This window comes from Anser anser (assembly GCF_964211835.1).
Source record: "Anser anser genome assembly, chromosome: 5".
NCBI classification, from domain to species: Eukaryota; Metazoa; Chordata; class Aves; order Anseriformes; family Anatidae; genus Anser; species Anser anser.
Genome location: NC_139725.1, coordinates 15,950,149 through 16,988,529, shown reverse-complemented (window position 1 = coordinate 16,988,529; position 1,038,381 = coordinate 15,950,149). Strand labels below are relative to the sequence as shown.

The following is a 1,038,381-nucleotide window of genomic DNA, read 5'->3' as shown; positions in this document are numbered from 1 at the left end:
TTAAATTCAATGAAGCATTTTGTTGAACCAAGATATTTTGAATGAAGTTCTTGAGATCTGACCAACTGGAATTTTCCAATGAAATGTTTGGATAAAAAATCCTGAGCAGGTCTGTTTTTTAAATTATCTTATTCTTGAAGTTGTAGATGATGTGTATAAATGGGAGGGATAAGAAAGAAGTTCTTGTAGAGCTCCATGAGGAAGAAATAGAAAACTGCTGTACAAAGATATCAAGGTCAGCCTTTAAAGGCATCAACAGAAAAACAAGGAATGCAACCTCTTAACATACGTATGTATAGCAAAGATACAGCAAAGGAACCTTTAGTCTAAGACCTCTGTGTATAATTTGCTATTCTGAAAACAAAGAATCAACCATAAATAAAGATGGGCTTTTGTGGGTTTGTGGAATGATTTAATGAAGATAATGAATTTGGCACTCTTTATATTCTTTTAGAAAGGTATGAGGCAGAAAAGCTGTAGATCAGTCCTGCTGGAGTCCTGTTGCCAGGATAGTCAATGAGAACTTATCCAGGGGTTCATAATGATCTTCAGGCCAAATCAGCTCTGGAAACTCTTAAGTGCATTTTCTATTCATTTCATTAACGATTTTTCTCTGTGCATTAGGGATACATCCAGCCATTCACTTCCTTCTCTCACAGGCAGATGATTCGCTTACCAAATGTTCAGAGTACCTATTATGCTCCATAAGTGTCATTCAGTATAGTCATTATATGGTTCCGTTTGATATAAAGAAACACTTTGCTGCAAAATACCCAACAAAATTGGAACTCTTTAGTGACATTTATCTTATGCAGAGAAATGGGAATAATTCACTTACATTTACACTACTCATGAGTTAGATTTTTGCTCTTTATTAAGAGAGATGAATATCACAGTGGAGATTAGCCAATGCCGGCTACATTTTCTGAGCATGATGTTCTGTTGGCCTGCCCTTGGGCTTGTTTTTGGCTTGTACCTTTTATTTGATTATACTTCTGAGAGAAGGCGTATTTTACTCTTTTCTGTTACCAAATGGTCATCTTAAAGAACATATATTATGTGCATGTTAAATTTTATACATGTACATGGAATTAGTTATCTGGATTTGTGTCTGTATTTCTGAGGTGGAGTCCGAATAATATTAAAGAGGAAAAAAATGTATATTTTAGATTTTCATCAGGAGTTGTTGAGAGACATTCTCCTTTCCTATTTATGGTCTTTTCTAAACACTTTTCCTATTTTCCACAAGCATTAAAGACAAAACTCTGACATGGAACAGGAAACTGAGTGCTACTTGGAGTCAACTGTTGCAGCAGGGAGTGGTACTAGCTTTCTAACCCACTGATGAGGATTTTGAAATGCAAAATCTCTGATGTTGGGCAAACTCACTGGCAATCAGGCCTATGTGATGCATCTCTAATCTCTTTGTATACATGATTTCATTGATGTCTAAGGTGCAATAGAGCCATGCACCCACATCAGTCAAAGAGCTTATCAGCATTAGACTTTTTGCTCACTGGGGTGTTACTACTTCCTTTCACAGTCTTGAAGGATCATGAGGTTGAATGGAGGATCATGAAGGATCAATGGGGTGGAACTCTTAAGTCTTATGGGAAGTTAGTACTACTTCCACTGTGGCAGGAATCTTAAGGGTTGTTTCCTTTGCTGGTTGTGGTGCAAGCTTAGCTATTAATTCTCAGAGTTACTCCTTGTGGGCGTAAAAAGAAGAGTAACTATTTGATGAGATGGTTGTGAAAGAATAAGATAAAAATTGAGGAAGTGAAAAGAGATGCAGACAAATCTGTCTGGCAGACATTATGGTTCTAAATATAATTCTATTAATGCACAAAGGTATCATTATGTATACTTGTATATACACAGTGCCACTGAAAGAAAATAATTTTAGTTTTGAGAGTACTCACCAGATAATTCAGAACCTTTTGAAGAAGGTGGCATGGTAACAAATCCTTGCTCGTATGGAAAAGACCCTTTGATCCTCTGGCCTTCATTTTGTGCTGTTATAAACTGGCAGGGCTCCACTGAGACCATTTGTATTCATACAGAGCAGATAGGGCCCTGGTGTTTACAGTCTTAGCTGAAAGACTACAAAGCCAAATCAATTGCTGAGTTAACTTTACTCAATAGAAAACAATGTATATGACCCGTTATCTTTATGTGAAAATATTTAAATGCAGAGCCAGTGCAAATTAAATGTGAAAAACATATCTTTAATTGTTCAATTGCTATTTTTACACAGGCCATTTTGGAGGTTCTCTGGTGGTGTGTGCTTAGAACATTGTTTTTTGCTTTAATAAAAATATCAGATATGCTTTCAAGTCATGTTCAAATCATGAAACTTGATTATATACATTACTAATAATTCTCAACTCCTTTGAAGTTTTTTTCCCCCTCTGTGACTTGGCAAGGGTTAGAAATGGACTTTGCTTTATCTCGAAATTGTTTTAAAATGATCTGACATCCTTTGTGAAAACATAGACTTTGCACTGCTATACAGGAGCATTCTCTCAGTTTGTGGTGGAATGGGAACTTTGCAAATCAAAACAGGACCAAATTCTTAGTTATTCAGCATTGTTATGTATGCTTTGGTTTGGCTGAGCAGCCATTCTATATCAAGGGGGCTGCTTGGCTAGCAGGCTGATTTGTACCCTGTTGTCCTCTACCCTTAGTTTCACCAGGGGTCTGAGTGGCACCTTGGTCCCCCCGGGTACAAATTCTTACAGCCCTGCAAAGACTGTTGGACGTTTTGGCTACACTGACCAAAGACACCGAAGCAGGAGCCTTCTGCTGGGGCTCCAAGCATGCTGAAAGGGCTGGGGCAGAGGTTCTTCGGACCCCTTGGCTCACTGGGCTGTGCCGAGCACAAGGCTCGCCGCCCTCCTCCGCGGGCTGCAGCAGCCGGCAGTCACTCAGGCTGCCCAGTAAAGCGAGGAAACCCTTGACAAGGGCTCTCACCGGCCTCATGAAACGAGTTCCCTGCACCGCAGAGCCGAGCGCCTGCGATAGCGGAGGGCATTCCCACCGCGGTGCGCTTTCTTGTGGCGGTGCGGCAGTTGGCACAGGTGGCCCTGAGGTACCGCATGTGTCCGGGCCGCGCGGGGCTCGCCCTGACGGCAGGCCGCCTTCGCCAGTCCCAGGCACACACGGTTCTCCCAGGTGCTAAGTGTTTGCCTCTCCCCTGGGAAAACAAGGCAGGCATTTTTCTCTGAAATGGTACCGAGTAAGTTCTGCAACACCTGAAAAAATGACAAGTTTGCTAAGTTTGTGCTTGCCGGCTGCTGGACGCCTTGGTTTGGCTGGCAGGGTACTGTACGCCAGTGCTGCAGGTGTATGAGCTGTGAAATGCCACGGAGTTAGGATGGAGATTTCTTTAGTGCTTGTTTATGAGAAGTTTGCAAGAAAAGCAAGTGTTAGAAGGTACTGTCGTTTTTATAGACAGGCTAATTTATTTGCAATTGCAGTGCACCACAGTTAAAATGGAAATCAATTTTAATGCCTTACGAAAATGCAGAAATATTTGTCTCATTTACAGCACTTCCAAAAAGGACATATAATAAAATTCCCCTGATTAACAATCTATAATTTTATGTGCTCTGTGGTGTCTTTTTCAGAACATCTATCCACATAAATGTGTTTCAAAATAATAAGCAAAGATAGATCTGAACAAAATCCCTAAATCTAACTTCACACTGAATTTCAGACCTTAGCAACTCTCTGAATATTCAAAGCCCCCTTTCATCTGAATATCCCCAAACTTTGGGGAAGTAGATACTTTAAAATTCTCTAATCAAACATTTCTCAGGCAAAAACTCCAAACCAAAGCAAATGGAGACTTGTTTATATGAAAATAACCTATAGAATATAACAATTAAGGTTATTGCATTCCTTAAGGAGGTAATGGTATTCTAAAGAATGAAATGGAAAGTGATATTTTTCTAGAGAGTGAACTATACTAAAATATTCTGTTGACTTGATACAATTCCTGAGAACCTTTCAGTGCCCAATTGAAAAATGAGTGTAATCATTTAGTAATTCATGTGGATTTACAACGCAGTTATCTCTTGAGCCATTAAAATGAGATTAAAAATGTGTGGGATTTTTCAGTGTATTTTGTGGCAGTGCTAACACCATAAATTAGGGCTTTAGCCTCATTATATCATATGTTTCAGCAGAGTTTGTTCTTTTGTGGCTGTTGTGGTTGAGTACTTGGGCAGCACTGTTTGTGGAGTGCAGGTGTGTAGTTGCAGCAAGTAAACCTCATGTTTAATAGGCTTTCTTGAATCCATCTGCTTTTCTGTGCATATGTATAAAGCCTTGTAATAGGCAGTATGATATGCATAATTCTTAGAAAGAAGTAAGTGTCATTTATTATGTTGCTTATGCTCCTCAGAATAACTTAGCTAGAGGACAAATTCTGCCGATTACTTGGAAGTGTTGACTCTGCCAGTTAGATTTGCTGAATATTGTACACGTGTTCTTTGAGGGTGAAATGTTGAAATGCATTTTTTTTCTCCTCTTTTCCTTATTTTTGTATTTGGTTTTCCTACATGAGATTTACAGCTGGCTTCCCTACACTTGACAAGACACTGCATTAATCCAATGAGCTACTTTCCTGCTGGATAAAATTTTACAGTAAAAAAGATGGAAGGCTGGTGCCTGGGCCAGGAAACATCAAAGCACCGTTAACATTTCATGCACAAGCTTAGCATTTGCAAAGCTTTCAAAAACAAACAATTGGGAAAATACAAATAATGGTCAGCTGGCTGACTGAATGAAAATTTAATTCCCAATTGCCTCTGTTTAAGTCAGCTGCTTACATGCCGGTTCCTCTGCCCACCAAGGATTCTGCTAAGTAACATATTTCAAAATCCAGACTGTCAAAAATACTGACAGCTAGCACTAGCTGAATAGCATTTCCTACAACAAAACTGTGATCTGTTTAAGGCTCTTTGTTTTGGGTTGTGAAACTCTTCTTGAGTTCCACGGATTTATTTTCCACTTATGAACATTAATAATGTAAACTGTACAAAAAATAACAGCCTGGTGGATATCTTTCTGCTGAGATCGGGAAGAAAGGAGGTAATGGGAACAGAGATTGGCTGAACAGCCAAATATCACCTGGGCTGTGAATGTGACATTTAATGTCTTGCTTTTCATTCTTTTGCAATATTGGCATTAAAATCCCAACTGTCAAAAGAATACACCTTCTTACCTGCCAAAACACAGATTTATGAATGCTCTGGCAAACCAGCAATCCAAATTCAAATGGTTACTGTTCCACGGGTAATAGTATTCATTGTGGGCTATATTTTGTGAGGTGCTTGCAGCTGAGGGTATTTTCCAAATGACAGGATTAGGCCATGATCACAAATGTTCAAATAAATGTTTATCTGTTACTGATTGTAATGCTATAATTCTCAAAATTTCATTTTTGAAATATGTATTCTTTTTGATACTTTTCACTTGCTGCCCCAGAACCAACAGATCAAAGTCATCCTTCAAAGATGATACCGGAAAAAAATAACTTGGAGTGCTCTGAACAGAACTGATGAAATTAAGAATGAAGTAAAATTAAGCAATGTTAAGTGTAGGGAAAACAGTTTCCTGAAATAGTTATCTGCCAAACTCTGCAAGTAGCTCTGAAGTTAGTGGAGCTGATTTGCTAAGGGCAATTAAAAATAGTCTGAAAAAAATATTGGAGCATATTATAGTAGCAAAATACTGCATCAGCTGGAGTTGGATTTTATTAATATTTTCCCCATCAGAATAATATACACGAGAATGAATGGTTAAAGTCTGAAAATTTTTACTTGTTAAGACTGTTATCATCTTGGGATTTCAATTCTTATAATGGAAAAAAGTCTGGTTCAGTGCAATGGTGCAGGTTTGGTCTGACTGTTTCAGTTCCAGAGCATCTCTACAAGCTCCTGATTTGTACACAGGCTGGACGATCCATTTATGAAGCATCACTGCCAGCATTTGCACAAATGAGAAATGATGTATTATTTAAATATTCTTTTTTTCTGAACAGCGTAGTTGCATTAAAATTGCACAGTAAGATAGAGAGGGCTTTTTTTCTGCTCTTAAAAAAAAAGCAGCTTATTTTAGAGGTGAGCTTGAAATGAAATTTTGGATCAGAACCACATTAGGGTTTTGAGAAAACCTGTATCTGCATGTAGCTCTTTGTCTCATGACTTTGTGGTTCAGCATTGCTCTCTTTGCCTAAGTAAATGACATCACTTTTGATCTTACTTTGGAATATGTGAAGTTAAACTTTTTTTCCATAATCCAAATACGCCATCAAGTTAATATTTGCAGGGCATGCTTTTATTTTACTGTTTATTCTCCATGCCTCTATTGGTCTTGACTGTCATACTACACAGCAATCAATATCATATCACACACAGAAGCCAGGTTATGACTTTGCCATATTTTCAACAGGAGGGGGGAACCTTCTTCTTGCCGAGAGCTGAAGAGGCTATTGAAACACCTTTGGTTGGCCACTTGTCAGTTTGAATGTCTGTGTGGGCTTAAGGCCATATTTTGGTGATGTATTTTATTACACATATCAGGGAGATGCTGCTAGTTGAAATAATTGGGAACAAAATTCGGTTCAATGAACTCCAAAACGTTGTGTCTTTTGGTCGCTGTAAGTTCCTCCTGATGCTCCCACCCCATCGCAGCTCTGTCAGCATCAACATACACGACACGGGGACTCTCCCTGCAGTCTCTGGTAATTGGGCTCCTGTAAAGTGCTGTCAATTCGCTGGGACACTTCCGATGAACTGCAGCTTCCCAAGAGGCTCCCCAGAGCCAACTGTATTTTTTATTTATTTTCCATTCCAAAACACACTTCCACATAACCCTGCCTCACCCTGTCCTCCCCAAAGGAAAGGCTAGAGCAGGCTGTCAGTGCCTTGGCCATTTACCACTTGTTGGTTTAACTGAGTGTTCAATTTCGCTTTTCAGTTCACCTTCTCTAACCTTTCTTTTCCAGATGGGATTTTATGTCTAGTGCCAAGCACTGAGAAAACAAAAATCTGTGTTCCTTTAAACCATCACAGTGTTAACATTCAGAAAGGGGTTTGCTGATGTATTCAGTAAGAGAGGAAACAGATTGCTACCTCACAGAAAAGTTTCTTTGTTTTAAATGTTAATTGTTTTAAAGCACCGTGGAGTTTTTTGGGGCCTCTAGGTCTTTTTTTCTTTCTCTTTTTCTTTTTTTCTTTTATTTGATGGTTGATACAATCTCTTACAAGAAGGGGAGAAAAAAAGTACTTTGTTGGCCTAGTTTCAGGTAACCTCTAAAAGTTCAAGTGGACCAATTACACATAAGAGAACAACAACTTTTGCAAAGCTTCATTTCAATCCCAGAGGGGAAAAATGATAGAAAATCAATTAACTTTCCACATGAAAAAATAGCTCATATTGCTAAGCTTTTCTTGCATAGTTCCTTGATTATGTTTGGAAGCAAATTGCCTTGATTATACCTTTGACGGGAAGGAAAGCCTTTTAATTAATTTAATACATGCTATAGCAGTGCTAAATTGTATCATGGAACGATTAAGTGGGCCTCCACCGATATTTTTGCCCTGTTGAAAATGGATATTGCTCACTTAGTGAGTCACGCTCTTGCTGGGTTGACGCAATTATCTGCTCATTGCAGAGCATGTGACATAAAAGCTATTAGGGCTATTTGTATATAAGAGAGGCTAAATGGAGTAAACAAAAAGCCAGTTTCAGTGGAAAGTCTGAAATGTCTCCTCTGGCCAAAATTTTGGAGCAACTTCAGCTAAACTTCACAGCCTGAACCCACACTGGAGACTGAACTAGACCCTTGAGCCCTAACACAGCCCCTACTTTGGGGATATTCAGGCTTCAGGTCTGATCTCTGTTGGTCCTGGACTGAAATGAGAAATGGATGTGATTCTGTTTGTCATGTACTGACAGATGATCCTCAAACTGTTGTTCAGTTATGGACAAGTGATAGTAAATTTGTAGTAGAATCTACGGTGCACGAGCTGCTTAAAACCAACGTTTGCCTCAAGCTCTTAGCCAAAACCAATTACATTTGTTGTGTTGACCGAGAATAAGATTCTTAAATGAGACTATTCATGCAAATGTTAAAAATATAACATATTCTTCTTTATAAATGTGTTCTTGTATCATCAGTAATGTTACACTGTATTGTTGAAATAATAATAAGAAACATCTTGATTAGACTCTTGGTAATGTAGATTTGCTTTCATTGCTAACCAAGTACAAGTGGGTCACTTTGCTTTCTGTGGTGGATCTCGCCTGTTGGCCTGCTTTTTGTATGGAGGGCTGCTTCTTGCCTGGTGAGCTGTGGAAGCAAATATCCAAGAGCTGAATAATAAAGGAAAAAGTCCACCACCACGAGAGAATCTCTTTTATGAGTTCTCTCACAGCTGTCTGAACTCAGATAATATATGATCACACATTTTTCTAATATCCCAAGATCATAAGTAATGAAAAATAAAAAACTGCAAGTGAGGAGCAATACTCTCATTGTATGTGCTCTGTTCTTTCTGATTCCTCAGAGAAGAGCCAACTGGTGAGGGATCTGTTTATAAAAGGAAACTTGTAACTATGGTTTGGGAGAGAGACTCAGGATGGGAGAGGAAGTTTTCTTGCAGCAGTGTGAGGGCAAATATGTGCTAAAAATGAATTTTAGAGGTGACGAATCGCGGCTGCAAATGCTGTACCACAGGACTGGTACGTTCTGAGCTAGTGGGTTCTGCATTATTTAGAGATTTAATTTAATTAGAGATCTTAGATTTAATAGCTAACATTTTGAATTGTGACAGAATTGGGCTGGCAAACATCAGTATGCAAGGAGCGTGGTCAGATGCACTCATTAGACTTGTGTACCAGTAAAGATACTTCGTATTGACTAGCATGGCAAGGCCAGCAACCTGAATGGCTGCGTGACATTCCCTGGCACCGGGTAGAGAGATGCAATTAGCACCATTTACTTCAGTAAAGATTCACTTCCTTGAAGGCAGGTTTCACTTCCACAGGTGGCTGATGGGGAGCCGATGTGGTGCAAGGGCTGTAACTGTGCTCCTGCCCCTGCCCGGGTCCCACTGGCTGCTGGCCACCTCTGGGACCGGCTGTAGCTTCAGTGACCTGGACTGTGTTGCGCAGGCCTGACTGACTGAGTGCAGTCAGTGGATGTATTTGAGAAAGCAAATGTATTTGTTTTTCGCACTGTTGGTACAAACATGTATTTGCTCTTTGTGTTTGTGGCATGAGTGGTCCGATGTAGCTCTCTAACTTCCCATCAATAGCAATTATGCCAAAAAAATATTTTTCCTTTTGCATTATTTAAATTTCTTTCATCACAGTGCCATGCATTTATGTACTTCCTTAGTTCCCCTGAGTTAAAAATAGCAAAAATATAATATGCGTTCACAGTACTGTATTTTGATTGCATTTAGGTTCTATTTTTAATGCTTAGCCTCTTCATCAAGAGAAAGAATATACACTGTCTGCTTGCTGCAAGGCAAAGACAGATAGTTTGGGAACGCTGTTAGTGCTGGGATCAACATCACAGTTAACCAAGACCTAACCCCTCTGAAAGATGGAAGGGCAGGTCAAAGACTGAGAACTTCATAGAAGTGTAAAGGCAGTCAGGCATGTCTAACCATTCCCACCATAACTGCTATGTCATCTCCGTTGGGTTACTCTAGCAAATATGCTGCTTCATGGCTTCAGCAAAATATTAAATACACCATTCTTAGGAAAAAAAAAAAAAAGATTTGATCTATTTCAGTACTTGAAATTTCCTCTCAGACCTGGGCTTGTTAATTCATAATTGAAGTTGTGCCCCCGGAGTCCAACAGACCAGTAAGAGAATCCCAAGTGCTGCCAGCTGACTGACTTTCCCACGAGACCAACGGGTGGTGGACAGTGCTTAAGGGAAAGCTGACACAGGGAGAGAAAAAAGAAATAAAGGGTCACTAACTAAAAAGTGTTTTTCTCTGGACAAGGAAGATTGAAGGGGTGAAAGTGAATACATGAATCGGTTTGGGAAAATGGGTTGAAAATTGGTATGAGGCTTGCTGAGCATCATGTAAGAGTTCCAAATGCTCTAGCCACTGTTTTCCAGTAACCTAAGTCCGAAATAAGTATTTTTTTTTAGGGAAAAATTTCTTAGTTACTATTTTTTTTTTTCTTATTTCTCTAAAATAATGTGAACAGAGTAACTACTGACATTGCAAAAGCCATTCTCAGTACAGAACACGTGGTGGCAATGTTGCACTGCTTCTGAAGGACTGTCGTGCAGCCCTCACCCAGCCAGCATTCATTTACAAAGCAATAAATAGCTGGATCAGTAGAGTGGTGCTTTACCCAGGGAATATTGTACTTGTACATGGTAGTACTGATTGTGTTTTCTATTAAAATAGTGAGTAAGGTATAGGAAAAAAATATTTTTTCTTTTTACTGCATGTGTTATTTTCATGCATCCTAAGCACTGATGCAATTTAAATTTTGCAGCAATAATGTAGCTGGTATAGGAAAAAGATACGACTAATTAGTTTCATTCCATAAAATCACCCATATCTGCCCAAGAGGAACACTTCGGGTAATAAAACCTCCACCCATCACACACACAGAATCGGGAACTGTGTTACTCTGACACGGCGAGGTTTCTCCCTCCCGAAAGAAAGCTTTGCTATTCAAACATGCTAACCACAAACTCTCGCTTCCAAAAAGATCTCTAGCCTAAATATCAGGTTCCCTAAATGGCTACAGGGAAATGGCAGAAGTGTTGCAGAAGGGCTGAGTTTGGGGCCTACCTCAGGGGGAGTTTCTGGGGTCAGCAGCTGTGGAGGGCTCTTGGCACTGCCAAGCCCCTCACTGTTGCTGGGGTTTGGTCATAAAGCAACCATGGGTTCGTTCACCTGTGGCCTTGCTTCTCCTTCCAGTCTGACAGGAGGGCCCTCAGAGGCAGGTTTGAGTAGGAGAGGACTTGTACTATAAACGCAATAGATGTTGGGTCTCTGGGGCTCTCATCTTTTGCAATTGTCCTGCTTTTGGTGTTGCTGTTGCCACCCCATGAGTTCCCTTCCCAAGCCATGGTCTTCCCTGTTTTTTTTTTTTTTTCTTCTACCTCTGTCAAGCTCCGTGCCTTGGTAGACAAACCCTTCCTGTGCTTCTGTCATGGCTCAGCTGATTTCCAGTTCACAAACACAAAATTAATGAGTTTTTTTCCTTCCATTTTTCAGTCTCCTAGGCCCAGACGTGTTATCAATCACTGCTGTCCTTATCTCCAGGAACCTGGACTCGAGTCTAGGTCCCAGTGGCAGGAGCAGCAATTCAGCAGCAGTGCCCCAAAGTCCCTGCTGCAGTGCTCCCTTACTCGCCAAGGGGAGAGGCCCAGGGGAGCAGGAAAGCTGCAAGGTCTTAAAATACCTTCTTACTCTGCAGGAAGGAAAACACTTGGTTTCTTCGGCTAGCAAATAATAAAGCTCTGTGCCGTAATTGCTCCCTTCTCCCCATTCCACCAGCTACAAATATAAATCGAATTAAACAACCCCCAAAGCATGAGAGCAAGCACTCCAAGTAAGCCACACGAAACCAGCTGCTTAGATTCATGTTTCAAATTGGTTGGTATAGGCTGAGTCCTGTGAGCAACACATACCCACACAGGCCAGCAAATACAAACACTGGGAATTAAACAAGTATTTGGGTCATGTCACTGCTAGGGCTGCTATAAATAAAAGCTGGCTAGAAACACTGAAAATGTATCGAAGTAATTGATACATTAATAGCAGTGACTTTGATTAAGCTGTTTTTATTTATATTTATTTATTTTTTCCCAATGCCTAAAGTCCTTTCTCAGTATGCATTTCTAGGATGAAGATCAAGAGCCCTGTAATTTCACATCTTCTCTATTTATTCACAGGAGGTATAGATTAAGTTGTAGTAGAAAATAATATGAATGGAAGTTTGCCTACAGCTGCTAAGCAGGAGTTTGGTATGTAGGTAGGTTCTTCCTTTCACTGAGTATAACAACCAAGACCAAAGCCTTAAAATGCATTCAGGGAGGAAACATAAAAGCCATATAATTCCCTTTTACGTGCGTAACATAACCTACATGTTATGATCATTATTTCTACTGTCAGTAATTTTTAACTAGAAAAGGAAGAAGTGGCCAGGCAATGAATGTTCTTGAGATGTGTTGCTCTTGAGGGATGCAGCTGACAGCGGAGATCTCCAGACCGACACGCTTGCCAATCTCTGAACCTATCAACCACCTTGCCAGCAGCCTCTCTGCATGGCTGGGGAAATGCTTTCCAACTTGCCATCTTCCCTGCCTCTGAAAAAACAGCGAGAGCTCCCATAGCCCTTCAGCCAGTGCTGTTTTGCTCTTATTTCTCCCTGTTGAGGCTCTGCCAAGTCCCCACTTGCACAGCACCACCATAAATACTGCTTTGCGGCTGTACTGCTTCGTGTGGTCCTCTGCAACGCTTGGAGTACAGGCTGTGCTGCTGAGGAGTAACAGCTGGGATGAGTTTCCTCTCCAGTGCTTGGCCCCACTGCGTACAGTCAGAAGGCAAAGAAGTGCACAAGCCTACATGCCTAAGCAATTTGGTGTCCTGCTGCTTTCTGTTTTTATTTTAAGTCTGAGCCTGAATTGATGAGAAATGAACTTAAACACTATTAGTAAGAAAATGATGAATCCCTTTTGTAAAAATGATCATCTGTGTAGTGCAGAGAAATGGCTAAGATAAACATTTGTAATTTAAAAAGAAGGGCGTTAAGAAGATTCATTCCGAAACGCTTACACTTCTTTTGAAAAGTTTGTTGGCTTTTGCTTGTTATGTCCCCTTGCACAAGTGAAATATTAGCTCTCTAGTCCCAAGTGCTAAAAAAGAAACATTTATTGGTCACTCGATTATCGCTCAAGATAAAAAATTATGCTTTTTGTGTCTTGTATTAATGGCATGGTGATCTTCACCACCTTTTGCTAATCTTTTTTAAAGAACGGTACAAATGTCATTTTCGTAGCTGAGGCACTGAGTCCCCAGGATGCCCAGAAAGGCCTCCTCGGTGTGCAGATTTATTTCCCCTGAGCAGCCAGAAGTATTTCAGCAAGGGAAAGATACTGGAGAGAAATGCAGTAGCTATAGATAGTAAAGGCAGATGCTGTAGAGGACTGACTGAGGGCTAGGAAGTTACAGAGATTGTGATGTTTAACGCTCGCTGCTAGTTCACAGCTCATGTACCTTTACTTTCCTGTCCTGATAATATTTTATGTGGTCAAGGTTTGATGAAAACAAACAACAAAATCCATAGTACATCATATATTTTCTCTTCCTTGGGAACAACACACAGAAAATGTATGAAGTTCACATACAGGTACTGAATTAACAACCCTGTTTTCATGAAGTACATAGAAAGGATTTACTGGGTGGGTTTCAGATGTAATATAAGCTCTTGCAGAGGCAGAGGGCCAGATTCCCCATTCACCTGTGCAAGTGTAGACAAAATACAACAATCGTAGTTCAGATAGGAAGGAGGAAACGCAATTGCCCAGCCTGCCTCACTGCTAAAACCAGCTTCTCATCTGAAGTGACACAGGCGTAGAAAATAGCCAGCGGAGAGAATGGCTCTGCTGTCCTGATTACCTTTCTGTTTATTCTTCTCTACTGCCCTGCAATCAGCAGGCAATCTGTTTTGGAGCAAACACCATTTGAGGCTGCATTGTCTTTGGGTCACTTCCATTTCATGCTTTAGTACATAGCAGTGGAAGCTGCTTGCTTTGGGTGTTCTGAGCATCTGCAGCAATAGGAGAGAGCTCCGGCAAGATGCTTAAAAATATATTCCAACATTTTCCATGCTGTTCTGCGACAGATGTTTTGTCCAGTCATATTAATCTATCATCTTGAAAATCAGTTCATATTAAAGAAAATGCCTGACCTCAGTTTCCTCCACACTTTTCCTTACTTCAAATAACTGTTCTAATGCTTTATTGAGGTCAAAGAAGTGGACCAGCAGTAGGCTGCATTAATTTTTCCCCTTTCCATAACTGTATTATCTTTCTGTTCCCCAACATACAATATTTTCCAAATTGAAAATTTATTAGAAATCCTTACTACTCAGCTTGCGATTCGATATATTGGGTTTCTTGCAGCTCTGGGATGAACTGCATCTGGTTCCCTTTATTGAGATCACTCGGGGATTTCTTCTTCCCCAGAAGCCATTATTTCAAAGATCCTCAGTTCCATTAGCCAACATGATTTGCCCACATGCACAACATTGACGTCGCTACTGAAAACCAAGACTGGGATTTAGTTTGTGGGCTGTAGTGCGGTTTTGATCTCCCTGCCATACTCCATGCCCACTGCATGATGATTCCATTTCTTCTTTCATTAATATCTGGGGCACAAAAAAGGATGCATCTGCTAATAAACTTTACTGGTGGCAGTGCTTGGGAAGTGCTTTCAGTATGGAAAAGGGTCAGAACACCACTCAGGGGGCATTGGTTTCCCTTGAGAATAGGAGCAATACGAATTAGATAGCAGTCAGTAATACAGAGTGAAAGGAAGTTCCTGTGGGGATTTGCCACTAACCAGCCTCCTGGGAAACCATCAGACTTCAAGTAAGAAGAGTGGGAAGGGAACACTGACCATGCCAGTGTAACATAAATACACCTCGGCTTCAAGTCCGATCTTCTGTCCTGGGCCTTTAAAATGCAGGTTTCTTTAGCAAGTAACATCTCGGACAATAACAGGGAAATAATGTATTCTTTTCCCATGATACGATAAAATTGTGTATCTGTTCGTTTAGTTTCTTAATGGCTTGGCAGTGTCTTTGCAATAGAGGATTTTTGCTGTTCCAAACATTTGAAAGACAGAGGGAGAGAAAAGGCTATTGTCTAAGTTTTTGTTTTCTTTAAATGTTGTCCCTGAAGGTGCATGTATTTGTTTGAAAATAATTGCAAATGTCACAACTCTGATTTCAGCTTATGTGTTGCCTGACTTTCAGGGATAAGGGCACTTAAGTTGCTAGTAAACTCCAGCCTAGAAATACTCTGGCCTTTTCAGATCCTAAAACATAATTCATAAGCAACATTTCCTTCCTAGCCTGCAGCAACAAGGCTTGACATTTATATATTGCTCCACACATACATCACATAATGCTGCCAGAATCTTTATGATTAACTGATGTAATTGACTTCTGAGATAAAACAAAATGTATGTGGGAGAATCCACAGAATAAAACAAAGTTTCAATTTTATTCCACAGCCGAACTAAGGAAAGGAGGAAATAGATCTCTTTTCCTGAGGACAGCCATTCCTTCAGGAAAACAAGCATATGAAAAGCCACTGCATTAATACTGGTGAGAAGCAAGGGCAAGCCAAATTTATCCCCCACCTAGGCAGTGTATCAGATCAATGTATCAGAGAGAATGCAGGAAAATACAGAACAGACAATTCATCAAGGAAGCCGGAGCAGATAAGTAGTGTTCCCCAAGTTTGCAGTAAGTCTTCTGTCCTCAGAAAGGACTGAATCATACTTGTTTTTTTGTACTGTCCCTTCATTGCTCAAGTATTAAGCTTCATTCCATGCCACAGCTGTTTAAATACACAGCCTCACGGCTGGATGTATCCTTGTGTCGTTAAAAAAAGAAAGACTTGAAAATATACTTTGGATCACAAAACTTGCACCTGGAATTGCAGAGGAGGATGCCTCATATTCTATTCTTTTACTACCCAATGGTTTGAGTGCGTTTTTGTCAGTATTACTGGGAAAAAATACCAATTAAAGCACTGAGCAGTTAATTCAGTGGTTAGTTTAGTCACCCACTCCTAAGAAGAAATTATAATTTGCTTTGAAACCACCTGAGCATCTCTGAATCTGCAGATTTCTGCAGTTCAATTCATTCAAAAACATTTTGTGTGGGAATTCCAGAAAATGGGGAACATCAAAGCAACCTTCAAACAGTGCAATGCACGAGAAACTACACAGGTGGGTGGTCACTTGAACATCATGTCCTTGACATTAGGAATATTTCAAATCTCATTGCAACTATTACAAGAAGAAAAGGCTTTTGTAGGTGTCCTGAAAGCTTTCTATCTTAGCTTGCATCTCTAGCTTTTTACCACCGTGTGTCTGGATAAAAGACCATCAGGATGAATATAATTTTCCATTTGCTTGATGATGAAAGGGTGTCAAATTAATCAGACTGATAGGAAAAAGGCTTTTGTTGATTTATTTATTTTTTACTGGAATGCAGCGTGGGTCTGGGAAATTTATCTTCCCAAGGAGGACAAGCTGTGAGAGCCCAGAGGGATGATCGGTGACGCCAGGGTAATTTGTAACTAGGGAGTGGTGTGTTGGGCCTCCCGTGTGGGAAGCTGAGGAGGGCTATCTAATCTTCCTTACTGCATATATTGAGAGCTCCTCTTTTTGTTTCATATCGCAGCAACCAGCTGCAAGGAATGACAGGCACTGCGTGAACCCCCAGCTAGTTGGTTTTTCATTGCAGAAGTAAACTTCAGCAATGGGAAATAAATAAGAATACTTCAAGACCTAGAGAAACCTGTTGTTCTTGTGTTAATAAAAGAGAATTGAACGGAGGATGGAATAAGACAGAGAAGATTAAATGACTCCTTATCTCATAGCGCAGTGACATTTTCTTATCCTTCTTAGAATTCGTGGCCAGCTCTAGGAGTTGTGTTAGTAAACTTGTATATTAAAATTCAAACTACTTGCTGAACTTTAAAATATTTTCCCTAATGCCCATTAGATTGAAAAGAAATCTTCATTATTTCTCTATTTGTGAATGGCTTCCTTCTGTCAACGTTATTTTGTGAGTCACCAGTAGCTGATGCATTTCTTTACCTTTTAGAGCGGTTAGAAATATAGAGTGATACATATTATGAAGTAAGTAATAATTTATAACAAGGTGTGCAGTATGCAAAATGTCATATAGTTTGCAGAGATTAATGCATGAGCCAAGTGCAAATACATTAACTTAACCAACTATCTGGAAAGCAAGCTTAATGAAAGAGGGAAATGAATGCAACGCAGGAAGAAAAAAGCATTGTGGTGACAGCATATTTTATATAGCATATGCATTTAATATAGGGACCTCTATGAATTAATAGCTCTTCTCTGAGTTCAAGTACACAGATACTCATCTCTGGTAGGGACGGTCATGTAATTAGAGTGGGCCAGTTATGCCTGATCATCAAAACTCAGGCGCTGAAGGTTGAGTTTAGCAAAACTTACTCTGTTCCTGCATGCAACACATCAAGGTATAACCTTTCATAGCATGCTTGTGCAACATTTTAAAGCAAATATCCATGTCTCATTTTGCCAACTCCCATTTCTGCAACACAGATTAGTAGAAAAGGTAAGCCAATTCAGTGTCTTCAAATCCACGCATTTCTAATGAATTGCTGCATTTCGAGATCATTGGGAAAGATCTACTTACACCTTTAGGCACATATGTAAAACCACAACTGCAAAATTTTGAATATGTATCTGTGGTCCATACTGAAGTCTGCTTCAAAAGACTCTAGGTTTCTTGCTTTCTCTTTATACCGAGAATATTTCATGTGATAGCATCAAAATTTACACAGTAAATCTCCTGACCTTCAAGTCAGGTGTTTTCTCTGAAGTCTTCTATGTTGACACTACTCACCTTACTAGTTCCTACGACTGGTACACACTAATTTCAACCTTTACAGACACCAGTAAGCTTAGGCTTAATGAAGACCATCAAAATCTCAAAAAAACATCATCAAATGCAGGCCTGCCTTCTTACTCTTCCTATAGAGTGTCACGCCATTTTCCTCCCTTCCTCAAATGCTACAGCTTGTTAGGCTACAGAAGAAGCCAGTCTATATTTCAGTATCTTTTCAGATAATGTGGACGCAGCACACCCAGGTCTTTATGGGAATGCAGGAGAGATATGAAAGAAAGTGAGCTTGAAGAAACAGGTTTAGGGAGAAGCATCCATTCTGGTTGATGTCCTTCTTCTGACCTAGAGGCTGTGGCAGTCCCTCCAGTGCACCCTGCAGGCTCTGCTGGTATGGTTTCTGAACCTCATTACAAATTGCCATGGGTGATAAAGATGACTAGCTATGTATTTACTCCTGCATTGTGGGCTACAGTGTGAAATTTAAGAGTCCCTCAATATATAGAAAGTCCAACTAGATGATTGAATGGGCCTTTCTAGTACCATGAATCTCTGTCTATAGATATATAACCATTAGGAACCTGTTTTCTGTAGACTGCACCATTAAATTTATGGGACTTGGCGGTCCGCAGAGGTAGCTGCCATTCTGTGAGATAGAACAGATGCTGCCTGCTACACTGAAATGCACAATACCTTGTTCTGAAAGTCTTTGTAGTACATATTAATCTAAAATAAATCAAATATATTGAAAACATACCCTAACTTTAGAGGCAAGGACAAATATAACATAATCTTGTTTGAATGACTTCTCTCCATTTGGAATTTGGACCAGAAATCATAAAACTCTAACCATAGGATGTCCATTAGAAATCAAGATTTCCTCCCATGGTATTTTATCATTGCTTATAATTTTATTTCCATCATTGCTGTTTAAAGTGAAATCTTAAACTTATCCATTCAGATACAGTCCCTCTTGACAGATAATGTTCTCAAGGACCCCTTATGGAAAATAGTTTTACAATGGCTGTGATAATATTGACACTGATAACTTGAATACGTGCGAGTAAATATTAAATCCTACTATTCACTAATATAGAGATTATCCAGGTTTCAGAAAATCTGAGTTTTAACCTTTCATATATGTGATTTAACAAACAAAATAACACTAAGGAATAGAAATGTTTCCTATTTTAATTCCTACCTTTAACTGATGATTAACAGAATTGTGAACAACAGGAACTATTTTCCATATTAGGAGCAGAAGAGTAGCTGTTTATATATAGAGTAGAAGCAGCATATTACGGAATGGAAGTTGCCTGTTTTTAGCAAAATATTATTTATTTATTTTGTACTCACTTTAAATATGTGTGGTCTGCACTTTAACCAGCTTAGGCATAATTCCCCTAAAGAGTTTCTTGGTTAATATGGTAAGAGAAGGAAGACGTTTTAATTCCTTTTATTATTTAATTCCTGTGTCCATATAGCATGCATTTGATTTTGAAACCAAATACGAAAAATCCTTTATCTATCTATCTATCTATCTAACTATCCATCTATCTATCTATTTATTTATTTTGCATGTAGACATGACTGTAGGATGGTGAGCATTACCATAAGAAAAATCCATGTGGAAAAAGCCATGTCTTCTGCTTTGTCTTTGCTTCAGGGACTTAGATGACATTGATAAAGAACAGTAGTAGCTACTGAACTGGCTTTCAGGGGGATGAACAAGACCAAAAGTCAGCTTGGCTAGTGTCAAGCAGTAGGTTTAAAGTTTCTAAGCAGCTCATTTCTGGGCCCAAGATTTGGCGAAGTCTCTTCAGTGAAAGTCGTGTACCAATTTTTTTACTCATGCATGAATTAAGGAGTCTATATATCGTACAATCACAGCTGCCACTAAGCAGTACTTCAAAAGTTTGTGCACATATTAGAGAAAAAGAGAGGTCATATCCCTCTTAAATATGCTCTGAAGGCTACCTTTTGTCTCAGTTTAAAAAAACTCATTAATTGGCTTTTTCTTAACAATGTGTTCTCTCCTGCCTTTTGTACACTAGCTATTGTGATCATATGATCATTATGATTTTATCTAATCATAATTTTCAAGTGTTTTTCACTCCACAAGGGAGAAACTATACTGACAACAGTATTGTTTGCATCTGGCAATCTGGAGAGATCTGCTGGTTCATTTCTTTTCCACACAGTAACCTCACGATATCCATGCTGGCTGATATAATAGTTCTCAAAAGAAAATTGTTAAAAAACAAACAGTTTTTAACTTTAACTAGAGCCTTTTTACCTCATTGTTTCTTTTTGCGTCCTCCTTGGAATAACTCTTTAACTGGTTTTAAACTCTTTTCACTGATTATTTAGGCATATATAAGACCTGGATATTTAGGATATATAAGACCATTCAGGAACTGACTTCTGACTCACACTGGGATTAATACTAGAAAAATATATAAAGAGAATTAAGCCATATATTTTTAATGAATGAAAATCCTTAAGATATATTTTATTAATGTATGTCTATTGATAGTCTGTTCCTCATTCCATTTTGTCAAACAAACTTGGTACTCTGAATCCTTTCACATTTAATCATTCTGCATTATTGTGTTCGCTGTGCTTTTTGTTGAGGTTTGCCTTGAGGACTCCCCCAGAACAAGGTTCTTTCCCCCTAGGGACAGCCTGTCTCGCTCCCAGCCACTGCAGTGGAACCACTTGGTCCTCTTGAGGAGGGTCAAGAGCACTCAGGCAAGGTTGCTAAAAGGTCCCCACACTATTTTGCTTGCATGGTTTCCAGTTTTTCTAGTGGCTTACAAATACGTAAAGGTTTCATAGTCAGTCCCAGTGGATGGGCTGTTCCCTTGCTCTCCCCTTGACACCCAGTGCCAGATGAGCTCCCCAGTGTGCTACGGGGACAGCGGCCCACCCTGGTCAGGGGCTGCTGTCATAGCGTGGCTACGGAGAAGTACAAATGAGCCAAGTGAGTATGAGCATCTGCATTCGTGAAATAAGACAGAGCTTACGAGGTGCAATTTGAAGACCAATTAGGCATTTCTAATCAGTAAGTTTAAAAAAGATCAGCCTCTGTTTTTGGTTATACAGTTACATGCTTTTTGTATCCATTTCCTTCTTGTGCATTGTGAAAATGGATGTCAGTCATAGAGGTGAGGTTAACAATGACCAAGAGTGCTGGTTTCCTTTATCTTCTATTCACTAAATGTACTGTGATTTTTCCTAGATTAAATGACCAATAAATGATACAGCTGTATGAATTGTGTTAATTTTCTGATGTGCAACATTTTGATCTCATTATGCCTATCCACATCCATTATAAACTTGGATCAGCATCCACAATGACATCCTTGCCCAGTAGGCCTGCACAGTATCCCACAGTTTGTAGAAGCATAGAATGATTCGGGTTGGAAGGGACCTTAAAGACCATCTAACTCCAAGCCCCCTGCCATAGGCAGGGATGCCACCCACTAGATCAGGTTGGCCAAGGCCTCATCCAGCCTGGCCTTGTAGCTCGTTTGAATTCTGATGTGTAATTATCTTCCATTTCTTTCTGTTTCTTGAGGAACGATAGTGAAAAATGCTGGAAGAAAACTTTGTTTCATGAACTTTTATTTCAATTATCTCTATTTTGTCTGCTAAGAAAAGGGCAAACCACTTTGGGTAAATATTTTATTACTTGATGAATTCCCTTCATTTTCCTTAGAATTAATATTTGAAAGATAACTGTATAACTCAGTCCCCTTTGTTTCTGTTCAAACATATCCAGAGTGCCAATACTGTGTGTATTCCTTCTGCTTAGCTCGTAAGTTTTGTTTCATGTCATTTATCTTATAGCCAGAAATTGAACCATAATGCATTATTATTTTGAACAGTTCTGGGATTGATTTTGAAGGGATTGAAATATCCTGTAAAGTAGGATCTGCATAAAAAGGAAATTTTATGAATGACATTCACAGTTTTTATTGCTCTTTTTTTTTTCTTTTTTTTTTCTTTTTTTTTCCCATTTCTCTCATACTGTCAGCTGATAGTCCTGCTGACATGGCAAGAGGAAGCAAATCTGCTGATCGAGCAAGCCAAGGCTTGGTTTCCCAAAATGAAGTAAGGGGCTCTCAGGACTGCTTGACTGGGACATTGTGTTCCTGGCTGGTATAGTTCTTGACAGGAGAAGCTGAAGATGTAGACAACCTTGAAGCCTAGGGAATGGCCTCCAAAAATGTGCAATTAGTTGTGACTGTGATTAATAACCAATGTACATAAATACCTGAAGGGAGGGTGCAAAGAGGATGGAGACAGGCTCTTTTCATTGATGTCCAGTGCCAGCACAAGAGGCAATGGGCACATAGCGAAAGATGGGAGGATCCATCTGAACATCAGGAAGGATTTTACTGTGAGGGCAACCAAGCACTGACCCAGGTTCCCTGAGAGGTTGTGGAGTCCTCATTCTTGGAGAGGAGCAACATCAGGAAAACAAAAGAAAAGCAGTTGATAATTATTAATTGGCAGAGCAAAGCTCAAATATGCTGTCAAGGTGAAAGGCTCCCCTTGAACAAACTAATGAAGTATGTCACATCTCTCTGGAAGTTCATTGTTGCTGCAAATGCACCGTTCCTGGTACTCCTTGCTCGTATAAGTGAACTCTGGTGGGCCTCCACCCTGTGCTTGTGTTTGCAGTGTGAATGCAAAGCCTGCCTTGGGAGTTTCACCACAGAGGAAACCTGTCACTTGCAGATGCTGTTAGAAACTTTATGACAGGTATAACACCATTTTGTCCTATACCTGCCGCAGTACTAGCAAAAATGAGAGAAGATGGGGCTTGGTAACTTGGCACCAAAACGGCAGTCTTGTGGAGCTGTAGGTAGGGGCCAATCTCCTGAAGTGAATGCATGGGAAAGGGGAAATTCTGGGTACAGCCTGCCCTCATCTGTTACTTCAGGACAAGAGGACTGCAGTAAGACCAGGCTAGACTTGGCTAGCAAGAGTGATTCTCACACAGCCATGCTTCTTAGCCTTTAAAACCAGTTTGAGCATTACAGCTCAGACAAATATGAGATGCTTGGTCTTTTATTGAGTATCCATTTATCCTGACATCTGGAGAGTGAAGTGAGTTGTTTAGGTCAGGTAGAACTTTGTATGGAGATGTACATACAAGGCTGTTAATACCCTTTCAGAAGCTGCACATCAGTATACCCTGGTGCGTTAATGTTTTTGATTCATTCAAAGGCTCTCAAGGGCACATGTTGAAACATATGAACTCAACAGGCAGTGAAGCAGTGTGTCTGAAAAGATGAGACGCAGTGAACGTTAGACAGTAAATGTGTCTGGTTTCTAGTTTCCTGGATAATCAGAGCCTGGAACAGTGCTGCTGAAATATCTTAAACCATTCTGCAGGCTGAAAGCAGAGCTCGTGAAGCACAGACAGTCATATTTAAAGGGGTTTCTGATATCTGTCATTTTTTTATAGCAAAGACGTGAAGGCATTTTAACACAGTGAACCCCATATGCCACCTTAAAAGGAAGAAAGTGATAATAAAAAATAATTAAATAAAAAAAAACCAACAATAGTTTCCCACACAGGGAGGTGCCTGTAAAATGATAAATTCAGCATTGGTTTATTACTCTTTGTGAGTCTTGCAAAATGAGCTGCTGAACATGGGACTATTTCTATTATTCACCCTTGCAAAAAACAAGGGCATGTGAGCAATGCATTGAGTCTGTGCACAGAACCAGCAGAATTCATTCATCCAATACTTTCATTTCAGAAGGCCATGCGTTTTTATTGCCAAGTTAATGCATTAGCTTTCCATAATGCATATGGAAGAGAATGTGTGGAGGAACACAATAGTATTTTAAAATACAGTTAGCAAATCTGTATTAATAATAGGCTCATATCCCAAGGCAGATTTACTCTGTTTAATTTTGTCTGTTGCAAAGGAGAGGTTAAATCTAGATACATTATTAAGCAGATAAAGCAACTTTTTATACAGTGCTTAGAAGAGCAACATCAGTTCCTGGGAGATTTGTCATACTGCATAGGAAAACTGCATGTTTATCAAGCAGCTCCTGGAGCAGCATTATTAGCTTGAGCTGGGCTTTTTTACTTTTCTTCTTCTTCTTTTTTTTTTTTTTTTTAAATAATAGATCTGCATAGGAAGACAGCATTCAATCATTCCAAAATGAATCAATCAATTTATTTTTTTGCCAAATATTTGCATTTTGCTTTTTTTTTTTTTTTCAAGGGGGTAAAGAAAAGAGGGAGAAGGGAGAAAGCCAGCCAGAGCCTGCTCATGCTGGAGGACAGCCCTGTGGCGCCGTGGTGGCTCTTGGGCTGAGCTCCCACCTGGAGTGAGGGGACTGAGCACTGCCTCCTCTGCCCCACGCTGCACCTATGTCAGGGTCAAGCCAAAGCCTTGGCAGGAGGAGAAGGAAGCAGCTGAATGCCCAGCCTCAAGGCAGCATCACTAACAAAGATGCTACTCCTGATTTGAAACAGTGAAGTTGAATCGAGATAAGGTCTTTCCTGTGCCGTCACATTAAATTAATACATACAGATAGCTAAAACAAACCTGGTGGCAGAAAGCAGGAAGCTGTCGCCAGGCCAAAGTCCTGGGAGATGGAAGCAGAAGCAGTAATGTGGATGGCTTCTAAAAGGTCAGGATCTTCCTCCCCGTATGTGTTGTGACTGCCTGGGTAATAGGCTCTGTAATACCCAGCTTTGCTGTGCAGTCTTCTCAAGTGCAGTAGATAGTTGGAGCAATTTTGGGAAAGAGAGGTGTAATGCTGTTTCAACTTATTTGTTCCCCAGATAACAGCAGTGGTTTGTTGAGCTTGATCTTTCCCATAGCAAAGTTCACTTTTATCCTTTTTGTTTCTGAGCTGAGCTGCTTTATAAGCTCTTAAGAGACCAAATTTGCTGCCTACAAGCAGGACTATTTAGTCTGTGCACACAAAGTATTTCCCACCTTCACACTGGCACTCAGACACAGAGATCTCAAAGAGACAGCTTTAGTCTAGCCTGTCCTCCTCCTCTTATCTCTTTCAAGCTTTTTAATTATTCCTCACCAGACAGACAGAAGCTATTCTATATTTCTGTGTTTCTGTGAAGCTGAAAGACGAATGTTAGCAGTGGCTTCATAAAATTCACATCAGATTGTTGTTATGTTTTATTTGTCAGAGTTGCTTAGCTTGTGACATCCACAGGGCTCAGAATATATTACAGTCTTCCCTGGGAGTGCAAGAGAGGCTTTTGCCGAAATTCAGAGCCTACTGTCTCCCCAGCCTGCACAGCCAACTCGTCTTTCGTGCTGAAAGAGATGAAGACATATCAAAGGGGTGAACTGATGCCCTACAAATTTACAAGGTCTGGGGTCAAAGATAAAACAGTATCAGGAGGCATACAGTTGTACATAAACAAACTAGCGGCCTTGACTTTCAGTGTACACTGAGCTGTGCACTTTTAGCCTGTGAGAAAGAGTAAAAAAATCCAACAGATTTGCAATGAAGCTACCACACTGTTTCATAAAACATATACTGGTGACAACTTCTAAAGTATGCGCTGATATACATAGCAAAAACACCTACCACCAAAAAGAGCAATTTTGAAATATACTCTGCCTTTCAAGAATAGACTTCATTTTTTTTTTTTTTTAACGAAGAATATGTGTGCTTTATGGTAACATTTCAATCTTTATGATACTGAGAGTAAGACCCTGAACTTGAGAGCTGCAGTAAGAAGTATCAGGGATGAATTCCCTATGAAGAATGTGACTTTGTATGCATCTATATTTACATGGTTTGCTAGACCTTTGAAAGGCTTTTTACTGGGACAGCATTCTGCTCTTCTGCATATACATATCGAGTACTGAGTAAGGAAGATTTCCAAAGTGCCTTGTCATTTTAGAAAGACATGTCATTTGGCCTTCCTGCAAGAGGCATAGTCTCTTCTTGTCATACAGTGTTGCAAAGTTATGGCTTTATTATATTTTATTCCACTCTTCCTATAAGCCAGTTTAATCAGACACAAAACACAGAAGGATTTACTTCACTTCTGCCTCATTTTATTACCGTTCTGTTAGCAGGTAGTTTACAATAGTGTCACTGGCCCTTATTTCTGCTCCATGTAGCCTATGTTATTCATGTACTATGTCTTATTCATTAATGTAAAGCCCTTTGAAGTTTAGTGTGGCTAAACTTCTCCGTGAGAATTCTGGTAATCCAAAGAAGAAAAAATTATATGGAGCCTTTAAGTACCCCTCTTCCTCTGAAAAAAATGAGGGAAACGTAGGATGCATGGAAGTCCTACCAAACTCAGGTTGCTATAAAACTGAAAATTTCATTTCTACAGTCCTCAGGGACAAACTGCAAGGAGTAAATCCCATGACAGTATCTATTTAATGGTGTGTATTTCAAAAGCTGTAGGACCGAAGTGAGAGAGAGAGAGAGAGGCACTCAATGTGTGTGAGAGGTGAGCGTGGAGAAATAGGAAGGACTTGGTAGCATTAAATTAAATGACAGAAACATCCAATATTAACTGCTCTGCTGTAGAGCTATTCGGAAGTTGTATTTCAAAGTCCTAAACTTGGAAATGAATGGCTTACAGGGAAAAACAAGACTGGATAGCAGCTTATTGCATGTATGCCAACGCTGCGTAGACAAACTTCATGCAAGATTTGTTTGGTGTGTGTGTGTAGGTTGATGTTTTATAGGGACACGGAGAAGTTTTCATAGAGCCAGGGGCATAAAGTGGATTCTGCAAACTGTTTAGGTGAGCAGCTCTCCATCATGCAGGGAGTCTCCTCAGGGGACCCTTCAGGCTTAGCACACACTGTAAGCACAGTGAGATTTGCTGCCCTCAGACTGAGGAGCCGGGATGGGTAAGGGCTGGACATGGAGAGCAGGGGCAGGCGCTGAGGCAGCAAGTGCAGCCTGGCGAGGGCAGCGCTGGCAGCCCTGCCTGTGACCCACGGCAGTGGCCCAGCCCTCGGAGAAGCAGCAGCCAGCTTGGCTTTCCAGGACGATGGTAAGCTGGAGAAAAATGCCAGCCCCCCACCCCTGCTTTGCTGGCCATGCAGGGGAGCACTGCAGAGAGTTGTCGCCTTTGCTGCATCCCGTGATTTAGTCACACGGTTATTAAGATAGAAGGAAATAATTTACAGGTAGGCAAAAAGAAGCAGCAAAAAATATGGGAGTACAACTTCTTTTCGTCTCTAAATTTTACGAACTAGCTTGGCCAGAAGGACCAGTCGTTTTTAACACTGAAGGAATGACACTGAAAGGCTAAAAGGATTTAGAAATGGAGATGCGGGGAAGGAGAGAAATACATTACACCAGAGATGTTAAACCATTAGCAAGAAGGATTTTTCTGGTTATTCTAGTCAGAGAGTGCCTCTGCCAAATCCAGCACAAGAATTTCTGGTAATTAATCCACAGAGACACTTATGCCTCTAATCAGATTTGAGATACCTGTGTTCTTGGCACAGGTAATGTTTCCTCATTACTTAAGACTGGTATAAATTGGCATTTAGCTGAAGCTAGCACCTGCACTGAACACGTGAACCTTTCCTTGTCAGTAAACCACCTCAGACTTGTTTGATAAGAGAAGTGGAGGGGAAGATATAGGAAAGCCGCAGATCCCACTCGCAAGAGCAGATGGCATTGCAGACAATATTTTACCCTCTTTCCCCAGAAGCTGCATCTCCAAACAATCACCAAGCCCAGTTCTAATCATGCAGTTCTCGGGCCACCTCACTGCCTAATGGGAAGAAATGCTGATCTGAGCTCTGATTATGATGTGAATCTTCACCTCGCCATCAGAGGTGTGCTTGCAGCACCATGGCTGTATTAATGAGAGTGGGAAACTGTTCTCCGGTCATGCAGTGTGCTGCAGGGAAGACACTTCCCTAGGCAAAGGAGCGTCTGCAGCAGACCCAGGAATTTAACCTGTTCCCTTGAGCCAGTCTTGTTAGGAGTAGTTCATCCTTTTTCATCCTGTTGAGGGACAATGCAAAGACAGCAGCTGGGATTCATCACACCTCACTTAGACAACTTAAGCGCCTGAAGTTGGGGATATAGTAGTTATAGGCATCTTTTACAGTCAATGGCAAACTCTGTCTGTCTGACACCACCAGAGATGCCTCACTTCTTTTTGTTGACTAAAAGGAAGCTTATCTTTTGTCAGGTGACTGAAGCTGGAGTGGGTGAAAATGCATCTACTATGGCTGTAAAAGGTGGTACTATTAGTATATCCTTTCTAAATTTCAAGGAACGTTTCAAGTTAGTGGCTCTGCTCTGTACTGCCTATATCCGTAAGTACTGGAAGACCAATACGCTTTTAAACAAAAGTTTCAGAGTTCAGCAGCTGATAGGGATTATCAGAAGGCAAGCAAAATGATGTCCTTAAACACTGGCAACTGGCAGGACCTTGAATGTGGACCACTACTACCTCCAGTGACCTCTTTGTTTTATTTGTGCCAAATAATACCTATACAATGATCCTGATAGCCACTGGAGATTCCTTTAGGGAGCTGTAGTAAGTGAGAGCAGCTATAGTAAAGCATAGCTGCCTTCTGAGCAGTGATTTTGTCCAGTGATCTCAAATAAATACAGAGACTAATTCTTTCTAAGGAAATATTTCAGTCTGATGCTTTAAATAATATCTTCATATGATTTTCTATCAATAATGCATTCTGGCAAAGTGGAATTGTGAAATTAAAAGAACACTGGACTCAGCCAATCATTTCAGTTTATATCAGCCTTTATAATTTGCAAGGCACTAAAAATAGACTGAAAAACAAAACAAAAGAAAACATATCTCCCCATATACTTAACACTTATAGCTGAAAATAGACTATTGTTGCAAGGCATATTTAATACTGTCATTTGTTCACTCTCAGAAGCAGAGGAAGAAGCAGAAGTTTTATTACTCTCAAGAGCTAGGGTGATTAGTGAAATAAAATAAGAAAAAAAAGGATTATGATATCTCTATGATTAAATTCCTCTTAGGTCATATTCATTTGGATGGAATTTTGGATCCTTATCCAGGCCTATCTAATAAACAAGTTTTTTAAAGCAAAAATATCCCCAATATTATCATCACAAATATCGGTACAGTATTCATACCTAAAATGTCTGACATTTTGAGTAGAATGATTTCTTCTTTACACACGTAAAAGAGCGATCCCTAATGGTTACTGGAAGTGGTAGAATCTTTTTTAGATTTCTCATTAAATTTATGTTAACCAATCTGGGAACCAAAACTCACCATGTGACCTTGTCGACTGACTGCACGGTGTGAATTATGTGCTAAAAATCATCAGTGTGCTGAAACAACAACTTGGTCTCAACAAGTCATAAAGGAATGTGTATTGCTGATTGATTGTCAACTCTTGTCTTCACAGGAACACATTCATCAAGCAAGGGGGCCAGATGAGGGGTCCAGATTAGAAAGTGTGTGAAAATGACTGCTCTCATGAATTACAGAAAGTGAACCTCTGGACTTCTGTGATAGGTTTTTAAAACAGGGGTGACACAGTCTTATAAAGTTTCCTGTAGTCACAAAAAAGTGCTTTCCTTTCTTGAATGCAGACAGATTTTGAAGCAGAAGCTGCAGTATTACCAAGTGATTTACATATAAATTAATGCATATTAGACAATATGAATCATTCACTCCTTCAGGGGAGTGATCACCATCCAGTTGGTCTGATCACCTAAGCCAAGTGAATATATAATGTTAATTGTTGTACGCGTTCCCTACATATCCATCATAATCAGCAGTTTCAAGCCATTACGAAGACGCTCCTGTTAATGGGGCATGTGTTTTAATTCTACTGGAAATCGGCCTCAGTAAGAAAGCCCAGTGCTGCACCTCGTTTCCAGTTATTTTGTGAGACTGAGTGATGCTGGAGCCGGTGGTGATGCCTCAGACAGGGCAGACACGGTCTGACACGCAGGAGCGCCAGGGAACTCTGGACTTGTGGACCTTCCTTATGGACACTGGGTCAAGGTAGTGACACTGGGTACACTTCTCACACCATGCAAGGAATTGTCACCACTTCCAGCCTCTTCTTTAGCAACGACTACCTCTAATTTCTACTAAAGAAACTGCTTAATTAGTGCCTCGGCACCAGGAGTTTAATTCCACTGCTGCGTCTCTTTCTCTGAAGTGGACGTGCTTAGGTTAAAGAGTGAAGGTGTTTAGAGAAAACAGAAATTGCCTGGTACTGGGGCTGTGAGCCTGACAATTCCCATATTCCCCCAGCTCCCTCTGGGAGCTCCAAGTTGGTTTCTATCATAGAAGACAGTATTTCAGAATTAAAAAACAAACCAACCAACCAAGCCAGCCCCGATCAATCTTGACTAATTTGCTGCAGCAGACGCAAAGTGAAAAATGCATAGAATTAAGGAAGGAGCTTTTCTTTCTTTTTTTCTCTATCTCTGGAGTCAAGTTAAAATGGAATACAGTCATTAAAAGGTTATCTAGTGTAACAACCTAGCCAGTAAAAGGCAGCAGCAGAAGGCTATATTCCTCTGTGAATTGTTTTATGAAGTATCTCATGGCTGACAATCAGTGAACTAAATCCTTCGACAAGGAGAGATTTACAAGGACTTGTCTGCAGAGACAAAGTGTTTCTACAGACTTCAGGCAGCCCTGGGACCACGGATTAGCAGAACTGCACATAAATACAGCTTACAGCTACAGAATGCCACAACTGGGAGCCTTCAATAGGAAACTATGTGTAAACATGCCTATGGAAACAGGCTTCACATACTGATCATGAAATGTACAGGTTTTGTCTTGGACTTTGAAAAGTGCTTTCCTTCATTAACTCAAACTATGTGATTTATGCCCCTAGAATTCTGCAATCAGACATCTTTTTGTTCATGGCTATTTCAAAGTCTCCCACTCCTGTCTGGATTAAGGCTGTCATTCTCCACCTAGCGCTATCTTCTTAAGGGGCTGCTTGTTTTTTTTTTTTTTTTTCTTTGATGAGTGATGAGCATTAGAAGATGGATCAGATAGAGTTTAAATATCTCAAGCTGTTGAATATTGAACACTTGAGGAATCCTTAATTAAGCAGCAGCACGCAGCAGGCAGTCAGGTTCCGAGCGGCTATCGCCTGCCTGGGGTGGTACCACACTGGAAAAGCCTGCCTGATTACCTTTATTAGCCACCTCAGAGGGGTAGTAATCAACAACTGCAGAAATTTACTGCCTAAAAAGCCCATTGTTATCAATGAAATGAATGTAAATTGTCACAACACTGCACTTAATGGGCATTACTGCCACACACAAAACAGTACTGGCAAATGATTTTGCATCCCATTTGTATTCAGATAATATTAAAGCTGCTACATACTAGTGACTTTAAACAGGATTCAGCTGGGTAAAAAAATGGAGTAAAGGTTGCTGCTACCTGTGTGGTGCTGGGAAATCTGTGGCTAGCATCCTTTGAGAAATGAAACTGGTGAATCTTAAGGCTGGCCTTCAGAGAGTACGGGTACATCCACCCTGTGAAAATGTGTCCTTATTGCTTGATTGTGCTTTGACATTAACTGCCAAAACTGCAGACGCTGTGACTTTGGTGTGGCTACGCATATCATTACAACATGAAATTTGTTCAAGAATCACCATGTCAGGGCAGCGTAGTGTCTGGGATCTGCTGTACTGCTGAAAGCACTGAATTTCATTCATGAGCATAAATTACCAGACCCCAACAATTAATGGTCACTTTAGCCATCTCGTCCTTTGTCACATGTTGGGGTTTTTAACCCCATGTGCTCAACAAGGACAGGTTACTTTCCACATAACTAAATCTTCAGTAGAAGCAAGGAAAGATGCACATAGGTGTATGTCAGCTGCTGATTAAACATTTTTCTGCATCAAAATCTTAAATTGCCTCTTTCTTCTTTCAGCTGGATACAGGATCCATTTTCACGTCTTGCCCTAAGCTGCTGGGCATGCTCTGCCTGTGCACTGTAAACCAGTACGTGTACCTCACGGATGATTGCCGGGCACAGCAATCATTCCATTTACTTATTCCTGTCTTTCCAGAGTACATTAGTATGCTGGCAAATGTACTATTCCAGCCCCCTGAGCAGCTTCAAGGACCCAGCATCTCTTTTAAAATATCTCTGACAGAAAATATATCCTTTCTCCCCTCTCAAAGGAGAACAATTTCCCAAGCCATCCAGTCAGAGCCCAGGGCCAGTGATGGGTTTCCTAACCATTAAAATGCCATGACTTTGAAGCCCACACTCTCTCCACCCTTGTGGGCCAGAAAGTAGGATTTTTATCCTTTTTTGAAAGGGGAGAATTGCAACTTTGCTAGCTGTTGCTTCTAAACTCTGGAATGAGTAGAAACAACAAATGCAATGTCATGACACTGATATGGTTACAAGAGGATTTTGAGAAAGGATGTTGTGACATGCTGAGCTCTGTGCCGTTTGAGTCAAAATTACTGAAACATCCAGCTTTACCAGATGGGCTAGAAAAATTCTCATATAATTACTTAAAACTATCTGAAATGTTCCTGATATAGTCTTTTTCTAACTGAAAATGGATGAAAATGGTGTACATTTGTATAACTACAATTTCAGACCTGTGCCAAACAACTTTTTGTGTCATACTTCACCAACATGGGTTAGCAAAACACTCTAGAATCCTTAAGGATTATATGCATTACATCTGCAAAAGATATTATTGTTTATTAGCATATTTAATACATTATTTACCAAAGAAATCATTGCTACTATTGATACTTGCTATTTCATATACACTATGCATCCTAAGAGTTTAATATCAACTCATTTATGCAAGTGAAAGAGACAAAAGAGAAGACAGTAACTTGGAAACCAGGAGACATTCTTTAAAAATGTCTTCAAATTATACTGCTATTTTTTAACATCTGCCTTTGGCAGCCTTTCCTCCCTCAGCACAATTACTAGTCAAGACATTATTATTATTGCGTATGTGATGAGGATGTAGGATACTCTTTCAAAGGCTTTATTTAAAAGAAATAAAATCTATAAGCACTCTCATTCCCAACAGCACAGTGGAAACATTTTATAGGAACAAAGCAAAAAATTCTAGGGATCAGATTATGAAACAACAGTAGTTCAAGTTCATATACATTCTCATTAAACAGTTTCATCTTTGCTCCCTGTACAATTTATTTCTTTTATTATACAGAAAAAGCTTGAGTCCCTGAAGTGGACCAGCTTCTAGCATTCAAAAGTGATTACAAAGAGAGATTGCCAGTAAAAATAGTGGATAGCTTGTAAATAGTAAAAAAGTGGATAGCTTGAGTGACACCGAGTTACTACAGCAAGTACTGCACCACCAGCTTGCCTGATGCTCAGACAGATTTTTACTTCAGTTCTCAGATTCCTTCAACAGTATTGTTGTCTTAAGGAAAAAATATATTGAGTAACTATAACAATTAACAGAAACACTTTCATTATGAGTTGCACGCAGTGTGCTCAAGGCACAAGGACACCCAATCCTGATTTCTCCTGATACTATGAAAATAACTTTATACTGTAAGATAACATGTAAACTGTCCAAGTATTCTTTATCTTTTGGGCTTGAAATAAGAGCCTTGCACTGACAGAGTGAAATTTTCAAAGCATTTAAAGGTGAACCCTAATGTCATTTCCAAAAATGAACTTTCAATATTTAAGCCTCAGGGGAACAGAAGCATCCTGGAACTTTGCTCTCAGACACACCACCAGGAACTGGGTGTCCCAAGTGACATAAAGTGGCACTGATGGGTCTGAAGTCCAAGGCTGTGGTCCTTAGGCCTGCTCCCTGACTCCTTAGATACCTGGAGTTCACAGGAATGTGAGCTTTTGCCAGGACCATATCCTGGGAGACCTGTCTCCATCCCAGGGGTTACCTGTACCTTTTCCCTTCTCAGGAAAGAGAGAGCTTTGAGGAGGACCAAACATGTGAGCAGTGCATGTGGGGCACCGTGTTGCTTTGGCTGCACTGCCTGAGCCCTTTCTGGCCTGTTCAGACATCCCGACACCAGCGAGGCACTGGAAACTGAGATAAGTTGCACAAGCCACCATCTAAAAGCAAACAAGCCTGTAGTAACCAAGAGGGAATGATTTGGCGTTTGTGGGTTGGTTGATGATGGACTGGGGGTGAGCACTGAAGCACAGGCATTTGAGAGAAGTAGCAAAATCTTTGTACCCTTGAGGGATAATATCACTAAGAGGTAGAAAGCCTTTAATAGAAGAGAATAATGAATATAGTTCTGATTCTATTTTATCACTTACAGCAACTGGTGTTGTTGACATGCAAGAAGTGAGAGTTTCTCTTTTTATGCTATTAAAGAGTCACTAGAAAAATGTGAAACCAGTAGTTCTGAAACAGGTCTTTCACTCAGGATGCAAAGCATTACTGCAGCTTTCTCCAAGAGATAAAGATTTTAGATTCTCTTTAAATTCAGCAATTTAATAGAAAAACTTCCTTTCATGTAACAGTAATTTGTTTACTTACAAGGTACTTAGATTTTAAATATTTTTGTACGATGAAGACACTCTTATCCTCAAAGCATCCAAATCAACTTTTTTTTTTGTCTTTTTTATTTATGAAATGAGTTTTTGATTCAGATAAGACTGTGGAAAAATGCCCTTGGACTCTCTGTCAAGGCCACTCATTGGCTGCAGATCCCACTGAAGTCAGTGGGAGTTTTCTCACAGACTTCAGTCAGGGATTAGATCTGCCCTGCCTGGCTCAATTAATGGTAGCGAAAGTACTGCTATGAAAGCAGAATGTCTTGACACCGCTTCTGATTGCTCACTGTCAGTTTTGTCAGTCAGTCCGGGGGGAAGTCATGCAAGAATTTAGGAGGCTGAATACAAAGGGAGCACCAGCTCACTCAAAATACATCTGAAAGAAAGGTTACAAGAAGAGACCTGATTTCAGGAGGAAATGGAAATAAACACAACATTTTAAAAGAAGTCAGAAGAGAATATCTGTGCCCTCCTTTCTCATACAATTTGCAGGTACTTGGGTGGATTGAGGCAGGAGCGGGGGATGTATTGCTTAAGTAACTGGAGGTGAGGAGGTGGCCAAAGCTGTGTGAGCAGATGAGGCTTTGGAGAGCGCTGTCGATGGGGGACACATTTACAGGAACTCTTGTGGCTCGGTGCTAAACTTCGAGCTGAGTCAACTCCTTCCTGGAAAAGCAGCCACATGCTGAAGGAGCTCCCTCAGCTGGGTTCTGGAGGGCCAGGCAAACACTGCTCCTAGAAACATTTGGACAACTTTAATTACAGACACCTGCATCAGCCTGGCTTAGGTGATGGCCATTCCAGCCTCAAGAGGAGCCACAGGCTACCCTGCAGCTAGAAAGAGATTTTTAAAATCCAGGTCTCATTGGTGAAATAGCATCTAAATTGACAGGGAGAGGCAGAGGGTATTGACATACTTAAGTTAGTTTTGTGATATCCTGTGAATTGAAGATATCACCCAGAAAGCTTTGTAAACCCTCAAAGATTGCCTATTCCTAATTATTTATTATCTTTGCTCTTACAGATTTTTTTCTGTCTTACATTTAGGACATTGCTTCTTTTGCAGCCATCTTGTGATAACATTAATAATCCCCTTCTTTCATTTGTATTATCTCCTTGGAAATATTTATAGGCTATGCTCATGTTCCCCTGAGTCCTTCTTTTTGCAGAGAGAATTAATTTTGTTTCCTCAATCACTCCCTCTCCTATGTGTTAGCCTATAATCCTTCCAAAGTGTCATTTTCTTGCCCTTCTTTGCATTGTCTTTACTTCAACAGTATCATTTTTTAATCACAGACAATAGAACTACATAGTACTTCTTAAATATAATTGAATCCATGCCACCTGCTCTTTTAGCTCCTTGACTGAACAAAATGTAAGGTCAGGATCTTACTTTCAACTTTCTTGTTGTGCAAGAACTCCCATTTGCAGACAAGAGACTGTGTAACACCCTGAAATTATTCAGTAGACATATGTGAAAATACAAGAGAAATATCTGTCTCTTTACAGACCTACAGAAGGCCCACAATTCAAAATGACCAAAAATAATTAATATCCATGAACAATCTTGGGCAGACAGGAAAATAGATGTGGTGCAATCTTCTTATCAACAATAACAGCACTAATTAAAGTAACAATATACAAAATTATGTGCGTTCCTGATACATTTCTGTGGCTGTACTCAGAAGTGAACTGAAGGAGACAGATCACACTGATACAAGGTTTTCATATTTCCAGCTTTATATATACGTATATATATAAGATGCCATCCAAAAAACTCAAGGGGTCTTGTGCAATCCTGTCTCCAAGAGTACCCCTCACCATCTCTTTGTACACTATGCATGGCCACATGGCACCAGCAGCTCCCCCAGCCCATGTTCAGCTCTCTTGGCACAGAAAGAAGCAGCAGTTGGACCCTCCTGTCCCATACCCCATGAGGTGTGGTATGTGTTTGTAAGGAGGGTGAGACTGGCCTTCTTTGGCAGTAGAAGGACCAAATTTCCCTCATTTGATAGGGTGAGGTCTACCTGTGTACAGCAAGATAGGATGATTTTTTGGGGGGGTGATGAATGCAACCATGCTTCATTTGAAGTGTTGAACTGTACTCTTAGGTTATATTAGTCTAAAAATAGTATGGAGGAGAGATTTTCAGCAACACAGCCTTAACATTCCCAACAGATGAACACAAAGGGGCAGAAGGAATGATTTCTAATCCTGTTTCTTTTTTTGTTTTAATTTCAAATGGATAAAAACGGAGCCAGAGACAGGCAACATCAATACTTTTACTGAGTATTTTTCAAGCTGTAAGGGAACAACCCATGAGGAGGATTTCATCTGTTAATTGTCCTTAATACTTGGTGGGTGTCCAGCTATTGTCCTGTAATTTAACTCCTAGGCCAGCACTTTAAGTTTCATTCAGATAGATGTTCTGTATAGGAGCACCATTTCAGTTTAGATTAGAAAAATTATTAAGACTGCAATCTGTTCTTGTGATTCATATATCTATTCATTTGTTCCTGAATAGTACCACATCTACCAGCCTCATTAACCATAATAGACCTTTAAGCTCCCGGTGGGTTATAGGTTTCTAAAGTGTTACAAAGTAATTCATGTCACTATAATTTAAACATGATGTTGTTGTTATTACTGAATTTATTTTATGAAGTTTTCTGCCGTACTGGATATATGCTGAAATACTTGGTTGTATATTGCGCTTGGCTGCAATGGTAACAAAATTCTGGGTAATTACAGATGATGAATGGTGGATACTGAGCTCTTGATTATCTAAAAGAACCTTCTGCCCTAGCACACCTCATCGTGAAAGTGCTCCAGTGTAATACTAATGAAGAATATTACATACCTGGCTCTGAAAATAAGCCCAAATTGTGATCATTATGTGTGAAGATAGTCATATTCACTGTCAGGAACTTTGTCAATGAACCTTTTCGATATGATCAAATGATACCAGCATCCTAAGGCATTATTGAAGCTCATACTGAGATCTTGGAAATTTTTGCCCATATAAAATAAGATTGTTCTAGTCATTAGACAACAGTAGTGACAGGAAAATGCATCTTTTATTCAGTGCAAGGAGACTCCAGTCAAGCCCTAGATCAAGATTAAGATGTTGCTTGTATTCTGCAATGTAACTTGTCCCTGAGGAGTAACCAGCAAAATAATGCCTTTTGCTTTTATAATACTCATAGCATTTCTTCATCTCATATAATCATATTTTGCAATTATTCAGTGCCTTTCACTCAAAGATCTTAAAGGCTTTTTCAGCATAAACTAGTACAACTGAACCACCTGAGTGCTTGTTAAGAATGTTTGTTTTTATGTACACTAAATGATTTCATATGGCAACTTCCCACCATTTCAAACACCTACAGTGGTGACGATCATAGAATGTGATGATCATAGAATGACTGAATATCCCAAGTTGGAAGGGACCCACAAGGATCATCGAGTCCACCTTCTGGTTTCGCACAGGACAACCCCAAAATCAAACCGTATGTCTGAGAATGTTGTCCAAACACTTTTTGAAGTCCAACAGGCTTGCTGCAGTGACCACTTCCCTGGGGAGCCTGTTGCAGTGCCTGACCACCCTCTCAGTGAAGAACCTTTTCCTAATATCCAACTGGAACGCCCCCTTTCACAGCTTCATGCCATTCTCTCAGTTCCTACCACTGGTTACTAGAGAGCAGAGATCAGCTCCTGCCCCTCTGCTCCCTTTCTGAAAGCCTAGTAGGCCTTCCCTTTGCAGAAACAGAGACCTGTAGGCCTAGTCTAGGTCTCCTCTCAGTTTCCTCTTCTCTAGGCTGAACAAATGAAGCTGCTCCTCATACATCATGCTCTCTAGACCCTTCACCATCTTTGTAGCCCTCCTTTGAACACTCTCCGATAGTTTTATATCCTTTTTATACTGTCGTGCCCAAAACTGCACACAGTATTAAAGATGAGGCTGCACCAGCACAGAGCAGAGCAGGACAATCATTTCTCTTGACCAGCTAGCCAATGCTGTGCCCGATGCCCCCCAGGATATAGTCAGCCCTTTTGGCTGCCAGGGCACACTGGTGACTCTTGCCATTGACCAGAACCCCCAGATCCCTTTCTGTGGGGCTGCTCTCCGGCTTCTTATCCCCCAGTCTGTACATATATCCATGGCTGCCCCATTTCAGGTATAGAACTAGTACTTGCTCTTGTCAGAATCTAGTACTGATTATTAGAGAGACAGTCACACTTCCTTAATTTTCAGGATAAAGCTAGCCCCAGATATTTTAGATACTCTATTGTTGTATGTTTGTGACTCCAGTCAGTGTCAGACTTGGATTTGAAGAGCTTTATGTATGCTGAATTGCCATCTACAGGTGATTGTCTCCATTGACTTCATGCCCTAGAACTCTCTATCCTGCTAAGATATCCCTGCCCAGGGAACAGTATATTCTTTCCTACATGAGAGCCAGAAAAGTGCTGAGGAGTGCAATAAATCTAGAGGGAGCAGCTGGCATTTCCAGCGTGATCAGGTGAAAATAGAAGTAAGAAATGCAGTTAAACTGGAAGTCAAAAATTGATCATTTTAACTACTTGGTGACAGATTCACATTAACTGGGATGTAACAATGCATTCTATGTTGGTAAAATCTAGCTAAGCAGCATGAGTAACAAGCTAAAATTATTTTGGAGTAACTAGAACAAGACCTGCCTATGCTCCTGCAGAAAGATGGTCAAAATGGACAGAAAAACATCCTTTGTACTCAACAGGAAAAGGAATGTTATGCCATCAGATGCTGGGATTGGAGATCCTTTTCATTAAAGTACAGTGAAGGACTCACAACACTTATTAAATCATGTTTAGGATTAGGAAAAGGACTTCTTCACAGGAAAACTGTAGAATATAAGAGAACTAACTCAGACTGCTTCTGCCTAGTATTTTTAACCTAGATTGTAGGGTAACCTACAAAGCTTTGGGTTTTCCCACCCTGTGGTATCAGTAATTCTGGTTAATAATCCTGTGAAGATATTATTTGTTGATACAAAGATTTTTTTTTTTTCCCCAGTAAAATTCACAGCTTTTGTTCCTGGGATTAATTTTTCCTTTGTTCTTTGCTAACAATGCTACAAAGCAGACAGTAGAGGAATACATACAATCCGATACTACTGATAGTGGCAAGTGACTTTGCCTAACAAACTTCAAATCTCCCTATTGTTATAATATTTGTTTATGATATCTCAAACTTTGCAGGCCTGTTAGGAATGTCACAGAGTGGCAGATTTTTACTTTTTTTTTTCTTTCTGAACCACAATAAAAAATCAGAGAACATAATTAGTTTTACTAGTGTATTAGCTTTTCCCCATGCTTTTTCTCTGTCTTGCATTTAAATGTGGGAGATGGAGAAAGAAATATTTGCTAAAACCATGTTACTGCAAATATGTGAAAATGTTCAAGAGAACAAGTGGCTTACTGATCATCAAAAAGGAGTTGGCCAGCAATCCATAAAAGGCAAAAGTTTTTTGTTTCTGTGAAAGGTATTCTATTCTCTAGAATTTTCTCCCCTTGGCAGACTGACAACTGTGTGTCAATAATTACTCCAGCTGTTGAAGCTGATTTTGAAAACTTAAATCGAATTCAGGGGAGACCTGTGGTATGACAACCATGAGTTTTCCTATTGTTTTGTGATATAAATAGATCAGACATAACAGAAAGCTACACAAGAAACAGACGTCAGTGGAAGCATCTTGGCTAAGATACAAGTTATAGACCATAAGACTTCTTAACTGGAATCTCCTCACACTTCCTACACATTTACTGTTTCCAATAAAACCTCAGGTATTCTGGAAAATGATCAGACAGAATGTAACACCCTAAATAAAGCTGAGCAGCTCAGAAGATGAAGGAAGAGACATATTTCACCTCAGGGACAAAACTACTGATCTACCTTCAGGCCCACACTGGGAGATTGTAAGAAAAATCTCATTTATGCAGAGATTTTATGCCTTTTTTTTTTCCTACAAGAAAGAAAACCTACAAAGCCATAAATGAATCTTGGCAAACACTGGCCCAATCTTTAATCAATTAAGATATTTTTCAAACCTGGTAAGAATAGATTTTTTTTTTTTTTAGTGAAACTGTGGAGGTTCCTTTTTGTGCAGGTTCACTCTTTGAAAAGTATTGAGGAAGATTGCTGCCTAAAGGGAATGACTAAAAGCACCAGGAGGAAAGAAAAAACAGCATTGTCTTCTTTCTCTTGAAAAATCTTTGTATTGCAAATGTATGTGTTTTTCTTTGTGTGTATTTTCCCATAAAGACCATGGGTGAAAGAAGGGACAGAAATGAAAAAAATAAATAAATCACAGAGTTTCAGAGAGATTCAACAATTCTGACACTCTGTCACCCAAGCCCATCAGAATCAACAGGGAGAGCAGTAGTGCTGGGAAGGCAGTCTTGGTGCAGGGCAAAGTTGCCTGCCCAAGTTGGCATAATTATAATATTTAGAGATTACTGATGAGGGTATTGTTTCTCAGCAGGGCTGCACTTTGGTGTGCCACTACCTACTTAAATTCTATTTGAAGGCAACCCTGTACCCCTATGCCTGTCAAAACCTCACTAGTCTATTCTGACCTGAAGCAATAACTGTGGTCTTGGAATTGAAGATGCCCAAGAGACCAGAAATGCTCCCCTGTTGTCAGGACTGCCAAAGAGTCAACGCCTGTAGCAAACCAGGCTTCGTATTAAGAACTCACGAAGTTGAATATCTTCAATGGATATTGCATTAATGCTGATTCTTTTGTCGAGCAATCCAATTAGAAGCTTTTGAGTTGTTTGGGAGGGGCGAAGAGACAGACAGGGAAAAGGCTTTTTTTTTTTTTTAATGTGTGTGCGTAAACCAGCTTAATTGTCTAGAAGTCATTAAGCTACAACACCAGATGTGAGTTGGGCTGTGAGAAATTTGATGTGGGTTGATTCTTCCACAGGGGAAAAATGAATGCTGCATATGTTTGGGAAATTCTTTTTAGGATGTTTTATTCACAAATAATAGGTATCTAAGGTCATGTTCACCTTGTAAAGAGATTGCGAAAGCAACAACAAGCCTTCACATAATCAATCCATCATCAAGACTTCAGCTGAAAATGCACCTGTGTTCCAGGCTCTGCTGATCAGCAGCTGCTGCCTGTCTCTGTCACCTGCTTTAGCAAAAGTGTGATCACCTTTAGGAAATACTTGGCACTGGTTATTTTTGTATAGATGGATACTCTGGATTTTGGGAGTTGGAACAATGTGTTTCTGCAGACCACCAGTAAAATGGAATTTAGCCCATTATATCATGTTTGCTGCTGCTGGATGTGTGTATTACTATATCATTTCTAGCAGACATTTCTGTTAAAAGCCAAGCCAAGTATCGGAATCAAAACCAGTTCTCTGCTTCACATTAGTACCAAGGAAAAAGAGACTGATGTAGCATAACATATACTACACTATGTTAAAAAAAAAAAAAAGCCAACAACACACATCTGAACAAACAGAATGTCTCTGTATTGGTTTATGAATTTACATACGGTGGCAGTGACTTCCAGTATCAAAGCCTGATTGAATGCATTGGGCACAGCCTAAGGTTCTTAGTCACCATGTCCTCCCTGCACATAACTGGTATCAGCTGCCCTCTCTCTTTCAAACTGCTTTACTGGCAGTATGGTATTTAAGGGGTGCTCAGTCCCAGCACTAGACCGGCGCTGGATCCTGGTACCCTGCCCTGCAGGCTTAGTTCTGTGCAAGCCAAGTCGGGGCAGCAGCTGATGGGCTGACTCCGTGTCCCCCCAGCCTCCGTATCCCATACCACGGTGAATCTGGTACTGGAGTGGTAGGAGCTGCTCAGAAAGCTCCTTTCTACCACTCCATAGTGAAAAAAACTTGTTTGAAACAGACTGAATTCTTCTCAAGTTATAGCTAGAATGTATCTCATGGAAAATCCAGGATTCTCACATTTAATTTCTAGGAAAGATATCACTGGAATGCAAATGATAGCGCATAGCCAAGTGCTGTGGGCTCTGTCTATCAGACTCGAATAAGTGCATCAGAATGATGGAAAACAGCATTTGGTACTAGATATTTCTAAAAAAAAAAAAAGAAGATAAAATTGCATTCCTTCCTTCACTCTATTCCCAACCACTGGAAAAACAAATATACAATTTTAGTGATATTTTCATTTAAGGCTGAAGGGAGTTCTTACCTTCAGATAGGGAAGAATTAGTGGGTACCCCTGTCACTAGGAATAATATCCATTTTGTTTTAAGGGCCTGTTTTCAGGTACAGCTGCATGCTGTCTTGAAGGCACTGAGTCAGTAAAGCCAAAGAGTTCAGCAGTGTTAGGCATCTCCAGGTAAGGCTGTACATAACTGGTGAGCAGACTAGAACCAATTTGATTCAAATATTTTCTCCCTCAAAGGATAAAATTTAAGTGTATAATGGAGTTCCAAAGCCTTAAAGATACTACTTCAATAAAATACCATTTAGACATACATAACAAGTCAGTACTGAATTATCGTCTGACATGAGCTTTGCAGGGTTATAAAAATTAACTGCTTGTTATGGACCCAGCCTGTGCTTATTATCTATGAAGTTTCAGATCAGATTTCTTCTAAAATCTGAAAATCTTTCAGATTTTCTTGCTATTAAATTATGCCTCTTACCAGAGGAACCAACAAATCTTATACTTCCTCAATGACCCTCTTCCATTTCAAAAGCCAAGGTTTTCCACTTTTTTAACATCTATAATTTGTCATAACTGCAGTCCTGTAGGGCTCATATATGGTGGAACTGAATCTCTCTTTTCATTAACAGTTTAGTAGTGTCACTGAATTTACTAGAATTATTATCTAAATTGGAATGCTCTTCCACAAATTTGTTTTCTGACACTGTATAATTAACATAATCTTGTTCATTACTTAATTTCTCCATATACATAGCAGGTAACAGGTACTCACCTCTCAGATAAGCTATATTTTACTATTCTATTTGTGATTATACTCAGAAACTTATATTTTGCTGGATATCATGAAAGTCTTAACCAGTGCATAATTACACCTGACAGTTTCAAAAAGTACAGTTAGTTCTCTTTTGCTATATCACAGAAAACACTTAATTGTGCACTGGCTAGCCTAGGAAAATGAAATTCTCAGAAACACTGTTATGTGCTTTTGAAATTTAACATGAAGGAATAAACTAAACTACATGAATTTCATTTGCAGAAAAAATAATATTGTATTAACAAATGGATGGATATATATGTTTAGTAAAAAGCCCAAGTCCTGATTTATAAAGTAATGAAAGAAGTGTCAATGAAAAATGTACTGTCAGATTAGTGCTAGTCTAATGCTGTTCTTTCTGCAAGGAACATTATGCATTAGTGAGCTGAGAGCAACAAGCTGGAATTATTTTGAGATACTACATATTATTTCTTTAGAATAATACAATCAACTATTCTATCTCAGGCAAATCGGTCCCTTAAGCTATAAATGTATCCCGATTATTTATCTCATAAACAGCCAAATGGCACAGAAAAAAAAGAGTTGTACTTTCCTCCTGAATTTCTCCTGTGTGGTAAACATGCTTGCAGAAACAATTAAGCACCCTGAAAATAACATCTCTCATTTCCTGTGATGCGTAGCTGAATTTGGGAACCAGCATCTGTGAATACAAGAAAATTGCTGCAATACCTGGTTAGTCTCTACATATTTACAAAGAAATTGTCATCTACAGTGACCTTCATTGCATATGAAATACGATCATGTCTATTAGGGAATTTTATCTTCTTTGCTTTCAGTGAACTATATAAATAGATGAAAGATGTTGTACAGCATATTTTATCGGCATATGTCCAGTTACACTGGGCCTAAGACTACTTGCTTGTTCCTGTCTGTTTTCTAGTCAAAATCTATGGGAACAATCACTTTCTTGAAGGAAGGATTAGACGAAGCCCTTCTTGTTACTCCTGCACTGCAGTTCCTCATTTCAAGGGGTTCTCCAGCCACAACAGGCTGTCTCAGAGGCTGCCTTTAGCTCTGCAGCCCGAGGGCGGCCAAGAAGAGACACACTCAGCAAAGACGAGCCTGGCCACTGCCTGGGTGCCGCGGGGGAGGGATGCTGGGGAGCATGGTGTAGGGCACAGCCTTTCAGATGCGGTGAAGAAGGGTTGGAGTGGAAAAGCATGTGCTAAATCCCTGGAACCTCTTCGTATTACATTGCAGAAGACACTCGGAAACGTTCATCTGACTGAAAGCCAACCCTCTGTGGGCCTGGCAAGGTATTGTAAGTATGATCTTGAGACATGTCTAGAGATAGACTAATTAATTAGCTAATTATTACTTGGATAATAATAATGCTTATCTTCACCTCCATGAAACATTCCTGGCTAAAGGACAGCTTGGGATCTAGCAGAACTTGCATTCTCTACCGTTTTTAATAACATTACCTAAATGCAGCTTGGAGGAGGGCTGGGAGCTGTGGTACCGCTGGCTTATGCCTGCAGAGCTTGTGGGATTATGCTGCAGCGTTGTCCCTGCCTGTGACCCCCACCATGTCTCCTCCTGCCTCGTGTTATCCTCTCCCTGGGAAAAACCTCCTCTTTTTGTACGGCTCGTCAGAGCCAGGAGCCCCTGGCCTTGAGCGAGGCCTGCTGGCCCCACTGCAATGTGGGGTGTGTGTTCAGGGCAGAAATGGGGAGTGAGACTGGAAACTGGTCTGCATTTACCATGTTAAAGCTTTTCAGGGCTGAGCCCCAGGCCTTTTTGACTGCAGACTTTCCAAACTTGCTCCTCACTCAGAATCACCAGCTCGACTCGGGCTTCTCTGTTTAAACAGCATGAATGGGCTCATATAGGGCTAGTTTATCTTCCAACAATTTTATTTCTTGGGTCATTAATGCTGTGAATTTGCTGAATTCTTCCATTTACCTCAGAGCATCATCTAGCTCTCTCTCTCACCATGGTAATGTGACAGTTTGCAAAAAAGAAATTAAATGCTAAAATTTCAGCAGGCAGCTGAAAAACAGCATCATAAAACTACCTGTGCTTATGCAGAACCACGGAGAAAAAATACTTCCATGGAGTGCTAAAAATGACCACTATAAGGTTTATTCGCTCCCCTCTCTCACCTTCACACCTTCGCCCAGCCCCTTGCTGACTGCACTGACTCCTGTGGAGTCAATGAGAAGTTTTGAAGCACTACTGTTATTTGAAGAACAGCTGAAAAAGGCCCATTTCTTTATAAGAGAACATGAATGGTATTTACCCTTTACTGGTAAACAATTAGCAGCAGCTTTCTGACAGTATTGAAATTTCTGTTTGAAAGCAGGCAAAATGAACTGCAAGTTCAGCTCTGGACACAAAATGCTGGCATCACCGATGTCAGTGCCTTGGCTCTCTTCTTCTGACCGGGTGACAAGGCAGGGTGAACAGATAAATGGACAGGGATGGGAAAGGGCAAGCTTTTATACAGAAGTCTTATAAAAGTATCCAGATTTTTTTTTTTCCTTTTCCACTGAAGCATTTCTAAGTAGCAACAAAAAGACCAGACGGTGAAGCTGTGCCCTGTCATCCTGATTGCTGTAGGCTGATGCTGTCACCAAGTCATTTGACCGGGTGCCTTTCCCCCTCATCTGCAGTCCAACCACAGCTCTCTTTCCCTGACTTCTAAAGAGGGCTGTAAAGCTTAATTAGTACAAAGCCCTCTGAGCAGAGATTAAAGGAGAGCAGTGGTGGATGTTCCCCCTCCTCCAGCTTCAGGGCTGAGGCTGGCGCAGAGGACTGCCCTTCCTCAGCTGGCGCTACTCCGGAGCCAGGTAAGGGCACAGGCTAGCCCGAGGGAAACCCCTGGGGTGAGAGGGTCCTGGGAGGGATGGGATTTTCAAAAGCATCCTGAGCTGGCCCGGCCCCATCTCAGCTGGGCTCAGTTGTAAATGCTGCCTTGTAAAAACATGAACAGAATTAGGGCAAGGGCTGAAACCACCGTGAGAGTAAGAAAAAACCTTGGATCTAAGAGAAGTCCTGAGGGACACCCTCAGCACAAAGCCCTGCTCCCTTGGTGGGAAGCCACTGGCTGTGTTTTAACAAAAATTTTATACATGAATCAACAGTTTATTTTCATAACGTTAAAACCTGAGCCATGAACACCTTGTTATCTGAAGTGCATCCTGAAATTCCACCCTCAAGTCAACAAAACATCAGGGGTAGGACCAGGTTTCTTTTCCACATCGGTGTATAATAGAAGTCCCTAGGAAATGCGTGTGGAAATTGTTTCTGGTAGTGCCCACAGGTGAACAAGTGATGTAGAAAAAAACCCTTAGAGGTCCAAGGAGAATAAAGGAGAAGATGTGGCATCTGTACACATGTCACAGAGGGGAGGGTGAGAAAAATTCTAGTCTTGTTACTTTGATGTAAGTCAGGAATAATTGCCACAGATCATTACTACTACTTAGGTAAATACCAGTGAGAAATCAGAATCAGGCCCAGGATGGATAAGAAGTGAGAGCAAGCAGATAAACATGAAAGGGTGCATGTTTATAGCTGCTTGTGCTAATGTGTTCTAATTAACAGCAGTAATAGGATTCACACAGCTAAATCCCTGTACATCACACTGAAAATTTACTCCTGATGCCTGCCTGCAAGGAGGTGTGTGGGGGAGGAGGCAGAAAGGGAGAGCAAGTAGAAGAATAACACAAATGACATTTCGCCCTGCTCTTTCGGAGGAATCATCTCATAATTACTGAGCAGGATTGACAACTCCCTTTAATGTTAGATTTTCTGAAGAGGGCTCTCTTTTCTGGGGCTGGGGTAGCAGGGAGGAAGGGAGGGTGAACTGAAGGATTAACGTAGTCTGGTAAACAATGAAACCTGAATCTTGGTGGTTTAAAACTCAGGATAATCCTAGCAAGTTGTTAGCTGTGCAGTGGGATAATTTGAAATGTAAATGTGACATTCTCCTTGGTAAATTAACAAGACATGACTGCAGGCTCTCCTTGTTACTGCAGTCACATTCAAAGAGTCACTCGCTCTCTCTTCTCATCTAATGCTATGACAATAGGCAATCACTAGGAGCCTTCTTCAAATAAATATCAAATCAAGCCTTCACCATATACAGAAGTGACATATGTGCTGAATTATCTTTTATTCATTTTGCCCAGAATCTTGTTGCTATAAACACCGTATTACAGGCTGATGCAGCTAGGATGCTGTCCTCTCTCCTTCATCCCCTTGACACCAATTTCTTGCACACTTCCACAGAATAATGGGGAGAAGGTATCTAATTCATGGTTATGAAACCAAGATTTAAAGTTTATTATGCAATTGCCTAAAATAAAATGGAGAGGATTGATTTTGCTTTGTTCATGAACGTCTTGAGGGATTTCTTTTTAGTTATTATTCTATTATTTTAAAATCTGTTAGAAAAATGCGCTGGCCTGACACATCAACACCATAACAATCATAATTTATCAAGCCAGATGCTATGATGCTGCATGATACAACTCTTGCAAATTAAATCTGTCCAGAAAGCGGGGGCATATCCTTCTGTTCTTCAAATAGAAGTGGATGGCAGTGTTTAAACTATTAATGCAGCTGTCCATTTTCTTGTGGAAGATCAGGGCAAGGGAACACTAGAGAGATGGTTCTTGCACTGTATTTTGTCCTAGCCTTATGGCAGTTTAGTGTGAACTTGAGTCTATAGTCCCTTGAGGATGGTCATCTGGGAATAGCTGGCATGCATATATCACAAGCTGCCTCTACTCTTAATGCCTTGCCTCCCACATGCCTTTTAGGCTCTCTTCAGCCTTCAGCTCACCACGAAACTATCTTTGGAGATGTGTCAGAGTGGGAACACTCAGCCAGTACAACCAACCTCTGAGCAGCAGCAGTACTTAGTAGCAAGGGTTTATTTTTCTCAGAGTGTTTGCAGGGCTCCTCTCACATTATTAAGCATATAGACAGGGGTAGAAGGATCTTCCTTGTGCACTTGATCAATGGCTCCACAACAGTGAGAGCTCAGCTTGTAACCCATAAGCTGTCCAGAGAAAGCTTCTTGTCAAGCTTGCTGCGCTATTTTGGACAGCCATGTGGACACTGCCTCAACCTGCTGATCAGCCCTCCATTAAACTTGTGACATGGTAGTACACTACATGCTCAAGCATGGACATACTCTTCAGAAAGAAATGCTGATCTCTGCGAAGCTCCAATGAGTGTTATTCTGGTCATATGTATCTGCAGTAGAGAGGGAGCTGTTTTCTGCCCGTGGCACTGGTATTACTTTTCATTTGTAATTTCACAAATATGACAGAGATCAAGGTGTCTGAAAAAAAATCTTGGAGAGGAACCATTGCTAGTGCTTTAGCCTTCTCATTAATCTCTCAAAGCCAAATTGCCCTACAATAGAAGCTGGCCAGTTATCAACAGCAATCCTTTCCCAGAGGGTTTCATCTAACTTAAGCTTTGCCTATGTGCTAAAATGGCTTCAGCTGAATACTACTTTCTGTGTGCTAGCACAAACTCTCATGTGTCTAAACGGATATTTTTTTTTCCATGGGTGATTTTATGGACTTCCATCATAGTCATTACTCCATTTGAAATTTTCTTTCTGTATTGTGGGTAAGGAACCTAAGTAGTACAACCTGTTGAATACTTGCCAAAATTTAAAGATTTCTGAGTCTTTTGCTAATCTTTTGGACAAACTTGCCCCCAGTCCCATAAAAGGGACTGGGACGTAGACATCTCTAGGTGGAAGCAAGACAGTGGTGACTGCACTAACAGAAACCATCTGCAACCCCTCCACAGCAACTCCTTACAGCACAATAACATTTTGTGCCAACTTGGGGATGAAGGGTTTAGAAATAAAGTAATCTCACTTCCTGGCTCAGTTAGGCATGGTAGCAAAACTGACTCCAGTTCAAATATTCATCACAAACCCTGTATTGCCAGAAGAGTTACAGACAGAGATTCAGTGCTGTGGATGAGACAGTAAACTAAGGACAGTGCTTCCTGACTTCATTATCTGATCAAATGCCATTTAAAATTCCCTTGATCTTTTCTCAAAGGGAAGACATGAGTCGCTGTGTTTACATTCCTTGCCAAAATAATGTGGGTGCTAGAGAACTGAAGCAGTTCTAGTATTTAAACAGGACCTCACAATCTTTGACTTGGAGTGCCTGCTCTCAGCCCCACAGTGGCTGATCCGGCAAGTCTTTTCAGAACCAGGCCTCCACATGTGCAGGTACCTCAACTGACCATGGAAGCTGCTGGCAGTGAGAGCTCAGCTTCCCAGTGCAGCTGCAGTACGCAGCAGCTGCTCTTTCTAGGCAAGGAGACACAGCGCGGCGTTGTCCCCAGGGAAAGAGCTCGCCTGATGAACCCATCTTTTTGTCACATTCGTGTAATTCTTGGCTGTGGCCTATAACCCTGCTGATTCTCAGAGCACGTAGACCCTCTGCGCCGTGCTTTACCCGCCTTTAATAGCACTGACAATGCCACAGAGGCCGTATGCTGTGAGGCTGAACTAATGCACATTTGCAAAAATAACCCTTTGGGATCTGAGGCAAGAAAGAGCTTACACAAATGCAAAGTAGAATAGCCTGGCGGTGGCCACTATTGTTAATAATTTCACGATTGATTTCAAACATAGCGGTTTTATTTCATGATTGAAATTTGCCCTTGTGTTTGACAGGAAGTGGGCAACATCAGAGAAAGCATTGAAGTAAATGTGTGCACTTACTACTAGAACATGCATGTTGACAAGTTGTTTTAAAATTCAAAAAGAATTTTTAATGTAATATCCTAGCACAGCAGTCAATTGATATATACTGGCTTGTGATCTGCAAGTTAAAGATGCTGATTAACTATGATGCAAGAATGCTTTAAAGTAGAACCCTTTGATTTCCATATTTTCTGGCAGATATAAACTAGTTATTGAATAACATTTGCATGATTTGTCTGTTTTACATCCTTAATCAAATTAAAAGATTTAAAGAAAAATGTATTATTTATAAAGGCTTTATGTAACAGGGTTTCATCTTAGCCTGTTGAGTATTTACATTAATTACAGATATTTTGACAGAAGTTGACATTGTCCAAAACCTATGTAAAAGGAACATATAGTCAAGAGTGGTTAACAACATCTCCTCAATACTGTTGGAATATGAAAACAGTAGCAAAAACAGTCTGCTGAGGTTCTACATTTGACAGATACTTCATACTCAGCAATGTTTTTCCTTGCATGTGCTGCTGTGTTACAGTTGAAAGTTTTGTGCTTCTCCTCCACTGTGCAAAAATAAGAACTCACCCATTGTATAGTTTATTTTCATCTGGGTTATTGGACATTATGATCAAATGCTGATGTTAAAACTGAAACATATCATCAACAGAATTACACATATAATAAATATCACAATCAAATGAAAAGGGGTTCTCTGGTAGATGAGTTTTCAAAGAAATGCAGTAGCACCTCAAACACTGTGTAAATTGTATTGCAAGAGCAAGAACAAATTACCTTTTTCATCATTGGAAAGATTGTGTATATAAAATTAGAAATTAATTAACTTTTGTCCACAAGACCATTGAGTAACTCCATTTACATTCCAAATCATCCATTCTTCATGCTTGGGTGGGTTTTCAAACAGTTTTTAAATTTTATTTTATTTTTTGTAAATGGTTATCCTACCTTCATTCCTATGCTATATATCACGTAGTAGGTACAATGATTTACAAACCCCATAAAATCAAATGTCTGTTTTCACTGACTTGTGCAGAACTTTAATATTGATATGGTTTCATTCAATTTGGTTTGGCTCAATCTTTTTCCTCCTGTCTCCCGCAGTTCCTAAATACTAAATGACAGATTTAGTGACCATTGGACAAACCAATTGATTTGATTTGACATCCATGTTCCAATAAATATGACACTTATTATTTTTCCTTTAGACAGTTGAAAAGAAAGATATTTAATCTTATGACAAAGTGTCACTGCAGTGACTTCAGGATCAAAAGAACACGTGAAGCAGTTAGACTGCATCAAGAGCAAGGACAAATGAGCACATATACCTGGTTAAAATACAGAAGAGGTCACCCACCCCACAGCACAATACACAGGCCAGGCTCTGTAGTGCCCGGCTGTAGTATGACCATTCAGCTTTCTCAATTCTTGTCAGAGAAAGCACTTTGTTACAGAAGTCCCTTCATGGTCAGATGGTCTCCTAAGAGACAAGCTCTCATAATGGAAGTTGTGCTTGCACAACTACCAAATTTGCTGTAGAGTCTAAATCAGACACAACTGCTTTTTCTTTGGATTTTTAATAGGTGTTACACTGGCAAAGCCCAAGAACCTGCCTTTGAAAATGGGAGCTACTACCACAAGAATGATTTGAGCAATCACAAAGCCATGGTTTTGGTATGCTGCTCCAGCTCTGGAGGATGGCCTTGCTCATGCAGTATACCATAATTCTACATTTGAGATGTCAATGGGACTTTCTGTGTTCATTTCAACAGGAACAGGATTAAGCATAGGACTACCAATATTTGAATATGCCAGTATTTATTCCCAGCAAAATCCATGACAAATGCATGATGACATGAGGAAGACAGATCCAACTGGAAAGAAAAACTGTATAAACAACCATTTCTGGGCTTGCTGTACTGCAGAAATGAGAGCAAATTTGAGTCCAAGCATCTTACAAGATCTCCTCCTATCATAACCAATTTCTTCCATCACATATACAGGAAAGACATAAACCTCTTACCGCAACACCCAATTCTTTGCACATATTTGAGGACAGAGGAATCTGGTAGTTGAAGCAAGTATGGGAAAGATTTAGTAAAGAAAACAACAAAAAATCATGACAAGAGAAGGTAACAGCCTCCTCAGACAATTTTGTTTGACTCACAGTGCACATTTCTGTCAGCTGCTATGACCAACCAAGACAATCTGCATCTGGGAAACAGGCTTATCATCAAGCCTCTCTACAAAAACAGAGCTCCCCTCAGCCTTTTGTTAGGGTTTTCAAAAGCTTCAAAGACTGTCTTTACCATAAATCTGTGTGTGAATCAGAAAGGGAGAAAATGTCTAAGAGGCAAGGACATTTAGTGGTCCTGCCTCTTCCCTCTCTCACCCACTCAGACTCCACGTTCTTTTTAAGGGAAAGGTCAGGGAATATTTTACCTCTGACTTTCTCTCAGGTTCTTGACAAAGGTCAGTGAAAACTGTTGTTTTAATGCACCACCATGCTTATAACATATAATGATGCCAGCATCATTAAAAGTGGAATGATTGTTGTGAACAAAACCACTTATATTTGGAACAGTGTTTGCCCTGAGGAGGCTTGTCTGCATTACACGAATAGTAAAATTATTCTGCTATAGTGGTGACAGATTTTTTTTTTTTTCTCCCATGGAGAAATCCCTGCCTGGTTCTTGGTGAGTGACTGATCCACATAAACAAACAAGACTGAATGACTTACATGAAGACAGTTCTGTGAAACTGACTCATCACGGTGCTTACACTTAAACAGAATCATGAAGAACTTGCATTAAGACAATTTTGTGAAGACAAAACCAAACTGAACAACCAACAGATTCAGGTCCAGCAGGATGAACACTGCTGTAGGACTCAGAAGACTGCAGGATACACTTGGCATGGACTGTGCTTGACTATTGACTGTGCTTGACTGGTGACTTTGGTTAAGTTGCTTCCCTTGTCTTGGCCTTATTTCCTAACCTGTAAGAGGGATATTGAAACTTATTTTTGTTATAAAGTGCTCTCAGTTTCCTGGCTGAAAGTTTTCTTTAAAAGCTAGTCACTCTTCTCTTTAAACCTAGGTACTTAGAAAATTCCATTTCAAAACCAGATCAATTAGTCTATTTTAGTTTGTCCTCACTCAATAGTGATCAATGATTGATTCATCAGGAACTAAATTATTTTATAATGCATGTAATTGCATTATAGATAAAAATAATACCCAAGAGAGAACTCTTCTTCCTGACTCAAGCTGATGATTGGCTTATACTTAGAAGCTTGTGGACTGATGGTTCTTATAATTTTATTCTACCTACTGTAACTACACAAGCTTTTTTTTTTTTCCATAGTATTCATATGTGTCCAATCCTTTTTTAGAATCTAGTTGCCTCAATAATTCACTTTACATTTGCTCTGGTTCTAATATAGGTGAAGATTTGTAATATTCAGCACTCGTTCCAAAGCTCATCTTCTTGGTACTTCAAAATTCACAAAGAGCCTTGCCTCAAGGTTGTTAGTCATGGCTTCTTGGAAAATGTTGTGTGTATACATAATAAAATGAGGACATTAAACAGCATCCCAAGTTTAGCAGTATGCCTACTGTATAATGCAATGCCTTGTTTACAAGGTAGTACGAATGAACACACATCTATTAACAAAATTAATGATGAACAATTGCTGTAATTTCTCCTTGCTTGGAAAATACCTCTTGCAAATAAATTGGGTTAATGGTAGCTTGCTGATTGGCTTTATTTTGCAAACAAGACAGTGAACAATGTTAACGAATTCACATCAGTAACATTAAGATTGTGCTACAAGCAGCAGTACAAATTTGTGGGCTGTTACGGGGAGTAGGTGTAATCATATAACTGCCAGAGGAACTTTTTGTACCTTCACCTCTGAGGTGTGTATTTACAGTAGCATAGTAGAAATGGCTTAGTACAACAAAAGCTATTCATCTACTCTGTGGAGGAAACTGTAAAATATCCATTGCATCAGTGACCAGGAGCCAAATGCAGTGATGACAATATTTACTACTTATATAAGAAGACCGGTGTCTTTGTTAGCATAAATATGCTGTATGGAATAAGCATGGAAAAGTGTCCATGAGAAAGGACTGTTGTGTGTTCCCTCAGCCTGCACGTGTACTTACAACCTTTTGTTCTACAATTAGGCCTTCTCAGAAAGAGGTATATTTTGAAGTAAGAAGAATGGCCAGAAATAAATAAATAAATTAATAAAAAGAATGGAAGCAAATGGGCTTTCAGCATTAGAGAACTCCAGAGCTGATCCTTGGCTGGATGTGCTTCTCTGCGTAATATACAGAAAATTTATTTTGACTTTCAGTGGGATAAACACATTGGTTTGAGAAATATTTTGAAACACTTGTAAGAATATTTGCTTTATGAATGTATTGAGTGAGGTATACCCTATTCAAACAGATCCCTGAAACACTAGTACAGCCATTGCTTCCAGGCCGACATCAGGGAAGCTTCAGACATTTCAAGCTTTGTTCTAGAACCTGGTCTAGACTACATCAGGAAATGATGAGACACAAAGCAACACCGAGGGAAGTGTGCAAAACATTGGATAGCTAACTCCTTTCTGTTATGGAGCCTTACAGGGTAGCATTTTACTCTAACCTCCTCTGCCTTCTCTGTTATGAATGTACAAGTACATGCACACACACAAATGGAAAGTTACAGAACTAACATGCTGTGATCAAAAACAGTCTGTGAAGTAGTACCTGGATCTCTTACCAAACAGGACTCTAAGAAAATCTGAACAAAAAGAGGGAACAGTTACCCTTTGCTAAAGAGATAGACGGCAAGGACCAGAGACTGAGATGGAAGGCAGCAGGAAGCTAATAAGCGATCTGGGGTGCCTGAACATCATATGCACTCATACACTGTTTGCATGAGAAAACACATCTTTGGCTGTGTTCATTTCCTTTTTTTTTGTTTTGTTTTGTTTGTTTGTATTCTATTGTTATTTTTCCTCATTTGTGAGTTAATATGTTTGTGAAAAGCAGCAATCCTGCAGAATGAAATTCTCCAGATATGCCCCAAAGTGTGACACGAGTACCTGAATAGTCTGAAATTTTTCCATTTAATGGCCCATGAGCTCACTCTGCTGACTACACTTCAGAAAAAACTAATCTCCATTGTGTCCTGTTTTCCACATGAGTCTGTCAGAAAAAATTGGTAGGTAGTTTCCACTTTTCTTTCTCTTGGGATTATTTTTATGATTTGGTATTTTCTTTCATGAGATATGCTGAAGTCATAAAATGCATTTCATAGTGACCACCACACAGGGTGGCAGGCAATTCATTCTGGGCTACTATTCACTGACAGGTTGCAAATTTACAAATTGCTTACAAATATTTGCTTCTTATTGGTTTTATTTAAACAACTTCACATTGCTTTTCTAAAGAATGTACAAATACAGAGTTTGCAAGGTAGTGCTACTACATCCAAAAAATTGGTCTCCTAAGCAATGAAGTGGCCAAAAATCATTCTTAAGCTCAGAATTGAAAATTAAAGTGCAGCAGCACAGATTTCCAGAGTAGGCCAAGAACCAAAATAATATATACCACATAAAGTGACTAAATGTAATGTCTTAAAGGAAAACAAACTGCTAAACAAGAGAAAACAAAATACTAATTAGACAGGTAAAGTTGGGAGGAAAGTTAAAAAAAAAAAAAAGTGTTCTCATAGTGGGTGATTGCATATTACAGGGATTAATTGGTTAAGCTTTTTCAGCTTTTGAAGAACTGTTAGACCCAGCCCTCCAAATCCATGTCTGACATGAATAGCCTGTAGCCCATGTAACTGCAAATGAATTAATTTTGAAAGGAAAATTACTCACTTGGAATTTAAAATCAGACATTTAGTGATGAAAATGTTGACATGGGCATGTAATTGCTTTCTGACAAATGGCCAAATAAAAAGTCCTGCCTGAAATCTATAATGTTAATGTTGCCATTCTGGTGCGTCTTTTTGGGACCAAATCCTGCATCCTGAAACCGGAGGTGGGAAAGCCTTCCAAAGTCTGATGGCAAGATACTGAACAAACTCTGAAATGGCTGGTCTCTCTGAAAGAGTCAAACTAGGCAGCACCTCAAAAACACTCTACATATGTCTTGTAGCCTACCATGCTTAGTAATGTAACTACCTGAAATCTGCCAAGAGAGCAAATGCCAGCTGAGGCTCTGAGACAGCTGGAAAAACTAAATACCAAGACCCTAGAATCCCTTACTGGAAGTTTGGCTTAGCATCAGGAAGTTGAAGAGCTTGCTTTACATCAGCCATGACAACCTGTAAATACAAAGCCCAAATCCTCTTTAAAAAATCAAACCAGTGTTTTTTTTTCCCCTAAGTGATTTTCTGTGTCAGTGAAATATTATAGAGAAAATGGAAAAGGCTGTTCATTGTTCGTTAATGAAGCACAATTACAGGTATAAAAGGAAACGATTTTCTTAATGTCTGTTATACTCCTGTGATGTGATTGATGGTTGCTGTTACTAAAACAACAGAGAAAAATCACTTAATAAGAAAATAATCTTTTTGTTAGGCTGGAAAGATGTCACAGGGATTGCTTTCCTCTAAAGCGTGCATTCTTGCTATCAGACCCCCAGAGGATTTCAGGGTTTAATTGCCACTCTGTTCTTTCTATATAAAGGAACCCAACCCAGTGAGGAAGCAGAAGCACACTGGAGATCTTCCAGGTAAAAAGGGAAAAAAGAGGATCCTTGCACTGCAAAGATTAAACTCAGAGAAGGTTAATATGCAGTTATCTATGTAATCTGTCCATCCGTCTCTGCTCCTAATTGACTTCATTAAATGAAACCACTTTTAAAATGGGGTCTGATGAATGGGATTGAATACTATGATTGCCTGTGAGAGTAGGAGAATGGACTCCACATCCCTTTCAGTGCCACGTTTCTATGACTACTGCTGTGACTAGGAATCAGACAGAAACAGGCTGGCCTCCCTGGTGTGCCTATCGTCACGGTATCTAGGTACCACTAAATATAATTCTCTTCTGTTAAAAGAAATGGACTTTTTGTCATGTGAAGAGTAAATAATATTAATTTTAATAAAGGTCATTGGGAGAAAAACAGGTAGCTTTGATCATTATCATGAGAATATTTTTTAAATCTATTTGCCACAACATTTATTTCTGTATTTTTTTCTTAATGTAATTGTTTGCTGTTATAAACACTGAGTTAGAAATAAATCTGTTTGAACTTACGAGGTGGAAAATGAATACACAAAGTATTTTCTTAGAAGAAAATGTACTTTTAAAATCCTATTATTAATATCTTCGGAATAATCATTGCTTTATGGCACCAGTGTCTCAACTTGTCATCCTTGTGTATGGTATTATGGTATGTCTTTTGCAGAGGTCTGGAGATGATGTCTATCAATTGATTTCTCTTGGCAGTAAAATATGAGTATGAAAAAACAACTATTATTATCACTATACACGGAAAACACCTCCAAAAGTAGAATTAAGGACTCTTGAAGCCAGTTAATTTTAGCTGGTGGTATTTGCCTAAGCACTCATCATTGTAGGTAGTCCTTGACCATTATCTGGCTGATAGGTGAATGGTACCTTGCAAAGGTCTAGGAGCAAACTACATTGACACACACGGGGTGTGGAGCAGGGACTGCATGACTTTGGATTGTAACTGAAGCTCTCTCTTGCATAGGGATGAACTCTGACAGAAGGTGCTCAATGAGTTGTTGCCATCTGACAGCTCATAAAGGAAACCCCTTACTGACAAATTTACTGGTATTTTTCCATCCTTTAATCTTCCTCCAGTCTAGAAGAGCAGAATCATGCAGCTGAGAATGCAGAAAAAATTACCAGCTCTAAAAACATCACATACTTGTTACCTCCCATTGCTAGTTTACTTTGAACCTCTCATTAAGACTTTTGTCCAAAGGGTGTGCCTCACATCAAGCCCCGGTATGCTGAGAGAAACGACTCAGTTCAGTGACAATAATAGCATTTACCAAGATTTCCACAAAAGAGAAGGTGCTGTCATAACAGATGCCCAGAGCTTGCAGATATATTGATGAAAAAGAGAGCATATGATCAACCGGGGCAACGTTAAAAGTGTTGAGAGGCACTATATCTTCCATTAACGATTTGCAGGTGCACATTCCAATAAACCAAGCCAAAGCAGTATCTTGACAAGGTTTTACTACTTTGAATGGAATATTCAGACAGAAAGATGACAGATGATTTTAGAAAAGTACAATTAAATCAGTATTGAAAATGGAGAAAGTTGATCAAAGAACAAAGAAAGAATTGCATTAAAATTAATCATCCCAAGGTTGTAAAACCAGTTGTAAACCCTCAGCAATGAAAGATTAAATGAGGAGGAAGTTAATGTTTTAAATCAATTTAAATTTTCCAGTAGAGAACTTGATAGTTTCAACAGACTTTGGCCTCTCAGAATATTTACTACAGTTTCAGGCAGGCCTTGTGAAACCATAGGCAGCTGAAAAAGTCATCAAATAAAAATATCTAATGTTAGGTTCATTAAGCAAAAGCTCAGGGTTATTAAAAACACACACAAAACCAACAAAGACAAACAAACCAACTCATAACCCGAAAACCTGACACATATTTAACCAAGAAGAATATTGGTCTTTTCAGAGAAGATCTTTGTTTATAGCTATTGAAGTTACTGGTATGGACCATGCTACTTAATAATAATCAGACGAATGATAGTTCTGATATATTCATTTGCAGATCTCTGGTATTTAAATCATGATGGACCAGAAACAGTATTATGGATGCATTCAATATCAGTATAGAGTTGTTAGATTGCTCTGATATACATTCCACTTACATTTTTGTCACAATTGATTATGTTGAAAAGCTCTGGAAGTAATAACTTTTAACGACACAGCATTCATTTTTCCAAGGAAGCTTGAGCTATAGTTTAGCAACCCTACATTTCTCAGGGAAGATACAGCAGACTTTTGTAAACACACGCTCTGAAGAAGATTTTTTTCTACAGTGTTTGGTGTTGGCCACTGCTGGAGGAAGGATAACAAATTAAATGGCTCATTGATCTGTTCCAGCACAGAAAATCCTAGGTTTCTCTGTATTTATTGTAGCTGGTACTCTTCAATACCCAAAGGCTTAATTTAACACCCTCAACAACTTCATATGAGAACTTGAGAGAATCCTTTGAAATAAGGACATTTCTGTAGGATGGCAACTTCTGCCACAGCCACAGATACTATTTGATTTCTGTGAAGAAAAATTCTGAAATTTGCATTTAGAAAAATTCTTGCTCATGCTTGGATTAATAGTCAAGGCTTCAGAATTAGGTCTAGGGTCAGTTTCAGCACCAATGATCCTAGTGCAAATAAAATGATTTACTGTGGTATGACATTTGTTTGGTAAGATATACAGTGCTTAAAGTCATCTCTTTCAAAAGAGTTATTAGAGACACATCATATACCACTTAAATTCCATTTCCGTTATAGAAAACTTGTGCCTCAGTCTCATGTGTGAGGTAAGTGTCAGTCAATAAAATTTGCTGTTCCTATTGTTTAGTCCCAGGCTGTCTGCATAAAAGCTTCTACTTGATTAGTGTGTGCTTCACAACAGATGCAAAACACTCATTAAAATGGATACTTTATTTGGAAAAAGAAAAGACCGTGGCATAACAAAATTTTAAGCAGGACTTTGAGTATTTTTAAGCAGGACATTAAGTATATGGTGATAATTATTTTCAAAAACTAAGCTAATCTCTAGTACTACATGGTAAAAACAATTAAAGACACTTGGTCACACCCTTTATCCAGCTATTGCCATACTGCCCTGGACGGAGCAGCAGCAGTGGACATGAACAGTGGATCTGGCATTTCATTTATTGCACTTCAATTATTGCATCTATTGACTGAAAAAATCCCTTAAACCTCACAAATAGGGTTAAAGAAAAACACCAGCTACTTAAATATTAAAAGGGTGAGGAAATTTGTTTGCATCTTTGTAGAATACATAATTGTAGTGCATTTTAATATATATGGTCATTAACAGTTAATACAATCTCACTTTTAGTATCAACATACACACTTTAAAATAAATGTTGCTGCATCTGAGTTAGTATGCATACGTAAGAAGGTAGAGTCTAAACTATGAAGAATTTGAACTCCTTCCCTGAGAGAGTCAAAGATGTGTACTGGAAAATCACAACAGGTTATTTGAGAGGTGGTGAATCCTTTTTCTGCTGGTACATATATAGAGTGTAGTTGACCACTGATTTTTCAACTGCTTTGAAATGAATTTTATGGTCTAAGGCATGGCTGCAGCACATCACTTTCTTAGAGATTGCTCCTTTATACTGTCACTAACACAAGTTTTACATTTTGCTGAACGATGATTAGAATATTTGTTCTGAATTAGCTGTTTTCACTGAGACAGATTTACCTCTGGCGTAATTGTGTGAAAGTCAATAGAGGAAAACTATGAAAAAACTTGGTCTGTTGAGCTTATTGATTAAATTTGATACATACAAATCACAAGCCATATTCTATCCCTGAACACATAGATTCAACTTACATTGTGCCTAGTGAAAGCCATAAATGCACATCTGTTACCAGAACATGGCTGAAAAATTTGTAACTCATTATCTTAACACAAACATAATTGTCTCTGGCATGTAAACACAGCAATATCACGAGTTCTAACCTTGGGAAGAGTCACTGACCCCTTGTGCGAGTTCAGCAACTCACCTGGCCTCCTGTGCTTCAGTAAAACCCTGCTAAAATCTGTAAGCATCAAATCTGCAGGAAAAAGAGCAAGTCACTGACACTCAATTTAGCTAATATTTGTAAATAATGTTCACTATTGCTATAAATATATCACGTTATACCTGAAGTGGAGCTGCAGAAAGAACTAAGAAGATGCTAAAAATAGCTGGCATTGCCAGGCAGGTACGCTAAGAAAAAGGCTTGTGGTTAATGTTCAAGTTTGTTTTCTTCTAATGTGATAATATGAATAAGAGCTTTGCAATTTAGAAGGCTTTAACATCTGATCTTTTGTTGCATGCTACTTAGATTACTCAGATAGATTCTAGAGATCATTCCTGACAAAGCAAGCTTCACTGCAAGGAAATCAAGCCTCTTCCATAGGTCTTCTAAAAATATTTTTTTCTCCTCACATGGAAACATGAAATGTCTAAAAAGGTAAGTTACAAAGAAAGGTAGCAGCTAGGCTGTTTGCTATTGAGGTGCAAAGTCAATCAATATGGGGGAGGCATTTTGGGAGTATTCTTCCTAGTACTCCTAGTATATAGAAAGTGTATAGAAAATGTTAAGTGTCCAACACTTACTTAATTGCTTTGGCATGCTTAAAAAAGAGCTAACATACATTAGGGTGTAACTTCTTGTTTCCCCCTTAGCATTTCCTTCTCATCACAAGGAAGATGTCTTTGGTAATGCTTGAAAAATGTTTTGAACCTCTCATACTATTTCTGTAATTGTGCTACACAGATGAGCGTGATGGGTCTGTGCTGCCCCAAGAAAACAAATGAGAGGAGAGCTGTAGGATGTGTTCTGGTAGAGGTAAGGAGAGAACTGCAGCTCTGAGTACTGGGCTGGGAGCCCTGACAGGGTTTAAAGATTGGTTTTGGTGGTCAAATACTGACCAAAACAGTGAACTGGCATATCCAAAGACAAAGTAACTGCACTAACAAAAGCTGATACTTAGGAAGTTGTGCCAGCTCATCAAACTGAGAAATGCAGATGGTGAGATCAAGAGCCTGGTACAGGCTTTTCTTTTGATGCATCCCAGGATACAGTTGGCTTTCTGGGCTGCAAGCTCCTGTTGCTGGCTCACGTTGAGTGTTTCTATGAACCAACACCCCCAAGTCTTCTCCTCAGGGCTGCCCTCAACCCATTCTCTGCCCAGCCTGTATTTGTGCTTGGGATTGCCCCAGCCCATGTGCAGGAACTTGCAGTTGGCCTTGCTAAACTTCGTGAGGTTTCTGTGATTATTGAAGAAACTCAGTAGAAAAAACGCTTTATATAAAGCTAAGGAAATGGCACTATTAATATGACTAATACATGAGCATCCCAAGTGTTAAAGCTGCTTTTCTTGAAACAGTAGAAACGGTAGAGCTTCAAGTCTCAGTGAAAGGCCAAATACCTAAGAATCATCGTTAAAAGCAACAATTTCAGTTAGTTTACTTTTACAATACAAGAAATAACCACACCACAAATAAGTACTTATGAACTCTTTACAAGCATATCCTGACATTTCTCACCAGATTACTCTCTAGTTAGAGCAGACGTGATTTATTTCCTGCCTGAGAACTAACCTGCCCAGCCTCTCCCTCCTTCCAAACAGTATGGGTTGGAAGTTACAATATCAAGGGTAAGGCAGATCATAACAGAGGTCCTTTAATTCACTTGTATATCTGCTATCTGTGTCCCCACAGGAGTGCAAGGAGTAGTGTATGACCTAGGTTATAATATCAAAGGATGCATTAGCTGTTTACTAACATTGACAATAATGCAGTTTATGACCTGGTTCTTTGGACTCTGAGCATCACATTCTCCATCTAAATGCAACTGATGTTTTACTGAGCTAAAGCTATGTCTAGACAAATACAGGAGTCCTATCTAGCCTATGTGCTTACACTTACAAATACTGCAACATTTACCACAATTGCCCATAACTGTGACTAAACTGAATATATTGAAAGGTGCTATGTTTTGCTTCATTAAAATACTACATAAGAGTATTTTTTCTCTTGATAGACCTGTGTAATCCAAATTTGTGTTTTTCTGGTTAATATTATGTTTCTTCCTTCTCCGAACCATATCTCATAACAGAGAAAAGAGATTTAATACAAAAAATAAAGAGGAGCTGTATATTATTTTCAAGAAATAAAACTGCTTGCAGAATTGCTGCTGAATCCTATCTTCAAGAACCTGATAACAAGGATCTGAGTAAGCATTTTTTAAAATTCATTTTAATGAAATGACGAATGTGGAAAGATGCGCACCGAATTCCTTAGTGAACGTTGTGGAAATAAGACAGAAAATATCAACCTCAAACCAAAACAAAAATAACTCTGGAGAGGAAAAGAAATTAATTTCAAGAACAACATAATACCATGCAGACCTGCTCTTACAGCAAACCATCAAGTTAATTTAATTCCGCAAACCCCATTGCTCCAACAAAATGTTGTTTAAATCAATTCATTCTTTCATTATGCTGCTTAAGAGCACCATGAAGTGATGAGAAATTACTGAGATGACTTTCATGTATCAGAATCCCCTCAGTTTCACTTCATTTTCTATCCTGACATGCGATTAATGTGCTGCATTTGCATGCTAAAATAGTATATTTAATTGTAAAAGTGGTGGTGTTAAATTACCTTGCAATGAGTTTATTTTAAATGGTTCATTAAAGTTTTTAAATAGCTTACTGCACGATTGCATCTCTGCACTGCTTTGATGTATTACATCTTCAACCAATAGATGCAATATAGGAAACCTTTACTTGCTATGCTATTTGCCCTTTCAACAACAGAATTTGAGCTAAAAGCGGTTGCAGGCTCACAGGTTCACATTCAGCTAATTACAGCACTCGAGTGGAAGCCCACCCCTCTCCCACACCTATAATGCTCTTATCTGATTTTCCATCCTCTGGTAGCACACAATCAAGTCACTATATAATGCAGTATGCGATTTGATTAATGTCACTCATACATGTACTCTTCGCCTACTTCCTCTCCATGGAAAGATAAAGTACATGTAGATCTTTTCTCTGGAAAAAAAAAAGCTCTGGGAATCTTCAGGTTGGCAAAGGCCAGGCTGAAGAGTATTTTGTTCTTAAAATACCATATACTAAGATTTCTGCAATCCCATGAAATTTAGGTCCTGTAAATATCCTTTTTTTTTTTTGTGAAAGGGAATAATTCAGTTGCATCAATTCACTACCAGTGATACTTTACATTACAACTTCATGCTTCTCTTTAGAAGATGTACATATAGATACAAAATTATATTTACAAGAATCACAGAATCCTTTAGGTTGGAAGGAGCCTTGAAATCGTCTCGTCCAACCCTCCCAACTCAAGCAGGGTCAGCTACAACAGTTTGCTCAGGGTCCTGTCTAGTCAGATTTTGAATGTCACCAAGGATGGAGACTCCACAGACTTTCTAGGCAATTTGTTCCAGTGTTAGACCACACTCACAGTAAAAGTGTTTCCCTGTGTCCAACGGGAACCTCCTGGTTTTTAATTTGTGCCTCTTGTCACCAGTCATTACTAAGAGTCCTGTTCCCTCATCTAATTTCCCCCTATGCTGAATCTTCTGTTCTGCAGGCTGGAGTCTCAGCCCACTCGGAATTTCCTTATATTAAAAATGCTCCAGTTCTTTACTCATTTCTGTGGCCCTGTGTCGAATTCACTCCAGCAAATCCATATCTGTCTTGTGCTGAGGAGTCCAGACCGGGACACAACACTTCAGGTGTGAAAGAAACTTTGAGGAGTAGGGCAGAGCAGAGCAGACTGCTACCAGGAGCTGCAAAGGTGAGCTAAGGCAGCAAAGCCCCCCAAGAACCACCTTTTCCAGACAACTCTGCTCTCTCCAGTAACACTTACCTGTGCCTACCTGATGGATAAAAGATTTCTCTATACTTAAGAGCATTAGGCTTCTATTTTCAGTTTAATCTGTATTTCCTGATTTTAGAGACCACGACCTGAAAGCTACTGTAACAATCCAATTTTTAACTTGCTCTATGCAGATCTCTGTTGTCATTGCTCACACAAATATACTTGGAAACATAATGGGAGCCTCACTTCTGTCTCTTGATCTCAAAGGGAATTAAGCACTGAAATAACTTTGAAAAGCCACACATTAGTCGTAAGCTTGAAGGATAACAGCACTATTTTGATTCCTTGCTGTGTCTTTTTAGCAAGTATTTCACAAATGTGCACAAATAGTTGTCTATATTTAGGTCAGCTACATGCACTGAAATGTTGTTTTTATTCTATGGTGAAGAGGAAGAATATCACCCCTTAGGGAAGAGTATTGTATCATTAAACTAATCTATACTATTATATCTATGATCACTTCTGCATACATGCATTTTAAAATTAAAATAGTACATAGAGATACACGTTTGGAAAATTGGTAGTATCACTGCTAATATCTGCTCATTGGTACTGATTGGTATACTCCTTCCCTGACATTACCTAGCATATGCTGATTAATATGAGGCAGTTACAGAGAAAAGAAAGTTTCCCTGGTCTATACTGAAAGCAAAGACCACTGCTAGTGGATTGGGGTAATCTTGCAAGCCTTGGTGTTACGTTTGAGGTGTTCAAGATGGATTTGAAAATCAAGCAATTACTCCTTCAGGTCCCATACATGTGGACAATTCACATTCAGGCTGCACTCTTCTATGTGGTTTAGACTGTGAGCAGTGAGAAGTGGAGTCATAGAATTGTGCACTATTTAGCAAATGAAAATACAAAAGACATGCAAGAAAATCTTGTTCAAGAGACTAGTAAAGTAAAATAGAAGAGGTCAGAGTTCAAGTTAAGCTTTCACTCCTATTTTTGTATTTCTTAACTTGCAAGAACTTGTTCTGTTTTTAAAGATAACGTCAATACCTTTTCACTTGCTCTGTATTCCACATTACCCAGATGTATATTTTAAGGTGGACAACCAAAACTATCCTTTAGTTTTGTGAATAATGATCTCAGCTTTAATTCATACATATGCTCTACATAGTTATATGCTTGAATGACAAAGCTGCATTACACAATTACTCCTATGAACAGATATTTATCAGCAAAAGGACACAGTTTTCACATAGTGAAAGTATCACTGCCCTTCCTTGGCACAAATGTGTGTACCACAGGCTGGACTGCCTGAAGGTATCTTGTCAAATATTGGTTTGATATTACTTATTGATTTAATATTATAGACAAGCTTTTGAATTTAGCCTCAGTGACAGTGGTAGAGTTTTACTTTGCAGACCCAGAATAAGCTTTTCCAGCAAAAACAAATCTAATATATATGTATATATATATATATAAATAATTTTTTGGGGGGGGAGAAGGAAGGGTTATGGTACTTGAATGGTCTACCTAGCATATAATTGCAGTACACATGTAGACAGTAAAGTTCTTAATGATGTATCTGCACAACAGTTTTCTAGGTTGTACCTGTGATTTTACTGAGAGCAGTTTTTTTTTTTTTTAATCATATTGCAGAAATAACTTTCAGGTGATTTGTTTTCTATTGTTTGTGCAGGGTGCAGGAAGAGTTTTAGTCCAAGCCTTTAAACATGCTCTGGTTGTTCTTAATGCAAGTACTCAATGACTCCCTGAATAGAAAATTAAAACAAACAAACAAACGTCTAGTAAAATAACTTAACAAATAGAAAACAACTTTCATCAACCTCTCCCCTCTTCTTTTGACAACAGATGTGCTTTGTGAATCTGGAAACTACATTTTAGCAGGTGCTCTCATTTGCTTTCTCTTTTACAGAGAAGCAGGCAGAAGTCTCAACTTTGTCACCAGGTCATATTGGTTTAACTGCAGACTGTTCTAGCAGTCAGAAGGCAATGAAGGCCAAAACCATTAATGTTACATCAAGGTCAAAGGCCGAAGATTTTCATTTAATAATACACTTCTCAATTCTTGAGACTTTCCAAGTCATACTGAGGTTATCAGAAACAACATGTGGTATCTTATAGACTATTTGTTTTCAGGTACTGGCTTAGTTGCTCTGTTCTGGGCTGGCTGGCAAATTAAGTCTTAGAAGACGGCATATATAAATCATGGATCTGATTTTTTTCTAGCTGTGCCAGCACTCAAGTATTATTGTCTGATATGTACATTGCACACCAGTTTTGAGAAATAGTAACTGCAGACAGGTAAAGATAAGCAGAGAATATATTTCTCATTTTTTTTCCCTAATGTTTTCCAGTCCTTCTGAAGGTTATAAGCCAAAATACATTTCTTCTAGGTAAAAATAATACCTGGCTGCTTTCACCTCTGCAGCTTAAATTGTTTGATGGGGTTACTATTAGACTGCAAAGCCACAGTTTTCATTCTGTACTCCTGATAGCTACAGCCTTGCTATAGTCGATGCCTGGAGAAAATCTGCTAAGTGAATTGATGCTAGTCTTCCTCCTGGTGAGACACAGATCAGGCCTATGTCACACTTTAAATCCTAGTCATTAGACAATCACATTTTTATTTCCTAGTGAAAATAAGTAGTTCTCTCTCCATTAAACAGGGCTGGACTTTAATCTGTGAAACCCTGCAGACGGGTCCAATCTGGGTAGGAAAATGTCATAGCATTATGCTGATAATGCAACTTAGATACCTGCTGTTCCTAGACTACAACATACTCAAATTACTGGTGGAATACAGCACAAGTTTCCTGGGCAGGACTGAAGCTATTTTTCCCCAGTGGAGAGGCACCAATTATGTTATACTAACAGCACTCATTAGCAGGCTTCAGGCCACTGCAGTTAGTACAACAAATTTCTTACATCTTTCTCTACCATGCCACTGCAGAACAAGTTAGCTTTAAAAGTGGGATTTTACACACACACACAAAGACAAACAACAAACAAAAAAAAAAAAGAAGAGGAAAATAAGTTTATAAAAGTCCCTTTAAATGGGGAAAAATAGAATTGACAGGACAGCAAAGATGTAGGGCTGAATTAGGTCCAGGAGAAAAATAAGAGTAAAATGAAGAGGAATGAGATTTGCCATATACTAGAGGAGAAATATGATTCATTTGAGAAAATATATTTACAAGGAGTTAAGGAACAGAAAATAGACCTTGTAGGTAGCACTTTCTCAATTAGGCTGAGAGCCCAGCAACACATTCCCTCCTCTTGCTGCCTGGCAAAGGAGGAAAGCAAATGCTGCATTTGCAGGAATTTCCTCCTTCTAGAGCACAAACCAGATAATCTATTGAAACAAAATATCCCAAATTTACTGGCAACCTCCTCATCTAGAACTTGCTACTTTCTCCCCTCGTTCTGTAACCATCTCACAGGTTTCTCCTGTAGGCCTTCAGCTCTAGAGGCCTTAAATAATGGGATCATCCTGTTCCCAGAACCCCCGCTCCACTCTGCCCCTCAAAGTTCTTTGAAGACAGTCCTAGTTGCCTTTTTTTTTTTTTTAAACTTCTTACAGATTATTGATGTGAGCTAATAGCAGCACCCTTTAACAAATCAGATCTATCTTACAGCAAGGTAAGATGCAATAACACAGCCAAAGCTCTCCACAAAGATCTTTTTTTTTTTTCTCTTTTGTTTCCCATACATATCCTTCCATTTCCATCTTTTATCTCCCTGCTTCTCATACCTCATGTTTCCAGACTGCCTGTGATTCATGAGGCTGACGTTGCCTGGGACTCCAGCATTTGCCAGTGCAGCCATGGACACAGTGATGTATTCCAACAAAAATCCAGCATCTCCTTGGCTCAGCTTTCCAGTTTAGCTGCTCCTGTTTCCTTCCCCCTTGCTACCCTTGCCTTGTTGGCATGCCAAGTCATAAAAGAGCACTTCCAAGGAGCAGTAAGTAATGTAATTCCAAGGCTTGTTTTTTGGTATTAATATCAAAACCTGACAGATGACTGTCAGCAAGACCATCAATAACTGTTAGCAATGTAGCACAGCTGTTCTTTCTATTAATTCACTGATTTAACAATGGCTACTTGATTCATAAGAGAAATGTCACTGTAACTACACAATACCAAAAATAAATAGACCACAGCACCATTTATATATGTTCGTGGTTCTCTGAAGAACCACCACTCATCAAATGGCTTATTTGGACAGCTTTACAAGGCACCAGCAATTTCTCTCTCAAAGTTCATGTTCAGATTTGTGACAGTATCTATGAATAGCTTAGTCAGGTTTGGTTTGGCTCAGTAAAGTTTCTGCATGCATTGTTTGTAAAATGAGAAGTAAAACCTAGCCTTGTAATTCCACATACTTCAGACTCTGAAAGTGTTCTCATGTCCAAGATCTCCTTGGAAGCAAGCTTTAGCCCTCTACTTAGGGAGGATAGAAAGGGAAAATGGCTTGCCTAGATTTGGAGTGAAAATTAAAACACAGCTGAAATGTCATCACATTTAGATGAGTAGACAGGGGTGGTTCACTGCCCCTCTCAGCTGGCTCCAATTATTGTTTAGGAGGGGCTTTTGATAGAGAAAATAATAGGAAATGAGGTTTTATCTGTTTTGTTACTCTGAAGACATTCAGTATTTCAAAGTTCTTCCATGTAAATACAAAATAAAATTTACAAGGTAAATGTAAATTTGTGTTTCTTTTTCCAAGTACATGGACATGTAATACAATGGAATTAATTTACCCATCTTAAATTGGAGCTGCATTAAAATCAAGTTCTGCTTGCATTACATGTGTATAGCTACTTACAGTAAAATATTTTTGCACTTGTTTTGTATCATCCAAGATTTGAGATGTATCATGTGGAACCTGTGCTCCATCACTGCCACGTGCAGACTTCAACCTCAGTGATGTGCAGACAATTACATATACTTGTAGGAAGATATTCTCTCAGCTCTTGGTTTTAAAAATCCCTGGCATTTTCTACCTCCTTTCTGCCTGGTATCCCCACAGCACAAGAAGCAGACATATAAAATCATGCTTGTACAAAAAGGGCTGAAACATTTCTTTTCATGGAATGAAAGGAGGGAAGGGGAGAGCAAGATGCAGTGAACGAGCCATATGGCTTATGTACGAGGAAGGCTCTGAGAATGACAGCAGTTAACTGCATTTGCAGGACAGTTACTATTTTTTTTGCTGTGAAGAGGCAGCTCTGCAAGTGACAATGGATGTGAACAGAAAGCTCATGGATTTCATGCCCACCCACCCTTGCCCACCAACTGATAGCAGTAGCTTCCTCTCTGGGTCATGTGTAAGGATACAAATCAAATGAAGGGAGGCTTTCCCAGGATGAAAGATTTCTATCATCTAGGATTTAGCTGGTAGGCTGTAAAGTGCTTTCAGATCCTTTAGATCTGTATACATGAAGGTGGATATCAGTAAAGTTGAACTGTGCAAACACCACCAAGAGCACATATAACTCAAAGCTGATGAATTTAGCAGGAACCTTTTATACTAGAGTCTATGAATTAGAGACAGGAGGAAAAGATTTTAGCAAAAAAGTTAAGGCAATAGGGACAAGTGGGGATAAGGAACTTGTATTTTTCACTTGGTACTTTACACCTTGGAAGTTCAAATAGATGCATTTCATCTAGCATAGAATCCCAGTACATACCAAATGGAGAAAAATATGAGGCATTATCCAACACAAGCATAAAGCTTTACAGAAGGCAGTAAGCACACGATGACAATTTTTTCTTGTTCAACTAAAGGTATCTGTATCTGATTAACAACCTAATATATCCTTTGGTAACACAAGAGGATCATTTTTCCCTTGGGTTATCATTTTGGTTCCGATGCCTCCTCTGTAACTACATAGATTATAACTGTAACCACTTGATATTAAGTATGTTTATTTGTAACTAGAAGCAGAAGGATTTTTCAACAATACCATGGGCAGCACCAGCATAATCTCCATTCCCTACCTTCACCCAAGCGTGCCTGTTCTTTGATAGCTCTTTTCATTCAGTTCAGAGATACAATCTGTGAGTGATTTCCAGGAATACGAAAGGCAAGCACTAGTTGTGTAGCAGAAAAAAATTAAATAAAGTCAATCCAGTTCTTGCCATTACTGTCAGGAATATCACATACTGCTAGCATGCTGATGGACACAACTATTAGGCAACTACTGAATCACCAAAATCACCTTCCAGCCAGCTGAGCAGTCAAGATTAACTTTTGGTTCTGACCTATTTAGGCTAGATCAGGAACAGACTCCACTACTCCTGTATCCCTGAACAAACTTTTATAGGGAAATGAAGTCCTTCAGTAGTCCTTTCAGTCCTGACTCTAGACTTCAGGCAGACCAAAAGCTACATTTAGATAAAGTGCCAAAGAGTTGAAGTTTACTGAAATCCGATGGGAACTTTTGCTATGATTTGGTGGTGGCTGTTTTTCTAAGGAGAATTGTTTTTACTGGGGTTAGTCTCACAAGGTTTCATTAGCAGTGGAACAACTCTGAAAGTAATTTTCTGTGATAGACAACATCGCAGCAAATATACATGTGTGAGAGTCAGGCTTCCACCTGCTCATTATGCTACTTTAAGCAAAGCTCTCCTTGTGAATAAGTGTTTTCAGCATTTCCACAAATAAATCCATGGCCTGCTTTCTGCCTTTTCTCATACAGACACTAGGCTGTGGTTAGCTGTCACTTCTGAGATGCTGTATTGTGTTATACAATCCACAAGAAGCCATAACAGCCTGAAAAGTCAACGAAAGGAAGAGGTGAGAAAGGCAAAGGCAAAGAACAACTACTTCAAAAGGCGTGTCTCCTCACACCAGGGGATGATCCATTCCCTTGCTGCACAGCTGGCTCGTGGTTTGATCACTCAGAATTCCTGTTCCAAAGCTGATCTGCATCCTGAGCTGTTACCCGGATCTAGGCAATTCCTACCTGTAATCTGGGTTGTGACACTACCAAAGAGCAAAACCCTGCTGAGAATCAGACAGAACTCAAATCCCCAACTCCTACATCCAGCAGTTTTGGTGCCTGGCACCCTTTGCCTGCTGCCCAGCACTCGGCACCCTGCACTCTCACTGAATCGGGCAGAGCCGAGTCAGCCTCAGCACCAAAAGCAGCCTTTCAACCGAAGCATGGGTTTTTTGCATGCTAATCTAACTCAGCTCCTCCAGATGGATCTGGAACTGCTTGTGAAAAAAGGGGGCTTGGTGTAGTATTACAGATACTGTCAACTGTTAGGCCAGTGCCAAGCGCCAGACTATCTGCTCCTCACAGCTGCAGCATGTTCCCTCTTCCAGGTGGCACCCAGAGGTGCTGCAGCGATGGCAGGAGCACAGCACTGTTTTGCTCACTCCAATCATCAACAACACAACTATGTGATTTACCTGACCCATTCGCACTCTGTATGACTGCAGCTTCCACAGTAATCTGTAAATATGTAACTAGAGAACATTCATGGAAAAACAAGTCATTTTTATTTACCCAGAACTGAGGTACCCCGCCATTTTTCCTTAACTTTCCTATTTTCTATTTCCTTTCCTATTTTATTTTAGGCAATATGTCCAGATTTACAGTAAACTCCTTAAGTCTATGGCAGTCAAAACCTTGCTTTTTCTGCCAATTGTAATGGTTGTAAAAGCTTGCCTGTTAAATCCTAAGAGAGGAGAAACAAGGAAATAAAACCATTACTCAGTTCTCAAACTTTATTAGATGGAAGTAGTTCACAGCTGCCATTGACTTGAATTAGATGACATTCTGAAAGACCTAGAATTAAAAGTGTCATCTCATCACAAACTTTGTAAGTCATGCACCCATAAGAGTAGCAATCGATTTGTTTTCTGATATACAAACTGTTGGATAATTAGTTGAGTTTTGGATAATTAGCATAGCTGAGAGAAAAACATGATTTATTGGTGGTTTGCATATATGTAGATGCCTTGCTCAGTTGAGATATTTCAACTGTATTCGTTTCATATAGAAATAATGCAATGCCCATTGTAGTTTTCCACTTTTGAAACCTCTGCCCTCCTGAGCATTAAAATAAAAAATCCAGCCTAACTTTGCGTAAAAGCACAAGCCCTTTGTACAGTAAATTACTACATGTCCTTTTATATACAATGTGCTCAAAAACAAGGAATTTGCATGTTGAATTTGAATAACAGGCCAAAATAAGATAGTTTCTCTTTGCTGACAGAAAAACATTAGCCTCAAACACATATAACCATTATTCAGTACAGAAATGTATTCTTTAAAGTAAGGGTAATTGCAAAACCGCTCACCAGAAAGGAAAATAGGTTCCAAAAAAATCACATCTGATTGATGTACTTGACAAGTGGGTAATAAAATTAAGTTCTGCTCAGAACAATTTGGAATAATTGATTTGGTTTATGACTGACCAAAGTATGCAAAAACGCAACATTCTTTCATAGTGTCACTATAATTGTTCATACTCTTGAGAGAATATGAAAGAGGAAAAATGGGTATTAGAGTTTTGTTATGAAAATGGCTAATTAGAGAATCTGAATAGGATATTTGAAATACCACATTTACAATGCTCATGGACTGTGCAATGCATATAAAACACAAACACTGCCTGTGACTCCGACCTAATTGTGTACAGTTTTACCCAGGCCTCTGACTTTACTCCCACCATCCATTGTGGCTACAAATTACATCACTGAAATCCTCTGTTTCCTCTCCTGTGCTTCTCCAAGGGTCCTGAGACAGAATGATATGCTTGATGTGACAACTTCTAGGCTCTGTGCCTGAGGGAGATTATAATTAGCAAAAGGTACTTAACTTTGTTTTCTTTAGCTTACAAGTGAACTACGAAGTTGGGTGACTGGTAAAGCCAGACAGGGCTGCCCCTTGTGCTGGTATCCACAGCTTAGAATTTCATGCTCTTTACTGTGCATGAACACTGCCTCCCTGCCATAGCACAAAAGCCATTTCAAACCCTCTCAAGGGGCACAGGATGGAACAGGGAGCAGTCCAGGGAATGCCTGCACATTGCTTTCCATGTACAAAAATACCTAAGTCTGTAGGCATCAAACTGTCCTGAAGAGAAACGTAATTGACCTCTCCACAGCAAGGCTTGGTGACAGCAAGCAGCAGGGTTTGAAGGTATTGTTGGACTCAAGAGAACATTTTGTTTCTTGCAGTAAAAATGCAACATAAAATCAGAAAGTGGGTGAATACCTTAGTTCAGTCAACTAATTTAAAATGTGATTTTGGGGCCAGAAGCAATTCATTAGCTGCAGCCTAAAGCTTTCCCAGTAAATCTCAGGAACAATTGAATGATTTCATATTATAAAAAACTTGTTATAGCAAATTGACATTTTAAGTGCCAGGAGAATTTAAAGAACACTACCTTGCAGCAAAATCTTGTAAGGAGACACAGACACTTCCTATTACTTGTTGTTTTGACCACTTCTGCATGCATTCAGTTGCTTGGCACCATTTGTGTACTCTCACATCCTCAGCGGAAACATTTTCCTAATTAGGAAAAATAAGAGAAATACAGAGAAATGCTTTTAGGATGTGTTAAAAGTGATAAAATGCTTAAGAATGACACAATCCCTTTAAGTCTTAAGAGTAGAATTTATTATGCAAGAAAAAACAGCAGAGTTTTTTTTTTTTTTGAAGTCCACTCCCACCTTTTTGTCAAATGGTAACTTGCACAGAAAAAATGCAATGAACTATTTTGTGTAGAAGATGGAAAGTTGGGTCTGTCAACAGGATTTATAATGTATTCTCTATAACCACTTGCTTAGAAGCATATCTTGTGAAATATCATACTACTCCAGGAGAGTGCCTTGTTTTGTTTCATTTAATTAAAAATCAATAAATAGCTATTTTTGATACATCATCTTTCACCAGGCATGTGCCAGGTGTTCATTAAAGAACAGCTCTATATATTTACTACCCTTGACAGGTTAAAAATTAGTTCCTGTGAAGAAACCTTAAATCAGGACTTATAAACACATTTAACATAAGGCAATTATTCCTTTAGAAAACTCAGTTAACCTGCATACAGAACTGAAGAATGCTGGAGAAGATGAGAAAGATCTTGGTATAGACCCACAAATAACTGCTTACTTTTTACTTAGGCCTAACTGCTAGCAACTTTGCTGGAATTCTCATCTAAGAAAAGATTGGAAAGGATTGAGTTGTGGGTCAAGAAGAAAGAGCTAAGATCTTCAAGCAGGTCACCACAGTCCCTCATTCCAAGCTTTAGTACATTTGAATCCAAAGCATCTCTTCCTTATCAGGCGCAGATACCGTAAGATTCTTTGCAAGAAAAGAAATACCTCAGATAAAATGTTTTGGGTCTTTACTGCTTTGGGCTTAGTCATGTTTTCAAACAGATCCTCGTAAGGATTTATATTATCACACCAGCCTGCATCTCTAATCTCTTAAATCCAAAATGCAGACATTTAAAATCCTGGGTCAGCATCTCTGGAGTGTGTTGCAAAAGGAATTCAGGACCTGTCCCAGCACTTGCTCTTAGCTGTATTGAATGCAGAAGAAAGCAAGGGCAAACAGCAGCTCTGTCCCTGGCTTTTTCTCAACTGTGCTGTCAGCTTCTCAAGGGCAGGCAACTTTAAGGCATTCTCCCTTTATGCTGGATGCTTTTGATGCCCCCATGCTGAGGTTGAGCATCCTGTTCTCCAGTGGCCAAATTTCTCTAGGAGTTGAGAAAGCACCTTGCTTTCCTCAGTGGATTCTCTAGAGGCAGCAGAATGTCTGAAAGTCAGACAGAACTTCCACCTATTTTTTTTTTTTCATTGAAAACTATAAGGATTCCAAATTCTGTCACCCATGCACATAAAAAAGTCCTTCTTAAGCAGAATTAGAAAATAAAGGGACTCCTCTTCAGTATGTACAATATGTTTGGACCTGCTCTGCGGGGAGGGGGGAATGAGGTCAGAGGCATAGACTAAGTTACTGTCTGTTAATAAAAGCATAGTCACGGAGCAGAGTCTTTTCTGCATGTTGTTAATGCTCTGATCCAGAAGTGCAGGAGCTTAATTTTACATGTGTACATAGCTGGTTCAATTGATGGCCACAAAGAAAATCGTATCTCTAAATGTGCTGATGTGCTTTTCTGGCTTGCAGTGTGAATCCCTGATTGAACAGCTGTGGCAGAGCATTTTATCAGATGAAGGAAAAGATTCCTGCAGAATTTAGTTGTATATAGAGCCAAGTGACATTCAGAAGAAAAAGCTTGCCACAAATAATTCACTTTGCCGACACTAGGCACTATGCAGTCTGATTTTAACATCTATTCACACTAAGCAGATTAATGATTTTACTAGCTCTCTCTGTTCTTTCTAAAAGGCACCAAAAAACATTCTACAAGCCATGCTAATCTTTCACCTTAATTAAACCATTAGAACAGTAAATGTTCACTCTGAGCTTTTCTTAAAGAGAATTGTTGAAAGAACTTGCACTGTTTCCTCTGGGATTTACACCATTGTAAAGTGTCTTATTTTGTGTAGTAGTTTCCCATTGCACAATTTCTACTTGTTTGATCTGAGGGAGAAATGCATCCAGGCACCTGGACAACATCTCTTATCTCGTATCAAAAGGACTCATTCTGTTCATACCAAAAAGAAAACCTTTCACTGACTTAAGTTGGAGCAGGACATGCTAAAGAATAACAGAAGACTTTAGCAGCTTGCTCCCAATTACCCAGTTCTTATAGTCTTGATTCGTTATATTAAATGGCACTATGAAACCACTAGACTTTGTCTGGGTGGGTGGAAACAACCTTCAGCAAATGGTTAATGTTTGATTTTGTTCAACTAAAATCGATGGAATTTTGGTGCAAATGTCAATTTGATTAAAGATTGTATACAGTTATGCAGAAATAAATGGATAACAGTGCATTTCTTGTGAAAAATGAGGGTATAAGAAACAGCAGGAACACAGAAAGAAGATTAGAAAAAGAACTGAAGAGAACTGTTTAACAGCTAATTAGAGTCATCAACTGAGCACTATTGGTTTGCATAACTGCAGACATTATGCCACTGAACAGGGGTGTGCATGGAATATCTCATTAGCTTCTGGGAATTCCTGCACTGAAAAGTCGTTGACAAATATTTCAAGAGGGACAACAAAAATTACCAGAGGTGAGGGATCAATTTGACAGGGTAGTTAGACACATGTATGAAAAACTCACATAAACAGCTTGGCTAAACATTAGCTAGAAGAGAGATGTTAGACTTGCATTTAGGAATAAAGAAGCTCAATTAACTAAGTTTGAATCTAATGGTGAAATCAAAGTTTCCTTTTAACCTCATGCATGTTCTCCCAATTTCCAATTTAATTTGCATCATCCTAGATTTTAAGTAGTTTTTACCCTTAGCAATATCAGAAAAGTCTTTTAACTGCAGAGCCACAAATGGGCATTACCCACACTGTCTGAGCTGGACAAATCAAAGTAATGATTTCTTTAATTATTTCATCTTTGAAGTAGACCAATGTTTTGAAAGTAAAACATCTACACTCAAAATTTTCTGCAGATGTAGAATCTAGAAGTCACGGAACATTCTTCAAAAGGTTATCACCAGTGTAAAGGTAATCATAATCATCCGAGTTTCTCTTTCTGATGCCCAGTCAGAACTTTCAGGAATCTACCAGAAATCTGGTATTTGTCTACCACCCCTCCTCTTAAGTACACTTATAGTATGGCTTCACTGGGATCGTTTTAGGGAAAAAACAGAACAGCAAAACAATGTAAAAGCCACCATTCACTTGTACAACATGGGCATTTAGGTTTAACATTATTTGATGGATGCTAGGCAGAGTTCTGGGAATCCCTTTCCAGTCCATTTTTCACTGTAACCTCTCCATCAGTCAGACTGGGAATAATGGACCTCAGTTCAGAGCAGCTTAGAGCCCTGCTGTGTGCATTTTCAATTATTCATCTGGAACTTAGCAGTAAATAGGGGTAAACTGGGTAAGGCTTGTACTGTAATCTCTGGTGCTGCCAGTCTAACATTTTTCATCAACAATAAAATTAACTTGGAAAAAACTCAACAGTAGTGTCACTTTAAATATAAAAAGTTATAACATGCTACTCTTTGGTATTAAATTCTAACAGTGTAGCAGATTACAATAATAAAATCACAAAGAAAAAATACACTTTCCACTTTTCAGGCACAAAAAGCATTGATCAAACATAATACGCACAGCAGAATAGAGAGCAGGGTTCTTTTAAAAATAAAGATTAGCTAAAAACATTTAAAAGGCTTTACACACAAAAAGCCCCTACAGGGTGGGCTCTCTGAATAAAGATTCAAAACATTACCACAAAAGAATATGATTCATTATTATGGTTTTTATCAAGATGACTTCTCACATAGCTCTCCAAATGAATTCAACCTGGGAGCTAATCCTCCCACTGACAAGTCAGTTCATGGTATTTGGACCTCACAATCTCAAGTCCGAATGACAAACTGGATCAAGACAACATGGTTAAATCCAAGCCCTGCTCTGCTCCCTGAACAACTCTGTTGATGTCACTGCCTAGGGTTGAAGGCAAACGCTTCAATATCTTTCCAAATCTTTAAAAAATTATCCTCAGATTTCCTGAAGGATTGGGCCTGAATACAGAATCCAGGCTAAGTATTGAATTCGCAAAGAGTTGAGATTTCTGAATAATTGAATTATTTATGATAATTATATAATTTTGTATTGTATTGTAATTAAACCTACATCTATGAAATACTGAATTATTCTAGTATTTATTCCTAAAGGCTGTCAGTATTAATACCTGAAAACCTCAAAATTAGTTCTTAGGTTAGGAACCACAGGCAATTCATTGAAAATATTTCTTTGGGCTTGTGGCATCATCTGAACATTGAATGAAGCTAGTTCCACCAAGCTTACCTCATCTCAGGGAAAGCAACCCCACTGCAAAATAGTATCAGGGCTACAGAAAGTGCCTGGATTAGCAGTGGAGAGTTTGTAGTCACTAGATCTGTAGGCTGTGCCCCCTACATTAGAAAGCCAAACTTCTTTGGAAGAGTGATCAAGCACGAGTTTTCATGTGCAGAGAGGATTCAAGTGAGCAGCATTGCTCAGGTCACAATCAAATATTCCTTGCAGTGCGAACAAACTGACCCACTTCTCTCTATCCATACCACTGAGATGAAAGTCTTGAAAGAAAGGTCTCACTTTATGGACATTTTTTCCCTTTTGTTTTGCCATACTCTCTCATGATTTTGATACTGTGGATTCTAGATAAATATATAAAATGAAGGTTGTTAGAGCACGTTGAAATATCCTAATGACTGCTCCTACTTCAGCCCTGCATTGACTCAGACATGCCCATGGCTAACTGCAGATACAACCTCCTCTGATAAATCCAACAAGGTGTCTCAATGTTCTGTGTACAATTCCCTCATTCCAAGTGTTCCCTCGATAGTAAAACATCATTTCCTGTACTGAGTTGTAAAACATTTCTATCAAATGCAGACATATGAAGAAAACATCCAACTTATGCCTCATAGTCTAACCTTTGGTAGTAATCCAGCTCTAAGGCATCAGGCATGAAACCTGTGCCCACGAGTCCTGGTTTTTCTTCTAGAATGAAGTTGTAAAATATTAAGGCAAAAGACTCCTTTTGACATAAAATTCTCTCTTTGCAGTTTTCTGATCTGTTATTGCTATTGCATTTTTGTGTCCATTTCTTTCTAAAGAAAATGCAATTTGTGGGCTTTCAGGGACAGAAGATAGTAGCAGGGACACCACTCCCATTCAGAATTTGACTTCTGGCTAGCATTAACAGTGTGTGGAAATATCACCACTGAACCCTAGCTGTAAGCATGAAGCAGGTTTCTGCACACCTTAGGATGGAGAGGTAGCTGAGCTTTTGCAATTGCCATGTCTGCAAATCACAGCACAGCAAGTCTGTTGAGAAGAAATAATTCAAGAAACATTGTGTAGAAATGTGAAGACAAAAGGAGATTTTTCTTGTATCCTATACAATTCTGAGCTCTGCGTGAATCAGTAAAAGGGGAAATGTTTCTCTTGCAATTTTATTGAACTTTCCCCAACCAAGGAATGAGGTAATGTGCAGCCTAATTGCAATAGCTCACAAAAGACAATTACAAACTTATTTTGAAACCATTTTATCTAACCTTAAACAGATAGTGTATATGAAAAACAGGAAATGTGCATGAGAAACACTTTTTTCAGGGCAGCGTGACAAAAACACCTAGACAGACTGAGTGGCATATATTCCAAAAGAACATTAGCCACGTGGTGCTCTATTGACTGAAGTCCTCCATTTCCCACTGTTCAGCACAGGATTTCCCAGCTCACAAAACCATCCTGCCAGTCACCTCTGCTTACCAGTGACTCAGCTCTTCACCAGAGGTGTGCAGAGACCATCCACAGGAGCTAGGCAGGGGCTGGGCTCTGTGCCCATTTGCTATCATTCCTGTGTCTGGAGACTACAAATGAATTGCACATCAGTGATGGTTTTGATAGCAGCCTAGGAACTAAACCTTAGTGACTGCATAGGGAGTTCACATCACTCATTTCAGATGGGCAGACATGCAGATGTCAAAACACCGTTCTCTTATAACTGAATAGGGCTAGGTTTGAAATGGTGAAGGTCACTGATTCTCCAGATAAATTTATGTTGTCTGAGCATGCCAGTGATTCACTCTGTTGCTACTAGTATTTACATCCTTGTATCAAGCAAAGACTAGAGTAATATTGATTTAGGTTACAAATCTCCTCTGCAAGTAAACAAATGCACTGTTTGTGAAAGGCAATTCATGAGAGAAAAAATTCCATTTAAAAGGCTTAGCCACAGTCATGCTGCTTCTCTTTTCAGGGCAGAATTAACATTTCTGACCTGTCAGTGCAGCAGGTTCATTCATTTTGGTGATTTCCAATCAAGCTGTGTTCTTCCTTTGTCATTATCAGCCATCAGCCACAGCAACAAACTGTGTGATCAGAACTTAAGCTATCAATTTGGTTATGATTCATGAGGCTCAGGGGAATCCAGCTTGCTCTTCTGCAATGATATCGATTCTGAAGTGCTGACGGTACAGAAGTTTGGTTATGTCAGTGCATTGCAGCATACATGATTTGGGTGGGAGACACAAGGAGTAGAGAGCACAGTAGCAAGACACCATAGATATATTGAACTAGGATTTATGGCCTTCATGCATCTACCTGCAATTCTGACCAAGGGCACTACTAAGTCCTGGGTGAACTTCTTTTGAGCTTCTTCCACTCCTCACATAGGCTGTGAGAAAAATGAGACAAATTGCCTGCCTGGGAAAGGGTGCAAGGAGAGTATTTTTGCCTCTCTCCAGTTGGTACAAGATTAATTCCAAGCGGAGACACCCTTTTTATCTTAGTGCTTTATTAATTTTTGCCCCCTTAATTTTGAGGCATACCAAACATACTTAAAATATAGGAACAGGATATATCTGTAAGGATACAGATTACTGAAATCTCCTAATTCAAACAAAAGACACTTATTGCCTCAGTAATGTCTCCTTTTGATTATCCCAGCAGAACTATGCAATACACAGAAATTACTATCAAAGACAGCAGTGAAAGAATCACTGAAGTAACCCTAGTCTAGGCCTGAAGAAATGAGCGCTATTCTTTCCCTTGCATAGTCCTTAAGAGTTGTTTGAACTGCATAAGTATACAAGAGTCTCAAGCTAGCGAGACAAGTGATTTAGCCCTACAATAGGAAGTCATACAGCTGCATCAGCATGGCATTGTGCTCAAACCAACAAACATTGCTAGATAGCTAATAGCAGTACTACCTTAAGGTCCCAAGCTAGTTTTGCCACCACATCAAAATGACAACCTGCCTTCTTGAAGAAGAAAGGAGTGTTATATTTAGGTTATTCACTCATTCTTTAAAGCAAGTTAATAGGACCCCCTACACCATCCACCAGCACCAATTCACTAGCTTCACAAAAGGACACAGCCTATAGTTTTCAGGTTCCACTTAGTCCTAGCCTAGTTTTACTGCTGTTGAAGGAGTTTCCAAGCTTCCTGTTTCAGTAAAGCCAGAGTTCAAGGATTTGACAGCTTTCTACTCTTTTGTGCATAGAAAGATTTACATTTAAATAGGCATTTTCTGAAATGCATAAATAACTGTCCTCCAGATCAATCAATTATGGTTGATTAGGAAATTAAATAAATTAGAACACATTTTCAGAACCTATAAGCTTTAAACCCAAGCATGAAAAGTTATGTTTTTTATCAATAAGCCACAATAATCAGATTTCTGAATTTCTAGTACAGCTTCCATCGACTTTCATTTTGATGAAAGAAACACTGTAAAAAATTAAATTACAACAGACAAAATTAGAGCTTGACCACAGATGCTCACAGAGGATGAGGAGGTCACAGCTTCTTTCTGTACAATTAGCGTGATCACCTCTGACACTCACAGATCTTGCAGTAGCCAGCAGAAAGGGCTACAAGCAGCTTGAAGATACTGGTCTAAGTTTTCCTCCTGGGCAGATCCTCTGCCAAGGATCTACTGCCATGGGAGACAACAGCATCATAGCTATGCCTCCCCCTACTTCAGGCTTCATCTTGATGGAGGGTAGGGCAGGCAGCAGCCCAGCAGGTTTTATACCTGCTGTGATCAACTCCACTTAGATAAAGTGAATTTACACCACCTCTAATTATTGCTGCCACCTGGGAGAAGAAAGGACCAGTGAATGTGGTCTGGGAGGTTCAGCTACAGACACAACAAAAGAAAAGAAATCTTGCACAACACTAAGTAATCTTAAAAGGCATGTTCAGTGATAAATCATTAAGAAGGTTTCCCTACGTACTCCTTTGGTACTGTTTTATACAAACTCATTGCCTTACTTTCATGTGACCAAAGTAAGATAGTAATACCTGCAATAAGATTGTTAATATTAGCTGAACTTTCTGATGTTAGTCAGGGCTCCTGCCCCAAGATACCCTGTAGGAATGATCTTGTTCAGTTATGATTGCGGAGAATCAAATCCATTGCAAATCTTTAGAAACAGGCATTTTCTACTGGTAAAGACACTAGAAACCTCCCCTAAGGAAATGAACTTGGAAAGAGCAATATATTAAGAGCTGAAGCCTGAAATTCTGTGAAACCTGTGTAACAGGATTTTTCATATTCCTCTAACAGTTCAGGTTTGGCCTTTTGCCAGAAGGACTGTCTATTACAAAAAAATCAACATAAAGCAAGCATTAAAGGATTAAGATCTGGCTAAAAGCTTGTAGCCTCAACATGTCTTAAGAGATGTAATTTTTCATGTTATCTAGCCTGGGTCTCACATCTTCCATTCTGCCACTATTAAAACAATCTGTTCTGACTTGTTACCAGGGTTATTGCATTCTGTTCAGCAGTAATAAATGCAAAAAAAAAAAACAAAACCAAAACCAAACCAAAACAAACAAAAAGAACTACTGAAAATTTATAAAGTTTTCTAGAGAAATATTCACTCTGCTTTATACACTATGAACATGCATGCATTTGATTTAATTTTGTTTTACCCATGTGATTACCCAGAGACACTAAAGAACTGGAAGAGACTTATAGAGGTGGAGCTGAGGTGGAGCTGAAACCAACATTGAAACCACAAGTATTAATTTGGATTTGGCTGTATCCTGAATATACAACAGTGAAAAACCATAATGCAAGAATTGACCGTGACCTTCAGAAGTAAAGACAAACTGCTACGCTAGCCATACAACAGACACTGATGGCTTTACTAATTCATAGCTTTTGTGGATATGGTAACATTCTTTGTGAGTTCACATCAACGCAGTCCCTCTGGTTAAAAACATACAATATTTTCATGCAGGTACATCTCATTTTAACATGCAGATTTTCAGAAGCTGCCCTGCAAGAGTACAGGTAGACATGTAATTAACAGCAGTCACAAGTAAATTGCAAATGCTTTTGTACAGCACTTTAAATGCCGCTGTGCTTTTTGAACTAAAAATGACTAATATGTCAATGCTTCTCATGCTGTTACCTGCTTGCCATCAGTTATTTTGAATAAGTTACATGAAATAGTTTTTCGTAATCATTGTTTCTGTAGCACCTCAAAACCTATCAAGCAGCTGTTACCTAAACCACAAAATGACACTGAACTGAGATACTCAGAGGGGTACCACATTTTATCTAGTGGACCTTAGATACTGCTAGATTTTTTTTTCTTCCAGTAGTAATTGTAGTATGGAAATAACCATAAAATCACCTCACCATTCAAATAATCTGCTTTCAGAAATTTATTTGCAACATATTTTACTTATTGCCTAATTCTCCAAAGTGTTCAATAACTGCATATTAAGTAGGGAGGCTCAGCTCTTACTATCCACCGACTTCTACGGAAACTGCAAATGCTCATTACGTTGCATGATGAGGTTTTGCAATCAAAAAGTATGGAAAGAAGTTTGATGTTCTTTCTTGCCCTTCACGGTCTTGAAGGACCTCCTGACCTTCTAAGCATGACCTGCCTCCTCTCTGCTGGTTTCCAACCACACAACCATGTTGGCAAACAGAACAGTTGAGAAGAGACTTAAGTAATGGAAGTTTCTGGACACATCTCAACCTGACACTTCCATTATTAATGTTTATATTGTTATGCCAGAAGTCAAATGAGTTAAGAGTTCATTGTGTTAGATACGTTTAGGCATACAAATGCCATGTCTGTCAGCTAAGGGTCTAATGGGAGCCATGGACTGCTAACCTCTGAAAAATATAAGTTTTGTTTTTAACAGAAGATCATGACAACTGCACCTTATTTTGCCCAAATAGCCATGATAATTTTCAAACAGAAGAGTACAATTGAACATAGGAAACGTTCATTTATTGACTGCTCACACAACATTAGGCATTGAATTTCCTCAATTTAGGTGATTTCATAATTGGAAGAACGAACATTTGCTCATTGTATATATATATATATATATTCAAATATTCCAAACTTTAAAATACAGTTAAGTGCAACTTCTACTTATTTCAAGAAGTTTTTTTATTTATTTATATATATATATTTTTTTACAGCAGGTGATACAGCAACAGCAGAATAATATTGCAGAGGAACAATAAAATTTTCAATGTAACAATGTATGATGTGAATCCATGCACTGAAAAAAAAAGATTGATCATTTAGCTATGTGGAAAAAAATGCCAAGAGAAATTAATTGCTAGAATCTGAAAGTCAGGAGACTAATCCAATTAAACATGTAAATGTGGTACCTATGGTGTTCATTTGCAGTGTCCTTCGAGCTAATAATTAAATGATGAATTTTAAAACTAATCATTAAGAAAAGTATCAGCTGTTAGCATAAAATTCAGAGTGCTTTTAAACTTGTGCTGCCACATTAATCCTTGACAAAGTCATCTCAGCTCCCAGCCCTCACCTATTTCCAGCTTAGGGTACTGGAAGATGAAATCCTGTTTTTCAGTCTGGAAATGTGGATGGCTAGAATTACTCTGAATGTGTATTGTCACAAATATATTCAAAATCCTGAACATTGGACAACCTAACCATGTCAAGGGCATTGAATAAAAGACCCTTTACATGACAAAATAGCACTGTCCAGAGGGTTTTGACATCAGCTACCTCACCTGAGAAACTGCCATAACCAGGGAACAGCTGAACAATTCCTGTAGCTATTTCTAATTGCAACAGCCACCTACAGGAGCAATCATAATATGCATGTGGTGACCACTAGTTATGGTCTGCTGTTATTTTATGACCACTTGATCTCATTTGACTTGTCAGCTTATGTAAAAATTAGGTATCTTTCCCTGCAAATTAGCATTAATCTTAAAATCAGGAGTTTTATAAAGAATCTAAACATTTGAAACTTGGAGATAAAAACCCTGAAGATTTGAAAAAACGTAATTCCTCAAAGGAAAAAGAAAAATAACATTTAATATCCTCACATGAATAAAAGACTGCCTATCACATTTTTTTGTTTGTTTTTGTTTTGTGGTGATTTGTCATCAGTACACTTGTAACCTCCAGATAATAATTCTTTGCTTGAAAAATTCTGACACGTTTGTAGTGGTTTGGTAATAAATAACCAAATTTTACTGTTATTTTGGTGCAAGTGTTCTTATGTGTAATTACTGTTGTAATTGTCATAGTATTATTATTAGCAAATTTAAAAAAATTACCTGAACATTCAACACTCATATAGCATATATTCCCTTCCTCTCTCCTCCCCACTTCACTATTTTCTAGTTGTTCCATCTTAAGCACCTATGATTGCCAGTTGATTATTTAAGCAGTAGCTCTGCCTGATAGCCCTGGATGAACCCAACATACCAAACTGGGTTTAACAGCTTTACATCAGCCTTATTTCATGGGAGCCAATGAAGTGAAACTTACGCCTGCCCATCTGAAGTTATTTTCCTCCAACAGCATTTTTATGGCCAAACACATTTATCATGTATACAAATCGGCAAGAAGAAAAGTCAACGAGACTCATGCAAACACCAGATACAAAGATGATCAAGCAGCTTTTCTATGAGAGGTGAAAAGAACAGGAAAAAAACAGAAAAACATCCTTTTATGATTTAGCTATGCCAAAGGGGTAACATTTGAATAAAAATATTGCTTAAAATTGTAACTCATGCATTACAAAGTGTATGAAAGACATAACGCAGAATGAGTTTTATCTTCTGACATCAAGAATTTCTAGATGATCTATTGATCATTTGTGAGTTATAACAGCTCATGTCAATAAGTTGTATTGGAGTTAAATCCCGTTTACTGGATTTTCTTCCATATGCATGGTATCCTACTTCTAACATGAAAATCTGTCTGTCCTTCATTTTTGTTTTTCAAAAATGCAAATATTACTAAACAGGGATATTGTTTATATCCAATATCATGGCTATTTTAGCTGTGTGTAGCTGCATGTAGGAAATGCATCTTGTACAAATTAGTCTGAACTAGAGAGCAGTGATGGCATCTGAGAGTGCAGAGAAGAGTGACATGTGTGAGAGTGAACCCAAAAGTCTACACGTCACATCCAAAAGTCTAAATCCACAAAGCAGCTATTTTCCAGATGAGTACATGTCTTACCTTGGAAACTGATAGTGTGAAACAACCTTGTAAGTCATTGTCATCATCAGCTATTGCTTGTGATTATAGGTAGTCCAGGTGACAGCTATCTAGAATCAAGGCAGTTTACAATGTTCTGATCACAAAAGTCTTTTCCTCCTGCATATTTATTATGCTCAACATTTCCATTTTTTTTTTCATGGAATGTGGAGTGTTTGATCCACATAGTTATGATAAAATGCTAAATGAATACAATCAAACCAGAAGTGTGACTCAGTTTTACCAGGACTCTAAAACTAAAACTACAGCAAAGCCTCTGGCACCTACCATCATCACCCTCAAGACTGGAATATTCCTCATGTTAATACATATTTTTGAATTGTAAAAATATTTAGGGAACCCAGTTCCCTTTTCTGAAGTATGCAATAAACATGCCAACTTGTCTTGCATACACTCTAGAATTCATATTTTCTGTAGTACATTTGTTCTATTGAGGAAACAGGTATTTGGGGATTTTAGTCTTCTCACCCAGACGGGTGAGACATCCACCAAAATGAGACACCATCAAAAACACTTCTAAGGCTGCTCTCCCCCACAGCATGTTCTCCTCTTACTAAAACTCCAGTCTACAAAGTGTGCTCAAAACTCTTCTTCCTAAAAACGTTTTACCAAGGAGCTTGTTCTGTCCTTTTATGCTGAACACCTCTCCACTGATAGCTATCCTTTACTGTGCCTGAGTATTGCTCCTGAGCGCTGCTGGACTGAACTTGTAAATTCCCGTCCCACAATTTGGGAACATTTTTGGTGCTTTTCAAAGGAAAAACATCATTTTCATGGACTGTTAGAATATCAAAAGCATTAATTTTTCTTCTTGGTTTCCTTTGCCTCAGGAAGACAATGTTGCCACAAAAATGGCATAATTTGAAGGACTGTTAGCTTCAAGGTGTCTTCTCTGGATGCCCCACCAACAGGTTACATTGAGCACCAAATGTGTAGTTACAGATTCAGTAGGTGTTTTGCAAGGTTGTTCATTTTCTTGCCTATGACTCCACTAAGAAGTCTTGAAGAAAAATTACTAATTAGAGAGTGCAATACTTCAAACGTACCTGGCAATACTCTCATTCTTCATAGGTACTACAGAATAAAATTTTGAATGCTTATTCAAGCAGAACCCAGTCACAAAATTCATCCATTTCTAGAAGGAATTGAAAATGTATCTGTGACTACACGTATACAGACTCTTCATATCTATGTGGCATGTGGGCTAAAGCCCAGATCACTGCATTCCCCTGCTCAGCACATCTGCAGCACCAGAATCAGGCAGCCCGCAGTTTAGTGCAGCATCTGACTCACTGTGGTAATGCAGCTTCAGCTCAGGCTGCTTACAAGTATCACGAACCCTTACAGATAGTATCCTTGTAGTCATACTACAGCAACGCCAGCTGGGATGGGATAAGAAGGTGGGACTTGCCAGTTAGCAAAGCTTTAAGCTTAGCTATTAAGAACTCATGCAAAGCAGAGTTTTCTAGAGTATTCTCCGAAACTGTTACCATTTGTACATCAATGCTGTATGGAAACAGGAAATCTGGCCTTTCATGAAATATTCTACTACCTCGCAAAACATATTCTAACCACCTCCATAGTTTTCTCATCAAATTAACACCATAATTATGCTTCTGATCTGTTCACATGTCTACTTGCATAACTATTCACCACGGTTAGGAAAACTGCAAGTTAGCTTGGTCAGTTGGAGATCAGTCACAGGTATCATGGTTCTCATGTCCTTTTTGCCAATTTCTCTAAATGACATAGTTGTTGTGATTACAGTCATTCTGAACAGAGCAGTTTAGCTGTTATTAAAAACATCTCTTTAGTCAGATTCATGGCTTTCCTATCCTATTTATAAGTTCTGCAACCAAATCACACATCCCTTTCCTAGGACTTAAGCAGTCCCAAATCCATACCATGTCTGCAGTGCAGCAGTGTCTTTGGTGAGCTGCATTTTGCAATACAGCCATACTGTCAGATGTATTGCCTTACTCACCAACACAAGACTATACCAACTCAAATTTAAGAGAAACCAGTAATATTACTCCCCACTCCAAATTTCTGAAAAGCCAGAGGCAAACATCACGCAGAGTTGACTGGCTTACATGCTGAATGGTTTAAGAATCTCATAGCAGTCTTCCAGTGCTTAACAGGGGTCTACGAGAAAGCTGGAGAGGGACTTTTTACAAGGTCAAGGGGTAATGGCCTTAAACTGAAAGAGGGTAGATTTAGATCAAAGGAAGAAATTCTTCACCAGGACAGCTGTGAGGCACTAGAACAGTTTACCCAGAGAAGTTGTTGGTGCCCCGTCCCTGGAGGTGTTCAAGACCAGGTTGGATGGGGCTTTGGGCAACCTGGTCCAGTGGGTGGCATTCTTGCCCATGGCTGGGGGTTTGGAACTATGTGATTTTTAAGGTCCCTTCCAACCCAAACCATTCTTTGATTCTGCATAATTTCATCAGGTGCCGTATGCATCAAAAGACTCACCACTTGTTTCAGCCCTTCAGTTCCCCTGTTCACCTACTGACTCAACGGTGATCCCTTGTGTTATAAGCGAATGGTGAGTGACTGATGCTGATCTTTCCATGCCCTGTGCAGCTCCCTGATGGACAGGTGTTACCTTTGTGCTTTTTTGTCCACCTGCTGTTTGACACTGCTTGCTTGTTAGCATTTTCTTCCTGACTTATTTCCTTGTTTGAAATTCAACCCCCAGATTCATTCATCCCTTAATTTGAAAATAAAGCTAGTTTCCTTTCCTGAACTTTCCAATATAAACAATTACACCTGTTACTTAGGAAAATTGAATTTTTTGGGGGGAGTGGGCATGAATATTTTCCACAACACATTAGCTGGTGACTTGCATACCTTGAAAAATACTTGTATAAGTTTTAGTGTGATAAGAAAGGAGGTGGACTAGCAGTGCTGAGATTTATACCCAGCTCTTGTTCTGTCACCTGAAACAATTTTTTAGCCTCTATAGCTCATTTTATACCTATAGCTATCTATTTCATTGATTATCACAGGTTTTAATTAATTCAATTTGTAAACAACTAGGTGGTGATTTAGTGAGATGTGTTCAGCAAATTAAAGAACTATTAAGAAAGCTTATCTGAAAGCTCTGGGCTAGGCTTTCAGGCTTGCCTCATTTTCAAGTTGCTGCAAACAAGAAAACAAGTAATTCCTCAGAGAAGTACAAGCTCCCAAACAGTCATTATGAATATATTCCTAGGGGCCTTGTTTGTTTTGGGCAGAATGGTACATCGAGATTTCCTTATGTAGTAAAACTTACCATTGGAAAGAATAGAAATCATGATCTGAGCAAGGCTGGGACATCCAAAACTGTTTTGTAATGTATGAATTTCTACAGTCACTCCCTCCTGCTGCATACAGCAGCAGAATGCAGTCTGCCTTCAGTTTGCCCCATCGCCTTCCAGTGCAGACATCAGGGGCCACCTCAGACCTAACCTAGATACCAAAAGTGTCCCCTGGCCTTTCAGCAGAGAAATCACTTGCTTTGATCCATCACCTTAACAGGTGGAAGAACCAAAAGGCCAGCGTGTTTTCAAAAGTGGGGCCACAACTGGATTTGATTAAGCTTTACCTCAGCACATCCCATAGATAAAAACTGTTCCTGCTTCTTTTACCCTGTTCTTAGACAACAGAGTTTTTCAGGGGCAGAAGAGTACCTTCAAGGTGATGTTCAAGGTGATGGAAAAATACTTACTGGTTACTATTTATTTTTCCACACCAAGACTACATTCAAGTGACCCTGTCTCATTTTCAAAAATGAATGATGGAAATTCAGACGGGGTTTAAAAATATTTTTCTGGAGTATGCAGAAATAAACTCCAACAAGTAAAAATTTATTCAGCATTTCCTGAAATAAATAAATAAATAAACCCACTGAACAGCTGAAAAAACATGCTATACATACTCTGCTTGAAATGACTTCTTCTATAGTCAGGAAGTGACACTTTAGAAAAACTTCTAAAGTCACATTTAAGCACAGAGAAGAGTGGCAAATTATTGCAAGTATAGAAAAAACACCTCCTAGAAGTCATAATGGGACAGGAACCAGGCAGGAAGAATAAGGCAGAGCTCACTAGCAGGTAATGTTTCTATGCAAATTTACCAAGCTGAGCAAATTGTGCCTTAAATAATCGTTGTTCTGGTGTGGAAGCAAGCCCACTAAATTTTTTAGTAGAGCAAATGGCCTTTGGATTTTAATTAAACTGAAAATCACTGAAAAGAACCATTAAAAAAATTACATCTTTGATGTTCCCACTAGATATTTTAAGAATATCCCCACAGTTCAGCTAAACTGTAAATAAAGTCCTGTTAAAGTCTTTGTGACAGAACTGTAGATTAAGTTAGGGTGGCATTAATGAACTGCTAAAAAACTACTCAATGTTAATTTGAAGTTTAAGAATACACATTTGCAGCTCACCACAGCAGCTGGAGAGGCAGGAGATGACACCCCAGGGTCCCACAGCAGCCCAAATCTGGCCCCTTCTCTCCCTCCTCAGGTGGTGCTACCAGGCTTGGCACAAGCCAAACCTTACCCCAGCTTTCATGAGCTTGTCACCTGCTTGTGCCTTGGTCCCTTCTGCATGGTGCCACCATTGCTGCTGCCTGGCTGCTGGCAGCACTGCTTTTCTTCTTCTCATTTTTATTTTTATTTTTATTTTTATTTTTATTTTTATTTTTATTTTTATTTTTATTTTTATTTTTATTTTTATTTTTATTTTTATTTTATTTTTATTTTTATTTTTAAACAGCCTCTGCTTGTCACTTTCTGTTGTCCTGGGTCTGAAGTTCACCTCTTCTCCCGTGTTTCTCCTCAGGGCCTTATCCTGGACCAGAGCAAAACCTAGTCAGGGCCTGCTGGGTCCAGTGCAGTGACCATGATTCCAGTTCATGATTTAACAAATTTGGAGCGCTTACTGGAAGCTTAATGCCGTGTTTGTCTTATTTCTTCTCTTGTACATCCAAATCAATACAGGTACAGAAATTTTGTAGTGTTTCTGTTGCTAAACTAAATATGTTTCCATTTCTGTATTTATATTTCCAGGGTTTGTTGAACTGTTTAATGTTCCAGATGGTCAGGGCCATGTTTACATCTTTGGTTTTCTGGACACACTTGTTTCATCAAAACTGTGTAAAAAATAAAAATAAGTCAGTACAGTCTTTGATGACTGACATTTCTTTATGTGGATTGCAGAGTTAGCTGTCCCTGGGTATCTTCTGTGCCCATGAAGGGGCTCAGTTACAGCTCAGATGATGTCAGTGAGATCACCTGTCAGAAATATTGGGATGCTCAATTAAGGATGGAATGAAATGACCCCAATTTTCCATGCTGTGCATTTCCACGAAGGCATATGTTCTCTCAAGGGTATTCCAAGTGTGGCATCCAGACATGGAGGTGACTAATACTTTTGAAACTCAGAAATTTTGAAATTCATTGCTCCTCTGTTGTTTATTCAAGTCTGCCTTATCTGGCTAAGGAAGTTGGTTGCAGCAGTGAAATGTCTGCTAAGCTGCAATAACACCTCTGCTCTGGTTACAGATTTCAAACACAAGTAAATAAATATTAATTGTAATTTGTTTTGCCTCCCTGTGCTTTGTAAAGTACATGCACACAAAGATTAATTCCGTTAAAACGAACAGGCAGGAATCTGGCTCCCACAAGTGCCAAATCCAAACTCCTTGACTGTGTGTCAAAAGAATATGCTTGGCTTTCAGACATCTCTCAATTAAAGAGCCTGTGCACTGAAGGAAATGTCAGCTGGCAGCTTCTGTTCCCTACCCAGATAAATGCAAAGTGGTGCCTCCCTTAGCCCTGGCAAGGCAGGTACTTTGGTTGGGCACCTCAGTGCACCAGCTCTGGCAGTTTGTGTCCTTAAGGTGGCAGCAACTAACAAAAAAGCCTTTTTTTTTTTTTTTTTTTTTTCCGTGGGGCAGGTAGTAGGAGACACACAAGAGAAGGAGCCTTAAAATTGGAAAGAAGGAGAGAACTAATCCTTCAGAGCTCCTTCTTTAATCTTCCATTTTCTGTTCAGCAGAATCATATTCATAGCCAGATTATTCATTATTAAGAGCTTATTTCAGATCAAACCCTCTATGTCAGTAGATTAGGACACTGAGGAAGATTAGCTTCTCACTGTAGGTGGTGGGAGTAAGTTCTTTATCTTATCATTAGCATGGACTTTCATGGTTTTTGATCATAATTATTAATTCTGCCAGCAGACTTTCACACAAGGATTAAAATGCAGATAGGTGTCATTTAAATAGCATAATCAAGCTGAAAGTGAGGTTTTGTGGCAGGCAAATCCTCAATTTTACGACAGCCAATTTCATTTTTGGGGACTTTTAAGCACTTTTTGTTGTTTAAAAAATGAGTTTGTTTACGTTCATGTGCTTGTAATACAATTTTATTAGCTATTTTTCTCCCTGAAGAAAAATATTGTTAGTATTCAGGTGAACTTTTATTCTGATTAGTATAAATGGCATGTAAAATTCTTAAGGAATGTTTCTGCACATCCTTGCATTGTTGTAAGTGGAAGCCAAGCATATAGATGAAGAATTACTGAATGAATTCAAATTAGGTATCTCCCCCCCTTCTCTCTTTCTCTTTTTTTTTTCTTCTTCTTAATTTTCTGATGTTTTTGGGCTTTATTTCTTCCATGAATGTGGATATGTGACATGGCTCTGAATATAAAAGAATCCAAGACCTTGTCTTACTGCCAAGGTGAACATTCTTAGAACATCAGGAAATTTAAGGTTGCCACATTTCTGAATATTATGTACAAAGAAGGAAAAAAAAAAGAGTAGACAATATTTCATCAACAAAAGCCTTTTGGTTAGATTTGAAGTCAAAATTCCATCACAATAGGGGTCTGTATCATTTGCTAAAATATACGAATGTTTAGTTGCATAATGAAACCAAATGATAATATTGTGTATCATTACAGTGTGTTCATAGAACTCTTATTTTGCAAAATGTAACATGCAGGAGGATGAGGAACAGATACAACACTGCAAAGAATATACAGCAGCAGCTCATACACACAACTGCAGTGAAGGTGGTTAGTTGGCAGCTGTTTCTGTTCTAAATTTAATCACATAGCTGATATGATGAACCACTTACAACACAGGTAGTGATTACACTCTTACCTGGAGATTTATTTTCTATCTTTTTTTTTTTTTTTTTTTTGTAGGCGTATATCTTACGTTTCACCTAACCTTGCATGCTCTCTGGGGACTATTTTGCTTTTTCTCACATTTTCATACAGCATCTACCCTGACAGGTCAGGCTCTTTTGAATAGCCCTGCAATTAACTGTAGAGATGTGTATTTAAACTGCACATAAGAGGAGGCAGAGCTGAATGTTTGGTCCCCTGCCTCTAGTTATGCAAGGGCTTTGAAGGTGGCAGTGTTTTGGATCCTGAGAAACAATGGTATTGAATAAGTGCTGCTACAGAAGGAAAAAAATCAGTGGAGACATTTTAAAATGGGTAAACACTTAAAAATATGTGCAAATAGTCTGTCCAGTGTTATACAGAAATCTGGTAGTATAAAGAGGGCCCAGAGTCCTCCCAGGCACTTATCTCTAGCATTAAAATGAGAACTGTCTAGGTAATTAGGAGGCTCCTATGCATTTTTGCATACTTGCCTATCTTTTCAGTGTGTATACCATTTTTTCAATGGTTATAAGAGCTTCTTTCCAAGTCTGTTTGTATATTTAAACATACAGCAATGCTCACACCGCATCCTCCTTCTTGCTCCACAGTTCCTGAAAGCCGTTGTTTATTTATTTATTTATTTATTTTTCTGACATAAAGAATACTGCCTTGGGCAAACAGCACGTGCAGGGCTCATAGAGCCGTCAGGGAACACCTGACATGTTTTTCTCCTGTCATCTGAGAACATGCTGCCTGGCAGGTGCATGCAGACCAGGCAGAGCTTGTAACAGAAAACAAAACAAAACAAAACAAAACAAAAAACCACCAACACACAACAAAACCATGACCGAAGTTTACGACTAATGGAGAAGTTTATATTTGTTAAGATGTATCCCTAGTGAGTATATATATATATATATATATATATATTTTTTTTTTGTGGCAGCAAATGCACTAAAAATAAAAATAAATTCACTATAGCTAGAATGGTGTAAGGGTTTGGAGCCCACTCATATACTTCTTTTCATGTAATTTCAACTATTAAAGCTTGCATAATGCTTTAATACATTCCTATCTGAGTCATGTTGTAATTCTAAACGGAAAGTGCATTAGGGATTAAAACATGCTGAAAACAAAAAATTAATCTTGATCATTTTTGTCTGTTAGCTTAGAATTAATTGAAAATCAGTGCAATTATTTCTTTGGCTGTTTTCAGCAGCAAAAGAATTTGAGATTTTTCTTCTGTGACAAGGCAGCAGCAAATCAATTCTGATCAGTAGATTTACCTGCTTGCTCAGGAGGGTGTCATAAACCCTCATGATTTAAGAGCACTGGCTGCTGTTGTGCATGTGTGAAAAATCCAGCTGTATCTCCAAGGTCTGTTACGCTGACGAATTTTCTGTTCTGTTCACTCATCCCAAGGTTCAGGTCATATCTCATCCTCTCTGTTAACAATATGATTTTATGGTGCCAAATCTAAGATGAATTAAAACTTGCTTGCACTCATTGGGGCCAAATTCTGCTGCTATTTGTATCTGAATTCAGAATGATTTTTGGAAGTTTTCCATACCTGGCAACAGAAGCATAGTTTCTTCAAAGGGAGCATATACTGACTGGAGACCAAGGGGAACAACTGGGAAGTTAGACCCTTATGATGTGAAACTCAACCCCAGCTCTGCAGCATGTCCTTAAAAAAAAAAAAAAAAACAAATATGCACAGGAGACCTTGGTCCACCCTTGTATCTGTGCTGTTGTCTGAGAAGCATAACACTCTGTGGAGCTGACAGGACTGCTTTTAACCTTGCTCAGTGAAAGTGCAGGAAAAGATTGCTTGACACACTTGGAGAAGGTAAAATTCAATGCCATATGCAGTGATCAGGAGAAGGTGTGGAAATGAGAGCGGGGAAAGACACAAAACTATTAGCCTTGATAGAAATGGGGGGAGTGAAGCAAGGAGGAGGAATAACGGGGGAACACGGGGAGAAGAGGGAACTGAGAAAGTTGAGAAGTTGGAATTTAATAGGAGAGAAAAAAAAACAGAGAAAATATTGAGACTGTGATATTTGACTGAAGACGATCTTGAAAGAGGCTTTCAGCAGAGACAATATAGAAAGCAAGACCAGGCAAAGAGAAGGACGTGGCTGTCATAACGATAATATATAGTCATTTAGAGTACACTTGATTTTGAAAAGTTTATTAATTTATTTTTTTAAAATGCTTCCCTTGGGCTGGAGTGTGTCCTCAAGATATTTTCAGAGCCTTCCATCTGTTTACCAAACAATTTTCACTTGAAACTAAAGTAGAAGCTAATTAGCATTAGTGTTATTATGTGTGTGCTCTGTCTGCCCCCTTTCCGTAAGCAGTGAGTAAGCTATTGCAGGGAAGGAGGCTTGGCTGAGATTATAGACTGTGAACATATGCATACAGATGAGCAAACATATACAGTTACTTAAATATACACACAGGAAAATTGTATATACATGCTAACATACTCTTATATATTCCTCAGTTTATAAGGAAATGGGTACAGTATGAACACATAAAGAGAAAGTGATGAGTTATGTCCCTGGGCTCTTTGATAGTAGGAGTATTGGTTTGGAGAGGGACAAGTGACTGGCTTTAAACAGCTTTTACCAGGCAGTTTAGCTAAGTTTAAGTTCCCCTGTGAATGTACAGTAGCCCGAAGAGATGTTTCAGCTACAAAGAAATTTGCTGGATACAATGAATGAGATTTTCTGGTTTGCCAAATAACTTATTTACTATCCAAGGATTATTTCATGCTGGGGCAACTTGGTTGGTTGGTTAGTCTAGGTTCCTGCATCCTTTTTGACATAAGTCCTATGGAAAACAAGTAGAATGGGAGCCAGACCTCTGTGTAGGGACTCCTGTTGACTTCACTGACATTTCAGAGGACGAATTTTGTGCCAGTAGCCAAGCAAGGTTTGTGTGCACATCCAATATGCTTTTGTCATTTGTTCCTTAATTAACTTCTCTCCATGGTTATATGATTTCTGACTGTCTCTGAGCAGGTTTAGATTATAATGAAGGCTTATCAAAAATAGAAACAAAACAAAACAAACAAACAAAAAAGAACCATTTATTGGAGCACAATGCAAAAAAAAAAAAAAAGCCTTTGAAGAGAAGGAAGCTGCATTGACAGCAGATGGATGAATACGTAGGCAGTATGAAATAGATCTCAATTTTCTTTCACCTGGGGGTATAATCATGTAATCTGGGGAACTAAGGCCAAAAGATCTGTCTATAAGAACCAGTGTTCCAGTAAATTGGAGCCTCAGTGCTACTTGTTGCTGCTGTGACAGAGAAATGGATGAGACTGTCATGAAGAAGAAAGAGACCTTAACCTAAAGAGACATGGCATAAACCAAACAACTCCCCTTAAAATCGTAGGTGAAGGAAAGGAATGAATTTAAAGTCAAATAATGAATAGTTCAGGTGTGGGTGTGTTGTCAATATGAGCACAGTCAGAAATGCCAGGTTCCTAGTTTTTGGTTCTATTTTATCATACATCATACAAAGATGTTGGAGAAGGGATCTTGTAGAGGTCCATAGGGTCCAAAAAATTTCTGCTCTGACTTCTCTGATGCAAGAATTTGTGAATGTGGTATGGTACTTTAAGGACATAGAGTAAATAAAAGTGTATATTTGGGGCATGAACTATTTTTCTTGCAAGATGTGGGTGCTGAATTTTTACACAGGTTCAAAACCTGGATTAATAGTTTCATTGAAGGGAAAACCTGTAACAACAGCTAAATACAGAAAAGGGTAGGTGAAGAAGTTTTAAGTGTAAGTTGTTGAAGTCTGACAAAATGCTCTGGGGAAGTGTTGATATATCTTAGCCCCTGCACTCTTCTGTATGTACATTTGCTGCTGGCTGCTTTTGGAGATCTCCATGTTACTGGCTTGTATGCAACTGTGGATATGGCCATTCTGTTGTAACAGGGTTGAACCTTCCACTCTCCATGTAGAAAGGCAAACACACACATGTTTTTGAGTCATTTTTAACTTGTTCAAGAAATTAATAAGAAATTAAACTCCCTATTTCTCAAAGGCTGCTGTGGAAGTTAGGAGTTGTTTATCAGCCGTTGGACCAAAGGATCTGAAAGTTTTCATTTTCATTAACAATGACTGTCAATATTGCCAACAGTCTTCAAACAGTGTTCTGTAAGGTTTTGTAAGCCATGTAGGAAGTCGGAATACAGCAAACCAAAAAGAAAAACTCACAACCCCAAAACAGAACTTCAGTGAAATAAGAGAGATTTCTATATGCTAGCTGAGATGCAGGAAAAAAAATATCAAATAGTACTTTTGCCCTCATTGCTCTCCTCAAAAACTTTGAAGCTGCCCATGAATGGGTAGGAATCAAAATGCTAGCAATTACATTAATTTCATTACTAAAGGATCAAGGTCACAACAACAGCAATTACCTGCAATTTCCCATTCCTGCAATTATATTATTATGAAAATGAACACTTGCTAACTACAGCAAAGCTTTCAGGGGCACTAAAGTGAATTCTTTTTCATTTCAGCAGGTTTGCTAATTGTGTCAGGACTTCAGTGTAATATGATTACTATTGCTTTGGTCTCATCAGAACAAGAAATAGTAGATTGGTAGTGCCTGATTCTTCTAGGCCTCATCTATACATAAATTTCATACCAGTATTTAGATTAGAAACACTGTATTTTACTGAAATATTTATACTGCTATAAATCCTAGTACAATAAACCTTGTGGGAGTGAACTGTATTAGCATAGGTGTTTTTATTCTGTTATAATTGGGTCCAAAATAAGCAGTTGTACAGTTCTGCGATACCATGTTATAAGACGCAGAAAAATGTCCCATTTCTGATACACCTGTGTTGGTGGAAGAAATTACCATGTCTGGCTGCTAGTCACTGGAATCGACCAGCAAAATATTATTCATGAGCATTCCTTAAACTACTTTAGGCAAAATCAGCCAGTGTATGTCAGTACAAGAATTTGCCAGCAGTGGCCTGCCTGATTTTGCCTGGGATGAGTCGGGGTGCCCACACAGGCTGCTCGGCTGCCTGCCCAGTTTGGGTGAGACCTTCAGCATAGGGGCGCTCACAAGCTGCTGGAAACGGCTGCCTCTTTCTTTGGCAGGGAAGAATTTGTCAGTGCATGTCCACAGACTTACAGCTGTTTGGCATTCTAGTGGAAATAAAGCTTTACCCAGACTGGTTTTATGCTGACGGACGCACAGATTCAGTTGAATCTCCTGCTGCGGACAGCCATGGTCTAGAAACCCATTCAAAACATTTTCCAGCCTCGTCTTACAACAAAATATTTCTGCTGTGATAGTGGTAGAATTAGGCTATTCCAGAATTTTAGTCTTCTAATGGCTAGAAACCTTCTTGCTTCCAGCCCAAATTTAGTCATGGCCTGTTTGTAACTCCTTGGCTGTTTACACCCTTTAGCTGTGGCTCTCTTCTCATATTGACATTTATGTCTGAGTTATCTGTAGAAAGCAGTCATGTCTCCTCTTAGTTTTTGTTTTACCTGAACATAACAAGTCAGACCATAAGCTCTGTTCTCCAGCCATCTCCTCTTACTCCTTCCTGAATTGCTTCAGGTTGAGCTCATCGTTCTTCAACATCAGTATCCAGAACTGCATGTAATAAGCAAGATTTTTCTTAGTGCTTTTACTACACAAATTTTCCGTGTTCATACTAGAAAAGGTTGTCCTAAAGAATTCTTTTTCACTTTTGCCTTTATTAAGGCTGAATCATTTTAGTGTCTCATTGTTACCCAGTTATCTATAGATAACTCATTTCGATCATGTAGCAGAAACTCTTTTTGCTTCTACACGCATGACTTTGTACTCTGTCCTTTTATCTCATGCTTTGGTCCCATCGGTCTTTCAGCTCTTTTGCAATATTTCATATTTTTCCTGTATTGACATTATCCCCCAAACAGTGCTGGCAGTGAATTTCATTAGTACTTTTTTTTTTTTTTTGGTGCCAATATCATTAATGAAAATATTATTTTAAAATTGTGTTGGGATTTATATCTGTCCAGTCTCTCCAGGATCACTTGTTGTCTCTTCATTAGCTAGTTCTTAGGATTCGTGGGGAACCATGTTTTTTAACTTATAGTTCAGCAGCCTACCAATGACGTCCAATGAGTGGATTTCCTATAGAGCACTTTTTAAAGAGAAAATATATTTATCTTTACACAAAGAGGTTGTAGTAGAGAAGACAACAATAAAACAACAATGGGAGAAACTACCTGATTTTATAGATACTGAAAGAGGAGTAATTGGAGCTTCTGCTTTTGGAGCTCTGCATTTTCTGAATGTCAAAGATAGTGAGGAGGTGAGGGCTTCTGAAGGTCATTGACAGAAGCTGAAGCTACTAAACATGAATCTAAAAGCAGCCAACCTGGAGTCAATAGGAAGAGAGTAAAGGTGGATGAGCTGTTTATTTGGGGAGGGGAGAGAGGGAGGAGAAGAAAAAGCAAATAATGTGATCAGAACTGTTGGAAGGTATCTGCTGAGCAGCCCTGTGCCTGACCAGTGCAGCTCAGGCAGGCGAACAAGCCCATGGATGGACCATGCAGTATGTGTCTGGCTCAATTCTGCAGTTAGGGTTTGTCAAAAATGGTCTCCTGTTGTGTTTCTCACTTTCAGGATGCTCTTGTGCTAGAGGAAGCAAAAATGCCTCTGTGTTCCTTCTGAACACTTATGGATCAGAACCCTAATGCTGGATTTTCATTCCCGTATTCACTGGTAATGAGATATTTCATCCTTCATTGTACTACCAATGTGCAAAATATTTCTCTGGAACTTGGAGCTTTTATAAAAATACAGAGTTATGGAATATATTCTGGGTACTTCATTCCCAACTCTTTAATTTAATTTAATTTAATTTAATTTAATTTAATTTAATTTTATTTTATTTTATTTTATTTTATTTATTTTATTTTATTTTATTTTATTTATTTCATTTTATTATTTATTTTTTAATGTATTATTATGAGTGTAATTCTGGTGGGTGGTGGTAATTTTACAGCCCTGAAAACACAGGCAATAATTTAGGTAAATCTACCATTGTTACCAGTGTATCAGCATTGGGCTAGGTGTTTTGATCTTTTATGGTTTAAGCAAAATCCATAGTATTAATTACTGCAAATATAAGGGTGATAGATGTTGTGGGATAGGACCAAGAAACTGAACTGAATTGCATCAGATAGCAAAGATCATTGAATAGTGTGCCCTCTGATTATAGTGTCACTAAACACATAAGTTGGATTTGAGCCCAGATAATTTGTGTGTTACGTTTGATGCTTAATGACATCTAAATGTCAAGTTGCAGCTTTTTGGTACATATTAGCCAAGTGCATACATTATTTTTTTTCCCTAAATATTTTTTCCACTAGTTCTTTCATATCAGTAGATATTTTCTTCTGAGAAGAGAAGACGAAAACCTGGGAAAAGATATTGTGATGTAGCTTTTAATTAACATGGCAACACAGCATTAGAGAACTCCTCAGTGACTGAGTTAGTGAGGTTATAGCCATAAGAAACAGTTTAGAAAAATTTGAAACTGCCCAATATTGCAGTATTTACCAATTATTTTCACATCTGTGATTAGTGTATGGATAGACCATCTATTGGAGATGTGGAATGACGTTCATCATGGCCTAGTAACATCAATAGCCAATAGATAAATCCCTGTCTTTACTGGAGAAAAGTAAAAACTTACCTCTGCATCAAACTTTTTACACGTTTTGTTACATCAAAATAGTGAACCTATAAAAATCCTAGCAGAAGGAAGGAACTGTAGTTTTTTACATTGATATAGCTGCTCGAAGTCTAGTAAAAGTAAAAGGTACCTATGTTTTGTCTCCAATTGGCTTCTATATCAAGATAATTATCTTGATGCTGTAAACACACCTTTACTGCACGAAAGACGAACCCCAAGAGGGGCTGAATGGTTTAAGAGGGTTTTAAAGTGTGGTTGCAAGTCAAAATCTCATCATTCTTCAAAACTACCTTCCAGTGAAACTGTCAGAGGGGAAGCTATGACTCATGGCGGTGCTGTGTTTGATTCTGGAAGAACAGGATGGTTTCAGTCTATGTACAGTGTCTGGAATCAGGCTATTGCCTACTTAGAATTTGCTCGATGGAAAGGTTTCCAAATGCATTTGGCACAGTGATCTGTATTTGTACCAGAACTAACCAGTTAATAATGATGACATTTACCTATGGCAATTTTCATCTGAAATCTTCTCTCACTCTGTAGCCACTAGCTCCTAAACCTCTTTGAGTTAGCTATGCATACTCACTCATATTTTGGTACGGGATAAGTTGAGGAATAGATAGTCAGGTAAAACTATGGTTTCCTTTTCAAAATAAATAGGTATGTAGATATGTAGGTATGAAAAAAGCTACTTTGCAAAATTTAATTTGCTTCAAAATTATAGATATTCTGAATTTTCTATGAGGTAGCTTAGGTGAATTTAATACTGTAGACTTTCCTCTAAAGCTGGTCTGACGGAGAGTGAGTTAAGCATAAGCCAGTTTGGATCTTTCATGATCAAATTAATTAAAAAACTTAACTGACAAGAACTACATTTTCAGAATTACACTGTCTTTATAAATATTAATATTTCACCATTAAGTGGATATGGATGACACGTGGATTTGTGACTGGGAGGAAATCCCTCCATTGTAAGAAAATTCCAATCAGACCAGCTTTTATGTAGTGATTTCTGTTATAAATGCTAACACAGTAAAAATCACATTAAAATCTCTAAAAATCCTGTAATTCCAACCCTCTCCCTCTGCATCTTGCACACACAAATTAAGGGAAATAGTCTTGTACCAAACGTGGAAAAATGCAGTAACCCTGCAAATTAGCCACATGCCAAACTACCTCTGTATTGGCCCTGCACAACCATTTTTGACTTCATGTTTGGCTTTGACAACCACAGTATGTAAACTGTGTCTGAAATCTGTAACACTCTTGAATTCTGGATTTGTTGAAGGAGACAAACACTCAATTCTTTCACTGCAGTAGCCTGAATGCTAAAAACCAGGAAACACATCATGTCTTCAATAAGATGTGCCATGAAATAAAACACAATCTTCGTTGTGGCTTAAAAGATTTTTTTTAGGGGCATTTTTGCTGGTATTGGTTGTATGAAAGTTAAATAGAAACGATGTGTTATACTGAAAGGTGCTAATGGTTTATGCCCAGGCTGCTGATTTACAAGCATTCAGACCTTGGTGGAAGATGCTGCTCAGATTAAAGCATTCTTCTTCTCCTGGCATCTAAAGCTTCAAGGCTTCTTTATATTGTAAAGAAACCGTGCAGAAGGTACATGGTCACCTTTCTTTTAAAATCCATGATGTTTCAAAGGGAAGTGTTGAGAACTGAAGGGGAAAGCTTGGAGATGCAAGGCACGACCAAGTATGTCAGACTAGTCTGAAATTAGAGAGAGGAGAATGGGAGAGGTGCCCAAGATGGGATAAAATTCCTTGACCTGTTAAGTTGGTGCCATGTGGCCCTCCTCCACTCCTTTCTGGTTTCTCTGCTGCACAAGGGAATAGGTTTGTATAAAGACACAAGTCTTATAGTCAGATACCTAGCTGTGTGGCACTGAGTTCTCCTGGACAGCAAATCTAAAGAGGCTAAACAGCTTCCTAACCCCTAACAAGGACATAGTTTAAACTTTGGAGGGACAAAAATACTTGCAGGGTTTTCCAACTTACAGCATGTCATTTATATTAAAACAGTAGTTCAAATAAGGGGGTAGTGGTAGAAAGGGTATAAACAAGTCTTCAGATTTCTTGGAGTATAATTTGTCTTTTACACATTACATAAATGAATCAGTAAAAAAAATCTGGCTCAAATACATACAAACACTGATCAGCTTGCTGTATGGGCTAGAGGTAAAAGAATCACATGCAGCCATTCCGCATGTCCTCTGTAATTTATTGCTAGCTAGGTGACAAATTGCACAGTGGCATCCTCTCTTATACCTTTAAAGGCCATCTGCCCCCAGAGCAGCTGCTGATAAAGTCACATCAGTAAAAATGAAAAAGGGGGGCGGGGTGGGGGTTGGGGAAGACATCAGCACGCCCAAAGACTGGATTTGGATAAATAACCCTTTTAGGTTGGATTTCATTTATTTATTTATTTATTTTTTCTGCAATGTCGAGTTATCATTGTATTCAGTTCGCAACACTAATCAACACTAGATAGACAGGAAATCAAACTGCTTAGTGCTCACGGGGTAAACATGAGGATTTGTATCAAACTGCAGCACTTACTTTCTAGCTAAGCCAGATTGTTCCCCTTGAGCTATTTTCAAAATGCATCAGCAAGAACGAGGTTATGTAAAAAGGCCTTAAACCATATGTTACCAGGTTGTACCCACTTACATCAAATACATTAAGACCGATTGTAGATGTCTGTATACTGTGCACAACACTTGCATGAAATGAATTTTTACCAAATAGGGCTGGATAGCCTGTCACTAACTCCTAATGATAGAAGCTGATATATAATGTATGCTGCCTTTGCGTTTTTGCTAATTAAATTACCAGGAAAAAGAATACCTGTACAAAAAACAAACGCCTTCCTGGTGTGGGAGAACAAGAGTTCAGTGGATTTATCCCAAATATATTCAGTGGTCTGCACAGAGAGAAATGAAAAAACTAATTTCCAAGATTAAATATGAGCCTGAATTACAAAGTCGATGCTCAGCAGGGCAAGCTAGGACAAGGTTGTGAGACAGTGAAGGTCAAACTGTCTGCTATTTATTTCCTCTTGATGGCTAATGTGAGACATTAGCTAAGGAGTGCTGGCTACTGTTTTAGCTGTAATCACTAATGATCAATTGCAAATGGGGTTAAGAGATGGATATGGTCCATTCATATTGCTGGTAAATATTCTATAGTCTACATCTAAGCTGAGTTTATTTTTTAACCCTGATGTAATTCTGTGCACCCTTATTTCCGCCCTGTGCAATGCTTTATGCTATTTTTCTCAAGTTTTACAGGTGATTTGAAAAAATAAATTATTTGGGTTTGATTTTTTTTTTCCTAACCTGTTTATAGGGAACACTAACTTCCACACCTCAGCTGTGTGTTGGATAAAATAATCTCAATTTCTGTGTGTAACACAGGTAGCCAGGACACATCAGCAATCCATTCCTGAGCTAACACTTATTTCTATGGACTTGCCTAGTTGCATGCAGGTGGAGAGAGAGAGCAGCTTTCCCTTGTTTTTTTTTTTTTTTTTTCCTTTCTCTCTCCAAATCTTATTCATTTTAGGGTGCTGTCCTTCAAGTGAGCTGTATTTCTTTCCCAGACATATTTCAAAACTTGCAGGATATTGTACACCTGGAAGCACGTGTGAAACAAAGCAGCTTTGGTTTTATTTGGAGCAAATTCATTCAATTCAATTTGCATTAAGTTTGTGATTGCATTAATGTATTGAAATGGAGTGCGTTTTGCAGCTTATACATTATGCAGTAGTACCTATAAGGTCAAGAAATATCTGCTTAGCCACTCTGTGCAGAACACCTTTTGGCCTTTATTACAGACAGATATGTGGTCTCCTTAATTAATTAAAAAGTAGCATCTTTGTCTAGCCAATAAGCTAATTAGGTAATGGTATAATTAAAGGGTGAACATTGTATTATTCATCATAAAAATAATTGAATCAAATTAAATGGAAGATAAATCATAAACTGGATTAAAGGGAAAAAGCACCAGGTCATTATATTTAGGCTAGATTTTGACACTTTTGTATGTGACCTCCCTCCACAGGCAGCCCCCATAGGCTTCAGAATGGCTGCTGATGAAGACAAAGAAAACAGGCAATATGAGGTTGGGTATACTGCATACAGCTAGATGCAGAGGTACCTGATATCTCTGAAGTCCATTCTTACTGTCAGGACTGAGCTTGAAACCACCCCTAAAAACACTGAAAGAATAGGTTGCTGTTAAGCACAAATCCTTTCCTGTACATCTCAAAAAACCTCCTCTGCTGTTAAAAAGGGGGAATAAAGTACAGTAGAAGATGTATTCATTTTCCAAAAGCAAAGAGAAGCTGCTAAGGGAAATAAAATAATGACTTGCAGGAATTAGTATGTTTAAAATGGTTTCATTTTAGTTTTGGGTTTTGTGGTTTATTCAAATGAAGCCTATTTATATGATTAGTTTTTCTAGCAGGTTTTCCAATGAAACTGTTAAATCATTTTCAGAGATGAAGAGAGGCAGCATTTTCAGTGGAAATGGTAGCTCCTGAGCACCATGCTAGTAAAACACAGGGTACTGCTCAATATCACTAACTGTGTCACAGTTTTGCTGTCGAAAGGGATATGAATATGACACAAAACAGTCCATTCCTGTCTGACATGAACTGACCTTCCAGCTTCTAGACACATCTTTGCAGACAGTCTTAAGGAGATTCAGTGGTGATTAGCAAAACCTTTTTAATTGGCTATTTAGCTGAGACATTCAAGCATCCCTAGAATATAAGGATATTTTCTGAGAGAACTTCTCAAATGTAGAATTAATTCTGAAGCTCAGCTGAGTATAACCTGGAGATTTTGATGATCAGTGCATGAGGCCAACTATTTCTGCTAAAACCTGCATGGGATGGCTTGAGTTCAGGCTAATTTAGGAAGGAAACTGTAGCAGGTGGGAGAAAAGTTCTGTGGCAGCAATGGGAAATTTTAACTAGTGGATTTGTCTTCATTCTTATAGGAAAGAAATGACATTTTTGGTGTCATTTAGCTTATAGATGTTATATATAAGGTTATCTGTTTGTTATTTTAGAACTTGGGAAAAGATGATCATAAAATGGAAGATGGCCAACACTCAGCTAGTTTCTGGTCTGTCACAGAACAAAAAGCTGGAAAGACACTTTCAGGAACAGGGCTAAGGATGATTTTACGTGTGGAGCAAAACCTCTTGGTGAAAAAGAAAGGCCAAAGATATGTAAAATGTGTCAACTTTAGCTACAGCAGGGAAAGTAACATTAATTTTCCAGTAAATTTATTTTTTTCTTTAGAAGAAATGAGTAGTCATCTCTGGGTGACCATGCAGGTAGAATATCTAAGTGCTTGTGAAAATTGCACATTCTATTGTAATTTTAATATTATTAATATATATGATAAATCACATCCTGTCTATGGACACTAATGGCTTGGACATTGCATGTCTTGTATGTATATATATGTACACTTGGTACTTCTTTCTTTCATATGGAGACATAGCAGTTAAACTGCATATAATATGCTACCAAAAATTATGAGTTTGTGTTAACTGAATCTCCTATCTAGCTTAAGCTGAATCTCCTATCTAGCTTAAGCACTTCTTCCAAGCTCAGGATCGGTGCATCCCTAAGAGTAGGAAATCAGGGAAGGGGGGTAGGAAAGCTGCATGGATGAGCAAGGAGCTCATCGATAAGATCAAAAGGAAGAGGAAGGTCTATGAAATGTGGAAAAAGGGCCTGTCCTCTTGGGAGGAGTATAGAAGTGTTGTCAGGGCCTGCAGGGACGTGACGAGGAAGGCTAATGCCCACCTAGAGATGAGGCTTGCAAAAGAGATAAAAGATAATAAGAAGGGTTTTTTAAATATGTAAACAGTAAAAGGAAGACTAGGGATAATGTGGGTCCCTTACTGAACGAGGGGGGTGTCCTGGTAACGGGAGACGCCGAGAAGGTGGAGATACTGAATGCTTTCTTTGCTTCAGTCTTTGCTTCAAGGACTCCCCCCCAGGACTCCTCAACCCTGGTGGGGGGAGAAAGGGGCTGGGAAATGGAGGGTTCCACCCTGGTTTATGAGGGAGTGGTTTGGGAGTGTCTGAGTGGGCTCAATGCACACAAATCCATGGGTCCCGATGGGATGCATCCACGTGTGCTAAGGGAGTTGACAGAGGTGATCGCCGAACCGCTCTCTATCATCTTTGAAAGGTCCTGGAGAACAGGAGAGGTGCCTGAAGATTGGAGGATAGCCAATGTCACTCCGGTCTTGAAGAAGGGCAAGAAGGAGGATCCGGGAAACTACAGGCCAGTCAGTCTCACCTCTGTCCCTGGGAAGGTGTTGGAACAGCTTGTTCTGGACACCATCTCCAAGCAATTGGAAGAGAAGAATGTTATGAGGAGTAAGTCAGCATGGATTCACCAAGGGGAAGTCATGCTCGACCAACCTCGTTGCCTTCTATGATGGCATCACCAGCTGGGTAGATGGGGGGAGAGCAGTGGATGTCATCTACCTTGACTTTAGCAAGGCTTTCGATACTGTCTCCCATGACATCCTGCTAGCAAAGCTGAGAAAGTGTGGGATAGAGGAGTGGACAGTAAGGTGGGTTGAGAACTGGCTGACTGGCCAAGCTCAGAGGGTGGTGACTGACGGCGCAGAGTCCGGCTGGAGACCTGTGACTAGCAGTGTTCCCCAGGGGTCGGTGCTGGGTCCGGTCTTGTTCAACATCTTCATCGACAACCTTGATGAGGGAATAGTGTCTGCCCTCAGCAAGTACGCCAATGACACAAAGCTGGGAAGAGTGGCCGACACGCCAGAAGGCTGTGCTGCCATTCAGCAAGACCTGGACCGGCTGGAGAGATGGGCAGGAAGAAACCAAATGAGGTTTAATAAGAGCAAGTGTAGAGTCCTGCACCTGGGAAGGAACAACCGGACGTATCAGCACAGGCTGGGGGACGACCTGCTGGAGAGGAGCTCTGAGGAGAAGGACCTGGGGGTCCTGGTGGATGACAGGTTGACCATGAGCCAGCAGTGTGCCCTCGTGGCCAAGAGGGCCAATGGGATCCTGGCGTGCATTAAAAGGAGCGTGGCCAGCAGGTCAAGGGATGTGATCTTCCCCCTCTACTCTGCCCTGGTCAGGCTTCAGCTGGAGTACTGTGTCCAGTTCTGGGCTCCCCAGTTCAAAAAAGACAGGGATCTCCTGGAAAAAGTCCAGCGGAGGGCCACAAAGATGATACGGGGCCTAGAGCATCTTTCCTATGAAGAAAGGCTGAGAGACCTGGGTCTGTTCAGTCTGGAGAAAGGAAGACTGAGAGGGGATCTCATCAATGTGTATAAACACCTGAGGTGTGGGAGACAGAGGGATTTGGCCAACCTCTTCTCAGTGGTTTGTGGGGACAGGACAAGGGGTAATGGCCAGAAGATGGAACACAGGAAGTTCCGCACCAACATGAGAAAGAACTTCCCGGTGAGGGTGACGGAGCACTGGAACAGGCTGCCCAGGGAGGTTGTGGAGTCTCCTTCTCTGGAGATATTCAAGGCCCGTCTGGACGCCTACCTGGGCAGCCTGCTCTAAGGAACCTGCTTTGGCAGGGGTGTTGGACCTGATGATATTTCAAGGTCCCTTCCAACCCCTTCAATTCTGTGATTCTGTGATTCTGTGATTCTGGAGTATGTTTTTGTAGGGTGTATTACAATATCCAAATAACTACACAGTGCAGCATAAATACAACATCAATAGGCTCTGACTATTATTTGTGATGATATTTAGGAAGAATGTTATTTCCCTGGGAGTTATTACAGTGAGTGTCATGGATTGAGAGAATGTCTGGCCCAGTTTGATGAAATTCAGAAAAATGTAACTTCTGTTCTTTTCAAGTTTTACTTTTTTTTTTTTTTTTATTTAATTTTACAACTGATCCACTCTATCAGCTTGATCATGCCTATTTCCTTTGCTGTGCTTTTCCTTGCTGCTATTTTTGTCTTCTACATGTAGATTATGGTCTCATCCAGGCAAGACTGAGTGTCTTATTCTGTGTTTGTAAAGTGCCTAGTGCAATGGGGCTCCTTTGAAGGAAAAAAATAATATGAAGTCTAAGAAAATTCAGTAGTTCATAGAGACCTGCCTGACACAAAAAAGCTCAGATGCTCTTCAGGTCTATACTTAGTTTATGCACAGTGGCTCCTGCTATTCCATAGCTCTTTGTTTCCCAGACACATTAGTCCTCCTTAAGATATGCATGATCTCTGGAGCGTATAGAAGCCTCTACCTATTTTTACATTTCCACATGCCTTTATTTTTATATGATATATATTTTACAGTTCCTATTGTACCTTTTGTTTTGAAAATGGGCCCTATGTGCAGGTGAACTGTACACTAATGAGAACCAAACTACTCATAATCTTGCTTCTCTGACTTAAAATAGATTGCATAAATCCTGGCTGAAATCAACATGCACTCAACATTTCTTCTTGTATAGTAGGTGACTTTTCATACAATAATCTTCTTTAATGGACAGATATAATGGTAACTTATCTTACAGAATGACAGGTAAATTTTACTGTAAAAAAATCAATTTCCTTCCTCCAGTATTTCTTTTAATAATTTTGAACATCATATAACTTAGCAAGAAATGGTCTAAGCCACTGTGATTAACATGCAAAGCTGTTTCTTAACAGTATTCACTCATTTTAAAAATGACACTGAGAGCTTAGAGGCCCTTGTTCTTAATTTTTAAACCCACTAATTTCATTGTGTCTGACACAAAGCAGAACATCTTTGCCATAATTACTGTATAAGTTATTTTTTTTCCACAAAGTTGTAATTTTCCTAAAATAAGCTGGACTGCTTCAATTATGTAAATCAAATATCTAGAGAATATAATGTCTGCATTGGAGAAACACAATAGAACTTAACAGGAAGCTAGCAGAGAGAGGGAGAGAGGGAGAGAGGGATGGGAAGGCAAAAGCCCAAATGAGGATGTTTTTTTCAATTAGAACTGCAGCAAATTCTCTGCCCTGCTGGTAAACTGGCTCCTACAGCTCCTCACTCTGCCAGGTTTGCTCTTCCCTTGATGCCAGAGTGCGACCATTAAGATTGGCAGGAAGTCTAGGCTAAAATGAAAGCTAGTGTGCCGAGTTCAAGAGTGGTCGAAAAAAGCCTATGGTTTGCTGCTGGTATTGTTATTAGTGTGTACTTGTATTCAAGCAAATATACAGGCAGTTGTGCCTAAAAGAGCCAAGGAGCTTATGATCCAAAATTTCACGTGACACATTTCAAGCTGTAGGAGGTGAAACAATGACTAGGAGACAGAAAAAGGCCATAGTAATGGTTAAAAACTGTGTAAATACTCAGAACTGACAGCAAGTATGAAATGGCTGAGTCTAGGTGGTTTTGATCCTGAAAGTCCTGAGAACAGCTGACTCTTTCATACATATATCTATGTGACCTCTATAAATCTTATAAACGTGACTCCTATAAATCTATAAATGTGACTTCTGTAAATCCCCACCTTTCATGATACAAGACCTTCTCACTGTAACTGGGATACAACTATTTTTATTTACTTTGCTCCAAATAAAATAATCAGATTGAAAAACAGCTATAAAAATGTGATATAACAACATTGATTCATATTATGAAATCACTGCCCCTCTACTTTTAATCCTAACCTTTGTAATTTTAAAAATTATTTACAAATTTCTTTTAAGCAGGTAACACACCTTCAGCAGAGACCTTCACTGTTCTCTCTTCACTGATTCCCATTTATTTTTCTAAATAATTATAACTAATATAGAAGCCATTCAAGTTCAAGATTCATTCTGAAAATCCTTTCTGAATTTTTTCTTTTTCTTCTGATCATCATTGACCTTTGATGTGGCATAGAACTTGATTAAGTTCTTATAACCATTTACCTTGTCTGATTAGATGCTAGTTGTTAGCTAAAATCAGTGTAGAAAAAGTTTTGCTTTGTGTGTGGGTGTTTTAAACATTTGTAGTATGAAATCTTAGACATTCAAGTGTTGAAAATGTATCATGATTTATTCTAATTATAACCATTTTCTGTGTCATATTGAAGCCTCACTTTTCATCCTTGAAATATTTTGTTTTGTAGTTTTGTGGCAGAAAGCATCTGGTCTGATTTAACACTCTACCCTTTACTTGGTAATTTCCATGTTGAAATTATTCCACATCTTACAAACGACTTTGTCAAAGTCTACAATGAATTCCAAATGGATTCTATTACTTGATTTGCTTGTAGCCATCTTTTTTTTTCTGACATATTCATCTAGGTAATTTATGGTTTTGCCTTTAGTTAACATTTCAACTAACTAAACCGAGGTAGTTTAATTGCTTTCTACTCTGTAGCCTCCCCCACCGCACCCACTGCCTTTCCAAGAGATGGGCAAGATGTATAAATATCCCAGTAGTCTCATATAGATTCTGACTGATTCTTGCACTTATATATATCTCTGTAACTGTTCCCTCGGACTCAGGTTCCTTTAGCATCCTACCCTAAGATTTTGTTGTCGTCTAATACTTTGCTCCTGCAGTACCTCTTTCGTCCCAGTCTCTGACATTATTCAGACAGAAAACCTTCAAAGAAGTTATGTGCCAAAATCTGATGAAAAAAGTCAACACCACCAAAGTGATTTTCTTCTTCTTCTAGCAATCCCACTTATGCTATTACTTTTTCCTCCTTCATATAATCCTAATTAAATCCTTGTTTGTTTTTTTATGTCAATGCTTCTCCAATTACCACTTGTAAAACAATTCTGTCATTTACTAAGGGAAAAGTACTTTCAGTCCAGCCAAAGCAACTGAAGAAAGAGAGCAGTTTGCTTTCTGCAGGGAGCTGCAGCAGGTAGTACCTAACAAGACTGGATTAATGGCTGTTTCATATAAGAAAATACCTAGTGGGAAAAGTTTTGTGGGATGTTATTTGCATTTGTCCTTTTTGTGGGCCAGTTGTGTTTCACTTGACCTTTTTGGGGTGAAAATGTTACATGAATATTGACTCCAAACATTCCTTGCATCCCTTACTTTGGTGGCTGTGTTGAAATACTGTGTTTCTTATCATACCTGCAGAGATGAAACACCTTTACATAATTTTTGGTTCTAGCAAAACATTGGAGAACAAGTATCAGAGTCAGATTGTAATTGCTGACAGGTAATCATCACTCTCCCCTTGTCATTGTAGGTCAGTTCAGGTAGGTGGCAGATATGTTTTATGCAGATTGAAGAGGAAAGCATAGCAGATATTTTGCATAACATAAGTCTGAGAGAAAGAAAAAATAGGCTAACAAATTAAATATAACAGAAAAATACTTATGCTTTATATGCATACTAGTAGCCATGAAGCACTCTCTCAAGTGTTGGAGAGAATAGCATGAATGTATATATTTATTTGTTTATTCATTTTATTTTTATATTGCCCAAAGCTGTTAGGTTAGTTGCATGTTATGGTCACTTGCTAATCTACAACATATTTTGCAGGGTTTGCTTCCAAGATGACATGATTTTATTAGTAGTTTAAAACTGTACAAGAAAGTGTTTCAGGGAAATGCTTTACTAATAACACAAGCATGTAGAGGAATAGTGGCATTCATAATAGCATTCAGCAGCATGTTTTGCTATTGCAAAGCTGAATTATTGTCATTATCCCTTAGCACACAAAACAGTCTTTAATATCTCAGATATCTGAATTCCCAGTATATAGAGGAAATATTAGTTCCCAGTTATCTCAACATATAAGAAGAAAAACAAAACAAAACAAAACAAAAAAACCAACAAACCACCAACTTTAACTTTGGCACAATCCCTATATGAAATAATAGGTGTAATTCTGAAGGAAACAACAGGGTATGTTTTGGCTGTACTATTGCTACAGATAACTAAAAACCACCGTTTTTTTCTTTGCTCTCAAATGAAGCTTTGGATAAGACATTATTGTCTTTGAACTCCTTTAAACTCTGTCAAAAAGTAGACTGAGCTAAACAGACCAAAATTACTTCATTTACCACACACAGTTTCACCTGATTTGCTATGGACATCTGTAGGGGGACCTTCAATTATAGCAGAGATAACAAGGTTCAATGTATTATAACTGAATCTAAGTACCAAAGAACATATAATAAAATTCAAGGAAAACTCACAAGAACTGCCGATTTATTTGTCCTGATAGATCTTGTCTCTGCTGTGTATTGTTGCTAACCAGGCTTCAACTAATTAAAAGTGTGAGAAAATGAGTCTTTAAAGACCAATATTCTTCAATTTAAGAAAGGTAAAAAAGGAGTATATTTTAAAATAATGCCCTGAAAGAACTGGAACTGAATGAGTCAGCACAGAGCAACAGAAAAACTATGACACAGAGCTCTAGATGCTCAGAGCTGTAGATGTTACTGCTCATTTCAAGAAGGCCTGTGAATTACAAATAAGGAAATATTATTTCAGCTCAGAGAGAACTTGGGAAAAGCTAACTCAAGTTTATTGAGCCAGGTATAATGATAAAAGATGGGTGAAGCTGCAGCATCATTTGCAATTTTTCTTGTTGTCACATGGGAAATTATAAAAATCAAGAGTTTATGGGATTAAGTGAGCTCATAGTATCAGTCCATTTTATGAAGAAACAGGCAAAATCTCTCAGTGGTATCTGGTGTAACTGGATGTGATTTTATGCACTGTTAAACAGTGTAGATTTTTTTTATAAAGCTGTGAAAGCAATTTATCCATCATAAGCGACACATAAAACCATCTGTAGACAGTTTTAGCAGTCTGCTTGTAAACCCTGAAGAATAAGGGCTCAAAAGCATTGGCCTAAGGACTGAGTAGTAACACAGTGGAAAACACGCTGGACTTGGATTTTTTTTTTATTATTTTTTTATTTTAATATGGAAGTCTTAAGAGGAACTGTGGCTTAGCTCTGTCTTTTCATACTCCTGCCTTTTCTGCAGGTTAGACTTTTAGACATGACAATTACAAGTGGTTACTACCAATCCTTTCTGTTTCTTCAAATCTGTATGAAAGTATTCCCAAATGTTCCACATGGTAGGAATATTAAGACTGGAAGTTAGAGCAAAGTGCTACTCAATTAATCACAATTGAGTTGTCTTCTTTATTCAATTTGCACTGGCAATTCAGTAAAAGAGCTGTGATCTTTCAAGTTTACAGTTTTAGTTAAAGTCTCTGTGTTCCCTCAAAGCTTATACAGCTCCCATTTTCTCAGGTTTGTACTTTATATAGAGTCACAGTAGGTCTGACATACTGTGGTTCCTACATAAACAATTCCTCTTCAGTAAGGAACAAATGAAAAATAATTGCTGGAGAACATTTTCCATAACATCTGCCTGTTTTTACTTTATTTTCATACACATACACAAAAAGAAAAAAAAAAAAGATATAAAAAGATATTATGGTGTATGGACTTCAGCTCTGGAATAAATACAGGGGGAGAGAATATGGTCATGTAAGAATTTTCATCTACTTCCCCTGCCCCGTCCTCCTCTTTGTTTTTCTTTTATTATTTGTGTATAAAAGCAACTTGTTACTTCCCTAGTATTTTTTTTTTTCCTTTATCTGGATACTTCAGTGAGATCCTCATAAAAAGGAAAACAATCCAGCAAAGATAATTAGTCCATTTTACTGACTTGGAGTTTCTATGACTGCTAAACATTTATGAAAACTTATGTTTACTGTCATAGTCTCAGGAGATGTGCATTTTTTTTTTCCAAGAGTATCCTGTGGGACAACTACTATATAAGCCTACTCAAGTGTCCTTCAGTGCAGTGTAAACAATGTAATGCAAGAGATTTATTATGAAATAGCAGTGCTGAACTGTTGCGATTTCAGTCTCTTTAACAATTCTGAGGCTTTTCAAGGTTATGCACCACACGATGTTTCATCTTGCTTGCAATAAAATGCTGGGCCAGAGACTACCCAAACCACACTACTCTCCTCTGTATATAAAAACACCAGTGCTTTTGAACAGATACTACTCTCAGATGAGGTGTTTTTGAAATGTGAGAATGGAATCAAACAAATACTTTTAGGTAGGAGGTGACAGTCTGCTGAAGTCAGAGAGACTGTCCTTGAGTGGCATTATAAACATGTCCTGGTGGGACATGGAGCTGCTGCTGCAGTCAGTGCAGCTCTTCAATAAGGTGGTCACATCCAAGGCACGTATGTATGTTTTATTAGCAGAACAGGTGGGATACATTTTAACATCTGCCCCTTCTTATTTACTGATATCACTGGGGACATGTTTTTGGAATTTAAAGTACTAGATCCATGCTAATTTGCCCCTTTGTGTTTTATATGCAACTCTGAGGAAGAAATTGCAACAAAAAGGAGAAATGAAACATGTTTTTTCTTCTCCCTTAAATAAGTGACTAAAATACACATACTTCATGAAAGACCTCTCTCCTTCTTATGCTCGCAGATAGAAACATCTTCAGAGTCAAATGTACCTATTTGGAGATGCTCTATAGTAGTCTGCTTACTTCTGTTCCCTGCTGTACTTAACAGTCCATAAAGAACCTGAGAATCTGTGAAAGCTGTGTCTTTCTGAAGCCTCTCACTCCCTGTAGCATGGGTTCCTCTGATGCTCCAGCCCTTGACTCTGTCACCTATGCACAGAAGATAATAAAAAATCAAGATGCCTTTCTAGAAAAGTCACTGCTCACTGATCTCATTAGGAACATACCTTATTCTTTCTCAGCAGATCCTTTGGCTCTGGCACTTGGAGCTGTTTGAAATTCTCTGGCAGCTCAGGAGGGAGGCTGAATAGTGCGATATTTGTTCGCTCCTCATTGCCAGTCTGACAAGTGAACAGCAGTTCACCAGAGTTCAAACATCTGGCAAACAGCTCGCTGCTGCTCTAAGCTGTCACACATTAATAAAGACCAATTGTTCCGTCAAGAACATGTTGAGAAGTTTAAAGGAGGAGAAGAGCCAAGGGGAAACATGCTAATTAAAAGTATCTATATGGAGCTGTAGTGAATAAAAGATGATTAATTTAACTTTCTTAAAGGTAAATCTATGTTAGGGGATAAGACAGGAACTTTGTTTAGCCTAATTGAAGAGGAGCAGAGTCTGCCACCCTTACTCTTGTTGAATGACACCTTATTTGCTGGGTAGTTCCATGGGATCCCACCAAACTCTGAGATGTATCTCTGTGGTTGATGTTCAGGGAAGACTGAAGGGCACATTTTTATACCAATTCCTCTTCTAATTTTAAAATATACTAATCTGCTTCTGAAAGAGGACAGAAACATATCAATCCTCTTTGTTCTTGTCTTCAAAATGTTGTCAATACAATATGCATTCAATATTATACAGAGTATTGGTTTTAAAAAACGCCTTAAAAAGTCGTAAGTGGAGAATATCATGAGAAGTGCGCAATTTATATTTCATGGACAATTCATGCATTTTCTATGTCAAGAGATCTAACATTTGCCAAAACTTCCCAAATATCAGTTTTCTGCTATTTTCAGATACATGGCTTTTACACTGCATTGCAACATTAATTTTTAAAGAAAAATCCATAGCTCTTTTAGAAACAGACACAATATTTTAGCTTTTAATTCCATATCTCCAACCACTTCTCTTCATAACAGTTTATAAAAGAAGAAATATCTCCATTAGAACTATTCTTCTGTCTTTCCTTCAAAGTGGATGAATTCAGAAACATCTTTACTTCATGAATAATCTTATAAAACATGCTGATGTCTTAAGAGCAATACCAGAAACAGTCCACTCAAAAATTCCCTTGAATTTTGCCCTGTGGGAACAAGGAATGGTGTCTGTCGCCCAGGGTGTGCTTGGACAGGAGGAAGACGAGCTTGTTTCTCCTGCTTCTGTAGAAAGGGTGTGAGAAGCAGGGAAGTGGCTGGAGCTGCTGGGCTGTGTTGGATCTTAACGATCACCCTACATGAGCAAAGATGTCTATTGTCATTGGTAGGTGCTCACAGGGATCTGGTAAGGGACAGTGGTACCAGGATCACTTTGCAGTGTGCTGGGTTGGGTGGATGCCTGCTGCTTTTCACAGAGAGCTAGCCCTGGTATTGAGCAACTAGAAACAACTTTTATGCAACCTGTTTGAATAATCAGAGGATTTCATGTGGAAAATGAATGTCTTTTGGAAACCAGAAGTGAGCAAGGTATCTCTAAACATTTGGATCATGATCTGAAACCCTGCAACTGGTAGGAATTAATATTTTTGACAGTTAATGGTCTATCTGCAGGCAGTTTTGTTGGGAATAAGTTGCTCATCTTACAAATAACATAAGCCAGCACTATTGCCAAATAGAAACTAAAGGCAAGAAAGACACACAATAATGAATAAGATTTCTTAAGAAGCATAACGTGGAAACTTACATTATTACTACCTTTGTGTGCTACACTAAGAATACATATATATTCTTAAATGACATTTCCACAGATTTTTTTTTAAAGACAGTTTAACATAAATATATGGAATTAGATCTGAAATATTTTTATTCATTTGATTTTTTTTTCTCTGTCATTAAGCTGAGACATACTATTCTGACTTATGAGTGATTTTTAAAATCCCTGTCCAGATTCCTTTAGGCTCTGTGAGTCAAACCCTCCAGGTGACACCTTCTGAGGGTACAACTACCAGCAGCAGGCTATGCTTGTGAAACAGAAACAACTATTTTTATAGGTGCAATTTAGAATTTAGAAAGAATTTAGGAACTCTTCACATTATTTTACTTACTATTTTAACCTATAAAATGACAATTTATTTACTAGGTTAAAAAATATTACCAGATTAAAAAATAATTTCATTGTTGGGCCTGACATGCTGAAGTCTGTTCTTTTGTAGTGGACTTGGACATACAGTATCAGGATATACTGATGAGATCAAGCAATCTGCAAGATACCACACAACCAGCATGTACTCCTAGTTGTTGGATGTATGAAGCCATACATTCATTCTCCCTTGCAATGTGCTGTGCAAGGACTAGTCTATCCTTAGATGATCACAGTTATTCCTCCCACCTCATGAGTTTCCAGGTCTTGTGCCACATGACAGGTCACAGAATCATGTCTTGCAAGTGTAAGGCCAGTACAAAGGTAAGGAATCTGCCTTTAAAACTGCCTACCAAATAGAGACATCTAAGGTCTAAGAGCTTAGGATACGCTAATATTCTGCTAGCCTTCCCGTGGAAGGTTTTCATCTTAGTGCCTTTATTAAGGATGACGAAGTTTGTCTGGAGAAGACTGAGTGGTAAAAGCACTGCAGGATATGGTCTCAAGTAGTGGTCAATGTTGTTATAGACCATATCGGACTCCCTGTTCCAGAACTGTAACAGCTCAGGGTCACCAGGAGGTCTGTGCTGGCTAGAGATGAGCATGGAAAGCTGTACAGGTAGGGCAGAGCATTGGTACTGCAGAGCTGTACTGCAGCTTCTCCTGTTGAATTTCAATTAGAAGATGCTTTTAATTGGACTAGAGTTTATGCTGTCACTGGCATGCATAATTAGTGGCAATGCATAATGGCAATACATAATAACTGTGCACCTTCATAGTTGAATGGTGTCTTTGCTTCCTGAGAGAAGTCCTCTGACAAGGCAGGAGAATTGTGCTGCTTCAGCCTCTGTTAGGCATGGTCTTGCAGAGCATGACACAATGTGTTCATTCCTTCCAAAATTTGGTGATATGATGGGGTTAGTCAGAGAGGGATCCCAGACACATCCGTGGGCAGCTGCCAGACAGAAGCTCTTGCCCTGACAAGTCTGGGTTCTGTTAGGCTGAAAATACAGCATAGGTGGCATGCAAACAGATGCAATGTTTACAATTGGAAAGAGTACAGGAGCCAAGTGACCATACGAGCAGTGCGAAACCCACCTCTCGTTACTAATACACATGGACTTCAGAGGCCTTAGGAATGACAGACCTGTTTGTGATGAGGCTTAATCTCCTCCAACATTGTCAGCAGCCATACATTTTACAGCAGTCTACCTGCCAAGAAATTCTTGCAGCCAAGACTAAACAGGGGTGACTCTTTGCATTGTGTTTGTCATCCTTGGCCCTGTGGTAATTACTCCATCTGGTGATTGCTGCAGCTGGTCCTCTGCATCTATTCAACAGATCTTTGATGAATTCCTGCTTGAAGATGAAGTGCTTACATGCAGAAAGAAGCATGCAACTCTTGGAGAGGCTCTTAGTCATCCTTCCCATTGCTATTGTTGTCTCTGCGTTCGCATATAAGACAGCTGCATGTGGTCTTAATCATGAGCTTGAAGGTGTTTGAGATGCATGGTGGAGAGGCTGCTGGGGTTAGATGGGGTCACACATATTCCAGTCCCACTGGGAGACAGAAACTGCAAGTTTCTGGCAGGGGAGTCCAAAGCCTGAAGCAGCCATGTTACTTGTGCCTCCCTCCGTAGGCACTGCTATGATGCTCCTGTGGCAAGATGTGTGTTTGGTCAGTTTGTCCCTATGGCAATCTTGGAAGACTCGGTTGCAGAAGAGGGTAGGTAGACCTTGTGTATCTGTCTATCAAATGGAAACAGCACAAACTTCATTACATTGTGAGAAGAAATGGGTAAATATATAAAATAATAATAAAAATTCTACTATGACAATAGATGTCATATTTGTACATAAATACCTGCTACAGAGTAGCCCAGATGTTTATCACAGTGCTCCCATTTCACTTCAGAAGAGCAATATTATTTTATTTTTACCTAAATGTGAAATATCATTTAAAAATGGGGACTGAAATTATTACAAATTGCAATTTACTGTGAAGCACATCAGATAGATTGTAGTTGAGTGATCCATTTCTCCTCATTTAAAGTTGTAAATTTGTAACCTTGAGTTTCATTTCCCACTCAGCAGTTGTAGCATGGGTGACTTAGCTGCAGCAGTCTTTGCTGTATATAAATGCATTAAATATATTATATAATATATATAATATTATATATATATATTTGCAAAAGTAAATTTATAAAATCAATTTTAATAAGGCAAACTGACCAAAAATGGCACAAAAGTAGCGATGTCTTCTAAAACCATACTGCTAAGAGATTGTGGCAGACTTTTCTTCTCTCCAAGATTTTTCAGTAGTAGCCATACTGGTAGCACCAAAATTCTCTGGTAAATTACAATTCATCATGGTTTTATGGGACTATTTCCCTCCGGGTATCCTTGAGTTTTTATAGAGTCTTACTAAGTATCCTGCTTATTTACAGTGCTCATCAATGCAAGTGATGGCAAAATAGCCTTCCAACATGTTTCACAATGTTATTGCTATTAAAATCATGTCTTTGCACTTTATGATGAGCTGATTTTGTTCAGTGCATCTAAAGGAAGGTGTAGGAACAAAATATTAAGTGCATGTTAAAGTTACTCAACAGCAGCAGTCTTCTGAAATCTTGGAAGCCCAATTCTTTCTCTAGCAATAACAATGTTGTTGATGATGATGTAAAGTTCCTCTGTTGTATTTATAAGGTGATTATATACAAGTGGCCCAACACTTCAGTACACTATTTATTTCACAATGCTTAATCCACAGCTTTTGGAGTGTCAGAAAATATATTTAGCAAAGCAGAAAACAGAAGTTTAATATTTAAGGCATAGATTGACTATAATAATAATAATAATAGTCAAATAGTAAAAGAAAGCATGTGAAGAGATGAAATTTATTATCTATTATAAATAAGTGATCCTACAGATTATCTTCTAAAAAATCAGTACTGTGGAGGCAGCCTCATGGTTTTATTATGAAATTACTCATATCCTCATTCTTGAGACTTAATTTTGCTATAAGCTTTAAGGTTCTGTTATCCATCATGAATTATTTTAATGCATGACTTCACATTATAAATTTGGGAGAGGAAAAAGGAGAAAAATATGGCCTGTTCTGTATGTATGTTTGATTCCACCTTGAAATATATAAGTGAAACATGGGAAGCTATTAGTAACCGGTAATAAATTTAAAGGATCACATTAGTTTTAAAGATTTCAGACTTGGCAGAATGTGTACTTTCAGTGTCACAAAGCTAGAAGGAAAATCTGTGACTTGAAATCCCAAAGTATTAATTTTTTTTTCTTCACATAGCAGGGTTTAAGAATGGCATCTGCAGTTTGGGGAAGGGTGACCATTTTGTTCAAGATTTCCAGTATGTAAGCCTGTATTTCTCTAATATATCACTCTATAGAAAGACATAACTTTATAAATTCAAGATAGCATAGAGAAGACCTGTTAGTAATTGAAATCAGGGAGTCAGATCTTCATCTGGTAAATTGATGTAGCTCTGGTGATTTCATTCTATAACATTTGCAGCTTAGTAAAACAATGGGGAATTAAAAGGTGAAATTTTCCACTCTTCTAATTGTTCGTGATTTCCTCTAGCAGCATGGAAACATTTATAAGTAATAACTGTACCAAAATACTTTGCTGTTCAGTCTCAGCTAACAGAAGCTGATAACAGTTTTTTGGATGCTTCTAAATCAAAGATATCAAAAAGCACATCAGGTAAGAAAGAAAGTAGAAAATGAAACAGAGATAAGAAACTCTAAACAATTTCAGATCTACACACATATTATGTCCTGGATCTAGTAAGACTAACCCCACAGATAAAAAGTAAATGGGAAATAAATTTGGAAAGCCAAAACCAAGATGAAACTTGGCATGATTATTTTGTGGGAAGTATGTGTGTGTTTATATTACCCTCCCTTCCATCCTCACTCACCACATAACAATCAGCAACAGGTATCCTATAAGATTTAGCATCTTTTCTATAGAAATCTAGTATAGAGCAACATCTTGATAAGTCAAAAATCCGTTAAGATATGCAGGTAGGGAGTTAAGTATGTAGTCATGCTCCAAGTACTGTGCTCAGTGACATTATTTATGTCACCATCCTGTCTAATACTGCTGCTCAACAGACACAAGTTTACTGATTATCATTTTAATATAAATTAATTGTTTTACACTTTCATTATTGTCTCAGAGATTCCTGGCCTCCACTTCTTCCTGTTCCTTCCCTGTGCTTGTAAAAGTTGTTGGCTTTGTTACATATACCAGAGACACACATTTATATCTGTGTGGCCTGGCCAAGTCCCCGACGGTGACCAGGGAAGCAGGAACTGCTGACAGCAGGACCTGTTCTCCTCTTGCACCCCTTTTCAACCCACTCAGTCTTGCACTTCCACCCATGTAGTTCTCTTATCTTATGGGAATGTCGAATTACAAACTGATTGTGTGTGTCATCCTCTTTTAACTGAGGGTATGAAATCCCTTGGCAGGGAGCTAGGAGAATATCAACTGTTGAGTATTACTTTTTGTAAGCTTTTCCTGGCTCTATTCATATGAAACAGCAGTCAGATTTTGTACCCATCATTTTGGTGAACCCGTGCATAATACTTCCCTTCAATGAAATCATGTGAATCATTCTTCTTGAGAAGATGAGCTGGCACTCAGCTCTTGCAAGCAGTAAATGCCAGAGGGCTTAGTGCTTGCTTCACTACCAGGGGAGGAGCTGCATGTTCTCAGGTGCATCTGCATTGCGACTCCAACTGAATGGGTTGGTGAGTACTGGTATGCTCTACCATGCCTTGAAAAAGGGGATTTTAGGTACCTTATGGTCTGTTAGCGCAATAAAAATAGCACAAGATGAAAACCTCCTCCTCTTACCGCGTAAAAAAATAATACATATATTTTAAACTTAGTGTCCAATGCCACAAATATAAACCATTAGGGGGACCCCCAGTAATACAGAAACAGTTATAAACAGATATGCTGCAGTATTCTTGTATTACTTTTGATGGAAGCATAACCAGAGCAGTATGTCTTACATTTTTAATCAATTTTCCATTTTACAGCATTATTTTGGGAAGCAGAGCTGGAGTTCTATGTAGCCATCACTCCTGTGCTGTTGAATGTCCCCTTGGATTTTCTTTGCTGTAACAAAAGTCATAACTAGTAAATGTGTCATACTTATTTGCTACTGACTGATATGTAGCTGTTAAGCATGTTTTCATATAGATGAAAATCTTGGTACCATATTACACTGTAAGTAGGCAGAGAAATAGCTCCCCATGCCTGAGGAGTGTATGCTGTTTTTAAAAGCTCCAAGCCAAGTGCTCTGCAGTTACAGTGCAGCCCCTCAGCTCACACCCGTGCAGTGTGCTCAGCCCAGCAAACCCTGATACACCAGGGCTGGAAATTAGCAAGGCTGAGGGCTAGATTCCATATGTGCTGGGGAAAGGGAACTCAGACCAAAGAAGCTTTAACCTCACAGAAAGCAAAACTGCCTGAAAAGCTGATGCACAACCTAAGCAGAGTCCAGCCCAGAACTTGGAGGAAGGTCACCCTGTGAAGGACACAGAACAGCCTGCCAGCTGCTTTCTTTCCTCGTAGTTGGTGCAAAACAGATACCTGGTACTTGCTGTGGACCTTGTTACCACTAGGCCTGTAAGCCACCTATCAGCAGAGTTTACAAGGTGTAATGTTGTCAGATCTAGTTATATGGTTAAATTATGATTTGGGTATTCACATTTTGCTATTGGCTTAAATTTCCTCTGTAGTTTCTTCTGGTTATTCTGGGCTAAACTTAATTATCCACTTCATTAGATCAATTCTTCACAGATGGAAATTCACTGAAATGAGTGGCATCCCACTAACTTGATGGACATAGATTATCACTTCCCACCTATTCTTTCTCTTTTCGTGTCATTTAAACTATTAATGAGCTGCTAAAAATTTGTAGTGTCTCTCTAGCTTTGTCAATACGTCAAGTTTTATTGGATGTTCTTAGTTTAATTCATTAGTAGAAAAAGGCATCAAGCTTTGTTATGTGTTTTTAGGACCATTTCAACCTCAGAGATGAAAACAGCAGACAGAATTCCAGTTGCTAAAGGCACGAGATGTTCAATAGCCAAGGAGCTCATGAAGCTCCTTTCTCTGGCCCCAAGGGCCCCACTTTGATCATTTTTTTTCAGGCTGTAACCCTTTATATGACAAGGTTAATTTCAATACTGCTGATGGCACCAGAGACCAAAGATATCCCTTCCAGCCCTATGTTCTGTGTAGCTGTCATCACCTCTCAGGTCTTAGAGGTTTTTGGTTGGATTTGCAATGATCCTGGGCCTTTGGGGATGTTTTCAAACGCTTCAGTACCAGTCAGGCACCTAGCGAGAATTGCAATGGAAAGCCAATAAATGCTCTGGAACACAATGTTTTCCCCCTTAATTACTCCTATCTGTGAAGACTTTGAGGGAATGATTTCATCTGACAGTGGTTGTATTTCACACCTATTTTACATACACTCAGATGACTGTGTTGTGTACTGCCTTCTCTGTGTATACACTAGATTTTAGAGCCTATTTTTGAAAATTCTTTTTTCTCCCAAGAGAAGCATATTTGGATAGCTTTTTATTAAAAACATAAGCTTAATTGGACTATGCTTTTAAAGAAAGTGGGATGAATAAGGTCTTCAAAACACAATGATGGTTATTATTTTTGTTGTAAATCTATTTCTGCACCTCTTTTGAAATTATCTAACCCTGCCAGTGGCAGTGAAAGGAGTGACCTGAAAGTGTGAGATGTCAATGCACTGCCAATGGATTTTTTTTTCATATTGCTGTGCTGGCATGGACTCAGCAGGTACATAAAATACAATGTTCCAACCCATTTCACCCTCCACGTTGGAGTGAGGTATGTTCATTTTCACTCTCTGCACTCACTGCCCGTTCTCAGTGAGAGAGTCTGAGCTCATGTTGCTGTGCAATCTTGAGCTTCTTTTATGAGCTTAGCTGGAACACTGCTGGGTATCTTTCTTCATTGCAGCTGTTTTAATCTTGGCTTGCAAAATCAGAAGCTCTTTCCTGGCTGCGCAGATGATTACCTTACTTTACGTAAAGTCTCAAATACCCTGAAGTATCTCACATAGGTTCTCACAATATCCTTTTTAGTTCTTTTTCATTACCACACTTCATGTGCCTTTTTAGTTCTGCACATTGGCTAATGGTGGATTCATTTTTATGACTGTGTAGTGGCCAGTCTGTCTTTGATTATGTTTCTTCTTGTATTTATCTTTGCTGCTGCTAGAGAAACATGAGAAAAAAGTTGAAAATGTTTGCCCTATTCATATCCTGAGAACAGACTGTGCTGTCAAGAGAGAAATATACAGGGCTAATTTCAACAACAACAACTGCAAATATAAATTATGGACCAAAAGAGCAGTTTGCTTTGCCGCATTGAACCATGATGGTTTGCTGGAACATCTAACAAAGTGGTTTTTGGAAGACTGCAGTATCTTCACCCTCTTCTTTTCAGCCTTTTAAAAAAGAAATCAGAAGAAAACCATAACCCCAGATTGAAACACCCCCAAATGGATCAGAAAAATCTAAATATTGTTATAGACTCCTACACTGATTTTTGATTTAAACAAACTCTGAAATTTAAACTGATTAAAGTTTGACAAGTGAACCCAATTTTGATTGAACCTTTTGATTCACTCTTCCTCATCTATATTTTGAATCTTTTGGTTCTTTTTAGAAGACATTAGGTTTGATGGATACCAGCCTACTCAATGGCCTGTGTCATTACAGAAACTGCATCCCTTGAAGACATGAATAAATTTGTTCTTCTCTAGCTTCCTCTTCCACTCTCACTTTACATATGGGAAAAAGAAGTACAGAAAGATTAAACAACTTTCTCAAGCTCACATTGGAGTTTGGTGGTAGAAATGATCGTCTTCATCCCAGTTCAGTTTTTTGAATAAACTACTGAACTTTGTTTTCATTTGGTGAGATACTTTGAAACAATTTCTAAAAATGTAGGATGAAATTTTAAATGTCAACTGTCCAATTACCTTCAATGGTTTTGTTTTTATTAAGTGTTGTTGGGATGTTCTCATTCCTCAGCAACCCAAAACAGTTTATCATTTTATTGCAGTATGATCAGTAGCACCCTACAAAGCAAACACTACTTGTAATTAGCAGGAAGTGGGGAATCTACTGCTTGTCTAACAAGTGCAGCTATAGGATTTTTCAATTTCTGATGGTTTTGAGTGGCATTTTTAAAGAAGCCATATTTTGGAAAACTTTAATATTGACCTCATATATTGTAGGTGTTTCAAAAACAAGCAATCTCCAAGCTATAAAATTATTGTGCACTTATTTGTTAGTGAATTTGTAAGTGGTTTTAGTAACCTTTTCACTGATTTTCAAAGGTTATAAATATATATTATTGTTAATTATTTTTTACCCAATTAGTGTACTGTTTAGTTTGGTTTAGAGATTCAGAAGTTTTAGGCCTGATACCAACTGAAACTAAAAAAAAACGGATTTTGCTATTTCCACAAATGAACCAGATGCTCATCTCAGTGTCTTTTATGTGACTAGCTAATAAATGGACTCTTCTATTTGTGTGTATTGAGAGAAGAGTCAGGGATAATGGAAAAATTGTTGAAAAAAACATTTTAGATAAGTCATGACAAAAGATGGCAAGGATTGCATTAACATTTAGAGAAAAAGTAGAAAGAGATGAGAGAAATGACCTCAAGAAAGTGAAGGTTACTATAGATTGCTTGTTGCTTAACACTTTACTATGGTGGAGCAGAGTTTGGTGAGACTCCTTTAAATCAAGCAAAGTCAGATTCCTATTGACTTCAGTGACTTTTGGAACATGTCTTTAAATGTTGTGTTTGCTGAACAGCAAGCCAAAAGTTTCCAACTCTGTGCTGGAAACTCCTATGTTCTGATGATGATGTTGATAAATCATTTGTCATAATAAAATGAGGTAAAGTTTCCAAGTCCCATAAAAGCCCTTCAGCCAAAAAGTCCATTGAGTTAGGCTGCTAATGTTGATCCAGCCAACTTCCACAACCAATCCTCTGCTTCTGTACCTCCTGAAAAAAGGAAATGTAACAATCCTTCCACCTTACTTTCTGCCATTGTGGGGCTGCTCATTCCTTTCCTTGTGATGGTTGATATTATATTAACCTTCAAAAATTATCCTGTGTTGTAGTGGGCAGTCCTTGGCCAGCAGCCAAACATCTACCCAGCCTCTCACTCACTTCCTTGTCCTGCAGGATGAGGAGGACAAAGAAGGAATGTGAGAAGACCCATGGATCAAGATACTGGCCATTTGACAAGGAAAACAAATGCTGTGCCCACAAGCTAAGCAAAACCAGATGGTTCTGCCATCCTGCACAACATGTTCTAGGTGATCCTGCTCGGCAGGGGGGTTGGACTAGATGATCTTCAGAGGTCCTTTCCAACCTCGACCATTCTGTGATTCTATGATTCTGTGGTTTGTCCCAGCCTGCCAAGCTTTTGCTTACCCCCAGTCTACTCTCCATGGGGGAGGACACGACATGGGGTTGCCTTGGTGCTGTGCAGCAATAGCCAAAACAAAGGGCTGGGAATGGAGCTTATCTGTATGCTTTTAGGTACAGATACACAACACCCTACAGGCTTCTATGAATAAAGTTATCTACATCCCAGCCAGCCTTAGCGCACATATTTATCATACCCAGAAGTATGATAATCACTTTTCTGAGTACCTTCCATAAAAGCCTTTTCATCTGAATCTCAGTATTATATCGATCACCTAACAATGGATTTAAAGAATTTGAATTCTGAGGATATTCAGTATCACTGGCAAATACCACCTAATATAGTGCAATTAGTTCTAGTGTTCCTAGGCTAAAACCACCTAGAATAACATTATTGCTTAATAAATTGCATATTTTTCTGTTGAACAATATTAAATAATTGCCCCTCAGAGTTGCAACAGAAGGAATGTTCACATTGTGCATAATGCCTTATGAAATACTAATTGATGGCTTTGTGCAGTGTCTCAATGGAATAATTGCTTGTTTAGTGCAACACTTGCACTGAACAAATGCTTACTCTTTACATTTTTCCTTTGGAAAATAGCTTTCCTTACACTGTAATATTTTCAGAAAGATTTCTGATTTGGTGTGATTGGCCCATGATCTACAAGATCATTTATTTGCTGAACAATGAGCTGTATGGACACTATTTCTATTTCTGGGGTTGTCTGCAAGCAGCTTTTTTACCTTCCCCTTTAAGATGCTTCATGCTTGTTTTTTCTGCTGTAAAATTTGCCATGCTGTATCCAAAACTGTCATCAGACTGACTGTACAGACTGTCATCAGACAGACTGACCTTTTACTCCAAGGTTTGGAGGAAGACAGAATAAATCCAGTGGCAATACAGAAAAACCTGTCTTCATATTTTTTTATGGTCATAAAGAATTGTGATAGAATTGTTTCTGGTTGGAAGCAGTCATCCTGAAACTTAAGTAGTGCCTACCTGCTTAGAAAATCTAGGTCGATTTGTGCTCCTGCAGGGACTTGATTGTTGAACAGTTTGTGTCCTGGTGAAATTCCTGTCAGCATGCCCTGTTGAGCAACCAGGTTCATCAGATGTGATCTCTCATTGGTAAATCTCCATGATTCCTATGTAAGCCTGAAGGAATGCAAAACTTCAGATGTGAAGGGGTGGTGTACTGGATACCTGCACCGAGATACTGCTGTGATGTCCTGGTGGGGTGCAGCAGGGGCAAACAGCTGGAGTCAGGATATGGAAAATGCTTTCAGATCCCATAGCACAGATCAATGAGCTAAGTTTAAACATGTTTTCAAGGAACAACATGAAAATAGCCAGGCACAGAAATCTGAGGATGAATCTGGCTATCGGAGACTACCTGGATAGTTTGTAGTAAAAATGGTATGCCTGATGCTTGTCTTAAGCTTACACACAGGCTATCAGGACCACAGAGATATTAACTAGTAGATTGTACAACAACTGTCTTTTTGTATTAAGGAAGCAACGTTTTCAAATTCCCATAAATACATTTTTATTTAATCATATATATATATATATATATTTATTATGGCTATGAAATGAAGGGCTTAGTGGGTTCCCTTTGCCCAAAGATAAAATTCCTTCCTTACTGGGACTATAAAAGGAGCAGTATGGAATTATGTCCTCACTGAGCTGATTATAATGTAGATCATTAAATCACTGAAGATTTGGCATGCTGTTCAACAACTGTTTATTTATCAATAGAAAATGTTTTTGTTGTTGTTGTTGTTGTTTCTTCTAGGGAAAGATTAAACAAGAAAAAACAAACAAACAAAAAAACCCTCTGTAACCCAGATTTAGCAGAAACCTCATTTATGAATGGTAAAGTGGTAGTTCTGCTTTGCATAATGTTTTAACTAGAAATCTGCTTACTATTTTTTTCTTTTTGTTTATTTTCCTTGTCCCCAGCAAACTTCTTTTCTGAATGACTGAATGATCCAGTTTGGATCCACATATTGAAAAAAAAAAAAAAAAAGAAAGAGAAAAGAGAAGAGAAGAGAAGAGAAAAAGACTATCATATATGAAAATTTCCTGTCGGAATTCAGCTATTGTAGATGCACATAGTGACAAAAGACACAAAATACTAAAGAATTCCGCCTTAGTTTAGTTGTCTCACCTATTAAAAAATCACTCTCAATTTTAATTTTAAGTTAAATAGAGGATATATTTTTATTCCAGTGACTTGTATATGATTCCACTTTGTTTCTCTGTAGATAAATATATTTTAAATACTTTGACAAATTCAATATTAAGTGAAAAAGCATCAATGAATAAATGATAACAGTATAGAAAATCAAGATTATTTGGTGCTGAATGCTTTAATTCACAAATCCTACATTTTAGTCATGTGTTCCTTTATCTGTATTACAGTATGAAAATAAACTTCATTATTTCATATACCCTGCATGTAAATAAGGAGTAAAATGTTTTTTGGCTGTCCTTGGGGTATGAAAGGATGTTTTAAGTTTTAGAAAATGATCTAAAAATCATTTTCTGAAAGAAGGCTATTAGAAATACATTTGCTAGTAAAAAAATAGAAAATAATTTAGTGTTTTAGCCATGTTGTCAGAATACCATGGGCAAAAAGGCCAAAAAGTGGATGACAGAGGACATCTGATCTGATATGACTTTTTTTTCTAGCTTACATGACATCATGTTCTTTAGCTAGAATAATAATTTTGAACTTATTATGCTAGCATGCTGAAAACAAGACAAATCTTTCCATGGCATGTCTAGAAGCTTTGAAACAAGATTTGTAGAACCTGTATAGTTTATGACATTTTTATGAAGAAATCTTCCCACCATATAAATTAAAGACACTCATCTTCCAGCCACAGAATTTAGCTTAAGGATATCTTAAAGTCCCCACAAAACATACATATTCTTTTATGCACACTCCTGAAATTTAGGTACATCTAAAAACTGAAAATATTTACAAAAGCTTAAACCTTACTGTCAGATTTTGTATCGCTATTTTTTTGCATGAAGGAAGAATACAATCAGTCTTCCATTCTGATTCTTGGTAGGTTGTTGCTTATACAATGCCATGAAGGTGTTACAGCCTCAGAACAGATCTGAAAAGGGGCTGCCCTATTACAGATCCTTTTGAGCCCTCCAGATCTAACAGAATGACCTGTTCTTCTGCCTCCATGAGGCTACTAATTAAGAAATTACCTATATCCCATCACCAATCCACCCTGACAGATGTGAATCATTTAGGTACCTAAAATAAAATTTAATTCTCTTTGAATATCTTTATTGTGAAGGTTTTTCTTTTTCTTTTTTTTTCCTTATTGAAACTTTCTAATTGTATTATCAACCAACAGCTGCTATTCTGTGCTTGAAGCCATAGTGTTATTTTTAAAATACTATTATTAATCTTTTCTTTATTATTATTTCAAAGCTCTTTCTTTACCCATTGTTTCTTTACCCATAAATTAAGCTTGACAAAGTTTTTGTCTGATGAAAATTTAAGTAAAAGATTCAAATAGGAAAACAAATTGGTGCAGCAAATGTAAGATTTATGCAGACACCATGAAAGTACAGTTTGCAGCTAATTACTTTAGCTCTCTTCCATGCGGGTGTTTAGCCCTAGGAAGCACTAAAGGGTAAAAGAGCCCCCAAAACAGGGTACAGTCAGATATGAGAGCAAAATTTGCAAGTGTTTGAAACCTTTTAAAGACCTCCAGCCCAGATTTGCTCAAATAAATGAGAATGTAAGCTCTTCGAGAATAGTAAGCAAGACATCCACTGCTTGAAAACATATTGGACGGGAGACTGTGTGACAGTGTTTGTCCTTGCCTTTAGGCAAAAAGACAAATCACAGAACTTTCTGAAAAAATCTTCAGTGATTCCCAGCACTTGTGCATTATTTGTACTCTCATCTATCTGGATCCAGTGCTTCAGGGCATGAAAGAATCAGAAACATTTACTACTGTCCCAGCAAATTTGCTGGTGTGGCTCTGTAATGAGTTAGGGCCCAGCTTAGCTGCCATAAGAGTCATTGGGAAGAGTTTTGTTGCCTTGATAGCATGTTAATCAAGCTCTGAGTGCTCAGGGAAGTGGAACAGAACAGACCTGAATGGACTATTCTTTCTTATAATGTGACAATTCAGTTCCAAGAGGAAAAAAAATCGTATAGGAAAGATCAGGGACAGATTACATTTTAGAATAAGAGATAACATGCGAAAGATGGCCAAAACAACAATAATCCCAAGCACTTTCCAGCCTGGAAAAAAGGCCATGACATGTGGCATTCTCTTGAGGTATACACATTCTTAATGGCTTGGAAAATGTCATTAGAAATTGCTATTTCCTGCCTTACAAACTCCATCATCTAAAGAGGATTATGAGATTACAATTTTAAGACAACTAGAAGAATGGGTTAAGTCTCTGCCAGTTCCTGTTCTCATTACTAGCATTGTCTCAAGGCGAGATTAAAGTTGTGCCATTTGCTGTTTCCATTAACCCCTTAATCTTTGAATGTCAGATTTATGTCTCAGGGATGGGCTGTGACACTGACTTCACATTTCTTTGTCCTTTCTCTCATCAATTTGATTGTTTTGCCACTGTCTGCCTTCTCCCATGTACCTTACCAGGCATTTTAGGAATGTGGTGTCTCAACCAATATTTGGTGTTTGTATGTTTTTTAAAGAACACTTTCTATGCAGCCCTTGAGTGGCAGACGTAAGAGTGACTATACAATGTCCACACGTGCAGTCATCCTTGTGCATGGGACTTTCATGTGAGTGCCTGGGCAGCAGGTCATCATCCTGCTGTCATCCAACACCCTACTGAGTGGTTGGATGGTTTCTTCTGTCATCCTGGCAACAGGAAATTCTGTGTGCTTCAGAGGCTAACTTCTGCCTACACCAAACCTGTCACAGATAATGAAAGGTCAGGAAAATTAAAACTTACTTTCCTTTCCTGCAAATGATAAAGGTGAATTCCCTCCATTGAACAGGGCTGCAAAGGGGATTCGAAAGGCTCCTCATCTCCCTCATGATTCCATCTTCAGGAAGAAGAAGAGAATATAACATCATTTTATCCAGCACTCATTCCAGAATGTAATTTTATGGCCTTCCTTGGCTGCTGTGCCTGCCTGCTGTGGAGTGGGACAGAAAGTCCTTGCAGAAGCTGAAAGATAAATATATTCAGAAAACTGGGTAGAAGCAGTTTTTCATGCAAAAGAATAATAGAAATGTGGTACAATTTAACAAGTAACTGAGACAAAACCTCTGGAGGGAATTGAAATAACCAGCAAGGTGACATCCTAAGGGAAATAAAGTATTTAAAAGAGTGATGGGAGGAAAAGGTTTTACAAATTCCTTTAAAAAAAATCTTATTATTAAAGGACAGCAATACTTCACTCACAAATCAATCAAAATTTTCTGGAGCCAGACTTGAAGACATTCTGTAGGGAAATGTATGGCATAGTAGAAAAGAGCAAGGCTTTGCTTTATGTATTAGAGATAAGGCTTCAATTTTTTATGTGAAGGATTCTTTCTCTGCCTTTGCTTTTCCTGAACAATCTGAGGTATCTTATCTGAGAACACAGAAATAGTAACAGAACCAGAAATATCAATTTTGTCTCTTAGTAAAGAAAGCAAAATGGAGGAGATGTCAGCCTTTCATATAGGGAAACAAAAGGATGAGAATGATGCTCAGATTGGCTTCAGGTGCACCTATGGCTGCTGAGGGGTTGCAGGTGCACATAGTAACCCTGTGTGTCTTCTGACACTGAACTTTGCAATGCATCAATCCCTATAATGAAATAAAACTGTTATCTGCTCTTATTTACATCATATACCTAAAGAATCCAGGGCAGCTAACTCCGGAAACATCTGGCACGGAGAAATCTAGTTCTATTTTCTTGTCTTTGACGGCATAAAGAATCTTGAGTTAATCCTCATTTCTATTTATTAGTTCTCAAGGATCACAGGAAACTTGGTTAGTTGCATTCTTATCTAAAAGTGAAGGTGCAAGAAGGAAAAAAACGAAAAACAAAATGGTGTGCTTAGAGCACAACAGGTACTCCTGACAGAAGGAAAACCAAGGTAAAAAGTTAACACGTTATTCATGGATATCCATATGCACACAAGAGAATTAAATACATATAAGCACATCTTTATAGACTTTTCAGGAAGAGAAAAGACATAAACGTGAATTGAGGAAAAAGATCACAAGTGTGCTGTTAGCATCCTCAGACATCGTGAATGATAGTTGGTGAGCGAGATCCATATGGGGCACAAGCAAGTTCTTTAAATACCAAGAATATTTTTGTAAGGGTTAGGTGGACACACGAGTGGCAGCAGCAACGACAGCAGATGCTTTATTGTGTTTTTGAGGGTGACTACAGCAATGTCAAAAGACTGAAAATGCTCAGCTATACTGAGTCTATACCAATGTGCAGATCACACTCCCTTGAGGCAATCACTCTTACTAATTTATCTTCAGTGTTGCGTGGATGGTAATTATACTCCTCATGTATATTAATCCCTTGTCCTGTTGGAACAGGAATTTTACCTTGTGCATTTCTGTGACTTTATTTCTGAACAAAATCTTGTGTACCACATGCTTCTTTGTGCTTATATTCTGCAGAAAATGTCTATTTCAGTTGGACAGAAGTTCATTTTCATCTCCAGCTCCAAAGTGCAAGTCTGCTGAGTTGCAGAAGGAAAATATAAAAAGATCAGTACTAGGTCCCAAATCTTCTGAGAAAGGTTGTTTTCTGATACGATACAGGCCTCTAGTGAATAATATCTCAGCTATAATAGCTGTTTTTGAGATGAAGAAGTAAGCAACTGAAAGTTACTTATATCAGCTTGATACCCACACAGTTTTGTTATGGGGTTTCAGTAGTTTTATACTATACAGAAAATGAATTTTAAGAACATGCCATAAATGCCATGTATCTTTAGATGAATAGGACAACAATATTTTCATTAAGTTTTCGGAGAGTTTGCCAACGTTTTTTTTCTTTTTTTTTTTTTTTTTTTCTTTTTCCCTAGTACTTTGTAAGATACTAGGAACTGCTTTACTCACTCCAATCACTGGAAAAATCTGGAGCTTATTTCAGGTGATTTTTCCAGCTTGACACAATGTACTGACCCATGATTCCCAAAGCTGATTCAGCAAAATGCTGTCATCTGCATTGATATAAACTCTGAAAATATACAGCTGCTGTGGCATGAAAGTAATTTTAAGTGATGGGCAGAAATGCCAGAAGGTTGAAAAGGTTTTTGTTGCTCTTGTGAGAGTGAGGGAGGAACCAGAAAGAAGTCACAATATTGCAAGAGTGAACGGGAACTGAAGTCACAGAGGATGCTGAAGGAGCTGAGGCATTAAATGAATACTTTACAAGCAAGAACACTAAAAGATGCGCCCGCTGAAACTGGCTGTTGTATCCACTATCACGGTTGACTTCAGAGCTAGTGAGGCACAGATATTGAATAAGTTAAGAAAAGTCAAAATCAACAAATCATCTGTGCTACGTGCAACCTTGAGGCTTTAAAAAGAGATTGGAATAGTACACAGCTCAGGTATGCTGGTCTTTACTCTGCAGCTACAAATGCCAAATTCACAAATACTAAAGAAAGAAAAACAGCATAGACTGAATGCTATAAAATCTTAATTACATTGTTGTCACTACAGGAAGTCCCCATTGAGTCAGATTTAACATGTATATTCCATTAGTAGAAAGAGAATTTTATTTGTGTATTTAGCTCAGTATGTCCCACTCACATGAAACATGCATGTTCGTATTCATGCACATTATAAGATAAAAGAGTATTTCATTGCTAGATTGCTAGTTTATAGAATGATAAACTGGATTAAGCAATGGGAAAGTGAGACTTTAATTCTCTTGCAGTGTTTTCTCCTCTTCTTCTTCCTCTCCTCCTTTTCTCCTTTTTTTTTTTTTTTTTTTTTTTTTTGGTAGGGAGGCAGAGAGGAGCAGATCAGACAATCATTCTGAGAAATCCTCACGTCATTTCCTTGGAATGGAAGGTATACTTCCTAGGAATGATCCTTGTCATCCAGGCACATTTTTCCGTGTGTAGTCCTCCATTTCCTTAGTGGCTTTTGCTAAGCAGAAAGAAGCAGTACCTCTGCCTGAGTCCATATTATGGAGCTGGCCATGGTGATCCAGCAGATCCATCTCTTGTTCTTTTTTTTCTCATGTTATCTGCCTTCATGCAGCACTAAAATAAACCATCCATCATTCAAATGCCCAAAGTATAGTAAGATGTCAGGTAAGGCGGCTGTATTTTAATATGTCTTGAAAGATCACTTCCCTTGTTGGTTTTAACTGGACTAAGAAGAACACAAATGAGTATATAGCCTGATACACAGGAAGGATCACTATAGGCAGCATATCTTAATCCTAATCCTTATTTGCACCAACAGGATTAGTCTTGTGAATATAAACTGCAAGATAAGATTTGTATTGATTGGTGTTTCAGGTTCAAGCTCATGTGAGGTGAGGGAAGGATGATTTTTCTTTGGTTTCGTACTTGGATTTAAAAACAAGCAGACAATTTTCACATAACTAAGTAGTTTTATAAGTCATCATTTAACTTCTTTTAGATATGATAGCTGTTGTTTACTTAACTTCCATTGTGCAGTTCCTTTTAGAACAGACATTAATTCTAAAGTAAAAGACTGGCTTGGCACCAGAATGAGCTATAAAAGGACGAGAGATATCAAAAATTGAACAAAGCATTTTCTGTGTGAAATAATTACATTTTGTTGCATAAAATTTAAACTACACTATTTAAAAATATTTTAGTGAAATTAAAGTATTTATTTTTCATCAGGAAATACACATATCCAATCCAAACTGAAATTACCACAGGAGATGTGTGTTAGTTTCAAAAAACTGCAATTTTTTTCCCGAAATATGTTAATCAACATATTTTCACAGCTCTAGTAATGTAAAGCTTGTGAAGGCTATTCTGAAATATTTCTGACTGTTTTTCTTAACTTTGCAAATTTGAAGGAGTAACACTCAAAATAAAGGTAGGTTCTAAAATTCCTTTAAGTTTTACACAATTTAGGCAGGTCCCCTAGGCCTGGTACTTTTTTTTTTTTTAATTTATTTTATTTTTTTAACAAAATATGAAGCCATTTTCTTTCTACTCATCAAAGAATAATGAGTAATGTTAAAAAACAAACAATCAAACAAAAACATTTTAATAAAGGACAGAATTTCTCCATTCTTTTTCTTACTTTACCAGAGCTTTTCTGAGCTCTCCAGCTTACTGTCCTGACAACTCAGCATGCACACTTTCTTCTGCAGGATAAACCAAAAAGAACCTGTAAGGTGGTTATGTTGTTTGGTTTGTAATTCAATTGAATAATTATTGGACCCTCATAATTTCTTTTCTGCACCCATTCAACCTGTACAGAAGCAGTTTTAAACACAACAGATTGATCCTGTGTGGACTATATCTGCCCAAACTCATCATATAATGCTGTTGCCTTCAAATGCCCTCTCAGAATGGTAGCTGTGCCCAATGTTTCTGTACAGCGGTATTTAGGGATCAAAATCCATCACAGAATTCTGTGGGCAGAATGCTGTTTCATCCAGAAAGAATTATGCTAGCCTTTAATCTGATTTGCTCTCTGGATTTAAAGAAATTTCACATATAGAGAGTAACTCTATCCATTTATAATATTTCCAAAGCAGTGCAGGCCTTTTTGCTGCTCTCATCTCTCATTTGGCCATAGGCTCAGCTGCTGGATCCTAGAAGTCTGTAAATGCCTGGCCCTTTACTGCCTTCTTCCCAGGAAAGGATTTCATACAACATAGGATTTAGTTTATAAACTATCTTGAAATATGCTGATTGAAAAACAACAGCATTTTCCTCTATCTCTATAAAACATATGACCATGTGAAGAGTGATACAAAGGTTTTATCTATAAAATTCTGGGATGAATAATTTTTAGAGGTGTTACTGGCATGGTGATCATATAATAATCTGCATTACTTGTAAGTAATAATGTTACAGTGAAGGTGTGCGTTTGTCAGCCCAAACTATTGATAAGCCTATTATATGCTGTCTCGCTATTATTGTTTATTGCCAATGTGGCAGTCCCTATAGGTCTCAGTAGAGATGGCAGTGCTGAACAAACACAAATTAAGGGATAGTCTGTGCCCATAAACAGCTTATTATTCGAATTAGTGAGGATCAGAAAGAGAAAAGGAGGATTATCATCTTCAATTTAAAAACAGAGCAGACTGAGACTGTGGGAGATGAAGTGCCTTCTCTAGTCTTTGCACAGTGCAAATGTCAGAGCCACAGTCATGTCCAGCAAGTTCCACTGCAGGTTGGGCACAAAAGCTTCTAAGCAAAATGTGAGAAGCTTTGGTTGGCTTCATATTTATATGCAAATATGTGAAGAAAATCAGTGATTTACCATCATACCAATCAAAATAAAGTGATAGTATCAGTCAAGTTTTAAAATCTGCCCATGAAATCCTCAAATATCTGTTCATAGAATCACAGAATATCCCGAGTTGGAAGGGACCTACAAGAACCATTGAGTTCAACTTCTGTCTCCATACAGGACCACCCCAAAATCAAACCATATGTCTGAGAGTGTTGTCCAAATGCTTCTTGAACTTCATCAGGTTCAGTGCCTCAACCACTTTTCTGGGGAACCTGTTCCAGTACCTGAGTTCTCAGCTTTATAGGCCTGTATCTTAGTTTCTTCAAGATTTAGTCCAACTACACATACTACCATATAAAAATCTATGACACCTGCTTCCAGCCCGGTGCTCTACCAGGTCTAGTCACAGGACCATAACCCTAGCAGGACTTCAGAAATGCATGCTGCCAGTTCTTCTGCTCAGACAAGTAATTGCTACTTCAGGAAGAATGAATGAAGAGGAAAGAATTAAAGTTTATGTGAATGGGAGACAAGACACAAAACCAATGATTTTCAAAAATCATGTAGGTGATTTACAAGATTCCCAGACATCTGGAATATGACATCTAGTTTTTTCAGGTGTGGATTTACAGGTAAAGTTTGTAAGAATGTGGAAGGCAATCAAAAGTCTATGTAAGGGTTTTTGTCGTATTCATTTTTCATATATATATATAGGTGCTTTCTCACATACAGTATATTGCACACAACAGTCACTCAAATTCCTTCCACTAAACCCAAATATGTGAACTTTTTGCACTGCTAAGTGTAAAATACCAGCAGGGTCTGTTCCTAAGCAAAGAGACAGATTTCCAGTCCTGCACTTAAAACATGTTTGTGGGACTGTCCCGGGGGTTCATGAGTGCTGAAGGAACGAATGGTCAAGAGCTTGTGGGGCAGACCTTGTTCGGCCTGCAGTGCCTTCCGTTTGTGAGTAGTACAGAGGACATTTGTGTACTCTAATATATACAATATATACTGATGTAGCTATACATCAGCTGAAAGATCCTGTAAAGGGATTTTTTTTTTTAATAAACCATATTACAACTGCCCTCGACTTCATAAGCTCCAAAAAGCACCAAATTAAGTAAGAGAATCTTGAGCAGGATTTATAGCAGAACATAGAGGTAGCTGAAAATTCAGACAGAAGAGTAAAACCATCCTATACACATGCACAGATACCTGAATACTTTTTGTTTTTTTCTTATTGGTTTTGTCTTCTCTCACCTTAGGCTTTATAAACTTCACAAAAGACAAAGAATGTAATACCTAAGATTCCAATCTCCTTCCAAAAGACTGTATTATCTCAGATTGAAAATTAGCAATATATCACATTGGTAGGATAGATGGATTCACTTATCAAATCCTGACTATAACCTTGAAATGAGAGCTCTAGCTGATGGAGAGCTTGCTCAAAATAGTAATTAGTAATAAAAAAAATCTATCAGTAGAGATTTTTAATTTTAACGCTGCTTTCCTCAGCATTAATTTCAGGATCTGTAATCTCATTTGTTCTTGGGATTTCAATACATTGTATATGCAGAGAACAACTCTATCTGTTTATAAGATGTATAAGGAAAAAGAGGGTATGGCTTTTTTTTACAGAGAATAGGCATCCACAAATAAGATAAGTAGACGCTACATTGCTGTGGCAGAATATGAACTGTTTCAAAGGCTGTCCAGGAGGTAAGTGGAGGGTGTTATCTATGAACTGCTGGTGCAGAATTAGTTCTGGGATCACAAACAGTTGAATTCTCTCCCTGAGAGTTACACAGGGGCATAAATCACTTTGGAAATAAAATGCTGTAGCAACTAAAGATGTTGCCTCTTATCGACGTATGCTGAGAGATACCACATCTATTTTGGTGCTGAAGAACTCTTCCTAATTTGCTACACTGCAAAATTCAAAGAGATGAAGTTAAACCACCCTCTATCAATCAGAGTAATCTAAATAGGTGCTTTTGCAGTGAAATAGAGGAGTGCCCTTGCTACCCTTCTGCTGGCCTGAGATGTGGAAACCAGAGCTAGGAGCAGCAGCGTCTGCAGGAACATCTGCTAGACCTAGCTCTGGAGAGACCTGGGCTGCCTCTCTAGATCCTATGATACAGCTCCCTTCTGAGGACAGTGAGAAAGAATGCAATTGCTTAATTACAATAACAATTTTCATTTGAGGCTAGCATAAAAAAACATAGAGAGATTCCTTAGATCCAGTTTAAGAAGTTGAGATGAGCTTTTTGAGTGTGTGGTGGGAGTTTGTTTTACTTTAAGCATAAAATTAAAAATAATAATCTTTTGGCAGCAGGCCATAGGAAAGAAACAAAATGCTAACTAATCATATTTAATGTTAAAATCAATGGCACAGTGTTATGAAAGCCTGAAGGAATAGAAATGTCTTTTCTTAGCATACACAATAATAGACTTTGGGGTCAAGAAATGATATATTACTATAATATCTGCTGCCTTTTAAAATGACATTTGTAATAAATGGCATATATTCCTCTTATAATTTCTTTATTAGTAACACAAATTTCACCATCTGTGATTATTATCATAGATGGCAGATGAAAAATTCGCCTCTGCCAATGAACATACCAGTTGAGTTACACTAGGGAGGCACATGCCTTGCCATGCATATAAAGAGCTCGGCCAGTGGTTCCTTTGGTGTCATACAATAGCAATTATAAGCCTCTTTGCATGACAGGTGGCCTCTAACCTTGCTGGGCTTCTCTGAGCAGAGCATCAGGTTTCACAGGTGAGGGAATACATCAAAATTAGGGAACCACTTACTTTATGTGTGCATTTGGCATAGTCCTGAGGACTGGCAATGTACCTTATCCCACAATCAATTTCTTTTCCATCGTGATTGAAGGAAATGTATGACTTAGCTGCAAGCTCTGTTGAATTCCCTACCACGATCTCTGCAGATATGTAAATGAACATTAGCTGCAGAATATCAGATTATGGAAATGCTTAAAGAACATTATGGCCTGAGGAAGAGAAAAAATAGTCTTTTCCCAGCAAGACATTTTCTCTTTGAAGGAAACACTTGAGTGACATGGAGTTGAGGCTAAAATATAAATTAAATATGAAAAGCTGAGTGAGAGGTAATTATTAAAATGATTTGGATTAGATGGAGAAATTCAAGGACTGTTTCAACAGAAAGCTTGCATGCCTGCATAAAGAAATATATGAATTCATTGTCAAGCAGTGACTTTCAGTGAATTGCTACAAAAGAAATGGTAGTTTTTTTCAAAAAGAGCATGGACAGACAGGAATTCAAATGAACATTATGAATTTGCTGCTGTATGAGCAAGCTGATATCTAGTGTCAGACGGATCAAGGGTGACTTGTGCATTAGTGCCCTAAGCCTGCAGACGCTCCTGTAAGTTGACCAAACGAAACTATCTGTTGCTACCTGATGTGCCTTTGGGTGTCCAGAGACACCTCTCCAGGGGTGTGCAGGGCTCCTATTAGTCCCATCTCACATCTGCCCAAACCCTGTGGGCATCCCAGATATAGTAGGGCATCTCCTATGCCTTATAGATACCCCTGTCTAGACTGAACACCAAATGACATATTTCAAATGCTGGGAATCTTGTTTAGCTACCAAAGTCTTACTGTTTTATAGTAAAAAACTTCAAATCACTTACTACTGTATAATGATGTGCTGATTATGACGTTGACTGATTCACAAACACAAAAGAGTAGCCTGATTCAAATACTCTACATCACATTCCAAAAATTTATTTTCACTAGGTTTATCCAATAGCTCATTCTGGAAAAGTCTGTCCATTTGTTTCTGTGTAGGTGCAAATTTCAAAAGTTTTCTTTTTTCATCTAGATACGGTGTGTTTTTTTCACAGAACACTTTTTTTTTTTTTTTTTTTTTTCCAAACCTATGTTTTATTACCACACAAAAGTAATCAAAAGAAGAAATAAAAGCTCAAGTAGGGAAGGGTTGAAAGGACATATTCAATAAATTTTATTCAGTGTTTCTCTTTTTAGGCTCAAAATAATGGTGACAAATAGAATGTCAACACTAAAAAAGAAGAAAACAACAACTTGGATCACTGTCCCAATCTCTATATAAATTTTGATAGACTCTGCCAAAGAGAGTAAGTTTATGTTTGCATTTTTATGAACATGATCAGATTGTGAATCTACAAGCCTGTACAAAGACATCTGTGTGTTTTAATAGGGATCATGATTCTACCACACATACATGCCTTTGTGGAAGTAAATATAAGGAGAATTATTTTCCTATTCCCCACTGGAATCCCATCTGGCACTACTAATCGACCAATTACCTTCAACAGCTAATGGATGAAATGATAAAGAAGCTGTGCTGAAGGATTATATTTTTGGTTACTAATCTTGAACAGAGAAAAAAATGTCAGTTTCTGTCTGTGGAAATAAACTGTTCTGCATAAATTTCAGTAAATTGCCTTTCTGACTGAAAGAAAATAGTTGGCAAAAGAAATTTTAGATTCTAGTGGGCTGTCTAACTTGGCTACTTCCTTTGATTGTGATCTTGCTTTAATTACTTTGCAACCTTCTCTTGCCTGTTAATGAACCTGTCCTTAACTGTCCAAGGCTCTCCAACTGAAGGCATATGCTCTCAAAATTGTGATCCACTGAGCCAGTACATTTCAAAATTCAGCTTTTTCTTGTTTTAAATGTTATTATGCATTCAGGAAATGAACACACAGACATTCAGGAAACCTGTCTCTCAAGTTTTTATGACCTGTAATATAAATTTTCTTAATAAAATTCCTTTTTGTTCCCCTGATTGTTCTGAATGAGCTACATCCACCCATAATTTGAATCCTGTGATCTGTCCTGTGTGTCTCCATAAAACCCATTAAGTGTCATAGTTCTGGCTCTATTCTGAAACTGAAAAGGACTTTTACTTTAAATTATTCATATAATTGTATTTGAAATAGAAACATGAAAACAACATACTTACCTTGGAGCAAACATTATGAACAACACATTATAAAATGCTATTTGATCAACTTGAAAACAGTGTAAGAAAATATTTGCTTTTAACTTTGAAATAAACATCCAGTTCACAAAATTTTTCATAATCAGATGTTTCAAAGTTTGTTTTTTTTTTTTCTTTTCTTTTCAGTTTTTTGGGATTTTTTTTTTTTAAATAATAAATATTCAATGAGAATGGATGCTAATGCTTTTGAAAAGAAGGTATTCATCTTTTTGTTCTCTCCTTTCAGTTAATCTGATCTAAGTGTATGAACAGACAAAAACCTGCACTGTTTAATCCCTCAGAGTAGCACTGGTGGTTGAATTACACAAGCCTTTAAATATGAGTTTGTGTCAGGCCTCTTAGATCTTTTGCACCATAAAAACATCTCCCTCAATTCAGAGATGTCAGGTCAGTAGCAGGACAGGAGGTTTGTAGTGCAGTCTGTTTGCTGAATAGAAATGCACTAGTCTTGGTCTAGGTATTTAACCACCTTGGTTAAATGATTACCACCTTTCTACCTTGGTTCTGTTTGATCCTGGGAAAAGAAGCTCTCTGTACTCACAAGTCAAGAATACACTCTGCTCAGAGCTTGGCACCGTGAGCCATGTTATGTTTTATTATATTAGCACATTTTTTGAAAATGTTGTGCTTCTTTCCCATTTTTCCAACTGTGTCAATCAAACAGCTCTCAACTTATAATTTCCCATGCATATTTTTGAGCTTCCTAGATTCATCACATATATTCACTAAATAGTCTTAGCAACTACATATTCCGACACAATGTAAATGCTAATCAGTAGTGAAGGAAAAATGTACTGCTATTGCAGATGAAAAAAGCATCCTTAAAGTTCCATATTTCCAGGATATTAGAGAGGAGACAGTGGAGGCTTAGAAGCACCATGACTGACAGAGTGGGAAGTGATGCTTGCACTTGTTACTTGCTGCCTTTTCACAACCAGAAAGCCCGGGTGGTGCTGGCTCTTCTCTCTCACTGAGCTTGGGCCAATCTTTTCCTTAATAGTTCAACCAATGCACTGGCAGTTTGCTGATTGTCTGGGCCTTCCCATAGGTTATAACCTGAATAAGACTATGCTCAATTATTTGTTTCATTAAATCTCCTGTAGCTGACTGATTCAGCCCCTCTTGCGAAGACAGAAGATGAGTCCCAGGTTTACCACTATGGCACTATATCCAAGTTTCAGTTCTGAATACTTTCAGACTTTTTTTCCCATGGGATTAATTCTGGAAAGGAGATGTAGCAGGGGTTTTGAGAAAGAAGAAGAGACTTTTTGCTTTCCCCTAAGCAATTTCTGACTTCTTTGCCATGGACAGGAAGCTCAATGTAACAGACCTTTCTGCAGAAGCAAAATAATTCCATGTATATATATGTATATATATATATTTTTCTCTAAAACATATTGTAATACTGTAATACTGTTGTCCATGACAGAATTTAATTTAATTTTAGAAATAATGTAGAATGTAAATGTAAAGTACCATGTGGGAAAGAATTTAAGTCTGAGTGGCATAAATGGAGACTGGTGAACAATAGAGTAGACCATTTCTCATAAAGTTTTCTTACATCGTATCTACCAGTTATTCTGAATAGCAGTAAGACTTGCTCAAATTAAAACATTACTGAAGAATATTCTATTCTTGAAGTATTATATACTGATAAAAATTAATTACACATTCATATGTTGCTAGCCACAACTAACTGGGACCCCCTGGTCACTCCCTGACAAAATCTATTCTGACTGAGTATCTCACAACACACCATGAAGCATTTATTAGTTCTTCAGGATTAATGGCATAACACTGAGAAGCTTATTTCTATCCAGGGCAAAGTACTGCTAGCACATGAACAGAGAATAATACTTAGTGTCTGGAACTGTCTATGGATATCATCAGATTTGAATATTATGAGAAAAAAGGCTTGATTCTGGGTCACATTCAATTTCAAACTGATGGTATCCTTAATTTTTAGTTTGGACACATTTAAAATCTTGTGAGTATATGGTGCAAGAAACCAGTGCTGTCAAACCAGAATGGGAATCATAAAACTTAAGCTTCTGTCTGAAATTACAGTTTGCATATAATCCACTTCAAACTGTAACAGCTTTCAACAAGACCCTGACTGTTTTATTTATATGGGAAAGACAGCTATGTGCATATGCCTCCAAACTCCAGCAACTTCCTATACCATTTATGCTTTCACTGAGTGCCAATAGAGTGGGATATTTTTCACAGCATTCAAAAAGCTTTCAATTCAAGCTGATACTAAATCAAAAATTGTTTTTTAATGACCATTGGAGTAGGGAAAAATGCACCAGAAATTTCTTTCTAGCCTCAGCTGTTCAGTGCTTATTGGTTACTCATCTCAAAAGAGAAGGCAGAAGAAAATTGTTTTCTTGATTATCTAACTGAGGATATAAATACATGGCATGAGCAGTGTAGAGCATCTTACATTTCCTTTGTGTTGTTGAATATGTAGATTTTCTGGGGTGTCACAAGCTATAAAATTATCTTATTTGTTCTGCAGAACCTGGCTTGCATAGGGCACAAAAAGCAGACCATGTGTTAAGAGCTTATATGTATTGCAGATCTTAGCCTACAAATAAAAATCTAAGGGCACTGAAAATAGCCTATGGGCATGGAAACCAAGTGAAAAGAAATGTAGTGAAAACCTGTTCTCCGTAAGTATTGCACATGATGTCTTTCCAGCTCACCTGCAATGCCAGGCCAAAAAGCTAAAGGCCATAAGTGCCAAGTATAAATATGTTATTACTTTTTTTGGTATATAACTAATCCCTTTTCCATCAGAATAGAAAGTGTTTCCCAATAATTTTGCTTCAAGGAAAAGAAGAATCCGAATGCACAAACCTGCTATTCCCTTTCCACAGTAGAAGCAGAGACAGGAGGTATTATAATGATTTAAAAAAAAATAAATTTTTTTCGAAAGAAAGACTGAAGGATTTGAAATCGACATGCAACAAGCTCTGGCCAGCAAACCCTTTCGGTGAATACCATGTGTTGCCTGCAGGAGGACAACCAGAGGAAGCAGGAGGTTTCCAGAATCTTAATGGAGTTCTGATTTTCTGCATTTATCATAGATTGAACCAAAACCTTCAGCCTGTACATTTTTCTTTCAACTAGAGATCTGAAATTTTGCTGTTTGGACCTACCTGTTATTCAGGGTTTGATCAATTATACCTTGATTTTATTAGGCTGAGGATTTTAGCTTTGTACTATATCATAAACACCTGAAAAGGGGGAGCTGGAAATTTATGAGAAGCACTAAAAGCCCCTTATCTACAGTGACAAAATTGCCACCACCATAATCTCTATTAAGTGCTACAAAATTATAGTGTAACAGCTCTGAAATTACATGTGACATCTGTATGAATACCAAATCGATTCATTACATTCAGCCCTATTACAAAAAACACTTACTGAATTTGTACTGATTACAACTCTTACAAATTAACAGTTACCCAAGCGAACTTACTTAGTGTACATATATTATTTAAAGATCATAGTTTAGTCAAATGGAGGTAGCAGTGCAAATAATACTACTACTTAGCATGGCATATAATATCTGAGTAAAATACCCCAATATTTAAAACTCTTTTAAAGTGCTTGATTTTAGAAAAGTCTCATCGTTTTCTTTTCTCTTCTTTTCTCTCTTTTTTTTTTTTTTTTTTTTGGTTAAGCATGCCATGCCATTCTTCCACCAAGTCTCTCAAAAATAGGGGAAAATCAAGGAAGAATATGATAAATGTTCACATTATGCAGAATTTGCCTTTTTCAAATCCCATTCCCCATTGTGCATGCCAGAATTTTATAGAGATATAAATCACAAAGAAATAAGAAGCCAGTAATGAGATAGAAGTATATTTGAAATATGGATGCAAATCCTCACCACCTGCTGAGCAAAAATAGTCTACAGAGACTGTCCTGAAAACTGAACTGCCATTAACATCTTGTAAGCACTAAATTTGCAGCTGAAGAATGTTGGAATTATATGTCTGTGAAATGCCAAAGGCCTCTTTGATTTATCTCTAAGCAGAATATTTCAGCTACATCTACATAAATATTTTAACAGGAATTTAATTTTCATTTTAGTCACACAATAAATCTTTTTATTGCACAACATCATCTTGTCCTAAATAAGTTACCTTTTGCATATGAGCATGAAGACAGTTGTGTTCATTCTTCCTTCTGGTTTGATGAATACTATTTGAATATACAATGGATCAGTACACGTATTTACATAAAAATCTTGCCACAGGCTGTTTAATTTTGTCTAGAGCACCTATTCATTTAGACACAAATTATCGAACGACTATCACTTGACTTATATTTAACTTCAGCTCTGGACCTCTCAAGGGTACACCAGAATAGAGCAACAGTAAAAAATAACAAAATGAAACCTCTCTGAAAGTTATGAGTAGGTATACTTCCTGCCCTGCATGCACTGGCAAAGGAAAAATATCAGAGACTTACTGTTTATTTCCTTTTTGGTGCACTTTATAAACAGTATTAGGAACTCTGGCAGCTCCTGTCTTACTGAATCTTACTTACTGTGCATTTTGGATGTCATTGCTTTTACAGTTTGATTGTGTAGTGTTAGATGTGGCAGAAATATTTATCCGGTAACTTATAATGTCTCCAGAGGACAATAAAATGGGCATGGATTACCTTTTCTGCTTGGCAGGATCCTGAAAGTAAGCTCCTAATAGAAGTCAGTTTGTTGTGAGCAGGGCAGGCTGGTGCAGAGCTACCTGCTCTTCTCTGCCTGTTCAGCAACCTGGAACACAAGTTGCAGGAGCGGGAGTGCTGACAGTGTGGATGAATGGGTGCATCTCTATGTGGCCTGTATGCTCTTCTATTTGCAAGCTCTTTACTTGCTTTCTTGCTGTAAAAAATTGTGACGGAGCTACTGTTAAGCCATCTCTTCAGGCATGTGGGTTCATTCTGCACAAATTGTACTGCCTTGCCTGCAAATTGATTATCATATCTGATTTATTTAATCTCAAATTCACAGCATAGAACATTTGTTCTAGCACTCAGAGGGGAACAGGCACAAGTGTAAATAACAACTGGCAGTTGGAATTAGGCTATTAAGAAAGAGATTTTCAAAGGCTTAAACAGAAACTAATATCAAGCAGCTCTAATCAAGTCTTTCATTGTGAGCTAGATACCTGCCACTCATTTCTGCCTCTAAAGATCTTCCCATAAAACTGTCCTGCTGTATAAATGTTCAGAATCAGAGGTAAGCATAAGTATACGTGCTTACAAACCTGTTGGCTTATTTTCTGGAAATCTGACTCCAAATTGTTCTCTACAGAAGTTTCAGGCTGCAAGACAAATTGGTGTAAATAAATTTGGACACGTTATTTTAGCCTTCCCCAAGGCAGCAGACTGCCCTGTAGAGAAGTAAGAGGGCAACCAAAGTCAAGGTTGTCTAACCAGTCTTATTTAGCATAGCTAAGTAAATTATAAAAAATTAAGAAAAGAAGAGTTGGATACTATGCTAAAAACTTGGGCATCTTTAAACCTCAGATGACTGCACTACCCACAGCATACAAATATATAGTGCATAAGCAGATAGATGGCAGTGGAAAGATAGGTAGAAAGACAGCCTGTTGAAAGATAGGCTACGATATAGCACAGGACACAGCAGTGCAATCTTCTTTCCATGCCTGCTTTGAAAGATAATTTGTAGTTGTCTTTGTAATTATTTCATCACTGACTTCTCTGTTATGCCTGTTGAGCCTAGGATGTCTTCTCCTTTCTAATTAACCAATTATAGCATTCTTCTTGTCTTTTCCATTTCCCTGATCATCATATAAGCTGACCAGCAAGGAGTTTAAAGAGAGATCAAAACAGCAGTCTACAGAAAACAACACACCTCTCCTTGGGCTGTATTTTAAAGGAGGGTTGTGGCACAGTCCAGGGACTGAATTTCCTTTAGGCTACCACGACCGTCAGAAAAGCTTCCCTTTTCCTTCCAAAGTGCATAACGGAGAAAGGAGAAACACAGCAAGTACACTGTTGTACTTCATACACTTTAGCAAGAAGTTAATTGACCTGCTTAGGAGCAGTGACATGCTCTGCCAGTCTTTGTGCTTAATTAACAGAGAATTAATAGACTATCTGGTTGAATGGGATCTTTGGAGGTCATCTGGTCTGACCTCCAGTTTGAAGCAGGGCTATTAACCATGAGCAAATCAGAAGAGATTGGCTTTTTTTTTCTCTGGCTTTTTCCAGTTGCATCTCTGGTCTGCTACAGGGCTACACAATTATTCTGTATGAGCGTTGCCTGTCTTCCCCAGTCATCAGGCACGATTCATTTTTAGAGGCAGGCTACCAGCTTACCAAACATTTCTATATTACAGATAGACAATGCTTAGCCTATTTTTCCCCCCCAAGTTTCACTATCTACCCTGAATTTATGGCCCCACCTTAAACCACAGAAACTTTTCACCACTGGACTGACAATACACATTCTGAGGGATTGTGCAAATGTTGCACCTTTTCCGCTTGAATCCACTTACAGTTGTTTAGTGTTGGTATTCCTACCATTGTAGTGTACTAGAAAAGTTCAGTCCTTATGCTCCCTGTTCATTTTCTATGGAACGACAGTAGACTCTATGGGAAAGCCTGTGAGAGTACAGGCTGACTTCAGGCCCAACAAAGGACTCTCATTCTCTCTGCTGCCCGTTGGACACTTGTATGCAACTGCTCATTTTTGCTCTGTAAAATCCACTCCCAGACACATAATATGTAATGACTCTTCTGTATGGCTAAGGTACAGCAAAAATTCTGAGCAGATTCATCATGGAGAAGGCAGAGAATTAAATCCACGTTTCCTCAAGCCCAAGGGAGAAGTACTGTGGAATAAAAATGTTCACTTAGCTGTAAACTTAATTGGGTGACAGCAGATTGTCAATACTCTGGAGCCAAGTAGCTGAAATTCCCACAACAGAGGGCAACACCTCTCAGAAATCAACACACTATTACACAAAATTTCTTCTGTTCCAAAATTCTTCCATTTTGTTCACAGCTTAGTTAAGAGATCTACCTGAAACAGTTGACACAGTTAATTCCCAGATCAGTCTTGTTTATTTGCTGGATGTCAGCTAAGTCTTCTGTATTATCGTAAATAGCCCATTTCTGACAAGCAACAAGTAGGGGGGACTTTTTTCCTGTGAGATTGTGAAGGAATCCAATGAATACATACAGTGAAGATCATTTCAAAAAAAATACAAAAAAAATATTATGCATTCTAACTTATCAAAAGACTATTATTATTATTATTATTATTATTTTATTTTTAGTGGGACCTTGAACCAGTTTCATTTGCAGTGTAGATAATGTACTCAGTTTCAAGCTTGCTTGGTCATCATAGCTAAAGCAGAGCATCAACTTAATCTCACTGCTATCTTTTCATGGTTTGTTTTTGTTGTTATTGTGTAGCTTTGTCTTCAGCTGAAAACTCGAAGGTCACTTTCTTTGTCTGTATACTGTACTTCACCATTTACTACTGCTGTGTTTTAGATGATGTATGATCTCACAGTCAGAGTAAAGTGAGTTAGAGTCTTCATTGCACTATTCCCATGCAGCTTCCTGTCCTTTGATAGATCCCATAAGACTGAATTCATAAATCTGATCCAAAACATCTCATTAACTCATCTATTTTCAAAGCTACGTCATTTTCTCAAATGAAAAAAAAAACAACATAAAAACAATAATTCAATGCTATTTATAACTTTTGAGTAAGTGTTTACATAAATATTTTACTAGATATGGGATTATTTAGGCTGATAACCAATGTGATTTGATTAGCATAATCTTAGGTGGAAAGGGCATATATTCTCCAAGTTTGGCTTACCCAAAGCTTTCTTCTCTTCAGAAATAACTTTTTAATTAGGAAACCCAGATTCAAACCCAAAACATGAACTCTATATGGCAGATTCAGTGAAATTAGTAGACAGCCAATGACACTTTAGACCAACAGAAAGTATATTCCTTTGGACTTGCACAGCTCAAGTAAAACAATACTTCCCTTCTCTCTCACACACACACTTTTTTCATTGTATTATGAAGTTTTGAACTTGAAGTGATACCTTTCCTGGCAAGAATTGCAAAACACTCCACTAAATACATTCCACTAATAAACACCACTAAAATATCAACCAGACTTTTGGAATCCTTTCTGGGACAGATAGGGGTTGCAATTATGTACAAATATAGAGCATGAGAATGAGAAAGCAGCTTGTTTCCCCACAGAGAGTGGACTGGAATGGAACACCAGCATGACCAACTTCACTGGGAAGATGGACCTAGCGTCAATAGAGCTTTCTCCTACCAATAGAAATGGCATAGCAAATAATGGATCTGTTTAAAGAGTAACATAACAGCTAAATGTCAGAAGTACTGGGAAAGTTGGGCAAAAAATATTTTTTGTTACAGAAAGAAATGCTTGGGTAGTGCCACCTTTTTTATTTTTTTTTTTAATTTTTACTTATTTTTATTTTTTATTTATTTTGTGCGCTGGACATTGTAATAGGAAAACCCTTTTGCCTAAAAAACATGATGGAGATTCCAGGGTAGAATTCAAAGCACTCAGTGGCATAATGACTGTCTGCCTCCCACAAAGCACTTTGAATTATGCTTGTTTCCAGAGGGAACAGTTATTGCTTGTTTTCCATTCTGGTTTCCAGATGTGGGAAGAGAAAGACAGAAAAATGACTTACTGCTATTTCTGTTGCAAACCACATGGCTTTTTCCTGTTTAGAGACCTTTTACAATTCAGTTTCCACAATAAGACTGTGGGACCCTTGGAGTAACAAAAGTGTCAAAATGTAATGTTGTTTCCTTCAAGGACTGAATAATGAGGTTTATAGATTTCCTGTGCAACTGTCCAATAGAAACAAACTAATAGTGTGAAAGGCAAGAGGGATAGTGAAAGAAATCCCTGGGATATATTTCATATGCTAGAGCTATTATTGAAATATAGGTGCCCATCTAGCTCAGGATCCCTGCTCACCAGAACAATTGTAAAAATTGTCTCTGACTAATGACAATAAAAAGCCTGAATCTCTGTATTCCCTTGGCAATTTAAAATCTGAGTTTAATATATTGCGGTTTCATTTCTGAACTAATGCAATTGTATAAAAGACATTTTGTTTAAAAGAAGACTTTTCTGTAGAGAACGAAATACTGGAGGTATGGCTCAGAATGTTACCAACCACAGAAATTCTTAGAAGAATAATGTAGGGAAGAATATTGAAACCTACCTGTTTATCACCACAATAATAAATATAATTAATTGTTATTATTATCCATTTGGGCCATATAATCTGTTAAGACATGAAATTGTGCTGTGTGATTTCTCAGGTGACTTACACTTAGACCTTTATTTAGAAAAAATAATCATAAAAAGCCCAGTAGTCTTTAATAGATCCCACTAGTTCAGATACCCCTATGCTTGCTGGTTTGGTGTTTTCTGTGTCAAGAAGTTTTTGGTTTTCTCATGGTCACAATTGCACCTTCTCTAAGCTTGTAACACAGACAGTCTTTTTGCCCCTGCATGTGCAGCACAGCAAACCTTTCAGCACATAGGGTTCTGATCCATCAGGTTGCAGGTAGTAACCATATCTGCTACACATATGTTTATTACATAAAAGAGTCTGTGTGCTTCTTCTGCAGATTTCACAAGAGAAGGGCGTCTACTTCTGGCTTCAGATCCCACACGGACCTAGCAGCTGAAATCACCTCTGAAGAAAATGGTGTATCACTGCATATTTACACTCGGCTACAGTCCAGAAATCCTGATCAGGCTCTGCACTGCAGATATTTAAAAGAAGATCTCACCCCTACCTCAGACATTTTTGAACCTGAGGTTTCAAGGGATATGTAAAAGAAAGGAGAAAATCAAAACAGAGGTGCTTTTCACATGCAAATACACTCATATAAAAACCTATTTCTTGGAAATGTTCTTAACTAGTTGACTTCATCTAGCCATCACTACCTTGAGAAGTTAAACTACTGCAGTGAGTAGCTAAGGATTAATTTCCAAAAGCTTCAGGGTTCAACATGATTTAGAAAAACTCCAAAAAATTGTAGAGACCATAGAAAGACCACTATAAAGATCCCGAGTGTTCTCTTTAACATGCAGTGTGAACTGAACACCTGCTGAAGACAACTTGCAGCACAGCAGCTCCCTCTCTTCCATAAAGCAGTGCACAAAAACTTCTGCAACAAGAAAAATCTGAAAAATGTGGTGAAGCCAGAACACATTTTCTATTATGTGTATTATACGTCATGTAGTTACTAGTATTTCAAAATAGAAATATGTCTGTTACCATAAAACACTTTGAAATAGTTCACAGAAACCACCCAAATCCTCAGTTAATTCATAATCTGGTCTGTATTTCACAGTCAGTGCTGTGTAAGACTATATTATTTCTCCTATCCTTTGCTCCCTTACAATTCTTCACAGAACCTGCTTAAAAAGCAATGTCAAAGTGTCAATGTGCTTTCTAAGGAGGGTATGGCTATCTATATCCTGCAGATAAATCAGGGCTCTCCTTCTCAGGTCACTCTCTGTAAACTGCTGGATTTAGCATCAAGAAAGAAGTTTTAGCAGCAATATAATCATATGAATTATATTAAACTGGACTGGCTGAAGGACCAGCTGAAGCCCTGTATAATGAATGGATGTTGCTGAACTTCACTATTCACATAAGAGAAATGTACAGTGAACTAATTACAATTTCTATTCTGTGTACTGTCATTCATTTCGCAGCTTCCCCAAGTAACATTCCCTCTGTGACTGGGCAGCAGAAGACTGTCCCCAAAGGTCACATGTAGAGCCTTTATATAGAATCTGATGAGCATTGTTTCTGGGCTCTAATTGGAAGCTACATCATTTTGACTTGTCACGGCCTGTGTGTGTATGTTCCTATCAGTTGTTCCGCTCATGTCTGTTAAAACTCTTGCAGCCTTAAAGACCATACAGTGCTGAAGGAGCTTGCTGAATCAGGATCTTTCACATTGGATGGTCATTCACTGGTTGCTAACTAATGAGGAAAAAACACCAAATAAATCCAATGGATGAGAACTTATTCTATCATTTATCCAACAACGCCAAAGCTCTTTAGAAACTAACTTTAATTAGTGCCTCATGGCGAAGACAAATGTGATTATCCTCATTTTACCAAGTGAGAAAATAAGATTAAAGGTCTTCTCCAATGTCATAGTGAATCAATGAAAGGAGCTTCCAGGACCCCACTGTTCATTAAGGCTGTAAACAGTGCCAGGCTTCATCAGAATGCATCAGTAGCTTCATCTGCAAGGAATTGCCCAATACTTTTGCTTTTGAGCCTCAGTAGAACATAACCTTCTACCCAGTAAAAGTATTTGATGAAACTTTATGCAGAAAACTAGGAATCTAGTCACCCTGGACAATAAAACTTGAGTATTACATTATTCAGCCATCTCGCTAATGCACGCTCCTCCTGCAGATGAGAGACTGCAATGTATAGGGCGCTACTAGCGATGCTGTGCACAAGCACCTCATGTTCTAGGACAGACTTTATGAAAGATAAGCACATTGCTGCCTCTCTGCAGTGATATTTCCCCTTGGTCTTTCCACTCTAGCCAAGCACTTAACTTGGATCCCAACTAATCTCATTTGAAAAACTCATATGGTGGTTTTGTTCCCCTTCTTTTCCAGTGTATCTTATAGCCAACAAGTTTTTGGTATTTGATCCCAAATGCACTTGCTTAGGAGAAGGGCTTTTTTCATGTGTAGCTGTTAGGAACACCCACCTGCCAAGGAAGTTACTTCTGAAGAAGTGGTGAGAAAGCAGCTCCTTCCAAAGCTTTTAAAATAACTCTATAATCTAAGTTCATAGAAGATGGTCTGATCTCTGCTGTTAGTAAAGAGGAATGAGGAAAAAGGAATAAAAGAGGAAAAAGAGTAACTCTGCAATACGACAAACTCAGGGAATGTATCAAAGAGACATGCATGCAGATGGTTCACCAGTGATTTGAAAAAGGCTTCAAATGCTTCTACCTCAGGATATGTCATTATCTGGTAGATATCGAACGGAACTGAGGTTTGTATTAAATCAGTCAGCTTCAGTACATGCCTAGTATATAGTAAATCTTTATATAACGTTCAGCAGAGCTATTATGTCACAGTTTCACAGCCTTCTTCCTAGCTGTTCAACATCCTTTTTCTCTGTGTCAGATCCCTAACATCGGTTCCTCCCTGTTTCATCAGAGAATGGTGTTTAGTCCTTTCTGCGGCGGACTACTTTTTCCTAATCTGTGAATTTCTCAGCATGGCTGATGCACCGGACCATTCTCACATGCCAACCTCCCCCCTTCACACCACGGTCCAGCTACCCACTCACTCAAACAAGATTTAATTTGTTCTAGCGGATATTAACTCTAAATCCCAACCGTGCGCTTATCCACCTTGCCTGTTATTTCAGCCCAGCTCTTGCTTGTGCTGTGGCTCTAATTATCTGGCTGGCTGGGGTCAGGGCTGCGCACCTCCCACATCGACGGGAAAAGCCAGCGCGGTGTGCTGAGCTGCCCCACCAGAGGCTTAAAAGCTGAGGGATGGGGGTAAGAGAGGAATGTGTCACACCCGATTCTTTCCCGTGGCTGATTTGAGTCTCAGTTTTTATTTACTGAGCCTCCTTAATGGGCTCCGCTGCAGATAAGATGCGTTGTTTTCTGCTCAGATGCAGCTGGAGCCAGGAGTTGCCAGGCAACTGCTCTCTGCACCAGTGGCATCAGCTCTGGCACCAGCACCAGCACCAGCACCCGCAGTGCTGGACCAGGTCCTGTGGCAGGCCCCAGGCATCCCACTGCTCTCCCATGGTGGCAGTGTGAAGGCAAAGGGGGTGAAGCGGGGCGGCGGGAGGTCGATGCTCTCATTTTCTGCTCACCATGCGGTGGTGGGGCTGTGGCAAGCAGTGGCACCCGAAGTGCTAACAAAGCAGCATTCACATTTTGGCATTTTGACCTGTCTTGTGCTCAGGGAGTTGTCCTGTGTCTATTCTCTTCACAAAAGCTGAGGAACAGTTATGGTTTCTGTAAGGTGACGTATGTTCCTCTGCTTGAAGAGCTATGCTTGCTCTTCAGTTAGACTTCTTTTATTGGGCCTGATGTTGGCCTAACACCGGTGAAACTGTTTCAGTATTTCTTGGAGGACAAGTGAAAGGCCTGATGTTGGAGGCAGAACAGCGTGTATGTAGCAGCATATTTTCAATACAGGAGTTTGGCTTAGGTAAAATCACAGATGTCACCCAAGGCAAAGGGCTGGGATGCTCCTGCAGACCTTCAGGCTTCTGAACTTGGTCCATGCCCAGTTCCCCAGCTGTGCAACAGCTGTGTTTGGGCTCTTCTGCATGCAGAAGGGTAGGAGTGGTGGGAACATGTAGATATATGTATATCTATGCTATGTAGCAAATAAATATTAGATGGTGGCTGAATTTTCTGTTTCAGTGGGAGATTTTTGGAAAACACTGTATAGCCAGCACCTAGAAACAGTGGCAGCAGTGTGCTGGTTTTTGTGATGGGTTCAACAACTAAATTTTCTGAGAGAAAATCTCTGAAGAGATTTTTGTCAGGAGGCAAGACTGAGGTTTGGGGGCAGTTATCACAACTCTCCCATATGGTACTGCTGGGTTCCTTGGTTGCTTGTGGACCAGCTATTCTTAACGGGGTCTCACTTTTCTCCTAAGTCAAGTCTGTTCTGCTTTGTATGAATGATCATTTCTAGGCACTGAACCAGGTGTGCATGTCTTGTGTCCCAGATGATGTCTCAGCAGCTGGGCTAAAGCACCAAGGCCAGCACTCCTTCTTCTCCCTGCACCTCCAGCAGCTGAAGAGATGATCGGGATCTTGTCTTCCACCTCCCTTTGGCAGCAGCACAAGACAGGGACATGTCCCTGTGTTGTGGTTTAACCCGGCTGGCAGCTAAACACCACACAGCCGTTCGCTCACCCTCCCCCCTCCCTCTCTGGGATGGGGGAGAGAAACGGGAAAGTGAAGCCTGTGAGTTGAGATAAAGACAGTTTATTAAGACAGGAAAATAATAATAACAATAATAATAATAATAGTGATAATGGTAATAGTATTAACAATAATAATGTGTAAGAAAACAAGTGATGCACAATGCAATTGCTCACCACCCGCTGACCGATGCCCAGCCTATTCCCGAGCAGCCGGCCCCCCCACCCCGGCCAGCCACCCCTATATATTGTTTAGCATGACGTCAGATGGTATGGAATATCCCTTTGGCCAGTTTGGGTCAGCTGTCCTGGGTCTGTCCCCTCCCAGCTCCTGCTGCACCCCTAGCCTGCTCGCTGGCAGGACAGAGCAAGAAGCCGAAAAGTCCTTGGCCTGGTGTAAACACTGCTCTGCAATAATTAAAACATCAGCATGTTATCAGCGCTCTTCTCATCCTAATCCAAAACATAGCACCCTACCAGCTACTATGAGCTACTTAACTCTGTCCTAACTGGAACCAGGACACCCTGGAGCAAAGGCCCATGTCCTGTCACACACTGGGGCAGCACTGTGTCACCAGATGACTGCGGAAGAGCTGGTGTCCCCAGGCTGCTGCCTGGGGATCACATACATACATTGCCAGGCATGTAGAATGAGGTTTGTATATGGGAGGAGACGACAGCCTGCTGCCCTTGTGCGTGGCGTTTTGCTGGCTGTTAGGGTGTGCTGCTGTGTAATGCAATTGTCTTGTTCACCTGGAGCTCCATGCATAGCTCCCTTTCAGTCATGAATCTGAATAAATACTACCACTTAAATATGACAAAATTTACCAATTACTTCCTGAATTTTCAATATTCATTTTGGTGTTAACATTCACCAAAGAAAAGAAATGATGTTTATAGAACTATATATTTAAAATCTCATTCATCATCTTTTTTTTTTCTCTCTTTTTTTTTTTTCCTCTCAGATCATTGCTCATTAAATTCTTTATAGATTTAGACCACTGGGTATGCTTTGTTCAGCTGTACAATTTATATCATGTAGAGACAGGGCTTTCCTTCAGGTATTCAACAAAGCAATTAAGAACCCGCTGAATACAAACAACAGCCTTATGTGATAGATGTTCGCATTTGTACTTCCTCTCATTCTGTTGCCATTCTGAATCCTGCATGTTCATTTTCCTTTACACTTTTATGACAGGGATTTGTTTTGTAGCATTGACTTCCATGCAAAAATCAGCTAGATGTAGCAGGGAGCAGGGGAAGAGCAGGATATCTGTAGTATCACTGGATGTACTGGTAGGCAGAGCATCAGGGAGACCCAAGGCAACAAGAAGCCACTCTGATCACTACCATTCACCTTTAGGTCCATGAAGATATCCTCAAATATTATATTCTGGTTTCTCCTCTACACAGCTACCTTTTTCATGATGACTTAGGGACTGGAGGCAATTGCTACAAGAGACTAAATGCAGTATGCTGGCTGCTGCAGGAAAAGAGGTACTTAGTCTCAGTTCATTAAGAGAAAAGGCCATTTTCTAACCCTTCTTGCTGTTGTTTGGGACCATGCAAAACCCATAGGAGGGATTATTTGTCCTCTACCTTTGGAGGACAGACTGGTCTATGGCGAGTATCAAGTCTGACAAATAAGTCACACTGTCAATGCATTTGGCAGAAAATAAATCAATTGCCAAATAGGAGGAACTGACCGTCGGCTATGTGGAGGTCATTAGGTTGTCAGCTATTGCCTCTTTTAGATGCAAACACTTATCATGATCCAGTTCTGGTCAGTCTTAGAGCATTAGAGAAGCTTCAAAGCAGCACAAAGGAGTTAATATATATATATAGCTCCTGAAATACCACATCCAGTGACAGCAAATGAAAAGGCTGTCTGTGGTGTGGCTGACCTGGGGCCATGCCAGCTGGCTGAAACAATAGGAAGAAAATAGGTCACTTCCACTTAGTGTTTCCTTTACTTCTTAACCCCCTAACAGATTGTACTGCACTAATGCAAGCCCCAAAGGAAGTTCACATCACAACCATAATCTTAATAATGGATGTAGACCTCTAAAAGGTGAAGAATAAGCATTTAGTAATTGAGATCAGTTTCAAGAAAACAGTGTATGTTGAAAATCTGTCAGGAAAGCCCATTTCCATGACTGTTTTCAGTGCATCTTGGTTTGGGATTGGCTTGGAAACACTGAGAGAACTCTCATTATATTTTTATGTGGCAATTTTTCTTGAGAAAATGGTTTGAAATTGTTACTTTCCTAGCAGAACTAAGGATTTTCAAACTATGTTATTTTGTTTTCATAGAGCTCGTCTATAATCTCAAAAATCTAGGAACTTCCATATTGGTCCCATCCAATGTCTGTTTACTTTAATCATATCTCTAAAAAAAAGACATGTTTTTAAAAAGAAATGAAAAAGAAAGAAGAAAGAAAGAAAGAAAAGAAAGAAAAGAAAAGAAAAGAAAAGAAAAGAAAAGAAAAGAAAAGAAAAGAAAAGAAAAGAAAAGAAAAGAAAAGAAAAGAAAAGAAAAGAAAAGAAAAGAAAAGAAAAGAAAAGAAAAGAAAAGAAAAGAAAAGAAAGAAAGAAAAAGAAAGAAAGAAAGAAAGAAAGAAAGAAAGAAAGAAAGAAAGAAAGAAAGAAAGAAAGAAAAAGAAAGAAAGAGAAAGAAGGAAAGCAGGAAAGAAGGAAAGCAGGAAAGAAAGAAAAAGAAAGAGAAGAAACGAAAGAAAAGAAAGAAAGGAAAATAAAACACCATCTCATAATAACCACTTTGGACAGTTCATCTCTCTTGTTAAGGGGCATGTCTACAGTCAGCATCTGCAGAGTTCATTGCTCTTCTCATAAGAAGCATAACCTCCTTAATCTCCAGGTTTGGTGATACTTAATAGTTTAGAAACACTGGTTTACCTCCAATTATTTAGATTATTATGTTTTTAGAAGTCAGTAGACACCTGGACCTTTTTTTCACATAATTTTAGTCAATGTAGTATTCCACCTCATTTAATACATTGTGCTTTTGTAAGCAAAGAAAAGATTTTGGAAAGAATAACCTAAAGGAATCGCTTGTATAGTATTAGAGCATGCAGATCAAAACAGGAAGGGCAATAAAAAAGATAAAGATTCAAGATGACTGTGCTACAAAATGGCTTTTGGACAAGCTAAGCAATTAAAGTGAAGAGCAGTCTCCCAGAGAGTGAGATAGAAACTTCATTCATCAAGAAATTTAAAGTTATAACAAAGCAAGTATTACGTAAAATAAATAAATAAATAAAAATATCTGTACTAGAAAGGGAAAGCATATAAACCAAAATTTTTCTGCATCACTAGTTTTATTCTTTTATGTTTTGTTTTTTTTTTTTTTTTTTTTAGAGACTAATTTAGAGACTAATCTTTTGACTCTAACATCCTGTCTTTTTCAGATCCCACTGGAAATCTACTCCTATAAGCAATGCTATCCTGTGTAGCAATTTTGGAAACACACATACACATACATAAAAAGTTGCTAAATGCCAGAACAAAGAATATGAAGCACCTGTTTCTCCAAAGCTCTTCAGTATTCCTTATGTCTTTACCAACATCCTTTCCTTCTTTCCTTCTTTTCTTCTCTCTTTCTTTCTTTTTCTTTTTCTCTTTCTTTCTTTCTTTCTTTCTTTCTTTCTTTCTTTCTTTCTGTCTTTCTGTCTTTCTGTCTTTCTGTCTTTCTTTCTTTCTTTCCTTCCTTCCTTCCTTCCTTCCTTCCTTCCTTCCTTCCTTTTCTTTCTTTCCTTTCTTTCCTTTCATTTTTCATTCTTTCATTCTTTCTCTCTCCTTTTCTCTCTCTCTCTTTTTCTTTCTTTCTTTCTTTCTTTCCTTCCTTCTTTCCTTCCTTCCTTCCTTCCTTCTTTCCTTCCTTCCTTCCTTCCTTCCTTCCTTCCTTCTTTCAGAGCAAAGCACTTGCAGTTTAAAATTAGACCTTAAAACTACATTTCTTACGACTCTTGGAAAATATTAGTGACAGAGCCTTGCTGCTACCTGTTCACCCTGAAAAAATATTAGTTCACTTAGTTATCAATGTTCTTTTTGCAAAGGAAAGGTGAAGCCCTGAAAGCAGGATTGTTTTTTGTTATATGGAATTCCTAAATTTGCCTTTATTATCCAACTTATGGAAAAAATAATCACCATTACCTATAATAAAAAGGGAAGCTTTTGTTCTTCTTGTTTTCTGTATTAAAAAAAAAAAAAAAAAGAGAGAGAGAGAGAGAACTAAAAGAGCAAATTTGAATCCAGTTTGACATATTCTCCATGACCTCTGCAGGTCAGGAAACTGATTCAAAAGAATAAATCACTAACAGTGGTTATTGCAGTATCTCCATAGAAGCAGCATAAGTTATGAACCAGAAACAGTGCCTCTGTACCTCTTGCAGGGGACACACTGCGTCTGCAGAATGTGGCAGCAGCTTCAGTCAGACAGAGAACTGCAACGGGTGCCTCCGGATAAAAGGCATTTTAGAGAGGGCAACAGGACTTTGGTAGTCCTTTAACTTCACTTAGGTAGTTCAGCCCCCACAAGACAAGACTAAGGACAGTTGCTGAGTGAGTTCAGTGACTGATATTGGAACATACGGAAGGCTGTCTGCCACAATCTTATTAGTGTGAGAATTTTGCTGTCCTTTGGACAGCTTTGGATGGACTTCCGAAAGCAAAGATGGTACAGCTGTTAAGCCTCACCTTTTACCTTGGCTAGGCAACTTTCTGAAGGAGCAGATGGTCCTGAGTTTCAAACCATGAATCACTGTCACAAAGTCTGTGCTACGCAGGGCTGATAAAGCTCAGTAGGTAACATTTTCATTACTATCTGTGTCACTCTGATCAAGCACTCTTGCTGCTGAGATGGTCTTTATTACTACAGCGCTAAAGCACAAGAAACAAATAGCAGGAGTCAGAAAGTCACACTGATTCAATGCCTTTAAGTGATGGAGGAAGGGTAGGAGCGTAGATCCCTTGTATTCATTCAACTGTATTAACATAACGTGACAGCCCATTTGCTCTGTATTCAAAGGAAGCATATTGATGTTATGTGAAATGCAATTGCTCCTGATGCATTTTATAGATAACTTCTTTATCTTTGATATCATTTTCTCTATTAGAGGACACGCCCAAATAAGAATCATGAAATCTGGATAAAAGGCCAATCTTTCCAGGTTTCCAGGTCTATAAAATGTAGTTGAAGTTCTTGGAAAGAAAAAAAAAAACAACAAAAACCAAAAAAACAAGTGAATGCAAGATGAATGAAAAAGAGTGGGGGAAATGAGAACTTGATGAAATTTGTGATTGCCTTCAGAGACAGAGAGTAAAAAAGTGGTGTTGAAAAGTTCAGGGAAAATACAATTTTTGAGAAAGGGTGTGTGCAGATAGGAAGCAGAATAGAATTACCTGTTTATTAAAAACTTGTGGGTATTGAAGTAGATGGATGTGAACATTAGGAACCTAAGTACTTGAATGATCTGAAAAGTCTTGAAGGATTTAAACATTTCCTATTAATAACAATTGTAACTCTCATAAAGACATTTCAAGTCCAGCAATCCTTTTGTTGGTAGGTACGAACCATGGCTATTATAATGTGACAGAGCAAAGGTCTTTGAAAGCTGAGGAATTCACTCCCCTGCCTCACCATTCCTTCCCTTCCTTTTCTTCCCTGCTATTGTCCTATACTATTTTGGAATAATTAAGACTGATTAAATTACCTCTTTACGGACTTTGACAATCATGTATTTCCTCTGCTGACAAGGAGACATGCTTTGGCTGTATGGTGAGTCCTAGGGGCCCTGCAGCTGGGAACATCTTCCTGGGCTGGGAACATGCTCCTGCTCTCTGTCAGCCTCTCCACCCTGGAGACTGGTCTAAGTACCCTCAGCTGGGCAGGGTTGTGACTTCCCCGTGTCTTTATAATAGGTTATGGCTCTGGAAGTTGGTGTTATCACTGGTTTGCCTCTATATTTTTAGTGAGAGCAAATTTTTTATGTCACAAAAAAGGTTCAGCTCAGGCCAGTGGTTAGTGTTTTGTCTTCTCCTGTCCCAGCGTCTAACTGCTGCCAAGGTCCCTTTTTCTGATGAACTTCCCTGAAGAATTCAGAGGCAAAAATGGCTTGATTCAAGAGACACCCTAAGGTAAGGGATGAAGTCAAACAATCTTCAGACTGTTGCAAGATATAAAAATCCAAACTTGTATTTAATTTCACTAAAGAAATATGACCCGCAAAGGTATGGAAAAGAGATGGATGCTATAGTATGAACCAAATCAGAAAATGTGAAGTTGCAAGCTAGTAAAATTAAGGCAAAGTTTCTGAAAAAGCTGTCTTCAGGCTCTGTGTCCAATCAAGTCTGTTAATGCAGCACTACAGCCGCATGCTTGCATGTTAGGTACTGTTTGACACAGGGCACAGCACAAGAAAATTGCACCTTCAGACAGTACAGAACAGCTGGCTAAAATCAAATTCCCTAGCATAGGACTATTATAGCTACTTCAGAATAGGTTGTGTGGGAAAATGTGTGCCAGTTCAGGTGGAGAACATTAAGCAGCTGCTGGAAAGATGGACTCTGTGATATGATGAAAAATACAATATTATATATGCATGATCCTTTGCCTTCCCTATAAAAGTGTATATATCAAGTTACTCGGTACATTATATATTTAGTTCAAATGTGTTCTATTCATGCGAAAGTACTCAAAGGGCTAGGCACCAGATATTTTGCTTTACAACTAGGCTTTAGAAATAAAATCATAAAATGTCTACTATTATTACATTACAATTGTAAATGGAAAATATTTTTCTCTTCCAGTTTGCTGAGAAGAATAGTAAAACCATGGATCTTTTCATGTCCAGTTAGACTGTTGTTTCAAATTAATAAAGCAGCCTTCATGTAAAAAAAATATTTTATAATGTGTATTTTATTCTTAAAAATAAAATGTATTTTGTTTCAATTAAATATCTTTCCTTTCCAGCCTATATATTTAATAATGGCAGTTTGTGAAATGTATATACATGGGTATCTGCACACACAGGCTTTCACTTCCAACATTTTCTTCCAAGAGGTACAAAAGCTTTGGCCTCACAACACATCTGAAACTGCATTGCAAATGCATGAAACAAGGCACTGAAAATCAAAGCGTTGGATTTTCAAAGTTTCTTTTGATAATCTAAGTGGAAACAATTCATCTAATTGCATCCTCTTGTGTTTTAAATTCTGTTAATTGTTTTCTACCACATCTTCTCTCTAGCGTGACATAGATTACTCTTAACATGAAGCAGTAGCAGAAGATGAAAGAAAGAAAGGACAAACGAACACACTGTCACCTTTGCAAATTACTACATTTGCAAGCAGAGCCACAGTGTATGAAGCAACATGACCAGATTTCTTTTGTACACACTGTCCATTTCCAGCTGCATAATGCACTTTTCAATGGGTTAAAATAACCCCTGTGCAGAAGGCCAGCCCTCAACCAATGTTCCATTTAAATACCTCTTAAGCTGTGCCCACCTCTGCCCTTTCCTACAGCCTGCTGTGTAAGAGTTAGTCTAGCTCAAGAGGGAATAGCAAGCCTCATTATTCACAGAAAGAAACAGAAAGGACAAAACAAAACTGTGGATGCAGAATGGCCTGAAATCTGACTAAGCAATTTGAAAAGTGATTTTATTTTATTTATTTATTTTTTCTAAGTAAAATAAAACCTTATTTTGGAGTGGCATTGAGTTTCTTCTGCTTTTACCATGTGAAAAATCAACAGATTTTTTTCGTGCAGTGACAGTTCAGTCCAAAGATTTTGATATTTCTGTAACATCTTCTTAATAAAACATAAATGAAAACAAGACAAGGACAGATAACTGCATGTAATAGTACCTTTAAATAATTTTGACATGTTTGGATGCTTTTTTTTTCCTGGTGATTCAAGAGATCATTACTTAAATATATGAGGTGAGCTACCCATATAAGGAAAAGGTTAGTGCCATCATAGGCCATGTAAATCTTCTTTTATGAAAAGGAACGCAAATGAAATGATCACCTAAGTCAAGGCTTTATAAAATATTGAGTAGGATTATGTTTGCTTTGGGAGTAATTTTATTTTAATCCCTCATTTGAGATTCTATTCCTGTTTACATTAGACAATCAATCAAGAGATGTCACTGAATGGCAGGAGGAAATAAGGTCAAAAATGCAATATGCTTACCTTAGGAATTATTGAATATCTCTTTTATAGACTTGCAAATAGTGGCATGGATCTTTATCTTCAAGTGGTGTGCCTCATAGATCCAGCTGTGTGGGAAATGGAGAATACGTTTCTCCCAATGGATGCCAAAATTGATCCCACACTGCTTGTTACCAGTATCTGATGTAATTGCTACTACTTTCTTTCACACTAGACTGGAATTTAAATTTCTTAGGACGTCTTTTTTTTTTTTCCTTTTTTCTTTTTTTACTGTTTTTTAAGGGATCTCAACAACTTAAATTTACTGAAAATCCATGCTTTTATTTTGATGTCCTTTTGCAAGTAAAGTCTCCTGAGAGGTCTGTGACTCCTTCTTACTTAGGACCTGAGCCTACTTTAAAGAGCTAGCTTTTAGGGCTGTTTGTTGCATGTCTACCACATTACTGAATGCAAAATGTTTCATGATGGCATTTTATTTGGCAATAAAATATAAAGCATGCTGCTCTGGAGCTGTGAAACAAAAGCAACCATTTTTATCCTTTAGCTTTTCAGTCTGTTTTACAGCAAAGAAGGGTTAACAGAAACCCAAATGGATGTATTATTCAAACAAAAGCAACTTCAGTAGCAATTTCTGAGGTCTGGATTTGTGGTGGTGGTTCTGGTGGTTTCATAATTCCTACAAATATCTGGTCAGCCTATGCAAACATGCAATAGATAAATGTGCTGCCACCCTCATTAATGTGTTTTGGGACCTAAGGCACAGAATATTGTAGTGAGTGTAGTACTAATTGTAGTACCACAATATGAAGTGAGAGGGAAATGTTGGTTTTGACTGGAGGCCAATCTTCACCTCCCAGTGTTAACATGAATGTTCAGATACAAACTTGTATATCTCTTGTATATGAGATCAACATTTGGGCATAGAAATTTTCTACACTAAAAATTATTTAACTGTTGTACCCACAATTTCAATACTTTCTGTAGCAAATTCCCAAGTGAAGCTCCTAAGAAAAAAGGATTTCTACAGAAAAGTTTTCATTAGTTTAGCAAAGCAGGTCTCATAGCCTAAACAAAGCCCAGCAGATAGCCAGCAACTAGGGGCTTTCGGTACTTAGTTCACAATAAAAACTTTGGATATGTGATTTTAGTGTGTTGTATCTCATCTTCGTATTCTGAAAAAAAAAAAAAAAAGTAGTTAATACTTAAAAGGCTGTTTTGAAAATTAATTGAAGTATGTTTAGCAGCGCTTTCAAAACCTTCACATGCCATGTCACTGCCAAGTGCTATTATTGTTATTGTTGCTTGAACAATAGCATCAGCCAGGGATTGGTCCAATCCAGGACTAAAAATATCCAGGGATAAAGACTTCCAGACGCTTCAAAAGAAGCAGCCACCAAAGCTTATTCTGAAAGGAATGAGTGCTGGCATCATACTAGGAGAACTTACCAAAGAATCTGTGCCTTTTCCAGTTAATGGCTTCACATAGGTTACTCATTAGGCTTTCCTTTGAACAAAAACAGAAGAGTTTTTCTTTTTTTTTCTTTTTCCCTGAAAATTCCTTTACAAAAATAAAGCTCATAGATTTTCTTCACAAAAGCACACAGAGTTCTTCTTCAATCTACCTACACTTTTTTTTTTCCCACCTGCTATCATTCCAGGAATTTTCTTCACCTTTCTATCTGACATGGTTTTATAATTATTGTGTATCATATAGCAATTTGTACATCAAGTGTTCCTGTGTTAAAAAATGCTGGATACAACTTTTCATGAGTGACCTAAATTTGACACAGCTATGTAGATGCATTATTATCAATAAAATTCTAAATAACATGACAAGGTATTTTTTTCTTCTGACTGTAATGACAGTGAGGAGGCAAATTACTAATATTTGCTAATAATGAAAAGTTAAGGAAATGGTGCTATTAATGATGCCATGCAAGAAGCACTACGTGGTGATGCTAGATTAATCCTGAAAGACGTGTTTGTTTCACACTTCACTGAAATACACATACTGTTTTTTGTTCCAAGGTTAGCTAGATTTCTGTTGGCTTGCTCTCCTTTCTGCCATGCTCCAACTTAATAATATTCTTCCCCTTTATATGACTGGAAGTTGAATTATGTTTTACAAGTGCAATGGATTTATTTATTATCCTTGCATACGTGCATCTGAAAATAAACTAAAGAGACATTTTAAATCAGCTAGTCTGGTCCTGCAAATTTGCTGGTGCAATGGAGACTTAGCTAAGGACGACCTACATACAGGCATGTCTTGTGTTATTGCACTTAAACACACACAAAGGTGCATACACATGTGGCTACAGAAATCACCAGTGCTATGTCTATTCAAACTTTCTAAGAAATACTTTTCCTCCTAACAAATTACAAGCACTGTGCAATACCTTGACAATGATTTTGCATTGTTCTGTCATGAGCAATAATTCACAATAGGCATTCCTAACATAAGGGAGATTCTGAACAGTCAATTCTGACAAGAATTATAGATAATTCTGAAGAGTGAAAAAGAAAGGCATGCCCTTTTTATTGAGTTGCTAAAATAAAATGTCTAGCTCTTAGAAAAATCCTTCTCATAACTCCTGAACATCCTTGAAATCTCCTTTTGCCTCTACCCTTGAAAGTGCTTCCAAGCAGGTCCATATTGCATTTTAAACTTTGGAACTAGTTTAATCTTTAATCCCATGTACTGCATGTTGAAATAATCACATTTCACCATGTCTAAATAATAAATTAAATTAAATGGAGTCTAAAGGAACTTGCTGTATATTCCTACCTAGATACATGCAGGGAAAACCCTTTCCTGGTTGTGTTTTTAATATTTTTGCCCTTCCTTAAGTGATCCAACTGTTTGTAGACTGTTGAGTACAAATTACCAAGGAGGTTTAACTACCAGTTTAATAGAGAGAGAATATTTTCACAGTATATGCAGTACTGGTCATAATGGTTTCTCCTACAACTAGTGTGTAAATCTCAAAGAGCATAAGAGGAGAGAAAGAAAGAGAGAGGGAGAGAGAATTTGTATTTAGTTTTATGGATATTTCATTACATGATCTCCCTGTGATGGCTTTGTTGCTTTGTATTACGGTCTCTCTTCAGGTATTGATTGGCAGCAAAAGAGAGTCTCACATAAATTTCAAGCACAGAGTCATATTCTCTGCTCTCTATTCAACTCTTTCTGATTCCTTACTTGAAAATATCCTGATAATAAAGAGTGTCTGAACGTTCATGCTGGGACGCTTAAGGAACATAAATTAACTAAACATATATAGTTAGCAAGCAGCAGGCCATATTGGAGCCCCTTTCTGAACCTTCTGGTTCACCAGGACATACCATTTGTCTTAGCTTAATCCCCATTCTGAAGGAAGTTTGCAGGTCCCTGTGGGGACAGTTTAGCTCAGCAAGGTTTCACTGCTAGTTGTTCTTTTATGGCCATGCTGACCTGGCTGCTTGTTAGGTTAGTGCAATGGCAAAATGGTGAAGTCAGAGATACAGAGCTGAGGACAGGAGGGAAAGAGTGGCACATGCCTAATTCACATTAAGAGCAAAAAAGCTGCAAGTGTGGCTGAAGGCACCTCTAGATCACCAAGAGGAATTGTCACATTGTGGGCAATTAAAGAAGAGAGTGAAGTAGCTCAGAAGTTGATGGAAAAAAAAATTATTTCTGTCCCTGTTGTAGAAACCATTGGGGAAATTCCTAATCCAAGGACACTTTTTTAATGGAAATAACAGCATGGTCTTGACAGAGATTGAAGTCTCAGAGGAGGAAATTATGGAGCAACTCAGCAACTAGGACAGCAGTATATTCATCTGAGAGGCCTGAAGTAAGGAAAGTGTGAAGTAGAAGAGTAATGAAAAGGAATTTATCCTTAAAATGTTGACTGTGCTTGAAATAGGAAGGTCACTTCTTTGGTTCCTCCAATCAAAACAGAACCCAGTGAAAATCCTGTGAAGTACACACTGGCAAATTGTAGTTTTACTCTGGGGAATGCCTTGAAAAGCCTAATTAAGGAATAAAGTAAGTAAGTGTAACCTGATATAGTCATGCCAATCTAGCTTCTCTGAGGAAAAGTGTGACTCATTTATTCTTACAGAGTTGTTTGAAACAGTTAACCATGTGGATAGATAAAGGTGGATATAATAGTTCACCGGGGTGCTGGCAAAGATAAACTCTTAAACAGGTTACAAAAGTTTTTTAAATATGCACAGGATCAATCATGATGAATTAAACATCTCTGGAACCAAATAAAAAAATAACCCCCAAATGCTCTTTATTGTGTATCTATACAGATGGTACCCTGTGCTCTACGTTTTTCACATGCTGTGGTGTTCTTTTGTCCCTTGAGAGACACATTAGGTTTCAAAACACTCTGTAGTCATCACTGTGTTACATCCCCATGGTAGCTAGCAAAGTGCTGCAAACACTGGTGGGGTTGGTGCTCCAGTTGCAGCAGTCACAGGCTCTGCCTGGGGTAATACTTGCAGACATATGCGTCCATCCCAGCACACTGGGGTATACCTTGTCTCTGGGGGATACTAGGGAGCTGTAGGACAGCACGGAGGGACGGGTAAAAACAGGTATGCAGCTGCTGCTGCACAGCTGGGTCATCTCTTGACACAAGGGTCTTTCTGAAAATTACCGACCTGCTGTTGGTCAACATACACCCTCTATTAGGTGTTAATGAGATATACCCAGAATTTTTGAGGTGTTCCAGAGTTAGACTTAAAGTGATATTTTATCAAGTTTGTTAGCTAAATGTATATTAAAAGTGATGTGGAACTTTACATTCGTGCAATGACCAAGGCTTTTTTTTTTTTTTTTTACTATTTTTCTTTTTTCTTTGCCTGTTACCAACAGCACGCAGGTACTGACCATCGAGTATATTAGAAGCAGCAGTGTGATGTATATATGGAAGGGTCAAAGGTGAGGTGCACTGGGAATTAGAGATTCCTAAATTCTACAAGGATCTTCTTCGAGGTATGAGGTTGAAAGGTAGATATTGTGTCAGGGGACCACCCATATATGTTGTACTGTCGAAGTGAAAAAGGAATCTGAAATCATCCTGAAGAGCTTACACTTTGAATGTGTACAATTGCTTAGCCAGTCCTCAAGAGGGATCTCACAGACCTTAGTAAACGCGGCCAGAAAACCTGCAACTCCCAGTGAGAAATAATACTCTCAAAAATCCCGAATGCCTGCACACTTTCAACATCAACATTGCTGAGATCCCTTTTCACAAAACACAAAACAGACAAATCTTTTAACATTTACTAAGAAATGCTATGAACAGAGAAGGACCTAAAACAAATAAAGAAATTTGATGTCCTTGAACTGTGAGGAATCAAGTACTCAATCCTTGGCAGATGTGCTTATTCCTTAAGAATACTACATGCTCATAGGTGGCTTAAAACAGAAGCCTCTAAAGAGAGGCTTTACACTAATGTGTCCTTCCAGGCCCAGCAAGAAATACTACTCTACATTAATAAACTCAGTTATTCAGCTTGTGATTGACAGAAGTTAAAGTGAATGGAATTACTCTATTTTCAGGTCTATATGGTCAAATATCATGAGATTCCTTGGCCCTCATTTATCTGCAATATCAAGCAGGGCAGGATTATTATTATTATTATTATTATTATTATTATTATTATTATTATTATTATTTTTTCAGAGGGGCTGGCTGATAGCAAGATCCTTTCTCTGGTCAGCTCTTTCCAACAGTAATCCGATGTTCAGTGCAACAAGCCAGCTGGGCATAACCTTAAAGGATGTCAGCATCAGTGAGCTGGTAGGAAGTTCACAGGTATGAAGGAAGGAAGTGGAATAATGGAGATGGGCACCCATCAGATATTCCCCACATATTGCTTCTTGTTGCCAATTTTTTCTTGCTGGTCACAAGGAAGAGGCTCTCTTGTGAGAAGAGAAATCTGCTGCCAGATACACAAATAGTGCTGCAGCAAGGAAGAAGAATAGCTAATGGTAAACTGTGAAATGAAAAATACAGAAGAAAGAACTGTATGGCCTTGAGATATGCAGTAATGCAAATGGGATCAAATGTAATAGTACAAAAGTACAAGATCATGTACTGAGAAGGAAAGGAATTTCTGCTATCAGCTGGGAGCTGATCGGCCAGAAGTGACAAAGTGGAAGAAAGATGTGAGTGTTATGAATCAGTCACAGAATGACTCTGAGCAACCAACATGATGTGGCTGTAGAAAAAGATTAATTCCATGCTTGAGAATATCAGAAAGGATGTGTCTGGCACAGAAATGTGTACAATGTATTTTGTACAACACTCTGGTAAGGCTGGCTGCCTTTGTTCAGGAAAAGTAAGAGGAAGAAGGGATATAAATTGAAGGATGATGGCCCTGTTACCAGGGGTCTGGTCTCTGTGACTCATTATCAGGAGAGATGAACAGCTTTGTTACTTTAGCATAAATGATTGGGTTTTTTTGTTTGTTTGTTTGTATGTTTTTTTTTTTGTTTTTTTTTTCTGAAAACATACAGAAAGTATGTAATTGCAACCATTTATACTGCATTTTCACTGGATTTATTTTACATGTTTTAACAAAGCCTTGTAATGCAAAATGTTACAAAACATTACATTTAATTAAAATAATAATAATAATAATAAAGCAAACTCCAGATAACCTACCTTTCTCACTACTTTATGATATTGTTCAGACAATGTCTCATTGCCCTGGGACTAAAGAAGGAACAGTTGTTAAGCACCTTTAGGTTTAAGGATGGGTGTTCTTTCCTGGACAACTTCTACACAGAACAAATACCATTTATTTAGCTCCCACCTTTCCCCATTAAGGTTAGGTTTAGCATCAAGAAGATTCAAAGAAATCCAGAAAAGAGTTAATCTCAAAATATGTACCCATAAAGCCATTCATAGCAGAACTCACTAATTTCAGTCTTGCCAGGCTATTTAAACAAATTCCTGTAGTTAACATGATTTCAACAAATCCCGAGGATAAGGCGATTTCATCTGTCTTTGATATTTACCAGTCCTTTTTTTTTTTTTTTTTTCCTGCTTATCTGTCAGTCCATGACCTTGAAATCATTATTACTCAGAGCCTAGCAAACTCTAGCTCATTACTGTCTCTCTTCTCCACAGGCAGCAGATACCTTTTTTTTTTTTTTTTTTTAAGTTTTAAATGTTGAAGTTTATAATTAATGTAATTTAAATCACAAGGTAGCTAATTTTAGTACAGTAAATAGAATAAAAGTTTAAATCATTTTTGTGCCCTGGAGCTGGGAATGTCTAGGTTTCAAAAGAGAGTTGGTTTTCTAATCATCTGGCTCTGGTGGCAGAATAATTTAACTAGTATGGACACACACCAATCGGTGAAAGATGGGTTGTTAAAGAAATAGCTAACTACAGAAGAACAATAGAGATCTGAGTTGTTTAAGACGGGAAAGCAAGATTATGGCTTTGAAAAAATGTCACAATCAAATTATGTTAAAAATTTATTGCAGTCATATTCTTTGGCATGGCTAAATATATGGTCACAATAAGTTGCCTTGCTGGTATTTTAACCCATGCTAAGAGAAAGGTCATTTTGAAAGTGGTTGTAGAGTGTTTTTACCTAATGTCTTACAATTTTTAAGATTGATGGGGACAAGTATGGTCCTGGAATATGGGGATTATCATACAAATTCTAATTTGTTTTCCTTTTGTATCAGTTCATTAAGGCAAAGTACACAGTAACAATGTGGTTCTGTAGAGATGAGCTGAAAAAATATTTCTGCACTAGTACAGAGCAATAAGATCCTGTTTGATAGTGAGAGTCTTCCTGCAGAGCCTCAACATACATCGGCAATTGCATGCAGTACAATCTTGATAGAAGATTGTGTTATTCCCTCAGTGCAGATGGCACCCCAGCAAGCAAAATCAAACAGACCTTATCATACTCCAGAACAGCTTCCATTTTTGACAGTTCAGAAGGGAGAAGACTTGAAGATTTCTTTGAATGCTTGCTGTGGATAAGGGACAGTGTTCAGAGAACTTGACAGTGTGGAACAAAATTCATTTGGAAGTTTTATTTTCACCTTGAATCAATGAACTCTGTATTGCATTTTTTTTTTTTTCAAAGGAAAGGTTTCTGGGTTTGTTTTCCTTTTTAACGGATGGATTTTAACAAAGAAAAAAAAAATGAGAATGCATTCTGGAATTTGTGTTTAGGAAAGTCCTTTGATGGTCATATTCCTCCTATGCTCTCACCTCCGTGTTCTAACCTCCAGATGGGGTGGTTAGGGCTATGGCATTGGAAAAGTTGCTGAATAATGCATTTGTCTGATAATAATCCATTCACCGACTGCTCAGTTGTTCATTTTGAGCTAGTCGTCTCATGGTACATAACCATCATTCCACTTCTTAGCCTTGTCTGTCATATTGCCCAGCATTGACTTGCTCTTTTCTGAGTTTTTAATTTTGATGTATAAAATGTTTATGAATTTGGATGATAAAAATGTTTGCGAGTAATTTAGCATGCATGCCGGAGTGTTTAAAACGGCTTATTGTGTCTGGCTGCACCATCTGCAGAGAAAGTCACTAGACTTTTCTACAGTTCTCATGGGAAACAGTTTTTTTAAGCCTAGTTTGTTTTAACCAGTGCATTTGCCAATGTCACATAAACTGCATTTTGAAAATAAATTTTAAAAATATTCTTAAATATGTTCACTTTTAACTACAGCTAAGGAGTTAAGCATTCGGATTATTGGTGCACTAATTAATACTGAAATTCTGTGCCCTCCTGTAGTAAGTACAATGTTAATGACATCAGCTCTGGCCCAAAGGGAATCTGCCAATTCAGTCAGAATAAGCACAAAAACCTGCCAGCAGCTCTTCCCTTAGATTTCAGTTATGTGAAAGCATCTTGTTAACGTCTTTGATTAACAGATAAGTGACTATCCAAAATGGCATTATGTGGCTTTCCATATTTGTTCTTGTTCTCCATGGGTTACATATCATGTCTGATCAGTTTACAGTTTAAAAATAGTTTTCCTGTCTATGTCCTTATAGTGCAATGTTCTGAGATTCCAACTACAAACATTGAGTTTCCTGGTGCAATGACATATACCAGATTCTGCAGAAAGCCAACATATCTTGCTATTTTTTCTATAATTAGCCATACATCATAGTTTAAAAACATTAATATCTTCACAAAGATGTGATTCAAATTATAATTTTAATAAAAAAGAGAGATGACTTTTTTTCTCTATCTCCAAAACGATAGTATTAATTCTTCTTTTGCATGCCTCCTCTGAGAAAGGGGGACTAAGAGTTCTAATTAGACAAAGTTTCTGTAATGCTACTGTAACATATAATAATAACAAAAAGAAGTAGAGATTTTAATTCTATAGAGGACACATTTACAAATTCTGGTGCGGTTATTTGATCACTTACTCTGCAAGATAGACATTCTCTCTGCAAACAGCTGTACCACCTACTGCGTTCCTATGAGCTGTTTTTATTGCCCCCAGTTCTACTGAAGAAAAAAAAAAAGAAAAAAAAGAGCATTTCAGGCAGTCAGACAGGTTAGAATAAACACCATATGAAAGTGGTTTGGGCTAACTTGAGTGACTGTGCCTGGAGGTCAAAATCAATTTATAGAGAGTGATGAATAACTTGGGTTGGGGGAAAGTCTGTAATATCTCCAGCTGGCACAGCAAGAGTCAGAACAGAAAGTATGCCTACAGCTGAAGTCATACTAGCTGCAATAAAAGGATGCTGGGACAGCCTTTCTCACCTTCACTAGCATATACATTGTATCTATGGAAATGGGTATAAAAATACAAGCAAACAAGACTTGTCTACTGATATTTATGATAATATGTTAACCCTTATCTGAAATGATATATGAAAAATCACCAAATAGACCCACCTTTCCTCTCATTTAATATAACAGGAGAGTTATTTTGGAGATTATACGAAGGTTTCCCATCTTAGCTAAACTGTTTAATATGCTCAATGTTATGAAATGCTGTGCCTTGTTTACACAGCATATTTAGGTCATGTTATGCATTAGGACTAATCTCATAGAACAGCTAATGTCTGATGCACTTCTCTCCTTTCAATCATATAGAAAAAAAGTAAAGGCAAATGAGGGATGAAAATGCATCTAAACAATGAAATGTAGTGTTATTAAAGTAATATTAATCTCTACAAAGTTGGAAGAAAATAAAGATGCTTTTCAAGTTCCGTGGAGAGTGTGTGTATCCCAAGTGTGCTATATAAACTCTTTATTTCATACAGAAGTTATATAAAAAGGTTAGACTTCAAAAAATTGACATGTGTGTAATTTAATGGCGTCTGGTTCAGTTCTGACCATATCTGCTGTATTCATATAACTTTCTTCAAATATAAGAGGAAAAAAGAAAATTTTTTTTGCACAGCTGAACATCTGCTGCAGGCTACAAATTTTGACAAATTGATATGTTTTGGTCTGTAATATTTTATGGAAAAGAAAAAAATCCTCCTGGGTATTAAATATTTCATGCAGTAGCTAAAAAGAAATATGTTGAAAGTAAGTTGTACTTATTTTCAATTCAGAGCTAACATCCAAGGAATTTACAAATTGGTGAAAAGGATCAGCAGAGTTAATTGTTTTTATCTGAAGTTTTCTTTAAGGATGTGAACAACAGGTTTCTTTTAGAGAATTGACATGTAAGGAGGAGCAGCATAAAAGCTAAAGGGGACTGCATCTGGTCTGCTGGGCGTAGAGTGGAGAAAAACATGCAAGGAACTGTGCCTGGTTCCTTGAACTTCTTCAAGGGAACTAGTTGCATTCTTCAATCCTGGGCAATGTAATTTCTTTTTGCCTGACAGCTTTCCAGGCTGTCATAGGTTAAATGGATCTAGCATTGTTAAGGGACTGTAAAGGTCCCTGATTTAAATATTTCAGGAATATTTAAATTATTTAATGTACATATGGCCTTTCCAACACCTGGAATATCTTGAAGGCATCCTAGTCCACCTTTCCTGCTGAGCTACCATCTAAAATAAGCACGGGTTTCCTGGTAGTTGCAGAAGCTAGAAGCAGATCACACCTAGTTTCATGTCTTCAGAAGTAAGAAAAGATCTTCTGTCATGCATGACACAATGATCAAAAATTAAATGAAAATGAAACAAATCACAATAAAATAAAATAAAATAAAATAAAATAAAATAAATAAAATAAAATAAAATAAAATAAAATAAAATAAAATAAAATAAAATAAAATAAAATAAAATAAAATAAAATAAAATAAAATAAAAAGAGAAGTATTAAAACCAAATAGTAGCTGGCTTGGGCTTTCTACAGAGAGAGAAAACTGAGATACCTTTTAAAAGAAGAAAAGACTTCCAGGATATCCCAGGATAACTTCACCTGACAGGTTGCAATTAAAGGGCCATGTTAGATTCATCACTTTTCCAAGACAGACAAAAAATAGAAGGAAGAAAAGTTTTCTGTCATCACTGTTTTTCCAGGACACATTAACTTTTTTAAGCAGAGCAAACCCTGGTAACTATGACTCATGTCATCTAAAGGTTGATTAGTACTGGTTTAATGTTGGAAATGCTGGGAGAAAAGGCAGTGGTCCTTTTGCATTAACACATGCATTCTTTTAAAACAGAAAATAAAATATGTGTAGGTGGATTATACAGGCAAATGTCATCTAGACAGAATAATGGCAAAGGATAATTACTCATTTTGAGTAATGTAGGTTGTTGACTTATAAATCCCACTATATGAGGAAAAAGACTAGCCTTTCCTCCTTACTTTTTACGTATCTGTACTAAACTCTTGCCTAAGTAAGAAGCTATAGAGCCCACTAGATTACAAAGTACCAAATGTTCTTGAGGTCTATTTGTTCTTGGAATGTAAAATGAAAATGGCACCAGTTCTTCTCTCTCTGTATTAAGTGCACTGAGTCCCTGAAGGCACTAATTAGCCAAATGTCACAATAAGAAGTTTTATGTTTTACACTTAAACTTGCCAGTCACTTAAGCTATAGTATAAAAATGCAGAAACAATCCCAGAACTTTATTTCAGGAAAATGGAAACCCCTCTTCAGGAAGATACATGCCTTTTGCAACACTGATGTCCCATGCCAAACATCAAAGAACAACAACAAGTGATTAGGAGATATTCTGAACCTGTATTTGGGCCTGAATTCATTCCCACACCATGTATGCTATGTGTGTGAATGTCATTCAGTTTGTGTTTATATCATTCAACAAACGTATATTTGATGGAAAAGAAAGCAAGGAGCATTGCAGTAAGCAAAATACTAAAGGAATGAAGTTGTGTAGCAACCATTCATATCAATACTATAAACAGTATTGTATCTGTACACTCCAATGTGGAAATGATCTTCATTCCAATCTGGGTTTTCTCTCTCTGTTTTTCGTATCACCTTAGTAAATCATTAGAAGTATGTTTTAACCTCTTTCTCTTCTTCTCCCTCCAAGAAAACATTTACTTTCCTCTAAAACATTTACAGCCTTTAGTGGTACTAACAGTAGTTAGCGGTACTTGAACATAATTAGGTATTTGGAGTCTTCATGTGACTGTGAAGTCCCATGAAGTTTAAGAAGCTCCTATTCCTTAGTCACTTGATGGTCCTTCTCCACAGAAAAATAATTGTTTCAAAAAGTGACTAGCTAGATTCTTGCAAAAGAAATCCATCAAAAGCTATTGAAACAACCAAAGGAAAACCTCTCTGGCTTGGCCAGTCTTTGAGCCTAGCTCTAGGTTGCAATTCAAAGCAATGACATTGCATATAGTTGGGCTTGTAACATGGGTGATGGAAAATGCTTTCCAGATGCAGCTATTTATTTCTATTTAAGTACTTAATGTTTAGAAGCTTGAAAATTCCCATGTGCCTAGAACAACCTTTAGGCGTCTTTCAGGTCTTCAAGAGAAAGTATTGTCTCTGTGATAAAACAAGGACTTAAAGTAGATGAATCTTCTGCTGTTGATGTAGTTCTATCAGATCATGGGATATTTATTTATCAATATTGATAGCAATATTTACTTCACATTATTTTACCTAGCTTCATTAACTAATGTATGCAAATATTAGAAATTAGTAAATGAAAAAAGGCCGCAACATCAAAATTAAAAGCATTACTATTAATGTTATTGTTATTATTATTATTCCTTCTATGATTTTGGAGTATGTTTTAAAATATTACCCCTTCTATACACAGGAATCATTTTCTCCCTTTTGCTCTTTGATACTTGATCTTAAAAACAAGTTTTGTGAAAATGAAGAATTTAGGAGTATTGTTCATATGAAGGACATTGTTCCAGAATCAGGATTCTTCTCTGACTTTTTTTTTTTTTGTCTGCATTATGTAAACAAACAATCGGTCAATCAGTTTAGAATCTAGATTTGAAATCTGGAGGCAAAGTAGTCACTTGCTCTGCAATTGAGTTTTCTTTTAAATCACTTCCTCACAAAGGAGAGTATTCTTCACTATTAATGCTTAGTCAGATGCTGATCTATTTTATTTTTTATTTTTTGTAATAAAAGAATGAGTGGCATCCCAGTTTCTATTTTGACCATGGCTGGAACCCAGTCAGAACGTGACAAGTAACATTAACAGAACATAATAATTTCTCATCTATCGATGACCTTTAAAGAGAATTGCAGTTATTACCTTAGAATATTCTCTCATTTATTACCTGTCTCATCACTGAATTCCAATGCCTTTATGTAGCAGAAATATAGATGCTTGGCTTCAAAATAGAGAAATATGATTTTACTATTATAATGGCTGCAGGCGCTGACGTCTAATTCAATTTTTTTCACATTATATGGGATTTTTGAAGATGATGGTGGTTACTAGACCAGGCAGTTCACTGGAGAGAGGAGAATGAGTTTATATCTTAGGGCTAAATTAGTCATAAAAGGGTATTTTCTCAGATCTGGCAGAAGTTCATTAAACTGATTAGGCGTGCTTCTTGGATAGCAATCTAAGCTATTATTATTGGTAAAGTCCCTCACATTGTAAGCAAAAAGATGGATATTGAGATGTGAGAAATGATTTGAACATTCACCCTTTTACAGAAGTAAAAGTTAACCAAGTCTATCTTTGGTGGAGCAAAACTCAGTGGCAGACCCAGTCTTTTCATTTTCCAGTCCCAAGCACTTCCATATGTCTTTTATTTCACCTTCTTGTTCCCAATGCTCTTGCAGTTGGTGCACAAATTTGTAATCCTTTCTTTCTTTTATATTGTAGTTAAATCCTCAGTGGTTTTAGTCTCCTGTGGGCTTTCCTGTGCTTAAGCATTTTCTATCGTTGAGTGTTTTCCTGGGTGGTCAAACAAATGCTGTCTTACCTTTTTTTGAACTTTGACATAATACCAAGTCCATAAATGGACAAATAGCGTTTGTCCATAAATGGACAAAAATAGCAACACTTTGTAAGAATTAAATGGAAATATACAGTCCTCTGAAGGAAAACTTTGTACAGACAGTTACTTCTGAGAGAATACTTAGATTATCTTGTTCATCATTAAAATTGTATCATTAAGATCACTTGTTTTACTGTATCTTGTGAGAAAAAAACATAGATACAGTATCTCAAAAACATATATAACACTGATAAGTTCAACTTCATAAGCTAGTCAGAGAATTACAAATTGGAAGATTTAGTAATCATCATCACCAACAGTTCATTAAAACTAATGTCTCAGCGGCAGCAAATGTCCAAAAATAGTGGACATCATCCAAATACTGAGAACAAAGTCAGAAGATGCCTTTTTTCTGCATGTAAGACCATGTGCTCACACTTTAAATACTGTCTGCAGTTCTACCTCCTACATTTCAAGAAGTATCTAGTGGAATCAAAGACTACAGAGAAGGTAAAGGAAAATAATCAAGGGAATGAATCAGCTAGCCACCAAGTGCCACTGTTATACAACTAGGGCTTGCTTGTCTAGACTAGATTTATTTAGAACAGATAAAATAGAGTAACAGGTAAAAAGTATCTTCTGATCTTTCCGCTTCTATCCATCCATTTCTAAATACCTGCTTTTCTCACAGTGGCTAATGAACTGAGGGAATTTGCTGGCACAGAATCTTGTGGTGGCAGATAGTATCAGCAGGTTCAAAAATGGATCAGACAGATTTATGCAATAGGTGAACAAAATGGATAGGCAGGATATACCCTCTAGGGACAGACTTATGTGTCCTGCCTCAGTAGAAACTCCAGTGGCTACAGTCAGGTTGGAATCACTGGCCAGACTGAGCTGTCCCAGTAGCATATTTCTTTAGCTCTTACAAGCATTTTTCTCCTGTTGCTCATTTGTTTGTTTGTTATGGGGTTTTCTCTTCTAATTCTCAATTAGCTCATAAAACTTGCTTGTCTCTTACTATGTGTTAGCTCCTAAAGGAAAGGTATTACTAAAAGAAAGACTTATACTATGTATAGCTCCTAAAGGACAGGTACCTCAATTACACAGACACTTCTAGACTTAATTGTAATATCAACACTAATTCCTGTATTCATAAAAACTATTGGTAAAATATATTGTGAATTTTCAAACGTACATAACCTGGCTTACTCACAGATATGGTATAAAGAGTTTAATGATGTATACAAGGAAAATATATAACTCATATTTCATTAAGAAAAAAGGTATTTATGTTGTTGTCATAGTGTTCTGTGAGGTAGATGATGGGGGCAAAATGGACTAGCTTGGTTCACAGTTTTTTCCTGCGGTCTTCATTGCCTTTCAAAGGCATCTCCTCACTGCAAATCTTTCTTTTCAAATAACGAGTAGTGTGTACATTGAAAAAGATTTTCCAGAGGTTGAACTGAGTGATTTAAATTGTAGGTTCCTGGTTAAACTTGATCAGCACTATTTAAAATCACCCAAAAGCTAATCTGCCCAAGACATTATAACCTCACAGTTAATGAGGCTTGTTTTGATTCTGATGAGAATTTTCTTTTCAGGGCCAGCATAATTTCAACAAATCATGTTAAAAACTACTTGAAATAGCACACTCATGGGCCTCTGCCCTGTCTGCTTTAATCAAGCTTTGTGGAAAGACTGAAACGGGTAAAGTATGGTCTAGCATTGTTATTTGGGTTATTACTTTGGCAATAGTCCCAATTTATTTAGCAATTTGGAACACACTAAAACTATCCTGCTGATAGTTCTGTAGACCCTTTAAAGCTTCACACTTATGAACCACAGACAAAAGGATAAACAAATGGAAGGAAAGAAGACCAGAGGTGTCATGCTCAGGGTGAGGTTGCCACAGAGCATAAATGTCATTTTCACCCCTAATCTTGAGTGCTGAAGGGAGGAGTAGGGAGTCATGGGAGTCTCATTGGCTGCAGAAGCCTCATCCTCAAATTGCATGTACCATTTCTGTTAGCAGATAGCAGTAATTATGACTCCTATCCTGTGCTCCAGGGCATAAAGTAGGGAATGTAAGCTCTTCATCTTTTTTTTTTTTTATGACCTTAAGTACCCATACTGGAGATGGCATGATTCACAGGAAACCACACAGAATTGTGCTGACCACCCTACCTCGTGACATACAAAATTTTCTTCAGATATATTCAGATTGTCTCAACAGAATTGGCTTTCCCATCTGTTAATTAATGTCCTAAAGTGTTTTAAATTGAGGTAAGTGCTTATTAAGTAACCCTTCTCTTTCATATGCCAGAGATGAAAGAAATTATTTATATATAGCACATAAAGTAAGTTCATTCTTCTGGACTGTAAAGAGACCATTTCTCTACTCCGCAAATACTGGCATATGGTATGTGGCAAGGCCTGCGGTTTAGGCTGATGTTGTCCACTATAAAACATTATCTTCTGAGTTACAATAACTTGACAACTTGATAACTTAATAACTTGACCAAGCTTAAAAAGGATCTGGGCTGAAACGTTCCATGCTGGGTAGTTTAGCTGGTAATGTTTCAGCACTAATGGATCTGCTATTTTCAAACAGTTTAGGGAAAATACTTAAAACTGTTTTTTTAAGAAACTAAATTGTTTCCCAAAACTTGAAACCAATATTTAAATTTTAGCTAACATGTAACAAAAATGTTTTCATGAGGATGCCTGTTGACTTCCGCATGAAAAATACAGTTAGGCTTGTTCTTTGTAAAGTTGCAGTTTTTTCACTGTGGAGAAGAGTGAAGGATTTTGCAGCTTATTTCTCTGTGCTTTCTTGCCTGTCTCAAGACCACACTTAGTGCTTCTCTGTGCCAACCAAACTGGGATAATTCACAAAGCAAATATATCTCTCACTTGACAGTGAGTCATTGACCAAAGCTCAATCCATCCACCTGTAAATATTTCCAGTTTTCACAGATAATAATAGCAAAAATGATAACACCATTAAAGTTATATCAAGATTGTTAACTCAAATGCTTCAAATACCCTAATGTTTGAGCATTTTACTTCCTAAAAGGAATATTATCTTTTCCTTTCTTCTTGAAAAGAGAACCTAGGTCCAATTCTCTTCCTACATGTCCACAGGGAAATGCATCCTTCCTCAGTGGATGGCATAAAAGATACAAAAAATGTGCTTGATGAATTAAAAGCATTTAGTTGACACAAAGATGTCATCAGTTTCCCTGGACAACGATGGACTGTGAGGTGTGAAAGTGTGAAAGTATGAAAGGTACTTACAGACATGTAGTAAATATTTTACCATGTCAAGGGGTAGTACCTGAACACCTGAACAGTTGTTTATCACAGCTTTTTTTTTTTTTTTTTTAAATGGCATTATGTACTTGCCATAAAGGCATATGTAACATTTAAGAACATCTGAGAAGCCCACTTAAAGTGAACCTAATGTCCTCAGAAGCTGTTACTCTTTTTTTGACTTTTTTTTTTTTTTTTCCACTCTACAGATTCTTCTTGATACTGAAAAAAAAAAAAAAAAAGGGACTGTTGCGAATGTTGCTCTGCAGACTTCCCTTCAGCAGGCACAGACAGCATTACTCTGGCACGTATCAAAGCAGCTGCCTACACTAGTTATGTTTACTACACTAGAGATGTTTATCTGTTTGGTTCTGAAGGCATTGCTAACCTTGAAGGAGAAATTTGCAGTTCCTTTTCTTTTCTGACTGCATATGTATGTATCTGAAAATCACAAGATGACTTACATGGGATTGTTTATCAAGGCAGCAACTTAGAAGCATTGACTCAGTTTACCATAAAAACCACATCTGGTTTTATACAGTTTTGCTATACACAAGGAGCATTTGGGAAAAGACCATATTCACATAGTTATGACGTATACATAAGACATACATATACATGTGATATGTATACATATCATATGCTTTAATATATAACAATTATTTTAGCATGCTTTCCTGTAATTAAACAAATGCATCATTTGGAAATGATTTGAAAGATCAAGATTTGAAAGATTTGAAAATGTCATAGGTAACAGGTATAATCATGGAAATTGCACATTGATTATTTGATTATTATATAGCAAAAATCTATTCACTGTCATCAGTTTTTTCTATTACAAGGTTTGATTGCCTTCCCACATAAAGACTGAAATGAAGTGGAAACAGGACTGGACTCACATTTCTTCAATATTAGTGAATCTATAGGCACCTATTCTCCTTAAAAATAAATAAATAAATAAATATATTTCACCAGTTATTGAATCTAAGTTAAATAAGAATTGATTTTCTAAAACAAATATGTTGTCATTTATTGGACACATAATTAATAGATATTTTTACACAACTATAATTCAGAAAACACTCGATTATGTTTCACACAATGAATAAAGGCCTATAAATAAAGCCTGCAAATCTATATTGAATATTTTTTGTGCTATACTTCCTTCAAAATGTCACTGTATTTGTTCTTTCTATAGAAAATGATTTTATATGTTTCATTTAGAAGATTTGAATTAAGATGCATTATACCTACAGCTCATAGAAGAAATATCCTGAAGGAAATATATTGCACAGCAGGCTGTCCCCAAAATGGTAGCAGAACTTTGTAAAATATTTATGGTGATATGTCTTCCTTTTGATTTTTTCTCATAACTCAAATTTAAAGCCATATCTTAGACCTGGATGCAGCACAGAGGTTAAAGGGTACTTGTTGGGGGTGTTTATGTGTGTACGTCTGTCTTCATGCTGTATCCCTAAGTCCCCATTAAACTTTACAAGATTTATTATTGTGAACTAAAAACAGGATTGTCTTTGTAGTGAGAAAAAACATTTGCAAACAGTATTTTATTTTTCTTTTCAAACTATTAATGCATCATGGCAGGGCTGACTGTTGCTCAAGAAGATCAAGGAGGTGAAGTCATACAAGCTACTTGCCCTCCATATCACCTCCTCACGTTTTGCATTTCTACACTCTTCCCACCATGCGGTCAGTGGAGCTGGAAGATGCGTCCTTAAATCTAAACATGCATCTGATTTTATACTCAGCTACCTAGCATAACAGTCTAATGTACATACTAACAGGATTTCAACTGAATAATTACTGCTTGATATGAATGTGGCTGAAGAAAGCCTTTCACCGAAAATACGTCAGCATGTCTGAGATTGTACTTGGTTCCTAAGAGCACTGCCCACATACAAAAGTGCCTAAATGTCTGTACTGCCCCATGAGAAGTTCTGAGTCCAAATATTAGGTCCTTAAATTGGGATCTCTTGCCTTCTATTGTCAAACAATACAATAAATATTTGTTTCATCTGTATTTGGAACTTGGTACTGTCACCTGCTTTTACTTATTTCTATTTCAAAACTAAAAACAAACAAACAAAAAGGTTCATGAGTGTTTTCACACAAAACAATTGTGTACCAATTTAGAATGCCCAATGTAAATATTTTGAAGCTGCACTGGGGACAGCAGATACAGGGAAAAAATAATTCTTACATTTTCAGAGAAGGAGGAATTGTACATCAATTGGATTTAGTTTATTAAGTGCTCAAACTTTTCTTAGCTTTAATATTGGTTAACAACTTTTAAATGCTTAGTTAGAGTTGCATATTTAAAAGTTCTTCAGGGCTTTTTGATTTTTCCCTACCTGTATTCTAAAGGGAAGCAAGAGGTGGCAAGCCAGAAAAATGTCTACAGTATTATAGTTACTGTGTCCTTAGAAAGAAGGGAAGAAAGAACATCAGACTTTAGTGATCTGAGCAGATTACTCATTAAACTTGACAGAAGCAAAGAGGTCAAAGCATCAAAGAATGGCATTGCCACAGGGAACTGAAAATTGTGCAGAATCAATTTGCTTGTTCGCATCTGGGGTGAGCCCTTCCAAGTCCTGCTGCCTCAGTTCAGTTTCGGGTGACTGCTTTCTGTGTCAGCTCCTGAGATGCAGACCTACACCTTGTAATATGTTTCTTGAATTATTCAGGCTGTTTTCATAAATCAGTAAAGACTGTGTGTCCCACCCATCTCCTAGTATCTCTGCCACTGAGATCTCAGCAGTCAGAGGGAGCGGTGATGTCTGAGTGGAGCCAGAGAGAACAATATCAGGGATCACAGAATCACAGAATCGTCTAGGTTGGAAGAGACCTCCAAGATCACCTAGTCCAACCTCTGACCTAACACTAGCAAGTCCTCCACTAAACCATATCACTAAGCTCAACATCTAAACGTCTCTTAAAGACCTCCAGGGATGGTGACTCAAGCACTTCCCTGGGCAGCCCATTCCAATGCCTAACAACCCTTTCAGTAAAGAAGTTCTTCCTAACATCCAACCTAAACCTCCCCTGGCACAACTTTAGCCCATTCCCCCTTGTCCTGTCACCAAGCACGTGGGAGAATAGACCAACCCCTACCTCGCTACAGCCTCCCTTAAGGTACCTATAGAGAGCGATGAGGTCTCCCCTGAGCCTCCTCTTCTCCAGGCTGAACAATCCCAGCTCCCTCAGCCGCTCCTCGTAAGACTTGTTCTCCAGACCCCTCACCAGCTTCGTTGCCCTTCTCTGGACTCTCTCGAGCACCTCCAAGTCCTTCTTGTAGCGAGGGGCCCAAAACTGAACACAGTACTCGAGGTGCGGCCTCACCAGAGCCGAGTACAGGGGGACAGTCACTTCCCTAGACCTGCTGGCCACACTGCTTCTTATACAAGCCAGGATGCCGTTGGCCTTCTTGGCTACCTGAGCACACTGTTGGCTCATATTCAGCCGACTATCAACCAGTACTCCCAGGTCCTTCTCGGCCAGGCAGCTTTCCAACCACTCATCTCCCAGCCTGTAGCGCTGCTTGGGGTTGTTGCGCCCCAGGTGCAGGACCCGGCACTTGGCCTTGTTGAATTTCATACAGCTGACCTCAGCCCATCTGTCCAGCCTATCCAGATCCTCCTGCAGAGCCTTCCTACCCTCGAGCAGATTGACACACGCACCTAGCTTGGTGTCATCTGCAAACTTACCGAGGGTGCACTCAATCCCCTCATCCAGATCATCGATAAAGATATTGAAGAGGACTGGCCCCAGTACTGAGCCCTGGGGGACTCCGCTAGTGACCGGCCTCCAACTGGATTTGACTCCATTCACCACAACTCTTTGGGCCCGGCTATCCAGACAGTTTTTAACCCAATGAAGCGTATGCCAGTCCAAGCCACGAGCAGCCAGTTTCTTGAGGAGAATGTTGTGGGAAACGGTGTCAAAAGCCTTACTGAAGTCAAGGTAGACCACATCCACAGCCTTTCCCTCATCCACTAAGCGTGTCACTTTGTCATAGAAGGAGATCAGGTTCGTCAAGCAGGACCTGCCCTTCATAAACCCATGCTGACTGGGCCTGATCGCCTGGTTGCCCTGTAAATGCCGCATGATGACACTCAAGATAATCTGCTTCATGAGCTTCCCTGGCACTGACGTCAAACTAACAGGCCTATAGTTCCCCGGGTCTACCCTCCGACCCTTCTTGTAGATGGGCGTCACATTTGCTAGTCGTTATGATGGTTAGAGGCCTTCAAGAATTACTTTATGAGGAAAGATTACACTTAGGCTAATGCATGCATGAGTGAAGACAGATAACATAGTAATATTTGAAAGAAGAAGCATCCAGGAGTATCAGGAATTAACAAGTGTGATATAAAAGCATATGGAAGAGAATAAAAGCAAGCTGGTCAAAAAGACCAAGGAAAATTTAAAATGCTCCTGATTTTGAAATGATCACTTGATGTTCTGCCTACACAGAACTTATTGCAGAATTAGAGTGGGTGAAATGTGTCAAGATTTGGACTATGACAGGAACACAATGATTTGGAGTTTTTGGAGCTAGACTATATAGTCTGAAGAGTCTCTTCATGCACAGTAAGCTGAAAGTCATCACAAACAATCTGTATACTCATACTACGTCCAGAGTACATCCTAAAATCATTAGATATATGCTACTTTAAAGAAAAGGGTTTTCTATTGGAATTTTGGCTGCATCTTTTCATTATAATGTTCCTTGGGCATTATAAAAATAAAATATGTTCATTAGTAACAGTATAAATAATCCAGGAGTGCTGTGATTGACATCATGATTGACTGTGATTGACACTGTGATTGATAAATCCAGAAACATACACATTTCTATAGTGACTTTCTTCAAAGGATCCCAAAGTACTTTGGTGCATAAACATACTACTGACAAAATGCAGAAATTATTCTGGGCCAGGAGTACTGCTAACAGCTTTTAAGAGGGGAAGTAATTAATAACTTATTTAATTGAAACTGCAGGAAACATTAGGGAGAAAGAATATAATTAGCCAACTTGGAATTTAGCCAATGACCTAGCTCTAATATGTCCTAACTGCTATGAAAAGTGCCATGGGATTGACTATAAACTCACTCCGGTTTCATTTCTTATGACAAAATTCACGGTGTTCTCCTGTGACTTTTAGGAAAATGTTGGGAGATACTAAATTCAGGCCACGTCAGGAAATCAGTTGCTATTGTGGTAAGACAGACTCTGAAAAAAAGTTTAATAATGTATAGAAGACTAGAAACATTGGATCAAGTGAAAAGAAACTTACCTGATGCATTCATCCTCTTTGTCTGTAATTCAGTTTAGTATCTGTCAACACCAGTAGTTGTCTCTTTAAAATCCCACTCAAGTCAGAAAGATTTCTCTTTACTTTTTTTGGAGGTTTTAATGCACACCCAGATGTTTAAATGAAAATAGCAACTGTGACAAATTATTTCTTTGTAGTCTTTCTCTGTGTAGAGATTTCTGTCACTGTGTCTTGAAGAACATGTTTGACGCTGTGGTTGTCTCAGAAATAGTGTTGCACATTGTCTCCTGGCATGAAACTCTGCATTGTTTGCTTGCCAGTTGACTTTTTAATGTAACAATCTGAATCTGAATTATTTTGTTTTTCAGAAGTCCAAAATGTGAAATGTTTGGCTGGCTGTGAAAGACACATCTCTCCCAAACTGGTGAGACAGATGTTTTCACAGGTTGCCATGTTTTGCCTTTTCTGCTCCTCTGTCAGCAATGTTGTGATCTCTGATCCCATCCATATGGATGGTGGAGAATCTTGTTCCCATTGCCTGTGGCAGATTGGATGGATACCATCAAAATGAGAATAAAAACAAAAATTACAGATCCTCACACCAAACTGTAAATTAAGAAAGAAGCAATGAACTATTCACAGACAAGTCAAGTCTGGGCAATTTGTGAGAGATGACAACAGGGCTGAGGGATTCTCTGTGCCAATGCATGTCTTCCATGTAAAATACAGAGGCTGACATCTACTGGTTCCTGGGATGTGCCTTCTTGCTTTGTGTAAGGACAAGGACAGACGGATGGATGGACAGACAGAAGTGGACAGTTAGAATGAATCACCTAAGAATTTTCTGGTGATAATGTATGTATAACGTGTCTACATTAATAATAATTGACTAATGTAGGACGGTACAATGTCCAAGTGTTTTTTATTAACAGAGAATTCTGGCTAGAGGAATAAAAAGTATTCTATTATTGAAAGAAGTTAACCTGACGAAGTATTTGATCCAAAAGAGAGGTCTAGAGGGATCTGTAACATTCATCTTAAATTTTAGAGTAATTCTTCACTGAGAGAATGAAGACAACCATTTTTTTATTACTCTTTCATTAGCTGTATCTATCTCATCACAGTGGACAGCAATTCCATTTTCAGTTCTGTGTAATATTATCAACAAACCCTGAAGCACATTTGTATGGATGAATTCTTGTATGCTGATGAATTCTTGTTCTTAAAAAAGGCAGAACTCCCATCAATTTCCATAAATTATGTTACTTATAGAAGCAGAAGTAAATTTGTAAACTCAAAACAATCTGTTTCTCTTTTTCAGTATCTCTTTCCAGATTCCTCATTTTTCATGTGCTTTTTGTGAGTTTGCATACAATGTGTGTGGTTGTGCCAGAGGTATAATTCTTGACTAGCACAGATAGAGTAGCTGAATACAGAGTATTCAGTAGAGAGTAGCTCTACTGAATACTCTGTAGAGTAGCTGAGTACACAGAACTTTATTAGTATTGCTAATATTCTTACCCTTTGTTTAGTTCTGGTTGAGAAATACTTTACTGTTGTTCTAAAGATTAGATTTACTTATATTCTCTTTGACTGACAAAGGAACTTGATAAGGGTACTAACATAAAAATTCAATGCTGCCAAACTTCATGGTGATTTCTCCTGCATAAAAGGGCTATATGTATGCAAACATAGTGCCATTTTCAAGGAGAAAAGACAGTACTTGATGAATCATTGAAGTTCTGTGTAAATTCCAAACCTTGGGTAGAAAATGGGGTAATATGGACCAGATTGCTGGAGAATAAACCCTTTCTCCTGCCCCTGGGTATGGGATATGTATGTGATTTCATCGGCCTTGGCTCTAGAACATCTAAACATCAAATTCAGAAATTAAAGTCTTCTGTATATTCCTAGAAAGAGCATTCATTTCCTTTTATACTGTTCTTCAAAGAGAGTATCTGCTGAAAGACTTACTTCACTAATATATTGCTGCTTGTGTACAGGAAAGGTTACTGCAGAAACTTTCATCTTCCAATAGTCTGTAAGGTCCCAGGTGAATGAGACTTTTACTACTGATGTCAAGGACTGTACAATCAAACTCCAAGAAATTCATCCCCCACAAGGGGGATGTAGGGGCTCTGTGTTTGCATTCGTATTTTTACAGGATTACCTTGATCTTAACAGCACCTAGCTCCCTTATATTCATCAGCATAATCTCTGGTGACCATCCTATCCCAAAATAATGTGGAAAGGGAGGTAATTCCTTATACCAAATCTGTTAATGGATTTCAGTAATAGTGATCACACTCTGAATTAGAATGAAAGTTTTCTATTTAAAAAGACATTTTACAAGAAAATATCTTATAAATATTGATCTAAAACCATCATCAGGATAAGTATTGAAGTCAGTGAAGTCAGTATATCAGAAGTGATACTCTGAAATTGTATAGCATGAATTTGACCTCAGTGCTTGGAAAAATCTTTCTGTTAATTTTACTGCTAAAACAGATTTAGCAATAAACTATTTGTTTGCAACACACACAGTTATTTTTTCAAGGGATTGTAAGAGTTATTCTCTCGGCCCTAAGGGGTCTTTAACATATTAACATAATTGCCAGTGCAAACATGTGTCCAGTTAATTTAAATCACATTAGAATGCATTATTTTTTCTTAAGGTCTCACTGAAATCATGTTGCAAGGTTTTAAAACATGGCAATGTTACACATATTGGTCTTTTTGGTTGGAATTTGGGCAAATTCCCTCCTTGCAAACTTGAAAGCAGCATCTGGCCCCATCATTTGACATGAAATGAGATTACTGCTTCTTTTCATCATTTCATTTGAATTGGGAAAAAAAAATATTCTAATCTAAAATTTTAGGAAGGTGGCCTGTGTTAAATGCTAGACATAGCTATGGTAAATACTAGACATTTTACATGACACTGTATGTAAATACAAAATAATATTTGCATATAAGCACCAGGTACAAAGTACAACATTAAGAAGGAGGAATAAAAAAAATGACAGGTCAGGCTAATATAGCCACGTGGAAGAGACACTGAAAACCAGACCCACTTTTTCTCCAGTCCACAAACTGGCTATCAGTCAAACTGATATCAGTCAAACTGATGAAATAAATGAACAGTTTTAACCATCCACTGTGTACACACACATACTCATGTGGAGACAAAGCTTTTCCCTTTCAGCAGCAAAATTGTTCCCTTTCTTTGTGGACATAATAAAGAGTCAAGATTTTTTTTTTAAAACTGTGGAATTCTAAAGCTTTGTGCCAGCAGGAAAAGTTCAATATGTATCACTGGAGCTTCTGCTAGAGGTCACTTGATGCCAGGCACAGGTAGATGAAAAGGCCCTCTCTCCCCTGATACTTCTTGCCCCTGAGGATGGTGCAGGAGAAGAGGACGTGGTGGTCTCACTGACCTGGACACACTGGTAACCTTCAGGGTATCCTCCAAATGCAGCAAAGTCTGCACAGTACTCAGGGGCCTATAAACACTGGGATTCTGGGATTTTTTTATTTTGTGTGTGTGTGTGTGTGTGTGTGTGTTTTGTGAACTGCAGTCCATGAAAGGGGAAAAAAAAATCCTATTGTTTCAGATTGTTCCTGAAGACTTGCCCTGCAGTTAAAAGTTGGGACTTTTTGTATCAGTTCCAGTCCACATTTTACTTTCTACAATTTAGCGAAAAATACTTCAATTTTTCATTTTCTGACTTCAGAGTCAGGGCAACTCTCACCTCCATCAGAGGGATACAATTGAAAAGATGAATTAATATATACAATTTCAAAAACCTCAGATGAACAATGCTGGACTAAGAAACTAGTGCAAAAAACAAAGGAGCTAATTATGACTTACAATTTGCCTTCAAAAGACCTGATTTGCAAGGCATCCTCTTAAAAAGCCAAATGAAACTCATCCCAGGGTACAACATTGGTGAATAAGATGTGCTATGAAGAGATTATCAGTGTACCTGCAAAAATTTTTTATCAACCTTTGTGACTTTGCTCTAAGGGAGACTCTTAAAGCTACTCCAAGAACATTAGCTTGAACAAAGCTTTTCTGTATTTAGCAATATAACCAGTCAAATGAAAACTTTGTTTCTTTTCTTTTTATTCCTATTCTCTTCAAACTTTTTGGGGCACATCACCTCTGTCCTTTCAGTAAGTCTCTGCCTGGGAAGTGCTGTTTTGAAATATGCAGCCCACAGCTTTGATATAGTAAGTTACAGAAAGGCTCCAGTTTGACTGGTCCTGTCAGGTGTTTAGCTGCACTCAGCTCCCAAACTAACCACTTCAAGTGGAAAATCCTCAGAACTTCCCTGGGAAATGTGTAACACATAAGCTGTGTGCCTTTGATTTTTCCCAAAGCATTGGTATTTGAAACTGAGTTTAAGCGAGATCATTCATGAGACTCTTCCCTTACATACTACTCCCTCACTACTTCCCTCACTACTAATCATGTATATGGAAATAATTACCTTCCTGCCTGAGTCACCTGTTGTTAATATTGTTGTTGCCTTAGCTGTATCATTTGAAAGGCCATCTTCTAAATATTAAACCCACTGAGTGCTCAAGTAGTTGTATATATTTGGTTTTCACCCTGATATAGGTATAATGTCCTATTATTTCAAAAAAAGATAAAAAGAAATCAAATAGATATTTATTTCCTCAACCCCTTCCCTTATCCCTTGGGCATTTGAAGAGTTATTGGATTTTGAAACAGGCCTTTATATCATTTTTTGACAATATAGTGAGAAAGAATAACCTTTTTATCATCTGAAATCAACAAATCCTCAACATTAGTGCAACTCTGGAAAGAGTGCTAAATGCATTGTCATCGGAGGTGTTTTAAATTACATACACAACATTTTCTCTATGCTTTCTCAATTGTATCATTGTAACAAAGAATTGGCTCCTGTAGTATGTTTTTCAAGGAATGATGATCTAATACCGAGAGGTTTGTGGTCACCTTTTAAATTTTACTTTAAATGTCAGACCAGATAGGAGCTTTTCATAAAAAAGAATATGTCATTGGTGTCTTTCTTCATCCACTTTCTTTGTTTCTTCTAAAATATATTTTGAAAAACAGTATGGAAGAACCTGAGCTTGGTATAAACTAGTTTTTATTTCTGTGGATTAATGTTAGTAGATATCAGGTTCTCCAATGCATTCTGGAACGTGGGGTGGCAAAATAGACTTTAGATTTAATCTTTCTTAGCTTGTTAAAGGTCCCTCAGATTATATAGGATATATGGCTTTCCAGGAAGTAATGTTCTCTGCCTATTCTTGGGAATATACAGGATGTCAGTATGCTTACAGAGTCCTAGAAAAAAATAACTTCAACATTAGCATAGAAAATAAAGCAGAGCGGAAACTGCACTAAAAATCCCCCTGATATGAAATAACTTAGTGTTCTCCAGATAATGGAAACAACAAAAACAAACAAATGAGCAAAAATTCCTGAAAAACAGGCCAAAAGAATTAATAATAGCAATGAAGTCAATAGTATTTGCTGTGTGGGTTCTTGCTGGCCTTTTCTCATTTCAGATCAGACATACTATAAAAGTGCGTGGAACTGAAATATGTGGACCTAAAATTACTATACACCTGCACAGACTCATATTTTGGGATATTGTGAGTGGTCACTGTTACCAGAAGCTTAGCGCTGAGTGCCTGAGGATGCTGATGTACCCTGTTCAAGCACAATTTGGCACTTAGAAAATCATGAACCCACCTTCTTCATTAAATTGAAAGAGATATGTTTATTTATTTTTTTAAATCTGCCTTGTGGTAATCCTTATGAGAATTTTGAAATCGAGAGAAGGAGCTGTCCCAAACTTGGGTTTGGAACTGAAAAAAATCAGCATGAGACCAGACTGAGACATACTAGCAGAACCCTGCTTGGGAGACCTGAAGATCAAATGCAAGAACAAAGCTTATTTGCCTTTGTGCTTTTAAGTACTGTGCTTTCATTAGCAGTACATTTTCTAACCTATATCGAATGTATACATGTATTAAAAATCCATACATTTTCTCTTTTCTTCTCATTCAAGAACTGAAATCGATCAAACAAATCTTGCCTGTATGAGACACAAACTAAACATTTGGTATTAAAAAAAAAAAAAAAAGAAAAAAGAAAAAGAGAGAGAGAGAGAGAGAATGCCTTACATGATATTACAGCTTTATGGAATGGGTTAGATCAGGCAGCCACACTGGGAGAATCACAAGAGAGGGATCTTGTCATTTGCTGCTAGGTGAGGTTGGGTTATTGATTCGCTCCATATATTCCTAATAAAACACTCTACTCTTCACAAGCTGAAGTAAATAACACAGTACCATTTGACACCCCACCCCCCCGAGATGAAAAGTCATTACATACTATTGCACGTATTTCACTCTGAAGGAACTGAGAAAATCCTGAACAACCCAGACTTTTTCCAAGCATCATTCTTACTGCTTATTGCACAGATGCAGGTTACCTTTTACTAGCAAAATAAATAAATAAAGCTGCAGACTGTAAAATACTTATAGAAAATACTCCCCAAAGGGGAGAACTGTGTATGCAAGTTGGTTACTTAGATGAGGATCTAAAATTGCCTCTGTTGGAATGGGAGTTGCCTCTGTGTTGGCTTTAGAAGCCAATGCAGTAATAACACAAAAGAGCACCTTTCATTAGGCAGTCTTCAGAGCTTGAGAAACCTAGCAAAATCTCCCACCATCCTTGTGAGGTAAGTATGCAGCAACATTAAATACATATTTAGTATTAATTGGAAGTCCGTGCTTTTGTTATACCTTTTTGTTATACCACAGATTTCTATCATTTGTGATTTTCTCTTCCTCCCACATTGATAACAGAATTCAATATCTTAAAACTGTCTGCAATAAATATTACAATAAAAAGCTATTCTAGAAATTTCTGGAAGACCCTACTGACACGTTTAAATGGCTGCTTTTATTTCTGTCTTTTTTCATACAATACAAATAAATAAAATATGAACAACCAAAGCAACTGAATTGAAATATTTTTTTTTTTAAAGGCAGTGTTCTTACAAGTTTGAAACAAAATATATTGCCATTATCTAGTTAAATTTATTCCCTCCTAAATCTACATAAATAAGTTCTGACAAAACAATCTGATTCCAAATTGCCATATGTATTTATGTTCATATATATCTACATCATCTATATCTAATCATCTCTATCATTTGCATCTATACCTGTATCGTCTATATCCCTATGTCAATACATGTATTTGGCATGCATTTTTCAAGAGGATAATCCTGGTTTTATGAACAACCTTCTCATCCCAGCAGTGCAATGTCACTACCATGGAACCCAGCGGCAAGTCTACACTGACTTTGTTGCATTTAGGCTATGACTTTTCATGAAAATAGGCTAACATATGAAACCTTACCAAGCACATTTGCCATACCCTCTTTTCACTCCTCTCCAACCCATCTTCTAGGCTTTACTGTGCACCCAGAAAAGTAGGGGTTAAGGTCAAAACATACAGGCAACTGAGCAACTGATTACCTTGCTCTGTGGTTTATACCATAGGTTAAAACCTGAAGGCTACAGAAAGTTGTTCATATTTGTCAGATCTCCTTCAAGGCAAATGTTTCTTTAGAAGGGTATTTCCTTTGTCTTTTGATTTCATTTAGCTTAACTGTCTTGTGTGTTTCTTTTTTTTTTTTTTTATATCCCAGTCTTTCACCATGATTTGATTAATAGCCAGCCAGTGTCTTGTGATTAGAGCTCCATTTTTTTGTCAATCTGTCAAATGTAGATATTTAAATATACAGTATGGGAAAAGAGAAAGAGTAATCATGTGTTCCCTGGGAACTGTTTTATGGTTCTTTTTAAGGACAACACTTAAAAAAGAGAGCTTGCCAGGTATCTGTAGAGAGGTAACCACATATTTTAATATTTTATACTTTTTAGATATATTTCTCTTATCAATAGTATTTTTTATTGCTGGTGCTTTTTTTTTTTCCTTTTTTTTTTTTTTTCCAGCTGTCATTCATCTAATTCACAGCAGTGGCCACCCAAATTGCTCTAGTCAATATGAGAGCCAAATTACTTTACCTGCCGACATTCTGCTTTTGTCTTCATTCTAAATATCGTTCAACTCTGAGAATATTGTCTCTGCAGGTGCAGAAGTGAGTAGGAATGCCAACAGAAATTAAATGACATTTTATCACTTTTGAGATGGGATGTCATTTGTTTTTAGGAGATGATTGCATTTTCTACACATATTTCATCAACTGGCATCTCTATTACTTCCTGATCCAGCTTCCCCTGAAGTCAAAGATAATTTTTCAGAGACTTCATACAGAGCTGGATTAAACCCAGTATGATTGATAGAAAGACAATAAATTTAACAATTAGGTTGGCAGTCATATTGCCTCAGTAATTCTTAAATTCTTAAGGAAACAACAGGTATCTGAATAGATGAAAATACCTATCCTTCTATTCTAATAACCTGTTCCTGGCAATGAGCCTGTTTCCTTCCTGACTCTTACAAGTTCTCCCATATGTAACCCCTGGAAAAGGAAAAAAAATTAAAAAAAAATAATTAAAAAAAATTGGATGTTTCTGTTCTCACTTGAATTTTCATAGTCACCATTTTCATGAAAATCAAGAAGATGGCCAGAATCATCAATCTAAGAGTTGTTAAATCTGGTGAAATTCATAGGCAGAGTAGATTTTGTTTAGAGAGAAGCTGTCTTTCATTCACTTGTAAATTTCCTTCTTTCTGGACGTGCCTTTCTGGATTTGCCTGTCTTCAGCCCTCTTCCTCTCCCATGCAGAGTCAGTATTCTCACTTACTCAAGAAGTGTCAAGGTAGTTCCAGGTAATGAATCCACTGAACCTTTGTTTCAGCAGTGACAAGAACCTTTAAATGTTTATTCTGTCTCTGAAGCCCTGCTTAGCTGAAGGGCTAAGTGATGTAGCCATATATTATTAAAACTGTATTGTAAAAAAATCATCTTCAATGCATATTTACTGATGTCTGTTTAAAAATAACTTTTGTGAGCAGGTGTTAATAAAACTCAGGTATATGAATGCTTGCCTAAAGTAATGATGCAAAGAACCCAAAATAATATTTCATGAATTCATGTAACTGCTGAAACAAATATCCATAGAAAAATGGTTTTGGTACTAGCTCAGCTCTTGCCCAAACTTCAGAGAGGGCTTGTGAATGAAAATGTAGAAAGGAATAATCTAAAACATTTTCATTAGTCACACACACTTTTGACAGACTACTTTTGAGTGAAGTAGAAATACATTCAGAAGTAGAAATACAGTATTGATGGGGTTATGTTTTTATTGGTCTTCTCATCAAAATGTAGTGGTGTTGGTAAAAAGTGCTGCAAGAGTTTTTGCCATTTTTTAAGAGATCTTACTCCTCTGATAGTTCCACTTGTTTCAACAGGAATAGGAAGTTGCTTGAGAAGTAAAACGTTATTCAGCATGAATAAAGGTGGCAGACTATGTTTTCTTTTAGGACAGGGAAACCCATCTGTCAGTATGACACAATAAGCAATTTGATTCATTCCAAGTCTTGCAAAACTCTGAATGCCTTTCAAGTTGAGATGTTTTACCACACAAGCCACAAACCCAAAGACAAACTTCAAGATGGCAGAAAAAGTTCTACAGAAATAATCCTAAAATGACAAACTGCTTATTCTGAGGTTAGATGCTCATTTTCTAGGAAACAGTTGACTGGATAATAAGTATGTCCGTTGAAAAAGAAAACAAAAGCTCATGGATGGTCATTGTTAACAAACAAGACTATAGGTTAGCTTATTAGTTGCGAAATATGTCTATTTAAGGTCATCTACTGAATTCACTGTTACCTGAATTCATTATTGAATTAACTTATTGTCCAAAGAACATGGATAATCAAAATTTACATGAAAATCTTGTTTGGTGGAGCTAGATAGATTTTTTTATCCATAGCTATTTTGAAAAATATTTTAACAAATAACTCTAATAAGTACTTACCATGTCTGGTGAGGATGCTTCATTTCAAAAAGCTGTCACTTAAAATTGTACAGGGACCAGAAGTACTAGATTTGGTAATTTTTTTTGTTATTATTTTTTTTTACTTTTTAATAATCTGAACATGAACAACATCAAAAGCTTAGAATTTTCAGTGTTAAAGTATTTTAAAAAAATATTTTTGATCAAGCAGAGCAATTCTAATTCAATTCAAGAGAACTGAGTTAAAACTTATTTATGTAAAACAAAGCAAACAACACAGGTCTATTTCAGAAAGACTGTCATTGAAACAAACCTTTTGCATAAAATCTTATTTCCAAAATTTTAAATTTCATTTAAGTCATCATATTAGTACACAATATTCCTAGGCTCAACAAACTGTGTTCCTGAAGACTAAGGTTCCACTGATTTTCTTTTTAAGTCAGCTGCATGCTTCAGCTTTGATCTTGGGCATACTAATTCATAAGTACAACTAGGTGGTAAAACAAGTTTAATGTCGTCCCTAGAGAAACAAAACAGAGGCAATATGGATACAAAAGGTAATAAAAAACCCTTAGTCAGTCTTACAGACTGACAGAGCAAAGCAGAGGGCAAAATCCTCAGCAGATGTTAAATCAGTGTGGCTAACCTCAATCCAATTAGTTCATGCTGATTTACACCAGCTGAAGCCCAGGAGGTGAATATCTGAGGTACAGACATAAACTATATAAGCTGCTCTAGCCTTTCCAGATAATTCTGTCTTCAAGTCAATAATATGTTACTTAGGCACTGTGATTATATTCATATTTACCTCTTGCCATTTACACCAGTCAGGTTGGCATGGCATCTGATCTTCACTTATGTAACTAATAACATTAGTTTATGGAGGTTTTTTTAAAACAATAATCTGTTTTTCCCAATGTGTGCATATGTATGGTGACCTTCCAGTGCCTTTCCAGATTTAACTAGCATCTGAAATATGTCTTCTTCAAACCCGTGCTACGTATTCCAAAGGTCACTGCTAAGCTGAGGTTTTCAGATGTAAGCATTGTAATTTTTCTGCTTTTGTACTTATTACACTGAATCCTTGTGCAGTATTGTATTGATTTTTATTATTCTTATTTGGTTATTTTCAGACTCTATTCCTTCTTACACCTCGACTGACCATTTAAGTGACTGAGTTAGTCACACCTTCCTTTCAGTTTATTTAATCAAAATAGGCTTCTGCATTTAGTAAATTTAAAAGTGGTTTCCTCTGCTTTGATTTCTAACCTACAGAATGTCCTCTCAAGGGCAACTGAAAAGGCCTGAAAGCCTCATCATTACTCGCACACTTCAAGGCCTTCCTGTTTGCAGTGCTGTCTCTTCCTACTGAAGCTTTGCTGTTGGCTTAACAAATTACTTTGTGTAGCTCTCAATCTATAAATTTAGCTATATAAGAATAGTAAGAGTGATATTCATTATTAGTGTATGAATACATATTATGAGGCTGTCTGGAAATAACAGCAAAACCTTTTGAATGTAAAGAGAAGGTCCTATATCAAATAAAATCAGCTGTTGCAATTATACAAGGTAGAACTCAGTTCACGAGAGCTCTTGAGCTTTGGAGCCCAAGCCAGATACCAGCACGAGTCAGAAACTGTTCTGCCTGGAGGGAGTATATGGGACGGAACAGGGATTTCCTTCCTGAACCATTTTAAATTCTTACAGTTTTGAGGAAAACAGCTTCTTAACTAGCATTCACAGTCGTTCAAAGGCCAGACCTAAACTGCTATGGACTGAGTCCCACAGTCATCAAAAAATAATCAGCCACTGATGGTGTGACACATTCCACAAGAACCTCTAAGAAACTCTGTATCATGTGAAGAGGTCTCAGGAGCCATTTCTCTTTGGCTCAATAGTTTCAAATTAAGCAACTTGTTTTTGCGTGTGGTAGTGGTACTTGCATCTTCTGGATCCAAGCTCTTGGATCTTGGCCTTTGTCTTGAATTCAGACTTTGCTATATTTCTTCTGTTCCTACAGCAAAACGTGAATAGGGTTTTACTTTTTTTTCCACTTGAAGAGACCAAACACCAACACACAGGATGGCAGAAGTAAGCCAGAGTCTAAGCACGTGCAGAGCCTCCAGCTGTACTTTTTCTAGTTCTTATCTTTCACAGTACTGAACTAGTGTTATTTTTTATAACAGTGTTATTTTTTATATTTTTTATTTTATTATTTTTTATTTTTGAACATGTTAGTACTGTATGGGACAACCTCTCCATGAGTAGAAGGGTCCACTGGCATTGCGAGCCGATTGTCTGTTAGAGGAAACTCATTCTCTAGCAAGCCATGGAAGCACTGTTGCTTTTTTCATATACTAAAGGGAGGTCTTCTCCATAGCATGAATGAGCATATATAGATACCCTTGCCCATATTCCTCTGCTTCCTTGGGCCTTTATAATGCACTTCTTCAAGTCCAGCACTCATCTTTTCCTCCTGCACAGCAGCTGCAGAGTCCCCTGTGTCTTTGCTGTCACAGCCCAGCCTGTGCATAAGGGCACTGTTGTAGTTTGTTGTTGAGTGACTCTCAGCTCACTGTAGGGGGCTGGAATACATCTGTGTGATTGTGTGTACATTTGCTGTCCTACTGCTGTACCGTGCCACCTTCACTCTAACAACATCTGCTCTTTAAAGACTTGGTTGTACACTAGATCCAAAAGCTTAGTCTATGACTATCATTTTGTTACACCTGCAAGGCTTAATTTGACAATCTTGTAGCATGGCTGCTTCTGTAACTGCCCTATGGAGCCTAATATCAATGGTAGTAATACAGTTCTTGCTGTTTGAAAAATGCAAGTGGTGGCAGTCACCACAGGGTAATTGAAAACAAAGTACATCAAACCCTGGCAGAGATCAGAAGAATCAGTTTAGGAAGGACAGCAGACTCATACTTTGGGACTGCACAATTCAACACTTTGACTATACAGATCTATTTCAGAGATTTTCAGTCTTATTTTTTTTATCTTTAGCGGATGTATGACTTTTAAAAGGTTTCATGCTGATGGCCACAGAGATGGAAATCCTTTATTCACAAAACAAGAAGTGGCAGTGCCTGCTTTCTTAACACTAATATGCCTCGTGTGCAACTCTTTCCTAAAGAAATTATTGCAGCCTTTACCTTCTTTCATGACTTTGCTGGGAGATTAACAGGCATGCTGTTGTGAGCCAGATGAGTGTTTTCTTTTCATTAGGTGAATACATATTCATTGCGGGCAGGATTTAGCTCATTACATGCCTTCATACAATAGGCTACAGACATGAAATGATGGAATTTTTGATCAAGACAAACTACGTGATATGTTAATCAGTAGCTTACACTTGAAAATGCCACCCTTTGTGTCTTGGTGAATCTACTGTTAAAGTCCCATGACAGAAGTGCTACTCCTGACTCCAAGAATGAAGTAAGCCCTGTCCTAAAGGTAGGGCCAGACTTATAGAACAGTAACAAAACAAAACAAAATAGTGAAAAACAAAAGATGTGTAGGCATGATATATTAAATATTTATTATACCTTTATTGACTTCTTCATTAATGAGTCTTTCAGTGGGAAAAAAGGTGTGTTCACAACAGGAAATATCTACAGAATTTGAAATTCACAGGTTGTGTGACCTTTACCTAGGTGTTCTGACAGCATCTGTAATACATGATGTATGGCATATTCTGTACAGAAACAAACAAAGAAACAAACAAAACAAAACAAATGCATGGGGAACAATGAAGCAATGAGTAAAACTTTAGGTAGCATGTGTAGCTAATCTATATGCCTAGGTATATATAGACAAAGATGCAGGTTTTTTTTAGTTCATTTAAGAAGTTACTATTACCAAAGCTCCTCAGAGAAATTAGTGACCTTTGACTATAATAAATGAGTGTGGGTGCAGGGTGGTACACCTCGTGCACTGACAGCGGTCTTTCCCTTGTCTCTTTTTCCTCTGAACTATCTGCCTGCATAAATACCCAGAGCACAGCTGAACATCTGGATCACCTTTAAATCTTTGAACAATGAGACTGACTAAACAGGAATAGTTACCAAGCTTTGAAAGCAAAAATTGTTCTGCCCAACCTTGTCTAAGGAAGTGCCTGAAGTTTATAGCAGCAGCTGCTCCCTACTGTTTTCTAGGCAGTTATGCTGATGCCATTTCTATTTGATTTCCAAGCTGCCAGTAAGCATGTGGTGCACAGATTAGTATGGTGGCCCAGAGATCCTTAGCTCTTGGGTTAGATGCCCATTTTCCAGGAGGTTCCCTGGAAGTTTCTACCTGAAGATTACAACACAATTATTTTGCTTTCTCCATATGGATACTGCAGGGTGGCATTTTAAGCTTAGAAAAATAATGAAATGAAATGAAATGAAATGAAATGAAATGAAATGAAATGAAATGAAATGAAATGAAACAGAGTTAGTCCCTTGTGAAGCTATATGAAATGGTTTGTTCTGATTTGTTGTATAATACTCTTCATCCCCCCCAAAAAAAAATGGACGAAAGTTTTTCCACTATTAAAAAAAAATAATCATGTGAAACCTTGTAAAAATATAAACTTTAAATATATGTGCAAATCATAACAGTAACTTTGGACCCACTGTGCACAGAAATAATTAGCTACAATTGTCAGAAGCACTGTTGACCCTGACATGGAATGTTGGTCATATCTAAATAGTGATCCCTCTAATTATATCTCCATACATACGGATTTTGGTTCTCCTGTGATTACAAATTGCATCCCTACCTGACCATTATTATGTGCTGATTCCACCTCCTCTGGATGGGATGACAAAAGTGTAATTGGAAAATAAAGGCAGCAGTACCGTGAATAACCCCAGTAGAAAGAAGCTGGGTTAGATGTAAGTAGCTACTTAATGAACGTGCTACAGCATGCTCTAAATCACATGTGCACACATGCGCACACACACACACACACGAATCTAATGTAGTGTTTTCTTCTTTTTCCCAAGTCATTATGGGCTACGAGTCTCCTGGTATGCTCCTGGTATGCTCCAGGAGAGAGAGGAGATACTTTCCAGAAGCAGGACATACCCCTTAAGGCTATAGACAGCGGAGCATAATTTAAGGAGCCCCAAGGCTTTTCTAAATTACACTGGAGACTGAAGAACAACAAAAGAGATTTATAGCCACCTTGGTTTTTCCTCCTTTTCTCAGCCATGCCAAGCTTATATTGGCTTCACTTTAAGAATCTAAATTAGTTCCTTTAACACTTTTTTCATGCAATTCATGATAGACATAAAAGGTGATGTTTTCATTAGGTCATTTTGGCATTGTAAATCTCCTTAGGAAAGATAAAACTCTATTATGTATCTTCTATGATATTACTACCCCAGTTCTGGAAAATGCAGCTGATTGTAACTGAATTCACTGTGATGGATGTGCGACAAGGGCAACCACATGGTCTCTATTTTGAATAACTAGCTTTTTTAATCTTTGAAATTATTAAGGATTCTTAGAGGTCTATAAAGAAACAGGACTGTAGTAACAAGAAAATTATAATATTGATCAGAAATGAGGTTTAAACAAATGAAATTGTGTGACATGGTGCTAAATGGGGCGTATCACAAGGAACCCTACAACAATTTAATGCAAGTTTACCATTATTGCATAAAATTTGATGCCATTAAACGAGGTCGCTCTACCTAGCCTGTGACACCCACAAGTAACTCCATGAGTACATCTATAGAGTTACTGTAAAGATACAAAAATGACAGGTATCACATGTGTAAATAAGGAAGTGATAATGTTAAGCAAGTAAGAACCCTAAAAATCTGTTAAATATACCCCTTTAATACAGTTTTTTGTTCGCTCTTCTCGCTTTGTTCTTGTGTTCTGCGCCTTTACTGATGTGAATAGCTTTCTTGGTCATTATATTTGCAGTCCATAAGTCAATGTTTGGTTTAGATGAGACCATGGAGCATGTCCCACTGGAGAAGGACCCACTTCTGCTCCCACTGAAACTGGCTGACTTCAGCAAGAATGCAACTGAGTGACACTACATCCATAGGAGAGAGGGTCCTTAACATACTAGCATGAGATGCCAGCTGCACCATCCAATGGGACAAAACACTACTGGTAAAAGTCTGTGAAATATCTTAGTTCTGATGACTGCAGCCTCCTTCATCTTCTTGCTACCTGTTTTAGTAGCTATACTTCTTGCCTAAAGGCAGGAGAAATATTTCCTTGTTTGTTTTAGGAGAAGACAGTCTGCAAGTAAATGGTACTTTGAATCCAAAACAAATTCTCTAAAAAATTTTTCAATGGTGAAGAATTAGCTTGGCAGACTTGGGTTTATTTCCTTTATAAATTCCTTCCTAACCTAAATGATCATTTAGTGATCATTATTGAGGTTATTATCTCAGTTTTGTCATCACACATTAAAATAACTTTGCCTAAAAGACCAAGGTAACCTGAAATGTGAAATCTTTCACATCCTTAGGCATTAAACAGGAAAAATAAAGCCACAGACTCGCAAAAGGTCTTAATAAGAAATACAACAGCATTGTAGACTTTACAGAAAAAAAAATCCATAATGCATAGTAAGGAACTGGAGTAGTATTTACCCACCCGCTTTCGTAGTGTGAAAGGGTTGTATAATTTCCCAAATGCTACAGATTCCTTTCCTATAAATTGCTTGCTGAATGAGAGCTGTATTTTTCAAGTACTCTGGCAAAGAGAAATGTCACAGAGAAATCATTGTGACTGAATCAGAATGCCCTAGCACAGAGAAGATCCCTTTGGGATAACCACAATACTCAGGGTTGCCACAAGAGCCCTGAAGGACATCTCTGTGAGAGACACAATTCATGTGCAATACAGTCATTGTCCTCCTATAACTGATGCTTCTCTGAAAACTGTATAACATACCCTACCTAAATTATATAAAAATTATATAAATTATGTAAATCCATCCAAATAATTACTATTTCCACTAGCACCCGTGTACTTGTAATTGATCTGAATGGTCTCTGAACCTGGTCATTGCCTCATCCATTTCAAGGGTATGTGGCCTTATGAAATAACACCATGTCAAATTCAGGAACAAAATATCCTGTAAAAAACAGCTAGTTTGTTCACTTGCTGTCAATTCATATTATTAGAAATTATTCATACATTTTCAGTGCACTGAAAACACTTCCAGGTAAAGACCTATTTTTAACTCACACCATTTTATGAAAGTCTAAATGTGCTGACTTCATGAACTTTACCTATTGCTTACATTTGTATTTTAGGCTCATAATTTACTCTCTTCTCAAATCTGATCTTATTTTTCTAGCTGGAGACAACAAAAACAAGGAAAGAAGCAAGTCTTGAACACGTGTAATTGAATGAAGTCATTGAGCTCAGAGGAAACACTAGCAAAGTCCTAGAAAATGACGGAAGTCCGTAATTTTTCAAATTTTATATCTCTCTAATTGTTTTGTTTAGTGTTTTCATGGTGTTCATTGCTTCATGGTTAAATTAGGTTCAAATATGCTTAAAAAAAAAAAAAAAAAGAGTATGGAAGACTGTATGAAGAATGCCTCCAGAGTCCGAGTAGTGCAAATAGAGGAGAACTCAGGCATTGAAACACCCAAGAGCAGTAGCATCGTTTGTGCTGAATAGTGGCAGCAGGACATTATATGTCTTGTATTTTGGGACACTGAATAGAAAGAAGTCAGTGACCCTGGTAGCCACACTGTGCTTTTTTCTTTGCCTTTGTTCCAGATTTGCCTTTTTATTCAAGTCTATTTATGGAGAGGTTCTGCAAGAAAGCTATGCTCTCGTGCAAGAATATGGTATTTCATGCTGTGGTTTCTTTTTGGACCAAGTTCTTCCCCTCTATGGAAGAGCTTCAATAGTTCTTGCATGCCATAGACAGCAGGGAAATGAACAGTGAATTGTGCACTCTCCTGATTTGGCAAGGAAAAGGATGTTTTATTTACGTTATTTGGAAGCAAGATATTCTCAGAGCCCAGGAGATTAAATATCCCTTTTCCTTTTTTCTCGCTCACTTTCAGACAGACAAAGAAACTACACAAAATTATTTTCAATTAAGTCTTCCTAGTCATACCTTACAGACAGATCTGTGTCTATTAAGAACTGGGATAATGCATAAAGCCTTGAAAATAGACCACAAAGAAGAAGAAGAAGGAATTTTTAAAGAAATAAATTTAAAAGAACTGCCATTCTGCATGAGGGATACTATTCCAGCAATCCCAAACTAAGATGTACAGGGTGGTACTGCCTTGGAGAGGTGGATCCACTCTGCAAACAGGTCTCCATGAAGGCTGTATATCAGTGAAGCAATCTGAAGTTGCCAGATCCACAGGAATTTTCTGATTGAATCTTAGTGTGGAATAACAGGGATACCCTTGAATGTACAGAATGAAATTTAAAAGCAAAGTAACTAAAATTAACACAGGAAATAAAAGATTAAAGATGATGTTTGTCTGCCTGGTCTTCTGACAGTAGAAGAAAATAAAATACATAAACTTTTGCTTTCTTCCTCAGCCCACAGAAAGCCTCACAGCCAAAACATTGCATCTAATCCTAGTTTCTGTTTTGGTAAGTATGTTTCACTAAACAATTATATTACTGATTAATAATTAGTAAGTTGATTTTAGAGGCTGTTTTAGGTTAATTACTTTGTTAAAAATAATGACAAAATTTAATCTAGTTGGAAGTCAATAATTATTTTTGGTATTTAAAATATACACAGCACAAGTAATAGTGCTGAAAAAAAGCCTATCTTCATTTTAGTTTAATTAAGCTGCTGAGAAGTAGCTAGTTGCTATAATCCCTGATTTTTATCTCTTTAAAAAAAATATTCTTTATTTATTAAATTACAGTTCTCCAGTTTTGAATTTGCTGATAGTAATCTGGTAATTCCTTTCATTGCCTTATTAGTTTTTTTTGTTGTTTTGTTTTAACTGAAACATTAATGTCTTAAAGCACTCTCACGTAATTTGAATTCTCCAACCTGAAATCCCAGCTCTGTGCAAGGTAACAGCAAAGGTCTAATTTATTTTAGTAGGATAAAAATTTCATTCTAGTGTAGAAAATAACAAGCTTCATAGCTGAATGCATGAGGAAAGTATTCGTATTTGTGACAAACTGTCTAACCTTTATAGTTTTAAGTGCAACCCTTTGAATACACAGCATTCTTAAAGGAAACTAGCACTTAAGTTTTCTTTCTGGGTTGAGTATTAGCAGACAGCATCAATGATTCAAATAAAACCTCCTGCGCCAGCCATCAAAGGAGTTATGACAGTGGTAGTTGGGTTATTAATTGAAAGGAGAAGGTACCTATCTGCTTTCATCTGGGCTTGGTGGCTTTCCGTTATCAAAGCATTAGGTTTGTGCCAAAGGAGGGCTTTGGGCTCCCAGAGCCTAAACAAAGAGGAGACACTGGAGAGGAACTGACAGGGAAGTTACAGACATAAAAGCTTTGAAGAAATCAAGTTGCTTCATTATGTCAATGCAGAAGATACCTGGGCTGGGGGGAATACCCTCAACACAGGCCATTTATTGTGTTTACGCATTAGTCTGAATGTGTTGTGCCTTTGAGGAATGAATAAACCACACTGAATTTTGAAGAAGCTACTTAGGCATCATGTTAATCCACTTCTGCCATGTGTTCCTGTTTGGAAATATTTGCAGGATTCAACCTATCTGGACCTGCTGAAATAACAATAGCTGGGACCAATGCAGCTGAAGTATCAGCTGTGGTTTGAGAGAAGATTAATGACAGATTTCAGTCTGGGGAGAGTTACAGCCTTGAGATCTGATGACTGAGAGGGGAATACAGAAAGGAGTGGATGTGACCTTAGGTCAGCCACAGCTGTGCAGGGAATCCAGAGTCTCACAGAGGGTTCCCTAAAGATCCAAAAGCTTTTAAACAAACAGACAAACAAACTGTTTTAGTAGACTATACAGTAGCTTAAATAATGTTTTAAATACAGAAAAACAAAGACAGAGTAGCAATAGAAAGGGATAGTAAACCAATTTATCCATGTCTACTGTGTCCTGCAGGCAGACCATTGTCTCAGCCAGCTCCATGATTATCTGAAGTGTGGCAAACTTTGCACCATCCCTCTGGACACCTTGCAGTGTCTCAGGCCCATCAGCATTGTCAGGTCCTGTTCTCCTGACCAATACCCTGGCTGCTCTTGGAGCTGCAGGATCCTGGATGTCCTTCTTGAAGCACTTCTCCCTCATACCACTAACTTTCTCTGAAGCTATGCAATTCTTTGTGTCTGTGCAATTCCTCCCAAAGAACATTTTCCCTCATCCTCCAGAGGGTCACATATGATCCTGAACTCTCTTTTTAAGGTGCATAGTGCCTACGCTGAAAAAAAATAAATAAATAAAAAGCAAAGGGTAGTGTGTCACACGGCTGCTCTGCTAAAACCCTCAGAAAGGAAAAATGATCTTCCTACTCCTGTTGCCATGACAATAACCATTTTTACAGAAAGGCACATTATGGTTAAGAAACATACTATCTAGCTGTTTGAACAAAGCATCAGTATCATAACAATTACCTTACTCAATCAGACTAACAGGCTGCCATGTCCAATATCCCTTTTCTGACAGTGACTAGTACCAGATGCTTCAAGAGAAAGATGATAATACACTAGTTTTAAACAATTATGGAATAATCTGTTCTTAGAGGACATTTCTAACATTTCTAGCTGCTTTTAGGTAGAGATTAGTTCATGGCATAAGTCATAGGAGTTTATATATTTTTTCTGATTACATAGCCTTCCTATGCAATGTAACTACAAGTTTTTACTACAGTCTTAAATTCGAAGTTGTTCTAAGGCTGTGAGCTAGAGTCAATATTTTTACATTGTTTATAAATGTATTTTTAATCAGTTCCTCATAGATCAGCTTCCTTTTTAACAAGTGCTCTATTCTACATAGAGCAAACAAAAACTTCCTCCACTTTAATAACTTTCTACTTGTCATGTCTCTACCACATAATAATAGAATATCCTGTTGGAATGGACCTACAAGGATCACTAAGTCCAACTCCTGGCTCCACACAGGACCAGCCAAAAATCAAACCATTTGTCTGAGAACACTGTCCAAATGTTTCTTGAACTGCAGCAGGCTCAGTGCTGTGACCACTTCCCTGGGGAGCCTGTCCCAGTGCCCAACCCCTGTCTCGGTGAAGAACCTTGCCCTCACTCCCAGCCTGACCCTCCCCTGTCCCAGCTCCACGCCATTCCCTCGGGTCCTGTCGCTGTCCCCAGAGAGCAGAGCTCAGCGCCTGCCCCTTCGCTCCCCTCGTGAGGGAGCTGCAGGCCGCCATGAGGCCTCCCCTCAGCCTGCTCTGCTCTGGGCTGAACAAACCAAGGGACCTCAGCTGCTCCTCATATGCCTTGTCCTCTGGACCCTTCACCACATTTGTTGCCCTCCTTTGGACACATTCCACGAGTTTTATGTCCTTCTTATATATCCTCCTTTTATGTCCTTTTGGGTACCACAAGCATCCAAAAACCTTCTTGTTTTTCTCACAAAACTAAACAGAATGTACTTGTTTACATTCACCTTGTCCATATGTTGGTCCAGGTCTCTATAAACTCTGACCAGATCTTCTGAGTGCAGCTCTGTCTCTTTACAATGAGGTCTGAACATAGTCTGAACATAATTTAAGATGCACTGATTATCAGGGTAACAACATCAGACCAACTTCAGTGTTTATTTCTACCTTATCTCTATAAAACAGCAAGAAAATGGAGGTATGGGAGATGAAAGTGTGCAAGGAGTGAAGAGATAAAAAGTTCAAAGGAAAAAGGAAATAAGAATGTGGATAGTTACACCGGAGAATTATGTTTTTAAAATTACAGCAGAAAAAAAATCCTTGGTTGGTTCGTCACAAGAGAGAATAGTTGAAGTGTGGCATGGACGATTGAATAGACCTGGACAGTAAGCCTGAGAAGTCATATAGGGATTTTGTGTCTTTTTGGATCCTGGTAAACTAATGGTGTCTTTTATGAACAGCTGACCTACTTCTTTAAAGGACTCATTGCATTTGTTTCTTTTCTGAGTGTCAGAGTAGTTCTTCAATGCAGTAGCAAGAGCAGACTTGGGCGCACTTGAAACAAAATACCGAAATTCTTCTTGTCAGGGAGTTGCTGTCCCAAGTTTTAACATGATAATAAGATAAGATACAATAACCATGATTTTTTCCCTCTTCTAATAGAAATTGCTGTCACAGTATTAATTATCCTCTTGTACATGAAACAACTGTGTTTGAAATTAAAAAAAAAAAAGAGAGATTAAAAGGCTTTGAATCAAGAATATTACCCACAAGTCGGCTGTAATTCCATTTCACACAGAGAATAGCAAAAATTGAAGTAAAGCCTGAACTCAAATTTCAGTGAATGTAAGATATTGCAAACTAAGAGGTGAAAAGATACTGTGGGACTAATATCGTGACTTCAGTGAAATTTTAAGTATTTGCACAGCTGAGTTAGGGAGCATCCTAGGCAAATATGAATACATTAAATTGTAAATCTAGTAAAATAAAATACATATGAGTAAGTTAAATACATAAACATTCACCAAAACAAAATATTTTTTTCAAATTTTAAATAAGTCCATCTTTTTTAAAATCAATATAAAATATTTAATATGCAAATTTCTGGGCAGCAGTGCATTCTGGAACAGACAGCTAAAAATGAATACATCAGAAAACTTGTCATAATATGATTTTCAGCTGGAATTGTTAGTATTTGCTCTAAAAATTAGGCTTAAATAGGTAAGATGAGAAAGTAAACATGACTGATGGAAGCAAAAGAATATGATGACTGCTATGCCCATTGGAAAGAGTACAAAATTTTGTAAATAAAATATCAAACTGCTGCTCAATGACCAAAATGAATAGGTAGAAATTACCCGGGGGAGGGGGGGGAGGGGGGAGAGGGGGGGGAGAAAAAAAAAGTTATATGTGTAAAGGAGGAGGGGAGCAATTTGTGAACAGAAGAAAAAGTGCTATCTGTTGAGTGAATAAAATAACTGTCATAATAAGTAATTTACATGAATGTTTTCATTTAAAAAATAACAAAGTATAGAAGTGTTTAGGTCTCCTCCTGAATCCTGAATTCTATGTATTTTGATACTGTTAGAAGCACTAGTCTACTTCAAGACTTTGCATGGACAAAACTTCTCTGTTGGGAGGGGTATTTCAGTAGCTTCTACAGAAAAAAAAAAAAAAAAAGGCAAGGAAGAAAAACAGATAATCATCCTCATTTTATGAACTTACATATCCAAAACAAGAAAATAATTTAACAGAATTATGCAAGAATATTCATGCCTGACCCTCTCTCTTGAGTCCTAATTCCAGATTTTATGTGGGAAGTACATGTCCTTTCTGCTCAGGTAAGGGAAGGGAAATGGAAGAAAAAGGGCATTTAAACCCCTTCTTCTGTTTATTTCATAAAGATAATTATAAGATGGTGCAAATCAAACTATATTTGGCTGATACGTTTAGTGCTAGTACTGGAGAATAAAGTTCAGGAAAATGGGTAGGGTTCTATTTTCATCAAGAATGATATGTTACTAATATGTTTGCCAAAAAGCTGATATGTTACTAATATGTTTGCCAAAAAGCCAAATTTATCTCTTCAGTTTGCTAAAGAATAATCCGCAGAAAATATCTGAGACAGTTAGGAATTTAAAAGGAATCAAATTAAATGGGAGTGGAGAGTGAGAGGAGCAGATAATCAACACAGAGGCTGGTTTGAAGGGTAAAAATGGACCTGCAAGTGATCTTACAGAAATCCAATTCATATTAGAGAGCCAATCTCCAATCTCATTGCACAGTGCTTGTAGAGGGTGACATATAAACAGAGCCATGGTGCAGTCTGCATGTAAAATGCCCCATAATTGAGTCTTTATTCATTTCTTGGTAGGATTTCTTGTAATTGCAGTGGGGTCCTTGGTTGTCTGGTGGTGGCCTGCTGCAGAGAGATCAAGCATCCCATTGAATTAAAGCAAATGTGTTCCAGTGAGGGAGCTAGAGATGAGAAACTGAACAGAAAATTGATGGAATTTTGTATTAATCAGGGGCATGACTTGTCTGTGGAGGTCACTGCGCATATTTCAGACCTACCAGCTAACAACATACACACTGGGGTGAATACAATAAATAGATGTGGGCAGCACAGTAATTGCAGGCTTAGGAGAGTGTATGCTGCCAGAAAGGTCTTTTCAGGGCATAGAATCAAACAGAGGTTGAGTTTAGGATTTACACAGGGTAGTTTCATGTGACCTTGGTGTTTTCTGTGGCAGCAAGATCATGGCTGTGAACCCAGATAGGTAGTAAGAGCCAAAAAGAGTTCCAGAATAAAAATCCTTCTTGAAAATAACATCAGAAGAGGTTAAATTTTTGTTTTGTTTTGTTCTTGACAAATACAGTGAAACTTCAAATTAAAAATCCTCCTTCGTTTTTCACTTAGCCCATTAGGAGTAGGATCACTGCACTCTGTAATGATACGCTCAATTTCATCTGTGAGCAATGATTATTGCTCCTGCTTGCATGGGAGACCTCTGAGACTACCCCAGGTCATTCTCAAGAAATGCTGTGGTCAATTAAGCACTGTGAGGGTCATTCTTCCTTCAGAATGAGCACCGAATCAAAATCCTAGCCTGCAACAGGCAGTGAAACTGTTTTCAGCTGAGACATTGAAGCCAGCATGCAAAAGATACAAAATTGCTTTAATGAAGAATGAAAGTGTTACTCTGAGCATATTAACTAAATCTTTTTTTTTCTCATTAGATTTATTAGATTTGCCCCTAAATTCTGCCTATTTAGTAATTAAAGTATTTGTTGATATCATTCTGCTGTGTGCTGTCATTTTGCAAGGGACTTTAAAGAGAGAGGATATTTTTTTTAATTTTTATTTTTTTTAGTTTTCATTGTTATTTCACTATTAGCAAGAAGCTACTTCCCCTAAATTTGGCTCACATAGCTCTAATGCACTTAAGTCAATGGATTTAAGTGGATATCAAACTCAGAACAAACTTTGAATCACCCTCATTAACGTCATGGTATCAAAACTTACCACTCTAATTCAGTAATTTTGATTCATTAAATTTGAATTTTCTTTTCATTCATTAATTTGATGCCACTTATCATGTTATGGAATATATTAACATTATAAATGTTTATACTAAATATATTTAATGTAACCTAGAATGATCTCAGCAACCGAGCAGCCTAACTTTGAAGCCTAGTTTATTTCTCCTCCTTTCTCTCAGAGATTCTGTTTGCTCTGATGCCAATAATTCAGAATTAGAAAAGCTTCTGCACTGCTCTGCTGTATGAATTTCCCACTCACAACCACAGGCAGATAGCAGAGATGCTAAAGGTATTTCAGTAGTCATTAACTAACAATCCTAGCTTTACATTATTTGGAATAGTATTTAAAACAGAGATGCGTCATAAACCAAATCTATCCTCCTCTCTGTGATTTCCATTTTCATTTCATTTGATCATAATAACCAACTCATATCACTCACCTGAATCCTGTATCTTAGATATGAAATTTACAAAATTTCTGCAAGTATTTTACAGCAAACAGAGCAATTAGTCCCCTAAGCCAAAATAAAATCTCTCTCATGAAAGAAAAATTGAACTAGTCAATTAACGTGTGTGCATAGTACGACAATTTGGAATGGAAAATGATTATTGCAAAGCATTTTTGGAGAACAGCACAAAATCAAAAAAATATTACTGTATTAAAGCCTTTCTGATCTCAAACCTGTGATTACATGGGGAAATTATTTTAGAACGGTCTAGTGTTTATAGTGTACTTGTATCTCACTATGGACTGTAAACATGACATGCATAATTAGAGGAAGAGAGAGAAATAAATTGACTATGTAGTGAACCATGTCACAGCTCAGTGTTAAAAGCTGTTCTGCATCTGCAGTAAAACCTGGTTACTGCAGCTCTGATACTGTATTCAGTTTCTGTACTTTTTATTCTACAGAGGTAGGCAAACTGAAGGAGTTAAGGGAGAGTTATGAAAGCCAACATGGTGCAGAAGTCAATGGTCTGTAGCCATACACACAGAAAACACTACGGGCAATGTTAAAATCCAAACTGTTAACATTTATGTGGAAACAATTAGCAAAGTGAAAAATAAGTGAATAGAGATAACAGATTGAAATTAAGAAAATAAAAACGTAGTCTTTGCTAAAAAACTTCTGACAGCAATTATATGAACCTGTAGAACAGTGTCCCTTAAAAAAATACTGGAGAACCTGTATCTGATGTGGACCAAAACAATAGGAAGCATATGACAAGAAAGGGCTGTACTGGAAGAGTGACAGATTAGATGACCTACTGTCAGCTATTTCCCCTTCCAATTTCCATGAGCTGGAGCCCCCACAGATGTATCCCTAAAAACACAGGAGGAAATGGAAAGTAGTTGAGCTCAAATATTTGATTTTTTTTTTCTGCTCTTCTGTTTCTGTGTCTTTAAGTAAACATACTGCAGGATAATTAAAAATCACTTCACTGAAAGCACAGTGACTACTAATACAATCAGACTGAATAGGTCTGACGAAGTTATATTAGACTAATACAGCAGTAGGAGTTGTGAAGAGCTGATATTGACAAGTCCTTCAGGCAGGCTTGTCTTTGGAGCTGTAGCCAGCTGTATTGTCTTTGGTAGATGTGCTCCAATAGGCTGACATGCATTTACTTTACTGACCCTAATTTGCTCATGGCTCTTGCGCTTCAATTCACTAGAGCCAAATTCAGGACCCCTACCTACCTCACAGGGGTCTTCTTGGTGAACAAGGGATCCCCTCTGAAACCTGCTCCTCTGCCTGCTGTCTGTGTTGTGCACAGCCCAGGGTCTGCTGGTACAGCCTATACTGCTGCACATGTGGTGCTTCCCCTGCTAGGGGGATCCCTGAGGGCCAATACGTTTGTTTCAGGCATAGATTTTTGGGAAAGGCTGGGTGTAGCACTAGATGAAAGCTCCTGTATTATTGCTAATGTCTGAGCAGGCAGTAGTAGCTTGTCAGTCTGTTTTGCCTGGAATTGCTCTTTCATGTTAATGTCAAAGGGCACAAAACATTTGCATGAAAATAACTCCCTTTCAGTGCTCCGTCTTGAAGTCTGCTCCACAAGACCCCATGCAACCTGGAGGACCCTTATCCAATGCCCAGAGAATTCATTACCTTCTGGATTGTGTTATTTATAAAGTGGAAAATTATACTGAGGTGGCAAAATTCAACATTAAGGTTATTATAATAAAGTTGTGGAATCTCAACAGATGTTTCTTCTACACTTTTGTGGCCAATTGTGGAAGTTATTGCTAAACATGGGTCAATGTGCCTTCAAAATACGAGTTCACACGTTTACTGCCCACTCCTGAGAACTATAACTATAAACAGTAAAGGATATTATTACTTTATAGCATAGGGTCTGTGAACATTCACAGCCATCTCATGGACTGCGAATATGTAGGCTATACCGAATTCATGAAAGTTCTTGTTATTTCAAAAAAAAAAAAAAAAAGCATCTTTGCTTTTAACCCGTTCAGTCTCAGATACTGCAAAAGTCTTGGCAACAGGAGACAAAGGCTTATGCCATGGGTGTTGCTCCAAACTCTCTGCTGCTCTTGGCCATTTTCCTTACAAAATGACAGAACTGGGTAAAGCTCTTCAAGCAAGCACTCATTTCCTGCAAGGCAGCTGTGGAGCCTGCATTCAGATAATTAACTACAAATAGAAAATTTTGTATAATTTCCTGGACTTCATTGCCTTAAATTTCCTCTAATTATTGTAACATCCTCTGTGCTTCATAACTTCTTTGATGTCCCCATGAAATTGTTCTAACAGCAGTCTTCTCTGATGTCACCATTAAATTGTTCTAACAGGAGTGGGTTGAGAAGTCCAGACAGTTGGATAAGTATGTACCTGAAGATCCCAAGAGGAAGAAATAGTTTGGAAAGCTTTTCCCAAAGGCTTTATTCATAGTCAGTTTAATTCCTTTTAACTCCTTATGTCTTTATACTTCACTGTTTATTTATTTATTTATTTCGCAATATCCTGAATTAATCCCTCCTTTCTGCTATGTTTTGCTCAAGTATTGCTTCCCTCATCTCTAGTGCTATTGCAGACTCTGAGTTTATAGATAGTTTGTTAGATTGCCAATCTAATTCTCTGTGTGCTAGGAACACTGCAATTTCATATGGCCCCTCTTGGCAGGGTCAGCAACACTACTACAATGTCTGGTCAAAGGGAATGAAAAGTGCAAAATGCCCAGAAAAACTTAAAGAGGGTAGCGTTAGTAATCTTATTATGCTCATTCCTTCAGGAGAATGACAAAATCTCTCGCCATAGACCTTTTTTAGCCTACAGCAAGGATAGGAGCACCAGGGAAACCCAAAGCTCACAAGCACTTTAAATACTACCATCAAAAGAATAACTGCAAAATAGGATCAGAATTCTCCACCTTAATTCCAAAAAATGTCAGGATATGTTTGGTCCCCAGATAGGATAATTACATTAATTCAGGAAATAACTTTGATATTATTTGGGACAACATACATTACTAAACTTCACTCCGTTTGGAAAACAATTTGACATGTCTAATAGGCATCATTCTTCTGTTACGTGAACAGGTAGCAAATGAAAAGTTTGAGGTTCTTTCTCCTAACAAGAAGATAAGAATGAAGAAAGGTCTTGTGCTTGGGAGCTTCATACAAATCAGGAAAAGATCTGTTTTTATCTCCTCCAAGAATCCAAGCTGAAATTCAGTGTGTTCAATCAAATCAAATATAATTAAGAAATGTCCTAATAGATAAATTTTCCCAGCAAACCAGCCAGAAAGTATATCTTCCCAAATTCTTTTTTGCATCTCCGCTCAGATCAATTTTTCACTCTCATCTTCTCCTCCCACTATCTGAATGACACATGCCACAGTTAGCAGAGCCCCTGTTGCCATCCTGGCTGTGGCCGGGAGAAAATGTGGCAACTTAACTTGTTTCTTTCCATCATTGTCTGAAGTGTCCATCACTTCCCAACTCTTTTCCTTCAGTATATATCTAATTAGGTGCTAGTAATCATCCCTTAGAGGAGTTTTCAATGAAATCCTAGTCCTCACACCCCTTGGACAATTAGGCCATGCTCAATTTTTATTTATTTTTTAACAGTCTTTGTCTGGTGGTTGTCTTAAACCATAGTTTAAATCTCACTCCATGTCTGCCCTATTGGAGAGATATTTGCACAGAGGGGCTTTCATTCACCCAGCACACAGTAGGAGTACCAATCACAGAATCATAGAGTATTCTGAGTTGGAAGGGACCCACAAGGACCACTGAGTCCAACTCCTGGCTCCACACAGAACCATCCAAAAAATCAGACCATATGTCCGAGAGCATTGTCCAAATGCTTCTCCATCTCTGGCAGGGTCAGTGGCATAACCACTTCCCTGAGGAGCCTGTTCCAGTTTCCAACCATCCTCTCAGAGAAGAACCTTTTCCTAACACTCAGCCTGAACCAACTCTGCCACAGCTTCAGTCCTAAATTCTAGTGAAATTACAGATATGAAATCTTCTGAAGTCTTCTGTGGCATTCTGATGTAAAATAATGCTAGTATATTTCCTATTATTTCTTTCCAGCTATGATGCAAACTCTTTGCCCAGCTCTAGCTGTGAGCTAAAAAAAAAAAAAAAAATTTTATAAACATCCATTTCCTGAATCTTTCCTTACCTAATGAGTCTGATGAAGCTGTTCTCTAAGTCCTAGCACACTGCTGAGCGTGGAAGTAATCTTCTCCCAAGCACATTAGCAAAATCTTTTGAAGGTACGTAAGCAGTTTGACATACAAACCTGTATCCCTGCAGGTGATATAGGGCATAGTTTAAAACCTGACTGGAAACCAGAGTCTACTGCTTTGTAGTTTGTCTTAAAGTTCAATGAAAGCCTAACATTTGAAGTTAATACCTTTATGGATAGATTGGCTTTCTACAAAAAGAATATCAGTGTTTCAAAAGAAGATGGTACCTGATGCAGTCCAACACACCCATTTAAGAAGGACACTCATGCAGCAAGCTACACCAAAATAAAAGTAACCTAACAAATAACCAGAGTGCATGTTTGCAGGGTATTCAAATTGATGATGTTTGACTTATGCCGTACAGATAGAAATCACAGGATTGTACTTGCAGAGAGCAGCTCTTTTCCTTCCTTTTTTTTAATTAGATGGGCTTTTTTTTTCTTGAAATTGCAAATTAATAGCTGACATTTCTCTTCCCTTAAATTTCTTAAGCTGATTAATTCTGAGAAGTAATTCCAGTAAAGGTATCAAGCCAGGCTACATTAAGTGATAAGGATTACACTACTTCATCTGCAACATCTTGATAAACAATTTTTCAGTGACGGATGAGAAGAATTTAATTTCTACCAATGCTGGTCTGAATTCTTTCAGACTTTTATTAACTGCTGAAAAAGGTCTTCAGTACAGACATGCAAGACTCCAGTGACTGAAGCAATCAAAATAACTTCTGCCTGACTTCCTGCTCCAAATTTGTGAGCAGCAATTTGTTCATTGATGGTATTACATTCACAAAATAGTAGATTGTTGGGACACTTTTGAAGATTCTTGATACTCCTTTTTCATGAATGTGGCCTCCAATCCTGTTCTCAAAAGTGCTCGATATCTTGTATATTTTGCATCTTTATTACACCATGATTCGTGCTGAACACTAGCTAACTGGGAAAAATGGCACAAAACAAGTTTCATACAGAAAGAAGTATGATTTTTCCCAACAGATAGACAAACCTGAGTGAGGCCATCTCATGCAGCATAAAACACTTTAACTTGATTTTATAAAAATATTACACTCTAGTTATGATCAATTATGCAGCTGGAAAAAGGATGGCCAAAAACATACTAGCTAATCTGCCCCATAAATTTCAGTATAATAATGACTATAAAGTAGAATATAATATGTGTTTCATTTCTCTGTAACACATACAGTCTTATTACTTCCACTGATTTATCTTCAAGTATTTCTGTGCCGTATGGAGTCCACTATATATATAGTAATTTGTCCATCTGTAGGAAATATTTCATTATGGTGGGCTACACAATATACGCACGTTTAGCTTCTGCAGTGCAGTAGTTTAAAATATGTTTTTCTCCATGACTAATACATACACAAGGCATTTCAGCCTAACCTCACTAATCTTCTTATGCATTGTCATTCCTAACAGGCATATCTTCGAATCCTTTGGAAGGACAATATCAAACATTTGTCTATTATGCTATCCATTTTATTTGAAATCAAGTAGTTTGGAGATGTTTCTCTTCTCAGGAATAAAAACTGTTTTGCATTGTGCTATCGAGAACAGCATAGTAAATGAGAAATGTAGACAAAAGATATGAGGAGACTATTATCTGAGCAAACAGAAAGTCACAAGTTAAAGAGCACAAGAGTGTACACAGGTTTCAGCTAAGGACTCAAACCACAACATTGTGCTTCTACTAATGGGTTTCTACAACACATGCACACACATACACGCAAAAAAAAAAGTGGCTATGGGACTCATCTGAGTATCCAGTTGCATGTAGTTCTTCATTGCTTTCTCTTATTCCCTGTCCAATATATATTGTAACTTTTAATATTTATGTTAGAAAATTTGCTCAAATACATTAGTTGTTATGGAGTGAGTTCCCATACTCTGTACTAGAATATAGATGGCTGTACTTCCACTTGCAAAGTTTCTTGTAGTAATCATTGACTCATACTCTCAGCTCTAATTCTTAGCACAGAATAGCATAGAATAACCTGAGGTGGAAGGGACCCACATGGATCTTCGAGTACAACAGCCCTGTTTTCCATTTGTTTCAAGTCAGAGTCACAGTCTAATACCTTTTTCCTTTCACACCTGCCCCGCATCCTCAGTTCTCTGGAAAGTCTTTTCTAGAGGAGTTACGACTACTTAGATGTATCAAAATGCATTAATGAATTATGTTTGTGATGATTATTATGAAAATATGTAGGCTGAAAATGACATACTTAACATTGACCTCAGGAGACTGTCAGGATTTGACAAGGCTAGATCACACCTACAAACTATCTATGAAACTAAAACCATTTCTATAGCTAATTTTCATAATTATTTTTATTAATGTCAGTAGTACTTCTTTTAAGTAGCTTCTGTATCTTCTTATGAGCATAAAAGAGAGTTTTGCATTCAAACTAGGGCTTAAATAAATCTAGATTTCGAGTGCATTCCTGTGTGAAATCTCAACTATGACACAGTGCAAAGAGTCAATGACATTAAAGAGCCAGCCACTCTTCTCCTTTGCACTTTGCAAATATTGCTGAACCAGCAATTTTGTACAATGGATTTTATCTAAATTAACATTGTTTCACACTCAATTTGTTGTGCTTAGTTTACCCTGCCTTTCATGCCAATTAGCTTCCAGAAATGCTTGGTGTGCAAAATGAGGAAGATCTAAATGAATTAAATAGGAACTTAATTGTACTATGTGATAATAGCTACTTTGGAGTTTACACAGCAGTCTCCATTAATATATGTGTGTTCTAATAAGTTGCATTTTTAATGTATTCACCTCAAAACCACTGGGAAGTCAAAGTAGGCAGCTGTTTCAAAAACCTGAATTCTATTTTGTTGTTATATTAAAGAGGACAAAAATATATATTTACTTGATAATCCATGAAAGATGCTTAACCTCACTTCAAGAAAAACAAATTACATGACGTCAACTGGGAACAAAATCTCTTGTGATAGTCAATTGTCTTGTTCATCTCCAGTAAATACCAATTGGTTAGCAGAACGCCCATTCCCTTTAGGAACATTAAGGGCAAAATTGAGTAACATTAACTTACCATGACTGTAGTAACCTCAGAGGTAAACAAATACTTTGTACAAATGCTGATCTAAATATTAGAAACCATTTCCACTGGTCAGAACACCAGCCTAGCAATCAGAAATAATGGGTGATTATACCTGACTCCTCCACAAACTTGATCTGGTTATTTTCTGAAATTTGGAAGTTCCCCACAATTAGTATAGAAATCTTACAGAAGGTAGGTAATATTCTGTAAAATTTCTCTAAGATCTGTGGACAGAAATTTTCCGTACAAGTCCTGAAAAAGAGGAAAGCCATCTGCAGAAATATGGAAGAAACCTATGTGAATCATGGATCTTTGCAAATGGCTTATGAATGTTATGAATTTATCTGACCTACCATAGTGGTGTTTATCCAGATCTGAGCTCTCTGTCTGCATTTAAATATGAGTAACATTCACTCCCATAAGCACTATTCTTAACATCTGCACCTACAACTCCAGACTGTGTTACACCCAATATGAACATCACCTGTGAAAGAGCACAACCCAGCTGCAAATTGCCCTGCTTGGAGTGAGCTCCCTTCCCGCTTGTCTTAATCCTTAACTGTAGAGGACAGCCCAGGGGCAGTATGAATTCCTGCCCACGAGGAAGCTAAGTCTGCTGTCAGGTCAAAAAGGGACTAACCATCTGGTCCTGAGGATTCAGAGTTTCCAAGATCAGTTATCAGTCATCTGTTGCAGCAGTTATTTGCTAGCATTTTGCATGTCTTTTAATAAGTTCAAGTAGATCTCATATGTTCTGGTGTTAATGTATTTTATGAGGTTTACACCAGGGTAACATATGACGCTCCTTTGTTTGATTGTCAAAGCTGACATACTATCTCACGGTTCTTAGGTGATGAAAATGTAAGCGTACTATAATGGTGATGAATGTGGCATAAACATTAAAGAGAGAAACATAAAATGACAGAATCAGACAGGCAGATGTTTTCTTCCTAGTCCATACTGTAATCATTCCTGAATGCCAGTAAGCAATAGAAAAACCTGACAGAAATTGTTGAAGTGACAATATAACAGAAGTGATTTTTTTTTTTTTAATCTGAATATAGTACTCTAAACTTAGCTGAATTTGGAAATGTAACATCTGTGAATGTAACCTGCAAAAAGGTTTCATGTGTATGTTGATATGCAATTATGCTCTACGTGTGTAATATAGTTCATGTAGCTATGACTGTATATTCCTCCCCTGTAGAGCATTCTAAGAAGCAGACCCCCCTGCTGTTGGTAGAAATGAGACAGCATTTACTCAGGACCTGCAAATCTTCCAGCTCCTGTCCTGGATGGCCAGTTTTCAGAACTGAAAAGTCACATAGCTACCAGCCACCACTAAATTTAAAACAACTGTGAAAGTGGTCTTTAAAATGTGACACATGAGAAATCATGTTAACCACTTCTAGCATGGTTTTACTCTTAATTTTATACCACACAAATTTGAAGTGTTGAACAGGACAGGATTTAGCCCAGATGATGCAGCAGAACAGCTTTCCAGGATGATTTTTGACAGATGTGATAAACAGTCTCAAAATTAAATGAAATGCTAAATAAAATGTAGAGGATACCTCCTGAGTTAACATTCTTAGAAAATAAGCCTACTTTTCACTTCATACAGAAGGAAACAACCTAGTGAAGCACTTCACAACACAAAATGAAACTGAGAAGGGCTGTTTCCTAATGAAATCCAGAGAAGCCAAATTAGAAACTTCTGTACGATTTCACAGGACTCAGAGGGGTGCCCAGCATGATGCATCCACTCACAGATCTACACTCTTGTGAGGAATAGTTGATGGAGTGTTTGCCTGGAGGCATGACCCATATCAGTGCTGATTTTACAGACTTGGGGGACCAAGGAGTAATTAGACAAGCAGGGGTATCTTTAGAAGGTAGCATGTTTTCCTTTTCTTATAAATTTCAGCTACAACTGAGTTGTTTATAAAGGAGAAAGGAGTCAATGCTTTCTGCATTATTAAAATTTGGAGTTATATTTGGAATCTTAGCACATACAATCTTTCTCAAGACAAATGATGATAGACAAGCACTAGCCTCAACCAATCTATAAGGTAAACAAGGTAGCTAGTTACATTCACTTTCCAGCAGATGCAGAGGTTTATCCGTGCTTCTTTAAGGACTTGGTGAAAATGAAAGTGTATCTCATTTGCAGCCATCATAATCAGCTTACCTTTAATCTTTTGTTTCTTTTGTTTTCTTTATTAATAATTAAGATTTATTCATTTTGAACTGTCTAAAACCAGAGCTACCAAAGATCATCTATGAAAATTAATCTTTGTTCACTGCAACCTAATTTCTGAAAACTGGAGGCAAAGCAAAGGAGCAAGAAGTTTTGCAAGTGCTTTCAAAAAGTCAAATAAACAAATTTTTTTCCAGATTCTGGGGCTGTTGTCACTGAGCTGAGGTGTGAGCAACAGCATTTTTCTCCCAGCAAGCTGCAGTATTTAAGTTCAAGTATATTTTTGAAGTAAGTCTTTATTGATTCAGATTCTGTTTTAAATCCATCTCCACAAAATTTGTTGGCAAGTTGCCATCCTTTATTAAAATGCCTCCTCCCAGAATACTAAACACAAAGCAAGGATTAAAAGAGCCAATCAGCAGAGTCATTCATCATGCTGATGAATGTCAGAATTTGGCAATACTGGTGGAATTAGGGCTTAAGCTTCAAACTGAACCAAACCAGGTATTAGTGACACAGTTGATACGTTACAAACCTTAATTAATCTTATTAATTTCTTGCTTGCTGTAGTTGGGATGATAATTAATGTAGTTATGATTAATAACGGGATGGCTAATTGCTATTTTTCCTCACTTCTCTGTAAATGCCTGTTCTTTTTTTATTATTATTATTATTATTATTATTATTTAAATACAGTATTTTGTGTAACTTCTATTGCATGTTTCTGAAGCACTGATTTATTCTTCCCCCCAAGTATCTTATTAGAAATGTATGACAAAGTGGTAATTACTGTCAGATCTGGGCAAAGCATGTCACAAGTTACAAAGTATTATTTAAATCTGTTATTGTACTTGTCAACTTAGTTTGTGCCCAGTGGGAAATATCAAGAGTCAAAATTAATGTCAATACAAGGGACAAAATTAATGAAAGTGATAAATACAGTAAAAGGGTCCTAAACCAGACCATGGGTAGTAACCTATACAGCTAAGACTCAGTTACTTAATTCTAGGTCTGGAATTAATTTTTGTTGTCTTAAGTCAACAAGTCTGAGCATCACAAATTTATTAAAACAGTAAATTAACCGGAAAGACAGATCCTACATATCTTGTGTTAATTTTTCCAGTAAATCAACAGAAGCTTTAGAGGCTTAGAATCACCTGAAAGGAGCTTGAGTCATCAGCCTTATACTCTCTCATGGAGCTGGTGTGTGTATTTCTGTCCCTTAGAAATGATATTGGTTTAGTAAAGCTCATTGGAGCACTCTGAATGTTTATCCTTCAGTACATCTTCATGTAGATATTGAATACTGGTAAGAAGCTTTGTGTCTTATTCCATTAAGAACTAATGGAACTTTTAAAACATCCAAATAAAACAAGGTGAGCATTTCTGGTTAGAGGTAAAACTATTTCTTTTGACCTGTTTCAGACCGCTGTGTTGTCTGAATTACTGATTTATGAAAATATCTGAAATCAGCTGACATTATGGATCCTCCCATACTATGATGTATTACGCTATTCATGTTCTTTAAAATAATATGTACAGATGAAAGGTGATCTGTGGATGGGCCAATAGTTCTTTTGCTCCAGTAGATTTCTAAAATGTTCCTCAATCTCTTAAAATAGAATTATGTATTTTTTGACAATTTAAAGACTCTTTTCGAGACAATTTTCTTCCTGCAAGTATTGTATACAGTTCATTGTCTAAATACTCATTTAACATTATTACAATATCCAATACTTCCCTGACAAAAGCTTAAGCTAATTGTTAAGAAACTTATTTTTTCTTAACAAACTAATTTCTTTTGCTGGGAAATGGTTCCAGTCAGTTTGGCAGCCAGGTTGTAAAGGACAATGACCTCACCAGATCTCACGGTCTGTGGCCTGTTGTGTTTGGAAGCAAAATTTTGGGGTGCTTTATGTGTGTGTGTGTGTGTGCATGTGTGTGTAAATTAGGTGCTCTAGTAGTAACTCATCAAGGTGAATTACTAATTAATGTGATTCAGATTAAAATCAAAGTTTTAGCATTTGTGCTGTTGTACTTGACATTTGATGATGAATTATCACTTTTCACATACAAGACATAGGTAACTCTACATGTAGTGTCTTGTTCCAACACAAGAAATCATTTTCCATCTGTCTGCATTTCATATATGGTTTCCAACAGTTGTGTTTTTTTCAAATCTCTGCTTAGCTGTTGACTAGTGGAATGCTACGGAATAAGTAATGTGTTCTACCTCAGACTGGGCTACATTTCAGTTATAGAAAATTGACCTGTTAAACACCCACAGAAAAAAAAGAAAAAAAGAAAAAAAAGAAAAAAATATCATTAAAAGCTCACTATTCTCTGCTCTAGGTAGCTGCAGTAACCATGGTACTGTTGTATACATAACACTAAGGGTACAGTATAATCCCTGCGGAATAGCAAATGTTGAATTTTAATGATTCCAGCTTTATTTAGGTTGTAAAGTGCTTTGGGATAGGTATCCTTCAAGATGAAAGGTAGTGCAGAAATGTAAGCTATTGCTATTATGCTTTGAATTAATCACTTTCTTTCCCCTCCAGAGCGATGCAGAAAAACATCTTAACATCTATTTTACTTGAAGGCTGGAAAAAAAAAAAGAAAAAAAAAAAAAAGAACACTTCCCCTCATAAAATAGAATAAAAAAAGGCAAAATAAAAAGCTCCTTCAAATACAAGAGAAAAAAAAATCAGTTTCGTGTTGATGTATATAGCTTTCATCCTACATTTCTTGAAATCGATATTCATTTGGAAGGAAGAGAATGAGCTACGGAAACAGGATTGAGTCTTTGGTTATTAAATATCTGCTAGGAACAGATTCTGACCGCGTAATGTCCGCGAGCCCCTAAAGTAGAGTAACTGAGAAGAAAAAGCCTACCACCCACTTAACACTGCTACTGTGAATGAGCTGCTATCATAATGCATAGTAATTAGGGTAATCAAGATGCAGACCCTTACTTAATTAAACTTCACTGCAGTGTGTGAGGAGCAATAAATTTATAACGAATAAAAGTAGAAAGGATTTAAAACTAGGCTGGATAACATATTCATGGAAGTGATAATAAAATTTATGTATATGGACACAGAGATAATTAACACCTGTAAATTACTTAAAGGGGACCCTGTTTCAAATGTGCACTGGCACATACATAAGGGTTGCATGTATGTATGAGTGATTAATAGGATGTAAAGCAGTCTTTCATGTGATTTCTGTCACAGAAAAGAAAATCAAAATCACAGAAACTAGAGGATTAACATCAAGGCAGGGACATCATGTTACCATGATATTTGGTGAAAAAGCACAGAATAACCAAGAAAGACTCTTGTATTGTACAAATACCCAAGAAAATGATTGCTGCCATCTCACTGAATTTATGATCTGAAAGTGTGTAGGTGCAGGTAAGGAGTACAAGAAGCAATGAAGAAAATATTGAGGAAAGGTTTATTGTTTTGAGGACTTTGCCAGCAAAGCTGTTATTAGAGAGAGCAGCCATATAATTATGTAGTTGGTATAATTTATTACAGTTCTCCTAGAGCAAATAAACAGTACCCGCACAAGGACTTTTTCAAATGTATCATTTCCTTTGCTATTCGATTTTAGCTACAGAGCGAAATAAGTGATGAATCAGATTTTTTTCATGCTCAAAATTGACAAAACTTTATGAAGAAAATTTAAAAAATAAAATTATCATTCTGAACATGACACAATGATTTCAGACACCTGTTATGCTGTCCTTGTCACTAGTATATGCTTCACACTGGCAGTGGTCAGAAAGTGATGGCAGCTGAAGCTAGAAAACAAAAGAATGGTCTTTTTACCTCACAAGTAATTGTAGATGCACATCTCTGGCCATGAATTCCCTAAATGAACCTTTCCTTAGCTTCCATGTTCTTCTCAGAGACAACTATTGGCAATAGAAATAACATTTAATCTAGTTTAGAAAAAAAAATGGTGGGAAAAAAAGTGTGTTTTGAAGGGCCAGGATGCAGGTGAACTGGAGGCTTCTTCTGTGCAGGAAATCCTCTGGACATGGGACATCCTCTGATGAGATATCCGTGTTGCATGTTCAGCACTAGAATGGTACTGGCAAAATGGGGATATAGCCAGTGATTTTCAACACGATATATCTGGTAGACAAGAACGCCTCCTGCTGAAAGCTGTCTAGGTACTGCAGGCACAGCACAGATTATAGCCATATGTGCTGTATTCTTCTTTTTCCTTACTGCGAAGTGTCCCATATACTCTGCGTTCTGCACAGGGGAGATAGTCTAATGCATGTTTGCAACCTTGATCATAGCAGAGAAGATTAAATTTTACTTTTTCTGTTCTCCTATTTGCCCGTTTGGGGAAAAGATTCTTTTTGCAATTACCCAACCTGACTAGAAAAGACATTCACTATAGCCATCATATCCAGAAGCTCATGGTGGGTGCACTTCTTTGACTGATTCAAGACCAGAATCTTACAGAATCTGTATTTACAGACATCACAGTAGCCCTGAGTCTAATCTATACCACATACTCTATCACAGCACCCAGCAATTATTCTGAGTCTTGAATTTGTGGAGCACAGGAAAATATGCCACAACTCTCTAGACCTGTTCTGTTCTTTGAGGGTTGCAATATATGTATGTTACATATAAATATGTGACACATGTATATGTTGTTAACATATAAGCAGCTTTAGAGACTTTCAGTTACCTAAGGATTTGTTCTCTCAGGAATTCAGGTGGCTCCATGGTGTCCTGACAGACAGAAGCCTCTAGCCTTTGTTTTTCAGTGTATTTGAGATACAGTTCTAAAAATGTAGGTCAATGAATCAGTAATGACTTGCACACATTTAATGAAAAAAAAATCATAAAGGAAAATACAGCAATGGAATTTAATTTGCTACAGCAACATCAACGAACAACATCTGAACTGTAGTCCCGTCCTATGCCATAAGTATATATTTGTACTTCTTGCCTAGTGATACCAGAATCAGTTTCTGCCTGGATTTCTAAATGGACTTCAGTCATGCCCATACTGGACTCAGTACTCCTTTAATGGTTGCTTTGAGTAGGCAGCTGCGTACTTTGTATATGGTGCAAAAATGCACCAAAGTTAACAGTTCAGCATACAATCCTAGCTTACTGAAATTTTTTTAATGCTTTGCCAATTATGCTGGTAAAGTGCTTGTTAACGTCTTCTTCATCCCTTCTTGAGAGTTCAAACATGTTAATGAATATGTTATTTACTATAATAAAGCCAGATTCTGCTATTCAATTAATAGGGCAACTCAACCAAGAATCCCTTAAAGCTGTTTATCCCTGTTCTCCATGCAACTGAACTCCAGCTACTGTGGCTTTGGCCATTTGAATTCCACACTGTCCCATGGAAAATGCATGAATACTGTTCAATTACAGATGGTTATCATATTAAAGTTAATTTGATTTTTGCCCCTCTTCAGCCAATAATTTAAAGCAGCAATTGGTAATTAGATCTCTATGTTGATTTCATTCTTTGTCTTCTTTTCCTTTAAATAATCACTTTCAATTTCTTCCTGATGATGGAAGATATGTCAGCATGTCTTGAGCAACAATCTATACTACCTTATCACAAAGATTAATAATTTCCCCATTGCTAAAGGAGTTTAAAATTGGGTTTTCCTAGATCTGGGGAGGCATAAAGCACCCATGAATGCTTTCTCTAAAACTGCACTTACACATGAAGGCTGGATCGATTTTCAAAAACCTATGAAAGATTTTCAAACTCAAATCTATTTTTCTATGCTATTTTGCATCTCGGGAAAAGAGGCATAAGAAAGACACTTGAGTCCCTGAGGTTTTCTTCATATGGAAAAGTAGAGAAGAAGGGATCTCACTATTCTCACTCTATTAGCAGCCACAGTTTGATCACAAAACATACCCTTGTCAGATGGGACATCTAAATTCAGGTATGAATGACTAAGCAATTTTATTCTCAGAAGTGCCCAGTATTGTCCCTGGAGTGACTATTCATGATTTTAGCCTTCTGGGTAAAATACTTAGGTGGTATAAACTGACGTTATGTCATTGAAACTAATGGAGCCATATGAGCTGAGTATCTGAATGTCTGTCACAGTTTGCTGAACCCGGTTCTTTGTACTAAAAAATGCCTCTTTATTTTCAGACTTTACTTCCCAAATAAAGATGTCATGTCTAGCAGGAAATCTGAATTCTGGTGCCAGAGACTCTGAGAGTGTTTCTCAGGTATCTCCTGTCTTGCTGGGCTTGGCTGATGCTTTGTTAAACAGTGCGTGAAACTGGTTGGACATGTGAGCACAGTGAACACAGGGGAGAATTTTCATTTGTCAGATGGTCACAGCTTGCTTGCTTTCTAACATAATAAACTCCACACTTCCTAGACCAGCTTCCTCAGAGAACTCCACACCCAAAAGCCTTTGTACATCCGAAATTGAAGGGAGGAAAAATAAGCTATTTATTTACTCTTAGAAATGATGGGCCCAGTAGAGTTGCTCCCAAAGGTTTGGATCTCCACCTACTAGCTGAAAAATAAAGCAGCTTTCAGTGAATGGGTGTGTAGTCCACGTCTCTCCAAGACTGTCATGTTACTATTGTGTCAAGGAAAGTCTTCATTAAGGATTCCGCAGGTCTTTGAGACTGAATGTAAAAGATGTCAGCAGGATGGCTGAGTGACCCCAAGCAGAGCAGGTTTTTTTTTATTTTTTTTGTTTGTTTGTTTGTTTTTTTCAATGGCTGAATGTGCCTGAACAGTAGTTTAGGTGGAGCAGGAAGAAAAGCATTACCAGATTTTGTTATTTTATAATGAGACACATAAATGTTAGCTTCACCGAAAGATCTAAATCCAACAATTACTTGAGACTATCACATCTTTTTTCTTTGTCTTTTGATTTTTGTTTCCTTGTCTTTGCAGACAGAAATCCAGAAAAAAACATAATCCAAATGAACTTGAAGTCTCAAAAAACATAATCTAAAGAGAATCATAAAGACATTATCATTCAAAATTTCTTTTTAAAACCTAACCTCCATTCCATTTATTCAATAATAAATAAATAAATAAATAAATGATTAAGAAGGCTTAACCTGTGACATTTGAATTCTTGTTTTTGACGCTTTTTTTCATCCCAGATTAAAGGGTATTCTTTCAGCACTATATAATGATGGGGCTTTTATGCTGCTCTCAGAGTTTCTAGGGCAAAGTTTTTTAAAAGGCTCCATGGCCAAAATGCATTTGCACTATTCTGATCTTCCAGTGTACTTTGATTTCTTGTGATGCTTTGTAGTTATCAGAATTCATCAGCTAAAACTCAGAGCAAGGTGAGAGGGCAGTGGATCAGCTTTTAGAAAAACAGAGTGCAAAGATGAATTTTATGTCCACTTCTACAGACACAGTCCAGTTCTGCTTGTGTCATACACACCCTAGAAACTGAGCAATGAATCCTATAGAGCATGAAAATGCAAGTGAAATCTATTTGTTGTGGTTTCCAATGTGAAAACTGAATCTGTTCAACAGGAGAAAATAGTAGCAATCTGAATTATTATTATTTTTTTTTTGATAGATCCCTAGGAAGTGCATCAGATTTAGTTTTACAGTTCACCAAGAGAACTTTGGCTTTGACAGCTCAGCTTGGTCTAAGCAGTGCTCTTGATACAGTCATTTATAGGTAGCAAGTCTCTGCTGATTTCCTGAGCAGATGTCAGCCACACAGCCCATCAATCACAGCTGGGAAGACAACTTGCTCAAACAGAAAAAGAAAAGAGAAAATGAAAACACATGTGGGCATTTCTAATTTTCCAGTCAGTGGGTCTCTCATATGAAATCTTAAATCCCGACTCCTTTGAAGCACCTTTCCCCTGTCCCCAGACACCACCACTTGTAGAGCAGTTGCTAAGTACTGGCCATAATGCCAGTACACTGCACATTTTCAGGTACAAAAGACAGACAGACGGGAAGGCACTGTTCTCTTTTTCCCTTGTTAAAAGTCATGAAACCTAACAGACTGGCTTCATAATCCGCTCACTGTAACTATCCCTTATCTCATTTTTAAAAAGATGCGGGTGTGTTCTGCTGCGTGAACTCTTATCTCACGCTGTGACCCCTGTCGCAGGATAATTGCTTGTTGCTATGTGAGCATTAAAAACCAGATTGTGTGGATGGGGCTTAGATCTTCCTGCAAGGGAAGAGCTGGCCTCTGTTACTGTGGATTAAGGTGCATATCAGTTTTTAGCAACACAGAGGCAATGAAATACAAAGCTGTTGTCAATTTTTCCAGGAGAACATAATGATATTACTCATCAGCTAATAATGACAGTATTTAAGCTTCCTTTTTGTACATAGAAGAGAAGCATTTACACAAACTAGCAATTATTTCTTATGTTAAAGAACTACACTAACTATAGAGGATGAATTTGAGGTGGAAAGCCCTAAAGAACTAGAAGGCTGCATCTTGAACAGAATTAGTGAGCCAGTCTTTTCTTGCTTTATGAAACAATTAATAGTTCAATAATTTGTTTGTTTCTTGACAGTATTTCAGAAGAATGAATTATAGCGGAGTAGCCAGATGTTACTTTTATCTGTCAGCAAGAACTTCCTAGAGAAGCTGTGCATCTTCTGACAGTCACCTGAGACAAAAGTATTTTAAATACATTTTCAGAAGACTCTTCATACATGAAGAGAATATCTGTGGTTTATTATTAATTGTTTGTATTTCGCATTCTTTGTTCATTATCCTGTCCTTTCAGAAGCTCTATTTATCTGAGCACAGACTGGAAGTGGTATCTCATGAGTTGATGGACAGTCTCCTAATTCATACTGCAAAAGATGAACTGCAAGAGCCTGGCAAACTGAAAATTATTTATCCAGTGACTTTTACTGCTTTTAAAATCCTCCTGGTCCTTTAAGAAAGCAACCGAAGCCATTCTTCTCTGCAGCACAGAAATGGGTAATTTGGTAGCTTTCAACATGCAAAACAACTAAACTGATACAGAGAAATGGAGAGGCAGGAGGGATGCTAAATAAGAGCAGAGATACCAATACACTTAGAAGACCAACAGCCCAACCAGAATTAAATGAATTCAAGAATAAACTGAAGAAGTTGGAAGAAACAGAGTAATAAGGATGTTATATTTACTAATAACTGTGATTGTTCTTATAAGAAACATAATAAACATTTTTTCTACCAACTGTTCTTGAATAAAGTAATTTACTTCAAATCTCTCTTGTTCAGTCGGACGAACACCAAAGTGCCTCTAACTGGAATTCTTTAAGAGGGCAAATACGTACTTTCTATGAAGTTTGGTTATATCAGAATGTTCTCAAACAGTTCTCTAGTAACATGCTCATGAGCAACACATTTATAAAACTTGCTCATAAGCAAAACATTTATAAACACTCTGGAATAAAACTACAGTTACATTACGTAAGTGATCCCTACAATGACATCTGGAAAAAAAAAAAAAAAAGCCAAACCCACAACTGACAACAATGCCACTTCTGCAGGCACTTAATGACTTATCTGCTAAGTATCCAGAAGACCAGAGGTTATTTCTTTTAGGAGCTGATATAGATTTCTATCTTCTAGGCTGAGAATAATTCAATATTGTTGAAAGTATCAAAAAAGAGAAATTCAGTTAGAAATACAATTCTATATACTGCCTTTCAGCACGACTCTCAGTTACAGGTTTGATTCAAAGCTAGTGAGGTCAGTGATAGCTGTCCATTGACCTCACACTCCATGGGAGCAGACATGGGACCACGCAAATACTTTATTTCTTTTCCACATTTCCTTTTTTTCAGTTTGCCATTTTGGGCACTGTTTATGGTAACAAGGACAGGTTTTGCTTTCAAGCCTTATTTTTGTCCTTTCTTTGAGATTAGCACCCCATGAAGTACAGTCCTGACCACTGAAAGGGGCTGTATTTATCTCTTGCTGAGGTCAGGGTTGATTTTCCCATTTCTGTTTCTTACCCACCAACAGAAAGACAGAAAATACTCTTCCCTGTAACTCTGTAAGTGGCACATGCAATAAGCTGTAAAGCAGGGACCATACCTGTGAAATGATTGCTGGATTGTCAGGGAAATTATGCTATTTAAGCATCTTTGACAGATGGATACCTACAAGCCCTGAATTGTCACAACTGGAGGGCACTCAGCCATCTCCTCACAGCACTTCATAGGCACAGATCATTTGTAAATAAAACAAGTTTGCTCAAAAATACCCTTTTTCTTTTTTTTTTTTTTTTTGCAAAATATATGAAGAGATTTATTATTTTTTAAATGCATTCTGCAAAGGCATGTCCATTTACAAATCATTTCCAATCAACTTAAGTGTGAATGTTTGATATGCAAAATGTGAGCAGTGCACTTGGCTCATGATTCACATAACACATTGGTGCAATCTTTCTGAGTCAGTTCCATATGCAAATGGTCATATTAATACTGATTTCAAAATGAAGCTTCTGAAAATCCTTCAATATCTTCTTTCCTACTGCTGGTTGCACTCAATCTAGTAATCTCAGAGACTGTTCGATTTATGAAAAGCAACAGTAAAGGGAAACTACTAGGGAAAAAAAGAGCAAAAATTATGACAGTCTTCACAGAAAAGTATTTGCAACTTTATCTAGCATTGGTTTTCAGCAAAGAATTGAAGCTTACCAAGGTCAACCTGAATTTCTCATGAAGTTATTCAACTTTTGCTGCTTCCCTTTGTTTCACTAACAAAATGTTTAATTTCTGGTGAGTATGGAGAATTCAGGGCTAAACCCAAGGCTCTTTTTTTCCTTCAGACCCACAGCTGACATTAAGCAGTAAAGGAAGAAAAGCTGTGATTGACACATGGGGATCTCAGCTTGACCATGGTGGTTAGCAACATAGTTGTAAGAAATCCATCTCAGAGGTTACCACGGCCACTGCAGGGATAACTTCGCTGTTTATGGAGGCCAGCAGACCCTTTACATGCTCCCTACCAAACGATTCTAATAAGGCAGCATCTACCTCTCTTTTCCTCAACATGTAATTTGCAGCAGCTTAATTGCTGTGATTTGCAGCAGTTTAGTATAGTAGCCTGGCAGTTGAGCAAGCTATCCAGTAGTGTGGGCACGAATAGTTGATGGTTGGACCTACAACCAAGAAGCCATTTTTTCTCATCACATCCCTCTGATTCACAAAGCTGACAGGAAACAAAGCAACTGTAATTTTAAATAGATAGCAATGCTGTGTTCCCAATGATTCTGTGTTCCTTTAAAGAAAAAAAAAATAAATTGTCCTTCCGGGTCTAAGTTTTTGCACATTTTTTGTCACTTCAGGCATTTTTCTGCACTGAGTCAAACCACTTAAATGCAACTGTAAAGAGTGGGCCCAGTCCACAGAAAAGTATAATAAAATTATTTTAACTATTCAGAAGGAGTAACCAACTGAGAGAACATAGGAGTGAGAATAAAATATGATTTCTTGTGTATTGTCGTAGTCACTGCTTGTAGGAGACAGTTATGACAGTGTACAGGCACATTCCATTTACGAGGGTTTAATTACAGCCAGATCAGCTAATTTAGCTTACAAGTTACTGCCAACCAGCTGATGGAATATTAATTAAGAAATGCTTTCAATGAAGTTAGGTTCATATGCACAGAAAGTATTGCTTCCTGGCTTTTTAATTCTAATGGCTTCCAATTTGAATATTCAAGTGCTTAGCATCATCTAAAAAGTGAAGATTCATACATGAATACATTGAACAGCACTATTTACCGTACCTAATTTTTCTGTTTATATAAATAAACAGTAGGAATAAAAGATATACTGAAGATATTTCACAACTGTCTCAGATCAACTGTAAATCATACAATGTAATACAGTATTTTTATGTGCAGCACATGGACCATGCATAGGCAAGTTGCAATGAAATGAACAGTAAAGTGTTGTTTCTCTTCTTGCTTTCTACAGATAGCTAAATTATATGCTATGCATTCCTAATTCTACCTTTTTATATAATTTTATTTGACCACTGATAGAAGAAAGGGTGTTTTTTAGAGCTGGCTGTGTAGAAGTGGTATGTACAAGAAAAATAATTGCAGGTGAGGTGTTTGCTGCCAAAATGTTTTTGGTTTCCCGGAAGAAGGAAAAAATTATTAAATCTTATTGTTTAAGAGACAACATAGGTGACAATATTTGTCCTTAACACTGTTCAAACTAAGGGAAATATTAACCTTAAAAGTTTACAAGCTAAAAGGTAGATACTGAGAAGAAAGGACACAATAGGGATCCTGTGAATCGCAGTCACTAGCATATTGTTTTAAATTAACTCACTTCATGATGGTTTCATGAGAGATGTATTTAGCAAGCAGCCTGGATAAGAAAGACTACTTTTAGAGCTGGCATGAATATTGCACTGTGCAGAATCACAGACTCATTGACAAACGGGCATTTGGTGCAGCAAGGCACATGGAAAAGCGGTGTGTCCCCTGGAAACTCAGCTCTTAAGACTGCACTTGGTCTGTGCATGGCATCTACTGCATAGCTGGAGGTTGTAACGAAGCTCTCAGTCATGTGTTCATTCCTCTTCATCTGCAGTCGGCAAATAGCTAGGCCTCTGCTGTGGTGCCTGTATCTCATAATTTGGCCTCTTCTTTGGGCCCATCCTCACTCTAAGTTGTCACCATGAAACTTTGTCTAATACTTAGATACTCGTTGTTCAAAACTGCTGGAAGATCCAGCCTTTATCTGTACTTCACCTTCTGATTACATCTTTGCATTTCGGCTGACAAATGCAGCCATACCCTACACGTCTTCATTCATAGTGCTGATGCTGTAAGAATTATCTTCCTGTTCAATCCCTTTGACAATGCCTTGCCTCTTTTTGTATTTTTCCTTCTAGTTTTCCTGTCTCCATTGCCTTCAACATGGCTACTTGTCAATATCTTCCCCATTCAGCACCAGGACGATGTTACCTCTTGCTAGCATCAGTTAGGTTTCTAAATAAGGGCTCCTCTTGAGTCCTGCTCAAGGTTAGGACTGCGGGGAACAATGATCATACAGAGAGGAATTACCAGAAACAGGTCTACCGAAAGTGTGTGCCATCTGCCTTTCACAATCCCATCTTTTTCTGACTGATCTCTCCTCTCGTGTGCATCTCAAACCCCAAATACCTGTGCCTGTCCTGTGTCTGGGTTGGACCTTTCACCTCACTGCAATGCTCATCTGGCAGTTTAATTCCAAACGGAGGAGTACCTGTTTTAACAGAGTGGCTGATCAATAGTTTAATCAGCTATTTTGTTTCTAGTTCTCTCTGTGCGGCTGCTCTGTTTCTCTACTGTTGAATACTGCAGTTCCAGAGTCAGACTGGCGTCAGGCTGAGATGTGGGGGGTATAAGAAAAGAAAGAATACATGCCTGGCTGTTGGATGTCTTTGAAACTGCCAGATGAAAGCAAACAGCATATGTAAATCCACATACCTGTACTGACTCCTTGCCTTGCCACAGGAGCAGTTTATTCTTATGTAAAGATCACAACATTGTTTTAATGAGTAGGAAGCTTTCAGAAAAGGAAGCAAGAAGAGTGACAATGTTAAGGGAAATTAAAACTGCATCTTTTCAGTCCCTCTGAATTAAAAAACGATTATTTATTTTTTCACTGAGGTGCTGTGATGTACAGAATAGAATCTTGGAGGTGTTTTTTTTGATTTCTTTATTTTTTGATTACTGTGAGCTACTAAAATATCTCTACATCAATCTTATTTCTGCAGATGCATTTGTTGATATTTACCAGGTAATTTATGCTAATACAGACAGCATTCCCAACTGGTCACTTCCAGTACTAGCACTTACAGGCATTTTGTCAAGCACTTAAAAACACAAGCTGTACAACTGGATTACTTAAACTTTTTAATTAGTACTGTTGCCAAGAAACAACTGTGAACAACAGAACGTATTTTTGAATGCTTAATCATAATAAATCTGTCAATAAACAAAAAGCACATTTCTAGCTGAAGTAATATGAGGGAAATGATCATCTTCAATATATCTGTTATGATTTTCACCAGGCTGGCATCTGATATACAATATGGTGTCTCTAATGAAAGAACTGAATGCAATGCAAGATTTCTCTCTGAAATGTTCTGTATGGGAGAAGGATAAAGTTCCAGGTCTTGTCATCTCAAAAAATAATCAGCATTCATTTTGTAGCATTGTTTCCGCTCATAGAAGAAACAAATGCATTTTTGCACTACTCACAGACATTTTTCCTCTACTTCATTTTGGCTGTCTTTTTAGACCTAATGAGACCACTCGCATGTCAGAACTAATCAGTAGTGAATGAACTACAAACATGGATTTAGTAATTGCTTCTTTGCTCGAATTTAATATTTGCCTTCCAGTAATCTAGCAAGGGAGTTAGTGCTGTTCAGCGCAGTTCCAAGGGATTAAGAAGAGTTTCCTAACTAGAATATTTTTACTCTTTTGGATAATTTGCAATTAACTGAAGCATATAGTACAAAGATCACTTCAGTAAATAAGTAAGTAAGTAAGTAAGTAAATAAATAAATAAATAAATAAATAAATTCTCTTGCCCTGGGAGAGGCCATTCACAATTATAGTCTGGCTGAAAAACCTTCCTCGTTCTGCCAGTACCTATCTGTTTTTGTATGCTGGTAGAGACTTGGTAGATTTATATAGATTACAAAGCACAGGAGAAACTAAAAAAAGGCAGCTAACATTTCACCTGACATGTTATTGCTTAAAGCGTTAAAACTAGATTTAACCATTCACTACTCAGGCAAGGCTACATGACTTTTTAACTGTCATTCCATTATTGCAGACCATGGTCTTCATAGAACCAAATATTTAGGATGGTCATAGTCTATTAATCAACACACACAAAAAAAATCATGCTGAAACAGAGGGAATGGTGACATACAATCTGTAAAGTATGAGCTTTGACATTGAATTCTGTAGTTTTAAAAAAGAGTTGAGAAAGAGTTTTTAAGAAGGAGTTAAGAAATACATCATTAACTGTTTTATTTTAATAGCCTGTATCCAAAAAGGGATTTTAGAGTAAAGAGTTATCAAACCACTGGTCCATCAGAAACGTTTTTTTGTTTTTTTTTCTTTTTTTTTCCTAAAACCCATTGTTTACATGTTGCTTTCTGTTACACATATGAATTATATATTTCTACACATTCTAATTTTAATATTTAAATCTAATTCCTCCTAAGGAAGAAAGCAGTAAGGATATTAGAACCAAGAAGAACAAAACCCAGAAACTTGCTATGGTATCAGAAAAGCACCCACCTGCTTTTGCAGTAGAATGTTCAGGAACAAACAAAACAAAACAAAAACAAACAGCAGCAACAACAACAACAAAAACAACAAACAACAAATTTGAGAACAGTGATTTTCTACAATTAAGAAACAAAGAAAAGAAAGATGAACGCTATAATTCCTGCTATTTGCTTGTCTATCGTAATATTAACTGATGGATGGCATTAAAAATGTCTGTTTGGCCATGGATGACATTGGCCAACAGTATGGTGGTTGATTGAACAAAAATGTAGTCAAGATACAAATTGGGCCAGACCATCAGGCAGCTGTAGATACAGTAACATCTGCCATCTGAATGTTGTGCCCAGTATCTTGATTGGATTGAAATCAAATAAATATCTCTAATTAAATTTAATAGAGGTCCTTTCCTTTTGTGTATGAATGTAACCAGTAACAGACCAAATCAGATGGAAAATTTTGTTTGGAATAGCGAAAATGTAAGCGCTATAGTATTACTTAGCAGAAAGGTCTTCACATTAAGTGCATGTTTCTAACATAGGGAAGTGCTGGAAAATTAAAGTAGGCTACTGATAATACTAGTTTAATGATTTTAAATAAACATTGAGTATATTCAAATAGTTGTACTGGATGTTCCTCCATTGGCTGTCCAAGAAAAGAAGAGGAATATGTGCTTAATTTTACACGGTTACTCTTAGCTGATGCATTCCAACTTAAATGCATACCTTTAAGGTTAAACTGACATTTTATTTTTTAATTTATTTATTTCAAATACAGAAACAAAACCATCTTTCTTCAGGTTTGAAATTCCCCTCTACTGCAATTCTGAGAGACACACATCAAAATAGAAATGGCTGAGATGGTCCAAAATATAGAAGGACTGGCTACCCTGGATTCATGCAATCACAGCATGAAGTTCACATGCTTAAAATCTCATAAGACGTTCTTTTGACATTTATGTCCAAACTTTTAGCTTGGAGATTATGTTGATTCCATTGCCATTTTCATGACGTTTGCCCCATATTTTATTGCCATTTATTATTTTACACATTAGAAGATCAGCAAAAGCCATTGAATAATGTGAAATACGGCTTCATGCATGGAAATTAATTATAATGTCCTATTAAAAAGTTTAAATTAAATAGTTTCTGTGTGGTAAATTATGAAAGAAACTTCTCACTGTTCTGATGGCAGGGCTCACAACAGGTCTGAAGCCCACAAAGATGTATGACTGGAGTTTCTGTGCACAGGTGAAAAGATGTTGTTCCAGAAGAACAACAAGGCAGAGGAGATTTCTCTCTGACTGATTATCCTGCCTTATTCATTTATAGCAGTTGTTATTGTCTGTGGCTTGTAAGGAGTTTAGGATAGCTGTGTTTTCTCTGAGTATTTCTATGCTCCATTGTTGATGTGACCAAATGATTTTGAATCATGGTAGTCTTTATCTAACGCGACAGCTACTGTGCCTTTGTGGCTAGAAAATTGTAGCTATATTACCCGATCTTCAACATTCTTTCAGGAGGGTGATAAATTTCACTCTCTTGAAAATGGGCTTTCTTTTCTTTTCTGTTCTGTCCCTGTCACTGAACTATTCAGGACCTCCTCTATATGTAGAAAATGTGGCACAAATCTCTTCTCCTATCTTTTTCCTTTCTCTGCAAGATCTTGGCTTGACTTTTTGTTTGCTTGGCCTGACCTTTTAAAATGCCAATTTAAGCATGAAAATAAGGGTTGCTTGTGGCTGATACTGTGGGAGACAGAAATAAGTCAAGTCCTGATTTAAATATATTAACAATTTCAGAATTTTTCCTGATACTTGAGGTAACTTTTTAACTTTGGAATGATTATTAATGGCTCCTCGTCTATTTAGTGCTTACTGATGACTCCCAGCTGGCATTCCTGCCATTCTGCCAGTAGTATTTTACACTTACTTTGTTGCTTTTCATGTAAGGACCTCAAAGCACTTTAGAAAATAAAATTACGTACATTTCGCAGGTAAGAAAACTGAAGGAGAGAGGGAATGGATGATTGGCTCAAGGCCTCCAAGCAATTCAATAGCAGAGTTAAAGAGACAATTCAAGAATCCTGCTCCTACTGTCTTTAAAAAGTAAAGCACAAGGGTATGCAGAGACTGTGGGGAAGCTCAGAACAAAACGGATATGGTAGACAATGGTAAATTGCACAACAAGACCCACAGGTATCTCCTGAAATCTATTGCTTTGAATGCAACAAATTCATTTTGAATGATATCAAAAATGTCTGATCAATGCCACTAAATACCAAAATCTTATTTGTTTGGGGCTTTTTGGAAGGGCGTGTTTTGTTTTGTTTGGAATTTCATATCTGATGTAATGAAGAAACAGGATTACTTTGATAATTTGCTGACTTGTCTGATCTCTGATGATTTTCTCACAAAATGTAAATCAGATAACACATCTAATCTCGTTTTGAAGTTCCTTGATCTCTAGCTACTGTGCTAATCTCTTTGTTTCTTCCATTTGCTTTATTTGCTCAGACTGCCATCCAATTTCTCAATGTCTGTTATCCGAAAGTCAGTGCAGGAGTGTCGGTGCCTCTCCTACTCCTCCAAGATCCTGACAGCAGCCAGTGGATTCTGCCGAGCACCTGCAGACCTGCAAGTGATGTAGGCAGGGCTGCTGTCCCGCTTCTGCTGAGCAAGGGCAGCAGGGGATAACCACGTGCAAGTAAATGACATCTGCTGTAAAATGACAGCTTTACCCCAGACATCCATTAGCTGCTACCAATACAGTTCAGCTGCACAAGGCTGGCACTTTATATAGCACAGGATTTTCAGGTGATAACATAATAACAGAAACAATTAATCAGCCACATAATAAGTAAAATTGTGTGCTGTGAAGCTCTGCCATTTGAAATACACACGTCTCAGCAACCCCTTCCTGCCAAGGCTCAGGTCCTTGTGTGCACTGATCAGCTCAACATGTCTTTATCATTCCAGCATTAGGACAGATTATCCCCATTAAAATAAGTGTTTGAACATATACACATGCTGTTAGAAATGTTCATAGCTCAATGGATATTAGAAGACATCTTCACTGGCTACCATATCCCTTTTATTCCAGTCTCTGATTCACTGAAAACACATTACTCTAGTGCAATTACCCTTCAATGCTTATTAATCAACCTGGCCAGGAAAATGGACCCTTCCTTGTTCAGTGTTCAAAATCCACGCAATCTGCCCTTATAACACACATTCCCAAAACACTGCCATGTACTTGAACAGCGCTGTGTACCTCAAGCAAGTTAGGACACTTGATGGCCCAAATCCTGCACCTGGAAGTGGTGGCATCCGCTTCCTCTACAGGAGCCTGCTATGGGCTTGCCGCAGGTCAAATATTCCTTGGAGCTAATTCAGCTCCCACTGGTGCCACCCCGTGGATATCAACGCAAACACATCGGTGGCATTCAAAAGGAGAGGTAGTACAGCAATGGTAGAGGTGATACCCTAAAACTCATACCTGCTTCTCCTTTAGAATTTGTATTTATTTATTTATTTTTACAATTACAGTAACAATTTATGTCTTGCAGTAAAGCAAGTCTTCAGACTTCTATGCAGTCTGAAATATGGTTACAATGAGTGGAATGTGATTCATTTCTTATTTTACACCATTTTAAGTTCTGTTGGCTTCACTGAGGTTGCTTATGTGAGCATATATTTCTATCTGCATATATAAAGTGCTAATCACTATCATTTATTTGTGTTTTTAAAACAGTACTGGAGGCATAGAAAGGTTAAACGAGTTGAGAAGAACAGATATCTCAAAAAATGAATTCCCCTTATTTAAAATGCTGCTCTGTTTCTGCCTCTTTCCTTCTATGTGAAATATTCGAGCTAACCATAAGACAGGCATATTCTTTAGTTTGTTCACATTCAAAACACTGGGAGGAAACACAATTTTACTGCTATTCATTTGTGCCCTCCTATCAAAATAACCCTCTCCATGCTTGATTACCAGTATCCGAGGAGTCTTGGCTTGCATACTGCTATCCATCCCCATGCCTGATTGCCAGTATCCAGGACTGCTGGCTTGCACTCTCTGGATCTCCAGAACAGATGCTAAGCCATCTTCCTTTGTGTGTGCTGGGATGTGCTGATGATATCCCATGACACTGCCCTGGGAACACTTTCCATACCCTAAGAACTCCCTTATGTTTTCCCAACAGCCTCACAAAAAATAAAAAGATGCTGTACACCAGCTCCTGCCAGCTGCTTCCTCTTGCCTCAGGAAACAACCTTATAGGCAGACTCTGAAACGGCCTCATCAAACAGAAGGCGGCTCTTCTGGTGTCAGTGTCTCATCCTGAAACAACTTTAAAAGTGTCTCCCATATCAGGCATAGCTCTTTATACAACAGTTTATAGAGGTTCTGCTTTCAAAAAACATAAATAATAGCCAAAAGGCTAAGGGCTCCTGATGCCCAGCAAGCACTAGAGCTTTGCTCTCATCTCACAAACATGTACCATCACACACAGCATTGGAGTTAACACCAGACCTACACTGGAGTGCAGCTGGGTGCCTGGGGCCAGAGGTGACCATTACAACCATTCTGTTTGATCTCTTACTCAGTGACAGCCATAACATTTCCTGCGATTCCTTTTGTATGAATACAAAACCTTGTTTTAAACTTGATAATTTTGTTCCCCTGTTAATGCTTCTGAAGCTAAATATGAGGTGAAAACTGAAAAGAATGTGATTGACATGTGGATGGATGTACCTAATGAAAAGACAATTAAGGTAATTAACAGGTAGTACATATGCAAGGAATCTTGCCTGAGTTCACATCAAAATGTCAGAAACTGATTCTTCTCTTCTACAATTTTTCAAGTACTGTAACTTCATTTTGCTTAGAATAAAAGTACTTCTGATTTATATGAGCAGGAAAAGGCTCATGTCTGCACTGCAAAGTAGCTTGTGCACCTAAAATGCTCAACTTGTTTTGGAAGGATCACACCAGCAATACACTTAAACTGGAATTCAAGGAATTTATTATCTGCTTATTGCAAGTAAGCTTTAGTTTTGCTCCAACGTGGCTTAAATATTAGGCAAGATGCCCCATTTCTCTTGCTGCCAATCCCTACTCCCTTCTGAATGCTATTCTGACTTCTCAGCTGAGTACAACAATCTGTTGCTCTCTCCCCATTTCCCTTAGGTTCTTGTGGGTTTGCAGCCTCATGAGGTTTGGGTCTTACTTTTATTTTTGCAGTTACTTGCACAAAAAGGTGTTTCCTTCAAACCTGAGGAAATGACTGCAAGCATTTCCATAACCCAGAGTCTACATCAACATTTGGAGTCAATGCTCTATGTTTGCCTCATGCTCCCATTCAAGTGAGACTGGAAATCTACCTTTAATTCCCTTCATTAAGGAGAATCGACATCCTGCACCAGGGAAAGGTACAGACACATCCAAGAAGCTGAGCATGGGCAGCTGACACAATGTGCTTTTTGTGACAAGCTGGGGGCTTGGAAGGGCGACAAACCCTCCCCGAGCACCAGGGGATGGTACGCACACACAGCAACGGCAGAGAGGTACATGTCTAAGGATGGCATTAGTTGGAATCGCTTGCAGTGAATAGTTTCTGCCTTAATGTGCCGTCATCAGTCAGCATCCTGAGAAACTGAACAGTTTAATTGGATAGCTGTTAATGAAGGCAGAGTTCTTCATGTTCACCCAGGTTTAATTCTGGATTCCAGCAAATAAGAATGCTGCCATGGAATTAGCGATTTAAAAGTTCTTGTTCATGCAAAGAACAAAGATACTGTTAAAATAGTATACTGAACTTCAAACACAACACCCCAAACGTGACCCTTGTTTCACTATCCTTAGTAGTCTAATTCCATTTGGTTTAAATTAAGAGAAATGTAAAATGTATATAATTAAAGCTAGCCTAGTTAACTTTTTTTTTTTAATCATTTAATTTGGGACAGAACTTGATATTCACAATGCCAGTCTGAAAATGAATTGTCATTATAATTTTTCTAAAGCATTTACTTGCATTAGTTTGAAAAATGAAGTCATTGTAATAGGGGTATATAATCTGATTATTTGAATGTTTAAAAGTTTTTATGGTAAGGAACATTGTTCAGTATGTTCTTTAATTTAAGAAGAACAAATAATTTCAAAATTTTGTTTCTAAGCTAAAGTGTATTAAAGGCCAAGGAGCATTTTGGTCCTTACCCAGCTTAAATATATGTTTAGCTATAAGTACCAGAGCAATGCACTGAAACCACTGGAATGTTGTTCACACATGCTGTCATATTGTTACTTGGGCTAGTAAAACATTCTAGAATCAGTTTTTAATTTCAGGGAAGATTTTTGCTAAACATAAATGTTTCCATACTGATTCATTTAAATTGCCTGGATTTGTTTTTTATGTTCAGTGATTCACATCATATGTTGTTTGCACATTAGTTCAACTACCTACAACATTGAAACAGCTAAATAGTTGTAGTTCTGTTTAAATGTATAGATTTATATCCATTTTATTTTAAAGATAACAGAATCACTATTTCACCCTCTCCTATTTCTCTGCCATAGCATTTTATGGCCAGAGTGAAAGGAAAAACAATCAAGGCTAGGTCTGGCAACAACCATGTTTGTCATTTTGAGGAAAAAAACAGTATTTTGATAGGCTACACAGTGTGTAATTAGAGATTTTTCAAAGCTGCATAGCCAAACAATGCTTTGTTGTCCTCAAACTACTGAAATCATTTGGAATGAGAACAGTGATAGAATAACCAGTATATTTGAAAGTTAAATATGGAAGTCCTTTGATTTTGTTTCTTTCTCCAGCAATATTTCATTCAGGACAGGACTGCTGAAACATCTCTGTATTGCAGCATCCAAGAAGGACTCTGAGGAGACATTCTTTAGCTTGTAAAGAGGAATAGGTTACATATGTTTAATGCATCATTTCTCATTCTTGCTGTGATAGTTGCCAAGGAATGGATTAATGTTGCTCCGTTTCACAGCAGCAATGCAGCTGTAATTCACAAGTATAAAATGCATTCTCTTTGGATAACTGCTTCCTACTGCTTAGAGAGAGAGAGAAAAAAAAAAGTGTTATATTATTAGAACAAAAACTTTGCATGTGGTAATATTTTATGACTGTTTTACCACACAAGGTAAAGGTCAGCCAAAAAAATCCAGTACAAAGATTGGAAAAAAAAATTATATCTGTTTCTTTGGCCAATTTCACACCAGCATCACTGAAAGAAATGTGTTAGCTTAAAAATGGGGCAAAAGACTCTGAGGAATAATTCCCCTAATGCTTCTTCAGCTGCTGCTTTTCTTCTATGTTTACAGTCTGTCCATGCCAATATAAGCAGATTTCAGTCTTCTGTATGTATATTTGGGGTTAATCCATTGCCAGCTATTTATGAATTTATTTTTTAGGGACAAAGATAACTATGATGGAAAACAGTTTCTTGGTAGCCAACTTGTTTTACAGATCTTCCTTGGATGTTTTTCCATTTGCTAAGATGTAGTCTAACTGCTTGACCCTGCATCTCTGCACTTCTGACCTAACTCAAAGGTATAGGATTGGATCCAACTTTGCTTAAGGTATGGGCAAGCTCTCCAGTTCAAAATGTAGACTGCAAAGGTCATTTTTTGCCTAAGGCATAAAAGTAATATTTCACTCTTCCTTTGCATTGCTTAGCTATGCCATTCTTGGAAGAGGAAAATGCTGTGTAAGGTCTATTCCCAATGATATATGATTCATCGTTCTCTTTCCAAGTCATTTAGATACTTGGAGACAGCCACAGGAACGTTAGGATTCTCATGCCAACCCAGATGAATCTGTACGGCCTGTTCATACAATGTTCATCTGGACTCATATCTACCCTCAGTTTTGTGCTATAAAAATACCACTCTGACGATGTGCAACAAAACCTCCACTCCATATTTTCAACAAAAGCTCCGCTCCAATATTTCAGATATTCAAGCGTAAAAAATGTTATCTTAAGATTATCAGGGCACCTTACAGGTATAAGTGCATACCATCTATGTGGTGTATATACACCACTTCTATAGAATAAGTACTATATATATATGTATACGGCAGTCTCCTGTAGAGAAATATCTCTATGCACTATGGCTGTGAAACAGTTTGGGTCATTTGGCTTCAGCACCAGGAATTGCCCCATGGTCACCTTTCCATCAGCAGTATAGATACGGCCTCAGATGATTTAAATACTCCCCATCCCAGGTTATTTCCAGCATCAGAAACAGCCAGTCAGTGATAAAGAAGCTGATCCTTGAAATCAATGTGAAGATTCCCATTACATTTTGCAGACCTTAATAAAGGCCCAGATGACCTGTTTATCTGTGAAATTGCTGCTGTCACCAGATGGATGAATTCCTGTGCATGAAGAAAGATAATAAGGGCGATGAGTTTGATTTAGGATAGATACACAGCATCTCTCTAGCTCAAGGATATTCTGTGGAAATCCTGCCTGAAAATACAGAAATCTAGCCTCTACATTTCCTTGTACTGAATGAAATTAAATTCCTTGTAAGGCTAGGATGTATTTACCAGTTGCTGTTAAAATTTAATAGTGGCCCAGTACAACGTAAAGTAGAACAACAGTGCAAAGGGGGTCTTTCTCTGCAAAGCCAAACTCTCACCAGAGCAGTAGCTGGAAATTCACAGTTAGATCTCTGAAATAGATTTAATCTTGCATTTCCGAGGCAGGAGCAAAGACAGGAGAGCTGAACAGAACACACAGCCCCACGCTACTCAAGTTTCTGTCATTTTTCTCAAGTCACAAGGTGATGGTGAGAAGGAGAGACACTCTACTGGTGCTGTGGAAGCTTAGATCACCCCTGCTGCCCCATACAAGGGTGGTGTGCAGCTGGGCAGCAGCCATGGGAGAGCTCTTCTACAGAAATAGAAAAACTGCTTTTAAAAGATTCTGCAGATGGGAAATCAGCAAAGGTCTTGGTATGGATTTGATAGGAAAAGAGGAAGTTTTTTCTCTGCTCTTGGAACTTTCTCTAGGTCCAGCACCAGCTTGGGGACAAATCTTACAGCCCAGACTGCCCGAATCTTCAATCTGCCTGGACACTGGCTCTTTGCTGACAGGACTCTCTTGGCCTCACTGTTATCCTTCTGAATGCAAGTGAAAGAAGAATCAAGTGTGACATCTCTGAAGAAACAGGTTTCTCCCACAAGACCTTGCACAGGGCACCACTGCACATATAAAGCTACAGAAAACTGCCTGGAAACCCTGGAAGTTTAGCTGCGTGGGAATTGATCTAGAAGAGTTATTTCTTGCTACAGAAGGTAGAAAGCAAGCATGCAGGCGTGTTTAGTATAAACAGTGTCATGACAAGCTAATAAGGACGGAGAAAAAGAAATTTCTATATGGGTAAGCAAATAAATAGAACTGGCATATGGTATAATACTACAGCCTAGTGTAAAAAAAGGCAGTATCCAGACCCCGTAAGGCCTAATTCCTGCTGGCAGACCCTGACTCCATTATCTATTGCAGTATTTCAAATCACTCTCTAAATGAGAAGTTTACGCATACACATCACTGAAAACAAACGATCTTGTATTTAAAATGTAAATTCATCAAGTGTATCACTCATTATTGATATTTACAGTTTGCATATTTGTTGTGCCCCGAAACCCTGTCAAGAACTGATGCCGCTTTGTGCTAGATTGCTGGTCATGGTAGAACTGCTCCTCCCTGTATAGTCCTGGTACAGGATGAAATACTTCTAGCAACAGAACTAGAAAATCAAATATTGTTCTCCTCACAGATATTTCTCTACTTTTACTGAAGAAATACTCATATTAGTGTATTCATTGTTCATGATAGCATGAGATACGATTTTAGGAAGTTCTCTACTATTAAATAATAAAATTTGCTTAATGGGTCTGTCACTAACCTAAGCAGCAGGAACACTGGTGAGTTCTGAATTGGGATGGCCTAAAATAAGTAGGTGCTAATGAAAAATGTTTTAATTGATCCTTACGGGTTTCTCTGATGTTTGACTTAGTGCAGCAACTGTGACTAAAGCTGTATTTTGTTTATATCCTCTCTGAAATGTATTATTATGAATGATTATTATAATTCCTTATTTTATCTGCATTTACAAAACTTGCGCCTATTGTCTAAGCCTCTGGGCATGTTTACAATGGTTTTAAAGACACTTGCTAATATTGAATTGCTAAGAATGGGTAGCAGGCAGACAACACCCATATGAATCAGATGCAGTCTGTAATAGCACTTCACTATTAACCAAATGATGCACATTTAGTCCATAAATAAGTACACTAAAACTCCCCAAATTGAGATGGATATAGCAGTTAGTTTTCCCACACCCTGTTTTTCCATCATAGTCCTAATTATAAATCTTAGGAGCTGTCTTTTCATCACTACTGAAGATTAATATTTGCACATCATAAATGTCCTTTACTTCTATGTGATTGGCACCTCTCACTTTCTTCTCTGGGACAGGAAAACACTGCCTAATGGAAAAGACATTCTCATGTAAGGCCACCTTTAACAGAGGTCTACAGTGTCCTTCCATTCCCTTATGTGACTGATGATTACACGATTAGAAGGTAACTTCCATTCAAAATTCTAAAATAATTACTTTCTGCTGCCTGCCCAAAATGTATTTATTTTTATGGAAGAAATAATTCTGGAAGTTCAGTACTTCTGTATTATGGTAACCTTTATGCTAACCTTTCCCTGATAAGGCATAAAAAAGCAGGTTTAGACTTTTTTTTTGGAGCTGTCATTCACACAGACTGCTAAAATTCACAGATTTCATTAGAGAAAAAGGAAGAACAGAAAAGAAACAGAGCAGGATTTAAGCAGGGACTTATACTAAGAACTAGCAAAGCACTTCTCATAAGAAATACCCATTGAAAAATTGTATCCTAAAGTTACTAGCACGAAGGAAAGGGCCACTTCAGTCTAGCTGAATTGCACCATTCAGAGACCAAAAGATAACCCCATAAAAATTAGGCTGATTTCAGGCTATGGCTTGCTTTATTATAATACCAATTTATTGGCCTTTTGAGACTTCAGTTCCATTTACCTTGTGTTTCAAAGCTTTTCTCTGCAGCTAGAAGCTCTGGAAAAATAAAGAAAAAGACAGAGGCGGGTAACAGCTCTAGGAGCTCGGACTCTAGTAGGAGTATCTACAAACACAACTGTTATGACCAGGATGCAGAGAGATGATCCTGGATGGCAAAACCCAGCTCATTTCTCTAGTAGTGGTATCAGTTATGAAAGTCAGAGAAAAGGAAAACATATTAATGACTTACTTCTGCTCCCAGTAAAAGGCCTACTGCTTGGATTAACTTTCTAGTGCAATGTTCTGTCTACTTTAAAAGTTTCAAGTGACGGCTGTTAGATGTGGAGAACCAATCCATATCAACTGCATTCACTCATGTACTTGCACAATATTTTCCTGTATATTACCCTTAGAACAGCACACTTTCTGCTGTTTTCCTGGAGATACATAGATCATGACAGACACTTTCAAAAAAGATAAGTAAGGTTGTGAGCCTGCCCCATATTTTGTGTTACACTCTAAAGCTTTTCTCAGAATGCTGTTCCTAAACACTGTCTGAAAATCAGGTCTCTGAGAGATCTCATAACAAATAGCCACTTTTGAAAGTGTTGATTACTGATGTTAAAGATACCTTCTTTCTATTTAATATTATACTTTTTATCCTTATAAAGGGAAGGGAACAGGTACTAAATATAATAGTATAATGGAAAGATTCATTGAGAGTATATTCGTGTAAAGAAAATGAATGCAAAGGTCTTTAGACTTTCATTCCATTGGGGGACATTATTAAACTACAGCAATTTTATTAGTATACTTTTTACTTAAACAAGATCTCATAAGTAGTTTAAATAGAAGACTTAATCTGAAAAATACTGCAAAATATCTATTAATCACTCCCTTCAAAAAATAGCTTTATTCCCATCGGAGGTAATCTCTTATAGTAATACTTGACTTCGAATTTTATGATTTTATATTAATACCTGACAACTGAAATTAGTAACAATCAACTCTGTATCTAGATCTTGAATTTCCTGTATACTGAAGAATTAAGCTATTTAGACCATATATTTCTCATAATCAGAGCTAACTGGTAGAGCAACGTTTGCACAGGCTATAATATGAATTTCAAGAGCAGCTATTTGATTACCCTTCAGTGTGTATGTCCAAGAGAAGCACAGATATGCTTTGCTTGGTCAAATGGTGCTTTTTCTTCCACAGGCTGATGTACTAATAAGTAACTTCCAGCAGGTGAAAAAAAAAATGCAAAGCAATAGTTAGCTTCAGTTGTTTAACTTAAACATTAAATATTTCGCTTGCTTTATCACTGTAATTTTCACATTTAAATTTCCAATTCTCTTGTCAAGCATAAAGTTGTGTTCATCCTTCCAACACTGCAAGAAAAAGTTTTACACCCACCTCCTCCTGGTTATTATTTCGAAAGCAATTTAAAACAATCTCACAAAAACATGATTTCTCATATTATACTTAGTGAAATGGAATACTCAGTAAATTAATGTTATCATTGGTGTCTCAGGATAATGTTGAGAAATGTCTTACGCATTTTTCTTGGCTTTATAGCTTGTAAAGCATTATGTGCCATGCAAAGATTATCATTTTCAAGGGGCAAACACATTTTACATGCTTACCCATATCTCCATCCAAACATAAGATTGAAAAGCACCCAATATCTACCACTTTTTTTTTTTTTTTTTAGATCATTCATCAAATCTACTGTGCAGAACAGCTAGTCTAGCACAAGGTTAAAAGAGTATCTTTTGCTGTTACTGACTACTGCAAATTACCAGCCAGATTTAAGGGGTAGGAGAAAAGCAATTGCATGTTCCCATTGACTTTCTCAAACAGGTAGTACATTCTTTAAACCTATTATTTAAGGTGCATTTCTCTGTTTCCAGAGAACTCCAGCCACATTTAGGAAAAGGATGGATAACAGAAGAGTAGTTATGCAAACTTATATGGGATAAGGTTAGCACACACAGGGAAGAAAGAAAGAATAGCAGAGAGCAGTCACAGTGGCTACCTGACATACTGTAAGCACAGAGGTATTTGGTGAGGGATTTGTCGCGTGAGGGGAGACAAGAATGATTTATTTCACTTGGGTAACACCTAGAAACTACACATTTGTTTCCTAGATTGTGAATCCAAATTGCAATCCAGAGATACATGATATGACAGAGGTTAAAAACAGAGTGCAGACCGACCTTTTATTTTCATTCGCAGTCATGATCATCATAAACATTGCTGTAAACAGGCCCCAAAGCACAATCAGCTTAATATTTGTCATTTCAGAATAGTCAGCTTCTTTTCTATTGCAATGAATCACATAAATACAAACAGGTTCTCCTTCCCCGGTTTAGGTCTTTCACATGTCCACTAATAGTTTGTGCACAGTGTTCCCCATTCCCCCATTTTTTAAAAAGACAATTAAAACCAGAAGCATGGCATAGTTCTGGAATGGAAGTAAAATTAAAGGTGAAAAGTCAAGATAAGCAACTATTTTCCAAGAAACTATACATTCTGAAAGAAAGGTGTACTCTCTCTGGACAACTGTTACTGATGTTCAGGTTTAACTAGCAGAAATCCATGAAAAATTAGAAAAGAGAAATGTTGAACTTGTAGCAAATATAAAGTATGATCTAACTGGGGAGAAAATGACACACAGAATACAGTGTTTGTGACAGAAGAGTTAAACTCTAAAAAACAAAGAGAAAAGGAGAAACCAATGTGTCAAAACAGCATGCCAAAATCTGCTCAAGCTTTTAATTTGCATGGAAAACAAAGGTGGTCACTTTGGATCATCAGGGTCCTTTGTGATACTCCAGGTACATTGCTGAAGTGCTGGCATGCTGCAGTGATTCAAATTAAACTACAGGGATCCAGTTTCCTCTTCCATGTGATCGAAATTGCTGCTGTACTAGTAGATCTTTATTTATTTATTTATTTATTTATTTTCCAGAAAAGGTGTGGAGTATCAGCCACAGGAAACACAGTTAAATAGAACGAGCATGAATTATACTTATGGAAGGGAAGGCAGTTTTTGCTGGTACTATTTATCAGAGTTTGTATCACTGCAGGATTCCACTGATGAACCACTGATCCAACCTCCTTTTGCCTGAATAACCTCCCATATCCATTTATGCTCCCCCACAACCATTTAAGCATTTAAGTATACTACTGGGTGCTTTTTAACTGGGCAAATGTTTTATAATTCTGTTTTATGACTTAATCACACCTAATATATAAGCTATGTTACTGTTTGTACCATTGCAGTATTTAAGCTATAAAAGACAAATTCTCTTCAAGGCTTTATTGGAGTATATCTAGAATAAGTCTACAGAAATTTGTGTCATATTTTGGATAGAATGGGCCCAGACAAAGTAGGTTGATTTATATTGCTATTACTGGAAGCAGTATTTGGCTCAGCCTCTCTGGACAGCACTAACTTTAAACATGAGAGCAGTGAGTATGTCACTACCAATGGCTACAGCCTCAGTAGACAAATTAAAATCTGGAAAGTTAAATGACTAGGAAAAAAAGGTACACAGATAAAAATGTTTCATTTCTCTGCTTTATTTCATTCTTACATCTTTCAGCAGGGAAAAATAAGCCTACAAAGATTTAGGATGAATACTATCTTCATGGACACCATTGATCATAAGTAGATCCCAGAGATGCGGTAGCATACAGGAGGCCAAATTCCATGTAATAAGCCATTCCATATGCTGCGCATGTAATACAATCAATAGGCTATTACCTTAGTCTTATCCACAAACTAAAGTAACAAAATTAACAGATCACAATCTCCAGGCCAAGTCTGAAGCAAGCAAAATTTGGACTTTGAGTCACACAGTATGAGTTATGGCCCAGAACACTGTTTCTGTGTAAAGTTTAGACCTGTCTTGAAATCATCAGTACAATGAAACTCAAAGATTTGGGTTTTAGTGAAATATATTCTTGAGGGCTGTGAATACTATACTGCTGAGATGTGGTTTATGACAGATAAATTATCATCATTGAATTTATTGTTTAATGGTAAGAAGCAAGAACAAAATACATATTTGCAAATATATTGTTCTTGTAATTGACATAGTAAGCACGAAGAACAGCAGTAATGGTACCTCACCAATATTTATTACATTTCATGTAACAGTGTTTCTGAGGATGGCTTGTTACCAGAATGAGATTTGGACAGAACTGATCCAAATTCCCTCTTTCTCAGTCTCTTGCCAATTAAATGGCAGACTCCAGTTGGTGCATATTTTTTCAAAAGCTAACACCCAAAGCACCAGCTGCCAAAATACTGCTCATTTTTCCTTTATTTGGGACATACCTGCATGGACAATTTAAGGGAAAAAAAAAAAGTCCAAAACATTTACATTATGGTCTGAGGCAGCTGAAATTATTATTGTGGACACTCTCTCATGCCACATGTCAAATAAATACTATCAGAGACAGGATTCAATTTTGCTTTTCCTGGAAGGTATGTATCATCCTCATACACCATCAAATGGTCCATGCACAAATATCAATACCTCTCACTCCTTTCATTTGTAAAGCACTATTCACTCTGGAAACTGACAGGTATCATCTATTGACAGAAAATGTGCAGTAATCATAACAGGGGAAAGGTCAAAGTAGTCACTTGGTGCTCCCAACCTCACAGAAAACATAAAGAATCACCTACAAGACAGAACTGATCATGTTTGGCTGGCCTTTTAACAAATATGAAGGAAATCAGGGTGATTTTTGGTCAAAGTAGAAATAACTGACCATCTGTGCTTTGTTCAACCAGCATTGCTGTGATTGATTTGTGTCCAAATAATTCAGCTAATACTCAGCTAGTATATAAATGAAATACATATTCTCCCTTACCAGAACGGACTGAATATCATGAGTAACACAGGTGTTACATGTATTTATAAAAATTAATGACTAACCAGTATCTCCAAACTTTATATAGTTTACCTATGAATACATTAACTAATATTTACCTTGTTTGCTATGAAAATTGAAAAAAAATTATGCAAATGCTGTAAAATATTTAGAAAATTTAAGGGAAATTTAATATACAGTTATGAGCATTTGTTCCAGAAACCTAGTTCCAGTAATTATATACATCCAAACTGCAAACAGAAACACATGCTGTGACCTTCTGATACAGGTCCAGTGAACACTGCTTAAATTTCAAATGTTTGACTGATCTCTGTACAAACAAACTGCAGGACAAGAATTATCTCTGTATTTTTATTTTTTTCCCAAGAAATTACAAATAGAAGGAAATCATGCTCTCTTTGTTGAGAAATGCCAGGTAAATAAAAAGAACTAGAGAGCTGGGCGATCACCAACCACATGAAGTTTAACAAAAGCAAGTGCCGGGTCCTGCACCTGGGACGGGGCAACCCTGGCTATACGTACAGACTGGGCGACGAGATGCTGGAGAGCAGCCCTGCAGAGAGGGATCTGGGGGTTGTGGTTGACAGCAAGTTGAATGTGAGCCAGCAGTGTGCCCTGGCAGCCAGGAGGGCCAACCGTATCCTGGGGTGCACCAAGCACGGCATTGCCAGTCGGTCGAGGGAAGTGATTGTCCCGCTCTACTCTGCCCTGGTGCGGCCTCACCTCGAGTACTGTGTGCAGTTCTGGGCACCACAGTACAAAAAGGACATGAAACTGTTGGAGAGTGTCCAGAGGAGGGCGACGAAGACGGTGAAGGGCCTAGAGGGGAAGACAGATGAGGAGCGGCTGAGGTCACTGGGCCTGTTCAGCCTGGAGAAGAGGAGGTTGAGGGGGGACCTCATCGCAGTCTACAACTTCCTCACGAGGGGGAGTGGAGAGGCAGGTGACCTATTCTCCGTAAACACCAGTGATAGGACCCATGGGAACGGTGTTAAGCTGAGGCAGGGGAAGTTTAGGCTGGACATCAGGAAGAGGTTCTTCACCGAGAGGGTGGTCGCACACTGGAACAGGCTCCCCAGTGAAGCAGTCACTGCACCAAGCCTGTCTGAATTTAAGAAGAGATTGGACTGTGCGCTTAGTCACATGGTCTAAACTTTTGGGTAGACCTGTGCGGTGCCAGGAGTTAGACTTGGTGATCCTTATGGGTCCCTTCCAACTCGGGATATTCTATGATTCTGTGAACTGAAAGACAAAAATAAACATATTTGCTAATGATTAATTCCTGAGATAAACATCTTCTACTGACTACTGACAGATCTCTTTTTTGTTCTTTTTTTTTGGGGGGGGGGGGGGGCGTGGGTGGTGTTTAGGAGGAGAGTGATGGGGTGGAGGATGGTGGTGGTGGTTTGAGAGTCCTAGCTATCTAGAGATGACAGGACTCAAAAATCAGATTTTTGTTCATACAGATAAACTTATGGTGATATCCTTTGGTTGTTGTAGCTGAGTAATCCAAAGTATTAAATATAGACTGAGTGTGGATTTCTGTCAGATACATATGGCACATGAAGCTGGATTTGTTTAAGGCAGGTATATGGGAACAAAGTTTATGGACCAAAATACTGGCAAATATGAGAAAGATAACGGGAGTTTTATCTGGTGTATTTAGTAGTGTTTCAGATCATTTGTTTCCATCTGGTCTCAGTCCTAATCATTTGTTCTTTTTTTATTCTAGCAAAAGAAGTAAATATGATAGCTACCACACTGCAGGCTAGTGATGGTTTTCACTGGTAGCATGACTGACTGTCTGGGACACAGCTGCACACTACTGTCTGCCTCCATGGAATACGAGGAGGTTGAAGCATACACACGTGTGGCAACAGATTAAGGAAGAACAATCTTGTGATTTTGTGAGAGCGTAGGGGTCAAATTGCTCAGTTATACCTTAGTCAGTAGTGTAGTAGGAGATGCTAAATAAAACATAGGAAAGATGCTAAATAAAACGTCTTGGTCTTGAACAAATACAATACTCTTGGCTAGGCTGAGTCAACAAATCAATCCGTATTTCCTCATGTGAGGTTGCATTTGAAACGGCTCCATTGTGCTTTTCTCCTTGCTTGGGAAAGTTGCCCCTCAGCTAACTGTTCTAGAGGGCTGGTGATAAGATACTTAGAAGGGGCAAGATCATGACCCTATGTATTTATTTCAACAATCAGCTTCAAAGCACCTTTACCAACACTTCAAATCCAGACAACATTAGAGAATCTGTGCTATTGCATGCTATTGACTTTAACCACTTTTCTTTGAATTTCCCATTTATAGCATTCAGTTAATGGAACCTATCCACTCTTTGAGAGGCTTTTTTTAAACAGAATTAACTGTTGAAAGATATCAAGCATTTTACGTGCAGCTACACATGGAGAGATGCAAAGTATCACTGTCAATACTTCCACCCCTTTAACAAAGGCCAGAAACGTGAGATGAGATGTGGGTGCCCTACAGTTGTCTACTGTTTCACTTAGTCTCTCCTTTTAGCAGCTGTGATGCTGTAACCATGAAGATCTGAGGTCTGTAAACAGGCACAGTGTCTGGTCTAAGGTGGTCTAAGAAAAAATACCACATCTTCCTAAAAATGTCATGCAGCTTACACAATTTAACTATCTTCTAAAACAAATCTGAAGATATATTTCAAGTATCTTCACAAAAAAAGATACTGATGATAATTCAACCTATTCAAATTGAAAAAAGTAGCAGTCTATAAATTGGTCAGTGTGCACATTTTTGACACTCAGAAAATTATTAGTGGGTTAATATCAAATTACTGTTAGTACAATGCATAAGGATTTATATTGTACAGAGGATTCCTAACAGATTGTAGACATCTTCAAAACATGCTTCAGGAGGTAAAAACCTGTTTTTGATTGCGTTTTTTGCCAGTACACAGCAGATGCTCAGTTGGACTAAATCTGTGCAACTACAGAGTGGTGACCTGATTGTAACTCAGCCGAAGTCCAGGATCAGCCTTAATAACTAATAAGAACTGTAAAATGTTGCCAAACTTGCTTTCTCTCCTTGTTTCTTTTATTTGTGCGTTTAATTATTTATTTATTGTTTAAGAAAAGAAGCAACAAAAAGATCAATCTGTATCAGCTAACCCAATTAGAATACATAACAAAAATGTGTACGCTAGTTTCACTACAGAAACCAACAAAGGAAAAAATTATCATAAATTATAATGATTTTAAGCTTGGATTACTTTTTTACCTTTAAGAAGTAGGTGCATGCAAGATGCTGTGCAGAACAAATTATATTTTCACAAAAAAGCTGATGTTATTTTTATTTTCCAAGTACTATCATTTTTTCTTCTTATAAAATCCTCTTATGAGAAAAATACCTTCAGCGTAAACATCACCAGTCTTGACATAATGTATTAAAAAAATAAAAGTGATACTATTTTTCTGCTTCTTACGCTCAAGAAGTAGCCCTGAATAGAAGCACAATGCAGTTCAGCATGTTTTTCCACATTCTGCCTATTATGGCTGAGTACTTCAGAAAATAAACCCTACTTCCCTTGCAGTGAGTGGAAGGTTTCCCATTACTTTTCACACAGAATTTCAAGTTATCGTTAATTGGCAATTTGATAGGAATCCATGCAATTCTTACTTCTACCATGTAAAATAAACAAATTGGGCACTATCTTACTGTCATATTTCTCAATATATGAAAGGATGAAGATGGGTTACCAAGCACTTACAGAAATGTCAGAATTTTCCAAAAGTTTAGTGCATTTAGACATTGTTTCATCTGCATATTCAGATTGGGATGTGTGCTGTTTGCTGCTTCTTCTTTACCTGTTTGAAATGTTTCAGTCATTCAGCCAGATGGACAAAATAACCAACTGCATAGCAAACAACGTGAACAGTTCACAAATGCCCCACAGTCTGACATTTTTTCATGTAAATTACTGGACAAATACTTATGAACAACAAACATATCGTCAGAAACCTGAGTCAGATTATAGATATGTCTTGACCAGTAAATATCCCAAAAGCTCAGTCCCTGGTTTGTTAGTTCTGATATTGCTTCTCCTTTCTACTGTAAAGATGAGTCACTTTTGACTGAGCCACTGACAGCAATGGTTTTAATGTTTAATTTTTCTAGCTGGAAAGAAAACCTTTTTTATCTGTGAACATGCTCAGCCGACCAGATGGACATAATACCTCCACAAATATGTGAAAGTTACCTTTAAAAAGGACCGCAGTGAGCTTTAAAACAAATTCTGAATGTTGCATTATATTATTTCTGAGATAAAATAAAATGCATCTGTCCTGTCTTTAAAAGATATGATGAAAGCGAGGAACATAGGGTTAAGCAATTTTTTTCTTATGTCAGAACAGGGAAGAATGCTCTAACTGCTATCCAAATGGCACAATTATAAGCAATCCATGTTACTTCTAGGTCAGTAAGCTGTTTCCTATTAGTGCTGTTCACATGCTCTTATGCGCTAGACAAGAGGTATCAGATAGGACATCCTACATTAAAAATAAATAAATAATACACTTTTAGTTACTGATAAGCCTAAAATTCTAATCATAGCATTTGCACTGACTCATGACCAAATAGCATATCCACTGTCATGAGGTACATCATGCAAAACAGACTCAGGCATTTTGGAAGTGTGTTTGTTTTCATGTTTTCCTGTTCTACTGACTATAGCTATTATATCTGGAATTACTCCATTTTTTCATCCTGGCTTACCCACATGTATTGCCATGTATTCAAAAGTATTTGAATAATATGACAATGCTACAAATATAGAGTAATAAAAAAAAATACTTTCCAAACTCTTTACATATAGAAGACATCAAGATCTTTAAAAGGTTGAGTCCATTTCAGGCCATCGTTTGATTACAAATTAGATTAGCACAGTCTTTATGACAAATTGATTAATAGCATGAAAATGCTATGATAAAAAAAACACCATTCATGACCATATCGTAGTCATGGCCTTACACCTTTGAAAATGTTTACCAATGACTCTTCAGCAAGTCTAAACCATATTGTTGGTCAAATACAGAAATAGTTCACAGAACAGGCATAAATATTTCTGTAGAGAAAGGCTTCAAGGTACCATCATGGGAACAATTAGAGAACTGGAAACCATGACTTTCAATGAAAGACAGACACCTGAATACATTTAACTTATTCCTCCCCAGAAAAAACAGGTGTGGTCAGTTTACAAATACTAACATGGGTAATATTTGGGAAAATATAGAAGCTGATCAACTGTTTATTAACCAGAATATATTTACAGCTGAAATGTGAGCTGAGACTACAATAAACTAGGCAAGTTGCATATCACCTAGATTGTGGAAAACAGGCTCACAGAACACATGAAACATTGTGGTGGTCATTATATTACGACTGGAAAGCCTATAAGCAAGACTGGCCATTTGTTTCTGTTATGCTGTAACTTGAACAGGATTTAAATCAAGGACATACAGTCCATACCAGGCTACTTGGTGAACGCTCCGGTCCCCCTTGGCTTTTCATCTTGGGAATCCGTGTAACATCAGGACCCCATCTTTCTGTGCGCAGGGCTGGGCAACCAGCCATCAGAAAAGCCTAGCCCTAGGCAGTGTGCCTAGCGCTTCGGCTGCAAGTTTTCCTTGCTCATGCTGGGCTGCTGCTTTTTTTCTGCTCTCAGTTTGTAACTCCCACAAATCTGTCTTGGAGTACACTTGTGTGAAGACTGCTGCTTCTACCCAAGTGCTTTTGATCAGCAACAAAGAGCGCTATGCTGTTTGCATTGTTACTACATGCGAAGTTTTGTGCTTCAGTCCGTTAATGGGGAATCTGTCTCACATTTCTCTCTTTTTTTTATTTTATTTTAGGATAGCAATTTATTTCATTTTGAACTTTTCATGCTGCTTAATGGGCCTCTTCATGTCAGTCTAGAAAACTCACAGAAAAGAATAAATCTTGCTTTGATTTGTCCTTTTGAGAAAATGGGTTTGCTCCTCATAAAGGAAGGGGGCGTCTCAAAGCCCAAGGATCTTAAAGACCCAGGGAGGCCACCGTTGCTTGATATCAGCAGCCTTCCCTCCAGGTAGCAGAGCTCTACATGAAGCCATGCATACAGCGCAGTCTCTCATTACTGCCTGACTCATCCCTTCACAGAGAAAGACAGGATTTTACTGTTTGGGAACAGAGTTAAAGATGTGAATATAAATATCTGTTTATCATTTAAAGTGTGCAGAAGAGAGAAAGATTGCAATTACTGTGGTGTAAATCTGAAGTAACGTTACGGAAATTCAGATCAGGATATGTGCTCAAACTCATAACGAAACTACTAGTCAGAGAAATTATTTCATTGATAATGAGGCCCAAGAAATGGAGAGAAATTGTAATTGTAGCCTTTTTTTTGTTGTTGTTGACAGAACCAACTTGAACTTGTTTCAGCTTTTCGAAATAGAGCATAATAATTGCATTCACAGGAGCTGGCTGAAACCAGGCAGCCAATTCACAGGTGGAAGGAACATCTGACGAAATCCCTTTTAGCAGGGAAGCTGCCAGTGCATGCACCTGGCTTTTTGTTGGAGTCATTTCCATCTGACAAAAGCATTGTTGTGAAATGATGGGGAAAAATAAACAAGGAACAAGACATGCTGGAATTTAAACTGAAAGAGAATCTTGCCTGGGTTCAGGAAAGGCTAAGGGAAGCACTGGAGGGCCTAGCACTTTTCCACCAGCAAAACAGAGGAAAATGAAGATTTGTGGGAACCTTATCTGCATTTCTCATGTTTTTCTTTTTTTTTCTTTTTTTTTTTTTTTTCAGCAGTCCTGGGAAACATATTGTTGGACAAGAGCCCCATTCTTTAGGGATTTTAACATTGCAAACAGAATTCTGGGTCTTGTTGCAAGGAGATAACATACAGTGGTTTGTAAACATTCGCAAATGATGTCAAGCTCTTGCTAATGATATTTAAAAGCTGACAACTTTCAGTGTACAGGCTGAGTTCACAGGTGAGGTATGTCACTGCTGGGTGTGGTGTACCAGGAATTGCTGGCCCTCCCAACTGCCAAAATTAAGAGTCCAGAATGCAACCTAAGTGCTCAGGAACAAAATGTTAAGAGTTTGTGATGAGGACTGAATTGAGTTTGTGATGAGGTCTAGAATAAAGAAAAAAAATATAAACCTTTCGTACTATAAAGCTATATCATATGCTATAATCACTTATTTAACCAGTCTCCATTAATTAATTTTTCTACTTAAAAATTACAATAGAAATAACAAAAATTATAACCCAAAGTGAGTGTGAAAAAGAACTGGGTCCTCCGGACTTGATCCAAATTGAATCTCCTAAAAATCTCACAAAATCTTTAGTGTCTTAGAATGGCCAGCACAGCTAGCTCACTGCCATCCCATAAGGTTTCTGCATAGGGACCATGCCAGGCAGATTCCTGGTTCCTGTCCTGTTGGGTCATTTTTCATGCTCCATGTATTTCTTACTGCTGAAATAGGCTGTTGACAGCCAGAAGCAGCCACTGTGCCTAATTCCTTAGTCCTTTTGCCAGATTCATCACTGGCAAGATGTGAATTCAGCTCTGAGCCTATAAACTAAAGCAAAACACTATAACTTACACCAATTTGCTGACATTACTGTCAGACCTCTCCAAATTCTGCATTGTACATTTTATAGTTCATCCCATTCTGCCTCCTCTTTTTTTGTATTGTAATTCCCTGCATGTGGAATGGAAGGCAGTTAATTGTCACTAATAAAAAGACTTTCCAGACAAGCTATTTTACCATTCTTCTTTCTGGCCCTCTCCTCAAAAGAGAGAGGGAGACCTCCAACTTCTTGGATTTGAAGAGGTAGACAATATTTTGCATTTCTTTTATAGGAAAGGAAGGAAGAGAAGAAGGGGAGGTCTAAGTTACTAACAGCTATTGCGTACAGCAAACATTTGCTCTTTCCTTTTACCTCCTGTTATCAATACTTAGTAATACTTGCCTGCTAACTTGAAAATCCCCTCCTTTTTGGATAAAGTAGACTATATCTAGGTGTCTAAGCTCATTATTTGAGCAGCACTGGGAAGTAGACAGCAAAAATTATCCTAAACTTCATTGAAATGCGGAATAAAGAAGATATTTCTAGGCACACCAGCTATAGGTCCCTGGAGGAGGTAGTGTTAGTTGAAATTCATGCGTTGTCTCTATTTTTTTTAACTAATATATATGCTGATTTAATATCACGGTAAAGAAAGTGCTTGGACAAGTATATAGTAGCTATATTTGGACAGAAAGAGGCATTTGTGGTTTTCTTACACTCAACTTTGACCTGAGTAATTTACACATAAACTTTCTACTCAAATGTTCCTGAAAAGGTTGGCCCCAAATTCAGCTTCCTTTATTTCCTCTATACAACACCAGTTAGATAAATACACGTGATAAGAAAATACATGAAAAAGAATTTTCCTGGTTTCACTAACTAAAATAAAACCCAGGCATATTACAGCACCAAACACTTCCTCATGGAAGTATAATGGATTGGCAGATATGAAGGTGGATGTTTTAAAAACTTGAATTTCTCTTCATGTCCCTTTGACCTATGGTTATGTTCTATGTATACAAAAGCTGAATGATGAAATGGGTGAAATTATTGAATGAATTTGGAACATGACATAAGAAATACATTTCATTAAATTCTGGCTAACATGCCATGTCTGAAGCTTTAGATGGTTATAGAAGCCTGTGTCCTGAACCAAGCAAAGATACCATTCAAGTGCTGGACATGCCCTTTCCCTCGTTAGTGCTTTGCTGTGGAAATCAATAGTTTAATTTCTTTTGTATTAAAGCCAGTATTTTGTATTAAGAGCTGTCAGATTATAATCATGTCCTCTCTCTGAGAGATCTTTAAAAAAGCAAATAGAAAGGAAAATAAAAAATGTTTTCATGCAAAGACAATTTTTGTTTTGTAAGTGGTCATCTTTTCCAGCTGCTTCTTTTTCCCTTAAAATCATAATCCTCTGCCTGCCACATCACAATTAGCAGTGGAGAAGTGTGGGATTCAGATTCACAGGATTATGACTTTCAGAGACTAACAGGCAGCAAGAGTGAATGAAGTATGTGACATAAATCCTGTCTTCATGAAAATATATTTAGCGACAAAAGCAAAGTTTCAAACATATACAAAAGAAGTAAAATACATTTTCTTTATTCTCTAGGACACCAAGTGAAGAGAGGGGGCCAGGTCCCAATCAAACATTAGTCACTTTCTTTAGATATTTTGAAAAGGACAGAATATTTTTCAAGTTTTCATAAAGTTCTATAACTTCTGACAAGACACAATGAACTTCAAGAGTCATTGCAACAAAGAGAACCAATCAGGCACAACCTCACGTGTCAAGAAATATCCTGATGTTTATTACCAGAGCAGATCTGTGAGAGCAGAAGAAATTCTCCAGCCAAACCACACGATTATTCTCTACTTCAGTGATATTTAGTGATAAACATTAGTGCCAAGGTAGAATTTTTGCCAGCTGGATCAGTGAGATGGACCTAAGTCCTGAGTAATGGCAGACCTAACCCATCTGCAGTTTTGATGATTTCTGTTAGGAAACACACTTCAACAACCAAACTGATGTGAAGCTGAAAAAAAATCATGCAGTGTTAAGCGTATTTCAGACAAAATTATAAATTCTAATGATGCTAAAGATTCTGGGCAAAACCTGATGAGTAGAAAAAATATTTTCCTATTAGTTGTAAAAATATTTGTCATAGCAGACCAAGAGTTTGGAACAAGTAAAGAACAAGTAAACATTCTGGCCCTTCTAAAGTACTATTCTTGTTCATGAAAACAGTCTTCAAGATTTTCTGTAAATGCTGGCTTCTTATTTGAATTCCTGTTCCTGTGCTGAAGAGGCTGAAAATTTCTCAGCTTAAAAATTGCAAATTGTGATTCTGGTGCTATCCCTCCACCTCTATGTCAGGGTGAAGGAGAACAGAAGAGGAACTGAACTGTTTGGTGCAGTGAGCTGCAGGGCACACAACACACATGGAAGACGATCTACCGCTCCTTTACCCATCTCCTTTCCTTCCACTATGACTTTATATATCCTGCTCCTAAGCTTGTAACTGAAAAGATGAAACCTCCATGTAATATACAAGTGTTAAGTGTATAGCAGCAGATCATTAGACTGTTTCTGTTCCACGCAACCAGGTAAGTCATTACAAGGCTTAATGGTAATTTCTCCTACACATGATAGAGAGTATTTAACGATAGCAATACATGTAATCAAGTGCAGAATTAATCCGTGTTAGCCTTTTCTCTTTTTTCAATGAGCTACTGCAAGTTAAAGTACAGTGATAAACTTTAGCTAAATTTCCTACCATCTCCGATGTGATCTGCATTCACTTTGGTGATACTGTTCAATTAACATTGCAGACATTGTAGACTCTCCCATATTAGATAGAGACTGATCTGGAGTTTACAGGAAAATTTGCCCTCTATTTCTTTCTTTAGAAAACTTGTAAACATAAAATTAGTACTATTTAATAAAATTACTGTGGTTGCTTTCAAATGATAAAGAAAAATAGCTCAGATAAACTTTCTGAAGATAACTAATCTACAGCTAATCTCACCCTAATCTACAATGAAATTCTGTTTTTAATGACTACTAGCATTTTACTCTGAAAATTTCTAAAATCCAAGAGCTAAAATCCAAGTGGATTCCTCTTGGAAACGTTTTACAGTGACGTTACTCTTACTGTAACTCAAATGACTGGGAACTGCAGGAGCTAAATCAGTACTTCATATGGTGCAGACCGGGTAGCTGATTAAAAATGTATAATTTCTCCGAATAATTTCACAGTTTCTGAACTGAACTCTAGATCAGCAAAATGCTGCTGATCTGTCATTAACAGAATAAAAATAAATTTTGGACTTTTCAAAAACAGCTTATTTCTTTAAACAAATAAACCAGCTTTGTACATATTGGTATATTAAACAAAAATTCTCATGCTTTACTAATGAGCTTATTGGGAGAGCTTAATTCCAATATACCCAGAAATGGACATTAACAATAAAGAAATAGAGAGGGAGATCAGTAATCCTTTATTTAATCGGCATTAGGAATGAGCTTCATCCGATCACCCATTTTATTCCTTCACAACACCAGAGATAAGCTAGTGAGGTTTTGTGTTCTCTGCAACTTAGAGGCGTGACTTCAATTAGCTATCTATTTAAAAGTTTTAGAGTAAAACATACACCCAAACAGCAGAATTACTTGTGTTTACAGGTAGAAGTTGGTTTTCTATCCATAATGAGAAATTGCATTTCAAAATTATTTTAAAGTCATACCTGAATCTCTAAATGACTGCTACACTCCAAATACCCTTTGGTCCACTATCTCAGGCTGATATTTACATACAATGTGGGAATAATTGTCAAGCCCTCCAACCATCTATAGGGTATCAGAAAGAACACTGAATTATGTTCTTAATTTTCAGTGGAAGATATAATATGAATACTTGAGAAAAGATACCTGTTTGTCACAACAATCAAAGCAGTACCCTAAAAGGTCAACCCACATTAACAGGGTCTTTCTAAGGGTCTCAGTGTGACACAGAAACACTAATCCTTTTAAAGCTGGGATAAACTGAGAAAAATAAAGATGCTGCAAGTAATGAACCATGACTAACCATACTACAAAAATAAATTCTGAAAACAAATTCAAAGTCCTACAGTAACTGTCCACCTTTAAAGTAGGCATTCCAAGTGAATGAATGGTTGCAAGTCACTTTTTCCCAGGATGAAATTCAAAAAGCAGCCAAAAGAAAACAAAGAAATTGAGAAAAATATCAACAAAGCAACTGTACAAGTAACCTGCTGGAAATGGTAATCAATTAAGCCAAACCAGGGCTTGCTAATTGCAGTTTGAAGCCTGGTATGATCTCCAGAAATGCTGGATTAGCAATCTTCAAACTATTCCAGTTGCTTGGTTGCTCATTATACCTGTAAGCATATTATATGAGCTGTTGACGAAATGTAGAAAGCCGTGAAAATTCATCTCTACATCTAGCATATCTGAGGCAGACATCAAGACTATGAAGCTAACACTGCAATTATAGTGAACACTTCCCTGATAATTGTATATAATTTTTCACAACTGAAACATGATTAGTAAATCATCAACACCTGGTGCTGTATTACCTATCAACAACAAAGCTAGGCAAAATGACTGGTTTGCCTGAATGCATTCCTGCCTTTTCTATTGCTCTATGTTCTTGCTTGTTGTCAGTGGAAAGCACTATTCCCCTCATTTCTCAGTGGCTCTTATCACTCAGAAATGTCTACTTGGGCCTTACAGGGAAAGCATCTGTTTTTATTTCCGTATCATATGTTCATGGAAGAAGGTAGCCTGAAGGATGAAGAATCAAGAGTTAAAGTCTTAACTTTGTCCCATAAGGGCTGAATTGCTCTATTTTCCTGCAAATTATCTGGAAAAAAATATATTGATGAGTAATGATCCTTGAAAACAAAAGTATTTTGTTAGTACTGGCACACATTGAAAAACAAACTCTTAGAAAATAACAAATTTATTTTATAGGCTCCACTTATAATTTTCACAAGTCTGATAAGGAGGTAATGGTACAGAAAGTTCATATTTAATATTTTTTAGTTTTTTAATTTCACCCTTTCCGTTTAATTGCTAAGGTACAAAAGCAGCAGTCCTGATCTGGTGAACGATAAGGAGGGTTGATAGGTGAGAGAAGGTTTGCTTTGCTTACCCTATTTCATTTCTAACCATTGAGTTAAAGAGATTAGGTGCCACTATAGGATGTTTCTTCCAGTCTAAGTTGAAGCTGCACCAGCAAATAAAAATTGAAGAACTTCCTAGCCTCTCATCATAATTATGAATATGGCCCCCAGATTATACTTGTTATAAAGCTGATTTCTCTGATTCACCTTGTGGCAATTAGTAAAATAAGCAAATGGAGTCTTTGTTTGGATAAATTGCCTGGATGCTGTACTTAGCAACAATTGAAGCTGAATCTTCTTTGATAAACTAAAATAGTACAATGTATACATTAGTGTTTTAGTGAGGATCAGGGCGCAGTTTGAAACAAACCTGTTTGTGCCTGGTCACAGAGCTTTGGCTTGCCTCACAGAGCATATGAACTGTATTTCTTTTGGGTGAAACAAAACTGAAAGATGTGCATACAGTACTCATTTGATGCCCTCCAGTAATTAATCCATGCTCAGTCTCTGGGACCCGAGTAAAACTAGTCCAAAGCAGCTCACCTCCTCGCCCATAAAGCATATTACAGATATCCAATCCTCCTTAATAACACTCCACAGATTTTCTCCTTTTATGCCATAGTACTTGCTAATATAGCCATAGACAATGGTGACATAAATGTCCTCCTGCTCATTGCAAATTTTATTCCTCTGAATTCACTCTAGGAACATTTGGAATATCACTATTGGCATGAAATCTGTTATCAGAAAATGACCTTAATTAGAATATAAGGGATGATAAGATAACTCAGCATTATAAGCCTTTTAGCCAACAGTGCTATCAGAAATATTTTACTGTGCAGCTCACATTCAAGGTTAGCTATATTCATATCACCTTACATATCAAAACATAGAGTATACCTAAACCCTCATGGAGATGCATTAAAACATTTTCACTGAGGACTCAAAATTTGCTATATATTTGTATGTAAAATTTTATGGCTTAGGGTAAAAGCAGTAAAAGGTGCTCATTTTTTCTGATATACATATATATATATTCCAGTTCTAAACTGCAGATGATATCAAATGGTTAGAGATGAGCAGTTTTTTGTCATCTTTTTTCTTTTAAATCCAGTGTTCCCACTTATGTTCCTTTCACACAGGAAACTGATAAAACACCTTTTGTTTGACTGACATTCTCTAAATTTAATAAAAAGCTGCAGCCTGCTTTACCAGTCTAATCAACACAAAACAGAATGGCAGAAATCAAAGTGCTGGTAGTATATTAAATATAGATGTCCTCTAAATTTGCATTTGATAATCAATGCACAGTCAGATAATTTTAATGCATATGGTAAATTATTTGTCTAGAGACTTTTATAATTGCAGATGTCATGTATAGGAAAAGGCTCATGGCATAGTGTTGTTGAACTTGCCATGACAGTCAGTAGGTGGAAGTCCCATCCTGACCAGGAGAGTGCACACGGTCAGAGGCCTTGCGGTCTTGTTTCTCACAGGCCATTCCTCTAGATCCTACCTGCTTTTGACACCTAGCTTTCTTTTCAAGCCTGAGATCATTGGATCAAACAAACAGCTTGCTTAAAGGAAGGTCAGGCGACGATGAAGGAATATAGGGATGCTGTTCGTGTTTGTAGGGAGAAAATTCGTGTGGCCAAAGCCCAGCTAGAGTTGAAGCTGGCCATGTCTGTGGGAGACAATAAAAAAGGTTTTTTTAGATATGTGAACAGAAAAAGGAGAACCAAAGAAAACATAGGTCCGCTACTAGATGGGGAAGGTCTCCTCACAGACAATGATATAGGCAAAGCAGAGACATTTAATGCCTTCTTCGCCTCTGTCTTCAACGCTGATGATGGGCTTCGGGACCCAGGGTACCCTGAGCTGGAGGACCATGACGGTGGGAATGACAAACTCCCAACCGACCCTGAACGTGTGCGGGATTTGCTGCTCCACCTGGATCCATACAAGTCCATGGGTCCGGATGGGATTTATCCCAGGGTGCTTAAAGAGCTGGCAGACATCATCACGGGACCTCTCTCAATTATTTTTCAACGATCTTGGGAATCTGGTGTGGTCCCATTGGACTGAAAGCCGGCAAATGTTGTGCCAATTTTCAAGAAGGGTAAGAAAGAAGACCCTAGCAATTACAGGCCTGTCAGTCTCACGTCAGTGCCTGGTAAAATTATGGAGAGGATAATCCTTGAAGTTGAAGCGCACCTGGGGGACAATGCAGTCATTGGTCCCAGCCAACATGGGTTCATGAGGGGTAGGTCCTGCCTAACAAATTTGATTTCCTTTTATGATAAGATCACCCATCTAGTCGATCAAGCGAAACCAGCTGATGTGATCTTTTTGGACTTCAGCAAAGCTTTTGACACGGTTTCCCATAGGATCCTACTGGACAATATGTCCAGCATACAGCTAAACAAAACCATCATACAATGGGTGAGCAATTGGCTGACGGGCAGGGCTCAAAGGGTTGTGGTAAATGGGGCCACATCTGGCTGGCGGATGGTCACTAGTGGGGTCCCTCAAGGCTCCATTTTAGGGCCAGTCCTCCTCAATGTTTTTATAAATGATTTGGATGTAGGACTAGAAGGTGTTCTGAGCAAATTTGCCGACGACACTAAACTTGGAGGAGTTGTGGACTCGGATGAGGGTGGAAAGGTCTTGCAGACAGATCTGGACAGACTGGAGAGCTGGGCGATCACCAACCACATGAAGTTTAACAAAAGCAAGTGCCGGGTCCTGCACCTGGGACGGGGCAACCCTGGCTATATGGAGAGACTGGGTGACGAGATGCTGGACATCAGCCCTACAGAGAGGGATCTGGGGGTTGTGGTTGACAGCAAGTTGAATGTGAGCCAGCAGTGTGCCCTGGCAGCCAGGAGGGCCAGCCGTATCCTGGGGGTGCATCAAGCACGGCATTGCTAGTCGGTCGAGGGAAGTGATTGTCCCGCTCTACTCTGCGCTGGTGCAGCCTCACCTCGAGTACTGTGTGCAGTTCTGGGCACCACACTACAAAAAGGACATTAAACTGTTAGAGAGTGTCCAGAGGAGGGCGACGAAGACGGTGAAGGGCCTAAAGGGGAAGACAGATGAGGAGCGGCTGAGGTCACTGGGCCTGTTCAGCCTGGAGAAGAGGAGGCTGAGGGGGGACCCCATCGCAGTCTACAACTTCCTCACGAGGGGGAGTGGAGAGGCAGGTGACCTATTCTCCGTAAACACCAGTGATAGGACCCACGGGAACGGTGTTAAGCTGAGGCAGGGGAAGTTTAGGCTGGACATCAGGAAGAGGTTCTTCACCGAGAGGGTGGTCGCACACTGGAACAGGCTCCCCAGTGAAGTAGTCACTGCACCAAGCCTGTCTGAATTTAAGAAGAGATTGGACTGTGCGCTTAGTCACATGGTCTAAACTTTTGGGCGGACCTGTGCGGTGCCAGGAGTTGGACTTGGTGATCCTTATGGGTCCCTTCCAACTCGGGATATTCTATGATTCTAAAGAAAAGACTTGTTTACCAGCTGGATCAAAGCATTTAAAAACAAAATTCAAATCTCAACCAGGCAATAGTCTTCTCAAATTCTTAGGCAAGAGACTTGTATTTGTATATATTTACCCCTTTTTAAGTGCTTGTTAGGAAAAACACAGCTTTACAGGTATAAAACAGCATAACAGCACACAGGAAAAAGCTCCTCAGTCCTCACGTTTTATGTAACCTCAATTGAACTCTTCAAATTAAGAACTGTCCTGACCAAGAGGCTAAGCCTATTCCAAATCCCGGTAAGAGCTGAAGCAGTTAGTGACTGGCGCTAGATTCAGAAGATGCAAAACGAAGCATGGTAATCTCTTCTTCCCTCAGCACCAGGTTTACTGAACACACCAGAAATCTGTTTTGATGAAAGGGTTTTATTTTAATGATCCAGACTGCAGTACAGTGGAATTGATTTAACACAGATGAATATTAAGCAGCAGCCTGACTCCTCAGCTGTTAATCACCATGTTTCCTAAATGATCATTTTTCTGAGTACCTAAAGTGATATCTTGTAATATCAGAAATGGCTAATAAGCCTATGATTGCTGCACTAACTCTCCATCTTTTTTTCTGTTCCCTGGAAATGTGCACCTGTGTGTGCTAAGACCCTGTGGCAGAAACAAGGGATGAAAACAATCCTAGCGAATAAACATTTTTGTTTTTCCCTTGGCCATTAATAAACCATTTTTCATAATGCAACTCTGGTTGCTGAGACTAGCTCTAAGGGTATTTTCAAAACTAGCTCTGGAGCCAGGACTACACTGACTTTAGAAGTGGGGTTTGAGAAACAAGTCATGCCAGCTTAGGCAGTTTTTGACATTAGTTGGCACTCCTGCACAGAGTTTCATAGGCATTCATGTTATGTATTCTGAATGAAACTGAAATGAGCTAGCAGGTCTAAAGTACTTCTATGAGATCTGCAATGTTACTGTGGGAACGTAACATCTACCGTACTTCCGATATTGCTTGTAGCAGCAATGCTATTGGCATTGTAGGCCATTACCTACTTAGAAACCACTGTTACTGGTTTCTTGAGCATGTTAGGTTTCATAATGAACCAATAAAGCCCTTTTTGTATTCGAAACTTGCAACATAATTCTTCAAGGAAAAAAAAAGTGTCCTTTTAGTGATGGCAAATGTGTACCTCTTTTCCTACCTAGATGAATTCCACTGACTGCAGGGTAAACGGCATTTGTAAAACTAGGGAGAAGTTCCCTTGAACAAATGCAGCCAAATGAGCCAAAGAAAACACTCCCAGAAGAGCTAGGAGAAGTGTTTCAGAGACAACTATGAAAATCGATCTGTGTGTGTCCTACACCCACATCATCAGAAGAGTACTTCAGAAAAGTTAACGGGCTGTATATGACACTATTCAAAGAAATTATCCTTGACAAAAATACTATCCTAATATTTCCAGTAGATTTGAGATCAACCCAATATAGTAATACTAAAAAGACTATTTATTAAACAGACCTCTCCAAGTATATCACCAAAAGCAACAGACAGTTAGATCTGTTGGGTACAGAGATGTTTTGGGTAGATATAACCTCTAAATATGAAGAATGACATGCATTTAGTAGAACAGATTTCCTATTCCTGATGAAATTTCTGCATGTGGGACGGTGAACCTTGTGCTACCTATAGTATTACCACTACTTGTGAAGACAAAGTATTTCGTTCACCAGTTGCATGTGTATCATCATTATTTTACTCAGGATCATCAGCCATCATGAGCTGCTATTCTATGAACTCAGTGACATTAAGGACTAGGAATCGGTATTCCAGTATTGATTTCTGTGTTGTGCTATTATTCAGTTCATTTATTAAGGGTAAAACATGTGGCTACTGAACTGGTAGAGGAGCTCTGCAACTGTTCACAGATAATATGAATGCAGATCCCCACACAGAATAACTTTTTCTTAGAAGCAGCAAATACGTCTCTGTCCAGTAGCAGCCTACTTTTACAGCTGTACATTCAACAGAGGCCCATAATGTCTATACCTGAGAATTGCATTCATCAGAGTAGAAACATTATTAGCTTGCCTTGAACCCAAGCATACTAAAATACTGTAACCAGATGTATTTTGTTAGTGCAGGCCCACTGTATAAGTGTTTTGCATAAACATGTGAGCAGTGTGACCTCCAAAGGCAAAAACTTGTACAGCTGCACTCAGATAGCATAAGAAAACATGTAAACAGCAACACAAATAACAATTTGCAAGATCAAGAATAAAGAACAAACTGAACACAGGGGATGGCAAATGAGCACATCAGCATCTTGCTGAACACGCGAGAAGGACAACTGGCAAAACCATAAACAAGATACGATCCACTGGGAACAGATGACATCCTCCTTCTGGTTGGGCAAGCAATATAACACCACACTCAAGCAAAAAGGTGGGGGAAAAAAGTCACTCTTCAGTTTTGGCTGTCCTCATGGAAGAGCTCTGTAGCTTACTCATTTCGACCTCAGAGACTGAGAGGCATGAAGGACTTCAGCTATCAGCCCTTACTACCTAGCATCATCTCTGTGGTAGGATGTAGTTACAGCTAATTTAAGATTCAAATGTTAAGATTTGACTGTACAGGAACTAACCATTAGCACAAAGTGAGTTGTTAATGAATGCCTGCCTGGCTCAGTTCTGTTTTAAAGTTTAAAATTGGCTTAATCTAGCAGTCTTCTAAATTTTCCCATTACAGCAATGTCTAACTCCATTATTGACATGTATACTTTTATTTACATATAGACACATTTATTCACTTTTGGCATCTGTATTTTTGTTCAATATAATTTCACCTGTTGAAATGGAGGAGTCCAACAAAGGTACCAGAGTATTGTTTCTTTGGTACTTCTTAAATGAGGGAGAGGCAGAGGAATTATTTTCTTGCAAAACATGAAAATAATTAGAAGTTAAGAGGCTATAGTTTTCACAGACTGTAAATTCTCTACCTTTGCAATAGCAGGGATAGCATATTTTTTTCTAAATCTAAAATCACTATTATCCAACAGCAGCGCGTACATTTCTCTTAAGTATTGCTGAAAACACACTCTCAGCAGACATATGGTGAGGCTCACCCGGAGCACAAGAGTTTCGGGTAGAGCTATTACTGGTACAGGCTAGCCCAGACCACTCCTTGGGAAATATAAACCTCAGTTACCCCCCCAGTCATATCCAATTCTTGTTTCAATGTAAATATCTTGACAATTAATACTCAATATCACATTCTGTACAGCATCTACTGATTCCATTTGTTTTTGTTGCTGTTTATTTTTTAATGTAACTGCCACATATGAACAGCTCTTTCTTAAAAAAAAGTGCCTTATGATTTCGTTTCTAGAATTGCTGCTAATGATACATAGTAGCAGCAGTTGTTTCTGCTCTCCATTTAGAGGAAATGGATTATTTCAGCAAATGGAAATACTTTGTTTAATCTAAATTATATCTTAGATCCTTGCAATCAGATCTTATACATGATGCTCAGACGATTAGCTACAAAACTGAATTTACTTTCTAAAAGTTATATATTCTTACTGCCAAGCTTGAATGATGCAGCTGGGATCTCAAATTTTGCAGCATAACTGAAGAACTTTTATTTTTTCTCTTTAATACAGTCTCTAAGTATATCTAGACATGATTTTTTTTCCTTTTTTTTTTTAAAAAAGCTTGTAATGCTGGGATAATGTTTGTCTTTTAAAATTGATCTGGGCCTACAATAAAGTTCTGATGGAAGCTTTTTTTGTTTGTTTAGACTTTCAATATTGCTAATTAATAAAAATGTCAGGATTAGGAAACAATACTGAGATTCCCTCCGTAAAGGAAAACAATGAAAGCTGCACTAGGTTTTTGACTGAAATATTGCTGTAGGCAAACTCAGTTGTAGTGTAACTAATGACTCATGAACTGGGGACTTCCTTCTAAATTACACATCCTGGACAGATACAAATGAGGGCTATTTTGTTAAAACTGATACCTGTCAAATGAGTTTGACTTTAAAACTCTTGTGAACTGTTGATTTCAGAATCGTCTCTCTACCTGAAATTCCTGAATTTCAACTATGTATTCAAAGAATGATTTTTCATTTGAACACCACCAACAAATAACATTTTTGCAGAGTTACCAAAGATATGCCTAATGACTGCACTTCTGTAGTGACATTTAAAACTATATCTTTTTTCATGCACTTCTGAAAATAACTGCTCTGGAAAAGATTCCATATCCATCTTATTAGATGCTTGCAGTTCTGAATCCATAACATAATTGCTCTCAGAATGTTCCATATGTTTTTAATTCTATGTATACGTCAAAGGAACAGCTTGAACTCAGAGAACCTATATGTACATACATAGATGGCAATTTAGGATTAAGCTTCAATTCAAGTTGGAGTTGGACCTGTCTTAAAATACAGAGTAACAAATGTGACTTAGTATGCTAATGAAATCTTTAATTATACTATCAGAACAGTATATACTGAAGAGTGTTGAGAGTAAACAAGAATCTCACATTTGCAGGACACTACATCACAGGATGGAAAGGAAACATGGAAACCTTTTATTCAGGATGACATAACTCAACTATGTATAGAATTGTGCAAGAGCTTAAAGTTGCTTACAGTTAATAGGGTGGACAGTTGTCATGGTCATCATCAGCAACAAGAACAAAAACACATCAGCTGTGCTTGTGCCACATAGAAATTCATGTGTGAGAAACTGATTACTTTAGCATCCAGTCTCTGTATGTCCATATTGTATCTGTGAAACATTATTTTACTATTATTAAAGTAAGATATGTTTCTAGTATTTGCATTGTCTTGTGTTCCGTTGCTTGTGTTTGGGAAGGCAGCCTATTGCTTCTTCACATCTGACACCTCCTGCCCATAAGGCTTGGCTGTACTTTGGGTACAGCAGAACTCAAGAGAAGTTAGCATGTGAAGAGATTGAATAGTTAACTATTTTCTGACAAGAAAAACCTATACAAATGAAACAGGAAGTATTTAAATCAATTGGTACACATAACATTTATCTCTGTGTATGTAAAAGAAGTGACCAGAGTAGGAGGTATCCTACCACTGAACATCTGACTGACAGCACAACACAGCAGATGCCAACTGAAGCACTCAGTATATCAGCATGAAAGCAAAGACTGTAAACAGTTGCTTTTGTGCAGTTACATGAATCTGTGTAGATGAACTGGAAATGAAAATAGAACTATCAAAAACTGTTGGGTACCAAATAACAGTATATAGAATCAGACACTTTAGACTGCCTAATAAATCACAGCAATTCCTCCTGCAGGCATGTATAAGTTCTTTAAGTTCTACATTTTATGACTGAGAAGAACAAATTTTGAAGGTATTCAAATTGAAAGAGATTGTACATTGTCTTTTTGGTCTCAGTTGCTCTTTGTTCATGTTGCCATCATCTAAAGATTAAGAACACTGGCAAAAAGAAAGTCTATTCCAAGTACTGACTAAAGTACAAATTAAGCATCAATATAATGAAAATCTGTAACTAACAAATTCAGGATTGTCTTCTGTTATCAATCAGTTTTGACTGTAGAAGCACTTTTGCGTGTAGTTTGTTCAATTTTGGTTTCTTGAGGGAATTTTATTGTGGTCAAAACTAACTTTAACTATAGTTTTGGTCTAAATAACATCATAGATCCCATAGAAACAACAGAAAATGTTTATGAAGGAAAACTTGTTAGTGTTATATAATACTCAAAATAAAACTAATACTGGAAGAATATACATAAAAGAAGTGCATGTGTATATATATGTTTCTCAGTTTAAGCCAGTAATTTGATAAAAAAGCTTTTTTTTAAATGTGAGTGATTCTTCAGAGTTCCCTTTGTGAGGTTCTTTCAGATTTATCACTAGGAAATTGGAGGCTGGAGGGTTGAAAAGAGTGTTCAGAGGTCATTAGTCACCCTCATGGTCCAAGGCAAAAAAAAAACTAAGAGAGATAACAAAAGCATTTCTGGAAGATACCAGCTTAATCTATAGCTAAAAATCTCTAAATAGGAAATACCCCTAACCCTTTTATAGGCAGTAAACTCTGGTGCTCCTCTGCTTTTATAAGTAAAAAGATCTTGCTTAACACAACACTGCTGCAGTTTAAAGATCTCCCTTCTCATCCTAATCTTAGTGAGTCTTCTCTTTCTCTACACTCAACAAATCTATTTATTAGGTCAAAAACAGAAGGTGGCCTGAAAATGAACTTATATTTTGTGCTCAAAAGGGATGTAGTACTTCTGATGAAGCAAGATATTTATTTCACATGACTTGTAGCTATTTTATAAGTGCAGAACTGCGACATGCAGCTGCATACTATGATTGCCATTCATTGATCCTCTTCAAGCATAGTGCTTTTCCATATTGATTAATATTTATTTTTTCAACCATGTCTCCAGTTTATCAAGACTATTTTTTATCCTAATCCTGTCCTGCTGGGTTTTTCCAATTTCGATTGTTTAGCATCATTTGCATGTTTAACACTCCTATTCTTCATTCTGGAAGTTCTTGGAGTTTTATTTTATATTAGGCTCCTCTGCTCTGAGTTTAGCTACTGCATGTGCAAAACTCACAGATCCCAAGCCACAAACTCCATTTCCTTCTCTTTTCCCTATTATAAGAGATACAATGCTCTTCATACGGAAGAGGCAAAAAAAGTCACTCTCAAACACAGGAGCAGCCTTGTAGAAAACCACCATGCACATCCTCCTGGTCTAACAGTGATCCATAGTTGAGTTGATAGTTGAGGATAACGTAACTGTCAGGAAAACTCTCTCATACCAACATTACCTAGGTCATAACTGCTTAGGTTGCTCATGTAAGATCATTATATGAGGCCATACTAAAGTCCTGCTGAAGTCAAGCTTACTGCTACTTTATTGCTTATTCCATTTACCTATAGGAATTGCAAGCTTGTCAGGAAAAAGCTGATTTTGATGCAGTATATTTCAATCAAACATCTGAGGATAATTATTTCTTTGTTTTCCTGAGCACATTTAAAAATGGATTAGTTCTGTTTCATTCTGAAAAATGAAGCTAAGTGAATTAACTTGTAATTCCTCAGATCTTTTGTAAGACAGGTATATTTCTTTTCATCCCAGTCGTTTGAAATGGTTTTCACATGTATTTTTTACTTCAGAAATAAAACTGCTAAAAATCCTAGGAGTAGAGGTCAGAGTAAAAAGGAATGCTAAAGGTTAAATTTCATTAGGTGATTTGAGAGCATCTGACTTAATATTGTCTAACTGGCTACTCATGATGCATGTAAGAAAAGATCAGCTTCCTACTTGACTTCTTAAAAACCATTAGCTTATTTCCTCCTAAATTAGTTTTAAGGTTGGTGAAATATTGTCATAAGAGGGAAATGAGAATTCAAGATCATACTATCAGAAGAGAAATATTTCTGAAGAAAAGAATATTACTATTATAGGTTAATCAGGCTAAAGCTTGCTTACTTCTTTGATCAAGCTAGGACAATATGCTTCAAAACACTTCAGTAATAAACTAGTCTACCTCTAATATAATTTAGCACATCTGAAAACTGCCAGTCTATTCCCTTTCTTAGACAATGAAAAAACTATCCCTGAATTCTAAACACAAACTAATGAAGACCAAACCCTACCTGTAACATTGCTTTGACTATAAACAATGAGAAGTCTTTTTTCTAAATCAGCCTATTTAAACCTGTTAATCTAATTAGGCTCAACTGCATCTAATTTCCACCAATATAGTGCCACTCTAATTATAAAAGCAAATCAGAAACACCAAAACTGTATACAAAATAGTAAGAGCAAAGGACATTTTTCACCTGCTTTGTCCCCCCTCAATACATTATACTGTAACAGTGAAATCTAGAGTTTGTGTATTTAATTTTGGAGAAATATATCCTTTTCAGACCTTCTATTAATTTCTCCATAGCCATGTTATTTGTATTAGTGACTTTTCTTAATGTCAAGGTAGCAGAAGTTGAAAGTCTGTGCAGAGGACACTGGGCATCCATGACAGACCATTTAATATGAATTAAGATTTAGGACAATACTGCTTGCAGCAATCTGATTACCTTTAGTCAGAAAGATGATTAAGGGTGATAAATTAAAACCTTAAAATTTTCTCTTCAGTGACTGCTCCTCCACAGTAGCAATTTGGACTTTAATAGTACCAACCACCTTAAAGACATCCACTAACGACACAGATGTTTTCCTCTGTCTGCAAAAAATCCCATACTGTTCTTGAACTTCTATCATTATGTTGTACAGGAGATGAATGACTGTATAGCTTAGAGTAAAAAAGTGATTATATTAATACCAACAAACAATCTACTGTATGCATGATATGGGTTTTGTTTTTACACTGTATTCGAACTTTTGAATATTTTATTTTACATTCTGCAAATTAACACTATGTTCTCTTAGCACCAAAGTGAATTAACACAAAGCATCTTACAAAAATGCATAAGCAAACATTTTAAAATGGAATTTATTTTCGTAACAGCATTCTCCCCTAAGGAAGTGAGTGATTGCTTCTGTAAGGATGTTTATTAACAGATAAAATAACTTTGATAAGAACCAAATGCTACTGTTGTTTCTAGCTGCATTATCCTAACTAATGAGTACTATTTATTAACAATTTGAAACAACAAAACAAGATGCACATTCCCTTATTTTTCTACTTGGACATGCAAATAAGACAAGATGAAGTTACACATTTGTTTAGTAAGTGGTTACCAACATAAATATTCTCAGTGATATGTTCCACATCTTAATTACCTAATGAGCAATGACATTCTCAGGTCCCAAACTCATACATCAAAGAAGAAATATATGGCACCCCTTCATGGCTTTTTTTTTCCTTTCTGTCCAGTTTTAGACAAAAAGCTAAATGTATTATATTGCAAACGGCTAGGAAACAAAGATCAGCCCTGCCCCTCTGTGTTTGCCACTGTGAGAATGGCAACTGCTAGTGACATTCGTTTTTTTCTAGTTTTTGAAAGTAAGAGGTGATGTACTGTTCAGAAACATATTAAATTCCTGTGTTATTGCTGATGATAGAACATGAAATGAACCTGAAGAAAAAAATATCACTGATCGAGGATAATGATAAAAATGTATTAAGATTTAGAATTTTTTAGAACCTCTACCATCCTTCAAGTTTCAAAGAAGCATCGATCCAACAATCAGTCACAGATTTTTATCTTTCAAAAAAAATTAGTGAATGCCAAGCTTTGATTTTGTTCATCAGAAACAGCTTTCCATAAAAGCGTAGAGGGTTTAACAAATTAAAGAAAGGACCAACAGATAAGTACTTACTGTACAGAAGCGAAGAATGAGAGCAAGTAAGCTCTTGGATCATACTACGTCCATGACATGCTCATGGTGCTCTCCATTGCCTTAAAAAAAATATATAATTTTCTTTGTCATATTAAGATTCAATAAAAGAGAAAATGCTTTAGAGTGTTATATATATTTTCCTATTGAAAGCCATGTTGCATTTTACCTTGGAGCTCTTCAATCTTTCTTTAAAAAGAAGTTCTTCAGTGCTGTGTAGACTTCTTAGTTCCTAGAAGCAAAAGAATTTAAATTCATTTAGACGTTTTTGCATTGTCATGGGATACATAAAAACTTCAGACTTTCTTCTCTAAGAACTTTAAATTGAAAAGATAGTCATAAAGAAGGTAAAGAGATAGTTATAGAGAACTTCTGTGAAGTGATTTACTGATAGATTCAAATTCTATTTGAGAAAGCAAGGTATTCAAGAAAGCAATAGAAAACTATGCTAAGAAAAAAGTCAAAATGCATTCTTCCTTCTCAATTCACAGAGGCATATCTATTAGCAAGTCAAAAAAAATACAACAGTATATAGATACTAATTGTGCTGGGGAGCATGTAGCAGCCCTACTCACCAACAAGGTATTAGCTATTCCATAAAGACACAAAGCAATCTACGTAAATGGGCCATTTGGACATTGCTAGTCATAAAACTGTATACTTCTCCAGAGAAATGTAGATTTCACTCTTTCAGGAACAGCTTCCTTGCTCCCCTGCCACATACCTTTTATAATGTTCACGTTGGGCTGGACACAAGACTTCTAATACCTTTCATGAAGCATTGTGTTGGCCAGCTAGGAAATCCTTCTGTATGTTAGTTTTATGAAAAGGGAAATTGAAAGGTCAATGCCTTCTACAATATTTTGGAAATTATTTTTCCTTTTGTCTTTAAGGTTAATTAATTAATTTTAAACATCCATAATAGTGTAAAGTTGTTGCAGATGAGGAAGCTAATTGACATTCAGAATCAACACTAAGTCAAAAATGAATTAACTAATTCATTTCATTAACTGTTGTTGGTGAACACAAAAAATGTAGCTCATTACTATTGACCAGAGTAAAATTTCATGCAGTTGTTAACTCTGTTAGCTAAAAGTGATAGAAAAAAGAAATAAACATAAATTTCAGGATATTACTTTCTTTTTCACTATCTTCAAAACACAATGGAAAGAAAAACTGTAAGAAGATGACTTAAAGAAACTAGTAGGTGGAGTAAAAAACATTATACACTGCTTCTTTTTTCCTCATATATACTTCTGGCTTCCAAGCAGTCACATGTAAACTTCCGGGATGGTTTAAATCTTTGGTAGAGAAAAGATTGAACTCAGTAGCACAGTAATTACTTGCCTGTGGTAGAAGAAATTAACATTTACAGTCTTGCATAAAAGCCATAGAATTGATAGCAAAGCTTCATGGAGGTAATTAAACTTTAAGAACCTCAACTGCTGAGTAGCTACTTTATCAAATAGCAAACAATAACTGAAAGTGGCTACACTTTTTTTTTAATGACTGGTGATAAACAATATCTCAGTTTGCCCATTGCTAACATGAAAAACTTCAGAATTGAAAATTCATTCTTTTGAAGGTAAGAGTAATTTTGCAAGTGCATACTGGTTACTTCAAAACACCAAACAAGTATGTAATGGTGGCTAGTGTCAGTTTGGGGCAAATTTAACACCAGTCATAAAGCACTCATCACTTATTGTATGGATATATTTACTCAGTGCTTGAAAACAGTTTTATCCCAAACACATTTGGATATGTACATCAGGCCCTGCTAGACTGATCTTCAGTAGTTTTAAGGACAGGAAACCTAGCAAATGGGATCAGACCAAAGCCCCTACAGTCCACAGAGACAGTTAGGTTCCAGTAAGGGCAAACAGAATTATTAAGGTAAATGGAGGAAAGAATTTACAAATTCAGAAAATGTTGAAAGTCATCTTTCTTCTTCTACAGACTTCCAAGTTCCATCAACCAGTTTTATTTATTGCTTGTTGCACCCTCCCCCCAGAGATTATATAACTCTTCAACCTCAAAGAGATTATGATAAACATTTCGACATTGAGTTCACTGAATATGACAGCAGAAGACAAGACCTAGACTGGGAACAATAGTTAACTGACTAGCATAGGACAGAGGAACCTCACATGTCTTATAGAGCCTAAAAACCAAGATTGCAGAAAAAGGTTTACTTCCAAGATGTAACCCAGTTTACTTGGTACATATAGAAGACTACCATCATAAAGGATGTGTTCCTGTTCCTTTCTGAGACTTTTTACATAGATTTCCTGCGTTCCAAAGTGATTTCTGTCAAGAGGAAGTTTTTAAGAAGTTTGAACATAAGGGACGTTTCAAGAGCTAGAGTATATGATGAAAATACTTTCATGCCACAGTACTACAACAAAACCTATTTGTAGTAAGGACAAATTTAGTAAATACAAGGTGAACAAGAACTTTGTTTCAACCAGCAGCCATTAGCACTGAAGTTATGACAAGTATCTAAAAGAAATAGACGTAAAAGAGAGAGGTAAAGTTAAAAATGTCAAATTTACAAGTTTATCTGCCTTTAGCAAAAGTTTTTATAAACGACTTGGGAAAACAAAAGCCATTGGAAAGCCTATATTCCTTCCTTTAAGACATGCAAAAGAAAAAGAAACACATCCCAAGAGTTGTTTTTTTCCTCTTTGTTCAAGAGAGAGAGCAGAAGCAAAGCCTGCTGAAAGTATGACTTGAAGGAAACACTACAGGAATGGAGAGCTATTACAATTACCAAGGCAAGTTATGCAGAAAGAACAAACAGTACAGCAATAGAAAGAGAAGTACTTCAGTTACAAGAAAAAAAAAATCAACAACAGGAGACAGACAGACAAGGCATCAGTAGAAACAGAGTAAATTCTGGAATGGTGGCAGAAACATCAGCGAAGAATTCAATTAATTTAGGGAAGTGTTACATACACAATTTCTAGCATTCTGGTGACTTCACCCCAATGAGCAGCTAAACACCACCACAACTGCTCCCTCTACCCCTTCTTAAAGGAAGAGGGGAAGAAAAGATGATAGAAAAGGGCTCAAGAGTTGAGATACAGACAGGAAGATTGCTCACCAATTACATACATGGGCCCCGCATACTCAACATAGGGAGATTAATATAATTTATTGCCTAACAGATTCAAGCAGTAAGAAACAAAAATCAAACTATAAATACCTCTGACCCAGACACCATCTTCTACATCCTCCCCCTGAGCAAAGCAGGGGAACTGGGGCCGGACTCTAACACTGTCTCTGCTGTTCCTTCATGGTCACTCTCTGCCCCCACTCTACACGGGCTCCTCCACAAGGCTGCAGCTCCAGCAGGGGCTCCCCACGGGCCGCAGCCTCCTCCAGGCCACATCCACCTGCTCCACCTGGGGCTCCTCCACAGGCTGCAGCATGGAGATCTGCTCCATGTGGGACCCATGGGCTGCAGGGGGACAGCCTGCTCCACCGGGTGCCTCTCCACAAGCTGCAGCAGAACTTCTGCTCTGGCACCAGCAGTACCTCCTTCTCCCCTGACCTTGGTTTCTGCAGGGCTAGTTCTCTCTTTACAGTTTCTCACCTCTCTCTCTAAGGTGCTGTTCCACAGCAGTTCCCCCACACCCCCTTTCTCCAATGTGCTCTCTCAGAAGCACACCACATGTCACTCACTTAGCTCTGGCCAGCAGCAGGTCTCTTTTAGAGCTGGCTCTGTTCTAACACAGGGCAACTGCTGGCCTCTGCTCGCAGAAGCCACCCCTGCAGCCCCCCCGCTACCAAACCCTTACCACATAAACCCAATACAACCATACCCAGTGAAATAGCAGCTGTAGACAACACACTGTTTTTCCTCCCACTAAAAAGAAAGAGAAGCACAACCTAACTTATAAAGCAGCTGCAGGAACATGTAATCACAATCAGAGTCTCATTTCATTCATCTGTGGTCATTAACAGTGTTACTTCCATCTCATTAGCTCATCTGCTGCATCCAATTTTGTTGTGCAGAGGATTGCAAAGACCAAAGAGAAGTGTCTCTGGGCTAGAGGCTCCTTTTAACTGTTTGAATAATATATCATGTTCTACTTGGTTTCTTTAGGGTGGTTTATGATGCAGATGCTTGCAAGAGGAAGATGTAGTGCAATATGACTAGAGTAATTACAACAAGACAAAGTGGTTAATACATATTTTCTAGTTTATAAGGGAGTTTAAATTGTCATATGGTCTTCTGTTGAAACAGCTTCGAAGTAGTCTGCTAGCCCACAAGGAAACCTGTGTGTATGGTTCTTCTAAAACCTGCTCTGGTCAAATTCTATTAGGATTTGAGGAAAAGCGGAAGGGAGCGCTCCATGATGGCAGAGTCATAAGGCTTCAACTCAGTTCGAACATGGACCACATTCTGTGAAGATTTTCAGGGCTATTTGACTTATTAAATCCACCTAAATACTTAAATAATTGCTATGTGGATTAGAAACTAATGTTCCGAAACTGATCCTGTCATGTTGCACGTTAACCCATTTCTTCGACTTCATTGAGCAAAATCCGTGTCTAAATGGCTGATGACTTTTACAGTCTATAAAGGTCTATTATGCATACAAAATGCATTAATACTAAAAATTAGTTCCATTGTTTTTCTGAAATTTGAATCTAACTATATTTGCATAAATATATCCATTTATCCACACTTACAGGACTTCACCTCTGAAGTGCGGTAAAATAACTACTAAACAAAATTTATTCTAAATCTTAAAAACAGCCCAAAGACCTCCTCTAAGTTTTTGCAGTGGACTATCTTCAGGATTGTCATTCATAAAATAATGAAGTATTAAATTCTTTTTTTTTGTTGTTTTTCAATTATCTTTTTTTTTTTTTTTTTTCCCTCTGTGTTTCTGTCTTTTGTGTCATGGGGTTTGTCTCTTATTTCTGTCCCAAATTTTGTTACAATTCTGTCAGCTAGTTATAAACTAGAGGCAGTAACATGTACTTGTAAGTGTGCGATGCACATCCATAGGTCTATTTAAAAACTCAGAAATTAAGTTCATAAAACAATAGGACTTAAAAACAAACAAACAAACAAACATCAAGTCACCAAATGTGTAGTCAACAAGAGATGCTTGGCTAAAATTTTCCTCCAAATTGTTTCATTTTGTTTTGAATCTGAATATGAACTTAGATCCATTTATGAGGCTAGCTTTGAATATTCAAGCCTGAAAATTGTAATCCTCTCATTAAAATTGATAGAAACAGATACTGAAAAAGTATGAGTCTACCACACCAACATTAAAATATTTCAGATATTTTAAAAAATAAACTTAATTCAGAAAAGACTAAAGATTGACAATCTGCAGGGATTTGTCTGTGATGCTCTTATGCAAAAGACTAAAGATTGATAATCTGCAGGGATTAGTCTGTGATGCTTTTATGCTTATTCCCAAAACCTTCCTTGGGGTAAAATTAACTGAAAAGTTCAGACTTCACACTGAAAGGATCAGGAAATTCTAAAGTGATGAGGACTGGACTGTCTGATTACTGTAACCTGGAATAACAGTAAATATTTCTATTAGACTGATTAATTCTTTACTGGCCATATGTTTAGGATAATAAAGAATGGGACTATACAATATGCCATCATGAATTACTATAGCATGTTTGGAAGCTTTCCATAGTGACCAGTTAGGAAAAACAAACAAACAAACAAAACAAAACAAAATACACAAGAATAGAAGGTATGAAACCCATGTACAGTTCATAAAGAAAATTTTTCCTGGACCCTGAAAGCTTGCTCATCAAGCATATCTGATATGGGAGGGAGGGATGGAGAAGGAAAATAAAAATAAATTAAAAAAAGGAGGCTGAAAAGCTAGACTTTGGCATATCTTCCTTTATTTTATTGTTATTGTTGTTGTTCTGCCTGTAAATCAGAATTTCTAATCAACTAAATGTGCAGCACTGTATCCAAAGTTCTTAGAATAACAACTAAGAACTTTGCCAGTGAAAGACAAACAGTGTAATAGCTATGAGATATAGCTAAGATTTTGTATTGTTTTAGAGACGAGAATCCATAACTTCAAATCAGGAAGTATTTAATATCAAGCCTGATATGAAATGAGAAATTATGCTATCTAGCTGTTTTTGTGCATTGCTTGAGCACCAACAGTAAGCTTGCACGCAAAGTCTACTGTCCTTACAATGACACTCATCATGTCATCATCTGTGTTTGTGGTTTTCATCACTAAAGTTGAAAACTGAAAAAGTATTCTTGAGAGGAAAGGTTACATGAATTTGGTTGACTGCATAGAGAAGTACAGAATGAAATGGAAAAGAAAAATGTAAATCTAAATATGTCAGGGCATATTTTATTGTCAGTCAGGAGGAAAGAGCCTTGACTTCTGTTTGAGAGCTGCACTGTAAAGAGTGCTGTCTGACCTGCTGTTACAAAACATGTTAGTGTAGAGCTAGGACTAAGTGTTTAAACTCATCTTTCCCACTCCTGGGAAGCATCGTCCTATCATCTTTTTATTAGAGGTGTAATTTTTCATGGGCTCCAGATGATGTCCTACACTTTCAGCTCAATCTAGCAAAAAATATGCTTTGAGAAAATGTGGTCTTAAATCTCCGTTTCCTGTTGGAGTTAGTCTTAGGCAATAATCAGTGTTGGGTACTTCTGGTTTCTGTCTGGGTTTAAGACCTTTCATTGGAATTATCTTTATTTAATAATTCTTGGCATGGAGTAGGCTAGAATCATAAAAGTACTCCTTTCTCAGACTGACAATCAAATTAATTTCAATCCCAATTCTCCACTTTTCTGTTCTCTGCTCTCTTCTCCCTGCACTATCGTTTATTCAACTGTCTTCTGGCACAGACAGCTGGTGTAAAGAAGAATTAATTTTCCAAATTTGGCACTAATGTGAAGAGGTTGGAAGTATAGACAGATCATTTTTGAAGTCATTAGTGAAATTCCAGCTCATTGCCAACCCTAATAAAGGATTATAATTTACAGACATGGAGAATGAACTTGAAAAGACATAAATGACACCGAATACTTCATAACTGAATGGACAAATCATGATAACCAAGTGACAATAGAAAAAAACTTGCATACATTATAAGAAATCAAAACTACGTGACAAATGTCATATAAAATCAATTCTAAAGCTTCCAAAAATCTTGGAAACCAATTATTCTAACCCGTTTTTCAAATGATGGACTCGTGGGTTTATATGTCTGTACTGCTATACCTATTTCAGTAATCTAAATACATATTTTATTTTTTTTTCCCTTACTGAAGAAGCATGAGGATTTTGTTAGCCCTTGGACTCAGAGCAGGGTAAGATATATAATGGGACATATGTTATGGGACAGGAAAACCACCTTTCAGGTTCTGGGGACAGGCAGTCAGCTTCATGGGAAGAATTTCAATAGGACCATTACTTTCACTGAGCTTCCATGCAAACTCACCGAGAAGTCAAAATATACTATGTATAATCATATAAAATCATCCACTAAAGCTTCAGATGAGTACTTTCTTACTTCTTCTGACACTTCACTGCTTGGGAGAAGCTCCTTTAAAAACAATGACAAAAAAAACCCCAACCATATTGCACTGTGGTTTTATTTTGGTGCTCAGAAAAAAAAAAAAAAAAAAAAAAAAAGTGAGAGCTGTGAGCGATGCTTATCGTGCAAGTTAGTATTGTACCTTTGTTATCTTACTCTTTTTTCTATGTTTATTTTTTGTATTCACTTTCTTTTTCTTTCTTATTTTGCTGATCGCCATGAAGAAGGTGGGACCAAGAGCTTGCCTCCTCCCCATGCTGCCCACCTCCACCACACCCCAGCTGCGCTGACCCCACTCCCAACCTGCTGACTTGACTTCTTGGCTGGACCGGGGACCTGACTCACTGCAGCTGTCTTGAATGCTGGGCTGAGGCTGATCCTGAGCACTGCCCCAGTCGGGGTCCTGACCCTGACCTGCTGGTGCAGCCTCCCAGCTACTCCTGGGGGACCCTAGTCTCCAGCTCGCCTGCCCCGGCCAAGCAGCCTGACTGTGCTGCTCCCTGATATAGGGCTTGCTTTCCTTCTGTGTGCTCAGATGGAAGGGCCTGCAACGAAAGTGCAGGGTTAGTACTGTTGCTTTGATTTTTCCACCAGTCACTATCTAAACTGAAAATCATCTGATTCCTTGGCTTAGATAATAAATGCCTCCCCATGTAGTTCCTTCTTTTCCCTGACCCAAAGCATCCCTTTTTACAATCACTTTCCAAGAAGCAACACTCTGTTTTTTATCTTCACCAAAATTGTCTTAGTTAGTACTTCAGGAAACACAGAGAACTTTACCATTAAAAAGAAAAAAAAAAGAAAAAAAAAGAAAAAAAAAGGAGAAAATATCCAAATAAAGTGAACAAAAAGAAATGATTGATAAAGGCATACTTCCAAATGCCATCAGTAACAGGGCTAGTGACAATATGCGCCTGGAATACCTTATCATAAAAGGATGCAAATCAAAACCTATTTCCCTTTATTTTTCTTTGTTGACAGCAGATGTTAGGAACATTAAAAGCAGACAGTGAATGTGTGAAGAGATGTATTAAATGAGTCTCCGGGATGACTGGCACTTCGGAGTTGCAGAGAATTCACTGATGAAGAGATGATGAAGTTTACTGACTTTGAGGCTATCACAGAGTTATCTTTGTGGAGTTCATAAAATGGAAATGCTGACTCAGAATTTGATTAATAGTTTTATCTAGGAGCTAAATTATTCAACAATTAAAAACACACTTTAAGAAGGAGAGATTCTTTTTTTTTAGTCTCTTAAAAAGCTTAGAATACTGATTAGATAGGCTATAAAATTCAAATCAGCATTCGTGTGATTTGTTTGCTTGTTTGTTTTGATAAAATGGTATTTTATCTGAAATCAAACATAAACTAAAAGACTAATGGAGATAGATCCTGGTGGTCTGTTTCACCTATGGGTATTTCTTAGCATAGCTTTGCCAAGACTTGTTTTGTTGTTTTTAAGACCGTTTATGTAATGTTCACATAAATGTGAACCACAAGGACAGAATTACTTCATGTTTAACAGATGTCAGTGTTTCAGCATTAAATCCTGTTTATTTACAGAAGATAATAACATATCTTGTAATCTGTCTCCAACTGATGATCTGCACTAGTGACTTCAGCTGTCTGATGAATATTTAACTTTGTCTTTGCTATCATACCATGTTACCATATCTGCATGAAACTCAAGCTGTTATGTTAACCTTTGTTTTTAAAAAAAAATGTATTTTTCATTCAGGTTCTGGTATTGGTAAAGTTGCAAGACAGATGACACCAGACAGGAGTTTTCATGGGACATGTTTTTTTGCCAAAGAATGGGAACAGCTGCTCTTTTGTGGTGCCAGGGAAGCGTTTGGAGATGTGTCCCTGCGTTGTGCTAAAGGCACGGCATTTGTGTCAGGCTGGTCAGTTATGGGCTGATGTTACTCTCTTATGCCAGAGCTGACCCACTGACTTGGTTAGAGTGCAGAATCAAGTCTGCATGAAAGGCATGGAATCCCACAGAAAGAAGCTATACTCAAATAGCTATATTCATGTTTTTTCTAACACTATAAATAAATTAATTAGTATAAAGCAGAAATTCATGGAGATGCAGGATATTGAAATTCATGGCTACTGACTGACCATAATGCAGATAAATTCATGCCTATTTATAACAATGTGAAGTAAACTACTATTTTATATTTTATTTTATTTTATTTTATTTTATTTATCTTATTTTTTTTTTATTTTTATTTTGGTTTGTTTGTTTGTTTTGAATCCTGGCATCATCCTTTGGCTTACAGTTCTATCAGTGCTGGTGGAGGGCATCTTAGTGCAGGTGAGACACCTCCTAATGCACTATATTAATGAGGATATTTGCAATCTTTTAGCTAAGAATGCTCTATCATTGAGCAGCAAGGAACATCTGCTTCTTCCATAAAAGAAGAAGAAAAGCTGAATGGCGAATTTGAATTTGGTTCCATGCATTTGTTATGACGATGATTACCAAAGTACAACAGGGCTTTCCACAAAATCATAATTAGTACAGTGATGAATCCATGCTTTGGCTATGCAGGAGGAGGGAACTTATGCCCTGTCTGACAGCCAGTAAGACAGCCCATAACCCTTGCCTATCCCTTCTTTGTCTCACTTTATCCCTGTGACTCCCATCCAGTACCAGAAGGAGGCCTCCCATTGGCCATGCTTTACAGTACATTGCATCTCCATTCTGGAGAGGTCCTGAGAGCACGTAGCTAACAACACAGGGTGCAAACAATGTTCAGTCTTGTTGGTGGCAGATTGCCTGTGATTTTCTAAGAAATGTGTCTACTGGACTGAATCGAGGCACAAATCTAGTTCCCAAGAGAGATGGTGATCTGGGAACAGTCGTTTGCCCTCCTCATGATTGAGGGTGCAGCTATGCCCCTGCTATCTGTGCAGGTTACTCCTGCTGATTTCTGAGTCTAACATTTTGCAAAGGTCTTGTTAAGACACAGACACGTATGAGTCTTCAAGCTCTTTCTAAAGTAGTATGTAGTGAGTTGTAATGTAGGAGTGAGCCTATGTTTGTAGAGCCACAGAAGAGGGAGATTAAGAGGTGGTGTTGCATGTCTGCTCTGGAAACACCTCTTTCACACTGGTACAGTGGCATAAAAAGGTCTGCAGGAAGGTGATTTCTCCATCTGACATCCCAGATACTTAGGGTTCTTCCTTCTCTGTAAGCAGGGGAGAAGGACACTTGTCCTTTGAGCAGCTGAATGATGACTAAAAACAGGCATTTAGTCTGGACAAGGTGTCTCACCCAATTTCAGATTACTGCTTTCAGTCAGAAAAATTGTAGCCATAGTGAAAAAGGAAATAAAATCTGGGAGCCTTCTGAGATTTCCTTGTCACAACTCTGCATACTAAACAAAGCACAAGTAAAAGCATATGGTGGGTATTTTAATGCCTTCACATGTCTGCGTATCTAGGAAAGAGAGCAGCTTATTCTCTTACATTCTGAAGAAGTTTAATAATTTCTATTAAAGTTCTCACAGCAAATTGATTTTTTTTTCCTTTTTTTTTTTTTTTTGGTGCAACACATTTTTAGGGGAAAAACAAAGTTCCTTGAAAAGAAAAATTGCAGCTTTTATATTTTTCCCTGAAAGCATCTATTAAATTAAATTGTCAAAATATGCCAATCTCTTGACAGCTAGAAATTATGTGGGTGTTTCAATATAAGGAAAACTATTTTGTTTTTAATTGTGGCAGCATCTGGAGGAGTGTCCGATCTTATAAGTAGCTCATGCCTATCTAATTTAAAGAGCTGCCAGCTGGTTCACACTACACACATGGGTTTCATTTTCTTTACTGCAGGAAACTGAAGAATTCCACTGGAGCAAGTCATGTCTGAACAGTGCTTAGTGTTACTCGCTGGGGTATGGTGACAGCTTCATGTTGTTATAATACGATGCACTTCACTGAGAGCTCTGATTAATAGTACTAGGCTGATTTTTTGAAGGTATTTGACCAGGCAGCTGTTGCCTCATGTATTCAGATCAGTCTTTCAGAAAATCAAGAACAGAATTAGTGTTGTTGCTTCACTGCATGTATCATTCATCCTGAACTCTTTCATTATAAATGTTGAATACTTGTAATTTATGTCATCAATATGTTGCGGTCTTTTGCTTAATGCATAAAAGAGCACATTATTATTCTCTATAGACCCTCTAGCCATGGTAAAGCTAAACTGCAGTCATTTGAAAATCAGCTAAGCTCCTAAGAAAGTACTTACTGGCCAAAGCCTACTAGAGAAAACTTTCAGAATAAATAGGATGATTTACACTTGTAAATCCTAATACAGAAAATCAGTGAAAAAGAAAAGCAGCTTTTAAATATGCACATGAGAAAGTAACAATGCAAACAAAACTTGTTTTATATAGGTATGAAATCCTGAGCTGCTACTTTCTTTAATGCTTTGGTTTTTGGGATAGATACGAGTCATAACTTAATGAACACATCATCCAGGAAAGCGTACCTTGAAGTTTGTTAAGTGGTAATTAGAAAGTTCAAGAAAAAAATATTGTCCATTGGGGAAGGGAGGAAGCAAAGCTTTGCTTTTGACATGTTTGGATTGTTTTTTAGTATTAAAAAGGTCTGGCTTTATATCATTGGAATGTATTTCAGTTCTGTTTTTCCGGAATATTGTTCATTCATAGATCTATCTTCTTTCAGACCTTTTACATTTTGTAATTTAAAGCTGTCTTAAAATGACTTAAAATTATTTTTATAACCTTTTAATTTGTCCTCTTGTGCTTTTTTGTTTGTTTGTTTTCCCTGACTGTAACAAAACCAGATCTCAAGTGGGAAGGCTGTTGTGGACATGAGAGTTTCTAAGAAATGCATTCACAATGATTTAGACTTTCAGGGCTCCGAAGGTTTAAGAATCTGTGTCCTTTCTGAAACTCGAAACCTGAATTCAAACTATCTGAATCTGCAAGCATCTTTGGACAGAGAATAGCCTGCTTAGCTCATCATTTCTATCATTTCTATCTTTCTAGCATAGTTTCCACAAGATATTTTCTCATGTTTTAGTACAGATGAGTTTTAGAAGCCTCCAGAGACAGAACTCAAACCATCTCCAGGGGGGAAATTATCCCACAGGCTGACAGACCTCTTGGTAGGGGGCAAAGTGAAACCGGGCCTCCCTGTGGGAATCCTGCAGTGACAAATTCTTGGCATGACTGTACTGTCAGAGCCTGCTCTCCCTCACTCAGCACCTCCGCTTCTGAATGCACATTACCCAGGGAGTTCAGTAATGATGAGCAATAGGATTGGAAACTCACTTGAATCTAAGGACAAGTTGCAACATGCGTTAAAGATGCTCTAAACCTCTTAGGATCGCATCCCTGTTTCCAGACATCTTCCTAGGGTGTCCCAGTGTGGGCAGGAAATATGTTACAAATCGTACTCATGTTTGGGATGTTTCATTAAAACACAGTTAAATATTTGCAAAGGCAGACAGTAACCTTGCACATAGATGATGATTTTGCAAACCCTGGAAGCAATGGGCAGCTACAAAAAATGACTTGTGGCAGTACCCCACTCAAGCCTTAAATCTAGCCATGCTTCAACAATTCTTATTTAAAGGTGCTGTAAAATCACCAATTTGCATTCTGACCTGTTTTTCCTTACAATATAACATTGAAAAATATATTACAGTACATACTTCTTCTATTAGTAGTAATACATGCTATTTATTTTTGTGGTAACAAAAGCAAAAGATAGTACTGTAAGTACAGTAGATGCGTACAAATTGTTTCCTGCATGGTAATAATGTGTGCATGAGCAGTTTCTCTTGCTGCACTTGAATGATCAGAATATCATACTTTAAGAAACATAATTTATTCTCACTTCTATTTGTTTTTAAAAAACACAAGTAATTATACTTGCTTTAACAACCAGGACTGTGTAATCTCTTTCTTTATATTTCTCTGCTTGCAAATACTGCATGAAGGGATGAGACTCACATATTTCATCTGAAGCCTCATTAAATGTGTTCTGGTTGAAGCTCCAACAATAAATGTGAAAAAGGAGGCTATGCTACTCCCCCCACCCCCACCCCGTCTTCATGCCAAGTATATATCACCATGCTGTTAAAACATTTAGCATGTGATTGAGAAAATCAGAGTGATGCACAAATAGCACTACAGTAGGAAGTAGGAAATCCAACCTCAGTGACACAGAGGACAGCATGCAAAGTAGCTAATTCTGGAGGAACCTTGGCAGAATGAGAAACAGCTAATATTCTTGTGGCTCTCAATGGTGACTCTGTGAGCTTCATGGAGGGCCACACACTAAATCACAACCTGGGATCAATTTTCAGACTGGTTTAGGACTGTAGATGATAGACAATATTTGGGTAATGTATTTCACAGTCTTTGGGCAAAAACCCACTGCTCTGCTTCTTTCTTTTTACGTTGCAGAGGACGTTTGGCATGCCATGCCCCTCACATCGTGCATTCATCTGGTATAGGTGGTTCTTCACCCACAGTGCCCACTGATAAAGGGAAGTGCCAGTGTTGGACTATAACAAAATCATTTTCTTTATTTCAACTTACTCTTCATAGCTTTCAATGTAAGAACAATCTTTCTCTTTGATTAATATCATACTCAGCTGTGAACACTTTTTCTTCATTTCTACCAACAGATTAGATAGTTCATGTCAAATCAAGAGGGGTCAGACTTATTTTTCAGTCTGTTTTCAAACTGAAGGGCTAAGAGGCCTACAGCATGAGTTTGCATTTAGTTTGGTTAGCTTCTAAAAATTATTAATGAGAAATTAGGTTTCTGCAAGAGAATGTTAATTTTGAAAAATATCAAGTTAGTAGAAAGGAAAAAATAAGCTTTCTCTTTTTTTTTCCTTAATGTCAATACAATATAGATGGTTGTATTATAAGTTCATTCTGTCTATCCCAGACTCCTGATTTCTTTTGGAGAGACTGATTTATGATCAAAGTTGAGTTCAGTTTTGATGGTATTATATGCTGCCCTCAACAGTATATTCAGGAGACAGACCACAGAGACATCAAAGGGACTGTGTTGCTGGTGCATTTTATGATAAAACATAACTTTCTCCTGGAAAATAAGCTGATACAATCCATTCACATCACACTGGCAACAGAACAGCCATCAAACAAAAATACTCTTATTGTCCTGAAATGGTGTTTTTCTAACACAAAACAAGTCTCCTATGAACACTCACTTAGGAAACATTTTGCCAGAATTTTTATATTGTCATATGAATTCTTCTTGACTATCCTTCACCTGTTTATAAACTCTTAATCCTCCAGATAAGACACAAAAATAGTATGAAATGATATGGATCCAGTAAAGAAGAAGAATAAATTATAAAAAATAAAATAAAAAAGATACAGAATGAAGGAAGTAACAGAAGCACTAAATTGCCTACAAGCCACGTAAGACCGCATAAGCTCGAGCTGTCTCCTGTTTCGCGTTTGCATAAAATTTTCATTCTGTTTGAGGTGCTCATTTATGGAATTCAAAGTCATTGCAGACAACTCATAATCAGAAGCAAGCATTCAATGAATTTCTAAGATAACTTTCTTCAACTAGAGTAGTTAGCTTGGTGGATAAAAAGTGTGGGAAGAACCAAAGGACTAGCAGTAAATCCATATTCTCTTTTGTATTTCCCTCAAAGGCTGGGATCCAACATTTATTCCAAAACGAAATTAAACAATTTAACAATTACCTTCAAATGCTTGGCATTTAAATGCTTGAACATTTCATAAGACAAATTATCCATGTCTGGGGGAAGAAATTCTGAAAACCAGGTTATACTTCTTCAGGTTCATTAACTCTGAGTCCAAAATTGTAATATAAATCATTTCCAACCCAATTTTCAAGAATAGAATTAAATATTTAAAAAAAATTAATTCTTATGCTGCAAAAAGTCAGGTCCAGAGTTACCACCACTGCTATTATTAGCAAAACCCATCTATCTTCCATAATCTCAAATCACTTTTAATTAATCCATATATTGCAAGATAAATTTCATTACAGCTGACCCTTTCTATCTTATCCCACGTCTAATATAAAGTATTTTTATTAATAATATCTCAGACATCGCCTCTTTGAATTCAGTGTTGCCTTAAATGGAAGGGTGCTTTGCTTCTGTGGTCTAGATCAGCTCATTCTGCTCATTATAAGCAGAATTGTTGTATTAGTAAAATCTTTTTCCAATTGCCATATCACTACTAGTGTCGAAGGGAATGACTGAAAATTGTTTAATGACAGATCTGGTACAATGGATCTTCTTATGGGATGACAAAGACACACAAAGTAGGATGCATGTCACCTAATTTCAGCTATGCCTAATAAATGGAAAGAGGTGCTTCCACAGGCCTTATCCTACTCACTTTAGACAAATCCTTAAAATGGAAATACCTATCTCGACATACCTGTCTTTGTCCATTGACTAAAAAGAAAACTTAGGAGACACATAAACTGTATACTGGCTTTTACACAGCTAGAGTTGGAAGAGATGAACGATACCTGCAGTTTCTGAACAAATGCTAAAAAGGATAAATCTTAGAGTGAGGAACTATCCACCAACTAAATAAAAACCTGGAATGTAAGTCTAGCACTGATTCTGTTGCAAGGATTTTCTGTTGCCATTGTGGCCAATGATTGCCCCATGCAATTCTGAGCAACTCATTTCTCTTTTCTTCTTGTTAAAAAAGTAAGCCATACTAATTGTCAAATTAAACATTCAAGCACCCATGCTGATTTAAATGATTAAAATGTGCCTGCATTAAAAAGAAAAAAAAAAACAAAAAACTTGAGAATAACTTAGAATGTACCTCCACTTGGAAAAAAAAAAGGCATAGATGAGCGATTCAAAATACTGAATTGAAGCTTTCTGAGCCTTGAAAAGAGATTTCACATGAGTGAGCTGAGTATTGTAGATACAGAAGATGTATTTTCTTCTGTCATTATTGACATTGCACTATTGTAGATACAGAAGATGTATTTTCTTCTGTCGTTATTGACATTGCACTAATCACCTACATGTCACCAATCTGTGATGTAAGGAATACTATTCAGACCAATTAAGACTGTACCTACTCTTTTTCCAATTAGATTTTAAAGGGTGTCCAGAGTTGTTTACCATTGCACAGAATATTCATCTCACTGAGGTCTGGTTTATTATCCCGATTTACAGATCACTCTCTAAAATCTTGCAAGAAGGCTAGAATAAGATGACAAAGCTCTAAGCAAATATGAAATAAAATAAGACAATAAAGTAAATAAAAATGAGTAATAAAATGCTGTATATCTCCTCACTAGTATTTTCCATACTGTGTTATGGAATGAAATATTTTTCATTTAATTTACCAATCAATAGAAAAAAATGTCAGACCTCAGTAGAGCAGAGGTAAATTGGTTTTCAAGGAAGAATAAAGCAGAGAACTACTCTAGTTGTAAGTTGTGAGGAATAACTAAATTAATAACTTTCAGTCAGACTTCAGAAGGATAAGACTGCCCTCCTCACAGAAGGATAGTAATAAAAGCCTTCAAAAACTTCATCTGTCTGTACTTCCAGGCATAGATTTACAGTAACATTTAGATTGTTACTTAAGCAGGGAATAAAGAAGGTCCAGATAGTGAATTGTCAGCATTATGTACTGTTCTTTCATCTTCACATTAAAAATTCATTGCATTTACAAGCCATGTGGTTTGAAAGTATGTTTCTTGGCTGATTAATTTTTATTTATGCTAACAGGGATAAGCTCAGTGTCCAGTGACTCACTGAAAATTAACTAACTTAATGATTTCGGTAAGATGGAATCTAGAGACACGTTAATTGCCAAAAGAAAAATGCACTGATCCTAAAGCTGACATTGTAACTGGAACTCGTACTGCTGCTCTATCAGGAGAGCAAAGGGGGTATCCCCTTCTCCTCCCATTGTCCCAGTGGGGCTGGGTGCAACAGGAGCCCAGGGAACCTGGAGGAGCATGCTTGTTTGCATGCTCCCAGGAATAACAATCTGCATCCTCAGCTTCCTCCCAGCCTGTGCAGCAGGCTGCCCTCAGAGACAGGAGCACCCTTCTGTGGAGCCTCTACAAATCTCACAGATTATCCATGGCTTCACAGACTGTTTCCACCTCCCCCTCTCCTGAGCTCTGCACATGGCAAGGCTCTGCTTCTGGTGTTCTTGCCACACTGAAGACTATCTTGATTTAATAGATTAGACACGGATTCTAGAAAGTACATGTGTGTTCAAGTATTTTGCTGAAATAGAGCTTAGATATCATTATTTGTTCCCTGGGGATATGCTGTTGTGATTTCTGGCTGCATTATTTGTTATTTATACTGCACCATCAGCGTGTAATAGTCAGCAAACAAATGTTTCAGTCTTATTTGAACATCTGCTTAACCTCTTCCATTATTCTAAACCTTGATTGTTGCAATGAAACAGAGGAAAACAAAAAATGAGAAGTAGATCACATCTTGGGGCTAGCAATTCTGCAGCACTGAATATAGATTAGAGCTCTTGATGCATCCTGCTAAGTACCACATCAGTATCGATAAAAATAAATGAGAGGTAAGACTGAGGTATGGACTGGCATCACTGAGTCACGCCTCCCAGGCAGCCTTTGAAAAAATGCTTTGTGCTGTCCTCTGAGATGGAAACTGCTTTTCTTCTAGCACTGCAGTCCTCTAACCCCTTTTCAAGTGAGACTGCCCAGCCTGTTTCAAAATGAGCTGGGAACTCATCTTCACCCCAAAATCTCAGGTGTGAGCCCTGGCAAACCTGCAGCAATTTACCACTGAATATTTTTTTAAAGAAAGTTTTTAAATATTATGCTAGCCTTCTTTATCTTTAGTCATATCTTTACCTAGAGGTATACAAATGGCTGAATGGAAGATGGGGAGCAGACCCAGCCAAGTAGTAGTAACTGGTAAAGTGTGAACATCGTTATGTGCATATCCATGGGTGACCATCTCATGGTTATCGGAACTAGAAAACACAAGTTTTTGTTTAATAATTACATTTTTCTGAAATATTTTTACGCATGACTGTTATTTTACCCTGAAAAGCAGTGAAACACCAAGTACTTACCCACACCTACACATGCATATTTTTGGCAAAGCATACAGTGTGGGCAGAATAAAATAACCAAGAAATTAAACCACATCCTTCAATCATTAGCAATCGGGCCAGAGGTACCATGTTGCTTTAATGATCTCTGAAGACCAGAGCTTTTCTTTCCACAAGGAGGAAAAGCTTTGGCAGGCAGAAGCCATCACCTTTTCCTTGCTTTGTGTGATCTGATACAGGGCTACCTTTAGCAGCTGAGAGGTTGTTGGACCTAATACTAAGATGGATTAATACATGTAGGATCTAAGGAAAGGTGTAGATTAATACGAGTGATTTAAATGAAGAACCAATCTGTTCTCTGCTTCAAGGTAGGGAGACCAAACTCAATGTGAAAAGGGGAGGAAGAGGCAAGGTATACTAGAAATGGTGTGTTTTCTCCATGGTTTGGTCTTGGGTATCATTTTTACTTGTGTTCCATTTAAACAAAACCTTACAGCCCCATGTCCATCCTGGACAACGGGAAAGGCTATCACAGAAGTCATACTTTCCTTCAGACTCATACTTTTCTGAAAAGCAAATGACTTGAATACAGATGAGTTCCTGATTTCATTTTCCATGGTGTGTGTATATATATATGTATACAAACATATATATATATGTACGATGTTCAGGCTGCATAGTTTTATTCTTACATGAAGATTCAAAACGTATTTAAATAGTAAAATGTGCATAATTAATTAGAGGAAAATACATAATACTCAAAGACCAAATCTCCCACCCACTTTGAATAGTAATGTTCCTATGCAGGAGTCAATAAAACTTTAATTTTCTGCTGATAACTCAATAAAATGTATACTGTGTGCTTTCTATTGAAAAATTAAAAGACCCTGTAGAAACTCCTGTCCCAAATACAAGTGTGTATTTGACTACAAATGGTACCATGTCATTTATCAAATAATAAATCTCTGCAGAGAACAAACACATTACAGTCAACAATGTCATGCTGTTGTGAAAAAGCATCATACTGGGAAGTATAAACAGGCATACAGACTGCAAGACACATACAGTAATTATGGCTTTCAGTGTGGGTGATGCCTTAGGTGATGTACTGTGTTCATTTTGGGCACCACAATTCAAAAATGAACTGGACCATTTGGACAGCAAAAAGATTGATCAACCCTCTAAAAGTTATGACTTTTGGAGACGGAGAGAACACACTGGAGTTATTAAGCTTACAAAAAAGAAAATTTAGGGGAGACACTGTAACCGTCTTCAAATATGTTCTGCTTTCTGCCAAAGATGAATAATCTACTTTACTGTCCCTGGTGAACAGAGCAGGAAATAGTGGCCTCAATTGCAGAAAGGAAGAGACAGATTAGACGCTGGTGGGGGAGTGAGGGGAGGAACGAATCTTAAGCACACAGAAGTACCATATTAAAGTTTGCAATGGCTAAGAAGCTTTAACCAGTGACAATTTGCAGGGAGCAGATTAGAATAATATTTTTCAGGAGTGACACAAATGTGTGTGAAGTTGTTTTGAAGGCAAGGACCAGCTTAGTATTGCTTCTCCCCTGTTTGTTTTTTTTTTTTTTTCCCTAGGATTCTGAGATTCTGAGACCTCTGAAAAGTGCATGTGGGTCAATTTCAAGTCTGAAATAAGAGGAGACTATGATATTCTTCTCTCTGATTTCAAGCACAGGGTGCTTGGCTTAGGCCAAAAATTAATTTAGCCAAATATTCTGTATCTGGCAATGGAACTTAGAAGTGTGGCAAAAAGAACAGGAAATATACAGAGAAATTTGTATACTTACTCAGTTTCCAGCTAATAATTATTACATCAGTTTCTAGTTAGGCTCGCTGAGCCTAATAGTACGCATGGGTAACTGTGTTTAACAACTCACAGCTGGATTTATCCTCCTTGTATTCATTTAATTTCTTTAGAACAGTCAAACCTGAATGCTAAAACTTGTGCACCAGTCTAGGACTCAAAGAAACAGAAGCTTTCATGCTGAAATCGAGTGGGGAAAAACAGCAACAACAACAACACACAAAACAAACAAACAACTTAAAATGTTTAATCAGACTGTTCTGAGCTTTGAACATTAGCCATAAGTATGAACAGTTTTCCTTCTCCCTTCAGAAAGCTAATGCTCTCTATTTTAATTTATTTTGCTTAACTACTTCACAGATCAATAAAATCAAAATGAGGCAGACCACAAAAATATGCTATGAGAGTCTTCATTTTGGCCCTGCACATGGGTGATCATGGAGTTACTATCCTGTAGTAATACTCATTGGTCTGAATGTCAAAAAGGACATGCAAAAAAAAACCTACAAATCTGTTTATGAGCATGTGTGCAGATGACCAATCTTCAGCATTAATAAATTGATACAGAATTGGTGATGATAGAAATGTGCCATTTCACATCAGACAGCTGTCTAAAATTATATGTGTGCAGGAAGACTTTATTAAAAATGGAGTTAAATCATCTTAAATTTATTCCCCTAGAACCTCAGAAGTCAAACATGAATTGACCATCATTGTAAATCTGAAGATGGACTTGCCCCACAAGAGGTAGATTTTGTTTTCTCAGGAAAATATTTTTGGACAGTACATAATCTAAAAAACTCAAAGTGATTGCATCATTTAAAATTGCAGGCGTTTTCTGAGGTGTTCATAGGCTTGTCCTTTCTTTTATTTGCTTGAGAAGAACAATTGATTAATTCTGAGTGTCATAAATTGAATTGTGGACTTCTGAGGAACAGTCAGTGGAAAGAAGCAGAATTCAGAACTGGTGTAAATATAATCAGCTTTGAGGCGGTTTCATGAAAAAAGTTAACTTTGTAGGCTTGATTCTCATTGTCAGAAAGAAACCAATTTGCTCAACTAATCTTTCGCGTTATTAATTGTCCTAAAACCTTTGACCACATCTTTGCTTTTGGAAGTCAGAGGAAAGTGAAATTCAGAAGCAATTTTCTCATCAAATTTATTCTGCCTTGAAAAACATCTACAAAATATAAAATAAATCATAAGGCTAAACTTAACTGCTAACGATCCTTTCAAAACAAAAGGTCTTTCCTGACTTCTACAACTTCTACCTGAAAATGATGTTATTTGATATGTAGCCCATACACTACCTATTACTTCGTTATAAAATGTGAATGGTTGATGTGATGTTCAAAAATGGATCATTGTTATCTTTTCAAAGTCAGGAAAAATCCTTAACCACATTCTTATACAGCCCAGAGTTAAATTGTTACTGCACTTTATCCTACCCTCCTTATAAGCTGTTCTCATCTTATCTGATTAGTTCTACAGTTACAATCTGCTGTAAACATCTGGCTGAATTTTTTGTTTGTTTTGACTATATGATTATGTATCCTGAATACAAATAAAAAATGTAAGAAGAATGGAATCAAAAGAAACAGGTGCCTTCAACAGCGTGTAGAGCGGGTTCTAAATATGACTTTACTCTTATAATAAATTAATATATGGCTTTATAAGGTCACTTTTCAATTTTATATGCTGTGGACTACAGAGATGCTGAGTCCCAGCACTGAAGCTGGAAGCGTGCTTAAACTACAGGCAGAGCTCCCACAGAGAGACATGGGAGGTCTAGCATGAATGATAGAGGTAATGGCTTTCAGACAAAGAAACTGCATGGAAAGACACGAGGAGGTTATGCTTCTGTCCTACAAAAGGATTCACTAAAATGACTACTTCCAAAGTCCTTCTGAAGATAATTGAGAGTAAATGGGTGCATGCCTGTATATCAGAATAGAAAAAACTGTTTTGCCCTGTTCTAGTTGCTGAACAACATTCCAAGCAAGGGCAAAAGTTCATATTTCCTTCTCTTGTTTCAGTGTTTAGTCACTGTATAATTGCTGCTTATCTTCACCTTCCTTTTATATTACGATGAAGTAGATGAACAGCAAGGGGAATGAATATAACTTTTTTTTTTCTTTTTTTTTTTGTTATGGAAAAATGCTCATTATTGAACTAAGCATAAAAATATTAGTTGATTTAAATAGTCAAATCATAACTCCAGAGGAAGTGTAAAGGCACCTAGGCTAAACTGCAACAGCTAAATATTCTGTTCTAATAATGCCTTTGGCTAAGTAAAAATTGTGAAATCTGCCTGGATATATTAGTGACAGATATATTTTATTATAGGGCTGAATCATATAATAAAGATCAATCATTTGTTCTCTTTTATTGTTTAAGCCAGCAAGGCTTGAATGCTTGTGAAGAGTCTAAAGGAAAGGGAGTCATTTATGTCAGTAATTCAATATCACATTTTGTGAGTAAGGATAAATGCAGCATTTATTTTTGAAAACCAGACGCCAAGGCCAGATTGCTCGAATATGTACCAGTTTTGCTCCTGTTCCATCACTGAATCCAGGATGTACTACTTGCTGTAGAGCCACTGAAGAGCCTGATAATTTTCATTCTATCATGTTACATTAACAGTGTGTCCTTCCCTGTATCTTCGACCTTGATGTATGTACACCAGCGTCCTTAATATTTTTGGTTTGACAACACAATTCCAGGATGTGTAGGATTATGGTGTACATCTCTGAGTTCTTTGATTTAAATAGATTTCTTGTGTTACCTAGTGACATCATATACAGAGTTTCAAAACAATAACAGAATCCTGTTGTGATGTAATAACCTTCCCAAATGGTTGTTTTTGACACACTTCCTGGCAGAGGACAGCAAATTAGACATCAAAATGATGACATCCTCTGGACTTTTTAATTCCACCTACAAGCATTAATTATGCATTTGAAACATTGCAAAGCAGCTTTGATTTCCATCTTGCAGTAATAGTTGAAATTAGAAAAGTGTTAGTGTAAGTATGAGGGAGGGAGAAAGAGAGAAATGCTTTGCCCTGATAGGATAAAATCAGGTAGGAGAAGCAGCAGAGAAAAAGCAAAAATAAACTGGGATCTTAAGGAGATTTTTTTTTTTTCCTTAATTTTCTTTAACAAGATATTAATTATTGAGTTTAGCTAAAATTCCCACTCCTTTGTTGTACAGAGTAGTGGTATTATTACTTTTCTCTTACGGTCTGGAAGATTAGATGAAAGTAATAAGAATTAAAGCCATGTAAAAAATTTACAAGTAGCAATCTCTGAGCTAAATGTCTCCTCAGGGTTTAAATAAGACTGTATTCACAAATACATTCATAAGTTCCTCCTCACTGTGAATTTTAGCTCTTTTTAAATTTGTTAACTCTGAATATTCATGCTCCGTATGTTGGATTAGTAGCTGTGATCATAATTTGGTGTTGTTTTTTAACCTGAATACAATAATACCAAGAAGAAACATAAACAAGGCTTAGGGGTAGGAAAATATGTGCACAAATTAAAAGAGAGCTCCTTCTTAAATAATATCACACTGATGTGATGATACAAGATAGAATATGTGAATGTAATATTGTATTTGATATTATGTCCCTATGCCACACATTCTTGAGTTTACCAAACTGTAACTTGATTTCACAAGAGCTTAAGATATACCCTTCCAGTTGTCAGCAAAGCCTTAGGATTTATGATATCACTGAGCGATAGGAGTTTCCTTTAAACTGTAAACACTGCCACTGTTCCAGATTGATCCCACAGATTTAATAACAACAACAGCATAGACAGTGTTACTATTATTAAGACACCACAATTGTTGTGCATCGATTCTATACATGGGAAGGTGAGTCAGAAAGTTTTTGAGGTTTTATTAAAGTCATTGTGAGCATTGCAAATAGACTCCCAAAGCTGTTTTCCCATGTCTCTTTAGCTAGGCATTAGAAACTTACATTTGTTCATGGACTGCCAGACAAATGTAGACAAATGTAGTGATGGTTTTACATGGCAAGTGTTTGGTAGCTGGGGTGCTGCAGCGATGGGCTCCCTGAGCAGAGCCCAGCAGCTGCCCCATGTCAGGCCAGAGCCAGCTTCAGCCAGCTCCAAAAGGGACCTGCCGCTGGCCCGAGCCAAGCCAATGAGTGATGCTGGTTCGGCATCTGTGAGAGCACATTGGAGAAAGGGAAAAAAAACAGCTGCACAACTGCAGATAGAAGAGGGGAGTGAGAAGCAGCCCTGCAGCCCCCAAGGCCAGTGCAGAAGGAGGGCAGGAGGTGCTCCAGGCCTCGGAACTGAAGATCCCTTGCAGCCTGTGGAGAGGCCCCTGGTGGAGCAGGCTGTCCCCCTGCAGCCCATGGGTCCCACACGGAGCAGATCTCCACGCTGCAGCCCGTGGAGGAGCCCCCGGTGGAGCAGGTGGATGTGGCCTGGAGGAGGCTGCGGCCCATGGAGAGCCCCCGCAGGAGCAGGCCCCGGGCCGGAGCTGCAGCCCGTGGAGAGGAGCCCACGCAGGAGCAGGGGGTCTGGGGGGGAGCTGCCACCTGTGGGGGACCCATGCTGGAGCAGTTTGCTCCTGGGGTATGAATCCTGTGGTACGGAGCCATGTGGGAGCAGTTCTTGAAGAGCTGCTGCCTGTGGGCAGCCCCAACAGGATCAGTTCGGGAAGGACGGCATCCCGTGGGAGGGACCCCACGGGGAGCAGGGGGAGAGAGTGACCCTGAAGGAGCAGTGGAGATGAAGTGTTAGGGACTGAGCACAGCCCCCATTACCCATTCCCCTGCACTGCTCAGGGGGAGAATGGAGAAGAGGGTGTCTGGGTCGGAGGCATTTTGAGTTTGCTTCTCGTTTCTTACTACTAGAGTATGTTATTAAGAGGCAATGAATTATATTAATCTCCCTATGCTGAGTCTGCGGGGCTCATGTAATTGGTGAGCAATCTCCCTGTCCATATCTCAACCCTTGAGCCCTTTTCCATCGTCTTTTCTTCCCCTCTTCTTCTGAGAAGGGGTAGAGGGAGCAGTTGTGGTGGAGTTAGCTACTCATCAGGGTAAAACCACCATAAGTGACCAGACAGCTGGACCAAGGTTTCCAGCTTCATATGAGCTTTTTCAGTGTGAGTCACTGAAAGGAATTTTGAGGGAAATTTGGAGAAATGTATCTAGACAATTCGGTGTATGAATTCAAAGCCTTAGTATCATGGCTGCTTTCTGTTCAGCTGTTGTTTTTCTCCTTGGAAATAATTTAGGAAGCAATTCAGTGTCTTGCATTCAAATATCAATGAAGTCAACATGGTGACCAAATTAATCTGCACAAAAAATATATGAAAGATGTGGGAAAGACTGCCAGGCAGCCTCATTATTGCTGCGATAGGGACATTCAAACCCCAGAGAAATATTTCTTGCATACATTTCTCCAGTTTCTAGTCTTAGTAAAAAGAAGTTGTATGAGAATTTACCTTTAAATATTTAATGTCACTATTGTACCTGAATTAGTGTAATACAGAAATTATATTTTGAAGTAACATACATGTGACAATGAAAAAAAAAACAACTTTTTTTTTTTTAATCTTAAAATTAGTTCTTGATTAAGTCTTATGGTATGTATCAGTCACAACTTATGTGAACCAGCAGGTGCTGAGGTGAATCTCTTCTCTCAGGAGTGCATAGAAATTTATGGGGAAGTGCTAAATGTGGAAATCAGATTAATTTCCTCAGTTTCATAGCATATGTGGTATCTGTCCAATGATTATATTTATACTACCAAATGGACATACTGTATACATACGCTGAGTGGGCTGATAGTGCATTGAAAATAACACAAATGGCTTTCTCATGTCTAGGCCCTCCCTCTGCTCAGTAAAATATTATGTGACCTTAAATCCAAAGTGAAAACAACAGAATGAAATCTGATTAAAACATATGAAGTAACTAAAACATGAACATTATGATAAGCAAACTGATATTCTGCTAGGTTTTCATTTGCTTATTATTTGGAAGATAAAGAAAAAAAAAAGCACCCAAGATAAAGGGTATGTAAAAGAGGAAAAGAAAATGAAAGCATGATTAGAGGAAGCAAAAAACATCCATAGCCAAGGGCCCTTCTCAAGCAAAAGTCCTATGAAAATGGATGGATTTGTTTACCTATTTCCCATAAGCTCTTAAGTAGTCATTTATTTGACTGCAGAGCATTAACTAAGTACAATATGGGTTTTCATTGCTACCAGCTCAGCAAAACATCACATAATACTGACTTTACCATCACTTTACACGCTGACTACATTGAAAGCAACATATTTGGGTCAAAATGCTCATCGTTATAAACCTTTCTCAAAATGATGAATAAACAAGTTCTATAGTGAAAACAATAACGAAAGCAAAAACCCTATCAATAGTAGAACACTTTCATTTTAAAATATGAAATACCTCAGTTATTTCATTGTACTCCCTTGGAGAGAAATGTTTAAATGACAAAATCCTTCGTGGCTTTCAAAATTAACTGACTCTCCTGTTGGCAGTCAAAGCCCACAAGCCAGCTATTCTTTTCCATGAAAATAATCCCTCCATGTCCTGGAAGGAGAATGGCTGTACTGATGGAGACGAGTGTCAAAAGCCACTGGTGACTTCATTCCCCCTGTTAATTGATTGTAGTTAATCTTCTGAGAACTGTCCTACTTTCTCAGTTTCATAATAATTAGCTTCTGTATTACTTACTAGTATACACCAGTGACAGCAAGAACAAATAAAGTTTTTATGAACCTTGCATTAAATTTGAAAATCAGGCTGGGATGACTTTCTAGAAGGTATGGTGCAGACAATAAAAATTTAGTGGTGCCAATATAGCACTAACTAACTGTGTCTTCTGACAGAGAAGGAAATCATAGGACCTTAAAATTCTGCTAATCAAACAAACGTCAAAACTGAACAGAAAATGTAATAGTGGACTACTAGTGCAGAGAAAAAAAAAAAGAGAGAAAAACTACCTTATATTAATGAAACCAAGGGAAAACAGCAGTAAAAATAAAGGTAAGCACAAATAATGAATCATAGCTGATATCTGTGAAAACATCATACACTATTCATACTATTGACAAGCATCCCAAATCATTCCAAAAGCAACTGTGGTAAAGCTCCACTGCATGATGATTTCACATGACACTCACCTGAGGATAAATTAAAAATTATTAATTCATAACTTTTATACATCATACACAGTATTTTCAACTTTTAGAAGTCCATTGGTTTACTGCTTTAACTTTATACTGGAAAGGACGATAGAAGAAACTAACACGGCTGACAAAGCCAAGACTCTGAGGCCTGGTTTTGTTTGTGCTTTCCTGAAGACTGTAGCAAGTAATTTCCCTTTCATAGGTCCCTGAAATGTAACAGGTAGAGAACTTCTCAGAGACCAAATTTTGTTAATGGCAATATGGAAGTGAGAAAATGTCAAAGATGAATGGAGATAATATTAAAAGTTGCCTTTCATTTTTCAGTTAGATTGTATATGAAGATTTGTTTTTCTTATAAAAGGTGCAGCAGGAGATGGTCTGTCAGTGTGCTTTTAAACCACATAAGAAGGTGTTCGTACATGGAAGGAAACGTTTAATTTATGTGACAGATGAATATTTTTTCTTTCATAAATTCTTTGTATGCCACTTATTTCCTTATTATAGTTCATATTTTGCCATCTCTAATAGCTTCACTTCAGGAAAGGTTTTCATTTCTCTCATCTTAATCAAAAGAGACAGTATTTTCTTTAAGTCCTGTATTACAAAAAATTGTTTGTTGCACTTAAAACAGAAATAATATAATAGAAAATATGTTAAATACTATGTTGAGCAGACTGTTACCATATTTTTTCCGGGTAGAATAGCAATACTCAGATCTATTGACTCTCAGTGCATAAACCAAAACCCATGTGAGCTTTTAATCTCTTAGTTCATCTGGAAAGGATCATTATAACAATAGGGGAAAAAATGTATTTCTTGGACAACTTCTTTTGGACTTCACATAATATGCGTAAATTTCTAATAAGGCATTCATAACTCAATCCTGTAATATAGGAACCCAGCTGCACACTTGAATTGCTATTGAATTGTCTGAAGCTAATTTTCATTTGTCTTAAGTATGACAGGAAAAACAGGCTTCAAAGTTTTAGAAGCAGAGTAAGTTGAATCAAAATTCCATTCCCAAGTGTTTCTGATTTGAATGTTAGATCAAACACATATCTGTGCATCATATTCAGTCAGAGCAATATCTGTTTACAGGTCTGGAAACTGAGATCATTTTGTAGTGTTGATTAAAATCTTTATGTGTGACAAAGTCTTTTCCTAAGTGATCTCTGTGATCAATTTAAAGAATCTCCCACTGAAAGCTGTAACACTGAAAGCAGCAAGGTCACACCAAGTCACATGCATCTCCATGGATGCTACTTGGTAAATGTAATTAAAATATGATTTTTCATCCCAGTATGATCATTCCATACAGGTAATAGGTCCTGGGAAGTCAAGACAGAGATTTGCAATAGTAACCCGTTAAATGCCAAGAATGCCATATATAGCATCATTACATTCTCTAACATCACAATATATCAGAATGATAATACAAAAATGTTTCTGCTGGAGTAGCATTTCACTGGATAACTTTTTGCATACTATATTGAATCATGCAAAGACATTGCACTTCTGTGAGTCAACCTTCTTTGTAATTTGGTTTTAACAACCTCTGTCTCCTGTAAACAATCATGTATTCACATATATTTATCAGGAACCTTATACCTGCTTCTACTCAAAGAACAATTAGGAACATGTTTTCACAATGTTCAAAGAGTTCAAAGCATTATGACTGGCAGACCAAGAAATTCTTAGAAATGGCCAAATAGCATGCAAGATCATTTCCAATTCTTCATGTATAACACATCCTGTGGAGTCTAGGCTAGTCTCTTTGGAGTTAAAAATCCTGGTTTAGCTGCACACTTGCACTAATTCCCTTAGTCTGAATTTTGCAAGGCAGGTAGGAGATGTGAGGCAGTCTTCCTTTCAGCTTTTGCTTAGGGTATGCTTGGACTGCTGAAGCATCCATTGCTCCATCTGTGCCAAGGGGATAGGAAAGGGAAAAATAAAAACCAACAAGCAAGGAAGTGGATATGCTAAAGTCCAGATTGTTCAGCCTGTTTTATGTATGTTTCTGCACAGATGTAACTGTGTAGTAAATCTAGGCACTTGAAACCTGTGGCAAAACATACCCTGAATTTCACAGGGTAAGAAACCTGTGAATTGTTTGTATCCTGACAAACTTAAGCTAGTTCTGAAGTGGGAGTAGTGTCCCTTGTTATGAACAAGACACTGCCCCGAGTGGACCATTCACTTCCAACAGGATTGCACCCTCCAACAACTTGCTCTAAAACTTTGTCTCACATTTTCACTGCTGAGTTTTACATACTGTGTTCACAAGGGACAGAGTGGTGAAAAGATCACTCACTCTGCTGAATATGGTTTTAGTGGCAAATTCAGAAATTTTCTTTCACACCATCTTTAACCAGAATGTAATCAGAACCAACTGCAACTCTTGTTTTTCCCTGCCAAGGTAAACAGGCTTCTGAGTTTAGAAAGCTGAACTGGGTGCTGGGGCAGCAGCGTTGCCCTTTGCCAGTTCTAGAGATTTGAAATTATCTTGAGCCGCAACTGGAGTGAGAAGAAACATAAGGCATGCTGAAAACCCATGGACCACAATCACAGAGAAAACCTACCATAAAAGGTTTAGCTTAGGAGAAAATCATAAAATCCCTGGATCTTCTACACAGTGCAGATTGGCACCATCACTGTTTTCCATCATTTCACCACTGAGTCCAGCAGTGTTACTCAGCTTCCAACAGTCTTTTGAGAGAGAGTAATATTATGGCCTTGAGCACTTCTGGCTCTGAAGTGGAATGCAAATTTTGATAACCTTCTGGCAATGGACATAACATGCCCTTTCCCATGTGGGCAGTGAGAGCTTCAGACAGTTTGAGCTGTAGACACTTCCAGATGGCAAATCTTCAGATGCTCCTGATTTCTAAGATAAACTGGATCAGTGTGCTGCTATGACAATTGTGGCTTGCATGACTGTGAAACTGGAGAGTGCATCTAGCTTATCATCCAGCGGTCAATCTGTAACAGATGTGTTTTAGCCCACCAGTTCACCAGCAGAAAGACCAGCAGCACTTGTGAAATGCACATCTTCAGCTGGCTTCTGGCCAGCAAGTCTGAGCTGACCTGCTTGGTATTACTGAGGGAAGGTGAGGTCCTTCAAGTCTGCTCTGCTTGTGCTGTGACTGTGCCCTTTGCCTTGATCACTACCTCACTCTGCTAGTGAGGGATTTATGGATCCTGACAGACAGCAACAGAAACTGATGAAAACAGGTAGAACAGAAGCATATAGAGAAGGGGAATATGGGCAATGCATTTGATTTTCAGTCCGGACAAAGGGAGGAAAGTGACGAGGAGCTGACCTCTCCATAAAGATGTAATTGGTGTCCTTGGCAGCCTGGGTGAAGGGTCTCTGCTTGCTGTCACCTCCACTGCTGGTGAGACAGTCCTACAGCCAAATGCAGACACCTCCTCTAGCATGTCCTCAAGAGGGTCATGCCAATGGGAGTTTATCAGCTGGTCAAACAGGGAAACGCTCATTTCTCCTTGATTGTATCATCACTGTTAATCTTTTATACCCAGTTTTAACTTGGTCTTTTCTTCTACCAGCTAGAGCTATATATATGTTTTAAACACTTTTCTAGAAAAATAGATGAGAATTATTAGAGAATAGAAGAAAACTATTAGAGAACAGATGAGACACTGCACAGACCCTCTTTTCATCATGGTTGGTCACTAAAATACCAGTCACCCTTTTTATTTGTGGGTGGGGAAAGAAGGAAAGGAAAAAAGGAAATAGGGAAAGAAAGCTTTTTTTTTCTTTTTTTTTTCTTTTCTTTTTTTTTATTTTCTTGGCATTAAGACGTTTAAAATGTTAAAAATCGTTCTCTAACCCCATTATTTCTCAATGTTAACATTCAATGTTTTGGGTTTTTTTGTGGGTTTTTTTTGTTTGTTTTTGTTTTTTTTTTTAAAGCCCAAATGGAAACTCTTCAAAGGGAAAGAGAATGTAAAAACAAATACATTGATGGAGGTTCCTCTCTTATCGGTTTTGAATTACAGTGCCATGCTATTAAGCACTGTTGAAATACTGAAGAAAACTGCATACCTCATTTGAAGTCTAAGCAGATGTTTTAATCAAGTATGGTGGAATTTTTAATGCTATCATTCATTAATAGGGTGTCAGTTTTATGTCTCACATCCGAACGACAGCTGGCTCAGTGCAGAGCACTGCTACTCATGTGCCAGGGCTGCGCTCTGGCCTAGCCTTCTGATCTGTGCTGTGTCTGTGCCTGGTGATTTCCAAAAGCGCAGAAGGCAATTCATGAGGAAACAAAGCGGCATGGTTTTAATGAAAGGGGATTAAAGATTCTGGGTCAGGCAATCAGAGCAAAAAGGGGTCCCTCCTGATTTTGATGAAGTTTCTGGGAGCTAAGTGGTACAATAAAGAATGACTTCTGCAATTGCCTCCCTCTCTTATCATTAGATTAATGTTGAAAAAAGTGACACTTTAAAAGGTTTATTGCCATGCTTAGAGCTGTAGTGCTGCTGCTAAGTGGATGCTTTTCTTGCTGAACGAGCAATGCAACATGGAAACTCATGTTGCTTCCTTTCCAAATTGCAGGTTTATATCCATTTATAGTTCTAATTCTAGGCCATTATTGGAAATAGAGGATTGTCTGTCCTCCTCCCCCCTGCCACATTTCATTTTCCATGACTTCAATGACATTAACAGTTCTGAGTCAAGAATCAAGTCTTCTTATACTTCATGTAAAGAAGTCTTTTCAGATTGCATCTGCATTTCATTGTCTCGCTATAAGGATGGATCTTGTTCATACACATTTAAACGGGGAGATATGCTGCATGTTTTCTCTTTATAAACCCTCCCTTCCTGATTATTCATCTAAAAAAGATGAATCCCATTTCAGTTCTCTCTCTCAAGAAGCATGAGGTTTAATAAACTCTTTTCTAATGTTTTTATGCTTCAGAAGTATATCTTTCACACCACATTTCTAGAGATATTTTTATTCAAGCAACTTTTGCACTGAAAGGTTGACGAGAAGAATTTTGGTTCAAAGCAGCTCTGTCTTGTGATCACAATTCTCTTTAATGTTGGCAGCAAAATTTTACTGCTCATGTCTTAAACCTATATGAAATATGGGCAATAAGTGTTAAAAAATGACTATGCTTGGAGCCCAGCTCAACAGTGACTATGAATGAAGCACAGGAATGAAAAAAATCCAAACTATGCAATATCATAATTGCAAAATCTATAATTAGATATAAGACAGATATCCTCCAGGCAGTATAATCTGCTGGCAGAATGCAATCGTTCTTCCAGGGCTGTTAAAACACATTTCAAAACCAGTTTGATTTCTATTCCATATGTAAAATGTACTTCTGTTTCTTAACTGTACCCATAGTTGTAGAAAGTTGGTTTATGCCATCCTTGTCTCCTGTTCAGCAAGGTCTGAGTTTTCTTGGAGAGTGGAAACAGGGAGGAGTGTTGGTAGTGACAGGAGGAGAATCAGTGGAAATCTCCATGTTGAATTCAATAGAGATAAAGAAGTTATATTCAAGAGAAGAAAAAAAAATGTTTTGGTACCTGTAATAGCTCATATCTAAGAGTGTAGCTTCAAGCAAGTAAGCTGTATTTTAAGCTTAGGGAAACAACTTATTTTCATAAAAGGGAGCATAATAACATGCTTAATAGCATTCTGTACTGGAGCAGAAAACAGAAAAAGCCAAACATCTGTCTCCCAGTGATTCATTCAGGTGAATAGGTAGAGTCCTGTATGGTTTAAAAATGCTACTCGCAAGACAGAATGAGAGTACCTCTCTCAGTTCTATAGCTTCATGTACCAAACAGGTTGGTTAAAGAAAAGACAGAAAAAATTACTGTTATCATTTTGAGATGAAGCAGAAATTGGCCAAATTTTTTTTTTTTTTTAGTAACACTTTGTACTTCCTGTGCTGTACAGGAAAAAAAGAAGCCCCTATCTCTTTCAAGTTTTGATTCGTTTTCTTTCCTCTGATTTATTCATCTTACTCCCTCCCATGTTTTCTCATGGGAATATAGGAATATAATTCAAGATCTTACTATTTCAGGGCAGTAAATGCACACATATACTTGAGAATAAGCATGATAACATTTCCAGTGATGAAGATATGCAGTCCTTATATCTACATCTGGCCAGCATCTGTCTCGCATGCTGTAGAAATCTATTCTTTGACTCTTAATGGCATTGACACAGCTTGAAAAATTTGATGGCTTGCAGGGAACGATAAAACCCTACAGAGAGAAAACAGCTCTCACATGGCATTAACATCAAAAATCTCTTACATAGTTCAAATTTATTCACTTAAGTCAATCAGCTATGGACATGTTAAAGAGTTTACTGGTAACTCATAAAAGAAAACAAAACAAAACATGGGGTTAATATATGCAGATTATCACTAAAAGTTTTTGGGTTTAATTTTTTTAAATGATGCTTAGGCATCTTACAGAAATCATTGAAGTCAGTACTTTCCTAAGTAATGCATCTTACCTAAGTAATTCAATCCAAGTGAAATCTTCTCCCCACCCCCCCAGTAACATTTTGGACCTCACTCAAGTTTAGCATAGGAGTAAGCATAGTATGGATGTAGTGAGTTTATGAAAAGTAACCATTTTTGTTCCCTGTACCTCATCTGATTTCAGGTGTTTTGTGAATGCCCTTGAATTTAACTCCTCTGTGGCCATGCAGGATTTCAAAATCCTGCCACAGATTTTAAAGTCCTAATTGCTGCAGAAATGGTGATGTTATTGCACCATTTGCCTCCTGTTACATAGTGTCAGTTCTCACAAATGAAAATGAGATTCATACTGATGTAATTCAGTATGTAGCTTGTCTATGATTTTCATTACAATACTAGAAGTAGATGGTAAAAATGACCAGCAAAATTATGATTTTAAAATGTCTAGTCATAGATAAAAAGGACATTTCAGACAGTGAGATATTTCTTATTAATCCTTAATAAGAGGAGAAAATGTAAAAATGAAATCAGATGTATAAATTCTTTGTAAAGTAATACTGAATATTTATTTTGAAAACTCAAATGGTTCTTTTATGCATACTCATTTTTAGCAGCCATGGGTTAAGGCCAACAGTTCTAAAACTGCAACCCTAAAAACAAGCTGTTGACAATGTCAATTTTGAAAAATGTAAATTTCTAAAAAAAAATCCTCCAAATAAACCAAGCTCACCTTTTCATATCGGGGAGCCTTAAATTAACAAATAACTAACATACATTATTCAAGCAATAAAGCTCAAGTTCTGGTCAAGGGTCTTATGATGTTTGTCTTTTTTTTTTTTTGGTGTAATTTTTCCTACGATGTGTATGTATATCTTCTGCTAATAACTATTAAAAGATTGGGTAATGAAGAAACAATTCTGATACGTTTGTGTATGGATAAAGCAAGCTTTATCCTACTGCTAGCACATCTTGGATAAGGCTTTTTGTGTAAGACTAGTACAAGGAGTAATTACCCGCTTGAGAGAATATCTGAAATCAGGTTTCCAGCACACCGGCTGTATCCCATTATTTCCTCCAGCACTTTGCGGACACGTGTTTTGTGTCAATGTACTCTGCTCAAACAAGTAAGATTGCACTGAAGCTTGGCATCTTCCCTGAAAGGTCAAGATCTTGGCACCGTGAGATGGGCGACCCCAGATCAAGCTGTAAACATCCTCCATCAGCTCTGCAGGGGGAGCAGCCCAACACCTTGCAGATGAAGTCTTCATCAAGACACTGGAGTTGGTCAAGACACTGGAGTTGGTGTCATCAAGACACCTCTTGGTCCTAGCTGCAAATAAACAGCCTGAAAAGTGCCTCTCTCCCCCAGGCTGTTAGCTGCAGATGACAGTAACCACTTCATTTCCAGTTAGTTTACTAGTTCTCAGGGAGAAAACACATTTCTATTTTTTAGCTGGGCAGATAAATTAAAATAGTATTTGTAGAGTTGGGGTTTTAAAGTTATGAGAAGAAAGTCTGAAAAGCATAATAATAATAGATGAAAAAACACCCAAGAAGAAATTCTACACAATAGAGAAAAAGAGAGAAAGTGTGAAGAGGAAAACCTCAGTCAATACTGAAATAATAAATGTAACTAAATCAAATAAAAACTGTAAAAGCACAGTCTCAGTAATGAATAGCAGAGATACTGTGCAATACTGAGGATGAAACAACAGTATTATTTGGAACTGATCTATTCTTCATCCTGGTAAAATGTTAGGGTGTTTTATTAAAATGGGAAGTCTGTTATTTTTCTGATAACAGCCAGATATTAGATTCCTGGCCAAGAGCTTCCAAACTCATCATAAGTGCTGGGTGTCTCATTTCTGGATGTCCAACTTTAGATGCATCCATTGGACTGTTTTAATAAAATTACAGAGTAAACATATTTTGAAAATAAATTCCTTTCAAGAGCCTCCATTTTTGTACACAGAAATTAAAGCGGCTGAAAACACCAAATAACTGTTCTGAAATGTGTCCCAAGCCTTAAGGGGCAGTTCATCGCTTGTCAACCACGTGCAGCTTACAGCTGGGAAACCAAGAAGTCTTTTCTGCTACTGAAATCAAAGCAAACTAAAAAGCCAAGCACCAGTTGTTTATTTATTTGTTCTTACTGTAAATACTTATCCAAGATTTTTTTTTTCTTGCACCTAAATGGATATTCTTTAGCTACGATGACAGTTATGACCCAGATAAAATAAATAAATGTTTCCTCACCACCCGGAGAAGAGTTTTTTTTTGTTGTTGTTTTTTTAATAATGGAAGCTCCTATTCTATAAAATTAGCATTTTAAGTGTACATCCTAGTATATACTTACATGGGTCACTAAAATGTCAAACACTGAAAGTAATAAACTTTGGTATATTAACTTTTACTGTTAAGAATAAGAACACTAATTCATCAAAACAGTCTTTAATGAGAGAGAAAGGTAGTCTCTGCCTGTTTTTTTTTTTGTTGTTGTTTGTTTGTTTGTTTTTTACATTAAATATCTTCCAAGCATTTCATTTCGGAAGAATATGGGTGTTATTTTGCTAACTTGTCCCCAGCTTTCCATCTACCTCAAATTCTACCTGTAGTTTCAGCCGGGAGGAAGACAGCGGCTGCTTTTCACTTGCCCTTTCCAACACCAAAGAAAAAACATTTCTGCATACATTATATGGCAAAGAATATTTTGTGAATTACTCAGAAGTGGCTGCATATCACTGGCAGTGAATAATCTTTATATGGCTGAAATCTGAAAAGCGATTTCTATCTGTAGCCATTTTTATTTTTAGCTCTGCACCTTTCGCTGCGTTTTGAGTACATTGCAGTCTTTTAGAATTACAGTTCTTATAAAACTGCATTTTCATTTTAATGTCCTTTCTTCTTAAGAGAGATGAAAGGAAATGCTAGCAAGAGCCAATTTGTCACACAAAGAGAGCCTATAGTCTTGATTAAACTCATCAGATGAATGTTAAATACAAGGTGGAGTGGATACTTGTCTGAAGGCTTCCACAAAAACCTTAATGCAGCATCTAATCCTGTTTTATAGTATGGTCTGCCTCCCATTTTAGTAAGCAACTGTTCAAAGTACTGCTCATTGATCCTGCCACACCACTGTTTCAGACTGGGTGCAGCTTTGGTTTCTGGGTGACATGAGGCCCAAAGCCACCAGCTGTCCCTGCCATGACTGTATGGTCTACCCAGGTCCTGATGCAGCAGGCCTAGGCCAGACGCAGACCTGGGAGCACCCTGGGAGCACACTCATGGCACCCCAGGCTACCCATGTCCAGCCCACAGTATCCCATAGAAATGGCTGTAAGAAAAGCTGCTGTTACCCAGGACTGCAGCCCCAAACCAGGGATGGGGACAGGCATGGCTTCTGGGCTACTTGTACCTCTGGGTTGTTACAAGAGGAAAGTGAAGGTCACGCCTTCCATTTGAGTCTTTAAAGGTATGGATGAACTGGCATGTGCATATTTTAAGACAGCAGCTGAGAAAAGAGGATAGACTGGTAGAAGAGAAAGCAATTGTAGTACAATGGATAATGAGCAGCTGATATGGCTTTAAATTTCCTCCTTATCTAGAGAATGATCACTAAAACATAATTCTGGAAATCTGAGTTAAAGAAAATCATGCACACACATATATATATATTTAGGATAGAAATTGTATTGTGAAGTACTTTGCATAGGAAACATGGCCATATGCAGAGTTTCAGTTTTAAGATATGACTTTTTCCAGAGATGGACATTTAATGGAAGAAGAAAAATTCTCAGATTCTCCTAACATTAGTCTACAGTTTCAGAGACAAAGAAATATTGAAATACAAAGAAATACTCTGAAATACTTCATAGAGATCTTTGTGCCACCAAGGGAATATATACTGTTCAAAAATGTATATTTTAAATTGTATATGTAATATAGTACTATAGTAATTGACTATACAATGTAATATACTATTTCAATTCTACTTCAATTTTGCTAAACTTGATATTGTATTAGTATTGTAATTCTATTAGTATTGTAATTCTATTGAACATTGCATCTATAATGCTACATTTTGGGATTTATTTTTTTTTTTCTGTGCCAGAGCTATTAATTTACTGTTCTTATGTTAAAAAAAAAAAAATTCAAAGATGCCAAAAGCAAGATTCACCAAAAAAAAAAAAACTTGTCCAGTTCTTGTTATAAAATAATAAAATAAACATGAAATAAGACCAAACCCTTTAAAAAATACTCATAAGAATCTTCATATCCTGAAGTTGCTCAGTTTCTTTAGGGGGTGACTTTCCTTTTAACATCTGCCAGACTTCATTGTCATATTGCAGAAACACATCTTTATGTATAAGCAGGGAAAAAGACTGACAAGGTCTATGCCAGTATGAAAATCTCTTCTTTGATCTTTTTGCCCACAAAGGGTGATGAAAAAACAACACTAATTTGCCTTTTATACTTTCTGGTTGATGAAACATTACCAGTTGTCAGAGGATTTTTAAGTATTCATGAATACCAGTGCTCTACAACATGGATAATACAAGTGCCCTAGATTATTTATAACCTGAGACGTCAGATTGGAGGCTCTGAGCCAGCCAAGTATTTAGTTTACATTCTGGCTCTTTATTCTGTTTTGCTTTTTGCTTATTTGTTTCTCCAGAAGAGATTGCCTTCTGTTCCTGAAACGAATTCATTGCTGAGAAGCATTTGTAAATCAAAGAGCAGTCTTGCTTCCTCGCTGTCTTTCTTGCAGCGTGTCATTCTAGACGGACTATGCTCTGTTCACATGAATTTGAAGTTTCTCTTCAGCCATACCAACTCAAGGGGATGTCATTTTGTTCATTAACTAGTGGGTCTCTGTTTCCATAACCTGCCAATTAGTAAGGGAATGGTGTCACACTTACAAACTTTTATTTTTCCGTTATTAATAGTGGGCAAAACTGTTCATAAGATCCTTAAAACTATTTTTTCTGGGGTTTGATGTAATTTAAAATTTAATCCCTAGGCTCTATAAAGATATTGTGAAAGTCACCAGTTAGATCACAAAATGCAGGACATGCTTAGTTGGGTTACAGCCCTGCCTGTAACTGAGTATCATGGCATGTAGTGCTGCTGTCCTAATCTTTCTCCCCGTGCCCCTTGCAGATGCCTCTCCCCTTTGGCATTTTTCTAGTTCCCTTACATTTCTGTCTTTGTATGACATCTTAAAACTGAAGTTCATAACTCTGATCCTTAGACCTTTCCTTATTTTTTGTGCTGCCTGCAGCTCCATTATTAATCGCCACAGATACTTTCTACTACTATAACAATCACTAGAACAAGTCACTATAACAATCCCAGAATGTTTCTTCTACTTGCTCAGTTTGTATATCTTCCATTCTTAATTTTTGTTTTGCACGGTTGGTAATTAAGACTCTTGATTTCCTTATTTCCGTTGATGCAACCCCAATGGCTTCCTTCCTCTCTTTCTGACAACCTTGTCTGAATGTGGAATTTGCTTAACTACTCTGATTTCATCCACGTGTGCCTTGTGTTTTCTTGGTAGGTCCCTCCAAAGCTTTTTCCATAATTAGAATATTTACAAATTCTCTCCCTCTCTCCACCATGTACTCTCCAGTACTTAATACCTTATGAATTTGCAGGGCAATTTTTTTTACTTTTATTATTATTATTATTTTTGTATTTCAGGCATTTACATTAGGAAATCAAAATATCCAATTTATATCCATAGATCTATTTCAGGAAACACAAGCGACTGACTTGTCTTTGGAGAACCTTATAGCTATACCAGATTTGCTCAACATTTGTTAATGTGTGTGAAAGTTATTGGAATGGGAGGCAGGGGAATAGGATGGAGGAGAAAATTGGTATGCAACACGATAGAAACCTGCATCGTGACCAAATATTTCTCATTTTAAAAACAAACGGGATTTGTTTCAGGTTATTCTATAATACTCATTAAAATCTTTTCATATTTTTGTCAAGTTTTAATATTTCATTTGTATTTACTAACTTGCCATGTTCTATTATGCTTTGCTTCATTTTCAGACTGCTTTGTTTCAAGCCTTTTTATATATTATTTTCATCTTGCAGTGCCTGAAGGCAGTCTGTTCTACAATCACTCCAGAAAACAACTGCTTAATTAGTTGGCTGTATCTCTTCATCCTCTTCTTTCATCTCTTGGCTTTCTCTCTGATAAACCTGATGAATCTCACACAAAGCATTATTTTGATGGTGTGTATGATTTGATTGTGTTCCATGTCATACGCAGAATTGTGAATCACATTGGGATCTTCTACTTGCTATTCAGTCCTTTTTAAATCGAGGAAACATTGCTATACAGGCGAATGCTGAAAAAGCTAAAGGCAGTGGGGGTGAAAGGCAAATGGGAAAGAGCAGTCCAGCTGGGAGGTGATAGTAAGGAGACAGGTAGGGGAGTCATTACTGCAAGTGACCGGCCAACCACGAATAAGACTTAATGCTATTGTACTCCTGCATCTGCAAGAGTGAGAGAGCCCTGAGGAGCTAAGCAGGGGAAGGAGCAAGAGATTCAGCTCTGAGGAAGCCTTCCTGCATGTCAATTTGTTGCGGCATGGTAGGCACTTGGAGTCCACGGCTGTTTCAATTATACACATAGGTGAGCCTTTTAAATTCTTGAACCTTAATTGAGATACCACATAGATGAGCATAAAAAGGATGTGCGAAGCCTCTCTGAGTGTGCTGTGTGTTATGATTTGCAGGGCACTTCTCTCAGTGGCAGTGTGTGAGCTGAGAAACTGCCTGGAGTAGATACCGATATGAACAATGGTCCAATAACATCCAGAGCCATGGGAAAAAGTAGCTGTATAGGAAGGATTACTGTGGTAGCAGCTGGTGGTGTAGCCAGGGGCTACAGTAAAGCTTATGGAGTAGAGCTGCACTGCCTGCATATTGATGGCTTAGCTTGCATATATATCCATGTACCCTGGGGCTGCAGAAATCAGGATCCTTATGGAGATGTGTAGGACAAAGAGATTTACTGACCATATCTGTGCCATCTGAATAAACACACTTCTCTAAAAAAAAAAATCAGATTCATCCCTGGCATGCACAGCATCTAATATGACAGGGGAACTGCATTTCCAGGGAGTTTCTGCTTCATTTTTCTGACTTCTTTACTCCTGGTGAGGAATCACAAGAATGTTCTCAAGCCATTGGATCTGCAGAGCCCCAGACTCACAGAGCTCACCTTTGAACTTGCCTGACTCCACCACTGCTTTGCACACAGGAGAGCCAGTGAGGGGCCTCTGCCCTGCCTTGCACCTTCTCTTTCTCTTCCCCTTCCCCTTCCTTTTCCTGTATGGCAGTAAATAAAGCTGTGGATGTGTTCCCACCTCAGGGAGAGACTTAATTTCCTGCAGAGATCTCAGCTAAGCCCTATTACTCTGAGATTTGCACGGGGAAGCAATATGTAACTGGATGTGTTTTCATTTTTATAAATGAGGAGGTGCTTGCTGCAAATGGGTTTGGAGAGGCACTGTGTTGGCCTGGGTCACCATATAAAGAGGGAAGAAAAGGAGGCTGTTTCAGAAGTTTTTTACCTCTTTCTTTTTAAGTAGGTGTGCTAAGCTTTCCAAGAGGATTAATCAATCCTAACAAAATGTGAACAAAAGCAGGGTATGTACACAGTATCAGAAGGAAATGGAGTCTAGTGTGTTTACCACAACACAATTTACACACTTAATAAAGCCATATATTTCTGTTTGGAGAAACAAGGAGAAAAGCACTTGGAGTAGAGACATGTGTTTGGCTTTATTAGATTGCAAATATTCAGGGCACTAGCTCGCACTTACAGACAGAAGTTTGTACATCCTGCTTTGAGCTACAAAATTGTGCAGCATCATATTTTATTGCCAGAGACAATGGCAAACATTAAAGCGCTTGACAGCTTTCATCCTAGTCATGGTGTCTGATTTAACTTTGAAAAAATATATCTGTCCAGTGGAGATGAAAATTGTTGTTTTATTAAACCTGTAATTTGATGATGCTTACAATTCAACCTCTACTGGTTATAAATAAGATATTAAATGGTCAAGTAACTACATGCAGAAACTACATAATATTGATGCCCTGTAATTTTAATGTCCTGCCATTGTTCCTTCAATAAAAACTTTAAAAAATGTTCTGTTTTCAAAATAGAGCTGCATTAACACAGTTTATTCTGTTTCAATAGCACATTACAATCTGATATCTCAAAATTGTATGGGAAATTTTAGAAGATACTAAACCTAGTTAGGTACCTTGAAAGGTGCTAGGCCAATTTTTGTCTCAGCATAAGTCAGTTCAACTCCAAATAGTAAAACACTGCTGATGAAAAGGGGCAAAAGTATTTCACATTGGTAGAATTGTTCTGTCTCCTAAAAGAATATTTCCACAGGAAAGCATCATATCTCAGTTATCATGGCGGAAAAAAAGAAGACATCCTTTCATGAAAGTGCTAAACACAAACAAATGAACAACAATAACAAACAAAAAAAAATCAACAAAAAGAAGAGAAAAAGAGAGAAAGAGGCAACGTGAGCTCCAAGGATTCTTTGCAGTCCTTAGAGCCAGAAATGCTGTCTGAGTACCTCGCCATTGCTGTGCAGATCTCTGGGTCTGACAAGGAATGAATGATGGCTTTGAATGCTAGCCAGTTTGTGTTTCAGTCTATGTAGTCCAGTTTAGCTTCTTCAGTAATGGCAACTAGGGATAAGAAACTGTGCAGCTTAGCTTCTGTGAAGCTACAACAAGCTGCAACAATACTGAAAAAGGAGAGAGGGATGGAGGTCGTCATTCATAATTATTCATAATGTCATTTATGTGACTGGCTACTTGTGGTGCAATTGCCTAAAGTAACTAGGAAAGAAAACCTAACATTCACTTTTGCTAAAGAAAATGTACAGCATTTAAGAGGCTTTCAGTTACGGTTAATTGTTAATGGTTAACCGGCTACACCCCTTAACTCTGAAAAGAAACACTACTGAAAAGAAAATACAATAAATACCTCATAAAGAGCCTTGAAAGAAGATGTGAATACTGTTTTGGAAGGGAAAAAAGAACAAGCTGTCCCTTACTAGTGCTCCTGATGTGCCAGTGTCAGGGGCTGTACACTGAAGAGTGCATGTATCCTGCTGGAAACTTCTAATTTTCACAGTAGCTGGGACCTCTAAGTAAACATGGGCACCTCTTCTAGTCTTTGTCCCCATGTAGTAATCTACATGAAAAGTTGTGAACTATCTTCAATTCACAAGACTGTTTGCCCTATTATCCCACAAGTGAAGAGGTCACTGCATTTCCTTGTGAAGAGACACCTGAATTTTTTTTTTTTCAAAAAAAAACCAAAACAAGGTATGAAATGTAATAGTGAAGGAGAAAGTTTAGGTAGGTGTTAAGGTAGAGTATTGAGCATTTTTATCTACTTCCAGAATAAATACAGGTGCCGTTCTCTAAGTGCCTGCTTTACTGTTGTTGAATGGCTCGTGAGATAGAGTGCAGATTGCTTTGAATCAAAACTGCATGAAACCAGAACACAGGATGAGGGGCACAAGAAAGCAGGATGCTGAGCTGCTTGGAAGTCTTTCATGTGGCAGTCTGCAGTTGCTGAAGCCACCACAGGTGGGACCCTCTGCAGAGCCATATGTTTCCTGTAGGAGAACACCTTTCACAGCTGGACCCTTCCAGTCTGTTCAGATAATAATTATGTGCTGGGGTAGGGACGTGTGCTGATGACACTGCTGAAAAGGGGTTGGCTGCAGGGGAGAAGACAAAATGGGTCTTTGGCTGTGATAAGTTGACAAACACATTTTCATGTGAACAGCAATGACAAAGTGTTCAGTTTTGTTGTAACCTTTCACTAGAGATGCTGTGTGTAATGCAATGCACTGAATTACACTGGCCAAGACATTGCTTAATGAAGCCAAGAGAATGGCAGTTTTGAAACACGGACTCTGAAACTATATGCAAAGCGAAAGCAGAGATTTCTGCTCGTCTGGAGACCACATCATTTAACTGTAGAGCTCATATAGTTTAATTGCTGTGCAGCTAAGTAATACAACTTACTGAATCTTTAAAGTGCCACAAATGGAGGACCATTTCTAGAATAGGTATGCATACACAATGTGGAACAGAGTACTGCAAAGCTAAGAGGAACCACTGTGACATATGGCTTTATGGGGCCATCCAGAATCACTGGAAACATTTCCATTTATTCCATTAAACGCTGAATTTAAGCAGAGCTCACATACAAGTTGTCTGCCAAGTTACTGTGCCTAGATATTTTTTAACTCTTGATATCTGGCAGTACCAAAGAAATTTAAGAGATTAGGAAATTATGATGATAGCCAGGGAAGCATTTATTTTGCAAAAATATTCTCTAGGAACCACATACATTCAAACCTTCACAAAAAGAAAAAAAAAAAAAAAAAAAAGAATTAAATGGTAGATATATCACCAGAATTGAAAGAAACAGATCTTCAGAACAGAAACTTTAGGTGTGTATTTTCCAATCTGAAATTTTGGAATTATCTATTTATTAATTTCAACAATTATTTGATCAACAGGTACCCTATTTACAAGTCAAATGATTTTTCTAGTTGTGGTATCCACAAACTCACTATGGGGTCTGGAAGTCAGTGTGCTGATAGAAATGTTTTTATAACTGCAGCTATGTCCTATGCAAAGAGAGAATAGATATTACTAGCAGTCAAAAGTGTGTTTAATCTTAAATGGGCACTTACTTGAATTTCTGTAACATACTAAAAGTTCTAGCTAACACTGATTAGTCAGAAAATTTTCCACAACCTACAAATCTGTCCACGTGGATTTTATTTTTAACTCCTGTTGCTGGGACCATGCTCCTGGTTAGATGCTCAGATCAGCTCTTCTAACCTCTGAAATACTTTGAATTCAGGCTTGTTTCTCTGCTTAACATTAGGTAATACGCTTCAAATGAAAAATATTCTATATAAGGAAAAAATAAATCATAGAAAGGAAAAAATAATTCATACAAAGATGGAAAATAACACCTGTAGCTATTCTATGAAGTTAAACAAACACTTCTGTATGTCTAGCAAAAATGATATTTGCTGAATAAGAATAGAGAAGCTTAAAGTTAAAGCTTAAAAGGAAGCTTCATCCTTTTTTTTTTTCCCTTTTTCTTTTTTTCTAGCTAATGAAATTTTAATATAGTGACGAGGGTTTTAGGCAAACTAATAGGGCAGCTTATGAAAGATGAGAGAGCAATAAAGAGTCAATTTACTAAATAGTCTTGTGTTACAGTTGGAAACTTATCTCACTTCGATTTGAAGAAAATTTCTACCTGCTATATATATTTCATGTAGTTAATAAACTTGCAAGATAGCTTCTTTCACAAGGCAGAAAAAAAAAAGTATTGGCTTCCTCAGTGCATATTTGGCTATTCAAGAAGAACTCTAGAAAATCTGACCTTTTTTCATCTTTGTAATTATAACTTTCCTTGTAGAACTCTTATGCCCCAAAAGAACAATCAGACCACCTGTTTGCAAAATGTCTATCATCTCTAGAAAAGACATTACGCTGCTATTCCTACTCCAACTGTCAGGTCAGAGAGGGTTTATTGATCCTGATAGTGTAAGTGAGGTCAATGAACACTGAAATATTTTAGGTGGGGAACATCTTGCCTCAGAAAATTCTTGCTATTTACCATGATTAAAACACATTATTACAAGCAAAATATTTAAGCTATAAGTCAACGAATGTATCTGTTACACATAAACAGTGTTTTCAATTTCTCCTTGCCTTCCTAACTAAAAACCTTCTTTTCCTTTAAAGGTACCCTGAAGCATGCATTTAGATTAGTTTTAATAACAAGATCATTAATCAGGTATCAGGGTTTCAAGACACTTTGTTGATCAGCAATTCTTTAAACAAATTAGGAAGTCTGTAAAGAAGACGCTGAACTGAATATAAAGCGTCCTATGCAATAGCTTGTTGGCTTGGTCAGTTTCATAGACAATATGATGATGTAGCAATATTTTCAACACTTTGAACAACAAAAACACATTAATTTTGATTGCGTTTTTCTGGTCAGTGGATAGCTTGGTATGGGGATAACACACCCAGGCAAATCTCCAAGTGAGTGCACTGAGTACTGTGTACAAAGTAAACATTAGTGTAGTAGCTCTCCTCTAACTAAATTGTGGGTATAGGAGGAAGCAGAAGGAGAGAAGGGAATCAAAGAGGAAATAAGGAAGTAATAAGAAGAAAATAAAGAAGTTCTGAATAATGAGCCTCAGTTATCATTCATTTCATCAGTCTTATGGTAGAAAAATACAAGCAAAATGTAATTGGTTAGTCTTGGTAAAAGATTTCCAAAAATGAGGGTTTGAGGTTTGAAAGTTTCTTCTTGGATCAAAGGTTGTATTGAAGGATTAAGGGTTCTTTTTGCTACTAAATAAACATATTTATTGTATTTTCTAAAGTTAATATTACAAAATTTCAATTCATGCAAGCACCTCTGAAAAAAAGAATTATAGGCAGAATGAAGTAGCAAGCTGTTTCTGTCAGTACCCCAAAAATCTTCATTTTTCACTTGGGGAAGCAGATTAGTTCTGTCACTATGAACAGGCATTAAATCCTGTATCCCTGAACTGACGCTAATCATTTTCTAGGTCTTTAGAATCAGATTATTATTATTATTATTATTATTATTATTATTATTATTATTATTATTATTGTTCTGAAGAAGGAAGAAACAAAACAGAATCCAGACTTGAGATGAATTACACATGGAGAAAAATTATGGGAATATTTTATGCTATTAATGCAACACAAATATTATCTTATTCATTTAGCCATCAGTTTTGCCTTTAATCCCACTCTGCATTTCTCACAGGAAAGTAGGACATCTGTTATGACTCTGCTGGCTGCTTTGATTTCCCGTATTTGGAATCTGATAAGTCATCAGACAGGTTTGTTTTCCCACTTGTTTTGGCTTTCTGATCACAGAATACCATATTGAAATGTGTCATTTACCACAGGTGTTACAGAACCCCCAAATTAAGAGAGATTAAACTCTTGCAGGCAAATCTGGGATTACCCTTCCTCCAGAAAATGATTCTGAGGATTATAGAATTTTATTCCAAAGTCAATCATAAAACCAGCTTTCTGAAGTTATTCAGCACATCTTGAGTGAAGCTTTCCAACAGTAGAGTAGAAATGCTTTAGATGAAAAAGTGTTGATTGCTTATCTTTCTAAAGAAGATGTATGGCTTGGAATTCCTACTTATGCATGTGTTTGTAGATCTCAAGAAAATGAATATCACTTAACACAATTTTTGGCAGGGTAAGAATAGAAAAGATTCAGGATAAAAATTAATGGTCTTACAATAAAACATTGTGTCAGAGACAGGGTTTAAATCCACCTGTCCTGAATCCTGAACACAGGTAAATGTGTCTGGATTAAATGGAATGAAAGATACACTAGCCATCTCATTAATTTTCTAAGCACTGGATTCCGCACTGAAACTGCTCTAATCACAAGATCAAAGCACAAGTGATAAATGCAATATTCAAACAGTATAGATAATATTAAGCATTATTTTCCAAATAGGAATATATTAGTTTCAATCATTCTATGCAATAGGACAGGAGGAAGGCAATGTAGCATTTAAATCCTTAAAAATATAGTCCTGCTGGCTCTAGGTTTCGTAAAATATGAATAGTTTGCTGATAGTTAATGAAGGAAAAAAAAAAGATCCTAACCTTCTAAGATGATTTTTCAAAACGTTGCATAATATTCATTATAGTATATTAATATTGTGGTCTATGGCTTTTTTTTTTCTTTTAACTCTCAATCATCAGGGATAGCCCTTCTCCAATTATCTTTGTCTCATTCGTCCCCAAAAGGCTGACTGAAATAACTACATGGGTTGGACAATAGAAGTCAGAATGCAGAATCTAATCATGCTTCCTAAATAACGTATGCACATCATTACATTACTGCAGTAGGTTTCTCACAATAGAGCTTTGCTACTATGTGAGGGAGAAGACACGTACATTGTCATTAGAAGTAAATGTTAGGGTTCCCAGAAGAACTTCATTACCATTCTTAACCAGATGTGACAATCACCATTTACAGCACTTATCAGCAGAACAATTAACAGCATTTGATAACCAGCTGATCTGGCAGGAAAAAAAAAAAAAATTATATTGATACCTGACTAGGAGCCTTGATGCATGTTTTTTTCTGCATGGGGAAGTGCACTAACAGATACGCTAGGCGGGCTGCCCAATGCAACCTGTAAAAGATGAGAATGACTGTAATATTTGCTCCTAATGACAATCATTAGTCCTGAAGAGACATGAGAATTTCAGTGTTATTGTCAATGTAATTAATGTATCAATTCTTAACGCTTCAATTACAAACAGGCAAAGTCTCACATTGATGAGAGTGAGGATCATACATGAAGAAAAAATGGGGGTGGAAAAGATAAGATTTACAGGCATTATATCCATTAGCAATATAATAATTTATTCATAGAAATCTTCCTGCAACACAAATGAGTGAGCAAGGCCCTCAGGTACTCCTTCTCCTAAGTATCCTTCCTTTCTGAGAGACGTACACAAGGGGTATCATATGCACATTTCTCCTTCATGACAAAGGCCCTTGCGTGCAATAAGAAAACTGCCTTTGGTAGCAATGGTGACGGCATACAAGAAGAGATATGATTATCTCCCTTTAGCAAGTCTTTTCACTTCAAGACAGGACTATGCCATTTTTACTGGCCTGATCTTTCATTAAATGCAACATGTCTTTACGTGAAGATTTACAGAAAACTACTCCAGTTGTCTGAGTACAACTTTGTGTTGTACTCCAAGTTACTCAAAGATCCACTCTAAATTTATATATTTTTTTCTAAATTTACAGTTAACTGCTGATTTATTAATTGATGAAAATTGTAGCAGTTTGCGGTCTGTTATAAAACAAACAAAACACAAAACACAAAACACTGACTAGTATTAATTTTCTACAGTATTTCCATATAGAAAATAGTCTCCATACACTGCCATTCTAGAGTAGGAATAGAATACCATAAAAGGTATTTTAATTCATACTATTAAAATTAATGGATTTGTAACTGCTTGTTAAAGGAGCGTGCTTGTTTTTATATATATATGCGTGTATAATATCATATGTGTGATAATATCATATATTTAATCATGCGTACTCAGAAAGAGCATCATTCTGACTATGGCTTTATAAAACTGAAATAAAGCTAACATGGATGGAAATTAAAGCTGACTGACACCATTTTTATTGTCCAAGAGTTTTGAAATGTTGACAGTAAATAAGATGCAGCAATATGAAAACTTGCCATTTCATGACTTCATGAATAAATTATGAAGTTGGTTTACAACTAAGAACATTTGAAAGTAAGTACATTTTCAGATTATTTCAGTTTCCTTTGAGCTTCTGAATATTTGGGTATAACTTTTGAAATGCCTTAAACTTCTGTCCATAATTACAAGGTTAGAAATTTGCAGAAAATGTAAAAAAAGTCTTTTGAACAATCACTTGCTACTAGGAGCAATGGCTTTGAGGAAAACAACAAATCTAGGCATACAGAAAGTTGTTACCAGATAAAAAACGGAAATAGCATTCCATGTTAATCAGTAATAGGTATGACTAGTAAAAGTTTATTAAAAATACCCAGAACAAAATATACTGGCCAATGTCAGAGGAAGTACAGTTACTCACAAACCTTTATAACAATAACTTTATAATGATGTATAAACCTTGAAGAAACTTGAAAATAAATAAAAAGGGATTGAGATCTCTGCCTTTGCTCCAGGATGTAGAAACTCCTTGAAGACTGCAGGGAGTAGGGGCCCAGTAGCTAAAGATTCTCTGCCTGTCTCCATTTTTACCTTATGCTTGGTTGTGTCACTCTCATGGTAGAAGGCCCAAGGAGCCCAGGGGAAGATAAATGGCTGTGCCATCCACTGACTGGCTACAACATTCATATCTTCCTCTACGAGTATGCCACCGCTGGATATGAAGTCAGGTTAACAGAATGATAAATGGAAAATACTTAAATTCAAGATGAGCAAATTTTCATCTTTTATTTGTTGGGGTCAAATTATTTGTGTCTCTGGTTTTGAACCTGAGGAACACTTCGATTCAGATTTCATGGTCAAAACTTGTGTAAGGGCCTACAGATTTCCTGTTTTTCCTTTTAGCCAGTCTGCCAAATTACTTGTATTAAAATTGTTTCTTATTGTCATTTTTGGATTTATATTTGGAGCTCATGAGATGAGAATTTCTCATTTAGTTATGATGAAGTGTGAGGTGTTTAGCCATGGACATTGATGTTACCATTAGGTCTGGCAAGAGAAGAAGAGCTTATTAAGTGATAAGAGTGTGTTTAGAATTCAAGGCATGATAATAAGCATCAATGTGAAAGACGCATAGTGCAAGTAGGTGACAATATAACATGAATTTAGCAAGTCACTGTGGTTTCTAAAGTTTGCTCAGGCATGACAGGACTCATTTGAACATTTTAGTTAAAATTACAGCACATATTTAATATGAGAAAGCTATATTGCATCTTGTGTGTGTTACACCAAACGCAATATAATTCACATTGGAACTAAATTGTAATATTTTTTTTTGCTGCCTCAGCAAATGTCTGTTTGTATCTACAGCTTTGTCAAAAGGCAATAAAGCAAAAAGCTTATTCATCTCACTAAGGGGATATAGGTTCTATTTACCTAAAATGAAATTCTAAGACATGCTGCTTCTGTTTTTGTATGAACAGTTTATTGCTGTCATTTACAAGGAGTGTATCTTCACCCTCGGTAAAACTGCCTTCCAGATGAAAAAATATGATGTTTACTTAGTGATAAACAATTTTCAGATGAGAGGGGATATTAGTCTTGAGATGAGTCGTGTGAATTTTGAAAATTAAAAGTACTAGCAGCATGTATATATTAGAGATGTATTTAATAAAACAAGTATTCAAAGTCTGTGGGAATACAAACATTTCCTAGAGTGCAACAATCACACTTCTCAGAACTGGCTTTTCAATTTAAAAAGGAGAAAACATTTTATATTGAATACCAGCCACCTTAAATCTCCACATAAACCTCAAGAGGATTCTTATTCACACTTGTTTAAAGGTATTAAGGAAGAGTTCATGGGAACAGACTCATGTGATGAAGTGGGAAATACTAGGATGAGGATACGTTGACTACATGTATGCACTGCATCAGAAAGGTTGGTGACAGAGGACTGGCTATAGTGTTAAGCTGAAAGCGTTAGATGAAACCACAAAGCAGAAAATTTGTAAATGTTCTGGATATATTTAAAGCAAGAAAACCGAGGAATCAACACTGGTAGATAGGGTTAGCAACGAATCCCGTGGCTACGATGTAAACAGGGCAACTGCATTTTTGGCCAGAGAGAGAAGTTAGATGGACTGAGAAAGCTAGTAAGGAAAATTAAAATCTAAGAACAAGCACATAGATTTTAGTTGCTTTTAATTTTTGCTATCCGTGCTTCACGACTCAGAGAAAAGAAATAAAACTTCTCTGTTTTGAAGATTCTGTTCTTGAATCACTTTAATCAACACAGGTCTCAGCAAAGGAAGGCTTGATAGAACCCAGTAGTGCGGGGCCTGTCTCCTTAGTACAATTTGGAAGTAGCAAGAGCCTTAAGTGAAAAACATGCCTCTGAGGGAAACAGCTCCCAGTCAAGTCCAGAGGGTTATGTAAGGAGGGTTGTAAGGAACAGGTCATTCGAGAACTGTGACAACAGCTGTAATGTGCAGCTTGGTCCAGTATCTGAAATCTTTGTTACTGTGTATTGTACCTAACAGCCTCTTGATTTCAGCCTCTTCGATATTCTCGCTGTCGTCTATTTGTCTCAACACATGAGTTTCAAGACATGAATACCATGTGCAACTCAGACATGGGAGAAAGCGCTTCACACCCTGAGATCATGCAAGTCTGATTTCTCCACTGCAGTATCCACCAGGTCTGGTGGAAAGGGTAGCAAAAGTCACCAAAGAAGGACCTCCGTATAATCTGACCCCTTCCCTTATCCATGAATCAGAAATCCATCTGCCACATGACAAAAATCCAGGTGTTTCCTGTTTTCATATGGGTGCATATCTGCTAATATTATGGAGGATGCCTATATCTAGGTCAGGGCGTAGACATTGTGATGTACCATGTAAGCAGTGCCACATTACAGAGCACTGAAAATGTTCTTATCCTATCACTCAGTGAAAATCAAATTCCTGGAAATGGAACTGTGTGCTCCTATTCTCTTGCAATTTCATAAGACAGTGAAAAAGGAGTTAAAGACCATAGTAATTCTTATACAGATTTTATGTAAGTAGAAGTAGTCAGTACATTTCAGCTGATATATTCATTCATTGGTTTAAAATCGCAATCTTCCTCTTGCAAAAGAGGTTGGCCTTCCTCAGCCTAAGATTAACTAATATGTATGTATTTTTCAAAATAGAATAAAAGATTTCTTCAGTTATAAGAGTTGTTTCTTTTTATTTATTTATTTTTTCCTGCCATAGGTGTGCTACACAATGGCTACAGGTGGACAAGCATTAATAGTAGTTAAGATCCCTGGTCACTGTAGTATTAGTGGTGTTATAGGGGTATTCAATTCCTGACAGATTAAATAAAATAAGGTAATAAAGCAATACATGTTACATATCAGATGAGAAACCTCTTGTTATTGGTTTTTCTGGCTAGAGTCTGGGTTACAAGCCAAGAATAATTCCTATAAATGTAGAGAGGTTTTTCAGTCTGCAGGTGTTACCTCCATTATGCTCAGATTCTCTTTTCATTGGGTTTTTGCTTCCAAACTAAAATATTATTAACATTCAATTAACTATATTTAAACAGTTTAGTCACAGATACTCTCTCTTCTGTTTGCCATAATATAACTTGTACCTTTATTTTACATTGTGTCACACCTTTGTATTTTTTGCATGCTTTTGGCAATACTCAAAGGTTTGACTGAATTTACATCTCTGTATTGCTATCAAAGAGGTAAGAAAGAATGTTATATGACTTGCTCAATTTAACCAAAACAGATTCTAAATACATAAATGTCCGTATTTGTTTGTATATAATAAAAAATAAATTATTTGCATTTACATTTCTGTTTGCTTGTTTACGGTACCTTCAAGGACATTTCCAGTGGAGTGCAATCTCCAACGTAGTGGAAAATAAGCTCTGAAATTTCTGATCTTCATCCTTTATTACTCACCCACTGACGAGACATCAAATAAATTGACAAACTGTTATACAAACGGGCAAATCCTTCCACAATTATTCTGTCTCTTCTGAAATTTTTGCCTGTTATTTCTTGATCCCCTGGTTGCATTGGATCATAGGGTTTATAAACATATGTATACTGAAGAAAGCTTCACAAGGAAATTATTTGTTAAAATGTTGTCTTCCCTAGAGTATATCTAATGTAAAATTTGTTTTCCTTACTTTCAGTTCTGATTTTGCTATAGTCTATCACACAGTGTCCTGCCTCCTTCTTTGCAGAGGGGAAGCGGTCTGGACCACCTTATTTTTACACCACTCATTCTGGCATTTCTGGAAACAGAGACTTTTCAACTAAGCTCAAGATTGTCCAGTCATCAACGTTCGAAAAAACTGACTAAAAACTACTAAATATTTATTATAGTTAAATTTGGCCACCGTACTACTAGTGTTGACACACAAAAATGGACCTTCAAGTTGAAGTGATGGATCCTGTGTTGTACCTGCAAGCCTGACTTTTGTGGAAGAAAATAGTCCAATGTTTTAAGTGCAAAACAAATACATGAGATAAATCACTTGGGGACAATGCAAGTAGCATCTGTAATGTCATTTTAATTCCTTTTTATATTAACACAATTGAATAATCATACAAACATAAATTTTATAAATGCACAAAATGAAGTCTTTAAGGAGATAGAAATCATCTGCCACCTGCTACTGTGTAGACCAAACCCAGGTGCTACGATCAGCTGGGTTAGGTGCCAGAAAAGCTAGCAGACATTTTCTTTAAGGAAGAGAGCAAGAATTTCACTGGAGTTTGGATCGAGGGCTGAAAATCCATCTGTGTTTGCCAAGCCTAAAGCCATAGACGAGAGCATGATCGGGGCAGACAGAAGTCATGAATGGTGGATCAAGGCTGGGTGAGCTGATCTGTAATCAGCAAGGCAGGATCAAGAGCCAGGATTGAGATCTAGGAGCAAGACAGCCTCAAAAGAAAGACTGCAGCTTGAGGCAGTTTAGAGGGAAAGTTTTTCCAGCTGATGCTTAAAATATCTGCACTAGGTGGGAAAGGATAGGTCTGTGCAAGCAGCAGCCACTGATGGGCTGTCTGAAAAATGACTCTTCCCCCTTCTGTTTGACGGATGACTCAGGATAAATCCACTGCTTATTATTTGTTGCTAAGTATTTGTAATATGGGTGTCATAAACTGATATGAAGTAGATGGCAAAATCATATTTTTTGCACTGAACAACCTTTCTTCATAACTTCTCATTAAGGAACTAGGCCATTAAAAATGATACAGAAAAATGTCCTCTGCTGATTTTTTTTATTTTTCCCATACAAAACAGGCAGAAGAAAAAATCTTACTCTAACACTCAGCCACATCACTTTTAAAAGCTTACTTGCTTTTAGTTACACATCAGTGCTAATGCTTTATAAGTTTAATGTGTGAAATAGCTTTGTAATAAATCAGTGCCTCCATTTTGTCTTTTACTTCATTTAAACTTTTTCTTCAAGAGCTCTGTTTGTAAATAATGATAGCATATTTGTGCCAAAATTTTTTCAATACTTTCATATCTCCGGAATAAATTATGGAACATTATGCTAGACAGGGAGCGAAGAAAAAATAGGCTTGATATAAATTTATTTCAGTCTTACGGTGTGTGTAGTGCAGGGGGTAAAACATATTTGTAGCTGGTGGTAAATTCCTGATATATGGAGCCTGGTGCAAGCAGCAGTTTGGCTGTAGGAGATGCACATGTTCTGGTGTTTCAGCCTCTTACCTCTATGCATGTGAGAATGAGCTAACATCGGCCCCTCTTCTGCCCAAATCAGACACAAAATTGACTGAGAGAAAAATTGCCTGTCATTAGTGAAAAAATATTTTTAGCTGAATATCAGATAAGAAGAGAGATGTGGTGATGTCTGACCATAAGCTTTAGGAATTTCTGATATTTGTATTGCAGCATACTGCTTGCTATTTGGTCCCCATAGATGCCTGTTATAGCATATGCCTGGTATAGAACTAGAAAGCTTAAAGTATCTCTACATTTTATTTAGACTGACTAGTGAGTAAGAATATGAGTCAATACTTCACTGACACAAGTTACATCTTTTCTGTTTAGCATGCTTTGGAAGATGCCTAAGTGCAACATGTAGGTCTACCACAGACTTTTTCCGTGAGTGTTTGCACGGTGCATAGACTATCTCCTGCTTCTTTAAAGTGAAGGTATTATTTTATTACCTAGGAGAGCAATTGTAAACTGCTGCAAACACAAATTATTGTGAGGTACTGGGATACTAACCTGATGAAAACCAGTGAGTGTTCTGTCAAGGGGTAAGAAGTCTTAAAGCATATTAAAGTATTTGATGCTTTTGGAAGTTACTAGATAAATAGCCAAAACCATGCAAGGTCCTAAATTGATCTGAAGAATAAACACAGTGTGTCAATCAGACAAACACATTGTCATCATGTTGTCTGCTCTACATTTTAAAAGGGTACATCCTAGAAATGAAGAAAGGTTCTAGAGAAGGAGAAAATACAGTATATTTGTAATTCAGCAATTGTAATATTAGTAATTACGTCTCTTGAGAATTATTTTTCTTTCTTTGACTCTTAAAAAGCATTTTCAGTAATTTCCCCTAATGACGATGCCATGCTTTAAGAAGCAATTGAATGTTAATGCTATTATCGTATATATACAAGCAATATGAACACGGTTTTTGACATGTAGTGATGCAGCTGTATGATTTTGTAGCCATATATCCTTTTAATTTACAGCCTACATATCTTGGTTCTCTCACTTGGTCTGCTGTTACTGCAACAATCAGAAGGCCATAAGAAAAAATAAATTTTATTGTGGGTTTTCCAAAGTATGGGTGTTTGTCCCACTTTCCCAGTTGGACAAATTAAACCGTGTATTGTTAACAGTTTATTTTCTGTATTTGGAGTTGGATATCCTATCTGTAGCTCACAAGCAAGGAAATAAAATGCCTGTTGAAACATACATGCTAATGTGACAGGGATTTGAACTGCAGAAGCCAAGATCGAAGAAGCAGTACAAAATATTCTTTCCTGGTTTTTTGTGTGTTTTTTTTTTAACTGTAAAAGATTATAAACTGATGACATTTTTATGTGTATATAATATAGCACCACTTACGAGAAGACAAAGACTGTCATCACTAGATGTCAGATAATTGTAATATGTCTGTAGCTGGAAGCATTAATGACCATTTTTTTAGTTGCTTAGTGGACTTGAAAATAAATATAATCTTCCAGTACAACAATACAATCCACATTAGTAAGAAATGGCAGGTTTGTTTAGCACCTATAGAAATCCCAAGCAATGCCTCAGGAAGTCACATTCAAGCCATTAAGCATACTGCAGTTTTCAGCACAAGTCTGGCATTTGATATTAGCACTTAAGATGAATACTTAATCTCTGCTATCCATTTTGTGAATTCTGGGTATTTGGAAGGGAATTTGGCAAACATTGCTAGCAAGTAAACAAGTAGCTGGCATTGTCATACTACAACTTCTCAGGTAAAACGTGTTTGTCTGCAGTCTTGGCAGCATAAGGCTTCGCATCATTTCTGACACTGTCCTATTGCTGAAGAAGTCAAATACCTTGTGGTATTTCCTTTGATTTCTGTATGAAAACAGAGCTACATACACAGATTCTTCCCTCTGATCGAAAATTTTCCCTCTGATCCAAGATATTCTTAGAGACTGATCCAAAGCCAACTTAATTCAACAAAACCTTTCATCCACTCTGTTTCTTGGATCATGTGCTTAACTAGTGTAGTCTATGATTTTTTCCAGCTTTTTATCAATATTTATTATGATAACTTAGTTGCCCTTAGATTCATTGACTTCCAGCTCATACTTTATTTTATATCTGAATTAGACCCCTTGTGTTTTACAATGTAAAACTGAAGTATAAATTCTACTTCATGTTACCGCTAACAGCTACCAACACTTTTGTGTGTACTAAAATGCATTCCTCGCAGTGCTTGACTCCAGTAAATGACATATATATATAGGGAACAGGCTGTACACAAGTACTGGCTGACAAATAGGTTTCCAGTCTGGAACAGCTAAGGCAGTTTCCCAGAGGCTTATGTTTGCCACAGAGGAATGAGTAAGCAGCTGGGCCATCCAGGCAGTGGCCGTGCCACGACATGCAATGAATCAAGGGTGCTGACACATCGGGTGTGGGCAGCACATTTCCTTTGTGGACAGGGAAAGGGGAATTTGTGTTGTAATGCCAGGAGATTTATGTCACCAAGAGGTGAATTACAGTTTCATTTCTGTTATGAAACAACTGCCAAATGGGTTGGTAAAAAAAATATAGTAACCTAACAAAATTAAGAGTCTCTTTTCTCTGCAAAGTTTTATTAATATTTGGAAAATCAGCCAGCTGGGTGCATTCAGTGCAGGTAGAGAAGGTTATAAAAAAATGGAAAGAAACCTGCAGGCGCAAACAGACCCCACTATTTACTGCTAACTGTGACAGCCATTATTCTACAATCACAGGCATTTAAGATCTGGCATGCTATTCATTTAATATTTAAACTTCCAGACATTGGGTCGGGACAGAAAGAACCTGTAGAGTTGCAAAGGGAAGCCACAGGCACCAAAGTAGACCTCCAGCCAAACAAGACCTTTGCAAAACTACAGCAGTGTGCTGTGTAAATTATTCAAGGGCAGCAAATCACTAGCAAAATAAATAAATAAGTATCCATGCACCAGCATGTAGCATAGCACTATTACGAGTACAGTGAAGGAAAAATGTAGACCAGGACGAGTAAAAGGGAAGAGCAGAAGAGAAGGACTAATAGTTACGTGCAGCTGGAGCTTAAGTGGATGGATTACATAGCTACATTATATCTATTCTATATATATTTAAAATGTTCGGAGTCACAATCAGTGGGGGCTACAGTAGAAAGATCATTATATTATACAGATGAGAGCATCTGCCACCTGCCCCAAGCAGGGCCATTTGTTTGGTTGAAGAAATCTATGACCACAGGGAATTTTTCCCAGCAAATTTACTGAGGCTGCCACTTGTGTTACAGGAGTAAAACTGAGGATCAACTTATCACATGATAAAGACGGCTGCTGAAGGAATACGCCATAATAGCTTTGATATGAATTACCTGAACTACTGGCATAGGCTCTGAAGTGACAACAACTCTGGAAGCGATAATTGAATTGAATTTTGTAAGGATTCTACTGCTCCATTATGCATAATATATCAGCTTTCCCAAAATATTTCAGAAGTGATTCAGAGCTCTGCTTAATTACTTGCACTTCCTTCTAGGCCATCCAAAAATGTAATATTTGATCATTTTTTAATGGTACATGTTAGCGCAATCTACTCTTCAGCAATCCAGATATGGAAATTTATGTGTGTTGGTAAATTACATCAATTTATTTACCGTGGTTTAATTTCATTAACACACACGATAAGAGAGATTGAGCTCAACATCTCTCCTTTTATGTACAAATAACCCCCTGGGTGACATATCACATGAAACCCAATTACCACACATAATAAAATGACACCACAAATAAAAATGTATTTCCTAATTTGGTTATACTCAGAGAGGAACATTTAGTAAACACGCTTTTGGCACGGCATCAATAATCAGCACAACTTCTTTGGTTAGGGAATAATCTAAAGCATATGATCCCTGGTAGCAGCAGAAGAGGGTGAGGAGCCCATGCTGGTTTCTTGGCCCATTTGCTCCTTGCTTCTGGCCCACTGGTTGCAGTGGGTAAAGTGAGGGCTGCTGTGGAGCAGCTCCTCGGGGCACTCCTGTGACAGGTCTGGGCTCTACACCAGCTCTCCATAGGATAAATTTCCAGTGCTCCTCCAAAACTGCAGCCAACTGATTTGTGAACCCATCTGTTTGCGACATGCAGATGCAGGTTTGGCATCTGTAAAATAAATGTGCCTCCATTTATTAGTAGCACTTGTCATTTCTATTGTAAAGCAGGATAGGTTAGTGATTTCTTGTCTACAGACTAGGAACTGATTTAGGAAGAGCTACTCCCTGTTCCAATACATGCATTTAACAGCTGCTTTTTAGAGCCCCTTTAAAGGACCAACATTGGTATAAAATGGACATTTGAACTATGGAAGAACTGAACTTTGTATGGAGATGTACCCCAGCGTGACTGTTACATCTCAAGTAGCAGAGATGGTCAGAAAGCCTGGCTGGTGGGTATTCAGCAGCCCTGGCACAAGGCCTCACAGGGAGTCAGCATGGTTGGAATGCATTTTCTTATGACTTTGAAATAATGCTCCTCTCTTTGCCATTTACTTCAGCTTCACCTGACATGCATTATCAATTTAGCTGTTTTGGTGTGTGAGACAGAACTGAGAAATGCAGTTAAATGAAAATTGTTTCAAAGGCTACTGCAAGCAGTCCAGTCTTTACAATCCCTGAAGCTCACCTTGTGATTCCTTACATAACCACCATGATATTTGTCCCAGCTGAATCAAGCTTAAACAGAAATGTACAACATAAAAGTAAGCGAGACAGAAAGCTTATATTTACTTTCTGTATTTTCAGTGCTCTGTCCTGATACTATAAGCAACATTTCCCTTCCATATTTGCTTCCAGAAACAAATATGTCATTTTACACTAATTAAAAATACAGGGCAAATGTATATATGCATATGTATATATGTGTATATATATATATATTATACAAATATATATATATAGCTTGCATGGCAGTAATCTTGATCCTTCTCTGGAAGTTTTTGAACTGCATCTTGTCATTATTAGAAATACACAATTTCATATCTAAAGGAGTTAATGACAAGAGATCAGATACCATCAATTGTCCCCTAAGGTTTAACTGATATAATAGCCTTTGCTTGTTGTTCCAGTTGCTGTTTCAGAATGTCATGATTTCATAAACTTATATAGGATCCAAATAAATACATTCCCTTCTACATGAAAACAGGACCATTTATCAACCCTGAGGATATTGTCAGGAGAAAATAAGGAAAGTCAAGTGCAGTAATGCTCTTGATATAGTGGCTGATGACACAACAAGATGTAAAACACAGCTAGGAAAAAAAACAGATACAACAAAGGGGTCGTTTTTCTCAAGGCTTAGCCCCCTCAGGGATATGTGAAATAGCCCTTGAGACCTTTGGAAAGAAGAGAGCAAAATTACACACAAACTTAAATGAGATAGAGTTCCTTCATTATTTTCCCTGAAATCTTTTTGGGTATCAAACATTGGCACTGCAGGAAGTGTCAAGTACATATTGTGCAAGTAAAGCAATTATTTATAGAAGAGTTGGAACCAATACTAAAAGATTCTGAGTTTGGACTTGGTTCACAGAGAATTTGAAAGTTTGGGAACTTAACTGCAGCTTTTGGGCAAAATCAAGTGTGTATGTGCATACCACTAACTTGCCTTTGCAATGGGACAGAGACAGAATAAAGAAAATCTTGAGATTGTGGCTAACTCTTAGACCCAGAATAAGGGTACGGTCAGTGGTTTAATATGCTCTCTTTACTTGATAATGCCCTACCATGACTAGGGACTGCAAAGAAAAGTATGAAAGTAAGATGTGTTGAAGATAAGAAGTGTTGATGTAAGGAGTGACACAGGAAAACTGGATACAATTTACCATCTGTAGCATGGCATTTTTAGCAACAGTTTTTATTTTGGCTAGATTTATATTTTTGATTCTATATCCTAGCCAGAAAAAAGGTTTTCAAGTATTCTAAAAGAATTAATGATAAAAACATACTGCAAATATTTTATCCAGCAGCCAAAAGAGGCTTCAGGTGAATGTCCTTTAATAAAGAAAGTCTGAGAAATGTGTTTGTGCTGAAGCAAACTGCTTATTTATTATTAAATTAAATAAATATAGCTCATGATATGCATCGGTATGTGCCTTATAAATATGTATCACCTAGATAAATTTACATTCTTTTCTTTAGTGTTTAAGCAATTCTGTCCTTGTTAATACAATCGCTATATTAATCTGACATGTACATAAGTTTACACAAACTTCCCCCTTAAAAGCAACAATTTACATTATTTTGCAAAGCACATTGGCTTGCAAATGTCAGTATGCAAAATATATAATGTGTCTGCCATGCAAAGAAAAGTAATCTGCTGCTCTATTTTATACACACATTTTTTTCCACTCAAAGATAAAAATAATGGATTTAGGTGAAATGAACAGTGTGTGAAAAAGTGACTCATGTTCAGCAGAACTAGTTTCAAATCAGGTAGTATTTTGCTGGCTGAAAGAGATGATTCTAGCACATAACAAAAAAGAACTGTAGTAGATCAACTGGTTCAACAGTAATTCAGAAAATTTGTGCCGTTTTGCTGTTACAAAAAGAAAACCCATATCTTTCTTGACAGATTTGTCACCGTAATTAAATAGTTCTATCCTACAGAAGTATTTTCACAATCATCTTCTCTACCATTGCATCTTATAAAAATATTTTAATGTTTTCCATCATTATTATTGCTAATGAGTTTTCTATACTCTTCTAAGAGCTTGTTTTGACTTTCCAAAGCCAGGGTTTTTTTACTGCATCACTGAGAAGGCAGTTAACCCCCAATTTCCTGTAAGGCATCAGTAAGCCATACTGTGCAATTGGGAATCAAATAATTTTAGAACTCATGAATTCCGTACACTCCCAAATTCCATAAAAAAATAAACATATTGTTAAGAAATAATAATTGAATCTCTTCAGCAGAATATTTAAAAAGACTATATCTAACAATGTTCTGCTACAGCTAAAGTGATACTTTTGAATCTTCAGTACTTTAAAAGAGAACCTCGTGGCATTCTGCACCTTATTCCAAGCATAGCCCTGCCTAGACACATGATGATTCTCCATTTTCAAGAATCTATATTAATATATGGAGAATGAGAAAGAAGCATGCATTAAAGCAAAACCGATATTGAAACCTCTCGAAGTGTGTTAGAAAAAATATTGGGGTCATGGTGTTTGTTTTTCAACTGCTTTATATCATGGGTAATAAAATAAATAGGGAAAAACTACTTTCCTTACTCTTTTATTTCACAAAATTTGAATTCACTAATACCTCTAGCTGATGACATTTAGGTACTGCCCATCAGAAGTACCTAAATCAGCTTTAAGTTGAGTGAAAGAATAGACTTATCAACTTTCATTGTTATTTATTTTGTTACATCTCTTTAGCATTTTTTTCTCCAAATAAGATTATATAGCAATTCTAAAGGAAGAAGAGGGATGATCAGGGTATCTCAACATTACTGTCAAAGTAGCTAGTGACAATTACTTAATGTATCTCATTATTTATTCTGGTTTAGTAATATATCAGCCACTTATTCTAATAGGTAAATGCACAGTGAAGTGAGTGGATTTGATTTTTCCAATATGTTAAATGATGTTCAACATATATGTATGCATAACACATTAACTATAAGGTTATATTTGCAACAATGTAAAATACTATCACCTTATGCTAGAAAATATAGGGGAAATTGGTAAAGTTTACTTGAAATAAGAAATGTAACATAGGTGTCCAATTTTTAACTAAACATCGGAACAATGTAATTTAAAAAGAATGCTAGTTCTCTAGACAGACAAAATCAATTCCCTAGGAAGACCATACTACTAAATTCCCCAGTCATTACCTTGGACTTGTCAAGAAATAAGCACGTGTGAGGGAAATGACTACAGAATAGAAGCAACTATGCTTAAATAACGTGAAATATATTCTATTCAAATAACAGTTTTCACTTCGTCCATCTAATGGACTCTCTTTTGAACAATCTAATGGACCATCTAATGATCCCTCTTTTCTATCTGTTGATTGGATTCAGGACACCAAATCCATGGGTGTAAATGCCAATGATTTATTTGGGAGCACCATAAAACAGCTAATAGAAAATGGAATCTCTGTCTATGTTTTCTGTGTGATGTCAGAATAATTGAATACTAAATCTCTGAATCCCACAGTAGATGAGTGGAAATCTAAGCTACCATTTCATTCTGAATGACTTTGTAACTGAAGGACAGAGTGGGAGACTGCCAAAACAGAAAATTAATCCCAGTTTTGGAGGAATGTTTATACAAGTTTCCAAATCTATTTCTATTATAATCCTTATAAATGGAATTAAAAGATTGTACTTGTGTGGTCCAGAAGTTTTATTTAATCCTTCTGTGACAAATTTAATTTCAACAAAAAAACAAACAAACAAAAATACCACAACCTACTGTGTTCTGGCAAAACAGAAGTACCTAGTCCCTTATAGAGAGCCCTTTTTAAACTTCTACCGAAAATAGATCAGTAGTAGCTGGGTTCTTCCAGCTCTAAACAGCATTTGGTTTAGCAAAACAGTTCTCTGGGCATTTTCATTAAAGTGAGTTTTATACAACAAGATCAGCAAGTCCTGACATAGATATTTAATTTCTGAATAAGACAAGGATAATTACAGATGTTGGACAAATTCTTAATAGACAAGATGCATAGATGTTTTCCAAAGATTTCTAAAGTGGCCACCCAAAAATAATTACAAACAACTGACAAATAGCCTCAGAGGCTGGGATCCTACTTCATCCATGGGCCCAAACCCTTGTTTTGAAAGCTTCAGTGGTACACAAGGCTTGAAAAAAAGTCTTGAAATAGGATGAATTTTGACCTAGCAAAATTATAGCAGTAATAAAATGGCATTGAAGAATTAGGCAATTTTACTAAGAACTGTGAATATGCTGTACAGATAAATGGGACCTTGATAGCAGGTCTGATAGACAAATCTGACAAATGCTGTGAGGAAATCTAAAATGAGATTGTATCAATACACATGAGTATAAATCATTTAAATAGCTGTACCAAGTAATGCAGCAGGATTACTTATGCTTTCAAGTTACAGATACATAATGGGGCACAAAGCCTAAAAGACTGCTGAAGTGAACAGCTTTATCTTCAAAGATGTGAACAGAATATGTATCTTCTAGTGGTAACTGGTTTATTGTAAAAGGCTAGTGATATGGCTGTAATACAAAAAACCTAAAACTTGAAAACAAATTAAGAAAAAATTAAAAATATATTCATTTCTTTGGTTCAAGAAGCTTGTATTTGGAAGCACCTGTCATCTCATCAGAGCCTTTCTGTTTGAGGAATCCTTAAATTTGACACACTTACTCCTCTACTCAGCTCAACAAATTGGTTTCATAAAGACATGACTCTTGCATGGCTGAAGATTATCTGTCAGAAAGGGATCCGCCTTCATATGCAGCCATCGAGTTAAAGAATCAATGTTTTCTTTCCACTGTGTGGTTAATTATTTGCACCATTAAAAATAATTGAATTTTATTTTAAACTTGTGATTTGAACAGGAATTTAGCCCTTAATAATTGTTACTTATTAAATGAAAAATAGCTTTGCAGTGCTTTGTTTGCCTTGTTTGTATTCTTCCATCAGTATGTCTTTGTTGAATAGGTAATCAAATTGCACTGTTTACTTTTCCAATAGCTGCACTAAATCATTTCCCTGGTTATCTGTAGAGTTTTCAGAAGTTCTGGGTAGCAAGCTGAATGTAGATATTTACAAATATTAAAAATGAATATGAAAACATTCACTGCTAAATAGAGGACAGGCTGACATTTATAAAGCTCACTCCAGGTTAGCTGAGATTTTTTTTTTGTTTGAACCCTGCTAAACTTTCAAGGTTGTTTTGTTGAACAAAACATGCTGAAAATCAGAATTGTATGCTTTCACAGAAGGGTATCTTCACAACATTTTGCAATTGTCTTCATAACAATTTAATTCTTCTATCTTTCCTTAAAATCAATTTCTTCTAAAATTCTTGGCTTCAGCTGCAGTCTGTAACTTTGAACAAGAGCTTCAATATATGTCGGATCCCATTGTCGGAAAAAAAATAATTCTTGGCAAGTATCCTCAAAAAAGAGAAAGTTCTGTATCCCGTATTTTGAACGGATCACTCTACCTTCTTTCCAGCACCAATTACAGTATTAAAGAGTGGATGGACAGCATTTTAGGGAGACATTTTCCTGGGAGTAACCTTTTCTTTTCATGTAGGCAGCTCCTTGCCTGGTCTCCAGGAGTCCAGAAAAGCAGCACACCATCTTGGAGGCTGCCTAGAATTACATAAAAGTGAGTCCTCTTCAAACAGTAATATATTTGGTCACAAATCATATAGTGTAATTAGGACTGGGAGGGAAACATGTTTTATCAGTGTGTTTCTGAAGCTACCTTTAAATTTGCGGTACTATGCAAATGGTTTGCAATGAATTAAACAGCAAAAAAAAATGCAATGAAAGTAGTTATCAGTATATTTTCCTGACAGTTCCTTTAAATGAAAACAATACCTGGTTAGCAGAATTAGAAACATTTCTGGATATCTCTTGAGTTATGGCAAATCCTTTGGATGAAGTAAGAACAGTATACATGGACAATTTCTTTGCTTGTATTTCTATACAATGAATTTTGATATTTATGTTTTTTTAGTTATTTTAAAATGCTTCACATAGTTTTATTTTTAAAGGCTTCCAGCAAAGTTCCATTTCATAAGATAATGCAGATCATATCAGAGATCTTTTGTATCACACAAATGCATTTACTTCAGATGTGCTGTCACAGTGGTTCATATTAACTTCTTCTACAAGTTGGTTAGGAATCATGGATGGTTATTCTGGCTAATGAGAAGCCAACCCAACCACACAACAGTCATTTCAAAAGGTAATGTTAAGTAGCCACCAGTTTTTAAAAACATCCCAACTTTAACATATCCTGAATATTTACTAGAAACCTAGAATGTTAAGTTGATGATTATGATTTATTTTATTTTGGGGGGGGGAGTTAATTTTGTACTGTAATAATATCTTACACTGCACTCAAACATGTGCCGAATTGGAAGCTTCCGATAATAAAAACAATTTATATGAGTGAGCAAAACCTAAGATATGAATTGAAGGTAAGCAGTCCATAATTGTTAAGTGCTGGAAATGTTTTTTTTCTTTTCTTTTCTTTTTGTAAGAATAAAAGGAATTTCTCCAAATTTATCTGAAACGATGGAATATTCTTTAACAGTTTTAACTTCTCCACCCATTTCAAGCATTTTAAATGAAAATTAAAATTATGATTTGTTCCAGCTGAAATAATTATTCTAAATCTACTTTTCTAAAACATGAATACTTTAAAAGATAAAAGTTTTAGCATAACTAGTCATTAGATTTGGAAAAATATTTTTAAGATCTTAGATATTTTAGTATGAAACACCCATTTTCTCACACTTGATTTTTTATTGAAAATCTGGTTTTCATACATACAAGAGACTAGAAATTAATGCAAAATGTTTATAACTGTGATAACCATTTAAGATTACTTTTATCTTTTGCTTTATGATCCAGGGAAATTTAATCAGATGCCTTAAAATGAATATTGGCCGCATGAGTATTGCATTTTACACCACTGGTTAACTGCATATTCATTTCAGAAAGTCATTGGGAGTAACAGCATGCTCTTTACATAGAATCGGTGATGATTGCCAGTACATCAGTTACACTTTCAAAAGAAAAGTGGGATGCTGTTGAAAGAAGCACCTTACTTAATTTATGTGCTGAACTTGTAAAGTCAACATTTTCACGCCATCAGTAGGAACTCCTGGCTATCTGTGCACAGGGCTGTAAATTCTGGTCAGTCCCTGTTGGGAGGTTCGCCCTCATGCCTTGCTCAGATGTGAGTACACTGCTTTCTTCCTTCTTCCAAGTTGTTTTCCACAGATGTATGTATAGTGCTGAGATTAAAGAGGACTGAAAATGCAATTTGGTTGACTTGCAGGGACAGAGGAGAAAGCAAAGACCTTAGTCCTTGGCTGTCACACAAGATCCCACAAGATCCAGCCCCAAGTGTTTCCCCTTCTCTCTGAGTCAGTAACATCCTACAACAGGCTTCACGTCCTTAAACACCTGTGGCTGAAAACTTCAAATTTTTGCAGTGATGGATTTGGATGGATTTGAAGCTGTTCTTGGACTGTTTTTCACAGAATCACATAATCACAGAATTGTAGGGGTTGGAAGGGACCTCGAAAGATCATCGGGTCCAACCCCCCCCTGCCAAAGCAGGTTCCTTACAGCAGGCTGCCCAGGTAGGTGTCCAGATGGGCCTTGAATATCTCCAGAGAAGGAGACTCCACAACCTCCCTGGGCAGCCTGTTCCAGTGCTCCGTCACCCTCACCGGGAAGAAGTTCTTTCTCATGTTGGTGCGGAACTTCCTGTGCTCCATCTTGTGGCCATTACCCCTTGTCCTGTCCCCACAAACCACTGAAAAGAGGTTGGCCAAATCCCTCTGTCTCCCATACCTCAGGTATATATTTATACACATTGATGAGATCCCCTCTCAGTCTTCCTTTCTCAAGGCTGAACAGACCCAGGTCTCTCAGCCTTTCCTCATAGGGAAGATGCTCTAGGCCCCGTATCACCTTTGTGGCCCTCCGCTGGACTCTTTCCAGGAGATCCCTGTCTTTTTTGTACTGGGGAGCCCAGAACTGGACACAGTACTCCAGGTGAGGCCTGACCAGGGCAGAGTAGAGGAGGAGGATCACCTCCCTTGACCTGCTGGCCACGCTCCTTTTAATGCACGCCAGGATCCCATTGGCCTTCTTGGCCACCAGGGCACACTACTGGCTCACGGTCAACCTGTTGTCCACCAGGACACCCAGGTCCTTCTCCTCAGAGCTCCTCTCCAGCAGGTCGTCCCCCAGCCTGTGCTGATACGTCTGGTTGTTCCTTCCCAGGTGCAGGACTCTACACTTGCTCTTATTAAACCTCATTTGGTTTCTTCCTGACTGTCTCTCCAGCTGGTCCAGGTCTCGCTGAATGGCAGCAAAGCCTTCTGGCGTGTTGGTCACTCCTCCCAGCTTTGTGTTATCAGCGTACTTGCTGAGGGCAGACACTATTCCCTCATCAAGGTCGTCGATGAAGATGTTGAACAAGACCGGACCCAGCACCGACCCCTGGGGAACACTGCTAGTCACAGGTCTCCAGCCGGACTCCGTGCCGCTGATCACCACCCTCTGAGCTCGGCCAGTCAGCTAGTTCTCAACCCACCTTACTGTCCACTCCTCTATCCCACACTTTCTCAGCTTTGCTAGCAGGATGTCATGGGAGACAGTATCGAAAGCCTTGCTAAAGTCAAGGTAGATGACATCCACTGCTCTCCCCCCATCTACCCAGCTGATGATGCTATCATAGAAGGCAACGAGGTTGGCTGAGCACGACTTCCCCTTGGTGAATCCATGCTGACTACTCCTCATAACCTTCTTCTCTTCCAATTGCTTGGAGATGGCATCCAGAACAAGCTGTTCCAACACCTTTCCAGGGACAGAGGTGAGACTTTGCTTTGGTTTGAAAGCAGTAGTTAAGAAGCAGACAAAAGAAAGTTGGTGTTTTTTCTTCTTTGATAAGATTTTAAAGAAGCATCAATAATAGTCAAGAAGCTATTAGAAACTGTGTATATAATGTATTGACCAAAATGAAGAATGGATTCTGACCATCAATTAGCTTATTTCTGAATTTTAATTATTGTCTTTCTTATTTTTTTATTTTTTTTTCTGGCACAAAATTGTGTGTTTTTCAGTGTTTCATGTATTCGTATTCTTACGTATACAAAATAAAAGCTTTTATTGTCTCAGTCTTTTCTGTTGACACCGGTGGCTACATAAAAATCAATTACAAGCCAGTTTTAAAGACAATGTGTAATGCCATACAGAGATACAGGGGATAAGGAAAATAAGCAAGACAGTATATATATATGTATATATATATACATATATATATAAAAGCCTCTGGAAGGAAATATATCCTGTAAACATTGCTTAATGTCAAAGCAAACCTAATGCTTTTGTTGTAGGAGAGCAGGTCTTTGGGAGGGAAAGCTCTTCACACAGAAATAGTTCTCATTCTGAAGAACATCATGTGCCAAATAAATTGTGAACAATTAAAGTTCCTTCACTCAGTTTTCACATTCTCTTTGAATTCCTTAGCTTTTGATTTTAGACTTTATAAATCTCAGCTAAGCATAAACTTTTCATTAACCTGCAAATATATTCCTGATGGACAGGAAATCAGAGAAGAAATCTGCTAAAAATATTTATGTTAGAGCTGAATGGGAGAGTAGGTCTGGAAACTAGCCCTAGATCCCCACACTTCTGTACTTATGAAAGAAGACTGGTGAAAACAGCTTTTTGCCATCCCTTCTTTGGACTTGCAGCATGATAGACTCACTAAGAGCTAGCCTGGTTAGGACTGAAATTACAATTTTAATTTCAGTGCGAAACATTGGAAAAGAGTTATGGGCACTAGAGGTGACAGACAAATAATAGAAGGCTCCATGTTAATATTTATTAGTGTCAAGCATGATGTAAAGTTGCAAAATAAATATACACTTGGTCCTTTTTCTTTTCTTTTTTTTTTTCTTTTCCTTTTTTTCTTTTTTTTTCTTTTTTTTTCCCCAGAACAGTTATTATCCAAGCATTCCTATTATAATAGAAATTGCAAAAACCTAATGATTTTCTCAAGAATTTCCACTATTGTTTAAAAGGCTTGAAATCTGATATTAATATTATAGATTTTTCATCAGAAAATCTGTGAAAATAAAAACAAACCAAAAACAATTTGAAGATTGAAATAGGAGGGCAACATATTTAATAACACCCAGTTAAGCCCATCCTTGAATTTTTATAATACTCTCTAGAAAGTAAAGATAACATAAAATTCAGGCTGCTTTGAGAAGGAAGGAAAGAAAAAAAAAAAAAAAAAAAACCAAAAACAAAACAACAAACCACTCTCTACCATGTGAATTAATTACTTCATCATTAAATTAAGATTCACTTCAGATCCGTATCCATTTGAAGATCACAGTCCTTAGCTATAAAACCTTAAATAGACTAAGCTCCCTTTATGCCAAAGACCTCTGCAGTTCTGTTAGGCGTCTGTATTTAATGGGGCTTCAGCAACCTCTTTTTTCACGTGGGTGAGCAGCAGTTGATTCTCACTGCAGTGACCCTGGCTGTAAACTTGTTACCACAAAGAATTATACAGCACGCAGATATGAGAATTTGGAGGGAGAACTTCATTTTCACTGAATTCATTCATCAGAGCTATGAGTACAGCTCTTACTACTGTGATATTTAAATCTTTGATTATTGAACCCCTGATCCTCATACTATGTGTTGCAATTGCATTGCTTTATAAGAACGTGAGGTTGCATTGGGAAATAAAAACCTTTTCTTGAAAACTGAAAATAAACACTTTCAACACAACAAAAGCAGTCACAATTGTGTTGTCTGATGAAACAGAGAAATATTATATTGTGTACCTTTCAGAGAACAAAACAAAACAAACTAGATTATCTCCTGTCTTATGGCATTGACTGGTGCCATTGTATCTGACACCTGCAGAATGTTCTGTTCTGGAGTAGTTGTGATTTATACTGTCATTGCATTTCTTTTGTCCAATTAAGTAGTTAATATAAGGTCAAAGCTGTTTAGAAACTCCTCCACGTCTTAAGAACAAGCAATATATATATGAATTTTCTCATAAACCTACACATTTTATTTCCTTTCAAGCAGGAAGCTTCTTGAGAACAGACTGGTTTTGATTCTCAAGTAAATGAAGGTGAATTTAGCTTTGAACTTCATAGGCTTTTCCTAGAATGCAGCATCTTACTCAGATAACACTGAATGCAGTGCTCAGTATTCAGTGAAATCTTCCTAAGTAGCTGCAAGCACAGCCTTCTGAGGAACAGAGAGAGGAACATCCTGAAATGCACTCAGAAGAGTCCTGTGGCTACACTCTTAACAAGTATACACTTGATTTCTGTGCATGTTATATGGAATACTGAATTGCTTAGTACATTGCATGGAGGAGGCTAAATTGAATGGTTATAGCTTGCAGAGAAATCAGAAACACAAAACCAGGAATCTACAAGAAAGAGGATAAAGAAGAAAATGGAAAACTGTTGGTATGCAGGAGAAAATATAAATGCAGGAAGCAGCATGGTGAAGTGCCAAATGAGTGGAGTGGATGGAAATGAGAGCATGACGGGCTGAGGTTATGTGAGGAAAAATTAGGGCAGAAGCTTTTGCAGAGAGAACACTATGAAAGGACTTAAAAACCCCTGACACTATGAAGTCAATTACTTCCCCAGCTAATAGAGAACTGTTCAAAGACAGCCAAGAGTGCAGAATTCTCAAACGACTTTGACCACTGCCAAAGCAGTAATAATAGAAAGCAAATACTATTTGTTATGCTTATTTTCCACTGTATGTATTTTTTCACTTCTCCTATCTCTTCCCCTCTATCTGAGCACATTCAGGTTAAATATTCTCTTCTATGGCAAAGTTTATGGAAAAAACAAATAATGAACTTCAAAGGCCAGTACTCGCAGGGGAGGGGATTCACTCAATGAAACCTGAAACAGGCAGTGACCTCCTACTTTCACCCTTAGTACTTTCATACCTTGATGCCTCTGTTTTGAATGACTTTTCACACAGCAACTCTTCAGGGTCTTTAAAGAAACCATGAAATGATGGGGTAAGAGAGAAAGACCTGTCATGGGCAAATAACTGCTTCAAACACAGAAGATACAGGAAACAAGAACAGTTAGTCACCTGTTGGGTTGGAAGGAGGTCCCTGGTGCAGTTCTGCATGGTGCTGTCTCACTGCTTAATGCTGCTTAACACATTTATAAAGGATGTGGAATGGGAGGTGAGCAGGAAGGTGACAGAGGTTGCTTCTGATATGAATTTACTCAAGATAGAAAGAATAAGGGCAGACAGTGAAGCACTGCTAAAGGACTATAGAAGACTGGCTGAGTAATGAAAATAGCATATGAAATTTACAGAATCACAGAATCTTCTAGGTTGGAAGAGACCTCCAAGATCACCTAGTCCAACCTCTGACCTAACACTAACAAATCCTCCACTAAACCATATCACTAAGTTCAACATCTAAATGTCTCTTAAAGACCTCCAGGGACGGTGACTCAACCACTTCCCTGGGCAGCCTATTCCAATGCCTAACAACCCTTTCAGTAAAGAAGTTCCTCCTAACATCCAACCTAAACCTCCCCTGGCACAACTTTAGCTCATTCCCCCTCGTCCTGTCACCAGGCACGTGGAAGAATAGACCAACCCCTACCTCGCTACAGCCTCCTTTAAGGTACCTATAGAGAGCGATGAGGTCTCCCCTGAGCCTCCTCTTCTCCAGGCTGAACAATCCCAGCTCCCTCAGCCACTCCTTGTACAACTTGTTCTCCAGACCCCTCACCAGCTTCGTTGCCCTTCTCTGGACTCTCTCGAGCACCTCCATGTCCTTCTTGTAGCGAGGGGCCCAAAACTGAACACAGTACTTGAGGTGCGGCCTCACCAGAGCCGAGTACAGGGGGACAGTCACTTCCCTAGACCTGCTGGCCACACTGCTTCTTATACAAGCCAGGATGCTGTTGGCCTTCTTGACTACCTGAGCACACTGCTGGCTCATATTCAGCCGACTATCAACCAGTACTCCCAGGTCCTTCTCTGCCAGGCAGCTTTCCAGCCACTCATCTCCCAGCCTGTAGCTCTGCTTGGGGTTGTTGCGCCCCAGGTGCAGGACCCGGCACTTGGCCTTGTTGAACTTCATGCAGTTGACTTCAGCCCATCGGTCCAGCCTATCCAGATCCTCCTGCAGAGCCTTCCTACCCTCAAGCAGATCGACACACACACCTAACTTGGTGTCATCTGCAAACTTACCGAGGGTGCACTCAATCCCCTCATCCAGATCATCGATAAAGATATTAAAGAGTACTGGCCTCAGTACTGAGCCCTGGGGGACTCCACTAGTGACCAGCCTCCAACTGGATTTGACTCCATTCACCACAACTCTTTGGGCCCGGCTATCCAGACAGTTTTTAACCCAATGACGCGTACGCCAGTCCAAGCCACGAGCAGCCAGCTTCTTGAGGAGAATGTTGTGGGAAACGGTGTCAAAAGCCTTACTGAAATCAAGGTAGACCACATCCACAGCATTTCCCTCATCCACTAAGCGTGTCACTTTGTCATAGAAGGAGATCAGGTTCGTCAAGCAGGACCTGCCCTTCATAAACCCATGCTGACTGGGCCTGATTGCCTGGTTGCCCTGTAAGTGCCGCATGATGACACTCAAGATAATCTGCTTCATGAGCTTCCCTGGCACTGACGTCAAACTAACAGGCCTATAGTTCCCCGGGTCTACCCTCCGACCCTTCTTGTAGATGGGCGTCACGTTTGCTAGCTGCCAGTTGACTGGGACCTCCCCTGATAGCCAGGACTGCTGATAAATGATGGAAAGCGGCTTGGCCAGCTCCTCTGCTGGTGGAGCACATTTAGTGTAAGGAATTGTAAAGTGATGCGCATGGGAAAAAGGCATTCTAGTTTCACATATAAAATGATGGGTTCTGGGCTGACCATTTGCACCGAGAAACACAGTCCTTATGTTATGATAAATAGCTTCAGGAAAAACCCACTTTCTTCTCATGGTTCTTGATGGACAATGACAGGACCAGCCTTTTATTTTCATTCTTTAGTTTTGCTTAAAAATGATGCTGCCAGAGGTACTCCAAGGGTTATCTCTAGATAATGGGCATTTTAAAGCACTACCTATTTTTCCAGTCTGGAAAGGCTGCAATGTTTGCCTTGTGCCACATTAATCTAATTCAATTTGTTCTATTGATAATTAGCAAAGGACACTTGTGGTGGCTCCTTAGTGTTGTGAAATGCTTTTTTATACTTGTGACACCATTCTGGGTACTCACGGCATTTTATATTAAGCTTCTGAGATGATACAAATGTCAGGATTTATAGTGGAAGCTGACAAGTGCACTTTAAAAAAGCCATAAATGTGAAGCCTATGGCCCAGTGAATAACAAAATGGTCAGTGACTGAGGACAAAGGTTAACAAGGTGGAAGCAATAAATCTGATTTAAGTGAAGGGCTCTTCAAATCTATCTCAATATCACATCTTAATTTACCAGTGTTTTCCACACCACATAGTTTTTTTTTTCCTTTCTTTTCAATAATTGGATAGATACTTGAAAGCACAATCAAGAAAACAGAGAGGTATAATAGAGTATGGAATTGCAGTCTGTTTATTATTGTTCTGCCTTTTCAAGGCATTGTAAGACATTTTTGCTTTAAAGATTGAGCTTCAGACTGAGCTTGAGTGGAAATTACACTGATTTAAAGACAGGTCTTTGGAGAGTTACATTTAAGGACAGTTCTACCAAGTGTCCAATGTCTTCAAAATAAACCTGCTACCTCTTAGATACAGAAGAATTTCAAACTCAGACTTCATTACAGCCTGTACTGGAACATAAGCTTTTCAATATTTCTTGTCTGCAGGCAGTCAGAGAAAAAAAAAGCATTAGAAGTAACCCTATTCCACTCAACAGGTTGGCTTTGGTGTAAATGAATCCAATTCCACCGCTTACTGACAAAAAAAAAAAAAAAAAAAAAAGTATGAGGATTTGAATAATTCAGACTCTAACAGAAAAAAAAAACACAACTTCATTTTGTCTATAGGGGACTGAGAGTTAATTGAATGTGATTTATAGTACTTGAATGAGCTGGTTCACGTCAGTTATAAATTGTGAAAAACAAGCTTTTGTGTTCACAAATGGGTATAAATGCAGATATATGAATATTTTAGTATAAACTTGTGCACCTGTGATGACTTACTTTCATATCATACATTCACTGTTCAAATATTCGTAGTCTGAACAGCTCCATGTTTTTTTTATTCACTTAGAATGAAGTGATATTAAATAATAATGAAACCTAATGTTGAACAGCAAGCATGAAAAACCTTCAACATAAAAAAATGGTAGGAAAAAGAGACAAAAAAATCAGAAGCAAAAAGCAATAGAAAACTTCTGGAGAAAAAAGAATGAAAGCCTAAATACATATTTATCAACATAAATGAAAAAAGAAGCTACATAAATGTCTTCAAGGTCAGCTGTCAATTTTCACAAACCAGCTGCTTAGAAATTACCAAAAAATCCTATCCATGAGTCCACTGGGAATTTTACAGAATTGTAGCATAATCCAGTCAGAAGGGCTCAGATTTCACTACCACCCAACTAGCAGTAAAAATCAGTTACTTGGTCTTTAACCACCTTGCCCAGGTAGTTAGGCTTTAGACAAAGAAAGAAAGAACAAACAAAAAATTCACCAAGAAAAACAACCCCACAACAAAATAAGCTAATCTGCAATGAATTATTGCCAATGCTGGACCTACGATACAGCTAAGCTGTTCTGATTATGTCTAATACCTAAAGAATAATTTTCACTGCATATACACAGCATTACAAGTGCTAAAATACTGTTTTTTAAAGAAAAATGCACTATCAGCACATTTTTTGTTTGTTTCTGTTCAAGAGCAGCATCAGCCCACTTTTATTGTGTTATACGCTTATCTATAGCAAAAGATTGTGAGACCTGCTCTGAGACAAGTAGATTACAGTAGAGTCAACTAAAGTCAACAAGACTAAGAAGGCAGATTTCAGCTGACAAAGCAAAGGATGAAATATCAAGAAACAAGGAGAGCTGTCCCAAGATTCATTCAAAATATTCTCTCCTTTGAAATCAACACAGAACTTGCAATAGATTGACAGGCTGCCTTGAAGTCTGAATCCTGTCATCCTCTAACTATTGTCCAGAACAAAGTCCTCATTGCATGATATTAAAGATGTTTTTTTGGGAGGTGAAGCCTGTTTTCCAGTTAACAGTCAAAGAATGACTTCAGCTAGAGATTAGAAAAACTAGGATTTCCTAGTGTCAGGTTTCTTTTGCATTGTGTGCATGTGCTCTAAATATGTAGTGGGTTTGTTTGTTTGTTTGTTTTTAACATATATATTATTATTATTATTTTCTAGCTATTCTGTCTGTAAATTTTCTCCCCTGCATCACACAACAGTCTCATTGGTATATGAATCTGCAAAAGTGAAAAATTAAAAACTACAAAAAGAAATGCAAATTCTTTAGGGAAAATTTTCACTAAGGTGACATTCTGGCCTTTTGATAAATGGATTCATTTGTTTTCAGAACTGGAGCCAGAATATTGTTACACTGAGTAGACTGCAATCTCTCTTTCTCTCTTACCCTTACCAACCTCTTCCCTAGCCATTTTTACTATAGTTTTTGGTTGCTGTTTGTTGAGGCTAACATCAAAAGAATTTTGAAGGAATAATACCAACAAATAATGTCAGAGCCTCAATGGAAAGATAAAAGAGAGTCTATCAACGGCTGGTCCTGTGAGTGCTCAAGAATTCAAGAAGTGTGACAATTGCTTTGTGGAAAAAGCACAGCAGCCAAGGCTTTTAAAACTGTCATCAAAGCATCAAAACAGAACAAAAGCATTACCAAAGACAATTCCAATCTGTAGGTTTATACTGTTTTTTATTTAAAGACAGATATCTTCGCATGCTAAAAATCATGACCCAAAGTCCCTGTGGTAGACAATGGATAAATAACCGTGTCTACACTTTATGGTATCCGTAATGAATGCAACTATAAGAAACCTACAAATGATCTCTACTTGGTGAAAAATCTAGTTTTAAGTATTTTTATGTATTCTTCTGCTGAAGGTCTGAGTGACTGAGCTTTACATATCTGATTGCTCACGTGAAGTACTTGTTCATTTGCAAAGGAAGCAATGCATCTTTCAGGATGAACCACAGCCTGGCAGAACAGGAGAGGGCACTGTTCCACACGGATGCTGGTCCACCTCTGCCTTCCTCGTAATTAAATGAGCTGCAGAGAAACTTGGCTGCAATTTGTACAACGAACACAGTTACTATCTGCAAACAGCCTGTGATAACAAATGGACGTGAAATTTGCTTGCTGCAGTTTGGACATCTTTGCACAGCGCCTACGTGAATGTACCAAGTTTTCTGAGCAGGGAGCGTGTGTACTGTGCATTTTTATAGACATTATGCATACTTTGTTTAGAATGTTTAGGTTAGTTCAAAGTTCTGGATAAGAAGAATGCTGACTTGTATGAAATTATCTGTAATGTGTATGCATCACTTATAACACTGACTGTTTCCTGCCTAGAAAATTCATACTGCTTCTCATGTGGAACCTCTACAGTATTTATCACAGGAATTCAGAAACAAACAAACAAACAGATAAACAAACAAACAAACAAACAAAACCCTAGTAATAGGGTTATAATTAAAGTAATTAAAAGAAGACCTAATAAGAGGTGGGTAGGAAGATATTAAAAATGACAAATTTAGAATAACAGGCAAATCAGATGTCCATATATCTTTCTTAATTTTGAAAAAATAATTAACAAGGTGGGAAAATTTATTTGCATTTGGAACAGATAAATGTTATTTTTTGATAGATAGGAAGCAAGGTTAAGAGTTTAGATTTGTACTGCAACTTTTTGTTAATTGTCTACATCTTACTGGAACTTAGAAATTCCAGTTTACTTAAAATCAGGGCACAACCACAGAACCTCTAGCCATGACAGTGCCCACACACCACCTTCTCTGGGGTCTTTGGTGTCATTGCTGTCATATGAAAATGTGCTACATCAGCAGCTAAACAGCATGAGAGAAGTAGACCTGCTTAAATCCAAAGATGTGCAAGATGTTCAAGTTATACTAGTATATTAATATGAATGATTCCTTTTCTGTTATGAACATATGATATTTCAGAATGATAGAGAATAACGTAAGATACCGCACTGTGAAATACACACATGAGAAAAAAAATCATATCAAAATATGGGGTAAAAAGCCATATACTCTGTGCACAAATCAAAGAACAGGTGTTTTACAGATAAGCTTTTATCATTGAAAATTTCAAAACTAATATAACTTCTCACATTCTCATCATGTTGTAAGGAAATTGAGGATGGAACTATTGATAAAAAAGTAAAACAGAAAGATGGAAATCTGTCTTTGCATATAGTAAAGCTCCTACTACATCTTTGTTTTCTGAAGAAGAAACAAGAAATAAGCTTGACAGTACTGAAATACCTTACTTGGAAAAACATCTTACTTAGAACAACTATTAAAAGCTCATCTTGTTCCCACTGAAAAATGGTTCCTTAAGGTTTTTAATTATAGCATAGAACACAGAATAAATTTGAGCAACTTTAAAAAATGTTAACATAAAAAATAAATTTCATGTTACCATAAATTGCTATATTCCTTAAATTATATTTTAAACTGTACAAAATTTCTTTTGATTCAGAATGAGTTTTTAAAAACTTTATGCTCTTTTTTTCAACAAGTCTAAGTGCAAGGTGCTGCACCTAGCTTTGGGCAATCCCAGACATGAGCACAGGCTCTTTGAGAGCAGCCCTGCAGAGAAGGACCTGGGGGTTCTGGTGGATGAAAAGCTCAACATGAGCCAGCACTGGTTGCTTGCAGCTCAGAAGGCCAACTGCGTCCTGGGCTGTATCAAGAGTTGTGACCAGCAGCTCAGGGGAGGTGACTGTGTCCCTCTGCTCTGCCCTTTTGAAGCCCCACCTGGAGTGCTGCATCCAGATCTGGGGCCTCCCAGCAAAAGAAGGGTGAGGACCTTTTAGAGTGGGTCCAGAGGAGACTATGAAGAAGATCAAGGGGCTGGAGCACCTCTACTGTGAAGAAAGGCTGAGAGAGCTGGGGCTGTTCAGACTGAAGAAGAGAAAGTTCCAGGGTGACCTCACTGCAGCTTTTCAGTACTTAAAGGGGGCTTATAAAAAAGATTGAGAGTGACTTTTTGCTCAGGCAGGTAACTATAGGACAAGAGGGAATGATTTTAAATTAAAAGAGGGGAGATTTAGATTAGAGGTTAGGAGAAACTTCTTCACTCAGAGGATGGTGAGGCACTGGAACAGGTTGCCTAGAGAAGTTGTGGATGCCCCATCCCTGGAGATGTTCAAGAACAGGTTTGATGAGACCCTGGGCAACCTGATCTAGTGGGTGGCATTCCTGCCCATGGAAGGGGGGTTGGAAATAGATGATCTGTAAGGTCCCTTCCAATCCGAGACATGCTATGATTCTATGAATGTAGTAATACACGGGATGTTTTAGACACAGTAATACATATTTCTGGTTTATAGTGACTGTCTTGAAGAATCTAAATTACAAACTCTATCAAATCTCTTATGAGAAGAGCTGTATGTTGCATTTATTCTTATCAAGTTTACTTTCTGTAATTTTATGGAACATTCCTTCATTTTCATTGCAGCAAATGGTAAATGAAGAAAATACTTAGAAACGTGAAACTGAAAAAAAAAACATTTTGTTTTGAACTCAGTACACTGAAAAGTTCTCCTAAGTCAGTGAAACTATTCAAAGCTCCAATTCAGGAAATCCTTAACAAAGTGCTGTCCCGAATAAGACCAAATATTACACACAGAATGAAGGTCTATAGGTAGCTGAGAATTTAAAATATTAGGAAACAAATCACCAATCCTTTCAAAGTCTAAACAAGGTCCATTTCTTTAGATACAGTGGCACATATCAAAATGGTTGATAGGTGTGACAATTACGACTATGCATGTCTCATTTCACTAGAAATGACATCACTACTTTTGCTGCACAATCTATAGTTTGCTCCTTAATGATAGTCTTGGGAGATATTCTGAAGAGAAAAAAAGATACTGGCTTTGGTAATTTATTGGATATCTTAATGTCTGGGAGCAAATATTTGGATTTATTTGATCCGTTTTGACAGTGGCATATTTTTCTGAGAAATAATGGGGAGAAAAAAAAACATTGGTGTGATGTTTATATTCATTATAACCACTTTTTTTTTTTTTCTATTGGATGTGGAAGATGACATCAGCTACAATCAAAGTGAAGGCTTAATAGGGACAATAAAGTTATAGTGTCCAAGACAAGGCCCTGTGGTGGCTAGTGCCATGTAACCTACCAAACTGAGAGATTGGCAAGGACAATCCTTTCCTGACATCCCATATGGGAATGATTAAACTTGGATTTTTAACAATATTGCACTTTTTTTTTTTTCTTTCCATAGATCAACAGAAGCCCTCAGTGTTAACTATATCCATTATACGGTCCTATAAGGAGTTAGAGGAGAACTACTGCTGGAAACACACTTGCCTTGATGTTCAGCCCAAGCAAGAGCAGGCAGCTGCTGCTGTGTGTGATTTATGTATCATTAGAAATGTGCTGCTTGTTTCAACTGCCTATTTTATCAAGAGATTTGCTGATTAAACTAGAAATCCAAGTTAATATCTGATTCATTACCACTGCAAAAATGAGGTCACGCACAATGATTTTGGAACCAGGGTCAGTTAGCCAGTGAAGGAGCAAGCTGAGCAGATGCAAGAAGGAATGCTCTGTAGTTGTATCACAGCATGTTTTATCAGAGGGCTTGAATGCAGTTGATTTCAGACCATTACAAAATATCATAGAGCTAACTCTGTAATACAGTACAATTGTTTTCACTCCAAAAAAAAATCTACATTTTGAACAATTCATACAATTAAGCTTGGGAACTATAATTAAGTTTTGTAAGAGTATTTGTACCAAAGATTTCCTGATCTTATCTTTTTGATAAATGGAGGTCAACAATTCACCAGTAAAAGTCTGCTCCATTAAGCAGACTAAGACATATGTTGAAAATTGTAAGCATCATCCTGAAAAGTTTCAGAGACTTTTATAATATTTGTAAAAATGTCACCAAAACCCGTGTCACCATTTCTATATTCTGGCACATACAATAATATGCTCTCCATTCTCTGGATATGTTTTTTCTGAAATGACTTTCATCACTGGAATCTATGTGACTGATGATGTAGGAAAGTATGTCCACATATAAGGCATCAGGGCAGTTAAAACCTGAAGGAACATTTAACACCTCCCAAAATGGATAAAGGTTGTTGTAGATGACCTGCAGGGATTTTTCAGTATGTTGATTTCTACTGAACACTTGTCATAATGGTTGGCTGTTGGATCAAGATGAATTTTCTTCTGGGATTTAAAAATCTGTAAGTTTATTCTTGGCTGTTTGTTAATGTTAATGAAACCCTATTTCATATTTCTAGTGATGTTACTCCCTTGGTGTTTCTACAAATAAGTTTTTGGTCCTCTCAGTGGATCCAAGAATAATCTTCACATCCACCACATGATACAGCCACCAGGAGAGAAGAACAAATTCCCCTTTTGCTTCCCAAAAATACAGCATTTGTACTCTGATATAGATATGTGTCTTGTAAGAAAATTATAAATTATGTCAAATTATATTCAGCCATGAATTTATACTATGATAAACTAGATATGAGGATAATAGGTGGAAGGCTTGTGCATGTGTACAATACAGCAGAACCATTTAATTTTCAAAAAATATGAAGATCCTTAAATCATAAGTGGGAAATAAAAGAAAACATATATTGAGATCTCTATCAAACTGGCTTATCTACTATCTAAATATAAGAAATTTTAAGCATAGATATGAAGAACATATCTTAACACTGTCCATGGATATTTGATACTATCATGTGCAGCATTTCTAACACTAAACTGATATATATTTTGTTTTATTTCTTTCTTACAGAAGTTGGCATACCCAGAAGCTTTTTGTTTTGTAAATGCATATACTTTGAAACCATTATATGTATATTTGACTAATACTTCAAACTCCTAGAAAGTCTATCTGACTTTGCATTTTATACGCCGCATAACATTTCACTTTTTTTATTTGCTTTTGGATGCACAAGTTCTTGTAAGTTTAATTTCCATAAATGTCAGATGAAAAATAAAGAGTTAGTAGGATGATGAGGAGGCAGACTTTAAGGAATAGTTACACTTAGCCATAACCAACTCAGATTACTAAGATCCTCGGTAGTTTCATAAATAATGTCAGGATATTCAATAAGACATATTTACTGATGAAAGAACATGGACTAGTATATTTTTACTAATGATTTTTTTTTCTTAGTTTTGGGTTGTAATTCAAACATTCATCATTTGCTCTCCAAAGGCCATCTCACCATATCAAAGGCCATAAGAGATCATTAGCTTCAATAACATGCAATTTCTCTTTTTTTCCCTGTTAAGTCCCTGCAAAGCTCCCTGTTCTGCCTTCTTATTTTTTTTCTGTCTGAAAAAAAATATTCCATCTTTCTGATCATGCAGGAGGCCATATGTCACTTTGTCGCAGAACTGGAGTTTCTTTCCAGTAACAGATTGGGCAAACATGGAAAAAACACCCACTGAACTCAAATCTAATGGTATCTGCAGGAGTTGGACTGGATGATCCTTGTGGGTCCCTTCCAACTCAGATATTCTATGATTCTATGATCTGGTTGAAGGGAGCATAACCATTCAAATGTAACAACCTAGTGGCATTTTTCAATCCCACAAGCCATGTTAGATTTGCAGATTGTCTCTGTGAGCATTGTATGGTAGCAACTGGACAGCTGGTGTGGATTTTCCTTCTTTTTACTCATTATTGTCAAGGGGCCAGAATGGTGTGCTGTTTAGCTTCCAAAAATGTAAGCTGGTACATGGGCTTGTATGTCAAGGTAGGCATTGAAACACAGCTGACCAGCCTGTTATTGCCTCCTCAGAGATCCAGGCTACCAAATCCAGCCTGGGTCACAATGATGACTTCATTTCTGAGCTTTAGGTAGGCCTTTCTCTGAATAATGGTGACAGAAACTCGCCAAGTCTCTTTGTGGGGTAGGTTTCTGACAGCTAGCTTGCTGCCAGTTCACAGATTGGCATCTCTTCTCCACATTGTAATTTCTTTAATAAATCCTGATTCTAAGCCTTAATGAAAACACAGTAAATTCTCCTGGGTGAAATGGAGGTGAATCTGTGGGTTAAAACTCCCAAATTATGAAAATTCATGAGCTTGTTGGGCAGGAAATTCTATGATCTATTAAACAATTTCAGTTTCTCAGTTTCATGTGCAAGCTTTTGTTATTCACTGTCAAATCCATTTCTATTTTTCTCTGGATTACTTGCCTTAGGACGCAATTAATGTAATAATCTTAGGTATCGCCAATAGCAAAAATGCATTTGGTTACAGGACTGCTCATAAAACCTCTCTTAAAATTCCAGACAAAATTTCCCTTTAAACACGCTTTTCCTCTACCATTGCCTCTATATGATGCAGAGATAGGACATAAAAACCTATCCTGCATATGCTGAAGACAGTAAAAGTAAAAATAAAGTCTATGGATAGTCACAGAAACAAACATTAGTAACGTTCATTCCTTATTGCCAGGTAAACAAAGGTTTGCATTTAGCCTGGCCCCTCCTGTTGAACTCTAGGGAGAGAATGTGTATGAACATAGTAATCTTTTCTTTACATTGATTTGAACAAAATATCATTTGTATGGCTTTTAGTTTTAACTTGTAGATATAGATGTTTTCTCCATATATTATTATGAGAGGGTATTACACCCACTGGAAATGAATTACAAACATTTTCTTTTAGGATGTCACATATAGCTCAAAAAGTTTACGTGGAATTTCACCAAATTTCCCTAGCTACTACCTTAAGAATATACCTGGTTGTATATGAAGTTGAAAAAAAGAGATACACAATTAGACCTGAATTCAAAAAAGAAATTATATTCACTGATATCAGAAAATGTTCCTGTAACAAGTTGGTCCTGACACTTTCTAGATGAATGTGTTTTTCCTATTTCTAAATCTGCAAGTTTTCATTTTTCTTGCATGGGTCTTTTTGTACTGTCTGCAATAGCAAGGCATGTGTTGTAGACTTTCTTGTATTTAGTTTCTGCATCCAAAGTCTACTGCCAACACGTAAACGAGGTTCAAGCCTGTGTACCCCTCCGTGTAACTCACTGTCTTTTCTTGGGAAGAGATGGGGAATTGATGTGAGCGCAGTGAATGGTGCCCAGGCAACTATCATGGCTGCTGCTGCTGCCTCCCAGAAGCAGAAAAGGAGGCAGCAGGATCAAGGGAAGGCTTAAAATATCTCCTCTGGCTTATACCACCCTGTTAGCTTGCCTCTCCTGGAAGGCTGGAAAGAGAAGTTGGACTTGGGCCAGTTCTGGGACTGGGGCCACCCAATACGGAATAGCTCAGTTAGCTCAGATTTTTAAATATATTGTTTCAGAAAGTTTTTCTTCCACATTGTTTAAGCTTCTGCTGTTTCAACATGTTGAATTTATTTTTTAAATTGTTTTAGTAGTATTTATTTTTGTTGCTGATGCTGTTACGGTGTATCAATTCCTGATGGTATTACTAATAGGGATCTGTCACATAGTCATTATCTTTTTGGTTTTTTTTTCCTAGATTGATATTTCATTATTTAAAACTTACTTGAATTGTTGTTACTAATTTTTCGTCTTGCTCTGATTTACCGCAAATGCTAGTTACACACATGTTCACAGAGCTGTGCACTATCTACAGTACAAGAATGTCTGTATTGAAGACACAGTTCATCAGACGTGCTTTGCCCTGCTTTGGAAACTTACAGCAAGACCTTGAAAATCCCCTGCTTTTCTTTCATCTTTCAAGGGTCAACAGTTTCAGCTATGGCAAATGAACCGCACTGTTTCAGTATTTATCTGCCTCAGGGTCTTATTCATTTAACATGTAAAATGAAAATAAAGGGAGACTTTTCATGAACTGTATCGATTTCGTCACTGTGAGATTGCTAGTGGGTGTATTTGACACAGCTTCTAAAAAGCCATAAAGTAATTAACACTTCTTCGAAGTGCTTTAAGGGCATATTCTGTCTTTAGCTCTATGAGAAGTTCCCTAGAGTCTTCACAACTCATCTGGTTTCTGCCTCTTAAAAAGAAAAAGGAAAAGTTAGTAAGTATACAGCTGTACATATGTATTTATGGAGGATGGAGTCAATTGATATGACAGCCCATATGCTGTTTTTGGTAAAAGCCATACAGGGTTAGGAATAAAATTTGTAACATAAGTTTTAAGATTTTAATGGTGTTTATTTATTTTTTTTTAAGAGAACTAAGTAAAAACTAGTGAGGATGATGCTGAGAAGGGTAGAATATATTGTGAAAGTTGTCTGGTTCTGATTTAAAAAACTGCATGGATTGATATATATATGTAATGTGAAAAGGACGAAACAACTGGATTTCCCACCCCTCCAAACCAGAGGAGTCTCTATTCAGGAGAAATGTCTTCAGGTAACCTCCACTTTCAAAGCTGAATAGGAGGTGTCAATGATTCAACTATATAAATATATTGCTGAAAAACAGATTCCATTTGTGTGATGCACGTTATTTCTTGATAAAAGAATAATAGAAAATATGAAAATAAAATGATGAAATGATTAAAAAGCCTTTTTTTTTCCATTTATATTCTCTCCATATTTGTCAGTCTTGAATAGCTGTGTGTCAGTTCTCAAGCTGTGAAAATGAAAGGTGTTGGCATGTCTTGTGGTTAGAACTCTTTTTTGGTAGGTTTTTGTATTTACAAACTGAATAAGCAGAAAAAAACAGAAGGTCATAGCATAATGTTTTTGCTCAAATAAGGATCACTGTAAGACAATATATTTGTGAAAACTGACTAGAGAGCTTTGAATTTTTCAGGATGTGGCTAAAATTATCAAATTGTCTGTGCTGCTGCTGTACTGAAACAATGTTTTGGTTTAGCAAGGTAGATTCTCCACTGTGTTATATATAACTGTGCAGAATGTCAAAACTCTGACACTAACGATAACTCTGCAGACTTGTCAAAAACAAAGCTGTTTGTTCTTTGAATTATCTGTCTTATTCCAGAATATGATAATTACCCATCTGATTTCACACTGATACAGGGTATATTGTTTGCACTCTGATCTCTGTACATTGATCCCCTCTACTGCATTGTCATGAAAGGAGGTGCTGACATTTATATAAAACCTGAACTAAGAAATTAATAGATGAATGCTGTAATCAGGGTTTTTTGAAGACTTAAGTGAATTTGGCATCAGTAATCAGTGGAGACCCAGAAAGGCCTGTTAAACAATTGTTAAAGTCTTTATTTTCTGTCTGTATAACAACAGTTGAAGTCTTTATTATTTAGCTATAAAAGACGGGTTGGTTGCTTTAAAACCACATTTCAGTTGCAAAATAGTAGATGTCTTTTAGGAGTCTGCTTGTTTAACAAAAAAGGTGTCATCTTTTATTGAATTAGAAAGTTAAATGTAGTAAAAACTGCATGCTTCAACTGCCAAACCACTTAACCAAGAGATTCAATTGTCTCAAATATCTTAACAAATATCTATTATTAAAAATAAGCTAATAGATATGACTGAGATTTAAATGAGTGAGCAGAAAGTGTCTTCTAACTCCTGCCTTATTTTTAAGACTGATTCCCACGTCTCAAAACATTTGAGGATTGGTTTATTTGAAACCTGCAACATTGCCACTGAAGATGGCAACTTTCATCCTTTAATTTAAACAAATACCAATGTGTGCTGCAAGTGAGAGCTTTTAGAACTCCTGTTTTCTGATATTCAAGCTGATATGTCATTCAAGAAAGATTAGTTTGGAAAAGGACACCCTCAAAAGAACACTACAAAGATAAACAGGTAATTGGAGAGTCTAACTTAGGATACTAAAAATGTTTGGCCTGTGTAGTCTGGAAAGAGGAGAGTGGTGTTTATTGTTCTCTATCAGTTCATCAAGGGAATAAACACCAGGGAAAGGGAAAAGCTATTAAAGTTAAGGACAAATTTGGCAAAAGAATAAATGAGTATAAATAGACTATGAATAAATAAGGTAGATATTGGAAGAAAGTTTCTAACCATTAAGGGAACGATGTTCTGGAAAAAAAAAGCCTTTGAACAAGAGAAAATGAGGAAAAAATATGTAATTAGTTTTACGAAGGAGCTACTTCTGTTTGCAATCAGCAGTTCCACTGTTGCCTGCAGTTTCCAAGGACTGTAATGATGAATCAGAATTTCTTGTCTAGCTCCATGCCCCAATCTTCTCTGTGTGATACAGAAAATGTGCAGTTCATATGCACTGCTAGCCCTACTCACATGCAGGTCTCAGACCTTTGCTTAAACCATTAAGAAAGATATGTAGGTGCAGAGAAACCTGAGAATATCGTGCATTTTTATGTAGCTGTAGGAGTCTTTGCTTCTTAGTCTTTGTATATGAATAGCTACACATTTACAGTAACATGCCTATATCTTACCTATCAATTCTATAGCAGATAAACTAGTATATTCACAACAAGCACTTTTAAAGTTTGCGCTTTTCATCTTACAAAGGGAAATTACCTTAAAAAATTGGGTATGACATACAGTTTAGTCTATAGACTACTGCTAACTTCACAATCAGAACCCTGAGGTTGTCTGTACCACGTCCTTTTTTCTCATAAAAAAAGTTATAGGACAAAACAGTCACTCACCTAAAAGCTTCCAGCTCAGCAAAGAACTGGAAATTACAGTTAACATCCTTCTCACAGGGAAACTCCAGAGGCACACTGTGTTGCAGAGACAGAACTAAACGATGTGTGAATTCAGGTTTGGGAAGAAAACTGCACAGACTGAACCCAGACTAAGCCAAGGGCCTTTGAATCCTAACACTTTCCCCTCTGCCTAAGAACGGAACACTGAAGAAAGGAGGTACTGCTGAATGTAGGAAATGGTAAGACGAATTATTTCTGCAGAGCCAGAAAAGAAGTTTTCAAGACTACAAACCAAGCAAATAGCATAATTAACTTAGTGGGGAAAAAAAAAATAAAAAGAATTAAGGAACATATGAATAAAGAGCTATTAAATTCTTTGCTACAATGCATTTTTTAAATATGAAGCTTTAGAAATCTGTTCTTATTTCTTCTTCTTTAAGTGAAAGTTCTTCAACTGACTCTGGGGACAACCACTTACTTTCCTGTGTCAAGAGCACTGAAAATAAAAATTCTGGCATCCTGCATACAGGTTTCTTCTTTGCCAGTATCCCAATACAAGTTCATGTTAGAACAAAGCTGGTAGATTAAGAGCTGTGACTACCCATGTAACTCTTGACAGAATAACTGATTGTGCCCAGTGTCAGTTATGCACTTTGGGTCATTTGAAATAGATATTCCCTCCAGGCTTGTCATCTCTTTGTGTTACCCTCTTCAACAGAGCACAGCAAGAGCAATTCAATTATGTTCAGAGACTCGAGGAAAATTAAGTATATGCAGTGCCAAAACGCAGTGCAACATGACATAGACGAAGCTAAACCTCCATGTAGCACATGCAGGACTTGCTCTCCAGTGGAGATCTCTATGCACAGAAGCAGTGTGCAGCCTGAGCCTTGCTGCACGCACGTCTTTCTGTTGCTTCTCAGTAACGACTTCCGTTTTAAGAGTATAAAACACTGAACTTTGTTTTCGGTTCACCAGGGAACAGAGCCCTTTGCTTTCAGATGAGCCCTGCTTCTGAGTTTGTCTCACTTTTAAGTGTGATTTGAAGCTTAACGTTCTGTGCCTGGAGGTAGGCTGCAAGTGAAGCTGTTGCTGGCGCATAGCAATACCGGTGTCATATAATGACATCAGTGAGAAACCAAGCGCAGAGCTTGGCAAAGATCACCTGATTCTATCTAGAATAATCCATTTATATCTTCCAAACGAACTCTGTAATAACTAAATTGGGACCACTCTCAAAGTATCTTTTAAGTGGGAAAGGCATTTAATAATGCAAAAATTGTACATTTATACTCCCTAGATCAGCAATAATACATTTTTCCCCCTATTTATTAAATGATCACCAGGAGCCTAAGATCTTCACTTAGCTTTCTTGTACAGGGAAATTAAACCAGCCCATTATTTCTGGTGTAAACCTCTCTCTGTAATCCATAGATACTCTTCCCACTGCCTGCTTCCAGCTTCCTGTGTACCAAGGACCAAAGGCCCAGCTCTGATGCTGCACAGATGCGTAGCCTTCACTCAGTCTGCTGAGGAAGAGCTGTGAGGAAGTTCATAGATGGATAAGAAATTAGACAGAGACAGGGCCGTTAGGATAAAATCATTGGATCAAGCAGTTAAAGGGAAAACTCCATCATGGGAAGGTATAAATATCTATTGGAGAAAAAAACGGGAGCCTGACTGGGGCTGTGTTATTGGGTCATCACATCAAGTTATCAACATCACCTATGTTGACAAGGTGGTGGAAAATTATATCTCAACAACACGGAGAAGCAAATTCACAAGAGCTTCAGGGGCCAGTCTTTCCCCGCTTGACTGGGGCTGCCTGACCAGCAAAGACTTTTCAGGTATTGTAGCAGAGGACATGAGCAATAAATAATTGCTTGGTATCTTTAACTTTGGTATATTCTGCTTGCAGAGTCTCCCTGCACCCAGCTAAAGAAGACCAACCAAACTGATCCACTGGAAAGCTTCCTTGAGACCTGTCACCTCTGTTACATTTGTGAAAAAAGAAAAAAAAAAATCTAACAGCCATAACTCAGCTGTATCTGTACTCCTGAAACACTAAAGAGTATTTGGAACTGGGTGGAAGATGGCAGATGTTTAATACCTCCTACGACTTGCATCAGCGAGCACATTTGGAGAGGAAGTGAAGAAGATTATTACACCCAGTTGGAGTTTCAAGGAGAATTTAGTATAAAGCATAAGTAAGTATCCTCATCAGAATTTGTTCAAGAGGACACAGTAGTTAATAACACTTTTATTCTTTTGAAGAGCACCAATTTTTTCTCCATTTATTTTCACTACTTTACATAAGAGAATTTCTGTTTTGAGATTGAAAATTGATTATAAGATGCTCAGAAGTACTGAGACAAACAAGAATGCCATCACATTATTGGTTCAGCAAACAAAGCCCTTTACCCATTACTATCACCTCATTTTCCTAGTGTCACAAAGGAAAAAAAATAAATTAAAAAAAAATCAAAAAGCAGGCAAAAAGGCTTTGAAATTTTAGCAATGCCTCTCCCCCCACTTTCTTTTTTGTTTGTTTTTTGTTGTTATTGGAGAAAAACATTTTAAACAATACACAAATTCATATTTCCAACTATGTCATTTCCAACTGCTCAAAAGAAAAGTAGTTTAAATGTTTGGCTAGGCTAGCTATTAGAAATGCATTCCAGCTCATGATTAAATTCCATGGTGTTTACTGAAATGTAAATATTTACCAGTACTGTCACTCACATCCTAACATTGCACCTATTGAAATTCCACTCCAGCAGGTGGCTAGTATTGTTTCTTATAGGCTACAGAATATCTAAGGTCTACCTGACAGACAGAAGAAGATGCCATACATAAGTTAATGGAGTTTATTTCAGCAGCATAACAAATAATAACAGAAAGATGGATAAAAAGAAGGAAAGTAGATATTCTATTTGCAACATTTTCATGCAGAAGAAAGATATATATAGAAGAAGGACCCATATGCTACTTTTTTCAAAACCGTATTGCCCATTTCAAAAATAAAAAAAAAATAAAAAATCTTCAGTTTGAGTCACTATAGACCTAATAGCTCACTGTTTTTTTTTCTTATAACAATTATAATTGCCATTTTCTTTTGAGAGAGAAACTTACTGTCTTCTCTTTTTTTTTGTTTGTTTTGTTTTTAAAACATTTTAACTTTTTTAACTGTATCTGCTTTGAACACTTCACTATTATACTATATATGCTAAGTAAACAACAATTCTTCATGAAAAGCACTTTATATGTTCAAAATGCTATGTAAACATTCACTACTGAAATTACAGAGATTAGAGTTGGAAGGAGCACTCTGGACTTTTTCCATAGCTCTATTTAATTAGGTACCATTTGAACCTATTTAGAAAACTTGCCTCCTTCTGACAATCAGTCTCAGCAGCCTCTCAAAATGAACCAACCTAACATAAAATAACTCTGTTTAACACCCAACCTTGCTACATGGATATCATATTTTCTTTCAACAAGCTTGTTCCTTTAAATTGGCAGCTGCCAACGACATTACAGAATAGATTTGCAGAGAGGCAGGAGGTGTTTTTACTATTTTTTTTTCAGCTAGTCAACTTTCAGTTGCTTTTGACTTCAAAACAATGAAAAGCTAGTTTTTTTGTTTGATTGTTTTTTTAACAGATGAAACATTATAATTTGCACTGTGTACATTACATATCAAGGGCTTTTTATATATTTTTGTCATCGTAATGATACATCTTTCACTTGATGTATGTATTCCTTTTTTTAAGCTAAGAAGACATTTTGTGGTGGTAAAAAGTAGTTGAGAATAAAGTGATCTGGCAGAAGAGAGGCCATTTTGTATGTGCAGGTATGGGTACAACACAGTTAATGGTGATTTGGAGGTCTTTCTATATTCACTATGGAAGTTGTTCACAGTGCTGTGGCAGAATCCTTCAGGAGAAGAGCCTATTTCTGCCTCTGTGCATTGTCACACCTTCCTAATGGGAAGCCTCCAGTAGAAGTAGCACTAAGAGAGGACAGTTGTGTAGACCCCTTTCTGCTGAGAAGTTATATATAAAAGTGCTGGTCTTGAATGAAACTTGTTCATAGGGTTATTCCAGCTCTGGATTGCACATAAAACTGTCAGGATAATGTTGATTTCAGGGCTAGTATTTGACTTTCTCTCTATCTGAATTCTAAAAGACTCTTCTGTCAGTTATTAATGGGCACAAGCACAAGATGATAGCTGTTTCTGGGCACTGTCAGCAGTCTCTGGCTACCACACAAAAAGAGTTCCTGTTCTGGAAGTACAAAAATGACATTACCACTTTGATAACTCATTCAGTGCCATCAACAGAAACTTCTACCCAGTGTATTTTAGTAGTATGAGATTTCAATAATAACGATCTTAAGTTGGGATCCTTTCAAAGAAAATTGATGAATTACTCAGAAGGTATGTTACTGAAAAACTACAAAAAGGTCAACAGAAAAATTGACGTACTTCTCTTTCAAAAATGAAATGAAAACTCTTGCATCGAGACACCCTTGTGCCATCAAGTAGCTACTTAAATCAAACAAAAATGAATGAATGTAAACTTCTTCTCAGTCACCCCCTGTGAAGAACACATAGAGTGCACTGAAAATTTTATGGTGCTGTAATTACTCTGATTTGTTTTAGCAGGCTCTGTCACTTACATGAAAACTGCCATGAACTGATGCAGCTGAGGATCACATATTCATTAGAGCTTCTTTTTTTGATTTATCCTTGTTATTTTCTCATCACTCCATAAATGACACCCAACCACTTCTGAGGACTTGCCAATGATAGTCGAGGAAATGATATTTGAGGTAAATCCTTCAAGGACACCCTCTTTTGTCCCAGAAGACCTAATGCATAGTTGCTTTTGACTTCCCTATGAAGAATTGAATTTCTTGTATACAATTTAAAGATAGTCTGTTACAGTGTCAATGTAACACCCAAATAATACACTGGAATCACTCACAATTATATAAATGAAGCATGTACATAGGCACATTTGGTTTCCTCTGAAGTCTGTTCAAACAGTCTTCAGTACAGATACTAGGACAGCACAGGCTCAGCCTGGTGGCTATCTTTAGACTGATTTCACAGTGCTACCTGCTCCTGTTGCAGTGTGTGCAGCCACAAGAACATCAAAATGTTCCCTCTCAAGGAAGCAGAACCCACTGCAATCAGATTGCCTTTCTACTTTTTCATATAATCGTCAAAATGCTGACTTTTTTATGAGCCTGTATAACTCTAGACCATTGTTATAAGATTTAAATGCTAACATGTATCTTGCAGCCTGCATAGGCTAGAACTGCAGTTGCTAGCACTAGCACAAACCAATTTGTTTGACAAATGTTCTAAGGTGAAGTGGTATTATTTTTAGAAATCAGGTCAGTGGATAATTATGGAGCAGAAAAAGCTGGTCTCATCCGTTAGCTTAATTCAGATGTTTTCCTACAGCTGGCTGCAAAATATTTAAAAGACTAATAGGAATTCAACACTTCAATAAATAAATTAAATGGAAAAAAGAAAAAAGAAAAAGATATAAAAAGGAAGGAAGCATGAGCTCTTTTGCTTCAAGGGATTTTACATTTTAGTCTTTTCCATTGTGATAGGTAATTCTCTAATCTTTTGTACCAGCATCCAAATTACATTTCTTATACACCTATATATGTTAATTCTACTAGGAAACCAAGATAATGAACAGCACTTAAGAGGAGCTTTAGAGATCTCAGTAAATGAAAAATAAAAAAAAAAATTAAAAAAAAAAAAGGATTTTCTTTAACTGAGGAAATCCACACTTCTTCACTGAGTACAAAATCTGACAATCTGTTGAGAAAGGATTAGTATATATATATGCCAACACTGAGGTACAATAATGGTTTCTTGGGATTGTTGTTCAGAGGGCTGCAGTACTTCTTGCCCCATTTAGAGCAATTCATGTCTCTATTTCTTGACTGATCAGCTGTGATAAACATACGCAGATAAGGAGCTGACGTGTTTCATTAGGCTTTGAACATATTGTCAGGAGAACTGTCATTATGTCTGATGCAAGAATAGGGTATATTTTATATATGTATATTTAGGCATACACATGCACGAGCATATATAAGTATATATATGTGTGTGTGTGTATATATATGTATGAATATTTACATATACAAGGTATGTTTGTAACTCTTGCACCTGCCCACTGGTGCACTGATTTAAGGGGATACTGCTGCGTGGAATACCCATCACAGTCAGGCTTAGATGATGCATATCAGCTCTTGAAGTGTAAGTCTGGAGTTATCCCCACTGATAGATCTATATGCATCACTTTTCAGCCTAATACAAGGATAGATTTTCTCTCTCTCTCTCTCTCTTTTTTTTTTTTTTAATTCTAAACACTTCATAAAATGTTACCCTCCTTTAATCTTTACTTATCTTTTAAAAATAAAGTCCAGGCCAGGTCTTTGTGAATTTAAAACAATTTCACATTACTCTGGCAGAATAGAAAGATGTGAAAGAGGAGGTAGATGAAACCCACATTGCCTTTACGCTTCCAGAACAAGGTGAAGTGCCTGTGGCCTTAATGAGAGCCTGAGCCTTCAGACTTTCTTCCTTTCTTTTTTACTGTGATGATATGAAAATTAGAAATACCTTATGTGTGCCCTGAAAAGCCTTCTAGGAAGTAGGCTGAGACCACTGGCATATTAACAAGGGTAAATGAACAGCCATATTCCCATCATCTGCTTCAGCTTTCTTCCTTTTGGCTAGCTGCCCAAGGTTACCCACTTCACTAGCCTGATTCCACTTAAAAGGATGTTGAACCAAACGGAAATTTAAGGAGAAGCCTAAAAGTGAAGGCAAACATTAACCATTACCCTTTAGTTCAGGAACAAGTATGTTCTGCAACACAGCAATGTTCTCTTATCACTGTGTAAGTGACTTGTTGCTGATAAAGAAAGCTCTGTCAGAACATGTAATCATGTAGAGATAGGAAACAAAGGCCAGCAGGACTAGAGAAAATCATATTAAAGAGTCAAGGTTTGACATTTACATTTAAGTTCTCCCTTCAGTCTTGGAAGACACTGGAAATAGACTCACAAAGAGAAACCTTGGTAGAAGTATGATATTACTTCATAAGATTTGCATAAATACACTCTTTTCATAAATATTGCATCTGTTGTATTTCCATGGTAACCATTTCAGAAAAAAAGTATAATATTGTTACTGCAGTAGTTTTAAACTTTGCTTGCAACCTTGTGTTTTGGCCCTATGCAGGGAATTCTAACAGCCTGCTTTTTTCGCCTATGTTGTATCTTTAGGGTGAAAAATGTGGTTTTTAAAAAAATGTGGTTCAGCTTTAGGGTGAAAAATGTGTTTTTTAAGGCAATCTCAGAGCTGTCGCCACATTGCATGCTATGATTTGCATCGCATAGCATTCTGAGCTGGGTTATTTTTGATGAAAACAAACAGATATGCACCAGCTGCTAGTGGGTTTTCAGTCTGAGAGACAAGTGCAATGATGGTCAAAATAAATTCCCAGCATCCTGTCCTCTGCTTGAGTGTGCATGTCAGGTCCTCAGCTCCAATTCTCTGCAGATCCTTCCTGTTGTACAAGACTACTTGTTGATGCAGACATTGCCTTAGTTATCTCTAGTGAACACCAAGGTTTAAGACTACAGGTTCAAAGACACTATTACAGAGAAGTAAGCTTGAGGAATATATTTATTACTTCGGTCTTCCTCCTGAGGAAATATTGGCTGATGGCTTCCTTTAGTGTTACATCAAACACTGACCTGAAAGTTATTTGGATATCAAATTGCCTTCTGCAACAGGCAGAATGTTTTTATCCGGGAGATTAAAAGAGTCAAAATCAAATAACTGATTTTCTGGTAGTGAGGAAGAGATGTATTATTTCAGAACTGATTAAACTTACAAAGTCACATCATACATAAGGCAGTATAAGTCCTGCCAGAGATCCTTTGGCCAAACTCTTCTCTGGCCGTTTCCAAACTCTAAACAAAAGTTTGGAAAGATACTGAGTGATACTGCAGTAATCATGGTGGAAATGATCTGTCCAAGATACATCAAAGAAAATGCATGATTGTCAGCAGGAAAATTTGTTGTCTGTCACAGATACCTTTGCAGTAGGTCCATAACCTTTTTTTCTGCTTCTGTTGCATTATATGCAAAGCTGGCATATTCAGCCACCTGATAGGTGGGAATCCCAGCCTAGTTTTAAAGTTTGTTCTGAGATTATTGGGTACAGGGTGATACGGAAGGTATTACTACATAAGAAAATACTTAAAACTAGAAAATTCATTGCCCACTTTAAATTATGATTTCTTGTTCACATTCTCACAGAGATAAGTAGAATAAAACCAAAAATACCCATTACTTCTAAAGACAGTCAGGATCCAATGGGGGAAAAAAAGATAAGAGAGATGGTTACCAGTCCCACTCACCTTCTTTCCTAATTTTCTCTATTGTACAGATTACTTAAAAGCACGCAAAATATATTTGGCATCCCGGTTGAGTGAAAAGGCTATTTGTGTATGACTGGAGAAAGCAGGTGGTTTATTTCATTTGTGAAAACCCCTTTTCACTCCCAGCTGGAAACACTGAAAAGTGGGAAAAAAGTGTCAGTTTCGCTTTTGGTACAAAAAAATCTCATTGCTCTTGGCAGTGACCTCAGCTTCCAAGAAGAGGTGTTAGTTTTGCATCATTTCACAGCACTGGCTGATCAGGAGTGGCATTAACCTAACTTTAGCAGAAGCTCATTTTAGCTCTCTCAGCCAGAAGAGAGTCAAAGTGACATGACACATATGAATGGTACAACAATGGAGAGATTACATTAAAGAAAAAAAAAAAGAAAAAAAAAAAAGCGTGACGTTTATGAAGGTTCGGGTCAGAATATATAATAGATGGAATATTAACGCAGCACTGCAAATTTTGTGCCAGCTCCAGATCTTGTTGAAACTGATGCAGCTTTAGACCCTAACAATGTAATACAGAGATACCATCATGGACACATACGTGATTAATAATCATAGCTTTCTTCAATACAATAATAAGCAACATTATACATTGGCTAGGAATTGTTTTAACAGAACATTTCAGGATTTTCTGTCTAGGCCAAAGAAAAAGGATGCACTTTGGTGTGGCAGATTTGTAAAATTTGAAGAATATTTTTTTCTTCATGAATGTTGCATTGTTGAAAAACAGTTTCATTATACATTTTTTCAAGCACATTGAATTTTACATTGTCTGATCTTTTGAGTTTAATAGTTGCATGTATATTTAAATAACCTGAACAAATACATCAACATCTATGTAGTTCCTAATTTGTAACTAAAGTTCCAAAAAGTATTTGAGACAATTTAAAATACTGTAATTTGAAGTATACACTTATTTTATATTCAAAAATATATTTGAATGTGAAATTCTAAATGAAATATTGGAATACTACACCATGACGAAATCACTTTTTTTCCCCAAAAATTTTATGTCTCAGGTTAAAAAGATATACAACCATCACTCATCATTCTGAATCAGAGCAAAGTAAATGTTGGTATTTCTCAGCAGATTCCCTTGAAGAACAGGGATGCAATAGGCAATGTCACTGCACACAACACAAAGGAGTGTACAGACAGATCTATCTTATATGAACGTTAGTGGCAAAATAACTGTGCATAGACATGCAATATCACTGTAAATATCTATGTGGTATGCATAATGACCCATTTGTTAGCATCTTTATATGTATTATATTGGTATAGCAGGCATTAGGTGGAGGCATAGCACTATGTTACCTACTTATATTGTTCAGTCAAACTACGTAGGTATCAAAGTTCATAGAATCAACAGAACAAGAGAGGTGGTAAGAAGCTTTCAGAGAAGAAAGTAGGTCAGTTGCATAGTGAGGTGACCAGAAATGATTCAAACCTTCACTGGATATCTTATTCTACCAGGTTTTATTCACTACCCAGGTTTTGCAACTTACTACACACACCTTCGTATTTCTAGTAAAGAATAATACAGGCTTTTGTATTTCTAGTAAAGAATAATACAGGCTTACATCTCTATTTTAGTTAGTTTATATTTTTTGTCTTCCTATTTTACTTACTATTTCAGCACAGCCAGTATTTACTTTAATTTCACATTTAAAAATTTAATTTTTACTGAATTCCTTCTTTAATGTATCTTGTTAAAATAGCTGCATTATTACAGTATACAGATTAAACTAGAGATAGAGAGCCTCTTCCTTGATATTTAATGAGATAAAGTTTCTATTCATTACATTAAAGACTGGTGGTAGCACAGATAACGTACTGACTCTCCTAATGCTCTTAACTCACGAATAGCAGATGTTTCAGCTCTTGCTAATTCCTCTTTTAATCCTCTTTCTTCCTTACACAATTTTGGAAAAAACTTTGCATGTAGTCTTGCCATGTCTGTTAATATTGTCTTTACATACGAATTCTTTCTTGTGTAAGAACTCTCTCTTTTATTTCTACAAATAATTACAGATTCATTATTGCCATTACCCTCTCCTCTGCTTTCACTGCTTTCCCTGAAAACAGCCATTTGCTGAATTTCATTAACATTAATAAATACAGGACAAAGCTTAAGAATTTCCGTTAACCTAAGTAGGACTAGCACATTACACTCTGTAGGAGGTCAGAAAGGACAAGTTTCTTTAGCAGAATTTTCCATCAATAAAATGAATGTGATAATTCACTGGAAAAAGTATTCACTGCTGCTGAAAGCCTATTCTGTGTATGTTGCATAGGCAACAATCACTAGGTAAAGGAAGTGTGTAGGTGTAGTACTTTGCTTTTCCAGAGTAAAGCTCTGATTTCAGAAATGCTGAACGTGAACAACTGAATGATTCCTGTTGGATTTCAGCAGGAGCTGTCAGTACCAGCAGTGAAAACATTATACCAGATTTGGTAGGCTCTTAGTAATTAATAAGCACGAACTGGGAATAGGTCTTTGCAAGTAGCACTGGACAAATACCAGTGGATAGTAAATTCCCTGGAAGTATTATTGTAGTTCTGAAATTATTCACAGAATTGACCTGAATTTAGTTCTGGCTGAAAGAAACCTCTCAAAATAAGACGGCTCACAACAGCTAACTCTAATAATTGAGAAGGTACTTAGAGCACTTAGAGAATATTTTTAAAGAATTCCTTCATCTATTTCAAGTTTGAACAATATTTTGAAAGAGAACCACAAGACTACAAAAGGTTTTCAGCGTCTCTTACTCTCACAAAGGAAGTCACATACGAATAAAATCTTCGCTGATGCTAGAAACACACAGCATCACTAGGTCAATATGTTCTATCAGGTAAGAAAGACAATCTCAATGACCTTTTTTGAGTAACAAGTACAAAATAGTGCACTTTCTCCAAAACCATCCTCAAAGAACTGGCTCCATAATATGCTTCAGAGGTAGTATGCATGTTGAAATACCATTATACAGTGGAAAGAACAGCCAACTGTGAGTGATAATTTTGGTAGTCTCATTACCGAACTTCTAGGCCACAAAGGGCATGGGCAGCTGATTTTGAGACATTTAGTGATCTCAGTAAATACCACCTTTGCATTTTGCATATCTGACAAAGTAGAGCTATTTAGTTTGGGCTCATGTCAGACTCTGAGCTAAAACCAAAGAGAGGTCCAGTAGTTACTAAGCCACATAAACACAAACTAGAATGAAGGCTGGCATGAAATTGATGAACATTCACAGCATTTTGTGTTTAACCCTGTGTAAAGTCAGCTGTTGAGCAGCCAGGGGAAAACTCTTGTTTCTGCAAGTTTGGACAGAGGTCTGTGGTTTGTTAGGAGGGATGACAGTGGCTTTGTTAGGGACCAATTTCCATTTATTTACTTTCCTGTCACTGAGTTCAAAAGGGTTTGTCCTGGCATGGAAAGCTGGCAGAGGAAAAGCAAAGTAAATGCACTGTTTGGCAGTTTGACTACTGCTTGCTTCTGCCTGTGAATAAAATTACTGTAAGAGACGTGTGTTAGTGACTATACAGTCTATAATATCCTTGTGAGATGAAATTGAGACAATCAGACATAATTCAATGATGTTTATAAAGGTGTATGTCACGTCAGACTTTTTCTTTTCACAATACTGGCCTTGTTATAAATGTTCTCAAACAAAACCTATTACTGACCTCTAAAAAATGAGGCTAAAAGCTTCCCCAGTTTTTCAGTGGGGCTTGATGACCCTGGAGAATTACTTCTGTCAGCATGTCTCGTGTACCGAGAGAAAAGGACAAGTAATCCTGTGCTTAATTCACATCTCTTTCATTGCTGAAGCTTTTTGTTAGTTACTGATACACTTCTGTGTGCACTGCAAGCAAGGGGTGAACAGTGATGGGCAAAATCTTGAGGCTTTCTCTTAAACGACATGATTTCATGGAGAACAGTCACTTCCCATTTTCCTCATTTAACAGTATGGATGCTTGAACATCAACACTTTTAAACAAGATTCCCTGTAGAGTTACAATCCTTAGTCAAATGTAAATGTTACTCCTACAATAGTAGGGTCTCCTTGACTTGGACGATGACAAGAAACCTAACTGGAGTTATCTGCATCATCACGCAGAGTGTTAATCATAACAGGCACATCAAAGAGTCTTTTCTCTCTCAGTTATGATGTTCTTGAGAATCACCTCTTTAGTGGTATTTGTAAATATATTGTAAAGTTTAATGATCCAGGCTCTGTTGAGAGCTTGCCACTGTGCTGCTTCTCTCAGATAATAAAAGTAGATTAGAGCTAATAGATTTATGATTGCATCTCATGTACAATAAAAAGCATGTTGTATTTAACAGTGCGTATTCTCTCACTCTTCCCTCTGGTATCTTTGTTGTTAAATTGTGACTGCTCCCACCTGAGACAACGTTGAGATTTGTAACTGGAAACAATTTTGGTTTTCCAGTTCAGTAGTTCAAACAACTACTTCAGATTCATAAATTGACATGTGTCTTGGCAATCCAAAAAGAAAGACATTTACTATTAACAGATAGTAATCTCTGCTTCAGCAGTGTCACCTGGCCTCCAGGAGACCTCAGCAAAGGCCGGTAAGCACCAGAGCCACAAGCTCCTATGGGTCTGTGAGAGGGAAGTTCATCTCAAAAGCTGAAGTCACAAGCAGCCTGCCCTGCAGAAGCTGTTCAACGTGGATGAATTGTAGTAGCATAGCCTTTATCAAGATTCTTTCCTGCTTTGGGTTGACTTGGAACACTATTATATATACTCTGACATCTAGTGTAAATTGGGCAAAAAATAAAAGGTGCCGCCTTCACTTCTTCCTTCCAGCATGTTTTAAATGCTGATGACTTGATCTAGAGGTTTAGTTTAGTCTCCAGTGGTACATAGCTTCTACTGAAACCGGACCCCTTCCAATGGTTTCACTAACCTGTTTTTCAGAAGTTATGAAGCTTTCCAAAACTCAAAAAAACATGCATTATTCTTTGCATTTTTACAGAAAATAATTGAATCATGTTTATAGAGTCATTATATGTATGTAGAACAAAAGCACAAAACACTAAGCTGAATGGTAAAAGGTTTGAACTACCACAGAGAAAGAGTAAAAAATCTAAATATGAGCCAAACACGATTCCACTTGCAGGGAAGTGTCCTAAAATAATTGAAGGGGGAAGGAAATGTTTTAAGAAGTGATAAGGAATCAGAACTGTTATTCAGCTGAACATTATTCATTGTTTCCCATGAGTTGTGGAGTACTCTTTAATTTATCATCTTAGCCTGGGTGTATGACACGACTTAAAAATTTAGAGGAAATGTACTTAGAGAGATGTCATTTTATTACTGTTATAAATAGAACATCATTTGGAAGTTTCTGCATTTATAAATATTTCATGGGGTTTGATGGTGTGCTAGAATGAAAACAGAATAAAGCCTTAGGGTCACAGGCAACCCCACAGGCATCTCTTTGCATTAGCAAAGGCTATTCACCCCAGGAAGATACTCCTTTCAGAAACCCAGACTGAGAAAGCTGCTATAAGCTTGGCTTTCTGAAGGGTACTGCTGACAGAGGCGATAGCTGCATTTCAGTCTTCTGATTGCTTCCAATTGCAGTTGCAAACTGCTTGCTAACACACCTCAGCTCATGTCACTCACCTTTTGGGACAAAGTCCACCCTTTCTCTTGACAGACAGCAGTGTATAGGCAGTTTGTATCCTCACTGTCACACCTGCCATAACCTTTAAAAGCCAAGGCCCATAAACTACAGTATTTGCTAAATACTGGCCACACTGCCCCTTCAAAGAATATAGCCTGTATTAAACTCAAGGGCTAGCTTTTAGTGAGAAGTCCTTTAGGGGTGAATCCTTCTGAACAAATGTTTCGAACTGAAAGAACAGCAACAGGTATTCAGTGCTCCACTTTCTAATAGACTTTCCCACAAATTACTCATTTAAGATGGATGCTGTTGTGCTCCTTAAATCCCCTATGTTAGAGAAGTTCATTTCCTCATTTTTTTCTAGATAGCTCATAACATATTTTAAACTTACACAGTACAAGATGTGGGCTTTCTTTTTTCTTTTTCTTCCTCAACCTTTAAGGAAAGTGGTGAACCCTTATTCTCTTTTCATTTCCTACAGCAAGGAAAAAGCCTAGTTTGTAATCACTGAGGAGAAACGAGTAACCTACTGCAGAGATCCTTTCAGGCTTTCTAATTCCTATTATTTTATACCAGCAATGAATAATTCTCAACCTGGCAAGATTTGTGTGTGTGTGGGGAGAGAAATGCAATCTTTCACCTAACTCAGATATGGAATTACTAAAGCACTACTTTATTAGTTGTCAACCATATCACCCTTAATTAGATCCAAAGGTCCAAGATATCACTCCATAAGACAATCAAAGTGTGAGAAAGAAAGAGAGAAGTGGCTGTAAGAGATTTCCTGTGGTACAGAACATTTTATGAGTTATCCAGCTAATGTTGGGAATTTGTTTAATGTCACCACAATATGCATTACCGTCACATTTAATTAAAAAAAAAAAAAAAAGCTCAGTTTTTTTAATACTGGTATCAGGGAGATTTATTTAATCTATCAATAGATTATTATTACAGGTTATACTTTTTCTTTCAAAATATTTAAATTGTTATCACCACAGAAGTAGAATCAGTTATAAAGGTACAAAGCTGCTTTATACCAATATGTGTGTGTGGTGTGTATGTGCACGTGTTTGTGTGTGCATACAAACACCTTTATTTTTACACAAAAAGGTAATAATAATATTTAGTTAGTGTTACAATCTATCCATAAAGACAAGGCCTTATCTGATTTTTCTGATAATTTTTGTTACTCAGAATTTCATTTTCCAATAGGTCTAGTCCAATCCCATAACCAAGAATTTTATTTAAATTTACTAAAATCAAAATGTAATCCTTTGGCTGATTAGCTTAGTTCTCAAGGAGTAACACTTGCAGCGTTCAGCAGTCTTTTCTCTGAACACTGAAGGGGATCCTTATCTGATCATATGTCTCTGCAGTGCCCTTTTCTAACATCTGCAAAGCTCAGTGTCTCACTGGTATGGCTTCCAGAGGAACCCACTGTATTCTAGACTGCTAGAAGTCTAGATTTTCATAAACATTAGTCATCCATGGTATACTGGCAAATTTACCTATATTTAATGGCTAGGAAATTTATTTTACAAATGATTTTAATGGATCTGTAAATGATTGCATAATCTTCCCGCCCATGGTCACTCTTAACACCAGAAGCTAAGCTAAGTCTTGCCGATTACTGTTTTTTGAACAGTGCTAAGAAATAATACTCTTGCATAACTAGCATTTCAGAAGGACTGGGTAAAGCCCGACAGTTTCAGAGTCTGCTCAGCTTTACTTCATGTAGTATCAGATGCTATATTACAGCTACTAGTGGCTTCCACTGAAGACAAGCAGAACCTTCAACTGTATTTACAGACCAGTAAATTTCTTTTCTCCCTTATTCTGCAATGTTTAGATTTTGAACAAGAGCTAGCACCAAATAATATATCAACCAAAACTGATGCACTGCATCCTTCACACTTCCATAGCAAGTTGCACTATGTCACCACATATTATAATAATTTATAGGTAAACATTACATCAAGTGCTAGAAATTATACCCTATAGCTTTATTAATTATTCAAAAAATATATATAGCCAAAAGGGAGCTCCTGTTATGCACTATTTTATTCATAAATTTATCTTGTCAAGCAAAGCTCTTTTAGCAGGAAAAATCTCCTCTCTCACTCTCATTTCTTCAGACTAAATTCAATAAAGACACTATACACTAGATTCTCTATTATTAGGTATTTTAAGAAATGTTATAGGCAAAATAAAATTGGTTAACAAAGGTTAGAAATGGTTAACCATGATTAAAACAAGCTAACAACTCCATGATCCTACCAAGTTTCATTGGCTCACTATGAGGGATATTTAAAAATGAAAATTTCCAAAGGTTGCAAACAAAACAAGCAAACAAACAAAAGGTTTTATCCTAGGACATACCACTAAAAGAGTAAGGAGGTAGGGCTGTTCTCTCTGATCTAGCGCATCAACAGGGTGCAGCAATTTATTTTTTTTTAGTATTCTTATTTTATTGTTTCTAGTTAACAATTTTAATTAAAGTGCAAAGGACAATGTCAGACTGTACTATGATTCTCAAGGCGTTCTTCAGATGTGCTAGATTTTTCCCTGAAAACACACTGAGAGTTTATTTTGCACCTCTTTCTGATGTGCTCAGTCTTACTAAAAGAACAGTTAAAAGTAGACCAAGGTTGAATTAAGCTTGCTGTGAGATGTTCTTGAAAGCTAAGGACAGCTTGAGCTCAGGAAGAAACTCAGCTTGACAGAGTTACTGGAGGAACCCAGAAGAACAGCAGTCAAATTGACTTCAGTCTACTGGGCATGACAATGGCTCAGGATTCAGGACACCTTTCTGTGCATTCAGAGATACAATTCGCTTGCTCTTAGGTGTAAGACAAAGTATGTAATTTATTTAAAATCAGCAATTTCCTGTCATGAGCAGGTGTATCAAATACTAGAATGTATCTGTCCTCAAACCTAATAATCTTTACCTATTTATGCTGTGTGGTTACTCTTGCACAAGTGAGTCCATGAGGATTTATTGACCTATCTGAGTTTTAAGCATGCAAAGGGTTGCAAGCTGTATGTTTGGAATGACCTTTCATGGACATGGCGTGGCTTAATTATTGAAAATTTACAAATTGCAAGTGAATCCATGGTTAATACAAGACATGGCAAAAAAAAAAAGTTATTTTGTTCTCTCTTAAAACTTTTTGACAACTTCTACAAGATAGGATTAAAGGTTATGACTTAAAGAAAACACAGTGTTCACTGGAGTAGTGATCACTATGAACTAGAAAGAGCAGACGAAAAAAGGGGGGGACTCACTGCCAAATTTTGGATCATCTGATGTGCTGATTCTGGTAGCTGTTATGCTTTTAATACTCAAATCCAGGCCACCCAATATTACAGAATGAAATTGCCTGATTGCGACACAGTAATAACTGCTGGAAGCAGAAAAACAGTCTTTTTTAAAGGAGTTATAGATTTGACAGAGTGCTATCCGGACTGCCACCCCTGCCCACATCACTGATTCATGAGTTCATCTCTGGTAAGACAGCAACAGAATTACTTTGCCACAGAGAAGTGCTAACATACTGGGGGAGAAGAGGGTCACCCTGCCACTTGGTGAATATCATACAACATAAAACTCAAACACTATAACCCTGTAAAAACTCATCAAGTATCTCAGAAAACAAGGGCCTTGCTGCTGGGATTCTGTCAGGCAGCAATTTTTACTTTGATTACCTAAAGTCGCTTCATCTGTCTCTCAGCATTACATTGCCTGTAGCCTCTCCCTCTTTCTCTAAAGGTTATTGAATAAAGTGTCAATCTTTCTCCATGAATTGTCATCTCTTACTCTATGCATAACCTTAAAAAATCATCTCTTTGTCCCTTTACTTTACAACCCAAGTTCTAATAAACTTTTCTAGGGAAAAAAAAAAACACCAAACATTCAGACACGTATGTTAATCTGTTTCCAAAATAATGATACTGACCTTTGCATATACCAGTGATAAGTTCCTGTGTTAAGGACAACATTTTTATGCCATGATCATTTCTCACAGGAAGGACAGACAACTATCCAAAACAGCTACGTGGTTTCATGCAGGGAAAGAGCAAATGAAAGGCAGGGCTAGAGCTGCAAGAGATCTTTCAAGAGAGTACGTGTAAATGTGATCCTGTCTTTCAAAATGTAGGTATATACATAATCCTGGAAACTTTGTTTAACAGTATTGACAATGATTAGCATTTCTTTGTACCAGACAAGAGACTATTTTATTTTACATTACTGAATTCATTTCTCTGTTGCTGGAAAATGGTTTCTAATGTTGTTTGTGTGCACTGATTTAGCACCGATCAGTTGACCACTAATATTCTGGTGTTTAATAAAGCTGCTAGGTATTTTTATGCTTTTTTTTTTCTTTTCTTTTTTTTCCATATTTAAATTCCTGCTCTGGCAGTAACCACTTACACAATACAATACTTGCAATGTTCTTACTCCCATTTCACAGATAGAGAAACAGATAAGAAGTGCAAGGGGTATGTCCAAAGCCACAGACTGATTCGGCAGCAATACTGGTGTTAGTGGTTTTAATACATAAACCACTTTAGAAGATTTAAGAGTGAGAAAGCTTAAACATGTGGCATTTAAGAAACAAAGCCATTTTTATCTCCTTAAAGATGTTTGTGCATAAATTGCTTTACGGATTAAAAGGTGCTTAAGTACTAAAGCCCCTTTAAAACCTTAAGCTCTTAAAATGTCTTATGAACATAGAAGTGATAGGTCACCCTGAGAATACAGAAATGGACTTTGCTTTTGATGGAGCTTGGTTTTGTAAAGAGAGAACTTGTGCCAAAAATGGTCAAAGCTGATGCTAATAAAGACAAAAATCTGACCAGTGGCTTTGTGATTCTTGGTCTGGATGTGTTGACTCTAGTTTTGTGAAAGGGCCTACAAAGAGGTCTTTTCAGACTGATGGTCTCCATGGAGATACCAGTTAGACTGGTCGAGGAACCACCAGTGGTGGAACCAAAGTGGAGAGGAAAAAGTCAGATAGAAATTGCTATTGATGGCACCAGTGAAGAACAGTTGTATGAGGATGGCTCTGTTCGGGACAGGGATTTTGCTGAGTGGAATTCCTCCAGAATCAGCGTTTTGGACCTGCACTAGACTGGGATTTGGGGGATGATGTCTGAATTAATTTTAACATTTGCTGTATGGAGCAAATTAATTTTAATTTGCTCCATACAGCAATGCCTTTCACTTAGCCCAGATCATGTTGCTGTTAACACTACTGATTGATACCTGGAGAACAACCCTCAGAGCTTCCTTAGCAGCTGAGAGAGCTTCAGATCTTTGAGGTCAGTTGGCACACACTTCCCATGTAAACTCAAAGCAGCAGCTTGCATACTGTATTTGAAGACAGCTTAGCAAAAGCGTATACAGAGGAAGTTTACTCTTTTCTCTGCTACAGACCCCCCACCCCCCCATCTGTGAAAAATGTATTTGTTCTTGTTTTGAACTTCCCTTGTTAGTCTGTCCATATAACGCTGCACTAGCAAACCCAGCTCTTTGTCTGTACCTGCTTATTAACTCCACTATTCAGAACAGTCTTCTCCATTCAAAAAAAAAATACATAAAACCTGCAGTTCTCTTCTGTGATGTTTACAATGAAACATTTCGAGATAATATTTCAATACCCTAATCCCACTAAAACATAATACAGATCATTACCTTTGCCTGCATCAGTATTTTTAGCCCTCTTTTCAAGGCCTTTTTACAGATTTTATTTATTTTTATTTTTTAACTTTCCATGAAATAAAAATTAGGGAGAGACCCCAGCCTTTGACATATTATTTAGTCCCCTGGGTAGCCACCCCTGTATTTGATTCAAGAAGGACAATACACCTACAGAAATTATTTTTGCACTTTGCTGTTTTCATTAGATCTAAGATAAATATTTAGTTGAGAGTCTATCCATACTGCCATCTGAGATTGCTTAAGACTGCATTAATAAATAACGATTTCTAACTAATGAGAAAGAAATAGTCTAATCTTCTTTAAAGATCTTGACCATAACAGCTAAACAGCTGATTCCATCTGCATTTTTGAATAAATAGAGAACAAGGGTAAGAGGGAAGGGAAGAGAGTACCATTTGAAAACTCTAAGAGATTTCTTATATCTCTTAAACAAAACAAAACAAAACACACTACTTCTCATTAAAACGTTAAAAACATCTAAAACCAAAACCAAGTTCTCAAAGATATGAAATACTTAATAGATATTTTTTGCTAGCAACCTAAACAACGTAATTTTCCTCAGGAAAAAAAAAAAAAAAAAAACAACAAACAAACTTGTATGTATATAATGCACTGACAAATGAGAGAAATATATGCAATTGAATGGCTTCTAGTAAGCTATTTAAATTGCTTTTGCAGCAAGATAACCACCTTTCACATTTTCTGAAGTTGCATATTTTGGATAGCTAAACTGATGATATTTTAGAAGGATTTCAAATTAATTCTTTTTGTCATTAGCTCTTTGCACATAGTCTGTTTCAAGGAAAAAAGAAACCTTTCAAGCTGTTGAAAGATTACCTTCATTTTAAATTGTCTTACAGTGCTTCCAAAGGTGGTGTCAAACTCTGCTGCATGTGAAGAATTAAGTAGGCTATCCCATCTTCAAAATGCCATTGTCTGATAGGAATGTTTTCTGCTACCCATTTGAGCCCATAAACTCTGCAGAAATGTGTTTTTGTGCATGTGTGATGGCAGGAAAACAATTAGCACTTATGATACTGCTAAAAAGAGATTTTTTTTTTTTCAGACGACCCAGAAGAATTGTCATCCCTTTGGCAAAGTGAAGTCACTTCTACTAGTGCTATTAGTCATATAAAATTATTTTGTAGGCTTGTCTGCAGCTAGAAGAGACCTTACATATTTACTGGAATGGGCTTAAGGCAAAGAGCATTCTCATCATCTTAGAAAGGTCCTTAGCTACTTGAATAAACATCAAGAAGTCAGCATGGTCCAGTGGACAGTGTAAGGGACTGAATGACAAAAAAACTGTTTACTGGGTTTGTTGCTGATTCACTTTCAGGGAATTTTAGCATCTGTGCATACAAATACAGTTCTGTGAGTGACAATATGATACGAACTTAGTATGTGCTATCTATTACATTTGCTTGTACATGTGGGATGTATAATGAGAACAGTATTCTGGATATCCCATTTCATACCATTGTTTTGTATATCTTTCAAAATTTCCGCTTTAAAACAAATATTTTACTCATTTTTTTTGCTTGTGTGTCTGATTTTTTTCTAACTGTTAGAAAGAAGTTAAATTAGTTAACCCTAACTTCATGTTTAGGGTACATGTGTGTATATGCAATAAAATTGTCAGAGCTCACCACTAAATTTCCAGATTCCAGTAAGAACATATTAGAGATCCATAGAGCTACATTTTAATAATCTGCAGCTTATTAATTATTGAATCCTAACACTCTTTGCTTTGCCTAAGATGAAGAAATTTTTTCAATCTTTCCATGTTTAGGTGAAGACATTTATATTCATGACAAGGAAATCATGTAATGGTAACTTGCAAAATGTGCAAGGCATAGAAACATGGAGAGACTGAAGCAGAAAAGGATGTAAACTTAGAGATGGAGTGATATATGATGTAGGGACAAAAACACTAGAATAAATGAGAGCAACAGATTTATGAATTCAGCCTCTCTGTGCAGGCTTTTGGACAAGTTTGAAGCATGAATCCTCTAATGCAATAACAGCATGATACTCAGTCATACTAAGATGTTCTTCAGTAATGTCTTGTGTTTTCTGAATGTCACTTAGAATCTCAGCAACAGTACTTGTTCATGATCATGACTGCTTAATGAATACGAGTTGTATTTTGCCATGAAGGCCTTTCTACTTACCAAGAATCTTGGTAGTCTGACAACAGCAGCAAGAATAACAGTGTCAGGCCATTCAAGGTATAGCTTGCACTGCTCACTCCTCCTTGGGACATGGCATTTCATCTGGTCCTTGTGGTGATGCTGAAAGCATAATCTTCTTTCTCTAGACGAAAACAGAGCAAGACAGAGGTCACGTCTCTGCTTGTTACAGGACAAAAGAGCTTTTGGCTGAGGCCCATGAGAAACTAGTTAATTCTGAAAAAAAAAAACAACTGCTGTCAAATCTGACTATAGATGTTTCCCACTTCAGTGCGACCTCTCCCTCTAACAAGGTAAGATACATTCCCTCTAGAACTGGGCTTGTCACTGAAACTCCTGCTGCTTGGGGACCACAAAGAAATCCTCCATCTTAATATTCCCCTGGCCAAAAGAGCTTTTGTCATGGTGCCTGTTGAACCACATTATGTATTACCTACTAAATGCTTACCTACCAGCTAATTTCAGACAAGCTTGGAGTGAGGAACCACTTTTTAGTTAGAAAGAACTGTGAAACTGAAGGAAAAGAAGTATTTGAAAGAAAGACAAAGTTCAGAAATGAAATTAAGGATTCAAATTTCTGTTTCCATTTACTAACAAAGTCAGACTTAAGTTATAGATCAATTTTGGCATCCACATACTGTGTTGCTTATATGGTTAGACTGTGAAAACCACGTTTTTAGGCTCAATATTTATTGGTTTTGTCTCTATTGCACAGTCTCAATTTCTTTCTCCTCATGCGTCTACTTTTTTTTTTTTTTTTTTTTTTTTTTTTTTAATGCTTTAGCCTTCTTACACTCCTCTGTATCCATCTTAGGCTCATTCCAGCAATAATAAATGGCAGTAAGCTGAAGATATACATAGATAAATAGCCCAGAAGGGACATAATTATTGGAATTAGGGAATTAATTCCCAATGAATTTTCCCTCACACCTTATTCCCTCAAATGTTTAACATGAGAACTGACAGTAGGAACAGCAAGTGCCTGTCTCAGTAGAGAATATGTTTCAAAATAAAGCTCCTGTGATAGTGAGAGACAGGAAGAGCGGTTGAATTTTCTGAAAAGTGGCTACTCCAATTAGGGCAGGCAAAACAGTGAGACATTCTCAGCAGTTTCTGAACTGCTGCAATTTTTGCAGTACATGTTCTGAATCAGCAAATAATGACGTTTTCTCGTTTCTGAAGCAGGGGAGGTCAACTAACCCAGTATCTTTACAGTAAAGTATTTTATAGTGCCACAAGCAAAGCATTTAGAGACATTGCTCTCTACTTGCATAGGTTACAAACATTTAGCTAAAAGTACGCCCCCAGAGCAGTGTGTTTTGTAGTATGTAGACAACTTCCAACTAGTTTCTATCAGTTAGTAAAAAAACAAAGAAAAGGATTGTTACTACTTCTTGCTGTTTGAGTAACCTCTCCCCAATTCCAAGGAAATGGATTGCAACACCACTGGAGTCTGAGAAGCCAGGATTTATTTCTGTTGGAGGTACTCAAAAACCATGATCAAAAAGGACTATTTAGATGGCAACAATAAGAACAAAAAGCTTGTTCACTTGCTAAAGAAGCTAATTATGTTGAGTTTATTTAGTAATTAATCATAAAGGTCAGTAGAAACAAACAAAAACCACCAACCACCTTTCAGCAGTGGTTTTCAAACCCACAATAATTTAAGAAAATCATCAGGAAACACCAAAACTGCTGTACCTGCAGCAGTCATTCATTTTACAAATTTCAAAAATAATTAGATCAATTTATGCAGATTTTTTTTATTACGCCGTAGGGATGTTCTGTTAGGCACTATATACCGTGAGACCCTGTAAGACCAGCAAAAAATATTTGATCATTAATTTCAAGCCAGATTCATCACTCCTTGAATGAAGTCAGTAAATGCCACTTACAGTATAAAAGATTAAAATTTCAGGTGATCACTGCACATAATATATCTAAATTTAATCTAACAATTGTTAATTCCAGAAATACTTTTCATATGCTGAACACCTTGCTTAAAATCACAGGTTTCATGCAGCCTATTCGACTGCAGGAAGAGTTCAGAAATACCCTTTTATTCCCTGGTTCATTTGCACATACCTGAATAGTTTAGGATTTTGCCTAAGAAATATGTAGACATTTGTGCACACAACACAGGTGTAGAGTTTTCATTGTATCTGGTTCAAATATTAACTATTAAAATTTCGACTAAATGACTTTGTTTCCAATTTACATTTCTGAAATTTATTTCTCAATGTACTTCCTCACATATTCTCATACATTAAACTTTCGCTGTTCCTTTTTCATCTATGACATCTACATGGCCCTTCTCGGTTCAACACAGAATGTTTTTTTACCCAAATGACTCTTCTTTGTTTGGAATTTCAAATTTTCTTTTGCATCTTTTGTGCTAATCTAAAATTCTACATAGTGACTGGACTATTAATGTCTCTTTAAATCTCTCAGGCTGGAGACAATTTATGTATTACCAAGCACTCCTGGCAGGAGCCTCTGCAGCTGCAGCCCAGTACAAATTCACTGTGACTTTTTGGCATTTTTAGGATGGAATAAAGTCTCATTTGTTTTCCTATGATGTAAAAATGCTTCCACAGTATTAAATGAGAGAGAATTATGCAAAGACACTGAGAATGTGAACTTCACCATGCTTATATTCAGCCTCATTATTGACCCGCTGGAGGAATCTGATCATACCAGCCTCATGTAAAAATATTTTACTGCATATGAAAATATTTATTTGACTCAGTGGAATGTTGTTAAGCTTAATTAATGTGCTGTGAATTTCTGAGATAACAAGTTCTACACAAAAGTGCAAAAATATTTGCTAGAGACTTGTTGCAGGAATACTAGTATTTTTTAAAGATTTTCTGAAATTGTGTGCTGCAGAATTTAAAATACACTGTAATAAGCCATGAGTATTCAAACTATCTTTTTCTTAAAACATTTTCATCACAGACAGTGCTGTAAAGTACTGGAGAGATAGCCATACAGATTCATGGACTTAATCAAGAAGAGATGTAAAGATGAGAAATCTAATAATTCTAATTTATAAGTATCAAAAAATGATTACACCTTGAGCCATTGCCCCAGAGTAGCACTTTCTAGTTAGACTTCTATCTTATTTCCTCTCTGATATGATTCAAATGTAATAATCAAATTCCCCTAAACTCCATGAAGAATCTGTAGAGACGTATTTGGCATAAAAATGACCTACAGGTCCTTCAGCGCTATATAATAATACTGCAAAATGTGAAATGTCAAAAGTAATAGCCATAGTGAAGAATCTAATAGTATCACAGAGGAATTCTCTACATGAAGTGGAAGCATAGAAAACTGTTACATACTTTCCTAACTGTTTAATTTCTCTTTTTTAGTTTTCCAGCTGAAATCTAAGATATTTTTTGACTTTCCACATTTGAGTGCACTGCACAGCAGCATGCAAAGAAGGTGCATGGATTCAGAATGTTGATTTCTTCTTCTGATTTATGTTAAGATTTTCCCCAAAACAGATCATAAGCTCCCTTTTCTACATGAAGTTCTCCTGTTGATAAATTAAGATCCTTCTGGTAGACTTGCTCACACTTAAGAAAAGTCCTGTGCTACACCACTTCAGAGATATTTGGTGATATTACTTCAGAGTACTGAATGGAAATACTGAAGAGTATTTCCTAAGTACTGTGGTACCTTCAAATTAAAGGTTTTCATCCTAAAAGGCTAAGCGGTATAGGAGACTGAACACTTCAGACATTTCTGCTTCCTTTCATTTGCCTTCTGTGCAATTTAAATAACTCTGAGGCTCCCATCTTTAATTTCTTTTTTCTGATGCTGAAAAATTCTGTAACTACTTTCATAAAGGACAAATTTTTAGGAAGCTAATTGCAATAATTATTTCAGAAGCATCCTATAACAGAGCTACTGTTCTAGTTGATTTAGAGCATGGTAGGATTCACTCATGCAAATTAATTTTGCTGCCATTCAGGTAATTAGGAGATAAAGAATAATGAATAAATGTGGGAAGATGTCATCTGACAAGACTCTACAATAAGTAATTGACTTTATAGACATAGGAATAATGATCCTGGGTAGAAAGCATTCTGGAACTCTTTCATATCTGTGTTCTGTTTCTGTGATTAATTTCTAGCAATTGTTTTGAAGTCTGAATTGAATAAACATGCAGAGAAAAAACATTCTATGGCTTACATTGATCATTTTTTTAGTAGTTAAGAAAACAGCTCAGTCAACACTGTGTCATTATCTTATAGTAAACAAGAAATTATAACTTTAATATTGTGTGTGATTTTATCTTCTTTTTGGCCTGATTCTTTCAAAGACATCTAAATCTATAGAACAGAAGAATCAGAAAGTTCAGAGTTCAGGATTCAGAATTTGCCTCCAGTTAATTTTTCTACCTCAGTAGCTTTTGCAAAATAAACTTGAAAATGTCATAAATACAAACTTTTACTGCATCGTTTATAACTCTGGGCTTATCTCTAAATAGTAATTTACAGTTATAGAAGTAAAGGAAGAGGGAAATTTCAACATGCAGAACTGAGAAGGTATCATAGGTCTTTTGAGAGGATGATGCAAACTTAAGGTTTTCATTTGTATTTAATCTTTACCGTCCCAAATGATGATAAATAAATACACATAAGACCAATGCATCATAAAGAATGCTTGCATTATATCAGCTTGAATTAAATCTTACCTATAATTAGTTTTACAAGCATCATGAATTACAACTGAGATTATTCTCCTCTGGTTTTGGACTAGTGTCAGCCGGCAATTTAAATAGGTCAGAGAATCAGCTTTCAAACCGAAAAATGAAAAAAAAAAAAAAAACAGCCTGCCCCAAAATGTTAACTTTGAGACTTCTTTGCAATTTCAAGATTCTGTGAATAGTCTGTGTATTTTGCAGAACTTTTCCAATTTGAACAGAAGATGAGTTAGGGTTCCAAACAGTGACTTGAATATGTGTTTAAAGATAGCCTTTTATGGACAGAGGTCTTTGGTCGTTAGGATTCCAGAGAAGAAACAATGACAATAAAAGAACAATTTAGAGTACCAATAGAACAGTTGACTGTACAAATCTCTTGAAGTCAAGATTGATCAAGCAAAAGATTTGTTGTATACAGTTCATCACATCCTCCATGAGGAAATAAAAGGTGCTTCAATCCCACAATCATCCCTTACACTCACTAAACGAATCAGCCGACTGTTAATTGTGACAAGAACAAGGAATAAATTGAGTATTATATGGAAAATAATGAAGAACATTGCATTACTGTTACTGAACACTGTAGATACAAATGTAGAAAACAGGAAATTATTAGCATTTACTCTATATAACAGACATCTGCTAATATTCTCTTCATTTCACTTAACAGATATGCGTAAATTATAGTGGAGAAAATGTACAAGTGAGAAGAATCAGATATGTTCAACTATCTCCACTCTGGAATGCTGTGTAGAATGTAGAGTTTCTCTCTGAACTGAACTTGTTTGTATTGACAGAACTAAGATTTTCCACATGCATTCTCCATGCACAGACTAAGATTCTGATTTGTCAAAGCATTTAAGTTAATGCTTAACTCTAAAAAGGTGCCATGTGTTATAGGACATGACAGCTATTTATAAGATAGTAAAAAAGAAGATAATGTGATCTTAAGTGTTATAGTGGTGAAATATGAAAAGTGCTAAAAGCCCTTAGTTAGGCTTAGTTATTTCATGTCACTCAGGCTATGTTTGACAGGCTGTGTTAATCTTTATGCCCTCAACATATTTGTATTTCTCAAGTTTATTAAGTACATCAAATAAATGTATGCATTTTTTAGACAACTGGTCCATAATCATAAAATACTTTAAAACACTGATATGAAATATATCTAAACAAAGTTTATGTAAGACATAATTAAAGAAAAAGAAGACAAAAAAGAAGACGAAAGGGAAAGGGAAAGGGAAAGGGAAAGGGAAAGGGAAAGGGAAAGGGAAAGGGAAAGGGAAAGGGAAAGGGAAAGGGAAAGGGAAAGAGAAAGGGAAAGAGAAAGGGAAAGAGAAAGGGAAAGAGAAAGAGAAGAGAAAGAAAAGAGAAAGAAAAGAGAAAGAGAAAGAGAAAGAGAAAGAGAAAGAGAAAGAGAAAGAGAAAGAGAAAGAGAAAGAGAAAGAGAAAGAAAAAGAAAAAGAAAAAGAAAAAGAAAAAGAAAAAGAAAAAGAAAAAGAAAAAGAAAAAGAAAAAGAAAAAGAAAAAGAAAAAGAAAAAGAAAAAGAAAAAGAAAAAACAACCTGCCCTGCTCCCCTCCTGCCTCCCCCTCCAAATAAAACCAAAAAGAAAGAAAGCTAAAGAGACTTCTCTAATTGCAATTGCAGGCGTTTTTGTTTTTTCCTATGCGTGTGGGACACTGTATACAGATTTGAAACCACGTGATTTTTGTAAACATCAGAGAAGTGTTTTTAGTACTTGTTCATATCTGTACTTAAGAGATAACTGTCTGCATGTGTTTTCTGGTAGTCTTTATAGACCCAAAATAGGAAATTGAATTATGCCTTCTTTAAAAGTCACTTGTATAATACATGTGCTCACATACTGGAGAGAAGAGTTTTATAAGGCACATAGAATAGATAACCTCCAAGATTTTAAAATTAATTTGTCATCCATCTGTGGAATATATCCCAGATCAGTGAGACAAAAAAATACTTAATTGGCATTGGTAATCTATATTTTCACCACGTCTTTAGCCATTTGAGATGAATGGCTCAATTGGCTGCTTAAAATTATATTAGTAGAAGTAATGTGACAAGAGACTACTAACAAGGCTTATTAATTGTCCCTAAGATTAAGCTTATTGTTGAATAGATTACAAGAAAAATGACCACCACCTGAGGCAAGCATTACTCTGAACCAATGACTGATCATTTAAGTCAAGGAAGAAGCTATAAAAAAACATCAAGCTTGTCTGCAATAACTTAAGCTAAAGGCTTAACATCATGTATTCAATAGCTTTAGTATTTGTACCTGTGAGAAATTTTTCAGGGATAGAAAGCATCCGTATTTCTGTGTCATTGCATATATGATGAAGAGATGCTGTTATCTAGAGGAAGACTCAAACAAGCAGATGACTTAACGAGACTGAAGTCAGGCTGTAGGGACAAATGAGAACAACAGCTGTGTCTGCTCACAGCCTTCCTTTTCTTGTGAGGAAGTGTGCCATAATGTTCTGTACTAACTGGAGTCCTTGCTCAAGTTTGAGCCTTTTGTGGTTCTTTTTCTTTACTGTAAAGACATGACTGTAGTGGGTTTACATGGCAAGGTTTTGGTAGCAGGGGGCCATAGGGGTGGCTTCTGTGAGAAGAATCTAGAAGCTGCCCCATGTTAGGTAAGGGCCCTGTTGCTGACCAGAGCCAAGCCAATAAGCGATGCTTGTGCCTCTGTGAGAGCATATTTAAGACGGAAAAAAAACACGCTGTGCCATACAGCAGCTGGGAGAGGAGTGAGAAACAGCCTCGCAGGTGCCAAGGTCAATGAAGAAGGAGGGGGAGATGTGCTCCAGGCACCAGAGAAGAAGTCCCTGCAGCGTGTGGTGAGGACCATGGTGAAGCAGGCTGTCCCCCTGCGGTCCATGGAGTACCATGGTGGAGCAGGGTTCCACGCTTCAGCCCGTGGAGGAGACCACAGTGGAGCAGGTGGACCTGCACTGACGGAGACTGCGGCCTGTGGAAGACCCCTGCCAGAGCAGATTCCGGGCCAGAGCTGCAGCCTGTGGAGAGGAGCCCACGCAGGAGCAGGTGACCTGGCAGGAGCTGCTGCCCGTGGGGGACCCAGGTTGGAGCAGTTTGCTCCTGAGGGATGGACCCTGTGGTACGGACCCATATCTGGAGCAGTTCTTGAAGAGCTGCTGCCTGTGGACAGCCCACACCGGATTAGTTCAGCAAGGACTGCGTCCCATGGGAGGGACCCCACAGCACAGGGGACGAGAGTGATTGAGAAGGAGCGGCGGCGAAGAAGCGCTATAGACTGACCATAACTCCCATTCCCCTGCGCCGCTCAGGGGAAGAAAGTGGAAGAGGGTAGATGGGGGGGGAGGTTTTTTTGGTTTCTTTCCTTTGTTTCTCACTTCTCTAGCTTGGTAGTAACAGGCAATAAATCTTACTATCTCCCTATGCTGAATCTGTTTTGCCCATCACGATAATTGTTGAGTGATCTCCCCATCCTTATCTCAACCCTTGAGCCCTTTTCATCGTATTTTCTCCCTGTTCCTCTTTGAGGAGGGGGAGTGAGAGAGTGGTTGTGGTGGAGCTCGGCTGCCCACCCGAGTAAAACGACCACAGTAACAAAAGCATGTACAGCCAATGATACACTATTGCTCATGGCTGACATTATATGCCAGAGCCTTCACACCACTGTGGAAGCCAGTAATATTCCTAAACATGAATTTGACATGACCTGTGGTGAGCATGTTTTTTTGGCAACAGGAAACAGCACCAACACTGTGGTCCCTTGAAGTACTGCTCCTAGCCTACTGACAAGCTATTTTTTTCTGTCTTTCTTTTCTTAAGTTCCAGACGTTGCTAGTAATTCAATGACTAGTTCAGGAAATCAAACATCAGATAATCCCGATGAGGCAAATTGTGAAAGAAACCAAAGATGAAAATATTAAGTAATTAAAATGTAGAATTGATCAGTTGATTTAAATGCTGTCCTGTAAGTAGGATTTTATACCCTTTCAAGGGGAAATTGATACTCCTCTGTGAAATTAATATATCGTTTCTCAGATCAGCTGAGAATATTGCTGGCTGATCTATGACAGCTGCCTTTCACTTCTTCTCTCAGCTCTGACATGGTAGTCTTATTAAGTTAGCGACACTAAGGAGCAGTCTCAGAAAACTGGTCACGTAACCCCCCATAAAATAAAATTATTTCATTAGTTAAGGCCTGACTCTCAACTTTCTGAAATCAGACCAAATTCTTCCATTGACTTCAGTGCCTATTAAAAGTTTTTGAGAAGTGCTAATCCAAATGCAGCTCTTAGTTCAAACTAAACATCTCTATAATACATAAATATCAAATACAATGATTATGCATAGAGAAATGCAAAATTACTCTTTGTAATTTTGTTTTTACTGGGCAAAAGTTAGAAAAAGTGAAAAAGACAAGGTCAAAAAATCTATATCCAACTGTCCGACTATTTTGTCATTAATTTTCATCTGACATGTAGGAAACAACTTCTCTAATTTTGTTTCTGCAACTGAGTTTTTTGTGAAGATAGAGTGCAGCACCAATATTGCTCCAAATATTTGCTCTTTTTTGCAAGAAAGAGGTACTGTATCGGTGAAAATTCTTTGACTCAAGCTCTGTTTAAATCACCAGCAAAGTGCAGATTTATGATGAATGATTTACAACACTTCCTTCTAGGGAGAAATAAAATGGTGTACAACTCATGCTGCCACAACATATCATTCCTGGAACATAGAAAACGAGTTTCTCAAAAGGTATCAAGATGATTTTAACTTCACATATGCTAGGAAATGTACAGAACAAGAAAAGCATTCGGAGACCATGTCACTTTCGAACAAAGAGTAGAAAAGGTCCACTGACATGTGGACCTTCCACTTACTATCCAATCAAACTGATTTTTGTGCAGTTAATGCTCTTATCTTTTTCAATGCAAAGACAAGAAAGAGCTGAGATAGGAAACTGAGACAGGAAGTAGTGAGAGGTGGTAGAGATGAAGGGACAGATGAACCACAAACAATGAAATCTTTAAGTACGGTAAAGATATCCAGAGCAAAATGTGGATTTCAGAATTTCAGGACAATGTTTTTTGTTTTTTGTTTTTTGTTTTGTGGTCCTGTGTGGACCCAGGAGTTTGACTTGATGATGCTTGTGCATCCATTCCAACTCAGGAAGGATATTTGGAATCATATTCTATGATTTTACGATCATGAGATCCAGAGAAAGACAATATGTATGGAATAAATCAGTGCTTTGATAGGATCCAAGTACCACTGGTTAGTTTAAGATGAGTGCACAAAGTATTAGGGGGAAAAAAAAAAAAAAGGAAGGGTAATCTGTAGCTTGGTAGTGAAATGAATAGAAGGTAATGAACTTGTCTGAGGCATTGGGTCACATAGCTGTTGAAAGAGTAATGGCTTTTTGCATTTAAATTTTATTTTATTTCTGTGCTATAAATGTAATCCTTAGCTGAGCTTATAGAGTAGCTTCAATATTTGATCTAAAGATTTTGGCACTAACAGAAAAGAAATGTTCACTTTCACTCGTGTAGACTTATTTTATGGACTTTACAGACATTTAAATTGGTGAGAAAGTAATTTCTTGCAGGACATGATACATTATAAGCTATGTATTCCTTGCTATGGGGCTGAAAGGAGCTCCCAAATAAATTTCTAGGTCATCCTTTTACTTCTACGGGCTTTGAGACAGGCTTAATATAACTAAACCATGACTAAAAGGATGTTTGCCAAATTTGTCTTTTTAAAATCTCTGCGAGGTGTGGGTTACAGTGTTTTGAAACTGTTTTGAGAAGCAGAAATGCTTTCCTCAAATCTAATCTAAATTCCACTTTTTATAAATGAAGTCAACTTCCATTTGTTATACTCTAGTTTGAAAACAGGTGGTTGGTGTTCTCTTTGTAAAAAAGCTTTTAACATTACGTTCAGGAAACAGAAAACAACAGTAGGATTCAAAGCATGGAACAGTTCCCATTGAAGGAGAAAGCAAGTTACTTAAGAGTGACAAACGATTTGGGGAAGATGCCCTGACACTTAGGAATGCTCTTTTTGGAGGTCGAAGGAAGACCCGCTCTCTTCCTCTGCTCTTTGATATTGCAGCACAGTCTCTCTCATGGGCTGGAGGCAGCTGCTCACTGAAACTCAATTTTGCTCTAAAATAAATCAATTTTGTGGACTGACCAAGAATAAATATCTTCATTTACTATTAGAAGCAGTCTGTTTTAATTTGTAATTGAGATATTTTCAGTTGATCCTTTAAGAAATGGGAAAATCAGTTTTGAAAAATGGTAACAAGCAATAGCATATTTGACTCTTTCACTCATAAAAGTGGTAATTACAGATCTGCCTATATCCCTTCAGGTCCAAGTGGTTTCTAAAGGATCTGTTGAAGCCTTAATCTTCTGAACTGTATTTAAAGTTGTATTGAAATTAGTTTTAGCATTCTTAAAATTAGCAATAAGCAAGATCAGTCCACAAGGATGAAGCACTCACTTAGAAGTTAAATCACCTTAAAATGCATGGAACATTTTATCTACAGAAGGAGTTCCAGGAAAAGATGATATTGAAAAAAATAAATAGCTCCTTAGGAAATCCTGAAACAATAACATTTTCCAGGTTTCCTCTAAACAGTTAAAAAGCACAGCATAATATAAGACTTCACCTCTTGATATACATATCTGAATCAGAAAATAAAATTTATAGACCTTGACGGCTACTAAGCTTGTTTGTACATAAAGACAATCCTGACCTGTATGATATACCATTTTACCACATGGCATATTTATCCAATTTTGTTTAAATCGATGACTTACCACAGCTCTTGTAGTAAACATAACCTTACTTCTTTTTCTAAAAAGCTAATTAGGTGACAATCTTAATCCATCTTAAAAGTACCTTCATTATCTCAAGTCAATTACTGGTTGATTTATCAATTACTTTTGTCACTGATGGTTCCAGAAGCATTCTGCATTGCAACGTGGTTCAATTTAATCACATCAGAGTCTATTAGTACAGGCTTTAAGGCACTCAGAGAAATCTCTGGTGGTTAATAATAATAAACTATATTCAGGTTAAAATTTGAAAATATAAATTAGGAATTTCAAATGTCAATACTACAAAGCACAAGAGTATAGTGAAATATATATTCTGATGTTGATATACTTATGTTTCAGTTCTTACTTATTGCATTTTGATATGCTTTTCACTCTTTTAACACTCTGCAATGTTGTATATTGTTGAGCATCAAACAAGATGAAACTACATAATAAGACTGAGTTTTCAAAAAAGTTTGCAGACTCATAAAAATACTGGGGAAAAATAATTTTATGGGATACATTTATTAACATCATACATTCCTTTAAGAAAAATCATGCTTAAATAAATTTCAGACAGCCCGATTACTTACACAACATTATTTTTTCTTCCCTCTCCCAAAACATGAGTTCATCAACATACAAAACTGAATATCTCATGGCTAATTTCATAATAATCTAGTAGGTGCTAAAAACCTGGTATTGATCTATGAGTTTCATCTGCACAGATCATTTCAGTAGGTTTCTCGAAGCAAGCTCGAGTGGAAAACCAACCTATTCAAGTGAATGTCCATGCATGTTACTTAGAGATTCCTGCTATCCAGCTCCAGTTGGGTCTAGTTGTTTTACACTTAGATCTCAACTAAAGAACTTGCAGAAGCAATTCAGAGGCTCATCTCAATAATGGAGTGTTTGAAGCGTTCTCAAGGGTTATCTTCCTATTTCTGAATTACTGATCTTATCCACAGCTTCCAAGTTCACATTTTATTAATTGTTTTCTGTATGAAGAATAAGAAATGTTCTTGGCAATGGTTCATTGTTGAGCGAACATTGCATGGATTTCCTTTTATTTGAGTGGATGAAGATTATGTTGAAATATGCAAACACTAAGATTTCTGGTGTTTTAAATTTTGTAGTTAAGGCCTAGAGATACTAATTCAGCTCTTAGTAACACAGCTTGGAATAGGCCTGGCTGTGGGACAAATTAAGCCCCAGCTCCACTTCAGTCCTACTTGTAAGAAGGCAGATGTCCTCTCATCACTTCTTCCCCAGCCCCGCACTTAAATTTGGTTCTTTTACAAGCTAATCCATTCTTTTGTGAAGAACTCTGTATGGCTTTTAGTAATAACAAGATTGGAGTCAGCTAAGAGGAAAAGAAATGGGAAAAGCAGAGGCAAGAGATCCATCTTGCTTTCCACAGCTTTCTGCTGTTAACATGTTTCCATAAACTGATTAATCATAAATTATTAATGTCAGCCTCGCTGAGATAGAGTGTATCTCCTTTATTGAAATCTGTCTCCCAGGCATTCTGGCAGTGTTTTTGACTGATAAGCCAATAGTACCGCTATTTGCATAATTGTGCTGGCACCTGGCTGCATAGCTAACTTACTGTAGTGTTGACACAATGGCATATGATATATTTGTGCCTGGCATAATCTTGATGGCCCACAAACAGTACTTTTGGATGAGAAGATTATAAATAAATCACAGTTTTAAGTTATAACTCTTTTTTGTTGTTAACACTTAGTTTTCATGATATGCCATCTAGAAGGAAGGAATTTCCTTTTGGTGCATGTGAAACAGGTGCAGAATGTGTTATGCTAGGAAAGTAGCTGTAGAGAAGAGCAAATACAGCAAAACAAACCACTCTGTTTTTATCATACCAGGATATTACTGCCTTTTTTTTTTTTTTTTTAATTATGTTCATAGATACAAGCACTGTAGAAACACAAGTTAAATTCTTGGTAACACTGAATCATTATTATTTGAATTCTGTCTGAAGACCGCTACTTCATTTTGCTTGAGTTTTCATACAAATTGAAGGTGCTCTTACAATAGCCAGAGCTTTACAGAAGATGGATCCTTCCTATTTCTCATGCAGACAGGCTGTCTTCGATAGAAGGATTCTTAAAGATGAAATAGTAGAGCTAGTCATAACTAAGTAATATTTTTGGCCAGAAAGTGAGATTTTAATAAAAATCTTTAAAAATCTATTAGATGGTGGAAATTATGACAAAAATGCTTGCAAAGGTTAAGAATGACTCAAAGCCAGTATATTTTTTGGCATTAACTTCTATTTATTTATTTCTAGTACTTCTTCCTGAGCTGGTCTCTCTATTTTATCCTGCTGTGTATATTCTAATTATCCAAGGGAAGGTACTTCAGTTTAGTCATTTACCTATTCTCTCCTAGGATAGGACACATTTTATGTACGTTCAGCAGATCAAAACCAGATGACTTGCATTGGAAATTTTAACAAGGTCTTTTAAACATGAGGCATGGAAACTATTGTTCTTCTCCACTTCCTACACTAATTTCACGCTGCTAATCACCTCAGCATCTTGTAGCTGTGAAGCTTGTATGCTCCTCTGCTGCTGCAAAATGAAAGTAGTGCTGTAAAACTGTGACTCCTATGCCCAGTCCCTGTCCATTTCATTTAGCTATAACTTGGTCACCCATCAGAAAATTTCAAAGCTATGATCTCCCACAGGAACCAGATGGGGCAATTCAGCAGTGCAAAAAAAACCTAGAAAGGTTTAAATAGAAAGCAGCCTTGCAGCATAAAGAGCCTGAAATGAAAGTCAGGAAACAAAATGAAAACCATTTTACCTGGTGCAAGGAAATTGTCTTCAAACGAATATTATTTGCATCTATTTACTCCCCCAGGTAAAACCAGTGGTAGTGAGAACATGGCAAGAGCTGTATCTGCTAAAAGCCCAAGAAGCTTTGTAGAAGTGGACCACTGCCTGGACCTGTAGACTCCTTCAATGACTTGTTTCACTATTTCACTTCAAGAAAGTCCCTCATTAGCACTGATACACACAATGTCCTGTCTCTGTAAAACTGTCTCCAATTCTTTTGGATAATTTTGAAGACATTAAACTGACTTTGCAAAATATTCTAGTAAGTTAGGGAGAAGTGATACAATGTTTGAAGTTCTACTGCTATTGGCTCCAGACTTTGACTCTAAATGCTCAAAAAAAAGCTCTCAGACATTCTACCATTAATTGGAAACAAGCGTCAGGTGAGTCTGCATTACTGTTTATGCCTGTCCAAGCTATTGTTTTGTAGCGAAAAGACATGACATTTGGGAATCATCTATAAACTTTAAAAAGGGAGCTATTAATGGGTACTAGGCTTTCCAGGGTAGATTAAAAGTAAGTTAAATTAACACAAAACAAAGAATCATACATACATTATTGACTCTTGTAGGTGAATTTAATTTACAAACATACAACACCTCTGAATAAATACATTGGCGCACTATGAATTCCATCAATATCTCATTGCTGTGACCATTGAAGATTACATACAGAGGCAATATTATTCCCCTAGTAACCATTTAAATGCATATTAGTCCTTTCTCTCTTTTGTGTTGGCAAAGAAGAGGCAGGAATGCAGCTACTGAAAGGCTGGAGATGAAAAATGAATTATTTTAAACAAGCAAGTTTTACTAGATACCTCATTGGTTGATTTTTTTCAGGCTTTGCACTTGAAATACGTATGTGTAAGTATATACATACATTCCAATTTGTACATATGAATTGCCTATATATACACATGTAAAATTCAAATATAAAAGTCTTTTTTGTCAACATAAATGCATACTAGTATTTTGACCTTGTCATATAGGACAGATGCTTATAGGACAGAAGAATAAGTACCAGCTGTTCATGGAGATCATATATTTATATCTTAGCGTAATAAAGTTATTCAAATATGCTGCCGCTTTTTTAAACTATTATTCTTTTTAACCTCTTTTAAACATTAGGCCCATGCATACCTTCTCTTCTACAACATACAAAGCCTATTAATTCTGTCCTTCAGTGACAAATCCCTTTGATTCCAACTGCTGCTCTGTTATGACTTTGGTCTTATCTATGCTCATTTTTAGACCAACCCTTAAGCTTTCTCATGGAAATACTTTAATCATGATCTTCCCTGCCTGTGAGATATCAAACCTTCACAGCACAGATTTTATATTCCTCAGTAGGCATTGAGAATTCTCAAAATTTTATTTTCATTTAAACTATGGTTAATTCTACTGCTTTTCAAGGTGCTTGCAGACTCAAATTTCTCATATGCATGAACAGCTATTTGTGTAGAGTGAGACAACTCTTGGTAGAATTTCTTCCTGGCAAAACTTTTCAGCATATAGCTATTATTCTCTTTTGGAGAATTTCTTTTGTAATATATGGGAAGGATGATGAAATGAAGAAAGCAACATCATTTGGACTGAAGACTTTTACAAAACAAATACAAAGTAAACATTTTTCTTATGCCTCCTATCAAAGGTATGAAGTGAGGTTTCTTTGTGTGCGTCAATTTGCAACTGTAAGAGTAGGTAGGTAAGGTTGTTTTCTGTTGAGCACTTCTGAGGTTTTCTCCTGAGACTTAGCAAAATCTTGACTATATTTGATATATGTCAACGCAGATATCTGTCAACCAGGAAGTGCTCTAACATTGACTCACTTTCTGCAAGGCTGAGAAGAACAGACTTCTGCAAAGTAGAAAAGCCAATATCAATTTGAGATACTTATAGTTCACTGATCTAAACAGAAGAGCAAGAAGATAAAAATAAATAAAAAAAAGAATTTGAAACCATTTAACACTTTAAGGACAACTTGGATGAAATTCATGTGCTTAAATCTCAGAGTTGAGTAAGTGAAATTCCTGTCTTTTTTAGTATCTGAGAGGTTATTTGCTAAGGTCATTTTCAATTTTTTGCCGTAACAATCTGGAAGGACATAGACTTCTACTCCTTTGCATGTCCAGAAGCACTTCTACTTTAACAAAGCTGGATATCTTAGTACCTAACTCATGCTTAAATCCAATTCAGACTAACAAGACAGGTCCTGCCCTGTACCAAGCCTGAAGTTCCTATATGAAAGATGTATGGTTTGAGCACAATCAATATATGCTGTCAGCACTAATCAGACAAAAACATAGCTTTACATCGAGGTCATAGCATTTTCTCCTTAACCAACTAGAACACAAGCTCAGAAGATGGGATACATTTGTGCACACCATATCTTGACAACTTCAAAACAGTGTCCTAACAATCACCCTGGAGATGCCCTGGAGCAGTCTCTACCCTTCTGCTTCATGCACATCCTTGAACAGTTGTAATAGTCTGATTCCCACAAGGCCAGAATCAACCTGAATTTTAATATACAGTCAGCTGGTTTAAAACATAGCTTCATGACCATGTGGCATGAGTATATCTACATGATAGAAAAATAAAGCTTCCAAGCACCAAGACTTGCTTTACTGAAAGTTACACGACGTACTGTTACTTTATACCAAGTTGAACAGCATCTTATTATGAGAAACAAATGACATAAGTTCACATGAAGTTAACAGCATTTCATTTTATGTTTAAAGAGATTTTCTTTGTCATTGCTTTCAATTTCCAAATGACAAAACTGAGAAATCACAGCAAGTGAATCTCAAAATCTGCTGAAGAAACATTCCTGATAATCCTTAATTGAGACAAAGCCAATATATTTTATGTGAAGTTGTTCTGGGACAGTTAAAAATGGAGGTTATAGGCTTTTAGGAATGCCCTTCAGAAACAAGGAAATCCTTGTAAAACTTTTATTGTTAGCACAGTGTACAAAATGGTTACAGAGGTGAATGTTTTTCTTTAGGACACCTGGGAGTCTGATGGGAAGTGAAAGGCCATTTACTTGCCCTTCCAGATGCAGAGGTAAGATAGCAGGGTGGTAGGATCCTCAGACAAGAGACCACAAAACTGTGATTCTGGAAATTACATGATATCGACTTTTAGTTTTAGCACTTTCATCAAGTGTTTCAGCTTTACACTAGCTGTGAAAACAAACTCTGAATTCTGTGTAAACAGAATATGAATAATGATCAGACCATTATTGAAACTAAAAATAGGCCTAAAAAGGCCTGTTTGCTCATCAGTCCATACCCAATATTGTAGAAAAAAACTTGGGAAGTAGGTTTTAGAAATTAAAAGATGAAGCTAGCTGCAGACCTTTGAGTCAAGTGTTGATATTAAAATCCTTATTCTCAGCAGAGGGACTACTTAAACAAGAGAGAGATGTTACTTTTAAACAGAAAGTTGACAGAAAGAAACTGAAATTTCAAATGAAAGTAAAAAGGACTGTGAAAACGGAAAGGTTATGAGCCAAGTGTGTATGCTTTGGAAACAGATAATCAAAACTAACACAATTATCATGCTCAGCCACAGTCGTCCTACCTATGAAAATACATGCTTCACTGTGTCTTAGGATACCTTGAAAAATGAAGGTTAACTTAGCAATATTTACATTTAGTGAAAGACATTTAGCTTGATTCCAATAAAATAAGAAAATGGCACTTGTCAATAATACTTATTTAATAATAGAGGCTATTAAAATCGAAGAGAAAAACACATTCTGCATATCTGGTCTGCAGAAATTTATCACAAAATGAGGTTGAGGGCAATGGTTAAAATGCATATAAATAAAGAAGAAAATAATTATTTCAAGGGAATTGTCAAAAATATGCATTTCAAAAAATGTAAGGAATTATACCCACTGCTTCTTAACACTGAGTTCCTTGAGACTTTCTCTTCAGAATCAAGATGCTATCCATACTATATTGTTTTACTGTATCAGAAGAAATATAAGTTTAAAGTATTTGCTGTTCCGCATTGGATTTGGACTATGATGAAAGAAATACTGGAATTACGAAGGAAATTAGTGTACCATATTAAAGGTCACAAGAGCGTGAAGGCTGATATTACTGCATAGGGAGGAGACACCTTGATCTACAATAAAGCTGCTCAGTAGGATAAGCAAAAAATATAAAGTACTTGTATACCATGAAAACTGTATTGGAGATTTTAAACTAATGGAACAGAACTTCAATCAAACATTAAACGTTCCTTTCAATCACACCAAATCCAGTGTTTGAGCAATGGCTTTGTCTTTGCTTGAATCTATGATAGCTATTTAAAAGACTCACAATGAATATTATTAGTCTACTTTTCAGTCTAGCTTTTAAACATTTTTCAGGAAAACAAAAAAAATCCAGCTGTGCTGCACAAAAATGTAATGTCAAAAACGTAGCAGCCTATTCATATCATAACTTGCTTGTTTCTCTCTTTTAATAGGTACACCACACCACATAATCTAAAAAATTGATTACAAAATGACTCTTAATATGCTTGCTGCTTTTTAGAAAAGTGTTTTCAAAGTCATAATAAAAAGAGATTGGTCCCATTTACATATGATAAAATAAGGCAGATAGGGTGCACGCTGGGTCCTGTATCATATAATGCATAAAAATGAGATAGCATAATACAAACATTAAAAATGTTCTTCATGTGCTCCTTTGTGTGCTCTGACCAGGGACAACCAGAGATTTAGACATTAAAATCCCATTATGAGACAAGAATTCAGAATTTTTGCTCTCATTTTCTTTACGCAAATCAATAAAAAAAATGACTAGGCTGGATGGCTGCAAGGAAATTCTTGGAATTACAAATGAACTTCATCAAACATGCTACCACTGGGGGAAAGGCAATGTCAAGGTCAGAATGGGAAGAAAATAAGTGTGTAGTAGCAGATTGTCTGTCACAGCATCACACTCAAGAGGATATATATTTGGCTACCATGTCAGAGAAAAATGATAGGACTTTGCACTGATGAATGTGTTCCTTTAAACCACAGATTACTTATTGTCTGCACCACTTTTATGAATCAAAATTCATGTGATAAAGACCCTAAAAGAATGCAACACAAAAGACAAAAGTTAGGTTCATCACTCTGTGTTTGCTCTTTGTCCTTGTTGGTGTTTCCTGACAATTTCTTATCTGTAAGAAAGCTTTTCTCATTTCTTTGGATTTTGCTTTTCCTTCAAGTTCTAATATATTTTCCAGATGAACTAAAATGGCAGCTGCACTAACATGAGAACAGTACGTTTAAAATAAATGTTTTTTAAACAATTCTTCAGTTCAAAATTAAAATCCACTCTAATGTTACTATTTGTAGCAGGAATTTTTGCAAGACAAAGGTTGACATTTCATTGATATTTTGCTTTAATATTGAGTGCATAGGTTTTCATGGTACTGGTACACTTTCCTAACATGGCACGGATGGATCGAAGCCTACAAATAGATCTCAATAGAATTAAAATTTATTCCCCTGGCATCTCTCTTTAGAAACATTTAACATTTTACACAGGACACCCTGGGTAGTATGAGGAGCCACACTACCTTTCAAGAAGTGGCAACAGACATTTGTGTCTTTTCACTATGAAAGAGGATGCATAACCCAGCCATGCCTATCACAAGCTGCAAGAAATGAATTCATTGCATGTAGCCAGATGCAGTGTGCTGATGGGGTATGATGCAACGCGATGGGGAAAAACGTTAAGGAACTCTTGAAAAAAGCTGATCCCATTATTATAATAAACTACCTACCCTGAAACCTGCTTCCTGAGCATTCTTATATTAACTCAGATAGGAGGACCTTCAGGATCATATCTACGCCAAACTATTCTGACAACCTACAAACCATGCACAGGTTAAATCACCTTTGCTTTTCAGAAAATATTTGGATATAAAGTGATCCTGGTGAAAGTAAAAGTTTTTACTTGCCTTATGTCCAGTTGTTAAAACAAACAAAAAGAGAACACACAACTCCAGAAGGTCCCTCAGTCTCAAAGATGTTTCTTCCAGTTCATAGTATAATGGGATGGTAGCAGCACTAAATATTATCTGGACTTCAAAGATTAAAAAAAAGTCATGCCCAAAGTTTAAGCTAATGAGAGGAAGCAACCAGTCGAGGAAGTTGTGTTGGTACTTCTATTTCCTCTTCTATAAGACAAAATTTGTTGCAGGCTGTACAACAGAAGAGTTCATTTTTTCTGATTACTTGCAAACATTTGCCTTAGTGGGAGATGTATGAAGAAACAGCTCAGATTTCATAATGAAATTTTACATTGGAGAAGCTTTCCTAGTAGCTAGTATGCTACAGGATGGACAGCAATCTCCCGTGATCAGGAGCTTCACTCCAAAGGTCTGTATAGGCACTGTTGGGATATACCTCACAAACCTATTTAACAAAAGTATTGGGACTGCTCTTACTGCCTGATAAGTAAGACACACAGTGTCCAGAAAGCTCTTAATCTCCAGCTATGTTTTCTGCCAGACATTGTTTCACAGACACTTCTTTTCCAACCCATTACCTGCAGGCAAATATTGACAGCCAAGCATGGTACCTGCAGTTTGACTGAAAACAAATCACACTGGCATTTTATCTGTACTCCTTTTCCACTGTTCAGGCTTTAAAGCCAAGCTGGTTTTCATGTGCACCCATTAATTAAGCAAAGACTTCTGCTGGTCTTGTGCAGATCTCCTCTTTCTAGTTTAGCAACTTTTCAGTAGACTACAGGAAGTTATCTATATTTATAAATATTGATATTTAGAGGGGATTTAATTTAGTCTTTGCTTTTAAACTATGACAAGCCTTTTTATGCACACTGATATTCATACACCACATTGCAGGTGTGTTATTGGAAGATAGCACATAGGGAATATATATATCCAAAGAGAAAAATGTTTACTCTCACTTTCAGTGATGAAAATCAGTTTTTCCTTTCTTCCCAGTATCAAACTGTCATTTTAAACTACCTGCTAAATTAGTTTACATACTAATACTCTATATGCAGTAGTATTAAATTCTGTACTGAGAAAAAATAACAAATTTTAAATGTCTTGACATTGAAAATCTGAAGTTTATTTAAAAATTATTGCACTTGATACTATTATAATCTGTTGTAATCTATGTATTGTTGTAAAGATTTCTGTTCTTAATGTTAGATTTTATGTCTTGTCTTCACAAAGTAGAGAAGAGCATCATTTGGGGATATGAAATGTTATTCTCCCTTCAATTCTATAATGGTGCCTTTTGCAATGGAAAGGGTTCATACATATTGTGAAATAGGGGATTTATCAGAAGATATACTGAACAGATTTGTGCAAATGGATTATCAAGAACTTTTCCAAGGTAGTTTCATTCACATATTGAAATTAATGCAGGGGATGATGCTTGAATACTACTTTTTAGGGAATACGAACCAAAGGATGCAGATCGTGAGACTGACCTTGGAAAACGGAGAAGACATGTCAGGATACCGCGATGAAACTTGGTAACCCAACAAGGAGAAAGATGGATTGAACACTTTAGGCAGGGAAGAAATAATGTTAATAAGTTTTATTTTCCCATCCTGTTACTGTAAGTTGCCTGACTAAATCAAAATGGTTTAAAAAAAGAAAAAAGATAAAAGTCTTCTCTCATAGACACCAAGAATTGGGTCTGTACCGGGAATTCATATTCTTTTGGATTTCCTAAACTTAGAAGAATGAGTTTTGCAGAAGCACAACCTCATCACTTAGTTTTTCTCACAACAATATGTAATATTTTTTCCACATTAATAATCATAACAAAGTGGTTGGGAAAACACTAGGACTAATAGAGTTCAATACTTTATATATAGGTCACAGGGAGGGTGAATGGAGACAGACACACTGAGCTGTTCTGCGTATTTGGAGTGACTTCACACTGATCATACTCTTCACTGGGGTACCCTTCTCTTGATCTGCTCCATTAGGAACACTGTATGTGAAGTTGGTGAGACGTTATCTGAGCAACTCTGGCCTAGTGTTCACTCAGGATGGATTCATCTTTGTTCATTTGCAATACCAAACACAGAACTTTTAAAATAAGTTCTGTTACATTATGGTGTTAATAAAGTCTCCTTGTTCCACTGAACACAGAACATCCTCTATATCACATCAAAACTGATATATCCCTATAAACTATTTCTGATGCAGCAAATACCAATTTCTACAAAACCTCAAAAAAAAAAAAAAAATCCAGTTTGATCCACTCATTAAAATTAAGTACACCAGCTTCTATGTAGAAGACTACTTTTTTTTTTTTGAAAAAAAAAAAAAAGCTAAAACTCTGCAAGCTGCAATGCTGCTGGTTAAATGTGACCTTTGTTTTTCTTACTTACTATCAGAGCAGTTGCAGAAACTATAGGCTCTAAAAACATCCTTACATGGTTTTACTTGGTGCAGTAAAATGATTTCAGAAGGATATTTGGAGGAAAAAAACGTCTCTACCTTGAACTCTTTTCCAATATTCCTACTGAGATTTATATGCTATGAAGCAAGGACTCTCATCTACAGAGATATTACTCACCCTTCTTAGTCTACATTAGAAGTAAAGTTCTGATTTTAAGATTTTTATTTCCCTCTCACTTTTCCAAGGAGAGATTTCTTATTTCTAACAGTTTATATGCTAGTCAAGAAATGTAAAATGTCCATCAGTGACTTGTAACTTTTCTGTTTCAGCAGTTCCTGTACATCGCATGTCAAGGACAAAAAAGCTTTCATATATACATTACATCTGAATCTCATCTAAAGCGCCTAAAACATACTGAACACTCCTGGAAGGTGCTGACAACAGTGAATAAACTATATACAAAGCTTGATGCATTTTTGTTTTAGTTAAATCTCTATGATGGTTTTAATTGGTTAGATATATACTTAGGAGAAAAAAAAGTAAGAATTATCAAGTAGGAAACAGATTTTCAGGCATATTAATCATCCTCAGAATGATCTGTTGTCATTTGATCTACAGCAAGCAGGTATTGCTAAAAAATGATTCAAAGATTGGCACAGAAGAAAACTTGGAATATTTTTCTCTTGGTCTTAAGATAAAAATTGTAATGTTATCTGAAGAGCAGCCTGTGACACTTTCCTGCAAGTGAATTATCTCCAAAGCATACTTTAAATTTGGATATGGAAGTACTGAAGGAAATTGGAATTCCATAATGTTCAGGTGGAAATTTGATCTTTAGATATACTTTTATTCTGCTTTTTAAAAATGTAATTGTATTGTAAACCCCAAGAGCATGGTGGTAGAAGTAAAAGGGTATCCAGAAGTTTACTTGCCAAATGATGCTTTTGTGTTAGTTTCCATTTTTATTCCAACTTTTCTTTGCCAAGGTATTCTTTCTAGACACTTTTAAGTCCCTGTTCAGTGCGTAGTCAAAGGAATACATTTAACAGTGGGAGGTACGAGAGAAAGAATGAAAAGATATATTCATAGTAGTCTGATAACTTTGAAAATGTTTTAGCAAGGAAAAGATCTTTCACACATTTTTGATTTGACGCAGTTGCTACAAAAAACTATTTACTATGTGTAAGACCATTCATCTGTAAACTTTCTTGTATGAAGGGAAATGTCAGATCCATATACTTCTCCAGTCTGTAAGTCAAAAATACTGAACTGCTTTTCCCACTTTGAACAGAATGAAGGAAGGGCAGTCTTGGTGATGTACCCCAGGCCAATATTTAAATGTGAAGTACAAGGTAGGAATGCTCAAAGTAGAAAAATATATATGGAACAAGTGAGGTACAAAATACTAATTTAAATAACTTCTGGCTGGATTTTTCAGTACAGCTACTGGGAAACTTATCCAAGTGTAGATGCAGAAGCTGCCTAAGAGCTATTTTTTTTTTCACTCTAAATTTTGTATCACCCATCTCACCTGATCAATACTAAGTCTAATTGTAAGATGCAATCTGATTAGCAAAGTAATAAAAATTAGGAGACTATGATGAATGCTTTACTCCAGAGATTCTCAACTATTAAAACTAAGGGTTTACTTAACCTTTTGAAAAAATCCTTGTGCTACGTACTGCTCCATACATTGGCTTTCATTCACAACAGACTGATGTGGCAACTTAGCTAAACTTTGTCTTTTACCACCGCTTTCTACTTTTTTGCCCCCCCTCCCTTTTTTTTTTTGCATTTTTTCTTGCTTGTATATGCAAAAAATATTACTGAAACCCTTTTGCAGATCCTCTGTCAAAGTCTCATGGACCACAGTTTGAGAAACACTGCTCTAGGTGTACTAACTAGAGAGTATCTGATACTCTTACCCAAGAAGTGCAAAGATAGTTTTGTAACCTTCATTAGAACAACTGCAGGGAAAAAAAAATGACATAAATGGTATGGAATAAGGGGTATGGAATAATATCTGTCCTGGTTTTAGTTAGGACAGAGTTAATTTTCCTCCTGCTAGCTGGTAGGGTGCTATGTTTTGGATTAGGATGAGAAGAGCGCTGATAACATGCTGATGTTTTAATTGTTGCAGAGCAGTGTTTACACCAAGCCAAGGACCTTTCAGCTTCTTGCTCTGTCCTGCCAGTGAGCAGGCTAGGGGTGCAGCAGGAGCTGGGAGGGGACAGACCCAGGACAGCTGCCCCAAACTGGCCAAAGGGGTATTCCGTACCATCTGACGTCATGCTAAACAATATATAGGGGTAGCTAGCCGGGGTGGGGGGCCGGCTTCTCGGGGATAGGCTGGGCATCGGTCAACGGGTGGTGAGCAATTGCATTGTGCATCACTTGTTTCGTACACATTATTATTAGTAATACTATTATTATTATTATTAATAATAATAATAATAATTTTCCTGTTTTAATAAACTGTCTTTATCTCAACTCACAGGCTTCACTTTCCCGTTTCTCTCCCCCATCCCAGAGAGGGAGGGGGGAGGGTGAGCAAACGGCTGTGTGGTGTTTCACTGCTGGCCAGGTTAAACCACAACAGTCCTGTTGGCTAGGACAAGAGGGAAAGACTTCTAAAAACATCACTGAATATGGATGAAAATATTTCAGATGAAAAGTTACTACATAAATAACTGAGAATAAAATAAAGGTTAATAAAAAAGCAATTCTTTCCCAGTAAACTCTCAGTTTTTCACCTCAGGCTTAAAGACACAGATTAGAGTGGGGAAAGGAAACATTATTTGCTCAGATATCTTCCAGTAATAAATGCCAGAGCTATCTTGAGCTATATTCTACTACCAGATGTTGTGAATTAAAGTTATGTGCATCAAAATAAATTACAGTCCATGGTTCTTCTGAATGATGGTCTTTGGATGTCTGAGTGTTAACATATTGATAATCTATAAAATAGGGAACAACTGCAACAGACCTAAACAGATCAATCCCCACTTCAGTCTAGAACTGCTGTCAGAATATTTGTTTAAGATATCATGATATGAACAGAAGAGATAAACCTAGCTGTCAACAGTCCCCATATTATGTAGGAGAATTTGCTTTGAACAACTTTCTGGAGGACAACAGAGAAAAGGACACAGAGCATATTTTAGAAACATCTGTCCCTGCTGTGTAAGTTTGCATAAATGAATAGTTAAAGCATTACCAATGCCTTAAGAAACTGATAGTAACTGAGTATCTTTCCTCATTTCTCCTTTTTAACTTCAGGTCACTTTCCTAAGTTTTCGCAAGTTCTAAATTCCTTTGGAGGATCATAGTGTAATTTTATGATTATTTTAAAATGCTTCTCTAAAGAAGTCTGTTATATTCCAAGCAATTTTAGTCTTACCTAATAAATGGTTAAACCTTGAAAAATCAGCCTAGACAATCTGCAAATGGAAAAATAAAGAGAAGAGACAGTAAGAGGGAAGTAATTCCTCCCTAGCTATTTAGTAAAATCTCAGAATACAAACTATTCTGATATTTGTATATAAAAAGGACTTAGTTTTATATGAACAACAAATGCAGTAAGCACAAATCTAGAAGCTTAGACAAGCAGCATATCCCTGCCTTTAGCCAAATTACATATTCTTGTCACCCCAAGTCAGTTCACGTGTGAGAGACTTATGTTGCTGGTCACATGATGTATGCTGCACACCTTGCTCAAAACAAATCGACAGAGCACTGTGCACAAAACCCAGTCTGTTGGTACCACACATTACTTTTCACATCTATATAGCATAATGTTCCATCTTGCAAGTTACAGAGTAAAGAAAATGAAGCAGTGAAATCATTTTATGTTTTTCACATTTTACTTACTCATCTGTCTAAGTTTGCTGAAAGAACTTGCCTTTTAGGAATTCAATTCACAAAAGTACAATTTTAAATTTATATATATGGAAGAGATGCAACAGGACCATGAATTTGACTGGGGATTTTAAACTGTCCTAGAAAAATAATTCTAATTATTATTGAAATTGTCCTATCTATGGCTACAAGAATGTTCTGTAGCAATTCTGAAGACAAAAAACACAAGTTAGAAAAAAAAAAAAAAGATTCTAAAAATTCTCCCAGTTGGCTAAAGCTAGTAAGGAAGGGAACACTTGATGCAATTAAAAAAATAGACAGTCTCCCCCAAACATCTGTAAGTTTCCATTAATTCTTTTTAACTCACTGAAAAACCTTAACAAAAAAAAAGTTTAAATGAGATCTAAGTGCTCCTAGTGTGAAGGATAGAAAGCTGGGGGAAGAACTTATTCACCTAGAGAGAAAAGGTTACCAGCACTATAAGAAAAACAAAAGCCCAGAGGAAACAAATATCAAAAATGGGAGTTATCCTATGTTGAAAGAGCCTTTACTTTGAATACACTGAGATCATTAAGTTGTCTCAAAAATATTTGAAAAAATGACATGCAGAGATATCTGTTTCAAGGAAAATGCTCTTAGGGAAATAAGATGACCTGATTTCCATCTCAACAAGTTTACCCTTGTCCCCGCTCAATACTTTAAAGCATTTTTGAGCTTGTTAAAGATGCAGTGAACCATCCAGGGTTCTCAATTAGGATACATTTCAAAAAGCTGCTTATAAAAGATAATAGGTCTATCTTGTGTTCTTAAAACATTAAACTTAGATTGAGATGCTCTATCAGTAGATCACCCTTTGAAAAAACGAAACATTACCATTTTAGATCAGAATTATATAGAAGTGATTTATGATTTTGTTGATTCCATCTTCAGGAACATATTTCCCTGAACCTGTCATAATGGAAGCATTGCTGCATGCATTTCATTATAATCCAGATAAATATATGAAATCATCATAGAATTTCCTTTTATTTCCAGTCTCAAATGCCTAAAAAAAGATTAGGACCTGTCTCATTTACGTGAAAAACGTTATTATAAAATAGTATAAACAATTTGAGGTGGCATAGCACACAGAATGGGGTTAATATTTTCTAACTTTTCAAACTATACGTTTTCGGATGTAAACTAAGAGGAGTTAGAGTTGTATACCCACTTAAGACTTATTTTTGTCTACATTGATGAAACCGTGTGTCCTGGTTCCAGTTAGGACAGAGTTAAGTAGCTCATAGTAGCTGGTAGGGTGCTATGTTTTGGATTAGGATGAGAAGAGCGCTGATAACATGCTGATGTTTTAATTGTTGCAGAGCAGTGTTTACACCAGGCCAAGGACTTTTCGGCTTCTTGCTCTGTCCTGCCAGCGAGCAGGCTGGGGGTGCAGCAGGAGCTGGGAGGGGACAGACCCAGGACAGCTGACCCAAACTGGCCAAAGGGGTATTCCATACCATCTGACGTCATGCTAAACAATATATAGGGGTGGCTGGCCGGGGTGGGGGGGCCGGCTGCTCGGGAATAGGCTGGGCATCGGTCAGCGGGTGGTGAGCAATTGCATTGTGCATCACTTGTTTTCTTACACATTATTATTGTTAATACTATTACCATTATCACTATTATTATTATTATTGTTATTATTATTTTCCTGTCTTAATAAACCGTCTTTATCTCAACTCACAGGCTTCACTTTCCCGTTTCTCTCCCCCCATCCCAGAGAGGGAGGGGGGAGGGTGAGCGAACGGCTGTGTGGTGTTTAGCTGCCAGCCGGGTTAAACCACAACAGTCTTTTTGGCGCCCAACGTGGGGCCCGAAGGGTTGAGATATCGACAAATCTGACCAGAGTGTGTTAAACTAAAATTGGTATAAGTATTGGACCTGCTTAATAGTTGCTAGTCACGATGTTGATTGCCTTAATCTCCAGTCTGCTGTACCTGTATTCCAAATTGAGTTTTATGGTGCGTTACTTTCTGTATGTGCTCCCTGTTGCACTGTTTATCCTTTCCGGGCCCTGGTTTAAGATTGTTATGGTACTGTGCGGTGTAACAATGGCTTATGAAATGATGAAATATCTGGTCACGACTTTAACCTGGTATTTGTACTCAGCACTGACGTCGACTCTATACTTTGGAACCCATATCTCGGAAACTATTAGCAATTACACCTATTGCCTGTTTTCGTTAGGGAGCCAATCTGTGAAGGGGACAGGGGAAGACATGTTTCCCTACCTGTTCACTCTCCCTTTCTCCTTCACCACCACCCTCTTATCCCCCGAGTTAGTTACGGTGGTTCTCCGAGATGTTGAATATCCTTGGGATACTCAGACCAGCCTGCTCTTGTTGTTATGTCTCCTGAATGCGCTTCAGATTTTGTGGAGGGTTAAACAACTACTTAGGAATCTCATCCGGAGATCTGTCTTGAGGCGGGATAGTTGCGAGTGGCAGGGAGTGTGGGAGGATATGGGCAGGTTTCTAGAGCAGTGGTCACCTCCAGTGTTTTGGACATTCACCCCTGAACAACTGCAAAATCCTAAAAAGCTGGAAGAATGCTTTTGAATGGGGCCCTGAGCAACGACAAGCCTTTGAACAAATTAAGCAGGAAATAGTTCATGCAGTAGCCCTCGGGCCAGTCCGAACAGGACCAGATGTAAAGAATGTGCTCTACACCGCAGCCGGAGAGAATGGTCCCACCTGGAGCCTCTGGCAGAAAGAACCTGGGGAAACTCGAGGTCGACCCCTGGGGTTTTGGAGTCGGGGATACAGAGGATCTGAAGCCCGCTATACTCCAACTGAAAAGGAGATATTGGCAGCATATGAAGGAGTTCGATCTGCTTCGGAAGTGGTCGGTACTGAAGCGCAGCTCCTCCTGGCACCCCGACTGCCGGTACTAGGCTGGATGTTCAAAGGAAGGGTCCCCTCTACGCATCATGCAACTGATGCTACATGGAGCAAGTGGGTTGCACTGATTACTCAGCGGGCTCGAATAGGAAACCCCAGTCGCCCAGGAATCTTGGAGGTGATTATGGACTGGCCAGAAGGCAAATACTTTGGGATATCACCAGAGGAGGAGGTGGTTCGTGCTGAAGAAGCCCCCCTGTACAACAAGCTACCGGAAAATGAGAAGAAATATGCCTTGTTCACTGACGGGTCCTGTCGTATTGTGGGAAAGCATCGGAGATGGAAAGCTGCTGTATGGAGTCCTACACGACGAGTTGCAGAAGCTGCTGAGGGAGAAGGTGAATCGAGTCAGTTTGCAGAAGTAAAAGCCATTCAGCTGGCTTTAGATATTGCTGAACGAGAAAAGTGGCCAGTTCTCTATCTCTATACTGATTCATGGATGGTAGCAAATGCCCTGTGGGGGTGGTTACAGCAATGGAAGCAGAACAACTGGCAGCGCAGGGGCAAGCCCATCTGGGCTGCGGCATTGTGGCAAGATATTGCTGCCCGGGTAGAGAACCTGGTTGTAAAGGTACGCCATGTAGATGCTCATGTGCCCAAGAATCGGGCTACTGAAGAACACCAAAACAACCAGCAGGTGGATCAGGCTGCTAAGATTGAAGTGGCTCAGGTGGACCTGGACTGGCAACATAAAGGTGAATTATTTATAGCCCGATGGGCCCATGACACCTCAGGCCATCAAGGTAGAGATGCAACCTACAGATGGGCTCGTGATCGAGGGGTGGACCTGACCATGGACACTATAGCACAGGTTATTCATGACTGTGAAACATGTGCTGCAATCAAGCAAGCCAAACGGTCAAAACCTCTTTGGTATGGAGGACGATGGCTGAAATATAAATATGGAGAGGCCTGGCAGATTGATTACATCACACTCCCTCAAACCCGCAACGGCAAGCGCCACGTACTTACAATGGTGGAAGCAACCACCGGATGGCTGGAAACATATCCTGTGCCCCATGCCACCGCCCGGAACACTATCCTGGGCCTTGAAAAGCAAGTCTTATGGCGACATGGCACCCCAGAGAGAATTGAGTCAGACAACGGGACTCATTTCCGAAACAACCTTATAGACACTTGGGCCAAAGAACATGGTATTGAGTGGGTGTATCACATCCCCTATCATGCACCAGCCTCTGGAAAAGTTGAACGATACAATGGACTGTTGAAGACTACACTGAAAGCAATGGGTGCTGGGACATTCAAAAATTGGGATACACATTTGGCAAAGGCCACCTGGTTAGTCAATACCAGGGGATCTGCCAACCGAGCTGGACCTGCCCAATCAAACCTGTTACGCACTGTAGAAGGGGATAAAGTTCCTGTAGTGCACGTAAGAAACATGCTGGGTAAAACAGTCTGGGCTACTCCTGCCTCAGGAAAAGGCAAACCTATTCGTGGAATTGCTTTTGCTCAGGGACCTGGATGCACTTGGTGGGTAATGCAAAAGAATGGGGAGGTCCGGTGTGTACCTCAAGGGGATTTGATACTGGGTGAGAATAGCCCATGAGTTGAATTGTAGTATGTTAATTATTATATAATAATGTATGTCATCACTACCATGATTGCTATATATCATAGATGAAAATGGTGATTAATTAGAATGTATTGGACAGAGTGTAACCTGAGCATGACATAAATGGTATGGAATAAGGGGTGGATATCTGTCCTGGTTCCAGTTAGGACAGAGTTAAGTAGCTCATAGTAGCTGGTAGGGTGCTATGTTTTGGATTAGGATGAGAAGAGCGCTGATAACATGCTGATGTTTTAATTGTTGCAGAGCAGTGTTTACACCAGGCCAAGGACTTTTCGGCTTCTTGCTCTGTCCTGCCAGCGAGCAGGCTGGGGGTGCAGCAGGAGCTGGGAGGGGACAGACCCAGGACAGCTGACCCAAACTGGCCAAAGGGGTATTCCATACCATCTGACGTCATGCTAAACAATATATAGGGGTGGCTGGCCGGGGTGGGGGGGCCGGCTGCTCGGGAATAGGCTGGGCATCGGTCAGCGGGTGGTGAGCAATTGCATTGTGCATCACTTGTTTTCTTACACATTATTATTGTTAATACTATTACCATTATCACTATTATTATTATTATTGTTATTATTATTTTCCTGTCTTAATAAACCGTCTTTATCTCAACTCACAGGCTTCACTTTCCCGTTTCTCTCCCCCCATCCCAGAGAGGGAGGGGGGAGGGTGAGCGAACGGCTGTGTGGTGTTTAGCTGCCAGCCGGGTTAAACCACAACACCGTGACTAATTTTTGGACAGCTAATATTAACATTCATAACAATCCTAAATCATAATCTGGATATCTCTGTGACAAAACAAGTCAAAACAGAGCTTCAGCTGGCCAATAACCATTTTGTATGTAAACCCTGTTCTGTGCTTTGATTCTGTGATGGTCAACACTTAAGATGACATCTGTGTTGGTTACATTTTGTTTTAGTTTTTAAGTCCTAAAAAAACGATGATATGAAAGAAGCCACTAGTAAACACACACAAACAGAAAAATCAGCAAACTTAAGAAATCCAACATAATCTTTTTCTTATCAGTTTTCACACATTCATGATTTCTCCACTCTCAGCAGGCACTAAGCACTTAATAGCAAGTCAAATAGTGTTCTCCTACTGAAGTGGCCAGGTTAAACGTCCAAGTGGGACAAGTATTGAAATAATGGATTTTGTACAGCATTAATGCACTCAATAGAAAAAAGTGAACCTTTTTCTCTCTTCCTAATTTTTAACAGGTTGAAGATTCTTAGCAAATATTCTGCAATTTTATGTTACAGAGCATCACTATTTGGATCACCACAACAAGAGTAAGAGTTGAGTTCTGACCTGTCTTTGACAAACACACAGGCTTCTAGTGATGAAAGTTAAAGGGACTCTCTTATCTGTCTATGCTCAACATGCAAAAAACAACTGAGTAAAACTCTGTCAGTGCAGCAGAAAGCAGAAAACACATCTCAGATGAAGCCTGCCTGCTGACTTGTCTGTAACCTTCTCTTTGTTTGTCCTTCCACGTTCTACAGTGGTTGTGTTTTCCTTTCTCTAGAGTTTATACCCCTAACTTTACACAAAAAGTTTAATTCTGATTGTGTAATCTTACTTCTTCATTAATTTAATTTGGGTCTAGCCTGTGACCACATGTATTTTCTTTTGGTTGAGATATAAAATAAACATCAACAATGCACTTTACACCTCTTGGAAGGTCCATCTGCCTTGGCTAAGCATCGACCTAAATGTCCTTGAAAGTTTCAATTAGACACTTAACCTCTCCAGTTGTTATCCCCTAAACTAATACTGCTTAAAGACTGTCACTTTACATGGCAAAGTTGGAACTGCATTTCAGTAATGGAAGAAATTATAATTTTCCTTCAGGTAGTATTGTTTGATGTGAAATTTGAAGATCATGTATTTATACCAAAGGTCAATCGGCAAATAAACAACTTTAAACAAAATGTATATTTTTATTACTTCAAGTCTGTAGATCACCCAGTAGCAAAGGTCAAAAATGATGTTTTTTAAAATCCTTTTTCTTCACTCAGTGCAATGTATGGGCAGGTCATTATAATGGTGTGAGTACACACACAGAGATAAGAATTGATCAATTCATTGAGAAAATAGGTTAAGTGATTTATTCAGCACATCAAGAGATTCCTTTTTATGGAAAATTTTCTTTTTAAGTTGTTCATACTCCAGAGATCCTGACTTTACAGCAAAGAAAATACATGCACTAAAATTAAACAAATTTTTAAACGCTTTTTGTCATGAAAAATGTATTTCAAAGTTAAGTATTAGACCTGTAGGCTTAATTACAATTCTAAACAGGAGGAAAAAATCTGAAATGTGAATGCACATTAGCATTTTAGTTTGGAGAAGGAATGTGCTTTTGAAGTGAATGTTCCAATCATCTCCATTTACTATGCTTCAGTTCACATTGTGGAGAAGTCTTAGAGTGCATGAACTGAATTTCTTTCAGGAAAAAGTAAACTGAAAAATGCAGTCCCACATCACAGATTGTGTTCCAGCCACTAACAAGCATTCAGTAGACAAACTGTCTGCGGTCTTTTCACAGCAAAAGGGATACCATGTTTTGTAATATTTGAAGAATGTACAGGATGCCATATTTATATAATTTAATGATACCAGTGATACTGATATATTGGATTGTATTGGCTGCAAGAGGACTCCAGATACTACTGCAAGGATTTTCCTCCTATTACAAACCTTCACAGCTCTCTCATACCAATAGATCATTTCTACTTAGAGTGATCTTCTAAATGTTCTTCTTAGTATTTATGGGATTAAAGTGCCCCAAAGCAATATGACCTTCCTGGCTGTGGTCTGGAGCATTATGAATATCTGATAATGTTCCTACATTCACTGAATGTTCAGTTCAGCTGAAAGGGACCGTCAAAGATTAAGTCCAACTGCCTGACCACTTCGGGACAAACCAAAACGTAAAGCATGCTATTGAGGGCATTGTCCAACTGCCTCTTGAACAGACATGGACATCAACCACCTCACTAGGAAGCTGGTTCCAGTGACTGATCACCCTCACGGTAAAGACAGTTTTCTTTGGATCTAGTCTGAACCTCCCCTGGTTCAGCTTTATGTTATTCCCAAGTCTCCTGTCATCAGTAACGAGAGAAAAAAAAAACAGCTTCTGCGCTTCCCCTCCTCAGGAAGGTGTAGAGAGATTGAAGTATACTTTGGCTTTGGATGCATTTTGGAAATAGGTCCTCTCCTGCTTGTTGATCACTGCATCGTTGTCTGAGCTGCACATTTGGGCACTGAAACACTGAACTGGGCATTTTTACAGACAGGTATATATATGAAACTCCTAATGGCCACATATAGTCAGAAGCAAAGTGTTTTGTAAGATGTAGTACCTGTAATTAAAGACTAATTCTTTACTTGCCAAGGAGCAGTGTTAGAATCAAAGGCAAGCAATATGGGATTCAAGAGTGTGTTCTGCTGAAAATAGATATCCTGCAAAACAGAAGTCTGAAAGAGAAATGAGTAGCTTTGTAGACATCTATGACAGATATCCTTATAGGACAAACTGGAAAGGATCCATTCTCCTGTCTGTAAGCAAGATTAATTATGCCTGCGTCATTTCTGCTTAATAGTCTGAACTTTTCTTAAAAGTCTCCCATGATATCTGAAAAATATTTCCTCTTTCAATCTTCCCTTGTAGGTCATATTTTCTAGTTCTATAATTGTTCCAACTTTCTAACAAAATCTCTGGAATCTTTCCTATCAGTCCACAACCTTCTCAAATTCTAGCAGAATCTATACACAGTACTTCAATTTAGGGACATACTAGCATGCATAGTAGAAAAGATACCTTGCCTATGTGATGATTTTCCTGCTTGTTACTTCACTCATTTCCTGAAATTCTAAAGCTCATAAACAAGGTGAATGAGGTGAAAACAAAATAGTATGTTTATCTGGATCAAGTAGTATGAGAATAAGTAGAAGCAGCTCTGGTGGATTTTTTTTGTTTGTTTCACTAGAGCAAAAAGAACACTTTGCTTTGCTTGTGCTTCATTTGAGGAATATGGCTAAATATTTTGTACTCTATTTGACACAACAGTTCTTCATTTTAAATCCTGACAGTCATACTTCCCTGTTTGTCCATTCCTGAAGGCTTACCTTAGGAGCAAAAGGTCTTTTATCACTTCATTTATGAATGCACAGTACTCTTCGTCCAGATGATACCTGTACCTAAGCATATCAAGAAATCTTATTTCATGGGTGCATAAGCATATTTATATTACTTGCAGTAATCTGCTGTTTATTTCCTTACATGCTATTTCCCATATAGTGACTGCATATTTTATATGCTCATATATCATACTTCAAGTACAGCAAGTAGCATAAAAAATTTGCCCAAAGTTACAGTAGTATCTTTGGTATTTCTTTCCTTTTTCATTTTAAGCCTAAGAAACCTTGGTTCATATGTAAAAACAAATGCCACTTCAGCTTAGGACTCAATGAACAAGATAAATTTTGGAAGAGATAATTTACACTGATAAAGGGAAAGAAAGTACAGAGAACATTGGCTGACAATGTATAGACAGCAAAGAAACAATGGCTTTGATATTGAAAATCTATATTTTGTAAGAGAAGAGTATTGTGCTTATGGCATGAAAGCAGATTGGAATGCTAAACAACAGATGAAAACTGCCAAAAATGTATGAGATTTCCATGGCAACAGGAGAGGCTAACACAAAAAGCTGTTCTACAAACACCAAAGTCCAGGTCCTGAGCTGCATCCCGGAGGCATAATAATAATAAAAAAAGATGGATAAAGGACTTAAGCCACAGGAATCTTCAGTTCTCCTGCACAGGCCTGAAGTAAGAGACCCTTCTTGTCTTAAGATCATTCCAGTAGATGGAACTTCCCTGGATGAAACTGGGATAACACTACCATCAGAAATAAGGACCATAGTAATATATGCAAAAGATTATCAACTCTGTCAGCATTAAGCATTGCTTCATTAGGACATTGCTTTAGCTTTTCTGTTTCATTCATAACTGTATTTAAAACCTAACTTCCTGAGGGCTCAAAATTGTAATGGTTTTGGACAAGATGGCAGTGCTGTGAGAATACACTACATAATTTCACATAATTCTTGGAAGTAATAAATAAGGTAAGATTCTGTAGAGATCAATGAGATTTTTGCATAATACTGTGTTCTAACATTGCCTTGGCACAGAGACAGTTTACTGCCAATTCAAGCTGGACAAGCATGGAACAGGAGTCACTGAAATGCCTGTAAACATCATCTTTTGTGGCATGGCTAGCTTACGCTGCTTTGGTGATGTTTTCTACTCCTTATAATAGACAGCAAAGTTAAGAAGCCAACAGTTTGTGCTGAGGAGAAAATTTCTGAATCACATCCAGTAATCTCATTATATTTTCTGCCACAGAAATATGTTACAAGGCAAAAATCTCATGACAAGTAGTGGAGAGGCAGTTTTGCATCTACCAGAAATGATGTTTAGTGACAGCTTTGTATAAAATATTTCAGTTCTATAAGATTTGAAATGAAAGTCTGGGTATGAGATGAAGCATTTAATTTTAACCGTTATTTTAAATTAATTTTAATTAGCTTAAGGTAAAACTTTTAATTAATGTAGTTTAATAAATATTTTCATTTTAAAAAAGCATGCAATGTTTGTCTGAATTATTTCATCAGATTCAATTAAATGAGAATAACGTTGCCCATTTCACCAGCTCTTCCCATAAATTCTTAAATATGTTTACCGTTTGTTGAAAGCATTTTATGCAATTTTATTATTAACCTTCTATTGAAGTAGGTAGAACAGTTGTTCTACATAATAAGTTTATTTTGAAGTCCTTGAGTTGGGTACCAAAAATCCTCTAGGCCAAAAGAAGCCCGTCTTACAGATGTTCACTTTCATCATGTTTCACTGACTTCATACTTGTTCTTTGGTACCAAACCTGCCAAGTTTTCTGATTTGGAAAGTTAGTACTTGAACCACACCAGATCAGTCCATTGGCGCAAAGTATTTTCACCATCCTATAATTACCCATACTCAGTAACACAAATATAAATCTTCCTTATGAATACCAGACAACTAAAGCAATGATTGTGTTTGACTAACTTGTTTGTAATATTAAAATACCAATCTCAGCCAAGGTCAAGAATAATTCCTCAGTTTGAAGTTAAACAGAATGTATCACAGGCTTATAAGGAAATATTCAATCTGAAATTTATTTCATCATGTACAAATGGGAGGCAGTTAACACTTTCTGTAATACAATGTCTAAAAGGCAAAGCACTACTGATAAATACCAGGAAGTTGCAGACCTTCAGGACTCAGCTGACCTGATCTATTTTGTGTGATAATCTCACTGTAAGGGAAAAGTGGGACGAGACGATCTTATAAGCAACTTCTCCATGAATCTGTGGCCAACTGAACAACTCAAGTACTCACAGATTGTTATTAATGTATTGCCAGATGTGGAAATCTGTATTATTTTCATTCCTATTATGCACTCGATATCCTGTTTCTCCTCAGAAATTGGATAATAGGTTTGTGCTTTGGTATTTTTGCACCAAGGGTGTTCCACTACAGTCTCTCACTAAGTTGATCTCAAATTCCGAATCTTTGGTATGAATTAAAACTCCCCATCTCCATGACCTAAATGTCCTTCCTGTAGAGTTGATAGCAATGTACTACAGTAACCCATTGATTTTTGCCAGACAACTTTGCTATCTGTAATAGCTATTATGCTATCAACGAATAATAGAACTGTCAAGGATTATGAATTGTAACCAAAGCCTTACCTTGTCACAGAAAAAGCAAAGCTTGCTTTGTTGTGTATTCATACTGTTTACATTTTCCATGAATTGCATGTATATTATTTTCTACTACACAGTATCATAAAGACTCAGAGTAGGAGACAACACAACAGACAATTCAGAACATTTAAAGAAATTCTTGTTCTGTTTTTTCCCTTCATCAGTTCAGTCACCCTACTCTTCATAATCATTCCTACCTCCTATTTGCACACTTTCTCTTCATGTTTGAAGGTCCTTCATACTATTTCATTATGAACTAAACCATCTTCTTTCAACTATATATCCCTACTTTTAATATATCCTTATTTTTCTAGATTCTTTCTGTAGATACCTATACGGCTGTTATATTATATAACAACAGACAACAAGATCCTTATTCTAAAAACAATGGTTGCCTTTTATTCTATACCACAAGAAGCACAAAGACTTTTTTTTTTTTTTTTAAACCAGTTCCAGTTAGGCTAGAGGACAGAAGCATGAGTCTGTAGTTCCTCCTAATACATAAATAGGCCCCTTTCTTAAGGAAAATTCTGTGATAAAGGATATGTTAAGATATTCTCATTTGGCAATGAATCAGTTCACTCCAAGGAAGAGTGGAAGGTTTTGTGTTAATCTGTAAGGGTTCATATGTCTTAGAGAAATATCCTGTCTATTCTCCATTCAGTTCTGGTCAGCATCAAAAACTTCACCGTAGCAAACAGCTACTTGGACTTTTTAGTTGGTATTTGAAGCATCAGAATGAAAAGACTCAAACTTGTGTAGGACTACTGGATAACAATTTGGTTGATACTTAAGTATCTGTGCTTCCAGACATTTCTCCAGATATATGTCTGGAGAATATATATTTTATATATATATATATATATAGTTGCTAGTAATTGCTAATAATTTTAAAACAGAAAAAAAGACTTGCAACTCATCACAACAAAGTTTTAAGAAGCTAAGGAACATGCTATGCATTTTTAAATGTTAATCACTACAGTAAATGATGACTCTCTAAACTAAATTTGCATTTGTGTTGACAAAGCAGGAAATCTTGAAAATCATTGAATTAAGCCAGATTGTTAATGTACTTTTTAAGCTGCCTGGAGAATATGCTTACAAAGTTATTCTGTGCTGAAATGCATGATAATCCTTAGCCTTCAAGTCATTGTTGCTCCTCACTATCTAATATGGGATCCAATAGTCTTTCAAAACAAATAGGAAAATCCATTCTCTACTTGTATCAACTTTTCTAGTTTTTCAGTCTTGAAAAAAAAAAAACAACATTTTGAAATACTTTATCTAGAGTATTTTACATCTAGATGGATTAAGACTTGCTAATGATAAATGCCATAACAAAATCAATGAGCAAGTCTCTTAATAGCTTGCAAGAAAACAAATGACAGCCTGTACCATGACTTTCTGAACAAAGATTAAGTACTTAATTTTCAGTTGCTTGGATGTGCATGTATGTGGTACTATGGCATAGTTACAGCCATTATAGATGAACTGGATTTCACTCATGGCCTGCAAGGGAAAAAGATTTTCCATACTGCATGGCAGATGCTATTGCAGGGCTGATACAGCAAACTTTACCTGTATCTGCATTCACATTTACAACTCCAGGCCCCATCTCTCTTAGGGACTAAGGTAGTTTGCAGTTACAGATTCAAGGACCCTGACTCTGTCTCTGAATTCAGCTGTTGACTTAAAGATAAGGATTCCACCTCAGTCATTGTACCAGTGTGACCTCCCTAGAAGAAGAAACAGGATCAAATGCCTGACAGCAGATGCACATTTCCTTTTGAATCCTCCTGTTGTGCTCCTACATATTTCAAAGAACTGCAGTGTGTACGCTGCTGATGGAGTCTCATAACTGGATGGACTCCCTGTCTCACTGGTTGCCTTCGTAAAGATAGATTTAAGACTATGCAGGTATAGGTCAGGTTTTATGTTAGGGCTATTCGTATCACTACCTTTACCAAAAAAAAAAAAAAGGTATATTTTCAGATGATTTATCCTGATCCCTGAGACACCCAGGCAACTCGTCTTCAAACAGAAGTTACACACAGAAAGCCAGGAAAAATAGAACTGAAAGAGACATCTGAAGAGTAGCTTCTGTCAAATGTTAGCCAAAAATATATCTCAAGATGCAGCTACAGATTGGTATTTGTTAGTGGAAGTTGCCAGTTTTCTGTCAGTTTTAAAACCTACAGAATATACAAACTTTATATAGTCAAGAACTTTCACCTTTTTATTGAGAATATTTGCAAGTGTCTGACCTTACTAATGCAAAGGTATTCAAGGTTTCTGAGCTAGAATTCTAAGAATAGGTTTAAAGAACAGCATTAGGCACAGGAGAACATGACACATCACTACAGATTAACATTTTTTTATCCCCCCCCCTCCCCCCCAACAGTAAATATATGTCAGACAGCACTAAAAGGTTAGGACAATATAGTCAGTTTGCTTAGGGAAAAAAGAAACTAAGCCTTTTGGTAGTCTGCTCCCTTCAAATAAATATATATATTTGCAATAGATGATACTTATAACTCTTATGATCTTGTTTTCTCTATACTGAACCTGTGAAATATCGACAGGTTTGTCTGCAGATAAGGCAGCTGACCTTCTATGATGCAGAAATGGCTGCTTGAAATCTCCCATTTTTTCTTGCTCTGAATTATAAAAGTCACTAAAATAATAAGTCTGTTCTTCACAGAAGAATAAGTACTCTTTAAACGAAAAAAAAAGAATGGAATTTAGAAAAAAGAATTGGAAGAATTTGAAAGGATGAACATGACGAGATGTGAGGTTTAAAAGAAAAATATCAACGTTTTAGAAATAAAAGATGGTGTTTGAGTAAATAAAAAGAGGGAAATTTGAATGATTATATTGTTTGATAAATATAAAAAATTGGAGAGCATGCTAAAACATTACCTATTTTATCTTGCGTTTATACTGAAACTTATGTTTTAATACAGCCTAGTTTTTGTATTAGAAGATACAGTTAATAAAAGCTCTGTTCTTAATCTTTCATTTTTGCTCAGGATGTTATAGACTTCCAGCAACACATCTCCCTTTAATTGTCTTTCCCAGCCTGAAAAGCCTTACTCTATGCAATTGTTCCTTGTATATAATTTATTCTGTATCTTTGACCATATTTATTGCCCTTTTCTGAAACTTTTCTGCTTATTCATCCTTTTTGAGATGTGGTAACAGATACTGCACATTGTATCAGAAGAGTGGACTAACTAAGTAGTATTTATAGCATCCTAATGAGTGTCTGTATGTCATCTTTCCTGCTATTGTCCTTATGTGATTGGTTACTGGCCACTACTGAACACCAAACTAACATTTTCCTAGCATTGTGTGTTATAGTCCCTAGATTTCATTCTGCATTGAAAAAAAAAAATATATATATTTTTCTGCATTAATCACTTAGTATTAACCTGTTAAATTACATCTACCATTTTAGAGCTCAGCCACACAGTCTTTTAAGCCTCCAAAATTCTTTATGCCTAGATTTTGTCTTCACTATTTTGAATATCTTAGTAATATTTCTTTCTGATATTTCCCTTGCCACTCCTTTTACAGACCGTTTATCAGTATGTCGATATGCACAGATCCCTCAGGAATTTCTACTGGTGACTACCCTACACTGTTTACTTCTGCTACTTCTTAAATTCAACCAATATTTCAAACAAGATAGAACCTTCCTTCTTAAAACATAATTGTTTTGTTTTGTGTTTTAATGAGATTTCAGTGAGAAGTATTGTAAAAGACATTTTTGAAATCCAGGTGAGCATTATGCTACTCATTTTTTTTTCAGTCAAATAAAGTTCGGGGGACCTTATGCTTTGGCTATAGCTTCTACTGGTATCTCCTTACAGCACAGATGAAGCTTTAAAAGCAGCAGCTTCTGTCCCTACCACCAGCTTTTCTCAATAATTGATCCTACCTATTACATAATCATCATAGACACTCTCCTACAAGCAAAGCTGTGTGGTCCTGAAATGAAAAATACAATATAACCAATCCATGCAAAGCTGGAATGTGCACCAGAGACAAAAAAAATGCTTTGACTAAATGAGAGAAGACCTATTGTAGCTGAAGGCTTTTCAGAAGTTGGGAAAAAATGAAGAGGGAAATCTTAAAAGATTAGTTTTATTCTGCCATAGATTTTTTTTTTTTTTGGGGGGGGGGGGGGTGTGGAGGACAAGTATCCAGATAATTTTATTGAAAAAAAAGTATGTCCTTCAGGGAATCTCCTCATCTTCACTAAAACACAGCCAACTGAGAAATAGCACACTATATACCAAAGAATTTCAAATTGCTACTAGTAAGGAAAATTTCCCAACTGAAATTTGAACAGTACACTGAGCAGCAATGCACTTCTCAAATATAAATGCCAAGGGAGCATGAGATGAGTAACTGTCAGGACAGCAATCTTGCTGTTTATGCTAGCCATTTTTTCTGTATTTTTTAATAGTAATTGCTTCCTCGTATTTGTGCAATGTCCTCTAAAGTACATGTACTAGCATCATTTTCCAGAAGTAACTGAGAATCATGAATCTGCACTAGAGAAAAAAAGATCTGTTCACATTTATTGTTGTTGTGAACAATATACAATAACAATATATTATTGTGAGGTAAATTATTACTATTGTGTTGGCTAAAAGAGGAAAGTGAATTGAGTTGATAATCAGGCTAGAAGTTAAATCAACACTGCTCTCAAACTAGCTAATTGTAGCCTTAAAAAGCACCATGCTAGTGCAATTCCCAAATATCATCATGACTGTGTATCCTAATGACAAATAGAAGTCAATGGCAATAGAAAACACAACAGATGTATTTTGCTTTTACTCGTGTTTCTTAAGTATTCTCCCCCTTCTTTGTAAATGCAAAATTTGCTTTTAAGTTCTCAAATGCTAATGCATTTGTTGAACTTGGAGATCTTTTTCTTTTTGAGTGATAGAGCTCCCTACTATTATATCACACAAGTAAGAAAGTTTGCATGAGCAGACCAGGTTTCCTACAGTATGAAAATGTCTGAAATATTCTAGCTCAATGAAATTATACTTATGAAGATCTCAGGAGGTATTAGCAGCTTCTAAGCTGCTCTTTCTGAAGAGAACTGTCTGAGACAAAGTTCTGTTAGCCCTTTATTTTTATATTAAATTATCTTTTCCTATTTCTTCATATATCACAGATGAATTAGAAGAGACAACAGAAAACCCACAAGGTATTCAGCTAAAATCAATGTCTTAGGTGGATATTTACTTAAAGAGTCTTGCTTCCTCAATACAGGACATAGGAGTCCTCTATCCCTTCTATTAGATATTCCTGGCTATTTTAGAATAGATAATTTGAAGAAAAATTCTTGCTTGCATCCACTGTATTTAAAATTAGGCTTCAGATATTAAATGGTACTAGAAAAAGAGAAAATGGATCTAGCTAACTGCAAATGCATATTATTCATATTTTGATATATTGAGTTAAGAGTTTAAGCACTTATGTGAGTGCATAATATTTTTTGAAACACAAGGGTAACTGAATGAACTGCAATGGCCTATAGTATGCAAGGGTGAGGCTGGATGTTGACATGATTACTTCTGGCCCCATGCACAGTGAAACCTTGAACAGTTTAACAATCACTGCCAGACTTAATAGGGTTTCAGGTTAGCAAAAGTGTGGTGAGCATCCTCTCAAACCAACACAAAAACCTACTTTCAGCTTTGCTGTCCTCATACAGAGACATATAGTTCTTTTAACCTGGAGATGCACATGGAGTTTGGGAGGTGGACCTTTGCTGCTGACAGCCCAGGACAAAGCAGTAAACATGTAGTTTTGTAAGAAGTTATTTCCAACCTGAAGAAGAGGTCAAAATAACTATTAAGTGAGCTGCAGCAAAATTACTGCCCTCTTACATACTTGAATGATGCTATAAGCTGAGAGGGACAAGCTGAGGAACAAAACACATGAATATGAAAAGTGCCTACTTGCTTTGGACATTGGTAGAATGAAGCACAAATCCTTCAACATGAGATAAAACTATCTGATGCAATTATAATTTCAGCATTATTGTACTGCAGCAAAACTTTACAACTGAAAGTCAGTGATAACAAGCAGCCTAATGAAGAGTCTGCAAAACATTCTCAGAATTACTGACATTATCACAGAAGTAGTGATAAAATGTGAAAAAATACTGGACAAATATCTGCTGCTTCCAAACTTAGACGATAACTTAAAATGAGCTTGGCCTTGTGCTGATAAATGAATCAATTTCCCCAGAAAACAAGGGAGAGGGTAGCTAGAAAACAGAAGGAAAAGACTGAGACAAGCTCACAGTGTTCCAGCAGAGTTAACTGCCTAAAAATGACTTCCTTGCATCTACTCACATAGAAGGGATGAAAGGATACCTAAGACAGCCCAGTGTTCTGTAATTATATGGGATGATCCATGACCAAGATATTATATAGATTGTTGAATGTGTCTTGTGTAGTTTATTAAGGAAAAAAAAAAAAAAAAAAAGACACTTAGGCACTTAGGAAGCATTTAATGACTTTTGGCAATGCTTATTCAAGCAGACAATCTCTCATTAAACCTTCATGTGCCAAGGGAATGAAAAATAACATTCTTTGGCTATATGACAGCAGAAACTAATTAATATGAGTTCTAATTTAAAGGCATGCTGTCAATTTATACATGAAAATTACTGAAGCTTGTTTTTGTTTTCCATCTACTACTTGCAATAGTCAAATGTTACTGGCATGATTGTAGCCAAAAGATTAGAGCAAAAGGTATTTTGCCTGCTTTAATTTTTCCATTATTCCTGCTGCTTGTATAGGTGTTTCACACAACAGCATAGGATAATATGCTTGAAAATGGGAGCAAAACACATACATGCACAGACAAGGATACTAAGAGATAGGGAATCTGAAATGGAATTTAACGCTACCTAGAAATTAACTAATTTTCCCATCTGACAGTTCAGTCCAAACCTTTATAATATTGGTCATATGCTATACTTCAGTCACAAACGTAACAGGAGGAACACTACAACTGATTGGTAAGTAGGCTCTGAAAAAAAATTGCTAATCAGTAATATGAACAATAAAGAAAAAATGTGGTTTCCATATTTGCATAGCTAGTTTTCATACCACTATGCTACCATCTTAATTGTCGTTCATAGGCTTGTGGACACTTGGAGAACAAAAACCAACCAGTTTTCTTGATTGGTGTTTTTAAAAATTCCTTTTTTGCAAACTCACAGTGCTCGTGTTGTGTGTGAAGTTTGGAAACGATTCATTAGAGAATTATGTAATTGCACATGCAATAAGGAAGAGTTCAATACTCTTGCCACAGAGCAAGCTTTTACTGTTTGATGAAAGATCTTGTCTATCAAAGTAGTTCACATGAAAGATGTGCAATCAGAATGGAAATAACATATACAGAGCTTTCTGACATATGCACCATTTGATTTTTTATAGGTATTCTAAGATAATGAGGAACACATATGCTCAATAATTTTATGCTTTAGTTACACATGGTATGACTTAACCAGTCAATTACTCCTGTTTCCAAGAGTAGGAGCTTCTGAATTCCATGTAGATTTCCAGTTAAATTTAAAATGAAGTTGAAGTATATGTGTTCTTTGTTAACTAAATAAGCAGATGTTTTCCCTTTTTGCATTTAGATTGTTGCATGTCCTTGGTGAGAAGAGGACACTATGTATTACCAGTATGAAAGGAATATCCAAAATTGATAGCATTTTAATACGCAGCTTGAAAGCTGATCTCATTTCTGAGACAGATTTATACCATTACCAACTTCCTAAGAATACATTTTTATTCAAATAAGAACAAACTGGACTTTTAGTTGATCTTTTTTACCCTCAATATAATGATATACCCTACAATTTCCAGAAGTGTGCCAAGCCACAGTCTTTGTATCAGTAACTTGATACAAGAGGAGTCTATTCAGATCTGTAACAAGAATTCCAAGGTGAATATTTCTGGGTAAAATATACCACACCAGAATGGAATCAACTACTATCCCTTAAGAGACCAAATGTCACCTGTACCTCAGGCCAGTGAAAATCCATATAATCATGGATGGCAGATTGGTACAGTAAGAGACAAATCTGAGCTAAAACTGAACAGAACGGAGAATGAGAGCAAGAGGAGAAAATCTTTTCTATCTTCTGTGACATTTTAAAAAACATATTACTTAGATAATGGAAGAAAGTCACATTTTTCAGTTTAGAATGAGTTAGACAATTTTTTTTTGCATCCAAATTAGAGCAGGTGACATTTGAAAGTAGTAAAAGTAAGGTCTAAATAAATGAAAATGTAAGTCACTGAATTACTCAGATTTGGAGTTTAATACAGCTATCCTATAGCTTAAGTAGCCAATAATATTGTATAAAGTTTCAGCAGTACCTATAACACTGCCAAAATTATCTTCTTGCCATAATAAGAACACCAAAAGCATTATATGCAACTCTGTACTATCAAGACTAATGATAAACGTAAGAATCTTGAAGTTAAAAAAAAAGCATGCATTTTCATCTGCTGGGTCCTGCTACGCTAAAATCACATGCAAGATTTCTTTTGATTTCAAAAGGCAGATGATCGTCACCTGGTCAGTTCATCAACTGGTGTGTTTAGTTTAAAGGTTAATATGGCCCTATACAGACCATAAACAACAACAAGAATCCTCACCACTGACATTAGTTTCGCATTTTGCATTGTAAAGATTAACACAAACACTGCTTACTTGGCAGACTAAAATGATACTATCACTGTTAACTCAAGGACTTCTTAATTAGAAGTCATGGGAATGTGCTTTTTTTTTTTTTTTTTTTAAGTGCTTTTATAGAATATTCTAAATTAAGAAGCAGAAAAATGGAAGAGAAAATCTGTATTGTTTTCTCTGAAAATGGGAGAACCAAATGCAATTAGACACATAAGCCTTGGAAAAAAAAAGAAAAAAAAAAAAAAGGAGAAAAAGCTCTTGAGTCAGCTCTTACCACTAGAAGCAACTGCATTAGTTAACACCTTCCAGAAACGGACAAAGCTCTACCTTAATGTGAGGGTGGTATTTTTTTTAACCCCTTGGAAAACTGTTTCATTGCCTTATTACTAAAGACTGGAATTTTTCTTTCACTTTCAAGCTTCTGATAATTCTTGAACACTTTAAAACTGTTTGTTCTTCCACTGATAATGTTATATTTTGTGATGGGATCCCATTTTCATCCTACTCCTGCATGGTGTACACAAGTACCAGGTTTGAAATGGCGTATGGGTAAAACTAACTTGCTAAATTAAATAACACTGTGATATATGGAGTAATAATTCGTGTCAAGAAGATGGCTGATGTTAATAAAGAAAGGGGAGATGTGGGAGTGTGGCCATGGGGGTCGGCAAGCCCCATGGTTGGTGATAACATCGGACTCTTAACGATGAGGCCATCAGGAATGTAAAGAGTTTAGAGGGAACAAAGAAGGGTGATTCAGGAGACGCCATGCCGTCTCGGGTTGCTTGTTCTCCCGCCGTTAAGGCATGGAAGTTGCTGGGGGTTTGCTGGTTGCCGGGCAAAGTTGTTTGACCAATGTAGAGTTAGTGGAAAAGGACCGCTGTGGGGCTAATGGTATAAGAAGGGAGCCTGTCCTCAGTATGGGATGCAACACGATATGATGAAGTTCTGTCATCAATAAAGTAGTAGCAGTTACTGATCCTAAAAGAACCCTGGTGTCCGTGTGGTCGTTACGCCACAAATGGCACCCGAACAGGGATCTGAAAAAAACAAACAGGGACATGAAGAAAAACAGGGACGTGAACAACAGGAAGAGGGACAGGCTAACAGAACAGCGACCAGGACAGGAACAGGGACCTTGGCTGCCTAATGAAGATAGGTTCGGCCAAACTCAGCAAACCGCTCTAAGAAGCTCGTACAGACAGTCGCTGGAAATAGGCGCACCGGAGCTGGAAGGAAGCTCAAGCTGAGAGAAGAGGACCCGCGCACACAACTGCCCCTCGCTGGCCGACGGTAAGCAGTTGCGTGCTATGGGGAATCATACGTCCTTAGAAACAAAGACTGTCCTGGTAACCTTACAGCTTATTCCCTTTATTAACAATCTGACAGTTTATGATCCTGAAACACGGGACCAAATTGAGGTCAAGGTGTGGGACTCTGCTACTAAAAACGACAAGGTTGCGCTGGGATTCCTCGGCACCTGGTGAGCAATCTCTGAGGCCTTAAAGAGCCATGTGCGACCACAAGCAGAAACGTATGGTTTGCCAGATAGTGAGGGAGCTGCGGGCTCGCCCACCGATCCTTCTGCTACACCATCGGCCCCCCCCCCCCCGCCGCCGCTGCTGCCATCGCAGGCCTTCGCTGCTACGCCCCGTGGTGACCTGAACGTTCCTTTTGATCCAGGCCCTACAGGCCCTGAAAAAGGAGCCGGATCTGTTTCCCTTCGATCCGGGACGAATAGGATACATAAGGCCCGAAGGCCGAGTTGCTTAACAACTTAAAAAGCGAGACATATTGTTCCCACGACCAGCCCTGGAACTCTCCGGTGTTTGTAATCAAGAAAAGGAATGGAAAATGGAGACTGTTATATGATCTGAGAAAAATTAATGAAGTCATGGAAGATATGGGAGCACTTCAACCAGGATTACCAACTCCAACTATGTTCCCCCAGTCATGGACATTAATAGTAATAGACTTGAAGGATTGTTTGCTAAACACTTGCCAGAATTCGGAAAACATTGCCATGTTTATGTTTCAATTGATAACCTTTTCTGATTGTACATATGTATAGGCGTACTCGAGTTTCTTATGAATATGTAAAAGTAACGTTCTATACATTTAGAAAGTTCAACGGTTGTGTGTGTGTGTTGGTAGAGCGTAGACTCCCTGCGCACCCAGTGCTGTTTACTTGCCTTTTATAAATATTACTAAATTCAGATTGAGCTGTATCTTCATTTATAACAACACTCATAAGAAAACACAGGTGTAGGTCCCCTGACCTTCCTGAGCCTTACTTTGTTGTAAAGGTTGTTGGTAGAATCAGTCCAAAACCCTATGCAGCTTTAGGGGCAGATCACTTAGGATTCTATGTCCTATAGCCAGTATGGCCAAGCAGCAATCAGGTTTCCCTTGTTCTGCCAGGCATAGTGCTCAAACTATATCAACATGTTTTATATCATTATACTCCCTTATGTGTCCTCACACTATGCCCCTGGGCATGCCAAATACAGCTCTAGTGTTGTGCTTCAAATGTATAGTTGTCAGCGGTTTCAATTTTTTTCATGCATCATGTTCCAGCCACAGAGTAGGCCAGTGTACGGGCCAAAGAGATCAGGAACATAAGCACAAAATGGCTTGGGAATGAGGAAGCTTCACCTATACCTTGGTCAGGCTGACTACATACACAAGTGGAAAAGTAGTAACAACATTAGCTAAAAAAAGTCATCATGTCTTCGATGCCTACAGACATCCTGGTACAGCTCAAATTGGCTTCGGCATGTCAAGCTACACTGCAGGGAAGTTAACATCCCAGCCAGAGCCACTACAACTTACCCTTGGGGGCACTTGTGAGAACCCTAAGTGTTCACAGCTCCCAACTCCTTGCATCCAGGCATCTGTTTTCTAGGAAGAATTTACCAATGCAACCTTGTCTGCCCTACCTGCTCCTATGCCATCTTCTGGGATCAGGGATACAGGGAAGTCCCCTTCTGCCCAGCCCCTGACCACCCCTCCCCTTCCAAGTGGAGTCATCTCTACGCAATGATGTTCTTCATGCTGGGAGATGTGGCAAAGATCAGTAATAAACTTAGACACAAAGAACATAGAAAATTATCTCAATATCTTTGAAACGGATGTATGAAACTCTCATTTGGTGATATCTTAGGCAGCAATCATGTCAGGCTCAATTCTCTAGGACTCCTATTTTCCACTGTACATTGGTACACATATTGGAAATATATATATATATAGTAGCATAAAAATTAAAAATTACAGAAAGATCAAGTATTTTGAAGGTAGACTAACTGGATAACATCAAAAACTTTTAAAAATTCTTCCTTTAGCCCCAAATATTCCTTCTATCCCCTTTCTGCCTATCAGCAATCAATCCCTTTCTCTAACATTAGCTGTTCAACTAGTGGGAAGCTATTTAAGGCAGTGGGCTTCAGACAGCCACAGGTCACTGCTGATCAACAGAGCTTATGGACACTGAGGTAATAAGAGTTTATAATGTAGCGTTAAGCACCCTGAACAAACAAATGTAAAGAAAAAGATAAAGACCCATTATCATCTTTTTTGTCCCTCCTGTTTTCAATGTGGCATCCAAAATTCTTTTAAAATTAGCTGTTTTGTGAATACTAAGCAGAGTACTCTGCACTGAGTTATGAAACAGATGATGCAAGAACTGTTTATCAGCACGAATAGATCTAACAGAAGAAAATATAAATATTACAGTCACTGAGCAATTATGGAGCAATTATGATGTAATAAGCTACAAAGTGTATACACATGTAAATAAAAGAAACAATTTCTTCATATTTATGAATATTTTTAGTCATTATATATGCCAAAATTGAATAATTCACTTCAAGAATCTTTGTTTACTGTTGTAAATTGCTCATACATCTACTTATTTATCACAATTATTCATCATATGAATGAGATTTAAAGATGAATCAGTAATCTAAATGAACAGTTGGAGCAATCTGAGTGCTGCCATGAAAAATAAGGGGGGTTGTAATATTAAGGACAGAGCTTTTCATTACACAAGTATTGTAGATTGATTGCACTCGATTTTACTCTACAAGGATAGAAGGTCAATGTCAATCAAATAATTCATGAAGTCTGAAAGTACAGATCTTTAAATGATCTGTGTTATGTTAAGGACTACCAGCAATAAACTTTTGTCGATAGACAACTGAATGTATGTTGCCTCAGTGTAAATTACAGTTCAACACCAAATCTACAAGTAGGATGGACAAAAAGTGAAAAAAATAGCTGAATAGTATTTTGCTGTCTGCTGAAATTGTGTAATTCTAGATTTTATTTTTTTTTTTATTTTTTATTCTAAGATGTATGTATTGGTCTGTAATCCCTCTTTTCCTGATTCTAATGTTAAGTAGAATTCAGTCTTATCTTGAATGATATTTCCCCTTTTTGCAACATCCCAATACTGGGAGCTGGTATGTTTCTGTCATCTTCCGTTCCCTAGCTGTGTTTTTCCTTGTATTTGTGCTAACCATTGTTTCTTCCTATTCCTAAGCATAAAACGCTGCACTTTTTTAAAAAAGTTACATTCTGATTCATAAAGCCCTTATTCTAATTTTATTAGAGTATTTTTTATTCCAACCCTGTACAGGTCTTATAGATCTCAATAGTTTAATATCATTCACATCTGCACCAAATAGAGGACATCCATCCTCTCTATTCCATCATCTAGACTATCAATGAAATTACTGAATAGCACTCAATCCACAGCCATCTGCAAAATTTAACGAAAACATCCTTCTCTTTTGATAGCCTCTCTACAGCCCTGCATTATGACAATCTTTTCAAGAACTACAATGAAGAACAGTTCTTAAATAATTGTATCACTGAGCCGACATTCTACCTAAGATTTATAGATGACATCTTTATTATCTGGATTGGAAATTTGGACTCCCTTATTGATTTTTACCACAAATTCAATAATCACCACTCTCCATCAAACTGTCACTGTGACTGCAACACTCATACACTAGCACCACCTTCCCACAGCAACATCAGCAGTGGTAACTTGCAAGTGTGATAAATAGAAAACTGAAGGCCACCACACCTGCAGACATAAAAAGTAGCCCTCCAGAAGCCTTTATATGCAGTTGAAGCCTGTGCTTCACACCCACTAGGAGCATACTCATGGTGTTTACTTTAGCAAGACGACACTTCCCCTCATCACTGAACATGCACCTTCTATTGTCACTTCCCATCCTACCCCAGAATATCACGCAGAATATCATTAAATAATTACAGCTTGTAATACAAGAAACGTCTTGCTCTTCAAACAGCCGTACAGCCTCACTAAATTTGTTTTGAAAAGGAATTCCTGTTGCTCTCAAGAACGCTAAATGAATATAGATTTTGCTTGAGTAAAGAACAGAAGATCTACCAACATATCCCTGTCATACCACAATAAATGTTCTCAACAGCAGAACAAGTAGTACTCAGTGAATATTACAACTGGCCTTCCTGGATGCTCCATCCACATTCTTCATAATTCCGTTCTTCATACACCACATTCACAAAATTGTGGAGGTGAAGTTAAACAACTTCCCCAATACAAGAATAATAGCTCGTACAAAATCTGCATAGGACCACATACTTCCAGAGAAACGTTTACTGTGAAATTCACACTCCATAATGTGTTTAGTCTTGAGCCCTGAGGGGATACTGCAAAGCTTTTGAAAAAGCTTAAAGCTGCAACTTAAAATTCATTTGTGTTATTTTCATATCTAGAAAACTAATGATTTGTGTTTGATACATTATAATCTTCCTCTTCTCCTACCTTCTCCATTTTGCATGTCATAAATTTCCTGTTGTCTACTTGCTTAAATTATTTATAACTTCTAAGCTCTCCTCACTCGTTCTGCTCCATATGTACCAGCCACCTTTATTTCAGAAGCCCTGAAATCTGAGGAAGTATGCAGTTTTTCCTCAATTTGTGTTGAGTTTTGAAATCATTCCTTCTGTTTCAGACCTAAAAAGTAGGTATGTTTGCCCCAAAGGCTGTTTAATTATTCTATCAACTGGTCTAAAGAGATACTTACACTAATTTCAAATCTCATCTGCCGGTCCTTCAACCTTCATAGCTTTAAAACAACATTTATCTTCAAGTTGGTATCTAGTGTTAATTTCACGAAAAATGTTTCCCTCTCTGGTTTACTTTTGAGGCGGCTCTCTGAAACTGTTTCAAATCCTCAGTAAATCCAAAGTATTAGAGATGACATTGAGAATCAGCGATTCTCTGCAGATAGCTGGTTTTCACCCCACAGAAGAGAGACATGGCAAGCACCTCTTAGATCCCAAGGACGAATAACTTCCTTAGATTCTGTCATTTGGAGAGAGATTATTATTTCTGGATGTTATAAATGAAGATACAGCTCAATCTGAATTTAGTAATATTTATAAAAGGCAAGTAAACAGCACTGGGTGCACAGGGAGTCTACGCTCTACCAACACACACACACAACCGTTGAACTTTCTAAATGTATAGAACGTTACTTTTACGTATTCATAAGAAACCCGAGTACGCCTATACATATGTACAATCAGAAAAGGTTATCAATTGAAACATAAACATGGCAATGTTTTACGAATTCTGGCAAGTGTTTAGCAAACAATCCTTTAAGTCTATTACTATTAATGTCCATGACTGGGGGAACATAGTTGGAGTTGGTAATCCTGGTTGAAGTGCTCCCATATCTTCCATGACTTCATTAATTTTTCTCAGATCATATAACAGTCTCCATTTTCCATTCCTTTTCTTGATTACAAACACCGGAGAGTTCCAGGGCTGGTCGTGGGAACAATATGTCTCGCTTTTTAAGTTGTTAAGCAACTCGGCCTTCGGGCCTTACGTATTCTATTCGTCCCGGATCGAAGGGAAACAGATCCGGCTCCTTTTTCAGGGCCTGTAGGGCCTGGATCAAAAGGAACGTTCAGGTCACCACGGGGCGTAGCAGCGAAGGCCTGCGATGGCAGTAGCGGCGGGGGCGGGGGGCGCGATGGTGTAGCAGAAGGATCGGTGGGCGAGCCCGCAGCTCCCTCACTATCTGGCAAACCATACGTTTCTGCTTGTGGTCGCACATGGCTCTTTAAGGCCTCAGAGATTGCTCACCAGGTGCCGAGGAATCCCAGCGCAACCTTGTCATTTTTAGTAGCAGAGTCCCACACCTTGACCTCAATTTGGTCCCGTGTTTCAGGATCATAAACTGTCTGATTGTTAATAAAGGGAATAAGCTGTAAGGTTACCAGGACAGTCTTTGTTTCTAAGGACGTATGATTCCCCATAGCACGCAACTGCTTACCTTCGGCCAGCGAGGGGCAGTTGTGTGCGCGGGTCCTCTTCTCTCAGCTTGAGCTTCCTTCCAGCTCCGGTGCGCCTATTTCCAGCGACTGTCTGTACGAGCTTCTTAGAGCGGTTTGCTGAGTTTGGCCGAACCTATCTTCATTAGGCAGCCAAGGTCCCTGTTCCTGTCCTGGTCGCTGTTCTGTTAGCCTGTCCCTCTTCCTGTTGTTCACGTCCCTGTTTTTCTTCATGTCCCTGTTTGTTTTTTTCAGATCCCTGTTCGGGTGCCATTTGTGGCGTAACGACCACACGGACACCAGGGTTCTTTTAGGATCAGTAACTGCTACTACTTTATTGATGACAGAGCTTCATCATATCGTGTTGCATCCCATACTGAGGACAGGCTCCCTTCTTAGACCATTCGCCCCACAGCGGTCCTTTTCCACTAACTCTACATTGGTCAAACAACTTTGCCCGGCAACCAGCAAACCCCCAGCAACTTCCATGCCTTAACGGCGGGAGAACAAGCAACCCGAGACGGCATGGCGTCTCCTGAATCACCCTTCTTTGTTCCCTCTAAACTCTTTACATTCCTGATGGCCTCATCGTTAAGAGTCCGATGTTATCACCAACCATGGGGCTTGCCGACCCCCATGGCCACACTCCCACATCTCCCCTTTCTTTATTAACATCAGCCATCTTCTTGACACGAATTATTACTCCATATATCACATGGAGAATGGACACCCTGACATCATTCCTTGCCTGAGCTAAATTGTTTTATTCTTGAAACAAGGATTTTGTTCTGTTTTACTTCTTCTCAATGTTAGTGAATGGCCAGCGTAAGAAAGGTTGCCTCATATGTTACAAACTATGTTCCACCAATTATACTTTGAAGGCCCCTTCCTAAAGCTTTAAACTAAGCTCTGCATCTTCTAAGGCTCGTGTATTACACTTAATCCTATCCACTTCTCAAATATTCACTAGCTGCAAATACGTAGCTTGTGGATGTCAGCAATATCAAAACAGTCCTCTGGATTTTGAGGGTCAGATTCAATTTGTTTCACACAAATAGACTCTTGCTTTCTTTGCAGCCAGCTTTTATAAATTAGTCTTTTGGATTCCCTGTCCTGGGAATGTGTCTGACAGGATTGCACATTATGCAAATTTGCTGCTGAAGCAACAAAAACGTTACTGCATCTTTGGGCTGAGTTTTTAACCTTTGTTCCCTTACATTATTCTCCAGTACTACATCAGAATCTTAATGCAAAATCTATGCACATAAACTCCTATGTTTTCATAAATTAAGCTGGCAAGATATGCTGCCCTCCCCAGCCAAAAATTTTGAACACTATTTTTGTTTTATCTGAGTAGAATATGGGAAAGAGACCTTAAGAGTAATAGATCCCACATCTTGACTTTCATGTCTGCTACCTTTCCAAACAGTTTCACCTTCTTCCTGTTATTTCAAGGTTTTATGGAAAAGTGAGTAGAGAAATGCTGAGAAAAAACCTGATTAACTCATTTTGAGTCAGGGCTATAGCCTACAGTCACAGAGAAGAGACTAGTGCACTATAGTAAATCACCTCATGGGCATCCAAATCCAACATGGGGGCATCTTTCATCTTTTTTTTTTTCCTTTTTTTATTAAATAAACATGAAATTTAACTGTGTAGTCGATGCCTCCTCTGCTTCCCTCTTCTCAAATTGCATCCATACTTTGATTTCCAAGGATGCTTTTATTTCTAAGGTAATGACTTGCAAAAGAGTAAGCTTGCTGGAAGTGCTATCTTCAAATTAATTCATTATGAAACATGCTACATAGATGAAGTGATTTTTTTATTTATTTTTGTAATCAACATTGAATTAATATATCCCTATGTAGAATAGCACTGTGGCCAGTTTCTGAGAGTAATCTGCACAGACTTTTGTTTCATTTGCACAGTGGAAGTCTATGGTACCTTATTTATAATACATAAGACTTATGCTAAACCTTTAGGTCATTTGCAGTTAGGCTGCTAAAAATAGTAGACCATTTTGCATAATACCAAGATGTTCAAAAGTCAGAAGCTGCAGGTTGGGAAAATCTTATCTTGTTAATATTTTCAACAGCATATTGAAAACGAAAAGTGTCAAATAATGTTTCCAAAATGCAAGCACAGACTCTGTTCCTTAGGCTATAAACTTTATTCATGCACGTTTCCTCTGAATTTTTCCACACAAGCTTTTGGTTTCTTGTTACACATACACATATATTTCAGAAGCCACTTTAAGTGCTGTCCTACAATCTAGGAAAGGCAATCTTCTAGCTTAGGAAACCAGTGAAACATTTAGCCATTTCCTAGTGAGTTAATAAAATAAGGTAATATGCTTCAAACCAAGGTTTTTAAGTTGTAAGATAGAGCTGAGACAATTTTGTTGAAGGATGGCATGTACTGCCTTCCTGATCCGTACCCTCATGTTTATGTTTTTCTTTGCCACTCTAAGGTATCTCTCAGAAATTCACTCTGTGTAGTAAATAGTGCATTGCTGCGTCAGAGAAAAGACTGTTACCCTGAAACTCACATGATATTAAGTTGCTGTAGTGGACATACTCTACTTCCTTGTCCCAAGACATGCATTAAAATCCAGTTTCACCAACTTCCCAGAAATGTATACACAACCATTCTGATGAAATCAAAGAGCCCATTACAAGACAACGGCCTTTCTCCCCTAGGCTCAGAGACTTCTACAAAGGCAGCTCTCCAAAGAGTCAGAAGTACATAAAATAACATATCTACTTGGGGGTGAATTTAAACTCAAGTCAAGCACCCGCTGGGGACAGAATGACTTCAAGGGTATTATGAAACAGTCTTTTTACAGTGGCAGAGGAGATTGAAGAGAGAATTGTAAAGCAAAGACCTCCCGACAGAAAAGGAAGGACAATTCCTTCAAGCTATATAAAGGAAGAAAGAGTCAGCTGCATAACAAAGATTAATAATGTAGTTCAAAGGGTTTTCTAGTATCTTTGCTCCAACTTTACTGTTTTAGAAGAACCACCTCATCTTCAATCTTTTGCATATTTCTGATGTATATTTGCAGTTCTATGAGGAGAGGTAATAGCAGAGGGAAAAGCAATGAAACAGGGTAGCCTGTAGAAACTGTGTAATTGGCAACACACTGTCAGCGCATGTGGCAGTGCTGAGAAGTAACATGCTCCCAAGGGGAGCCTGCAAAGGCACAAGGGGCTCAGTGGCTCTACAGAGCAGTCCAGAAAGCTCATTGGGGAAACATTAAACCACAAGGATGGGCTCCATCTTCTCCGCCTCCCTAATTCAATCCTGCTTCCCTTCACGCTGTAGGGAAGCCTTTGTGACTAGGCACGACACCAAAAGTGCTGCCATCCACTCATAACAAGCTCTGGAAACCCATTATGACCCAATTTCTCCCAAGAAGTACTCTGCAGAGGAATAAAGCATTCCACACTACTATTGTTGCAGACAGCAGTTTGTGATGCAGGTGCCTGCACAGAAGATGGGTAAAGGCAAGCATGCTGTGCAGGCTCTATGAAGGAACAGCTCACTCTTTCTGAAGAAACAAGGCCAGGATGGATGGGGCTTTGAGCAACCTGCTCTAGTGGAAGGTGTCCCTGCCCAAGGCAGGGGGTTAGAACTAGATGATCTTTAGAGTCTCTTCCAATCCAAGCCATTCTATGAAAGAAGCTTACACTAGCTGACAAAGGCAAGGAAGGTGTTTTTTCCTCCCTATGAAACCTAGCATAGATACGAACAAAGGGCATTCTTGTTTTCAAGATCTTTATGTTAAATAGTAGCTATCAGCACTGGGCACTCAGATTGCCAGTCTGAGGAGGAAGCACAGTACTGGTGTCACTTGAAGTGACTACAGAAGTGTCTACACATTCGTTGGGACAAAAAAGAAAGCATGTGCTGGTGGCAAGGTGTTGGAGCACAAAAAGGCCTATGGGATAGTGTTCCTATAAGGCCTATGGGATAGTGCCAGATAAGACTCCAACCACTTTATACTTGGGGCACGTTTGCCTTGTTTTAGAGGCCAGCAAGTTTATTAGCACTAGTACAGGTCCATTTTGTTCCAGATTTTTTTTCTACACTGTAACAATTCTCAGAGCTCTAATTTACTCATGTGCCCAAATAAGGCTACATACAAGTTTGCCTTGGAACTTACGGTTTAAATCAATTACTTACACGTGTAATACAAATATACCTACATACATGTGTACATACACATAACTACACAGTCTGTATTTGCCCTCTACCCATGGTGAGTAAGGAGTTGCTGCCTCCCTACCATGTTTCACTCAAATATTCTTCACTGCAGTGACCAACACCAGAAACAAGTAATTTTCCTGGACAACGCTGAAGAAAATTTTCTAGGTGCTTAGGTGAAAAAGCAGTAAGTTTGCTGAAAAGGCAGCTGCTCATCTTGAGACCACACAATGCCCAGACAGAACTGTGACAGAATCTGAGAAACACAGCTACAGCATCCTATTTTTTTCATGCTTAGGGCACATGCTGCATCTAATATTTACACCAGCTCTTTGCTTGTTTGTTGATAAGAAACTCAGGTTTCTGCCCTAGAGGCAACCTGGAGATATGCAGTGGGTCCCCTGAGAAGGGGATCTTCTCAGGCAGGATCTTCAGAAATTGAAAAGTTAAAGGAGTTGTTTCTTAATGTTTCTTTACTTGTGTTTTGTCTTCATTACTTGACTGTAGGGCAGAGTTACATTTCCCTTTGATAGGTGTGCTTATGCAGTACACATGTAAACAACAATTAAAGGTAAATTGGATAGACTTGAGAGGTTTTAGATTTCATCATACATATCTTGCTCAAGTATTTCTAGAAATGCTGCAAGAGGGGCTAGATGGTATGAGGTTTTATTTTATATAGTAAATGTAGAGCAAAATTTTGTAATATTTATAGAAATGAAATTACAGAATTGAAATGAATTAAATTGCTTATTGGCTGAAATGAAAAGTCTGATTGACATTTAACTGAAAAACTTTCTGGACTGTATTGTTTACTCACTGAAGTAGCTGCATTTCAAACAATGCCCCCTAAACTACCAAATTAAAAGCTTTTTTTTTTTTTTTTTTTTTTCCCCCTAAGTTACAAATGCCACTTGGGGCTCAGTCTTAGATTTCCTGGACATCTTAGGTACTATTCCATTTTTCTAGCTGAGCAGTCAGGTGCAATAAAGAGGCTGACCTGCACATCACCCAGATTGCAGGGCAGAACAATCAGCTGGCACCAACCAGGAGATTTCAGAACATCTGATGTTCTTAACTGCCAGTGAGGGAATGTCAGAAGGAAGGAAGAGCAGAGGCAGTGGGCACATAATTCCCCCCCGACCTCTTCCCCCTCCCTCTTTCAAAATCCATTTAGATTCTCAGGCTTTGCAACATGATTGCTGTATTGCAAATCCTGTAGTTTGTAATAAGGAAATATAAGAACTGTTATTGTAGGTCAACCTCTACAAATAAGATGCGTAACAAATTAGATAGTCCCTACTGTGGATGTTTGGGAAACATACAGCACACAAAACTTACTATTTTAAAAGTTCTCTCCAACAAAAGAATTGTGTTTCTTAAAGAACTGATGCACAGAGAAGTTTGGTTTGAAGATACTAATCACTACGGTTTAATATTGAGCTGAAACAAGGATTCATGTGTAGTGACATATCGGTGAGACCTTTGTTAATACAAGGACAAATAAAAGGCTGCTGTAAATGATAAAATGTTTGTTGAAACTATCCATTTCAGAGTTTAAGACAAAAATAAACTGACTCAATTAACTATGACATGCAGAGGATAAGATCTCATCTGTTCACCTGTTTCAACTTAAAATTTAACTAAGAACATCAGTCCCTCAAATAAATACAGCTTCAGGCAGGCAGATTATGACACTAAAATGCCTAACAATGAAAAGCCTGAGGGGATTAAATGAAATGCACACAGAAGGAGCTAGGTGGTGAAACACCTACACTGAAACATACAGAGTAAATGTCATTTTTTTTTTTTTTAATAGCAAATGTGTTCCTTATCTCAAATCTGAAGATCAGTTTAACTGATGAAGGCAGAAAGATGTACCATTAGATAAACAAGGAACAGATTACTGTGTCTTCTGTAAACTTGACTTATTTCATCTAACAAGTCATTGACAGTCACCAGTGTTCTGGGGAAAAAATCATCCCCGAATATATCTGGCCAGGTCTACCTCATCAACACCGCTGTCTTTCTGGATTATCCTGGGGCTGACTGAAGCCCTGAAGCCAACTCTTCAGAACTCTAGGTGTATGGACACATCAAAAGGAACATCTTCACTATAGACATCTGTTGTACTGATTACTTCACCTTCTCTTACTGGTTATTTGTTGTAGAACATTTGTTTAGATTAATACTTGTCCAAACTTCCTTGCTCTTCACAAATTTTTTGGTAATCATCATGGCTAGCATGTTTATCAGCACTATTTTTAGTGTTTAAGAACACAATTTCATCCCAGCAGCATATTGACAAAATTATATTTCTCTACATCATATGCCTGTTATTTGCATTTAAACTAACTGAAAATACTACTGATGAAATATAGAAAAAAATCTTGCTTCTGATAAGCAACTAAGTACAAATGGGGTTAAGCTTTTGTTACCTTGAAGTTGCCACTAATGAAACAGTGCTTCTTGTTGCAAAAAGCCATGACACTTCAGGGACTCATGAAATAATTCAGATTGGGAGCAATGTCTGGAGAGCGTACAGTCCAACACTAAGCTCAGAGCAGAGCTTTTGTAGAGGTGGCTCCCTCCTATATCACAACACACAGAGAAGAGTTGCTCAAAAAATATTACCTTGAAAAAAGCTTTGAAATGAAAGATTCTACCCCAACAGAAATTACAACTGTAACTGAAAGCCTCTTTGAAGCAGACAAATGTGCAACTGCTTGGAGTTGGCTACTGTTGGTTTATTTTATATTTACTTTGCTTACTTTGCGGGGGGGCATCTATCTTTGATTTTGTAATTTAAACATTGAAACATTCTAATTAACTAGGCTTATATTACACTGCCTGTAAAATATTAACCAATGTAATTTTCTCACCTAATGGTACCAGAATGTTTTCTACTTGCAAGCTATCTGCTACACATCCACTGCCCTTATAAAAAAAAGATATTAAATTATGATTATTGTTGTTAAAGAGCTGCAATATTAGCTGATTTGACATACCTAACATAGGCACAGCAATTATGAATTATTTATAACAGTTCCTTACAGCTCTATCTTCTATCATTCCTTTATAAGAACTATGCAATTCTCATGTTGTACAAATCAGATATCTACCTCTAATCAAAACTCACAAATTTTGAATATGTACTGAAAATTAAAACAAGATATAATTCTCCATTTATTATTTAAATGATTTGTGAATGAAATTGAGGAAAGATTAAGAATCTTGCATTTCACATATGTAGTAGATTTCACCCCTCTTGTTCCAGAGCATATTCTCTTTTGTTCACGTTGCTTTACTAATCTACTCAGGTTTCTACATAGGAAGTGGGAAAGGAGGATTTGTATTTGGTGATTATTGCATGGATTTTTTTTTTTTTTAATAATTTCAAAGTGGATTAATTTCTGCCTTAAGGGGCCAAGATAGATATGCAAGTCTTTTACATTAACAATGTCCCTTTAAATTGTCCCTTTAAGTTAGGGATCTATAAATGCAAAGTCAGCCAAATATATTATGAATGTTCGGATAGATCTCACCTGAAGAGCTAGTAAATGTATTAAAGAACTGTGAATGTTCCCCACCCACCCCACCCCCTTTATGGCCATTAAAGCTATACAGAACTCTTCCATAATCACAATATTACTACCGAAAAAAATCAACTGAAAAAATTACTGTCAAAATATCTTTGCTTTCTATAAAATTAAACTCTAGTCTGATCTGCACACACTAATAGTAAAAGATTAAGCTCTTTGCATGATTATCATATCTGCAGGGGGCTGCTCTCTTTCTCAAGGGAGTCAAAGATGTTTAGAATCCCTTTCCAGTAACAGCTGTGTCAACATTTAGAAGTTTCTGAATATTATCCAGATATTGCCAATTTAGTCATGTCCAAGTTCACAGGTACACCAAAACAATAGTTCCCCATATACTTTTATCTTAAGGAAGATCTCAGACCAGTTAATCGAGGAGAAGCCTGAGAAAGGCATCAGTTTTACCATTTCATTTTAGCTTCATTAACCAAACGCTGGTGTGTATCTCCATAGGATCTGAGTGAAAACTATGCCCTCCTCCTCTGACAGCACTGCTTTTATATCTCATTGTAGCTGAATTAACTCTTACTATAGGGCTAAACAGGTACAGCTTTTGAAATCTCTAGACATCAAAAGAATAGTTCCCTAAGATTGTAATGCCATACAAATATATATCCTTATAGAAGGTTTTAGAGGATGTATGCAGTAGTTTTTAGCATTTTCTTCTGGAGTTTCAGTAGAGAATCATAAAATAGAGACAAAATACACTGAAGAATATCCTGCAAATGGCTCCATAAAAGCAAAACAAATCCACCTACACAAAGATACAACTAAACTCTGGTACAGATATCTATACCTACTATTCATTCTAGTTTTATAACTTCCAGCATTTTTCACTGTAATTCCCTTTCCAAGATAAAGAGCATGGAAGATCTTGTTTAACGAATTAGGAGTTTGCATAATCACCTAGAATAGTGCAACTGATCATCTGTAAGGAAACACTTTCTTCACAAAAAAGGTTTCTCGTGTATTCAAAGCCTGCATTTGTTTTGTACTCTTATTATTCACTAAGTACAAAGGAAACGTATTCAGAGCTCTACAAGTGAGAGCACTTTGTCCAAGAGAAAAACAATCCACTGGGCCATAAAGTAGCTTTTTACTCTTTATTCATCTTTCTAAAGATATATGATGTCCTGTATAGTTGGGCTTTGTTGCCTCTAGCAAGTGCAGCTGCAGAGATACTCTGTGGGTAGGTTTTCATTCGAGGGCAAGGACTGATTCTTCTCTTCCTTTTAGTTCCATAAATTAGGTCCTGAATCCTCCCTACCAGGTAAAAATTTAAGACATGGGATGCTGCAACTGAATCCATGCATGAATAGCTGCTGATTTAAAAAAACAAATTCAACAGTGAACTCCCCAAATAACAGCACATTATATCTGCTGAGCCACAGCATGTTCCGTCCATTCAATCACACCTTGAAACTTGGCAGAGGCTGAGCAGCAATTCCACTGTGAAAGGAGTGGATGCTACCAGCATCCTGCCAAGCCACATTCCTATCAGCCTGATCATATGGCTTACCCTTAATATGGCTTCTATAAATACAACTAATATATTTACGCAAGCAGATAAATATGTATGTATACAAATATATGTACATGCATAGTGAAGTAAATAAAGATTAACAATGCCAGCTGAATGCAAGTATGGCAAATTCATGTTGAAAAAGCCTTCCCAATCTAATTCCTTCTAATATTTAGTAATGAGTATTACACTTTAGCTACTGTAGTTTTAACTGTGGAAAAAAAGTTAATATTCTTTGGAGAACTGGCTTAAGTATAATAAAACTGCATTTCATTGGTTTTGCTGCCTTTTTTTTTCTGTATATATGGAAACAATTGTTTTACTGATGAATATCTAAAAGGTTCTGCTGTAGGTGAAGTTATTTGTACAAATAAATGCGTGATATTCTGCCAGAAGCGTGGTCATCTAGTTGGAGTTCTCATTATCACTGAAGTCTGGCCTAGATTACTACTGGTAAGTAAACAAAGAGGATCATTTTATAAAGCTGTGCTAAAAACAAATTTAACACTCATTTGTGATGAATAAGATAAGTCACACCTCTAATCAGTAAAAGGAAAGAGTTCATTCACTTCCTTATGTATTTTTAACGCAGCTCTATTTATCAGGGATAAAACTGAATCATATCTGCTGGAGTCTTAACATCTTTTTCCATTTTTTTTTTTTGTGTGTGTGCGATTCAGTAATAGAAATTCTGCATTTAGAAAGCAAGTGGAACCAAACAGAAACTTTTTTTTTTTTTTTAATTCTGACTTCTTTTCAAGGTTTCTTCTCAAGCACTTAATAAGAAACTCTTCCATAGCAGCAACAGTTCCAGCTGAAGGTAACTGATGTCAATATGCTATCTACAACTGGAAAAAAACACAAGAAGGTACCAAGATTACTCCTTGACTTTTGAAAAGCCTGATAACTAGAAGTATTCTTCCATCAGTAGTTTCTCAGAATGTTATATAAATATTATTCTACACTTGCAAGTATTACAGGATAGTATGAACATACCAGATAGACTGCAGTTTCCAAAAGTTAGAATTAACTAAGGTTGTAGAAAGGCCATCAAGTTCAGAACTTTAACAACTTGTTCTTGGATTCATCTTACCGATGCGTGCACTTCTGATTTTAACCTCAAATAACTACAGTTAAAGAATTTCTGGATAATTAAGGATTTCCTAAAATGATTTGTACATTCAAATGCATAGTGTGGTTCCTCAGCCTACAATCAGAAATGGAGATACCATTATGTACTCTAAATTAATAGTTCTGAGTTTGCTATGCTCTCTTATCTAGCTAGCTATTAAATAAGGACAATAAAAAAATCAGCAGAAGGGTTGGTGGGGAATTTGCTGTCAACAGTATATGTGAGAATATTAGTTTTTTAAAAGGGAAAGAAGAAGTAGAAAACTGCTGATTTTGCAGGCATTGGGCAATTTTCTGTCAGAAATTCCCCCTTAGTTGAACTACATTTAAGGAAAAACTCTATCAGTTCTGAAATGGATTGCATGATGTGGTACCTGTAGTAAACAGGAACTGGAGTTGACAAATTAAACTGTCCCTACCATTTCTGACATACTTTGGCCATGCTATCTGTGTCATTATGAATAATACCTAAGTACAGAATTACCTTGCCCAAGTCCCTGAAGTAGCAAGACCATCCATTCACTAAGCAACAATATAAATTGGGAACCTCAGTAATAACCTAATGAATTTGTATGTACACAAGGAAATGCAACCCAAAACTGAAAATAAAAGCAGGCTATTCAGTCTCAGGAATACACTCAAGTCTTGGATCCCTGCTTTTGTCTACCAGAGACAGAGACTTGGTATAGTTTTAGGAGTTCAGGAATATCTTTTGATTGCCTCTTGAAGCCAGTTTATTAGAACACTTTGTGTTCTGTGTATGTATAGTCAATGTTGTCAACTTTTATGGAAAAGTTAAGCTGCTTTTTCTTTCCCTCATTCATTATCTTAAGCTTTATTTATTAATTAGGGCAATATAGTAAAGACCTTCCATGAGCAAAACCAAAGGCATTTTGGTGGGATGAAAGAAAAATATTTACCACAAGCAGCTAACTTAACTAGGCAAAATTAAAGGATTTCTTTCTGCTTGTGTTAATTTAAACTGCCAGAACTCCTTCCTGAATTGTGCATCTTTCAGCAGACTGTAAAATAAAGCAAGAAAGGGACTTGGGGACAGTTTAACAGCATGTGATTCTGATCTGCAGCTTGCACTACTAGCCATGCTCTGCAGACTAATTTTCCAGCTCCATCTGCCCTTTTGCTATGCAGACAACTTTCTTCAGCCATCAGAAAATTGAGCAGAAATACACAAAAATAAGTAAATTTTTCTTTCTGTATTTTTTGGTCTTGGTAAGATATTAGAAATAAAACAAATTAATATACCTTTTACTTTTGTACATTTTGTTTTCTATTGTAGATTACAAGTAATAACAAAGCAAGTATTAAGGGAATAGTTGCACAAAACATCATTTGTGTAAGCAGAAAGGTTATTTTTTCATTGTTATATGTGCATATTCTGAAGATAGATATAAGGTAACTATTATTTAAGTTTGTACTGATCCCTGACATAGCTGTTATAAACCCTGATAAACTTAAAACTGAATTCTACTCCACCCACAGAAACTAACATTTAGAGAAACAAAAGACATCTGGAAAATATTTGAATACCTAAGTAAACTGTAATCTGTACAGCATCAAGACTTGCCTCTTAATCTTCTATCTCAAGCTCTGCGTTAGCCAATCAATATAGTATCGACTGTAAAAGGAATAATGGAGAACTTACACTAACACATGGTAGAACCACAATTCAGAGGTATGTCTGCATCAAAGCCTCACTATTAGTCTGAAAGTCAAGAAGAATTCTTTAATTCTTCTTTGATTCAGTAGTAAATGGAAATAGTTGTCTACCGAAGGAAAAGTAAAAAGAGTAATGGCTGCAATGTAGGTAAAGAACATTAGAGACACAAAAAGCAACAAAATACAATTCCTGAAAATGAAGGAAAGCAGAAGAGTATTTTTTCTGTCCATGTTTGGTTATGTACATAATAGACAATATATGAAGAGAGACAACTTCCTTAGTTTAGCTTTCATAGAAATAAAGTAATCAGATAGCAAAATTAATTCTCAGGAAAAGACAAGCTAATAAAGTAACATTTCAGACATATGAATATGAATTGTATTTATATTGGTACAGCTTGCTAAAATTCCTGTTTAGAATCATTAAGAAACTTTCAGAAGTGGTCTCTGAACCATTACTAACTCTTTGCAAAAAATCATGCAAGGTAACTTTCAAGAGAAATAAACAGTAAACAGTCATATAAACTTCAGAAAAGTTATAAACCTATCACTAACCTTGATGCCTGAAGAAAGTACTAAAACATGAGGTATTTCACTCAAACATGGATAAGATCAGAAGTATGTTTTTTCTCTTATATAGAATAGCACTCTGCTATTATGGCTCATGGTGTCCATAAGATGTTGAGCACCCAGTGAAACTTCTCCAAGGTCAGGCAATTAGTAACATCTTCCCTATATGGATTCTCTAGTCTCTGGATGAGTTGAATCTTCAGTCTTTATCTTATAAAAGGCACTTTTCATTTACCTAGCTGCCTACTTCCCTGCAGTGCACAGAGATTTAATTATATTTGAGATTTCTATCCCTCTGGTCAATGTCAAATTTGGTTGAAAAGAGGTTATTAATCAGGAAGAACAGACACAGTGTGATTGCAGAAGCCTAATTTCCTTTGAAATTAAGCTAAGAAGTAACTGAAAAAGATTTCTCAAGGACAAATCCAGTCAAATCAATCTGATATTTGACATTGTCTCATATGACATTTTTCTAAGTGAAGGGAAGAAATATAACTGGGTGAAATAAGGTATGCACAGCTGGCTGGAAATCTAAATTCAAACTGTAGCTAGTAACTGTTAGAGAAGCTAGGAAGACTTTTCAAGTGGGATCCATTACAGTTTTGTTTCTAGTTGAATTCTTTTATATTCTGAATAACGATTTTGCACAACAGAACAGAAAGTTGTGAATGTCATCCACCTGAGAAACAGCTTCAGCACTTCCAATAAAAGTGATAAGAATTCAAAATGGACTTGAAAAAATAATCTATAAAGGAAATATAATAAGGTAAATGTAGAATTCTGTGCCCTCCATTAAAAGACAGCTCCAAAGCAGAAATATGGAATAATTATCTGATCATAGATGGTGTTGAAGAAAAGGCTTACAGATTTCAGTGGATTTCAGCCAATTCAAGTCATGAGTGGTTTGCCTCAGAGGGAAAAAAGAGGTAAACTTAGTTCATGGATGTATTAAGCTCAAGATACTCGAGGGACTTATTTCGCCCACTCAGCATTATTACAGCCTCAATGGATATACTACTCTCAAGTTTTCCTACCATACTAAGGTATAAATATGTAGAAGTGGAAAAGCAACAAAAACCACACAGGATGGTTCCCCCATACATAAAAAGGTGGTTATAGCAGTAATCATCTGTACTACTCTAATTTGATTTTTGTTTTACCACAGTTTTGTAATAGTAGTCTTGAAGAACATAAAGTTCACACATTAGGAAAAAGCATTTTAACTGAAAAGTCATTAATCATGGTTGGGTGAATTTGGGATATTTAAACAATGTATATTAACAATATACAATGTATATTAAGAATATAAGAACAATTCCAAGAAAAAAAAAAAATAACCAAAGCGTAACAGCATCAGTGGCATGGAGATCTAGCTAGATCTTCCTGTTCCCTTCTGTCTAGGCATTTGTGTGACTTTACAAAGAGAAAAACACTGCAAATATTAAAAATTGTAGGTAACATTTTCTGTAACTATGGTGCATCAGACTTCAACAGATGTTCATTCACCAGGAGAAGCTAGAACTTTCATAGTCACTAACTTGTCACTAATAGTCATAGACTTGTCACTTCATAGTCACTAACATAGTCACTAACTTGGACAACTCCTATTAAAATCTAACGTGTTGAACATTTTGATGTGCAAGTCAGTAGTGCATTGTGCATTCTTCAGTCTAATTTGGTTCTGAGATCTGCATTAGGAATTTTCTTTCTGTTGTGGTCAAAGATGCATGCATTAGCTGTTCCATCATCGTTAATTATTCATTTATCCTGAATATAAAATCATGATATATAGCATTAAATAGCATTTCCTTTATATCCCTGTCATCTGAGTATGCGAGGCCTTTCAAATCCTGCATAATTATTACAGCTCTCTTGTCAGTTTGTATTATTGTATAATGCCTATTTTCACTGAAAAGGGGTTCATTATTGCATGAAGAATCAAGAGAGGAGAACGCAGTAGCCAAAACAGTTTCTTTTTCTGATTTCCACTTTAGTACCTCTCTCATGTATGTTATTTCCTCTAGATTTCATATGAAGTAAGCAAAATCCATTGTATTTCTGGACATTTACAGGAAGACAGTAGAAAAACATTAGCTCGTGTAAGGTATCCTTCCATTTTTCTGATTGAATAGGACTTTAGTTTTATAATTAATTTTCACATTGAAATAATATTAAAATTTATCAAGATAATCTTTTATTAATCTATGCAGAGTATTTATCACCATGTTTAACAGTTTCTACCACAGTAAGACACTGCTTTTCTTCTCCAAAGTTTAGTCAATCAGAGGCAATGTTCTTTAACCATAGCTTAACTTTTATATTTGAAAAGGTTTTCTTACTGCTGTCAAAACCAATGTCCCTATCCTAGCACAGCAGCGAGCTCCCATCAAGCACCTCATTTAATAAACAGCTAATTGGGATATGGGTTACATCCCTCTCTAGTAAAACCCAAGCAAGCTTCATTGCATTTCTAAGATAAACCTACTGTGATCACTTAAGGGTCTCTGCCTTGATATCCAAAGTAAAGGACGAATCAGCACTTCCTTATCAACTCAGTCTCCATGATGAGTTTACATGGTAGTAAAGATAAGAGGAAAGTGATTGTTCCTTTAACACTAGTATGTATAGAAGAATTGTATGGATTAGCCTTGTCAACTACAGAAAACAGCAGGAGTTCAAGACCTCAGCAAATCAGCATTGTGAGACTGAGCAGAAAAACACCGAAGGAAAAAAAAAAAATCAAACAGTGTACATAAAAAAGAACTTGGCACTTTGGACTGAAAACTAGGCTCCAACTGACGTACAAGTAAAGGATAAAAGCGAGGTACCACAACTGAATTGTACATTTATTATTCTGTATATCTTTGACTCTCAAGCATGATTGCTAAGGTTCATATTTGTGCTTCAGAATAAAAAGTGACTGCTCCAAGTTTCAAGAAAACTTATTCCTTCTCAGAACACAACTGTTTGATAAAAGTGTTTTTGCTTTACTTTTTAAATCTATAGGAATTTGCTAGTGATGTCTGTGATAGAAGTATGAACTTGATGTACTAGAGCTCTACCTTGATTTTTCTATTTTTAAGAACACTTTAGTATTTCCTTGTTCAGGAAAACTAACCTTTGATCTACGCTGATCCTGGAAAACAAAAGCAAAGCATAGTTACAGCAGTAGTAGATTAAAGTAATGGACATAGAGGAGAGAGCAATTGAGTCTCAAAGCATTATGGGAAAAATAAAACACACTGACAAAGAAGAGATTAAACCATGGTTATGCAGTTATTAGTCAGATAACACATACTGTCTAGTAAGACACTGATCAGAAGAAAAGGTGTCCCTGTGCTCTGATTTTGCAGCACTTGTCAGACAGAATGGAATTGCTTACTGAGGAGTACATTTTAAACAAAATAAGTGAATCAGTACAAAACACCAAAGAGTGAGCCAGAATCCTTAACGAAAATTAGGTTTTATAGAGGCACCCAGCACAGTGGTTTTCCATTATGCATCAATCTTAAATCAAAAGACCCATTTATACAGATAAGATTGCTGTTCTGAGCCCACAAAATCTACTTAGTCAGCAGTGTCCCTCATGAGTCTATCTTGAGCTCTGCTCCTCACTGAGATATATACTACCTTTTATTTAAATGGAGTGAGAGTCTCATGAAAAGTATCTCCTGTGGGGGTTTTTAACCATGCTCAATCCTGGATTTGATGTTTACACATTTTTTTTTCTTTCAGGAGTAATATAATTATAGAGAAAGACATCAAAAATGTCTTTTTGATTAGAGAGCAATTATATTTCCACTTTATGCTTATAGCACATTCTTTGTATTGCTCTATATCACCTCAGGCAGAGCTCCTTTCTGTACAGTTGTAGGACATTGGAAACAAAGATAAAAATGATGTATTACTGCTGCCAGAGATTTGAATTTTCCTCCAAATTTATGTACACCAATGAATAAAAAGAAAAGGTCTGCTTTTACTTAAGCACATTTGCAGCCAATTTGTTACTTATGCATTAGTTGCATAATTTTATTGAGTGGATTGCAGCATTCGTCTCTGTCCTTCCAACCCTACCATAAGTAGTAGCAGTATCAATCAACTTGAAAATAAGAAGGGTTCCAGGTGCATTACCAATCATTTTATTCCTTTTTTCTACTCAAAGTCTGATAATGAAAAAAGAGAGAAACATACTGACTTTAATATTACTTGTTGTGTTTCTAAGTCCTAATCAAGCTCATCACTAATTAAAGAAGGGCAAGGGAAGAAAAATCTGTTTTCCTGATACCAGTCACATTAGAGGTGGTATAGTAAAACAGTCCAGTAAATAGTATGTTACACCAGTATTCTCTTTTAGTTCAAATTATATTGCAAATCTGACTGAAAAGCCATGTTCAGTCAAGGAAGATATTTAGCACAGTTTGCTAGCTAGAATCAGACAAAAGCCCTCCTACTGTTATCTCATTTTGAATGCAGGAGAATGTAGGATACAACCTTAAAGTACTGCTCTATCTTCAAGAAGAGGTTGGTGAAACGTTCTGAGTATGAATTTGTTGTGTATTTAGTGACTGATTCAGCAAAAGTTATTGATGAACAGGTAGATAAGGGGTACTAAAATATTTTATTCTTATTTTTCTTGTGTTATACATCAGCTGCTATTGTAAAACCATTTTGTTCTTTCTGTGAAATGATCCTAACAAGTTTTAGTACTGTTTTTCCATAAGTTAAGAATCTTACAGGTGGATGTAGATAGAAACTGTAAGGATACTGTTGGTATTTTTCACCTAGCCCATTGAGATGTTTGTCACCTTACGTAAGATAATGCATGGAATGTAGAGAAAAAGGCAGGCCAATTAAGTCTTCAGGTTAAAAAGTTTAAATAAGTCTTGCAAAGTATTGTTTTTGAGTAGAGAGAGGCTGCAGAAATGAAAGTTCACAGCAGAGATTGTCTCATCCATATCAGGACAACATTATTAAAAGTCTGATTGCTTACAATTCAAAATGCAGTGAAAGTTGTATCCACTTAGGAGAAAGACTATGCCTCCACAATGCAAATTTTTAAATTACAGAATCTAACTGGAGGATAAAGTAATACATATTAGCAGTGCACTTTGTTTTAAAATTCATCATTATGCACAGATCCTGGAAAGCCTTTTGTTTCCAGGGACAACTGATAATTCAACAATATCAGTTACTAACGCTCTCCACTTTGCAAGTTAGAGACATAAATGCCTCTTGATACTTGGAATGGCAGCCTTCAGAGATACCCATGTAAATTTTAATTGGGCTGTACCATTAATATGTGTATACAGAGATGAGCAAAGGATTGTCTGTACCCTCACCATTTGGGAAGCTTTACACATTTATCACTTATAGAGCACAACAGACCTGCTTTATTAATGAGGTGTTGCACAGCCGCTAATTTTTATTCGGCCTGATAGCCATTCATCTCAAAGAGGAAGCCAAAATCTTGGTAAATAACCTACATGCAGGGAAGGGAGGAAAGATGGGCAGAGAAGACTTATTTCTGTTGAAACAATTTCAGTAAAGCTATAATTACCGCTAAACACTAATGCGGTCATGGTTCAGTTGCTATGCAACCATGAGGAAGTTATAGTTACCTGCTGCAGAAAAAAAAATCAAGAGAAGAATAGCCAACTGACTGACAGGAGATATATCCTTACTTTATCAAACAAAGGACTGACTCTTTCACCTTTTGTTATATTATGCCAAACATTTTTCCTTTATCATTTTTAAGAACTTACATCAATACCTTGGCCTGCAATACTTGAGCAGCTCCACCAGTCCAGCACAGGGTGCTTTGCCCTCCCAGGTGTAAATGGGGGCCTGCAGTAACCAAACAGCAGCACCCAAGCCATTCCTATGACAGCCAGCCTCTATTCTGTAGCTTCAAGTTTTTGTTTTCTGACTCCATAGTCCTAAATCTCACCCTAAACAACATTTAGAAGGAGTTGATCCACTAATTATGTTTCTTTTCTGACTTACTAATTTCATGAGGAAAATAAGCAAAAGTCCTCATCTACTAGTTCACAATAGAAGTTCAGAACAGATAAACCACACTTCTGATAGCACAGACCGATGCATTTCACCAAGGCTTTATAAGCAAAAAATTTACATCCTTTCATGCAGTGCAGCTTCTGTAGTAATTCCTAGATACGCTCTTACAAAAAGCAGCTACTAAACAGGGAGGGAGGGAGGAAGGAAGGAAAACCTCCCTTCTCCTCAAGCTCCGTTTATAATGTCCCTTAATGAGCTCCTTACTACTAGGTGGGCTACTTACCCTGCTTGGCTGATCCCTAGAAGGTCTCAGCTGTGCACATAATGTCCTGCACAGGTTGGGACAAATGCTTGAATTCATTTATAAGTTACTGAAAGTTTTGTAGTTTGTTGTATTATTTCAGCATCTTCCTGCAAACTAAAAAGCAGCAGCTTACTACGGAGTAAGCAGCAAAACCATCTTTGTAATTTTCAAGTTTTTCACACATGCATCTATCAAAAAAGAAGTTAAAAATAAAAGTGCATAATGATTGCCAAGTTTCTAACATTAAATGAGGTAGAAAAAGTAATTTCACAATAGAAAGGACCAGTATTGATGTGAAACTGGATTTTTTTAAAACCCTAACTCTTAATGACTATGTTCAGCAACATCTAGTAGAAATCTTTACTTAGCTGAATAAGGAAAAACAGAGAGAGAAAAAAAAAACCTTCAATCTGTATTTCAGATATCCCTGATTCATGTGAATTTATTGAATGTGTTTTTTCCCTCTGAAATAAAAAATATATAATAAAAAAATAAATATACAAACATTCAAAAATACAAATCAGCAGTGTTTTTGTTTTTGTTTTTTTTTTTTTTTTCCCCAGCAAGAATTGGCTTCAGTAGAAATGCAAGACTGTGTCTGGGCAGAAGACATATTAGAATTTAATTTGGAATTTGGGGAATACTGAATGTTTTAAAAAGAGCTATAAGATTTAAAATAGAATTATTGGACCTCAAGAGCTTCTGGATTACATATTTATCATGACTTCTACCTAGATAAGTCTTTGAAGAATGAAGGTCCTTTAATCTGTTATTGAAAAATGCTGTCAATTACAATCCATTTCATGATAGAAAAATGTCTACTGCACTTAGAAGTAGTCAGATGACATAGTATTTTTTTCATTTTGCTTGGAGTCACTGTGAGACCATTAAGCATTTACTTAAATCTCATGAGCCCCATGTTACTTACCTATGCAGTTAGGGTAATGATTCAAATATCTTGAGGATTTATGACCATTCTGGGAAAAAAAAAAAAAAAAAGTATAAATATTTTCAATAAATAACAGCTAAATAGTTTACCGTGTCCTAATGTGTAAATGATGACAATACTCCTGGATTAAAGGAGTTCATATAATTCCACTTCTATGCCACTTACATAATTCCCTGTGCCACTTCCAACAGCTATATAGTGACTTTTCTATGACCACCAGTCTTATCAGAAATAGCTCATGTGAAAAAAATCATTTTTCTTGTCATCAGACTTGAGAATTTCAGGATAATGGCTAACCCTTGAAAAGATATGATTACAAAATAACAACCCTCCTATTCTAATTTAGAAACTAAATAACACTGAGGGTCAAGATTGAGTTACAGTGGGGTGGTGTACAGCAAGAATTGTTTAATGTGCTTTTTAATATTCTTTTGTTTGGAGAGTGTAGTAGGGGACTTCATATTCTAATAGCTTTTGAAGGCAGTCGAATTCAATCAAAAAAAGAAAATGCACATTAATTACAGTATGCAATAGACCAGAACAGCACTAAAAATGTACAACGCAGCTGAATATGTGTTTAGGATGTGAATTATGTATACTCCAAGAGGTAATATAAAAATGACTCTATATAAACTCTGGTTGCTGATTTTTCTAAGCTAACTAGATTGTTCATTGTTTAAAAATACACCAATTAAGTGGTATTTGACAAATTTGCCTCCTTTTCCTATTTATAGATCACTTTAAAAAAATCAGTTTCCTACAAATTAGGTTAAAGAATGCTTTATACATACTCACTATACATGATATTTCATAATTTGCATGCCATACGCATTAATATTTTCAACATTTCACCTTTTCATAAATGCACAAGCAAATAAATTCTTTTCTTTCAAAATTGTTTCTAAGGAGGGAAGAGGCAGAAAATCTCATGAAAATAAATCACATGCAGTGATGTGATTCGGCCATCTTATGGCTGACGCCATTTGTCCAGGCCTGGCCAGTGCTGGTATGGAGAAAACTTGCAGTTTTTTTAAAACTATTTTTACATTTCCAGACAGACTTAAAAATAAAATAAATAAATAAATAAAAACCCCACCAATAATGCCAACAACAAAACACCAAGGTCAGAAAACCAGAAGTTATATGGGGTTCCTGTCCAAAACTGAGGTACAGTGGAAGTAGCAGCCGTATGTACATTTTTTCTTTCAGTTCGAGAAGAAAAACATTTGCAAGAGTGCAAAAGGACTGTTCCTCTTTTTGACCATATGACATTTGACATATTAAGCCTTTGTCTAGGTACAGATCTGTTTCTCTTGTTTTCTTCATGTTGCTTTACCACTAAGAAGAATTATCCTGCTTCTTATAAACCCCTAGCTATTTTCTTGCAATAGCAGCAGCCTGCAGTATGAACTGTATCCATCTGCACCCTCTGCATTGCGCTTATCACCCTTCCATACAGCTCAGGTGAGCTCTAGGGAAGTTACATCCATTTACGTCAGATGACTATCCAGGACAATATCCAGTATATACATTTTGTTTTACTACTTTTCTTTAAATGTCTCAATCATTAAACAGATCCTTTAAACCAGCATATATTAAAGTGAATAAAATATTTCAGTTTCATAGAGGTATTTTTTTCCCACCTTTCCCAGTCCTTTCAGCACAAACATATTGCACACAGTATGCTGCTGAAGTCAGTGCATTTTTCTTGCAATTTATCTGCCGTATTTTTACAAACCATAAATTGTCGCTTTGTCACTCTGCTGACTGGCAGCCCATCCGCATTGAGCTGCAATATCCAGGTTTTTAAACTGACAGTATATTACTGTCTAGCATCAGCAAGTCCCAATTGATTTGAGTTGTAAATTAAATGCCCTGATGGTTGTAATATGGTGATTTATTACTAGAGTCAGTGGAGGTTTTTCTTTGCAGTGGATGTGAGTGCGTGCACAAAAATACAAGTCTCTAGAGTCACATTCAGAGTGTGAATATTCCATAATTTTCAAGCAAACCACAGCGTGAAACCTGGTCAACAGGGACTTTCAGGCAAATAAAGTTATGGAATCAAAGGACATCAGCTGTGAAAAGCAGACACTGAAAATGCTTTGTGTTCACATTTCTCTCTCTCTGTTTTTTTTTTTTTTTTAAGGAGACAAAAGTTCTCATGAACCTGTTAGTAACAAATCTCCTAAACTTGATTGCAAGAGGAGCTGAAACAGAGAATACAGAGGAAAAACAAGCAAAAGTTCTTTTTTTTTTTTTTTTTTTTCATTTTAAGAGGCTGTTTAGTATTTAATGGTAATAAAAAAAAGATGAAACCCTAATCTCTTGGAATTATCTAAAATCCTCCATTTATTTTCTGCATCGGTATTAGTATTTCATTATTTTTTTTCACATATTGGAAGTGAAATGAGAAATTAATTTTCACTATTAATTTTCACATTTATTTTCTATGATATATTTTTCAAAAATCAAAATCAGTATATGTTGAACTTTGGACTTAGCAAAGGATATATATTTTTTCTTTTTCTCTCTGTTTACTTACAGAAAACATTTCGTTTAGGCTTCACTGTACCTGATATCATACTATAAAGCACAAAAGTAGTTTTTAACAGGGTGACACACATAATGAGCATGCATTTATCACCTTTCTCTGCTAGGCTAAACAGTTCAGTTGAATACTTTTCCAGACTACTTGTGGCTCACACTTTGTTTGCCATCCTAAATTACAATACTATCACTTTGACTGGAAAGGATTGAGAGTGCAATATTCCACAGAGTATTTCCTAGGGCCAACAACCTCCTAAGTTAGCTCCAGTAATTCCCCTATTAAAAACAACAACAACAAAAAGAACACCACAAAAGCTTGTAAGTGTCACTTGGATTGCTGGGAAGAGAAGACAAGTGCCTCTCACAGAAGATAAGGAGGATAGGCAAGGAGTCAGAAATTCCTGCTAATGATCTGATTTTGTGTTAATGAGCCCAGGACTCTCACAAAAATCATTAATTCTGATACCCGATGTTCACTTTGATTTCGCTAGAGATTCAGACTATTTCACACAGTTCTTGTGACTGTATAATTTATAATATTTTACTAAAATCTTGTGCGATGCCCACAGGGTTCTGCAAGCTTTCCTTCCCGTTCCTGCAGTGCTTGAATGTGTACCCGTTGTGAAAGACAATTTGTTGTAACTATTCATATCAAAGAGACAGACAGAGAAGACTCTTCATCTGGTTGAGGGAAAGCTTTAAAATTTTTAGAAGACTATGCAACTTGAATCAATGGTATAAATGCAATACAGATATTCAGTCATTATCTATGAGAATAACCTTGTTGTTCCAAAAAACGATATCTTGTTTTTTAGTTAAATTATGGTCTTCTTTTGCCTGAACCTTTTCAGGTAAATGCACAGCATCAAGCAGCACTGTACAACATCTTTAATAAAGAAAGCTGGAACTGGGGAGATACATGCTTAACTGTATACAAAACTGTGCACTTTAGATGGCATTGATTACCTTTAATGTAAGGAAGTCAAAGGCAGAAAAACATGCGACTGATCATCTGGATCCCATCCAGTCAAAGGAGGGAACAAGCACACCAGAGAGCGTGTATTGCATTTTTTTGTAGGGTGTGACAAGTCATCATGTAAAAACATCCATCTGTCCTACAGATTGTAACTGGAGGGTATGTGATCAACTGAGACCAAAATCCTACTTTTAGATGAGTAAATAATATTAATAATATTAATAAAATAATTCTAGTATTAGATTGTGCTAAAGAATGATATTAGAGAAACTGGACCTTTTTTCACAGGAAAAATTCTTAGCAGGTTTTTTAATACTGAAAGCAGATTAAGATATATTTTTTGTGAACAACAATCTACTTGATTAATTGGGGGAAAGTCTGTAAACTGTCAAATTCTGATTGTTTAAGATAGCTATGTCTGGCCACTTATGTCACCAAGTCACTTAACGAAAAAAAGCCATTTAAACATTAATGTATCATTTCCTCAAGTAAGATAAATATTTCTTAGCTGTTTGTTAAATCCTGCAAAGTTTGTTTCAGTTTCTGTAGACACACGTGTTTACCTAAAAAAATCACCTCTAGTGAGTATTCATACCAGTCATTCAAAAGGAATTAAGCTGTTCCCTACCTTCTGTGTCTGTTTGCTTTGGGACTCCCATGCTGAGCCTGCCAACAGAGGTGGCTCATCACAGCAATCCTGTCACAGGCCGCCTGATGTTCACTCTGTTGCTACTGCCCTTCACCACGAGCCCTGAGACCCAGCTTCTATCTTTAAAGGCACATAAGAACTATACAACAATAACAGCGTTAAATTTAGTTACTTGAAACACACCTGACCTGAGATTCAGCTCTGTGTGCGTGACAATATTTCATTTACCAGGAATTGCAGGGTAAGGCTGGAAATATTCCTGTACGAGTAGATATCCTGCCCAGGAGAAAATGATCATTAGGAGGAACTGAATGTTTTCTTTAGCATTACCACATCACTGAGTGATGGCTCACCAATAAGCAACTGCAAAATGTATCTATTCAATCCTTCATTCTAGGATGCAGATTTCGTCTGGAGACAAGATAATGTCAGAACATTGAGAGGTCTGTATGAGACCAGTCTCCATTTTGCACTTCCATCACCTGCCTGCCACTGTATGTTATAAAAGAAGCCAAAAAAAAGGGCCTTCTAAGGCAGATTTCATGGTGATGGATTTCACTTGCTTGTGAACAACCTGGATCTCAGAATTAGGACAGCATAAGGATTCAGTTGGAATTAAGGCCAAAGCTTGAAACACTGAAATGTTCATCATTTCTAAAGGTCTGAATGATCATAATTTCTGTTTCCATGGAGATTTTAAAACAGCTGTAGATTTTTTTCTTATGCAAGATTTTTTTTTTTCTTCATACTCTTTTTAATCATCTCTAGTATTAAGGTAAACTATGCACATGGATGTTTCAGAAGATCTCTGAACCTGACCTGTAGATAATAAAACCAGTTCTAGCCCTCATCCTCTAGGAACATACAAGTCCCGTGATTTTGTTCTGTTGATATAAATTCCTTGTGCATTAACAAAGGCAGAAACTGCTTCTTAGAAAAGATAGGTGGTGACTTATAAATGTTGGGTTTACAGCCCTGGCTACAACAAAAGCAACTTTTTCAAAATTAAAAAATGCATATTTGACATGATGGAACATTTACAGAAATCTTGACAAGCGTAGGGCTACAGAACAGGATCATCAGAACAGATTAAGCTTATCTCACCAGAGAAACAAGCATGCTTACATACAAAACTAACATTTTGAATAAGGTTGTGAATAGTCATTCCTGTATTATTCTGTGTTTATTACCAATGATTGTACACCACTTGTGGGAAAGAAAAGCATAAGGTTGCTTTAGTTTCTGTTACTATTCATTTTGGACTAATATGTAGTAATGGCTGCTAATGCTCTATAGACTTGTTTTTCCTTAATGTGTGAACAAAAATCCTGTTAATGCCAATGACTGTAACCTGAATGCTTGAGGGTTGAAGAGATCACGTTTTGGTTAGCACTTCATCAACATTTCCACTGTTGATTATGCAATCCTTTCCTTTTATTCTGGGTGGGTTTGCATTCACTAGAAACTCATCTAAAATTAAATTGTTTTCATAAGACACGGTAGTCTTAGTTGTTGCAGTTTTGGCTTCTGCTACAGATGCAAGCCATTTTCCATTCCAGCTTAAAATTAAAGTAGAAAAGTATTGCAAATAGACTGGGTAGATTTCCAAGAAAAGGAAGCGGAGAACCATTTCTGGAATGAAAGACAGAAAATACTGAATAACGAAACCATTTTCCTGGGTATGCATGTAAGGAATTTACAGAGCTTATTCAAGACAAAATAGTGAGTACCCCCAGGTTGGTGTTAAGATTACCAAGTTAATAGGTTAAGTTACCAAGTAAATAGGTTAGAAGTATTTAATATAACTTCAGTTATAGTTGTTTGTTTGTAGATACCATTAGTATGAAAGAAAAAATTACTATGCAAAGATCTAGAAAGATAGCAATGCATAGAGAAGTATTAGGGGTTTATACAGACAGATAATTTACATGAAACCAACATTCACACATAAAGTCTCAGTAAGATGGGCTTATCTAATTTTGATCAAATCAACTAGATTAAAAGAAGACATTTCTGGGAAATGCATAAAAAGGCTCACAAAGTTCCCGATGGTTGTCTGCACAAACCCCATCATTTTCTGCTTTTTCTGGATTTAACACACTAATACAAAAAGCTGAGAAATCAGGCTCTGGCATTGTTTTGCCACCATACCTGGCTCAGCTCACAACGGAAGAAGCACGAACTGATGCTGTCACTGCAAGAGTTTTAAAAATAACAGGCTCACCCCTTGACTAGCTGAAATGTCAGTGTATTGGCAAACTCATGGTCAGTGCTTTGCATTGTCCCAGCTGTTTGCGGGAAAGGTCTTCTAACTCAACCCTGAGACCTGAGAGCATGTGTCAGGGGTAGAGGCTGCTTGGCTTTTTGCAGTTTGGGAAAGTTTTGCAGAGTGCAGTATTTACCATATTTTTTCTATTGTTCCAAGTGCTTATCTGATCCTTCTTGAAGGTGGCTATCACAAATATAATTGCTATAAATCTGAAGAAGGTCATGTGTGTCTGAAAACCTGATCTTTTTTTTTTTTTTTTTTCTTTTAAATATCTCAGGAAATGCAGTGAAATATTGCTTCTCCCTAAGAACATTGCCTTGTTAAAAGCAATGTGTGGTTTAAATAATAACCGCATTTGTGAAGGAACATATTCACTGAGGAGCAGCACAGAACAGAACATTTTAGTACCTTGGATAAACTACCACTCCTCTTTAAGAGGACAGTCGCTGAGGGCGAATACTGGGGCTTCTGTGAAGCCACTGATTTTACTGCCAGGGCTGAAAACCACATGAGCAAATGAGAGCACTGAAAGCCGCTCTATCTGCTAACCAGACTTTGGGAAATTTTGGTTCCTACAAATAAAATACAATGATGATCAATAACAGCTTTTCAGATCAGTTTATCTTAAAAAGGTAAAATTTCCATGCTACTTATATGCTGAATGGTAAAAGCCAAGCACCCGCAATCAGTCCTCCTGTGAGTTCTAGGTACACTCGCTTTACCAACCAGCTTGAGGCACTTTTTTCATCTGTGTGGCTACTAGCAATATCACGGTAATATTTCGCATGTGCAAGTCAATTTTTTGCCCAATCTTTAGGTTTCTGGCTTGGGTCTATTATTATTATTATTATTATTATTATTATTATTATTATTATTATTATTATTCCCAAATGGAGTGCATTTCCTTAAGCCTACTTATAAACTTACTTTTGTCAAAAAAAAAAAAAAAATTAACCCTGTCTCTTGCATTGTCTGGTTACTTATACATGGATTGCTGAGTTGTTCTACAGAGGAAACACATTTAAGAAAACTCTCTTCTTACCAAAGAAAAAAAACATGCATAATTCTCTCTATAACTGCAGAAGAAAAAAAAAACAATACACCTTTATTGTTAATACCACATACTTTCCTGCCAATGTAGAACTGTCATAACAGAGAGTTTTTCCATTGTAATCCTCACTCACACAGGCACATGGTTGTGCAAGAGTTGTTACCAGAGGTTGTCTGAATAGCAGACCGTTTTTCTAAATCTTTGAAATTGTTATTTCTCTGTGATTATTTTTAACTAGAAGAGGGCACCTGGGTCATAAAGAAAAAAAAAGAAAGGCAAGGTTTAAATGAGTTAATTAGTGCCTGAACACTATTATACTCTCTCATACTCCAAAGGAAGAAAGAGTATGCACTCATACAGCTTTGTACTAGACGCCAGCTGGCTACAGGAAATATTTTTCCCTGTCAGTAGTAGCAGGCTTTTCTAAAGAGTAATGTTGTAATTTGTCCACCTCCAACGCAGGAATAAAAAAGTAAGAATATTTAAAGAATTGCACATGGTGGAAAGGTGTGATATTCACTACCTCATCTGATATACATTACATGCAGCAATAAGATCATATATTTGTTTGCTGGCATTTGTCTGAAACAGTGCATCATCTCCTAGAGCTATTCTTACATATTATATCCCATTTTAATCCAAGGTAAATACATCCTTGTTTAATAGGATTTGCTTACAATTCAAGATGTCTTTGTTGGCATTATTATTACAGCTGAATTATGGTTGAACTATAATTTTGATTATTTTTTAATCATTTAAGATGAAGAGATAAATTTTTGCTTAAGAAACATTCCGCTAAATTATTATTGCTTAAACCAGAGATGGTTTGAACCTGGTATGCGGATTAGAAGTCTTTTGCTGTGAGACAATTACTCATTTTCAGGCAGTGAACTGCATAGATAAGAGACCTGAATGGCCTATCCCTTGTGTCATCTTCCTCTGTCAATGAAGTTACTCTGTACAACATATTATTTAATACTATTCTACTACACTGTCAGTTGATTCAAATGATAGTGTACAGCAATTCTATCTGCATACGAACATATAACTTGCCATGACCATATATTTTCTTGACATTCATCCTATAATTTCTTGTTCATAATTTCATCTTGTTACTGCTTTTTACAGCTCTGTGCATTAATCTATTAATATAAATCACCTCCCTCCATATACACCTATTTGTTTTTCATAAGCCATACTAATGATAATACATATTTACTTGGAAGGCAATCAATGACTGTGCTCTATATATTGCACTTTTTATTTTATTTGTTTAAATTCTGCCAAAACAAATCTCAAAACCTGGGGAAGGAAAAGTGATAACTAAGTATAAATTAGCATGGTTAAAACTATAAGATGGACAGTAACAGTTTATGAGATCTGAAGAACAATAATAAAAAGAGAAGGTATGAATAATTTAAAATTAGGTAGGGTATTTGTAGAAATAATGGGATTAATTCAAGAGATTAAGAAATCTCTTGCTTAATCTTCAAGAGTTCAATTGCCATTATTTTGATGAGTAAAGATAAAATAAGTCTTTTATTCAAGAAATAAAGATTAAAAATTTGTGTTAGAACATTAAGTCATGAACAATAATTGCTGAAGTTTTAATATTTTCTCTATCACTCATTCAGGAAGTTGAACTCACCTTTGAGAATGAGTTCAGCCATGGAGGTGTTCTCTTTTCCAAGTAATTAAGAACAAAATACTAGACCAAAATTAGAGTAAAACTGTGAAAAGACAACCAAAAGATAGCTGAGACTGTCTCCAAGGCTATAATAACAATAGTAACAATAGTTTTCATTATTACATTAAAAATCAAATTAATCACAAATTCAATGTAGATGCATTTTAAGTTTTGCAAGGATTGACCAAACATCAGACACAGCAATTTATATAATTTTATTAATAGCCATTGTTGCAACATTGAACATTATCTCAATAGGTGGTTCAAATGAACTTTGAATCACTTTAGTAAGTTCTGAATTTTCTTGAGACCATCTCTATTACTACAATTTAGGACTACAAAGTACAAAAATCTTACAAGTAATATCTTAATTCATGTGGTGTTGTTTGGGAAACATAACAATATGATGTTGCTTATTGGTCATGACTGACTGTTTGGGCATCAGGGAAAGTAAAATTGAATTGCATTGAGACACGACAAAGGGTCACTCCATTTATGCTATAAGCTAAAGAACAAACAAAAGGCAAACAGCTGCATTTATGATTCCTAAAGTCTGACTGAAAAATCTCCGCCTCGTAGTGCACATTTGGGATAAACTTACCCACCACATTTTATTTTCACATGCCTATTAAAATGAAAGTAAGAGTACTCAACTCGCAGATTTACTGCTATTTAATCTCTCAACGATTCCTACATCATATATCTGATGTAGCTTTTTTTTTTATTATTTATTATTATTGTCCTTGATCATTTCCCACTTACACTTGTAAAATAGAATATTAAGGTGTGAAGACAATCAAGTATTAGTCTCACTTCTCTTTGGAATACACTAGCAAAACACAGAGATTACTAATGTATATTTGTGTTTTCTCTTATAACACCATGTAACTCTGAATTCAGGCCCAGACTCTCTCTGACTACAATAGGATCAAATTTGTGTCTGTAATCCTTACCTAAGGGAGCTAGATACTAGTGTGTTCATATAATTAATTTATCATAGGGCCTATCTTACATTAAACAAGTGATTCAGAAATTAGACATTATCATGCCAAAATCATAGCAAAAGCATTACTCATACATTGAGTCATCACATATTTACGGAGACCAAAAAGAAAAGAAAAATCTTCTATATCTGGAGATTGCTAGATAAGCAGAGAATAAAAACATAATTAAGAGCAAACAATAATTTTAAAGCAGTGACTTCCAATAAATTGTACTAAATATCCTTGCTTTAAGAAGATAGAAGAAATTAAAACCTATGAGAATAACATGACTTCCTGTTCCTTTTTTGAATACTGATGTGCAGGTAGGTATTTTGCTATCTTGATTTCATGTTTCCTATACACTAAGTTCATTGTAAGTGTCAAATATTATAATCATCATGGTCTTAATTGACATGTCCTGTGTAAAATGCACAGCACTCAATAAGCACCATGTACAGGCCATCCATCACTCAAACTCAGGGACGATACTAGTGATGGACTGAGTTGTGAAAACTGAAGGCAAGGTAAAATGTTATTGTGATAATGGGAAGGATGTTTACAACAAGAAAAAACACAGGTGAATGAAAGGCAAAACTCTCACATCACAGACATTATTTCCCTTTCTTCTTTACTTAGAGCATCCTTCCAATGTTTCAAAGACTTTGCACAGCTTTAAAAGAGCTTTCAGTATAAAGCAAACATGGAGTTAATAGGACACAGAGTTCCATATATCGATAGCATAAATGTCAAAAAACACAAAACTGTAATTCAATCAAGGTCTTGACATGCTAGTATTTGACAACAGATACGGTCTTCTTATGCTAACCTAAGTCCATTCATATCAGTTCCATGCATTTCTAATACAGAAAATCATGGTTTTCTTTCTCTGTTGGGGACTGGAGTCCTTTTATATGCCTCAAATAATTTATTTTCAGTATGCTTACATCAACATCTGTAGAAACAACAGACTAACTTTATGTAAATATTTGAGTATACAAAGCAGCTCTTAAGATTTATCCGCTATATTTGTAAAAGACTTAGCAAGCATGCAGCAACAGGTTTTGCATTTTTCCTCGGTTTATTGCAGGAATCGCAAATATTGTACTGGCTACTCTTTCTATGGGAGCTCATGTCAAAATACCTTTTAACTTCCCTGGGAGCAGGATGAGCTCCACTGGGTAATACTGTAACTCTTGCCTATGGCATTAGCTTGCTAATGTGTTCAAATAACTGACTCCCCTGAGGGTTTATCTTAAATGATGGAGACAAAGTAAAGAATTATGAATATATATAGCTAATACTTTTTTCCCTGAATATTTGCACTTTGGCCTAGTACAGTAATGGATCAAACTGAGCTTTGACTTCAAATGCTTCAGGAGCTTCATTTTTACATGTAACAATATCCAATGCTTTCCAGGTTTGTTTCTAAATGTAGAAGTGCCAGGAGGCAATGATACTTTAAATCTGACTTAGTAATCTTTGAATTTTCTGAGTTGTAAAAAGCAGGAAGAATCCCCCATACGTAATGGGAAAAAAAATAATTTTTGCATACTGAGAGAAGTAGAAATTAAGAATGGGAACTGAAGAATGTCTGCTTCTTTAACATTACTGAGGGGTCATGAATCCCTTTTAGTTAAGTTCATTTTTCATGAGATAATATTAATTAAAAGAATTCCATTGTTTTATAATTAGGAACTTCAAATATTTATCATGCTGCAGCTAAAAGATACCCTGCAGGAAGCAAGAAAGATAAGTAATCTTAATGGTTTCATCAATGTTTTCTAAAACGTGTTTTTCTTTCCACAACAACAAAGTCATTTGAAAGGTCTCAAACCTTAGTCATATTTTTGATTAGGCAAAAAATTACCAAAAATTAAAATATTTTCAGGACATATCAACCACAAGCAATTTTGTAGGACCACTTTTTTCTGTTCCAAAACAAAAAACAGTATTGTCTTTACTGCATTCAGAGATTGCTTGGCAAAGAAGTCTCCCTGAAGTATTTGGCTATTCTTAGTTAGTTGCATTCATTTCTGATCTAAAACGCAAAAATGTTCTATAGTTATGCAATACTCGGTAGAATTTATTTTCCTATGAGCACAGAGCTCTTCAGTCATATACAAGGCAGTCCCATCAAGGCCCAGAGAAAATTTGTTGTTGGAACAAAGTGGAATTTATTTTACCAATCTTCTTCAAAGCAACAGTCTCAGGCATGACCACAACTATATCAAGATGAGATCAAGAGAAGTTGGTTTACCACATTTACATTTCCTCTCTCTCATAGTGAAAGAATGAAAGTGCCTCAGACTCTTAAGGGGGAGGGAGACGAGACTTAGGTACCAACACGTCTTACTACAGTTCTGAATGTCTTTGCTGTTTGAATGTTAGCGCTATAGTCCTGTTCATCTTCAGTGATGCAATAATTAAAAGTTTTCCAATTATAACATTGCTTGACCAAAATTAACAGCAGCAATACAATGTATCATGGAAGTTACCAATGTGGACAAAGTACTTCTGGTTAGTTTTTTTCATACAATTCATCAATATTCAGTGGTAGAATAGCCTCCAATCCACCCAGAAGCGACAACAAACACCTTAGGGAGATGAGTGGCAAAGACAAATGTGGGGATCTTCCAAGGTGACATCTGAGACTGTTTAGCTGTGGAAACACCAATATTCTCAAATGACAAGACATTCACTATCGAGTATCACACAAGGAAGAGAATATCTGTCAGTTACTGTTCTTCTGATTTATATTTCTCACACGCTCAGTATCTTTCTGTGCTCTAGACTACGTGATCTTGTTGGTCATGGGAATGAATGCAGTGATATGACATTTTATACTGAGCCCTGCCTTGCCATATGTTTCTCTTACTTTCCATCAAAAAGGTTCTTAATATATACAGAAAAGATTCAAAGCCTATGTGAAATCTCATATAAAATACCCTGCTTATTTAACATGTATTCTTTGGGGGAATTTATACCTGAGAGTTTAAATGCTGTCTTATTAGCATCTCAGACAAAACAGAACTAATTTTTGTATGTATGAACACAGTCCCACGGATTTTCCTTTACCTGCACATGTCAAATTATTTTCTTCCGCTTCATCCCACCTATACTTTGTGCAAGTGATCTGCTTTTATACTGTCTCCATCAAGTTTCCCCTTATGCAGAATTTATTAATCAGAAAAAGTGCAAGACAATCAAATTAGGTCTAGCATGCTCCAGCTGTCAAAAATCACCCAGCTGTGATTGATTAATAGAAGAATGCATCTGATTTTGTGGTGCAAGCCTTTCCTCAAAACAAAACAAAACAAAAAAACAGTTGTTTAACATGTTTCTGTCAGCAAACCTTCTCAGCTGGCAATCTTTATGGAACAGCCATCTGTTTTTGAGGATTATAAATACTTTATCAAAATATTTATGACATGTTTCTCCTGAAAGATGATATCTTCTCCTTTTCGATAGATTAATGTCTTAGGGGTAGCTGCAAAAGCTAACTATACAGTCAGAAAATAAACTTTAAGATTTATCTAATTCACCAGCGAATGACATAGCCCATAGCCTCAGTCCAATTTTTACTGTCATAAGAGATATTAAACTAACATCAACACTCTCAGAGATACTGTCATTTTATTAACAGATTTAAAGGTCATGCTAAATCAAAAATAAGTAGAATTTAAAATGGTTAATTTGAGGTTGCATCTTCCCTCTAAGCCCTCCTCCTGATTTAATACTCATTTGTCTATTTCCTGTCTTGACATTTTTCTGTCATTTGAAGAAGAATTAGAATACAGAGATTTAAAGCATTCATCTTATAGATGGGGATGTATTGCAGTCTCTGTTAATACTTTTCCTTTGCTGTCATGCAATTATCCATACGAATAAAACAATTATTACTTATTATTTACCATTTATTTTTCTGCAGTGACCAGAAGCATTAGCTAGATCAGGAAGATTTCACTAGACACAAAGCAAATATTAACTCTTGGCTATGGGGTTTTATAGGCTTGTAGAGAAGACAGGATGTGTAAACAATCAAGTATCAATAAGGCATGAGAAAAGAGGATGAAGGAAAAAGAATGATTTTGCATTGAATAACTGTACGTGCAGTTTGAATCAGTTTTCAGTTCTGAGCAGATCAGGAGAAGTAATATTAAGCTGCTATCCATCCCTTGTCAGGTGGATATTTTTTGTAGGAAAAATCTTGACGGTAAGGTTAGCAATTGCATTATTTTAAAAATGAGTCTTAGGTTAACTTTGAAAAAAGGCTTTACTTGCTTCCAGCTGTTTTGTACCACAGTAACTTTGATTTTGTCCTCCTGTGTAATATATATTTCAAGAGATCCACATATCTAGGAGAAAAGACTTTTTTTTTTTTCCAATTGTGACTAGAAGAAATATAAAAATAATGCTATCAAACACTGGAAATCTACTTTATCTTTCCAAAATATCTTGTGTTTTTAGCTGTGTTATTTCTAACTGAACACCATTTCTTAATTTATTTGATTTTCTTTTTATCTTTTTCCTCTCAAGCTATTCAGTATGGAATGTTGAAGCCTTTCACACTGGTGAAATGCCTTTATTTTTTTATTTTTTATTTTTGTCAAAAAAGAAACTATTTGTAAATAATAAAATGATATCTTAAAATTTCCTGTCCTTCATAATCTTTTCAGATGCAAAAAATAAAGATTTTTGCCATTATTACCTGCTCAGTAAACACTATAGCTGTCTTTTAGATAGATTGCATTATGAACACACGTATAATAATTGAAAGGCCACTCCATAGCCTGCCTCCCTGACATTCAGTCATTTTTGTCCTGTGCTAATGGATATGACCCAATCCTGTGAACAAGATAACACTGTGCCTCCCATTACTCACAAGAATAACGCTTGGTGCATACAGAAACATTTGCAAAACTAAGATCTTGGTGGAAGAAATAAGGCAAAAAGCAGGATTGCTACCCTGGACTTTTGGAGAGCCAACTTCGACCTCTTCCGGGACCTGCTTGGGGGTATCTGATGGGCTAGGTTGCTAGAAGGCAAGGGTGCTTGTGAAAGCTGGGCAACATTTAAACAGCATTTCTTCCAAGCTCAGGATTGGTTGCATCCCTAAGAGTAGGAAATTGGGGAAGGGTGGCAGGAAACCTGCGTGGATGAGCAAGGAGCTCATCGATAAGATCAAAAGGAAGAGGAAGGTCTATGAAATGTGGAAAAAGGGCCTGTCCTCTTGGGAGGAGTATAGAAGTGTTGTCACGGCCTGCAGGGACACGACAAGGAAGGCTAATGCCCACCTAGAGATGAGGCTTGCAAAACAGATAAGAGATAATAATAAGTTTTTTTTTAAGTATGTAAACAGTAAAAGGAAGACTAGGGATAATGTCGGTCCCTTGCTGAACGAGATGGGTGAACGGGTAATGGGAGACACCGAGAAGGTGGAGATACTGAATGCTTTCTTTGCTTCAGTCTTTGCTTCAAGGTCTCCCACCCGGGACTCCTCGACCCTGGCGGGAGGAGAAAGGGTCTGGGAAATGGAGGGCTCCCCCCTGGTTGACGAGAGAGTGGTTCGGGAGCATCGGAGTGGGCTCAATGCACACAAATCCATGGGTTCCGATGGGATGCATCCACGTGTGCTAAGGGAGTTGGCAGAGGTGATAGCCGAACCACTCTCTATCATCTTTGAAAGGTCCTGGAGTAAACAGGAGAGGTGCCTGAAGACTGGAGGATAGTCAATGTCACTCCGGTCTTGAAGAAGGGCAAGAAGGAGGATCCGGGAAACTACAGGCCAGTCAGTCTCACCTCTGTCCCTGGAAAGGTGTTGGAACAGCTTGTTCTGGATGCCATCTCCAAGCAATTGAAAGAGAAGAAGGTTATGAGGAGTAGTCAGCATGGATTCACCAAGGGGAAGTCGTGCTCGACCAACCTCGTTGCCTTCTATGATGGCATCACCAGCTGGGTAGATGGGGGGAGAGCAGTGGATGTCATCTACCTTGACTTTAGCAAGGCTTTCGATACTGTCTCCCATGACATCCTGATAGCAAAGCTGAGAAAGTGTGGGATAGAGGAGTGGACAATAAGGTGAGTTGAGAACTGGCTGACTGGCCGAGCTCAGAGGGTGGTGATCGGCAGCACAGAGTCCGACTGGAGACCTGTGACTAGCGGTGTTCCCCAGGGGTCGGTGCTGGGTCTGGTCTTGTTCAACATCTTCATCGACCACCTTGATGAGGGAATAGTGTCTGCCCTCAGCAAGTACACTGATAACACAAAGCTGGGAGGAGTAGCTGACACGCCAGAAGGCTTTGCTGCGATTCAGCGAGACCTGGACCGGCTGGAGAGATGGGCAGGAAGAAACCAAATGAGGTTTAATAAGAGCAAATGTAGAGTCCTGCACCTAGGAAGGAACAACCGGACGTATCAGTACAGGCTGGGGGACGACCTGCTGGAGAGGAGCTCTGAGGAGAAGGACCTGGGGGTCCTGGTGGATGACAGGTTGACCGTGAGCCAGCAGTGTGCCCTGGTGGCCAAGAGGGCCAATGGGATCCTGGCGTGCATTAAAAGAAGTGTGGCCAGCAGGTCAAGGGAGGTGATCCTCCTCCTCTACTCTGCCCTGGTCAGGCCTCACCTGGAGTACTGTGTCCAGTTCTGGGCTCCCCGGTACAAAAAAGACAGGGATCTCCTGGAAAGAGTCCAGTGGAGGGCCACAAAGATGATACGGGGCCTAGAGCATCTTCCCTATGAGGAAAGGCTGAGAGACCTGGGTCTGTTCAGCCTGGAGAAAAGGCTGATTCTGTAGTCTATGAAAGAAGGGTTTAAAAAGAATATGTGAGAAGTGTAGCAGAGGGCAAACTGGGCTGTTATGTATACAGTGCTGATTGCCCCCCAGCAATGTTGATGCCACCTCTGGATGTCAGTAGTTGCTTTTAACGCAGCTCTGACCTCCAGGTGATGGGCAGAAACCCAAACTATCTAAATTTAACCCTCAGAACTACCACGGCTTAACTCTTACTAATCTTAATCCTACGGTTAAATTGAGGTGCTGGGGAAGGGGAGGAGCAGTTTGCTACAGCTTTTTGTAGAGATCAGCATTACCCTATATTGAAAACAACTGTACAATTGATGGAGCCCTGCTAACAAAGAAAAACATGGATGCTTGAAGAAGAACAAAAGTACCTAATATATTTTTTTATTTAAACTATAATAAAACTATGGGTGAGAATAAACTATGAAAATAGATTTTGGGAATATATTTCATTCCTGAAAGAAAAGTCCATATTAAAGAAATCTAAGTGTGACTTCATGAAGTCAATGAAAAAAATCTATTAGGTACAAAGAGACCATGACTTCCTCTCTCTTTTATTATCAACCCTAACAGATGCTTGTTATACACACTCCTGTGTCACCCCACATCCTGCTGGTCTAACCAACCCTCTGGTTGGTCTCTGAGACCTATCAGTGTTCAGTGCTCCGAACATCCTATACCCAGATGCATTCCTCTAATGGGACAGGGATACAACGGAGCTTTTGGGCCCGTCAAGTTATTTCTCCACAGAGAGGGTGGTCAAACATTGGAACAGGCTGTCCAGGAAAGTGATGGAGTCCCAATCCCTGGAGGTATTTAGGAGACATGGATGTGGCACTTAGGGACATGATTTAGTGATGGGACTTGGGTAGATCAGGTTGATGGTTTGACTCAATGATCTTGAAGGTGTTTTCCAACCTAAATGATTTTATGATTCTATGATTTTATAGCTATGAGATTCCATTTCTGATTGAACAGCTTTTTCTTTCACTCACAGCTAGTCTTCCACAGAGAAGGAGATTTGCCAGTGCTTTTTATATGCACACTGCTTTGAATTTAATGTACCTCCAGGTTGCAAATCTGAAATTTCTGAAACTGAAGCAGTTTCCCTACCATAAATTGCCTTCTAAACTTCTGAGCTTAGATCCAAACAACTCTGGCCCAAAATATCTGTTATTGAAATCTCGTAAAAAGAACGGTTTCTTTTGTGAGGCTGGATAACATGGTTGTACGCACAGCAAGCATCAAGGGAGTGCATCTTACACTGCTGTATTTTTCATACAGTCTTTGCATATGAATTGGATAAGTAGCTCAACACCATTAGCAGGCAAAATTTACAGTTTTGACATAAAGAGGTAAGATGGCCAGAGGCATATTTGTCCCTCTTTTGTTTCAGTACAGCAGTGATGACTAACTGAAAAAGAAGATTAACTTAGGGGAGAAAAATGACATAACTCAGCAAATTCTTGGAAAGTCTACCAGGAGATATGTATTTCAATAAATCTGCCCCATTTCAGTTCCGATTACTGTATGCAATGGAGCATTACTTTATTAATAAGTGAATGACTGCAACTTTGTGAAACAAGTATGTTTGTATCAATACATACTACTAATTTTAAACTACACCCATACTCTGTGCATATGTCTAGTTCAAAACCCAGACAAATCCTAGCAAGAAAGTTGCCCAATAGTAGGCAGTAGGAAATGAAGACCAGGGAGGAATAAAAGAATTCAATTTTCTTCCATATAATTGACAGCAGATAAGTTAGATTTCAATTCTTGGAGTTTCAGCCATCTCTTGGTATTTGTATTACAAATAAGATTAAAAAGAAGAAAGACTTTCGGGAGAGTTTGGAATCAGACAAGGAACCAAATGACAGAACAAATGAGAAACGAAATCATTGTTAGGATTTTAATACTACTGAATTCAACTCCAAGTCTTACCTTGGACTCATCTTTGTGCTGTGATCCTCAGGAAGTATTCTAAATCTAGAATTCTTAACCAGGTATTTCTTATTTTATCTTTGATGGAAATAGTTTTAAATAAGTAAGAATTTAAAACAGAGAGAGAGAGAAGAAAGAAAACCAAATTTACTAACATGCAGTCTTATGAAAAACTGAAGATCATAGCACATGATAAATTTCTTAAGTCTAAAATGGGATTGTAGATGGGAAAAAAAAAAGCAAAATACTGTAATGGGATATGGTAACAGTAACATCACTCACAAAATAAACCAGGTAATTACGCTTTTTCATGCAATACTAAGTAGGTTTCATGTGAATTATTATAGCGAGCTTTGGGCTTTACGTTTCAAAATCTTTATCAATAAAATGGAGTAATTGTTTGGAGGAGATAAACAGCATTAAGATTTGAAAAATATAATCCGTGAAGAAAGAGTAGGTAGAAACAAGAGTAATACGATCAAGAAAAAGGAAGGATGAGCTGACAGGAAATTAATGTCCAGAACCATTAACACAACATAAATTACGTTATGAGGAAGATAAATAATATCATGACTGAAACATGACAGAATAAGAAACAGAGAACTCAGTGAGCCATGAGAATTCCTGAGCCATGAAAATGGAAATTTATGCAACAGCACTAAAAATTTATGTTATACAAGCCCTGCAAGGGACTGTATTTCGTCATTGTGTCTTATTGTACTGGAATTCAGCAAGGCCACACTCGCAGTGCAATTATATCATGGGTGGGAGTGGGGTTCTATGGCATAATCAACTGCTTTCTGTTGTGACATCAGCAGGTAACCCATGTTGGAGCCCTAAACACTTTCTAAATGCTTGAACGTTACCACATGTTGGGTGTTTTGGGAAGATCTACAACGTCAGAATTGTTTGTGACCTTTAATAAGTGACTGTATGACATTCCAAGTGATAAGACGAGGGGAACTGGCCTCATGTTGTGCCAGGGGAGGTTTAGGCTGGATATTAGGAGAAAATTATTTACTGAAGGGGTTGTGTGGCATTGGAATAAGCTGCTCAGGGAAGTGACGAGTCACCATTCCAGGAGATCTTCAAGAAATGTGTAGATTTGGAACTTCGTAGCATGGTTTAGTGATGGACTTATCAGTACTAAGTTAAAGGTTGGACTAGATGATCTTAGAGATCTTTTCCAACCTGAATGATTCTATGATTCTATGATTAAAAAGGTCACAAGGTGAAAAATAGCCTTTTACCAGCACTACTAATGGCAGAAAAAAACAATAAACTCTAGCAGGTTATAAAAACCTAATCTAATCTTCATGGCTGAAATGTATCTCTGAGGATTAGATATATTTCTATGTTTTTATTTTTTTTTAATTTGTTTTCTTAGCATTAAGTTCAACAGAATAAAGAACTGTAAAAAACATTTTATTTTAAAAGACAGGTCTTAGTTGGCTAGGACATTTACCCTAAAATATAGGTTAAAGCTATGCTGATAAAATTAAAATCTTGATAGGATATTAATTTAAATTATAATAAATTGAATCCAGGTTGACCTCAGTTAAGTCCATGCTGTCTACTCATTTAGGGAGATACCTACCCAGGTAAATAGTCGTTAGGAATTGAAAAGACATGAAAAGATATGTTCAAAAGCCAAATCCAGAGTTGTACCCACATGCATGAGACATACCTGAAACAGTTTAGTATAATTTCATCTTCTAAAGTGAACACATTTAGAAATTACCAAACCGTAGGAGCAGGCAATTATTTTGGCTTAAGAACAAAAAGTATTTTAGCAATATGTAAGAACTTTTTAAAATAGTATATGCAGTGATGATACTTTAGTCTAATCTATAATACAATTACAGTATTCCAAGAGATTAAGAAAAATATCTAAAGGACTACATGTAACAGGTCAGGAAAGATCATAATTTTACTCATATCTTTATTCATATAAATACTTATGCATTTATGCATTTTCTCAACAACCAGTGATTATGTGTTGCTGCTGACTCAAGCCTTCAAAGTTTTCCCTGATTATGAAAGTAGTAAATAAAAACACAGAAGACAGAGGAAGGAAAAGTAAATGTAAAATCTCCAAGGACAAGAAATACCAGGTGAATGGTCAACTTTCTTGCTCAGAGCAACTCTTCAGATCATGGGCAGAAACACTGATTATTGATCATCCTGGATTCATCAGCCTCATAGCATGGATATCACTTCTAGTTAGAAATACTGATTTCTGGTTGATTTCCCTGATTTTTTGTAACTTCCATGTGGTGCAGCTTGCCAGCTCAAATGTTGACATGTCCATTCTTTTCATGCATACTGCGGATACACCTACTTCTGCTATTAACCGTTCTTCACTCATACTACTTTAATGCTCCTGGCCTTTAACTCAGAGCTACACAATCATATCAGCATGTAACTCTTAGTATTACTTCTCAACCACAGAAAGCAATAGCAATGTGAAGTAGGATGTACCTTCTACTTGCCAGTATCTTTTTTAAGGAATTACAATAGCTGTGTTTCCTGTTACATACTTCTGTCTTGGTTCCTCATCATGTATGGTAGCACTTATAATTTCCTTATTACATAATCTGACAAAATTGAAGGGGCCAAAATTGTAGCGCCCTATTTCTAGCTCCCTAAATAATAGCATTAGTAGCAGAGAGAGAAGAAGCAGACTTACTGGTTTGTTTTGTTAAGGAGTTCTATTCATGTACATTGCTGAAAAATACCATTCTCTGGCAATGTTAATATTTATGGAATACTTAAGCCAATAGAAATAGAGATATATTTGTCATGTAAATAGAAAAGTGAAAGAATGAAAATGAAAAAAGGAAGGAAAAAAAAAGAGGAGGAGGTGTTTACAATCATATGAAAAAGAAAAAAGCAAAATTATAAATATATTTTGTAGCAACATGAGGATGAGGGACAATGAAAAAGAAAACATTGCTGTTGCAGCTATGTTGATGTCAGCTTTTATCAAGCAATTTAAGTGCTTATCAAGGCTATAAATCACACTCTGAAATAGAAGCAGCTGTAATTGGACCTGACAATGTATATATTAAGAGTGCTCTCTTTCAATGATAATTTTTTTGATCCTCTGAAAAGACATTACCTGAATGTATGAAGTCTGATTTTTCTGTCTTTTTGCCAGTATACTTGTAAATTTGCTGTCTTTGCTGTCTGCACTAGAAAAGCAAAGGAGTATGTTGCTTTAAAGAACAGTTTACACAGAAAGGAGAGAACTGTGAAAGTAGAATCAATCAGACACCACATTTTTTTCTAATTTGCCCCCCTCAATCCACTAAAATGACAACTATGATATGCACTTTCCTTTGTATCATATTGGAGATTTACTATCAATATTCTTAAGAATATTCTTAAATGACAACTTTTCTATAATACTAACAAATTAATTACATTTTGTTATTGTGTTAATAAGGCCTTTGAACACTATTTACTCAATCAGGAAAAGGTTATGTAATTTAATGTGAGGCTATGTGGTTACTAGAGGTAAAATATGACATCCCCACCTTACATCGTCCAAGGTTCCCTTGTTCTATATATCACATTTTCACATATTAAAAAAATCCCATCATGTTTATTCATATATAATCATTGCTCTATGCTGAACTAAAATGGCTTTTCTGAGGCTGACAATAATACATTTGCCTTTTACCCTCTCTCTTTCTCTGTTTTGTAAAAGGATCGTTTTATGGCAATAAAAGCCAATTACTGAGGCCATGGATCTGTGTAATTCTATTAAATATTTTACTTCCTTATCTCTAAAGATCTGGAAAGCCTTTCAAATGGAATGAGCTATTTCATTGCTTCTACGGTATGAAATTAAAGGCTGATTCTAACACAATGCTTATATAAAGATGCGTGCTTCTTAGGATGTCCATGCCTGCTTGTGCTTCATACACAGAAACACGGATATGCACACAAACACACACAAAAGTGACCCAAATGCAAGTTTCAAACATGTAAGTTTTAAAAAGAAGAAAATAGATTTTGAAGAGAATATTTCTGTTACAGCCATTTGATACAAACCATTTTTACCAAACCTTTTAAAAGAACCATTTAAAAATAAGCTCAAAGGTGTTAAATACAAATTAGGGCCAAAGTGCAACCACAGAAGTCAGACTACTGCATGTATTCTGCAAACTTCTCCAATCACAGCAAGAATTGTTCTCATTTCCAATAATATTTCTCAAGAGAGATAAGTTCACTAAAGTCATGTACAGTAGTATTGCTGCCTACAAAGAAATCAGAGAGCTATTTGAGCTTCCAGGACAAAGTATCCTAAAGATAGCGCCTGACACAAAATATTATTGCCTGCAGAGCAGGCAAAGCTGTTGGCAATCTGAGTGCTTAGCTGCTTTTCTTTATATGATGGCTTTGAATGTGCTACTAAAGATGAGATGCCTTCATGTCCACTGTATTTAGTGCAGCATCTTGCTTTCTACAAATAATGTAAGAATGTATCCTAACCTTGGAAGGTGAAAAATAAGCAAAGTTAGTAAGTCAGAATAAGGTAAACTGGAAGTTTACAATTTTTGAAAAAATTAGTCCAAATTCCACCTTGCAACTTCACAGATCTCTAACAAAACTTACTTTTCCCCATGTGCTCTTATATTCCAGTTTGATAACTTTGTGAATTAAGACTAGGCATAAGAAAACCAGAAAGATGAGAAGGAGGACATTACAGCTAGCACTGGTGAAAAGAAGAAAAAGAATTGAGATAATATTGGTCTTTTTTGACTCTGGAGTGTGGTAATTGTTGGAAACTGGATGTAATACATTGGCGTAGTGACAGACTGTAGGAAACAGCCACTCTCCAGGAGATGGACACTACAGGAAAGGTAGATTGTTGTTTTCTGATTAGGTTAGATTTGTTGTGTAGTTGGAAGGCAGAAATACCATCAGCAACTTGCAAAGAGTATAATGGAAAGAAGGAGAATTAGGAGGGCCAGGAGATTTCTGCTTCTTAAGGTTAAATTTCTTGGAATTTCAAATGAATTACTGCTCCAAAAATGGATTAAGCATGGGTAAACAAACATAGGCTATGAAAAGACAAGACTTCACTAATCCAAAAGTCTCCTTCAGGACATGTTCCTGCAGCTGTATGCAGAATTCTGAACTAAACACTTCAACGCTTCCCTGTGTTACCCCAGTGCAGGCTCAAGATCATCAAGTGTATGTAAAATTGCAGCTGCTGACATTTCAAGATCTGCTTCCCAGTATTTCAGAAGAGCCCTAGTGACTCTTACATAACTGTCATCAGAAAGTAGTAGAAGTAGTTGAATGCAATTCATTTTTTCATGGTCAGTTGACTTTCTCAAAAATTAGAACATTATAATACTTAGGACCACCTGATCGTTGAGCTATTTTTCTTTTTATCTTCCTGTTGTCTTCCAGGCTAATGATATTAAGAGAGAGTGAAGACCTATCATGTAGAAAAGAAAGGGTATTTATTTTATCCTTATTTTAAATTCAGAATATTCCCTATATTTTGACTGACAACCTGCAGAAGAGAACAAAACAAAACAAAACAAAATATTTTGCACAATTGAGGTAGAATCTTTGTAATTAATTTATACCCTCTAAGAAGTTTGAAGCTTAGAAATATATTAGATTATATGAAATCCATATTTCTTTCACTGTATTCATCAGAGCACTTTATTAAAGGCTTTTTCTCTTCTTTAATATAAAACTCAATGAACTTTTCACTACTTCTTCATAGACACTGCTTCATTCTTTAGCAGTTTTCAGCAATAAGAGATCTTTTTCCAGTAAGATACTACTCTTGTACAATTCAGAGTACATTTCTTCTTACATCTTTCCCTCCTTTAACTGTGATTCTCATTCCCTAAAATATTACACTGAAGAATTCCGTGGTAGTTATCCACTTAAGTGCTCAAGGGTATTTACCACATTTTCTTCTAAAGGTGTGTCCTTAGAGTTGGTAAATATTAAACTGTTTGCCATCATTCAAGCTTCTTTTCACTTATCTTTTAAAGAGGCTACTTCACTTCTAGTGATCCATTCTTGGTAAATGGGTCATAAGATTGTAGAAACGGTGAAAGAGGCATGATTGCAGTGGTCTTGGAGGGCTTTTCTCTCTGACTTCAACCTCTACTTTTTACCAACAGATAGAAAATTGTGGCACCAATCCAAGTGTTATTATTCCAGATGTTCACTTTCATATACAATGTGAACAGTAGTAATTGATAATGAGACATAGGAAAAGGTAAAGTGAATTTAGTGTTCAACACATAAAAATAACAGTATGAAAATAATGAAGATGATATATACGTTTTCTTGATACATTTTCTTTAGTTAAAGAATGTGAAAGAATGAAATAAAAAAAAAAAAAAAAGGAGCAAGGAGCATCGAAGCACATGTAGAAGCACAGTCCTGCCACAAATTAAAAATCTGTATATTTGCAGATCAGGCTCTTCACTGCCCAGCTAAATCCCAGCCAAATCCTCATCTCATAACTAGCATTAAAAGGAGACAGCTATTTTCTGAGCAGTGATTTGCAGTCTCCGAACTACTAGGAAAACAGTATGGTATGAATACGCTATCCAGAGTTTCCTGAACATTTGCTTTTCTGCGCTTAGAATTCATAGTTTCCTTGGAAGTGTCAGTGAGCAGTGAAGCACAGCAATATACGTCCTACTGGGAAAAAATGCTGTGGGGGAAGGGAAAACAAGAAACCATTTTTATCCTACAGAGATTTCAGATTTTTTTTCTGTTTGCAGTGTGAATTGCAGAAGACAAACACTCAGCATTTTTGCCTCTGAAAGCTACATGTGCTACAGACACTTTGGAAATGACTTGTGCTCCCTAAAGAAGAGATATAAGCTCTACACTTAAAAAAATTTTAAAACTACATTAGAAAATGGAAACTATGGGTCATTGTGTCAAAAAGACTTCTTGAATGACTATACTCTCCACTTACTCTGTCTGGTTATATCGCACTATGTACCTGAGACTTTTCTATGGTGCCTTTTGTCATTGACTGACAGCTTTGACAATATTCACTCACAGTCAGAGTATTTTTGGCTCTTGGTTACTGAGCGTTGATGGGTTCAAGTCAGAAGCTAAGAAAATAATTGGGAGGGTCATTTGTTTCATTGAGAGGGAGAGGAATACAGATACTAGTCAAACACGTACAGGCTGTTATGCGGTAAGTCATTGATCTTTGTGATTTCATCCAGAGGGCCAGGAGAAAATGGTTCCATGCAGTTTCTTTTCCTAATTGTGGCATAGTAGGGAAAATCATCTGAGGATAGATCATAGTTGCTTTGGTGACTTAAGATTAGACTGAAAAATTAATACGTGGGGGACACTGTATGGTATGAATATGATTATGACAAATACTTTTTTTTTTTTTTTCTCTAGTATTGTCTTTTCTGGTAGTTTTTACTCCTTTCTTTTCCAATAGAAAAACAAACACATTTCAAGAGAGGAAATCACAACTGAAGCTGCTATTTCTGAATTCAGATCCTTAGGCTGCCTAGAAAATTCACTGTATGTGAGGCTGGCTTTAAATGCACACCAGTGACGAATTATGCTCACAGCAGAAAACTTGAGAATTTTTAAGGACACCCTTTGGTAAGTGTATTGGATCCTTGCATACACAGCTGTTAAGGTTACTCTTTCATTTTTCACACCCAGCCAATATTTTGGAGAGGAAAATTTTCAGCTTTATCTATGTACCTTGAACGACAGTTTTGCTTAGGAGCTGTTTAGGCTAGCAAAAGTCACCTTACAACTTGAGAAAAGTTGAAAAAATCTTTGTTTCTCAAAAAATAAGTCTGATACATTACCTTGAAGTAGAATTTAGGGAGTATTTCAAATATACTGGTGGTCTGGAATTTTTTTTTTGTCTTTTTTTTTTCAATCTTTTTTGACCATTCTCAGAGAAGGAAGGAAACTTTGCACACTATTGGTAGCTTACTATCTACTCTATCATTTTATTTTTCTAAGGCAACCCTTCAAGGTTTACATATTGTAGCCCTACTGCTGCCTTAGGTTAATCCAAGTCATGTATACTGATGCAAATGGGGGTTTTTACTGGAAATTTTAATGTAGTATTTAGATTTATTTATATTATTAAGAAAAACACATGAGAGTTCATAACAGCTAATGCATATTTATCCCTAATGGAACGAGAATGTATCAACCAGAAACACAAAGAAAAAAAGAAAAAAAAGAAAATGGTAAATATACTATATGCTAGAGATGTAAAGAATAACAATTCTGTGCTGAAGAAACAGGAGACTAAGCCAATGCATTCACTGAAGGTAGAATCTAAAATAATTTCCCAATATAAAATGCAGTTAGATTAAGAAAGTCTCTGCTAGGGAAAAAACAAACAAACAAACAAACAAACAAAAAAAACCAAAACATCAAAGCAGATGGAATCTTTCACAGAGGCTGCCAGATCTGGGCTTCCCAGAATGCTTAAAAAAATGATAGAAAGCAGGGTACACAATTTCATTTCTGCTAAATGGAATGTCAGAAATAAATGGTTATGGTTGTTTGGAAATTTCTTCTAAGTGTGAAATTGATTTAATTTGTTCTACAAACTCCTGTTTTGACCTACTTAGCACAGGAATAAAAAAAGAAAAAGAAAATAAAGTGTTTAACCTAAGCCATAGTATTCAATGTGAGAGGTACCAGCTGTGCTGTTATACCAACTGCTTGCCACAGGAATTTCAGGATAATGGACTTCCTGAAATAGACTAAAATAAAATAAACTAAGGTATAATTACTAGGGCTGCCTATGCACTTGTGTTCCAGAAGACTCAGATATTAAAAGTTGCCTGAGTTGCATAATAATAAATCAAGAATTGTGGCTAAAATCTTTGTTTAATCAACATAAATATGGAAAGAAAACAATTCAGAGGTTCTTCTATCTTATCAATCAACCAGAAATTATTTTTTACAGTAGGACAGTATTCAGTTTTGTACATGTGCAACAACATTTTCATGTGCCCTTGTGGCCAAGAAGGCCAATGGTATCCTGGGGTGCATTTGGAAGAGTGTTGCCTTCAGGCTTAGGGAGGTGATCCTCCCCCTCTACTCAGCCCTGGGGAGGCCACACCTGGAGTATTGTGTCCAATCCTGGGCTCCCCAGTACAAGACGGACATGGAGCTACCTGTGCAAGTCCATAGGAGGCCTACTAGGCGACTGGAGTATCTGTCATATGAGAGGCTGAGAGAGCTGGGCCTGTTTAGCATGGAGAAGACCAAGAAGGGATCTTATCAATGTGTATAATAAATATCTGAAGAGAGGGTGTCAAGCGGATGGGGGCCTACCTTTTTTCAATGGTGCCCTGCGACAGGACAAGACACAGACTGAACCACGGGAAGTTCCATCTGAGTATGAGAAAACACTTCTTTACTGTGACGGTGACAGTGCACTGGAACAGGTTGCCCAGAGAGGTTGTGGAGTCTCCCTCTCTGGAGATATTGAAAACCTGCCTGGATGCCATCCTGCACAATGTGCTCTAGGTGATCGTGCTTGGCAGGAGGTTGGACTAGATGATCTTCCGAGGTCCCTTCCAACCTCAACCACGCTGTGATTCTGTGATCTTTAATCACAATAACTAACAGATGTAATAGAAAAAAAAAAAAAAAAAAGTGAAATTCTACTCTCCTAGACCATCCTAACAGAAAATATGGGAGAATAGGGATTTCAAGGGCACAGCACTATTCCCTAATTAACACTTCAAATTACAGTGCTGAAATCTGAGCTTCCCTTCGTCCTAGGCTGTCAGAATTGCTGGGGGTAAGAAGGCAAAAAAAACTGTCAAGGGAGTCATCTGACCTTGGATATCATTGAAAATGCAAATTCATTCAAAAGTGTTCAGAAGGAGGAAGACATTGTCTCTGAAACTAAGATTGGTGATTATTTATTTATTTATTTAGTTGTTGTTTTCAACACAAAAGGATAAAAGCCAGGCTCTGGGGACGTAATAGAAAGTGTCATCTGTGAAAAGTAACAACCGAAATAAGAGAGAATTCAGCAAAGCCAATAGCAACTTCCAATACCTAGTGTGAAGTATCTAGGATTTTAGTTCATCTACAAACTATAAAAACTATAATCTGAGAGGATAGTAGTTTGTGATTGAAAAAAGGAGGTCACTAAATTAATTTGACTTCCTTCTGAATTTTAGTGTCAAAAAGAGTATTTGTGTGATGCATTTACATCACAAACACTGCTCTGTTTATTTCATACGTTTGCAGTTTGAGAAGATCAACAGTTGATGTTATACTCTACAAAATGCTGAAAAATTTAAAAATCCCATGCTAGTTGGAGGACGGACTAGGTGACCTAATATTTTTGCTTTTTCTCTGAACTGATAATTCTGTATTCAATGATTCCGTAATGTTTTTATTCTACAACAAGCCTTGCTGCAAGGCATAGCCTAGTGGCAATTTCTGGGTGCCAGTGATCTTGGCTTCTATTGTTATTCCATGACTGACTGGCAAGGTCATAAGCTCTTTGAAATTTTGCAAGTTGCTCCAAGGTATCTAAGCCTCAGGTATTTTATCACTTTCAGTAAAAAAAGAAAAAAAAATAAAAAAAAAAGAATATTCAGCTTTGTAAATCACTTTGCGATCTATTTGATTTTGAGAAGAGAAAGAAGAAAACACATTTTAAATGTCCAGCCCTAGCCCTGCTGTGTTGAATTTACAAGCATAAGGTGCCATATGAGCTGCTTTTGAGGGTGTAGGTGAGTGAAATAGATTAAATACTTTTGTTTTATCCTGTAATATTTTTGAGATTTTAAAAATATGCATAGTGTTCTTAAGGACAGACTATTCATATCAAAACGTTAACACAAGAATTAGTTCTGCTTTGCTTTGGGCAGGGAGTAGATGACCTCAAGGAAAGTATTTAATCTGTCTTAATACAGCAACAGATTACATACACTGACAGTAATATTTTTACACTGCTTTTTAGACAATACCTTCCAGTCTTTCTTTAAAATTAATTTAGTTATCCCCGAATGGCACTGTACTGTGGTATGTTGAAATATTTCATGTTTCATTTTAACTGTAAGCTCATAAAAGTTAGACCAACTGGCACAGCACCCTTCGAGCTCCATTTACAAAGGTTCTATAAGTGCTTTGCAAAATACTCAGAATAAACCAGCAAACTACTTAATTTTTCTAACACTGAAAATCTAATCTAGAATTGTATACAAGTCAATAAGGATCATGAAGTTGAGATTTATTTCACAAGAACAAGGCCTTGTTTGTTGTTTGTAAAGAAAGTTGTAATTGCTAGCTTAAATTAAACAAGGATCTTCCAGAAATACTGCTTGATGAAAGCATCATCATTTGTATAGCTCCAGTAATGAACTTCTGATACTGAGCTTCATGAGGCATAGTGAAATTTGGCTTTCTAACATACGTAAATCACTCTCTAATCCATAGATGAAAGTTGCTATACTACGACAAGTGTATAAGATTACATTAGCTGAAAATCAAACTTTTAGTTTATATGGCAGAGGTAAAGGTTAATGTGACCAGACCACACATGTTTGGAAAGTAACAAAGTTACAGCCTAATTTGCTCTTTTCGTTCATTCCTATTTGGAAATCATTTGTATGATTTCTTCATAAAACAAACAAACAAACCAAACAAGTCAAATTTAATCATTACTAGATTCAAAAATGTTATTCTGTTTCTCCATGTAATGGAAGCAGCCATAAAGATGATCTGGCTATAACAGGGAAAATACTGACAGAAAATGCCTGCTAAAACACTGCCGGAAGAAAATACCTGCCAGTTTGAGAACTAGACCAGGAGCTTCCTTGAAATGCACAGCTGGCCTCTCTGAAGTGCAGCTGAGTACCTAAGAACTGGAGACATCTTAAAAGTACCATCAGTAAGGGCAAAACCAAGGAAATGTAACAGCAACTTATCATCTGAGAAGGAGAAAATAGCCTGGGAAGGTTTTTTTTTTTTTTTTTTTTTTTGTTCCCTGAGGGAATAGGAAACATCCTCTGATTGTTTCGGCTGAAACAAAAATTAACAGCATCTGTTGGCTTCTTTAGAGGTGGTGTCCTACATCTTTTTATGTCTCTGTGATATAAAAATGACTCATTTACCATTTATAATGGCACTCCTCTCTCTGAGAACTTCCAGTGCTGCAAGATTTTTTTTTTTCTTACCACATTTCCTAAACAAATTGAAACCTCACTAGTGTTGCCTGGCTGACTCCAAACTTGACACAGATCATCTTTGAAATGAGACCTTGCTTGTTATTTATTTGGTTCCACTGCTGGGCCCACTTCTGGAGAGCTGTCTCTTCTGAGACCACTTTTCCTAATTAGGCCTTTCTGCAGTTGGTTTGACCTCCAATTCTGGGATCAGTGTGATGCACTTGGTACTGGTAATTTAATGAAATATATACATATATACATAATCTGTCATAAGCATAATCTTGATAAGTATAAACTATCATAAGTATATTCATTGTTACAGTATCAATAAGTTTGTTTAACCATAATAAGTATATTCACTGACAGAGTACCGATAAGTTTGTTGAACCTATAATACTAATCTATATTTGCTGCTATATTACTGACTTTTACGACATCTAATTGCCTCCCTACTACCTCTAATTGCTGCTATTAGTCGGTGGTATTCATTCAGTATCTACTACATATATATATTTGCTTCCTGGTAATATGTATAATAGCTTGTTATCTACATACATGTTACTGGTGATTTTTGGTAATCTGTAGTGAATAGAAATTTTTTAAAATAAAGCCTCTGTGTCCTTTTGTGGCACAAAATTGTACAAATCCACTGTTGCCATCTCTACACGTGCACAGGCCTGGTAACCATTTAGACCATGACACCATACTGCCTGATTTTTAACATATCATTATTGATGCTTAAAAGAAAAAAACACGGAAAATCAGATTTTGCTGTACTATTTTTACTTGTGAGGCTGTAGATGTTAAACTCTTACTAGCTTTTATCAATGATTTTTACTCCCTTATAGTCTTATCAATTTTTTTATTTCCTAAACTGATGCAAAAAATAATAAATCTTCTATCCATCTGGCCTCATATTGATGCTGGGTTTGGGTTCCAATAGGAATTTCTTCCAAAATAATATTTGTCTGTGGGAAACTGGGAATTCATCACAGCTAGAATTTATCATGAAGATATATGTTTTAGCTACGATTAATTTTAATCAAGATGGAATTTCTGAGACAGACAGAAGCCATTCCAAGAATAGAGAAAACCCTTCAGATGTGCTGACCAGGTAAGCTGCACCTGCGGGATAAGTGTCATTAACTATGAAGTTGAATAACAAGTAATAACAAAAAGGATTTACTTTCACACTGCGGAATGATTTGACTCTGTCATGATGAAGAGCAAACATAAATTTCAAACTAAAAATTCTTGAATTTATTTTTATTTTTTTCCCAGCAGCCCTGTGTCCTCTGTAGATTATTTACCTAAAATTTCCAAGGGTTCTTCAACAAAGTTTTTGAAATAGATTGTCCCAGAAGCAGCTCACAAGAAGCCTTGGCTAAGCAGTTCAAGAACTTCAGAAAACCCAGCTCCAGAAGCCGGTGACTTGAAGAGATATCCCAGCATGATTTCTGTTAATGAATTTTTACAACACTTACCATGCAGAAGATTCAAGATTATGCTTTCTTTACATTTTAAAACTTCTATCTCCCTGTAATTTCTTTGGAAATGTGTTTTCAGATTCCACATTACTCTTTAGTTTGTGCTTTTTCCAGACACACAACATGGCGTCTGTAGAAATGGAAGAACACAGTGAATGTAAAGTACTGTTTATTTGTAATAGGAATTAAAAATAGAATTAGCAGACTAATCAATTACATTCAAGGATCTTCCAAACAGTGATCGGAATTCATGGTCATTTCATGCCCTAAGTGATAAATAAAATGTAACATATTTCTTACCACTAGTTGCTTCTGGTGGTTGCTTCTTAAAACTTCTCTGAAAACTGACTGTAAAAGTCTTGTTTTGGTCTGCCCTAAAATCTATGCTGCATCTCAGAACTAGATGGCTGATATATAGAGAGGCTTTCAGAGAACGCACTACTCTATAACGCTTTATAGTCTCTACATCAGCTCATCATCCTGAGAAAGATGATTTATGAATCTTATAACTGGTTACTAGCTGGATCTTACTGTCATAATTAGATCTTTCTCAAAATTGTATTAAAAGGGTTTTCTCCAGGCCATGAACTGTCTTGGAATAGAAGCCAATCACATGATATGGAAATCTGAATAAACTTAAAACAAACTAAGTGACATGGAATAAAAAGGATTTATAACTTCAAACATGAAACTAGATAATAGTATTTATAAGCCTATACATTTTAAAGCTCCCAGACTAATTTAAAAGCAGTTCAGTGATACTGCCAGATGAGAAGTGCATAAACAGAAGGTTCCTTTGATTATCAGAGTGTTTGCTTCTGAAAATTAGAACACAGCCATTTATCAGAGGGTGTCTCAAGGCTATAATCTGTTAAAGATATTCAAGAACTGAGGTAATTGAGTATGTTGAATGTCAATCAAGCCAGGGCAAAACATGAAGTAATGTGCTAATGTAAATGTGAAATATGCATATGCTAAGGTGACATGATGAAGTAAGTGATAGTCACATTCCAGATGTGTTACAGCATTTCTAATATTCACAAATGTGTGAATTCAAATGATGTACTTGTAAGGTTTCAAAATGCAGATCAGTATAGCCTAAATGATAAGTTTCAACAGCAAGTGACTATTATTCTGTGATGACAGTTATCAGATAGTATCCCCATTTAGGTACTAGTTAGAAGAAATATGTGGAAAGAGGGCAGGACACTTCCTTCCACTGTGTCTTTTTGAATTACATACCAACATCAAGAGAGATCTTAATGTAGAAGCTTTGTTACATGAAAAACTCAGCTTATAGGGAAGACTTTGAATGAAACTGAAAACAGGTTAAGCACCATGATAATAAAATTATATTGGTATAGAGGCAAAGAGAAAACAAGCAGACAATGCAGTTCTCCACATGGACATACCTCGCCAATACCAGTTTTCTATGGCAAAGCCCTGTCATTTCCGTCAAAGAAAAAAAAAAAGTGAAAAAGTGTTTCTACACTTCTACACAGGCTAATATTTCCTTTTGCCTGTATACGGTTTTCCACGCAGCCATCCTGCTGTAGATCTTGGCACCACCGATGGATTGAGAAATAAATACTACTAGGTCTTTTCCTATGCCTTGGATTATAATTACAAGATCTACATTTTTGACTAGTCGTATTTTTGTCAAGGAAAACTTGTTTTGTTGTATTTGTTAATTGAACAGTTGGATATGAGTCGTTTGGATTGGCTTACTTGTATTGTTTCATTCTGAGTAAAAGATGCTGTAGATGCTGGAAGTTTACACGGACACAGAGGACACTAAACAGGACCGAACTGAGGGTTCTCCACCCCTGTAATAGCTGTAATATGCTGAAATGCTGTAATAGCTGAAATTTGACTTGTCATTCAGTTAGTCTTTTTACAACTTTCTCCTTAGTCACCTGAGTAGCTATTACCCGTATGTTACAGTTGTGCAAACAGTCATTTAGGGAAAGTGCAAATTTTTCTCAGTATTATTATTCAAAGTGCCTGTATTTGAATAAACAGCTTATATTCTGAATTGCCATTAGTTACACCTTCACCAAAGAATCCCACTTACTCATTCATAGAATAGAAGCAATACCATGTACCCTAAGTGACTTAATCAATAACAGAAATTCAAATCAATTTTTTTTTGATAATTATATTAATTACAGTGAATAAAGATAATGATACTGTGTTCTATTTACTGATTAATTCCAAAGACAGTAGGGAGCTATAACTGTCAAACTATTTATTACAAATAGTTCATCTAGCTCTACCAGTAATGATGTCTGTTGGGTGTTTCCTATCTCACAGCAGAATGTTGTTTCAGTTGCAATATAAGTGTCAGCAGCAAATAACAGCTTTACTTAGTTTTCTATGAAATATCTCTAAGAGATTATATTGCTGTTACATACTATAAAATATTGGCATAGAATATGCACTTGTTTATATCATTTGAAGGAAATGGACTCATATTGCTCAACAATCTCCCAGTTAAAATTCTGATTTTGCCTTAATTCCACATGGAGAATATTTGTTTTCTGACTGAAGAGAAGCAAAGACTAATAAAAAAATGAGGCTCTGAAAGATTATTTCTTCAAAAAGCGATAAGGAGAAAATTTCACCACTATTATTGTTCTTATGCTGTCATGAAAGAATAACATGATCAAGCATAACATTCAACATCGTTGACAGTCTTAAAGGCTAACAAGGGATTGGCCTGATGGCATCTGAATAGGAGATTCCCCAAGAACATGTAATTGCTCTGACATAGTAACATAATTCAGTAGTAGAGGACAGTCTTTGAGTATGCATTGATCATATATTTATGAAATATAGGAAATACAGAAAAATAAGTTCAAAGACTACATTTAAAATGCATTGTCATTCAAGAACTACTGGGTTTCAGTGTAAACGTTGGAATCTTCTACTTTTCAGCCAAACTCTAACTCGAGTGATAACTTTCAACTTGCTGAACAAATTGCATTTGAAATTTCTAAAATGAGGGCAATATAAATTTATTCCTAACTAGTTATTTTATTCTACTTTGTACCACAAAAAAAAATAATTTACCCTTTCTGCTATTTTGAGATGTTTGAAGTTACCTGTCTGTGGGAGTAGAACTTTGTCCTCTCTCTATTGAGACTGTCCTCTCTCTATTGAGACTTAAATGACTGCAGAATCAGGACAACAGTTTAAAACCTTTGGGATTGTAGGGGTTAAAAGGTGCTCTTGTAAGTGGAAGTCATTATTATTTACTCATGGTGAGCTGAGGTATATGACAAGAGTCACAGGGAAGCTTCTGCACATATTACTTTTGCAAGATGTCTTAGTTGAAGTTCAGTAGGTTCAGGTAGTTATCATGAAACCATGGATTAACAAAAGAGTTGGAACATACCTGAGAATCTCATTAAACTTCACTGGCAGGAAGTGTCTTACAAAGTCTTTCTCAGAGATCAAAACAGGAAAAACACTTAGAAATACACAGTGTGAGGAAAGACTGATGGCCTCTAAGAAAGGAAAGGCAGGCTTCACCATGTGGTTGGGTTTCTTTGAAGACAAGACTACCGTAGGAGACAAAAAATGGGATTCAATGGACATGTCATGTTCAGATTTCCAGAAAGGATTTGACAAAAGTCCAGTTCATGTGTTGCTCTCTTTTACTGCAAAGTGGCTCAAAAGCACATGGGCTAGCTGCCTGTTAGCGGTGTCTTACTGTTCAAAGTGCAGTGGAGAATGGAGGAGGAACGAGCTGGGCTCTGGGGGCATCTGGGCGCGCTAACTGCTGTGATATGTCATGCATTGATGTTTCACATAGCAACATCAACTGTACTTAACTCTGTCTCTGCTGATTCCTATTGAAATGGCCAACTTTCCTTCTGGAGCACTGATTTTCTACTGAAATTCTTATTTTGATCTGCAGGGCTTTTTGACTTAGGTACGCTGGAAAAATTTTCAGCCATTACCTTTAAGATCTACTATAAATGGCTGAAATATGGCTACTATAATTTTACAGAATCTATGTACAGAAGGTGATGCTTCACAGCAACATTTGCAAGCTCTTGTACTTCAGCAGATAAGAGGCTATTGTTGAACTGGGACCCTATCCAAAATACAACGAAGTCAGTTGACAGACTCCTATTGATTTTTAATAGATCATGAGAGTGACTGTTACCATGTGACCTCCAAGTTACTCTTCTTTTGCAGCAAGAATAAAATAAAGCTTAGCCAGCTTTATAGATTAAAGCTCTTATGTCCTCAAACATCCTACATTTTTGTGTATACTTGTTCATTTAACTCCCAAGTTCTGCAGGTTAACAGACCAGACTTGTTCATGACTTTCCTCCAGAAGGAATGCTTTCACCAATGCTTCAACTTGCTTCTCCTTCCACATAGCTTCAAATAGGAATGAGCAATATCCAACCTTCTGACACAAACAGCCCACAGATGTTAGCAATCCAGAGAGTCTAGTGCCTGTATATTTGCTAGTCTATTGAATATTAACTACTAGAGCTGGATATGATGTGGTCCATTATGGATTAAATCTAGACAGTGTAACATCAGGTTGTGAACATCCCTTCAGGACATTTTTAGAGTCCTGAATATTGGGGTTTGCTTCTGGAGAAGGCTTTCAAGATCCTTTTTATCACACATTCTTAAAAGACTATATTAGGTCCATGAATTCTGTTAGCTTATTTAGATTTTCTTTCCTCCAAGGAGTTACTGTTTATTATATTGACACAAATTCTATCAAATGCTTTCATTTAGTCTGATGAGAAATTGAATTTTTTACTGACATTAATATGTATTGTACAGATTGTATGGATTTGGGCCTTATCTCCAGAAGTAAAATTCTTTCTGTCAAGACAGTTCCTTCTCATCTTCTGTGAATGTACTCTTTAACTGCAGCCATTATTGTGAGATAATCAAAAGTATGACTTCATAAACCTTCCTTAAAGGACAATTGAAAAGAAAAAGTCTGAGTAAAAAAAAATAAAAATAGAAAGCTTTGATTGTTCAGGGCCTAAGAGATCTATCAGATCCTGGAAATCAACAGCAATTTGTATCAGTCAAATGACACCAGTCGTATTTGACAGATGGCATAAAAAGTCCTATGAGCAATATAGATTAAATATATTTTTTCTTTCTTCATTTGCCTTCCTTTTTCACCATCCACAGCTTTTTTATTGAATTACACATTCCTATCTAGTTGCTTCCCAAAAATACCTAAGTCATCACGAAAAATCTGTAGGCCTTTTTAGAATTCATGTACTAAGATAATTAAATAGTTCTAAGGGCTTTTGTGCCTTGTTCTTTAGTGTTATGAAACACTAAAGCAGTTATGTGAGTAAATAATTAACACAATTTACTGACTGCAATTTGCAATATTTTAAAGGATTCAGTACCTTCGGAGTTACTAAATTATCTCCATTGTGGGCCACAAGTACAGGCATAGAAGGAGATCTTGATTTTAAACATAAAAGTAATTTTTAAAGCTGATGCTCCTGCTCACACGGCTAAAGTTAGACACATATGTGATCAGTTTGCTCTCTAAGATCTATTTCCTTTATTACATTTTTGTGCAGTAGCCAATAAAGGGATAGTAAGGCATGACTTTGATTGCAAACACTGGCAATAAAAAAAGATTTTTCATAATATTATCACCATTCTCATATTCTTATGAAAGGTTCATATGTGGAAGGGGAAGGCAGAATGCCTCAATGCCTTTGCACGTTAGTGAACCTCATGCCTGTTGTCATTCTGAGCAATCTCTAACACATCCTGGCTCAAAGCATCAATTGGTGGAGCTAATTTTATTAGGTGATGGTCTGGTCCAGAATTTTTTATTTAAAATCACCCACTGGTGAAATGAATGGCACTGGAATGACCATGTTACTCAAGGCTACCATTTTTCTTAGCTATCATTACTCTTTTTCAGGCAATTACTATAGTAAAAAGCCTACATCTTCATAATGAAAATCTATTAAAACATAAAATATGCAATGCACAACTATGCATTGCTCGTTGGACCTGAAATTCTGAACAAATGATGTTAACATAAATTGTATACACTGATTTTTCAAAGGTGCTTAGAGAATCTAAGCAGTTTTTAAAAAGTGCTTCTAATGTGTGCATTCACAATTATCACTACAATAATATCCCCAAGAAAGTAAGAAAATGCTTGAGCAGGTCACTTGTGTGGTCATAAAGTGAGACTGTACTGAACCATAAGAAAATGCCTCCTTATACAAATAGAAGTCCATTTTCAAAACTGAATTTAGATTTTACATTTCCTAACTATTCTCAGAAATACAATCTCTCAAATCTGAAGTATAGTGAGATTAAAAATACATTTGAAAGTTGATTTTAGAGATTTTAATTGAAAACTACACTGAAAGTATACAGATTTGCTAAATTAATTTCTACAGCAATGAGAAATAATACTAAAATATATTTCACTAAAAATACTGTTAGTGATTTGGCATCTGTATTAGTCAAATATATGTGGATATACTCCTTTTGTTTAACTGCCTGTTGCAGGTTCTTACTGCCTGTTGCAGGTTCTTTTTTTTTTTTTTTTTCTTTTTCCCCCAAATGTTACACAAGTGGGTGTGTGTAAGCTCTGTGGATTTATCATATCTGAGCTATATATAGATGATGTTAATTTGTGACTGAACAAGATTTTGCAAAAATCTGCATACTAAGGTGATTACCCTCCTCCTGATGAACTAAATGAATGTTTTTCCTTATGAATATACATATGCTATTACTGAGTCTCCTCAAAAAGCTATAGTTGGCCATATGAATCCATCTTTCCTACTTCAGTCTCAAGATACTGAACAGTTTTAAAGAAGAAAATGAAAATCTTGATAGATTTTTTTTCTCTTCATTTTTCCTTTCTTCATTTTTCACGACTGAAAATATTTCAAGGAAAATTGCTTCAAAAATGTTACTAATGTTTATTTTCTTGAGTTTACTTTGGTGAGATAATCAAACCTAGGAAACATTAAAATCCACAAGGTGATTGGATACTAGTTACACAATTCTTGGAAATGTTGAAGAGAAGGGAAAAAGATTCAATAGATAATTTGTAAATATCTGCAGTCTGACAGTTTATAAATTGAAACTTCTGGTGAATCAAGATTTTCTGACATACCTTAGGTTTTAGATGACTGCAATGAGAAAGAAAGTCCCATAAATAATAATATTGAAATAACAGAAAATATAGTAATGATTATGATTTCACACTCTATCATCCACTTCAGCTGTAATCATTCAAAGAGTTTGAAACTCTTCTTAAATTCTGCTTTGTTTTGAATTATTTATCTGGTACACACTATGCTTTTGACACTAGTTGCACAAAAACATGAAAAACTAGACCCTGAATATTCTTTTCCTTCTTCTCTACTGATTGTAATGGTGTAACAACATAGCTGTATATGTGAAGAATCAGCCACTTCGTAACATGATACATTACAGTGCTTTTCTTACTTGGCTTGATAGTGCTTTTCCCACCTGACATTGCACACTTCTCTCTTAGCAGCTTGTTCAGCAAGTCTCACACTGCTCCTCTCCTCATTTTGTATCAAGCTGTGCCATATATGAAATGTATGGCACTACATTAAGATGGCAACATATTCTTCACTCTAAGTTTAAGTCCAACATCATAACTGACAGAAGCAGTGGTTCCATTTACAGCTTCACAGCACTCTAGGAAACTTGGAGAGGTTGGTTATCTCCCTTTAGAGGTTCCTATTTAGCAGATAATTATCTGTACCTCACCCGAAAAGAAACACTTCAGAATTGAACAGCAATTGCTCAAGTGGCAAAGTAGCCCTAGTGTATATCTAATAACAAACTGTGAAGATGAAGCACATCTCTGCTGCTATTAAGGGAGTAACAATCAAGAATGGCAGCCACGTGGCAGCAATCACATAACATTATAGTAATGCTAGAGCAGAGAATTAGAAGCCATGAAATGGTGAGGCCCAGATCCTCAAAGATATTCAGATAGGTAACTGTCATTGAGATCTACCTCTGAATAATTCTTAAATCTTTAGGAAAGTCAGTTTATCTTCTCTGTGTGTCAGTTACCTAACAGTAAAATACATAGAGTGAATGAAATGTTTGTAAATCACATTAAGATAACAGATAACACATAAATATTAGATACGAGATTGATGAACCTCCCTTGTTTACCCTAAAGACAGTAAAGACAGTAAATACATACACAATATATATATATATATATAGTGGGCTATATATTTTATATATATATATAGGGGCTCTCCATAATTAACTCCCTAAATTATGATGCGCTGTAGCTAGGCCACCTATGACCTTTTGTATATTTAACATGAGTTTTGAACTGTAAAATTAACCAGCCAATACATTCAGTGTCTTATGTTTGAGCTGCCAAATGCTGCTGTTTTTTTCTGTGGGTTTCTGCGTACTAAGACAAATCTTTCTACCTCAAGACACTTACAAGGCCGTTAACCTAGTCAACATGTACAGCAACATAATGAGACCATCTTGATACAAGGCCACGACTGAACCCTATCATTTGGCTTCTTTTCAAAAAAGCCAAATCTCAGGAAAACAACATACAAAAGTAACACCTGGAGCACAGGACCCTTGTTATTAGAACATGGTCTTATCTATTTTTTTCTCCTTTGGAGATACTTGCTACTTCAAGGGTCTTATGGACAAAATCTTGTCATTACAGAAGTTAACTTTGTGATAGCAGTTCATCTGATACTAAACTAGATGCATACATTTGTTCAGAAGAGTCATTCCCTAAGTTCCATAAATTATGTTGACCATATTTCTGTTGAATGTATTAGGAACTATGATGATTAACTGAGAATGAGGAACCTTAACCAGAGAAAGTTAATGTTAAGCAAGATCAAACCCACTCTAGGAATTAATTCCTTTGCTTTATTCTTTAATTAAATTATAAGGACTGCAGTAAAAATTGTCATCTCAAGTATCTGTAAAAGCTCATGTCTTAGAAAAGTAACACAAGTTGTTTCACTTGTCCTGCATATTTAAATAACACATCTTTAAGTTACTTGGTGGCTTAAATCACACTGCTAAATCAAATTAAGGATGGTCCTTGGAAAAAGAATATCTGAATATCATAACGAGTTTGCTGATTTTTATCTTCATATAGCCCCTTTACAATGAAAAAGAAAAATCTACAAAAAGGGTATAACAGTTCAAAGTATCATTAATATATTCAGTCTTTACTGAATATAAAATGCAATGAGGTAGATGACATTAGATTCTTCTTGAACTACCTGAGTTCCTATAACCAGATAATGCATTTCAGATGTACTGTGAGATTCTATCATTTCTTTTCATCATTTCTTTTAAACATTTTAACAAAGGAATTATTGAAAGATGCTCCTGATGCTTACTGATTTCCAAGTTCTGATCACTCTTTATTTTGTTTGAAAATCCATTCATTTTTTGTCTAATCTGTAGGTGAAAAAAAAAATAATAACCAGCAATGAGACCTTATTGCTCTCTACAACTACCTGAAAGGAAGTTGCGGGAAGTTGGGGGTCAGCCTCTTCTCACAGATAACCAGTGACGGGACTAGAGGCAATGGCCTCAAGCTGTGCCAGGGGACATTCGGGTTGGAAATTAGGAGACATTTCTTCTCAGATAGAGTGGTTAGGCATTGGAACAGGTTGCCCAGGGAAGTGGTGGAGTCACCGTCCCTGGGGGTGTTTAAGGAAAGGTTGGACCTGGTGCTTAGGGACATGGTTTAGTGGGTGACATTGGTAGCAGGATGATGGTTGGACCAGATGATCACGGAGGTCTTTTCCAATCTTGATGATTCTATGAATCTATGTATGATAACAGTTAATGCCTGTGGACTGGTCTACTGACCATGCAGCTCTCCCAAATACTGAAGCTGAGCTACATTGCAGCTGCTTGTCAATGCCACTGGTTTGCTAACTACATATCCCTCATTTCTGCTATTGGCTTTTTCTTCAGTATCCCCTGCAACAGTTAGATAAAATGTGCAGAGGAAAATCAGTTGTACAAACATTAGAAACCAGTCACTACTTGCTAAGATAAATGGTTGGTTATTTCCCAAATGTTACTGCAAAATCATGTAATAGGCTCACCTGGGATAATCTCAAAAGTAAAAGCAAAGCTAGTATGGTCCAAAATATTCATTACATTGGAGCTTTCACAATGTTTATTACAGTAATAGTCTATTTACTGTATTTGCCAATTCTGATGCCATTGTCGCCTGCCACCTGCCTTTTTCTCTATTTCCTTTCCTAATTTAAACTGCCTTTCAAATCATTGCATTTATAAATTCTCATTGATAGATGAAGAAATGAGGGAGAGAAAAAGAGTTGACATTATCCTTCTTACAGAGATCAAAATGAGATTTATTGCTTCAAGTATTCAATCTATTTCCTTAGGCTATGTTATAAATGCACCTGCATTACCTTCTGCATGCCATCAAAGATCACAAGCAATTTGTTCTACAATAAAACTGGAAAAGTACAATCACTGTTAAATAACATCTGCAGAAATCAAGGTGATGCTGGTGATTTTGGAGAAGGCCTTTTTACTATCAATGTGTTTTGGATAATGGAATGTAATTGGGAATGAATGTATTACCAGGTCCTAAATCAGTCAAGAGTTTTTGATGATATCATAAGAAAAGAGAGAAAAACTTGACTAGTACAGGCCCCCATCAGAAGTCATAATGAACAATTGGCAGTAAATCCTTCATATATCTCATTATCGTGTGTCTCCTCATATCAAAGAATAGGAAAAGGAAAACTTACTGAGGAATTTGAATAATAATTTAGTAAATTGGATCAAGTATACCAAACAATTATTTACAAATAACAGAATTTACCAACACTTTGACAAGTAATAAAATAACAGGCCTAGTCTGAAATAGATTAGATATTTTTCTAAAACAAGATCATATTCCAAGATCACAGATTCTGTTAGGCTCATCAATAATGAACTAGATTACTCCCACTCTTTTATATGTTTTTCTAATTTAATAATATAAATCTGATGAAGATTATAATACCAAGCAGATTCAAGAAAAAGAAATATATTGTGTTCATATATTTTCTAGAAAAAAGGAGGAGGATGTTTAATTGCTCAGCTTAGCACAAATCACTGATAAAGAACAGTTAGCCTACAGATGACCAGCTGCCCTTGAAATAGCTGGTAAGAACCAGGACTGGCGCTGGGTCTATTACAGGAGAATACTTGCTCTTGTTTGAAATAGTGGAAATGGAAAAAAACAACAGTCAGAACCCAGGTCTTTTGATCCTTGGAATGTGTTCAGTGCACTTTTGAGATAAACCTTAAGGGCTTTAGCAAATCAGATTCTTGAGGAGAGTCCATGAAAAATCAAAGTGCGTATGTGCACGCATGCGCGCGTGAGCGTCTGTGTCTTCTTCCATTTATACAAAAACCTGAAGGCCTTTTTTAAAACTTATTTTGAAGCAAGATAAAAGGAAAAAAAAAAGCAAAGGTAATAGTTTTTATCTGTAGGGATTATCTCTGTAAAGTCTTATAGAGTTTTGAAAGTCAAGGTTATAAACAATTTTTAGAACTAGAAAATGCGGTTTTACTGAGACATGCTTATTTATACTGCATACTGTCTTAGTGCACAGAGAACTATGCACATTAGGCTTGGGGAATGTGTGTATTTATGTGTAAATTAGTCTTCAGAGGATACAAAGCATTTGTTTTATGAGGTAAACATTGCTAACTACAACCATTTAAAGGAATGAATTTATAAAAGATTTTCAGCAATAATGTAAACAATGCCTAATTCTTTCCAGCCCAAGGGTGTGATTTAGGGGGGCAGGGAAACAAAAAAAAATGTGTTAGTTCTCAATAAGATTTATGTAGAAAAGCTTTAAAAATGCATTTGGAAAACATTAATGAAATAATAGGATACAACTTGACACAGGGTTCCAAATATGGGCTATTATTAATGTTAAAAGACTATTACACTCATTCTCATATGCAGGTTGCCACGTGTTATGTACAATACTAACCCCTGTCAGATAATTCAGTATGTCAGGTAGATGACCAGCTATGTAAGCTCGTAAAAAATAGGGTCTGTGTGGTTTAGCCATAAGCAGTTCCTTACTCTTTCTCATGGTCTGGCAGCAATACTTGAATAGGACTGACAGCTGTGAAATGTCTACAAACACTTTGAACTGAAAGACAGCACAGCTCTTCTTCAGGAATATACAAGCAGCTATTGCTTTTGGCATTCACATACCCAGACATAGCTTTCCATACCCTCTCCTAGAGCTGCAGATTCAGCCGTGACTCAGGCTAGAAAGTGCCACAATTTTTTCCTGACGTCTTTTTGAAACACTGGGATGTTTGTTTATTTTCATCTCCTTTATGCTACCTGAAATTTAACAGCTATGAAAAAAAAAAAAAAACAACCACAAAACATAATGGTCTGATTTTGTTTCAACATAATAACTCTTTGTTTTCTAAAAATACTTCTGTGGATAGAAGCAAGCAATGCATTGTACATTCGCTAGTGTGTAAACCATCCCAGGGGACACTTACCCTCTCATGGTGATGTTTTTATCTAATACCCTTTTAGGTTAAATGTGTACTGCAAAATATTAAATTCGGTATTTTTTCTAAACAATAAAACTGTAAATGTGTAAAGATATGCATAAGCTTTCACATATGTAATTACTGAAACCAGGCTCTCTTTTAAAAGATTTAACAATCATTAGTTAATGAAAAGTATCCCAGCACATGGAGGCATATATTATTTTTTCAGAACCATGGTGTATCATTCATTCTGTATGCTTAATATCAGCATCCAACCACTGTTATGCCTTCAATCCCTTCTTTTATAAATGACTTTTTACAAACACTCCATTCTAGGACCTGAGTTTCAGCATCAAACATTTTTTGGTGGAACACGTCCCACAGTCCATCATCTCCTTCCCTTCTCATCTCCTAAATACTCGATCCTTAGCTTCTCCTGCAAATTGATTCCTCTCATGTCTGTCTGATCCATGGACCATGCCAAATTCTTCTGAGGCTTTAAAGTTGGATTTAAGGGCACAGAATTAAACTGAAGTGCCAGCTGAGAAAAAAAATGAATAAGCAAATTGAAAATTTCAAATCACTGGTGAGATAGTGTCAAATGCTTTAGTCTTTTCAAGCATTATATTTGCATTAAAATCTCTATCGTATAAACAGAATTAAACATACTTTTTCTTTTCTTTCCTTTTTTTTTTTTTTTTTTTTTGTGACACTATCATTTATAAATAAAAGAGCTGACAAACAGAAAAAGATCCAAGCATTTGCTTTCCTATGGCCAGTCTTGGTCTCTGTAAATCTCAGATGAGGCTGAGACATTACTTTCTTCCTTCTATTTTTTGAAGAGAAAAATCTTTTTAACTTGAAAGAAATTGAATGTATGGAAGCAGAAATGGGTTAATCAAAAATGTGTGAGTATATACACTCAACACATAAGCCACCTGGAATAAAAGACAGTGAGATGCAGTATGATTAAAGCAGAAGACAACTGCGTTCTTAAGCTTTCTGACAAATTTCACTCTTGTTGACTTGGTAAGTATAAGTAAGAAAACATTATTTACAGTTTCATTTAATTTAGATAGATATCTCTGAAAAGAGTGAAACCTTCAGAGAGGAGCACTTAAGATAGCTGTCTATCAAGATAACTCAAGGGATAATTTCTCCCATTCAGCAAACCAAATTTGCTGGCAGAATTCTTCATCTGATGTCAAAGATGTTATTATTCGGCAAGGTATTTGACTTTTTTTTTTTTTTTAGTCTACTCATTGGAAATAATAACTAGGCTATTAATGAAGAAAAGTGGTGTCAAATGTCATTAGAAAACAGATGAGGGAATGTTTACCTTTTAAAACAGATATAAAGCAAGATAATTGGTTATTTGGATAAAAATTTGAGATGTTTTATTACGTTGAGCCAGGAAGATTTCCCTGCTTGAAAGGGAGAATATATGAGTTCAAAAAAATAACTGAATGACAAAAAAGTTATTTTCAGTTCAAAAGGTTTGAAACTGACTAGGGCATATTGATTTATATAAGAGTTTTATCATCACTTTATTATAATGTATCCCTACATGTGACTGTTCATTACTTGAACTACTGTTACTGCAGAATCAGACTCTACTATGAACTACCATGGCTATACTTTGATATTACATTCTGATTTACTGCTCCAGTCTCAGTTTTAGCAGGTAACCTTGCCTGGTATTAATTTGTCAGAAAACTAACATGTATGTAATGTGAGAAATGCAACCTTGAAAGTATGAGGAAAAATTTTGACTGATAATATGCAAATGGTCAAGAGTTCAAAACCTTAACAGAGAGATGCCCAAAGCTGTCATACAAGTCCATATACCACAAACTCTAGCAAAATAACAGAAAAATGTTTACTGATTACAGGTCCAATCCAAATTACTCCCATATTATTTTGCAGTCATGAAACTTTCTAATTTTATCTGTGCTTCATATATCTCAGATATCTCCATATTTCTATATAGGCTGCCCTATCTGACCTATAGACAAGACCTCCTTGTGCAACACTGTCATGCCTTCTTTGTGACTTGCTGTTCTGGAATTATTCTTTAATAATACTATTCCTGAAACTTCACTATACTGGAGAATTAGAGAAGCTGTTAGGGAGTATAAAGTGTTGGGGTTGTTTGCTTGTTTTACACCTTAATGAGAGTATGAACATACATAAAATTAAGGATTTTTCTTACCTTCACTCCAGTCCCAACAATTTCCCAAACAGAAAGTCTGTCTTTCCCAAACAACACTAAGAGATAACTCATTTGGTGAAGGCAACAGAATATCTCTGTAGAATAAAATTTGTACTTCTGTCCTTCTAACCCCATCTCCCAGGAGTTCATTTTGTTGAGGTTAGGACAGGGGCAGAGTGGCAGCACAGTATGAGGAAAACTCACACTGCCTTTTGAATAAAATGAAAAGAATAAAATGAAGGCTCCAACTGCAGGGCTCTTGTTCCAGCACTTTTGCAAAAGCAAAATGTTTTTATCAAAGAAAGATTGAGCTTCCCAGTTGACTTGCAGCCCTACAAACCTTCACATACATGGTATGCTTTATTCATGAGCTGTGGACTCAAGTCTCAAAGTTGCTCTCTGCTGAGATAGAAAGACTCAAGGCAGCATTTAAATGGTGACTTAAGCACTAGATCTTTTGAAATGCTTTATTATAAGCGAGCAAAGTTTTAGGAGCCTGCATCATGCACTCAGAGTAACTGCTGAAAAAATATTTCTCCAAAGTTTAACTTACTTAATTCAATGAAGAATCCATTACAAAGAGTCATAAAATAATCATTCCTACTGTTCTTCTAAGCACCCTCTGTTTTTTACACAATCACATTCAGAATATGAACATTAATTTAAAAATCATTCCAGTCTGCCAGGCGGACTATTTAAAGGAGCTGCAATAAAGTGCTCTTCATTTTAAAGTTCACAGAGACCAATATTATTGCAAATATTTCAATTAAGTGCACAAGGATGTTACATGAGACTACCTCCACATCCGTGCCATAACTGTTGTTGGGGTTGTGTGGATATTTTTAAACTAAGAGCAAAACTAGGAAAAGCAAGCTGAAATCACTAATGAAATGACTGCAATGATTATCATACCCAGTAAAAGTGAACCTAAAGTTGTCAGGGTAATACTCAAATTTTAAAACAAAAACAAAAACAAAACAAACAAACAAACAAATGAAAAAAGACCATTGTTTATATGAAAGAACATTTTTTATCAAGGATCACTTTCTGTGTGCAACTCTTCTTAGGTATCTCATCAACATAACAGGAAACTCTAAATCCAAGATACAAATCTCAGTAAGAAAATAACATATAGGATTCCTTAAAAATAGCAGAGACTTCCAATTTAGCAGCAAGTTAACAGTTTAAGTATTTGTCATCAGTGTAGCTGTATCAAGCCTGTTTACTTCTTTCACAGTTAATAAATTCCGAACAGGAAAAGATGGAGGTTTACATACCAGCATTATCAAAATACATTTGGAAAAAATACATTGTTTAGGAATAAGAAAATAAATAGATGACACATCCACATGTACATTAGTTCCATTCCTTCATAGAAACGTGCCATGTGCATACTGTTGTAACATGTATTTCTGATATCTATAAATGTATTAACATGGAATAAAAGGCTGGCAGAATTTTAAAAGATTTTTTAAAATCATATAGAGAAATACTGCCTCATATTCTGTTATTGTAGGGTTTTTTTTGACACTTGTTCCTCCATCAGAAGAGCTTAAAATACAGAATTTCAATTGAAAGTGATACTTAGTACCACAGACCTGCTCAGTATTTTTCAAAATCACGTTCAGCAAGCTCACATACACAAGACTGAAATAAATTAAAAATATTCTTAGCCTGGTCTTCAGCTAGCATGATTTTATACAGGTCCAGAAAAGTCGGTCCATTTGGTTTAGCTTATTTAAAATACACAAAAAATATCTACCATCATTTTTATAGCTGTAGTAATGACAGAGCTTAAATAGCAAGGATGATTTTGACTTCAGGTGCCAGAAAACAAAGATGCATCACTATAAAGCTTGGAACATGAGCTACAGTTACCACAAATGGAAAGGTGTAGTTTTTGGATCACCCCCAATTCCACGTTCATACTAGTATATTTCCCAGAAGTCTACTTCTATTGTAAACACTGAGAGAGAAGAATTTGCCCAGAAATGTGGAAGAATGTGGGAATACCTTCTTCAGAACAATAAAGTTCCTTGTAACATCATATGACCTATTTTCTAAATAATACATATTTTACTGCATTATGTTTACAGCTGGCAAAAAAAAAAATAAAAAAAAAATAAGAGCAGTCTCAAAATTAATCTGAATTTGAAATTGGAGTCAAGAATTGGAGTCACTAATGCTGGAGATGTGTTCCTATTTTCATTATGTGTCTAACCAGAGCTTTCAATCTAAATGTTACAAAACTATGTGGAAGTTTAAGTACAATTATAAATCTCAAATGTGAAATTCCAGCCTCGCTTTAAATGATGGGTTCCTCACCCATCTCATCCTCTTTTACACTATCCTTTTTCACCTTCATATGTTTGCTACTAATTAATACTGTCATATCGCTACCCTCTTCCACAACATTCAGTCAGTGTCAGCAACTAACCTTATGCTCTGTTGCTGCTTATAGATTAATTTACTGAGCCATCTGTCTGTTTTTTTTTTCTAGTCTAAGTATTTCCACATTGTGTGATATTGTAATAAGCCAAAGCCATTTAATCTAAAATATTATTTTAATCTGTGAAAGATGGAATGATTTGTGTGGAAACTGTAGATGGCTTCATGCAAATATCAGTGGTGCCACAATGATAGAAGAGACTAATCCTCTTTTTATTATCCTTATTTATACTTTTATTCTCATTTTCATTATTTTATTACTTCCTATTTTTCAGTCATACCGTCTCTTTCTGCCTCTCTTTCTGCATAGCCTGACATATTATAGGAGAATTCTATTTATACTATATTAAGAAATAATCAAGTTGTCTTAAGAATAAAATAAAAATAAAAATAAATAATAGTAAAAAAATCTAATATAGGAATGGGCAGCTAACAAAATAAACAAGTATTATCAGACTCTGCTGGAGAAAATTGTATAGCCCGGTTACTTAGAGTGCTCTGTAACAAAAGTTATGCAGGTACCTAATCATAAAAGAGGCAGAATTCCAGATTGATGCTGTATATAAGAAGATGGATGCACAGTAAAAATGTGACTGACCAAGTCTTTCTCAGGAATATACGTATCTAGATAAATCCTAATGCACTTCATTAATAGGTCAAATAATAATAATAATAATAATAATAATAATAATAAAGATCTTAGGTTCATGTATTTATATGAAATATTGGTATTGCCTTTGAAACCAGGAAATTTGATCCCCATTTACTTACTCCCCATTTTTCAATTGCAATTCACTTTCCTTCCAGTTGGGCTGTATGACATTTGGTGGGACTATGTTTAAGTAAAACCATAAAAAGTGATTTGGGCTAAAAATAAGTATTCAAAAATAAATCTGAAATGGTTTGCAACAGCTGAAAATATATCCATTGGTGACTTGTTTTTACATAACATTGTATTGACATAGTCACACCAAACTTTTTATGGACTTCTTGGTAAACCTGAGGATATCTTTTAGAAAGAGATTGTACTTTATTTTAGAAAAATACAAATAAAATATTTATTTAAAAAATACAACTAGAAAGAAACGTCTAGATACACATTATTTTTTTCTAGGTGCAAAATGAGCAAAGCAAAAGGTTAGATATACAAAAGGACTGCAATCTCCAAAATGAAGGATTTTAAGAACAGGTTAGATAAACCTCTGTCAGGGTGACATGGATAGAGCTCAGGCTGCCATGGGGCAGAGCAAGTAGATATGGACTAGATAAAATTTGAGATGGCATCAGGACCTATAATTCTATTAAATTATCAAAATGATTCTGATATTAAATAATATTTTGCATTGGCCTTTTTTTCTGTTTATACTCTTCTATGAATCAGAAAGAACACTTTGGAAGTAAAATGAATGACTCAGTGGCATCAATGAGAGGAATACTAATCCAAAGACTCAATATTGCATAATGGCACAAGGTATGAGCACATGTAATGAATAAAAATAAAAATTGAAAATCTTACATTAACAGTTGATTTCAATATTCTCTTTGCATTGCTATAATCCAGATATTACTTACAATAGTAATAAGGCATAAAACAAATCTAAGTTTTTTTGAGTTACGTTAGTTTTGAACTGTTACAGTCATACTCTTGCAACCACAGTGGTGTAAGGATATAAGAGGTGAGATCTTCCAGGAGAAATTTTATTTCTTATTAGACTCATCCATACAATTGGGTCAAAAAAGCTTCCAAGGTCAGTCTTTACCTCAGGTCTGCCAAGAATGAGAAAAATACAGACTTCATAGAGAATAGGCCGCTATTGTTCTTTACTAATTTGGTTACATTTTATAATGAAAGCAAGGAGTGGATAGCAACACTAGAAAAGAGGACCATGTTAACAGGGAGATATGCGATACATCATTAACTCATCTGGAACAGAGAGAAAATAGCTTTCAGAGCTCATGTAACAGAGATGGATCAGAAAAAGAATTGCAATGGAATATAAAAACTGACGTAATTCTATTGAATTCAAAATTTTTAGTATCCAGAATTATAAGCTTTATTTCCCAGGTTCATCTTCTGGGAGTATTTTGCAAAAGTTCCTCTTAAAATCAGGACTGGAGAGGTCAGAGATGGAAGAGCTGTTCTGTGAAAAATGCCGCTCCTGTGGTGATTAGACATTCCTGTCCTTTATTAATTGTCTGTATGGTGTACTCTAGTACTAGGAGTTAATTTCACTCATGTCACTGAAAAGGAATCAAGCTCATGAAACCAGTAATATTCTACTGGAAATACTTTGATAACAGAAATTGCTATTTTAAAATTCCTTCTTCTGCCATCTCATTGTTGTACTGATAGGATAGTAAGATTGTGGAGGTAAACACAGATCTTCTGTAATGTGATAAATGAAATACAAGCTGCATATTTTAGTGTCTTATTTATTTAGAACTGAACCATTAAACAAAAAGTTCAGGAGCACACCTTTATACTACTAGAGTACCTCTTCTCTGTGTCCTCATTTCAAACAAACAATGATAAAAAATCATAAGACAAAATAAAAGATAAGTGACTTTTCTGAAGATGATCCATTCCCGAGCTTCAAACAAAGTTTGAAACGTACCTTCAGTAATTTCTAACCATTTTCACCAAACCTCCTTGAACAGAGTAATTTTCCATTCAGGGAAATCTATTCAAGAGGTTCAATGGCTTTCTTTTTCATGATTTCAAATGAAGTATGATAGTGGGAGCATTACTTTCATGATCATTGAAATTAGCATCAAGATAAATTCTGAACCTCTTTTTCCTCTTGCCTGTATTTTTCCTTCCAGTCTTCTTTGTTGCAAATTTAATGGACGCAAATGAAATTCACCACTGTAGGGTAAAAAAAATAACTTTGGCAGCAAGCCTGTTGAAAGGAGCTGTGCTAAGAATTTTGGCCTTTTTTGTTCACTTCCAGGTGGATTTGTGCTTGTCTTTTGTTAACATTTAAGACTGACTTTCCTTAAAATAGTTTCAGTGACAGAAATCTGGATAACAAAATGTTTGAAATAAAATGGCTTGACCCTCACACATAAATACATTTCATCTTGAATGTGTAATTATGGGACCTTAATGAGAACACAGCCTAATTTAATTGCTTTTTTGTTATTCCTGGTGTCCTTTAGCAGGGTCTCAGTTTGATTTTAATGACATTTATTAGAAGATTCATTACCAAGGCTTTCTGTTTGTCACTCTTCCTACTTAAAAATACCTCCTTCAGAACTTATATTTCTGTGTATCACATCTTGTTTGAAAGAGATACAGTATATGGAGCATGAGCTGTTGCCTAAGTTTTACCTTTTCTATTACCTCACCTTTTAATTTGCTGTCTCTGGAACAAGTAGTTGTCAAACCCTTTTCTGTGTTAAATTCTCTGATGACCCAGCAGGTGGTTCATCTGAATCTATCCAGTTTGTATCCTGTGTCTGAATTTAAAGCAAACAGGCAGTGTGGTGCTTTGCATTTCGATAAGGAAGAGTGGTAGGTGAAGTTGCTTCTAAATCCACATCTAAATCTACTGCATTTACAGGGCCATCAAATGCTTCTGAACCTTTAAAGGCATAATTCTATTGCTTATGTTTACTCTGATTTTTTTCTTTTTTTCTTCTTTTTTTTTTTCTTTCTAAAAAACAAACAAAACAAAACAAACAAACAAAAAGACATGGGAACCTCATCCATTTGGCTTTAAATTTCACTGCTGTAAATTACTAGACACTATAATTAAAATGTATTGCATTTTATATCCCCTATTCACAGAGGGTTTGCTGATGCTGTTCAGTATTTGAATTTCCTATGAACACTTCCTTAGTAAGAAAACTAAGGAGTTTCACTTCCATACACATACACCTCTGAGATTTCTTTTTTTTTTTTAAATCTTATGTTAACCAAAATATATAATTACTTCAGTCTGGAAGTCCAAATCCTTGGCTGTTTTCTAAGGATATTTCAATGCTTTCACTTTCATTGTAGTTGTTTTATAGGTAAAATAAGAATTGTAAAGATTCCCGTGCCCTAAGCATTATCTAATGAAATGCAAACAGAGCATTTCACATTAATCACTAAGAAAATGAGATCTGGATATGTCAAAAGATTTAACAGACATGGCGTACTGTGATCATGGACAATGATGTCTTGTCATTGTTTTCAGAGTTTTGTAGACTACAACTTTTTGTGGTTTTGATCTTGGCAATCTGAATCAAAGACTTTTCCAAGAAATTTGTTCTTCTGATCATTAATCACCTAATTTTCAGCCTACATTTCCTTATGGTCAATTTTATCCATGTGCCCTTCCTTCAACATTGTCCGTCTGTTTAAAGCACCAATTTTTTTGTGTGCCTCACAGTTTACTCACATATTTAAACAGAGCAATCGGATGTATCATTCTTTAAATCATACTCCTTTATGCTACTTTTATAAGCCAGGCTTTCAATTCCCCTGATCATTGTTACAGTTATTTCCTACCTTTAGTTCAGTTTGCAATTTGTATAAATTAACCTTCTGTCCCACCAATATATTTTTTTTCCTTCTCCTCCTTTTTTTTTTTTTTCAAAATTAATAGCCACTGTAAAAATATTAGACCCAGTATCTATGTACTGGACTGAAACATTAACAAATGATTTTAAGAAATTCAGGGTAAATTCACCTTGCATTTTTATCAACATTGTTACCTCCTACAGTTAAATTTGTATAAATAAGCTGTTGAAAAGGTTCAATGGGTTAATAATATTAAGGACTATTTCAATTATCCAGGCAATTTAAACTGAAAATTATTCATGATAAACTAAAAATCTTAAAATAACTGAAGCCATGTTTGGATTTATTTTAGGTGGAAAAAATAAATAGCTAAACTATGATGAGTAAAATTGCCAACTGCATAAAACATGCCCTTAAAATGTCATTCCTTGTCATTTGGATTTATGTAACACTAAATTGGCATTAGCTAGAAAAATAGTAAGACTGTCTAGACTGTAGTATTTCAATTTCTTCTATTTATGTCCTATTTGTGGTTTTAATTGCCATTTTCAATGCCATTTTTAAATGGCAAGAGAAATGACAGAAGCAAAAGAAGATAACCTTTATTTTTTTGAGATACCGCAGTACTTAAATATTGGAGATGTTGAAAATACTGCGAGGCATCCAGCTTTCCTTAAAAATACATTAAAAATAATATTAATAAATATTAAAATATATTAAATATATAAAAAATATGAAAAAAATAGAAATTCTTCTGTACAGATGAGGATTATTTCATTTTACAATTATGCTTATATTTACCATAGCAGTCCCAGAGGTCACAAACAAGTGAAATAAAAAGAATAATAGAATCGAATTCTGAAGCATAAGAATGAAATTCCTTTAAGGACTGCTGATCTTGGTGAAGAACTAGCAAAAATCAAGTTGTAATAATGTGTCAGACAAGGACACTAGCCAAGCAGAATCTCCTTGTTAATTAGGAAATAAGGTGTCTTAATTAGTCATCCTGCAAAACACTGATATGTGGACCCAGATTTAAGGCTTTATTCTTCTACTGGATGATTACCTTATTAATGCATGAGTGGCAAAATTTACTGGGCTTGTGAGAAACTGTAATGGAAACTTGACTGATTGTATGTTGTTATCAATAATAAGCAAATACAATATGCTTCCTACAACTGATATAAAAATACCTGGTTTATGACTAAAGGATATTTGCCCCTCAAATACTTGATCATCAGTTGAATTTTGGCTTCTTTTTTCATCATATTCAAATTAGCTAGCTATATTTTCAAAGCCAAAGCCATCGGTATTCAGATACACGCCAAGCCAACGTTGTTTTACGTGGCAAGGGTTTGATAGCAGGGAGGCTGCAAGGATGGCCTCTACGCAGAGCCCAGCAGCTGCCCCATATCAGGCCAGAGCCAGCTCCAGCCAGCTCCAAAAGGGACCTACTGCTGGCCAGAGCCGAGCCAGGGAGCGATGCTGGGTGGGTCTCTGGGAGAGCACATTGAAGAAAAGGGGTGTGGGGGGAACTGATGTGGGACAGCAGCTGGGAGAGAGGAGTGAGAAAATGTAAAGAGAAGCAGCCCAGCAGACAGCAAAGTCAGTGCAGCAGGAGGGCAGGAGATGCTCCAGGCAGGCAGCAGCAGTTCCCCTGCGGCCTGTGGAGAGGCCCCTGGTGGAGCAGGCTGTCCCCCTGCAGCCCACGGGTCCCACACGGAGCAGATCTCCACGCTGCAGCCCGTGGAGGAGCCCCCGGTGGAGCAGGTGGATGTGGCCTGGAGGAGGCTGCGGCCCATGGAGAGCCCCCGCAGGAGCAGGCCCCGGGCCGGAGCTGCAGCCCGTGGAGAGGAGCCCACGCAGGAGCAGGGGGTCTGGGGGGAGCTGCTGCCCATGGAGGACCCGTGCTGGAGCAGTTTGCTCCTGATGGATGGACCACATGGTATGGAGCCATGTGGGAGAAGTTCTTGAAGAGCTGCAGCCTGTGGGCAGCCCCCGCAGGCTCAGTTCGGGAAGGACGGCATCCCGTGGGAGGGACCCCACGGGGAGCAGGGGGAGAGAGTGACCCTGAAGGAGCAGTGGAGATGAAGCTTTAGGGACTGACCGAAGACCCCATTCCTCCTGTGCCTCTCAGTGGGAGGAGGTAGAAGAGGGTAGCTGGGGAAGAAGGTGGTTTTATTTTGCTTTTAGTTCTAGTCTGCTAGTGATAGGCAATAAATCTCCTATTGTTGTGTCTGTTTTGCCCAGGACAATAACTGGCAAGTGATCTCCCGATCCTTATCTCAAACCTTGAGCACTTTCCATTGTATTTTCTCCCCCTTTTCCTTTGAGGAGGGGGAGTGAGAGCAGTTGTGCTGGAGTTCAGCTGCCCAGCTGGGTAAAACCACCACAAACAGGAAAAAGAAACAGATCACATAAATAACGGCCTCTTCCTCTTATTAAGAAAAAGGTATGATCTTTTCATGTGCAGAGAATAAAATGGTCTTCAGAAATTATTAGATGAATAAGTTTTACAGATGAGGCAAAGTGCTTAGTGGCTTCCACTGAGAATAAAGCTGGGTTTTGTGGTTATTAGTTTTAGGGCTGTTCAGCTTAAAACGCCTGCCTGAAGCCTGAAAGACATTTTTTTTTTAATTTTTCCTGAAGATGCATAGTCTACTCTACGATGGAGACGGAATTCTTAATACTTATGTTTTCCTATCTTTAACTGAACTTTACTAATGAAAATATATTCTGTTCTAACAAGAAATCAAATCCATGCTTTGGTCTTCTTCTAACTCAGTGTGTTAGCAGGAATATCACTTTACCTCCTGGTACCTCACTTTCCTATGAGCAGAGAAAGACAATGATTACGTGAAATAGGTGTTTAGAGGCCTAATTAAGTACTGTTTGTATCAGTCTGAGATCCTCAGAGAAAAGCAGTTAGACAGTGCGTATGAAAAGTATTAGTATACTAATTAATTCATTATTGAAAAATGGCATGATTATCTGACGTATTCCAAATTTAATTACACCCATTACTATTTTTAAGGCTCCCTTTCAACTTGCATGGGATTTCACACCTGAGAAAGAAAAATGTCCTCCTAATTGAATCATCAGTTCTATAAATAATCCAACAGTATCACTGTGTGCACAATACATCTGTAGGTTTCATTTCTTCTGTATGTACTTTCATCCAGTAAAGTGACAGCTGAGGAAAGAAGGTTAATAATAGGACACCATGGTGGTAGGAGAGAGGCTTTTTTTTTTTTTTCTTTTATTAGTGTAACTCTTTGCTAAACCTTCAAGTTTCAGAAAGAGCTTGTTAAATGAATCCTGCATTTCATTTACAAAAGTGAACCAAAAAATGCAAACTAATTTCACATCTCAGTGTTTTCTGCTGGAGACTAGAAGCCTGTTCCTTTCTTTCCTACAACTGACTTTCCACTTTTATTGCATCATATTTTCACTCAAGTTCTCTCAATATTAAGACCTTGGGCAGATGTTTTATGATATTAAATAGTTTCTTTAGGGAAAAGTGTATCTCCCTCTCCTGTAGCTAAAGTAGTATTGCCTGTAATGTCCTCAGTACTGTAAGATTTTTTGCCAAGTTCTTATGAAAAGTATTGTAACTACTATAAGACTTGTAGAGCATTTGACATGACTGCCTCTCGGTTGTGGTAGATATCTTTGGGCAACAGCACAAAGTGAACATTCAGTTGAGTTGCGTAGGTAACAAAGTTCCACTTCCCCTTAACTCCAGCCAGGATTATGGGTGCAGGTCAACAAAACATTCTTAAAATGATGAAAAAGACTTTTTTTCCACCATCACAGGTAATTATGTAAAGAAAGGCAATGCTTCTCCTATACAGATGTTTAAGAAAATGAACTAAATAATAGAACACTGTTGGGGAGCTGTAGGAAGAATACGCAGAACTTAAGAGTAAAAAGCTGCTTGTCAGTACTTATGAAGAAAGAATAGTGGACAAATGCTTTGCCATCTCTATTTCTGGTATCAGATAACAAAATAGTGACATTTCACTGTTTCTGAAAGTCAGGTCTGTGAGTTAAATATGATGAGCAATATTTGGCAGCTGTACAACCTCTCCCAGTGGTGAATATATAACTTGTTTTTTAACTGTATCAACAAAACTCACACTGTTTATATAACATTTGACATTCAGTGAGGATATTTTATGTGGCTTTAGTCTAAAGCATTGTTAAAGATGACAGCAGTACTCTTGCAAAACTGCTAGAATTTTACGTTTGCCACTTAATAACATAAAATGTAACATCTATTCTCTAAACCATGTTCCTGTATAGTATTATAATCATTAAAAGTATACATACAGAAGTATTGTAGCAATATGAAGTTAAAAACAAATTGAATTAATGGGAACAGATGGAGTAACTGCCTTCAAATATGCTGACAGTTAAAGTACTTTTAGAAACATTAACACTGCTACATTTTCTTTTATAAATATCACCTATGGGAATAAAAAGATGGCAGGCTGATCAGCAGAATGGGTGGGAATTAATGCATTCTCCTTCTACTAAATTTCTGCTCCTACTCCTAATCAGCATAACAGCTATCAGGGTGCTGCTACCTATAGTCCATCTTTGAACAAATTTTGCACACTCCTAAATATCATTGCTACTATGTACCACAGAGTTGTTATTTGGTCAAGAAAACATGGTGTGTGAGACTTTCTAGAAGAGAAATTCACCTTCTTCCTATAGGAAACAGTAATAAAAATAACAGGTGTTTGATATATATCTGCTCCTCCTGGGAAAAGTACCTTGATTTGACTTAATTTTGTTGACATTTTCCTCATCAAATTATAATCAAAAATAAATGATAGGAAAGTGAGACTTCACATGAAAGTTTTGTAATAGCAAAAACAGCATAAGGATAGAGCCATCATTTGAGAAAATGCTTAAAACAACACTTCTGTGAGAGTTTTCTTAATGTATACAGTTAGGTCTGAAATTCCAAATTCTGCAGATATTTTACTAATTCCAGTTTTATTTGGGGGTCTGGAGAAGAAGCCCATACAAGCCTATATTCATTAGTTTCAGCCAGATACAGTTTGAGCAGGGACAGCCTTTTCTTTACAGCAAAGAACAGAAGAAGAAATGCAGACTCATGTCTATGATTTTTGGGTACCACTGAGGCAATGAGTACCATTATTGACTGTTACTCTCATTGTGGGAATTTGGTCAGGCCCAGTGTAAAATTTATGAGAAGCAGAAAATCCAAAATGCTAGAAAAAACATGACTAATTCAATATGTTCAAATTTTCATCAAATTACAGATCAGGCTAATGAGAAATTGTTGCCCTTGAAGGGCATGAATAACTTTTCTGCTAAGACACATTCCTTCTTTACTAACTTGGTGTCTTTGGTAACAAAATTATTTCCTACTAAGTTTTTGCTTACACAGCTGTCTGAGAAATGTGGCAAAAATACAACCCAAAGAATGAAGCAGCAACACAACAATTTTACCCACTCTAGGCACATAAATACTTTACTCAGCCATACTTTTGCAGGTGATCAGCCTATTTTAATACCTGGTGCTGTTTATTTTGACTTTTTGCAGCAATTTTTATTAAAAAAAAAATAAAAAAAATCTAACGACCTAACGACTAAACTTTATGTATAAGAAAAGCAATTACGTTGTATAAGACTCTATGCACTGAAAGAATTTTCTGGGTTTTGTCCTGCTTTCTCTCATGTTAATGAGCACCTGAGCTGCATTTGGGCATGGGCCATGAGTTTGTTTCAGCACATATACTCATTAGCTCCATTCTTCAGTCAATATGGCTGAGAGAAGTTCTTTATGTCATGTTCACTATTTTTAAATAAAGTTCGCACACACACCCTTTCCTTAAAATACTGACACATGCATTCATCTTACAGCACGTGAAATTTTGCACAAGGTAATCTCTTTGTAAGTTAAAACTGGCATATTCACTTCATTGTACAATCCTTTGACTCAGTCACATTCTTTCTTACCTACAACTGTATAATTTCATGCCTTAAGCAGAATTGCTATACTATAGTTGATTAATCTGAAATATAATAGGAAAATCAATTCACATAAGTTCAAAATTTTTCTACAGTGTTTAACATGACTTTTCGCAAATGTGAGTAATGCAAAAGAATACGTAACTTTGCCTTTGGATTCTACTTTCAATACAGAATGAGTTTGTCTTATCTACAGACCTATCTGTGTTTTGATAAATACAATTAATGCAAAAAGAGTAAAACATAGCAAGCTGACATATTTGGAAAAAAAGTATAGAAAGCTAAGCTGTTAATAACTGCAATCTGGCTGGCGGATATTTCATGCTTCATTAGTGAGAACTATCTTAATTTGAACTAATGATGCTATGCTATTGAACTCAGTAGTACAAAACCATTAAATTAAAATGATGTAGTTTAAAATTGTAAAAATTATAAAATCTCACAAAATATTATTACTGAAAGCTTCATTTCAGCAGAACCCCAAAAATCCCCTTACAGTCATAAAATTAATATTCAAGTACTTGCCCTTCAAGCAAGAATTAATCTCTCCCCATAGGCATTTATGTTGTAAGACATGAATTTAGATAGAATAACCTGAATGAGTTTTTTCATAAAATAAAATAAAATAAAATAAAGGAATCTTAAAAATATCTGGTTATAATGTACTGTGGATTGTATGTACACTTTGTTCTTTATTGTATAAATCTATGGAATTACATTCCCATACCTAAGAGTGGATCTGGTCCACAGAACAAGCAGAGAACAAGCAGAGAACAAACCTAAGCTGCAAATGAATTCCAATGTTGCAATGAACATTTTGAAGAATAAAGCTCATCATGTTTCCTATAAAGCTGCCTAGGACAAAAGAACTTAGAAGTAATTGTAGAACTAACTACAGCTATGAAAAATAAACTGAAAAGATAAACAGTTACTGATCTTAAGTCTTTTCAGTGAAAGATAGAAATTGAATCTACAGTAACAGTTAATCACCTCTGAAAACATATGAAATGATACTACTGGACACTAAGACTTAAACTAGAAAAATTATAATCAAAGATTAATTGGCTTGAAACTTGAGAAAATGTACTAGTATAGAAAATGAGTATGGAACAATTAACCTTAAAGATATAGCTAAATAAATTATACCTGCTTCAATCATAAATTTAATTAAATCTAAAGTGATGGGACATGAGCCTACAAGAGGGGAATTGCACTGGAACTACTGCAAAACAATTCTGTGAAATGAAGAGAAAATCTTAGTGATATGGGTAACATAAACAATGGTCAGTTTAAAATTTTCAACAGAATAACACAAAGTGATAGGGACTTACATTAAGACTATATATTGTGACTGTTGTTTAATGTGAAATCAACAGACAAATGTAGAAAGGGAGTGTTGAAAGAAAGCAACCTGTAACCTCAGGCCATCGTTTCCATTCAGAGCTGTTGAAATTGATTTGGACCCAGGGCAGATGGATAGAGACTGCAGAGGATAAGACTTGTGAATCCAAGATAAAAAGAAATGAACTAAAACGGGATAGTTGAATATGAAATGATGGATACACAACTGAATTGTACTAGTTAAACTAAAGATGATAGGAAATTAACTGAAAGATTGAGCTGTAGTCAATCACAATGCCTCAGTGTGAAAGCAGCTATGCAATGAACTCTTAAAGAAAAAGATGCAGTGAAATGATGAGGATCTTTACAGAAGGGTACACTTAAGGCAGTTTAACAGCCACCTCACGAATGTTACTGAACATTACATACAATTTTGCACTGAATGTATAGCCTGGAGAATCAAATAAAGAGAACCAATAAGATCTCTAAAACAAATGAAATGTTCCTTTAAATGTAAAGAAAAAACAAATGAATCAAATATAATCTGAAGTAGCATTCAGTCAGCATTCTTTCTCATTAAAAATAGTGGTTAATCGAAGCTGTAGCAATAGATAAAAACTAACCAAAATTCCAATCCCGTGTAACTCTTTAAAGCCAAACTGGGCTTTACTGAAGACTGAACGCAAGAAGAAGCTGAGTTTAACACCACCCATCTCCAGATATGCTGGATCTCAGTTGCATTACTGCAAATTTACGAGAAACTCCTGAGCAGTAGAATTTGGATAAACATTGGAATTTCTTCAAAGTTTACAGATACCTTACGTCTTGGGAGCTGACTTGAGTGTCAAATAGTGCTTATGTATATAATCTGCAAGCTATCAAGATATCTCCAAAAACAATGCACAAAGCTACATGAATTACGAATGCTGGGAAGCTTTTCTATTAATAGCTTAATAGTGCTTGCTACAAGTGTAGGGAGGATAGAAAATCTTTGCTTGCATTCATCTTGTGGACTGACGTGTAAGGAAAGAAACACCATCAAAGTCTTCCTTTGAAAACTGAGCTAACATGAGACTATATAAAGACTTGAAAGCTGGGCATTTGAGATGAAATTTCAGCTCCATTACAATCATTGGTAGAGTTTGCAGTAGCTTCAGTAGCACTGGATATTTAATGTTTTAAATGCTTCTTAATTTTGTGGTATTGACCAGCAAATAGCAAAGGTACTTGTTTTCAGGGTTCTGTACTTCATATCAAAAAAGAGGTATATAGCTTTGTCTTTGCAACACTCCCCAGGTCCTAAAATCCTTGTCTCGTAAATATCTGCTTGATTTCCAGAGGACTGTAACTAAGAATGAAAGAAATTTATATGGATGTTTTTATGATTCATTTATTAGCTGTTTAACAACACAAGATATTTTCTTGCTATACATTTCAAAATCTCTCTAGATATACTTACATATGAATAGCTTTTTTGGTCACTGTGAGTTAATATGCAAACCCTATACAGTAATCACAACTGCATGCCTAAATGTGTGTTTAATGGATTATCTATTTCATTTTTTTTTTCTGGAATAGTATGGCTGATACATTTATTATGAAATGGAATAATATAGTACAAAACTTTTTATGTAAATGATGTTGCTTATATTTCCTGCATAATAAATAGCGAAGATGCTGGCTGTCATCATGAGACAAATACTTGACTTTCCATCACAGTGTAAGATACAATACTCATTCATTTTTCTGATATCAGAAAATAAAGGAAAGTGCTTCAATATAACACATTTTCTGTGTTGCAGTACCAGTAGCTTTTACATGCTTATTGTTCAGGGATTTTAAGAAGAAACGCAGTGAAAACCATGTTTGATTTGTAGAGATTTCATATATGTGCACACAACATCTACCAAGAAATTGGATGAAATCATGAAAAGAGTTTACAAAGGAGAGCAAAAACAAGCTTTCTCAAAAGCTATTATTTATATACTGCAGAATCTTATGCTATAAACCAGGGCTCAAACTATCACTAGCTATATTGATAATATGCATGAATATGTCATCTCTGATGTAAAGGTATCCCCCAGCAACACAATTATTTCAGTAGGCAAATGGGACAGTATTTACAGTGCTCAGGAGTCAAGAAAACCAACCAACCAAAAAACAAACCAAACCAACCAACCAAACAAAAAACAACAACAAACCCACAATCCAAAACCAGATCAAGAAAACTTTTGCCACAGCTAAAATGTTTGCAACACTTTAGAGAGATTGTAGCTGGCTTCACGAGAATTTTGTTAAACCAACTACAGTCACTTCTGAAAAGGGCACAAACTCTTTATCAACATCCTAATTTAGAAAACTGATTACAGTCAAGACTTTAAAGAATGCAGAGTGTTCAGTCTCAAGTACCTAGTGATGGCGCCCTTGTGCCTTAGGCCTTACACTGATATCTGTAGTCACATTTAGGCTCTTAGCAAGTAAAATCAACTTTCAAAGAGACAAGCCAGCACTGTTGATTCTCATCTACATTAGACAGACGTACATATACTCAAGAGATCAAGAAATTAAATTCTCTTCATTTCAGTTTAAGTGACTGACTAAAAAAAAAAAGTGACTAGATTTGAGCTGTTCAATGTATTAAGGTAATTCACTTGCCCAGGGTCACAGAGCAAATTTGTGTGAGAATTTAATACAGAAGCCAGGCCTTCCAGTTCTTAGCCCTCCAGTCTTAACCACAATCAATACTAAACTGTTTCCCAGGAAGCCTGAAGTTTAATGAACTTTTCCACTCATGGATATAAAATAATTTATTTTTTTTCTTTTGGGTTTCCAGATGAGGCAGAGAACCAGAGATGTAGCATGAATTTAAGAGGTCTGTAATTCACCAAATTATCTCATTTCTTTCTAGATATTTTAAACACTTAAGCTCCTGTTACTGAGCAATATATGCACATTAATACATATACAAGTTTCAAAGGCAGAACACTATGAAAAATAATAGGAAATACTCCATTATCTTAATGGTTAAGTACTGTGTTTATATATTCAACTCTTATCTATCATCTAATGTATTTTCTATAGTCATACATTAGGTAACTAACCTACCACTTTGCATCATATATTTCATTAGTATAACCAAGTTCTAACTTACTTTTTGAGTTTTCCAATCACAAAATTAGAAGTCGGAAAGAAATACAAGAAATAAAAAAAAAAAAAAAAGTGGGAAATGGAAATACCTTTGATTTATTACCACCACAACCTTTGTTTGCTTTTACCATAAAATATAAAGATGGAAGTCATACCATAAAGTCCAGTAGTAAGGGTAGGAACCGTCTGCTTATAAAACCTCTTCTCTTTCTCCATTCTTCATGGCTCAGACAAGAGCTAGAGGTAAACTTAGGTTCCAACCTGAACAAAGAAAGGAAACAAGCCTTAATGAAGTCATACGTGTCTATTTATCCCCCCTTCTTTATGTTTTACCCACTGGTAATTCAGGGCTAAGGAAAAAAAAATGACCTCACAAATTCAGCTCTTTCTTAGAACCACTAACAAATCAGCAAGAGACCAGGAGGAGAAGCACTTTTTATTGTTTCTTGGTACATAAAACAAAAACTAGGCTTTAGATTGAAGGAATATATGTTAGTCAGACCTCTTGACTTCCAGCAATTTATCAAATTTCACAGTGCAATTCCTCTGTATACTACTTTTCTCAGTTTCTTTAGATATAATAACACTAGGGAAACTTCATTTACTGTTTCTTGTGTGGTACTGGCTGAAAGTTATTCAGAGCAGTGATTGTGCAAAGCTGCCCTCAGGGTTTATTAAGTGTTTCCTTTGCACCAGCTGGACAACTTTCCATCTAAAAAAAAAAAAAAAAAAAGGCTCTTTTCATACATTTTACTGTATACTTGAGAGATAGCATAATACTACTGTGCTTCAAGGTGACTAAATCATTTGCAGAAAGTGATAATGATTTCAGGCAAAGCAATAAATTGAACTGCAGTTTCTTCAGTATCCCTCACGATTGTTCTAACCACGCAATTACTTGTTAAGGAGGGATACACCTCCAGAATAAGACAAAAAGGTGATTTTTTTTTCCCTCAGCCTTAGAAAGTTTCTGATCTGTTTTCTTGAAAAGTTTTGGCTTTCATGATTTTTTTTCTTTTTTTTTTTCCTTTTTTTTTTTTTTAAACAAATACTCATCCAAAAAGAAGAAAACAACAGCATCAACACAGAAAGCTAAAAGACTAGAAAAAAAAAAAGTCAGAGTACTTCAATATGAGGCTTTTTCATTGTTACATTTCATGTTGGAACAATTTTATTAAATGATGTGTTCCCAATAATTAATATTCAATATTAAAGCAATTATGTTTATTTCATTCAGTTATTCTGACTGGGCACCTATATATCTGGTCAGAACTGTCTTATTTATCAGGTTCAGTACACAATTTAAGATCTATTCTTGGCAGAGTGTACTTTTCTTTAGTTATTCAGTGTTCAGTCATTAATTCAAGAAGAGATTTCTGTACATTCATCCATCTGTAGTCACAAACCTAATTTCATTTTGATTTCTAAGTTAACACCATATTAAAATAATGCCCTGACCAGAGCATTAATTCCCTTCAAAAATGCATATTTTTTCACATGTACTTTGGATGCTATCAACAAGCATAGGGATTCATCTGAAGTATTAAGTGATGTGCAAATGCTGTCTGCAAAACACACACCAGCAACATTAGCTCAGAAAATGGTGCTCCACATGAGCGTTAGGTACATAGATGTTAATTTTGAAAATATAAATATAACCAGTATAAAACCATTATAAAAAGTTGCAACATAGTCTGCAGACTTTGTAGCTCCCATCTTGGTATTGTACAATAGCAATTAAGAGAAAGACGATAGAGAGGAAATGGAAAGTCAATCAGTCATGCTCAGTGATTAGTAGCCTGAAATGCATCTGGTTTATCTCTATCACATCATATAATGAATAGAGCTAAACAGGATTTTTCTGACAAAACTGTGCTTTTGTCATAAAACACTCATCTGCCAAACTGAAGCATTCTGCAGAAAGAGATTGTTTTTGATGAATTCTGATGAAATGCAGAAAGGCTGCAAATAGCATCCTGCCTGTTTTTCTGCCTGCTCACCTGTGGGGCTGCCTGAGTCTAAGGATATTCTAGAAAAGCAAAAAAAAACAAAAGCAAAAAGCAAGCAAACAAACAAACAAAGCAACCCTTCAGGCACTTATCTTTGGAGACACTCAAATGTTTGCTATATGTCAAGACATGGATTAAAAAAAAAAAAAATCCTCCTGAATATAACACTATGCTACCAAAGTGGAACGTAATAAATGAACAAGAACCAGCTATATCACACATGATTACTACAGTGCTCTATGCAACCAGAACTACAAAGAGAAGAGTATAAAAATAATATTCCTCTGAATTTAGAGCTGTTAGGTGATATGCTAGAAGGAGCATCTTTGTACGTTGTGAAAAGTCCTCTGAGACCTTTATAAATGATAACAAAATTGAGTTTCCTTTTATGTGACCAGACAGTATCAAGTACACATTTCAGAATCTTTCACACATAAAATATTCCACCTCCTCTCACCAGTGGCATTTGTCCAAGTATTCCTGCAGGTTTCTAGGCACACAAAGTTATCTGTATACAGGTGGTCAGGACCTGAATGTTTCAACCAAGGAACATCTGCTCTATACAGTATAAGCCAAACCAAAATTGTAATGAAGTAAAAAATATAGTGGTTTTTGTTGTTGTTGTTGTTTTTATTTTATTTTATTTTTCTGAATTGGTACTATTCGTCATAGGAAATTATAAGTAAAAAGCCTTCATATTATCATTTTAATTATTTATTTCAACTCTGCTTAATGTGTGAGAGCTGACAAGACTGGAGCAAATAGTGACAGCAGATAATTGCTACATAGATATTTCCTTCTAGTAAAATACATGTCTCTAGGCAGTACTCAGAGTATAACGGTCTTCCGATCTATCATATATTTGCTGGGAAATACACTTTACACCTGTCATGCCTCCTGAGTGTAAGTAGGAGGCTGCCTACTGAGGACACCACAGGAGCGTTGTGCATCCAGCTAGCGATGGATGAATGCCCCAGCCATCAGATGGGGGCTTGCATGGCAAATCCCCACGCTCAGGCCTTGCACTCTTCTATCTGCAGTGAGCAGTTTAAAAGGCAACATTGAAACAGGCCCAGCTGCTATATTGAAAAGCTGTGGAAAAGCTCAGTTCTCATTTGATCATTCAGGATCTAAAAATACAGCTCAAAAGACAGAATTTCTTTGTCGGTGTTGCTTCCGCTGACACAGCTTAGAGATGGTCAAAGTTAAAATCACATGAGCAAAAATAGAAATAATCAGAGCCTGTCCCAACTAGCCAGTTCAAGCAAAAAATAGAACTAAATACTCAAAAGATGAAAAAGGCAATCTAGCTTATGCAAACCACTTCCTTTTCAGTGCCAGACTTCCTGCTGCTCTACATTTTATTTACGAATCTAGCTAAAACGTACCAAATGCCAAATTCGCCATTTGCCAAAACATTTTATATAAGCTTCAGTTACCAGAATTTTCCTTTCTAATTTAATTCTGCTTTTCCTACCTATTTCCTGATTTGTTACTATAAAAATACCCTTATTCAAGTCTGTACCCTGACACGTGTATACAGTTATCACCTCATCAGCCTTCACGGCCAGCCTGGCTACAATTTCACCTTTAATTATATTTCTTCATACTTCTGTCAACTTTTATAGTTTGCTTATGAAATAGCTTAACTTTGCCATAGTAATTCTGAATGTGAATGAATGGCCTTAAGGCCACATGAGAGAGAAATGTACAACTCTATGTATGTTTTTTTTTTTTTTTTTTAAAGAAGTATACAAGAGAACCATTATCTTCCTTTCATAAGTCACCTGCAAGTTTAAAGCTAGTTTACACTGATCCTTTTGTCTGCCTTTTTACTACTATTACTGCTTCTCACATTTCTCTTCCTCAGAGAATCTCTCTGTGGGTGATTATTGCTGTTTACGATCCCCAAGGTTTTTCTTTTACCTTTCCTAGAAGAGAGAAGAGGGAGGTAAAGAGGGAGGTAAAAGGGCAAAGAAGCATTCTCTCACTTTCACAGAAAGGGTGAAGACTCACTGCAGAGACCACACCTTCTACTTTGCTGGGGTAAATCTGGGCAGAAGTCACCCAGGAGGGAGGATGAAGTCACCCAGGAGGGAGGATGACTGCTGTCTGTGACAGAATCCTATGGAAGGGCTACAGATTCTCCACAAAGCGACTACATATCATTATCTTGTGTTGTGACAGGCAGTTCGCATTTGCTTGTCTTAATGCTTTATTTCTGAAGTACAAAATGTGATTTCACTCAGCAGGAACCATTCTCTATACTGTTAATTATTTTAGTATTATCCACTCTAGGTAGTCCAAAGAATTCCTAAATATGCACGATAGAAAGTGAGATTAAATGTGCTTTCATAATGAAAAAAAGAGATATTATGTACTTGTGATTAATTCTGTCATAGTTTACTTAACAGTCTCAAAATGGAAAACAATATGCCAGCCACTGCAAGGAGAACTTATCGAGTGATTTTCACTAATAACTGGTGGAATTTCAATGCATCTGTCTGCTAACTGACTTTGCCATACCCTTTGGCCATCCATCGAGGAAGCAGCAGAGTAGATGAAGGGCTGCCTATGATTCGAGTAAGAAAGAAACACAAGCATTCCAGAAAGAGCCAACATTAAATCTCTCAAAGCCCTGTGGCACTTAGGAGTCCATCCTACAGGTAGACATTTAATATTTAACAATCAATTTAACCATTCTTCTAAAAGGCTTTTCTTTATGGGTCCCAAGAGCTACTTGCATAAGGGCTGCCAGATCTGCAGATGAAGTGTTTATAGACTTTGAAATGGGACAGCAACAGGTATGATTTACAATTCTTGTGACTTAGCTACCCCCAGAGTTTTCTCAGATACTTTTCCTCATTTGAATTCACTGAGAGACATTTTTATGGATGACATTTCTGGAAAGATGAGGTAGCTTGTTTTAATTAATACCAAGCTCTTTATTATAATTTAAGTTTTAATTAAATTCTTTTTTTTTTTTTTTTTCATGTCATGATACTACAAAGATATGTATTATGTGATTAAATAAGCATAGGTCTAGATCACAGAAGTCAATTCCTCTCACATACACTGAAGGTATCAGTGGCTGTTCAGCTACAAAAAATACGAATGATCTCTTCTTGTTCTAAAGGCTTTGTATTTGCCCAGAAATCAAAAAGATGGGTATTATAATAGTAACTTTCTAACTGTAAAATTGAACTGGGAGACGAAGTGGGATCCATCTTTCCACTTTATTCTTCCCTAACGAAAGCACCTCTAACTCAATCACAAAATTAAAGATCTTTTATTTTAAATATTTAATCAAGTCTCCCACAGGTCAGTGGGCCCTTCAAAATGCACTTATTCCTTCAATTTTAATTCTCTGCAACTATTGGAAGAAAAGCAAAGACATTAAGGTCATTTATAAGGAATTAAGTAACCTATGTAAAATAGGCTGGCCATCATTTTTCCAGGAGTTACACAGAAGATGGACTAATAATTAGCTGCTGAGGTTCCAGATGATTGACCTCAGCTACTTTTCCCTTCAAAGGCACAGACAAGCACACCTCTCTCTATGCCTAACTATAAAATTACCTACCTATAAAAGTAGGTAGGCTTACTATAGTACCTCCTTTCCTCACCAGGGATTTGTGAGACTTTACATATTAAAACCTGTGGGCCTGGAAACTATAATACTCAACATTTTAGCACTATTTGTATCATCAGATGAGGATGAAGATGAACATCATGTGCAGTTGCAGTGCAAGGTTTTTATATGTTCATCTTTTTTATGTTTAATTTATAAAATGAAAACTAGGGAAGGAGAATTTCACTGCGCTTCTATAATCATCATATTTTATTGCTTTTATCAATTTCACGTTCTTAAGAACACGAAGTTTCTGTTACTGAAAACATGAAACTTTTAAATTTGTATATAGAAAGATATTTAAACTTGATTTTACTGGCTCATTAACAAACTAGAATAAGTATGATCAGTACAACAGTAATTGCATACATAATATCTTTATGTTAAAGAATTGTGTTGTACTAATAAATCTTATTGCAATATTCAGGTTTCTAACATTTCAAGTATTTATATATGTACTCAGAATTAACAAAATTCATGCTATTACCATCAAGTTAATGTTTGGCTTCTTTATCAGAAGAAATCCATACTTCCAATTAAAGAAGCAAGCAAGCTTTCTCCTCTAGTAAGCATTCTGTTTTTTTCTTGCTTTGCTATATCCTAAACAGTCTGTATGGTCTATTATGGTAATCTGCAAACTTCTTTAGGCAAGTAACTTGCCTAAACTTCTAGGCAAGTAAACCTAAACTTGCCTAAACTTCTAGGTAAGTAACTTGCCTAAACTTCTAGGCAAGTAACTCTAGGTTTCACTGGTGAAGCAACCCTGGAAAACTATGCCCTCTTCTTTAAGAATTTCTGAATCATCTGATAATTTGGCATCAGAGGCTTATATTTCAATATACTTCATTCAATATCAATAATCATTATACATATAACATTTTTAAGTCATATGCAATTTGTTTTATTTTGCATGTGCAACCCTCATTACACTTCCTATATAAAAACGTTATGCAACTACAAGATAAAAAGTAGCATTCCTTCCACAAAATCTTTGCAATTTCAGTACAAGAGAAGAAACAATAAGAGATGTCAAGACAAGACTGTTCAACAGAAGAAATGAATCTCAGTGCACTAATGGCCTTACTCTTTTAGATCTTGTAGACATGTTGGCCAAGAAAGGTTTAAAGTTGGATAATTTTCATCATCTGTTAGAAACTGCGAAATGTGATTGACAAGGGAAGCAGTTTTAAATCCTTGGATGACTAGAGGAAACAATTGATATTATAGTAGTGAGTGATGGATAACAAACAGGTTACAGCTGAGAGTCTTGAAGTTTATCTCTAATGTGACAAAATAGAACAATGACCATAAAGGGCAATCTTTGTCAAACTGCAACCAGGGTATGGCTGTGTGATAAGAAAGTTGTACAAATAGAAATTATATAAAACTCAGCAAGGATTTATATATATTGTATATTTGGTATTTCCACAAAAGCCACAGTCAAGACTCAGACTTCTCTTCTCTCCTCAGACTCATTTCACTCATCCACTGAACTGCTTCTGCACTTCAGAGCACCTTCAAAATATTAACGATGTATCACCCAATTTTTCTCTGCTCAATAAAATCATATATTTGATATGGACTAAGGAAGAGATGTTCAACAAAATAAGGATGTCATGATATGAACACCCCTGTGAGGTTTGTATGAGTTACATTTGGCTTACGTATTTCCTATTCATTCTACCATGATTATATTTAGCTAAATAGATATTTTGTACAAATACAGTTCTATCGCAAGGAAATGACTGTCTGCCCCAGCCAGCTTTGAGACAAATCTATTTTTCATATTAATGACACCACATAACGAAATTTTTGAACTTGCTGCCATAGCAACTATCACAATTGTAACTGTTTACCTCACTCTATTTGTGTCAGTCATATCAAAATATATTTTGCATTTTTCTTTCACTCATGTATCTCAGTGCAGTGCATGATGGCAGTCTGATTTCCAAAAAGCTGTAATCCTATTTATTAAACCTTCCATGATTTTGTCCTTTTTTGAAAGACAGTTCCCCTACCAACATTACTTCAAGAATACTATATTGCATATAAATATTAAAGCTAAAATTAATCAAAATCAGATTTTTCTGAAAATAGCATTAAGTGTGCTGGATTATTTAATTTCCTAATGCAAGACACCATGAGCTCATGCATAGATTTTAAAAAGTTATCAGTGACTTTTTGGTAACACAGATATGCTGTCCAGCTTTTGACTACACAATGCACACCATTAGTTATATAACACCTGTGCTATCTCAAAATGAGTGCCTCCGACTTAAGTAGCTAAACAAACTACTTCAAGAAATTTATATTTTTAGGTTGGTTTAGAGTACTCATTAAAAAAATAAAATGTTGTGCGAATGCCTTACCCTTATAGAATCAGTAAAAAGAATGACCATTACATATTCTTTTCTTTTTTTCTTTTTTTCATGTTTTAACTCAAAGCTGAATTTAAATAACAAATAAGATGTTGTTTATAGAAAAAAACAATATGTCATTCAGATAATACAGATTTCTTTTTCAGTGTGACTGACATCAAAGTTAAGTCATTCCCACAGTATGTACTCGACCTTTGGAGACTGTTAAATCTGACCACCATATTTCTTAAAGTTTACCAGGAACACATCATTCGGATCCTGAAGATGAAATTCCTGTTACAATCTCCATTATGCACCTTCACTAGGAATACAGGAGAGTTTTCCTTAGAACCTTTCTTTCTGTTTTGTGAAAGTTCAAACTGGTGGTAGGGAAAGTATTTCACATTTAACAAAGGCACTATTTTGTGAAACTTTGTTTTGACAGAAAATTTCAAGCCAGTTTGATTTCAAATATAGAAAACATGCTTTCCCTTGAATGACACAGCAACAATACAGTAAGAGCTTATGTGCACTTTGGTTGTCTTCAGCTTTCCTAAATTGTTTTCAACATGTACAATGCCTTGCCTTTTTACAGTTGTACTCCTAAGTCCATTTGAGTTAATGGCACAATTGTATCACATGTCACCAAAGTGTTTTAAAAGTGCATATATTTAGGGTCAAAAAATGACCACAAGTTAAAAATACAATAGTAAAAGAAAACTGAGCTAAATCTGTTAGAATTACTGAGGATTTTGTACCATCATTAGTAATTTTGCAACATACTGTCAAGCAAGCACACATATTACAAAGTTTTCTTGAAACTTCCTAGATGAGGTTATTCATCTGTGTGAGTATAAAAGTAGTCTAGAGGACAAGATTTTCAGAGGTATTTTGCAACTATTTCAGTCCAAACACTTCAATATTGTAGGTCAAGTTCTTGAAACAGAGGTAGAATTCAAATAAAGATAGTAACCTTCTTGTTATTTCCCAGCTTCTACTCAACACTGTTTAAATCACAACTGGCGGTAACAAATTCCCTAAATGGAATATCATTCTAGATAGGGAAACATCATTGGAACTGTAATCATTTCTTACTGTGGCTACTGTGTGAAACAGCTGAGACTTCTTGAACATAATTTTAGTTTAACCTTGATTTCCTCTTTGCCCAAAGTGCTTAAAAGAATTACTTGATATTCAGTAACTTGTTCTAGCCACCTCTGCAAAGCAGAATTTTTAGAGGTACCTCTTCAAACCATCTCAAAGATAGAGTTCTCTTTAAAAAAAAAAAAAATCAGTAAGGCTTTAAATTGTAAATTCTCCACTGCTAACAAACAAACATGAAAGTTAGTTCTTAGTAGTGGAGAGCTGTAAGACTGCTGGTTTTGACACTCTGTGCTCTTGAAATTAAGACCCATATGAGAGGGTGAGATATTAGCAGGTGACAACACTGCTGTTGGCAGTGAGTATCAGGAGTATCAGTGAGTATCAGGAGTACCTGATCCAACCTGATGATTATAAAACAGTTGTGGATCCTCACATTGTTTTCCTTTTCTGTTTTTTTAGATTTATGACTCAACACTTTTGCAGACAACTCATTACCCACACATCACGTTCTGTCACAGCAGATATCCCATTTCTGTTTCCCATTGAATATATTCATAATAATATTCCCACTTCTGTGGAATACAAATGTTTCATTACTGAAATGCAATAATTAAATCATTTTAGTTGTGAACCAACATCTATTGCTACAAACTTTCTCAGATGCTGGTGTATCCTATTTCAGCCTGTTGGACTGGAGCTAATAAGAGCTAGTTCTTATACAACTATCTTATGTCCCTTCATAACAGCCACATACTTGGTGGTAATTCTCAGAAGTTCAGGTATATATTACCAAGCAAAGAAACAGATGCATCAATACAAAGGTCACCTCATCAGGGTAGGGAAGCAGGGAAGTTTTCTCATAAGTGTAGCAAAAAATCGTTATTGTAGGTTAGAATTGCAGATTTGTTCCAGTCAACTCTGCTTCCTCGGGGAAATGTGAGCCTTTTGTGTCCACTCAAAGGAAGATCATCCTGAGGATAAAAAGCCCACCACGGCTGGTACACTGGATTAACTCTTTTCTTAGTGTAACAGCTGCTGTCCCAGCCTATCTTTGAATATGAAACCTCCAAAGTTAAAGCTAGAAACCTGGCTCTTCAGATAAAAGTAATAAATTCTCAGCCTTGTAGATTAAGCAAAAAAGGGAAGATATGATAAATTTCCCCTAGTAGATACATATATTTGCAGGTTCTGAAATTGTAAGGTAGATTAAAGCAATTGCCCAACCCACTGAAAAGGAGTATTACACTTGATATCTACATGCAGTAATATACTAAACATTTTAAATACTCTTCAGTTCATATTTAACAATTACAAAAAGGCTTCTATTTGTTAGCCTATATTGAACAGTGACAGCAATGCGCCTTCAGGTTGTTGTAACAAGTCAGTGATCAAATGGTTTTATAAGTAGATTAAAACAAGGAAAAAAAAAAAAGGAAAAAGCAGTCCCTCTCAACAATATATTTTTTTTTTTTTTTTTTTTTAAAGACTGGACTTCCTACTTGCAGAGCAAACCAGGACAGTGATTTGTACATACTTAGATTGCTCTTAGAATATACACTCGTCTAACACAACTATAATTATAAGAATTTTGAGAACAAGCTGAAAGATTTGCATATATTTATAGATTCTCCAGTGGTTACTTTGTGATATGTTTTTCACGCAACATAATTGCACATGTCATCCAGTTTAAGTTTTGATTTTTTTAAACAGAAGCTTTTTAATTTTATCTTTAGCTGTTCTAAATAGTTTCAGAAAGCTGGAAAAAGTATACAAGGAATGTGGAAAAAAAAAAGGAGAAATAAATTTTAATATTTTTTCCAGATTAAATCTACAAACCAGTTTTATATAATCAGTGCCATGTAAGGCAAGTTTGAGTGAAACATGTTTATTCATTAAGTTTAGTAAAGTCTTTTAAAGCATGCTAACTCTTCTACAGAAATGGCTTTTCTATGATGGTCAATGAAATGATAACTGAATGCTACAGCACCCATTTGCTTTGTTTAACTACCACTACTGATCTTGTTTATAGCATTATAAAAGGTTTATTATTATTATTTATTTATTTATTTAGAGTAAATGTAATTGTTTTGTGGCAGAGTGAAAGCACGTCAAATTTACAGAGCTAAAAAGCAACTCAAAAGGCAGGTGACAATCTACGAACAAAAACAGTAGGTGAATCACTTCAGAAGATCTAACTGATCCAGTGTCACTTCCAGACTTTTCTGAAAGTTACTTAGATCACAAGTCACATTCTTGTTCTCCAATCACCAAAAAAAAAAAAAAAAAAAAGAAAAAAGAAATATCAGTGATTCAATATGACTGGAAGTGATTGAGAATTTTTACAAAGAAAAATAACAAAAATTTGAATGATGTGTCAAAAGATCATCACTCAAGCAGACTCCTGATAAATCAAAAACATATAAGAAGATTGTGTATCTTTTCTTTTTAAAGAAAGATAAGTCTCTAGAAATGACAGGTTTTCAAATTACTGTTCAAGTAATACAGTGTCTACATTTGTTAATTAGTGTTACATAGAAGAAGCAGATCTGTAGAACGAAACAGTTTATGCTAAAGATTCAGCATCTACATTCTGAGTATTTGTAGAGTTTTTCCTGAATTCTCATTATTATGTACTGCATCTTTTAACTAAGTTCCACCTGAATACTCCAGGAAAGCTCTGCTGAGAACCAAAGCACAAGTAGGGACTGTAGTCAAAAGTGCATTCCTGATCCAACCTATAGCAAAACCACAGAAAGTATAATTCACGATACTATGTCATTATCACCAATTGCCATCTTTTCTATAGCAAAAAGAAGACAAAGATAAGTGTAGAAAACTGTAATAATGTTAAAGCATTGGAATATTCTAAAATCATACATACCAAGGCATGTAACCTGTTTTTTATTTTATTTGGGTTTTGATCAGAAATAATGTTTTCTTAACTGAGAATAATATCTGTCCTAGACTTAAGAGATGAGAATGCATCCATCTTTGAAGTCTCTTTGAACACATCAGTAAAACACTGAGCCATGCAGCAATAAACAAAAGCAAACTTTGGAAGAAATCACCTGAGTCTACGTGGGCAGTTTTTGAGTGTCCAGAAATTTATTAATAGGAATATTTTTACCAAGGGAGAGTTGGAATCAGCAAATACAAAGAAACTGCCATCTAATTTGAATGGCTTTTAACTGTACTTCTAATTTGAATGGCTTTGCAAATGAGAAGTGACACTACAAGAAACAAATGGACTGCATGTGGCCTCCTAAATCTGCAAATATTCAGGGGTGGTTCTAAACAGTATGCTCTATTTGATCATACCACATATCAATCATTTGATCAATGAACAATAGAGTGGTTGACAAGTAAAAATACTTTGTAGTGCATATGAATCTTTCTGCTTTGAGCTGAATGATTAATGGAGATAAAACCTCAATGTTGCTCCTTAGTTATGTAGTAAACCAATAACTACATTGAATATGTTTTCTCAAGTCTATCATTTATCTCAGTGATACATCTACTACCTTTTTATTTTTTTATTTATTTATTTTTTCACACAAGTACAAAGCTTTTCTACACTAAAGAACGCCTACTTAATCAGAGCAGCCATTAAACATTTGCTCTATTCATGTTTCCACTAGCATGTAAAATACTACCTAAGGTCAGCTGTTCTAAAATTACTGTTTCAATGGAAACAATAGTGAAGAACTAATTTTCACGATCCAGTTTAGAAAGTATTCACGTAAGATCAAGAAAGCATCCAACTATTATCCAAAGACATTGAGCCTAGCACTTAACGTTCAACACACTTGCTGTTTGAAAGAACTTTTTATTCATTCTTACAACATCACTTAAGGGTTCAGTAAGTATTTTGTTTTTCCTCAAAACATTTTTATTTAGAATTTTTTATATTAAAATTAGAAGTTATTTTAGAAAAGTTCAAAAGATTTTGGGGCCCCAGCACAAGAAAGATGTGGGTGGACCTGTTAAAGTGAGTCCAGAGGAGTGCTACAAAGATGATCAGAGGGCTGGAGCACCTCTCCTATGAAGAAAGGCTGAGAAAGCTGGGGATGTTCAGCCTGGAGAGGAGAAGGCTCCAGGGAGACCTCACTGGTGCCTTTCAATACTTAAAGGGGTCCTATAAAAAGAACAGAGAGGGACTCTTTACTTGGGTAGATAATGATAGGATGAGGGGAAATGGTCTTAAACTAAAAGAGGAGAGATTTAGATTAGATGTTAAGAGGAAATTCTTCACTGCAAGGGTAGTGAGGCTCTGGAACAGGTTGCCAAGAGAAGTTGTGGATGCCCCATCTCTGGAGGCCAGGCTGAATGGGTCCTAAGCCAACTTGGTCTAGTGGGTGGCATCGCTGCTTATGGCAGGGGTTTGGAGTTAGATGGTCCTTTCCAACCCAAGCCATTCTGTGAATCTATGATCTATGATTCTACGAAAAATAGAGCATCCAATCTGATCTTTTTCTTTATTACTTTCTAGTTTGCTGTATATTTCAGAGAGCTCAAACAGATCTCAAACAAATAAAACTTTTATTTTGCAGAATTGCCAAAGAACTGAAAGTTATTCACAGAAATCTCAGAATCACGAGTTCACACTTGCACATTTTTACACACCCAATAATGTTGACATTATTACTTCTGCAAGGATAAGGATGGAAAAAATAGAATTTCATGTATACAGAACTTTGGAATATGTAGTAAATAAGCTTACAAGAGTAAATGATGGCCATCAGCAGTTCATATGCCCTTAGGAGTTGATGCAATCTCTGCAAAGCTTATCTAAATCGACAGATCTTTTGTGATGTTTCTTGGAAACGAAGGCATATCTGCTCTGTTCTCCTACCCTACAACACTGCATGCTCTGCATTTGTAGACACGTTTGATAAAATGTTTCCTGGACAACAGATGTCTTTCATATTTTCGGACTGCCTTATGCTTTTATTAGGCACTTTGAATCTATTGTTGTGAATCATTTTAAGCATATCTGTACTGTATTGATACTTAGAAGGAAGGTCTTTTTTAAGAACTTAGTCCTCAGCACAGCTAAACTTCTGTTGAGATCTCTATGTGCACAGCTGCATAAGAAATCAGTATGCCCAGGAATTTGGAGCAAACCTCTGTAAAGCATTATTAATGTAAGCAATCATTTGAATACAAATACCAAAAAATGCACCAAATGATAAATGTATTAATTTAGAAATGCTCATTGTTTCTGCATAAGATGAATTGTTCCTCTCTTCATGACTCTAATAAATTAGATTTACTAATATTTTTAGTTTAGGAAATGTTCTTTCCTTTTTTCACAGTAGGTCTTCTCAGTGCATATGACTTAGCTATAGCAGTGCACAAATTTGTTCTTTCTAGGCTTGCTTATTATAACTCTCCTGGAACTGCTGATCCTGGAAAACTTCCATTGATACTGTGGAACAAAAGCACTAAGATACAAGCATACAACAAAATATATATATATTTTTACATGAACAAATTGAAATCTGATTGTGATGAAGTGGTATAATATTCCATTTTGCTGGTTTACTCCAGTGCCAGTGAGAACCAAACGAGGTCTAAAAATACATATAAAAAGGCTGCATCATAGGTGGCAATTCTCTCCACAGCTTTGACAACATTGCAAGAACATCTTGATAAAGTTGTGGTGGGTAAACTGTGGAAGTGATCAAAATAATGGCAAAAGCCAGAGTCAGAAGTTTGGGAGCATGTTCCAGATTTCTCTTAACGAAAAGAAAGCAAAAGTTCTGAACAAACTTAAGAGTGATATGCTCTGAAAAAGTTGAACTGTTAGAGGGCGGGCATGAATGCAAGTGGTTGCAACATAAAAGGGAGGTTGAAATGGCTCTCACACATGGTCTTAAAAGATTTCAGGTTGTTGTTTATGTACTACTTATTTCTATCCAGATAACCACGTGGTTGTGCCAGGATGTTAAAGATTTTCTCAGCTGTACACATTTGTCTGAGCATGGTGATTCAAGTAACAATTTTTAAATGCTGTTTTAATACAATTACAAGATACAATTATTCAGCCTGAGCCTGAAAAGGAACACAAGAAATTACAATTACCAAATGAGTTGGCAGTATTAGCAACAGGTAGGGTTTTTTGGTGGCAATTAGTGATACCCCCTCTCCCTCCCTCCCTTTCCTTCCTTCTTCTAGTGTTCTAATGATCTATATGGTAGCAAAAGTTCCTGATATAATTGGCCAGCTTCTGGAAGGGATCTAACAGCATCGTCACCACACAAGATCAGTTCTGTGACACATTTGTAATACTATTTTTCAAAACACAGACAAAAGTCAATCTGCTCTGTAGCAACCTATAAAGGGATTGAAAAGTAGTAAAATTTCATCACTGATTTAGCAGTAACCCCTCTCCTCCTCCCAGTTAGTGAAAAGGATAGTCTAGTTAGGGTGACTGTTTTTGTTCATGGTGTTAAAATAGAACTTCATATTGGAAGGTCTTTAATAATCCTGTAGACTAAGTAACCTTTTCTGTCTTCCTATGCCTCCAGTACAACCACAGTTTCATGTTGTAGCAGGAAAAGAGAGCACACTGAAGAAGTGTGAGCAGCAGCAAAACAAATGAATCTCTCAAAGGGAATATGTGAAAGTACAAATGGACAGGTCTGAAATCTGAGAAATTTTTTTATTTATCTTGCACTTATGGAGATCTGAGCATAGCTCCTTTGAAGTAAGATTTACTCTTGGGCAATAAATTGAGCTTTATGTTAAATTTGTTTTGATACTTACAGCATTTTCACTATCATAATATTAGAGTACAAACTGTGTTGGTTTACTACATTATGTGCTGTTTATTAACAATACTCTTGGTACACGTTGCAGCATAGACTCATTTTTAAACAGTCTCGCTCTGTTCATAAGTTTATAAATATCTTTTTTCCCCTTGTATAATGTTTAGTTTTAGACTATAAACTCATGTAGAATATGTTCCTTCTCATAAAACCTAGCAAAAAACATTGCTACTACATATTCAGCATATCCCTCCTCTCCAAATCCAAACTCTTTCCAGCTCTTTGTGTCATTACAAAGGACACTAAGTCTTTTTGATATGTCTGGTAATCACACAGTAGTGGCAGGAACGGTCAAGAAGTGCAATGAAAATAACAATTCCTTTGCCCCTGATTTACTTTTATATCCATTTCACAATGGGTAAGGTGAGCTAGGTTTTAAGTGGCAGTGCCTAGTTTCATTTTTTTATAAAATACAGTTTGATTTAATTCTAGAATAGAATATTCACAAGCACATTGATAGCAAACTATGCTATTCCATCAGCACCACAGTATTTGCTTCCTTCTAAAAAGAACAAAAATCCCTGAATAAGGCACTAGCCTTTGATTCCCCAGGCAAGCTATAAAATGACCCTCTCTCTGTGTGTCTCAAAAAATTTGAAAACGCAATAAGTATTAACAAGCAGCCTGAACAGAACTCCAATATTGACTAATTCTCTCAAACACAGACTGAAACTTTACAACAGTTAAAGTCCAAAGAAGAATGAATAGAGAAATCATGGCTAGGCAACAGCAAATTACATTTGCAGATATTTTGTTCTGTAGACACAATGTAGACACAATACACTGCTAAAGCTATTAGTTCCAAGAAACCCTGACATTTCTTCCTAGCATACTTCCCAATTTTTAAATTAACATATTTGGCCTCTACAAAATTCCCCTGCAGTTCAATGCATTAATACTCTTTCCTCGATGTGATATACTGCACTTAACAGCACACAGTTGTTTTATCTCTGTGACCAATTTAGGCATCAATGTTTACGTATTAACCTATCTATAAACCAGTAGGATTATAATAAGGGTTGAATAAAGTGAATCATTAAGGGTTGAATTCAAAGTTTAAGCCCCTACTGAACCAATGAAAATACATTTATCATTTAACAAATTCATCAGACTATTTGAGATATACACAGATTTTGACAACAGCTAGAAGTAGCGAATACAGTCCTTTCTACAAGTGCTCAAAAATACATCTTACACATCCTCCTGCACCTGCTGCAACAAGGAGCAGCAGAAACAAGCACTGAAGAACCAGCTATGCCAGTCTGACACAAAGGCGTTCCCCCAGATCTCTTCCATTCACAGTACCATCCCTGGTACTGGTAGAATACTACAGTCTGGAAAGAAACAGGGATCAAGCTGTAGTCCAGTCATTAAAATTTCTATATTATAAAACACTTATAAACCATATTTAACCTAAGCACAACACTTGCTTAATGCAAATTTCCATAAACCAGACATTTATTTTTATGTCTTCATATTAAAACAGAAACACAGAAAGCTGAATAAAATTTCAGATTCAAATAGGAGATTTACTAGAATGTTTTCCTCTGAGACATAAGCCTAAAATGCATTAACTGCTTTTTTCCTCCTCATATATTTTAGTTGACGTGCTGGAAATTTATATCTTTGTTGAAAAAGGAAAGCTAAGAGAGACCTGGAGAAAAAAAATAAAATAAATAAATAAATAAAAACAACAGAAAGAACAGAACAGCTACTGAATGGATCCAAAAGCATTTTTTAAAAGTCCTGAGAAAGCAAGCAAACCCAGGAAACGTATCAGATAGAAGAGTGCATTGTAATAGCCTAGAAAGGATCCAATATTGCTTCATTTGCTGTTATGTGTTGGTGTTTTTTCTCATTGTACTGAGCTTTAAGATTGTACCTCGTGTTAAGCCCACTCTGTTGGTATTCTTGGCAGAAGCTAACATAAAGCAGGTGGCAAAAGCATCTTCAGAATTGCAGTGACATTTGCTAAGCACTCTCAGATCCATCCCAGAGCATTTTTCTGTCCTGAACAGAACACTTTTTTGCCTGAATCAGTAACAGGAAAGGACTGAGTAGTAGTTCCCTGCTCCCTTTGTCATTGTGAAATGTTATTTAGGCATTATCTACAACTATAAGACAAAGATGACTGACTTAATATTGATTTTTACATATAATCTCACCAAAAGCTTTTGCACATTGTCTTATTTGAATTCTTCAGCACTTGAGAAAACTGGAAAGAATAAACCTAATGACACAAAGGCCTCAGGAAGTGTATGGAGCAAGTCAAACACCTGTTTGACAGGTCAGCATCAGGCAAGAACTAAATAAAATGCTCACCAAAGCATCACAGAATGTCCCAAATCAAAAAAAAAAAAAAAAAAAAAAATAAATCTATAATAAGCATTTGGTAACACGGGATGTTGTTAAAAAGAAAGAAAAAAAAAAATAAAAAGATTACTGTCAAACAGCCATTGACTGTATTTTTGAGATGTTTAGAAATTCCCCTGCTCAGAAGAGCTTCCTGTCATCAGATCACAGATACGACACACTAATTTTTGTCCTCCACAATTCAGAAAAGGAGATGAAATAGACCAACACTACCACCACTGAATTCCAGCCTGCAGGAGTGCAGTTACTATTTCTTGAGTGTTACTTCCAATTCCCACCTCTGGCAAAGAAAAAGAACTGGGAAGAGAGCAGTGAAGATCAGCTGGAGAGTTATGCAGCAAGTTGTCCCTCCGGAATCAAGGACACACACATTAATCATCAGAGCAAATTACTGCAGTGCTCTATGCAGTGATGGACCAAAACAATGCTGAAAAGATTAGAGAAAAGTCTCTGAGTTTTAGAAATAGTAATGTATTCCAATATATATATACAAACACACACTAGGAATACTAAATATGCTATATTAAATATTCCTAACTTAAATACCCTGTTTCACACGGGGTATTCAGAAATCACTTTCAAGCTGAGATTTGGCAATCCTTATATCAGCCTGGTTTTTGTGATAAATTAGCGGGTGTTTGTTCATTGTCTTTAAAAGGAATTCAGAGGATCTGCTGAGAAGATAAGGTTTTGCAATTTACGACCTTGTTAAGGGGGAAGACTAAGCAAGTAGATAGTGGGGAGGGGGTGTTGGATAAACATCCTTGGTAAAACAAAGACTCTGTGAAATACTGTTTCCCGCTTCACTACCCTCCCCCTTGAACACGAGCACAACGCATGATCATTGAAAGAAAAACAACGACCCCCAACAACGAACTGCGCAGCTTCAGAAGGTCCAACAAGTCCTGACAAACCGAAACTTGGATGCTATAAAACGGCGACACTGAAAAGGGAAAGTTGCGTGCTGTGGTGGAGCGGAGACTCCCCAGCCGCCCAGCGCTGTTTTGCTTGTGCCTGCTTACTTAATTAATAAAATATTTCTGATAGACCAAGAAATTTGTATGGTCTCACTTATAACAGTTTTGTGTGTGTGTGCGCGTTTTTGTTGTTGTTTGTTTGTTTGTGTTTTATTTTGCTTGTTTTTTTCTTTTTTTTTTTTCTTTTAATACTAACTAGTACACAATCAATACAGAGGTTTATGGTGAGAGGTTTCTTCATTTTTAAATGTACATAACTCTTATGTGTGGATTGTGTTTTTAAAATGACCAATATATATATCCATTTGGATTTTGGACAGAACGACCATATCCTTGATAATCTTTTAAAAACTAGTAATAAGAAAAACTTACAAACAACATATTGAAGTGAAAGAGCCCACCAACAATAAATACAACTTATTTAAATTTAAACCTGTCTCAAAACATTTTTAAAAAGTGGATTAAAAAAAAAAAAAAAGCTGTTCAGGAAGGCCCAAAACCTCACACTTCTATCTTTCATTTTCCGTTATGTATTTCAAAATATTGTGGCGATGTCTGAGAACAGAGGAAAAAGACCACATGCATTCCTTGCATTGCCAAGTCTTCTTTTTAATCTTTATGAAAAATAAGTGTCTCTCAAAAACACCTGATAGCTATCTGCTTGGGGGTGTTAGAACAGGTCCCTCCATTCATTAAGAAAATTAACCAGGAGAGCTCTGGTCCTTTAGCCAGACATGTTTCTCATGGTCTTCCAGGCACCAAAGGCCTAGTTTCAGGAAGCATGATTGTACAATATGCTCTGAGCCTTTTGTTGCTTTCTCCAATATTGTGTCAGACACCTAAAAATAATCACAACAAAATATTTTTGCAAGACATTTTGCTCCTCTCCTTCTTTAGAGAATTCCCCCTATAGTCTCTTCTGTTTCTTGCCTCCTTCCCACTCAACTTCTGTCTCAGAGCAAAAGCACCCCCTTTTTGAGTGGCCTGAACCCAGTGAGGGCAGCAGCACCAGGAGGTCTCGGACAATCGGCTGTTATTGGGACTGCCCCCAGAGGTGCTCCAACAGACACCCCTTGCTGATGCTGCTCTTGTCAAATCTTTCCCTGTCTTTATGCAGTCACTGCAGGCAGGCAAATACTCTGCAATGTACTGACAATTCTTGTTCTCTTTGTTTTCTCTCCAGGTTTCCAGTCTCATCAAAAGCCATTCATTTTTAGAATCAAATTGATGGAAGGGAGTACAAGACCTACTGTCATCCTAGTCAAAAATGAATTGATATTGGCATCTTTTAGATTATTCAAAAGGTTTAATTTATACAAATACAAGTATATACAAAGACTTCACAAACACCTCTTCAAACATTTAATCACATGCTTTTAACAATCTAGAGCAAGCAAACAAGTCACAGTCAGAGCCTCAGATATGTCAATAAGCAGCAACAAAATTATTCCAGTTTATCTTATCTGAAAGTTTTGTCTCAGCTGTATTTTTCCAGATTTTCAGCAATTTTTTCTCCTCACAATCAGCAGAGGGCAATGTTCACTCAGTGTGCAAGCAAGAGAGTTCATACTTGTGAATGAGGCTGTGCCTAAGTTTTCTCTCTCCCCTGTTAGGCACTGATTTTCATTATGTTATCATAATTACATTTAACACTAAACAACTATACAGTAGGTTTTTACAAAAAGTTCTGAATAGTATTTTTTTTAGTACTATATACCTCTGTATCACTTCTATCATACCCATTTTACAGACAAGACACATTCCTATAAGACAAAGTGTCCGAAATCACAGTTACTGTTGAGCAAAATTACACAATATAAGGACTTGACAGTTCCTTTATTAAAAAAAAATAAAAGAATAATAATAATAATAAAAAGACATTTCCTGATAGGATTTTAAGAGATGCCCAACACACTGCTATACAAAAATGGATCACATAAGCATAAGCAGTGAAAAAAAAATAAAAAAAAAATCACATTGTAAGCAAGAAAAAGAAAGCAGCTTTCTTCCACAGTCTGTTTGCTCGGTAAACCATTTTCAGTCCCTCACAATATTTATTTTCAATGTATATTAGCAACAAAATGAGCTGCCTGTTTTTACCGTGGTAAAACACAGCTGTTCTTGTGGATTGTCCCACAGGGCTCTTTCTGCCTTTGCCGAATGTTTGCACTGTATTAGGTGCCCTTAGTTATTCTAAAAGCACCATCATCTGCTTTTCTCCAGAAGCCCCAAGCCTAATTCACACTTACGTGCTGTACCCAGCTACGCAGCTTCAGTGAATGATCACTTTCAAACAGACTATATTGTTCAGCTGAAGTTTTTTTACATTTTGTGAAATGCAGCCCAATACTGAGGGCCTAACCTGTTAGAAATTACATCTAACTGCAGCTTCCTCTGCTGAGATGCAAAGCAAAACAGACTTAAAAACAAACAAACAAACAAAAAAAACTTTCCCTACCAGAACTAGATAAAGTCCATTTCCAGAAAGCCAGTTATTCAGCCATCTGTCTGTCTTTAAAAGGTGCTTAGTAAACAGCCAGTTGTCCCTCAGAGATACTCTGACCAATGAGTACGTCAATGGAATGGAAGGCGATGTTCTCAGGAAGTACTTTAACAGGTAACTGAGGGCTCTGAGCAAAAATAAATAGATTTAGGTGAAAAACAACCAGCAGAATGCTACGATATTCTACGAGATATGAGATTTATTTATTAATTTTTTTAACTCATCCTAAATTATACCTTCAAGGCACCTTTAAATAATTTACTACTAACAAATTAAGTTTTGGAAAATATCCCTGTGGTATTTTTTGTGGAATATATAATAAGAACAGAAAGTCCTTTCCTTTGAAAGGCATTCTGGCAGGGGAACAGGCAACTGAAGCAAATAGCTGGAGCACACAGAATATCAGCTGGTACAGTTTGGGTGAATGGGCCTCTAGCAGGTTTCACAAGAATGTCATTTTATGACAGCTATCATTTGTGATTGAAGCTGGGGATATTTGTTTATGTGAGCACACATTATTGTTGGAAATTAATATTAATCACTTCAGCAATCACTCAGAATTTGCTGAGTTTCTGAAGTTGGTGGTAAGGGCAATGGTTTCTTTAATCCTAGGTGTCCCAGCTACAGACTCCATATCATAAACCCAAAACTTTCAAGGCCACTTTTTCCTCTGTTATGCCATTTCAGTGAGAATTCACAATATTCAACGATCTGGATTCCTAAGCTACTTGTTTTAAATTAAGGGCTGAAATGCTCCCATAAGCACCTCAGTGGAAGTGATGATACAAGTTAATTTCACAACCAGCTTTTAGACAGGCTTCTTCTCTGAAGTACTACTAACTTTTGGACTAAGTTTTCTTAGACCAAGCTGCTATGTGTAACACACAGACTTTGGTTTCTGAAAGGCATGTCAGTATCCATTAAATCTATTTAGGTATATGGTTTAATTGATATATTTAACTATTGTTTGAATGTTTATGTACTTTAAAGTGCCTCTTAAGAAAAGGTATTATGAGGTTTAACATTAATCATTCCAGCAACCGCATAGCACGTATGCATAACTTCAGTGGAGGACTTTTTTTTTTTTTTTTTTTTTTTTTTGCTGTCTAGTCACCAGCTTAGCTCAAGGCTTAAATTCTTCACAAATTACTATCCCTGATGGAAAAGCTGCAATTTAGCAGGTTATTTTTCTGATAATGAAGGAATCATAGTAGATTCAAGATTGCTCTTTCACAATGTGTTGGGCCTACAGAAATAAAATTTCATCCTTGGCACCTAAGCCACCAAAGAGTTTTCAAAAGCGCTAAAGTTGAAACTAAACCAAATCAAAAAGTTTTAAATGATTTGCCTTTTAACCTTGGCAGCTTCCAGTCTCTGAACACACTTGTCTGTTTCTTTCACAACTAGAATGAGCATTAGCTGCTGTCCTCCAGAACGCACACAGTCAATATGAACTGGGATACCAAAATATGCCCTAATTGAACTGAAAGTGTTACTTATGTCGCTTAATATCCCTCTCAGTTTAGATGCGTTAGGTAAATTAGAAGTTTTAAAATACAAATCCCTGTCTTTTGAATCGTGTAAATTTGTTTGAATTTGTATTTATTTTAATTTGTATCAGGTAATAAATTGGAGAAAAAATGTATCCGCACACCATCACACACTGCAAAAATGGTCAAGAACACTGTCAACACCTATTGAAATAAAGACAATTGTTAGGAGAAGGGAAGAAAAACAAAGCAACAAAAACTGACCACTACGTGGTCAGGGATTTGGTTCTCTTTTCCCAAAATTCTGTCAGGCTAGCTTGTATCAGTTTCATGAGGTATTTTGTAAGATTTAATCTGTTCTCTGTCAGTCAGATGTACTTCCATTAACAGATAATAAGCTGTTTGGGTATATACTTTTGTGCCATACCTTGTGTTACCATTCTACCATTTATTTTTTTCATTATTGCTGTTTTCCCTTGTATACTATAACTAGACCAGCACTCCTCCATACATGTATTCCAGTAACCCATTCACCCACACATTGTGAAGTGTACAGATGAACATCTTTTACAGACATTCCCATATCTCATGGACAACCAACACTTCAGAAACTTAAGAGTAACTATAAACAAATTCAGTATTTTCACACAAGGCTTAAGAGCATCCTTTCCCCCTGTTTCTTATAAGCCCCAGGTATGAAATAATTATGATCTCCAAAGCAGCTAATTGTGCTGTCCACAAACAAAGGATTATACTTTCCAGTGGAGAATAAGCAGCAGGAGAAGATGAACAACTTCCTTTCCATGCAATTATCACTAATAACGAATAGCTAGGCAGAAGGACTAGATGACTCAGAGTTATAAGTTACAGTTATGTTACTAAGGACTGTAGTGACCAAAGTCATTAATACCTGAAAACTCAAGAAGAATGTGAAATTATTTTTTCTTCTATTTCCTAGTAGACAAATGTCCATAATTAAGAAATGTTAAGGAATCAACCAACATCTCCATAAAAATATGGAGACTTGGCCCTTTTCAGCATCCTTGAAACCTTGACGTGACCCACACATGCTAAGTATAGGCTCTTTAGGTTAGAACAGGTCCAAATTCATCTTGCTCTACTTAAGCCATTCTTATTTTTAGGGAAGAAAGTAAAAATGTCAAGTCACAAATGTCAGTGCCTAAAGAAGAACTGTTCTTTGAAATAACCACTAGATGTTTATGATTAGAAGTTGCCAGATTCCCATGTAAAAGTAAATGTTGTTTTATTTACAGAAGTTTTTCATTTGTTTTTTTCCCCCCCAAAAGTCCTCTGGGCAATTTACAAAAAAATTCAAAGGCATGAAAGGCATGAAATGATCCCTCACAGACATATGCATTCTAAGTACAATGTTCAAACATTTAAAGATCTATGCAAAAGAGCAGCAGGTTTCCAACAATTCTGTGAAAGTGGTAACAACCCATGTAATTTAGTCCATTTCAGATGTATTCTGAAAACATCTGAAGAAACCAAAACACTTATCCACATGAGTTTTAAATACACATAAGGAATGACAACAGAAAAAAAAAATCATGAAAAATAGAACTCAAATTTGATTAAATTTTACAGAAATAAAATCCACTGTGAGCTAGTTGAAAAACACCTTCTGAATGCCCTTTGCAATTAGCCTTTTTTTTTTTTTCCTTGAATAAAGTGGACTAATTGTATGGTTCATATATGATCACAGAATACCTGTCTTCTCACTTAAAATGAGAATGGAAGGCATTGGAAGGCCGTAGTACCTCTTCTCCAAGATTAGACTCAAGTTCCTGCAAATCACGTATCTTGTGATTAAAGGAAAAAATGGAGAGTCAAAATTGTCTGATGCATACTATGAAGAGTAACAGATAAGGAAGACTCACTAACAGCTAGAGCTCAGCAAGGAGATCCAGTTTCTGATTCTGCCTGGTCTTTGACTTGACTCAAGACATAACTTTGTTTATTGAAGTTTGCCTAAGAACATCACGGAGATGGCATGTCCTGCAGTGGAGATGTTATGATACAATCTGTGCATTCATTAAGCATTAATATATATGTTATAATGCGTTCATTAATTCACTATGATTCGGCATTTAGAAGTGTTAAGAGAAAAGAAGGGCATTGGAATATACCACTTACGTAACTAAACTGAATAGGCCTAACATTAAATAGTGTTAATGTTAATAGAACAGCAGCAGAGAAGGTATTTTATCAAGTAATCCAAAATAACTTGGTCAGTAATACAGGTCAATTGCCATATAGATTCATATAAACACTTTTTGAGTTAGTCTATTTACTGTATTATATAAATTTGGAGAATTGTTTAACATCACAAAGCTGTTCAACAACCTATAACTTCCCTGAAGGTTAGTAACGTGTTATCCTTGTTATTTATTTATTTATTTATTTTATGTAGCAAACAAGGATTCTTTTAAGGTTAAGACTTTTCTGAATAAATTTTGGGCTTCTTGTGGATGGATCTCAAAGCCCCAGAGATGGCAGGGGACCACCAAGGCAGAAACACAGATGATCTGGGTCAAACTATACTGAATTAACAATTAATACAGCTTCCCTGGTCAGTGTAATTTTGTTTCTCTAATTGCAAGGATTTTATAAGAATCTCTAAGGGAATAAAGCTCCCAAATCCCATTAGAAATCAATACCAGCAGAAATACTATTAGCAAGGAGGCTTAAAAAAAAAACAAAACACACACACACACAACTCAGTTAAGCTTCATGGACTACATTCTCATATAAATTAGTCTCATCACAATGCACTGCTGAAGTAAGAGCTATCAGTGACAGTTGCACCTTCTTATGTTGCAGAAGAATGTGGCCTGCAAGATTAACATTCAGCATCCACCCAAACTTGTCTTAATCACTCCTTAATTTAGACTGCTTTAAACTTGGTTGTTATCCCCTTCACTGCATCTGCACCGGATATAAGTGAGGAGTGGGGAGCACAGAACGCCTGGCAAATCCATGCACATTCAGCAAGTCGATGAATATGTAATACAGTTTGTAATAATACCTAAGTAATTCTTCCATTATGAACTCAATCCAATTCTACTATTTGATTTCTGAAATGGATTTTGAACACAGGCCTGTTTGACTAATCGGATAGTCATTTTGCTATTCTTTTTTTATTTAAATGTCGAGTGACATAGTTGTGTTTGGGAAGGCAGTAATTTCATTACACCAACAGAAGGAACTGCCATTCCAGCAAAGTGACAGGAGCCAAATTAGCCAGAGGAGTGTATTCCTTCCTAGGCTGAAGAGATCCACATGAGAAATTCAAGTGAAATGTCACCTCTCAAACAATGACGACAGGATTACAAAAATCTAATTAGCTGTTTCATTAGCCGAATCCTATCTGTGGTGACGGCAAACAATGGCCATTCGGAAGCTGTCCATCCATTTTTAATGCAGGCGCTGTCATGGAGATACTGGGACTAATATATTCTCTGCGTTGCCTCTGATCACAGAGTGACTTCAAGGAGGCATTTTGTCTGGTTTGTAAAAAATGAAGACTTAAAGGCACAACAAATCTCTAGAATCACATATTGCCTACATCCTGCTGAAACAGTCTTTGTTTTTCTCTTCCCCACATCGTTTGATTGCACTTTTTCAGTCTGTTTGGACAGAAGCACCCTAAAAGCTTCAGAGCTAAATAAACATACAGAGAAATCTAATACACAAGTCTAATTAAGATTAATTGAACTGTTGGAGGTAAATGAAGATAGCATCCGCAAGAGACTACTTGTTTTTTGAAAAGAATACAAGGCAGCCCCTTCCTTCCCATTAAAAACAGTTTCATTAGTTTCATTTCCATTAAGCCATAATCAAAATAATACTGCTGGAAGCAAGCACTGAAACCGCCGTCCGAAACAGCAGGGATATTTCACATGAATGGGAGAGGCCTATCCTCACTTTGGAGTGTGGTTACCTTGGTTATTCAAGGCTCCTGAATACACCAGAACTTGCCTCCTCTAACGCAGTTTGTGGTTGTAACACCTCTTCACATTGACAATACAGGCTCAAGTATTTCAGGCCAACATTTGTTGCTCTATCAGTCAATGTTATTTTCTGTTCAAAGCAGAGTGGTACCAATACCAGCAGTTAAAGATAGTTCTGGGATTCCTTACAGACTGAACCAAGACCCATCTTTAATATCTTTAGTTGTGAAAGTCTGCTTATGAAAAATGTAACTAAAATTAATTTTTAATTAAATTCTTTGAGGCAGACTCAAGAACACAGGTCTCAATAACCAAAATAACCTTTTCCATGTGTCCACAAACTAAAATCCATGCTCTGCACAACAAATTAATTACACAGAAAAAGTAACCCCGTTCTACTGCAGGCAGTGTCTGCTGCACTGAAAAAAAGTGTCTACCTGCCATGTTGAACATCCTTTGTAAAACATCATCACAGGCTGCAAGTGTAATAAGAAAATCTCATAGTATTCTAAGCAGATCCCAAAGTATCCTAACTTTCTGGGTGATCTTAGTAACATAACGCTCTTAGGACACCGACGAATCTGCACTGGAGAACTGAGCTACTATATAATTCAATTATATGCACCTGTCAGTTTGTTTGTTTTCTCATTCATCTCTGATTTAAATTTTTTTCAGTTATTTCCTTGGCTTTGGATAGCCAGTACAAAAGCATATTTTATCTTGGTGTGCAACTCTTGAATATTTCCATCCCAGCAATCCATTTTACCCACTCGGCAGATAGTCTAAAGCATGGTATGGGAGGAAGGCAGGGAGAGGTTAAAAAAATACAGTGGAAAAAGAGAATATTGATCTACAAGAGGAAGAAAAGAAAAATCACTCCTTCAAATTCAGTCAAACCAAGCTGGAAAGTCCCAAAGCATTTACAGAGAAGCAGAACAACTAATTCAATTTCAGGTACTCAGAAGCACATACAAATTGTCCAGCTAATAATACGGTTCCCTTTCTGCCACATAGTACTTCCCCAGCCCTGCACCAAACTAAGGTTTCCTAGAAATTCAGCCAGAGGAGGCATAGTTGTGATTTCAGCTTTCTCATCTGTTGTCTTGTTAACAGAATAGTCAAGATCTAATGAGGTCAGAAAGTACTCCTCCCTTTGTTAAAAAGTTAAAAAAAAAAATCCCAGGGGAATCTCATAGAGTGCAAAAAGTTTTCAGAGAAGTAGAACCATCAGTCAGGGTATTTGAAATGACAATTGCACTGGAATTAGTAGTCCCTACAAATGTTTCAATTCATAATCAAATTAGCAGCTCGAGGTTTAGGGAGTAAATTCAAATAGATACACTCACTCTATGCAGACTTCATAATTTTTCATTCCTTCCTTTTATTTAGGGGATAATAATTAAATGTTATTTGAAATTGAATGCAATAAAGTACAGCTTAGAAGTATTTCAGGATTCTTAAAAATAATTAGATCCTCTGATATTATTTGAAACCACACTGCCATAACACTTTATTAAAGCTTAAAAAAGGAAAAAAAGAAAGGAGGGGAGGAAGATGAATTTGTCAGTTTTATTGGAATCCAGAATGAAACTCTTTAAAGAGATACATACTATTTTTATTGCCTTAGCTATCTGGGGAAATCTCTTTCTGTGTTTCTTTCCTACTTTTCACTAAACTAAGGATTTCCACAGAAGTGTTTTGCAATGGCATTTATTTGGTGACAAAAATGTAACATGGAAATTAAATCTTGGGGAACAGGAGGAAATTGACAGTGTCCTCAAGTAACATGGAACGGAAATGTAAGATCAGCTGATAGGACTTGGAACACCACAGTGCATCTGAACAATCAAAGCAATCCTGAAAGCATCCTGAGAGCAGCTGCTGCCACCGCTCTCGGGGAGCAGGAGGTCCCTGACACCGAGGAGGGAAGGAGAGCCTGGTGGCAGCCAGCTGCTACTCTGAAACCTGCAGTTGGCCATGGACACAAAACCAACGTATCCGTAGGCTGCCTGAGAGTATTTCATGAAATACGAGGAAGAAAGTAGAAAAGAACACAGAAAACCTTGTATTTATATAGAAATACATCATTTAAAAACATCCTTCAGTAGAACATTTCACTAAGTTGATTAGGCCTGATAGAAACAGTAGCCCATAGCCGCTTTTGAAATCCTAATTTCTTCTTCAGAGAGATTTGTATGAAGAGATCTTTTTCTTCTGGTTTGTATGAGAACAGCATGCTCTTTGATGACTTTACTGAAGCTCCCATTTCTGTTTCTTTTTCTTTAAGGAAAAAAAGAAAGAAAAAGACCACACTCCTTTATTCAATGATAACAAGGGTCACACTGGGGAAGAGACACTGCCATTCAGATCTTTGCAATGAAAGTAACAGGCCTTGAAAGTGATCTTTTTAATTCATGCTGCTAAATTGAGGATTAGCCTTCATTCTTTTTCTATTTCCAATTCTTTTTCTTTTAGCTGTCATAGTATTTTCAGAAGAACATAAAGACAAAGTTACAGAGTTGGTCTTTTCAACAAAAAGAACTCTTTACTAAGTTCCTCGACCATTAGGTAAGGAGTGAGTGCCAGTATCTATTTGTCCATCACAAGAGAACAAGCCAGACAGAAGGACAGAAAGGTGCGCAACGCAGATGTTTTTAATGGGACAGTTTTGTCGAAGTGTAACTTTTTAAATTCTTTTTAAAATTCCTCTTATTTTCACCCATATTTTTTATTTCATGTGAAATACAAGATTACATTTCCACTAGAAGTGTGAAAAAATCTTGTATTTTTCAATCAGGTCTACTCAAGAGTACTTAATTGCTTAAGACATTCAGAACTTATGACATCACATTATTGTGTGCAATAGATTTTACAGCCCGTTAGAAATAATCTAGATACTATTACGTATTTTTATGGCTACTACTCCTATCTGTAGAAGAAGTATTAGCCCTTCTTATATTTAACCCATAAATACATACATTATTTCTAAAATCTGACATTGGTCAAGAATGAAGCTTCCCCTAGGATTTCTGGTCAGTGACGTATTAGACCTTGTAGTTTAAGAGAAAACTTAAAGGAAAAAAAGACACAGTCCAAGCTGTTCTGTGGTGGTAGGAAGTATAATACTTCATGCATTTAGACAATTCAGGAAGTACAATGTCCTCAGTTTATTTCTGCTAAGTGTTACCTGGCCATCACAATTATGGTTTTGCTCATGTACAACCAGGTGAACAGAAATAATCAACATGGTAAGACAAGGCAAAATCCTCAACAGAAAAAGCTTTCCTCACAGGAATTTTGAAGTCCCTATTTTCACTCCCCAAAACTTAATTCATTTAAAACATGATGCTTAAAAGCAACATGAAACTAATCTACAAAATACATAGCTCTTTCTGTCCAGAAAGGACTAAACCAAGCAGTACTGATGTACATTACTCACACTGCTTCATCAGTAGAGAGCAGCCTGTGGACCTCGTTTCCTGCTAGGCAATATCCTGCTTTAACTTTGCCAGACATACCTGTTTGTTATTCCAAATGCATTCTAATACAAACCCCACTAAGTTTTCCTTTTCTCTTATTATTATTTTTTTCTCTAATTGACTCAGAAAATGCATCGTTTAGAGTTTTTACCTTACATTTTTTACCTCTGCTCCTAGTATTTCCAATAGTGGTTCAACTAATTAAGCTTGGTTATTAGGAGTTTTCTTTTTCTCTCAAAATTGATAGAAAACAAATAAAATGAGGAGCTCATACAAGCGTAAGGAGACAATGAAGCCAAACCTAAGCCAAGAGAGTCACCTGGTAACTGCAGTTGGAGAACTCACTACAGGAACGTACAGGTAGACCTTCCAAAAATCAATTCAAAGTCAGCAGAGGCAACAAATGCTGAGCCTGAATCACGTAGTACTATTCATTCAACCCATCTTCATATGATAAAGTATCATACAGAGACACAGTCCCCCAGCCCGTACATGTCTTACTGTATATTATTTGGGTTCTGAAGTATCCCACACTCCAATGAGTCTGAGCTGAAGAACTGTCTGCAACTCTCATCAAATAAAGCCTCAGCACAGTTGGTATTGGACAAAGGGTAATTAAACAGCTCTAAAATAAACGCAAGTAAACAAGGGAATGCAAACATCATTCTTCAGAATCTCCCATGGAAGCAATGTATCAGCCAAAGAACTTGCGACAAAGATACCATGCATGCAGGCAGGCACCCACCAGGGGGAGGACCTGTCCTCCACAGGCTTTGTAGAAATGCATCTGTTCCTTTCATTGCTTCTTTGAGGCAGGTTAGTTTCTCGTCTAGGGGATGCAACCAGGGTACATGGCTGGGCTTTTGATTCATCAAGGACAGGATTTAGGTGAAGATTTGACCAGTTTGTTTTTCAAAAGGTAGTACATGTTTTTTTGTGGTTGATTTTTGTTCAATAAACTACTTGTGTCTGACGCTAGCAAAATGGTTAAAACATTTTTAATACTTAAAGCATTTTTCAAAGTAAAGCAGGGTACTATGGTCAAAGAGATTCCTGTTAAAATTCATCAGCAACTTGAAGCTAGTGCTACTTTGAAAAGTTGTTCTTAAGATCTGACTTAAAAATAAAGCACAAGAGCAATTTGCTCGAAGGACAAAGCCTAAGTTTTTCCTATGAGCCCTATGATGTCTGTCAATGAAGACAGATTTTGACATTATTTAGGGAGAGTTCTTTGTTAAATATGCGTTTTGTAATCTGCAATGGAAGAATAAATGCAGACAGATCAGTAAATATATTTTTAGGCAGTATTTAAATCACATATTTATTATGTTCCTGAGAGATTGAAATGGCTGGCTTGGAGCTGTTCCAGTCTGTTATGCAAATCTATTTTTAATGTATTTTATTATGAAATAGCAGAACCATAGGAGTAAGAGATGGAAGAGATCTATTAGGTCATCCTGCCTCTCTGCTCAGTCTGGATTGCTTCAGTAAGTGTTACTGGTCATGGTCAGAGCAAATCAAAGGATATTCAAGTCATTCCTTTTCTAAACATCTAAGCAGCTTCTGACCACGATCCCTCTGCTCAAGGTCAGAAAATACTAAGTATTCCGAAAATATAATTTAAAAAATTAGCCATTCTTATTCAAATAAAAAGGAATCTTGAAGATTCAAGGCACAGAAGCAAATAAAACACATCTCATACACCGCTCTTCTAACCCCATACCACTATATCGTCTAGCTTGTAACCTTTAATTACATAGGATTATACAGAGATTTTTCAGGAAATAACTTGTGCAAAAAACAAAATTCCTAGCAAAAATAGCTAATAAAATCTGGAAGTAACCCATTCTGCATTCTCAGCCAACTAGGAATAGGGAGTTATAGCATGGATTAGGACCACTGACTTCCTCATTTATTTTTACTTTGTATTTGATTATTCAGAGCTTTGAAACTTAGTCAATTCTGATGATTCCTAATGATATTTATAATGGCAGTGATTAAGAGCTCACACATTTGAAGAGTGTTACATAATGATAGATTTCTATTTTCATTCTATTCAATCTAGTGGTTTGGTTTTCACGGCATAGGATTATATAGTTTCTAGTTCTTCCCACAATATAGTACTTTGCAACAAAATAAGAAAAAATCAGTATGCTAACCAACATTTATCTATAAAAATAAGAATGCAGATACACAATTTATTTGGATGTACTTGGCAGTTTAAGTTGGACGATATAAATAATGCAAACTTGTTTAGATTACCAACAAATTCAGAAAGGATTATGTTAAAAATAAGTTCAATTATTTACATGTTTAAACCTTATATGATCAATCATTGTTTTTCCCTTAAACCTCATTCAGGAGATGAACTCGGACAAGAAAATGCCCACTGCTGAGGTATCTTTTGCTATAAAACAGGTAACTGAAATTTGAGTGCTTCACTGGCACTGCGTTTGGTGCTCTGAACTTGTAACTCTGAATTCATGGTACTTAGAAATTCAGAATGAGAACAATTGTAGTGGATACTTTATAGACAATTAAATTGAAGGCTTTTTCCCCACTGAATCGTTCAATTCACACAACCTATTTCTACAGGCTTTTTTTCTTCCCAGGGGTGAATAGCTTTTTCTTCCTTCCTTCAGATCTGCTTTCTGAAGGGAAGTTCAGTTTTTTAATAAATATTACTCTGTATGGTATGAAATATTTTGAAGTTGCATTTTTTTTTGCTCTGACTGTTTAATTTTACTCAATGCATCTAAATTTAGGTGAATCTATTTAGAATTCTTGATGACTTACCAAATCATTTGGAATAAAAAACTTGAAGTCAGATAAGACATCCTACATTTTACAATTATGGAACTATTATGAATATTTTGCAATTGCCATTTAGGTAAAACAACACTGAAGGTCAATTGGCTTCATCAGAAGGTTTCATATAAGAAAGCATTGCCGGCATGCAAAAAAAAAATAATTAAAAAAAAAATATATGAAAAAGACTTCAGCTTTCTTTTGACTGCTATAGCTATCCTTCCATGGCTATTTTTTTTTTTTTTTTTTAAATTAAGAACAGAGGAAAAATGCTGTCACTTTTAAGCAGAAATACTACAAAATAACATTCAAATTAAGAAAAAGTTAATTTATGCACAATAGAGCAGCTCCTATTAAGACAGAGCATAAATTATCTACAGACTTCTAAGTAGACCATAAAACTCCATAGGCAGACAAGTACTATCAGCAGATTTCCATATGGTTAAGTGTATATTTTTAATTATTTCTATTCTTTATATCCTGTTGTACAATCAAAAGCATACAAAAGTGCATATAAAAATTTAGATCCTCTACTCAAAGTTTAGACTGCGTAAGAAGTAATATAAAATATTTGTAAAAGGATTTCTGACCCCAAATTATAGACACTGACAAAAAATTGTAGGAATATCCAAGAATGCGCTCAAGCACATCACTGTACAGAGAAAAATGGAAAAAAAAAAGGCTCGTCAGGAGTGCCCTTGGCCTACAGAATACACAGTGTAGGGATAGTTTCTTGGCTGCCTGGAAGCCTAAGTAGTTTGTAGAAGGCTCGGTAGGCTTCAGAGTCTATGGGCTAAGCTAAGTGGACTTAAGTGGACTAACTTGCCTGCTTGAATACATCAGCTGTGTGTATTTAATTCAGTCCGAACTGTAAACTTTGCCTAAGATGATGAATAACTCCTAAGGCCTTTATCCCTCGCTGAATGCCTTGTTATCACAATTAAACTTTCAGGTGTATCTGAGCTAACTGGTATAGTACTCTATATTGAAGTCATTAACATGACTTCATTTTTCCATCCCACAAGGCTTGGATGTGGTCTGCTGTCCAGTGTGAACTGGTTTGTTGTGAGGTGGATGCGTGTTGCTGGATTATGTTTAAACCTAGGGCCAGAAATCACAAGCCAGACTTTTAACATTTTTTCTACTTTCAACCTTTTCTCCCAGCTTCCCACTTTTCTGTAGTGCCTATTAATAATGCTGCAGAGAATATCACCAAGAGTCTAGGATTTTGTTTCCTAAAGTGGATAAAATAGATTGCTTTTTCTCTTTTTATTAGAAAGGTTAACTACCATTTGTAGTACATTCCAGACTGGCTATTTCCACATTTTTTTTTTTCCTCCCCAGAATTCTCTCATCTTTGTAGGGCTTATTTAATCTATCTCTGTGGTCTCAGAAAACTAATGTGTGTGCACAAATACAATGACATATACAAAAACTATACAATACACACAGCCTTGCTTCCTTGGTGTTGCTTGATGCGAGAACTGGTAAAGGTATGAAGAACAGAAGAATATATATTGCTGAAGAGAAAGTAAAGGGACTCCAACAAAAGCCTGTGAGATGACCATTCTTTCCAAAACAAAGAATAACCATGAAGAGCACCTGCCTGTTTCCCAATTTCTCCCTTTCTATTCTATTTTTTAGACAAGACTATTTCAATCACCATCTTTTATGAACAGGAAAGAGTAAGCTTAGAGTTGACTGGAAATCAGCAAAGAATTTAAAGTGTAAAAAATGCAGAAGGATAGCAGGGAACGGCATCTATTTGTCTCTCAAACACTATACACAATTGAGTTTTAATTGATTTGAGGCTTAGTTCCTTAGTCAAATAAACTGGCATTTAGCCTGCTGCACCCTTGCCAGCACTTACTGCATATTACTGGTGCTCATTGCTCTTTAGTGGAAGTATGTAATATAAAGGTGTGCTGAGTAAGGTTTTTAGGGTTTACCATCAGCAGTGTCACTTTTTTTTATTATTAAAGTATGAGTGGAAGGCAAGGAATATTGTAACAACTTAGTAGGCTCAAGCTCAGCACTTTGTCTTAATGGAAAGTTCTCCAGTTCTATTAAAGCACCACAGAAACCAGAGAAATATTAGCAGCAGCATCACTCTTTAAAACCAGACTGACACCCTTCAATTAGCCCTAAATGATCTATGGATCAGGGAAATTCCCTATGTAAAATCCTGTATATTGTATCTCTGATTCTTGGAGGCTATATCTGTACTAGTTAATTAAATCCAGAACTGTCGCAAGATCAACTGTCACAGAACAGACAGCGCCTCTGCCAGCCACCCCAGCCTCCAGGTTTAGGTGGCTATGTGCCCTCTGCTGACTGCCACAGTCCCCTTTCCCTAGCCAGGAAAGGGTTCAGTAGTGCGCTCGGCAGAGTATGCTGGAGTCACATCTTGAATGGTTGTAGCAACCTGCTGGAGTATGATCACACATCAGTGCTCAGGTAAGTTCCTTAAGACTGCTTTATCCACATGCATTCTCTACTTCCACATTCAAAATATTTTATAATAGAAACATATCAAAAAAGTTGATCTAATGGGAATTTTTTTGTTGCTTTTTTAAAATAACCACTTTAAATACTCATATATTTTTCTTTTACCTCTTATTTCTTGATGAGTAATATAATGGAACATTTGAACAAGTAACTTCAGACCCTATCCTACTCACTGAAATCAACGCCAGAACTCTTCCTCTTCTTGAAGCCCATATTTCTCACATCAGCATTTAAACAATCCCCTTCCACTGGGAAATAATATGACAGCTAATGAAGTGTAACATGACATTCTCTATTTGCTTATCATCCATTAAGCTATCTTTCACTCACCCACCAAATATACACAAAGGCCCTGCACAAAGATCTACATCATTAAAATATATTTAAAAGGCCACAATAATTACTTTAACAAAAATAGTAGGAGAGCATGCTAAAATAGTGCATAATATAGAAGAATTGAAAGCACCATGTGTGGGCACAAGGGCTTTATTGATCAAATTACGTATTCCTTTAAAGTCAACTATGAACTGTATTGTGTGATTGATTATTGTATTATTCAAGCAGTAATTAAAATAGGAACTTAATTTGAAAAAGAAAGTCTTTTACTTGGGGAAAGGATGCCCTGATGTACACATTGTTAAAAGGGACATGCTTAAAGCAAAAAGGAATACCAGTTATCTATTAAATACTGGTTTGAAGTAGTTATCTAACCAACCTTTTAGTGAGCTCTTATCTTTCCAAGCCAAGGCAAAAATCCTTAATAAAAAAAAAATAATAATCCTTAATTGCCAGTGTATATTCAGCATTTCCCCATTATCTAGTCCTTCCAAAATTAAAATTACTCCTTCTTATGAATAAGGACCTTTTTTAAGCTTTACTTATGGTACCAGAGATGAATGCACTGAATGCTCTTCAACACTGTTGGGCAGAAGCAAGTAGTGCTCCGGTTTTTCCCCCTTTCAGCTTCAATCCATTAGTCCTACATTTAATATTTACGTTAAAATGTGCGTATATTTCCACAATTCACATCATTCTTTCCTATATTTTGCATATCTCACTTTATAACCTGGAAGATTTTACTCAGTTTGTACTGACAGATTTTAGTAGGTCTGATTCATACAAAAAATAAAATAAAAAAAATCTGATCTTTTTTATAGCTAAAATAACTCAGTGTTTCACAATGTGCAAGAGAAATAGATAAGACAGTCAATTTCCAAGAACACTTACACTAACTTTAGAAAGCCACTGGCATTTTCTGACCAGACAACAGTCGACTAGGAACTTTTAGAGCATCCTGAGAACTTTGCTTCTCACCACCACCAGCCCCCACAATTTCTGATACCCTGCTGGGCTGACAACTACAGTGTAAAGATGATTAAGTGCACTGGAGACCAGATACACAAACAGTTATTGGTCAAGGAATACCTCTGTCCAGAACCAGAGGTCTTACTTGAACAAGGTAAGCAAATTCAGTTCTAATAGCACTCAAGTATGCTTTAATGGATCCTCTTTTCCTATATGAGGGAGATCTGATAATATATAGCTACCCTAAAAGTGTATAAATTAGTTATTTATAGGTAAAGATTCCTTATATACACTAAGTTAAGTTGGTATAAGACTCATGAATGTGGCCTATATGTAATTCTATATATCACATTGATAATACACACTGGTGCTTAATTGCTATCACGGAGCTGTAGCTTTCAACCTTACACACTCAGATTTAAGATTTACCAGCATCATTGTAGCACCTTGATCAAAGGAGCATCAACATAAAAAAACATAAAAAAAAATCACCCGTTTCATTCTGTTTGAAGGTTACAGAAAGTAGTCTTACTTGAAGCTGTGTTCAATATCAGGTCTTTGACACATTTTCCTATCTCCTTCAGTCTTCCTTTGCTGAAGTTCTTCTGGGTAATGATCTGCAGGGACTTAACATGCCAGCAGCTTCCTACGGACAGAATTCAGTCCACTGATGTTACTGAACTGCTCTGTGTGCACATTAGTCATGAACCGATTTTGTAAGAAGGTCAAGTCTTAGTGCAGGTAATGTGACATTTAGTTATTCAAGGGTTACAACAACAGATCCTGTCCACTTAGCACAATAGCTTGTAACTTTTCATAAGCGATATCAAAAACTTGGCTTTATTTATATAATTATATCAACCTGGTGAAATATGCTGATGTCTTCTGCATTCCTCTAAAACCACTGCATGGTATATTATTCTTGCTTTTGCAAGTTTTCACATCTAAGTTTCATGTTACTTTGGTGTACCACATAAAAGCAGTGTTGGTTGTCACTGATATGTAAATTATACCCCTTGAGTACTTTTCACATTTTGTGAAATTGTAATAGAGTTCAAAGAGTTCTGCTTCAAGTGCTGGTATCTCTAACCCTTTGGGGTTTTATTTATTTCCTATTTACTCATTCTTTCACAATCAATAGAATAAAATGAACTTAGCAGGGGAGCTGTGTTGTGTATTATTTCCAGGTTATTTCCAGGTTTACCAGTCACTTACTTAGGGTCATCTTCTATATTTTTTTCTTGTATGATTAGGAAGAAATTATATGGTTATTAGCAAGAGACTTCAATAGCATTCAAATGAATAGCAGTTCTGTATACTGCAATTTTCATAAAACTTCACCCACCCACCATTATTACATGTGGGTAATAATTTGTGATTACATTTAAAGAATCTAAAAATAGCTAATAACTCTTCTACTGCATGGAATTTCAAAGAAAACCTACCACACAAGGCAACAAATCCTGTATTATAATGACATGCTTATTTCCAGAGACATAGCTGATTCCAGGATGGAATGTTGCAGGATTGTTTATACTTTAAAATTTTATTTACTTCACATGAGAACTCAACAGTTCTTACAGCTTAAGGAATACTCTTAATTGTTTCAGTTTGATACAATCGCTAACAGTATTTCAGACTTTTTGGGAGAGTTACTGTTGCCATTATTACTTACATGAAAAAAAATAAATCTATTAATATTTATTTGTAATATGTAATTTTAACACAAATTGGGTATTATGCAATAGTTACATGAAAAATGTTATCAGAACACTGGCACCTGACCCCACCAGTGATTTTGTGCCCTGAACTGACAAATATGGATGCTTTATACCATCTATGGCAAGTGGCTAATCTAAAACCAGCTGAAAAAGTTCAAAACATTTGAGAGGAACTGATAAATGAGAAACAATAGGGAAGTGTAGACGTGAAGATGGTAGACAAAAAAGCTCTCAATTTCTCTTCTTGTTTAGGCATTTGGATTTTTTTCCTTTACTCAGAATTCAGATTGCAAGGACTTCTTCAAAGGCTATTTTCTCTTAAAGAGAAAAAGTAGAGACATGAATCATGGTGCATCATAATATTTTGAGTCTTCACAAGACAAACAGGAGATTTTAATTTGATTTTCCTCAGCAGAGCACTGCAAAGGACCACACTGTTTCCCCAAGTTTGTAAGCTGCAGAACAGTTTAAATAATGGAAGCATAGACCCCTTCCATTGAAGTTGGAACGAGGCTAGAACGTGGTAAAAGAGAACTCAAATCACAGGAATAGAGAAAGCAGGCAAAATGTGTTATGGTTCTATTTTTAAGGCACTGAGCTAGGAAGGAATATTTTCCATGTTGCACTGTTTACCTATGCATTTTATTCAGCTTTACAAAGGTCAGACTATAAAGGCAAATATGAAAAAAAGAATAATTGTCTAGGGACCTGGGTACTTCTAACTGCGTCGCTGAATGAAAGACTGGAAATTCCATGCACCTTTACAGAGCTTCTAAAATAAAGCTCTTAGAGACCACAAGGAAATATACATTCAGTGAGAAGTCAGTATCTTCAGCTTAGTCAACTGCTGAAATACGAGCTCTTTGAATCGTGTTTCTCTCTTTCACAAAGAAAGTCCCCGCATTGCACTGTCACTGATCTTGAACATTTAATTCTCTAACTTGGCAAGCTTCTGCTGTTGCTTGGGCTTATCAGAGAGTGAATCATTGTTATTCTTATGCCATTGCTTCAAAGAAATTACTCAAAACCTTAAGAATTAGAAGTAGCTTGGACTAGAATTATGTAAGAGGTGGGATGGGGATTTCAAAATGACTAAGGAAGGGCATTTGGCTGTAGTCACTCAAGCATGTAAGTGCTGGTGAGACATGCAAGAACCACACATCTGCAGAGAAGTTCTTTCCAATTTATTGCCATGCTGACTCAACAATATCCTCACCCCAAAGTATAGATAGATAACTAGCTAATAAAGCTCAAGCCAGGGCTCAAATCAGCCACAGGTAGGAAAGACTGAACTACTGATTATTATAAAAGGATATAAGAGAATAAATATAGGAATACATATTCAAATAAAAAGAAGTCCCAAACACCTAGAGGAGCAGGCAAATGAAAGTATTCCTAATGTTGCTTTCTGTAGCTATTGTACAGCACGCTTCGCACGCTTTCTGTTATGTTCTTTGCAGTGAGCACAATAATCTGCACCTGGATTTATCACACTGAGAAGCCCCTTAAACTTTACCTGCAGTGTTAGTCTGCTCAAAGAGCATTTTTAGAATTATGAACTTTGAAAGGGGTACCACTGCCTTCAGCAGTGACAATTAACTTTTATATACATTGTAAATGAAGATTACTCAGTATTATTTGGGAGAGAAATTGCTTTTGGGTGCTAGTAGTACAAAAGCAAAGTACACCATTTCAACTAGATTTTTCCTTTTTTTTTTTTTTTTTTTTAAAGAAACACACTTGCATATTTATAGGCAACCAAGTTCCTACAAGAAAGCTTGTATGAAAGTAAGAATTCAGGAGGGACTTCGAAACATAACACATAAAATTTTAATAGATAGAATACATACATAGTAGCTTTAGCTCATTTGGGTATTTAAAAAAATAGGAACATAAGACTATTCAAATGTGCATATTTTTGTTTTATCTTACACAGATTCCTTAACTGTCCTTGTTCTAATATTTAAATACCTTTGAATAGTACATTAAACAATGTCTAGCATCTACAGGTCATTCTGTTTTTCCTTTGAGGGAGAATACTATATGGCATTTCAGTTTTATTTTGGATTTATTAATAAATACATAATTATCTCCCTATCTCCATCTTGCCTAAGATGTCATACCTGTTTTCTTAAACCAGATAATTCTGCCCAGGCTTCCAGAAAAATCCCCTGCAACTTAAATGTATGGAGGGCTAAACAAGAGTGCAGTTAATAATCCCTGCGTTCACATCAATGGCAATGGGACATCACATTGGACTTCCCCTCACTTCATGTGGTACAGTTGTTAATGGTGAAGGACATAAGGTATTGGCATCTTAATATATGCATTTCTCCTATTTATAAAGAAAATTCAAAGTTAAATCAAGGATGTCACTAAGGAAATATAGTCACATACGTTAATTTGAACACCAGTAAATGGAAACTCATCAGAAGGGATAAATGGCTGAGTTTTACTACAAAGGGATATATAATGTATACATATATAAAGTGACTTTTTCCCTAAAGCCAAAAATTTTAAGACTAAACCATTAAAAATAATTTTGAATGTATTAACAATAAATCATTAAGCAATTCCAGAATTTAAAAGTTCACTTACTTTAAGTTATCATTGATTTAAGTTCAACAGCACACATGAATAGCTAAAAGTTAGGGTAAGCATTTTATCAAGGGAGAAAAAGTTTAAAAATAAGATATGATTTAACTTTCAGACATTGGCACATGACAGTTTCTCAGGCAGAGAAAGACTTGTGAGTCATAAGGTCAATGATTTTATGAATCAGGATCCTATCAGCAGAGACTCGTGTGGTGTGACTCAGCACCATGGATAACCAGCTTGAAACAGCATTAAATCAGGGATCAGAGTAAGCAAATTTTAGAGACATCCTCTTTGTCAAGTAAATTGGTACAAAGCAACTCCAAGCAAAAAAAAAGATTTTGCATGATGTGTTACAATGATTGTGCTATGTCATTTACCACATGATGTATGCAATTGTTCATGTTCATTAGAGCTTTACAAGTAAAATACAATAAGGGAAATGGAGCCCAACATATTCAGTTTTCTTCTCTGAAAGCAGGTGAGAAAATTGAGATGCTAACATTCTAGAAAAACATAGTAATGGTAACACTACGTCTTATTTCTGTGCTCTGTATACCACACATCCAATTCAAAAAAGGAAAACTCATTAGGTTTTCCCCTTCAGTGCTTATGAGAAGCTGAGGATAAACTGGACAAAGGAGCAAATACAACTAAAAATCTAGCAAAAGTATTTTGAAAGGAAGGCATGCAATTTGCCACTAAAAAAAAAAAAAGACTGATCATAGAATGTTATGCAAACGCCCATTTGGGTTTGTGGTCCATCAATATAAATCCCCTTTCAAGATAGGAAGCAAAAAGACAAATCAAGTATACAGTAGTGAGAGGAAAGGAAGAAAAATCATAGAGTGCAGTGTTATAAGGGAAGAGATGAGAAATTGGAGGCTGTACATTCTTATCTTTATGTATATATATAAAAGCTTGCATAGGAAGTGTTGGTACTCAAGTGTGAATTCAGTAAATTTATACCTCAGAGAAGCCACAATAAATTGCTTCAGGTAACACAATGAACTAGGGCAATAAAAAATTTGGTATCCGTATAAATTTCAGTCAAGATATACAGAAACATCTTTGACACGTTTTCATGATATGCTCAGTGTGCCAGTGAAGGCCACTTTGTCTTCACTGTATTTTCTGCCACTCAAAAAAAGCAAAAAGTAGAATGGAATATCTTCACACAGGTGATTACAGTAATCCAGGTTAAATAAGATGTGTTGCTATAAGAAATCAGCAGTTTGATTACAGTGGAAGCTGAAGAAAAGGTGGAGAAAGTTTTTTTTTTTTTTTTGCACAGCTTTGTCACCTCTACAGTACTCCAGAAAAATAATAATAAAAAAAAATGTAATTGCAAAGATCATTCTGTGTGTAATTGCCTAATGCAATGAGGTTCCTTAGCTGTCAGTGTGGCACATTTAATAGCAATAGAAACATACTGGTTATTTTTAAGAAAAAAATAAAAATTGATGTTCCTCTGAAGTCATATCAGGTAGGCACACTTCCTACCGTGAATGTCAGCTATGCCTCTAGTGAAGTGCTTTTGCAAGATCACAGCCTACATTCACTGTATGGACTCTCCCAAAGTATAACTGACAGGCTAGGAAGAGATGCTTCATCTCCAAGAGCCTGGAATAACTTGGTCATCCCAGGCAGGTGTTGAGTATTTTGATGCCTGAAAAAGACACAAGATAAATAAGAACATTATGGATACTTGTGCATATATACACACATGTACGTGAAAGCATGCATCTTTTATCTGATAATAGGAGATAAAATATTTAAATTATCTTGAACAGTCGGGTGAGAGATGGACTTAATCCATAAAGTCACTGGAACTATAGGTGCAGTTATTGTGCCCCCCATGGAAACCTGCAAGACCATTGCCACAAGTGGATTGAAAGGCTAAATGACAAATAAAGAAGTACCAAAAAGTTTACTCTGTCGATGCTGCTGTAAACAAAATTCTAGTAAGAAAGAATAAAGAAATCTCATTGGTAACCTAAAGAAAAGCAAAAAAAGCCTTAGGCCCAAGGTATTTTTTGTTAAGAGTTAAGTGTTTCATGGTATAAAAGAAAATTTCTCTCTAGATTCTCAGCCTAAATTTGCTTACTGTGAAGCATAAGCTACTACATTTAACATTTGAAAGTTAAGGATGGAACACAAAGTAAAACTCCAGCTCTGTTCTCCAAATGACATATCAGACTGCAGGCATATGGTCAGGCAAATAACACATTACTACCATCTTTTCTGGGCTGAAGGGTGTTATCTTAGGCCATTTCTGAACTGATGAAGAAAATGGTTTACAACATTCAGGAAGATAAAGATCAAAATGAAGAAAAAAAATCAAACCAAAATATAGTCTCAGAAAGGATCAGTGCATCAGATAAGAGTACATCCTGTTGCAACTGTTTCCAAAGATGAATGAATTGTAAATCTGTTTACATGTTCTTACTGACTAGTAATAGTATCTAGAAATGTACTAGGGATCCCGCAGATGGTTACATCTATGTTTAAGATTTCAATATAGTACTAGATGGAGATCCCTTTCCCACACGTATTGGGAAATCAGCAGGAAAGGAATAGTTTAATTGCCAAACCCAGGGACAACCTATTTCTACAAAGGAATAGCTTTCGGTGCCTCTCTCCAAGCAGAGTACTATCATAAATACATTGGCTGTTAAGTGTTGCCATTATACACTATTGCATATGACAATCGAGCACTATTGATTTACCATCAATTCCTTTATTTTCAGCTCAGCTGAGCAACAAAAATTGCTGACAGATTGTGAAGTTGCCAGAGTGTTTGTTGATGGCAGAGTTCCTTAATCCACTTTACTGTGCGGCCTAAAACTGTATTAGGTAAATTGACATTGACTCACAAGCTTGTAGTTTGCCGTAAGTCTGAAATCTCCTCTTGAAACATGCTTCACTTGGTCTCTGTTAATCATCTCTACTGCTGGCAACCAAGTTTTCGTTAATATGGAAGACACTAATAACATGAATAAGGCAGCTGCAGGAAGCCACTATCTGTGGGCTTCGTTTTTTCCTCATTTGTACCTTCCCTTTCTGTAGCTAGCTGAAAGCCTCTCCGTAAAATCGAGGCTGAGGGATGAAAGATCAAGTTGACTGCAAGAAAGGAGCCACGGCACAGGAAGCTGGAGTAGAACAAAAGGGGAGGGAAGGGAAGGAAAGGGCAGGGAAGGACAGCAGAGGTTATTGCTGCTCTAGTATCGACACAGGGAAAGACTTATTGGGCCTAGCTAGTGCACCTGGATCAGATGGTAATCAGAAACCAAACAAAACATTCACTTGTCACCAATCAGATGCTTTTTAATGAGAATTATCTGATACAGTTCATAATCAGTATGACTGCAGTTATTCTCACGTACAAATGATTAACCTGAACTTATTTTAGATCTGCAGCCATTTTAGAGTCACTATATTGCATTTAGCTCTCATAATGAAGTCATGCAGGGTTAACTCCACCATATTTCATCATACAAACAGAAGTCATGATTCATGTTTGTGGGGTCATGCCACCTCCCTGGGAAACCTTTATTACTTATTCTACAAACTATACTTCACCTCCTAAATGAGTTATAAAAGAACACAAATTTGGCAAATTAATTTTGCCTGTGAAACATAATGACAGTTATGGAGTGTGGGCACTTACCCACATTTATAAATATGAAGTATTTATAGATAGTGTGTTTAAATACAAGCAAGCTAAGTCTCATGTACTTGAAACATGGAATCACAGTTTTACCTGTTTCAATCATCTGCCTTTTTTTTTTTTTTAAGCATTTTATCCAACTTCAATTTTATAGGCAACTTAAGAAACTACAGAATAAAGAAATCTTCTACTGTACCTTCAGTCTCAGTGTTAGACCAGTCCATGAACCTACTAACTGATGTAATAAAATAAGCTCTGTAGTAACTAGAGTTTAGCAACCCCAAATCAATTCATAAAGCACGCTAAGACACCATTAATAAATTTGATTTTAGTCCTCCCTATGTTTACTCATGTAATTCACTTCATACCCTGTAAGTAATCCCATTGACCTCAAGGTGAAATCCTGGCCCTATTTAAGACACTGGCAAAACTCCCATTGCTTACAGCACAGTCAGAATTTTACCTGCTACACAAGAACTACATATACGAACAAACCTCCTCTGAGTATCTTAAACCTCAGAACACTCCATAGCATAAGCAAGTATCATAACTTTTGTTTTCACATGGACTTGATTCAAGTCACTTGCGAAATTCTTATCAATGGTCTCAGAATAGGGTTTCTGACCTGTCAAAGGTTTCTCAGGCTATGTATAAAACCTTTATTCACCAATGGCAGGAAAACAGCTGAAATTTGCTCTACTCCCTGATAGCTGTGTATATGATAACAGACACATAAAGGCCAGTTACTGCTCCTAGAGTGAGATTCATCTGATCTCCTCATACAGCTCAAGGGGAAATATTTAAAACAGCATTAGCTGTTCAGACTCAGTGGAGAGAAATGGCCATTCCTCAATGAAAGTTATTAATCCTGAGGTAGGCATCCAAAGCATGGCCAGTTTGTACATCAGCTGTTCTCTACATCCCTGCTTCCCACAGGGGTCACATTCACTGCAAGACAGCACAACAGGCACTGCGCCACAACTTGTCCACTCAGGCCAGTAACTGAAGAAACTTGGATCCGTGATCTGGGATACATGCACAGGTTTCCCACTTCAGCATTCTCCAGTGCTTCTCTACAGAGTCACAGATGAACTCTGTCTTGTAATTACACATGGCCAGCCATGACTAAGGAAATTTCACTTAATTTATTGTTAATTAACAGAAATATCTAAGGATTGATTTAGACACCAAAAAGGGGGAAGAAGATGACAAACAAGTTAAAAAACACTTTAGAAACTCTTCTTCCCCTTTCTAGGGTCAGTCTCTCTTGGTTTCAAGAGCATATAAAACTCAGACACTCCCAGCTCCAATGATGAGACAAAGGTGGAACAACAGATTGGGCTCAGTGCACAATGGTTTCTTTTATTCCTTCATGTCTCTTACCCTTTTCCTACACGGCCCCTTGCTTCTCTTCTCCCACATGGACTACAGTCCCTTCAGTGCTGTACTTGTTCCAGTATGGCTTACCTGCAGGCCACATTCCCTTTGGGAGCATCCCTACTCCCTGTTTGCAGGGATATCCCTTCCCTGGCATAGGGCACCTCTAATCTGCAGTCCCCTCAGAGGTACCTGCCTCGGGTATGGAGCACCCTCTTTCAAAAGGGTCTTTTCTAGCTGTATACCCAACAATGTCCCCTTCCTTGTCTCCTCTACTTCCTCCATTTTTTCCGAAACTTTTTCAGGTCTCCTTACATCTTTCCTTCTGTACATCCTCAGATCTGTTCCTTTGTCTCCTGACCCCAGCAGCTACCGCCCTTTCTGAGACACATTTGAGCTGCTCCATGTGCTCCTCTGATTTGGGGAAACTTTGGCTGGAACAAGCTGTGACTGACCAGAGGCTGTTCACACCAATTATAATGCCCCCACTCCCCCTCCAGGGTCTGGGGACACCACTGCTGAAACCCTGCTATTTATACCCAAAACATTCCACCCTTCACCTCTGTGAAACAAATTATTTTGGAATTGCTTGAACCCCAATCCATTGTAATTGTTACTTTTACCGCCACGGCAACCTTAACACGTATGCCTTATAAACTCATCCTGCCAGACAACGGGAATAGACATTGGCACCATGTGCACATGCATACAAAACTCCACACCTTGCCCTGATAAGCACATTTACTCTATATCCTATCACATTTAGTCCTCACAAACTCCACCACACACACTCGTATAACAGGCTGTTAACATTGTAAGGAGTTTTACCCCTTGCTCCTACACAACCAAGAAGGTTACAACAGCGGAAACTTCCACTACAATCTCCACTCCTCTTGTCTTAAAAGCGTCAATTATTGGGTTTGACACCATAATAATCTTGTATTATGGAGCCCAAGCTGCTGTTCCTGGCTTGCAGGGACATCACAGCAGTGCCGGTATTTGGCTGACAAAAGGCGCACGTTTTGACCCTCCACAGGGATGCCTCCTGCTGACTAAACCAGCAGGTTCGGGTCCCAGCTCCACGCACCCACAGCACAGAGTCTACACGAGGTTCACACCCCAGGCTACCCAGAGCAAGGCCGCCTTAAGCCACCGGCTGCACCCCTCCCTCCAGGCACCAGCGGGCGGATGACACGAGCCACCGGCATCCCGGCCCCGTACCTCCGCCACCGGCCGCTGCCCCTCCGCAGGTCCCCGGCCCGGCGCGGCGCAGCCTGGCCCTTAGCGCCATGTTTTGAGGACGGCGGCGAGGCGATGCGCGCCGCACCGGTCGGCCGCCGGTTCAGGCGCCAGGGGCTCGGCCTCGCCCGCCTCAGGTGACCAGCGAGAGACGGGCACGGCCGGGAGCGGCGGCCGGGAGCCCGGGTCACAGGAGCGGAGCCCGGGATGCCGCTGAAGGACGCCCCGCCGGGCTCCCCCGGTAGCTGGGGACACGAAGAGAGCTGCCCATGGCCAACAGCGCGCCTCAGTACGCTGTGCGGCTTGTACCATCCCGCCAAAGTGGCAAAGAGGCAAGTGTATCATCTTTTTTTTTTTTTTTTTTTTTTTTTTTTTAACATAGAGGTAAAAACAGCGAGTACTTTATCTGTGTTTCTAGCAGTCAGTCATTCCCAGACTGTTTTGAAGTGTAGTTGCTAGCAGTGACACGCTATAAAAATTATTACAGTCGCTTTGCAATCAGAAGCAAAGGGTTTGCGGAACAGTGACTTACCCAGAAACACGTATTCACACCTCGTGCTGATAATCTGGGAGAAAAGATATCATCTAAATATTTGATCTGAAGTTATTTCCTTCCCGTTTTAATCCCCCCAACTGGCTGCCGCTCAAGTTTATCTCACCACAGGGAAGAAAAGAGAGAAATAGAGAAGCCTCCTTCTGCCTCTTTAGGAAGCTGAAAGACAAATCTTTGGAACGCTGCATAGGGCTGGAGAAGAAAAGGGAAACAATTAAACCGGGATGGGTTTTGAAGAAGGAGCCCAGCGAAGACGCAGGCTCTTTAGAAACTGCTCATAGGTTCATCGTTCATGTTTATAGCTGAAAGGAGTTTTCCTGTCAATGCAGAGAGCTGAGGCTAACGCCCGTAAGTGTTCAGTTAAAATGAATGGAGGTGAATGGCCATAGGTTTTGGGTAGGCGTACCTCTGTGTTTCCCTTTTGAAGCACAGAGGAGATTGTATTTCATGGAATAGGAAGGCGATGCACGTAGTGATCAGTCTTCTACATAACTCACAGGGGCGGCTTGGTGGCAACCTCTTTAAGAAGGTTACTATTTTACCTCCTTCTCCTCTATTACTATGAAATATCAGTAACACCATAAGCTGACAGCTTTTGTTCTGAGAAACAAACTAATATTTTTCACTAGCATTTCCCCTGATGCAGTTTACGAGTTACACGTGTACAATTTTATTCCAGAACAGTGTTTCATCAAATGAGAAGTCACATAGTTGTGCAAAGCAAACTTTCTATTTTAAAATTCCTTTTCCCTTTTGTTATTGACATTTAAAATGTAACTCTCAGAAACCCTCATGGAAGCATGCAGAAAAGAGAAATGCCTCTTATAATGGTTTCTGCTGTGCCAACCACTTAAAATTAAGAACTAAGAATAATGGACTGACAAGAATCTCTGCCTTAGCTCTTAGGCATGCTGTCCCTTATCTCTTGTAACGGTGAAGAACAAAGAAGAGAAATAGCATAGAGATTGAAAAGGGATTATTTACTTACTGCCAACATAGTAGGGACATCATTTTATTTTTTTCTTATTTAGTTTTCTTTCTCAGCAAGTCACGGGTCTAAGGCAGCTGACCAACAGGTTAGGTTTGAGTTGCTGTAATTTAATAGATGGAACTTTCTTGTGCAAGTATGTATTTATTTCATGAGCAACTGTCTCCTGGAGCTAAAATTGGAAATGAACTAAGTGGAAAAATTTGACAAATGAGTTGAGATTACTTATCTCTGACACAGCAAGGAAGAACACTTGCCCTGTCTCTTATATCTGCATGTGATGGAAGGGAAGAAGGGTCCAAAAATGGACTGACATTATCTTTCTGAAAGGTGGACCATACTTGCAGTGTATAAATAATGCCTGGAAGTTTTCTGATAAATTGCATTAATAAATTTTCTGTCTAATTAAGCCATATTCTTGGCATTTTATCTTTCACCCAAGTGTCATAGACAATGAAGTTTATTCATGGTTCTTGAGAAAGTCCACAGCTTTGTATTACTACAGACAGGTTATCCAGGCAGGTAGGAGCATTCAGTTTAGATCTCATAGAACTGAAAGATAAGACAGTTTTCCTAACTAAAGCTATTTAACATTCATGCTATAAAGGGTCCTTTAATGTATGATTTTATTGTTCTGTTCAGAAAATGACGCAGTGTAGCATTTTAGTGAACAGAATTACTTCTACTTGTTTACATTCATCTACCAAATGTCCTCATTTCATTTTGTACTCACTCACTCTTAAACGTGTTATTTTGGATCAGAAAAGTGATTGTGTCAGAATGGTATCCGATGTAGTCTTCTATGTCTTTGAAATTCTTCCCGATTGACTGACTTAACTTCTGTACTCGAAGTATGCCAAAGCCAGTGTAAACCAGTACATCCAGGGTCAAATTCTCCTGCTTCAGAAATCTACTTTGAGTTTTGGCTATTGTATAGAGTTTACAGAGCAAGCATTCAAAATGGCCATGCAAGATAAACTAATTGTTGAACAAAAAAATCATAGTTTTCAATGCTATTTTAGAGCCAGTTAAAACTTGCTTTTTCAGTTGCATAGGTGAAACACAAAGTATATCTTTTGTGTATGTTAGAAAACAAATTTTGTAGTTGATCTTACATGACTATCTGTTAATGTGCACACAGCAAGACACTTTAAGAAATCTCAGTATTTGCAGCACATATATTTTGGTCAGATACGCAAAGGATTAAAAACTATATATTCCAATTCTTCTTTATGCAAATTTGAATTTGTGCCAGCATAGATAACTTGCAAATGTACAATTAATATGAACGCACATTTTCAGGTAAAAACTTTAAAAATAAAATTTTCCTCAATTTTCTCAAGTAACAGAATGTGTTTCCAACTATTTCAGGATAAATATCCGTTCTAAATTACTATATAATTTAACAAAATTCTAGAGTCTCACTTAGAAGATATCTTCTTTATACTATAATACTATATAAAATTATGATTAGGATCTGGTCCATCTTTTTTTTTTTTTTTAATTTTAAAAGGGATTCTCAGGAAAAATAAAAAGTTGGTCTTTGAGGACTGTACTCCAAGTCCACAAGTTAACAATATACTATTCATTTACGGACTTACGGAATTGACTGAAGAACAGAGACAGATTAGCTTTTAGACAGAATAATATATAGGGAAAAACAGAAGGGAGATGATCAACTCCTTTGTTATATATGCACATATATATATTTAACTCTTTTGAAAACTCTGCCATGTATGCAGTTACCAAGAGAGTAGCTAGAAAGTACCATTTGGAATTGCCCTGCTACCTTTCTCATATTGTTTGAATTGTTTTTTCTTGAGATATTTTTCTGATATCAGGTGTGCCCCTAAAACTACATGAATCACTTTGTTCCTACTCTTTCAATTCACTTAAAGCAGAGGGCAAAGCACAGCACAGTTAATAACTTTGAAACGAACTAGAGATTTTGAGACATCACAGTCTCAGCTCACTGACTGCTGAATGAAAGAGAGAAAGAGAGGGCCCTCTCATTGCTGTCAGTTTTGTTTTGTTTTGTTTTGGAAACAAACATATCATATTAGAGCTCTGGCTGGAGACGCCTAATGTACCTTGAAATAAGTTTTATTATGATGAAGTAGTGAATTGAAGTTAGAATGCTTCTGCAGGCCAGGGAAGTTTATAGAGGTTAGTACATCATGAAGGATGAAGTTTAAAATAAAGGTATAAATCTCAGGGGATTATAAATATTGCTTCCGCTGAAACTGCAAGGATTTTATAATAATAAAAAAGCACAAACAATTAAAATAAGTTCTATCTCTGTGCTTCTAACAGCTAGCAAAGATTCCTTCAGTTTCTATGGCAATACTTCCTGTTAAGGATATATCTAATCAGCTTTTGGCTCACTAGCACTGATTCCAAACTTGATTTTGAATTATAAACTAATTTCCCACGGCTTATTATTTAAACAGATTGCCCTTCTTTCTAAGAATGGGGACGCTGACCTTCCTATAACTCAATGGAAGAAAAAAAAAAGTTGTGATGCATGTTAGCATTCCAAAAATTGAATAATCCTCCCTGAGGGCAATACACCCAAATCCCTAGTCTCTGAGGTGCAGAAAAATATTAAGAGGAACCATTAGAGAACTCACTGTTAAATTGCGTTGCTTCCACCATAAATAGTTTAATGGTTGCTTTCTCTTCAATAATCTTGGGGAGGTTCGGGAGAACGATCTCGGGATCACACCACAGAGCTATGTGCACGGGTATACATCGGCAGAGACCTAAATGGCAACCGTTATGTTTGACCAGCCTGTATTTTAACAGATCTTCTGCTTTTGAATTTTACAAAACCTAATGCAATTCCAAGCACATTTGTCAAAACAGACAATTCTGTATTTTTCTTATAAAACAAAAACTGTAAGCCTCTGAAAATGCCAGCCAGATGTATTTTTTAACAGCTAAGTACTTACAAATCAACATCACTTCTAAGCAACCCTACAGTAGAAATTAAGTGTACAACAAAGAGAACCAAATATTAGGAAAAAAACCAAGAAGTCGATAAAGCATTGAGGGGCATTAAATGATTAAAGCTTATGTTTCTTCATATACAGTGAAACTGTGCCACAGAGAGTAAGTGCACTTTTTGGTTTTTAAGTCCTAAGAGGACTTAAATCTCACACAACCCCTGTATTTGTTGTCTAATTTAAGACAGCATGCCTGCCTTGTACCAGCTTCCTAGCATGTTCCTCTGAGTAACCTACTCTTACTTTCTTGTTTTTCTTCTTCTCTCCTTCCTTCCTTTCCGTCATCCCTTTTTTCCTTTTTTTTTTTTTTTTTTTTCCAATTTAAAACTTGAATTTATTCAGGTTATTTCTACTCAGTCTACTGATGTGGATATTCTGGAATTTCATCTTCCCCTCCAAATTTTCCCTGTTTCTACTTTCCATGATTAAATTTGTGTGTGCAATCGGCAAAGTCTAGTCCTGTGGATAAATTCAGAATATGACTTCCTCTCAGTTTCAGTCATATTTTGAGGAATTATGTTGGCCACATGAGGAAACATGAGTTTACCTCCTGAGAAAGCAACAATGGACACAAATCCAAATAACATCAATGAAATTGAAGACTAAAATATTTTTGTGCTTACTAATATGGATGACTTCAATGCACTGGTTTCATCCTGCTTTGCTTTCTTTGATTATCTTAGAGACCAGAGTTCATTTGTCATTACTTTCTATGCACAATAGATGACCTGATTTAAATGCCCAGCACCTGCACTTGTGGCTCCAGAAGCATTGTGGTTACCAGCATCTTAATCTTCCACCAAGCTGAATAGACCCCAACAAGCTGGTAAGCTGCGCACCTGCCACCCACAAGAAGGACAGCTATCAGTGCTGTAATGCTCATGCACACGCACAGCTCAGCTAGAGGGCCCCCAGTGCCCTGATATCAAGGTTACCTGAACCATCAGCATCCCAGTTTTTACCCCACTTATATCATGGACGGTATAGTGTAAAACACTGTCCATAGGAGAACTGGATACTGGGGTGTATTTAAGAACCAACAGTATTTTTTCTGCTTGCTGATCTCATGCACTCACTCTCTTTCCCCGCTCGCTAGGTCTGGGCTTCCCAGCAGGGAGATCACTGCTGGCCCGGGATGGTCAGGCAGAAAGTCATGTCAGCTCCTGCTGCACCGCTGCTCACAGTCACCTGTCGCGGGCACAACAAGCCATCATCCCTGTGTGGCCCTTGGCATTTGTCTCCATGCAGGTCTCTGATTTTCAGGATCTTCCCCGACTTCCAGGATCGTTCCTCCAGCCAGGATCTTTACCTTCTTTGCAGGTTACCTTCTACAGAAACCACTTAATTTATGGAACTCTTGTTTTCCACCACCTGCTCTTGTTTAAAGAATGCCAAGCCCCCATTTTCACAAGCTGATTAATCTGTATGAGAAAGCGCAACGTGTGAGCAGCCTCCTAATTGACAGCTCTGGCTCATGTCTTTGTTAACTGGAGGATTCAGGACATGCCACTTTTCTTTAGATCTGGTGTTCTCAGAATTTACAAGCAGCCCATACCAGTTGCAGCCAGCGAGCATCAGGCTCTGCTTGAGAGTTCAACAGTTTAATTTTGGACGTTCACCCCACACACACAGCTGTTAGTGTTTACAGTTTAAGTTATTTTTTCCCCTGTGACAAGTATAAGCTAGGAAGTTGTTACAGGAAAAACTCAAATGATTCAGAAGCCATGATCAAGTAAGCATCTTATTTTAGAGGATCTCTATCCAGTCTTTACACTAAATGCCAAGCTGCGTAGCGCAGTATGGCTTCAAGCTACAGTACGGTAATTGATCTTGAATGAAGACCTTGCTTCTCTGAAGCTTTTAAAACCAGAAATCTCACTGAAAGATAAATACACATATCATTTCTAGCACTTTCTGTTCTATAATTTAGTTTTTTTATTTTTATTTTTATTTTTTATCAGTTAAAGTGAAGGAATGCCAAAAGGAGTCCTGGTGGACATACTTTAGATACTGCTTTTTCACATTGCTTTCAGGCAATTTTCTGTTTTTTTCTGTTAAAAATACTGTTTCTTGTGGAAGTACTCAGCCCTACTTTTTTCAGTGAAAGCATCAAGCAAAGACTGTCTTGTATTATACTTTTGCTTTAAGATTGTATTTTTTCATCCTCATTTCATTCTAAAAAGATGTTTTACCATTGCTACAGATGGGTCAAAGCCTTGTCTGAACAATGTTAGACAATATAATCATATGCCAACCAAAACCTTTTTCTGCAACATAAAAATCACAAATTTTGTGGAAAAACAAAAGGTTGTAAAACTGAAATTCTTCTAAGTATGTTATTGGAAGATACATCTTAGCTCAAGAGATACTGGGGAGGTGATCTGCCTTTTGAGTTTTGTGTTTTCAGTTCCGGCCGTAGCAATGGAGTCCAAAATATTAAGTCAAATGCACTGTTTGAGTCCTCTTCTATTGACAGCTCTGTCTGCAGCTCAGTCACAGCACCAAAGGGGACTAAAGGTTTTTTCTGATTTTGCCTCAACTAGTTGGACTGAACAAATTGCTAGATTCTGTTCATTGACTAATGGTTTGGTATACATCATAGCAGTTAATGGAGTCTTTCCCTAGTGACTGAACAGAAGAATATGAAAGAAAAGATCCTGCTCTGGTTGGGTGAAGTACCAATTAAGTCAACGGGAAAATAGCCATTTGCAGCAGTTTTACCCCAAGCACAGTATTTCAAGGAGGCTGCTGGTTTGCCGGAGCTTTAGTTCTGCTGCCTTGTATTGAACCTTTTAATGGCTGTGGCTTAGCTGTCTTTCTTCACAGAGAAAATGGATTTCTCTGAGTTATATTTCTAAAGGTAACTGAAGCTTTTTGTTTTGCAGGTGAGAGGTGAATAAGCCTGAAAAGGGGAGACAAACTATGTTTCAGAGAAACATAGGCAGGGTGATAGTCATAAAGAAACATTGCCAAAATGATATGAACACGACCTAGTGGCTAGGCATGCTATTCAGCACTTCAGGATCTTCTACTAATTTAGTGTTATGCTTGAAGTGAAATATTTCTTAAACTGGTTAGGTGTCGATCTCTAAAATAACTGCTTCTGCCTTGTCTGGCCATCACAGAATGGCATCCCTTGAATTTTCTGTATGAAGTGCCCATGCTTTCTGCAGAGAGAGTTAGAGTATCAGATGTCCAAATGCTGCTGTAACAAAGCGTAATTGCCCATGGTACAGGGAGAGCACAAGTGCCGTCATTCCTTTGCAGTCAATGCTTGCAGTGTTCATAGGCAAAGAGAGGGTGTGATGATTGGGGCAGGCCTTTTGCTTTCTACTCTAATGGGACAGACTGACCTGGTTGGGAAACAGTAGGAGCCAAGACCTTTCATCCAGAACTGAAAACAAACACTTCTTACAATCATGAGTTTGTCTAAGATGAATATATCCCCCTCAGGAAGGGAAGGCAAAGTGCTGACTCCCCTCTTAGAAGAGGACGTAGCCAGGAATAAAGCCGCTTGCAAGTACTTAAGGAACTGCAGAATTTCTCAATGGCATGTATGCATCCTGTCCAAAGAACTGAAGGATATCTGTAAGAAAGTCATAAATCCTACAGATTTGTGTCACACAAATACCACTGAATATAAGGGACTGATTTTTACACTAATCTTATATAAATACATCTGGACTGATTTTACTGGATTCATTTCCAATTTACTTCAGCGTGATGAGAGATAAGAATAAGGCATAAAAAAAATTACTTGCTCTCAGTAAATAAGCTACAAAGCAGGTGGCCCTGACTGCTGAAGCATGAATGGATTAACATCAAAATATTTTTCTTTCTTCGTTTCCAACTGAAATTGCTTTCAGCTCACAAAATTTCTAATGTATCTGCTGGTGATCACTTCCTCAGTCTCCCATTCCCTCTTTGCGCTCTCATCTGCTCAGCTCTGATGATCATGCACCATGCAGAGGTATGAGCTGTATTTTTAGATACAGAGACATTATAATTGATTTTTCCCCTTCAATTGCTGCAAGGAGTAACCAGATACTTTGTCATTTTTAAGTTTAGAAACTCACTATTTCTTTACCTTCACCCCATTTCATCATACCTCAATGAGGATTGTGTTGAAGGGATATATGAATCCCTGCTGAGCCAACAGGCTACCTTTTAATTGGCTTTTATGAATCATTTTCAAGGTGTTTGAAATTGTACAAAAAAGTCTAATATAATTTAATGGGGATGTTGATTCCTTTTTCATCTTATTTTTTTGAAAAATTATTTTACAAATGTACGTACCTGCATCATAAATAGTTTTGCTTTCTCAGTCTGGTTAAATCCTCAAATTAATGTTTCCAGTTAATAAACGTGGAGAAATTATTGTCTATCAAAAGATATTACCGTAGACAGTGTAAACCTCAATTTTTTGTTAAAAGCAATATGAAAATGAGATCTAACTGCTATCATGTCCTACCTAAATCCATTTTCTAGTGCATAGAATTAATAGTCAGCTCACAAACATACTGGCAGTGCAACTGCATTTAGCAGTAGTTTTCATGCCAGAAGACAGAACTTCCTTGGAATTATACGCTGCATATCCTGTATTCCATATTATCCAAGAGATACTCAGTCTAGTTTCTTGCTTCATGAGGATAAAACCACTAACAGGAGCTCTGTGAATAGCATGGCAAAGAGCAGTGTTCCATGAATGCATTACAAAGCAACGAGGCTATTCCATTCCCACCTTTTTTTTCTTTTTTTTTTAATCATCTAAATATTTTTCTCGGCACTTCACGCTCCATAACACAATGTCTGTGCTTCTGCTCCTTTAATAAAACAATGCAAAAACATTATGCTGCCTTTTTTTTTTTTTTTTTTTTTTAAAAAAAAATTGAGCAGTCATTCACTGGAAAAAGAATTTCTGGATGTTTTTTCAGTGAAGTCATATTCTTTTTTTTTTTTAATGATTTTAAACATTTTTGATCAGTCATGTGAAAAGTCCAAATTCCTGTGATGATGTAATGTGAAACAAGTCTGAAAGTAATGAGACTGCAACTCTTATGCCTAAATTCAACACAGAATTCAGAAAGAAATGTAGTCATGCAGCATGAAAGCTACAGCTTACAAACTCTGATTTCTCCTGGTGTGTCTCCAGTTACACCTATTACTTGTATTCCACAAGAACATTACATGTAAAACAACTGAGACTTGAGAACCTTGAATGTTTCTATTTAATCTGCTGTTTTAAACATAAGCAATGGAATGAAGCTGTTTGAATGAAATTGCCTGTATCTAATACAGTACATCTTTACAATAGAAGTGTCATTTCTGTTCATTTAATATGCTCAGTTTGTCACCACACCACACTTATGTATCCATTACACCAGAAGGGTTTCTACTTGTTTTCTCAGTCTTTCTTAGGCACAGTTTAACTCCTTCTGTTTGGAAAAAATAAATATTCATAAAAGTTTCAAGCATCGTAATAGGAAAATATGTAGAAATTTAGAGTTCACTGACATGAGCTTTGGTCTGCACATTTAAGCATTTTAATTAAGAAATTACATGCACTTAATATATCCGTACAATGGACAGTTACTGTTTCTTTCCTGTGATAGCCAATTTGCTTTCTAATCCATTGTTGCTATTAGTAGTTATCACCTTTAGTATCACTTTCTACCAGATAAAAGAAAAACAAACACAAAAACACTTGGAAAGCAATTGAGAAAGTAGTAGAAGGGATAGAGCAAAAGGGAATCCAGGAATAAAGCTGAATTTAGCTTTAGTGGGGGAAAAAAGGACCTGCTGAGTTTACTGGAACAATGGCATCTCAGGTTGAGCAAAATAATGTATTTCATATTTCCCAAAATATTTTGTACAAGCCAAAACTTGTTAGTAAGTTTTCATTGGGAACTTTTTTCCTCAGAACATCGTTTGTCAGTATTAAAAGAAATATGTCAATTTAATTGTGTTTATTTCTCTTCAGTTAGTACCACTTACCACATTTACCTTGAAATTGTTTTCTTCACCTGAAACTGTTTGTTAAACTACTCACTTCAAAACAAACAAAGTTACTTAAGTAAGGAGAGACAGAGGCAGTGCTAGAATCTGTAAATGTTGTCTAGGAAACAGCTATAAAGGAATATATTTCAGCCCTTTTGGAGTTGCATAGCAGGACCAAGTTGATACGGTCCAAAATGGTACCGGATAATAGGAGAAAAAAAGAAAAACAAGGCAGAGGACATTAGCTACAATCATTGACTTTTCTATGGATAAAATAAATCTTTTCCATTTTTTGTTGTTACCGTTTGTAATTCACAAAATGCTGGCTCAGAGGCTTACTGACTCAGATGAGTGCTCATGTAAGTGAAATCAGCTGATAGAGAGGACCAAGGTCAGCCTAAATTGAAGTGAAGCACTCTGAAGGAATGCTATTCCAACTTTTTGGGTACAGATTGTAACGTTTTGGATAGAGAAACATGTTTGGCTTCTGAGTTGCGTTCCTCAAAAAGTTTCATATTTACCAAAGAGCCGTGTTTCCAGGAAAGTATAAGTCATAAGCCAAAGGAAAACCTGTGGTAGATTTTACTCAGCAAGTGATGGCAAATTAATGAGGAGTCTACTTAAAAAACAAAAACAAACAAAATAAAAACCACCAAAAAACAGAGAGAAGATTTGAATTAAAAATATATTGTTATTGTAATTAACTTGACTACGTCTCTAGATTTTGAAGCTTAACAGCTATACACCAGACAGGCAGCTAGGTGTTTAATTATGAATAAACTGAAGGCACATTTTCTCTATTCTATTTCTGTGACATAAGAACAAATGGCAGCATTAGAACTATCAAAATAATCATCAGGTATGAAGTTAACTCCCAGCCCAAAGGTTAATCAAATTGACTGACATAGCACACCAGAAATTTTAAGGAGAGACATACACATACATTATTGGTAAAGCAAAATTCAACTAATCTCCAACCCTTTTCTTGTCTGTAGTACCTGAGCACAACAGAAACATAAATGTAGGAGAAGCTAGTTGAAGAGAGCACATGCAAGATTATGTTCATGCTAGGGGGACAGTCAGTGATCAGAGACAAAAATTAACAAATTTAAGGATTCAGCTTGAATAAACAAAATTTTGCACTTGTGAAATAGGACAAATAATCCCCAAATTCTCCTTCTCAGCTAGCCTTTGATTTACTGAAGGAAAATTTTATTGTTTGAGGAAAGATGTTATTAATAAGAACTATTTATTCTGGTAACGTAGCCCCAGATATTTTGTCAGGGACACAAACATATGCTTTTTATTTTTATTTTTTTGTGTGAAGCCTTTCTGATATATCTGGGATTTAAACTAATAGTGCCAAGATGTTCTTCCTTTTTGTCTTAATCATCCAGCAAGCAACACATTTCACAATTCAAACTAAATATGCCTAAAACAAGGCAGGACATAAAATTGAAAATAAAGTTAAGCACGCATTCAGATGCTTTACTGAACTGCAGCCAGAGCTTTAAACTGATTTTAATGCAGGATTAAACACTTCAGTTTTTTTTTTATTTATTATTTTTTTTAATCTTAGCCATTAATGTCTGTAAATTATGTAATTTTAAAAAATCATATGTTCCTGCCTTTTATGCTTAAAAGAATTTTATACAATTACATTCACCTTGCTTTCTCCTGCTGGCTTTCTGATGGTAATGATGCACGTTGGATCAGTACGAAAGGTAAAAGATCCAGAAGCTATCAAAATGTCCTTTGTAAGATATAAATAAGTAATATGAAGGGATGTATTGGTTGCCTATATACTATTTTTCTTACCTTTCCTCATTTGCGGCTGGGCACTGGAACTGGATCCCCAGGGAAGGGGTCACAGCACCAAGCCTGCTGGAGTTCACGAAGCGTTTGGACATGTGGTCTGATTTTTGGGTGGTCTTGCATGGAGCCAGGAGTCGGACTTGATCATCTTTGTGGGTGCTTTCCAACTTGGGATATTCTATGTTTTTTTCCCTTATGCTTGGGTACAACAGAGTGAAATAACTGTGGAAACTAAATCTTTTAAAAGACAGTATTGAATTCTGAGAAAACACAACTAAGCAGAGGAGCTATCTTCACATCAAGTCTGTTATTGCCAGCCTGACCCGATTTAACACAATCAGAACCTTCCAAATTCTTAAAAAAATGCTATAGCACTTCTGATTGAGTGTTCCTTCGTGAATGGCGCTGAGGAACATTGAAAACGAAGTTAATCTTCAGTAGGATTATCACAGTCACATATTATACTTGAGGAAATTGAAATATTTCTGTCTTAATCTTGCTGTTTCATGTTCAAAGTGGGGAAGAAAAGTGAAAAAGGAGCTGAAACTTTTTTTTTAATAGCAATCTTACAGAATTGTTTACATTAATACTCACTTAATTTAATGCAATACACCTGCAAGGTCCAATTACTTCTATACATTGCCTGAAAAAATATATATTTAAAGCCTTCTCTTCCAGAACAGCGTTTGACTGTTGCTGGCCAAGATCAGTTTTCCTTCTCTATGAGCAACTGACGCATGGGCAGCTTAATAATTTTGTTGTAAAACAGTAGCCATCTTCCCAGGGCCTATTGCTTCATTGCTCCCAAACTTAAAATCACATCTATTAAGTTTGTTAGCTACTTACAGGAGGAACACCAGCTTCAAGCATTTCCTATGTTTCTGCATGTAGCACGAAAGCCATCACACACAATGAAATGAAATGAAACACAAATGAACAAAATGACAAGAATAAGTATAAAACCAACTTTACCACACATTTCCATCTTTTTTCTTTCTATCCTTTAAAAAGCAAGTAAATCTCATTGTTACTGATTGAGTTGAACTCAATCTTCCCTGGCCAGTTTGTTAAGGAGACTGCAACATTCGTTGGTCGAAGACTTTCGGGGCTGTATGCCAATCATACCACTGAATGACATAACCATCACACCATGAGAAAAAAAAATATTTGGACATTTTCCAAAATGTGCAATTATCCGTGGATGGTAATGAATAAAAAATCCCAAGACTGAGCAGCTTGACAGCAGAAATGGAAAAGAGAATTGATTGTGCATGCTGATACCCTTAATTATGAACGGACTTCAATTTTTAACTAATCACTAAGTGTTAACAGTCTGTTGGCCTATTCTTGAATATACAACAAGTTGCAGAAAATTTGGAGAACTCTAACTAGCACATCTTAGCATCTGTGGTGTTTTTTTCCCTTTTAGCTCTGTAAACAGTTTGCACCAATATGTTCCTTTACCACAGCATAAAACTGAAGATCGCCTTGTTAAAAATATGAGTTTCTACATAGAAATTGTGATTCTTCTCATTTTCTGACTATCACCCAGCTAAGAGCATCCCTAGTGATTAGTCCTCATAAAAACAGACCTAAGTCTCTCTGTGGAACACATCCTAATCCCTTGGGGACCTCTTCAGCTTTGTGAGAAAATCAGCCACCTTCTTTCAGCAGGAAAAGTGCGTCTAAACGAGTTGTTCCCTTTGTGCCTTTTTTTTTTTTTTTCCCCCAATCAGAATTTATTCGTTCAGACTGAGGACAACAGGCTTGTATATTCTCTCTAAAACTGTCATTTCTTTCTGTTGTTCCTGATAAAAAAAGGTCCTCAAAACTTCTGACAGACATCAGGGGCTTATATGACACAACAATGCTTAGCTTGAAGCATGTAGCTATTTCCCACTCATCCTGATTTAATAAGCAGTCACTCACTGCCCACAGAGTTTTTCTTCTGGGATTGATTTATATCAAATTATATTTTGAATTAATGAATAAAATCTGTAATTGTTTTACTGAGTTTGCTCTTTTCCAATAACAAACAATCAAGTTATTCCTCCCTGTAATAACTGACCTCTGTCCATACTCCTGTGTATGCTCACTGTGTTAGGGCTCCAATCCACAGTGGTGCTCTACAGGCAAACTAAACAAAAGGCTCCATTTGCTGAATAATTTGTTCACACATTGACCTGTTCCAACCCAACCCCTCCTACCGTTTCCTCTACAGACAGCTTCAGTGCACTTCCTCTGCTCTGTTCAATCACAGTTTGATATATGGCTCAGTGTACTACTTCATTTGATACAGATTTCCTCAAGGCAATGGCAGGAAATGACTCATGGCTACTCCAGAATCACTGCTGTATTCTGTAGCAACAGATGAAGAACTGTAGTGAATAAGAGCAGACTATTATTTACTATCCAGGTGTGCTGATTCTTTAATCTGCAACGAAGATACAGTAAACCAGCATAGCCTCCCCCTGCTGAAACAGTCTGTGCCCTTCTCCAAGGTAATGGATGAACATCGGCCAAACTGGGAATGACAGGAAACAGAACAGGCATATGTTTTAAAAAAGCAAAAGCAAATCCATTCCCTAATCCTGAATAATTATGTCAACTGCTATCACTACTATGGGATAAAGAGTATTTTTAAAGCTCTGCAATAAGGGTATATTGGTGACGACACTCGTCTGGCAACAAGCCGATTTCTCTAAACATTGTTAGCTACGTTTTGCAGATCTGATATGAATCAAAGAAAAGCCATATAAGTATCAAGCTCCTAGATACCTTTCAGAATAATTCATATTAATTTAGCCGTTACTACATGGAAAGAGTTGCTAACAGTGTTAAGACAGATAATTAAATTCCTACTGCCTGCATGTCAGGTGAACTGCATTAAAAAACTGTGGTAGAAACATGAACCTGCACAATATATGTTTTCATACCATTTCACAATCATTAAAAATAATTAAACAGCCCCTCTTTTTTTTTAACTATTAATAATAACAATATTTTCATTTACTTTACATTCAAAACTAAGTACTGAAAATTTCTCACACATTTGAGAACGAGAGAATCACTCGAGGGCAGTTGTACAGATTAATCACTCAACATTTTCATATCTAGATGAGGAAATGCTATAAAATGTATTATCGAACAATACAACACACCCTCTAAGGGTAGAATGAATGAGTTTATCAATCTTTGTTTCTTTCCTTTCCCCATGAAATTTTAGGAAGGAAATTTTGTGGAAAACCTTGTGTCCCCTTAATTCTCTGAATTTTGTACAGCCTTTGAGACCACAATTCCTATCATAACTACTGCTCAAAAGCTTTTCAAAAAACACCTTGAGTCATCTATTGTGTAAATGCAGCTGGTAAAAGAGCTTAATGTTACAATTTTTTCCTCACATTAGTGGAATAAAATATTAAATTTGTCATTTTAAAAAGCAAGTTTATTTCCATGTCATTTTACATTTATTTGATGAAAATAACTCTGCAAAAGTCTCTCATGCTGTTCTTCTGTTCACCAGAGAAGCGAAATGTAGAAGTCAACATGTATTAAGTAGCATTATATGCTAACATTAAATGACTGCAAACTACTGATATGCTTTCACTTATCCCTCTGGGACATCTGTCAATATTAATATGGTAAGTGGCTAAGCAATTATCCCTAGTAAGTATCAGATCCAAACCCATCACCCTTCAAGCAATTAAATGGAAGCTTAGGGATAGAAGATTAACATACCATTATTTTTAATTGCATTATTTATGCCCATTTTTCTTTTATGAAAATTAGTAGGTGTTTAAAAAACAAACAGCAAGACCAGACTCAAATTCTTTAGGACACTCATAAACACTACATCAAGTCAACTCTTTTTACGTAGCAGCCAGAGAAGAGTACCATTGGCTGCTGTTTTCCAACCTGTCACAGATTTGCTGAATTAACTTAGGTGAACCAACCAAACTCAACATCTCATGCAACTGGAAAATAAACACAAGAATCAGTATCACAGAATAAGATAAACATTGGCAATGGATTTCACACATTTCTTCAGAAAAAAATGAGGTGTCACTTACATCTATACCAGACCCTGTAAATTTACCTACTTTTGTATCTACCATTACACCTAAGAGAAAAAGCTCTAAGATTCTGTGCTAGTAATATCAAAACAAACAGGGAGGATAACATGGAAGTAAGCTCTGAATTTTCCTGCCATCTTCTATGTGCTCACTGCAGACTCACAAAAAGCAAGAAAAATGCCTAAATTTTAATAGCTAGTAACAACTTGGTTAAAAAAAATAGTATATGATGATGACAAACACATTAGAATCTGATTAGAATCAAATCTAGGTGTCTGGGAAGACACCTTTTAGTGCTGCCTTCTGAACAAGGGTATTTTCTGTTTCTTACAAGCACTTTATCATGAGCTGGCATTTAAATTAATCATAATCATTCTTCCTGCGGATCACTGTTGCTGATAATCAGTCTTCCACAGTCATCCTTAACGCAGATTAGGTCCTCTGTCCCTCAGTGTAAAAAGTACATCAGATCAGTGGGATGTCATGGGATCGTCACAAACTTCCCATTTCAAGATGAAGCATGCTGTGGGAAGTAACTCATAACTTGAGCCAAGTTATATCAAATATTAAAAGACAAGGCTATAAGCAGAGGTGCTTTATTATAGTCTAGTCATGTAACATCAACAAGAAGCTCTTCTGAAGAATCTTCAGATGCAATGGTCATTTGACCAATCCTGTACAAGTCTATGAGTCTACAAGTCTGCTTGTGGTTTTTTTTTTTTTTTTTCATATAAATTGTAAAGTAAACTGGTTATGAATGAATTTTATAGATAATCAGTGGGTCCATTTTGGACTGGTATCATTAAATGATATCTACCTGTTTTAAGAAATTCTATATGTAAGTAAAGTAGGCGGTAATAACTGCTGCATGCACCAAATGCCTATGTGTGCATATATGAACTGGTGTAGCCTCTGTCCAAGATTTCCTCTAACTTTTGTATCTAAAACGGTGGAGTTTTTCCATGAAATGCCTTCTGCAATTGCCAGTTAGCACTGTGGAAATACCAGGCATGTAGATGCTAATATAACCAGTCGGAATGTACAGCAAGATATGGTTGGAGAGAGCTGGGAGTACAACCTCTCTGCAACTTTAAATATTCACGCGCTGCTGCTACAACTGTTACCTGTAATCCTCTAAGCTTTCTCATTGAGTATGCAAGATTTTCTATGGCTATAGTTCCAGTAAGCTTTGTTACCATTTTGTTCATTATAGTGAGAAGCAGCAAAAATATCTGAAGTTTATGACAAGTTTGGACAATATAAACTGCTGGATAATATCTTAAAATAGTCTGTTTGATGAATATGGTTGTGTCTAGCAGTGTGTGACTAACATGAAGCTGTGAGAGTAGAAGAAAAATAAGATATCAGGGACAAAGAAGTGTGTGTGTGGGGGCTTTCAATCATGCCTGGAAATATGACATCCCTTCTCAAACATGCGATTTCTCATTAAATGTCTTTTGACATTCCCCAAGCATTAAGACACCTGTTAAGAAAATGGCATTTGTCCTGAGGACAAAAGAGAATGTCAGTTTTGAACAGCAAAGGCTGTAAGTCTACTTAGTGCCAGTACACTAAGTTTCAGAAACAAAACAAAACAAACAAACAAAAAAACACCACCACTGTCAGTAAATAAGTTTTTTCCAAAGTGTGTGTGTGTGGGGGAGAGAGAATCTTATCCAAAAATATACTGATGCACTGATGGAGATCAGAGTTTTCCCTTTAAATAAGTTTGTTCATGTCAAATTGTTAATATTCATATAGTTCTAGTGATCTTGTTCATGCAAAGCTGTAGCAAATTTGAAGACATGGAAATTACCATGATCTGAAATGAAGGAAGAGACTGCTGATGTCATGTCATGACTAGAGAAAACTTGCAAAACTCTCTGATCCATTAAGTATCCTAACATCAAATGTAGCAATGAATTCAGTATGTATCTACCAGCTATCCAGGAAGAACACCACAGAGGGAAATCATTACTTATGAGAGTTTGCAATAGAAGTGCAATTGTGTGCAATTGCACAAATTAACATGCAGTGGTCTGTTTCAGGAGTTATAAGCCACATGTAAAAGGTAAATTAATTTGACCACTCCATATTGGCAAGCTAGACTAGGCACACACTGCTCTTTATATGAGCCTGAAGATCAGTCAATGCTTTCCTAATAAAAATGGGTTTTATATTTAAAAGCACAGAATTTTTGCCCAACCATTATTCTATTTTTAATACATAATAAATAATGTTGTCAATCCAAAATGGAGTACATTGTTTCTGATGAACATTCAAGGTTTAAAAGTCTAACCTCAGTTAAGAACCTTTAAACTCCCATTTGGAGTACCCTCATGCTTCTTTCAAAGGGATAATTTATAAAGAGAAAGGAGAGCTATTACTTCAAATGGAAACTTTACCAAAATCAAAGCAGTACAAAAGCTAAAATAAATATAACTTTTGCTTAAAGCCCAAGCTGTCTCTGTTTATAGTAAACATAAGCCCAAGGCCAAGGCCAAATATGCTGCTGTCAAACCTTCTACCACTTAAATTACTTTCCTGATATCCCCAGATCTGAAGGGGTAATCATCACACAAAAAAAAAATAAATAAGAAGCTAAGTGTATGGGCATCACTGTTCTTCAAACAACACTGATTGCTATTGTCATATGGAAAAACATCTCCTAAATAATGAAATTGTCCATTTTAGAAAAAAAAAAAATGTCTGGATGGATGGCTCTTCTAAGATTACAGTAAACTCTAAACTATATTTGTCTCCTCCTTTTTTTTTTTTTTTTTTTAGTGATGCAAATGTAATTTCTTCCCTACCCAGGTAGTTTATTATTCAGTCACGTGTTATATTTGTGTATTTGCAATTAAGCAAAATATTAATTCCCATCAGAAAGGTTTCTGTTCCTAGCATGCACACACAATGGAATCTACTTATACAGCAAAACTGCAGTGAAGTAATTGAAAAGCTTCGATTTCTTTAGTCTGTAGATTACAATTACAGCGAAGGAGATGGGGAAAGAAAATTAGATTTTACCCTGAGCATCTTCAGAATGGGGTAGTACTACAGGTTCTGGAGGAGCGCAGTTTCTTACACTTCGTGCTGGATCTGTGGACCTCTACATTTTGATCATTCAGAGCTGATACTACTATAACTCAGCCTGAGGATTCAGCTGTGTGTGATCCAAAGCCTGCCTTTTTTAAAACACAGCTTTCTGACCTTGGCTTAGGTTTACTGACAAAATGGTCATTGAGCCGTGAGAAGGAACAAAAGCTAACTCTATGCAAGATAGAAAAGAACAGAAGCACAGATGGCAATAGTTAGTGACTCAAAGGCTTGAGAGACGAGCATCGATATGAAAAGATAGAAAAGCCTAGGAAAAAGCATGTTCAGTTGGATGCAGAAATCCAGCAGAATTTTGAGCAACAGAGGAGACCTTCTCCCTCCTGGCTGGTAACTGCCTGCCCCGTGAGGATGCAAGTGTCTAATCTAATGGTATGCTACTAATGACTACTCACTTATAAGTATTCATTAATAAAAAATTTCTGTGTGCTCCTTAACTGTGCACTATGCTAGCAGAATTTCCTTGTGCGCAGTAGAAAGTAACCGAAGAGCCCCAGCAAGAAGAAGGTTATGCCATGGTTTAGACTTACCTCTGCATTATAAGATTTTCAAAAAAACCCTTATCAGTTTAGCTGCCTATATCAATTACAGGTTAATTAACCTTGGAAACCTGACATTCCTTTGTTATGTCAAAAAAAAATAATTATCCTAAATTATCCTTAGGGTTGCACGTGCTTGTTCAACTTAAGTAGCACAGCTATTATACAGGTGAAGGAACCGCTCACAGAAGAACAGGATTAACCCAAACAGGATTAACCCTGTTTTTTTTTTTTTTTTTTAGCATTTCTAAGAATTAGGTCTTAAGAGACTTGGAAAAAGGTCAGAAGCTGAACTAAGAATTTCAAACAGGAAATCTTTCACCTGATCGTCCGCAGTCATAAGCAAGTCTTCCATAAACTATTACAGTCTTATTAAAAATGACTTGGACTTTGCCTTTACTGTTTCTAATTGAAATCAGATCTATTTAAGAATGCTATGCCTGTAACAATCAGAAACCTTCTAATTTCCATCCTAGATTTATTCACAGAGAGTTTTTTCTTACACCAACATTGTTCTTTAAACTCAGTAGTTCTTTTCTTCTCTATGTTTATTCTCTTGATGAGTTGATAAAGGGAATCAGTTCCTCCTCATCTTTCATTTTCCCAGACTAGACAAGCCAATCTGTCAGATGTCTTCTGTGAAATAAGCTTTACCTTCTTGGTCATCTTAGCCACCCCTTCCAGTACCGGTTCTACTTGTAACCTTCCTTGAACATTTAGAAGCAAAATTTTGCAGAGGTGTATAACAGCATGAAGCTTTATCCATGAGTAAATTAGTTTTGCTTTCTGAGGGTCACCCTTTCTCTCTTATACTCCCAGAAAAGACTTTGCATTATCAGTTCCAGGAATCTGTTAAGGCAGCTGGAGATTCATTTGGGGTATGCAGCAGTTCATATATTACACCTCAGTATTGTTAAACCTATTATTTGGGAAGTTAATATGGACATGCATGCTAGCAAATGCATAGCCAAGCATCAAACCTAAGGTAGTTACCCTCTCAAAGAATTAATAGCTTAGTTCAGCCCTATTAACATGACCAACCGTGGAGACCAACAGTTAGGACACCATCTTCAGAATTAGGAGTATCGAATATCTTTAAGCAGACCAAAAAATACACAAACAGCTCTACCAAAGGCCAGTATGAAGACCTTAACATGTTCTTTAGGTGAAAGGCAACATAGCTTAATTCAGTTTCCCTACGACATTTTTCCCCTGCTGAAACCCTTTCATAAATTCCATTGTAATGATTATTTTCTCGGGTCAATAGCAACTACTAATTTTTTGAAGTAATGATCCTCCAGTTATGCCTCTATGTGTTTCTGTCTAACATAGCAAATTTGTTGTTTAGTTTTGGCATCCCATCTCAAGAACTAAAAAAAATAAGAAAGAGATATGGTATGATATCCACAGGTTGAATGACTGAACTACCAAGCATATGCATTTTAGAAGACAGAAAACTGAAGATGAGATATACTACGAAGTATAAAGGGCATGGAAAGAATAGATAAGAATGAAATGAAAATAGCCTTTTACATTGCAAGAATTAGAAGGTGTCAGATGAGGAGAAAATTCAAAAACACAAAAAAGGAGGTGATTTGTCACACACTTGAAGGTTGAACTTTAGTACTCTATACCAAAGTGTGCTGAGGTTGCTAAATATTTACACGGGTTCAGGGAGACACTGGATAATGTAACGGAATAAATAAAGATGGTTACAGAATACACACATTACACATCCAGCTATTATGCTTGCACAGTTCTTGCATTTTCCATAGGCATGCCTTTACATTTGTCATATGCCTTTGAGAGCTTCAGGGATCGAATCCTGTTTGATCTGTGGCAGTGTGTTTTTATGCTGTATTCTAATTCCTAGTCTATAAGAAGCTTTTGCAGATAAATTTTGAACATTGACCATAAAAATTAGAACATTTATTGTGTTTAGTGTGATAGCATGAATTAAAAACTAGGGAATCATGAAAATGGAACTATGCCTGCCAATGAGTTGAGCAATGATTAGAACATCCAAACATATGTCAGTCTTGCATAGAACAAGAAAACGAAGTACAATTTTTATTTTATTTTATTTATTTTATTTTATTTTATTTTAAATATGTACAGGAGAATTAGGCCATCCTTGCATCTGTCTGATTTTTGGTCAACAATGACACTGGAGGCTCTTTAGAACAGTTTAGAACAGTTCATAAACAACTATCATAGTAGCAAGTGATTGGTACACATGAAAACTTGAGCTGTATGTCTGCAAGCTGTACACTAGCAATCAGGAGAAGCCACTAGCAGAGACTACATGTGTTTATAACATTGAGAGTCTTTTAAAGCAGGTGAATAGTCAGAATCAGATGAAGGCCCATGTCAAATAACAGTCTTTTTAGTACTCACATCTATTATCTGATTTTCTTACTGCATGGGTATAGCAGCTTATGTGGATATATGAGAAATACCATGAATGTTAATTTTTAAATGTTAGAGATTATATGGGATGATAGAGTGATAATCATTGGGTGTCTTCACTGTTGTCAATATCTGCCTGGCACTTCCCAGCAAAATTAGGGAAAGAAGTCAGGTATCACAACAAGCTGCCACATAACAACAAGAAGCTACCAGTGAGCTTTCAAGTTCTAGAAAGGAATGGTATCAGTCAGGCAGATAAACAATACTTAGTTATCTGGAAGTCAGCCACTATCATTTCCACAAAAAAAGTTTATTCCTAACCTACTTGAAGGAGGAAATTATAGTTCTACAAGTTCTAAAGGAAAACAATATACCAGATCTTCAAATAGTTAATATATTAATGTTAAAACAAATTCAGTGGTATAACGAGAATTAGTAATAGGTGCACTGTTTTCTAACTTTGTTTCACAAAATCTGGAAAAAAAAACCAACACTTTCAGCTTCAGGCATCTTATAACTCTGCTAGTTATGTGTAGGTGTTGGCAGCTCTGTGTGTTGGTTTTTGCTGGAACAAAATATTTATGATTCATAAATGTATGAATCATAACATTTATATAGCACTACTGGAGCAGATGCCACAAAAAGCCTAATTAAATATAAGAGCATACAATTAAAAGACAAAGCCAAATGAATAAACCTTAAAGAATGATTTAAATCCTGCAACTAAAAGCCCAGAAATAAAGATGTACTGTAATGTGTATGCAGATGCAGTATATCACACAGGCTAGTCACAGGCAAAATATAGTCTAGAAACAGGCAGACAAAAGTATTACACAAACAATTATTAATATGTAACATCTATTTCAAAGTACTCTACAGCACTTTACAAGTTTTCTCTGAATAGGTAGGAAGCATTGCAACTTCTATTGAAATGCGTGTCATAATACATGTTTTTAATTTACCAGCTCCTTCAGTGGTAATTATTTATGATGATACTCTATAGCACACTAGTGAATGTAAACTACAATATTTTTGAAAAATGAGACATCAAGCCACCATCTGCTGTTCAATGCCTACTGTAAAGTGGGGATATACAGCCAATTATCATCACAATTGCAACACGTGCAATTTAGTATAAGGTAGAATATCTAGGTCTTCTAATATATTTGTTAAAAAAAAAAAAAAGATCTGAGGAGCTGATGTGAAATGACTCAGCCTAACAGCTTCAAATAAGTAGATTCTTAAACCCCCTAAAAAACGTGAATCAATGGAATCACTAAAAAATTTTAGTCTCTAACAGTAACAATTTGTTATTTGACCCAAATGACAATGGGATTTTCCAGCTTTCAGTGTGGACCTGCATATTTGTATTAGATGGCCACTAGGGGGTTGCGAACTCATTGAGAACGAATAGAGCAATGCCATCCCTTCAAGCCTTTTCAGCAACAGCTTAGATAACTTTCACAAGCTTCGTGCAAACTTCCTCATTTCCACTTATTTGCCATTTCTGTGCAAGTAAACTTACTTTTTCCAATGTTGGCTAGGAGATAATTAATAAAAAGGAGATAATTAATAAAAAGCCATTTGAAAAGCTTTTGATAGGAAATTTCCACCTTTATGACTGCTTCTGCTGCTGTTGATCAAGTGGCCTATTTTTTGAGGTTTCCAGGTCACTAACGAAGATCACAAAGTCTATAAGAGCAAAGAGGGATCATCCAAATGTGGGGCTCTATATTTAGTCTATAAACAGCTTGTGAACTTATTTAATTTGTGAATTGCAATCAGTGCAATTTTTACATATGAGGTACCAGGAAGAAACAAAAGTTTGAACGGAAGTAAGCGTTAAGTGTGCCTTTCGGCCCCTCCCATTCCTAAACAGATGACTGTTACAGTATTTTTTGACTCTCGCAAAGAGTTGTGGTGTCTTGAATCACAGCAGGGTTGTCTCACTGAAATACAATGGAGGGAGATGAAAGCAAAGATTTATATTTGCTTTCTGAGGATACAATATGTGTCAATTTAAAAACGAAATTTCTTTTCAGGACATTTTGGTCTAGTTTTATGTCACTATAAATATTATCTGTGTTCCAAGTGACGTTTATTACTCTTTAGAGAACTAAAAACATGGAGGAATGCTTTTGTTTCTTGACTATGAGTTGTGCGTGCTATGCATCATTTTCTTGATAGTTTTTTTGAAACTGATTTGGATGTACTGAAAGATCACAGCAACACAAAAGATTCCATTTTGGTGCAGTAAAAAGGGAGATGAGAAGAGGTCATGAGGCTAGACAGCAGTGGGAATGTGGATACTTTTGCCCGTAACTTCAGTCTTGTGCAAGACGGTAAGAAATGTTCCGATCCATGTGGGGCTGCTCTGTATCTCTGTATTCCTCTAAGGGAAGCTCACAGCTGTACAGAGCATTAACCCCATCCTCCATGAAGCTTTAGCAGGAGAGAACACCTGTGAAGTTAACCCAGGAGCAGTTTGCATAAAAGAACAACTAAATCTTTGTTTTCATTTTCACATATTTACTGCCATAACTTCAGAATTCAGGCACACTTTAAGGATTTATTTCTGCCCTCTTCTCACCTTCTGTTCTAATAGGACCACTGTTAGAATAATATAATATCAGTATGAATCCAAATGGTACAATCACACCTAAATAATGAGAGATCTCATATGTACAACACAGTATGTGAAAAATTCTCTTACTCTTGATAATACAACCACATTGCCTCATTGCAATACAGTAAGACAAAGCAGGAAAAGTTGAAAAATCTGCCTGGTGCACTTCTCTCCCCTTCATAAATCATACCTGGATTGATACAGAACATTAATGATTTTGTGGTTTGTCTGATGATAAAAATTGCTCTTACCCTTTCACCATTATCAGAGACATGCATGATGGCACAGAATTAGTTCTACAATATTTACCTTTATTTATGAGTTTAAAAATATATTTTAAAGACATGGCTAATGTTGGCTAAACATTTAAACACCAAATTGTATACATGAAGTGGTGTATCGATAAATATTCTATGTTTAAAGATAAAATAAGCTAACACTTAACTAGTGCTCAAACTAAAGCTCAAAACTACATAAAGTGACAGCTAGACTGATTTACAGCATAAAAGTTAGTGATAAGAACTGTATCTGCCAACAAGGTTTTACTCAGAACAGATCCGTTGAGACAAATTGTGCTATGCAGAAGAATGCCAACTACAAAGTTTCTGTTGTGCTACTTGGATTACCAGTTTGATTGTTGAGGCTGCACAGGGCCTAGGCTTCCACAATACGGCATACTACCATAAATTAATACAGAATGTTGGGCAATACATGTGCAAATATATTTTCAAAGCCATTTGTTGCCATTCCCTGGCTTCACTTAAAGAGGTGGATGTGCACTGCAAGGGAGGCACAGTGGGAGTCCTAAGTAAATAAAATCAACCAAACTTGTCAGCTCTGACCATAGTCAACCAGGTATTTCTCCACCATTCTTCCAAAATTAATCAATATGGATAATACCAACAGACGTAGAAATTCAGTCTTACCATGACTACTACAGCTGTCAGCAGGAGGAACCTGCTGTCCAAGGAGAAAAGGGAGACAGAATAAAGAAACAATGAGCAGCAGCAATCCTGGGTTAGGACAAGGCAGGCTTGAAGCCAGGGTTTCAGCACAGCAAGGCAATCCAGACTGTAGCAAGGAGCTTTAGCCAGTAAGGCACAGAATTTTATCGCATTCCTCCAACTGAGAAGGATCTGAGAGCAGCTACCTTACTATAAGCCCTGTAATGAGGTGCATTATTAGAGTGCCTCGTGCAAACAACTGCAACATGGTTAGTTCCAGAAGTCATTTATTTAGCAGTTTGGTTATGTCAACTGAACTAAAGAAAGTACATAAGTCAAAACAAATCTGGTGACATCTCATATCTGCATGGCAACTACATGTTTTGGCTTGAGTGCTTGCAAGAAAAGAAAGAAAGAAAGAAACAAAAAACCATCAGGGATAGTTTCACAAAAGATAAGAAGGAACGAGTGAATCATCTAGTGAATCATCTCATCATCCAGAGTGAGAGACACCATGGTTCCTCTCCCTCATCCATCTCAGGATATTTGCATGCCCATGCCTTACCTCTGTAGGAAATTCGTAACATAAAAGTATATTGGATATATGAGATCACTATGGAGAAAGGAAATAAGAGAGACCAGTGATTTACTGGGGAAAAGTAAATAAAAAAAATCTAATCTACCGTCATTGACTCACTTGCTATAAAATAAAATCAAATTGGATCCAGCAGTTCCTCATGAGAAAAATATGCTTTTCAAGAGTTCTGAAGGACTATGGACATCTGTAGTCCTGTAGAGATGGACTCAGAGGCTCAAGAAAGTCAAATGATTTCTACGCAGAAGATCAAGAAAATTAAATGATTTCCTCTAAGTCAGCAGGAAAGCGTGCAGAGGACCAGCTCTCTCATCTGCGCAGTCTAACCACATCATTGTTTTAATATAGTACATAAGGCAAAAGGAACATTGCATATAAAATTTCCACTCAAAAGAGCCATCTAAGCATCTTTACTTACATGAAAATGCAGTGATTCCCAAAAGATTGAGGTCAGTCAAGACATTCTCCCATCACTTGGGAAATTGTACTTCCAATAACCAAAAATGAGCTTTTCTATCGAATATTTAATACACAACATGAACTGTATGCTCAGCTTTTAATGGGAAAAAAAAAAAAAGTAATTCTTCTGCCATATTCTATATTCACTCCTGATCATTTTCTTCTTTTGCTGCTTCCCCCTTCCTTTCTAGCTTACAGCAGGGTGGGAACCAGGGAATCCAACTGTGTTACTGGCTATATGTTAATATTTAATCATTTTACATTAGATATAATGATCACTGACCTGTAAAGGTATTTTAAGTGTGATTAACCTTGTATACTCTAGTAGAAGATATAGGGGCTGATTTTTGTACTGACTAGTATGGAAGAAGAAGAAAAAAAAAAAAGTGGGCATAAGTAACTACCATCCTGATTCTGTATCAAACACTACTTGCAAACATATAACTATATTCTGTCCTACACAGTACATTATGTCAAACAGTGTAAAACTGCATCTATCTCAAGCACACTTATTAAAAACCAAACAAGATTTAAGCCAAAACTTCTGTCAAAACCAGACATAAAATGTAAAAACATGCTCTGCATTACACGGAGTAAATGAAACAGGCCAAATACTTGACATAGTCTTCATTTCTAAGTGCTGTGAACAAAAACATACTTTGTTGTAAAGAAGAGCTATAAAGCCCTACCATGGTATTTCAGCAATGCAAGGGGAGCAGAACCATACTGAGACATCAGAGACCTTACAGGCTCTGTCCTGCCCTGAGCTCTCAGCTGTTCTGGTACTGCCAAGCCAGACGTCATGTTACTCCATACCAAACGCCATGCCAAGCTAGCACAACCCAGGTTTTAGGTAAAGGTCAGGAATATCTGGAGGTATTATAACAAGACTTTAATTGAACTAAATGCATAAATCATTATTTATTTATTTAAACTTCATTTGAAGTACAGAGTCAAGGACTGCCTGTGTCTCTTTTGTTATATAACACAAACAGGAAAAGATAAAGAACTAGGCATTTTTCTCTGGAGAAATTATATGGGAATAGTAGAAGAACCTTCACCTACACTAGACACATTAGGAGATGTTACAGTAGCCTTTTATCTATATATAAGGAGTAATAGGAATTCTAATTTCCTTTGGAATTTGAATTATTGCTTTTCTGTGTTTCTATTGCAGAGGACCCTAAAACCAAGAGAAAACATGATGGCACAAGATAACATTGGGAGTTTTCCAGTTTTAGTAACTCCTTTTAGCATGCAGAACTTCCAGAAGAGTTTGGTATTTGCCATGAGAAATAAGGGCAACTTAGTTACAGGAATAAAATGAAAAATAGTAGTTCAGTGAGCAATATTTCTCTCTCCTAAGTTATTCATTGCTCATGAGTATCCTTACCTGAACCATCCCTGTTCTAAGCAGGTGGAGTTCAGAGAAGCAAATACATTATCATATAATCATAAACTGCTTCAATTACCATAGCTTTTGATAAGCAAATGGGTAGCTAATTAGATGTACTCTGTTCCCACCTATTGCAACAGAAAGAGCTTTCTAGATGCAGAACTTTCTAGAGGTGCCTCTGACGCTGAAGGATATGGTTGACCCCGTGGCACCTCATTGCTGCCACCAGACTTACACCTTTTCCTCATTTGACATTCTTCCTTTTAGGTTGAACAACGAGTGGGCAACAATTCCATGCAACATTCGTTACACCCTGTTTGAGCAGAGCCATTATGCTTGTCCTTTAATAGTGTGGTGAGTTGTCACCCCAGGAACGCAGTCATGTAACAGTTTTCAGGTAAGCAACTCTTAATATATATTACTTTCTGATGCTGATCTATTCATTTATGAATGTATAGCTCTTAGTTCAACTAAAATACAGAAGATACATGATACATGTCAAAAATGTGAAAGCAGAATTTCAATGAGAAAAATCTTAAGATGTAACTCGATTTGATTTTTTTTTCCTCCACAAATTTGCAATCTGAATGAATGCTTCATTTCCCATAAGCAATGCAAAAACATTGTTGAAGTGGTGACAGAACTGGTAGACAGATTAAATCATGCATACTCTATAGCAGGTAAAGATCAGATAAAGATTTTCAAATAGAAATGTTTTACCTCTTAAAATGGCCAATCCTTTGTGAAAAGCTACTTAGAAGTCAAATACATAATTATATATTAAACACTTCCAAGGCAGAAAGTGTTTGTTATTTCACAAAGTTTCACATTTGTTTTTCCATTCCTTCCCTAATCCTTTTTGATTTAATCGATTTAGTTTGACTAAACTTAATTTGTTCTCTGCTGCATTTTATTTTCGGTTCCCACCCATACTGTTCTAATTTCATTAATTCTTTAACTTTTCAAAATTAGTTTATCACATGGAAAAATGTGAAAAGAATGAAAAAGATAATGGTTTCAATGAAGTAAAAAAACATACAAAACCTCCTGCTTTTAAACAGTTCAAATAAAAAAAATAATAAAAAATAAAAACAAAAACTAAAAAACTTAATTGTTACTAATTAGTTTTTTTTTTTTTGGTAAGGACACTTCAAAATTCAGAAACAGAACTCAGCTAGCTTTACTGGAAACTCTTCATCTTCTGTGCATGTAGGAAGAACAGAGGAGTTGAAAAAGATAAGGAAGTTTGGCTGAACTCAACCAGGATTGACAATTAAAAAACCTCTAGTTTGTTGTCACTCATGATAGATTATTCCAGAAACTCCATTTTTGTGTAAGTTGGAGAGGGGAGTAAGGGTGGTAGAAAAATTTAAATGCATATGGCAAACAGCCTTCAAAATAAATCCATATAAAACCAAACATTTTAGTTTTCTTTTTATGAGATTTTTACCCTCCTTTAGATTTCTAATTTCCTCATAATTGCTTAGTATTTTTAGTTAGTCTTTAGTTAGTTAGTCTTTAGTTAGTCTTTAGTTAGTCTTTTTCAATCACACGATATTTCCTTTTTTTTTTTTTTGCCAAAGTATATCCAAGTAAAATGGAGAAAAGCAAGTAGATAAACAATATTTTTAAAATGTATTTACAAGAATTAACTTGAAAATAATTTTTGTACCCCTTTTATGTAGACAGCCAACCACTTAAAATTTACTAACAAAAAATGGTAATTATGAGCAGATTTAAATATCACCTGAAAAAATGGATAAATATTCATTTGTATAAGTTTCTAACATGGGTCTATGGCAAGGAAGAGAAACAATGAATTGAAAAAAAGAAGCTGTAGAGCTCTACGCAGTATCTCCTTTTCTCTTACAGAAGTTACACGTTTTTTTTCATGGCTGTACAAAGCTTGGTAGCAGGCAGTGGGTTGACAGGGAGGCTTGGTGAAGACTTAATCTGGGAGAACCTATTTTTCTCTTTGAGGGAATTGACAGTCCCAGGAGAACAGTCAAGGGAGGACAAAGAATACAGATGCACTGAAGTATGCTAAGGTCAAAGGCTTAGCCCTCTTACATATGATTTTCATTGAAAGGAGAATGCTCGTCTGTAACAAAGGCTGTAACTTCAATTAACTGGGAATGAAAGTGCTTGTTAGATCAACAACATATTTCAAGGAATAAATTTGATAAAAGCTAGGCAAGGCGATACAGATATTTATTCTCTAAACCAAAATTGACATTAAACATCAGGTAAAGTTTCTGCCTGTTTAAACTAAGCCTTATTCACAGACTTTAGTGGTTCTTTCAAAAGAAAAATAGTTAGATGAGCAGCAGAGCATCTATTCACCTACTGCATGACAAGATTCCTGTTCTAAATTTGCAAGTAACATGCTTCATCCACTTTAGGTGTCCAATTTTGAAAAAGTCTGGAAAGTGTTTCACAAGCTTTTTCCTACAGATTTTGTTGTTGCCTATATCTTTCAAAGGACAGGTCATACTTGAATTTCTACTATAGTATTCACAAGAATATTGAAAGAACAGACAAATAAATAGAAATTCAATTGACGGTGGCTGGAAAGTTTTCAAGTTGTTCAAAAGTTGTTCTTTTGCATATGTCTCTAGAATTGGAATAAGCAGTAATTAAAATGTCCCATTAGATAGTAACTAGGAATGAGAATTAGAATGAGTGAGGGACTCGGACAGCAAGATTAAAAGACTACATTAAATAGATGCTTATCTAATGAGTATGGTGTCTGTCTCCCACGAGTGTGATGAGTTTCTTCAGAAAACTGAATGATAATTATATGATCAGAGATTATATTATAATGCACACCTACGGAGTAGCCAGATTAAAATATGGTAGTTCTGGTCTTTAACTTGAACACCTGTCTTTTTCAGCATCAATAATTTCTGTGTTTAAGCATAATTATTGCATTAGCTCATGTGCTGAAGAACAAGAAAGGACTGACGTGTTCTCTATACAAGATGTGTTAAAAGTCAACGCTGCAGAAGAGTGGGAGGTATTGTCCTGTTCCAAAAACAATAATTACAAAAGATTTTATTTTATTTTTATTTATTTTTTTAACCTGGAACTCTTATTGCCTCCACAAAAGAGTTTGGTTGCAAAACTCCTCCCTCCTACCCTACTCACTTCTTGGTATTGCTACATAGTCAAATTCCACATAAAAACAGCTGCCATGCTTTTTAATCTCCCAAAAACTCTTCTGTTGAACCTTAATGAAGGTGCTGCCTCCTTCAGTAGAGGGGTATGTGCTGGTATTGACCAATATACATTCCCTGGGATGTTCTAGTTGTAGCCCACTCTTCACAATATACAGATTAGGTGAGTTCTAGAATTTGAGATGGTAAAGAAAGATGAACAGAGAAACATTTATACTGTAGATGTCCCCATTTTGAGTCAGTGTAAAGGGGCTTATCTATCTATCTATTTATTTATTTATTTTTAAGGAAACAGAATCAAAATACATTTAGGGAGCAATTCCTATAACATTTTAGAAGTCTACTTTCAAATGAGATGAACCACACCGTGAATGTGGTTATTCCTTTCTTCTCTAACAGAAAGTACAGATGGAGACAGTAAAAATACAAAGTTAGAAAGAATGAACCTCACTTGGAAAAAACATGATATCATATGTAGTATAGCTAGTTATTCCATGCATGGGACATCATACTATGCATTCAAAGAAAATCATACCTTGATCATGTAGATACAACATTTGCAGTTTTTTTCTTGTTTTTCCTTCCCTTCCCTTCCCTTCCCCCTTCCCCCTTCCCTTTTCCCTTCCCTTCCCTTTCCCTTTCCCTTTTTGAATCTTAGTCTTCTTTTCTTTGATATGTGTACTTTTTAGCCCAATGCCAGTGCTCTGCCTGTCACAATGGTGTTCAGCCTATGGCTAGGCTTTAAGTATAAGCAATATTATTTCTGTTTATTTTTATTTTCATATTTTTCTTCCAAGAAATATCATTTAAAAAAAAAAGAACATTAACTTGGGTGCCTGCATATAACTCATCTTCCTTAATAAAAAGATAATTATTCTAAAGTAAGTTTTGGAAGTGAACTACGGTTGTATATTATGAGTTTTGAGGAAACTGCAGTTTGTCATAATGCTCTATTGTGTAGTGCCTTATGTGAACATTTTTGAATTTTGAGTTAAAATTGACAAAGATTACTATAGACAGATAAAGCCCAATGAGTACTGAGATAAGAAAACTATATAAAGTCTTCAAATGGAAAACTCAGTAGAATATATTAAGGCTAAGGTTCTGAAAAAAGAAGGGAAGAGTGTTTTTCTATTACAAATAAAGGAACAAAAAATGCATTAAGTACATTGCATATCTGATATCTTAAAGGCAATGTCATTCCCTGAACAGCTTTTTTGAAGAAAAGAACAATCAAGTTAATCTTGCAAAATGAGAAAATGTCTTGGATAAGTTTCTGCTTTCACTACAGGCCTACTACAGTGCACTGCAATCTCCATCTTTGTAGTCCTGTATGGAACAAGAGCATTTGACATGTCCATGTTCTGTGGACCCCAAAATCCCTTTGACTTGTATGGCATGCTAATTGCTGCAAGATCAGTTGAAGAAAAAAAAATGAGTTGACTATAGCGTAGCAGTGTAATAATAAGACATTCTAACTGAGATGTGGGACATATTTTTCATACTACAATTCAAAGTGACCAATTTCCTTAGCAACACTGCAGCTTTTAAAAAACACTACTCTTTGAGAATGTGCTTCTCACAGTCTTTTAGAGGCAAGTGTTCCTGAAGAGTCTCATATGTCAGTATGTGGGGTCAGGCAGTGCTGCAGAGAGATAACTCTGTGGTGCCACAGTGAGAAACAGCTGTGTGGAACCATAAATATTGGGGGATATGCTCCTGCAACATCTAACATCACTAGACTTGTATTTCTAAGTGTTTGATTTCCTTTGTAGTGGTTCCACTACCCACCCCTTTTAAGGACAAACTAGATGGAATGCACAGCTTATATCATCCATGCCCTTTTGATTTAAAGCACATTCTTCCAGTACTTGAACCTAACAAGTCTAACCCATGCAACTCTCCTTATCTATGAGGAGTCTCAGTGACTTCAGTATTAATTCACAAAACATGGCCAATGCACGAGTGATATAATGCTAGCATTAGCCTGCAGAATTTATTTGCCACTGTTGCATTTTTCTGACCCTTATCTGAGACTAATTTCCATTCTTGCATTTTTTACTTTTTTAGTTTTTTATTTTTTTTTTGGGGGGGGGGGGGGGGAAGTGGTGGGGGTAATAAAACACAAGGGTTTTCCCATATAGCTTCAGAATCCCCTCCCTTCTCTCTACCAAAATATGCCAGCTGAATTAACTTTATCATCATTTTCTCACCTTGCTGCATAGCAGATACACTTTCACAGCTTCCGAAAGCCTGTAAAGATAAAGGAAAATTTATATGTTCTCTGTTTATCACTATTATTCTTGGCAATTAGCTAATATTGATAGTATTGTTAATGTGAACTTCAAAACAAAACTATAAAACAACAACAAAAAAACTTTAACCACATTTTCAGTCTGGACAACTTGATTGATATTAGATTAAGAAAAGGCAGATATGTTAAAATAAGTTATGCTGGATAGCTTTTACCTTTCCAAAATTGCTACAGAGTCCACCTAACTTGAATTTCAACTGCTTGAACCCTAAGGTCACCCAGAACATAGAAAGGAAAGGAAAGAAACTCAGAACCTGGATGCCATATAGTTGCAGGATAAGATAATGCCCATGAGTGGAAGAACTGATTGGAACCTCATTTGTGTCTACACTAGCCAATACCAGTTTCATTTACTCTTAAAATGGGCCTTGATTGTCAGTGAATATTAACAGTTACATGCGATATATTTACAACTTTTTAAAATAGAACTTTCTGGTTAAATGCCAAATAAATCTTGATATATTTGTAGTATGTGGACTTTAATCACCCTAAACATCATCTCAATAAATATTTTATTCTGTACAACCTGGCACCTTAAAGTAATTAGGATTCTTCATCCATTGCTTATCTGTGTTTCTGGATATTCACTAAGACTTAATAATTGTCCTTCCCCACTATCACATTATTAGGAAACATTATTATAAATATCATCAAATAGATTATCAAATAGATAAGTAGCAATAGGACAATAGGGAATAAGTAGCAATAGGACAATAGGGAATGGCCTCAAGTTGCAACAGGGGAGGTTCAGGTTGGAAAGTTCAGGTGGAGTCACTATCAGGAGGTTCAGGTGGAGTCACCATCCCTGGGAATGTTTAAGGAAAGCTTGGATGGGATACTTAGGGTCATGGTTTAGTGGGTAATAGTGGTGGTAGGAGGACAGTTCGACCAGATGATCTTGGAGGTCTTTTCCAGCCTTAATGATTCTATGATTCTATGACCTCTGCAAGTTTTTACCCCACACAGATTGTATTGTTTTGTTGATTTTTGTTGTTGTTGTTAGAAACTTTGGTTTAAATGTCCAACAGCAGCTTCTCTATATTGCTGTTCTATGGAAGATGAGCCAAATAAAATAGCATTCAGTAATGAAAACTGTAACTAGGTCTTTTGTATTGTCTTCATAGATCACTGTGGTTCACTGAATCTTGCAATGGAACAGAGGAGACTCAAAATCTGTCACTAATTCAACCAACCTGTCTTCAGGAAAGATGAAGACCTCTGCATTTCAGTCATGTAAACGTTTGAGAACTTCCTAGAAGACTGTTGGCTGAATACTGCTTTTGACAAAAAGCAGTGCACATTGAAACCAAAAATATGTATGCCATTACAGAAGTATTCACAACTTAAGGGAAAGTTTTCCCCACAGAACACATTCTTGACCCTCTAGAAACTACATTATTGCTGTAGGTGCATGTTCCATTTTAACTTTACCTTTTCAAGAACAGTGACTGCTGATACTATGAAGCTTTGGCTTAGTCCACTTTTAAGTGGAAAAATTCTATTCTGAAGTTTCCCTTCATCCTTTTTTTTCCTTTCTTCTATCAAGGATCTGGCTGACCTCTCCATCTTAAAGAGTGATACCTTTCAGAAGGCCTCTGCTCTCTGGCTGAAAATAACTATACAAAGAGAAGTGTCATTGCATGCTTGCTGATGCACAGTGAAGCATGCAAGGATGGATGAACTAAAAGTAATGCTATTATATCTACTTATGAACTACACAATAGCAGATGTAATTATTGAAAATTGTACTTTTGTGTAATATAGCACACCACTAAATCTTATAGAAAGATAGGACTTTTTAGGTCAAGTCTTAAAGCATCAATTCTCTGGAAGCCTTGTTGGTCAGAGCTCAGAGGGAGCTCATGTATTCCCAAAATATTCCACCAAATATCCTAGCAAACACTGAACTATAACCTCAGTTACAGAATTTTGTTTGTTTAGTGGTCAGTGAACCCTGAAAATGTTTGAAATTCAGGCTAGTGTGTACTGGGTACAATCTACAATTTAAAGGCTGCAAGTCACATAACAGTCACATAAATATACAAAGACACACATGATCCATAAATAGTAAGGACATTTCTATGAGTTAGCTAGTTTTGTCCCCTCCCTTATGTCTCCTGGATATGGAAATTGCACTTTTTAATATGTAAAGCTTGTTTCCTTTGCAAATGAGCATATAGTCTCCAGGAATCTCCCTTCCTATAATATGATACACTCAGCTCACAAAGATCTAGAGTGATCACTTGAGTGAATTAACTTCTGGTTATTATAGTGAAAAAAAATGAGAGTCGATAGATGGAAGGGACAATCATAAAAGTGGATTAATTTTATGGACAGAGCTGACTAGCTGACTTTAGGAAGGATTAAACTTTAAAGTTTTACATGCAGCATTTGACCAGTCCTTAATTTGACAGCACAATCCAACCTATCTGCAATAATTCTGCCTTACCCGCAATGTCAGCGGTGTGCACCTAAACTGAATGCAGCTCTATAACTTCCTAGAACTGAAACATATGTTCTGACAAATAAATGATGAGAACACCCGTTATTAAGATTATACATTGGGGGAAATATATATACATATACACATACAAATTTCCATTAAGTGTTATGGAAACCAAAAATCTTCACGAGTCAGACATCCAAACAACCAAGCATGTACGAAGTTGTTCAGTCTTTGTCTAGACTGTTATATTTTTTCATTTGTTAGTCATGTCAGGACAATAAGAATAGCCAGTGGAAGAACCACTAAGTTACCACCAGAGAGTGAGTTTGGGTTGTTCCCAAGTGTACAGCTCAGATACAAAGAGGATTTGGGCTAAGAATTCTCTGTAAGGAGACAATTTAACATTGAGTCTTACAGACAAAGTATGTTTATCTAACCATAGTATTCAGAAAATTTACTATATCCAGGACTTAGACTGGATTTATTCATGCTACCACTCCTTTTACAAATACCTCTCCATATGTAAGCAAGCATCTTCTCCATTTATAGAGTTATATTTTTAAATAAATTAGTCAAGAAATGTTCAAGAGTGTTTAATATACAGACCAAAATCACATTTTTAATAAATGCAGATAGAAGTTTGTTTCAATGATAGTCAAAAGAGCTTTTAAGTTACTCATACATGTATGAAAATCTCCTCTAAAATGTACAATTAAAATCTGGCGTTTTGTATCAGTATCAGACTAAAAAATATTCAGGGCTCACTCACTGCCTGGCATAAAGAGTGATTGTTAGTAAAAATGGGTAAAATGGTAAAAGCATTTGTTAGTTTACACACACAAGGGGTGCCTCCTGTAACTTACAACTGCTGGGGGCTGGTATTCTCTAACCCAGAGAATAAGAATTCAATGTCATTAAAAAAAACAAAATCTCTTTTGCAATGTATTTCATTCATCACAGAAACTTAAAAGAAATATCAAACTGTACATGTCTGGCTGCAGTTCTAAAGGTCTTTCATATTGCTTTGTTCTTCAGGACTTACTGCAAGAGCTTGTTTCCCTTCAGCTGAGACTCTCAGGTAATTTTAAGGAATGAGGCCCTATCCCACTTTAGGTCCAAGAAGGGGAGCAATAGAAGATAATCCTAGAAATATGTAGGGTATCTAGTTACTGTTCTTTTGTCTCATTATAAATTTTTTCTCACTAGATAAATGGCTGTTGTAGTCCTCTAAATGCTGGTGTAGTCATACGTTAACAAAATTACAAAGCTATGCAGGCATTAGCTAATGCAAGGCCAAACTGCTGCTGAAGATATTACCCATGACTGAAACTTTTTTGGTGTTGGCATTACTTAACATTCCAGTCCTCCTTTTTAAATTCAGTTATTCTTCATTTATGGTACTGCGACAATTTGAACCCTATGTACAAGGAAATAAAACTTTTCTTTTCAGAGGCTGACTACTTTGATTGTGATCTAATTTGAGAGATATGAGGTCAGTACAATTCCAGCAAACAACTGATATCTGAATTAGGCCCTAAAGGAAAAAGATTAAATCAACTTTTAAACTTAGCTGCCTAAAATAGGTTCCTAAACAGATTAACATAAATTCATATTTTTATATTTATAGAGCTGAACTTTTTGTTCTGTTATCAGGCTTGAAGAAACTGGTCAGACCAACAGAAAGGATAAATGGTGCTGACTAAAGACAAAAAGTGACAGCAGGCAAGGAAATATTTGCTATAGCTACCCAAACTTAAAGTAAATTTCATCATGTTATAGAGAAAGATGGAAGTGGAAAGATAAAGATCTAAATGGCATTCAGGAAAGCCATTTCATCGTTTTGCTCTTTGCAATGCTTTCAGACCATTTAAGACTGAATCCACTATCAATGTAAATTCCTTTTGACTACAATGCTGCAATACCAAAAAGTCAGTTTTTAAATTATTTGCTCCATAAATCACTGCAGGACTAGTATTTATTATACTAAATGAACTGAACATGTCCAATATTTTTATCCATTTTGAATAAGGCAGATGTTGACAGGATTGAGGGCACAAAACCATTTAAGTGAATTACTTTTCAAGGATACTCAGTTTATTTCATCAGTTCGTTGGACATTAACCTTGGTTTCTAAGTTTAAGCTCCTTTATACCCTTTCACAGATATGTTAGAATTAGATAATTTCTGCTTTGGATCTGAAGGTTAACAGATTAATGACAGTGGATGTATTCATGATTGTAAGCTACAACCTTACCAGACCTCAGACGCATCAGAAATAGGAAACAGAATGTGAAGGTCCACAGCTTGCCATGCCCTAGGACTCTGTCCGGTAGTCCTTTGCTTTCTGGCCTGGACTGAAGTGCAATTGTACTAGGGAACTACCTTCATGTTAGTAAACTAGGTTATTTGCTTTAACACAAAGGAAAACACGGTTCACTATATCTTCTAACTTGAGCTATGCATTCCTTTTATCCTTTAGGATTTTATGCTTCCTATACCACCACTGATAATATGCATAAAGCCAACCTGGTATTATCCTAGATAGGTGGAATTTTCTCTAGCTTGTTTTTCAACCATATCTGCAACCCACAGGTGCAGATACACGAAGTCATCTAGGCTAGTAAATAGTTCTGACCTTACATCAGCCTATTCTGAACCTTGATTTTATAGCAAAGCTGCTGTACCAAAAAGAACGAAGAGAAGATTGGTTCTCGGATTGGGTAATTTGTTTTATTCTTTTTAAAATGTTCTTACCTGTTTACTTCTTTTTACCTTGGCAATAACAACATTGACATGATGCACTACTATGTGAAAATGATATTTTTCACACTAAATCATACTTGCACTCCTCTGGGTCTCCCATTTTAGCTAGTACTTTATCAGGTCTTACAGCTATTGGATTTCTTTGTTTTCTTTCTGCGTAAGTGAATTTTATTACTTTGGAAGGGTGCTATGTTGACAGCCCAAGAGAATTGAGTCCTCTGTTCATCCACAGAGCAATTTATTTTAAACTTCAGTTAGAGGTTGAAAACAGTGTTAACACTTGCCCACTATTTTTATGAACATTAGGACTACCTAGCATAAGAACACTACTGGTTTTGCACGGCTTGCAAAGAAGTCACCCATAATAGCATTTTCAATCATTAGAAGTTATACTGCATTTTAAACAGAATCCCCCTTCCTTACCATTCATCTTCCACAAAGGGATGGAGATCAAAAATGGATGGCACCACTTTGAACGTTTGCACCCACAACTGTCTGGGTTCATGCACCTATTATACCCTTTTCTCTTGTTTCAGCATTTCCCTTAGACTTCTTGCCATTATGAGAAGTTGTTTAACCCAGTTTTCCTTCTGCAAGTTTACCAGGAGCTTGGCTCAGCCCACAGGACCACTTCAGCCCCAGCCTCCCAAGAAAAAAGGGTACAGTACAAAAAGCCATTTCACTGAAGTGCCACTGGAAAGTAGTCAGCATAATCTGAAGCTGCTTCAGCTAATATCCATAATAGCTAGTTAACTTATTTTGCTGGTTCATATCTATTTTCATAAAGCCAATTTCCTCTTTATAGCACAATACTCACTTATTTCAGTGAATTTTGTTCAGAGCAAACTGACCTGAGGAGAGTTACAAGCTTGGTCACAAACGGTCTGTGTTGACTCTAATACCTTAAGTTATACACAAATAGCTTAAGCTTTCCTGAAATGACAGTCTTTCTGAAAAGTAAAACATCTAGACCCCTGTAAAACTGTTCTAAAAGGGTTACTTAATTTTAAGCATCTATAAGGAAAATTGTTTATGTCATATTTCACCACTGATTTTTAAATCTGTCTTGTGTTTTCACGGGTTTGGTTAGACAGTCCCCCATTTTGCCCCTCTTCTCCTGCTCACCACATAGACATTACTTTTATAATGCTGCTGTTCCATGGCCAAAATGTTACCAAGTCTTAAATTCATAGCTTCATTTTGGAGAAAACATTTCATGCATCAGAGCTTCCGTACTTTTATTCAAAGATGGACTAAATCACAGTACTTTCACAGTCGGCACAGCACCATGACTTTTGCTCCAATTCTTAACCACTGAATATTATCAGGCACCAGAAATCTAGACACCTCAGTACAACAGACCAAGGTTAGAATTTGAGAGAAAAATGTGAATGTAGTGTAAAAATCTGCACAAATTCATAATCAGTTTATATTTCCAAATAGAAATATCCTCACAGCTTAACCACAACTTTGTAAAACAACGTTGCACAGAAAATTGCATGTCAGGATGATAAATTTGTCAATTTGTAAAGCTGCTTATTGTCATGGGTATGACACCAACAATAAAATAAGAAAAACTTCATCCTGGATAAAAAAGATGTATCACACCTAATCTTCATTTACTTTTGCATGTGACTAGCTGCATTTATTCCTACTGGCCTCTTGACCAAAAAGGAAGAAAAAGAAATACAAGCATAATTTCCTGCACAAAGTTGCCTGTCTTTACAATAGGCATACCAATGTTACTTTCAGAGCAAAGACGGTATTTATCAGTATACAACTAATATTCTAAACATTAGCCCTAGCCATCTGCAATGTCAAATGGTGACCATAACAACCCATCATCAGGAAATCTCAATCTTTGGCTAAGTAAATGAAATGTGATTGGGGTAACTGCTTTTACTGATACTGGAAAAAAGTTGCTGAGTGGTGAATGGAATGATTTCTTAAAAAGTACTGTGAAATTCCCTGCAGCTGGATCTGCAAACTAGACTGACAACAGGTCTCGAGGAAAAGAATGGTTTGATCCTGATGCATTGCTGCATTTTCTAGTTCCACGTTCCCCATTTCAGACATGGGTTTACAAACTGCAGGTTTAGAACAAATTTGCAAGTGACATTTTTCTTTTAGTCTTTCCATTTGGGAAAACTCCAGTTAGAACCCTAAGGTAATCTCACATTTACATTCAATTTCCACTGTATGTTGAAGCATTTATCAAAAGCAATCTATTACAGGTCAATTATAGTGTAAATTTTCCATGTGAAATACAGCATAATAAATCAATTTTGCATGGACTGAGAGGATGTGCCTTCAGGAGCTTAGTGGATTCTGCACCAATGACTCTGGTGCATACATTATGATTTTGCTTGCTAAAAAAAAGTATGAAAGGAAAGATTAATGGTCATAATATAAATGGAAATGCATAACTGATAAAATTACATAATGACTTCAATGCATGGAAAGACCGACTTTTAGGGTGCCAGAAGCCAGTTCGTTCCACTTTATTTACTGGCTCAGAAAGAGATACCAAAGAACTGTAACTCAGGGAGAAAACCTTTCTTCTTTACTTATATGAAAACTAGCATCACCAATATCAACTGTCCGAACATTTGCAACTTCTTTCTTTTGGTTGAACTCCCCCAAACCTTACACCAATTCTTTCAAAACATTACTAATCCTCTTTCAGATTCAAATCTTAAATTTCAGACACACTGTTCCTTTTTGATCCATCACTATTCAAAATACAGTATTTGTACTTTTTTCTCCTCCTATTTGCACAATGCTTGGTGTTCAAATAGAAATTATTCCAAAGCCATTAAACTCTGCTTAAACAACCAGCTCCGACAAACCCAACGGTTACATTTTCATTAGGAATCAGTTGAGAGGTATGATGCATACAGTGGACATGTCTTAAGCTTTGCAAAAAGTCAGAACAGATACCCCTTGTGGAAAGCAGTGCAAGATATTGTGCCTTCAAACTGTAGATAATCCTCATCATCACTCTTTTGCATTACCATTTGAGCTTCATCCTGCCAGCTTTTGTGCATATGGTTAACTTGAGGTGCTTTAATAATTATTTCCACTAAATTACACAGAATGTTAAACCATTACAGTTAGCAGTAAAATAGAACTCTAAGAGCAAAAATAATACCTAGAAAACTGCCTGGTGAGGGAAAAAATAAAAAAAATATATAAAAAAATAGACCTCCAGCTGTATAATACTGAAAGCTACAAAATCACTCTGAACTTGTGGAAATGAAGAAAGGAGCAAGGAGCATAAGAACTGCCAATTTTGTAATAATCTTGCAGATTTTCTCAGGAAACTGCTACTTGGAAAGAACTTGGACTTCTGTGTGTAAATGAACTTACACTGCTTATATGTTTTCCTGTTCTGCTACTGCTGGTGATGTTTCTTCAAGCCATCAAAATCAGTCAAAAGGGGATTTTTATTTATACCCAGAAAGATGTGATATGTGCTTGGAATAACTGTTGACTTATTTCCTATTACAATTGTTTAGGTGAGAAAGGAGAAAGTATCAAACTAAACTCACATCTGAACATATCTTACCATTAAGCAAGCTTGCATATTTACTTATGAAAACAGGAAAAGAATTACAGTAGTTACTCAGATCATAAGTCTGATGTGTGCTAGGCTCCAAGCCTAGGGACTTTTCACTTAGATTTTGACTGCAGCAAGGAATCATTCTGTGATGGCATGAGAACCCCTTGGCATCATCTAGTTTTCCAAGGATTTTAAGGTCAGATTATCCAAATATTTTATGATTATTGTTTTAAGCAATAATAAAATACTTAGCTACATTTTTCATCCTTGGAATTTCATACATCTGCCACAAAGGCCCACTGATTTCTTCCAGAAGTGGGTTGAATTCCTTGTTGTGTTGAAGAGCTCGAGAGCAAATGCAGTCATGAGAAGAAGGGTCTGTCCACCTCCATGCTACAGCAGAATTCATGTCATAGGACTGACCTGAGACCAAAAGTGCACCCACATGTAAGACAGGGCTCAATGGCTCCTTTTGCATCATTGCCATGGCAGTTTGCAGTCACCATTCTGCCTGAAAGATATACAAACTGAATAAACCTATATAAATGGGATAAATCCAACTCCTGACTTGTTTTCAAGTCACTGTTCAAAAGAAAAATGAAATTATAGACAAATGAGTATAGTTTGTTTCTGTATTTCCTTTCAAAGCTGAAAATGCTTTCCCCTGTGTTAACCCCAGTAGAATCAAATCTCTCTATATCATTATATTTAGCATTAGGTTAACTAAAGTTGTAGTTTTGAAGAAATTAAAGGGAAAAAAAAAAGCATAGCAAAATATAATGTTATTTAAAAAAGTTTAGGGAATGTTTTATCTGCTGAACTCTACTTCGTCAAAGATTATCTTGTGAATTCTTTTTTTTCCACAATTTCCTAACATTCCAGTGGCAAATCTAGAGACTACTGACATGGAGAAGTAATTGAAAAATATTTAATTCATCTTTAGCTATCAGTTATTTTTCAGATAGAAAGATGGAAGCAAATCAAGAACAAACTGAAGAGTTAAGACCAAGCAGAATATTTTAGCATAAAATAAGTAGGATTCACAGATCTCTGTTTGAAAAGCACTAATTATAAATCCTAATCAGGGCTTCCTTTTACATTTTGTGAAGGTAATGAGTATATTTCTCTTCTTGCTACTAATTACACATCATGATTATCCTCTTTCCTTCTGTTTGTGTCTGACAGTGAAGTACGCCTAGCTTTTTTTTCCTTAGATTTTATTTTGTATTATTTTACTGACTGCGATGTTAAAAATGAATTGTTTAAAATATTTTTAAACTTAATCTTTCTTAAAGTAGGATTCAGACACTGCTCAATAATTAAGTAAAAATGTTTTCTTGTAAGCATCTGATGTCAACTTTGGCTCTAGCACAGATGGCACTGCAATGCCATTCACAGTTCTAACAACAATTCATCCCTCACTTCACCCGAGCAGCCACAGAAGCCCTATTCTCATATGAGCCTAATTTCAGGATACTGAGGAAAATTTTCAGAATGTAATAATAATAACAATAATAATAATAATAATAATAATCAGCACTGAGCTTGTACTAGTGGTTAAAATATCACAGTAACAATACAGTTTGGAACACGCATTATTTACTGAGTGAAATAATCTGCTTTAGCATCATAACTCACACTCAGAAACTTAAATCAAGTAATGAAGACTTGTAGCAAATTCTCACTTTTTATTTTTATTTTTCTCATGGCACAACAAGCTTTTCAAAAGAACAGGAGATATTTCCAGAAGTACTACTAAATCCACTTAAAATACTACAGAAGATGCATTGAGCCCCTTATTTTAGTTTGGCAAAGAATACTCTGGATGAGTTGCAAAGATGTGTACAGACATATCAATAGTTTATGCCATAAGGAGCTTAGTAGAGAAACTGTTGATGTTGGATCATTTATTTCATCTTCCCATTAATGCAGGCCTATTTTCAATGCCTTGTCCAGTGTTATTTAGTGAATCATTTGATGCAATACACATCAATTACTCTAGTAATACTTACATTTCCTAGCTTTCAATATTAAGACTTACTTCCTTTCATTGCTTATAATTCTTCCATACCATTACCCTTACTTTAACATCAATAGAACTCAAGTAGTTGTATGCAGATAAATAAAAATTTGTAGATTCTTGTTCAAAAGCGCTCTACATCCTGGCAGATCAAGGGTTCCTCCTTCAGCCTCTCATGATCCATGATTTTTCTCTTGGCTGCTTTGACAGTTTGATTTCAGGTGACTCACAATCTATATGGATACAAAAATATCACTTCTTCCAAATAGCAGAACAAGTACACAGCAATGAAATTCTCTGCCGCAGGCATCAACTTAAATGTCTGTTGCTCTAAGAGCCTACCTTTTCTTCAGAGATGTCCTTACCCCAGGTGAACTCTAGGCCCTCCAGGAACTTTTTTTAGAGATCTCCACTCCCATCTGAACAGAAGTGACGGTGGGACAGGTCATCCTTCTGGCTTTCTGCCACATCACTAACATCTCTTCCTTCCTCCCTTGAACAGAGAGGGACTGGTAGTTGTCAAGGATAATGCCTCAACATGGCACCCTCATCTCCTGGCCAGGAGTGCTCTTCAGCCATGGGAATCCACGATATGGCTTGCTCCTGAACTCCAAAGCAAACTTGCCCTTTCACTGTCCTAAAATCTCTTCCTGCATGCCATCCTGATCTGTCTGGAGGGCATTTTCTTGAAAGAAAAGAAAATGCCCTCCAAGGTCTTTCCCAGAGCTTCATTTTCTTTTCTAGTACAGTCCCAGAGTTCAGAGGCTGTGCAAAACCCTTCCAGGGTTTGTCAGGGCGAGCAATTCTGATTCTGAGAATCCTTCCTGAACTCCCACTATTGAAAGGAGGCTTTGAAGGGACAAATAGCCCCACTACAGTTATCACGTTCATCAGAGCTTCTTCATTTGGACAAGTTTAAAACATTTTTGTATGTTATAATTTTATTCCTCCTGATATGTAATCATCTGCAACTGCTCTTTCCTGAATTTCTTCTCTGCTAATGTCTCTCAAAATGTTCAAAATGGAAAAGAACATTCCAGATGCTGTTTGACTAAGTACCTATTTCATGATGATTGCATTTTAAGCAGCATCCAAGAGGCATCACCATTTCAGGATGTGTTTTACAAACCTTTATATTGCCATCTGAATGTGGCAAAGGAGGTAGTTTTCAGAGGCAATTATATCCGCCACTAAATATCAACTGTGCAAAGACAGAAATTGAGTAGTTTGAATTACTTGCTGAAATGAAGCATGGAAATATTTGAAATGGCTTTGAGAAGTGTTTGACTACTCCAGCCTATAGAAACCTTTTTCTGCATTTTTTGGTACCAAGTGTTGAAATTTGAATTGAAGTCACCCCATGAGCTATATACAACTTAATCTGAAACGTGCAAGGGAGCTAAAATGTAAGCCTTCAAAAGAAAATGGCTTTACAGAGTTTTAGCATCAAGAACTGAGCTAAGATAGAAGCAAAATCATCTGAACGTCTGTGTATCCATATGAACATAAGTAAAGCTCATAAGTTTTACATAAGTAAAACTGCTTATTTGGTTGAATATGCTTTAAAAATATATAGCTCTAATTTTGATTACAGTTGATTATGCTGATAAGAAAAATCTCATTGTGATTAAATAAGCATATAGAGTTTCTGCTTTTGGCAGACTTAAGCACATAGTTTGAATAAGTTGATAAAGAACTTATTTCCCTTAACAATCTTTAGAAATTACAACTGTTTGCACGTGACAATAATATAAAAGACATGACAGACTTGCTCCCACACATACCATGTATGCCCAAAATACCCATTTAAATTTTCCAAATAAACTGTCTATTTGAGTAGAATGTATTACCTCTGCATCCAGATCCTGCTTTATCTGTACCCTTATATAGCCACTACTATAACCACGTAGATATTTACTCCCTAAGAAGAATTCAGGCAATACTTGGCATATGCCACATTTGGATTCATATTTTGACAGAACTCACATTGAGCAATAGAATCATGGAATCATTCAGGTAGGAAAAGGCCTCTGAGGTCACCTAGTCCAACCTTTAACCTAGTACTGCACAGTACTGGCTGTGATGTGACAGGTGTCCAAGACTGTCTCTTCTGGTGAGAGTTTGATTCAAATAACTTAATTATAAATTATCAGCTTTGACACAACTGCATTTTTGGAAAAAAAAAAAACACAACAAAAACAACAACAAAACCACTTCACTGAAACAGAATCTTTATGTAGTCTACTTTAAATAAAAAGTTGCCTATACAGCCTTGTACTGAAAAACATTTGGAAGAGCTGATGAAAATCATTACTGTAAGTCCTCTATGGTGTCACTACTAATACAAGCAGAATGCATTAAAGATTTTAAAATGCATTTCCATGTACCTTCTAGTCCTCACTGATGGGCTATAATAGGCTTATGCAGTAGAAGAGAGATTTCTGAAATATCTATTCTTAATCATTTCCCAAGTTAAGACATGTTATGGAAAGAAGTCTTATAAATGATGAGGGAAGAGGCCTGTTAATCATTGCTGGAGTATTTACATCCCTATTGCTTTCCTTGAAAATATTACTGAGTCCTGAAAATGTTTAAGTAAACCACACATTTAAAGGTTGATACCTGAAATGGTCTCCATGATTACTATTTGCAAAAACACTGATGCACGATGCAAGTTATTAAGTCTGGAAGTGTTTGTATTGGAAATATTGTAGAAAAGTATTGCTACAAACTTTTTGACACTATTTTCTGATTTGCTGTCAGTGAGAAAGATATGTTTTTATGATGGATGGATTTTTAATCTAATCCAGAAGAGCTGTAATTCAACAATATTGAAATTCTGCAGTTAAGTCATGGGATAGCCACTTCTCCATGACATTAGTGTCCAATCACATCAGAATGACAATGAAATTAACACTTCTATAGTGTGAAGACTAAATTTTCCCTTTAATTGCCAATTTGCTGTTAAGGGCAATTTTTACCTTCAGCTACTCTTCAAAACTGTTTTTCAGTATGACTGTTCTTAGAGTTATTTTTATAGATTAAAGTAATAATTAAACAGTTTACTGGTAAAAAAAATATATCAGTACTTCTCTGGTTGCAAACTGATGCGTTTGTTAGACAATTTACTCATGGTTAATTAGTTGACTAAGGGAAATTTGTCTGTCTATTCTTGCATTACACTGCAGACAGTATACTTGCTCGAGTACTGTGTGCAGTTCTGGGCACCACAGTACAAGAAGGACATTAAACTGTTGGAGAGTGTCCAGAGGAGGGCGACGAAGATGGTGAAGGGCCTAGAGGGGAAGACATATGAAGAGCAGCTGAGGTCACTGGGCCTGTTCAGCCTGGAGAAGAGAAGGCTGGGGGGGGACCTCATCACAGTCTACAACTTCCTCGCGAGGGTGAGTGGAGAGGCAGGTGACCTATTCTCCATTATCACCAGTGGTAGGACCCGCGGGAACGGTGTTAAGCTGAGGCAGGGGAAGTTTAGGCTGGACATCAGGAAGAAGTTCTTCACCGAGAGGGTGGTTGCACACTGGAACAGGCTCTCCAGTGAAGTAGCCACTGCACCAAGCCTGTCTGAATTTAAGAAGAGATTGGACTGTGCGCTTAGTCACATGGTCTAAACTTTTGGGTAGACCTGTGCGGTGCCAGGAGTTGGACTTGGTGATCCTTATGGGTCCCTTCCAACTAGGGATATTCTATCATTCTATGATTCTACACAAGCTAATAAAATATCTGGGGAAAAAAAAAAAGAGAAACAGAAAAAGAAAGAAAAAAAACAGTGGTACTCTTGGCAATTATAGGTTGTAATAATTAAACTAGGACTTATGCATGTAGTCTTTCATACATCTAAATATTAATTCATGTGTTCCAAATATGTATGATGTTATAATGGCACCACAGCAGTCAAATAGAAGCAAGAGCTACGTTAAATGCTTACAACAAGTGTCAGCAGGTAATTCAAGCAGTGCTGAAAGATCTAGACAACAAGAAAAACTGAGTATTTAATTAACCCTCACTGCAGTTTCAAGTCACTTTTGTGCTCTTTGAAATACGTCATTTTTCAGGAGTAAAGACTATAGGATAAAGATTGGTTTTCCCATTGCTAAAACAGAGTGAATGACAGACCAACGTGATTTTTATCTAGTGATCAAATAGTTGTTTCAGTACTTTTCTACTGTGATGACACTTTGTTGTTCATTAGGCATCTCATATTACCTGAGTAACTTATCACCCCATTCATCAGATTTACTTCTCGTTTTCAGTACCGTTATGTTAAGTAAGGCAACTCACAGTAAACCTGAAACATTTTAAATAAAATTGCTACTGTTCTTCTAACCTCATTTTGGTATGTAATCTTCCTAAGCACTTTTCCTCACCACTATTCCAAGCAGAGTTAAAAGCAGTCTATTTCTTGCCTTCTCTTTCTGCTCCAGAAAATAAACTACTTTTTCTCTGCTTGGTGAATTAACATAGATACCAGTAAAGCTACAAAATCAAAATATATTACTTTCGAAACAAGCCTTCAGAAATAATGCTATGGTTTTAAAACCTAAGAAAAAGAGACTGAAGGGACTTCTTCTCACCAGTTTGAAAAACATCTTGTTCTCTGAAGAATAATTCTGGGGAATTTCAGAAGTAGATTTCTTGCACAAATGCCACTTCAGTGGTATTACGTCAGGTAGAAATTATCTGTATTTATTATATAAAATGTTTCCTCAACATGCAGTCCATCAACGCTCACATTATTAGAGACCAAAAGTTTGCACTCAATCTCTTCTTTGGTTTTCCAGCCAAAAGTAGAGCAGAAGCTTCTTATAAACCTTCTAGATTACTGCATACATTACTACTCAGAGCATGACATAAATTGCCCCCAGAAGCACTGTGGCTAGCACACGTAGCACCTACTTCCATAACCATCTCCTTGTTTTGATGATTTTGAGGAGAGAAGTGAAACAAAGGGGGTAAGCTATAAAGTGCACATTTATTTTTCTTTCCTTTCTTGCTTTTTTTCTTTTTTCTTAAACTTATTAGTGGGCATGACAGCTTGTTACCTCCTTATATTACTTTTATTTGGACCACACAAAATAAGAATTTGTCTCTAAAATCTCTTTTTCAATGAATGTTCAAGTAGTTAGCAGATTTCTGTTAAAGAAACTGTTCAAGAAACTAGTGGGTGACAAGCCTCTTCCTAGGGAGGCCTTTTGTTCTTCAGACTTCCTTGTTAACTGTATCCTGATTTGAAATCTGCAACCCCAAACCCAAGCAGATCATTTCAAAGTAGCAACTGCTATTTCACTTTGTGACACTAAAATATCAAATATGACTTGAGTAGTTTGGGCTTGCATGCCAAAAAAAAGAATAAAGCACTACAAAAAGATTTCTTGTCTGTCTAAGCAAGTTACATTATCCATGCTGATGTACAGATTGTACAGACTGTACAGATTGTACGGGATTCTTACATATCCTCCCATTTTCTTCTGTGTATTATATTACAGCAGGAAACAGGAAGGTGTTTATCCAGTGTGCTTTTTCAGCACACGTCATGTGTCAGTTACTCTAGCTGCACCATATGCTGGGAACACACGCAGTGCCAGTTTTAGACAGTACATAGACCTGTCTCTTGTCTGGGGCAAGTTATAAGCTTATCACGGTCATATGAGTTAGAGTAGAATAAATATATAGTGTAAAACTATCTCAGGTGGAATTATCAGACAAAACAGACGGTTTTAAAGGCTCTGTCAATGACATTGAGATAGTTTAGATCAAGCTTGGAGCTCAGGTGGGTTCTGGTGCATCACACAGTAAGAACATCTTTTTTAACCATGTAGCCATACGTAACAGAAAGATTAATACGTTGATATTTCTGAGTGTAATATGTCCCTCCTCCTGCCACGATATTACCCCCAGAAAAAAGCCAGTTCTAGGAATTCATCATTAAAGGGCAATAAAAATCAAGCAGGAGTTTATGGTGAAGCTGGAAGCCAAAAGCAACAGCTAAAGCTGTAGAAACCATCCAAGAGATAAGAGATACCTATCCTAAAAAGCTGAAAGACTGATGTTTTCTTGGAAACCTGCAACTTTCAGCTGTAGAGTATAAGCTCTACAAAGCAAATGATTCAGACCTTTGCAGTAGAATGGATTTCTGCAGGTAAAACAGTGGAGGACGCAGAGACACATTTTAGTGGGGCATACCAATTGTCCAAACTTGGGAGAACACCTGATGGCAGTTGTTCTGTTGGACTCTGGGACCAAGAAAAAACAATCTAGCTGAGGGCAAAAAAAAATAAAAAACACTGGTCTATCTAGATCATTAAAAAGAATCAGTACCCAAAGGCAGATAGATGATAAATTAATGGCCTTTACTCAGAGTGTTTGGAAAGAAAGAAATTCCTTCAGCCACACTTGTATGAAACAATGATTTATTCTGGACCACAAAGCTAAATTAGTCTGGAGGAGTGACTTCAATCTTCTGATCTGAAAGCACTGTAATCAGACAGGAAGGCTTTCTAAAAACAAAAACAAACAACAACAACACAATATCTGGGACTTCATGTAAAACAATAAAAATTTCTTATGGGCTTAAGAAGGAAGCACAGCTTTACACTGAGAGTAGAGATATGGCCTGGATCATGGCTGTAAAGAATTTGCGGGACCTGCAAAATCAACAGATCTGGAAAAATACTTTCTCAGTTAGAAAGTACTTTTGGCACAGATGTGGGGAGGTATTACTGCACATCAGAAAGCTCTTGAACAGTACATAAAAGCACCCAGAAAGTGTACTTTAAGCAAGGAACACTCCATATATTGCCAAGACCTCTTCATGGTGGCAGGACTCCAAGTTAAAAGGCACAGACAGACAAAAGGCACAACTTTTGTCACTGCACATCTCTTCTGGGAGGTATGTGATCTATTCACCTAATGCTCTGCACTCAGAGCAGTTTGGCATAGCGTAGGGTCAGATACTGTCTGTCTCTGCCCTCATGTTAGCTCAAGTATCTTAAAGGTTTCCTGAGGTAACTAAAACAGAGTCCTCAGCAAGGAGCAAGTCATAAGCTGGCACCTCTTTATGCTAAGTTTTTCCCGTTTTATTTTTCTATTTTACAAGAAACAGTCCTCAAGTTTAAAAAAAATAAATGTAGGATTTTACAATTCTGTGTAAAGTAATCAGACTAGTAATTTTCCATAACAAGGTCTTTTCTATTTGTTTTAAGATACAGTTTCTTCTTCACTAGCATTTGAAGCATTCAGTGGTCCCACAGAAAATACTTGTATGTATACTGGAAAGGTTGCGTACATGTAAAATATAATCCCTGTAGACTTTGGAGAAGGTTTTCATATATTAATCAGATCAGACCTCGCATATAGTCAGAACTGTTGTAAACACTGATGTTTCCTAAGAAGTCCATGCAGCAACAACAAAAAGACAAAGTGAATGAGACACATTGTCAGCCCAACAACATATCAAGAAATTTTTACAAATACTACTTCCAATGTCAGTAAAACTCATTAGCAATTTAGCTAGCACAAAACCATTTTATATGTAAACATGCAAGATTAAGAAAATAATCTAAATGACCTTTGTCAAATTCATCACTGAATTTTGGAGAACTGGTAATCAAACATTAAATAATACCTAAATATAGCGCTGAGGAGAAGTACATACACTTTAGATGCAATGGGTAGCTCAGTGAGGAAGTGACAGCTGCTATCTTAAAAAAAAAAAGCATAAACCTTTCGCTATTGAAGTATATTACACAGGCCTTTCTAACCTGCTCAAATCACTGTTTTGTTTTATTACATTTGATCCTGAGGTAAACTGTTGAGAAATAATCAGTGTCATTGACCCCTACTTGGCTGACTATTCTTCAGTGGTCTCTGAGGTTAATACCAGTTTTATTACCTTTTTACTGGGTAACATTATTGAATGTCATGGGGTACAGTACTAAAAGCCACTGATGAAAAGAAACAACGTCTGCAATAGTCTGTGTGGAAGCAAAACTCCAGAAGAATCACAGAAACTTGTTTATGTATATTTTTTTCAGGAATCATATCACCCTGTGCAGGGAATTTTGTTAGAGTCAAGCAGAATGAGCTACCAGTATCTGCTCAGGGGTTATTAACAAAAGCATACCATACTGCACTGACAGAGCAAACGCAAGTGGAAGAATGCATGTTGAGTTGCAAAAATAAAGCTTTCACATTGACCCTATCATGTATCTTGATGTAATAGCCAAGATTTACTGGAAACAAAAACAAGCAGTGAAAATGAATATTGTAAGGATAGGTTCAAATAGAGGAAGAGACGATTTAAGTGATAACATCAGAAAGAGGTTGCTACATCAATATTTTCCCAATTTTGCACTATGAAATGTATTTTTTTCAATCTAACATTGCTGCACAGGAATATTAAAAAGGTGGTAAAGTAGATAAGCACCTGCAGATTTTTGACCATAAAAAAAACATAGGGTATTTGTTCAATATCCTGTCCTAATCTCAGTAAATGAGGGATAGTCAAAAGAGAAAAAAGATCACCAGATAATCATTTATGTTCTTCTTACATAAGGATACAAAGTGGAACTCCCATCTGGCTTGAACAAGTATCCAAACAGTTCAAAAATTTACTTTTGCAGTTCTTTACTCTCTGAAGTGCAGGGACACACAATAGACAGGCAGTTCTATTTAAGCTGAGAGAAGCTCATCATGCATGGCTAAATTACATTTCTTGTCTTAACAACAGCAGAATTAGCCTGTGCAGCTAACGTGGCTAGCACAGTAGGATCACCATTTTATGAGTGGAAAAAGTGTACTTGAAAGTGTATTAGCAGTGCTTAAGAGCAGTACCTGAACACCTGCTCCTTACATTGATTTTTTCTTTATGTTTATGGCTTTTCACCAACTGGGAAAAAAGTAGCAGCTTTTATTTTGATGCTTGATTGTAGATATAGAAGCCTGAATTTAAGACTGAAAGCACGTGCTGCTTTTTTCCCTCCTAACCCTTGCACATATCACAATTCCTTTGAATTCACTATCTCTTGTTTAATAAAGTAACTTCATAAAATGATACTTCATGTTATACATAAGCATCAGTACATATATATGCATGCATATGAATTAATTGCACTATCAATAATCTTGCAGCTTTGTAAACTGCTTAGCACAGAACAGAAAAGCAGTTTAATTGATAGAGATGACATAATAGCACTCTGCTTGAAGCAGTCCTTGCTTCTAGTAAAGTCTATGTTTATCTCTTAAAATGTTTCTCTCTATTGACAGAATTATAAAACATATATTGCCTTCTGACATTTGTTTACTGTTACATACATACTTAAATATTGAAAATTTGAGGTGTCCTAAGCAGACACTCCTTTCCCATAAAGCATCAAATATAGCCAGAACAGGGGAAATAAGAGTGCTTTGAGCAAAAGACTTTAAATACTAAGAATTCAAAAGTCAAACTTTGAATACCTCAACCCATAATAACAACACACAGAAAAACATACAAGCTGCATTAAATCAAAAACATAAATGGAAGAACTCTCTAGATCTTTACAATAACACAAAAAGTTCAACAACAAAAAACTCCACACTACCTTTTGGATTTTTCCTGCAAAGAAATAAAATGAAGATTTCTTATGAAGTTACTCCAGCTTTTATAGCTCTCCCCACACTCCCCACCTGCCGCACACACCTGAGGTGTTCTGTGACCACTCATTGCCTCAATGGATTGAGCAGCCCCACCTGGCTCCCTGCCTCCCTGCCTGCGGGCTTGGGCCCCTATTTTTAGCTCCCGCTGGGGGAGCACCTAGGGGTTGTAGCTATGGGGGCTGCTAGAGGGCCCTACCCTTCAGGGAGGGTAAGGCTGTACTGGGTACTGCAGGCCTTCCTTCACTGGTGACTGCTCTTGCTGCTTGTGGATGAGTTGTTGTTTTTTTTTGTTGTTTTTCTTTTTTTTTTTTGGCCAAGGTAGCCCTAAATCTAGACAAGTTTAATCTAACTAAAGCTTAAGGAATTGATGAGGGAAGGGAGAGGTGTTCTACAACTTTTAATAATGGAGGAAAATGCAATGGCAGTTTCTACTTGTAAAGCTCAATCATACCTGGATTTGCTGGCAAGCTTATGTGGCTGATTTTGAAGGGGTATTTTTCACTGCTTGACTTTAATCTTCTGATTTTGAAGCTTAGTCTTCTTGTGCTCCCTCTGAGGGGGAAATGAGCAGGTTCCTGCAGAGAGATGTAACACGTACATGCATGATTTTCAAAAAAATATTCTTTCTCCAGATGATTTTGGTCACACCACTCTGCTGTTGCAACTTAAAACCATTGCTGATGTGATGGGGAGGGCTGTGCTCCTGTGGAGCTGTGTCATAGTCAGTAGCCCCTATTTAAGCTAACTGCTTGAAGATCTGTTTAGAAATGTAATATGTCAGTAGAAGCTATTCTCCTTTCTCTTGTGTTTATTTGAATGAGATAAAGTTTGGACTGATGTATCCTTCTTTGTGAAGTACTGTGAACAGGGTGAAGCTTGAAGGAACACCAGGAAAGGTTGTGTGGCTACCAATTAAAGTGTGGGCAGTATTTTGGTGTCCTTAACAAAAGTGGGGTGTTCATGGTTCAGCAGAGATCCAAATGTGTGCTGTGGAAAGGATTAAAGAGATATAACAGTGTATTACATGCCTTGAATAGGAGATTCTGAACATAGTATGGGACAACTAAAGACTAGAGAGGGCCAAGTCAATGGATGTATGTGCTGTACCATAGAGGAATCCGGGTGGCTCTGTCTCATTTTGGGTGCCCAGGTGTCAAAGCAGGCAAAACAGCTATGAAAAAGCAAACAAATATATTCATGTATTTGGGAGTAGATGATAGGGGTTATTTAGCTTTACTTTACGAGGGAATGCTATTTCCTAGTATCTATGGCTACCATGCACATCACTGAATTTTATTTAATATGCAAGCATAAATACCAATTGAATTTGGCTTGCAGTAGATAAGCATGTCAAAAGATTCAAAGATGGTACAAAGAAATACACTTCAATCAATTTACCCTGAATTTAATATTTCTGAGCTGGATTAAATGTTGTATGTCAATAGTTTGCTTTTTCCTACTTTGACTTAGTTTTTAACTCAGTTCAAGCCTTTTGCTTTCTGATGGCTTTCTGATGGCTTTGTATGGTATAACTACAGGTGAGAGAATTCTGGAGAGGAGGATGTAAATTCAGATTCTTCCAGGCTGCCACTTAACTCTGTGTCTTTCAGGAGTTCTCACAGCTCTAAATCCATTTACATTCTTGTCCCTTCCTGGCTGTCACTTTTCTGACAATTCAACCATTTTATGAGTTTCTTTCAGAGACAAGAAAGTCTTTTGTCTACAATGCATTTTACAGCTGAAGCTCCTCATATAATGTATAAAATGTCAAGAACATTAGTTGCACTGAGGTGCTGGACCTTAGAAATGTTTCAGCTGAGATCTTGACAAGTTGAAAGTTTATTAAAGCAAGTTTGTATATGACAAAAAGTTAACTTAAGTTGTGCTCTGCCTCATACCTTTGTTCTTCCAATGATTCCTCTCAAATGCCTGGTGAATGCCATCTTCTTGTTTGCTGCCTCTCTCAAAAGCTGGAGAGCTGTTAACCTGGATTAGTAGCTGAAATTCTGGACTAAAACAGCTGAGAAGAATTCTAATGAATGATTTTAGCAGTCTGCACATGCTGCCTGAGGTACTTTTGTTTTATTGCTTTGGAGGTGAATATACCTCAAGGCAGCCATTCTTATGAGCTGAGATTATCCCTTTGCCCTGTGGCTGGCAAAGGGGAATAGGGGGAAGCACCCGGAACTGGAGATGTGCGTGCAGTCTTGATGCAGGTTGCTAGCCAGGGTGATTAGAGGGTAAAGCTTTGACTCTGGATTCAAGTGAGACAGTAAACTGACAAGAACATAGGCTGGAGGCATATTCATTTTAAGAGGAAATGTGTGGGGATTTGTAAAGGCTTTTAGTGGCTTGGAGAAGCAGGGGGATGCATAAATAAAGAACATTATTTTAAACATTCTTCCTAACATGCCCTCTGTGAAAAATAAGCATTCTAACTGAAAAGATTAGCTTGTTTCTAACACCCATGTTACACTGGCAGTAATCCCCTAAAGAAAAGTTTTTTATTTTTAGGGGGAGATGTAGGTGAAAAATGTGGCTGGAGGTGTGTATCTTCTGCCATTAATACCTTTAAAAATGCTTCCAAACAAAGATAAAGTAGCATGTGTTTGAAGTAGGGTTAAAATAAGGAAAAAATTCCTTATTTAATGAAATCAAATAGATGTTTACTCAAAATTTTGGGACAAATGTACTTGAGAAGGAAAAAAATAGGCTGCCAGGAAGTGTATTATTCCTTGCTCATGAGTCTACAATTTAAGAAGTTTAAGTCACTTATTCAAAACAGGAACAGCACATTAATAATTAAATTACACAAGTACACAGATTAATTTTTGCAAGATAATGTAGTGGTGCTGCTTGCATGAAATATTCCATCAGATAATATGCAAAGTATTTTATAAATATTTGGGGAGACATTCATAAAATAAAGGTTTATTGAATGAATTATTTGTAAACAGATAAAGCAGCTGTTGCTTCTGAGGTAGCTGCATTATTCAAGGACTCAGCCAAACTTTTCACAAGAGCAGTATTTGCAGAGGTATCTTTGGCCCAAACTTATGCTTCCTACCCTTACACTCTCCTGATTCTCTTAGCTAAGAATGCCTGTGTAGTTCTTCTATGTACTAGTTTGTAGAGCACTCTGATACCATGTGAGATGAAAAACTGTACATAGCTAAAACATTTGTTACTGTAAGCTCAAACCATTTAGCTTCAGTGCTATAATGTCTCATGGGCTGTGCTTGTTAAGTTAATGTACTCTTAATTAGGGTTGTCAAGTGTTATATTAAAACTTTGAATTGAAACTCTGCGTTCTCCCCATCTACTTGCAACTATGGCCATGCACCTCTGTTAATCAGATTCCCTAAACAATGTAGTCTCTAAAGTAATCAAGTATTTTCTTGGCACATAGCTGAACAATAGCTTGCTTGGCAGAGGAATGAGCTGAAAATGAGCTCCTTTTCAGCTTCACAGAGAGGTTTTGATGTGAAAATACACTCAATTTCATGTGTAGCAGAAACATATGTTTAGGATCTGTGCATACAAGGAAGGGGACAAATGAAACTGCACATGCTGCACTGATGCCACAGGGCATTGGAGAAGTGACACACCCCAGGAGCTTGGTTCTTTTCCTGGCCCTTCTACTGTAACGTTCAAAGAGGTCCCCTGAAATCAAAGGTGAAAGGAGATCTCAATATGTGCGAGCTGTGTAGCCAGGCTACAAGGTAATACAGGCCTTGCTAATTTATATAATGCTAAATCAATTTCAGTCAGTGCTAGAACAGGTGTTTTGCAGTTGCAATTCAGATATTGCTCACTTTCACGTCAGACTAAATCCAAAACAGCAAATGAGCATCATATCCATTTTGTGCACACTGTGTCAGGTTGGTGCAAGTGACTGGCATATTATTCTGTCCTGAATTTAAACTGAAGCAAGGGTTTGAGAGTTGGACTCAGGATAGCAAGGCACACTAACTGCTAGGCTGTCAAACCAGTCACTCATTACTTAGTCTGCTTTTTATTTTTTGCCAAACAACCAGAACTTCAGGGCAGGTGGAAAGTGTCTCTTGCCTTTATCTCCTGGTGTCTTCCTTCCATATAGCCCTGCATCTGTAAGAAGTAGTAATTGGGACACTAAGATGGATGAGAATGGGAACAGAAAGGACTGACTGGCTGTGGGAGTTGGATGGCAGAGAAAGGGCTGTAGGACCTGCATGTGTTGCTGCATACCTTCCCAGGATGCCCAATGCAGAAAATAGGACAACGAGCAAGTCCTAGTGTCCAGCCCAGGTGGGATGTGATGACAGACCAGTAATCCATGTAAGCTTCTGGGTGGTGCCAAAATCTCACCCAAGTCCAGCACGTATTGCAGCTGGAAGAACCCAGTGACCAGGAGTGGATGTCTGGGGCCTGCTGTCACCCAAGCCACTGCATGAGACCCTGGTCAACCTACCTGGAGGTATGCCCCCAGCTGGATGCCAGGCATCAACTGAAGGGCACTTGTAGTTCTTGCAAGTGAATGAAACCAGTCTAGTTCTAAAATTAAATCTCCTTCCCTCTTTGTTTTGCTTTGCTACAAGCTTGCTGTGGTGTTGCAACTTTATTTCTTACATAACTATAGAGTAGGCTTGTTTTCAGGTAATGAAGCATGGAAGTGAGGAAGCTGATTGTGAATTCCAGTATGTGGAGAGGAAAGAGCTGCTTCCTCACTTGATTATTGTAGTTTTAAAAAACAAACAAAAAAAAGTTTTAAAAAGATTTAAATAAAAAGGGTCTGTCTGACCTACTACCTTCAAGAACATTTGGGGATTTAAAGAGGTAAGGGGGAGGAGGAGGAGAAGGCAGAGGGGACACGTTTCTTCCCTATCTGAATAATGACAGGTTTTTTGACTCTCAGAATTTCCTGATGAACTGGCAATAGGAAGCTAATGGGTTTGTGACTGAGTTAAGCCATCTCACTGCTCCTTTTATGGCTCCAGATGCCTTTCTGAGAGTCTCAACTGAGCATAGAGCTTAACAGAGGCTTCTGGGCTCCATTTTTGCTTCATCTGCCTTAAAAGAGGGTACTGGGTTTCTAAGTTGCTGGCTCTGGCCTTGAGTACTCTTGGACAGCTTATTCATACCACTTGTGAGTGAAAATCTTCCAAATGGCTGGCTGGGCAGTTGCCAAGCCATTTAACCTAAATCTGTGCATTGCAGCTGCCTTCAATTTTAAATGCATCACACTGATTTCAGAAGGTAGTTCATCTGTAACTATTTGGTAAGGATTCTCTGAAACATCTTCTGCTTGTTGGAAATTCAACAAATGAAATATGACCCCCCTGAGATATTAATCCTGCTAAAATGAATCAACACATTAATAAATGGGAGGAACCTGAGAAAATAGTCTCAGAAAAAAGGCACAGTGAAGGATAAAACTTTGGAGGTCTTCCTCTTGAATAATGATTTAAGAGCAGAAGAGAATAACTTATATGGGCTTATTATTTCCATTTCATGTCTTTATCCATTGCCAGAAAAATTTAATTAAATTGGAATAGGACTTCCTCCTGATATGACAACTACATAACAGCTTACAATGTTACTTTTAATGGCTGGGAGATGGATGACATAACAGAGGCAAAGCTTACTCAGCTGTACCTAGCAGTGTCCTAATGATGCCTGCTAATGCTACTCCATATAGAAACCTTTGCCTAGTAGAAAGGGCACATTTTTCCTGTTAAAGAAATAACTGCATACCATGGGCATGTATAGTCTAAGCGGCATTTATAAAATTCAGTTTCAATCACTCAAAATGTGCAATGAAAGGAAGACAGGTGCATTTGGGGGTTTGAGAATGTTTTTGCATATTGCTCTGCTTAATTATGTCCAGATAAATGATTTGAAAATCTCAAATTTGTAATGAGAAATATAAGCGAATGTTCTTGGTGGTATTTGATAAACTGTCTTGCTGTAAATCATGATTTCATAAAGTATTAGAAATAAGATATATCTTAACAATTGGAAGGCAAACTAATTAGAGAAAGGCTTTTCTATCTATAAAACCCTCCCCTTGTTCTAGGAAAAGACTGGCAATGCTTCAAAGATTTTGTGTTCATCCACACTTGCAAGTGAATTATTCTTACTGTGTTAACATGTCTTTCATTTTTATTAATATTGTTTATATTTATCTTACTTGTATTACGCTGTCTGTCATAATACTTGAGTAGGTAGTACATTCTAGCAAATTTCACTGATAGAACCACTGCTGAGAAGACATTTTGAAGCAGTGAAGCAGGATGGTACATGAAGAGTGACTTGAAATTAGTATTTCACATTCATACTAAAATATCACACCTATGGTATGCATACAGACATCTACTAGGGAAAAACAGCAAGCAGACAACTGAAAATCTGTTCCAAACTCAACATGTAAATCAGAACAGCATTACTGCATTTGTGTATTACTTATGTGTCTGACTCTTATTAGACAGATTTCAAGCATGCATTATCCTGCAAGAGTTTGAGTTTTTGGTTGCTACAGTCTTTATTACAAATATGCAGAATATCTAAGGCCAATGCTGAGAGTTGTTTTACTTATTTATAATTATTGGAAATAATTTTACTGCTCTGAGTTCCAAGCTACTATGAAAAATATTCTTAAGCATGCATTTAATTAGCCATGAATAAGGAGGAAAAGGAAGCAACCACCAATGTAAACTTTAAACCAAACCATCACCTTATCAAATGTTTTCAAAGCCATCTAAGAATCTAATTCTTTACAACAAGTGCCAAGGGAAGTTCAAGCTACAGATACCCTGGTGTTTTTGGTTATCCTTACAGTATTTAAATAGGTATTGCACCTTGTAGCTGTATGGGATGAATGCATTAAAGTTTTTGATATGGTGTTTAGAAGTTATAGCAGGCAATTAGATGCAAGGAGTGCCAGCTTTATTTTTATTACTGTCTGCTGCTAAAGAGGAATTCCACCTACCCTGACTGCCTGAATTTCATAAACGTTTTTTTGGCTTGTAGATCTGTGCTTGAGGTCCCAACCCTGCCATAACTTTCTGGGCTTTGGACCCCAATCACTTTAATCTTGGTATTCTTTCATTTATTTTCCTAGTCTGTAAGTGTTATGCAATGTGTTCAGTAGTTATTAAACTCAGATGCTACAGTGCTGTGGACAACACAGCACAAAGGCTGCCAACCTCAGGAGTCAAAAGGCTAAAGAGCTTAGCTTGTGTCAAGCACCCCAGTACTCCTGAGTAAAGGAGCACTTAATAAAAGGAAACTCATTAAAAGCTTTGAGTGGTGAGGTAAACTGATATGCAGATGTAACTTTGAGGAGATTCCTTTTATTTTTAACATAAAATGCTCAGATGTAGTTTTCTTGGTGTCAGACTAGCATCAGTGCATTGTGACAGCATATTAGATAACCTGTTGACTTTTAGCAAGTTATTTGTGGTCAGAATGATTGACTTGAGAATCGCCATCCTGACACACCAACACTGCTCAGTGGCTGTCTGACCTTGCCTATATCATGAATTACTGAAACTAAGCTAAATAGGCCTAATGCTCCTTTGCCAAAAAATGAAATTACAGTGCCTCATTGCATGTAGTCTCAGTCTTCACATGCAAACCTATGTTTGAGTCACTTGTACTCACCTGACATTAAACAATCATGTGAAACCATTTGCAAAAAGCTGTGATGACATGACTTTGAAGGTTGAGAGCTCTTCTTGGAGCTCAAGTGACTCATGTGAATTACTTTGTGCTTCTGAGTGCTGATGTTGAAACTTTTAAATCAAATACTCTAAACTTATAGTGAAAAACACAAGTATGTTTGTACAGCATGCAAGTTTCCTCTGTGCAGAGAACTTCTGTAAGGCCTTCACACTGACTGAAGTATTTCCAGAATGGGTTTTGAAGCAGCACAAAATGCACAGTAAGCTTTGGCTGGGGCCACCTCACTGAAGCGAATCAAACTTGAAGCAGGGAGATTTTTTTCAGCCTCTCCCTTGTGACTCCAGCCTATAAAGAAAGGTCTAGATTCATAAATGAAAGGCCATGCAATTAGCAGCTCCCTGCTGGAAGTACCAGAAGACCATGGCTGTGGCAAGTGGTGATTCTGTCTGTGCATTCCCTTATTGTCTTTGAGAACTGCATTTTCTTCTTCCACTCCATGCAATTAATGCACGGCTGAGTGGTGTCTTGTAAGCCTGCATCAGTTGTGTTGTGTTACATGGGCAGGCTGATGCTGCTGGTGTGATCTGAGGTGATTTATGAAGTGATTTCTCAGCAGAGAAGGTAAATAGTTTTTTTTTAAAAGTAATTGTTTTCTAATAACTGATTTTTCTTTTTAGTTATTTTGTAAAAAGCATTATGAAACCAACCCACAGGGACTTGTCTTTCCAAAACAACACAAAGGAACTCATCTTTTCAACTCATTAGCTAATATTTTCACTACCTTCCTCCTTCAAAAATAAGACAACTCTTCGAATAAACTGTCTAAATAGTGAGAATTCAGTGACTTTTCTTTACCAAGAAAATGCATATAGAAAGCATGGACACTACTCTTATAGAATGTAGATTATACATATTTCTGTAACAACATATAGAACAACATTTTACTGTGTTGTTTTAAAACGATGTATTCAATTTTTTTAGTGATATTGTAATGAAATTATCTACCAAAGATGAGGATTCCTCCATTGACATCTGACAGGGCTTTAAACCAAGCCAAATTTATTGACATCCTAAAGTACAGCCACAGGACCACGGTTGCTCAAAGTGTATAACCACACCAACTCCTAGATGTTGCAGCAGATAAACAGCTTAAGATTTTAAGCATGTGTATGAAAGACATATTCTAACTCCCAATAAATTATTAGATCCTTACCCCAGCAGGCAGAGACAGTATATTTATAAAGACATCTCAAGTAACAAGACAGTGTGGCTTACCTAATGTAAAGATATGATATGGTGTAGCATAGTTCAGGTCTGGGTTTGAGGCAGCATATGCCCCATGTTGCAGACAAGATGCCTGGGTGCTCCTGCCGATGGTAGGCCCTCTTTTCCCCATCACTTTTCCAGTGCAGCTTGTGTTCAGCTATTGCCTCTTTCAGCTCTGCTTACATCAAGGGGACAAATCACCAATTCAATGTGCCAGCAGAAAATAAGGAAATATATGCAAACAACTAAACAGAAATTAGAGCAGGACAGAACTGTTTAATTAGCAATATATGCTACAGCAAGTAAGAATTAATACCAGCTGCATTGTATTAAACATATTGAGAGATGGGTGTTATGTACTGAAACTCTATTGTGTGTAGAAATAATTCAAATTAATCCCCAGCCTTTCTCCTTGAGCTTCAATATTTATTGCTTCTAACTCTACTCTTTCTACAACAGAAGCTACAACAAAAGCAAATATTACTGATTTTACAGAAAGTGTCAGGTACTTTTTAATGATTAAGCATATTTTGATCTCATTCAAAAGTAATGCTAAGAGGAAACAAAATAAAATGAAGATAGAAGTAAGGAAGAATTTAAATAAATCACTAACCCCAAAGCGTCAGATTCTTTTTTGTCCTTTTGCAGGTAGAATAAATTAATAAATGAGCGGTCTTGGCACCAGTCCTGTAGTATTGCTCTGAGGTGCCAGGGGATGTGTGCGCTCTGGGATGTACTATCAGGAGACATGCCAGGACGTTTCACTCTTCCTTGCTCTGCACTGTTCTTTGTAGGGGTCATCCTCTGATTAATCTTTCCCATTGCAGGTTCCAGTTTGTGGAACCATTCTAAATCTTTCCTAATATGCTTTTAATAACTTATTTGCTTACAGCGCCTACTCTGCTGTTCAAGTTCTTCCAAACCCCAAGTAAATAAATTAACAGAAAGGGAGCTTCTTGTTGTCAAGTAAAGGGATATGTCCTTGATAAACTGTATCAGCGGTTTCTTTTTGTTACGCTGTAGACTTATGTAGTGGTTAAGTCCTTGCCATTTGAGCAGGAAACTAATAAGTTAAAGCAGACCAAAGCAGTAGTGATGCAACGCCTAGTTAGGTAATGTTTATCATGTGAACTTGCAGATAACAGTAGTAAAGCCCAGGGTAATTATAACTGCTATTCTAATGAAAAAGTTGGTAGTATAAATACTGCAATGTTTGATATAGAGTAAATAATAAAAGGCCGGAGCAAGTTAGGAAAAAGATGCCAGCATTTTGCACTCCTTGGATTTTTCACTCAATGTTTCACGCATGCACAGGCAGAAATTGATACTCCGAGTATCAAGTTATGAAGTGTATCTTCAGAGGTGAGAAATGCAGTAGCTCAGGTGGTCAAGTTCAATTTTGAAATTTCCAGAAGGGTTTAGTAGGAAGATTTGAAAAGGAGATTGTAAGCATTTTTTGCTATATTAACTCTGCTGTTGGGAGGTTTGTATACATATTAGGAGTGGGGATTTATAAACATACATTGACTATTTCAGTTACAAGCAGTTTGGGGAAGGCTTGACTTAGTATCCTGTTCAATGCTGAGCACATTGTTAGCAGTTCAATAAATAATGAACATATTTTCACAGCCTGTTTCATGTTTCACAATGAGGTGACATTCACAACACTCACTGTGACACTGAAATGTTTTCCCACCTCTTTGTAGCAGAAGGGGCAGAGAGAAACATTACCATTAGAAAGCACGGTGATAGACTGTTAGAGTTAAGTATTGTGAAACTATTCTCAGGAGCCCAAGATGAAGGATTGAAGGACTCTGGATTTGAGCGTTGTGCTTCAGCTTCAATCTGAAAAAAAATATATAAAAGTACACATTTACAGTTAAGTCCTTTTGAAAAAACTGTTCTGTATCGTGAATCTAAGGCAATTTTTTCATTCCTTAGCGTTTGAAAATCAAAAGGTAATCTTTGATTTGCATAGTGGTTTAATGTGTCTCAGGTTACCTTTAATCTGAGGTTTAATTACTCCAGATTGCCTTCTAATGATTTACTGGAGAATCTTTATTTACCAGTGGGCAATAGACTAAAAGCAATGATTCCGAGCATTAATGATTTCAGAGATTAATACCCTATGCAATTTGTCTCCAAGAATTTATTCAGACCAGATGAGCTGAAGAGAGGGTAGAATAGAAACAGATATGACCTCAATGTAATTTCCCTCATTTTTCTGAAAACTAGGTGGACTGTTTGACTTCAAGCAGTTCAGTCCTGCATAGTGGCTCAGAGGTTGCACTCTGTATCATACTGGAGTATCCTAGAAGGAAAAGTAGCTTATAGAAAAAACACAGCATTTCCAGCACAATTTACTCATGTTTTGCTTTAAGAATAAAATGGGTTTACAATGTGTATCTCTCTAAAACTGGAAAAAAACAAAAACAAAACACCATGGAGTGTACTCAGATTTGAAAAACTTTAATAATTATTTTGCTGTGATTGAGACATGATGTTAAAACACTAGCTATTTTCACACATCTAGAAACTGATACATTGAATTTCACCTTTTTTTTTTTTTTTTTTAAAGTTACTGCTTTCACTAGATGGCACTTTCTCTTCATCACAATGTTTAACTTGTTAAAACTCCTTAACTGATGAATGCTCACTATTGTCTCACCACCCTCATATGGACTTGTTCATAGCTTAGCATTTGTGTTTACAGTCCTTTAAGTAATAAACCTGTTGAATAAAGCTTTTTCAAGTGAAGATGCATGGGGTGGGAAAACTTTGCATGCAGCCTACAGGCCCTGTAAAGAATGGAGGACACATTTATAAAAGCATTATATCTGACAGATAAGTGTGGGAAAGGCTTTTTTCCTCCTCTGACCCTGAAGCATGAGAAAAGTGACTGCATTGTCACTAAACGTAGTTGAAGACTCATGGTTTTTCTAATAAGAGTGTAAGCCAAGAGTGCAGCTAACTGTTTTAACACCCACTAAATTTTCTCATATAAATTGAACTGCAGAATGCAGCCTTCATTTCAACGTGCAGTTGAAAAACAGATGTTTAGTGGGGACGTTGCCTGTGGGATGGTCAAAGTCTTCTATTCGCTGCTTGATAAACGCATATTCAGTGTGTTAAGTGCTCCAGAAGAAGGAAGTAGCATGTGAGCCCATACCCTTTACTTCCCTGCCCATTCCACCATTTTTCTATCTTCCCTGTAGTTCCATTGATTGTTGCCCATTGTGAATGTGTGATAAGGTTCAGTGTGGTGAGTATTTAGGTTTTTTGATTTGGGTTTAATGTTTAAGTCAGAAAAATGAAAGACTGTCAAAAATCAAAACAAAAAAAATCGTAATGCATTTGAGTTGGAGAACCCTACAGGTAGGCATAGTGAGTCATGGCTATTCTTATTCTAACTTATCTTCTAGCCATTGGCAGTTATAGGCTATTTGATTTTTTGATGTTTTATTTTTAGTTATGGTACTGTAAACAACTTTCAGAGATCACATGAGTACCAGTATCAGCAGGGATAATTTAGAGTATATAAAAAAATTAAGTCACAAGAGCCACGTAAAAGATTGTCCCCCTTTATATAGGGGTCATTTCTCAGCTTGAGGGAATTTTCCAAAAACCTAAAGAATTTCTTACTATATGCAGTGTACATTTTAAATTAAAATTCCTTGGGATTTCATATATACAGGTATGAAAACCAGGAAATGAAAATGAGGAACCACTTCATCCTGTTACTTATGTGGTAGGGCAGGTAGAAGATTAGGTAAAACATGTTCTAACCCACATTGCAAACAGCAGAGCGTTGGCCAAAGTGATTATATGTGATTGTTTGCATTCTCTTAGACTGTATTCCTCTTTGTGTTTTTAAAGGACAGAAGTTCCTGAGGAAACATGGCTATCTATCAGTGACACCAAAGAGCTGGAATTAGTATCTGTACTTGCAGATATTCTGAACATCTGTATATACTTAAGATATTAAAAGTATTTAAATATACTAGTTTGAGCAGAGGAGGAAGTATAATCAGAATAACAAATACCATAAGAATATTTGTCTTCACATGAAATAAAATACTAATTTATAATAACTTATAATCAATGCTATGCATTTTATATAAAATCAATGTCCTCGTTGCTTTTTGTCACATGGATTTCCTACTAGCTTCCATAGAAACAATACTAACTATTTCAAAGTGTCATGTTGTAGTAAAACTGCCATATGTCGGAATCCTAAGTCATTAAAATTGTTTACCTTCTTGCTTTTTAGTCATTACTGGTTGTATGCATTTACATTTATTTTGTAAAATTAATGTTGTCATCCAAAATTTGTGTGCATGAAGCACTGTCAAGCTTTATATGCTAAGGCTGAGATTTTTCTATATAAGATCTATCTGCCAGGAAAACATCTTTTTTCAATCAATTTTTTAAAACAGCTGACCACACTGGCTTTTCAGCAGGCAGATGAAGTTCAGCTTAGTCACCTTTGTGTCGTGGATGTCTTTTGCTATTTCGTGACAGCTTGCTCAAATGTGTTTATTTTGAAAGGTGGTCAGATGCTACAGATGCATCTTGGTGTTTCGGAGCTGAAACTGGTATAAACAAATTCCATTCTCATTAAGCATATCCATCTCTTCATAGATGGTTGCCATGCAATTACAATTCCATACTAAATCTCCCTGAGGAGTGCTGACAGTGCTGACAATAAGAATGAACACCAGTGCAGCCCCTTGTTCATGTCCCAGATGCTTGGTGAGGAAGAGCAGGAATCCAAAGACTGCAATGCTGGTGATATCACAGATGATTCTGATATCCTGAAAACACCATGTGGCAGGAGTTCCTTTGAATACATTGTTTTAATTGTTTTGTTTTTCAAGCCTAAGGATCTTCATGTCATATCACAGTCTGGGTGAGAGTTCTGTGAAAAAAAAAATGTACAACTATGTAATCAAGACTTTACCATAAGGCATGTTTAGAGAGGGACCAGTGAAGGTTATAGAAGGAGCACTTATTCTGGAAGCTTTTGAATCATTGACATTGTAGCCTTAATCTTTTTAATGTAATGCAAGTGTTTGTGTGCATAGCTTGGTATAAAATGAATGAAAGTTGTATATAAGGCTCTTTAATGGTCCCAGGTTGACATTTACTGATTAACATGTCATGCAATTAACATGCATGACACTTTGGAGAGAAGAACAGCAGATGAGTTTTTCCTTAAGCATTCTAGGTCCTGTTAGAGAATAAGATTCAAAGTTAGCCTGAAGAGACTGCTATTGTGCGTTTGTTTCTAGCAAGAGAAACTTCTCAAAATTTATGCATGAAATTGATTTTACAAAGCATTGAATACAGTCCTTGACAGATTTGTGACACAGAATGAACATTTCAGTGGAGACTGTAATCTCCTTTGGGCTAAAACTAGGTTGAATGCCTCTGAGGATGAGACTGGTGAATGTAACCTGGAAAACAACAAAGGGGCTGTTGATGGATCTATGCTTCATGAATTTGACTAGTTTTGTTTTTTAAACTCATGTATATTTTACACTATAGCATATTACAGCACACAGTTCTACTGTGTAGTTTTGTGTGATATGGAGAAAAAAAAAATCCTTTGGCTGTTTTAAATGAGATGCTGGTAACTTAATGAGGTACCTGCCAGTTCTTGTGTTAAGGGACAGTGAATAATTATTCCCAATGCAACTTCTCCATGTCATACACATCTTTTTGCATCTCTCTTCCAAAGTAAAGAATCCTAATATCCCTGATTTGCCTCAAGTCAATGTCATTCTCTTCCTTTGGCCATCCTTGCTGCTTTTTTCCTGTATATTTTCTAGTTTCTTTTAAAATTGCCTTTAAGAGGTAGAAAACTTGCACAGGACTTGTAATAAGCAGTACTGAAGGGATTTATGTAGTGTCATTTTCTTTTTTGCCCTCAATTTCTTTCCTAGTAAGTATCAACATTCAATTTTCTTTTGACTACAAATGAATATTGAATGATATTTTCAAAGAACTGTCCATGACTTCCTAATCACTTTTCTGAGTATCAGTAGATTTAGAGCTATCACTGTATATATTTATTTCTCCAGAACAGTACTTTCTTCATACACACTCATTTTGCATTGGATTTTATCTGCTATTTTATCACCAAGTAAGTCATTTAGTGTTTTGAGATCTTTCTGCTATTCTTCGTAGTTCACTTTTTTTTTACTGTCTTAAACTTTAAGAGCAGAGATCCCAATGCAGATTTCTGTGGGCATTTTAATACTTGCCACAATTTTTCTACCTTTGTGTTAGCTTTTAATCGGTTATCAATTCATGAGGAAAAAGTCCTCTTTACCCCATGATAGCATGGCCTTTTTACCCTTAAATTTTCAAAGCTAATACCTTGGAAACCAAATGTATTTTATCAACTTCTTTGCAAACATTTTAATAAGTTATTGAACACAGGCTCACTCCATCAGACTGTTAACAAGGCTAAAGTTGCTCATCGAAGCTTCTGGTGTCACCAACAAATCAGAAATGTAAGGCATTCAGCAACTGTTTGGCAAGCTATTGCAAATGCTGGGGCTAGTATTTTATTGGGCAGTCAGCAATAGCATGAAGTTCAACCAAGGCAGTTGCTAGGTGCTGCCCCTGGGATGGAGTAATGCCAATTACAGGCACAGAGTGGGAGCTGAGTGGCTGGTGAGCAGCTCAGCAGGAAGGGACCTGGGGGTGCTGCTTGGCAGCAGGCTCAGCATGAGCCAGCAGCATGCCCTGGCAGCCAGGAGGACAAATGGTGTTTTAGGACATGTAACACAGCATCACCAGCTGGTCAAAAGAGGTGATTCTCCCACTGTATTTAGTGTTGGTGCAGCCTCACCTTGGATATTGTGTGCAGTTCTGGGCTCCACAACATAAAAAGGATGTTAAAGTGCTTGAAGGTGTCCAGAGGAGGGCAACAAAACTGGTAAAAGGGCTGTAGGCATGTGCTGTGAGGAGAGGTTGAGGATGCTTAGGCTGTCCAGCCTGGAGCAGAGGAGGCTGTGAGTGACCTCACTGCTTTCTGCAGCCTCCTGAGAGGGAGGCACCAGCCTCTGCTCCCTGAGAACCAATGGCAGGATGTGAGGAACAGCACACAGGTGCACAAGGGGAGGGTCAGACCAGATGTTGGGAAAAATGTACTTATCTTGAGGGTGGTCAGACACTGGAACAGGCTTCCTGGCAAGGTGGTTGATGTCCCCTGCCTGTTGGTGTTCAAGAGGCAGTTGGACAATGCCTTCATAGCGTTCTTTACCTTTTGGTTAGCACCAAAGAAGTTAGGCAGTTTGGACTAGACAATCTTTAAAGGTCCCTTTCAACTGAACCTTTCAACTGAACTATTCTACTAATAGACAGTCATGATACCTTGGATATAAGAATGTTTTCTGTGACCTATTAATCTTTTTTACTGGTGAAAGGTGACTTTGACAGTCAGATGACCAAGGTTAAAATTAGATCCCTGATTGGACCCTACCAATCTGTCAGACATTCCAGCAGAAAGTTCTCTTTAGAACAGTCATTACACGGAAATAAGGAAAACAAGATAGAATTTGATAAAAATCACTTCTAAATTGTGGCCCAGAATATTTTCTTCTATTTCTGATGGCCATACATCCTCAAACATGAAGATCCTCAAGCAGGCAAGAAGAGTCAGTATATAGGCATGTCTATATCATATTAATTAGAGTTTTTATGTAGGAGTAGTAAATTCCTCTAAGATAGAGAAGAACTAGTATTGAATCAGATGGGCTGAGGGTCCTTGGAAGTGTTCTGTCTAATCTGATATAAAGGAGGGATGTCTTGGTTTCTTTGGGGAAGGGCAGGCTTTGGTTATATATTTAGCACCAAAAGAGGGCTAACAACTGACAATTTGAGCAAAAGTAGGTGACTAACACTGAACTACATATTATGCCTGTACAATGAGATATCAAAGAGGTGGTTGAGCATGCTGTGAAACTGGAAGCAGTATAATCATGATCATGCTAATTAGCCTCACAGAAAGAGTGGGTCTGCCACCTTAGGTACAGTGTCACACTAGTAGAGGCTGGTTGCTTTTGAATCCAGACAAATGTACCAGCTCAGACACATCCCTTCAGGGATCCCAGCAAGTAGTTTCTTAACATGCCCTTGACATCCCCTAAACTCCCTTGGTGTCCCACAGTGCATTAAGATATTTTTCAGGTGAGGTATGTATGTATAATGATCTGTATGAAACAAGTTGTTCAAGACCTGGAACTTTGTTATACTGGTTTAGGCATAGCCATCATGTAACAAATAGTTGGTGGATGCTGCTATGCTCATCTTTTATTTCCCTTCCAATTTGCCAGTAACTGTTCTTTGTCATCTGTTGAATGCTGTATTTGCCTTAGTAGAACAACTTGTAGTAGGCTCTTTCTTTGGAAATTACTTATCTAAAGAGGTCCTTGACCTCAAAAGTGCTAATAAAGCCATCTTAATCATAAGATTGTCTTTAAAATAAATATATAAGAAATATGAATCCTTTTTTAAAGGACAGGCATGTGTTATTTCAATCAAGTAATGAACAAAGTAGGAGAATAAAGTTAAGAACTTTTGAGAAAAGGAATTATGTCTAGACAAACTTTTAAGGAGATACATTGTCTGGTAGTATTTCAATGCTTGAAACTCAGTTTCAGCTGTTCTATTAATCTTGTTCTTCTGTTTTAGAACTCTTTTGTACAATATGTTACATTAGTAAGCATGATATTACCAGTAAAACTAAGGAAAAGAGGTCAAATCCTACTTTTCTTCTCAGTTATACAAATTCAATACCAATTGATTCAACTCAATAGAGATTTTTGACACTCAGATATGAGATGTGAATGCAGTATCAGGAATTCTGGATATGTGTAGTCACTTCTATTGCACTTCAAGTGCAACAGAAAGAATACTCAAGATAGATGAATTAGTCTCCAGATTATAAAGGAGATCACAAATCATAAAGCAAAGTGTGACACTACATCCAGGCAGACAGACACACAGACCAAATACTGCCAGTCCTTCCTGCTTTCCCTGTTCATATCTTAGTAAGAGATCAAAATAACTTGGTGCATAATGGATTCTTGCTGAAGTCTTCCATTTTTAAAGATGTTACTGGAAGATCCCACTGAAGTATAACTGACTAACAGCATGCATCTGTCTTCCCTTGCCAAACCTGAGGAAATTAGTTCATGGGAATCTTGTGATGTTCCAGATTTGCAGAGGCCATTGTTTGAATCCAGATTCCTCACACACCTAATTCATTAGGCAACATGAATAGAATTGAATATAATCTGAGGCAGCATTACAGTCCTCCCACAGCATCAGAGCAGTTGCACATAGGAGACATTTGTGATCTGCTCTTTCAGAATTTCCCCTTGAAAAGTCCAATAAGCACTTGACAATAGCCTATGTGATCACTGTTAGCAGAGGCCAAAAGAAGCCAGGGAGGTCAAGATCCACCTCATGTCCCTTAATTGCCACAGGTGTATGAATCAAGAAGATGGACTTCCTCCACAGCCAAAAGCCATTACAGGGGTCCAAGGGAAATTTGTAAGGATTATAGGCTTACCCATCTAGCATAAAACACAAACTTAGGGCAGGGAAAATAAGAATATAAATTCTTATAGGTAAGAACTTATATCAGGGTGAAAACTAAACCACAATTATCAGTTGCCTAATATGGCTAGGATGATTGCTACTCAGAATGGTCTCTCAAATGATTAACTTCAGAAAACAGGTGTTCAGCACTGCTTCAAGTATTTAACTTTACAGAAACACTAGTATGAACTGTACTTTTTGGAGAATATTATTTCATTGTTCTTTTGTATTTATACTGAAGAAAGCTATAAAATGAACTATACAAACTTATATACACAGAAATACAAGGAAATCAGCCATTCTAAAAGGAAAGCAGGATAATCAAATGTCTGAGTTTAAAAAAAAAAAAGAGGCACTTTAAATGTTTTGTTATGTTTTCCAATCTGTACAGTCAGTCATCTGTTCTTTTTTCCCCTGCCTCATCAGGATGTTGCAAATATGCAGCTGCCTGCTCAATGGAGTTAATGAATTCCAGCACAGGTGCTCTTGATTGTATTGCATAATCGAAACCCTTTTTCTTTTTCCTATTCCTGTCTTTGCATCTTTATTGTGCTTTACATTTCCTTTCTTGCTCTCTCCGTATGGCTCTGAGTTGGATGGTTGAAGGAACTGAGGGTTGGTATTTACATTGCAAAATGAAAAACAGCTCTGATTAAAAGAGTTAATGTAACAGAGCTGAGTTTGAAGGAGTTTAAACATTGAGCAAGCACAGAACCAGTGCAGAAACTGAGTTTTGCAGGTATGCTATTGACATTGTTTGTAACCTGAGATTTCGTAAGGTGTCTGTTTTTGGTAAGACTTCTGTGGGACTTTGAAGCATTTTGAGTTTGTGATATGCTAAATATAGAAGGTAGAATAGAGAAGATTGAATGCTAAAACAGACATCTCTTAATAAAAATGAAACCCTGGCCCAACTGAAGCTGTGACAAAATTCCCATCAACTTCATTAGACTCAGAAAATCAGGACTTTTTTTTCAAGGCAGATAGAAAACTTAGCTTTGTATGGCTCAGAGTTGCCATTAACTGTATTCAGGATGTCTTTTTGTGCGGAAAAAACATTCTGGTTCAGGCTTCTTTATCAGAGAAAGCCTTAGATAGTATCATGTTAGGCTGTGATATTAGAAACCCTCTGAATTTCTAGGACATATGAATGGAATAAAGCAGATCTCAACTGTATAGAAAGTCTATATAGGACAGCTAGGAAGTTTGATTTGCACAGGCAGTTCCTAGATGGCAATTGTCAGCTGACAAACACTTTGGATATGGGAAATGCATTAAAACTGACTAAGCCCCATGCATTTAGTTGGCAGCAGATGGAAAGAAAAACCCAATAAATGAGAGATTATTTTGGTTTACTGACAAGGAATGCTATTTATGTGTCTTATAGAATGAGAACTCTCAGTGGAGAGAGCCATGCAGTAGCTCACCACTATCATCCCATTAGCAAGAAAATGCAGCGTGGAACAGAGATAAAGCTGTTTAGTGCCACCCACTTCAAAAACAAGCAAACAAACAAAAAAAACCAACTTGAAGTATTGGAAAATAAATGAACAGGAAAGCAACAGACAGGAAGACTAAAACTGCTTGTACTTTCCAGAGTCGTGAGCTTAACAGAAGGTAAATTACCTGTCACTGAGACATGAAATTTCAGAAATGGTACATAAGGTATTTTTCTAAAATAAAATAGTGAAAGATATCAAAAAGGCTAGAACTGAGAACTGATTTAAGAATTTGGTAAAACACAACGAAACTGTAGTCTCATCTTAGCATGTAATTCAACAGAACAAAAATGTTTATTAAAAATATTAAAAGATAAGGCTGTTCACAGTAGTTAACATTTAATTCAGAAAGTTATCTTTGAGTCAATACAGCTGAAAATACAACACCACGTACAAAGTCTTATTTTTAGCATTAATATGCAACTTATCTACAACAAGTAGATAGTATGGGAACTAGCCTTGCACAGCAGACAAACAAATAATGCTGCTGTAAAAAAGCCAGTTGTAAGAGCTCCAAAGCCCACGTATGATGTGGCTGTAGCATCAGGCACACTTCAGGGGCTGTTGAAGGCCAAAACAATGCGAGTGGCAGGGCACTGGTAGCCCTGTGTGGTGCTGGGGGCCCCCAGCCCTGTGCTGTGCCCCAGCTCTGTCCTCGCTACTTGTGGGCAGCCAAGAGTTGAGTGGTGTTGCTGGAGCTGTCAGATATTTTTCTAAAACATAACTCAAGACCCTGTGGTCTAGGGATTGCTGATGGTATCTTCCAATAGCAGCAGTTCTAGATGGTGATGCTAACAAAGGAGTTAAATATATGCAGGAGAGATGAGGTGAATAAATTCCATCCTCAGCTAATGGCTGGATGAAAAATGCTTTACCTTCAAGCTTTAACTTTCAGGTCATGCTGTTAAATTACTTGAGTCCTCTATCTAATGTGCAGGAACATAAAGGGTTGATCAACTTCAGGTGGGGGACACAGGAAAAAAATGCTTATGCAATGGGAAAGATAGGTGAGATAGGAGCTGATTTAACTCTCAGAATGCTTCCAGCTTATTATTGGCCTAAGAGGAGTCCAGTACTGCATCAGACAAAATACCTAATGTATTTAATATTCCAGAGGAAAGGCATACTGAGTAAACTGAAAACTGAAGCACTGGCACTGATGCAGCTGGTCTTGCAACTTAGCGTTGTACTGTTCCAGAGATACCACCGCTGAAGTCCTCAACGTATCACTTTCTTTGCTTCCCTGCGTGCCAACAACCATGTATGTTCTAACGAGTGTAGTATGATAGTGCCTAACCTATCTGGGTACCAGCATACTCTTCTAAACAAAATTCAAGAAAGCAAAATCTATAGAAAAGAAAGATACTGCTTAATTAGTTAATATTCATAAAATATACATGTTAGTTTTCCCAAAGTCTGGGAAGAATCCAAACACAGGATTTGTGTATAAACTGTGCATCACCAAATTCAATTTTCTTTTCTTGTTTACTTGGTGCTTTATTTCCCATGAATGGCTTCAAAAGAAAGTAATATTCTTTGTGTTTTTTTTTTTTTTAAGACAATCCCTCTCATGCATGGTCCTTTCCACCCCTTCCTTTTATCCTTTTAATAGAGGCTGTATCACATAGCTTTTTACTGGCTCACTTGTTACTGTTTGCGTGGTGTTGTCCATTATGGTATCACCAGATTTGCCAGCAAAGCCTGTGGTAATGTTATTTCGTGCATAAATGCAATGTCCTCAAAGCTATGCAAAAGATGACAAAGATCACTTCTGCCCTATAACTCATCATCATAAAGACTTATCAAGCAGTTATTTTCTCACAAACACTCCTGATGACCTCATACTGCAACCTTTTAATCAATTCAGACTTCTTTAAGAGCAATGTTAAAATGCTTTACGGAAATGCTTTACAGAACAGGAGGGGTAAAGCAGAACTATTATCTGCAGTCTTATAATAAGAAAACTGAAAAAAAATACTCTGATTACCTTATCAGATGCTGCTGTTACATTTTCTGGATGTGAGTTAGTTTTACTTGAATTAATGAGATCAGCTGATCTTGGAGAGAATTTTAATTTATAGGGATGCAATTTGAGAGTGATAGCTATCCAGTGTGCTCAAATAGTGACTAAGTGCATCTACCTCAAGACTTTGTGTTTATGTCCCTATCAAAAGGGATTTTAAGGTCTCAAATCTAAGATAAATACCCTAGGAGTGAATGAAAGCAGAACTCTGGGTTTGTAGTTTGATCATTAATCTTACACAGTGTTGATTAGTTGGTGTTGTCTGTGAAATCATAGATTTACCTCAGTTTTGTACCTCAGTTTTCATGTGCAGGGCCCGCTCAGCAACTCACGTGCACCTAAATTAATGAGGAACAGGGAAAATTGTGATATCTGGAGACAGTCTTTGAGCAAACTTGTATGCACAGCCTAATTTAACTCTCCATGAAATGCAGTGACAAATTTCTGTTTTGTTTTAAGAATGTGCCTGGAAGTGAAACTGAGCAGTACAGGTGAGCTGCATTCACATTGCCAGTGAAATGTGTATTTTGCTCAAACTCTGAGGTAGGCTTTCAAGGGAAGCATGAAGTGAAAGCGATGTGTTAAGGTGGAATGGAGCATACAATCTCAGTAACCCACCACATATAAAGATATTGCAGTTCTCTCCAGGCTAACAGCTACAAATCCAAGAAATTGAGTTAAAAATATTAAAAATTAAAAATCCTAATTTGGAATGAATGCTAAATTGCAAGTACAGTTAAGGTATCAGAAGAGGTTGAACTAGAACCTAGCAGTGAGAACTGAATATTTGTTGCATTTTCTGATTTACATTCGCACTAGTAGAAGTGATGGGAGATGATCAAACTTAGAAACAGACTTCCAAAATAGTCATGGGCAAAGATTCTCCAGACTCCACTGATACACTTGTCTTTTCTTTTATAAACCATTTCCATGAATTCCTCTCATATTACTTGATTTACTGTAAGCATAACTAATATACTTTTCCTCACTATGAAAGGATTTGTGTAGATATACACAATGAATCAAGTCAGAATATAAATCAGCTCAGAATTTTGGAGGGATCACATGGCAGACTGTTTCAGAGAAGCATTTTTATATTTACTGTGAGATCTAAAGCTGAATTCAAAAGGTGCTTTTACTTTATAGATATTTATAGTAATCAACTATAACACCTGAGGAGAGGAAAAGAGCCTAAAAGCAGCCCACAAAAACAAATGATGAAGAAAGAGTGGCTATTTCACTGTGTCCATAATTGCAGCTGTCTTTTAAACAGCTGTGAGCTCATTTTTATTTGGTGCTTGCTTTTAAGTATGGTAATATTCTTATTAATAAAATGTCCCATTAAAACATTCAACAAAACACCTGTAAAATTAATTTACTGGAAGGATTTTTTACTACTGTATTTAATTTATCCCAGTAAAATTATAGATATGGCTATTGAGATGTCTGAAAGTATGTATTTTTATTAATGAAAATATGGTATTACACATTAAAACCAGCCCCTTATGCCACGAATAATAAGTCAATTTGTTGTTGGTGTGAAGCAAGGGTGGCAGAAGGAAGAAGACAGGAAAATGGGTCTCTGGACTCTTTTCTGTTAATGTAAGCAATCAAATGCTGTGAAAGGTTACCAGATATCATTCCATCAAATATTTCTCTGAGGTTAAAGGGGGTTGACTGGCTGTTGTAGAGAACAGATGTATCTATGGAGTATGACTAAGGTCTATATCATTCACAAAGTAACTCGTCTAAATCGATCTTCTCCAGATTTTGGTGACTGTGGATCATTTTCAAGATATGAGGCTCAATGTGATTATATGAAGATTTATTACATGAATTTACCCTTTTTTGATGAAATCACAATGAAAGGAACTGCTAAGAGGGTGTAAATTATAAAGATGATTAAGCCACTCTAATACAAATCATTGGATGAAGGGTTGATTTAAAATCTGACTTTTTAAATGCCTGCATTTTAAGAGCGTTAAATAATTTACATTAAAAAAAAAAAAAAAGGAAAATCTACTTTTCATTGTAGTGTTTCTTTGTGCAGCATTTCCTTCAGAGCAATATGCCAATAGATTTTCCGGTGGAGGCTCCTCTGTGATGGCATTGCTTTTTGTGTTTTGAAGGTTTTGGAGTGATGGCACTGCACCAGATGGTGGTGCCCAGTGTTACTTGGCGCTTCTCCAACAGGCATCCTCTGCAGGGGGAGCACAGTGGGGGCTGAGTTACCTTCTGACACCAGGGTTATCTGTAGGCCACTTCTTTGTTCTACCTGTCAGGTGCAGAACAGAGCCAGGAATCAGCACTTACTTCTTAGTAACCAGAGCTAGGAAACTTGATGATGTCATAAGCGGCCTTAATTTTCTTTGATCCTCAAAAATTGCAAGTTCTGACTGAAAATATCATGACTGAGATTCTCTTCCTGAGCTGCTTTCTGTTTTTAATGTAGTTTTATTTGCTTTGGGTTTTTACCAGGGATAGAAAAAATGTTGGAGAAAGAGGATTTTTTTTTTTTCCTTTTTGAGGAGGTTTTTAGTGTTAGTGCTTGTTTGCTTATAGACAGCCCATAACGTTTCTCTTCTTGAAATGATTGCATTGTGATCAATACATCAGCCTTCAACAACGTTAATGTGGTACAACAGAGCGAACTTTTGGATGTTGATTCATCCCTTATTTTCCAAGAGGCTGTGTGGGAAGCTTGCTTGAAAAATAAAAGCCACTGAAACTCCCTTGGTGGAGAGAGAGAGGTGGTTGGAAGAAGTGCAGTCCTGGTTTTACTCCCTAATGAGATTTCACTGGCATACACGAGAGAAAACCTTTGGCCTGAAGGGTTGCATTAGCTGTAAGAAAGTCTTTTGTTCCACACTTCAGTAAGATAGGTGAAGCTGCGTCACTTGAAAATAGTCAATTATAATTATTCTGGCTACGTGACCAATATTTATTATTGCCACAAGAACGAGAACAATCGCAAAACTTAATGGCAAAAGGCTGTAGTTGGAGTAAGATGGAAGGAAATCAAGTAATTAGGGACATAGACCAACGGCTGCCAAGATTTTCTGTGGTTTGGACAACCACATCTGTAAAATGAAAAGAAAATAGCGGTGGGGGGCGGGGTAGGAGCGGGGGGACAGAGGGAGAGATGTCTTCCACAACTACAAGAAAAATCCCGCCGGTGTTGGTGGTGAGGCTGCAGCCGGGGCAGGGGCTGAGGCAGTCGTGCGCGGGGCGGTTGGAAGGGCGGGCCGTACGCGCGCCCTCTAACGGTCGCTCGGCGGCCGTTGAGAGGGGCCCGGCCGTTGTGAGGCGACGACCGGTCACTGCCTCGCAGGGTGGGCTCCAGCGAGCTCCGGGGCGGGGAGGCCAGGGTGTCACGGAGTAAGCATAAGGCGGATGAAGTGAAAATAAGAACGCTCTTGTGGGCTGTGGACGTAAGCTCTGGAGTGCGGCAGTGGGAGGCGGAGTAGCAGCACTGGTGTTGTCCAGGGATCTAGAGAGATGCTCCAGTCTCTTCAGGGTATTCTGCATGGTACGGCTGTAATGGATAAAGATTTGGCTCACATATTTCTGCAAGAAAATATTGGTGATTTGCAAACAACATTCAGGTGCAGTCAGATCAACCTAATAGTCACTCCATGTGGGTATGAATTTGGAAACTGAAGAACAACGCTATATATTTAGCCCTTTAGTACTGACAAATTCAGACAACTCTTGGGAGAAATCCTATGGAGAATCCCTTGCATTCAAGAAGAACTGATAGTCATATAAGTGCTTATTGCTATCAAGTCAAATTGTTATCAAAGGGAGTTGCCAAAATCCTGTATTACACAGAATGGTTTCTCAGGTGTTTCTGTGGAAGCTGTTTGCTTTCCCAGATGCTTGCCAACCCGGACTGCTGGGCCTGCGGCAAAACTTTTGCTGTGTGCATGCAGATACATGGCATGTATAAGTGCAATGCTGCAATTAATCTGTACATGGATAATGACTCACTATTGCAATCACAATACGTTTGTCACAGTTACTTTCTGTGAATGTGAGGTTTATCTAGAACTACTCCAGTGTTCAACATTCAAAAATTGTCAGCTCTAACATCAGGATGAAAGAAAAATGGCAGAGGCTATGCTACAATCAATTATCTGCTGGCATAGCATATGTTAGTGGCGTTATGTGAACATCTTACATTGAAATTGCCTTTCCACCACATGACTTTAAGGCATATTCATGGCAGTGAGAGCAGAATCTGGAAGCTTCAAGCTGTTCCTTACCATCCTTGCTTATTGACTGCAATTGGCATCAGTGCAGAAGATGTAGGATTGTTATCATCTTGCTATCAGGAGATGAAATTTCTCAATTCAGGTAAGAAGTCCCCCATCAGAGAAGGACTGCCCCTTCTCGTTATGGATCAATGTATGTAGTAGTCAGAAGAGGTCTGAGAATCCCACTTGCAAATGAAAAAAGAGATCCATACATGAAAAATATAGCAAATGACCAGGAAATTAGGTGTGTAAATGATATTATGTCTCTGATTTAACAGATAAAACTCAGATGCAGGATCTGTACTTAAATACTGAAGTAATACTGTAACACATGACCTTCACAGGTAGGATCTCCACATGAAAGATAGTAGAGTAAAGCAGGATGAGGCTGGGCATCCTTAATCCATTAAAAGCTGGTTAGAGCAACACCATTTTAGAGTAATGAGAGAGATAAAGTATAAAAGTATACTTTTATAAGTATAAAATATTGACTTTTTTTTTTTGATTTTGAGCTTTTTGAGGAAAATAAAAGGGGATTCTGCATTAGCAACTTGTGTTTTACAATGCAATGTAAATTGGCAAAGTGTGAGGCACAAAAAATGTTTCACAATTTGCAGTTGTGATGAGTATCACTGGGCAGAAGGATAAAGCTGCGAGTTTCAAATTGGATAAACTGGTGGTCCTCACCTATAAAAACTTTCTAAGTTGCCATGGAATCAGGGTATTTTACATAGCAACCGTCTACGGCTATATAAATTTGCAGCAATAAGGAAAAAGTCATTTCTCCACTAATTGTTGTGGAGAAAGTTTGGCATTCATTCACTTGGAACAGGAGGGGCTACTTCTGCTTCATTGCAAAGATTAAAGTTGGTGATTAAGGTACCCAAGGTAAAACAATTTTAGGCCCTCTAAGTAGTGATTCCATGGCAACAGCTCTTCTTTCCCTCCCCTCTGCAGTCAATCCAACTACTGCTCTACTCCCTAACTTATGCATGGTGTGAGTGTACTGATCTGTTCCGGCACGATGGATACCTCTTTTATAACAGGCATTAGATAAGTGGGAAAATCTTATAATGGACTGGGTTTGACTATGTCATAAATACTCTAACAAGGATGAATAGACATGAGAGCACCTAAGGCAGAGTCAGTGTGACAGACCATAGTGAAGAGCTATAGGCAGATCTTGCCAGTCAGCAGCAGCTAAGGTCAGGAAATACCCTAGCAGGCTTTGAGGTTTCTCTGAAGGGTGAAGGTTTATGAATAGGCACCGTTCTCTGTCTTGCTTTTACAAATCTCTTCTCTCACCTTTACAACATGGTGTCTAACCAGTAAGACGAATTTTAGTAGTAATCACAGTATTAGCACTACTGGGGGGCTGGGGTATGTTATGTCCATGCACCAGGCCTAAAAAGTAGGCCTACAAACATAGGAAAAGTAGTGTCTTGCAACTGAACTATTTTTGTGTCCATTGAATGCTTTCACCAGAATCTTGGTGATGCAGATGAAAAGACCTACTCAGATTGCATAGCAAATTAATAGCAGAGCTAAAAATAGTTTTTTAGAATAGAATAGAATTTTTGAAATTCCACTATAATTCTTCATGCAATCCATCTGTGAGGTTCCTTTTGCACCTGCTTTATTTCTTAGGTACTTTAGACATCAACATATCTAAATTGTGATGATTTTCATTTTATATGAAGAAACAGAAATTTTTTGATTAAATACTTTGAAAAATTTTCTTGGTTTATGTATTTATATGTTGTCAATGTTGCCATAATTTATATGAGAAGTACATTGTCTAAAGTCTTGCTTTAAACTCAGGTTGGAAAGAATATGTGAGTGCTTAAAAGTGATGTTTTTATTGCACTCTAATATATATTTTGAAGCATAAGCCTAGGATTGCAGTGATTACTGCAAAATTAAATCTGTGTTACTACTGACTGTTAAAAGCACAAAAAACAAAATATGAAATGGAAGTTAATGGTACGCATAATGGCTGCAAAGATGTAAAATTACAAAATATTTGATTTTATATTTTTGGACAGTAAAAAAAGTATTAATACTTGAATTGTTTTAAGTTTTAATATTGTTAGAGAAAGCTACTCTTACGGCTCTAGAACTTTCAGTCAATAGTAGCATCAAAATATTTTATTCATATTGCAACAAGACTATTTTGCAATTTAGGTGTAGTCATACTACTTGACTTTATTCTTTTAAGCCTTTATATTACAGAATTGTTCTGAACCAACCCATTATATGGTCTACCTCCTTAGCTAAGTAAGAAATTCAAGCCTCCTGAATAATAAAAAAAGGCTTTGTCTTCATTAGCAAGCTCTGTGGCTCATAAGGAGTCAGTCTGTAGGCAGCAGAAATTTGTGCTTGAAACTTAACTAAAGAATTCTCATTTTCTTCTGGTTTTTATTGAAAGAGGAGGATTTTTTTTTTGTCTCAAAGTAGTTCTACTCAAAGTAGTTCAATGACCATTAGTAGGTGCAGTGCAGTAGATTAGGTACAATCCTATTTCAGTTCTTTAAAACAAGAATCCTGTTTTTGTGTTCCTGGGCTGCTCTGTGACATGAACCAAAGTGTACTAAATGGGAATGATAGGGATTTCCTTCAAAAGTACACCCCTAATGTAAACCGAAAATGGTAATGTGTCCCACGCAGGTAACATGATGCGTCGTCTGTCCCCGTGGCCTCATTAGTGTAGCTATTTAAAAATACCAAGACAGCTCCAAAAGGCAAATCTGACAGAGGACTCACACAGCTCACCTAAATGTGTATTCTTGTGACATTTGCCTAAGTTTTGCTTTAAGGCAAAATTCTATCCCATATTCTATATAATATCGGTTAACACCAGGTCATATTAATGATATTTATTTCCCCCAAAATGCCTATCTAAGAGTATTTCTGGATAGCTTAATATCCCTTGTGGAACAGACTAGATTAAATTTAAATTCCATCCTGGAATTCTTCTATATTTTATTCGTAAACCTGTCCTATTTTCTGGGCTTTCTCTTCCAAAACAATTTGGATAGCTGTCTGCACAGCTGTCTGTCTTGTAAGGGCTGTTTTCTTAGGTTCTGAGCTCTCTCATTGTTTTTTAAGTGTGTAGACTCCATTACTCAGCAGTTTGGATTTGATTAAGTATTTACTCATACTGTGTGTCTACTGTGAGATTTCAGTAGGTTTTTTGTTACTTGTATGTCAGAAAACCACAGTATAATATGGAAAAATGTGATGTTTATGCAGTAATATTTTTCTGAGCCTCAAAAGAGAACATTTTTTGCAGAGTTTTCTATGTATTTCTTAGACCTTTCTATACATGCAGAAAAAAAATCTAGGTTTGACCAAGTTCAAGTGATTCTGTGATTTATTTTTTTTTTAAATTTAACTTTTTTTAGGAAGAGTAAGCCGAAGACAGATTTTGGTATATAAATGACACTTCCAAAGCCTGTCTGCAGTGCATTCATGGTAATGAATTTGGTAGTGGCTCCCACTTCCTACTTATTAAAGGATTTTTAAAATAAATATTGGGAATATAAATTCCACAGTTTATAATTTTGCAGTGCTAGGAAACATTTCAAATTGCGAGCAAACCAAATTCAACGTCATTTAGTGCAGTATACAAATAGTCACAGAAATTAAGTGAATGGTGGAGTGGCAGGAGGACAGACAGGAAAGGAAAAAAGCAAAGCCAAAAAGCAGTAGATTTACTTATACTTACTACTGCATCATTTGGTTTAGCTCAACAAGAAATGGCTTCTTTTCCTCTGAAATTACTTGGAACATGGTATATGGAACATGGTATATAAGTGTTTAACTATCCTGTAAAGAGTCTGTTTGGGTCAAAGCTTTTATCTGCACTGAAGCTTCAAACTTCATTTCCACTGAAACAGCCCCTTAGTACTCCTTGATAGGATCTCATCCTTCTCCTTATGTAAATCTTGTTTCTTGTCATTCTGCAAGAATAACCACATCATATTTTGTTTACTCCCTATCAACTTCCAGGTAATCCCATTGCATTTCCTGTATTTTACACATATGGCAGTAACTTCAGTACCTCCTTGCTCAACTAAATTACTGACATTCCCTTTGATTTCAAAATCTACAACAAATAATCCAAAGATTCCAGTAAACCACAAATTGTTGTCGTATCACTTTCTCTGCAGTTGCTGCTGTTTGAAACTTCTACTAGGTGACCATCCATGTTTTCTTGACTGTCTTCTGAAATCAAATTGTAATTCCATTCAATTTTAATTAAAAGTACCCAAAAGTGCAAGTGTGATATGGTATTTTGTAATATTTGGCAAAATTGCGATTTGTATTCTATTATTTTTTTTTAAATCAAGCAGGTCTTCAGCTAATATTCGTCTTAAACTGGGATCTACAATATACAAGAACTGGTAATGTTCTTTAGTTGTGAACAAACATTTTAAGTTTATGCTAGTTTTTATTCAAATCCCCCTTCTGCTTTAGTGAAGGTTAGCATTTTTCTCCTTTCTATAGCACAATAAATTTTGCCCCTTGCATGCCTATCAACACATTATTTGAACGCGTCTGTTCAGAAATCTAGAACAGTGGTGAACAACTATATCTGCTTCCAAAATGAAAAGTATAGATGTAAATCTATGTTATCAATGTACATAACAAGATGAACTGCTCTCAGAATAGCAAATAATGGGCTGCTGAAATCCTAAACTGAGATTTGGAAGTGTTTGGAAGAAGTAAACACAAATTTAAACTCAAGTTTTTAAAGCAAATCTGAATCTTAATGAATCTTAATTTTTCTGATATTAAGTGTGTTGCAGGATGATCAAGATCAATCAAAGTAATGTGGCTTGAAGTTATCGCCCATCCGTTTAGCCACTGTCTGCATCAGGGCTGGTACTCTGAAGCTTCTCAGCTGTGAACTGTGATGTTAGCCAAACAACCTGCTTCTATTTCAGATAGGTTACAAAATTATGGCTGCTTTTATAGTCTCTTTTTACAGTAATGAACAAAGAAAACCAGATTTCCAAAAGAGTGTTGATAAATTTCTTGATGCATAACAGTGCAGCCTAATTACTAGGTCTTTGATACTTACAGTGGTGTCATCAAAGGTGATATATTGTGTTTTGACCTTTCCAAGCAGAAGCCTGGGCTTCTGTTTCCTCAGCCTATATTCTGTCCATTAATCTAATGCATAAAAGAAAATACCACTTACTGAAAATATCCTTTTCCTCTTCCTAATCTGGTTGCAGTTGGAGTGAGGGTGGAAAGAAGCAGGTACGCTTGCTCAGTTTTTTGAAGGAAAGGATATCAGTATCTGTCTCCAAGGGGGGTACCTGGGGGAATTAAGCAGAAGTTAATCCTGTTTTCACATGACAAAATCCTGAAGAGGGATAAGGAATTGTCATACAGCATTTGTTAGCTCAAGGTCAACAGCACCTGTATCTTACATCTCCTTGCCCAATCTACCTGCCCATGCCTTGGCAGGAGGCACTCACTGGCAGTGGAGGGAACCTCTATGGCCATCACAGAGGTCTATGCATCCTGACACCTAAAATTTGAATTCTTGTATTTAGCCATGTAGTTTGTTCTATACAGCATATACAAATATTTTATTAATAAGCAATAACAGAATGCTAGATCTCACTTGCAACCTCCTGCCTCAAGGAGCATTCACTGATTCCTTTGCTACTGAGCTAACCTGAGAAAACTTAAAGCTACTCTTAACTAAGGACATAGATTTTATTCTTCTCAATGTCCAGGACCCCAATTCAGTCTGAAATCAATGGACACTGTGGATACAGAGTGTAAAAGAACAATGTGGTAGTTATTCTGATAATTAAATTCTAGTTTGGAAACTATAGTGGGAGAAGAGCTATATTTTACCATTGAAAAGGACCGTGGCTAAAAAGGGTTGCTCTTAATTATATTACAAATTAAAGAGTATATTTTCAGTTTAGAATCCCACATTTCAAGATATACTTTCCCTACTAATAAAAGAGGAAACAAATACCAAAAATCTTGTTAAAGGAGTGATCTCTGGTCAAAGAAGTAACGTGTTTTAACAATACCTAAGTACTAACTATGTGTTTATTTTATTGAAAACTGTAGGAATAACACATTTAGTCACAGTGACACTACTGTGTTATCCAGTGATAACATGGTAAATACCCCATGGCAATTCTTGGTAGTTTCTTCCTAATTTAGTAATACAATTTTATAATTTCCTACTATAGCTCTACGGAGACATAATTTTTGAAAAAGGGAAGGTGTTTTTCTAAGCAACTGACTGAACAATAAGTAAAGAATTGCTTGGCTTCACTCTGAAGCATTCTGGCAACTTCTGGCTGTGTATGTTTTCTGAAATTTACTTTAAACTGTATTTTATTCATGGGTCTCTTTGCCTATAAAAAATAGGCTTTTTTATATTCACAGGGATTTACTTGTCTATTTTTGAAGGGAAAACAAAAGAGGAAAAGTAAAATATGAATTCTGTTTATGGAATTCAAGCACACCCAAGTGTGGTATTAACAGAAGACAGGTTACATTCGCTGGCTTTGCACTTCTAAGCTCTTTGGGAGCAGAAAGCTTAGTGTTACGGAGAGTACCTAAACTCCCCAGTGTTTAAATTGTATGCCTGCTGAGAACTACAGACAGGGTGGCAGCTTCCCCTAACCAGCTGGCTCAGCAGGGATTATACATTTAGGGTCTATCTTCAGCACAGCAAGTCTTATTATAAGTTCTATTGAAATAGCCAGCCTAGGATAAAAGTTCTGTTTATGAAATCCTTTGGTTCAAAAAAAAAAAAAAAAAGTGTTTGGGCCTTCTCCAAACTCTTCATAAAGCTGAGTTTGCACTGTATCCTGTATCCCAGTAAAGCCAAAATAAAATTGTCATTTGAGGAGACCTGGATTAGTCCCTGTATATTAATGACTTTTGGTTTGCTTAAAACTCTAACTGCACTTATTTTCCTGAGCAATTGTAAAGACTGCTGCTTCACCTTGCACTTTCTCTTTTTGAGAAGTTAGCCTAAGAGGCTAGCTTGAAGCACTGTCTGAAATCAAGGGCCAAGGGAGCTCACTTTAAGAAAAAAAAAAGTTTCTCTTACCTTCAAGAAGATGATGCCTTGCTTATCAAAACTGGCTTTGGGCATGTAGTTCAAAGTTGCTGTGTCTGAAGCAAATGGAAAATAGTAAGTGAGAAGAGTTCTTCAGTGTTTTAAGTCACCATGGAGTAAGATATCTTTTTAAAATAATTCGTGGAAGCTCACAAGCTATCTATGATAGATTTCTTTGTTTCTTTTCTTGGTCAGGCAGGCAGAAAGTGCTTTCCATAGCTAATATGGAAATGCCTAAGGCTTGCTCTTAACTTGATACAGTTTCCCTTTCCTTACAGTTTGGTGTGTGCCAGACAGATCAACTCTGCCAGCTCAAGCAGGAATTAAAAAAAAAAAAAAAGAAAAAAAAAAGAAAAGAAAAGGAAAAAAAAAAGGCAGCATTCTTTGAGCTGCTTTTCAGCACTAAGCACTACGCAAAAGTAATGGCCTTGTTTGCAGAGGTCTCCAGTCGTTAAACTTAGATGTCTATGACAGAAATGAGTTCAGAATACATTTAAAAAGTGATGGTAATAACCAGGTGGCTATAAAATCAAAAGGTGCTGAAACAGAACAAAAAGCTGAGTTAAGAGGAATATAGATATGTATCTTGTTGCCTTTCTTGAAGACAGAAGTAGCTACCTTCAGTTGTCTTCTTGACAACTTCTTCACAACATTCATTTTTCAGTACAGTTGTTACCATGATATACTAACAGGAAAACAGGTGGCTTGAACATATGTAAATCACTTCTAACTTAAAAAGGATTGTTACACAAGCCTAAACATCCTTTGTGTTGTTCTATTCATGAATTGTGGGGCTGGAAATAGAAGCACAAACAACAAGTAAAGAAAAGTTGAACGCTCCAATAGCAGTTGTGGCTGATGAGACGTTAAATTTGCTTTATGATGACATTTTGCATCGAGCATCAAGGTCCTCCCTACAGTATCTGCAGCAGTCAGGAAAGTACTGTGCTAGTTTGATGGACTGCATTGAATTAATATAAATAGTCTGTATATCTGATCTGAGAGAAATGCGTGAAGTCACAATTATATTGCAGTCAAGAGGCCCAGCCCCTAAAATCCCATGATTCTTCACTGCATTCTCTACCCATGTTTTTTTCTGTCCTTTCCTTAACAAATGTGTGTCTACTTCTCAGTCAAGCTGTGAGCTTCCAAGTGAAGGAAGGAGGCAAAGAAGGTTTCTTTTCCATCTTTTCTGAAGGGGAAAAGAAGGAAGAGACTTGGTGTAGAATGATAGAGTCTGAGAATTGTGGGCTTTCATTAATTGAAGCAGTCTTGAAGTGTCTCACAGCTTGTCCTTGTATCTTTCTCCCTTCTTTACACAGGAAAAAGAGTATATTACATGCTGGAAAAATCAGAGCAGTTGTATTTCACACTAGATTAGTGTATTATAAATTATGAAGTACTTTAGAAGAAACTATCTTTAAAGCAGCTTTTATTTTTTTAACTTAAAGATATTATAACAAAAGCAATATACTGGCTGCAGATTCAATAAACTCTAAGGAAGGAAGTATTTTCTGTTGAAGAGATTCTTATCTGACAAGTGGTTCAACAAAGCAGAAAATGAATAGAATCTACTGCTAATCACGTAAACAGTTTGTGAAATGCTCATCTTAATTTTATTAAGACTGGAGATGCTCGTCCATATCTTTTTTTCTGTATCACTTTGTCTTCTGAAATCCTCCCAGAAAAAAGGAAAACAGCCTTGCCACCCTAAAAATAAATGGCAGAGCAATCTTCTAGCCACCTGTTTCAAAGCTTTACTTAAATGAGTTTAAATGAGTTTTTGGAAACTCTTGTTAAGATATTAGACTCATATTGATGAATAAAATATTATAATATGTGGATGAAGAGCTGAGAATGTCTGCAGTTTCCCCCAGAATGTCTTTTTTCACTGGACACTGCATAGTTCCCTAAGATGAAACACCTCATGAATCCTTTTGGTTTGAGTAGATCATTTTAAGTCTGCTGTAGACCTTTTGAATGAACCGGAGTCCAAAATAGTCAATATAGAAAATGTGCTATATATGCTTACTTCTTTGAAGATCCACGCTCATATCGCTAATATGCTTGATCTTTTTTAGGTGTTATTAATTCATATACCTCACACTTAAAAAAAAAAAAAAGAAAGAAACTTATTTTCTGTAACTGAAATTACCAAATAACTATATTCCTGTTTTGAGTGAGCACTAAATACAAGTACAGATATTTAGAAGTCACTTGGCAGGACGATAATAAAGTAAGCCAGTTTTTAAATTTTATTTACTTTTAGCACAATTCACCAGAAATACAGTTTTATTTTCAGATTCCATCAATCATTTATTTGTGAATAACTAATGAATTAATTGAATAATTATGTTGGAAAACTTGGCATATTGGAACAGTTGAGACATTTCAGAAGTAAAATTGCTGGTTTTAAAGAGCTTTGTTTTCTAAAGGGTATTGTATATGTAAGTGTGATAAGGATAATAAATCGGTAAATAAATGAAATTTCATATGTCAGAAAATATTTTTGAAGCATATACACAGAAATTTACACTGTATTTCTAATTTTACACTTTGTTTCTAATTATACCTTATGGTCAAGCTAAAATGATGATTCTTCTATTTTTCATCACTAGACCTAGTGCTCCAGTGTTTATTATTCCCATCTGTATAATACAGTCCTTAAACAGTCGTGCTTCTGACTGCTGTGTAGTAAAAAGACAAATTTAAATTTACGTTCTCAAATAGTTTAAATGAAACAACACCAAAAATTGATTTGAACTAGATTATTATTATTTGAATTAATATGTAGAAAAGTCCAGAAACAACAGAACTACAAACAGAACAGTGAAATTTGACACTGCTTCTGGACTTTGTATTTATACATGATAATTTCACCAAATGGTTCATGTACTAAGCCTAATAATTGTTTCTATTGGACTCTATAGTCCATATATACGTTTAGAAAGAACTGACAATAACTGTCAATTGAAAACAAACATTCATTTTTGAATGTAGAAAGACTTATGCTTGCTTGGTGTAAAGTATCCCTATTACTTGTTCATCTTTATGGTGCTTACTCTAGGGCCAAATATATCTTGCTAACACAGATAAAGCTAAGTGTAATCTATACTGTTTAGATGTAATAGATAGTACACCATGTAACTAAAACTTTAAGAGCTGTCTGCCTGTAAGAAGAGAAACAGGGAGAAAAATGTGACAGACCATAATCCAGTAGATAGATTTTTTCTAGTTGCTTGTCTCCTTTCTTTCCTATACTCTCTCCTATTTTTTCCTCAGTATGCCTCTATTTGTCCCAGAATAAATACTTGAAATGCTGGTTAACTACAGGAATAAAGGAAAGTTTAATCTAACTAAATTGCAAATGATTTACAAAAATGCATTTTCCCATCTTCTTCACAGAGGAAGAGAATTGCTGCTTTAACATTTAAGCGCGTGACATTTAGGAGTACATTAAAAACAGCTACAATCCTATATTTCAGCTAGGGAAGTGGGAATAGTTAACATGAGCATACACTGATATAATTTAACTCTCTCAGGGCACTTAAAGATACAGTTATCTTTTTTTAGCTTTGCTTTTAGCAATAGGAAAAAAATAGAAATAATTGATAAAGTGATTAAAATTTTTGTTTTGCAAAGTCTGGGTGGCAAACAACAATTTAGTCATGGAGCCACACATGATGAATGTTCTGTGTTATCCAGTTTACACACTTGTGAAAGGAAGGATTCATTATAAAAATAGCTGGCTGTCCTTTATTGGAGATATATATGAATGTATATAAAGAAAATGAAAGAATTAAGGATGCTGTCTTTATTTTGTCATTTTCTGACTTTAATCATTTTAAATCATTTTCTTTGTAGTCATTGCTCTTTTAATGACTTTATTTTATATAAATGTTATATATCTTACCCAGTTTGGTTAATTTATTAGAAGATAACTCTTTTTCTAATTAAGCCCTATACCAGAAATCTCTGTTCTAGACATGCTATTCCAATTCATTTCTTAATGAGGAGTGTTTGCAATTTGGACTAGAATATTTTTTTTTTTTTTTTAAAAAAAAGCATAGTTTTACTGATCTGCTCAACATCACAGCAGTAAAAAAGATTACAGCACAGGAGTTCATGGTTCCCACTGATGTATTCAAGCGTACTAAAATATAGAACTTCATTCCTTCCCTGCATAAAATGTTCCTGTAATTCAGTTCTTTGCAATGATTTTGTATATACAAAGACAGGTAATTTACCCTTCTTTTACCTGAAACAAAGTTGTTAATGTCAAAAAATTGTCAGCCAAACTATGCATTTCTGGAATGAGATCTTCCTATTTCAAAGAAAGACTCATGCATCGAAGAGTTCATTTCCATTACCTGTGGTGTCTGTCAGTAAAATAACATTTCCTGTTTGCAGCTACAGTTATTAATCCTCATGAATGTGATCCCATGCAAATCGTAGCTTTACATTGTGATTTGAGAGAGAAACATTTTTTGCCTGATAGCCATATGTCTGGTTTAGTGACATAGCATTTCAGTTTAACAGTTCAGCAGCGCATAGATCAGCAAAGTCATTGTCTGAAGTAGAAAAAAAAAAGATTTCACTTAGTATAACAGATTATGAACTACATTCATTTTAATTTCTTTTAATACTATTTTAATTTATCTTTAACATTAATGTTCTGTGGCTTGTTTTGATGAACACTTTGAGGCATCCGAGGATTACTTCCTTGTTACTATATTACAGTGACAAAATATGGATGTGTGTATAGCAAGTGAATATACATATGTAACAAGAGGGGAGAAAGGCAGTGTCTCAGTAAGATGCATATTATCGAAGCTGGTTGCAACAAGCTAGAACTGGTTTGTTTTGACAGTACTTAATTTAGGCTTTCTGAAAGATTATAATTCTGTTTATTTCCAGCTATTCATGAATTTAATCAGTATTGTCCTTTTTACCGACTCCTTTCTAGAATACTTTCTGTCAGAAGAAAATTCTGGAAATTAGAGACTTAGATAATTTGTGAATTGTAGTATATTCAGTGTCATTTGCTACTTTTGCAATGAGTAACTCTCTCTACATAAAATTTGTTGAAACTATTTATTTAGAGGTTATGCTAAAATAATATAATCTAGGCCTATTCTGTGTGTTATTTAACATACGGATATCAAAATTTAATCTTCTGTAGAGTGAGGAAAATTAAAGCAATGAGTTTTTGCTAATTTAGCATAAGTTATAAATGGCTTTAAATTCTTTTGAAGAAAGTTGATCTGTAAATGAAAAAAATGATTTTTCATCTCTTTACAGTTTGAAATGTGTATGTTTAGGATAATGTTAAATCTTCATGGTAACATATGTAAACATAAGTAAATAAAAAAAATATATAAACACAAGACCAGTAGTTGACAACTGAGAAGTATCTGCATATCACTAAGAAAAAAACATTAGCTTGAAAAGTGCATGATCTACCTTATCCAAACAGGTATTAAGTAAATGCAAGGTTACACAAATATTCGCATACCCTGTTTAAAAGTACAGTGTGTGTGAGGAATAGCAACAGGCAATGATTCTGGGACTGAGAACATAGTGAGATGTTATTTTAATGCAAGTTCCCACCTATTCAGGGAATTCTTGTTGCTGCTGTGCTGTCACCGAGTCTTTTATCATATTGCAGAGGAGTGAAGAAATAGAACAACACATTCTTTGAAGAGACAAAATCATAATTATTTTCTATTTTTTGTAAATCATGAAAGTTTTTCTTTAACTATATAAAAGCCAATATGTTTTATAGCAGTTGGTTTTCTGGCATTAGTTCCCTTACTGCTAAACTTTACTGCTTAAGCAACAAATGTGCCGAGTACTCTAAATGGAAGTCTCTAATCTGATAAAATTCAATAATCTTTGCAATCAGAGCTGTTCTTAGTGAAAGGTAGCATCTACTTGGCTTTTGTTTTATAATTCCATTCTTATTAACTACTCAGTTAATTCCCCTTACCAGGAATTAATTGAACATCTACAGGTTTCATTACTAGAACTCTAGAGCTCAGTTGTATCTTGAACAAAGATTGTGGAATTAACGAAAAAAAAAATGCTCCTCCTTTGGAAGGAGATGTTTGATCCTCAGATTAATATGGCATTGCTGAATAAATGCTTAAAAAAAAAAAAAAAAAGAAGAACAGTCAAAGGGCCTTATTACATTTTCTTTATCATTTTTTAACTCTTTAAGATTTCTGTTTTCCAACTTGAAACTTCAGCTTAAAGAAGAAATATATATGTTAACCTATAACTGATGCATTTAGTCACTTCATTTTTATTATTATAATATTTTTCAGCATACTGTTCTTGTGTAATGCTCTTGTGTATCTCAGGATCACAGGCCTTAAGAATCTTTCCCCAACCTTACACAAGTCACAAACTGAAGTTTTATGTTAAGTTGTATGCATGAGATTTTTTTCAAAGGGTGTTTGAAGTTATCAATGAGATGGAGCTAGGCTGTACACAAGTGCATGGTGGAAGGATGAAAGACAGCCTGCAGGAATTTAAAGTCAGTCTGAACCTCACACTTAAGGAGAAACTTCCACTGTGTGGACAGTGAGAATGCTGGAACAGGTTGTCCAGAGAGGTTGTGCAGCCTCCATCCTTGAGGACTTTCAAGGCTGGACTGGATAAAACCCCGAGAAATGTGGTCTTATGTCATAGCTGATCCCGCTTTGAGCTGGAGGTTGAACTAGCTGACTTAACAAGGTCTCTTCTAGCCTGAATTATTCTATAAATTTAGTGAGAGATCTCAAAAATTCTTTAGTGAGAGATCTCAAAAATTCCTTTCAAGTGATTTGAGATTTGGTGCAAAATATTTAATGCAGGCCTTACCACAAAATCTAGCTAAATAGCTATTTGCTGGATGCTTACCCAGTCTCCAAAGCTGTAAAGGAATTTTTGATTTCTTTCCATCTCCACATATTTTTATGTATTTATTGCAGATAGATAGCTTTATAATAATTTAGTTCTACAGACATTGCAAAGCACAAAGTAGTGATGTGCATGCTTATAGGAAGCAATTTTCAGCATTCTTTGTTTTCTATTAATCCTCTCATTGGTAGCTGGTGATTTTTTGCTTACTAAATTGATGAAGCCAGTGAGCTCATCTGAAGGAAGATTAGGAGTCCAAAAGCACTAACAAATCAGTTCTCCCTACATCCCCAACATCCCCATATGGATACTGTTTCCTACCTCTTTCACCCGTCTCCATCTCTTCACTCTTGGGTCTTTTGATCTTTCTTCCAAACAAAGCATCTCAGCCCATCAGAGCATGCTGCTAGCCCACTGCGTTTAGCTGAACATAGCACCACTTTCGCCTCTGACTGACACCACATCCTAAGCATTTGTAAAGTACAGTTTTCAATCTCAAATGTGCTTAGTAATACAACCCTGATTCTTTTTTGTGTGATTTGTACAGGCATGTCACGTTAGGAGGTGTAGCCAATTAACCATTATAGGTCCGGTCAGATTCAGGGTACTAAACTATCACAATCACAGATTCACCAATAACACATTAACTGATATGGGTCTGGTCGGATTCAGAGCACTGAACTACCATGGTCACGGATTCACCAATAACGTATAACTGCCCTTACTCTAGTCGTGTTCAATGAGAACTATCATGGCTAGGAACAATGCAGTTAAGTGCAATTTATTACAGCAACAGGTACACAGGTTCTTTGGATTGCCAGCGGTAGTTACTGTCTGCAAAAGCAAGCTAGCATGCATGAAATACACAGGTGCGCAGCCCGGAAATTAACGCGTTAGAAGGCACAAAGACTCTATAGAGATTTATAAGTTTCTGTGGAGACACACAGTATAACCAAGTGTTCAAATCTCACCCAAAGGTGTCCCAATGGGGCGAGGTGGGGGGGAGGGGGGGGGGGGGAAGAGAGGCTCAGCCTGTCGACTGATGCCAGGAGTCAGGAGGTCCTCAGGATGGTGTATTCCCTCGGGATGGTATCTCCCCGATGATGGTATCTTCCTTAATGATAGTATCTTCCCCCGACATCCCCTCTCTCTTAGGCCAATTTATATTATTTTTTATCTTTCAGGTTGAGCTTGAGTGACTCTAGTCAAGCATATCTTAGTTATGATTGCTGAAAAGTTTTCCCGTCTCCATTTAAAGGAATAGGCTCCGAGAAATTCAGTGCGCGTGCTCAGTGAGGGGTGGTCGCACTTTGGAGGTGGGTAGCTTTTGGGATGGAGGTGCGTTTTGGTATTATAATGATATTATAATGAGCAAAAGTTCACTAGAGTACAGCATTTGTCAAAACATGACAGGTCGTTGGCTCAGGGTAGCAAAAAGTGCGGCTTATCGGTCTCGGTGTGCACAAGAACAATCAAGTCCCCCTCTTGTCACAGAGCCTAGCTGTGGTATCTCCAATCCACTCTATGCTCCGTACTGTTCCTTAGAGTCAGCATACCAGGTTTCCCCAGTGCGATAGCATGTAAGGTTGGAAGCCTAGGGAATGCTCAGGTAATGGAGCTACGCACTACCCTGAAAGCCTCTTCAATGCTGTACATTTTCTTTAAAATGTGAATATTAGTTTTATTTTCCTAGTTATTTAGGCAATTGCACCACAATGAATATGGATTTTTTTAATGGAAAGAAATGTCATTCTTAAAAAATGTGTCTGACTATCTCTGAAGTAAGTTAAAACTGAGTGACTCTTTTGGTGATGAACTAAATTTTAATTTTTGGATAGAAAAATGGATTATAAAGATGACTGAGGGGAAAAAACTAATTAAGGAGCGAATTCCAATTTGGCACAAGAAAAACAACAGATCCAGGGTTCTGTGCCAGTGGGCAAAGCCTTGATGCCGATGACAACATTGCAAGATTCATTAAGCCTGCTTGTTATTGTTTATCTTCTGGTTGATCATCATCATTTGTAACCATCCGATTCCTTGCAAATCCAATACTGGAGAATGGTGACTCCCTACCTACTTACAGCTACAAAGTTGGCTGATGTGTAAAGCTTTGAGTGTCAAAATATGTAAAAATTTCCAGTTCAGTCTTTGTAGGGATTTGTAAGGTTTCTGTATTTCCTATTTGCTTGCCCTCAGGAATCTCTTTATAGTCACCACTATTTTTTACTAGTTACTTGCTGTTGTGTTAAGGGGTGTAGCTGATTAACCGTTACGGGTCCGGTCAGATTCAGGTTATTGAACTATCACAGTCACAGATTCACCAGTAACAGAGTAACCTATATGGGTCTGGTTGGATTCAGGGTACTGAACTATCATGGTCATGGATTCACCAACAACGTAACACGCCCTCACTCTAGTCGTGTTCAGTGAGAACTATCAGGGCTAGGAACAATGCAGTTAAGTGCAATTTATTACAGCAACAGGTACATAGGTTCTTTGGATTGCTGACAATAATTTACTCTGCAAAAGCAAGCTAGCATGCATGAAATATACAGGTGCACAGCCCAGAAATTAACACGTTAAAAGGCACAAAGACTCTATAGAGATTTATAAGTTTCTGCGGAGACACACAGTATAACCAAGTGTTCAAATCTCACCCAAAAGCGTCCCAGTGGTGGGGAGGAAGAGAAGCTCAGCCTGTTGACTGATCCCAGAAGTCAGGATGGTATCTTCCCTAACATCCCCTCTATCTTAAGCCAATTTATATTATTTTCTATCTTTTAGGTGGAAATTGAGTGACTCTAGTCAAGCATATCTTAGTTATGATATGTGAAAAGTTTTCTCACCTTCGTTTAAAGGTATAGGCTCTGAGAAATTCATAGCATGTGCTCATTGAGGGGTGGTCGCAGCTTGGAGGTGGGTAGCTTTTGGGATGGAGGTGTGTTTTGGTGTTATAATGATATTATAATGAGCAAAAGTTCACTAGAGTACAGCATTTTGTCGAAAACATTACAGATCATTGTCTCAGGGTAGCAAATGTGCCATTTACTGGTCTCGGTGTGCACAAGAACAATCAAGTCCCCCTCTTGACACAGAGCCTAGCTGTGGTGTCTCCACTCTGCTCTACACTCCATACTGTTCCTTAGAGTCAGCACACCAGGTTCCCCTAGTACAGTAACATCTAAGGTTGGATACCTGGGGAATGCTCAGGTAATGCAGCTATGCCCTACCCTGGAAACCTCTTCAATGCTGTACATTTTTGTTTAAAATGTGAATATTAGTTTAATTTTCCTAGTTACCTTAGGCAATTACTCCACACTTACAATGAAACTTTAAGTCATAAGGTGGAAGTGTGCTGGGGAACCAGTCAAAGGATATTGCTTTCATCTACCTGATCATCTACCTGATAGTTTGTTTCTCTAGTGAGTTGATGTTGCTTCTTTGCATCTATGTGCATTTTCAAATGTGTCAGGGGGGAGGAACACCAGTATATGTAGGGGTGGGGGGGAGTAAGAGGGGATTGGTGGAGGGGGGAAGAACATCAAAAATACCAGCAAACTCAGGAAGGCTTACTGCTGGTAAAGGAACAGTGAGTTTCTTAACAGCATTTACAGAATGGCAGAGGGTCTCACAAATACATCTCCAGAAAGACAATCATCAGTATTCAGCCCTTGCAGATAGAAGTTGTGCATATTCAAATTCTGAGATATGAAGGTAATCACGTGGTGGGAGGAGCACTAGCATGATTCTAGATCAATGGGAGATTTTCTTGGAGGAAGACGCAAAAGATGCAAAGAGAAATAATTTAGAAATGTGAGATGTTTCACGGGGAAGTAAGATAGGAACTAGATAATGTAGGCTTTTGTATGAATCATAAATTTGTCAAATTGCTCAAAATAATGAGAATTTCATTGTTCTCAATTTTAAGAAAATACGAATTATTTCTTGACTTTTAGCTTGAGTTTTTGGAATACACCAGAATCAAATTTTCCAGCCTTTTAATACTAGTAGTATTAAATACTATTTACAAAATTAAAGTTGTAATACTACAACTTATTTTTTACTGCACTGATGCTGATCTAAATTATTTCCTCAGGAGCTCAAAACTTTAAAAATCAGTTGGAAGAAGAATTTATAAAAATATATTTATCTTCTGAATAATTTATTGTTCTGCATTTGTAGGTAAAAATCTCAGTAACCCCATCTCTCAACTAATTCTAAGAACATTAATTACTTATCTTGCTTAGATACGTTTATTAAAAACAAAGTACCAGCTAGAGCATGACTTTGAAAAATTGCCTTTGACTAAGTATTGTAGCCTGAAGTCATAGTCTTGTATCACAAAGCATGTTAGCCAATTTTCCATTAATTCACACACCAATAATTTTACATTATGAATGCTGACCTTTGGAAGAACATCTTTTGTTTTCTTTACTAATGAATTATACCCATTTTTATTATCAACTGTGATTTAATTTCACAGCCATCCTAATAAGCCCTACTAGTTTTAATATTAAAAAGATAAATATGGCGAGAGGACACTTACAGAATGCTTAGGAACCTCAGAACAAACATGATATGAGGAAGAAAAAAGGAAATGGGGTTTGGGATTTTTTTAAAGGAATATCTTTCACAAAACAATTCTGAAACAAAGCTAGAACAATTAGCTATTTAATGTATGTATGTTAGTGCAGATAGGGCATATTGCATATGTAAGAACATTTTATAAGAAGTGCTGCTTTCATAAAAAAAAAAAAAAAACACAGTAAAAGTCAAAACCTGGCAAAAGTATATGCATATATATACACATATAGAGAAAACCTTAAAATGCAGTATAGAGGGCCTGCAAACGGAGAGAAAAATAGTATTTTAACTGGGGAATAAGGAGGTTAATCTAGAAGCCAAAAGTAGAAATGGTAAAATATTTTGCTCATTACTGATTATAACAAACATACCAAGGTGTATTAATATTATGTATAAACTCAAATTTTCTAAACATAAAGGCTTTATTGCCTGTATGATTCTCTAGGCTACAGAATTTACTCGATGTTGGTCATACTATTGCTGTAACAGTAGCCATAATCAGGTTCAGTAAGAACCACCAAAAATCAGGGAGACAATGAGAGCAACTGTTTGTCATGTCTTCTGTAGGAAAGGACTGGATATCTTAGAGAATAACAAGTTCACACTAGGTTTCTACCTTAATTAGAGAGACTTATGAGGTCCAAGTGGTTCAAATAACCCATTTCCAAATCATGAGAACTTCCAAACAAACTCCTTTTGAAGATTTAATCAACAAATTACCATCCTGTTATGCTGACTGAAGCACAATAACATAAGGCTCAATTTAGCACGGTGTCTGTCAGATGTTCTCTGAAAGAGAATGAAAAAGGAAAGCTTAACATAAAGGAAAAAAAGTGAAATAAAAGAAAATTCCTGTACTTATCAAGTTTTTTTTTTTTTTTCTCAGAACACTACAGAGAACAAACATATTCTTAAATCAAAAGTATTATGCTTTCAGCAGGGTACTGTGTCTACATTCTCCTTGATGTATTATACATTTGTAGCATACTATATCATAGTATATATTTAAATGCACCATTTTATTGTACTAGACAAAGAAAAAAATGGCTGTTATAATAAATATGATGCATTTAGTTCTTCTGCTTTGCCTTAAAAGTCAGGAACAAAGTGACACATAACATTAAGTCACTGATTCTGCCTCCCTTTCTCTCACAAATTCCCTGTATTTACCGATAGTTTTTTTGGCATTTATTATCCCAAGAGTTCAATAGGGCATCTTCTGAGCTGTTTTAATCAGCATGTTACTAGCTATTTACTCATCTTAATATTAATAAGGGGACCTGATATCATTGGCATTCTAGTACTTGCTTAAGCAGTCATTTTTTTCTCTTTGGTTCCCTTCTGGTTCTCTTCACATGTATTGTTTTATACAGCCACAAGTACATTGTGTATATATGTAAATTTACCAGCACTGAACTGTAGTCTACAAAAGGCTGCAGTTACAGTGAAATGAATTCATGATTTGGTTTAAGAAAGATAGAATCTTTATTCAAGCAGCTGAAATTAAGCTTTTCATTTATAATTGAAACATATCAGCAGCAAGACTGCTCCAAATTTCAATGGGCAGCAATAGAATTTTATGAACTATACTCCTTAATAATTAGTAGACTTTATATAGATTTATCTTTCACTGACACACAAGATAAATGTCTTTGTGCTTTCAAGTGTGTTTTGAGTCAAGAATAATTTTTCAGATTAATCAGGAAGACTGAACTTATTTTATAGTGTTGTCTGATAAACACTTCACTGAAAAAAACAGTTATAATCCAATCAAAAAGGTTGATTTTCACTTTTGTTCATGGGCACTTGAGAGAGAAATGCAAACAGACAGATGGAAGTAAATAACAAATGAACAACAATTGGCTAATCTTGGAGGAATTTTTGTGCCAAGTTCTCTGAGTGGAGTTTTCATGGTTCTTTTCTGTCTTCCGAGGGACAATACTAAGAACATTAAAACAGAGAGTTCTGGAGAAATTCTCAAAAGAAGTATGTGCAAAAATCTAAGGCAAATAACCATCTTGTAATGTATTTGCATTCTGCTACCAAGATAACTAACATCACTGAGCCACCTTCTTGTGGCAATTATGTAAAATGTGATGCTTCCAAGTGGAGCTCTCTGGGGTATATCACTTCCCCCATCTCCAGTTGGCTCATGGAAATTTTGAGTGCACTAAAGGTGGATTTAGACTTTTTTTTTTTTTTTTTGGTCCCATGGTCTCCAAGACACATCCTTCTCTCAGGATGCCTCTAGAATAATTCTGTGACAGGAGAAAAGTAGTAATCAGCATTGTCAGGAAATCTTGCAGTTTCTGCTAAGAGATGGGTAACAGCTGTTCCACTGTGTGTCATAATTCCTATTTCTACGAATTCTTCTGGTTTAGAGTCAGATGCATCAAATTTAAAAACATTCTACTGTTCCATCACTGCTGCTTGCAATGTTCCCAGTTGCTATAACTTGCAGCACAGTGACAACCACAAAGTCCTTGGTGACTACAGATTTGTTACAACACTCTGCGTTTATATTTATCCCAAAGGATAACAAAGTGTTTTATATACCAGGCACACAGCAGTCACTTCACCTACCAGTGAATCAGACACCACTGGGGTGGAATACAGCAGATGTTTAACAGCATAAAGCAATATTACACAACAGTTTTAGGAGGGAAAGTGAAAAATGTCTTATCAAAATGACACAACAGAAGGAATTTAGGAAGGCAGAATGTAATTAAGCTAACTGCAGTTTATACAAGATACTGATGGTAACATTATTCTTGCAAAACAACTTCATAAGATCTTTACAGACAAGAGTGATAAGACTTCGGTTTTACATCTCACCTGCAAACATTCAGCAGCACAGTAGCCTTTAATACAATACTACAGATAGATAACTGCCAATATTTAGAAGGTACAATTAAGGCAAGATAGTCAACCACTGAATAACAAGAATAGTATTAAATATCTAAAAAGGTAATAAAACAGCTTGATCATGAGAAGGCACAAAACACTGGTAACTGATATCAACATTACTCTGAAAAAATGTTTAGCTTCAGTGAAATTCTTGTGGATTTTTATCACTGTATGAGGTGCCAGATTCTGACACAGAGCCTATAATACTTAATTTGGTTGAAATATCAAGTAATGAATAAACTTTGATTCCTACACAGTTTTCCATTTTCTTAAGAGCATAGCGTATGTTACACCCTAGCATGACTCTGGTTGGTTCATACATTTTACAAACTGTCCACCTAAATCACACTGCAAACCAACAAAAATGTCATCCCCCCGAGTACCTTTCAAATAAAGGAAGCATCATGCCAATAAATTGCATATTTTTTAAACTCATGTGACTGTTACATAAGCTTTCTTAGCTTTAGTACCACCTGGAGGGCAAGATTGAGAGAAATGAGAGTTTAACTACGTTATGTTTGGTGAGAATAAATCAAGCCTTGAAAATCAATTCAACAGCAGTAATCTATCTGAAATTATCCTCAGCATCAGTCAGTTACTGATTTTGATAGTTTATAGAGGTAACAAATGGTTTGAAATCGATTAGTGATTTGTTCAGCATTGCTGACTAGATAATGCTTACATTGCTTACTGCAAGTTAATTTTTGTGGGCCTTTTTATTCCTCCAGTTAAGCATTTGAGGTTGTGTTGCGTTGTGTTGTTGCTTGGTGTTTTTTTTTTTTTTTTTAATCTCTACATGACAGTTTGTGGAAAGCCTATTATGGGTAAATCTTCACAAGTTTGCAAATTTAATCTCTATCCATATTTCTCATTTTGTGTAAAAAAAAAAAAATATCTTGGCTACAGCACTCCCTGCTAAGTAGTTTCATGCCTTTTTTTTTTTTTTTTTTTGTGGTACTACTTATAAATCCAGAAGAGAAAAGTAAAATTTTAAGTACTTTGAAAAATACTGCTGCTATTGAAATAAACATAAACTCCATAAATTATGCAGGGTCTAATCATATTATAAGATAAAGTAGTCTATACACGTTATGGACAGCAGTAGAAATTCACAGTGAGGAAGGATTTTTTTTATTATTTGCATCCCTGTCATCCTGACTACTGTAAAGGCAAAACAGCAAACTGCTAGAAAGAGACAAAGTCATTTAGGAATAGTCATCATAGTTCAGTGGTTGGCACCCCAGTAGTTGAAGTCTGAGATCCCTATGTAACAACTGGAAAGGGTGAGAGGTCTCATTTCCCTGGAAGGCACACATGCAATTGAACACTTCACAAAAACTTCAGCCTGAAGCCTTGCTTGAACTAATGTGACAGTTCTGTAACTTTCACAGTTCTGCTGTGACATGTTCCTAAGGAGGAAGTTTATGCATTTTAATATCAACACTTGCTGGATCTTCAAATTGTATATATATCTAAAGGTAGTTGAAGGCGGTTATACTTGTTCTGAATCCAGAATGCATCCTGAAATTTGCCCCTTACTGAATTACTTATATTGTATCATATGAGGAATCAGGACTTTCATCACTGTGCTTGATGCTGTTTAAGTTACTTGTTATATTTATTAACGATCATGCTCAGAATACCATTACAATATACTTAAAATAATTGTATTCTTCTAAATAGCAAAAAGAAAAGGAGTTTCAAAATTCCAAAATAAAGGAGTAATATTTAATAGATGCTCTTTTACAGTTACTGATATTAATGGTTTTTTTTTTTTTTAATTATTATTTATTTATTTAACAAGCGAAGATACTGCATGAAGTGCATAAAAGTCCAGTTTGGATGAGCTACAGGTTTTCCATAGCACATTAAAAGTACCGTTCATGGTTTTTGAACTTAATGAGTGTTTCATTGAGGAGGTATTCTGTGTAGTATTATCCTGACACCTTATTGTGATTATTATTGTTAGGTATTATTATGATATCCAACACAAATTTAAATTCATTGTCTGTGTAGAGATTTTTTGAAGGATTTGAAAGGAACTGCTTTCTAGACATATACTGTATTTTCAAAGAAGAACACAAACTAGTTTGTCACAAGCAAAATAACAGGATTTAAAGATTACTGAATATCCATTTGAAACTCCTTAGCTTATTCTAATGGTTTGTCCTAGCTTAGTTACAATATTAGTATATTCAGTATCTTATTTGCCAGCTGATGGACAGTGAAAAACAAATGGCACCTTTTAGCTCGTAAGAAAGTTAACATAAAACAATATTTGCAATTGAACAGGTCTATGGCAAGTTCAGGAATATTTGTAATAATATAATTTCCTGCACCTACTTAGTATTTTTCATTCCATGTCAATGCATTTTAAAATTATTAATTCTCTGAACTGTCACAGAACAGAGAATCAAATCTGACTCCTAACTGACAGGCAAATGCTCCACCTCCTCAATAAACATTCACTTTCAAGCAATGAAGCAGAAGTCTAACTAGCTCGCTGATCAATATCATATTGTAAGGTAATTTATTAAGTTACAGCCTTGTGCAAATTTGGAAGTCCAGTCTATAGTCTGGTATTACACAGCTCCACAACTCTCACTGCAGCTATTATAACTGAAATGTGTAGAAGACGACCATGAGATCTTACAAGAAGTCAGCCAGGAAGCCAATCAAATACCCAGATGCTACACTGGAAACACAGATTTGAGAGCTTTCCATCTGGGATCTTGCATCTGCCAAATTTGTCACATAAGTGGTCACAGCAGTTAGGCTCTGTGCTCCAGATGAGAGAGAAAGGCACTGAAGGGAGCCATTTACCACCCTGCAATCAACAGGAAAATGCTGTGCCAACTGAAAGTGTAATCATATCTACAGCAATGTGCTAATGAGCTCCAAAAATGTTCAGTAGAATAGGAGAAGTCTCTAGAATATAAAGAAATCAAATACACTGTCCACAGATATCAAATTATGTGGTAACATTTATGATTAAAAATCTTCATCAGCCGTTAGCTGTCTGTGAAAACAGTAAAAACAAACCAATAGCTAAACTATGCTGGATTGCCTGGCTTGATTACATACTTGTGGTTCTTTCTTCACAGGTAGCTCAACCATTAAGCCAGTAAAAGCATCATTTGTTCTTCAATCTCTTGTCTGAGAGAGGCTAAATATAAGTTTGTTTGTTTGTTTTCCTCCTAGCTAAATATTAGAAATTTGATTGGTCAGTGGAGAAAAAGACAAACCAGCAAAAAAAAAAATAAAAAAAAGAAAACTCAAGATCACATTTGATCATTCAGGGGTAAAAAGTGTTATTGTTTTGTTCACTATTTTTCTCCTAAGTGATTAACAGTGCTACAAATGAAACAGTCTTCTTTCCTGAGGTGACACTGAGCTGTATAGAACTTTGGCAAAATGGGGGATTGTCTTTCTCTACCTTTTGCCTAGGTTAGATTATAAACTGAGCTAGGGCCCATTTTGCGATGTTTCTGTGCATAACGTGATATGGCAAACTTGACTGTGTTCTATAGAATATATATATAAATAGACCGACAACAATGACCCCTATGGATACTGTAAACAGAAAGAACAGAGTGCAACCTCCAGAAATCAGGAAATGTCTTTTGACTAAAAAGTGATACAGATAATCATCTAGTACATTTCTAAACAACATAATTAGAAAATACAAGTTATATACAAGTTTAATAGGGTGAACCCATTTAATAAAGATTGGCAATAAAAGTATATATTTTTTATATAATAAAATGTATATAATCAAATTATATACTTTTATTGTAAATTCTTCTACAACTTAACAAGAGACCAAAAACAGATTGAAAAGCTTTTTCCTTAAAGATATCCTAATTCTTTTTTTTAACTTTTCTTTACAGAAGATTGTTTGAAGATATGGAGGTTCTCCTGAACTGACCCTAATAAACCATGAGGCACACTGTGATACAGCTAATGCATGCTAATGAAGGAGCCATATGAATTCCATTTGTTATTCTTGATAACGTATAGCCTTGGGAAGACAGCAAATTGGGGAAGCTACAGAGTAACAAATCATCCCACTCCTTCTGGCTGTTTGTTCCAGTAGTTCATTAATTTATATAGCAAAAGTGGAAAATATCAATATATCATCAATATTAATGTAGTACTATTATGGGTGTAAAATATTTATCTGGGACAGCTGGTGATGATGTGCTCTCTGTCACTCTCCTTTATGTCAGTACTCTGAGCATGAGATAATTTTTCCTTAAAAGGCAATGTACTGGCTTTTTCTATTCTAACAATATAGTCCACCTGTGCCCTGTTTACATAGGTACAGTATATCTTTACAAAATGAAACCCTTTCAGAAGTGAAGGGGTTACCCAAGCAAGTTGCACAACTTTCATCATTGTGCAATAGGTTTCTGAAAGTGTGGAGGACAATGAAATCTCTTGTGTTTCCTCAGATCAGGGATTCCTATCTGAATTCCAGGAGTTTGGCAGACTGTATTTTGGCTAGTTTTCCAGACCAGATGGCACTGAAGGGTAATACTAACTGGCTTGCATCCTTTAAAACCAGCCAACCCCTTTCTCTTGACAGTTTGTCCAAAGAGCTACTTGTTTTCCATCAAGGCTATTAAATAAATGAGGCTGAATTGCATTATATGTTGAAGTTTCTGCTAATGAAGCAAAATAAAACACAAAGCAAGCTTCTTATTAACTCATAGTGAAGTACCTGTGGAACTGCTGTACTTCCTACAAGGATTCTCTTTAAAAGAGTATCAAGGAAGACCTAAAGACAAGGTTAAACAAAAATCAGCATGCAAACACCTCCGGATTATGCAATAGCTAATTTATGAACAACATAAAGAGGAGACAGATGTCTCCTCTTAAATTGCTATGTCCATTTCTTTTACATTTCTTTCTGCTGTATTTCATGAGTAAACTAGATAGTCTCTGATAAAATTCAGACTGGTTAAAATTTTTTTGGAAGGTAGCGCAATCCTCCACTTACATGCTTAACAAAACCAAACCAAAAAAAAAAAAAAAGCTAGGAATTTTCCTCCTTTTTTGTCACCCCAGAAGTCACTGCTGCCTCAAATCCCTCCTCCTCTGCTGCTGCTGCCACCTTGCAAAGCCTGGGGAGCTGTACATTGAAAAAAATCACAGAAAGCTGAAACCATTTGTTGTGTTATGCAAAGGAGAAAATCATGCAATACTAACTTGCTGATTGCTAACAAATTTTTCAAGCACCAACAGAATGCAATAGGTCTGTTACCTCAGAGAAATTCTTCGTGAGAGTCATGAGCAGAAGATGAGAACTGTCAGCCAGAAATGTTTTACATTTGACTGCAAAGAGGTGCACAATAATAGATACCATGATTTTGAGAAAACACGTAGGCAATAAAAGATAAAAAAGAAATCTTCAGCCTATAGCATAAGTTAAAATAGTATGTAAATGGAATGTGTCAAGCAGCAAACTAGAATAAAATGCATCTTGCAATATTGTGGCAGAAGAACAGGTTTAAAAGGAATGACATGCTTGGTCTTTCACAATTAATACATTCATGAGAAAACATCCAAAGTGCTTGAGAAGATTCTGCAGATGACAGAAAAACTGAAGTAGAACTGAAACAGTAATGCTCCTTAGAGAGTCTTTATCACCCTACATCTGAATCTCAGGGAGGTCTATTGTTGCGGCAACACTTTAGGCATAGCTGTTGAATAGACACAGAATTCAAATCTTATGTTAAAAGTTAGAGATAGATCTTGAAAACCGATCCAGCATTCCCAATGAGAGAAGACTCAACTTTAGAGTGAGCTATACAATTTCACATGCAAACTGTAAGATCTCCAAAAGCACTTTTTGAAATTGAAGTGTGTGTAAAGCTTCAGTTTGGGATATAACCGTGTCCTGAAAGTCCCAAGACAGAGGAAGATAGAAAACAATAAATCAGACTTACCTGAAAATTTCATGGGCCAGTGATGACTGCATTTTGAGTGCTTACCTCATAGCCTTCACACTTTCAGTGGTGATGCAAATGTCTGGTGAGATGGACACAACTCAGAGACTGCTTAAACCATGCAGTTTTTATGTGTTTGTAATTTAGAGCTGTTATTACTAGTCAATATTCTTGAGATGAGTTATAGAGAAAGAAGCAGGGAACTTACTCTTCAAACGGCTCCAATTATCAGGAAGCAAAGCTTTGTGAAACAACCTGTCTTCAAATGATTTTAAACACAGTATGTTCACTGTTTCAGTTCATTGTTTCTTAAAACCTTTCCCTTTAGCTAACACTAGTTCAATAAAGGATTCAGTCCTACAGCCTAAAAGTGATGCTGGGTATGACGGAACTTGTTCCTGTCCATAACCCTTAATGAAAAGCATCTTTAAAATCCTTCAAGAATCCATTATGCAAATAAGCTCAGAAAGCTACTCTACTACTACCTGTATTAAATTCAGAAGTAGATGAAAGAACAAAAAAAAACCAAACAAACAAAAAAACAACAACAAAAAAATAAAAAAAACAGGTGATGACTTGCATGTTATGATGAACTGAGCCAATTGAACCACCTAGCCATTTGTGCAACCACATAGGCACAGGATAAATGTTGCCTGGCATATAAGTAGGCAAGTTAGGATCCAATGGGCTTCCAATGGACAGGACTTCACATCAAGAGGATTATTTTTGCATTATCCTTAAGCAAACTATGCTCACCTATGCGCTTGCAAGTATGAACACCAGAAGTCAGTCTTGCAAGAAGATATTAAAACTAATAGGAAAACTGAGTAGAAGACTTAGGTTTTGTTTTCTAATCTGGACGTTAATGGTTTTTCCCCTATTCATGCATCTGGAGCTGTTTTGATACTGAGTGATGCATGGACAGTTTAAAGGGCATGCTAGTGTGGTAGTGCAAAGTGTGTAGTGCACTGAGCTCAGCCTACAGTCTCCACCTTAAGTCATTAGAGCTTAATCAAAGACCCTGATCAACTCATCGCAATGAACAATATTCCACAGTCTAACACTTCTGCAAATCTTAATAACCTCTTCCCCTTAAAATAGAAGCAAACTCATTGCAGAAAGTCTATAAAGCAATAAAAATATTCCGGAGTAATAAGCTAAGAACTCTTATCTATAAAGAGATATTCCTGCTCAAATTCTTCCAAAACCAGTGAGAGCTGTCTCTTATGAGTCAAGGTTAACTGGAAAGCCAGTATAGGGTCAATGTTATCCTGGTTATTGCAGTTGAAGAGGAAAGATAATATTAATTCTATTTGTTCACCAGATTTTTTTTCCTCTCTCTTTGTATCATTTGAAATACTCAAAGCTACTTGTTCTGGCATTAATTGCTAGCATAATCACTACTGTACTGCTTAACCTCATCTTTGCCTTGAGGTCAGTGACAAGCTTTTTTGAGGATGTGGACAAAAGTCAGGTCTACAAAATGATGAGCCTTAAGAGCAAAAGATATACAAGAAATGGATTCTGAAAAACAGAAAAATAAAAGTGCATAGTCATGCACATATGGTTGGAAGGCTGGATATACATCTTCAAAATACCGACAATTGAATGATTCACTAAGTCTTAATAATATCTTGTTTTTTGGTCCATATGATAAAGAATATTAACTTTCATGAAAATCCCATTGCCATTTTGTACTTCATTTTAATATTTTCTTTGAAAGTCATTATCTCTGATAAAGGTTTTAAAAGTGTTCTGAGAAATATATCTACCATACAAGCCAGCCCAGAAATTGAATTTATTCTCAGTGCTTTTTGTCTTCCTTCTAATTTCAGGATATCAGTTTTCATTGTACCTAAAAATGTATACTTAAAAGTAGTGTATGGTAGACAAACTTCTGTGGAGGCCAGTTACTGGAAAATTTAAAAAAATCTGAATTTCTCATTAACAAGTAATACATGATTTAAAAATCTGGTCTTAAAATGCTGCATTTAGTTCTGTAGTGTCACAAGTGGATAGATGAAATGATCACCATCAACCATTGATCATTCATTTGCAACTACTACTAACTATGCTTTCTGAGGTCTATCATAGTCTCAAACACTGTACATATGAACAGAGTGCTTTTTACACAAAATTTGGCTAATAGCAAATCAGAAACTGCTCTGAACTGCCACTAAATACACTTTATTAGAAGTAGTTGTGTTAACTGCTCAGGTAGTAGACAATGGTGAAGGACACCTGGTAACTAAAATTATATTAATTCAGTTGAATAACTCCTGGAAAAAAAAAAAAGTTATTTTCTGCATGTAGAGAGATGGGAAAGGGGAACTGTCTACCACAGGCTGCATGGGAATTGAAGGGGAGAAGGGGATAATGCAGATTCTTTTTACAATAAGTATTTTTTACAATAATAAATTCTACATTATCAAGTAACAATAATGTGGCCTAGGAAATTTCCATCACTGGAAATTTTAAAGATGTTAATTATAGAATGACATGGACTGGAAGGGACCTTAAAGATCATCTAGTTTCAAGCCCCCTGCCGTAGGCAGGGATGCCACCCACTAGATCAGGTTGGCCAAGGCCCCATCCAGCTTGGCCTTGAACACCTCCAGGGATGGGGCATCCACAACTTCTCTTGGCAACCTGGTGCAGTGCCTCATACACTACAGTGAAGAATTGTCTCCTAAAGAGTCCTCCCCCATCCTTTTTATAGGACCCCATTAAGTATTGAAAGACTGCAATGAGGTCTCCCCAGAGCCTTCTCTTCTCCAGGCTGAACAAGCCCAGCTCTCTCAGCTTTTCTTCATAGGAGAGGTGCTCCAGCCCTCTGATCATCTTTGTAGCCCTCCCCTGGACTCTTTCTAACAGGTCCACACCCTTCTTGTGCTGGGGCCCCAAACCTGGATGCAGCTCTCTAGGCGGGGCCTCACAAGGGCAGAGTAGAGGGGTGACAATCACCTCCCTCAACCTGCTGGTCACACCTCTTTTGATGCAGCCCAGGATGCAGTTGGCCTTCTGGGCCGTCAGTTCAGGACCTTTGTCCTGAACATTAAAAGAAATGTTTGTCTGGGGAACTGAGGGCTATATGATCTGCTGAGCTTCTTCCCAACACTTCAAAACAAAATAAAGATTATAGCAATGGAAGGTCTCCCTAATCCTCTCTCTTCTGTGGTTCATCACTGCTTCAGATAAACCCTCTTGTGATCAGACCTTTTCCTTTCGTTCATTAATATTAGATGAAAAAACAAACAAACAAAAAAACAGACGTCAAAGACAGCATGTGTATCCAACTAAAAGAGGAGGCATTCAGAAAACAAATTGCTATTTAAAGCTCCACATTACTACTTATAAACAAGTACAACTCTTTTTGTGAAAGGTATGTGCACATTGAATCAGGAAGTGCCCTTTTCTAATCAAGACTATATTTCCACAGAAAGATTTTCAGCAATAAAAAGGATGATATATGTTCTCCAATCAAAGATGGTTGATAGAAGCAATTTGTAAGAAGAAGAAAAACAAACAAACACACACACACAAAAAAGTAAACTTTTAACTAACAATATTTCAATTTCATATTGTATGGATAGGTAGCAAGCAGAGTGGCTATGTATATATATAAATTTTAGGTACTCCATACAGACATTTATTTGTTACTACTGTTAGGAAAAAAAAAAAAAAAAAAGGTCCTTTATCCTTTAACGCAGAAGACCGGGATTCATGCTGAAGAGCTTCAAACTTCTAAGATACGGCTTAGATAGTAACAGCGGCTAGTACTTCCTTTGAATCAGAACTTAAACATTCGATAAAATTTCATAATTTTCTATTTCACTGTAAATACTTTGCAGATTTACTGAATATTTTTGTTGTTTATTCTGCCTCACAGTAAAAATGCAAACATATTTTTTAAGTGTAAGTTAAGTTTTACAGAACAGGAAGCTCATTTTCTAGGGAACTTATCTGAAAAGAAAGAAGGAACTCTTATACTCAGAAAAAAACACTACTCAGTGTGGCGTGTATTCGTTGGATATAAAGCATAAAATCATGTGGCTATACTACCCTTCAGTGCTACAAGATTTACTTAAGAGTTAGTCACAGGCACAGCTAGAGAACACCAGATCTGTCGTGGCTTCCATATCCTGAATGTCTTGTGAAGAACAGTGAATATCAGAATGGGATCTATTATACGGTCCCATTTCTTTCCCACTTCCTATTATTACTCTTTATTTTATTGGTGGCCAAGTTATCAACTGTCCTTCTCATAGCTGGACTTTTCAATGCAGACACTGAAGTGTGAGCAAAGTAAACCTTGGAGAAAGGAAGAGTAACATCTACCTCCTGCAACATTCCACTCAGATTTAGGACAAAACAATTCTTGAATACTGGGGATAGCTAAATCATTTTAAAATTAAAATTTCAATCTTCTGTCTTTTTTTCCCCCTTCAGTCTTCTTCTTCCCCTCCAGGCCTCAAAGCCCAACTAAATATTTAAATCCAATGTTCTTCAATATGGAGAGACGTTTGGATTTGGAGTTTGATTCCTACATAACAGTGAGTTCTAACAAGGAATCAGTCTGCAGAATTCAGGAGGATCTGAACCTAGGATCATGAGAATTGCCAAGAAAATGTAATAACAATGAAGTTAAAGATCTAACTATGTGCAAAGCAGCATAAGCCTATGGTGAGAAGAATTGTTTTAATTTTGGATGTGGAGAGGGATGTCACGTTTTCTGTAATTAGCTGTTTGTCCTGGGAGCTCGTATTCTTGATACAAACATGCTGGTAGCACATGCAAGGAATGAACAAAACAAAACTAAACTGTAAATTAAAGCAGCAGTGGTAACACTTGTATTATAAACATTATATTCCCTTTTCAGCTAACATGTAATACTGTCCATAGAATGATCCTTAGGAATTCACACAAGACAGTAATAAACAGTCTCTATCAAGATACAGAATGCTGCTATCCTAGACAGCCTTTCAATTGGTGGACTATTTTAATCAATGCCAAAGACTAGAGCAGCATTAGTTTCTTTTTTTCCAAGAGGGGTGAGGATGGGGAACAGTCATGTGTGTCAAATAGTCTAGTGCACCTAGCAAGATACTAACAAGAGGGGAAAAAGCTCTCACATGAGCTTAGCTGGTCACTACGTATAACTACTCTGGAGAAACTCAGGCTGTGGTCTGTGGCAGTTAATTGCTCAGATTCACACATCTGATACCCATGTTTCCATGACTCCTTTTCCTCAGCACCATCTTTTCTGATCTTGCTGCTGTCATGTATTCCTTTCATGGAATGCTAACATTTTTGTTAGTAGCACTTAAAACATTCTCCATCGACCACACTATTTGTCTTTATTAGTCAACAGCTGTTAGATGCTTTTAAAACATTTTCACAGGGTTTGTGAAAGTGTGATGACTAATTACCTTTAATTTCACATCAATTTACTAATTTCCTGGCCAACAGGACACCCCTTGTCATAGATGTACAAGGATTGGCTTTTAATGGCCTCAATGCAGTCAGCTGTTAGTGGAATCACTTCATACCTAATATGGTTTCAAGATGTCCTTATTTGTATAAGCTTCCCAAGAATGAGTTTAAAATAAAAGAATGAAATGACAAAGTTTTCAAAATGGTTTTAACAAAGAAACCTTTAATATTCTTTCTTTCCTCCCCCAGGCAATCGTCTAAGTATAACACATTTGCAATAGGTAGATCTTGTAAAGCTTTGTCTTTTTTGTACAGTCAAAGTTTGGAAGTTTTTCTGAAATTCTCAAACAGAATTTCTTAGATGTTTTAGCCTTCAACAGCCTCAAAAGACATTGGAGTTGATTTGGCTTTTTGATATGCTAAATCAGTAATATAACTGACAAGAATTCAGTTATACTGCTTTCCCAAAATTAGCACAGAAACTAAGGAGGTTATGGGTGGCTTAGTGCCATTTTGGATATTTAAGACTCCACTGTGTGTTTGGATCTGCTGGATGATCCCATTCAATGAATCTCTCCTTCATACAGAATACTAATAAAAGTAATATTCTATTTCAAATTAACATTTAGTGTCTAGAACACTTAGACTACCTTTTATCATATTATTTTATCTGTATTAACAGGAGAATAACACTTAGAAGTTGCAGTGCCATGATGTTAGATCTTTTATAAACTCCTAAACAATTCACAAAAGAAGGATGACATGCATCTCTAGCCAGGCAACCATTTCCAGTTTTGGACAAATCTTAAACGGCAACAGTTTGAATTTAAACACTGAACCTATTTACAAGGTTCACCTCTTTCTTTCTCTTCCTATGTCCTCTACTTCTGTAAACACAGACAACTCAATATAAAATTTCAAACAGGGTATTCCCTAAATTAATGAGAAGAAAATATTTTCTTGTGTTGAAAATGGAAAATCCATATAGACATAGACCCAGTATCCAAGATTATCCTCCATATTAAAAACATTACTAATTTAGAGAGGAGTAACTCTTCTTGTAAAACATTCATTTTAATTCTGGGATTGTTCTTCCATGACAACAGGAAATTCCACTGGGATTTCTCTTTTGCTAACTATTAAAGGTTTCCCCCTCCCAGCATCAAAGTGTCAAGTCTTTGTAGTAACTCATTGTAAGATTTTACATTAATGTAAAACTCTTAAGGTAATACATATGCCAATATACCACCACTTTTTTCTAAAGCATCTCTGCAAATACATATGTGCATTTTATTAAAATGCATTAGCACAACACGATGTATATTCATTCAAACCCTGACACATCTACATGTTTAAAACGAATGGTTTTGTCTTCTAGTTGCTTTTCTCATCCTTGTGAGAACACTAGTATGAATTTCAGATCTGAATTCTGGCTTCCTAGATGTATTTGGAACTAGGATTCTGATTCAAGCAAATCTTTGCTAAATATTTGTAGTGGTTGGCAAAAGACTTTAAGAAGTGCATATTTTAGAAGTCCCCAGCTAATAATTTACACTAAGGCGTTATACCAAATACTAAACCTATTTATTCCCTTTCTTTTACATTGCTTACAATTGCAGCTGCTTTTAGAAAGTTTTTTTTTTTTTTTAAGATATAAAGAAGAAAATCCTCAAATACCTCAGACTTCTGAGCTGAAAAACAAAGATAATTTCTGCCCTACCTTGTGTTTTTGAAAAGTAATCAGTCCAAGTTAGTAGCAGAGCAACTTCAGTGAGCCCTGGCTTGTAATTCAATAGACTGAATTCTCCTGACCCTTTCCAAACTCCATTTCCAGTTCTACAGTCAGGATTAGTGTAGATTTAGCCCCTGATAGACAGATAAAACTAGCAGTATGTGCAGACATGCTATTTATTAGACTGGATCTCAGGTATCAGTGGTTGCTGAAATGGACTGTCAGTTAAAGTAGATGGGGAAAAGAGGAGTAGTATCTTGCTGTCCCTTAAAACAATAATGCCACTATTCTCTCCAGTCCCTGAATCAGAAGATATCTGCTTTGTTCTGTCTTTGATATGCTTGAAAGAATACTCACAAAATTTTAAACTGAATGTTTTTTAAATGAATTCTAATAAATTTAATATAATATCAACAAATAATAAATATAAGTCTAAGAATGAACTCTATTAAGAAATTAATTCCCAGTGTTGTAAATGTAGGTACTTCTACTTACTGTTACCTACTGTTACTTGGCGTAGAAAACCCTAAAACTTAGTCAAAGCTGAAAATACAGCAGCAAGTGACCACTCTGGGAATGATGATGCAACTGTAATGTTTAGATCATGAAGACTGCTTGGACTTAAAGTTTGCTTACACAGTACTTCAAATTCATTTATATTCTCAGCAATTCCAAGAGCCTTCTAAATCACAGTTCTGTAGAGTACAGATATCTGTACGAAAATATCTTTTGTGAGTCAGCAAAGCTACATTTTAGGACAACATGCCAATAAAGATTTTTACTCTGCCTATTCCCCTCTTTGTGAGAAGAATTTAGAAAAATGAATGTAGTTTGCCTTTGTGGGGCGTGGGATGCCTTTTAGAACATTTTTAGGTATATCAGACAATAATCAGGATCGAGATCCTCTAAGAGCTAATTAGCATTGGAGAAAACTGAAAAAAAAAAAGGAATGAAAACAGAACTCTGAAGAGACTAAATACCTTCTCAGAGCTGAAAGGAGTGACTGGACTTTTCAGAAGAGATTAAAATGTTTGCACATTCTTCATCTACATCATACATGATCACTTCTAAATATCACCTGTGTTTAGAGCTACGTGTTAGATATAGGATCTGCCTTCACTTACTCCAAAACCGAACAGAACAAAAATTTCCAGTCACAGTTAAAATTGCAAGTCTTGAGATACCTTTTCAAGGAAATATAATGAAAACCAAAACATGGTCAGAAAAGTGCAAGTAAATAGTTAATGTCTTACTGAGGTTTTGTTTGTTTATTTTTCCAGTTGTGACAAGAGAAGCAAGGAAAGCATTCTTTACATTCACAAAGTTGTATGCATATATAAAGAGATAACTGAGAGGCTAGGGCTACAGGTTGCCATGCTTCTTCTCCTCTTACATCACATGTATGAAGAGGTCTTTCTATGTCACTTGCAACTTAGATCCTCAACTCTACTTTCCTTACCCATCAGACTAAGGAATGTAATTATAACAAAGACAATACTGTTTGAAGATCTGGGAAAATGAAAACAAAAACCCTCTGGGAGGCTTCATAAAGCCAGTAAAAATAAAAAATAATAAAAAAAATCAAATGTTCCTTAATTTTATTTCTAAACATTAATCCTCCCTCTAGGACAGTTTTCTAAAACTGCCGCTATTACCTCTCTCACATACCTTTTTTCTTACACATATTTGCTTGTTCTTATATTCCTGCTTAGCCTTCTGTTGAAAAATTATGCTGTTTCTGCAACACTTTAGAATCATAAAGATTAGAAAAGACCTCCAAGATCATCCAGTCCAACCATCCTCCTACCACCAATATCACCCACTAAACCATGTCCCTAAACATCACGTCCAACCTTTTTTTAAACACCCCCGGGGATGGTGACTCCACAACCTCCCTGGACAACCCATCCCAACGCCTGACTACTCTTTCTGAGAAGAAACATCCCCTAATTTGCAACCTGAACCTCCCCTGGCACAACTTGAGAACCTCTAGTTCTGTCTGCAAGAAGAGGCCAACCCCCAGCTCCCCACAGCTTGCTTTCAGGTAGTTGTAGAGAGCAATAAGGTCTTCCCTGAGCTTCCTCTTCTTCAGACTAAACAACCCCAGTTCCCTCAGCTGCTCCTCACAGGACTTGTGTTCCAGACCCTTCACCAGCTTCGTAGCCATTCTCTGGACATGCTGCAGGGCCTCGATGTCCTTCTTGTACTGAGGGGCCCAAAACTGAACACAGTACTTAAGGTGAGGCCTCACCAGGGCAGAGTACAGGGGGATGACCACCTCCCTGGTCCTGCTGGCTACACTAATATTGATACAAGCCAAGATGCCGTTGGCCTTGTTGGTCACCTGGACACACTGCTGGCTCATGTTCAGGTGAGCATCAACCTCCAGATCCTTTTCCTCTGTACAGCTTTCCAGCCACTCTGCCCCAAAGCTGTAGTGCTGCATGGGATTGTTGTGGCCAAAGTGCAGGACCTGGCACTTAGCCGTGTTGAACGGGATGAGTCCCATTGGCCTTTGCCCATCCTCTGCCCTCTTCAAGGCTAGTCCATGCCTTGATGTCATAATATAACAAGAAACAGGACAAAATTTTTTCCTTCTTTTTATGCGCTAGTCAGGAAAAAAAAAAATCCTGAAAGTAGTATTAGCAGTTGTCAAGGGAATAAGTGTTCTGGGATTTCTGATAGAAAAAGGAAGCTATAGTCTGTCATCAGTAGGCTTCTTTAATATACCTCTGGAAATCACACAAGCTGAAAGAAACCCTGGTGGTATGAAGGCTTAGATAGTAGAATATACAAAGTACATTTATGCTTACATGTTTATGTGTACATTGCTAAAAAAGTACAAAAATATTTAATGAAGAGGCAAGTGAGAAGACCCTTCTTGTAGTGAAGGGAGTGATGGTTCATTATAACTATTCAGCTCTCCCGGTCTGTCATCATTAAATAGCTTTCTGTGGTCTTCTTCTTCCTTCAGGAGTTTTTCATCCTAATTTATTCAATCATTTCCCATATAGAACATGCTCTATACCTTTTCTCATCCTTGGTGTCCTTCTCTAAATCCTTTCCATCTTTACTGTTTTTTTCTTGAAAGAGAAAAGGAAAAGTTACTGGTATTCCATGGAGTCCATCTATTTCTACAGCAGCACAATTATTATATTATTTTAGTCACTATTTCTTTCCCAATAATTTTTAGGATTCAGTTTATTTTTCTAGCTGCTATTGAACTGGTATTTTCATAGAACTACTTATTATAACTCAAAGGTCTTATTCCTGAATGGTAATGGTTAGGCTGAGAGCCCATTGCTATGTGTGTAAACTTAAAATTGATTGAGTGGAGCGAGGGATACTCTGTACTTAACTACATTCAATTTTCACATTGACATTTTATAACTTAATCACTGGGTATTGTAAGGAAATTCTGAAGTTCTTCATACTCAGATTCTGTCTCTACAAAATAATTTAAGATTATCAGCAAATTCTGTCGCTGTTATTCACAGATTTTTTCACATGTGCATGTGTGCACTGAATTATATAGATCCTATGGAAGGTCACTAGTGACCTTCACTGTGAGAACAGATAATTTAGTCTTATTCTGTAATTCTTGTTTTCCTCTTTGGTAATGAGGACCATATAAAAAGTTCACTAAAATTACAAAAAGCTTATTTTTTTTAAAAAAAACTGATTTCATTTGTCCATACTTTTTTTTTTTTTGTATTTTTTTCCCAATTCTTTTAAGGATCTGCAGAAGATTTATGAGACATAACTTTTAAGATCATGACAAATCTTACTTGTATATTGTTCGTTTATGGGTACCCTGACTCTGTTTCTTTATGTAGATCCTATTAATTACCCTCATAAAATATCTGGCTTATCAGTTACAGTTATTCAGATTTGTGGAATCTTAGAGGAAAAAAAAAGAAAGTGTAATCTTTCACAATATTAGATTATCTATTTCATAGTTCAATTTCTTTACAGCTGTTGCATTTCCTCCTTATTTCCTACATTCTTTAATACAGATGTTTAATTATTCTGCAGTTGCAAGGACTGATTTATTTTCTATCCCCCTTTGATTTTCTCTTAAATAAATTTAAGAATTTCTTATGTAGACCCTTTCTTCAAATTAGGCAAAAATAGTAATCACTCAGAGTTAAGATTTGAATGTGCTGTGAAAGCCTATTAATGAACACAACCAACAAGTAATAGAAATCTTAATAAAGAACCTAGAAGACAATAATTCTTCCATAATGCTTACATTTTTTAAAGCATTGCACAAAGGAATTTATAAACCTGCATAATCAATTGTGTGGCTGTGGAATAGAAATATTTCAATTAGCAAACACTTTCAATACACAAATATTCTTTTTTCTCCATGTTTTTAATGTATAAACCTCCAGAGAAGCAAGGGGAGAAGAATATCTCCAGAAATATGCTCTATTTTCCAGTTTCTAATGCTCAATTTTCCAAATGCAATTAGAAAATAAAGTCAGTATTTTCTGACCTAGTGGCAACAAATAAACATATTTTTCACATTACCTTACAATATGCCTTCTGCCTTTGAATTCAAATCACAGTACCCTCAAAGATAATATGCAGTCAAGTAACAATTCAATTAAACCAGCAAATCACCTATCACCAGTCCTTAGTGATTAAAATGTCCTCTGTTATCATCACTATCATCCATTAGTTAAAGGCAAGATTCATTTCAACAGAGGAAAATCAGCAAAATCAGATGCAACAAATGTGATTAATCAGCTCTTAATTACCAAAGACTGACAGCATTTTTTTTTAAAGGGAATCCAGAATCAACTAGCAAGCAAATGCCTGAAGATGAAAATAATGAAAAGCTAGTTATAGAATTTCTTCAGTTGAATTTTAAAAAATTATATTTGTGATTGTCTGTGAGTTGTCAGTATTAGATATCATTAACCTTTTCTTAACATTATGTGCAAAGCTTTACACGTGCACTTTGCTTGAGATAGAACAAACTGCTTTCATCACTGAATTAAAGTGTAATGGATGCAGAAGCTTAGGCTATCTGGCAGTAATATTTTGAAGATGAATAGTAGTATTACAAATCCAGAAGATTAAAAAAACAACAACAACAACAAAAAAAAAACACAAAATAACAACAACAAAAAGAAATTGTACTACACTGGCATCTTCAGATTTGCTCAACGCAAACATATATAGGACACAACATTTAGAGCAAGGTGCGGATCTGTTACGCATATGGTCAATGACAGTGAGCAAGGTGTAGGAAAAACAGCTTTTTGCTTTCTTTTTCGTCTGCTTTTTCACACCACTCTTTGTACACCTTACAAAAAGAAAAAAAAATTAAAAAAGGACATTATATATGCTCTTTTTATATCTATATGTAATAACCACAAAAAAAAGTCTAAAACTGCAGCTTTAGAGGAGATTAGTGATACCATCCAAGTGTTGTGTCTAGGATTTTTAGAGTCCTCACAGAGGTGAAGGAAAGGTTCTTATATAGTCTGAATTGCCATTCTTTTCTGATTTCCCTTTAGAATTTTCTCTCTCTGTTAACCTCTGTTATTCAATGAAGTCATCTTTATGCATCTATATTGAGTCCTATAGGTGAAAATTTGGTGAAGCCTTGTCTTCTCTTATGGAGTATTTTCTGCATTTGTTGGCCTTGTGCATAACTGCATTAAAATAGAAAAGAGAACTATGATATATACATCCTTGCTAAATATATTTCCAGTCTAAATAAGTACATTGTTTTAATCTTGCATTTGTTTTATACCTTAGTGTTCCAGATTTTGTTGAGAAAAGCCTGTAATTATAAGCACTGGCAAATAGATCAGATTTTCATTTCTGCTTGCATGCTAATTACCTAACTTATTCTGATACCAACTGCGTTATACATCAAATGGTAGTAAACACAGCAACAGGCACTGCAATCCCAGACAATATTGTGGCCAGATATTCAGGTAGTGAAAAGTGTATTGTTAAACAAGAGTTCATTGCAGAAGGCTGCCTCAGATCAGTGATGAAATTTAATTTCTCCCATATACCACTTCACAAAAAAGTCTATTGGAAGAAAATTAATTCAATTTAGTAATTTAGTAAAGCATGGAAGGAGTTTATCTTTAATATTATACAACAAAATTTTCATTGTAAATGTCATTTTCTGAGATCTAGTCTGTACTTTTCAACTTATCAGCCTTCATGGATGAAGTGATAAATCATGCTGTTGATGAGAAGTCATCTTTTTCACCCTTAATTTCTTGAAGCTCAATTCTTCCTGTTTTCTGTGTTTTCAGAAATCCAATTTTCTGTGGAAGTATATGCCTATCACCTCATATATATTTACGATAAGATGATGGGCTTTCACTTTTCAGTGTGATCAATAAGTAAACAAAAATAAATAAATAAATAAATCTCCTATTTTAAGGTTCTAGTGTTGGATTTTCTTCCCCATTCCTCTGTCTCTCCTTTTCCAACTATTGTTTGTAACGTCAGCTAGTTTTTATTTCCTAACTGAAAATGACACAAAAGGAAGGCTCACCAAAAATAAGTCATTCTGGCTTTTGTGGAAAGCAGACTTATTCTTAAAACTTCATTAATCTATGGAACTACTTCTGCTGATGTAAAATATCCTATTTATTATTCTCACTACCTTGTCTCTCAAGAAGGCCAATGTGTCTTATATAGCTCTCTTGTATGTCATTCTTACTACAAAAATCTCACTTTGTGTAGTATTTAATGTTAATTACAATCTATCCCTCTCAATTAGAGTAATTGTTATTCTCTCCCTCCCTCCTGTGGCTGTTTACTATGCCTACAATCTATCTACGTAAATGTTATGGGTTGTAAATGTACGTCCTCTCTCTGGGTGGCTATTATATGTATAATCTTTTACCTTGTTTCCATTACACTAATAATTGGATGACACTTTCGACCAGAACAATCTGGCTTCTTTGAATGAAGTTTTAAAACTTGGCAAAGATAATTGAAAATGAATGTTGGTTGGAAAAGAAAATGTCTGGTTTAGACTCATTCCATTGCAAGGGGCTTCTAAAACTGGAAATAAAATTAGCAACATATTGTTCGGCATTTTATGGCTGCTTCCATAAAAAACCAAGTTTGTTCCCAAGGCATGTATCCCTGGCCTTTTTCATTCCTTTAGTGAAATTATTTCCACTAATGTATTTTATAAGACCAGGATTATCTTTCCTGTTTCAAAACACTGTAAGACCTGACCTACCTTTCCTGTTTCATAATATTATTAACACAGGGGTACATATGTTATTAGGAATATCATTGATGGATTATAGATGTGATGTTATTAAAGACCCAAACATTTTCTTTGACACAGTCACCAATACAAATTCAACTAGCTGACGAGTCATAATTATTATGAAGCTATACAACATGATTTTGATGGTCATTCATGAAGTGCTGGATAAAATCTGTCAAGTAGATGACCACATAATTAAAACTAATAAAATAAATAAATAATAATAAAAAAAAAGAAACAAAATTGATCAAAACACTTAACTATGAGAAAAGATGAAAAATTCTACAACTATAGTTGTATAGTTCTCTCAGAAGGTTTGTCAGGACTCATAGTAATGTGGGTAATTCTAGACAGAACAATATAAGAAAATAGGTTTGCCCTGACGGGACCACAAGACAAAAAGAGCTTTTATTCTAAAGCGAATGCTAATAATTAACATTTGAATAAAACATCATGCACTCTTTCAAATCAGGTCCTTGATTTGAAACTTCTTTTCAGCCAAATCTGACTTCCTGAGTTGCCACAACTTCTGCAGAATACATTAGGAAACACCTTTTCATCACCTGCCTGTTGTCGCTCTCCGAAAGCCTTTGTCTCACTCATGAGCTGCTGTGGTGGTTTTACCATGCTAGGCAGCTGAACACCACAACCGCTCTCTCACTCCCCCTCCTTAGATGAGGAGGGGAAGAAGTAAAGGAAAGAACAACTCATGGGTTGAGATAAGGATGATTTAATTAAAGGGAAGAAAAAAAATAATTATTAAGGAAAGATTATTATTAATTAAACAATTTAACTAAACAATTTAACTAAACAATTAACAATTTAACTAAAGGGGAAAAAAAGGAAAGGAGAAAAGGGAGGGGGAAAGAGAAAGCTAAACAAAACAAGTAAAGGCTGTGTGGAAGTGCAGAGGAAAGAAATTACTCTCTACTTCCCACAAACGAGCGATGCTTGACCACGTCCTTGAAGCAGGGCCTCAACGCACATAGCCGGTGTTCGGGAGGAGGACAGACGTTTTCACAACGAGAGCCCACCCCTCCCCTCTTCCTCCTTTTTCCACCTTTTATTGCTGAGTGTGACATCATATGGTATGGAATATCCCTTTGGTTGGTTTAGGTCAGCTGCCCTCGTGATATTTCTTTTCTCACATCTTTGCCCACCCCTAGGGGGGTTGGAGAGAGTCCTGATGCTGTGCCAGCACTGCTCAGCAGCAGACACAACACTGGTGTGATACCATTGCTGTTTTAGCTACAAGTGCAGAGCACAGCACTATATGGGCTGCTGCAGGGAAAGTTAACATCCCAGCCCGACCCAGTACAACCTTGCACCCTCCTTTGAGTCAGTTTTTCATTCTTTGTGTATGATAATCCTGTGTCTCTGAAACTCTTCCTAGTCAAGGTTCTCAGCTATCCCCCAAAGAAGCAGCACTTTCCCTCACATTTCATCTGACCCAATTGTTCACATTTTTAGAGGAAGTTGACAATACTGTGAACAACAACAATACACCAACCAACCAAGCAATAAATAAATAAATACATATCCTCTGCTTCATACTAGTCAATTAAGCTTCCAAATGCTGAATGTTTCCAAACGTGTCCTGCAGACAAGGGAGATAGGGCCAATATATATATGTATTTAACATTCCATTTTTGCAGCTCCATCTATATTTGTGTGTGTATATCTACACACACCATCTATATATGTGTTCCATCTATATACACGTGTGGTTCTTTAATAAAGACCACGCTTCACACCTATCCTCTCAATGCAATATTCTGATTATAACAAAGTTCACAGCTTTGCAATTATGGGGGCTGATGTCCCAAAGCACGTGACTGACAGTGTAAAGGAAAAGACAGTGGATCACAGAATGTAGTGATTGTTTTAGCATCTGTGGAAAAAGTATAGAGTATATAGAGTTGTCAGTCCTGTGTCGCGTTTTTTTTAAAAGTAAATTAAAAATTAATTTAGTAATATACATTGCAAATTTGAAGCTAAATTAAAAATTTAATCTGTTTTAGCTCTACCTTCTCTATTTAAGTCTGCTTTCACAAGCAAGAGAGGGTAACTCCATAAAAAATACTCATCAACCCAATTTTTCTTTGAAAATAAAATAAAATAAAAAAATAAAATAATAAAATAAAATAATAAAATAAAATAAAATAAAATAAAATAAAATAAAATAAATAAAATGGTATCAAGTGTCATAGTTGACAAAGAGGAAATACAAGAGTTTTGGTGGAAATAATTTAATTTCCCGTTTCTCATTAAGTTACTTAATCTTCCACAGCATACATCTTGAATTAGAAGTATCATTTGAGTCAGCCTACATTCGTTCATTTCATTGTAGCTACTGAGAAAAAGTAGAAAAATCCATCACCACAGTACAGTTTTCAGTTGTTATGTCATATGTAACTCAAAATAATAATAAAGAAAATCTGGTTTAAAATGCATTAACATATGTAGACTAATGTTTTCTCTTCATGACAAGTTCTCTTCTCATTGCTATACCTGCATGCTCAGTATAGGTGAGGGTCTTTTCAAATCTTGTAGAAGGGGTTATTTAGGAACTAGATTAAGCCAGTAGGTGTAAATTACTCTGTGAAACTGCATTTTTTTTTTTAAATAAATATGCCAACATTGTCCTACCCACTACACAGAAATATTTTTGAATTTTGCATTGGATGATGGTTACGTCCTTATCCAAATGTATCACATTTAAACATATTCATAATTCTTTATACAATTAAAGCAAATATTCTAAATCCTTTAATATATTTAGAGTACATCTTTAATTAGGATTAACATCTGAAAAAAATGTTTTTTTTGGTCCACTGTATCATATTATGTTCCGTGTTGTTCCAATTCAGTACTTTATTCTCATTCATCAAAGCTTTTAGCCATGTTTATTTCTAAGATAAAAGCTGCATATATTTCTCCAAAGTTTTGCAAATTGTAAGGCACAAGGATAGACATATTCAAAACACATGTATGCATGTGTGATTTATATGGGATTCAATCAATATATCTGTTGTAGAAGCGTTTGTGAACATTGCTCTGTGAAATAATATTTGTATTATAAGCTCTCATATTGCTATTATAGGCTATAAAGTGACTAAGACTAATATAGATTCAGTGCCAAAAGGAATACAATAAAATAAATGAAGAATATTAATGAAAATTATATTTGATTATAGTTGTGCAAGATAAAAATTTAAGACAATCAAGCGATAATGTAAATTCCACTTGTCTCTATATTGCTTTAACCCCCCTATTTTTTCCCCTTGATCTTGACAATATTTTTTTGAATATTAAGTTGCATTAAGGAGATTCGTGCTTGCAGGAGAGGTACAGGCCAAAAAAAAAAAAAGAGGTAGACTGAAAGGGAAAAAAGACCCCAACACAATTTTTCATTGTCAGTATTGTATGACCCAGAATGAAGGTAGGATCTGAGAAAGCATCAGCATGAAAATGTGATGAATCTATTTTTATCCTTTTGCACGTTGGTAGTCTAAAGAGAGTGCTAAAATTCCATGTGCTCAGTCAAAAGTTTTAAACATAATATTCAGACTTGCTTTTTGTTCCAATATCAAGTAACAATGTTAATAGTTGGGAAAACCAGCAGGAAAGGAAAGGACGAAAGAAGATGGAAGGAAAGTATAAGCTGCAGTGTTACGTTCAGAAATGAAATGGGTTAAGATTCAATAACTAAACTGCTCCTCAATGAGAGATTAAAACAAAGAACTTGGAAATAGTGCTGACAAATTTCCCCCTTTAGCTTAACAAGTTGTTTTTTTTTTTTTTTTTTTTGGTATTCAGCTTTAATAATCTAAGTATATACAATAATTCTTCAGTTGTAAAACTGACCTATATAGCGTCAGTGATAGACATATAAAGCATTTATCTTGTGCTATGATAAGTTTTCTATATGGTAATGGTAATTAAAAGTAATATCTGCCTAAGGAATTTTGGTGTCATATCTGAAAGAAGCACAGTGTAATATCACAGTATTTCTGGGTATATTGGAACTAGGCACATACTGAACACATTGAACACATTCTGTATTGCATGAAACAATATATCTAATACATAATGCCTCATTAACAACAAAAAGTATGAGTGAAGGACTGTAATAGCTTCTGTATGGATGTTTTATTTTTATTTTATATACTTTAAATTATGATTTCTGTCTTTTATTCTATAACCAGAACCAAAGAGGGGAAAATAAAACCACTTTAAAAATTCTTGTCATTCTTCTTTCTGTCTGTTCCTGTTCACCAGAAAAGTTTGTTTTTTCTTCTTTGTTTTACATCATGTTATGAAGAAAAACTTGCTACAAGATGAGCAGGCTGGTAGTTAAGTCCCAGACTCAAAATAACAAGGATTCAACACTGTATTCAGTCCTGAAGCTAGTATGTGCTAGTATGCAATTTCTACCCAAAGTCTGCTAGATCTTTATTTCTATAAAGGAAATTGTATAGTATATTAAAATTCATATGAAAATTGCATCACAGAATCTCAGATACTCCCTATCATGCATTGCATATATCCAGCATGGTTTACAAATACCCATATTTTAAATGTGTGGAAAACTAACTTTATAAAACAGTGCACAAATACTGTTTGGTGTCTATGAATATTATCTGTCCTCTTGCCCTGCGCTTTATTCAAACAAACTAGCCAACGCATTAATAATCTTGCCTCTGACAACAGTACAACACTATTTAATATTCTTTTCATGTGGAAGCTGTTGTCTGATCATTAATCATGTTTAGTTGCACCTGCAATTATTTTTTCGTATCTTTAGTATGCCAATTTTATTGCAGTGACTGCTCTCAGGAGGTTTATAATAATGATTAAAGCAATGTTAATTGTTGTGTTCATTTCAGGATTACTTCAATGTCAATGATCAAAGGTGATATTGAGAAATGTCAAGGTTTACACAAGTGTAGAAAGTTTTGGTTAGAATTTGCAAACCTGTTTAAAACTGTCATTTACAGAAGTCAGACTCTGTTTCTGCCTGGTTCCAGAAACAAACAAACAAACAAACCAAAATGAAACCAAAGCACGCACGCACGCACACACACACACACAAAAAACACAAAACAAACGAAAAAAAACCACTTCCATTAATTGATAAGTAACACTTGTTTATAGTCCCAGGACGTTATGTATTCTGGCTGTTACCTTAATAGCTGATAAAATCTGAGTGATCAGAGTGTAGTCAGTGTCTGATATAGTATAAAAATTGATTGCGTTTGGAATGCAGACATTTAGACGTTGGGAAAAAAAAAAAAAGGAAAGATTAAGGAGTCGAAAGTCTGATATGAGAAAGTATGAGCTTTACACTGAATGTTGACTTTTTTCTAAGCACAGTCTATGTCAAAACCTCAAGGGATTTTTGGTTCTTTGCTGAAGAGGCCACAATTTTTTTCTAACAGTGTAAGTCAGTCCATTTCTTTTGAAAGGAAAGTCATTTATTCAGTCTAGATCATTGCTACAATATGCATCAGAACTCTCAAATGTGGCATGTTTATAAAAGAAGACCAAAATTCATGAACAGTCTTGTTTGAAGCAGGCTGCTCAGAAGCGCTGTTTTATAATATTTTATAATAATATGCAATATAGTTATGTCAGTCTGCTGCTGACCTCTCAGTACCATTTGTCCTATGAAACTCAAGACTAGTGCTTGGGCTTCTGTAGTAGAAATCTGAATTTGATTTCAGTTTATAATAGGCAATCATTCTACTATGGTATAATGAAATCATAGCATCTTGTGCAGTTCCCAAAGCTTCCCAAATTTTGTCATGACCTCATATACGGGTATTTTTGGTAACTGTGACTAGAATAGGTCAATATAGAAGTAAAACAGATTAGTGTTCCAGAATAGGTAGTTAGAGTGGAAATTGCAGGGTATGATCTCCCACTGTACTTGTAAGTCTATGCCTTCATTAGGTAATAAATTCATTAGATCAGTAACATAGACAGCTTTATTGGTAGTCCACCATGTAATAATACTTAATTCTTAATAAAGGCTGCAGATAAAATGAACTATCCAATTCATTTAGTTAGGAAGTCTAATAAGAACATTTCAGTGGATCTGACTTAGTTTCTCTTTGTTTAGGTTCTTGTCTTGATTTTGGCTAGGATAGAGTTAATTTTCCTCCTAGCAGCTGATATGGTGCTGTGTTTGGGATTTAGGATGAGAATAATGCTGATAACATACTGATGTTTCAGTTGTTGCAGAGCAGTGCTTACAGAGGGCCAAGACCTTTCCAGCTTCTCACTCTGACCTGTAAGAAAGGAGTCTGGGGGTGCACACTTTCTGGGAGGGGACAGAACCAGGACAGCTGGCCTACACTGGCAGAAGGGATGTCCCACACCATGTGGCATTGTGCTGAACAATAAAGATGGGGTGGCTGGCTATGTGGGGTGTTGCTTGGGGATAGGATAGGCATTGGGCAGTGGGTGGTGAGCAATTGCATTGTGCATCACTTACTTTGTAGATTCTATCATCATCATCATCATTATCATCATTACTATTATAATTTATCTTCCTTTTCTGTCCTATTAAGCTGTCTTTATCTCAGCCCACGAGATTTTAATTTTTTTTTCTTCCTGATTCTCTCCCCCATCCCACTGGGAGGGGGAGTGAGCGAAAGGCTATGTGGTGCTGAGCTGCCTTCTAGGTTAGACCACAACAGTTCTTCAGGGTAAAGTTTGCCTGTTTAGTTGACAAACTTCACTCAGTTTAGATCTATATGAGAATAGGATTTATTAAATTAATTATACTAAAATGTCTTTCCCTGAAGGGGACTAAAATACAGCTAATTCTTCATGTCCATTTGCTTTTTCTCTCAAGCTAGAAAGTATTCAGCAAGTATGTGTCCAACAAATGACTGTTTTCTGCAGTTTTGGTGGTAATCACCTCTATTTACAAAAATCTTAGAAGTGAAAACATTGGACTTTATCTTGTTCATTGGCTTGACATGTAGAGGTGATCTTCTGCACAGTATAGCAGGAGTAGGAGAAAAATTATTTGCCAAGTAATTCCACAAGGAACATAGTGTCTCAGTAGCTGCAGGTCTTTGTGTTTAGACAATCTGTTATGACCTTCTTCATAAAGTTGAAATCTGCTTATCTTATTCATGTTCTGCTAATATGCAGATGTTTCACTTATCAAAAAAGGGGGAAGCAATAAAACAACATTTTTGAGGCTGCTGACATAGAGTTGCCATCTTCACATACACACAAATATTTCTGTATCATCCTCTTTGTAATATTTATTCCCAGACAAGTTTATAGGCAGCATCATAGTCCCAAGGTTAACAACCTGTAGTATGTGCAATCTGGCAATAAATACTGTTATCTACTGTTCCAACGGACATTGCTGCCAGTGAAGCTGGTAAATCTGTGATTTTAGTCTGAAGTAGCTTGAGTGATACTGGATGGGTTGTTCTTCTCAGTTATCTCTTGTCTAAACTTAAGAATGGATCTAGACAGCTAACACACAATTATTTCCAGCTCTAAAATACTGATGATTTAATACACACAAATACACAGTGTAATTTGAAGCTTTTGCTTTGTCAGAACTTGAATGATTGACAACATTCTGTATCCATTCAAATATATTTCTTCCATATAAACTCACAAAATGAACCCAGAAGTTAATTCCCCCTGAGAAATGGTAAAACTGGATATATATAGTACAGCTGTATTGAAATCCCATCCTGGCGACAATCAATTATTATTGAAAAATTGGGGCAGGAAATTCCTATGGTAGTTTGGGTTTGTTTCAAACACCAACCAGGCTTTTTTTCTAGTCTACAGAAATTCAGTCCTCCAATGTTTAGGCTGTTACATGAAATTGAGAACTCATAATTTGGGAGTGTATTCTTAAACTGAGTAAAAAAATCTCTTAGCATAAGTAGAATAAGTGTTATCTTGAAGCTACAACAGTACAATAACCTAAAGTACTGAATCTACTCTTAACCTAAGCTTCGGAATCTATGCTTTGGATTCTACTGAAACATAGTACGAAAAGAGAAAGAGTACTAAAAGTCTATTTTTTTATTATTATTATTGTTTTTTAAGAATACATTAACTGTTCTAAAATAATGTGATGTGGCACCTTTCTCCAGTTTGTTGATCCAACCCTTCTCTTTTTCTCATGCAAATTTCTTGTCTTCATAACAGAAAATATCATAAACTAAAAATATGTTATCTGAATAGTTGATCGATCTAATCCTGCGAGTTAACAGTGAAGGAAGGTAACTATTCTTAGGAAGAAAGCTAATATTATTCTTTCTTATTTTCTCATTGTTAAAAAGATTTGGGGACAGGGCAGTGAGTGAGGCTACATCCATAGCTCAGATTCACCCTTTGAAGACTAACACCTTTTGAAGAGTAACAAATTTACAGTTGTCTTCACAGGTGCATTTATCAGGGAAATTTATCTCATTTGCAGACTCTGAGGATTCTGATGCAATGACAATCAGCAGTCACTGTCAAACCTAGCTTTTAAGAAGCGACAGATAGATAGAAGCTACAGTTGGCTTCAGGCTCTGCTTCACTGTAAATTCAATGGTGGGGCTTGTGGAAGAATTATGTTTGGTTTTGATGAGCAGCTTTAAATTCCTGTATTTCACATTGAAATAAACCTTTATATTTGAACTTCTCAGGAAACAGAAATTGTAAAATTTTGATCAACTCCCATATATGTACTTGACCTTAAGTATATGTATCCTATTCTTCATGTAGGTGATTCCTTGGTCTGCTTGTTAGATAGTTCAGGGAATGAGTGATTTCCAGTTATGGGACTTTGAAGTGAGAATGCCTGAACCCCTGGTAAACGATTATAAAATGAAGACAGCTTTCATCTGTTCTTTGGACTTCTGTTCAACTGTTTAACTGAAGGGAGGCTTCAAACACTCTCATACTTAATAGTTTCTTAGAAAAATTGTAGAGGACATGAAATTCCTATAGATGTTAATTAATTTGGATGACTTGATTATATTTAGAAGACATAGGAACTTGAAGAAAAAATTCTGAGAACTTCAGGCTGGTAAGAGCCTGCAAATGAAAGCTATAAAATGCTAAATGGGTGTTTTACATGATATATGGTTCTGCACAACATACAGAAAGTGTAAATGTATTTCTTGATGATACAGAACAGCTTCCAAAACAATATGGTTTTCCAAATTAAATATTCTGTAGTTTTTTTTTAATAAAGCTAATTATTTGAAATGCTATTTAATTTATTTAAGAGAGAATATCAGCCCACAAAGTAGCAAAGGAAATGGAAGGTAATTGGAAGAGAAAACATAAACAGAGAAATTTTATTAGGGATCACTGATGTGAGAATTGTGACAAGGCCATGTAGTAAATTATAGTTGTATAACACTGCCAAGAGTTTGAGCTTACTCAGGAAATTGTTGTTTCTAATAATAATGACATACAACATAATATATCTTTAGCTATTCTTCATAAGAACTTCTCGTCTCTGCTTGAATAAGGAATAATTTATACAAAGGGAAAACTATACTTTGGGATTTTTGAGTTCTTATGCATTGAAGTACTTTGATGTGTACTAACTTCACATAAAACACCTTAACAAAAGTCTCCATGCTGCCAAGTATGTTTCCTTCTTTTATTTTTCCTTATCCATGGCAATGAGTGTTAATTGTTCCTAATTTGATTTTTGATGGGTTCTTACCTAATTAGCACTTCAAGAGTTTTTACAAACTTAAGAAAGATGTTGTGAAAAGGAATGATTTATTACCGTTTTTACATACCAGCACAAAAGATTCCCGATGACAAAAAAATACATTTTCATACTCTTGCCTGACCTATCAAGCCTTCTGATTTTCTAATCTCATTTTTGTATTTGAAAGCTTCAGTCAGTCTTAGAATCTGACACATTGCTAATGTAAGATATGTGCTTCTCTTGCTCTGACTACTAATTAATCTTTATAATTATAGCATCTTCCAACAATAATCATGATCATAAACTGGGTAATAGCAGTTAAAAGGAAAGAAGTGCCTTCATATACACTGCAGATTAAAATACCCTCAACTTGATGGAAGATGGTGAAAGGGAAATATAATTTTACAATAATGGACTTGCACTTATGAGGATTTAAGTATAACTTGATCACTACTTTTTTTTTTTTTTCTCCTTGCTCTCTCTCTAGCTTTTCCAGGGAAAACACTAATGCTGTGTTATGACAAATCAGATAGAGAAACTCTTCTAAATGGAGTCCTTGACATGACAGTATTATTTTTCTTGCCAGAGAGAACATAGCTAATTGTTTTGATATATCAGGAGAAAGACAGTTAGTACTAATGGTCATTCATAGATCTATTTAAAATGGCAAATCTCTTTTATACCAACTATTGTGTAAACCTATAATATGTCAGACTTACTTAAGTGATTTTCTTTTTTCCTGATGTGCAAGGCTATTAATGCAGGTGTTCCCTGGCATATATATCGAAATCTCCATCTGTCTATATCATGTTTAGTCATTTTCCTGTTTGTAAGCGCTTATGATATTTTACCAGATCAGAATTTATTCCTTATCATATAAATTTAATTAATGTAGATTTTGGCAGTTTAAGGCATCCTACACATTACAGCTGAGGTCTGTAAAACTGTAGCTTTAACTATAAAAACATAGCCAAAGTGTGACAACTTATTATACAAAGAGTAGGCATTACAAAGGAATTGATAAAATGTTTTATGATGGTGCAATTATTCTTGTTTGAGTAGAGAAATTAGGGATATTTAAAACATATAGCTGATTTAGCTGAGGCTGATATAAATCCTATAGCTGATCAGCTAATATAGCTGATTTAAGTGTATAAATCCATATTGAATGTGAATTTATATACATATAAATATGAATTAAGTAAATATAAATTTGTGTATGTACATTTACATATATGTATATTATTATGAGCTTTCTCCTGTCCTTGACTATAAAATATACTGGTAGAAAATTCCTTTGCAGAGTAGGTTTATTGATTGGTGCTGTAAATACTGCTTAAGGAACCACAATTTAAGATGAAAAATTGTTCCCTTTTCCTTCCCTGCCCACCAAAAGAAAATTTGATTCTCAATTGTCCTGCATTTTGTGTTATTCTCTATATAGGCTTCAGTAAAAGGCTAGCATTCTTCTTTCTAATGCATGTCAAAAGTATCCAAAGTTTTGGGCATGAGTTGTAACATTTAACATTTCTCACCCCAGAATGCACAAATGTTATCATATAGCTGAATCTATTTGAAGATTAACAAGAAATTTTGGAGAGGAGAGAGTTTAAACAGTTTCTTTTTCTACCAGTTTCAAAAGATAATTCAGTACAATTGAGATACATTTCTATGAAGATTAACAAAAAATAGCAATCTAATGATAGTCTAAGTTCAGGCATTTTACTTCCCCTTTACATAGTGCCTAGGAATATGAAAGTGGCCAGTTACAACAGTCCAGTTGATGTCTGATCATCTACTTTGTCACAATAATTTATTATTTGTACTCATACAAACTCCACTCAGTCATTTATTTAAAGAGTCCAAGTATGGTGGGAGAAAAAAAATAACTTTTAATGGAAGAAGTCATTTTTAGAAAATTCCATGTTTGATGTATTTCTAAGGGCAGTTATATAAGTACTGCAAGAATTTATTCTATGTGAAAAAGTGAAAAGAGATTTAACTGCACCAAGAAAATAAAAATATATTCCAGTGATCCTTTAGCAGCTGAGTCTCATTGAGTTTTCTAGTTTACATTGTGCTACTTTGTTTTTCTTCCTTATTTATGGTGTCAATTACAGTTAGGTATATTATATTTCTCATGTTGAGGAGAGATGCCACTGATAAGGGAAAGAGCTTCAAGAATGCCATATTTTTGATACCTGACTCACTGAAAACTACAATGTAATGCTTTTAAGGATCATTCACAGACAAGGAGAATACATCTTAATTCCAATGAAGACAGCCTCTTATTTCATTATTTCATCCTGTTTTGGAATCTGTTTTGGAAAATGATTGCTTTTCAAAAGACATATAAGACAAATGTCAACAATTCTGCTATCACAACAGTTAACATGTGTTCCTAATTAATTCTTAAGCAGATAATCAGCTACAAGTTTATTGTGAAATTAGATGGTCTAAGATTTCCAGGATATCTTGCAGTGAAGAATTCTTCATTATAAATTCTGTGTTGAGAGCAGGTTTGCTCATAGGCATGTATGTTCTAATTGAAGGTGAACTAAGCAACTTTGAAATATGAAAAATTGAGAAAAGCAGATTTCATTTTTCAAAGCTTTTTTTTCCACTTTATTTTTCTTTCATATGACTTTTCTTGCTTACGAAAACAATTTTAGATCTATTTTCTAATAATGCTAAATACATTCTCAATAATATTATTGAAAACTAATTTATTGTATTTTATTCTATGATACTATAATAAAATTTTCATTAATTTCTCTGGATATTCTGCAAATATACCCAAAGATATATTTTCTGCCTTTAACAATTTAGCCGTATAAAACTGGCAAACAAATGATAGAAAGAAACAATTGTATTTTTATCAGTTTACCATGGATAAATATAAACATCTCTGTATGTCCCTTACAAACTAGGAAGACAATGGGACACCCAAGAACTGCACTACATAAGAAGGAAAAATGTGTCCGTGAACACCTTTTTTTCTTTTTTTTCTTTTGTGAAATGTATGTGCATTCATGGATTGCTTCTTTTTGTTACTTTTTGCATAACCGATAGAAGAATAGTGTTTCCCTTCATGTCGGATGAGGAGGTATTAGTGACAAAAAGAAGCAATGAAAAACAAAAACTTACCAAAATTAGTTTATAAACCATAAACAAAGTTCTACATGATAAATCCTGACTACACTGTCCTTAAAGGGAAGCAGCAAAAAGAATAAAGAAAACAGTAAAAATAAGTGACGTTAGCATGTCAAAATATTTGTGCTTTCACTTGAAATAAAATGTTTCAACATTTTGGAGTCCAGATGGTTAAATTTTCATAGTCTAAGTCAGCAGTGCTATGCTGATGGTGAATATTTTTGGAAATTCCCACCATCAACTCTCCACTGCCAAAAGAAATGTCAGATTTCCAAGACAGAAATTATGACTGAGGCTAAAATATATATATATTGTATTTTTATATGTATTGTATAATTGCAGTATTTGTACTGCAATTTCCAACAGGAAGTATTTTTCATACTTACTTTGAGAGTGGGATTTAGTACAGTAGATCACGCTTGAAGTCATCTAATGAATGAAAGTAGAATCCCAAGCATACTGGTGTTGAAAACTCCATTGGTATGTTATAACATAGATGTGAAATAAGATTGCTAGGGCATGTCCTAGTTGGATAGTTTGTTTTGTTTTGTTTTGTTTTGTTTTTTGTCTATCTACTAGTTAGTTCATGAATTTAAATTGAGAAGCACAAGTTTTAATATTGTTAGTAAACAGCAACAGATGTAAGTTTAATACCTCTTTCCCCACAAGTATAGCCATTCCTTTCTAAAAATGTATTCAGTTAATGGCACTGCTTATTTTTTGTAGCAATCATACAGTATAAATTACACATTATATACAATACTTTCACCTTGTTATTGCATTTTTATTGTATACCTGTTACTCTTTTTTTGATCTGAGTTTTTGGGTAGTCCTTTGGGGATCCAGGAGTTGGACTTGACCTTGTGGGTCCCTTCCAACTCAGATATTCTATGATTCTATAATTCTTGTGTTCTAAGACAAAAGTAAGAAGAGAGAATCAGTACATAACTATATTACATATAAGCTATATAACTTCTGTAAACCATTCTGTGTTCTTAGACCCTCCTTATAGTTTTTCCATTTTACAGAAAACATATTATCTTAATTTTTAATTAAATTAATTTTAATTTAATTTAATAAAAATCTCTAATGACCCTAAATTTGATATATCCTTTTGAGATTTGAGATAGCCAGCTCTGTGTAAAGGCTAGCTGACACTGCAATACTGGACTACACACTAATGTGATAGTATTTTTTTCATTAGTCTTTACCTTTTTTGTGCACTGTTTGTTTAGCTTAGTTCAGCTACATTCATAGAAGAGATACCAACTTAATAATCAAAATGGAAAACAGGGTCTTTTTCTTATCTAATTCCTTTAACTTAGGTCTGTAATGTATGCAAATGGGGTATTAGACTATCTCTACCTCTGATATGTGTTACTTAACACTTGTCAGAACTGAACTTTGTAATCCCTATATTGTAGAGAAAAATTACTGCAGGAACTAAACAGAAACAGAAAATTGCACTCTTTTTGTCAATGAGTTCTCAACAAAAACTGAGATCTTCACTTGGAGAACACATATCAATGATGAGAAGAGACCTTTCTTGTCCATTCAAAATACATTTATTTATTTATTTATTGTCAATGTGCAATTCAACTGTCTACAAATGTATCTTGTGAACATTATCCTGCTATCCTGTTTCATCTTTTGAGTTGAAAGCATCTTTGGCATCAGCACTTTGGTATCAAAAACACCCATCAAAATAATGTCATACACTGCAAGTGGAATTTATTATTATTTACACTTAATGACTCACTAATAGGGCATTTGCCTCTTTCCCTTTTCTGTATAGCTAAGATTTTTTGATGTAGGTGTAATCTATGTCTGGAGTATGGGAATTAAGAAATATTTGTGAAAGCAGAAATCACATGTATATTTTCTACATTTTCAAGCACTATTGTGCTGAATTCAGTGATAGCATTGGCAATGTTGGAATTGACTGCTTTGATATGTTACAATAAACTTGAAAACAAATTCTGCTCTGATTAAAGATGTAAAGTGAAAGACTTTGTTTTACAGAGTAATCCTGAACAAGACTTAATTTTTATTCTGGTTAAGCTACAGGTGGAACTATACCTGACTAAGTATATAAAACAGTTACCTAAATGCCATTCCTAGCTTCAAAATCTGGTGTACTGTATACTCTGTAAATTCAGGATATGGCTACTGTGGGTTTATTCTGATATGTATGAGATTTCTTGGTAATGTAGAATACCCTTCAACTCCACAGGTTTCTTGAATTGCTCAACCAGTTATAAGTTTTCTCCTCTGCAAAATAATTTTCAAAATTAGTTGTTGTCCTGGTTCCAGTTAGGACAGAGTTAATTTTTCCTCATAGTAGCTGGTAGGGTGCTATGTTTTGGATTAGCATGAGAAGAGTGCTGATAACATGCTGATGTTTTAATTGTTGCAGAGCAGTGTTTACACCAGGCCAAGGATTTTTCAGCTTCTCGCTCTGTCCTGCCAGCGAGCAGGCTAGGGGTGCAGCAGGAGCTGGGAGGGGACAGACCCAGGACAGGCCAAAGGGGTATTCCATACCATCTGACGTCATGCTAAACAATATATAGGGGTGGCTGGCCGGGGTGGGGGGGCCAGCTGCTCGGGGGTAGGCTGGGCATCGGTCAGTGGGTGGTGAGCAATTGCATTGTGCATCACTTGTTTCTTACACATTATTATTATTAATACTATTATCATTATCACTATTATTATTATTGTTATTATTATATTCCTGTCTTAATAAACTGTCTTTATCTCAGCTCACAGGCTTCACTTTCCCGTTTCTCTCCCCCATCCCAGAGAGGGAAGGGGGAGGGTGAGCGAACGGCTGTGTGGTGTTTAGCTGCCAGCCGGGTTAAACCACAAGAGTTGTTTAGAAACTGATCGTTAAGTGTGAGGATAAGAATATTCAAGCATAACTTTAATTATGCTAGTAGGGACTGTTAGGTAAATCAAATCCACATCCTGTTCAGATTAGTGCACCTCCTACACCTGTCGTAAAATAATCTTTCCACATGGTTTGCAGAAGGTGATCATACTGAAAAGCATATGCACGTGTTCTAAAAGGCATACATTGGAATAGCCACAGGCCTTCCTAGACAAGGGCTGGCCTCTTTAGTCTGTCTGCGTGCACCACAGCAATGTGGTGCTGCCCAGCACCACGCAGTGTGGCAGCTGTACTCTGCTCTTTGGAGTTCAGTTGCCCTGAACTTAACAAGACTATGCTAGTATGGTGGGATGAGTTAAATTTACTTCTGCTTTAGAGCAACTGTATAACTACAAAAGCAGCAATATTTAAATTGTAGCAAGCTCTTATAGTTCTTGTCACCCTTGTATTTCCATACTTGCATCTGAAGGGAGGTACGTTTAAGGTTTGGATCTGATCTTTTAGTTTCACTGAAACTTTACTTATGCAGGCACTCCCTGATTAAGTCAGTGGTCCTGTTGGAAGCAAAGTCATTTCAATCTAGAAAATGAATTTTTCTGACGCAGAATTCTTTCATCTGCAGCGTCTATAAACACCAGTATCAATTAATAGTTTTGAGTTTATATATAAGATCTTTCTTCATGTGGTTTATTAGAGGCAAAGGTCTTTCCTGGCAATTATTTTCCATGTACTTATTTATTTTTATTTTTAGAGGCAAAGGCAGTTATTTTTGATAGCAAAGGAATGAAAATGGATGAAGTGAGTTTACCATAGGAATAAAATATGAATGGAGCTACTGTTGCACATATTCCATTGCTTCTACAGTTCAATTAACTTCAATTAGTTTATTATTTAAACAAAATTACCTGTTTGCAGCTGGTGAATCACATCATTTGAACATTAACCATTATTAATATTCTATCAGTCAGAGAAGCATTAAAATAGATGGCAAACTATTCAAGAAGGTGTAAGTTATAAGACAAGTGATATTTCTGTTGTCAAGGGCATTGCATAAGAAAAGGCAAAGGCTGATATTTTTAAATTTGTGCACTAGAAACGTGGCACCTCTGCCAAAATGGGCTAAATACCTAATACTTAGTGAAATGGCAGGGTTGTAGGCGTCTACAAGTTCGTGAGTACATGGGCCTTAAAAACTGTATTTAAAGAAAAGCAGCCAAGTGATTTCTAGACTGTGAGGTTAATTGTGCAACAGGCAAAATCAGAAGAAAAATAATCATTTGCTCTCATGATTACTGGATTGCATTTAATCTAGCAGATGTTAAATGTGTAATAAAAGAAAATAAAAATAAAATAAAATAAAATAAAATAAAATAAAATAAAATAAAATAAAATAAAATAAAATAAAATAAAATAAAAAGCCTGGAGTTCAGGGCAAGTCTGAGTGCAGTTTGCAATTCACAATAATGGAGGGGCTTGATGTGTTTAATTCCTAGATGAATGTTCTAAAAGCTGAATTGTCCCATATGAGGATAACTATCCTTCTAAGCGGCCTGAGCATCAATATAACAAAACCACAAGCATTCTGTTTTAAACTGGATTCTATTAAAATATGAAAACTTGGATGTGAAACGTAACTGACAGGAATCTTTTCTCTCTTGTTCAAGACTTTTTTTTTTTTTTTTATGTCATCTTAGTTATACTCAGTGACAAAAATTCTTTTATATTGTCTCAAAATAATATTTTAGGGATCCTCTCTGACTGAGTTTTAAAACAGTGTTCATTCCAAAGGATGATTGATCGATCATCAAAAGACTTACTTCTAGGTGTAATGGCAGATACACCTTATCTGCTGTTGGTGTAAGGGAGACTGTCAATGCTGAGACTATAGCAGTTCTAGTGCTGGAAGTTCTGAAGTTCTGGAATTGCCAAGTTCAGCAGCATAGCAAATATAAAAGCAAATCAGAGCAGTGCTTGAGGAGTCTGGGCATATGGTTCAGTCTGTGTCCAGGACCAGTCACCATCTGAGTGGGCAGTTGCTAAGCCGTAAAACCTTGTCAAATCTTGGCGTAGCAGTAGCTTAGAACAAAATGACATGTGAAGAACATGTATCTGATTTTTGAGAACAATAACAACAACAAAAAACAGAAATGAACAAAAACAAAAACAAAAGAAGAAGAAGAATGATGTAATAGTTGTCATGCTTCCAAAACTGAAATTGTCTCCAAATGCAGAATGGGAATATTTCCTTTCTCAGTACTTCTCCATGTAGTAACTACCTTCAATGAAATCCAGTTTACTTAATATCTTTTCTCATATTTGGTAGTTATTCTCTTTTGCATTGTCCGTATAATTATCCTAAATTCACTATATTAAAAATATTTAGGATATCGGTAGAATTCTACTGAGGATCATTGCTTCTTAAGATATGGGCTAAGATCTTTACAATCTTTTTGCAACCTTTGCACTCTGTTTGTAAAGGTGGATAAAATTTAAACTTGTGGAATGTGGCTACACAAGATGTAGTCACTGAATGGTGGGATGCCAGTTTCAGAACAGTCTCTGTGGAGTTTTGACATCTTAAATTTTAACAGCAAAAATGCTTAGCTGTTCATAAGTAATGTAAACTCTTTGTCTTGTCTGGGTGATTTTTGCCAGATATTTCTGAGAGAGGTCTAAATCATAGTATAGAAAACATAGCAAAGATTTTCAGTAGTTCGATTAACAACAATTGTACAATTTAAATGTAAACCAATAAGGAATAATTAGCCTCCAGTCAGCTGCTAACCAGATGAAACAAGATACTTAAATTTACTGCTATGCTTTGCCATTTAAAAAGTATCATTTTAAATGATTTCTATTAGTTCATTTATTAATATGGAATATAAAATGGAATATGAAACTACTGATCGTGATGATACGCCATGTCAATGATGTTAACTCCATAAATTCTTTTTCATATGCTTTATTATAACCTATTGATCTAAGTACTGATAGGTAAAGATAAGTAAGAGTTCATGTTATAACATTCTTTCTTTCCATTTCTGTCTTGGACAAATCACTTAATTATATTCTTTACTATTTGCAGAAGCTAAAATTATTTGGAGATTAAAGACCTAAATGTTGATTATCATCCATTTGAAACATCTCTAATAAAAATCTCAAAATACCTCAAAAAAAAAAAAAATTCACCATCACTACATGTATGGAGTATGGATAATAATGCAGGCATGATGAGAATAGTCATTGCCCATACTCAGAGTAGAATTCCCCCTTTAAAATTTTTCCCGCACCTTTTTGCCAATTTACCTTGTACCGGTCCATATGTTGAATCCTCAATGTATTTTCCTCAGTAAGAAGCTTTACCCTTATTTCCTACTCAGGACACCTGAATTGTATGTTAGCTACATTGTTGATCATGGATAATTTTTTGTTCTATAATTTTAACAAGCTACTACAGCTTTTTTTCACTGCTGAGGCTCAAGAACAACCTTGGTCTCCTTCCTGAGTCATTAAATGCACTGTATTTCTGGACCACTGGCACTGCAGTGCATTTGTGCTGCTTCAGTTCTGACAAAGATTTACGAGTATTTGACCTTTTCACTGAGACAAAACCTTCCACTTCTGAATGTTTCTGCACATATGTTCATTTCCAATTCTATTTCTTATCAGACTAAAAAATTACATGACAGGCACTAATGACATTAGCAATATTGGATTAGTACCAGATGAAAGCTAGATGCAAAATAACTATTCATATAGAGTGTAGAGTGTGCTATGCAAAAAAGAAAGTCAGAAATAAGCACTGTGTTGTACTGTCTGGATAAAATAACAAAAGAACCCTGAGTAAGTGTGACTGGAAGTTGTGCTGTGAAAATTTCTGAGAAATTTGTTCCTTTCTTTATGTGAGGAATGTATAAAATACCATTCCAGATTGGAAGTGCATTTAACATATAAATATTCTCCAAATGGCAACTGTTGGTCTATGAAACATACTAAGTACACTGTTCAATGCAACTTTTTTTCCGCTGCCTTTTTTTATTATTATTATTTTTTTTTTTTTACTTGAATATGCAGTATATGCTTATTCTTGCTCTTCTTCTGGATATTTTTTCAAAGTCAGAATTACAAGGATCAAACAGATCACAAAAGAATATTTTTGTTACCAACTACTCACAAGAACCTCACATTTTCTGGAAGAAGCTGAAGAATTTGGGCCCTCTGGAAGTGTAATAGGTGCATGGAAGGTAAAAACCATGTCCCTGATTAAATTCAACACTGAACACAGACTCTGGGTTGCTTACAGTGTTAAGCAGAGGGGCAAGCTGAATGAGTGCCAAGGCAAAATGCTGGAAAACCAATATTTCTGCTGCAGCCACTGTTGTCATCCACAAAGAGGAGCTGTAGACCCATGACAGTGGCATGCATAAAATGGTGTCTACTGCCCAAAGAAAAATGTGGGATGGCATTGTGGAGATTAAAGTATTTTCTGCAGCTCTTTTTGTAACTGCAGCAATGTTAATATCACATTATCAAAGTACAGATTGCCCCCCCCCTCCAGAGGGCATAAAGGCTTTCAAGGGATTCAGAGCTGACTGCATTGGCAATACGCCCACCCACTCTGGCAACCTGAGTGAGAAAGTGTTGACAGGAACATGTTGGTATAGAAAGATATTATAGCATGGCTGCACTTCAGAAATGAACTGCAAAATAAAGTATTTCATGTAGTTGCTCTGTCTTCTACCACAGCTAAATCAGCTCCAGATACCCTAAGAGTGGGAGTAATTTTCTCTTCATCCATCTACTGAGCTCTGATTTTTTTTTTTATATATATAAGATAAAAATAATATTATCAAAATGGTGGTTCCTTTTGAATAGATTTTTTTTTTTTTATCTTTCTTTTTTCTTCTATTCTTTCTTTTTCCTGACAAAAGAGATTTCTCATATCATATATGACCTAATAAAATGATGTCAGATTCACAGCTGCTTAGCTGTATCCTATGATTTCTATCCTTCTTTCATATTCCATGTGCGTTATGTGTGGTAATCCCCAAGACAGGTTTTTGATGAGTAGGACAGTGGACTTCCATTAGTAAGAACACTCTTTTTCCATTCAAAATTATCCCTTATCCTTGAAATAAAAATTATTCATATTATGTTGATTTTGTCTCTGATAACTTCAGTATTTAAATAGCCAGAGATCACAAGTAGCTTTGGAGAGTGCTGTCACACACCTTTATTTCCTTTCATTTCAGTGTCATTGTTACTCCAAGATTTTTGTTTTGTTAGCACCCAAAACCATTGAATATAAGCAAATATTCCCAAGCACAATCACACAGACACCCAGGTTAATAACAGTAATATGTTCCTCTTTAATGGTACTATTCAGTTGAAGAACTAAATTTGTTTAGACAGTGATATATTCTCAATAGATACTGCAAAATTTGCAAAATACGAGACATAAATACTTTTCAGCAAAAACTGTTAGTACACAACAGCCTATTTGCTTTTCAATATTCCTGTATGTTATTTGTATATTGAATAGTTCTGTTCCAAAAATGTGAGTTAAAATAACATTTAAAATCAACTATAAATGATATAATCCAGAAAAATAGTAGGAATTCTTAGAAACAGCCATCTGCATTCTTGGTGTCTTTTAGTTATTTGGTTCTGGAAAAGCCAAACAAATTGGAGGTTATCTATTTGTTTACACTATATTTATATAGTGAATATACATATATACACGTATATATGAAATTGGCGGTATCTGGAAAAAAAAATAGAAAAAATGTTTCCTAAGATATGTGGCAGATAATTCACACCAGTGGCTTTGCGAATAACATACCCATTTCTGTTACGTTCAGAACAAAAGAATATTTTTTTGACATAACATTCACAATTTGTTTTTCCTCTGTATCTTATCTGTGAGTTACTACCAGATGCTTAATCTTCCCATTTTTTACAACTATGTGAGAGTTTGTTTTGAATGTGTTCCCTTACTGCAGATATCATAATGCTCTGTTATTTTAAAAAGAAAGTCTTAATTAAAGTTATTTATTTGTAATTTTATCTCAGGTGGGTGCTTACTTCTTAAAACAAACAAATAAAAACTTGTTTGTTTCTTAAAGATCTTAAAGATTCTGAATACATAGGAAAATTTGCAGTGTTTATGGGCTGGTCACAGAGGGAGAAGAAAGAGGAGAGGAACAAAAAGCTGAAAGAAGAGATGGGGGAAGAGGAGGAGAGAGGGAAAGAAACAGGAGAGAAGAGGGGAGAGAAATGGAACAGAACACTAAGGTGAAGAGAGGAAAAAGGGGGAAAAAAAGGAAAAAAGGAGGAAAAAAGGATTTAAAAAAAATAAAAAGGGGAAAAAAGGTTTAAAAGGGATAAAAGGAAAAGGTAATCTTTAAATACCAGTCATATCTCTGGTCAAATAGATGGTATGCTAATAGATATTCTTCTAAAAAAGTCACACAACAAAGTTAACACCATATTTTTTCCTGTATCCTTTTCTACTCATTTCCCATACCTATTAAATCCAGGGAAAAGGAATTCGTCATTAAACAAAGAAATGTTTTCTTAATTTCATAAAAAATGATTATTTCATTATATATATGAAGTTGTTATTCACAGACTTTTTACATTATGGGCTGCTTGAAGAGAAAAATTTCGTTGTTGAGATGACACAGTAGGTAGTCTAGAAGCAATTAGGAAGAAAAAAAAAAAGTTAATTAATTCTGTCCTGAGACTCCCAGCACAGATGAGCAGCTGTTGCCTGTTCAGCCATTCTGGCTGACCAAACACAGGGCTAAACTTCTCTGGAGTATTAACTGATTAGAGATTGTAAAGTTTTACTATTCTTCTTTTCTCCCTCACCAAGGGTTAGAAGACCCAAGCATAAGATGAGTAATTAAAAAAAAAAAAAAAAAGTTATTCTTTATGAAGATTATAAAAATCTATTAAGTTCTTACGCCTATTCTTTTAATCAGTTTCAGATATCAGCTGCACAATAGGTTCTGACTTTTATTTGCAGGAAAAAATCTTTGTCTCCTCTCCTCCTCTCTAGCTGTACTGGCACCTAATCATCTCTGACAGTAAAAGCCGCAGAACTCAAAATTTCTCTGCACTTCTGAGCTGAGGAGACCCAATGCTGCCTCAGTCCATTACAGAAACAATGGCAGGCTGCAAAGACTATCTGGGGACTCTACCAAATTTAGGTTCAATTATCTGATCCTGGCAGTTGCCTATTGTCATTAATTAGATTGAAGCCTATGTTGTATTGAGGGTCATAACATAAGTGTGCTATTTAACATACCTCCTTGCCTAACAAAGCTGAAAGCAATGGCAAGTGTAGAGAATAAAGGAAGAGTCTCTGTCTTTAAAACAGGTAAATTCCAAAAACGGTGCTACAGAGAAATGGACATTTGTCAAATATCGACTGACTGTAGCCAAATTGCTTGAAAAGCAAAACACTGTAAATTGATTTAATATTGAGCTAACATTAGGAGAAAGTTTTTATTCTAATATGGCTCATATCCCAATTTCTCTCATTAATTAATGACAGTTAATAATAAGAGGTTGTAAAATGACAGATTTCAGATGAATTCATGGATGGGTAGTAGTTGACAGGAAATTGAGTCCTTTTTGTCTAGGCTTCAAATGTAGCCCACTTACTTAAAACCTGAAGTTGCTAAGCATGGATTTTTGCACAATGGAGAGCCAAGTTGTCAAACTCAGTCAGCTTCCAATTTGAGTTTGTACTAGAGGAAAATAATCCCAGTTGGTATTAGCTGGCATCCCTACATGCAGTGTGAGGAGAAGCTAATGCTATACTGACTGCAGAGACGGAAAAAGTACCTTGAAGAAAGTTCTGCTGACAGAGCCTAAGACAAGGATTGGAGTAGGGAGTGGTGCATGCGCTAATTCTGCTGTTTCTAAAAGAGATCCCTGAGACCTAACTGTGAGTTGTGCTGATGCAATGCAAAGATTATCTAAGTAATAGTTACAATGGTAGCTAATTATTCTGTTTGAACTTCTTGACATGTACCAGTAAACATACCTAAAGACTAACCAAAAGATGCAGTGGGATGAAAGTGCTGTTTGACATTTATTCTGCCCTTCTGATAAGGTAAAGGTAAAAGAAGGGACTATTAGTTTCATGATCTCTAAAAGGATCTGGATATCACAAAAATATGGCAAAGTGGAGTGTCATTTAAATTATCAATATATATTTGATGAAGGACTTAAAAAATTCTGCTTGCAAATCCATTTCCTAGTTTGCACTCAGTGAAAGATGCTTTCTTCTGTGACAAATCTCAGAACAGACAACTGAGCACACACGGAGCTATTTCCTTTTTAATACATGTGTATAACTATATTAGTTTCAGATGGCTAAACAGGTAGTACAGTATTTTGGGCATTCGTTTGTGCATTTATGCATACACTAAATTCTGTGTCTGACATAACATAAAACAGTGGGTACATTTTTAGCTGTCAGACCTCTTGCTTCCTGATGTTTTATTATATCTTTTGAATAGGAACTGCTGATTAAGTAGAAAATGATACTTGCTTTATTCAAGAGGTTCTGAAGGTTTTATAATATATTCTGGCACTGGCAGATGATAAAAGAAAAAGAGTCCAGTGTAACTTACAGATAAATTTGATAAGTCCCACAGTTTGTTCCTGGCAGAGAAGTCAAATCTGCTGCTTCCTGAAAGACTAGATTTTTTTTTTTTCATGTGTTGTGCAAATTCTTTCATTCAATTTTGTATTTAACAAAGATTTTCATTTGTTAAAGAATAGAATCTATAGGCTACTAATCATTATGTAGCCAATTTTGTACATACACTGCATGAATGTAGAATTTATTAACAAAATATTCTCATGAAGAAAAAAGCTACATGAAAAGCTAGATGAACTCTTCTGTATACTGTTTTTTACTAGTTACTCATGCAGCAATGATTTACTGTTGGGACTAATGTGCTCAGTGATGTGTTGTTTTGCCACCAACACATGATTGCAGGAATGCCTAATATATTTTGTCCAATAAGTACATTGAACAAAGTAGTTGTTTTGCAGAAAGCTATTTCTGCAAAACACATCCATATTCCTGTGGTAGTCTCTTTAGCAGAGATTTTTCAGCTTGTCGCAAAGATCCTCATACAGTTCTTAAATTCTTAGTGTAATATGTTTTTAAGCCCTACATGTATATCTCTTCTTTGACAAGAAACAGAACATTTTTTTTTTTCTCAGAGAGCTAGGAGAAAAGCTCTAAACCCGAAAAAATACTTACACATTTAAGACTTCCCAGAGCTTTAATTTCAAGTATAATTAGATACTTCCCACAAAACTTCCAAGCATTTCTTTTCAGAGCTGTTGTAGTCTACTGCAAGTGAAAGCAGAAGACATGCATTCATACCATTGTTCACACTACTTTAAACAATGGAAAATGCCCAATTTTCTGTGCAGCAGGTAATGTACTGAAAGAAAAGTGCAATACTGTGTACAAACAACAGAGTTAGTTCTTGCAGAGTGTCCTTTGCATGTATTTCTACTTCCAGATTCCTGTCTGGAGCTTATTCAGACTTGATGTGTGGCTGTTGAGGAATTCTGTCACTCCCAAATCAAGGACTGTTGCACAGGCACAGTACTTCCTCTTCTGTGGTTATGTTGCCTTGCTGAGACAAAGTCTATGTTTATTGCAAAGACAGTGATTTTCTGGCCTTGAACTCATGTTCTCAGTGCAAAAGCTACCCCTGTGTGTGGACATAGCAGCCTGGGTCAGCACTTGCTGAGGGATCTTTGTGCAGTGCAGGCATGTCCTAGTTATGATCCTGTTCTAACTCCAAGCAAGCAACATTAATGGATAATGAAGATTGCTACAATGTAGATTGTTAAAATGTTAAAGCTTCAAAGCCAAGCTGTCACTCCTACTCAGATTTCAATTTTTACTACATCATCCTGATTTTTTCCTGAATTTACTACACTCGTCCTATTTATAATCCCAACACAGATTTTTTTCTGACAGCCAGTTCTAGCAGATCCACCAATCTCTGTATTTTTTTTACTTTTATTTTTTTTACATAGGGCTGAATGGGTTGAACCATTATAGGATTTTGAAGCAGTAGTAAAATGTATATACCATTTTTTATGCCTCTTAACCATTCTCTGTATTTTGTAAAAAATGCATTCCTCTCCAGAAAGCTACATCAGCAAAGGGGTTCTGTTGCAAGGACAGTCTTCAGTGGTGCACTGGTGATGTGCTAATGGTGTGTGTGGTAAAGGAAAAATTCACTTTATTGAATCTCATTCTGTCTTCTTAATAGACTTCGCTTTGATTTTGTATTTTCTCTTCTAATATATTTATTGTACTCCTAGGTTTCATTTTCCTTTCCTTATTTTTAGGCTCTTCATATTCTGGTTTTCCCACTCAAGTGTTTCAGTCCTTCTTGTCAGTATTTTCTCTTCGGATTCAAAACCTGCTGTAATACCATTTCTGTCTAAGAAATCAAAGTAAACTTCAAACCTTTTCAAATGAAGAGTCACAATTTATACTCATTTAGATTTCTCTTGAATGAAGCATAACATCTTTCATTTTAATTTACAGAGAGGGATAAATTTGTGGGAATGAGAAAGGTATTACAAAAAATGATTTCCTTGGAAGAATGTACCCTTAGAGCAAAGTTGCAGATGAGATGCATCATGTTGATAGTTTTTGATGTAAAAATACTGATTTTAATTTGGTGTGTATGCAATGCTATTTAACTTTAGTAAGGTGAGGATGGTGAAGTGTTAATGTTTAGTGCTTCTAAGAAATTCCTTCCCAAGGGTGAATGATAGGTAATGATCTGAGTGTTGGGGTCATAACCTCTGATTTAAAATTCTGTTGTGCTTTTCATTGCTTTCCTGAAAGGACCATTCTCCCAGAAATTTTTGAGACAACATCAGTGCTAAAATGAATACACAGATATTTTCTTTATAAACCTCAGTTTGTCTTGTTTAAGAGAAAGGAACAAAACGGCAATAAAGCACCTAAAAGCAGGATCATTTATCATAACAACATGAACGTTAGAAAGGGGAAAAAAGATTTATTCCTCAAAACCAGGAGAATCTCTGGAAATAAGAATCAATTCAGTGTTTAATTACAATTAGAATATATTAATTTTATGAATCTGCTGACTGTTTCTGACCAGCAAGTTATTTTAACAAGCAATTTAAGCCTTTCCTGACTTGGTTCTTCACTTAGAAGCAGTTTCTTCTTTAAGAACAATTTTTAAACTGTTTTTGGAAGTCTATTTTGGAATTGCCTATATTCTAATATTTACCTTAAGAATAGATATCTATTCTATGTAGCAATATAGCTGACCCTATACACCCTTGGCACCCAGCTTGCCTTCCCTTGGGATGCAGCCTAGTGCTCCTGCTCCCTTGTGAATTCGGATGCAGGCCTGTGTATGTGCTAGTGTGCTCTCCTATACTGTAAACTTAATAAGGTATTGGGACTTTTGTCATAGATTTCAGTGTCATTAAGTTTTAGTCCTGAAGCCTTAAATGTATGCTTGCCATATGGATTGGATGAATTTCTCTCAGGATGAATTCCACCAAGTGACATTGACTTTCTGTAACAAAGAAACCCCGCTTTCTGAATGCTAAGTGATTCTTAAGCCTTATGAACTGAGGTGGATAGACTATGGCATGAAAACTGTTAATCTTCATTTCTGAGTATCTGATAACCACTGAATCACTTTCCTAATATTGAAGAAAAACAGTATGATTAGACATACATTTGCATAAAGAGAGAAAGAGCATTCATTTTGGAATTTAAAATATTGTATAATTATATTTAGATCAAAGATCTACATTGTCTTATAATGTGTTTCTTACTGTGGTCCCTAGTGGGGACCAGTTCTTGTGAACAGGATGCATTTAATGTGATATTTCCTCTGATGTACTATGCCTGGCTGGAGACCTCATCTTGATCTGTAACTGGACTAATATCTTTAATAGTCAATAGGGAACCACAGAGAATGTTTTTTTTCTATGAATTTTCCTAATCTCATTTTGGACTAACTTGCAATTTTAGTTCATATAACTTCCTGGGCTATGAGTTCTACAAATAATTATCTGTTGTATATAAAACAAACAAACAAACAATTTTGCTTTATAAAGACTTTAGTTCAAATATGTGCCAGGTCCATGGATTCAGCTAATTAACTTTAATTTAGATATGGAATCCAATGTTATAAAGCACAAAAAAGCAGAGTGCTTCACTAATGCAATATATCCTCCTTCAAATATGTCCCGTGTGACTGTTTGAAATCTAAATCTTGTAAAGTCATCAGGAATAGTGGCTGTCTTTTAAAGATTTTGTGAGTCTCTTGCAGTCATGCTGTTCTATTTAATAGCCTTGGGTCCTGGCTCAGTATTGAAGGTGAGAATCACCGTCATTGTACCCTCAGGCATAAGATCTTTGTCATCCAAGGACTCAAAAAGATTAAAAATTATATATACAGAAATAGGAATTGGCAGGACTGCAATCTAAGTTTGTGTAAATCACGAGGATGTTAATTTAGGTCATGTTATTTACAAAGATACTGGTAAATTTTGCAGTTAAATAAGTAAACTTGATGTGAAAAATTATATCACATTTAGTGTGATTTGCTTTAGAAAATGCATTTTTTTTCCCTGCAGGATATGTACAGTATAGAATACTGTTGATAGCAGGCAGTATTGTTTTATGACATGTTTTCTTCAAACAATCTTTTAGTCAAACTTGAACATATCCATTATTAGGTACAGAGAAGCAGCAAACAGAGCTTTTAAAAGCTTTCTCTCTAGATAATGTAGATTTCTTTGAAGCCTTACAAATTCATCTATCTGGCAACATAAATGTTCAGTGTCAAGAATGTCAGTAAGTGGTGAAATATGGGAAACAATGACATATCCTCTGATTTTTTTTTTATTTTTTTTTCATCTGAGGAAACCTAGCACTACAGCTTAGGGTAAATGTGAGCAAATTAAGGTACAGCCATCAAACTCATGTTAATGAAGCTGAATGTTTATCAGTCATAACTGAAATCAGCTTTTTTCTCACTTGTCATCATTTCATTTTGTTGTTTCTTTCTCCATTTCCAACTGGCCACTTTATGGAACAAAATGTTCAGTCATCATTGCCGTTTACTCATCATACTATTGTTAGAGATTCAGAGTTTTGGCTTATTCAAACATCTGTTACTCTTAAAATTTATTCACAAATTCAGGGTGAGATGCTTAGCCACAATGCACTCATCTTGATATACACCTATCTTAGAGATTTCAAAGGTGTTTTAATTGTGAAACTCTTGTCCTCATTCTTATAAATTCAGTATAGATCTCAAGAGGTATATAAAGCTATAAAGAGTAGCAGCATAGCTAACATCTGGAAGGTGGCCAGTTAAAAGTACTCATCAAGAACACTCCTTTACTCAGAGAAGAGCTTGTCACTAAACTGGTGTTGTAGAGATCATGATTCTATGATTCTGTGATAGAGATGGCAGGTGGTAGTGCATGTCTACTATCTTAAATGTGCGCTAACCAGAGAAAATATAGACTGCAGCAAAGGACGGTCATGATTAAGTGTAAAATTTTCAGAAGTATCTAAATACAGCATAAGAATCCTTTTGAAAAAATACAATAACATGTTTCATCATCTTTAAGAAATAAGTAAATTATTCTTACTCCTGTATTTTGCGCAGAGAAATATTTGCTGAACTCACGTTCTGAGTTACCAGAAAATGACCTAAGCCAGCAGAATTGGCACAGTGTTCAGAGTAACCTAATATAATTTGTCTGTCACCAGCTGTATTAGTACAGTTTCACTGACAGACATTTTACAGTCTTATTGCTTTTGATTTGTTCAGAGAGTATCTAGAAAGAAATGTCATCTGCTCACAAATGTAGCAGGTAGATGCAGTCTCCCTTCTGAGAATGAGCTTTAGCTTCTTGAGCACATAAATGAGTTTGAGAGATTTAGACTAATCTCAAAAATAAGGTTCTGTTTCAGCCTTCTCCCATTTCTGATTATACTGGAAATACTGTGAGTTTGACAGTAATCTTTTGAGTGACAGTAAATGAAAATGCAATCATATAAGGTTCATTATATGGATTCTAATGAGATTTCCTCACCAAGTTCTCAGAACTTAACAAATAGCAAAGGATGTTAACTTTTCGGTGAAGCCCTTGGGAAAATTAGGTTTTCCTTGTTATTAATTTGCAACACTCTCTCTGGTGTTACAGTCCAACAAATAATCTTCCTTGCTTCCTTTATTACTTGATTTTGTTTAAAAAAGTGATCCACCAATACATCTGGAACAGTTTATTATGTCTTTAAAGGAAGATCACCTTTGTGACCAACAAATCTTCTCAGTACTCTTCAATGTCATTCCTGGCCAAGATTTCTTATATTTTCCTTTATCCTGAGTGCTAAATAGAAGACTATTAGCCATGCACTTCAAGAAATGAAAAGGAAGGGAAGAGAAGAGCAAATGCTATTTAATATCTATGTTTCCTAACTCTTCTTAAAAGTTGTACAGTTCCACAACTAGGTATGCAAGTTGTTATTCTGCATTTCTTTCATATACAGCCTGGTCATATATAAAAGTATAAGAAATTACTGACATGGTTTACTCTAAGTATGATTTTTATCTATGCACAACTGGTTGATATCTGTGCAACTAACCATATTTTCTCCTCTGTCATGCTGATGACATATAAACAACAAGTTGCCATTTCTACTTATTCTGTGCTTATATGCTTTTTTGTTGTTTGTGCGGGTGGAAACCCTTCAGGTTATGTGTAGCTGATTTACCTAGATCTTCATCTGAAAATGCAAAGTTTCATGGGAAGAATTATTGAAGTATACCTCTCCAGGCATGACCTGTGTATCATGTAGCCTTCATATGGGAAGTGATTGCTGTCCAGAGCTTTTGAGAGAACATAGAGACAAGCAGAATTAAAAACACAAGTTCAAAAACACATAAGCATTGTTGAATGTTGAAATCAAGAGAAAAATAATGCTGGTGAAGCACAGATTCAACAGCTTTACTGTTACCCAGATAAAAATTGTATTAATTTATATAATGATTTGAATGAAATGTCACAGAGCTGATACCCAGGGTATAGGATAGTGACATCTTACAGTCACTATTAGCATCTGATGACACTGTTACACTAAAAAGGCAAGGAAAAAAAATAAAAGTCATATGAACTCATTTATTTACAAAGGAAACACACGTCTACTTTTGATATTGCACAGATACAGGTCTGTAAAAATAAAACAGGACCATGACATATTTGTGCAAAAATATTTTACTCTATTACTCTATTATTCTTATGGAAGAAATGGACACTGGAGAGTTTATCAGAACAAATGGTATCTTTTGAATGTCAAATGGAGACATTTTCTCAAATGTATTAGAATTTTATAAATAGTAACTTTTAAAGAACATGACCAAATACATCATGACCAATAAAACGTCAGATTTCTATAGTATAGAATTGAAAGGCGTAGACATTTAAGAAAGAACACTATGCACTGCAAACATGGTAGTTATTCCAAAAAAAAAAGGATCATACATTCTTTCCTTAGTGAAGAGTGAGCGTTTTTCAGGACGGTAGCACAAACGAGGAAGACATACAGTTCTTAACAATATCCATTAAGCTGTGGTATGTCCATTAGTGGATGATAGGATGACAGTGTTTTGTTTTTTTCTTCTTCTTCTTCTTTTTTTTTTCCCCTTTTTTTTTTCCCCTTTTATTCCCCCCCCCCCCCCCTTTTTTTTTTTTTGAGTATGCCACTGCCTAGGGTGAGTGCCATAAATCAGCATTTACAATTTCTTGCAGCCATATGGTGGCTTCTTTGTTTTCAGAACTCACAACAGTGATAAAATTTCAAATTATTTCCAAACTGATAAAAATGAGCCACAGTTAGGTACCCTAGGGTACTAGGTACCCTTTTGAGTTTCAAGTCTCTTTTCCATCTGATTCGTCCATGAACATTGCTCTGACCTAAACAATGACAAACTCTGCAGAATGCTTTCACATAGAAGAAAATGCAAATTCGTTGATCATCTGTAATAATAAAACAGAAATATTTGATGTGTTGTCTTCTTTACACTAAGCAAATGCAGTGTAGTTTGTCCTACTGACCAGGGACTGAGAAGAAAGGAAACCCTTTTTTCACAAGTAATTAAATTCACACCAGAGAGAAAGCCTCAAATGAAGTCAACTGCTTATATGTAAGTTGGAGTTAAGGTGCACATGACTGACGTGTAAGACTAATTTTCACTGATGATCTATGAAATGCTGAAAAGTATTGAACAAGAGTGTTTTTTTTTTTCATTTCTTATACAAAAAAGAAGCATGCATACATAGAAGAAATAGCTTCTGTAGTTCTTTTAATCCGATCCAAAACCAGAAGCAATGGAAGATGATTTAAAGAAGTCTTTTCTTCTCCTCAAGGATAATTTGTTCACCTGAAATCCTATATTTATTCATTTAAGCTTCAGCATATGAAAGTATAATGAGTACTTAAAAAAAAACAAAAAACAAACAAACAAAAAAAAAACCACTAATGTTATGCATCAGTACTGTTTGAATTGACCATGCTATTTCCAAGTCTAAAAACAATTTCAGATATATCTTCTGACTGATTTAATGCCATAACTGCTAGTAGTCAACTTAAAGTGTCATTGCTCTAACTCTGTTTCTAATTAGATTTTATTCTTCTGTACAAGTGCAAGTATGTGGTGGGCTTTAAAGTAAAAAAGTTGTATATAGAAAACATATATTAGAAAATAGTATACTTGATAAATAACATATAATATATATTAGATAAAAATAATGCAATACACAAGATACATATATAATATCAAATGTAGGATATTGTATGTGCTATTTGGGGTAATGACCTTAATTAGTTTTCTGTACTAAAATTTTTGAGTGTTTAAAAGCCACCGTGATTAGATGGAGCTGACTGAAAAAAAAAAAAAAAAAGGCATTTTAAAAAGTTTATTTTCCAACCTGAGTTAAAATAGACTGCATTACTGTATGCTTCCTGCTTGTCTGTATATTTTGAGTAATGCAGTTACTCAAAATACTTTTTTGTGCTTGTAATATTTTAAGTGTAATAAACTAGTCAGAATTATTATGTTTCTTCAATTCTATCTAATATTTTCATTTCTCATACAGGAATTAGCATACTGACCACATAATAGTGCACTAATCCTAACCTGATCTGCATTTTAGCAAAGAAGGTGAATTGCCCATGGAAGGCAAATAGTAGTAATAAAACGGTCATAGAAGTGACCATAAAACCACATAGAAGTCATTGAACATTCTTCAAGGTATTAATCTCATACAAATTGGATGTAAATAAAACTTTTAAGACAACAGAAAAAAAAAAAGTAATTTTTTAATTCTTGGGGAACACAATTTCTGAAATGCTCTATACCAACAGCTGAGATTAATGTCAACTAGAATTTACAAATTACAGTATTTAATGCTGCTTTTAAACAATCATTTCTATACTCAAATAGTTATCAGTAATAGATCAGTAGGGTTGGGGTATCATCACTAATAGTTGACATCTCATACTACATATTATCTGTACTGTGTTTTATTAGATGCTGTTTTTAATATTAATATAGCCAGTACACTCTTGATTGTCTGAGAGTTTGGCCTTGTAAGAGTTTATGCATTAAAAAAAGAAACATCAAAAGAACAGTATGCCGTGTGACTAAGATTAATAGTGTTTGTAACCTGTTCATGGACTTAGATCACTTAACTTGTTAAGCAGGAGTGGAAAATGTAAATATTAGAATATGAGAATTAATCATACAGACCAGATTAAAAGTCTGTCTGGATATCCTCTCTGTGACATTTTTCAGTAGCAGATGAGCAAAGAATAAAGTAAGAAAAGGTAAAATATATATGTGAGTGATTCTCCCCTTGGAATACTAACTCAGTTTTCTGGAATTAATGGTGTACAAATTTTAGGATATAGAAGTTGCATCCACACTGTTATGTTTAATAGTCAAAACCAGAAATAACTTTTGAACCTATTATCGAACTTTTGTGACAAAGTGCTCTGCAAATAACTATTAAGTGTGAAGCATGAAAAAGTATTTTCTTTGAAGTACTGCCTTTGAAACTGCTATCTGATCATTTCCTAGAACGTACTCATTTTTCACTATGAAATAAATAATACTTATTTTCTTCAAACTCTTTATGTGTTTACAGATTTTTATTTATTTATATCATTTGAATAAATGATAGCCTATTTCAGTTATTTCTAGAGTTGTATAAAGCTATGATCATAATTTTTATTTTTATTTTTTTTTTTCAGAAAGTAATGAGGCATAGGTAGTGTGGGTGTACATCACAAAATTAATGTTTAATTCCATGGTAAAGATAACAATATTACAATTATTTATTTATTTATTTATTTATTTATTTTTATTATTCACGTTGTTATGGCTCAGTCCTGCTAAGCTGTGTAACACAGGTAAGTGTAGCATTTAAGGTACTAATTTGATGGCGCTATTCACATGTGTAAAGGTGAACTTGTACATAAACCTTTGCAGGGCTGGGACAGCGAGAAGAAGCAACATCAGTGGTTATGCAAAGCAGATTCCAAATGACAACAAAGTTCCAAGCTGAATTTGAACATTTACTTTCCTCCTGGATGTCTCCTGAGATTTAGTGCAGATGTGGAACTATCTTTGGCCATAAGCAAACCATAAATATGAGATTTTCCTCCTTCCCACAACACTGTAAAAATTTTAGCTTTCACTTTATTTCAGATATTCACACTTAACGACTATAATTAATGAGATGATGATGGTGTACAACACTCTCAGCTAACAAATAATTTGTGTGTGATTGTAGATGCCAGGAAGGAAAATGTACTATTTTACATTTGAGAACGCAAAGTTTTTTGAGCATTTACTGGCACTTTTTAAAGTCACAAGGTCAGTGACACAAGTTTGGGTAATGTGGGCTAAGGATACCAGGCCATGAAAGCAGCATCTGTTTTCTGGCACTCTCTGCGGCTATTGAACTGACAGCTCAAAACCTGCTTCTGGATCTATTTCTTGTTCGGCTGCTGACCCTCCTGAGTACTTTTTTTCTTATGCTTACTTTGGTCTTAGAAGAATTTATATATTTTTGTTTATTGAAGATTATGCTCCTAGTAAGGTCTTTAATGAAAGTCTTTAATGGAAGTTAATCCCATCTCCCCATTTCTCCCTGTTGAAAAGAAGGGGAACTCAGCTAATCTCAAGTACCACTCATTTTTGTATAAATAAGTATTGCAAGTATTGCATAGTCTTTCTTGTAGTTAATTGGATAGTCAGAACTGTATATTCAATGTATAGCTATAGTCATATACACATTCTCTACATAAATTAATACTGCCTCTCACACAGCATGGCTTACAGCAGAATTGTTGTCAGTCTGAAGTATATAAACCTTAAGAGATAAAATATGCACGTGAAATTGGCTTAAGTGACATTTGTCTTTACTATAAGCAATAAGACATCCCACTGCCCTGTTTAGTATTCTTACCCTGATACATATCTCAGGCTGTAAAATATGAATTATTAAATGTTTTTGGATGAAGTGTGGTTAAATAGCTGGTTAATTAGCTTGCTTTGCAGTTAAGAGGATTATAGTTGGATATTAAGAACTTTCTAACTGCAAGAGTTGTTAAGCTAAAACATTCTACTGACTAGTAGAATATCTTTCACTGGAGGTTGGTAAGAAGAGATTACACAATTATTTCTCCGTACCTTACATCAACGATTTTAATTATATAGGGCTGGGAAATCTTTAGAATGCATAGGGTATTTTGGAAGGTGATACAATTCAGTCTGTTATCAAGAAGTCTGTCACGTAAGCCAATGCTGGTATACTTCTCTACAAATGCAATAAAGGCATAATTACAGGGATATTTTGAAGGAAACTGTGAAAGCTAACATGGTTAGTGGACACTTACTTCAGTCAGTTATAATTTTCAGAGATAATAGTGAGTTTGGTTCAACTTGAGATAGGAGATGAGAGTCCAAGAACTCCCTTGTAGTGAGAATGACATAGTATATATTGGATACTTTCTATGCCAAATTGTTTGAGAAAGTTATATTTTCTAAAACACAAAATCCTGCTTTTCCTAATTAGTAGAAGTTATCAATTCAGTCTTTGTTGAGACAAATACGTCACCTATTCTGCAATCAGAAATATTTTAGTTCACATACTAAGCTATACTTAAAACATAGTAAAAGCCTTACTTAAATTTTAGAGAATGTGACTCAAACAGGTTTTAAATGGTATGCAAACATTAATTATGTGCTAGTGTTACAAACATGGGAAGAGTGGGACACAGTAGGCAAATGTCACATAAGATTTTGGTGATCATTAATTGTATATTTAGTTATATCAATATGTATGCAGTGAAATTAGAAATATTTAGAGTGGACTGTTCACATGGTTTTAGACTTGTTAGACATATGACACAGAGGTTGCTCCTGATTTTCACTGAAGGCAACACATATAAACACATACAGTTTTGTTTAGAATTTTTTATTTTTTCTCTGTGGTGTTTTTTTATCACGATGCTGTTTTCCAGGTGCACGCTTTTCTGTCTACACGGACAACAACAACATGTAATTGTGCACAATACTCTGTAATATTGAAACAGTGTCTCCTTAACCTGTTTAGCACTCCTTCCATCTTAACGTATAATTTAATTTGCATAAGCAAACATAAGAAGAGGCTGAGAAGAAAGTAAAGTCAAGAATAAAGCTTAGAGATAAGAAATACAAAGGAGTGCAACAAATAATAGTTGAGATAATGAGGAGGGTAAAACCATAGTGAATGTTGATTACAGGGAGTTGAGTATTTCTACTAGCTTATGTGTTTATCTTATACCTACCAGTCCAAAAAAAATAAAAAAAATAAAATAATAAATTCATCTTCGAAACCCCTCCAGGCATCTTTTTAACCCACTTAGCTTTCTTGTAGCTTCTGGAAGAACTTGGAAAAACAATTACTAGATATGTCTAATTCAGCTGAAATGAAAACGAAAGAGAACTCCACCCCTTAGGCATGGTGGTGATGCCTGGCTTGGCAGGAAAGGAAAGGATTTTTTGACTGTAGGATCTTACAGAGACATATGTTGCATGGGAGGATGGGGTAGCTTTGCCATCTTTGCAGAATCAGAAATCTTCTCATATAGATTTCCAAGGAAGAGAATTAAAAAGGAACTGTTTTAATTATATTGGATGAGAATGAAGAAGTGAGTCTGGAGAAGAGAAATGGTGGTCTGAATATTTAAATCTCTTAAGCTTAAATGGAAAGGAAAAGGTTTTTGTTTGTTTGTTTTTGTTTGTTTGCTTTTCAAGCCAAACATTAAAATGCAAACAGTAGAAAATATTTTGGCTGCTAGCATTCGAGACTGAAAAAAGTGCCAAACCGTGAAGAACTGGGTAGTTTTTGTAAGGCTTGGAATTGCATTAAGTTCTGGGGAAATAATGAAGGGGTCTGGAGGATGGACATCATCTGTAGTCCTTTCAAGTTTCCTAAGTTGTATGGGTTTTATCTAATCAACTAGCAGAAACATATTACTCATAATACAAAATCAGGATCCTGATAAAGGTTTATATGGTAAGATGAAAAATTTCATCATCTTAGAGGAAAATAAAGCCAAATAGGAATCTTCTTGGGTTCCTTCTAATTTTGTTCATAGAGCTGACACAGTGTACTACATGCTCATTTATATATGTGGATGAATATCAGCTCTAATTGAACAACTTTTTTTTTTTTTTTGACAAAGTATCATAATAAAACAAAACAATGTCCTTCAGAGAGCCTTAGGTCTTCGTGTGATGATATAATAACATCTCGAAGATACTTCTGCTTGCCTTGTCTCTTGGCATATTCTTCTCTTGCATAGTTTTGATATATTATTTATATTAGTGGCTCCAAGTCTTTGTCAATGCGAGAGTGATGGGCTTTCAAAGCAGCCTTTGGAGACTAAAGTGCTTAGGAGTTTTGACAGTTTCAGAATGCCCCAGGGTTCATACACTTCTGCCACAATAAAAAGCCTGCTGTTGAAATCAGTGAGTGGTTCTATAGATATCTGTTCATTAAATGGAAAAGAGAGATAGTATATGTGTGTACTCATTTCATCTTTGCTTGAGCCTAAGTATTTGGGAGTGATTTTGTCATATTTTGCTCCCTTGAGATTTGAAGGACAGAAGCAGAAGTGTTTTTTTTTTTTGGTTTGTTTTTGTTAAAGTGATTTTACATCTGAGATGCTGAGTATTTTTAATATGTTCTTTCAGTGCTCCCCTATGGACAGGCATTGGACGCATTGTGAAGTATTAGTTTTGGAAAAGCTTCAAATAACACTAAACTTCAGAGATAGCAACAGTTGGTAGGGGAAAGAAAGAGACAGAGGCAGAGAAACTATTAAAACCTGTAGATCCATGAAGGACTCTCATGAGGTATGGCCAGTCCTCTGGGAGATGAAGAAAATAGGCTCTGAGATGAGAGAAATGTCCTATAACTATCAGCAGCATGGAACAAACTAAGGATGGGGGAAAATGAAAATTCTATTTAGAATCAGTACTAGGAACCATTGTCAAGAAACCTGTAAAATACAGTACTTAATTAAGAGGGAAAAAAAATAAGAAAAAAAATAAGGACAGAAATAGTAAAATACAGGTAGTATGTAAGACACAGATACAGCTTCTAGATTCAAGCTATGAGTACAGACTAGATGGAAGTTTAACTGCATGTGTATACCTACAGTTATATATATACTGCATGCATACCTGTGTGAGCCTAGGTGCCTGCAAACAAAAAAGAAAAAGAACATTTTTTGAAAAATTCAATGAGTTTTGACTCAGATATTGTTCTAACCTGTAAAACCCTAGATCACTAACCCAATCTTTTACCAGAATTTCCTAAATAGCAAGCAGCAAAGCTTCCAGGTTAAGACTGATGAGTTACATTTCAAATTTTGATCCTGCTTCTGGCAATACTACTTAACACCAGCTCATGTGTCTGAAGATACCTCTTTAGCTCACAGACAAAATCCTTCTCATCTTAAATGCTTAGTATGAAAACTCAAATAGTATTGAAAAGCTATTAAGTGAATGTGATACTCATTATAAAGCCCCCAAAACACTTCAATTTTATAGAATCAAAAAAATGATGGCTATGAAAGTATATAAAATCTTGAAAAGGACCTTCACATTTCCACTTTCTCTCTGGCTTTTCTTCATAAGTGTGTTACCAAACTATTTTCCTTAGCAAGGAATGGAAATGATATCAGTGTCTTGCAAGTGCTGTATGTTACATGACAATTTTGGAAGCTTAACAGAAGTAAAGATACATTAGTTGAGATTATTATCTCAATCTTATCCTAATAATTTAAATGAAACCTAATGTAAAGTAATCTTTGTTCTTCTTGGTTTTCACCAAGTCCAGTCCTTCACAAGGCTATAATCTATTTCATAAACATAGTTAAACAGGTGTCACATATTCTGGCATTCTGTAAATTAAAACTGTCCTTCAGGAGAAGCTAGATGAAAAGGGGACTATTTCAATCAAAAAACAGTTCTCTTTTAGTCAATTTAAAACAATAACTGAAGTATAGTTTTGCAATTAGGTATTATAAATATCCCATTGTTATTACTCAAGGAGTTTGTGTACAACTATTTTTAACTGATTTATCACAAAACTGAACAATTTTAGCAAAACTTCAGTAGATACAGCAGCAGTGTGAGACAATGAGGTGAAGAGTTGGTTCATATCGAATAAATTAAAGAACGTATTTTTATATCAATTGAAGCTGAGTTTCTTTCCTTTCCATTATGAAAGGTGGAGATCATAACATCCTTATCCAATCACTATTTCCAAATAATAAATAACAGCTTCAAAGATTTTTTAATGATTTTTTTTTTTTAAATTTCTGAACAAATTATTAACAAAATATCCTTATTCCTTGGTGATGTGTTTGTTAATCTCTTGATACAATCCAGTCAACCAAACTAAAAAAGAAAAAAAAATATTTAAATTGTACTTTATGACTTCTCAGCCTTACAGTACTAAACAAAGAAATAAGAAATCATTACCCATTAACTAAAATTTTGTTTGAATTAACAAACTACCTGGTTTTGTAGGTAGGATACACACATATATCAGGATTCTTGATTTTTCTATGAGCAATCCTGTGCTTCAGTTTGTCCATTGTAAAATGCAGACATTTATACTACCCACCAAATGCACCTTGAATTTTTGGAATAGATATTGTATATAAATTATATTTTAAAAGGAAAGTTATCCACAAAAGCCTTCATGCCAAAGATGGAAGTGAAACACACATAAAAACAAACAAACAAAAAACCACCATATTTTAGATTAGCTAAAATTCCAAATAATTTTGGAAAGCAAATCACTTCACAAAAGGAAAAATAAAAAGGATTCAGAAAGCAAGCTCAACAGTCAGCAGAAAATCTTCAAAGGCAATAAGTCAACAACACTAGTTGAAAGTTACCATTTTATTTCTCATCATAGGCACACCTCAAATAATTTTCTCATAATAATTTGGAGCAAGAAATTAATAAAACAGTGACAATTCTTGCACAGGTGCAAATAGCAGACCCAGGAATAAATCTCATGGTACCCACTCAACTTTAACCAAAATATTTCAGTTTATACTTCATCTTCCAAATAATTTGCTTCTTTTCTCTTCCTCCACTCTTTTTAGTCTTCATTCTTAGAGCAATTGAATATTCAGTGGAAATGTTTAATTCAATAATAACTATTGGATGAAGCTATGGATATAACTTCAGGTGAGCCCATGTACAAAGTACATGCATGAAATGAAATGAAAAGGGAAACAAGGTGTTTGTTCTCCATCTCTGTTCTGTTCATAACGTACAGAGGTTAGGAAATCAAAATAGACGTTCACACATACTTTGAAAGGCAATAATAACTTTACTGTTTGCACTTTGCTGAAATCTGTATGTCAGATGTGTATTCATGATTAAAGTACTACGATCTGTGATTTCTTCATAGCTGGGATTCACGTAGGTTTTTACTTTTGTTTTTTTTAAAGACAAGTAGAAATTTGTTCTGCCAATTGTAGCAGATCAATTTTATATGCATTTATAAAGATGTTCCTACAGCTGCTTTCATTCTTTCATGATAGTAAAATTATACCTATAAAATAGGTGCTGACTGAATATATATATATATATATTTTCCCAATTTATCCTGCAAACAAAACAGTGTTTTCAAAATGCAAGACCCTAAAGTACATGCCCAAATATCAGTACATTCTTCTCAGGCAACAGGAAGTTCAAAATCTAACTTTTGCAAAATTTCTGTACGTGGAGATTTCATTTCCTTTGCTTTCTTCACTGAGTGCTGAATAATTGGGTGTGGAAACAAAATAATTTTCTTTGTGGTTGGTGACAAATTAATATTCTCTCCAAACAGCCTCTACCCCTTATAGCTAATATACCCCTTATAGATAATGTATATCAGATTCCCTTTGAACCCCCCCCCCAAAAAAAAAAAAAATCCCTCATGTATCATCTCTAGACTAAAGCATATAGCTACCAAATTCCAGCTCATTAGAAAAGGGGAAAAAAATGATGATTACCTTACCAATGCATATAGAAATGTATCTGCTGACTTAACTGACTGCTGGCAATTAATCAAATTAGAGACAGATTGCAGGGGCAGACAAAAAAAGCAGTGGGATTTTATCACTAGCTGACTACTATGTTGCTGGTTGGTCACTACTATTGATGCTTTCTTCCATCTGTTCCATTTGAATTCCTTGCCTACCTCCTGAAGAGGATACTTAGTTGAGCTCATAAGTGGAACTTATGTGACAATGTGACGTGAAAATTTTCTGATCAAAGTTAATATGAGAAGCACATTCTTTGATTATCTTTACCTTTATGCATATTGTGCTTTTCGTCCATGGTATCTACATCTAAAATAACTGCACATAGTAAGCCATATCTATCTTTAAATTTTAAAATGTCCTAATTAAAAAAAAAAAAAAAAGTTTTTTCATATCTGAAATACACAAAGTCTCATTTCATTAGAAGAACGTGCTGCAGTAATCCTAGTTAAGATAGAAATGCAATAATATTCAGATCATAAACCAGGCTGGTCAGGTAACAAACTCCAAAAAGAAAGGGAGAGACTGTGAATGGAAACCTGTATGTCTAAACAATGTCCCTGAGTCTTCTGTCAACATTTTTAGATCTGTGAGTGTTTTCTGCACTTCCAGGAATACTACTGGGCTGGTCATGCCCCATGCCATTTTAAAAGATGCACATATATGTTTTGTCGGTTTATCTTGTTTACTCATTTAGAGGTTTTTGTGGCAAGTATTGATTCTTTCTGGCATTGTTTTATCCAAAATCAGAGATTTCTGTGACCTTTGATTTGGCTTCTGTATGATTTTAGGTGTTGATAGAATTTTCTGAAGCACTGAATTTGATGCTTCTCTGTTCACAAATATGTTTATCCAGCAGGACTTTTTTTTTTTTTTTTTCTAGATACTTTATATTCACAATTTCAGTGTGATTGATGTAGTTTTAAAAGAAAGGGGAAAAAAAAGAAAAAGATACTGCTATGGAATTAATAAGGCATTTTCTGCTTTAGACTGAATGTTGGTGACAGAGGCAACAGGAGTGGGTAAATTACTGTGGAATGATTTAGTTTATGATCGCTTACAGGAAAAGGTATCTGGAAATGACAGATGTGTTTCTGATTGGAATTTGCAAATAAAATGCTGCAAGGAACGAATGCCTGATGAAGGGACAATGTGAATTTTCACCTTCCAAACAATCACAGCTTTGTATATATATATAAATCTTATATTTATATAAAATATGTAAATCTATATATTTAATCAAGCAGGACTTGTGATTTAACAATTAGAACAGAGACCCCACATAGTGAAGGCCCCCAGAGAAGTCCTGTTCAATTATGGTCAGGGAGAAATTTGCCATTAAATTTAGTGAAATAAGAATTTCCCTATAAGAACCAGAATTCCCAAAATACTTTTTTTTTTTTTTTCAAATGTGATTTCTTGTGGCTGTTTAGACCCCAAAGTCACAGCCACATATCCCATCATAGAAATGTTTTCTTGTGAAAAATGAGTTATGAACTCTTCTTTACATTCTCCCAATGCAGAAGCAGAAATAACATTTTTATTTTGCAGCCACAGTCATCAAGAACACTTATATCATTACCAAAGATATACATATATATATATAACTGTATATATATTTAGTGCTTTTTTTTTTTTTTCTTCAGTTGATAACAAACATGAACCTCAAATTAATTCATGTTTTCTTGTGGAAAACAGGGTATTAAACACAAAGTGTGTACAGTTGTCTCTCATCAGGAAATGCAAATATGACAAGGCACATGGGACCTTATCCAGGTCTTTCCTCTGCACTGTTTGCCTCACCTTCCATTGCTCACATTGAAAAATAAATGTCCATAACATGTCCAGAGGTGTTTAAAAGATGCATGCACAAGAAATGGAGGATTATTTTAAAGATCTTTTAATCATATTGAGCTAAGAGTTCCAGGATTAATAAAATTTGAAATCCAAGAAAAATGATTAATAAACTGATCAGCGGTGACCTAAGAATAGAATAATATAGAAAAATAATATATTCAATGTTTTTGCAAGTTATAAACCTCTGCTATAATCACTATTTGTGTGATTTTTTTTAACTTAGGAATATGTAACATTGAAGAACACTATCAAAATGGGTTTATATTTAAAGCAATGGTAAATTTGGGTTAAAATTGCTTACCAGAGTTATAATGAAATGTATTTTTGAAAGATGGATACATTCCTAGCACTAATAAATTCTATTTTCATGCCTCTTATGCCTAAGAACAAAAGAAATAGCTGCTATCCCACAGTGATGGAAATCAGTAACTTTCTGCTCTGTATGAGGTCATTTTCCAAAGTCAGGGTGTTCTTTGCCTTATGATACAGGCAATATTTAGCAGTTATGTGCACATATGTGCACATATATAAGAAGTATGTTTACTTCTAGGTAAGTAAAGCATAGAAATTTGCAGAACAGGAAGAAAATTGATAAAACTGTGATGAAGAAGGAAAGACTCCAGGCTTTCAAGATAAATAGGTAGATAGATGACTGACAGAATGAACAGCAAAAAGCAAGCAAGCTGTACATAGTTTTATTACTTCAGTAAGAACTATGATTAACCTCCAGAACAATGAAAACATGGAAGCCAGGCACTATATCACAATAATGATCTCATTTACAAAAACATGGGATCCACTTATATGGGTTAAATGGAGATGTTACCAGCTGTGTGCCAGCTTACTACACCTACTCACTGTAAAGAACTGCTAAGCAAGAAAGGAAGCTTGAAGATTTTGTGGAGGATAGATTAGTGATTTGGTTAAGGCTGTAGCTGACTGAAAACCTACTAGAATCAGAATGATAATACAGTAATCTCATTTGTCACAAGGAGAAATACCTGTACCTTTAGTGAAATGTGGAAAAGAGGCCTTCAGAAAGGCTGACTTTGTACATGGAAATAGGGTACAAAACAATGAAGCCTTGAAGTTCTGTTGAGTTTTCAGGGTTTCTGTGGTGTAATTACGTACAGGTGGATGGTTTTCTGCCTCTGTGGAAGTCTACAGTGATCTATTTATATCTAAGGGATAGAAAAACAAGTCAAAGAAGAGGATTGGCAGCTTAATCTCAGAAAAATGTGTGAGGGGGAAATGCTACCCAGTATGTGAAATAGTTAGGGGCCTTCTAATGGTTATACTTCTAGTTAAAACTTTTTTGAAGTGTTTGAATTTCTTTATAGGCTTTACTAACTAGGCAACTGGACCAGAAAGGAAGTTCTGAGACTTTCCTTCAATTACAGGTAATTGAGACAAATTGAATCACATATCCTGGGACAGCAGGTTCTGAAAACCATTCTTCTCAGACTCCTATGGAAATTTTAATTGATCTAAGAGCATCAGAAGCAATATTATTATTATTTATTTTTAAGAGGTTCTTTAGAAGTAAACGTTTCCACATAGAACAGGATAAAAAAGAAAATAAGTGTTTTGATGAGTGGTAACCTCAAAGCTGTATACCACCATCAGATCTGGGGGCAGTTGCTTGCGTTTTGATTGCTTCTCCAAGCTACATCATAGTGGTGTGCTAGCTCAGATGATGAATCCATAGATGCAGTTGAAAACAATCATATGTTGTGATAATTAAAATCCACATCTTTCTGAGGTACTTGCATGTTAGTACAAACATCTAATAACAACGTTTGCTTCATCTTTGAAATAAAGGATAAGAAAAGAACAGTTAAAGATGACTATTAACTGAATAGAGGCTGATGCTGCTAATCTGTCTGTGCTGTGAATGCACCTTCACAGAATTTAATCATCTCTTTAAGGAAAACTTGATTATCCTTTTCCTGTCACAGATGAATAACATGATTTGCCAAAATACCTGGAAACAGGAGAGTCAGAATTCTCAAATCTGTTTTTCATGTAGTAAACCAAAGATGTTTTTTTTTTTTCCTCCAAAGCAGAGATGGATCCTAAAGTTCACTACTATGCAACAGTACTAACCACAGATAAATTATACAGTGCCAGCAGTAAACTGATAAGTCAAGTGAAGGGGCAATGAGTCATGCTTTGTGCCAGAGCTCCAGGGATAGATTTTTAGAACCTCAGCTGATCTCTGTTGATGATGTGTGGATAAAATTGTGGATTAATGCCAAATCTAACACACCTACCTTTGCAAAGTTTACACTTGGTGGAATACAAAAATCTGTTTTCACTGACTCTATATAAACTCTTTTTTCATATTAAGTAAATAGCAAAAAATTACTTGCTTTACTAAAAGAGTTATTTAATTTGTGACAACTCCTACTCATTTTTTATTTTGTAGTTAATTTTTATTGGTCAAAAAGTAAGAGTACTTTTTTCCAGCACATTATTAAACATGTTTTTTGTAGATCTTAGAGTCTGTGTGTCTGTTTTAAAAGAAAAAGTGCATACTTATTTACCTAAACCACTTTTGGTCTGAAGACTTAGGCATGTAGGTAATGTTGCTCCTGGGAAGGTGTCTGGGAGAGTGAATAGGACTAACTACACATACAACTACTTTTGCAATGCTAAGGAGTTTACCCTGCAAAGGGGTTTCTCTTGCACCCCTACTTGCTGGATAGCCGGAGACCTTTTGAATACAGTATATGATCTGCTGTAATTTATAGTCATGAGCCAAGTTACTCTGGTGGCTCCCATTCTCTCATTCAAGCACTTCAGGAGACACAGGCTAACAAGGGAAACATTTATGTTTACACAAGTTCCATTCAATTAACAGATCAGTATAAAAGATCCTTCTTTTATTTTTAGGACCATAGGCCAATAATCAAATTTGACAATGGTCCTGTATTTGAAGTCATTTAAAATGTGAGCCTACTTTAAGAGAGACATTTCAAACACTAAACAATGACAACACTGGCTAGTATGAGAAAGGAAAGAACTGATGAGGGAAGAAAGTAGTAATTGTGTCTGTAAGCAGTATTTGAAGTGTTGTTGAATTGTTTTTTTGATTGTTGTTGAATTTGAAGTGTTGAATTGTTGTGGTTTAACCCGGCTGGCAACTAAACACCACACAGCCGTTCGCTCACCCTCCCCCCTCCCTCTCTGGGATGGGGGAGAGAAATGGGAAAGTGAAGCCTGTGAGCTGAGATAAAGACAGTTTATTAAGACAGGAAAATAATAATAACAATAATAATAATAGTGATAATGATAATAGTATTAATAATAATAATGTGTATGAAACAAGTGATGCACAACGCAATTGCTCACCACCCGCTGACCGATGCCCAGCCTATCCCCGAGCAGCCGCCCCCCCCACCCTGGCCAGCCACCCCTATATATTGTTTAACATGACGTCAGATGGTATGGAATACCCCTTTGGCCAGTTTGGGTCAGCTGTCCTGGGTCTGTCCCCTCCCAGCTCCTGCTGCACCCCTAGCCTGCTCGCTGGCAGGACAGAGAAGCTGAAAAGTCCTTGGCCTGGTGTAAACACTGCTCTGCAACAATTAAAACATCAGCATGTTATCAGCGCTCTTCTCATCCTACTCCAAAACATAGCATCCTACCAGCTACTAGGAGGAAAATTAACTCTGTCCTAACTGGAACCAGGACAGTAATATATAACAATGTTCTGCATAATATAAAGAACAATGAGGTAGTAAAATGGTGAGAAGTAAGACTGTAAGAACATTAGTGTGAGAGAAGTTTGAGTCAAGAAAATCTTAGAACAAATTACTGTTGCAGGGTAAGCACATGACCTTCTCACCTGGAAGAGGATTTAACTGCAAGAAGTATTTTGAGAAGGAATTTTCCTTTACCTGAAAAAAATTTAAACCCTTATTATCTGTTGCATCATATGAGTGTCAGAATCTACAATTAAAAATCATGAATACCCTATTACACATTGTCATGCAACATAAATATTTAAAATATTGCAATTAATAAAGATATTCATTGTTACATGGCTATTCACCATCACTACAGTAATGCAGACTTTTATGGATTTTCTTTAAAAAGTTACCAAATTATTAAAGAATCATTTTATTTCAAAATATAAGGAGCAGTGAATCCGCAAAGTCACTACCTTGACTTGCAGGAATATCAATAGGAGAGAATATATTCTACGTTCCAAAGTCTAAAGAAAATTCTATGCATACATTTTTATTTCAGTTATTTGAATTAGAAGAAAAAAATGTGATTAAAAATACTTGATAGTATGTTAAGACTGTTTTATTTTTAATAACAAGTAAAAATATTTTCTTTAAGTTCTTTGAAGGGTGTTTAGTACTCGTTAACTCTATCCTCTAGATATTTTTAGTTAAGCGCCAATGCAAAGCTGATTAAGAGACACTATTAGAGGGCCCTCATAAGTATAGCACCTTGCAAAGAATAATTAACCCTGTGACTATCATTTCTAAACCATATACTTCAGAGTTTAAGAAGCTGTCTTTTACAAAATCTGAGAGTGAACCACTAATATCTAAAGCATCAAACTAATAACAGAAGGAAATCCTTCCTTGGTGTGCAAGAGAATGTTTTGCTAGGTATGAATTGAATAGCATTTATGAGTGTGAAAAGGAGCGATTTAGCCCAGATCCCTAGAGCTCTTTTATTTTCTCATGCCCAGATAGCATGTTCATTTTCTAAGCTAAAATGTCTGGCTTCATGGGCACCCCTTTCTAAATCAGAATCTCTAATCAAATGTACCAGGAACCCTACTTTCTCAGAGAAATTACACTAATGGTAGATTTTCAAGGACTTAATTAGGGATAAATAATACAGTCTTAGTGATATTTTGTTTTATTTTATTTTTTTCTGGGTGCATTGTTTAACAAGGAAACTGCTAAGCTCATCAGTGTGCTGATCAGTAAGCTAGTTTCTTACGTTTGGGGAATCCATTGTTTATCTGTAGGGGTATCTAAGGAGTCACTAGAGTGAACATAGTTAATGGTTCTGGATTAGGAGTGAAAATAACTCTGTAGCTACCTGTATGTTTGTTCATTTTTATTCTCAGTGTTGTGATTTTTGACTGGCACCAGCATGAAGAGAAGTCAAAGACGCACAATTATATTCAATACTGTATTAAACTGAAGATGCTAGAACACAAAGACTCAGATTACTTATATTCTTCCTACCTTGTAATTTGGCTTGCAGTGTCCACCTCATGTACAGAACTGTGCCCAAGTTTCAGTCCTGTACGTTCTTTTTCAAACAGTTAAGCTTTTGAACCTGGCTTGTTGTGTAACTGGATCAGGAGTATGTCCACTCGATTAATTATATGCTCAGTTATACTGTCTTAATGGGAAACATTTAAGGGTTAAGAGGTTAGGAAGCTTTTCATACTCATCTTTCAGTTACTAATTTCTGAGTTTAACTGATATGGGAATGCTCTGCCCAGTAGTGGAATAAAGGAACAGAGCAAGTTTGAAATCAGCTCCACCCTCAGCAAAAGCTTGCATTTGCTTTTAAAAAGACTGGCAGAGCTTGAGACTCCCTGGGCTAAAAGTGAAGCTGCAAGTCATTCTATGATTCATTTGAAACTCCATGAAGAAGGATAGGACTCTTAAGTCCCACTACCTAGCCCCAGGCTCCTTATATGGTGGTGTTTTTTTGAAGGTCCAGAGAAATAAGTCACCTGAAAAATAATTGTTTCGTTTGTGTCCAAAGCCTAGTGAAGTGAATGAGATGTCAGTTACCAGGTCTTATATGTTGTGGGATCAAAACGGGAAGCTTGATGCTTAATTGTGTTTTCTAATATAATAAGGTGGTGGAAGGCAGAGAGATTATGCATGCTGAAAATGGGTTTTTAAAAATCTTCCTGCCTGGTTTATAGAGGACTTGCTCAATATAACGGTCCTAGAACAACAGATGTGTTTCTAATTGCATTCTTAAAATGAAATGCTTTTATTCAGAGTCTGCAGCACAGGAAATATCCTTCAGAAAAAGGCACCAGCTGCAAAACAATAAGAGGAGCTTTAAACATTTATCCAGTGACTGCACCTTTAGACCTTATAAAGTTCATGTGTATTCATGCAAAATGTAAAAAAGGAATTTTAGCTGTTTTTAAGCCCTAAAATAAACTAGATCATTTTAACCATTCATGCAGTAATTGGCACGAAAAAAAAGGCTGTGGACACCTGCAGTACAAGATTTGTGATTTAAGTGGGCACTGCACTGCCAGCTATGAAAATCGAGTACTAACATGTTTCAGTCACCTGAACACTACTGAAGACAGTAGTATACTGACATTATTTATCTGGACAGAGTAATTGATTACAGTGTTGGCAATCCCCACATGCAGGCTGGCATTTCACTACAAATTATGTATTAATTTAAAACTACTTTAAAAATCATTTTTAAAAAAGCTTCCCTATGCACAAAAATGGGGTAGCATTGCATCCAACACAGGTCTTGAGAAATGAGCACAGAACTGATTATATGGCTGATATTTATAATGCTTACTTTTAGTCGTATGTTGGTGGCAGCATGTTGACCTTAGAGTACCTGCTATTAACTACTCTCTTTCACTGACCTGCTTGAGCATATCACTTCACTTCCTAGTGCCTATTTTTATTTTCTCACTCAACTCTCCCACCTGTTTAAATTCTTAGCTGCAAATTTCAAATGAAGTTTCTAAGCATTGTTGCACTAAAAAGAAAGATGCCAGTGGGGTAAATGAATTTTTTTCTAATATAGGCACAGGAAGGAAAAGAATCTTTTGCTGGTACACACACGCGCGCACGATATAAAAATGAGTGTGATATAATGACAACTATTATTCTAAAGACAATATTTAACTGACAGAATAGGATTAAATGGAAGCTACTAAGACCTGAGTGGCAAGAAATGATAGAGCAATAAGAAGAGGAAGTTACATCTGAACTAAGATAATTCCTGGAAGAGAATTTCAATTCAAAAGTTCAAATAATTAAATGCTAAAGGACTTATATATTCTTTGCCCACTCCCTGAGGCTACCAGACACCCTGTTAATTAGTTTTAGGTTAGTTTTAGCAAAGAAAGTACAAAATGGTGTGTTTGGAAAGGAGAGGAGCAGAGAGGAGATTAAATTTTTGAGAAACAAAAAACCTGTGTAGGGAATCTAGAAAAAAAAATGAGGCTTCAGAATAAAAAATAAACAACAACAACAAAAACACTAGATGGCTAAAATACAGGTAAGCACAGGAGATATCATGATTGGGGAAATTATCTTTCTACTGGAGAACAGCTACCTTTAGTATTTTGTCTCCTTTGCAAGGAAAAAAAAATGGGAAATGTGAGAAACATTGAAATGCATCCTGTGATTCAAACCATTTCTTCTTTGTTAAGGTGGGAGTTTGTCTGGGGAGAACAGGAGATTGAAAGTAAATATTTCTGCTTTTTGTTCCCAGTTCAGCTGATTAACTGTGTAACACAGGTAAACGAAAACCTGGACATTAGTTGGATGTAATCTTGCTCAAGATCCTAATGGAAATCTTAGGCAGAGTAGATAATTAAATTTAGGATGATGCCATGACACTCAACTAATTACTTAACCCAATCTACTCTTCTCCCTGTGTAGGCAGTGGCCCATAATTCTTTGAACAAAAGTGGCAAAAAAAATATATATAAAAACTGGCGTCTCTAGAATAAAATAAATAAATCTAGCAAAATTGCTGTTGTGACTGGTTATGTAGCCAAGGGTAAATATTTTGTATAGATTGTCTCCTTTGATCATTGTAACTATTCCTCTCTAGTTAGGGAAAAGAAAAGGTTCTCTGTATCAAATAAGACACAAGTTTTCCTTTCTGATAGGATTTAAGCTTCATTGCTTCATGCTCTTCATTTTCCCTTTTGTTTTTCTGTGTTTTGTGAAATGAAAAAAAAAAATGTGTTTGAAGAGAACTTTGTCCTTTTCCTCTTGCCATTACTATTTGTATTAGATGCTGAGTTAATTATGGTCTCACTTGTGTTTTCTGATTGCCGTAAATGATCATTTAAGTGGTTATTTGTTGTTGCTTGGGAAATTTAAGCATTGTAAGCCCCGTGTAAGTTTATAATTCAGTCTGTTCAAACATAGACTACATAACATTCCATATAATTTCTGATAATACTTCAGTGAAGTTCTGTGGCAGGAAATGTGCTGGTATTATAGGAGCTTTCATTCCCTTTGTTGAAGCAAGTCACTTCTTTTTACGGCGTCATTAACTTTTCTCTCCCCTCAGTCTTGTTGCAGAACTCAGAAGAAAGGAAATTTTATGTTACTGTGGAAAGCCAGAAGGTACTATGGCAAGGAAACCGTATTTTCATTATTTCCAAAGCTGATAATCTGGCAAAGAGTTAGGATCAAATTTAGTTGCATATATGTTTTATAGACTTAAATTGAGTAGTACAAATTACATAATAGCATTATCTAGACCTAAGATATTTCTATATGAATGGCTTATTAACTTTCATATGCACAGATATGTAATCCAATATTTCTTAGATTTTCTTAATACATGTCCATAGAACATTCAGTCCCTGGAAGAGACAGAGTTCTTCTCAACTGTTTGTTCCAAACAGAAGGGTCTTCTAAAAATTTGCTATTTCTTCATATGCACAGAATTCCTGACAAAAGAATCAAGTATGCATGCTCCTCTGCAACTCTTGTGATTAAAAATAATACTAAGTATGCAATTTTGCATTTTTTTCTGATTTTTTTTTTTTTGTTTGCACATGATCTTTGTACTAAATTACAAGAGAGGATAGTGGAAGAATGACTGAGAAAAGGGAGAGAACAAATAAAAAGAATAGCAGAAAGAAAAGTAAACAATAGAAAACCCAGGATCAGATTCTGTATCTGGGAGCAAAACATGGGCAAAATGCTGCAGTCAAAGGGAAGTCAGGCTAATTAGACTCTAATGGCAGTAGGCTGTGCATGCTTGGGATCTAGAAAGGGAAGAAAAAAATCAGTCATACATTCAGTTAGGTGGCAAAAAAGCAAGCTTATTCTTCTCGTTACTGTGAGCTACTGCCATTATCTTCATACTACTTCAAAATTACTATCCTTATATTTGTAGACTATAGAGGAGGAATAGAGAAATTATATCTTTAGCTATAAATCCTCATTCAGGAGGCATGAGGCACAGATTGCTGCATTGCTGTATGGACCAAGGGGCTCCTTAAAAGAGGGAGGCAGCTTGGGCAATATTGCCATGCAGGTGATTGCAAAACAACCCTTACACATATGACTGGCTTAAGGCATTTTAAACTACAGTGCAAAAATGTTTGCTAACTCAAATTCACTTTCCAATCTTGTACACTTAAATACAGAGGTTGTGGGGTTTGATAAAACTTAACATTAGAAATTACCTGGATATTGACTAATACATTCTGCATTATTGCTTTCAGTTATTATGTTAGCTTTAACTCAATGGTGCATAAACCAGTTTAGGATTGGTTCTTGTTTTATTTCCAGCAGCTATACTTATAATAATTCATATTTATAGTTGCAATATTTAATTTCCAGTTGTTTTGAGTGAAGGGAAAATTAGATTTGCTCTTAGATTTCACAGTCCTTTACAGGAGTCTATACATTAATGATTTCCTACAGGAGTAATTCTGAGTATTTTATGGACAAGAAAAAATTTGAATAATGTTTGTTATTTATGAATAGAAATATATTTGGTTACTTTTGTAGTCTTGATCAGGTTTCATTTCAGCAGCCCGTCGATATTAATTTTTGGCAATGTTTGTTTGTGTCTTTTTTTGGTTATTATTATTATTTTTTTCCTGAATATATCCTTCAGTCTTCAGTTGTTTTCTCTTTTTCATTTGTTATTTTCGTTTGATTGTTGCAACTCTTTGCACCTGGCTACGCCATCTTTTTTATTTGCTTCAACCATCTCTTATTTTGTTGATCTTTTAATTCCCTTTTAATTTAAATGTGCTTTATTTGCAGAATAAATAAATGGATTACATTCCACATGCTATATTGTATGTTCTAGGATAGATAGTTTTGCTCTGCTAATTATTTCTACTGTCAGATGAAATGGACATATTCAGTATTAGCATATAAAATAATACGAATCATTTCCTTGAGAAAAGGCAAGGATTAAAAAATGCATAGACAGTCCTATTTTGAATTTGAACTTTTTTGAGTGTGTGTATGTGTGTCTAGTAACATGGTTTATTTTGTTATAACTGAAATGAAAAATAAAATTTAGGATTTGAAGTTCTAGACAGTTCATTGAAGTAAAGAAATAGAAAAGCAGATCCCAGGAACGAGTTTGTTTTGACCAAGTTCTGTGTGGTTTACAGTGGTACGAGCAGGAAGTGAATGTTATGTCTAGCACAGTATATGTCTAGAACAATTCTTAAATATCCTTTGCATTATTTACAGACTTTACTTACTAAGTAAAGGAACTCTTTAGTGCAGAGCTCTTGAAAATCTTCCACAATTCAGTATTTGATATGCTCAATAAAATCCAAAATATCCCTTGAAAGTTTCAGCTAAGTTTTTGTTTTGTTCTATTTTTAATATTTCTTGACATTTTTCAACAGAAAGTAAGGTAATAATTTGTCTAGCTTTGGGGCCATCTATGTACAGAATCCTTGGCAGTAGTACCTAAACACATGCTGGGTTTCTTGTTACTTTAGACAACATTTTGTCTTCATTCATCACCCCATTTGCTCTGCTGCAACATTTTTCTTAGGTACCTTTCTTTTATCTGTCCATAATTATAAAGAATTCAGAGAGATACATGAAGAGCCCTCAAATTACATTAAATGCATGTTAGCATTATGATATTTATGTGTGTTCATGTTGGAGAATATACTTTCATTATTATGTTCTCAGTGCAAAACAAGAGCCTTCTGTTTAAATTCAATTTCAGAACAAATTGCTTTCTGGTTCTAATATGACAGTCAGGAATGCGGTTGAAACAATTGAGAAAGTGAGGCTGCAGGTTATCAGAATATCTTATATCTAATCAAAGATATAGGTAGAATGGGTGTTTTGATTTTATTTTTTACAGTTGGGAAATTTATATAATGTAGTGGATAGTAATAATAGTAGCTTTATTAATCTTGATGCGTGCATAGAAAATAGTGCTGGGAAAATTCCTGACAATGACATAGAGAAAGAGGACCCCGGAAAGGAAGATGGTCCTCTGATGTCTCATTATTAGAAAGCACTGCTTAGCATACAGATTAATTAAACTTCTAAATAGATAGTGGAGGCCCTAACTGAAACTAGAATAGGAAATAGGAGGGCAAGAGGTGCTCCAGGTGCCAGAGCAGATGTTCCTCTATGGCCCATGGAGAGGTCCACTGTTGAGCAGGCTGTCCCCCTGCAGTGCTTGGTGGGAGGATGTAGAATAGGGTGGATGGGAGGAAGGTGTTTTTAGTTTGTTCTTAGTTTCTCACTGCTCAAGTTTGTTAGTAAGAGGCAATAAATTATATTAATCTCCCTACGCTGAGTCTGTTTTGCATATGATGATGTGGACGATCTCCCTGTCCTTATCTCAATCCTTGAGCCTTTTTCATTGTATTTTCTCCTCCTTTTACTTTGAGGAGGGGGAGTGAGAGGGTGGCTGTGGTGGAGCTTGGCTTCCCAGCAGGGTAAAACCACTAGAGCTTGTCTTGCATCTTCTACACCAGTATATTAACCACTAGTCCATTCATTTTAGACTTGTCCACATTCACCACAGAAAGAGCAAGAGGAATGCATAAATTTATCTCTCATATTACTCAGCAGTGCTTTCAAACATAATAATTTGTTGAGGAAATTATAGTATTTTGTAAGAATTCTAGTAGGGTCAAGTATATCAAAAAGCAAACCTGATTTTGTAGGCTTTAGTGACAGTGATAAATTTTATCTTGGGATGTTGGAAAGATTCTTTTGAATGACCTGAGCATTCCTGGGTCCTGGGTTTTCTTCATTTATTATTATACCTGTTCTAGCTGATACTACTGTTGGCTAGCAGTTACCATCAATTCAGTCCTTTCCCACAGGCAGAGCTACCTTCAGCATCCCTGTAATTTTATTGCCTTTCTTAAATTGTGAGTTCAACATCTAAACTACTCTTAACAGTCCACAAAGCCATTCTATGTACCTTTCGCTCAGTTAGCAATGATGCTGGTAGCTGTTACTGCACAACCACTTCATTTATGCAAGCATAACTTGTATGCCATATATTTATATAGGGCATACAAGTACACAGTATAGTACTTAGTAGAACAAAGTAGTGAAATACCAGATGTAAAATAATCATGGATATGCCGTGGCATGGAAATTCAAACTCTTGTGCTGGCTCATCTTTAAGGTCAGTACAGAATAAGAAGCTGGGGGCAGGCAAAAAGGAAGTCCGTAAGAAAGCACTGTCACCGAGAAACCAGCTTGTAGAATTGCATCCGTGTTGCCCTCATTAGAGTTCAGGCTTTTATCAACCAATGTGTCATTGGTGAAAGTTAGTACCTAGATTTGAAGTCAGTGATGCTTGGGGCATGTCTGGGAATACTTTTCTTCCTGACAACAAGTGTAATATTATTAAGTAAATAATAGCAGCAGCCAGTATGAGCTATATATGCAATCTCCTCATGCTATTGGCTTTTTCTTTAAAAGTCACTTTAAAATGTAGAGATCAATATTAAATTACATTTGGGGTGTTTCCTTATTAAAAGCCACAATTTTGGGTATTTTTTTTTTCAGGGATTATTTATATTGAACAAATCAAACCAAATATTCTTTTCAGCCTAGGAATATGATAATTTGGTTTAACCTAGTGTATGTGCCACCAGAAGTAAAACTTTGTATCCCACAGTTATGAGACCAGAACCGTCAAAAGACTTCCATGTCATGCTGGTGTACAGTAATTGTTGTTTTAGAGAAGATTCTGACTGTAAAGTTTATTTACACCAGAAAGAGTAATAGACACATCAAATAGTTTTGCATAGGAATGAAAAAAAGGCATCAGGTTTGCTAAGATACAGGATACTTTATTATGTATTCTTTTGGTCAATGCCCTCATATGTTTATATTTCATTACAATCACCAAAAGTTTTTGTTTTCAGTTTTGGGCAACATCATCTGCCATTTATACTCTAGACCTGTTTTAACACTTATTTCTTTTGCCTCAGAGGGAAGCGATAATAGAAATAAACCATCAGTACCATTCTTGTACATGTTTTCTTGTGAATCTTCTGATCTTGTGATCAGAGGTGCTCTCATCAGCTGAAATACCATCTGAATAGCACATTACATAGGAGCTGCCAGCCAGGGCTCTGTCTGTGCTAGAATTCAAGCAATTATAATTCCTCCTGTAGCTGATGAATTAGTGGTGTGATGAGGGGAGATACTGGGTACAACTACCCTCATTTTGGGCTAGCTTAAAGCAGTAACTTCAAACGGTTTGGTAAACTGTCCATTTTCTTAAAATAAAAAGTTCTTTAGAAGATGTGAGTTAAGAAGCTTTTCAAGGTTTTGCTTACATGTTTATTCAAAAAGCGAAGTTTTATTTAAATTGTGCATTTATATGCTGTAGAAGAAAAAACATTTCCCAGTTGCACTGTGAATCCAAGCAAAATAATCATGATTTGTGTAAGAACCAGAAACTCACACTGATGATAAACAAAAAAGGAGGAGGCTTGTCCTCTGCCATTGTCTCACCCATGTTAATTCTGAAGAGTATTGGGGTGGAGGCAGATGAAAGAATAGAATGGGAATGTAGAACATCAGAATTAGAAGTGCAAAAAGACAAATATACAAAGTCAAATGGCATATCATGAATGATTCAAAACAATAGAAGCAAAATAAATAAATAAAAAGTAACTATTGATCTTATACTTCATGATCATACTTTTTTCTTTAAAAGAGAAAATTAGAAATTGAAAATGTAACAAATTAAACTCATGGTAAGTACTGGTCATATAGTTCCCCTGTCTTTTCTGAAGTGCATTTACATTTTATTTACTTATATTTATTCAGCAAGTGGTTTAGGAGTCAATGTTCTTCTGCTTTCTTTTTAAATGAAGTTACGTTTACTGTGCCAGTATAGGCCTTGCACCAGATCTAATTGAACTTAGGGGAAATAAATCTCTAAGTTTAAATAGGCTCATGACCTTTTCAGACAATATGGCAATCTGTGCAAATGCCAATGTAGTATAACAGAAATGACCCATCATATTTCTCTTAGATTCAATGGATCAGAAAATCTTCCAGTTCATGGCTGGCTGGGTGGGCCATCAAATTTATAGAAAAAATACAAAGTGCTCACTAGTTGCAGGCAAAGGTAGAGAAAACCTTTATTATTATTTTTTTTTCCTGAGGTAGGAATTTGTCTTCCTACCTTGCATTTTGAATTTATTACCTATTCAGGCTCCATTTTATCTCAATCAATTGCATCTAGGACCCGGATAAGTGTACTTTGTTATCGCTATGTTCTAGCAGCCTGGAGGGTTACATTCTTTATTTTTTGTTAAAATTTTTACAAGATAATCTACTAAAATTTATTTGGGATGTCCATGCCATTATTCAGTCTGGATGGGGAAAATGGAGAATTCTTAAGGTTTAACAAACTAATTATACTGCCCTCTATATATTTAAGACTCCAGTAGCATGCCCAAGTCACTAACAAAGCTGATATTTTCAAAAATCAGTTAGCTGCTTTGACGTCCTACATTTTTGAATGCCAGAATTGTAATGCCTTCTATAGAAATGGCATTTCATAAAATGATTAAGAGTTAGATGTTTTACAATTGCCTCCCTATGAGCACCTTGATACTGAAGAGTGTTCATCATTTCTATTCACTTGGCAATCCAAATCTACTTTTCTTGTGCCTCTATATTCTGGTTTCTCTCTCTGTTTCTCTCTCTCTTTCTCTTCCAAGTTCAGTGTAGTTAGATATTAGAAATCCTAGGTAAACTCCTCTCTTCCTTTAACTTCCCTCTAGTATCCAGTGTGTCTGCAAGGGACCTGTACATTGAATCTTCTTTCCATGTGCAATAAGAGATTTGAAGTGCATACACAATATCTATGGTCCTTGGGTGTGCATTTTAAATAACGATTCTTTCACATCTCTTGGGATGGTGATATCATTCTGGAAATGTCTCAGAAGCAACTTCTTCACCATATGCTCCTCTTTCTTCTATATGAAAAATAAAGGAATGAGAAATTACCATTAATTATTTTTAAATGTAAGCTGAATCTTCTTAGCAAGTGAACATTATTTAAATTTGTTCTGATTTAGCTTGTGTGTCAAACTGCATTTTTCTTTGGGGTCCTTTAAAAAAAAAAAAAAAAAAGTACCTATCATTACCAGAAGCATAAATAGATAAGAGGCAGTTGGAAAATTCTGCAAATAGAACTGTATGTATTTCTATGAGCATGCATGTATATGTCTGTTATTGTTTTTCCTGAAGGAAAGTCAATCATCTGTAAATACCTTTGATATTAATTAGTTATTACAGCAATCGGTGAAAATAAATCTGTGAGAAATCTCATTTCTATTGCCTCTTTGTCCTGAGAATTTTGTGAGTAGGATGGAAAGAGACAGTCATAGTTAATTATAAGTAGCTCACAATTACCTCAAATACCATAATATGTCTGTATATACAGAGATTTTTAAAGACACTTTCTTACTTTGGAGATGTTAACCCACTGGAAAATGTGTTACCTAATTAGCAGTGGTATGGTTTTATATTTTTTTTTATTATAGTAGTTGATCTCACAAATAATGTCTCAGCTTGCTCCAGTCATGGGAGATAACCTTTAGTTTGTTGCTGAGCTCTGTGGAACTGAATTATGTAGGTTCTAGCCTACAGACTCTGAACATGTGCCCAATTTAAATAGCTACATCTGTTTTCTGAAAGATATAGATTTATTGTAACACTTGCACATCTCCACTGTGTTTGTTGATGTCTGTAGTTAAAAGATTTTGCGTCTAAGAATATATATAAAAAAAAAAAATCAGACATACAGAGATTCATCTATTGTCTATTCCACAGCAGTTCATGTATATAAAATGAAATGTTTTAGGTATTGATACATTGATGGCACACATCCAGGGGGGTGGGAGGGTGGGGAAATCTGCTGTCATTAAAAGTTTAGGTGAATATGAGCAGGCATCAGTATTCAACAGTTTATATCAAAAATAATTAGACTAATATCTGCCTTGTAGATGTTTAACTAAACTACTGTGTTATGTTAGATATCCAAGACATTACACAAAGGTGTATATTAAATACTTATATTCAAGCATGTCAATGGAAATTTCTTCTACAAAGACATTTATGTCAGATACAAATTTATTTCTCACTTTGAGAGAACTGTAGATAAGTTTTGAATTGGGTAACAGTTACTGTTTCGTTAACTGCCAGTACTGCTAAACAGATTGAAAGCCTGGATTTAGTCTCTTATCTGTGTATGTGTCTCATCCCATATAACCCTCGAGGGCTTTCTGCATATTTGATTTTAAATACCCAGCATTTAGAAAATGTGAAGCAAAATACAAAAGGAATATTAATATTTAAGATAAACAAGCTTCATAACTAAACTCAAGAGAACTTTCACATCAGGCATTTGGAGAAGCAGCCTAACATATGGTAATTATATGAAATGAACTGCATAATATTCACATGATGACAGGTTTCATGAGGTCAGGAAGGGAATTTAAGAGTACAGCAGTAATAAATGAGTTCAGGTTTTCAGTGGCTCAGCTCCTGTTTAGGCATTTGGCCAGTTTTCTATAACTATTAACTATAGGAAAAAGGAGAATGGTGAAAAGACTCTAGACTTTGCAAACATCTCTGATATCAGAAACGGTTCTTTAATACATGCCCTTTTTTTTTTTTTTTCTGAAAAAGAATTCCACTGGACTAGGCATTTATCATTTTCTTAATGGAGGAATGTGTGAGAGGCAGTGGAAAATTGGTGCCATGAAATGTGTATTTATTTCTTTATATTTATTTAGGGTATAATAAATTACATATTAGGTAACGTGGGAAAAGAAAGAAGAACAGAGAGAAGTTTAAGCAAGAAGAAGATGAGTGACAGTTGAGGAAGGGCAAGTGCAAGATTGTGCCAAACAACCAGGCAATGTGCAGAGCAGACAAAATTGTAGAAAACTATCTGCAAAGCTTCAATCCTTTCTGTTGGCCATTGTGGCCATTTTTTGTTTTATTTTTTATTTTTGTTTTGCCTTTCAGATTGAGGAGATAACTGAATTTTTGTGCCTCTTCTTTCTTCTTCTCCTTCTTCTCCTTCTTGTCCTTCTTCTTTCTTCCTCTCCTCATTTCTGTTTTGCATCTCATACAAAATAAAATAAACCCAATAAACCTTCTACCTATGTTTCTTGCAAAAATGCATCTCCCTTGATTTTAAAAATAAATATTGCACTTTCTTACAAATTATGCTAATACTTCTGCGCTTCTGGTATAAGTTACAGGGTATTGCAAAGACTATTAGGTGCCTCAGAGTATTAGGATCATTTTACCCTAAGAGGCAATAGCAGAGTTTTAAAATATTTACCCTATAAATCAGAAACTGTATTTGAATTTCTACATATGCTGAAAATATCCAATATCATATTATTGTGCTTATCACATAATTCTTCTCTATAATGTACAGAGTTGATGGAAACAAACAAAATGTTACTGATACGTTTTTTCTGTATAATCACTTTCTCAGTACTTCTCCTCCTAATACCCCATTTTGTCTGTTTTTCAGACCTGCCTCAGATTTTGTAGCACTTCTAAATTTTTTAAAGAAAACAATTTATTTTCAGTGTCCTGTAACCTTTCTGGAAATGAAGAGCAGAGGAAAAGTAATCTGTTCCACTTCCACTCAAAATTCTGGTACTCTCTCATATTCATGAACTTCTACATTTCCTTTGCACACTGCCCAAATTTCAACTAAAACTCCTGAAATTAAGATATGAAGGTAATTTGGTATTAGCTCTGTAGCTCTGCCAAAAATAGGAGTCAAGTAATGTTACTGCTGAAATGAATTAACTATTAGGAGTTTGGGAAATTCCTGTTTTCTTCCTAACATTCAAGGAAGTCTTAAACTTTAATAAAGATTTTGTTGTTTGTGTTTGAAGTATATATTTTGAGATCAGTTTCTAAGAAATTTAATACAGAGATTCAAACTTTGGTTTGGTTCAAACTTTGGTGGATTTGATTATTTTATGTAACCATTTTGTTTTGACATTTTCCTATGTGTGAAAAATACAAGTGCTCTAAATAGAGAAAGAAAACTTCATAAAATTCCTTAATGAACGTTGTGTGTATTTCATTGAAATGTACTGCTGTACTTACTAAGTGTTCTAGTGAGTGAAATATTGCACTCATGGCCCTCACACTTTCATTTTAGCTACTTGGGTTTACAACACCTGTGCAAACAAGTTACTATATGCAAAAAAACATGATGAAGTTGATTTAAGTGCTTTCTGGATGTCTGACTGCCAGGTTTTTATGGACTCATGATTAATGCACAGTGATTGATTCTGAAGGCCCAGCAAGAAATAAACTGCGGGTCTGTGCCTATAATGGTAACACCATTAAGTTCTTTCCTTCTGTTACTAAAGCTGGACTAATATTAACAAAACTCTATGCAATAATATTTAAGGAAAGATGTTATAAGTGACAAAGTTCTGCCCTTCTAACTAACTAGCATGTTTCATTATGATACAAATGGTTTCATGTACTCTTTAGGCCTTGTGTTAGGCTCTGCCCTACAACAGGACAACTATCATGTTAGGTAGGTCTTGGTGAATGAGAACAGAAATGAAAATGAGAATTTTTTCTGAATATTAATTCAGAGCAGAGGAAAGAAATCATCAAATTGCCACTTTTGGTTTTATCATTGTATTATACTTTTAGTAGTGAAATTGTTAGTTATTTTTTCTCTTTTAAGATTAGAGGCAGTTTAGGACTTAGTGTGTCTGGAAACAAAATTTTATTTCTATCCTGAATGCATTCTGTCCAGAAGCTTCCTGTGACAATCATATCTAGTGATATGATTTTACTGAATGTCAATAACTCAAATTTTTGGATATGATACAATTCAAGAATGATACTCTTATGTGATTAGGATGCAAAATAAAAACGTAGATGGACAAGTAATGTTATTAGTAGTTCTGCAAAGGGATCTTTGCAATTAGAAAATAGGAAAAATCTCTCTTTGAAGATGGGGATTTATATATCATTCATGTGCTCTCAGTGTCTAAATTAAATTCCTATGGATCTTGGCTTTCTGAATAGATACACAGTTAATTCTGACAGGTCAGCCACTATGCTGTAGCATGAGAGGGTGGCAAGTGGGATGAACAGAGCCAAAACTGCTTGTCTGTACAGAGTACCTCTCCTTTCCATGTGTCTTCTTTTTGAGATGATCAACATGCAGGCCCATTGAAGCTTTGTCTCTCTATGTGAGATGCTTTCCTGTGTTCTAGGTCAGCTCCCAGGCAGAGCAAGTCTGTTGAACAAAGCCTGCTGCTTCTAGCTATCAGTAGAAGGAAGCTCAAGTTACATTAGTTACACTTAAAATCAATGCTCTCTTTTGATAACCTGGTAAATATATTTGAAACAGATTAGAAGAAAAATAGTAAAGCCCTCTGGCTGACAGGAAAAACAAGCAGTTTGGCTTTTATGGTCAAGTGGGTAGCCTGCTTTCAACCGCTGCTACCATAAATTATGGCATATCTGATTACTTAACCATAATACCTCAAGAGAAAGATTGCAACTATTGAATGTGTTTCTATAAGCATTGAAGTATTGCCTTTTGTAAACTCAGTAGTTCCATTAAACTGGAGATTGTGAAACTTGAGTTACTTGCTTACCCATTTACTAACAAATGTATCAATTTAATAGTTATGTTGCTTTTCCATAAGTAAAAAGCTTCTCACTTAAATAACTCGTTTACATACTTTTCAAATATTGATTCTGCTAAAGCCATAATCAGTCTGTTATAAAAACTGTTCTGAGCCCCAAATGGTATTCAGGAGTTTTTCAGAGAAGAGGCATATACCATGAGCTGTGTACATGATTGCATTTTTAATGAACTTTTGCTGCACAACATGTAGGCATCATTAGCACACTATTAAAATAAATAAATAGATAAGTATATAATGTAGACCAGCATTCATGATTTACTTGGTGATTTAGTCTGGAGGTTTGGTTTTTTATTTATTTTTTTCCTCCTTTAGAAAATGAGAGTTTGGGTGCATTTTAATCTGATTTTGTTTGTTTGTTTGTTTTTGCTTTTTAAGGAAATGAGTTTTTATGACAGAGTGAAAGAGGAAAATAGCATGATTTTCTCTTCTCCCCCTACAGCACCCTGTCACCTAGAAAAAATATTGAATCTGTTAGTGAGTTTTGAACAAGTCTGTCTAAGAGACAGGAGTAAAAAATTTATACTTTTTCAAGTCTGGGGAAGTTGATAGCTGTTTGGAAGATAGCTATGATGGGTTTTCTTTCGGAACTAGTTTACTTCGAACTCTAGTCAAGTTTAAGGGAGAATAGCCAAAAAAGTAGTACATGCATGCTGGCCATCGCAGAAGTTGATTCACTACTCTAAGTTAGCCCAAGCATATACTTCACACTTGCTTATCAAGATGAACATGTTTGTTAAAGGAAGAGACGAGGAGATGAGAGATGAGGAAAAACCTGTGAAGTTGGTACATGAGGAAATGAAGTTGGCTCAGAGGTATATGAGGAAATGAAGTTGGCTCAGAGGAAAATGCTTGGGAAAATGTAGGGACACAAGCTTAGAGGAAGCCAAGTTCTGTTCATTCTACTAACATAAAATAGTTGTTTCTGCATCCCTTTTTAATAATGAAAAAGTGTGAATAGCCTTTCAAAATATGCATTCAGAAATGCCAGAGATGAGCCAAGTGGCATGGTACTGCTTCAAGAAGGCAGCATCATGGGCAAAATTTATCCAATTTTGAGTCTGAGGTTCTTTCAAAAAAATGTTGTTACTTTATACAATGTTTTAATATCAACTGAACGGATAAAAGTTGAGCATTTTTTTTCCTTATATATAGATATTTTGAAGCAGTTTTTAATAGCGCATCTTAATTGTGTATATCTGTCACTTAATGGAGAAACTCAACTCTTGTCCCATGGATTCAAAAATATTTATTTTTTTTTAAATGCCTATTCCAATAAAGAACTTGCACTAGTGAGAAAAATCCAACATCTTACCAAAAATTCCAGACTTTCGAGGTTTTACCTGTAGGATGAGTGTTTTCCTTCTTTTGTTCTTTCTAAATGTGGTACAGGCTTTACTGCATAAATGCATTCTTGCATCTTTAACAAGGAATCAAGGAAAAGCATCTTTAATATAAATCAAGGAAATCTGCATATGCCGCTCTAAAAGTATATATACCGTGCATGGTAAGGCATCTTATAAACTAGCCTTCATTATTCTGCGTTAATCTTCACTTTCCTGTCTTTTGTATGTAGGACAAGTCAATCTCAGGCAAGTGAACCTAGTAGGATATAAATCACATTGTCTGAAGTCTTCCTTCCCGTTTACACTTATCTAGGTAGAGCTCCAATAGTATTGGAGAAAGAGATTGTGACAAAGTACCACCCAAGCTGGAGGAAGAGAATTGAAGATAGCATGATATAGCATGAAAAAAGTACTTCTACCTTGTCTGTTCTCTGCCATCTATCCTCTAGAAGGTTTTCATTCTCAAATACACCTGTCAAAGCCCTTTTCTGCTTGAGCAAGTAGAAGTATCTTGATCTTTGTAGGAAATGATCCTAAACAGAGCCACACGCTTCATCAGACAGTACAATGCAGGTATATGTGGAAAATAAGACCTTAAGGACCTTTAAATGTAAGGAGGGCATTTGTTGCTTGCCTAGAATTTTCCATCCCCTGGTAGAAGCCACTTATTGACCCTTATCTGAACAAGTCATGTTCCAGAGTATTTTCCCCTCATGCAGTCCCCAGAGAGGAGTAGGGCTCATAGCTGTCTACCCTCTGCATCTAAGCCACCATCCTCTGTTCACTGAGAAACAGGATAAGATTTGGCTTCAGGTTTTTAGCTTACAGCAGAGGAAGGTAAACATTTCTTTAGATAAATGTTACAGGCACCAGAAAGTCTGATTTACTGTGGGAGATGATAATTTAGGCAATGGCTATTTAATAGTGCTGGTGGGAGGAAAAATGATTGTTTTCCTGTCATCGGTGATAAAGGAAAGCATAGGACCAAAAGACTAGGAAAATTGAAGCATAAAACTCCAAAGATCATAATCTAACTCCAAAATCCTTTTCTTTTTTCAACTTATTTTATATTTTTAAGGAACAATGCATCTTTATCAATACATCTATATTGTTGCTCTGTATATCTTTAGATTTATATCTGTAACTTTTTAATTTCAGTTCTAAGTTCTCTGTAAGAAAAATGAAAACCTTTTGGAAGTGGAGAACCATACAGAAACAGCAAATCCTTGAATAGTTTTCTGCTCTTAATAGTCCAGGTGAGCATGGAAATATGCTCACTTGCTCTATTGGCTTAATCTGTGACCTAATCCATCCATACATTTTTAGATGGATGTAGAATCATGGATTTAAAAATTCATTTGAAAAAATGTCTTTACAAACATAATTATTTACAGAACTATCAAAATACTTTTCATTATTAATCAATTTTTAAAATAAATGTTTATTTTTCTAAAAGACAAAAAGAGAAAATAATTATCAAACATAATCACTTTTTTATTGTTGTTGTTTTGTTTTTTTGGGGGGGGTCTTAGGCAACTCTTAGAGCCCTTCTAAGGAACCTGTACAGACTGATATTGACTCCTGATTAAATATTTAATAATTAAATTATTTGAATGACAGATGGTAACTCACTTGGAAAATTCAGGTCTTCAGACTTTTTTGAGTCAGATTTTCAGTGTCTGTTAAATCCTAATGAATCTAAAATATACTGCTTGGGAAAACAGTTTTTATTTGTTTGTTTTTAATTCAGTCATAATTTTAAACATGCTTTGGGAACTCTTTTCTACAAAGAAAAGGGTAATAAAATTCTACTACATATGAATTCAGCAGACAAGGTATTAAATAAATGGTTGCTACCATTTAAAGTATAGTAACGTGCCTACAGAGTTACTGAACCAAAGAACACATTCAATAATTTCAAATACAGATCATTCTGAAAGATTTAACTTTTATTTATTTAGAAACTTTTGAGAAGGGAGTGAGCTGAACTAAGTGATGAATTATTTCTAGCTACTCTTGTCCTCATTTATGCAATATTCCATTCAGCTTGTGTTTCTACAGGCGAGATACGTATCTCGTGGTTATTGAGATTTTTTGTTTGTTTCATTATTCTATACACAAATTGGAAGAAAAATCAGGGAGTCAAAACCTGAATTTCTAGTTTTGGTTTAATCCTTAAAGTGAATAAAATACATATATATATATATATATTTTTTTTTTTTTGACATAGAATTCTAATAAATTTTGATTAGGAAATGCTGAGCAATAGTGTTTCCAGTGCAGAATACGAGTTCCAGAACTCTCCATCAACACTAACTGATACTGATATTCCTCCTGTCAGATGTATTGCTTACCACCTGTAGATAGTAGTCAAAAAATTGAGAAACGATTCCCTAAGCCACTGAACTCAACAACTTCCACACCTACCCCCCAAATGTATGTGTTTCTTAAAAGGACATATATTTCTTTTTATAAAATTATTTATCTTAACTGGAAAATGCAGTTTTAGGTCAGCCAAATAATATTCATTATGTGGTTTTCTCTGAAAATATGAGGAAAGCAGGTTTGAATGTTTCTTATGTTGTTTTATTCATACACTTTAATTTCAAATGGAGGTTTTATTTCAGAATTGAACTAGATTTATTTGTATCCTTTGCATGACTTATTTCAAAAATGAAAACAAAGCTTAAAATCTGCTAAGAAGATCTTTTCTTCATAGTTTCTTAATTTAAGCTACCAAACACCAAAATAACCAGTATTCACTCTGCCTTACCCATCAGTGCTTTGTAGTTTTCAGTATAAAATTTCTCCAAATTCATTGTAATTCCAGAAAATATCTGGAACAGAAGTTACTCAAATGTGTATCAGGAAACAGGGAGATCAAAGGGATAGTCACTGTAGCTTCAGGAAATAAAAGTAATTATCTACAGAATTTTATCACTAATGGAAAGCATTACTTCCAGTATTTCTTTACCAAATTCTTTGTGGTCTGTCTGAATTTAATTTTCTGAATACAAAACAGCCTTTTTTTCTTTTTCCCCTTGTTCACTCTTTTTTTTTTTTTTTTTTTAACCTCCCTGTTGACAGTTAATCAGGTTACTTGCATTAGCTGGGGAAGCATTCCATGCTATTTTACTATATTCAGGCTCCTGCAAATACCTGGACTTGTTGTTGTTGTTTTCCAAAAGAACTCAGCATTAACCTCAGTCTTCTTCTGAAAATTGCAGATAAATTGCAGTAGGGTCCAATGTTGCAGATTTAGGCCAAACTGCACAGAGTTTCTAAATCGAAGTTTTATTATTGAGCATCTCTAGAAGCCTGATGCCACGTTAGAATTTCTCCATTGATACAGCATTTGATTTACATAGTTATTTCCAAGCCAATAATATGATATTATTATTTGTTGGAAAAACTCTACCTTGTAAGTTCTTCAAGGTCTTGCTGATGTCTTTCCTCTTATTTTTCCTTTTATTTCTTCTGATACTTCCAGGAACTTTTCCAGAAATGAACATGCTGTGACTGCAGCACAGCAGTAAGCCTCAGAGAGATTGTCTTTGGCAGTTTTCACTTTGCTGCACACATAACTTGTCCATTTCCCTAAAGAAACAGAAAAGTGAATCTTACCAAAGCAAGATAATTGGACCTGGAAGACCAGTATTTTGATGGAGAGAGATATAGGAATGCAACCAGTGGTGAGCTGAAATGATTGTGGGCAGTGGAAGAAGGTCTGTTTAGATGCAGGAGAAAAGAAAAAAAAAATAAAAAAAAAAAACCTCTCTCATTATCTTGGAAAATGTGTTTACAAGTTCTAATTTGTGGGTTACATTTAATTAAAGTACCCCACCTCTCAATTCTCTTTCTCTCAACCTTTAAACACTACTTCTAGTAACTGAATCTTAAAACTAGGCTATTTCCTTTTGGATTTTTAAAAATTGCAAATAATTTAACCCCAAATGAAATTTATGCAAATGAAGGGTAGACAAATTCCAATGAAATCTTGAGAAATTTAAAGAAAATAAATCTATAAGGTATTTGTTAGATGTAAAGCCTAAAAACAAAAACAAAAAACAAAAACAGAAAAACACACACAAAACAAAACAAAACAAAAAAACAAGATCTGCAGAAAGGAAAGATTACAGAAATTGAAAAAATGACAAGCTATTTAATGGTGCTATATTGTATTAGAATTACACCAGCATTACTAATGTATTTTCATAATGATGATTTAATTGACATTATTTCTAATAGATCCTGATAGAGTATAACTTTTCTCAATTACCATTCTTACTCAAAATTGACTAGGAAATGCCCCAAACTGTGAACAGTTTTGTCTATTTTTTTGTTTTGTTTTGTTGTTGTTGTTTTTGGCTTGTTTATTTGTTTGTCGTGTTTATTGTTTTTCCTTCAAAAGGGGAAGAGAGTCTGTTTTCACCCACTTCTTCTAAACAGGATAGTTACAATTACAATCAGTTTGTCAGTGAGCATTTTGTGACAGTCTAATTATAGACCAAAATAAAGAAAAAAATATTACTCTGTCTTGTCTGATTTATGTATAATGCATATGCATTTATAATGCCTGGAGAATATAAGTACTGTTATCATAGTAGCTGAATGCTCTAGGTATGATTTATGATAATTTATTTACATTCAGTAATTTCTTGGAAAATTTGTTTAGTCTATAAATTTATACGTTTGCAAGCCAAACTATTTATTTATTTATTTATAACTATGAGCAGTGAAAATTCATACGAAAACAGAAAATAATATTGTATCTGTTTCAGAGGCAAGTGTCCTGGTTTCAGCTGCGATAGAGTTAATTTTCCTCCTAGCAGCTGATATGATGCTGTGTTTGGGATTTAGGATGAGAATAATGTTGATAACATGCTGATGTTTTAATTGTTGCAGAGCAGTGCTTACACTAAGCCAAGGACTTCTCAGCTTCTCATGGAGGCTGGGGATGCATAAGGAGCTGGGATGGGACAGCTGGCCCACACTGGCCAAAGGGATATTACATACCATAGGACATCACGCTGAACAATTAATATGGGGTGGCTGGCCAGGATAGGAGGGACCGCTGCTCAGGGACAGGCTGGGCATCAGCCAGTGGGTCGTGAGCAATTGCATTGTACATCACTTGATTTGTACATATTGTTAGTAGTAGTACTATTACTATTATTATTATTATTATTATCTTTATTTTCTGTCCTAATAAACTGTCCTAATACACTGCTTTGACCATGAGCCAGCAGTGTGCCCTGGTGGCCAAGAGGGCCAGTGGGATCCTGGCATGCATTAAAAGGAGCGTGGCCAGCAGGTCAAGGGAGGTGATCCTCCCCCTCTACTCTGCCCTGGTCAGGCCTCACCTGGAGTACTGTGTCCAGTTCTGGGCTCCCCGGTACAAAAAAGACAGGGATCTCCTAGAAAGAGTCCAGCGGAGGGCCACAAAGATGATACGGGGCCTGGAGCATCTTCCCTATGAGGAAAGGCTGAGAGACCTGGGTTTGTTCAGCCTGGAGAAAAGAAGACTGAGAGGGGATGTCATCAATGTGTACAAATACCTGAGGTGTGGGAGACAGAGGGATTTGGCCAACCTCTTCTCAGTGGTGTGTGGGGACAGGACAAGGGGTAATGGCCAGAAGATGGAACACAGGAAGTTCCGGACCAACATGAGAAAGAACTTCTTCACGGTGAGGGTGACGGAGCACTGGAACAGGCTGCCCAGGGAGGTTGTGGAGTCTCCTTCTCTGGAAATATTCAAGGCCCGTCTGGATGCCTACCTGGGCAGCCTGTTCTAAGGAACCTGCTTTGGCAGGGGGGTTGGACCCTATGATCTTTCGAGGTCCCTTCCAACCCCTACAATTCTGTGATTCTGTGTGATTCTGTCTTTATCTCAACCCACAGGCTTTCACTGTTTTTGTTTTTTGTTTTGTTTTATTTTATTTCTCTCCCCTATCCCACGGGGTGGCTGGGGAATGGTGAGCGAAAGGCCGTGTGGTGCTGAGCTGCCAGATGGGTTAAACCACAACAGTCCTTTTGGCACCCAATGTGGGGCTCAAAGGGTTGAGATAACGACAGATCTGACCAGACCATGTTAAAACAAAATTGTTATAAGCATTAGATCTGTTTAATAGTTGCTAATCACAATGTTGATTTTTTTGATCTCAGGTCTGCTATGTCTGTTCTCCAAACTGAGTTACATAGGTGCTAAAAGACTTCTAAACATATCTGAGAAGTCAGTTGGTAATATCTGATACAGGACAGAATCCTGTTCACTCTTCCAGGGAGTCTGGATCTCCAGGTCTGTCACCAATGAAGTTCAGGGCAATTTGGAATCTGCTATTTCTGAGCTCATTTCAGGTCAGCTGTCAGCATGAATGTAGCAATCAGGTTGCATTACTTGTGGAAATCAGTCATCTTTTCTTCAGCACCATTTTTCCTTTCCCACTACCATATCAGAGGCTGGAATCTGGAGGGCAGCAGTTAGTCAAAAGTAAATGTAATGTGACAGAAGTGATTTAAGAGAGTAAACATATCCCAGGTTTATATTTGGACTTCTGAACTTTGCTTGTCCTCTAGTACTGAAGAGATTGAACTTTATGGTTGAAAGTTTACAGAACTCAAGGTGATCTTGAATTCCCAGGTAACTTGGTAGTTCAAGTTTCTCATCATGGTATAGCTTGACCTTCAAGAGATCTCTGTTTGATCCAATTGTGTTCACTGCAGTCTGTCGTGCTGTAGTGCTACGGTAGTATTTGTGTACTGATTTTCTCATCCATGTTTCAATATAACCTCAGGTTTAAGAAGGTGCTAGAAGTTCCAGGTGTGACAACATATGCTTGACTTCATAGAAGGTTTTATAATATTGATTTATTTTATGATGTATTCAAACATTTTAATTTTCTTTTTTGGTAGAATTCTAACTTTGATTTATCATTCTTTGTACTACTGGATTATGCTATTTTGACTTAAATATAAACTATAAAGTAGAATTTAGCTTTATGCGGTGTACTTATGATGCAGTGCTTTAAATAATAACAACAAAAAATCTGAAAGAGATTCAGTCTAGATATCAAATGCATTCTCTGTGTAATTGTCTTGTATTATTTAAACATTTCGATCAAGTTTCACAGTCCTCGTGCAGATGTATAAGCAATGTGTTAGCTCCACGTTTTGCTAATGGTCACTTGCATCTCAGTCCAAAGCTTCTGGAATTACCTACTGTCTGTTGTGACAATTTCTATATTTTTCCACAATCAAATTCCCCAAAAGAGAAAGGAGGTCCCAAATTTGACTTGTGGTAAATCCAATTAATACTAGAAGTGATTCCAGAAGTGAGTTTTATTCATTCAATCATGGTAACGATACCACGGCTATAACCTCTTTGACATCATGAAGGACAGTAACATCCTTTTGGAGTGCTTAATATTCTGATCCAGGACTAGAAAGTTATATTTTTAGCACAGTAGAAGTGATGTGTTTCTTAAAATAGATACCAAAGATGAAAGTTCCACATCCTATTCTTGACTTCATCATTGATTAATTTTTTTCTTTGGTGCTTTTCTTAGTACACACATCTGTAGAATGTATTTCATTTCATTCACAGTACAGATGTTAAATTCCTTTGTTAGTTTAATCTCTTAAATCTGAGGGATAGTAAAGGGTGACTTTTAGTTCTGCAGATTTAACTTCCACTCTTTAATTTTTATCCTAAGTTTAAATTGGCTCAGATGTGCCCCATATCTTTAAAGGGCTTCTGTCCTTCCGATCTGCCAGGGACACTGTCATGACTGAAAACATGGTCAGATCCTGGGATCAATCCTCCTTCCCCTTCTTTCCCAGTACTCCCTTCATGTAATTTCTTGACTACTTTGAATTCATAAAACCACGGAAGAAAATGACATTAAGTAAAAAAGCAGCAAGCTCTGCATATGCTCTTCAATTTACAAAAATGGAGATCTAGCAGTTGCTAAGGAAACAAAAACCACCTCTTTTTTCCGTGCACCTGAGGAATTATCAAATCATTATAGACCAGAAAAGAGATAAATAAGAGATAAATATAAATATTTCAGTAATGTGATATGAATATAGCTTTTTTTTTTTTTTTTCTCCTTTTTTTCTGGAATGCTTTCAGTTCTCACTGCTATCACTTTGAATACTGAAATCCACTTTGCTATGAAAACCAGTCTGTGATATATGTTGGCCAGCTTTTTGATATCTATCCATATAGAGTTACTAGCGCATCTTTTATGTTAAAGCAAAAATGCAGTACATTATGTTTCACTGCAAATTATAGAATGAAAGCTCATGAATGTCCCATGAAGCAATGGGAATTCTATCAAAAATGCAGAAATGTTGTGATATGCAATTAGAATGAAATCTTTAGAACTGCTTCTCACCTCCCCCTTGCCTCCCCTCACACCGCAACCCTAACCCCGTATTCTAACATGTTTCACTCTTACCTATTTCAGAAAATGCTTATTAAGAATCTGATGATACTGAGTATTTCCTCTTACAGTTTTGGATACTGTTAAACCCAGTTAGCAAGGGAAAGTGTAGAGTGCTTACAATGACATAGTTTTCATTTCTTACATAATCCTGTATTGGGGACCTATTTATGAGCTATCAGGATTACATAAATGTACCTCCTGAAGAAACATTTCTGTCAAATGAGTGAGAGACTCAGAAGAGATACCTACCTTATCAATTCTGAACACTAATTAGCCATTAATAATAAAATTACATGTAAGAGACTTCATGTCCAAAGCTTTTCCCTTGTCTTCTTTTTTTTTTTCCTTTAGTCCTTTGCTAATATCTAACTACTTATAAAAAAAGATAATTTCTAAATCATTTAATGACTTTTATACCAAATTCAGGCACCTACCTTTTCCTTTCTGATATTTATACCAAAAAAGAACGAGGTCTTTTAAAACACGCCAAACATCCATCCAACATGCAAAACATGCCAAACAAGTAACCCTGCTTATTCTTACCTTATTATGGGGAGAATAAAATAAAATAAAAAATAAAATAAAATAAAAAATAAATAAATAAAATAACTATATCCATTGAATTAAAAACCTGTGTGTAATTAATTAGCTAACATTAATTAGCATTTAAACTTCTTATAATACTGTCTTGTCTACAGATCTGGAGAAGATCTTGTTAACTGTAGAAATATACCTGAAGAAATATCTCATTTTGTAATTACTATAACATAGTTTCTCTCTTGGCTATTTTAAATTTACTTAGAAAGTACTGAAAATCTAACATAATAGTCCTTCTAACATAACCAACATAGGCCTACATAGTAGATGGACAACAGAGGTAGTTATTATATGAACAACAACAGAAGCCTTCCAATCCAACTTGCCATCTCCAAAAATGACTAGCAATAGATGCTTCAAAGGAAATGCAAAAAAAGTTATCTAGCCATCTGGAGTTAATTTGATTTAAAATGGAATTTTAATATGACAGTAACATTTGAATATATATTTGAGATATGTGATAATTATATTTTAAAATAGCCCACTTCCCTGTGATTTAACATAAGACTCCAATTGCATTCCAATGTTTTTGGTTTTACTGTTGTGAACAGAAGTAGGTTTAAACAAACAAACAAAAATATGATATTGTATTTCATGCAAGATTTCAATATTTTAGTGCTTGATTTAATGCCACTTTAGAACACATATAGAACGTGCCAAAATGTGTCTAAGAAGAGAGATAGGATCCTGCCCCTGAGAGTGGTAGTGGCTGTGGTACAAAGCATAGGCCTGTGCTCTGGAGCCTTCAATCCCTTCCTTCTCTGTTTCCAAACTCCATGTTGCTTGACTGCCATACTGAAAAGAAAGTAGGTTTTGGAGCCTTCCTTCCCCTCCTCCCATCACTTCATTGAACTGGGAAAGATTCTGTTTCAGATAAGCATATTGCACGCACATAAAATTTTATTTCAGGTATTGGTATGATTCTATGTTCACTATCTACATAGTAATGTGACTGATAGTGTTTAAGTATAAGCAGAATGGCTTTTTCTTATTGTTCTTTCAATTACAAAAATAAGATTTTATGAGCAAATACAGACATGGTAAACCAGTAAGATGTGATACTGTTGTAATAAATTCAGATCCAATAAGGATTAGTACATGTAAGTGGTTTCTTCTGCTGCATTGGAGCTGCTACTAACCTCACTGGTATGGAGATTTCTGCTTTCAATTGCTTGAGCCAATTGAAAGACAAACAACTATAACCTTTGGCCCTTAAAATTACAGATGATGTGATCTGAAGAACAAAAATAATTGCTTTCAGAGATAAAATTTTGTCTGTCATCTGTTCTATTCCACAGCTTTATGACAGTCTGTTTACTTTGATTTATAATCAAGATGTTCTTATTAGCTCCATGCTTGCTGTCTCTCATTTATGCTCCAGCTTGGGTTAAAACCACGAGTGAAAAGAAATGATACAATGAAAGGCTAAAGCCTGAAGTAAATTGAATTGCTTAGTTTACATGAATGAATAAATAAATAAATAAATAAAATAACAATAAAAAAGCGCTGATAAAATGATTGATGTTATGAAGGGTAAATACATTATTTTATTTTTATTATTATACTTATTGCAGTCATTCCCAGCTTAGGAACAATTACAGAATAAGTCAAAGGTCACTGAAAAACAATGTTAGATATCAAAAAGGAGAAAATGAAATTACAAGCAGAACCTGAAGTGGCATAAATGCAAAATCATAGTGAAATTCCTTGGTGCTGTAATTTAAAGTGATACAACTGAGAATGCCATGCCATTTGGCTGTATTTGGTTTGTTAGAGCATGCTGCTGGTACTCAATTGCTGTCAGGAGGCTGTGAGACTGAATACAAATGTGTACCACATATGATGACAAAGGAGGAATTAGGTTTCTTACTAGGGCTTAGAGAATAAGCCACTATTAACTTACTCCTCATGTGACAATGGTGAGCCAGCTGTTAGTATTGCTCTTATTCTACATGTTGCAGGGCTAGTAATATTGGGGTGCACAGTAAATTATGTAAGTGAGGTGCTGCAGTGTACAGTGTCAAAGAAATGTCACAGAGTTGGGGCTTTCTGAACTGAATTTATAATATCCTGCAGGATAGTGACAATCAATGAGGATCAAATATTTCCAAACCTTTGGAAAATAGGTTTGTATTTTAAATGTATGAGGTGATGTAGAGGTATAAATCCCACTGTGTTCTCTGTACACTGTCTGATTTTGGAAATAGGAAAATGTACACAGGTTTATTGAAAAGGATAGAAACACAAACACTGTCTGTTGTAATTCTGTAGGTTTGTATTCCCTTGCACGAATTTAAGCTTAAGCAAGATTTACACATCCAAGCATCTTAAGTCAAATAGGTACAAGGCACTTATGATTACACTAACCTAAGTCCTATAAACATAAAACAGATGTAACAAAATACATTTCCTCATAGAGATCACAGTGATTTGTTTTTGACTGGTTTATGGAGAGAGGGGGCACTGATAGTGTTACAGAAATTTTGTAACTCCATATCAAAATCACACACAGACAGTGCTCTGCAGTTTTTATCCCCAATATGGTGGACTTCCATTTCTTGTGGGCAGTATATGTTGCCATTCCTATATTGATAACTTGTACTGATTAAGTTAGGAAACAGGTGATATTCAGTCTGGCTTTGGAATCAGACACAGATTCCTAGACTTCCATTGATTAGAAATTGAGATTGTTTATGTATTTGTTTGTTTGTGTGCTAGTACATACCCACCATTACTGAGATTCATAGGGATTTTTAGATTCTGATCTTAAATCTGGATGCCTATTAGTAAGTATTTGAGGGGAGCTAAATCAGCATCTCTGAATACTACTAGTCTTTTACTTAGGTTCTTAGATATGTATTCAAATATGATGATGTTTTTCCTATGTTTGTATAAAGTAATGTCTCTCTTTTAGCAAGTCCAATCTAAAGTATGCAATTGTAAAAGAATATTCTCATAAAATAGCTAGAAAGTTTAGTTTGTGTCTATCAGCTGGATTAGTTACACGACTTTATGACTTAAATTAAAATATAAGAAAGAAACACTGTATGCCACCAACAATGTCATAGGAAGAAGATGCAAAATCAAAAAAAAAAGCAACTTATGAAATTTATCAAACAAGTATAATGTATGAATACATCTCTTTCTCAATTCTGATAAACTAAAAGATGCAAATTCAGGAAGACAAACTGAGGGGACCTTAAAGTGAAAGGCCAACTCATGAGCCTAAAGACAACAAAAATTGTTCCGTCAGGGAGAAAGATGAACAGAAAGAACCGAAGTTGTAGTGAACTTACTGACACAAGCTAGCTCACCACCATGGCTAAAATACCCTGCCTTATTGAAAGTGTTCATTCCACTGTGGGTAGAAGTATTGTAAGATCAACGAACAAACAAGTTGAGGTGTAAAAAAAAAAAAACAAACAAAAAAACATTTTCCAAGAATTATATTGACCTGAGTATTTGATGATCTTCTAGTGGGCCATGTGTCTCCTCAGAAGCCTTGTTTCTGGAGCAACAGGAAACAACAATGCGGAATGGGTCTAACTTGTGGCGTGTAGCTAAAAATATATCTACTAACCTTTTTGCCAGTTTATAAAAAATAAAAGCATAGCTATATACAGAAACAAAGCAAAGAAATTCTAGAATTTTGGTGATTAAAGCTTTTATTGGGCAGTCAGAAATCAAAAATCTTTTTTTTTTTTCATAATAACTATATCAATCCCCTAATAAACACATTAGTAATTCAGACAGATATGGCTCTTCTTACACATCAACTGTTTCCTAAGGAAAGATTACAACTGTGTACGCAGAGTCATAATTACTCACAGAATCAAAAGTCAAAATAAGATGATTTTAAACTGAAATGACACTGATCAAGAAATTTCAAATGCAAATTAATAGTAGATACTTTAGAAATTGCAGAACTTTGTTCACGTTACGTATAATTTGCAAATTCATAGCAATATTGAGAAAAATGTGAGGTTGTTCAGACCCACTCGATTAAAGTAGAAAAGCCAGGCTATTTCCAATTTTGTTGTTGTTGTTGGGTTTTGTTTGTTTGTTTGGGGAGGGGGGGAATCGGCTTGGGAAATATTATGACATTCTTGAAAGAATGGTAATGGTAGAAGAAGATGGCCTTGGTAGTCAGCTACCTATCAAGACCTCTGTTCATCGAATAAGACTGTCAGCTTGCCCTGCAGTTCATCTGCTTGTCATCTGCATATACTGTGTTTTCTTAAAATCTAGAAAGTGTAGAGGCACAAATTAATGCTTTTTGTTTTAATATATGTGCGGTGTGGGTGGAGGAGGAAGAGTAAATCTTAGATTTATTCATTGTTTCAGGTATAATGTGAAAATGTAACTTTGAATGGAAGCTATAAAATTTGCATTTTCAAATTTATATCTAGTTTGACACCCTCTGGGCCATGACAAGTAACAGATGCTGTCAATACAAATTACAGCACTTACATAATATTGAGTCATATTTGAGTGAATTCAAGTTTTCATCTCAACTGCCTACCTTTTACAAGGGCAAACACTTTTCACATCTATCCTTCTTCTTTCTTATATTCTGTACCCCATTCTTTAGGAAAAACAAACAAACAAACAAACAAAAACACTAAAAACCATTTCTTACAAATACCTACGAATATTCTTGCATTTGAAAAACATTTACCAAGAATATTATAGACGTTGATACTGTGCAGTGAGAGTGGTACATTCCAAAATTGCCTTGAAAGCCAAACAATTTCACTGGAAACTTTTCCCTTCTTTTGCTTTTCCAACCATTTACTTTAATGCTGCACTCCTACTTGCTAGGAGTAAGATGATACGATTTTTCTAGCCTTGGAATGATATACAAGAAGGCAGACACCTTTCCTTTCATTTGAAACAAGATGTGAAAGAAACTAACAACAAAAGGGAAAATACAAAGATGATAAACATCAGGTGATTTACCTTTTTGCACATTACATTTTTATTCAATTGCAGTGCATGAGAAGAGTTGTACCGCTAAACTATCTGCAATAATCAGGGTGATGACTACAGTGGATATTTTTCACTTCCTACTGGGAGTTGTACTGGGCTGAAGTTGACTTAAACATGAGAGGGATAAAAACTGGAGCAACTTTTATGACAGGGCCTGGAGGGCCTATGGATTCACCAGCCATTGCTTATCAAGTAGTTAGTATCAGTTTCACCAAATGGCTTATCCTAACTAATGCAAGGCTATCTCAAGACATTTATTCCAACCTTTTGAGGTCATTGGCCAATTAAGGGAAAACTCAGTTGAGACAGGTGGTTAGAATGTGCCTGAGAAGTATAAGTAGAATTGAATGCCACTATTGTAAAATTCATTAATCTGAATGACCTGCTTAGCTGAATTTTAAACTGCTCTTGTCCCAGCTGCTTATGACATCATTGCTGCTGCAGGGATTTGGTGTTGGTTTATAAAGTATAAAATTGTTTCTTTTATGTTCTAAAATGATTTTTAAAACTTTCTTAAGAGAAAATGCTAATAGCATATCTGAAAAATACGTAGTTATTCTAGGAGCCCCAACATACCATGTGATAAACCTTATCCAATTCAGTCAGGAGCTAACAGCAGAAGCCTTTTTAAACTTTTTGTTTGTTTGTTTGTTTCCAATTATTCACTTTTTCTACTAGTATATGGACATAAGTAATTACACACATGTATGCACGCTACATGCAAGCACTGTCAGCTACACGTTCAGCTGAAATTTTTGGAAGCAGTTGCTAGAACTTATCTACATCCGATAATAATGCAAATGGTGTAGGGGAAACAGTTAGAAATTAGGATATAAAGGCAGATCACAAAAAAAAATAAAAGTAAAGAATACAATTGCTGCTGGAGGACAACTTTGTTCCAATATACCCACTCTTTTGCATAAAGAACAGCTGAAATTTCTCACAAATCACTCCAGAAGCATTAAGCCCAGGTGGTAAAAGAATTATATTCTTAACAAACACCATTAATTATGGAATGATAAAAGTAAAGAAATACTTACTTTTTTTGAGAACTCTTACCTGATGATTCTTTCTGAGTGAATATTATTCAAGCGGTAAAAAAAACAGGAGTTTTTTGTTGATTTTTGTTCATCAGGTTTGGAATTTTTATGTCTGTCAAATATGCTCACAGGACCACTGGAGGGTAGGCAAACTTGCTTCAGTCTACTGAGTTTTCCTGCTTATCTAAGGCTATGTAAGTAGAATCACCAGTCACTCAGAATGTCATTGTTGAAAACAACTTGGACATCTTCTACAGATGCATAGTATGTCATAGGTTTGATAGCCACAAATATTACATTAGAGAACTTCTCCTCACGTTTTTTTTTTTTTTTTTTTCTGACATTAACCTGTGTTGTTTTTTTCTCAATATACCTTTGTTTTGATCACCAGTCTCTCTGCTTCTGTATTACCCTTTCAGATATCAGATTCATATGGGCTTATAATTTACGCAATGAGACCTAAAAGTAGCATGGCCAGTTTCCATGTCAGAATAAGAGGAACAAAATGTCCTCCTAAAATACAATACAATACAATACAAAATAGCACACATCCAGCCATTAAACAGCATGCTACAGGGCTCACGCAGAGTGGTGGGAGAAAAGTGATCTTGAAAGAGCACTCAGTGTTAGTGGTCCTCATTTCATTCACACTGAGGTCAAAACTTAGGAAAAGATGAAAACTGTGATATGTTTCCTTACAGAGAGAGAAACTGTCTCAGAAGATTATGAACAATAGTTTGCCTGTTTAAAAGGCAGCATTTCTTGGCTCTGACTGAGTTTCTGCTGGCAGACACAAACCTTGGAATTTGGGAAAGACAAAAGACAGTCTGGCAAGCTCTCTGAAAGGTGTTCAACCTCTATACTAAGTTGCATGCACAAAGATCTGTACACACACCCCCCTCCCCCCTTAATAAATTATCCGGGTTACCCAACTTATTTTTTTCTAAACATGTTTTGACATGAACTACCACCATTTCACACCTATCTGTCATGCAGAAAATATTACCTCCCAGTTGTCCTTAATTGAGGCATAGAAAATTGAAATTAATTGTAATCAACTAGCTACTAACTGTATTAAACTTCAGTGTGTTTTCAACAGTGTATTTCCTATCTTCACTTTATATATACCTATATATATATGTTAATGACATGAAATAAATTTGGTTGTTAGCACCCTAAACAGTAGGAAGAGTATATATTAGGCTAATAACTACATTTCCTTTGCATCAGTATTTCTTTCATATCAGCATCTGTGTTAACAGCAGATATTTCTCTATTGCTACCTATATTCTTTTCTTCTATTGATAATTTTATCACACCTTCATATTGCTATTCATCTTTTTTCTGTTTCATCCACCTCAGTGGTATCTTCTGTGCTGTTTCATTTTAAAGAAATTCTTCTTATTTAATGTATAAATGGCTCAGTCCTGGAAATCTTCAAAATGTTCACCTCTTCTTGTGAGGATACCTATTACTGTGACCTCCACATGTAACTAACTAATTCTATAGAGTATGCCATAAACACTTTTAACATTTAATGTTAAAGAAACATTTTAATGTTTCTTTTGGAAGCACGTACGCTTATAAGGCCTTTCAGTAGTAAGTTTCCTAAAGCAAGATTTTTATTTTTTATTTGGCATCTTTCACCTGTGATACAACAGTGTGTCAGCTGGTTGATTACATACCTGACAATATCAGACAAGTTAGGTGCAAAATTTGGGTTATGTTCTAGATTTCAGACATAACTCCTGTCCCAAAATTGCTGGCTAGGAGTATTGGCTTATTTATTTCATATTAAAAACTGAGAACTGTTACAGACTCAAGACAAATCTACATGTTGCTGAAATTCAAGACTGGAATAAGGCATAACAAAGAAAGATGATTTAACCTTATTTCTTAAAAAATATTTAATATCATCATCATGGGCAATACTGGTGCACTGATTAGTATTTCAGCTTTTAGGAGCAAAAGAAAATCTGAACAAAATTTGAACTCTTCAGACTAAAAAACAGAAGTCACAGTCCTTATTGGCTTGACAAGCCATGTCATTATCTTTCAAGAAAAAAAAAAAAAAAAAAAATGGGTGAAAACCTGCTGTTCTAGGGATCCTGTCTCTGTAAAACAAAAGAAGCATTTGATAAAACACCAAAACTTTGAGGATCAGGGAAATGTAATCCTGAATTACAGCACCCTTTTTCTAGAGTAAGATCGGTATGTAGAAGATCAAAAGGTACAGTGAAAATGAAAAGGTTTGGTTATTTGAGTAAGTCATCTGTTCAAATTATATACATTCTTACTCTACTTTTGAGATTATTATACTGAAATTGTAGGCAGCACAGGCCAACTGCTCCTTAAGCAACGGACTGCCAGGAATAACGGGGGGTCCCCAAAGGGGCATGGTGATGGTCCCACTGCCCCCAGTGAGGGTGCAAAGCAGACTAGTGTCAGTGGAAAAAAAAAGGTTCAGCTGAGGCCCAGCTGGAGTTGAGGTAGGGCCCAGCACTGGAGCCTGGGCCCAAAGTAGCTCCTGCAGGATGGGGCGGGCCCTGGTCCAGCTTCCTCTCAGCGCTGCCGGGGAGTTGCACTCCAAGGCCACTGCATGAGGGGACTGCACTTGGCTGTGCTGGCCCTGGGCCCCCCAGACAAACCCCCCAGAGGGGGATGCACCTGAGGCCGTGACAGCAGCTTCTCCTTTCATCAGGGCTTGTCCTCACATCTTACACAGCCCTGGGTGTGCAGACACTTGGCTATGAAACACTGGTTGTAGCTGGCGGTGTGCTGGCTCCCAGGCCAGGGCAGGAGCCCCTGTGAGGCTACTTGAGGGGCCTGTAGAGCTGTATGGGTTGGAGTCACAAAGGATCAGTCCCTGGACACTATGGGGCTCACCCAGGCAGGTATTGCCAGGGAGCAGTTATTAGATAAAGGGGTGTGCAGGGTCTCAGATCACCACTGAAGAGCTTCCAAGGCCAAGTGGAAGATCTGGGCTGCCCCTGAGAGGCCTCTCGGCTGGATGAAGGGGTTCAGGTCGCCACAGAGGAAATCAGGTTAGGGGTCAGCACTGTGGGGAAGCCTTGGGGCAGGCCTATATCACTCAGCTCATGGGAAGCTATGAGAACAATCCCCTGCGTTGTCAAGGGCCAGAATCCATGCTGCTTAGCTAAGGGATTGAGACAGCCTGATCTAACCATCAGAAAGCATGAGGAACAGGGAGTCAAATGTGGTGCCCTGGCCAGCCCAGCAATAATCCTTATCTCCAAGTGCAATCCCACAGCACAAAGCCCGGCAAGCAGAGCAGGATGCTGACAGCAACAGGTCTTACTGACAGTACAGTGACCAGCAGGCAAATACAAGGTCACAAACCAGGCCCAGATTAATTCCAGGAAATCCAGGTAATCCAGGAAGAGGGCTGGAGGCTGGCACTGCTACGACTAGTTTGAGCAGGGACTGATGGCCTCAGGCTGAGCTGAAATGGGACTCCTAGGCCCATGGGCAAGGGTCAGGGAAGGCTCCAGGGAGAAGGCTGTTGAAGTCTATCGATTCACCCAGGCCCTGACATTTATATTAAACCATCATACCAATGGGTGCCTCTGTTCACAGAAGATGTGTCAGACATCCATCTCTCAGAGGTCAGGCACTAAGGCAGACAACAGTAATGAAATACTAGGTTATTGGAGTGGAAATGTCTGGCCCAGTGAATGTCCTCATACCTCAATATAGGGATTGAAGTCTGGGGACTAGTATATGATCTAATTCAGAAGACAGAGAGGAAGGTGCATTTATTCAACTAGGAAAATTATAGAAATAGGGAGGATTAGTGAAGCTCATATAACAGTAAAGGAGTTGTGCCAATAAACAAAAGAGTATGCATTTGTAGTAAGGATAAACTCAACTTACCTGAAAAATAGCTAAAATAATTTTCTACAGAGCAGAAAGAAAAGAAGTTTAATTTGTAGACAACTCCTGAGCTACAAGAGAAAGTTCATGTGTCTGACTTGTGCCCATTTAATGCTCAAGAAAAATAGTGACATTGAAGCAGGACCATTACTGCAAAGCTTGTTATTTTGACAATACAAGTGTATATATCATAAAAAATAAGCAATTTTAGAATCTGACATTATAACTGATTCTTTTTTTGGGGGGGGGGGGGTGTTCTTTTTTTTTTCATCTTTCTCCAGTCATGTGATACTGAGCAGACAAAACTTAAAACTGAAAAACTTGAGAAGAATAGTTGCAAAACAGTGTATATTAAAGAGTCTGGAGAGTTTAGGTGCATGCTGCTAGTCCTTGAGTAAGAGAAAAACATAGCAGAGTTTAGAATGAGAGCCCTAGATTCCTAGCCCAGAATATTTCCAGGCATATCAAGAAGATAAAATGTGGAGCAGTTTGTTAAGGTCAAATACTGCTTGTTGGGATCCAGTACAATGACCTGGCAAAAGTCTACACTACACCTTGTAAAACAGGTATATTTTTTCTATTTATGCAAGCCCTCCTGTCAACTATTCAATTCATAGGGTCATGGCAGATATATGTTGTAAATTTGGTGGTCTAACAGTTATGATAGATTTGTTAATATTGATGTTTACCACCTTGAAATAGAAGGTGGAATCTTTTTCTAATGAAGAAAATATTTACAGATAAAACCAAAAAAAATGTCATTTTGCTATTTTTTTGTTAGTTACTCTACTAAAGCTACTTACACATGTATGTTGCAAGCATACCTCCAGGCACCCTTTTTCTTCCCCTTCCTATTTATGCTGGGAACCGCACTATCAGTTAGTAAGTAACAGAGATTTTCCTGAGAAAAACATCTTCTAACTGTCATCTTTGGCCAAACCGAAGGACTGATGTGGCTGCAGCAGGAAGAAATTAAGGCTCCAAACAGAAACTTTTATTCCTACTTCTGAATATGAAATTCTTACTGAGTTAAAGAGTTTTCCTTACAAGTTATTAGTCTTGAACTCTTGCTGCCTCCATTTATTCTCCATTATTGTATTGCACTTATTTATCTTCTGTAAGATAGCCACTGGAGAAAATGTATAGACTTCCAAATATCATACAAATGCCTATTAAAAAGTCTGTGTTTTAGTTTTAGTACATTTTTTTCTTCATTATTAGTTATATGCTCAGTGGTGACAATAAATATAAAAGTGTCTTCTGCCTCCAAAGATTAACCCTATTTGCAAAAAGTATAAAATCCATTTTGCTGAATTAAAAAACAAACAAACAAACAAACAAACAAAAACTACAATACAGATTACATATTTGAACCAAATTTATTTCTATACCCGTGAAGGATGCGGTATTGGATATGTTTTGTGAAACATAGCCAAATATTTTTCAAATTCCAAATACTTGCATAATTATGCTGTTTGCTTTGACTCATAACTTGGTTGTTTCACCAAGTTCAGAACAAATAAATTTGTATTTTTCTGGCATCCATTAATAAAGATGCAGATATGACAGGGCATGGTAAAATAATAGGAAAAATGCAGTTATGCCATTCTCTGTTATTTTTATGGTATAGAATTTTCTAGATAGATTTCTAGATTATGGAGACTAGGTTTATGATTCTGCAATAGCTACGTGAAAGATGAATTGAGTGTGCCACACATGTCCTATTTCTTTAGAAATTTATCATGAAATGGTTTTAGAAACTGAAAATAGATTTCAGCTTGGGTAATGACAGAGAAAATACTTATTTTAAAACATATGAATTGCTTTTAAGTTTTGGTGGAACAGACTAAAAATGAAATTAGATTAATTTTAATACATATGAAATAGCTGTGTGGTTCCAGACCATTTCACAAAACGTGATCACAGCAGAATTTTTACCTCTTCTATGGATGTTAACAGAAATGAGCTGAAAACCTGAGATGACAGTGAAAACTGAAAAGCTCCCCTCAGTCATGGACTCCCTGTAAGGTTTCACAGAATGCTTTTCTCACAGTAAGGCTGTCAGGATGCTTTATGATAAACAGATGTCAGCTCATGAATGAATAAATCCAAGAATGAATAAAAAACTTCAGAGCAGGCTTTTGTCTTCCCTTTTATTCATGACAAGAATTGTATATGAAGTAATTTAGATCCCTGACATTAAAAAAAATGTGTATATATATAAACAAAATAAAAATAATAATGCTAGGTGTCAGATCTCAATGCCTCTTCCACTTAATAATAATTTCCAAAGAACAAAACTGGCAACAGCCAGAGATACTTCATACACTTAAGAAGAGAGCCAAGTCTCCATTTTGCCCTCCTTGATTTGCCCCACTTTCATTATTTCCCAAGTTCCAGACTTTCCCCTGCAGATCTCCTGTTTCTTCCCTGCTTAATTCTTGCATGACAATTGTTGTTGGCATTCTTGTTCCTTCAAAGATATAATTCATAAAAAGTTTTTGTGTAGACATGATTCTCGTCAACTCTATGCTTACAGTATATTATTAGAAAGATCATCATAGTGGACTTATCTTGTTGTGTTCATTTGAATTACATATTATTCCTTATTTTACATTGAATAAATGGACAAAAAAGGAAAATAAAAGGAAAAAGAAACAGGAAGTTAAGCCCCTTAGAGACTGACTCACCAGAGCCAGCAGCAGAGTCGGGGTTAAATACATTTTACAGTTATGGATATTCTAATTTCTTCTCTAGTGCTTTCAGCACTACTCTCCTGTTTACTTCTCAGATTAATTTGCTGTGAGTTTTTGTAACTAACAAATCAAAAAGCATAAGGAATCCTTTAAAAGTCATTTGGAAAGAGAATGGTGGTGCTGTATGAAGCTTCGAAAAAATGACAAAAAAAAATCTAATTGAAACAACAGAAAGCTAAAAAGGATCAGTTGCCATATAAACTCATTACTTTCATGATTTGTATTTCTTAAATTAAACTACTCAAATATATGACCTCGAGAAAAAACATATTGTTCCAGCTCAAATATTGAATGAAAGGTGGAGAATAAATATTTATTTTCATTGGACAAAGAAACATTCAAAACAGTTCATTAAATCAGTGGCTAGTCTATGAAAGCATAGAGCAGGATTAATTTATGTCATTTGTTATCCCAATATAACCAAGAGGAAAATTTTTAATTAAAATCTTATTTGAAGTGCTTGATTTATTACTTCAAATAAATCAGTTTAAAAATTTCTTTCTGTGTAAATGTAAGGTATTCTCAATTTCTTTATTAAATGCAGTTCCTTGTCTTTAGACATTGTAGAGGGTTATAGTCCTGAACTAGACCTTCTTAAAACAGGGTTTACTGAGGTAAAGCACAACTTTTCTTCCTATATAATGATAGATTCCATAGATTTTGTTAAACTTGATATATCCAGGGGTTTCGTTTATTTGTTTATTCTAAAACAAAAAACACAATCTAGCTGTAATCATGTTCTACATAGTTCCAGTTGCCAAATGCTCTTCTAGGACTTCACATTGACTACCATTTTGGTGAAGATTCCTTGACAGTATTAATCACAAGAAGGTGGCTCTTATTAAAGATTCAAAATTAATTTATGAATTTATATCTATTCAGACAGTGTAGCTTCATAGTTCTGCATGTTAGTAATTTTCACATTTATTTAATCAAATGTGTCTACTTCTGAACTCAAGCAAGAACATGGAGAAAAATAAAAAAAAAATAAAAAAAAAATTGCCTGCTTCTAGATTTTGCCTCTGTCAATGGAAGAAATAAATATATGTGTATATATATATATATATTTCTGAATAGAGCAGATAGAAGAGTTCAAAAAGGAATGACATTATGTACAAATGTGCTTTGAAGGATCAAAATGCCATTGAAAGACAGATGCAGAAAAGGACCTGAGGGTTCTGGTGGATGAAAAGCTTGCCATGAGCCAACAGTGTGCGCTTGCAGCCCAGAAGGCCAACTGCATCCTGGGCTGCATCAACGGAGATGTGGCCAGCAGCCTGAGGGAGGTGATAGTCCCCCTCTGCTCTGTCCTTGTGAGGCCGCACTTGGAGTGCTGCATCCAGGTCTGGGGCCATCAGCACAAGAAAGATGTAACATGTTAGAGTGGGTCCAATGGAGAGCTACAAATATGATCAGAGGGCTGGAGCACCTCTCCTATGAAGATATGCTGAGAGAGCTGGGGATGTTCAGCCTGGAGATGAGCTCTGGGGAGTCCACATTGTGAGTGTTCATTGAAACCTAACAGGGACTTACAAAAAAAGGAGTGTGACTTTTTACATGGTCAGATGGGGGAATGGTTTTAAACTGAAAGAAGGGAGATTTAGATTACATGTTAGGAGGAAATTCTTTACTGCTGTGGTGGTGAGGCTGTGGCATGGGTTGTCCAGAGAAGCTGTGGATGCCCCATCCCTGGAGATGTTCAGGGCCAGGTTGGGCCCTGGGCAACCTGATCTAGTGGATGGCGTCCCTGGCCATGGCAGGGGGCTGGGACTAGGTGATCTTTAAGGTTGCTTCTAACCCAAGCCATTCTATGATTCCATGATTTTGAGAACAAATCGAAGGAATAAATAAAAAATAAATGGTTGCAGTGTGCTTCATGTTATCTTTTCATTTTCCAAAACTTACCTGCTCAGCTTAGTTTTTCTTTTCAGACTATAAAATTGAATATGTTTGGTATTTATTTTTGGGAGAGATGGAAACACTGATAATTTTAAACCAAGGCTTGCTATGAATCTGTAGTGATTGGCTACTCAGGCCTCTATTTTGATGGGTATAAAGCTGACATCATCACCCACATTGTACAAGAAATTTCACCATGGAGGGCTACATTTTCAAATATATAGCCTAGAATTCAGTGATAACTCAGCAATAATTTCAATTGGAACAGGGTTAATAATTTGAAAAGTCTACCCTATTTGTCTGTCTGTCTTAGTAATTATATATATCCTTTTATTATTGAAACACAACTATAAACCCAATTGGATGTCAGTTAAAAATCATGGCAAATGAAAGGGATATTTGCTTTGAAATATTAGTCAGTAATTTTGTGGTTTTGTATGGTAGCTCTGCATCTAACACAGCAGCTATTCTGGTATGGGGGCTTCCTCTTGGATCTTCTTTGTAGTTCTAGAGGCACAGTAATAAAATAATACGGTGTTTGAAAACACATACACTTACTTTACACATTTCGAAAATATTTAATATTCAAATTTTTTAAAGTGCTAAAATAAAAGCTAAATGTAGATATCTTGCTTCTTTGTAGGGATTTTCATGCAACTTGACTAAGGCTATGATGTACCTCCTCCAAGTTGAAAGTTCTAGATGTTAATCCGCTTGCATACCCTAAGTAACAGCACTTAATATTAAGTGGGTGTGTTCTGTGGAGATCAGTCTCCTACCACACAATGACTTCTGAGTGTAAGCCTCTGTTTGTGCAAATAAAGGATTAACCTCTATTCACTACTGTGATAAATAGCTCATAAATAGTAGTAGCTTGAAGAGAAAACCCGCTGATTACACATTTTTCTTCTACTCTTTAATGGATGATTGTTCATTCTGTTTCAGGGCAAGACATAATTAGTCTGACCAAACATTTGCAGATTTTGGCTCTATGCTGACAAGCTTTCCCAAGCTTCATTAAAACATAGCCAAAAGCTTATTAAGACACATGAATAACAACAATTAACTTAAATGTGGGTTCAGATCAGGTTCAAACTGGGTTTCAAATGTAATGCTGTCAAAGAAGCTGAACTGGAAGTTACCTATGCCACACATCAGAAGCTTAAACGTTCACAGTGCTACATGAATGAACTGCATTGTTTATCATATTTAATACATTTCAAAGTCATAGAAAAACATTACAGCAATAAAAAATCATAAACTGGTGAGATACAATGCACTCTGTATTGTGCAGTATATTGTTCAGAATGACTCCAAGGGGTTAACAGTAACTCATACAAAGGAATAGCGCAAATGATCCAGAAAAAATAAGTTAGTGGTGCTCATATACTTTATTCTCTCCCAAAATGTTATTTTTTTTCCAGAAGTCAGCCTAAGCCAAGCTCTTTATAGGTCATTAAAACTAAATACTAAATTAATTTGTCTTTTTTTTTTTTTTTTTCCTCACTCTATTTTAAGGCATAGTGTTAATTCTACGCTATGATTCAAAGGGTATGCTACACTCTGACCAGTGCTGCTGTGCACTAGGATGCATTAATACTTGTTCAGGAGCCTCTAAATGGCACCACTTCTGAAAGAATGAAAGAGGTTGACCAGTATCTTTACATATTTGTAGTGGGATCTTACCATGTATTTTATTAAACTGTTAAAAGTTTCTACAAATTAATTTAGAGACCTGTTACCTTGACTTTTGTATAAGAAGATAAAATAGAGCATGAGGAAATATGCTTTAGAGAATTAGCATGCACTGACAAGGGGACATTGAGTGACTTATAGAAATGTAATCAGCTCTAGATTTCAAGACTTTGTTAGTAATCGCATGCCTAGAGCAACTGGTTTTTGTCCTTTCAATTTGATCTAGTCTAGTATTTGTGGTTAGAGACAAAAAGAAACCTCTCGGGTTTTATTATGTTTTCCTCTTCTCCTCTTGACATGAAACTTTATTGTTTATTTAATTGCAAGTTTTCTATCTACTTTGTTAACATCTAGTTTAAATACATTCAACATTAGCCATCAGTAGAAAACCATACCAGGAAAATAACAATTTTCCTTACGTTGTTCAGTGTTCCTGTTTATAGGACACTGAAGGAGTGTCATTGAGGGTGTAAGTACATCCGGGTCTACATATCTGCACATTCTGGAATAGATTTAATATTAGATCCTCATATATATGTGTATATATCTATCTATATATATATAATGGTTGCTACTCCTGATTAGACCAGTTTAATACAGAAATAAAAATCAAGTGAATACAAGGATTTTATTTCTCTTGGATGACTCAAAAATAGCTAGTAAGAAATAGAGGAATGTTTATCAGTGCAAACAAATTCCACAGAGATCTATGTTGAATTCACCTCGCTGGGAAAAGCCAATGTAATACCTCTGAAAGGAATAAAACTTTTTGGCTGTATTATATACTGGGACACCATATCAGGTTCAGTTGTTTCAATGTAGTTATACTCCAGAGTATACCCAAAACTGTGGCAGCCAATTATCCATAGCATATTCAATTTTTTTTTCCTGTCCATGCTGATCTGGCTAACAAACAGCAAACAGGGACACTGGTCCTCACCATTTGGTTGCTCTGTGCACAGTCTAAGACAGTGTCAGGGTGCAGTGAGGCTGGAGACTCCCAGGAGCAGGAGGGCCCGTCCCACCGCCCTTCCTAGGCAGCAGGGCAGCTGGGGGGCAGCTGGTGTGCCACTGGTTCCTCAAGGTGCTCCCAGGGTCCTGGTACTAAGCACCCAAGTGTTTTCTGCTCCTGTTCAGCAGGAGTAAAATGCCAATTATTTTTCATCAGCAGTCTTCTAAAATATTGCACAGTACAGAGAACAAGACTATTCTAGTATAAGTATGCTGACATGGGAGTCCATAATTAGAATTTAGTATAGAGATCCTGAATTAGGTTGTTAATACTTTTGTGTATTAACAATTAATTTCTTCATTAATAAATAGTGTGTGATGTTACTGGTGACAAAAATTATTAAAAGCTCAATATTAAAAATTTTATGTCCAGAATGGATTTATAATCATTTATAGGTTTAAAGGGAATTTTTCATGTAGGTTTGGAAAACTATGGTTTCTAAAAGCAAGAGATTTTTCTTGGGAGAGGGTGGGTGTGTGTTGCGTTGGGAATGGAACCTATCTAAGACAGGTTACTTTATGAATTTTCAGTATTTCTTAGCAGCCTCTTACAGCAGCAGTCTTGATTTTTGTGATTCAGAACAGAGCTGTGTGAATAAACAGTTCTCAAGATTACGTCTATTCACCGGCATTCATGGCTGTTGAAATCTAGATTTCAAAGTATAGAACACCGTTACTTCCAGGCACACAGCTAAATCATATTGTGTTGAATTTGACACAAAATAATATTTTCCTATCCCTTTGTTTGGTTCCATGCTTGTAACACTGTGAGGCATTTGAAAACAAATTCAATCCTTCAGTGTCACAGAGCTCACTGTAGCACTCCTCTAAGTGATAGAGGATTTCACATGGCTTGTGTTAGGTGCATTGCACCCTGTACATTAGCTATTGGAGAAAAATTGTTGCATGTGTAAGGCAGAAGTAAATATAGCAGCTGCCAGCATTAAATGTTTTAAGCATCTTCTTTCCTGCTTATGTTTTACTATGACACAGAATCTTGCCAGAACAGTATACAAGTGGTGTGAATTTATATTCTCACCCTATTTTTCTTTTCGTCTCTCCTAGTAGACATGCATTATGTCCACTCCTCCTTTTTGCCTCATGCCAGTACTCTTAAAATGTTGTTCAGGTTCTCTGATCATAATTATTCTTCAAGAAATATTTCAGGCTTTCTTGATAAGAATGTATTGTTGCAAACAACAGACCTGGGAGACTTGTGTCAGCTGTCTCCACAAAAATCAGTAGATAGTATGCTTCTTTTTCTTTCCCTGTTTTGTTCTTTGTTCTGTTGGAGAGGTCATCCTTCACCTACTCACCCACTCTTCTGGATGTTGTTGTGTTTGCTTTTTTTTTTTTTCTTTTTTTCTTTCTGTATTCTTCCATCCTATTTTTTATTTATTGCATTACTTCCATGATCAAACCACTGAATGTTTCTCTCTAAAATCCAGCCTCAACTTCCCTATAACCATTTATGCTAAATTCAAATATCAGAAAATGAAGCAGTGCAGACATCTGAAATTCACACTGTATTTATTATTTTTATAAAAAATGAAATAAGATCTAACTGAAAATGATGAACTGTGGAAGTTAATAGCCTATGCAAATATGTTGTATTCATATTGCCTTCTTTTTCTCTTCTTTTGTCTCTTTTATTTTGTCTTGGATCTGGCTGGAGACTTTGGGAGATATACAGAACTGTTCTGCGCAGCTTCATGTACTGAAATACAAATCTTAAATTGAAGTTATAGGGGCTACGCTAAATCAGTTAATAAAGGATAGTAACGCATGTCTAATTCCCATCAAGAAACATCAACTTCGAAAACTCTATTGAAATGAAATATGGTTCTGCAATAAATTTAGTGACACTTGTATTTACTTTATTTTCAGATACCTTTCCAGAATCAGATTTGACAAGGCTGATCTTTCCAGCTTAAACCAAGAAGCAGGGCATTCCTATGGTACTGTGCAGCTCATCACTGATGGAAATAAATGGCAAGTTACTGAAAATAACCTTCATCCTCCCTTTATAGCAAGCCCTTGCTTTGAATGTCATCTAGCATTCTTAGCAATAGCATCCTGTATGTGTTTTGATGTAAGATAGCAGAGCTCAATTGTGTTGAATGACCTTTTGAAAATAATGATTTGCTGCCTATTCATGGTGCCTGTTGCTCTTAAAATTACCGGCAATCTTTGCAATGCTATCTCTGAACCTTCAATATTGCATTGATAAGTGTTTAAAGGTGTACTGAAAATCGTTTTTTCTGAGCTGTGGGACACCCAAGCTGATAGAAGATTGTATAGGTAGACCTGAAAATAATAAATATTTGTTTTCTAAAAACAAGAGGGTGGAAAATCACCTTCCTGCTTTCATTTACCTGCCAAGACCAGAATTTACATTTCTATTTTACCTGAATTGGTTATTATAGCACTTAGTTCCTTCATCAAAAGGAACAAAATTTTCTATCTTTTTAAAGAAAATTAAGCTAGAGAGTAATTATATCTATCAACAGGGAAAACTCAATGTTTTGGAAAAAAAGTAGAACAAAGCAAGGATTTTCATGTGTGATTCACAGTGCATACAAGCCTGTATTCAGGAAAAACTTGGTCATTGTAACAGTAAACCTAGGCTCCTGACCTCCTTGTAGAATGGCAGCATTTTCAAAATGTGCAGTTTTCTTGATAATGCAATGATTTTAAAATATAATATAGGATTGTTTCTTTTTGCTGTTATATTCATTCCTATTTGTGATATTTTCGTGCTCTTTCTTATTGTTTATGTAGAAAAAGTTATGTGATCTATTACACAAATAGAAGGGTAAATTGGTGAACTAGGCATGTTTGGGAAAGGAACAATTCCATTCATTCCTATTTGTATAAAAGACTTATTCCTTATTTCCTTACACAGAATTTTTCTTCAGTGGTTGATATGAATGAGGTATGTGTAAATATAAATAAATACACAAGGAAGGAAAGACTATTATGTAATATATATGAAGTTGAATTGGCTCCATTTAGTCAAAACATCATATGTCTTTCTGTTTTTAAATAATAATATTCTACTATTCTACATAATACTGTTTCTATATTTCCCCAAGGAATTATATTCTTTATGCTTTTGAATCTTTTCGTATAGCATTTCCTCATCTTACAGCCACTTATGTTATGTCTCTAAGACTGCACCTAAGACAGCATCTAGTAGATACTTCTTACATGATCATTACAAAGAGCAGCAGTAAATTCACCCCAAATACACATACACAGTCAGACCTTTGGGACTACCCATGTATAGGTTAATAAGTGAAAGTGAAATCCTAAACCCCCTGAAACTAATGATTTCAGCAAAATCAGAGTTTCAATTTTAGTTTGTCCAGGTAAAGAAAGTCATACAGAACGAAAGAAATGTATTCAAAAAGTATTGCAATTTGGATAACTTCTGTGGTATGGTCTCTAATTTCATTGTTTTTTATTGGGTGATGAATATCTCTTTGCTTAAACCCTGTTTAAAACTCTAGACTAAATTTAAATTGCCATAAGAAATCCCTCCTTCTCGCTTTCTCTGAATATATAATATAAATCATGTTTTTTAAACTTTGATCCAGAAGTGTACTCAGGCACACTATATTGACTGGAACAATTCACATATAAATTTAGGCTGTATCATTTTGTCATTACTGTGCAATATTTATATTTCATTAAAAATTAAATGTAATATTTTTACTGTAGAGCATAAGCTCAATTTCTTGTATGAAGGCTACATAGAACATGTTGAGGTAATTACATGTCTAAATGAAATAATCTGCAGAATGATGATGAATACGGAAAAAAATCCAGAAGAATTACCATTCCCCTGGATACACAAGAAAATGGGTGAACTTTTCAATCCTTGGGGTTTGCTTTCAGTGAAGATACACATACCACACAAATATCTTATCCTGTGTATTTGTACTACTACTAACAATAATTAGAAAATATTCAGAAAATCAATCATTCTTCATGCACATCAGCACAAAGTACGGTGAGTTTGACCAACTTAAATGACGTCCTATAGTGGTCACTTGTGAAACATGACTTTTTTCCTGCTAAGTAACTTATGTCAGTGGTTCTCTGAGGCCATTAAAAATGGAAATGTTCTGTTCCTTCTCAAAAGAAAGGCAAAACTTTCAAAAGGAAGGCAAAAAGAAAGAAAGAATGAAAAACAAACAAACAAAAAAAAACGGAAGGCATGTTAGCAGTTTCTCTTGTGTACATGAGGACACATCTGCTGTTATGTAGCTGGATTTAACATCTGCTATGCCAACATGAAACTAGTGAAAAACATTCCAGTGAAATAGTTCTTCATCTTCTGAGTTGTATATTTAGACTATGAATGAGTGAATGGATACTTTGGAAAAGCTCAAGGATTGTACTGTTTGCAATTGATATTGCCATGTGTCCAAACATGTCACCTGCTGTGGAGATGTTGTATGTTGCAATATTTTATCAGAAGCTTTCAAATGTTCATGAGTGAAGATTCCTCCTATTTTACAGGCTGAAAGAAATTGCTTAGCAATGTGTATATGTATAAATTTCACAATTAAAAAAAAAAAAAGGAAAAAAAACATCCCTTTAATTATAAAATATCTGCCTATTATTCCATGCCACAATGACAGTGTCTGGAATTTTCAAACACTATTTTTCAGTCCCTTGAGAAGACATTTCCTCTAAAAAATACAAGTTCTATTTTTACCACATAAAGAGTATGTTCATGTTTTTCTCTGAAAAGCAGCAAAGTTTACATAGCAAGGTGTTGGTTTTTTTTTATGTTTTAAATAATAATAATGTTTCTTAGTTACTTCTAGATGTATAGAAAATAGTCCAAATTTACCTCTCTTTAAGGGCAAAAATCTACATGTACCAACAGTGATATAATGTCTCCACTTGCAATTAATTCTATCTAGTATGGATTATGCCAGAATGCCACTTTGTAGACATGATCTGTATAAAATGGAATGCACGGAATTAACATGGTGTATTATTACCATTCAAGCTATTCAGGATGGTTCTAGATTTTTGCTTGTGACCCTTTATCAAAATATGGAGTGCCTGAAATGGCAGATTTTGTCTCCTTATTTATTGTACCTTTCCTCTTCCTCCCCACTTAGCTGCCAGTTGAGATTATCATGTCTCCTAATATATAACAATACCAATACCTAGAAAAAGGAATGGTAATAAGCAGAGAGTTCCATGGGTGTTTTGTCCTAGCTTTACAGGTAGCATGAGTGTAGTTTTGAATAAAAGTCTTAAGAAGATGAAGTTTGCAATGAAAGAGACAGCTGACATGGTAGAAAGGAGATATATAGGATATATATATTTTTTTCCTTATATTTTGGCCCAAAGGAGGTAGATCATACTAGACAGATTTAAAAAGAAAGAGAAAAAAGAAAAGTGTTAATATTTCTAAAAGTGTTAATATTTCTCAAAGTGTTTAATATATTTTATCCTTATTAATATTTGTTAGAGGCCAAATTTAGACTATTTTTAGACGGTAACTTACATAAATTTGCAGCCATTTTAACAACATTCTCTGCATGTACATCTGTGTTATATATTCAAGAAACACATCCAACTATCTTAATGAACATTTATCCTATCAATGTGTCTGTGCCCTTTATTTCAAAACAATGTTGTAGATGCTGCTTCCAGGAATCAAAACATCCCATTTTTAACAAGTGCTGTGAATGGCTTCATTTTTTACTGTGTTGAAATTTGGCAAGTAAACCCCTGTCCCTAAAATACTACTTCAATTTATAGCAAATTCGTTCTATTATGAAATGTTCAACTCATGTTCTCCATCTTCTCAGCTCAATGGGCCAGCTGAGCTAGATAATGGCTACAGAGTTACTTTTCAAGTGTTCTGTTAGATGTCAGGCTGCCATTTCACATACCATTCTTCCTGCTTGTTCAAAACAAACAAGCAGAGTTTCAAGCAGAATGGAAAAATCTATATATGAATCTATTTCAGAATAAATTATACTCCCTGCTATGAAAACAAACTTTGTAGTTTATTTCTGTAAATTCATATTGCTCCAAAACTAGTCTCGGAAAGCCTAACTAGAACAGGTTCTTGTTATATTTAGGTTTCTCTATTCATTTTCTCTGGTTCTTTGACCCTTTTTATTCTTATTATGCCTGAAAAAAAAATAATCAATCAATCAAACAAACACACACACACACACACACACAAAAAAAAAAGCTCCAAGGTAAAGTTTCAAACAATTCAGAGGATTTGAAATGCTTTATATTAAGAAATATAGTTATAATTGTTTTGAAAATATTTATCCGATACAAATTACTAAAACAATTTATTGAGAATTTAAAACATGATTAGCATAGCATTCAAGAACTATTTCTATATAGAGAAGTTATGTACATGTCAATATTTAATCTACTTTAACCCAAAAGGAGGTAAATATTTTTAATATAAATATTTTATTTATATTTTAATATAAATATTAATATAAATATTTTTTAATATAACGTATATAATCTAAGAAATATTTAATGCATAAATTGAAATGATTTCCAGATACGGAAAATTACACTGTATTCCAAAACTTGTTTTTAACTGGAAATGTTACATGCCAAGAATGAATGAAAGGTATAAATGAGGGTTTTAGTCTTAATTGTGCACATTTATCACATTTAGTATAAGGAAGAAGAAACATTCTCTGGTTAAGAAGTAGGGTTGGGAGTTAAGCAACCCAAGGTAAATGTTTTGCTCTAGATTTCCCATGTCATCTGCAAATCATCTGGACACTCTGGGTCTTCTCTTCCTTATTAATGCGGGTTTTGCACCGGTATATTTCTAGTGGTACTGTCACAGAGAGTTAAGGTCCTAAAGCTTTCATTTCCCGACTCTTAAATAGTGATAGAGATGTTTCTTATATTCTTATCCTTGGTTTATGGGTATTCATTAATTCATACCCATGTACTCTTCTCCACAGAAAAGTTGTAAACCTGGCAGTATAGAATGCTGATCTAGTAATTAGTTGGCAATGTAGTTCCAAAAGGAAGGCAACCTCAAAAGAGGATAGGAAATACAGAGACTTCATTGCTCACTTACACTAGTGTGCTATGTAACCCTTGACAATGGTTTTACTATTCTCTGCTTCTTCTTTCCTGACTCCATCTCTTGTATTTAGTGAAGTGACTTTTCAGTACAGATGTGTCTTAGAGTGATCGTACTTGTATATCTGTTATGGTTTCTAGGTGCTTCCTTAATATAACTGACATTGAAGAGTAACACTTCCTGTTTCACTTTTCCTGAAATCTTCAAGTGTGCATTATAAAAATAAAATCAAAATAGGCCAATAATTACCCGCTCTGTAAAACAATTTCCATTGTTCCTGCTTGAAACTACTTTTTCAATGTTCTTAGTTCTTCAGATGTTCTTCACATTTTTAAAATGTGAAATATTGAATTCCAAGAAATAGTAATGAATTGAGGAAAACTTTAAAAAATATATAAATATTCTAAAGTATATTAATGAGATAAATTCATCCAAAAAATATGAGACAGTTTGATTTTGACTGTTGATTTTGACTTTAATGAAAAATCTTGAAAAAGAAGAGATAAAGTATTCAAACAGATAAAAATTAGAAAAATGAGAAAAAAATAGATAAAGTATTCACTAGCAGATTGTTTTCTTAGCTTTGTCTGGAACTAAAAAGATAATGTCAGTTTGAAGAAATATAAAAACAATTTTATATATATATATATTATTATATATTAATCATAATAACTTGTATTTTAAAGTAACTGAAAACACTTCCTATAGAAATCCTCTTGTTGCAATTCATTGGAGCATTTCTCATTTTGGATTTGATGATGGGAACTTTGAGTACTTACTCGTGATGAAAATGTTACTCTCACTTAACATTTTATGAAGTACTAGAGATAATTTGAAACTCACTGAGTTAAATTCTGAAATCCTTATTCTGACAAAAATCTCTGACAAAATTCAAGCCAATGTGAGTTCTGCCTGGAAAAAGACAGATTCTGTTTGCCTAACCCTATTCAAAGCAAAAGTCTCAAGTCTTTGATGGAACAAATCCTAAAGAACTTGATTCATGCAATGTTATTGACTCCAAGCATCCACAAATATATATATATGTATTTTTTTTTTAATTTTTTTTTTTTTTACTGTAACGGGATTTTAATTCATTTAGATTTTCAAGCTGCTATTTTCAGCACTATGGACAGAAGTTTCCGTTTTCAGAGATAATGCAGGCTTATGATCTCCTGCAGTTCTGAGAAGAGCATCAAGTAGCATGAGAAGCACAAATATTTGATAACACTATCCATAATTTGGACTGAACAAATACACTTTAAAAATGGTACATTAATGAAGTTTCCTTGTAATGCCTTTGAAGAGGGGGTACAGAACATCCAGAAGACAATTTAATGTCTTACAGTTCATTTTGCCACTTTCCAGATGGATTGTGTCCATGAAACTGCTTATTATCAAGTATTAGAATAAGGATGGACATTGTTAGTTTTAAGTCAATTACACAGAGGAAAAATGTGCTTGGTAAAACCTTTCCTTAGACCTTGAGGAGTCACAAATTCCCATTAATATAAAAATAAAAATATAGAAAAAGAAGATGGGGTTCTTTTTCATTTTAATTTACCTGTGGATTCATGATATTTTATCTAGTGATTGCTTTTTGAGTCAATGTCTGTTAAGTATGCTTCTCCAAAGTTTACTGGAAAAACAATTGCCAAGGTTTCTTCTTTCTTAACTGAGAGAGAAGTGTATGAATACAAAATTTCAGTAAATAGCAACATATAAATGTTCATCAACAGAATTAGCCATACTTTTAGGATTCTTGAAATCATAATATTTCATTAAGAGGGTTTGTATTGAAGTTTGAGAGTACCATTGAGACTTTGATTGTGCAATATATTGTGCAAACAAATCATTTAACTATTTGACACAAAAAAATACACTGGGAAGATGGTTGATGTATTTTATTGAATATTTAATTCTGTCTATATTTGGAGAATTGGACTGGACATTTGTCTGCTTAGCTCCTACCAGTATTTTTCTGGAGACCAATAGTTGTCTTCAGCTTTGCACAAAGTATTCCAAGACTTGATTTCATGTCAAATATAAGACAAATTTCATATATTTCCTAGCTGGCTGTTTCTTGAAGTGTTAAGTTGTGCCAAGAAAAAAAAAATCTATGGTGTTCATCTTAATATTAATTTTCCCATTTAAAATAAATGCAGTTTAACATGAGCTTTTATTCACATTACATCATAGATGAGATACTCAGGCCAATATAAACATGTTTTCTTGATGCACTTTATTCATGACAGTATAGATTAATTAATGCCATAATTTACTGTGCTTATTAGTAATTTAATTAGGATTGTATTTACTTTTAAATGACTGAACTGTTAATTTGAAATACGTCTCAAAACATTACAGATTTTTGTTTCAGAAATGCAAAAATAGTTGAGTACATTAATGATATCAACATAAGTATTCATTTAGATACAGTCATTTAAAGGAAAAAAATGAGTAGTGCTTTTTTGTTGTTTTTTGTTTGTTTGTTTTAATACTAGTTTAAAAATATCTATAAAATAAAATATCTGTAAAAATAGAACGACTATGGAAGTGATTATCCCCTTGCATTGGTGGGACTGCACCTTGAGTACTGTGCTCAGTTTTGGGCCCCTAACTACAAGAATGAGTTGCTGGAACATATTTAGAGAAGATAAGCACAAATATATAACTTAAAAACATTATTTTAAGTTTGGTCATTGTACTAACAGCAAAATAAAAGCTCTGAAAGGGTGAAAGCCTGCTTACTTAATCTTAGCTTGCTAAAACTTAGTTGCCTAAGTGTCTAGAGTAGTTGCTAAAATAGGTGGCAATTGGAATAGAGTTTATTGCAATATACATTAAAGAAACAGTTATCTAGACAGCTGATTTATGTGAAATACTGGAAGGTTAGCAAAAGTATTCCAGAACAATTAAAAACCGTGAAGTAAGCACCTCAGAATCATCCGGTAGCAGGAGGTATCTGTCTGACTAGTCTAATTCAAGTTAGGTGCGTAAATGTAGCAAGTGTGAGTAACCTTCAATATCTCTGTTAAAAATGAATTTTGTATATAATATATCCTTTTACACTTTAAAATTATATCAGGAATAACAAGGCAGCACTAAGCTCTACACATGACAACAGTTGAACTTTAAAGTTAAATATTTCCTCCAGCCATCTCTCTGTAGGTTACACCCTGATTTGCTGTCTGAAAGGTGCCAGCAAAAATTGTCAGAACCCTGAGAGTAGGAGGGGAAAATCAAATGGCAGAACAAAAAGAAAAATAGGAATTGAAAGTACTTTTTTTCAAAGACAGTTGACAGACAACTTTGGTCTAGTTTATGCACAAGTGAAGCTTTGAAGAGCTTAAATTTTCTCTGCCTAAGTGGGTGCCAAAGTTCATTATTTGAACAGCCCCGACTGTTCCAAAATTTTACTTTTTTTTTTTTTTGTAACATTGCTTTTTATTTAGAAAGTGCAGCAATGACTTTCCCACAGGCAAGTTTCACCTTTTGGAGTATAAAGCATTATTTTTGATTTCTAAATGAATTAGGGTAAAGTATCTGTTTACTCCTTCGTACTATATATTTTTTTCTTTCTTTCTCTAGTGAAATCTCATTTGAATGATCTTTTAATTCTGAAGTGCCATGGGGAACTACTGGCATGTGATTATGTTTGTCATGTATTTTCCAGATAAAAAAGTGAAGTGTAGTAAATCCTTTAAGTATTTGAAGCACCTCTGATACTTACAATATGTGGAAATATGTATGTTAAATATATCACCATAAATGCCTAGCTAAAGAGAAATGCAGTTAAAGAATTTTACACACAGTAGTTCCCTATATATGCCTATTATTGCTGTGCGTACTAGTGTTCCGTGAGTACTGTAATCAGTGATAACAGACCTATTCTTTATACATTGAAATGGTTGATAGTATGAACTAGCAATAAAAATAATCATCCCTAAAGAATATTACCATATAAGTCTTCTGGAATTAGCTTTGTCATTTCTTCTGAGACTAAATTTTCCAAACATTACAGAAGTAGACATTTTTGTTTAATCACTACAAAGAGTAGGAACTTGCAATAGTTTTAGTAATCATTCGGTTACATGCAAACCTTTACACACTTAAGTGTGCTAAATTCAGAATTTAAAATACTTTGTGCACTTCAAGTAACTGTCATCAGTGACTTGCTCTACTGCTGGGTTGAGAACCCACCTCAAAACGTGTGTTTCATGACTGTACTCAAACTAACTGCTTATTTAGAGGCGATGATAAATGCAAGATTTAGTTTTTGCATGCCAACGTGCAAACAGAGAAGAGCAGAAACCAAAACACGTATCAATCAAACTGAAAGGGAATTTGGGGAAAATTAATTTAATCTATTGCCAATTAAAATAGATTTGGGTATTGAGAAACAAAGTCAACATTAAAACAACATCTTTCCCCCACTCCTCATTCTGTTTTTTTCAAGGCTCAATTTTACCCTGTACCCTTTCCCTGAGCAGTGCAGAAGTTGTATTCAGTCCATAAGAGCTCCTCTCTGCTGCTCCTACCTCCACACTTTTCCCCTTTTTACGGCTGTGGGCTCTCCACCACCCAAAATTCCTTAAGGAAATATTCAGCTGCTCCAGCATGGGGTCCTGTGTGGTCTTCAGTGTGGGTATCTGCTCCAATGAATCTACCAATATCATTTTTTTTTATGTACTCCAAGTCTTATCCTTTCTTTCCACACTGTAAGTCATCTATGAAATTGCTCTGTGTATGTCTTGCTGTCAAATAAGCTCATCATGGCTCATGATCTTATCATAGAATTCTTCAAGAGCTATCCCCTGTTGCTTAAACCAATAAAGCTACTGGCAGGTTTATAAACTTCCTTTTCTAATTAAACTCTTTTTAAATCCATGTAGTTGTTTTTCTTCAGCCTCTTTGGGAACTGGTTATCTTACAGCCTGTACAACTAAAATTATTATTACTACCTTTGCTATTTCCATTTTCTGATTTCTGACATTTTTCCTTTCATTGCTTATTCTCTGACATCCAAAATATTGTCCCATTGCTGTCCATCAGAAATAGTCCATTAATTTTATCTTTTTTTTTTTCTTTTTTTTTCTAACCAGTCTGACTTTATCCCCCTTCCTTTGGTCTCCCCAAACAAAACACACTTCCAACATTCATTTTTGGAATTAGGTTATCTTTAAGTTCTTCTGTAAGTTTTAATGAATGCATCACAAATAACATCACCATGTTCAAATGCATTTTCTTTTACATCTCTGTGAGGGATATGAGGATAGTCTCTGTAATATCCTGTTTGCTAGACTTTCATATTTAGAATGTTTTGTCTACATGACACTATAAATAAGGAATATATTTCCAGAGGAGATGTATAGAGACACATGAGGAAGATAACATCCAAAAGCTAATATGATTATTTAGTAAAGACCTCTACATAATCCTATGCTTATTTACAGTAACTGTTAATCCTCCATTTTGATGTGGACTTACACTTGCTGAATAGCAACATATTTAAGAAGATAAATATAAGTAACTTGTCCAAACTCAGACAGTGTTGGAATTGAAAGTAAAAATCAGGAGCCCTTTTCTCATACAACCTAATTCTATACTGTGTAGACAAGGCTGTAAGTGAAATGTGAGTCCCAGCAGAAAATCTTGTAAATTTCTCATTTTGAACCTGATGTTACCTTACAGGCCAACTTTATTTATTTATTTATTTATTTATTTATTTATTTAATTTATTTATTTATTTATTTATAACAATATAAATTTAACTCACAAAATTTGATTTTTTCCCTAAGTAAGTATCAATGGTTGTTTAAAGAACTTTCCATTCAGAGTGAGTAAATAGCCCCATTTCAAAACTACTCATTAGTAGTTATGATTAAGTAGTGTGAAAAATAATGAGGTATCTGAAATGAGAGTACCAATGCTTAAATTGATTGCATGAATTCTTGGATTAATAAAATCCAATTATTCTCATATGTAATTGGCACAAATTTTATTTGTATCTCCTTCTTAATAAGTTTGCTAATGCTATCAGAAAGTAAACAAAACAAACTAATTGCAAATGAATACAAAGTTCAATTAAACCTCAAAACCCTGCCAAGCCAGCTTTGTGTACAGATTAGTCAAAGTCCTCATTTATCCATTGAATGCATACAGAGCTAATGGGCAGAGCAATACTCACATGTGAGTAGATGATATGGAGAAATTGGATCAGCATGTTACATGCCTGGGAGAGAGCTAGATATGGAAAAATTGGAACAGAATGTTTCATGCCTGGGAGAGAACTAGAGGTTTTTTTGTTTGTTTTGTTTGTTTGTTTGTTTGTTTGTTTGTTCGTTTTTATTTTTATTTTTTATTTAATGGGGCATATTTTTCAGATCATGAAATTATAGAACTTTTACCTCTTATATATATATTGTCTTTAACAATGAATTGTGGTTGCTTCTATAGAATAGGTAAGCTTGGTGCTCAGAACGTAGAGACAACTTACAATATTCTGAGATTTTTAGGGGAATTTTTTAATATGGATTTGAGGAAGACCCATTAATTGATTTCCCTTTTTTTCCACCAAGAAAACAGATTTTATTTTGTTAATAATCACTGGAGATTATTATAGATGATCAAGAAATAACTATTTATAACAAGAACAGTCTGAACTAGAATGAGAAAATATCTCAAAAAATTTATAGATGAAAGATTAATAAAATGTAGTCAGAGGCTTGGTGAGACTTACTGAATGTCTTATTAAAAGAGTAACACTTGTTCAAAGATATGAAGATGGGTAAAAAAAAGTATTTTTTTACATTTTGAGATTCTTGTTTGTTTTGGGAGAAATTCATGACACACTAACTTGCTGAATATCTCTTTGTGAATGAAATGAAGGAGAAGAAGAAAATTGATATCATGGTAAGCTCTTTTCGTACAACATTTTTTCAGGAAAGAGGTAAATAATGTGTTGCATGGGTTTCTTGGTTTTTGTTTGTTTTGTATACAAGTACAGGAATAACTCACAAAATAGGACCTGGTGACAACAGGAAACTTAAATTATTGGATATATGTTAGGAAAGCAAGAATCTGCTATCTCAGAAAGTTCTTGGGATATCTTGGGATCAGCATTTTCATTATTTAGAGGAGAGTTATTTTAGATTTAACTTTGTCAGAAACTGGTTGAATAACAATAGTAATTAATTTTAGTAAAAGTTGATCAAAACCAGTCAAGTTTCTGATTTTAAGGAAAAAAGGTATTGGTAACAGTTAAATGAAGGCAGTGGACTTCAAATAAAGCAGACCTCAATGACTTGAGGAAAATAGTTGTTAAGGACTTAGAAAACTATTCTGAGGGATAAAGGATTGTAAAAGAGCTCACAGGTATATTTAAATTCAACAATATCCCATATCAGGAGAAAGAATCATAGTGAAAGACCAGTAGGCAGTATCAGGAAATATGGAGTTATCCAAAATTAAATTTAAAAGTTACTCACAAAAAAAGAGAAAACATGATTTGAAAAAGTAACTCAGGCTTATAGGAATGAAATTACATCTGAGTAAGAACTTAAAAGAAAACAATAAAATATGTCATAAATACATGCATATATATGTAAAAATATTTTTAAAAGAGTGACAGGTGGTTCTGACCATACATGGTTAGAAAAAATATTTATCTAGTTCAGTGTTCTTCTTCCAGCTGTAAAGGAAGGGTAGAAAAGTGAAGGGTAGAAAAAAAATATATATATTGCCAGTACAAATTTTATTTAAAGAAGGCAACAGAATTGAAGGCAAAGAATTAAGTTATTATTGGTTCTCAACATTTCAATGAAAACGCTTCTTGTATTTCTTACCACATCTGAAACTCGGGTTTTATAAACCAGTGGCAGGAAGAAATGGAAAAGCCACAGCAAGAAGGGCTGTTCCCTTACTCAATTTTATTGTGTATTTTATTTTATAGCAAAAGCTACTGATTTGCTTTTTAATGCAGATTAATGTTTTTATCTTGTTTGAGGGTCTCCAAACTCGCAATACCCCCATGAGTCATATTAGACACTACAATCAATTGAAATGGGAGTTGCCAAGATAAAATGGCTATTAAAACACTCATATTTTTCATTGTTATTCAGTATTTGTGTAGGCGTGATGAACCAAAGCTGTAAGGGTCTTAGTGTTGCCTGTATGGTTTAGAAATATCTAAAGGCAGACCATTCTCTGAATATTTTTACTTTTACACATTTGAGAAGTACATTGCACTCATACAAATAGGTACATATAAGTATTTATAAAACTCAATGCTGAATAAAAAGCAAATTAAAAATGAGGAAAAGAAGATGCGAGATGTTTTTCAAGAGGAAAATGAAAATACTAAGAATACATATGTGGTTTTACCAGCATGAGAGAGGAATGCCTCTTTAGGTTCTTTTGTCTTTTTTATGTGCTGTAGGTCTGTATATAAAAACCTATGGTTAAACATACAAATATCTGCTTTAGAGAATTATCTATCTGTTTGAACAGTTTGAGACTCTATTGTACGTAAAGCGATGAACACAGACATTTTGCTATGATCTTGTTTTCTCTACTGCTTTTTTAAGCTGTAGATAGCATTCCATTATTGTGCTGTTTTTGCTACTGCTGTTGTTCCCCCAGTATTCAACTTAGACAAATCCATACCTTTTCTAGCTTTACTTTCTTATGTAGAAAAATAGTTTCTAAAGATGTCACAAATACACAAGCCTAATGCCTTACTGATCACTCAGAGTCTATGGTAAAAAATACATAATCCTAAATAGAGATAGTCTGATACCATTCTCGAAGATACTACTGCTTCTAAGTTTAATAAGATTGACTTGCTGTCTTTATCATGACCAAGATCACATTCTTATAACAATACAAAATGACACACTGACAATCGCTGCTGAAATGCAGAACTTGGAGGCTCAATATTCAGTTCAGTAAAAACTCTCTCCTTCTGAAAACTACTTTTCTTGTGCTGCAGTCAGACTCTCTTTTCTGTATAGTCAGGTTGAAAACGTTTGCAACACTTTAAAAGAGCCCCCAGTGTCAAAGCAAGCCTGACTAATTTCTTCTTCTCTGAGACTGTACCATCCGTAGCTGTGGCCTTCCCTGAATTCTCAGAACGGTCCATAGAAAGAAATTTGCTAAAACTTCTATAGTATGTGAAGAAGTAATATGACCAGATGTAATTACACTGATTCATGAAACCTTTTCAAAATGAAACATTGTTTATTAATCCACTAGAATCTACTGTACAAAGCGCTGCTGTTCACACAACCAAGCCAAACCTTAACTTTGACTGTGTTTTAGCAAAGCTCTCTGCCTTGTTTGTAAGAGTCTTTGTTTCTCTGTTCTGATCTTCTCTAAAAGGGCTTAGTTGTTAGAAAAAACGGATGCCTGCTCATAGGAGTTTAAAAAAATAAATAAAAAAAAGGCAAAAAAAAAGCTGAATTGATCATATACATGATTACCACTTTAAATATATAGAAAGAAAAAATATGTTACGACTTGTGTTGTTAACATTCAACCATTTTTTCTTTCTGATTTCTTTTTAAAGCTTATTCAAATGAATCAGACAGTAGCATCTGTGTGAAGGTTGATATACCTTCCTGGTCATGGATTCTTGTGGAGACACAAAATGTCTGTGCAGTCACCTATGACCAGAGCAGTAATAATGGCATATTTAAAATAGTGTAGGACTGATACATGGATTATCACAAATTGCCGTGAATTTAGCAAATTATTGGTCTGCCATTTGTATGAGGTGGAAATCAGTCGTAAATATGTCTGATAAGTAAGTTACTCAAAAGGTAAACCATTTCTTTTTGTCTTTTTCTTTTTTTTTTTTTTTCCTCTACTGTCTGTAATTATTAAATGCAAGCACACATAAGAATATATTTTATATTCTCTGTCCAATATGCTTTAAAATCAAGGGTCAGGAATACACTTGCCGAGGCGATCGGCTCCGGGGCAGACGCGTGCTGCAGCGGAGCGGGGGATTGAGGCGGGCAGGGCTTTTTTTCCAGCATCAGGGCCACTCGAGGCAGCCGCCAGGACCCTGCAGCCCCCGCAAGGGAGGCTGACGAGGCGTAGGGGGAGCCAGCAGCGCCCCCTCCCCGGCCGTTCAAGAGCAGCCCCTAGGGCGCGCGAGCGACCAGGAGCGCGGCGACCAGGGCAGGCAAACAGGGCGGGGCGCGGCAGTTTGCGCGGCAGTTCGCGCGGGGAGGGCGGAGAGGGCAGAGTTTCCCCCCGCCCATAAGAACAACATCTTTAACGGCTGTCGACCGCTAGCTAGGCTGCGGTGGTCTTCACCAGGCAGAGCGATCTCTCTAGACAGTCTGTGGCCACCCAGACTGACCGCCTGCTCAACAATGCGGCAGTTCAGGTCTCTGGGTGCAGGGAGTGTCTGAGCCTGTTGCTGCCATCTGAGGGAGGCAGAGGCACCGTGTGTGTGAGGTGCGAGCAGGTGGATGACCTGGTCCGCCTGGTGGCAGAACTCAAAGAGGAGGTGGAGAGGTTGAGGGCTATTAGGGAGTGTGAGCAGGAGATAGACTGGTGGAGTGACTCCCTTCAGGGCCTGAAGGAGAGGTACCGGTGTGAGACACCCCAAATGGGGATGGACCCCCTGCCCTGTCGCTGTCGGGCAGAGGGAGGTGACCTAGGAGTTGAGGAGGGATGGAGACAGGTCCCTGCTCAAACTTTCAGGCAACAACCCCCCTACCGGCCCCACCTTCCCAGGTGCCCTTACATAACAGATTTGAGGCCCTGGAGCTTGAGAGACCGGTGGGTGAGGACGAGGTAGACAGTCTACCCAGGAGGATGCCTAGGGCGAGGAAGCCGACTCCACGCCTCAAGACTGTCTCCACCAAGAAAGACAGAAGGGTGATCGTAGTAGGCGACTCCCTTCTCAGGGGCACAGAGGGCCCTGTTTGTCGGCCTGACCCTACCCATAGGGAAGTCTGCTGCCTCCCTGGGGCCAAGGTCAGGGATGTTGCCAGAAAGCTTCCCAACCTGGTTCGCCCCTCTGACCACTACCCTCTTTTGATAGTCCAGGCTGGCAGTGATGATCTTGAAGAGAGAAGCCAAAAGGCTATCAAACGGGACTTTAGGGGACTGGGACGGTTAGTGGATGGAGTGGGAGTACAGGTGGTGTTTTCATCCATCCCTGCAGTAGCAGGGAGGGGTACAGAGAGGACACGGAAAGCCCACCTGATTAACACGTGGCTCAGAGGCTGGTGCCAACACAGAAATTTTGTTTTTTTTGACCATGGGGTGCTTTACTCGGCACCCGGCCTGATGGCCGCAGGCGGGTCCCTATCTCTAAGGGGAAAACGGATCCTAGCCCAGGAGCTAGCAGGGCTTATTGAGAGGGCTTTAAACTAGGTAAGAAGGGGGACGGGGCTGAAATTAGGCTTGTTAGAGGTGTGCCAGGGGGAACAATGGCAAAGCTGGGGAAGAAGGCAATGGCCCAACTGAAGTGCATCTACACTAGTGTACGCAGCATGGGTAACAAACAAGAGGCGCTGGAAGCCATCATGCAGCAGGCAGGCTATGACTTGGTTGCCATCACGGAAACGTGGTGGGACCATTCTCATGATTGGAGTGCTGCAATGTCTGGCTATAGGCTCTTCAGAAGGGAGAGGCAGCACAGAAGAGGTGGTGGTGTGGCTCTCTATATTGGAGAGTGTTTAGATGTTGAGGAACTTGAGGCTGGGAATGATAAGGTTGAGTCCCTGTGGGTTAGGATCAGAGGGAAGGCCAACAAGGCAAGCATCCTGGTGGGGGTCTGTTATAGACCGCCGAACCAGGATGAGGAGACTGATGAGGAGTTCTACAGGCAGCTGGCAGAAGCCGCGAAATCGTCAGCGCTTGTTCTCGTGGGGGACTTCAACTTCCCAGACATATCCTGGAAGCACAACACAGCCCAGAGAAAGCAGTCTAGGAGGTTTCTGGAGAGCGTGGAAGATAGCTTCCTGACGCAGCTGGTTAGTGAGCCTATCAGGGGAGGTGCCCCGCTAGACCTTCTGTTCACAAACAGAGAAGGACTGGTGGGAGATGTGGTGGTTGGGAGCTGTCTTGGGCAGAGTGACCACAAAATGGTAGAGTTCTCTATTCTTGGCGAGGTCAGGAAGGGGACCAGTAAAACTGCTGTCTTGGACTTCTGGAGGGCTGACTTTGAGCTGTTCAGGACACTGGTTGGCAGAGTCCCTTGGGAGGAGGTTCTGAAGTGCAAAGGAGTCCAGGAAGGCTGGGCACTCCTTAAGAAGGAAATCTTAATGGCTCAGGAGCGGTCTGTCCCCACGTGCCCAAAGACGAGCCGACGCGGAACTAGACCGGCCTGGCTGAGCAGAGAGTTGTGGCTTGAGCTTAGGAGAAAAAGGAGGGTTTATAATCTTTGGAAAAGAGGGCGGGCCACTCAGGAGGGACTATAAGGATGTTGCGAGGCTGTGCAGGGACAAAATTAGAAAGGCCAAAGCTGATCTGGAGCTCAATCTGGCTACTGCCATTAAAGATAACAAAAAATGTTTTTACAAATACAACAACACAAAAAGGAGGACTAAGGAGAATCTCCATCCTTTACTGGATGCGGGGGGAAACTTAGTTACAAAAGATGAGGAAAAGGCTGAGGTGCTCAATGCTTTCTTTGCCTCAGTCTTTAGCGGCAAGACCGGGTGTTCTCTGGATACCGGGTACCCTGAGCTGGTGGAAGGGGATGGGGAGCAGGATGTGGCCCTCACTATCCACGAGGAAATGGTTGGCGACCTGCTACAGCACTTGGATGTACGCAAGTCAATGGGGCCAGATGGGATCCACCCGAGGGTACTGAGAGAACTGGCGGAGGAGCTGGCCAAGCCACGTTCCATCATTTATCGGCAGTCCTGGCTATCAGGGGAGGTCCCAGTCGACTGGTGGCTAGCAAACGTGACGCCCATCTACAAGAAGGGCCAGAGGGTAGACCTGGGGAACTATAGGCCTGTTAGCTTGACCTCAGTGCCAGGGAAGCTCATGAAGCAGATTATCTTGAGTGTCATCACGCGGCACTTGCAGGGCAACCAGGCGATCAGGCCCAGTCAGCATGGATTTACAAAAGGTAGGTCCTGCTTGACGAACCTGATCTCCTTCTATGACCAAGTGATGCGCTTGGTGGATGAGGGGAAGGCTGTGGATGTGATCTACCTTGACGTCAGTAAGGCTTTTGACACCGTTTCCCACAACATTCTCCTCAAGAAACTGGCTGCTCGTGGCTTGGACTGGCGTACGCTTCATTGGGTTAAAAACTGTCTGGATGGCCGGGCCCAGAGAGTTGTGGTGAATGGAGCCAAATCCAGTTGGAGGCCGGTTACTAGTGGAGTCCCCCAGGGCTCAGTGCTGGGGCCGGTCCTCTTTAATATCTTTATCGATGATCTGGATGAGGGGATCGAGTGCATCCTCAGTAAGTTTGCAGATGACACCAAGTTAGGTGCGTGTGTCGATCTGCTCGAGGGAAGGAAGGCTCTGCAGGAGGATCTGGATAGGCTGGAGCGATGGGCTGAGGTCAACTGCATGAAGTTCAACAAGGCCAAGTGCTGGGTCCTGCATCTGGGGCGTAACAACCTCAAGCAGCGCTACAGGCTGGGAGATGAGTGGTTGGAAAGCTGCCTGACAGAGAAGAACCTGGGAGTACTGGTTGATAGGCAGCTGAATATGAGCCAGCAGTGTGCTCAGGTGTCCAAGAAGGCCAACAGCATCCTGGCTTGCATAAGAAGCAGTGTGGCCAGCTGGTCTAGGGAAGTGATTGTCCCCCTGTACTCGGCTCTGGTGAGGCCGCACCTCGAGTACTGTGTTCAGTTTTGGGCCCCTCGCTACAAGAAGGACATGGAGGTGCTTAAGAGAGTCCAGAGAAGGGCAACGAAGCTGGTGAGAGGTCTGGAGAACAAGTTGTACGAGGAGCGGCTGAGGGAGCTGGGATTGTTCAGCCTGGAGAAGAGGAGGCTCAGGGGAGACCTCATCGCTCTCTATAGGTACCTTAAAGGAGGCTGTAGAGAGGTGGGGGTTGGTCTATTCTCCCACGTGCCTGGTGACAGGACGAGGGGGAATGGGCTAAAGTTGCGCCAGGGGAGGTTTAGGTTGGATGTTAGGAAGAACTTCTTTACTGAAAGGGTTGTTAGGCATTGGAATGGACTGCCCAGGGAGGTGGTTGAGTCGCCATCCCTGGAGGTCTTTAAAAGACATTTAGATGTAGCCCTTAGTGATATGGTTTAGTGTAGGACTTGTTAGTGTTAGGACAGAGGTTGGACTAGATGATCTTGGAGGTCTCTTCCAACCTAGACGATTCTGTGATTCTGTGAATAACCCCTCCCCCCAAAAAAGTCAGTTTAATGTGTTGTTTATTTATACATGCAGACATGCACACACATAGCCTTGATAGTCCACAGTGAAGGGCAAGTGTACATCTTCCATTTGGATTTGTGTTAAGATAAAATGTCTGATAATTGTAGATTTTATATTCTTTATTCATCCAAAGAGACCACAAAGTCTAATAAAGTTATAGAAAGAGATCATGAAAATTTGCTGTGATATTTTGATATTAAAGCAAATAACAGAAGAGGGAAAATACCAGTTTCTAATTAGAACAACACAAATATTGATTTCTTTCTGGCTTTGATGCTTAACAGGTTAATTGACATGAAATATTTTCTAGTACATGTTTTTAAAATGCATTTACAAATGTTTCAGTTGTGGAATACTGGTGTCTCTGAATTTCTTCAAGAACCGGTGGTGAGACACAGCTTCTTCCAGAGTATGAATAACCTTTGCAGAAGCCTTTCACTCTTTACTGAATGTAGAACTGGTGTTCCTGGGATAAAATTAGCTTTTGCAAACTGCTGTTATTGAAACAAGATGCACCAGTTATCAATTCTTGTTGTTGTTCTTTTTTCATTTGAGGCAAGCTGAAATGCCTTATTTTAAGTGATCATACTAATGTTGGGTTTCAGAAATGCTCATAGCTAGACACTCTAGTCATTTGAGTAGTAAATGAATTGCATATTGACACATGTAGGTCTTATTCATTACTATGCTGGAGACTCTCCTGATGTGAAGGGCAGACTGGATTCAGTTGCCCACTTGCAAAGGTGTGTGGTAAAATTGGCAACCAGCATTTCTTTCACCCCGCTGGGAAATCTGCCCATTAGATTTTAATTTTTATTATCTCCAACTAAAACTCAAATGCTTTGGAAGCATCAAAATGAAGTTAACTGATACAAAACTCAAAATACAAATTCTGTTTCAGTTGAATCTCTTCAGTTAATCAGGCTGAAACTACTTCAGTCCTCTTGCAATTACCTTTTCAGGCTACTAACCAGTTAATCAAAAATTCTCCAAACAAACAAAAGAGAAACTGTAATAAACTCTAATACAGCTGTAATTCTAATGTCTAAACTACAGTAATATGAGGTGTTGGAAAACCGTTGGGTATAATGTCCAAGTACAGTTAAGGGAGGCCATTATTTACTTAAGTGTTATCTTCTCTTTTGATAATGCAGCATAACATACAAGACTTAGTCAATTCATAAACCAGATCCCAATTCTCTCAACAGAGGTTGTTGACATTCACAGAGACCTCTCAATTAATGCTGGTGGGAGGATAATGAAGCAGTCTTTTCATTCAGGATAGATTGCTAATTAAAATAAATTAATAAATAAATACGTTTGCCTATATTTGGGTTGAGATCTACTTTACTCTTCTGCAGAGCACCTGAAATTTTGCCTTTGAAGAAAGATATACACTTTTTTCCCTGCCTAAGGTTTTCTAATAATCTATAGTTGTCCAGAGGATATAGAGTGAGTAAAAAGAACATTCTGTGTAAATATTATGGGTTTTGGAAACATTTTCCTAGGAACTGTTAGACAAAAATTCTGAACTTTCCTTAGCAGGTGTATGTGCAGTGCTTTGCCACAGGATCACATTTCCTTCTTCTTCCTCAAAGAAACGAAAAAGTCCAAAGACAGTTAAATAAAAATGTAGGCATGTATGACTAAGGCATGTTTAGAGCATCCTTACATATACAAGCCTTCAGATTCACAAGGTGATGTAAAGACCCAACCCTACAAAGCGCTAAATGTCTTTGTCAAAGACTGAGAACGCTCATATAAAAAAATGACATTCCAGCACCATGAAAAACACAATATCAATGTTTACATATGTAGAGTCAGTATACAGGAAGTTTAACTATATCGACACATATTCAGAACCTACTTCATACCTTTATGTTTATCGTGATGCAACACAAAACACCAAAGCATTTCAAACAGAACTCTTAATAGGATTTATGACAGGATTCTTTCACAAAATATAGTTAGCAATAAGTTACTGAAAATACAGTGATGAAAAGAGAACTAAAGCTAGATGATCTATGTAGCACTAAATCTGCAATCCCCACTCCTCTATCTGAAATAGCATTCCTTTATATCACAAAACAGGGAAATGTACAACCACAATGAATATAACAAAACAGATGCATCCTCTCTTGCATCTTATATAAAGGCAAAAATAAATAAATGGGTCAAACACAATACCTCCAATGTTCTCCTTTAGTTCTACTTCCAGCCCTTGAAACACACATTAAAATTAAAATCCTGATGAACCATTAGTGTGCTAACTCTACTATAAACTATTCCTTATTAGCAGCATGGTCTTTTGTTACATTACAATAAGCTTTCAAAATCAATAGCTGTCAGTTGCACCAGTGGAAGTGATATTAAAATTTATCTAGTGCTTTTGTTTTAAATACTGTGAAAGAACTCTGTACAGTTTAAACAAAATTCTTTGCTTGTTTTCTATTCTATTATACTGATGACCTCCACAGACAGAAAAACTACTTCAAGATCCAGTGAAATTCATCATTTTGCCACAGCAAATTATTGTGGTTTACATCACAGCTGAATAATTTATTGGAACTTAAGCCTGTCATTTTACCTTGAGTTACCCCAATATGCTTGGCTTAAATAGATGCAGGCTCGCAGAGTACCTAGTAGCAAGGAAACATTTTTCCTCATTTTCCTCCAGTGGTAACTTCTGTAATAGCAAAGACAAAAAGACACACTATCTAGCATTAGAAAGTAGACACAAGGAGCCCACACTTCTCTAAGCTGAGAGACTTTCCATTCATCTTCTAGAGCTCATGGTCCACAGCTTTTAGAAGAACAGCTGAGATCATCTTGATGACTCTTGCATCTATGCACAGCCTTTTTGGTCAAAAGAACCCTTAGATAAGAATAATTTTAGGACTAACTTGTGCTCAGCCCAAAAGTTAACTGTACAATAGTGTTGACTAACCCATTTCTAGATATTATTAAAAAATCAGAAGCATGAAGTGTCTTGAATCTTGCATTACTTGTGTATGTAAAGTTCTGTTCAATTCAGATTGGAATCTCAAAAATTTTGATAAGATTTCCATATGATCTTCAGCTAAAAGGAATCAGGACCTCTTTCCAGCCTTGATTTAATATCTTTCTATCTATCTATCTATCTACCTACCTATCTATCTATCTATTTAAAATACCATCTAGAAATGTAGCCTAAATTGGTTATAGAAGATCCCTTTCCTTATTGCCAAATTCTACTTGGTATTCTGTTGTCTACTCCTTAGTGAAACCAGTTTCCTTTCTGGTCTATATTTGGAAGCTGAGTCTTATTGCTCATAGAAATTACCTGTATGAAGAATAGACAAATATTAGAAGATTTTGTAAACTTAAGGACAAAGAAATTTCTGTTGTCAGCCTCTTCAGAAGAAAAGTGGGAAACTTCATCTTGATTAAACAAGACCTCATCAAATAATGAACAGAGACTGATAGTTATAGCCACTGTTGGCTTTTTGTGTAGAAAGAAATGAATTAATCTCCTTCTACATTTTATTTCCATAAGACATAAAAAGAGAGAGATAGAGAGAAAACTTTTATATGAAAAAATGAGAAAATGAGAAACTTTTCGTATGCATGGGAAAGTACAGTATGGATGTGAGCCAGCACACTGACTAAACTGCTTCAGTCATTTGCCATAAATTCCTGTTAGTTACAGCAAGATAAAGAACATCTCATTCAATGTAATGAGGAACATTCACAGAACAATCACCTCTGAAGTGTAAACAAACATTTATTACAGCATTTCGGCTTTGTAAGTCTCTTTTATTGTTTTCACAGTCTCAAACAGGTGGAGATTTTTAACACATACATCTTGTGACATTCTTTTAAATAAATGCAATTTAAACAATACTAATTTTAAAATAGTATTATTGAAATATAATTATTTTCCAAAATTATTGGATAATTATTTGAAAATCTCCATAGATTAGATAAAGCTCTGGATAGTTGACAAGAAAAGTTGCAGAATCCATGTCTCATAGTATAGTATACAAACAAAAAAGAGCAGAATTTTTAGCCAAGTTATAGAGTTCCTGTTTTAAGAGAATATGACTCTTCACTCCATTTGACAATGAATGAAATTGTGACTACTCAGTCCCTGAAAATCGGAGATTAAGTGCAAGAGGAATAATTCATCTTTTATGGATGACTCTAATAAATATATTAGTTCAAGCAAGAGCAGAATCTGGCTTTCAATCAGCAGGTTTCATCCAATTATAAATAGTCTAATTCCTGTTATTTGATACTTCCAAATAAAAGGTTAGTCATGCTCCAAAAATAATGTAAATGCAACTAAAATAAAGGTTAATCTGTCTCTCAGGATTACATTGTTTTAAGGTTATACGGGCAATTTCTTTAAAGGAGATGTGTTCAAGCCCACATAACCTGTCAGTGCTAGGAAGAACATCTGGAAATATTGATCTAAACTGGGTAATTTGTTATTACTTCCAGAGAATGAAATACTAAAATTAAGGCAGCATCCTGACAAATTAAGCTCAGGCATATTTTATCTTCTGTACTTTGTTCTAAGGACAGAAAACCAGTTTAAGTGTATTGGACAGCATTGTGTAGTTTTACCAATTATATGGAGAAAACTATCATTGATTGTGTCCCTTGGAAACTAATATTAGTAATGAATAAAAAGTTTCTATCCAGCTCCCAGTTTGCTGCTGGAGAATTGTTTACTGTTGTCATGTACCCAATTTACTACTTCAAAATGGCAACTTAACTAAACTGAAAAGGAATTGAAATTCATCTTTGTTTATTTTTCTTTATCATCCCTCTCTATTCACTACTATATGATCAGAATAGCCTTGTATTCCCAGGCACAGAGTTTGGAGTGGCTTGGGTTTTCTACCCCCTGCATAACTTGCAGTCCACTTAAGGACACTAAGTATTTTTAGTAATATTAAATAAAAGCCTGTTTTCCCTTTCCCTTTCCCTTTCCCTTTCCCTTTCCCTTTCCCTTTCCCTTTCCCTTTCCCTTTCCCTTTCCCCTTTCCTTTCCGTTCCATAGGATTTCAGAGTCCTCATATTTTGCACTTTATACTTCTAGCCTTTCCTGCGACTCGTGCAGGCATTCAACATGAGAAGTATCTTTCTCATTTTTTTTTTAAAGTTTGCTCATTTTCCTCATTTACTAAACCACTGATTTTTTTTTTCTCTTAGATGTTATTTTCATTCTTCTCCCTTCAACAAAAATACATATGCTAACAAATTTATCCTTGCATCTAATGTCATAGTGGTCTGTACTTTGATGACACAGTACAAGTCTGTCACCTCTGTGACTCTGCATTGCTTATGATTCATGTAACAATCAAATAAGAAAATAACAAAGACATTGTGTCATTTGGGAAGTGGACAGAATGGCTAATTATCAGTGAAAGGCATCAAAACTAGGCAGATACCATCTTATTAAACATTCTAGGTAATAAAATACCAACTGGTAGACAGCAAAATTCCATTTTTGGGAAACAGTTATCTAATGGATAACTTCTAAAATACAACCCAATAATCGAATCAATAAAAATCAATACAACTTAATAATAAATATAAAAGAGAATCATGACTATTCCAACACTAACTGGAGAAGGGAAGTGAGCAACATAAGAGAAAATAAACATCTGTACTAAGAATCTATGTATCATTACATTTCTCTGTAACACAAGAAATGTCAACAGAAACCTGGAATTTTAAGTCTTCTGGTGACTTGAGTAGCTCAACTGGGGACGTGCATCATAATGAAAAAGTAAACTGAAGTTCTACCTATGGATATAAGACTCATTTAGATGTTAACTGAGTTCTTGATTATTGAATCCCAGTCCAAGGAATGTGTACTCTGAGTGGGAAACACAGTTCAGTTACTAAGCTAAACTAAGAACTTGTCTCATAGAGAGCATAAAGGTACAGATCATACAATAATCTGTAAGATTATTGTAAGCTGTAAGAGCTAATAGTGGAGAAATAGCAGCAGCTAATGTATTGATACCAAAAATCTGACTACACTTATTCTAAAAACTCTGGTTTCAGAATATAAACTAAACAAGATTTTTGGTCTGCATACATTTCTTATTGTCATTTACTAATTTACTAGTTTATTCTTTATTGAATTATGTCCTAATAACTGGAGCAAATTTTATTTTCTGAGAGAAAGCAGTAGATGGAGAATCAGAACTTGAATATCTGTAGGTTTTATTTTTTTTTTTTTTGGAACCTTAGTATTACAAATAACTGATACAATCAGCAAAACTTTATTCTCTGAAGAACTCTGAAAAAAGTGATCAGAAGGCAACTTGTTCATTTCCATTCATTTATATTTTTAAATTTTTTGCCCAAAGATAAAACTCACTAAAAGAAAAACAAGCAAACAAACAAAAAATAGCCACAAATGGAGAAAAGAAAGCAATTCGGAAGAAAATTTAGTTCAAAGCAGAGGATGTTTTGTGTTGAGGGGTGAGCGAGAGAAATTTCCATGTAAACTGTTAACCATCTGTGAAGTCTTTGTTTGCTGCAATGTTTGGATATTAAAACTAACTTACCATTTATGCATCTTATAATGAACTAAAACAATAATAATAATAGTAATAATTAAAAAAATCTATTACTTAAAAGAAAGCAAAACAATGCAAACAGAAGAGCATGCAATTAACGAGTCTAAACCTTGTATTTCATAAATTAAATTATATATGAGGTTATAATTTATGTCTCATAAACCACTTGCACAAGTGTAAAATACGTCAAGAAAAACAAAGCTATGACAATTACTGTTCACGTAGTTGTTTTATCTCTTTTATTGCTTTCTGGGAGTCAAAAGCCTGCCAAGTGTTGTAATGTTCAAGCAGAAGACCAATGAAACAATCATAGCTCCTAGAGCATTTTAGTCAAAAGTGCCATTGTTTGTCACTTTTCTGACTTTTGAAAGACATTCTAGGCTCTTGAAGTAATTGACATTTAACACTTATGGAGTAATGAGACACATTCCTTTAGTAACCCACAGGCAAGGTTAGGCGTAAGTTAAATAAGGGTATCACGAGTCATATCTTTAACATTATGGCTGGTATATTGCACTAATTCAAGTGTACCACCATATTTAACAGTATCTTACAAACTCATGAACCGGAGTTTGAGTTTAAATTTAAAATCAGATAGGAGAAAATACAGGCTTTCTATATATCATTAGCCTTTTAGATTTCCCAAATCAAAGTATATTTAAAATGTGTTTTCCCCGCACATACATTATTGCTTTTACTTATTTTTTATATTATATTAATTATATTATATTATATTATTTATTTATTTATTTATTTTCCAGGATTGGGGCTATCTACACATTTCATTAAAATTACTTTTGTATTGTAGTATCATTTTTTTTCCTAATATCACCTTTTTTTTTCTTTTTTTTTTTCTTTTTAGTAGTTCCAAGCTTATTATGCAAATTCCAAATTGTCTGGTTCTCAAAAAAAAAAAAAACCAAAAAAAAAAACCAACACCTTAAAATTCCAAGCAACACCAAACAACACATTTGATCATCAATGATTCTACAAGATATATTTAGAAACTGCGGTACAATCTTACCTTTTTCTGTTGTTGCAATGTGATAGAAATTTTACCCTTATACTCCACCTTTTGTAATCATGGATGTTCTTTATCAAACAGGTGTTAAACTTCACCCAGGAGAAATTTTTTCCTTAATAACAGGAAAAGTGACTTCATTATACCTTGTAACTTCATCAGAGGGCTTCCTAAAAGTTAATATTTTTAAAACATTTCGAGAATCTTGATTTATAGTTTATTTGGAGGTAGAGATTCTCGTTGTCTCATTAAAGCCTTTATTACCATTTTCACCCATGCATTCTTGAACGTTCTTTAAATTTTGGGGAAAGTTATGAGATGTTATAAATAACATTCATCTCAGCCTCTGCAACTAAATAGCAATGACCTTACCAAAATGCAGAAAGCATTTTGCAAGTAGTTGCACGGAATCTTACTGTGCAAAGCAGAGCGGAGTCCTCCCTGGCTTCAGTGCTCTAGCACAGCTGACTTAATTTACAACATTTGAGCAAGACTTGCAACATCAGACCATATGTTTGATAACTGGAACATTTGCAGTAGGGCAAAGCCTGGGTGTATATTGATCACTTGGCTGCTGGCTCCTACATCTGCTGTAACAAAGAAAATACATGTCTAATGCTGCACCTCATCTGAAAGGAAAATTACTACTTCTGAAGTGGTAACAGTTGAACAGACTGCCAACTATTTCAAGGGGTACTGCCAAGATCTGATCACCAGAGGTTCTGAAGTAAGGATCAGCTTTAATGGGGTTGAAGTTCTTTGAGTAACTTTGAAGAGAAAAAGGTTGCTGTCATGTCTTTCTTTCAGTATGCAAATTGCTTTTAAATTCTTTTGCAGAAAAAGTAGCTGCATAGTACATTATGGAAAAAATAACAGGGCTTTACCTTTTATAGTACCTTCCTTCCAAAGACTGCAATATATTTTAATACCAAATAATGAAATTTCACAATACCTTTTCTAGATTCAGTTTTATGAGGAACTGAGGGTAGGAAACTGTTGCAAGATTGCATCAGAGACCAAGAAAAGATATTGGAAAATCTAAGTCTGTACTTTCTGGGACGGTTTTTGGTTTGGTTTGGTTTATTTTGTTGTTGTTGGGTGCAGGTTTTTTGTTTGTTAGTTTGTTTTGCTTTATTTATTTTAATTTAAAAAAATCTTTGTAATTTGTTCATTAAATATTTCAATGATTAAGAAAGAGGTTTTCTTAATGTAAGTCTCATCATATTTACTATGAGCCGCAGATTGTTCTGATCTTGTCTAACAGCCCGTTACATTGCACTTATTGCACTTTATTCTTCTCATCCTTAGACGAACCAGCTCCCACTCCTTTGATCACTCAACATCATACTTACTAGACTTCTACTCACACTCAGCCCGCTCCTCTGTCCTCATTCACCCTTCCTAAAGTGCTGGTCCAAAAACATGACTTCAACTGATGTTTTGTGAATATTCATAGAAACAACACCCTGTTTCAAATCTGCAACATGATTTTCTTTTCACAAAAAGCATAATCCTGTGGTCAGCTTGTGGAAAACTAAAAATCCTAAATCTCTTTCTGCAAAAGAGCTGCCTAGCCAGCTGTTCTCATTTACTGCTTCCCCTCTGTGCAAGAGACCTTTCACTTTTCATGACCATTGACTTCTGGTTACTGCCAGTGACAGTACAGAAGGCTAGATACATCTTCTTTCACACTGTACAGCTTATTCCTGACCATTTTTAGCTGGAATATAGTCACAATTAACATTTTGACTGACTTAGAGTAGTTGATTTTCTTTTATCATGGATATTTTTTCTTGCTAAGCATAGAGATGATGGCATTCCTGCTTCTTCATAGTATATAACTTATCAATTCTCTTATTTTTTTGAAGGAAATTTTAATACAGGCAGAGGAAAAGTACGTTTAATGGGCATATGTTACCTGTTTTTGTGGGAACATCAGGCACTTGTTGTGAATGATGGCAAAACACAGATAAAAGTATGCCTTTCTCTAGGTTTTTCTACAAAGTGCAAAATTTATTTTAAATTGTCCAAAGCTGAATCAGATGCCCTGTATTGAGAATTTATGACTAGATTATGTACATGTGGCAGAATATTAAGAAGAAGATAGCAGAAGGAGAATCAGAGAGGAAATGCATAGTATCATTTCACAGTTATCTACGAAGAGATATATCTATGATATATCTAAAGAATGAATATCGACATAGGGATGAATTTCTGATCTGGAGTTTGCCTCCATTGCCCCATAAGAAGTCATTAAAGAAATGTAAGCTTTTCAAAAATCTAGCTATCTTGTTCATGTAGTCAGTGCAGTGAGAAAGAACTTATACCAAATTGCAGAAGGCACCATATTCATGCACAGGAAAAAAATGTGTTTACTTTTCCTGATCCATAACTACCATTTTTTCTTGGTTCTAGTCAGCCTCATATTACTCAGGAAATATTGGATTCATTCTGTCAGTGCAAGTGAAATATTCTGTAATTACTGCATATGTCACAAGGGCTAAGAACAACGGTAGAACATCTGTGATGGAACTGAAAGAGTATTGCAAAAACCTGCTTGGCCAGCAAGTGCTCTTTCTCTCTTTATAGCTGAATAAGCTCATTATGTAAACGCACAGGATGATATTAAGCAAAGAAGTTTAAGACTGAACACTAAGAAAAATTTCCCATGATGATGATTCTGTTAACTTCCTGAGAAATGTGAAATATGTAAAAATGGATTGGATAAAAGATTGGTAAATGTGTCTCAGGAACACCCAGCCAGCACTCTGATACTGAAAGATGATTAGATATCCTCAAGGAACTTCCAATTTTGTGATCACAGAGACTGATGACATAATGTTCCTCAACCATTGTTCAAAGACCTTCTGCTACTGCAAAGTGTATTTTGTTACCTGAACTCTTGGTGTCTGTACTACCACAGTAGTCCGTTGCTGTGGTAAATGCCAAAGAATAACAAGGCAGTTTGAAGGAAGATAAGACAGGCAGTAGTAAGCTCAGTGTAAACTCTCCATGCCTGGCTTGCTAAGCCCAGCCATCTCGGGAGAGAGCTATTGCAGTTCCCTCTGCTCAGCAATGACAGTATAGCAACAGAACAGAAAGTTGGTGGTGTGAGGGGGTAAGCACAGCCTAAGTGATAAGAAAAAAATAAATAAATAAAATGTTATGGTGGAGAATGTCTTCTTCTGTCATGGTTTTGGTCACAAAGCACTTGTTCAGCTCTGAGGAACCCTTTGGAGATAGTGGATGAACTTCTCTCTCCTTATATGTGGAAATTCCAGTTAGCAAGCGTAAGGTATGAGTGTGGTAATTTAGGAAGTTCAGAGACAGATTAATAAAGCAAAAGTTTTGGCTAGGAAACTACAAGGGAGAAGGGGAAGAAACAGGGTTATGGGTTCCTCTTGCATAAGATCCATTTGGTCCAGAGCAAAAAGTGGGTACCACAGCTACTCCAGCTGCCAGCTGCAGCAGGTATTACTGCTCCCCCTCTGACTGTGAAGTTCTCACTTTGGCTGTGTAACCAAGCAACCTAAGTTCATTGTCTTTTTGTTCTAGAATCTCAAAGTTTAGCAAATGTAGATATTTTAGAAAGTGTTTTAGTTTCAGGCTTAGTTACAAAGTCAATAACAGTCATACAACCTGCATTCTGGCTACCATAAACAGATGGGATTAAAAAGCCTCCCACTATATATATCCCAAGGAACAGATGGATGTGAGTAGTCAGATCTCCTTTTCTCTGACACGTTATTTAACTTTATCCTTGGGACAAGCCTTGTCCATGTACCTTTTGTTTTTGAGGATTGGTCAGAGTTCTTTGTATCACCCCCTTCTTCATACCTATTTAAATGTCCTGAGAAATAGATGTCCCATAAAACCTGTTTTCCCTATCCTGCCCTTCTATTTCCTTGATGTGATGTTATATCACTTCATTCCCAAGAGTAGTGTCTGAAAGTCATAAGATGCTATAATTATTTTTTATTTTCTGCGCTATATATTGAATCAGACCTTAGATATCTTATTTAGAATTACACAGTATTCTAAGAGGTTACAGCTATGTAAATGAGAACACACAACTTCTTTAATCTTTTTTAATTCCTTCATCCCAGATCAGTTTAAAATAATAGAAGTGAGCTGTTCTTTTTGCATCCTCTAGATGCCTCATGGTAAGCTAACACCAGGGCTTTTTAAATTTGAAATTCATTGCTGTGTCAAGCAGAAAGATGCTTTTATTTAACACAGGAAAACAATTGGATGCCTGAGGCACCTGCATTCTAGTCTCATCTGTCGTTAATTCACTATGTGTCTTAAGCAATTCACTGAGACCAAACTGTTTACATTCAATCAGCTAAATATATCTGAATAAACAGCCTGATTCTGCAATTTTTAAAGAATCTGTGGGTGTTTAGTGTATCAGAAAATCATACTTCACCATCAAGTGCTTTCATGTGAATTGAGGTGCCTGTTTTCTACATTTGAAAAGTTTAGACTGAAGATTTTGAATTTCCCTTGGCTTCAGCATTTTTATTTTTATTTTTCATAAACATAAAATATCCTAGGCTGAATTATCAGCCTTTTAAAGGGTTTTAATACATTTGGATAAAATTATTGTATAAAAGCAGAATATAATATTATTCAAGGAGAGAGAAAAATATAGAGTATTGGAAATAAGGAAATGGTCACCATGTTCTCTTTCTCCCTGTTCAATGAATCTACTTCCCTCCTAAAAAGTCAGGAAGGAACTTGCATCTTGTATCCCTGAGATTTTCCCTGTGATTTTCTTCAGCAATCAAGCTCAGCAGTGTTACACCTTGCAACGTGATCTGGATCATTTTTTGGCCATTTCAGTCCCCTCACACATTTCTCATTTTTTTTTTTTTCCTTTCCTTTGAACAATGGTATTATTAGCACAAATTACGTATTTTTTATTGAAATTAATAATTTCTAAAACATACCTTTGGATCAGATATGAGACTTTGGACAGGGCTCTGAGACATGGGGTACTACACTCAGATTCCAACTGTAACCTTAAGTCTGCAAGCATTTGAAAATATGTTCTAGGCTGAGCTATGTTTTAAATTATGATAGTAAAAGTCAAGAATATCCTTAAAGCTTGGATTTATTCTGCTGATATTACAAAAATATGAAATATGATCTCCAAACCTGAATTACACTTGTGTTAGTTACAAAAGTTAGTAACTAAGTGCTTATCATACAACCTGTGCTTCAGCTACCACAAACAGATGGGATTAAAAAGCCTCTCTCTGTATATACCCCAAGGAACAGATGGATATGGGAAGTCAGATCCCCTTTTCTTTGACCCGACAGCAATTTCTCATCTCCCACCATGAAATTAAACTGACATGACCTTTTGGGGTTGACCCATTCATCTGCAAGCCACTGTTTGTATGCTCTGTCTTGAGAATGTTTTCTGGTGCAGTAGCTAGTGTTGCAAAGGAAAAAAAGGTGTTTCCATAGACAGGAAATGTTTAAAATTTGTTTACTTATGTAAACATTTTTATATAGTTGTATCCAAATAAATGACAAGTCAATATAGTCTACCAAACATTGCAAATGTAAAAAAGTTGGTATTTTGTTACATTTTTTGTATTTGCTCTAAGTTAAATGTTATAAATGTTTCTTACTTTTTGAACTAATTTATCAAGTCCCCTACTGCATATAATTTATTTACAAGATGAGATTGTACAAGACTGATATAGATTTCAATTATGAAGCTGTAAATCAGATGTAGCTCTGGTGAAATGACTGTGAGAATCAAATCTGTTATACAAAATAATGTATTTCCTTCTTAATTGAACCTTGTCCAACATTCTAATTAGGGATTTCTCTTTTTTTTTTTTTTTTGCACCTATTTCTGCTGTATCTGCTGCTCCAGAGGTCTGAATTCTTTTGCAATGAGAAGGGAGAAGCAAAAAATTAATTTGTCTGCCCATGGATTTTATAGTATATGTCTCAAAACCTCTTTTTAAAAGTGCTCTTTCTCAAACCTGTCCACTTCCCAGTATATTGTTTATTTTATCAGGAAGCCCTTCAGTTCTCTGTTCCTTGGTTGTGGTGGGGTTGTTTTTGTTTTGTCCATCCATCCCATCCCCCTTCCCCAATTTTAAATCACCAAATGCAGGTGTTTCTGTTGATTTTTTTTTCTTTAGTCAATATTTCTATATTTCTTGTTTTCTCTTTTACTAAAACCCATTTAGTTTGAATTTGGTAATCATTCCGGTCCCATAGTGTTTGAAAGATCATTAATCAGTGAGACAGTTCCAAATTCTTAATGAAATAGTATTTTCTACATTTTCATTCATTACTTCCTGCTTCTGAAAGACACGTCTCTTAAAATTCCAGATATCATAAAATTTACCTCATACTTTCAAGCCTTTTCATTCTTTCGAAAATCAATTAAAAAACAGCAATGTTATCAAAGATGAAAGAAAATGACATGTTCAGCTTTTGAATATTTAATTATGTGAATGCTTGTTTGAGATTTTTGTTAATTTCCAAGTAGATACTAAGACAGGAATTCATGTACTTCTTACACAAATTTAATTTTTTTTTTTTGAATTGTGTAGGATGAATTTAAGTCTCCTTCATTATACAATCTGAAGAGTGTGAAAAAGAAATCTCTGAAAATCCATAAACAAAAAGTCATGATCATATAATTAAGGGATATTCAAATAGGTAAGGTCAGATAAAAGAAGCTTAAATCCTAAAGTTATGTACATTTTAAAATGGTAAAGTTTTATGGCTGAGCCTAAGCCATCCCTGTTCAGGATTTCAAAACTTGCATAATGTTAGTGTTAGAGGTGCATCATCAGGATAATCTGTAGTGAGTGTCTTTTCTTTTGAAACAATCTACTTCAAAACTTGTTTTATACAAGTACATTCTGCCCCTGTTAACAATGCAGGGCTTTTGTTGTAAAATTTCTTTTTTCCTTTTTCTGACCTACAAGCTGAATGATTGATTCTGATTTAACATTGACTAAGAACTGATTTTTAGCTTTACCAGTACTCATCTGCCACCTCACAGGTTAACCAGTCAAGTACTAAAGAGATAAAGCTTCCTTAGAGTTGTGGGTGAAATATTAGCATACAACAAAGACTTAGTATATATATATCTACTTCTGCCTCTTGGTGGGAAAAAATAGAGCATTAGCTCCTGTTTTGTTCTGTGCTGGATTTGGCTGGGATACAGTTCATTTTCTTCATAGTAGCTCATCTGGTTCCCAAGAAACTTGGACAAAAATTTGAGATTTTTCTCCGTGGGACTGCTTAAGGCTAGAGTCCACCTAAAGGAAGTCATAAATATCTTTAAAAGTAACACAAGGTACTTCATAGTAATATGCTGATGACATTTAGCCACTAATTCTAAATGTTTAGACAACTCCACAATGATTTGCTGTATTTCTGTAATTCACTGTTGAAACTGAGACAATCTGAGCTTAAAACATTTTGTACAGAAAATGTATGTTGCCTCCTAACTTAGTGAGTTAAAGACCAGAGTGCCAGTTGGGTCACACATACAATCTGGAGAAGGTGAGGGAAACCCAAGCTAGCAAGAAAATTCAAGACATCACTATTGAATTACTTCTTTCCCTTCTATATATAAATACATTCTTATGTATAAAAATATGGTTTCTCAGTATTGCTATCTTTGGTTGGTTAAGCCATCTGGTTCATCTCCTAGTTGATAACAAACCTGAAGGACACATTCTGGCTGCTGATAAAGAGAGAATAAAGTTAGATAAGGACAAGTTTGGTGTCTATATTAAGCAGGAGTCAAGAAAAGTAAAGGTTCTCTAGGAATTTTCAGTTATTTTGTAACAATTATTTCTAACTTAAACATCCTCCAGGCTTCCAGGCTTCCTTGATTTCTTAAATCAGTGAAGCTGAAAGAAGGGGGGGTGGGGGTGGGGGTGGGGGAGGGAAACCCCAGAATAAATAAGGTCTATTAAGAATGTCACTTTTTTGTTTTCTTTTTTGTTTTTGTTTGTTTTGCAAAAAAAAAAAAACAGGAAGATTCACATCTTCATACTAGGTTACTGATATCAGCTAAAAAAGTGTTGTTTCATGTGTTAATAAGGCTGTGGAATGGTCTTGCCTAAGTTTATGAAAGACATGACTTGTATGTGGGAGGCCTAGTAAGTGCCAGACTATTTCCATCCACTTAATAATTTTATTTAACACAAAATTATCAGATTGTGTTTTCATTTTGTAAACTTGGTTTGTTGTTCTTCCGCACTGATTATGTACCTTATAAACTGCAGGAGAAAATGATCTTTGATAGATGATTGCAATCAGGATGATAATATATAATTTTGGTTAATCAGAGTTTGATTAATTTTGACGTTGAACTTAGAATAATCCTGTACTGGAAGAAAGCTGTTTGCTGTCATTCAAGATGAGTTATAATACAGAGTTAGGGGAATGCTTATTTACAGCTTCTCCAAACAGTGAGCTATAGCTTTCCTACACTTTGTCTAGAAAAGGTAAACAAGGCATAACACTGTATAGTGAATTCCACATTAGTGATATAAGTATGTATATTATATGAGATGACTGTAAATTGCCTGAGATCTCTGGAATACCTCCCAATTTTTTTATATGTTCCAGTTCCTAGAAGACTTCTGTGATTATTATTTTCTGCTTTGTTTCCCCATGTTACCTATAGTGCCATTCCTAAAAGAGTCACACAAAATGTTACTCTGTGGGCCAGAGTTATGTCCACTTTACAATCTATTGTTTACTGTATACCCGAGAGTCATTTTAAATTAGTAGTCAGTTGTCTTTATTCAGTATTGTAGACTTGCTTGTATTTCCTTATAATTGTCAAAGGTCATACTGAGAATGTATTTAGCTGGTCTTTTTGGCAGAGTTTTGTATTGGTATGATCTTTCTCCTCTTTCATAAATAGGAGAACCACATGTAGCCTGAGAGGTCATTATAAATGATACCAAGTGATGCACACTGCATATAATTCAAAGGGTGTATTAAAGAGATAGAAGAAAGGAACCAATAGAGTTACAATGGGCCGCTGACCATCATTAAAATCAAACCAGCTAATCCTGGCATTCATATTAATTTGAGAATAACTACTATAATTAATTGTTATTCACAACAAGCAGTGGGGGTATCCAAGTTTGGAGCTGACACAAATTGCGATGGAGTCAAGAAATACAATTTTAATTATAACATGTGTTAAACTCAAATTACAGGTTGCATTTATTTCTCCTGTATTCTCCTGAGCTACTTCTGTGGCCGTGTTTAACTTTATGTAAAAGGTGTGTATTCCAGTGCCAAATAGAATCACATCTACCTGTAACAGAAAAAAAAAACTTATAATGCATTTCATTCAGTTTTATTGATCTAGATTTTCTTTTTTTTTTTTTGCAGTTTTATACTGTAAATTTCAGCTGAACCGCCAGGGTTACAGAGAATAGGAGAAGTGATAAAGATACCTTTCAGTCACTTTCTGTGCATGCCCAATGCCCAGATAAATCCAGGGCACTGAACATCTGTTTTAAACCAGAGAGAGGCATGAAGGCTATTATAAAAGCACAACCTAATGCTCCCTTCTGGCCTCAGTGTTTGGTCTAGCATATAGATATTCTCATCTCTATTGCACATAGCTAGATAAAGCACACTGAAAATCTGTCATGGTAATATCACCATTTGCAATTATGACTTAGTGGAAAATTGCTATATGTTATGCATAAAGGTTAGCATATAGTGACAAATTGAAGCATGCTTTCAATGCCATTGGTTCTTGCAAAGCCAAAGAACACTGAAGGTCACATACAAGTTGAGCAACAGACATGAGATAGGAAATGCATTACAAGATTTATTGCTATTATAATAGCAGTGAGAAGCATTCCAGCCATAATTGTAAGAAACACTTCAGACAGTTGAGATGTTCCTAGTGATAAATGCTAACTTTGCTCATAGCTTTCAGATGCAGCACTTGCATGTAAATACAGAAGTCTGCACCAAAAAAAATGAGAAGCACTGTCTGATTTCTTGGTGTTAGAAAAATTTTAAACCTAGTAGTAGTAGAACTACTAGTACCTAGTAGTGAATTGTTATCACTAACTCTACAGAACTAAGCATGCTTTTGAATGTTTCTGTGTGACCAGCTCTGAGGCCTTCTTACATTCCTGCTGACCTCAGGTGCTTGATGGCTATAACCACTATTGCCCTCAGAAATAAGAAGCTTCAGATTCCAAGGTCTCAATCAATGCATTCACTTCTCAGAGTTATGTGGACTCTCAGAGGTGCTTTTCAACACAAGAGAACATGGAATTATTGACTGATGATTACAAAGAAACAGGAGAACAATGTTCTAATGTAGATGTAAGCACAGGTATGATGTTTTTTGTTCTGATTTCAGAGTTCTATGGGAAATTTTTTTTATAAACTGCAAAAATCTAGGGAAACTCTGGATCAGACTACATTAATTTAGAACACTAAAATCAGGAGCTTAGAGACTGTGTCTAGTTTTCTTAAAAAACAAACTAGCATAGTTTGAATACTTCACAACTCAATATATCTATACATATTCCAAAACACAAAATCCTCAAACTTATCTCCTGTTAAATCAAATCAGTAAAGTTTATGAGAAAGTTAAAAGTGAACTGAAGAATATATCACTAGAGAAACAAATATTGCCTAACAGGATCTGTACACTGATGTTGAGCAACAGCTCTCTAAAACTGGACTTGTACTAGCATGCTTTTGATGATAGAAAAGCAAACAAACAACAATAAAAACAAACTTAACTATACTCTTTAAATCAAGGAATACCAATGTTGCTATAACTTAACAATTTTTAATGAGTTTTTCTCAGTTCTGTACTCCAGATTTAAACCTGGTTCAGGTATCAAATTTAAAAGCATTGTGATTTTTCTGTGTCTCAACTGCAGCTGATTTATGTAAAATACAAACTGCCACAAACTGCTGTGTTGCCAGCATTCTCTGAACATTCTGGTATAGCAGGAACAGAAGGCAGCTTTGGCAAGAAAAAATACTAGTGTTTAGAGAAGTTTGCACATTTGAGTTTCTTTTATTTAAAAGCTATCAGCATATATGTCTCTGACTAGCCAAATAAGCTGACATCAAAGCATTGGATGGGGACTTTGGTGGGGGGAGAACCAGCATATCTAATTAGATTCAGGTTACTAGATTTCAAGGGAAGTGTATCTTCATTTATTCTTTCTTGCATGCTCACCAAAGATCTGAAGTTCTATTTTTACATTATGGATATGAATACTTTAAAGTAAAGAAAATAAGCTTTATATGGCACCAAAAAGGGTCCAGGATCCCCTTGCTAATGAAATAAGCTGCCTTGAATAGCACAGAAATCCACAAAAACATTTACATATGCCTTCTAGACCTATAAACTACCCACAGAGCGTGGAAAGATTTTCTTCTAAGAATGCCCAAATGAATTATAAAAGAATACTTTACTTTTATGTTCACATGGCCCATTAAATCCTTTTTAATGCAGTATTCTTTGGAATCAATAAGTTTTGAATGTACCAGAGAAGTAGAATAAGCTATGGTTTTCATCAAAAGGAGAGATTGTTATTCGTATATGTCTATTATAATCATTGACTTAGTCTTAACCTCAGTCTTAAAAATGTAGACTAGGGTTCTATTATTATTTAGGAAAACAGACCTTTCAGAAAAATCGGTCTGAATACTATGTTAGATATACTTTATCCATGCAGGCATTCCTGTTAGACTCTTTGTTTAATATGTTGCCTGCAAACCTTTCCGCCTTTCTGCTCGAGTTTTGCTTTTAATCACAGATTCTGTCAAAGACTGTATTGTTTTAATTCAGTCTCTATGTAGCACTAGTCTCAGTGAAAGACTACAAATGTAAACTCTGTTTTGGGACTAACCGTTGCAGAAGATCATGCAAAGGAAATCATTTTGATACAGATAGACGTTTTTGAGAAAACCATTGCATTTCTACATCTCTCACACTTGGAAGATAATGTTGATCAGCTACTCTTGTCTTCCAGATCCTACAGCACTGAGAAATTAATGTCATCTAGTTCCCACCCAATATAAAAATCCATATTCATCAGTCTTCAATTTTTATACAAAGTCATTATTTTGCCACAATGAGACGATACCATTCTGCCTGAATTCAGAGCAAAATATGAGCTGAGAACTCTGTAATGACCAAAAACTCATTCCTCATACATAAGCAAGATACCTGTAATCTGCTGGGAGAGCTTCTTCATCCAAGAACTATACTTCTCTCCATCTCCCTTCCTCCATTTAGAGTGAGAAGTGTTATAATAGTGTATAAAATATTAGGACATGAAAATGGCACGAGGGCCTAGAGTCTAAAAAGATTTATTTGAGAAGCACAGAAATAAGTATTATTATTTCTTACGTATGCTGAAGGAAAGAGTTTTATCAACAGCCTTGCTCAGAATGACACTTGAGGCTGTAAGTTAACCTTTGTGCCAGAACTGGGATATGCAGACAGCACTCTCAGGGTCTCCTTTTGACATTTAAACCTCAAGCATAACCTTTGTTTTATCCTATGTATATGTATGCTCAAAGGATTTTATTTACTGGGGAAAAAAAATGTAGCCTCCTGTTAAGGCCTGGGGTAGTCAGTGTGGTTCCACAACATGGCAAGGGAGAGCAAGTTTTTTTTACAGCTGTACAAAAACATACACATATTTTCATTTGTAGCCAGAGACACAGTACAACAAGACTCCTCATGGTATTACACTTCAATTAAAGCAGAGGTGATCTGGAAAGAAACCATGAGCAGAATTTCTGGTTTTGTCACTGTGGTGGGCCAGCAAGAAAGCACCTACCAGCCACTCACACACTTCCTGACCCCCACAAGCCCTCCTGCCCCTCAGAGGGATCAGGGAGAAAATCAGAAGTGCAAAAGCAAGAAAACAATTATGGGTCAAGATAGAGATAGTTTAGTAAGTGAAAGAAAGAGGAAAAAAGCAAGTGATGCAAAGGCAATCACTTACCATCTCCCCCAAGCAGACTGATGCTCAGCCAACCTCTGACAATGGCCGCTGTAGAAAGATCATCCCCCAGTTTTATTGCTGAGCACGATCTTCTATTCATGGAATATCCTTTTGGTCAATTAGTGTCAACTGTCCCAGCAGTGTCACCTGTGAACCTTTTGCCCACCCCTAGCCCACTTGCTGGGAAGGCAGAATGAGAAATAGAGAAGACTACTAATAAGCTCTGACACCGTTCTTGGTTTAAAGTACGTATGTGTATATATATATATATACACACACACATATATATATATACACACATATATATATTAAGTATATATATACTTATATATATACACATATATACTTGTATATATTACATATATATATGTGTGTATATATAAGTGTGTATATATATACTTTTATATATATCCATCAACCTCTACGTCTTCCCAAAGAGGAGTTACATTAACAGAATAAAGTCTGACCTTAAAAATCTCTCATGAGGTTTTACAGGTCTTGAGCTTTGAGTTACTCGGGTACTGTCAGCAGCTGTTCTTGATGTTTACCTAGCCTGAACTGCCCCTGAACTGAATGTTTGCCACTCACAAATAAAAGGTTCTAATGAGTTTATTATTGGATTTAAAGTTTTCCTTTGGGGAATTTGTTTTCATACACATGCATGAGAATATTTTGCAATGTAATAACTCAGGATGCTCAAGGGTGGTCAGTTTCTGTTTTAAAAACTTCTGTAATGTTGCAAGACTTTACTCAAGATCCTTTTTAAGTGCAGGAACTGTTGCAGCTGAGAGACCTTGACTTTTGCCATCTAGTGCTACTTATCCTTTTTAGCTCAGCCACTGGCAAAGAAGGCCTGCTCAGAGCATATTTACAGAGACTGTAATAAGTTCAGAAATCTTTTTTTGAGGATGGAAAATAGGAGCTTGTATGTGGTGTTCTAGATTAGGGGCAGCTAATTTGTGAGTTTAAACAAGTCACTTTTTCACGGTCCATATTCAAAACCTCATTTCCATTAAAATCAGATGAAGCTTAAGATATTGCCAAATGTCTACCTAAGGCATGTAGGTATTTATGTTCCTATGCAAATGTTGGTAATTCATTTCCTAAAGCAGTTAGGCACATTAGAATTTTCTTGGCCTAGAACTCATAAATGTGACTGTTTCATTTTCAAGATGTAGACAGTTGTTGGCTTTAAGTCCCAATTACGGCTACCATCTGTAGTACCTTGGATTTTAACTACAAAACTCAGTATCTTATACTGAGTTTTCAAAAAACCTGAGCCACCAAAAAAATATTTTTTATAGTTTCACCTTGCAGCTCTCCGTAAGTCTCCTTTTTGTCTTACAAAATGATGAGACAGGAGGTAATTGTTAGGGAGCAGCAAAAGTGGCAGCTCTGCAAAGCAAGGTGAGCTGGGAGCCAAGGATGACAGCCGGGCAGTGGGACAGTGCCCCACCTGCTGAGGGATGCAGTTGCAGAGAACTTGACAAGGGAAGGGCATCTTTGTGGACGGTGACCAGTCACAGACAGCATTTCGGTGACCAGCACTCAAGTCTGCAGTAACAAAGGAGATCTGAGATCAGGTACAAGGCTGAGAATAGACAGAGTTGCAACAGGTCAGATAAGAATAAAGGGCAAATGCCTGAATTAAATGCAGGCATTCTCAAACAGAATGGGAGCTGGAGGATGTGGCCAAGTCTCCCAATATATCTTTTAATGCAAGCATCTTTGAAGGTCTCACAGCTGCACCATATTACTGTTAGATTGTAGCACAGGCTATATGGTCTCTAAAGGGGCAGAGGAAGACATTGTAGAGCTTTGGGGGGGCGGCAAGGGGAGAGACAAGCAGAGAGATAAGCAGAACTCTGGCAGCTTTGCAGGTACTGTGAGTTTGAATAAACATGGAACTGATGAAGGCTTCATATCTGTTTAAGCAAAATTCAGGTTTACTATGATGCCAGCTTAGGTTTTGGTAGAAGATAGACAAGTGAAGGTCTGGTAGTTTGCAGGAACATGTAGTAAATCTCTACTTTTTTTGTTCTGTTCAGCTGTTTTGCTATAGTATTTTCCTGGAGCTGCTTGCTTTCAGCTTGGATTCAAGTATGCAAGTCCAAACAAATCAAGACTTTGTGTTAATGATGAGCAGCACCAGGTTACATCACATCACTTAACAATACCATTTCTACTCAAAGGTTTCTTTGAAAAGTAAGCATGAGGGGTGGTGAAAGAAGAATGACAGAAACAAATGAATATTTCTTTACAAAAGTGTTTCTCCAACAAGGCTGTGTGAGAAAAACCTAGTCCTTGATTGCTTAAATATAAAGTTCTATCTCCAAAAGAGAGAAATTCATCAGAGTTGTTGGTTATTTGCTTTTTTAAGAATCAAGGATCTGCTTTCTATCAAGAGATTGTAGTATCAAATAAACTGTGAGTTATATTTGTTTTATTACTCCATTTTTTATACTCTTAATTTCTTCTAATCCATAGCAAAAGAGTAACATTACTGCCTCTACAAAATCTTAGTAAGATGAAAGCTGTTGCCTGGACCACAGGTGGCAGTACATGTTTAAGTATGAATATATCTAAGCAGCTTATGTTAGTAAAATAGAGAAACTTGATCATTACTTGCTCTAGTTCAGTATCAAATATTGTATATCTTAAACTGTATAAAGACAGGCCTGAGTTTGAAAGGCTGCAGTAAATATAGTGAAGTAATATTAGAGTACACGAGAATGAGATGTGTTTATGTCCTAAAGTAACTGTGATTCCAATAAGTAATGCTATAGAATGGAAAAAAGGTCCTCTGTATTGCCTATTGTCCGAGTTCTGATTGCTATTTCTGGGCAGATGAATTAACTTGTCAAAGCTAAACATGGATTGATTTGATAATGGCCCCATTTCTACTCAGGTATATATAAGTTCCAGCATTTTTCTGATCTTTCTTTTTTTTTCCTTTAACTTTTCTAGTTAAAGTAGACAGTGGTTACTAGCAACCTTTAATTATAACTACCAGAGGCGACTCAAAATTTGAAGAGACCAGACTGTTCAAAATAAATGTATACTATCAAAATACTAGAAATCAGTCACATTCAATAGCAAATCGTTAGTTTTGCCACCTGTAATAGTTAAATATTTTCACTTCTGTATCACAACTTACTACAACTGTCTGATGAATTCGGAGATATGAAGTTATTAAAAGGCTTGTAGCGAAGCTACACAGTGGGGGGGGAAAGTAGTAAGAGAGCAGCTGGATCCATATAAGGTGTGCCTCTTGTTAGACTTAGAGACAACTATAAGAACTACTAGGCTTTCTTTTTACTTCTGAAACTCAACCTTTGTTAGCAAAGTAACAAACATATAGGTATCCAAAGATAGTGATCCAAGGGGTTCCTTCTATCCACTTATCTTCGTAAATGAACAGATGCTACTAAACTGTTATTGTAGACTCTTCTGGATATTATTTACTAAAAAAAAAAAAAAAGAGGATTATACATTAAAATAACTATGGTAGAATTTCTCTTCTCTAGAAGGAAATGACCTTGAATTCAAGTTCTGCAAAATACATACGTTGCCTTTTCAGCTGGTTTTTCAATGTAAAGCAAGTAGCTAACTCACGGAACTGTTCTAAAGAAGTCGTATCACTTTTTCATATGTATTGCAATGACTAGATTACTAGACAACTGTATTTATACAGAATTTATGGTAAAGAGATTTTGTACTGTTATCTCAAGTAAGGAAGAATTTTTCTCCTTTTTTATTTTGTTCCCAGACCTTTATTTGAGAAAGTCCTATTTCTCCTCAGCATGTTTTGCAAGGTTAATATAAAATGAGCAAGGTCTTGAAAGATTAACTCTAAGACATATACTATGCAACCTTTCTAAGCATTTTCTCAATTTTTAGGTGTGTGTGTGTGTGTATTCAAGGAAGCTGAATGCAGTGTTATGTTAAATATCACAGAATCATCTAGGTTGGAAGAGACCTCCAAGATCACCTAGTCCTACCAATGCTCTGTACAATGTAACTATTAAACATATCTGGTGGAAATATCTTACTAGACAATGTGTGATACATACTATAATTGCAATTACCTTCCCAGTAATTCCTGACAGCCAGTCACTTACTGATATCCAAGTGCTGGACTTGATATGCAATATCATTATACTTTCAACCTTTTCCTGCGTAGTGCAGTCAGCAAATCACCTCAAGGTTAACTATTTTTTTGTGTTGATGGTGCTTTCCCAGTTTATTTCATTAGTTCTTCTGCCTTTTGTGCAATTGTCATTAATGAAAAATACAGCCACACTACCTCAGAAGAGACTGAGTTTTATTTCACTGAATAAAACATCATTCACTTCAGTCATCACCCTAGAAGATCATAATATATTTTCTCATTTTTTTTAATATCAGTTTACTTCGTATATAGGACAGCATACTCTACTCTTAGTATTTCTGTGGTTCCACTAGTCTTTTGAATTCCAGACAGGAGATCAACTTGCAGGTAATTTCTGTGGGTTTCTTACACAAACCTTACCTGATGCTCCAAGGGGGAAAAATACATTTGTCTTCTAGGAAAGAAATACACATGCATGCAGTCTCTTGAATACGAAGACACTACTATATCTAGAAATGGAGGAAATAACTTTTTTTTAATTAAAAGTTTTTGAAACTACTTTTTTTTTTTTGGTGTTTCAGAAAGAAAATAAGACTTATTAATTTTGTAATAGAGTCAATTGTTTGAGAAACCTTATCCTTGGTTTCTGCAATTCAGAAAAGTTAAGGGCATGGAAAGCTGTTGCTGGAATATGGGTGTCCAGTGCACTGCTGTGCATGAGGGAGCAAATCTGCTGAATAAAATAAAAGCACATAGTAGACTTTTTTCTTCGCTCTTCTATAATTTATTCTCAAATGCTATATACAATTTTGCTATAAATCATTTAAATAAATTAATGATTCACATTGAGAAAAGAGATCATCCCACTAAGGAGAGTCTGTTTAGATTTTTAGTCTTAAATTCTGGTCCCTACTGGTAAACCAGCCTAAAAAACCACAAATGGTGGTATCATTCAGTGACCCAGAGTGTGTAAATTGTGATCCTAAATTCTAGTGTCATCTTAACCACTTCAAAGATTGAAGTTGTTTTTATTATTTAAAAAAAAAAAACCACCTTTTTCAGATAATTCCAGGGTAGCACTGCTCTATACTTTCAGATTAGCAGTCATGTATGTATATATATGTATGTATGTATTTTGGATACTTACTCCTCTGTTGTAAGTGACAAGTATTCTAATCAGAATTGTCAACAGATAGACAGGAAATGATAAAATAAGCATTAACTTATCAAACGGAATATTTGGCTTATCCTTGAGTTGTTTGATGGTGCCTTATGAATATACTAGAAGCAGAGCTTCCTGCTCCCATTTTTTTCTTATTAACCCACACACACACCTCTGCAACTCTAAAAAAAACACTGCATCTTGTTAGAAGGTCTGACATGAAAATTCATAAATGCCTAGTTGTTGTGGTTTAACCCGGCCAGCAGCTAAACACCACACAGCCGTTAGCTCACCCTCCTCCCTCCCTCTCTGGGATGGGGGAGAGAAACAGGAAAGTGAAGCCTGTGAGTTGAGATAAAGACAGTTTATTAAGACAGTAAATTAATAATAATAATATTACTAATAATAATAAGGTGTACAAAACAAGTGATGCATAATGCAATTGCTCACCACCCGTTGACCGATGCCTAGCCTATCCCCGAGCAGCCAGCCCCCCCCACCACGGCTAGGCACCCCCTATGTATTGTTTAGCATGATGTCAGATAGTATGGAATACCCCTTTGGCCAGTTTGGGTCAGCTGTCCTGGGTCTGTCCCCTCCCAGCTCCTGCTGCACCCCCAGCCTGCTCGCTGGCAGGACAGAGTGAGAAGCTGAAAAATCCTTGGCTTGGTGTAACTGCTCTGCAACAATTAAAACATCAGCATGTTATCAGCACTCTACTCATCCTAATCCAAAACATAGCACCCTACCAGCTACCAGGAGGAAAATTAATGCTGTCCTAACTGAAACCAGGACAGATATCCACCCCTTATTCCATAACATTTATGTCATGCTCAGGTTACACTCTTTCCAATACATTCTAATTAATCACCATTTTCATTTATGGTACATAGCAATCATGGCAGTGATGACATACAGTATTATATAATAATTAACATAATACAATTCAACTCATGGGCTATTCTCACCCAGTATTAAATCCCCTTGAGGTACGCACTGGACCTCCCCATTCTTTTGCATTACCCACCAAGGTCCCTGAGCAAAAGCAATCCCACGAATGGGTTTGCCTTTTCCTGAGGCAGGAATAGCCCAGACTTTTTTACCCATCATGTTTCTTACATGCACTACAGGAACTTTATCCCCTTCTACAGTGCGTAACAAGTTTGATTGTTCAGGTCCAGCTCGGTTGGCAGATCCCGTAGTATTGACTAAGCAGGTGGCCTTTGCCAAATGTGTATCCCAATTTTTGAATGTCCCAGCACCCATTGCTTTCAATGTAGTCTTTAACAGTCCATTGTATCATTCAACTTTCCTGGAGGCTTGTGCATGATAGGGGATGTGATACACCCACTCAATACCATGTTCTTTGGCCCAAGTGTCTATAAGGTTGTTTCGGAAATGAGTCCCGTTGTCTGACTCAATTCTCTCTGGGGTGCCATGTCGCCATAGAACTTGCTTTTCAAGGCCCAGGATAGTGTTCCGGGCGGTGGCATGGGGCACAGGTTATGTTTCCAGCCATCCGGTGGTTGCTTCCACCATTGTAAGTACGTGTCGCTTGCCGTTGCGGGTTTGAGGGAGTGTGATATAATCAATCTGCCAGGCCTCTCCATATTTATATTTCAGCCATCGTCCTCCATACCAAAGAGGCTTTGACCGTTTGGCTTGCTTGATTGCAGCACGTTTCACAATCATGAATAACCTGTGCTATAGTGTCCATGGTCAGATCCACCCCTCGATCATGAGCCCATCTGTATGTTGCATCTCTACCTTGATGGCCTGAGGTGTCATGGGCCCATTGGGCTATAAATAATTCACCTTTATGTTGCCAGTCCAGGTCCACCTGAGCCTCTTCAATCTTAGCAGCCTGATCCACCTGCTGGTTGTTTTGATGTTCTTCAGTAGCCCGATTCTTGGGCACATGAGCATCTACGTGGCGTACCTTTACAACCAGGTTCTCTACCCGGGCAGCAATATCTTGCCACAATACAGCAGCCCAGATGGGTTTGCCCCTGCACTGCCAGTTGTTCTGCTTCCATTGCTGTAACCACCCCCAAAGGGCATTTGCTACCATCCATGAATCAGTATAGAGATAGAGAACTGGCCACTTTTCTCATTCAGCAATATCTAAAGCCAGCTGAATGGCTTTCACTTCTGCAAACTGACTCGATTCACCTCCTCCCTCAGCAGCTTCTGCAACTCGTCGTGTAGGACTCCATACAGCAGCTTTCCATCTCCGATGCTTTCCCACAATACGACAGGACCCATCAGTGAACAGGGCATATTTCTGCTCATTTTCTGGTAGCTTTTTGTACAGTGGAGCTTATTCGGCACGGACCACCTCCCCCTCTGATGGTATCCCAAAGTATTTGCCTTCTGGCCAGTCCGTAATCACCTCCAAGATTCCTGGGCGACTGGGGTTTCCTATTCGAGCCCGCTGAGTAATCAGTGCAACCCACTTGCTCCATGTAGCATCAGTTGCATGATGTGTAGAGGGGACCCTTCCTTTGAACATCCAGCCTAGTACCGGCAGTCGGGGTGCCAGGAGGAGCTGTGCTTCAGTACCAACCACTTCCAAAGCATATTGAACTCCTTCATATGCTGCCAATATCTCCTTTTCGGTTGGAGTGTAGCGGGCCTCAGATCCTCTGTATCCCCAGCTCCAAAACCCTAGGGGTCAACCTTGAGTTTCCCCAGGTTCTTTCTGCCAGAGGCTCCAGGTGGAACCATTCTCCCCAGCTGCGGTGTAGAGCACATTCTTTACATCTGGTCCTGTTCGGACTGGCCCGAGGGCTACTGCATGAACTATTTCCTGCTTAATTTGTTCAAAGGCTTGTTGTTGCTCAGGGACCCATTCAAAATCATTCTTCTTACGGGTTACTTGGTAGAGCGGGTTTACAATCAGATTGTAATTTGGAATGTGCATTCTCCAAAACCCCTCGACACCTAGGAAAGTTTGTGTTTCCTTTTTGCTAGTTGGTGGAGACATAGCTGTTATTTTGTTTATTACATCCATTGGGATTTGATGACGTCCATCTTGCCATTTTATTCCTGAAAACTGGATCTCAACATGGACACTAGTGAAAGAAAGTTATAGTTGAAAAGTAACTGCTCATACAAGTCAGTGTTTAATTACTTTTCAGAATTAAGTTTTAAAGCTTATCAATATACTAAGATTGGTTTAGATATACTTCTACAGTTTGAAACTTTTGGAAAAATATGATGAACCTTTTCTCTAATTCATTTACAACTAAAATACTGCATAAATGTAACATATAATAGAATTTTAATAGGAATTAATCCACCTCAAGGTCTAAATATGTAAGTCTTTACTCCTTGACTAAGCCTACAGAGAGCTTGCCTGTTTGGCTAAGTACAGAAATGGATTATAGGAACAATGGCTGCTGGCCTCTGGGATTCAAATTTCAATTTTTTTTTTCATTTATGTCTAGTTGTGTGCTAGGTAAGTTCCTTAGGTGCCTACAAATACCTATGTAGATAGGTATTTGTCATAAACCCCAGACTCTGTATTACCTAAAGTCTTAGCCTGTTGGAGTCAGAAACTAACCATTTCTGCTTAATTGCCCTGAGAGGACTCAGTTCTGTGTATAAAGGCGTTTTGAGTGCTACTGATTATACTCCCGTGGGACTCAGCTGAGAAGAAAACCCCAAATTGCCATCTAATTGATATACATGAAAACACCAAATTGTCATCTAATCGATATGCATGATGACCTGCATTGCATTCCAAGGAAGTAACTGCGGTGATCACAGAGATGGTGCTTTTTGATTGATTTTGGTGTGAATGGCTGAATTCTCAGAATGGCAGACTGCAGCTGGGAGGCACAAACAGTGCTAGTAGCTAGCATAAATAGCAAAATGTTTTGAATCTTTTTGATGAAACACCACTGAAATGTCTAAAATATGAAGCGGGTCAGTTCCATTAATAACAAAATAATAACATTAATCCTTTATTCTAGAAAGAATTTCTGAATGAAGTTCCTTCAATTTAGTTAAGTGCCTGACTGTACTTTTTAAGGGCCAAAATCACTAAAATAAATGACTTTTCTCTCCATTCAGAGTGATACTGTGGATACTGCATAGGAAGTCTTGATGCTTCACTGACTTTTTTTTTCTTAAGTCTTTTGATACACAGTTTTGATCTGTGCATGTCTTGCACTGGTATCCTAATTGTAAGTAAAGTCATTAAATGTCCTACTTCTGAATCACTGGGCTGCAGACAAAAAAAAAAAAAAAAAGAAAAAAAAGTAGGTATTGAACAAGAAGTGGAATTTACTGTACTGTTATTCTGTTATTTTTAAACAATTCTAAAGAGGTTATCTGTGACTGAGCCTGAACATCTGTGCTCGTAGAAACAAAGAAAAACAAACAGATAACCAATGTCAGACAAAATACTTTAAGCCCAAATGAGTCAGAACTCTTCTCCTGCATGTTTTGTAGTATACTGCATTATTCAATGCAGTAGTGAAAGAGATTAACATGATCAACATGAGGGGGAAAAATGGAAGACAAAAATAAAGCATGTCATGTTCTTCTGCCCTTGTTGATTCTTTGGCCAGCTCATGCTTCTGTTGATAAACAAGTATATCTTCTCTGTAGTATATATATATGTATATTTTATTTAGTGTATTTTGTTTCCTGTGCTAGACCATACTACCTATCATTTGCTACACTGTTCAGGTGGAGGTAATAATCTATTACATATATAACAGTGATAAAGTCTTGCAAACTAACGTGCATTACCAGTGAAATTGCCTTCTCTGGAGATACTTTAAAAGTAAGTTTCTGTGGGATAAAGGGAGATGAAGGGTATTTCTCCTTGTTTGGGTATTCCAATAAACTAGGAAAACCTAGTTCTATAACTTAACATGCAAATTTAATGTGGTAACAGCTTGCAGCAAGTGTTATTTTCTAAAATGAGTTAATTCTGTTACTGAAAAATATCTAATAATACATTTTAAAAAAGACATGTTCCAAAGCACCACGTCCAACCTTTCCTTAAACACCCCCAGGGATGGTGACTCTACCACTCCCCTGGGCAACCCATTCCAATGCCTGACTGCTCTTTCTGAGAAATGTCTCCTAATTTCCAACCTAAACCTCCCCCAGTGCAACTTGAGGCCATTCCCTCTAGTCCTATCACTAGTTATCTGTGAGAAGAGGCCAACCCCCAGATACCCCACACCTTCCTTTCAGGTAGTTGTAGAGAGCAATAAGGTCTCCCCTGAACCTTCTCTTCTTCAGACTAAACAACCTCAGTTCTCTCAGCTGCTCCTCACAGGACTTGTGTTCCAGACCCTTCACCAGCTTCATAGCCCTTTTCTGGATGCATTCCAGGGCCTTGATATCTTTTGAGGGGCTCAAAACTGAACCCAGTACTTGAGGTGCGGCCTCACCAGAGCAGAGTACAGGAGGACGATCACCTCCCTGGTCCTGCTGGCTACACTATTCCTGATACAAGCCAGTATGCCATTGGCCTTCTTGGCCACTCGGGCACACTGCCAGCTCATGTTCAGGCAAGCATCAATCAGCATCCCCAGATCCCTTTCCTCTGCACAGTTTTCGGGCCACTCTGTCTCAAGCCTGTAGCGTTAAATGGGGTTGTTGTGGCCAAAGTGCAGGACCCGGCACTTAGCTGTATTGAACCTCATCCCATTGGCCTCTACCCGTTGACCTATCCTGTCCAGGTCCCTCTGCAGGGCCTTCCTACCCTCTGTCAGATTGTCACTTGCCCCATATTATATATTCAATATATCGATATTTCTATGGATATGCTAAGGCTTTCTTTTCCCTGCCCCTGTTACCTATTCTGGATTACTCTTGTTTTAGTTTCCAACTTCAGAGCATGGGAATTTTATGGCATCTGGAGTCCTGTCACTTTGAAAAATTGCCATTTCAGGCACCTATGCTCTCCTTTAATTCTTGTTGTCTGGGCTGGAATTTGATCCTGAATAACCACTTGATCAAAAAGAAATTACCACACTGTATTACTGACAGACTGAGCTGCTGGTGGCAGAGCAGTATTGGGAAGTAGACCTGGTGGCTCTATACTCTAATGGTGGGCTGATAAAGCTGGATAATTTCAAATTACAAAAAGTAAGTCTGATCTCCAGAAATACTTTCCATCAATTTATCAAGTAGTAGCCAGGGTCAGTGGACAGTGTGACAGTAGATATGGGCTAGTCTAATGAAGACACATGGCTGAATGATGGAGAATGAAAAGGCAATCAGTTGGCAGCAACTTAACATCATGTAAGACAGAAATACTGTCTGCTGGCAAATTTGTAACCTGACATTTCTGGAAGCTAAATACAAGTTGGTGATTCCAGTGTGCTTCTTAAACACAATTCTAAAATGAGAAAGAAAAAAGTTTGTTCTTTCCCAAGTGGTCCCTTAACTGCAAGAACAAGATGTAACAGACGTGGTTTCTGAAATTAATATCTAACTTCCAGTGAAGCACAAATTCTGCCCCAATAAACATTGCAGTTGCAGATGATGCTTAACAATGAAAGCTTCAGCACAGTTTGTGCATTTTCACTGCCTTTTAATGCTAATCAGTGTAAATTGCCAGCTCACTAGAAACCTTGGATCATCAAAATCGCAGTACCTGAGGGGATGCCCTTTCTTATTCTACTGAAGTTCTGTTGTACCCAATGTTTCTTCTAAGGTGAAAAACGAAGTCTAGAAACCAGCAGACCAAAATAATGACTGCATCACTCTATTTCTGCTGAAAAATTTTATTTTCTCTGGGCATAAAACCACCTAATGATCCCTAGCTAAGAACAATTTAGCAATGTGTGTTTTATATAAAGGAACACAATATTTAGATCTATTTTTTTGTTGTTTTGTTTTGTTTGTTTGTTTTTGCTTTGCATTACAAACCTAAAATTAAAGAATATTGCCCTGTTTTCAAAATCATGCCATACTCAACAATTATAATGTGACAATTAAGGACCTTTATGGAGCTTTTCATTTCAAAAGTGTTGTGACAATTTTTCAGCTTTATAAACATTTCTGTCCAGACAAAAATAGAGGTCCATTCTTTGAATTGTGCCTCTGAGCGATGTAGGAGGTACAGAATAACTTGGAAAAAGAAACAAAGTTGGCTATATAAGCAATCTGTTGTTAAGCCTCTGCTTTAAATGCTTTAAATTGCATCCACAATTTTTTTGCTCATTTTGTGTAAATTCATCTGATTACCTAGCAGAGATTTCTTTAGTAAGACCAAGATATGCTTCTTTAAGAAAAAAATACATGGGTACTAATTGAAAACTATCAGTGGTTGTCTTTTTGAGAAGCAGTCTTAAAACTTGAAAGAAGAAATTCAGAAGGACCAAGAGTACATGCTTAGAATTATGTGGAGTATATATGTGTATGATAGGGAAGCATTACTGGAAGTTTAACATTTTTAGTAGAAGCTGTATGACAAAACTCTATGCAATTTCTTCATAATGCTTCATACTTTTTGGTCTGTATCACAAGTGGCACTCACCAAGTTTTGCAGGGTTTCCTTTTTCTAGACATTTCCAAATAGCATAGTTATGTCCTTTAATTCGTTGCTAGTTAATCATACAAATTTTATATGGCATCAATCAGAATTCAACAAATAACTAAAGGTAGATCAAAAGTTAGAAAGCAGATGTAAGCACAATGTGAAGTAATACATATTAGTGGTACCTTTATAAAATTCAACTATGTTCCATGTGATAGTAGCAACTTTCCAAGTATCAACTTGCTCAAACTACCAGATAAAGTGAAAATCTATAAAAACCTCTGTAGAACTGCTCCATTTTAAAATGGTACTTTTCTAGGGGATTCTCATAATGCTTCAAACTCTGTAATGATTTTCTTCACAGTCCTCAGCAAATTAGTCAGTTCTTTTGATAAGAAATCAATGGTTCTTGTGTCAACTGTATAAACAGAAAAAATATACTTTGATTACTGGAAAGATTTTTAACTTTTGGGGGGGCTGCTTTAAAAACTTGAGGATTCCTTTAAGCTTATGAATTCATAGCATTTTCTTTCATAATATCTTATGCTAAAATGTCTAGTAAACTGTCATTTAGTACTCTCTGGGCATTTTAATGTGCTTTCAGTAGCACCTTTATGGATATGTAAAATTTTGATTATAAATTATTATAATGTGGAACTCAGTAAATCAATTCATGTAGCTGTGTCAAATGAAATACCTTTAGTTATACCTATCTATGAGTTCTGAATACCTGGAATATTGAAGGAATATGTTGAATATCAAACAGATGTTTCTGTGACCTTTAAATGTTTTCTGCTGTGGTACGTGTGAGTTATTGGCATTATTCAATGTATTTTCATTGAAAATTTCAGCACGCAATTGCAGACAGATTCTAAGAATTGAAATAGTGCAGGTGACAAAAGAAAGGGTGAAAATAAAGTGAAAAGTAAAATGAAATATGCTGAATTTCATGCAAACTGTGAAATTATTTGAACTTCATTTAAATAAGTAAATAGAATGTTTTTTTCAGAACTGCAACATTCCCACGTACCTTCTATGACCCACTGTTTTGATCCTATTTGACCTCTGTGTGCTTCTTAAACATGCATTTTTTTGCTGGTGCTTGAAGTCATGGCCTCTAACTTTTTGCACAACTGCAAAGCAAGTCTTGGTGTGTTATGGAACTGAATAAGATGTTACAGCACAAAGGTATTTTGCTTTTGCTTATTTCAGATTTGATGTACCAAAAGTTTTCTCCTAAGGTATCTTTACCTGGTTTCCATTTTGGTTATTGATTTTTACTGTACTCAACAGCTAACTAAAACAAATAGGTAAAGAGAACAATCTTGTCAGGAAAAAGTGTGAGTTCTAGAAGACGTTAATATATCTTTTTCATTCTGTGTATTTACTTGTACCATTAATGAGGCCTGATATTCCCACCTGGCAATTACTTGACATAAATTAAAATAATTTTAATTACTCCAAGAAAGATGATTGATTAGGGCTACCTGATTTTTTAATTGCATGTTCGTTCATTTAGAACCTAATACAAATGATTTTTTTTTAATTTCTAAACTTTTAACTTATTTTGGAGGAAGACCAGAAAACTAGAAACTATTTGTTTTACAGATATAGCCTACGGTCTTTGTTAGCAAACCTTTAACTTCATGTTAAAGTTTATATTACGTTTGTTAGTAAAAATGTATTTGCTGTGTCACCATAATTAATTTTTGTTTCTTTGGAAGCATTTGAACTGGAGATTTTGGCGTCAGTGGAACAAATTGTGGAAGTTAGGAAAGGACCTTATACTTACCATTCAAGTACTTCCATATGCCACAATACTGCAGATACAGCAGAACTGTTCCTCCCATTTTTGAACTGAAAGGCATGCTAAGAAAACATGTTGGAACTAAATTAAATGCACAGATATATACTTATGTGACTAACTTTAAAATGCACCTAGACACTTCAAAATAGCTATAGACACATGAGCCTTCTTCCTCCATCTCCTTTCGATGGAAAACTTCATAGTGTGTTTGCTTTTTGTCATGCTATGCAAGTGAGTTTTCACCTCCATAGCAATGGTTCTGAGCGTAGAAGGCTAGTAATTCTGCTCTAGTATGCGTTACCATCTGGTGTCCAATTAGAGAATTACAACACGTGTATCTATATACAGCATCTATGTACATACAGACATCTACATATGTACATGTAAGTTATACACATTTTTAATGCATTTCCATCTGGTGTCTGATGCTAAAATTATACCTAGTGAGTGAGAGTTGGAATCCTGTCACTGAAACTCACCATGGCAAGGTCTTGCTTAATTACAAATTAAAATAAATAAATAAATAAATAAATAAATATGTACCAGAAGCTTTTGTTAAACCTAATGTTTTTATTGATGAAATACAAAGAACATTGTCCCAAAGACTCAAAGGATGTTTACATGGTGGAACTATTGAACCAGAACTTAAACCTTTTGGGCTTTGATTTTTGGTTTGTTAAAGTAGTTTTCAATCCTTTTTTTCCTGTACTAGAGTCAGTAACTGTGATTTGACATATAGATAGTAGTTAAGACCATTGGTTACTCTCCAATGTGCATTGTAGTTCTGAAAGAAGTTATATACTTATGGTAAGTTAACCACACAATAAGTAATACTGGTGGTTTATATTTGTTATAAATTACTACTGAAACTCAAGAATTTGTATTCCAAATTTATAGACATCTATCAGTTCATGTGAAGGAGTGTTGGTTTTTTTTTTGTTTTGTTTGTTTTTTTCCTTGACTTCTGAATTATGTATGAGAAGCTTTATTTATCTCATTGTATTTGAGAGTGGAAAACACAAAATACTGTTTTTCTACAGGAAAAGTCAGTCTGGAAATGTGACTGTTTAACAATAGTCAGTTGGGACAATCTTTTTACTAGTCTTTCTAGTTGGGAACAAAACTGAAAGGAGAAACAAATTGGGTTGCCCATTGTTCTGACAGACATCTGCAAGCATAGAAATCTGAGGGGAAAAAATTGTATATCAGTATCAACACTAGCATGGAAGTCCACAGTCTGTGTGGAATAATCATGGAATCACACAATGATTTGGAAAGGACCTTTAAAGATCATCTTGTTCCAACTCCATACAGTGTGAAAGAGACTGAAACCGTCATCAAAACCTGCATTACATATAAATACCATTGGTAATTCATATTGTACTCACATTAACTCCACAATAATTCATCTTGATTAATATTGTTATGAATATCAAAGGCATTAATAATGATTAACTTATTTATTGCAGCATCTTGCTGACTGGGATAATGTTTTGTAAAACTGGCACTAGCATTGTGCATCTGTCTTTGCTATTTATGTAGACCTAGGTGCAGAATAAATTGACTGCTACAGCTCTAAAAATGTAGGCTTCATGAGTCTGTCTTTTTTCTGTGCCTGATTTCAAATTCAGTGGCACTTGCCAACGGGCTTAGGGAATGCCAGATGAGTTTTTCTTCATTTTGTAAGGTTTTGTTACATATCAATGTATTTTTGTTCCTGAATATAGACTAGTTGAAAGTGAGGGGCTTAGCATATATACATTAGATGTATTTTCCAAGAGTCATATTAAAGACATTACACAAGTCAGGAATTTTCTCAATTCACATTGCTCAGCGTTGGATTTTAAAAGATACTTCAATGTCTTTGAAATTATCTAAGCCACTCAATAGGACACTCAGATATAGAGAAAATTAGTCAACTTTGCAAGACCAACATCTGAAACTGGAATGTACATGGTGTCTTGCATAAAAATGGAAAAACTATCTGCTCTAAATAATTGATTACTTTTGAAATACCTGTTAGGGAGAAAAAAATGTACTTTTTCAATCATAGTAATATCTAGAAATCAGCTATCTTTGTATTTTCAGAGGTTGTATAAATATTAAGGACTTCAATTTCTTTAACATGTTTTTAATAGAAATTATTCACAGATACTTTTCTCAAAATAATGAAGTGAACAAAATATTTCCCTTTTTGTTCCTTTAAAAGATATTTTACAAGGATTTTACATAGGAACAAACCTTATTCATGAATGAAAGATTATTTCAAGAAAAGTTAAGTAGATGAATTCTAATGATAGGATTGGAATTCTTTCTTAGGTATCAGCAAAAACATGACATGCATTGTGGCTTATTATTTCTATAATTAAATATGATTAAGAGGCAAGGAAGTAGTACAACTATGGTAAAAGAAATGCCTGCTATTTTATATAGAGGAATAATTAGACGTGCTTTAGACAATTCTGAAAGCTGGACAGCTGGTTGTGGTGGGGTGTTCATTTGCTTTCTCAATACAGTATTCAAAATCTGTCAAATATATTGTTAAATTACAGTTTTGTTTTTTTTTTCCTGCTTTAACTCAGAAGTTTGATAATAGACCCAAGCTCAAAACCACACTAAAACTAATGCATATTCCAGTAAACAATTACTTTTTTTTTTTTTTTTAATGGAATAGTTATACATTTACAAGTGCAATTTTAAGGGTGTCTTCTCCTAGCTTCTGAGGTTTTACATCTGCAGTCTAAATTCTTCAGTTAAAAAAATCCTGAAAGATGGCAAAAGAGCCCTTTGGTGTCCTTGAGTATATCATTTTTGCATTAGAAGTGTAACCTCTTGACACTGCTCCCACAGACAATCTAACATCAGCTATAAGAGCACAGAAGCTACTGATATTTGTTTCTAGTATAAAATTATCCCACTGAATGAAGCATGGAGATAATTGATGTCAAGGAGGTGTCTCAAAGCTATTATAGTTCATATGGTTCCTTTAGAGTTCAGCTAGCCTCACTGCTTATGGGATGCCTTTTTAGGTAATCTAGCAGTATATAATTCTAAATTTATTTATTTATTATAGTAGAACATTTTCGTAAAATAGTGAAAGAATTTCCTGACTCATCTCAAAATCAGCTGCTCAGTATATGTAGTTGTTCAACATCATAAGCTTTAAGTGATAAATAAGGAATACAAAAGTTATTTTTATTTGTTTCCTTCGCCCGTTGCATGACCTTTTAATAATTCTCACTTTGAGGGTAGGGCTTCTCACACACTTCTCATTTCAATAACGTTATTCTGCTCTGAGATGGGTGCAGGGTTCTGGATCTCAAAAAGAAATGCCTAATTACAAATGGCCAATAAGATAACTGCTTAAAAAAGAATAAGAGGAGGAATATAGATACTGAGTGAATATTATATCCCTTCAGATGCTGAGCATCCCCTGTTTGAACAGCATCAGACAGAGCCTGGACAGATTTTCTCATGGTGTGTTGCACAGAGCAGACACTGCCCCTGGTGAGAAAATTTCCCTTTCTGTTATTTGAGCTATCATATGATTTCTTTACAAGAAAACAACTGTATTCCTTAATGATATTCTAATGAGAAACTCTTGCTGCCAAATTCAGGCAAGTCCACATAGGTAGTGCAATTGCTGCTACCAAGGTAGAAGGTGCCTGCAGGCTCCTCTGTTATGATGAGCTGTCTGAGCCTGTCTTGGAGCCAAAGAACTTGTGCAGCTCAACATTGGCCTAAAAGTCACACCATATGTGCAACACAGGCCTGCACCTACTCATGTTGACTGGTTTGTGGATAACTGGCTCCTGCATATGCACCAGCCTCCGAGTCAGGATCAATACAAATATCCTGTTGCCATTATTAAGGGGATTAAAACTTTGACAAAGGTAAAAAACAGTCAGAAAGGTGAAAGTATGTTGTCTCTGGTTAACTCAGTTGTGCATGCATGCTATGAAAATTTGTAATGCTTCTAGAATTCAGTTGTGCATAAAACCACATTCCTGTTTGTGTGTGTTTTGGAATGCCGGGAGATGGAAGAGTAAAAGAAAAGCTGACATTTCTGAGAACAATTTTTTTCCACCTTCAACAATCAAGCCCTAAATGGTATTAGAAAAGATCCAATTGGTCCATATGATACTTGTGACATTGAACTTTGTGATAACTTTGTAATCCTTTATTGATAGGTTCTCCTATAAAATCTTTTCTTAGTTTGCCTATCAAACTCTTTTAGCAAGCTCTTCATAGTAAAGATTTACCATATAAAGGTCACTTAGAGTCCCTTTCTTTCCTGTATAGAAGGGACAGTACTTAGCTGCTGGGCCTTTTTTTTTTTTTTTTTTTTTTTTGTTAATCTTCGCTTCTTCCAGAGTTTTCTTTTTCAGTCACTACTATTGAAGGAAGAGGTAGATACAATTGCTCGCTATTAGTGAGAATACGGGTGTCTAAGGAAAAGAGGCAATTAAGAAGAGATTTTGTCGAGGTATAAATAATGATATACATTAGTTTAGAACTCATCTAATTTTTTAAATCCCTTAATTAACGGAGATGCAGCCTATGCAAAGTAGTGCACTTTATTTTCTGTTGACCTCCTGACCTTTTGATGAATCTGAATTGATTCCTGATTGAACTCATGTTTCTTTTGGAAAACAATATTGAATAAAAAAATCACAATTACAGAGAATCCACCATAACTGCAGGTAGTTCTTCTAATACCTAATTTACTCTGTTAAACAGTGGGCATTGTAATCTAGTCTTTTCTAATCTCCGCTCAGTGATAACCACTGGAAGACAAAGATAATCTGGTTATGGCTACTAGATGCAAAGCCCTCTTCTACATTTCATTTTCAAGTTTGTGTTCTTTTTGGATTGCTACAGTAGCTCCTTGAGCGTCTTTTACTGTAAGGCTCTCTTCACATTATCAACATGCACTCTGATTTATGGACATCATTGCTACAGAAGTAGTCAGCAAGCATCAAATGAGAGGTTATACGTTCTCCTTAATCTTATTCAGCATTCTCCTTTTTGATTGTCCAAAGATAACATCTTTATTTTGGGCACTGCACAGCACAGAGTTCATTCATCATTATCCATGACTTCTTTTCAGTATCATTGTTTCTCATGGTAAATTTTGCCAAGATGGGTTGTGTGGTTATGACATTATTTTTTTTTATCCTTTTACTTACCTTAAATATGGATTTATTATAACATTTATTTATTAGTGTATTTTGCTCTGTCTATCTTTCCAAGAAATTCTGCAGAGAACTTGTGGGAGGCACCATCCTCTAATTTAATATATGACTATCTGTAATCCTCTTAAGAAGTAAGTGCTCTGTTCTTTCCGAGGAATCACAGTAATATACATATACTCATTTGACTGTTTCATTCAGACCTGACATCTCCTTTTCTTTTTTTGACAGTCAGATTTCAAATGTAATTCATGATATATCCCAATCAGAAGTGTAACCAGGAATCTATGCATGGATTCCTAGCTACTAATTTCAAACTCATCAGGGTTTAGTGACTAAGATTCCGGGGTCCAGAAAATAACTGAATTATCCTTTATTCTGCTTCTTATAAAGTGTACATTACAATATTTTGAAATGTTTTATGTGCATACTCAGAGCTCCTTGCTTAATATGCTTGGTTTTCATATAATGTTGACTGAGCTATCATTCCATTGATTCGCTAGATGAATATGTTCATCAGTTTCCATTCCATTCAAGTATCTGAAGTCATAGAATCATAGAGTCATTTAGGTTCGAAAAGACCCTCAAGATGATCAGGTCCAAACATCAGGCTAACACTACCAAGTCTACTGCTAAGCCATGTCCCTAAGTGCCATAGTGCCTCTTAGATACCTGAAGGAGTAGGGACTCAACCACTTCCTTGGACAGCCCATTCCAATGCTTGACCACCTCTCTGTGAAGAAAATCTTCCTGATACCCAGTCTAAACCTTACTTGGCTCACCTTGAAGCTGTTTCCTCATGTCCTTTCAAAGGAGAGATGAGATTTCCCCTTTTCTCCTTTTTTCCAGACTAAACACCAGTTCCCTTAGCTACTCCTAATATGTCTTGTTCTGTAGTCCTTTTACCAGTTTTGTTGCTTTTCTGTGAGCATATTCCAGCAATGCTTTCTTGTAGTGAGGGGCACAAAACTGAACAGAGTATGATGAGTACCAGTGATGAGTACAGAAGGACAATCACATCCCTAGTACTGTTGGCCACACTATTTCTGATGCAGGTCAGGATGGCATTGGCCTTGGACACCTGGACACACTGCTGGCTCGTGTTCAGACAGCTGTTTACCTGCACCCATAGGTCCTTTCCTGCCAGGCAACTTTCTAGCCACTCTTCCCCTAGCATGGGGTTGTTATGACCCAAGTGCAGCACCCAGAATTTAGCCCTGTTGAAGGCCATACAATTGGACATAGCCTGTTGATCTTGCCTATCCAGATCCCTCTGCAGAGCCTTCCTGTCCTCAAGCAGCTCAACACTCCTGCCCAATTTGGTGTTGTCTGCAAACTTACCAAGGAAATTTCAGAACTATCTGCAGTTCCTGTAATGAAATATGCTAATGGCTGGATAATCTCTGAGCATTATAGTCTTCCCAAGCTATTGTCACCTTCACTTCTGTTGTGCTGCTGGAAACTCTCAGACAATCTTCATTTGTGTTTGTGCTTTGTTTTTTTTCCCCTTGAATCACAAGTACTAAAGTTCCTTGTACTCAGATTTCAAGTACTGGAGTTAATCAATAGAATAATTGTTATTATCAACACCTATGCATTATCAGACTCATCACCTTGTATGTGCTTTTCTATAGCATTGTATGGTATATGGCTGTTTTTTCCCTTAACTTAATCTTTACTTTAGAAATTTTCCTCTTGACAGAAATCTTTACTTCAGAAATCTCTTCTCCTGATTACCAGATATACCAAAATCAAAAAGTCTCTGTCTCTCTAACTGGAGTCTACATTATGTATGGTGCAGACCCACCACTTTCTTACAACTCTTTTTTTGTTTGAAGCTGTGGTTTTACATCTCATTTCTTCTAATACTTCCACCTTTTAAAAAAAGTAAATAGCAGGAATCAATAACAATGTGAAATAAAGTGTGTGGGCAGGGGAAGAAGGCAGCATTGTTTCAATCTAAGACAAAAATACTTTGTACAGCATTCTCATTTACTGAATTACTGTACTGAGAACTAAAAGGGGCAGAAAAATGCTCTATTCTGACAAATATTGATTGTAGTTTCACTGTTTTACTTCTACAAAATAATTTATTATTTATTTATTTTTTTGAGTAGGAGTTTATTCATTGAAGTATTTGGAAGTCAGTGGGAGTTAAAATTATTTCTGAATACTGGTCAAATACAGGCAAAATTGTTAGATTACAAAATTAAAGGAAAAGGTTTAATTTTTATTTATTTATTTATTTACTTATTTTTGAAATGAGGTCTCAAGATCAATTGTATCTAAATATAATGTAACAGGAACAAAAAACATACTTCTGCTAGTCTAAAAGCCAACATGTATAATTTGATCTGAAAGTTGAAAAGAGGGTTATTAGAAAAAGGTAAATTAATTTCGTTAAGACTTATTTAGAAAATATATCAGCCTTGGAACAGAGAATATTTTATTTGGACGTTTTTACCATGATCTCATAGAAGCACTCTTGGGGTGTAAGTAGTATCCCTCAACTTTTGAAGTACCCACTGACTTTAGAGATAACAGAGTGTTCCCTTTGCTTCTGTACTGGTGATAATAAAATCAACACTAGCTCCACAAAGTATCTTTGCTTCAGGTGTTTGCCTAACACATGAAATATGGATCTATATTAAATATGGATAACTGCAAATAAATATTATAGTGCAATGAAATTCAGGGACATTCCAAATATAAATTGCTAGCCTTCTGCTTATGTATTCTTTTGTCCCAAATGGATTTTCAAATTGATAATTCACATGCCTTTTGACTGTCAGTTGACCCTGAACAGGTCTGTTTTGAGCTCTTCCTGTGTCTAAATTCTGAATTCTTTCTAAAAGATTAGAAGATGACATTATATATGAAGAATGAGATTGTACCTTTTTCAGTCATTGGGGCCTATATGTGATTATGTACTATACATTCAATATTTTCACTAAAGCTTTTTGAGGATTTTCAATATTTTCTCCAGCAGATAAAATTAATAACTACTTGTATGCCTATTTTACAGTCTTCCCCGATCATCGCTAACTGTTTTTGATTGTACCATTCCAGAACTGTCACTGAGTATTGGGCAAATTGGTAGAACATAACTACATGCTTATAGTTTTTACTTTTTCCTAACTAACTGTGAAATTTCAGGGAAGAGATTTGCTCTTACTATTCATTACTATTATAGAGCAGGATTCATCTATCATAATTTAGAGATTTAGAAATGTGTGGTTCAAAAGTAAGCTGGTTAGTAAGCTAATTGTTTATATTTCTAAGGTCAGTGGAGAAATATATAATGAATATAGTTGGGATGAGTTATTCTCTGGAAGCACCTATTTCATATCATAAAAAAAGCCAAGGCAAACAATTAGCACTTATTCAACTAATGTTCATACATCAAATTTTTTTTTTTTTTATTGTACCATGAAAGGTGTTTTGCTTTTTCTTCTCAAGCAATAAATGTATCAGGACCATTAGCTATTTTGGAGATGCATTTCGTAACTCAGAGCATTGTAATATTTTTACTGCCAGATATGCTGCTTATCCTACTGAGTTTGTATGTGTTTGTAATTATAGTTCTTTTTTTTTTCTTTGTTTTTTTTTTTGTTTTGTTTTGTTTTTCTGTGAAGGAAAAGAGTGCTTCAACAATCCCCAAATCACTCTAGTGACTCTCTGTAAGAAAGCTCATTCTTCTTTGGTACAGTTGGTGATTTAAATATCTGTCTACTGTGTCACAATGTATTCATTACCTCTTCTTGGCAGTGTAGAATTCACAAAGACATAATATGCAGTAATAAACTTTTCAAATAGATTGATACAACAATCAATCTAGCAAAATGTTTGAGGTCATATGTAAAACTGAAGCAATTTATGATAAATAGTCCCTCTGTGTTTTCAGAAAGAGTGATTAAAATAAAAATACTTTGAAAACAGTGATAGTCTGAAAATTAGGGAATGAAGCAGACCTATTATTTCAGTGAACATTAGATCTCTGGAGTTCTAGTGATAGATAAGGAACTAGACTTATCTCTTAGGTTCAGAGTGGGGAGGATCTAGCCAAATGTTGGAGGCCAGAGTTGTTTACAGGTGCCTTTCATGCTGTGCTCATGGTGTAAGCAAGGTATGTGTTATAGCTCAGTACAAATTGCAAACAAGTAAGAATTTCATAATGGGCTGCAGAAGGAGCAACAGCCAACTTTTTAAAGTCCTTTTCCCAAGCCATGAACTAGACTGAAATAGAAATTTAACACCAAAAAACAAGGGCTCAAGAAAAATAGTGTTCAGGAGATAAACTTGTAGCTTTTTAGTGAAAAAAAAAAAAAAAGAAATATAATCTTATGTATTAGGGTTGCATGTAACTAGCAACTGTTCTTAATTTTATCCCGGCTGTTATACTTAAAAACAATTTCTGAACTTCTGGAAAACATAAACTCTTTATTTCAATATTCTCTAACTTCCCAAATAACAGTTAAAAAAAAAAATCCCGTTTCTGACAAAATCAGGGTGCTGTTTCATGTTGGATGCTGTTTACCATTTAATTTCAACATATCTTCACCGAAGCACTGCATGATGTATGATAATGGGAGATGAGAAATCTAATTTCTTAAAAAGAAAAGTTTTCATTGAAAATGAAAGTGGTGGGGTTGGCAGCTGCTCAAATGATGCAGGACAATACGCTAAATAAGCTCTTTTTTTGAAGCACTAAATGATACTTCAAAATAAATTGTTGCCTAAGGCCTACTGAACATAAAGGACGAACTTAGTGTGGTAACTCCTTAAAGAAGTGGATGGAAACAAAAGAAAGTATTGAGCTGTTCTTCTGTGTTTAAACCAAAGACTATTTTTCCTATACAACATTGGAAAATAGTTTGAAGTACTATGCCTTATTCTAGTTTAATTATTTCTACTTATAATTATTTCTACTCATGATCTTTCTATTTTAGTGTGAGAGAGAATTTTGAGAAAACAGCAAGTACATTGATAATCTAAATATACTTACAGAAAAAATGGCCTGATCAGCTTTTCCTGTTTGCCACATGGTGAACTTTTAGATAAAAGGCAGAAGTGCCTTGAGGCAGAAGGCTTGAAGTCTCAGGGAAAATATTAAATTATTGTCCATAGACTACTCATTTTTTTTGGCGTGGACTAAAAGCTCAGCAGCTGTAGAAGGCATTAAAACATCCAGCTGCTTTTCTCCACACATTGGAAGGAAGAAAACACAGTGACAGACAAAATAGAAAAATAAGCATGTAAATACTACAAACAAAACACAATAGCACAAAGTCATCTGGGTTAGTCAAAGATCCTTCTCATCTCACTTGTAAAAATAACTGACATAAATGGGTGAGGTTTTGCACATTCTCTTTTCCTTACTTTTGTGCATGAAATAACAGTAATAATATTTTCTGTACCAAATGGATAAGAGAATTCAATTTCTTTCTATCATGGTTTCAGCAAATGTTGTCACAGGGACCATAGAAAAGCATACTAGTAAAGGAAACTAATGACATTTCACAAAAACCACTGAACAGCCATCAAGTAGTAAAAACAAGTTCTGAACTGTGACATCTAAACCACTAAAGTTCTCTGAACAACCTCACAGAACGAACAACATTCATCAAACTGTACTTTTTATAAGAGTATGGAACTGCACAATAGGCATCTGTTTCTGGATGTTTTCACTTTCTATTTCTTGGCGGAAGAGTTCCCCTTAAGAGGACTGAAGGTCTGAGCTATGCCTTAGAATTTTATTTTTGCCATTCATAGGTATAGCTACACTTTCACTACCAAGAGTTGCTGTATAAAACTAACACTGGATAAAACTTCTCCACTGAGGATGGTTTGTCATGTTATATATGAAAAATATATTTTTTTATTATTATTATTTTTAAAGCAATATCTTGTTTGTCTTTTCAGATACCTATTTTATATCTTCAAATTTATTTTATTTAGTATTTGGAGAAGAGAGAAAAAAAATATCTTTCTTTAATTTTCCACGGTGCTATAGATGGTGCTTGTTAAGTGCAAAACCCAATAAACTTGATTATATATGCACAGCATCAGTTATAAAGTCCCCGTTTAACTTAATCCCTTGCATGTGAGGTTTCTTACAATGGACACTAGAAGTCAGCAACTTCTGAAGTTGGTTTCATCCTGTTTACCTTTTCTAGAATGTACAAAGTCTGTTTCTAATCTGTACAAAGTCTTCATTGGATTTGAGCATGATTTATTTAATTATAGATCCTCTTCTGCTAGAAATATAATCAGAACATAGCCTTTGAGAACTTTTAACCATTCAGTTTAGATCATTTGGGAATATACATTCAGTTGACATGCTGTTTTAATAATAAATGAGAATTCATGTTCCTAAGAATCTTGACCTGGATAGTAACCCCAAATGCTGGATAACAAGTGTACAGTTAAGGGCCCATTAGTATTGTTTGCTAGGCATGCATAATAGCATATTAATAGTCCTGCTGAGATTATAAGATAGCTGAAATGGAAAACATTCAAAACTGTTTCATAGCAGCATTTGAAAGATTTTGAAAGTTTGTTCTTCATACCTACAAATATATATTGATTTTATGAAAGATAAAGCTTTAAAAAATATTTAGCTATGTACCTAAAACTTCTGTTCAACAGAAATCAATTAGTGAAATCTTAAAGCTGGCTAAAATACGGATAAAATTTCAACCTTTTAAAGAAATGTCAAACTGTAGGTACCTTAAAACTCAGTGACTTATGGTGTTTAATAAATTCTGGAGGTAGCGCATCTCTTACCAGAATAAGACCTAGAAATAGAAGTTGGGACCATTTCCCTAGTTATGAAATCATTACGACTTTTTGAAGTAGTTGTGTAATAAAATACTACTGATAAACATTGCGACTCCATTTTTTTCTTGAAGATTCTAAATGAATGTTTGTTTCCAAAAACAAAACAAAACAAAACAAAATATATATTCCTAAGAAACAGCTGTGATTAATATATTCTCTCCTTCTGCAGCTCCCTGCAGCTTCATGTAATGTTGCAAGAAGAAAAATAAATAAAAAATCTTAACACCTGAGGTGATCTAGAAAACAAACTCCTTTGAGGGAAGCAAAGGAGCTTGGTATCAATTGAGGAAAGTTGTGTCTGACTCGAGTGGTACAAGCAGCAATGGACAGTACACAGATGGGGGAAAGAATATTAAAGATTTTAGTATTGTTTTTTACTGCTGTTTATATTTTAATAAGATGTTATTTCCTGTTTGACTTCTGAGCTTGCCCTCTGTCGTATAACTATGTGTATTTTTTTTTCTTTTAAGATCAATACATTGTTATTTTGTTGTAATTTATTTTTGGACAACTATCAGCTTGATGCACCAACTGGTTAAGGCCAAGTGAGAACTTGCTTGCCAGCATAGCTTATGTATTTCTGTTAGTTTTTGCCTTCTGAAATCATACTCCTTTCTGCAGTAGCTAGCAATGGTGAGAACAGAAGCCAAGAATAAATGATCAGTTTTTTCTTTCCAAGTTTTATCATGTTGCACACTTAGAACCCAAAGAGGAGGCAGATTGTGTCTCCATTTATAAAAGACAATGAAATCTAACTGAATTATCCTTACTTCTGATTATCTGAAGTTTCATAAATAGAAGACAAACTTCACTGTTGTAAGCAAGATGGTGAACAAGTCACAGTGTGGACATACTGAAATAATCCTTTTTGTTTTGCTTACAGCAACCCACAGAGATTAGACTAAGTTTTGAATTGTCAACTTTTCAATTTTATAATACAAAGTCATGGGAGGAAAGTTTATAAAAAGTCCTCTTTATTCAAAAAGCTTTATGCATGTTTCTTATTTTACTATTTTCCTTTGTGCAGACAACATTACTAAATCCACAGAAGCATTGCCATTGAGTTCTGTGAATTTATTATCAAGAGCTCTGTATCTGGTCTCTGCAAGAAATCATTTTGTGTCATAGTGCTACTTCCACCATGTGTATGTTTTTTTCCTTAGGAAAACTATCTTCTAAGTGACAGATGAAGAATAAATATATACTATTTAATACTGTTGACAAGAAAGCTGATAAATTGTCTTTCTAGTCTGGAAAGCATTTTTAACTATGTTGTTTGTTTTATGGTTAAAGCACCTACGTGATACGCGGTCTTATTTTCTCACTTAATGGGAAAACCATTATTATTTTTTTGTTTGTTTGTTTGTTTCTGATATGACATTCAACCTCAGACAAAAAAAGGCAAGTTAGATTTGTTCCTCTTACAGTAATAAAAAAAGTTTACACAGTAAAAATAAATATTGCAGTTCCTCTCAGTAATAAAAATTATTAAGACCACTTTTTCCTTATGCATAGTTGCAGCTGTTGAACATCAGAATTTCAAAATCTGCTCTGTTCTGTCTCACAGAACCCATTTATCTCAATGGGGACTCACATCTCCATAATCTCTATAACTAAAATTTTGGCTGAAAACTACAGAATTGCTCAAATGATCTAGCTTATTTACTCAAGTAACTTATTTTTAAAAGAAGTTATAATTTAAAATAAAATTGTACTTTTGACATAAATAGGTTAGAATCACAGAAAAAAAAAGAAAAAGAAAAAAAGAAAAAAGAAAAAAAAAAATCCTCTACTTCCAGATCCTCTCACTAAAATAACAATTTTTTAATTGTTCAAAGCTCATCTCTCACTTTTCAGTGTTGTGTAATTCTTTTAAAATAGCCATGCATTTAGACAATGACATATTTTTAGTTATGTTGTGCTTTGTATAGTTTCACTGGTTGAGACATAAGTGCTTGCTTGTCTTATTGCCAACATGTAAAGCATGTCTGGAAAATTCTTGTTTAGTGGCAGCATGCCTTTCCACTTTTTCTTTATCATTTGTCAGATCAATTTGTAGAGTTATGAAAGATATATATATTGATTTATATCATTTTTTAACAAAAATGTTAATATAACATCAGAAGTTTGACCCATGCATGTAACAAGAAAAAATAATAATAATAATGTCTTTAAGAAAATATATTATTACTTATACACAATCTTGTCATTAGGGGGTGAGAAAAAATTAGGAGAGGAAAAAAAAAAAAGACTACCAGTACAAAAACATTATCATAATTTTTATTATCTGCAAATTTACTAACTATGGACTATAGTTCAAAGAAATTGCACTGTAATTACTCAATTATTTGAATTTTTAATAGATGATCTTCCCTAACTGTATGGTATGATGGGATGTCTGAATTATTTTTTCTGTTTAAATGCTGTTAAGGTTTAATATTAGTCAAAAATTTTAGTTTTAGTGGGATATCAGATCTACTTAAATTTGAAGATTGGTGTCCTTAAGCGTTTTTATTTTTATGATTTGATGTGCAAAAAATTCTGATGCAATTCAGGTAGGTTTCTCAGTAAATTCATCAGGACTTTAATTTTCTATTATGAAATCTTATTTTTGATTGAGTATTACTTTAAGCATAAAATATCCAGTTTAAATGTTTTATTGATGTGTCTCTCCTGAAAGGTGTCTTTGGTACCAGGATTGAGTTAGTGAGAAAATGTAGATGAACAATGAAGAAAAGTTGCATAGAGAATGAGGGAAAATAGGTTTTCAGTTGAGGAAACAAGGAATCTTAACATGACTTACCAGAATTTGGTAGCAGTATTTAAGTAAATAAACAGATATTTTGGGTCTAGGTCAACAAATAAGATAAATGTAGATTTTACAGCATAGGGATATTTGAAAAAAAAAAAAAAAAAAAAGACATAATGTGTTTTCTAATTTCTAAAGGTTTCATTTTAAAGCCTTCATTATTCTTTTATAATTCAATTAATCAAATATAGTATACATATAAATAATACTGAAATCATTGTATGATCATTTGAAATCCAAATGCTTGAATACCTGGCTCAGTTCTGGTAATTGAGAATTTACGTCTGTCATATTTAATTTTTGTCTTTGTCTTTTTTGCCTGAGGTTGCATGTCATACCAAAAATAAAAATAAAAATGGTTTTCCCGTTCACTGAGAAAATAAGACTGCACGCCACATAGGTGCTATAACCATAAAACAACATAGTTAAAATATGTCTGTCATATTTAATTATTTTTGTAGGATTTGCTTCTAAAATTCTCATCTTCTCTAAAAATTTTCTCTAAAATTCTCACTTCTAGAACTGTTTAGTATGAACTCACTTGAGTGAAATTGAAGAATATTTCTCTTCCCAACCCTCCAAAAGTGGGTAGGGTGAGGATGTTATTTCCAACTTAGTTTATCTTACAGAAAAAAAGGATGCATCTGACACCCTGATTTTTTTTGATATCAAGGTTTGTAATTGACAGCTTTTGGGGAAGCTTTTGGATTTGTAATAATAATTATTATTTTTATTTTTTTCTATGAAAGTGAACTTACAGCTCTAAACTCTTTTGTTTGTTCCCAATTTTTGTTTTTTAAAGAGTGCCTTATCTTCCAACATTGCTAATATTTTTTTCCTGTTTATAAATATTTTAAATCAAATTATTTATTAAAATTATTTTATTCAGAAATTCACATAATAGTTAATTTTAGTCAGTAAACCTCTGGACATAATTGAATATTATTATGTTGGAAAATTTGCTTTGTAGTTGTCAGTCTCAAACAGAATGACTGCTACTTTTGGATTAATTAGTGTAATGAGACAAGTCGTTCACAGAACAATTGTTTCTTTTGTTATATTTATGCTTCATTATATTTTAGCTAGGTAAATATTTTTCCAGTCCTCCCTTCTTCTATTTGGATTAAGTGTTAAAAATATTTTTGTGGTAGTATAAATACTGGCTAAATAAGAGAATCCTCAGTTTGCTCTGAATCCTAAACATCATATTGTAGAGCAGAAACACTTCAGATCAAGGAGGTAGGATTAGGTGACTCCCACAAAGGAACTCAAATATTTTATGCTTTTGCTTTATGCATGCAAACAACAGAGGTTGAGCTGGCCTGTTCAGCTTTACATGGGAGCAGCGTGGGGCAAGTCAAGAAAGACTATGCACCTCTTTATAATTTCTTCTCAGCAGCCAAGGATGCCCCCTGAGCTTTAGGCGCTCCCCTTGATTTCTCTTCCTGTGCAGCGATGTACCAGTGTGGTTCATCAAAAGGGAGTAAAAATTTGATCAAAATGGACTAAAATCACTCACAGCCTCTTTGCTAGTCTGTTGCAATTACTGCCTTGCAGCTGATACACACTAACTGTGAATGGTTCTAATGAACTTCACATCAACATAAAGCAAGTTAGCTCAAACCACCTTAAATCACTTATTTTTCACTTTTCAGAGTATATCTATTATATACTAAGACAACTGAAATTCAGATGAGCCAGTTCCCTCAAAAAAAAAAAAAAAAAAAAAAAAAAGTAGGAGAAGGTGACTGGCATAATACTTTGAATTTAAAGCTAGTTGTTATAGAAATTGCCCAGCAAGTATAAAATACAGATTCATCTTTCTCTCTTATCTGAGATGGCTCAGACTCAAGCTCTTAATTCCCAAGGCAGTGTCTTGATCCCAGTCAACAGAGCAATGCTAGATGATGCTGTTCACCATCCCTCATGTTGAAATTGTGCTGTCCCTGGATTCCTGGGACCAGAGTGCATGAATGGAAACAGAATTTTGTAGTGCATTTATGGATCTCCTTTGAGAGTTCTTGTCCTGCTCCTAGTTTGTATTTTGCTTAGTAACTATTTAAAGTAAACACATTTTTGGGACCCTACCATTTAGGGTAGCCAACAGATTTTTACAGTTAAGTTTTATACTTCTCAGATAAACCAAGCTACAATGTAGTGCCTCCCATGGGCCCAATTAATTTTGGATTCCTTTTTTTTTTTTTTTTTTTTTTTTCTTGGTGAGTAAACAGCTCCAATAAGAGATGTGCACATAGGTTGTTTGTAAGGGTCCTCTCGTGGAAGATAGGAGATGCAGGTTCAGAACTCTTAGGCAGAAAAGAAAAAACTAAAATCTGCTACCTCCTACATGCTCTTGAACAGCCAAGCAACTATAAAAAAGGGCAAAATGATCACTAGTCATTTCCTTTTTAAAGAACTTATTTGGGAATTACCTAGTCTCATGATCCTGCTCATGATTACATATGAGTGTAGGACTAAGATAATTAGCCAAGTCACAGCTACTGCTGTTAGAAACATAGAAGAGGGATAATTCTAGGCACTTGGTAAACCTTAATATTTACCTCAATGAGTTTTTTTTTTTAGAATTTGTATTTTATTTTTAAGATTCCTTACAAACTGTATTATTTGCTCATCAGTGTATTTTAAATCTACTGTTAATGAAATTCTGAAATTAAATGATAATTTAACCAACTACACTGATTAAGTCAATGTATTTTACCCCACATTAACCTGTACACTATAATGCATATGGAGGTGAATGCTCTAAGACAAATATTCATTAAGACTCTTGTACTGACAGGAAAGTCCCCAAAGTACAAATGCTTTATTAACACAATTCACTTATTAAGACTTATTTGCTAGTGGGGAAAACTGCACCACTACTAGGTAGAGACCTACAGCTGAGATAAGATGGTTGGAAGATAATTGATAGTGCTCACTGTTGTAGGAGTTTAAGGCAACATACATATCTAAGTGACAGATGCAGGAGTCTGTAAAGTCATGAGTTATGAACAGAAGCAGAGTATATGCAAATATTTTAATTTTGGTATAGAACAGATTAATAAAAATGTTTAAACTGTCTAAAACTATGCTAAACATTTGAAGACACTCATTTTAGATAAATTCAAATTACTTTCATACTAATAAATATTACTTTTTAATTTCTATTGCCAACTGTTTACCAGCACGCTGCTTATTACTTATCATAAATAACAATATTATGCTAATAGCTTTTTAATGAGTAATAAATAATTGATCCATTAATACAAAATGCACTAATTTGTTCTACTCTTGGTTTCATTTCTCTTCTTGTTATGCATCTATTAAAAAAAAAAACACACCTCTGGATATTTGAATTATTTTTAAAAGTGCAAACAATACTACACTAATAACTAATAGATAATGAGTGACACTGATATTTTCAGGGCATGAGTATAGTGCAAGTTCTTTTTCTCTCTTTATGATTACTAATAGCCAATGAAATTACACTGTTTCTGCATTTAATTTAAACTTGTTTTGCCCCATTCGTTTGGATAAAAGTAACACAAATGGAGGTTGAAATAACTACTCATTAGGCCAATTCTCAATGGATGCCTTGCTTGAATAAAAGCTTACTATTCCACGGTAATTATTAAATATATGGAGAACAATTGCAGATCAAAATTTGTAAAATTCTAGGGTAATTACATAGTAGTTAAAATATTTGGGCTAAGATATGGAAGCTACAAATCTTAACACAATATAATTGACCCCCAAAATTGCACAGTTTATTCATTTTATTTATTTATTTTTTAAACTACTTTCCGTCAGTTTTCATTCAGGTATAAGTCCATTAATTTTGCATTTTATTCAGAATTCCATTAACTTTTCTACATAAGTAGATCCAGAAAATTCCATATCCTTTTATGAACTGGGATATTTGCTGTGTGAAAAACTGAGAGTAAACAGAATAAATATATAGGATTTCAGTTTGTGAATGAGATTTTCTTCTCAGAGCAGAGGAGAATCCAGGTATATATTTTAAAAGATCAAACTTGAAAGCTTCAGTGGTCTTAACTGGTATGCAGCTTTTGATTAAACTCTCTGCATACGTAGGACTTTTTTCTTGTGAGAATATATTTTAAGGTATATGTAACATGTATATGTAGAGTTCTGTTCAGTTTTAAGCTCTGAAACATCATAACACAAGACACATTTGTTGTATTGTTTGCATTAGTATTGTCTTGTTAAATTGGTAGCTGTTCTCAGTGCTCCAGGATAACAGCATGCAAAAATTTGTGGTTATTCTTCCTGATAGTCTCCTATAGAGCTTTAATTTTCCAGTATTTTTATACCTATAGAATTATTCTGTCTCTACATAAATACTCTTTGAAACACCATGCACCAATTTAGAAATTGATGTTATGCCTACAATGAGAATTCTATTTTCATTGAGGGAAATTCTGCCGATATATTTTTTTTTTCTGTGCTTTTGGAGTTGTTTGTTGTTGCTGTGTAAAAAATGTAGTATTTTTCTTTGTTTCTAATAGCATGTCCTTTATCTCACCCTGAGTGATATTTACAGTACTGTAGAAATATAAAATGTTTCTTCTGCTGGCTAAAACCAGAAGCTGAGCTCTATGCTCAGAAGTCTGTGTATATAAAAAGTCTCTGAGATGCGTAGCCATTCTGAGAGATTTACTCAGTGAAGGCACTGATTCTGATGTCTGGTTTGCAGATTGCTTTGTCTAAATCAGTAAAACCATACTGACTGATGTAAGAATTGGCCCAGCGTCTTTAGAATTCTTTTGCAAATATTTAACATATTTATAGTTCTAGCATACTCATACTTTGATAAAAAAATACAGAATGATATTCCTATAACTTTCATCAAACTGAAATCTTAAACATTAGGATATGTCCAGAATTTCATATATGAAAGGAATATAAGAGATTGCTCCAAGCAAGGTTTGGTCTAGAAACACATTGGCCATGCAATCACGGTGAAAGACCTGGGTTGTAAACTCTTCTGAGAGGCTTTTACATGGTGCTACGCTAACATGGACCCACAGATTTTGGACTGGTTCTCAGAAGTTCGAAAAGCTGAGGGTTTTTTTCTAGTCAATGGCCATTGAAACCACGGGGTGGTAAAATTTAAGAAACTAAGGAAAGTGAGGAACAAAAGTATTAAGAAGAACAAGCAGAATCCCTTATTTAGGGAAGTAGCAGGCAGCATCCTGTGTGGGTCTGAACAGCAAAGGAGAGATGACTTATGTTCAAGACAAACTACTTCTAACATAGAACCAGACAACTTCATTGTACAAGAAATACAGCAGGAATGACTGGACTGTTAATTGAAATTCTCCCTGAGTTCCAATGCAGAATGGAAATGCTATGGCAGGTGGAAGTGATGTAGCCAAAGCAGAATACTGAGACAACCATAGATTTTAACTAAACAAATTGGGAGATAATTATTAGGTTGCTTTGAATCAAATAAGAATTTGTTTTGAAGCTGGTCTGACCAATCAGTATTTTAAACTCTACCACCACAGCAATCTCTACTTCTCTGAGACAGGTGTAGATATATATGCATATATATGTACATATATACATGCACACACATATATATAATATATGCATATATATGTACATATATACATGCACACACATATATATAATATACACATACATATGTGCAATGATGGAGATGCTACCAAGAACAGATATATAAGCCTTATCCAGATACACAGTGACAGTTAGGAAGGTCAAAGCTCAGCTGGAAATGAAATTATGTAGAACAAAGTAAATAAAGAAACTGCATTTTATTGGAAATCTAACTAGCATTCAGTTACAAATATTCCTCAAAGTATGATACTGGGCTGATAAATCAACTGGAGTACATTTAATATCTTTTTCAATGACTTAAAATGACTTAAAATGACTTAAACTTAGCATGCACTGTCAGCAACTCCACTGATGGTATTAAATTTAGGGTGGCATGCCAGAGAGCAAGGCTAAAATTTGGAAAGCTATCAACAGCTGGAGGTACAGTCAAAATGTGAAATCCTGTGTTTGGAAAGGTATAGGATTTGGAGAAATAGATCTGGTGGTGGGTGAATGGTTGAACATGAGTCAGGAGCTTACCCTTGTGGTAGTGAGATGCCTACAGAGGTTCACTGGTGGGGTGTAGCTAACATGTGGAGAGAAGTGATTATTTCAGTCCATCAGGTACTTAGGAGACTGAATCTAGACTACTATGTCCAGTTTTTCACCCCTAGTAAAAGAAACTATTTCTCTTCTATGAGTTGAAATCATGCCATTGATTACCATTTGATTTTAAACTCTAAAAATGTTGTCATTATCAGATTTCTTTGGATGTTTAATGAGGAAATATTCAATTATAATAACCTTCCCACCACCACCTCCCCCATTTAATCTTGTCTCTAAGAGTAAGTAAAATAATCTGTTGGCATCTCACTTTTGAAAGTACTTCTTCAAATGTATTTTTTCTATATACAGTGAAATTAGATTGCCCAAATACTTCACCAAATAAGAGAGAATTTGATTTTAGGTGGTTTTATTTTATATAGAAAGTCTTGTTACAATTACATTAATAAAATTGTGGGTGTTCTGAAACAGTTTAGAATCTCAACACCTGTTTTTTAGAATTCAGGCTGCCACTAAAGCCTTTTTTGATGATTTTTCCAATCTTTTTCAAAAAAAGAGCATCCTGGCTCTTTAACAGAGATACCATAAATCCTTCATGCATTATCATATTTACTCAATGATAACCCCATTAAAATTCCAGACATGCAAGATTCTTTAATCATCAATTCAAACCTGCCTAATTAGAATGTTCTCATTAAAATAATTAGTCCCCCTCCTGAAGGGCTAATCCATTGATCCGTATTACTTCTATGTTAAGCCTAGCACTAATGCCCTTCCCAAGATGAAGATCTATCAATAATAAAACACCATGAATTAAGTGCTGATTAAAGAGATTTCTAGTACTGCTTGTACTTTTATTAACAGAAGGTGTTTTTATTAATATCTTTCTATTATTGTCTTTCATCCCCCCAACGTACTCTATGTCTATATCCCAAAAAAAAATAATGTTTCATATGATGCACAGAAGTTAGAGGACATGTCTTAATCTGGATATCTATCATCCTCTTTTTCCCCTACCTGTTTTTAAAACATTTTCAGACATGACCAAATTCTGACCAGGCAAAATCCCACTTGCCTGAGAAAGAATTTCCAAAATTGAAAATGTTAGTAGAAAACCTCAGACCAAAGAATTTATTTGGGAACTGCAAATTATACAGTTAGACTTGGGCAACTTTAATAAAAGACAGAGCTTGTTCTTTAGCATTTGTGTATTTTTAGCTAAATTACCACCTGTGAAAGACTACATTTCAACTCATTGAACATGTATTAATCAAGTAATAATGACTGAAACAGTCAGAATTTTGGAGGGAAATTCTCTCTACTTCTCCAGAAGTTGTTATACTTGAAATAATTCAAAACAAGGGAATGTTCAGCTCTGCTCAAAAATGTTCATCATGAACATTACAGGATGCTGATTTGTGCAGCCTAAGCACAATCCCAACAGTGTGTTTCTAAATGTTTTAATCTAAAACTCAACATTAATTCTGATGAAATGCTACTGTGGTTGATAAGTTTTAGTCCTGGGAATCTAGTATCTTGCATCTATTCTTGATTTTCTACAGACTTGTTTCCTGGCTTGTCCTTACTCTTCACTTAGAAGCTTCAAGCTGTATTCCTAAATCCAAGGGTAAGCAATTCCCTCTAGAATTTCCAAAAACACTCACAGAATTTAATTATCTCTAGTCAACCTAGAGAGTATTCTACAATACCTTCAAGTGTTCACACTTCAAAAGGGAGAACAACAGTCATTTCTCCAGGATGTCAGAGGAAACCAGTTTATTAACAAAAGTAAAAAGCAGTTTGAACTTTCGAGATAAAACAGATCATAGGCTGTTGACTCTTGGATTTCCTGTTCATTTTCAGTCTTTTGAATTAAATATAGAATCAGAATCATAGAACCATAGAATGGTTTGGGTTGGAAGGGACCTTAAAGATCACCTAATTCCAACTTTCCCTGCCATGGGAAAGTTCTACTTCTACTAGACCAGATCGCTCAAAGCCCCTGGATGGGCTTAGCCTAGCCTTAAACACTTCCATGGATGGGGCATTCACAATTTCTCTGGGCAACCAGTTCCATTGCCTCACCACCCTCATAGTAAAGAATTTCTTCCTAATCTAATCTAAATCTACCCTCTTTTAGTTTAAAGCCATTACTTTTTTTCCTATCACTACACTCCCTGACAAAGAGTCCCTCCCCAAAATACAGGTAAAAGTAATGGTTCTAAAAAACTGAGATCATAAATTAGTCCAGTACGAACATATTTCTACCTGAACTAGGGTTGTTTTCCCTAGTTAAAATTGTTTAAAAATGGAAGGTTTGGTATGCTATGAAATAAGCCCTTTCTTAAACTCAGTACAGTAGCATTGCAAACAATTTCTATCAGTAAGAGCAGCCAATATGATAGGGCTCTGGTAGAATAAAGCAACAATTATGGAGTTTGTACTTAAAATCTGAATAAGAAATTTCCTATTTGAAAAGGAACATTGTCAGCCCCTGTGTATATATTAACAGCTAGAGATCCTGAGATCATAAAAGCTGGTGTATCTTTCCCATACATTTGGAAATGCACTCTACAGAAATAGTGGAAGAATGAAAGCAATTCAGGACAGTCAGAGATCGAATAGAGAGAAAAGTAGAGAAAGGATACAACTGAAAATTAAAAATTATAATATATGTTAATATATATGTAATTATATATATATATATGACATAATTAAAAGCCAAAAATCCCACCATAGAAGCCAGAAAAAGATAGCTCTCAGCTTTCATCCTGAAGCTGTTCTGGTCTTTGACCAGTGATGTAACTATAATCACATGGGTACGCCATGCAAAGTTATGCAGGAGGTTCAGTGTAAATGTACAACAGAATTTCTACACAGAGATTCAGGTTCTATTCACTTATAACTACAGGTGATAGCCTTCTCTTCCAAGCCAAAGAATCGTCAGTATTAAAAATGTTATGACAGGAGTTGAAATAAATTTCTTCATCTTTATTGAATTCTAGTTTTTTTAAAGTAACTTGACTGCTTTAGCATTATTATTATTGTTCTGTGTGTTTGGATAGTAGGAAAGGATTCTGAATGTTTTCTAAATTAATGCAAATTGCAGGTTGAGCAGAGAGGCTGTCATGCTAATTATATCTGGGTAATTAGTGAACAGCAATCTTAAATGCACTAAGTCCAATTATATATTTCTAGTTGGGAGTGAACAAACAAATCTGGATTTTTAATTCTGTAATGAAGTATACACAAAAGTCTCTGAAAAGTTTAGACGCTGAAACTTAAGCTGACATGTTTAGTATCTATGTTTTCTGAATGTTTTTAGCAATGTAATTTAGCAGACATTGCAGATAAGAGTTACCTTAAACACCTTGCCTTCGTAGTAAACAACTTGTTCTTTGATAACTCAGAATCACTATTATGCTACAAATATTTAATGAGGCATCTTCAGAAATTTCTTTCTCTATATTTTAATGTAAGTTTGCCAATAGCTTTGTACTTATGAACAAACTAAAAAGCAAAGGAAAAGTATCATATTAACCTCACTTCAATCATAGAATACAGGCAGCACCAGTAGAAGGAATGAAATCAAAATATCTTACATAAGAGCAGCTTGTATTAACATTTTTATGAACAAAATAATAAAATTTTCCTTGAAAAAATATTTCCATAGGTAGGACATCATTAAAGCCAAATCTGAAGGAAACATTTAATTCAAAATTTCTATGGAATTGAACAGGAAAAATACAAGAACGTGTAATATCAGTATTTTCATTTAAAGGCATTAAAAAAATGCATTTTTATGATTCTTTTTTATACATTGTGTTGATGTGTCTAGACTTGACATTTAAGGCTATAATAGAATAATAGAAATAAGTTATTTTGAAATGAAAAGTTGAAAGAATTGATTCTGAGAGACAAAACATATGGTTCTCATGCAAAAGTGTTTCCCAGAAATAGTTTAATGTTCTTCATACTAGAATTAAGTATTAAATATATATATGGCAAAAGTAGATTTTATCAAACTTATACTGAAAAAGTTACTTTATTTTCATAGCAGATTTGTCTCAAGAAATGTGAGAACCTCCTAGACAGTTTTCCATATCATGCATCTAGAAAACAGTATGCTTAAATAAGTTCTTGTCTCACGTGGAAATAGGGTTTCTCAAAGGGGACATAAATATGCATAGAACATAATATTAAAAAAAAAAAAAAAAAAAAAGTGGGCCAGAGTCTTGCTGCTGTTGAACTCAAGAATGAGCTGAAGTGCCTCTGCTTCTATGAGAACAAGACTTACAAAGACTCAGTTCTGCTTAAGTTGCTCTAATTTTGCAGTTTTAGAAAAAAACATGGATGACATGGCAATGGTGCAACCTGTAACAGTAGAAAACTTAGGTTAAATGTGTCTGCACTGCACTCCAGTCTTCTATAATCTGACTAAAGTTGATGTTTATAATTATCTCTGGATTTATGCAGGAGAGAAATGTGTATAGTTACACCTTTATAAAGCTATTTAAATCAGTTTCTGCAAAATTTGTCTTCCATTTTATCATAAATATTGGAAGATCCTCAGATCTATCTGGTTGTGCAACAGGGAATTTTTTAGTACATTAATAACTACACTTTGTATAGTGATGACATTCTTGTCACACAGGGACAATCCATGACTGAAAGTCTACTCTTGCACCATGTACTGCCCAACACAGCAGTCCATCTCGCCTATCTGTGCACTGTCAATTTACTACCATGTAAGCCTGATAAAGTCTACAAAAGATGTGACCAAATGTCCTTTATACACCTGGGAGCAGTGTTATATAGAAGTAATTCCATTTATAGAACAGATTTTCCATGACTTTATTTTCATTTTTAACACATAATTATATTAAAAAATGATAGTAATAAAAGTGAAAGAAGAATCATTTTATATGGGTAAAAGTGCAGCTTAGTCATAAATGAAAAGCATCATATTCAAAGCACTGGTGGATAAAGGCAGTGCTTATTGCTTCCTTTATTAAGTTTAAATAATTTATCAGCTCTACATCCTACTTATTGATTCTCTGAGCATGCAGAAAGATAACGAATTGAAAATATTTGATGCACCTTTTCCTCCATTTTTTATCAATTTCATGATGTGTAATTGATTTATAATTTCAAATGCTGGAAGCAAACAGTTTTTGTTACTTCCGTCTGCTGGGAACACTATTGAGAACATCAATACTTTTCTTTAGGAAACCTCACATTTTTTAGAAAATATTTTTTTTCTTTTTTTTCTTTTTTTTTTTTTCAGATAAGACATAGGAGTTCTACCATCATTTAAGCCTAGATTGAATCTTCAGGAACATCATGAATAAGCTCTGCCACAGTAGGCATGATACTGCAATTTGAAATCACAATTCTTTCTGTACTGGTTAAGAAAAGTACTTTGTTTATTCCTTGAGTCAAATATTTATTCATTACAATTTGACTAGAGATGACAGTAAGATGGAACAAAGTGGAAAGGAAAGGAAAGGAAAGGAAAGGAAAGGAAAGGAAAGGAAAGGAAAGGAAAGGAAAGGAAAGGAAAGGAAAGGAAAGGAAAGGAAAGGAAAGGAAAGGAAAGGAAAGGAAAGGAAAGGAAAGGAAAGGAAAGGAAAGGAAAGGAAAGGAAAGGAAAGGAAAGGAAAGGAAAGGAAAGGAAAGGAAAGGAAAGGAAAGGAAAGGAAAGGAAAGGAAAGGAAAGGAAAGGAAAGGAAAGGAAAGGAAAGGAAAGGAAAGGAAAGGAAAGGAAAGGAAAGGAAAGGAAAAGGAAAAAGCCCCACACTTCCTATATTTGTCTAATGTAGTGGTGCACAAGAGGTGAGATGGATTTTACTAACCTTTATTTCCCTCAGCAGTGCTTTAAAGTTAATTTATCAGGTTACTGTTTGCAAGTGTTGGACATTAACCTATCTTGGTCAAAACTGCATTTCAGTGGTTACATGGCCTCTGATTATGATTAAGCATCTTGTCCCTGACACTGATACTTTCACTACCAAAAAAAACTACATGATTTTGCCTTGGAAATGCAGCAGTGATAGAAAAATTCCCACACAAGAAAACGAAAAAAAAATAGTTTTAGATGGCAAACGTGTCTGTCTCTACAAGATTTGAACACTGACAGATATAATAAGAAAATTACCTACTTGCTGTGAGAATTATCTCACTCTTACTAAAGTCTGTAAATGCTAAGTGTTGAACCAAATCATCAAATAATACATATCAATTGTATTGATTGTAAAGAAACTACTCTGATTTACCCCAGCTGCAGATATTATCCCAAATATTTAAGCAGAAATATGATCATCACCATGGGCTAACATTTCTATTTGTGTCTCAGTTTACTAAATTGAAGGAATAATACTATCCATCTCACAGATATACTGAGAAGAGAACTAGTTATCTTTTGCAAAAGTACTCTAGCAGTCTTGAGTGTATTATGCATATATCATCATAATCATCACTACAGAAACAAATAAAGATAGGTAGCAATATAACAGTTTTCCCACTCTGGAGAAAATGTAAGGCAGATTTCACAGAATAAAGCCTTGCTAAACCAAAAAAAAATAGGGTATCTATTCAGAGCTTACTTTCAGAACAGCAGACTCAGTCATCAGCTGAGATAAGTTTATGTTTGGAAGACTTGAAGGGGAGAAGTGGCTTACTTTTAAGGCACATTATTGCTCCCCCCTATACTGCAAATTGCAGGGCTGTGCATGAAGTGCCAATTTAGCTTCAAAGAAACTAGAGATCGTATCAAAAGCAGTGTGGACATAGCAGCACAGCATTTGGCACAGGAAAAGTCATCCTAGTAAGTATTTTATTTTAAGGTAAGGAGAATACAAAATAGTTTCTCTGCTACTGTACCATCCTCTAAGGAGGTATTTTTGGATTGAGTCAATATTGTACCCAAGATTGTTTTCTGCAGGACTGGGGTTCTCATGAATTACGGCAGCTGCTGGCTGCTACTGAACCAGTATCTTCAGTCCTCCTCTGTGATGGGGACTATTACATCTTTTTGAGACCTTCTAATTCACTTCACATACCTGATGTGCTTCATACTGGACACACTGGACAAAGTTGGAAGTAGAGCACTGGTATTAGCAAAATGTTGCCCTTTCTGGATCATTTTGGTACAGAGAAAAAAATTCTTTCTGTTAACTTTATTTTCTCTAGCATTTGTTAACCTATTGTTTTGCTGTTTAAGACTCTTCATAGCTCTACCTCAAGATTTTTGCATTGCTAAACCAAATAACATGTTGAAGCTAATCACACAAGCTTTTTCTCACCCAAAGATTCTTCTTCTCAAGTGCAAATTTTCAGATATCCCCTCAGGGCAGATTTTTCTGTTTTATGCCTAGGAGTACTAATTTGTTGGGACATGGACCATGGTTCTCATTTTGTTGTCTAAAGATTTATAAAACTTAGATGTTGATATGTCACGGAAATATATGTGTGCAATTTTGTTGTTCTTACTCATGTATATTGTGTAAAGGCTTTCTCCAGTTACGTTGCAGCATAAGCTTTCAAGGCCTGTATACAAGCTTTTGGTGTAGAATTTTAAAGATCATATTGACTCCTTGAAATCTACGGAAAATAGTTTATTCGGGTAGCAGTATCTCTGCTACTATTTTATAAATGCTTAGCATTTCTGTATTTCTTTCAAACAGTTCTGTCAATTCAAATTTAGATTTCCTTGTAAGAAATTATAAAATTAATCTAAGTAAAGCACTTCTAAAGTATCATTGTAATACTTCAAAAGTAAACAAAGAAAATATATTGGTATGTCCATACTTTCAGCGAGTCTAAACTTAAGCAGTATTACATCATCACTGAAGATTTACCAAATTATATACTGATGACTTAAATATGCATGTGGTAAACCTAGCTCTATTTTCCTTTTTCATAAATAAAAGTAATATGAAATTCAATGCTCTGCGTTGAAGCTCTGTACAGCACAGCTGTCATTATTAAAACTAGCAAGTTGTTTGTAGAACTTGCTGTACAAGTAAAAGTTGTTTCAATACCTCATGGAGCCGATAATTAAACACTTTCTTTTAATTCCATCCTAAAAGTGTTTACTGTTCACTGCTTGTGCTTGTGCCAATGCTGTCTTTCAACTTTAGTACTTATTTCCCTCCCAGGTATATACACTGTCATTGCTTTTAAAGAGAATTGTCATATTCCTTCAATATTCATTGAATCATATATATATATATATGGATAAAAAAGTATTTTTTTTGTTCTGCTCACTCATTTTCAGGGAGATACAAAATAAAACCTTCCTCACTTCCCTATATTTACCATCCTGGCAGTGGGATGATAAGCTGTAAAATTAACATTGCAAGGCTCTTCTAGAATCTTTCCTCAATATCATTCTCCAAAATCTATCTCCTTAAAATCACACAGAAGAATGAAGTAAGGCATAGACAGCCAAAGATATTTTCTCTTAGCGCAAGTAGTGCAAAGGAAACCCACAAAGCTGCCCTCCTAACTACCCCTTATTGGACAGTTGCTGAAGATTGACCAGAAAACAAATGGCTTTAAAAATTCTGCTATAGGTCATCTTCATATTTAGATGGGTGGTTCCTGAACTTTCCTTTCTTATTTTTCTATTTCATTACTGCCTTTATAAGCTGTATTGTAGTAGCACTTTTCTGTCTAGGTCAGTGACTTATTTGTGAGTCAGCCAAGATACGTGATATTAGGGCGGTGTGAGGTGGGGTTGGGGTGGGGGAGAGGGTTTGTAGTATATCGAATTGAAAGTAACAGAGTAGAGTTTGCTATTCAAAAATAACCTATAAACATAAATTGTTCAGACAGTGTTTTTAAATGATTGAAGTTGCTACGAATCTTTGGGGACATACATGCAAATTTAATATTTTCTATTTTAATTTGGATTTTGTTCTATTTTCTCCCTCTTGAGTGAAAAGAATAAAAAAGTGAATAAAGTCTACATCTATCACTTCTCAGAAATAGGGATTGCAGTACAACAGGAAACAGCACATTTTAATGTCAAAGTGGCTTTCCCCTTCTTCCTTGTTTCTCTAGATATATTGTATACCTAAAAATGAAAAAAAGAAAAAAAAAATTGGGAAGGAAACCACAGCTGTGTCTTTTTATTAGGGAGAATCCATTTTTATTAAAATTGTATGAAAAGAGAAGTAAAAGCCTCATGTCAGTCAAATAACTGCAATAGACAGACTACAAACTCATAAAAGTCAATCCTTCTGACAAAGTTTTTAAAGCACCTTTTCATTTTGTTTAATAACATTTGATATTTTTTTTATTAAGCCTTCCAGCCAAGCACAGGCAGTTTTTGTTTCTAAATCACAGTGATTTTTTTAGGTTAATTATTTCTTACAAGACTAACCTCTTCCCATGATTTTAATTATTCCTTTATGTCAGCGTGTGTTTCTTTTCTGTTTACTACTGACTTATCAACAAAGAATGTTCAAGGTCCTTTTCATGATAATTAAAACAAATCCAGACATGTACCATTAATTTATTTGAATAAGATTATGAGTGTAAATTTTTTCTTGTGATAACATTTGGAGAAGTGCAAGCCTTCCAAATTAATTTCTTAATTAATAAGTGAGAGAGGAAATGGTGTGCAGCTCTGTTAGATTTGGTATTAGCAACTTGCTGACTGGTCTTTAGTGGTATTTAGAACCTGTCCCCAGAAACCTTTCATCAGATTACTATTTTTTACCCAAAACAGAAAACTTGCTGAATGAAAAGTTCACCTTTTGCAAACTGAATTGCAACTATTGTATGGCTTCTGCATATCACGTGCCCCTTAGGAATTAAATAAGTGAGGATTCTAGGGAGAGATGGATATACTGTTTTTAACACCCAAACCAGTGGAATAAGTTGTATTTTGAATATTACTGTAATGTTTTGTGTGTGGTGTGTGTATGTCAGGGCGTGCTCCAGCAAAAGTGAACTGGTCTTTCTCACAGTGCCTTCTCCTGAGGTGAACTGTTTACAGGCATATTCTTTCTGAGGGCTAGGTAATTAAGGATTTGAGGATCATGCCCTGAACTGCTGAATCTCAGAAGTTTGCTCGGTTGTCATATGGATATAATAATGCTTACCTTCTCCTCAGAGAGAAAGTGTGTAATTAGTTGTCTAATAAATGGTTGTGAAGTACTTTGAAACTGTTAAATGAGAGACGATTCTGTTACTGTGTGTGGAGAAAAATGTAATTTTCTTCTTTTCACCACTTCAGTTTCCTTTTCACACTGCAGTATTTGTCATATGGGCCATAAAATCTTTAAAACATCTGGTAAGTCACAGTTAATTAGCCAGACAGTATAGTGCACTCACACATTTCAGATCAAAATATCACCAACATACCTTAGCCGATGTGAAACAATATGCCAGAAAATGTAATGTATGCTACATAGTTTTGGCTAAGTAATTTTTCGTCAGTGAAAAAGAAACGTCAGCTAAAGAAGAAAGGTTCGGAGTTCAATCACATCTTGGGCTCATCCAATGACTAGAGTGAATCTGAGTGTCAGATTCATCTCTGCTGTTACTGACAGAGACGAAGAAGAAAAATCAAATACCATTAGAGAGACAGGCTAATTTGGCAATACAGGATAAGATTTCCAGTGGTGAATACTTCAGGCTGCATGCCCACTTCTCTTTCCCAGATGGACTCAAAACCAGGGTAATAGGTTCACTGAATTCCCATTATATTGTGACTGTCATATACCTCAATACAGACATGTCGTGTCAACCCCGCAGCCTTCAGTACTGTCTCTTGCTTACTCTAGACTGTGTGCTATTTGCATGCTGTGACTACAGCCTGCACACTTAGTTTGAGAATGTAGATGTTTTTTCTCAGAATGAATTGCAAAACAGGTGCATTACTATACAGAAAGATGATGTTTCCCTCTTTGTTTGGGGGGAAAAAATGGATTTAAGATTTAGAACAAAGACCCTTAAGGAAAGGCTTAATTACTTGTAAGGTCTTTCTATCAGAATGCAATATAACTTGTCATTTTCACAGTAATTGTTCTCAGTAATTTCTTAGTTGCTACAACTGTCAGTTCAAGGTACTTTGGTTGCCCTTTTTATTTTGGATTTTGGTGTGTTTTCATTATGTGGTATGTAACAATATTAGTTTCAATAAACTTCTTTGGTTGCTTTTACTTTATGTTTCTGAAGCATTTGGATTTAGACTTTCAACCTTAATTCATTTCAATAAGCCTTTGTTCATACACTAAGTCCTTAGAATGAGGTCTAAAGTTCAAATGAAGTCAATTAAAATGTTTTAACATGTAAGTAATAACAGCTTCTTGTCATTATGACTGATGTTTGTGTCTCAGTTCCAAAACATTATGGTGAACCGGTGGTAAGCAGAATAAGTTACTGTCCTCTCTGCTGACATTGGACATCTTGTGTAAATCTTGATTGTAAACTAAGTTCTTAGTCATAATACATATTCTTGCATTAAGCTAGCAATTAGAAGTACTGAATACTTGGGACAAAAAGGACTTAAGCATCTAAATTAGGGGTTATATTATCTTTAGAAACAGATGCTTCATTAGTCAGACCTAAAAGTTCTTAAGCCTGCTCAGTTTTTCCTTTCAAGACTGAAAGATCCGTATGCAGCTGAACTTCTGCTTGTGTGCATGACCCTTATGGTTCAGTTTTAACATTCTAGGTTATAGTCAAAGACATCTTTAAGTCTCATGTACAGTATTAAACAGGGAATGTTAGATGTTCAGAACATACATTACATTGACAGCATCAGTCTTCACAAAACAAACAAAAAAACAAACAACCAAACAACAACAACAACAAAAAAACTGTTGTAGAGGTTTACTTTCCTAAAACCAAAGAGTATGGTAGGAAGAGTCCAATAATGTCAGTGGTTATTATCTTCCATTGTACAGATGATGCAGAGATGTTACTCCTCAAATTATTAGAAGAATACATCTGAATGACTTGTCATAAGTTGATTTTTAAATGGAAACAATTTCCTGTTCTTCAGAAGCATTTACTTCAGGTTTCAGTTAAGCAAAGCTTTTCTCCTTTCTCTCCACTGCGTTAATCTAGAACAGACATAAGCCTAAATCATGGGACAAAAAAATATATATATATTTTGCTTTCGAAAGACAGAATAGTTTTGAACAGCCACAATGAAATAATAGAAACTACATTCTCAGGTGTTCAGACTGCACTGTTTGTGCCTCCTTGTTTTCTTGCAATTTACAAAAGATTGTTAATCCCTAGTGGCATCTCTCCAGTGACTGCTTGACAATGTGAATTTGAAGTACTTGCCCCCAACAAATAGCTAGTAATAGTGGATGTCAGTATTGGAAAGTGAAGGTTGAGATTCACTTTTATTTCTATGTGAGCATGCATATGTGTGTTTATAAGGGATTATAATGACTTGATTTTTTTCTCTCTCAGGGAAAGCTTGTGTTGAAACTGAAAAAAAAAAATCAAGGGTGATTGGAGAAGTATTTTTGACCTTGTATTAAATTATTATGAAGGACTATCTTCCTTAGGCAGCAATCAAATTCAGTGGATTCAGGTTCCTATTTTGAAAAGGAAAAGCTTATTTGCTGGGGAAAATAATATTTTAAAAGTATACAGGCAAGGTTATAATGGTTCATCCAGGGCTGTAACATGTATTTAAAATGTAAAATTTATCACAGAAATAAAAACAGAAGCCTCCAGAAAATAGGGAAATAAAATGTTACACTGCTCCAGCTGTGAGTTTTCCTTTGTAATTGTATGCATTTGGGGCCTCTACACACTCTTCTTTATTCTTAAGACTAGAAAGATCTAAAGATTGATACTTTGACAACTGTAGAAAAGGGAAACAAAGCTTAACATCTGGTCTTCATGAAAAATGGCTTTCCTGTATCTTTCTCATTTAATCGAGAGCTTTTCATTAGGCAACATATGGTATTGTTAATGCAAGTATGGTCATGTGCTACTGTGCTCATTTTAAAGTCAATTCTCATGCCAAGGTCATATATGACATATTTATATCAAACCCAATGTCCATCAGGCATTCGGTAATGATCTTCATGCATGCACAATAAAAAGACCATCATTTGTTATATAATTGGTAAAACAATATTACTATGCTCTAATATTATCACATATTATGGAATTGAGAAAAATTGATATAGAATGTTCTTAGAAAAATCTTATAGTTGCCAGCTCTCGATTACAGATTTACCAAACCTATTTATCTTTAGTTACTCCATAGTCTTTTTCTGTTAGTGGTCTAACTGTGAATGTCTGAAAAGATAACAGATACTAGATAACATGTAAATGCTTCCTCTAGAGAGATTCGGCATATCTTCTCCTGAATGTAATATGCAGGTCTTAGCAAACTCTTGTGATTTTTCTTACAAAGTGTCTAACCAATGTGGCAATGTCTATCGTGGTGCCAATAGTAGCAAAATATCAAAAAATTCATAACAGAAAATTGCAGGTGACCATAGTGGTCCCCAGCTTATTATCTTCAACTCCTCAGGCAGCTGAAGTGTTAAAATTGATGGTGTCACCTATCACAACAACCAAAAAAGCAAAAATGAGGTCCATGTGGAATGACAAAATTATTGTTCAGATTCTAAGCATCGCCTTTGCCTATCTATTCAGAAGCATAACTTTTGGTGATGATAATCATTTGTCTGAGAGAACAGTTGTTTCTAATTGCTTTGTTAGTTTAGAGAAAAGAGATGTGAGGCAAAAGTTGTTAGAGCAGGTGTGGCAGGAATTTCAGTGGTTTCTGATGGAGAAGACAAGCAACCCATAAGCTCAGCATTCAGACAAAAGTTGCATACAGATTCACATGCTCTGTATGTCAGTTTACAGGACACTATTTGCAAAACTGATTTAGCTGGAAAGCTACCATTCTGTAACAAGAAATACCATATTGGGGAAAATTTACTTTAGTCCCTGAATTTCACATTCTGTTGAGAAAGACATTCTGCATGAGTGATGATGATAAAATCATACTTTTATGTGAAAAGTGGCATTTGGACTAAAGCAATTGCTAATGCTCTATGCAGGTATTCCATTTTCATACACAATAACTAGCATATGTAATGTTAAAATATTTAAAATTTAAATAAGGATTTGTAATACAGTAGAGAACCTGAATCTGCTCTTCAAGAAGACGGTGGGCATGATTCAGGTTACTGGAGACATGTTGATTTAGTGGATTATAGGAAATGAAACAAGAGAGACTAACATGGATGTAAACAGCTCCCAGTCAGCATGGTTTTAGGCTAAGGATCCTGTGAATTCTGCGTACTTCAAAGACATAGTTCAAGCAATGTATAGCAGTGACAACAGCATTATCCAGCACATGGTATTCAGTTTATAGAAGGCTCCTTTTTTTCCAAGTTACACCCTGTTAAAATAAGCATCCTTTACAAGGAAGGCAAGATACCTGAACTCTGAAAAATAATGCATCTAGGATCTGAAATAAAATCAAGTTTTGCTTTACCTACAAAATAGCACTGAGTTGATTATTAATTTTTCTTTCATCTAAAAGATTTCCCCGAATTGACATTCAAATGAAATTAGACGTCTGTAGGTATCTTGCTGTAAAAATATATATATATATAATAATAATAATAATTAACTAACTCAATTTGCAGTACAGGAAGTAGAAAAAAAAATAAATTGGGAAGAAAAATGTAGTAGCGAATGAAGCATGAACTCACACTTTGACAGGCACTGTTTCAGTTTGAAGTCTTTCCTGTAATTCTAACAAGTCTCCTATGTTTGACTTGCTTATGTGCTTGTGTTTGATCAAGACTTTAAGAAGCAACACCACAATGCATGTATACATAAGAGGCCTGAACCAAACATCTTAAAGGTCTACTATATGTCCAACTCACCTGCTGGTGCTTCTGTACCTGTCTTGTCCACTCCCTCAAGATGACTATACCTACTCTTCACTTACTCTGCACTGTTGTGTGTTTTGTTTTGTGTTGAGTTACAGGAATGTGATGACTTCCATTTGACTTTGTGAAAGTGTTGGAGAAAATGTTTCATATGATAGACCAAACAAGAAGGAGATAAAAACACAGGATATTACATTTCACAGGCTACTGAGTCTATCTTCATAATCTCAGCAGCATCAAAGAAAAAAAAAATCTTGAATTTTTTGGTAGTGTAGTGGCACTTTGAAATGGGGCTGCATCTATCAGTAGATCTCTGCAATACTGCCTGTGTTTTGAAGTGAATGCTGAGGAGACAAGGCCTTTTCTCTCAAGCCTAAATTCTGATGACTGATACTATCATGGGTCCATGTGGGTGTGTATACATTTGCACATGTACACTTGAATTTTATTAAATCTCAGATTTAAACCACTCTTCTCCAGGCATCATTTCCAAGGCACTGACCTAAAGAGACCTAAATTTGGTGAAAGCACAGAGAGAAGCAAACACACACAACTGAGGGTCATGAATATTCAAAGGATGATCTTACAAAAGCTATAGCAGAGGATCAAAGACACAATTTCTATCTCTCAGTTAAAAAGCTCAAAAAGTACACTATGTCCCATCTGAAGAAAACTTGACATAAAAGGTCAAGTTCTTATACTTTTGACGCAGCTCTGTGAAAGTACATTATCTTTGCATGTTGAGATGTGATCCTTAAGTCCTCATTCACACCTTTCTCTGACCTTATATCAACATTTTTGACTTTAGTAAACGCTGTAGGAAAACCCCATTGGCTTAGGTTGTGGAGTGTTATTACTATGGACTGCAAAATTGCCAGTCTGTAAGGGAAAATTCTTACAGCTCCTTCATGAACATGAAAGAACGTTATTTTCCAAATCATGTTAAATTGCATTGTGTTTGTATGTAATTAAAAATAAATAAATAAATCTTAATTAGCACTGTCTCAAGTATATACTGACAGCTGGCCAAAAAATATTTTTAACAGATCTAAACCACATTTTTTGAAATTTCAGATCTTCAAAAGCTGTACAGAATTTAAGCTACAAAACTTTTGTTATAAAGTTATGTCCCTGAAACTATTTCATGTAAGCATGAAGGAGAAACCTGACAATTTATTCCTGCACAGAGCTAACTTGAATGAATATTCAATGACAGTTAATAATTAAGGATAGGAGTCAGATCTTAATTTAAATAAATATTCTTCTACCTTTTTTTTTTTTTTTTTTTTCTGGACCAATTGTAATGGTGAAAAGATAATTGATTCCAGGGAAGTGGGTTTTTTTTGGTTTGGTTTGGTTTGGTTTGGTTTGTTTTTTTTTTTTGGTTGGTTGGTTTGGTTTGGTTTTGTTTATTGGTTTGTCTCCACTGTTTGGACATTACTGGCTCAAGAATTTTGCTACTCTAGATAAAATATGTATATATATAGTTCTTCTGTATTCATAATGCATAGCACTGTGAGGTGGTAAAAACAGATTTTACAATATCCCAGCTTGATAGTTAATACACTAATACTAAGCTTCGGGAAAAACAAGTGGCCAATATAAGCAATACAATAAACCTCCCTTACCTTATTCTGTTTTTTGTTTTTTTTTTTTTTTGAACATCAACACATGAGCAAGAAATAAGAAAACTGCCTTTTGTAGACATAATTTCAGAAGGAAATCCCAATTTATGCTGCTTTACTAGTGGTAGCATATACTAAAAAATTTATTAGCAAATCATTAACTTCCATAATTTTTTACCATCTTGTCTAGCCAAAGTCTCTCATTTGTAGTAATGCTAATAATTAGTAAGGCTAATACAGATCACAGAGTTGTCCTTCATTTTGAAGAAAGTTCATTGTTATCTGAATTTGCTGATAATGCTATTCATGATTTAATTTTCCTGAGTAAAATTTAGTGACTGAGGCTGCCATAAGCACACATTATAGAAGATATTTTTTTTTCTTTTTTTTCATAAAACATTGCAACTGCTAGTGTACTGTGCATTGCCTTCTTTGCTTCTGCCTTGATAGCCCAAATGTTCCAGTGCTGTCAGAGACCATCAAGGTTGTCTGAACCAAGACATGTCAGCAGTTTTCATCACCATAAAGTGTTACCAAATGATAGGATATACATCTGGCATGCAGCCTGAAGGAATCATAAATCTAAAGGGAATGGTAAGCAAAAGTAAATGTTAGTTACCAATATCAGTTTCTGACTGCACAGTTAGGAAATCTTCTAGAAATCAAAGTGCCAAAGTCATTTCTGTCCCTAGGCAAGTCTGGTATTTCTATCACTGGAAACGTCAATTTCCTATAGAGGAACAATTGGATTGTGTGAAGCAGACTGAGGAACTAAGCATCACATTGCCTCAATGGAACATTCAAAAGTGATGTCTTTGTTTCCTCTGTCACAAACTAGCATATATTTCATATGGATGCAGTTAACAAGTTGAGTTTCTACAAACATGTTTTGACCAGTATTTTCTATAGTAGATGGAATTTCTGATGTTGCTACCATTGATCACAGTCAGCTGTAATGCTGCTGCATCCTGTAACCTGAAAGAGATAGGTCATGTCTGTACCTGGATGGGAGAACTCCAGCTGCCACCTTTCTGTTACAACATGTGGATATCAGTGACTGAGAACTGGTCGTTCTTTTCTTTGGCCTGTTAGTGAAAGATTGCTTCTGGATGGTGCGAGAGGCCAATGTATGTGTTGAAGTGTGAATTTTTGATTGAGACATAAAAGCATTCTTTTCAAGACCCTACACTACTTTTCCTCATAGGATAGGGATTTGAAAAATGTTCATTTCACTAAACATATATATAGATATTTCCTCTAGAACCTCTACCTGAATTGTCAGTGGTTAGTACTGTAGTAAAGTACTATGACTGTCATTTGTGGCTCTGATCTTGGCTCTGTGCTGTAAAAGCTGCATTTCAACTTGTTGTTGTTGTTTAACAGTAATGGTTGAAGTTATATGTAACACAGATCTATACATAAAATGTTTTGGGCAAATAGCTTGGCTTTTATGATTCAATGTTATGTATATTAATAAATATTAAGAAATCATGGTAATTGTATTAACATTTACTTCTGTGAATAGAAAGAACGTGAAGGAACAAGACACTTTAGAAAGTGAACAATGAGATAAATAATATTTTATAATAAGGTAATGAATCTAACTCTAATTCAAATATATAAATAACTGCTTTTTTACCAGGCTGCTGTTTTGTGACCTTCATGAAATGGATGTGATGTTTTCATACTTCGGTGTCCACACCCCAGCAGAACACTAGCTTTTTACGATACGGTCTCTACATTTGCAAGGCCCAGATGGCAGCTTGGATTTGCTTGTCAACAGCTGACCTATTTTTTTGACATCCACAGTAGATTCCTCCAAATCCAAAGAGGACTTGGAGTACTCCATATGGTTTTGTTTGGGGCTTTAGTTTGCACTCCTGTCATTTAATAGGTGTAGAGGTAGCTACCAAACACTTAAATGTCTGAGCAAATCATAACGCCTTTCATTGTCTCCCAGTATCCAAAGGATTAAAACAAACAACAAAAAAAAAAGTTGCATAATATTTTCTGTTTCATAATTTCTTTTTCCTTGACCTTTATTAGTCATTTTAACAGTGGCAATTGCAGCTACATACATATTTTCTGTTTGTAGAAAAGTTCTATTTTTGATCCTGCTCATTCTCTGATGTGATACATTTGGTATTTTCCCATGGCTCTCATCAAGTTCCAAATTTGTTCCAAATTTATGCCCTTATGCTTTTTCTTGGATTCCTCTTCTGAGACTTTGGTGCCAATGAGTAATTGGCAAGGTTTATTGTTCTTCTGCACTAATACTTACATCATTTGGTTTCCCAAATTGCTTTATTCCTTCTCTTGGCACAAGACAGTCTAGAATGTGTTCTCTTGGCCTTTCATACAAATGTATGAAGCAGCACCAACAGCAGATGATGTGGTGATAGCAGCCGGTTTGGCACCAGGAGTGGCAGCATCAGGAGCCTCAGCAGGAACAGAGAATGCTTTTTGCGGCAGTACCCTCATGCTGTGTCAGAAAGCCAACCTGCTCTTGGTTTTCTTGTGTGAGGGAAGTTCTGGTTTGATTATTTCTGTTTCAGCTTTCCTCCATGTATGTTCTTATTTAGAGAAGGGAAGGAGAATGAAAGCTATTTTTTTCTGCCTTGCTTCAATATGTATTTGAGTGCTGCTATGTAGGTTTTTATTGTAGAAGTACTTTGTAAATGGATCCCACGCAGTTCTCTATACAGATCAACCACAGTAAATGAAATTAATATAGTGGAATAGTATAAAAACAGAAACTGTAGATAAGAATAACAGTGTAGAGTATGTAGTTCTTTCTTCCTATGCAAGACAGTATTACAGTGTTTTTTTCCAAGCCACTTAAAATGTACCAAATAAAACAACCTATGGCACTTTCCTAGTGAGGTTGTTCTGTTATTTAATAGATATCACTCAGGAGGTGTTTATTTGATAATCACTTTACATTTTCACTCTTGACTTTACCATAAGTACTGTATTTAGCAGTGACTGAGGTTCCTACATGAACTACAACCATTTCTAAAATTACAGACTCTATCTCAGTCTTTTTAGAATAATTATCTTATTACTGCAAAATTTTGATGGAGCACATGGTTGGAACAAATTTGTATTGCAATGAATTCATATGATTCAGGAAAATATTGAAGACTGCTAAAGACAGCTAGTAGTCCATCAATTTGGTTAAAACAAGTATTAAAATTAATAAAATAAAATGTTGCATATTATTATTATGTTACGAGTTATTCATACAGTAATGTCTTTGCTCTTTCAGCAACTCTAGATATCTAATCTGGAGTATTATTCAAAATAGTCTCAATAATAGTCTCAATAGTCTCAATAATTTTACTTCTATACAATAAGTATACTTTCATATCAGTTAAACAGCTCTGATCACACTGAGGGATTGCTGAAATATCTTTAGTATATTGTCTCCCAGTTCAATCAAATTCCTTCTATCTCTAATTAATCATAGATTCATGGCAAGAGTTGCTGGTCGCCTTGCAATTCAGTCAAATGGGATTGAGCAGTACTGTGGGAATGAGTGTTTTTGATTGTATTTCATACTCTTTCACTATTAATAAATTTGGAAATAAAAGTCTGCTATCGATTTCCTATGTGTGTTTGCGTTACTCTGCAGCAGTTGTACTACTAATAAAAAAGAAATTCCTTATAATTTCATTTGTTAGCAAAGGAAATTGGCTAAGTAAAATAAGTCAACAAATGAGAAAAATATGGAATTACATTTTTTTGCAAAGTTATTTCTCTTACTGTGTTATGGTAGTATTCCTCTGTTCTAGATCAAACATAAATTGGATAAGGTCCTATCTAAGAATTAAAACAAACAAACAAACAAACAAACAAAAAACTTCTGTGAGTCATTATAACAGAATCAAAGTTTACTGTGAGGGAATAAAAATGACTACTATCCTACTATCACTATAATTTCTCGAACATTACTCAAGTTGTGAAGGAGGTCTTAATTTTTCTTACAAAAAGTAGGTTGCCACCTGTGTCTCGCAACATATCTGTAAATAACAGATTGCACCAATTATGTTAGTGTTTTGCTGCAGTGCATTAAAATGAAATGCAGCAGTAGGAATGATTTATAGCAGAATGCACCATTTTGGTTTATAAAGCTGATAAGCAGAGAAGCATGAATTATTAAACTGAGTAGCCTCTTTATAGAAAGGCGAGTAATCAAGATTTGCTTGCACAAAACAAGAAAGCTGTGACTAATTTCATATAATGATGTTTGCCTAACAAAACAGTACATTTAAAGGTCAGCTTAACAGTGGAAATCTGATTTCAAGGCAAAGAAACACCTTTGCTTTTTCTGTGTAATTCTACTGGCACATACACAACATCAAGTTTTGAGTGAAATAATGTAGAATCCCACCATTACTTCAAAAGGAACAGCAAGGAAAAAAAAATAAATAAAAGATAATGCTTTATTTTAAAGCCAACAAGAAAATTTTATTTATTTATTTATTTATTTGACATTGTAAAGACAAAGACCATAATATTTCAGGTGCCATAAAAAAGTCTTTGAGTGTGTCTTAAAATGTTCAGTTTACAATTCATGGTTCATCAGGACTGACTTTTAATAATTTGGTTTTCTATATAGGCTGAAATTAACTTTAAAGAGTAGCTTCTTTTTTACCTGTGCTTCTGCCCCTCCCTGTTTCCAGTTCATCAGAAGACAAAAAGCACAGATGAGTATATATATGAAACTTTTTCTCTCTACATAACCAGAACCAAAACAGTAAACTTCTTTGTTAAGACAGATGTTTTCTCTCTAACTCAGTTCCTATGGTTACAAAATTCTGTACCTTCTGTACCAAACCAATATCAACTGTGAAAGTCTCAAAATTAGAGTACTTGACTGAAAGGAAATAGCACAGAAATACGCCTAGGGGCATATCCAGAGCTACAATTTTAGGTGAATAATTTCTCAAGGTTGACAAAATTAGCATAAAAATTAGCATAAAACATTTAGGAACAGTAAGTAAGGAAAACAAGTAAAATAAAAATAAAATAATAAAAATAAATGCATAAATAAATAAAACAGGGACTGTATGATGTTCAGTTTTGTCCTGTGTTTTCACTCTATAAGAATGCAGAGTGTTATCTTGTGAAAGCATTGAATGTCATGGTTTTTGGATCTATGACTACATGGGTCATTGAGGAAAGTGTCTCAATTTCTGCAAAATTAGTAGAAGTCTGGTCTGTACTTTCATGTTGATCCCTGGGAACGAAGTTCTCTTTCTCCTACTTCCAGAGGATTTCTTTACTACTGACTTATTGTCTGGGAACCATCGGATTTCACATAGTTTTCTGTGTCCTGTTTCCTTCAACATTTTATCCTTGTGAATTTCCCCACTGTTGATTTCTCTTTCTGGAAATACTTTGTTTGCTGAATTTCTCCTACTTAGGAAGAGTTTCTTCCTTCTCTTATCTAATCTCAGCATACTCTTTAGCATAACTTTTAGCATAGGGGTCATTTCATCAGTTGTAAGACATTCTTAGCCTTTAATAAGAACTCTCATTTCTATATTACCCCTCTCAAGTTTTCATTTGGTGCTATCATCATTGCTTTCCCTTACTCTTTTTTTTTTTTTTGTCTGAGTACAAGATGTTCAGTTCCTTTTTGCTTTGTTCATATATCAAGAGTCTGAAGTTACACAAAGAAAAGAACACAAAGAAATTAATATCTGAGCCAGTCAGAACTATTCTAGCACTCTCACAACAGATACACTGCAAACAGACTTGTTATTTAACAATGACAGCCCCAATTCTCTTTCTGATGGCCTTTTAGTACTTCCAGCGTTTGCATCAACTGTTTGCAAATCCTCAGAAACAGATTTAAAATATTTACAAGGCTTTGAGTGTTTTACATTTACTGTCACCTTGTAACAATATTGATCTTGGATGTGGGTGCTTGTCTCAATTTAGTAACACTTACAGCATTTTAGTTCTATAGTTTGCTTTGAGTATAATAAAATAAAAGAAAAAGATTGTAGAGGAGTACAGAGTAAACGTAAAAGTAAATGTTTTTAAAGAAAAATAACCTCACACAGTGTAATAAAGAGTCCCACATAACTGGAAAAGCCTTTAGAAAGACTTCTCAGGGAGATAAACTGAGGTGCAGTGAGTGAAGGAGGGATTTCTTATAAAAGCAGAAAATCTCTTCCCATAGCTAATGGAAAAGAGATATATAAAATACAAAGGATACTAAAATCCTTCTTGAAGTAGTTGCACTTTCTTAATGAAACATATGGTGTCTAGATATCGTAGTGATAGGCTTTCATTATTGTTATTATTACTACTGCTTGTCTATATTTATATACTAAGGGCAAGATCTTCACTCATGAAATATCTTCCAGACAGACATACAGATCAACTTTGCACTACTCTCTATACAGAAAACACATCAGGTACTGAAACTGGGAATATTTCATGGACTGAACCCTTTATAACTTTCAGAAGAGAGTAGAGATGCTGTGTCAAATACCTTTTTACAAAAGTTTCTTTGCTCTAAACCCTGACAATTAAGGTACTGGCTGCCCGTATTTCATTAGAAACACGGTAATAAAGACTTCTCTGTACTGAATCACACCTGATTTATTTTTTATTTCGGTGTATTTGTGGTTTTCAGTATTGGGCATCTCTACATGTTTTGGAACCTAAAACTGTTTCTGTCATACCAGAACATTTGAGCTGTATAAGTAGAAATAATTTTCCTCCCTTCTCCTTTCATATATAGGCCTCCAGAAAAAAATGATCACTGCAAACAGGCAATTGATAGAATAGACCTTACAGCCTTCAATAGTTTAATGTATAAAGCTGTAACATTTATTCGGTTACACATTTTTAAAAAATTAGTTTAAAATCATGAGATATAGGGGACAGAAGTTCAACTTTCTAGTGCTCTGATTATTATCCAGTTGTTACACGTGTTTAGCTATGATGCTTTTCTTGCTACTTTCTTCACAACTTGGAAAGTTTGAGTTTATCACCCTCTCAGAACAAAAAAAAATATCTTGGAAGTGGCAAGAATTATCAAGAGATATCTTTTCTAGCTTTGCTTGTCAATCTACCTTCTCAGGATCCACTTGAATCTCTTACAAAGAGTGAGTAATAAGAAGTATGTGGTTAAAAAAACAATAAAAATAATAATAATAAAAAAAGGCTTTGTTGCTCTACAGCTGTGTAAAACAAATGCTTTTTCTGGTAGTTTGTAGTCAGGTAGACCTCACTATTCTCTTTTTTTTTTTTTTTTTCCTTTAGTGTCAATGAAGGGTGAATTGTATCAAGCACAGGTATGATTTCACGTTTTATTCTAATGCATTCAGCATATCCTTAAAAGTACAAAACTGTAATAAGACTGTTTTAAAAACACAGCTAGCTTAAAATGGTTACTAATGCTTTTAGAATGTGATAAGCGCTTTAAAATTGGTTTCTAACAATACAGGTATAACAGAGAACACAAAAATTGCCACTTGTAAGTTAGAAAATAGTGATGTTTGCTTCAGTTTAGTCAAATCTGAAACTATAGTGAAAGCTATACATTTTCTGAATGTCAGAAAAAGTAAAGACAAAATACTATGAATTAACCTATGCTATAATACAGTCTGCATAAATACAGGAAATAGTCCATATTCCTAAATTATGAAAGTTAAGATTTCTGCCACCTTGTATTAATATAGCAGCTAGGTGGATAAAATACTTGAATTTGATTCATGACAACATGATTTCAACCCTTAATGTGAAGTAAAGTAAATGGACTTGGTTTTAAATACTTAACGATATCCTAACCACTGGGCTATTAAATATTTGTATGTCTGCCTAACCCCTAACCACCTCCTAAGAAAAACACCCTACTTAGCTGGCATATTTTTGTCAGAGCTCTTATGGAGTTTTCTTGCTGTGCTAACATTATTCTTATCCTCATTCTCTATGAAAGTATCTGTTGAAAAACTGCATGAGTCATGCCATCTTAAAACTATTTTGGGATAACTACATCTTAATGGAAAGAAAAATAATCAGTTAATATAAGACAGGAGATGATAGACAATAATACTTAAGTAACATCTGTACAATGAAATTCATATCTGAAATTCAGGGATTTATTAGATTTTTAGAAATTTACTACAGTTTGTTGCCAATCAAACTAAAGCTTGAAGTACTTGACCCTTGAATACAATCAGAATTATTTTCATTTCTGTGTAATAAAACTATTATTGTATTCAATACATTTATAGTTTTTATAAAGTTGCCTCTGTATGTATGATTTTTACAATTTTTACAATTAATGTTGTATTATAGAGCTTTAAGGAAAATGAAATTTATTTCTGAGTTTTGTTAACATTCCTTTTAATGGTTCTGATAAAAATAAAAATATTTAAATAAAAAGAAAGTTCATATTATAACACAAATTGTTCATTATAATATTCAAATAGTTCATATTATGGTTCATTATAATATGAATAGAATAATTTTGGTTTTGGTGAGGCTGTTTTTCACTGAGCAATTAACTTGAATGAACACTTCTCCACAGGTTTTAGCTCAAGAACCTGTTCTAGTATTACTACCAACATATATAATTCAAAGCACTGTTGTAAAGAATGGCTGCCTAAACCTGTACTTAAGACACAGTGTACACTTAAGTGTTTGTTGAGGTAGAATACAGAATTAGATATTTGAAATAGAAACAGCTTTCAAAAACCATATATAAAATCTTCTGCATAAATTCAGCGTAGTAAAAGATTTTATTTTATTTATTTTTTTTATTAATACGTCAAGTATGTTTCAGTGGATCATCAGAAAAGTAGAGCATGATCAGAGCAGAACAGAAAATGTTAGGACCAAAATGTGTATTTCTCCTGCTTCCTAAAATGAAGTTTGTTGGATGGAAGGAAATACATAAATAAAGTGCTATAACTGACACCCCAAAGCTGTTTTCCACTATCCTGTCTATATATGTACTAATATTGGCTAGCAGAAAGTAGTCAGATTCATGTTCCCAGGTCTTCCTAAATAAGCAGATTTTACTAAGTGTTTGCTACAATAGGTTTCTTAATTTCACAGAGTGATGATGTATCAATTAAAACTAATCTATCTTCGAAGTAGAAACTGTTGAAACTTCTTTTATCCTCAGGAAGTGAGTGCATGAATCAGTAATTACAAAGCATTGCTCAGCTCCTCCATTTACTTTCATCTTGTGAGGAGATTAATAGCCATCCTTGGGACACCAGCTGCTTTCTATTTATCAAAGGGATGCCACAGAGGCTGGCAGTTCTGCTGGAGGACTAAGGGCAAGGCGGGATATGAAGAGCCAGCAGCAGCTTTAGAGTCAGACAGAGGGAGGAAAAGCAAGTGCTAGTTTGTACATCTGATTCTTCCAAGTGCTCCCCCCACTCCTTCTTTGTACACAGGTTACTTGTTATCCTTCTCAGCTAAGCTAGTTACCTAGACCTAAGGTCAAATGAATGTGTTATTGCAAAGAACTACAAATTAATTCTATTTGAATCTCTCTCTCCTTGCTCCCCTGTCACACCCTAACAAACAGTAAGGCCACTTTTCAGCTAAAATTATTGTAATTAGTGTACTGTGAGTCATGAAATTTCATTTGGGAGAGCCATTTTGCATTTCCCATCTCTACTGCCTATGGCAAATCTACCAGATTTGTGCATCTTTCCATTTCATTTTATCATTAAACACAGTATATTCTTGCAAGGTCAAAGGTGAAAGTTATGACAGTAATTTCCATATCTTTGTCTTCTAGTAAACTAAAGTAAAATATTTATAAAGGCTTTTGTTTCTCTTTTCCTATTTATTTTCAAATGTTCAATTTGAATATCTTGCATAATAAAAGTGATCAAGATACAGGTCAGTCTGTTTTCTCCACAGTACTAAAAAGGTATGTGAAAATTTACTCTTTTTTGTCTTAACAGAACCTAGATTTTAACTCTGTCCTCAACTGCAGTGAAAATGGTAGTATTGGACCTAATAACTAAAGAATGTTGTAAAAACAAATTTAAGTTCCCAGAGTATTGAAGCTATTAATGGCTTACAGTTGATGTTAAAATACAGACAAGAAATTTAAAAATTCTCATTTACATACAGAAAAAATCACATGGGGCTTCAATATACTTTAGATTTTAATATTAAGCTTTTTATATTTATATTCAGTTACTTGCACAAGATAATGATGGAATATTTTTCCATCTTTCCCAGTCAGTATTCTTTAGTAGCAGTTCAGCTGCTGAGATACAGCACCACGTAATCCTTTATATTTCCAAAGCAGAATTTAACAAAGCACTTGAGTTCCAGTAAATGGTTGAAAAGTATCTTTTGAAGTTCATCTATCTCAATATTCTAGTTCATAACTGGTAAAAATAATGGAAAATATAATGTATAAGTTAACTTGATATACTGTTTGCGAGATATTATTTTAAAATTCCTAGACTAAGTATTCACAGGTGAAAATTGCATAGCATTATTCAAGTCATGGCATGAAAAGAATGCTTACAGGCACTGTGAAAATAGTTATCTGTTACCTCAACTGAAACAGAGTAATTTTCAAAATGTGATTACTGAACATTTTCTGCAAGCAACTTACTGTGCAAATTACTTACAGAAATTTTCTGGCAAGTTTAAAAAATATAGTTTGTTTCATAGAATGAGAAATGATCATAATTAGCAGAAGTATAAATAGTTGCAATTATACCTTTTAAGTTTCATCCAGCCTTTCTCTATCCTAAAGCAACTTTCGTCTTTTTTTTAGTGTCATTGAGTAAAAACTGAAAACAGATCAAGTATTTCAGAATTATATCATAAGAAAGTTATATGAAAAATAGTAGTCCTGACTAGAGTGAGAAATAAATGGGTGTCCACCTTGTAGTGCAGCAACATTCAAACTAGCTCTGTGTAGACCTGTATCCTGGAACAACAAATGAAGTAGGACAGAGAGGTAGATTGAACGTATATTCTAGAAGCTGAACAGGGAGCAATGCTTTAGCGTGGTGATTTATCCACGCTAATATGCCCCATTCATCAGTACTGATATACTTATGCTCATGTTAAGTCTAAGATATTTGCACAGAGCTTCATTGCAAATGTTTCTATGGTTCATAGAAGCCCAGGACAATTCAGTTTAGAAGGGACCTCAATACATTTCTGATTCAACATCTTGCTCAAAACAGGGTGGTCTGTGAGGTTCGCTGCTGCAGTGTCAATACTGAAAACAAAACAAAACAAGTAACCAAAATTTTCTTTAGGTTTATATTTTTAAGAGAGGTCTAAATGCTGATGGTATGATCTCCATGAATGAACAAAAAGTCTTCTGGAATTTCCAGAGATCAGATAAAGTGTCAAAAATAAATAAATAAATAAATATAAAGAAGCATTAAATAATTTTCCTTTACATACACTGATGACATCTCTTTCCCTTCATCTCAACTGGCAAACATCCATATTGTGAAATGTAATGTAATAAGAGCTTAAATGAAGTCCTTCAAAATTAGTTGGTTGGGAATACTGAAGTTTTGCAAGACTCATATCTTTTCTGTTAATGATTCTTTCTCCACTACAGCCTTTATTCCTATGAAAATTCCTTTTAGTCAAAAGAAGTTTTTATGGAATTATGAATCTTAGGGACTTACTTACAATCACCCATGAATTCAACAACACTTAAGAAACACTCTTCTTTCTTTCCATGGTATATAAGATCATCACAGTATAGTAGTATAATAGATAGTGGGTATCTTAAATATATCTTTTTTTTTTTCCTGCTTATGAATAATCATATCATAAACTGTAACATAGCTTTCGTTTATGTCTTTTAAATGACTCTTAGCTGTGACAGGAAGCTTAGTAATAAGAAAGACTAATTTTGTTTCATGTGTTCTGGTCATACAAAATTCACTAGAGGCACAGTATAATCTCATTAGCCTTCCTCATGCCAAGAGTTTTCTCTTGTTGCATTGATGACTTCCAGCATGTTTCACGTAAGTTTTATTTTCTTTTATCTACTATTCTTCCTTCTTGGAAATAAAAAGACAATCTGTCACTGCAAATGAGATAATTATGTATAATTTTGTTTTCATCATTATCCATATTCTATTACGGTACATCCCTGGGCAATACAAGTACTTAAGTTTTGTGGATAATATTGCAATGGACTTTCCTGGGTGAAGCATATATATATATTATTTTCATTATGACTACCTAAAGCATTACAGTCTAATGTTTAGATGAGGGAAATTGCAGATACAGGGCTTCTGCTTTCTATTAAAACTGGGCAAACCACAAATCAGCAAGTACATTTAGATGTGCATTTAGATTTTTTTTCTTATGTATCTGGGAAAGACTTCATTATTTCATCTGTTATTATTCATAGCTTTTGTAGTGAATGTAGTGAATGATTTTCTTTGGATATGTCCTTAGTAACTGTACCTTTCTAATAGCATAAGTAAAGGCTTTATTAGCAAAGCTGAGCCTTGGACAGCTCCTTGGTATTAGATAATACCTGAAGAACTACTTTTGTTATGCTATAAAACCTCTAAAACCATCTGCATTTCTACCCACAGGGCCGCTGGTACCTTAATGTGCCCCTACTTTAAAAGTTTCTGCTATAATCATGGGGCCTGTTACAATTTCATGGTTGTATACCCTATATACAGTGATAACTTAGAAGGGGAAGTAAGTGTATATGGCATTTAATGTGTGTACACATACATATTGTATATTTTTATATGATTAGATAGTCATTTTCATAGAATATTAAATATGTGTTTATGTATGACATACATTATACTTTTGCAACTACACTTTCAATAACATCTATCCAACCTTGTTTTTGTTCATGTTACAATAGTCTGGCAGTTTGGGGATGTTAGCTTATTGTTTCTTTGCCTTTTATTTCAAGCACCAAGTAGTAAGACTTTCCTGTTCGCTACTTCCTAAATATTTTTTCTAGATTTTTTTTTTCAAGTCATACATTTATTCAGCCCCAAATACATTATATATATATTTATTATATATATTTTTATTATATATATATAATATTATATATAATATATATATAATATTTTATATTATTTACAGGAAGAAAACAAGACAAAGTGAGCAATTGGATTCATGTTTTATAACTTAATCCTGGTTAAGTTTGAGGTTTATAATGATTAAAGTAGTCATATGTCTCATTTTATTAGTTCCCTTACCAGATAATTTTTCATAAAGCTCTGTCATGAACAACTTCAACTACTGTGTCATCACCAACTGTATTTCTCCATTTTTCTGTCTGGTCAAGGCAAAGAATCCTTATCCTAAAAGTTAGAATTGAGTTCAGCATTAATCAATTTTTAAAAGTTTTTTTGTGTGTGTGTGTGGGGGGGTAACAGTTACTCAATATTTTTTAATAACACTTATAAGAACTAATTACATAAAGAGCACATTCTAGTGTTTTTAGAAGAATTTGGGAATTTGGATGTTGGGGAGTAATAGGGCCTGGAAATATATATTAGAATTTATTTCTGCATTAGTTACCAGCTAAAATCCTCTCTTGGATTTTCCAGTAGGAGGAAATTGTAGACATATAATACCAAACCACAACATTCTGCTTTGGGAGGCAAGCTGTAGATGTACATAGTATTGCTACAGAAACGATAAGGGGAGTAAAAGGAGATTTTTATTTATTTTTTTTCTACATGTCTTTTCAGCAGATTCTGGCTATTGACTGTAATTACTGAATTTAAGAGTGTACAGCACCTGTTTTTTGCTACTTCCCATTATTTCAATATTCATGCAATTTCTGTCATGGAAAAGCAGATACACACCTTCTGACAGAAACACTTTGTCTTCCTGATTATTCACATATGTTGGACTTCATTTGAAAATATTTTGTCACTTGAGGCTTATATGTCACCGTGCATACAAATGTTCCTGAAAACAGCTTAGGAAAGGAATATAAAATGATAGTATTCTACTACGAAGAGGAGAATTTGGAGAAACAACTTGCAAGAGTATTTGAAAGGGATAAAAGTAATAAAAATATGACTGCTCTTTATAAGTCTTTCCTCTCACATGGTTCTTAGATCCTCATGACTAGAGCTAGACTACTATTAATTAATGAGGAATTGTTCAACACTAATTTCTTTCTTTCATAGAGAAAGGTTGGGACGTTTGAATTTTAATGACAAAAATGCCCATTGTGTGGACTTTTCCCCTTTGCTTTTCATCTTGCTGCCTTTGGGGAAATATATTAATACATAAAGCACTGGGATTAAGCCAGCTGTTTTCTGCCTTTTGACTTTCCGCTAGCCTTCAAACCATAGGGTCCACAGACCTGCAGGTTCTTGTGTGAGAATAAGGTCACTGTTCAGTATGAAGGATGATTAATGTCTCTGCATCGCTACCCTGAGGAACTGACCTTCACACTGGTGAAACCTGAATCAGTGAGAAATCCCTATCTCATCTTTCATTAAAATTACCCATCATGGCCAAAGCACAGCTGAGATACTGGACAGTTAAGTGAATCACAAAATGATCTTTTATCATCAATAAATGCAAGCTCTCCCATGTACAGTTTTTACAAATAGTAGCTGTGTAGCAATTGAGCAAAGGAAATGTGTGTATGTGTGAGGAGGAGAACAATGCATAGCACTTGGTTATTTTTCCTTTCTCCCTCACGTGGCATTTCTTTTCTTAAATAGCTCAGTGGTAATATTAGCAATTACATGAATCATGCTACATGATTTTAACTTTCTTGGATGTTATATAACAATAGCTTAGAAGTTTTAGAAATCACTTTCATTATGGCTATGAAACTGTTCAATTATTCAATATTTATTTATTTATTTATTTATTTATTTTTAGGAACAAACTGTTTTCTGAGTGTTCTTTCTATTGCTTTTGGCAAATTATCCCAGAAAATCTGTCTGTCATACTCTAGCACTTCTACATCTTAACAGTATTACAATTTGAGATATTTTTTATTTTCTGTTATATTTACACCTCATTCCCTGAGCATCAACCCCATGGATTTCCAAATAAGCAGACTGTGTGTAAGCACTGTCTGCTTCCAGTATTTGTAGAAAGTATTTGTTTCTGCTTTCATTTCCAGGAAAATGCCTGGAATCATTTAAATGTAATCATTTAAAGCCAATGGAGGAAAAAAAAAAAAAAAAAAAAAAAAAGCTAATAATATAAAATAAAATAAATAATAAAAATAGATAATAATAAAATAAATTATATTAAATAAATAAATAATAATAATAAAGCAGTAAAAAGGTTATCATGCTAAGCCAATACCAGTGAAACTAATGGCAATAAATATTATTGAATTTAGTGGTACAAATGCAAGTCCTAAATGGAACTGTGATATTGATGAATTACATAACAGGGAACAGACATATAGAAAGGTCAGAAACTAGTAGTAAGATTTCATTGCTGTAGAGAAGACTTCTGGGAAAAAAAAAAAAAAAAGAGAGAGAGAGATTTTTCCTCTTCCTTTCCTCTTCCCCAAAACTTGTATTTGATTAAGTAGCATTTTAATATAGTTAATATTAAATTTCCAATTTAAGTATGTCATGACCCCCTGTATTTTTATAGTTATGTGTCAAAATAGATTCAGGAATAGAAGAGGAAGTTCCACAGCTATGGAAGTTCTAAATATTTCTGGAAGCTTGCATGTATTTGTAGCCTCTGTTTTTAATAGTACATTAATATTCATATCACAGTGACAAAACAAGGGGTAAAGGATTTGCATGTTTGTATTCAGGAAAATAATAAAAAATAAATACCAAAGTTCCTTCAAACTTCATTGAAGAAACTAGAGCTGAGCTGACTCAAACGTTACAAAGGAATAGCTAAACACCTATATCAAAAAGCTCAAAATCTTTAGGAACTGAAAAAATATAGCCTCAGAAGTCTGCTGAGAGAGATTGTGCTGCTGTTTGGGACTTACATAAAAAATTCTGATAGCTTTTTATTGGAGAAATATTCAGTAAGGTTTGCTTGTTTCTTCCTTGGTGCTACAGAAATGTTGATTGCATTCTTTTCAATACTTTTCAATGTCATGGCCCCTTTATGTTCCAAACTGTAAGTGACCTTTCTAGGATGGCTACAGCAACTCCTTCAGGTAATTTACATATTTAAAATGCTTTAAGAACTCATTTAAGGAAATGAAAAGTGTTGCCTAATTTCACTGTAATAGATTGATTTTTATAGTTAGCAGAACTGCAGAAGAATTTATTGGGGGGGGGGGGGGGGGAACATGAGAAAGTCTGGATATTCCATTCTTCTTTCTCTTCTTTGCCTTATCCAGAGAATTTAGAAAATCACATACATGTTCTTTCTTCTCTTACCTCTACCAGAAGCTATTAATTTACCTCACTCCAAGCTGATCATTAATTAACACTACAGTGACAAGCTCAAGAGAAGAGAGACATGGAAGTAGTAAGACAGATAGTTGTGCTGCCTTGCAGCTCAGAATTATGAGATCAATGCCTAAGCTTCTGCTGTGAACTGTCATGAGGCTTTCATTAAATGGATATGTTATTCACTTGCTTGTTTTCCAGTAATACCTTACTGAAAAACTGAGCTTTTGTTTTAAAGAAAACTTTTGTTCTGTTCTTCCTTTTATTCTTTACCTTGTAAGAACTTGTTTGCAGGTCTGTGTCAGGGCCTGGACCAGTAAGATCCAACAGTGGTTGAAGGTGAGGGCCCAGGACATGAACCTGAGCATAAAGCAGCTCTGGGTGAAGGGCTCGCCCTGCAGATGTTCCTGCAGAGCTGTGCCCCCACAGCCACCAGCAGCACTCTCTTGGAGCTGGCCTGTTGACTCCCAGCAGCCAAAGCCTAAGGAGAGCAGGGATGCTGTCACAGCCCTGGCAGTCAGTCACTGTAGCCTTTGACTGAAGTTAGCTTGAGTTGTTCTTTTCACTGCTAGATACATTTCAGAATAGCTGCTGGTTATTTTTGTTGTGTCAGGTGTGAAGAGAGACAGAACCTCCTCTGAGCAAGTGAAGCTCAGCTCTCCTTTCTCGGCATGTCTTCTATATCTATATTTATTTTAAAACCCCACTCATTCACCACCCCTCTCAAGCTGAACAATTATTCCTTCTATGATGAGAGAAGAAACAACACAGAGTCATAAGTTGACTTTAGTACTGACTCTGTGTCCTCACATTGTGGATAATAATAGTAGATAAACTACTTAATTACTCATGAACAATAAAGTTCTCTCCTGGAATTTTACCCCCTATCAATTGCTTACAGTCACATTTATTCACGCTAGTCTATGTGAAATAGACAGTCACAATAATTATCCCAAACACGGAAAGCATATTTCCTTTTTAAATGAGTATTTCATAATTTAGCAGTACTTTAAAAATGAATTTAACACTCAGGAAAAGTGTTGACAGCCTTAGAAATTGACTTATGTCTTTATCTACAGAGGCTACATCACTAGCACAAGTACAAGATTCTGTCATAATTCTCTAAAAATAAGCCAGCTAATTATTTGCTCTGCTCCCTCACTGGGTCTTTGATTGGGGAATGATACTGGAAGAAAGTTTTATGCTGCTTAAAGCTTCATGAAATGGAAATGCAGAGATGGAGGGGGAGAAGAAAAGATGAGTAAGAGTACTTCCTTCTTTAATTGTTTGATTTCACAAATGTTTCTGCTAAACTCCGTGGGTTTAAGAATATGCATAAAGATAACGAAATAGTTTAATGAAAGACAGAAAATCAAACAAACTAATAAATAAAAATATATTTTTTTCTTGCAATAGGCTATTATTTCTTCCCCTAAACGTATTTCCTTGCTGATGTTGAGAATAGTTGATCCACATTTTTTATTTTCTTGTTAGTCTACCTACATAAACATATTTTGTGGAAATGACGTCACAGCATTTCAAGACTCTGGAGGCAGTTAGTATAGTATTGATTATATTTGGGTTCCACTGAGTTTTCAAAGTGGCCAATTGTTGGTTTATTTTTTCAATATAAATCAGAGCAGGCCATATACTTCTTTAATTTGCGAAAACTGCCCAAAAGTTTGTGTTGCTTCCAGAAAGCAGATAAGCTGACATTATAACAAAGGCTAAAACCCTTTACTCTTTCTGTACCTCTAAAACTCTAAAACTAGTGACCTGCAGGGGAACAATCTAGTTGTCAGTCATGTAAGATTGAGCAGAACCTGAGGCTCTGTCTCTTACATGTCAAAGAATTGCCCAGCCATTACTCTACTCTACATTACTATGCCCAGACATAATATGCTGTGGTGGTAGGAGGAAGTTTCAAATCTACTGTAATGAGCAGATATTTAAAGACTTTCTTTCCCAAAAGCAAAACCCATAAGCAGTCAGATGATAACAGTTTTTATTCAGTTCCAAGTCAAGAGTAAATATACTCAAAAATAATAATAATAAAAATTGTGTATCTTAAATTCTGAAATATGTTTATAAAAATAATAAAGCTTACTGGTCTCACTTGAAAATTTGAAATCTTATTCCAATTCTGCAGAGTAATCAAAAGAAAAAAATCATTTAGGTAATTCTTTTGGCCTATGCAATTATTGCATAAAACTATGATTTATGCAAAAAATCTTCAAGCAATTAAATTTTATTAGTGTCATGTAATAAAGTAATCACAGAGATGATAACTATAGCAGTGACTTTTTTACCTAAAGCAAATAAAATAGAAGTTTTAAAAGCATCTAGAGATATATAGCTATCATTTACGAGCACAAACAGTTAATTATAATTAAGGGTCATCTGAGAATAAATATATGACTCCAACACATTTATTTCATCTTTCTTTAAACTGGCAGTGGTGCACTGGAAAATGACAACAGCAATTCTGTAAGGCATGCTGTGTGCTATGGGAGAGTTGGGAAGAGTTCTATAGTTGCAGAGGCAAAATAGCAAACTGTAAATAGGAATAGTAGTGCATATGTATATTTTTATAATGATTTTACAAGGTCACAGGGAATAATATTCTGATTTGCATATTGTAGCTTGCCAGCAAAGTAAATGAGTAAGAAATGAATGCTGTAAAGAATTTTGCTTTGTCAGGGAGAGGTTAAATCTTGAAAAATGACTTATATGTTCTGCAAGTATAGAAAAAAATGCTCATAAAACACAAATGCATGTGCAAATACATGCACAGAAAAACTGCTTTGAAGAAAATCTGTTCTCATGTAAGTGTGCATAGAACCTCTCATGTTTGATCTAATGCAAAACAGAGCCCATCATGAGCACCATATGCCTCATCTCCGGAAGTTCATGAGATCATCCTCAAAGCAGATGATGAAATATAAAGGAGTCATTTCTTATTCATGTTCATTTAAATGATAGCCACTGAATCCACACAACATGAAGGAGTATTGTCTAAATCGGGAGATGTACAACTCGGTCACTTTTACATTTTACAATTTTCCTGAGGGTCATAGTGAAACACAAATACAGGTGTGGTGATATAAATTAAAGATGTAGGTGTTTTCTCTCTTTTGTCTATTGCATAGAATAGGACTGGGTTTATATTATTGTACTGGTAAACAAAATATAAGCTTCAGTGAAAGATTTGCTCTGCTTTGCACAATCTTTGTCCGTATTGTGCTCTAAATCATGAATCCAATAGAAGTTATAAGCTTTAAATTAAGAATTGCTCTATTATACATGCAATTGTTCCTTTGTTAAAATTCAAGATTAAACATGCACAAATATTAAAATGCATATATTGTTAAACACATTATAATCCTTCAGGTTAAATAGATTTAATATGCTATTTTTAAATTTCACTGTACAGTTAGACAAAAGTTGTTAAATCTACAAAACAGGAACACTAATGAAGTTTTCTAGACAACTATTTAAAGGAGCTTGTTTCACCTTTTCCAGTGTATTTTCTCATATTTTACAGATTTCAAAAATCAGGGAAATAAATTACTTTAATATTAGGAATGTTTTGTATATTAATATAAAGACATTAAGATCACAGAAAAACAACATCCTTTTCTACTACGGTTAAGAGCTGTGTTTAAACAAATCAAATATATATATATATAGTTACTCTAACGCTATTGCTTGCAGGCTCTGTCATGCTAATTTCTCATGTTGAAAGACGAGTATGTCAGTTATTAGCTAATCAGCCAGAGGATCCTTCAAAGTGACTTTTCCCCAAAGAACACATACCAGTTGCATTTGATACATCGACGGGCTTCAAATGGCAATACACATATGGATATAAAAATAAATTTATTGGTAATAAAATTGTCAGGGAAATAAAAAGAATGTTGTATTGATAGAATACCAAATTAATTTGCAATTGTTCAAAGCTAAAAGTATTATACTGAATGAAACACTGTATGTCCTCTATGACAACATTCATTTTGCTTCAGTTCAGACTTTCCTACTGCTTATCCTGTATTATAGATTATCAGTGAAATTTTTTCATCTTCAGTCCAAATGATATGTATAAATACTAAAATTATGTAAAAGAAAAGACTACCCTAAATTCTCTAGAGTTTTTTGAATAAAACTTTGTAGAGGTAAAGAGAAGTGAAGAAACTAAATAGCACATGAGACAAAATAGTGTAAGTTGGTTCCTGGTTCCTCCTACCTTAGATTTGTTTCTACTTTGTCCTTTTGTATCTCATTCCTAAATGCATATGAAATGGAAACTTGTTTGAAAGCAAACTTAGTTGGGGTTTCTGGGCATAGCAGTATTGCAAATACCAGTGGAATCAATAATAATAATAATAATAATTCGGGAGCGTATTGGCTTTTTAAAATTTGCCTAATTCTCATCCCAGAGATACATCTATTACTATTATCAGAGATGTCATAATACCATGAAATTTCAGCAGCATTTTGCAAAGCAACAACCTTTGATCCTGTGTCTGATGCACCGAGGAAAACTCAGTGCTCTACTAGTAACTGGTCTGCCCCTGGACAAGGAAGGAAAATGGTTAGCTCTGTTTTGTACATTAATTTTCATCGCACTTGCTGCTTCAAGTCTAGAATACGTCTAGGGTGTTCAGTGGAAAGCTAGCCTTAGATCCAAATTTTGTATCAAACTTTCCTTTCTCCAGACTACTACAGTGTTTTTCAGTAAGACTTTAACATTCCTCCTGAACCATTTATTAACATAATTCTTATCTTATTGATTTCCTCTTGGATAATTCATCTGTTTGCATGTATCAGATAATTAATAACATCAGGATTCCTTTGATCATTAGAGTTCAGCTAAAAAGTTTTTAATTGTGACCACCAGAAAAACTGAAAATTAAAAACAGTGGTCATACTGATATTGCTGTACATGAAATGGTAACATTCACAGACAGGAACATGTCAGGAATAAGAAGAAAGAAACAGCTTTAGAAAACTTTAATTGTCAGGAGCCTTTAAATGAAAGTTCATAACCAAAGTTAAAAGTGTTTATGCTGTCATCATTATTTAAAAACGTTTCTCTCTTTTTGTATCTAAACATGATGTTGCTGTTTGTGCAATGTGCCAGATGGACTAAACTGGAGATACAGTTATTGCTTGTTTACAGAATAAACTTAGCAGAAACACTGTGGTGTGTTTCCGTTGCTCTGACCCTGATGTAGAGAGATTATGTTGTAGGGCATTTAAGTCATTATATTGGCCTCTTTCTTCCTCATTGAAACCAACATGTCTTTATCGCCGAGGCGATCGGCTCTGGGGCAGACGCGTTCTGCAGCGAAACGGGGGATTGAGGCGGGCAGGGCTTTTTTTCCAGCATCAAGGCCACTCGAGGCAGCCGAGGGAGCCGCCAGGACCCGGCAGCCCTTGCGAGGGAGGCTGACGAGGAGTAGGCAGAGCCAGCAACGCCCCTCTACCCTGATGTTCAAAAGCAGCCCCTAGGGAGCGCGAGCGACCAGGAGCATGGAGACCAGGATGAGCAAACAGGACGTGGCGCGTCAGAAGGGCGGGGTGCGGCGGTTTGCAGGGCAGTTTGTGCGGGAAGGGCATGCTCAGGCAGGGCAGAGTGTTCTGCCCCGCCCATAAGAACAACTCATCTAACGGCTGTCTACCACTAGCTAGGCCGCAATGGTCTACACTAGGCAGAGAGCTCTCTCTAGAAAGTCTGTAACCACCCAGACTGACTGCCAGCTCAAAAATGTGGCAGTTCGGGTCTCTGGATGCAGGGAGTGTCTGAGCCTGTTGCTGCCATCTGAGGGAGGCAGAGGCACCGTGTGCGTGAGGTGCAAGCAGGTGGATGACCTGGTTCGCCTGGTGGCAGAGCTCAAGGAGGAGGTGGAGAGGTTGAGGGCCATCAGGGAGTGTGAGCAGGAGATAGACTGGTGGAGCACCTCCCTGCAAGGCCTGAAGGAGAGGTACCGGGTGAGACACCCCAAATGGGGGTGGAACCCCAGCCCTGTCGCTGTCGGGCTGCGCTGATGGCCGCAGGCGGGTCCCTATCTCTAAGGGGAAAATGGATCCTAGCCCAGGAGCTGGCAGGGCTTATTGAGAGGGCTTTAAACTAGGTAAGAAAGGGGACGGGGCTGAAATAAGGCTTTTTAGAGGTGTGCCGGGGGAACAATGGCAAGGCCGGGGGAGAGGGCAATGGCCCAACTGAAGTGCATCTACACTAATGTACGCAGCATGGGTAACAAACAAGAGGCGCTGGAAGCCATCATGCAGCAGGCAGGCTATGACTTGGTTGCCATCACGGAAACGTGGTGGGACCACTCTCATGATCGGAGTGCTGCAATGTCTGGCTATAGGCTCTTCAGAAGGGAGAGGCAGCACAGAAGAGGTGGTGGTGTGGCTCTCTATATTGGAGAGTGTTTAGATGTTGAGGAACTTGAGGCTGGGAATGATAAGGTTGAGTCCCTGTGGGTTAGGATCAGAGGGAAGGCCAACAAGGCAAGCATCCTGGTGGGGGTCTGTTACAGACCGCCGAACCAGGATGAGGAGACTGATGAGGAGTTCTACAGGCAGCTGGCAGAAGCCGCGAAATCGTCAGCGCTTGTTCTCGTGGGGGACTTCAACTTCCCAGACATATCCTGGAAGCACAACACAGCCCAGAGAAAGCAGTCTAGGAGGTTTCTGGAGAGCGTGGAAGATAGCTTCCTGACGCAGCTGGTTAGTGAGCCTATCAGGGGAGGTGCCCTGCTAGACCTTCTGTTCACAAACAGAGAAGGACTGGTGGGAGATGTGGTGGTTGGGAGCTGTCTTGGGCAGAGTGACCACAAAATGGTTCAGTTCTCTATTCTTGGCGAGGTCAGGAAGGGGACCAGTAAAACCACTGTCTTGGACTTCCGGAGGGCTGACTTTGAGCTGTTCAGGACACTGATTGGCAGAGTCCCTTGGGAGGTGGTTCTGAAGGACAGAGGAGTCCAGGAAGGCTGGGCACTCTTCAAGAAGGAAATCTTAATGGCTCAGGAGCAGTCTGTCCCCACGTGCCCAAAGACAAGCTGGTGCGGAAGAAAACCGGCCTGGCTGAACAGAGAGTTGTGGCTTGAGCTTAGGAGAAAAAAGAGGGTTTATAATCTTTGGAATAGAGGGCGGGCCACTCAGGAGGGACTATAAGGATGTTGCGAGGCTGTGCAGGGACAAAATTAGAAAGGCCAAAGCTCATCTGGAGCTCAATCTGGCTACTGCCATTAAAGATAACAAAAATGTTTTTACAAATACAACAACACAAAAAGGAGGACTAAGGAGAATCTCCATCCTTTACTGGATGCAGGGGGAAACTTAGTTACAAGAGATGAGGAAAAGGCTGAGGTGCTTAATGCCTTCTTTGTCTCAGTATTTAGTGGCAAAACCAGTTGTTCTCTGGATACCGGGTACCCTGAGCTGGTGGAAGGGGATGGGGAGCAGGATGTGGCCCTCACTATCCATGAGGAAATGGTTGGCAACCTGCTACAGCACTTGGATGTATGCAAATCGATGGGGCCGGATGGGATCCACCTGAGGGTACTGAGAGAACTGGCGGAGGAGCTGGCCAAGCCACGTTCCATCATTTATCGGCAGTCCTGGCTATCAGGGGAGGTCCCAGTCGACTGGTGGCTAGCAAACGTGACACCCATCTACAAGAAGGGCCGGAGGGTAGACCCGGGGAACTATAGGCCTGTTAGTTTGACCTCAGTGCCAGGGAAGCTCATGGAGCAGATTATCTTGAGTGTCATCATGCAGCACTTACAGGGCAACCAGGCAATCAGGCCCAGTCAGCATGGGTTTATGAAAGGCAGGTCCTGCTTGACGAACTTGATCTCCTTCTATGACAAAGTGACGCTTAGTGGATGAGGGAAAGGCTGTGGATGTGGTCTACCTTGATTTCAGTAAGGCTTTTGACACCGTTTCCCACAACATTCTCCTCAAGAAACTGGCTGTTCGTGGCTTGGACTGGCATACACTTCATTGGGTTAAAAACTGTCTGGATAGCCAGGCCCAAAGAGTTGTGGTGAATGGAGTCAAATCCAGTTGGAGGCTGGTCACTAGTGGAGTCCCCCAGGGCTCAGTACTGAGGCCAGTCCTCTTTAATATCTTTATCGATGATCTGTATGAGGGGATTGACTGCACCCTCAGTAAGTTTGCAGATGACACCAAGTTAGGTGCGTGTGTCGATCTGCTCGAGGGTAGGAAGGCTCTGCAGGAGGATCTGGTTAGGCTGGACCGATGGGCTGAGGTCAACTGTATGAAGTTCAACAAGGCCAAGTGCCGGGTCCTGCATCTGCGGCACAACAACGCCAAGCAGAGCTACAGGCTGGGAGATGAGTGGTTGGAAAGCTGCCTGGCAGAGAAGGACCTGGGAGTACCGGTTGATAGTCGGCTGAATATGAGCCAGCAGTGTGCTCAGGTGGCCAAGAAGGCCAACAGCATCCTGGATTGTATAAGAAGCAATGTGGCCAGCAGGTCTAGGGAAGTGACTGTCCCCCTGTACTCGGCTCTGGTGAGGCCGCACCTCGAGTACTGTGTTCATTTTTGGGCCCCTGACTACAAGAAGGACATGGAGGTGCTTAAGAGAGTCCAGAGAAGGGCAACGAAGCTGGTGAGGGGTCTGGAGAACGAGTTGTACAAGGAGTGGCTGAGGGAGCTGGGATTGTTCAGCCTGGAGAAGAGGAAGCTCAGGGGAGACCTCATCGCTCTCTATAGGTACATTAAAGGAGGCTGTAGAGAGGTAGGGGTTGGTCTATTCTCCCACGTGCCTGGTGACAGGACGAGGGGGAATGGGCTAAAGTTGTGCCAGGGGAGGTTTAGGTTGGATATTAGGAAAAACTTCTTTACTGAAAGGGTTGTTAGGCATTGGAATGGGCTGCCCAGGGAAGTGGTTGAGTCACCATCCCTGGAGGTCTTTAAGAGACGTTTAGATGTTCAGCTTAGTGATATGGTTTAGTGAAGGACTTGTTAATGTTAGGTCAGAGGTTGGACTAGGTGATCTTGGAGGTCTCTTCCAACCTAGACGATTCTGTGATTCTGGTTTGTTTGTTTGTTTGTGTAGCACCATGAAGAGCTTTCTATTACAGATCATTTGTTTTAGAGTAAACCTAGCTACCTACTGGTAACATAATCTATTAAAGGGTCCCAACTCTACCAGCTTTCTCTCAGTCTCTACTTTTTACTCTGAAATTGATTCCTCTGCTGTCACATTGGTAGTAACAGAACACATCTTTTTATATTCATTGCAAATGTTGATGCTATTTAAAGTAAAATTTCAGAGAAGTCTTTGCCACATTCTTTTTCCTACTTAGCTTTCTACTGCTGAAAGTACTACTGCAAATTTATGGTAAAATTGTTAAGAATCTCAAAACAAAACTTTTAGCTGTAGGAAAGCACAATATTCTCCATCTAGGGACTGATTGATCTGTCTTGGTGCATTATTTTTCACTTTAAAAAATAGTCGTTAATTAGTAAAAGGAGCTGTCACTGGCAAAGAATGAAGGCAAATGAATCTACAAATATTAAAGAGGAAGTGGAACCTGATATACAACATGCCCAGGAAGGTGGTGAAATCACTGTCCCTGGGGGTGTTTAAGGAAAGATCGGACGTGGCAGTTAGGGACGTGGTCTAATGGGTGATATTGATGGTAGAGGGATGGTTGGACCAGATGGTCTTGGAGGTCTTTTCCAACCTTAATGATTCTATGATTCTATAAGTAACAGGAGACAGCTAATAGTACCATAGTATACTTTTCATGAGGGAGAAGCTCACTTCAATTTTCAGGTCTTTGTATTTAAGAAACTCTCCTTCAATGTCACAGAGACTGGCAGCCAAGCTGTCTAGTCCTTCTTAGAAAATCAATACCATGGGGACTTAGGGTTTTGATAGAAAAGCTACCTCTACTGTATCATACTGTTAATATTTCACAAAGAAAATAAAAACTTCTGCTAATCTATTCTGCATGTACCTAGCTGAGTTTTCATGCATGTTGTCTGTGTGCAGACTGTTCAAAAACAGCTTTGCTTGCTGGGCAGTCTCTGATGGTTTTGGGGACAGAGAAGAAGTAGGGATGAGCAGGCATGAGATCTGCCTGTATGTAGCAGCTACTGATAGAACTGATGGCACAGGCAGGGATGCTGGAGCATGCTGTGGTTGGCCAGCACAGTCATATTTGGTTGCAATGTTCACTGCTGGCAATGGCAATGGATGCAGGCAAAGCACATGCTGTCTTTGAGACCCAGTATCAGTAGGTTCCCATTCTCTTAAACAGGTCTCTAAACCTCATTATTTGGGATAAGATGGCTGTGGCTGTGACTGTGTGCAGAACCATTCTGTAGTTAGGTTCTCATATACAATTCCTCTCTGTTTCTGGAGGATTACTAGCACGAAAACATAATCAATCTTGTAAAGAAAGTAAAGGGCAAGTCCTGACTGTCTTGAAGGGTTGGTGAATGCACAGGAGTGCTTCCAGGTCTGGGCAGTCCCAAACCTTGTGCTATTAAAAACTGCTGACAGAGGGAGGGTATCCATCACAGTACTTTAGGTGCTCTTCTATCACTTCAGGCTGCATTCCAGTCTCACCAATACCAGAGATGGTACCAGAGATGGATGTAAACCTGGCTTTGTATTCCTATCAACTGCAGAATGAGATAGGAATATGTATCATTACTATACAAACACACACATACACAAATAGAAAATATTTCCATTACTATATTTACTATTGGTCTTCCTATTCCTGAGTTTATTTTTGAAGTTTTTGAGGGGAGGGAGCTGCTTTTGCAGGAAGCCTCCAATCTAAGATCAAATCCTGTGTGGGCTCTTAAAGCTGAGTTACTATTGCATTTCTTATGTGGGCAAAGGTTGAATACTTTCGCTGAGGATTAAATATTGAAACTGCAAGTAAGCAAAGAAAGGAATTGCACGGCCAGACTGCTTGGAGAATTGCATCACTGTTTCCATGGTTTATGATTTTGTATCATGAAAAGGCATGGGAACTCCTGCTGGGTATAAAATAATAAATTGTTACAACATGGAATATGGAGTGTTTTGAGTTAGCATAGGAAATGAAAGTTACTTAAAAATGAGCTCTTAGTGACAGAGATGTAGCTTTCTTTCTTTTTTTTTTCATTTGTTTGTTTCTCTTTTGCTTTGTAATACTACAAAAAGAAAAATCAGTATTAGTAATAAAATTGGATGCTATTTAAGGTGTTTAAATACTCCCATATATACAAATAATAGAATGGCATTACTTCCTTTCTTCCCTGTTGGCTGTCTGAATAGTAGTTAAATTATTCCCAACTGATATATTAGGAACTGTCCAGATGAATAACGCCAAATTTACAATGGTTTCTGAGGCAATGTAACAAATTTTTAAAGATGAACTTAATGATTTATTGTCAGCCCTGGCTACCTGTTGTGCTCAGTGCCTTTCCCCGCTATGAACTCATTTCTTGAAAAATATATACAAGCTCCATGGAAAAATGAATGATAACCATTCTACCACACAGAAATTCACCCTATAACCCCCTACTGTTCTTGCTTTTCTTTTAAATATATTATGAAGGAGTAGCAAAACATAACTATAGAGTTACTCCATTAGATGGAGTGAAAGCTAACATTAAATTTAACCTGGAAGTATATATATATATATATATATTGGAAATTTATTTTTAACCAAAGGAAAAATAGTTTTAAGTAGAATTATTTTGCTTTTCATAAGTAATTCTAAACATAACAGTGAAAAACATTTAAAATGAAAGAAATCTAACTAGAGTTGTCACGTATTGAAAACACTAATTCCTTAGAATGTAGTTTATAAAATGTATTTAACAGTTCACTCTATCATAAACACAACTGTTGAAAACCACATTAATTTTCTAGAGAGGGAAACTTGGCATTTTACCTCCTGATAAGGTTCATTTCATTAGGTCAAGCTGGAACAGAAACTATTATAGCTTTTCAGACCAAAGTTGCTGAATGAAGGAGATTGCATGCTTGCTAAATGACAGAAATAACTCTGAAAATATGTTTTTGCAAGAAATAAATTTACTGCACAGTTTCAAATCAGTGCATTTCTGTGGTTGCAATTTGTTAGACTTAGATGCTGATTAAAAAAAAAAAAGAAAAAGAAAAAAAAAAGAAAAAAGAAAACAGTAGAGGGAAGGGTAAAAGAAAGGTGATGGAGATTTCTTTTTTACCCTTCTTAGGACTAGAGACAACTGGAGGAAATTTGGAATGAGAAGAATTTCTGTAACAGCTTGCTAAGATCATTCCCAGAATACAAACATCCATTAATGAGCAAGAAAAACACTGGAAAGGACTGCAGGGTTTGCTTATATTTCAACGGTTCTTTGTAGACACCTAGGCTATTCAATGAAGTATCAACTAGACAAACCTGTAGCTGATATTCTGTGCTATCACCTTTTGAGAGAAGGAGAATTTGCTTATACCCCTTTTACATGTGTGTCTTATGCCTCAGCTATTAAATTCTTCAGTCTGAAGAGCTTTTCTAACACAGTTATGAATGACAAAAGAGAGACCTGCATATGCTCCTGTCTTAAATATTGAAGGTTCTGATTTCTCTTGCACATCAAATGGTGTCTGTAAAGCCAAAAAAAAAAAAAAAAAAAGGAGGAGGAGTATAGTGTGGCCAGGCCATCAACTGTTAGTTGTTTCTTGTATTTGAAGGAAACATACTCCCTCAAGAAGTAAAACAGAACAAATAAATAGACTTACACTTCTGCATCTGTATGTGAATTTTAAACTCTGCTAATTTTATACATAACAGTTGTTCCAGGCAGACTCTATTTACAGTATTCCTGTAGTTAGCAAGACATTGATATTCTCTGGCAATGAGTGTTTCCATAAGAAAACCTGCTATTGTGGTGCCTCATTCCAGTGCACTAGTCATATGTTATTATGCTTTTGGAACATCAGTTACATACAAGAACTGAAGTTAAAATAAATTCTAGGGGGTGTTATTATTATTATTTAAAGCTAGAAATATGAAGAAGGGCAGTATCAAAATATGCATAGTAAAAGTAGCTAATATCTAACATTCAGAACATGAGTTTGAATATCCTACATTATGGCTGAGCATGATCATAAGCTAAGACCTTTCTGCCGCATAGAAGAGAAATGGACACTGATCTTACAGGCCTGATTCTTTCCAGACATAACAACTGGCTAAATTAAAAGAAAACTAGCATCTGTAAAATGTTTGCTATGATGAGGTGAGGAAGAGATAGAGCATAACCTTTGTATTCAAGATGTATTTGATTGCATCTAGCTCCCTACATTTAATACGGCCATTGCTCTAATAGTCTTTCATTGCACAAAGATTTATTTTATTTTATTTTATTTTATTTTATTTTATTTTATTTTATTTTATTTTATTTTTTTGCAAGGACTCCAGTCCCTGCTGCTCTTATAAAATCTTAAAAAATGCATTAACACATTAAAGCAGTTTGAGCTACATGTCAGTGTGGTGTGATTGGATACAAACATGTCAATACCGAACCAAAATAGAAAAAAAGGGACAGATCACATTATAGGAGGGCACTGTATCAGAAAGCTACAATCAGTTTCATATGGGCAGTGAATTTTAGTTGTGTGCATGTATTAAGAACTGTTGAGAACTTAAATCTGTGGAAAGAGACATCTTGACAATTTAACTCATATTTTAGGTTGAATGAGTCTGGGCATTAAAATCATCATTCATATCTCACTTCTTTATATGCATATCCCGGTCTCTTGGCAGAAACATAGAAGAGGCCATACGTTTAGAATCTCACTTCTTATCTGCAGTTGTGGCAAATCTTGAATTCTAGAAACGATAGAAAATAGAAAAGTATAACTCCATGCTATCTTTTTTGCTGTTATTACATGACGATGTGGACATACCTGCTGCTCCAGTACACTGGCCTATGTTTTGTTCATGTCCTGTGTGGACACAGGCTCCCCCCAGACCCCGTGCTCCTGCATGGGCTCCTCTCCACAGGCTAACGGTCCAGCCCGGGGCCTGCTCCTGCAGGGGGTCTCCATGGGCCGCAGCCTCCTCCAGGCCACATCCACCTGCTCCACTGGGGGCTCCTCCACGGGCTGCAGCGTGGAGATCTGCTCCACAGAGATACCCATGGGCTGCAGGGGGACAGCCTGCTCCACCATGGACCCCTTGACAGCCCGCCGGGGAACTTCAGCTCCGGCACCTGGAGCACCTACTGCCCCACCTTCTTCACTGACCTTGGTGTCTGCAGGGCTGGTTCTTGCTCTTCTCTCCCAGCTGCTGTTGCCCAGGATTTTTTTTTACCTTCCTTAAATCTGCTCTCACAGAGGCGCAAATAACATCGCTTATTGGCTCGGGCCAGTGGCAGGCCCCTTTGGAGCCGGCTGAAACTGGCTCTTCTCTAACATGGGGCAGCTGCTCGACTCTTCTCACAGAGGCCACCCCTGTAGCCCCCTGCTACCAAAACCTTGTCACATAAACCCAATACATCCTGAAGGACAAATATACCTCTTATCATTCTCTTACCACATTTCTAACTGCATTTTTAGTTTTATTAACTAAAGATTTTATATTTCTTAATTGCTAAACAGAATTGCTCATCACGCTTCAAAAATCATTTTTGCCTTCCCATATTTGTTTACGTTCCAATACAGTTGTGCAGACTCAATCAAGAACTACGTTTTGATCTGAGATAAGAAAGCTATCAGAAGTTTCTACCCTGAACTTTTGAATGTGGTTTATAAACCTGGACATGGGAGCACTTAAGCTTAATGGGAACCATACTCAAATATACTACACCATAAGGGTTGAAAAAGTTTTGAGAATTATAAAAATTATTCAGATAGTTCAGAAGCTGGAGAAGGCAGTTGATGAAACAATATCAGGATGGCTGAAAATAGATGCCTATGGTATCCAGGCAGACATCTGTAAAAAGGAAGGAAGGCTTTCTGTATATATCTTTGTCACCTAAGGATAGACAAGCTATGCAGTAAGATGGGGAAAAAAAATCCTAGGACAAAGGGGGAAGTGAGCAGAGCTGAACCTTGGAGAATCAGAAGAATGTCATGATACCAAGTTAGGGAGAAAAATGGAGATATATAATATGTAGAGGTATAGTTTGCACAGATATGAAGAGAAGTACTTCATTGAATTATTCACAGAAACATAAACTATTCCACAACTTACCAGGCTTTGCAATATTAGAACTGACTCATCAACAGATCCATGGATGGTAGAGAACTATTTCAGGTGGGGCTGTGTTTGGGCATGCTTATACATTATTTGCCTTGTAATAAAATATTTGCATAGTTCCATGTGACGATTGTATTATAACATTTTTATAAATAACATTTGTTCTAAGAAGGTGGTTTGCAAGATTCTTCTATTACAAAACATATTGACCCTTTACCATTTGTTTTAAAAAATCAGTTTTGGCTCAGCCCCCATATATTGCTTCAATAATCTGGAATGACTTCCACAAAACAGTTCAAATAATCATTATCAGCAAAATGGTTAGCTCAGCTAAAATGCGACCTTTCTAATCTGTGTATTTGGATTTGGGGAAATGGGAAAGACATAGATGAAGTTAAAAAATGTTGGAATCATTTCCTAGCAATTTAATGCAAGTACAAGGATTGATAGGAAAATGAGTGCAAAACACTTTCCAGCTATACTATGCTATAAACTGAGAGAAAATATTATGATTAAGTTCAGTTTTGAAAATTTACTCTAATGATGAGAATAATGGAGACTCTCTATGGCTGAAAGTAATTTTTGCTTATAGGTATTTTGTGCATTTCTATTATACAGTTTTTATTTATTTATTTATGAATAATCTATGTCTTGTGGCGATATTGCTAAGTAAAACCAAGTAAAATACTTACTCAGCGCTTATTCCACTCTTTGGAAATTACCAGGCTATATTTTATGAAGTTGGGTACTATTAAATCCCTTTTGGTCCAGTACATAAATAATTTTATAAATGTAGTTTACATAATTTTCCTTTCTTGTCATGGAGTGACTGAATATCCTGTAATACCACTAAACTGTATTGTGTCTCATAGCAAAAAATTATTAAGCAACATTATGCTTATTTCTCCTTTAACTATTCAACAGTAAAGTGATGCTCAAGATTGCTTCAATTTAGCAGTCCTCCTGTCTGACAGGCAAATCTCAGTGGACGGACAAAAGCATATAAGGTTAAGGCACTTTCACCTATGAATACTCCCCTAATCCTCAGTGAAACTGTTAGAAGGAAAAAGCACAGAGTCAACAGGCTGTATCTAGATATTCCAGCTGTAATATATGCATCAAATCATTTATAAATGAAACAACTTGCTTCAAATTCTGTGAAAACAGCTTGACAAAGGCACCCTTTGGTTAAGAACGGATACATTTGTTTTGTACCGCTACATTTAAAAAAATAATAAAAGTATCCCAAACATTGAGTAAATCCCCAAAGTGCTATCTTTTTATTGGGAGGTAAAGGTTACTAGGGTATTTTTTCTGACAGTCCTCAGTTATGGCAGCCACAGTATTTCAATAAATAATTTTGTTACAGGAAAGAGATAAAATCTACCTTTAATTAATTCATTAATTAATGTTTAGTAATAGCCTTGAAAATAGCTCTGTATATATTTTATTTTGGTCTTTTAATTTAAGTTTTACAAAAGAAACACTTTATCAAATGCTTTCCTCCTAGCTGGAATTTTTAAAATCATCAATAGCATCAAAAACATACATAAAACTTTATTACTATTGCTTTGTTTAAGGATGTCCCATTAGAAGGCAGCAGCATCAACTTTAACAATAATAATAATAAATAATAATAATACATTTAGTTCTTACAGGAACAAGATGCTGCAGAACCCATTGTAAATGGTCTCAGAAGGAGTTGGCAAATATATACAAAAAATTATTAACTGAAAATTTAACAAACCATTGATAGATAAGAGTAGTTACAACCTGTTGCTAAACAACTGTTGAAAGTCAGTAATAGAAATGTGATTGTCGTCTAATTCAGTGTGTCCTTTCCTCTTTTCCATGTGTGAATTTTAGGTGGACAGCTTCTCAAATGTAATGACATTAAGCATAGAATCATAGAATGGTTTGTGTTGGAAGGGACCTTAAAGATCACCTAATTCCAACCCCCCTGCCATGGGTAGGGATACCTTCCACTAGACCAGGTTGCTCAAAGCCCCATCCAACCTGGCCTTGAACACTTCGATGGGGCATCCACAACTTCTCTGGGCAACCTGTTCCAGTGCCTCACCACCCTCATAGTAAAGAATTTCTTCCTCATATCTAATCTAAATTTACCCTCTTTTAGTTTAAAACCATTACTCCTTTTCCTATCACTACACTCCCTGACAGAGAATCCCTCCTCAGCTTGCTTATAGGTCCCCTTTAGGTACTGGAAGGCTGCTATGAGGTCTCCCCGGAGCCTTCTCTTCTCCAGGCTGAACAACCCCAACTCTCTCAGCCTGTCTTTGTAGGAGAGGTGCTCCAGCCTTTTGGTCATCCTTGTGGCCTGGACTCATTCTAATAATTCTGTGTCCTTCTTGTGTTGAGGACCCCAGAGCTGAAGGCAGTACTCCAGGTGGGGTCTCATGAGAGCAGAGTAGAGGGGGAGAATCACCTCCCTTAACCTGCTAGCCACACTTCTTTTGATACAGCCCAGGATATGGTTGGCTTTCTGGGCTGCAAGTGCACATTGCCAGCTCACGTCAAGCTTCTGGTCAACAAAAACCCCCAGGTATTTTCCATCAGGGCTGCTGATGGGGTCATAAATACTGACCCCTGAGGAACACCACTTGTTACTGATCTCCACCTAGACATTGAGGTGTTGACCGCAACTGTGAGTGCAACTATCCAGCCAATTCCTTACCCACTGAGTAGTCCATCTGTCAAATCCATGTCTCTCCAATTTAGAGACAAGGATATCATGGAGGACAGTGTCAAAAGCTTTGCACAAGTCCAGGTAGATGATGTCAGTTGCTCTTCCCCTATCCACGAATGCTGTAACCCCGTCATAGAAGACCACCAGATTTGTGCATCTCCCAGCTTGGTGTATTACCTAGTAATCTTTGTCAGAAGAGGTATTAGATTTTCTGCTTCCCTTACAAATTGGGGAACATCTCCCTTTTAAAGGAAAAAAATCATCATAATTGATTGTATTTCTTATAGTCAGTGATCCAAAATCATATATGCAGCTATTGATATCACTAAGGCAGCAAAACAATCATGTTTTTTAAAGTTGTCTTATCTGTGAACACTTAGATAAAACTTCTTCTAAGTGGTATTTCAGGAGGGACAAAGTGTTTTCTTAAGTTTGGTGCTTTCTAAAACAGGGATGAATATATTTTTATGCAATTTGTAATATTTGTTTGTGAGGTGAGTTATATAAATAAGGAACTAAAAAGAATGTAGCATTCCTAAGTAATATTTTTCCTACCTGAAGGTCTGTTAGATGTATTGCAAGGCACTTTTGAAATACATATTTCCTTCTCACATCTGCAAGATGTAAGACGCTCTTGCAAACCATACTCCTTTGAGTCAATGGTTGTCTGACTAATTCAGGATGTGAACTTGTATATCTGTTTAGGAGAGGAAGAAATTATTTCCATGCTAATCTAAGAATTATTTACTATATCATTTTGTGGAGGCTGACTGCACTGTCCCTTGATTACAATTAGATAGCTCCTTGACACTTTCTGTTTAAAACCTGCAATTAGCCATTGTATGTACTGAAACGTATTACAAAATTTACATGATTGAGTAAATAAGAGCTCAGCAGCAAGTTTTACAAGAAACCAAAATTTTGACCTCCACCTTGGAAAAACAACAAAATATGGGAAGGTTATCACACTTTGATAAATAAATAAATCAGTTGAATCAAGTTAGTTTTACAAATGACTTTGTATGTCCCAGGCATGATCCCCTCAGCTGATAATTTTCCTCAAATATTCTTGTCTCAAACTAGAATCTGGACTCTCACTAAAAGGAATTACAATAAAAGCCATCTTCTAGAACCCAAAAAACAAGCAGAGACAAGCAGGGTCCCTGGAACCTGCAGGGACCTAGCCTGACAAAAAGCTTAGAGGCTAAAGCTGAGATTCTGATTCTCTTGATCAAGTCAAAGTCATGAGCAATCAGATATAAGAATCTGCATTTAAGAGCATGAATTTGTCTTTATATTTCCTGAATTTGAAGCCAGTTTGATAAACAGTACTCTGCAGAGATGTTAAATAATTATGCTTCACTTAATTCACAGTGGTATTCTTAATTACTTTACTTAACAGGTTGGAGCAGTGGAAGGAGGGATGCAGATGTATTCATGAGAACTGTAATTGCCTTGGTAGAGAACTAATATCTAGATTAAGTTCACCTTGCTGTTTCCCTAGGAACTGGGAACTAAATCAAGTCTGAGCCTTGATCAACTACTTGCTTTGGGTGAGTGAATTCTGGCTACATTGTGGGTAAACATGTATGAAAAATTAATTGGTTAACTTTTGTTCTTTTGTTCTCAGATCCTTTTGAACATGAAATTTTCACTCCATTTTAAGATTAAAAAAAAAGGTGGGAAGGGAGGAGGGGACAACAAATAAGTATTACTTGCAAAGATTAGTTTGATCCAGGAAGAATTAATTGATATTTGAAGAATGAAACAAAACAAAAAAGAATCAAACCAACCAAACAAACAAAGAACCACTCTGCTTCCTAGATAAATGAGTTATTTCATGGGTCTTGTTCTTCCTGATAGTCATGCAGTCTCTGCTGTACTAATATGCACCTGATTTAATGAAGGAAACGGACTTCCTTACATAATAGTTTTTTAAAAAACTATTTTAATAGAATTTGCTACATGAGTTATTATAACAATAAACTTATTTAACTGAAGAGACCAATAGCAGTCTCCTACATGAAAAGTAAAGACTTCAGCTTGTGAATTTTAGGTTCTGCGTGGCTCACTGGATTGATAAGCTGTGAGCTCTAGGCTTTGATTAAAATGGAACTAGAATAACTTAAATAGTTAAGGCAAACTTAAACTTCTGGCTTTTTGTTGCTTTTGTGACAAGGAAGATATCTAAAACTGGCACATGGCCTATGTGTTTAAATAGAGTATGCTCAAAGGGATGAATACTGTGAAAAAGTGCTAGAAAGGATGAATCAGATTGGAGAGGGTCATGTTCAAGTCATACTCAATTGGAAGTGAATTTACCAATTAATCATGCCTGTTGCATACTGTAACTTGTAATTTTCTAGGTAATTGGAGATCTGCAAATAATAATTGCATTTTACTGTCTAGATCCTATTTATCTCCCTGGAGGAGCTTTAAATTTTGGTAGTCTGATACATCACGGTGTTTCTACCATTTGATATTCCTTTACCGCTATTAAAATTACATATTCTGATAAAAGTCAGGACAGAAACTTAATAAATAAAATTAACCAAAAGTGTCTCTGTAAAGGTAAACAAATATAAGTATCTTCCATTTTTGTATGCGATTCACTTTGAGATAGTTGTGTTTGTTTTGCCTTAAGTACTAACAGAATTTCTATAATCTGTTTTTAAGAATTTATTCATATGTGCATCTAAAGAATTATGACAAGCACCTAAGGATTATTTCATTTATAAATATACTATTGTATAGACTTTATTGTATGTGTGGCAGAATCAAATTAAAACCTTTATTCTTAGCAGTACTGAATTGATGGCAAACTTCATCTGGAGGAAAAATAAAAATAAAAAATCATGATTTGCTCCTACCTTGGTAACACTGAGAAGGGTCATTGACAAGTTCCTTAGCAAATATGCCACCTAGAGTCAGTTAGCATGCAGGCTGTAGAAGTGTGCACTCTCTTGTATTTGTGGTTGTGTTTTCTGATCTAAGAAAGAAAATTGGAATCAATGCAAATAAACCAGTAAATAAGAGTAGGATTTTTCATTATTATTATTGTTGTTGTTGTTATTTGAATAACTAGGAAGAAGGAAAAAGTATGGAACATCTGATCATAATCTGTGGAATTCTTTGCTGGAGAGATTCAATAACAGATGTTCACATTTTTTTACAAAATAAGTTTAATAGGATTGGATAATTCCAGACCTAATAAAAAATGTATTTTATGCATGATCAGATCAAGATAATCAAATTTCCTGCTTCTGGGTATAAGCAGACTGGTGCAAGAGCAAAAGAATTTACATATCTATCTCTCCTTTCATGACAGATATCTCAGAAGATACAGTCCTGGTGTTTCGTTTTATTTTGACATAAATAAGGGGGAAGGAGGCTTCCCTGTTCATAAGAAATAGTTATCAGCCTAGGATCATGGGAGAATGATTCTAGGTCCTGAATTAATTGCCTACCAAGATAATGTCATAATTTATGTTATCATACTAAAAAGAAAATAAGAAAGGTGTAGCTAAAATAATAAGAAGATTGTTAGGCAAAAAGTTACGTTTTCTTTTCATTCTACCCTTTTTAAGAAATAATTTTACAGCTTGACTAAGTGATTCACTAAACCAACATTTTACGTAGAAAATGCCATAGTGTGTATTTATCACTAATTGTGAAAGCACAATTTTTGAATTCCAGTCTATACTTTTTTTATTATTTTATATAAATATTGATAGAATAAATACAGGGCTTTATAGAAGTAGAAAGCTGCTACATTTTAAGAGTAAAAACTAAAAAAAGCAAAAAAAAAAAAAGGGGGGGGGGGAATGCTTTCTGTTATTTGCTTCTATTATACACTGTTGCTTTTCCCTGTAAAATTAGATATTGCTCATTTTGCATTTTGTTTCTTCTGATTCTTTTTTATATGTTTCATTTTTCAAATGTGGCCTCCACAAATGTAAATTCTCCTGGAGAAGAAAGACTTCAAGAAACTGCAGATTGTTACTCATATCTGGTATTTCCAAAATCATAAATTAACTGCTTTGTATCCTCATATTCTTGTCAATTCTTTAGTATGACACAGTACTTCAAGGCATAGTTTCCCTACAGCATAATCAGAAAGTGGAGAACAGTCTAAGCATCATAGTCTAAGCCATCGTTCTTAACATATTGTTTCCATTAATGTCTGATCCAACGCATTCATTACACTGGCAATCAGACTATGTCAGATTGTTTAGGTCAGTACCTCCTGCACACTGTTGATCTATGATCCACACCTGAACTTTGCTGTGAAGTGATAATTACTGATGTAGCTCACGGGACCATTCTTGCAGTACTGACAGTGGAGGCATACAGATGTGTTAGTGTGCTGCGATACACACTAACAACTAACAACTTGTAACAGTATAAACTAGTCAAAGTAGGAATGACAAAACAAAGAGAAGAATGGTCAAGCTTAAAAGTAGGGCATCCAAGCAAGATTACTGGCCCAAGCAAAATTAGCCATATTTATATTTAGAGTACTGTGATCATGATGTAATATAAACTATTTTTCTCAAAATAGAACTTTGACAGCTACTCATTATTAACCAGAGTGCTAAGGTTATTGATGCCTTCTGGGAACAAATCAATCTCTGTAGGTCTCTAAGACCATAAGAGATTTTTATGATCATCTTACTTTTCCTCCCTAGAAAACCTGTAGATTTTCACCTCCAAATTTCTGTCTTTCACAATGACATATAGTGGAAACAAGACATAAAAATGCTATTACTGAAATGTGATCGTACATTAAACATTTCAAGGGCTTAAGAGTCATATTCCCTCACAACTATAATAGTTTATTTACAGAAAAATGAGTGTCTACGTCTTTTGCAACAATTGTAAGGAAAATGTCTTCTCCTTGGATTATCATATTCTAATGGTAGTCAGTAGAATGGTGTTACTGAAGAAGAGTTTACTGGTCTCTCAATACATCTTGGATTTCTGTTCAAATTAATGCAGTGCTAGAGGAAGTAGCTGACTTTAAAAGTACCAACTCAAATCTCAGTCTGTTATTTCTTCCTTTGAGCCCAAAGGTGTTATATGTTACTCCCCCACTTCTTGCAGCTTCAGTGATGTGAAGAAATATATTTTCATATACAGAACGCAGGATCCCAATTATGTCAGTCAGCTGAGGTAGTGTAAAGTCTAGAGTTAGTTGCAAATAACAGATAATACTAAAATCAGTTTATCTCATTATACCACAAAAATATGATATGCTCCTATGCTCATAATTACATTTCTTCCTACACAGTATTCCCTGAGATCTTTTAGTGGCATCCTTCTCTGACAAAATAAAATTAGAGTGGTCAGAGATCCTACAGTATCTTTAGAGTTTTCCCATATTATTATAAAACTGTTATTATTATAAAACTGTTCTACTAAAAAGAAAAAGTTAAATGGCCCAGTTTCTGTAGGTACTACTGCTCTAATTAGATGGCAGTTCTCCAAGACTTGGGACGCTATTGCAATTAAGGTGTTGGATTTAAACATAGGAAATTTGAGTTCTTTTCTAGCTTTCCAAAACACTCTTTCTAGCCTTGTCTTCAGATTACACCATTATTATTGTTATTATTGTTATTGTTATTATTATTATTATAAATATTTATAAATTACTATATATTAATTATTATAAATAACTAATCCATACAGGTGTATGTAGAATTACATTACACATATATAAACTATAAATATTATAGTTAATGTAATCTTTATTTAGAATACATTTTTCCTTCTGACTTTCTCTTTTGTTCTTGGCTCTGCTTTTTATTTTTTTATTTTATTTTCCCCCCCTCTTTTCTATTTTATAGAATATGCTTAGGGTTCATAATGTTGTCTATACATGTTGTTTTAACACACAGGTCAAATACTGTCAAAAGTACAAAAGTATACATACTACAAGGACTTCTATACAGGCCAACGCTACAGATACTGCAATTTGTAATTTTTAAATGAAATCATTTACTTTTAATTCCAAATATTGCAAGAAAGTCCTTTGCTATATCTGTATATTTCAGAAAGTATCAAGAGATTCAACATACCCAGCTGAATTCAGATCTATTTAAATTTCTTCTTAAAATCATACTATCTGTGGGGCTCAAGAGCACAGCTGTATTTCCACAGCAGTCAATGAATGTCTAAAGTGAGCAGAAAGAACCATATGTGTGCATCTTAGTAACTTACTAAAATTTCCTGTAGAAGGAGGATGGGAAAATAGAGTAGGGGCTTTACATGTCCTGTTCTCAAATTTAAACAGAAGAGACACAGAGGAAAAAAAAAAGGGGGGGGGGGGGATGGGGGGGTTGTGGAGCTCAAAAAGAAAGAGTAAAAATGAGCAGCTTATTCAAGAGTCAAACTACAACTGTTCTTCAGTATTCACTTTTGCCCTGTGTAGCCTTGGTTCAGCACTGTAGGAGCTCTTCAGCCTTTACTGTCTGTGACCAGGCTGTGAGCTCCAACCCAGTTCAACACCTCTGTCTTGCAGGCAGTTCCTGGGTTTCCCACCTATCTCTGTGTTGTACTTCCCAGCTGAGCATTACCAGAGTGTAGCCTATTTTTATTCTTTTCCGTGCACGGCCTGTGGCTGAAAAGGAAATGGTTTCATTTATTTATTTATTTTTATGAAAGGGCAATAGCATTAAAGATGAGCCAAAACAAACCCCAAAGATTTGGCTCCTATATTTTAAGTGGAAATCAACTGTGTCCAGTTCTGTATCTAATCCCTGTGTTAAGGTCAAACGAACCCCTGCATCTGAGTCCTTCTGGGAGGTTATCCCAACCTCTAATAAAATCAGTTCTTTTTTATAAGAAGAAAAATAATATAATTCGCTCAAACAGGGAAGCAATATTGTATGAAAAAATACTCTTGGTAGACAGACATTTTACCCCAATATTACAGAAGAGATTCTTGTGACTACTGTAGAAATCCAGTTTCATGTGCTATAAGTGCAACCAGATCCGCTTACAGAGCAGAGATTCTGAAATAGGATATATTCAGTAGGACATTCAGCATTGCTGACAGTCATTGCATTGCTGAGGTGCCACAGTGTCTATTATCAATAAGTTTAGTAGTTTCCTTTGAGCAGATAGTAAATCCTGCGTGGGCTTCATCACTCTCATTCTTTTACCAAAAAATAAAAAATAAAATCCTTAAATCCTTCTCCTCTTGCTGCTGAAGAATACTTCAGGGAAAGAAGCTGGCCCTGTTATCTTCATGCACTGCAGAGTTTATTAACAAAAGAACCAATTCCTAGCACCATAGCACCTTTAAAAACTTATTAAATTACAGCAATAATTTTCTGTTAGCCATGCTACTGATCCCGTTTGGGTTTAAAGCTATGGCTCGTTATGTTTAGCATCTGCTTTATGCACACTGTTTTCTCATTATGAATAAATCAATAAATCAATTAGGGGCAGTCAGCTTTGCAGGAGGAAAACTGAAGATTATGTTAGTTAACCCATGATGTGTCAAGAAACTGTTTTCCTACTACAGGCCTGTCTAGAAAAAAAGAGAATATTGACAAGTGACAGGATTGGAAAAATAAGGCATCCCACTAAAGGGAGAGAGAGTTTGGCTAACATCTTAGTTAGATTTCCAGGATACCTATAGGCTTGATGTAAATATGCTTAGGGGTAGAGAATCTGGGAGGGGTAACCCTGACATTGTTGCTTTCAGCACCTGAATGGATGAGAAAATATAATAAGATCTTCCTCTTCTATATAGATGTCAGTTGTTACCCTCACATTTGGAGAAAGTTGATCTCAATAATAGGCCCCTGTGTTGGCCTAACAGGCCAAACTACAAGGTGTTCACTTAGCAAATTTCACCCCAAATCTAACTCATGCCAAAATATATATATATATATTTATATATATATATATATATATCACACTATATTATTTCAGCTTTTCACCATCTCTTGCAGGATTTTGGCTGTTGTGGGGATAAAACATCTTTCCTTCTACATAACTCTAAGTGAAATCTCCTGGATAAAATTAAGTTTGTATCTGGAGGGTGATCATTGCTGTAGTCTACTGTGAATTCACAGATAATGCAAACAATGTAATTCTGTGTAGCATTTCTTGGAATAACTATAATAATAATAAAATGAACAGCACATTTAGCTCCCAACCCAAGCAAGAAATCTTTAGCATCAGTTTTGACAGAACTTGCCGAGGCGACCGGCTCCGGGGCAGACGTGCGCTGCAGCGGAGCGCGGGATCGGGACAGGCAGGGCTATTTTTTCGGGCATCGAGCCTACGTGAGGGAGCCGCCAGGCACCGGCAGCCCTCGTGAGGGAGGCTGACGAGGCGTAGGCGGGGCCAGCAGCGTCAGCGACAGCTCCTCCCCCCGGCCGTTCAAAGGCAGCCCTTAGGGAGCGCGAGCGACCAGGGCCGGCAAACAGGGAGTGACGCGGGGGGAGTGACGCGGCAGTTAGCGAGGCAGTTGGCGCAGGCAGGGCGGGCAGGCAGGGCGGAGCGCTCACACCCGCCCATAGGGACAACTCCTCCAACGGCACTCTCCCGTCAGCTGGGCTACAATGGTCTCCACCAGGCACGGTGCTTTCTCTAGGAAGTCAGTGCACACCCAGACCGACTGCCCGTCCAAACATGCGGCAGTTCAGGTCTCCGGATGCGGGGAGTGTCTGAGCCTCTTGCTGCCATCGGCGGGAGGCAGGGAGACTGCTTGCGTGAGGTGCGAGCAGGTGGACGACCTGGTCCGCATGGTGGCAGAACTCAAGGAAGAGGTGCAGAGGCTGAGGGATATCAGGGAGTGCGAGCGGGAGATAGACTGGTGGAGCAACTCCCTGCAGGACCGGAGGGAGAGGGACCAGGGTGAGACACCCCAAAGGGGGGTGGACCCCCTGCCCTGTTGCCATCGGGCAGAGGGAGGGGACCTGCGAGTTGAGGAGGAATGGAGGCAGGTCCCTGCTCGACCTCGCAGGAGATGCCCTCCCCTTCCGGCACCGCCTTCCCAGGTGCCCTTGAACAATAGGTTTGAGGCCCTGGAGCTCGAGAGACCCGTGGGTGAGGATGAGGTAGGAAGCCTACCCGGGAGGATGTCTGAGGTGAGGAAGTTGACTCCACGCCTCAGGACTGCCTCCACCAAGAAAGAAAGAAGGGTGATTGTTGTGGGCGACTCCCTCCTCAGGGGAACGGAGGGCCCCATTTGTCAGCCTGACCCCACACATAGGGAAGTCTGCTGCCTCCCTGGGGCCAGGGTCAGAGACGTTACCAGGAAGCTTCCAAACCTGGTTCGCCCCTCTGACTATTACCCGCTTTTGATAGTCCAGGCTGGCAGCGATGATGTTGAAAAGAGAAGCCTCAGGGCCATCAAACAGGACTATAGGGGGCTGGGACGATTGGTGGAGGGAGCGGGAGTGCAGGTGGTGTTTTCGTCTATCCCTACGGGGGAAGGGAGAGGCACGGAGAGGACACGGAAAGCTCATGTGGTTAATAGGTGGCTCAGAGGCTGGTGCCAGCATAGAAATTTTGGTTTTTTTCACCATGGGGAGCTTTACTCGGCACCCGGCCTGATGGCCCCAGATGGGTCTCTATCTCCAAGGGGAAAACGGATCCTAGGCCAGGAGCTGGCGGGGCTCATAGAGAGAGCTTTAAACTAGGTAAGAAGGGGGACGGGGCTCAAACAAGGCTTGTTGGAGCTGTGCCGGGGGAAACAATGGCTAGGCCGGGGAAGAAGGCGATGGCCCAGCTGAAGTGCATCTACACTAATGCACGCAGCATGGGTAACAAACAGGAGGAGCTGGAAGCCATTGTGCAGCAGGCAGGCTACGACTTGGTTGCCATCACGGAGACGTGGTGGGACCGCTCCCACGACTGGAGTGCTGCAATGCCTGGCTATCGGCTCTTCAGGAGGGACAGGCAGCACAGAAGGGGTGGTGGCGTGGCTCTCTACATTAGAGAATCTTTTGATGTTGTGGAACTCCAGGCTGGGAATGATAAGGTTGAATCCCTGTGGGTTAGGATCCGCGGGAAGGCCGGCAAGGCTAGCATCCTGGTGGGGGTCTGTTATAGACCGCCGAACCAGGATGAGGAGACGGATGAGGAGTTTTATAGGCAACTGACAGAAGTTGCAAAATCGTCGGCGCTTGTCCTCGTGGGGGACTTCAACTTCCCGGACATATCCTGGAAGCACAACACGGCACAGAGAAAGCAGTCTAGGAGGTTTCTGGAGAGCGTGGGAGATAGCTTCCTGACGCAGCTGGTCAGTGAACCTACCAGGGGTGGTGCCCCACTAGACCTTCTCTTCACAAACAGAGAAGGACTGGTGGGAGATGTGGTGGTCGGAAGCTGTCTGGGGCAGAGTGACCACGAAATGGTAGAGTTCTCTATTCTTGGCGAGGCCAGGAAGGGGACCAGTAAAACTGCTGTCTTGGACTTCCGGAGGGCTGACTTTGAGCTGCTCAGGACGCTGGTTGGCCGAGTCCCTTGGGAGGCGGTTCTGAAGGGCAGAGGAGTCCAGGAAGGCTGGGCGCTCCTCAAGAAGGAAATCGTGATGGCACAGGAGCGGTCCGTCCCCACGTGCCCAAAGATGAGCCGGCGTGGAAGAAGACCGGCCTGGCTCAACAGAGAGTTGCGGCTGGAGCTTAGCAGAAAAAAGAGGGTTTATAATCTTTGGAATAGAGGGCGGGCCACTGAGGAGGACTACAAGGATGTAGCGAGGCTGTGCAGGGAGAAAATTAGAAAGGCCAAAGCTCATCTGGAGCTCAATCTGGCTACTGCCGTTAAAGACAACAAAAAATCCTTTTACAAATACATCAACGCGAAACGGAGGACTAGGGAGAATCTCCATCCTTTACTGGATGCGAGGGGAAACCTAGTTACTAAGGATGAGGAAAAGGCTGAGGTGCTTAATGCCGCCTTTGCCTCAGTCTTTAGCGGCAATACCGGTTGTTCTCCGGACACCCAGTGCCCTGAGCTGGTGGAAGGGGATGGGGAGCAGGATGTGGCCTTCGCTATCCATGAGGAAATGGTTGGCGACCTGCTACGGAGCTTGGATGTGCGCAAGTCGATGGGGCCGGATGGGATCCACCCAAGGGTACTGAGAGAACTGGCGGAGGAGCTGGCCGAGCCGCTTTCCATCATTTATCGGCAGTCCTGGCTATCGGGGGAGGTCCCGGTTGACTGGCGGCTAGCCAATGTGACGCCCATCTATAAGAAGGGCCGGAGGGCAGACCCGGGGAACTATAGGCCTGTCAGTTTGACCTCAGTGCCGGGGAAGCTCACGGAGCAGATTATCTTGAGGGTCATCACGCGGCATTTGCAGGGCAACCAGGCGATCAGGCCCAGTCAGCATGGGTTTATGAAAGGCAGGTCCTGCTTGACGAACCTGATCTCCTTCTATGACCAAGTGACGCGCTTGGTGGATGAGGGAAAGGCTGTGGACGTGGTCTACCTTGACCTCAGTAAGGCTTTTGACACCGTTCCCCACAACATTCTCCTCAAGAAACTGGCTGCTCGGGGCTTGGACTGGCGTACGCTTCGCTGGGTTAGAAACTGGCTGGATGGCCGGGCCCAGAGAGTTGTGGTGAATGGAGTCAAATCTGGTTGGAGGCCGGTCACTAGTGGAGTCCCCCAGGGCTCGGTACTGGGGCCGGTCCTCTTTAATATCTTTATTGATGATCTGGATGAGGGCGTCCAGTGCACCCTCAGTAAGTTTGCAGATGACACCAAGCTAAGTGCGTGTGTCGATCTGCTCGAGGGCAGGAAGGCTCTGCAGGAGGATCTGGATAGGCTGGAGCGATGGGCTGAGGTCAACTGCATGAAGTTCAACAAGGCCAAGTGCCGGGTCCTGCACCTGGGCTGCAACAACCCCAAGCAGAGCTACAGGCTGGGAGATGAGTGGCTGGAAAGCTGCCTGGCCGAGAAGGACCTGGGAGTATTGGTGGATAGTCGGCTGAATATGAGCCAGCAGTGTGCTCAGGTGGCCAAGAAGGCCAACGGCATCCTGGCCTGTATAAGAAGCAGTGTGGCCAGCAGGTCGAGGGAAGTGATTGTGCCCCTGTACTCGGCTCTGGTGAGGCCGCACCTCGAGTACTGTGTTCAGTTTTGGGCCCCTCGCTACAGGAAGGACATGGACGTGCTCGAGCGAGTCCAGAGAAGGGCGACCAAGCTTGTGAGGGGTCTGGAGAACAAGTCTTACGAGGAGCGGCTGAGGGAGCTGGGCTTGTTCAGCCTGGAGAAGAGGAGGCTCAGGGGCGACCTCATCGCTCTCTACAGTTACCTTAAAGGAGGCTGTAGAGAGGTGGGGGTTGGTCTATTCTCCCACGTGCCTAGTGACAGGACGAGGGGGAATGGGCTAAAGTTGCGACAGGGGAGTTTTAGGTTGGATGTTAGGAAGTACTTCTTTACCGAAAGGGTTATTAAGCATTGGAACGGGCTGCCCAGGGAGGTGGTGGAGTCACCATCCCTGGAGGTCTTTAAAAGACGTTTACATGTAGCCCTTAGTGATATGGTTTAGTGGAGTACTTAGTGTTAGGTCGGAGGTTGGACTCGATGATCTTGAGGTCTCTTCCAACCTAGAGAAATCTGTGAATCTGTGAACTACCACCAAGTTATCAGGATTATTCTGGCTTCTGCAGATGCCTGTGTAATAATGGTAGAGAGATGGAGCAAAATCAGCAAGAATCCTTGTACTTAACAGATTTCCAGGGATTCAAAATTCTCCCCAAATCACTATTTGTGGGTTTGATCCCACCTCCTTTCCTCCCTCTCCAATCCCCAGGGAACACTGTTTTTTTTTTTCCCTGAAACCCACATATGATATCAAAGAAGCTCAGTTATAGATTCAGGGATATTTTTAACATTCACAAAATGAAATTCTTCTTGAAATCCATATATGAAAATGTCACAAGTAGTTCATTAAAAGCCCTGGTACTCAAAACTGAACAGTCCCCCTGTGAGTCTTCTGTACTGTAGTTGCCACTTTTTCCTCTGCTCAGGTGACATGATGCTTCCTTGGAATCAAGAAGATCAAAGCAACTTCTGACCTCAGGTAGTTCTTGTGGTTGTGAATTATGCAACCAACTACAGCTGCTTCAGAAACTGTCACATTGCCTGGAGTTTCAAGTGTAAATATAGCAGAATAACACGGAAGATGAGAGTAGAGGAGGGAAGAACACTAATAGAAGAAGAAGTCTGTGAATAAGTTTCTGAGTTTTAATGTTTTCTTTAGGATGAACTAATACATCTCATAACCTGAGAAAACTTATCCTAATGCAAACTCTTTTCAAGTAATTCTAGACATAAAACCTCATATGTTTTGATGTTCTTAACAGAATGGACAAGATGAAAGTAATTTCCTTCTGTTCCTCCTATTCTGTCTTTCATGCATAGAGCAGAAAAAAAAAGACTTGTTGGATTTTGATTGTCAGGAAATTTTCTTCCTACAAATTCCCTTAGGTTAATACCTGCTTCTTAATTCCTAATCTAACATATTGCATGTTTTTACCAAAATCACAACAAAATAAAATACAGAAAACCAAACCAAACTTAAAAAAAAAAAAAAAAAGGCAAAAACCACCAACAAAAACTTTAGTGAGTGAATAGACCTCAGGGAAAAAAATAAATAAATAAAGGAAAGAAAGTCTCTTTACACTTTCTTTTCTTTCTTTTTGGCAGAAGAATTGCTCAGTTGCAAGGCTTGGAATAAATTGTTCATTTATATATTTCTACTATTAATCAAGAACAAAAAGATGTGATTTGATTTTGAATAAGTTGTACGCCATTGCCTACTGTGTTTTGATTGTGCTCTTGAAATCAAAGCTTTAGTAAATCAATTCAAATAATTAAGTAGAGGAGTCATAAAACATTTTTTTTTTAACTAGAGCTTCCTTTGGAATTGAGTGGCTAAAATGTGGCCCCAAATTTTGCTTCTATGAGACACTAACTCCAGCAAAGCTTGGATGACTGTGTTCCAAGTCATCTGCTGATATATTTGATAGAACTAGACTAATACACAAATATATTAAATGCAAGTACTAATTCAAATTTTAAATATAGAAGAAAATCTTACTTGAATCCCCAGTGTTAGCTTTCCCTTAAAACTCATATAGGTGTAATTTCTTATAGAAATCATAGCAAAAATAAATTACAAACTAGAAATAATTTTAACATCTTTTTGGAAAACAGGACAAAATAAAATGTGCTGGCTTTTACTTGAACGAGGTGTGTGTATACACCTGAAATGTCACTTTTCACAGAACACTTCTTCTAAAAATTAAAGGGGCCCCCACTCCCATGAATGTCTGGGAACAGAAGTTTTCTCTTTAGGCAGTGAGAAATTGTATTCTCTATGCGTCTATGCAAGTGAATTTATTTCTTTTCACCCCTTCTTATTAAGATTTTTCTTTCAGCCCATAGGGATAAGATCCTCTTTCTAGATCTCATTTCCCATGATGCAGCAGAGCTGTGCAGGAGTGCTCCTTGAAGCCAGCCTCACAAAAAGTGAATCTGGTATATTAGCGTCAGCACAAATAAATAAAGTGACCTGGACTACAGAGTTTGAGATAGGCAAAATGCAAGTCCATCAAGGATTGCTGTGACATGACAAAATTAAATACTTAACTTTTTAACTGGTACTTTTAAGGGACATTCAGATACTTTTAAGGGACAAAAACAGTCCGGTTAACTCATTGCATTTTGCTATTTAGAGGAAGGTAACAAACAAGATGTTTGAGTGCAGTAAACAGGTATTTAAGAAAACTTGGTTTCACAACATACAATAGCTAAAACTATAGATAAATGGACACATTTTTTTAAAATAACAAATCCAATCAACTTATCTTGACATAACTGTTTTTCTTGACATGACATTTTGGGAAATACATGCATATTATGCAAGTGCGCTTAAGTTTAAAAATATTTAATTCTAAGACTCATATGGTGTTCTGTTCTCTCTCTGCATCTTCTTCAGTTTCATCCCAATACTAAAAGCTAAGGGTTTCTGGTTTTCTAAATGAGGACACCTTCTAAGAGAAGCACCAAAATGACCCATTTTCTAGTTCTAGTTTCTTTTAAGTATTTGCAACAAAACAAACAGTTTGTTATTATATATATATATAAAAAATGTTTATCATTGTGTTTTTTAAATAATTTTGCATGAGTTAATTTAAGAAAATTGATATCAATTTTTCCATTAAAAAGAAAACACCACCTTTGCACCTTTGAAGAAAGGTTGGTGTTTAGAGCTACCAAAAAAAAAAAAAAAATAGAATGCTGGTAAATTCATTGGGTGAAAGGTATGCAACATTCATACTAAGTTTGTGTCATTTTATTTTGTCTGAGTAACAGTACCATGTAGAAATCTGCTGTGAAGACGTTGTTATTTTGTAGAATATTATTTATTTTGCTTTTTTTTCTTTAATATCTTCTGCCGGTAAACATGTGACAGCCATATTCTTACCTGACTGTGGCTATAAAAAGAAAGAAAAGATTCATCTCTCTGAGTAGCAATAAGTGGCATGAGACAAATTATATGTTAATAATAATAATAATAGTTTTCCTGGATTTTTGACCAGCATTTCTAATATAGATCTTGTTAGCATCACTGACTCTTTCCTTATTCCTGTAGTCTGAGTGATACCATGAAATATTAGTCAACCACTCTAAGTACTGATGAATAATAATCATCTTTCCCTTAGGATATACTCGCTCATTCATTCATTCGTTCATTCATTCATTCATTGATACTGTTTCTATGCTGGCATGCATCAGTGTTTGCTTAGAAAAGAAAAGCACTACAGGAACCAACAGTTCTGATAGTCAAGACAGGCAAAATCAGAAGTAATGTGTGCACTTTTCACAGTGATGGCAATTAAATTTTGGAATATCTACAAAGAGAAACAGTGGATTCAGCATATTTTCAAGTCTTACAAGCCTGGATGTTTTTCTGTAAATTTCAGTGTTAGGGACAGTTATATGAAAACATACTGTTTTGTATAATAGAAGAAGCTTCAAATCAGTAATTTCATATAGTTCTTTTGTCTAAGAGTCTTTCTTGCATTACATCGTGTGAGGTTTGTATTACCCCATTTCATATTCTAAATGGAATTGTTGATGAAATTCGGAGCACAGTCTAGCTTTCCTGAAGCTGAAGTCACCATATTCCTAACATAACATTTGTTAAAGATTTGCTACGTTGCCATTTAAAACCTAACCACTGTTCCAAATTCTCTTCTTCCCTATATCACAAGCTTGGGAGGAACTGGAGATTCTCAAGGAATTTAACTTTCTACTTTTACTTTTGACAAAATAACTTGACCATAGTTTAATTTCCTTCCAGGGTTGGTATATGTATTATTTATTAAAAAAATAAAAAAATAAAAAAAAAATTCGAACTGAGTCTGAAAGAGACAAAATTTCTGAAGTGTATACCAATATTAAATGTGAACTTTGAGATCATTTGAAACCTGAGTATTTGGGCATTTTGGCTGAAGTTCAGTGAAAACAACTGTTACAATCTATACATGTAACCATCTTCAGTATTTTTTTAAGCAAATGAAATTTTTAATAATATTGGTTAGACTGATAAGAAAATTTCCTAGAATTCTTTTATTTTTCTCTTTTCATAAGTCATGGAATCATAAAATATCCTGAGGGTAACCTGGTAGGGACCCTCAAGGATAACTGAGTCCACACATGACCACCCAAAAATCAGACCATATGGCTGGAAGTATTGTCCAAATGCTTCTTGAACTCTGGCAGGCTGGTGCTGTGACCCTGGGGAGCCTGTTCCAGTGCCCAGCCACCTACTCAGTGAAGAACCTTTTTCTAAGACCCAGCCTGACCCTCCCCTGTCCCAGCTCCATGCCGTTCCCTCGGGTCCTGTCGCTGTCCCCAGAGAGCAGAGCTCAGCGCCTGCCCCTCCGCTCCCCTCGTGAGGGAGCTGCAGGCCGCCGTGAGGCCTCTGCTCAGCCTGCTCTGCTCTGGGCTGAACAAACCAAGGGACCTCAGCCACTCCTCGTGTGTCTTGCCCTCTAGACCCTTCACCGTCTTTGTAGCCCTCCTTTAGACACATTATATATAATTTTATGTTATATTAAAGTAACTGTGGTTGTACTATATACTGCATAATCTGTTTTCAGGATCTTTAGTAGCTATTTCTTTCCCTTTCGAAGATTACCTTTAAATACCTCACTTTCTGGAATTGATTGCCTCTAGTCAGCTGAGCAGAAAAGATACCCCTCTCCAATATTTTAGTTCCTTGAAGCCAAAAACCAACCTACTTACAGTTCTCTAAAATCAGAGTCTTTGGCAGCTCTCTAAGGTAATTCCAAGTCTTTGAAATCATCCTAACCCATTTCTCTTCTTCTTCGGGCACCATTTGCCTTTAACAACCCATTTATTTATAAGGCACCTCCTGACAGGAGCTTGCAGGCAGATGTCTGTCATAAACCACTGGGAGTCTCTTGAGAATCTGCAGGACTGGGAGTTGTAATAACTCATCTGCTTGGGTGACAGCAAATTTGGCTCTAATACTGATCACAGCCATACTGTGATTACTAACACAGTTGTGCAGCCACAGCCTCCCAAGAGGTGGAGCAGGTGTGGATGGCAGCTACACAAACACTCCAGTAGTCACATGCAGGGGTACAGGAGCAGTAACTTCACAGCACTGCAGGCAGAAGAAACAGGCTGGGCAGACACCATCAGACTGCCGTCTTCTTAAGAAAAACTGCTTGCCCCTGTTCCCCAGAAGCAAAAGATATGTAAGTGCCAGAGCTGCTCCATGAATCACAGAATACCTGTCTTCTGCTGTCTGTGAAATCAGAACATTAAAACATTTTGCTCTGGCGTTAGCTCAGCCCAGCCAAAGGATTTGCACCTTTAATTTTAAGCAGTAAGGTTCTAGGATTTACCACACTGCAGTTCTGACTGCAGAAACATGAAATAAAATGATTTAGAAATGCTCCAGTAGAAACATTGTCACAAACAAGAGAACGTTAAATTAAAATAATAATAATAACAATAATATATTTTAAAAAGAACATGAGTAATATTTTCCCCATCTGACTGCTTTTATCAAAGCATTGCATTCCACTACCGCAGTCATTGGATAGTAGGACCACAGACTTGACCAGTGTTAATAAAAGATGCTTAACTGAAATCATAAAATCCTAGTTCACCTCTTCAGAGACACCAGTATAATTTGTGTCATAACCCAACAAATACTCTGGACTTTGTTACACTCAGTCTTGTTTATGGACAAAGAGGAATCACGCTTAATATATAGAATTAGAGACAATAATTATTTTTTGTATAGTTACAATATTAAAAGTCTAATAATTAATTTTCCAGATGTAATTACTACAGAAAAAGAAAGTCTAATAATGCAGTTAAAATTGTTATATGCACACCCCTTCTTTTCCACCCCTTTTTCTCATGTTTTGGTCACTCTTCCCATGCTCCTTTGGGTGCTAGGGTCAGCAGTTTCATTCTGGTGGTGGAGGATGTTACCAGGAGTTGTCAGCAACTGGAATCCTTTTCCAGGATGAGTAAAATATTCGTATCAATGGTTTCTTCTGCATCCATCTAAGTCAACATAGGAGGTGGTTTTTTTTTTTTTATGTTTGTAAGTAAACTTTAACACTGTTGCTCATTCTTTCTTGATATGGACCTTCATTCCACATGCATATTTGTTATCTGTGCTGCTTTTTACATATACTAGGTGCTATTTCTTTGTTGTCTTCGTTGTTCTTAAAACTAGCTTTGTCCAGCTCCAGGTCTACATTTTTTAACAGACTGTTAGTTAGCAGGGTGTACTCATGGGATGTCTGGTGCCAAACCTGTGCCCTGCCTGGTATCAGTCTCTGCCTGTGCTACTCTACACCGCACCCTGCGTCTCCACTTCTCAAGACTGATGATATCATAGCAAGTCAGTATTTCTCTGCACTAAATCATTGTGTTATAGTCATAAGTATTTCATTCTACATAAATAATTATCTATCTGTATAGAACTATGGTGGTACCAAGGGAAACAAAAGTAAAACAGATTAGCCATAGACACCTGGTCAATTAGAGAAAGTACTGCTATAGCTAAACCAAGTAAAACAAAGCTGCAGGCAGGTCAGTAAAGTTTTAGAAGGAGCGGACCTGGAAGGCCTCTGTTGTAAGGACTTACAAATTCAGTGCAAAGCTAATTGCCTGTGTCTGGGACTGGCACACCATACTGCCAGGCTGTTTGGCTACAACTTGGTCCTCTGGCAGGTAAACATGGAAAGACATGGACAAATCCATTATTTCCAAAGACATTGGTGTTGATATTGGGGTGTATTTTAGAACACAACATTACAGATCACATCTAAAACAAAATAAAGCATTCAGAAATTAGAAAAGATGCCAATTTAATCTTGACCTCTGATTTAAATAATCCTAAAAATTAAATCTAACAATTCAGTCCACTACATTTCTTCATTGGAAAGTATGATTGCTACATGACAGCAGAGTTCTGTTCTTGTAAAGTTTTGTTGCCTTGTTATGCAGGAATTACAGCAGTATGTGATGATATAACATATAAAGATGCTTGAATCAATCTATAAAAATTTTCAAAACAAAGCTTATACTGACAGTTCATAACAAAATGTTTACAAGGCTGCTAATCATATGGGTGCTGATGTCTTCTGGAGAAACCCAAATTTCTTTTGTCTTTTCCTTGTAAGGATGATCTTCACATACATGTTATCAGTCAGATGCAGGTATTATATTTTTTCTCATAGTTTTGCTGAAATAATGATAAGCTGATGTCTAACTCTACTCATGCTATATTTTTAGTGACTGAAGCATGAGGCTAGCTTGTAGCATGTATATTTTACTCCAGTTTTGATAGCCTTCATGCTACTGCAACAAAGCTCCTTAGTGCTGATGTCCAACATAGCTCAGTTTTTCTTACTACTCAGTGGCCTCTTAAGAAATAAAATTTAGCACATTATGAAAGTAACTACACAGGTAAATAAATAAAAAGACATCTGGGTGGTTTATAAATTATTTAGAGTGGAATACTTGGAGGCAAATGCTAATTAATTAATTAATTACTTTTTATTCCAAATAAAGTTTATCCTCCTTTGGTTGTTGTTGTTGTTGTTTTTCCACGTCAGGCCACCCACTAATAACAAGTAAAAATTATTCACACATGAGCAGAAATACATAATCTATATGGATCAATGTGTGTGTGTGGATAAATTCTTCTCCCATGGACAGGGGTCACAGTTCTGAGAAGTTCCTATTTACTACTGAGCCAACCTGTCAGCTTCTGTTTTTTCTCTGCCCCTGAGACCAAAACAATGTGCACACAACTAGCATACAAGGACAAAGATGTTACTGCAAACGCCATACATGGCAGTAAAAATATTTAACTCAGTTTGCTTCAGGTTCACATTTCACACTTGCAATGGGACAAATTAAATGTTGTTCAAGACAAGAACCAAGCAGCTAGAGATGTATTTTCACTTGAACATATACATGAAACCCAATTTCCTAAAAATAATGGCATTTCATATCCAGAGTGATATATTAACAGATGTGCATCAGGACTCTGGTATGGTCAGACTGCCACTAAATATTTCCATTTTTATCTCTTGTTGACATTTAATACATATTTTTCTTGAAGAATCCATTAGCCAGATGTGTTATTAGAGAAAAGAAAAAGAAAAAAAAGCTACATTAGAAAAACAGATCACAATATTAAGATATCATTATTGTAAGGAATAAAAAGTGAAAAATGTGACAGCGAGGGAGTTCATCTGTGTGAAGCTAGCTCTAGTTGGAGGCTTTTGCAGAGTAAATTAATAAACATTTGACTAAACCTTCAGCAGAGAATTGTTTTGTCTTTCAGAAAGGTTCTCCAAACATAGAACACCATTGGTCTTTCTTTAATTTTATTTTGCTCAAGTTTAACTTTATTAATATATTTCAGTTTTCAAGAATAAAGACTTGGAAAATTGTTCTCATTACTTTTTGAATAATTGTTTGAAAGTGTAAAGTGTCTGTTTGCCTGCCGAGCTTCCCAGGCTAATTTCACTTGTTTTGTTTCTCTTTGAGTGTCCTTTTCCTACATCAAATGTAGTCTGATCTTCAGTTATGATTTTAGGTAAAGGAAAAGAGTGTGCAAAACCTGTGGTCGCTTTATGATGAGACTTATTTTTCTATGTCCAGTCAGATAAGCTCATAAAGAGGCTAATTCAGAGCCCTTGTATAGGTTTACCATCTTCTGTCTTTTTTTTCTGTTGATTACATATGGACCATAAGAGATGCCTTGTGTCCTAGTCTCTCCTTTCTCCATCTAGGTCAGTTACATTTTCTTCCACTTTTGGAGCCTGTGATGGCAGGTATAAGAGCCTTGTAATATTTATTAAAGTATCAGAGAACAGAATTTTATATAGAAAGTTTATTGTGTTTAATTTCTAATAATCATGTATTTTATTATAAGACAAAATAGACTTATTTACTGAGTTATGTAAAAATATTAAAACTGAGTTTTTATAATTTACTTGACTGGAGAATACTATAATAGGCAATGTAACAAGCATTTTAATTCCAAGCAAGACATCTTTCACCATTCTCCAGTCTTCACAATATCTTCCTTTTCCCAAAGACACCTCTGCCATTTTTTGCTTTTGGATCCAATTACTTTGCTGTTCTGTGGCTGGATGAAGATGAATATGTTATATATTTATGCTAGTCAATTTGCAGGTTGTGAAACTAATAGTGCTCGCACAAATTCAGAGAAGGAGAGTAACTGTGGGGAAGAGACCAGTGATAAGAAATTGAAAGGTGTTTTTTGTTTTGTTTTGTTTTAGCACAGTTATGAAGAGGTTATCTGTCTAGAGCCTAAAGTATTGCAATGTCTAATGGCTGGTTAGCTAGCAACTTGTCAGCAGGACTCCACTTATCTTCAGTCTAGTGTTCCCAATGCACAGCATGACCATCAGCATCAGTGCTGGTTTATGAAGGTCTCTTGTTCAAAGCACCACCTCTGATCCACTTGTATGATCACCACTAAGGCACTAATACAGCTGCGAATGAAAAAGCCTGGGAAATGGGGACATTTTTAACGTCTCTGTCATTGACTACTTTATAAATAAAATCCACTAAATATAAATTTGACCAGTATACAAAGATGGAACTGCCATTTTACTTTCTGAAACTATATCACCTCTGTAAGGCAGATAGCCCATACTAGGAACGGAAATTTTAAAGCCCTAAAGTACAAGTCTGTGGAGTTTACTTTTCACCTGCACTATTAAAGTAGAATCATTATTTTCTATCTTAAATAGCAATAAAAACATATTTTGATATGCTGAGTTATTCCACAAAGTGAAATTGAAAAGTTTTACTGACCTTTAAAATTGAACAAGGCAGCAAATGTACTACACTAATAATTTTATTTTGGAAGATTAATGAAATTCTTATACATGTGATTTTCTTTAACTGTTTCAGTCTAATCTAATACTGCCATAAAAATAAGAATGTCTCAAGTAAGACAATTTTTATGGTTCTTGAGGCATGTTAGATATGAACAATAGCAATGGGACATTTAAAGTCTTGAAGTCAAGCCTATTTCTCTCTAAAAACTATAATTGTATGAGCATAGCCTGTATTTTTGTCTATGGAAAGTAAATAGATCTTTAAATTTGAGCATAATTTTCTAAATCATTTTCATGATATTTTTTGGGGGGAAGAGTTACTGTTACGCTATTGAGTTTGTCTGCTTCATAATATATAAGCTATTATTTAAATCTTTTTATTATATTGGACTTTTGTTTATTCTTTAACTAGAGATAGACATCCCTAACTAAGAACATGTGTTCACATTCAAGGAATCTGACTGCTTACTATACATATCTTTAAGGTTGCTTACTTTAACTATTTCTTTTTCCTATTGCTTCAAATGATTCCTGTACAGATTTCCTCTGCTCATTGCTTTCTTTCTTCATCATTAAATTACTTTTGTAGTGCAAATGACATATTTAATACCATGCATATTTTGGCAACAGAATACTGAAGGGTATGCATGAACAGTTTTCTGTTTACCCTTTGAGACTGTTTTTTTACCTTCCTCTCATACTTTCATGAGAAAAAAAAAATGGTTCTTAAGTCAACACATTTCAAAGCCAGTTTCTGACACCAATCCCCTCCTCTTACAGAAGAAAAAAATTAACACAGGCTTAGAAAAATTTCTGATTTCAAATAATATAAGGATCATGTAGTCTCTTGAAAGATGTCTATATTCTTACATCAAGGATTAAAATGCAACCCTATGATTCTATTATAAGAATGTAAACCTGTAAAGAATGTTAGTCTTTATCCCAAGGAGAATACTTTGTAAATAGTCAAGAAAAAACAAAGAATGAAAAGGTAAACAATATTATTTGTGTTTTGGAGACAAGGTTTGATAAGATAAAATCATTTTCTCACAAAAAGATGTGGAGTTTTCTCACAGCAGAAGTGGTGTAAAAACTGCACTTGAATTTCGTGATCTTCATTCCAGATGATCCAGCAGGGAACCAGCACCTGATCACCTGATGCACATTTGGTAAAATTTGAACCTGAATCTATCTGACTTGATTGATTCAATATTTCAGGCCTGATCTCTTCTCCTTTAACCCTTTGTTATATCACTGTTGCACAAACATTGTACAAGCTCAGTGAGAAGTAAATTAGTGAAGGCAAAGTAGCTGCCACACTGTAAGTTTGCAATGTTTTGTTTTTCTTGTGTTGATGTTGTTAAGAAAACAAACAAACAAAAAAACCCACTAAATCTATGATTGGTAAGATTGATTTTCAATATTAATAATTTTAATTTTCTCTGAAAGGATTGACTAACCAATGGAGTGATAGATGGTGGCAAAACGATTTATAATAAGCCAAAAAAATTATCAAGTGTTAACTCTCACCAGTTTTATGTTAATTTGTCCTCTGTTTGATTCAAAATTTAAAATGCGCATGGCAATTATTTCAGTTCAGCAGTGTATAAAGAATTCAAAAAATCATCAACAGCATAATACAATTACAATATAAAACTTTTTGGAAAAGTTGTTTTAGTCTGAGTCCATTGAATATAATCACTGTTTAAATGGCACTATAAGAAGACTATTTTTCTTTTTGATTGGAAAGACTATGCTCATTTCAAAAGTGCTCTATGAAGTCCTTTTATCTCATTTTTTCATGTGTAGAAACTCCAGGTAAACATTCTCAGAAATTGCATAGTATGTATTCCCCATTATATGAAAGGAGGAAGAAACAATCATCACATTGATAAATTTTGTTGGGTTTGGAAAACCTCTGCTGAGTTTTAGCTTGTTTATTCGTATATTTCGATTTTTTTACCAAATAGAGAAGGGTCATCTACTACTTAATGGCACCAGCTGAAGGGGAAATAATTTAATCTTTATCTCCTCTGATGTTTTGGAAATTAGTGAAAGCTTCAACACTGTTTCTGCTGGGTTTAACAGGGTTGCTTACATAGTCTGAATAAATTTCTGATGAGCTGTCAGATCTCTAACATTTATCAATACCTGTTATCAATCCAAATTTTCAATACACTTTCATCATTACTTTAGTTTCAATGCTGTTTCAATGAAAGTGTTATTTCATTTACAGATTTCTTGCAATATGAGACATATCCTTTGAAGGTCCAAGGAAATGTGGGGAACCCTGCCTTTCAAAAGCTTGGGCAAGAGCTGATGGGAACCTTTGTGTCATGCTGCACAATGCTGATTCTTCCTCTGCACACAGTGAATAAAGTAAATATTTGCTATCCCCTTTTTTTCTCTGAGTAATCACTGAACATGGAAAAATGTCGCAATTCCCTTACAGGCTGCTCAGACTGGGTGCACTCTTGCCTACTGCCTCATTTTCAGTGGAAAATTAAGCAGTGTGAAAAAAAAAAGTCTATATTTTAAGTTGTTTACATTTTATTTTCAACACTTTCACCTTTTTTCTTTGTTTTAAAAAGCACATTAAAGCACAGAAAATAAAAATTAAAAATAACCCATTTTGGAAGGCTAAACTGAAAGTAACAGAAAAATATCATCATATCTGCAATTCAAAAAAAAAATAGTTTTCACTTTGTCTTTAAATGTTTTACTGATCACTTTTTTGACCAATCCTATGTGGAAATAACTTTTTAAAACATGAAGTGAAGAAAACTTAGTGAGCCTACATAGTTTGAGATTCTCAAACCTTCTCATATGTACAGATGCCTGTGAAAGTCAACTTTATGTACATACCACTATAGATGTCACTGGGACTATTCCTTTTAAATATACCAATGATGGAGCACAAGCATTTGTTTGGTCCATGTGTTTTCTGGGTGTGATAGTTTGTCTTTTCATCAGAGGTTTGAATATTTTACTATATTGAAAGTTCAACATAGCAGAATGCTAGTGAAGTTGAAAAGGGAGCGTCCAACCATATTATGTGTGTTTAAAAAAAGAAAAAAAAAAGTGTTGCTAACAGAATTGAGTCTGTAGACTTTATTCATTGTTTAGTTGATTTAATATGTTTTTGAAGCAGAAAACCGTTTGTACTGGAAAAAATACTAATTCACTGAAATCAAAATACCTGTGAGAATGTGCTGACATTTATGTGTTTGTTTGTTCGTTTAGAAAGGAATTAAGAGAGTAGCTGTTGGAAATTCCCCATTTCTTTACTATGTCAGCCTGACAAAACTGATCAACATAATCTCATATCTCATAATCTCTCTCATAAAATCTCTCATAATCTCCAGCTCCAGACAGTTAAATGAATGATTGGATAGCCCTGAGGGCCATGCTCCAGGCTGCCTCTATGCATGTGGATCCAAAGACATTATTCATATGCTGTAACATAGGATCGGGAAATCCAGACCATAAGGGCCTTCCATATATCCTGATATGAAAATATAACTTTGGAAGACCTGCAAACACCATTTTTTTTTAAGGTCCCTACTGTTGCAAACTTTCTGAGGCATTCTGATGTTTAATGAGATTTCTGTGGAAATTAGAAAGCAAACTAACACCTTCAGTAAAGAATGAACAACCTAGCAAGTCTCAAATGAGCATTGTTCAAATATGAAGCTTAAATAAAATCTAAAACAAACCCTTGTTATTATATTGTTGTCCATAAACAAAACACTTTTTTTTTTTCAGACACTTTTTTTTTTTTTTAATAAGATATAGACAATTGTAGGTTGTGATGAAATCAATGATTTGGGGAAGGGGGCAAAACGTGTCTAGAAAAAGCAAATAATTCTATATACTATTCTAAGAGGACAAGTGTACTAACAAATATAGAGAAGAATAGGTTTGCAGGAGACAGAAATCGTATGTGGGCAGAGTAAGGAAGGATGAAGAAAAGAACAAAATAAGGAAGAAAGATTTCAGAGAGGAGATAGGTAATACACAGAGAATGTGCCTCTAGTATTTTCCTATGAGCAGTGGAATCCATAGGACTTTATTATTTGTGGAAATACATATAGTAAAGTAATCAAGTGGGACACCACATGGGTTTAATAAAAATGAAACCACAGCTAGTTCTGTTGCCTTAACAGTTTAAGGACATTTCCTGTAAGACTTTAAACTGTCTGTATGAACTTTGGGAAATGTCATGAAGTTGCCATTATCATCTGTTGACATTTGGAAACAAAACATACCATGTCAATTCTGGATTTGACTGGAACATACTAGAGACCTTAGTTATCTTACTAGGAGAGAAGTTAGATTTAATGGTACTGATAATATTCTTCTTTGTATTAATAATAGATACTGTCACTGTAGAATAAACAAAAAGAAAATGGCTAATCTAGAAAAGAAAGAGCTCTTCAAATTCAAGCCCTTAATTTAGGATAAATGGCTGGAAAATATCACCATTTATCATATGATATTTGTCCGGGGGACAGGGGGAAATGAGACGGGTGTATGTATGTGTGTCTTTGTACTTATTTCATCCTAGCCTACAATGTAAGGAATTTTTAATGAGAGACACTGATAGACATGCAATATAGTAACAAATACTATTCGGTTTATTTGGTTTTGCACATTCAACATATAACAGCTTTCTGAAGAAAAACAAAAATACCCCATTTCCCAACTGTTTTTTTTTTAACTTCATCCTTTTCTTCTTACAGAGGGAGTTGAATTTCAGAATCCTATAGTTTATTTTACCAAGAGTCTTTGTCAAGTGGTGACTCATTTCTGAATGTATGCTGAATGTATGCTATTCTTCTGTAAACGGTTGCAATATTATCACTTTGATTTAGAACTAAAAACTGATATTAAGCAGTAGCAAAAAGGAAATATTTCTCTAATTTTGCAACCTTTTGGGCAAACAACTATTTCCAAGGATGTTTTTGAGCAACATATATATGTGTGTGTGTATATATATATACGTGTGTATATATACACACATATATGTATGTATATGTGTATATATATATATATGTCTGTCGCAAATCAGTTCTCCAATGCTATCTGGCATTGTGCTTGTTAAATTAGCTTATAAAAAAAATAATCTGTTCTTTTTTTTTTTTTTAATCTGTTTCCTTTTCTAATGAAAAGTGTTGCAAACATTCTAACTGGTCTGCAGTTGTCTGACAGAAAGAAGATAGATACACAAGTCTTCTTTACAAATTTCAACTGATTTTAACAGTTAAAAAATAAAATAAAAAAAAAATAATAAAATAATAAAATAAACTTTTAATGGTATGTGAATGTGAAAGGACCTGCTGCTTTGTCCAGCAGGTGAATTACCCTTAGTGTGCCCTTCTCAAACACTAAGGGGAAAGTCTATTGTTCTGGCCTCTGTAGGGGAATGGCACCAATATTTTTCAGTGGTACTGTCAGTAGAGGGAGCATGTCATGTTAACATTACCCACTATAGAGTTCTAGGCTAACGGTGTCTATTAGACAGATGGAAAGGTTTTATCTACACTGGGCAACGGGATAAGACTGAACTGTTAAGTTAAATGACTTTCCTTTTCAACATACTGAAGAGATTTAACTATTTATGGCAAACAGCTTTCAAGAGCAAATCTTGTGGAAAAGACATGTAGTGAGTTTTTTATTTAAAAGTACTGTTGCTGTCAGTAGTACAGCTACATCACAACAATTCTGGAGCCTTTGCTAAGATGACATTTTCAGCATGCAAATTTAAGGGACAGAGGTCAGAAAGCATCCAGCCAAAACGGATAACTACTTTGACTTCCAGTGATGGTATTTACAGAGAGGAGGAATGTGTGTGGTAACTTTGTTATGCAAGTTGATATATACCTGAACTGTAAATGGCCATGTTTTCAAATGTATATAATGAAAAAGCTCAGGGTTGATGATTCATATAATGGCTAAATTCTATAAGTATTAGTTGTTGCTTCCCTATTATAGATATAGGATAAAATAGGTTGATATTTCAAATTCAGCTAATAGAAGAAGATATGACATTAAATGACGAGCAACCTGGCTGGCAGCCTCTGTAAAGAGGTCAAAAAACAAATGATTAACAGCAGCTGAGCTGTCTTTTCACTTATTGGGTTTGTTTTCAAGTAGACTTGAAGAAGTTTGGACAGAAATGGTAGAAACTTGCTTGTCATTTCTTGCTTCTTCCCTGTGGAGAGAAACTTTTCAGTCTGGCACTTTTACAAGCTTTCTTATATAAAAATCTCTTAAAAGTCCTGAGATGTTCCTAACTTCTTGACATTGAATAAAGAAAACGCTTTCTTAATTATTTATCCATATGCCAGAAATATGCAGAAAAGAACGGAATAATCACTTCCTGTAGAGCCTTTTTTATTCCAGCTATCTAAAAAAAAAAAAAAACTTTTACTAATAGCTTTCATACATTGTATGTTAGACAGGACATTATGTTATTATATTGTATGTTTCAGGACATTGGGACAATGCCTGAAGTTCTTTCACAATACTTTGCACTTCCCTCTTTCTTTCCTTATAATTTCAGACATTAACTGGATATTAAAAACTCCGGCTTAAATTTCAGGTATGATGTTAATGAAAACTTAAGAAAAATCTGTTAAACAAATAGAAAAATACAATTTTTTTGAGTGCTGCTGTTCAACCCCAGGAACTCTGAGCGTAAGAACTCTTTGGGAGACTCTTCTACCTCTCCTCCTTCTTCTTGTGAGCATACAATATGTTCTTCTAAGGCTAATTTACTTAAAGTGTTATAAAACTTATTCTACTCACTTTAGCTGTTTCTCATTATTTGTAACACCAGTGATATGTGACAAGGTTTAAATGCATTGAAGCCATCTCTATTAATTGTAAATAAATCTTTAAAAGTCTCTTATGAATCTTCTCTTCTTCAAGCATTCATGTAAGGAAAAGGAACAGAAAGATATTGCCATCACTGTACACGCAGAAATCTTAAGCTGCATAGCTGAGCATAGACCAAGGCAGGTTTCCCAGGTGGCTGGGTACACCCATCAGGGCACTGGGGGCACCAGCAGTCCTTGTGATGTCTGTCCCTGCCCATCCCAAGTATTGAGCTGCCTTTGCTCCCCCAGCACCCATCCAGCACAGCTAGGTAACCAGCATCAGGCCTCTGTGATGAGGTCAATCAGGGAGAGCTGTGAGATGCCTCCTCAGGGACCACCTCCCCTTCCTTCTTCTCTGGAGTAGTATTTAAACTCAGTCCTTGCCAGAGGCATGTGTTTTGTTAGTCCTGACTAAGGCCTGCTGACCTGGCTTGCGAGATTGATCTTGGACCTGCTTCATCACTTACAGGTTTCTTTGGCCACCATTGACTGGAACAGGTTACAGATCTTCCTTACTCTGCTTGCTTAGATGCCACAGGTCAGTGGTCTTGCTCGTGGTACTATAGCTTTGTTAGTTCTACTTGTTGCCACTCCGGGTTCCCTGTTGGAGCTGCCTGCTTGGGCTGCCATGGCACTATCATCTGATCCTGGGACCAGATGGGGACTGAAGTAAATCATGCATCTCTACCTGGCCATGGTGCACTGCTTCAGGATGATGTTTCTGTAGCATTGGTCCTTGCAGCAGCACCTTCCATAACAGAGGCCAGACATTATTGTAGATGAACTACCATAGTGATGCTGGATGTTCGATGATTCCCTTTGGCAGCCAAAGCTCTTAGGGACTGCTTGTACTAGAACTGTGTCTCTGTGCTTGGCTGTGTGACCTCTGGCCCTAGGTCTCAAATATAATTAAGAGGCTGGACTTTATTTTTTTCTCGTGAAAGCTGTTTGCAATTCTGGAACAGAAGTAATTCACGTTCACGCTAATGTAGGTAAGAATAGTACACATCACTGCATAAATGATGTGGCAAGTGGATAATTTTTATTTTTTCTTTACTTATCTAGAGGCAATATAAGAGAAACTACTATTATTTTTTAAAATGTTCAGTGGTAAGAAAGAAATGTCTAAATCCAATAGCATGAATAAGTAGAATAAGATTTTCTTGTGGCCAGAGGTTATGTCTGAGAGTTTGACTATGAAGTTTTTGTTGTGGTGGTGGTAGTTTGGTATATATATTTTGTTGTTGTTGTTGCTTTCTTGCTGTTTTGCTGTTTTTTTTTTTTTATTGTTATTTCTCTTCTTGCAATATGATGGTGGACTACTAAAATGAAAGAGCTGCTGTTTCAAGGTCATTGTGAGGAAAAATAAAAAAATACTAACTCTGAATATGCGTTGCATGTTAGTACTTCTAGGGATACGTGGCACTCTGAACAGTCTGGGTCTTAACTGTTAGTTGTCTTGACAACACAAGCTGTTGGTTTTATTTCTAGTTAATATTCTCATGGATTTGTTGATTTGTATTAGATGTTGTGGGTCATGTCCTCAGCTGGTGTGAGTACTTGAAGAGGTTACTGCTTGAAGTAACCTTTAGTAACTGACACTATCTGATGATCTGAGAATCTAGTCTGTGCATCCCTAACCTTCTATGAAAATACCATGGATTATTTATTTTAAAAGGCTGAAGGAGGCCATGGGCAACCTTGGTTTTTGGAAGACTGTCTGGCTCTAAGGGCCATTAATGAGTTAAACCTCCATCTTAAAGTCAAGTTTTGAAACTTTCCAAAGCCTTTAACAACAAAGTCATTGTTATATAGAAAATTGGTGGTTTGTGTTCAAATAAGCTTTAAATTGGGTTCAAAAATACTAATAACACAAATCACCATTATATTTGCTCTTGTTGAGAGTAGTGCCAACGACTAATATCTCTAGATAAAAGGCATTCTGAAGAGCACACTTAATGGGGAGTTACATATGTACCAAAAATTCATTATTGTTGTTATTATAGCTCAGTAAAGTAGAGTTTATCAGAGGTCTGAAGTACTTTGTGATGCTCTGGAAAGTTGCATTTGGAAAGTTTTTGACAAAAGTTTTTTGGAGATAAAAAGATGTTTGTGTAAAACTATCTGTATTGCATCTGTCATGAATTCTATTTTTACTTATTCATTTGTTATTTGTTGCAGAGGATTATTCTGTTTGTTTCTAAAGCAAACTTCAAAGGTAGGTGCATTAAAATTTTACAGCCATTTCTCATTTAAAGTATAAACCTAGAGCTACAGTTTTGATGGTCTAATTCTAAACTTGCTTTGCCCCTATTATTTCTCAGAACAGATTTATAAAGTTCAAACTTATCTTGGGTGTAGAAACTTCCTATCTTACTGGTGCTTGTTAAAGTGAGACAAAGGTCTTGGGAGCATTTTTAAGCCCCTCTCCCACCAATAACAAGAGTTATCTACTTCTAGTTTGCCTGTGATAAATCTGAGAAGTCTCACTTTGTTTTGCTTTATTTCTCAGAAATACACATTAACATTTGTGACCATACATGTTCTTATGTATAAAGATGCATGTATGTAATACCTTTCTGTCAGTGAAGACTATACCACTTCTGAATTTGAGAACTTTGAGACAGGTGTGCAAACAGCAGTCTATCTGTTCAGGTTATGGTACATTCTTGTAACTCTTCAACACTTTTAATCAATGGCAAAAAGATCGTTAAACTACCAATGTGCATCTAAGCTAAAATATCTCAGAAGAGAATCTATTTGAATTACTAAAAACATTTCCTTCGTAATATTTATTCTTAAACACTTGCTGTTTTCATGCTAGTAGATACAACAGCAACTCAGAAATAAGTAAAAAAAATTGACAGGAAAAAAAAACTGACAAATATTTGCTGTATACAACTTATAAGGTGATCAGTACAACTACAGAATATAAAAGCACTACAGGATTTAAGTTGGTGCTACACAGGAAATCAATAAGTTACACAGGATATTAAACAATATTATTTTGTATCTTGTGTATTGGATGCAGGCAGATTATTTAATAAAAAAGATCCCAAATCTTCAAAGAAAGACTTGGGGGAAGAAAAATTCACTTAGTCCAAGTTTCTCAAACAAGTATCTTGGACTTCTTTAAAAATAATAATAAGAAGAAGAATTCTCCAGATCATGAATACTAGGCCTTCCTCACTAAGTTACAACAATGCATTTTTCAGATAAATAGTGTGCATAAAACCCTGTAAAATTCAATGTGGAATGTTTGTTAGGTAGTTTAGACAGGTATTATATTAAATAAGCTAAATCCATTGCTCTTGTAATTTTTTCCTTGTAGCTTCAAATACTCTTAAAGTGGATGAAGTCTAAACAGAAAGCTGTTTGTTGAATAGATTCTTCTCACACAAACATATTTCATGAGAAATAACGTTTGACAACGTGCAACATTGCACATTCCCTTCAGCCCACAATCTCTGTGGTTAAAACCAGAGGATCCATGAAAGTCAGTTGATGTCTCTGGAGACTGGTTCTGTGTACCAAAAGCACAGTGATCTACAGATTTCTGTAGGTATAAATTTGTATTCAATGTCCCAAAACAAGTGGAAAAGGTGCAACAGGCAACAAATTGATTCAACTAACCCATAGCACCCCTAATATTCTATAAGAAGGATGGTTCTAAACTAAACTTTCCACTTGCAAGTGGAAACCCACAAGGAGGACTATTAAATAAGCTGTTAAAAAGTGTTTGTACTATCAAAACCACTTCATTGCTCTTCTCATAAAGAATTTCAGTAGCATTTATTTGAGCTTGTAGTTTTTAAGATCTTGAATTTTAGGGCTCACAGCTCCTTTTCCCTACACTTTTTTGTACTTTCCATGTTTTAATGACTTGTAGTTCATGTAAATCAATCAACAGACTCAGTCTAAGAAATTATCATTATCATTAGTCTTATTAACAGTCTGTGAAAGTCTTAGTCTAAGCTAAAAGTAAAACTTCTTGAAAAAGCAAGAGGTAGTGGGGATAATGACACTGATGTATACAGTTCTATGAACTGAATTTTCAGTCCCTTAAATTAATATGAAAATTTCTTAAGACCAAACTTCTGTACAATTTTAGGAATGTTCTGAAATCATTTTCTTAAAACAGCAACCTTCTTATGGCTTTTTTAAAAACAATAAAAGCTACAGATCACAGAATGAAGAACACTTGTGACAGGCTTTGTTATTCCTCTGGTCTTTTGTAAAGAGGAAGTAGCCCATCTGAATAAAAAATTTTGGAAATATAATGAGGAAATATAAATCAAACAATAATGAAAAGCATGATTGAACATGGTTTTTATTAAGTATGACCTTTCTCCAGATCATAAAACAACACAAATAATGGAAATAAAATACAGAGGAAATGCAAGTACAGTGAGACCTCCATACCCAGAAATGCTGGGATTAATTTTTCCCATATGTTCTGGCAGAAGCTGTTTCTTGACCCTTACAGCACAGGGAAAGACTTATCTAGTTTTCCAAATACTTGTTTGAAGAAGTGGCTTATATTTTGATGGGGGGAGGAGGATGACTGTCTGATTTTTTTTTTTTTTTCCTTTCTCTACTGGGTGGGGTGGGGAGAAAATACTTTAAAGTGTGTACTTCTATATAGATTTAGCTTCACTGAATGTAAAATGGAATAATATAAAACAGAACTCAAAACTCCCTCAGTTAAGGTTTTCAAAGTTTGAGACAAATGTTAACTTCAAGAATCAAATGTGCAATGTTACTGTTGTATGCATCTACTGTAATTTATACTGGTGTAAAGGACATATAAAAGATTATTCTGCTTTTGTTCTACAAAATCTTTGTAGTCATTGTACAGTGTTGCAGAGGATAGTCACAAAAATAATATAAAAATGTTATATTTAGATGATTACCTATTTTATTCCCTTAACCTAGGGTCAAACATATGGCCATGTGTTCTGCTTTCACATTATATTAGGTATGGAATAAATTACAAACTTCTAATTAAATTGAGCACTTCCATTTATTTTTAGATGAAAAATTTGGAAAAATCAGAGAAAGCAGTGGATGTACAAGGCTAATTCAGAACAACCTTTCTGGAATTACCACTGCAACCACTGGAGCAAATATGATGAAGAGAATTACCAGCACTGTTACTCAATATAAATGGCTCAGAAAATGCCTTTCCTCCCTCTGTAAAATATCTATCTCAAACGTTTAAAATAAATAAAATAATGGAGCTAGCTATAGTAGGGGTTATGAAATGAGTAATCAGCCTTAAAATTTGTTACATAGTATAATAATATCATCTCTTGTTTGCAGGTATTATAAAAAGAGTTTTTTATGGCACTAAACACCTGGTGTTATGTTATTTTTGTAAAAATATATCTTCATGTAATTGAAATCAATGTTGACTCAGTCAACTTGAGTTCATGCATATGTCAATCATAGAATTGTTCTGCCAAGGCACTACTTACTAAAAGGAGGACAGGCAGACACAAGGGAAGAAAGGAAGGGAAGAAGGATTTTTAAACATGCTGCAAAAAAATATTGTGACTAAGCTCAATTGTTCAATGCAGTTTTTTAAAGAGGCAGAACTCTCCTATTGTGGCTTGGAAAGCTGTTCACTTTCTGCTTCTTTCAGTGAAGTACAAATTCTGTGTTTGAACATTCTGAATATGTGAACTCAAATTATAAAAGATTTGTAGTTATACAAAAGAGCTTGAGAAATGACCTAAGATCTTAGCTGAGAGCCTGTAAGAGGCTATTTATTATCATGTACATCTACATTCACATCTCTCCTTGCCTGTCATTTGGTTCATTTGCATGTCTGACTGTAGGGCTTATGAACATGGGAGAACAATCAAAGCCCAAATAAAGAAAACTACTTCCAATCAGTGAGCTAAATGTTTATATTCCATTGAAGGCACATTCATTTAATATCAGCATATTTGACTAACTGTTTCATGGCAATTCAGCAGTTCTCAAAGGTGGAAGGGAATTGACAGAAAAGCACTAAATAAAAGATGGTTGCAAGACAGTAGCAGCATCTCAAATCAAGAAGGTCTGCAACTGGCCTCTTAACTTGCTTTTGTAAAAGTGAGGATAAATTATTTTTTTCTTTGTACAGACTTCTAGCTGATGAGAAGTTATCTTGCCTCAGTCATTGTCCTCTTTGAACCATTGATCCATCTGTACTGGCTGACCACCAGCAGTAATAAAGCATGGAGGGCATAATCACTATGTGCTTAAATAAGTATTTATTCATTGATATAAAATCAAATTTGAATTAATACTAATATTAAATTTTATTAATATAAAATTGAAATATAAATTTGTCAATGTATACAATGCCTAAAACATATAATACTGTAAATCCTACAAAAGCAACTATTTTAAAATGATACAGGATGCTGAGAAAGGACACTTCAGCGTTAACTTTAAGTACCTACCTTGAGGTCAAGAAAATCCCTTACTATGGCTTGCTGAAGAGAAGAATGAGTTGTAAATCCACCTGCATGCATACTTGAGTACTGCTAGTGAATAATTAGGTCTGCACAACAATCACAGACTCATTGGGCTACAGAGACACCTTTAAGTGCAGCACTTCCCCAGCAGTATGGGGGATATAAACCTGTAAAGGGAATATAAAGTCTGTAAAGCACAAATTTTGATAAAATCGTTTCAAATGAGTGTTTCTGTTATTCTGATACCCATTTCTGCACAAATTTCTTTACACTACTTCTGCTGTGAAGCCACCAGACTTCTCGTGCACGTGAATAGAGGGCCAAGGTCAAGATTTGTTCTATAAATACAGAGCTGTTATTGTGATAGCCTACCTTCTGTTGTCAGCATTCTTTGATGGTCACGTTTAAAAATCCCAGCATCCTGCTTTGAAAAGGCATTTCAAATTTCTTTCAGCTAACAGTTGTAAATTGTAAACATGCTAAGAGATTACTTTCTAAGTTTTTTTCTTGTACTGTTAATTATTTTTTTAAATCTCAGTATCAAATGAGTTCATCATCATAACTATGAGATATTAGCTTGAAATAAGGATAATATAAGCAATACAAACATAAAAAGTGTTAACAACATGCTTAGTAAATATTCTGCCATTCTCAGATAGTGAACTGGTTATTGATATTTCTGTAATTTTGCGTCCAGCTTAGAGCTCATTGGGCTGAAACTGGGAATGGTCTATACCTTTTGTAACAGATCAGTCTGGAAGACTGGAACATCCACATAAGCATCAAAACTGACAGATCTCAATGTTACTGCATGTTTGTGGTTTTTTTTTTTTTTTTTTAAGATTACTCTTCTAGCAACAGAAGATGGAAGAGGTTGAGTCTGCCTGGGCTTAGTCCTTGATTCTAGGCTACTTTGTGAGGAAAATTTAGTACCACATCATGTCTACAAGAGCCACACTGAGACCCTTACAAGTCCCATTCTCGGTTGTATGTTTTTATTCCTTGGAGCTTACCCAAAGTCTCTATCTAGCACATGAGACACAGAGGTTGTTGCCAGTATATTAGATTATATATACCAGATAGTTTCATTCCACCAGATTAACAGGGACTTTAGTACACTTTACCTGTTGTATTTTCTACTGTGAAGCTAGGAACTAGCTGTTTTGTCTTGGGCAATAAGGCAAACAAAATCACTGTCTATCCTTGGAGCATGTTTTCTGAGATTTGCTAGGAGATTCTAGTTCTTATTGGCATTTTGGGGTATTTCACAGAATTAGAACACAAGTCATGTAAGGAAAACATTGATTTCTAGAACAGTTAATAATATATAATTAAAGAAGTGGAAAGAAATAATCAAAAAATGAGGGATACATTGTCAACTCTAGCATTTTCCAAAAATGCTATTTGGAAAAAATTTTGGCTTCAGTTTGGTTGGATTGGACTACATACTACATTTTATCAGTAGTAGGTACTATTATTTTTGCTGATGATCTTTCTGAAAGGAACTGTGTCATTACTCTAATCTTTTTGGCATTTCAGTTTTCTTTAACTTCTGTAGAATAGCACGCAGTTCTGCAGTTAGCTGTATGTAGATGTCATTTTGCACATGGAGCCCCTCTGCACTGACACAGCAGAATTGAAATCTTAATCTCTACTTTCTTTTAGTAGAGCAGCAAATCGCAATACTAGAATGTTAGAGATGATAGAAAGCCATTTTAGATAAATGTTATGTTCCAAAATCTTTTCCAGTTGAGCCTGAGTTTTTGACCAATGACGCTTCCACTGATTCCCTGAAAAAAAATACTACTGTCTGTTAAAATGCACACAAAATTATGGATTTTTATGTACTTTTTAGACTCACTTCCAAAATAGTGCATATCTAAATCAAAATGCCAGTCTTCTGTATTGGTGGTAATCAGTTATTTTTAGCTTCACCAGAAGCCAAAACAAAGATATTAATTGTAACCATCAATTAATATGCTACCCATTTGTCAGGATGATCTAATGACCTAATTATTAGACCATTATTCTTTGCTTTACCATCATATTCCCTGCAGCTGTTGTGCAGACTGTCAGCAAGGCATACAAACTACTGCCAGAAGCCAGCTCTCCACAGCTGGGGGAGACTTGAGGGCCAGGCACTGAAGAGGCCAAGTCACACAGCCAATTCTCCAGACTTTTCTCTAGTACTTATGGTCTTTTTAACATGAATGGAATAGATGGGTCCTTATTTTGTAACACTTACATAGAGACTTTCAACATTAGGATCACAAAACATTCTTATATGATCAAGGAATCCTCTTCCAGCAAGGCACGCAAATAGTAACAGAGGCACCCACCTTGCGTTAGTGAGACATTTTGTATAGCTGTATCTTAAAAGTTGAAACACAACTCAAACTTCATCTGTGAATGCTTTGTCACATCTGAAATCCATATCAGTATTCTGTTTTATTTTAGTACTTATTCTGGTATCATAATGACCGTATATTTTGCAAGGCCAGATAGCTGGTCTTTGTGTTAATTTTAATGAAGTGATCTATAAGGTCTAACAGGTTGTAGTTATTACTGGACTTATAAAACATTTTGCAGTGTTTATACTCACTGAATACAGATAATGGATACTGAAGTAATGCCCAAGCTATTAAGTATATCAATAAAATGCAGCATCAAAAAGTAAATGAAAAATGACCTTTGTTTTATAAGTACTGCTTTTTTGCAGTTTAAAATAAAATAGACTAACCTATGAAAGAAGTCTATCAAGAGCTATTAAAGGCAAAGCTGAAGACAAAGTTTTCATGTAAGAAGATATTGAATTCCAAATAGCTGGAAGCTGAGAGAATACACAGGAAAGACTTGCATCATAAATTTCTCTGTTCTGGTACTTTTTTCCCTAAGCATTCACAACTGACTATTTTCAGAAACAAGATACTAGGCTGAATGAATCATGTAGAGCTGTTCCATTATATTCTTTGGCAGAATAAATCAGTCTTAAAGAGATAATTTTAACCTTTTTTATAATCCAGTCTTCCCTGACATCATTTGTTACACAATTTGTTACAGCAGATGAAAGCAACTGCTTGGTTTGAACCTACAGAAGAATGTAAATAAATGAGTTTTGTAATTAATTCACCCAGAGATATAGCCAGTATATTGGACTGAAAATGTGTTTTGTGAAACATGCAGATACCACAAATAACACAGATCCACACACACAAAAACTTTTGTTTTCCTATTATTATCCGCTTTTTTAGTATGAATGCCAGGTTGTAGAGTAGTTTTTGTTGTCAGTTTGTGATGTCACACATCACATATGAGGACACCGTAGAACAGAGACCCTACCTACTTGTATTGCATAGTGGTGGTAAGTGGTGATGGAGTCTTTGCATTTTCTTTCTCTTTACTGAACCTTGCAGATTCTCCTAACAGGAGCATCCAAGGCACAGGTCTGGTAGATTTGTGATGTTTTTTTTGGTGTTTCCTACAGCAGTGATACTTTGTCTGCTAGTAATTAGTTAGCATTACTCTGGCACTGCATATTACGGGGGAAGTTTTAGAAGAGGAGCTGAAGCGAACAGATTCTTGCGTACCTCTAAATAATGTTAGTTAATTACTTGACCTTCATATCACATAATATGGCTGGAAGAATGTTAACCGAGTAAAACAGCTAATCACTTTCACCGTATCATCTGTATAGTGAAAGACCACTGCAAAATTAAATAAAAACTTAATATGAAATATCTCTGGGTTTACCATTGATGATGTCCTACAAATCAGTTTCCACTATTTAACTGCTTAAGCTTTAGCAAGTCCAAACTTCTTTTCTAATTAAATCAACCCTCCTGACACGTTAATCTGAATTGTAATGGATTGCTTCCCTAATGCAGACTTATTCTGTCTTTATTATGTCTGCAAAGCTTATACCATGGTGATTGTTTTCTGATATATTAAAAGCATATGGATTCATGAGGAGATATGATTTTCTGAGATTTTTTTTTTTGATTTTGTGATTTGTATTTTAATAACCCTGAGGTCCTTTCCCCCAGCTGTTGTTTGTCAAAACATACAGTATGCTCTATACTTAACTCCTTCAAAAGTGCAAGGACACCTTTCTCATTTCTGTAAAGAAAAGTGACCTTGAATACAACTTGAGACATCATGAGATCTTTCAGAAAATGTTGTTTAAGAACACCTAAATAATGTATTTCTGGATACTATTTCTGTTCGGCTGTCAAGTACTTAAGAATATGAATGTGAAAGAAAGTTTAAAAATACTGGTTAAATAGTTTATTAATTTATTCTTAGCACAATTTACTCATATAGATTGCTGTTATTTTTCTCTTATTCTTTATTCTTTGATTCCAAACAGGCACAAAACATGGGATTCATCGTGTCTAATTTCAAATGTCTGAAAGATTGTCTCGATCTAAGCTAGTCATATGTATAAACTCTCATTATTGAGAGAACTAGACATTGTAGGCAGACAATTTGTCTAAGCTGTCTTAGATGCTTATCTTCAATGAGATGAATCGCTCCCTGAAGGTGTTTATTTCTCTCCATTGACTATAAAGAAAGACTAGATGACTAGTTTGGATGACAACTTTTAGTTGTCTGATGTTTACTGAGATGGATCTTACACAAAGTGCCCAAAAGCACTCTGGTTTATGAGGCACTGAAGCATTACCTCTTCCAAAGCCAGATTTCTGACAAAAATGGTCTAGATTTCCTTAGACAGACCTACTTTCCTCTGATCCTCTCTGATCCTTCAAAGTTGATTAGAAACATTTAGAATTAAAAAAAAATATGTATTGATGGCTCTGTAGAAAAAGAAAATTTTGCCAAAAAGTTTGAATTCAGTGTTCTAAAGCAATACTGTAGAGAATGAAATATGCAAACAAATAAAATGCTAAAATGCTAATACTTTCATCTTTTCTTGATGATTAATCCCCCTTTTGTTTCAGAATTATGATAATACTGAATAGATCGAAACTCTTATTGGCTTATTTACCACTACCTTGTACTTAATCTTACCTTTCAGTCATCTGCAAATTACCTTGCTATATACAGCCTTTAAATTTCATACACTGGCCCTATTCAAAAGTACTGGGATTTAATATACGCCCGTAGAAGTAACCATTAACCAAAACTCATTATTTTCTGCCTGTGTTACAAATTTTAAATATTTTTTGCAAGTTCTTATCACTGACAAAATATCATTATTAACAGTATTGGGACAGTGTTGCTCATTCACTGCCTACATTTCACAGGACGCTCACCAGTATCCCTCAAAGAACGAGCACTTGAAGATGCATAGAGGAAATACTGGAGACTAGCAGAAGTCACAGAGCTGTTGCAAATGGCTGCTGAACTTGAAATGCAAATACTGTTTAAAAATAAAATAAAAATAAATAAATAAAAGCAAAGATAAATCTCTTGACGAGTTACTTTTATTCTAACAGGATTTATACCACCCTATGCTTGCGCTACTCTAACTTTATAGTGACTCAGTATCATCACCTGCCTCCTCCTAGGCAAAATAAACACTAACATGACTTGGCTAATTTGATAGAAATACGTTCAGTTTATGGGTCAAACCTGCCTTATGTGGTGGTTCTGTAATAGGTATTGACATAGTATTAGGAATATTAAACATTAATATAACTAAACCCATGGCCTAAATTCTATCATCTTAGTCTGTAGAAGACTAGTCAACTTGAATATCTGTCTTCTGATTCATAAGTGGTTTAAAAAAAGAAAGTGTTTCTTTTGCATGAACATCATGGAATGAGCTAAGGGGAAAAAAAAGTCCATCACAATGACCTTGCAGTTTCAAATACACTATTCACTAGATTGCATTTATATCTTTTTCTGTGAGCATGTTCTTTACACTAAGCTTTCATGGACCTTTAATGTTTTTGTACCTGCTGCACAATTAAATTAAGAAATATATATTTCTAGGTCTGATAAAATGGTTAATCGTGACTAGAATAAGATCAGCTACATTAAAACTTTAAAATTTTATGAACCTTAGCAACTCTAGGTAATACTATTGTCATTTTATTTACATTGAGATCTCTGTCCTTTGTTCTGGAGAGGACTGAAATGAATGTCCTATGATATGCCTTGTTTTCATCAATTTCTCCCCTTTCTCGGTAAAGATAACTCAGAATAAACTAAATGAAGATATCACAAGCTGAAGGGCTTATCTGAACTTCTAAAATGTTTAACATTCATCTATTAACAACAAGGTTTTTTATTTTACCGCTAGTAAAAGAACTTAGCACTTTGATATAATGATGGGAGACTTGATGTCTTGATGTACACAATATTAGCTGATTAAGAACAGTTTCCTTGTACATGAACTATTTTTTCCATACTTTAATTAATTGAACAGTAGTAATATCACTCAGCTCTTTTTTTTTTAACAAGCTACTAAATAAGTTATCAACTATGATGACTATTCAGAACAATGTCTCAATGAAGCAGATCGTTACTCTAATTTGATTAATTATATAAAATCAAATTTGCAATACAAGTCTCAATGGGGGAATTTCTGTTGTTTAAATACTGAAGAATAAGACATACTATTATATTTTTCTTATAACCTTGCACACAGAACTTCATAGCAGGCCTGACCTTTAAGTTATGTGGGAAATAGATTGGACTCATAGCAATTTCAGAAATGATATGATGAAGCTAATATTCCCTGTTATGCAATTGTAAAACAAAAACAGGTCAACATCTGCTTAAGTGCTTTAATAATTACAGTTAAATTTAAGCATTTGTTTAAGTTTAAAAATATATATCAGTACATTAAATCAAATTCTACAAGCTCTATCTTCATCCAGAGCATTTTAAATAGGATGACTCATCTATAGTCTATTGATGAAAAATGTCAGAAGTCAACAAAATCTTTGAAGATTATAAAATACATTTCAGAATATCACTTTTTAAGCACTATTTTTCAACTATTTCTAACCTCCTCAGAAAAAATAAAAAAATAAAAAAAGGTTGAATACTATTGAGTATGATGCTAACAATTTACTTTAAATATCCCATGCAGAGGAAAAATATTCTGCAACCAAACTGAATACATTTATTTTAGGCATATCACACTATATTTAGTGTATGAGGTGAAGTAGCTGAAATCAGCATCCTGATCAATGTTAAATTGCTGTAATCTGGTAGAATATGTCCCATGTTTTCACAGGAAGATTATTGTTTTTAAGTTTTGTTTTCAGGGAGATGATAAAAAATGCAAGCATGTTTATAATATCATAAAATATATGCCTTCTACTCCTGCTGATTCTGCATGTACTTGTGTGTACGTGCAGTATTTTTACATGTACATTTACGTGGTACTTATGTGAAGTGTACCAACATTATTGCAGATTGGAGATAAGGAGTAAGGTATCCCCTATAAAGCCTATTGCTGAAATATAACCTATATTAGTATGTTATACATTTTGAACTAACAGTAGAGTTAGTATTCTTATTTATCTTGAAAACTAATGTACAATTACTCTGAAAAAAATCCTGTTTAAATGGCATACTTCCTAAAATTTCAGGTTCTTTCTAAATTATCCTACCATTTCAGTATTTCTCATAACATGTTATGTATTAAATTAGTATAATAGTATTAGGTATTAAATTTGTATAATTATTTTACGTAGCATTATTCACACCCACCTTTATTCTCACATGTCAAAGGTTTAATTGTATTTACATACCTGAGTCCAATATTTGACACTTTATTGTGAATTGTTCTTTGCCATATCCATTCTCTAGTCATGATTAATTTTAATTTAATACAGAAAAAGGAAATACATCAGTACAGAATCATAGAATTTATGACTACATATCTTTTCCCCATTGTGATTAGGACAATTGCTGAAAAAGACTTTATCGGAGAAATATATAGTAAAAGATTGAACAAGGGACAGGTAGATAGAGTAATCTTGGAGAACTGTCAGCACATCCATCTTGTTTCTGAAGGAAATTTGTCAGTAGTAGTTGATTGGCTCTAATCTGAGTATAATGAATATGATATTTTGATGCTGTATATGACATTTCTTACCTTGGCAGCAGCCATTTAGGCCTTAACTACCAAGTGCCTATAGAACTTCAATTTATGTAAGGTTTCTAATATGCCTATGATGCAGACCCCATTATAACTGCACATTTTATGAATGTTAAAGTGTTCGGTCAATCAACACCCCTGTGAGGTGAGAGACTATAATTATGCTACCTTTATAGGCAGAGAAATTGAAGCACAGAGAGGACAAATGATTTGTCCATGATTACATGACCTAAGCAGAGAAGCACAGCCTTTGATTTTTGCTTGTTACTGTATTCTAACTTTTTCTGCTAAAGAAAAAAAAAAATCACTTGTGAGACATTAGTTATTCTGAAGAGTTACAGGAGAAGCATTTTTCCTGTTTATTAATTTTTTCTTACCACGAGGGACATGGGTCCCTCAGCTATGGTAACACTGTGATTCCTGCATCTTCCAGAATTCATTATTCTGCTGAAGCCTGACTGCTGCTTTTCGTTTTGACTTTTTCCCACTTACTGTTCAGACTCAAATTTCCTGTGAAAATTAATATGTACATTTCTTGATGAAGGGCAGTAATGTTCCACAGAATGACAGAAAACACCTTTGTTCATTACTTGGAAAAAGGGAGACGTTCTCATCTCTCTCATACCTCTTGTCGTTTCTAATAGATGGTAACTCACCCTCTAAGAGAGGCTTGCACTACCGGCATTTACACCTTCTGTCATCATTCTAAATTCCTCTGAGACCACCAATGGCATAAGGCTTTGCATGGCTGACAAGACACGATAAAAGTACTCTGGATATTGGTAATCAGATATGGAGTCTTTAATTTTCTATGCAAATAATTTCAGATAAAGTTCAGAGTGATTAAAATTCATTATTACTTGTAGACAGCTCTTTCATAATGAAATTGGTGTCTATCAATTTCTTAATAGAAAAATACTCATTTCATTTAAAAGAAAAAAGTATCACTGCAAGTGGTACTAAATAGCCCCTTTTCTTTAACTCTTCACCATGGTAGTAAGATACGGTATGAAACAAAGACATTTGTTCTTGAGAAAAGCAAAAGTTGTAATGCTCTAACATGTCCTTGGGATATCTGGACTTGGTAATGGACCCTTGCCAGAATGAAAGAAGGAAAAAAAAAAATTACCACCAAGCCATGTCAACCACTGTACTTCACAGATACAGGCTCACTTCTCCATTTTCCTTACTTCAGGCATAGTCAGTTTCTCTTTAATAGCATGTAAATACAGTAAATGCAGCTGCTAATGTGTTATTCTCCAGTCATTTGTTGCAGCTGATTAAGGAGAGAAATGTAAAAGGTTAATTTTCTAATTACATACTCCCCCGAGGTAAATTATGCATGTTATCACATCCATTGACACTCTATAATGGGCACTTTTTATTGCCGAGTGATTTTCTATGGAACTGTGCATCTTTGTACAGTTTATTTTTAGTAAGCAAGAAGATGGAGGGAAAAAAATGTACATCCTATCAAAATTTCTTAACTCTTTCTGGAGAGCTTGCTAACAGGATATTAAGGCTTGCCAATAAAAATTCACATTCTCACATCTCTTTTTTAATTTCTATGAAACTGCAATAAATGTAAGAGAAAAAAAAATGAGAATGGGCTAAAAGACACACCCATGTTGGATGGCTCTCAATAAAAGTTTTGAAAGGCATCTACATCTGAAATATTATATTTTAAAAGAATTTCCTTTAGTAAACAGTGTAGCGTTTACTAGTAAAGAACCACTTTACAGCCATATAAGATCTATTAATTACAAGCCACATGCTACCCTACCTGGTGTGAAAGCTGCTTTTCAGGATCCTCGTACCCTCTGAACAACAGTGAATAGTACATTCATCTGAGTAGTTTTAAAAATATATATATTAAAAAATAAAAAGCGCTTTGTTAGTTTGCTTTCTATTCTACTATAGCTTTATATTGCCATCTCAAATGGTGGAATAGAAAAGCAACAGTGACACAGGTGATCACGAATCATTTATGATATTAGCCTTGTTTCAATCTAGAAACAGATGGTTTGCACTCAGTAAATTTGTCATTTATTAAAGATAATAAAACAGTGGGAAAATAAGCCAGAAAATAGAGAAAGGGGACAAAAGCTGATGAGAATATTTCCCTTAACATTTTTCCTTATCCCCAATGTACAGTAGAGCAGGGGAATGCTGTGCCATTGGCCTTTCATTTCACATTGGTTGGGAGGTTTATGTTTTACACTGAGTCTTGTTCAAGAAAAAATGTTATGTGGAAATCCTTCAAATAAATTCAATATTTCAATAGTTTTACTAAATAAGATATGCTAACACATCTGCTTATGGCAAATGAAGCATGCAAAACCAGGGGGGAACAAAACAGAAAACAAAGTTTATTTTCTCAGAAATCATTCTATTTCAGGATTTTTTTTATGCATTACATTCATATATATCTCAATGTTATATATTTTCACATTTTTTCCCAGAAAAAAATATTGCAGGCCAAAATTGTTTCAATAAGAATTTTCATCCAACTCTAATGAGCATAAGTTAGACATTAATTTAACGATCATATGAACTGAAGTTGTATCATACTGGAAACTTCCTAACCCAGATCCAGAGGTCTGAGAGTAGTATAAAACTTTAAACTGGCAGATTAGACAGAGAGAAAAGGAACTTTGAATTAGTTGAGACCATGGCCTTTTTTCATTTCCCGTCAGCAGACAATAATCTATTTTTCGGGCAGTAGTGGTACACTAGTAGTTCTTTTCTCCTTCCCAGCCTTTAATATAAAGGGAGTTTATGGCTCTTTACTGCTATGTAGCATTTGTATCTCTTCAAACTTTATCGCTATTAAGTTTGGCTGGTGTAGACTATATACTACATCTACTCTGATAAATTGAAGGCAAATAAAAAAAACGTTAACACATTTTATGTGTCTGAAACATAGTTCCTATTAATGGATACACAGAGCTCTTACAGAAACACCGCTAAGTCCAGGTACACCAGCGAAAAATCTGGTCTTTCCATATTTTGAACATCAAGCTAAGCCTCTTCCTTTTTCTCTCACAAAAAGAAAAAAAAAAAAGGGTTCTGAAAAATAATCTTTGAGCTTTTGTACACTTCGTTTCTTGCATATAAGTTTAATTCAACTTTTTTGCTACAGAAACAAAACAATTTATTTCTAACTTTTGGTGTTATAATCCTATGGAAATCAGTCTCTCTCCTCTCTATCCTCCACTGCCTAATTTTTCTAAGTTAGGTAATGAGTGTAAATTTTTGTCTAATTTTCCACAGTTAGGTAATGAGTGATAGCTTTTCACAAGTAAAATTTGGTCTGATTCAGTCTTTAATTATATGGGATTCCTCTACGTTTCAAACACATTTTGGATCAAGCTAAATATAAAAGCAACCAGTGGTCAGACTGCAGCTGCTAGGTAATAGGAGGCCACAGTGCACAATCAGCACTCCAGCACATCTGCCTGAAGTTCTACCAGACACACACTTCTGGAGACAAAGAATAGTTTAGGCTGCTGCTGTCTGATGATGTTGAAACAGGGTGGACATACAGATCACTGTTAGATCCAAAACGGTAGAAAAAGACACATCCCAAACTCGCACATATCACCAATCTGAGTACCCAGAATGTGTACAGCTGGTGTCCTCCTTGCCCTCTTTGTCACTGCAACAGATCCTAGACACTGCATGTGGACACAAGTATCATGGTGCCTGCGGGCAGACAGATTGAACACCCCTGCCCTTGTGCCTGACTGCAGGACAGACTTCCTGGACACTACACACAGCTCTGGTGTTTGAGAATATGGAACAGTGAGTGAAGGAAAACTTGTTTCAAGGTTTCGTTTTAGATAAAATCACTGTCACTCCCAGTGTTTCTTATCTCTATCTGACAGAGAACTGTGTCAAAAGACACATCAATATGTAGAATTATTAACTGAGTTCATGAGATTTAAATTTCTGGGAAGTTTGCTTGCTTTTTAAGATTCTACTTTACATTTTATACTTTAACTAGCTTCTGTAAGTCTAATGTCAAAATCATCTGATAACAAGCAAACCTGGTTAAGATCGAGCACAGAGTTTTATGATGGTGACAGTCTCTGTGATGGTGAACCCATTATCTTGCTCCTGCGCTGTTTGGAGAATGAAATTGGTGATGCATTTATGAAGCAAGAAAAAAAAGGCCAAAGACATATGTGAATACCTACATCTGACCAAAACAGTCCTAAAGTGAGAGCCAGACATTTTCAAGTACTGAATATCTAGCTAATTCTTTATAGATCAAACATCTTTTCTTGGCTACCCTTGGAATTTCTATTTCACATCTTCAGGGAAGGAAGGTACCATGGTAATTTGCTGCAGTTGTGTACACTTATCCACCAGCAAACTACTTTTATCCCTGGTGTAAGCATATCCATTCTAATGGAATTACACAAAGTATGATTTTGTCCCATATTATTCATTCACACAGTAAATGCTAGGATTGTTTACCCACCACATCAACCCAACTGTTCACTCACAATCCATTCGCAGCACAGAGATTGCTAAGCAGCCAGGGCAAGAAGGGTGGCAAGAAGCTCTGATATGCCAAAGGTTATATGCAGTCTCTTATGACTGCTAAACATTAGCTGGAAAAATCCTAGAGTGCAATAATCAGCTTACTGACAGTACTACAAGAATGAATATTAGCACAGAGGATAATGTAATGTCTTTTTTTTTTGTTTTAATTTCTCTTTCTTTCTATTCTTAATGTAATAAAATAAAACTAATATAGCACAATTATGGATGGAATATATACACAACAAGAAACCTCTTTCTTTCCCCATATATTTTTGTTGAAATATAATTTGCTAAAAGTGCAGTTGTGGTCATATCATAAAATAGTCTCATTTTCTGTCTTCTTTCAAAGCTCTCAGTTCACAGTTTTCTTATGTTGATTGACTCTAAGAATCCTCATGCAAAATCCATTCAACTTTTCTGTGAAACTTTTCTGCCCCAAACGTTCAATAAATGGTCTGTAACACAACATTTTTTTCAGTAACATCTGAAACAATATCATTCAAACTTTTCATGCCAACTGCTGAAGCTATTTACATCATGTCTGTAATTTAAACGCTTTCGCTAAATCTTATTCTTGTTGCCTGCAATTCACAAACCAAAGATGTTTTCTGCAAGGCTGTTAAGTAGTGATGGGTGAATCTTAAGAGATATAGGCTAATTACATCGTTCCATTTGTTTTTACTATAACCAATTTATTGCTTGTATTTATTATTAAAGGTATTTTGAAATACTGCATATCTGTAGAACCCTACTTTAAACGGACTTTAATGATGATAAAGCACATTTCATGTGGGTAGCAAAGCACAGTATTATAATTTACTGTTTATAGAATGCACCGCTAATTTATGTTGGTGGAAGGGAAAAATAGATACAGAAATAGAAATCTTTTAACTTTGGTAAAACTATTGGTCACAAGAAACTAAGCTTTCAGTCCTGGCTCCTAATTTAAGATTCAGCATTTAGTTTTCATATCTAAACAATGGTTGTTTTTCTGGTGAGATTACCTACACATCAATATTAGTGGTAATATTTTAATTGATACAGTCATCGCTCAAAAGAATCTGAAATCAAAATCCTTCAAATGTTAACTTCTGCCTCCATGAGCTTAAACTTGGCTGGAGATTCCAGATTGTCATCAAATTTCTAAATCTTCTCATAGGATTATAACCTATGTTATTATTATTACTGCTATATGTTATGTTGTTATTATACAGTAATGATACACCATTTTAGCCATGCTGGCTTCAACCTTACTGCTCATTGGTCTTGTATTCTCTGGATCATCAACCAGCATAATCATTCTGATGCTGTTAAATATAAACATCATCTAAAAGCCTGTTATTTTTATTTTTCCCTAAATAGAATTAATTGCTTAATGATTTTTTTATTATTTTATTTTGCATTTATGAATTTTCACTGATTAATTCTAGTAAACCAGTAAATATGATGTCTGTGAACTACTGGTGTTTGTTACATATCTGTGTTCACAGAAGAGAGCATAAAAAGGAGATACAATGTAAAGTGTATGAGTAAAGGAAATGAGCTGATAACCAGGAATTGTGTTTACTTCAGGATACTACTTTTAGCAGCTAACCAGAGGTTCATCTCCTTGGTAACTTTGATCACATAATCACATGCCTGGGAAAGCCTCTAACATAGGTTGTTGTAAGTTTAAAAAACAAAAACAACAACAAATAAAGTTTTTGTTTGTTTGTTTGTTTGTTTTTTCCTGCAGATTTGGTCAGATCAGATAGGGAAAATGCAAATTCTGGGAGCAAACAGAAGTTCATGAGAACTTTAAGGAAATTCTCAGAAATGCCAGAAGTCTCCAGGAATGGTAAGGAAATTTAAGCTTTGAGAAATCATGTTTTTGTTTCTCTCAAAAAAGTGTATTTGCTTGCAAGGTTAATTATGTTACCCTTGTCAGCTGCCACCAGTGCCCAGGGAAAGAATTTTAAACTAGACAGGAATTTTATGGAAATTGGTTTTAAGTAGTTGGATTATTGTGGAAAGTGCAACAGAATGACTCTTTGATGGGCCATTTTTTAAATGAGTCACAGAGTATTTGTCTAAGTAATGATTTTTAGAAGCCATGGAAAAAGGTGTTGAAGCTCACTGAAGACCAAGGAGACTTAAATGCCTATAATCCAGCAACATAGTGGTCCCTGAAAGCCTCTGCTGGTAAATGGTCAATAGGTGGTGAGTGTCCTATGTCTTCGCTGTGTTTGTTCCCAGCTACCACAAAGATTTGTGTAATTCATTTATGCATAGTTTTCCAACTTTATTCATGTTTTGAAACTCAGAGGAGCAAAGGGGAGTACATTTCCCTAATTCTGACAGGAGATAGATTGCTCCTTCTTTGGGATGATGTCTTGATGGTCATGCTCTGAACATTCAGAAATATTTAGCTGTGTTTTGAGGCTTTTGGGGAAGGTTCTTTTTTTATTTGTTTCTTTTATTTATTTATTTATTTTTTTGCAGATTTGGAAACAAAGCTCAAAAATTGATACCAGTGGTAGTTTCTGGTTGCATTTTGATCTAGTTCAGACATAACCTCACTTCATTTTGGAAAGGGAGTTTGTTGATTCAGAAGGCTAGGATTTCTATAGCTGTCACATCAGCTCTATTTTGAGGATGAGGCAGGAGAACCCACTCATTGAACAATAATCTAATTATATATTTGGATTTACTTTTAAAATGCAAGGACAAAAATGCATTGTTAATAAATCCACAAATCCTTTTAAAATCTTTGAAAAGCTTCAATGTGTATTTCAACTTATTCTTCAGACTCACAGTTGAGTCTGAAGCTCTCCACCTTCTTCCAGTTTTGCATCTTTCTTCCTTCTGCTCAGATGCTTCCTAAAATACAGAACTGCTGGCAGGAATCTCACAGCAAAATGTCCAGTGTGTCTTTAAATATAATGGAGATGTTCTTTGCTGCAGCCCTGCCAAGTGGCTGATTGCTGGCAGCTGAAACAAGGGACAGATGGCCATGCAGCTCTATCTGCACCCTATTGAGATGAACAAGTGACAATCTGCAAAATGCTCAAAACTAATTTAAACTGTTTTAACCTCAGGAAACCCAAGAGTCTCTTAGGTTTCTTTGGTGAAGTGTAGGCAGATTTTATGCTTTTTCATGCTCTCTGTCATAAAGATCTCAATGCTCTCAACACAAGTACATCTCATCAATTATGCCCCAAGCACAGAGATATCAGAACTGCCAGTGGAAAAAAAGCTGCAAGGGCATTCTGCTTATTGACATGCAAGTGATATTGAGCATTGTGCATTTTTCAAGAATTCATTCATCTGAAGGGTCTTCAGCAAGCACAGCTTTTTCAGATAGCATGATACTTTCTTAGGCAATATATGAAATTAAACCCCCAAAAGTACTGGACTTTCATCTGAGGCACATTAGCAAAAGTGATGGAAGAGTTAGACTAAGGGATGACTGAAAGAAAACAGTAATATTAGCTAGGCTGGACACAGAATTTGAACTTGGACTGATTTAATGAAGAGATTCTAACAATTACGTTACTATATCTTATTCTGATACAGGTGGTTCTGAAAAATGTCTGGCAGTATATCAGATTTTTCAGTTAGTATTCTTTCCTTAGTTCTGTTGCATTATAATTTTTTCCATTGTTCTTGTCTTCAAAATTAGACAAAAGCTATGTGAGGCAAATTCGTCTCATGTTTTCAGTAAATCTTTCCTACGTGCATCCTTTCAGGCTATAGTTTCACAGTTATTAATGCTAGTTTTACTTCACGCTGTAACACCCATTGGGATCCAGATCGGGTAGAAAGATGTGATGCATAACAGGGATTTTCTGCTGACATTGCACTTTCAGACTAACTGTTCGTTTTAATAAATCTGAATTAGCGAAAATTCAGTGAAAACACACTGCTTCTGCACTGCTGTCTGTAACATTCATATTCTGGACTTGGCACCCCTAAACTTGGATTCAAATTTGTGAACCTTATTCTCAAACTCCCTTTGCCTTTTTATTAGGGAGAGCAGGGATTGCCTTAACTGGGCAGAGAAGAACAAACCAGAGAGTTCATTTGTCCAGCCTTACCTAAAACTCATTTAGGACATTTCTAGTGAAAATGAAATTCAAACTTTTTCACCAGCAGTGGTGAGTAGAGGAAAACAAAAGGTTTCCTGAAGGGTAACAAATTACCTCTCCCCTCCCCCATATATTAGGGCCATATATGATAGCTCAAATCTTATAGCACCTTAAGAAGGATCTTGCTGAAGCCTCTTCAGAATCGAATGAAGTAACAAATCCATTAAATCTGGGGACAGATATATGCTTACTGTGATTTGTAGCCCTGCGTGCACTCTGATGAGGGTGTCTGGTATTGTATTCTTGTGAAAACGAAAGAGTGGATAAAAAACAGGCAAAGGAGAAGGACCGTAAAGAAACTTCTGATTTCTCTTGGAAGGGAAATGAAACATGCTCGAGACGTAAAAACACAATAAAAAGTTTGCAAAATAAGTTTTAGGTCGCGGATGACCTCTATGTCAGAAATGAAATATTGGTTCTACTTGGACCCACAAGAGATTTGATGCAGACTACATGCATATCTACATATTTGGAGCCTTTAAATTCTTATGAAATAAATATGTCACAGGAAAAAAATGCCATTAGCGATCCCACTGGCCTGTTTTAAAGAGCATATAAAAGGAATTTAATATGTTGGTTTATCAATAAGTTACTAGTACAGAAAAATCTACTTAATATTCTGGTTAACTTTTTTTTTTTTTTTAAATCAAACTATGTGAGTTTTTTTCTCACATGTGATTTCTGTTCTGTCCTAATGAGTTTTTCAATATGATTATTACAGACAACTGTATACATATTTATCTAATGTGTAAATTGACTGGGTGTATAGTCAGGCATAACTCTTCAGGACAACATAAGTAGGAATGGGAAAACATAATCTTTCAGTACTGAAATCTCCTTTTGGAAGTTGCCAGTATAGTGAGTATCCTACAGTTTAAGATTAGGGACAAGACTTCTAATGCTGCTTGTTTTAGGTATACAGATAGGTACAGGTAGGAAAAATATTTTTAATCAAATAATTTTGATAGAAGAAGAAATATCAAAACATTTCATGTCTTCAGTTTTTCTTCCAAGCATTAACATGATGAAGCAGAATGAAATTGTGAAAGTCTTCAGTCTTTCAAGTGTATCAAGTTATTGTTAGATTTTGACTGGGTTTCAAATTACTTAAATATTGTTTTAAAACCTTCAATTTTGATTGACATGCTTTCTAATTAGACAGTGTTAGAATTTTAAGTGAAACCTCTGTGAGAGGTTTTGGTTTTTTTATTCTTAGTACAAACGTGTTTTAGTTTTTAAATAAAAAAAATGATGGTTTGAATAGGAATTTCCCCAAATTATTGATTTGATGTAATCCCACCACCAAAAACCTCACTATAATTGTCAGTAAAGCTGAAATATTAGTTATTTACATAGCTTTAGGATGCACTGGAACTTTATGCGTCCTCTGGCAAATGCTACGATGAGTTAATTGATGATTTGCAAGGAAATTATTCATGTTAAGCTCTCATTTAATTTATAACAATAACGTAAGAGATTACATTAGTATTGCTTCTAAACAATGGATAAATGCTATGCCTAGCATTGTGTGCAAGCCCATTCAACGTAATTAACAGGTGTGAATTGTTGTTTGCTGGGATGAGCCTCCCACTGTGCAGCTCTTTGTTGGCTGCAGGCTGCTTTCCTGCTGTATTACTGCTTCTAAATGAGCCAATCTCACTTTAATGTAGGATTTTACATATGTTAATTCTTTGTACACTTGTTTATTTTAAAGTAGTTGAGGCAATAACAGTGAATCTCTTCAAAAAGCCTGTATTTCTGCAAGCTTCTGATTACCTTGCACCACTCCAGCCTTTTTTGTGTTTCTCTTTTCAGCAGTGTCTGTTTCAATTAAAAGGAACTACAGTGGCAACTTGTAAGAGCATCAATCTGACTCCTTAGCTGTAAAATAAAAGTCTGTTCTGCAGCTTAGAGAATCATAAATCTGCTCCACTAGGTTCTTTACCCCAAATTATATAAGAAAAGTATAGAGAGTACAGAGAAGTTTATGGACTTCTGTATCTATAGACTTGGCAAGGCTTGAAATGAAATTTTTAATTTTAGTTTTGAAATTCTCATAAATCTTTGCAAATCCCAATTTGGTTCATCTGTAAAGACACAAATGATGTCCTAAATTGGAAAAAAGTTTGGGGATTCAGACAGTCAAAAACAAAATGAAACAAAAACACTTGTTGCAGTTTAGGCATGAAGTACTATTTCCCTGTCAATAGACTGTATCTGAATTCAAGGATATCATTACATAAATCTCTTGTATACTCTTAAAACTTTTCCATATCTTTTTTTTTTTCTATTGTTTGTGTTTTAAATTTAGTTGAGGAATGGCAGGACTAGGAATACAAATCAGATTAACTATTGTCTTTTTCCTCATGTCTCTTTCACATAGTTGCCAAATTACAGAATTGTTAAAAATGTTTTTGCATTTTATGACGTCATAAGAAATATTAAAATGTCATCATAGTTGATTCTGTTTTTGTTTGTTTGTTTGTTTTTTCAGCTAATACAGGCAAGAGGGAAATTAACCCCAGTTATTATAAAAAATTCCTTACCATATTTTCTATTTCTTTTGCCTTCAGTGTTAACACAGGTTTGAGCAAGTCCAGAGAGGTCTACATATAGGACCAGAAAGACAGTTTGATAGACTTAGGTCTTGATGGGTTAGCGTCAAGAATTTCAACTACAGAGTTTAGAAGCTGGCCTTACTAGGAGATGTTGTGTGTAGCCTTCATATTTCTTTTAATGAGACACTGAGACAAGCACTTATTCTTACACTTTCTAACTCTGCCTCATTGTGCTTACACTTTTTTCTGCCACCTTAGAACATCTTTGAAGTTTATAAGTATAGATAAGCACTATTTTTTTTTGTTGTTTTGTTTTTCCCTCCAAGGTACTCTAAAGCCTGCAATTTAATTTGGCTGAAAACCTGATGGTTTTGCTGATGCGTGGGCAGATCCCAGGAAATCTGCTTTCCACTCGTACCTCTGGCATTCATTAAGTATTATTTCCCTAATTTGAAAAAATATATGGACTTTCTGTACTCTAGTATAGTTAAAAGGGTTATTTATTTCATTTTTCTTTCACCACGTAAGAACCTATATCACAGATGAAGAGTTTAGTCATTCCCCGAAACATGCCAAATATTGAAGTTACTGAAGTAAATTAAATGTGTTGACCTTTCTTTTTACTTTTTTTTTTTTATTTTTTTTTTTACTTTTTTTTTCTTTTTTAATGGAGAAAGAGAAGTCCTGAGTTACTACTACTCTCAGGTTTTCCTTTCTGGAGAGAAAAATATATTTCATATTTAATGCAGTACCAGTGGTCACCATATAGTCTAGACATAAATTTGCTAGTAGACTGTAACCTGGCCCAAGCACTCAAAGCTCCTTGGTTAAAATATTGATCTAATTGAGGCTAAAATTGCTGAAACACTCTTAGAAGAGAAAATTCTGCCTGCCTAGAAAGATGTTCTTGGTTTGTTTAGACTGGAATATGATTGTGTTGTTGGGCTGCTTAAATATTGGATAATACAGAATCTATTAAAAAATAATTATCAATAATGGTTGATAGTTGTAATTGATTTAGTCTAGCTTTATCCACATATTGTGTGGGATCAGCACCAAGAAATATTTTATGAAATTATTGCATCAGCTGAAATAATGTCAGAACAGGTAATCTGTGGTTAAAACCATAATGAATATTCCAAAATATTTATATAATCAATAATTTACTCATTAGTATTTTTTTTCCAATCTCATGATCTCTCTTGGGTAATTAACATCATTAAGAAAAAGTTTGCTATGAGAAATACCAAATAAATAGATTTTTTTTTTCAATGCAGTAGAGTGCTTTTGTATTTATTTGCATACTGATAGTAGAGCTGATGATAAACATTTTGCTGGTTTTACTGTTTCTGAAATGGAAAAATATGAGTATGTGTGTTAGGAGAGGGATTCTCTGTTATGTATGCAAAAGAAATCATCATTTACAATAAAAACGCTGCCACTAAGCAAAAATGTCCTGCATTTCAGTGTCATCATAGCTGTTTTAACATATACTACTTAATTTGAACTCTCATTCTCTGTTTTTATTCTCATTTCCACATCTTGTTTAAATCCCACTGCACTCTGGAAGATGGGATAAAAGTTGCTGCCAATATGGTCATAAAAAGTGAAAAGGGAGAGAGTGATTTTTATCTTTTATAAAGAGTCTTTTCTCAATATTTGATAATGTCCTTTATATCCATCATAATATGGAGATACTAAGACTGGACATGTCTATTGGCAAGTTAATAGCTGAATCTAGAACGTGATATTCAGGGATAGTGGAAATATTCTGGCTAGAATGCATTTCTGTAAAGATCGAAAATCCTTTGGAGAATCTCAGTAAGTTACCAGCTTGTTGTCATATTTGTAAATAAACAGAATTATTTTTATAATAATTCAGCAGTGTGTGACATTTATTTTAGCTGGAGATCTCAAATGAGCTCAAAAAACAGCTTTAGGGCTGAGCAACGACTATATAAATATAAACACTGAGACAAACAGGCAGACTTCCTCTGTATATCATAAGAGCACATATTGTATCACTGCCAAACTAGTAAGCTCTATATACAATAGAATGTCTAAAAAAAAAAAAAAAAAAAGGAACGGAAAGAAAGAAAAAGGAAAAAAAAAAGAGCTGACCTTATGAGCCTCTGGCATTCTCTTTCCTTTGATGCAGAGCTATTTCCAATCTAGTCTGCAAAAAGAAAAAAAAAAGGTTTTATGAATAATAGCATGGTACACCCATTCTTTAAAGTTGCCATGTTGTTCTAGGTTAATCAAGTGTTTCATTCCAGCTCAGTTTGATTTATTGGGACAAGCAGAATTACTGACTCTAGGAAAAAAAAAAATATTTTCCAGTACTTTGAATGTAAATCAATTTCATTTTAGGATGTGTTTTGACTGACATTTTGGGTTGGAGGAATGGTTTGTTTGTTTTCTGTGTCATGGCAGGGACGTGTTCTCCACCAACTGTATGTTTCTGACCTTGAGTTCTGTAAGCATTATTATGGCATGTGGTGGAAAAAAACAGTGATCTCAGTATTGTTGCTGAATAAGTACATTTTCAGACCCTGGCAGAGCCAAACTGAGCTCAAGCAAATTCTGACTGAGGTATGACCTATTTTTACTGTTGAATTTATGATTACTCTTTATTAAAAAAATAATAATAATAATAAAAAATTGAAGTTTCCAGAAGTGTAGTTAGAGGATTTTGCATGTTTGACATAAAATAAATGGTGATAAGAAAACTGGGAGAACTTAGTTTAGTGATATACTTTTCCTAGACCTCCACAGTAGTCTAAAAGCCTCGTCTTTCATGGATCAGTTGAGAGTACAACTCACATATAGTGGAAGCTCTTGGCAAGTACTTACAACTCCTAGTCTGGAACACCCCAAATCTGTCTCTTTTCTAGCTGTAGAATTGCTCCAGGGGTATTAGCTTCCAAGGCTTACTACTACACATACACAAAGGCATACTTTATAAAAAGTATGTCACAAAATACTAGTCTTATAGGAGAACCTTGAGGGCAGCACAGCTTGAAAATAAAATAAAAATGGAAAGCCAACTCTAGAGTTGGAAAATCCAAATCAGCAGTAACTGACCTTTAAATCTGTAGAGCTCAAAATCATAGAATCATAGAATCATAGAATCATTAAGGTGGGAACAGACCTCCAATATCATCTGGTCTAACCATCAGTCCCTAGAAGAAACAAGACACTCAAGGCTGACTGTGACAGTGGAGCCCAAAGCAGACTGTGAGGTGGTTTGGTCCGTAGGGTCGCACCAAGCCTAGCACAAAGTCTCTGCTCTCAACAAGGCCTGAAACTTCCCATGCCTCTGTTTCCTCCCTAGAGCCTATGTAATTGTTTCACTGCTCTTCCTCAATATTCTTTTATTCTCCTAGAATACTTACTGGTACGTGTATAATGAAAAACCCTACTATCCAGATGTAGATGATAGGAGTTTTGTATGACAGGATGGGCCACTAAACAACTTCTTAGGCAGGCTTATTGCTCGATTTAGGATTTGTTTGTCTTCTTGCATGGGGGCAATTGGTTTTAGAAAGGCTGAAGAACTATGCTCTAGTCATATCTAGATATGTTCTCTAGCAAACATATTATCATGTATGAAACATGATGTTTATTCCAGACCTAGAGACACAGACTTCAGTATCCTGCAGCCAATCTGCCCTCTTCAAACAACACAGATCCTAAGGACAGCCCTAAGAGAAATCATGCAGTTGTGATACCAAATACAAAGATTTAACTCATGACCAAATTTCTGTCAACGCCATCCACTCAAATGGAACCAGTAACCTAGGAATGAGGAGCAACTTTCCTTTCATCTTCAACATTTGGCTCAGGAAACTGCTTTTCCATAGGATCCTATGAGCTGAGTTCATTATGCTGAAGCAGTATCTGTACAAAATACAGATTACAGAGCAACCTTCCTTGCAGCGCAGACCATAGTTCCTATATATTTAATGGAAAAAAAAATATTAATGGGAAATTGGTTCTGGCAATGTATGAGTTAAATTGGTACCATTATATTTTTGTGACCATGAACGCAGGACTGCTAGTGCAAGGCAATGAAACTGCAGTTTTACATTTATTATATGCAGGTGGCAGCTAGCTTTAGTGCAAAAATATCATCATCAACATTAAACCTTCAGAATTTGCCATAGTGACTGGCAGACCAAGTCCTCACTACTACCAGAAAATACAGTTTGAGGGAATAAACTGAGCTGCTGCTGCACCTCAAAAATGTTGGGTTTTGATTCTCTCCTGAACTGCACAATCTGTTTAAACTGTAGTGTAGCCAAAGCAGAGGCCTGTGACATCTACAGATTTTAAGTTCACTAAGCAAGGTATAATTAATATTGATGTGCCTTGAACCCAAATATGAGCATACTAAAGCAGTGTTACTAACAGCAGTATATAGGTACTTCATAAGACTATGACAACATGGCCATGATGGATAAATATTTTAAGTATGAGCAATGTGACTGCCATCAAGGTGTGAACCATAAAGGACCACAACCATGATCACCAGCTATCAGTTTGTATAGTATTGTATGCCCACAACCAATACAGCATACAAATGTTTTGTAATGAATGCATTTAGTAAATTGTTTTAAAATTTAATACGTATGCGATTTATCAGTCTTCTAAACACTTCCAACACAGTGATAGCTAATTCCCTGATACATACATTACTTAATTTATATTCTTGCACACTTGCAATAAGAATGCCAAGTGACATTTTTTCCCTGCTTCCTATTAATCAAATTAGCTATTTTGATTGGTTATCCTTATTCTTGCACTGTGCCATTAATGCAAGCACAATCAAGAGCTGTGCTTTTTTGTCCAGCCTTCACATTTCATTTATTTAGCCACATTCCTCTTCAGGAATGGCAAATGGGTATTTCTTTACCTTGCAGTAACACAGGTAACTAAAATAATAGGTTCTACTAAAGGCGAAGTACAAGAATTAGTTTCTTTTCTATCCTGTGTCTTTTTCTATCTTGATTATGATAATAGGAAAGAGAAAAAAATTGTTAACTAGTAACTCTACAGTTAGATCATCTAGGTAAGGATAGTTCATCACAGATCATCTATGTCATAGATCATCTATGTCAGGATAGTTTTGCTGCCAGATTTCTTTAAGAGAGGCTACCTTTGAGAAAATGAAGAGCTTCTATTTCTGTTAGTGATGACTGTGCATGGTAGGGAAGATTACTGTTTCTTGCCTCTCTGTTAGCAGCCATGAATGATCACAAAGCTTGAAGGCCAATAAATAGGAAAGTGGCTATTTTGTAAACACTAGGGATGTGGAATACTCACCCTCTACAGCTGCAACTGTTTGAAAAATGTGTTTAATAAAGCCTCACACATTTTTAAACTGATTAGTATTTTAAAACTCAACTCAACGGCAAAGGTCCGAGCTACTGAGCATAGTGGGAGGTTGTACGTTCAGCTTCCTAAGTCATCAATCACTTTAAAAGGCTGTATAAAACTAAAATGCACTACGTTTTGTGCCTCTTTTTCTTCCCACAACCTATATGTATGCCTTTGTGAATCTCATCACCTGCTACTGAACAGAATGACCAACTTGTCAAACGCATTTTACCACATGCTTCCTTATTACCAGTTTATTGACACTTTAAGCTTTGCCTCTACTGAGTAAATTTGCTATGCAACATGAAGTAATCTGTTTTGGGAATATTACTTTCCAAGTAATGTAGAATAATAAAAATAAAAATAAAAATAAAAATAAAAATAAATTGGTTGCACCTGATTAGATGAGTGGCATGCAATTTGTGTTTTCTCCTTCAACTTCCCTTACTTATGCCCAATATTTTTATTCTGTTGCTCTCTGTTCACAAACATAGGGTTCCCTCTTCTCCCCATGCTGCTTATCAACTTTCTTGTTTCTTTGGGTAGATGTTCCCCCAACTTGCAGTCCATTATTATTTTTTCCTTATTTAGACAGCTTTGGTCACTTGGATGCCTTCTGTATGCAAATACACCTGTTTTTCTTTGCCATTTTGGTGGTCCTATCGCTCACACAGTTATGTTAAAAGTTTATACATTGTGACTGGCTATGCTATCAGTGTTGTAAAATAGCAATATACATTTATTAGCAATATATATTTGGGTTCAAAGCATGCTAATAAATCAATTTACATGCTACCTAATGCACTTATGATTTATAGGTATTACAAGTCTTGGCCTTGGGCACATTCCTGATCCATTTTCACTTTGAAAGATATTTAGATGCCTAATATCCAATGAAAAACATATTTTTAAAACGCGCCTTGTTTAGATTTTCCAATATGGCTTTGTATTTTAAGGACTAAATGATAATACATATTTAGCTATCTATCCTAGGATTCCTCTTGCCTAACTTTAGCTTAGATCAGATGTCTTATTTTTAGATGACTACTCCCTTATGCTTCATCCATAGTCAACAGAAAGAAAGGCACAACAAGTAGTGATTCATCTCTTCCTATAATAGATGTCTTGAGTAGGTGGGCTTCATCACAAGTAACTACCTCTTCTACTGACAAAGAAATAAAATATCTAAATTTGATTTAAAAAAAAAAAAAGGACAGAACTATCCATAAAAGTGGATTTACAAGGTTTTCTTCCCTTTCCAGAGCAAACTGAAGTATATGTGAAATTAAACTATGCATTGTATCATTTAGCATTTTGAATGGAATAAATCACACACTCTATTATTGCAAGAAGCAGATGAACAATACTGTTTTTTTAGTTTTTGTTTTTGTTTTTTAGGTTCTATAAAATGCATCCATATTAACCCTTATGCTAGCTATAGACAGCTAATTGCTATCAAACTGATTCAAACCTCACAACAATGCAGAGTTTTAAAATGTCTCATTCATTTTTTTCTTTGCCAGTACCATTGTTAATACTAGTACTGATCTCTTTGATACACCAAAACATTTAGAAAAGGTTGCACAGGGGATCTTTCTCACTAAATGAGTTACATGAAATGTTGCTAAATGTGCATAGTGAGTTACACTTAGAGAGGCTTTCAAACCATTCTCTAGACTGAAGGAGATTAGATAAGCAAATTATTTAATGCTGAGGATGCAAGAGTTATTTGAAATAAAAACTAAAGAAAGTGATAAAAATATAGACTATTTCAACCAAGAAGCTTTTATTTTTTTCTCTCTGTACAGGGAAAAAAAGAGGGGGGGGAGGAGAAGGAGTGAGGGGAAGAATATATTGGTTGGTATCCAATGCAGTCTAAAACAGATGATTCAGGATATAACAGGGTAAAGTATTTATGCTATTACTGGTTTTTTAAAACTTGAATAAGAAAAACCTTGAGGTCCTATTACCCTATAATGTAGTTCTGTAGCTCAGCTATTGCATTGCAAAACCTACAGAATTCTAGACTATAGAGCATTTCATATTGCATTCAGTTATCAGCATACCTTGTCAGGAAGAAAAGCGAGTGTCTAATTTTCCTCTTCTAGGGGGATGGTAATACTTCAGTTACTTAGTAGTTTCTCTTTTCATTCTCTTTCTGGCTATGGGCCTTTCAGATTATAACTTGAATGACTTCTCAGATGAGAGCAAGTGGGGGATTTTTAGGTGCTGCTCCAGCAAGGCATTACAAGCTGCCATTTCCTATTACACAGCTTGTGGTTTCAAACAGGACAGAATTCTTCATTTCTTCCCAACAGCTTGACATTTTTGAGTTTTTGTTCTGTTTCACTTTTACCAGACTGATGGCAAATTCTCAGTACATGAGAGTCTCCACTGAATCCGGTTCATGAATTGTACAGAACCTAGTAGGTACTTGATGAGTAAGTGGTGTGATTTTTCCCTACCTTCCCGGGTGATAAGAGCCTTTTCAAAATAGCAAGGTGTTAATTCTAGACTTTGGTTGAAATTTTAACCTCTTAGCTCACATTGTAGTGAGATTTGTAGTATAAGCACTAGGGACAATATGAACAGAGAACAAACTGGAATAGCTGTGCACAGACACACAAGGAAGAAAGGCAGAAGGCTTGGATGGCACCCAGGCCAGCTGGCCGTTAGGAGCACAGCACATCCACAGGCAGCTTCTCATGACACCCAGATCTAGAAAAGGAAGGAAGCCAAAAAACAAAGGGCAGCCTCTACTTTGTTCTTATACACATATTTTGTTCTGTCCTCCTAACTCTTCATTCTGAAAGTTTCATGAAGATTTTGGTTTTCTTTTCAGTCCACATTCTTACTTTTGTCTCTGTATGAACTGTTTAAATTCAGATAAGGATCACACCAATTCCAGATTAACAAGATTAAAATAATATTTAAATATTAATTAAAACTTAACAAATTTTGATCTGTTATTAAGTACGATGCCTGTGACTTTTCAGGAATTATAAATGACCCATGCATTGCTTTAGGTCTGTAAAATTACCAAGAATCCCTCAAATTATGTGGTTAAAATGTGTGACAGAGTTGAACGTCCTGAAGGATGTTTTAAAACAATATAATTGAATTAGAAATGTCCACATTTTCTTTTTTGTCATTGCAATGCATACTGCCAAATACGTCTTTTTCACCCCTTTGAAAAGAACCAGCAACACAAATGCTATGGACACGGAACTGACGTATTAATTCAGCCTTGTCTTTTCATTCAGGACATAAGTTTATGGTAGAATGAATATGGCAGGTTGGGGTGTATAAATCCTGCTTTTAAATTCAGTGTCTGAAGTACCAGATGCCAAATTACTAATGGCCTACTTGTCAGTCACAGGAACATTCAATCTCTTTAGAAAATGAGAGTAGTGTGCAGAGTTGAGAAATAATGTTATTACATAGCAGAAGTGGACATTGTATGAAAAGACAAGTAGTTTATTTCATGTTGGGTTGTGAACCTACTATTGTAGGACCTGATGATTTCAATCCAGGTTCCTACCTTAATCATGCTGCAAATGAATTTGGGCCAGTCTCTGTGAAAAACGCCTAGAAGACACTGGAAAAGCAGGACCATGTAAGTGTGGACCTTGGGGGGCTAAACTGGAGAGATCAGATATCTCTTCCTGGAACCTGCTTATCTGTTAGATACTGAGAAAAACTAATGGACATTGTGATAGAATTTAACTTCTTCCTCAAAGTTCAAGGAGTTTAGTACAGAGTTTTTTGGGCTCCTATTTGAGTAGAAGGATATTTCATCAAAAAGATGGAATGGATGGGTGTGAGAAGAGGCTGACACAGTCAATGGAGTAAAGTAGGGATGTGAACTAATTTAGGTATGAAAGAAATAATTAGGTACAGGTCAAGCTGATTCTTATACTCAGATCTCATGAAGAAGTATGAGAAGTAAAAATGATGAAAAATTGTTTATAGGCAACCAGACTGTAATCCATTTGGTGGCTCCTCCATTGTCTTCTCCACAGATGTTTCAAATGTGGAGTTTTATTTTCTATTTAGTTTCTCATAAATATATCAACTTCATAGCTATTGCTTTAGTGGATGGGAGCTAGCCATCAAGTGTTTGTTGCACTGATCAGATCCCATAATCTTTTTGTATCTTTTAGTGTATTATCAAATGTGTGTATATATATATAGGATTAATTTGAACACACCTCGTGTTCTTAAACAGATTTTAAGTGACAACTAGAACTGTTTGCCTTATGTCACTTTCCAGTGAGAAAACAAGTCACAGTAGTGTTTTTTTGGTGGTGGTGGTGGTGTTTTATTGTATTTTTTTTTTTGGTGGTGGTAGGTTTTTTTTGTGTTCGTTTGCTTGCTTTTGGTTTATTATGCTGGTAATTATGTTTGCTTGCTGCTATTTATTCACCTGAATAAATAAAACAAGACCCTAGTCTTCACCCATGCAATATGTAAAAGGTTCTACTAGTTTACAAACACTTCTTCCAAATTATATAATTTGAATTATACACTAGGTCTACCACCATTAGAGTGCAACAAATTAATGAAACAGTGGGGAAAACAGCTGTGCTCTAACTTCAACTGCAAAGTTAGAGTTACCAAATTGCTTGATTAGCAGCCAGATTGAAATAGTTAATTAGGCTTTCTGCTAATTTAATTGTATGGCATGTTGAATCAAAGTAAAGACTTTCAGCTTATATTTAAATTTTGACATCTGAACAGATCAAAACATAAAATAAAAAGTCCTCCGCTATTTAGTCATTAAGTAAATGTTCTTACTGATTTCATTTTATCATGTGAAAAAAGAAAAAAGAAACAAAATACTTAATGAAACTCTTACATACAGTTACCATGGCAACAAAAGTTGATCAAACCATGGGAGTCTCTTGAAGAATTTTTTAAATATATAATTTTTAATTCTAGCCAAGTCTCTACATATCAATTTTGATATAAAGAGACTATTCTCTCTGCAGTACTATATCAAATGTAATAAATTGAGATTTCCCCTGTTAGTGTATATTGAATAATTCAGCATATTATGCAAATTAAAAAAAAAAAAAAGAAAAGAAAAGAAAAGAAAAGAATTTACCTTATGACAGCTTCACATCAACTGTTGTCTGTCTTAGAATCTTACAGAATATCCTTAGTTAAAAGTGGCCCACATGGATAATCGAGTCGAACTCCTGGTTCCACACAGGACCACCCAAAAATCAGACCATATGGCTGACAGCATTGTCCAAACATTTACTGAACTCCAGCAGGTTTGCTGCTATGACAGGCTCCCTGGGGAGCCTGTTGCAGTGCCCAACCACCTACTCAGTGAAGAACTTTTTCCTCACACCCGGCCTGACCCTCCCCTGTCCCAGCTCCATGCCGTTCCCTCAGGTCCTGTCGCTGTCCCCAGAGAGCAGAGCTCAGCGCCTGCCCCTCCGCTCCCCTCGTGAGGGAGCTGCAGGCCGCCATGAGGCCTCCCCTCAGCCTGCTCTGCTCTGGGCTGAACAAACAAAGGGACCTCAGCCACTCCTCATATGTCTTGTCCTCTGGACCCTTCACCACCTTTGTTGCCCTCCTTTGGTCACACTCAGCGCCTGCCCCTCTGCTCCCCTGGTGAGGAAGCTGTAGGCGTAGTCTAGGTCTTGCCTAGTCAATGGCTCTAAAATAATTCACCATGCTACTTCACAGGTTTTGGAAATGTAGGCCTAACTTGGGCCCCAAACCACCAACAGATGGTACATTTCTGAATCACTGTTTCTAAAATCCATACCACGGTATAGAACTTAACATACTGGTGTCTGTTTAGGGTACAACAGTCTTAGTGGATTTGTTCTATATGTGCTTTAGTGCGAGGATCTTTAGTGAATTTAAATCCAATTTTACTTCTCAGAATAGTTTGAATTTCTGAGCTGCATAATCCACAATAAACTAGGTGGAAGTCCTACTTCAACTTGAGAGGGGAGGGAGGGGCTTCTGTGAAAATTTTGATTGACAATATGAAAGTGGGACAATCTGTCCCACTGGTAAGAACAGCTATTATGCATGCAGATTCAGACTGCGTGCTCTAGGTGCAGGTTTTGGATAAGTTAGGCATAGAGCAATCCAACATGGACATCACTGACTGTTAATTAATTAATGTTTTGAGGCCTAATTCAAGAAAAATGTTACTGTAATTTAAAAGTTATATGGTTTTGTTTGTGACACGTTTTCAGTTTTGATCTGAAAACTTGATACTATGTATAATCCTGTTTTTTTTTTAATATAATTGACAAATATTTAATAAATGTTTGGTTTTCACAGTTTCAGATCTCTTCTGTTATACAAAACGGGTATCAGCTAAAGGAAAAATATGCTGTTAATCATCTATTGATTACAAGACTTCTACTCCAAGAAGAATAGGAGACGGGTTTTTTTTCTTTTCCTTTTTTTTTTTTTCCAGAAAAAATATAATCAAGTCAGCAAAAAGTAAAATGAAACTTCCTTTTTTTTTTTTTTTACTAAAATTTTAGCAAGAAATTTACAAAACCTTGTTCTTTGGTATCTCATTAGTAAAAAAATATCTGCCCTTTCAAGCTGCCCAACTGTAACATCACACAAATATATGCAATCTAGGAAAAGTTGAAATGTTACCTCAGTTTATCTGAGCCATTGCATTTTGGGAAACTGGGAAGAAGATTTTGATTTAGGTTTATTTCTTAAAACAAATTGTTACAATACAGATGAATTTCAGATATGCACTCTAAGTGTCAATATTAGAAATATTCATGAAATGAAAGGTATCACTGATGGTGTCTGGGTTACATGACAGCTTGAGCATTTGAGAAAAAGAAGGAAATACTGTTTTGCACCAAAACATGGGTAATGTTGGCCTTTAGATTGCCTATCTGTCAAGTTTAGAAAGTTGACCTGAACTAGATGATCTACCAAAGTTTCTTCCAAACTTACTTTATATGACTGATCTATTTTAAATTTTCTCTCTGATCTGTTTACCTAACAACTGTCTGTAATGGTTTTATATATCTTCTTTTATATTCCCTCAGAATCTACAAGGGGGGAAAATTAATCTATTCAATTAAAAGTAAAATTAACACCTCAGCTTAAAATGGCTTTGAACTGAAGTTAAGCAGCAGGACTTTGCCCTTCTTCAGCTGAGAACAAGACAGAGGTTGAAAAGCTCCTTATGAAATTGTCATCTTGATGATGTCCTTGTTCTGTGTATATTTTAAAAGCCAGAAAGACAAAACCTCTGCCAACATAATTCCATCAGAAAATCACTTAAAAGACTTTTTATCCTCCACCTACGCCTCTAAGAGAATGAATTCTTTCTTTACAGAAGAGGGCTTGTTCTACTCAGTAATATTATCTTTGTCCCCAGGGTAGTCTCTGACTTTCAGAGCCTGACAGCTTCATCAAAGTTTTCAAATTACATTTTTTTCTGTTTCAAAGCAAAAGATTTTTGCTAACCTCTAACTAGATTCAGGTCACCAGCAGTGCTCAGCCACTGAGCCCCAGTGCTGATGAAGTTTTCATGATGACCTCTTCACACCAGTAGTTTGTATTGACCTTATTTTCTAACCATATCCAATAGAATAGATGTAGGTGTTTGAGTCACATATGATCACATAAGCTTGGGTGGGATAAAAATGGCATTCTCTTGGTTAAATACTGGTATTTGAAAGCTGCAAATAATATGCTAATACACAGAAAAATGTTACTGCTGCTTTAAGGTGCATATATATCACTTCTGATGTGTGTGTGTGTGTTATGAGAATCACAACAATATGATGGCCTTCCAGTGAACTTTAGCTGCCTAGTTTCTACTGCATAAACAAAATATTAAGATATACAGAAAGAAATCTGCTGTTTTTCAGAACCATGGAAACTAAACTCACTTACACCTTCTGCTGTTTCACCTTGTCCAGGTACACTAAGTAGCTGGACATCTGGTACAATTGAAGAAATTTTTTTTTTTTCCCACAACTTTTTTATCATGAGGGAACCTACGGAGCTTAGCAGGCTAACATAGACTAACTAAATTAAGAGCTTAAAATTACAACCTTCTATTTTCCACCAGAATGACTTTTTTAATTAATAAAGCTAATAGCTAATTTATTTTCATATTTCCTTAGAGCCAGATCCTACTGAATATAAAGACATTCAGTCTGATAACAGTGTGTCAGAATGGCTTTACATTGGTAGCTGTGGACTGTGAGTGCTAGCTTGTGTAAAATTAGGGTGACTTTCTCTCGTGCCTGTTTGAGCATTATAAGGAAATGGAAAAGTTGGAATGAAATTGGCTTAGGACTCAACAGGATGTATCAATTATATTTTCCAACAGTGTCTGTTTATAAGCAGAATAAAGTTGACCGGTTTATTCGAGTTGTGTGTTGTTAAGCTGGCCAAAAGTCAGAAAGAGTAGAACAATAGCTGAGAACTGTCCTCCTCTTTTGCAGAGGTAATAACCTCTATTTCTCCGTAATTGTTAATTGATAATAGGCATCATAATACAAAATGTCAACAAAAAATAAAACAAATACTATCTTACTCTGTTTCCTCACTCCTCATCCTTTCCACAAGATCTTAAGCACCAATCCATTGTCCAAATCACCAGGTGCCTTTTTCTTTTGTAGTGCTAATTCAATATCATGAAATGGATTCAGTGATCTGTAGCAGTATTTACACCACTGCAAACACAAATTACCACATTAGTAACAGTGAAATCAAGACAACTCAAATTTTACAAATATTCTGCACCTAGTCCTTTATGGTAAAGAGAAATGGTTAATTTTAGTTATAATCACTAATTTAAATTGCCCCTGGGGAATTTTGCATACTTTGGAAAGCTTGTGGAAGTTCATGTGCTTTGACAAGCTGACTTGTCAACTTTAGACAACACTTTAGTTTAGACAAACTTTAGACTACAGTTTATACCTGACCAAGTTATCATTAGACTAGAATATTAGAGCAGATGCAGAAGTGAGAGGACAGTGCTGCAGCCTGTTGGTTCCCACTTCTGTAAGTCCAGTAGAAAGTGGATAGCACAGGCATTTTAGGAAGTTAGGAGGAAGAGATCTGCATGGTGGTAGGATCTGTCTCTGGTATTCAGATTGCTGAGAATATCTGGACCACTAGGTACAAACCTTATGCAAAAGCAATAGTTTCTTAAACATAATGTCCTTTCTGGTAACTACCTAAAATTCCTCCCTGCAAAAATTGAGAAGAATCAATGTCTTCTCTACTTCTTGTAGACTAACCAGTTTAGCTATCTGTTTCACAAGGAGACCATTTTCAATACATCTCACATCTCAGAATCTTCTCACGGTTCTGGTAATCTGCAAAGAAAGGGAAGCCCAGCTATTGTGGCTGTATTTAGCTGTGTATGGTGTTACAAGAAGCAAGGTTTTTATTTACAGACTTTACAGAATTTTATTTATTTTAAAGAAAAAAGAGAAATTGGCTGAAGAAATGGTGCCAATTTTGTGATCAGACAAATTCAAGTTGATACAGAATCCTTCAGCAAGGATTAAGATATATTCTGCAAGGATATTAGATTTTTTTCCGGTTGTACATAACATCCCTTTGGGTATGTAGTGCAAGGAAAGAGGAATGACCTCAATGAAATAGCATCTGTATAGAAAAAGAGGAGGGGGGCAATTATTCCCACACAAAATTTTGTGTTAAAATTCCAGTTTGACTGCTTCATTCATTATATGTTGTATTGTTTCAAGGTGGCTGAGGAAAAACATACCAGCAGAGGAATCTAGTATATCCTTAATATCCCAAGGGCAATCTTACATGGTATCATTCATGTTTTTCTTGCAGATGGCATCTATTGCTGTGGTGTTTTTAATAATTCCCTGAGGTGAAATTGCATGACAGAATCATCCATTTAAACTGTCAGAAGGAGAAAAGTCAACACATTTATGATAAGTGGCTGAGAACTTTCTTGTTTGTTTTGCTGTTGACATTTGGTTTATTTGATAACTTCTATCACACAAATCATCAGTGGGATCAACTCATGACATTATCTGCTTTGTCCTCCTGTGCCTAAAGCTGTGTCCAATTAAGAGGTTTTGATTTACAGGGCTTTTTAGAATTTTTTTTTTTTTTTTTTTTTTTTTTAACTAGCTTCTCATTCTTCATGTTGTCTAAAGCTCAGTTTAGATACATGTGAAATTTTCCTCTAAGATTCTAATATGCTGGAACTAAGAAATACAGCAATTTTTAAAGACAATTCTCTATATTTTAGGATTTCAAACCTAATACCGTCATGAGTTTCAGTAAGAGATTAAGTGAGGATAGGTAGGATAATAGGTTCAATGAATTTGTATTAGTTTTGTGTTGTAAAAATTTTATGCACTATGAGCATATTTTTCAATTATAAATGGTGGCATCATTCATCTTACATTTGTGTTATATTATTTGTTCTGCTTTTTTTTTTTTCATTATTTTATTATTACTATTTTTATTCCCTGGGTCCTGTTGAACAAAGATCCAACCAGTCAATTTGTTTTTATTTCTTCTGTGATTACTGTTACTGCTAAGACTCCATTGTTATTACTGAAGTTGACTATTTTCTATTCTTTGTTTTATTTTTCCACGAGTTATGTCCTAGCTAACAGCCAATAACAGTTTGGGCACGTACTGTTGTTCTCAACCAATTTGTAGGTAGCCCTATACAACAGACCTAGAATTGATTGTGACCTTTGGTGTTACTGCAATGGAGATATCAGCATATTTTACTTTTGTAGTGTTGTAGAAAAAGTCGGTTTTTGTTTGTTTTTTCCCTTTCTTTTTGTTTGTTTTTGTTTTGTGTTTTTCCTCCCTTTTTTGTTTGCTGAACAAACAAAATAAAACAGTGTGTGTGTGTGTGTGTGTGCTTTTATGCACACGCGAATGTGTATAGATTTCAGGTCTAACAATTCTACCTGAAACTCAGTGTTTCTTGTTTAACCTTCTAAAAAGTAAAATGCTTAAGCTGAGCAATATTTGCTCCATCTATAATCAGTGGAAACACATTTATTCAGAGAATGATTCATACAGCTGTTTTAAACACCTATATAAAGATGAAAAATATTTAGAGTAGTCTCTCACTCTTCTTCACTTTTCAGTAACATCAGAGCTAGAGATTAAAAGAAATGTTCCTAGAGATGTTGATAGATCAGATAATATTGTTTATTTAAACAATATTATATTTGATTTACAGGGATTTTTAGAGTTTTTTAATATATTTCTTTATTCTAGTTTCTCATACGTCATATTGTCTAAAGCTCTGATTCGGATTTTATATGCCTAAACAATATTTATTTGGCCAAAGTTAAATGCAATGAATCCCACCTTAAATGCTTACCTTATTGAGTGTAGACATAGTTCAAAGTTCAATTTCTAAATAAATTATTGTTTCATTTACAAAACTGAAGTTGAAAAACAAATTCATTTTCTGGCCTCAATATTTTTATAAAAAAGCCTTTGTATTTTATGTGGACCTGATTAAAATTTTGTATGAAAATTTGTTCCCACTCCAGTGCTTATTATAGTTATTGCAAGTCTTCATTTTGTTATAGTTGATTAATCGCTTCTTTCAAAATAACATTATAGTTGCTCATATATCATAACCCCCATGACACTTGCATAATAAAGTGCAAGTATTTATATAAGTGTGTCAGACTGCTACAGAGCAGGGCTGGTATTTGGAATTAACAATGTGTATATCTGGTATAGTGTTGGATTTTCAAGACAATTTTGTCCAGCACTGCTCGCAAGCATGTGAGCTACATGTTACTGAACAACAGGGCTCTTATGTATGTCTCTCTGGTAGCTTTACGGACCCAGGAGGAGAGAGAGCTTATATCTTCAAAAGCATCTGGGCCAAAGTAGTGCTGGTGTCTAAGTCCGTCTATGAGAACTTTAAGCACTGCATTCTTATTTGAAATTCCATTTCTACATATAATAGTAGTTGGACTAGAGGAATTTACCTGTGGATCACTAGCATGGCTATACCCTCAATGTTGGGGCTTTTCAGGCTTCAAGTACAAGACTGAGTACAGCAGATATGGCTTGTCCAAGGTCACTAGTTCCTCGAATGCAAGGAAGAACTCTTGCCGCAAGACTGATGATAGAGGGAAGATAGTAAAAGCAACTTCTAAGTGCAAATCCCTGTCCTCTGCCATAGACACTTCCAACAGATTCCAGGGAAAGGTACTTGTATATGTGCCAACTTAACTGGCTTTCTTAAAGGTGGCTCTCTACAGGTAGGAGGGAGTCTAAAGGGAAAGGTTGTCTTACGATGCCTGAATCACAGAGAGCAGCACTGCAATCAAAACAAAATATTTTCAAGAAATCATGTGTTCTAACATTATGTTCTTAAATGCTGTTACTTTATTAGTCAATGGACTGAAAAGAAGAGGATATTTTATTACATATCATAAATTACACATTTAGAAACTCTGTTGTATAGTAGTTGCATACAGATGGGGAAACTATTTCTTTTTTAACTGCTGCATGGCAATATGAAAACACAACTCAAAAACATTGGCCATTTGCATACTACTGAAAATGGCCTGACAACATCAGCAGTACTAGAGCTCATGATACTAACCTAAACATTTATTTCCTTTTTATTCTTAACAATGGAAAAATTAATAGCTTTATTTATTTTATTCTGAAGCAAAAAAATATCACAACATATGAAGTGTCTAACTAATCAGATAGATAGGATTTATTGTAGTGATAAAGAATAGAGGAGCATGAAAAGCAATGTGGCATCTATAATTACAGAAGTGCATATGCACTACAGCAAGGGCATTTGGACAATAGCTATAGAATCAAAAACGTGCAATCAGAAAATGTTTCTATAACACATGATGATCACCAGTGCATACAGATTTCATCATAACTTTACTTCTAATAACAGGGATTGTCTCTAAGGTTTTCAGTAGTGAGCAACTGAGTATTTTATACCAGGATAGAGAAAATTTAAGGCAAATACTATAAGGATAAACTGGTGTCATTATCACAAAAAGTTTTACTTAATTATTGGTTAAAAATAAAATTAAAAAAAAAAATAACACTGTATCCCATATGCTTTAGGACTAGTTAAACTATCAAAGCATAAATATATTCTTAGTTCATACATTCCAAGGTAGCCCTTAAAGAATCAAATAGACAAAAATAATAGAAGTAAATGGAAAAAGCAGTCTTGGCTTAAAGAGATTTCTTGTGTATTCAGTTGCAATCAACTATTATTTCTCTTCCACTGTTGGGAGTGGACTGAAGGAAGCAAACAAGAAGAAGCTTATGAGCTACAGAAAGCACAAGCAGAAGTATACACTGTTGGCCTATAGAGGAGCTAGGGCAATAATTCAAAGCAAAGTCCGCATTCTGAATCATGTGGCTATCAATCATATGAGTCAGTCCAATGTCACTGCATTTTGACTCTGTTATTGCTCACGTAAATGCTAATACAGAACAAAACTAGCACATTAAATTCAGAAGTTTTTAAAGGCTCTCAAAATCATATTTGAACAGTTTGATGCATTTTCTCTTTTTCTTGCCAAGGATCTCCTTCCTCTTTCTTTAGCTACACAGTCAGATCCCAAAACACACAATCCAACTCTGTTCCAAAGCAAATGTATTTTTACAGAAGTTGATTTCATAGCCTGCAGAAACCTAGCTAAGGAACTGACACTCTTCTTATTGTATGAAATAAATACTATGCCACTCTGGTTAAAGCAAATTTCATCTGTCTTGCCAGCAGAAGTCAACGTACCATCTAGGTTATTTTGGTTTAGTGATGAAGATAGTTATGATTGAGTTGCATTTTAGTTAAATTGGTATTTCCCAGACCAGAATTTGATTCTAATACCTTTTGTGTAGGAATTGTTTAAGCAGGAATACTTCATAAGGTGAATGAAAACTCCTTACGTGAATGAGGACTAATCATGTAAGAATTTTAAGATACAACGCCAAACTCTAACCAGCCACACTGGCCTTTCAGAAATAAATAATTTGTATTTGATGTCCTTCCTAAATTTAGAGGACTTTTTTTCTTCTTTTAATAAAGTCATTTCCAATGCTGTAATGAGTAAAGTATAACAAATGACATTTTCGTTGCCATAGTGACATATTTTTTCTTATATGTTCCCAGGCTGAATGCCTTTTTCTTTTCTCCTTGCTTTGTTTTAGCAGGATAAAGGCCACAGCTATAATAAATGCAACTTCACTTTTCTTTATTATAAATAAATGTAAGAGAAAGAATATATCCTCTAATAATAGAATATATTCATACTTAATTACCAGGTGCCATTATTTTGAAGGCGTAATGTTGCTGACAAATATAGAGGCTTCCTGCTCCACAGAGTAATTAATAGTGTTGTTTATTGTGCTATAAGTTTTTCTCTTTTTTCAGACACAATTTGTTAAATAAATTAGATATTGAAGTGCATATGGGCTTAAAAGATAGCGAATAATAAAGTATTAGCAAGGATTTAATGATACTGAAATAGCTAGAGGGAAAAGTAGTATTCTGATGCAAACAGTTTCCATGGTAATAGCTTAAAGCCTTCAATACCACAGGAAAGAAAAACAAACAAACAAAAAAAAAAAATCACCAAAAACATAATTTTAAACCTGTACATTTAAAATGGAGATGCATAAGGCATGCCAGTACTCCAGTTCAGACAAAATATTTCATCTTAGAATCCACTGCAGACCAAAGCAAATTCAGTGGATAGATATCGTGTTCACAGAAGAGCTGTCACCTCTGCATGAACCAGTGTGCTTTTGCTCCTCAGTGGGACTGGGATTGTTTTACCAAAGTCTTTCATATTTCAAAAATCCACTCTAAGTATTCATTTTGTCTGTTTTAAGCCTAATTGCATGTAATCATCTAGCTATGAACAGGTGAATCCCTTCTTCACGTTTGCTGTCTATAACTATTGGCTCTTGAAATCCTGACTATGGATCATGTGAAATGCTTCCACATCACTGAAATTTGAATGTCTTGAATTACTTACCTATATGTCAAACCAATGTGGATAACTAGTAATTAAAAAGTTGAAAATATAGATGTCATATTCATAAATCAGCTCTTAAAATTTCTCTTTCAAACAATACAACATGAGCACTTGCGCTTTTGGGAATAAACACCCTCTTGACAAATTTTGTTTCCCATGTATGGCAAATGAACTGAAATTTTAAAAACAAAATTTACAAGTTTTGTTTTCTTTCAATTTATAAGGAATGTAAATATACTCTTTAAAACTTTCATAATCCAAATCTAGCTGTACTTCCCAGGCCTATAAAATAATAATAATAATAATAATAATAATAATAATAATAATAATAATAATAATAATAATAATAAAAGTTGTTGTTTTAACATTTGGTTAAAATGGAAACACAGTATATTAATTTAGAAGATAGTGACTATAAAGACCAGTGACCAGGAATATTCTGGCTCAAATTTTGTATAGCAAAATTCAGATGAGGATAGACACTTTTCTTTCAACTACAGTCAGAAAACTCCACCAAATGGTTTCAAAAATCACTCTGGATATCTCTCAGCTTTTTACAACCCCCTGCATTCCTCAAAAGAAGAGGAAGCCAATACTTTATTCCACTACTTTGTGGCTTATCTTTGAAGAATAAAGTCATCCAGAATATTAAATTTCTCTGGGGAATCTCTAATTATTCGGTTGAAAAAGTGCTAAAAATTACATACTCATATAAAAGAGAAAGTGTCCAAAATCCATAATTATCTATTTTCTTTTGTCAGTAAATTCATTTTTAATCCTTCCTATTTAGGCAAAAATGTTATTGATTATTATAAAGTTCTAAGACTTCCCCAAGACCAATTGCCCACAACCACAGTAAAATTCTCACAATAGAATAGAAACATCACAAATGATAAATTAATTACAGTGTATAGAACGGGATTAGAATGGGTATTATATTATGATCTGACCTGAAATCAAAAACCTGTGGTGTTCTATAGGATGGAGATCAAGAAAAGCTGTTTTTCCTAAATGGTCTCATGTTAAAATACTTTAAAATGATAGAAACAGGTAGAATTGTGAATATTTATTTTGGACAAGTTAATTGTTCATTTTAGTTGATGGTAGCAATATTACTAATAAAATAAAAGTACAGAAACATAGATTTCTTTCATTTGGGGGAGCTGGGGAGACTTTCCAACTGGTAGACAAATCAAAACCAGAAGTACAAATTTCGATATGAAAGTCTATTTCAGATTGTTGACAGAGAGGTCAGAAAGAATTTGAGTTCAGCCATCCTGTAATTAAAATTTGTCACTGGTACAATTGTATGATATTCAGCATACATTATCTAGCACCTGTATATTATCCCCCCCCAAAATAAATAAATAAATAAATAAATAAATAAATAATCACAGAATCACAGAATTGTAGGGGTTGGAAGGGACCTTGAAAGATCATCGGGTCCAACCCCCCTGCCAAAGCAAGTTCCTTAGGTTGGAACCGAAAATCAAGAATCACCACTGGGAAAATGAATTAATTCATGTAAGAAAGCACGGCATCATCTCCCATACCTTTTTAAAATGGCTGAAATGGATAACAGGGTTTTCTTTTTGCTGCTGCTGAATTGCTGAAAGGGACCTTAGTGGGCAGAGGTTAAAGATCTGAGAGAAAAAAGGACACTGTAGCATGTTTGCCTTTTTGTTCTGGGAACCCTCCTGCTCTAGCACTGCCTGTAAGGTCCAGTTTTACTGCCTTTCGAATCCTGCCTTAATGAACAAAAGTACATATCAGAAAGAGAGTAAAAAGCATCTGTGTTGCCTCTCTACCTTTTACAGAGTTCTCTTGATGATTCTCTCTAGGATCAGTTCTAAGGTTTGTTTGGAAGTATTTACTGCAAGTGCTATGTGGCCACAGTACTGAAAAGGCTCAACGGACTTCACATATTCCAAAAGGAAATCTCATGCACACAGAATTCAGCTGTATTGCTAGATTTGTACAAAAATAATGAAAACAATCAAAATTTGCAGACAAACTATGATAATTGCCAAGGAGAAAGGGATTACAGTTGTTTCAATCCCTATTTAATGTGATTGTATGAAGGCAGTGTTGAAATACTTATTTCAGGCTTATTTTTTAAAATGCCCTTTTTATTCTTACAGTTGAAAGTGTGACTAAACTAGGAACTAGAGAGGTTGTTAGAGAATGAGCTGATTTCTGCCAGGAAATTCAGAAGAGAAGATTTAAACACCTAAGGTATTAACAACAAATAGATTCCTTCCTTCTTCCATGTATTCTCGTAATTCAGTTAATCTGTACCATTTGTAGCATCTTTTTTTTTTTTTTTCTCAGCAAGAAAATATATATTTATACCACTGACTAAACCCACCAAATGTCAGGTGCTGCTTTATGTTTCTGTTATTCATGAAGGAGTTATAGGAGCAAGTGTTCATAGGAACTGACTTTAGGCAACCACTGTGGCCCACTGAGTTGTGTGCAAAGCTGGATCAGGTGAATGTTCCTCCTCGATGATCCTTGAAGGCAGCCTAGTGGTAATAAAATGAATCAAAAGCAAACAGCTCTTGCTTCATGTAGGAGAAAAGCTTTGTCTTTAGAAACATAACTTTAGCAGAGTAAAGTTGTTTTTTTTTTGGGGGGGGGGAGAAAATGGAGGTGAGAAGTTTGATAAACAAGTCAAGATATAAACTTATAAACTTCTTAATGATATGACTAGACATGGTATTCTGAATATAGGTAGCAGAGAAACAAAGGCCTTAGATGCTTAAAGAATAAGTCCCAGACCTGACATTGCTTTATCAGTCAGACTCTGCTTCTCTGTGGAAAGAGAAATGAGCCATTCTTCCCTCATTCTAGCAGCTTATTAAAATTAAACATTTGGATTTTCATAAGGCCAGGAGAAACCATTAGATCATTCACTTAAGTTTACCATTGGCAATCATTTAGTAGACACCCTGTAATTTATTAAATATATATATTTTTAATTAAGATGGATTCTCACAAGACAAAATGTAATGTAAGCACCTGAAACAGCTATGATGTTATATCCTGTCTATATTCTGTTGGTGTTAAGGAACATACTTAGCTGTCATCAAAACACCAACGTGTTACTTTTTAATTTACCATAATGTTGGCTGCCTTTTCTATGGATCAGTCTTTCATTTTTCTATTCTTACTAGATTTGGAGGGAAAAATCAGCAAATAAAAAAAAAATGAGGTGTTCGTAACAGATGATACTCATATATAATCATAACAAGTTTGCTATATTCTATATTTTAGAGAAAAGTTATAAATTAATAGCAAAACAAACAAACAAATAAAAAAACAGAAGGTATCCAACTAATCAAGGGGGAGATTTTTGTCTAACCCTATATGAAGTGAACAATATGAATCTGAATATGTATGCAAGGCAAATCAACCAGACACTTTAGGGTTTTTCGTACCGCATCCAAAAACTTGTCTATTGTTAAGATATTATTTCATTTTCCAAGGCCAGTGTCTGGTGCTTCACACTGTGATACAACAGTATACTAAATAAAACTTCATTTGTTTCGTAGTAGTTGTTATCCAATAAAAAATAAGACAAAAAAGAAAAGTTTGAACAATGAGCCTTTTTTATTTTATGTGGAATCCATTCTATGTTTATAGTAAATCAAGACATAACCTATTATTGTGTTTTTTTGCACAAGATAAAGTCTGAAAAAAAAAAAAAGCTTAAATAAGATAGGTGCTTTATCTCGTACTATAATTTTAAACTCCAGAAAAATACCGTAGTATCCCTGTATCACCAGTGGGCCGTGTTTTGATTATTATGATATTGTGCCCAAAAAGATGTTTGGAAAGAAAAAAAAAAAAAATCTAAAAGTGTAATGTGCACAAATGTTTTGATGAATAACCCATACAATTACTTTTCTGGGCTAGCCAGACAGAAGCTGCATTATTTTTTTCTTAACCGTTAATTGAAGGAAATATGGAAATGGCAGTCCTCTAACTCTTGTTAATTTCCCCATCTTTCCAATACTCACTTACTAAATATTGATATTAAAGTTTCACATGGATTTTCAAATAGTTAATTTTAGATCTTGTTACATATTTTTCATGCATGAAGAATTGAAATTCTTTAAATTTAGCTTATGTTTCTGTCTCTTTTCCTGTAGATTATCTTCTATGCCCACTTCTTTCACATAGAATAGTATCCAACATCCATACATCCATTTCAGGTACAGAACAGGGATGCATTTAATGTTTCTTTTTTTTTTTTTTAATGTTTAAAGATGTAGTCTTATTGTTTCAGCAAAGTCTTATGTTTTTTTTTTGTTGTTATTTCATTTTTTGTGAGTAATTGCTGAGTTACTAATAGGCCACCTCATATTCTTACCCTTCTTAGGTACTTTATATGTGAATATGATATGAATATAAGTATAAATAAATATAATTTCTGTCAAATTGCTGTCTGTTTTTGTTTGCAAGTTTGTTTGTTTTGGCCTCAAGTAGCGAAGGCACTGTGGCTGTTATAGGGTTTCTTTTTTTTTTTTTTTTCTTAATATATTTAAAGACTTAGTCTTTTTGTTTCTGATTCCACTGACACAGAGCACAGTGAGCCTTTATCATCAGTAAATTCTACGCCTTTCTTTTACCATTTTCCAATGTTTACACACATAGGGATGAATGAAGAAAGTAAGAGGTAAATAGCAAAGATAAATTGCATCTATAACTATCCAAGTCATCTATATTTAAATCCCTTTCCAGATATCTAATTAGCTAGTATGGCTTTTTCTCTGGCATAATTTCTGTGTATGTTTGCTATGCCTATCACAAGGCAGACACGTTCACTTTCCAAATTAAACGAAATTAAAGAATGTTAACAGACTGAACACAGGGCAAGGTTTTCAACTCTAAATTTGCCAGCTATGTTAAATGAGAAAAGCAGGTATTGTCAGTGAGGGAGACAAACAGAAAGGACTATCCTGAATCCTAAAACCAATTATTTTTTGAAATAGTTACCACAGGCTGGCACTCGCCACAACTATTGATTTAACTACTTTTTTACTTCTTTCAGAGACAAAACCAAAACCAAAACCAAACAACAACAAACACCTGTTGCTTATTATATTTTTTACCTCTATCACACACACTAGACATACACACACAGACACATATGTAGTGAGAGTATACATGGGTAAAATATGACTTATATACATCCTATATACATGGATACATATATTTAGCATGTATATATGTCATTTAATAGAAATGGCAATCACTAAAATAAGTTTCATAATCCTTTCCTTCCCCCCCCCCCCCCCCCCCCCCCCCCCAGTACTCCAGGCTTGAAGGCATTGCCACATTTTTAAGCCAAAAGCTATATATGTGAGGGACTTTGCTTTGTCTTCCTCAGAGCATACAAAACGGCCAGAAATTAACTGGTATGCGTCAAGAGGAATTTTAGAAATGCAGACTTAAATCTTTGTTTTATTTAGCTGCTTAAGAATTTTTCAAACATTTCCTATCTTGTCTATTTTATTTCTCCAGTTTTTGCATTGTCTTTGATTGCCTAAAAAAAAGAGTAAAAAAATGCCTTATGTGACTAAAGACTTATTAATGTAGTAATATTTCCATGATTCATCATAGTTTTAATAACATTAAAATATTGTTCTTTCTATCATTTCAATAATTTTTCCATTTTCTTTAATACACTGGTTGCAAAACTGATATGGCTCTAAGATCAAGTTATCATTCTCACACAGAGTATATTGCTCTAAATAAAAATGATGGTTCCTTTTACCTCAGCATTTGTTCATTTTGTTGATTCATTCAACAGGAAAAGACAATTGTCAATGGATAATTTCCTGACAAGCAGTCAGTTAAATCATCTTTGATTAGATATATTGCTTTTAAATATTTATTCATGTTAAATAGTGTATTTCAGGTAAGATTATTTAAAACTACTCATTATAAGTAATGTTGTGAATTTAACACCTATGTTTTGATGAATGTATTGTTTGAAAACCAGCCTTGTTTTGCCCACATTTCTTAGACAACTGTATGTAATCTATAAGTTGACTGAAAGTTGTTCATCTAAATCTCTGAAATACTTTGCTGAATACACGTTAAGCGATGTAGTACTCACCATATTAGTTGTGCTTGGTTACTTGCGTTACACATCTTTATTTCAGATACTTGGAACAACTACATACTGAATGATGAACATCAAGCATGGTGTTTCCTAGAGAAATTCTGAGGTGAAAGAAGTCATCCAAAAATCAAACTAGGTTTCGCTGTATGTACTTTTCTAGACCTTACCCAGACACTCATCAATAACAATTATATTATGAAATGAAACAGAATGTCACTGAATATAGTGGTTTTACTCTCAGAAGTATTCACTCAGCATTTTTTTCCCTACAGGACAACTTATGATTTGTACCTGTTAACATCAAAAGAAAACTGACAAAATAAGCATACAGTGTGAGTTTATCTTGTACTTGCCCATACTTGATATTTCTATCAAATTGAAGAGCTAATTTTTGTATACTGAAGATTACCAAGGATCTTTTATAAACAAAGGCTTTTAAATTTTTTTTTTTTTTTGGCCACTTGATAAAGTGTCCTGGAAGTGTACATTGCTACCAATACCTTCAGACCATTTGAACATGCTGTAAATCTAGACTACTATGCTCCAAAGTAAATTACTTCAGTATGGAATGTTGCTTCTCAATAAATTTGATATACAATTTTTGATCTCTGTTTTGCTCTTCACTCCTAAATACTCTGCATGAATCTCTGTGAAAGGCAAAGCCTTCATGACTCAAGAAGGTGGTTTGATGGAGCAAGTTTTGTTCTTACGGATCCCAGGATTGATGCACTTTATGTATTTATTTATTTATTTATTTTGATACACTGAATTATGTATATATTAGGTTGCCTGACTTTCTACACATTCGAAAAGCATGAACGGACATTACAGTAATGATGCAAGTTCAGCACAGTTCAACACAATGATGCACAGTTCATCAAGACAAAAAGACGGGGCTATGTAGATTCTCCATGACAGAAAATCAAACAGACTTAGATGCGAGAAGTTACTATTACAAAATGGGCATCCTGTCCATGGAAGTGGTACATGAATCTTCACAATGGCATCATGCAACAGAGGTTGTTACATCCTATAAACTCGGGAAAGATTGCTAGAGGCTAAATCAAGTAACTTAGGAGAAGTTTTTATCACAGAGTTATCATAGACCACTGTTTCTCCATGCTTCAGTCTTGCCCTGACAGTGTTGGAGGGCAGGTGTGGAAGCAGAACAGGTGTGGGTGGGAGACGTGAACTTAGAATAAGGATAATTTACAATTTTATTACTTCTTTTTCAGCCTTTTACAAGTTTAGTTCCTTGAAATATGATTAAAGGTGATAAAAGATTGAAGTGATGCATTGGGGCACCTAAACTTTGGACAAGAAAACACTCTTGTAATTCTTACCTAGAATACAGGTAGTTTTAGATAGCTAAGGAGAAAGAGAACAAGAAGGAGATAAAGGTAGATTATTGTTATCTAATTTGTATCAGAAATAACGAGATGAAACTGAAGAAGGAAAACAGAAATATGGGAAAGTATAGACAGTATTAAAGACAGGCAGTCAGTGGTTCAAAGCATATTTCCCTAAAACACGCTGATACACATATAGAACCGCATTAAAGATTACCTCAAAATCGGTTTATGACCTTTAAAGTTGGGGGGGGAGACAATTATTGTTAAAAGAGGTGATTAGTAGCTTAAATTCCCAGCTCTGCCTTGTTATTGAGTGCATCAGGAAAGATGAATATGCTACAACATTTCTCACCAAAAATTGATCCATAGGAAAAAGAGTATGGTAAAGAACTGAATTTCACATTTTAAACAATACATATGTACTGTGCATGATTTTAGGCTGAATCAAAACCTGTATTTTAAAGGCAAAGCTCATATTTTTTAGACTGGTTCTACCAGGTTGATAGCAGTAAGTCTCTGTAGTTTCAGCTAGTGAACATAAGAAATAGCACTGCAGACTGCTTTTTATTAGAATATATATGTCTCCTCAGTTTATTTTCTCTAGAAATAGGTTAAACTGATTTGACTCTCATCCTGCAGGAATCATCTTAACCAATATTCACGTAGCTCCAAAAGAAGTATTTTATCAAAAAACTTGATCCCCCTAAGCCAAACAAAATATAAAATCCCTCAGGCAAAACCTGAGGGCAGTGTATGTTACCAAAGACTAATTTTTTTCCCAACACCACTGTCTTCTTGGTCAATCAGGTAAAACAAAGCCCCCAAAATGTTTTATACATGTATGTTATTTCAAGTAATTCAAAGACAGGAAATAAACTGTATAAATCCTATAAATCCTAACTGCTTTTTTTTTTTTTTTTTGGACAATAACATTGTCAAAACATAAACAAAGTTTATGTTCTATGAAATACACATCATTGCAGTATATTCAATGTTTCAACTGCGTGTATGAAACTCTTAATAAAGAGATGTTTCTGAATACACAATTCAGTCTAGCCTGCAGCTCTGCCACTTCTAACTAGTTCATATGGCCTTCATCAGTAGATACTTAGAGTTAACATCATCCAGCAATGCATTTTGTTATAAACAGTACTCTGACATTATGAAATGGCCTTGGTTCAATTACCTAACCTTGTCCAAATTTTCTTTTGATCTTAATGTGACTAGTAATACTTGCCTACCTATCTGACAGAATTAATTAGCTAATATTGTAGTTTGTGTATGATTATCTTACTGCTGGCAGGAGCACTTGTGCCAGCGCATAGTGTGCTTCCATGCTCCCCAAGTTAGTACTGCCAGCAGAGGATGCACAGGGCTTGGTAGTCTATACAAATTCAACACTGTATACATCTGTACTTCATCACACGTGGAGAATGGAGCCCATATGTATCCTTGAACTTCTTTCAACATGCAAATTTACATGGTGCAATATACATTGAAACAGGAACACCTTACTCTGACTCAATCAAAATAATATAATCTACATAAACAAGGTTATTTCAGTTTGTGGCTACACTATGGCTTCCAGGGTGAATCTGCTGGAGGAACCCTGCACAGTGCTCTGCTGAATAACACAAAGCCTTCCTTCTATCTTAGATTTCCTTTTGTTACACTTTACTTTTGGTGAAACATATGCAGGTCCTGGGAGAGGTGGAATAATGTATGAGCATCTTAAATACTGGGCTGGAAATGTGTCTAGATCACAGCTGAAATTAATGGAAGATATTTTTGGTACAATTGTTAGGAAAGGGAGAATAGATGCTGTTCCTATGCACTAGCGGCACCAGTCAAAACACCTCCACCCAGTGCATCTCACCTTTCTCCTAAGGAATTTCAGATGTGTAATTACTGGAAAAAAAAATGACCAGTCCTTACATTCAAAGTCCTTTTAACCCTTTTTCTCCCCATACCTGTCTGTCATATATTTCAACACATAACTGAATAACAATATTGCATATTTAATTCAGAAGTCTACCTGATGGGAGTAAAAATTATTCCAAGGGAGGTTTGCTTCAACAAATCCCTGCTGACTATTGAATTTCCCAGTTGTCTGAAGCCCTTCAGAACAATAATCAAAGAGAAGTGGGCAAATGTGTCTGGAGGGAACTGTTATTTTTTCTGCTGTTTGTTTTTTTATTTTTTTTTCTTAACAGTAAGAAATTACTGAGCTGGAAAAAGCTACTAGGAGCCAAAGAGGGAGATCTGGTGCCTCCTACTTACTCGGTGGGGCCATGGCTGTATCTTATTCATATTCAAGTGGATTGGCCTTTTGTAGCCTGCTGAAAAACCATAAAGGCAATGACAGCAAGAATGACTGCATCGCAAGTGCACCCTTTCTCATTTCCATCTCTGCTCTCCTCTGAGACTGACATTATTAGAAAGTCAAATGCAGTTACTGCAGGGGTTCTTGCTTCTCTCTCCCTCTCTCTTTCTTCTTTTAGATTTTACTTTATTTTATGCCAGAATCCAAGCTCCCTGCATTCCTGTTCACAATCCAGCCACTTCCCAATGGGCACACATTACCAGTGAAGTCTCGCTCTCTCTCCTTTTGTCTGAAATAATTTTATCAAAACACAGCTGTTTCTGTAATACGGAATTTAAGCTTGAGAGATACTTTTCTAATGATCTCATTAATAAAAAATATTGATAAACAATAAACTTAAACAAAGAAAAACAGTGAAAAAAGTAAAAAATCCCTCACTATTCATACATTGAGTTAACCGTGACAATGACTTTTAAAATGTATTTGCACCTTAATGCCTTCCTTGAATTTGGGGCTCAGTAGAACATAAGCTTACTGAAGGACATCACTTGACTCAGGAAGATGATTCTAATGATAACGTGACTGAAGACTGTAATTGTGAATGAGCTAACAAAACATGTAAGAGTGTTTTAACACTAGCAGAAACATATCATTAAAAGAACAGCTACGATTCAAAGATTTTGAGATAAAATTTATTTTGAACATAAGAACATGAGATATTGATCTAGTTCTTTAATCATCAGAAGAATGTGTCCAAACTTGCTTTCAGTAAAAGGTATCATAGTAGAAATAAGGAGGGGGGGGGGAAAAAAAAGTCTAGTTAGTGGCCTTTGCTGACTGACTGGAAATAAACATCTTTTGCAGGAAAACCATTAAAAAAAAATCTAAAACTACATGTGAAGGAAATAAGCAAAAGACTGATGTGGACAATTAACATGCAGACACAAAAAGAATCTCCACACCAAAACTGTGAATGAGGAGACGCACTATTCAAAGGACTGTGTTTTATGGGAAACGTTTAAGCAGTATATAAAGAGCAAATAAATGGAATGCCATGACATTTACTATGCACTGCTCTTGCTATGCTGCATGGACATTAAAGAGCCTAGGGCAATTTCCCTGTCAGCAGGATTTGTCCCAGAGTCCTTGACCAGAATTTGTCTTCCTCTCTCTTGCTGTGCTGCATGCTGATTTTTCCTGGTCTATTTGTTTGCCAGCATCTATCGCAAAGGTAAATTTATTTCAGTGGTGATTGTAGACACACAGCTGTAGGACAGGAAATGTTGTACAGAAATTAGGAATTAAAAATGTTGTTATTATTGCTATTATTGTGTCATAAACACAGAATTTGGAATTCCAACTAGCAACAGAAAAGTTCAAAGACCCAGCCTTTGAGATTCAGTGTTCTAGCTCTGCTTCTGGAAGTAATAAACCTGAACCACCCTAACGGGAAACAGATCCAAACCTCTCTTACTCCTAGGTGCACGGTCCACTTCCCATTGTGCAATAATTCTGCTTTTCCTCCTCTTAAGAAGGTTTAATATTAAAAAGAAAGATATTATTAATTAAAGGTAATACAACGGTGTTAATGTTAATTATATGACATTACATAGTTAATAATAACATATAGAGGTAACGTGCTACCACTGAGCAAAAATTCCCCATATAAGTGGAATATCTAGGAAAAAAAAAATCTGACCTACATCAGGTAAACATTTTTACTCAGTGTTATTAAAGAATATGGAACACAATGGGGTTCTTTCTTTCTGTACCTTCTATGGAGGATTTTAACCATGAGCTGTTTATATGCATTGCTCTTATCACCAGCATTCTGCTTCCCAACTCAGCAAGGTGCTGACTATCAGAAGATGTCTCATTGGTTTCCATGAGCTGCTGGAGCAGAGGACCTTCTCCTCCTCCACATGTGTTTTTCTCCTCTTCTATCAAACCCCAAAGCAGGAAAGTTTCTTGCTTATTCTGTGTGCACTTGAATTTCACGGTGCTCCAGAATTGACTTTTGTACCTGTGGGGACTTCTGCTAGCATAGTAAGTATTAAGCAGTATGGCTACTGCCTGAAGACACTGGAAACTGCAGCACCTTCAGCTAGAGATTCAGTAGGAGTAGCACACCTCTCCCCCCAAATTTGCAAACGGGATGCTCTTGTTTCTAGGAAATAGGTCTACTGTGCACTGTTTGTCCTGAGTTGGTAACTCCCTGCACAGACAAACCCGCATGCACCTCGCTCCACAGCCTGAAGTACAAATGTCACAAAGCACTTTAGCACCTGTCAATATAAACAACCCACAACCAAAAGAAATGGCAGAGCATGTGTGGCCTTGTGGCTGAGCATGATGAACAGACCATGGCCTTCAGACCTCTGAGAGTCTCTGGTGGTGTTGCTGCTGTATCCAGGGACCAGCTGGGCTTGATAGGACTGGGTGAGCAGTTCCCTGAGCACAGGCAGCTTCCAAAACAGCCACAGCAGCACAGCAGCCACAGCAGCAGCAGCAGCAGCAAAATCCTGATGCTGCTGTTACCGTGGAGACAGCCAGAGAGACCGTAAGCGTGCATGTGTGTGTGTGTGAGGTGGTGGCTTGAGGAAGGAAAAGTGGGGTGAACATCAGGAACAAGCATTTTCTGGCCTATTTTACAAGCAGAGTGATGTCTTTGTTCTGCTTTACCCACGCATGCTGCAATTCCCCATTGCACAAATGGGTAATGGCAATGGGTTCAACAGTAGCTCTTTACAAAAAAAAACACCTTTTGACTACATTTATTGTATTTTCCCCTTTATAAACAGGACTCCATAAGGACTTGTTAGTGCCTTGTCTTGCAGAAGCACCAGAAAAAAAATGAGTCAAAAGACAATGATTGCAGCTGAATTGGATATCAGTGTTTACCAAAAGTAACTCCTTCTGCTCTATTGTTTTGCGTTACATAACAAATATTTCCATAACATTTCTTTAGCAACTGTATGAACTCTCATAGAAACTAAAGACTCTGCAAAGGTCATTGCTGCTGAAGGAAGTTGAGTGGAAATTCCTTTCTGCACTGTCCTTATACAGAATATTTCTGTTCTTTATGTGCTGTATTCAGTCCCTGTGATGTCTTTGCCATTACGTTCAAGGGGCGATCTTTGTATTCAGACCTTAGAAAAGGTTAATGGTTATTACTGCTCTTTTATACTGTAGGTAGAGTTCAGAATGGTAATTCAGATTCATGCCCATAGCTGAATATCAGCAGAAATCCCATTGTTTCCATCTATCAGTCCACCTCAGACCTGATTTTCTACTCATCCATACACAAGGCCACAATGCCACATGCCTCTTGCACCTGTTAAACCTCCTTGCTCTTGGATTCATTGTCCTTGATCGAAAGCAGCTGTTATGACCTTAAGGCTGGCCATTCTCTCTCAAACATTTTCTATTTTATGGTCAATATTTCAAATTAAACCAGGATTGGTGTGCAAATGTCCTAGGGAAAAAACATATTTGGAACTTAATTTATTGATATAACATTGTCCAAATATGGTAACTCTGAATGATGTTATATACATTTTATATTGGAGAAACACATGGAAAACTGGCATACTTGCTGACCTAGAGTGGCACGGCTGGTAGGGAAATTATGCACTACTCAGTCATAGTTGCTTAAGATTTTCTTTTACAAGGATCTTGTTTTTAGTTGTTGATACTTTTGCTGATTTCAATAATTTGGGCTAGACGTTCCACTAAACATGATGTCATTGTGTGAACTTACCTGGAAAGTCATTTCAAATAAGAAAATGTTAAGTATTTTATGAGAATGTATTTTGTTTTGTCCAGATGAAAACACTGTTCCAACTTCCCCACTTAGAAACCATAATGTCTCCATTCTCACTCTGTAGGTATAAGAAAGTTTTTTTTTATTAGTTTGTTTTGGTGTTGTTTGTCATCAGGGATGTTTTCTTATATTTAGAAGAAATACAAAAACATCTCAAAAGGAAAAAAAAAAAAAAAAGTTGCAATTTGCTGGGAAAAGTAGTTCTGCAAGGAACCGTCAAAGCATTTTTAGGAACAGTGATAGCCAGGAGGGTGGGGATGGGGGGAGTGTCAGGTAAGGGAGTCAAAGGAAGAGAGAAACAAAAAAATGTAGTGAAGGGAACTCACAGAAAAGCCAAAACATTTTCCCTACTGAGAACACTGACCAACAACTTCAAATAGATTTGCTAGTGTGGCTAAACAGGTAGGCTCTGACAGAGTACAGTGCCTAAATATGTGCCAAACAAGGAAAGAGCTATTAGTTTTTGAAAACTGTATTTTGGTAAGCTGGATACATGAAATGCTTGATGTATTCCCCAGATCAGATAATTTATATACAGCCACTCCAGCTTTCAAAAAATCTTAAGTCTAAAACTTCCAGGAATACCTGTATACTATTTGGTTATTATTCTTACTCAATCCTATTATCTACAAAAAAAAAAAAAAAAAAGACTAAAATTCCAATAAAACCCCTGTTTTCTATATGTTATTCTGGATGAATATTCCTACGATTATCGCTTGAAAAACCTTTAATATATCTATAAAAACGCTTCTCAGAATTTCTTCAATGGGAACAGAACTTTATGATGAAAATAAAGCCTATCTCTTAAAATAGAAAACAGACTGTGAGTCCGTCTGGATGTATTGCCCAAGAATTTTAAAATTTGTTTTACACGACTGCCTGTTTTCAGATGAGAATATTTTCCCCTTGTGCTATGTACATGTGGATGCAGTAATTTAAGAACCTTTCCCTGATAACACAGATCAATGGATCTCTCTTTCAACTACCACTAGATGTCATGCACCGATATCAGTCCCAACTGTGTAGGCCAGGATGTCAGGTCGAGGTATAGAAATATCTGAAAAGTCTTCCCTTTACACTTTTTTTTTTTCTGTTTTTTTTCTTGTCATTTAAAATGTCAACAGATACATTATTTTAATTCAGAAAAAAGGGTGACATTACAGGTAGCAATCAATGATGGAATGCACGACATCCAGAAATATCAAAGGTAATGAAACAAAAATGCACAAGTATAGTGGCTAAAACTAACTAAAAAGTAAGACAAATATGATGTCTCCTGTTTTAGCAGAGTTTCTGCCATGCTTTCAGTGAGAGCCTTCTCTAAGTGGTATTTAGTTGTGCAATTACATATTTCTAATAGTAGAAAATTTTTCCCTAAAAGTATATTAAGTATCTAAATTCTTATTTTAAAATATTAAACAATATCTATAAAAAGTTGTAGGTCATTTTCATGCATGTGTAAGCTGAACAGAAATATTACAACAATTCTGAATGAGAGTAGAGAGTATCTTAGAGAGCAGCTTGACCATTAACATTTTTCTTTCTGTAGGCAGTTAAGGTAACAATAGCAGCCAAATTCACTTCTGGCATCATTTAGGATGGGTCATGCCTGCCCCCATTTTATATTAGGTTGCCTGTTTTGGGGAGATATCTCAGAGTACCAGAACTGATAAAAAAAAATAAAATAATAATAATCCTTCAAAGCATTTTTCCTAGCAGAAAATTGTTTGTTCAATACGTTATACTTTTTTTTTTTTTTTCCTAAAAAATGTCCTTTTTACTGGAAAAAAAAAAAAACAACTATTTTTTTTTCAGTTTCAAGCCAACATTTTGGCAAAGACTATTTGGATTTTTTTTTCACCAAATGAATGAAAAACTTAACTCTTTAAAGAACGTTATACAAAAAAAATCATAAATAGGCATGAAAAATTTGTTTTGTAACTGTGTCTCTGCAGAAGGCCTTTGAGATATTTTTTTTTCTATGCCATTTTATAATGAGGTAAAGCGATCTTCCTCAGTTCATGTAATGCGTTGGTAACAGAAACAGAAATAGACTCAGAATCCAGATTTTCGGTCTTTTGTTTTAACTGACTGCTCCCAGTAAAACAGCAAGCAATATAATTTTAAGGTCCCAGACCTCTCAGTGCCTCTGTGTGATTGCCTAATAATGCCTCCTCCCAAAGATATGTATAACACACTATTTAAAAACAGACTAGATATGTGGAGAACAACAGAAAACCATGGAAACAAGATGAGGTTAGTGGCACAAGTCCATGCACTATATATATATTGAATGTTGCAGTTACTTCGCTAAGCAACAGCTTAATATATGGTATAAAAATAAATGTTAGAATATTTTAAAAGTCTAGATTAGACAAAAATCACATAAAAAGACAAAAAAGCCCCGTACAGTGGCAGTATCCATACTATCTTGATCAAAATCTTTGTTGCTTACAGAGTTGGGCCTGATGTTGTTTATTAGATTCTGAAGTAGCTCAAAAGGTCATGAAAGCCTCTCTATAAAATTATTATAGTATAATAGAAAAAGGTAACTCACTCAATCCCCTAGTTACTACTTGATTTTATTGAATTTCTTTATTAATTTCTGCTTAATTAGAAATAAAATTTAATTTATTTCATTGCCAAGTTGTCGTCATCCTTTTTTTTTTTTTTTCAAACCACATTAACAAACAAAATGAAAGTTTTCAGATAATATTTATGTTTGCACGAAAACCTGACTGCCTGTTTTTTGTTACCTGAGAGAATGAAATATTTGTGATTGATAGCCCAGTCTGTTCTTGGTGATTAATGGTGAAAATAGAACAATGGACACTTAAACTGAATAGAGATATGTGGTAATCTAGGGAGGACTGTGACTTTAAATGCTGTAAAGGAATAAATTTCATGTTAATACAAATGAAGTACTCAAAAGCACTGAGTTGAGCCATATGTGTCAGAACTAGTGGGATAGCTGCTGAAAGGTCAAATATGATGAGTAAAGAAAGGTTTCACAGAACATGACAGAAATTCTTCAGCTAAAAAGATCTTCTCTTGGTGAAAGTAGAATCCTCAAAATCAAGTATTTACAAGTTATAGTCCAGCATTAGCACAGTCCTGAGAGAAAGTCAGGGAGGCTCCAAAGATATCTTGCCCGACAAAACTAAGTCAGTACCTGACTCCTAAGCGCTCAACCATTTCTGGGAGCCCTTTTGGGCAGCTGGTGAGCCAGGTCTGAAAGGGGAGGGATGAGGGGTCTGGTGGGGGGCTGAAAGATTGGTTCATAACACGGATTTAGGCTGAGGTATCTATGTGTACTGGGTTTGGCTGGGATGGAGTTAACTTTCCCCGCAGCAGCCCATACAGTGCTGTGCTCTGCACTTGTAGCTAGAACAGCGCTGGTATCACACCAGTGTTGTGCCTGCTGCTGAGCAATGCGGGCACAGCATCAGGACTCCCTTTAACCTCTCCAAGAGCCAGCAGGCTGGGGGTGGGTAAGAGGTGGGGAGAGGACATCACCAGGGCAGCTGACCTAAGCCAACCGAAGGGATATTCCATACCATATGGTGTCACACTCAGCAATAAAAGGTGGGAAAGGGGAAAGGGGAAGGTGGTGGAGGGGCCTCTCATGGTGAAGATGTCTGTCCTACCAAACAACCACCATGCATATTGAGGCCCTGCTTCCTGGGACATGGCTGAACATCACTCGTTGATGGGAAGTAGAGAATAATATATATTTTTTTCTCTTTCTGTGTTAGTTTTTTTCTCCATTCCTTTTCCCTTTAATTTAATTATCCTTACCTCAAACCATGAACCTCTTTTTTTTTTTTTTTTTCCTTTTTCTTTCCAGCATACTTTCTTCTCTCTCTTCTTCTTCTGAGGGGGAGTGAGAGGGCAGTTGTGGTGGAGTTCAGCTGCCCAGAAAGCTAAAACCCCCAAAAGAGTATGCCCAAAGTGTGTCCTGTTTCCCCTTCCTTTCTGTCCAACTCTTGCACTCAAGGAGATTCAGGTCCCTAGCCTCTCTTGCTAGTAAGCAGTAAAGATTTGGGAATTGGTACTTTCAGGTCTTTTCAATGCTTCCAACTTACTACTGCATCTTGGGCTATTCCATTCCATTCCAATTGTAAGATGTTACAGGAAAAAGATGGCTTTTGTGTGAAAGTACACTAACACTATCATCTTTGCTCTGCAGTACTGATGAGCCTGGGCTCTCACATTGTTCTGGTGATACACCTTGGGCTCCACCAGAGACACTACAGTCATTCGTTTCTTGAGGATCTCATTTAATACAACACAGCTGTTGTTATACGATACCTAAATTGTCAGTATTGCCTTAAAAATCTTGCTAACCAGCCAGTTTGTATGGAAGAATGTGAAACTCTCCCCAATTAAGACAATAGAAGATCCTATAAAAATGTTCTTCTAAACAACTTTTTGAGAGGTTTATGTAAATGGAGTGATATTTAAAAGATAACCAATAGTTACTATCAATACCTAAGCAGTTATCATCCCTGTTCTTACCACAGTAGCTTCAGTGTATAAGTAGAATAAAAAAAAAATTAAAAAAAAATAAAAAAAAAACTAAGCCTTTCTCGAAAAAGAGGGAAGATATTTTTGCTCTTCATCTATGACTGCCTTGGAACTCTTTAATATCTTCTCCCCTACTATTTTACACTTATCTGTGATTACCTTTATAAAAGATGGCTTGTACTCCTAAATGTTACTCCCCAAACATGTACAGTCTCAAGGGCTATAAGAAATCCAATGTAGAATGCAAGTAATAAATTTAACATGAGATGACAGAGGTTTTCAGTCATATTTCAGCAACAAATATACTTCATGAGAGTTAATATTTATAGCTACACTGTTGTGATAATGGTAAAAGGAAATAAAACTGCTGTAGGATAGGCTTTCTGCTTATGCAAAAGAGCAAAGCATGCCAGGAGGATCTCAGTGTGCTATGGAGAATCAGAACTGGAGCGTCTCTCACATTATAATCTCTGGCAAAGCCACAATTATCTCCTATTAGCATTTTAAAATTGTGTTAATCCAAAAATAGTCTCTATATATTGAATTATAATAATTAGTAATGCAGAAAATTAGTTTTGATCCTAACCATTTTAGGTAGAAACAAGGAGTGTTATCCCTCTTTCCTTTCATCCTAAAAAAATAGTTTTTAAAGTCATTCCTTAAAAATGACTTTTGATCATTTAATGTTGTTTGGACTAAGGACAGTCTTCAAAAGTTAGGAAGCATTGTGCTTAGACCACTGGCACTTGTCAGTCAGAAACTGTTGGAGAGTAAGCAAAGCTGGAAACATCATGCTTAGAAAAATAACTTAATTTCTATTTTTATGCTGAAGTGTTCTGTGCATCCCCTGAAGTGTCAAATATTACCGGAGAGAAAAGAGAAAATATTGATTACTTTTTCAATATATCTGACTTTGATCTTCTGACATCTGTATAAGTAGACCATTTCATTGTAACTCATAGAAGAGGTTTGCTAAAAGCTGGATCATGTAAAATAGACTAAGTGAGCACAGAGTGTTATGGGAATAGGATATTCCAGTATATTCCAGATATTCCACTGGATCCCTGCTTAGCAGGCCTCAGAGTTAATAAGGCTTTGGTCCCATTTCACATGCAAATTATTCCTTATTGATTCGATGACATAATCTTTAAGCAATAGCCTTTGACATGGGGGAAGGAGTACTGTCAGCAAGTGCAAGAAGATTTCACTATGTTTCTAGAAGTTACAAAGAAGCAGTGAGAGAATTGTCATGTTTCATAATTACACATGGATATGTACCTAATTATTTGTCTTACCCTGCAGTAAATAGAAGGTGTGCTAAATTATCTGTGTCTTGTATAATTCAAGGAAGAGTCTTGACATATACTTCCTTCCTACCACTCTGGTTATGTTGCCTTTTTTCTTTTACCTTTCTAAGTTCCTCTCTTGAAAGGACTGACAGCTTTGAACTATCTTCCCAAAGATCTAAAGCAGGGAAAAAGAACCCACACAACAGCGGTTTCTCTAATAAACAAAGTCACAATTCCCAATCTGTTTAAAGTGCTGCAGAAAGCACCCAACAGAGGATTAGGGCAACAAGAATCAAAGTCACCTTGATAATAACGCTGTTAGGAAGTTGTTTTTTAAGGACTGAATGAGAGCATATGGTCTTTGAACATACATGAAGAGGCAGACAGTAGCTGTAGCCATTTCTCTAATTTCCCTTCCTCCTTAAAAATGTAGCAATGCAAAACATAACCAGGCACTTTAACCTAACTTTTTAGCTCTTATTGCTGCTTTCCTTTATATTCAGCTCACATGGGGTGAAGTCACCTCTGATCTGAGTGCTGCACGGTCTGGCTGTGCTACCTGCCCAACATCTTAAGATGGTGATTAACCTACATGCTCTCCGGAATGCAAGAGAATTCAAAAACTTCCCTCTCACGCTGAGTTCTGCCTCTGTCAATCTCTTTCTTGCAGGAGCAGCTAGAGGAAACATTTTCCAAATGGAATGAATGAACCACAATCAGCCTGAACTCTGATTACCCTCTGCTAGGAAACACCTCATGTGTAATGTTCACACTGTTTTGGCTATTTGAGTACAACCTTGAAAAAAAAGAGGTGGGCTTTGAAAAAAAGTAAATGCATAGCTCCATAGAATATGCCAATTTCCACTGCTGAGGATATAACTTAAGAAATAGTCTTTATCAGTACAGACACAGTACATTAAAAAAAAAAAAAAAGTAACTTTTTCTTTTAACCGTTAAAAAAAATAAAGGAAAAAGTTAATGCGAATATATATGTTCTTTACTCGTGGTGTGTTAGCTAAGTGACAGGAACTAAGAATTTACCTATATGTCCCCAAAAGGCAAATATTGAACACTGCCTTCTGTCTGTGACTTTTCCTCACAGATTCTTCATCTGAGATTAGTCTCCATGCTTGAGTAACTCCCTTTGGCACAGTTGCAAGCGAAGCACTACTGTATGCCAATCTTCTAAATTAATCGTCAGTGAGTGTAGTACCCCAGGACTGAGAACCTGCAGGCTTAAAATTAACATGAATCCATTTTTTTGTAGTTCTGGCACTGAGCAAAGTGCTCTAAAGCATGATCTGTTGCATCAGATCTGTTAAAAAAAAAAAAAAAAAGGAAAAAATAAATCATTTCTGTTTTCCTTTTCTTTCTTATAGTGGGTGAGAGCTTTGTTTTTGGTTTGTGTTATTTACCAGTTGTTATTTTGCACCGTTTTGTCTGAAGTCTGTTATTTTACGTGGGCATCTGTGTCAGTGGCTATCTAAAAATAAACACTCCCAAATGAGTTCTGAATTCTCCCTCACTTGTATATACAAACATAACAGAAGAAAACACTGCAGATGAGCACTCATGGTCAGGCATACTTCTGGATATGGCAACTGACTAAACCTAGAAGCAGGACTTTCACATGGATCTGGTGATCTGTCAGCAAAAAGTTCAAGTAGAAGTTTGATTTGTGCAAAACCTTAGGTTTCAAAATCTAATTATCTTAGAAAAAATGTCTCAGAATTGCTGATAACCTGGGCTGGAGGAACAAGAGGAAGTGAGGGTTTAGGGCATCTGCCAGAGATGATTTGAAACACAGACCGCTGTGACTATTAGCCGAGTCAGGAAGAGATGAGGAGGCAAAGGATAGCTTTGAATTCAATTGAAAGCTATAATCACCAATCCAGTCTGAAGCAGATCTTATTTCCAGCTCAATTCTACAAAACATTGCCATGAACACTTTTACTCCGCTGAACGTATTATTTTCAAAGAAAAAAATACTCTGAAACTAAATTCCAAGTCTGTTCTATCCATTATAAGTTTTGCATTTGGCAATGAGTCTCAGACACCTGAGTGCTTTAGGGGAAGAAAAAAAAAAAAAATCAGACCTCATTGCAACCTTCCTTTACATAAAGGGAGCCTACAAGAAATCTGGGGAGGGACTCTTTGTCAGGGAGTATAGTGACAGAACAAGGATATATGGCTTTAAAATAAAAGAGGGGAGATTTAGATTAGATATTAGGAAGAAATTCTTAACTCAGAGGGTTGTGAGGCACTGGAACAGGTTGCCCAGAGAAGCTGTGGATGACCCATCCCTGGAAGTGTTTAAGGGCAATTTGGATGGGGCTTTGAGCAACTTGGTCTAGTGGAAGGTGTCCCATGGCAGAAGTGGTGGAACTAGGTACTCTTTAAGGTCCCTTCCAACACAAACCATTCTATGATTCTACGAAGCAAGATAGTTTTTATCTCCTCTGCTTCTCAGCACCTCAAATTCTTTTGACCTTACTGTGTTCAGTATTGGTCCAGACCAATCCAGGAGCTTGCAAAATAGAAGTTTCATTTCAGTTTTGGTGTTCAAAGTGAGTTCCCTGACACTTTCTCCAGAAGCTTTATTCTCTAATTATTGACTTATTCTAGCTGGCTTTGCTGGAATGCCTTCTAATTTTTCCGATGTCATTTATGTAATGAGAGGACCATTATTTGTATGAGAATTACTATCATCTGTCTTATTAAAAGCTCAATCACTTACGTATACTGTATTTCCCTTAGGTTTCTATTAAGTTATTAGCTATCCCAGCCTTTACCCCTGAAAACAACATTGTATATGAAAAATGCCCCAAGTTTCCCTTCTTGTGTATTCCCAGTTGTTCCTAAACAACTTCCTTAACAACTCTGTTGAACATTAGCGGTACCTTTTAAAGAGATTTTTTATGCTTCTATTAATTCTTGCACATGGGAAATGATCATGTTGCATGTAGTTCCTAATTACTTCCAAAGATGAAATTGTGCTCCAATAATCTACCTCTAGAAATTCCCACTTTTCAACACATGTAGAACAGCATGTCACCTGTTATGAAATGTGAAGAAAATAATAATCTGGCTTGTTAAGGAGTTTTACTGAAAGTGCTATTGCATCTGTAGTCCAAAGTTCTTATGAGTATGCATCAGCACTGAATTCAAATTTTCAAGTTTCTACATACTTATTATTAGAAAATTACCTTACATAAGAATTTCACTTATTTTGAAAAGCATTATTGGCATTTCATCACTATCAGTCAGAAATAGCTTTCTGAAAGATAGAAACTTTTGCTATCCTGTTACTCTGGTTTGAAGCACTGACATCAAATTTTATTTGAACATAATCTGTTTCAAAAGGCAGTCCATGCCCCACTGAAATTATAAAAGACAGACCATTTAAATTCTGTAGATGTGAAGTTAGTGGAAAAATTTTCCTTATCATTTGGTCTCACCAAAGAAACTTCTTTATGCACAATGCTTTTTTTTTTTTTTTTTTTTTTTTTTTTTTTGAGCCAAGATAAAGGAAATAATTCTCCTAATGTAACTGAGGTGATTTGAGGATAAATCCACTGTTGGTTATAACAGCTCAGACGCTAATGTGATGAACTCTGCTCAGAAGCTGTTAAATAAAGAAATTAATCCACAATTAATGTGTTGCCAGTTCATTCCCATAACAGTGATTGCTTCTCTTTCTTCAATTTCTGACCCTGCCACAAAACTTTCTCAGCTACCCATGTAGTCTAAGCTTTAACTTGGCATCTCTCAAAAGTTTCAGTGAAATTTGTTCCATTGTTGCCATTGCCTACCATCTCCTATTTATACTTATATACTACTACCAGCAATAGACAAGTAAACAGAAAAATAGAAGGCACGTTAGGCTACCTGTTAGGCTGTTATGATAGGCATTATTACAGTTGCTTAGCAGCCAAGAAGACAAGATAACAAGTAACTTTCATACATGGAATGAAAGAGAAAGTAAATTTAGGCAGTTCATTATAATATAAATAACCAGCTAAGATCCTGCTGTTAAAGGCTGGGATCATGAATAATCTCAAGAGATCAGCACCAGAACTTTGGTTTCAAGTTTCTCATTTGAAATATCTATATATTCTGTAAGAAAATGTTTCCTCCAGGTATGGGTTAGTTTCACAAAGGTCCTCAGCATTACAACACCACATTTAAGCTGTTTCCCTCAATGGCCTCCTATGTTAATTAGCCAATCCACAGATGAATAAACCTGATATTTTTACCATTCAAATTTAACCACATGGTTAAAAATTATACATTGGTGAAAATCCAGTGGGATTTTTTAAAAGGAAATCATGTGACACACATCTAGTGAAATTCATGAAAGGAATCAATAGGCATATTGGCAAGAGAAGTTCAGCTGATGTAGTCTGCCTTGATTTTCAAAAAAGGTTTGGCAAAGTCTTTCACCAAAGCTTCTTAAAAAAATTAGACTTTCATAGAATGACAGAAATACTTTACACACATAGAGAAATCTGTAACATAAAAAAAACAATAGTAGGAGCACAAGGTCAGCCTTTAAAGTGGTAGAATGCCACCCATGTGATTCTCCATTGGTATTTGTGTCATTTCACATAATCACAAATGAATTATAAAAGGAGATGAAATGGGGGAGGTGGATGAGTTATTCATGGTAACAAATAAATTATTACGGGTAGGAAAGATGATGGTTTGCAGCCAAAGAAGAGTTCAAAAAACTGGATAACTTGGTAATAAAAAGGCAGACTAAATTGAATATGAATAAATGTAAAGTGGTGCATATAGGGAAAAAGATATTCTAATTTCTATTTATATTCTATATATTCTAAATATATATATATAAGGGTTCTAAACTGACTATTTGGATTTATAATGAGTTCTATGTAATGTTAAGCTAATTATCAATGGTTGTCAAGAAAGCAAACAGAAGTTTAGGTGCTATTTCAAAAGGAACAGAAATGAAAAGTGGAAGCCTTGTAATGCCATAGTTAAATCCATGGTACTTCTACTCTTGAATACTTGTTCAGTTCCAGCCTTTCTATTTCACAAATAATATGATAAAATGGAGAAGATGCAGAGAAGGCTGAAAGTGATGTTCAAAGATGTGGTATGGCTTTTGTATGATGAAAAAAATAAGTAATTTAATAGTTTCCAATCTGGAAAAGAGTAAGATGAGCAGGGAGTATGATGAAGGTCTGTAAAATTCGAAGTGGCATTGAAAAAGCATATAAGGGATAAAATTGTTCTGTCTCCTAAAGTAGAAAGCATCAAATAAACCTAGCACAAGATTAAAAAAAAAAAAAAAAAAAAAGGAGGGGGGGGTGGGGCAGGGAATACCCTTTGATACAGATAATACCTATTTAATAGTTTACATGGAAGAGTTTACTGATGAATGCTTTAGGTACTGAAACCATTCAAAGGTTTTAAAAAATGGACTGGAAGAAAAAAATGTCCATCAAGAACTATTGAATACAAAATGTTATTAAATTCAAGAAGTCTCTGAACATCAAATTACTGAAGAACTGGCAAGTATTGCAGGAAAGTAGATGGTGACATCCACTTCTTTAATTTCTTCTGCAGGCTGTCCTACTCACTCACAAGCAGTCACAGCTGAAGACAGAGTAGTTAACCTTTAAATAGATGAATGAATGTTTAGCTTCTTGCTCTAGAAAGTGTGTAAATATGAATTCATCTTTAGTGCAGACTGAGATGCTTGTGGGAGTGTTCAGAAGCAGATTTTTAGGTGCTCATGGAATTTTATTAGTAGGAAAATGAAATGGTGTTGGATTATAGGCACTTCCCAGGCCCACAGGCTTCCCAGGTTCAGGCTAAACTGAACATTGATCACTATCTCAGGTGCCTAAATTGCCTAAATCTTTTTGTAGGCATCACGCAGGAAATCCAATCCACAGATTAGTTTAAGACATTAGACACCCTAAGTATGAAAGGTATCCACATCAAAGTAAACATTCTAATCCACTTATATTTAGATTTAAGATTTAAGATCTAATATAGTGGAATGTGCCTTTTTTTTTTTTGCCTTTTTTTCTTCTTCTTTTTTTTTTTTTTTCCAAATCAGCTCATGTAAGAATTTCCAAAGCAAAGTAAAGTACATATATATATAAAATTTAAGTTTCTGAAATCTATGTTTATGTATTCCTTTTCGGTAAATATGCAGTAAGATATGTACTAGCTCAGCCATCAAAAGCTTCATTGCTCCCTAATCCTTTAATAAATGTTACTATAAATCTTAGAAACAGATTATGTAGATGCCAAATCCATTTATATAGTGGCTGAGTAGATTTAAAGTCCAAAGATATTATGTTGATAGCATCGCTTTGCTGGTTATAAACACATGTAAAGAAATGTGACATTCACTATGAGCTATTTGTTGTTTTCCAGGTCTCACAAACCAAAGTTCTGATTAGATTGAACTGTAAGCAGGATGTTATTAAAAGCTATCTTTCCAATTTTTTGGACAAACAATTTATGCTCGATTGGATCTGCCAGTCTACATTTTTCTCCCATTTCAGGTATTTTTCATTGTGATCTTAACACCAAAAGGAATAGGAAGATACAACAATTTTCAGTTTCAGAGCTTCTTAGCTTGCAACACAGACATATCAGCTTTCAAAAATTTTTGCACTGCTGTAAAAGCACAGTCTAGACCTTAAGGATTCGCCCTTGCTACTTCATTATTCAGATGATTACAATGAGAAGTAGATGAAGACCTTAGAATTCAGAGGTTTAAGAGACTTTTCCTGCTCACAATTCGTTGTTAAAATTTATATTGATTTTCATGTGAAATGACTGCACCCCAAACGTTTGAAGAAAAACTGTATTGGTGTTGGGTTTTACTAGGAACATCTCAGAGAAAAATAAAATAAAATATGACAACCTGAATTCAGCTTTTATTCTTTATGTTAACAGGCAATTTGGGCATAAAATGGAATGTTCTGGGAACTGGGCATTTGCATTATATGGTTACAATTTGGTCACAGTTAGACTATTATTGTTACAACAATATAACTTGCTGTGTAGACTTTTTTTTTAGCCTGTTTAATTCATTTATATTTTTAAGTATAGTAGTATTACATTAGTTATATAGCTTAGGTTTTATGCTAATAAATATCCCCATGCAGGTGGACCATTAAAACCTAGCCAGAATATGGATTTGATTTAATTTTGAACTGGGAAATTGGTATTCAATGTCTGGGATTCTCTGATTGACTACTGTTGTGTTTATACTGGAGCAGAACATTGGTTTTAAAAGAATACATAGCTACATATTTCTATGTATGTTTAATTATACAATAGATCATGTCTACAAGCATAATCTGGATTTGCTACTTGCAATTAGATCCTAAAACCTAGCCTTACTTTGTCTGGATTAGGGCACAAATTGCCTTATAGAAGAGGTGAAGAGTACTATGTTGGCCTCCCAGCCAGAGGCCTTGTCCTCCTTTCTGTTCCAGTATAATTAGTCATATCAATGAAGATCACAGATAGTTTAATTTAAAATTCTTGACTTTAAAGAGAAACAGAGGTGAAAAATCGTTTGTACAGATGGCTGTGGTCTCATGATTTGCCAACGAGGGCAATGCACTTATATGTGAATACTTTCCCACTACCCATTACATGTGATTTAATCAAATTTGTTTGACTTTACTGTGAAGAAGGACAGAGAGAAGAGCAAAGGTCTGTCATCAGCCTTGATTGGGATGCATCAACAGAGCACCACTTCAGTTCACTCCCACAAACACCTGAGCTACTACTGTTGTGCTCATATCCCAGTCTTTCACTGCCCCAAGGACTACAGAGGTAAGAAGCTCAGTGCGATGGAACAAGTACACCCAGTCTCAACCCTGGTCTGATCATGCATACTGGATGCACCCAGACACTGTGTGCCAAATCACGCACATTGCGCTGAGCTTTGGTCAGTATAGAAGGATTTATCAGTCAGAATGAAGGCTATGCAATTTTTGGTTTCTTCCTTACAGTTTAGCAGTTTCTAATAAATTCTGCTTTGAGAGCCTGAAATTTAAGCTAACAGTACAAGGAAGTAACAGAAACAGAAACTCAAAAAGGACTTCTGTGAAATAGCCTCTGAGACTAACTAATTTCTACCATAAGTATTATCTGGAGTGCCTTCTATGATGCCTAATGAGAAAGGTGTTTAAGAATCTCTTGATGGCTATGTAAAACACACTAACAGGATAAAGGGAAGCTCTACCATTAGTATCCATATGTCTCTTTTGGCAGCAATGTCATCAGCTCTATGTTCTTTTATACCATCACAGATGTATTTCATTATTAGTATTTATTGAATCAGCACTGCACCACAGCGAGGCAATTTGGTCTTCCAGAGCACTGATAAAAAACTTTTGAGGCATTGGTGCCAAAGGATGACATTTTTATTGGTTGTCCTGTGCCAGCTCCAGCAGTATGTCTGCTGTCCCTCTGATCCATGTTTAGCCTGATTTTCCTTCCATTATTCTTCTTTTTCTGCTCCCCTGCACTAAATGACGCAACACTATCCCAGTGATGTTGTTCTCTGGTAATCCCTCTGTTGCATAAATCCTGATAGTTTCAAGAATCACATTTTAAAAAATGAGTAAAACCTCATAGCAAAGCTGAAGGGATTTCCATGACTTCTGAAATTGCATCAGAACATTATCACATCCAGAAGCAAAATTACAAAATAATGTTATCTAATGATTTGACAGTCTTATTTCCCTACAGATCTGCTTGGAGAAAACCTCTTGCTACAAAAATGCATACTCAAGACTAACAGTTTACTTTTCAATTTATTTATGCATTTAAAAATGCAAACAATTATAGAACTGTATGCATTTCAGAGGCATTGAAAGCTCTAATCAAATAAAATCTTGCCTTTTTTTTTTCTTTTTTTTTTTCTTTTTTTTTTTAACAGCACAAATAAGCTCAAAATATAGGGGGAAATGAAATATGCTTTTTTTGTTTGTTTCTTTTTGAGATGTTAGGCACTGATAAAGGCAAAACTACTGAATCATGCCTCAATGTGCAAATAGCATTTCATGTTGAGAGTTTAAGGTAACATTTCAGAAAGCAGGAAACTATTTTTGGTGATAATACACAAAATTTAACATTACAGTTGTCAGCCAGTCACCTGACAGAATGGAAGACAGTGAAATCCTTTCCAGTGAGTTTGAAAGAGGCTGCTGTGTATTTACTCAACACATTTTTGGTAGCAAAGTTGACTATCAAAATTTCCAGTAACCTTACCCCCAGCTCACTCCTATCCCAGGAGGAGTTTATTACCCCTTTGGCTGTTTTGATACAGAAGTATAAACTAAATGATTGAAAACATATCAGAAATAAGTAAATAACCACAATTTTATCTCTCTCTCTTTTTTTTTTTTTTTTAACCTGGACCATTTCATAAATCTTCTTTATAAAAAAAGCCCAGTTATGCTGACACAACTGTATAGGCTGCAAATCGTATTGTAGGACTTGAAATAATCATCCAAGCATAAGCACTAACTTTCATTCCCAATGCACTTTTTTAAAAACAAGCGATTAAGCTCCATGAAAACTAAGACTCAGAGAAAATAAGTTGCTCTCCCACCATCAGATCTAGCAATGAAACTCTGTAGTCCTAATTTTCACTTTCCTACTTAATTACATAATATGTCTGAAAAGAAAGGTTGTGAAACTTTTACTAAAGGGCTTTACTTCAGAATGGACAATGGAGCTCTTCTTTCTACTCTGAAGATCTAGATTTGAATTTAGGTACAGCTTACAGTGAAATTCTCTGTACTAAATAAAGCCTGTAATAAATCTTTGTCACAGTATTTGCCCTTTCAAGGAATATATCAAGAAAGAAAAATCCATGTTTACATTTGTTTAAACATGCATCCTAAAGCTCGGCATAAATATTGCTCATTGCTGCATAGTGGGCCCACATCACCATTATGAGCTCCAAACTTCAAGCTCAAAGTGAGTTTTAATGTGATTTACCATTTGCAGTTCTGATTGTGATTAGCTAAACTCAGCCAAAATGTAGATTCTTGTAGGGCTTTCTATTTCTATTTTCTGTAGTGTCTTCCCTCTGATTTATTTCACATTGGCCTCATTTTAAATCATTTTTAATTTCTCCATTGATTCTAATTAAACTGCTGCTAGGGCTTATGAGCTTCATTTAATTAAATTAATTAAGGTATTTATTTATATAATAAAAGATAACCAACTCATCAAGCTTGCTTTCCAAAACTCTCACAGCTCTAATAGAAAGAAAATCAAAGACACCAACTTTAAAATTAAGTGCCTGCAGCAAAGTAGCACTGTGATAAAGTAACAGAACCTTGACTAGACAAATACTTCACAATCTTTTGTTGCCGTTGTTTCCTTTTTTGTTTGTTTTTTAAGGCATTGCTGCATCTCTTTGGTGTTTAGAATGATTTTTGTAATGATGCTGTATTAGGAAAGTCATTTGCTCTAAAAAGAAAGCTCTTAATCACACAAGCTGGAGGAACTTGTTTTCTCATTCAGGGTTTATGATGTATAAGTGAGCATTTTTGTTGAATTCTCTAAGACTCATACAAGGAGAAGATAAATCACAAAACACATTCAGGATTGTAGAAATAATTTCATTTTCTGATATAATTATGACTGCTGAGGAATCGCTTGGGATACAATGGTGTGAATTCTGATCCCTGACCTGAGTACTTTGCTCAGTGAAAGATACCCAGTTTTAGCACTGTGTAATATCTCAGAGGACTACTTAGGAGTTTGCGAGTTCTATGGTTAAATCAGCTTTTATTTCACTGCACTCTGCAGTTGTGCTTCTTTGCAGTCAAGGCATATTCTACTGCTCTGGAGACAAAAAGACACTTTCTAAATATGCCTTTCTTGGTTATGGACATCCTACAGTCAGACCTGCATTAATCATTTCCATCAAAACAGCAAAAAGTTATTAAGTGTTTGCCATACAAACAAGATATAATTTCACCAGCTGGATGCTGCCAGCCTCTTTACAGCACACTGCTCTTGTCACAGTGGTTGGGCACAGTTTTAAAATACATTTACTTTAGCCTCAGGCTAGTGTGAAGCCTTTTTGCTTGTTTGCTTTTCTTTTACTTTCTCCCAATATCGTGAAAGGTGCTGAAAGAGAAGACCTTGATGAGCCATGTAAAGCCAGGATTGGTTAAAGAGTATTGATAAGAAATAACTCATCTTAACTCATCTTTCCAATCGATTTATTTGTGACAAATAACATCCCTTTTTTTTTTTTCTTTTTTTAGTAGGCAAAAAGAGATCGTGGCCTGCACTTGCATGGTATACAGGAGACATGCACGAAGCCGTGAAAATAACTGTGTGTACACACTCTCCTCCACTGCAACAAGACCATCACCTGTTTCATAATGACATGACGGACCAAATCACACCTATCTATTCTGGACAATATCTGAATCTTATACGCATGCAGATAATAATGCTCTGCTCTGTCTAGTAGACTGTTAACTGACAATGGTAAGCAGAAATAACTCTAAGTCATTATGTTAAAACCTCTCCCATGAAAAAGAAAGAATGGGAGTTATAGTAAATTTTCTGCAAGCTCAACAGAAGGCCGAAGTTACCTCAAAAAATATTCAATGTAGTAGTGTCTGACACATGTAGTATAGTAACCACATATAGCAACCATTTATAATTGTTATTGATACATATTTTCCCACCATAGATACAACTTTGTGGAACTAAAATTCCAGAATAAGGCAATACATAAGGATTTTGGAATACTACCCTGTGCTGTAATTAAAAGCTGCCAGAAACTCACTTATAAGCTCCGAGAGCATGAAAAAGAGATGGAACGGTTATCTCTGGAGAGTAACAAAGGTTTTATCCACTCATTCCTCTTTTTCTGATCTATTTCATCTGTACTTGTTTGTTTCCATTAAGTATAATTTTAATTACAAATCATGGTCCAGCTCAGCTGTTTGCTATGTATTCAGCCATACCAACCTGGGCAGTTTTTTCATGATCTATCAAAGATTAAGTAGGGTTAAACTAGGTCATCACTAAGGTGGAATGAAACCCCAGATGCTAAAATGATTATTTAAGAGATTGTGTTTTTTCTTCAGCTACTACATATGTGCTTGGAAATTTGAAGTTACTTTCCAGCAACATATTTGGACATACAGATTTTCTTTATTTAAAATGATAGAATATTACTTAATTTGACAAAAAAATACAAAATAAATGGATTTATATATTTTTTATCTTTTCATTAAAAATATAATTACACAGAAAAAAATCAGTTACAATAGTTTTGATAATGACTCCATCTAATGTGTCTCAGGGTTATCGTTCAAGTCCCTTATTTGGCTGATTTCTAAAACTGACTGTACAGATTCATTTCCATCAGCAGACCGTATTTTGCTATGGTTTTCATAAGCAAGAAAGTAATTTTTTTTAAGACTATACCAGAAACCAGATGGAGCATGCTTCCCGTCTCCCTGAGATGATAGTTGCAGATTCAGTTGAAAAATGTTTCCTATTTCTGCTCTATGCAAAGCAGCAAAATTTTAGTCTACAAGTTTAGCCTTTAAGTATGGGACTTACGTGCTGTGTATATGTGAGAACATATCCACAGTGGCAAATAAAACAGGGCCTGGAAGAGTTTGATGGTTCTAAGTCCAAGTGACACAGGCTGTATCTGTGCTTGACAGAGGTTGGCTCTGGGTTTGCAAAAGTTTCGGTTATTGTTAGTTCTATTTGATGTGCTTCCTGCTTGTCTAATATTAATATAAGGACCCTATTACAGTGCATTAGAATGTTTTTAATAGCATGAACCTCAGGGTTTAATTGTTGCAGAGCAGTGCTTACACCAAGCCAAGGACTTTTCAGCTTCTCGCTCTGTCCTGCCAGCGAGCGGGCTAGGGGTGCAGCAGGAGCTGGGAGGGGACAGACCCAGGACAGCTGACCCAAACTGGCCAAAGGGTTATTCCATACCATCTGATGTCATGCTAAACAATATATAGGGGTGGCTGGCCGGGGTGGGGGTGCCGGCTGCTCGGGGATAGGCTGGGCATCGGTCAGCGGGTGGTGAGCAATTGCTTTGTGCATCACTTGTTTCGTACACATTATTAGTAGTAGTACTATTATCATTATTATTATTATTGTTATTTTTATTTTTCTGTCTTAATAAACTGTCTTTATCTCAACTCACAGGCTTCACTTTCCCGTTTCTCTCCCCCATCCCAGAGAGGGAGGTGGGAGGGTGAGCGAACGGCTGTGTGGTGTTTAGCTGCCAGCTGGGTTAAACCACAACTATTTTTTATTTCCTGTATTCTCTGCATAAACAATGTTTTAGGACAATATAAAAGTAAGACAACCCCCCAAGTGTTACATATTATTATTATTAATATTAATATTGTTATTATTATATGTTATTATTATACATCACTATTATTATATTACCTTTATTATTATTATTTTTAAGATAACATGTATTCCACTCTCTTACCAGTCTCAGGAGTCAGATGGTGGTTAATAGAATGAAAAAAAAAAGCAAGCACATTTGAAGGAATAGAAGTACCTGTTAGTAAACAGTCCCAAGATGTTCATTCATGGTTATGTGAAATAGCTTTTCTATTGAAAAGGTTCTCCACATCCATACTTTCACCAGCTGCTGCATATGTTGCTAATTGGACTATAACAAGCAGGAAATACCATGCTGTCTTGAAAAAATTTACAATTATCATCCAACCTGTGTAGGTGGGTGGAGAATTGCTCATGTCCCCCAGCATACCAAGGTGCATACCCTACCACAGCATAGTGCTGTTTCAGCTGGTGATCTGCTGTGTCCCCCACTTGAAATGATTTTCAAATCTTATTTAATTCCCACTCCTTTAAAATCCTTAAAGGCCAAGTGTGTAAGTATTGCAGGATGACGACCTTTGAGCGTTTAGTTTTGAAAGTGAAAATGAAAGAGATGCCAATAAATCCCAAAGCACAGCACATCAGTCAAGGCGCAAGGTATCCCAGAAGCCCAAGACTGTTACCACTGGGATATTATCTAGTGAGGAGAAATCCAGGCTTCATTCATATTATAGGAAGATTGCAGTAAATTACAAATTAATGTTCTGAAGTTAATGAATTTAATTGATTTCAAGCAGAGTAAAGGAGTTAAGGCTGGTATTCAAACAGGGAGAGAGTATTTAAATTTAGCTATCATTAGCTGGCACAAGTTGCGCTCACCAAATGTCATGACTTTCTACTCTCACAGTATGTGGTGAGGCCACGTGAAGTCTTTTAGACTCGTTTCCTTCAACAGAGTGGGGAAAGGCTCGTAATTTTTAGACAGGATAACAAATGATAAATACAAGACTTTTAATTATAGTAGAGGGGAATATATAACTGTCCTAAGTGGAAGTTTATGGCATTGGTTAGGTTCAGAAGGTTGAACCACACTCTGTGGCAGATCTTGTTCTTTACAAACACCACTATGTCAGGTTCTAGTTTTCCTAGAGGAAAACCTCCTGATACATAACTATGTTCTTTAGCAGATATATAGCTTACTAAAGGGAAAGAATATAAAGAAATGAAAAGTCAGGAAAAAAATGTAACTATGATGAACAGGTACTATTTCATAATCTTTCACTGACAGTATTTTAATGATTGATGATCATTCTATGCTTTGCATCTTAGACATAAAAGATAACCATATCGATTTCTTAGTATACTAGCCAAACTTTTTTTTTTCTTTTTTTCCCAGTGATACCACTCTGAGCTTGCTACTACTATCTTTGAATGAAAATGTAGTATCTTATATATTTCTTTTATTTTATTAAAAGGAAGTTTAAGACTAATGGTTTACATCATTAGATTCCAGTGTTAATGTCACAGATGTACTGTAAAAACTGCACAAGTATAAGATAAATATGTGGGATAATTAAAATAACAATGATTCCCTGCTTCATGCAGCATCTTAGAGATTCAGTGCTTTAATGCCTGTAAAACATTTAAAGATATCTGAGAAAAAATATACTTTGTAAGTGCAGAATGATATTCAAACACCATGTGACAGGTATGAGAACAGACAGATTCTCAAATACCAGAGAGTAACATTGAAGTCATATTTAAAATTTAAGTGACTCACAAGGAATACAAATTTTTGCTCTGAAACATGCTTGCTTACTCTTTATGTCTTCACTGTCCTGCGCATATTTGTGCAATAAATGTTTCTCTGCATAATCTTCTGGGAACACTTTTTCTCACTTCATTCTCTAGTATACAAATGCACACATCTGCATAGGCATTTGACATTTGTTATTTCTTTAGGAAATGCGACAACCAACATAAAAAATGTTCGCTGTCCTCAGAGTAGAAATGCAATTTAATCAGTCTGCTTATTTATTATGATTACTACTATTTCTAATTCCTTATAATATTTCGAAAACGAACCAGCAGCTACAAGATCAAGTCACAGAACCCAGTTCAGTCTCACTCACATAAATACACAGTAATAGTTTCTGCTCCATAGGGAGCATAAGTTAAAGGACAGAAGATGAATAATGACACCTAGATGAGAATTGAAGGGAAACAGCATAGCGGTAAACAGCAGACAAAGACACAACTGTAACATAGTTTAACCACAGATCCATCTTTAGGATAACACCATAATAAGATTTTTGTGTCACAGTTCAACAAAAGTCATGCAAGTATTACTATCACTCAAAAGCTGAAGTCTTTCCAAAAATAACTCAGTGAATATGTCCTCACTACACTTATAAAAGTAGCGCAATATAGTAAGGACATAGCCCCATTTGGCCTTCACATGTGTTCTTTTATCTGCCTGTGGCTTAAAGACTCTCTGTAAATAACTCAAATGCATAAAGGCATGTTCACTCACAGTTGAAAACTGTCCACTGAAGAAAATTTTGCATATTCTAACCTACTTGGAATTTTGTTTTTATAATTCTAATTTTATTTGATCTCCAAAGTGACTGGTGATTGCTACACATCCACTTTCATTCTCATATTTTCCTGCAGAATTAGTTGGAATCTGCTTTTCTTTTAGTTGCAAAACTAATGTAATACCCTTTCTAGCAATCACAAAGAAGTGATTTGAAAGTGATATCCTCTGTGATAAATATGGAGCTTGTCAGCTTGGAAAGAAAAATAATAAGTGTCAAAGAAACCGAGAAATCACAGCCTCCAGATAGGTTACAAGAGGACAGGACAGCTTAATGCCTGAGCAGCTTCACTGGAGTATTTATCAACCCCCATTTTTGCACATCTTTAAAATAATTAAAAAATAATAATAATTATAATTTCAGGACACATATACAGTACTCAGGCAAAAGATACTTTGATATTAGTCAAATGAAATCAGTGACAGGGAAAGAATTGAAAGAAAGTAACGTTGTCAGATTCAGCAAAAATAAAAGCAACGGAAGCAGTGTCCAAAAGTTACAGATCAGGAATATATGCGATTCATATTAAAGTAATGTCTCTGTTCAGTTTTATTGAAGGCAATATAATAAGTAATAAATCACTATTAATTCCTTTGATAACCATGGAAATCATGTTAATCACAATCAAATGCTTTTGCAGCTGGTAGAGCTGTAATGCATAATTTCATAAGCATCATATACCAAATAATGTATGACCAAGGCGGATGAAGAGATGATCATAACTTACTGATCAACATGACTGTCCTGGTTCCAGTTAGGACAGAGTTAATTTTTCCTCCTAGTAGCTGGTAGGGTGCTATGTTTTGGATTAGGATGAGAAAAGCGCTGATAACATGCTGATGTTTTAATTGTTGCAGAGCAGTGTTTACACCAGGCCAAGGACTTTTCGGCTTCTCGCTCTGTCCTGCCAGCGAGCAGGCTGGGGGTGCAGCAGGAGCTGGGAGGGGACAGACCCAGGACAGCTGACCCAAACTGGCCAAAGGGGTATTCCATACCATCTGACGTCATGCTAAACAATATATAGGGGTGGCTGGCCTGGGTGGGGGGCCGGCTGCTCGGGGATAGGCTGGGCATCGGTCAGTGGGTGGTGAGCAATTGCATTGTGCATCACTTGTTTCTCACACATTATTATTATTAATACTATTATCATTATCACTATTATTATTATTGTTATTATTATATTCCTGTCTTAATAAACTGTCTTTATCTCAACTCACAGGCTTCACTTTCCCGTTTCTCTCCCCCATCCCAGAGAGGGAGGTGGGAGGGTGAGCGAACGGCTGTGTGGTGTTTAGCTGCCAGCCGGGTTAAACCACAACAATGACTACATTGATAACATAAGAACTAACCCCTCTGTCTTCTCTTCTAAAATAAAGGTGTCCCCCCCGCCTTTAACATTTATTTGTCTGCTACAGCTTCTGCAACGATAGGGTGTTTTAATGTGATTTTTTAATGAATTATTTGTAGCGGCAAGTTTATAAACTAACATTTGTAAACTAAGTGTGATTTTATGTAGTTTATTTTGAAAACAACTTATTTACAAGTTAATTTGTACGCCTAAATAATAGTGATTCTAACATCTTATTCCCAGCATTGTATTTCAAGGTCCTACATGAAATAAAAATTGACCCACAGTTTCTGCCTAATGCAACCTTGTTAAGGCAGGCTATATAGGGCAGACTATGTCAGTGTTCAGACAGGGTCTTGACCACTGAATTCAAAATGGGAGAGGAAGATTCTTATGAAACTGTGATGGGGTGGGCTAGTGTGTCCTGTGAAAACTGTTCAGGGCAGCTGTTTCATTACATTCAGCAATTTGGGCTACCACTATGTCAATATGTCAATATTCACCTCTGGGAAGAAATTCTCCAATAGTAATGGCAAAGGTATTTCGTTCTTTCTCTCTCCCTCTCTCTCTTTTTTTTTCTTTTATTTTCTTTTTTTTTTCCTGTGCATTTATCTAGGCCAGTAAAATTTCACATTGAAAATTTTACCGTAGATATAAAAAGATTAAAAGTATTTTTTTCCGTGTTCATTTAAAGAAAAGCTCTAAAGCCTTGACAGTATTAAAAAAGTACAGTTTAGTTTTTATGCTAATTAGTGAACCTCTCGGTTCTGCAATTATGCAATTCTCTGCAAAGATAATATTTATGCCTAATTTTCTGGAAAGAATTACAATGACCCTCTCAGAATAATGTTATCTTGATCCTGACCCCTCTGTCTTGGGCAGCAGTGGAAAGAACTGGATGGATGGCAGCAGTAGAAGTAGTAAATAGAGTGGAAATACTTCTGAAATCTTGTCACTGGTTACTTAAATGCACAATATAAAAATCTTTAGAAAGTCTTCTCCCTTTGAGAGACTGTTTGGGGCATCAGTTGCCCGACAGGCCTGGACATCAAAGAACAATTCTACTCCTCGCCACTGTGCCTGCCTTCTTTTCCAACTCCAGTAAATCCTTGCCTTCTCTACTTGCCTGTTTTGCAAGCTTTCCTTATTTTCCTGCCATTACATATGAAAATTATATCTTTCTCTAGTGCTAGCCCAGCCTTCATTGTAGAGACAAATATATTTTGTCCATTTCAGTGGGAATGGTTTATATCTTAATCTGTAGTATCAATTTACATCATTCATTTACTAATTTATTTTTATAAAATAAACTTTGAAATTTAGGTTAGTTTGCCACCAGTCTGTCATTATTTCCTCCCTCAAGCTTCTCTTACTGAATGGAAAGAAAGTTGAAAATTATTAATTTAGTATTTCATTGTTTCATAATTTTTCATATTTTACTTTGTATTCTAACATTTTTTTCTGAGGTTTTTAGTGATACATGCCTTTATATACCTATATACGAGGGTAATGGCATTTTCCTGTATGCTTCCCAGGGAATGTCACATCTTTCCTTTAGGAAACATGACTGAGGACCTAATTTGTCTTTCTTGCAATTAGATTCTTTTTCTCTCTAGGCCTTTAATGGTTTTCTCTTCTTGGAGATCCCTCAGCTAGTATAGCTACTGTTGCTCCAATAACAGCTGAAGATCATAAAGAAGATCATGGATTTCATGGACTTTAGCTGTGAAGGTGAAAAAGCTTCCTGGAAAAAATAAGCCTGCAATGACTTTAGGAAAAAATACTAAAATTCTAAGAGTCCTTTCCTTTTGTTTTTCTTTTTTTTTTTTTTCCAATGACCTAAGCTTATATTTGAGCTTGCTTTTTTTAATGCATAAATGATCAGCAGTTCAAAACACACTCAGTATGTAAAACTGCTTGTGCAAAAAGAAGTCTACCTGAAGGGCGTGTACTTCTGCCTCTCCCTCTATCATTGTTTCTCTGAGAAGAATATACAGGCATCCTTCCTTTACTTCTTACTCCTACCGTTGGTATTTCAGTGGCATCCTCCTGCTCATATTTCCCTTTAATACATTCACTCCTTTAAGTTAGAGAGATAGATAAACAGTGCAATGGCTCTTTGCAGTATTTGTTTTCATGTATTCCTTCATTATGGAACTCGTTTCAGCTGGACCATTAAATAACTTCCAAGCAGTGAGAGAGAGGCAGTATATCCACAACATAGTGAATATGCAGCATTTAATGCAGATCTCAGATCGATCCTTTTCTTCCATTGCTAATTTTTATTTATTTTTCCTCCCCAAGGGGCTTAGCAAATAAAATATGATATTCCTGACAGTGTGGATTTATAACACCAGGAAGGAGATGAAATAAGAGACCAAAGCATTCTCTGTTAGCTCTTATGCATAAACTATTTCTACTTGTCAGATGTTTGCTGAGGATTTGAGAATCCGATATTTCTCCTCCCTCTCAGTTTGACCACTTTGTCTCAAGTTCACATATCACTCAGCAGAGACCAAATTCAATGACTGAGGTGAGTCGTTCCTGTGCCCAGCACACATGGTCTGGGCTTTCCTTCCAGGGAAAGCTTAGTTAACATTCCGAAAGCAGAAACCAAGACCATGTCTTCATAAGCACAGAAATTTTCAAAGGAAAAAAGATTACTTCCTCCTGGGATTTTGATCTTCATTGTATTTCTGACATAATTGCTATAGAGAATAAAGCAAGATTGGGCCTACAGAGAATTTACTTTTGGTTTGGATTTCTCAGATCTTTCCTTAAGTGAAGGCCTTTCATGTTACCAAATTGATTTCATGTCAATATGCTGTCCAAAGTTCAAGTCAGGAAAAAATGATGTCATATTTCTAAAGCATTTTAGAAAAAGCATAGTATACTTTCCAAATAACAGACTTTCTCCCCCACCTTCTCTCTCATCTTCTTCCAGACACTCTGTCCCTATAAAACCTCATCAAAAACTTTGGCTCGTAATAGTTTTAAACATTTCCTACTAATATACCTACGTAAGGTCCTAAGTGATATTTTTTTAGATAATTATTTCAAAATATCAAGACGTTTAAAATATCAAGATAGTTCTTGACAATCTCACATGCTTTTTTCCTTTGTGCTACACATTATACACATTAACAGTTAAGCACCTAAAAATCAGATAAAATTTACTTTATGTATGATATAGCCAAAAGAAGGAAAAAAAAAAAACCAAAATTGCTTTTGGAGTAATGATAAAATAACTTGTGTGGACCATTTGATAATTTTTAACCTGTGAATATGTAACAGCATGACATTTTGACTTAAAAGCAAAGAAAGACGGGTTCCTATGTTTTCATTACTCCTCTGTAGGGGATATTAACATTTCCAATAAATATTCATATCAGATGAATCTTGAAAATACCTATCCAACAGCAGCTAGAGTTGTTCTGAGTTTCTGTTGTTTTTTTAAGAAAATCCTTAGCAGATGCCACAATTAAAATATAATATCAGGAAATTTGCCACTGGTAAGAATCTCTTATGTTAATAATTTGGCATGAAACCAGCCAGCTTTAGAATTTCCTTTGTCAGTGGAAGCCAAATATCAACGAACTAGGCTTCAGAAAGGAACTGTGGATAGATTTTGATACATTCATCTTCCTCATTCAAGATTTCTATAGAGCAGGGTATAAATGACCTGAAGACACCACATGATTTCGGATAAAAAGTGTGTGCTAGAAGTATATATTAATTATTAGCAATCAAAATCCAAAAAATAGCTGCTTTGTTGTTTATTACCATTTGTCTGTACGTGCGCTTTAGAATATGGATCTTTGGCTTTGGAATTGCAGATACAGAAAATAATCTCTTGACCCACTCTATTTAGTTTATCTAGTAGTTGCAGGAGAATGTTCTACAAACCACTCTATGTCTCTTAATACTTCCAAGAGAGAAATCCAAATGCAATATTTATTTAAAGGTTTTTCATACGTTGATGTTTATATATTCAGCAAGACCAGAAAAAGCCATTGGGGATTACAAGCGAAGAGCACTGGTTCAGTGAAAGAGATCCCACCAGTCCCTTATTGAAACCAGCCTGTCTGTGAAGGATGGGGAACAAAGTTTTGAGCTAGAAGGAAAAAGCATATTTCCCACAAAAACAGCAGCCATACTATTCAAAGCATCAGACTGTTGGTTTTTTTTTTTTTTTCCAACAAATTTGCTGGTAATTTACAGTAATTTCAGCCATCACAGTTTGCCACTTATTGTTACTGTACAGCTCCTGCGTGTTTTCTTTTTTTTTTTTTTTTTTTCCAACAATCACCTCAATTGTTTCTTGCATCAGTTCTATTTGCCTCCTTTCATGTTCTGGTTTGTGTCTGGAGAATCATGCATAAGGATTTGAGCACATCTCTTTAGCGAAAATACCAGCAACCCAGAAACCTGCCAGGGGAGCTTTGATCCCACAGTCTCAAAAAGCCCTGGGGCGTAAAGAATCCTATGTCCTGAGTAATACTGTGGCTATAATAGTATATGCTCTGCATAGAAGGGTCATCATACACCAGCTCCAGTTCCTCATAACTTGCCTCTGGTGTTTTTTTATTATATTATTATTATTAAAGAATGTGTAGAGATTTAAATCTCACTGAATGCTAATGGGGATAGCCTCTTAGGACTGATTTGCTCTGGAGAAAAGTTCTTTTTTGTTGTTGTTGTTCTTTTGTTTGCTTGTTTACTTTAATTTTGTGGAATTCACTGTGGTTAATCATTGTTGAGATTATTTCTCTTACTACTGATTTGCTAGTGGCAAATGCCTGGAGCACTTACTTTTTTTGATGCTCTCCACCTTCTTCACATTTTGCCTGAGGGCAACACAGGATGGAGACTGGTCTCTGCATTTTCTAAGATACTGTCACTTCCACAGTAAATCTGAAAAAAAAAAAAAAAGAAAAAAAGAAAAAAAAAGTGTAAATTCTTTGGACTAATAGAGTTCACGCTCTGTGAAAGACCTTTTTCTCTAGAGTATATTCTACGCATAATCTAATTCCTTTTATTTTTTTTTAGGAGAAAACTTATGACTAATATTGAATAAGGACCCTAGCTTTTAAGAAGGGTCCTGTACTCGTAAGAGGGAGACTGTAGAGCTGGGGGGCTCAGTGGAACACAGGCTAAGTGAAATTTGTATAGTATCTTGTGGCTGAACACTTTGGGGAAAAACAAAAAAAACAAACATGCCTCAAAATCATTTGCAAGTCTTTGCAAGTTCTCAAAATTTCTCTCACTTTCTGAATGTCACCTTACCACCATGAATGTGGCTTGCCCCATCTATTCTGCAAAATAATCCTTAGTCTGAGGACCTGGCAATATCCCTGAAAAAATATCAAGCACTTTGTCACTTAGCACTGTGTGAAGAATGAAAGCACGTCTCTACTATTGGTCCTATCACTATAAGACAGGAACTATTAAATGTTAGTAGGGATGAAATACATATATCTATAATGACTTAGGCATCTTCATTTTCCCTTCTTAGGTAAGAAAGGAATTCTGCATTTTCATACTTCAAAAAGAAAATAAATCCCCTGAGGGAAAGGAGTAGATTTCACTCATTTTTATGCCTGCTTTTGTTTTCTCTCAGTTTAGTACCAGGCCACAACGATGCGTTACTCAAACATACAGTTTCACTGTTCATAAAGCCGAAAGGTTCCTTCAAGAATCCACCCCTGCTCTTGGACACAGGACAATCTGGTCTGTTCCCTTGTTTTTCATGGTGGTTTTTGTTGTCGTTGTTGTTACATTGTTGTTTTCTTTTTTTTTTTTTTTCCCCAAAGCAAATTGCTCTATCATCCTAATAAAAAGAGATTAGTCAACGAGGAGTAAACTGGCAGATTTACCCCAAGTGATGTAGTTTTGCTTTTATGTATCATGATTCATTGGCATTCCTGATTCCTACAGTGTTTGTTAATTGTCTGTAGACACAGCGCCAGGCACAGGCATTGGCTGACAAAAGGATAGCTTTTGAGATTTATGCAATAAAACACTATTTTTAAAAATCAGAATCTATTGTAATAAATAACAACCTTTAGATAAAAATATTTCAATTTTGATGATCTGCCTCTGAAAACTACTTCAAATCTTCACAGTCTCAAGGCCTCCTCTCATACAATCGATTTCTAAGAAGGGTGGGATTATACTGTCTCCTGGGTGCCAGCAACATCAATAGCGGTGCCAGGAACTACATATCTGTAATAGCTGCTTGAGCATGGGATAGTTCAGGCTTTCTAGGCTTCCTGTTGAGAGACCGCCTAGAAATATTGATCTCTGTAGGAGCTTCTAGTAATACATGCATCTATCTGCATGTCAGTATCTGACCAGCTGCTTTCAAGATTCCTAGTACTCTTCTTTCTGCTCCTCCAGCTCAGAAGGACAGTCTCAGAACTTCCAGAATTCCTGCTTCTTTGAAGAAATTCACCTAGCTTTCTAGGACTT

At 36.5% G+C, this 1,038,381-nt stretch overlaps 2 protein-coding genes across 2 annotated transcripts; one reads left to right on the top strand and one right to left on the bottom strand.

Annotated features, from left to right (window-relative positions):
* Positions 1–123,665: 123,665 nt before the first annotated feature.
* Positions 123,666–690,202, bottom strand: LOC310899750 (uncharacterized protein). The gene is made up of 19 exons (XM_083836630.1): positions 684,532–690,202; positions 677,518–677,690; positions 662,031–669,982; positions 654,012–658,488; positions 630,906–645,828; positions 620,565–622,837; positions 611,437–611,476; positions 578,064–602,488; positions 529,737–529,842; positions 464,720–464,768; positions 390,644–390,785; positions 280,900–280,962; positions 280,713–280,792; positions 167,178–167,235; positions 165,753–166,903; positions 134,609–134,742; positions 133,001–133,094; positions 129,029–129,117; positions 123,666–125,788 (listed from the first exon to the last, which is right to left on the bottom strand). The coding sequence occupies exons 16-19, from the start codon at positions 134,656–134,658 to the stop codon at positions 125,689–125,691; spliced, it is 333 nt and encodes a 110-aa protein (XP_083692756.1). The 5' UTR covers positions 134,659–134,742; positions 165,753–166,903; positions 167,178–167,235; positions 280,713–280,792; positions 280,900–280,962; positions 390,644–390,785; positions 464,720–464,768; positions 529,737–529,842; positions 578,064–602,488; positions 611,437–611,476; positions 620,565–622,837; positions 630,906–645,828; positions 654,012–658,488; positions 662,031–669,982; positions 677,518–677,690; positions 684,532–690,202; the 3' UTR covers positions 123,666–125,688.
* Positions 412,355–957,949, top strand: LOC310900530 (uncharacterized protein; the record flags this gene model as incomplete). The annotated part of the gene is made up of 9 exons (XM_083838654.1): positions 412,355–412,605; positions 419,927–422,357; positions 793,021–793,125; positions 892,632–892,663; positions 921,168–921,216; positions 944,318–944,460; positions 948,647–949,500; positions 951,144–951,180; positions 953,996–957,949. The coding sequence occupies 2 exons, from the start codon at positions 412,355–412,357 to the stop codon at positions 421,854–421,856; spliced, it is 2,181 nt and encodes a 726-aa protein (XP_083694780.1). The 3' UTR covers positions 421,857–422,357; positions 793,021–793,125; positions 892,632–892,663; positions 921,168–921,216; positions 944,318–944,460; positions 948,647–949,500; positions 951,144–951,180; positions 953,996–957,949.
* Positions 957,950–1,038,381: the final 80,432 nt, after the last annotated feature.

Coding starts and splice junctions, on each gene's coding strand:
- LOC310899750 (XM_083836630.1), bottom strand. CDS start 134,658: ATGTGGTACACAAGATTTTGTTCAGAAATAAAGTCACAGAAATGCACA. Junction 133,095..134,608: donor AAGTCACAGAAATGCACAAG/GTAAAATTCCTG, acceptor TTCTTCCTGAAG/ATGGAATCATGAGGGAGATG. Junction 125,789..129,028: donor GACCTAGATTTTCTAAGCAG/GTAGGCACTACT, acceptor ATGTTTCTCTAG/CAGCAGCAAAGATAAATACA.